The sequence below is a fragment of the Periplaneta americana genome, chromosome 4 (assembly GCF_040183065.1).
Source record: "Periplaneta americana isolate PAMFEO1 chromosome 4, P.americana_PAMFEO1_priV1, whole genome shotgun sequence".
NCBI classification, from domain to species: domain Eukaryota; kingdom Metazoa; phylum Arthropoda; class Insecta; order Blattodea; family Blattidae; genus Periplaneta; species Periplaneta americana.
Window position 1 is genome coordinate 186,835,752 of NC_091120.1, and position 1,044,875 is coordinate 187,880,626.

General features: G+C 35.5%; 2 protein-coding genes and 1 non-coding gene across 5 annotated transcripts; 1 reads left to right on the top strand and 2 right to left on the bottom strand.

Moving 5' to 3' along the window:
* Positions 1 to 19,458: 19,458 nt before the first annotated feature.
* Positions 19,459 to 824,768, top strand: LOC138698530 (serine/threonine-protein phosphatase 2B catalytic subunit 3-like). 3 transcript variants are annotated; one of them, XM_069824525.1, is made up of 15 exons: positions 19,459 to 19,634; positions 521,689 to 521,892; positions 601,654 to 601,778; positions 624,266 to 624,377; positions 632,635 to 632,780; positions 730,853 to 730,992; positions 745,087 to 745,164; positions 751,276 to 751,369; positions 755,737 to 755,863; positions 759,941 to 760,021; positions 767,918 to 767,941; positions 798,375 to 798,453; positions 802,536 to 802,633; positions 804,646 to 804,880; positions 806,565 to 824,768. In XM_069824525.1, the coding sequence occupies exons 1-14, from the start codon at positions 19,586 to 19,588 to the stop codon at positions 804,840 to 804,842; spliced, it is 1,554 nt and encodes a 517-aa protein (XP_069680626.1). In that variant the 5' UTR covers positions 19,459 to 19,585; the 3' UTR covers positions 804,843 to 804,880; positions 806,565 to 824,768. The 3 variants fall into 3 exon arrangements, with proteins under 3 accessions (XP_069680626.1, XP_069680627.1, XP_069680628.1); XM_069824526.1 differs by lacking the exon at positions 767,918 to 767,941 and having other exon boundaries at positions 798,369 to 798,453; XM_069824527.1 differs by lacking the exon at positions 767,918 to 767,941.
* On the bottom strand, positions 665,906 to 665,977 carry TRNAC-GCA (transfer RNA cysteine (anticodon GCA)). The gene has a single exon. It is a non-coding gene; the product is annotated as a tRNA-Cys (tRNA).
* Positions 824,769 to 838,596: 13,828 nt separating the features above from the next.
* Positions 838,597 to 964,513, bottom strand: LOC138698531 (organic cation transporter protein). Its single transcript, XM_069824528.1, has 10 exons — positions 963,775 to 964,513; positions 882,796 to 882,988; positions 876,433 to 876,691; positions 857,770 to 857,962; positions 854,214 to 854,319; positions 853,780 to 853,892; positions 851,276 to 851,490; positions 849,639 to 849,814; positions 847,880 to 848,055; positions 838,597 to 839,616 (listed from the first exon to the last, which is right to left on the bottom strand). The coding sequence occupies exons 1-10, from the start codon at positions 964,365 to 964,367 to the stop codon at positions 839,427 to 839,429; spliced, it is 2,214 nt and encodes a 737-aa protein (XP_069680629.1). The 5' UTR covers positions 964,368 to 964,513; the 3' UTR covers positions 838,597 to 839,426.
* Positions 964,514 to 1,044,875: the final 80,362 nt, after the last annotated feature.

Below are 1,044,875 nucleotides of genomic sequence, written 5' to 3' on the forward strand. Positions count from 1 at the left end.
CAAAAGACACAATAAATAACAAGATATATAATACATTTTCAGTTTGCAAGACATTAAATAAATAGATTAACATAGATTAGGTAAAAACAAGATAGGCCTACACAATGAGATTACATTAAACATGTTTATCATCTGAGGTGATTCATCTGGAGGCGATTGAATCTTTAAGAACCAAGAAACTTCATCTTAGTTATTCTATACATTTATTATTAACATTGTTTAGAGAAAAATTATGCGCAACAGTAAAGCAACTTTATAGCTTTAATGTTAGAAATTAGTGATTTTGAACGGCATGGACTGGAGCAAAATGGTTTTTACCCTGGTTTTGAAACCTTCATAATTTAAATGTTTAATATCCCCAGGTATCTTGTTATAATAAGGTAAGAGCAGTGAAATACCAGCAAATATTAAAATACCAAATGTAGCATGTTACAAGTATACTCTCATTACATCATGTGATGTGGAGTGATCTTTATCATCGCACAAAACATTATTAACTGACAGGTGGCACAGAAAATACAAAAAAATAATTGTGTTTTACTGTGAACATAGTTGAGCTCAGGCAATGCAAGTACATAATTTTTTCCCTTCTCTTCAGCGTAAAAGACTGAGTTGCCTAGTTCTTGCATTCAGGTAAGAGTTTGATGATACTGAAAAACTGTTTAATTATACAGATTTATCGTCTTCTTCCTCTTTCCCTTTTACCTCACAGCGTCGGGTCTGCCTCGATCCATTTCCTTCATTCCTCTTTATCCCTCGCCATTCTTCTCAGTTCCCAAACTCCTTTCCCTCTTTTCCTTGCCATCATCTCAATATTATCCATATACTTCGCCCTTGATCTTCCCTTCCCTCTTCTCCCTTTCATCATTGTCTTCATTATTTGGTTTTCTTTCTTCTTTCATTCGCACCGTGTGTCCATACCACATCAGTTGATTTCTTCTTAACTTCACTTCCACTGATTCCTGTTTTAATTCCTCTCCAATTCTCTCATTTCATACTCTGTCTCTCTTTGGTTTTCATACTATTCCTCAGTAGCATTTCATTTCAATTGCTGTTATATTACTACTTATTCTCTCAATTGTCAATGGCAAACTTTCCACTCTATATAGCAGAGTTGGTTCTATAACGGATTTGTATATCTATAATCTCAAGTCTCAGGAATCTTCTATGCCACATCAATAAATTTAGGAATGCAGTTATATTGTCAGACTCCAAGGCAGCTATTCTATCAATAGTCTCTAAACACACACCTTCATCTCAAACAGCAGAAATAACTAAAATGCTCTCTCAATTAATATCACTCAATAAAAGAATTGTATTCCAATGGATACCATCCCATTGTGGAATCCTGGGAAACGAGAATGCGGATGCATTAGCAAAGAAGGACAGCACTGCTACTTACAGACCTGTTACTAAATCTACATATTACTCTGTGAAAAGAGTTATTAAATCTACATACTTAGACTTCAACAAACAAAATTTGATAACACAATCACAAGGGAAAAAATGGAACTCTCTGCATCATAATCCACAGTTAATTCCCGATTTACCACGAAAATCGTCTGTAGCTGCATTTAGATTGGCAACAGGCCATGACTGTTTGGCCAAACACCTGCATAGAATTGGAATATATCAGTCCCCTAACTGCCCATTGTGCAACTCAAACCAAGAAATGGATTCGGAACACCTCAAAATCTGTGCTTCAGTGGCCGACCATGATAATGTCTTTGAAAAATATTGGAGTGCAAGAGGTCAAATGACTTTATTGTCAAACGCCTGGCATTAGAAAACAACAACAAACAACAACAACATATCTATAATTTTGTTTTAGGCAATATTTTTTTCCCATATTTTAAGTTACTTAATTGATACTAAGTATTACAGGCTTTCTTGGTTCGGTTTAGTATTTCTTCTTTTATTTTTCCATTTTGATGTATAATAAAGGGTGCGTCAGAAAGAACGGATGGATTTCACAGGGCAAGAAAATTGTAAGGATACATCAAATCAAAAATTTATTGTTATCAACAGACTCACCAATACATGCAGTTTATTTATGGTATATAACATCATTCATATGATGTCCTTGGCTTTCGATACAGGCATCGAGGCGTTTTCTGGAGTTCGCAGTAACTTTCACAGTCATAGTTGGTGGAATTGCCGCAATTTCTTCACGAATCGCCGTCTTCAGTTCGTCTAGTGTATGTGGTTACTTACGCCTTCAAATGGTCCCAAAGAAAGAACTCGCAGGACGCGAGATCTTACCGTAACCTCGACAATCTCAGTGCAATAGCATGTTTGCGGGCTGATCGTTGCGGTGGCCGGACAACCTACTGTCTGTCTCCAGATGTACACGTGCTCCGTGTTCGTCCAGGTAATTTCTTCTTTAATGTTGAACCTGTGGCACGGAATGAAGCCACACACCGCAAAATTGTATTCCGAGTTGGAATCCTAGTCCGATGTCGAAATGAGTCCTGAGTGGCAATCACAGACTCTTCATTTTTCAAAAATGTCTCTGCGATGAAAGCACGTTGTACACCAGATCAACTCCATGTTCTCAATTGAAACTGCATTCTCTCGCTGACCCAACAGTCGTGGTCCCCCTCACTCTATCCCTCCCCTCGCTGCGTATCGATAGTTTGAAATCTATCCGTTCTTTCTGACGCACCCTGTAGTTCCAAGATATTCGTATGTTTTCACATGTTCTAGTTCTTCCCTGTCACAATTAATATGGATTATACCTATTGTTTCTTCCATTCTACCCATCTGCATTACTTTACTCTTCTTAGTATTTAGACATCATTCCCTTACTTCTTAAGATTTCTGTCCATTCAACCGCTGATTCTTGTAATTCTTGCTTTGTTTCTGCTACTAATAATATGTCGTCTATGTACACCTACTCCTGACTATATAATACTGGTATTGGCCTCATATTCCAATAACCAACCCTCAACTTTGCCGTCCTCCTTTTGCATATTTTAATTATTCCATCCATAAAAATAATAAACAACAATGGACTCAAACTATCACCTTGCTTCACCCCTCTATTGATTTCAAATTCCTCTGATAGTACCAGTAGTCTACCAATCCTCGTTAGTCCCCTTACTGACTTGTAGAATAATTCCATAATTCTTATTAACTTCTCATTCTTCCCTCTCTTCCTCAATATCATCCATATTTCCAATCTTGTTACCATGTCAAATGCCGATTTTAAATCTAGTAAGTCCAGAAAAAGTTTCCTTTCTTTATCCAAAAACTTCTCGCCTATTGTTCAAATGGGGTATATTAAATCTCGTGGCTGTCTTCCAGGTCTAAAGGCTACCTACTCATCCTCGAAATCTGCTTCAACCTCCTTCCTCAATCTCCTCTTCAAAATTCTCATATACATTTTTAAAGCTGCCGATGCCAAACATACTGCTCTATAATTATCACAATTTGTTGTTTCTAACTTTTTATAAATTGGTATTATTATATTAAGTTCCCAATATTGTATGTTATTTCGTAGCATATTAAGACGGCGCTTATTCCGTCGGATCCCGGCCAACTAGTCACTCATAACGAGTGCACCTTAGCACATGTGTGGACTTCGGTCCTATGTTCATAGACATCTATGACGTAGTGCAGAGGGCGGCCACTAGAGGGAACCCAGGAGTTGGAACTCAATCAGAGACAATTCTTTCCGACGCCGAGGTTGTATCCGGTGTGGCTTAGTGGATAAAGCATCAGCACGTAGAGCTGAAAACCCGGGTTCAAATCCCGGCGCCGGAGAGAATTTTTCTCCGTTCCATTACTCTTTCATCGTATGATGACGCAGAATATCTGCATGGAAATATCATATGTACTTCGGTACATTGAAATAATATATGATATGCGTAAATCACGAAGTGATTTAAGACGGTGCTTATTCTGTCGGATCCCGGCCAACTAGTCACTCATAACGAGTGCACCTTAGCACATGTGTAGACTTCGGTCCTATGTTCATAGACATCTATGACGTAGTGCAGAGGGCGGCCACTAGAGGGAACCCAGGAGTTGGAACTCAATCAGAGACAATTCTTTCCGACGCCGAGGTTGTATCCAGTGTGGCTTAGTGGATAAAGCATCAGCACGTAGAGCTGAAAACCCGGGTTCAAATCCCGGCGCCGGAGAGAATTTCTCCATTCCATTACTCTTTCATCGTATAATAAGTATAGACAAAACTATTAATTCTTGAAGCATTGTTGTTTAAATAATGATATAAACCTACTCCAAGTGGAGAACGCAGATATTTTATCATTGAAATATTTATTTCATATTTTGGCAAAATTTTCTTCATAATGTGCTGGTGTCTAGTCATATGAACATAGACAATCTTAGTATCTTATGATGTTTTAGACTTTCACGGTGAGTGTGTTCATTATAAGTACTGGTAGACTTCTACATATCCCACTGCTTGCTGGAATTTAACATTGACAATGTTTCGGAACTACATTCAGGTTTTATGATGAGGGCAATAGGTAGGCTTATGTGATATGCTGTTAAGACTTCTAGTAAGCCTGTGGTAATTCTAATGTATGTTTTGGGATGTTCTAGTATTATACTCATGATAGGTTGAACTTGTTTTAAAGGAATATATGTTTTGATGAATAAAGCACAATATATTTCTGAAATATATTATATGCAGGGTACAGGTATGATTTTTAATTCTCTGAAAATGTTATCACTTTCACTCCGAATAGGAACTTGTTTAATGATTTTAACTAATGGGCCAATGTTACTCCGTTGATGGTGCTCTGACAAGAAAGGGTTCCAGTATAATACAAATGGCTTTTAAGAAACCTGGAGGTTCATTACCGCCCTCACATAAGCCCGTCATCAGTCCCTAAAATGAGCAAGATTAATCCAGTCTTTACCATCATATCCCACCGTCCTCAAATACATTTTTATATTATCCTCCCATCTACGTCTCGGTCTCCCCAAAGGTCTTTTACCCTCTGATCTCCCAATTAATACTCTATATGCATTTCTGGATTCGCCCATACGTGCTACATGCCTTGCCCATCTCAAACGTCTTGATTTAATATTCCTAATTATGTCAGGTGAAGAATACAATGCATGCAGTTCTGCATTATGTAACTTTCTCCATTTTCCTGTAACTTCATCCCTCTTACGCCAAAATATTTTCCTAAGCACCTTATTCTCGACTTCTACATTAGACAGACTGGAAAATAGTAATAGTAGTAGTAATAGTAATTTATTCACCATAAAGATCTTTACAAATCATGGCTTCGTCAATCTTATTTCTAAGTCTTAATCTAGTTTCTGATTATACTATAGATATATTTATGAATTTGTAGCTTTGTTATTGCAGGACATCTGCTGACATGATTTAAGAAGAACTGTATCTAAGATAGTATAAAAATAATAATAATAATAATAATAATAATAATAATAATAATAATAATAATAATAATAATATAATACCTTACACAACACAGAACTGCACGCATTGTATTCTTCACCTAACATAATTAGGAACTTAAAATCCAGGCGTTTGAGATGGGCAGGGCATGTATCACGTATGGGCAAATCCAGAAATGTATATAGAGTGTTAGTTGGGAGACCGGAGGGAAAAAGACCTTTAGGGAGGCCAAGACGTAGATGGGAGGATAATATTAAAATGAATTTGAGGGAGGTGGGGTGTGATGATAGAGACTGGATTAATCTTGCACAGGATAGGGACCGATGGCGGGCTTATGTGAGGGCGGCAATGAACCTTCGGGTTCCTTAAAAGCTATTTGTAAGTAAGTAAGTATAATAATACCAACAATAACAGTAGTAGTAATAATAATAATAATAATAATACCAACAATAACAACAATAATAATAATAATAATAATAATAATAATAATAATAATAAATAATAATAATAATAATAATAATAATAATAATAATAATAATAATAACAGCAATAACGACTTATATGCCTTCACAATTACACATTAGTAGGCACTTTCTGCAAGGTCTAAAGACATAAATTCCTCTACAGTATTTGGCATATGATGCAGGAGCAACCTGTTGACCATGCTTTTAAACTTCTTTTGTTTACTACTTATTATGGAGCTTGGAATTTTATTATACATATTTATGCCTCTATGTAAAATACTTTTAAGACTTGTGGTAATTCTATGAGTGGACAGATGGATATGACTTGATGTTCTTCTTTGATACATGTGGTAGTCTGAATTCAATTTGAATTTTGCTTTGTTTTTATGAATGAAAGACACTGTTTCTAGAATGTATATGCAAGGTACTGGCAGAATTTTGAGTTCCCTAAAAATTTCTTAACTTTGCGACTTTATAGGTGCTTGTTTCATAATTTTTATAATTTTCTTCTGTAGCTTAAAAATTTCCGTAATTTTGCTTGTTGCGCCCCATAATGGTATGCCATACTGAATCTGGGAATGTATATAGCCAAAATACATAGATCTGAGAACTTCATTAGAGGTTGTTTTGTTTAAAATTCTGAAAGCATATATATAGCGGTTCAATTTTTCTATAATTTTCTCAACATGATAGTTCCAGGTTAAAGCAGAGTCAATCCAGATGCCTAGAAATCATTTCAAACACGTTACAAAAACACATCACAGCCATGACAACTATGCAGAATACAACACAAATTCCAATCACAGCCACAGCAAAATAGACAACAACATGAAAATACTACACATCCAGCCAAAAAACCAGAAACTTGACATCCTAGAGCAATGTGAAATTTATAAACATATAAAAACACACCTAACTTATATCTCATCCTGAACACTCAACTCAATTTCAAAAAACACACCCTTTGAGACACAATTATGAACACACCCCACCACAACCAGAAGATAACGCAAGATCTCCACTAGGCTTTGGACAATGAAGAACAAGACTTCGAAACTAGTCATCCAAGGTAAATGCTAAGGCCGTGTCTCAAAGGTCAAGTCCATACTACACACTAGTGACTAGCAACTAGATGACTTGTGAACTACACACTAGGGAGCTTTGGACATGTATGCTTGAAACATGGCCTTCTTCATAAACTACCGGTATTTTTCTAAAAACCATGACATTACAGTGCAGCACTAAATTAAGAAGGCAGTGTCCTAATGCAGTTTCATTACGAGTTATATGGAAAAGATAAGGGCTTAATATATTGCAGTAATGATTAAAACATTCTACAGAAGGTACTAACAATATCAGTGTTAAAAGTTAACGTGTTATTCTAAATTATATTTACATTATTTTACTTCCAAAGCATTTTCAGATTTCATAACCCCATTTGCTGATGAGGTATCCATGTTTGTTTAGTGAACAAGTCAACAATCAAGCAAGCATTTTCGTTGACTAGCTACTACGGACTTGATTGCTATGGACTATGTAGCTTTGGATCATGACTTCAGACGTCACATCCGGCTATTTAGTCAACAATCTAGTTCACTTCAGCTGAAAATGTAGCTTTGAGACACGGCCTAAATATTAACACAGTAAAGAAGTTGGAAATTTAATCAATTATTATTTTTTTTTTTTGTAAATTATGGTTTATTTAACGACACTCGAAACTGCAGAGGTTATATGAGCATTGCTAGTGTGCCGGAATTTTGTCCCACAGGAGTTCTATTACAGCCAGTAAATCTACTGACATGAACCTGTCGCATTTAAACATACTTAAATGTCATCGACCTGGCCGGGATCAAACCGCAACCTCGAGCACAGAAGGCCAGCGCTATATCGACTATGCTACCCAGCCCGACCTTAATCATTTCATGATTTACCCTTAACCATAAATAATTTATCCCATATAATTTGATTTGCAGATACAAGTGTGATTATTTCAAACAAACAATGCGATACTTTATAAATACTTCTAATGCAGTGCTGAATCTAATGAATGAATGGTTTCGTTCAAATAAATTAGCGCTTAATGTTGATAAAACCAGTGTAGTCAAATTTAGTAGGCCAACACATAATAGAGCTCAATTTTCCCGCAATATTAGATTAAATGGAATTCATCTCAAAAAATCTATAAGCACAAACTTTCTTAATTTAGAGTTGAATAATCAATTGAACTGGAAAACACACATAGAATATACTACTCCTAAATTGAGCTCTGTCTGTTTTGCATTAAGATTCTTATCTTCTATTGGCGATATAAACACACTTAAAAGTCATACTTGGCATATTTTCATTTTGTAATGAAATATGGATTAATATTCTAGACCAACTCGTCTGAAACTAAGCACATTATTGTTTTACAAAAGAAAGCTATAAGAATAATGGCTGGTGTGCATATAAGGACATAATGTAAAAATATTTTCCAAAATTTAGAAATCTTGACCTTACCTTGTGAGTAGGCTACATTCTTTCCCTAATGATGTTTTATATTAAAAACCGAGATACATTTAGTATTAATCAAGATATTCATAATTTTAATACAAGACATAAATCAGATCTCCATCTACCCTCTGTTAGTCTAAGATGTTAAAAAATGGAGTTCAGTATTCATATATTACCAGTACTGTCTTCAATGCACTGCCTAATACCTTAAAGCCTTGTAGGACTATGGCAAAAGACTTAGAACAGAATTAACCAAATTTCTACATACTCGTACCTCCTACACTAACTGAGAAATTGTTTATGCTTATAAATTGAATTATTCTACTTGATACGAATTGAACAATTTTCTGTAGTTCGACTAAAATATGCTTGTAAATTGAATTTATCTTCATTGTCGAATACCTACACTTTTTTTAGCACTTGTATAAACACTGACAATGACGGATTATACATACTGTACCCCATATATAGAAGGATGACACTGATGACAGGTGAACATTAAGATAGATAGATAGATTTATTCGTTCCATAATATTCTTACATTTGCTTCACAGCATAGAATAAAGAACATGTCCAATTTTATGTTTAACAATAAAATGCAATACATATAAAATGCAAATATGAAATATGTACAGAATTAATACCTTGATAACAATAATATTTTATACAATGTAATATGTTTACCATTTAATAGTATTATAATATTTACACAGTGCTGTGAAATGTCAAGAATTCATCTACAGAATAGAAAGTGTGAGATATTAAGTCATTTTTTAGTTTTACCTTAAATAATGCAGGGTTTTGGCTATGATTCTTAATGTCTTCAGGAAGACTATTGAACAATTTTATCGCCATGTAACGTACTCCCCTTTGAAAGCATGATAAATTTGATGATGGCGTATGAAAATCATTCCTTCTGCGGGTATTTATACTATGTATGGCTGAGTTAGTTGGAAAATTTTCTTTATTACATAAGAGGAAATTTATTGTAGAGTATATGTATTGATTTGTTAAGGTTAGAATCTCTAATTTTTTTTTTAAATAATCTACATGATTCTCTAGCCTTTGCTCTAACTGTTATTCTAATGGCTCTTTTTTGTAATAAGAATATATTTTTACTATCTACAGAATTTCCCCAAAATATTATTCCGTAGGACATAATGGAATGAAAATAGGCAAAATATATTGTCTTTAAGATACTGCTGTTTAGAAATTGTTGTAATGACCTAATTGCGAAGCATGCTGAGCTAAGTTTGGGGGTTATTTCTTTGATATGATTTTTCCAATTTATTGTATTATTAATATGCAAACCAAGAAATTTGGTTGTTGATGTTTCTAGTATAAATATCTAAATATCGTAACTATCGTAAATATCGTAACTAATATACTTAATCCTAATTTAATGATTGACTTATAATATTTTGTCAAACCTCCTTTTGCCTCAAACACAGCCTGTACCATGCAAGGCATGCTGTCTATGTGTTGCAAGCTCATATCTTCCAAGCACTGGTTGTGATGCCAGTGGTACATTACTGGTACCTTTTAATGAAATTTATATTATTAGTGGCATGGTCTTTTGTCACTTCTTTCTTCCGAAGCTTCCTAATATTCTCTGTGGGAATGAGGTTAGGAAAGTTGTCCAACCAAGCCAATATAGGTATACTAAGGTTATTCAAGAAGCTTTCGACAAACTTACCACCTTGCATAAAAAGTGGCTCTTCATTTTTGTTGAACCAATGTGGAATCAGGAAAATCTGCAGAACTTTGATGTACCGGTATCGATCTTGCCTCATTATGTCACTAATAACATAAACACTTCCCAAACCCTTACCACAAATCACAGACCAAATCATTACTGAATTTGGATGCTTGCCATTCTTCATCACACAATCTTTATTGTTTCTTTCTCAAGGCTTTTTTCTAAGAAATTGTATCTTGTTCACTTAAATTTGGAGAGCACTTTTATCACTGAAATGTACCCAAGAAAAGGATTACTGAATACAAGTTTTAAAACTAGGAAATTATTTTTTAAATTCAAGGAGAATTTGAGAAACTTACTGATCTCCAGTCCTCCATGGGGAAATGCTTGTAGTCAGTGGCGGCTCGTGGGTATTGAATTAAGGGGGGCTGCATACAAAATTAAACCAAGCAACTTACCTTATTTAAAGATTAGTTCCATGCGCCTTGTTTTGTAGGTTGCAAACTTTTGAATCATCAACTTATTAAAATCCGATATGTCGTTTAACATAGTCTTTACAATGGAAAACATAGCTAATGCGGTCAGTCTCTCTCCTCTCATCGTATTTCTGAGATAGGATTTTACTCTCTTATTGCACGAAAAAAAAGTTCTGGTTCGGAAGTTGTCATTGGTATGGTGATAGCTATGCGTAGTAGTTTCACAACTTCCGAAAATGAGGCCTGCAAGTTCTCAGATAGAAAAAACTGCAAGAGCTTGACTGCGCCACTGATATTTCTGATACAACATAGTGAGTTCCGTTTTTAGTTTGTCTTTATCGAGCATTGGGAAAAGCTTCACACACATTTAGGTCATTTTCAGGAAATGAGCTTTTGTAGCATTCAAATTTTTCTTGACACAGAAGAGAAGATAATATCAGATAATCTATGAACTGGAATCGGGTGTTAGCTTGTGTGATAATTGTTCCGCATTGTTTGTATGGCATTAACAAAGCTTGATATGCAGAGTCGACCTCGGTAGTATAGTCGGTTGCGGGTTATATCCCGGCCCAGGTCGATGGCATTTAAGTGTGTTTAAATGAAACAGGCTCATGTCAGTAGATTTACTGGCATTTAAAAGAATCCTGCGGGACGAAATTCCAGCACACCGGCGACGCTGATATAACCTCTGAAGTTGCGAGTGTAGTTAAATAAACCATAATTTAATTTTTTTATATGCAGATTTGAACCTTAGAAATATCTAACTGGTGATGTTGTAGCTGGTTATATAATATATCTACATGATACACCAATAAATGAAAAAAAAAACTGAGCTAGAGATTGAATTCAGGATCTTCAAGAGTACGCACCAGAGTGCTTACCTCATTTATTGTGATGTTAGATGCTTCAGATTCCATTATGGTTTGAAAACATTCTAGCAATGGCTCCTTCTTCTCATTAACAACATTTACTGTTCTTATTTAAAACTCCATCTTGTTGCCCCAGCTGATGGAATTGTCTTTCAAACACATTAATTTAATACAGACTATGTGGAGATCGAGAGAAGAAAGCAGGGATACTGGATATATTAGCAAAAAATATGCGAGCTTTGTAGGCTATTTTGTTTAGCAGCTCTTTCCATCATGAGATTTAACTGATGGGCACTTAATTTCACATTTCTCCTGAATTGTTAAAGTACTGAACTGAATAGAGTGTAAATACTCTAGAGAATTAAACATTATCGCACTTATTATACTCACGTTAAAGAAAATGTATTTAAAACTGCGCGCTACTGACAAACTGCTGCAAATGTTGCAGCGCCTGGAAACTCTGGATTCATGGCAAGGGGCTAACAGGGGGAGGGGTAAAACTAACGCGCAAGGCTTCCGAGACGAGACTGGCAGCTCCAGGGAAGGAAGTGGCTTCACTCTATAGTCCTTGTCTCTGGTTTCGCTCTGGCAGCACAAGGGGAGGAAGTGACTTCACTAACAATTGCGTGTATGTCAATGAGAGCGAATTGTTTTTAAAATTCGAGCCGCTAAATAGAGTCTGTATAATAAATGTATTTCACAACATAAAACGAGACAAGAACCATAAATGTCTGGGGGTGCTGCAGCTCCACAGTCCCCCTTCGAAAGCCGCCCCTGCTTGTAGTTCAACTTAACTAATTCAACAGTTCATAACATAAATACTCGTTAAAACATGACTTTCATACTCTATCGGCAAACCTATCATGCTATCAAAAAGGAGTGCATTATATGGCAGTAAAAATGTTTAATAGTCTTGCTATGGATATAAAAAAATCAAACTAAAAACGTAAGATTATTTAGGGCCAAATTAAAGAAGTGCCTTACTTCTCACGCCTTGTATTCTGTAGGTGAATTTTTGACATTCATCAACACTAAATGAATATTTATGTCTTATATTAAGTACTGGTATTGATAGTAACCCTTGTATTGTATTAGTAGTATTGTAAAACTCTTCTGTATATATTTCAACTAGACTGTGACTATAATTAAGACTTTGTATAGTACCAAGGTTCTTTTGACATGTTCCATATTCTAGCTGTGAAACGATGTACAAATACCAAACAAAAACAACAACAAATGGCTTTTAAGGAACCCAGAGGTTCATTGCCGCCCTTACATAAGCCCGCTATCGGTCCCTATCCTGAGCAAGATTAATCCAGTCTCTACCATCATATCCTGCCTCCCTCAAATCTATTTTTATATTATCCTCCCATCTACGTCTTGACCCCCGCCAAAGATCTTTTTCCCTCCGACCTCTCAACTAACACTATACCGGTATATGCATTTCTGGATTCGCCCATTATGTACGAATACCATGGAATGTTGTAGTTGTTTTTTAATGCCAGGCGTTTGACAATAAAGTCATTTGACCTCTTGCACTCCAATATTTTTCAAAGATATTATCATGACCAGCCACTGAAGCACAGATTTTGAGGTGTTCCGAATCCATTTCTCGGTTTGAGTTGCACAATGGGCAGTTAGGGGACTGATATATTCCAATTCTATGCAGGCATTTGGCCAAACAATCATGGCCTGTTGCCAATCTGAATGCAGCTACAGACGATTTTCGTGGTAAATCGCGAATTAACTGTGGATTTTGATGCAGAGAGTTCCATTTTTTCCCTTGGGATTGTGTTATCAAATTTTGTTTGTTGAAGTCTAAGTATGTAGATTTAATAAATCTTTTCACAGAGTAATCTGTAGATTTAGTAACAGGTCTGTAAGTAGCAGTGCTGCCCTTCTTTGCTAAAGCATCCGCATTCTCGTTTCCCAGGATTCCACAATGGGATGGTATCCATTGGAATACAATTCTTTTATTGAGTGATATTAATTGAGAGAGCATTTTAGTTATTTCTGCTGTTTGAGATGAAGGTGTGTGTTTAGAGACTATTGATAGAATAGCTGCCTTGGAGTCTGACAATATAACTGCATTCCTAAATTTATTGATTTTGCATAGAAGATTCCTGAGACTTTCACTTATTGCAATGATTTCACCATCAAAACTTGTTGTTCCATAGCCAAGAGATCTATAAAGTGAGAAGAGACAGCACATAACACCTGCACTGGCACCTTGTTCTCTGGAGATCAAGGAATGTAAATAAACACAATATAATACACTACTATGACACTTTTCTAACTAGTAACTTAATAGAATTTGGCACAGTGATTTTTCAGTATCTTATCTAAGTAAAGAAAATGTGAGTTTTTGATTATATGATATACAACTTATTTATTTTCTTAATTTGAATATACATCTTTTACTTTCTAAAGATATAACTTTTTTTCTAGGGTGTGAAAAAAATCTTTAAATTAGTACTTTAACTTATACGTACTAGTAACAAACGAAGGATGATTACAATTGAGCGGAAACTTGTATGTAAATGAGCACTTGAACTTTTGTTTATAGGAAAAAAATAATAAAAAAATTCATTTCTATCTATACAATGAGTAAAAGTTGCAATATTACAATAATTGCTCGTTCCTTAAAGAATATCAATAAAATAACTTTAATACAAGCTATAAATGTTATAATTTATTACTGTTTTTACTGAATATTTTTAATACAAACGTCAACACACTCATTACTGTGCCAAATTGTATCAAGTTACTTGTGTCATAGACTCATAGAAGTGAATTTTTAAATGTGATATACCGTTTGATGAGACATATCTTCTTAAAAGTTTTTAGAGTTTTAGATGATTTTAATGGAGTTCTTGTGAAACTAAGCAAATTTATGTTTATTTGAGCTTAACTATTCATATAGTTACTTACTTACTTACTGGCTTTTAAGGAACCCGGAGGTTCATTGCCGCCCTCACATAAGCCCGCCATTGATCCCTATCTTGAGCAAGATTAATCCAGTCTTTACCATCATATCCCACCTCCCTCAAAAACATTTTAATATTATCTTCCCATCTACGTCTCGGCCTCCCCAAAGGTCTTTTTCCCGCCGGCCTCCCAACCAACACTCTATATGCATTTCTGGATTCGCCCATACGTGCTATATGCCCTGCCCATCTCAAGCGTCTGGATTTAATGTTCCTAATTATGTCAGGTGAAGAATACAATGCATGCAGCTCTGCGTAGTGTAATTTTCTCCATTCCCCTTTAACTTCATCCCTCTTAGCCCCAAATATTTTCCTAAGAACCTTATTCTCAAACACCCTTAATCTCTGTTCCTCTCTCAAAGTGAGAGTCCAAGCTTCACAACCATATAGAACAACCGGTAATATAACTGTTTTATAAATTCTTTCAGATTTTTTGACAGCAGACTAGATGACAAAAGCTTCTCAACCGAATAATAACAGGCATTTCCCATATTTATTCTGCGTTTAATTTCCTCCTGAGTGTCATTTATATTTGTTACTGTTGCTCCAAGATATTTGAATTTTTCCACCTCTTCGAGGGATAAATCTCCAATTTTTATATTTCCATTTCGTACAATATTCTGGTCACGAGACACAATCATATACTTAGTCTTTTCGGGATTTACTTCCAACCCTATTCATATAGTTACATAATTTAATTTTCGTAACTCCAGTACCTTTCGTGTTAGTTGTGTGTAAGATAGAAATTAACTCCTATCTTTATTTTTTTAATTTGTTCTTAGAAGAAGCACTTCAGAAAATTAAAAGTATTAATAAAAGTTAATTTTCAGTGTATATTTGAACAAATTTAAGTTCCTAAATGCATGCAAGTTTTCCAGCATTTTAGTGCTTAAATATCCGTAATCTACTCATTAGTAATGAGAGGTTCTATAGCATAGCATACAGGTTTTAAGTGTAAATACATCTTCTTCTTCTTTTACAATTGAAATTTTCTTCCTCTGTACATTGGTCTCATCCCAGTCACCATCCTTTAATCCTCTTGCTTCTATAAAGCCAATAACACCCACTAGCTATGTTTTTTCTTAGGTCTTCCTCTTCTTTTCTTCCCAGTTGAAACCCATTGTAAACTCCTCTTTGGTAACCTGTTTGGATTCATTATTTTCACATGTCCAGGCCATTGTAATTGTTTAGTTTCCATAAATTATATAGGAGAATTTTTAAAGTTCTTCTTTTCTCTTATAATTTAATTTCTAATTTTATCTATTCAAGTATAGAGTATCATGCTGTCCTTAAAAAATCAATTTCTCTTGACTGTAATTTTGATTTTGATTTTGCATTTATTTTCCATGCTTCTGCACCATACGTTGTTAAATTTCTCACTATTGATTTATAAGTATGGAGTTTACTTTTCTTTTTTTTTTTTTAAATATTTGTTAATTCCACAAAATTTCGTCCAGCACTGCTATTGCACATCGACCCTTAATATTATTCTCTTTGTTATTGCAGAATCATTGTTTCCTCCTTTTATAATTTCTATTCCAAATATTGAATTTTATTACAAATGTCAATACATCCTTTGGCATCTTCTAATAATTTGTTTTTTACCTTTCTCATCAGTCATTATTCAATAGGCTGTGTATTGACTTTTATTAACATATTTATTTGTGAACATCATTTCTCATATTCCTTCGTCAACTTCCTTGTCATATATTCTATGTTTTTATAGTCTTCAGTCAGTAATAGGTAACTGAATATCTGTAAACTGTAATGTGTGTGTGTTATGTTGTCATTATTGCAGATGACACAAGTATGGTATAGTATAGTAAGTATAGTAATTACAGCCAATAACTCCAACACATTCCAGTCTTCAACAGAGGAAATTCTCTTCAAAATATGTGACTGGTTCTCAGTCAATAAATTAGTATTAAATTGTGACAAAATATAATTCAATTTAAATCCTGTCCAAATTCAACCTCGCAAATTTCTAGCGCAATAATTAACAATAGATCCCTATTAGAAACAACAACAACCAAATTTATTTGCTTAAAAATCGATAATGTGTTAAATTGGAAAAGTCATATTAAAGAAATTACCCCCAAACTAAATTCAGCATGTTTTGCTATTAGATCTATGCAAAAGATAGTAAATATCAATACCTTAAAACAATATACTTTGCATACTTTCACTCGGTAATGAGTTTTGGAATAATATTCTGGGGAAATTCCACAGATAGTAACAGTATATTCCTATTACAAAAAACAGCAATTAGAATAATAGTAGGTGCCAAATCTAGGGAATCTTGTAGGACTATATAAAAAAAACTACAAATAATGGCCATGGCTTGTCAGTATATCTTTTCATTAATAATCTTCCTCTTATGTAATCGTGAAAACTTTGTAACTAATTCAACAGTTCATAGCATAAATACACGTCAAAAAATGACTTTCATACTCCATCGGCAAGTCTATCGTGCTATCAAAAAGGAGTGCGTTATATGGCAGGCAAAATTTTTAATAGCCTCCCTATCGATATAAAAAATGAAACTCAAAACATAAGATTATTTAGGGCTAAATTAAAGAAGTACCTAATTTCTCACGCCTTCTATTCTGTATGTGAATTCATGACATTCAATAACGCTTCATGAAATTGGTACTAAAACTTTGTGTTGTACTAGTAGACTATATTATAAATCTCTTCTGTAGGGTATATATTTCATCTAGACTATTACTATAAATTAAGACTTTATAATAGTACCGGTATTAAGTTTTTTGACTTGTTCCATATTCTAGCTGTGAAGCAATGTATGAATACCATGGAATGTTAATAAATACAATACAAAACAATACTCCCATGTTACATAAATTTTAAAAAGTATAGGGGATAAAAGAAAAATTTTATTGTTCTAGAATTGTTACAAAACCACCAAAACAAATGTCACTTGAAGAATTATATTAATTAAAACAAGAAGTTTGCCACAAGAAACTTGAATGTAGGCCTAACACGAGATACCGGTAACTACTAAATAAGAAATATCAACAGGATATTCTACACCCTCCAAGGAAAACAGCAATAGTATTTTTTAGGTTGGAGATTGGCCACGACTGCTTGATGGAATGTCTACACAGAATGGGAGGCACGATGACTACTGGTGTAAACAAGCTGCAGCCATTTGTAAACAAGAACAAAAAACATCATCATCCACTGCAGGGAGTAGGCAATGTAACCTGATCCAATGTCACAGGTCACGCCATCTTGTCCTTGGTCTGACTAGGTGGTATCTTCTACGAGGTTTATATTCTTTAGCAATCTTAGGCAATCTGTCTTCCTCCATACGTTCTAAATAGAATTTCAAATTATTTCTTTACTCTTACATTTTTAAATTTAACATCAATACGCCATAGGAGGCTGGCCTACACTACAGCTACGATGAGATGAAATGATTAGGCCTATGGAGATTTATTGGGATGCCACAGGGGAACTGTAGCTCACCAGAGAAAACCCCTGTGTTACCTGGACCGTGGGGTTTGCCAGTACAGTAGGAGGTACACCGGGCTCCCTGAACCACCAGGACAAAACTGAAAGGGAGTAGTAGAAAACATTTATAAATGAAACATGAGATACACCTAATTAATTCACAATGCTCCATTTAATATAGTCTTCAATACTAGTTAGAGGGTTAAATTGTAACATTTATAGAGTAGTAAACCTTACCAAAAGTAGGGAAAGATATGTAAGAAAGTTAAATATATGCATTCAGGGTGCGAATTAAGATTTCTGATGTGGGAGGGGGATATAATCTAGATAGAGAATATCATACATAAAATTGTTATTATCCTCATTCGATACAGTTCAACGTTTGGTCGCACTGAGTTGCTTGTCTTGCATCTTCATAATAATAATAATAATAATAATAATAATAATAATAATAATTATAGCCTTGAGCAGGCTTAAGAGATATGATGTGTAATTTCTAAGTTACTGATTATATTATTGTCAGCGGTGATAATACATCAATTATATTATTTTCTTTGCTTACCGTACTTTATACTTTATAAAGTATACTCATATCAGGGGCGTATATTGCGGGCTACCGGGGCTACCGGCGGTAGCCCAAGGAAATTACAAAAGAAAAAGTTTATAATATAACATAATGTAATAATTTTGTATTATTAGTTTTACCATAGTAATTAAAATTAAAGTAATTGTTAGATATATTTTGTGTAATAATAGGGTCAGCAGTAGCCCAAACCCTTTAACCAGTATACGCCACTGACTCATATTAAAACAATAAAATTATATTTTGTGAGGGGGATAGAAGTTATCTCTGACAGGGATGTTAATATGAAATTATTAGAAGGGAATAACTTTCCAACAAGGGGGGGGGGAAATCCCCCCATCCCCTCCCGTTAATTCGCACCCTGTATGCATCATTGAAAGGAACAGAGTTAACACAGAAACAGAGATGAACTGAATAATCTTAATTGATGTAGCATTATCTCTCATACTTGCATTATATTCATTATGCCTCATGCATTTTATTTATGTCATACATATTCAGACAATGATGAGTAATAATACTTCACAACTTTATTGTTATAGTACGTATTAATTAATTGATATTAATTATTGTGTAGCATACCTATATATTTATGTTAAAGCGCTTAATATTTTAATAATATATAGTTTTTACAGTATCAGTGATTTTTACTAACTGGTATTTAACTTGTTTTTCGGTTTTTAAGGGGTTAAATTGGCGATATATTTAATTAAAAAGAAATAGGTGTATTTACTTAGGAAATCTGGCATGTTTTCACACAGATTTTGTTTTGTTTTTCATGGAATCGTATTGCAGAGCTTTGTGTGATTGCAATTGACGCTTCCTTATCTATATTTTTTAATACCGCTAGAGTTACAGCTTATTAAAAATGTGTCTAGTTTAATTTATATTAGAAATAACATTTATCGTGGCAGAATCTATGGATTCAAACGTCCCGTACAGGTGCGCCACTCCTAGGGTGTTTGCGGTATTCGAGGACTGGTGGGAATGATTTCCGTGCGCAGAAAGATGCGCAAGGCGCAGTGCAGTGGAAGTTTCAGTTAGCGACATCTTGTGGCACAGTAGAATTTAGCTTGTGAAATCTGTGGTTTTCTCGAACATCCGATGTTTATGGTGTAGTATAATTGTCAGAAAACTGTAAAATGTCATCAAACAATACGAAGCTTTCCACCACGGAGCGGGTTATCAAAAGTGAGTGTTATGATATACATATAAAAGTGGGATGGTACATTTCTCTTGTACGGGATTGATTTTCTCAGTCGCCATTTCTATCGATTACCTGACGAATATTATTGTAATAATTTTGATAAATTGCTACTGAATGCTCAAATGAAGTTCAAATTGATGCTATATTTCTTTGTATGATGCGTACGAATAATGTTCTCTGCCTCATGTAACTAAAATATGCTTGTTCCTCGCCCATGTCGTCTGCTGGAAGTTGGGTTATTAAGATGTTGACGTTTTTGACAGTATTAATTTTTATTAGCTCTTTATGAATATGCTGTGATAGTGTGCGTGATAGCCAATTTTATCGTATGTTCAAATGCCTCGCCGTATTATTTCCCCTTATTAATACATAGTTTTAACGGGAAGTTTTGCACCAGCGAAATATATCAATGTTTACAATCTTCGATCATGTTGACATGCTATCAGGATTACATATGAATTGACTTGACAGAATAAAATAATTTTGAAGTATTTTCCATAAGTTATACTAGAATAAAATGCAAAACTATGCACATATTTTCGACTGTTAACACTTGTAATAGAGAGTAGTATGGTGACTTATTTGCCCTTGTATCAGACGCACTTCCATAATGCTGGGTACTCCCACATTATAAGATTGTGGTCAGATTTGTTTGACGGCCTGAGCAATATTTGAGTTGTTGGTGCAGATACATTGTAGAATTAGGTCACTTTTATAAAATAAATAAAACTATACAAATGACAGCTTTGTATTGTAAGCTAAGATTACTTACGCTGAAAGTTGCAGTTATTATAGTCAATTGTCTGTTTTTGAGATAAGGGGTTGTATTTTATACGTGTTTTAAATTGTATTTTCGAGTTTTTAATAACCCTTCCTTTTGCTAGTCGTACGATAATTGCATTATTAAAATTTTTGCGAATCTATAGTAGGCATATATTGTGTTTGTAAACAACTGCGTTTTGCTATAACCTTGAATTTTATTAATACGTATTAGGCCTAAATAATTGTGTCGATTAGTTCAAATGGTAGGATTCAAAACAAGAGTTTACAGTCTTACATATGCTATGCTTATTATTGATTAGTTCATAACTTTCAGTGCTACTTGATGATCATTGAACATGCATGCTGGATACTTGTCAGCATTATAAAAGTGAACGAATGTTATACATTAGCCTACTATCTACTTATGAAATTTGCAGAAACATGCATAATTGATTCTTGCAGATTCCAAATAGCCCATTTATAATTGGGCTGTTTATTAAAGCAAAGAAACATGTCAATTTGATTTGTAACTAAATTATAGGGTAATTATAATTTTTTCTTCAGATTTTGTTTTTCTATTCTTAAGCTAAAAATAAAGTGAAATATTTAGATCATCATTGTGGTTATAAGCATCAAGCCTACTGTAATTAATTAGGTGATCCATATTTTGTATATATATAGAACGTAGTTAAAGACGTTTACAAATAGAAATGGGAATTAAGCAAATTATGTATCCATTTATGGTTAGCAAATTATGTGGTGTTGTGAAAAGTAATATTGAGATTTCTTAATTTGTATAATTAAAATTCAAGTTATATTTTATTAAGATGATAATTCTAGAACAAGTGGTCGTAACTGGGGCACAGACATATCTCGGAAGGTCATCAAGGTGACTAGAAAAGTATACATCTCGTGCTTTCATAACCTAGGCATTTCATAACTGCCGTATAGATATTAATTTGTTTAAGGTGTTAATATTTTTAACAAGTGCCGGTACAATTAAAATTATAATACGTGCAAATAGTTTATAGACAGGGCGTTAACCCTTAAAGTTTGTGTTTAGGTCAGTGAAACAGACGACCTGGATTCTCATTTTTTGCTTGGAAGGTGTGGGCCAGATGTTTATGCAAACAAATGATAGACGAGTCATGAAAGTTAAAATCAGAATAGAGGAGTTAAAAAATGCTGATTCAGAATTAATATACCGGGTACTGTAACTGCTACGCTGATGGGAATTAATTTTGAATATTTTTAGTTCTTATAATTTATTATCGTGATACCGGTACCGTAATATGTTATGATAATTTTATCGTATTATTATGTAGATAAAGACATTCTAAAATAAATGTTTAAAATACTGTATTGCCTTTGTAAGCCTATTTCAGATTGTAGACTCAAGTTAAATTTAAGTAAGGTGAAAAAAAAAATCACAGCAACTTGTGGTTTTAAAAGGCAGAAGAAACCGCGTTTTTTTTTAAATAAAATATAGACGTTTGACTTGCCCTTCAATTAATCTTAACTTCTGTTGTGATGTACCGTAACTTAAATGAGGCCTATTCTTTTCTTGGCCTAGTATATAGTCATATTTAGATACTTAAAATTAAAGTTAATATTTTCTAATTTTATTGCCATCTCCATTTATGAAAATAAAGTTCATTTCATAAATTTGTATACACCTCCCTAGTTTTAAGTACCGGTATGTTATATATTTTAATAATATTAGATAGTCATTTAAAGCTAGGTATACAAGTCAGATCGAAAATATGCGTAGGGCTACATTGTTCTTTCAAGGAACTCAAAATAATCTTCGAGTGCCTTCTTGATAACATTACAGCCTTGTAAATAAGACAGATGTGTAACATCTTGTCATCTTATCTCATAGAGATGCCATTTCCTTTCGTGTTGTCATTTAATTACTATACAGTCCATTGCTGTAATTATAACATCTGGTCTTTGATTTTAGCAAATAAATCGTAGCCTTTAGCATATGGTCCTTATTAATTAGTCACAGTGAAGTGTTTTTGATATTCGATTGGTATTCGAAACTGAAAAATAAATCGTAATTTTATTGATCAGTGGGAGTAGTCACAACTGGTTGCTGTTTTCCACTTAGAATGTCTTGCCAAGTCAAGCTAGGGGAAGGATAGGTCGTTATCTTTGTAAATCAATCATTTTGAAATAGCCTACTCCTTTCTAAAAGACTGAAACTTCAGATTGTACTTTTTGGCATCGTGTTTATATATTGCAAACCGTTCGGTCAACTATGTTTGAGAGATGTTTATTTCATTATGTCATTTCGCTATGCAAAGGGGAGTAATCGGTTAATCATAACGATGGCTGAGAAGTGATACTTCGTATCTACAAAAAATGATCACTTAGTTAACTACATTATTATTTATATTAACTACGTTATTATTATTATTATTTCAAAATTGGAAAGTTAACTAATATTTTGCCCTCGAGTAGAAAATCTTACAAAACAGAAATATAAGTAGGCCTATGTAAAAATTAGTCTATTTTGGGAAAACTTAATTTTTAAAACAATTGTTTCATTCATATGCAAATTTACAGATACGCAGTATCATTTCTAAGCCATCAATAAGTAATCCACTTTTTTTTAAAGTCACATAGGCTAACATATTTTCTTTTAATTCAGACGCGCGTCTTCCGTAATTTTCATGATTATTTCTTCATTTTTTTCGTCTCGTGAATTCTTAAAATAATTTAGTGATAGAGTCAATGAATAACCAATCCATAACCGAAATTACTCATTTACAGTTTCATTATTATTTCTGAATTATGAAAATTTGTCCTTTCCTTTCTTCTCTTCCTTGTTAGATCTCTGGGGATAATTTTAATAGTATCTTTTAATTTTATTTAAATATTGTATTTCATAGATCTTACATCGGTATTGTAGCTTTGAGATATGGGACAAACAAAAATGTATAGGAGAAGTATACAAATGTATAATTATTAAATGAGATTAATTTAACTTATAAAGCATAAACAGTTCATCAGTTGAGTAGAAAGTATGAATGTGAAGAACTTTTGTTAATTCTGTTCTAAATTTTTTCTCTTGATCTTTCAAAGCTTTAAGATAATAAATAGTGCATTGATAGTGAACATCATTTTTATAACAGCCAAGACTAACAGAGGGTATAAATGGAGATCTGATTTGTTTCTTACAGGCTCTACTAAAATTTTGAATGTTCTGGATTAGTACTAAAATTATGTCTTTTTTTTTTTAACATAAAACATTTTCAGGAATAGAATTTATTCACAAGGTAAGGTCAAGATTTTTAAATTTCGAAAAAAAAAAATTACAGGTTTCTTTTTATAAAACAAATGAACGTTATCCCTTTCGTCTCTGATAAATTTAGATTAGTACAATTGAGTTGAAACGTTTTTTTATATTCCACTGGCATTCAGAACGTTTGTAATCTGGACAGTCAAAGTAACGATTAATTTTATTGATATGTTATTGTGTTTGTTTAGTCAACTGTTCGAATACAGGTCTGAACCTCACAAGTGATACCAATAAGGCACCACTTATAAGGCAACTAGGCCAGGAGATAATGAGGTAGGGTGGCCAGTTCTACATATTACTCTAATTAGATTTCAGAGCATACAAACAATTGTTCTTCCTCTGACACATAATCGTCAAGTGAGATGTACTGCCTGATAATAGATGTACATATCAGCCAGAATCTCAGTTTACTTATTTATTTTTTTCCTTGATGAATCAGTTGCTTGTTCGAGTAAAAGTATGAGATAACCCATAACCGAAATGTGATATTTTACTTTTGTTGGAGTGCTTTTGTCAAATTTTCATTGTTGCTTTTGTCAAATTTTCATTGTTGCTTTTTTAATTGGGAAAATTTGTGAGATACCAAAGAATATATGAAAGCCCCTCCTGTTTTTCATTTGTCTAGTTTTCGTTTTCAATTTCCTCTTTCAGTTATTATACAAGGGTTAGAGGAGGAGTTCCCAAACTTTGAGTGTCACGGCTCCCTTAAAGATCATACCGTTACTTCATTTTTGTGAATTTCCTAGTATGTTTTGCATAATCTAGACTGGTTAACATGTTCTATACTGTATAGGCCTATTAAATATTTATGTAATTATGCTAAATTGAACATTCTTATTGAATTGATAGTGATATTAAATTTCAGTTTAATTTTTTAATATAGATACTAGTATATAATGTTCTGCCAAATGACAGGTCTTCCACTGCAAACCTAGCATTCTCCAATCTTCTTCTTAGTCTCTGCCTATGATGTCGTCAATCAGCTGATATCTTCTTCTGCCCCCACTCCTTCTCCCATTCACCATTCCTTCCAGTGCATCCTTTAGTAGGCAGTTTATTCTCAGCCAGTGACCCAACCAACTCATTTTTTTAATATAATCTGAAAATATATGAACATAAAGTTGCTATTTTTTACTATTGTATCATGCCATTGGTGTTAAAATGAAACTAGATTTTTAGACTTACAATAAGATTGTCAATGGGATTGTTGATGTTGCTTTGCAGCTCTCAGTTTTGCAAAGTCTGGCTCAAATTTTGTAGATACTGTACTCAAAATCGCAGACATTAACTTTACTTCTTCTTCAATAAAACTAGAGCAGAAAATGTACTAATATGTTTAAGTAAGACTTGTATTGCAATTCGGGAAACATCAGGATGCATGGTCATGTAGGGTATCCAACAAAAATTGTAGCATTGTCGTCGTAGAAAACTCGATTCTTTAGCTCGAATCAAAAGGTAATGCATACAACAAAAATTGTAGCATGGTCGTCGTAGAAAACTCGATTCTTTAGCTCGAATCAAAAGGTAATGCATTCAACAAAAATTGCAACATTGTCGTCGTTGAAAAATCGATTCTTTAGCTCGAATGAGAAGGTAATGCATATAACAAAAATTGTAGCATGGTTGTCGTAGAAAACTCGATTCTTTAGCTCGAATCAGAAGGTAATGCATTCAACAAAAATTGCAGCATAGTCGTAGTAGAAAACTTGATTCTTTAGCTCGAATCAGAAGGTAATGCATTCAACAAAAATTGTAGCATGGTTGTCGTAGAAAACTCGATTCTTTAGCTCGAATGAGAAGGTAATGCATATAACAAAAATTGTAGCATGGTTGTCGTAGAAAACTCGATTCTTTAGCTCGAATCAAAAGGTAATGCATACAACAAAAATTGTAGCATTGTCGTCGTAGAAAACTTGATTCTTTAGCTCGAATCAAAAGGTAATGCATTCAACAAAAATTGCAACATTGTCGTCGTTGAAAAATCGATTCTTTAGCTCGAATGAGAAGGTAATGCATATAACAAAAATTGTAGCATGGTTGTCGTAGAAAACTCGATTCTTTAGCTCGAATCAAAAGGTAATGCATACAACAAAAATTGTAGCATTGTCGTCGTAGAAAACTTGATTCTTTAGCTCGAATCAAAAGGTAATGCATTCAACAAAAATTGCAACATTGTCGTCGTTGAAAAATCGATTCTTTAGCTCGAATGAGAAGGTAATGCATATAACAAAAATTGTAGCATGGTTGTCGTAGAAAACTCGATTCTTTAGCTCGAATCAAAAGGTAATGCATACAACAAAAATTGTAGCATTGTCGTCGTAGAAAACTTGATTCTTTAGCTCGAATCAAAAGGTAATGCATTCAACAAAAATTGCAACATTGTCGTCGTTGAAAAATCGATTCTTTAGCTCGAATGAGAAGGTAATGCATATAACAAAAATTGTAGCATGGTTGTCGTAGAAAACTCGATTCTTTAGCTCGAATCAAAAGGTAATGCATACAACAAAAATTGTAGCATGGTCGTCGTAGAAAACTCGATTCTTTAGCTCGAATCAGAAGGTAATGCATTCAACAAAAATTGCAGCATGGTCGTCTTAGAAAACTCGATTCTTTAGCTCGAATGAGAAGGTAATGCATTCAACAAAAATTGCAGCATGGTCGTCGCAGAAAAATCGATTCTTTCGCTCGAATGAGAAGGTAATGCATTCAACAAAAATTGCAGCATAGTCGTAGTAGAAAACTTGATTCTTTAGCTCGAATCAGAAGGTAATACATTCAACAAAAATTGCAGCATGGTCGTCTTAGAAAACTCGATTCTTTAACTCGAATGAGAAGGTAATGCATTCAACAAAAATTGCAGCATGGTCGTCGTAGAAAAATCGATTCTTTCGCTCGAATGAGAAGGTAATATATTCAACAAAAATTGCAGCATGGCCGTCGTAGAAAACTCGATTCTTTAACTCGAATCAGAAGGTAATGCATACAACAAAAATTGTAGCATGGTCGTAGTAGAAAACTTGATTCTTTAGCTCGAATGAGAAGGTAATGCATTCAACAAAAGTGCACTATGATCGTCGCAGAAAACTCGATTCCCTAGCTCGAATCAGAAGATAATTCTAACAGCTGCTCCCCTTTGATGGACAAATTATTTTTTGCCACTAAATTGAGATTTCTCGGTCTCTGATCGGGTCAGAAACCCCGATATAACTGATATTTAACCCTTGCGGTGAATTTCAGTGAAGTACGGAGAGCCTAATTAGTCAAATCCATTCTCTTCACCTCCACGCTGGGGTCCCTGGGATCTTATTAAGATGCGAAAGAGAGAGTGGTGTGCGGAAAGCAACGGAAAGCTACCGCATTTATCTTTCCCAAGAAAAACTTGGGTGAAGAAAGAATGATGCTGAAACTGATAAGGAAGAGGAAAAGGAATTGGTTGGGTCACTGGCTGAGAAGAAACTGCCTCTTAAAGAATGCACTTTAAGGAATGGTGAACGAGAGAAGATTTCAGGGTAAAAGAAGATGATGATAGACGACATTAAGATAATATATGGATCATATGAAGAAACAAAGAGGAAGGCAGAAAATAGGAAACATTGGAGAAAGCTGGGTTTGCAGTGAAAAACCTGCCCTCGGGCAGAACACTAAATGAATGAATGAATGAAGAATGTTTTTTCACCCAAATGTTTCTTTTTCATTGCAGAAAGGAACATATTCTCTTAATTTTATTGCTAAGGAATCAGTATATTAATTTATTTTATAATGGTATGGGACGAGAGTTCACCAAAATTATTTTGTTGCTAAAAGTCGCTGAGAAGAACAATTGAACCGAATTCTCAAGTGTCACTCTGTTGCTTGAATTTTTTATTGGATTATTTTACGACGCTTTATCAACTGTAATGGTTATGTAGCATCTGAGTGAAATGAAGGTGATAATGCCAGCGAAACGAGTCCAGAGTCCAGGTTCGAAAGTTATCCAGCATTTACTTTCAATGAGTTGAGGGAAAACCTCAGAAAAAATCACAACCAGGTAACTTGTTCCATCCAGGATTTGAACCCTGGCCCGTTCATTTCACGGTTAGACATGGTAATCGTTACTCCACAACGCAGTGGACTGCTTCAGTCTTAACCTAAATGGTAAATGCTGTTAAAGTTGGAATCTAAAGACTGAAATTTAAAGCATTAAAAGCGCTAAAGATGACATACTAAGGCACTCATGTCAATTGATGCCCATAGGAGCAAGCGCGCGCTTTAGAGCCCAGGAGAGCCTGAGCGCTTTACAGCGGAAAAGAAAGAGACAGACGAAAGAGGTAGTACATGCAGCTTGATCGAGCTATATTCAGGGATGGCCAGCACTGATTCAATAGATGAAGGGAAGAGAACTTATTACAACTGTATCCATGGTAATTTTTAGATTTGTCTGAGAAGTATAAGTGCATTATAAGAATGTAAGTTTTAATTTTAATGCTCATTTTTCACAAGTTTGATTTTTTTATTCAAAAGAAATATTTTCTCAACTTTTATTTATAGAAAAGTGAAATTTTCAGGTATAGGCCTATTTATTTAGTAGCCTTACAGAATGTTTTCGTAAATCTAATACCGTAAATACGTATTACTGAAGATAGTGTATTGAAAATTTTGAAAATATTCGCATGGAAATTGTTTGTAAGGAAATGAATTAACAAAGCAACTACTGTTACATCATAAGCAAAAGATACGTGCCCATGTGTTGTAAAAATATCAGCTCTATAGCTTCAGCACTTTTCGAGAAAATAATTTAATATTCTGATGATAGGAAGTTGCTCACCAATATCTCCTTAAAAGCATAATGCAATAAGAGTTTTGTTATGGAATATTAGCTACACTTAAACCATATACAGCACCTAGATAACTTTGCTTTGTACTGTATATTGTTTTGATTAGTTTATTGATTACTTTTATAAGGCTAAAGGTACCATGTCATACCCAATCTCTTTTTGGGTGGGGGGGATATCACTGTCTTTATGAATGATGTGTTTCATCCATTTAGTACAGTATAGTTGTACTACTATGGAATTTATGTGACTATTCCTTCTTAACTCTTTATTATGTTATTAAGATTTAAAACACAACTGCAACATTAAGAAATTGATATTAGTACTTATATTTTACAGACAATATAGATAATATCAAACAGAAAGAAGCCATATAAAAATAACGACATAAAATTTCACGTTCCGTTTGAAGTTTGTACACTACTGTTTTCGTAATCCAACAGGCTGCTTATTCATATACACAACCCTTCCTCTTTCCATACTTAGCGCTTGATGCCCGCGCACGACGTCAAGGTCAGAAAAATGCGCTTGCTTTGACATCACTGTACTAAGGCATGCAACCCAAGAGAAATCACTCAAACGATCTTGTTCCTGTTAAACTCTGTGTCTCAATAGCCTGAGGTAAAATTTTCCAATAAGCTCAGAAAAATCAGAGGACATGATAAAATTACCATTTGAACACAATTATACGAACCGCTTTTAAGTCAAAGGAAATGCGGGCTACAGTTTGGGAACCGCTGACCAAGAGCTTCAGTAGAGGATACTCACCTCAACTCTTCCTTTCTCGTACAGTTATTACAATTTTGAAGCTAGTTAAGTTCACAAAGAATAATTTATGTTTAATTTTTCCAATAGCTCATCCTTAGACATTCTCCTTGGTTGATGATAGTTCAACATGGCTTTAAAGATTGTGCTGAATTTCGTCTTTCAAGATGATTTATTTGGCCAGTGGCTTAGCTCAGACGATAGCGCGGAGTTATGCTCGTGCTCGGGTTTGATTTGCTTCTGGGCTGATTATCTGGTTGGTTTTTTTCCGAGGTTTTCCCCAGCCGTGAGACGAATGTTAGGTAATGTAAAGCGAATCTTCGGTCTCATCTCGCCAAATACCATCTTGCTATCACCAATTCCATCGAACTAAATAACATAGTAGTTGATACAGCATCGTTAAATAACCAAGTAAAAAATGATTTATTCTGCCTTACATATTTTAAACTTTAGTTGCAGTATCTAACTTCTTTGTTGCTAGCCAAAAAGGAGCGATGATCATTGGTGTTGCTGCCACCTCAAAACCTTAGTAATACTTAAACTACGGTACAGAATTTCCCCTGTCAGCTGGAATGACTATAGTGCCTTGATTTGGCACCCAGAGCCTTTCTGTAAAAGTAACATGTATCATTCGAAGGAGTTTAGATACAAGCGGATGTAAATTGAACTTCATAATTCCATGCACACATTTTCAATTGACATGGCTAAAATATGCTACTTTTATCGTCCTAGGACGTGACAAACTCTAACTCTTAAATGATTGAACATACTCATAAAACTGCTCAGTTTAAGTAAAAACTTAAAACTTCGGAAATTTTAAAGAGCAGTTTTATTATATAAAATTTGTATTTTTCGCAAATGAATTTTATATTGAAAGTCACTTTTTTGTTGTAATCTAGGCTATTCGTTGGTTGCAGCTTGTTGTTACAGGATGTAAAGAGATCAGAGTATATTGAGAGAGATAAGAATTAAAATGAATTTAAGGACAATCCATTGATCTGGTTTATACTGGCTCATAGCAGAGTATCAACGCTGTGTTTATTATTGACATTAACCTCATCTAGTCTTCATAAAATTGTTAAATTCCTCAGTTTATTCATTATTTTTCATTGTCCAAATTCTGATCTTTGTAGGTATTAATAACAGCTCGAATTTTTCTATAGTGTCATATTGTGAAATACCGGGGGTGTAGTCCACACCTGTAGAGTAACGGTTAGCGCGTCTGGCCGCGAAACCAGATAAAGCCTGTTCACAATAAACCGGAAACTAGAATCGGAACGAAAACGAAAACTGTAAAATTGTTAAAACGTATACATTTAAATGTAAGCATTCACAATTAACGAAAAGCTTGCCGGAGCCCGAGATCGGGAACGGAGAGTTGGCCAAGTTTCAACTTTGGCGTTCACGTTTCCGATCACAGCCCACTAGATTCATTCTATTGCCATCTAAAAGCTATTTTGTCGTCATATATTTTGTAGCAAGAAGACCGTGACAAACCTACGCATTATTTTGTTCTGTGCTGTGCATTATGCAGCAAGTTTTATTTGATGAGATTCTAATATTGAGTGTTGAAGAAAATCCTCACGTTTACGATAAGCCTCGTGTAAAGATGAGAAAATGAAGGAGAATAGGTGGCTTTCAATAGCTGCATCTTTGAACACCGATCGTAAGTGAATCATATTTTATACTGTATTGGTTGTATTACCATACACACTACATATTCATGCTTCAATTCAATAATTACTGTTGTGTTCATTTTTGTTCTATTACAAATGTTGTAGACTTAAAATAGGTTGCGATAATAAAGATGCATGGGCATATTTATAGTACTGTACCTAATGAAATGTTTCAGTTGAAATTTCGAAGTTGGTTAACCTGTGTTTATGTTGGCTGCCTTGTACTCACGAGAGAACGCCATTGGTCAATTATACACAAATATCATCATAATGCGTAATATCGACTTTACATATCCTTATTGACATGCATATCGATATGCATAGTCGTCTACGTTCTCTGTTTATTGTGAATAAAAAATTTTCATATTCACGTCCTCTGCTTCTCGTTTTCATTCTGGTTCTTGTTCCCGGTTTATTGTGAACCAGCCTTAACCTGAGTTCGATTCCCGGTCGGGACATGTTACCAGGTTGAGGTTTTTTCCGGGGTCTTCCCTCAACCTAATATGAGCAAATGCTGGATGACTTTCGGTGCTCGACCTCGGACTGATTTCACCGGCATTATCACCTTTATCTCATTCAGACGCTAAATAACCTTAGATGTTGATAAAGCGTCGTAAAATAACCTACTACTACCGGGTGTGTACAAAGTTACATTCGATTTCTTTTCATGCAAGCATACCGCGTGTCCACTGGGCCGCAAAAGAAATGCCGTGTCGAAGTCGCTATCGATTGGAAATATCGTGTATGTATGAAATAATTATACAAACACATCTGAACTGGCCTGAGAGAGTTTTTATTCCATGCAAAGAAGAAATGTGTAGTTAAATGTTTCAATTGGGTTCAATTTTCAGTCTATCTGCGTTTATAATACAATTTTATATTTATATTTATAATAAAATTGATAAATAATATAAATATAAAATCCAGAAACGATTAGGGAAAACACGGGAATTTTACTGGAAGCAAGTAAAGCGATCGGTTTGGAAGTAAATCCCGAAAAGACGAAGTATATGATTATGTCTCGTGACCAGAATATTGTACGAAATGGAAATATAACAATTGGAGATTTATCCTTCGAAGGGGTGGAAAAATTCAAATATCTTGGAGCAACAGTAACAAATATAAATGACACTCGGGAGGAAATTAAACGCAGAATAAATATGGGAAATGCGTGTTATTATTCGGTTGAGAAGCTTTTATCATCTAGTCTGCTGTCAAAAAATCTGAAAGTTAGAATTTATAAAACAGTTTTATTACCGGTTGTTCTGTATGGTTGTGAAACTTGGACTCTCACTCTGAGAGAGGAACATAGGTTAAGGGTGTTTGAGAATAAGGTGCTTAGGAAAATATCTGGGGCTAAGCGGGATGAAGTTACCGGAGAATGGAGAAAGTTACACAACGCAGAACTGCACGCATTGTATTCTTCACCTGACATAATTAGGAACATTAAATCCAGACGTTTGAGATGGGCAGGGCATGTAGCACTTATGGGCGAATCCAGAAATGCACATAGTGTGTTAGTTGGGAGACCGGAGGGAAAAAGACCTTTAGGGAGGCCGAGACGTAGATGGGAGGATAATATTAAAATGGATTTGAGGGAGGTGGGGTATGATGATAGAGACTGGATTAATCTTGCACAGGATAGGGACCGATGGCGGGCTTATGTGAGGGCGGCAATGAACTTCCGGGTTCCTGAAAAGCCATTTGTAAGTAAGTAAACAAAATTTATAATTTTTTTTTGTTAATACAATATGAAACGTAACTGGCCGTATAGGGTAGTGATGTTGTGATACGAAAATAGAGATTCGAGCCAATTGTTTGGATTAGAGAGGAAATTATAGCTAGATTCAATAATGTAGGCGATATTTCACGTCTTGGGCTGTAATATCTGATGTTGGCACCTGAACTTATCTTAATGTTGGAATCCGAATCTCTTAGGAAACGTTTAAGATACTGTGGCTTAACTTAGATCGAAAACCCAAAATTCTTCCCTTGAACTGTCATGGGCTGCACGCTGTTGGGCGTGTTAACATTTTAATTACATAATTACAATTATTTTTATAATTCTCGTGACGTGTCACACCTTCACTAAATATGCTGTCTTGGGTCCGTCTCAAAGAGCGAAGAACTACTCACTCTCTCACTTTACTCTTCAATATTCTTCAAACCTCTAACCCTAGCTACTTAGCTTCTCGTTTTCAACATTTGTCCTCATATCACGAAATAGATACTCGCTCACAACACCATATCACACTCTCCATTCCTAAACACAAAACATCCTTCTACTCTTCATCTTTCACCGTAACTGCAGCTCATCTCTGGAACTCTCTACCACAACATGTCAGAGACTGTCGGACATTGTCTAGTTTCAAAAATAAATTAAAATTGCACTTTTTCAATTCAGATTCCTTTCAGTTATAAGCCCTTTCCTTTGCGATAGTTTTGTAAAAATATAGGCTATATATTTCTTTTCCTTCCTTTCCCCTTTTTGTTCTCTTTATCAACTGATGAATTTATTATCATAGCCTTTTATTGCGAATTTTATTTAATTTTCTTTCTTTTTTTTTCTTTTTTATTATTTTATTACATTCTATTTTGTTATATTCTTCCTTACGTTGTCCATTTTAACCATTTGTACTAAATGAGTTGCTTTTGCTATATTCCAATTTATTTGATTTTTTTTCTATTATGGTATTATTTTCATGTTGTTTAGTGTCAATTTTATTATGCTATTATTATTATTATTTTTTTTTTGTAATATGTTAGTATTCTGTTCTGTAACTTTTTTGTTAGATTTTAACTGCTTGTATACTTTGTGACCTGGTAGAGTGTAAGAGAAGGCCCTATGGCCTTAACTCTGCCAGTATAAATAAAGAATTATTATTATTATTATTATTATTATTATTATTATTATTATTTTCATTTATTGTTTTCATTTATATCTTTTGTTTAAATATGCATTTTAATATTATTCTCGCTCATTATGCTATGTAGTTTAGTCATCCATTTTATCCCGTCCATTCATTGTCATTATTGTCGTATTATAATCTTGTATATCTTTGTAATATTATTTTATAAGATTCCATTCTTCATTTATGATTCCATTGTTTCATTTGTAATTATCATTTTAATTAATTGCCATTAATTTAATTATTTCTTTGTACTTTTATTGTACTTGTTTTTGTTACATTGTTTGTGCTGAACTGTAAGTGGCCTCTGGCTGTTGTACAGCACATTAAATATAAGTAAATAAATAAATAAATAAATAAAATAAATAATTTATTATTATTATTATTATTATTACGTAATTGTAGGCGTGACGTTTAATAATAACGATTTCTCACCCATTTAATGCAGCTTTTAATTTTGCTGTTACATCCGGCATTTAACTGATAAGCTTATATTTTGAATGCAGTGAGAGAATGCAGTGTCATATGAAATATATCGACGTAGATTGTTTCTTTTTTCTTGTGCAGAGCAGCTCTGTATTCTGCATATAGTAGGCCTATTAATAAAGTTACGTAATGTTTTGTAATTGGTTGTAACTTCTAAATTGCACAAATGCATATAAATTAACATTGAATAATTATACCCACAGTCTTCTGCCCTGAGGATATGTCCTACATTGATGTCATCATGGCTTAAGCCCAAAAGAGCATTAAAATTGATGAATTAGCTTCAGTTTATGTCCATGAATAACCTGACTGTGATGACTCTCTTCTGCAGAATAAACATTACATTGCCGTTAATTGTTCCATCTGGGGACTGGGTTAATTTCTCATCTCATTGCTGTCAATTGCATTCGTAGCTTTAACGTAGTGAGTAATGGATGCAAACAGCTGGCTTAAAAACGTCCTGAAGGTGTGGGTCATTTGATGTTTTTACCAGCTCTTATCGTACTTAGTGCAACTTGAAACGGTCTAATCTTCTTGTAGAAACTCTATCCTGTAATATCTGTTACAGTATTTCTCCACATATTATTTCACAGTCTTTAAAAATTTAATATATATTTCTTTGGTAGCAGTTCCTCCTCTACCTAGGCAACAAGCTTCGCAAGACTGTCGACAAGTAGCATACATTTAGGCGCTCAGTTTGAGAGGATATGAGCAACCTGTCAAGTAAATATTGTTAAGCTAAACTGTCATTAGAAGTGCACAATTATAATTATTGCATTTTATTGGTACACATTAACGTAAGTTCTTATTGCGAGAATGTTTTTCATAAATATAGGGTAAAGTTGCCTAATTTCGTGATAGGTTACTCCTAATTCCGTGATACGTTTTTTCACTGAATGTTACGGGATTGGGTATCTTGCTAGGGAGTTCACCGATTTCTCGAAAGTAGGCGAAAGATGTATACTCTTTCGAGAAAGATGTCTGGCGCTATGATCGAACGGAAAAGCTTTGACTGACATTCAATTAAAATATATATATATATATATATATATATATATATCACGGGATTAGGGTATCACGGAAATAGGCAACTTTACCTATGTACTATATAAGGTACGTATCGAGTGTGTAAAAAGTTACGCCCGATTTTGAATGCAAGAAGTATTATTTATTTATTTATTTATTTATTGGTTTCAACACCATGGTTACCTGAAACGAACCATAACCATAACCGTGACATTCGCTGTAATTTGTTTCCTTCTTATCCTTGCCACTCAGTGAAACGTAAGAGTTTGAAGTTCTTCAGCAGATCAGTAATTATTGTATTCACACTCAACAACAGTTTCACAAAATAATAACAATAATAATACTAACCTTTGCACAGTGGGCTGCAAAAGAAATGTCAATACGAAATGATATCGTTTTCCGAAGACTTTAGCAAACACGGCGAGGTGGAAAGCTGTTTTCAGGATAAAGATACATTTACTGAAATACATTAAGGGGTTAGGTACAGCTTACAGCAGTAAAAGTTTTGAAAATATTCAACATTTTTTTCCTCCATTACTATGTCTTGTACAATAATGAAAATTGGCGTGTGTAAAACGCTGTCCTTCTGCTAAGTTATATGAAAAAAGTATTTTTACGATTTTAAAAAAGTTATTTATTTATTTATTTTTTTTTTTGAAAATTCAAAATAATGGCAGTTCACTGTGCAGTGGTCAAGCGTTTCCCTCATAACTCATACACTTGTTAACTTTTTCATGTTCTCTCTCTTTTATTTTATTGCTGAAACTCATGTTTACAATGTCATGCTATTTCAACTCCATTCCTTAATAAATTATATATATATATATAGGCCCTATATATTGTGTTAGAAGAAGATACTGATATTTGACCATTTTTTAAAATGAATTAATTTTTTATCAGATAATTTATGAAAGGTATGAAGTGATCTTGCATCATATTGTAGATATGACATGCATAAATACACACAAAACATTTCATCAATGCACAGTGAACTGAATTTTGAAAAAAAAAAAAAAAAAAAAAAAAAAAAAAAAAAAAGTAAATATTTTTTTTAATCGTAAAAATATATATATATATATATATATATATTTTCATATAGCAGAAGAACAGTGTTTCACACATAGTAGTTTTCATTATTGTACGAGATACAGTAATGAAAGGAAAACATGTTGAATATTTCCAAAATTTTACTGCTGTAAGCTGTACCTAACCCCTTAAACAATATTACTCAGGTAAATATGCAATGCAAATACACTCTGTCAGAGACGTTGTTCTCTATACTGAAGCTAATGTAGTTACTATCTTGAGATGCGCAAGGAATATAACAATATTAGCCTAATCTAAAAAGCACATTCGAATTTTTTCTACAACAGCTTTTGTTAATATTGTGTGTTAGTCGTAGTGAGATAAAAGAAATCGAAGTCTTAAAAAATTTGAACTCGATAAAAAAAAATTCAGGCGCTATATAAACATGTTTAGTCGCCATAGGTACCTGACTTCCGGAATTGGTCAACTCCTGATATTTATATTAAGTAAAACGTATCTAGATTCTTTAGATCTAATGAAAGATTGGAATTAACTGAAAAAAAAGAAATATCACCATAAACTAAAATAAGACAAATTATATTGTCCGCGTCTTTATGATTTACGAGTCTCTGTACTTTATAATGAACGACTGTAATCATTTTAAGTGTTATAGATGAAGCATTTCTCTTTTTTCCTGACTATTGCACTCTTACTACGTCATACTACTTTTGACCAATAAAACGGTACGAAAGGACGTATTTCAACCAATCGTGGCTGCTTATCGCACAATTTTATCGCGTCCCTAGCATTTGTTTAATTTTATCGCGTCCCTAGCATTTGTTTCTTTGTTTGCCAACATTTGAAACTGCGCTGGTCTGGACGTCAAAAATATATATAAAATTACAAAACACTCCAGTGGATGCACAGCAGTTTCAAATATGACTCGCATTGGCATTCAAGAACAAGAATTAATAAAAATCACTGATCATACCTATGCATCTTCTGAAATCCGATTTACAAATAAATGAAGAGCACCATTCGGAAATCCTGAATAAGTTGAATACACCATGTAGGCCTAAATCAACGAGTTCCAATTCTATTATGCACACGTCCAATATAACATCAATTGAACCACCAACCACATTCAAATTTGAAAATTGTACATTCAATAATTATTCCTTTTAAAATTATTCATTCGGAAATCCTGAATAAGTTGAATACACCATGTAGGCCTAAATCAACGAGTTCCACTTCTATTACGCACACGTCCAATATAACATCAATTGAACCACCAACCACATTCAAATTTGAAAATTGTACATTCAATAATTATTCCTTTTAAAATTATTCATGTTTATTTTTTATGTCATCGTCGTTAAATAAAACTTTTCTAGCACTTGTGTATATTAGGTTATGTTATAGCTTCTGCTATATGATATTATGGATAGTCACGTATCAGAGATTGTTTAATATTAAGATTTATTGAAAATCATCTACCAAGTGACGTTGATTACTGGGATTCGGATAATTGAAGTGGAATGCAACTGTCTTAATAAAAATGAAACTGAATCAACAAAGCCTTCTTGACTAGTAACAGGCCACTGAGTTCAATGATGATTCCATAGTTGGCACAACTGATACCGGTAACAAGAAAACAGCATCATAAAACACTACTGCCATCTAGCGTAATGTTGAGATGGTACAATAATACATTTGAAGACAGTTGTATTTTCGTAAGCCAATTAATATTTTATTGTACACTTTGTTACTTCTAATCTTTATATAGCCTACTTTCTTCTAATCGTGTAATAGTCAATTAAATCCCACTCGAGTTTTGATTTTCTCTAGATAAATCAAACCCTCTAGTGAGATTACTGTTGATAAAATAATATTCTTTTTTCCTGATGAAGTGCTCGCTACCGAATTCTTTTATTAAAGCACTTTGTTTTGTTGTCGCATGTTCACTGAACAGCAGACCTGAACTGTGTAAGTAGGGTTGGAATGCTGCAAAGCTATACTCCATACGTACCTAAACTGTTTCGGTCTGTTTGGAGAGACTAGGGGCCGTATTCATAGACATTTTTAGCGCGGGTTTCCGGTGGATGATTAGCGTTTTTCGTATTCATAAGCCAGTGTTAGCGATAGGATATGATTTGAATTCTGTACAAGTAACCATTGGATAGCCGGGGCTAGCTTAGTACGCTCGTAGCGCGTGCTGCGAAATGTCTATGAATAGCATCCTTAGTGTGCAAACGCAGGACTCTACTTTATAACAATGGAATCAGCTCTGCTTCTGCTCATAGGTAGCCTATATGTGCCTTATAAGTAGACAGTGGATGCGGGATGACTTATCGTTGAATGTAGGTGCACATTTACTATATGTTACATTTTTATCATTCAGACCATTGGCTGAACAGGTATTAAACGTAAACAGACGACGTCAACATGCTACTGTGTCTCCGTACAGTCAGAAGGAAAAGAAAAATACGTACTGTAGTATATACCTTGCAAGGTTCAGTCCTCGTAATCATTGATGCAATTACCAGCGTTGCAGTAAACGGCGATATATTCTCGTAAGTTGTCGAAGCTGAATCGTCTTCGCCTATCGCTTAAACAGTTTTTGTATCGAGAGAATTTCTGAAGAAAGCCTCTAAAATGAGGATCACTCAATTTCTTTAGAGGAATATTTGAACTGAGCATCATGTTGCACATGTCTTTGCAAAACGTTTCGTTTAGACTCGCACAACTAAATGATGATGATGATGATGATGATGATGATGATGATTCCTCAGATTTAATTTCAAGCATTTCCTGTGCGATGCACTGTTGCAATGTTTCTCTATAGCCTGAGTTCTGTTTTCTTATTTCAATTTTACATACTGTATACACGATATTGTCTTCGTTAATACATAAAATGTCACTCTCATACTTATTAATTGCGTTTTTGTATCTCTGAGCGAATTGAACGTTTTGCCTTCGACATTATGAATGGATCAGCACTACACTATTCAAATCGTACTAAATACTTGAGCAGGATAACAACTGCACACATTGCGTTGCAATGTTACTATGAACAGACCGGGGTTCCTTCGTTCTGTACGTTGCTGTACTCGCCAGGTACACAAAAGACGGACGACGCGGCACGTGCCATATACTCTGATAAGAAACAACTTCACTTTTCCTTAAGTCATCCCGCATACACTATCTGCTTATGAGTCCCATAAAGAATATGACATCATAGAGGAACGCAAGACAACAAAGACTATTTCCGTATCTGTACTAAGACAAGACTAATAATGTTATGCTTTGTAAAACTTGGAACTTAAGCGTTCAGAATCTCCGAATTTTGTCTCTACTCCAGAAAAGTGAAAAGTGTCAGCCATGGATGAATCAAAGTTTGACCGCATTTATTCCTGAGATAATCCCACGCGAACGTTTCTCAGCCAATGGACGATAGTTAAAAACACAGTCTAGTATATGCAGTCTCGAAGCTCAATACGTAGGGAATATGCATCCATAGATAGTTGCTAACCACTAGGATCGCTACTATCGCCTCATCACAGACAATGCGAAATAGTACCGGCACAGTCTACTGTTCCTAGTACCCTCAACAACTCAAGCTTAAAAGTTTGCTGCTCAAAATTAATGTGATAGTTTTTCCTTTTACGTTCATTTGTTTTTATTTGTATAGTCTCTGTGTCGACGTATCAGCAATCAAGCAGTTTCGTGAAACTCGCAGTCTCAACATGCAACAATAATTAATTACAATAATTGCACAATTAATTACTATAAGTAAAAATGTTTACAATAAAATTAAAATGTTGAAAATTATAGTAGATAACCAATGATAAAAGAATTAAAATGAAGTGTTGTTATAACCTCAGATATTCAGTTGTTTTTATTCCAAGGATACTTTTATTATCATCATCTCTGCTTCGATTCAACTGTTTTTCTGGATCTTATTATTATAACCTCGAATGTTTAGTTGTTCGGAATTACAGTCGTTCGCATTGGGATTATCTTGCCGAATACAATTATTGAAGAGTCCACTGCAAGAATGATGGATGTCACTTTCTTGTCGAAAACGAACCAAGACTTTCAATGCATAGCTTAAGACATATAGAATGTACATAGAGAGTTATATGGCATTAACACTGATAGTCATTGTCCAGTAATGATCGGAAAATCTCACTTAAGCTTTGAGCGCTAAGCATTTCAAACTTTCAATTGCGTCTCCTGCAAAAATGTGTTCCAAATGACATCCATCATTCTTGCAGTGGACTCTTCAATTCGTGATAATAGTTATCCTCAGGTAATTTAATTTCGCTTTTTAAACTCATGTTTACTTACATACTTACTGGCTTTTAAGGAACCCGGAGGTTCATTGCCGCCCTCGCATAAACCCGCCATTGGTCCCTATCCTGAGCAAGACTAATCCAGTCTCTATCATCATATCCCATCTCCCTCAAATTCATTTTAATATTATCTTCTCATCTACGTCTCGGCTTCCCCAAAGGTCTTTTTCCCTCCGACCTCCCAACTAACACTATATATGCATTTCTGGATTCGCCCATACGTGCTATATGCCCTGCCCATCTCAAACGTCTGGATTTAATGTTCCTAATTATGTCAGGTGAAGAATACAATGCGTGCAGTTCTGTGTTGTGTAACTTTCTCCATTCTCCTGTAACTTCATCCCTCTTAGCCCCAAATATTTTCCTAAGCACCTTATTCTCAAACACCCTTAACCTATGTACCTCTCTTAAAGTGAGAGCCCAAGTTTCACAACTGATGTTTGCTGTCTTTAAATAATTATTTCTCGACCTCCGGTTTCGAAATAATTATCATGACAACAAACATTCGTTAAGCTCGATTAAATTACAGGAAAACTATCATTACTCGTATTATAGAAGATAATTTTTAATATTAGAAGTTCTTACGATTTGAAATTGTTACGCCGTATTTTCTCATAGAAGTGCATCACTTTGAACTAGGCTTGTGTAGTCTGTACTGTTATCGGCGGAAGGAATAGCTAAGAGTGTCTTGTTATCATCCTATTCATCTACTCCCACATAACACACACAATAACAATCACAGCGACGTATAAACAACTGTCAGTATGCCAGCTGCGACTTTAATCATTATGTGGACCGTCAATTGTGTCTGCTTATGTAGCCTTATCAAACATTAGCTCATGTGACATGGACGTGCTAAAGCTGTATGATTTGCTGATAGAGCCGCGCGATTCATACTTGTGCGGTTAGCTGTATTTAAGCGGAAAGCGTGCTCGTATACAGGGTGAGGCACTTAAAATTACCATCTTAAATATCTCCTATACTACTAATGATATCGAGGAACTGTTATTAAGTAGATTTAAGATCTGGTTTAACTGTAATAGTATTATACGTTACAAGAGCGGTATGTTGACGTTTTCATGGTCGAGGAAAAGATTGAAAAAGCGAAACCGCTCGTGTATCGTACATTATTTTGTGCGAAGATCGTTTATTACATACCTGAAAGACGAATTTCTAATTAGTTGCAATGAAATCTCCATGTTGGTTTCTGTTTAATGACGGCAACGTCGGAAAACCAAAATATCTTTCTTCAACATTGTTGCTATAAAATGTTTTCTGTGTTTACTATACTCCAGCAGGCCGTGATATACGTCTGTCTTTTTTTTTCCCCCCCAGTCTATAAATGCGAACTTAAAACAAACGGTAAGGTTATGTAATGATTTATTTTTCATTTTAATATTTTAACAATATTATTTATATAACATATTGCAGTAATAACATCGGCATCTGGAATCTTGTTGATTTTTTCACGGCTTCCTTAATGTTACTTGTATCAGGAATGCAATAAGTTTCGTGGAGTAGTAGACTTTACTTAATTTTTGCAAATATTTAAAAACAATAATTAACATTGCAATTTAGGTGAAATTGCAGTGATAAGTTTCCAATTTATAATTATTACTGTGTTAAACTTCTCTAAAAATAATATGTTAAAAGCCTAAAGCAGTAAAATGAATGTCGCGCTTAAGCGGTAAGAAGAGGGAAATTGTTGTGTGTGTTATGTTGGGAATACTGAATGTGGTATTTCACACTTACCGCGTATTGGTTCTGTGCGGAAAACAAGCAAATACGCACGATCTCGCACAAAATATAATATGAACGAGTCAAATGTTTTACTTTTGGAATTATAATGAATTCTGTTTGTAAACGAAAATACTTTTTGTTTAGCTGCATACTAAGTGTTTTAATTTATCTTTCGAATAATACTGTACTCAGTTTGTGCATTACAGAATGTATCCTTCATGAGTTATATTTTAATCGTATTAAACGTGATTCCGAAGTCAATTCTCCGAATACTTCAATAATACTATAACTTTTTTTTTTTTAGTTAAACTGAACGGGTATGACATAATGCACTCCTGAATTTTTATCTCTCAATTTAATGTAGACATTGGTTAAAATTGTTTCTTTGTTGGAGCTGGTCAGAAAGTGAATGGAGAAAGATGATATCACAGTGAAACCACTGTGGTTCAAAGGGTTAAGTACGTGATTATTATATAAGTACACGGCACTGAGGTCAGCAACAAAGGGTTAATAGACGTGATGACCACTTTCTCGATCAGATAACTAATTTCTCTTGTTTGCCGCAAGGCTTTAATAGTTGTTGAGACGTGTTACATGATCTAATAGAGGCAAAACTGGTTGAAAATTGATGAAAGTTCGATCTTTGGATTGACCCTCGGTAAGTACTGACATTATCAACCGTGTGTGCAACGGCTGAGGTGCTGCCTTGAGGCCACGGTCCTTCATGGAAATTTAGTCTCCGCTTAACATCAGGACAAATAAAACAAATATAAGGGCTTAAGATCTCGCTATGATTAGGCTAGAGAACTCTCTGAAATACAGTAAATTATCGATATAACGCTCCCGCTTGCAACGCTTTCCTGGCTTCAAGAAGAGAGGATGGTATTTTTTACTTTTTTCCTATTTGGTGTAAAATATTAATTTTTTGTAAGTAGATAGCTCATAGCTGTAGGAACTCAACCAAATATAAATTTTTGGAAAAATATTATTTGGGGTCCAAATTTGAAAAAAAAAAAAAAAAAATATACCCAATGCAGGATTGTACTAAAACCGATATATCTAAACCGTTTTTAAAGATAGATTCACACTTTTTTTGCAATGTATTTGCAAAAGCATGTTCTACAGACTGTCTGTAACAGAATTTTGATATTTGTCCCTATGTTTGTAAAATAAACAATTAAAATTTAATAACAATTTTCTGATTTCCTTTCTTGCAAACAAACGGACGTATTCTTAAAATGGAATCAATTAACACAATTCTGTTACAGAGAAACGTTTCCTAATAGTCTAAAGAATGTGTGTTCTAAATTTCATGCATGTATCTTTAATAGTACAGAAATTATGTCCATTTTTGTCTGGCAATGTAGCAAAAAAAATGAAGTTCCTGGAAACCGATAAAAGTGGGCGTATGATTTTAAAATCCATAGCGCAGGAAGTTTAAAAATGACGTCTCAACATCCGATAAGGGCACAAATACCCACAAAATGTTATGCAATGCATTCCACACATATCAAAGAGTATTTTAAAGAAAAACGTTTTTTTTTTGAAAATGTAATTTACCGGAAACAATAATAAAAGTGGGCGAGTGATTTAAAAATCCATAACGCAGGAAGTTTAAAAATGGCGACTCAACATCCGATAAGGGCACAAATACCCACAAAATGTTATGCTATGCATTCCACACATATCAAAGAGTGTTTTAAAGAAAAAAGTTTTTTTTTTGAAAATGTAATTTACCGGAAACAATAATAAAAGTGGGCGAGTGATTTAAAAATCCATAACGCAGGAAGTTTAAAAATGGCGACTCAACATCCGATAAGGGCACAAATATCCACAAAATGTTATGCTATGCATTCCACACATATCACAGAGTATTTTAAAGAAAAACATTTTTTTTAATTTACTCATTTTTCACCAAAAAATACCATCCTCTCCCCTTAAAGCTCATTTTTCCCGGTTTCGTGACCCACTTCATAAGGAATAATGCTAAAATATCCAGCATATAACGCTTCCACATTTAATGCTTTCGTGCCGATAAAGCCATTTATGCCAGTCCCGAACACACAACACGTAATGCAACTCTCAACTTTCTTTGCTAATGAAGTAATGAAACACGCCTCTTACTGTAACCTTAAAGATCTTTCCATTACAGAATTTTATTCAGCTCACCTTCAGGGTGATGGTATAGTTTATCGGCAAATCAGTGTGAAAGCAGAGTCTGTTAAGATGTCGTTAACACCTGAATTTCAAATACTGCAATAGAGCTTGTAGAGGGGTATAAACCCTCCATTATTTTTAATGCTGACTAGTTGGATCTCTCTTTTCGCCTAATGCCTGACAAATCGTTCGTCCACAAGACGGAGGAATGCCCTGGTGAGAAGTTGAATAAAGAGTGACTGCACTATACTGTCGTTTTTGCGTCTACTTCTTGACTTTGTCGCTTTTGATGACGATCTCATTACTGCGGAACAATAGAGACTATCAAAGATTATTGCTATCTACACTGACAGAGTTGGCCGCGTAAATTACATTTAAATATTTTACATAAATTACATGTAATTTAACATAAATTTTATATGCGTCCAAAGTCTGCCGATCGCCACTTAGTTTCTCGAGTCTTCCCATTTTTTTTTTGTCTTAGAGTGTACATAGACTACAGAGAGAGACGTTATACCAGTGATTATAAACACGGAGGTTTTCTGTGGACACTATAATTTGGTATGGTATGGTACTGCTAATGTCGTTATTGATATCTATAGGCCTACCCTATTTGATGGTAAAACAAATACTGCTATGTCTCACAGGAATTGGTGTCCCCACAGACTTATTTCGTGAACAGTATCTTCGAATAAATAATGACAGCTGATTATTATTTTTATTTGCTTAGCAACACATAATTATTATTATTATTATTATTACTATTATTATTATTTATTATTTATTATTTATTATTTATTTTTTCTTGTAAGGTCTTCGTATTCCGGCCAAAGGATTAAGATTTTAAAAAGAAATTCTGCACTAGAAACTCAAAATCTCTCTCTCCTGTCTGCAGATTATAGAATATGCCAATTTGCATGAATTTAATTAGGATTCATTTAATGTGTAGGATTTACTTTATTGAGTTGTTTGTCATTTTGTTATTATTATGTATTGTTTAGAATTATTGTTTTTATTAAATTATTCTCGTAATAATTTATATCGTGTATTAATTCATTCACTATATTAATGTATTATGAATGATACTATTGTGTTATTCTGGATTATGTATTTTACAGTTATCCATTTTATTCCGTCCTTTCATTATCAGTATTGTCATTATTTGTAATTGTATTTATTTCTAATAATTATTTTATGAACTTTTATTGTAATTTTTATGATTGTTAATTTTGTTATATTGTATTTTTTGTCATTCTGTGCTGAACTATTATTGGCCTCTGGCTGTTGTACAGCACAATAAAATATTAGTAAGTAATAATAAAATATAGTAGAAAAAAATATTAAATTATAATTCAGTTTGTGTAAATTTCACAGGAAATGAAAAATTCAGATCTAATGTTCATTCAAAATAATTGGTAGGCCCTAGTGAAGAAATCATGTATACAACGAAACAAAGCGACTCTGTACTGCACTTAAAAGATTAAAAAAAAAAAAAAACTCTTCTGACGGATCGTTTAATAATCTCTCACGCATGTAAAAGTGAGTCGTTTTGTACATTTGTATAAACGTCTAAGTATTGTATCACTCATAAATTTTGTATGTTTGTATTTATTAACACTACAATTGGGTATATCAACTAAATTACATATCAACTTAATTAATTACATATCACCTTAATTTATTTACATATCAACTAAATTACATATCATCTTAATTAATTACATATCAACTTAATTAATTACATATCACCTTAATTTATTTACATATCAACTAAATTACATATCTTAATTAATTACATATCAACTTAATTACATATCACCTTAATCTATTTACATATCAACTAAATTACACATCAACTTAATTACATATCACCTTAATTTATTTACATATTAACTAAATTACATATCATCTTAATTAATTACATATCAACTTAATTAATTACATGACACAACTTAGATAATTACACTGCACCTACAATTACATTTTCAGTCTAATCTTCTCAACTTTTATATCAGTTTTATTTTGTCTTCCCAAACGGATCAGACTGTATAACAAGCAAATTAATAATGCTCATGACCTAAGATACTTACAAAATGTATTTATTTTATATTTTCTCTGTGACATATAAACAATTTTTTATAAACGCGTCGACGACGGGTCTCCCAAATCTGGTCTAACTCACCTACATAACTGTCTGGCCGGGCCGGGCCGCGCGATGGTAGAGCAAACAAACAAAGCATTACGAAATGTGTCTCTGCGAACGGTGCTTAAATTATGCTGGAGGGCTCTTATCGTCATGAATGAGTTACATAAGTAGGGCTAGGATTTTGATGAAATTGCATCTTTTTTCTAGTAAGCCAGAAACATTACTGCTTTAGTATTTATAAGTTATGTGATAAACTGATTGTTTTAAGACATATTGTTAGGGCATTTTTTTTTGCATTTTGTGCCTGTTTCAACCCATAATAGCATCTTTTGTTTTATTCGGGGGTTTTTTAGGCATTTTCATTTAATTTTGGCTATAATCCCCATTATTAATATAAAATAATGTCTATTTCCTTTTATATATTCTTTACATATTTTGTCCATTAATACTCATTATTTTGTATAATATTTTAATCGTCTTTCTACACAAATATTGCCATTTTAACATAGTACACCCCACGTAATGGATCAATCCAACCACCCCTTCAATATAGACTCCTCTATACCTGCTAATTCCAGATAAGATTGACCTTGTGGTAGATTACACGGAAACTAAAAGTAAAGTAAATCCATGGTGCTACAGCCCATGAAGGGCCAAGACCGACCAGCCGACTGCTGACCTCACGTCCACATGCTGACGCAGAGGTGAATACGATCATACATGGAAACTACACCAGATAAAATAATTAAAGTGTACTACTTAGAAAAAATTATGTGAAATTCAATTTAATTACTAGTCTAAATATTAAGTACAGACTTGGACAAATTATTAGCAAAATGTACCATTTTTTGTGTCATATTTTTACAAAATTTGATTTTTCAATTTAGACTACTGTTGACATTCTTATGATTATAGTACTCGAAAATATGTAAAAATGTCAACAGCAGTCAAAATTGAAAAGTCAAATTTTGTAAAATTATACCATAAAAATCGTCAGTATTGCTAATAATTTTTCTACGTCTGTAGTATAGAACCTCTTTTCGTACTAAGGCAATTATGTAAGATCAATTTTTAGAGCATTTTGAAGGCATTTTTGAAAGATTTTTAGGTCATAAATGCATTGTTTTTAAGACATTTTTTCATGATTTATGGGTCATCAAAATCCTAGGTCTGAATTACATATCATCTTAATTAATTACAAATCAATTTAATTACATATCATCTTAATTAATTATATATCACATTAATTTATTTACATATCACCTTAATTACAAATCAACTTAATTACATATAATCTTAATTAATTACATATCACATTAATTTATTTACATATCACCTTAATTAATTACAAACAACTTAATTACATATCATCTTAATTAATTACATATCACCTTAATTTATTTACAAATCAACTTAATTATATATTATCTTAATTAATTACATATCACCTTAATTTATTTACATATCACCTTAATTAATTACATAATATCATCTTAATTACATATCACATTAATTGATTTACATATCACCTTAATTAATTACAAATCAACTTAATTATATATCATCTTAATTAATTACATATCATCTTAATTACATATCATCTTAATTAATTACATGTCAACTTAATTAATTACATGACAACTTAGATAATTACACTGCACCTGCAATTACATTTTCAGCCTAATCTTGTCAACCTTTATATCAGTTTTATTTTGTCTTCCCAAACGGATCAGACTGTATAACAGGCAAGTTAATAGTGCTCATGACCTAAGGTACTTATAAAATGTATTTATTTTATATTTTCTCTGTGACATATAAGCAATTTTTTATAAACGCGTCCACGACGGGTCTCCGAAATCTGGTCTAACTCACCTACATAACTGTCTGGCCGGGCCGGGCGATGGTAAAGCAAACAAACAAAGCATTACGAAATGTGTCTCTGCGAACGGTGCTTAAATTATGCTGGAGGGCTCTTATCGTCATGAATGAGTTACATAAGTAACGCTGCCTGGTGAAACTTGCTGTGTCGTATGTTTCGAGAGAGCTGATTGGGTTACAGTCGAGCTGAGTGCTGGCAGTATGCGCGACGAGAAACAAGCAACTGCGATGTTGCGAATTGCACTGCAGGTCCCAAGGCGAAGCAAATACTTCGTTTTTCTAATGGTTAATACATAGAACTGTGGCTTCATATCGTGACGAGTCCGAAGCAGAATTCGTGGCGAAGTTTGGACAGGTTTTCTCGGGTAACCCAGTTTCCCAACTTAGGTAATACATTTTGATGAATATACGTACCTACATTGTACACCAGAGGTCTCCAGTCTTTTTTTTTTCGTCAGCGGACCGCGTTGGCTTATGCACGAGAGGCGAAGGGCCGGATTAAAGAAAAATCTAGTTAAACTTTAAAGTCAATTTTCAAAGCATTACGAATTATATCTCTCAAAATATTGTTGTTCATTTCCGAAAATATGTTACTGCGAGATTCTATCTGTATAATCACGTTGCTAATTAGTTAAGCATTATGGGAAGAACAATGTCTTAATTTCTAAAATATATGTATACCACAATATTATTATATAAGTTAAAAAGTGACTTATTGCGAATTTATATACAGGGACATCATTTTATTTTTACTTCAATTTTTATTGTACCTGAGTTTTTTAATGTACTTCACTCCCACCCCTTCTACTAATGAAGCTCAACCGTCCTCCACACAGATCCAAGACCGCATATACTGTACAGTCATAGTAGCTTTACGGTCATAGTAAACAGTACGTTCCAAAAATATGTTCGCGTTTTCCAGTGACGAAAGAGCTTTCAGTATTGAATAATTTTCGCACAGGTACTGTCGTCCATTTGCCTACGTCGTATCACGGTTTCCCCCACCAGCTTTTATTCGCCAGCTAGTGGCTGGGCTGTCTTAGGTCTTTTCTGAGAACATTAATTTCTGTTAGGAATTGGACGTCTACGTAATATTATACCCATACAATTGTTTAAAATAACTTAAATAAAAGGGCCTCGTTAAGTAATTAACTGTCACGTGATTTCGCCCCCTTTCTACGACCCTACGACATAATCACTTGGACGGACAGTAGATAGTATGTCTGAGTAATTTTATCTTTTCGGATCGGGCGGAAGTGAAGATTGAATTTATAGTGCGTAAGGTACTATTTATAGAGTAGGGACAGAATTATTTCAACATGAGTTACTAGTACGAAGGACGAAACTGGTAATTGGGATTAGGTACAATAGTCTATAGTGCGATAATATGCACATTAGAACTGAAGCCTGTATCGAAATGAACGGCCATCATTTTAAAAAATGTGTTTAAATATCCATATTATGATTATTTTTCAATTTAACTTCATTCTCTATATTGTACGCTGATGTGCTGTAGATAGTATAATATACACTGCATAATGAATACGTCCACATGGACAGCTCAGTTCGTGAGTAAAAACACTCATTGTTAATACTGTACTGTATTTCGATTAAACAAAAACCTAATGAAAATTATCAAACTCAAAATCGCGATATTTCCTAGTTTACGTAAATGGATGAACTACTTTTCTTCCCTCCTATACCTAGTAAAGTGATTTGTTTTGTACATTACGCCAGTACCATCGAACTCCAGTCGTGTAAGGGGGTAGCAAACGGCGTTGATCCAAAGGTATGGCCAGGTTAATATTAAAAATGTTAGTAAAAATAAAAGGATGTCCCTGTATTTATTTTTATTTTTTATTTTGTATACAAAATAAGATATAATCTAATTAATATGTTCTTAATTTCTGGGATACAATTTCTCAAGTCATGGGCCTATTAAAAAACTGGGTATGATATAAACTGGCGTACAAGCGGTCAAGGGGTAAAAAATATTGGAATATAAATTAAATTACATGACGTACATATTGATTCTTTGGTATGACCGATAGAGAGATACATTTTTGCTGACGATGGTACCCCAATGGGTTAAGACTGTTAACAATGGAATTCCCTATTTATCGTCAGCTGTCTCTGAAGTTCAAATGAAAGCATACATAGTTATGAAATTACGTGAAATGTGTGTCAGGACAGCTTCATATCATGTACAGATCTTACATCATTTTGTCTCTGCCTTTGTGTAGCGTCACATTTGCGGTGGGGAGGAAAAGAGGTGGCAGAAAGGTTGTAATGCTTTTTAATACTCCAACGCTCACGAATAATACAGAATAAGGCACTTGAAATTTAACAGTCATTGACCACCAGAGATGAAAATGTAAGATCTGTAGAACACTGGGTCAACGCTATGTGGGTGCATAGGGACCAAGGGGTGTTTTTGTTTTGCTGAACTTCAAGACAATGCTGACTCATTTAAAGTTCGTGTGACTGTAGCCTGTATATATTTTCGTTGGTTTTACTTTGTTTATAGTTCGATTTTTCTATCATTTTATTTTATTTCTGGTGATGTAGAAGAGATGGTCTAGTGGTCTTAACTACACCAGATTAAATAAATAAACAAAAATATATAATTGAATTAAAAAACAGTTAAACGCAAGTCTCGTGATGCAATGTTTTGTTCTCGGTGCCTGATCTACAGCTGTTTTAAATTGAGTTAATCCTGGTAGGCATTAATTATTTCATGTAAGTGACGTATGTAAAGATTCATCTTCATGAACGAGGTTGTCTATAGTTCAGTTACCGAGATTTCCGAAAAGTCTAACAATCAGTTTAATTAAAAATAGAAATAAAAATGAAAACCCGGTCAATGCTGGGTGTTCCCAGCTGGTTTATGTACAAAGAACAACTGATACAAAAACACTGGGAATCATAGCCAAAATTCGACAACTGTTTTAATGCAGTCTACTAATGTGAAATTTGACATTCTTTTTGCCGTACTAATTTATCTATGCCCGGTTTTATATCGGTTGTTGTGATTAGCAGAAGTGCGCATCCGTGATTCTTGTTCTTATTCTTGATTTCACATACTTCACTCGACTGAACAGTTGTTCATACAAATAAGTGCTACCAAATGTGGGAAGCATGAACGATGCATTTTTTCATACGTCAAGATTAAAAAAAAAGTACATTGAATACAAATCAACAAGCGATGATCCTAAGAACTTGTCTTTTAATGTTTAATCATTTTGAAAGTCTGCAACTTCCAGTACAGACCCAGAAACACAATTTGGGCCATCTAATTTTACTAAGTTCCAGATACGACGCATTGCGCATGTGCAGTAAACAAATGTATGCTACTTGTGAACAGTCTTGCGAAGCTTGTTGTCCACATAGAGGGGGAATGCCACCAAGACTCGGCCCATTTTTTAATTCTCTATCTTCAAATAGACCCTTACAAGTGAATACAAACTAACATGCAGTAGTTGTAAGGACTTTAATGACTTCTACATTGGACAAACTGGAAAATCTTTTCAAACATGTTACAAGGAATATATCACAGCCATAACTAATTCTGTATCTACAAATAGACCCTTACAGGTGAACACAAACTAACATGCAGTAGTTGTAATGACTTCTACATTGGGGAAACTGGAAAATCTTTTCAAACATGTTACAAGGAACATATCACAGCCATAACTAAATGACACAACTATAGTGACATAGAAATTGATATGAAAATACTACACATTGAACCAAAAAAAAAAAAAAAAACTCGATACACTTGGACAATACGAAATTTACAGACACACAAACACACTCGGGCCTCTTAAAATAGGCCAACGGACCGCGGATTGGAAACCTCTGTAATGCACACTATTTGGTTCAAAATAGCAGCACAGTCTAGTATGTACAGTCACGAAGCTTGAGTTGTGAGGTTGCTAGGAACAATAGACTGTGCCGGTACTATTTCGCATTGTCTGTAATGAGGCGAAATTAGCGATCCTAGTGGTTAGCAACTACCTATGAATTCATATTTACTACGTATTGAACTTCGTGACTGTATATACTAGACTGTTGTAGCAGTAAGTGGCCGGCGTAGTGTTTTCTTTGAAAATTATTTTTTTGCAATCATTTTTATTTCTACATGTCATTTTAACTGTTTATTTAGATTGAAGTCAGTTATTGACTTTTCATTGTGCCTAATAACGTTTCGTTGCTGTTTAAATTCGTGGCGCGAGAATTCACGAAGGGTCAAGGCCTCACGTACACATGCTTCAGCAGAGGTGAACGATTATCCAACCATTAAGGGGATATTGTGTGGTCGGTGAGATGACCCCCCAGATGTTATAGCTGGTTTTCGAAACCGGATTTCGTTACCTAGCGTATCTCTCCAAGTTCACGATGCTGAGTGGCCACCGGTCCCATACACTGGCCGAAATTGCATTAGAAAATTTCTTGCTCATAAGGACTCGAACCAGCTCGCATTCTTGAAAGCGAGTTCATTCCTGATGCTTTAGACTACGACGCTACGGTGTGGGATTTTCGATGGGGTTCCGTAACTATTAATTTTCAATGTTGGTAATACTCATAATCTCGTCATCTAGCGAGAAACGAACGTTTCGTTTGTTTCAGCTTTGGCCAAATAAAAGATGCATGAACTCACGGCTATTGCAGTTTAACATCGTCTTCTTCTCCAATATGTTCTTGTTCATTCGTTGCTGTTTTACATTTGTGTTTATAAGAAATTACTTTTGGCCACTCGACTGCAGTTTCACTGTGTTGATAAAGAAATCTAACAAAAACTTTACGGTGTAGACGCTTCCTGTTAAGATTAGGATGTAGAGCTAGAAATAGCGTAAGTGCCACACATTTCAGTTCAGTAGAGACCACATCAGTAGTTTGTAAGTATACATTACTTACTTACTTACAAATGGCTTTTAAGGAACCCGAAGGTTCATTGCCGCCCTCACATAAGCCCGCCAGCGGTCTCTATCCTGTGCAAGATTAATCCAGTCTCTATCATCATACCCCACCTCCCTCAAATCCATTTTAATATTATCCTCCCATCTACGTCTCGGCCTCCCTAAAGGTCTTTTTCCCTCCGGTCTCCCAACTAACACTCTATATGCATTTCTGGATTCGCCCATACGTGCTACATGCCCTGCCCATCTCAAACGTCTGGATTTAATGTTCCTAATTATGTCAGGTGAAGAATACAATGCGTGCAGTTCTGTGTTGTGTAACTTTCTCCATTCTCCTGTAACTTCATCCCGCTTAGCCCCAAATATTTTCCTAAGCACCTTATTCTCAAACACCCTGAACCTATGTTCCTCTCTCAGAGTGAGAGTCCAAGTTTCACAACCATACAGAAGAACCGGTAATATAACTGTTTTATAAATTCTAACTTTCAGATTTTTGGACAGCAGACTGGATGATAAGAGCTTCTCAACCGAATAATAACACGCATTTCCCATATTTATTCTGCGTTTAATTTCCTCCCGAGTGTCATTTATATTTGTTACTGTTGCTCCAAGATATTTGAATTTTTCCACCTCTTCGAAGGATAAATCTCCAATTTTTATATTTCCATTTCGTACAATATTCTGGTCACGAGACATATTGTAAGTATACATAGTCTTTGAAAATGTAAGGTCATCTAAGTACCCCAAACAGAGGATAATATTAAAATGGATTTGAGGGAGGTGGGATATGATGCTAGAGCAGGCATGTCAGAAATCAGACTCTAAATGTGCAGTTATGTGCGCGGATCGCCGGTCTGTGCAGGTTGCATCAATCAAGCGTTGCTCTTACCCGTTCTTAGCTGGAGGGGTGTACAATAATCTGTTCTGCGCTTCTAGAGTTGGATTAAATAGGCATTTGGACATTATAAACATAGTTAGCAGAACGAAAAAAACACAGTTATTATCAGTGCCTATATTAGATTAGATTAGATTAGATTTATTTATTTAACCTGGTAGAGATAAGGCCGTCAGGCCTTCTCTGCCCCTCTACCAGGGGATTACAACTATAACATGAACAATAAGATTACAATTAATATTAAATTTACAATTACAATTACAATAAAAATTAAAGTACGACAAGAATACCTGATTAATGAAAGCTAGACATTTTATCATAGAAGTTAAGAACAAAGAATATTTTTGTATTTACTAAATTACAAATTAAACCTACAATAACAAAATTCTATAGTGATGAAATTACCGGATATTGAGATATTTTGTGGTAGATTAAAAGAACTATTTACAAGAAACCATGTCTGAACGAGTCTCAATTACTGACCAAGTGCCTAGTAAGTTTGCGTTTGAATTGAATTTTATTTCGACAGTCCCTGATGCTAGCAGGTAACGAATTCCAGAGTCTTGGCAGGGCTATTGTGAAAGAGGATGAGTATGAGGATGTGCGATGGGATGGTATTGTTAGTATTGTTTCATGGCGAGAGCGTGTGTTCAGATTGTGGTGGGAAGAAAGGTAAGTGAAGCGAGACGACAGGTACGAAGGAATAGAAGAGTTCAAGATTTCGAAGAGAAAGAGAAGTGAATGTAAATTTCTTTTCTTATCTAGTTTAAGCCAACCTATTGCTTCCAGGGATGGGGTAATATGATCATATTTACGAACATTGCTTACAAAACGTACACACAAATTATGAGCACGTTGAAGTTTCGTTTTGTTGTCGCTGGAAAGGTCAGTCAGTAAAATGTCAGCATAGTCAAAATAGGGAAATACAAGGGTCTGCACAAGGGACTTTTTTAAGCAAGAGGGAAGATGAACATTTATCCTTTTTAGCACATGAATAATAGAATATACTTTTCTGCAGGTTTCTGTGATTTGCATGTCCCAGTTGAGATTATTATCCATGTGAATGCCAAGATTTTTTACCGAAGAACTGAAAGGGATATGCACTGTACTTACTTTAACGGGGGAAATGTCGAGGTGCTTTACAGCGTCGATTTGCCGTTTGTGTCCTAATATGATTGCTTGTGTCTTTCCAGGATTGATATTAAGATGGAATTTCTTTGTCCATGTCACAATCGAGTCAATGTCTTTGTTCAATTTATCTATAGCGTCATTTATTCGATCTGAGCGGGAAGAGATGTAGCATTGAAGGTCGTCAGCATACAAGTGATAGTTACAATGCCTTACATGAGATGTAATATCACTGACATATATCGTGAACAACAATGGTCCGAGTACCGAACCCTGTGGTATACCTGATGTTATGTTAAACCAGGAAGAGCTTCGATTCCCGGATACAACACATTGTTGTCTTTCCCGTAAGTAGGATTCGAACCAACTCACAGCAGTCTCTGACAAATGCAGATTTCTCAATTTATGGGTGAGCAGGTCGAAATTTACAGAGTTGAAAGCTTTGCTAAGGTCAAGAAGTGTTAGTATATTTGACAATTGTAATACAAGATACTTTAGGCTTACTCAGTTATACTTCACAAAGTAGTGGTTTGTAAAGCATAATTTATTAATATGATTTTTAGCAAGTATTTGAAGAAAAAAAATATTGCAGTAATTTCGAAACAACAAGAAACGAACAAGTATTTCATTTTACGTAGTAGGTACTAATTATTTTAAAGTAATACACCCTACTCTTTCATTGTTCGTCAAGCATTATTATTTACTGTGACCATTGGTGCACAAATGTTGAAGAAAATATTATACTCCCAATTAATTACATGCAGTAGGACATTGTGAACTTTTTAAACTGAAATCATTTCTTTGCTGTATGTCAATATAAATTAATATTAATAAATATAAATTAAGCTTAGAATTTAAATTCACATATAGTTTATTTGAAAACGTTGAGAGCAAGTAGGCCTATCGAAAAGTTGGGAGCGTTACTCAAAGAAATTAAAAGTGTAGTTCACAAGCTGTGAAGCGACGATATTCTCTTTATGTCAGATTTAAAGATTTATTAATATAAGTATATTGAATTAATATTGTGACGTGAGATGGAACATTTGCCATTATATATTTTTCCAGAAAATTTTTCCGCCTTGCAAATAGTTGTTTTCTTCTCTCCTTACAACCTCAAGAGCCTCACATGTATTCCTCACTATATTCTCATCACTTACCAGTTTATGAAATGAAAGTCGTAAGTCGTCTAACCTTTGATGGCTGTGTTAGTACAGACTCCAAAAGAACGCCATTGTCAAGTACGTTTTGCCGTGAGAGTACTGATAAAGAATTAAGCGCTGGCAATATATTTTGAGAACTTTACTAATCTGATCTAAATTGTCGCCTCACAACACTATTACCTCGACATGGGCTGATGAAAGCCTTTCATTTTAAAATAATTATTATTGTTGGCTGAGAACATTCTAACAATTATGTTATATGATTCGTAATTTCTCTTCTCCGTTATCTGTGAACTCCTCACTTTATTTATCACTAGCCGTACCCGTGCGCTCCGCTGCACCCGTTAGAAATAAATATAAAGTAATTACATAATTAAAATAGGTCATTTGATCCAGGGAACATTCGTGTTTTATAGAAGGATAAATCGTTTAATATATTACTTAATTTAAATTGTGTTTAAATAATTAAAATGCGATCATTTCGGTCCAGAGACCACTCATTTGGTGCAATGACAATTCCTTTAACATTTTTCTTAATTGCATGCAACCATAGTTTAATGAACATTGACATCATTTAGATTTAATGTATATACTTTATTTTGCTTGCTATAAGTTTCCATTGAATTATGGTAATCTAATTTTAACCCTTCTTTTCTACGTATTCAGTAAATGGCGTTTGGCCCACTATGGTTCTGAACCCTTCAAATAACTTAAATTATATTATATTATATTATATTATATTATATTATATTATATTATATTATATTATATTATATTATATTATATTATATTATATTAGAAGTTACTGTAATAACATTATAGCATTATGTCCATCTAGAGAAACTACACTTTCCAATGGTGAAATAATAATTAATTATACAAATCGGTTAATTTAGCTTGCGATATTACTTCATACAAACACAGAAACATTCTCTGTAGCCTATCTTTCATAGCTTTCGATTTTTGCTTTCCAAGGCCCCTTATATACGAAGTCATTTGTTTTTTATTTCATTATACTGTCTTAGATGACAGTTATTTTAATTTTAAAACTCATTTATCTCATTAAATAACAGTCCTATCAAAATTTTTCAAGGAATAAAACTTATCGCAATTATTTTTAAAGAAACTTTTGTTATGTAACATTTTTCACAAAAATCAATAATACGCGAGATATTTCGATTTATTTAATTCAGGCCCCCTTATAACCCCCCTTTTAAATAATGTATTTTGAATGCCACATAGCCTAAAATCTAAGTTACAACGAACTTAATTTATATTCCAATTTTCATCGAAATCCGTTCATCCATTATCGCGTGAAAAGGTAACAAACATACAGACAGACAGACATACAAACAAAAATTTCATAAAAGCGATTTTCGGTTTCAGGGTGGTTAATTATATATGTTAGGACCAATTATTTTTGGAAAATCGAAAATTACCAGAAAAATTTCGGCTACAGAGTTATTATTAGTATAGATAACTCATTCACAAACACAGCCAAATCGGCACTCGTACTAAAACTGTGTTACTGAAACAAAAGCTGCCGCAGGTATTGTATAGCCCTGTCGCGTTCCCCTCCAAGGCGATTTACTCCCTCTAGGTAGGGAAATAGAGACTGCACATCGCACAGAGACAGTTGCACAATGTGCGCGACTGCACAATGTGCAGGGTTTTGACATGCATGTGCTAGAGACTGGATTAATCTTGCTTAGGATAGGAACCCATGAGGGCTTGTGTGAGGGCGGCAATGAACCTCTGGGTTTTCTAAAAGCCATTTGTAAGTAAGTATGTATGGAGCACTGTATTGACTGAATGATATCAAATACAGGATGCGTCAGAAAGAACGGATGGATTTCACATGGCAAGAAAATTGTAAAGATTCATCAAATCAAAAATTTATTGTTATCAACATATTCACCAATACATGCAGTTTATTTATGGAAAACAACATTATCCATATGATGTCCTTGGCTTTCAATACAGGCATCGAGGCGTTTTCTGATGTTCGCCATCACTTTCACAGTCATAGCTGGTGCAATCGCCACGATTTCTTCACGAATCGCTGTCTTCAGTTCGTCCAGTGTATGTGATCGATGTTTACAAACTTACGCCTTCAAATGGTCCTAAAGAAAGAAGTCGCAGGGCGCGAGATCTTACCGTAGCCTCGGACAATCTCAGTGCAATAGAATTTCGTCCAGGTGATTTCTTCTTTAATGTTGAACCTGTGATACGAAATGAAGCCACCCACCGCAAAATTGTATTCCGAGTTGGAATCCTAGCGTGACATCCGATGTCGAAATGAGTCCTGAGTGGCGATCACAGACTCTTCATTTTTCAAAAATGTCTCTACGATGAAAGCACGTTGTACACCAGACCAACACCATGTTCTCAACTGAAACTGCATTCTATGGCTGACCCAACAGTCGTGGTCCCCCTCACTATATCTCTCTCCTCGTTGCGTATCGATAGTTTGAAATCCATCCGTTCTTTCTGACGCACCCTTTACAAGAAAAATTTCTGTACATCATATTAAACTTCTGTTTCACCTTTCGATTTCGCTGACTTTCCGTCAGCTGTATAAAGAAAAAGTGCCAGTTGCTTGAGACCGTTTATTTTGCATATCTAGTAACTCATATTATACAGCGTGTTCGGCAGACAGGTGCGGCTAACGCTTTGTGCCGACTGTAAAATGCGAATGTGTACTATTGCAACGGCCCCACTCCATCACGTTTCTGGCAACGAACGGCGTTTCGTTGCATGCATCACCAATGATGCGTCTCGTGGCCGATGATGACATACCTCAATAATTCACAAAGTGTAGAGGCGCGCCTCGCTGGCTGCCTAGATGTACGGATGACTGCTCATTGGGGCGTGAAGGAAACATTTTTTCCAAGGTTTTGATCCAATATAGGTTTTTGTACTCCGGAGCGCTGTACGGGCCACACATGTGCGATGGCGAAATAATGACGGAGCTGTATTAAATTACCAATATTCATAACGGTAATTACGTTACTATAATAGGGGATGCTGCGAATCGACTACTAATTAGCAACAGTGTTAATGGTTTTCTATAATGTAATTAATAAATCCGTTCTGGTCATTTATACGCCTATATTTGTAACTAATTCATGTAGCCATTGCCACTCAGCTAATCCTGACTGCATGATAACTTCTGTACAATCCCTTTTAATATTTCCAATATTTTCCATGCTATAGTGGTATATACGGCTTTAGTATGCGTTGAAGACACTTGTTGGTTCTAATTATGATGGGATATTCGAATAAAAAACAAGAATTATTCGATTCCTGAGAGTTCTCGAGATATACGAGGCCTGTCTAAAAAGTATCCGACCTTTAGCCAGAAAAAATATTTCAAATACCTGACGGGGTTGTGACCATAATCCCCTTCAAAGTAGGCCCCTTGTGCTTGCACACACTTAGCCCACCGATCCTTCCACTGCCGGAAACACCTCTGGAAGTCTTCTTTTGGAATGGTGTTCAGCTCCGTCGTCGCGTTCCGCATTATCTCTTCTCTACTCTCAAAACGGGATCCTTTCAGTGGTGTCTTCAATTTTGGAAACAACCAGAAGTCGCAAGGAGCCATTTCTGGAGAGTAGGGAGGTTGGCGAACGGTTGTAATTCCATGTTTGGCCAAGAAAGTGTGGATCAATTGGGATGAATGTGCGGGGGCGTTGTCGTGATGCAAGTGCCAGTTGTTCCCCGTCCACATGTCTGGTCTTTCGCGCCGAACTGAATCACGGAGTCGCCGGAGAACATCGTGATAGTACTCCTTTGTCACCGTTTGTCCTTCCGATGCGTATTCGTGATGCACAATTCCACGGACATCAAAGAAAACAGTCAGCATCACCTTGATTTTGCTTCGCACCTGCCGCACTTTCTTCGGTCTTGGAGACTCGGGATGCTTCCATTGCGACGACTGTCTTTTTGTTTCTGGGTCGTACCCGTACACCCATGACTCATCTCCAGTTATTACGGTGTTCAGAAACCCAGGATCAGTGTTGGCGGTGTCCAGAAGGTCCTGTGCAACGTCACGACGGAGGTCTTTTTGTTCCGGGGACAACAACTTGGGCACGAATTTCGCAGCCACTCGGTTCATGTTCAAATCATCACGCAAAATTGCATGTGCCGAATCTTTACTCACTCCAACCTCTTCGGCAATCTCCCGCACGCTCAAACGACGATCTGCCATCACCAAATTTCGCACCCTCTCAACAACAGTTGCACTCCGAGCAGTTTGGGGCCTGCCACAACGCTGCTCACTCTCCGCTGATGTGCGGCCATCTTTGAATCGGTTGAACCACTCTTTAATTTGTGTTACACCCATCGCATCTTCCCCAAACACCTGCTGAATCTTACGAATTCTTTGACTTTGAGAATCACCAAGCTTTTGACAAAATTTGATGCAGTATCTTTGCTCAATTCGTTCAGTCATCTTGCGAGAAAACTAAATCCGACAAACACTTAGAACAGCACCTTACTTGGCGACCACCAGCCAGTGACTGGCACAAGCGAATGTGGTGAAAAAATTCAAGCATGTGCATTACGGTTCCTCCTTCCACCGTGCACATTGGCGCCGCCTTAGAATCACTACTTCGCGCGGGAAAATTTAAGGTCGGATACTTTTTAGACAGACCTCGTATCTCGAATACTTTGCTCAGATGGTAGATGCTGCGAGAAGTGAAGAATGAGAACAGAAAGAAACAATACACCGATTGCTGATCATTCGTATACCAGTACATTCTGCTAACCTCGCCTACAAACATGACGTTTATTATTCTAGTCACATGCTGTAGCTATCTGTAAATTTCGATAAAGATGTTGATTCCACCAGTACCCTTATGGTAAGTCTAAAAAACGGGTTTAATTTTTAACAGCAAAAACATGATAATACAACGTAAAATAATGCTGTATTTATGCCTTGTCAGATTATATTCAGAAGCTAAAAATGAAATTTAACGTCGCTGTGAATTTATTAAGGATGTTTAATTCGCTAAATTATGCAAATGTTTAATGAGTGGTACATGATATCAACAGTAATCTTACTACAGGTTTTGATTTTATCGATAAATCTGCGAGTGGAACAGGATAAGATTTCAGATTTATCTAGAGAAAATCAATTGACTAAGACGATTAGAAGAAAGTATATAAAGATTAGAATAAATAAAGTACCTACTCTAATACAATAATAGTACATTATGCAACGAGCCTATAATGAAGGTAATTAAGACGTGAGTATGGATATTTATGAAACGAGCGCAAGCGAGTTTCATAATTTTCATACGAGCTTCTTAATTATCATTATAGGCGAGTCTCATACGACTTATTATGCTCGACCATATTTCTAACTTGATATTATTAATTTTATTGTATCTGACCTGGAGCAATGTCCCGTATGTTGTGAGATGTGCGCAGACGCGAAAGTATTGATTTTTTCCGAGGAACAGATGTCCACATTGATCTTGCTAGGCCATAAGAACCTACAGAGATAACATTAAAATAAAATTAGACATTGAAAAACGACATGACAAATTGAAATTATTTGAATATTATTTACAATTAACGCTAATTATTATAGTAACAGAACATAACCTTCTGCGACAGTATTGGATTTCCAGCCTCTGTGACTTTTCGCTAATTCTCTTTCGATTGCATATCCGAGAATAATCGATACTTGCGGTTTTATAACGGTAGAAAGCTGACCTGTCATTGGCTGAACAGTTGTAACCTGAGTCGTCATTGGCTGAAAGACATGAACTTTAATGAGTAGGTGTACTTTAATGACATGCATTAAAGGTCTGCTACCAGGTGTATAATTAGTACATTTCGGCATGGTCGAGCATAAAATATTAATTGACTCACTGAATGTTTGCATCATCAAAACGTTTGAACGGAGCCGCCATTTTCAATGGACTGTCTATGCTGTAAACAAATGACGATCGAAAAGCATGTTTTATAGTACCGTAACATGGGATAACTTTGTACCTGCAGAGGTAACTTTGCACCATCTATGAAAAACTTTTTATATAGGTCTAGGGGTGTTTACGTGAACCGAACCAAATTTATCTGTTCAACACTTCCACAAATAGATGGTATATGTGTACAGTATTTTTCCACTGTTCGTGGTCATAGAATTTATTTATGGTATTTCTATACCTTAACAACAAAATGTGTGCATAATTTGATTGAATATAGATCAAATTAATTACCTTTCATCACAGATGGTGTGCACAATCTCAAGATAAGTTATACATGTATCTGTTCATTATTCATGCATTCTAGTTTCGTTTGTGCAGCTGTTTTGTTGGCAAATGGTGTTACAGAATAATTTTCTAATCAAGATGAATTTGAGGCTAAATTGGGGTTGCTTTGCACAATAACACAAACGAGATTTTTTTTTAAATTTAAATTGAATTATTTTGATTTGAGGACCTTCCATGAAGTTTAAAAACTCATACTATAATTCACATTTTGTATTACAGCTAAATTACTTGAATTTGTTTTTCTTTTTATTACATATTAAAGTCATACATGGTCTCTCACTGCCAAACTTGGTAACAATCTGCAAATATGCCAAAGGAAAATGCTGAGAAGGATACAAATGCAAATGACCTGAAAAGGAGAATATTATGGAATATGAATGGGAGGATGTAATTGGAGACTTCAAGAAAGGGCTTGCTTATATTCCATTCCAGAGCTTGACACAAAATAATACGTATAATTTTTTTTACAGTTATTCACGTGCTGTTGCCTCGACTTATTATTCGGAAGAACTGAAAATATTTTTGAAACAACATTTTAGAAGAATGTGAGCACTTACACTGAAATTTTGTGTAGTTTTTTCAAAAAAGTTTTGTCCGTGTTACTATTTATAACAGTTTTTAAATCTGTGTTTCCATTTTTTCTGTTCCTTATACAGTACATTTCATTTTTTAACACGTGTATGGTGCAATGTAACACCAGCAGTGGCAAACTTTGCACTACCCCTCTTAAAACTCTGGCGGTGGAAAGTAATCCCTCACTATGGGTAACTTTTCACCAATTTCCGGCAGATTATAAATTTCAAAAGACATTTATTTTCGAAGATATGACTAGCTAAATACATTCCCGCATGCCCCTAGAGCGTATAAAATAAATACCCATCTCAAAATTAGATATTTAGGGTGCTATGCATAGACATTTCGCTAGACCGCGCTACGAGCGTGCTAAACTAGCCCCGGCTATCGACTGATTTCTTGTACAGGATTCATATCATATCGCTAACACTGGTTTATGAATACGAAAAACGTTAGTTCGCTGATCATCCACCGGAAGCCAGCGCTAAGAATGTCTATGAATATGGCCCTTAAAGACTACATACAGACTGAAAACACATTTTTAACTAGAAAATAATGCAAAGTTACCCCATTTTACGGTACCGTAAAGAATTTGCAGTTTGAAATATTGGCAGACAAAGAAACAAATGGTAGGAAGGTGATAAAAACAGGAGAAAGTATGCAAAGATTAGAAGAAATAAAGTACTCTAATACTATAAAATAGATATTAATTAATTAATTAATTAATTCATTCATTCATTCATTCATTCATTCCATAAATCTTACATGAGCAATGAAGCTTTAAGATATGGAACAAGTCAAAATTTTACAATATTACAATTACAATTTTTACAAATTTTTATAGTTTTACAATTTAGTAATTTTCTACAATTTTTACAATTTTGTGCAGTTTTTTACATTTTGGCGAGATGTAGCGAGATGAGGTGAGGTCCGAGGATTCGCCAAAATATTACCCGGCATTTGCCTTTTGGTTGGGGGAAACCTCGGAAAAACCCCAACCAGGTAATCAAATCAAAGGGGGGTAATCAAATCAAAGAGGTTGATGCCAAGGACTCGCCATAGACCATCCGGCTTCAGTCCCACGGCTGTGGAAAACCTCGGAAGAAACCGAAGACCAAAGGTGGAATCCAATCCAAGCCCGAACGCAGCTCTGGATCAGCAGCCCAGCGAGTCTGCCGACTGAGCTGCATCGATGGCTCTACTAAAAGTATACAATACATAGCCAATCAGATTATTAAATTTACAAACGCAAACGATGATTCATCAGTTGAGCTATATAATATAATACAAAACAAGTAAGTTAATTAAATTTAAGGCATAAACAATTCCACCAGTTGTGATATACAGAAATTGATAATACATATCATGCAAACTACTTCAAATTACAAACACTAACAATTTATCAATAGAGCTATATAGATTACTATTCAATTTAAAGCATATACAATTCATCGGCCAAAGCTATAGAAATATATACAATACAAAGTAGCATACTTTCATTAAGCTATTCAAATTTTTGCAATTAATATCAAGTAGATTAATTCAATTTATAGTCATAAACAATTCATCAGTTGAGCTATACAGACTACTATACAATTTACAGCATATACAATTCATCAATTGAGCTATACAGACTACCATTCAATGCTAGACAAAAATATACAATGCATAGTAAACAGATGAAGTCAATATAAAAACATATTTTAGTTGAGCTATATAAAATTGTACATGTCATTTCAGTAGAATAATTCAATTCACAAGCATAAACAATTCATCAATTGTGTAGAAGGTATGAGTATGTATAAATTTGGTTAATTCTTTTCTGAACATTTTCTCGTGGTTCTTCAAATCTTTAAGATAATTAGGCAGTGCATTGAAGACTGTTATACATGAATAGCGAACTCCTTTTTTAAAACAGCTTAGACTAACAGAGGGTAGATGAAGACCTGATTTATGCCTTGTATTAAAATGATGAATGTCTGGATTAGTACTGAATTTATCTTGGTTCTTAATATACAGCATTATTAGGGAAAGAATGTATTCACAAGGTAAAGTCAAGATTTCTAAGTTTCGGAAAATATTTTTACATGATGTCCTTTTATGCACACCGGCCATTATTCTTATAGCTTTCTTTTGTAAAACAAAAACGTGTTTAGCTTCAGACGAGTTACCCCAGAATATTAATCCATATTTCATTACAGAGTGAAAATATGCAAATTCTATTTCACTAATGTTATCTTCAACCAAAATGTTTGAACGGAGCCGCCATTTTCAGTAGACTATCTATGCGGGAAAAAAATTACGATCGCAAAGCATGTTTTATAGTACAGTAAAGAATTTGCAGTTTGAAATGTTGGCAAACAAAGAAACAAATGCTAGGGAAGCGATAAAATTGTGCGATAAACAGCCATGGTTGGTTGAAAGACGTCCTTTCGTACCGTTTTATTTGTCAAAAGTAGTATGACGTAGTAAAAGTGTAATAGCCTACATTATACAAAAACATTTTGGAGGTCCACCAAAATGAAATGTTAGCTTCAAGGGGTCCGCGACGCTCGGATGGTTGGGAACCACTGGCTTAGAATATGACATTTGATATTATACCCGTCTCTACTTATCACCAATTCCAGACAGTTTTAGGTGAAGAACATAGAAACTCGAAGCTCTCTGTTTAGTAGAAGAAGGCCGTACTATGCAAGTCTTTAAAGCCTTGAGGAAGCGAAGGAATGTAGCAATTTACGAAGACCCAGGAAGTTGTGATAGTATTAAAGTCAGTCACTAGCGGTGGAGTAGACCATAGATACAAGCAGCGTCTAGAACTCTGTGCGGTCACATGGGATCCAAGTGCTGCTTTCCTCAACGAGCATCCTGGGTCCCATTGTGTAAAATTGCATGTTACAAGTTATCAGAATTCTCGTTTCATCAAATTACGAGCTAACTCCAGCGGAAAGAAGTTCTTAGATTCACAGGCACATTTTCTTTTCGTAGGCGCGACAGTTTGGCTTTGTAGGTCAAGTGGCATCAGGACTCTATTCCAGACCATCGTAATCATCACCACCATGTTAGGAATTTTGTGTGCGATTGAAGCTAACGGTGTGACCACAGGCGTGTCTCTCAAGCTTGGGGCGTGTATCTCCTCCCATGCTGGGGACTGCATACCCGGAAGCCCCCGGAAAATTGGCTTCCAGCTGAAGTATGTTATGTCTATATTGGTGACCTATTTCAGTGTCATGTACGCTGTTGTACGGTACTGGAATACTTTTTCAGACTAAATGTGAAACCACACTTCACTTGTTATTATACTTTGGATTTTTATTTTAAAACTAGCCGTACCCGTGCACTCTGCTGCACCCGTTAGAAATAAATATAAAGTAATTACATAATTAAAGTTAGAAATTTGATCCAGGGAACATTCCTGATTGATAGAAGGATAAATCGTTTAATATGTTAATTTAAATTGTATTTAAAAACATTAACATGCGATCATTTTGGTCCAGAGATCACTCATTTGGTGCAATGACAATTCCTTTAACATGTTTCTTAATTGTTATTACATGCAACCATAGTTTAATGAAGATTGACATCATTTAGATTTATTGTGTATACTTTATATTACTTGCTATGTGTTTCCATTGAATTATAGTAATAATTTAATTTTAACCATTGTTTTCTACGTCTTCAGTAAATGGCGCTTGGCCCACTATGGTTCTGAACCCTTCAGATAACTTAAATAGTGATACAGCACATATAGTGATATGTAATTATATTTCTTTCTTTCGAAAATGTAAGAATTCACGATCTCCTATGTACCATTGCCATGGAATGAATAAATGTGTTTTTTGTTCCTACTCAAAAATTTTATATTTTGCACATAGGAGTTATTGCAGGAACAACAACGCTATAATCTGAGGCGGCGGTGAAAATGTAGTGTATTGTTATTTTAATAGTCTTGTATATCCTTTAATCGATATTACTTCATACAAACACAGAAACATTCTCTGTGTGTTTTTTGTTGTCCAAGGCCCCTTATAGACGAAGTCATTTGTTTTTTATTTCATTACAGCGCCTTAGATGGCGTTATATAAATTTTAAAACTCATTTATCTCAATAAATATCAGTCCTATCAAAATTTTGCATAGAATAAAACTTATCGGAAATAATTTGTAAAAAAGGTTTTTTTATGTAACATTTTTCACGAAAATTAATAATAAGGGAGATATTTCGATTTATTTAATTCAAGCCCCCTTATAACCCCCCCCCCTTTTAAATAAAGTATTTTGAATGCCATATAGCCTAAAATATAAGTTACAACGAACTTAACTTATATTCCAATTTTCATATAAATCAGTTCAGCCATTATCGCGTAAAAAGGTGACACAGACAGACAGATATACAAACAAAAATTAAAAAAAAAGCGACTTTCGATTTCAGGATGGTTAATTATACATGTTAACACCAATTATTTTTGGAAAATCGAAAATTACCAGAAAAAAGTTTGGCTACAGATTTATTATTAGTATAGATATAGATGACATGATTTTAATTTAATCTGTACAAATCTGTATTATCTAAATTAAAGCAGACGCTTGTACAGACTCTTATTATGCCACACTTCGATTATTGTGACGCTTTATTCAGTGATCTCAGGGCGGATTTATCCAATAAACTGCAACGTGTTGATAATGCGTGTGTTCGCTTCATTTGTAATGTCCGCTACTACGATCACATTTCGCCTTCTTTCGATAAATTATCGTAGCTCAGGTTAAATGAGAGGAGAAAGTTACATTCCCTTTCTCTCTTATACCGAATTTTGCACACCTCTGCTCCCTCTTACTTATTGTCCGATTCCACAATCTTTCTCGTTATCATAACTGAAATACTCGGTCACAATGTGATAACACGCTAGAAATACCACTCCACACATCATCTCTTTATTCTTCATCTTTCACTGTTGCTACTTCTAGTCACTGGAATTCTCTGCCGCCTAAAGTCAAGAACTGCCGAACTTTAATTTCTTTTAAATGTGAATTAGAAAAATATCTTATTATGAGTTTCCTGACCTAACGCGTTACAAATACTTAATGCATTGTATTTCACTGTATTTATTTTTATTGTTTGTTTCTTATTTTTATCGTATAATCATGTAAATTGTGTTTATTTATCACTTAACACCAATATGTATCCTACCGTGTTTTCTTTTATTATTATTAGTCTATTATTTTATTGTGTACTTTTTATTCAATTGTCGGTTTCTGGTTTAAGTATGTGAATCCTAATTACTTGTAATCTAATACTAATATATATATATATATATATATATATATATTCTAATGTGTTTATTTTTATTTTTACTGTGTACATTTTTTATTGAATTATCGGCTTCTGTTTTTGTGTGATTCTTATTTGATTCTAACAACATTAATATAAAGAGTGCGGCAAAACATCCTCCCTAGTTTAAAGTTTAAATAAAGAACAGATGGATCACAATAAGGAAACTGTATTAATATGAACTGTATCTGAACAGTGGGAAATTTAGGTTTACATGCGTTGCCATAGCGATATCAAATGTCATGCGCAAAACAACAAGAATTGAATAGGACATTGAATACAAGGAATTGACATTCACTTAGTGCAAACTGTAATCTGTAACGAATTTCAACTATGCCGTGGACGGGTGAAGAACGTGCTTACGCTGTGGTATCGTTTCTGGTAAGTGGTAATTCCGTTGTCGCTGCTCAGATGTTTCCCGGACGCTTAATTTCTTCACGTGGCGACGTCCGCTGACCAGCACGATCACCAGACGTTGCACCCTGCGATTTTTTTCTATGGGGGCAACTTAAGGCTGAGGTTTTCAGACCTAAGAAATGCACTACAGGAAGAAATTCGTCCTATTCCTCAGGAAATGCTAGTTAGAATGATGCAGAATTTCCGAAATCGCATTCAACAATGCATTGAACACCACTTGAGAGACACATTATTAAGATAAGTGAAAAATTCCCACTGTTAAGATACCATTCATATTAATAAAGTTTCCTTATTTTGATCCATATGTTTTTTATGTAAACTTTAAGTTAGGGAGGATGTTTTGCCGCACTCTTTATATTCCACTATGTTTATTTTTATTTTATAAGGTAAATTTTTATGTAACTATTTCTTTTGATCTCATTATTACCTAAATCGTATCAGTATGTAATTACATAATTCCGATCCAATTGTTGTTCATCTACTTACGTAAGCAAGTTTTAATCCTGGTTGAGTGTAAGAGAAGGCCTTACGGCCTTAACCCCGCCAGGTTAAATAAAACCATTATTATTGATATTATTATTATTATAATAATAATAATAATAATTATTATTATTATTATTATTATTATTATTACCACCTATCATGATGCCTGAATAGCCCAGTAGTTGTAATAATGAATTAGCGTTTTGGTGATAAGGTGATTTTATTGCTGCTTATACTGTATTAATGACCGGTGGAATGCGTATGGCTGTGTGCATATGACGTAAATATTTTTGATATGGTTCGAAAATGTTACTTTCACTTTAGCCTTCAAGCATGCTCCGCTTTTTCGTTTGAGTTTGTTATTACGTGATTTCACATTCTGCTCGTGAAGTTTACTGTCTGTCCTAGTCACGTCTTCATGGTTTACTTTACAAAGAAAGAAACGTGATTTTATTCTTTTGGTTTTCAGTCCATTTGCTCTCCTTGATTGGCGTACAAATCCAATAAGTGACGTCACCTTCTTTGACCCAAGTGACTGCCTGTTACATGTAGGATAAGTGGAATAACATTCCGTATACGCAGTTCTTATTGAAGCTTGGTTTAGAACTCTGAACATTGGAGATATTTGTAAATAAGAGGGGGAATTAATTTGGAATATAAGCCATGACCCTTAGATCAAGGAAATTTAATTTTTCATTAATATCTACTGTTGAGCCAAATGTTACTCTGAATTTTTTACTACCAATTTCTTCACAGTTACATTTTCTACACGTTTACTTCAGAATTTCTTTTATCACAGATTAATTGTAATTTTTCTTATAAAAGCTAGTATTGTCGTCTTGTCAGCTGTGTCGTCATTATGTTCTGAAATTTGTTGGATAAACTACGAACATTTCGCAGACATACTTTCTAAATGTAGATATATTTTGTGACTGTTTCGTTTATACGACGTCATTCCATTTTCGACCAATGAAGTGTAATGAAATTTTGAATTCCAACCAATCACAGTCAAACATCGCGATAATTTCTGCAGCTAGATTTATCGCTATCAATTTATCGCATGGTCGTTCTTTTGTTTAGTCAGTGTCGCCAACTGTTTCCATGTAAATCGATGAGCATGAATCCTTCGTACCAAATAAAATGCGAAATCCTACTTCCACATCTACATCTTCATCTTCTAAGTCCATGTCCATTGTATCTAAAGAAAATGACACTCCTTCATAACAATTGTTCATTTAATTAATGTATTAAGCAGGTTATTTGTAATTATACTATAAAATGGTGAAATGAAATTATGAATTCAGGAGATAATGAAAACGTATTTCTGTTATAATAACAAGAGAACAGCGCAGCACATGTTTGTAATTAACATTTTTAAACCTGTATTTTGCTTTTCTCAATTGTCATTACTGAATAACTGAATAATATTCAATTTCTTTATTGTAGTAACCGTTATTCATCTATTTCGACTTCACAATGTTTGAATAGGTTAAGTATTCATAAATATACAATTATTAACATTTTATGAGCGAATTTTAGGGATATATTCTTTACATTTTAATTTTGTTCACGAAATAGTCCTAATAAATGTCACTCGAGATCTGAGATTTCCCAAATAAAACATTACTATAGATAAAGCATTGGACGCAACAAAAGAATTAGTCGTATACAGGGTGATTCACGAGGATTTACCGTCACTTACGGAGCTTATTTCCGAAGACATTCTGAGCAAAAAAGTTATATAAACATGTGTCCTAATCTCGATATTTTCGGAGCTACACTAATTTGAAGTAGTTTGAAAAATACCATTATTCTTTAGTTTTAAGAGTAAATTAATATTACAGATAAAAATGAATTATTCAGAAGTATTATTTCTGTAATTAGCTAGTATTCTTAAGCTAAAAATGTGTTGTGAATTCCACAGTTGCTTCGTACAGAATTTTTTTCGATTTTTCAACTATAAAATTACATTTTTCTTACGCATTTATCACAATTGTTACAAATCACGCCACTCTTGTAAATCCTTCAAGACTGTACATTTGGATGTAGAGAATCAAATTCCTGAAGTCGTATGATTTGTAACAATTTTTGTGATAAGTGGGTAAGAATAATGTAATTTTTAGTTACAAATTGAAAAACAAAATCTGTACAAAGCAATTAACAACACATTTTTAGCTTCAAAACGCTAGCCAATTAAAGAAATGATACTTCTGAATAGTTTATTCTTTATTTGTAATATTATTTTACTCTTAAAACTAAAGAAAAAGGCTATTTTAGTAATAACTTCAAATTAGTGCAACTCTGAAAATATTGAGATTAGTACACATGTTTGTATGAAATTTTTTGCTCAGAATATCTTCGGAAATAAGCTCCGTAAGGGACGGTAAATCCTCGTGAATCACTCTTTATTATGGAAAAATGGTTTGCAGACCAAGACAATTATTTTAAAAGACTTAGAGCCATATTCATAGACATTATTAGCGCGGGCTTCCGGTGGATGATCAGCGAACTAACGTTTTTGTATTCATAAACCAGTGTTTGCGATATGATATGATATGAATCCTGTACAAGTAATCATTCGATAGCCGGATCTAGTTCAGTACGCTCGTAGCGCGGGCTAGCGAAATGTCTAAGGATAACATCCATAGATGTTAAAGGGTGATTATGTTTAATGAATGCAGATTTTTAACTTTTTGCATGTTAGACTAAACTTATCAATATCGTCTGGTAATGTGCATTTATGTTTTCATACAGATATCTGTTTCATAGATAGGGAAGAGCAGGGCATACACATGTATCCTTATTTATCATTAGGGACCGGATTTTTATGTAATTACATATTATATTCCTTCCAACCTAAGCGTATATAAATAATAAATCTTCGCGAATCTTGTAATTACCATTAATATATTAAAATTTGATACTACATATTTTTACATATTTACCCCATATTACATATTATGGCTTAGTATTACATAAATCTACATATTTAAGGGTATTATTCATTTTTACTTCTCTAAAAGGGGGGGGGGAACTTCTGCTGGGGAAGTAATAGAGACACTCACCCCATACCGCCCACTGTAAATATGAGTGAACAAAAGGCAACCTTTCTCATACAACTACTTTGTATTGTAAAAATCACTCAGAATGTAGCGTTGCCTTCATGCGATGGAGTGGGACGAGGACGACATGAATTGTCTCGAACTGTAATTGTTCTGCACACGTCTTATCAAGCTTTCCTATGAAATTTGCAACCTTACCCACCCTCTTTCTAATCCTTTCAGGGAAAACCCGTGTCAAGTCTGACATGAGCCACAAAAAAGTATCCGACTTTTGAAAAAAAGCTGCAAAGAAACAAACCGGAAAGTTGTTGAAAAATTAAAATAAATAGCTTTTCAGGTTATTGCTTGACCTCTTTACTTTAAATTTAGTATACCTATACGGAAATGGGATTTTCCGAGCAATGAGAAAGTATGGTTCTCGGCTGGGATAATCCTACCCTTCTGAATGAGACAGGAGTGTCACTTTTCAAACAACAATTTGTAAATGCTTACAGTTTGAGGTTTTAGTAGGTAGGGGAATATGGGGCAGGACGGGGTATAGCCTCTATCTTCCCAACAAGCAGTGAAATCTACCGAATTTTTTTTATAACTTCGTCAACTCACGTAAATATATCATCACACAACACTTACTGCCATTCCTTGCATCTGTTGTATGTTGTTCGGTTGCTGCATCATATTGTATCATTCATTTGCAACTTTAAAGTGTTCTCTTGTCACACGTAAGTAGAAATGAGATTTATTTAGAAAATCTATTTTAATGTTATATTATAGAGTGCTTACCTGGCTTTTAATTCCGAAACTTTCTTAAATTTCGTGCGTTATTTTTCCTGCCAATAGGCTACCTCATAACTTAAGACAGTGAAGACGAGGATGCCACGCACATTTGCGTATTTTGCGAATGACTTTTTCTCAAGTAAACTTGTAAAATGTTGTAGTATTCACACTTTCAGTATATAATTTTTGTCACTTTTGCCATTTAATTGTTAAAAAAAAAATAGATACCCCATTTTGCCCCATACGTGGGGCAGAACGGGGCAAAACACACATTTCGAAAAACTAATTTATTTTAAGGTTATAATGACCGGATTTCACTCGAAGTGCATATGTTTTTACTTGTTTACAGTGTAATAAAAGCATATATGTCATAAATCCCATACATTTACATTATTTGATACCAAATAAAAACATTCAAACATTAACTACCCCGTCCTGCCCCATGTTTCCCTACTTTGTTTCTTACAGGGAACAGCTAAAATGCATGTGTTCCACATCTCCTCTTACTTTCTTCTAATCCAGTAAAGCGAAACAGTGCTTGCAGTACTGTTGTGTCATTCACTTCACTCAGTTCCCTAGTTTTAGTACTTACAGTGTAAAGTGCAAGTGAGTTTATCTACTGTTTTTAACTAACTAAAATGACCTCTGTATCTTCAAACCTAACAACAAAAAGAAAATCATGGATTGCGGTGGACGAAGCTTTCACTACAGATGGAAAAATAGTAATGTGTCAAGTGTGCGGTAAAAAAGTCGGGTGCTCTATGAAATCACAACTGGGGAGTCTTATCTATCCTATACCTGCCAGATATTGATATTAAATATTTTCATGATTTTACATATTTTGGTACATATTCAGCTTATTTTTCTTACATAAATATGTACATATTTCACATCTTGATATTACATAAAAATCGGGTCCCTATTTATCATGAATCCTTATGTACCGATTGTGAGATATATCGCGAAAATCTGAAGCTTGTACTCGTATTTCCTCTCTTGTTATACAAGCATCAGTCGTGTTTGCGAGGTTCTGTGTCACATTGTTGAATGGCGCGTCTTTTAGTTATGCGACGGCATGCATGACTGTTAATCATTTGGATTTAGAACGTAACCGAGCGCAAAGATATTCCCACACGAGGAAGGCAGGGCGGCCGCGAGTCAATAAACCAATGTTGCTTGGCTTCCTGCTTGTATGAATGTGCTCTTGCTCCGCGTTGTATGTGACACGCAAGACAAAGGAGAGGCCCTTAGAAAATGTGAAGTGTTTCTGGGAACGCTGCTACTGCGACGACCACGACGCCTACTTGGCTTGTAAATGCTACCTCTACAGCAAAACTGCGCCCCAAGTTTCATATTAATAGGACGCAGTTTGAGTTCGAATCTTCAGATTTCCTCTTTACTCACGGATTGATGGAAAATAAAGTGATTTAAATTAGTATTCACATCATCATAGTTCGATTAATTAAAATGTGTCTCACTGAAACGTACAGCAGAGTCCGTATAGGTCAATTTCTGTCAGATGCGTTTCCAATTCATTGTGGGCTAAAGCAAGGAGATGCACTATCACCTTTACTTTTTAACTTCGCTCTAGAATATGCCATTAGGAAAGTCCAGGATAACAGAGAGGGTTTGGAATTGAACGGGTTACATCAGCTGCTTGTCTATGCGGATGACGTGAATATGTTAGGAGAAAATCCACACGCGATTAGGGAAAACACGGGAATTTTACTGGAAGCAAGTAAAGAGATAGGTTTGGAAGTAAATCCCGAAAAGACAACGTATATGATTATGTCTCGTGACGACAATATTGTACGAAATGGAAATATAAAAATTGGAAATTTATCTTTTGAAGAGGTGGAAAAATTCAAATACCTGGGAGCAACAGTAACAAATATAAATGATACTCGGGAGGAAATTAAACGGAGAATAAATATGGGAAATGCCTGTTATTATTCGGTTGAGAAGCTTTTGTCATCCAGTCTGCTGTAAAAAAATCTGAAAATTAGAATTTATAAAGCAGTTATATTACCGGTTGTTCTTTATGGTTGTGCAACTTGGACTCTCACTTTGAGAGAGGAACATAGGTTAAGGGTGTTTGAGAATAAGATGCTTAGGAAAATATTTGGGGCTAAGAGGGATGAAGTTACGGAGAATGGAGAAAGTTACACAACGCAGAACTGGACGCATTGTATTCTTCACCTGACATAGTTAGGAACATTAAATCCAGATGTTTGAGATGAGCAGGGCATGTAGCACGTATGGGCGAATCCAGAAATGCATATAGAGTGTTAGTTGGGAGGTTGGAGGGGAAAATACCTTTGGGGAGGCCGAGACGTAGGTGGGAGGATAATATTAAAATGGATTTGAGGGAGGTGGGGTATGATGATAGAGACTGGATTAATCTTGCACACGATAGGGACCAATGGCGGGCTTATGTGAGGGCGGCAATGAACCTCCGGGTTCCTTAAAAGCCAGTAAGTAAGTAAGTAAGTATTAACATCGTCATACCAATGCTCATATCGAAATGTTCCCTCAACTGCGTCGTTTTACGTCTTGTTTCTACCACATGATGTTACACATTACAAATGTTACCAAACTGGTTTTTAGTAAAATGATTAAGTAACTAAAATATTGTTTATAACTTTTCTGAAAGAGTTAAAACGCTCTTTATACATTGACTAAAATAACTAAAAGGCTCTTCATAACATTGTCCAAAATTACTGGATTCTTTGTAACTTTGTCCAGAAAATAACTAAAAGGCTCTTCATAACATTGTCCAAAATTACTGGATTCTTTATAACTTTGTCCAGAAAATAACTAAAAGGCTCTTCATAACATTGTGAAAAAATTACTGGACTCTTTATAACTTTGTCCAGAAAATAACTAAAAGGCTCTTCATAACATTGTGAAAAAAGTACTGGACTCTTTATAACTTTGTCCAGAAAATAACTAAAAGGCTCTTCATAACATTGTCCAAAATTACTGGATTCTTTATAACTTTGTCCAGAAAATAACTAAAAGGCTCTTCATAACATTGTGAAAAAATTACTGGACTCTTTATAACTTTGTCCAGAAAATAACTAAAAGGCTCTTCATAACATTGTGAAAAAATTACTGGACTCTTTATAACTTTGTCCAGAAAATAACTAAAAGGCTCTTCATAACATTGTGAAAAAATTACTGGACTCTTTATAACTTTGTCCAGAGAATAACTAAAAGGCTCTTCATAACATTGTGAAAAAATTACTGGACTCTTTATAACTTTGTCCAGAAAATAACTAAAAGGCCCTTTGTAACATTGCCTAAAATAATTGAAAGGTTCTTTACAGCATAACCTGAAATGACTGAAAGGCTCTTTATAATATTGTGTAAAATAACTAAACGGTTTTTTGTAAAATTATCTAATAACTGAAAGGCTCTCTATAACATTTTATAACATTGCCTAGAGACATTAATTGGCTCTTTATAACACTGTCTAAATTTAGTGGGCTCTTTATAACAATATCTAAAATTTAATAGGGCTTTATGACATTGTATAAAGATAACTGAAAGGCTCTTTGCAACAATCTAAAATAAATCGAAAGTTCTTTATAACATTGTATAAAATAGCTAAAAGGCCCTTTATAAAATTGTCTAAAATAATTGAAAGGCTCTTTATAGGTAAAACATTGTTTAACTTATCTAAAAGTCTTTGTAGCATTATCTAAAATAACTACGTTTCCTAAATATACAATATGGAGCTCCCAGTTTCACATAATTCCGGAGGCAAAAATGTTAAGACATAAGACAACACAGGACATAACATAAGCCAAGAAATCCACATTTTATCACCACAAAAGAGAAAACAATGCCCATTTTCTCCCTGGGACTGAACACGAACATGGTGGATCTAAAGTACATAGCATTATTGACCATATGATCGTCGGTGTACTTTTTTTTCCTTCGAAAACTCTGTAATTTACATTTAAACTGAAACAATTTCAGGTTTTGAATTACTATTGATCTTGATATTATTTTCTAGTTTGTGGCATTTTTATTTGTCTAACTTTTGTTTTCGTCTACTGTATTCTTCCATTTTCCACATATAATGCTATTTACACTTACATTTCCCTCCGATTAAGCTAATAGAATAGCATGCTGAACTTGATGGCGTTGTAATAGGTCTATAGGGCTATTCAAAAGCCAGGACACTCTTGGAATAGATTAAGCTTGGTCAAAAATAAAATGCATGAAAATAAACATGCCGTTTATTTTGAAAAGAACATAATTTACGTATGCAAAAGTAAATACTTAGGCCTACATAAAATTAAACACGACTGCCGTTTTATTCAGCCTTTAATGGCTTCTCTTTCGGGCTCTAACAGCATAAAAAATCTGTCAATGCCTTCGATTTCCTGAGGAAATGGTCACTTCATTTCTTAAGTAGCCTATTACAGAGAATCGTACATCTTCGACCCATCATGTCCCACAGATGTTCGATCGAACTTAAGTCCGGAGACCTGTCGGGCCATGGTAATGTTGTGATGTCGAGAATGCGCATGTAACGCTCTTCGGTTTTGTATTGGGGACTTGACGGAAGAGCGACTAGTGTTACATTTCGGAATAACTCAGTGCTTTGCTAGTTTTCATGGTTGTGAGGTGGTTAATAGTGTTACATGTAGAATTACAACGGTCTTCGGTTTTGGATAAGTTGCTTTTTTGTGTTCCTTATCCCAGACGGCTGTTACATGAAGAGATACAACTCTCTTCCACTGTAAAATTCTATTCATCTTGCATTGATTGTTTAAAAGCAGTGTTACATGTTGAGATGTAACAGTCTTCGAGTAATTAAATCTCACCTTGCCTTCATTGTAGTCTTATAAATAAACATGTAACTGTCATCACTTATATATTATGCACATTTCTTCAGTTGTAACAGCTTATGATGTAACATTTAATTACACATAAGCAATATTATAACCGTTTGCGTCTTCATTTTACTTTCTAAAGATAAATATGTTTTAGGCTTAATCCCGTGTACGATACCGGTGATAAAAAGCTTCTGAAATTTAAATTTCATAACTTTGGAATGCCATATCCTATTTATTTAAATTTTTGTATTAATTAAATATCTACTCTAAAATCGTATTTCATACTAATTAATTACTCTAAACTCACATGTTCAGACAATGGAAAGACGTAAGCGGTTAGTAAAATGATCATCAATGGAACCACCAACAATCAGAATAGCGTAAACTTAGGCTATAAGCCTAAATGCAAAATGAATGATGAAAACAAAAATGAGGAGCCTAAAGTTTATCGCAGAAGAATATTGGGAACGACTGCCTTTCGAATATGACTCTTATCTCCTATTTGTTGATAACCATATTTTTCTTCTTTCGATTTCCTAGATAAAAAGAGCTATTCGGTATAGCTTTCCAGCAAGGAAAATCACCCCTGTAGAAACTTTCCGAAAGCTACTCAAAATCAATCGTTCGATTTCATTTCTGTTCGAAAGAAGCAAGATTTAAGTCTCTTTTGAGCTGTGAAAGCATTCCACACGTTTATTACAGTTTTTGCGCCTCTTTGTAATACAGCATCACATAGACTGGAATAGTATTTGTTTCAGTGCTTGTTTTATTTTCTTAATTTATGTTACTATAGTCAATTGCTCGTAGATAAACATCAGTATTTATATAATTTGTGCCGAATTGTATAAGAAAAAAGAGAAAATAATAAATTTACCATGGGATCTCAGGGACTATGAACATGAATGGCATTAAGTTGATGATAAATAATCTAATGAAATAATTATTATTGTAATGAATGACTTTTATTATAGATAATTGTAATGCATACATGTGATAAATGCCATTTCAGATGATGAATAATTATAATAGATCCACCTATACAGTATAACTACACACTTCAGTGCTTCCTTTTTCTGAGGAAATAACTCAAAGTTCATAGAAAAAGTTTGTTTTGCATTATTATTCCCTTCAGTAATTCCTTACATCATTATAAAGAAATGAATATTTTCAATAACATAAATTTAAAATAATCATTTTAAAATACATTGATAGTATTAACGTTACATCTCACTAAAATGCGAAAAAAGCCTTTCTCGCATATGGTTACATCGTCTGAAATTATATTTAAAAAAATGTTTAAAATCACCATTCCTTCAAAAAAGTTAATTATTGTTATGATTGAACTCCCATGTTGTGAGAAAGTTACAAATCATTACCCACAATAATCACCAGCACGATTCCAAAACTGACTAAATTTCAATTTCCATTTCCCGAAAGTAAGATATTTTGAGATGTAACACTCTTCTAGTGGGGGTGCGATGTGTTCGAGAGCGTCCACGTTGATGACTGCAGTGTGAGGAGGGGTATTGTCGTGCTGAAATATACCATTTTCAATGTTCATCATGAGAGGAACAACCACTAGATAATTTCGAGGGAAAAATTGTTCCGGAGCCGGGTATCGAACCCGGGACCTTTGGTTTAACGTACCAACGCTCTACCACTGAGCTACTCGGGAACTCTAACCGACACATTCCCTCTATATCCACAGACCTCAACCGTCAAGCAACCAACTTCGAGTGCACACTAACTCCGTGTGACTTAAATTGTGGTTTTCTGTTAACGAACAGTGACGTGTATTATGCAAATCAAGATTTCAGGTATAACTCCCTGTAAAGTTGATTTGAATAATTTCGAGGGAAAAATTGTTCCGGAGCCGGGTATCGAACCCTCGAAGTTGGTTGCTTGACGGTTGTCAGCCCACTTTGAGGTCTGTGGATATAGAGGGAAAAATTGGATCGGTGTCGGTTAGAGTGCACTCGAAGTTGGTTGCTTGACGGTTGTCAGCCCACTTTGAGGTCTGTGGATATAGAGGGAAAAATTGGATCGGTGTCGGTTAGAGTTCCCGAGTAGCTCAGTGGTAGAGCGTTGGTACGTTAAACCAAAGGTCCCGGGTTCGATACCCGGCTCCGGAACAATTTTTCCCTCGAAATTATTCAAATCAACTTTACAGGGAGTTATACCTGAAATCTTGATTTGCAACCACTGGATAGATTACCCGGTTAACATACTGTCGTGCATTCAGTTTGCCTTGAATAATCACCGATGGAGATTTGATATTATCCAATAGCTCCCCAGTCCATAACGCTTGTTGTAGGCCTTTTGTGTCTCTCAGCAATAAGGTCTTCTCCTTCTCTCTCTCTCCCTAGTACTTTTTCGTACACGACTGCTACAATCATTGTGGCCAAGACAAAATCGAGATTCATCACTGAAAATGACTCTTTGCCGTTCTTCCTCACGGTGCGATCTTTCCTGACGTCAGACCAACCTTAAGGTATGGTCACACGTCGCTACTTTTGCAGCGATGCAGTACAAAAAACTGCGCAACTCTCGTACTGCGACGGGTGAACAACGGTGCAACCCGAAAAATAGCGGCTGCCGAACCTGCTGCTCGCTACTTTTCCATGCTGCGCGCAGCTTAAAAGTAGCGACGTGTGAACAGGGTTCTCAGGGTTGCAGCCGCAGCATTTTTGATATCGGTTTTGTTGAAACTTTTGCTGCGGTTGCAACCAGTGTTGCCACCCAAATGTGCCAATGATACTTTTATTGTTTGGATGTATTTTAATATTAAATGTGATGAAAATAAATTATTTGTAACAGTTATTAAATTAACAACACAGTCTGAGCATATTTGCTGACGATATAATTCACTTTTTTAATTTTCTGTATCGTAGTTTCAAACAGGACGATTGCCAACATTGATTACGTGAATATGCTGTTGGTTATCATTTAAGTATATAGGCGTTTTTAAAAGCTTTGTAGTGAAAATAATGCCAATTTCTGAATACTAACTAGGACAGAAAAGCAAATAATAGATAAGTAAGCTTTATTAATAATGCGAACATAACCACAAAATGTATATTGAGAAGTCAACACGGAGATGGAAACCTGCAGCATGAGTGCGGCTGCAAAAGTAGCGCCTTGTGTGTGAACAGACTCGCAACCTCCAGTTGCAACTTTTGCTCCACTGGGGTTCCGCAGCACGAAAAGAAGCGTGCAGCGTACTACTTTTGGCTTACGTGTGAACACGACACGCAACTTTTGCAGCTGCAGTACAAAAGTTGCGCAGCAAAAGTAGCGACGTGTGACCGTACCTTTACTTCTCGACGTTGGCGACTCATTGTAACATCAGTTGCAGGCATTGCAGCAACACGGGATCGAAAGCCAGCTTCACGCAAACGGTTGCACTGTTTGTCTGGTAACATGGAGAACCACAGTTGCACGAATTTCAGCTGACATTGCTCGGGGTTCCCTCAGAGACATCCGAATGATGCTTCGATCCCCCCCCCCCCCTTCCGTTGTCATTCTGCGTGGTCCTGTGCTAGGACTGTCAAAACTGACGGAATTTCAACGTAGCGGACGGGAAAAGAATGGCTTTTGACGGATGACGAATTTTCCGATTTACATCGTCTTTTGACTTTTTTAGCTTCTATCATGTTTAATTGTTTAATTTTTGGGGGAGCGTAGACCAATCTAGCGCATCAACTGCAGAACTAGAGGCAGATGATGTGGATTAATTTTTATTTTAATCAAGATTGATAAGTAAAGGGTGGTTCACAATAAACCGGGAACGAGAACTAGAGTGAAAACGAGAAGGAGAGAACGTGAATATGAAAATTTTTGATTCACAATAAACCGACAACGTAGACGACTATGCATATCGATATGCATGTCAATAACGATATGTAAAGTCGATATTAAGCATTCTGATGTTATTTGTGTATAATTGACCAATGGCGTTCTCTCATGAGTACAAGGCAGCTAACATAAACACAGGTTAACCAACTTCAAAATTTCAACGGTATTACTATAAATATGCCCATGCATTTGTATTATCACAACCTATTTTAAGTCTACCATAACGTAAAATAATTAGAGAAGAAACATTTGTAATATAACAAAAATGAACACAACAGTAGTTATTGAATTGAAGCATGAATATGTAGTGTGTAATACAACCAATACAGTAATAAAATATGATTCACTTACGATCGGTGTTCAAAGATGCAGCTATTGAAAGCCACATATTCTCTTTCATTTTCTCATCTTTATCGTAAACGTGAGGATTTTCCTCAACACTCAATATTAGAATCTCATCAAATAAAACTTGCTCCATGATGCACAGCACAGAACAAAATAATGCATAGGTTATATCACGGTCTTCTTGCTACAAAATATACGGCGACAAAATAGCTTTTAGATGGCAATAGAATGAATCTAGAGGGCTGTGATCGGAAACGTGAATGCCAAAGTTGAAACTTGGCCAACTCTCCTTTCCCGATCCCGGGCTCCGGCAAGCTTTTCGTTAATTGTGAATGCTCACATTTAAATGTACACATTTTAACAATTTTACCGTTTTCGTTTTCGTTCCGATTCTCGTTTACGGTTTATTGTGAACCAGCCTTAAGTCGTGTTAAAATTTGCTTTTTTATTTATATGTAGATATGTTGAGTAGGTCTTATTTTTTTATTTTGACGGATTTCGGGAATACATTTGGTGTGTTGGCAACACTGTGTGTCCCTTCATTTGACCATGTCGACCAACATGAGCAGCGACATTCCTAAAGATAACCCACTCTCACACAGGCCAACAATTCGAGCCCCCTCAAATTGCGACAGTTGTTGATACTGCGCTCTTCTCCGATCACTTCACTTCACTCACAGACAGCACTGTTCGCTGCATACTAGGGGTGTTTGTCAACTGCCAATGATGTGGGAACAATCCTATACCGCTGAAACTGGTATCGTTTACTTACCTTCATCTACCCAGTTAATAACCTGAAAAAAAAAATCCTTCTTGGTGTTGCAATTTCCATTTTGAAGATTGCATAAGTTTCATCATTCTCAACTGAATAGCTTTGGATTATTTAAATTTTAAGAAATTCATAGCCAACAGCGTAGCTCAGTCGTCTAAGGCGCTTGCCTGCCGATCCGGAATTGCGCTCGGGTGCGAGTTAGATTCCTGCTTTGGGTTTTTTTTTTTAGGTTTTCCCCATTCGTAAGGCAAATGTCAGGTAGTCTATGGCGAATCCTCGGCCTTATCTCGCCAGATATCTCTCTGTTACCAATTACATCGACGCTAAATAACCTCGTAGTTGATACAGCGTCGTTTAATAACGAAGTAAAAAAAAAAAAAAGAAATTAATATCGTCAAAATCTTATTTGATACTATAAAATTTAAATATAATAACTGAATTTTTATTACAATATCTATAATGCAGTATATGTGTGAAACACGGGCTCCAAAATTTTAAATGTAATGTAGAAATAAAGAAAATAATAAAATTATTCATTCATTCACTCACTTTCTAAATATAATCTTTTAGGGTAAACTTAATACGTTTTATTTTTTAATTTAAGAAGTAGAGTAAAGGTTGGTAATATTGTGATATGACTAGTATTGTGATAGTTATTGTTGAGAATTTATTACAATTTTACTGAGCGAGAGGAAGATCGGTTTTTTGCGTCAATGTATTAAGGGAATGTTCGTGAAAAAGTTTCTGCACAAAACCTGGCCTTCTCTCGCTCAGTAAAATTGTAATAAATTCTCAAAAAGAACTATCACAATATTACTCGTATCACAATATTAGCAACCTTTATCCTATTTACTCTGTAAAAGTCCACACCTGTGGAGTAACAGTCAGCGCGTCTGGCCGCGAAACCAGGTGGCCCGGGTTCGAATCCAGGTCGGGGCAAGTTATTTGGTTGAGGTTTTTTCCGGGGTTTTCCCTCAACCCAATACGAGCAAATGCTGGGTAACTTTCGGTGCTGGACCCCGGACTCATTTCACCGGCATTATCACCTTCATTTCATTCAGACGCTAAATAACCTAGATGTTGATACAGCGTCGTAAAATAACCCAATAAAATAAAAAAAACTCTGTAAAAATGGATCTGGATTTTTTTAACGAGAGTTTACGGCAGCCCTGGACACAACTGTGCATCAGTGGTGGATTTCAGGAGACCAGGGAGAGCCGAAGAAAGCTGTGATGCTTGCCTTATACAATCCGTCACTGAACAGCGCTTGCTTTCCTGTCTACTCGTATCGGGCGAAAACATTACTCTCTCAGCCGGGAAGGTGAAGTGGGGAGTTAAGAAACAGTCTGCAGTGACTCGAATGAGGTAGTGCCCAGATCTGGTTTATAGAATATGCAGTAAAAATTTCATATCTTCAGAAAGTTATCGACATTGTGAGATCCTATACACTTTGAACATGAGGAAATGTATTTAAAAAAAAATTGAGAAAACGGCTGTTAAATTTTTCATCCAGTTGAATTTCAAGGGCGGACCTGTTTAAATGTAATTTTTTATGCTTCCATACGCCGCAGAACGCTGAAATTTGGTCAACATACAAATAAGAGACTGCGAATTCATGTTTAACACACACAAAAATAAAGAAGGAAAACGCTATTTTTTGATCGAAAATGATCTAAAATTAACTAGTCTCTTGTCTTAACTATAATTATTTTTTTTAATAAACTGATGTAACAGCCGCCAACAGTTGGATTGCAAACATGAAAAGACTTTCGACTAGTGAATGGATATCTAGCCTGAAAATGACAGCAAATTTAGCAGCTGTTCGTTCCGTTCCGGCAGATCTCTCGACGGTACCCGGTGCAGACATGGCTGCCCGGAGATTGAAACTTTAGCACACGTCTTGGGATTATGTGACCAGGGATTGCTCTTGAGGAACTCTAGACATCATCTTGTAAGATCCAAAATTGCTGCCGCATTAAGAACTAAGGGCTGGATAGTAGAAGAAGAAATCTCCTGTCTAGCTGAAAATGGGTCAACGAGACGAGTAGATATTTTAGCGTACAATGCTGACACTAAACAGGGCATAATTGTGGACCCCACGATACGTTTTGAAGTAGGATGTCATCAGTCAGCCGAGGTCCACCTTGAGAAGAAGTCGATCTGTGAGCCTACAGTCAACTATTTCAAGCTGAAATATGCCTTAATTCACGTTGAGGTTTTCGGCTTGCTCATAGGTGCTCGAGGGACTATAACAGCTTTTTTCGAAGAATTTCGACGGAAATTTGTTCTGCCGACATCTTTGAGGGATGACATTGTGATAATTGTGTTAAAAAAATCCTGCCAAATCCTAATTAATCTCATGGTGCCACATTAATAGGAATTGTAATGTTTCACGCCCTTTTATTTGTTTCCCTTTTTTAAAATTTAATATCTATGTTTACATATGTATAATAATTTTTTTGAGGATGTAATGAGTCCGTAAAGGCTACCCTCAATGGGGGGGGGGGCAGTTTAGTATTAATTATTTCTTCTATAGGCCTATAAATCTTGTTTGTAACAATTATCCTACGTTTTAAAACATTGTTCTCGCTTTTGAGTACTCCTGTATTCGTAATTTCCTGCGCACACGAAGCGGTTTAAGTGATATTTGCATGTATATTTATAACATAATACCGCACAAACTTTCACATGTCATACTACAGCGCGCTTGACAATTTATCAGCGTCAAACACAAGAGTAAATACGTTTTACTCGGCCGACATGTTTACTGGTTACACAGGAATGTTCTTAACACTAAATTGTTAACGTATATTTCTGCTTCATGATGTTTTAAGTTTAAAAATACTGTAAGTCCAATTTCACCATTTGCGGATAATTTCATTTCATGTAAGAAATCAGCGGTCAAACTTTCAATAGTAATATGCGTTACAAGAGCGGTATGTTGAAGTTTTTATGTTCGAGGAAAAGTTTGAAAAAGCTAAAGGTAGTTGAGCTTTTTTAATTTCCGAGAATTGAAAGAAAACATACCGCTCGTGTATCGTACATTATTTTGTGCGAAGATCGTTTATTACATACCTGAAAGAGGAATTTCTAATTAGTTGCAATGAAATCTCCATCTTGGTTTCTGTTCAATGACGGCAAATTTGCAAAACAAAAATATCTTCAACATTGTTGCTCTAAAATGTTTTCTGTGTTTACTATACTGCAGCAGGCCGTGATATACGTCTGCCTTTTTTTTCCCCGAGTCTATGATGAGTCTGGATTTTTGTTGATTTTGTCACGGCTTCCTTAATGTTACTTGCATCACGAATGCAGTAACTTTAGTGGAGTTGTAGAGTTTTCTTAATTTTTGCAAATATTTAAAAACAATAATTAAGAGTGCAATTTAGGTGAAATTGCAGTGGTAAGTTTCCAATTTATAATTATTACTATATTGAACGTCTCTAAAAATAATATGTTAAAAGCCTAAAGCAGTAAAATCAATATGTCACTTAAGCGGTAAGAAGAGGGAAATTGTTGTGTGTGTTAGGTTGGGAATACTGAATGTGGAATTTTAGACTTTCCGCGGATTGGTTTTGTGCGGAAAGCAAGCAAATACGCACGATCTCGCACAAAAGTAATTTGTTTCTTTTGGTGTGAATTGCACTGAAAGTGTGTGTGATTTAGGGGCGATTTGACCATCCATACTTAAATTTAAGTCCTCGTTAAATCTTGGTTTACGTAAGAGCTAAAGTTGCATTTCACCACACATTTAAGGACAGATTAGCGCGTTAAGTAAGACTTAGATTTAAGGGCCCGATTTTGACCGCTTAGCTAATTTAAGTCTAGGAAAAATGGCGCTGAAACTGGCAATAAATTACGTAGTTGATAACAAAAGAGTGGATAATTATGACTTTCCTGTGTAAAATAAAGAACAAAAATGTTTTAGGAAACGAAATTACTTTTTTACTAAACTCGACGACAAAGACCGCTTTCGCCTGGGTTAAACTTCAGGATCTCGAAATCCTGAAGAAAATTCAACATAGACTGGAGATTGACTCGACTGCGACAGTAAAGTGAATACATTTTTCATGTTTTGGTGTACATTTTAACGTCCATACCGGTGGAGTAATGGTTAGCGCGTCTAGCCGTGAAACTAGGTGGCCCGGGTTCGACTCCCGGTCGGGGCAAGTTACCTGGTGAGGTTTTTTCCGGGGTTTTCCCTCAACCAAATATGAAGAAATGCTGGGTAAGTTTCGGTGCTGCACCCCGGACTCATTTCACCGGCATTATCATCTTCATCTCATTCAGACGCTAAATAATCTAAGATGTTGAGAAAGCGTCGTAAAATAACCTACTAAAATAAATAAAACATACATTTTAACATTCAAGAATATTAATTATTTATATAACGTTTTAAAGTTTCATAACACTAATTACACTGTGTAAAATTAATTTCCGTACATAATTGCTGTAGAATGCAAAGTTTTCGGTACGTTCACTAACGTAACTTTTGTATCCGAAAATCATATCTCACTGGAAACTAATCTTCTTCTGATTTGTCACAGACCAGAAGGCTTTGCCATAGCTATATTCAACGACATAATAATTCTCAACAATTGAAACATAATATCCTATGAAAGTTGTTCACTAAAATACTGTCTACTCTGGTTGTACAGCACATTAGTTAGTAAATTTTTATTTATTTTTTAGATATCACCACAATCTAGTATAAACAGTCAAGAAGCGCAATATATATAGGGAATACGCATCTAATGACAGTTGAACTCTAGTTGCTAGCCACTAGGATCGCTACTATCGCCTCATCATAGACAATGCGGAATAGTACCGGCACAGTCTATTGTTCCTAGTACTCTCAGTTGTTAACCACTTGGAGCATTGTATCGCGAGAAATGGAAAAAATCACCTGAAGCTTCGTGACTGTATGTACGTACTAGGGTGTGATATCACTGTGTTTCACGAATCCGTTTTCATATTTTCTAGTGTTTTTTATATTTTATCACTAATTTAAACAGAATTTTATCGCCTTAGAAATGACCCCCTTATCTTCTTCCCGCTTTCTGCATTCATATTTTAATCAGTAACAGAGCTCGTTCGTTTTTCTGATCGTCATTTTTTCAAGGTCTCTTTAAATCGACTCCTGTTCTGCATGTTCATCTATGGAAATAACGTGAAAACTGGCTTGATTCTTCCTAAACAGTGTTCTATTGGCGGCTGCTATACCAGCGAATAGGGATTATATAGAATGGACACTGAGCGAATTTTCCTGTTTTGTTTTTTATGTTCATGCGCTCCGTCAGCATATAGTTCCACTTTCAAGCGCTAGAGGTAAGTGTAATCGAGCACACGCAATATTCATCGATAATACAATTGAATATAAGAGTTGGGACACAGGGGCTGGTATGCATAAAGTTGAAGTAAATGCTATTGCTAAGGTTTTCGTAATTTATGCTACAGTCTTTCTGTCTTACTAATAAATCATGTATAGTTTTTATACGAGACTTATGCAGAGTTGAGACAGAAAACGTTACTAATAAACCGTGAATAAGCTATGGACGTATAAACAGGCTGTAACTATACAATGGGAATTGCTTTGCAGTAGTTACATACACGAAACCCCTTGTTTAAGTGTTGTATATAGCGAAAAAATGGCCTCCCCTCTAACAGCTGGTCGTATCGACTGTCATTTTATGATGATGGTTACCTTGTAACCACAGAAAAACAAACCAAAGATCATAGAATTATTAGAATAATATTGCTGTAGCTTGTACTCTTTGACTAAAATGTAGCGAGGTAATCGATTAGAGCCAGTTGTACTATCGATATTTAGCACGCCACACTAGAGCGCTCTACCGGATGCAATAGAGAACCTCAGATATTCTATTACCTTTCGTAACGAAGTAATGACGAAACTATGACGTAGCTGTGTAACAGTTATACTGTTATACACGACGTATGTAGTGATTATTAGTAAGGAATTTACACACGACTTATAAACGAGCTACTCATTGGATAAGTATAAGACAGTTAAACGTCTGTATATAGAGTTTTTATTAGTAAGACCGTTTATGTATAAAAACCCATAGTAATACTACAACTTTATGCATATCACCCAGGTTCCTAACATCGCTTATCTTGTTGCATAATCCAGGAACGATTTTTCTTTCAGTAAATTCAAGTTAACGGCTTTTCCTTATTTCTCAATTATAAACTAGCTGCAATAATAATTTTATATGCTTTATATATAATAAATTATATTATAAAATAATGTAGCCTAATACATTAAAATTATGAATCAAATTCGTTTAATATTTGTATGCAATATATAGTCATATGGTTTTACTTCTCATAGGAGTTTTCGTTTTTCCATTTTTAGCGCTATCAAATCATTACGTATTTTAATTGTTAATTACACCATAAATCATTATAAGTCGAGCTGAACAATCACCTTTTCTTTTACACTCAGAATAAGTTTTTTCCTTCCTTTGCAGAGAAAATGAAATTTATAATTAGAACCATTAGTAATAAATCATTGTAATCGTTTATTAATTAATCTTACAAAAATCTGCAGTTGTATACATTAATTACTAGTGGAATAATATAATATAGTAAAGGAGTACTATTGAAGTAAAGTCTTCTGGAAAAATGGGTGCGGCAAAATTGTTTGTGGAACTACTAGCTTTGAAAAAACTGTCCACCAATCGTTTCAGGTTATAGCACTCCATAGCCGGATGGATTGCGTCAGAGACTGGAATGCATGAGATCATAGAATCGAATTCTCATACTTAACACTTTTTACTTCTTTTTCTACTGTAAATTATATGTTAGCATTACATTTTATATCTATTACATACAGACTCGTTCATATTTAAACACATTTCTTGCATGTACAGTAGTGACAAAAAAAAACCGGACCGACCCTTGTACCTGATTTCAGAGTCTTGTTCACTCCAGATCACGATAGACTGGTAACTAAGACTTTCGTGGTTCGAATCCTGCCTGGAAAGGAAACTTTTTTTTTTTTTTTTTTCGGAATATGTTTCATTAGACTTTCTTGTGTTAAATTCTAACGTACCTTGTTTACATGTTTCGACCTTTTATGGGTCATCCTTAGGACTAGTCGTTGTTGGTCTTGGCGCCTCTTGTTTTGTTTTCTGTGAGGGTGTGTTCCTGTGGTATAATGTAGAGTCAAAGAGTGCGTGTGTTCTGAAATTGAGTTGTGTATTGAGAATTTCGTTGGAGTGTGTTTTCGTGTCTGTATATTTCATATTATTCTAGTGTGTTTAGTTTCTGGCTTTTTGGTTGGATGTGAAGTATTTCCATATCTGTGTTGTTGTCTCTGTAGGTGTGGTTAGCATTTGTGATGTGTTCTGCATATGTGGAGGTGTTTAGCACAAGAAAGTCTTATCATACATATTCCGAAGTGATGCAGTGTTAAAAGTTATGTAATCAAGATGTATAACTTTTTTTTTTGTTCCTTATTCAAATTTATTCCCAATACTTTTCGATTGCAGTGATATTTTACTACTTAATTAACTTATTATTCCCAGAGCATGAATTTTACCAGCAATCGAAAAATATTGGGAATAAATATGAATAAGGAACAAAAAAACGTTTCCTTCCGAGGCAGGATTCGAACCTCGAAAATCTTAGTTACCAGTCTATCGTGCTCTGGAGTGAATAAGGCTCTGAAATCAGCTACAAGGGTCGGTCCGGTTTTTTTGCCACTACTGTACAATGCTGTGAGTAGTTTGGTATGTACTATGCGTACTATAATTAATGAATTTCCATAAAATTTTATAAATATGATAATACAAAAATAGCTGTAGCTTAAAAAACAAAATGAAAATAAAAGAACTCGGTGGAAATATGATTCTCGTTCATATGACTTAAGGCATAGCGTCTATGACGTAATCCACCTGACTGTTCCATCCCGTTGGTGGAGTACAAGTTAGGGAGCCTAATGACGTGATCGGAATTGCAAGTTTTTTTTTAAATAGTTGTCTGCTTACGTCTATAATTGATGTGCTTTAGAATCTTCTCTCCAAACCTTACAATTATTGAAATTAAAATACTTCTTGTAAGGAATTCCGAACCCAATCATTTTGAGTGCCTGTTCATTGGTGTACACTAGTAATTATATTGTAATTCGCATATGCAGATTTTATGTTTGGCACTGGGTCCGTGCATTTTAGCGGAGTGTTTGCTTATTCAGTTAACTACTGAGGACACGCAAACATTTTTATTAACACAGTTAGTAATGAAACATTGGTTATGAGCTTTACTTGTGTCCTGAATGTGAAACCGGTTGCTTCGAAATGCTGGACCTGTTATTCTGTACATGGTCTGGGTTTCTGTTATATCGAACTTGTTTCAACACGTAAACTGTAACTTCTGGTTGGAGATTGGTCACTGTTTTAGTTCTGAAATTTTCTCCAGTTTCTAGTTTTTTTTGGCAGAAAAACTTCTTCGTATGTGTGATGCATGAACTTTGCTACAATCGCCATCATTATAATTTACTATCTGCCTAATCACTACCCTCATTGTCATCATCACCAGTAGGCCTACTGTTACATCATCTTCACTGACAGTATCACTATCATCACTACCACCAGCACTGTCATCACTGCTGCCAGCAATGTCTTCATTACCACAACCACCACGAGATTCGACTCTCACTTGGGTAGGTAAACGTCGTTGGTTTTTCCTCAAGACTGTTTCGAACTGTAGAGCCAAGTCATCCTATGGCGTATTCTCTGACTTAGTCAAAATAGCCTACCATCTGTTACTAGTTACCACCTATGCTGGATTACTTCGCAGTTGATACAGCTTGGTTAAATGATTAAGGGCCAATTTCACGATTCATACTTAAATTTAAGGCTTCGTTAAATGTTGGTTTAAATAAGACAGTCAAATTTGCATTTTTCCACACATTTAAGGACAGATTAGAGCGCTGAGTAAGACTTAGATTGTAGGACCCGATTGTGGCCATTTCGCTAATTTAAACCTATGAAAAATGGCGGTCAAACTGGCAATGAATTATGTAGTTGATAGCAAAGAAGTGGATAGTTATGACTTTCCTGTGCAGGATAAAAAAAAACAATGTACAGGGCATATCAAAAGTCCGGAAACACTTTCAGTATTTCATTACACAAAAACTACTAATAATAGCACTTTCAAACACACGTCAGTTTAAAGTCAAACTCTCAAAGTTCTGTTTACACCTTACAGAGATTCAATGTGTGAACCACGAGTGACTCGGCAGATGTCCAAACGATAATCAAACTCTTCCCATTCCCTTTTCAACATATCCTCTGTGACCGTGGCGGCAGCTTCTCGATTTCTGGTTTTTAATTCCTCTAAATCACGTGGCAAAGGCGGTACAAACACACGGTCCTTTAGGTACCCCCATAGAAAAAAAGTCACATGCAGTGATATCGGGTGACCTTGGTGGCCATGTCATGAAATATCTGTCCCTTACTCCAGCACGTCCTATCCAACGATCAGACATCTCAGACGAGTTTTCTTGCCAGCTACAACAACAGGCAGCAGACGACGATGACTTATTCAGCCGCTTAATTTTCAGCGACGAGGCGACATTCCATACGAGTGGGAAAATTAACAAGCACAACTGTCGTGTTTGGGGTACACAGAAACCTCACAGAATCATTGAACATGCAAAGGTGAATGTTTTCTGCGCGTTGTCACAACGAAAACTGTACGGACCTTTCTCCTTCATTGAGGCTACTGTGACTGGACATTCATATCTGGACATGTTGGAGCAATGGTTGGTGCCTCAACTTAGACAAGATCTCGATGACGATTTCATCTTTCAGCAAGATGGGGCTCCTCCACATTTCCACAATGCAGTTCGTGCTTACCTGAATACGGAGATGTCTGATCGTTGGACAGGACGTGCTGGAGTAAAGGACAGATGTTTCATGACATGGCCACCAAGGTAGTACGTTCTCACATTTGTGCGGAATAAACCAACAAAAGACATGTATGAATAACACAATTATAGAACTCTAAATCATGTTTCAGCAAGAAGCAAAACCACAGCTTGAGGCAGTACTAAGAGACAGAGGTAACTTCTCAATATATGGAGCCGGCGTTAGGTCCTTAATAGTTACTCTTATATTTGTTAGTGGTTCTCTCCAAATACTTCGCTTTGGATTACCATTTTATTAACACCATTGCTAACTTATAGCTGTGCCTTTTTCTCTTAATGATTTCTGTAATTTGAAGAGGAATGTCAGAGAATTCACAAAACTAATGTAGCAGTGCCAGTCTACGATAGCCAACTGCGGAAATCAAACCTGGTAACTTCCAGATTCATTGTCACTAAGTTAAGCATAATTTGCTCGTTTAGTATTGGCAATAGAAGCGGCCGCGATTCTAGATGAGAGTGAATGTGTGAATCCTCCAGCAGTTTCGGCTCCGGAAAAGGGGTTATGTACCTATTTAATGTTGGGTAGGGAGAACCCCCAAAGCTGATTTGAACGATGTAATTAAAAAATCTTACCTCATCCTGTTTGTCAGTTGTGCCACCGTCTGAGCTAAGAATGGTAGCAGTAAAAGGACACCATATAGAGGGAAACTCATTCCTCTGACGGATTCTTATTAAAGATGACCGGGGTTCTATTCCCAGCAGATTCTTTGAGATTTACGGTGGACATAATTGTTACGGGGCAAGATTTTCAGTGCACTTCTAGTAGACAAATTTCGTTTTGCCTTAGCACCATCGTTTTATTCATGTCTTGAGTAATTTCTGCAGTTGAAATTAAACGTTAAGAGAAGGAAAAATATTTCTTCAGCATCACCATAAATCAGTGAATCCCAACCTTTTGGGTGTCACGGACCCCTCACCCCTTATATTTTCTCTTGTACGGAGCAGGGACTCGAAGGCTTGCACTGCAGCTTGAGGCTTATTGTGCTTAACACTGTGAATGATTGAATAGCCAAACAGCCGCGCTTCTGTACAATGTAGCACGCCGCACAATAAACTTAATCCGAGCTTTTGTGTGGATGTTGATGATGATGGTATGTGAATTAATGATGGCAAAATGGGTCCGAGGTTCATCGCCGAAAATTACCTAACAATTCTGCTTCATTTGGTTGAAGAAAATTCCGAAAAAATTCCCAACCAGAGTTTGAACCCTGGCCCGTTCCTTTCACGGTCAGAAGTGCTAACCGTTACTCCCCAGTGGTGGACCACTGACCCCTTAAACTTCATACATCATTTTGACGAACCCCCTAAAATGTTTTGCATAATTTTATTTAGATCCACAAACATTTTTCACTCGTTAAATATTATTTTGCTTAATGTTGTGAATTAAGTATTCTTAATAGATTGCTAGCGATATTAAATTTTAGTTTTAACTTTCGATTATAATCTGAAAGTTCATAGCCTAAATGCAAAGATATTTTGCGTTCTACCACTTTCTTTTTTCTAAGAAAAATTAAATTAGCATTTTAGACTTACTGTAATATTGTAATATCGTCGTTATTTCTGCAATAACTCCTATGTGCAAAATATAAAGTTTTTCAGTAGGAAGAAAAATAGTAATATGCGTTACAGGAGCGGTACGTTGAAGTTTTCATGTTCGAGGAAAAGTTTGAAAAAGCGAAACGTAGTTGAGCTTTTTTAATTTCCGAGAATTGAAAGAAAACATACCGCTCGTGTATCGTACATTATTTTGTGCAAAGATCGTTTATTACATACCTGAAAGAGGAATTTCTAATTAGTTGCAATGAAATCTCCATCTTGGTTTCTGTTCAATGACGGCAAATTTGCAAAACAAAAATATCTATCTTCAACATTGTTGCTATAAAATGTTTTCTGTGTTTACTATACTCCAGCAGGCCGTGATATACGTCTGTCTTTTTTTTCCCCCAGTCTATAAATGCGAACTTAAAACAAACGGTAAGGTTATGTAATTATTTATTTTTCATTTTAATATTTTAACAATATTATTTATATAACACATTGCAGTAATAACATCGGCAAGTTTAATTTTGCCGGTCTTGTTGATTTTTTCACGGCTTCCTTAATGTTACTTGCATCACGAATGCAGTAACTTTATAGTGGAGTTGTAGAGTTTACTTAATTTTTGCAAATATTTAAAAACAATAATTAACAGTGCAATTTAGGTGAAATTGCAGTGGTAAGTTTCCAATTTATAATTATTACTATATTGAACGTCTCTAAAAATAATATGTTAAAAACCTAAAGCAGTAAAATCAATATGTCACTTAAGCGGTAAGAAGAGGGAAATTGTTATGTGTGTTAGGTTGGGAATACTGAATGTGGAATTTTAGACTTTCCGCGGATTGGTTTTGTGCGGAAACCAAGCAAATACGCACGATCTCGCACAAACATATTTATTCATTCTTGATAAGTTGTACTACTGCCGCGTAGTACATACTTCGTAGTGATAGTATCAGGTTTATGCATATAAAACGAAGTAAATACATTTGCTTTAAGTATGGTCTACAGTCGAAGCAAAAGATAATACTAGAACTTTATGCATTCCACCCATTATCATATTTTTAACCATTAGTACGATTTATATATATATATATATATATATATATATATATATATATATATATATATATATATTTTCACGAAAAATTTGATAGAATTTCATCAAGAAACATGGTCCTACGTATAAGCTTCTGCTTCATTGTTGGGAATCGAACTCCTAGACAGCAGGATTTGTAGTTAAAATTGCAGCGGCCTTGAGCCGTATCGTAGGACACAATCAGATACAGAATTTATATTATCTGTGTATTTGCCTATGTTATGACAATTTCGCATTGCCTTACTTCCATATATTTTCTTAGCACTTTGTATTCAGATACTTTCAGTTTATGTTATTCGCACAGTCTCAGATCATATATCACAACGCTATAAACAAACTGGCAGGTTTGTAGTTTTTATGACTTCGTGTTTATAGTGTTTTGAAAGTAGATGAGACGAAAATTTGTTTTTAAACTGAATCTAGTCGTCGCTCTTTAATCATCGCGAACTTCATTTATGTAACGTTGAACATTTGTTAATATTTGTCTGGCCTGAAAGAGTGTACAGCTAAAAAGTGCTGCCGAGCCCGGAAGTCAATAATCTTTTTTATGTCGCCGGGCCGATAATAATGCGGTTCATAATTGGATGCCTTTACCGGAACTTCCCGGAGTTCAACGTAGCTTGTAATTGCCTGGAACGCTAATATGGAAACGAAGTTTACGTTCAGATTTTGTTTGTTTGGAAACTGATGGCAGGAAATGCATGTTGGCATTCAGTTGATAATGCTTTATCTAGGCGCTATCTGCGCTTTGGGAGCTTAGGAACGAAAATAAATAAACTTAATCCTGCTGATTGTGGAGGAGTGTGGTCTCTTTAACAGTGCTTGGCTTGCAGTGAGAATAAAATGTTTTGGGAGTGAACAGATATTTATGAATAGAGCTCGGATTTTTAGGTGCTAAAATCGGGAAGATATTTTATTTTTTACTAGCCGTACCCGTGCGCTACGCTGCACCCGTTAGAAATAAGTATAAAGTAATTACATAATTAAAATAGGACATTTGATCCAGGGAACATTCGTGTTTGATAGAAGGATAAATCGTTTATTATGTTACTTAATTTAAATTGTATTAAAAAAATTAAAATGCGATCATTTTGATCCAGAGACCACTCATTTGGTCATAAAAATTATTTTAGGAAATACAGGAAACGAATGTACAGAATAGCCTATCAAGTTTTCTGTGCATAAGAAGCTATTTTAATCTTACCTGTCCTCGATTCACTCAGAAGTTACTGTAATAACATTATAGCATTATGTCCATCTAGAGCAACCACACTTTCCAATGGTGAATTAATAATTGTTTATACAAATCGGTTAATTTAGCTTCCGATATTACTTCATAAAAACACAGAAACATTCTCTGTAGGCTATGATTCATAGCTTTCGATTGTTGTTGTCCAAGGCCCCTTATAGACGAAGTCATTTGTTTTTTATTACATTACACCGCCTTAGATGGCGTTGTTATTGTAATTTTGAAACTCATTTATCTCATTAAATATCAGTCCTATCAAAATTTTGCATAAGATAAAACTTATCGGAAATTATTTTTAAAGAAAATTTTGTTATGTAACATTTTTCATGAAAATTAATAATAAGGGAGATATTTCGATTTATTTAATTCAAGCCCCCTTATAACCTCCGTTTTAAAGAAAATATTTTGAATGCCATATATGCTAAAATCTAAGTTACAACGAACTTAATTTATATTCCAATTTTCATATAAATCGGTTCAGCCATTATCGCGTGAAAAGGTAACAAACATCCAGACAGACAGACAGATAGACATACAAACAAAAATTTCAAAAAAGCGATTTTCGGTTTCAGGGTGGTTAATTATATATGTTAGGACCAATTATTTTTGGAAAATCGAAAATTACCAGAAAAATTTCGGCTACAGATTTGTTATTAGTATTAGTGATAAAAAAGGAAAAATACTTAGTAATGTTTCAATTATTTTATGTGAATACAGGGTGGAAGTGGAGTAGTGTTCCAGATTTTCAGAGCGGATAGGTCAAGTTATTATGTAACAAAAAACTGTAATAACTTATATTGGTGGAAAGTTCATATTTTTTTCTTCAGAAAAATGTTTTTTTCTAAGTAGAGTGTAGGTCTGCTTAAGGGGAGAGGATGGTATTTTTTTTGGTGAAAAAATGAGTAAATTTTCAAAAAAAAAAATCTTTAAAATACTCTGTGATATGTGTGGAATGCATAGCATAACATTTTGTGGGTATTTGTGCCCTTATCGGATGTTGAGTCGCCATTTTTAAACTTCCTGCGTTATGGATTTTTAAATCACTCGCCCACTTTTATTGTTGTTTCCGCTAAATTAAATTTTCAAAAATTTTTTTTTCTTTAAAATATCCTTTGATATGTGTGGAATGCATTGCTTAACATTTTGTGGGTATTTGTGCCCTTATCGGATGTTGAGACGTCATTTTTAAACTTCCTGCGCTATGGATTTTTAAATCACACGCCCGCTTTTATCGGTTCCCAGTAACTTCATTTTTTTTTTTGCTACATTGCCAGACAAAAATAGATATAATTTCTGAACTATTAAAGATACATGTATGAAATTTAGAACACACATTCTTTAGACTATTAGGAAACGTTTCTCTGTAACAGAATTTTGTTAGTTGATTTCATTTAAAAAATACGTCCGTTTATTTGCAAGAAAGGAAATCAGAAAATTGTGATTAAATTTGAATTGTTTATTTTACAAACGTAGGGACTAATATCAAAATTCTGTTAAAGACGGTTTGTAGAAAATGCTTTTGCAAATACATTGCAAAAAACTGTTTGAATCTATCTTTAAAAACGGTTTAGATATATCGGTTTTAGTACAATCCTGCATTGGGTATATTTTTTTTCAAATTTGGGCCCCCAAATAATTTTTTTTTTTTCAAAATATTTTTATTTGGTTGAGTTGCCACAGCTATGAGCTCTCTACATACAAAATAGTAATATACGTTACAAGAGCGGTATGTTGATGTTTTCATGTTCGAGAAAGAGATTGAAAAAGAGAAAGGTAGTTGAGCTTTTTTAATTTCCGAGAACATGAAAACAAACATACCGCTCGTGTTTCGTAAATTATTTTGTGCGAAGATCGTTTATTACATACCTGAAAGACGAATTTCTAATTAGTTGCAATGAAATCTCCATCTTGGTTTCTGTTTAATGACGGCAACTTCGGAAAACCAAAATATCTTTCTTCTACATTGTTGCTATAAAATGTTTTCTGTGTTTACTGTACTCCAGCAGGCCGTGATATATGTCTGTCTTTTTTTTCCCCAGTCTATAAATGCGAACTTAAAACAAACGGTAAGGTTATGTAATGATTTATTTTTCATTTTAATATTTTAACAATATTATTTATATAACATATTGCAGTAATAACATCGGCATCTGGAATCTTGTTGATTTTTTCACGGCTTCCTTAATGTTACTTGTATCAGGAATGCAATAAGTTTCGTGGAGTAGTAGACTTTACTTAATTTTTGCAAATATTTAAAAACAATAATTAACATTGCAATTTAGGTGAAATTGCAGTGGTAAGTTTGCAATTTATAATTATTACTATGTTAAACGTCTCTAAAAATAATATGTTCAAAGCTTAAAGCAGTGAAATGAATGTCGCGCTTAAGCGGTAAGAAGAGGGAAATTGTTATGTTTGTTACGTTGGATATACTGAATGTGGTATTTCACACTTACCGCGTATTGGTGCTGTGCGGAAAATAAGCAAATACCCACGATCTCGCACAAAATTAATTTACACCAAATAGGAAAAAGTTTTAAAAATACCATCCTCTCCCCTTAAAAGATTTTAGACTGACTACTCCTGACTTCCTGTGACAAGGAATACACGCACTTAGGCTCGCTCTCTTTTTATGAGTATTGGAGATTATTAACGGTAAATAATCCGCGCTTGGAATCAGATACGGTTTTAAATTTCGTAGCCGGAACAGGTTTCGTTCTAACCTATGTTGTCACTATTGATGATAATCAAAAGTGATCTTTTTTCTCAAATTTTCATTCAGGGCTTGTGTGTGTGTGTGTGTTTTTTTTTTTTTTCATAATCGTTTCTAAACAGCTTTGCTTATAATGGCTTGGAAGAGCTTCGCTCTGTATTCGTTTCAAACTCTCGAAAAATGTCCGTTGTGCGTATAATAGAACACGGCGCGAATGAAAAAGTGAAATTTACACACGCACCGTGTGACGCAGCGCTGTAAAGACAACAAAGACGTGATTGACGGCCAAAGTGACGGGACGCACACATCCGCAGAGAATTTAGTGCCAGAAGAACACAGCCATCCCTGATTTAACGTCCTGAGACATAAGTTCATAGTACCGAAGAGCCATTGAACGTCTGGGCACAGAATTTACTTTTTCCGCGAAGTGTTTCGAAAGCTGGAGGATTTTAGGCTTTCACGGTGAATGAATTTAGAAGAAGAATTCGGATGTTTTTAGCTGTGTGTTAAGAGGTATCTCCGACTTTAAGGAAGCACTTGCACTGGGCAGTGATTCCCAATAGGTAGTCCGCGGATCCCATGGATCGACGTCTTCCGTGGCAAAAATGCGACTCGCGAGCATATTGTGGCTCGCAATGATAGATGTGCATTTCTCTCGCTTTCTACCTCCCACAACCCCCACTCTCTCACTCACTGGAGTCAAACTCCGTTACATTTGTATTTGTCTCTGATCTGCGAGTGCCGTATCGTCGCAATGTCTCTCTCGAATACATGTACATCTATAAACACGAAAGTGTCAAGTAGGATGGGAGGACGCATTTTTTTGCTGCCAGTATGAATGAGAATATTAAATGTATGATTTGTTCACAAGTATTACGAGGAAAACGGTTGTATAACATAAAACGGCATTAAATGGTTAAGTGTTATTATTATTATTATTATTATTATTATTATTATTATTATTAATGCCTGTTATTATTCGGTTGAGAAGCTTTTGTCATCTAGTCTTCTGTCAAAAAATCTGAAAGTTAGAATTTATAAAACAGTTATATTACCGGTTGTTCTGTATGTTTGTGAAACTTGGACTCTCACGTTGAGAGAGGAACAGAGATTAAGGGTCTTTGAGAATAAGGTTCTTAGGAAAATATTTGGGACTAAAGGGATGAATTTACAGGAGAATGGAGAAAGTTACACAACACAGAGCTGCACTCATTGTATACTTCACCTGACATAATTAGGACCATAAAATCCAGACGTTTGAGATGGGCAGGACATGAAGCACGTATGGGCGAATCCAGAAATGCATATAGAGTGTTAGTTGGGAGGCCGGAGGGCAAAAGACCTTTAGGGAGGCCGAGACGTAGATGGAAAGATAATATTAAAGTGGATTTGAGGGAGGTAGGATATGATGATAGAGACTGGATTAATCTTGCTCAGGATAGGGACCAATGGCGGGCTTATGTGAGGGCGGCAATGAACCTCCGGGTTCGTTAAAAGCCAGTAAGTAATTATTATTATTATTATTATTATTATTATTATTATTATTATTATTATTATTATTATCTCTGTACGTCGACCCTTTTTCAGCAGATGTACGAATAATGCGGTTAGCTCTTCAATTTGAACTCACTGATTTACTATGTGATGTTAAACGAAAGCTACTTGTAAGGACTTGACAAATGTTGAACTTTCAAATCTTTGCCAAAAATAAATATCCGAAGCTTCGTTCTTTCGCTTGCTCTGTTGAAGCCATGTTCGAAAAATATTTTTGACAGTTCTTTAAATTGCCACTCCCCCTTACAGCCTTAATTTAAAAATATTTTTAAACGTAATTGTAATCAGAATTGAACTAAATCCTTTTGGAGTATGAAAATATACATTGTAGAAACGTGAAATAGCCGATAATTTTTTTTTTTTTGGAGAATTTTCATGATTTTCCCCTTAAGGGGAGTCTGTACTTCCATATCTTACAATGTTAAATTCCTCAATTTTGGGTACACTTTTCTCAGAAGTTATAAAAGATACAAATGTAGAAAAAATAGGGCATATGTAACATACCTTCATATATACAACCGCTTAAATAAATTTGAAATTCCTTTGAGCGGTTAGTTAAAAAAAAAAAAAAAGTTTTTCATTGATAACATTTTTTGCATTAAGAATTACTACAATCTTTTTATTTTATTTTTGCTGAAGATAGAAATAATCTTAATTTTTTAACCTACTGTGTAAAAAGCTATCACATTGATACTGTATATTAATTTCATCCTTCTGGGTACAATACTTTCTGAGAAAAGTACACCAATGTCACAAAAATCAGGAAGTGCAGAAAAATGGTGTCAAAGTTTTCATATCTTGCAGTGTTAAATTCCTCAATTTTGGGAGCACTTTTCTCAGAAGTGATACAAGATACAAACGTAGAAAAAATATTTCATATGTAACATATTTTTTATGTATAGAATCGGCTAAATAAATTTAAAATTCCACAGAGCGGTCAGCCAAAGAAAAAATGCATTGATAACATTTTTGCATTAAGAATTATTACAATATTTTTGCTGAAGATAGGGCTAAAAGTTGACAATTAGAAGAAACAAAATCATATTATAATTTTACACATATATTAAACTACCAAAAAGCGATAAAAACTAAAATTTCTTTTTTTGTCAAAATTCGGTGTACAGACTTCCCTTATTTACTAGTTTCACAAGAAGGAATTTCGTGCTGAAGTTGTGCAGACCTTGCTTGAAAACGGTGCAATTCTCCATACAGTCCAGATTTGGACATATGCAACTGAGTTTTCCAAAGAAGAGAAGAAGGGGAGAGACTGCTGATCGTGGATAAGATTAAGAAGAATATAACGAGGCAGCTGAAGGCAATCCTGACAGTGGATTTTGCAGAAAAGTGAAATCGACGCTGGAATAAATGGGTGAAGTCATAAGATGAGTGTTTGAAGGGAATACACTTTTCGGATATACTTTGTACATGGTCTAAGTTTGTGAAGGATGATGATTGTGACAGGAATAGAATTTTATTGAATGCCGTCGAGCCTCTTTTTTTTTTTAATGACGTTTATTTACGTCAGTATTCCTCAGTATTTGTCATTGTGTACGCCAGGCCTGCAGAACTGTAGCTCTCGAGAGCGACTGCTTTCCTTCCCTCTTTTGCCCCACCCACCTTTTCTACCTGTGCGGTCACGGCGTTCTAGTTACGTTCGGCTGCATCAACATTCATTCTCGGGGAGGAAGTCGATCATCCCCAATAGAAGTGGAGTGAGGCTGACGTCATAGTTCCCCTACTTTGCGAGTTCTGCGGGCCTGGTGTACGCTTTAGTATTATCCTAACCCTGAACTGTATGAATTTCAGGAGAACTTGCTGAGATCTTTTCTTCGTAATTTACGTTTGATACGCAGAACTGCATTAAATCAGAGCTTACAAGATTTGATTTCATCACCAGTATTGGTCGTTAACTTCTGAGCAGTAGACCATCTTCCTCTCGACTCTGTTTCAAACAGATCCTGTAATCGTAATTCAGTATTTCCAAAAATAATCCCAAGGCATTAAAGTGAGGCTATTTAAAGCAGCTCCAACCAGACATTTATAAGCTGCGTAGATGTGAAAGATTAACTCTGCTATAAGAATTCGTGATCCACAGAACCGGAACCATTGGTTTGCCACTACGGGCGTTGACATTTGAGGGTCGGAGAGAAATATAAATGTTACACTCCGAGAATACTGAATGAAGACTATGAGTTTATCTCAAGTCGACCATAAGACTGCGTATTCTGATACATGAAGGTTTCATTAAAGACCGAGCGGCTATAGCATTGACTTATCACGCCGGGGTCTCGACTTCAAATCCTAGCTAAGTAGAATTTATCGTTTCTGTTCGCAGAATTTCATAATTTATCCATTAATAATAATCCTGGTGCTACCTCAGTTTCAGCTTCACTGGTGCACAACGTGCATGTGGTAGGTAGCAAAGTGACGTTTGGTTTCGGCGCGTTAGTCCTAGAGAGAGGCATTTCAGGTCAAGTGGCTAAGATTCTAGAAAAAATAATAGCGAGATCCCAGCTGCTTTCGGATTACATTCACTAAAGAAGTGTGTACTCTTTCTGATTTTTTTGTTTCTGAAGTATGAAATTGTATTTTATTATGTAACTTACATTTTTACTTCGGAATAGACGTGGACAAATTATTAACAAAATTGACGATTTTTATGATAATTATGTTTAAAAAATTTGACTTTTAAATTTACACTACAGTTGACAATTTTTCATATTTCTATCATTATAGTAGACAGAAAAATGCAAAAATGTCAACTGGAGTTTAAATTGAAGAGCCAGTTTTTGTAAGAATCTAATATATAAAAGTGAATGTGGGTATGTATGTATGTATGTATGTATGTATGTATGTATGTATGTATGTATGTTCCCAATACAAATCTACACGCTTTGACCAATATGTACCAAAGTTTGCACATTTAACCTTCATAACCAGGAGAAGAACATAGGCTATATTAAAATTGTTAAAATGGACGTTAAATTGATTAAAAAAGTAAAAAATTAAAATAAATACGATCAAACATTCATGTATAATACTAAAATGCAATCTTCTATAGTCAATTGTTCTTTATTATTGTCTGTTGTATTCGACATCGACATTCATGAGGCCATGGAAAAAGCAAAACAATATAAAATAACATTGTAGATACATCATGAAGGCCAAAATCTAGACAATTTATTCATGCAGTAAGTATCCTTATGCAGTCCAGTACCGTATTATGTGTTTCTCGAGACAGTTGTAGATAGTGGGCAGACTGTGTTTTATCAAACTGAATTCTTAAATTCTTTGAAATCACATGGATTGGCAACACATAATTTAATACTTAATATTGAATCACCAATAGTACTATTGCGAAATATTGATCCACAAGAACTATGCAATGGAACAGGAATTGGTGTGAAAAAACTCATGACAAACGTAATAGAAGTGACAGTATTAACTGGCAAAACGAAAGGAAAAGATGTTTTTATCCCACATATTCTTATGATAGCCAGTAACATGCCATTCGATTTTAAGCAACTGCCATTTCAGTGCAACTAGCATTCGTAATAACCGTAGTAAAATAAAAGTTAAGGATAGTCGCTCAAAGTTGCAGACATTCACCTAAATCTTCGTGTTTTTCATATTGTCAATAATTGCTTAACTTGCTTTCAAGTGAGCACACCTAAACATATATACATATTTATACAAAAGACGGGAAAACGAATTGTATGCATATCAATGAGACTTTTGTCATGTTCCTAATGTAGTATGTGAATATACGTAAGCCCACTGAAAATATGACATTAATTTACATTTTCTTTATTTTTGTTCATTTGAATTGATTGGGATGCCGATATTTTAAATCCAAGATTTGGACGGCTATCATTTCGATATACTTAATTCTAAAATGTCGATCTCTACGGATACATTTGGCGGGTTCGCCCTTCTCTTACGGAACGCCTCATATGATAACTGATTTTTAACTATGAAATTGTTTGTATATAAATCTTGTAAAATGTTCATACTTTGTAACTTCACAATTTAATGATCTGAAGATCACTGCGGAAAACGTTCATCGATTTAAAATCGTTCTATATGTTGCGCGAATTAGTAGAAGTATTAGTAGTAGTATTTATTTATTTAACCTGGTAGGGATAAGGGCGTCAGGCTTTCTCTGCCCCTCTACCAGGAGATTCCAACTATAATATGAAGAATAAAATTACAATTAATATTAAATTTACAATTACAATTACAATAAAAATCAAAGTACGAAAAGATTACCTGATTAATTAAAGCTAGATAATTTATCATAGAAAAACAAAGAATATTTTATATTTACTGAATTACAAATTAAACCTAGAATAACAAAATTGTATGGTGATGCAATTACTGGATAATGAAATATTTTGTGATAGATTAAGGAAACTATTTACAAGAAATCAATTACTGACCAAGTGCCTAGTAAGTTTGCGTTTGAATTCAATTTTATTTCGACAGTCCCTGATGCTAGAAGGTAGCGAATTCCAGAGTCTTGGCAGAGCTATTGTGAAAGAGGATGAGTATGAGGAGGTGCGATGGGATGGTAATATTAGTATTGTTTCATGGCGAGAGCGTGTGTTCAGATTATGGTGAGAAGAAAGGTAAGTGAAGCGAGACGACAGGTACAAAGGAGTTCAAGGTTTCGAAGAGAAAGAGAAGTGAATGTAAATTTCTTTTCTTATCTAGTTTAAGCCAACCTATTGCTTCCAGGGATGGGGTAATATGTGAATAAATTATGCGAATAAATAATCATGTAGCAATTGATAAGCTATCTAAGACGGCGAATAATTATTTATTTAATTTCTACATTAAAACTTATTGGAAACTGAAAACATGCCTTCAAAATTTCAAATTTTTTAAATCTGTTGCATTTTAACCGAAACAAATGAGTGTGATAAATGAACAAATCCTGTTGTTCGTTACATACAAATGTGTTATTTTGTGTTTAAGTTAATTAAAAGAATCTAATATATAAAAGTGAATGTGGGTATGTATGTGTGTATGTTCTCTATACAAATCTACACTCTTTGACCGATATGTGCCAAAGTTTGCACATTTAACCTTCATAACCAGGAGAAAAACATAGGTTACATTAAAATTGTGCAGATGGACGTTAAATTAATTAAACAATAAAAAAATTAAAATATAATAAACATTCATGTTTAGTACTAGTACTAAATTGCAATCTTCTATAGTCAATTGTTTTTTATTATTGTCTGATGTGTACAACATTGACTTTCACGAGGCCATGGGAATTATAACACGAAATTAAATAACATTATTGATACAGCATCAAGGCTAAAATCTAGGCAATTCATGCAATAAATAGGCTATCTTTACGCAGTCCAGGACCATATTATGAATTTCTCGATGTAGTTGTAGATTGTGAGCAAGCTGTGTTTTATTCAACTGAATTCTTGAATTCTTTGAGACTACAAGGATTGCTACCATATAATTGTTTTAATACTTGATATTGAATCACCAATAGTAGTATTGCGAAATATTGACCCACCAGAATCATGCAATGGAACAAGAATTGGTGTGAAAAAACTCATTTAGAACGTAGTAATAGAAGTGACAATATTGACTGGGAAAACGAAACGAGAAGATGTTTTTATCTCACGTATTCCTATGATACCCACTAACATCCCTTTCGATTTTAAGTAATTGCAATTTCAGTGCGACCAGCATTTGTAATGGTACTTTATTTATAGTTTGGTTTCTTTATTATTTTATTTGCATTTCTGGTGATGTGGAAGAGAAGGCCTGATGGCCTTAATTACGCCAGAATAAATAAATAAACACATATATATGTATACAGTATATATACATACAAATTAAAACACATTTGAAAGTAAGGCAAGTGGTGAAATGTTTCCTTTCGTTGCCTGATCTGTAATTATTTTAAGTTGAGTTAATCCTTTGAGGCATTTGGTTAAGAAGTTTATTAATTCATGTAAGTGACGCTATGTAAAGATTCATCTTTATGGACGAGGAAAGCTTATTGAAGACAATTCGTTTTGATTGTCTATAGTTGAGTTTCTGAGATTTCCGAGAAGTCATAACAACCAGTTTAATTAAATAAAAAAAAAGCAGAAAGGACAACCCGGGCAACGCCGGGTGCTTTCAGCTAGTATTAAATCTATTTCAAAATGTAACTTACTTTTGAATAACCTTATACACGTTCGTGCTTTACGAATTAGAAAAAATTAATGATTCACGTCCGGCTGTAAAGTTGAGTAAAAGCTTTATACATTCGACATTATAACTTAAGAATAGACCTCATATTCCGTTTCGTTAGACTAAATAGCTGGTGGAGTAAAGCGTGTGTGTTTTTACTGGTTGATTTCTCCTTGTTTCATCATATCCCAAGGGGAAAGGTGGGTGTTACTTCCCTCTTCTTAGTATCTCATTATAAAGTACTGTTAAACCAGAATTCACATACAGTGGTTGTAAATTTACCTTATTAATTCTGCCATGGAGGAAATATGTTATTCATTCAGTGGAGCCAGGTACACATAGTTAAATCTTGGATTTAACGACAGTCAAGAAGCCGTGAAAATTACTGCCTTACAATTCAGCTTTGTTTTAACGGTTGTTAGTAAAAAGGATTTCGTATTGTAATTGTTTCTGTGAAACTGAGGTAAATGTTAAGATGTCTGAAAACGAGCTCCATAAAACGGACTTTAATTTGTTTTAAATGGGAGGGTTTTAGAACAACGTTTTGTATTCGGTGACACAACATAATACACAGGATTAAATCCTAGACAAGTGTGATACAACTTTCTTTCGATATAGGCAATCAATTTTCTTCTTTTTTTCTTTCTTTCCTCCTTTGTATAATATTTTATTTACTTCTTATTACTTTCTATTTTATTTTTTTCTCCCTTTCTATATTGTTCACATTTCTCTCTTTTCTTGCTTTTCTTTTTATTTATATTTTTTCTTTCCTTTCCCGCCGTCTGTTTCGTTTCTTATTTCTTACCATTTGTCCTTCACACTTTTATTTCTTTCTATCTTTCATTTTCATTTTCTTTATTTCTATTCTTTTCTCTTCCTCGTTTCTGTCTTTATTTACATTTTCTTTCTTTCTTTCTATCACTGCCTTTTTTCCTATCGTCATTTTAAATTTTCTTTCCCCCAGTTTTTCTTATCCCTTTTCTGTCTCCTTTGTTGATACTTTCTTTTGTTTTTTTTTTATATTTATACACGCTTTAACGTCTATAGTTATATCGCATGTTCAGAATCTTTGTGAATACTAGTAACAATGTTTCCAGACTGGCAACACTAAAATCCACCAACATAACGACCAAATTCCACACAATTCCATACATGACTTTAGAATACATTTTTATGCACTACAGTCATGCAGAATATACAGGGACATCACTTTATTTTTACCAACATTTTTAACATTAACCTGGCTATACTCGGAAACACTGTTACCTCTTTCCATTACAGGAGTTCGGTGTTACTAGTGCAATATGTAAACAAATCATTTTACTAGCTATAGGAGGAGAGAAAAGTAGTGTATCCATTTATGTTACAGGAAATACAGTAACCTATTCCGATTTTCAGTTTGATCATTACTTTTACGTTATTTTATCAAAAAAAAAAAAAAAAAAACAGTAGAGTAGTAACAATTTTTTTTTCATAAACTCAACTCTTCAGGTGGTTATATTCATTATGTAACGTCTACTTTATTCAGCATATTACTAACCTAATTTATTCCTGAGAATTTTGTGAGCACTTCCGTAAAAAAAAAACAATTTCTACAGCTAACTTCTTGACCGATTTGTTAGGACTTCGCTGCATCCTTTCTCTAGCATCTTCTACAGCATCTTTTGTTATCTTTGTTGTCCATCTGACGCTTTTCTTCCTTTCTGTACACTCTGTTGCTCTAAATTTATCTACCAGATTAATGACATTTCTACGAAAATATTCCGTAATGATATAATCAGGAAAAAAAAACTGTTGTTCACATTCGGTTATATTGTAATTCCAGTTTTCGTCATCGCCCTTCATACCTACAAACAGTAAAACAAAACTCTTGTTTAAATAATGTTGTTAAGTACCGTGCCATATTATAGGGTACCGTACTTTCGGTAACTCTAGTCTTCAGTTGTGCTCAGTCCACACAGATAAATTCAGTTATGCTACACACCATACCTGTGTGAAAATAAACTTCATCTTCTATAGAAAATGCAACATATTTTTGAAACACACTGTACTCGGTAGTGTTTACTTCACTGCTAGCAACAGCGGCGTAAGTTTGTGTGGCTGACGTTAGCGAGGACATTAGTGAAAGAGATGGGAGTCAAGTACATGCAGAAACGCAGGTACAATAAAAATGTAAGTAAAAATAAAGTGATGTCTCTGTATATTACTATTGGAGTCAGAAAGTACCGGAACTTCGGTTGGCAACGCCATGCTCTATAGGCAACTTCTCTGCCTTGTCTGTGTGGTATGAGACCTACTCTCCAGGCGTATAGACTCAATGCGGCTGCGCACGAGAATGGGGAAGACTAACGTAGCCGGAAAGCTGAAAATGGATGAACATTGAATGGAGAATGAATCAAGACAGACCGAGTGGAAAATCACGAGGCACTAAGTTCATCTTACACAGTGGTGTATTTCCAAACAGAAAAGTGTCCTGACTCTGGGATTTCGGTCGTATCGGCGATAGTCATTTTCGTCGTTGCCGTCACATCATCATCATCATCATCATCATGATTTCCGCAGGAATCCTTATGGAATACCAGACGAAAATACATGGGTTCGAATCTAGATAAAGAGGTTGTTAGTTAGATATGTAGAGTAGACATCACTATGAAATTGTTTACGCCTAAATATGAATAAAATACGACTTTTTATAGATGCAAAATTTGACGATAATTAGAAAATCAGAAAATGCTTGGCCTATTCGGTTGAGAAACTTTTGTCATCCGGTCTGCTTTCAAAAAAACTGAAAGTTAGAATTTATAAAACAGTTCTATTACCGGTTGTTCTGTATGGTTGTGAAACTTGGACTCCTACATTGAGAGAGGAACAGAAGTTAAGGCTGTTCGAGAATAAGGTTCCTAGTAAAGTATTTGGGGCTAAGAGGGATAAAGTTACAGGAGAATGGAGAAAGTTACACAACGCAGAACTGCACCCACTGTATTCTTCACTTAGCAATTAGAAACATTAAACCCAGACGTTTGAGATGGGCAGGACATGCATATAGAGTGTTAGTTGGAAGACCGGAGGGGAAAAAAAGACCTTTGGGGAGGCCGAAATATAGATGGGAGGATAATATTAAATTGAAGACATTGTTACAAAAACAACCCTTGCCAAAATTTCCCTTTTTCAGGAGAACAATAAAAATAAATAGAACAACACATGTCAGCTGTTTCCGTACAACTGGTAGTTATCCTTGTGGCTATTGCACCTGACATGTGTCATTTTTGAAGTCTATAAACATTTGAAATAGTAGCAAATGTGTCCTTAACTCAATTTCATTAAAAATGACTAGGGCTGTTTTTGTAATAGTGTCTTCAATTGTATTTGAGGGAAGTGGGATATGATGATAGAGATTGGATTAATCTTGCTCAGCATAGGGACAGATTGCGGCAATGAACTTAGGGTTGTCTAAAAGCCATTTGTAAGTAATGGTAATAAAAATAAAATAAAAAATTTTTAGGGGAGAGTTGGGTAGTATCGGACATCGGGTAATATCGGATAGTGCGTTTCTTTCATCTACCACCATATGGTAGTACCTGAATGACATGGTTACGTTTCTGTATGCGACATCACAGAAACATAACCATGTCAATCAGGTACTATCATCGTGTGGTAGATGAAAGAAACTCACTGTCCGATATTACCCGATTTCCGATACTACCCAACTCTCCCCTACTTTTTGTAACGAGAAAGCGAAGCTTCCTAGTATGTACTTTTAATACGACATGAAGTGTACTCTCTCAGAAGGAAAGAACAAGAGCCCGTTGGACGGCGTTTGATGTAGGAAAAGTTCTCGAGTACAGACACAAATCAAGGCAGAGAGTTCGCCAGCGTGTGTGACAGGGCTCTTGTGTTTTATGCGGCTCTTCTCCACTAGCTGACGTCGCTGAGTAACTCACTTTAATGTTTCTTCTCCCCCCGTTTCGCAAACCGTTTGTTAAATTATTACAAACACGCCTTCGGACAACGGGCGAGACGGGCTGCAACGCGGTGTAACAGTTTTCAAGCCGCCTCAAATATGCATCACCGAGAAAGAAAACGGGAGAGTTTGCCTTATACACTGGAAATACGTTTGAGCTTTCCGAATATCCTGGTTGTGAACCAGGTGTACCGCATCAATTTCTTTACTTAGTCGTCATTACTCAGCGCCATTTTTAAGTTACGCAACAGCTCTTACAAGAAGTCCGAGTATACCTTATTTTATTTCAAGGAGTGCAGTTCGGTGGCTCCTTTGAACACCCACTTACAGATTTATGACTTCCTATACAAACAACTCTCACAATTCCATCCTGTCCCCTCGTCCCAACATTGCACAGTTGCCACAATCCTGGTGACCTTCGAAATTATGCAGTGTAACTGACGGTATTCTTGAAATTCGGAAAAGATGCGGCAACTCTGCCTCCACGTGGATTTGACGGGCACCTGTCAATTCTTCTGAACGAGGGTTGTGATTGGTTACTAACAAGAGAAGACAAGATTCCCGTCACAGTAAGGAAGACATTTATTTATGACTACCAATTAGTAGGGGGCAGTAGAAGGTCTGTCGGCAAAGTCCTTTCTATGAAACTGCACTCCATGAAAACAAATAAAGTATACATATCTGCTCTTGTGTATACAAAAAATGCGCTTGAAGTTTCTGAATCCCTTGGTTGTCAACTACAATGCAAAAGGCATTCGAACACCGATAAACATGTAGGAATTACTCTAATAATAAAATTGTAAGGCACTTACATGAAATGTTTTCTTTGCACATTCACGGAAGTGTAGGGAATATTCAGTACTTACTTACTGGCTTTTAAGGAACCCGGAGGTTCATTGCCGCCCTCACATAAGTCCGCCATAGGTCGCTATCCTGAGCAAGACCAATCCAGTCTCTATCATCACATCCCACCTCCCTCTAATCCATTTTAATATTATCCTCCCACCTACGTCTCGGCCTCCCCAAAGGTCTTTTTCTCTACGGCCTCCCAACTAACACTATATGCATTTCAATATTCGCCCATACGTGCTACATGCCCTGCCCATCTCAAACGTCTGGATTTGATGTTCCTAATTATGCCAGGTGAAGAATACAATGCGTGCAGTTCTGCGTTGTGTAACTTTCTCCATTCTCCTGTAACTTCATCCTTCTTAGTCCCAAATATTTTGCTAAGCACCTTATTCTCAAATACCTTTAACCTATGTTCCTCTCTCAAAGTGAGAGTACAAGTTTCACAACCATAAAGAACAACTGGTAATATAACTGTTTTATAAATTCTAACTTTCAGATTTTTTGACAACAGACTGGATGATAAAAGCTTCTCAACCGAATAATAAAAGGCATTTCCTATATTTATTCTGTGTTTAATTTCCTCCCGAGTATAATATATATTTGTTACTGTTGCTCCCAGGTATGTGCATTTTTCCACCTCTTCAAAGGAATAATGTCCAGTTTTTATATTTCCATTTAGTACAACATTGTCGTCACGAGACATAATCATATACTTTATCTTTTCGGGATTTACTTCCAAACCTATCTCTTTACTTGCTTCAAGTAAAATTCCCGTGTTTTCCCTAATCGTTTGTGTATTTTGTCCTAACATATTCACGTCATCCGCATAGACAAGCAACTGATGTAACCCATTCAATTCCAAACCCTCTCTGTTACCCTGGACTTTCCTAATGGCATACTCTAGAGAATAGTTAAAAAGTAAAGGTGATAGTACATCTCCTTGCTTTAGCCCACAGTGAATTGGAAACGTATCTGACAGAAACTGACAGGAAATATTCAATATTGAGGAAAAAACGTATAATAGTTTATAAAACCGTGTAATTTGAATGCGTAAAAAGTATTCATACGTTTCATCTTCTTCCAAGCTACAATATTTTGTCTTGGCACATGCAATATTTAAATTATCATTGCTAGAGCCCGGATGTTAGGCAAAATGCCTTTTTTTAACTGAGTGTGTGTATGTATGAAAGACCTATTAGAGATAAACACGTTTCCACACATTTGGGGAAGATAGGCCCAATTTTTATTTTGCCTTTTTAGCTCCCGTTGCATATTTTAAGGTTAAAAGCCTTTTTTAAAAGTCTTTTTACGTCGTTATTGTACATTTTCTATATTTTAATGCATTTAAAATAAACCGCACATAAATTGTATCAAAAAGCAAAAAAGAGCGGTTGTACAAATTAAAAATACATGTTTACCTGACACAAATATTTGCTAAGAATCTTATTCTCCAGCAATACATATGTTTCCAAGAAGTCGTAAACTTTTCTCCCCTACCGATTCCATATTTTATGTCACTTAGCAAAGATGTTTGAACAGTATAACACTCAGTGCTCAGGTCACTTCGTGGTTTACCAGCGAAAGAAAGAGGATGAGGGAAGTATTAAAAGCAAGTCTCCAGGTCCCGTTACTGTTGTCGCTTGCACGCACAAGTCACGCGTACTTTGGAGTCTCTAATCCTTCTCACACCCCTCTTTTTGAGACAATACACAGTCGGTTTTTCCCCGATCTCTGAAAGAAAATAGAACAGTCCTTCTGAAATAAGTTGTTTTAAGTTTGCTCCAGTAAAAACGTCACTTCAATAGATGTAGAAAGATCGTAATATCCGGATTGAATATGAAGACTACAGGAAGAAAAGGGGGAATGTCAATATTTTCAGGAGAGCTAATTTAAAGTTCAAAACTAATTTATTCAAGAAGTGTGTTACAAATGATAAATACCACCATGCAATTTGAAAGGTGGTTAATCTAGTAATCAATATGTTCAATATGTTTTATTGTCGTCTAACCATAAACTTCCAATTTTTACCATTATCTCAATTTTCACAAAAAAGTGACATTCTCCCTTTTTTCCTATGGTCTTCATATTTTAATGCTGCAAGCCGCAATAGTAATATGCGTTACAAGAGCGGTATGTTGACGTTTTCATGTTCGAGGAAAAGATTGAAAAAGCGAAACGTAGTTGAGCTTTTTTAATTTCCGAGAACATGAAAACAAACATACCGCTCGTGTATCGTACATTATTTTGTGCGAAGATCGTTCATTACATACCTGAAATACGAATTTCTAGTTAGTTGCAATGAAATCTCCATGTTGGTTTCTGTTTAATGACGACAACTTCGGAAAACCAAAATATCTTTCTTCAACATTGTTGCTATAAAATGTTTTCTGTGTTTACTATATTCCAGCAGGCCATGATATACGTCTGTCTTCCCCCCCCCCCCCCCAGTCTATAAATGCGAACTTAAAACAAACGGTAAGGTTATGTAATGATTTATTTTTCATTTTAATATTTTAACAATACTATTTATATAACATATTGCAGTAATAACATCGGCATCTGGAATCTTGTTGATTTTTTCACGACTTCCTTAATGTTACTTGTATCAGGAATGCAATAAGTTTCGTGGAGTAGTAGACTTTACTTAATTTTTGCAAATATTTAAAAACAATAATTAACATTGCAATTTAGGTGAAATTGCATTGGTAAGTTTGCAATTTATAATTATTACTATGTTAAACGTCTCTAAAAATAATATGTTAAAAGCCTAAAGCAGTAAAATGAATGTCGCGCTTAAGCGGTAAGAAGAGGGAAATTGTTATGTGTGTTAGGTTGGGAATACTGAATGTGGTATTTCACACTTACCGCGTATTGGTTCTGTGCGGAAAACAAGCAAACACGCACGATCTCGCACAAAAGTCATGTGTGACATCAGAAGAGGGATTTCCAATTTCATCAACTTCTCTTATGTTAGCAATCGATGCCATCGTTTTCCGTCTTTTCTGAACCAAGCCTGTTACTGTAGTGAAGTGCCTGGGAATGACTATATAAGGTAATTTCCCTAAAGTTTTCATAAAAACATTATCCATAAATAACCATTTTTATTATTTATTGGTTACTTAAGGACGCTGTATCAATTGAAAGGTTGTTTAGGATAGGTAGATTTTGTGATAGCGAGATAGTATTTTGGTGATATAAGATCGAGAATTCTCCATGGATTGCCTGACATTCGCATTACAATTGGGGAAAATCGCAGTAGAAACCCAGCCAGGTAATCAATCCAAGCGGGAATCGAATCTAGATCGAACACAACCTCACATAGGAGGCTGCAAACTTGTATTAATCGGGATAGCTAGTTTTCATATACAGAGTACGGGATCTATTACTGGATGGTATTATATGACAATTATTACATTAATCACTTCCTTCCGTTGGTTCTCGAGAAGAATTTAGTACAGTCGCTCTTGATCCCTCATTTTGATTACTGTGACACTCTCTACACTGACCTTATCATGAGACTGACAGACTACAGCGTGATCATAATGCAAGTGTTCGATTTATTTGCAACGTCCGTAGATCTGACCGTATCACACCTTCACTAAATATGCTGTCCTGGGTCCGTCTCAAAGAGCGAAGAACTATTCTCTCTCTCACGTTACTCTTCAATATTCTTCAGGCTCTAACCCTAGCTACTTAGCTTCTCGTTTTCAACATTTGTCCTCATATCACGAAATAGATAATCGCTCACAACACCATATCACACTCTCAATTCCTAAACACAGAACATCCTTCTACTCTTCATCTTTCACCGTCTCTGCAGCTCGTCTCTGGAACTCTCTACCACAACATGTCAGAGACTGTCGGACATTATCTAGTTTCAAAAATAAACTAAAATTGTACTTTTTCAATTCAGGTTAATTTCAATTATAAGCCCTTTCCTCTGCGATAGTTTTGTAATAAATATATAGGCCTATATTTCTTTTCCTTCTTTTTATTTTCTTAATCACCAGATAAATTTATTATCATGTCCTTTTTTGTTGTGGGTTTTATTTAATTTGTCTTCTCCCTTACGGTTTCCCTATTAACTATTTGTACTGAGTTGCTTTTATTATATTCCAATCTTTAGATCTGTATTTTACTTTCTTTTTTCTATTATGGTATTATTTTCATGTTGTTTACTGTCGATTTTGTTATGCTATTTTTTTTTTTCGTGAAATGTTAGTATTCTGTTCGTTAACTTTTTGTTAAATTTTCACTGCTTGTATACTCTGTGACCTGGTAGACTGTAAGAGAAGGCCCTATGGCCTGAACTCTGCCAGTATAAGTAAATAAATAATAATAATAATAATAATAATAATAATAATAGTAATAATAATATTATTATTATTATCATTATTATTATTATTACTTACTGGCTTTTAAGGAACCCGGAAGTTGATTGCCGCCCTCACATAAGCCCGCCATTGATCCTTATCCTGAGCAAGATTAATCCAGTCTCTACCATCATATCCCACCTCCCTCAAATCCATTTTAATATTATCTTCCCATCTACGTCTCGGCCTCCCCAAAGGTCTTTTTCCCGCCGGCCTCCCAACTAACACTCTACATGCATTTATGGATTCGCCCATACGTGCTACATGCCCTGCCCATCTCAAACGTCTGGATTTAATGCTCCTAATTATGTCAGGTGAAGAATACAATGCGTGCAGCTCTGCGTTGTGTAACTTTCTCCATTCTCCTGTAACTTCATCCCTCTTAGCCCCAAATATTTTCCTAAGAACCTTATTCTCAAACACCCTTAATCTATGTTCCTCTCTCAAAGTGAGAGTCCAACTTTCACAACCATACAGAACAACCGGTAGTATAACTGTTTTATAAATTCTAACTTTCAGATTTTTTGACAGAAGACTGGATGACAAAAGCTTCTCAACCGAATAATAACAGGCATTTCCCATATTTATTCTGCATTTAATTTCCTCCCGAGTGTCATTTATATTTGTTACTGTTGCTCCAAGATATTTGAATTTTTCCACATTATTATTATTATTATTATTATTATTATTATTATTATTATTATTATTATTATTTATTTATTTATTTTTTAAGAATGTTGCGAAATTGTTGGATTCCCGCAGTCCACAAGTGTGTATTTGCATTGAAACTGGTTTACAAGAACAGTATTGTTACGGTGAATCGTATCTGTGCATCTGGCTGAACTCTGTCGATGATCGCTTGACTAGGAGGACATCTGAAGGGGAGGACGCGCCGTCCGTAGTCTCTACTACGCATGCTGACAACAGAAAGGTTTCGCCTCTTCTTTCAGCATGTCATGTCAATACTTTTTTTTTTAACTCGAGAGTAGATACGCTCGGAAGCGATAGAAAAGAGTGGGAACCGCCTTGCCTGACCATAATACAGCGGTTTGCAAAGTGCGGGACGCGGCTTTACCTTGTTATCCTGCCCGAGGCTTGTGTTGAAACGTTGAAAGGGAAGTAATGAAGCGGAGGAAAACATAATGTTGTTTTTTGTTAATGCATGTACTGAATTTATTTAGAGAATCTTTATTACGATTGGATTTTTGCCCTATAAGGCCCGGTTGCACAAACATCACTAACTGGAGTTCGCTTTTAATCGAAGATCAGGAAATTAACTGAGTTACATTTATACAGGGTGAAGAATAAGTATGGAATATTGCCAATAACTTCTTAAATCTTAATTTTACAAAAAATAAAAGTTATACAAGTGCTGTTTTGTATTGTATTGTACAGGGACATCATTTTATTTTTACTTGCATTTTTATTGTACCTGCATTTCTGAATGTACATCACTCCCACCCCTTCACTAATGTCCTTGCTCCCGTCAGACACACAAACTTACGGCCGCTATTGCATTCGAAGTCTTCAAGCACTGAAGTAAACACTGCAGTGTATAGTGTGTTTCAGAAATATGGTTGCGTTTTCTATAGAAGAAAGAACCTATATTAATAATATCGTACTACAAAATTATATTCAAGAAACGATAAATTCAATTTCAGAGAATATGCGTCAAAATGTTTTTAATAATATGCGTACTGTATTGTAGCCTGCATTGTAATGAACGGCAACCATTTTCAGCAACTTGTTTAAAAATTCAGATTAGCTTATTTTGAATTGATTAGCAAAGTAATGCTAGTGACATTTGTAATAACATGAGTTAGTGGCAAAGGGATATTTTAATCGCATCACACATTACAGTTTAAATAAAAATTTCACCGATTTTACGAAAACTTAAATATTTAAACCCCATTTTCTCAAAAGTAACTTAAGTGCACTTACAGCCCTTTACTTATGACCCCTCAATTTAAATGCACTCTCTATATTGTATGTTAACACCAATAATTAATATGCTAAATAAAGTAGACATTACATAACGAACATAGCCGCCTGAAAAGTTGAATTTTTGAAAAAAAAAAAATGTTACTACTCTACTGTATTTTGATAAATTCCGTAAAAGTGATAATCAAACTGAAAATCGTAATATCCTATTTCCCTACAACATAAATGGATACACTACTTTTCTCTCCTCATATACCTAGTAAAATAATTTGTTTACGTATTGCACTAGTAACATCAAACTCCTGTAATGGAAGGGGGCAACAATGTTTCCGAGTATAGCCAGGTTAATGTTAAAAATGTTGGTAAAAATAAAGTGATGTCCCTGTATATATTAACATTCCATGGTATTCATACATTGCTTACAGCTAGAATATGGAACATGTCAAAAAACTTAATACTATTATGAAATCTTAATTTATAGTCACAGCCTAGATGAAATATATACAGACGAGATTTACAGTATAGTCTACTAGTACAACACAAATTTCTAGTAACAATTTCATGAAGTGTTATTGAATGTCATGAATTCACCTACAGAATAGAAGACTTGAGAAATTAGGTACTTCTTTAATTTGGCCCTAAATAATTTTGTTTTTTGAGTTTCATTTTTTATATCGATAGGGAGGCTATTAAAAATTTTTACTGCCATATAACGCACTCCTTTTTGATAGCACGATAGACTTGCCGATGGAGTATGAAAGTCATTTTTGGCGTGTATTTATGCTATGAACTGTTGAATTAGTTACAAAGTTTTCACGATTACATACGAGGAAAATTATTAATGAAAAGATATACTGACAAGCCATGGGCATTATTTGTAGTTTTTTGAAAATGGTCCTAAACGATTCCCTAGATTTGGCACCTACTATTATTCTAATTACTCTTTTTTGTAATAGAAATATACTGTTACTATCTGTGGAATTTCCCCAGAATATTATTCCAAAACTCATTACTGAGTGGAAGTATGCAAAGTATATTGTTTTTAAGGTATTAATATTTACTATCTTTTGCATAGATCTAATAGCAAAACAAGCTGAATTTGGTTTGGGGGTAATTTATATAATATGATTTTTCAAATTTAACACATTATCGATTTTTAAGCCAAGAAATTTGGTTGTTGTTGTTTCTAAACTTAGCTATTTAATATAAGATGTTTTATCTTGCACTTGCGACTAGTTTTGTGCAAGACTCAACTCATATTAATATGTTCTTACAATTAGTCTTTGCTCACTTGGCTAAGCTGTACTTCACGTTTCAATTTGCAATGTGCAGCTATCATATTATAAATCTTCCATTATTATGGTATATTTAAAACTTTTGAATATATGTGTTTTATTTTATTTATTGATAGTACTGTTCAAAAAACTAAACCTTTTTTCATATCCATTTTTTTCTCATTTAATTCTAGCTATTTCATTCTTTCCATTCTAATTTTTTTCATCAAAAAAGATATAGAACTATTTGCCTTTGTAACTTTGTTATTATTATTATTATTATTATTATTATTATTATTAAGTTTTCTTATAGCTATTTCTTTATTCATTTGTAGGTACTTTTCATTTATGAATTTCATCCGTATTTCATCTTCCCTATGTTCACATAATGAAATCCCTAAAATGTATGCAACACGAGAAACTCTCGAGCGATGATATTGCCTAAAACTAGATGCATTGAAGAACTTATGTTTCAACCTACGCTGAACGAGCTTAAAAAATCCGAAGTCTAGTGATGACTTATTATTGGGAGAGATTTACCCATGTACGCAGGGTATTTCCTGCGAAGAAAGACGTTACTATGTTTTGGTATCGATCTGGCTTCATACATTCTTCATCCTTTAAATTTGTGATCCTCTTACTTCGTCGGATTCCATATATCCATACGTTAACAGGTCTGGCGCGCATCTTTTTTCCCCTGTGGGTTGTACTTTGTAACAAGCCTAGCAGCCTCACTGTTCTGCATTCATGTAAAATGAGATAAAAGAGAAAGTAAAGTAGGAACGAAAGGAAAATGAGGGATAAAATGAATAGAAGGAAAGTGAGAAAGAAAATAAAAGAAGAAGGGAAGTGAAGAGAAAGATACATAGAGAGGGGAGTAAAAATGAACGAGAATGGAACACAGGAAAGAAGACAGATAAATAGAATGGAGAAAAGAGAGACATGAAAGACAGACCGATGGGGGGGGGGAATTTGGAAATAAGGACGAGAGAGAAGAAAGATGTATAGGAAGAAAAACGAAAAAAGGAAAGGAAGAAAAGAGAAAATAAGAGCATGATGAAAGAAAGAGAAGAAGGTAGAAACGAAAGAATGAATCCGGGGTGAAAAATAAAGAATGAGTGACAAACGGTGAAAGAGTGAAACGAAAAGAAAGTCAGGGAGGTAGAATAAACAACGAATTAAGATAAAGTAATTAACTTAGAGTGTACTGAGAATGATGTCTATGCGGATGACGTGAATATGTTAGGAGAAAATCTACAAACGATTAGGGAAAACACGGGAATTTTACTGGAAGCAAGTAAAGAGATAGGTTTGGAAGTAAATACCGAAAAGATAAAGTATATGATTATGCCTCGTGACGAGAATATTGTACGAAATGGAAATATAAAAATAGGAAATTTATCTTTTGAAGAGGTGGAGAAGTTCAAATATCTTGGAGCAACAGTAACAAATATAAATGATACTCGGGAGGAAATTAAACACAGAATAAATATGGGAAATGCCTGTTATTATTCGGTTGAGAAGCTTTTATCATCCAGTCTGCTGTCAAAAAATCTGAAAGTTAGAATTTATGGAATAGTTATATTACCGGTTATTCTGTATGGTTGTGAAACTTGGACTCTCACGTTGAGAGAGGAACAGAGATTAAGGGTGTTTGATAATAAGGTTCTTAGGAAAATATTTGGGGCTAAGAGGGATGAAGTTACAGGAGAATGGAGAAAGTTACACAACGCAGAGCTGCACGCATTGCATCCTTCACCTGACATAATTAGGAACATTAAATCCAGACGTATGAGATGGGCAGGGCATGTAGCACGTATGGGGGAATCCAGAAATGCATATAGAGTGTTAGTTGGGAGACCAAGGGGAAAAGACCTTTTGGGAGGCCGAGACGTAGATGGGAGGATAATATTAAAATGGATTTGAGGGAGGTTGGATATGATGATAGAGACTGGATTAATCTTGCTCAGGATAGGGACCAATGGCGGGCTTATGTGAGGGCGGCAATGAACCTCCAGGTTCCTTAAAAGCCAGTAAGTAAGTACTGAGAATGAAAGAGAGAACTAAACAGAAAAACAATCGTTACCTATTTTTTGTATGTAATTTGTGTGTAAAATTGAATTTTTTTTTCACATGGAGTGTGCGATAAAGTACGTGGAACTTTAATTCCGTGTTCAGAAAAGAACTACTACGCGAAACTGTTCGGAAAACTCCTATGACAAGTAAAGGAAAATAAATGCTTGGTAGTGGAAGTTGAATGATGTGATATGAACTGACATTTTCGTTTCCGCACAAATTGCGACTCAAAGCAGTTGGGCGTAGTTTCAACAAATTTTATCTCAGAGGTACATGACACCGAGAGTGGCTTGACTAATCAGACGGCCACGCCACGGGGTTTTTTTTAAGCGTCTGTAATGTCTGAAATGTGTCCGCGGTAAAGGTCGGAGGAACTTGGGTTTTAAGTCTGTCAGAATTCAGAATAGCTGTGCAGGATGGACGGACGTAGACTCCGACGGCTCATGCATAAACGATTACAAAGGGACCCCGGCAGCAGCCACTTGTGACTCGAGTCTGAAATCATGCATTAAGACATCAATTTGCATTTATATACTGTTCGTGGGGGTATTCCGTTAACGTACACACATGCAGGGCGTAGTCAGGTATTTCACCCGCCAGCGACGTGCATCTTGAATATTATTATCAGCGAGAAATGGGTTCGTTGTTGAAATTCAAAGCAGTGGTTTCGAAATTTCATCATCGTCGTCTTCATCATCATCATCATCATCATCATCATCATCATCATCATCATCATCATCATCATCATCATCATCATCAGGTATTTCGCCCGCCAGCGACGTGCATCTTGAATATTATTATCAGCAAGAAATGGGTTCGTTGTTGAAATTCAAAGCAGTGGTTTCGAAATTTCATCATCATCATCATCATCATCATCATCATCATCATCATCATCATCAGGTATTTCGCCCGCCAGCGACGTGCATCTTGAATATTATTATCAGCGAGAAATGGGTTCTTTGTTGAAATTCAAAGCAGTGGTTTCGAAATTTCATCATCATCATCATCATCATCATCATCATCATCAGGTATTTCGCCAGCCAGCGACGTGCATCTTGAATATTATTATCAGCAAGAAATGGGTTCGTTGTTGAAATTCAAAGCAGTGGTTTCGAAATTTCATCATCGTCGTCGTAGTCATCATCGTCATCGTCATCATCATCATCATCATCATCATCATCATCATCATCATCATCATCATCAGGGCTAGGATTTTGATGAAATTGCATCTTTTTTCTAGTAAGCCAGAAACAGTGCTGTTTAGTTGATATGTTATGTGATAAACTGAGTGTTTTAAAACATATTTGTTAAGGCATTTTTTTTGCATTTTTTACCTCTTACAACTCATAAAAGCATTTTTTGTTTTATTTGGTAATTTTTGGGGTATTTTCATTTAATTTTGGCCATAAATCCCCATAAATCAGGGATGAGACGATATTAGCTCCAAATCATGGTAGAAGAGCTCGACCTTGATCACGAGCGCATAGCGCATCCACTACGTAGCGTCGTAACGTAGACAACAGGGATGTACAGTACATGCACATGCAGCGAATAAAGGCAGCAATTATTACAATAACTTGCGTTACTAAATTTCTGGCTATGTAATAGGGCTAATTACTAAGTTATTTAATATACATGTACATATATAAACAAATCGCAAAGGGAAGGGTTTTTTAGGAACAAAAAGAGAAATAGGAAAAGTTAATTGTATGTAAACCATTTTATTGTTAAAAGCAATTATTTATTATGTAAATGCTTCACTTAATTGGTTAATAGGGTCTACCTGCTCCACGTGTGTGATCTCTAAGTACTTTTGAGTATTTGTTGAAAAAATAATAATGACAATATTGATTGAAATAGAGTATATTGATTGTGTGATTGTGAAAATGTAGTCCTTACTCTCCAGTCATGATTATGTAATGAGATTTCTTAGAGTGATTTGTGAGATGCACGTAACACGAAAAAACAAATTGATTAAATTAAGATTTTGAGAGCCATCGTAATTTTTGGCGTCAATCATTTAAGGGCATATGTATGACTTAAAACTTCCACAATTTCGGCCAAAATTTATGAAATTTAAACTATATAAACAGATCTATAATAATATCATCTGTACAAAATTTGGTGCAATTAGGGTTAATAGTTTTTGAAATTATATTTTTAAGTATATTTTATATTGACGTTACTAAAAAAAAAGCTCCTTGAATGACAGTTTTCAAAATGTTTAGTTCATATTTGCTCAAAATCCTGAAAATAGTTATTGGAATTAAAGTGAATTAGCATTTTGAGCTTAGTAATAGTATAAGTTAAAGTGCAATCAAAGATAAAATATTATTTCTAAATTAAAGAAACACGTAGTCTAATAAAAGTAAATATCCAGAAACAAGCAACAAATAAAACATCAACAATACATTTAAAATAAAGAAATAAAAGGAATCTAGATACAATCTACTGACCCAAATGTAAATTAATTTACCTTAGATGTCAATTCCGAAATGAATTTATTTCTCTCTTCTCCTGAATAATGCCTATATATATTTTTTTTTTCATGTTACGTCTCATAATGCCGTTTTATGTTGCTCTTTTTTGCAAATGATATTTTTTTACACAACAAACACTGGACTTCGTCACCATGTTCGAAGCATAAATATTGTATCTTCCACTCTTCCTTGAAAGCTTTAAGCGCTTCCGTTCCGTCATGATGCGCTGTGTTCTAAGATCTGTACATCCTTTAGCAATGTTTACAGGTAAAAGAGCTCCGCGCGCGCGCAGCGGGCATAAACGAGCTCTCGCTCGCAAATATTAGTCACCATCGCAAGACTGCCATAAATACTCCGTCGGATCCCGGCCACTTAAGTCACTCGTAATGAGTGCACCTCTGCACATAATGTGTTGGACATGGTGCCACTGTCACACATCTGTGACGCAGTGCATGAGGGTTGGCCACTAGAGGGAACCTAAGAGGTGGAACTTAAACTGAGAAATTTTGCAATTCATTTTGTGCTCATTAATGTATATTGTATTTTGATGGTAGAGACATATGATATTGCTGCATAAAATGTTGTATCTGATGATGTCGGCATGACCGACGAAAACGTTAATACAGTATTAAATTATGTAATATAAGGACTTGTACCTTACACATATAGAAAGTAAAGTCATTGACTGAAAATAAATATTTCGTATTAAACTGAGAGGATTCAATCCGGCATCGGAATGGGAATTCGGTGTGGCTTAGTGGATAGAGCGTTAGCACGTAGAGCTGAAAACCCGGGTTCAAATCCCGGTACCGGAGAGAATCTTTCTCCGTTCCACTCATCCTTCATCATACTGTTACTTTTGTTTTTTTTTCTGAAAAAAAAAATATATATAATTTGAACTAGTAATGGAAATTACGGGAAAACGGCTGAACGGATTTTAAATGACCCCTCGTTTTGAAGCTTGGAACCCACAGTTTTTCAGAAAAATAGTAGTTTTCAGTGAAATGTCAATTTCCCTACATCATTTTCCTATTGTCCAAAATCCATCTGTCGTCAGTTTTGAGAAATAATTGCATTTCAGAAAAAAACAAAACCCACACTACAATAAACAATAGGCTATTACACGAAGGCCATGATCTGTAGGATTGCTGACATAGAGTTCAAATTCAATTGGTTATTACAGACATATATAAATATTTAAAGAAAATAATCTGCCCTCAGTGAGGGTGACCATAAAGATCCAGAATAGAGGCACTACAAATAATTTACAGGTCTGATTCTGCTTTGTGTAATTTTCTGAGTACAACTGTGTATTGGACATTAAAATCTACAAAACTTGAAATGGTTTGATGAAATTATTACCATTAGAAATGAAATATTATTATAGTTAATGCTATGATGTGATTATTTTTAATTAATTATACATATTAATGCTATATTTTTTTATATAAAAGTGAAACGTTTTGGGGTTATGTAAGTAGATGTAGAGAATATCATACATTAGGTCTTCATTTCTATAATTTACTGAGTGGCGGCTACATGTATAACTACAAAACTTAGGTAAGATAATAATATTGTTATTAAAAATCAAATATTTTTATAGTTGTTAATCAAGTGGGGTTGGGTCTTTTTCATATATTTAATGGCGGTGTGATGTAGATACTTACATGCGTCATTCTCTTCAGTATTTGCTCGAGAGAGAGCAAAAATTACAGTTCCTAAGGAAAGATCAAAAGGTATTACTTACTGATAAAATAAGAGGCCTACAAAATTTTGTAGTCTCCCGATCATTTCAGCAAGATCTCTTAGCAGGATAAAATGATTTTACGCTCTACATTTCAGGCTCTGCATGCAACAGCTATACCAAGATGCTATGTCTATTGTTCGAAAGTATAGCAAACCTGACGTTTTTAACTTTCACCTACAATCCACAATGACCTGACATAGCTATTGCTTTACTTCCACATGAAAAACCCACTGATCGTCCTGACATTGTTACTTGCGTTTTTGCGTTGAAACTCAAAAACTGAAGGCAGATAGGTTCAAGAAAAAGTATTTGGCATAAAAAAACATTCAGAGGGATTACGTTTTATTATTATGGAAGCAAATAAGTTTCAAAATGTCTGGTATTCTTTACTGAAAATAAATCTGAAAAATTTTTATTAGAACGTCTAATGAACTTAGTTTCAGCATTTGCTGCACAAGCCACTAGTACATTATATAATTATGTACGAGTATGTTAACTATGTAAACGGACTTTTCAAGTTCACACACGTTTCGTTAAAGGATTACTTATCAATTTTAGGAAATTGAAATGACCAACTTTGAACTATTTATCTGTAGGCTAATTTCGTTGAAATTCTATACTCGCTTACATTTACAAGCTCATTTAATGAAGCTATCGTTCCCAAGCAGTTGATTTCAAAATTTAATTAATTTAATACACCTAACAATGTTAAATGTTAAATTTCACAGTATGAGCTGGCAGGTAGCATGCACTCATCACCGTCGGTTGCGGTGCTTGTAAAAAGGCTTGTTAGTGGAGTTGATTGTTTATGTAATGTTTGTATTGTAGCTCTCCTCTCCCTCATCTCTTAATGCGATGTTTGTGTTGTACACATTCTCCTGTTTGCACCTCAGTTTATTTGAACTCTGATCATAAGTAGGTAGAAACAGACGACTGATATCTCCCGCAATGTTTTAATCTGTTTATACTCGGCCTTTGTGAATAAGATCACGTTGTTTACTTCATTACTGAATTTATTAGTGTTTCTGGCGACTAGGAGAAGTTGAGTCTGTATACAAATATAATATTTCTGTTAAGTAAATTGTTTGTTTGTTAATTTGTTTATCGCCTTTTATCGTTCATATTTATTTCTGCTAAACTCTGAACGAACACAGAAAGCTCTATTATAATGCTACCGGTTGCATGCTACTAGCTCGCCTTGGTGAAAAGATAGCATCCCGATTACAAATCCAGTATTACAGGGTTTGATTCCTGGCAGGGAATGAGTTTTTTTGTTCCTTTGGAGGGGCCTGAATGAATGTGACAGTCTTAAATGGATGAATATTATTGGATTGGTCCCTTTTTGAAAGCGGTTTTTGCACGCACAAATGGGCCCGTTGTGCTTCAGGGAACTACGGTATGGGCTATTCCATCTCAAATCGACCGAAATATAGAGAAAATTGACCTTGCAATTTTTAAATACAATGAAACTTTTTCTGTCCGTTGACAACTGTGATACAATGCTTTGTGCAAAGTTTGAGGCATCAGAACTTCATAGTGTTTAAATTAAAAATATTTAAATTTATCGCATTTTCATAAAATTAGCAACTTCAAACTGTTGTGGCTCCGAAACCCTTTCACCTAATGATCAAAATCATGGTTTATTTTGATGCTGAGAAATTAAAGTTTATATTGACATGTAAACAGTTTTTCTTAATTTTATGGAAATGGAGAAATTTAGATTTTTCTTCCTAAAGACGCCTTTGCCCACGAAAAAATATTTTTAAAATATATGGTTAGATTCCGCATTGAAAGTACAAATAAACACATATTTTTTACTGGTGCACCGTTGATAAGAAAGTATTGAAAATATCAAATAAAGGAAATAAATAGTACGCGAGTGAGCTAACCAGCTGACTGTGAGGCACGAGTTAGCCGAGACAACCAAAGCAGGAGGCAAACACGTGATGTTTCGTCTAGTAGCGCATAGCTGGGATAGCTTTATCACAAGTTTTCATAAACACAGGAATAAAATGACGCCCAATGCTCGCTTATCTTCATCTCTCGGCCAGTGCATGCGGTACTGCTCGTTCAAGTCTAGGCGTGTGAAAATAATTTATTTAACATCCTCGAAACTTATTGCCGAGACACTAAGAAAACAATGCCGAATCCCTGTTAATAATACAAGGTTTTTTCTCAATTTTTTTACATTTTTACAAATGGGCAAAAAGCCTAAAAGTAAGTAAAATCAGATTATCTGTCTCTCTGTGTACAATAAAAATAAGAATTACTTCTTAACATAACCTACCAAATGTCAGCTTCAAAATGAGCTCCCGTTCAATGTTCTGCAGTAAACGGTTCCAGAGTTCTGAGCGCTGAAAGAGGCTTGTTTTTCTAAAATACGCTAAATTTGTCGCTCAACAATACGAAAACCGTTTGACTTTCGGTAGTATATTTTTTCAAATGCACTCTCCTCAGCACCTTGTATAAATAGGGAAAAAATTAGGGTATAAAAATGCGAGGTTTTTTTACTGATCGATTTCATATGAAATAGCCCGTATGAAGTTACTTCCTTTTAATAGAAGACACAAAGTCCCTGACTTCATCGGCCTTACGTCTTCCGATTCCAGAACAGCCGAGTCCAAAAGTTGATACCTCAGCGATGCGTAAGCTTCACATCAACAGAGAACTTTGGAGGAAGTTTCTTGTTCCTCTATGCTTTTCCTACATGTTCGGTCCTCACTAAAACCCATTACATGCAGATGTTCCTTAGGGTATAGTGGTCCTGGTAATAGACTTGTTAATATCCTTCTTTGAATTCTATTTAAAGATAGGCCAGATATGAACGGAGTAAATTCCTATCTACCATTTTATGGGCCTAATTCAGACTTTTGATTATCCTCATCCAGAGTAACTGTGTTAGACAATTAACCAGTGCATAATGTAACAGGGAAAAATTAATCGGCAGCCTTACGATCCCCGCATTGTTTAATATGCTACAATTTCTTTGGACAACTAGAAATCAATAACACGAATACAGGGGAATAGAGAAAAGTTCGCTCTGTGTTAAACAATGGAATTTTGGCCCGATGGTATAGCTTCCTTTGAATACCGAAATATCCCGCAGGTAGTAATGTGAAAAGGAAAATTTACCCCTGTATTTTTTCGGAAAAATTTCCGCCTGAAAAAAATTCTTCGTTCCCTTGCTTAAAGCCTCAAGAGCTGAGAAGTTTTCGACATTCAGTATTCTCATTAGCCTCCAGCTTATCAAACATAATCATTAAGTTGTCTAATTTACGTTGGCTGTGCTTTGTTTTTTTACGATTTAATAATATTTTGTGTATACACACAGTGGGCCAAAAAAGGCACAAAATTAGAAATATTTCCTGTAATATTTCTGTAGTGCTCGGGAAAAGTGGCACAAGTCAAAAATGCTAATTTTACAGGAGAAGGAAAAAAACTGTCTTCACACTGGTTTATGTCGATTTGGATTTCTTCTGTATGAATTATTCTAATGGGAGAAATACTTACGTCTCTTTTCTCAAGCGAGCAAATGTTCCGTAAGTTGTCAATAAATTAATAAAAAATGTTTGTGGAAACTGACTTGTGCCACTTTTCCCAAGCATTGCAGATTTCACGAGCGCTGAGAGACGGTGGTGGGAGTACCCTGTTGCTATTTTTAGAACCACAACCAACAGGTTCACTTCATTACAACGACAGAAAATTAAGAAAATTACTGATTTTATGAGCATGACAGATGTGTAAATTATGTACAGAAAACACTGATTGTTGTAAGTACCCTAGAATGTGCTATTTTCAAAAATTTTTAAGTAAAAAAAAATTGAGTGAATTTATATATTTTTTCTTTTCGTTACTTTGTACTATTACAATAAATTTGGTTTTTTCTTAAAATAATTTTGTTCGGATTAACCAGATTTTCGGATTAGCGTGTTTTCGGAAATACATAACATTAATTTATAATGTTGGAAAGAGTAGACTTTAAAGATGAGCACGACTTTTTATTATGTTTTTGAGGCTCAATTAAAATCTTATGGAGGTCAATACACAATGATGAGAAAAATGTGGTTTTTGAAGACAACTTATTATTTCAAAATGCAGAAACCGAATGTTGGTAAAATTAATAATATTTAATGATCTTTCAAATAATGAAAATTAAAAATAATGCTCTATGTCAGCGTTGTCAGACAGAGACTAAACGGAGCGGAGCGCTCCACTATGACTCGTTGCGTGCTCCGGTATTTCCACAGACATAAGCAAGTTCACGCTCCGACTGCACTCTCTAGCTCCACAACCGGTTTTGGAGCTTACAACTCTGACACTACTGCTCTATGTGACCACCATTTGGCAGCATAACCATTTGTAGGCATCTTCTCCATTGTCCAGTAGCACTGGATATCTGTCTTTGATCAAGCTGGTGGGAAGCAGTGGTTAATTGTCTAACACAGAGCATTAATTAAACAGCAATTCGAAATTAAAACTAGTTCGCTTAAGTTTCCCGATTCTGTATTATAGGAAATTCTTCAGTAACTTGAGGTACATGAATCTGATCTTTTTTCTCTCTCTTTTGTTACAGGTAAGTCCGGCCTGTCAGTACTGAATTACAAGTCCTGGAGCAGTACGTAAGAAATTACTTTAAGTATTTGTTTACCTTAAAACAACTATTGCAACCTTCACCATTTTTGCCATGGCCTTCATTAATGAGTAATTTCAAATTAAAAACTAATTCGCTTAAATTGCCCCATCTTGTACTAACCCCATTTCTAACAACGACGTAATGCCCTAGTTCAGAATATATAAAATTACATGTTACATGTGCAAGATCACTCATGTAGTCGCAATGCGAAAGGACAGGGAACCTTTCAATTTGCAGATTTAGAATTCACGGCGTCTCTTCTGATGGTCTTCACCTGCCTTGTCATCGAACAACAGACAACAGAGTCTTCTCGACTCCACTTGCACTGCGAAATGGCAAGCCCCTTTCATTGCGCAAGATAACACCTGCCATCCTAACGGCAAACAAACGAGTCTTCTCGACTCCTCCTGCACTGCGAAATGACACAGTGCAGATTTACACCAGCCATTTCTTCCTCGTCCCGTCCCGTGATCACTTTGATCACATTTCCGTCCCCTCGTGGTACCTAAGAGGTTACGTCCATTTTCGGTTTTTCCCCTTCAAAATTTTCTAGAACTCCTTCAGTGGAGCAGCGTAACCCGGAGTGAGACTAGTGGCAAACAGGCTTGGAGCTCACATATTTAGTTTCTTACAGCCCCGAACCCCTTGCAAGGACGCGTTTTGCGTACCTTTTAAATTTGACCTCCCAATTCTAATCTTTCAACTCAATTCAATAGCGGCGAGATCACTTTTAACTAACCTAGATGATGTTTGATCTACTTTGAGCTCCTTCAGGTCTGTCTGGCTGTCAGATCATATGCGTATGTTTCTATTTGATTCAGGCGTAGTCCTAATGTCTTTGACATAGGCTGAGATTGAATAGATCTCAGCCTGAAGAACGGTATCGTATTTGTCAGGAAATGAATACTCCTCTATCCTGAAGTCTCTCCACAGAAACCAGCCTCCGTTTCTTTCATTGTTCTGGACCGTATGGAAATAAGATGCGCTCCTTTACAACAAACGGTGAGGGAGGCATAAGACGAGGGCTATTCTACTCTGAATGGTAAATAACACTGTCTATATTTAGAATAAAAATCATAGCTATGCCTTTTATAATCAGTTCTGATTTGGAAGAGGCATTAAACTCCTAAAACCTCAACACTGAACTGTGCCCTTAATGAGGATATGCGTTATTCCTCCTTTTACTGGTTAAGTAGAAGCCTTGCGTCGTATTAACCCCAGAGGAGGATATTGTTCTATTTTTGAATGGTTAGTGATTAAGATTTTAACAAATATGGTGTGATTTCTTTTGTTTTTATACCGTGTAATAAAGTAACACTCAACATCATAATAATCGGTGGCACGACAGTCTGTGACCGACCAGCCGGCTGCTGGCCTCACGTCCACATGCCGAAACAGAGGTGGACGATCATTCAACCAGAATGGAAGTATCGTGTGGTTAGCACGATGATCCCCCCAGCCGTTGTAGCTGGCTTTCGTAACCGAATTTCGCCACCTATCGTAGCTCCCCAAGTGCATCACGATGCTGGGTGGGCACCGGTCCATTATACTGGCCTAAATTTCATGAGACAATTTCTTCCCCCATGAGGACTCGAACCAGCGTGCATTCTGTAACGCGAGTCCTAGGCAGGATGCCTTAGACTACGACCCCACGGTGTGGGACAACACTCGACAACATTACATCACAGTCTACTATATACAGTCACGAAGCTTGGGATGATTTTTTGCAAATCTCACGATAGTTGCTAGCCGCTTGGAGCGCTGTGAGTACTAGGAACAATATATTGTGCCACAGCAATTGTGATCTAATACAGGCCGTAAGGCAGACCATGTAACTCGCTTAACCCGATCACGAAGGGCGGCGTTTCAACCCAACGAGTTAGAAAGAGCTTTCTAACTCATTGTTTCAACCATATAAATTAGTTGGAACGCATAAACAGTAGCATGTGTTTCTCTAAAATGTAGTGTAATTCCATTAATAAAATTTAAAACAATGATTATGAGACACTTCAGACATAATTCAGTTGCGAGTAATATTATTTTTGCTGTGAAAATTACGTTGTTCGTATATGTAATATCTGCCTTTATTTCGATTAAATATTGCGAAATTCTTGTACATTCATTTATACACGATTAAATAATTTTCAATTGCACCGCACGAATATTTAGATATGTTGAAATTATAGGTTATATTTACTATATTTAACTTATATTCCTAAATTCGCAATCATACAAAGCATAATGTCATGTATGATACCCCGGACATTCAATTTGTCTGTATTTTAATAGTATAATTGAGTACTGAATTACTGTATTTATCTACTACTAAAGAGACGAAGTAACACAATTGTACGTACACTAATTTCATAAGGGTGGTATGGTAAATGTTTTGTCTAAAATTAAGGAGGGTAGATGTGCTAAATTGAAATCACAATATAAATTCGTTTTTATTGAACCTCAAAATAGCTTCCATTCTAAACTTGAAATGTTGACGCGAACAGATTATGTTAACATGCAAAATTCTCTTCACATTAAAATAACACAGCTTTGTAATTATTTCTGCAACATATTGTGCAACAAGAAGTAAACGGAACTTATGGACACATTACACTAAATAAAGCTTAGCAATGATAAGCAATAAAGTTATAATATAATATTTCACTGAGCTCCATACACTGAAAAAGAAAACCCGAACAAACATTACGGCCTGGTCTAGACCGAAAAAGCATTGACTGTGCCGTATTTCGCGTTTTTATGAAAGCTATGTAAACTGTGAAATGTTCGTTATCGGTTGTAATAAATGTAAATGGCTAAAATACAATAATTTGAATAATAATATGGGACAAGAAGACGTTTGTAGTACTATAAATAGTAAGAAAAATAGGTTAGAGTTATCCTTCTTCCGAAAGATCCAGGAAGGTGAGTTTATAGAATATAATATATATTTTATGAAAATAATATATAAACCTTATGTAGTTCATATTTCAATAGTGGAAGGAAGGTGTTAATTTTTTCAAAAGAACACGATATCGAAAGTACAATACATTTTATGGTCTGCTAGGAAAAGAGTCTGTGATGAGGCGATAGTAGCGATCCTGGTGGTGAGCAACTATTTATGGATGCATATTTCAACTGTATGTTTGCATATTTAGTAAGTATTAAGCTTCGTGACTGTATTATACTAGACTGTGATTACATCAAAGAAAACAAGAGGAGGAGAACTTCAGGGCTTTCTCTCTGTTAGAACGTAACATAATGTAGACATAGCCCTAATTCTTTTGCTTAAGGCTGAAAAAACTGTAGGATTTCTTTTTTTCCTAGCGAGTGAACTGTCAGTCCTCTTCCCGGAAGCTCTCCATAGAAACCAGTTTCTTTTCTTCCTCTGCTTTGGACACGTCTGTAAACCCAAAATGGCAACCGGCGTAGCTTAGTTGGCTGAGGCGCTTGTCTGCCGATCTGAAGTTGCGCTCAGGCTCGGGTTTGATCTCCGTTTGGGCTGATTACCTTGTGGGTTTTTCCGAGGTTTTCCCCAGCCGTAAGGCGAATGCCAGGTATAGTAGTCTGTGGCGAATCCTGGGCCTCATCTCGCCAAGTGCCATCTCGCTATCACCAATCCCATCTCACCTCTACAGTATTTAAATTGTTAGACGTGTGAAAATGTCGTACCACACAGCAAAGTTGGAATTGCTAAGATGTATTAAGTGTTTGAAGTGCTCCTTCTTCAACACGATTAGGTTTGCAAATTTTACAAAGAGTTCCAACATACACTAAGTAAATTCAAATGATTATATTGGCGGGTGATTTAAATGGTAGAATTGGTAATACACCATAAAACAGTTCAACACTATTCTTCAATCCCTTTCATATAATTCAATTAACTTTAATGTGAATTCATTCATACATTAGAAACCGACATTGTCAGTTATTCCCAGTAATATTATTGCTTATTCCTCAGAAATTACTGGTAATAATGGACATGTCAGGTTTTGAAAGTTTGCTGCACAGTTGTGTACCATCCATATATTTGAACTGAATTTGTTCAGTTTTGTATTAAGTGTTTGAAGTGCTCCTTTTTTCAACACGATTAGGTTTGCAAATTTTACAAAGAGTTCCAACATACACTAAGTAAATTCAAATGATTATATTGGCGGGTGATTTAAATGGTAGAATTGGTAATACACCATAAAAACAATTCAACACTATTCTTCAATCCCTTTCATATAATTCAATTAACTTTAATGTGAATTCATTCATACATTAGAAACCGACATTGTCAGTTATTCCCAATAATTTTATTGCTTATTCCTCAGAAATAACACTGGTAATAACGGACATGTCAGGTTTTGAAAGTTTGCTCCACAGTTGATTACCATCCATATATTTGAACTGAATTTGTTCAGTTCCGTCGTCTAATAATAATAATAATAATAATAATAATAATAATAATAATAATAATAATAATAATACCTGTTATTGCGGTTCTGGCTGATATGCACGCATCTATTATCAGGCAGTACATCTCACTTGACAATATGTGTTAAAAGGAAGAACAATTATTTACATACATCTGATGTCTGATTTCTGTAATATGTAACTAGGCAGCGATATACACTGGTGGCCATAATTCTGGAAACTTTTTGTTTTTGTACTGAATTATTATAACATTTGTATTAATTCACAGATTTATACAATTGAAAATGTTATTCGTGACTGACCCGTTACTTACGGGGTTATGATAAAGGTATTATATTGAATCCTGAATATTTTAACAATAAATAATCTTTACTAAGGGGGAAATTATGTTCTTGTCGTGTAAGATCTAAATATTAATTTCAGATTTCATTATAATTTCCCATTATTTACTGTGATAAAAGCTGGTCCATTGTTGAGTTTAAGATTATTGTTGATCAGTAGAAGCATTGTTGAGTACTGGTAGCATAAAGTAAGGACATTATTAATTTGTTTCTATCATTAGTCAGACTTAAGGTTTCCTTAGGTGAACATTGCTTTACAACAAACTTTATTGATTTTTTTATTACAATGGCTCCACGAAAGGACTGAACACCTTCTAGGGCAGTCATACTTCGACAAGAAGGCTACACAATCAAGAAATTTGCAAGAAAATTTGGTAATGGTGCTACATTGTCTGGCATTCAGAAGGTATGGCAGAGGTATAAATCCACAGAATCTTGTAAAACAACACCTAGGACTGCTGGAAAACCTAAAGTGAGTCCAAGAGATGTGAGGTAGATTTGTCGATTAGCATTGAAATATCGAAGGGAAATCTTCTAAAGAGAAATAGGAAGTTCACAGAACGAAATCTTAAGTCAGACTAATGATAGAAACAAATTAATAATGTCCATACTTTATGCTACCAGTGCTCAACAATGCTTCTACCGATCAACAATAATCTTAAAATCAACAATGGACTAGTTTTTATTACAGTAAATATTGGGAAATTATAATGAAATCTGAAATTAATATTTAGATCTTAAACGACAAGAACATAATTTCCCATATAATAATGATATTTATTGTTAAAATATTCAGGATTTAATATAATACCTTTATTATAACCCCATAATTAACGAATCATTCACGAGTAACATTTTCAATTGTATAAATCTGTGAATCAATGCAGATGTTACAATAATTCAGTACAAAAACAAAAAGTTTCCAGAATTATGGCCACCAGTGTATACAATGGAGGGAGAACAAAACTGACCACCCTAACCATTATCTCCTCGCTTAGTTGCCTCATGAATGATGTCTTATTGGTGTCACTCATGAGATTCCAACCTGTCTTCGGACATTTGAATAAACAACAGTGATGATGATAATATAATAATAATAATAATAATAATATTATTATTATTAAGTTAATAATAATAATACCGGTACCTCTGGTTGAGGTTCTGGCTGATATGTACATAATAATAATAATAATAAAAATAATAATAATAATAATAATAATAATAATAATAATGATAATTCTTTATTTATACTGGCAGAGTTAAGGCCATAGGTCCTTCTCTTACACTCTACCAGGTTACAAAGTGTACAAGCAGTTAAAATTTAACAAAAAGCTAAAGAACAGAATACTAACATATTACAAAAGAAATAATAATAATATCATAATAAAATCGACACTAAACAACATGAAAATAATACCATAATAGAAAAAAATAAAATAAAATAAAATAAAATTGGAATATTGTGAAAGCAACTCATTTAGTACAAATGATTAATATGGAAAAACGTAAGGAAGAATATATCAAAATGGAATAGTTATATATAATAGAAGTAATATAATGCAGTTATATGAACACTTTTTAATGTTTGAATAAAATTAATAAAATCGGTTAAAAACCATACATGTTTCGGAGGTATGCTCCTCCATCTTCAGCGGTAGTACCACGACAAGTTCTTGTGCAAAATTTGTCTATGTATTTAGCACTTCGGGAATGTATGTTTGATTTAATGTTGATGTATTTGGGTTTTAAATCTTCCTTTAGGCATGTTTTGTTAAACCAATTTTTTTTCGTTTAGCAGTTCAATTTGGAGACGCATGTCGTGGTACTTATTGACCAAGTTTTCTTCACTAGTAACCATGATTAAATTACATAAATTAGGTCAGATGCAACAGTGTTCATGAGTAAGATAGTTATATAATTATAATAGAAGTAATATAATACAATATAATATGAACACTTTTTTTTGGGCGGCCGGGTAGCTCAGTTGGTAGAGCAGCTGGCTACGGACTGGAAGATCCGGGGTTCGATCCCAGGTGGTGACAGGATTTTTTCTCGTTGCCAAACTTTCAGAACGGCCCCGAGGTTCACTCAGCCTCCTATAAAATTGAGTACCGGGTCTTTCCCGGGGGTAAAAGGCGGTCAGAGCGTGGTGCCGACCACACCACCTCATTCTAGTGCCGAGGTCATGGAAAGCATGGGGCTCTACCTCCATGCCCCCCAAGTGCCTTCATGGCAAGTTACGGGGATACCTTTACCTTTACCTTTTATATGAACACTTTTTAATGATTGAATAAAATTAATAAAATCGGTTAAAAACCATACATGTTTCGGAGGTAATTTAAACATGGTTACTAGTGAAGAAAACTTGGTCAATCAGTACCACGACATGCGTCTCCAAATTGAACTGCTAAACAAAAAAATTTGGTTTAACGAAACATGCCTAAAGGAAGATTTAAAACCCAAATACATCAACATTAAATCAAACATACATTCCCGAAGTGCTAAATACATAGACAAATTTTGCACAAGACCTTGTCGTGGTACTACCACTGAAGATGGAGGAGCACACCTCCGAAACATGTATGGTTTTTAACCGATTTTATTAATTTTATTCAACCATTAAAAAGTGTTCATATAACTGTATTATATTACTTCTATTATATATAACTATCTTACTCATGAACACTGTTGCATCTGACCTAATTTATGTAATTTAATCAAAATGGAATGTAATAAAATAATACTAGAAAAGAAAATAAATACGAAAATTAAACAAAATTAACGATAAAAAGGCTATGATAATAAATTCATCAGCTGATAAAGAGAACAAAAAGGGGGAAGGAAGGAAAAATAAATATATAGGCCTATATTTTTACAAAACTATCGCAGAGAAAAGGGCTTATAACTGAAAGGAATCTAATTCAAAAAGTGCAATAGTACATATATCAATAATTACATCTCACTTGACAGCGATGTATACTATGGAGTGGGAAAGAAACTACCCCGTCTTAGTTGCATCATGAGTGATGCCTTATTGATGTCAGTTATGAGAGGCTTCAACCTGTCTTCGGATGATACTAATAATAATAATACTTTTATTATTATTATTATTATTATTTATTATTATTATAATAGATTTTAATTACAGTTTATTGACGAGAAAGGCTATCGTAACGGAGAGTACCACACAATCCCTTTACAATTTGCAGTGTTACTTAAATTAGTATGAGAAACGTGTTCATGGGTATTCATTTCTTTTTACCATTTTACGTAAAGATTGTTAACATTAACTGCATATAAAATTTCACCTCACGGTCGACCGTGCGGTAGAATATTTATTTTGAAGCTGTATGGTTGGATCACAATAGCCGGATGTCGTGAGATTTTTTGTGACTTTCTTATTCTGTGCGTTGACTCCGTGAGTTTTGTAAATAAATAGCATACAATCTTCAAGGGGAAACGGAATTGGATTTTAGTTAAAAATTATTTATATTCTATTTATATCTTCCTTGGTTTCCACTCTTTAGAATGGTGTATCACATATGACTGTTCTAAAATTGTATCCATTTTAATTTTGTGACTTTCTGAGAAGTTCACAGATTTTAATTTTAACGCTCGTTCTTCATAAATATAAAAGTCCCGAAAGTTTCTATCAGCGTATTCCGAATCTCACCGGTCCGGTGGCATCAATGACGTCACGTTGCAGCGAAATAAGGAACAAAACTGCTGGAAGGATCGATGCCTGTCATGGTGACTGTACAAGTTGTTGTCTGTGCTACGCTAGCAAAATTTTGCGAAATTTCCGTACTGCCATCTCGTTCAAAGAAAAGATAGCATAAACAATTTATTTCTTGAACCGGTAGTAATAACGGGTCCGTTGACATGTTCGCTCATAAGCCATTAACATATTGTTTTTACGTTGTGCTCATTACAAACAATACAGCAGAACACACCGCCATGACACAACAGTGCACGATGTTATTCGTCTGCTAATTTCCGCCCTATACAAGAACCAATCAGATTCACTGATGGCGGCTGATGGAGACTGCCACCACCTCTGCAAGTTGATGGCACCGGTGCGACACCGGTGGAGCATCAATGACGTCATCGGTGGAATTCGGAACACCGTGATGCCATCGGATTGCTCACCGGTGAGGTTCGGAATACGCTCTATGCCTCACAGGTTAAAACAAATAAACTCACCACATTTACAGAGGAGAACTTCGTTGTTACAGGATTAAAATTATTGTCGTAAACAGATTTGTTACGCTTGCTGAATTCCTGGTTTTGTGTTCAATACAAAAAATTGAAGTTTCTTCTGATTTGGGTGCATAATACATTATTATTTAATGTTTTGTGTGTCTTTCGACTGCTTTTCCAATTCACTGCGAGATAAAGCAAGAGAATGCACTATCACCTTTATTTTTTAACTTTATTCTAGATGTCTAGAATATTCCAATTGGAAAGTCCAGGAAAACGGGGAGGGTTTGGAATTGAACGGATTCCATCAGCTGCTTGTTTATGCCGATGACGTGAATATGTTAGGAGAAAAATCTACAAACTATTACGGAAAACACGGGAATTTTACTTGAAGCAAGTAATGAGATAGATTTGGAAGTAAATCCGGAAAAGACAAAGTATATGATTATGTCTCGTGACCAGAACAAAGTACGAAATGGAAATATGAAAATTGGAAATTTTTCATTTGCAGAGAAGGAAATATTCAAATATCTGGGAGCAACAATAACAAATATAAATGACACTCGGGAGGATATTAAACGCAGAATAAATATGAGAAATGCGTATTATTATTCAGTTGAGAAGCTTTTGTCATCCACAAAAACGCAAGAATGAATGCGCAGAAATGCGTTTTCTGAGATCGGTGGCGAGATGAGACCGAGTATTCGCCATAGACTACCTGACATTCGCCTTACAGTTGGAGAATCCTCGAAAAGAACCCAACCAGGTAACACTGGTCAACAATGAAACTTTCTTGCTCAAAAATAGGTAATTCTTATGTATTTACATCTGCTGAATTAAAAAATCACCATAAAAATGACATATTAGCTCTTGCTTTGTAGATAAAGTGACATTTCATTTTTTAGAGTCAACATTTTCAGTTTGGGGGAAATTTGGGGGAAATTTTGTTTTGGGAGTTGGCACACCTGTCAAATAACAGAACACAAATGTTCTTCTAGCTGTTTGTAAGTTACAAACATAGGTATTGTTGCTGTCACTGTGAATTTCATATGTTGTTTCTGCTGTTATTAATGCAGAATTTCTGGTTTGGAAGTGTTTTTAAAGCATAAAATTTGTAAAAATGCCACGAAAATTTGTGTGTTTGAAGTAGAAAATGAAGACAGTGTGGAACAAGAAGAAGAACCCAACAAGCCTTCCACATTCCAGGACCCTGATTTTGAGGAAAAAAAGATGATAAACAGCACAGACTGAGTCAAGCGGAATTGAATGATCTCATTAGAGACCTTGACCTGTCAAAGGAGAAGGCAGAAATTCTAGGGTCTAGACTACAGCAATGGTATCTGCTCGAACGTGATGTCAGGGTCTCACAGTACAGACAACGTCACAGGGATCTGCTTCCTTTTTTTTTTTTTTTAGAAGAAAAACAATGTTGTTTGCTGCGACATTAATGGCTTGATGAAATGTTTGAATTTGAACCATGATCAAATTGAATGGAGGCTATTCATAGACTCCTCCAGCTTAGTTTGAAAGCTGTATTACTTCACAATGGCAACCGTCTTCCTTCTATTCCTGTTGGTCATGGAGTTCACATGAAGGAGATTTATGCAAATATGACAGCCCTCTTCGACTCAATCGAATATCATGAACTCAAGTGGAAAATCTGTGGTGATCTAAAACTCATTGCTGTACTCTTAGGAATACAACTGGGGTACACAAAATATTGCTGCTTTTTATGTATGTGGGACAGCAGGGATAGGAAATCACATTATATTCAGGCAGACTGGCCTGCAAGAAACCATAACCCTAGCGAGAAAAATGTTGTTGCCGAGCCTCTCGTGGACCCAAAAGATGTTCTTCTTCCACTCCTGCATATTAAGCTGGGTTTGATAAAATATTTTGTCATAGGTATGAACCAAGAAGGACAGGCCTTTAAGTACGTAAGAGAGAAATTTCCGAAATTAAGTGATGCTAAAGTCAAGGAAAGTATTTTTGTCGGGCAACAAATTCGAGAACTTGTAAAGGATCCTGCATTTGACCAAGTTTTGGCGGGGAAAGGAAAGGAAGTTTGGGAAGACATCAAGGGAGTTATTCATGGATTTTTAGGCAACAAAAGAGACGATAACTACACTCAGTTGGTGTCAGTGCTCCTGCAAAAATACCATCAACTCGGATGCAAAATGTCCCTTAAAATCCATTTTCTCCACTTCCACCTAGACATTTTCCCTCCTAGTTGTGGAGCTTTCAGTGATGAACATGGAGGAAGGTTCCATCACGATTTTTCTGTTATGGAAACAAATATATCAGGGCCGCTGGAATGAAACAATGCTTGCGCATTACTGCTGTCTTTGCGTAGGGATGCTCCGGAACTCACAAGAGGCAAGCTAAAAGACGACGATCTCATGAAGCCACACATGATTCTCTTCAGACCCAACCATCTGCCAGGTATTCTTCCATAAATTTGGAACTCTTAGAATGTAACTGCCATTAAAAAAAAATTACATGCACTTTCAATGTTGTTGGCATATGTAATTAAAATGTATCGTTTTCTCTTAATCCGTTAAACTGAAATACTTCCACCTATTCTGTATAACACAAACTAGAGCTAAGAAAAAATTTTCGTTGTCATATTCGTTTTTATCAACCCAAAATTAGTAAGAATTGACTCATGAAGTACAAGAAACATTCAATTTTTTTTTGTTAGCCAGTGTAATCAGCCGAAGTGGGAATCGAACCCGCGCCCGAGCACAACTCCGGATCAGCAGGCAAGCGCCGGTGGTTAAGGTCATCTTCAAACATTGATAGAAAAATGTCGTTCCTTTCGCTTATATTTGTTACTGAAAGAAAGACAAATAAATGACAGTTGTTCACTTACGCTTTGAGTTAAAAAATGCGCTATTGAACGCTGTTGCACCATATACTAGCCTACTCTAGCGCTCCGTTAAGGGGAAGGTCACGAGCTGAGACTGCCTTCAAACATAGGCCTCTTGGATGGGTCTATTTTGCTACCGGGATGGAATAATACACACGCCCTAAGGCGCACCCGCCCTACAGATCCCCATACGGTCTCCTCGATTTTTCATGCTGCCAGCACAATTCCTTCACCTTGCCATGTAGGCATCACTGCGGTCCCTCAACCCTGGTCGCACGAGGTACCGTGAGCCCCAGGGAAGTACATAGCACTACCACCAGCGACTAATGACCACTTTCACTGGGTCCAAGTTGGGTGGCGCCCAGCAAGTCCGAAATGAGGTAAAGAAACGGAGATAATGAAGAAGGGAAATGTAAATGAAGTGGAGGGTGTTGGTGGGATGATAGAGGGAAACTGGATTAACCCGAGGAAACCCCTCTGTTACGTCTGCTTTGTGGATCGAACCCGGGCGACTTGGATGGAGGAACAGTTATGTATTGGCTATATAAACGTTGCTGTAAATATATTTAAAATGTCGTACTCCGCAATACAATTTTTTTAATTTCTGATAACTAAGCTGCGGATTTATGCCTAGATGTCTATTTTAATCCTTAACTTGAAGACGCAAGCTTTTAGGTTACATATCTATTTTAAGGCATTGTGAGTATTATATGCGAATTCTATAATGCCTATAATTGCCTATTTCACTAATAAACGCCTATTTGCTTATAAATGCCTAAAAGTTGCCTAAATATCCGTATTATATTTGAATTTATTGACTATTATATCGATTTTTTAAATCTGTAATTTGTTTCTTTTTATCCAGCAGCAAATATTGTCCTGGAAAATCCAAAACTAACATCTGATCTTGCTTTCATCAAAACAAACTTTGGGAAGCTGCCTGCTTACATACGAAACTGGGAACGAGGAGTATTCCACTCCACAATGCTGTGTAACTTATGAAGAAAGTTGACACTATTCTTAAAGAAATACCAAGCAATGTGAGAGAAACAATGAGAAATAAGTATTTGAAAATTGTGGAAAGAAATCCTGGTTGGAGCAAGTGTTATTGCTGATTGGAAATGACGTTGACATTACTGCGTTCCCGCTGGTTTGGTCCCCAGCTGGGATTGGATCTCTGAAGTATTGCCCCAACACTTCATGTGAAGTGGAGAGAAGTTTCTCCCAATTTAAGAACATTCTTACAGACAACAGGCATCAGTTCTCATTACAACATTAGCAGGAATATTCAGTTATTCACTGCCATAATGGCATTACTATAGACATTAGTGTATAATGCTACGCTATGGTCGTGTTAGCCATTAAGGGTGCTATTCATAGACATTTCGCAGCACGCGCTACGAGCGTACTAAGCTAGCCCCGGCTATCCACTGGTTACTTGTACAGAATTCAAATCATATCCTATCGCTAATACTGGTTTATGAATACGAAAAACGCTGATCATCCACCGGAAAGTCCACACCTGTGGAGTAACGGTTAGCGCGTCTAGCTGCGAAACCAGGTGGCCCGGGTTCGAATCCCGGTCGGGGCAAGTTACCTGGTTGAGGTTTTTTCCGGGGTTTTCCCTCAACCCAATACGAGCAAATGCTGGGTAACTTTCGGTGCTGGACCCCGGACTCATTTCACCGGCATTATCACCTTCATTTCATTCAGACGCTAAATAACCTAGATGTTGATACAGCGTCGTAAAATAACCCAATAAAATAAAATAATAAATTCACCGCAAACCCGCGCTAAAATGCCTATGAATACAGCCCTAGGAATTTAAAAATTGTTTGTGCCTTTTTAAATGCCTATTTTAGAATTTTGAATGCCTATTTTGCCTGCCTATTTCAACTGCTTTTAGTGCCTAAAAATCCACAGCTTACTGATAACTAAGGAGCGGATTCCTATGTAATTAAATATTATTTTTGCGTGTGATAAAACACAATTAACAAAGTTAAAAATTCCGAACATAATGTTTCAAGTTTAAAACCCGAATTTTATTTCACATAAAAACACATATTTTCACAAAAAAATTATATAAATACATATTTTCAGGAAATCTATTATAAATACATAAATCTTGGAGTTTTTTTACTTAAATAATTTTTTTACAAGAACTTTTAAACATTTTAAAACTAAATCAATTATGTCACTCAGAAGTAAGTTATCTTTTTAAGAATTCTTGGTTGCTTCGAGTTTCTAAGTGCTATGTGGTGTATCCGTGATCCATTTTTGTAATAGTATCGCCGCAAGTTCTGAGAACTGCTAGGCAGCATATCAGTGTTATTATTAGAGAATAAATTAACGTGGACAAGGAGGAGAGATCTTGCAACACATAATTAGGAATGTTTATTGTTGCTGAAGATGATTTCATTCCACGCTTTGTTTGTGAAACACTACAGATAAGAGCTCGGGTATGAATTTTAATTTAAACAAATCTCTCGCCTCTCGCTCATGTCCATGAAGTAAGTAGACCTATGTCTTGTTGTGATTCCCTGTTGTCGGGCTTGGTCAATCGATATCCTTCAAGATATACTGAAAGATGGTTATTTAAAAAACGATATGGCTTTCCTATTAGCAAATTTGAGCTTTTTGTGTGACACCATAAAAAATTCGAGACATCCAAAAACCTGTTGTCTGAAATAGGGAGGTGCGTGCCGTGGAAATTAAACTAGACTCGCTACCAGGTTCAGAAGCACAATTACTATGGGACAAATTCCAGAATGTGTTTGGGAAAAAACAGTGGATATAAAAAAAGGGTAAAGTTGCTCAAGTATTGGAGGATGTGCCTGTAGGTGAAATTGACGGTGTATGTGTTTGCGACATTCCTCTCTTTAAATATGCACGTCTGACGTCCTGTGATGCGGAAAGATCGTTTTCACAATATAAGTCGTTGTTCAGAGATAATCGGCATGCATTGTGATGGAGAATTTGGAGATGACCTTTGTTGTTCACTGCAATTCTCGGCCAACTACTAGCACTCAAGTGTGGTTGGTGAGTACCTAGTAACATTTTTTTTGCAAGCTAAGTAAGGTATTTTTGTCATATTTGAAACAAATATTTTATTTTGTTTTTAGCAAATATTTTTTGTTTTTAGCAAATATTTTCTTGTTTTTAGCCAATATTTTCTTGTTTTTAGCAAATATTTTTTTTGTTTTTAGCAAATATTTTCATACTTTTTAGCACATAAAAAATTAATATATTTAAATTTTTTAGCACATAAAAATCCGCTCCCTACTGATAACAGTTGTCTGTGAATAATATTAAAACATTTCGAAATCATCTGTAGATACATGGAGATTAAGTCGATATAAAATGGCTATTGTCTTCACAAGTGTTTGTTTTGCGATTCATGTTACACGGGAATCGGATAACGAAAGAAATGTAGCAATTTGTAGTTTGTAACATACAGGAGAGTTGTCAAGATACTCCAGCGATAAGTTATCTCGCTGTCCCTTCGATTGCTGTACAATGATTACGAATGCTTGGTGCATTGAGTGTTCACGGTATTGACATAATTGCGCTTTTCGTGACATAAATCAATACTTGATGTCATGCTGAGCTGGCCGCCGCATTCGTTAAATCATTAATTTGTGTGGCATGTTGAACTATACTAACCAGCTCACGGGAGCCGTCAAGTAAAGGACATTTTAACGAGCCGAGTTTTCAGAACGGCTAGCGTGTTCGGCTAAGGTATGGGAGTTGAGTGTTTTTATTTGCTTCTACATGGTTTATCTCAGGCCTTCCAAATACATGAGTGAAGACCGTTAAGCTAGCTTATCGCAGCTCGTTACGAACGTTCTAGCGTCTATTTCTGGTGTAAATAACCTCAGTTGATCCATTATCGATTTGTGATGTAAGTAAATCCAGATAAGAACTTCGTACTTTGGTGGTATGACGAAGATTGCAAATCTGTGTTGAATTCTGATTATAGACAGGAAATAATAAATAGGCCTGCGTTACTTGCAATACTAGATGAATTTATATCAGTCTTAGAATTTTGTATTGCAGTGTTATGAAAATATTGTAGAACCATTCCGAATTTTTAGTTTACTATTATTTGTAAGGAATAAGAATTAAAAAGAGGAGGGCGGGAAATAGAAAAGATTGCAGAGAGCTGGGTTTGCAGTGAAAGACTTGCCCTTGGGCAAAACACTATGAATGAATGAAGAACTAAATTATTGGGGAATATTTTCCAATGTTGTTTTGTACTATACGTCAAAGTCGTCACAAAAAGACTCGACAATTTTAGACGACTATACAGTAGAACTTGGTTATAACGACATCCAAGGGACCTTGAAAATTATGCTGTTATAAACGAGTGTCGTAGTAACCGAGATTCATATTATCAGTCTAGTGTAGTGGAAAATGAAAAATAATAAACACAATTAGGCTTATTTTAGATTTATGTATTCACTTTTAAGCATACCATGAACACAATAAAATACATGTACAATTATAAATACAGTATTTTGTATTAAAACAGTTTGTTCATTACTCACCAAACTTATTTACTGAGGAGTGAAGTAATCAGTCATTTTACTCTGTTGTCTCCTACTTGCCCAATATACACTTTCTAAATTAAATTCTATGTTCATTATTTCAGTTGCAATTTCACTGCTCCTTCTCCTAGCTTCATACTCCCTCCTCTAGCTTCATAGAAATGTTCACAATTCTAATGGCTTCTAAAGTGTCACTAACTTCTTTTAGTGCCCATATTGCATTAAAATGCGTGCACTTAGTGCAAACTTCCTGTCGAAACTGACCGCATGCAGGTAGGCTACCATTAATACCGCATGAATTCGGGCAGGTTACAATGGGATGGGGAATCTGCCTGCATTCCAGAGGTCTATGATAGAAGGGGACAGTAAAGAATTTGCCAGATTTCAGCAAAGTATTTCTTAAAATACGAGGGGGATCCAGGAAATAACGACCGTTCGCGCATACCCGCCGCGCAGCTGACTCCCCTTCCTTGTTTGAAGGTCAACTGGCTTCCTTAACATGTGTTCTCATAATGTTGTGAGTACTGGTTGCAACAAGTCGCCATTGTGCATTTTGTGTTACTTCAAAACGAACGACGTGATTGATAATCCCGCCGACTGTGAGGTGAGGAGTGTGATTCGATTTTTGAATGCCCGACATTTGAAACCTGCAGAAATTTACCGGCAATTGAAAGAAGTGTATGGTGATACTGTAATGAATGAAAAAAATGTGAGAAAATGGTGCGAAATGTTCAACAATGGGCGAACAAATGTCCACGATGAAACTCGACCCGGACGCCCATCACTCATCACAGAAGACCTGAAGACTAAAGTGAACGACAGAATCTTGCACGACAGGCGCACAACACTCGACGAATTGCATATTGCCTTTCCTGACATTTCTCGTTCTTTGCTTGGTGAAATTGTGTCGCAACATCTTGGCTACCACAAAATCTGTGCACGATGGGTTCCACGGCAACAGAGTGACCAACACAAAACTCAGAGAATGGCCGCAGCATTGACATTCTTGATACGATATCACACAGATGGAGACGCCTTTCTTGATCAAATTGTGACTGGTGATGAGACCTGGGTGTCTCACAACACCCCAGAGACCAAGCACCAATCACGTCAGTGGCATCATCCCTCATCACCCAAGAAACCGAGAAAATTCAAACAGACTCTCTCAACACAAAAAGTCATGGCTACTGTCTTTTGGGATCGCAAAGGTGTTCTTTTACTGGATTTCATGCCAAAAGGCACTACGATCAATGCAAATCGTTATTGTGAGACTTTACGAAAACTACGGCCAGCCATCCAAAACAAGAGGCGAGGAATGCTTTCGAGAGGAGTTATGCTTCTTCACGACATCGCCCGCCCGCACACTGCTGCTTCAACTCGAGAATTGCTGGATCAATTCGGTTGGGAAATCTTTGATCATCCGCCCTATAGTCCAGACCTTGCTCCTAGCGATTTTCACCTTTTCACTAAGCTGAAAGACTTTCTGGGTGGTACGCGTTTTGGAAGTGATGAAGAGTTGAAGAAGACAGTGAACACCTGGCTTAATGAACTGGCGGCAGAGGAGTATAACACGGGAATTCTAAAGCTAGTGAACAGATACGACAAATGTTTAAATGTAGGTGGTGATTATGTAGAGAAGTAAAGGAAGCTTCAGTTATGTAACAGACTTTGTTTTTTTCAAATAAATATATATATTTTTTTAATTATTACAACAAAACGGTCGTTATTTCCTGGATCCCCCTCGTACTTTAGTTCTTAGGAAATTGTATTCCAAACTGAGGTTGAATATGACGTTATATGCGAGGTAGACGCATATACGTTTGTCGTATTAATCAAGGTAGAAAAGCATATGTCTTATGGGGAATTAGTTGGGATCACAGAATATTTGACGTTATAGGCGAGGTGTCGCACAAAACGAGGTCGCTATAACCAAGTTCTACTGTAATTGACGGCTTTGCCGGAAGAAAGGCGGATAGACCTATACGCCCGTCTTCGGGAAAACGGTTTAAAATGTAATGAATAATTCGCTAATTATAGTAGCGAAATTTTGTTTTGCTTTTACTGTAACTTTTTATTACTTTTTGTTAAATTTTAACTGCTTGTATACTTTGTGACCCGGTAGAGTGTAAGAGAAAGCCCTATGGCCTTAACTCTGCCAGTATAAATAAAGAATTATTATTATTATTATTATTATTATTATTATTATTATTATTATTATTATTACTGTACATACCTGCAGGACAGGGCTGCGTGCGTGTGTAACATTTTGTGCGAGATCGTGCGTATTTCCTTGGTTTCCGCACAAAACCAATCCGCGGAAAGTCTAAAATTCCACATTCAGTATTCCCAACCTAACGCACACAACAATTTCCCTCTTCTTACCGCTTAAGTGACATATTGATTTTACTGCTTTAGGCTTTTAACATATTATTTTTAGACACGTTCAGTATAGTAATAATTATAAATTGGAAACTTACCACTGCAATTTCACCTAAATTGCACTGTTAATTATTGTTTTTAAATATTTGCAAAAATTAAGTAAACTCTACAACTCCACTAAAGTTACTGCATTCGTGATGCAAGTAACATTAAGGAAGCTGTGAAAAAATCAACAAGATTCCAGACTCATCATGGCGGCTATTTTGACCGGCAAAATTAAACTTGCCGATGTTATTACTGCAATATGTTATATAAATAATATTGTTAAAATATTAAAATGAAAAATAAATCATTACATAACCTTACCGTTTGTTTTAAGTTCGCATTTATAGACTGGGGGAAAAGAAAGACAGAAGTATATCACGGCCTGCTGGAGTATAGTAAACACAGAAAACATTTTAAAGCAACAATGTTGAAGATATATATATATTTTGTACATTTGCCGTCATTGAACAGAAACCAACGTGGAGATTTCATTGCAACTAATTAGAAATTCCTCTTTCAGGTATGTAATAAACGATCTTCGCACAAAATAATGTACGATACACGAGCGGTATGTTTTCTTTCAATTCTCGGAAATTAAAAAAGCTCAACTACGTTTCGCTTTTTCAGACTTTTCCTCGAACATGAAAACTTCAACATACCGCTCTTGTAACGCATATTACTATTATTCAGGTGCGTTTTAAAATCTTAGATTGCATGTATCTCAATTCGCCATATTGACGTATACGCCCTTTTTCCGGCAAACCCCTCAATTAGACTTCAGAAGGAAGACAGCAATGGCAAAGGAAGCTCATCATAGAAAAAGGAACATCTTCTGTGGACTTATGGAAAAAGAACTAATGAAGAGACTAGTGAAGTGCTTTGTGTGGAGTGTAGCATTGTATGAGGCAGAAACTTGAGCATTACGACTATGTGAAGATAAACGAATAGAAGCATTTGAAATGTGGATATGGAGAAGAATGGAACGTGTGAAGTGGACAGGCAGAATAAGAAATGAAGCTGTGTTGGAAAGAGTGGGTGAAGAAAGAATGATGCTGAAAATGATCAGAAAGAGAAAAAGGAGTTGGTTGGGTCACTGGCTGAGAAGAAAATGCCTACTGAAGGATGCACTGGAAGGAATGGTGAACGAGGCAGAAGAAGATATCGGATGATAGATGGCATTAAGATACGTATGTGATCATTATACATCGGATTTTTAGGCACTAAAAATTGCAGTTTTAGGCGCCTAAAATAAGCTCAAGATTTGTAAAATTAGGCTCTATTTTAATGAAAATAGGCATTTTAGGCACATCAAGGTATCATACTTATTTCTGCTGAGATTGGATGAAGTAGGCTGTGTTAGTAAAGTTTGTTGCAGTTGATTTTTCTGCTGAGCTTTAGCCTTATGAGCCGCTCCTTGCACATGCTGCTTTAGGTGGCACTTCTTTTCTTGCGAAATCTAAAAATGTAAAGTAAACTGAATTAAAATAAAATCCTAATTGTTGTATTGCCGTATTTCTATCACAAAGTTAGTGGGTTCGAACAATCAAAATTTTAATGACCTGCAAATACTTTAACTATCGGAATTTAAAAGGTTAAAGTGTAGTGGTCTTAAAAAGAATTATACTTCAGGATAGCTCAGTCAGTGTATAAATATTATAGGCCTACTCATTAAAATTAATAGAATTTATATATTTCAACTATTGTTACATACCTGTTTGCTACAAATCTTGCAGAATATTACTTTTCCATCATAAGTGAATTCTGAATATTCTGTTAGCCATTACCGGATCAATGTAGATTTTGCACTTATATTTTTCGGCATTATCGCGTTAAGCTTCACAGGAAAACGTCCTACCGCTCAAAACTTCTCAACACAAATAAGGTGAGGGAAAGAGCAACTGTTAACGAGCATTCAAATGAACCGTTGTTATTGAGATTCAATTGGACAAAAATACAAAGTTCCACTTATTGTTGCATTTCCTGGTAGTGTTAACACTAGGAGGGCCATTCTTTTAAATATTTTGTAACGGTTTACCCTACTAATTCGCAGTTTTACGACTTTTCATAAATATTTCAAAAACACTCTTTCTCCAAAAATTGTGATTTTATGACACTCTGTAGGGCAGTACAGCTAATCGGTTTCAGACCGAAAACAGTCATTTTTATAGTATAGTATATCTCTGAATCGGTAGCAGCACATGTTGTGATTGTTGCCTGCTTCAAAACTAAGGTTGGTTCTTTGTCGGCATTTATGCCTCCAAACATGTTAAATTCGGTGAAATCTATTGCGAGTGTCGTGAGATTCAAAACATTTTGTTTCCTTTATCAATGGTTTCATGGCCTGTGTGAAGCAAACTTTCCACTTTTTAAATGCCTTAAATTTCGCAGTGAATGCATGTATAAATTATAAAAAGTAAGAGTAAAATGCGAAACTTTACAGTGAGTTAGGCATTTTTAGGCGAATATTAACAAATTAGGCTCTAATAACCGTTTTAGGGCATTTTAGGGCACTATAAAACGCTTTGAATACCTTTCAATTTCCATGAAACACAAATATTAATAATTATTTTTACTTTTCTCCTAAAGAAACAAAATAGGCATTTGCCCTAGAATCCGATGTCTGGTGATCATACAGACGTGGACAAATTATTAGCAAAATTGAAGATATTTATTACATATTTTTACAAAATATGATTCTTCAGTTTAGACTACAGTTGACATTTTTGCGTATTTCGAAATTATTATCAAAATTGAAGATTTGTATTGTATATTTTTTACAAAATTTGACTTCAATTTGGATTACATGTGATATTTTTGCATATTTACAAATTATTAGCAAAACTGAAGATTTTTTATTATATATTTTAAACAAAATTTGGCTCTTCAATTTGGACTACAGTTTACATTTTGGATATTTCCAAATTATTAGCAAAACTGAAGATTTTTATTTTATATTTTTACCAAATTTGACTCTTCAATTTAAACTGCAGTTGACATTTTTGCATATTTACAAATTATTAGAAAAATATGAAGATTTTTATTATATATTTTTACAAAATTTGACTCTTCAATTTAAACTACAGTTGATATTTTTGCATATTTCTATCTATTGTAATGATCGAAATATGCAAAATTGTCAACTGTAGTCTAAATTGAAAAGTCAAATTTTGTAAACAGAATTATCATAAAAATCGTCAATTTTGTTAATATTTTGTCCACGTCTGTATACGTAGACTAAGAGGAAGACAGAAAATAGGAAAGAATTGGAGAAAGCTGGGTTTCCATTGAAAGACCTGCCCTTGGGCAGAACACTTATGTATGTAATTATACTACTACGAGGGGGATCCAGGAAATAACGACCGTTCGCGCATACCCGCCGCGCAGCTGACTCCCCTTCCTTGTTTGAAGGTCAACCGGCTTCACATGTGTTCTCATAATGTTGTGAGTACTGGTTGCAACAAGTCGCCATTTTGCATTTTGTGTTACTTCAAAATGAACGACGTGATTGATAATCCCGCCGACTGTGAGGTGAGGAGTGTGATTCGATTTTTGAATGCCCGACATTTGAAACCTGCAGAAATTTACCGGCAATTGAAAGAAGTGTATGGTGATACTGTAATGAATGAAAGAAATGTGAGAAAATGGTGCGAAATGTTCAACAATGGGCGAACAAATGTCCACGATGAAACTCGACCCGGACGCCCATCACTCATCACAGAAGACCTGAAGACTAAAGTGAACGTCAGAATCTTGCAAGACAGGCGCACATCACTCGAGAATTGCTGAAAGACTTTCTGGGTGGTACGCGTTTTGGAAGTGATGAAGAGTTGAAGAAGACAGTGAACACCTGGCTTAATGAACTGGCGGCAGAGGAGTATAACACGGGAATTCTAAAGCTAGTGAACAGATGCGACAAATGTTTAAATGTAGGTGGTGATTATGTAGAGAAGTAAAGGAAGCTTCAGTTATGTAACAGACTTTGTTTTTTCAAATAAATATATTTTTTTTAATTATGACAACAAAACGGTCGTTATTTCCTGGATCCCCCTCGTACATTACATATTTCGATGACCGTGACTGTTGTATTGTGCAGTTATTGAAAGCTGGGAAATTAGAGTGTAACAATGGTTGCCAATTAGCGCCATATTCTTTAAACAGTACAACAAAAATAAACACAATTTATTTATTTTATTTAAATTTAAATATACAGAATAAAGAATATAATTACAAAACAAACAAGAGAAATATAAATAAAATAATACAAGCAATATAAAAAGAAGATACAATAGTATTAATAAAATTTGAGACCGAATGAGCAGCGCTCGTGCTCGGTCGCAGTTCAGATATAATATTAAAATAAAAAGAATAATAATAATAATAATAAAAATAAATAAGTAAAATAAAATAGGAACTAAAATATAATTACAGCGGCAATGGAATTATATAATATAATATTAACACTAGAGAAGAATAATATCGCACGTGAAAAGTAGGACTAATATAATATAGGTTCATTAATTCATACACATAGGCTATAAATTTATTTAATCAAATTGAAGATATTAACACGTTTCTAATTTTCTTGTTATATGTTAGTGGGTTACATGTTAGATTATGGATCATATGATTGAGAACCCTTACGAAATCTGCATCCTCAGAAGTGTTTTGTGTGTTGCCCTATGTCTTCGGAATTATTGTATCTCTCTTCTTCAATGGTGCAGTTAAAACTGAACATTATCTACACATCTTGCAAGAAAATTTTAGGAAATTTCGAAAAGAAAATAGTCAATTGGGGTTACTTCAACGGCATGAAAAGAACTGTAGTTTGAATATGCCATTTAATTATAGTTACCAAAGTTACGTTCGCCACACAGCGTATTCAAACGCATGCTTTGCGTGCATTATTTAAATTTGGTGGTAATTCGAAGGCGTCATTGTATGCAGATTGTTTGAAAACTAGCTTCGTAAATTCCTGTTGTTCGCTGTTGTGCGTTACAACGTCATTACTTTTACAAGACAGACAAAACGCGTTGAGTTCTTTTACGGTATGTAGTCATTTATTGTGATCTGATAGGATGGCTGGTTAAGGAAATTTCTTCTTTTCTCGAAGTTCAGAATGGCTGTAGTTAAGCTTATCTTTGTCCTTGAGTTATAAGGCATTCAAAATTATTTATGTGTCCGATACGTTCAGAAAAGGGTTGTCGAATTATTGTCATTAATTGTGGAACCATTGTGAACCAAGAGGTTAAATATTCATTCGACCTCTGCATATCTGTCTTCAGGTTTTCACATCTAATATATTTTACTATTTTCGTAATCTTCCACAGATTCCTTCTTCTGCGTCTCCTCATTTTATTTAATAACTAGTGGCCTGTGCAGCAAATTAAGTTCGTTAGAAGTTCAAATAAAATTTTTCGGATTTATTTTCAATTAAGAATAGGCCTACCAGTCATTTTAAAAGTTATTTGCTTCCATAATAATGATACATACTCTCTTTGAATGTTTTTTTTAAGCCAAATACTTTTTCTTGAACCTTTCCATCTTCAGTTTTTTAGTTTAAAAGCGAAAACGCAAGTAACAATGTCAGGGCGATCAGTGGATTTTTTCATGTTAGACTAAAAATATTATCCATTCCCTCCCACCGAACATCCTCATATTCATCTTCTTTCACTGTGGCTGTTCCTCGACTTTGGAATTCCCTACCGAGTAATGTCAGGGACTGTCAGACATCAAATCAATTTAAGAATAGGTTAACGAGATATTTTTCTAACAATTATTGTCAACAATAATAGCTGTTTCAGGTTTCTCAGTGTTTAATGGTTATATATATCACAGATAAATATATAAATTATCTCATTATTATTATTATTATTATTATTATTATTATTATTATTGTTATTATTATTATTATCATTATTATTATAACTATTTCTTACCAATGTTTATTATTGTCACACTAACATTAGTTATCCAATTTTCATCATTTACTTTCATGTTGTTTTATGATCTAGATATTAATGTAATAACTATGTAAGCAAATGTATTTAATTAGAATTAGAGTCTGGCTGGGCGGAAGAGAAGGCCTACTGGCCTTAGCTCTGCCAGATTAAATAAATAAATTATTAATTATTATTAAAGCAGTAGCAGAGGTCATTGCGGATTGTAGGTGAGAGTTAAGAAAATGTCAGGTTTGCTATGCTTTCGAACAATAGACGTAGCATCTTCGTATACTTCCTGCATGTTTCGTGAACTACCTTGAAATGTAGAGGGTGGAATCATTTTATCCTGCTAATAGATCTTGATGTAATGATCGGGAGACTACAAAATCTTGTAGGTCTCTTATTTGATCAGTAAGTAATATCTTTTGGTCTTTCCTTAGGAACTGTAATTTTTGCGCTCTCTCCAGACAATACTGGAGAGAATCACGCATATAAATATCCACATCACACCGCCATTAAATACATGAAAAAGACCCACACCACTTGATTAATAACTATAAAACTATTTCATTTGTAGCAACAATAATTTTAACTTACGTAAATTTTGTATTTTCAGTAACATATACTGTATACAGTCTTCGGTTCATTCAGTAAATTATAGAAATGAAGATCTAATTTAAGATATTCTCCACGTCTTCTTATATAACCCCAAAAGGTTTGAGTTTCCTATCATCAATAGGCTATATCATTAATATGAATATTAGTGACAAATACATCATGGCATTAACTATAATAATATTTCACTTCTAATGGTAATAATGTCATCAAACCACTTCAAGTTTCGTAGTTATTAATATCCAGTACACAGCTGTACTCAGAAAATTACACACCACAGAATCAGACCTATAAATTATTTTATCAAGTCTTGAAAGTTTTTAATAGCCAATTATAGAGTTGTTATAAAAATCACACAAACGAAGCTCAACATATTGTTGTCATTATGATGTCACAGAATTTGCTCTGATTTACTGTAAATATGTCAGAAATCCTGCAGGTCATGGCTCTCGTGTAATATTGCTTGTTGTAGTGTGTGTGTTTTGTTTTATTCTGAAAAGCCATTAGTTTTCAAAACTGACGACAGATTGATTTTGGAAAATAGGAAAATTATGTAGGAAAATTGACATTTCACTGAAAACTACTATGTTTCTGAAAATCTTTGGGTTGCAAGCTTCAGAATGAGGAGTCATTGATTAAAATCCGTTCAGCCATTTTCTCGTAATTTCCATTACCAGTTCAAATTATATATATATATATATATATATATATATATATATTATTTTGTCACTGTATGCTAGGATTAGTATCTTTTCTCCAGCTTCCTTTTGTTATATGTACCGTATTATGAAATTTCCTATTTTCATTCCAAGGCTGTGGTGTTTTGCATATACAGGGTCTTTCATAAGTAACTGATCACTCGAAAAATTGATAAATTTTACGGTTTTTGGCTGTGTTATACATCACTGCTAGTAAGACCCTTTACTGATGTACACTCGATTTGGTAACGCGTTTGCTCGCTAGAAGTCTCCACTTTTCTATGGAGATATGAAGTATTTTTAAGTAGGTTAATTTACGATGCCTTATCAACATCTTAAGTTATTTAGCGTCTGAATGAGATGAAGGTGATAGTTCCGGTGAAATGAGTCCGGGGTCCAGCACCGAAAGTTACCCAGCATTTGCTCATATTGGGTTGAGGGAAAACTCCGGAAAAAACCTCAACCAGGTAACTTACCCCGACCGATTATCGAACCCGGGCGACCTGGTTTCGCGGACAGACTCGCTAACCGTAACTCCACAGGTGTGGACTAGAGGTATGAATTAAACTATAGCTATGAAATTTAAATTGTTCCTAAAATCGTCACTTTATGTAAAATATCAATTATTAATTTACAAAGTTACTTATTATTTGTATCCATTTCACACTACATCATTCTAGTGCAGATATCAAGAAATCATGGGGCTGTATCTCCATGCCTCCTCCCCAAGTGCGTTTATGGCATGTGAAGGAGCTACCTTAACCTTTATTAGTATCCATTTCAACTCCTACTTCATCTCACAATTATTCCAAAATTTGTAAACATTGATTATCTTACTGAAAGTAAGCAGTCAAAATATTGCATTCGCATTGAAACGGGAGACGGGCTTTTTATCTGTGCCACCCTGTATATTGGAAATGTTGTGGCTACTATTCTTAGCGATAAATGAGAAACACGCATCCAATATGATTTTCAACAATGCATTCTTGTTTGTTCAAGCAGTTAAACTTAGCAGTTTCATAGTACTGTATAATAACGTGATACCGGTATTACAATATAATTATGCAGCTGCACACTTTCCTTTTACTCTCGCCGCGACCACGACAATGCAACTTCCACAAGGTGTTCAAGAACAAACTTTAGAAAAGATTTGGCCAACAAGTGTTTTAAAAACAAATTTCACTGTAAAATGAAAATGTAAAAAAAGGAAGAGAGGGAGAGAAAAAATGCCGTCCCCTGGAAATTGCCGCCCTAGGCAACTGCCTAGGTTGCCTAGGCCTAAATCCGGCACTGAGCGACACAGGTTGTTGGGTGTGTTGAGTCATGTGGCAGTTGTAATGTGTAGAAGGAAAGGTGAGAGGTTGCCATTATGCCAATAGGTATTGATTCAGAGCTAGAGTTAACGTACACCAAAGGCTTTCATGTTATGAAACCAACTACAGTACTTTGTTTTGACACATGGTTCGTGCGTCTGAGCTTGAAACGACAAAAAACAACACTAGTTTATCTGACTGGTTTTTCGTACTTTTCCTTTTGCTAAGATAGGATTTACTGATTAACAGAAAGTAGGCTAATAGTACTACTTACTTACTTACTGGCTTTTAAGAAACCCGGAGGTTCATTGCCGCCCTCACATAAGCCCGCCATTGGTCCCTATCCTGAGCAAGATTAATCCATTCTCTATCATATCCCACCTCCCTCAAATCCATTTTAATATTATCTTCCCATCTACGTCTCGGCCTCCCTAAAGGTCTTTTTCCCTCCGGCCTCCCAACTAACAATCTATATGCATTTCTGGATTCGCCCATACGTGCTACAAACCCTGCCCATCTCAAACGTCTGGATTTAATGTTCCTAATTATGTCAGGTGAAGAATACAATGCGTGCAGTTCTGTGTTACGTAACTTTCTCCATTCTCCTGTAACTTCATCCCTTTTAGCCCCAAATATTTTCCTAAGAACCTTATTCTCAAACACCCTTAATCTCTTTTCCTCTCTCAAAGTGAGAGGCCAAGTTTCACAGCCATACAGGACAACCGGTAATATAACTGTTTTATAAATTCTAACTTTCAGATTTTTCGAGAGCAGACTGGATGATAAAAGTTTCTCAACCGAATAATAACAGGCATTTCCCATATTTATTCTGTGTTTAATTTCCTCCCGAGTATCATTTATATTTGTTACTGTTGCTCCCAGATATTTGAACTTCTCCACCTCTTCAAAAGATAAATTTCCAATTTCTATATTTCCATTTCGTACAATATTTTCGTCACGAGATATAATCATATACTTTGTCTTTTCGGGATTTACTTCCAAACCTATCTCTTTACTTGCTTCCAGTAAAATTCCCGTGTTTTCCCTAATCGTTTGTGGATTTTCTCCTAAAATATTCACGTCATCCGCATAGACAAGCAGCTGATGTAACCCGTTAAATTCCAACAACCCATCACCGTAAAAGACACCTTGTTACGGAACCTTCAAATAAGCCTCGGAATGGGACTGATTCTCTGGCACGAGCACAGCAAAGGAATAAGGTTTTGAGATTTGGTAGGTACTTGGAATGTTACAAGTCTATATAGAACAGGAGGGGTGACATTAGTAGCCAAAGGAAGTAATAGTTCATTTTTTATTTTACATAAAAACGTGAGTCTGACATCCCTTCCCTTCCGGATATCGAACCCAAGTCAGCAGGATTAGTAGCAGGAAGTAGTGCTTCGTGAACGACGACGGAAGATCTTATTTTGCGTCTTACAATTTTAATGGCGGAAATAGCTTTAAAAGTTGGTCTCATTTGAATTTTATTCATTTTTCTGTATTCCGTTCCTACCCTTCCGGCCGAAACGTGAAACCGCACTGACTTGAAGTAAATCTTTTTACTGTGAGAGCGAAGTGTCACCGTCAACTGTTTGGCGATTCCATCGCTGTCAGTGTTTTATTTATGCGAAGCACAAAACAGGTCTTCATTGTGTCACGTTGAAACGCACCTGATCGTCCTTTCCTCTCCCCTCCGGAAAGACTGGTGACAGACTAATTGTTATGTGTACGAGACGCGGAATAGCGCGGCATCTTGGGTATGCCTGCTAGAGCTGAGAGTCGAGATTAGTGATGGGCGAAGTTGTTCTTTTCCCGGAACAGTTCCGACTGTTCCGGTTCCGAAAAAATACTATGTTCCAAATAACAGTTCCGAAATAACAGTTACCAGTGGTGATGAGTCGGAGTCGTTGAGTCGTTCAAACGAACGGTACAGTACCCTCCCTCTTTACCATGCTGCTCACACTGGAGCACTCATAGGCATGACATAGTACACATTCTTATCTATAGATGGCACTGCAATGCACATTCGAATCGATTTTGGAAAATTGCTGTGCATGCGGACAGAACTCAAAAGCTTAATGTTAGTAATTAAACAGCTGTTCACTACAAGGACAGAATACAACACTTTGTTTTCGTACATAAAGTTATAAAGACATGGTAGCCAACTAAAAAAAATAACATAACATTTAAAACATATGGTATGTAATTTCTCTTCTCTCTATTACATAATAAAAAAAACAAATCATTAATTTTTATTTTTACTTTTCTTAATGCAGTTATAATAATAATAATAACAATAATAATAATAATAATAATAATAATAATAATAATAATAATAAATATTACAATTTCATAAATAAAAAAGATATATATTGGCAGTACTGAAACCTGGAAACCCCGCAGTGGGTTAGTAAAATGTTGGAATCGCATCTTTACCAAAGTGTAATTTAAACTTCGCATTAAACCTCGCTCTCCAAATCAGTACTTATATGGGTAGTTTCCAACAAATAATGCTACAACATTTTTGTCGTTCTTTGATAACAGAGAAGATAGCACAAAAACTTGTGCTTGTCAGACTTAACCTCAACAAACGACATACAGACATTGTAACTAAACCACTCATTACCATTTACGACTTTAACCTTTGTATAGAATCAGCTGATCAATGAATTAATAATAGTATGCGTACTTTATGACTTTGTAGAATGTTTATAAAACAGAATTAGTCAACTAATGGTGAAATAAACCATAAAGCGGGAATGAATATTACAGATTATTAAATACTTACTATAACATTACAGATGATTGGCCAGTCTTGATATTAAAGTTCGCGCCACCGCAAGGATTTCAATTTCCATGCGCCCCCCTCCAACCACGTGAGAGTTTCAAGTACCAACTTCATCCAACGAAGTTCCAAGTATAACATAAAGAACAACGAGAACAGTGTAACTGCAGCTGTCGGTTCATCGGAACAAGCTCCGACGTTCCGACTGTTATCTCGGAGTCGGAACATACCTTGTGCAACGCGGTACTGCGAGCCCGCAACAGCTGGGCAAGTGAGCAGCTCGGAGTCGGAACACTGTTATTTCGGAACAGGAGGTCCCGACCTACTGTTCATTTTTGCAACAGTTCCGAGAGAGTCGGAACATACCCTGTGCAACGCGGTACTGCGAGCCCGCAACAGCTGGGCAAGTGAGCAGCTCGGAGTCGGAACACTGTTATTTCGGAACAGGAGGTTCCGACCTACTGTTCATTTTTGCAACAGTTCCGAGACCGGAACAGTTCAAAAATAACTGTTGTGTTATTTTTTACCCATCTCTAGTCGAGATGTCCCATCATTAACGTGAGCAGCTAGCTGTGGCTTTTGGCGCCCTCGCTGGAAAAATTGCCTTCTCGCTATTGATTTCTGTCGGTATGAGAATGCTGAATAGGTTCTTCATAAATTTTAATATTATGGCCTCCTTTTTCATTTCTTGAAAATGGAGCAGAGCGTCGAGTTTCTATGCCGGAGACCCGGAATTGAAATACTGAGGAAGGCCACTAGCGTAGTCCTACGGTAACGAGTGGAATTCATGATCCAGGATTGTGTTTGGGAACGGGTTCGACTCCCGCTTTAGATCTGGTTCAGTTTTCTCCGATGTTTTCCTGGTAGTAAAGAAGTTTTAAACGAAGTAAAATAAGTTAGAAATTTAATTTTTTCAGTCGTTGACTTTACTACATTATATATTTTGTTAGGTGTTAACCTTTACATAATAAATTGTGTGATGTATGAACGTTTTCGTTGACCATGTCAACATCATCAGATACACTCTGTCATTTTACAATATCAATACTCTCAATGTTATCTACACAATTCACATACAATACATGTTTTCTGTCATATGAAGGTGAAACCTATTGAAAAATTATATGAATTAGTTTTATAATGTTGAATTGTGGATACCCCAACTGTCAACAATTAAAATATACTTATATTATTATGGGTATATTCTTTGCAAATCATCATATGTGAACGATAATATGAACGATGTAATGATATGAGGCTAAAAGTAAGATAAAATATAAAAATATAAAAATGATGAACTAACTCTATTTAATGCTTTACTATGCATATGAGGATTTGCAAATTACAATATTTTGTTACAAGGTATTCACTTTTCTATATCATAGTATGAAATTCTGGCCTGTTATAACTGCCTATATTTTGTAGATCTTGGTGTTATTGTTTATGCCAATATGTTGAGTTTGACCTGTTTATAGTTAATCAGATGATGGGCGTATGTTCTGTTGTTGTTCATGTTACAGGATAATTATTCAATGTAGTAGTGATGTTGTAGAAGTTTATTTAACATGGTGTGAATCAAAAGTCTGAAATCGGGATAATTATTCAATGTAGTAGTGATGTTGTAGAAGTTTATTTAACATGGTGTGAATCAAAAGTCTGAAATCGTAGTTGTGGAAGTGTTTTCTGTGGATGTTGGTCGTGTACTAGCTGAATGGAGAAGTAAAATAACATTAAATAAAAGGCAAACCTCAATAATTTTGGGATAGTGGTACAAATACGTTACGGATACGGCGCCACGTGACTCATACAATAAAAAAACAAACATGATTAGCCTTTTTTGAAGATGACAGACTAAACGATATTTCACACAAGTTGAGAGGATACGAAGGCATTTCTTTCCCCTTCTACTTGCCCTGAGTCCGTCAGTGACAGACCGGTAGCTGTTACCTCTTATACCTGCACCCCCAAACTGTACACACAAGAAAATAAAATATTGTATAAAGTACATTAGTGAATATAAAAGACAGTGACACAGATGTTCGCGTAGGCTTTCGCGGCTGGTGTACATGGTGTGTGGATAAGCTTCAGGGCTTCTACTGCGTTGTCTTGGTATTGGTGGCTGACGTTTCGACCGCTGTGTTGTGGTCATCTTCAGAGCAGTTGTTGGATAAGGAAATAGTCCAACAACTGCTCTGAAGATGACCACAACACAGCGGTCGAAACGTCAGCCACCAACACCAAGACAACGCGGTAGAAGCCCTGAAGCTTATCCACACACCACAACAGTGACACAGATGTTTGACGATTATATGTTTGAGTATATTTTAGTGTCGTTCTTACAATATTTTCAACTAATAGATAATTAAGTTAAGGAATGCTAGTTTGTATTATGAATTCAGGGAGGAGTGACACAGTCCAGATTGTGCCATTGTGTATGCTGTAAAGTAGCAACTAGCGGTGGAGAAAACATTTATCTTCTGCTGTCAGTAGCTTTTTAATGTGCCAGTTGATATAAACAGCAACAAAATGAAATATAAACGCTTAGTATAGACTTTTGAAATATAGATTACCGGTAAACACTTTCGATAATAAAATTTGTCACTATGTTGAAAATCGATTTGTCGAACGTTTGTGAGCTGGACAGTAGCATCTTTCCCTTCACTGATGGTAGAGAGTGTGAGTAGAGGGGAAAGGCCTATCAACCAAACTGAAATGGGGATTAGGTACATTTGTATTCCTCCATGGGCGGGAGGGGAGAGGTACGTTGTTGGTGACAGTATTGTGACCAACATTCTACAACTTATCATTTTCAAGATTTCGGAATAAATAATGCCTATTCAAATGGCTGAGCGTTATTAAAGATTGATTTTTGTAACAATACATGTTGTGATATTTTTTTTTTCTCAGAGGAGAACCCGCAGGCAAGCACCGCAGTCTTAGGCTTATTGTGCAACCTTCTTATATTGGAATGATTGTTGAAGTCCATTAGGATCGCTATTCAAGCGCATGATTTACTGCATGGTGTCATCGTATCGATTCAGCCACAGCATCCAGTCCTGACTGAAGACCTGATCCTCTGCCTTCCTGTGATGTTATTCTGCGGCCTCCTCATTACCCTGGTCGCCAACAGTCCGCTTAAAAGCCCCTGCGGCTTCGCTGGATATGTGCAGCTCCCGCAGAGAGATGTCGCCTATAGGCAGATCCTGGAACCACGTCCGCTATGTCCTCTTGGTAACCTTTAACTATTAAGATATTTAATGAAATGATACTAATGAAGGCGAAATCAGTCCGAGGTCCAACGCCGAAAGTTACCGACAATTCTGCTTCGAGTGGTTGAGGAAAAACCTCAGAAAAAAAAAACACCAATCAAGTAACTTGTCACAACCAGGATTTGAACCCGGGCCCGTTCGTTTCACGGCCAAGAACGCTAACCGTTACTCCACAGCGGTGGACTGTTGTGATGTTAATATTTTTTAATAAAGTTGTAATTTTTTTTACCACAACCAGTTTTTATACATGAATTGTATGTGGCTCTATCGAGAACGCTTTCTCAAGATACTGTAAAAAATATGTAACACAAAGTGAGGAATAGCGCCGTCTTTTTAAAAGACAGCAAAGATTTTGCGAGAAACGTATGTGCAAAGAAGTCTATTCTGCTTTAGGTGAGTGAAAAGTTGCTCATCTCTTTTTGTCGTGAATTTGTTGGTTTCTTTGTCGTCAATTATATGCTGCATTTATATCCAAGATTCTATTGACATTCAACTGGTTACTTAATTCTAAGTAAATGAAAGATATTTATGACAAAAATGCAAATATATAGTGTAAAACTTAATAGCCCTGTATGTGAAATATAAAAATTGGAAATTTATTTTGCTGCTCTTGTTTTAGACGAAGCACTGATCGAATTAATACATATAAACCAACATAGCAATTCTCTTTCATTGTTTTAGTTTTTTTTATGCTTGACCATGCCGAAATGTAGTAATTATACACCTGGTAGCAGCCCTTTAATGGACCTCATTAAAGTACACCTATTCATTAAAGTTCAGGTGTTCCACCAATCAGAAAATACCATTGTAGTAATATGAAAGCGCAAGTATCGATTATTCTCGGATATGCAATCGAAAGACTAGACTCTCTAGATTATATCAAGGTCAATGTCATTTGTTTCTCGGGAAAAATCAATACTTTCGCGTCTGCGCACATCACACAATTTACGAGGTATTGCACAAGGTCAGTTTCGCTCCTCAGTCAGATAAGAATAGCATGAATACTTATGAATAATTTCAAGTTAGAAATATGGTCGAGCATAAAAAGTCGTATGAAACTTGACTATAGTGGTAATTAAGACGCTCGTATGAAAATTATGAAACGAGCGCAAGCGAGTTTCATAAACATACTCGCGTCTTAATTACTACAATTATAGGATCGTTTCATAATGTACTATTATATTACGGTATATATTTTTCTTATGCATTTTCACCAAAAATAATCGCCTTTTATCTCTGATTTTATGCAATGGTGCTACATTGTGAACTACCATCTTACTTGTCATTTGATAGTCACTTGACAGGCTTGTCAAGAATAATACTCAACTTGTCACTTGTCTCTGATTTCCGTGTCAGCCTTATCAGTAGTCGAAGTAGTTGCTGTGAGGAATGTCTTAACAATAACTTCCTCTCTAGCGCAGTCTATAATTATTAATTCGCAACACCACAAACCTCAAACCACTTAAAATATGTAAGTTGCGATCCGCCCGGAAATTGCATCAGTAGCGGAAGAAATTGGTGGGAAAGGCGTTGGGAAATTTCGAAGAAAATATGTAGAGGGTAGTGAGAGAGATTGGCATGAAACGTTTTGTAAGCTAATAAATTTATGTAATTGTAAAATTTTATGGCTTTAAAATTAATTTGAAAATCTTCTGTAAGTCCCTACTCTGAGGCAATATGCACATTTTATGCATTGAGTTCCGAAAACGCTAGCTTAAGGTACAGGGCCCTGTTGCGTGATTATACTAATATTATTAGAATAAATTTACAAATTATAAGATACAGATTACTAATAGTAATATTTTTTTGTTGCATAATACCCACCAGCTTACTAATATTATTAGTGATTTTCGCTAGAAAAATTTTACAATTTACAAGTTCGTCAGAGACCCATTGGCATGTCACGGCCTCTTGGACTATAACTGTATACATCAGTGCTGTCATGGTAATTGTTTTCTTGGCCATACGCCCCACCCCTTGTTTTCTCCCTTGAAATATATTTTACTCTCCTCTCCTAGCTTTCCGACTGTCATTTAATGATTTTTTTAATGTTAAAGAAGAAGTAAAGAAATTGTTTTGCTTTAAATTTTAATTATACAACAAGTTTGATTATAGAATTCACCATATAGCACCACCGTAGATGCACACTTATCTTCATGAATCTTGGAGAGTGCATTTGCAGCACTTCTTGTTTTTAAACCATTATTTTATATAATTCTGTATTCCTGTGGACAATTTTTGTTTATGAACATCAACAAAATACATGAGGAACAGCAAGAGATGATCTGCACCCGTATGCCGTATGGCTCCGTACAGACAAAATGTTCTTTTACTCATGCGATTAATTATAAAAAATTGTAGATTCCCATACGATGTATAGCCCCGTATGGCCTCCATGACAGCACTGAGTGCCATGATAATCACGATGGCAGTTATAATTGCGATGGCAGTGAGTGTAAATACTGCGTAAATTAAAGAAATAAGCAGTATCGTTGTTTCAATTTTTTTCACATTACGGAAGAGAAAAGAGCAACGAAAACTCAAATGTTGCCTATTAAACAAAATTAATTGTGAAAAATCAATGTTACGTAGCCGATTTTGTGACACACTAATTAAAGATGTCAAAATTAATGTTTGGAAAGAAATATGTGAATATGGAAAATCAATCGAAACGAAACACTTTGTGTCGTCTAGGAGGAAGCTTTGGTATGCCTTTATCATTCCATGCTTATCTTGAAGTTAGGGGGGGGGGTGGAAAGCTTCAGACCGCCCAACTTCAAGACAAGCTTGGAGTGAGACATCTGTCATTGGTCGAATAGAAATTATACTTTTCTCCCCTCTGCCGGCAATGTTTACATCTCCTGTGAGACATTATGGGCCGTATTCATAGACAGTCTTAGCGCGAGCTTCCGGTGGATGATCAGCGAACTAACGTTTTTCGTATTCATAAACCAGTGTTAGCGTTATGATATGATATGATACGATATGATATGATATGATATGATATGATATGATATGATATATCTGTGGTATTTGGGTAAAGGGAGATGTCATAAAAATGAGTTCGGAGATAAATGAAAATTAAACTTGGAACCCTTATTACAAATAATTTTATACAAAAATAAAACACATCAACTGCTTGTATTCTATGATTTTTGCACACCCACTTGTATAATTTAACTTGTGTGTTCATCTGGGGAGTAAAATTCCACCTGGACAAAAAAATGACTTACACCCCTTTACCCCGAACACCACCTGTGGAGTAACGGTCAGCGCGTCTGACCGCAAAACCAGATGGCCCGGATTCGATTCCCGGTCGGGACAAGTTACCTGGTTGAGGTTTTTTCCGGAGTTTTCCCTCAACCCAATTTGAGCAAATTCTGGGTAACTTTCGGTGCTGGACCCCGCACTCATTTCACCGGCATTATCACCTTTACCTCATTCAGACGCTAAATAACCTGAGATGTTGATACAGCGTCGTAAAATAACCTACTTAAATATAAAAGTAATATATGATATGATATGATATGATATATGAATCCTGTACAAGTAACCAGACGATAGCCGGGGCTAGTTTAGCACGCTCGTAGCGCGGGCTAGCGAAATGTCTAAATAGCACCCTATGAAACGAAGTATAGTGTCAGCGAGATTATATTTGACGACATGAGGCTGAGAATTCGTTATGTGAATATCTGTTACAGTTGGAGAAAACCTTGGAACAATCCAACCATGTATCAGCCCAAGCGCAGCTCTGGGGTCAGCAGTCAAACGCGCCTTGCGCCTGAGCTACGCTGGTGGCTTAAAGTTTTCGTTTCGTTCTCGTTAAGGAGAAAGCATTCTTAACGTGTGATAATTTAAAAGTGAATGACCTCCCTTCGTAACGTCTGAATCAATTACTCAAGAATTTCAACATGGCGATCTGATAATATTTTGGGTGGAGCCACGTGGGCTTGGAAAATATTCATCTCGACGTGTGAGGCCTCCACACACCGGCTCATATCCAGTCTTCATCGCTTCTTTGAACACATGTGACTCCTCAGAAAGTGTTCTTGTAATTAACATTTAAGTAGAGATGGAAACGATATATCGGTTTTTACGAAATACTGATATTTTCGTTTCGATATATCGGTATCGAAATTATGATTCAATGTATCGTATAATATTTCGGTTTTCTCATAAATTTATCTTCTTTTTTTGTGGAATCTTCATCGTTATCAACAACAACAATCGATATATTGTCATGACTTCCTTTGTTTTGATTTTTACCCTACGGAAATCCGTCTAGAATTCTGAACGTACTCTGTACACCGGTCATGCTGGCAGAAAGAACAAAATAATGAAATGAGCTTCGCGTCATCCATTTAATAAATTTGAACTTTCAGTATTACGGCGCGATTGGAAGCCTTGCAATCGTGATATTGTCATGACTCTTTATTTTGTAATTTACAATTTATTATTGATATGGTCAACTAAGCCCCAATACTAATGTTGCTATATAGCAGTATATTAAATTTTTTCAATTTTATCGCATAACGCAAAGTCTATTAATGTTACATTTTGATTCAACTTTTATATATTATGTTTTAACACTAAAGTATACATATATTATAACAAAACACATTGCATTCTTTATACTATGAACATAACACACAATTAATAGCCATTTAGTCATGTGAATTTGTTATACTTCGACCCAGGTTATGCCGTAATGTATAAATTTTGTATGTTCATTTTAATATTTCGTTTAATGGTACACTATGATATTCTACACACATTATACTATTACTCTAATATTTTGCACTCTTTTGAACATGTGGTCATATTCTTTTATAAATTGATTTTAGACATTAATATTGTAAACACTATTGTACAGTAGTGGGAAGGAAACTTTCTTTTGTTCCTTATTCAAATTTATTCCGAATACTTTTCGATTGCTGGTAAAATTCATGTTCTGGGAATAATAAGTTAATTAAGTAGTAAAATATCGCTGCAATCGAAAAGTATTGGGAATAAATTTGAATAAGGAACAAAAAAAAGTTTCCTTTCCAGGCAGGATTCGAACTGCGAAAGTCTTAGTTACCAGTCTATCGTGCTCTGGAGTAAACAAGGCTCTGAAATCAGCTACAAGGGTCGGTCCGGTTTTTTTTTTTTTTTTTTTTTTTTGCCACTACTGAACCTGATGATGCCCCTACGAGGGTGAAAACGTTAGTAGAATAATACAGCAAATGTAAATATGTAAAACGCTGAGTAATTTGTTTTATATTTTTGCGTTAAGCCATAAGATTGAAAAATTTTAATATATTGATATATAGCAACATTCTTCATTTTGATTTTGATCCCGGAAATTCGTCCAGAATTCTGGACGGACTCCGGTCATGTGGGCAGAGATGATGGGCGAAGTGGGCAATGATCAACTTAAAATAGTGCAAATCGTCGTTGTTCCTGCAATAACTCCTATGTGACATATTTATTGATTTTCAGATTTTTGCTCTATTAAATAACTTGAATAGTGATACAGCAAATAATAAAATCTCCTAAATGTAATTATATTTCTTTCTTTCGAAAATACAAGAATTCACAATTCCCTGTGTATGGCTGCCATAGGATTAATAAATGTGTTTTTTCCTCCTACTGAAAAATGGTCTATTTTGCACATAGGAGTTATTGCAGGAACAACGACAAAATAATAAAAATTCGAACGCGCCGAACGATCCGTTCCTGTTTGTGAGCGCGTACTTTAAGCTGGTAAACAAAAAAATATTTTCGGCATATGCTCCACGACTTTTGACTGATGGACTGTAAAGGCTGGTTCACAATAAACCGGAAACGCCAACGAGAACAAGAACGGAAATACAGTAGAACTTGGTTATAACGACATCCAAGGGACCTTGAAAATTATGTTGTTATAAACGAGTGTCGTAGTAACCGAGATTCATATTATCAGTCTAATGAGGTGGAAAATGAAAAATAATAAACATAATTAGGCTAATTTTAGATTTATGTATTCACTTTTAAGCATACCATGAACACAATAAAATACATGTACAATTATAAATACAGTATTCTGTATTAAAACAGTTTGTTCATTACTCACCAAACTTATTTACTGAGGAGTGAAGTAATCAGTCATTTTACTCCGTTGTCTCCTACTTGCCCAATATACACTTTCTAAATTAAATTCTATGTTCATTATTTCAGTTGCAATTTCACTGCTCCTTCTCCTAGCTTCATACTCCCTCCTCTAGCTTCATAGAAATGTTCACAATTCTAATGGCTTCTAAAATGTCACTCACTTCTTTTAGTGACCATACTGCGGTAAAATGCGTGCACTTAGTGAAAACTTCCTGTCGAAACTGACCGCATGCAGGTAGGCTACCATTAATACCGCATGAATTCGGGCAGGTTACAATGGGGTGGGGAATCTGCCTGCATTCCAAAGGTCTATGATAGAAGGGAACAGTAAAGGATTTGCCAGATTTCAGCAAAATATTTCTTAAAATACTTTAGTTCTTAGAAAATTGTATTCCAAACTGAGGTTGAAAATGACGTTATATGCGAGGTAGACGCATATGCGTTTGTCGTATTAAGCAAGGTAGAAAAGCATTTGTCTTATGGGGAATTAGTTGGACCACAGAATATTTGACGTTATAGGCGAGGTGTCGCTATAACCAAGTTCTACTGTATTGTTAAAATAAATGTATATAAATGTGAGCATTCACAATTAACTATTGTTAATCCTCATGTATGTATGTATGTATGTATGTATGTATGTATGTATGTATGTATGTATGTATGTATGTATGTATGTATGTATGTATGTATGTATGTATGTATGTATGTATTTATTTACACTGCAAGTGGGCAAGCACCCGGTGGCAGTGGTATATACAATATTAACAATACACAATAAAATGATAACCAATACACAATAAAATTTACAATACACAATACAATTTTACAACACATATACAATTTTACACGCAATACAATAATAATACACAATACAATTTAACACAATAATAATAAAACATAAGATAAAATACCTAATTTTACAATACAACCTACATAATTATCTATAGGTCCTACATAAGTTTCAATAGTCTTTCACTTTACTCTCATCTCATTCCCTGTAGTGGCACTATGACGCATTTCACTGACACTTTAGCACACATTTCACTGACACTCTATAACACATTTCACTGACACTATAGAACACATTTCATTGACGCTATAAATTATCACTGATCGGAACTGTTCACTGCACTGTAAAACCATAACTTCACTGACTCACTTCGCTTCACTGATACAACAGTTAAAATAAGTCAAATAATTACATCCTTATGCATACTGTACTTATAAACAGAACTACATTTAAACTAAACATTTCTAGTCTAAGGCCCTCTTACACGCTAGTTTTAAATAATTTACAATTCAAACCAAGGAAGTAAACTCGTCAGCCTAGATAAATACATGTCACCTTAAAAAAATTAAATGTTGAATGTCACCTTAATTTTAATTTTTACTTTATATACAACTTTTTAAATTATTCTTGAATCTCCTTAAGGAAGGACAGCCCTCAAAGACCGCTGCAGGTAGGTCATTCCAATCATTTATAGTTCTATTTAAAAATGAGAATTTATCTACATCCGTTTTCTGTTTCCTACATTTGATTTTCAAATCATGATCGTTCCTACCATAGTACGTTGGCTTTTCTAACCAAGCCGTTATGTCTACCCATGCTTTCTGACCTAGATGTGCTCTATACAATGATGTTATTCTAGTTTTCCTACGTCTGTTTTCCAAAGTTTCCCACTTAAGTTCTTTTATCGTATCGTTTCCATCTTCTCTTTTACCTTTAACAAATTTCGCTGCCCTATACTGGATTCTTTCTAAGGAATCATATGTAAATACATTTATTTTAACATTATTTTCGTTCTCGTTCTCGTTCTCGTTTCCGTTCCCGATTTATTGTGAACTACGCTTCCAGTAGCCCCACGCAGAAGAGTTGCTGTTCCTTCCAAGTCTTTTTACCAGTCGCCAAGCCTCAGGTTCCTGTCACAGTTAATTAATTTTCTATTTTGCCAGAGATTATCTGTGTAGTATACTATACGTCATTTGACATTGTTGTTTCTAATAGAGAATTTGTAGTAAGCTGATTTTTATCTCCCTCGGTAGCGCACAGTGCTTATAATTCTTGCTAGATTAATGTATTGTACAAGGATGATAAAACACTTCTGTTGTAAAATCCGTGATAGCTCGTGTCTGGCTGCGTCGTAGACGACCAGGGATCGATTTCCGACAGAGTCGTTTAGTACTTTATTCTTCGTTGCCATGTTCATAGCGTTTATGTCCCACCCAGTGTACTCTTTGTATAGCAGTATTATTACCCCCCGCTTTATTATGGGTCACTCCGTTGTACTTCAAAGTGATAGACATCGTCGTTGCTGTTGCCTCATTACCGTGGGTGTTCTTTGTGGAGGGCAAGGCGGGGCACTTGCCCCTGGGATTTATTTTGATAGATAAGAAAGCTGCTGTCTTTAAACAACTGTAGACTTACAGCAACTATTTTTATACGAGGTGTAATGATTTCACGGCATTAGTTCTGGTGTTCTAGCAATATAATATAATATAATATAATATAATATAATATAATATAATATAATATAATATAATATAATATAATATAATATAATATAATATAATATAATATAATATAATATCTATACTAATAATTAATCTGTAGCCAAAATTTTTCTGGTAATTTTCGATTTTCCAAAAATAATTGGTGTTAACATGTATAATTAACCATCCTGAAACCGAAAATCGCTTTTTTGAAATTTTTGTTTGTATGTCTGTCTGTCTGTCAGGATGTTTGTTACCTTTTCACGCGATAATGGCTGAACGGATTTCGATGAAAATTGGAATATAAATTAAGTTCGTTGTAACTTAGATTTTAGGCTATATGGCATTCAAAATACATTATTTAAAAGGGGGGTTATAAGGGGGCCTGAATTAAATAAATCGAAATATCTCGCTTATTATTGACTTTTGTGAAAAATGTTATATTAGAAATGTTTCTTTAAAAATAATTTGCGATAAGTTTTATTACTTGAAAAATTTTGATAGGACTGATATTTAATGAGATAAATGAGTTTTAAAATTAAAATAACTGCCATCTAAGGCCGTGTAATGAATTAAAAAACAAATGACTTCGTCTATAAGGGGCCTTGGACAGCAACAATCGAAAGCTATGAAAGATAGCCTACAGAGAATGTTTCTGTGTTTGTATGAAGTAATATCGGAAGCTAAATTAACCGATTTGTATAATTAATTATTATTTCACAATTAGAAAGTGTAGTTTCTCTAGATGGACATAATGCTATAATATTATTACAGTAACTTCTGATATAATATAATATAATATAATATAATATAATATAATATAATATAATATAATACAATACAATATAATATGTAATATTATATAATATAATTTAAGTTATTTGAAGGGTTCACAACCATAGTGGGCCAAGCGCCATTTAATGATTACGTAGAAAACAAGGGTTAAAATTAAGTTATTACCATAATTCAATGGAAACCTATAACAAGTAAAATAAAATTTACACATTAAATCTAAATGATGTCAATCTTCATTAAACTATGGTTGCATGTAATAAAAATTAAGAAACGGGTTAAAGGAATTGTCATTGCACCAAATGAGTGTCTCTGTACCAAAATGATCGCATTTTAATTGTTTAAATACAATTTAAATTAAGTAACATATTAAACGATATATCCTGCTATCAAACACGAATGTTCCCTGGACAAATGTCCTATTTTAATTATGTAATTACTTTATATTTATTTCCAACGGGTGCAGCGGAGCGCACAGGTACGGCTAGTAATATAATATAATATAATATAATATAATATAATATAATATAATATAATATAATATAATATAATATAATATAATATAATATAATACAACATACATACAGGGTGATTCACGAGGATTTACCGTCACTTACAAAGCTTATTTTCGAAGATATTCTGAGCAAAAAAAGTCATATATAAACATTTGTCCTAATCTCAATATTTTCACAGTTACACTAATTTCAAGTTGTTAGTAAAGTACCTCTTTTCTTTAGTTTTAAGGATAAAAAAATGACAAATAGAGAAAGAACTATTCAGACGTGTCATTTCTGTATTTGACTAGTGTTCTGAAGCTAAAAATGTGTTGTTGATTGCTTTGTACAGATTTTGTTGTTCAATGTTTAACTAAAAATGACAACATTATTACGCGCTTATCACAAAAATTGTTACAAATCATACGAATTTAGTAACTTGATTCTTTACAGTGTAATTATGCATCTTAATGTACAGTCTTAAAGAATTTACAAGAGTGGCGTGATTTGTAACAATTGTTGTGATAAATGCGTGAGAAAATGTAATTTTGTAGTTAAAAATCGAAAAAAAAAAAAAATTGTACGAAGCAACTATGGAATTCACAACACATTTTTACCTTCAGAATATTAGCTAATTAAATAAATAATGCTCCTGAATAGTTAATTTTTTATCTGTAATATTCTTTTACCCTTACTCTCTTACAGCGTAGGTACAAATTATTTCAACATGAGTTACTAGTACGAAGGACGAAACTGGTAATCGGAATTAGGTAACTTAGAATAGTCTATAGTGCGATAATATGCACATTAGAACTGAAGGCTGTATCGAAATGAACGGCCACCATTTTAAAAAATGTGTTTAAATATCCATATTATGATTATTTTTCAATTTAACTTCATTCTCTATAGTGTAGGCTAATGTGCTGCAGACATTTTAATATAGGCCTACACTGCAGAATGAATACGTCCGCATGGATAGTTCAATTCGCGAGGAAAGGCACTTATTGTTAATACAGTATTTTAATTAAACAAAGACCTAATGAAAATTATCAAACTCAAAATCGTGATATTTTCTAGTTTACATAAATGGATGAACCACTGAGCGTGGTGCCGATCACACCACCTCATTCTAGTGCCGAGGTCATGGAAAGCATGGGGCTCTACCTCCATGCCCCCCAAATGCCTTCATGGCATGTTACGGGGATACCTTTACCTTTTTACTTTTCTTCCCTCCTAAATCTAGTAAAGTGATTTGTTTGTATTTTACGCCAGTATCATCAAACTCCGGCCATGAATGGGGGTAGCAAATGGTGTTTCCGTTTCTGAACCCTTAATCCAAAGGTTAATATTGGAAGTGTTAGTAAAAATAAAATGATGTCCCGGTACTACCTGTGAGAGGGAGATGAATGCACACACCTGTTGGAAATCGAACGCGGGTCCGCTGAATTTATAGTCAGAATTAGCTGGTCGCTATAATAACCTTATAATCCATAGTCTATACCGAACGTAATTAGCAAAATCACAATCCACTATCAAGTAGGCCTAGTTTGTTTCTCAGTTGTGGATTTAGCATTTGTACATTTGTAAGTTACCTGACAGTTTGTCATGAATACGGAATGAATGGAAACCCATTTTCAGAATTGAATGTTATCAGAAAGCAAATGAAATATGCCAAAACACTGACAATTTTCTCGTTTCTCTGTCTCACTACCTCTTTTTCTGTTCTCCGTGAATGTTACTGTAACAAGCAGGCAAGCATACATGATGGTGTATACCTTATTTGCACAGACATCACCTCTGGGGGGGAGGACTTGGGGAACAGAATTGGGTTTGAGCTTATAGCCTATTAGCTTCCAGATCCGCAATTACTAACTTAATCGAAACGAAAAGTGAGGTGGAACATGGCAGTATCCCACGCCAACCTTGTTACGAGGTAATGGCCATTATTGGAATGAATTTTCCATGCGGAATAAAAACTGCATGAATTTAAAAAAACGTTTCGTATGGAAGCTTGTATTTTCTGGCGATAGCATCACGCAGCAATAGAATTTTGTATAATAAACGCTTGATTGTAATACATCAAGTGTGCTTTTGTGAAGAAAATGCTGTTATGGCGAAGAAATCGACCTTGAAGTACAAAACGACTTAAAACTCATTTTACATAATAATATATGTATTTATTCACACTGCAAATAGGTAAATACCCGGTGTCAGTAGTAAGTAATAATAATAATAATAATAATAATAATAATAATAATAATAATAATAATAACAATAATAATAATAATACTTACAAATGGCTTTTAAGGAACCCGAAGGTTAATAATAATAATAATAATAATAATAATAATAATATAATAATAATACAAATGGCTTTTGAGGAACCCGGAGGTTAGTAATAATAATAATAATAATAATATAATAATAATAATAATACAAATGGCTTTTGAGGAACCCGGAGGTTAGTAATAATAATAATAATAATAATAATAATAATAATATAATAATACAAATGGCTTTTGAGGAACCCGGAGGTTAGTAATAATAATAATAATAATAATAATAATAATAATAATAATAATAATAATAATAATATAATAATAATACAAATGGCTTTTGAGGAACCCGGAGGTTAGTAATAATAATAATAATAATAATAATAATAATAATATAATAATAATACAAATGGCTTTTGAGGAACCCGGAGGTTAGTAATAATAATAATAATAATAATAATAATAATAATAATAATAATACAAATGGCTTTTGAGGAACCCGGAGGTTAGTAATAATAATAATAATAATAATAATAATAATAATAATATAATAATACAAATGGCTTTTGAGGAACCTGGAGGTTAGTAATAATAATAATAATAATAATAATAATAATAATAATACAATTTAATATTATATAAAGTTTATACAGGGTGTCCGTAAACTCTCACAACATAGGACTAATCACAGTATCTGTTCTCTGCGTGTTCCATGAGGCTCTACACATGCCTGGAGGAGAAACGGCATGTTGTTTGAAACACAGGTGATACAGCATAACAATTATGCTCGATTTTTTTTTTTTGTGTAGATGTTCCATGTCTTCACTGCAGACCCATGATTTGGCATAGTCATGAAGCATAGTCCAGGGGATTCAAGTCAGCGAGCGTGAAGCTCAGTCGAAGGGGCCTGTGCGATGAATTCAACGGAGAAAGTTATCGTCTAAGCGTGTATAAAACACATGCTAAGATGTCATAATATGTTGAACTTTTCGGACGTTCAAAATTTTCAATTGTAATTCATTTCAAGCTGTGGTCAACAGCAGAGTAAACAGTTTTTAGCAGTTAAATTATAGTTTTAATTATGATACTAAACGTGTTCTGAATTGCCTGATAGAATCATACATATCTTTGGGGTTAGAGAAAAGCGACGTCACAAGAGTGGCGCTTCCATCAGTCTTTACGAACGATTCATGGAGAAACTTGTTTAACCTAACTAATTTCGAACAGAAATTACGAATTAAGGTAGAACGTCATCTTGTTACCAAATAAAAGATTGACCAGTCTGATACTCTGTTTCCAAATTCTGGTACCACAACAACTTCTCGTATATCAAGGTAAGATACATCAATAACATTTTCGTCAAAAAGTGAGGTTCTATTAATCCATTCGCTGAAACTCAGCTCCCTTACAAGGATGGCGAGTACAGCCTTGGACACAAAAATATTTGTTGTAGTGTTAATTTGTCCAAGGCCACTTCGAACAGCGCGTGGTTCATACGACTAAGTAAAGGATGTTTATTTTACACCTAATTTACCCCCTTTAATATATCTTTATTACAGATTATTCATAACAATTAATCTATAAACAGGAAAAGCAACAAATAAACAAAACAATTAAAAATAGAACGGAGTCGTGCATAAGAAATTCGTTCACGTGTGAACCTAAGCTCTCACGAAATTAATCGAAGTCTTCCGAAGAGGACAGCTGGTCATTTTTTTTTTGTCTAAGATTATACGTCAAGTTCTTTATCTATTATCTCATTGGACTTTGCATCTGAGCAATACATTTATATTAGTTATGATGTGTGACATGACAAAAACATACTTCATCATTCCCCATCACTGATTACAGAACTTCATACAAACTTCTCTTCGTGTCACATAAGTAAAGGGAAGTTCATTTATGGGTCACACTGTTTATACATAGGAAAAATAGTATTAAACTCGTTAAAATGTGTAGCGATTATAGCATGAATAATAAAAATAAAATTAGAATACAAGTTTTGCATAGGCACAGTCATACAAGGCCAAAAATGAAAGGTGAATAAAACTTCACTATACCGCTGCGCTGCAATTCTACAGTGAGGTCGCAAAGTGGGTGTACCCCTCATGTATTCTTATTTCACTTTGTGAATGTTGGTTCCCCCAGGTTTACGTTGGTATAGCTTGTGGAAGGAACGATTACCGAAAAGCATTGGTGGCGTTGCTGTCTGTTTTGACGTGTGTATGTAGGCACGCCAAGGGGGCGAGAGGTACGAGCCGATGGAAGTACTGTCTCTTCCAAGAAGATGAATAAATGAGGACATCGCTGTGGAAATAAAGAACGTAGCAAGAGAAAAATTCGAAGCTAATTAAACGCGCAACATATGTTTACGAATGAAATAATAATACTGTGCGATACAAGACACGTATTCATATGCAATGGAACAAACTAAAGCCGTAATGTAACTATCACAACGTAAAGGCCCATTCACAATGAAAATTAAACATAACGTAAACATAACACGTGTATGGAAACAAACATACCGAATCAACAAAACTACAGAATCTATTACATAAAAATGGAGAATTGCACAATGACTGACGATGTAGCTATTCAATTTATGTTTCTAATAACTACAATGGCATCAGTATATGGCTTTCAATACTTGAAATCAAAGAAACGGAGATATAAAATAATCAACTTTTCGTCACATGATTCCATGTTGCGCGCCTAGCTATCATCACGGCCAATAGTTCAAAATATTGCCTGTAGGCAAAGCCCATGAGATGTTAAACAAAAAGTGAAAACACGCTTTCCGCTTGTGTACTGTTTCCAAATCGCATAAACATAAGCATGAAAGTTTGGAGTTTGCAAACTTTCATGTTAACGTCTTATGATTAAGATTAAGTTTATGCTTATGTAATTCATTGTGAATGCTTTCATTAAATAACATGGACACAAGGTTTTATGCTTACGTTATGTTTATGTTTAATTTTCATTGTGAATGGGCCTTAAGACTGATTCTGTCGATGTCATTTCTCTTCCGACTGTACTCTTGAATATCATTCAAGCTATCTCGTGACCTTTCCTGTCGCCCGCTCTTCCTTATCGCATTGTTTCATTCGCATTCCTTCCGTCGGTACTCCCTGCTTGCGAGACCTATACCATGCTACCATGGCAACCGTGCAATTATAAGCAAACATGGCTGACCAGAGTCCGTTTACCATCGAGTAATAATATTTCGTGATAAGGTTCTCTTCACGGATGAATGCGCTATCTACCGGAGCATGCATTCACGAAACATCGTCTTTTGGGGTAAAGAAAACCTATTCTTTTATGAAGAAGTGGAGACAAATCCACCCCATGTCGTGGTGGCTGGACTGAGTCCAGCACACATTTTCGGCTCTAGAATTCTGTGTATGTAAGCACCCAAAAGAGCAAATGCTCGTGCTTGGGCAGTTCAGTTACATAATACACTCAGGGACAAAAAAAAACCGGACACTTTAATATTTGCTGGTATTTTGCAAAACATTATCTTCTCATACAATATAGTGGGAATCCATGTTCTTCCATGGCCAGCAAGGAGTCCAGACATGAACCCAATTGAACACGTGTGGAGCATGCTGGGACGGCGTGTTAAGAATAGACGACCGAGACCAGAATCGTTACAAGAGTTGAGGCGAGCACTTGGCGAAGAATGGGAACTTATTCCTCAAGAAGACATTGCTAACCAAATTGAGAGCATGCCAAGACGTATGGATGCAGTTATTCAAGCCAGAGGGGGTAATACTCATTACTAAAAAGAGTTTTTAATATTTAAGGCAACATAAAATGAAAAAAAAACAGTTAGACCAAACGATGCCATAGTTATACGCCCTTTGTAATCTTTTGTAAATTTTCTCATCAGAGATTTTTTTTTTCAAATGTTGTATAAGGTGCTAAATGAATCATTATTTTGTTTAAATGGGTTTTGTTTCATTTTGAAATAATTGGCAACAAAATACAAGCAAATATAGAAGTGTCCGTTTTTTTTTTGTCCCTGAGTGTATAATACTAGAAATGATTTAATTAAAATTTTAAGTAGAAATTCAGGGGGCGAAAAGAGGGGGATATCTGTACGAAAAAGTTAAATAATTGCCAGTTGCAGTTTAAATGAATATTGTATAACATTTAATTCCCGTACTGAAATTGAAGAGGTGGATTACAAAGTGCCCTAAATCATTTTTTAAGTTCAATTCACGTTTTAATTTGTCCTTTTCAAGCCCATATATAACTGTGTAAGTTTATTTTATAGACTCTCCTAAGTCTTGACTTAGATCCGTTTGAAAAAAAAAACATGTAGGCAATAGTATAGTCAAATTTGTTTTATCAGTTTTATAATGTTTTATTACAACTTGTCATTTTGACTTGGACGACTTTGGAATCCACATCTTCAATTGTTATCATTAAGCTTACTTAATTTTGGACTTATTTTAATAAACATATTGTATAATAGGTGGGGTAAATATATTTCTTCATGTAACAGACTCTATAAAACAATTCTTCGTTCTTACATCCCTAGAAATATTATACGATTATTTAGGTTTGGTTCAGTCTGTCATCCAGTATGGTATAATCGGATGGGAAGGAGGAACAAAATTTACACTTCATCCGCTCATACTGCTTCAGAAGCGAATAATTTTCATCATCCTTCACGAATTAGGCCTCTGTAGACCTGTTTCGGCCTCTTTTTGTTCATGTCTTTTCTTTAATGTCCAAATCTCGCTTCCGTATAAAAGGGAGGGTAATGCTAGTGTATTATATATTTTTATTCTTGTAGATTTTTGTACTAATTTAGCTTTTTAATGTATTGTTTATTATTCCTAGATTTTGTGTAAATTTGGTAATTTTCTTGTTCACATCTTTTTCGTTTTGATAAGATATTTCACAACCCAGATAATTGAAATTTTGTACTTGTTCGAGGTATTGGTTATTGTGTATTATCTTACTTCTGACTGGGTCTTGTCCTAAAAATGCCATTACTTTTGATTTTTGTGCTGAAATTTCCATCCCAAAATCTTTTAATATTTTATTTAATGTATATAATCCTCTTTGTAAATTATCCTCTGAATTGGATATTATGACTTGATCATCGGCATAATTAAAACTTGCTTAAACAAGTCAATTTATTATCCTACAATCTGATTTATTGGGATTTTAATGTTTTCCAAATTGAACAGATATATATATATATATATATATATATATATACATTATTAAAATATTATAATAATCGTCTGAAAAATAAAGAAGAACTACACGTTTATCCTACCAGAAGAAATTTGACATGTCCTTTAGCTGAACCTAAATGTTACACAACAGATGGAATAAATCTTAAACAGAGTTATGGGCCAATGTTATATAACTCCAGTTTGATAACAAATCCTGACTTAGGTTATTTTGAGTTTAATAAAAAAAATAAGCAAATTGTTTAGTATTTATATCCCTTTTTTCTTTTTCTTAATTTCAATATACTATTTATTCATCCAACTTGCATTTTTTTATTCATTCCAACTTATACTGTATTCTGTTCTTGACTTGATTCTCTACTTTTATCTTTGTAATTAACCCTGTTTTGCAACAATTGTATTGGTTTTGTAATTTTATTAAAACTTTGCACTAAACTGGAGAATTTGCTACGGTAGCTTTGAATCTTGCCATTACGGTTACGACCAAATTGAACTAAATACACAATGTCGCCAACATAAGGACATGACGTTGATCTGTGGCGTCGTTAGAAGGAGAAATTTGTGTTTTTTTTTTCTCTCTACCTGCTTCGTTCTGAGCATTACTGGGAGAAAGCACCACTGTTAGCGAGAAGATGTATTTGCGTAAATATTGCAAGTAGATTACGTGGCTTAGGCGAGGGTATCGCTACAGGAACAGTTTTGCTTTGACGCATGCGCGAACCTCTCATGCAGTGACAGCGTGATACTTACTTGAACTTATTTTCGTGTGTACATTCCAGATCAAATCAAGAAGAGCCCTTCTTGCTCCGGTTCTTGCATATTATACGAAAGTTAGGTTTGGTTAGTTTGGACTTTTATTAATCAAGTACGCACATGCGCAACAGCCAAGATAATACTGTCGGTCATGGCCGTTATGACAGTTTTTGTTTCGTAATATTGTTAAACAATAATATGGTGAAAGCGGTGAATAATTTCATGGCCACTAAATGTTTTCTTCGTCCCGCGCCGTGGCGTCGCGGTCTAAGGCATCCCGCCTAGGACACGCGTTACGGAATGCGCGCTGGTTCGAGTCCTCATGGGGGAAGAAATTTTCTTATGAAATTTCGGCCAGTGTATGGGACCGGTGCCCAGCCAGCATCATGATGCACTTGGGGAGCTACGATAGGTAGCGAAATCCGGTTGCGAATACCAGCTATAACGGCTGGGGGGATCATCGTGCTAACCACACGATACCTCCATTCTGGTTGGATGATCGTCTACCTCTGCTTCGGCATTTGGGCGTGAGGCCAACAGCCGGCTGGTCGGTCTAGGCCCTTCACGGGCTGTAGCGCCACGGATTATCATTAAATGTTTTCTTCGTGAAAGTCGAGATATTTTCTCTAAACCACAAATAAATAAAACTGAAACGCGGTCATAATTACGTACTTAACGCTTTGGTGAACATTAACCGAAAATTTACTTTTCTTCATTTGAATGATATTCCTTGAAACACACCTTTTCCCCCTTCATTTTGTTGTGATAACTTTAAGATCTTACTACATCTGCGTTTTCTTTTGGTGCATTGAAAACACTGCAGTTGTACTGCATAAACCTTGCACTTGACTAATGGAGTGAATTATTTAAGAATATAGTCGCGAATTTACTACCGTCATTTCGATTGTGTTTTGTTTGACACGGCTCGGTACGGCCCGGTGACTAGTGGCCAGCGGGCAAAGTCGACTACCGATGTTGGTCTACCGTGCGTATTATCCAGATGTTCCAAACTTTGTTATGTTCCATTTCGTACAAAATAGTTATTTACAGGAACATCCCCGAACACGAGCTTGCGCGAACGGGTGTGCGCTGCATCAGTAATATGTACTGTATTTATTTTGTATTGTATGTAGCAATAAATACTAAAAAGAAAAAAAATCTTCCTCCATAATATGAAAATGAATTTGTTTTGTATTTTGGTTCAAGTAAAAGAAGTACTGGTAAATTATTTCGCCTAGTATAATGAAATTTGTTTCTATGTCATCTTTATACGCACAACGTTTATTCTTTAAAAATTCCAATACTAAATTTGTTCAATATTGTGAAACCACATTTATGAAAAAATGAAATGTGTTAGCCTAGACCATAGATGGGCATCGTGCCTCACTTGAGAAATAGTGCCTCACTGACCTTCACAGAGCTTATCGCTCTGACTGGCATCATCTTCACAGTCCCCGTTCCTCCCTCACACAGCTCCTAGGCATTGGCAGGTTCTATATCAGTTTCATAAGCAATATCAGTGGTGGCATAATGACATTATCAAAGCAGTGTGTGCGCGTTAGAAAACGATTATTTCATGAGAAATGGGAGGAAGAGTTTGTTTTGCTGTTTAGAAGGGGAGAACATACGATGTATATTATGCTCGCAAATCCTATTAGACAGTAATAAATTTAATATACAACGACATTACTCCTTATGTCATAAAGAACATGCTGAATTAGAAGGTAAGACAAATTAAATGTTATTTTTCGTAGTATTCCGAAGAAAATTTAAGATCTTAACATTTGCATAGTATACTAAATACGACATTATACCTTAAACACGGTGCATTAAAAGGTACGAGGAATTAAATGTTGTTTGTACGTATTATTTCCAAAAGAAATTTATAAAAAATATATCAAATGTGCGTAGAAAACGAAATATGATTTTCTGAAATTATTTTAGGTCGAGAACGTGCAAATCTATTAAGTAGTCTTGATAAACGCCAGAATATTCAAGAAAATAAACTTAGACAACGTGATGGAATATTATTGGCTAGTTACGCAATTTCTCGCCTGTGATTTAAATCAATTCAATGATGGAGAAATAGTAAAGAGGTTTATGATTAAAGCTGCCGAATTACTTTGCCAAATTGGATAAACGTTTTCGAGTCTCTCACGTTAACCAAGCGCTTTCCTAATAATTCGCCACTGACCGCCTTAGCGATTACGATAAGGTGACGCAGGTCACAGCAGTTTATATTTCCCATCCTACTCTGCAGTCTCCTCTCCTAGTAAACAAACTATTTCAAATGGAGTGCCTCACGTAACCGAAAATTGTGCCCATGTATGGCCTAGACCATATATACCCCACATAGGTCGGCCTTATAGGCTTTGACGTTAACGACTTTTATCAGGTTTACTACGCTGCCATCTAGTTGTTACATAAGAAGTCACGTCATAATTCCCATTTGAATTGCATTAGCGACTGTACTGCCATCTCGTGTTCGTTTACGGCGGACGGGTGGCGATCCTGGCGGTTGTTCTCTTCAAAGTGCTGCCGATTTTAACATAGCGATGACCTATTTGTTACATATATGATCTAGGGTGTTAGGTATCAACAATTTTGGTAAAGAAATTTTAATTATTGTTTTTTGAAGTAAAGACAACGGATATTATTGTTATTATTATTATTATTATTATTATTATTATTATTATTATTATTATACCACATTTTTTGTACGACTGCAACTTCAGTCTTCACAGAACAGTAACTTACTAGGTCCTCTTCGGCTAGCGCGTCTGGCCGCGAAACCAGGTGGCCCTGGTTCGATTCCCGGTCGGAGCAAGTTACCTGCTTGAGGTTTTTTCCGGGGTTTTCCCTCAACCCAATATGAGCAAATGCTGGGTAATTATTGGTGCTAGACCCCGGACTCATTTCACCGGCATTATCACCTTCATTTCATTCAGACGCTAAATAACCTGAGATGTTGATACTGCGTCGTAAAATAACCTACTAAAACAAAACTAGGTACTCTGCTCAAACCTTACAATTTGGGCTCGGATTTCTATGACATGTCAGTATATACCTATTTACCAGATTTTCTGCATTTTGAGTGATTTAATTATTCATTACTATTGTATAAGACTGCAATAAACAAGTTTTAAATGATCTAAAAATAGAGATCTTTGATGACGAACAGAAAAACAAGAGAGGTAGATTGGTAGGAATAGCGATGGAGAGAAAGGGAATGCCATTTCTTCTTCTTTGTGAAAATTTCAAATCTCTCACTGCCTTACCGTGTAAACGAACTTTTTGTATTGGTATTTCCTGAAAGATCTGAGATTACACTTCCATGAAATTGATTTATCTGCTTGGGAACAAATAGGCGTAAGTATCAATAACGTCATAGCTGCAGAAAAGTATTGAATCTAAAGGTCATTACCCAGTACACACTCTGACAGATAAGGCAAATATAAGTTCACTACTTCAGAGAGATTCCTTGGCAGTATTGAATCGTCATATTTATCAGGAATCCATAACTTGCCATTTAGTGCACACCGCCACTGCCAGCACCATCCCGGAAAGCGAATTCATCGAACCTGTTTCACCTACTCCAAATAGACTCGTAAAAGGGCAATAAAATAATTTCCTTTTCTACAAGTGTTTCTAATGGGAGTATAAGGGTACAGTGCATCAGTTATTCATAGATTTCAAAACAGCATATGACTCGGTTAAGAGAGAAGTTTTATATGATATTCTTATTGAATTTGGTGTTCCCAAGTAAAGAGTTCGATTAATTAAAATGTGTCTCACAAAGTGAAACGTACAGCAGAGTTCGTATAGGTCAGTTTCTGTCAGATGCGTTTCCAATTCACTGTGGGCTAAAGCAACGAGATGCACTATCACCTTTACTTTTTAACTTTGCTCTAGAGTATGCCATTAGGAAAGTCCAGGATAACAGCAGGGTTTGGAATTGAACGGGTTACATCTGCTGTTTGTCTATGCGGATGACGTGAATACGTTAGGAGAAAATCCACAAACGATTAGGGAAAACACGGGAATTTTACTGGGAGCAAGTAAAGAGATAGATTTGGAAGTAAATCCCGTAAAGACAAAGTATATGATTATGTCTCGTGACGAGAATATTGTACGAAACTGAAATATAAAAATGGGAAATGTATCTTTTGAAGAGGTGGAGAAGTTCAAATATCTTTGAGTAACAGTAACAAATATAAATGATACTCGGGAGGAAATTAAACACAGAATAAATATGCGAAATGCCTGTTATTATTCGGTTGAGAAACTTTTATCATCCAGTCTGCTGTCAAAAAATGTGAAAGTTATAATTTATAAAACAGTTATATTACCGGTTGTTCTTCATGGTTGTGAAACTTGGACTCTCACTTTGAGAGAGAAATATAGGTTAATGGTGTTTGAGAATAAGGTGCTTAGGAAAATATTTGGGGCTAAGAGGGATGAAGTTACAGGAGAAAGGAGAAAGTTACACAACACAGAACTGCACGCATTGTATTCTTCACCTGACATAATTAGGAACATTAAATCCAGACGTTTGAGATGGGCAGGGCATGTAGCATGTATGGGCGAATCCAAAAATGCATATAGAGTGTTCGTTTGGAGGCCGGAGGGAAAAAGAACTTTAGGGAGGCCGATACGTAGATAGGGACCAATGGCGGGCTTATGTGAGGGCGGGAATGAACCTCCGGGTTCCTTAAAAGCCAGTAAGTAAGTAAGTACAAGTGTTTCTAACATGGTGGCCTACTTATAGTAATATTGTTTTCACATAATGGGTCGTCACATTTGTAAAACAAAATAGTTACACATGAAGTACGGTAATGTTTTAATTAAATGTATAGAAAATGAATTATATTGTGCATCTCGAAAACCCTAATTGATGGAACATTTTGCTTGTTATTTTTTAATTCAGGAGGTCGAGATTAGTAAGAATTTGTTAGTTTTATGTCTGGCGCAAAATGACTGTTGACCAGTTTAATATATACTTTTTAAAAAGATTGACCGTGGTAATGGGACTTTGAACTTGAATTTTATTCATAATTTCAGTGATGTCCATGGATAAGCCTCTTAGATATGAATCAATAAATTAATCGTGATTTCGCTTTGTTATGGAGGTATTTCATAAGCGAGAAAGTTTTTTTTCTTCTTTTCTTTCGCACAGGTAGGTCGTCCCGAACATTGCTGCACGTTTGCGAGAGAAACACTCCGTAGTATTTGGAACCTTTTTGTATCAATCGCTTCCCAAAAGTTACCAATTTCATTTCTCCTTTTAAAACAAATGAATAGTCTTGGTTTTTCTGGTGAAGTCCACACAGAATTAAAAGGAATTACATAGTATGAAATACGGGAAAGCCTGTTAAGTTGCTAAAGTGAACAAAGTTGGCATTGAAAAAAGGACCTCACGAGCGTTCGTCCTCGCGAGCACATTTTTACTCTCATGACAAGAGCACCAGGTTGAAAACGCCTGTATTACATGATCATAATAAAGGAATTCTCAGCGGAAAGTGTATGTCTATGCCATGGCACGTGTACTGTATTTTATTTCATGGAGTGCAGTTTCATAGAAAGGACTTTGCCGACAGACTTTCTACTGTCCCTCTACTAATTGGTTGTCATAAATAAAGGTCTTCCTTACTGTGACGGAAGTCTTGTCTTCTCCTGTCAGTAACCAATTACAACCATCGTTCAGAAGAATTGACAAGCTCCCGTCAAATCCACGTGGAGGCAGAGTTGCTGCTTCTTTTCCGAATTCCAAGAATCCCTTCAGTCTCACTGTCTCATTTCGAGGGTCACCAGGATTGTGGCAACTGTGCAATGTTGGGACGAGGGGACAGGATGGTATTGTCAGAGGTGTTTGTGTAGGAAGTCATAAATCTGTAAATGGGTGTTCAAAGGAGCCACCGAACTGCACTCCTTGAAATAAAATGGAGTATACACAACCTGCGCTGTATCAATCGGAGATAATCGGAGATCTCTGATTGAAAGCGCGCAAATAACTGCTCTGGAGACAACTTAGTAATGCGCAGCACTAATCTGAATTATTTTCTACTTAATAGAAAATATCATATAGAAAGTTTTCTTCATTTCTCTTAATTTCTTAAAATAAAAACTTGAATTTCGACTCTAAATTATGAGTTGTAAATCAGTCTTTTTTGTAATGTAAAAATAAAGAAAGCACAGTTCACTATTCTACTGTAAAATAAAATGTATTTTCTGAATAAAAATACGCGTGCAAAATTTTATGCAATTATATCAATTTTGAAAAAAAAAAAATGAGCATAAGCATTGAAAAATGTAAATTAGGGTAGAATGAAGGCGAAGACGAATCTGCAAGAAGGCGGACAGTCAGCAGTAGTGGATATTTAATTTTGAAAGAACACAGCCAAATTCGGCCATCATATTGTGAGAGGAGATTTTAAAATAGTACATTATGCAACGAGCCTATAATGGTAGTAATTAAGACGCGAGTATGTTTATGAAACGAGCGCAAGCGAGTGTCATAATTTTCATACGAGCGTCTTAATTACCATTATAGGCAAGTTTCATACGACTTTTTATGCTTGACCATATTTCTAACTTGAAATTATTAATAAGTATTCATGTTATTCTTATCTGACTGGGGAGCGGAACTGACCTTGTGCAAGATCTCGTAAATTGTGAGATATGCGCAGACGCGAAAGTATTGATTTTTTCCGAGAAACAAATGTCATTGCCCTTGATATAATCTAGAGAGTAAAATAAAGATTAATCTTGATATAACCTTGAAATTGGTTTATACATTGAAAAACGAGATGACAAATTGAATTTATTTGAATATTACTTACAATTAACGCTAATTGTTATAGTAACAGAACATAACCTTCTGCGACAGTATTGGATTTCCAGCCTCCGTGACGTTTCGCTAGTTGTCTTTCGATTGCATATCTGAGAATAATCGATACTTGCGCTTTCATATTGCTAGAATGGTGTTTTCTGATTGGTGGAACACCTGAACTTTAATGAATAGGTATACTTTAATGAGGTGCATTAAAGGGCTGCTACCAGGGGCCTGTTTCTCAAAACTCATGGACTAGTAATACTAGTCTGTACACTAGTAATATTAGTTTATTGTAGAAGTCTGTGTTTCTAGAAACTACAAGGGTAAAGTAGTAGTTACCAGTTCACACTAGTATTCAACAGGAATATTCCTACAAGACTCTAAAGACTGATGATTTCTACATTATCAGTTACCAGTGACAACCTTTCTCAGTTAAAACAAAATATTGTAGTTATTTTCTTTTAATATCTGGTTTGGTGATTCCGAATGAAGTGATGAAGAAGTTGTGAGAAGAGCTAAAACTATATCGAGAAAGAACAATGATTATTCCTTTACGGGAGCATTGTTTAAATATAATGAACGGTTTAGGTAAAGTACTGAAAAGCTTGAAAAGTTGTTAAATATAGTGGGACCTGCCATAACAAGACAAAAAAAATAGAAGGCTTGCATTATCAGCAAAGCTTCAAATACAAATTGCTCTACAAATCAGGATGTTGATTATTTTCCAATGCCGTCTAGTCTTTCTGTCCTAGACCAGCAACACTTGCAGAATTTTTTCCTAATAATATAATACCAATTCATCAACTGGAGTAATTTTTACTGGCTTTCCTCCTCCACTGCCAGTTCTTCTGGCATTGTCAACTTTAGCGTACAAATTAAATATAAAACGACAACAATTTATGACTAGATCAAATATGAAACTGAAAAAAAATTAGCGAATTTTTCATCAAGTCATAAGTGGCATTCATGTCGGCAGTAGACCCACTAGCTACATCATATTATGTTCATATTACGATACTGGGAACTTGAATTGGTACTTATCAAAATTACTTTCTTAATGTTGGGCCAGTAAGTGTCCCTAACGTATGCATAATCTTTGTTCTGAGGAATCAGTTCCATAGCCCCACACATTACAACACTTTTTGTCCATTCGTTTACTTCATCATTTTTTGTTAACATGCTTGAAAAAGCACCGAATAATACTGAATATCCTTTAATTCATTAATCATATTGAGTATAGTTAATTTGCTTTCAACTGATGGAATTTCAACCGAAAAGAGAAATCAAAACCAAAACACAAACAACTTAGCCTTCTAATATCAAATAACAATACCTACCAATGGCTATAAACAAATGAACTCAATCAGCTGACTAGTGAAAGAGATCATGTGACTAGTGAAAAATTGCCACAAGTTACTAGACTGGTAAAATAGTTTGAGAAACAGAATCTACTAGAGCTGGTGAAATATACTCTGGTTACTAGTAACTGGTGAACTACTAAACTAGTAGTGTATAATTACTACATTTCGGCATGGTCGAGCATAAAACTATTAAATGAGGCAGTAAAGAAATGTGTCTTTTTATGCTATTTTTGACCTACATATAATCGCATTGTGCAGGCATACAAACTGAAAGACGACATGGAAGAATAAACTTTCTTGGTATTGTGAGTACAAGAGTTGTAAATTTCCATGAATATCTCAAAATGCATTTGTTACATCACAGCGCTTTCTCTTTGTACTCTTATACTAAGGAAGAAAAGCAGACGTCCTAATTCTTTGAGTGCGTCCACATTTCCATGAAGATGTGTGCTGAAGTTATTAGGTTAATATAGACTGGATTATCTTACTGACTTTATTTCCTTACCAAAGGAGAGCTGGGCTTGGTGCGTACGAATGCAATGTGCGAACAAGGGGCCGTCGAGCGTGTAAAGTGTTGCGACGTACTTCAGTGCATGTTCTTGGGATATTCCAGTGCATGTTCTTGGGATATTCATGCTTAGTTTGTCTTCGTGATTGTAAACACCGTCTTAATATAACACGAGTAGAAAGATAAACACTTAAAGCCGACAATCTTCACCTTAAATCACGTTTTAGAAGCCGTTTAAAGTTGTTCGTCCTACCTAGATACGTAAACACGTATTTTTTCGCTTTCTCTGAGGTTCATTGTAACGAAGCATTAGTTCGTGTATACATTTGCAATATAGATAGGCCATAGCAGTCGAAAAATAACCAACTAAAAAAATGCATATAAGGTAGGTGTCCCTGATATGGCCATGCTAAGGTTTGAGAATTTTTCTAGCTGCCATTTTGAAAAAAAATGTAAACCACTTTTTTCTTACTCGTTCTCAGTCTAATGGACTTTCTTAAAACAATTTCTTTTCCCCATAAAAATAGCTTTAATTGTCCAAAAAGTCCCAAGTTCCAAAAGTCTACCTAGTGGCCATATCAGGAACATGTGCACATGATATGGCCACCCTTGTTCCATGTTCTACAAATCGTGATTGTTTGCAGTTTGATAGCGCAGTTGTGCTAAAATTAAATAATTTTGGTGTAAAATGAATCAACATGACACTTAATAATCTTTTTTTTATAATTCAAAAGTGTAGTCAAATCAGGTTTTTCCATAAAAAAAATGTTGTTTTCTTAAAATACAAAATTTTTGCGTAATCCCAGCTATAAGGCATGTAAATTTGTCACGTAAAAAAATAAACGTGAAATGAACTTGATATGGCCATGGTGTATTTGATATGGCCATATCAGGAGCAGGTAAGCTTTCACGAAAATCGTTTATGAACAACTCGTGAAAAATACGTCATCAACGACAACACCAATCAACAGAACATCAAAAACTGAATGGAGTACTATGGTTTTCATGAAACAAGTCTTTGAAAAACATGCATAAAACAAAGGAGACTTACCAGAGAAAAATAAGAAGAGGTCACATGAAAACTGCAAAACAGCCAACTGACGCCATATTGCTCAACCTGACTGGATGGAAAACGATCAAGTGACACACCAGGATACCCTTTCACTGGATGCTGCTGCAATTTAGCGGATTTTTTGGTTAACTAACTCACAATAGGGGGGTGGCCATATCAGAAACATGGCCATAACAGGAGCACCCACCTTAGGTAAACCTATAAAATTACAAAAAAAAAAAAAAAAAATGCGGTATTTTTCGCTGAGTGTTAACCAGATGTATCTGAGGAGACAAGCAGCGGTGCCAATCTGGTGCTTTTGGCACTAGATCTGGTGTTTTTTTAAAGTCGTCTGGTGCAAAATTTAAATAAATATCGCCTTACCGAAACTATAATGGTTTTGCAGTAATTTTAATGCCTAATCTGGAGCTTTTAGAGAAAAGAAGAAAAATGATGAAGAAAAAGAGGTTCGTTGACAATGCAGGAAAAATATTAGTTATAACTAGGGGGCGGATGTTGATGACCTAAAAATCTACTTAAAATGATCATTAAAATGCCATTGAACTAATGGAAAAAATGACATGAAATTAAAAGAAAATGGCTTTTAAATATTATTCACCATACTCGCACCACAACTTCTTAAAAATTAGTCACCTTGTTTCAATGACTGCCGTGCAAATCTCGGAGAGAGGAGGCAACTTCCTGGAATTTGGCTAAGATAAAGGAAAAGAACATGTAACAAAATGATGGTTTTAAGGGAAAAGTATAGATTTTAATGGGGGTTTACAATTGTTTCAATCGGGTGGTCCATGTCAGTGCTTTCATTCTTCGTTTCCTCTTCCTTCCGCGCTTCACTTTTTTTACCAGATCTTCCATATGAGGGAGTGTGAATGACAAAACATATTGTGGGCGCATCGTGCATTATTGCAATCTTTGTGTTAAAAATAATACTGTCTACTACAGTAGACATCCCTTCCGAACCATGTTGAGGACACAATGTCCTGTCCAGGACATGGTGAAAGTTTCCCCCTTTCCAAACATAAATTCTAAAGGCACCCTCGTACCGACAAAAGAACAGTAGCTGTCGAAGTCCTCACTTAAACTAAGCTGCTTCAAGCATTTTATATTGCTTCCGTTTTGTGAAGTAAAGCCTTCAGTGGAATGAGGGATGAACTTTAGAGTCTGTTACAAACTATAAAACTCAAATTTCATTGTTATTCACTTATTCAGTAGGTAATTACTACTGACCTATTTGCTTAGAAAATCGGTAAAGAAGAAAGTAAAATGCATTCCAAATCATTCAAAAGTTATTAAAAGTATTAAAATGACCAAAAAATGCCGAAGAAATATAAAAGTGACCTATTAGTTCAAAAACGTCAAAAAGTGCAATATGAGAAATATTACTTTTTTAAGTTGATATTAACATAGAAAGGATTTCTATATTAATAGGCATCGTCCTAATGTGAAAAATAAGATGATTTTTCATCAACACCCGCCTCCTAGTTATAACGGAAACCACTGCAGTCGCCTCTTAAAGAATAACCACAGTTCACTGCCTCTACGAACCTTGGATCACGCGAGGAGCGTTGTGAAGGGGCCTCCCTGACTGGAATTCCAGTTCCCTTGAATGCGTGTAGCGGGTAGTGGTAAGCTGTAACCGTCGTACACATAATTGAATTATTTAAATCAGTCGAATCTTGCCTGTGTTGGGTCTTGGTGTACTATGGTTGAGTCTCGGTCGCAGCAAAGTTAGTTTCTATCTGTAAAAAAGTTGAATGTGTTACAGTGATTGTTTTAAATGTGTGATAATATTGTAATAGTGAAGTGTTAATTTAAATAGGGAAAACAATTAAAAATAATTATAACCATTATTATGGGGAAGACGCAGTATGCTGAATGAGTGGCGGAACCGTTTAGCATTAACCGGCAGCCTAGATCATGTATATAACAGATAACTCATCGCTATGTCAAAATCGGCAGCACTTTGAAGAGAACAACCGCCAGGATCGCCACCCGTCCGCCGTAAACGAACGCGAGATGGCAGTACAGTCGCTAATGCAATTCAAATGGGAATTATGACGTGACTCCTTATGTAACGACTAGATGGCAGTGTAGTAAACCTGACGAAAGTTGTTAACGTCAAAGCCTATAAGGCCGACCTATCTGTTAGAGATATGATCTGGGCCGGCAATCTGTTTTACCGTTTAAGCCGATAAATGAGGAATCGAAATTAGTGAAGGGGAAATTGGAACTGTTTTTTGCAAAATACTGTTCAATTCAAACAACAGACCATCTCTGTGGTCTATAAAAATCCTGTTTTTCTGATAGCAAAGGAGCAGTTATCTTAAGCTCCATCGTACAAAGTGCACTGCAATTGCATGTGATATGTTGATATGACATTTTGAATAATTGATAGTAATCAATGACTTAGAAGATCAAGAGTATAGTTTGCTACCTGATGAGAGCAATGACATTTCTATTACAAAACTATAATAATAATAATAATAATAATAATAATAATAATAATAATAATAATAATAATAATTAATAATAATAACAGTGACAATAATAATCCGTGGCGCTACAGCCCGTGAAGGGCCTAAACCGACCAGCCGGCTGCTGACATCACGCCCACATGCCGAAGCAGAGGTGGACGATCATCAGAATGGAGGTATCGTGTGATTAGCACGATGATCCCCCTAGCCGTTATAGCTGGCATACGTAACCGTATTTCGCTACCTATCGTAGCTCCCCAAGTGCATCACGATTCTGGGTGGGCACCGATCCCATTCATTGGCCGAAATTTCATGAGAAAATTTCTTCCCCCACGAGGACTCGAACCGGCGCGCATTCCATAACGCGAGTTCTAGGCAGGATGCCTTAGATCACGACACCACGGCGCGGGACTACTAGGCCTATTACAAAACTGCTAGGAATAATTATGTCTTATTCTAAAGCGAAAAATACGATAACCACATAGCTAGAAGTGGTAGAGTTAAACGAGTGTAAAACTGAGTACGCAATGTTTTATTATATGTACTAACGATCATTACGATAGGCTTATTATTGAAGTTCTGGTGTTTTTTAACAAGGATTTAGCGCTTTCTCATTTTTCGGGTTGCCAACACTGGAGACAAATTAAATCAGACTAATGACGTGTGTAACAGGAATGGAGGGAAAGTCACGCACTCTTCAGCTTTTAATATTAAACAAGGGCACGTGATTGAAACAGCATTACGCTTCGGTTGCTGTTCTGCCGGGATAATGGCCCAGGGCATTCAATTGAGATGCAGATAGGTGTTGGTGAGGTTATTATATCTGAGACTGACTCGTTGTACAACGTTAAAACGGCTCTCTCTGTGTTTTGTTGTAGCAACAAGCCTAAAAAAACACACACACACCTTTTTAATTCGTTGAACCTTGACATACTATCAGTATGTTGACATTAGCATCATTGAACGACGCAAGGGAAATTAAGCTACTTTATAACAGTACGTAGTAAGTAGAAGAGCTGTTCCTGCATTCCATGAAAAGTAACATGAACCAGTAGCAGCAGCATTAGTAGTATTAGTAGCATGAACTATAATCTACGGAAATTCATACCCGATATGCAGGGTGTCTGACACAAGCCGTTCATAAATTGTTGGCATCACGCACAACTTGACTGGGAGTGAATATACAATAGGGGTATCCTGAACTATACTAGGGGCAGAAGAAATAGGCGGGTATGGCGAACCCCTCATTCACCACCCCGACTCGTAGGACAACTCAGAACCTGCTTGGTGTATGGTCCTGTCCCAAATAACTTACTCCTCCATTCACACGTTTTGCACTATAGGAAAACTTAAAAGAATAAAATAATAACCTGATTTCTAGTAAGTACAAATACCTGATTTACTGAATATTGTTGTTTTGTTTACTCAGCTATTCGAACACAGGTCTGAAACTCATAAATGACAACAATAACGCATTACTCATGAGGTAACTAAGCCAGGAGATAGAGGAGAGTTGAGTAGTATCGGACATCGGGTAATATCGGACAGTGAGTTTCTTGGGAAAAACGTAATACGGCGAACGCAAAGCTCCGCCCACGTCCCCTTTCCACTTTTCCCCTACAAGCTCACCACACACCCTAGCGGGAAAGAGTGGAAATTGGGGTTTAGGGTGCGGTGACATCTAGTGTAGGAAAGTGGAACAAAAAGAGTAACGACACCTACGAAGCAAAAGAGGAACTTCGTCCTGTCTCTCTCTCTCTCTCTCTCTAGTCTTTCCTTCTCTGTTCCTTGCTTAATGTCTCTCTCTTTTTTTTTCTTACGACTTCGCAGGAGGGGAGATTCGATCCGTGAAAGTTCGTAATTAAACCTAAACGCACGCTTTTTGTTCACGCTTTAGACCTCTTGGCTACCGAGGCGAGATGGGGGTAGAAGGGAAAATGAATCTATTTATGTTTAAGGGAACTGCCATAACGTATTGTAGAAGGGGACAATGACCGAATAGCGTGGGTAGAAACTGGCGGGCTTGTGAATGTCGCTTGGTAGGGGTTGACTACGGGGGTGGCTTCATTGTGTCCGTGTCCAACTTCGTGTAAAGACGTAACCACGTGTAGTGATGATCCGTACCGAAGACGTGTTCTCATTACGAGTGTCCAACCTGTGGGAAAAAAAGACTATTGTGTTACTTCGAGGACGTGCAAAGTTAACAGGTGAGTGTTGTTTAATGAAAACCACATTACATTGTGTTGTGTTGTTTTGTGGACAGTTGTCTAATGCGTATTGTCTAATGCGTATAGCATTGTGGTTGTGGACAGTTGTCTAATGCATATTGCATTGTGGTTGTGGACAGTTGTCTAATGCGTATTACAATGTGGTAGGCAGTGATCCATCGAAGCGGGACAGATAGTACAGAGAGACAGTAGAGAGAGAGAGCATGCGAGCGAGGTGCCGAGCGGCGCGGGTGGGGATAACTTCCCCTACTGGCGTTCGCCGTAATACGTTTTTGCCAGTTTCTTTCATCTACAACCAAATGATAGTACCTGAATGACATGGTTACGTTTCTGTGATGTCGCATACAGTTACGTAACCATGTAATTCAGGTACAACCATCTGTGGTAGATGAAAGAAACGCACTGTCCGATATTACCCGATGTCCGATACTACCCAGCTCTCCCCTAATGGGTTATGGTGGACAGTTTTCTTTCCCCCCCCTCCATTGTATACATCGCTGAATAGTAACATATTACACTATTCAGGCTTTAGATGATATTATTATTTATAATATTTCGCAAGTTAGCCATTTCACAAATGTAATAATCATTATAATGCAATGTAAACTTAATAGGAGAAATTAAATATTTAGCATTACACACAAGTGTTTTATTTTATGTGTTTTCAGAATATTGTATTGAAATAGTAAATACAATTAGCCTATTAACCCCTTTCCGTATACTGGGACAGATATGGCACATATCGGTTTTATATTCATATAATCCTAGATCATATATGTAACAGATAGCTCACCCCTATATTAAAATCGGCAGCACTTTGAAGAGAACAACCACCAGGATCACTACCCGTCCGCCATAAACGGACACGAGATGGCAGTATAGACGCTAATGCAATTCAAATGGGAATTATGACGTGACTCCTTATGTAACAACTACAGTAGATGGCAGCATAGTAAACCTGATAAAAGATGTTACCGTCAAAGCCTATAAGACCGAGCTATCTGGGTATATATGATCTAGGATATAACTTATAATATAAGCATATAATATTTCTAACTGCATACTGGGACAGATATGGCACACTATCAATAACTGGATTTGACCATATGTTACATCAGTTAAGTTATTTGAGTATTAAACCAGTGTGTACAAAACTGTTCTATGCAGTGAGGGGTTAACTTTGTGAATCATGAGAAAATTAAGGTGCGAAAAAAGTTATATAATTTTACTGTGTGTAAAAAATGTACACGTTATTATAAGATGAACGAGTTTCGTGATAAAAAATACTTACGTATTAGAAGCATACTTAAGAATTACTTAGCTTAACAAAACAAATAACTCAATAAATATGACTAAGAATCGTTCTGCACAAATTCTTTGAATCGATCGTAGAGAAACACCACACGCCTTGGCAGTGACTGCATTGATTATAGGGCACTTTTAAAGTCGTCACAATCTTTAAGTTCTTTTAAGAAACAGTAAACGTGATTAATAATTAGTATGGCTTCTGACATCAGGGTTTGACTGAGACATGATAGCGATTACTTGGATGATTAGTATAAAATAAAAATAAAAATAAATTATGAGTGATTAGTATTCAAAAATAGTGTTTATTATGATATAATATATTTGCGAACAAGCTATAACATAATAATATCACAGACGAGCACTTGTCAACAACTAGCATTCGAACGCAGCGACAGGAAGGTCTCTTTGTTCAGGTCATAAACCGCTAGAGAAAGTGTGGAGTGAGTAGTTTCCGCACAAGACCAAAAACCCGCCAATTTCTTCTGCCTTTACTATAGCACCAACAGATAGCGCGCTTGTACTTGAGGGATGCGTTTTGCGTGTCCATTTGTTTTCCAATATATAAACATTGAGGATTTATGTAGTATGTTAGTATATTAAATAGGCTACTCTTAAAAACAACTCAAAATGCCAAATTTTTGTTGCGTTCCTTTATGTAAAAACCAGGAAAAGCTTTTTGCTTTCAATCAGGTCCACAAAGGTTCTTAAAAGTATAACTAATTAAATTCCGCCTATTAAACAAAAAGAACTACTTAACGTGAGGAATTTATGGCTACAGTTTCATTTTGCAAGAGGACAAAGAAAAAAAATAATGGAAACATGTACAACTTCGACAGCAAGCTATGTTAGCATAGATCATACCTGCACAAACAGCGCTCATCGAGCGGGAGAGCCGTGTTTATCGCTCGCCGAAACGGAGAGGAAGGTACGTCAGAATGACATAGACTTGCTATAGGTAGAGGAGAGGGAAACGACCACTCAGTTATCTAGTGGAGTGCAGTGTGTAGGCCTATTCTCAGTAACTGTTTCACGTTGCTTACCTACTGCTACAGTACAGTATGGAGGAATCTAGAAGACGGAACATAACATTTAACGATTTACAGCTCGAACTTATTGATTTTCAATGTGAGTTAAGGGCTAAAGATCGTTTGAATAATACTACTAGCCTGGTTGAGTTTTACAAGACTAAACATTAGCAATAATATCCACGACTACACAGGCTGACTATGAAAATGATTGCTATGTTTGGCTCAACATTTATATTTGTGAGCAACTGTTTTCTATAATCAACTTTAATAAAGGCAGACATCGAACATCTGTAACTGATGTTTCATTACGATCCGTAGGCTACTGTTCCTTTCAGCTGCCAACAGCATAAAACCTCGTTTTGATGTACTGATAAATAAAAATATAATAGAATGATATTGTACATCTAAGTAGCTATAGAATTTCTATTATTTCTGTAAAATAAATATTTCTTTATTAATTATTAGATTAATAGTCCAATATAGTTTTGCAAACACTGAACGGGAATTCATTTCATAAACACTCGTAATAGTACTTCCTTTTGTGTATAGGCTATTTTGTACGAGATCATCCTTTCTTCCAGTCCACCCTTATACAGAGCGCAGCTAATATCTGCATTCCGCTAATGAGCTGTGAGGCGGCTCGGAGAGCGCAAACCTTGTGTAGGCCTGGCTTAGATTGTATGCAGTACTTGTAGGAGAGCCCGAATAAAAAAAAGAAGGATCTTTATCGAAGGTGAACATTGCCTCTTTAACCATAAGTGTTGTAAGTAGGTACCGTACGCGATAAACAGGATATGCAGCCACCAATGTCTTTTTTAAAAGGGAAGGGACTATGGGGCTTGAATTCTTCGTACTTGTTTTCTGTAATTGCAGAAAGAACAAATGCAATTTTAATAGGATGATACAATATGCGAAATCCAACGATCCTGTTTCGAAGACTTTAATTTTGGAAAAGTGATGAAACTTTTGTGAGAAGGGGGTGCAGATTCGTGGCCATTTTATTTTTGTTTTATATTTTTTTTTAGGGTTCATCCCGATATTTGACGCCATAGAAAATCTACTTAAAAACCACAAGCAGGATGATTTTTTTTTAATTTATTTGACAATTTTTGTACATTGGTACTATCAATTGTGTTCAAATAATTAACATTTCACAATATGAGACTTGTGGAGAGGGTGACGTCCATTAACGTTCCTCAAAGCATCAACAAATCAGTGTGTCTTTTCCTCTTGAGGCGACGATCAGTCCGTGCAGGGGGCAGGTTCCGAAGAATCTGGTTGATTAAGCTGTTAGAATATGTTGACAATGTTGCATATAACCGTGTGTAGGAAGAAAGAATTGCAGTCTCTATTTTGGCTAGATCTAGATCTGAATGAAGTGTTTCATTTCTGATGTACCATGGTGCTCCAGTGATTATCCTTAGTGTCCGATTTTGGAATGTTTGAATACGCTTGATTTGGCTTATAGAAGCCGATCCCCATAATGAACATCCATAGAGCCAAATAGGTTTGAGAAGCATTACATATATTAACCTTTTATTGGAAAGGGAAAGACAAGAGCTGGAAAGTATTGCTTTCAATCGATGAAGTCTGTATCTTAATCTCTGGAGGGTGTAAGTGAGATGTTTATTCCAGGTCAAGCGACTGTCTAGGATAAGTCCAAGATATCGTACATGGCAGGATGATGATTAATAGATTAATTAAATTAAATTAATGAATTCATACTAGTCTCCATGGTAAATATTGACTAAGCGGTCCGCACCGCCTGTCTTCTTCACGGATTTCCATGCATTTTTCGTTGCATGTCTTAAGACTGTCGCGTAAGATGTTTCCACATAAAGAAGCTTCCAGTGAATGTCATCGTTAAATAATGAAACGATGAAAGAGTAATGGAACGCAGAATGTCTGCATGGAAATATCATATGTACTTCGGTACATTATAATAATATATATGATATGCGTAAATCACTTCGTGATTTAAGACGGCGCTTATTCCGTCGGATCCCGGCCAACTAGTCACTCATTACGAGTGCACCTCAGCACATGTGTGGACTTCGGTCCTAGGTTCATAGATATCTATGACGTAGTGCAGAGGGCGGCCACCAGAGGGAACCCAAGAGTTGGAGCTTAATCTGAGACGAATCTTCCGACGCCGGGGTAGAATCCGGTGTGGCTTAGTGGATAAAGCGTCAGCACGTAGAGCTGAAAACCCGGGTTCAAATCCCTGCGCCGGAGAGAATTTTTCTCCGTTCCATTACTCTTTTATCGTATGATAACGCAGAATATCTGCATGGAAATATCATATGTACTTCGGTACATTATAATAATATATTAAATAATGAAGTAAAGCGCTGTCTACTTTTGGTTCTTCGTCACAGTTTTAATTTTCATTCAGCAAAGGAGGACATTTTAACCAGTGAAACGGTATAGGATCAGACAGGCACTTGCATTGTGGAACTCCACCCTGTCGTCCTTTTGTTTCCCTCTTTGGAATCACATCTGCTGAAGTAAAGTGGATTAAGTGGATTAAGGCTTCCAATACTTCACTATTTACATTCTGTACGAACTTCTAAGAGATGTTGGGGGGCTTTAAGCTAACTTTCGGCTTTCAACCAAACATTACTTTGTGTGTCGACGTTTTCAGAAGATTCCTCACTAGCTGAATTATCTAACCAACCAAGTAACTCCTCTGTGCATTGTCTCTTGCGAGCAGTTAACGTTGAAACGCTGTTCATAAAATGTTACTGAAGCAGAACGTTCTCATGACCACAACATTTTACTGATGACTCTCTGATTGAAACATATTGTATTTAAAACCGCGATCTTGTGTAACTTAGCTTGAAAGGGATATTGTTCGTATCTACCAGAGATGAAACATAGAAGAACGTAATGAATGACGAAAGTGAAGGAATGAATGAATTAATTAATGATTTAATGAATGAATTACAGTGGAAGCTCTTAAGCTCGACAGAAAACAAGTTCGACATCCTACAGTTCGACTGCTTACGTCATCGAAAGAAATAGGTTTGAATGGGAATTGTTTCTGTGTCTTGTAGTGATACTTTTGTTAAAGGAAAACAGAATCTATATATATATATATATATATATATATATATATATATATATATATATATAATTTGAACTGGTAATGGAAATTACGGGAAAACGGCTGAGCGGATTTTAATAAATGACCCCTCATTTTGAAGCTTGGAACTCAAAGTTTTTCAGAAAAATACTAGTTTTCAGTGAAATGTCAATTTTTCAACATAATTTTCCAAAATCTATCTGTCGTCAGTTTTGAGAACTAGCTAATTGCATTTCAGAATAAAACAAAACACACATTACAGTAAACAATATTACACGAAGGCCATGATCTGCAAGAATGCTGACATATTTAGAGCTCAAATTAAATTGGTTATTAAAAACTTAACTTACTAAAAATAATTTACAGGTTCGATTCTGTGGTGTGTAATTTTATGGGTACAGCTGTGTATTGTATATTAAAAACTACAAAACTTGAGGTGGTTTGATGACATTATTACCATTAGAAATGAAATATTATTATAGTTAATGCCATGATGTGACTATTTTTCATTAATTATACATATTAATGCTATATTAATGATATGAAAGTGAAACATTTTGGGGTTATATAGGTAGATGTAGAGAATAACTTAAATTAGATTTTGATTTCTATATTTCACTGAGTAGCGGCTATATAGTATATATAGTACATGTTACGTAAGATAATAATATTATTAAAAATCAAATATTTTTATAGTTATTAATCAAGAGGCGTTGGGTCTTTTTCATATATTTAATGGTGGTGTGGTGTAGATATTTATATGCGTGGTTCTCTTCAGTATTGGCTCGAGAGAGAGTATCTTTCATTATTATGGAATCAAATAACTTTCAGAATATCTGGTATTTTTCATTGAAAATAAATCTGAAAAATGTTTATTTGAACGTCTAATGAACTTAGTTTGCAGCATTTGCTGCACAAGCCACTAGTAAATACTAGTGGCTTGTGCAGCATATTTAATCACTGATTTTAAATTAATGAACTCTTCTTTCTCTATTTGAGAATTTGTACCGTTTGTGAGACGGAACTGTCAAAACTTACTGTGGTACTAGAAGCGCATATACAAGTCTCGGGGCGGGCAGGAAATGCAAATCCAGTACAGTATTCGTTAATGGCTAACCAATAAGCATTTGTATTCATTTCACCTACCACATTGACTATCCTTATTGGACTGAACTTTCAATTCTGTTCAGTCGAACTTAGGAGAGTCCACTGTAATGAATGAATGAATGAATGAATGAATCAATCAATCAATCAATAAATGAAGGAACTACTGGGGGTAAAATGAATATAGATACTAGTCTAAAGGAACATGAGTGGGCTCACTTGCAAGAATTTTTGAGATGTAGCTCAATTTTTATGCGAGGTCCTATATCTGAAGGCCACCTGTGAATTTTGAAATCTTCTCCTAATTAATGCACAGTTTTCGTTTTTTTTTTTTTTTTTTTTTTTTTTTTTCAGAAACAAAATCTGGGCCACTAATTTTACTAAGTTCGAGATAAAACGCATCGCGCATGTGCAGTAAATAAGAGCGCCTAAATGTATGCTACTTCTGGATAGTCTTGCGAAGCTTGTTGCCTACATATAGGTGGACTGCTACGAAGATTCGGCCCGTTTTTTATTTCCGTATCTGTATGTAGTTACATCATTTCCTGCAACATTTTAAATTCGAGATTAGTTTAAATAATTGGCCCAAATTAAAAAACAATACCAGGATACTGGCAGTAATTCACTAAAATGTGTATATCTAAGCCTTTTTCAAGTAAATTAAAAATTTCTGTGACATTTTACTCCTAAGAGCATATTCTTTAAAATATCTTGAGCACAATTTTTATTTTGGCTTTCAAAATTTCAAGATAAACCATTAGGGTGCTATTCATAGTCATTTCGCAGCACGCGCTACGAGCGTGCTAAGCTAGCCCCGGCTATCCACTCGTTGCTAGTACAGAATTAAAATCATATCCTATCCCTAACACTGGTTTATGAATACGAAAAACGCTAATCATACACCGGAAGCCCGCGCTAAAAATGTCTATGCATACGGCCCTTACAGTCTAAGAATGAATTTTAAGATACATTTTATATATATATATAATACACAACTTGCTTACTGGGTTTTAAGGAACCCGGAGGTTCATTGCCGCCCTCACATAACCCCGCCATCTGTCGCTATCCTGAACAAGATTAATCCAGTCTCTATCATCATATCCCACCTCAAGTCAATTTTAATATTATCTTCCCATCTACATGTCGGCCTCCCCAAAGGTCTTTTTCCCTCCGGCCTCCCAACTAACACTCTATATGCATTTCTGGATTCACCCATCTCAAACGTCTGGATTTAATGTTCCTAATTATGTCAGGTAAAGAATACAGTGCGTGCAGTTCTGTGTTGTATAACTTTCTCCATTCTCCTGTAACTTCATCCCTCTTAGCCCCAAATATTTTCCTAAGCACCTTATTCTCAAGCACCCTTAACCTATGTTCCTCTCTCAAAGTGAGAGTCCAAGTTTCACAACCATAAAGAACAACCGGTAATATAACTGTTTTATAATATCTAACTTTCAGAATTTTTGACAGGAGACTGGATGATAAAAGCTTCTAAACCGAATAATAACAGGCATTTCCCAGATTTATTCTGTGTTTAATTTCCTCCCGAGTATCATTTATATTTGTTACTGTTGCTCCCAGGTATTTCAATCTTTCCACCTCTTCAAAAAGGATAAATTTCCAATTTTTATATTTCCATTTCGTACAATATTCTCGTCACGAGACATAATCATACTGTATATTTTGTCTTTTCGGGATTTACTTCCAAACGTAGTATGTATTAATACTGTGAAAGTATGTAACTTTTCGTATGGAATAAAGCAAACAGTCTTAAAATAAAATTATCTTGATCATATTGTCTGTACATTGTTGTAGAAAATTTTGCATTTTTGTATTTCCGGACTCCGTATAATGGGAAAATAAAAATTATGACTTAGTGGAAATCATCTGAGATGACATAATAGACAACGCAGATGCTTTCAATTTCTGATCATTGTGTTGAGTGCCAAAGATTCATGATGAACGTTAGAGGTTTGCTAAGGTGATATCACAAGCGTCAGAAGTCTCACTTTCCTCGTGTATTGGGTACTAAAAGAAGACTACCGACTCATGATGACCTCAGCTGGAACTTGCTACACCCAGAATTCGATGCAGTGTAGCCAACCTCGCTTTTCCTCGCCTCTGGCGCACTTGATAGCCTTGCTCTCAACCTTAGAACAGTAGGATTCCTTCAGTGGGTTCGGCATGTCGTCGGATCTCTAACTGAAACAACGTGGGTTTTGAAATTAAAGTTCATTCATTCATTCATTCATTCATTCATTCCATTTCCATATCCAATTCCAAATTCAATTCAATTCATTTCATTCAATTAATTTCACTGAATTCATTCATTCATTCATTCATTCATTCATTCATTCATTCATTCATTCATTCATTCCAATTCCAAATTCAATTCATTTCATTTCATTCAGTTCATTCATTCATTCCATTCAATTCATTCATTAATTAATTTCATTCAATTCTTTCATTCATTTCATTCATTCATTCATTCGTTTCTTTCAATTCATTCATCATTTCATTCATTCATTTCTTTCAATTCTTTCATTTAATTCAATTCATTCATTCATTCATTCATTCATTCATTCATTCATTCATTCATTCATTCATTCATTCATTCATTCATTCCAAGGGCAGGTCTGTCACTGTATCCCTAGCGTTCAGCAGTTTTTCCTCTTTTCTTCCTTCCTCGTAGTCTCCGCATACAATCCATACTGTGTATCTTAGGCCGTGTCTCAAAGCTCAAGTGTGTATTACACATTAGTTAACTTTGGACACGTATGCTTGATTCACGGTCTTCTTCATAGACTAATTTTTTAAAAAACTGTGACATCACGGTGCAGCACTGAATTAAGAAGACAGTGTCCTAATGCAGTTGTGGAAAAGATAAGGGCCTAACTTACTGCAATATTTACCAAATATAACATAGGTACTGCTACTAACATTTATATATATATATATATTTATTTATTTATTTATTTATTTATTTATTCTGGTGTAGTTAAGGACATCAGGCCTTCTCTTCCACAACACCAGGAATACAAAACAATAATATAAATAAACAAAAAAAATACACTATATATAAAGAGAGAGAGAGAGAAAAACTATAAACAAAGTAAAGCCACACAAAAATATACACAGGTTGCAGTCACACAAACTTTAAATGAGTGATTAAGTATCATAATAAATTAATTCTATCCTAACTAATTAAGTAACATAAACAAGAAACTTGCAATTTTAATCTAGATTAAAAAAGAAAACGAAAAAAAAAAAACAAATCATTACTTCTAGCAATACCTAAAAAACATTAACTAAGGCAAAATTTTCCAATTTAATTTTGAATTGTGATAAAATCCGGCAGTCCCTGACATCATTAGGTAACGAATTTCAGAGGCGAGGTATTTCTACAGTATAGGAAGATGAATATAAAGACGTTCTATGATGAGGGATAGAAAGAAGTTCTTGATGTCGGTTTCTAAGAGTTGTAAGAAATTGAAAGCGCGATAACAGATAATTCGGAGTAGAAGTATGCATGATTCTAAAGAGATTGACGAGTGTCGGATTTTCTGGCGGAAATTACGATTTAAATCGTGTTTGGCTTTTTTTAGCTGCTGTCATTTTTAATGTTTAATTTTTGGGGGAGCATAGACCCACAAAGCAATACGGAACTAGAAGCAGATGATGTGGATGAATTATTATTATTTTAATCAAGACTGGTAAGGAAGTTACGTTAATAATTGCTTTTATTTGTGTATAGATATATCGAGTGGATCTTTTTTTTTATTTTGACGGATTCTGACGGATTTTCAGGTCTTAGACAATTTATGTGTTGGCAACACTGATAGTGAGTGCATAATTGTTTCAGTATTCAAGAGTTGCCCTCACCTGTAGAGTGGGACGATAATTATTCGTAATTAGATCCCAGATATGTTGTCCTATCCGATTTACAGTTGTCTGGATTCTTGAACTGTCATACACGTACGTCAGTTGCCATCACTGTGAATCACGTATCGGTCTGAGATGGCGATTTCTCGGAGCTGTGATTTTAGAACTATAGTCTGAGCCGGAACCAGTGAGAAGCCTTTCACAGCGACAAAATCACAGGTCTTCAAATCACACCCCATCACTAGTTTTCTCTGAACCTAGTATGTCCGTGTCTTTCACGCAGTTAAGTTGCGTCTTAACCAACGGGAACACTGCAGCCGATTGTAGCAGATTGTAGAGTATTTTTGCTATCTGTCAATGTTCACAACAGTTCGAGCAACTTGTGTTTGTATGCGAGTGGAGGGTGAACCAAAGAGGTCACGGTTTTGATGAAGATAAACGTATTGTTTAATCCCTTGACATTCTGTAAAGCGCGTAGGACAGTTGCGGCACCATCGGCACCCCAGACAGTCGAAGTTAACGCTCTCGGAGAAGATGACAAATGGGATCGTTAATTACAGTTGCGTACACATGAATCCATCTTAGTTGAGAGAAAATGTGGCGAAGCATCTTGAAAAGCAAGATGTTGATGTTCACATTCACAGCTATGTATGTAAAATTTCCGATTTGGATGTCACTTTTAATTGCCGTATTAATCAACTTCATTGTTATTACAATTATCATCTTCTGTCTAGTCTGTTATTTTACTTCCGTTGCCATTTGATTTTCATCTTCATCATGTTTGTTCTTCCTTGTCCTCATCGGTTAGATGCATCTCCAGCAATCTTCATCCAAAGCTTTTAATTTGTAGGTCGTTATCTTTTGTTTCTTCTGTCGGCAATTTTAAAAGTTTATAGGACCACCTGGTAGCTCCATTGGGTATTCGTGAGTAGTAAAAATACCAATATAAGGGAAAATAGTGAAATTTCGTTATATCGAAGTACATTGCTGAATCCTTCCAAAGTCTAAACTGGCTACGGCTTGATAAACATAGACACTTTAATTCCCTTTTTTCTCCTTTTCCAAGTCCTTCACACCTCTACCCTACCTCTAAATGTTAATTATGAGTACTATTATTAATTGTTACAAGGCTAGATACTAGTACTCCAACCACGAGAAAGTCTTTGGGGAATGAGACGGAGCGGGGTAATGCTGTGAATGAATGTTGATGTCATAAGATGTCATAAGGTCACACACGTGGGTACTCGTGTCTCTATTGGCTAGCTCTCACAGCATAAACAATAACATTGATACTACCCTAGTTACAAAATTAGATCACTGTTAATCTCCTGGTCTTTTAATCTCTCCATTCAGGAAATAACATATGCAGGAGAGCGCATGGTTTTTAAATTGACGTTATAACGGTAATATTATCTATCTACTGTCCGTTACTCAGGAGAAGACGAGTGGAAAGAATGTGACCTTCTTGACTATCGCTGCTGATTATTATAAACATCGCTCAGATAAGCATCCCAGTAGCCAGGTTATTACTCGTGCAGGAAACATGAGTAACAATGCGTGTGGAAATTAAAGCTAAGTTGAACAGAAGGAGACCTAATGTTTTCGTTTACTGCAGTAAAAATATTGCACGTGTTGTCTTACGTTATCTGTTTACATCCCTTCCTCCTCAGTCCGCTCTCGTCTTCTCCTGAGTCACCGACAGTACTTCGTTCCAATAGATGACGCAATAGTAAGCACATTCCTTTCACGGTTGATCTCCTGGTTGGAGAACAGTACATATTATTACGTATTTTGTTGATATATGTATGGGTAAATTATTTTATACTGAAAATTACGAAGAATGTAATTGTCACTTATTGTTTTTTTTTTTACACAATGTTAATTGTTAATTTTGTTTCTGATTGTAAGGCCAAGGATCATTGACACAAAGATAAGTTTGGTTATAGGTTTCGCAAGCAGGGAATACCGACGGAAGGAATGCGAATGAAACAATGCGATAAGAAGAGAGGGCGACAGAAAAGGTCACGAGAGAGCTTGAATGATATTCAGGAGTACAGTCGGAAGAGAAATGACATTGATACAGTCAGTCTTGCGTTGTGATAGTTACATTACGACTTTAGTTTGTTCCACTGCATGTGAATACGTGTCTTGTATCGCACGGTATTATTATTTCATTCGTAAACATATGTTGCGCGTTTAATTAGCTTCGAATTTTTCTCTTGCTACGTTCTTTATTTCCACAGCGATGTCCTCATTTGTTCATCTTGTTGGAAGAGACAGTACTTCCACCGACTCGTACCTCTCGCTCCCTCGGCGTGCCTACATGCACACGTCAAAATAGACAGCAACGCCACCAACGCTTTTCTGAAATCGTTCCTTGCGCGAGCTATACCACACGACTGTACATGTTTGTTTTGTTGGTTTGTTGATGTTGAGAACTGCGTCACTACAGTTCATTCGGTAGATGTATAGTTTAAGCCCACACAACTTAACAGTTTTGGTACGAACTTTTTACCTCTGTTGATTAGTGTAATATGAAATTGGTTAGCGATATATGCAATGGAGGGGGAAAGGAACTGGAAAACCTACCTTATTATCTCCTGACTTAGTTGCCTTATGAGTGATGCCTTGTTGGTATCATGTGGGCTCCAGAGCTGTCTTCGGACAGTTGACTAAACAACAACAATATAATATATGATATATATTGTAATATAGTACAATAAAGTGTGCAAGAACTTCACTACCATTATCTTTTCTCCAGTTTATTGAATTTTTTAGTCTCATTCTTTTACTTCATATCGATGTGTTGTGTCTGAACAGGCTTATAATTTAAACTTGTTGTTGAAAAAATGACAAGAGTCCCTAATGACATCACGTCGTTCAACATATCCTTGTCGCTGAAACTTTGTACTCGTGAGATATTTAGTTACGGTAATGAAAAGAAACTGAAGCAAACTTTCAAAGGTCGGGAACAGAGAGCGCTTGTTTTATTTATATGCCACTTCTTTTTAAGCTTATTAGGAAGAACTTGGGGAATTATGAAGTGAAAAGCAATTGACGGGGAAGCGGGAAAAGAGTGAACATTTAACAATTTATTATTTTTTTAATTTTATTCCATCAGCATTGTGTGAAGTAGCTATTCTTTCCATGAACCCAGAGCATACTTAAATCGGAAGATTCCTGAAAACTCAGTTCTTGAATTTAAGTACACGTTAAAGAAAAGAAAGAAAGAAAGAAGAAAAAAAAAAAGGAAAACAGAAGGATGTATACAGATAGTTGTAACTAATACAATAGTAATATACGTTACAAGAGCAGTATGTTGACGTTTTCATGGTCGAGGAAAAGATTGAAAAAGCGAAACGTAGTTGAGCTTTTTAATTTCCGAGAACATGAAACCAAACATACCGCTCGTGTATCGTACATTATTTTGTGCGAAGATCGTTTATTACATACCTGAAAGACGAATTTCTAATTAGTTGCAATGAAATCTCCATGTTGGTTTCTGTTTAATGACGGCAACTTCAGAAAACCAAAATATCTTTCTTCAACATTGTTGCTATAAAATGTTTTCTGTGTTTATTGTACTCCAGCAGGCCGTGATATACGTCTGTCTTTTTTTTCCCCCCAGTGTATAAATGCGAACTTAAAACAAACGGTAAGGTTATGTAATGATTTATTTTTCATTTTAATATTTTAACAATATTATTTATATAACATATTGCAGTAATAACATCGGCATCTGGAATCTTGTTGATTTTTTCACGGCTTCCTTAATGTTACTTGTATCAGGAATGCAAAAAGTTTCGTGGAGTAGTAGAGTTTACTTAATTTTTGCAAATATTTAAAAACAATAATTAACATTGCAATTTAGGTGAAATTGCAGTGGTAAGTTTGCAATTTATAATTATTACTATGTTAAACGTCTCTAAAAATAATATGTTAAAAGCCTAAAGCAGTAATATGAATGTCGCGCTTAAGCGGTAAAAAGAGGGAAATTGTTGTGTGTGTTACGTTGGGAATACTGAATGTGGTATTTCACACTTACCGCGTATAGGTTCTGTGCGGAAAACAAGCAAATACGCACGATCTCGCACAAATTAAATTTTACTTTAGACATAAGCCTATTCGTAGCTGTAGTCCCTATGATTTATTCGCATTTGAGCCGAATATCAATAATAATGATGATCATCATCATCTTCATAGTCATCAAGGTACGTCATTAAAAGCTGTTTTGCTTCATGTCACCGCAGTTTGGGTTTGCCCACATCACAACATCCATTTGTTGTGGTTTGTTTTGATATATTTTCTTGGTTGATCTCGTATCATATTCTTTTTTGATATCCCCCCAACTCTTTCTGTTTTTCTTTTATTTTACTGTTTAGTTCGTAATATTGAGCTGCTCTATTATATAGAAATATGTTCTTCTTGTGCTGCATATTCTCTGATAGATGTTGGTTTGTTTGACAGTTGACATGTCTTTGTCTTCTTCGTAAGTTATGTCTTAACCCAAATATTTGAAATGTTTTACAAGTTCTGTTATCGTATGACCTCATATGATTATTTTTGTTCTAATGGTGGTTGTCACTAAAATGCCATTGTTTTGTTTTCGTTTATGTATTTTTAGATTGTATATAATACTTAACCGGTTTAGTTTATGAACTGTCTTTTTTAATTGATCTTCTCTGTTTTGAGTAACAATGTAATGATCGACAAACAACATTAAATATATTATGGTGTTATTGTTGACATTTTAATCCCTGCAAGTACTTTAATTCTCTTCCATCCTGTTGTTACGTCGTCAATATAAATATTAAATGGCATGGGGGACATACTGCAACCTTGAATAATTTTAAGGGAAAAAGAGTATCGAACCCGGGACATTTGGCTGAGCACGCCAACGCTCTACCGACTGAGCTACCCAGGAGCTATACCAGACTGCGGCCTAATTTTCCCCTTATATCCACATACCTCATGTGAGTTGACACTTCGTCAGAGCACCAGTTTTGAGTGCACACTTATTGTGTGACTAAAATTTGTGGTTTTCTGTTATCGAAACAGTAACGCGTGTTATATAAATCTGGCTTTTCAGGTAGATCGTTGACGCGCTTAGCCATAGGTCCCGGGTTCAATACCCGACCCGGGAACAATTTTTCTTTTGAGATTATTCAAGTATTTTTACAGGGAGCTATTCCTGAAAAGTAATGACAATTCAGTTAGACCGTCTCTGCTTATCTGTATTACAATTATAATTTATTGATGTCTTACATACTCATTATCGGAACAATCAATACAAGATATTCCTGAAAAGCCAGATTTGTATATTGCAAACCTGCTCATCGTCTTTATTTATGGGGATCTCAAATTTGTTCAGCCAGAGAAAAACAGGAGATCATACCAGTTATTTTGTCACTTACTACTGTAACGTAAGGTGTTGATTCACTAGCTACTAATAGAAAGGTTATACCAATCTGTTGTACTATGCACCTGACAGCTTTGCATAGTGTTGGTAGCGAGAGACGTGACGTTGCCACAGTGACCTTTAAACAGCCGACTACACTCCGTTTCTGTTATCTGTAGAGTAAGTCGACGTATTTGGGTAGAGCTGATGACAAGCGAACGGCCCGAGCCTATCAGTGCGGGAGTGTGTTGCAGGCTGCATCGGCTCACGACCGCTAAGGGGTAAGATGCGCGTGGCAGGAGGTGATAAGTAGGGTGGCATTTTAGAGGCATTTCAGACGCTCGTCTTCAAGCAGTGCTTCCCCCCCGAGCGGTCATTGGACTGACCCCCTCCACTCACCACTTTCGCAAAGAATTTTTTCGTCTCCTATACTCCACAGATTTCAGAAACGAAGTATAATATTTCACACCAATTCTGACGTCTGACTAATGTTACAGGCCTATCTTTTCGCAAAGGACTCTCACTCCGTGAGTTATCTACTTTATAATATGAAAGCTTGAGGCAACATAGTGATGACTTGAGCGTGGCTTATCACTATGTTGCCCCAAGCCCTTCAATTTTTCGGACGACATTTTTACGACATTTTACAGCAGGGCTACCAATTATTTATACAATGCGTTCGTAGCTCGGCCGGACCGTTATAACATAACATAATAATATAAACAAGTGTTGGAAAAGGTTTAATTAGGGATGATGAAATAAACAAGAAAACTTTTAATTAAGGATGTTGAAATGAAAAATAAACATGAATAATTTTAAAAGGAACAATTATTGAAAGTACAATTTTCAAATTTGAATGGTGTAGTGGTCCGGCCGAGCTACGAACGCACTGTATTTACAAATGCAACTTTATAAAATTTCTTTCCAGAACGAAAAGTTACTTTTACTCGGATCACATTTCTACACATTTAAAGGACAAAAGTAAAATCCTTTCAATCGTCTATTATCTTAATACACTGCTCTCTTAATCTGACTGCGCATATTGAGAATTAAATCAATGGCTTTCCCAAAACACGCTATGAAGTGTTTAATATAAAACAATTTTTATCTCGAAAACGAAGCAAAAACGAGCAAAATTGTATTAGGAATATATGTACGTGAACAACCATAAATATTATCAGAAAATGCAGTCACTAAATTTCTAAAATTTTATAAGGAAATGAACTCACAATTGGACAAAAAATTCAAGGTACCGCAACAAGATTTATTAGAACTTAAATACCTGATAAAAGTATAAAAAATGTTACTAATAATATTTTTAAGAATCCACTTTTTACTTTAAATTAAATTTTCCAAAATTTGAAAATTTTCAGACATATTATTTCATAACTCCACAACCATTAGAAATAGAATTCTCAAATTTTGTGCAATAATTTTACATGCATTTATGCAAAAGGTAGACTACAATAATGACCATTTCTTTGAAAATAGAAAAATTAGGTCACAAAAATTATGTAAATTTTAATATACTTTATACAGGACAAATAAAAAATTAGTTGTATTAAAATAAACAACTCTACATATCTGAGAGTAGTCTACTTTTCAGAAATAAGTGTTTATTACATGCAGGAAAAATATTAAAGATGTCAGAGAGACCATAACAATGTTATGGTTACCAAATGATGTAACTGCAGATATTTTTTTTCATACTTTGTTAAAACTGGTTCGAAAAATATTATTAGTAAACTTTTTAATATTTTTATCAGATATTTAAGTTCTAATAAGTCTTGTTGTGGTACATTGTAATTTTTGTCCAATTGCAAGTTCATTTTCTTATAAAATTTTAAAAATTTAGAGCCTGCATTTTCTGATAATATTTGTGGTTCTTCACGTACATATTGCCTTAAACGTTTTTGTTTGAAGTATCTCAAAGAATAACTTCCTGAAATTAATGATATTACTTACTGTTCACCCTGTATATCTTACCTTTCCTTCTTAGTCCTATATATTGTCGGCCCATCGGGTCTGTGCCCCTTCAGCGCTGTCGTCGTTCTTGGAAAAGTTAACGCCTGTACTCACTCCATTCCACCCGCTTTCCACCCACCACGTTAAACAGCAGACCACGAACCTTGCCGAATAGGGATGTTGCCAAACTTCCGTCAAACGGTGTCATAAATAACTGGTCCTCCATGCTACAGTATTATTTCTTTCAATCAAAATACATCTTGTATTTCTACATTTTTTAAACCTAAATCCCATGTATCGAATCACTTTCCGTAGTTTTTCTCTAACCTTGGAAATTATTACTTCTCCCGCAAGCTTCAGTAATTTCTTCAATGTTGAAACTTCTTTCTGAACGGTATAATATTCTTGTATCTTTCTTCTTAAAATATATCGGTTCATATCATCTACAATGATTAAAAGTTCCCTTGGTCTGTTCTTCTCTGGTGATTCTAGCTTTTCATCTCCTGCACAGACTCCCTCTCTTCTGATTTTCTTTGTTAGGAGTTCTGACCTGCCTATATAAATTACATAAAATGTTGTATTATTAGTATTAGTTAAGTAAGTAATTTTATGCTCGACCATGCCGAAATGTAGTAATTATACACCTGGTAGCAGTCCTTTAATGCATGTCATTAAAGTACACCTACTCATTAAAGTACAGGTGTTTTCAGCCAATGACAACTCAGCTTACAGGTGTTCAGCCAATAACAAGTCAGCTTTGTACCGCTATAAAACCGCAAGTATCGATTATTCTCGGATATGCAATCGAAAGAGAATTAGCGAAAAGTCACGGAGGCTGGACATCCAATACTGTCGCAGAAGGTTATGTTCTGTTACTATAATAATTAGCGTTAATTGTAAATAATATTCAAATAAATTCAATTTGTCATCTCGTTTTTCAATGTCGAATTCAATAATCAAGATTATACCAAGTTTAACGGGATTACACAAGGTCAATGACATTATTGTTCTTCGGAAAAAATCAATACTTTCGCGTCTGCGCACATCTCACAATTCACGACCTAGAACAAGGCCACTTCCGATCTTGTCAGATACAAATAAAATGTATGTTACATCTGAATAATTTCGAGTTAGAAATATGGTCGAGCATAAAAAGTGGTATGAAACTCGCCTATAATGGTAATTAAGAAGCTCGTATTATTATTATTATTATTATTATTATTATTATTATTATTATTAGGGGAAACACGGAAATTTTACTTGAATTACTATCATTACAGGCTCGTTGCATAATGTACTATTAATACATAATCAATTGAAATAAAATAAGCCTTACCTGTGATCGCAGCTGCTCTTTTCGTTGCCTGATTTATATGAAATAGATATTCACCTGTTTGTTTCTCTTCATCCCAAAATGCTATTACGTACTTGCTTAATAATATTTCTTTCGCCACTCCGTGCTACAGTATTCATATTGAGTTGACAACACTGGACTGCAAGTGCAAATATTGTAAACTGTCCCGCAAGAAGGCCAAAATTGTGAGTACTGGGGGACAGAAAGCGGGAGATAGAAAAGAGAGAGATAGGAATGCAGAGAGACAAATGATTTACCGAGGCTGAGAAGGAATTAGGGTTCAGTACGCATATCTTACGGGGGCACAGATCCGATGGTCCGACTATATAAGTTATCCGTGTGCAGACTTTCAAGAGGGGTTTCGACCTGATGTTACTGATAGTTCTCTTGTTGGATGGGATTCGAACCCATTAGCACGACTCCAATGCTTTATCAACGCGACGCCGTAACATTGCATACTCCACGACCGATTGTACTCTATTTTACTAGACCATAATCATGAAAGGAAAGCTTCATATCCGTCCCAGTTGATGCAGCGTTAAGAAAACTATGTGGGGCACTCGACGTGACTGCGATTCGCTAACGAGGGGGTTGCACATTAACGTGGCAGTTAAATCCCAGGTATTAGGGACATAACAATGAACGTTACTTCTTACGTCGTTCCTTACCTTCTGTGTGGAACGGACGACTGGTTCATTGCAGCTAACGGTTTTACGTTCCAATTCGACATTATAAGTATGCATCGGAATCTTGGATAGCGTCCATTTAGACAGCAGAACAATTTCGCTGTAGACTCTCACTTGGATATTGAGTTCTACATCGACTAGAAAGGACAGCATACCATTCTGTTCTCGAAGACCGGAGTTATGAATCCATTTCAATTGACTGACTACTAATCGCATCAGATTATTTATTATTATTATTATTATTATTATTATTATTATTATTATTATTATTATTATTATTATTATTATTAGGGGAAACACGGAAATTTTACTTGAAGCAAGTAAAGCGATAGGTTTGGAAGTAAATCCCGAAAAGACAAAGTATAAGATTATGTCTCATCACCAGAATATTGTACGAAATGGAAACATAAAAATTGGAGATTTATCCTTCGAAGAGGTGGAAAAATTTAAATATCTTGGAGCAACAGTAACAAATATAAATGACACTCGGAAGGAAATTAAACGCAGAATAAATATGGGAAATGCCTGTTATTATTCGGTTGACAAGCCTTTATCATCTAGTCTGCTGTAAGAAAATCTGAAAGTTAGAATAAATAAAACATTTATATTACCGGTTGTTCTGTATCGTGAAACTTGGACTCTCACTTTGAGAGAGGAACAGAGATTAAGGGTATTTGAGAATAAGGTTCTTAGGAAAATATTTGGGGCTAAGCGGGATGAAGTTACAGGAGAATGGAGAATGTTACACAACGCAGAACTGCACTCATTGTATTCTTCACGTGACATAATTAGGAACATTAAATCCAGACGTCTGAGATGGGCAGGACATGTAGCACGTATGGGCGAATCCAAAAATGCATATAGAGTGTTAGTTGGGAGACCGGAGGGAAAAAGACCTTTGGGGATAATATTAAAATGGATTTGAGGGAAGTGGGATGTGATGATAGAGACTGGATTAATCTTGCATAGGATAGGGACCAATGGCGGGCTTATGTGAGGGCGGCAATGAACCTTCGGGTTCCTTAAAAACCATTAGTAAATAAGTAAGTTTTATTATTGTTATTATTATTATTATTACTATAATAATAATAATAATAATGATTTATTTTAGCTGGCAGAGTTAAGGCCGTATGGCCTTCTCTTCCACTCAGCCAGCAAAAAGTATACATACATATGTATGAACTTATAGTAGTTAGGCCTATGATTCAAGTTTCGAAATAATGTTAACAGAACAACTTCTTAAATAATAATAACTATTAATATTATTATTATTATTATTATTATTATTATTATTATTATTATTATTATTATTATTATTATTTACTTACGCCTTTTAAGGAACTCGAGGTTCATTGCCGCCCTCACATAGCTCATAATCGGTCCATATCGTGAGCAAGATTAATTCAGTTCCTACCATCATATTCAACCTCCCTCAAATCCATTTTAATATTATCCTCCCATCTATGTCTCGGCCTCCAAAAGTCGTTTTCCCTCCGACCTCCTAACTAGCACTCTATATGCATTTGTGGATTCGCCCATGCGTGCTACATGCCCTACCCATCTCAGACGTCTAGATTTAATGTTCCTAATTATGTCAGGTGAAGAATACAAGGAGTGCAGTTCTGCGTTGTGTAACTTTCTCCATTCTCCTGTTACTTCATCCCTCTTAGCCAAAAATATGTTCATAAGCATCTTGTTCTCGAACATCCTTAACCTCTGTTTCTCTCTCAAATTTTTTTGAAATTCCAAGTTTCACAACCATGTAGAATGTCCGCCGAGTTAGCTCTGTGGTAGCGTGTCTGCCTCCAGACTAGCCGGCCCGGGTTCGATTCCCGGCGGGGTCAGAAATTTTCTACCTCTAGTGACTTCTAGTCACTAGATTGTGCACCAATATGTCTGGGTTAAATCCCAAGTCTCTCCACAGTGCATATGAAGGGAAGGCATAGTGATTCGTCCGTCGGATGGAACGTTAAGTCTGGCGGCCCACTTGGTGCTATTCGATAGGAGTAGGCTACGTGCCGGCACCGGGTTCCCCTTCTCCCTTCCTCATCTTTATCAACATCATTCACTCCAGGTACTACACTTACACATATACTCACCTTAGTACACGACATGACTCTCCACAGATACACATCATGTATAGTGTGACCCGCCGAAGTGGTGTACAACTAGAAAATGGGTCACAGTTCTGCCATTTATTCCCAATATGCGGTAGGCATTGGATATACACACATAATCATGCAGAACAATCGGTAATGTAACTGTTTTATAAATTCTAACTTTCAGCTGATTTGAGAGCAGACTGGATGACAAAAGCTTCTCAACGGATTATTATTATTATTATTATTATTATTATTATTATTATTATTATTATTATTATTATTGTAAAAATCCTATTATTTGCATATCTTGTTCTACGAGCCTCAAGAGATATAGGCTACGTCTGATATTTGCGTTGACACTACGATCGTTTCTAGTGCCGGTATCATCTTAGGACTTAGATGATAATTTTTAGAACATTTGTCTTTCAATATGCTAAGAACATATTTTTCAAAATTCGTGGACGTTATTTAATTCTCTTCATGAGGAAGATTTCGATAAACAGGACGAACTTAACACACGTACTGTTACACAGTTTTAGCTATTCTTCCAGGAAATATTGCTAGAATTGTAGCTTCCTTTATTTTACGTGTATAATGGTTGTGATGTGTGTGGGATACAAGTAGTGGAAGTGAAGCTTTAAGTTCTTTACCTAACTGCAAGATAAGTTTCTTCTGGCGACGTACCACATTTGGTGCGCCGCATTGCTGTTTAGATGCTCTTTGTAGTTTTTACGATCTTCAAAAGCGACAATTACGGGATCTTAATACATCCTGTCGGGGCACTTTCGCTACTGACGACGACAAAAGAAGAGTCTTAATTAGTCCTATAATTGCAGGGAGTTTAGTGTCGGTTTAAGTACGTACAAAGCAATCACCTTCTTCGTCGCTCTCTGACATTGGTTTATTAGTTAAGTCCCATAACTTTGTCTCAGATTTTGTTTCGATTTAAGAGATGTGATAGTGCTATATGTCCACCAAAGTTTCGTTTGAAGGGAATTATTAGGCTGATGGATAAATTCGTAGCGTTCTTTCTTAAATCCAAAATTAATCAATTTACGTACAAGGTGGGCCAATCAAATGGAAAGATTTGATGGGAGTATACTCTTCATATGGAGAGGGTGAGAATGAATATAACAGTCTCTTCTCTACCTACTTAATTTACAACTAGCCGTACCTGTGCGCTCCGCTGCACCCGTTAGAAATAAATATAAAGTAATTACATAATTAAAATAGGACGTTTGATCCAGGGAACATTCGTGTTTGATAGAAGGATAAATCGTTTAATATGTTACTTAATTTAAATTGCATCCAAATAATTAAAATGCGATCATTTTGGTCCAGAGACACTCATTTGGTGCAATGACAATTCCTTTAACCTGTTTCTTAATTTTTATTACATGCAACCATAGTTTAATGAAGATTGACATCATTTAGATTTAATGTGTATATTTTATTTTACTTGTTATAGGTTTCCATTGAATTACGGTAATAACTTAATTTTAACCCTTGTTTTCTACGTATTCAGTAAATGGCGCTTGGCCCACTATGGTTGTGAACCCTTCAAATAACTTAAATTATATTATTTAATATTACATATTATATTATATTATATTATATTATATTATATTATATTATATTATATTATATTATATTATATCAGAAGTTACTGTAATAACATTATAGCATTATGTCCATCTAGAGAAACTACACTTTCCAATGGTGAAATAATAATTAATTATACAAATCGGTTAATTTAGCTTCCGATATTAATTACTTCATACAAACACAGAAACATTCTCTGTAGGCTATCTTTCATAGCTTTCGATTGTTGCTGTCCAAAGCCCCTTATAGACGAAGTCATTTGTTTTTTAATTCATTACACGGCCTTAGATGGCAGTTATTTTAATTTTAAAACTCATTTATCTCATTAAATATCAATCCTATCAAAATTTTTCAAGGAATAAAACTTATCGCAAATTATATTTAAAGAAACTTTTGTTATGTAACATTTTTCTTAAAAATCAATAATAAGCGAGATATTTCGATTTATTTAATTCAGGCCTCCTTATAACCCCCCTTTTAAATAATGTATTTTGAATGCCATATAGCCTAAAATCTAAGTTACAACGAACTTAATTTATATTCCAATTTTCATCGAAATCCGTTCAGCCATTATCGCGTGAAAAGGTAACAAACATACAGACAGACATACAAACAAAAATTTCAAAAAAGCGATTTTCGGTTTCAGGGTGGTTAATTATATATGTTAGGACCAATTATTTTTGGAAAATCGAAAATTACCAGAAAAATTTCGGCTACAGATTTATTATTAGTATAGATTTATGACTCCTTAGGCAGTGACGTCACTATCTCGGCGTTCCCTAGAAACCATGTTGTTTGTCTCTACCATGTTTTGTTAAATGGTGCTCATCGTTATTGCAAACTGCAATTAATTGATTTCAATGGCCATGAGAAACCTCTCCATGCCAATAAGGTAACGGTATCCTTCGCGGTTTCAACTAGAATAATCGGTCCATTCTTTTTTGAGAATGAGGCCGGAAATGCAGTGACTGTTAATTCAGTGCGATATGTTGAAATGATACAGAACTTCTTTATACCACAACTCGCCCATTTTCCAGTGAATGAAAACACACTTTTTCAACAGAACGGAGCAACAAGCCACACCGCAAGAATTTTGATGGATGCTGTGAGTGCTTTGTTCCCAGGCCGCGTCATTTCTCGCAACGGGGATATCGCTTGGCCGCCTAGGTCACCTTATTTAACGGTATGACACCTCAAAACGAATGTGTTTGGAGGCAATCCACCTAGAACAATTCCAAGGTATACGAGAAAAGTTCGTTGCGATACCTGTCAATATGCAGAGAGGGGTTATGCAACAGTTCGTGTCCAGACTCGAAGAATGTGTGCGTTTCAATGGAGGTCACTTGGCTGACGTAATTTTTAAGAAATAATTGTTTTTCTTGTTGCATATCTAATGTTTATTCATGTACCAATTTTTAAGGGCAGATTCCTTATTAAAGTATATTCCCCAGAGATTATTGTTGGATAGAGAGCGGAAGAGATGAACCTCTGATGGAGCGAGATCAAGAGAAATAAGGTGAAGTGGAGTGCAGTGGCCTCCCAACCAGCTATTGGATAACCGCTGTTGTAATGTTAGCAGTATGCATTATCATGCTGGAAGAAGCACTTGGTGGCCCAGAGATTATTGTTGTATAAAGAGCGGAAGGGATGAACCTCTGATGGGGCGAGATCAAGAGAAATAAGGTGAAGTGGAGTGCAGTGGCCTCCCAACCAGCTCTTGGATAACCGCTGTTGTAATGTTAGCAGTATGCATTATCATGCTGGAAGAAGCACTTGGTGGATTTTCTTGAATTGAGTCTGAGTTGTTGGCAGTAAATCTCAGTAATGATTGTTACATTCCTCGGAAGCAATTCTCGGTAGATGACGCTTTCTTTGTGTCACCACAGGCATAACATTAACTTAGGTGGCTGGCTAGACACCAACTTTTGCACAAGGAGTTTTTTCTTTTGTTTGGGTTCAGCCATTCCTTTCTGTTCTTGATGTTGCAAAGGCATCAACAATTGGGGACAAAAACGTTCGTTGTTGACGAGTTAACGATGGCGAGCAAGTCAGGAAGCACAATTGGTAACACGGGGATTTTTGTTTTCGCTCAAAAAGTACGGTACGCAATTCTTTAAACTTTGCCCATTCAATGAAAATGTACTTTGGTTTGTTGCCCACAATTCATCATAGTGGTCTATTCCCGAGTTGTTTATCGTGGATTATTGCGAATTAAAGTCTTTGAGCTGTCTTATTTATAGTGAGTCATTTTACGACGCTGTAGCAACATCTCAGGTTATATTTTAGCGTCTGAATGAAATGAAGGTGATAATGCCGGTGAAATGAGTCCGGGGTCCAGCACCCAGCATTTGCTCATATTGGGTTGAGGGAAAACCCCGAAAAAACCTCAACCAGGTATAGGTCTCGCAAGCATGGAATATCGACGGAAGGAATGCGAATGAAACACTGCGATAAGGAAGAGCGGGCGACAGGAAAGGTCACGAGATAACTTGAATGATATTCAAGAGTACAGTCGGAAGAGAAATGACATGGATAGAATCAGTCTTGCATTGTGATAGTTACATTACGACTTTAGTTTGTTCACATTGTATGTGAATACTTACGTGTCTTGTATCGTAAACATATGTTGCGCGTTTAATTAGCTTCGAATTTTTCTCTTGCTACGTTCTTTATTTCCACAGCGATGTCCTCATTTGTTCATCTTCTTGGAAGAGACAGTACTTCCATCGGCCCGTACCTCTCCCCCCTCGGCGTGCCTACATACACACGTCAAAATAGACAGCAACGTCACCATTGCTTTTCGGTAATTATTCCTTGTGCGAGCTATAACTTGCCCAACCGGGATTCGAACCCTGGCCCTGGTCAGACGCGCTAACCTTTACTCCACAATTGTGGCCTTCGAGCCGTCTCTTCATCAAAGTCCAATGGTCTCCCTGAAAGAGTGGGTAATCATGTCAAAAATGGCTCTCTTTGTAACGACAAAACCATTTTCATATCGTACTTTTCGCAATGGTATTCTTCCCATAAATTGTACAAATAGTTGTAGTTAACCTCCGATACCTTTACTCCTCAGTTAAACTCAAACAAAAGGATGTATCAGAAATGCTTATTTTTTATATTTGAAATTCCATTTTCTTTAACCACTTGCATAAAACAACAAGCATGGATGCAGAGTGAATCAGCGTTTACTCTCGTTCTGGTCGAGGTGAATTAGGGTGGAGGTTCTACAAACGTCCTTCGTTGTGAATTTGTCGTCCTTCATTATATAATACTACAGATTTGTTTACTTACGAGCACACATGATTATATAACAGAACCGCAATCCTATCATCGAGTTTTATCGGTATTGTGCGTAGACGAAACATTTCCGGGTAGATGGATCGCTGGATACGATTCACTCTTTTAACCTTCTCGTTCTCCGGACGTACAAATAATATACTTCTTGCAGTGAGGTGATGTAAAGACCTCCGTTTGCCAGTCACCACATGGCAATCTGTAGCACACAAAATAACTCCATAACATCGATTTAAACTGTTTTGGTGTATTACAGAAATATTATGATGTCTAGATTTTCGCGGAAATGTTCTGATAATATATTTTTTATTATTATTTTAGGATGCTGTCTGATTGCCTATGCATCTATACAGGGTGAATAGCAATTAATGCATTTAATTTCAGGGGGTTATTTATTGAGATATTTCCAACAAAAAAACCTAAATACATTTTTGTTTCGTTTTCGACATAAACATTGTTTTAAGTGAAACATATCATAGTGTATTTTGGGAAAAACTTTGATTTAATTTCCAATATGCTCAGTCAATTTAAGAGAGCAATGTAGTATGATAATAAATTATTGAAATAATCTTAGGTTTGTCCTTTAAATGTGCAGAAATTTGATCCGAAAAATGTAACTTTTTGTTCCGCAGAAGAATTTTACATTTGTTCAATTCAATTTTTTTCATATTTAAAGGACAAAACTAAAAGTCTTTCAATCATTTATTATCATAATACACTGCTCTCTTATATTGACTGAGCATATTGGGAATTAAATCGAAGGCTTTCTTAAAACTTCTTCTTATACTTCTTAATTTAAAATCAGGAATCCGCCACTGAGAACGAGTTCTATTCTGCTCTCTCAGGGGTGAGTTAAAATGTTATTTGTGTATACTATATTTTATGTTACAAGTATTTGCAAAATAAAAAAGACATGCTATGAAATGTTTCATACAAAATAATTTTAATCTCGAAAAGGAAGCAAAGACGAGCAAAATTGTATTTAACTTTTTTTGTTTGAAATATCTCAAAGAATAACACACTGAAATTAATAACATTACTTACGGTTCATCCTGTATTTTGTGTGCGTCAGTCACCGATAAATTGCGTTAAAATTGTGTCGGTATTAAACTATGTCAGCTACCGGCGTAGCTCAGTCGGCGCTTACACACAAATGCACACATACACATATTCTGTTTGTTTGTGTGTTGAGATGTTTTTGTAAGAGTGTTATTTGTTCTGTATGCGATGTTGTAATTTAAATTACACTCTACAAAAACATCTCAACACACAAACAACACAAACAAACAAATACAACCACACATGCGTATCCAAACTCAAATGTAACACTGCAACAACTTCTACATAGGACAGACAGGCAGATTATTTCAAATACGTTACAAAGAACACATCACAGCCATAACAAAATTACAAAACACCTCCACGTATGCAGAACACATCACAAATGCTAACCACAGCTACAGTGACATCAACAAAGACATGGAAATTCTACACATCCTACCAAAAAGCCAGAAACTAAACATACTAGAACAATATGAAATATACAGACACATAAAAACATATCCAAATGAAATTCTTAACACACAACTCAATTTCAGAACACACACACTCTTGACTTCACATTATACCACACGAACACATCCTCACAGGAAACAAAACAAGAGGCGCCAAGACCAACAACGACCAGTTCTGAGGATGACCCACAATAGGTCAAACATGTAAACCAGGTACGATAGAATTTAACACAAGAAAGTCATATAATGCATATTTAAAATTTGAGTCTGTCATTCAACTAGCCGAAGACATTTTTGCCAGAAGCACCTATTAAAAGTGTTGACATCTTTGTCAACAGGGACTGCGACTTCGCAAGAGAAAGATAGAGTATTTGGTCAGCGTCACGTCCCAACCCCACTCTGTTTCCCGCAACTTCCATCTAAAACCCATGAAACTTTTAGCATGTACCATTATTCCGAAATGGCTTGTAACCTTCAATCATTGTCCGCCATCGAGCTTATCCATATAGTGACTGGAATATACGTCAAAGGGGATCGGGAAAAAAGAGTTATTCGATATCTTGCTACTTTTCATTTCGATATGTGCTCGAAATAAAGGCAGAGTATTGACGTACTTTCAATACGCCCTCTCACGAGACCCTGCTACACAAAAACAAGCGTGCCGCACACATGATATATCACATGACTACACTTGGTTGTATTGTACGGCCTTCGTGAAGCTAATAATTTTCAGAACTCTATGTTATTTGTGTATGCTATTCACGGTTCATGCCACAAAACATGATACTGCTGTTTTATTTATGATGTAACAACTACATAACAAACGCAATGCAATGGGAAAATTCTGACAGTTCCAGGGTGAAAAGTAATGCTTTCATATAAACTATTGTTACCTAGTTTTGTTGCAAAAATAGCCTATTATTTGACACTTTTTTACTTCAAAAGTATTACTATTTTCGTATATAGACTAAAGTACAGGGTGATCCGTTTGGGTATGGATAAAATAAAAACACTGTAAAACATTTACTATTAAACTTTATACATCTTGATTAGACAACTTTTAACACTGTATCACTTCGGAATACGTATGATAAGAACTTTCTTGTGTTAAATATTAACATACCTTGTTAACATGTTTCGACGTATTTTCGGTCATCTTCGGAACTGGTCGTTGTTGGTCTTGGCGCCTCTTGTTTCCTGTGCAATCGTAGTATAGAGTCAAAGAGTGTATTTGTTTTGAAGTTGAGTTGTGTGTTGAGAATATCGTTGGGGTGTGTTTTCGTGTGTCTGTATATTTCATATTGTTCAAGTGTGTTGAGTTTCTGGCTTTTTGGTTGGATGTGCAGTATTTCCGTGTCTGTGTTGATGTCTCTGTAAGTGTGGTTGGCATTTGTGATGTGTTCTGCATATGTGCATATATTTAACACAAGAAAGTTCTTATCATACATATTCCGAAGATATTAAACTTTATTTGTTAAAACTTTGTGCATACAACACTGAAAGATGGGAGATTCCTCAGAGCTCAACATGACCCCCTTTGCGCACCCTGCACAACTCATAACGGTGATGCAATTCAGCCCATGTCCGTTGTAACGAAGAGGGGTGATTTGTTGAAAAGCTTGAGTAATTTTTACTCTTAGATCATCAATGTTCCTGGGTTTCTGTGAATAGATAATGTTTTTAACTAAACCCCACACGAAGAAGTCAGGAGGGGTTAGGTCTGGGGAGTTTGGGGGCCAAGCCAAGAGATATCTGCTTCTCGTACTGGGTTTCGCCTGCGAACTCCTGCATGTTTTTTAACACAAAACCTGTTTCTACAAATGTTCGATACCACGACATTATGGAATCGTATTTAGGTACATTACTCACACCATACTCACGTCAAAATTCTCTTTGAACACATTGTGTCCGTTGTTGATTTGTAGTAGCCATTTTAATCATCTACAATTTTCATATGTCCTTTCAGATTATGCATTGTTGATTGTCATATATGGAAACTCCCATCTTTTAGTCATAATATAACCAGCAAGAAATTCTTCCTACTATCATAATAGCTTTATAATAATAAATTAATATTATCCAAACCAAAACGGATCAGACTGTAAATTTACGGTATTGTGATAGATAGCCCCCTTCTCGCCCCAAGAAGTAAATATTGTACTTTGAATTTGAAACTAGGAAACTTGTCTCTATACTCCAGGCGCAACAAATAGGCTCCTAATAGAAACAACAACAACAATAATAATCAAATTTCTTGGCCTACAAATCGATAATGTGTTAAATTTAAAAAATCATATTAAAGAATTACCCCCAAACTAAATTCAGCATGTTTTGCTATTAGATCTATGCAAGAGATAGTAAATATCAGTACCTTAAAACCTTATTGTTGGCAGCTGTTTCGACATTTTGTTTTAGTCAGTGAAAATGCAGTAGCCTACACATTAAATCAACGGCTCTTTCTTGTGAAGCAATACTGGATTACTGCTCAAAGGGCATACCAGAGAGAATTTGGTGTTCGTAATTCCTCCCAAAGAAACACAATACTGGGACTGGTAAAGAAATTGGAAACAACTGGATCTCTAAAAGAATATGACAATAAATATGCAGAATAAAGAATAAACATCTGCGCATCTCGTGACAGGGAATCTAAACTCCTGCTTAATTTGACGTTAAAACTGGTCATTAAGTGAATTTCCTGCCGAATAAATAAAGAATTTTGAAGATTTTCTGTAGAGATTAGTAATCTCCCAAAGATACTCTACATTTGAGGTAGGTCTATAACAAATTGTGGCTAGCATCATTCGTTTTGAAATAAAGAAAGAAAGAAAGAATTGTGTTAGTTCTATATAAATCACTCTGTAGATAATGCTATATATCATTGGCATGTAACATTGCTATAACTTTGTACAGTATCAGATGCATGCAACATTGAAGAAATATCGCAACTTTGTACAATATCAGAGACATACAACACTTAATGGTATACCTGTTTAGAATATCAGTGACATACAACATTATATTATGTAATGCGGTACGTTTGTAGAATACAGAGTGGAAGTAAAATAAGTCTACAGATTTTAACAACTCATTCCTTGGATAGAGCACAACAAAAGTCTAATACCACATTAGTCCCAAATACTTTTCTCAGAAAAAAATAATTTTCTCCGAAATGGTAATACTCTTTTACTCGATAAGTACTCTCCGTACAATTCTGATTTTTACTCTTATCATTAGAGAAACTGATAAGGAATGGTTTGTCCCTTTGCAGTTTTTCAATAAAATGTAATACACATATTAACACGTATGTTTATTCCCTGCTATTAGAAAGTCTGGCAACCCTACCGGGGTGACTAAGGGACTGAACACTGCTGTTGACCGAGCTCCTGTGTGTTTTCGTACGTGAATCGGCGACACGCTGTTGCCAAACTACGCACACTTTCAGCATAATTTTCTAATTAACTATGCACTTAATTACGAAACGCATAATATGTTTCAGATTTATTTTAATATGTGCTATTGCCTTCTTGAATCTGTACATTTATATCACTTCCATTCTGCATATTATTTTACCCAGGGTTTATGCCACATTCGCATTTTGCTACTGGACTTCTAAAAATGCAACAAACTTCGAATGTAAATGTGGAAAACTGCAACAATCATATTGGACTTCAGAAACGAAGACTGTAATGGAGAAAATGAAATCAGAGATGTGTTTGAACTAATCTGAACTTAAATGAAATGCTAATGGCATGGGAAATGTTCAAAAAGGTATTGAGTAATAGATGTTCGAAGAGTTTGTGCAATTCATGTAAGTTAAGTGAACAGTTTCTTTTAATTTATTTATGTAATTCCATCGCATACTGTAAATTGTGAGCGAGGATTTAGTGCCATGAATCTTGTAAAAACTAGAATTAGAAACCACTTTCAGTAAAAAAAGTTAGCACTCTGCTAAAGGCTGTTTGATGTATCTTGTCTCACTGTGAAAAGAGAGAGAAATGAGATATGTGTGACTTCGTCTGTGTTGTTATGGCGATGGGGGAGTGGAGCGATGCCGTCCATCCATCCAGTGGCGGAAGGGACTAGTTGATACATTCTGTAGCGCAAAATAAAATTACAAAATATCTCTCTTCGTACTGTGTAGTTCCGTTACTGAGCTTGTCTTTCAAGAAAATGAGTTCCGGCAGCCTGTACAATAACAAGATTTTGAAAGGAATCCTGAAAATTTACAACCCTCCTATAATCTCCACCCTCATTTGAAGGGACTTGGTTTTATTGCTACTGAGACAAGATAAACCTTACCAGGTTTAACAATAAATCTAGTAAAAAATGTCAGTGCCCATAAAATAATGTATTTTAATGTGGTTTAAATTCAGCAGTAATTGATTCTAAACATACCTGCGTCTAATGATTTAGGCCTACGTAAGTATGTCTAGAATGTAATAAGATGGATTGAAAGTAATAAAGTTCCAAGAAACAAATTCCATAACTTTTTGTTTCTGCATACTTTATTAATTTTATCTTTCTGCACAATTATTTATAATATTGCACAAGCATTTCGCAATTTGCACGAATATAATTTTTCATTTGTGTATTTTTCCGACAATTATTTATTTTCTAGCTTACACCCTGATTTTACGTCGAGAACAATAATTGCTGCAAGTATTTCGTATAATTTAAAGACTAATAACTTGACATGGTGTTAAATTTTATTGTAATATGTGAAGATTACATAGCCATGGAGTCGCAGCGCGTCTCCAGAGACCAATATGTAAAGCCACAGTGCACGGTTTCCTTTTCCGTAGCGTTCCTTCGGGTCATCATTGGGGTTCACACAGTTGACCAGTCGTTGCACAGATCGCGGAAGTAGTCCATACTTTGAACATCGAGTTTTGCAACAGGTGTAAAGAACCCCGAAGCCCCCTTACACAGCCGAGGCCCGTGACCCTGCATCACAGGCTCAGACTGTTGCCCTGGCGTCCCTCTACCTGGCAGCTGCTATCGATTTCTGCCACGGTCGATACTAGTTCTCGTCGAGGCTGTCGAGTCTGGTCTTGGATTGCTCAGGCTGAACACGAAGTAAGGTCGCGTTGTCAGTAGGTTGTTGTTTAACCTTGTAAAAATTGTATAGTCGTGGGGATGTCACTAAACATTTGTCCGCCTCTGACCCCTTCATCATTAATTCGACGTCATTGATCTATAGGTCTTCACCTACATAGAGCTTAAGAATACATAGCCTACGTTCTTTGCCATTAAAGGACGTTATTTTATTTTTGTTATACTATTTGGTAATATTATCACAGTCACGAAGCTTGAGTTTTGAGGGTGCTAGGAACAATAGACTGTGCAGGTACTATTTCGCATTGTCTGTAATGAGGCGATAGTAGCGATCCTAGTGGTTAGCAACTATCTATGGATGCATATTTACTACGTATTGAGCTTCGTGACTGTATGTACTCAGCCGTGGCGAGAACGTGACTCGCGAGACATTGTGGCTCGCAGTGATAGCTGTGCATTTCGCTTGCTTCTAACCTCCGTCAATCCCCCACCCTCTCACTCACTGAAGTCAAACTCCGTTCCATTTGTATTTGTCTCTGACCTGCGAGTGGCATATGTCTCTCTCGAAACCATGTACGAAAGTTCCAAGTAGGATGGGAGGACGCATTTTTTTGCTGTCATTATGATGAGAGTAAAAACATTCGAGATTTATATAAAGGTATAAAGGAATTTAAAAACGGATATCAGGCAAGGGTAAACGTGATCAAGGATGAGAATGGTGACTTGCTTGCAGACTCTCATTCAATCCTGAACAGATGGAAAAACTATTTTGGGCAACTACTAAATATACATAGGCCAAATAGAAATGATCGGGACGAAATTCAAATACAATCTGCTGAGCCATTTATACCGGAACCCACACTTTTTGAAGTCGAAATTGCGATAGAAAATCTGAAAAAGTACAAGTCTCCAGGTATTGATCAAATTCCAGCAGAATTAATACAAGAGGGTGGAAGGGCATTATCTAGCGAAATTTATAAACTTGTACTTGCAATTTGGGAAAAGGAAATTGTACCAGAACAATGGAAGGAATCCATAATCGTACCTATCTTTAAGAAGGGGGACAAGACTAACTGTAGTAACTTTCGAGGAATATCACTTTTGTTGGCGTCGTACAAAATTTTGTCCAATATTCTTTTGAGAAGATTAACTCCATATGTAGATAAATTATTGGGGATCATCAGTGTGGTTTTAGGCGTAATAGATCAACTATTGACCAGATATTTTGTATTCGACAGATAATAATGGAGAAAAATGGGAGTATAATGGTACAGCGCATCAGTTATTCATAGATTTCAAAAAGGCATATGACTCGGTTAAGAGAAAAGTATTATATGATATTCTTATTCAATTTGGTATTCCCAAGAAACTAGTTCGATTAATTAAAATGTGTCTCAGTGAAACGTGCAGCAGAGTTCGTATAGGACAGTTTCTATCAGATGCGTTTCCAATTCACTGCGGGCTAAAGCAAGGAGATGCACTGTCACCTTTACTTTTTAACTTTGCTCTAGAGTATGCCATTAGGAAAGTCCAGGATAACAGAGAGGGTTTGGAATTGAACGGGTTGCATCAGCTGCTTGTCTGTGCGGATGACGTGAATACGTTAGGAGAAAATCCACAAACGATTAGGGAAAACACGGGAATTTTACTGGGAGCAAGTAAAGCGATAGGTTTGGAACTAAATCCCGAAAAGACAAAGTATATGATTATGTCTCGTGACGAGAATATTGTACGAAATGGAAATACAAAAATTGGAAATTTATCTTTTGCAGAGGTGGAGAAGTTTAAATATCTTGGAGCAACAGCAACAAATATAAATTATACTCGGGAGGAAATTAAACACAGAATAGATATAGGAAATGCCTGTTATTATTCGGTTGAGAAGCTTTTATCATCCAGTCTGTTGTCCAAAAATCTGAAAGTTAGAATTTATGAAACAGTTATATTACCGGGTGTTCTTTATGGTTGTGAAACTTGGACTCTCACTTTGAGAGAGGGGCATAGGTTAAGGGTGTTTGAGAATAAGGTGCTTAGGAAAATATTTGGGGCTAAGAGGGATGAAGTTACAGGAGAATGGAGAAAGTTACACAACACAGAACTGCACGCATTGTATTCTTCACTTGACATAATTAGGAACATTAAATCCAGACGTTTGAGATGGGCAGGGCATGTAGCACGTATGGGCGAATCCAGAAATGCATATAGAGTGTTAGCCTAGTTGGGAGGCCGGAGGGAAAAAGATAGTTAGGGAGGCCGAGACGTAGATGGGAATAAAATATTAAAATGGATTTGAGAGAGGTGGGACATGATGATAGAGAATGGATTAATCTTGCTCAGGGTAGGGACCAATGGCGGGCTTATGTGAGGGCGGCAATGAACCTCCGGGTTCCTTAAAATCCAGTAAGTATTTGGTAGTATTATCACAGTCTAGTGTATACAGTCACGAAGCTTAAGTTTTGAGGGTACTAGGAACAATATACTGTGCAGGTATTATTTCGCATTGTCTGTAATAAGCGATCCTAGTGGTTAGCAACTATCTCTGGAAGCATATTTACTACGTATTGAGCTTCGTGTCTGTATTCTACTAGACTGTGGTGTTATATTTAACATTGTTTTTAACTACAGATTTTATTCTGCGTTGAAGTTCAACGTGGGTGAAAATGACCCACAAATTTTGCATGAAGCCTTGTATCTTTTCCGGACGAATCATGTTAAAAATAATCGGCCTTTAAAATTCTACTTTGGCCGAGTTTGAACGCGCGAACCTTAGATTCCACGGCGAGTCTTGTAACCAGAAGATCACCGAAGACTTAATTCGTTGTATATAAAACAAAAAGGGAGGTATGCTATTTCGACTAGGAAACCGGAACTGTTGAGTTCGGATTATGATAGATCAATTAGATAGGATTTACTAACAGAGGACTCTTTTCCAATTCGACAATATCTGTTTCATTTGCTGTCTGCCATGCCTGCGTCCAGTCAAGGTACATTCCTTAAGTAATTTACTTCATTTTTTAACCAGATATTAATAACATTTAATAAAACAGAACTCAGAATTTTGGTCAGTACATTTGAAGAGTCCACTGCAAGAATTATGGATGTCATTTGGAATACATTTTGCAGGAGAAGCAATTGAAAGTTTGAAATGCTTAGCGCTCAAAGCTTAACTGTGATTTTCCGATCATTACTGGACAATGATTATCAGTGTTAATGCCATATAACTCTCTATGTACATTCTATATGTCTTAAGCTATGCATTGACAGTCTTAGTTCATTTTCGACAAGAAAGTGACATCCATCATTCTTGCAGTGGACTCTTCATTTATTAGGTCCTGAGAGAAAAAAAAACAGATATTTTGTGAATTTTTTAAACGCTCGATGGCAAAAGATCCTTGCGGTACAATTTAAAAATCTTTGGAACACACTTGCAGATTTGATATCTAGAGACTTCACATAAAATTATCATTTACTTTGCAATAACATTAAATATCCTTTACTTACATACTTACTTACTGGCTTTTAAGGAACTCGGAGGTTCATTGCCGCCCTCACATAAGTCCGCCATTGGTCCCTACCCTGAGCAAGATTAATCCATTCTCTATCATCATATCCCACCTCCCTCAAATCCATTTTAATATATTCCCATCTACGTCTCGGTCTCCCTAACGGTTTTTTTCCCTCCGGCCTCCCAACTAACACTCTATATGCATTTCTGGATTCGCTCATACGTGCTACATGCCCATCTCAAACGTCTGGATTTAATGTTCCTAATTATGTCAGGTGAAGAATATAATGCGTGCAGTTGTGTTGTGTAACTTTCTCCATTCTCCTGTAACTTCATCCCTCTTAGCCCCAAATATTTTCCAAGCACCTTATTCTCAAACACCCTTAATCTCTGTTCCTCTCTCAAAGTGAGAATCCAAGTTTCACAACCATAAAGAACAATAGGTAATATAACTGTTTTATAAATTCTAACTTTCAGATTTTTCGAGAGCAGACTAGATGATAAAAGCTTCTCAACCGAATAATTTTATTTATTTTAGTAGGTTATTTTACGACGCTTTATCAACAGCTTAGGTTATTTAGCGTCTGAATGAGATGAAGGTGATAATGCCGGTGAAATGAGTCCGGGGTCCAGCACCGAAAGTTACCCAGCATTTGCTCATATTGGGTAGAGGGAAAACCCCGGAAAAAACCTCAACCAGGTAACTTGTCCCGACCGGGACTCGAACCCGGGCCACCTGGTTTCGGGGCTAGACGTGCTAACCGTTACTCCACAGGTTTGGACTCAACCGAATAATAACAAGCATTTCCCATATTTATTCGGTGTTTAATTTCCTCCCGAGTATCATTTATATTTGTTAGTGTTGCTCCAAGAAATTTGAACTTCTCCACCTCTTCAAAAGATAAATTTCCAATTATTATATTTCCATTTCGTACAATATTCTCGTCACGAGACAAAATCATATACTTTGTCTTTTCGGGATTTACTTCCAAACCTATCTCTTTACTGCCTTTAGAAAAATAATAGTAAATCATTATTTTATTTGATTTAGTTTTAGTTTAAATATATACAATATTTTCTAAGGGCATGAATACTTTTTTTTTTAACTTCAAGCGATAAGTTTTATTTGGCGTTGTCTTCAGGAGCTTCCTTGAAAATTTCAAAGTACTTGCTTTAAAATTGTACTAGAAGGAACAATTTGAATATTGGCATGTGCAGGGTAAAGGAAGTCGAGAAAAATCAATTTTAATATTCGACACATTATTCTCACCATTAAAACTGGTCTGATCCATATGTAGGTAATTCTGCTCACCTCAGATATCTTTTTCTTGCTGCTAATACTCTCTTACAAGGCCTTTTTCTATTTGTAGCACTAGTATCATGTATTCTACTCGACATGTTGAAGGAAAATGTAAAAATAGCCTACTAACTGTACTAACTAATCTATACTCAACACTGTAACCTACACCTGCACACTAATTACTTGTCCGCTGTGGCTAGAAACCTGCTTTTTATTGTAAAATAGTAAATATATGCTTTAAATTATAAAACTAGACATTATTTACACAGTATTCACACACAACACTGAACAAAATGCAAGAAATACGACTCAGAATAAATGAAAACTGTACTATATAAATCTGGCTTTCAGGTAGTAGCTCCCTGTAAAGCAGGTTTGAATAAATAATTGTGACAGTGTCGTGTATAGTTCCTGAGGTAGCTCAGTCGGTAGAGCGTTCGCGCGCTAAGCGAAGAGAACAATTTTTCCTTGTAATTATTCGAAAACTGTACTGTTTACTTTTTTCCCTCTGTTTATGTCAGGCTTCACGTTTCATTCCAACATAACTCTCAAAATGACCTAGAGTTTTAAAACATTATTTTGAAAATCTACAAGTAAATTGGCATGTCTGGAGTAATGGAAGCCTCCACACCTGTAGAGTAACGGTCAGCGCGTCTGGCTGCGAAACCAGGTGACCCGGGTTCGAATCCCGGTCGGGGCAAGTTACGTGGTTGAGGTTTTTTCCGGGGTTTTCCCTCAACCCAATACGAGCAAATGCTGGGTAACTTTCGGTGCTGGACTCCGGACTCATTTCACCGGCATTATCACCTTCATATCATTCAGACGCTAAATAACCTAGATGTTGATACAGCGTCGTAAAATAACACAAAAAAAAAGTAATGGAAGCACAGCATTCCATGGCACGTCGTTTTAGATGAATCTGGGATCGTATTTTCTGTGCATATACCATACTGTTAGGCTACACCTTTTCTTTTTAATGGGGTTCATGTGTGAAATTTCTATTTGATACAATTTTTAAGTTGCCGATGAAGTATGAAAGTATTTTTAGTAATTCGCCTGTGGTTCCAGACTTACGGAACACCCTGTAGAGTGATTATTGTGTGTTTGTGCTAATTTTGAAAGTAAGAAATGTCAACTGAACAAGCATTGAATTATGCTAATTGTAATATTTTTCTTTTCTTGCAGGTGAGTACCTACGTACTGCAGAAGCTATATAGAATACCCAAGTCACTTGTTTGTAAGTATGTGCTAATGTAGAATAAAATTATTTGATGCAATATTGAGCAGATTTAATTGTTGTGAAGTATTCTTACATGGGCTTGTAATATTAAAATTCAATGTTCAAATGGAAATGTAAGTCTGATCCCTACCAAATAATTCCCGTGTAAGATGTCATCAATTCGTCAAGCGCTACTCTAATTTCTACTTGAACGTTCAGCTTAATTCAGAATTGCATTCTAGGCCTGTATTTCAGTAAAGTTTAATATACAGGGCATATCGAAAGTCCGGTAACACTTTCAATATTTTATTACACAAAAACTACAAATGATAGCACTTTCAAACACACGTCAGTTTAAATTCAAACTCTCAAATTTCTGTTTACACCTTACAGAGATTCAGTGTGTGAACCACGAGTGACTCGGCAGATGTCCGAACGATAATCAAACTCTTCCCATACCCTTTTCAACATATCCTCTGTGACCGTGGCGGCATCTTCTCGAATTCTGGTTTTTAGTTCCTCTAAATCACGTGGCAAAGGCGGTACAAACACACGGCCCTTAGTTACCCCCATAGAAAGAAGTCACATGCAGTGATATCGGGTGACCTTGGTGGCCATGTTATGAAACATCTGTCCCTTACTCCAGCACGTCCTATCCAACGATCAGACATCTTAGACGAGTTTTCTTGCCAGCTACAATAACAGGCAGCAGACGACGATGACTTATTCAGCCGTTTAATTTTCAGCGACGTGCTGGAGTAAGGGACAGATGTTTCATGACATGGCCACCAAGGTCACCTGTTATGACTGCATGTGATTTTTTTCCATGGGAGTAGCTAAAGGACCGTGTGTTTGTACCGCCTTTGCCACGTGATTTAGAGGAACTAAAAACCAGAATTCGAGAAGCTGCCGCCACGGTCACAGAGGATATGTTGAAAAGGGTATGGGAAGAGTTTGATTATCGTTTGAACATCTGCCGAGTCACTCGTGGTTCACACATTGAATCTCTGTTAGGGTTAAACAGAACTTTGAGAGGTTGACTTTAAACTGACGTGTGTCTGAAAGTGTTATCATTAGTTTTTTTTTGTGTAATAAAATATTGAAAGTGTTACCGGACTTTTGATATGCCCTATACACTTGTATAGGACTATGACCACATCAAGAAAGTTTTTCATGGATTTGTTAAAAGTATGGTTGTCTAATATAAAAATAAAAACCACAAAGCAAGAGTTTTGTGTCACGATACTGGTTTTGTGTAGTTTAAGGGGAATTGGACGTTATCGCATGCAAAGTAATGGTAAGAATAGCCTATCTTCAAGCAGTCATAAATGTAATACTATATATCACAGCTCTCTCATTTTTTTAGTGATACATGTATATACATTAAGCTTTAAAATGAAAGAAGAATGGTTAATCTAGTGTAAATCTTACACTTAAATTAATTTTTGAATTTAAATATATTTTTTATATAAATTCACTACATACCTGTGATTAGGTACACTCTATTCACTTATCCTATCACACATTGAATTAAAATTTTGGCCGCTTACTGCTAACAGATACTAAAACATACCCTACTAAAATTATTAAAATATCTGTAATATTAGGCCTATGGGCATAGGGCTTACACTAATCTTCGTCAATTTTTTTTTTAATTTATTGACAGTGATGATTGCTATAAGCCCTATACTCATAATATTACAGAGACATGAATAATTTTAGTAGGGTATGTTTTAGTATCTATTAGCAATAAGTGGTCAAATTTTCAATTCAATATGTGCTATAATAAGTGAATAGAGTGTACCTATTCACAGACATGTAGTGAACTTATAATAAAAATTGTGCTTAATTTAAAAAATTAATTTAAGGATAAAGATTTACTCTAGAGTAAGCATTCTTTTTCACTTTAAAGCTTAATATGTATACACACATAGCTAACAAAAATGAAAGACCTCTGATAAATAGTATTATATTTATAACTGTTTGAAGATAGGCTATTTTTACCATTATTTTGCATGCGATAATGACCAACTCCCCTTAAGTTCGATTCCTTTGGCTACATTTATTTCGAAAAATGACTAATGTAATTCAGAATATTTTTTGTGAGGGTTATTGCGTTTTTCCACAGATACGTCTCTGAAATACTGTTCTTGCCAGTGCATACGGGAGTTCAGTGTTATGAATGCAAGTGGGAATTTGCCAAGTCCCTGAGAAGATTAAAAACTTCGCAGGTGTAACGCTTTGGCCAGTGCTGAGTATTGAAGTACTCATGATCGGGATTTTTTCACACTAATTACATGTCTCTTCCCACGTAAAGCTACCTATACTTACACTGCTTAAAGCAGTTAGGGGTCACTTCTTTCGTAATTTTTCTTACTGTCCTCTATTTTCTCTGCTTCTACCTTGAAGTTTTATTATTTCTCTTCTCTTTAGGACTATCTCCAGTGTCTCCTTTATTGTATTTTTTCTTCATCGAACTAATTTGTTGGGAATACCAAATTCAATAAGAGTATTATATGAAACTTCTCTCTTAACCGAGTCATATGCCTTTTTGAAATCTATAAATGACTGATGTACTGGGCTCTTATATTCTAATTTTTTCTCCAATATCTGTCGAATACAAAAAATCTTATCAATAGTCGATCTATTACGCCTAAAACCACATTGATGGTCCCCACTAATTTTATCTACATATGGAGTTAATCTTCGTCTAGTCACGATTATGGATTCCTTTCATTGTTCTGGTACAACTTTCTTTCCCAAAATATCAAGTACAAGCTTATAAATTTCGCTAGATAATACGCTTCCAACTTCTTGCATTAATTTTGCTGGAATTTGATCGATACCTGGAGAGCTCTCCACATCTACACCATTAAAGCTGTTGCAGCATGAAATTTTTACTGGTCAAGGCAATTAGTAATGCTTGATTTGTAATTGATTTTAGAGTTACACACTACACAGGCTTAAAAAATAAACTAAGCTTCACTACAGATTTTCGAAGTGTTACACATGATTCCACCGTTTGGAATAGTGGTCAGCGTGCCCCACTTTGAATTTTTTAGGCCCGGGGTTGAACCCTAACTGGGGCAAATTACTTGGATTTTCCATAAAGGAGGGAATGGGTGAAATTTTGGTCGTTTTTCGAGTAAAAGCCCGCATTTTCTTTCATTGTTTATTTATTTTTCAACAAATGTAAGCTAATGTAATTGACTTTTCATTGATATGTTGGACAAATTTTATCTACAGTAATCTCACTAGAGGTTTTGATTTATCTGGAGATAATAAAAACTCGACTGGGATTCAATTGACTATTACACTATTAGAAGAAAGTATATTAAGATTAGAAGAAATAAAGGACTCTGATACAATAAAATATTAATCGACGTACTGAAAAAATAATAATAAAAATGAGACGGAGGCAGGATTCGATCCTGTGATCTTACAGTTAGTGCACTAGCACATCAAACCGATCGAATGTTTCTTTATGACTATGAGTATGTTACGGATACTCTTGATGCATGACAGCCACCGCAAAGAATCGAAGGCAAACATAAAACAGTCTAGTATGAATGCAGCTTTGTACGTGTGCGTCCGAAGTCTCCGATGGCCACTTAGTTTCTCAAGCCTTTCCATTTTTTTTTTGTCAATTTATACCACAGTAGGCCTACATAAAAATGCAGCATCTAGATAAAACTCTGTCGTAATAACGAGACTGATATCTGAGGACGGTTGTAAGGCTTTAATTGAAGTGTTGTAATTTCAGTATATTAAATTTGATGAGAAATTGAATGTCCCTGGATGAAAGTGAACTCATTTTCTCTAATAACTTCGTAGTCGTAGCCTACATTGTCATAACGTTGTTGGTGAAATAATAAATTGGGAGACTTTTTGCCCCGAAACCTTATTCATTTTATGAATACAATTTGCCGCTGTTAACCCTGATGTACATCAAGAATAAAAGCATGCAATCTGTCGACCCGACAATAGGACAGTCAACTTATCATCATAAGTGAAAAATTCGTAGTGACACTTGTGGAGGTGGGGGAGGTAAGATTGCACTTGCGGGTTTGACGTCTTTATTCTCATTGGGTATGAGAGAAGTAATTTGGGAATTGATCGTCGCATAGAAATGCAGCCCCCCCCCCCTCATCACAGCTCACAAATGAAAGGATACAGAGAGATTCCTTGTTCTCCTTGTATTCCCCTTGTTCTCCTTATGTTCACTTGTCCTTATCTTCCCCTTATCCTTCCTTTGTTCTCCATACCTTTCCCCTTTTTACCTCTTTGTTTTCCTTGTATTTCTCTTGTTCTTCCTGTATTCCCTAGTCCTTGTATTCCTCTTGTTTGTGTTTTTTTTAGTTCCTTTCACCACCCACACGTAGTTCTACGTAAAGTTACGCAGAATAGTAAAGCTATCCATCTGTCGGTAAGTGATACCACCCACGTGTACTGCGTAAAGATATGCAGCATAGTAAAGCTATTTGGTAAAGCTACGCACCTGTCGACAGGTGATCGCACCCACATGTACAGTAGAACCCCGATTATTCGTCACCCTATTAACCGATCGGTGAATTATCAGTCTGTCTTTCTCTCGCTTTCTTTTTCTGGAGAAATATTATTATCATTATTATTTTTATTATTATTATTAATTTTAATTGTGTGAAATTTGATGCGAAGAAATATAACTTTTCGTTCATCTAAGGAATTTTACAATGTTTCATTTGTTCTGTCAAATTTCTGGACATTTAAAGGGCAAAACTGAAATTCATTGAATAATGTATTATCACAATGCGCTGGTCTCTTAAATTGACTGAGCATATTGGGAAATAAATCAATGCCTCTCCCAAAACACGCTATGGAATATTTCATATAATAGTACATTATGCAACGAGCCTATAATGGTAGTAACTAAGACGCGAGTATGTTTATGAAACGAGCGCAAGCGACCATATTTCTAACTTGAAATTATTCATAAGTATTCATATTATTCTTATCTGACTGAGGAGCGGAAATGATCTTGTGCAATATCTGGTAAATTGTGAGATGTGCGCAGACACGAAAGTATTGATTTTTTCCGAGGAACAAATATCATTGACCTTGATATAATCTAGAGAGTAAAATGAACATTAATTGATTTAGACATTGAAAAACGAGACGACAAATTGAATTTATTTGAATATTATTTACAATTAACGCTAAATTATTATAGTAACAGAACATAACCTTCTGCGACAGTATTGGATTTCCAGCCTCCGTGACGTTTCGCTAGTTGTATATCCGAGAATAATCGATACTTGCGCTTTCATATTGCTTTCTGATTGGTGGAAAACCTGAACTTTAATGAATAGGTGTACTTTAATGAGGTCCATTAAAGGGCTGCTACCAGGTGTATAATTACTACATTTCGGCATGGTCGAGCATAATAGTAATATACGTTACAAGAGCGGTATGTTGACGTTTTCTTGGTCGAGGAAAAGATTGAAAAAGCGAAACGTAGTTGAGCTTTTTTAATTTCCGAGAACATGAAAACAAACATACCGCTCGTGTATCGTACATTATTTTGTGCGAAGATCGTTTATTACATACCTGAAAGACGAATTTCTAATTAGTTGCAATGAAATCTCCATGTTGGTTTCTGTTTAATGACGCCAGCTTCGGAACACCAAAATATCTTTCTTCAACATTGTTGCTATAAAATGTTTTCTGTGTTTACTATACTCCAGCAGGCCGTGATATACGTCTGTCCTTCCCCCCCCCCCCAGCCTATAAATGCGAACTTAAAACAAACGGTAAGGTTATGTAATGATTTATTTTTCATTTTAATATTTTAACAATATTATTTATATAACATATTGCAGTAATAGCATCGGCATCTGGAATCTTGTTGATTTTTTCACGGCTTCCTTAATGTTACTTGTATCAGGAATGCAATAAGTTTCGTGGAGTAGTAGACTTTACTTAATTTTTGCAAATATTTAAAAACATTATAATTAACATTGCAATTTAGGTGAAATTGCAGTGGTAAGTTTGCAATTTATAATTATTACTATGTTAAACGTCTCTAAAAATAATATGTTAAAAGCCTAAAGCAGTAAAATGAATGTCGCGCTTAAGCGGTAAGAAGAGGGAAATTGTTATGTGTGTTACGTTGGGAATACTGAATGTGGTATTTCACACTTACCGCGTATTGGTTCTGTGCGGAAAACAAGCAAAAACGCACGATCTCGCACAAAAGAATTTTTATCTCGTAAAAACGAGCAAAATTGTATTAAACTCTTTAGTGTGAAATATCTCGAAGAGTAACCCCGTGAAATTAATGACATTACTTACGGTTCACCCTGTATTTTCACAAGTAGCTTGTCATTATCGCACAGGATCGCTGCTGAAGCCGGTACGCCGAGAGCTAATTGAGAGGCAGATAAATATGTCCTTTTGAGTTTGGAATCGAACATGTGAACATCTTTTCAAGGTTTAATTCAAAGCGGAAGAGAAAATGACTGGTTAAATAAGTAAACGTTACGCAATAAGATGTGTCGCACATAACATTTCCCAAGCGTTTGACTCGTTAAGTTGCGGTATGTTATGACATAAGCGACTCATTCTTTCCCAAGGAAATGATTCGTTACGGTTTATTGCAGGCGCCCCTCTCCCCTCAATCCAATCTGAATCCAATTCCCTGGAAATTGGATCGGGAGGCGAGTGATCGCAATATGGCCTCCCCTTTTCCCCTGACCTTATGTCATGTTGACCCTCGTGCTGGGCTACTTCGAACCAGAAACTACTGGTTTTTTCTCCGGGTGTGCGTCACCGATTATGTCGTACATCATTGAAGCAACTTGAATTTATTCTCGATCCGAGGTGAATTTTAACGTGGGTGGAAATGTAACTGCTCAGCTTGTGAAGAAATGGACCACACCTAGTAGTTTCCTTGAGTTCGATGTCCTGCTTGTAACCCATTTACCGATAAGAACTCCATATAAGGCAAGGCTGTTATTCCAGTGATATAATTTAGTATTTTAATCATGTAGGATACATTGAAATTAGCTATATAAACATTCAGGGTTTAAATATAAATAAGCTGTCAAACTAACACAAATAATCCAGTAGAGACCACTGAATAGAAGCGTTAAATAATATTTTTTTTATCTATTTGCAACGGTTAACCCAGGGAGAAGTAGTTTTTCTAAAAAGAGAAGTGACAGAGGAAATGGAACAAATCTATGATTTCGTGTGCCTATACAGGAATTAGGGTAATGGAATTAGGATAAATAAATATAAGATTTGAATTTGAATAACCAACTAAATCAAATAAACTATTAATAACAGTAATTTCTTCACTGACCACTACTAAGATTTATTTCAAATCATCCGTCCTCAAGTGAGGTTGACCACTGGGATCCGGAATTAACAAAGATAAAAGATAAAGGGAAATGAAACGAGCAAAATAATGATTCGATTTACATTAAAACAAAAATTTACGTGTTAACATATAGATGATAGTGTAGAATTTGAAGAGAGGCCTTCACAATTTCCATTACAATCTTCTGAACCTCATAAAAGGGAATTTTAAAGGATTTAAGGATATCACATGTAAATTTTGTTAAACAACCCCTCGCTCCAAATAGTAAGCCTGTAACATCCCAGTTGTAAAGCGAAATGCCATATTTTTCACTGAGGTATGGAAGACAAGGTACATATTTAGCTCGCTTGTCATCATTTATCTGCAGTGCTTGATTCGTGTCTCGTTCAAAGCAAATCGTAGGATCTAAGACCATCGCTTTCTGGGTTCTTCTATTGATGGCAATTATATCGACTCTTCCATGAGAATCATCTTCAGACACACAATGAATCTCCTCATATATACTTCCTATCCTCTGTTTCTTAGAAGGTTGGCAATTGCTGTACGGGCACGATGGTGTCTGTTGTTACGCAGTAGCTCTCCCTTCTTACAGAACCCCAGTACGTAGCCAAGTGTTTCAGTCTCGCTGCAGCCGGGATGGCGACAACGGGTAGTACTGAAGGTTCTGCCAGGGACAGATCTCACTGCGGTGACGTTGCAAGACATCTTCAGAAGATTTACATAATATTTTGTCTTAATTGTAACGATTCCCTTAGAAGACAAATATTTTATGGAACTCTTAAGTTTTTCTGAAAACTCTTTAATAGTACATTATCCAACGAGCCTATAATGAAGGTAATTAAGAAGCGAGTACGGATATTTATGAAACTCGCTTGCGCTCGTTTCATAATTTTCATACGAGCTTCTTAATTACCATTATAGGCGAGTTTCATACGACTTTTTATGCTCGACCATATTTCTAACTTGATATTATAAATTTTCTTTGTATCTGTCCTTGACCAATGTCCCATATGTTGTGAGATGTGCGCAGACGCGAAAGTATTGATTTTTTCCGAGGAACAGATGTTCACATTGACCTTGCTAGGCCATAAGAACCTACAGAGATAACTTACTTACTTACAAATGGCTTTTAAGGAACCCGAAGGTTCATTGCCGCCCTCACATAAGCCCGCCAGCGGTCCCTATCCTGTGCAAGATTAATCCAGTCTCTATCATCATACCCCACCTCCCTCAAATCCATTTTAATATTATCCTCCCATCTACGTCTCGGCCTCCCTAAAGGTCTTTTTCCCTCCGGTCTCCCAACTAACACTCTATATGCATTTCTGGATTCGCCCATACGTGCTACATGCCCTGCCCATCTCAAACGTCTGGATTTAATATTCCTAATTATGTCAGGTGAAGAATACAATGCGTGCAGTTCTGTGTTGTGTAACTTTCTCCATTCTCCTGTAACTTCATCCCGCTTAGCCCCAAATATTTTCCTTAGCACCTTATTCTCAAACACCCTGAACCTATGTTCCTCTCTCAGAGTGAGAGTCCAAGTTTCACAACCATACAGAAGAACCGGTAATATAACTGTTTTATAAATTCTAACTTTCAGATTTTTGGACAGCAGACTGGATGATAAGAGCTTCTCAACCGAAGGATAACATTGAAATTAAATTAGACATTGAAAAACGAGATGATAAATTGAATTTATTTGAATATTATTTACAATTAACGCTAATTATTATAGTAACAGAACATAACCTTCTGCGACAGTATTGGATTTCCAGCCTCCGTGACTTTTCGCTAATTCTCTTTCGATTGCATATCCGAGAATAATCAATACTTGCGGTTTTATAACGTAGAAAGCTGACCTCTCATTGGCTGAACAGTTGTAACCTGAGTCGTCATTGGCTGAAAGACCTGACCTTTAATGAGTAGGTGTACTTTAATGACATGCATTAAAGGTCTGCTACCAGGTGTATAATTACTACATTTCGGCATGTTCGAGCATAAAAGCTTATGCTTGTAGGCATTGAAAAAAAAAAGGATTAACTATAGAAACAGTTGCCAATACGAACTGCAACGTACAAAATTGAGCTACCGAAAATTTTGGGGAAGTATATGCCTGGGATGCTTTCGATTACTAAAGTAATAAGAAGTGTTCATATGAAAGCAATTCATAATTAAATATGATTGCAAAAATCTTTCAAAATGAGACCCGAATTGAAGGTGGCTACTTATGTTCATTACACGGTAGGTCCTATGTTTAAAATGCTATAATCGCTTAAATGTGAAAGCGCCTGCTTGTCTTAACTTTGTTAGGAAGCACGATTTACAACATGGATGGGGAAGCGTACGGAATGTCAGTGTCACACACAAGTTGTCGCGTTGCAGACAGTGGGAGGTCTGTGTTCGTTGGCAACTCTAATAATATATTACGGGCTTGCACTAGTTACGTAAAGCTCACTGTCGGCGCTTTGGATTCATTTAAGGTAGGAATTCTGGGAAGGAAAAAAGGGAAGTTAGTTGACCATATTATCTTCAGCAAGACTTAATTGCCGAGTTTCGTGAGGAACTGGTGGGTAGTTCCAAACAATTGAGTATTTGTGAGTCTTTGGAACGCTTGTGACACTTGAAGGACTTCTATATCTCAGGAAAAAAAGTCATAATTTGGAACAACTAGTTCCAGTGATATAAATTTAACAAATAGGTCTTGTTATCTGGTCTAGAATGGCAATATGTTTGATAAGCAACTTCGTTTTATCGACGTAGGCCTACTGGTGTTGAACTATTCTCAGTGGTTGGTTGTTTGCATTTTCTGAAGGTTTTCAGGAGGTTGCTGTGTTTGAAACTGGTTCTCTCGCAAGCATAAATTAAGACGATTTTGAATGTAATGCGATTGTAGTTGGTCATTCAAAGTGGTGTACGTCTGCACTCGTACAATCCCGACATCATTAGATAACACTCTAGAACACTTAAGAAGTAGAGTTTACAGGAATAGGCCTACTCCTACACTGCACTGCAGATAATAGAAATGGTTAAAATTGCAAGTATTACCAGGGTGTCTACCGGTAATGAAGGTAACCGCAGGTTAGCGGACGTTTCATTCACAGACTTGTTTGTCCACTTTGTAATTTGCCCATACGTTTCTTTGTCCATCGAGCTATATGTACGTACAAGAAAAGAAATAACTTCGTTTTTAAAAGTCGTCCTTAACCCTTAAATTCGCAAAGTATCCTGTAGGATACAACAGGTTAATAGGCTATATGCTATAATCTATACTAATAATAAATATGTAGCCGAAATTTTTCTGGCAATTTTCGATTTTCCAAAAATAATTGGTCCTAACATATATAATTAACCACCCTGAAACCGAAAACCGCTTTTTTGAAATTTTTGTTTGTATGTCTGTCTGTCTGCCTGTCTGTATGTTTGTTACCTTTTCACGCGATAATGGCTGAACGGATTTCAATGAAAATTGGAATATAAATTAACTTCGTTGTAACTTAGATTTTAGGCTATATGGCATTCAAAATACATTATTTAAAAGGGGCGTTATAAGGGGGCGTGAATTAAATAAATCGAAATATCTCGCTTATTATTGATTTTTGTGAAAAATGTTACATAACAAAAGTTTCTTCAAAAATAATTTGCGATAAGTTTTATTCCTTGAAAAATTTTGATAGGACTGATATTTAATGAGATAAATGAGTTTTAAAATTAAAATAACTGCCATCTAAGGCCGTGTAATGAATTAAAAAACAAATGACTTCGTCTATAAGGGGCCTTGGACAGCAACAATCGAAAGCTATGAAAGATAGCCTACAGAGAATGTTTCTGTGTTTGTATGAAGTAATATCGGAAGATAAATTAACCGATTTGTATAATTAATCATTATTTCACCATTGGAAAATGTAGTTTCTCTAGATGGACATAATGCTATAATGTTATTACAGTAACTTCTGATATAATATAATATAGTATAATATAATATAATATAAAATAATATAATATAATATAATATAATATAATATAATATAATATAATATAATATAATATAATATAATATAATATAATATAATATAATATAATATAATATAATATAATATAATATAATATAATATAATATAATATAATATAATTTAAGTTATTTGAAGGGTTCAGAACCATAGTGGGCCAAGCGCCATTTATTGAATACGTAGAAAACAAGGGTTAAAATTAAGTTATTAGCATAATTCAATGGAAACCTATAACAAGTAAAATAAAATATACACATTAAATCTAAATGATGTCAATCTTCATTAAACTATGGTTGCATGTAATAAAAATTAAGAAACAGGTTAAAGGAATTGTCATTGCACCAAATGAGTGTCTCTGGACCAAAATGACCGCATTTTAATTATTTGGATGCAATTTAAATTAAGTAACATATTAAACGATTTATCCTTCTATCAAACACGAATGTTCCCTGGATCAAACGTCCTATTTTAATTATGTAATTACTTTATATTTATTTCTAACGGGTGCAGCGGAGCGCACGGGTAGGGCTAGTTGTATATATAAATATTTAAAGAAAATAATCTGCCCTCAGTGCGGGTGACCATAAAGATCCAGAATAAAAGCACTACAGAATAATTTAGAAAGACAGGAATTGTTTAGTAAAAAATTCAGAGAAATGCAAACCCAACAGAATCATCAATTGCCAAAATATAAATGATAATGTAATATTTGGATTGAATCCTTAAGAATATTAAACAAAATTTTTTGAATTTCAAAAAATCAGAGTCCGAGTGCTTTTAAAATATCACATGTGAATTTAGGAAGTGTGCCACGAGCACCAAACAAAATACCAGAAACACTCCACTGACTAGTGGGAATGTTATATTTCTCACTTAGATAAGGGATGCAGGACTCATAAATGGATTTTTTCTCCACATCAACGTGTTGTGCCTGCAGGGCATCCCTCTCAAACCGGATTGTAGGATCAAGAACTAATCCCTTAGATTGAGTCCTGTGGATGGCTACAATATCTGCTCTTGTGTTCGAATCTAAGGATGAAACGCAGTAGATCTCCTCGCATACTTCCCATCCACGACGCTTGAGGACATCAGCAATACCGGTCCTGGCCTTATGGTGTCGATTGTTGCGCAGCAGCTCCGTTTTTCGACAGAACCCCAACACATGACCAAGAGTTTCCGTCTCGTTGCAGCACAACGGGTTGTGTTGAAACTTTTCTACAATAGAAAAAAATGGTAGGAAAATTAAAATTTCACAATACTATAATATTGTACAACATATAAAATATGGACATTGCGATAGTTGTTTCCTTTACAGTCCGACACGGTTTAATAAACTATTGTAAGAAATGAAGTTTTGCCAGTGATTAACTTGTAACTTTAGTGAGACTCTGGAATAACCAAAACCATTCTCCTTTCTCTTAAATTTTCTGAGGACATTAACAAAATTTGTCTAATGGTATTGTGAGATTCATTATCCATTTTACACAGTCATTTGTATAATACTACGTAATATATTTTTTTTACTTCATTTCATTACTCTTCAATGTAATTTCATCTCGTGTTTCTCTGAAATCAAATTGTACTCTATTTTTTAAATTTATCATTGTTCCGTATTCTCTCCGCAATCATATTTGATTTTTAATTTAACCTCTGCTTTGTATTCTGGATCCTAGTGGTCAGCCGTAGATGTCGGCCAGATGTCCCAAATTGTGGAATTTGTGTGCGTTTATTTTGGAATTCGTATTTCAGTTCTAAGGTTTCACTATGCTGTTACGAGCCAGAAATGTGTGCATTTTATGCTGATATTATGGAATGCGGAAATACGTTGTCTGTTTGAAGTTGGTTGAGTGCAGAATATAAAGAAACGAACTGTGTTAAACACAATTCAAGTTTTCTGGTTATTAGGGGTTGTACATGGCGAGCCCAAGGGTGGAGAAGGTGGAAGTGGAAAAGTAAATTTACACAATCTCAAATGTCTATACAGTGTAGTTGAATGTAATGTCAATGGAATACATTCCTAGAGGAAGTCACTTGAGGAAACCCGTTCTTAACAACTCAGGGAATCTGTAGAGTACAGTATGCAACAACTGAACCGCCTTTGAGTTGGAATTTAATTTAATTTAATCATTAATTTTCCAATAAGCAGAGGAATAGTAATATGCGTTACAAGAGCGGTATGTTGAAGTTTTCATGTTCGAGGAAAAGTTTGGAAAAGCGAAACGTAGTTGAGCTTTTTTAATTTCCGAGAATTGAAAGAAAACATACCGCTCGTGTATCGTACATTATTTTGTGCGAAGATCGTTTATTACATACGTGAAAGAGGAATTTCTAATTAGTTGCAATGAAATCTCCATCTTGGTTTCTGTTCAATGATGGCAAATTTGCAAAACAAAAATATCTATCTTCAACATTGTTGCTTTAAAATGTTTTCTGTGTTTACTATACTCCAGCAGGCCGTGATATACGTCTGTCTTTTTTCCCCCCAGTCTATGATGAGTCTGGAATCTTGTTGATTTTTTCACGGCTTCCTTAATGTTACTTGCATCACGAATGCAGTAACTTTAGTGGAGTTGTAGAGTTTTCTTAATTTTTGCAAATATTTAAAAACAATAATTAACAGTGCAATTTAGGTGAAATTGCAGTGGTAAGTTTCCAATTTATAATTATTACTACATTGAACGTCTCTAAAAATAATATGTTAAAAGCCTAAAGCAGTAAAATCAGTATGTCACTTAAGCGGTAAGAAGAGGGAAATTGTTATGTGTGTTAGGTTGGGAATACTGAATGTGGAATTTTAGACTTTCCGCGGATTGGTTTTGTGCGGAAACCAAGCAAATACGCACGATCTCGCACAAATTAAGTTTACATTTTTATTCCATCGATTCAGAACGAAGTCAAGTCAATTAAATTATTTTTTAAGTATTTGTCTGTCTATTTCGCTTGCTAGTCCTTCAGGATTATTAAAATTGACAACTACATATCAGAAGCAAACTTTCAAAACCTGTTGTCACTTTTCAGAAAATGTTACAAATATGACCTATTTTTGTAATAAATAGAGAAAGGAAGTTCATGCATTTGCATATTTGTTCTCTATCGTTGTGTGAATATGCTGAAAGTTTATCTACATGAATCACAAATTTCTGAATATAATATTACTTTTATTATGCATAAAAGTACATATTTTTTCTTTATTTATAAAAGCATCATATTTTAACATTTATGCAGGGAAACTGCATATTATGTATGTTTGTCTTTCCCTCATTTTAAAAAGCGTGTAACCTCGTAAACACGACTAATTTATGTTTTTGAATTTTGAACGTAACGATGACGCCCTCATAGGGAGCCTCTCAAGTTAGCAATTGGTATTCCTTTACTGCAGTCTTTAGCAGATTTCGATAGAACAATATCCAGTTTAACATCAGTTCCAGGAATTGTAGGAGATAAAGTGAACGAGAAAACAGCAAATTTTCTTTGCAAAAACCCTGGCTATTATCAACTTAAAGAAATTCAAGATATTCTCGAAGGAAAAACACCCCAAAAACCAACAAAATTTTCTCACAGGTTTTGTGCAAGCCCCTCTTACTTCTTGTGACGTAGAACGAAGTTTTTCGCGCTACAAAGCTATGCTGAGAGACAAGAGGCGAAGAATAACAACAGAAAACATACGTCACTGCTTAGTTGTGAACTGTAACAGCATAAATGGAGCATTCAGCAATGAGGCAAGCACTTCAAAATCAATAGAGTAAACGTAAGTTACCTATACCTTATTATTCTGTTAAAATAGTCTCAGACTGATAATGCACTTTGTGTAGCATATTTATCTATTTTTACGGCATAAATGCATACATATTCCTCACGTTTTTAGGGCATGAACTTCCTTTCCCTTATGCAAATCTAGTCTTTCAGATGAAGCTCCCTGTAATGCAGATTTGAATAATTTCAAGGGAAAAATTGTTCCGGGGCCGGGTATCGATCCCGGGACCTCTGGTTGAACGTACCAGCGCTCTACCACGCGAGTTGTGTGGATATAAAGGGAAAAATTGAGACGGTGTCGGGTGGAGTTCCCGGGTAGCTCAGTGGTAGAGCGCTGGTACGTTCAACCAGAGGTCCCGGGATCGATACCCGGCCCCGGAACAATTTTTCCCTTGAAATTATTCCTTTCCCTTGTAATAAACATATTTTATTCTGTGATGAAATTTAATAAGAGTGGTGTCGACCCCATCACCTCATTCTAGTGCCGAGGTCACGGTAGTACGGCGCTCTTCCTCCATGCCCCTATGCGCCTTCATAGCTTTTAAATGGAATACCTATAAACAAAATGATTCGTGAATTCGAAGCAGCTTAATTATTGTTTTCACGTCTAAATCTCTTATCTGTTCTAGAACGAAAGGGCATTGAAATCTGTTGGCTCTAATATTAACGAAAAAAGACCCTATGAAAAACCACAGACCTCAGTTATTAGGTACGAGTAGATACTTTCCGGATGTTGTTAATTTGCCTTCACGTATTCAAGATGAGTTATCTTTTTATTTTTTGTTCATACTCCCCTTTGGCTGATATCATGGTAGCCTTTAATCCTCGCCGCTCCAATTATATTACCTCATAGGAAGAATACTTTTTCTTTTTAAGTTATATTACATGCGTCGAAATTAACGTCTTACTCCACAGGAGGCGCGCCCCCAAACTGCGAGAAACGCTGATTTACTTGAATTGTTTATGGGATGCTATCACCGTTGCTCATATATGATTATTTATACAGGGTGTAAGCGATATAAACTGCCATACTTAACGCAGATTGGTTGTGCAGTACAGCTTACTGAACAAGACAGTTTAACACGGGGAAGATACATTTTGGCCCGGTTTCTTCAACCTTTGTTAAAATGCACCTAATATAGCGTTAATTAACTGTAAGTTAAAAGTATGAATTGCTGTTAAAAATATTGCGCTTCTTTAACTTAAAATTTCACATTTTAAAATTCTGTTTGTTATCTCTCTGTTAGGACCAGAGATTCTAGAGTTTAACCATAACCTATAAACAAGTATAGGCTCACTTCTGTTTTCTGAACTCTGACAATTGCGATTCTCGCTTGTTTCCGTTCTTTGATTCAGAGAGGATAGAAATATTTCTATTCTCCCAGGTTTGATTTCTGCTTCTTTCCACGTCTGTATCACAATATCGTGGAGCGGCGTATTGGTATTGCTGTTATGAAATGGAAAACACTGGAACAAAAAGAAATCGTGGGACTAATTTCTCTTCGTTCGAAAGAAACCTTCTCCTGGAAATTATTTCGCAGTATAAACCAATTAATGAGAATAAAAAAACAAACGGATCTAAGTTGAAAGCAAAAAGTGAGGCTTGGCAGAAAATAGCCTATACCTTTGTATGAACTTCTGTTCTGTCAAATCACAGAAATCATCTTCTCTGTTTATGTATTCATGGATATCATTTTCTAAATAATCCAAATATATAAGTTAATCGTCTAACGCACCAGCCATATTGGATACTTCTATGCTAACAGAGAGTTAAATGATTTAACTGCATGAAATTGTCAGTTAAATTAACATAGGTTTTAACAACCTGTTAGTACTAACAGTAGTTGCAGAAATGCTTCAACTGTTAAGTTTACAGTTAAAATGAAATAACACACTGTTATAATTTAACAAAGGTTGAAGAAATCGGGCCTTTATTTTGTCGGCTTTTGAAGCACTGGATGAAAGATTCTCCATTAAAACTTTAACAGGCTTAGGCCCAATTTCACCAATCCTTGTTAAATATGTAACTTGTCGTTAAGGCAGTTTAACAGTAAACTTAACGCAAGAGATGTTTCATCAGCTGTTGTTACTGCCAACATCATGTTAAACCCACTGTTAAATTAACATAGCATACTCCCGCAGTTAAATCCTCAACGTCTGTTACGGCGTGAATCATGGCTGCCAGGGAACATATGTTACATGCTTCATTATTATATCAAGATATATTTGCAGTGAAAACAATTAGCTGCAATCACTACTTAGCATTTTTTGTTATTCATAATAGATGTGCTCATAAATACTAAAATGATTCATATTAATATTAGCACTGCATCCACAGTAAAGAGAAGATATGTGTTTATTAACGTAAGCATTTCTGTGATTATTATTTCGTATTAATACTCAGATATAATTGCAGATTTTCAAAACGATATTTCTTTATTTCGCTGATTTAACAGTTCACATGTAATTATAACCAATGACGTGTGAAGATATGTTAGATATATAAGATATGAAAATAATGTTAACGCTTACCATTGTAGTATTGGGCATCACAATTATTTTCATTTTGTATTGGTTCTGTTTGATCCTGGATAATTGAAAGAATCTTCGTACAAATATCAACTTTGAGAGTGAAAGTATCACCGTCAGTTTTCAAATGTTCCACTGTATCTTGTGCTTGACCCGTCTTAGCATTTCTTTTAATGTTTTCATAACATTGATTTGTTTCATAGTTTGCGTTTTCAGATCCAAATGGCGATTGAAAATATTGGGTTAAAGAGACCCATGCTTGTTCCTTTTTCCTAATGAAAGTTCCATCACTACGTTTGAGTTCAATTATATTCATATAATTGCTAGATCTACTAAATTAATTATATTTTTCATATGAGGTAAAATTACTGCTCCTTACACTTTCTTTTTCTCGATTTCCGTTGTAATTATGTTAGTCTCCAATACTTCCGCTAAAACAAATGACTACAACAACTAAAGGCACATTCAGTAAACTTTCATACAATCACTGCTTCTTTGATTCCTGTTACATTACTCTTAACATCATGTTACCTACCAAAGTACCTCAAATGGTTGGTGAAACACTATTACACTAACAGGATGTTTAATTTTTAACAACATGTTAGTTAACATGGTGTTAGCGTTATTTTAACGAAGTTTGGTGAAACTGGGCCATAGAGGTCTATTACTTCACAGACAGAAGAAAAACATAGTGTTCTGCCCAATGACAGGTCTTTCTCTGCAAACCCAGCATTCTCCAATCTTTCCTATTTTCTGCCTTCATCTTAGTCTCCCCATATGATCCCCATATCCTGATCAGTTTCAATATCATTCTTTCTTCACCCACTTTTTCCAACACAGCTTCATTTCTAATTCTGTCTCTCCATTTCATATGTTCCATCGCTCTCCATATCCACATTTCAAATGCTTCTAAAGGCTGTGAGATGTATCTTGTCTCACTGTGAAAAGAGAGAGAAAGGAGATATGTCTTACCTCGTCTGTATTGTTATGGCGATGGGGGAGTGGAGCGGTGCCGTCCGTCCATCCATCCAGTGGCGGAAGGGACTAGTTGATACATTCCGTAGCGCAAAATAAAATAACAAAGTATCTCTCTTCGTACTGTGTAGTTCCGTCACTGAGCTTGTATTTGAATAAACTGAGTTGCGTCAGCCTGTACAATAACAAAATTTTGAAAGGAATCCTCCTATAATCTCCACCATCATTTGAAGGGACTTTGTTTTATTGCTACTGAGACAAGATAAACCTTACCAGGTATAGTCATTTCTCTTCACTTCGTCTTAATGTCCATGTTTGTCCCTTCCTTAGTGCTTTCTCCAGAGGTCCGCAAAAGATGCTCCTTTTTCTATTAAAAGCTTACTTTGCCATTCTGTCCTCCTTTGACTTCCTGGCAGCAGCTCATGTTACTGCTTATAGTACACCACAAGTATTTGAAGCTGTTCACTTGCTCTACTGCCTCATTTAGTATTCGCACGTTAACCTTATTTATTTTTTTTCCCCCGATAAACATGGTCTTTGTCTTGTTTGCATTTATCATCATTCCATACTGCTCACAGCTGTCATTTAGTTCCACTAGCGTATCCTTTAGTATGGTCTCTTCTTCTGCTAACAATGCCATAGCAAATACATGAATATAATGGTAATGCAAATATTATTACAGAATGGAACTTAAAAAAAAGTGACAGGGGATTCATGGTCTACCAGATGCGTCCAATCCAACAACTAGAGAAGACATGAAACAAAGAATTAGAGAAGCCTGTGGGTCTCTCAGCTGAGCTGAAGTGCAATCACGGATGTTAGGAGGTGACCAGTAGGGAGCGGATTTTTATGTGCTAAACATTTTAAATATATTTATTTTTTATGTGCTAAAAAGTACGAAAATATTTGCTAAAAATAAAAAAAAATATTTGTTTAAAAATGACAAAAATACCTTACTTAGCTTGAAAAAAAAAAAATGTTACTAGGTACTCACCAATCATACTTGAGTTTCAGTTGCTAGTAGTTGTCCGAGAATTGCAGTGAACAACAAAGGTCATTTACAAATTCTCCATCACAAATGCATGCTCATTATCTCTGAACAACGACTTATGCTGTGAAAACGATCTTTCCACACCACAGGACGTCAGACGTGCATATTTAAAGAGAGGAATGTCACAAACACCCACACCGTCAATTTCACCTACAGGCACATCCTCCAATACTTGAGCAACTTTACACATTTTTTTTATATCCAATGTTTTGCCGTGAATGCACAAGTGAAGCAGCGGCAATGTGCTTGTTTCCAGACAATGTTGGGTTACCTGAGAGCTCTGATCTGCACTTACTGATTTATCACATGGTTGGCAAAATAACACTTTTCCGTCGGTAGTAAAAATGTTTTTAAATTCATCTACATATTGCTGTAGACGCGATCTTAAACTCGAATTGATTTTAGGCATCTTAAGAGGCTAATATACATACGTCTTAACGTAAAAAAATATTTCTAGCTACTGACTGACAATGTCGGAGAAAAGCTTCCTATAGCAACGCCACCACGTCTACACTACGCAGCTTATGCTTATGGTCCGATAACGGGAAATCACAACAAGATGTGTTTCCTCACTTCATAGGTAGGAGCGATTTGTTTAAATTAAATAATGTTTATACCCGAGCTCTTATCCGTTGTATTTCACAAACAAAGCGCGGAATGAAATCATCTTCAGCAGCAATAAAAATTCCTAATTATGTGTTGCAAAATCTCTCCTTCTTGTGCATGTTAATTTATTCTCATATAATAACACTGATATGCTACCTAGCAATTCTCAGAACTTGAGGCGTTACTACTACAAAAATGGATCACGGATACATCACACAGCCCATAGAAACACGAAGCAACCAAGAATTCTTAAAAAGATAACGTATTTTTGAGTGATGTAATTGATTTAGTTTTAAAATATTTAAAAATTCTTGTAAAAAATTATTTAAGTAAAAAAACTCCAAGATTTATGTGTTTACTAGCCGTACCCGTGAGCTCCGCTGCACCCGTTAGAAATAGATATAAAGTAATTACATAATTAAAATAGGACATTTGATCCAGGGAACATTCGTGTTTGATATAAGGATTGCATAATTAAAATGCGATTATTTTGATCCAGAGACCACTCATTTGGTCATAAAAATTATTTTAGGAAATACAGGAAACGAATGTACAGAATAGCCTATCAAGTTTTCTGTGCATAAGAAGCTATTTTAATCTTACCTGTCCTCTATTCACTCAGAAGTTACTGTAATAACATCTAGAGAAACTACACTTTCCAATGGTGAATTAATAATTAATTATACAAATCGGTTAATTTAGCTTCTGATATTACTTCATACAAACACAGAAACATTATCTGTAGGCTATCTTTCATAGCTTTCGATTGTTGCTGTCCAAGGTCCCTTATAGACGAAGTCATTTCTTTTTTAATTCATTACACGGCCTTAGATGGCAGTTATTTTAATTTTAAAACTCATTTATCTCATTAAATATCAGTCCTATCAAAATTTTTCAGAGAATAAAACTTATCGAAAATTATTTTTAAAGAAACTTTTGTTATGTAACATTTCTCACAAAAATCAATAATAAGCGAGATATTTCGTTTTATTTAATTCAGGCCCCCTTATAACCCCCCTTTTAAATAATGTATTTTGAATGCCATATAGCCTAAAATCTAAGTTACAACGAACTTAATTTATATTCCAATTTTCATCGAAATCCGTTCAGCCATTATCGCGTGAAAAGGTAACAAACATACAGACAGACATACAAAGAAAAATTTCAAAAATGCGATTTTCGGTTTCAGGGTGGTTAATTGTTTATGTTAGGACCAATTATTTTTGGAAAATCGAAAATTACCAGAAAAATTTCGGCTACAGATTTATTATTAGTATAGATAATGGATTTCCTGAAAATATGTATTTACATAAATTTTTTGTGAAAATATGTTTTTATGTGAAATAAAATTCGGGTTTTAAACTTGAAACTTGACATTCGGAATTTTTAACTTTGTTAATTTTGTTTTATCACACGCAAGAAAAATATTTAATTACATAGGAATCCGCTCCTTAGTGATCAGAACATTGTTTAGCACAGAGTGGCATACATTTTGAACATTTACTATGAAGAGTGTACGTACATAAACAATATACAGCATTTCTCAGAAGATACCATTTTTGTTGCTTTGTGAGTAAACAATAAAAGTTAGAAAAAAAAAAATTCAGTAAAAGTTGTTTCTTTCTAAAAGTAGTTTACAATGGTACCTTCAATGACCCATGTTCTCAATTGAAATTTCGAAGTTGATCACAGGTACCCCTACTTCCGGTTTGTTACGGGAAATGGTAGGCCTACTACCACCAATCGATTCTTTACGTTAGTTTTGGCTATCAAAATTTTTTTTATGAACAACCAGTATCACATAGTTTTCGAGAAAAAAAACTGATACGGGTGGTCTGAAACACCCGGTATATTTCATCACAGAAAATAATTTGTTCACTGCAGAAATGAAAGTTTTTTGTATCTGAAGTATATTTTCTGAAAATTGACATGTTATATTTTGAAAGTTTGCTCCTAAATTATCATCGTTGTCAAAGCATTGGATCCTTTTTCCGTTTTGTCCGTGTTCTTGATATGCCTTGGATTGTTCAGTTTTTTTCTCATGAGAAGGTACAGTTCCAGTTAATGAAGACGAAAGAAAAATCCATGTTGAATTTCACACAACATCAGATTCAACCACACATGTTTAAACCAACAGATCACACCAAAATACCCACAAATACACATTAAAAACACCTCACACATAGCTCAAAAAACCAAAACCCAAGCACAGAAATTACACATACATAACAACATCAAACACCTACATTACATGAAAAACAAACGACACAAACACATACAAAACATATCTACATCTAGCACACATTACTCACCATACAGAACTAGAAGAAATCATAACACGCACCAACGGAATAATATCCAACATCAGCCACAAAATAAAGAAACGATACAATACCAAGATAGCAAAACTAAAAACACAACAAACAAAAACACACAAATCACACCCAAAAATACACAACACAACAAACATAACCTTCAACCGCAACGAAACCATTCTATTGGAAAAAGGATTAAAACATAACATACCACACAACAACACAGGACCAAAACAAAAAACACTATCATCAACACGGAAACAGCAATACAAAACAGAAAAACAGAACACCAAGAATACATCAGACATAATAAACAAAATACACGAACCCAACACAAACAAAAGAGAACATATAACAATAAAAACACTAAAAGCAAAACAACAATAACATAACCTCATTTGCACCAAAGCAGACAAAGGCAATTGTACAGTAATACTACACAAACAAGATCTACACAACAAAATAGAAACATACTTTAAACAAAACAACATCACAGAACTTGAAAGCTAGTAGTCTCTGAGGATGGTGTGAAGAAGCACCGAAACAGTTGTAAGCCGCACATGCTTACACAATTAACACGAATAAGATCGCCATTTAATCAATTATTTGAAAGAAAAATATTGTTTATCAGAATCGAACCCGCGTCCTCTCGATTTACAGGCGAAAATGCTACCATTAGAACCATAGCGGATGGCAATGAAAAATAGAGTCATAATGTTACAGTAGTGTTGATTTTACGTCAACTTGTCCATTTTGAATGGGGCAGGTGGATTTTATTGTTGGCATTAAAACTTTAACGCCTCTGTTTTAGTCGTGTATTAAAGGATTTGTAAATTTATCGTACGGTTTTGTCATTGAACATCGTATTCCTGCGATGGGAATGCGTGCACATGGGGCCGTCTAGCGTAGCATGCAGTGGATTAAGCGAATTAACACTGCTTTCAATCCACTGTTTGTTTAATAGCTCATATTAACCCTCGTGGCAGGGCATGAGGTGGTGTTTGGCAAGGAGGGCTTCGACGTAAAAGTGCTGCTCACCCACCCTCCTCCTGTCATTCACAGATGTCTCACTAGGAACTCTGAAAGAGATACTTTCCCTCCTCAGTCGCTGGAAATGGCAGCATGACACGACTGAATGGCAACATTGGAGACTTTTGACTCTTTCCAACTCACTGTGACGCACGTGGAGATCGTCTTTACCAGTATATCTAGATATTTATTTAAGTTTGCAGCTTTATCGATTCCTTGAAATTGTAATCGACTTGGCAATGTATGAAGAATTCCAAATCGTGTAACATGATACAACCTCTCAAGTTGTTACTGAAGGGTAGAATCCTGTGGACTTTCTTCGTAAATGCAGTATAGGCTATTGATTCAGCATCATTATCCTGGTCCTGCTACATATCTTTCCATGCCTTATGTTCGGCATTATTTTTGTTCTTCCTTATCTTTTACCTTCTTAATTTTCTTTGTCAAACTTTACATCCACACACTTAACTTCCTCTTCCTCGTACCTTTTATCTCTTCCTCGTACCCTTTTATCTTTTACTCGTTTATTTTCTGTTCATATTTTTATTCTTCTTCATACTTTTCTTCTTGTTTCTACTTCTGTCCACTTTTAGTATTCCTCCACTTTCTCTTATTATTTCATTTCGTCGTACTACTCTTACATTTCCTCGTATTATTTCACTTTCTCGCTCTATTCCTTCAATTCCCCGCACTTATCTTCCACTTCCTCGCACTTGTCTTCCACTTCCTCGCGCTCACCTTCCACTTTCTCGTACTCATCTTCCAGTTCCTCGCACTCGTCTTCCACTTCCTCGCGCTCATCTTTCACTTCCTCGTACCGTACTCACCTTCCCCTCGCGCTTGTCTTTCACTAGCGCTCATCTTCCACTTTCTCGCGCTCACCTTCCACTTGCTCACAGTTATCTTCCACTTCCCCACACTTCTCCAACTTCTGCGTATTTCTTTTCTATATCTTCGTATTTATCTTCTAGTTACTCTTATTTCTCTTGTACTTCCTTCCACTTACTGGTATTGGACTTCTCTTCCACGTCCTCGTATTTTTCTATCCCTTACTCGTAATTTTCCACCTTTTCGTACTTTTCTACCCCTTCCTCGTACTTTTCTGCTCTTTCATCGTACTTTCCTATCCCTTCATCGTACTTATATATCCCTATTCCATTTCTTTTTATCTATGTATTCCACCTAAATACTTTTCTTGCTTCTAATTTTTTCTGTACTCGTACTTTCGTACCACTTTCTCGTAATTTTCTACCCTTCATCGTACTTTTCTACTCCTGCCTCGTACTTTTCTACTCTTTTATCGTGCTTTTTACCTCTTCATCGTACTTATATATCCCTATTCCATTTCTCTTTTTCTCTGTATTCCACCTAAATACTTTTCTTCCTTCTAATTTTTTTCGTACTCCTACTTTCGTACCTCTTCCTCGTAATTTTCTACCCTTCATCGTACTTTTCTACTCTTTCATCGTACTTTTTTACCTCTTCATCGTACTTTCCTACCCCTTCATTGTACTTATATGCCTATTCCATTTCTCTTTTTCTCTGTATTCCACCTAAATACTTTTTTTCCGTACTTCTACTTTCGTACCTCTTCCTCGTAATTTTCTACCCTTCATCGTATTTTTCTACTCTTTCATCGTACATTTTTACCTCTTCGTCGTACTTTCCTATCCCTTCATCGTACTTACATATCCCTATTCCATTTCTTTTTTTCTATGTATTCCACCTAAATACTTTTCTTCCTTCTAATTTTTTCCGTACTCGTACTTTCGTACCACTTTCTCGTAATTTTCTACCCTTCATCGTACTTTTCTACTCCTTCCTCGTACTTGTCTACTCTTTCATCGTACTTTTTTACCTCTTCATCGTACTTTTCTACCCCTTCATCGTACTTATATATCCCTATTCCATTTCTTTTTTTCTATGTATTCCACCTAAATACTTTTCTTCCATCTAATTTTTTCCGTAAACGTACTTTCCTACCTCTTCCTTGTAATTTTCTACCTTTTCATCGTAATTTTCTACCCCTTCACTGTACTTATGAACCCCTATTCCATTTCTTCTTTCTGTGCGTTCCAACTAGATACTTCCTCGTATTTTTTTTCGTTTCTCGTACGTTTTTTCCCCTCTTCCCTGTACTATTTTTCTTCATTTCAATATACTTTCTCTTCCCTACGTGTTTTCTTCCTCATTTCATACTTCATCCTCCTCCTCTCAACTTCGTACAGCTGATCATATGCACACTGACGAGTCTAATAGGATAGACTTACTTTTTAATGACGAAGTTTGCGTGTATTAAAAAAAAACATAACTCTTTTTTCCTTTTTGAGCGCTTATTCACCGTGTGTATCATGGACCTGATCTTCGTGATACATGGATGTTGTAAATATTTATTTTCAATTAGGGTATAAATATTTCTGAACTGCTACCGATTTACAAAACAACAAAGGTGTATTGTTTTCCTATGCAGAAGCCTAGATCATATATGTAACAGATAACTCCTCGCTACGTTAAAATCGGCAGCACTTTGAAGAAAACAACCGCCAGGATCTCCACCCTTCCGCCGTAAACGAACACGAGATGGCAGCACAGTCGCTAATGTAATTCAAATGGGAATTATGACGTGACTCCTTATGTAACAACTAGATGGCAGCGTAGTGAACCTGACAAAAGTTGTTAACCTCAAAGCCTGTAAGCCCGACATATCTGTTACATATATGATCTAGGGCAGAAGATACAGTAATATTGTTGGGGGGGAAAACTTGGCACGAACTTATTTTAACGCAAATAATGGTTTAAAATTAATAAAAGCATGATTTGATTCGAATATTCTTTCACTTAACACTGCTAAAACTACAGTTATTCCTTCCTCATTAACTAGTAAATCTTACAAATTGCCTAATTCTCTTCTAAACATTAAACTACTCAATTTTGGTTCTTCCGCAGTTTGTTGTAATTGTCCAATTATAAATGAATCTTACAGGTTAATGATAAACATCTGAAATGGAACAAACAAATCAACTACCTTTGTAACAAATTACGTAAAATTATATATTACTTTGTTCAGTTACGAAATTACCAATTTTGTAGGCCTACAGTTTACCTTGCCTTATTTCAGTCTATAACCAAATATGAAATATTAGGATGAGGTAGTACTTATAAAACTAATCTTAATCCACTAAATTTATTACAGTGAAGAATATTAACAATTAAAATATGTACAAAAAAACCTATGGATTATTTTACCGAAAAATTGTTTTTAGAATTTAAAGTCTTGAAAATACATCAAATTTATATCGATGCATTATTAATTTCTATACATAAAAAACTCACATATTTCCGATCATATACTCACAAACACAAAACTCAAAGCATGGATACATTGCATTTGTTTGAACTCAAGTATTTAACGAGCACTGTTTTCAACCATAGCACTAATACAGGCCCTAGAATTTATAACAACTTAATAAAGAAATAGTCACATCTGTTTACCTCTAATTTTTATGAGTAATTATTATTTTTTAGATGTTACTTTATTGTAATTTATCTGTAGTAATGTCACGAGAGGTCTGAGATTTATCTGGGAAATCTCAGACGTCGAGTGGCATTTATTAGGACTATTTCGTGAATAAAATAAACATGTACATAATATATCCCTAAAATTTGATCACAAAATGTTAATAATTGTTTATCAACGAATGCTTAACCTATTCAGACATTGTGAAGTTGAAATACTCGTAGATAAATATCGATTGCTTGAATAAAGAAATTCGACGTTATTATTCAGTAATGCCAATTGCGAAAAGCGAGGTACAGGTTTAACAATATTAATTACATGTACTACACTTTTCTCTTATTATTATAACATAAATACATTTTCATTATCTGCTGAAATCATAATTTAATTTAACAGTAACAGTGGGGACAGCTATATACCAATGCTTATGTATTCACAGCGAGACATGTTGCTACACAGTGAAGCCATCTCTGTATAGATAGGCCTAATTAAAACACGAATTTTATTACCCCATATGGAAGGCAGTTTGATGAAAAGACCTTATTATTCCTATGCAAGGTCATTGAGTTTGATATGCGATGATATTACATAAATTTGAACATCTGACGTTCTATTAAATCTTTCATTTCATTCACAAGATACAATTTTATAGACTACTTATTGGTTATGTTACCTGTGGGAGCAGGACCAATGTCAGCTGTGTCTTACTTCGTCCGTTATAATCAGTGCTACACGAAAGCATTTTTATAGCTCGACAAACGCATTCTGGCTGTAGTGTGTAACGGAACTACGTAAAGCTGCATCTACACCGCAGGCAGTGATCTACACAGTCCAATATTCCAATCGCGTATGCGTGCAATCTGGGAAGAATATTGAAAGAATCAAGTTTAAAAGGTACGTTCACTTAAGATGCATGAAGATTTTGTATCTACATTGTGCGGTGTTTTGAACGTCGTCTTCACTGCATAAATATATTAATTAATATTAAATATCAATCCTGAATTCATTGCTTTAAAGTTGACAGAAAAGTTTAACCGTGTAGTTGGATCTTAATGTTTTCATGGTCATCAATTTACGGGGAAATAGTTGGCGATAACGACTAAACAAAAGAACGACCATGCGATAAATTGATAGCGATAAATCTAGCTGCAAAAATTATCGCAAAGTCTGACTGTGATTGGTTGGAATTCAGAATTTCATTACACTTCATTGGTCCAAAATAGAATGACGTCATATAAACGAAATAGTCTATGTAATTTTATTATGTACCGACTCCTCCCCTGAGCACGAGATCACCCTCTTTCAGTGGAATGCTAGAATTTTGTTAATTTGTAGTTTCTTTGTAGTGTATGTTTCTGACAATAAACAATATTATTATTAATAGTATGTATATATAAATATACACACATTATTTAGTTACGTACTTACTGCCTTTTAAGGAACCCGGAGGTTCATTGCCGCCCTCACAGAAGCCCGCCATCGGTCCCTATCCTGAGCAAGAACAATCCAGTCTCTATCATCATATCCCACCTCCCTCACATCCATTTTAATATTATCCTTCCATGTACGTCTCGGCCTCCCCAAAGGTCTTTTTCCCTCCGGCCTCCCAACTAACACTCTATATGCTTTCCTGGATTCGCCCATACGTGCTACATGCCCTGCCCATTTCAAACGTCTGGATTTAATGTTCCTAATTATGTCAGCTGAAGAATACAATGCGTGCAGTTCTGTGTTGTGTAACTTTCTCCATTCTCCTGTAACTTCATCCCTCTTAGCCCCATATATTTTCCTAAGAACCTTATTCTCAAACACCCTTAACCTATGTTCCTCTCTCAAAGTGAGAGTCCAAGTTTCACAACCATAAAGATCAACCGGTAATATAACTGTTTTATAAACTCTAACTTTCAGATTTTTTAACAGCAGACTGGATGATAGAAGCTTCTCAACCGAATAATAACAGGCATTTCCCATATTTATTCTGTGTTTTATTTCCTCCCGAGTATCATTTATATTTGTTAGTGTTGCTCCCAGGTATTTGAATTTTTCCACCTCTTCAAAGGATAAATTTCCAATTTTTATATTTCCATTTCGTACAATATTCTCGTCACGAGACATAATATACACACATTATTTACAAAATGTAAGTTAATTTGTATTTACACAACGTAAAATCATTTGAATTAAAAATTACTGTCCCAGTCTGATGGCTCTTTAACTTTGAAGCTGATACAAAATCATATGCATTTCGCTGTATAAACAGGAAGAATTATTTCTCTTGTGGTATTTTTGACTTCGGCATTGCTTTTAGGTTTGGATTTACTGTTTCCATAATCCGAATTTATACTTAACTAGTCACTGGATTTCGTTTTATTATTTTATATGCTGTGATGTATTTTTAGAATTACTGGACGTGACATTATTTCCAAAATAGCAATAATGTGTTGAGAGAATATGATTGTATCTGGGTTATACAAATAATTAGCAAATGGTCAGTGGTTTGATGTTATGTATTTCTTTTGTTTGGGTTCCAGAGTTCGTCATTAATTCTAGGAAACACGAGTTCGCCAGTGTTGCAATGGACTAGCATCAGTCGTGAATGTGCCAGCAGCGTGGGTTTTATGGAGGTTGGACTGTGATCACAAGCGGTGATTTGGTCTTCGTAGCATTTCTTGAAGGTGATGTTCTGACAGTGCTGTGAACGAATGCATATATTTGCACTTCACATACTGTTTGGTTTGTTTCCTGTCGTGAATGACCTCTTTTGTGTTCGGTGTTGTCAGTCCACCTCGGTCTTCTCTTTTGTAGTATCCTTCGCCAGAACTAAACGATAATGATCCCCCATTTTCCTATTATTTCCTCCTTAATTTAATTCCTTTTTCACTTTCGTCCATTTTCCTTCCTCAATCTCCCTTTTATTTATCTTGTTCTCTGCCTCTGATTCTTAAACGTCATAGTTTGAAGAAAACGAGAGTTCATTCATGAGGATGGCTAATACACCTGATTTTCGTTTAATTTAATTTAATTTTTTGTTCTTGCTGCATATTCTCGGCCCTTCTTCTTTCTTGTCCATAGGATTTTTCCTTTCCAAATCTTTGTATAGAGATGAGAGCGTTTGCTTCCGGTCTGGGCCGAGAGGACAGTCACCTGATGTTCTGCCACCTGAAGGTCATGTAGTGCTTACATAATGATAAGTTGTGATGTTGATGTTTTCGTTGGTGTTTAACATGCAATATAATCCTTTTCATATATGCAAGACAACCTGATCATATTACCCAGAATTCTGGCTATTATGTGCAAAATGTAACTGTTGAAAACATTTAATTGTTACAAAAAAGTGATAAAAGTGTCTCTTTTGTAAACGTAGGGGATGAAATCGAGAAGATTGAGCTTTAATTTGGTATATTGGTTACGTTCTAATAAGACATATTATATCAACTTTTTCAACATTATCTCTTAATGTGCTCATATTTGCCCGAATTCCCCTGTAAAATAAAATATACCGGGACATCATTTTATTTTACTTCAATTATTATTGTACCTAAGTTTTTGAATGTACTTCACTCCCACCCCTTCTACTAATGACGTTCCAACTGTCCTGCACACAGAACTAAGACCGCAGTGAGTTAATGAGTATAGTATGTTTCAGAAATATGTTCGCGTTTTCCAGTCACGAAAGAGCTTTCAATATTGAATCATATTTTCGCACAGGTACTGCCGTCTGTTTGCCTACGTCGCATCCTGATTTCCCCCACTTGCTTCTGCTCACCCCTCTGTATGGGCTAGTGGCTGGGCTGTCTTGGATATTTTCTGAAAACAGTAATTTCTGTTAGGAATTGGACGTCTACTTAATATTATACAACTGTTTAAAATAACTTAAATAAAAGGGCCTTGTTGAGTAATTAACTGTCACGTGATTTTCCCCCTTTCTACGATCCTGCGACATAACCACTTGGACGGACAGTAGATAGCATGTCTGAGTAATTTTATCTGTGCGGGTCGGGCAGAAGTGAAGATTGTATTTACAGTACGTAAGGTGCTCTTTTATAGGGTAGGTACAGAATTATTTCAACATGAGTTACTAGTACGAAGGCCGAAACTGATAATTGGAATTAGGTCTATAGTGCGATAATATGCAAAAAAGAACTGAAGCCTGTATCGAAATGAACGGCCACCATTTTCAAAAATGTGTTTAAATATCCATATTATGATTATTTTTCAATTTAACTTTACTCTCTATATTGTACGTTAATGTGCTGTAGACAGTATAATATACACTGCATAATGAATATACATTCGCATGGATAGCTCAGTTCGTGAGTAAAAACACTTTTTGTTAATACAGTACTGTAGTCTGATTAAACAAAAACCTAATGAAAATTATCAAACTCAAAATTGCGATATTTCCTAGTTTACGTAAATGGATGAACTACTTTTCTTCCCTCCTATACCTAGTAAAGTGATTTGTTTGAGTTTTATGCAAGTATCATCGAACTCCAGTCGTGGAATGGGGGAGCAAATGGTGTTTCCGGTTCTCGATCCGTTAATTCAAAGGTATAGCCAGGTTAATATTAGAAATGTTAGTAAAAATAAAATGAAGTCCCTGTATCTATACTAATAATAAATCTGTAGCCGAAATTTTTCTGGTAATTTTCGATTATCCAAAAATAATTGGTCCTAACATATGAAGGGTACACGGGAATAACGATCAAGGTCCATTTTAGAAAGTTTCGAGAAAAACAAATTTTAAAGTTTAAGCACTTATTACTTTGTTATGTGTGTATTTAATAGAAATTGACGTAATGGAATGTCAAGAACGATGATTTCTTATTACTAGCTAGACCACATGATAATACTTCCTTTCCACTATAAGATAGCATTATTAACTCAATTTCGATTTTTGATGGACCTTGATCGTTTTCCCCGTGTACCCTTAAATTAATCACCCTGAAACTGAAAATCGCTTTTTTGAAATTTTTGTTTGTATGTCTGGCTGTCTGTCTGTCTGTCTGTATGTTTGTTACCTTTTCACGCGATAATGGCTGAACAGATTTCGATGAAAATTGGAATATAAATTAAGTTCGTTGTAACTTAGATTTTAGGCTATATGGCATTCAAAATACATTATTTAAAAGAGGGGGTTATAAGGGGGCCTGAATTAAATAAATCGAAATATCTCGCTTATTATTGATTTTTGTGAAAAATGTTACATAACAAACGTTTCTTTAAAAAGAATTTGCGATAAGTTTTATTCCTTGAAAAATTTTGATAGGACTGATATTTAATGAGATAAATGAGTTTTAAAATTAGAATAACTGCCATCTAAGGCCGTGTAATGAATTAAAAAAGAAATGACTTCGTCTATAAGGGGCCTTGGACAGCAACAATCGAAAGCTATGAAAGATAGCCTACAGATAATGTTTCTGCGTTTGTATGAAGTAGGAGTAATATCGGAAGCTAAATTAACCGATTTGTATAATTAATTATTAATTCACCATTGGAAAGTGTAGTTTCTCTAGATGGACATAATGCTATAATGTTATTACAGTAACTTCTGAGTGAATCGAGGACAGGTAAGATTAAAATAGCGTCTTATGCACAGAAAACTTGATAGGCTATTCTGTACATTCGTTTCCTGTATTTCCTAAAATAATTTTTATGACCAAGTGAGTGGTCTGTGGATCAAAATGATCGCATTTTAATTATTCAAATACAATTTAAATTAAGTAACATAATAAACGATTTACCCTTATATCAAACACGAATGTTCCCTGGATCAAATGTCCTATTTTAATTATGTAATTACTTTATATTTATTTCTGACGGGTGCAGCGGAGCGCATGGGTACGGCTAGTAACAAATAAAATATTCATTCGTACTGCAATATAAATTGCTAAACAGTACGTAAACTGTTGGAATACTCCAACCATCAGTAATTTAATATAAATGCGCTCCTCTGTATTGACGTCTAATGTACTGTCACATGTCACAAAAGCATGGAGTAAGACGAAAGATAATAAAGGAGAATTTGAGGCCATACTGTGGACGGTCCTCAGCATAGCTCAGCTGGTAAAAGAATTCAGCGCACAGAGCTGAAGACCTGGGTTCGATCCATATTGCCGGGGCGGAGATAGAAGTGGACGAATCTGTAGCTGATGTATTTGAAAATGAAGACTGTAGTGGTATGAACATATTAAGAGAACGAAATGCGAGCGAATGCAGGAATTTGAAATCAAGGGACGGAAACGCAGAGTGCGGCAGCTGAGCACGTGGCAGGATAATATTCTCTGCTCAGCAGTTTTACCCCATGGGGCACAGAAGAAGGGATTCGATTGAGAAATTCAATATGTCTGAATGTTGGGATGCATTGTACGGTCGCAGAGAAAACCTCAATATTAAGGAAAATTCTGTAATAGTAAAAAGAGAATAATAAACGAGGATTTTTCAATCCTGGCATGCCGCCGCGACGGTCCAGTGCCTAGAGCGCTGGACTCATAACTAGACATCGGATTTTTAGGCACTAAAAATTGCAGTTTTAGGCGCCTAAAATAAGCTCAAAATTTGTAAAATTAGGCTCTATTTTAATGAAAATAGGCATTTTAGGCACATCAAGGTATCATACTTATTTCTTTCACTGAAATTTTAGTTATACACTAAAATACGCACAAAAAAGTATGTTTAAACATTAAAAAAGAATACTATATTATATTTATAAACAGAGCTGAACAAATTTAATATATTGAAACTAATGAAATAATGATTATTGATATCAAGATTACTCATTTTAAGTTATTGAAATTCAGTTCCATGTTCAGACTTTATTATAATTATCTGCACAGTACACCACCAGAAATTGTGATTTTATGACACTCTGAAGGGCAGTACAGCTAATCGGTTTCAGACCGAAAACAGTCATTTTTATAGTATAGTATATCTCTGAATCGGTAGCAGCACATGTTGTGATTGTTGCCTGCTTCAAAACTAAGGTTGGGTCTTTGTCGGCATTTATGCCTCCAAACATGTTAAATTCGGTGAAATCTATTGCGAGTGTCGTGAGATTCAAAACATTTTGTTTCCTTTATCAATGGTTTCATGGCCGGTGTGAAGCAAACTTTCCACTTTTTAAATGCCTTAAATTTCGCAGTGAATGCATGTGTAAATTATAAAAAGTAAGAGTAAAATGCGAAACTTTACAGTGAGTTAGGCATTTTTAGGCTAATATTAACAAATTAGGCTCTAATAACCGTTTTAGGGCATTTTAGGGCTCTATAAAACTCTTTGAATACCTTTCAATTTCCATGAAACACAAATATTAATAATTATTTTTACTTTTCTCCTAAAGAAACAAAATAAGCATTTGCCCTAGAATCCGATGTCTGCTCATAACTAGAGCTAGGAAGTTTGTACAGAAACTGTAAAGTTGTGTGAGCTTGGACTATATCTCTACCGAATGAAAAGTAGTAGCGCAAGCTCTCAGTGTCAATGAACCAGAACGACAAACATGTACAATTGAGTGGTAACCAAACTTATGCTTCAATCGTCCACGGCCTTAAGGTAAGCGTTCACTATATCGTATCGCACTCATCGGACGAATCGCACGGATCGGAAAAAGACAATCTTTGCTGCATTTTTTATATAACCGCGTTCACTACATCGTATCGCACGCATCGGCTCTCGGCAAATCCGTCCACGTTTCTCGGATGAGCAACTTTTCCGATGGGTGCGATCATGGCCTTCTTTAATGAATCAATTTTAGTTGCTCAACTGTTACTATTATGTTGTGCCATGTTCAGTGTCGCGCCAAAATGGCAGACGGAAAACTTATTTCGCTTGTAGAAAATTGTGAAGAATTATATAATTTGAGGCGTTCTCATTACAGTAATCAGGTCATTTCTTACATATATATTATGTAACCAATATCTCTTTCGTTTCTTCCTCTTCAATTAAGACGCATGAAGCAATTACAAATTCTTATTCGCTAACACTCATGATTAATAGACCTAACCTCAACTCCTCTGTTTTCAGCAATGTCAATATCGTACGACGTCATGTTTTAAACAGCTGACAGGGGAATCCGATGAGGCGATGAGATGGAGCCGTTGCAGTGAACGCACTGCACTTAAAATATCCGTTGCGTGCGATTCGTACGAGGAGTGCGATACGATGTAGTGAACGCTTACCTATACAACAAGAAAAGAATACACGAATAATAAAAAAAACAATAATTTGTAATTATTAACTTAGTAACTCCCAATCTAAAATAATTTACCCACACATATGAAAATGACATACAAAGTATACAATAACGATTGTAGCCTCATTATAACAAATAACAATGAATATTTTCATTTTATGAAAATAAATACTACTTTTATGTTCGGGGGAAAAAAAACAATATTTGTGTGCTCTAGAAAATATTCGTTCTACGTCACAAGACGTTATTGTTGCAAATCTGAAATATGATACAGTATATCTTACTATCACCAGGTGAACAACTACTTTGTGAATGTGATAATGTATTTCGTATGTGACACATAATATTAAACCCATAATTGTTTTCAAGAAAATTTTTCATTTTTATTGTAATGACAGCTAGGAAGTTCGTATCTTAATTCTGATGTTGAATGAACTCGGACTGTGACGCAACCGAATGCATAGCAGCACGAGACGTCAAAAGACCAGCAAAACAAGTATTGACGGCTGGTAAATAAGCATTTCTTTCAACCAACATTTAACGAGAAGTAATCCAGGAAACAATAAACGTGTTACATACTCCTGTTTGCATAATTATTTAATAACAGATGAGTTTACTTTTTTACAATTATGCATAACATTAACATTACATAAATAATACAATAATAACAGAATAGCTCACTGTTCAAAACTTTTTCTTTCTTGGTTTTGTTTCTTGCCAAAGAGTTCACAGTGGAAGATATGCTGCCCTTATAGTGATGTTAAACATTTTGTTCATTTCTCAGGAGATATTAATTTTAGGAACCATGTTTGTAGGACTTTCATTTCTTGTCTTGATGCGTATTACTTCCTCTCTAAATATTGGAACCATTTTCCAGAACATTCTGTATGTATATTTGTGAACTTATACCATATCTCAGTTTCATTTCATCATGCAACAACACAACTGAAATTAACATTAGACGTCAGTCTGTGATTTTTTTTTTGTAGTCATCCAGACTGTAGTGAGCGTGAAACACTTGGACACGTGCTTGGACAATGCTCTAAAGGCGAGCTGCTGATCAGTGCTAGACATCATCGTGTACGACATGCTTTGGCGACATCGTTAAAACTTTACATTGGGAGATTCATGAGGAAGTACATTGTGTATCATCAGATAGTTCTTTTAGACGGGCAGACATTATTGCTATTAACGGACGCTTAAAACGGGCTCTTGTTCTTGACCCTACTATCCGTTTCGAGAGGAACCTAAATCAGGCCACCGAAGTAGATATTGAGAAGAAGTCTATATATGAATCTTGTCTGCCTTATCTTTCTCAAAAGTACAACGTTCCTCTTAAACAATGGTCCGTCATTGGTTTGCTGTTTGGCAGTAGAGGTTCAATCACAAAATTCACGTGGAATTATCTTAGGGAACTTCACATTCCTTTTGATTATGTAATGTCTATTCTTATAAATATTATCAAGGATTCTCTTCAAATATTACATCATCATCTCTATTTCAATTAATCCACTTATATTTGCATTCAACAATTAACTTTCTTTTTTTCTTTAATGTATCACATCACATTATATTGTACACGTTTATTGTATTCTGGTCACTCAAATTCTTTGAGCTGATGTGATGTCTATAATTTAGAAATATATATACAATTGAAGTAAAATTGTATTGTATCTTTACAAACTGTCCATATGGCAATGACACGACATGGCTTATCGTTCAACAGGAAGTGATAGCTTACCAACTGAAGGTACACGCAGTATTTAATCTGTGAAGATTGACATTGCACGGGAAGACTTATTTCAACATTTACAACACATGCTAGGAAGTAAGTTTCTTAAATTGATTTTAAGGTATAAACCAACAGGATACAGATTTAGAGATCTTCCCGTATATAAACTTTTTGAAGTCTAAACCGTGATGAAGAAAAAGAAGATAGATAAATAAACAAATAAATCAAAGTGTAGGGTCTATTTTTAGACACCGGACATCTGCTGGATTTATGACTTGGGACGTTTCACTTCGTGAAAGAAGATAGTTCTGAAATAATATTAAACTGATATGCAATATTTCAGTGATATCGTGCTCATATAGAAATTTCATCAGTTCTCTTTGTGCGAACTTCTCATCTCTGATAAGTAAAACTGTTGGGTAATTCTGTTATACAATCTCGCATATTCAGGAATTCAATTAGTATTCTAATTAGTAGTCCATAACGTCAAGATTTCGCAAGATAACGCATGGGTACCTATCTATGGAGCTCTGTTTAGCCGGCACAACTTTGTTTTAGAGTTGCAGATTAATTTTAGATTGTGACGATAATACTGTTATGGTTATACACTTCTGCTGTACTTCACTTTCCGTATTTGGTGTTGCCATTGCAGCAACCGATGTGGTCCTGTTAACAATTTTGTGGGTATTGGCGGTTTGCTAGAGCCATGCGTACCCCAGAAACTTTCACTTTTCATTATAATTACAGACGTGGACAAATTATTAGACTACATTAATTATATGTGTAACAAAGCTGTATTTATAAGTAGAAATAATGAACGAAAATGAATTTTGCAGATATAATGAACAGAAAATTAAGTCTTGTGGTTATTAATATTTTGTGAACATTCCCTTATTCTTTATTAACACGTTGATTTTGTCAGGGATGCTGGAAACCAAAGTTTGACACTTTCTTTGAATATCAGCATCATTTAGCCAGATTACACCCCATTTTATTTCGAAATTTTATTGTAATAAGGATTTTGGGACGCGAAAAGTTGGAGAGTACTGTCAACTTGGATATAGTGAACTCGGTTATAGTGAACATTCGGCTATTGTGAACCTAAATCGTTGGATCCGACCCGCATACATTAAAAAGTACATTAATATTTCCGTTTATAGTGAACCTTAAAAATTGAAGTTACAAGAGTTGTCTCCTGATAAATTTTTATTTGAAGTCACACCTTTTTGTATAAAATTGAAAAAAAAAAAAAAAAAATGTGTTGAGAACAACATTGTAAGTTTCTTACTCCTTTAGTCAAAGGACAAAGGTAGAATTAGTGATTCCTAGAAAATGACCTGTACTTTAAATCCAGGCAACGCGTGACGACCTTGTCTCACTCCACCGTCGAAGGGTTGCCATTCTGTTCTCAGGCACACTACTGTACTTTTATTCCTCTACCGTCAAATGGTTGCCGTTTGTTCTCAGAAACGTTTCCATTATGACGGATAGCATTGAAGCAACGGAAAATGAAATTGCCTTCTTTTATCAAAAGGGGACGGACATTATGTCCAGAGAATAAATGAAGGTAGGATTTCGATGGCTTCCAAACTCCATCAACCTCCTCCCAGTTTCCATTAAGTGACCCAGGAAATTCCAAATATGAGTACGCAGTCACACCGTAACAGTGTCTGTCATTTCTACCTGATCAGTCTGTTTCTAGTATTCGAACAGTGAATGTACAGTATAAAAATGTCGAAGCGTGAAGTGTTTTCTTTGGAAGATAATGTGAATATTATAGGTGAGACTGAACGTGGTCTTTCGCAAGCGGACGTGGGTCGACAGCATAGTTTAAGTAAATCAACTGTGAGTAATAGTATACAGTGTAATCCATTCCACAAAAATGAAATATTTTAATTACTGTATAGTGTTTTATTTTCTTGTTCACAATTTCATTCATTCCTGTCGTTTAAGATTAGGGGAGAGACACTTTGGATTTAGTGAACCTCGGATATAGTGAACGAAATATGCAAGTCCGCAGAGGTTCATTATATCCGGAGCTGACTGTACTTCTGAATTGACTAGAAAACTTTAATTTAATCCTAAACAATGGCAACGTGCTAAAGAAAAACGATTGGAAATAAATCCTACACCAATTTAAATAGGGGTCAAAGTAAACCCAGAGAAACCTGCGGATGTTCAAAAGTTACTAAGTAAACACTTTTATACTTGTTTTGTATTATACATATAGCTCAACTGATGAATGTTCGTTTGCGTTTGTAAATTTAATAATCTGATTGGCTATGTATTGTATACTTTTAGTAGAGCCATCGATGTAGCTCAGTCGGCAGACTCGCTGGGCTGCTGATCCGGAGCTGCGTTCGGGCTTGGGTTGGATCCCCCTTTGGTCTTTGGTTTCTTCCGAGATTTTCCACAGCCGTGGGACTGAAGCCGGATGGTCTATGGCGAGTCTATGGCGAATTTTGGCATCAACCTCTTTGATTTGATTACCCCCCTTTGATTTGATTACCTGGTTGGGTTTTTCCGAGGTTTTCCCCAACCAAAAGGCAAATGCCGGGTAATATTTTGGCGAATCCTCGGACCTCACCTCATCTCACTACATCTCGCCAAAATATTGTAAAAAATTGCGCAAAATTGTAAAAATTGTAGAAAATTACTAAATTGTTAAACTGTAAAAATTTGTAAAAATTGTAATTGTAATATTGTAAAATTTTGACTTGTTCCACATCTTAAAGCTTCATTGCTCATGTAAGATCTATGGAATAAAATAAATGAATGAATGAATGAATGAATGAAAATGAGTGGAAGGATTTGAGAGCAATTTTCTTTTTTTCTTTTTTTTTTCTTTTTTTTTTATCACATTTTGCGCACTGTTACAAAGCAGCAAAGTGGAAATATAATTTTGTGAGTTGGGCCATTTTTGTACTGAACGCCTCATATATTAGTCATCTTTGACTTTTTTTTGTCCACAGCTGAAGTAAATAAAGAAATACGACACTTAAATAAACATGGAGTTAAAATGACAACATTGCTTCGGCCTTGAACGTAATCAAATTCATTAGTCTTTGCTGTTCCTCAAGCAAGTTAGGTTTCGCTTTTCTTCAAATAGTTTTATTTTCATCGTCGGCATTAGTCATTTAACGTAATTAGAAGCTGGGTAACTTTTGCTTTTGACACAGTGTCGTTAAACAGTGTTTCTGGACTTGGCAGTCACTTGTTACGCGACCTTTTTCACGCAATTGCGGAGAGATGTGCTGAAAGGTGGTAGTTGGCCGAAAAGAAGTTTGTTATTGGCTGTTCCCAACTCGGAGAGAATCGTCGCTTTTCTAGTATTTTCTATCGCTCTCGGACCTTGTACCCGTGTGTTGTGGTCGAAAAGGGAGATGTTGGTAGAATTGGGATTTTTCCAAACGTTTGTATCTCGTGCCAAGTCGCGCTTTGTTTTATTTGCTCTCGTGCTATAGCCTACTACTGTTTTTCTTGAACTTTTGCTTCGTTCACTCGCTCACTCGCACCTTCTCTCCTTGTTTTTGTTTTAGTTTTAGTGCTGGATTGGTGTGTTTATTCGAGGAACCTCAGCTCCTCTGCTCGAATCATCTTTGCAAATGTATCACTCACAAATTAGTTGAAATGTTTTAGTTCCGTCTCGAGTTAATTCTCTTCGCGGTTCAAAGGTCAAGAGTCATTCCAGGAATTTCTTTCAATTGAACTCACTAAGATTCATGATAGACAGTGCTTTATACTGGCACTTGTCACTGTCTTAACTCCTCTTTATTATGTGGACTGAAGGTTGATTGTTGTCTTGTTTTCTACATGTAATAGCTGAACTGACGTGGTCATGCTTGTTTGACTCTTATTGGCGAGGGGGAACATAACAGTGAGATGTTTTTGGCAAGTTTGTGTTCTTGATTTCTTATTTTGATGTTTTATGTGCCAAACGATAACTCGAATGACGTATTTTTTATCATTAGAGAGCGGAATTTTAGACCCTAAAAAGTGGCATTTTAGGCGCCTAAAATAGGCTCTTAAACTCCTTTACTTAGGCTCTATAAAATAAAAAATAGGCTTTTTTTGTTAAAGAATGTCACTAATATAAGTGTTTTTCCTACACCAATAACATTTCCATAGTTTCCTTCACAGTAGATGATCAGCACCTATTGTGTCTATTGTGTCGCTTACTGCTGTACTTACAAATGGTGAGAAAAAAGGAAGGGGTTTTATCTGTCTTGGAATGTAAGAGAATGCTTATCCGAGTACAACCCAGAGAATTTGTGTTAAATTGCTGACAGATAGAGGACGATATAATAATAATAATAATAATAATAATAATAATAATAATAATAATAATAATAATAATAAACTTTTTACGAAAAAATGTACTGTCCTTCCTTTCGATTTTTTTAGAATTTATACAAAAAACACAATTGGTAAAGGGGCATATCAAAAGTCCGATAACACTTTCAATATTTTATTACAAAAAAACTACTAATGATAGCACTTCCAAACACACGTCAGTTTAATGTCAAACTCTCAAAGTTCGTTTTACACCTTACAGAGATTCAATGTGTGAACCACGAGTGACTCGGCAGATGTCAAAACGATAATCAAACTCTTCCCATATCCTTTTCAACATATCCTCTGTGACCGTGGCGGCAGCTTCTCGAATTCTGGTTTTTAGTTCCTCTAAATCACGTGGCAAAGGCAGTACAAACACACGGTCCTTCAGTTACTCCCATAGAAAAAAGTCACATGCAGTCATATCGGGTGACCTTGGTGGCCATGTCATGAAACATCTGTCCCTTACTCCATCACGTCCTATCCAACGATCAGTCATCTCCGTATTCAGGTAAGCACGAACTGCATTGTGGAAATGTGGCGGAGCCCCATCTTGCTGAAAGATGAAACCGTCATCGAGATCTTGTCTAAGTTGAGGCACCAACCATTGCTCCAACATGTCCAGATATGAATGTCCAGTCACAGTAGCCTCAATGAAGAAGAAAGGTCCGTACAGTTTTCGTTGTGACAACGCGCAGAAAACATTCACCTTTGTTGAATCACGCTCGTGTTCAATGATTCTGTGAGGTTTCTGTGTACCCCAAACACGACTGTTGTGCTTGTTAATTTTCCCACTCGTATGGAATGTCGCGTCGTCGCTGAAAATTAAGCTGCTGAATAAGTCATCGTCATTTCCACAATGCAGTTCGTGCTTACCTGAATACGGAGATGTCTTATCGTTGGATAGGACGTGATGGAGTAAGGGACAGATGTTTCATGACATGGTCACCAAGGTCACCCGATATGACTGCATGTGACTTTTTTCTATGGGGTTGGTTAAAGGACCGTGTGTTTGTACCGCCTTTGTCACGTGATTTAGAGGAACTAAAAACCAGAATTCGAGAAGCTGCCGCCACGGTCACAGAGGATATGTTGAAAAGGGTATGGGAAGAGTTTGATTATCGTTTGGACATCTGCCGAGTCACTCGTGGTTCACACATTGAATCTCTGTTAGGTGTAAAACGAACTTTGAGAGTTTGACTTTAAACTGACGTGTATTTGAAAGTGCTATCATTAGTAGTTTTTGTGTAATAAAATATTGAAAGTGTTACCGGACTTTTGATATGCCCTGTAGCCTATATAGATGTTTTACACTTGTAGTGAAAACACTGAATTTGCACATTTTCTCATTCCACTGTCCCCTCATTGTACTCGTACAACAAATTCTCGTCTTAGTTAAAAGGGCCGTTCAATAAGGAATTGTAATTGAAGTTGACAATGGTTGTGTGGTGCAGTTTGTAATGAGAATTACAATCAGGTCTGAATTCGTTTCCTTAATTTGGTTTGACACTGTTCCAAAATAACTGGTTTCGCTATTCTGGCTCATCGTTTGACGCAGATGGCGGAAAATTGGGAAACAGTTGGCATTCGTTCTAATGTTATCCGAAACTTTAACTCTAGTCTCTTGACCATCATTTCGTAAGTGAGTAAATCGAACTTGGAAGTGTAGTGGTTATACGCGTATGCTGGCTATTGGACCTGAGGTCCGAACGCTCAAATCCGGGCGAAGGCAATGGATTTTTAGAGAACGAGCGTGGCTTGCTCCAGGAAATAAAGCTGTAGGTTTTGTGTGTTAGATTTGCACCACGTGAAAAAGCCATGTCCTTGATGAAGGTTGCAATGTAAATTTTGTCGGTCATTTCCCGTCCACATTGAATTCCAACCCCCGAATAACCCCTATATTTAACCCTAAACACTCACCTGGTGTCTATTCTGACCCTACACCTTATTTTATTGTTACTATCTATTGGGTTATTTTACGACGCTCTATCAACATGTAGGTTATTTAGCGTCTGAATAAAATGAAGGTGATAATGCCGGTGAAATGAGTCCGGGGTCTAGCACCGAAAGTTACCCAGCATTTGCTCGCATTAGGTTGAGGGAAAATCCCGGAAAAACCTCAACCAGGTAACTTGCCCCGACCGGGATTCGAACCCGGGCCACCTGGTTTCGCGACCAGACGCGCTGACCGTTACTCCACAGGTGTGGACGTTACATCCATATACTCCGAATCGTTCCAGTAACCTAGATATGCTATCTTTGGTTATTTTAGCTTCCTTTACAATTGAAATTATTATCTCATAATAATGTAGATAATTTTATTCATATTTATTGTTTGCGTTCGTGAACGGCCCCAGCTATACAATACGACTATATTTTCTGCCTGTTTTAGGTTAGGATATATTATGTAATGTGTTTTGTTTGTGCCATTTTCATTTTAATCTGTGTCTTCTTTTAGAGAATGGTTGGATCTCATCATAGGTGAGGGGGGTGAAACCTCCAAAGTAGGACTTGTTTAAGGTACAGTAGTGGCAAAAAAAAAAAACCGGACCGATCCTTGTACCTGATTTCAGAGCCTTGTTCACAGTGACAGCACGATAGGCTGGTAACTAAGACTTTCGTGGTTCGAATCCTGCCTGGGAAAGAAACTTTTTTTTGTTCCTTACTTCTTACTTACTGGCTTTTAAGGAACCCGGAGGTTCATTGCCGCCCTCACATAAGCCCGCCATTGGTCCCTATCCCGAGCAAGATTAATCCAGTCTCTACCATCATATCCCACCTCCCTCAAATCCATTTTAATATTATTTTCCCACCTACGTCTCGGCCTCCCCAAACGTCTTTTTCCCTCCGGCCTCCCAACTAACACTCTATATGCGTTTCTGGATTCGCCCATACGTGCTACATGTCCTGCCCATCTCTAACGTCTGGATTTTATGTTCCTAATTATGTCAGGTTGAGAATACAAATTGTTTGTTCCTTATTCAAATTTATTCCCAATACCTTTCGATTGCAGCGATATTTTACTACTTAATTAGCTAATTATTCCCAGAACATGAATTTTACCAGCTTATTTTCTAATGGCTTTCGAAATGGTCTACGTCAGCAGTCGAAACTACAACAATTTCAATAGATTGCTCGCTATCTTGTGAATGCGGGCGTGGCATGCGCAGTGGCTCATTTCGGGGACTTCGATTATTCCGTCGGTCCGGTTTTTTTTTTGCACTACTGTACAAAGCACGTACGGTCAGAAGACCCGTGCATTGGATTTAAGAGAAAATTATGATAATATAACATCTGTATGTATAATATTACTCAATAAATCCAGTTAGGATTATTTTGACGTGATAGTGTTTTGTTTTAAGCAAATTGAACATGTACTTTGAAAAGTGAACAACTGAAACAAATGCAGCATAAATTGACATGTAGACTATGGATAAAATGTTGTAGGTTCAAGAGTAATTACGAGGGAGAGTCAAAAAGTAACCTTAATAATTGTTTTGTTAATTGAATATGTGCAATAAGACTACAAATAAGTATATATATATATATATATATATATATATATATATATATATATATATATATATATATATATATAACAGAAGGAAAGTGAATATCTGTTGCTAAAATGCCTAATATGACTTGAGTATTGATCTAAACTTGAAAAATACATAAATATGCATCCAAATTAAAAAATATATATATCTAAAACTTGAAAATGGGAGAAATATGAGGAAAAGTTGCTGAAATTATATGTTTTACGAATATTGGGATGGTAAACAGAATCTACAAATACAAGAGAAATATCTTTGATTCGAGGAAAAGAGAGATGAAAAATAATCAAAACCTGGCTCCTGGTGATTTTGAGTGTTCTGTGTTTTAAGAATATTAAGTTTAAAACTCTTTACCTTACGACATTTTTACTAAATTTTCTTCGAAAAATGAAGACACCATTATCCATTGTAAAGAATGCTTACTCTTGTCACACTTGAGGCATGAGTTCGATTATCGGGAAATTTATGTTGAAATTAGAGTTCTGACAGTTTTTTTATTTTATTTTCCTCTTCCATAATTACAGCAGCTGAAAATTATCGTCGATTTATTATCATTGCAATGTAAGTAATTTTGCTCCCTTGCCAGTAGTAGCTCTATTTGTTCACACATAGAAAATACGTCGTATTAAATGCAGATTAAGAGCGAAAAAAAAAAAACAATTAAAATTTAATCGCTTCTCATTACCATCGATCCATTGTTTTCAAATTGGGGCATGTGGATATTTTGTTTTCAACTCACCATTGTGAATAGTGAAATAACTTCGTACGGAAATACTGAAACAATATTTTGATACAAATTCGTCTTTGGTGGCCAAGTGGTTACTGCATCTATAAATTCCGAGATTTTCTGATTCAAAACTTGGCAAGGGAGATGAGTTTTTAAAGGCAGTAGAAGTACCTGGCTTGATTTTCTTCAGGAAAAGAAAATGTAAAGTCGAAGGAACTGTGTCGTTGATTTACGGCACGGAAAAGAAAATCTGTTCGTGAATGAATTGTCTCCACAAAACTTTACTGACCGTTTCTCGTCGACGTAATATCTCAGCTTTTCTTTTGTCTTTCCGATGATGACACAATTCATCCACTCCATTGTTAATTGCGAAGCAGTGTTTCTGGTGCCCTACTACGTCTTTTTTTTTCTACGATTTTCTTCCCTCTATAGCTTGGTTGTCTTATCGAACAATGTTATAGTGGAATTCACGGAAGATTATTTCCTTGATTCGAACAAATGTAATTTTCCGTCCTAAAAAGGTATTTTAAAATGTTACATTTGTACTATTCAAATTTATGCACATTTAAAGGACAAAATAAAAATTCTTTCAATCATTTGTTATCACCAGACTTAGGATCGGGAGTACTTTAGCAACTAATGTACGCACAACTTGACTGTAGAGTTCCTTGAACATTGTAGACAGACATACTGTGAATGTAAACAACGACGTCCATGTGCTGCGTTATATTCTGCTGTTAATAGTACAACCTACGTGTAGACAATGGAAAATGAAGTAGGATACATACCTCACAAGTTTTCATGTCCCTCGGCGACGTTGAAGGCGTTAGCGTTACAATGAACAACCATGTACTTACATACTTGCAACTAGTTAAACAAACTGTTCACTATATATTGAAAATGCACTGTGATGGCCTGAGTTCGTTTCGTAGGGAGAGACGGAAGAATACTGTACCTCTGATCACGAACCGGATTGCACACTAACTCACAGGTAAACAAAACTCAATGCGCCACCTCACTCTATCTGTACTCCGTTGCACTGTAACTTCACTTCATTCTTAAGTTGTCTCGGATCCTAAGCCTGCTTATCACAATACACAGCTCTCTTAAATTGACTGAGCATAGGCCTGTTTGGCATTAAATCCGTGACTTTCCCAAAACAAGCTATGAAATGTTTTATACAGTATCATACTTTAATTTTTCTCGGAAGGGAAGTAAAGACGAGCAAATTTTGTTTGAAATATCTCAAAGAATACCCCCAGAAATTAATGCCATTACTTACGGTTCACTCTGTATGTATGTATGTATGTATGTATCTATGTATGTATGTATTATTTTATTGGGTTATTTTACGACGCTGTATCAACATCTAGGTTATTTAGCGTCTGAATGATATGAAGGTGATAATGCCGGTGAAATGAGTCCGGGGTCCAGCACCGAAAGTTACCCAGCATTTGCTCGTATTGGGTTGAGGGAAAATCCGTATGTATGTATGTATGTATGTATGTATGTATGTATGTATGTATGTATGTATGTATGTATGTATGTATGTATGTATGTATGTATGTATGTATGTGTATGTAAGTAAGTATGTATGTATGTATGTATGTATGTATGTATGTATGTATGTGTGTCTATGTAATGTATGTATGTATGTGTGTCTATGTAATGTAATGTATGTATGTACGTATGTATGTATGTAATATTTGTGGTGCATCAATTTTGTAGGCCTACACGAGGTCGGAGCGGTGCAGCAATTTTGTACATCAAGGAATGTGCACAAGATCGAACTCGGTACTGCTGGAGTCAGCTGATTTAGCCATGGTTGGGTCATTTCCCAAAACAAGCTATGAAATGGTTTATACAGTATCATACTTCAATTTTTCTCGGAAGGGAGGTAAAGACGAGCAAATTTTGTTTGAAATATCTCAAAGATTAACCCCCGGAAAGTAATGGCATTACTTACGGTTCACTATGTATGTATGTATGTATGTATGTATGTATGTATGTATGTATGTATGTATGTATGTATGTATGTATGTATTATTATTGGGTTACTTTACGACGCTGTATCAACATCTAGGTTATTTAGCGTCTGAATTATATGAAGGTGATAATGCCGGTGAAATGAGTTCGGGGTCCAGCACCGAAAGTTACCCAGCATTTGCTCGTATTGGGTTGAGGGAAAACCCGTATGTATGTATGTATGTATGTATGTATGTATGTATGTATGTATGTATGTATGTATGTATGTATGTATGTATGTATGTATGTATGTATGTATGTATGTATGTATGTATGTATGTAACATTTGTGGTGTATCAATTTTGTAGGCCTACACGAGGTCGGAGTGGTGCAGCAATTTTGTACATCAAGGAATGTGCACGAGATCGAACTCCGATACTGCTGGAGTAGTCAGCTGATTTAGCCATGGTCGGGTCAGTTAACAAATGACCGTTGTGATCCTTGGGTTTGAATGTGAACCATCGCTCTTTCTTCGAACTGTATCTCTGATAAGAAATTCACTTCATATCGTGATACGTTTCCGACCCATTCTGATCCAATTAGCCAAGAGGAAAGTAATTTTTTGGAAGGAAGGACATGTGATGTCCATATGTGGTTGCGGAACCAAGCATGTACACATGTGTAAGCTTTTATATTGCAACACTCGTTTTAACTTAGCTGTTAGTATAGCAATTCGAAAGGTATTTTCCACATTGTATGGAAAATGTCTCTATTGGGACACCTTTGTTTTACTTTGACGTAAGATAGATAAACGATTAGCTTACTGGATGGCTCTAACAAGCTTCTGAAACAGAAAATTCCATGTTCGAAAAGAAATGCACTTCGAGACTGTTTCGTGCCATTGCGTCCCACAGATTTGTATTTTTTTTTTTAATTTGGGTTCTTTTACGACGCTGTATCAGCATGTATGTATTTATGTACTTATTCACACTGCAGTGGGTATATACCCGGTGGCAGTGGTAACTAATTACACTCAATAATGACAATAATAAACTTATTAATTAAAAATACAATTAATAATAGTAATAATTAATACTAACAATAATTAATAATAATAATAATAATAATAACAACAGGAAATATACTAAATTAAAAAAAACGATCACTTAAAATAACATTTGAAATAAATTTAATTTGTATCTTAAAACTAAGATCGAACTAAATCCCACGAGTATGATATGTTCATATCTGCACAAGTACCATTCAAATTACACTCATTTCGCTGTCAACTCACTCACTGCAATGGAACTACGACACTTTTCACTGATTCTATCCTGATTTCACTAACCCTTCAAAAACATTTCACTGTTCAAATACTATGCACTGCCATTATAAACTATAAAGCTTCACTGACAGGAACACGTTTCACTTACACAGCACACTTCACTGACACGACATATTTCTTCACTGATACAACACACTTCACTGACACAACATAATTCTTCACTGATACAACACTTCAATAACAACATATCATTTACACCCTTTAAATACTGTGTATAATTACCGTCTATTAGTAAGGTCCTTAAGCCTATTTTTAAATACATTTTTGGTTGTTGGTAAAGCCTTTAGTAAGTCTGCAGGTAAAGCATTCCAGTCCCTGATAGTACGATTGAGAAAAGAAAACTTTCCAGTGTCCGTCCTCTGCCTTCTTTCCCTCAATTTATATGAGTGGTCGTTCCCTGAAGAGTAATTTGGCGGCTGCAACCTATTTTTTATTTCTCTCCAGGCAGGCTCACCTCTGTATGTTTTGAACAGTGCGCATAATCGAATTCGCGTTCTCCCGTCCGTGAGTGTGTCCCATTTTAATGGTGAATTTTTCCGACAACACTTAAGAGCCCGTTTTTGAATATTTTCCAGTGTCTTAATATGTTGTAATGTGTAAGGATCCCAACATGCAGCACCATATTCCATTACTGGACGTACTAGTGATTTATATCTCAAGTTATTTAGCGTCTGAATGAAATGAAGGTGATAAACCCGGAAAAAATCTCAAACAGGTAACTTGCCACGACCCGACCGGGATTCGAACCCGGACCGCCTGGTTTCGCGGTCATACGCGCTAACCGTTAGTCCGCAGAAGTTGACTCCCCAGATCTGTAGCAGTAGTACTTTATATAACGACGCTTAGAACTACAGGAGTTTTGTTTCTGGTATGAAAACACAAATTGTGAGATGATTATTACATGTTAAACACCAGGGATTGCCCTACATTTTGGTGACGCGGACGACTCGATTGTGGCGATGGAGAAGACGCGATGGTGGTGACGGAGATGAAGCGATTGTGCTGATGGAGGCGACGCAGTTGTGGTGACGAACACGACGCGATGGAGGTCATGGAGACGACGGGATGGTGGTGACGAAGAAGACTCGATTATAATGAGGATGACGAAGACGAAAGTAGTGATGGTGAAGATGATGCGACATTTTGACGAGAATGATCATGCTTGTAACGACGATTATGAAGACTAGAAGCCTTGCTAGAAGACAACTGTGTTATCGATTACTCATTGATAATGTTGATTGCTGACTACGGATTCATCTTGCCAAAATACAGGGTGTCCCATTTATCTCGTGCACCTATTGTAACCTTTTTATTTTGATAAGTATTGGAATTTTTGTTTTTGAGAGTTGTGTTAGAACGAGGGGCTAACATGAATGTAGAGATTTGGTGCATGTAACTACATTATGGTACAAGATACACGTGACGTCATCAATTTTTCAAATAGCACTATATACTTTAATTATGTTACATTGATTACACACATTAAGACGAGTTCAAAAATGTGTCACAATGTCGCCTTCCCAATCAATAACAACAAAACGAAACAAAAACTTACTTCCAATGTGATAATGTTATGCCTTGAGAGTCACAGAAGATGTTCCAAATGGTGATCATTCACATTAATTCACATCATAAGGCGTTCCCCGAAAGACCGTATGACTACCCGGCATGTTGCTGGCTGAATGGACACACAACCCTGTCGAATGCGTTGCTGCATGTCGTCTGGTGTTGTCAGAATGTTCTGGTACACACTGTCCTTTACAGTTCCCCACAGGAAGAAGTCGAGTGGCGATAGGTCCGGAGAACGTGCAGACCACTGTACATGGATTGTGACGTCGACAGTTGTTGTGGTTTGATTATATCATCGCCTGAATGCAAGAACTAGGTAACTCGATTTGTCATATTTTGTGACATCGCCTATTTATTTATTTATTTATTTATTTATTTATTTATTTATTTATTTATTTATTTATTTATTTATTTATTGCACTAAGGAATATGTCTCGCTTTCTTTCACCTATTTGTTATATTGGAAAACAGATGTCGCTGGTATCGTTCGATCAGTTACCTAGATCCTGGATTACATTTTGTGCGATTTTTGCTGTGGTATAAAAGAGGTAACTAAAATACGCAAATTTCGAGTTACCTAGTTCTTGCATTCAGGCGATGATATCTTAAGAAAGCAAACAAAACACACGACGTGTACGGACGTTAGCCGTCTTTCGTTTTGTGTACGTTAATGCACAAGATGAATGGGACACCACAATAAACGGCACATTCTGATAGCATTGATTTTGCATTTTGCTGTTATTGATTGGAAAGATGACATTGTGATACATTTTTGAACTCGTCTTAATGTGTGTAATCAATGTAACATGATTAAAGTATGTAGTGCTATTTGAAAAATTGATAACGTCAAGTGGATCTTGTACCATAATGTAGTTATATGCACCAAATCTCCACACTCATGTTAGTCCCTCGTTCTAACATAACTTTCAAAAACAAAAATTCCAATACATATCCGAACAAAAAAGTTATAACAGGTGCACAAGATAAATGGGACACCCGGTATAATCCCATTACCTCCAATTGCTTAGTTGATACGTCAGTAAATAACCGAGACAAAAGTGCCTATGATGACATTTAAACAATTGGGCTATAGTAATAATAATAATAATACTAATAATAATAATAATAGTAATAATAATAACAGTAATAATAGTAATAATAATAAGTTTTACTATTATTATTATTAACTTGTCCCGCGAAGAGATGTGTGGGCGGAGGAGGAAACTCAAGTTCGCAATTGTGTGCCAGCACCAGACTAGGAACTGTGCCATTAAGCGGATGTGGTCATCAGCCCGCGAGTTTGGAGAAGCGCGTAGGAAAATACACGAGCGAAAATAATTTGTATGTACAGTGCACTCTTAATTCACTGGGCTCGCAATTGTAATATAGAACTGCTGTGCGTGTGACAATTCCTTAGGCCTCGTCTCTATGTTCAATATGGCGTGCGTTGGGTAACTCTATAATTTCAAATTGCAAAATTCGAACCGTTGACCTTTCCATTTATGAATGAGCATCATTACGTCAGCAGAGTGTGAAAACTCTTGAGTAGGCCCTAATTGTTTATCAGATTATTACTACTACTACTACTACTGCTACTGCTACTGCTACTGCTACTGCTACTGCTGCTGCTGCTTCTGCTACTGCTGCTACTCCTGCTGCTACTACTGCTACTACTACTACTACTGCTGCTGCTACTGCTGCTACTGCTGCTACTACTGCTACTACTACTACTACTACTACTACTGCTACTGCTACTGCTACTGCTACTGCTACTGCTACTGCTGCTACTGCTACTTTACAAGACTAGAAAGACGTCTAGGTTATTAAACTCAAATGAACTGTGTTATTTGGGGAAATATAAACTCGTCCGAAGGAAATCTTCGACTTAAACGAACGTCTTCTTTCCAATTTTATATTATAAGGAAACGAATTTCTACATACAAATTTATAAGTGCCTGAAGTGATTGACAACCCTTAAATTGGCAAGACTTCATTTCTCACACTAGTTTATTAAACCTTATCGGACCGTAAAGATTACAACTATCGCAATGTGCATATTTTATATGTTGTGCAATATTATAGTATTGTGAAAATTTAATTTTCCTACCAATTTCTTTTCTATTGTTCTATTAAAATTATAGCATATAGCCTATTAACCTGTTGAATCCTATAGGATACTTTGTCAATTTAAGGGTTAATCCACGAATAATTTATTTAAATCTGAAGTTAATGGATTTCTCCATAGAATTTTCTAAAGCTCTGAAGTAAATTGATTAAACGACTTTTTTTTTATTTGAAATGGACGAATTTTTGTAGCGTGTACAAAATTTGGGCTACCTGAATTTTCCAAGTTCCGGTTATAACATATTACGCATGATCAGTTTCTGGGTCTGTACATTTTTGTAAAGCCCTGAAGTGAAATTGTTTAAAATGATAAGTAAACGAATTTGTTTATGTAGTTTTCTAAAATCCTGAAGTAGGCTAAATAAGACTACGATTTTTTAAATCTGAAATATCGAATTTATGTTCACAATTATAATATATAACCTTGGAATAAATAAATATTAAAGAAAAAATTGAAGTGAATTACTTTCTTTATAATTTCCTAAAATCCTGAAGTGAATGAATTAATCTACGAATATTTTCTAAAATTTGAAGTCAGCGAATTTGTGTATACAGTTTACTATAGCTCTAATATGAATGAATGAATTGAAGAAATGTTTTAAAATGTGAAGTGAAGGAATATGTGTACATTTTTAGCACTCTTAGATGAAGGCAGAAGTAATGCTTAATTAAACAAAATATTATTGTAAAATTCTGAAATGACCAGGAGGAAAAAAGATCGTGGAAATAACATTTTTTTAATGATCGTGTTTTTTTGTTGTATTTACAGGTATTGTTCTTAGGCCTTGAAAGTTAGAAGTTCCACACAGAAACTTGTTGCTAGAGAAACCATTCTTATAACATAAAACTATACTGAAATAGACCCATTACAGTGCAGTTATTGTTACATATAGCCCGTCCCAGGAATCTGTGGAGTAACTTCGCACATATGAGGGCGGAGTCTGTCAGTGCCGGAGTGTATTGCGGGCAGCATCAGCTCGAGTCCGCTAAGGAGTAAAATGCTCGTGGTAGAAGGTAGAGTAGAGTTCGGATAGAAATTATCCCTTCCTGCAAGCGATTGCTGGCTTCGTTCAAGCAGTGCCTCCTATCAGAGCAGTCATTGGCCCTAGCCCTCCCACATACCACTTGCTTAGAGGTCTTGTTTCGTCTTTCTACTCCATAGATTCCTGGGATGGGCCATAGTTATCATTACAGTGCAGTTTTACGAAGCCTTTGGAATAATATTGCTCTAAATTTTCAATGCAAAATATATTGTATTTGCGTCCACACCTGTGGAGTAACGGTCAGCGCGTCTGGCTGCGAAACCAGGTGGCCCGGATTCGAATCCCGGTCGGGGCAATTTACCTGGTTGAGGTTTTTTTCCGGGGTTTTCCCCTCAACCCATTACGAGCAAATGCTGGGTAACTTTCGGTGCTGGACCCAGGACTCATTTCACCGGCATTATCACCTTCATATCATTCAGACGCTAAATAACCTAGATGTTGATACAGCGTCGGAAAATAACCCAATAAAATAAATATATTGTATTTGCAATTTTTAAAATATTATCGTGCAAAACAGTTGTAAAATACACGTTTGTGAAGTGCATTGCAGAATCTCGGAAACTTCAAACTTTTCCTCGATTTTGTAAAAAGTACTTCCCAACTTTGTGTCGTAATATAGTCTACTAGTCTTAACAATCTGAACTGGAAAGCAAATAGTAAATTGATTCTTCTAATTTGAAGCGAATTTATGAATTACTACAGGGCTGGGCATCGGGAACGGATCCAGACTCTAAACGGGGACGCTTAATATTCATCCGTCACTGAACCAACGCTGCGCGGTGTTCGGCGGGGAAGAAAGGGGTTGAAGAGAAATCATATGGCTCCCCGTGAGAGAGTAGAATCCGCTCTTGCTGTCCAGCCCTGAATTACTAAATAGGTAAATTTTCCTGAAACTATAAAATTAATAAGTGGATCATTAATGAATCTTTAAAATCTTGAAAGAATGAATGAATTAATTAATTAATAACTTATTCTGAGATCGTGAAATGAAGTTGTGAATGAATGAGTTGGTTTTCTGTTGACTATTCGACGACAAGAGACACTTAAGAGTGAAATTAAGGCAGAAAATTGGGAATAATGACAATAAAAAGGTGCTGCATTGTTCACAAGTTGTTAGCTTAATTTCGTTACGTTTTACCAGTGCCCTGCTTTATTTTATGCAACAAACAGGTACGTAATAATAATGTATAAGTAGTGGGCCTGTTAGGTAAGGGGAATGCTCTACTTGTGCGCTTGGAAGTTCAATAAAGTTGGCTGTCAGCGCAGGCTCAGGCTGTCGACTTAAACGAGGATAGAGAGACTCTCTGAACGTAGCTGATCGCAAAGAAAATAATGTGCACCGGGACAACAAAATATGACCCCCTTACGGCCGGTACAGCAGCGTCACGAATGTAGTGCACTACATCCCGCTTCGCACGTGTATTTATCGGCAATCTCAGACCTCTCGTGACATTACTATAGAATATTTTCTCAAATTTACTGAAAACATGTACAAGAAAAGTCAGACATAATAATTGGGGATGTTTGTTTATTAATAGCAATATTAATTTTGGTAGATGGAATTATATTTATTATTTAGAATTATGTAATTTTGAAATAAAAGGCAATTAGAACTGATGCGTGTTTTTTTAAAGACCCTGTATCCGGTGTACAGGTGCAACTGATAATGAGAAGTGATGGATTATGTGGAGCAGTGTCGTACAACAGCTTGACAAATAGGCTACTCAAATGCATGTTTTACGCTATTTTAAGCTCATTGACAATTCTGCTGTCAGCTTAGTCCTGACGTCGACGTTTTCTGTGATCTGATAGGCGGACATAGGACTTTCACGTTAGTTAGCATTTCGTTGATACTGACTGTTTGAATCTGTGGTTCTTTATAGGATATTGACGTTATTCGAAACGGTGGGATCGACCTTGTTGTAAGGCCTACGTGACATTCAGAAGGACGGATGGGTGGCGAGCACATTACACGATCCGCAGTGGCTCTTTATTTAGGAAATTGGGTCGAATGAACTGAAAGACAAGGCCTTTGCATCGCATAAGGTTGGTTTCGTTGACATGGACATGACTAACATTTGTAGTACGTCAGGTAATTTCCAATAGCCGGTGATTTACAACATGCAATTTAGAGTTTATTATATTCTACTTTAAATGTTAATGTTATGTTTTATTTAACGACGCTCGCAACTGCAGAGGTTATATCAGCGTCGCCGGATGTGCCGGAATTTTGTCCCGCAGGAGTTCTTTTACATGCCTGTAAATCTACTGACATGAGCCTGTCGCATTTAAGCACACTTAAATGCCATCGACCTGGCCCGGGATCGAACCCGCATCCTTGGGCATAGAAGGCCAGCGCTATACCAACTTGCCAACCAGGTCGACTCTACTTTAAATGCAGTATGCTAATGTACGGAGTCTAAAATGCATGGAATTTTGAGCGTAGTGAAACTGTAATTTGCACCAGTAAATAAAGCACACAAGCTGTTGCGCATTATTTATTTAGGTTGAAAACAAAATTGGCAGCATCACAGCTCGGTTTATAGAGACCATCTGGCTACGGAATGAAAGGTCCCGGGTTCAACACGGATTGTGGTGTTCTCAAACTTCTAAAACGGTCCCGGAGTTCAGTCAGCTTCTTGTCAAATTGAGTACCGTATCTTTTCCGGGGGTAAATGCGGTCGGAACATGATGCTGGCCGCACCATCTCATTCTATTGCATAGAGCCCCTGATCACATATAACAAATTGATCAGCCTATTGAAGTTTCGAGAAAATGGTCAATTTCACTATGCTGCCATATAGCGACTGCAAAACAAGTCGATGAAACTGAATAGAGTAATAAGGTGCAGCAGTACTTCCATCTAGCGGTTACCAAAAAAGTTCATTTTCGACAATGGAGTTAAAGTTATGTTTTATTTAACGACGCTCGCAACTGCAGAGGTTATATCAGCGTCGCCGGATGTGCCGGAATTTTGCCCCGCAGGAGTTCTTTTACATGCCAGTAAATCTACTGACATGAGCCTGTCGCATTTAAGCACACTTAAATGCCATCGACCTGGCCCGGGATCGAACCCGCAACCTTGGGCATAGAAGGCCAGCGCTATACCAACTTGCCAACCAGGTCGACCCTCGACAGTGGAGATCCTAGTGTTTGTTCTCTTTTATATGTTGCTATTTCATAACATAGGAATGGCTAAACTGAAATATTATACAGAGGAAGCTCTTAAGTTCGACATCCTATAGTTCGAGTGCTTACGTAGGAGAATTAGACACGCCTCTATACGGGCACTAAGAAATGGGTTTGCCATTTCAATGGGAATTGGTTGTGTCCTGTAGTGATACTTTTGTTAAAGGAAAATAGACTATTTTATTGATTAGGACATCCATATCGATCACTGATTTTAAATTAATGAACTCTTCTTTCTCTATTTGAGAATTGTGCCGTTTGTGAGACGGAACTGTAGAAACCCACTTTAGTGCTAGAAGCGTATACACAAGTCTCGGGGCGGGCAGGAAATTCAAGTACAGTACTGTATTCGCTTGATGGATATTTGTATTCATTTCACATGCCACACCCACTACCCTTATTGCACTGAACTTTCAATTCTGTTTTGTCGAACTTAGGAGAGTCCACTGTATACGTGATTAGGGATAAGTTATGACATGGGTCATGAAAACGTGGAGCTCTATCTCCATCTGACACCTACGCCTTTTTAGCGTATAAAAGTATGCCTTTCCTTTACAAACAAAACTTGAGTCCTTTGGGTAGCTAAAGCGCTAGCGCTTGGAACCAGAAATCGTACAGAAACGTGTTTCATTTTAATTAATTGCATTATGAATGGGAAAATACCCTGTGGTAATGTTGGTACAATACGAAAGGGACCACAGTTCACTCAAAAAATGACAAATACAAAACACAACACAAAGAACACAACGAAATATGAACACAAAATAACACGCCAGTACGAAATAAATTAAACAACACAGTTACAAAATTGTAGACAACACGATTACAAAACAATGATACAGTTACAAAATAATATCACAAGTACAGAAACACAACACAAATCATCTTTAACACTAAGCAATCACCTTCAGCACAAAGCATGAAGAATTAACTAAACGTTTACATGACACTTGCAATGCTGACACTCATCTTAACCAATTTAACACTTATGAAACACTTGAACACTTCAAACACTTTCACTGTGCTTGTTTATTTCCAAAATCTTTAGCAACACCAAACAGTTCCAATAAACAGAAACGAATCAAGAATACAGAAAACACAGGAGAACTAGGGAAATGTAACACAGTATATCGTCGGCTTAATTCTAAAACCCCGTAAGTCCAGTTTTTCCCGAATGTCGAAATGTGTGTATATTTTCAGAATGCTTCTCCTGCTAACACCTTGTAAGCTGCAGTGTAAAAAGAATAAGAAGATATTTTTTTTCTCTTGTTCAGTTTCATTCAAATGCAGTTACAAGGTTTTAAAACTAAGTCAACAATATGGTGATAATTAGACATCGGATTTTTAGGCACTAAAAATTGCAGTTTTAGGCGCCTAAAATAAGCTCAAAATTTGTAAAATTAGGCTCTATTTTAATGAAAATAGGCATTTTAGGCACATCAAGGTATCATACTTATTTCTTTCACTGAAATTTTTAGTTATACACTAAAATACGCACAAAAAAGTATGTTTAAACATTAAAAAAGAATACTATATTATATTTATAAACAGAGCTGCACAAATTTAATATATTAAAACTAATGAAATAATGATTATTGATATCAAGATTACTAATTTTAAGTTATTGAAATTCAGTTCCATGCTCAGACTTGATTATAATTATCTGCACAGTACACCACCAGAATTTTTTCTAAATTCTCCACAGTTAACCTTTGCCTTTTGTCACTGAGAATCATTTTGAAAGCAGAAAAACTTCTTTCAACCGAAACTGATGTGAGAGGCGCAAATTTTAAATTAGGTACAATAGAAACATCAAAACTTACTGGAACATTTACACTTTCCCCCGATATCACTCTTGATACTTTTTCCAACAATGAAAATCCTACATTCTTATTTAATACGTTGTCCCACTTATTTTTAACTTTTTTCCCAGTTTCGCCCAAAGCAGAATGTATGTTCACTTGAGCTTCCTTTACTATTGCTATTTGGCTACAAAGAGATTGTTTTTCACGTTCTAATTGTTCAATGCTTGCAGGTATGAAAGAAAAGTTTGATGTTATGAAGGCAATATCGTTTTTCACTCGTGAGTCATTCAGACAATCTTTCACTGCTTTCACACACGCTGCACTATCATTTTCAGGTAATTTATCAATAACTGTGACCACTTCTTTAAAATACTTAGAATAATACACCACTGACTGAATCCAGGTTCCCCATCGTGTAACAACCGGCTGAGGTGGGAGTGGGATATCTGGAAAGTTCTCTCTGAATATTGAAATCCTGGATGGGGCTTTACAAAAACATTTTTTTTGTGTTAGAAATAAACGAATTGACAAGAGGAAATTCATTCCGGATTGTTTCAGAAACCCTGTGAAGGCCATGTGCTAGACAGGTTACATGCGTGAGGTTAGGATAAAATGTTTTAAGAAGTGGAGCTGCAGCAACCATGTATGAGGCAGCATCAGTACAAAACAACAGAACTTTAGAATCGTCTATATTACCTGAGTATAAAGACTGTAGGCCTTTATTTACAAAATAAGCAATGGCTTGGCTATTCACTTTCGAAAGTTCCTTAACACATACGAGGTGTGGAATCGAAGGTCCATCAGGACTAAGTTTTCCTACTACCATATTTGCTATATACCTATTCATAGGATCTGAGGTTTCATCCACAGAGACCCATATGTAAGAATCACCTATATCCTCCCGAATGGAAGCTAAAGTTTCATTGTATATTCTCTCTAAGTAATTTTTTCTTAGGGTCGACTCAGATGGGATATTTTGTTTCCAGTATTTTTGTAAAAACTGTCTTAAAACCAGATTTTCAATTGCATTCCAGGGAATGTTAGCAGCAACAAACGCTCTGGTTAAATCAGCATAGAAATTGCTGCTGAGATTGGATGAAGTAGGCTGTGTTAGTAAAGTTTGTTGCAGTTGATTTTTCTGCTGAGCTTTAGCCTTATGAGCCGCTCCTTGCACATGCTGCTTTAGGTGGCACTTCTTTTCTTGCGAAATCTAAAAATGTAAAGTAAACTGAATTAAAATAAAATCCTAATTGTTGTATTGCCGTATTTCTATCACAAACTTAGTGGGTTCGAACAATCAAAATTTTAATGACCTGCAAATACTTTAACTATCGGAATTTAAAAGGTTAAAGTGTAGTGGTCTTAAAAAGAATTATACCTCAGGATAGCTCAGTCAATGTATAAATATTATAGGCCTACTCATTAAAATTAATAGAATTTATATATTTCAACTATTGTTACATACCTGTTTGCTACAAATCTTGCAGAATATTATTTTTCCATCATAAGTGAATTCTGAATATTCTGTTAGCCATTGCCGGATCAATGTAGATTTTGCACTTATATTATTCGGCATTGTCGCGTTAAACTTCACAGGAAAACGTCCTACCGCTCAAAACTTCTCAACACAAATAAGGTGAGGGAAAGAGCAACTGTTAACGAGCATTCAAATGAACCGTTGTTATTGTGATTCAATTGGACAAAAATACAAAGTTCCACTTATTGTTGCATTTCCTGGTAGTGTTAACACTAGGAGGGCCATTCTTTTAAATATTTTGTAACGGTTCACCCTACTAATTCGCAGTTTTACGACTTTTCATAAATATTTCAAAAACACTGTTTCTCCAAAAATTGTGATTTTATGACACTCTGAAGGGCAGTACAGCTAATCGGTTTCAGACCGAAAACAGTCATTTTTATAGTAAAGTATATCTCTGAATCGGTAGCAGCACATGTTGTGATTGTTGCCTGCTTCAAAACAAAGGTTGGTTCTTTGTCGGCATTTATGCCTCCAAACATGTTAAATTCGGTGAAATCTATTGCGAGTGTCGTGAGATTCAAAACATTTTGTTTCCTTTATCAATGGTTTCATGGCCGGTGTGAAGCAAACTTTCCACTTTTTAAATGGCTTAAATTTCGCAGTGAATGCATGTATAAATTATAAAAAGTAAGAGTAAAATGCGAAACTTTACAGTGAGTTAGGCATTTTTAGGCGAATATTAACAAATTAGGCTCTAATAACCGTTTTAGGGCATTTTAGGGCACTATAAAACTCTTTGAATACCTTTCAATTTCCATGAAACACAAATATTAATAATTATTTTTACTTTTCTCCTAAAGAAACAAAATAGGCATTTGCCCTAGAATCCGATGTCTGGTGATAATTAAGGTACGAGTATGTATTAACGTTTTGGAGGAAAATCTACATTTTTTAACCAACCTTTTTAAGATATTTATCAGACAACATATGAAAGTAGACTAACATAACCATATATCAGAAACTTCAATTTCACTTTTTGATTACTTAAAAAAATAATTAATTAAAAATTATTCTATTTCTTCAAAATGCCATATATTTTCTAAAAATTACTCAATTTTGACATTTCTTTCACTGAGTTATTGCTGTTTATGCGTACAATGCTCTGTACTAGGATTTTGCAGCTAACATTATTACAAAGAAAATTTTAGTCAAAAAACGCCATTTCAAACGTTAATACATACCTTAAATATCCATTACGCACTTAACACGTATGTAACATTTTATTAATTAATAATAATAATATAATTTATAATTACTGATCTTGTTGTAACAGCCTAATTTATTTTTTAACCTTTTTTATTGTTAGAGGAGAGCCCTCTAAAGCCGCTGCAGGTAGCTGGTTGCAGTCTATTATACTCGTATTTATAAACGTGAACTTCCATATATCAGTCCTCTGTTCCCTACTTTTAATTTTCTGATTTTGAAGTAATACGTAAGTTCTTCAATTCGATCCCTTACGTCCCTCCACGCTCTATGCCCAGTATACGCTTTAAACATGCACAGAGACTTGCATTTTATCAGATTTCCGGCCAAAAAGTTTAAATTAATTTCCTTTCCATTGTTACTGGTTTGTATCTCTTGCCCCAGTGTTTGTTCCGTGTTGTCTCAATGACTCCTCGCTATGCTGATCACACGGTCAGTTTGTGTTACTCAGAGGTGTCATTTCAGTCTTTGCTTGGGGGAGGGGGAGCAAGATATTTTTAGGGAAGACATTACAGGGTATAATAAGTTGCATACTCCCTCCCTATCTCCTCTGAAATGAACTATAGGATTTTTCATTCCCTAAACCAGTCATGTCAATTGATGCCCACAGGAGCAAGCGCGCGCTTTAGAGCTCAGGAGAGCCTGAGCGCTTAACAGCGGAAAGGAAAGAGACAGACGAAAGAGGTGGTATATGCCGCTTGGTCGAGCTGTGTTCAGGGATAGCCAGCACTGATTCAATTGATAAAGGGAAGAGAACTTATTAAAACTGTATCCATGTTAATTTTTAGATTTGCCTGAGAAGTATAAGTGCATTATAAGAATGTAAGTTTTAATTTTAATGCTCAGTTTTCACAAGTTTGATTTTTTTTATTCAAAATAAATATTTTCTCGACTGTTTTTATAGAAAAGTCAAATTTTGAGATATAGGTCTATTTATTTAGTAGCCTTACAGAATGTTTTCGTAAATCTAATACACCGTAAATACACATTACTGAAGATAGTGTATTGAAAATTTTGAAAATATTCGCATGGAAATTGTTTGTAAGGAAATGAATTAACAAAGCAAATTCTGTTACATCATATGTAAAAGATACGTGCCCATGTGTTGTAAAAATGTCAGCTCTATAGCTTCAGCACATTTCGATAAAATAATTTAATATTCTGATGATAGGAAGTTGCTCACCAATATCACCTTAAAGGCATAATGCGATAAGAATTTTGTTATGTAATATTAGTTACAATTAAAACTATACAATACCTAGGTAACTTTACTTTGTACTGTAATATTGTTTAGATTGATTTATTGATTACTTTTATAAGGCTAAAGGTACCATCAATATCAATTCCAACTTATCATGTCATACTCAATCTCTTTCTTTGGAATATCACTTTCTTTATGAATAATGTGTTTCAGCCATTTAGTACAGTATAATATTTTACTACTATGGAATTTATGTGAATATTACCTCTTAACTCTTTATTATTTTATTAAGATTTAAAACACAAGTGCAATATTAAGAAATTGGTATTAGTACTTTTGTTTTACAGACAATATAGATAATATCAAACAGAAAGTAAAAACTGGTAACTTGCATATTCTGAGTTGGATTAAGAAAGTTTCCAAAGCTGAATCTGTCGCTAGAGCCTGTAATAAATAAAAAGTCAACTTTGTAAATCTTGTTTTAACGTGGAAATTGGGTTTGTACCGTATCAAGAAAGAAGTCATACATGAGATGAGATTTATGAGTCCTGCTGAGGTTGTTCACATCTGGACCATAGAAGGAATAGAGTTATTTTCAGAGAGTTACAAATTGCACCTGTCATTCAGCTTATGTTATGCGTAAACAAGCTGGCCTTATGAGGAGTATTTACCTGTCAGGCCGAATGTTTAATCTGGACAACTGCTTTATGATGTGGAGTTTGCTGTATGACGTTAATTCGCGGCTCTTTTGTTCGTAATTTGTTTTGACGTTCAGTATCACACAGTGTCGTTAAAACATGCGTTTTAAGACCTCGCATTCTTTTATACTTTTATTAAATTAATACAGAATAATACTACCTTTACTACCTTGTTACAGTAGATAAAGGTATTATGGCTGTGGCGGTGAGTGTGATAAGTAGGCCCGGAAGTTGATAATAGTAATATGCGTTACAAGAGCGGTATGTTGACGTTTTCATGTTCGAGGAAAAGATTGAAAAAGCGAAACGTGGTTGAGCTTTTTTAATTTCCGAGAACATAAAAACAAACATACCGCTCGTGTATCGTACATTATTTTGTGCGAAGATCGTTTATTACATACCTGAAAGACGAATTTCTAATTAGTTGCAATGAAATCTCCATGTTGGTTTCTTTTTAATGACGGCAACTTCGGAACACCAAAATATCTTTCTTCAACATTGTTACTATAAAATGTTTTCTGTGTTTACTATACTCCAGCAGGCCGTGATATACGTGTGTCTTTTTTTTTCCCCCCCAGTCTAGAAATGCGAACTTAAAACAAACGGTAAGGTTATGTAATGATTTATTTTTCATTTTAATATTTCAACAATATTATTTATATAACATATTGCAGTAATAACATCGGCATCTGGAATCTTGTTGATTTTTTCACGGCTTCCTTAATGTTACTTGTATCAGGAATGCAATAAGTTTCGTGGAGTAGTAGACTTTACTTAATTTTTGCAAATATTTAAAAACAATAATTAACATTGCAATTTAGGTGAAATTGCAGTGGTAAGTTTCCAATTTATAATTATTACTATGTTAAACGTCTCTAAAAAAATATGTTAAAAGCCTAAAGCAGTAAAATGAATGTCGCGCTTAAGCAGTAAGAAGAGGGAAATTGTTATGTGTGTTACGTTGGGAATACTGAATGTGGTATTTCACACTTACCGCATATTGGTTCTGTGCGGAAAACAAGCAATTACGCACGATCTCGCACAAAATATCCTATTTTTTCTCAGACATCACAGACAATGCAGGACGCAATATAAACTCGTTTCATTTCAACTATTTTTAAGGAAATATTCTACTTTTTGTTGCATTTTTGCTCTTTTCTGCTTTTGAAGGCCTTTTTTCTTACAGTGGAGTCGTAATCTATATTCGAGAACCTACTGCAGATTGCTTGCGTAGTTTCATTGCGTCATACGGAATTTTCATCAGCCTTGACTCCTGATCACGTGTGTTACGTGCTTCCCCCAATTCAGCGCAACAGAACAAATACTGCAGCCGCAATGCCCGCAGTCAGCATATTGTTTCTCACAAGTAAAGACGTAAAAATGCCGAAAGTAAAAGTAAAATAACCGGCGATCCTTCAAAACCGAGACCTTACGAATGGCGATGGTTCTTTATTGAAATGCTGATTAAGAGTAGAGAAGGGATGGATTTTGCGTAATAAGTGGAGGTGGGAATGGATTTTGCGTAATAAGTAGAGACAGGAATGGATTTAGCGTAATGAATGGAGAAGGGGATGGATTTTGCGTAGTAAGTGGAAGATGGAATGGATTTTGCGTAATATGTAGAGACAGGAATGGATTTAGTGTAATGAATGGAGAAGGGGATGGATTTTGCGTAGTAAGTGGAGGATGGAATGGATTTAGCGTAATAAATAAAGGAATGGATTTAGCGTAATGAATGAAGGGAAAGGATTTAATTTAGAGTAATTAGTGGAGGATGGAAGAGACTTAACGTAATGAATGGAGAAAGAAATGGATTTAGCGTAATGATTGGAGAAGGGGATGGATTTTGCGTTGTAAGTGGAGGATGGAATGGATTTAGCGTAATAAATAAAGGAATGGATTTAGCGTAATGAATGAAGGGAAAGGATTTAATTTAGAGTAATTAGTGGAGGATGGAAGAGACTTAACGTAATGAATGGAGAAAGAAATGGATTTAGCGTAATGAATGGAGAAGGGGATGGATTTTGCGTAGTAAGTGGAGGATGGAATGGATTTAGCGTAATAAATAAAGGAATGGATTTAGCGTAATGAATGAAGGGAAAGGATTTAATTTAGAGTAATTAGTGGAGGATGGAAGAGACTTAACGTAATGAATGGAGAAAGAAATGGATTTAGCGTAATGTATAGAGAAGGGGATGGATTTTGCGTAGTAAGTGGAGGATGGAATGGATTTAGCGTAATAAATAAAGGAATGGATTTAGCGTAATGAATGAAGGGAAAGGATTTAATTTAGAGTAATTAGTGGAGGAGGGAAGAGACTTAACGTAATGAATGGAGAAAGAAATGGATTTAGCGTAATGAATGGAGAAGGGGATGGATTTTGCGTAGTAAGTGGAGGATGGAATGGATTTAGCGTAATAAATAAAGGAATGGATTTAGCGTAATGAATGAAGGGAAAGGATTTAATTTAGAGTAATTAGTGGAGGAGGGAAGAGACTTAACGTAATGAATGGAGAAAGAAATGGATTTAGCGTAATGAATGGAGAAGGGGATGGATTTTGCGTAGTAAGTGGAGGATGGAATGGATTTTGCGTATTAAATAGAGGAAGGAATGGATTTAACGTAATGAATGAAGGGAAAGGATTTAATTCAGAGTAATTAATGGAGGATGGAAGAGACTTAACGGAATGAATGGAGAAAGAAATGGATTTAGCGTAATGATTGGAGGTGGGACTTTATTTAGCATAATGAGTGGAGAAGGGACTGGATTTAGCGTAATGAGTGGAGGTATGAGTGGATTTAATGTAATAAGTGGATGTGGGAATGAAGGTAGCGTAGTAAGAAGAAGTGTGAGAAGCGAAGGATGCGCGAAAGAAGCGAACTAGAAGACAAAGAGAAAAGAAATAGAAAAAAATAAAATAAAATTGGATACTTTAAATCTCCGAGCTGAATTGCATTTTTAATCTTACAGAATCTCCTCCTTAAAAATGGAGTAAGTGCTCTTGCTGTTTGTCGATATTTTAAAAATATATTTCCTTTTCATGTTGAGTAGTATATAAAATATAATCTACGTGTTCGCTAAACGAAAGTCATGAGCAGAACATAGATCGTGTCATCGTTGTTGTAGGTCAACAATTCGAGATGTTGGTGATGCCTTACACTGGCGACAGATTAATGTTGTGAGTCATCATTTCTTGCAGCCCTGTGCATGACGACAGGCGAGGTCATCAGAAAATGCAAATTGCTGGGCAACACAGGACTTCCTTCAGAGCCCTAGGTCACGGCGTTATTATTACTACTGCTTGACCATATCCATTTTATTACGTCTTTATATCTCTCACACACGAACGCATTAAAACGTGTTCACTCGTGTGCAAAATTTTATGTTGTGTGAAGCATTTGTTCATGTTCACGAAGGAGTAAATGTTTCATTAAGGTTATAAGCCACAGCTAAGCGCTGTCAGTTACGCAATCTAGTGCGTTCTTTTTGCTGTGCACACCCATTTTCTACAACCTCCGCACGTACTGCATCTACGCGTTTCTTGCGTTGTAATTTCCTTCAAGTCTCTGAGATTGACGTTGAAATAAAAATGAATAAAAGCAAAGCACATGTTTGGACTCAAGTCAGATAATTAGTTTGGCAAATAGTTACTTGAATAAAATTAGCAGAGGGCGTAATCCACAATGTAAATTTGCTTGTAACTTGTAACTAATACAAATCGGAAAGTGCCTCGTGTACCCTTTTTGTATCTTACTGCTAGAGCGAGTAGAATATGCAATTACATATTGTAAACTGAGAACAAATACCTTACTATAATAATACGGGACACCTAGCAATTTTACGTGCGAACGACGCTGGTGCTGCTACCTAGGCGGCCGGTGTGGTGATACTCGTGAAACAAGTTGTAATCAACCGCAATATATATTGTTGCTGGGGTAGTAAATAGTTTTATTAATTAGTGCTGTGTTAAAATGTCAGGGTGTATATGTGCTGTTTATAATTGCTACAAAATTACAGCATTACAAATTGTTCCAAATTGTATTTCCGATTTCCCAGGGATCATAAAACGTGAGTCAACAACATTCTTTAGTAGGCCTAATACCTTCGTCTTTCTGTTGATAGAAAAATACAAATTAGCTTTTTTATTTAGGTCTAATAAATGAATAGAAGTTAAAATATATTAGAAATTTTAAGGTTTTAGCAAATTAAGTTTTATTGTTGTCCACATGCCTTTACTAATTACTACAAGCATCAGATTACTATCAATTTTATCTTTGCAGTTATCAGCAATGTGTATATAAAGCATTATCGTAAATTCATTCTTAATGTCAGAATTGATTTTGTCTCACTAAAGCAAAGAAAAGAAATATGTAACAATTAATTACGGAAAGTAATATGAAGTATGCAATATTTCTCATAATATGCAGCTTTGATATAAGATAATACTTTTACATTGTGCACTCATAGCTGAGTTCTGGCGTCTTGTCAGCTCACTAGAATTGTGTGGATACAAAGGAAAAATTTCGTGTATAGTTCCTGGGGTAGCTCAGTCGGTAGAGCGTTCGCGCGCTAAGCGAAGGGTTCCGGGATCGATACCCGGTCCCGGAACAATTTTTCCTTGAAATTATTCAGCTGTATTTTTTATCAGGTTTGCTGCCTTCTCTCTGCGGTTAGTGTACGCGCTTCCCATGGAGACGGTCCATTGTTCGAATACCTGCGTGAACAGTGGAAAACATTTGAAGGGTATACAGAATCCCGGCGTGAATAGTGGAAAATATTTGAAGGTTACACGGAAAAAAACAATCAGTCATAATTCTCTTAAGGGTGATGTCATAATCTAATTCAGTATTACTGCAACATTTATTCCTGTTCCTAATGGAAAGTAAGAAAGGATGACTGTATCTGTGGTGATCATTTTCCTTTACCAGTTTTGATAAGAAAAACACATACATTTTTCAGTAATGTACTAAATTAGATGATGACATCACCCTTAAGAGAATTGTGACTTCGATTGTTTTTTCCCGTATTCCCCTCGTTTGTAATCCGTCGACTGAATTGGATGTTTGTTTTTTGTCATGTGCTATCCGTCATTTGTTGTCTCATCGGAGGCCCTATGCCTTGGTGACCACACGACCAAAAGACCCGCAGTGTGAGCTTGTCTTCCGTGTCAGTCCATAAATATACCCCCCCCCACACCGCATTACATTGTAATTCAGTATTAAGAGGAGGTTACTGCTTAGTTTCTGTAGATAGCTTACTCGCTTTCCGTGCAAACGATCCTTGGTTCGATTTCCGTCGAGGGTAAGTGAAGAGATTATCCGTCCACGTGACTCGATGTTAATCCCTTGTAATGTGTTCTCAGCGGTGACACTGTGACACGGTGATTTCATAGTCAGAGTGCACGGTGTCTCACAGCAGCAATGCCCAAGAAAATCGGGTCTTTAAAGTGATACATTACGATCCTTTCCAATACCAAATACAGTTAAGTGAAAATCATAGGAGCCTATAAGAAACGTGGTTTTGTTATTTCCAAGAAAGACATCTTTTGTATACTCAATACGACTGGCAAAGCTCGAATGAGATTAATTCCAGCGTGGGGAAAAGCAAGCAAATCTACCCCTCGTCGCAAGCCGCACCACCCCAGAAGATGATTCAAATTAACTTATCCGAAATTTACCAGTCTTATTAAGTACACAGAAGATGCCTTTTTTGGAAATAACGAAACCACGTTTTTTTCAGGCTTCTATTATTTTCACGTAACTGTACATTTTATTGGAAGCAAGTAAAAGATAGGTTTGGAAGTAAATCCCGAAAAGACAAAGTATATGATTATGTCTCGTGACCAGAATATTGTACGAAATGGAAATACAAAAATTGGAAATTTATCTTTTGAAGAGGTGGAGAAGTTCAAATATCTTGGAGCAACAATAACAAATATAAATGATACTCGGGAGGAAATTAAACACAGAATAAATATGGGAAATGCCTGTTATTATTCGGTTGAGAAGCTTTTATCGTTCAGTCTGCTGTCAAGAAATCTGAATGTTAGAATTTATAAAACAGTTATATTACCGGTTCTTCTGTATGGTTGTGAAACTTGGACTCTCACTTTGAGAGAGGAACAGAGATTAAGGGTATTTGAGAATAAGGTGCTTAGGAAAATATTTGGGGCTAAGAGGGATGAAGTTACAGGAGAATGGAGAAAGTTACACAACACAGAACTGCACGCATTGTATTCTTCACCTGACATAATTAGGAACATTAAATCCAGACGTTTGAGATGGGGAGGGCATGTAGCACGTATGGGCGAATCCAGAGATGCATATAGAGTGTTAGTTGGGAGACCGGAGGAAAAAGATCTTTAGGGAGGCCGAGACGTAGATGGGAGGATAATATTAAAATGGATTTGAGGGAGGTGGGGTATGGTGATAGAGACTGGATTAGTCTTGCACAGGATAGGGACCGCTGGCGGGCTTATGTGAGGGCGGCAATGAACCTTCGGGCTCCTGAAAAGCCATTTGTAAGTAAGTAACCCGCAAATGATGTCTTTAATTGCAGGGGATTATTCTTTGCGATATTTCAAACAAAAATGTTTAGTACAGTTCTGCTCGGTTTCGCTTACTTTTCGAAAAAAAATTGTTCTATATGAAACATTTCATAGCGTTTTCTAGGAAAGGCATTGATTTAATTCCCAACATGATCTATCAATTTAAGAGAGCAGCGTATTATGATAATAAAAGATTGAAAGAATTTTAGTTTCGTTGTTTAAAGGTACAGTAGTTTGATCCGAACAATTGTAACTTTGGTAGGGCACTAATCTATGAAAGTAAGGAGCAATTGAGGACCTGCATTATTGAAAAAACATCCCAAGTCCAAAATTTGCCGACGGTGGCTTTCACCTGACACCTTTGTGTTTTGCATAGGCTACCATCCTGTAAGAAAGGAATATTCTAAGGTCGATTCTAAGTCTATGTTTAAAATAAATATTTATGTAATTCAGAAGCAGAAAAGGGAAAAGAGAACAGGAGTAACAAAAAGAGCACAATTAAAAGAAGCAGGAGAGGCAGGGGGCAGAAGCAGAAGAGGAAGCAGGAGGACAAGTAGCGGGAGTAGCCTTTAAAAGATATTTATTATTAACGTGGTATAATCCTTTTTATTATTTCAGAAGTATTCTTCTTCATTTCATTTTTTGAGCATTTTTCCATAGAAGCTTATCTCCAACTATTGATATTGGATCCTTATGACCACCTATAGGTATTTACCCTTTTAATCCGCTACAAATTCCACTATTAAATACAGCTATTTTGGAAGTAGGGAAGAGGGAGCAAAATTACAGAAGTGGGAGCAGTAGAAGTAAAAAAGGACAGGAGAAATATAAGTGAGAGTGGAAGTAGTAGATGAATTGGAAAATCGAATGGAAAGCAGAAGTGAGCCAGAAGAAGAAGTTCAGCTGTCGTGTGACTCCTGACGCACATGACGTCATTCAAAAATCTTTTCCAGAGATCGGAAACAACCCTTTATATTAATTTTATTAATCATTGCATATTAATGCGATTACATGCGTCTTACTGTGATTGGTTGATTCTTAAGGCGGTTCTGAAACGTTGTTGGTCAATATCGCAAATTGATCCTATAAATTGAATAGTCAAAAACATTTCTGCCGCGGTTGACTTACTGAAATATGCAGTCTATTTATTCCAAAGAAAATACAGAGTCAATACAGACTCGAAGACATAAGGCTAATATGGCTATGAAGTAAATAAATCTCCTGAAAGGATTTGAATCTTAACTGGCTCACCATGGAGTCCGTTGCCGGGAATATACGATTTGCAGCCTTTCTGTTGCAGAGCAGCAGGAACATTGATTTACAGACCCAATAACGACGCAGTGCCAAGAAGTTTGTTAGTCCTCCCAGGCGAATATCTGCAGGAAAAGGTTATGCGAAGCCGGCCGGATTGGCTGACTTCTTAATTGATCCGAACTCGACTGTACTGCAGCATTGGAGTAATGGGCACCCACGACGGGGACGTACTCTTTATCTCTTTTTGTCAATAGGGCCGGCTTGTTTGCACAGCGAATTGGCGTGGAGTTCTTTACTTGGAGTACTAGCCACTGGGCTTCGAGTAGTCACTAGTCATCTCTCTCGTTTGAAGGACAACTTCATACTTAGCCGAGCGGGTCGCGGTGTTGCGAAAGTTTTCTACTGAAATGTCAACAAAAACTTAAAGGAAAAACAATTTTAAGTCCTCAGCTCATAGGTGATGTTAATAATTTTGTGCGAGATCGTGCGTATTTGCTTGGTTTTTTTTTTAATTGGGTTATTTTACGACGCTGTATCAACATCTAGGTTATTTAGCGTCTGAATGATATGCAGGTGATAATGCCGGTGAAATGAGTCCTGGGTCCAACACCGAAAGTTACCCAGCATTTGCTCGTAATGGATTGAGGGAAAACCCCGGGAAAAACCTCAACCAGATAACTTGCCCCGACCGGGATTCGAACCCGGGCCACCTGGTTTCGCGGCCAGACGCGCTGACCGTTACTCCACAGGTGTGGACTATTTGCTTGGTTTCCGCACAAAACCAATCCGCGGAAAGTCTAAAATTCCACATTCAGTATTCCCAACCTCGTTGATTTTTTCACGGCTTCCTTAATGTTACTTGTTTCAGGAATGCAGTAAGTTTCGTGGAGTAGTAGACTTTACTTAATTTTTGCAAATATTTAAAAACAATAATTAACATTGCAATTTAGGTGAAATTCCAGTGGTAAGTTTCCAATTTATAATTATTGCTATGTTAAACGTCTGTAAAAATAATATGTTAAAAGCCTAGAGCAGTAAAATGAATGTCGCGCTTAAGCGGTAAGAAGAGGGAAATTGTTATGTGTGTTACGTTGGGAATACTGAATGTGGTATTTCACACTTACCGCGTATTGCTTCTGTGCGGAAAACAAGCAAATACGCACGATCTCGCACAAAAAAAATTAGCGTACCTACTTCTTAAATTAGTGATAAAAACAAGAAAACTGATAGTACAAACAGAGTGGTCTCTAGAAAATAAACAAAAATTTACTGATCAATGTGCTTTACAGCCAATAGTCAGCATTTTAGTGAATAACTTTGAAAGCATGTCATGAATTTGAACTTTCTGAAACTATTGTATCTTTGGATAGGTATAGTTACGGCAAAACCTTTTGGTCTCGAACAAAACAGGAGTTCCAGTGAGATGTGATTTTCGGATACAAAAGTTGGGTTAATGATCGTGTCGAAAGCTTTACATTTTATAGTAGTTACGTACAGTAATTAACATTGCACAAATTAGTGATATAAAACTTCAAAATTTCATATAAATCATAATTAATACACTTGAATGTTAAAATATACACCGAAACATAGAAAATGTACTCATTTTTTGTCTCGGTCTCCATTTGGTGTTGAATCTTCTCCAGGATTTCAAGATCTGAAGTTTTATTTGGGCAAAAACGGAGAGTAAACTCTTCGCCGTCAAGTTCAGTAAAGAAGTAATTTCGTTATTTAATACATTCTTGTCTACTTTGTCATAATTCGAGTCCGGATTTTGATGTAATATTGACCCTAAAAATATGTACATAAATGCAGTATGTAACTAACAACCTCAAAAATATGTACTAAATATGTAATATCAAAATTGCAGAGGGAGTTCAAAATACAATTATTCATTTATTTATGTAAAAAATTATTTATTTGAATTTCATACAAATTACACATTTATATAGGCCTATGTCACGATATAGTTTTTGGTGCGATTTTAAAGTTAATCAAGACAATGTGCTACAATATATTCCTTTATATTTTTCAGGAGTTGTATTTCCGACGATGATTGGATAGTGTGTTTTTACACATCGAAAATGATCGCATGAGATTCTGGTCCATATTTAAACAATTAATGTGGCTGACAGCAATGTCTTCTGGTAGATCCCGCGTTTTATCCGATGAAGATGTGAATAACAGTAAATAAACTGGCGTAACCCCGATTTCCTTAAAGGACTGCTTCGAATTTTTTCACGACTAGAATGCTGAATATGTACCCCATTTTGTATTGACAACATTGAATTTAAAATTGTATACATAGTTTTATAATTTCGTTTTAGTTTATGCTGGAATATTGATTGATTTTCTTTTCAAATCATTTAAATAAACGACATTTGGCATGGGTGTTAATTTTATGTAAACATATGTAATTATTTTAAAAAGTATGTAGTATTATGCGGAGTATGTAAAAATAAGTAGTATTAAAATTAAATACAATGATCTTAGTAGTCTAATTCGCCAACATTTTTCGTTTTCAGACAGACACACTAAGGAAAAAATATGTAATTACATAAAAATCCGGACTCTAGTCATAATTATTCACTTCTTCGCTATCGAAGACGTAATTCATTGCCAGTTTCCCTACCATTTTTCCTAGACTTAAATTAACTACGTGCCGAAATAGGGTCCTTAAATCTAAATCTTACTTATTGCGCTAACCTATTCTTAAACGTGTGATGAAATGCAACTTTGGGTAAGTCTCACTTAAACTAAAATTTAATGAAAACTTACATTTGAGTATGGATGGTGAAATCGGCCCTAAATCTTGTAGCGTCATGATGCCGAGGCTGTTACACAAAAGCAGAAAACTACCGAAAACGGGAGGAAAAGTCAGAAAAAGTTCGCAGAGGCCGAAAAAAAGTCTCTACTACAGTCAAACCTCGGAGTCAAGGACAAGAAAGATAATCGCGATCAAAGAAGACAAACATGTTCAATTTTTACTCCTAACAACGGAAATCGTTCCAGGATCACTGCACACAGATATCGAAATGTTGAACAGAGAAGTCATTGATCAAAACGTGCTATATTGTGTTTTACATTGACTATAGCTTGCTGCATTATCTAGTACGGATATTTACTTCTAGAGGAAATCCGAAGTGTTTAGTCACGACGACAATAGCCGTAGTAATAATAAGCAAGGTTAAAGAGCTTTTTATATCAAAGTCTGAATTAACCTTTTACGATGTGACATAGGCTACACTCCACTGAACTTGGATAAAAGGATCGTTATCCAGACATGACAACAGTTGAAGATTGAAAACACATATGAAGTCTGAAGTTCTTCATGGTAGATTTCCTCACTCCCTTGTAAAATTCCGATAAAGACGTCTCTGTGCACTGATTCAGACAGAGGTTTCGATTTGATGGGACAAAAGACTTCATTCACTCAATTCAGGGTTAGTTATCGAAAGAGTAGCTGTAAAAATACACAGAGGAACTAGATATCAAAGCTTAATACGGAGTTTGCACTCAGTTGTAAGAAATAATGTGTTATACAATAACTGCATGAACAAATTTTGCGGAAATACAGTACTTGTATTAACATAATCTGATTGCAAGTAACAAGAGACACTGGAAATAAAATCACACTTCTGAGTAAGACAAATTAATCCCCATCTATACTAATAATAAATCTGTAGCCGAAATTTTTCTGGTAATTTTCGATTTTCCAAAAATAATTGTTCCTAACATATATAATTAACCGCCCTGAAACCGAAAATCGCTTTTTTGACATTTTTGTTTGTATGTCTGTCTGTCTGGATGTTTGTTACCTTTTCACGTAATAATGGCTGAACCGATTTAGGGGAGAGTCGGGTAGTATCGGACATCGGGTAGAACCTGAATGACGTGGTTACGTTTCTCTATGCGACATCACAGAAACGTAACCATGTCAATCAGGTACTATCATCGTATGGTAGATGAAAGAAACTCACTGTCCGATATTACCCGCTGTCCGATACTAAACGACTCTCCCCTATATGAAAATTGGAATATAAATTAAGTTCGTTGTAACTTAGAATTTAGGCTATATGGCATTCAAAATATTTTATTTAAAAGGGGGGTTATAAAGGGGCTTGAATTAAATAAATCGAAATATCTCCCTTATTATTAATTTTCATGAAAAATATTACATAACAAACGTTTCTTTAAAAATAATTTCCGATGAGCTTTATTCCACGCAAAACTTTGATAGGACTGATATTTAATGAGATAAATGAGTTTCAAAATTACAATACAACGCCATCTAAGGCGGTGTAATGAAATAAAAAACAAATGACTTCGTCTATAAGGGGACTTGGACAACAACAATCGAAAGCTATGAAACATAGCCTACAGAGGATGTTTCTGTGTTTGTATGAAGTAATATCGGAAGCTAAATTAACCGATTTGTATAATTAATAATTCACCATTGGAAAGTGTAGTTTCTCTAGATGGACATAATGCTATAATGTTATTACAGTAACTTCTGAGTGAATCGAGGACAGGTAAGATTAAAATAGCTTCTTATGCACAGAAAACTTGATAGGCTATTCTGTACATTCGTTTCCTGTATTTCCTGAAATAATTTTTATGACCAAATGAGTGGTCTCTGGATCAAAATGATCGCATTTTAATTTTTTTTTAAACAATTTAAGTAACATAACAAACGATTTATCCTTCTATCAAACACGAATGTTCCCTGGATCAAATGTCCTATTTTTATTATGTAATTACTTTATATTTATTTCTAATTGGTGCAGCGGAGCGCACGGGTACGGCTAGTAATTGAATAGAAGAACGCAACTGACACATTTTCAATTTTATCCTGATTTTTTTTCGGAATATGAAGGGGCATCTGTGTATGGAAAGTACGACCCAACATTCTATTCGGGACAGTACGCAAATGGCGCCTAAAAATATGGGATATTTCAAGAAGGGCCCCCATTACCGTAATACGCCGTTATTGAACTATTTTATTTAATAATTCGATCGTTCTTGAACTCCCTAACGAATGAATGGTTGTAATGAAGTAGTTTCAATGCTTTATCATTATACAGAGTGTCTCAAATTGATGTATACACATTTTGAAACACTATTTCTCAACAACTAGATGAGACAGAAATACGATTTTTGCGGTTTTGTATTCCTTAAGCTCGTACATATTCAAAATGGACCCCTTCCGCCACAGTACATTCCCAACAACGACGTACAACAGAGCGACATACCAACTGGATTGTTGCTAATGGAATATCATTACAGGCATGTTCAATCTGAATTCTCAGTTCCTCCAGTGTTTGTGGTTTTGTGGCATACACTGTGTCCTTTAGAGCTCTCCATAGGTAGAAGTCTGGAGGGGTTAAATCCGGAGACTGAGGCGGAAACTCCGCAGCACTTTCTCTTCGTCCTATCCATCTCTGATTGAGTGAGTGCGATCGAGAAAATTCCTCACATTGGCATAAAAGTGAGCTGGAGACCCGTATCATTCTCAAAGAGGTGATTAAGATGTGGAATCGTGGTTTCCAACATTTACAGGTATTTCTTACCCGTGACCATGCCTTCGAAGAAGTACGGCCCGGTTATTCCTCTGGAAGACAGACCACACCATACTGTTACTACTGGAAGATTGACGGCCTTTTCTTGAAATATGTGTGGGTTTTCGTTAGCCCAGTACACATAATTGTGTTGGTTAATTGTGCCATTATGTTTAAATGTGGCTTCATCTGACCAAACAAGTATTGAAAATCTTCCTTTTCATGGCACATGTTAAAGAACCACTCATAAAATGCCATTCGCCTATCTGGGTCGTCCTCATTTAGTGCGTGGACAAGTCTCGGAATGTAAGGCTTCCATTTTTGAGCTCGCAAACTTCCATGAACTCTGGATTTGCTGATGCCAATCTCTCGAGAACATTGCCTCATTGACTTCTTTGGGGATTGTGCAAAAGCCTGCATGACTGTATCAACACTCTCGTTATCGGTGGAACTTCTATTTCTTCCGCACCGCCCTTTCAACACATCTTGCACCGTTCCGTCGACTTCAAATTTGTCTCGGATTAACCTTGTTGGTGGTTGTGTTCCAGATTCAACCCTTCAACGTTGTTGAACCTCAACAACATTCTCCACTTTCCAATAACATTTCAGTATCCACTTACATTCATCGAACAATAATTGCACCGCTATGTTTTTTTTATAAACAGATGAACATATTTCCATGCTTTCCACTACCTTCTGAATCATAAACCGCAGAAATCGTATTTTTATCTCATTTCTTTGCTGTGAAATAGTATTTCAAAGAGTGTATACATCAATTTGGGACACTCCGTATAGAGAATAGCATACGTCAAACTTAAAACGACTGCATGTTTTCACTGATGGTAGTCGAGGGCAAAGTAAGAAATATAACGATGTTGAGATTTCTGCAGTCATTTATAATAAATAGGAGGTTCACTGAAGTTTTTCACCATTTCCCTGAAAGAGGACATAGTTACTTGCCTTGTGATAGGCACTTAGACGTGATTGAGAGAAAACGAAGGAAAATAGAACTGAAACTTTTGAAGAGTGGAATAGTTTGATAGAAGAGAGTTATCCTATTCTTAGAGTGGGAAGGGACATAGTAAAGAACTTCAGTGGAGCACCTACACGCTATTATAAAGAAAAGTTCCAATGTGAAGGTAAGACATTTATGATAAATACAAACTTTTTGAGTTCTGTAAACCACATAACTACAATGAAGAGACATATGACGTTGAATGCATTCATCACTGATGAGTTTAAGATTTGTAAAGTCAAACGTGCAAATCATAAGTATGCCCACAGAACCTGTTTATGTGACTTACCTGTGAAAGCTCTAAAACTGAGGAATGTTTTGAACCTTACGCAGTATTTATGTTCTGAAAATAATCCATATTACTTACAGCTTAAATATGACAAAATACAAACATTGACTCACAACAATGGGTCTGACAGTGAATCTGATAAGGGTTTGTGATATTTAATGTTGAATTTCTGACCTCAAAACTTCATAATCAGACCGTTAAAGTAGGTATTTTGTGTTTAGTTCTAGAAAGTAGATTTTTTTTTTTCAATATGGTATAGGTCAACAACTTACAAATTGTCTGTAGAAAAAGTTGTAATTTCTAGTAAAGTGCAATTTTTGTGAAAATATGTTTGTGCATATAAATACTTTTTCCAGTGCTAGTTTCACACATTAGGATTTCACCGTAGTTTGAGGAGAAAACGGTTAAAAAATATTTTCTGAAGTTAGGCCCTTCTTGAAATACCCTAAAAGTGGTTTGACATAAATTATCTTTCTATCAACGAAAATAAAACCATAATTATTCCATTCTCATTATCTGAAAAATATAATAAACCTCCTACATCTGTATTAAGTATTAAATTACATAATTCTAATTGTTGCCTTATACAGTGTAAATGTCCGATTATTAAGGAGTCCTCTGAAGTTAAGTATTTAGGCATAATTTTCGACAATAATTTTAAATGGAACCAACATTTTAATTACCTTTGTAATAAATTACGTAAAGTAATATATTATTTTGTTTTATTGAGGAATCACAGTACTTGTCAGTAAGTTTATTACGCACAATATACTTAACTTTATTTCAGTCGGTAATTATATATGGAATTATAGGATGGGGTAGCTTTTTTTAATCCAATTTTAATCCACTTTATTTAATACAGTAGAAAATAACTAAAATATGTCTTCATAAACCTATTGATTTTCCATCTCAAAAATTGTTTTTAGACTTTGATGTTCTTAAAATAAGACAAATTTATTATATTATATTAATAAAATTCATACATAAAAATCGAAATAATTTTGAATTGTATTCTTATAGTAATTAAACAAAAGGTATGATTCTTTAAGATTGTTTGAATCAAAATACAACACTGCTACAGTATTTAATCATAGTAGTAATTTAGGCCCAAGAATATATAACAAATGTATATTTAAATATCATAATCTTGTCAATTCTAATAGTTCTAGTATTAAATTTAAAAAGTTCTGTATGGATTTTATAAAAATTGAAAAATTGTAAATTTAAATTTATATATTCTTATTGCGTAGTAGACATAAGACAAATTGTATTATATACTTCTTAATTTCAGTTCAGGAATCCGCCCCTGAGCACGAGTTCTACTCTATCAGGGGCGATCTAAAGTTTTTCTGTTATATTATATTTTATGTTAAAATTATTAGCAAAATAAATAAATTAATTAATAAATAAATAAGTATAAAACCAGACTTTTAATAAAAACCAGTAATATGAGTAGAAACACTGTTCGAAGGCTTCTGAAAAATCTGAGGGAGTCGGTAACATTACTCGAAAAGAAGCGAAGCGTTAAACACCGCGTTTCAATAGAGCAGAAACTGTACGAGATGGGTGAACGTTTAGAAAACATACAATATAATCACTGAAACGTCTTGCTTAGGAGACTGAAATGTCTAAGTCGTCAGCACTAAATGCCACAAAATTGCTTAAATTTAAACCGTATAAAAAAACTGAGTGCACGAGCTTATTTCTAGATATAAAGACAGTAGATTAAATTTCTGTCGCTGTATTTTGCGTTCAGTTGAAGGCAACGAGTGTGTGCATATTCAAGAACATAATTTTCAACATTTGCTCTAAATAAGGTAATATTTCTTAAATAGAAACCTTTGATGCCTGGTTAACTCGCTCCTATAACCGGCGCTAGCCTAACACCGTTTAGCTGCAAACAGTATTGTAGTGGCAGTCAGCGAATAGCGTGAAAACTGGCACACGAACAGAATAAAACTCTTCATGCAAAAGTCTTCTTGCAAAGAATTGCTGCCCGTGAAAGTTTAGGAGAAAAATTCTATTCTATGCTGCGGTAAAAGTTTTACTTTAAAATAGCTGAGAAAGAAAAGAAGTTGAGTTATAGGACCTAGATATAATTTTTATTGCTAGATTAAAGATACATAGGGTAAACTAGGGTCTGTTGGACAGTCGGGCATGTTGGACACTCCGTACTTTAACGTGTTACCACGCCACTTGTGGGCAAGTAGCCCCACTCGTGGCTACTTCAGTCATTGACTTCTAGCTGAATGTGGTGCCCACAAGTGGCGTGGTAACACGTTAAAGTACGGAGTGCCCAACATGCCCGACAGTCCAACAGACCCTAGTTTATCCTACTGTTTTTTTTGTATATATAATATACATCACTCTAGCACCTCCAGAAAGAGTATACATACTCGTGCTCAATGGGCATTCCACAAAATTTTAAAACAAGTATTGATTAATTAACAAAAAATAAAAAGACAGCTATTACAATAAGTTAATTTGAAACTTTGTTAGGTTTGTTCCAGCAAGAATTCAAAACGCGTTCCGAATTAATACCGAACTTCTTTCGACGCATGCGCCAGTTGTGTATGTATTTATTTACACTGCAAGTGGGCAAGCACCCGGTGGCAGTGGTATATACAATATAAACAATACACAATAAAATGATAAGCAAGACACAATAAAGTTTACAATAAGAATACACAATACAATTTAACACGATAATAATAAAACATAAATAAAATACCTAATTTTACAATACAACCTATATAATTATGTATAGGTCCTACATAAGTTTCAATAGTCTTTCACTTTACTCTCATCTCATTCCCTGTAGTGGCACTATGACGAATTTCACTGACACTTTAGGACACATTTCACTTACACTATAGAACACATTTCATTGACGCTATAAATTATCACTGATCGGAACTGTTCACTGCACTGTTGTGTACGGTGTCAGAACTAGTTCGGGATTTTAATTTGTTGGTACGTGTCTTGTACTCTTCTTTCACGGCCTTCTGTGTTTCTTGTCATATTAAAATTATATTCCTCTTCTGAACTTAATTCTTCTTAAATATATCGCTATCACCTTTCAAATCACTTATGATGGACTATTTTTTTTTATTGTAACCTGCCTCAACCGTTACATCAGATTAAACCATCTGCGCATGCGTCAACAGTTCAGAAACCCCATTTCCTGTTCTTAATCTCAAACCAGTTTCATCCGTTCCGAACTAATTCTAAAGTACGTTTGGAACAGGGAACTGGAAGCTCAGTATCTGTTCGGAATCAGTTCTAGTCTTGTTGGAACGCACATTGAACTACTGCGCATGAGCAGGCAGCTCAGAATTGATTCTGAACCGTGCTGGAACAAACCTATTGCCTCTCTAAACAATATTTTTAAATTGATGTTTTAAAATAAGCATTAGCAAATTGAATGTTTGGTAATTTAGCTGTTATAGGTCTCGCAAACAAGGAATACTGACGGAAGGAATGCGAATGAAACAGTGCGATAAGGAAGAGCGGGCGACAGGAAAGGTCACGAGATAGCTTGAATGATATTCAAGAGTACAGTCGGAAGGGAAATGACATTGATACAGTCAATCTTACATTGTGATAGTTACATTACGACTTTAGTTCGTTCCATTGCATGTGAATACGTCTCTTGTATCGCACGGTATTATTATTTCATTCGTAAACATATATTGCGCGTTTAATTAGCTTCGAATTTTTCTCTTGCTACGTTCTTTATTTCCACAGCGATGTCCTCATTTATTCATCTTCTTGGAAGAGACAGTACTTCCATCGGCTCGCACCTCTCGCCCCCGTTGGCGTGCCTACATACACATGTCAAAACAGACAGCAACGCCACCATTGTTTTTCGGTAATCGTTCCTTGCGCAAGCTATATCTTGTTATAGAGCCTTGGACTGGAGTTGCTGCAGTTATGGTACGTTTAGGTTCTGTCAAGCATATGTTGTCTGATCTTTTCGTTTTATACAGGGTGATTCAGAGAAAAGGTAAAAAATTTAGGATACGATATGTTAGGCCATTTTGAGTGAAAAAGTTCTTATGAACAGAGGTCCGTTTTCGAACGATGGCGGAGCTAGATGCATTTTTTTTGGTAAAACGTCTCGCCCCAATGTGAATCAGACGTTACCGTATGCTGCTGACGTATGACAAGGTCACCGATGAATTATGTAACATTGGAATCTGCGTTGTGAGCGATGTAGATAAGAGAAGAGAAACAAACCGGGTGGTGGGGCATTACAAATGTCACAACAAATACGCTATCACTTATCGGTTCACAGCAGTTCAGTCAGCTACCTACAGTACAGTAGTTATACAGGTACAGTTATCGGAAGTGTTAAGTTGTGTTTTTCAAGATGCCTTATAAATTTTCGACTGAAGAATACGCCGATATTGTATATGTTTATGGTTTGTGCGATGGAAGTTCCTTGCGTGCCGTCGCTGAATATGAACGACGCTTTCCGAACAGAAAGGTACCATATCGAAGAGTATTTACTGTCTATGGGGTAGGATGAAAGACTTGGTATAGCAAAGGACCGTATTTTGGATGCGACATAAAGACAGCCACATGCAACTCTCCCGAGATGAGCGCGATTCACGCCCGAGTGCATTGAAGCAGAAGGAGGTACCTATGAAAATGTGCGAAAACGTCGACCCCGACTTCTAGAATATTAGGTATGTATGCATACGTGAATATAAACTTTAAATTTGTCCGTTATCTGTCTCTAAATGCGAGTTAGTACAATGGAATCTCAGAAGATTTTGTGAAACCAAATAGCCATATCTCCGTAACCGTTCGAAAACGGGGCTATATTCATATAAACTTTTTCACTCAGAATGACTTCAGAATTCACATCCTAAATTTTTTATCTTTCCTCGTGAATCACCCTGTATTTCTGATTCTATATTCTTAATATAATTTTTTTTACTATGAATCTGTTACTGCGCTTGTCTTTGAATGATTGTACAAATATATTGTTTTTGTGATCGCGATGTATGTAAGCAAATACAACGCAAACTATTTTCAAGAGGAAATGCAAATTGGTTTTTTAGAGAAGAAGACGAACACATTAAATTACAGTTACGATGTTTAAAAAAGATCCATTATGTTGTTCAGTTCGATTAAGGTTAAGTACTTCGGTCGAATATATTAAAAGGAGTGTAGTAAAAACTTGGTAATTTGCCTTTCTGTCCTCTGATACGATCGTTGTTGCGGATAAATGTCACTATATTCGTGAATGTGGTGTGACAAATGACCGAGAAATATGTTGAATAGTTACGATTTCTTTTTTACTGACCGACTTAATTTACTACGTATCACTTCAAATATTTCCTATACCAGAAGTCGTTATTTCCATAAATGCTGAGAAAGAGTAATCATGGATCTGCCGCTACTAAATACAGTTTATCCTGAAACATTCTATTGTTTATAAACAACACCAGTACTTTTTAGAAAATTTCGAAGATAGATTACAGAGATCAGTAGTATACCAATGTTAATGACAAGCGTTTCGGTATTAGGTCATAGCGAATACGTCATTGCTGTTATTGGCAAGCAGAGGTCTGCATCGGAGGTTTTCGTTCGAGCGCCAAGTAGTTCATAGCATAATCCGATAGGTAGCGCACATGCATGATGGATAAAATTGTCGCGAGCGATAAATCCTCGAACGGTATAAGCCGAGCGTTAGATATTCATTCTTGTTACAGTGATGAACTGTGTAGTAACATCATATATGTTTATCATTTCAAAACTTTGCAGTGTTTAACTAACCTCTCTATAGTACAACTACAAAACTTGCTTTAAAATGTAATATAAATGTTGTAGGTAATAATAATAATAATAATAATAATGTCTAATAATTAGTGTATCAATCTTTGCGTCTGTAACAGTTGTGCAGTATGATTATTCGTTTTATTATATTTTCTGTGACATTATCTCTGTAGTAATATTGTTATTAATTTACTGCTATATAATAATATTTTGTAAAACGTTTCTACATTGTCGCAGTATATAGGCGGAACACTATATATGGACCTATCATGTGGTAAATCAAATATTGCATAATTATTAATTAGCAATAATAACTGTATATCGAAGTTTTTCATACTATTTTATTTATAACTTCATGTTACTGTTTTGGTACGTTCCATTAGACGTTTGTCATAAACGCAGAAAATAAAGCCTTATTTTTACCGTGTGAGCAAAACATGTGTATCTTATCTGTCGCCTTCCATACAAGATAAGACATGTCGGTGAGATGACATTGTACTGTGCTTCTATTTATTACGAGCGTATCACAAACGATCTTATCTCACTCGAGCGTGCGACATTCGACCGAGTTCAAGCGAGCGATTTAACTCCAATGCAGCACTTTGTTGGCAAGCGTGCCATAGTAAGCCGTTTACGCACGATATTTGATGTAGTAACAACCTGTTTATAATGCTAGGTTGGCATGAAACATTTTTTATCTCGGAAAGGAAGCAAAAATGGGCAAAATTGTATTAAAACTTTGGTTCGAAATATCTCAAAGAATAACCCCCTGAAATTAATGATATTACTTGCGGGTCATTCTGTACAGCGGAAAAAAGTATAGATGTTGCTGAAATAATTTTGTGTTGTTTTTGCATTGTTTTCTTAAAATTTTTTCCTCGGATAAATCAGCAATATGTTCAGTTCACAAGATGTTGTTCGTTCAGATGATACACAAGAATAGTGTATTTGACACAAACGCTGATTCAGGAGCTTCCCCCTCAACGATCTCTATTCTGAATCCCCAGTATAAAACGGATAAACTTTATTTAGCACAAAGAAATTCTGCTGCTCGATGAGCAATGCATTAAGCTTCTCAAAACGTATAAATGCTAAAATTTTTGGCAAAGTTGTTTAGCGTGTGAAATAAACTTGTTTTGACATCTGAATGATATAATTTACAGTGTTGCCTAGAACTCGTAAAATCGTGATCCAAGAACGAGCGTTACGTGGTTCTAAACTTAGTCTTATAGTGTGTATCAGCTACGGCAGAATGTTCCAGAAATTCAAACTATACAGTTGTAATTCTATTTTTGCAGAATTTAATATTAACTAATAGTTTTTGGTGATACTATTTATTAAATTAAGCAGTTGCTTGACCTTAAGATCGTTATTGAGAAAGAACTGTACGCTCTTGAAATAGTGGAAGTTTCCAATATAAGCTAATGCGCGTATGATCGTTCTCTTCTTCATTTTCATATTCATTAAATTAGTCATGAGCTTTTGATCCGTTTCGGTGTATTAAATAAGTTCTCGGTACTTAGAAATTCAAATGATCATAAGCCTTGGAATACTTCTATTCTCACCGAATATTTCTATTTAATATATAAAAGTCATGTTTTTGGTGAATTATGATCTTATTCAGTTATTTAATGAGTAAAGCTTTAAATAAATTTCAGGAATTTAACTTTTAATGTATCCGTATTTATTTTGTATAGATTAGTTCTGCAGTGCTTGGGAAAAGTGACATAAGTCAGTTTCCACAAACCTTTTTTGATAATTTATTGACAACTTACACTGGTTTATGTCGATTTTATTTTTTTCTGTATGAAGTATTGTAATGGGAGAAATACTTATGTATTTTTTTTTCCAAGCGAGCAGATGTCCCGTAAGTTGTCAATAAATTATCAAAAACGGTTTGTGGAAACTGACTTGTGTCACTTTTCCCAAGCACTGCAGAGTTAATGTTGGATGATCTGTTTGGCAAGACATAAAATAAAATGTCTGTAGTGTGAGAATTGCTGCTATTTATTCTTCCGTAATCTGTAAATACATTCCAGAAGAGTAGGAGTTTTGCCCACAATAGACCTTAACGTGTTTACCAACGCATACACATCACAATTCATATCATGCGACTAATTTTTTCTAATGTGATATAAGACAATTCTCAACTGGAGGAAGGGACGCATAGTAGTTAACCCTTAAATAATTGGCAAAGCTTTATTTCTCACACTGGTTTATTAAACCGCGTCGGACCGTAAAGAAAACAACTATCGCAATGTCCATATTTTATTTGTTGTGCAATATTATAGTATTGTGAAATTTTAACTTTTCTACCATTTTTTTCTCTTGTTCTACAGAGTGATTTATATAGAACTGACACATTTCTTTCATTAATTGCTTCAAAACGAATTGTGCTAGCGACAACTTATTATACCTAAAATGTAGAGGAATTTTGGGAGATTATTTACCTCTATAGCAAATGTTGAAAATGTCCTCCATCCTGCATAAGGCACAACTCAACACGTCGTTTCATGTTACTGGCCACTCGTTGGAGGACTCTGTTGTCAATAGCTTGAATCTCCTGTGTGATGTTGTGCTTCAGATCGTCCAATGTCTGGGGACGTGTGGCGTAAACCCTGTCTTTTAAGTAACCCCATAGAAAGAAGTTCGGCGTTGTCAAATCCGGAGATCTCGGTGACCACAGGTTCCTGGAAATTATTCGGTCGTCAAAGAAACTTGCAATTAGTTCCATGGATTCATTTGATGTATGGCATGTAGCGCCATCTTGCTGAAAATATCCTTGACTCAGCTCTACAGTACATCGTCCAGTTGCTCAACAAACTCCATGAAAATCAGTCGGTACTCTGCAGTGTTCATACTCTGGTTAAAAAAAAATTGGCCCCACTATTCTCTGTGCGGATATTGCGCACCAAACTCCGATTTTAACCGGGTGCATAGGTGCTTCATGGATGACATGTGGATTTTCGATGGCCCAATGCCGTGAGTTCTGTGAGTTCACATAACTGGATAAATGGAACCATGCTTCATCTGTGAACCATGTGATGGACAATATGGCAGGATTTTGCACAATGAACGTCTGAAACCAACGGCAATAATTCAATCTTTTATCCTTCAATCTTTTATCCTTATCTGGTTCCTGTAGCTGATGAACAACCGTAACCCTATATGGCTTTAGGCTGCCAACAATAGGAATAAAATATAAACATCTGCGCATCTAGTGACAAGGAATCGAAACTCCAAAACATTCTGCTTAATTTGGTGCTAAAATTGGGTCATTGAATGAATTTCCAACGGAATAATTAAAGAAAGAAATGTGTCAGTTCTATATAAATCACTCTGTATTAAAATTGTAACATATATAGCCTATTAACCTGTTGTATCCTATAGGATACATTGCCAATGTAAGGGTTAATGGGAGGCAGCGAACATAATAATAATAATAATAATAATAATAATAATAATAATAATAATAATAAAAGGTAAAGGTATCCCCGTAACATGCCATGAAGGCACTTGGGGGGCATGGAGGTAGAGCCCCATGCTTTCCATGACCTCGGCACTAGAATGAGGTGGTGTGGTCGGCACCACGCTCTGGCCGTCTTTTACCCCCGGGAAAGACCCGGTACTCAATTTTATAGGAGGCTGAGTGAACCTCGGGGCCGTTCTGAAAGTTTGGCAACGAGAAAAAATCCTGTCACCACCTGGGATCGAACCCCGGACCTTTCAGTCCGTAGCCAGCTGCTCTACCAACTGAGCTACCCGGCCACCAATAATAATAATAATAATAATAATAATAATAATAATAATAATAATAAAGCTAATAATAATAATTTCTTTATTTATTTCACAGGTTTACAGTGCCTTTGGCATCTTCCTGTACTCATTTCAAGAATTCATAGGCACTCGCCACTCATCTCTATTCTCCCAATCCCTCCTCCTCTAAACCTCTCTCACTCAATGTTCTAACTATTCCCTCTGTCCAGGGTAACTTCGGTCTTCCTCTCTTTCTTCTTCCCGTCGGAAATAATAATAATAATAATAATAATAATAATAATAATAATAGTAATAATAATAATAATAATAATAATAATAATAATAATAATAATAATAATAATAAAAGTGTTATGAAAGCTCAAGCATCCGACTGTTTTACCTGAATTAAAAACATGATATAAATTTAAAAATAAAATAATGTAATTATCTACGAAGTTACCTTTGCTTGAAAAAGGCAACATGTTTTCGTCCGAAATAGTATGAAACAGAGAAAGAGAATTAATTTGTCTGCTCTTCGGTCATTGTTGGGATCATTAGAACAACTGCAGCTCTCCGTACGTATGTACATACATACATACATACATACATACATACATACATACATACATACATACATACATACATACATACATACATACATACATACATACATACATACATACATACATACATACATACATACATACATACATACATACATACATACGATGCGACCTGATCTCTCTCAGAATGTTCAATTATCGTTTCAATTATCGTCTGACTCCAAACTAGATGGTTCAAAATAGGAAAGGGGCCGCAGTGGTGTTGTTTAGTCATCTGTCCGAAGACAGGTTTGAACCTCATAAGTGAGACCAATAAGGTATCGCGCATGAGGAAACTAAGCCAGGAGATAATGGGGTACCGTAGCCGGTTCCTTCCCCCCCCCCCTATTGCATACATCGCCGATTAGCTACATATTACACTAATCAGACTTCAGATGCATACAAACAATTGTTCTTCCTCTGACACATCGTCAAGTGAGATGTAGGCCTACTGCCTAATAAAATTAGTAGATACTCTGAGATGAATGCAAAGTAATCTCATGACTAAGGTTCGGATAAAATAGCTGTATGAGAATAGGTTGTATAGCTGTGTTGGATAGGGCATTGACTTGCTTCAGACTAAGTAAACACACCCCCTTCCACTAGCTAAAACTCTACCTGCTGGGAAGAGCGCTCCCCACTCCCTAGCTAAAACATCAGTGAATGAACAGTACAGCCGATAGGAACTGAATATACGTTGTCACTACTGTCGACTGGGAGACACGTGACAACTAGTTAAACAAAACGCACGGACCAAGGTTGCCTATCCTGTTACAACTACTTTATCCGAACCCTACTCATGACTATTCCTCGGCCTGAAATTGTGAAAAACCATCTAGCTATCAGGAAATATTATAAACATTTTTTACCTATCTTGAATACGATGATTGTTTTTATATGCAATGTTGTATATCAAATAGGCTATGTGATTCTTGTAACATTATTATTATTATTATTATTATTATTATTATTATTATTATTATTAATGTATAAGATGGTACAGCTTCTATAATGATACATTTTATCGAAATCTTAAAACTGTACCAGTATGTTATTCAGAACTATTTTAGTTCAGTCATTTACGGGATAGCCTATATTTCCTTATCTTCCATTAATGAATTTTATTTCCTGGACATTTAAACTTTTTTAATTTTAATTGATACGAACGTAAACAACCTTGACATTGGTCTAGAGATAACCAAGAATGCATTAACAGTACGTAATCTTAATACGTAAACAAGAGGCTCAAGCAGTGTTGTCAACTGTGGCAGCACAAGATCCCCTGAATCTTTCTACAGATATCATTCCATTTTTGCAACCCCACCTGTACTGTTGTGTGGGCTTTCGACAAGGAGGATATAGGAGGGCGTTTTGTTTATATAAACACACACATACACTGCCGTACACACAGAGAAACAGACTCGCTCGAGCGTATAAAATAAGTATCATTTTTATGTTTGCGAACACACTATCAAACAAGAGCAGCAACGACGGTCATATTTGTATACTCCTGTTTTTCTGCATTTTTTGTTCGACTTCTTTTACTGGATGCCATATTTATCAACGTTCCATACTTTATATTATCGTAGATATATTTACAGAGTTATATTTAAATATAGACATTTTATCACTGAGATATCAGAGAAGGTCTTTGTGGTTGTATTACAAATGTCGATGTTGTGTGGATAGGAGTTTGGGTTGTAATATAAAGTAATGTAGTACGCACCTTTCATATTTCCAAGCAAGCCGGAAAAGCGAAATTTTTAACCAATGTGTAATTGCAGTACTTGTGTAACATCCATTCCCGTACTAACTAGACAATTAGATGATAATTCGGCAGTGTTTGAATGAGAGCTTTCTGTTGTAATGTTCAGTACAGTTGAATGCGTCGTTGGTTTCGTTTTTCTGTGCGTATTTTTTCTTTGTTAGGATTAACACACAGAATCATGTGACACAGAATCGCCTGTTATTTGCACATACCTACTTACTGTTGTCACGCCAGGAGAAGCTGGCTGAAGTACTTAGACGGGGCGGAGGGGAAACAGTCGCGCATGCGCACCGCGCTGTTCACTGCAATATTCCTGTTTCACAAACATCTACTGCATGTGTCTATGAATCTTTGCGACTTTGTGAAAATAATAGTAGGTTTTTACTGTAGTGCTTTATTAGTTTCAACAAGACAATTGTTTTCAGTATACCACAAATCTTGTATTGCTTTAGTTAGCCTTTGCTTTTCGTGTTAATAGTGTTGATAATAATATAGTTAATAGAATTTATGTTATTGTATACTGTTATTTAGGTTTATAGCAGTTTTTTGTTTATTGTAAATATGTCGACAAAGAGGAAACAAGGATTGACAATCTATAGCGAAGAAAGGAATATTATTAGAAGTGCAAAATAATTCTGTGATGAAGAAAAAGAACAACAGTGCCTTTGCATTCCTCTTACGAAACCTACAGCAAAGGTAGAAAAGTATTCTAATATATCCACAAGAACAATACAGCGTATAAGGAATGAAATGAAAGACTGCACAGAAGAAAGCGCGTTAACACCTGAGGGAGAAAAAAAATGTAAACGTCCAGACTACCGAAATGCAAATGTAGATGACTTCGGCGGGAGATTGACAAAAAAGATATAATTGAGAATTTTTATTTGAAAAAGAAAGAGGGCCACCGGCGTAGCTCAGGAGGTAGCGTGTTTGCCTGCTGATCTGCAGTTGTGCTCGGGAGTGAGTTCGATTTCCGTTTGCGCTGACTACCTGGTTGGGTTTTTTCCGAGGTTTTCCCAAGCGGAAGGTGAATGTCAGGTAATCTATGGCGTATCCTTGGTTTCATTTCGCCAAATACCATCTCGCCATCATCAATTCAATCAACACTGAAGAAGCTAGTAGTTATTACAGTGTCGTTAAATAACAAGTAAAAAAATAGTACCAAGCTGCAACAAACGTCCACCCTTTTACAAGAGAAAATTGATTTGAAATGAAAGACAACATTAAGACGAATACTGAAGAAAAAGGATTTCAGGTGGAAGAAGTGTGCAGCAAAAAAAATTGAGGAAAAAACTGTAAATCAGAATACGTGAAAATATCTACAGAAAATAAGAAAGCTTAGGAAAGTGGAAAAACCGATTTTGTATCTGGACGAAATGCGGATAGATAGGCCTACCAATTTAACGTTTTCCAAGTTCTGGCACGATAAAAATGTTACGGGAGTTTTGACTACCGTAAATGTGTCCAGAACACTCATTGTTGTTGATCAGGATGGGGGCGGTGGGGCTAATGGCTTTGTTGAGAGATTCGAATTAATATGCACGGCTGGAACATAAACAGACGATTATCATGGACAGATCATACTCCAGAAATTTTGAAAAATGTGATAATGATAGCGACAGCACCGAAGATGCGGAATCTTTTATGTCTGACTCCGTTCCCTTGTAGCCAAGTAAGTGGACTGAAGTTTTCAGGTCAGAGTGTAGCGTAAAGTTCCCCCGTCCCGCCTATCTACTCCCCGCGCCAACTCGTAGCGCGAAGACAGTACTTTGTCCCTACCTGTAATTCCTTCTTGCACTGAAACGAAGCGTCGCAGCCCTTAACAAAATATGCTTCCACGAAGGTTATCTATCTGCTCTCTAATTTTGTCGATCTAATTTAGAGACACCCTGTATAGCCTACGTATATTAAATATATGAACTGTCAAATTGCACAAAACCTTAAACGAACGTTTCAAAATGAAGCCAGAACTCAAATTAACGGACGGGTGAGTTTAAAATCTACAATGCACAATTTTGTTTCTTTGTGTCGAACCTGGAAACCTTTGATAGATACTTGTGAAGAAACATGAATTTAACATTTCCTCCAAGTATTAGAAAAATCAATCTGAAATTACAGACGTTATTAGTGTCTGAATATTTCGACAATGTTTCACAAGTTAAATTTCATATTGTGTCGGCTTAATTTTATTACAAGATGGGTACTGGGCGGTAGGTCTTTCTGTAATAAAGATAGCATTGTTATAATTGGAACGTGCCGCAGCACCAAGAAAAAAGATTATACTCAAGAAGGGGTAGGGGAACTATACCTTATGTCGATGTAGATTTTGTTACTCTGACAGTGTAAAATGAGAGAAGGGAAACGATTATGGACAAAAAAAAAAATGCTCGGATCTAAATATACAAGTCCACTGTTCTAAGTCCAACTTTTTATAAGAAAGAAATCTCTTTCATTCTGTTCCAGTTCTTGTCTGCATATATGAATCCAACAAAATAGTAAATATTCCTCTCCATAAGGTTGCTATGAAGCTATTCCAAATTGTTTCATGAAGCTTTGAATGTCAGGAGATTAAAATAGCTCTCCTGAAAATAAAAATAGTAAAATGGACTTGGAACAGTCTGGTTCTGGGCCATCGATATGCGATTTTTTTTAAAGTTCGGAGCGGGGGTTCAAACTCAATAACCCCGCCCTTACATGTGCCCCTGGTATATGGAGGGTCACATAAGAACAGTTCCTAAACAGCAAATATTCCCGTCTTGTCAGTGTTGCCAACTGTTACCACATATCACACGATCCTATGTACAAAATGACTTATTTACTTACCGTACTTTATGTTGAAAGGTTATTCTAAATAATTCAATAATTTGTAACATATTTTCAAAGGCAAACTATACGGGAAAGATATCAACATGTCAAGTGTTTTGTCTGGCAATACGAAATTCATTGGTTTGACTAAATAATTGACTCACGAGACCTAACCTAAAAATATATTTTGTTTGACCACAAGAAATTGTTAGTACTAACTCCGAAAACTTACCTGACTATAGTCTTGAATTATAGCCAGAACGCAACACATAAAATAACTATTATGTATTAATATTAATACTGATATTAATTAATTATTAGTATGTTCAAATTTCATTAGTTTCAAATAACCGGCTCAGAAATCTAGTACAATTTTAATTTCATGGAACTTCAGTACCGACAAATATTGTCAATATTTGTCTCAGCTGCCAACATACCAATTACAAAATCACTACCATTTGTAGTATTTGTCAGCATCGAAATTCGAAACGAAGTTTGGCAAAAGAAAATTCAACCTGCAAACTAGAAAATCACCACAATCCACTAGTATATGTAGTAATGGTGGGAAAATGGTTAGGTTTCACACTTACGGTATGAAGTAAGCTGACCCGGACTATATCTGTATTCTAGTTACGTTTTTGCGGTCCCGTTTGCAGTAAATTTCGTGTATTGTCGATTGATATGTTACTTCCCCCCCCCCCCCTCCAAGTCTTTAAACTAGTAATGCGAGCAGTTGTCAGGTCGTGAGCCACATTTCAAGAACCTGTGTTGTAAAACGTAGTCATTCGGCTGTATAACGTTGTATATAGCCGTATAAAGGCGTGGTGTATATGTTTACTACTGCCAGACGATCTTGAAGTGGAAGACTTAATCATGAATGAATTCACGTGTGCAAAATGTCAGGCAGGCAGTTAAAAATTACTGTCATGGCATTCTTTTAAGACCCGGAGGAGTACTTGTGATCGAATTAAATACTTAATTTTATGTAAGTGCCAAGTTCGATCCAGGTAAAGAAGTGTAAGTTATTAAAAGGCAGCATTTCTCATAATAAAGTTGTTTTAGAGTTACTAAGTATCTTTGTTTGTGGCTCCAGGATGTAATGTTAAAGGACTCCATTAGGTCAGCACGCGAACTTGGCATTCCACAAGTTCTTGGAGGTCTTAAAGTCATCATTCTGGCCGTTCGTTCACATCCGGACAAGGACAGTGGATCTTAAAGGGCGATTAGGTATATCTTTAGCATGGTTTGCTATGGGATGGAAGTAAAGCTGAGAGACCTGTGGCAAATATTTAAAAAGCGTAAAAAATTCGTCGGCTGTTTCTCCCCGTTGTTGAATTTAGACGCTCAATTTGCAGTTCAACTCTAGATTACTGTAATTCATCTGACACACTACTCCGATTGCCAGCATTACTGATTTAAGGTACGGTAGAGTCCCGATTATCCGGATTATACGGGCAGAGAGCTATCCGGATAGTACGGAGGATGACAGCTCTATATGGTTTTTGATCCTGTAATCTTACAGGGACAAAGGTCGAACCCGGTAATGTAGAAAGAAGTTACTCACATGTACATAATACAAGAGTTTTTATTCATAATACAGTACAACATGTAATTGAATCTAAAAAAAACTTTGTTTTTGTTCAGTATTGTATATACGTACAAAGGTCCACACCTTTGGAGTAACGGTTAGCACGTCTGGCCGCGAAAACAGGTGGCCCGGGTTCGATTCCCGGTCGGGGCAAGTTACCTGGTTGAAGTTTTTCTGGGGTTTTCCCTCAACCCATTACGAGCAAATGCTGGGTAACTATCGGTGCTGGACCCCGGACTCATTTCACCGGCATTATCATCTTCATCTCATTCAGACGCTAAATAACCTAAGCTGTTGACAAAGCGTCGTAAAATAACCCACTAAAATAAAAATAAAAAATATATATACGTACACTACTGTAATTAAAAAAAAAAGCGAACTGGATAACACGGAAGACCGGATAATCGAAGTCCGGATAATCGGGACTCTACTGTATTTCTGGTTGCGCGAGGCATATGCCAGTTTTAGTACCTTCATCAGTCTACATGAAATGGATGTCAATGGATACCTCATGAGCAACTGGGGTTATGAAATCTGAAGATGCTTTGAAAGTGAAATAACGTAAGTAGAATGTGGAATAACACTTGTTAGTGTATGCTTTACATTGTTTAAATATGGCAATATTCCAGGTCCTTTCCTCTTGCACATATTTCGATTGTCGATAGCGAAACGTAATTTTAATAGGTATCTTTAGAACATCTTTTACATTTCTACAATGTTCTAAGTTTCTTTTCTAGGGTCTGAGCAAACTGTCATTTAGTTCATAAATTCGAAAATCAAGTTTCATGAATTGTTCACTGGAAAACTGTTTATAATCCCAGAATTAAAATTTTCAAACAATAACAGCTGGTAACTCGTAATGAAACTGCATTAGGACATTGATTTCTTAATTTAGTGCTATACCGTAATGTCATGGTCTTCTGAAAAATATTTTAGTCTGTGAAGAAGGCCAGGATTCCAACATGCATATCCAAAGCTCTCTGGTGTGTAGTTTATAGTCAGCTACTTGCTAGAACTAGCATGTAGTAGGGGAAAAGTGGGTACAGTGAGACATTTTTTATTAGATGGTAAATTTTGATGTTGAAATGTTTGTAACAGTGGAGTTCTATGTTGCATGAGTAAAGTAACAGTATTTTCATACTCGATTTGATTCTAGTTATAAAGGTGAGTGATGAAAAAATAATTCGTAATTTTTCACTCTAGAAGTAAAATTTTGTCTCGTGTTTAATGAAGGTTATATTGGATATACAAATTAAATAGAAATATGAATGCTTTTTTACCTAATACTATGTTATTTGACGTTATGTTTTGCAAAGTTTCGTCTTTCTTCTTTTGTTTTGAAGTGATGGTGCCATTTTTAAACGAACTATTCGTAAAGGGAACAGTGAGACATGCCATAGAGGGGTACACTGAGACGTCTCACTGTTCCCATTTACCAATGATTTGCAAAAATAAACTGTAATTATATTACATTTACCGGTAACTAACATTAAAAATGAACATACTAGTAACCAATTTAGGAACTATAGCTTAAAATAATGGATACATTACATTTTAAAGGTTTCTTAAATTAAAAATTATTCACAAAATTTAAAAAAAAATGTTAAAAAATAATAAAGAATTAAATTAAATTCTTATAATTATAAGCTTTGTTGTCACCAAAAATTCATTTTATTTTTAGCAAAAGTTTGAAAAGTCATGAAAAATTCACTTTTCCAAATGTTGCAGATGTTTCAATGGTTTCGAAGTCAGACATCAAAATGATTCTAAATATTTCTACAGAACATGGCAAGATAAGGAGTCAGCAAGCTTTCATTTCTTTTCAAATAAATGTAAATCATTTTAATGTCCGTTAATAGACACTGGTGTCTCACTATACCCTCCTGAATGGGAACAGTGAGACATTTGCATTTTTTTTTACAAACACGCATTGCATATTATGTCCTTTATCTATTAACATTTCTGTTAATGTATTATTGTACTCCATGTTTTAATGTATATTTCTGTTATACTTGATTTTAAAAATACTTGAAATTTCACTTGCATACATATGTCTTAATATTTTATATCTCACTGTACCCACTACTCCCCTATAGACTTGAGCTTTGAGACAAGGCCTAAAGTTCTTATTACATGTTACGGCGCACGCAAGCATTTCGTTTCACGAGATAACAATGACCTGTAGGAAGATAATCCATTTTGTAGTTGGAACAGGTCATATGAATAGGTATTCTCACTTGAAGTTGGAACAGGTAATATAATGAGGCAGGCACTGGAAAGCTGCTCTCTTCGGAATTTATAACAAGTCATAGAATGAGGAAGTAACCACTGGAAAGATCATCTCCCTTGAAGTTCAGATCATAAAATGAGTAATTAAATTATTGGGAAGATATTCTCTCTTCAAGTTTGAACAAGTCATACAGAGAAGAGGTAATTACTTGAAGATACTCTCAATCAATGGGAAGATATTATCCATTCACCATTTCTGGATTTAAACACTAACCTGGGATTTGGAAAGCAATTGTTTAGTCCTTGAAATAACGGTGAGCCCTCGGAAATCGCATGTGTAGACGAAATGGGAAGAGTGTGGTCGTAACTAATGTAAAAAACGAAGTTTTAATAATAGAAGTGATAGGTATCTGGCCATATGTAAGCAAGAACATAAGGGATTGCAATTTGGGACTTTTAATTTTAGAAATTACTTGTTATCTACATACGTACTGTACTCCAACCAGGAGAAAGTCTCAGGGGAATGAGACGCAGAGGGGTGATGCTATGAATGAATGTTGATGTCATAAGGTCACACACGAGGGTACACGCATCTCCATTGGCTAACTCTCAAACCACAAACAATAACATTGATACACACATACTTATACTATCCTAGTTACAAAATTAGATCACGGTCAATCTCCTGGTCTTTTAATCCCTCCATATAGGAAATAACATATGCAGGAGAGCGCATGTTTTTTAAACTGACATTATAACGGTAATATTATCTATGTACTTCGCTCCAATATATGATGGAATAGTAAACACATTCCTTTCACGGTCAATCTTCTGGTTGGAGAACAGTAGTAAGATGTCGGAAGCTCATGTTATATAAACACGTAAAGGCTGGTTCACAATAAACCAGGAACGGAAACGACAACGAGAACGAGAACGGAAATAATGTTAAAATAAATGTATTTAAATGTGAGCATTCGCAATAGTTAATTGTGAATGCTCACATATAAATATATTTATTTTAACATGATTTCCGTTCTCTTCTCGTTGTAGTTTCCGTTCCTGGTTTATTGTGAACCAGCCTTAAGTCAATAAATTGAATCCCAAGGAAGAAGAGCGTAATACGTTTGTGTACAGACGGAATTATAATGTTATTAAAATGCAAATTAATGTATTATTCTGTTGGCTTATGCAAACAACGTATCATCTGACAACCATTGTGAGCAGTTGATTTGCAAACTCATATGAAGCTGGTGAAAATACATACATATATAAAGAAATTGTCGACATGTACACATTTAAAGTCTCTTCTCGACAGAGATTCGCTTAATTATGACTACACAAGCAAGGATAGAAGGAACATTCACTAACTTGTCTGTCTTCTACACAATTGATGAATTGTTTATGCTTGTGAATTGAATTATTCTACTTAAATGACATGTACAATTTTATATAGCTCAACTAAAATATGTTTTTATATTGACTTAATCTGTTTACTATGTATTGTATTTTTTGTTTAGCATAACTGATGAATTGTATGTACTGTAAATTGAATAGTATGCTGTATAGGTCAACTGATGAATTGTTTAAGCTTATAAATTCGATAAATCTACTTCATATGAATTGTATAGCTTAACGAAAATAAGTTTGTAAATTGAACTAATTTGATTGTATATGTTTGTATAGTTTGGCTGATGAATTGTATATGTTCTTAAAATGATTACTAGTCTGTGTAGCTCTACTGATGAATTGTATATAGACCTACTGTAAATTGAATGGTAATATGTATAGCTGAACTGATGAATTGTTTATGATTATAAATTGAATTAATCTACTTGATATTAATTGCACAAATTTGTATAGCTTAATGAAAGTATGCTACTTTGTATTGTATAGTTTTGGCCGATGAATTGTATATGCTTTAAATTGAATAGTAATCTATATAGCTCTACTGATAAATTGTTTGTGTTTGTAATTTGAAGTAGTTTGCATGATATGTATTATCAATCTCTGTATATCACAACTGGTTGAATTGTTTATGCCTTAAATTTAATTAAATTGTTGTGTATTATACATATAGCTCAACTTATGAATGATCGTTTGCGTTTGTAAATTTAATAATCTGATTGGCTATGTATTGTATACTTTTAGTAGAGCCATCGATGTAGCTCAGTCGGCAGACTCGCCGGGCCGCTGATCCGGAGCTGCGTTCGGGCTTGGGCTGGATCCCCCTTTGGACTTTGGTTTCTTCGGAGGTTTTCCCCAGCCGTGGGACTGAAGCCGGATGGTCTATGGCGAGTCCTTGGCATCAACCCCTTTGATTTGATTACCCCCTTTGATTTGATTACCTGGTTGGGTTTTTCCGAGGTTTCCCCCACCGAAAAGGCAAATGCCGGGTAATATTTTGGCGAATCCTCGGACCTCATCTCATCTCACTACATCTCGCCAAAATGTAAAAAAAATTGTACAAAATTGTAAAAATTGTAATTGTAATATTGTAAAATGTTGACATGTTCCACATCTTAAAGCTTCATTGCTCATGTAAGATCTATGGAATAAAATGAATGAATGAATGAATGTCAATTAATTCAACCCTGCTTTTTATTTGATACTAAGGAACTGATTGTTTTTCGCAGTAATTTGTATTTCAGGCTATGTTCCCACATGTTCTGCGTTGTTTTTAACGTGTAAAGTTCAAGCGGAAGCTAATACAGATAAAATTATTCCATTTTCTCGTAATACGGTAACGTTACTCGCGGTACCATGGAAACAGAAGTGCAAGCTTTGAGTATATCCTCACAAGTTAAATATTTAGGCATTATTATTGACCAACATTTAAAATGGGACAAGCATATCTCCTTCCTGTGTAACAGATTGCGTAAAACAATCCACAGATTTTCCATTCTACGCTCTTATTTACCTGTTTATGTTCTGCGTACTGTGTACTTAGCTCTGTTTCAATCAATAATTCAGTATGGTATTTTAGGTTGGGGAGGAATGGCAAAATCGACTCTCCATCCTTTAAATTTGCTCCAAAAAAGAATTATCAAAATTTGTCTATATAAACCTTTTGATTACCCAACAAAATTAATTTTTCAGGAATTTGGTGTATCAAATCTGGAACAAATTTATAAACAAACATTGCTGATTTACTTCCATAAAAACCACAATAAATTTAAATTTGATCCTCACGAATACCATACCAGACAAAATTACAGTTTCTTTCTAAATATTCCGAAATGCCACACAACTGCCGGATTAATACACAGCAGAAGTTTTGGACCCAAAATATATAATGAATTAATTAGAGCTTACCCTGAGCTAAGTACTAAAACTTACTCTAGTACAAACTCTAGTAATGCCGCACTTCGATTATTGTGACGTTTTGTTAAGTGACCTAAGTTCTGAACTGTCAGTCAAGTTACAGCGAGCTCAGAATTTTTGCGTCAGATACGTGTGCAACATCCGACGATATGATCGCATATCACCGTCCTTTGCAAGTCTCTCGTGGCTCCGACTTAAAGAACGCAGAACTTTACACTCTTTGTCTTTACTCTTTCGAATTCTGCACACCTCAACACCAAATTACCTTTCGTCTCGTTTCTCTTATCTATACTCTAACCACGACGTAAATACCAGATCACTTATCTGTGGAACGCTAAATATACCTCTTCATAGAACATCTTGTTATTCCTCATCTTTTACAATATCCACCTCGCGTCAATGGAATTCCTTGTTACAAAGTATTAGGGGCTGCAAGACAATAAACACTTTTAAGAACAGCTTAAAAGATAACCTTATTAGCATTTGACTCCAATCATACTGATTTAAACTATCACTGACTACATTGTTACTTTTTTCTTTAGACATCATCCTGATTGTGCTGTATTTTCAAAATTGTCTCATATTCTCTTTCTATTATCTAATATCATTTGAAATATATTAACATTCTATGTATTTTAGTTTAATTCTGCTACACAGTTTATTTCAGTGTTTAATTAATAGTTCATAGTATTTTGTTGTTTAATTCGTAAATAACTCCTGTATACATGTAACTCTCATCTAAATCAAATTGTTGAATTCTTTGTAAGTTCATGCATATGTATATACACTTTTTGCTGGTTGAGTGGAAGAGAAGGCCTTACGGCCTTAACTCTGCCAGCTAAAATAAATCATCATTATTATTATTATTATTATTATTATTATTATTATTATTATTATTAGTACACTTAACTCACATAGATTTAAAAAACAAATCAGATTAATTATTTAATTGTTTAGGGTAATTGGGTTAAAAATTGATTAATATTTATGTACTTTTGTATTTTCTGTTTGTATATGGACCCTATTATTACATGCTGTATTATTTTACCACTTATTAATGTTATTGTGTTCAATGAACTCTCTTAATTTTGTGATATATTTTGTATAACTGATCTGAAATGCGCCCGAGCACGAGCTTCTGCTCTTTCGGGCTGCAATGCCTAATGTAGCTCAAGTGTAAAGTATTAAGTAAATTATTATTATTTATTATTTAAGTGATTTCCTACGCGGTCCATCTTGCTCCATTCTCTATATGGGTGTACATCGATGTTTTCTACACAATATTCATGTAAATTACATTGATTTTATTTATAACGAAGGTGTCATTCAGTTCTCTGATTTGGCATCAAATTGTTGACTTTATACCTGTGATGGCTGTAGGGTCCGGTTATCCTTGGAGATTATTTAGCATGAGAGTTAAGGTTAAGGTCTCCACATTTTCACTCTTTTTCTTCTTTTTTACCAGTGCAGTGTATACATTCATCAATTCTACAATGCCACCACATTAATATTTCGTTGAAGTTTACAAATTTTAAACGTACAGAGTTGGGCATGAACGCATGACGATTAAAATAATAGTAATATACGTTACAAGAGCGGTATGTTGACGTTTTCATGGTCGAGGAAGAGATTGAAAAAGCGAAACGTAGTTGAGCTTTTTTAATTTCCGAGAACATGAAAACAAACATACCGCTCGTGTATCGTACATTATTTTGTGTGAAGATCGTTTATTACATACCTGAAAGACGAATTTCTAATTAGTTGCAATGAAATCTCCATGTTGGTTTCTGTTTAATGACGGCAACTTCGGAAAACCAAAATATCTATTATTACTATTCTGTGTTTACTATACTCCAGCAGGTCGTGATATAAGTCTGTCTTCCTCCCCCCCCCCCCAGTCTATAAATGCGAACTTAGAACAAACGGTGAGGTTATGTAATGATTTATTTTTGATTTTAATATTTTAACAATATTATTTATATAACATATTGCAGTAATAACATCGGCATCTGGAATGTTGTTGATTTTTTCACGGCTTCCTTAATGTTACTTGTATCTGGAATGCAATAAGTTTCGTGGAGTAATAGACTTTACTTAATTTTTGCAAATATTTAAAAACAATAATTAACGTTGCAATTTAGGTGAAATTGCAGTGGTAAGTTTGCAATGTATAATTATCACTATGTTAAACGTCTCTAAAAATAATATGTTAAAAGCCTAAAGCAGTAAAATGAATGTCGCGCTTAAGCGGTAAGAAGAGGGAAATTGTTATGTGTGTTACGTTGGGAATACTGAATGTGGTATTTCACACTTACTGCGTATTGGTTCTGTGCGGAAAACAAGCAAATACGCACGATCTCGCACAAAAATATATTTCGTTCCATAATGTCTGACAGGCGACATAAACATTGCTGGCAGAGAGACAGAATGGAATAATTGCTATTGAACCAATGGCAGAGGTCTCATTCCATGCTTATCTTGAAGTTGCTCGGTCTGAAGTGTTCTACCCCTGCCCAACTTCAAGACAACCGTGGAATGAGACCTCTGCCATTGATATATACATAATGATTCACGAGGATTTACCGTCACTTACAGAGCTTATTTCCGAAGACATTCTGAGAAAAAGAAGTTATATGAACACGTGTCCTAATCCCAATATTTTCAGAGTTACACTAATCGTCTACGAAGCACTCTTGATAGTAGTACTATACCACATATAATATTGAATGGGATTATTGTTAAATACAGTGAAACAGTTAAAATCTTGGCATTTTTATGGATAGCGATCTAAATTGGAACACTCAAGTAACACACATTTGCAAAAAAATATTTTCTCAACTTCACTCCTTGTTCCATATGAAAGAGTTTCTACCACTTAGTCTAAAAAAGAATCTTATTCAGACGCTTGTAATGCCCCATTTTGATTATTGCCAATTCCTTGCTAACTAATGTAAGTTCATTCTTAGCTGAGAGACTACAACGTGTTCATAATGTGTGCATACGATTCATCTGCAATACTCGTAAATTTGACCATATAACACCTTCCCTCCAGTTACTTTCATGGGTGCGTCTGAAGGAACGAAGAACAATACATTCACTGTCTCTTCTGTTTAGAATCATGCATACTTCTACTCCGAATTATCTGTTATCGCGCTTTCAATTTCTTACAACTCTTCGAAACCGACATCAAGCACTTCTTTCTATCCCTCATCATAGAACATCTTTATACTTATCTTCCTATACTGTAGAAATACCTCGCCTCTCGAATTCGTTACCTAATGACGTCAAGGACTGCCGGACTTTATCACAATTCAAAATTAAATTGGAAAATGTTGTCCCATTTAATGCTTTTTAGGTATTACTAGAAATGTTGATTTGCGTTGTTTTTACTCTAGATTAAAATTGCAAGTTTCTTGTTTATGTTAGTTAATTAGTTAGGATACAATTAATTATGATACTTAATCACTCATTTAAAGTTTGTGTGACTGCAACCTGTGTATATTTTTGTGTGTCTTTACTTTGTTTATAGTGTTTTTTCTCTCTCTCTTTTTATTTCTTGTGTAGCTTTACTTTGTATATAGTGTATTTTTTCTGTTTATTTCTATTATTGTATTTGTATTCCTGGTGTTGTGGAAGAGAAAGCCTGATGGCCTTAACTACACCAGAATAAATAAATAAATAAATAAATAAATAAATACATAAATAAATAAATTTGAAGTTGTTAGCAAAATACCTTTTTTCTTTAGTTTTAATGTTAAAAGAAAATTCCAAATAGAGAATGAACTATTCAGAATAATCATTCCTTTAATTGGCTAGTGTTCTGAAGCTAAAACTGTGTTATTAATTGCTTTGTACAGATTTTGTTTTTCAATTTTTAAGTAAACATTACATTTTTCTTATGACTTATCACAGCAATTGTTACAAATCATACTTCAGAAATTTGATTCTTTACAGTTAAATTCTGCATCCTAATATATAGTCTTTTAGAATTTACAAGAGTGGCGTGCTTTGTACAATTGTTGTGGTAAGTGCGTAAAGAAGATGTAATTTTGTATTTAAAAATCGAAAAAAAAAAAAAACTGTAGCGAGCAACTATGGAATTCACAAATTTTTAGCTTCAGAATACTAGCAGAAATGATACTCCTGAATAGTTAATTCTTTATCTGTAATATTCTTTTACCCTTAAAACTAAAGAATGTTATTTTACAAACAACTTCAAATTAATGTAACTATGAGATTAGGATCTATGTTTATATGAAATTTTTTGCTCAAAATAACTTTGGAAATGCTCTGTAAGTACCGGTAACTCTTCTTGAATCACCCTGTGTATGTACTCAAATAAGTATATGGTTTATTGTTGCTGAAAATTATATTTTATGTAGTTAATTAGATGATCACCCTATTTCCACAAAAACTTGTCCACACCTGTGGAGTAACGGTCAGCGCGTCTGGCCGCGAAACCAGGTGGCCCGGGTTCAAATCCCGGTCGGGGAAAGTTACCTGGTTGAGGTTTTTTCCGGGGTTTTCCCTCAACCCAATACGAGCAAATGCTGGGTAACTTTCGGTGCTGGACCCCGGACTCATTTCACTGGCATTATCACCTTCATTTCATTCAGACGCTAAATAACCTAAATGTTGATACAGCGTCGTAAAATAACCAAATAAAATAAAAAATAAAAAAAAAATAAATCCACAAACACTTCATTCTACCAGGACTGCACCACCCGATGTAGGCTGTTTTGTAGAATGTCATCTGTTTTCGTTTGAATGATGAACAAGCTGAATGTTTGTAAGGCTGGAGCTGTAACTCACCATGCAGAGTCAAATGTAGGCTCCGAGTGGTTTTTCAGCGTCGAGCTGATAGGGCTGCTGATGGTTTTCACATAGCGCCGGTCTGTACATAATTAACATTTTTAGGTGTACGGACAGATCGAGGGCAACCAGAAGACCTTGAATTTAATATTCAAACTTCTTTACTCCGTTTTTCAACCCACAGTGATTACATGTTCGTAGAAGGTGCATTTCGTGTGTTAAAATGTTTTCGAAACCCCCGCTGTGTAGTTAAATTGAGTTTGTTCTAATGTTTCAACTGCGACAACACATTTCTGTACATACCAGTACTCCATGGTCATGGATGGGCAGTTCGTACTCACAAAGTGCTAAAAACCCTTGAAAGAGGAAAAGACAGACGGAGCCAGCCGCAGCAGTTACAAGTTGTTTATAGTTTCGCTGCACTGCTAAGATGCGCTCTGGCGGCTCATGCAGGTGGTCGTGATATCTACTCGATGATTTAAATTTCAGAATGACGCGTACAATAATTATAATAATTTTAGACACACTGTACCTAAACACACATAACAAAATTATATTATTTTCTAGCTTTGTAAATTAGTTTAGTACTGGAAACACAAGCTGAATACAACCTTTTCAAGATACAACAAACATAGCTGCAACACTTATTTATTATTACACTATTTGTTAATATTTCTTATTATTATGTGTTATTTGAAACATAGAACGCGAGAATTTACAAGCCTTTATACCTTAAAGAGAATTCCTCTGTTCTCAGAAAGGTAATAATCTGTATTCGCAAACAATCACAAATTTAAGGAAGTAATTTTTACATATCACGGCAGATGAAATAAACTTACTTCTGAGCTCTTTCTGTACATTGACAGCTTTTACACTTCTTTCTTGTATTAAACTCTGCCTCAAGCACATACAGTGTATATGGAAGCAAAGAGTATATTTGGAAATTCTGACTTAGGCAGCATTACGAAAAGTTCGATTCCTGATTTCGCTGAAATCTGAGTGGCGTGCTGTTCTGTAGATTTATCAATTCAAAGTATAAACTTTCTGAATTTTCTATCCGCTGTAAGCCAAAAGAACTTCACAAAAATATCAATTCCTTGTCAATTGTCACTGTTTCTCTAAACGTATCAGTGAATTCTGCTGTAGGTCTTGAAGTAGGGTCTTATATTTGATAAGAAGATTTTCTTATCATTCTTCAAGATAGTTTATAGTCAAAGAAATTGAAGTTGTCTGTGTTCTACATGATACTGCCACATTTCAAATTCATCCATAAATGCCCTTAGCTAGTCGATCATAATGTCGTGCAATTCTGTAACTCGCACAACGTGTTAACGATATTTGATATCAGTCTCACCTTGTTGATATCCCATTTTTACTTTTAGCAGTCCTAAAGCAGATCTAGACAGTATCTCTTTACTAAAACCTTCACTGTGTTTATTTGTAACATAAAATGTCATGCACAAGAAAGTGTAATAGAACATAATACAAGCTTTACCTCTCTTCTTAATAAAAAAATCTTTCTCTTTCGACTCATCACTAAAGGAAATGATCTGGGGATTATATTGTTTTTCACTTAAAACGAGCCGCCACTTACTGCAGACGCGCGCAAACTTGCGTCTTGCAAGAATCGCATACAGGCACTACAGCTAGTACAGAGTTGGTTCTACCTGCACTGAGGTTGTGTTCACATTTTGGAAGCGCGCGTTGCCCATCCATGTCCATGGTGGCTAAATTCCAAAGAGTACAATGTAAATACACTGTGGTTATGTTACTGTGGGGTGAAAGAGGGAGCAATAATAGTATTCTTGAATACTGTATTGGTATGGGATCTTACTCACAGTATGTGAAAATAAGAGAAAACAGTAGATGTGACACGCAAGCAGTAAGCCGATAAATTGAAGAGTACTTACTTACTTACAAATGGCTTTTAAGGAACCCGAAGGTTCATTGCCGCCCTCACATAAGCCCGCCATCGGTCCCTATCCTGTGCAAGATTAATCCAGTCTCTATCATCATATCCCACCTCCCTCAAATCCATTTTAATATTATCCTCCCATCTACGTCTCGGCCTCCCCAAAGGTATTTTTCCCTCAGGTCTCCCAACTAACATTCTATATGCATTTCTGGATTCGCCCATACGTGCTACATGCCCTCCCCATCGCCAACGTCTGGATTTAATGTTCCTAATTATCTCAGGTGAAGAATACAATGCGTGCAGTTCTGCGTTGTGTAACTTTCTCCATTCTCCTGTAACTTCATCCCTTTTTATTCTAGGGATTCGTAACAAGCTGTTTTCTTACGGTGATGGGTTGTTAGCCCTTCTCCCAACCCCCAAACTAGAGGACCACCCCTCATCGGCTGTCCACGACTGCTTATTCATTATATTCACAGCTACCCTCCATATCAGGAGGCCGTCTCCTCTATAATTGAAGAGTACTACTTCTTCGAAAGGTGGCGTACCAGTTTCAACAGATGAAAGTACAGTAGAAGACCTCTTATGTGCTTCCCCGATTGCCTAATATGGCAATTTGGCATTTAATAGTGCTGAAATTGTGTGTCGGGAACCCTTCCTTTTTCAGTTAATTGCGTAGATCAGAGGTGGGCAAAGTAGACCAAATACGGCCATCCGATGTGTTCATTTCCGCCTGTGGGTGAAATAGCTCTGCAATTTATTTTTTTATGTGTATACGAATTTTAGACGGGTTGACAAAAGGTAAAGTTAACGGTAAATATTAAACACAATCGTAAAAAATAACACGATGGTTGACTTCATCCTTGCACTACTACTTGCGGCTCGGTGATTGAGTTCCGTAATTTTTCCACCCTGACACCCCTCCTCTTGAACTATTCCATCACAGCGCCAAGCAAACTTCTCTGTCAATACACATCTAGCCCACTCGCTCGCATGTAAACATAGTCTTGTGTTCATGTTGTATTTGCATTACATTATCTGATTTGCAAATAATGGCTAGTGAGTTTAAGAAACGGAAAGTTGACTCGGAATGGCGAGTGTTCGAAGATGAAGTTTTTTTTCCCCCACATTGTACAATAATAAGCCCGTTTTTACTTTTTTATTTCCCCTAAAATTTAATACTTATTTTTTTCTAGGTGCGAGCCTTTGCATTATTTTTTTTATTTTTTATTTTTTTTAGATGGACTTATTGACTAATATTATATAAACAGATGTTATTTTATCATAATTTGTATTATTTAGAAAATGTGTTGAAGTTTAACTTATCATGAGTTCATGACAGTCTTTTTAAATATCCGAAAATACACAAACTGAATATAAAAAAAAAAAAATGAACAAACAAAAGCCTTTGGCCCGCTAACAAAAAAATGGGTTTCCGTTTGGTCCTTCTGTAAATACATTTGTGCGAGATCGTGCGTATTTGCTTGTTTACCGCACAGAACCAATACGCGGTAAGTGTGAAATACCACATTCAGTATTCCCAACGTAACACACATAACAATTTCCCTCTTCTTACCGCTTAAGCGCGACATTCATTTTACTGCTTTAGGCTTTTAACGTATTATTTTTAGAGACGTTTAACATAGTAATAATTATAAATTAGAAACTTACCACTGCAATTTCACCTAAATTGCACTGTTAATTATTGTTTTTAAATATTTGCAAAAATTAAGTAAAGTCTATTACTCCACGAAACTTATTGCATTCCTGATACAAGTAACATTAAGGAAGCCGTGAAAAAATCAACAAGATTCCAGATGCCGATGTTATTACTGCAATATGTTATATAAATAATATTGTTAAAATATTAAAATGAAAAATAAATCATTACATAACCTTACCGTTTGTTTTAAGTTCGCATTTATAGACTGGGGGGAAAAAAGACAGACGTATATCACGGCCTGCTGTAGTATTGTAAACACAGAAAACATTTTATAGCAACAATGTTGAAGAAATATATTTTGGTTTTCCGAAGTTGCCGTCATTAAACAGACACCAACATGGAGATTTCATTGCAACTAATTAGAAATTCGTCTTTCAGGTATGTAATAAACGATCTTCGCACAAAATAATGTACGATACACGAGCGGTATGTTTGTTTTCATGTTCTCGGAAATTAAAAAAGCTCAACTACGTTTCGCTTCCTCGAACATGAAAACGTCAACATACCGCTCTTGTAACGTATATTACTATTGTCCACTCCTGGCCTAGATCCAACTAATCATCCCTAAAAATTAGGCATTTATTTGCGATACATCCTGAATATTATTATTGTTTTGCGTCTATTGTAGTTTATTTTCTATTTGTGCAGTCTGTCTTAACGGTCATTGATATTTACAACGATACAGTAATGACAAAAATCATTAATGTGACGAAACGAGGTCGGTCTTCCAAGGTCAGAGATCCCGCTAGTGACATTTACTTTAATTACGAACCGTCATTGCTAATGTCAGCCTGTTTGAAAGAATAATTTACTACCAATTTGCAGCCTGCCGCCTTACGTGGCATGTGTGAAGTTGAAAGTTAATTTCGAAACAAAGAGATTTTCAGAAAAGTTTCCAGAGGATATTTTTTATCTGGCCCCCTGTAATTATAGTGTAATTTTTGGCAGGTAATTTATCAGTCACGTCAAGATAAAGTATGTATAGACCCAGAAAAAAAATTGGGCCACCTCAATTTTCCAAGTTCCAGTTATAATATACTGCGTATGCTCAGTCCTTACTGAGCAAATTTTGTTTATGGGTCTGTACTGATTATCGCAGTGACGTAGTCTGTCATATAACCAAGGCAATTAGGATTCCAAAAACTTGTTATTGAAGTGTTGTTTGAAATTACTTCAGCTTACAAATAATCTTAGTTTTATGTCCGCGGCGTACGCATTGACATTATTGAATAGGCATACCTCGTACACCTATCTATAGGCCTATATATAATTTGAACTGGTAATGAAAATTACGGGAAAACGGCTGAACCGATTTTAATAAATGACCCCTCATTTTGAAGCTTGGAACCCAAAGTTTTTCAGAAAAAATAGTAGTTTTCAGTGAAATGTCAATTTACCTACATAATTTTCCTATTTTTCAAAATCCATATGTCGTCAGTTTTGAGAACTAATTGCTTTTCAGAATAAAACAAAACCCACACACTACAATAAACAATATTACACGAAGGCCATGACCTGCAGGATTGCGGACATATTTAGAGCTCAGATTCTCTGACACCATAATTCCAATAGCTATGTCGATCTTCATTTGTGTAATTTTTTAGAACATCTCAAGACTTACTAAAAATAATTTACAGGTCTGATTCTCTGTTGCGTGATTTTCTGAGCGCAGCTCTGTATTGGATTTTAGAAACTACAAAACTTAAGAAGGTTTGATGACATTATTACATTAAAATTTGAATATTATCACAGTTTATGCCATGATGTATTTGTCACTAATGCTCTTGATATATCGATGATATGAAAGTGAACCCTTTTGGGGTTATATAAGTAGGCGTAGAGAATATCTTAAATTAGTTCTTAATATCTATAATTTACAGAGTAACGGCTATAGTATATACCAATAGAGTTACTGAAAACTACAAAACTTACGTAACATAATAAAATTGCTATTAAAAATCAAATAGTTTTACAATTGTTACTGAAGTGGTGTGGGTATTTTTGATATATTTAATGGCTGAGCGGTGTAGATACTTATATGTGTGATTTTCTAATTTTTCTAGGATGTAGTGCAGTAATATGGAAGAGGAATTAGTAAATTGAGTCATGCTTTCTATTTTAGCTGCATCTTATGAAAATTAATTTCATATTCGTTTGGTTTAATCGATTAGATCTGAGATCGCTGCCAAGCATATCATTTTGTTGTAGGGAGAACTCAAAGAACTGAAGATAGATGTGTTCAAGAAAAAGTATTTAGCATTAAAAAATTAAAGAGGAATCTTTTTAAAAGAGATATTTTGACAGGATTATTGAGTTATTACGGTGCTTTAAATGTTACATCTTCACCATTATGGAAGAAAATGCATTTCAAAATGTCTGGTAATCTTTCTGGAAAATAAATATGAAAAACTTTTATTTGAACTTGTAATTAATTAAATTTGCAGCATTTGTTGCACAAGCCACTAGTATGCTATATTATTGCAACTACAAGCAAAATGCTATGGTTACTTTCCAAATTTGCTTAAATCCTTAAGTGGGCAGGTGTTACCGAATTAAGACAAGTAGCCTTCAGGCTCGGAGCGCACATGAAAGTTGAGGTAAATCCCAAGAACCCTTGCAAGGACGCTCATTTTTGTACCTTGTAATTTATTTTTCTTCTTTTCGCCTTCAGTGATTACTTGGCATTAAGCGAGAAATATAATCAAACCAAGCGCTATGTCGTCGCGGGGAACGTTCGTACTAACAGTGTTTACCCACCACGTATAGTCGCTGCCGCTGGCAATTTGAAGTTCATTGTGTGCATAATATCGAAAGAAAGAAAACTGCGTGGCCAGTATGCAATATATAGACCTACAATGTGATTCAATTTTGTGACATGGAAAAGACTTGCTATACCTGTAAAGAATGCAACAGTGCGTGGTGGAACAATTGCACTGAACAACAAGAATTTTGCTCCGACTTAAAACAATGTGTCCGTTATGGTTTGATGTGCGCTGAATCCAAAAAAGCATCTCTTTTCTTCGTATCACGTAAGGCTTTTAAGATATACTATGATTTCACTTTTCGATAAGCGCTCCCCCAGGAAACATCTGGCGCGGGTTGGGAGTATAAACCAAAACAAAAAGTAATGTATTTTTTGATTTTATGATTTATTTACGGTTTATTATGGTTGTTGGCATATCATTTTGTACTTATATTAAATAAATATTGAATAAACAAATATTGGTCCCTTCTATTAAGTAAATTTGATAACAGTTCAAAGTGAGGTCTATGCAATGAACAAACAAGGGTGTGGTTTCCAGTATTTAAAGGAAAAGTTTACCAGTTTGAGTGAAGGAAAATTGAAAGAAGGCATTTTCATCGTTCCACAAATTCACAAAGTTATGGCTGACCCTGTGTTTGAGGAAAAACTTTCCGTTACAGAAAGAATGGCATGGCGCGCTTTCAAAGACGTTTGCTCAAATTTCCTTGGAAATTCTAGGGCAGAGAACTACATAGAACTTGTTGTGGAAATCATGTTAAGTGCATATGACAAAATGGAGTGTAATATGTCTCTCAAAATACACTTTTTACATTCTCATTTGGATTTCTTTCCTCCTAACTTTGGAGCGATAAACGACGAGCATGGGGAAAGATTTCATCAAGAAATATCTGAAATGGAAAGGCGATATAAAGGAAGATCATCATCCAGCATGCTTGCAGACTATTGTTGGTTCCTTGTAAAATACAGTCCCGGGTCTAGTTATAAACAAAAGTCATCCAGAAAATTATTTTAAATGTAAGTTCAAATTCCGAGATTTTTCTCATTATGTGTATGAAATATTTTTATTGTTTTTGTGTTTTAAACTATGTTACATCATTTTTGTATCTACTACACATTTTTAAAGTATTATGAGGAATTTTGAATCCCTAGTGTGTTGTAATTTTATTAGTAGCAGCGAAAAATGAAAAACAAATAAGTTTTGTCATAAAAAATTCAATTCATTTTCCCCAGAAAATGGTACGTGATGGGCCAATTTGGATTTTAAATTCAGATTTAGGGCACACATATTAGTAATATTCACCTATTTTTATTTTGGAGCAAGACAAAAAGTAAAAATTTGTTGTTCAGTGTTTTAAAATAAATAACATTATTAGCAGAATATGAAAAGAAGGTAAGGCTGCGGGAGAGGCAGTATGTAATAATATTTCAACGTAAAGCATCACCTACCAATAAAATTGTTCTCGATTATAGGAGATTATACGATATCGTATATACTCGTAATAAGACGCAAATTTCAAGAATATTACGATATAAAAGAAGGAATCTCAACTTTAAGAAAGCTTCATAAATTTGTGAAAAAAGAACTTAGGTTTGTTTGATGCAAAGAAACATTAAGAAAAACTGTCATATTGATGGGATTTAGGTTCAAAAACTACAAGGACAAGTAGAGCTCTGATATAGTGGTAAAGCGGGCACGTTATCTACTTGCCTTAAAACGTAATGAATCTGAAGAAAAAAGATCAGTAGTTTACTTGGACGAAACGTGGCACGGTACGGAAATGTTGGTATGGATGATGGTTTCCTTTTAGTGGGTTATTTTACGACGCTGTATCAACATCTCAGGTTATTTAGCATCTGAATTAAATGGATGTGATAATGCCGGTGAAATGAATCCGGAGTCCAGCACCGATAGTTACCCAGCATTTGCTGATATTGGATTGAGGGAAAACCTCAGAAAAAAACTCAGTCAGGTAACTTGCCCGACCGGAATTCGAACCCAGGCCACCTAGTTTCGTGATCAGACGCGCTAACCGTTCTCCACAGGTACGGACTGGACGATAGTGATAGTGACGATAGTGAAATAGATGGGTTGAAGATGGCGATGAGAGTGGAACAGAAACAGCGGGTCCACACCTGTGGAGTAATGGTTAGCGCGTCTGGCCGCGAAACCAGGTGGCCCGGGCTCGATTTCCGGTTGGGGCAAGTTACCTGATTGAGTTTTTTTCCGAGGTTTCCCTCAACCCAATATGAGCAAATGCTGGGTAACTATCGGTGCTGGATCCCGGAATCATTTCACCAGTATTATCACCTTCATCTCATTCAGACGCAAAATAACGTAAGATGTTGATAAAGTATCGTAAAATAACCTACTAAAAAAGCGGGCGAAGGGAATGTACAGTAGAAGCTGTTGTGCCACTTTAAATATACAGGTAAGATAATTATAGTCTATAGAATTGAATATATCAGTGCTATTGACGCATTATATATAGTTAGACAGTGAATGCGGGATGACTTATGGAAAAGTGAAGTTGTTTCGTATCAGAGTATATGGCACGTGCTGCGCCGTCCGTCTTTTGTGTACGTGGCGAGTACAGCAGCGTACAAAAAGAAGGAACCCCGATCCGTGCAGTTGTGTTATCCTGCTCAAGTATTTAGTACGCGTTGAATATGTTGTGCTGATTCATTCATAATGGCAAAACGTTAAATTCGCTCAGAGGTACGAAATGCAATTAAGAAGTATGAGAGTGACATTTTATGTATTAACGAAGACAATATCGTGTGTGATGTATGTGAAATTGAAATAAAAACCAGAAGAACTCAGGCTATAGAGAAATATTGCAACAGTAGATCGCATAGGAAATGCATTGAAATGAAATCTGAGGAACCATCTACATCATCATCATCATCATCATCATCATCATTTAGTTGTGCGGGTCTAACGACACGTGCAACATGATGCTCAGTACAAATATTACTCGAAAGAAATTGAGTGATCCCCATTTTAGAGGTTTTCTTCAGAAATTCTCTCGATACAAAAACTATTTAAGCGATAGGCGAAGACGATTCAGCTTCGACAACTTACGAGAATATATCGTCGTTTACTGCAACGCTGGTAATTGCATCAATGATGACGAGGACTGAACCTTGCAAAGTACATATGTACTAAAGTACGTTATTTTTCTTTTCCTTCTGATTGTACAGAGATACAGTAGCATGTTGACGTCGTCTGTTTATGTTTAAAACCTGTTAAGCCAATGGTCTGAATGAAAAAAATGTAACATAAGTAAATGTGCACCTACATTCAACGATAAGTCATCCCGCATCCATTGTCTATCTATAGTCTTTGCACAGACGAAGAATGTTCTGGCGTTCTGAGTGCTACAGTTGTGTCGAGATATAGACTGCATCGCGATGTTGTGATTAACTAGGTCAAAACAATTGCTCGAAGCGCCCTCAGTCGATCCGCCAGTTCGCTTGGCTGGATTATACCACCGTGTAAGCCACTGTGTAAACAGGAGACATATTGCATACGTCGAGTTCGTACATACTGGCTTTTAAGGAACCCGGAGGTTCATTGCCCCCCTCTCTATCATCATATCCCACCTCCCTCAAATCCATTTTAATATTATCTTCCCATCTACGTCTCGGCTTCCCTAAAGATCTTTTTTCCTCCGGCCTCCCAACTAACACTCTATATGCATTTCTGGATTCGCCCATACGTGCTACATGCTCTGCCCATCTCAAACGTCTGGATTTAATGTTACTAATTATGTTAGGTGAAGAATACAATGCATGCAGTTCTGTGTTGTGTAACTTTCTCCATTCTCATGTAACTTCATCCCTCTTAGCCCAAACTATTTTCCTAAGGACCTTATTCTCAAACACCCTTAACCTATGTTCCTCTCTCAAAGTGAGAGTCCAAGTTTCACAACCATAAAGAACGGTCTGTAATATAACTGTTTTATAAATTCTAACTTTCATTTTTTTTGACAGCGGACTGGATGATAAAAGCTTCTCAACCGAATAATAACAGGCATTTCCCATATTTTTTCTGTGTTTAATTTCCTCCCGAGTATCATTTATATTTCTTACTCTTGCTCCAAGATATTTGAACTTCTCCACCTCTTCAAAAGATAAATTTCCAATTTTTATATTTCCATTTCGTACATTATTCCCGTCACGAGACATAATCATATACTTTGTCTTTTCGGGATTTACTTCCAAACCTATCTCTTTACTTGCTTCCAGTAAAATTCCCGTGTTTTCCCTAACCGTTTGTGTATTTTCTCCTAACATATTCACATCATCCGCATAGATAAGCAGCTGATGTAACCCGTTCAATTCCAAACCCTCTCTGTTATCCTGGACTTTCCTAATGGCATACTCTAGAGCAAAGTTAAAAAGTAAAGGTGATAGTGCATCTCCTTGCTTTAGCCCACAGTGAATTGGAAATGGATCTGACAGAAACTGACCTATACGAACTCTGATGTACGTTTCACTGAGACACATTTTAATTAATCGAACTAGTTTCTTGACGTCGAGTTCGTACGAGAAATAAATCTGCAATTGAGGACCGTTTTTGCAAAACTTGCTAACTGAAAAAAACTAAATTTTACAGGAGAGACAAAACACTATAGTAAGCAAGTTTTGCTGTAGCCTATGTCTCACTTATAGCAGAAAGCAAGTTTTGAAAAAACGATCACACTTTGACACACTACAATGAAAGAAATAACCCAAATTAACTAAGACGTTTTGAACATCATGTAGAGGCCTGCCTTATGTTAATGAAGCCATCAAAATCTCAATTTTGCAAATTTTGCAGTCGGCAAGTTTTGCAAAAACTGTCCTCAATTGTGGGCTATGAAAGCAACTCGGAACTTTAAATCTGTTACTGGAATATACCTACTGCCACTTGCCATACAGAAGAAAACAGAGCAAGAGCATTGTTTTGAAATTTCGGAAAGGCAAATTTAAGCAGACTGTATTTTACGTAATAAAGTATTGAACTAGTTAATGGGCTTGACGCTTTTCGAATCGAGATACACTAAACTAAGCGTACTTTCTTATTATCTGTACATTAAAAATAGAATATCTTCACTTAAGATTACTAATGCAAATATATGAGGATATAAACAAAGCGTGGAAGGCAGTGTGACGTAAGACATAACGGGATATTAAAAGAAGACATGTAACGAAGATGGATGACTAAAGAGTGTCTTAGCGTTGATGGGTTGGCTGAATTAAGATATTGCATAGACTGGAAGTTCAGTAGTAATTTGCTGACAGATGAAGACTTTACTGCTTTCACAAACCGACGTGTATTTGCAGGTATAGTCACTGCAATTTTATGGAGTTCCTTGAATTACGTGGAACTTTTTTTGGTATGTAATTTTTACGTTAGTTAAGAATGGATTTAAGGATTAAATAATAATAATCCACATGACTTTTAAGGAACCCGGAGGTTCATTGCCGCCCTCACATAAGCCCGCCATTGGTCCCTATCCTGTAGACTAACTCTCTATCATCGTATCCCACCTCCCTCAAATCTATTTTAATATTATCTTCCCATCTACGTCTCGGCCTCCCCAAAGGTCTTTTTCCCTCCGGCCTCCCAACTAACGCTCTATATGCATTTCTGGATTCGCCCATACGTGCTACATGCCCTGCCCATCTCAGACGTCTGGATTTAATGTCCCTAATTATGTCAGGTGAAGAATACAATGCGTGCAGTTCTGTGTTGTGTAACTTTCTCCATTCTCCTGTAACTTCATCCCTCTTAGCCCCAAATATTTTCCTAAGGACCTTATTCTCAAACACCCTTAATCTATGTTCCTCTCTCAAAGTGAGAGCCCAAGTTTCACAGCCATAAAGAACAACCGGTAATATAACTGTTTTATAAATTCTAACTTTCAGATTTTTTGACAGCAGACTGGATGATAAAAGCTTCTCAACCGAATAATATCAGGCATTTCCCATATTTATTCTGTGTTTAATTTCCTCCCGAGTATCATTTATATTTGTTACTGTTGCTCCCAGGTATTTGAATTTTTCCACCCTTTCAAAGGATAAATTTCCAATTTTTATATTCCCATTTCGTACAATATTCTGGTCACGAGACATAATCATATGCTTTGTATTTTCGGGATTTACTTCCAAACCTATTTCTTTACTTGCTTCCAGTAAAATTCCCGCATTTTCCCTAATCGTTTGTGGATTTTCTCCTAGCATATTCACGGCGTCCGCATAGAGAAGCAGCTGATGTAACCCGTTCAATTCCAAACCCTCTCTGTTATCCTGGACTTTCCTAATTCATACACATTACATTACAATTAGTTATAAAATTGCAAATAAGCAAGAAATATTGCTTTAAAATGCCAAAAAAAGACATTTATTATTGAATTAGTAAGAAACACCTTAAAAAAAAAGGCAAAATAAATATTGGCCGTGTCACTTTAATTTACCCCAATTATGAAACTAATTATTTACTTCCATCCAATAAAAAAAGACATTTTTCCAAACATCCGGCTCTACTCATTATAAACACCCAAATCTCCTTGAAATGTCTTCTTCCGTAAACATAAAATCAACTTTTCGCAGCATCACAGTTCTTGATGTTCTACTTCGTGTAGTAAATCGGTTTCGTAGCCAGACTCGCTCTTGTAGTTTTCTCAAGCGTGCACGCAGAGCTTGTCGGACCAACAAAGCTATTTACTGCACTTTGTGTTCGTTAAAATCCTCAACCCGATTTAAATAGCATTACGGGAAGGAAGTCTGCCATGTCTCGGCGCCACAAACTCATGTCGAAAATTCCTTTGTGACGCCAGAAGTGACTTTGTTCCAAAGAATGTTCGTGCTGCAAGCGCGCTGTCTCACCGGCCATTACTGTAATTAAACTGCATGCATTTCCTAGTCTGTTCACGAGTCATTCAGTTAGATAGACCATCAGCTTGTCAACAGAGGCGGTTCGGTTTCGGGTGCGGACAGACCTGAGGTTTTTCATTGACTATTACATTTTTACTACGTCACACTACTTTTGACCAATAAAACGGTGCGAAAGTACGTCTTTCAACCAATCGTAGCTGCTTATCACACATTTTTATCGCGTCCCTAGCATTTGTTTAATTTTATCGCGTCCCTAGCATTTGTTAATTTTATCACTACCCTAGCATTTGTTTCTTTGTTTGCCAACATTTCAAACTGCACCGGTCTGGACGTCAAAAAACAGAAAATTACAAACCACTCCAGTCGATGCACAGCAGTTTCAAATATGACTCACATTGGCATTCAGGAACAAGAATTAATAAAGATCACTGGCCATAGCTATGCATCTTCCCAGAAACCCTATTTAGTATTTACAAATAAATGAAGAGCACCATTCGGAAATCCTGAATAAGTTGAGGGATACACCATGTACATCACCGAGTTCACTTCTTTTACGCACACGTCCAATATAACATCAACTGAACCACCAACCACTAAAACATTCAAATTTGAAAATTGTACCTACTTTCAATAATTGTTTCTTTTAAAATTATTCATGTTTATTTTTTATTTCATCATCGTTAATTAAAATGTTTCTTGTTTATTTCATCATCCCTAATTAAAACTTTCCTAACACTCGTTTATATTATTTAGGTTATGTTATATCTTCTGCTATATATATTATGAATAGTCACGTACCGTATCAGAGATTGTTTAATACTAAGATTTATTGAAAATCATCTGTCAAGTGACGTTGATTATTGGGATCGGGATAATTGAAGTGGAATGCAACTGTGTTAATAATAAAAATGAAACTGAATCAACAAAGGCTTCTTGACTAGTAACCGTCCACAGAGTTCATGAAGATTCCATAGTTGGCACAACTGATAACAAGAAAACATAATCATAACACACTACTGCCATCTAGCGTAATGTTGAGATGGTACAATAATACATTTGAAGACAGTCGTATTTTCGTAAGCGAATTAATATTTTATTGTCACTTCTAATCTTTATATACTTTCTTCTAATCGTGTAATAGTCAATTAAATCCCACTCGAGTTTTGATTTTGGCTAGATAAATCAAAACCTCTAGTGAGATTACTGTTGAAAATTCCATAATGACACTTTTGACAAAGTCGTATTTGTGGTTCTCTTGAAGTTTTTCCGTTCTGATAAAATAGGCATCGACACATGAACATCTCTTCATTACATTGTGTATTTATATACATAGTCTTCTGTCCAAGGGCAGGTTTTCATTGCAAACCCAGCATTCTCCATTCTTTCTTATTTTCCGCTTTGCTCTTGGTCTTCGTATATCCAGTAGCGGCCTATGACGAAAATATTCGATGAGGTTTGATGAAAATAGTTTAAGTAGGCTACATTACAACTTACTTACAAATGGCTTTTAGAGAACTCGGAGGTTCATTGTCCCCTCACATAAGCCCGCCATCGGTCCATATCCTGAGCAAGATTAATCCAGTCCCTACCATCATATCCCACCTCCCTCAAATCTATTTGAATATTATTTTCTCATGTACGCCTTGGTCTCCCCAAAGGTAGTTTCACCTCTGGTCTTTCAACTAACACTCTTTGTATATACATTTCTAGATTCACCCATACGCTCTACATGCTCTGCCCATCTCAAACGTCTGTATTTAATGTTCCTAATTATGTCAGGTGAAGAATGCAATGCACGCAGTTCTACGTTGTGTAACTTTCCTGCATTCTCCTGTAACTTCATCCCTCTTAGTCTCAAATATTTAAGTAGGCTACAAAATGTTAATTATTAGTATATTAATTGTGATACAAAATGTTAATTATTGATATATTATTTGTGATTATCGTTATTGCTATTTCTTTGGTTTGAAATATTTGTATTGTAAAACGTAGGCCTATTGATATAGAATACAAATAGATTTAAAACTATATGATGGCAGGTTTCGACACGGGAGAACAGGGATAAAAACCCAAATTTCGACATTGGCTGATTCGTGTTACTATGGATTCTTCAATGAAAAAATCCCAGGTCTGACTGGGAATCGAACGCAGACCATCTGCGTGACAGACTGATGGTTGAGATTAGCAACCACAGCATAGACTGATATTGCTATTAATATGTTTTATTTTGCGTGCAATTTCTTAGTAGATTAATTCTTTGTTATGACTAGTTATATCTCCGCATTTATAAGGGAGATTTTCTTCAGCTTGGTCCTACCAAATAATGAAAGTAACCGACACATGAGTGTTCAGGTGTGGAAGGACGGCGATGATGAAGAGATTCTCCATTGACGAGTGCAAATGTTTACTAATACTCCTGTGTGCAAATAGAGCCAAGGCGTAGTAATTCGCATGCCAAAAGCCGGACAGAAAAGTCATTCATATGTTCGGTTGCGTCAAGACAAAGCCGTGAATTACTCATGTCTCTCGCGTAGAGATTTACACGTCTCATTCAACGAAAGTAAACATTTTGCTCAGGTTGTGTGTCGCTAGCTAATTTTAGGTTGTCTTGAATATTTGTTAGCGAGTATAGGTGCGAATATCGCGAAGTCCGCCAGTTTCTATAATACACGGGAATATTGTTAAAAGTACTGTAATTATTGTCCCTATTCACAAATCGTGTAACAAAAATTATGTAAATAATTATTGGCCGATATCGTTATTGTCATCTTTAGCAGTATTATTTTAAACCTGTTCATCATATTATCTAGAGAAAAATAATCTTTCATCACATCTGCGATTTGATTTTCGTCATAACATGAGCACCCAAGATGCAATCATGTCTGTCACTGAAATGAGTATAAAAACATTAGACGAAGTGTCTAGTCGTTTTCTTAGACCTAAAGAAAGCGTTTGATATACTTAATCGCTAGATCTCGTACATTTAGACAAACTTTACAGTATGCGGATTAAGCGTGTTGCCTTAGACCTTTTTCCCTGTTATTTATCAAATAGATATCAGGGGACTAAAATTGAAGGTAATTTCAGCTATCGTATAACTGTTGATATTGGCATTCCTCAAGGAACTGTCTTAGGACTCCTTTTGTTTATTATCTATATTAATGATTTATTATTAATAAACTCAGATAAAATTAAGGGACATATTAACTCTTTTGTGTTTACTTTAATCTTTAATAAGACAAATTGGGAAATAGCTTACCTAACTGCAAATTCGGCAGGGAACATTGTTAAAATTGGTTAGATGCAAACCTTCTGTCTATCAATGTGAACAAAACAACCGTTATATCCTTTTCTTTAAATAAAACAGGACTTCCCTCAAGTGAAAATAATTTCAGTATAACTTTTCACACCGCAAATTGTTTAAATGTTTTTCCTTGCTTATGTCCTAAAATTCGTACATGTGAACAGGTGAAATATTTAGGCATGATAATGGACCGAAACGCATGTTGGGAAAAATATGTAGATTATCTTTGCTCTAAAAGAATATATAAATTTTACCAACTACGATTCCTTGTGACATAGCCTACAGTGTAATGCGCTCTATTTATTTAACTTTAGTCCATTCGCGTACCGTTTCTTTTCAGCTTTGAATGTTAGGTTGGGTAGATATAAAAAATATATATTCTGTTCCCCCTGAATAATAAAAGTTTGTTTGAATAAACATTTCGGTTATCCGTCAAATGTCATATATATATAAATATTTCAAAGTTTTAGACATAAAAAGGAATTAGAAATATACTCTGGGTGTGTATAGGGTGAACCGTAAATAATGCAATTAATTTCTGGGGGTTATTCTTTGAGATGTTTCAAACAAAAAACTTAATACAATTTGAATCGTTTTTGCTTCCTTTCCGAGATACAAATTATTTTAAATAAAACATTTCACAGCGTGTTTCGCGAAAGCGATTGATTTAATTCCCAATATGCTCAGTCAATTACGAGAGGAGTGTATTATGATAATAAATGATTGAAGGAGTTTTAGTTTTATCCTTTTAATATGCATAAATTTGATCTGAACAAATACAACATTTTAAAATTCCTTTTCAGAACGCGTTGCCTGACATTGTTGTTTACTGTGCTCTGATTGGTCTGTTTCAGCACAGTACTCTTAAAAGTATTGTTTATGTTCCCTTCCCTTTGTTACCTAGAGTAAATACAGTGCGATCAAAAAGTCCCTCCGCAGCTCTGTTAGTTCTAGTAACCCTAGAATACAACTCTGTAGAAAGTTGGCACTAACCCATTCAATCCGGTTTGACAACTTCACATCCCCAGTCTATCACATGCTTAGCGGCCAGTGCTGCCATTTGAATTCTCTACCAAATACACTTGAATTCTCTGCTTTGTGGATTCTCGGCTACACAAGCACTGCGGAGAGACTTCTCGATCACACTGTATAACAGTGAACTTCTAGATGCAGGGTCGGAATCAACCAGCTCTAATTAATAATTAATAAAAATTGATAAACAACATTAATCTTCGTATCGGTAACAGAAATGAAGTTAAAGACCATAACAACGTGGAAAAAAGGCTTAGAGCCTTACTAAATATAGAAAATTCAAATCAAGAACAGAGGAAACCGAACTATTCCTAGAAATTCTGTCCCTTATTCGCTTTACAGCTCGATTCAGCGTTAATGGCTCCTGTCCTTGGTTGTTTGTCTAGTGAGCGAGCTGTGTGTTGCGTCATAAGAAAGAAATTTAATCACAAATTTTCATAGGAGGGGAAGAGGGAAGAGGAAGAATGAAAATAATATCTACTGTTCTCCAACCAGGAGATTAACATTGAAAGGAATGTGCTTACTATTGCGTCATCTATTGGAGGGAAGTAGATAGATAATATTACCGTTATAACGTCAGTTAAAAAAAAACATGCGCTCTCCTGCATATGTTATTTCCTGTATGGAGGAATTAAAAGACCAGGAGATTAACCGTGATCTCATTTTGTAACTAGGGTAGTATAAATATGTGTGTATCAGTGTTATCGTTTGTGCATTGAGAGTTAGCCAAAGGAGATGCGTGTACCCACGTGTGTGAATTATGACATCTTATGACATCAACATTCATTCACAGCATCACCCCGCTGCGTCTCATTCCCCTGAGACTTTCTCGTGGTTGGAGTGCAGTATACTCGAAGTTGAGGGACATTCATGTCAAGAAAATATAAGTCATCATGACAGTGTTTAGTTAAGAGACGTAGTGGTTAGTAACAGGACGTGTGGAAGAATATTGTGTTTTAAGACGGAGTGTACCGCGACATGATAAGAAGGAAGTGTTAGGTGTTATGACTGCGCGGCCTGACCTGTGTGACCCAGCTCGCCAGCAGTGATGAGTAAAGGCTGATTCACAATAAATCGGGAACGGAAACTACAACGAGAACGAGAACGGAAATATTGTTAAAATAAATGTATTTAAATGTGAGCATTCACAGTAGTTAATTGTGAATGTTCACATTTAAATAGCCTACATTTATGCTCGACCATGCCGAAATGTAGTAATTATACACCTGGTAGCAGTCCTTTAATGCATGTCATTAAAGTACACCTACTCATTAAAGTACAGGTGTTCAGCCAATGACAACTCAGCTTACAGGTGTTCAGCCAATGACAAGTCAGCTTTGTACCGTTATAAAACCGCAAGTATCGATCATTGTCGGATATGCAATCGAAAGAGAATTAGCGAAAAGTCACGGAGGCTGGAAATCCAATACTGTCGCAGAAGGTTATGCTCTGTTACTATAATAATTAGCGTTATTTGTAAATAATATTGAAATAAATTCAATTTGTCATCTCAGTTTTCAATGTCGAATTCAATAATCAAGGTTATATCAAGTTTAACGGGATTACATCAAGGTCAGTGACATTATTGTTCCTCGGAAAAAAATCAATACTTTCGCGTCTGCGCACATCTCACAATTAACGACCTAGAACAAGGTCACTTCCGATCTTGTCAGGTACAAATAAAATGTATACATCTGAATAATTTCAAGTTAGAAATATGGTCGAGCATAAAAAGTCGTATGAAACTTGCCTATAATGGTAATTAAGAAGCTCGTATGAATATTATGAAACTCGCTTGCGCTCGTTTCATAAATATCCATACTTGCGTCTTAATTACTATCATTATAGGCTCGTTGCATAATGTACTATTATTTTAACAATATTTCCGTTCTCGTTGTCGTTTCCATTCCCGGTTTATTGTGTCTACTTACTTTTTGTTTATCTACTTACTTTTTGCAGGGGCCAAAATCCCTGAATCAAGCTGTACCCACCACAATTGTCGAAAGTTTTGACGGATGTGTGACTTTATTCCTTTTAGTGAGAAGTCGTCACTTGATGAGCTATGCAACATTAGGGTCAGGTCAGATGTGACGTGGTCAGTAATCAGCTTTGTATAATTGTCCTCCAAAGGGTTAAATACGTGATTAGTAGATTTGTATTGTACATAGGGTTTAGTGTGAGTGTTTAGAAGATGTGTCATCTCATTGGTTAAAAGGGTAATCTAAAAGAGAAGAACAAATATTTAGCTTGCATACGTTACATCGCATTGTTTCCAAGTGACATTTACTGTAGGGAATCCGTACTGGGGTATTTGTGATACAGCGCGCTTTGCCAAGCTCTTGTTGTAGAGGAGTACAGTTGACCAAGTTGCATGACCTGTAACCGAAATTAGGGTCTGAAAGTTCGTATACGTATATACGTTTGCATTTCGACTTGAGCCTTATCTCTAATCCTATGGTTCGTCTGACTTACAAGGAAGTCCATTATTTCCGGTCGTCCTACAATAGCTTTTAGAATTCAGAAGTTGCAGACGTTTTCATTGGTGCCCTTTTGCCATAGCTGACTGAATTAAAAATAAAATAAAATAGTGTATGCTCACCACGGGTGTCATACCATGCCAACGCTTTTTTTTTTTATTATTTTACTTTGTGCCTATTTCAAACGAGAGACAAATGAACAGCGTTGTTATGTATTTTGGCGTGTAGGCCTATTTGACTTTTTTTTATAATATGCAGTATTGTTATGTGAATGTAAGTATTTTCTTTATGCCTCTACACGCACACATTTATTATTTATTTATTATACAGGGTGATCAGTTTGAGTATGGATGAAATAAAAACACCTTAGTAAATGTCACTACTGAACTTTATTTGTTGAAACTTTGTGCATACAACACTGAAAGATGGGAGATTCCTCAGAGCTCAACATGACCCCCATTGCGCACCCTGCACAACTCATAACGGTGATGCAATTCAGCCCAAGTCCGTTGTAACATAAGAGGGGTGATTTGTTGAAAATCTTGAGTAATTTTTACTGTCAGATCATCAATGTTCCTGGGTTTTTGTGAATAGACGATGTCTTTAACAAAACCCCACACGAAGAAGTCAGGAGGGGTTAGATCTGGGGATATTGGGGGCCAAGCCAAGAGATAGCTGCTTCTCGTACTGGGTTTCGCCTGCTACCTCTTGCATGTTTTTTTTTTTAACACAACCTGTTTCTACAAATGTTCGATACCACAACATTATGAGCCACCAACGTGGCTCATTCGGTTAAGGCGCTTGCGCTGAAGTTGCGTTCGGGCGCGGGTTCGATCCCCGCTTGGGCTGATTACCTGGTTGGGTTTTTTCCGAGGTTTTCCCCAACCGTAATGTGAATGCAAGGTAATCTATGGCGAATCCTCGGCCTCATCTCGCCAAATATCATCTCGCTATCACCAATCTCATCGACGCTAAATAACCTAGTAGTTGATACAGCGTCGTTAAATAACCAACTAAAATAAAAAAAACAACATTATGGAATAGTTTTTAGATACATTACGCACACCATACTGACGTCGAAATTACCTTTGAACTCTTTTAACACTGTCAAATTTGGGATAATAAAGAACACATTGTGCCCGCTGTTGATTTGTAGTAGCCATTTTAATCATCTACGATTTTCATTTGTCATTTCAGATTATGCATATCATAATAGCTTTATAATAATAAATTAGTATTATCCATACCCAAACGGATCAGACTGTATAATGTAAGATTAATTGAATTATATTGACATCTTTCGTCAAGCCATGCTTAACAGGATAAAAAATTGTATGTTCAATACAATTTTTGTCGTTTTGTTAGGTGTTCACAAATGCCAGGACGTATATGTGCCAATTGCTTCAGCTTATATTATAGACACCTATTATGATGATATGAATCATTTTCCTATAGAGTTTGAAAAATAAACTTAGATCGTTATTTACTTCAATTGTTCAATTTTTACACTGCGAAGAAATAGTTTCAGATCTCGGCAACACATTTAATATATATTTGCATAAAGTATTTTAAAAGCTACGTAATGTGTGTAGTGGGAAGAAATTATGTAAGCTTTCAGTTGTCACTGTTCATCTTCTTTTTGAATAATGTCATGTTACATCGATTAGATATTTTGTTCAGTTTATGCAAAGTGGAGGTAATGGCAGGATACATCTAGTTTTTAGTTTCTCATATCGTTGTTTTTGGTCAGTGAATTTGTCTCGTTTTGTGATTAATCTGCATTCGATTCTATTTTGCCCATCGAATGTGTTTCATTTCTAATTCATTTGCCATAACCAGGATGCTGATGCAACCCTAGTGAGACCTTGTTGGCACAATTGTTTATTACGATCCGACCACCCCCGCGATAGTTAAATCGTTACATATATGCACGAAACTACAAGCGGACACTAAAGAACAGTGAAATATGGGCGCAAGAGTGGAATGCTGCACACGTTGTGGCTTTGGCATACAACATTGATTATAGTAGGGAGCAGGAATATTGGCGGATGGAGGTATACCCCTTCATACTAACCCAACCCACGTTCCACCCCTACTTTAGCTGTAAACGTTCTTCGAAGGGTCGCTTCCGAAACATCTTTCACTCCTCGCTAGGTAACCTAAAGTCTGTAACATCGAAATAGTGTTTATATATAAACACTGTCTGTGTGTCAGTATTTATTGTAATTTATATGCGCAGTATTACAATTATTTCATTAAACAACAGCACATGTGAACACTTCATTTGTTATCATACAAACTACTGGTATACAATATGCGACATGATTTTATAACTACTATACTGATATCGAATAGCATTCGTATTTTGAGGTGAATGAACTAAGAAAATTAGTTGAATTCATATCTTCCAAGTTCGACAGTCTTGGCGCACACAAGACATGAACTCAACTCCACGCAGGAGGAGATGAAGAGGCTAGTGCAAGAAAATGACCATCTCAAACGGAAAGTGCGTGATCTGCAGCAGTACATACGCAGATACAATATAATGCTATTTGGAGTTCCGGAGATCGATGAACAATCAACTTATGAAATCATTGACTAAATATCGGAAGTCATAGGCGGTAGTGAATTGGTGCAACATGATGTAAGCGTAGCACATCGCATACCATCCAGGCCAGGGAAGACGCGTCCTATTGTCATCCGCTTCACAAAGAGTAGAAGTAGTGATGAATGGCTCCAGCTGTTCAGAAATGAGGCCAAAAATGATGGCAGCGGTCCTGGGAATGCGACAAAGAAAGTCAACAGGGACCTTTCGTCAGGAAGAATCACAGCAGGTGACCAACTGACAGCAGTGACCAGAGACCTTTTGAACAAAACAAGGGTTGCAAGAAAAGATGAAGCCAGTCCCGTGAGTAAAATCACTGGTATTGATGATGTAAATAATTTGTAAATAGTATTGTGTCGGTACCCAGGTTTTATTTTATATAATATAATTGACTTAACAATGGCTAGTAATACTATATTAAATGAAATCCATCAGTGCAAATTTAATAATAATAATAATAATAATAATAATAAAATAATAATAATAATACTATATTAAATGAAATCCATCAGTGCAAATTTAATAATAATAATAATAATAATATAATAATAATAATAATAATAATAATAATAATAATAATAATAACACAATGGTTTTTAACGATTTACTTCACTGCTATGAGCATATTGCCAATATACTATCAGATCTTAAAATATTTCACTTAAACTTATAGTGACCTAATTCCTGTTTTCCTCATTCTCTTAATAACCAGAATTTCAATCATGTTACGAAAATTTTAATTTGTTGTATTAATTAAAGTTTTTTTTTAAGTATTCGTAAACACTATAAATAATTCCTTTCGCTTGGCTCCGCATATCCGCTCCCTTTCTAGACATGTCGCTCAACTAGGCACAGAAGCAATTCCACTGTTAGTATTGAAAATTACTGTTTGAATATGTACAGACAACAGCTACGATGACTACTCTCTCAATACCCAACGATTGGCTTGCAAGCAACTACACCCGAACGCATCGACACCCTGCCAGTCAAGTCATCCCAATGGACAGGTCAGAAGAGAGGGGGTGGTACGTGCAAAAATGTGCTAAGTACGACCCGCCAATATCTTTGCTCCCTACTATAGCATTGTATGCCTGCGCGACAGATGTTGCCTACTGTATCGAAGATCGCTTCCACTGTAAACAGAATGGTTTTGAATCCTAGTCTGTTTACCTCCTACAAAAGTCTCTATATGATGAATCATGGCGACATTACAAAAGATTTATGGGTAATCAATCTAACTTCTAATATACAGGATTAATGCGGGCAGGCATGCTTTTCGAGGACCAGACTCGAATGCAGCCATGCATTTAGACTTACACAGTCCCATTGTGCGTCCCGTTTGCTGTGATTGGTTATTTCAATCCGACGGTGGCCCGGATGGCATTAATGAATGCGATGCTGACAGGTGGGCCATCCTGTCTCAGTCCTACCAAAGCCAGGTCCCAACCTCAAAAGAGTACCTGACAAACCCCACTGCCCGGAGCCCAAAGTCCTTCTACAAGTTGTTTCCGAGGTGATGTTACAAACTTTCAGGGATGATGGCGAAGGGCACATGTATCAATTTGAGATAAGGAACCCTGGTCCGGAAATGACCGAGTCCGAAGTTACAAGCAAAAATAGTTCTGTGGAAATGAAATAATTTTATTCTTCTGTACACCTTATTTATGTGTATTTATCTGTACATCTTACACATACTGTATTCATCTGACGTTGTTTATGTTGTCTACTTACAGTATTCCATTCAGTGCACTGTCTGAGGGATGGGGACAGGAAACTACACTAAAGCAATGCAGATAGCGTAATGTGTAGCGGACATGGTCGGTCCTGATATGCACGTCTGTAGATAGCAGTGTATGTGTACAAGTTGCAGTGTCCAATCGATCAGTCCTAGTGAAAGGAGGAGTACACGAAAGCGGAATAAGCAGACCCGATTTTCGAATACGGATTAGCCAATGGGAACAGTAGACAAGCTCACAGATTTTATCGGGCCAGGTACCCACGTAGGAGACATCCGGCCCATACCATTTTTCCACGACTGTTCCAAAAGTTAAGGGAAGGAGGGCACGTGGTGCCAAATTACAATTCCATTTCCACACAACTATTTTTGCTTATAACGTTCGACTCAGTCATTTCCGGACCAGGGTTCCTTATCTCAAATTGATACATGTGCCCTTCGCCATCATCCCTGAAAGTTTGTAACACCACCTCGAATCACCCTGTATATCAGCATCGGAAACCCGTACTATCCCCAATGCTTCACCCCAGGCTAATTTTAACTTTGGTAGTAGATAAAAGAAACTAGTGGCTTGTGCAGCAAATGCTGCAAACTAAGTTCATTAGACGTTCAAATAAAAATTTGTCCGATTTTTTTTTCAACGAAGAATACCAGACATTTTGAAAGTTATTTTCTTCCGTAATAATGAAGCATACTCCCTCTGAATGTTTTTTATGGCAAATAGTTTTTCTTGAAGCTATCTACCTTCAGTTTTTGAGTTTCAACACGAAAACGTAAGTAATAATGTCAGGACGATCAGTAGGTTTTTCATATAGGGGTAAAGCAATAGCTATTTCAGGTAATTGTGGATTGTAGGTGAAATGCTATGCTTTCGAACATTAGACATCATCTTGGTATAACTGCTGCATGTAGAGCTTGAAATGTAGAGGGTAAAATCATTTTATCCTGCTAAGAGATGTAGCTGAAATGGTCGGAAGACTACATAATTCTTATTTTATCAGCAAGTAATACCTTTTGTTCTTTCCTTAGGAACTATAATTTTTGCGCTCTCTCGAGCCAATACTGAAGATAATGACTCATATAATATCTGCACCACACCGACATTAAGTATATGTAAAAGACCCAACCCCACTTGATTAATAACTATAAAAATACTTGATTTTTAATAACAATATTATCTTACTCAAGTTTTGTAGTTTATACTATATAGCCGCCACTCAGTAAATTATAGAAATGAAGATCTAATTTAAGATATTCTCTACATCTACTTACATAACCCCAAAACGTTTCATTTCATATCATCAACATAGCATTAATATGTATAATTAATGACAAATAGTCACATCTTGGCATTAACTATAATAATACGTATTTCATTTCTAATAGTAATAATGTCATCAAACCACCTCAAGTTTTGTAGATTTTAATATCCAATACACAGCTGTACTCAGAAAATTACACACCGCAGAATCAGACCTGTAAATTATTTTTAGTAAGGCTTGAAGTTTTTAATGACCAACTGAATTTCAGCTCTAAATATGTGGGCAATCCTGCACGTCATGGCCTTCGTGTAATAGCCTATTGGTTATTGTAGTGTGTGTTTTATTTTATTCTGATATGTAATTAGTTCTCAAAGTTGACGAACGTGCGATGTTTTATTCGTTTTTTGACGAAAAATCTGAAAAATGTTCACCAAAAAACCTGGTCTTGTCCATGTGTATATTCACCGCAAATTCCTTTACTGGCAGGAAAGGTTTCAGGGAGGGGAATGTTATCCTCTCGCGTGCTACAGTTTGTAAATCATATGGATTGCTTTTAATGTGGCTGAGAGCTGCTTAGGGACTCGACGTGGAGTTGGGGTGATATTTCGTCTGCCCACGACATGCACTCCGCTGTTTTCCAACTAACCACCAGCAGAGAAGCAGGTGTGTTGATATTGCTGTGAATACATAATTATTCTCTAATTAGAATGTGTAGTCGGGTCTAGGACACGTCGAAATTAACAGAAGCTACAGCAAGCTGCATATTACTTTCTGATAACATACAAATATGGATGATGATAATCTTCAAGCGCAATTGAAACTTTTTTCCATTATCCACACTTGCAAGAAGATATAAAGTGTAAAGTAATAATAATAATAATAATAATAATAATAATAATAATAATAATAATACAGTAGAACCCCGATTATCCGTCACCCTAGTAACCGATTGGCGGATTATCCGACTGTCTATATCTCGCGCTTTTTTCTTTCTTCAGAAATAAATAACTTACATAAAGTACTGTTTTGTATATCATATTAGTAGCACAGTCTAGTATATACAGTTACGAAGCTCAATACGTAGGGAATATGCATCCATAGATAGTTGCTAACCACTAGGATCGCTACTACTGCCTCATTACAGACAATACGAAAAAGTACCGACACAGTCTATTGTTCCTAGTACCCACACAACTCAAGCTTCGTGACTGTACATAGCCTACTAGACTATGTTAGTAGGTTCTACATATTATGTTTTTGCTATAGTGTTTCATTACAAGCCCTTATCGTTACACAGCATTGTCTACTGTTCGAATTGCCGTTATATAATATAACGTGTATATAAATTGTCTTCCACGGGTGTTAACAGAAAACGTGTTGTGCCAAGTATCGAAAGAAAAAATAAAGATAATTGAATGGTTCGAGAAAGAAAAACTGTGGCTCATTTCGCATCAGAATTCGAGTTTGGAGTTACAACTGCGCGATTTAATAAAAAAAAAAACAAGCATAAAGAGTAAAAAAGTATGTAAATCTACAACATGAGACCTCCTTTATTCCTGACTTTCCTGAGACAGTCATTACAAAGGGCTTCCTTGTCCTTTAAAAACCCGTCGTTTTTAACCAGATTTAAATTAGTGAACTTCTGATCCAATACCTAGCGAGTTAAATACAAGGCAATGGAGGAAATTACAAAATCTTTCATGGTACGGATTATCCGATTTTTTCGATTAACCGTTCAGTCCATCCCCTTCATTACCACGGATAATAGAGGTTCTACTGTAATAATAATAATAATAATAATAATAATAATAATAATAATAATAATAATAATAATAATTGAAGATTGGAAGTAAATAAGGATCTGAGCACCATTTTCAAGCTTCCTAGGAAAATGAATCGCAACATACGTTAAAGCTAATAAAACATACACTTCTTGCCATCTATAAATAACTAATAAAACCATGAAGGTACGAGTCTAGATTTGAGCTTCATTTATGTTATAGAGCTAGATGTAAGCTAACTTATAAATTGTTATTTCAGTAAAAACACAATTTTCAGAAATATGATACTTAGATCCTTATTTACTTATGGTCTTACTAATAAAAACTCTGTATACAGATGTTTAACTGTCTTATACAATGAGTAGATCGATTATAAGTCGGTAAATTCCTTACTAATAAGTAGCTGTGTAACAGTATAACTGTTACACAGCTACGTCATAGTTTCGTCATTACTTCGTTACGAAAGGAAATAGAATATCTGAGGTTCTCCATTGCATCCGGTAGAGTGCTCTACTGTGGAGTGTGAAATATCGATAGTACAACTAGCTCTAATCGATTGCCACACTATATTTTGATCAAAGAGTATAAGCTACAGCAATATTATTCCACTTATTGTGCTCTTTGGTGTGTTCTGTGCTTACAAGGCATCCATCATCATAAAATGACAGTCGATACGAACAGCTGTTAGAGAGACGGCCATTTTTTCTCTATATACAACGCTTAAACAAGGGGTTTCGTATATATAACTACTGCAAAGCAATTCCCATTGTATAGTTACAGATTGCTTATACATCCATCGCTTATGCATGGTTTATTAGTAACGTTTTCTGTCTCAACGCTGCATAAGTTTCGTATAAAAACTACACACGGTTTATTAGTAAGACCGTTAAAGTCTTCAATTTGTTTACGAGGGCTATTCATAAAGTAACTTCCGTTTTCATATAGCGTGCGAGAAGATAAGTGTAACGTGATCAAGCAGCGTAAGCAGATTCCTAGTCTCCATACGATGGCAGTAAGGTTAGCGCACTCCAGAAGGAATGCTGACAATAACGGAACAAGAAGCACAAGTACTAGAAAAAAGGCGAGTGGGGTTAAAAAGTGAAACCAAGAGTCAGGGAGTGATAGGGAAGAAATTAGTGAAAAGATTAAGGGTGCGAGTGTAAGTGGAAATCTAGGATGTGGAAGTGAAAGCGTGGGGAGGGGAAATAAAAGAGGAATAGAAGAAGAAGAAGGAAAAAGAAAGAAAGACAGAGATAGAAATAAAGCAGAGACAAGCAGTAAAGAAAGGTCAGAACCTGCGACAGCTGAGGATATAGCAATGTTATTAGATATGATTAAAAATGTGGGGATATGATCAAAAAGTGCTAGTAAAGGGTAATTGTAAATGATAGAATCTTAGTGAATAGTAGTTAGAGGAAAAAGGGGGTTTGAAAGGCATATATAAATTTAGATATATTACGATTAATGATCAAATAGAGAATAGCAAACGAAATGTAGGAGAAATACTGAAAGGGAGATTGAATAAGTAATAATAAAAAAAAGGTACATAGTTTAATTGGTAGAAGTTGTGTAGACGTGTACTGCAAATATGTGTTACTGTAAGTGCACCAGATACAGAAATGTGAGGTACACCATTACATGTAAAGAAGCGCTGTGACCAAATATATCAAATATTCAAATATAGCGTGCGTAACACCACAGATAGCGGCGCCGCTCTTGCGATGGAGTGTATCTTGAAGAAGTACGCATCGAGCAGCGGTAGAGTCAAGGTCGTGTCTTTGTTCCTCTCTGAGCCAAAAGCTGTCAAAATGTGTGCTGCAATCGCAAGTCCCGCCAGGTGTGAGGTACGTTCTGTAATAAGATTTCTTGTGGCCAAAAACTGTAAAGCTAGTGAAATTCATCGCCAACTTTGTGCAGTTTATGGGCCAGACGTAATGAGTGAAGGTGGTGTAAGACAATGGTGCTGTATGTTCAAAAATGGGCGAACCAATGTCCATGATGAAGAGAGAAGTTGTCGACCGAGTATCGTGAATGCAGATCTGATTCGTTTGGTTGACGAAGGGGTTAGAGTAAACCGTAGGTTCATCATGAAGACGTGTCTTGTCTCGAAGCGCTTTGACGATGACGAAGAGTTGAAAATCAGCGTCGTAGGTTGGCTTCAGTCGCAGGCGACCGAATTCTACGACTGCGGAATTTCAAAGCTCGTCAAACGCTACGACAATTGTCTCAATGTGACTGAAAACTATGTGGAAAAATAAACTAGAGTGTATACTTTCGAACGTATTGTAACCAAATTCTGTAACGTCATTCACAGGTTTGTAAAAAATAAACGGAAGTTACTTTATGAATAGCCCTCGTATTTAATCTGGCACGAATGGATATCAATATAGTAGTTTGTATTTACAATTCTTAAGATATAATTAAAATGCAATAAATAATAATTAAAACAGTTGTGTCAACACATTTGAAGAGTGAAAATTCCAAACGTTCTAAGTGACATAAATATTAGTTAGATTAACCGATCAATTTCTGATGTAAGATTAATCGATCAGAAATACTTAATCGAATAATCGAGTCGATTAGAATTAATCGGTTGTAGTTGATATTAATTATTTATTTTTTAATACAAACTCGTACTAAAAATTCCGACAATATTCCTCTCTTGGAAATTGCTTACTTAAAATCACAATAGTACTCTTATTTTCTAACTAGAAAGCAGGTAGCGTACGGAAAATCTTTGCACAAACACTTCAGAAAGAGATGGAGATATGAGGACAGTGACTAGTTTACCTCTATTGAAAGTTTAAATTTTGCAAGACCTGGACATCAATCCCACCCCCTAAAAAGAGCAACAATTAAGAAAGTTTTTAACTAAGACATTGCGAAACATTTCTGAACGAATAAAGATAATATGTTAATAGAGATTTTAATATATAGAACATGTGGATTTTTTAAAATACAATCGGATGATTTGTAACTGTGATGGCCAAAAAGCGAGATGTCGTGTATGATTAGGGCATGTTAAGAGCTGTACAGAGTAGAGAATAATTATTGAGAAGATAGTAGATGAAATTCCAGACGGAAGAAGAATATTAAGTCCAAAATTACGACACATTAATAACTTAGAAGATGATCTCAGAGTTCTTAATGCGCGTAAATGGGAGAATTACTGTTCAAATAGACATGCCAAGTCCGACGTTGTGAAGTCTGCAGCAGAGAGCTTATACAGCTAATGATAATACTAATAACGTTCTCTTCGTCAGATTTGTAAATCCCCTGGCAAAACTATTTTTAATATTGTGTCCTCACGTCCATATTGTATAAATACTTTTGTTCTCAAGTCGTGCTATCTTCTTGAACCCGTTGCGAAGCTGTCAGTAGACAGATAGCTCTTTCTTTCGTACATTTTTCAGATGATTATTGTCCATTACAATGTACGTGACTTAATTAAGTTACATGTGTAAGTAGAGATGACACAAGGACAAGTTCAGAAACTTGGAAACATTTTATTTTGCCGTATCAATGCTTAAAATAGTAGCGGGCCTAGCTGGAATATTGTTGCACCATTCCAGTTTCTGAGTATAAATGAAATAATTCGGTTCTGGACAATTCGCCACAGAAAATTGGTGATATGGACAATTCGCCGCAAATAGACAATTCGCCACAAATAGACAATTTATTTAAATGTGAATTAGTGGCAAATATGATAACTTTCACGTTGTCCTCCGGTTCAAAATACAACCACCTTTCTCCTTGTATGGTCTTAGTGTCTCTGTCGGCTATAACTTTCAGTTCGTCAATATTCCTTGGTTCAGATGGTAGGTGCAGCTTCCTGGCATGGCGCACAGTTTTTTAAATAGATGATTTCTTCGGTAGATTCACATTGGCTTAGCTTGCAATACGCTGTAACTCAGTTTGATAATGACAGACGTTGGTTCTCGGGAAGTCCCCGCCCTTGCCTTCATGTTCTCTACACATTCCTTTGCCTTAATCCTTCCCCAGTCTGCAGAATGATTCTTGTGTTCAGACGGTTCTTTGACGACACTGCTTCCATCTTCTGATAACGTGACTGTTGCATTACACCCGCCACGCATGTCACAGCGCCAAACAACTCCATTCTTATTTTCTCTAAGTCTCGTGTACATGTAGCCAAGATATATTAATTTGTCAGAACCTCTTTCTGATTTTGTGAAGCGAATTTCTTCCGCCATAGTTCCGAATTAGTTTACAGCTTCTGGATTTGTCTTGTGTTACCATAGAAATATATTATAAAATTGTTGCGAATTTGAGTATTGCCTTGAATTTTAATGTGTGGCTAATTGTCTTTGATACGAATTTCAATTATGTTGCGAATTGTCTTTTATACGAATTTCAATTATGTTGCGAATTGTCTTTGATACGAATTTCAATTATGTTGCGAATTGTCTTTGATACGAATTTCAATTATGTTGCGAATTGTCTTTGATACGAATTTCAATTATGTTGCGAATTGTCTTTGATACGAATTTCAATTATGTTGTGAATTGTCTTTGATACGAATTTCAATTACGTTGCGAATTGTCTTTGATACGAATTTCAATTATGTTGCGAATTTTCTTTGATACGAATTTCAATTATGTTGCGAATTGTCTTTGATACGAATTTCAATTATGTTGCGAATTGTCTTTGATACGAATTTCAATTATGTTGCGAATTGTCTTTGATACGAATTTCAATTATGTTGCGAATTGTCTTTGATAAGAATTTCATTTATGTTGCGAATTGTCTTTGATACGAATTTCAATTATGTTGCGAATTGTCTTTGATACGAATTTCAATTATGTTGCGAATTATCTTTGATACGAATTTCAATTATGTTGCGAATTATCTTTGATACGAATTTCAATTATGTTGCGAATTGTCTTTGATAAGAATTTCATTTATGTTGCGAATTGTCTTTGATACGAATTTCAATTATGTTGCGAATTGTCTTTGATACGAATTTCAATTATGTTGCGAATTGTCTTTGATACGAATTTCAATTATGTGACGAGTTGTCTTTGATACGAATTTCAATTATGTGGCGAATTGTCTTTGATACGAATTTCAATTATGTGGCGAGTTGCCTCTGTGGCCATTTTTCTGTGGCAAGTTGTCCCCAACCCGAAATAATTATGGTACGGTAATTGGTATTGTTACCAGGTCATGACTGCAAGGCTCCTTTATGAACCTTCTCCAGGAAATCCTTTCTAAGAGAGTGAAATGCAATATATTTACCGTAATAGAACATAATTCGTTAGTTAATTTATAACTTACTGTGTTTTTCTTTGCTTTCAGGTAAGTTCCACAGAAGCAGGAGCCTAGTACATCATGCAGTGTGATTGACAATAATGTAGTATTTGTAAGTTGATACAAATATTAGTTTTTCGTTGTAATCGTTTTCTTCGTGTCGTTCCTTTATTTTTATTTCTGAAACTATTAGCTAGGCCTACATGTTTTCATCGTTCACATAGTATACTCATGTCGTAAGTTTATTGTTTTAAGTGCAGGTATTGAATTAGTCCTTGATTAATTTTATTTTTGTCTTTTTATTGTTTTCAGTATAAATTAATCTTCAACGAATTGAAATCTTCGTGTAGGCCTAGTTATTTTTCTCTTCAAAACTTAATATGGTTTTATCATTCGCGAATTATATGCTTCTTTTTACTATTTTTAAACTCTTAGTAACATGGTTTAAACGTTCACGAATTGTATTTTTTCTGTTGTTATTTGTGCTCAAATTTTCAGCACTGTGATTTAATAGTTCATGAATTGTATACTCTGTGTCGTTTATTTCATATACTCTAATTAATATAGTTTAATTTTATTGCTCACGTCTTTGCATCGTTATTTTTTTAAATAATCTCTTGGTAATATGTTTTAATTGTTTACGAATTGTACTCTTTGTGTCGTTATTCTTTCTTAAATTCTTAGTAATAGCCTATTATTCTTCGTTTAGTGAGTTTCTTCTTAAACTCTTAGTAATAAATCGTTGAAGAAATTGTTTTACTCGAGTCGATACGTCTTTGTTAAACTCTCAGCAGGTAATATGGTTTAGTCGTTCACAAATCGAATTGTTTGTTTCATTACATTTTACTTAAATTCTTAGTAATATCGTTTAATCTTTCACGAATTGTATTTTTCTTATCGTTTGTTTGTTTCTTTCTTAAACTCTTAGTAATATGGTTTAATATTCTTTTGTTTCGCTATATGTACCTTAAATTCAATAAAATTGGTATGGTTTAATCGTTGACGAATTTGTATTCCTCGTGTTATTACGAATAAATGTCATTGTACCACGCAGAAACTACTTCAAGTGGAATATATTACTGCAGAGATATTAAAATTAAATTTCAAATGTCGTAAATTGTAACATACAATATGTTTAAAACGCCCTCTTTTTGATACGTTTTTCCCTCTTTGCCGACAGGATCGTACATTCTGCGTACTATCCGTGGATTGGATCGTACATGATACCAAATTACCGCATTTTTACGATCCAGATCGTACGGTTGGCAACGCTACGTGTGCTTCTTGAGTATTTTCTTACAATTTCGGCGATTTTTTCTGTAATGCTGCAAGTTCAATAATTTGATTTATCTTCGTGCTTTTGGTAACAGCTATTTCTCCTCCCTGTTTATATGTTTGTGAATATGGCGGACACGTCAGCGTGATCTAGTGTACCTCAGCCCTGCCTAGCATGCTAGGAACTTTTACCGAGGGAACCTTATTTCATTATCAACCGTCATATTAAATTCCACGTAAAGGCTCGATCAAAAGAGAAAGCAGTATCTTCAGTTCAGTTGTACGTTACATGACAATTCCCTTATACCTGCGATCTAATCTAAGCCAGCCAGTCGTCTTGAAGGAGATTCAACCGGGGACCAGCCGGACACGGGCAGGAGTCAGCACTATCTGAGACAGAGAGGGGACGATGATATTACAGTGGACAAGGAGATGAGATGGCCCTGGATATGGTACACTGCAGGGCGGTCGGTATTGATTCGAGGCCGCTAACTGATGGGTAGTTATATGTCGATAGATAAGTAGATAAGACCGTGGAATTGAGCGACTCATTGTGAATTTCGCGCACGTCCGTACAGTTTGCACAAGGGTTCCCTCCAAAATTAATGCCTTCTAATGCACGACCCCATTTATCTTAGTTATTTGACATTTATAGGTGCTATTCATGAACTCTACTTTCTTGGAGTCGTGACGACTTGCTTGCAGGAGCAAATTGGGGTGCGAGAGTCCTGGGTCTCGTAGGTCGATGGGGATTCTTTTTTTTTATTACGACGTTAATTGTGATTGTCTTCTTTCCACTTTTTGATTGATCGTTAAACGTGAGAATTTTACGCGTTAAATTACGATACTGCCCCAATTTTGGGGCTTATTCCCTTTGATGAAGAGAAGTTCTTCCTTTGGCCATTATCTTTTTTGCATACTAGTTGAAGTTGAACAAGGAGACAAAGGTCTCCCGTTGTGCCTCAAGCCTTGGGATTTCCGAATTTAAATTCAGTAGAACCCCGATTATCCGTCACTCTATTAACAGATTGTTGGATTATCCGACTTTTTTCCAACTTTTTTTTTCTTATTCTCCTGCAGAAAAAAATGATCAAGTATTGTACCCTACTTTATGTTTCCACGTAGTTTTTCTACAGACTGTTATTACAAGCCTTTACCTTTACAAGTGTCACAGTATGTAGTAGAAATACTTTGCTGTCGGCAACAGAAATAGTTAGTCCCAATTGTATAAAACTCCCTGACTAAAGATCACCATTGATCGAAGATCGAAAAGTAAACCGAGTTCAGACACTTCTTCTATTGTATAAAACTTTTCTGCGATCAAATTACCTTGGTTCAAATGCAATCTAAGTTCACGTGAAAAGGATTTGGCAACATCGCATAAACAGGTGAAATACGTGATGCGCGGACCATGTTATACAGGTTTGTTCAGTGTTGCCAATCTAGCGATTTTAACTCTTTTTCAACAACAATTTCTTTTAACTTTTATATTGCTTGAATAGAGATTTAGTGACCTTTTTAGCACCGCATAGTGACAAAATTTAATCTTTCTTTGTTGATAATAAGAAATCTAGCGACTTTACAACTATTTTTGGCGACTTTCCGTACACTCTGTTGGAGACACTGGTTTTTTGGCGGACAATAAGAAGAAGGTTGACTGTTCTCCGAGTTGTTATCATGTTATGGTGTTTGATACTGCTAAACACAATAAAGCTTTATAAAACGACAATTTTCGTTTACTAATACAGTTAATTGAAAATTTATGAATGTACATATCATATCCATTAATAATTAATGGTTGTTATAAACATAATATAATTATAGGTTATGTTATTTGATACTGCTGAACACGATAGAGCCTTATAAAATATAAGATTGTTTGTGTATTAAGGCAAGAAATTGAAATAAATATATGTAAATGTACCTATCATATCTATTAATATTAATAATAATGGATATTTTATTTGCACAATCTATCACTCGTATATTTCAAACAGAAAAGAATAACTGAACTTGGATCATCTAACTTAATCGGAGAAATTTCTTCAGTCAAAGTTGACTTTAGTTTGAGACAAATTAATCTCAGATTAGACTTTATACAACACAAAATTCCAAGTTCAGCTGAAACAAGAATCAATTTAACCTCTGATCTAAGATTAAATGGTTTATACAATCGGGCCTTAGTCTACTTATAAAATAGTGACTACCTCTTTCAAAGAAATTACCCCAAGAACTTCCACAAACCCGTGTATCATTCTTTCCTTATAATTACAATTCGATTAGTCGTATTGTATAACTTTTATGCAAAATGTCTTCCACAGTTGCCAAAAGAAAACGTGTTGTTAATTAGCGTAAAAAATTACAAATAATTGAGATGTTTGGGAAAGGAGAAACTGTACGCGATTTATTAAAAAAAAGACAAGGATAAAGTGCATAAAGTATATAGGGTAGAGTGGGGTTAGTTGAATCAAGGGGCTAGTAGGATCAATTTAAGCATTTGGCCTACTGCGCACAAACTGTTGCACATACAGACAGCCATTACCATTGAGAACTTGTACAGATCAGTTGGCCGTGTTGTTCAAGCGTTTGAAGTCATTACATACATTTTTAAACCTTCAGGAGAACTTCAAAGACATTTAGGTAAGCGCCATTTGCTTTGTTTTTAATGCCATACAATCTTCAAACGTTAGTAAATAAGGCTTAGTGTTAAAATTATGTAGTTATTCCGTATAACCTATCTGTTGTCAAGTAACATACTACTCCATTCGTTCTTTTACGGTACAACTAGCGCATTCTGTTGCAAAACGTAGGAACTACGTGAGTTATACGTAAATCGAAAGGATGGGGTTAGTTGAATCATTTTTACTGGAGCTACTTGAATCATATGAAAAATATGATAGAGAAAAATGTAAACAGACATAAGCAAGCTAATTCTCATCTGACAACCTCTGAAAATATTGAGAAAACCAGAGCGAAAAGAAAGTTACAATTAGAGAAGAGCACACCTGTTAAGGAATCAAGAAACTAATCCACAAAAGGCAAGAAGATAGTTTGCAAAAAGAAAAAATAGTAAAAACCAGCAGTTCAGATGAAGAATCATCACAAGAAACGACTGAAGATGACAGTGAACCATGTGGTTTTTGCGGGGTCAATTATTTTGATAAGAATTCGTTCACAAAAGGTGACGGGATAAGATGCCAGTCATGCAAAACCTGATACCATGAAATGTACATAGGAGCAGCCGGACGAAAACAATTTACTTGTGGAAAATGTGTTTAGTTCGCCTATATTATAAGTAGTTTCATGTTCTGAGTTTATAATATTTTTATATTATTATGATTTTATTAGTTTATAACATTGTGGGTTTGCATTTCAGTACAGTGTTTCAACAAAACATGTAATCCAAATAGCCCCACTAGTGATCCAAATTACCCCACCTTTTGTGAAAAATCAATGTTTTGACATGTTCTATAATATCTTGTTTATCTTGGAATATACTCGCGTATGAAAACTAAATTTGCTATTTCTTAATAGAAAACACCTCACTGCAATGTAAAATGATGTTCAAATTCTGAAAATGGGAATTCTATAGCTGTGAATTGAGACTGAAGTAAAATTGATTCAAGTAGCCCCACCCTACCCTAAATCTACAACATGAGACTTCAGGTATTTCTATCTTTCCGCAGACAATCATCAACTATCAACCCTTGGGCCTTAAGAACTCATCGTTAACAACCGAACTTTCAGTGAAATCCTGATTCACTATATAGCATGTTAAACACAAGACAACGAAGAAAATTACGAAACTATAGGTCGAAGTACAGGGACATCATTTTATTTTTACTTCAATTTTTATTGTACCTGAGTTTTGGAATGTACTTCACTCCCATCCCTTCTACTAGTAAACTTCCAACCGTTCACGACACAGAGCCGAGGGCGCGTAAGCAGTACTGAGTTACTGAGTATAGTACGTTTCAGAAATATGTTCGCTTTTTCCAGTGACGAAAGAGCTTTCAATATTGAATCATATTTTCGTACGGGTACTATCGTCCGTTTCCCTATGTCGCATCCCGGTTTCCCCCACCTGCTTCTGTTCGCCCCTTTGTAAAGTCTAGTAGCTGGGCTATCTTAGCTCTTTTCTGAAAACAATAATTTCTGTTAGGAATTGGAGGTCTACGTAATATTATTCAAGTGTTTAAAATAACTTAAATGAAAGGGCCTCCTTATGTAATTAACTGTCACGTGATTTCCCCCCTCCCTTTCTACAACCCTGCGACAAAACCACTTGAACGGGCAGTAGATAGCATTTCTGAGTGATTTTATCTTTTCGGATCGGGCAGAAGTGAAGATTGAATTTACAGAACGTAAGGTACTCTTTTATATAGTAGGTACAGAATTATTTCAACATGAGTTACTCGTACGAAGGACGAAACTGGTAATTGGAATTAGGTACAATAGTCTATAGTGCGATAATATGCACAAAAGAACTGAAGCCTGTATCGAAATGAACGGCCACCGTTTTCAAAAATGTGTTTAAATATCCATATTATAATTATTTTTCAATTTAACTTCATTCTCTATATCGTACGCTAATGTGCTGTAACAGTACAATATACACTGCATAATTAATACTTCCGAATGGATAGCTCAATTCGTGTGTAAAACACTAAGTGTTAATACAGTACTGTATTTTGATTAAACAAAAACCTAATGAAAATTATCAAACTCAAAATTGCGATATTTCCTAGTTTACATAAATGGATGAACCACTTTTCTTCCCTCCTATACCTAGTAAAGTGATTAGTATTTTACGCCAGTATCATCGAACTCCGTCGTGGAACGCGTAGCAAATGGTGTTTCCTGTTTCAATCGTTAATAGAAAGGTATAGCCAAGTTAATATTAAAAATGTTAGTAAAAATAAAATGATGTCCCTGTACTATAATGCACTTAATTTATGAAAATCTTTTATGGTACGGATTATCCGATTTTTTCGATTAACCGTTCAGTCCACCCCCTTCATTACCACGGATAATAGGGGTTCTAACTGTACCTCGGAACCATGTTTCATTCCGTGCAACAGCATGGATACTTTTCTCCGTTTCATGCAGATTGCGTCTTTTGTCTTCAGTTGCCCCTAATTGCCTCATTATGGAATTACAATCCCTACGCAGAAATGCATTTGTTAACGCATGTATGAACAAAAGCATTGTATACGTATGGAATATGCTACATTAATTTAGAATCCACGTTGGAAAAACGTTCATTCAGCTGAGTTCATACAGAATAAATGCCTAATGTTCCTGTTTAGTGTCGTGCAATATTCCAACATGCGGGGGTATATCAAGATAGGCCTACTGCAAACTTCGCCCTACTCCATAGGCATCCCAACAGTACGTGGAAATGAAATCTGTAAGGGCTATTCCTTCTCAAAGCGATCGAAATATAGAGAAAATTGACCTTGCAATTTTTAAATACAATGAAACTTTTTCTGTCCGTTGAGAACTGTGATACAATGCTTTGTGCAAAGTTTGAGGCATCAGAACTTCATAGTGTTCAAATTAAAAATATTTAAATTTATCGTATTTTCATAAAATTAGCAACTTTAAATTGTTGTGGCTCCGAAACCCTTTCACCCAATGATCAAAATCATGGTTTATTTTGATGCTGAGAAAGTAAAGTTTATATTGACATGTAAACAGTTTTTCTTACTTTTTATGGAAATGGAGAAATTTAGATGTTTCCTCATTAAGACGCCTTTGCCAAGTAAAAATATTTTAAAAATATATAGTTAGATTCCGCATTGAAACTACAAATAAACACATTTTTTACTGATGGCACGTTGATAAGAAAGTATTAAAAATATCAAATAAAGAAAATAAATAGTACGCGCGTGAAGTAACTAGCTGACTGTGAGACAGGAGTTAGCCGAGACAACCAAGGCCAGGAGACAAACACGTGATGTTTCGTCTAGTAGCGCATACTGTTCTTCAACCAGGAGAGTAACCGTGAAAGGAATGTGCTTACTATTGCGTCATCTGTTGGATCGAAGTACATGAATGATATTATGTCGTCGGTTTAAAAAACATGCGCTCTCCTGCATATGTTATTTCCTGTATGGAGGGATTAAAAGACCAGGAGATTAACAGTGATCTAATTTTGTAACTAGGGTAGTATAAGTATGTGTGTATCAGTGTTATCGTTTGTGCTGTGAGAGATAGCCAATGGAGATGCGTGTACCCACGTGTGTGACCTTATGACATCAACATTCTTTCACAACATTGCTCCGCTGCGTCTCATTACCCTGAGACTTTCTCGTGGTTGGAGTACAGTAGCTGGGCTAGCTTTATCACAAGTTTTCAGCTCTCGGCCAGTGCGTGCGGTACTGCGTCGTTCAAGTCTAGGCGTGTGAAAATAATTTATGTAATACCCTCGAAACTTATTGCCGAGCCTCTACGAAAACAATGCTGAATCCCTCTTAATAATGCAAGGTTTTTCCTCAATATTTTTTTACATTTTTACAAATGGGCAAAAAGCCTAAAAGTAAGTAAAATCAGGTTATCTGTCTCTCTGTATACAATACAAATAAGGATTACTTCTTAACATAACCTACCAAATGTCAGCTTCAAAATGAGCTCCCGTTCAATGTTCTGCAGTAAACGGTTCCAGAGTTCTGAGCGCTGAAAGAGGCTTGTTTTTATAAAATACGCTAAATTTGTCGCTCAACAATACGAAAACCGTTTGACTTTCGATAGCATATTTTTGCAAATGCACTCTCCTCAGCCCCTTGTATAAATAGGGAAAATCTATTAAAAATACGAGGTTTTTTACTGATCGATTTCATATGGAATAGCCCGTAAACAAAAATAACCGACGCTTAGCTGACTATTTCTCAACATGAATTGTAAATTTAAAAAAATAACCGAGTCAGTTAAAAACTGGGCGTTATGTTCGGGTCATGTTTGCCGAGTCTCTGTAGAACCGAAGCTCAATTTGCTACCCAGTCTGACTGTATTGAAGTACATACGGAGTTTCAGTGCAGTAATTGTGTGTTTCTATATGGTGAATCGGCTGGGAACCCGGGTTCGAGTCTCGGTGCCTTAGAGAATTTTTCTCCGTTCTACCGATTCTTCACAATATACATTATTGAGCTCAGTGTTTGGATTTCCAACGCTCAGCGACAGAAGAATAGCTTAATGATATTTCTAAGAAAACTATTAAGAAACAATAATCGTTCCGGTGAAATGTTCAAACTGATTCCATGTTATATCCTCCGAGTTAAATCTAGAAAGAATTCGTTATTTAATATCCCTAGAGTGAGAAACATACATACTCGTACATAGAACTCAACATTAATTAAAATGTTAAGCCACTTCATTAGCCTAAGTGAGGAAATTGATATACAGGGACATCATTTTATTTTTACTTCAATTTTTATTGTACCTGAGTTTCGGAATGTACTTCACTCCCACCCCTTCTACTAACGAAGTTCAACCGTCCTCCACACAGATCCAAGACCGCCAATACAGTCATAATAGCCTTACGGTCATAGTAAACAGTACGTTCCAAAAATATGTTCGCGTTTTCCAGTGACGAAAGAGCTTTCAATATTGCATCATTTTCCATTTCCCTACGTCGCATCCCGGTTTCCCCCACCTGCTTCTATTCGCCCCTCTGTAAATGCTAGTGGCTGGGCTGTCTTAGCTCTTTTCTGAGAACATTAATTTCTGTTAGGAATTGGACGTCTACGTAATATTATACCCATTCAATTGTTTAAAATAACTTAAATATAAGGGCTTCGTTAAGTAATTAACTGTCACGTGATTTCCTTCCTTTCTACGACCCTGCGACATAACCACTTGGACGGACAGTAGATAGCATGTCTGAGTAATTTTATCTTTTCGGATCGGGCAGAAGTGAAGATTGAATTTACAGTATGTAAGGTCTGTTTTATAGAGTAGATACAGAATTATTTCAATATGAGTTACTGATCGAAGTACGAACCTGGTAATTGGAATTAGGTACAATAGTCTATAGTGCGATAATATGCACATTAGAACTGAAGCCTGTATCGAAATGAACGGCACAATTTAAAAAAAAAAGTGTCTAAATATCCATATAATGATTATTTTTCAATGTAACTTTATTCTCTATAGTGTACGCTAATGTGCTGTAGACAGTATAATATACACTGCATAATGATTACGTCCGCATGGGTAACTCAGTTCGTGAGTAAAAACACTTTTTTCTTAATACAGTACTTCATTTTGATTAAACAAAAATCTAATGAAAATAATCACACTCAATCGCGATATTTCCTACTTTACGTAAATGGATGAACTACTTTTCTTCCATCCTATATCTAGTAGAGTGATTTGTTTGTGTTTTGCGCCAGTATCATCGAACTACAGTCGTGCAAGGGGGTATCAAACTGTTTTTCCGGTTCTCTAATGGTATAGCCAGGTTAATATTAAAAATGTTAGTAAAAATAAAATGATGTCCCTGCATTTTCCGGCACAGAAAAGTTATTCTGAAACTAAATTTATAAAATGTCATCATATCCTAGCACATTCAGCTTTATTTTTTCCTGGAATAACTTAATTTTTTTCCTTGTTTTGTTCCTGCCAGAAATTAAGGTCTCCTACAATTTATTAACGATTTATTTTTTATTTTTTGTCAGTACTCGTGTATTACAAGCCACATCTCTTTTGTATGTTTTCATTTTCTTTTATTTCTATTGTTAATTATTTGCATATTCTTACCTTATAAATGCCGCTCATGTAAACCATTATCGATATATGAAGACATCAAGTAAATATGGTGTAAGTGCCATTTCAAGCTTCCCAGAAAAATTATTCTTAATGTACGTTGAACCTATTGGCGCATATATGTTCCGCCACATAATAGCAACAACAATAATAATAATAATAATAATAATAATAATAATAATAATAATAATAATTCTTTATTTATACTGGCAAAGTTAAGGCCATAGGGCCTTCTCTTACACTCTACCAGGTCACAAAGTATGCAAGCAGGTAAAATTTAACAATAATTTAAACAACAGAATACTAGCATATTACAAAAAATAATAATAATAATAGCATAATGAAATCGACACTAAACAACATGAAAATAATACCATAATAGAAAAAAAGAAAGTAAAATACATTGGAATATAGTTAAAGCAACTCATTTAGTACAAATGGTTAATATGGAAAAACGTAAGGTAGAATATATCAAAGTGGAATGTAATAAAATGATAATAAAAAAGAAAAGAAATACGAAAATTAAATAAAATTCACCATAAAAAGGCTATGATAATAAATTCATCGACTGATAAAGAGAACAAAAAGGGGAAAGGAAGGAAAAATAAATATATAGCCTTTATTTTTACAAAACTATGGCAGAGAAAAGGGCTTATAACTGAAAGGAATCTAATTCAAAAAGTGCAATTTTAATTTATTTTTGAAATTAGACAATGTCCGACAGTCTCTGACATGTTGTGGTAGAGAGTTCCAGAGAAGAGCTGCAGAGACCGTGAAAGATGAAGAGTAGAAGGATGTTCTGTGTTTAGCAATGCATAATAAAGCACTAGAGAAAATAGTCTGAAGTTTGATTTTTATTTATGTTGTAGGGGTAGGTACGTAAATTGTTATTGCATTAAAAACACAATTTTCACGAAAATGGTACTTAAATCCTTATACAGGATGAGTCGCGAAGTTCTCCCCCGGTTTATGGGGGTGGTTCGTGAGGTTATTTGGAACAAAACATGTAAATAAATTAATGGGATCACATTCATAGCCTTTACAGAGTGGTCAGCAGAAACGGGTGGGGGAAATAGAGTTGCGACATAACCACCCGGTCGTATTATTTACGTAAAGTTAATATTATGCATTATAAACTCATCTGTTATTAAAGAAAATTATGCAAACAGGAGTGTGTAACACGTTTATTTTTCCCCGGATTATTCTTCGTTAAATGTTGACGTCTCGTGCTGCTATGCATTCGGTTGCGTTACAGTCCAAGTTTAACATCGGAATTACGATACGAACTTCCTAGTTGTCATTGCAATAGGAATGAAGCATTTTCTTGACAACAATTATGGGTTTAATAACGAGGTACACTATTAGATGCACAAAGCTGTTGTTCGCCTGATGATACTGTAGTAAGATGCTAAATACCATCAATGCAAGTCATATATTTACATTGCTAATTCTGGAGTACCTCAAGGCTCAAATCTTGGCCCACTCTTATTTTTGATTTATATTAATGATTTGCCAAAAGTAATTAAATATTCAAAATGTTTACTTTATGCTGATTATCTAAAGATATTTAAGTCAATACAAAACATGTCCGATCTAGAATTACTACAAATTGATATCAACAATATTAACAATGGCTTTTAAATAATGGGTTAAACTTTAATACAAAAAAAAGTTGTTATATGACTTATACAAGGACTACATCTTATTTAAGAGGTAATTATACATTGAACGATGAACCATTACAACGAATATATTGTGTAAAAGATCCGGTGTAACTATTAATCATAATTTGACTTTTCATAATCACATATTTAATGTAACAAATAACGGTTTCAAAAATCTGGGTTTTATTATTAGAAATTCAAAAACTTTACAGAACACTTCGACTTTGACACTTCTTTGTAATTGTCACGTTCGCGCTAAATTGGAATATGCCTCTGTAATTTGGTCACCCACTTGCAAATCACATAGTAATCAAATTGAAAAAATTAAAAAACGATTCTCTAGGTATCTGTATTTTAGAAGATATCATTATTCAGCCCTCCATAACAAAATTTCGTACAACAATCTACTTGCTGAATTTAATTTAATGTCTCTTGCCAGTCGTAGATTACTTGCTGAACAACTTTTACTATATAAAATATTCAACGGTCTACTGGATAATAGCGAAATATTATCACAAATCCAGCTTAACACTAGAACATCACATTTAAGAAATCGTCATTTGTTATATTATAAAAAATCAAACACTTCATCACATAAAAATTCACCAGTATTAAAAATGGGTTCAAATTTCAATGAAATATGTAAAACATGGGATCTAGATTTCTGCATTTCATACATGGAATACAAACATTTTCTTATTAATATACTGAAGGTAGTTGATTTTATATAATATAGCTATTTGTTACTCTGTAATTTGCCAATTACAGCTACATTTTACATTTTTGGCTATGATATCTATATTTAACTATTTTTCACGTATTTTATTTTGTATTTTTCACTTATATCTATATCTGTATCTCTTATTTAGATAGTATCTATTTGTCTGTCCTTTTTTCCCCTCCTTTTCTCATTTTCCATTTTAATTTGTATTTACATTTGTATCTGTTTCATGTCTCTTTTTTCATGTTATCTGTGTTCTTTTTTTTTTGTAAACGAATATCTGTACTGTCTATTGTAATTGGGGCTTTGCCCTGTTATAGACATAAATAAATAAATAAAATAAAAAATAAAAGATATACTGTATCATATTTCAGATTTGCTCCAGTAAGTCTTCCGACATAGAACGAATATTTTCAAAGTACAAACATCGTTTGAGAAACACTAACAATAAGTTCATTAAATCTATATAACAGGCAGAGTAACTCTAAATACTTCAGAGAAGTGTCAGAATAAATTTAACTACCCAATGAAATAAAATATGTAGGCACTAGGAGCGTGAAATTTGTTTTGTCAGTTTTGTCATTATTCTCTTAACTTGTTATTTTGACTTGGCCAGTTTAGGATCCACCTATTCAATTTGCAGTTGCTGTGGAGATCGAACTGTTTGATTGTTTTCTTATTTGAGTCGTTAGTCAAGGATTTCATTCATGTTTGTCTCTCAATGGCTCCATTAAAAACTGTAAACACTAAAGTTCGCTCGAATTATGGGGGGGGGGGGGACTGAATTGTTGCAACGTATATTAGCTGTCGAATGAGAATGTAATTTTCGTCGCATCGATTTCTGATTTCTTTTTGAAAAGAAATGTTCTAAAACATATTTTCAGTCACGTCTTATGAGATATTCATCTAAAATGTTAGCATCTAAAGTGTGTGGTGAGGGAAGTATGCTTTTTATATCAAGTACGTCATTTCCTGAAAGAGGAAATGTAGCGTTTTGAAGAAGTGCTCGCCAAGGGGCGTAAATACTTGAAGTTTGGATAATAATATGCAGGTGTAGGGAAAGTCACGCTATGTTGCATTGCCGTTTATTCATGGATGCATGCATACATTTCGGAAGATAACTGGTGTCGGTACAAGTGTTCACGAACTTTAATGTTTATCTTTACCGGAGGTTATTTATGTAGTTAAATTTCAATCCAATATGAAGGATTTATACCACCATTTTACATAAATACATACATAAATGCAGTTGTATGATGTTTGGAGTAGACAGACATAACGAACGCAACTGAATACGTGTCCCTTTTTGTCATACCTATCTGCCCTGATATAGGAATTTGTGTATAGTAGAGAGCTGCAGAACAGGGCTTACAACCGGTTTTCATTCGACCGGTCAGAGAGCATTCGTCAAGGTCGAGCATCCGACCGAATGTTCGACCTTCAGCCGGTTGCCCCTGACATTTTGTAGGCTAGACAGACCACTGACTTTAGGAAATTTACTATGTGTATTTTAAAATATGTATTTGTATTTTTTTTCCGTTAATATTACTGTATTCTCCTTTTTATATCGATTGTATTAATTTATTTCTATTGTTGTAATAATTATATTCTATATATTTAAATTTAAATAATAATAATAATTATTATTATTATTATTATTATAAAATATATAAAATAGTTATATTACCGGTTGTTCTTTATGGTTGTGAAACATGGACTCTCACTTTGAGAGAGGAACATAGGTTAAGGGTGTTAGAGAATAAGGTGCTGTCCACGCCTGTGGAGTAACTGTCAGCGCGTTTGGCCGCGAAACCAGGTGGCCCGGGTTCGAATCCCGGTCGGGGCAAGTTACCCGGTTGAGGTTTTTTCCGGGGTTTTCCCTCAACCCAATACGAGCAAATGCTGGGTATCTTTCGGTGCTGGACCCCGGACTCATTTCACCGGCATTATCACCTTCGTATCATTCAGACGCTAAATAACCTAGATGTTGATACAGCGTCGTAAAATAAGCCAATAAAATAAAAGTAAGGTGCTTAGGAAAATATTTGGGGCTAAGAGGGATGAAGTTACAGGAGAATGGAGAACGTTACCCAACACAGAAATGCACGCATTGTATTCTTCACCTTACATAATTAGGAACATTAAATCCACACGTTTGAGATGGGCAGGGCATGTAGCACGTATGGGTGAATCTAGAAATGCATATAGAATATTAGTTGGGAGGCCGGAGGGAAAAAGACCTTTGGGGAGGCCGAGACGTAGGTGGTAAGATAATATTAAAATGGATTTGAGGGAGGTGAGATATGATGATAGAGACTGGATTAATCTTGCTCAGGAGAGGGACCAATGGCGGGCTTATGTAAGGGCGGTAATGAACCTCCGGGTTCCTTAATGCCAGTAAGTAAGTATAATAAATATATCCTAATGTAGGCCTTCAATTGAATGGACATCTTTATTTGAGTAATATACAGGATGATTCACGAGGATTTACCGTCCCCTACGAAGCTTATTTCCGAAGAAATTCTGAGCAAAAAAGTGATATAAATATTTTTCTTAATCTCAAAATTTTCAGAATTACACTAATTTGAAGTTGTTTGTAAAATACCATGAATCTTGAGTTTTAAGGGTAAAAGAATATTACAGATATCATTTCTTTAATTAGCTAGTATTCTGAAGCTAAAAATGTGTTGTGAATTCCATAGTTGCTTCGTACAGATTTTTTTTTGCGATTTTTAACTACAAAATTACATTTTGTTACGCATTTATGACAACAGTTGTTACAAATCACGCCACTCTTGTAAATTCTTTAAGAATGTACATTAGGATGCATAATTAAACTGTAAGGAATCAAGTTCCTAAAGTCTTATGATTTGTAACAATTTTTGTGATAAGTGCGTAAGAATGATGTCATTTGTAGTTAAACATTGAAAAACAAAATCTATACAAAGCAATTAACAAGATATTTTTAGCTTCAGAACACTAGCCTATTAAAGAAATGACACTTCTGAATAGTTGATTCTCTAGTTGTAATATTTTTTTACTCTTAAAACTAAATAAAAAAAAAGGTATTTTGCTAACAACTTCAAATTACTGTAACTCTGTAAATATTGAGATTAGGACACATGTCTATATGACATTTTTTGCTCAGAATGTCTTCGGAAATAAACTTCGTAAGTGACGGTAAATCCTAGCGAATCACTCTGTATAGATGAACAAATGGACACCGGTAACAACAAAGGAAATAAGTGTAAAGCATAATATGAAATCTGGCGTGTAACGAAATACAAGAATAGAATAAATTACAATTACTTACTAAATAAAAGAGAAAATTAGTACATGCATTCTATTGTAACGTTTACTCTCTTTAAACTCAAAATGCACACCTCTAAAACAGTAGTTGTTAACGTCTTTTAACAGCTGCATTATTATTTCATTAATAAATCATTTTTAAGAACATAAAGAAAAGTGTCCACACCTGTGGACTAACGGTCAGCGCGTCTGGCCGCGAAACCAGGTGGCCCCGGTTCGAATCGCGGTCGGGGCAAGTTACCTGGTTAAGGTTTTTTCCGGGGTTTTCCGTCAACCCATTATGAGCAAATACTGGGTAACTATCGGTGCTGGACCCCGGACTCATTTCACCGGCATTATCACCTTCATATCATTCAGACGCTAAATAACCAGAGATCTTGATACAGCGTCGTAAAATAACCCAATAAAAAAATAAAGAAAAGAATTGTCAAGCTCCAATGCTTGTACTTTCATGATGCATGTTTTGCTCTTGACGATACCAACTGTAATACCGGGATGAATGAATGAATGAATGAATGAATGAATGAATGAATGAATGAATGGGCTTGTGAATCAATGAATGAGTCAATTAGTAAATGAATCAATCAATGAATCAGTCAATCGATGAACTAATGAATCGATGAATGAATAATGAGTCGATGGATGGACGGATGGATCGATTGGTGATTAATTGATTGATTGACTGATTGGTTGAAGTGTGAGAGGAAGAACTATCAATTAAATCGTAGGCCTACACGATAATGAAATCGCGTCCGTGCAAAGGTTCTTGGAACTCCTGGCCCTACTCATCATCAAATGCTTTTACTTTTAATGGATGCCAATTCCATAATATTGTACTTTTACGCAGAAGTCATAAGAGTGCATTAAGAAACGTATTATAAAGTTTAAAACTTTTATTTAGAACTAACGTAGGTTAAATGACAATTTTCATTGTGTGTAGATCATTCCGTTGTTCACTTATTCACATGTAGTTTAGGTTATTAACGCTAGATGGCAAGTAGGTTAATTAATTGTGAATAAAGGCAATATATGTTTTCATTAATAAATTTCGTCGTATGTAATCGTGAAAACTTTTTAACTAATTCAACAGTTCATAGCATAAATACTCGTCAAAAATGACTTTACTCCATCGGAAAATCTAACGTGCTGTCGAAAAGGAGTGCGTTATGTAGCAGTAAAAATTTTTAATAGCCTCCTTATGGATATGAAACATAAGATTGTTTAGGGCCAAATTAAAGAAGTAGGCCTACCTAATTTCTCACGTCTTCTAGTCTGTAGGTGAATTTATGACAGTCAACAACACTGCATGAATATTTCTGTCTTGTATTGTACCGATACTAACCCCTTGTGTTGTACTAGTATATTGTGAAAGTCTTCTGTATATTATTTCAACTGGACTGTGACTATAATTAAAACTTTGTATAGGCCTAGTACTATTAAGATTCTTTTGGCATGTTCCATATTTTATAGTCGCGACGCTGTTATTCCCGGCGTGACTCCTCCTCTTTGCTTACGTCTTAGGAAGTCTAGGTAGGTAGTATTGTTCGCCATTTTTGTTCTTTCGTTGCCGAGCTACCAGACGAGGGATCTATTTTCCACACCGTTAAACATTATCATGTCGTAGCTCCTATGATAATAAATCAAACGCACTGTAATTGAGCGGCAAGTAACGTCCTCGTGTGCTTTCTGCGAACGCCAACGAAAGAGCCAAAATGGCGGGCGATTATGTTTTAAGTGTTTATCCAGCCTTAGGAAATGCTTTACATCTTCATCAGCGAATCACAAAACGCACACGTTTAAATGTAGCCGACCTGCAACGTGATTGGCTGCCGGAAATTAGAGCGACGGGACTTACAGCTGTGACGCGATGTACGAATGCGGTGGAATGTGAATAAATTAATAAATACAATACAATACAATAATCTTTAGTTCAAATTCTTGACAATAGATTGCGAATAGTACTAAAGCATGTAGAAGGCCGTTTGAAACTCAATATGCAAGAAATTTAAATTGAATAAAAATATTATTTTTGTTTTATTAATGCTGTTTATTGAATACTCTCTTCACGAAATAGCCACGGATTCATCTTTTCGCTTCGCTCCGCATTTGTGAAATTGTGGACAAGATGAAACTCACTCGTGGTACTACTTTTGATAATCTCACTCACATCGTCTGTCCAGTCATGAATCTCATAGGATTTGCGAAGGTAGCACACATCCCCTTAATGAGGCTTCTTCCAACTAAGCCACAGCTTAACCCTTTATGGAAGTGGTCACGATCTTTTTGTTTTCACTCCTGATGTCTTCATTACATTAGGTTTCGCTTTTGATAGTTGGCGATACTGAACATTGGCCAGTGGGTCACTCTGTACCATCGACGGAATATGAAGCCTTAGAAATGTCGACAGCAGCGTAGCGGTGGGAGTTGGACGAAGACCTACTTCCTCGGCTGTGACCAAAAATTGTACTTAGGAAAGGTAACTACGTGAGAAGTGAAAGTTCACGGCGCACCAGTCTGCTCATAATATCTGTAATCTTTAACGCTGATATGTTGGCATATTGTTAAGAAGAGTAGGAGTATTTCGACATAGAAACAATGGGTCGAGACACGATGTAAGACTCATAGTAGCGTCAGTGCTCGTATTTCCTCTGAAAGGTCGTGAATTTAAAGGTGCAAGTTCCCACAACGGAAACCTTACACTTCCCGAAGAATGAGATTATGATTATCCTTTTCAAGTAGAAGTAAACAAGCCTCCCTTAAGGTGGTGATGGATAGTGTAAATGGCTCAATTCTGCAACAAACAAGGTCACTCGGACACCCCATAATTATATAAAGAAAAAAACTCACAAGCAAACGTTCTGATGGGGGCAGATAAAAAAGTTATTTTTTTTTCTTCCACCATGTTAATAATGTCAAAAGAAATGCTTATACAAATTTTGGCAACTCGACCGTAATTACGAGGGCCGTAAAAAATAAGTTCACCAGGGGACATTAACAGAAAAAAAAAACACAATTTCATTGGACAAATGTATTGGAACGGACACAACAATTGTTGCGCTATTTTTCAACAAATTTTCCATCGGAATTGAGACATTTCTCACATCATGGGACCGACAGAGAGGTGCAGACACAGTCAAACGCTGGTTCCGATCCGAGGCGGCTGACTTCTGCTACACAAAAATTGATCCTATGGTATGACAAATGTCTCAATTCCGGTGGGAAACATGTTGACAAATAGCGTAACAATTGCTGTGTCTGTTTCAACAAATCTTTCCATGCTATTGTGTTTTTTTCTGTAAGCGGCCCCGTAGAAAATCACTTTCTGGACGACCTTGTAATTGCGGTCGAGTAGCCAAAATTTGTATAAGCACTTCTTTTGACATTATTAACATGGTGCATGAGACTGGAAACTGTAAAGCGGATATAGATTATAGGATAATGCAGGGTAGAGGAGCAATAAAGATGTTGAATGGAGTGCTATGGAGCAGGACAATAACAATGCAAACAAAAAAGAGAATTCTTGAGACTATAGTGGAAAGTATATTGACATATGGGGCTGAAGGTTGGAGTCTATCGGAAGGCCAAAAAAGTAAGATACAGGCAGTTGAAATGGACGGCATAAGGAGAGGTGCTAGAATATCCAGGCTGGAAAAGAGAAGAAACGAGGATGTTAGAAGGATAATGAACATGGAAGAATCGGTGATTGCAAGAATAGAGAGTAGACAACTTCAGTGGTATTGTCATGTAAGGAGGATGGATGAGGGGAGGGGGCCAAACGTGCTACTTCAGTGGTCTCCAGCTGGTAGAAAGAAACGAGGAAGGCCTAGAAATTCATGGAGGGCTGGAATATTGAGGATGATGAATGATAAGGGACTAAATGAGCAGGATTGGAATGACAGACGCAGATGGAAAATGGGAATAAAGGGTAACCACTGAAAAGTGGAGAGGCCCTCAAAAGTAAAGTAAGTAACATGGTGGAAGAAAAAAATTTAACTTTTTTATCTGCCCCCATCAAAACGTTTGCTTGTCAGAGCATTTCGAACTGGCGGATCAAGGTCACGTACAAACATACAAACCACGCACGAGTCACTGAACTGAAAACTGTGAACTGACGCACTGATAATTCCGGCTGTCCGAGCTGATTTTAGTTGAGGAGAATGGTCTAGGAATGGGGTAAGCACGCGTGGAAAATGCAGTCCATTGCTTGACCTTGATCCGCCAGTTTGAAATGCGCTGACAATAGACTTGTCCACACGACGCAGTGTAATCATCTCGTACATATCGAAGTAACTGAAGGGTTAGGGGAAAGAAACGTCGATGTCCATAATAAGCTATCCCGAGAAAATGACGTTTTAACGCGTTGACATCGACTTTCTTTCCCCGCAGTAGGTACACATCTTCAAATCTGTTTTACAAGGACTACGTTGCTTATTAGCGCCTGGTGATTCGACAGGCTCGTAGTATTTCTGAAGAATAACAGAGTGTATTAGTACTACGTAACTCAAAAATGCCAAAAGGTGGACATCGACGTTTTTTTTTTTTCCTGACCCTTCAACTGTTTTACATACACTGAAAAGGTTTGTGATGGTATGTTTAATGATGGTAGAAGTTGGGTGGCTTAAGTATTACAGTATCGTAAAGGTCCATTTTCTGCATTCTTTTCACGAACGTAAACATGAAATTCGAATATATTGTTAAATAAAAGAAGATTTTAAGGTGACGAGAAGGTGAATCTCATCTTGCTCTAGGTTTTTCCGTGGTTTCCCTTGAGCAATAGACAAATGTCGGGATGAGCCCTAAAAGAAATGGGCCACTGACCACTTCCCTTCCCCCACTCTTTCTCTTCTACTATCACAAAGAACTTGCTAATTTCTTAGATAACAACCCTGAATTATGATAATAGGGGAACATAAATATATTGTAAGTTCACAGGGCTAACGGCTTCGAAGCTGGGTACCTGGTTCTAATGAAGTGCACTGGTAGCAATCTAAAACATGGGGGCATGAGATAGTTACTCTGCCTGCCATTAAAAAAAAATTCACTTCACCTAAATCCCCAAGGTAAAAAAAAAAACGAGAAGGTGGAGGACAGCAGTTTTGACAGTTACATCGTCGGGGGGTTAAAGAAGGAAACTGGGCGTATTTCGCAACGCTATCAATAGTATCACTTCCTGCTGTCCATTTTTCTCCTGACATTTTCTCTAGTGCTCTTTTGCACTGAAAGGATATAGATGATTTCTTTTTAGTAGTATGTTAATATGTGAAATTAAAGGAACGAATTCCAAATACAAGCCCACAAAGCTATATACAGGGTGGAAGTGAAATAACCTCGCAGATTGAAAGGAACGATAGGGCACATTCAAATGAATAAAAAACTTATATTACGTTTTGTGATTAGATACACTGTTAATTAGAAAATTAAGTTTGAAGCAGTTCGGGAACATCGCCGCTAACACACACCTCTCGTGATACAGATGGAAGAGGTCAACGAACTCGGTGTGTTTCGCTAGATGAACTGTTCTCTGGCGCTGTAGTGCAACCAACTCGCACCATGTAGTGGCTTGAATTTAGAGATTTAAATTTTGACGATTAAATCCAATATCATAAAACTCATCCAAGAACTTAATACAAATAACTACACAAGGATAAAAGTAAACAACCGTCTGACAGAGAAGGTACCTATTAGAACAGGAGTAAGACAGGGAGACAGTCTAAGCCAGATCCTCTTCAATGCTATTATGGATGAAATTGTAAAAGAAACTAAGAAAGCAGCCCCAGGATATAAATTAGGAAAACAGGAAATCAAAATAGTATGTTACGCTGACGATGTAGTTATTTTAGCTGAAAAAGAAGACGACCTACAAAGATTACTACATGAATTCCAAACAACAACGGAACAATTCAACATGAGAATAGCATTCCACAAAACTAAATCGCAAACAATTTCAAAGCAGCCGCTAAGATGTAAACTGGCAGTTTAAAATAAACCAGTAGAACAAGTAATGAGCTTCAACTACCTAGGAACAAAAATAACAAGTAACAAGAACCTAGACGAAGAAGTAAGAGAACAGATGATCAAAGCTAACACAATATCAGGATTTCTAAGAGACGTCATTTGGAAGAATAAATTTATGACCATAGAAAGCAAAATTCGAATATACAAGACATGTGTAAGACCATTTCTAACGTATGCAACAGAAACCAGAGCAGAAACAAAAAAAAACTGAAAAGATGATGACAACAACAGAGATGAGAACGCTCAGGAGTATTACAGGACACACAATACATGACAGACAAACAAATGAAGAAATTAGAAGAAAATGTGGAATACAAGACGTGGCAAAATGGATTAAAGGAAGAAGAAAAGGATGGAAAGATCACGTTTCAAGAATGTCAGACGAACGACTTCCAAAAATCGCAATGGTAGGAAAACTAGACACCCCAAGACCTTTGGGACGACCTCCAAAACGTTGGAGAGAAAGCTGGTCACCATAAGAATAAGGCAACGTTGCAAAGACAGGATTTATCCTACAATACGAAGAAGAAGAAGAAGAAGAAGAAGAAGAAATTTTGACGAAAACCGTCCACACTATTGAAATATGCTAGAGGGATAAATTATTATTTGTTTTCCTATCGATGTGGACAAAAATCACGATCCTACTCGCAATAGTTACCGAATAAGAGGTTGTTAAACATTTGAAAAAAAAAAAAAAACATTTTTTTTTTCTAATAAAAAAGCTATCAACTTTCCACCAATAGGCCTACAGTATGACATAGTTTTTTTGTTACATACAACATGAGCTATTCGCTCTAAAAATCTGCAGGGCTATTTCACTTCCACCCGGTATATGCACGTGTAATCGAACGGCTTAGAGCGGTGTTGGGTCCTGATTTCGTATTCATGCGGTCCAGGTTTTCATCTTAGAATCGTGCAATGTCTATTTCCCGGAGTTTCCCCGTTCTGGTAATATTGACAGGTTTTGTGCCAACTTCACTTCGATTGTAAGGCTCTCAAAAGTTTTTCATCTTCCTTACAGAGCAACAAATTCCCCAATCCTCCGTTATCGCACACCTATTAGTGAAATTGATATTATATCAATATTATCGATTATAATTTTCGGTTTTATTATAAGTTTATCGCATATGATGTAAGCGTTTCCATGGCGACCGAAGTTGAATGACGTTAGTGTAATTTCCGTTCCAAGAAACCTTTTTATTTCTTTATGCTCAACCATGCCGAAATGTAATTATACACCTGGTAGTAGCCCTTTAATGCACCTCATTAAAGTACACCTATTCATTAAAGTTCAGGTGTTCAGCCAATGACAAGTCACCTTTGTACCGTTATAAAACTGCAAGTATCGATTATTCTCGGATATGCAATCGAAAGACAATTAGCGAAGTCACGGAGGCTGGAAATCCAATACTGTCGCAGAAGGTTATGTTCTGTTACTATAATAATTAGCGTTAATTGTAAATAATATTCAAATAAATTCAATTTGTCATCTCGTTTTTCAATTCTAAATCAATTTCTAGGTTATATCAGACTAATGTTCATCTTATTCTTTGCCAAGGTCAATGACATTGGGCCTCGGAAAAAATCGATACTTCCGCGTCTGCGCACATCTCACAGTTCAGGTCAGTTTGCACATAAACATAAGAAAACCTAATTTTGAATAATTTCAAGTTAGAAATATGGTCGAGCATAAAAAGTCGTATGAAACTTGCCTATAATGGTAATTAAGAAGCTCGTATGAAAATTATGAAACTCGCTTGCGCTCATTTCATAAACAAACATAATTGCGTCTTAATTACTACCATTATAGGCTCGTTGCATAATGTACTATTATAGTAATGTGGGTCGAATGCAGACGTTGAGCCCGTTCACACTTTTCAAGTAACTTGAATTCAAGTCACTTGATTCGAAACTTGAAAAGTGTGAACTATGTTTCAAGTTGAGTTGAAGTCAAGTAACGGCTTGATTTCAAGTTTCAAGTGAAGTTGAATCCCTTTATACTTTTTACTTGACTTGAAAGGACACTTGAAACAACTTGAAGAGTGCGAACGTCCCTTGATAAGTTGGATTCAAGGAGAAAAGTGGGGGAATTTAAATTAACAGCTGATTGTTTTTCTGTTCTACTGGGAACGTAAAAATAATATGAAACAATAGTAAGTGAAATAATGACCAAGTATTTGAGTTTCTGAAGTTGTATAAAATTCATGAAGGCCTGTGGATTATAAAAACTGCAAAGTATCGTGACAGAAATGCAAAGGAAGCTGCCAAGGAAGGAAGAGTTCATTGAAGAATTGAACAGCAGAGATTTTAACGTGGGCATAGATGGGATATGGAAGACAATTAAAAACCATTAAACTGTAGATAGAGAAGAAGTGAGGAAGATAGGAGGGATTAAGAAGAGTGTTGCTTGAAGGGATGACATTTATTGCCGAAACTGACATGGTTCATTGTGGCTGATAGATTTTTTTGGGAACTGTAACAGCTTCAAGATAATCATTTTCAGTTATGGTAAATCAGACCTGCTTATATTTTATTACTTTAAGAATTATTAAATCTGCTTGAAGATTTCACTTATTCTATATGTAATTGTCAACTCTTACTTATCTAATTCCTAACCTATACTGAACAACGCGTCTTTCATTTCTTCAATATATTTATCATTTCCCTGGTTTGCTACTACACAAATTCCTATTTGCACAACTTCTATCGACGCCATTTTATCCTGCTTGAAAACAAAATAACTCGAATATATCTGAACTGCGACTTGAATTCACGTGACTTCAAGTTACTTGAAAAGTGTGAACGAGACTTTATACGTCAATAAAAGGGCGGAAAGAGGCAGCACTTATACCAATTAAACTGTTGGAACAGAGTCGAGAATAAACACTATCATCAAACACTGGTCTTCAATGTTAAACGTTAATAACAGGAATCATTGCTTCGAACGTAATAGACAACGTAGTCATTTGCAATATGGACTACATCGACGATTGTGAAGAGAGTTTCAATTCTGGAACTACATTGGTAAAATTCGAATATGTATAATTTAGCTTATGTTTGTTTCAGTAATACAATAATAGTACTTACTGACTGGCTTTTAAGGAACCCGGAGGTTCATTGCCGCCCTCACATAAGCCCGCCATTGGTCCCTATCCTGAGCAAGATCAATCTATTCACTTTCATCATATCCCACCTCCCTCAAATCCATTTTAATAGTATCTTCCCATCTACGTCTCTGCCTCCCCAGAGGACTTTTTCCCTCCGGCCTCCCAACTAACACTCTATATACATTTCTGGATTCGCCCATACGTGCTACATGCCCTGCCCATCTCAAACGTTTGGATTTAATGTTCCTAATTATGTCAGGTGAAGAATACGATGCGTGCAGTTCTATGTTGTGTAACTTTCTCCATTCTCCTGTAACTTCATCCCTCTTAGCTCCAAATATTTTCCTAAGCACCTTATTCTCAAACACCCTTAACCTATGTTCCTCTCTCAAAGTGAAAGTCCAAGTTTCACAACCATAAAGAACAACCGGTAATATAACTGTTTTATAAATTCTAACTTTCAGATTTTTTGACAACGGACTGGATGATAAAAGCTTCTCAACCGAATAATAACAGGCATTTTCCATATTTATTCTGTGTTTAATTTCCTCCCGAGTATCATTTATATTTGTTACTGTTGCTCCCAGGTAAATAAATTAGTAGTATTTGGAAGAACATCTTCAATAGTGTCACCTCCACTCTTTTTCATTTTCCCGATATTTAAGTAGACTTATATCACGCCTGAACCAGAGATGGGGAACCCAAAACCGAACGTAAGTAGCAAAGAATATGTACATTGAAATGCCAGAATGTCGTTAATTTCCCAGCTCCGACTAAATGTGAACGCTGTTACAACAGTCGTTGACTATGTCAGATCTCTGGAGAGGTATCGATTACATTGTGATATTTGCATTTGATACGGGTGTAGGGTTTCGCATTCGTTGCCTGTTAAAGTGTATTTCATTATACACATTATAAAATGTTTAATCTAGCGAATAGATGGCCCTCTAACTTATTATTGAAATTTTATTTTAGTTACGGTAGCCGGGCGACTGGTGCAATTATATACTGGCTTTCAGTTAGGAAGTCTGCTGTATATAGATCGCATTGTGCATACACTATCGCGAGATCTGGAGAACAAATGTGTTTGTCAGTTGATGTATTCTGCAGTAATTACATTAATTGAACTCCCCGTGTCAAGAAATGTGGCACGCAATTTCTGTAGATGTGAAGAGCTACACATTCTTTAAGTAGAATTTGCAATAAAGCATTAGTCTCCAAAGTCTTGTTGGCGGGTATAGTTCATTCGCTGTCGTAAGCGACATCGCATCTCGCGCAGACTCGAGCAGCAGTACCTCCACTCAAGCAGAACAATGTAGGGTTGCTGGTGACCAGATACAGGAGCCTGAAAACAATAAATCTATGTGAAGGGAGTCTACTGAGAGAATTCCCAAAGTCTGTTGCAGCAGGTTTAACTCTTTATTTTGTATTTAACTGGTTTTAAACCACTAGTAATTTCCTGCACTTCACAAAACTGTTCAGAATCAAAATATTAAGAAACGTGGAATTACAATATTAGAATGCTATAAATGGCATAGGACTCCCTCTCAATTCGAGATAGATTTAATGATAAATTGTAGGATACAGAATCGTTCTATTCAAACTAATGAATGAATATAGGTTGGTCCGTTTGGGTATGGATAAAATAAAAACACCGTAAAACATTTACTACTGAACTTTATTTGTTGAAACTTTGTGCATACAACACTGAAAGATGGGAGATTCCTCAGAGCTTAACATGATCCAATTGCGCACCCTACACAACTTATAACGGTGATGCAATTCAGCCCATGTCCGTTGTAACATAAGATTTGTTGAAAAGCTTGAGTAATTTTTACTCTCAGATCATCAATCTTCCCGGGTTTCTGTGAAGAGACAATGTTTTTAACAAAACCATACACCACGAAGAAGTTAGGAGGGGTTATATCTGAGAGTTTGGAGACCAAGTCAAGAGATAGCTGCTTCTCATACTGGGTTTCATCTGCGTGTTTTTTTTAAATATATATATGTAAAACACAGAACCTGTTTCCACGGTTCCCAGAGGCTATGTCCATGGATATTTCGTCCACTGTTTCATACGTCCCTTTGATATTCTGTCCACTATATTTTTTCGTCCACAGTGTAAATGTCCGTTGTGTTATTTTGTCTTCTGAAAGTTTGGTCCATATTTTATTATGTCCTACATTTATGTTTGTTCTCTTTATTAAGTTGTCCATTTTATTGTCTCGTCCAGTATACTGTGTCCAATATTCCTGATTGTCCATGTACATAAATGGTTTAAAACTAATACAGTACACTATTACTACTATACCACTACCACATGTGAATGAAAATGGTATTGTGTTGTGGACTAGTATGTCCCGCCCTCTTACGGTTGTCAACATAGGGTAAACTAGGGTCTGTTGGACAGTCGGGCATGTTGGACACTCCGTACTTTAACGTGTTACCACGCCACTTGTGGGCACCACATTCAGCTAGAAGACAATGACGGAAGTAGGCACAAGTGGGGCTACTTCCGTCATTAACTTCTAGCAGAATGTGGTGCCCACAAGTGGCGTGGTAACACGTTAAAGTACGGAGTGTCCAACATGCCCGACTGTCCAACAGACCCTAGTTTACCCTATAAGCTATTTTGAATATTTTCACTTCAAAATTTAATATGAACCAATGCAAAATTTAATATGAACCAATGAACTACATATTTCCATCGAAATGAAAATTATTATGCTTCAACATAATTAAATACATTTCCATAGGAATCCTTCTGTTTTTAATTGCATACTGAAAGTACTTGTTACCGAAAAATGAATAAAATATTCGAGGACAAAATATTTGGTTGGCACAGAATCTAATGGACAAAGAAAAATTGGGAAAAGATTTTGGACCCAATAATTCTTGATCGAAATATTAATGGACAAATTCCTTGGTGGACGAAATGTTTGCTGGACTAATTCCCTTGGGCAAAATAGCTGTGGACGTGAGATAGTGGACAAATTGTCTGAGGGACGTACTGCTGTGGACGTATCGTCCTGGAAGCGTTTGTACAAATGTTCGATACCGCAACATTATGGAATCGTATTTAGGCCCATTACGCACACCATACTCACGTCGAAATTACATTTGAACTCTTTTAACGCTCTCAAATTTAGCATACCAAAGAACACATCATGCTCGCTGTTGACTTGTATTAGCCATCTATGATTTTCATTTGCCCTTGTTGATTGTCATATATGGAAACTCCCATATTTTAAGCATAATATTACCAGCAAGAAATTTCTCATACTATCATAATAGCTTTATAATAATAAATTAATATTATCCATACCCAAACGGATCAGCCTGTATTTAATCGCTAACAACTCAATGTTGCTAATAAATTAATAATTACTAGTGGCTTTTGCAGCAAATGCTGCAAACTAAGTCATAGACGTTCAAATACAAATTTTTCGGATTTTTTTTTTCAATGAAGTATATTTTGAAAGTTATTTCCTTCCGTAATAATGAAACATACTCCCTCGGAATGGTTTTTTATGCCAAATACTTTTTCTTGAACCTATACACCTTCAGTTTCTAGTTTCAACGCGAAAACGCAAGTAACAATGTCAGGACGATCAGTGGGTTTTTCATGTGGAAGTAAAGCAATAGCTATTTCAGGTCATTGTGGATTGTAGGTGAAAGTTAAAAAAATGTCAGGTTTGCTATGCTTTCGAACAATGGACATAGCATCTTGGTATAGCTGCTGCATGTAGAGGTTGAAATGTAGACGGTAAAATCATTTTATGGTGCTAATAGATCTTGCTGAAATGATCGGGAGACTACAAAATTTTGTAGACTTCTTATTTTATCAGTAATTAATACCTTTTGGTCTTTCCTTAGGAACTGAAATTTTTGCGCTCTCTCGAGCCAATACTGAAGAGAATGACGCGTATAAATATCGACACCACACCGCCATTAAATATATGAAAAAGATCCAACCCCACTTGATTAATAACTATAAAATATTTGATTTTCAATAACAAGATTATCTTACGTATATATAATTATATATAGCCGCCACTCAGTAAATTATAGAAATGAAGATCTAATTTAAGATATTCTCTACATACACATATATAACCCCAAACGTTTCACTTTCATATCATGAATATAGCATTAATATGTATAATTAATGAAAAAAAAATAGTCACATCATGGCATTGACTACAATACTATTTCATTTCTAATGGTAATAATATCATCAAACCACCTCACGTTTTGTAGATTTTAATGTGCAATACACACCTGTACACAGAATACACACCGCAGAATCAGACCTGTAAATTATTTTTAGTAAGTCTTGAAGTTTTTAATAACCAATTGAATTTGAGCTCTAAAGATATCAGCAATCCTGCAGGTCATGGGCTTCGTGTAATAACCTGTTGTTTATTGTAGTGAGTATTTTGTTTTATATTGAAATGCAATTATTTCTCAAAACTGACGAAAGATGGATTTTGGAAAGCAGGAAAATTATGTAGGAAAATTGACATTCACTGAAAACTACTATTTTTCTGAAAAACTTTGGGTTCCAAGCTTCAAAATGAGAGGTCATTTATTAAAATCCTTTCAGTCGTTTTCCCGTAATTTCCATTACCAGTTCAAATTATATATATAGCTTATTCACTGCATTATATCAGAATACGCGTTATTTGTTACCGCGCTATATGGGGCTTCTACTGTATAAAGTATGTCTCTCCTTGCCACTTGTTTCATATAGTCCAGCTAGGAAACCAAAAGACTCTCCTGATACTCACTCCCGGTTTGTAGGACAATCGATACGCTGTACCCCTCCCACCCAGTCATTCGGTCTACTCTGTTCGAAATCCGGTACGAAGATCACACCAAAAGAAGCAATTGTTATTAACTGCTGTTCTTTAGTACTTATCATCTAGACCTCCCCCCCGTTCAGCGATTTTGGGGTGTGGCAACTTTTCCATTAATTTTCCTGACCTGTTTTCAGATAACGGAGCACTTTCAAGTTTTAGAGTTCTCTTTGTTAGATTAATCGTTTTGGAGATGTGGAGCGTGACGGACCAAAGGCGTAATTTGCTCATGTTCATCAAACTTGGGTTTGCGGTAGTTAAGTGGTCCACACTTATTTGGTGATCGTGCATTGTTGAGGACCTCATCGCAGTCACTGAAATAGGAATAGCCATCGAGGCTAGCCGTGAAAGCGAGGAAGTACGTACATCCTAGTTCGAGGCAGAGCTGTTAATCTACACGCAAAACTAGAGACGGAAAATTATTGCTTCATTAAATAACAATTCATAGATAACATCTACGAACTACTAAAATAGCTTATGAAGAGTTGTGATTGTAATCGTTAATAACGTCAGGTCGAAACGTACATTGAAATTTTCACAGATTAATACCGCAATTAATAAGGTCTAAGTCGTTGGCTTGCATTACGGAATGTATACTGGTTGACGTCCTCATAGGAGAAGAAATTTTGTCACGAAACGGCAGATGTATACGACATGTGCCGACGCAGCATCATGAATTTAGGGAGCTACAATGAGTAGCGAATGTCGGTTTCGTATATCTGTAGCACAGTGGTCAGCAAAAATCACCGTCATATGAAATGCATCTCGCAATACACAGCAGTGCACACCTGTGGAGTAACGGTCAGCGCGTCTGGCCGCGAAACCAGATGGCCCGGGTTCGAATCTCGGTCGGGGCAAGTTACCTGGTTGAGGTTTTTTCCGGGGTTTTCCCTCAACCCAATACGAGCAAATGCTGGGTAACTTTCGGTGCTGGACCCCGGACTCATTTCACCGGCATGATCACCTTCATTTCATTCAGATGCTAAATAACCTAAGATGTTGATAAAGCGTCTTAAAATAACCCAATAAAAAATACACAGCTAAGGGGAAGGTAGGAGGGAGAGGATACCCAAACTGCTTAGTATTGAATGAACAGGTGATGGCTAAGGGGAGGGAGATCATGCCTTACCCCTCCGCCCTGCTTGTGTATTAAGGGGTTGACTCGCAGTAGTCATGCACAACCGGTTACGAAAAGTAGAAATTATAATTATATTGCTATTGAACGCCTGGCGCTGTAATCAGTATGCAAAGCTCTTCTGTCTCGCTGAGTGTCTCAGGTTTGGTTTAACGAATATTCCAGGTGGACGGTAAAGGCAGACCACATTGAGCCATGCAGGAGTTCCAAGAGCCCTTGCAAGGACGCGATTATCATCGTGGAGGCCTACTATTTAGGCCTTAATTGATCATCACTACAATCAATCATCAATCCATCCATTGACTCATTGATTCATTCATCCATGGATTCATTGACTGATTCACTGATTGGTTCGTTCATTCATTGATTCACTAATTAGTTGATTAACTCATTCATTTATTTATTACATATTCTATGTAACCTCATAAAAAGTATTGAATACACTTAATGACATTCAAGTCGGGAGACCTTGTTGGCCACCTGCAAAATACGTAGTCTTGGTCTCCAGCGCACCAAATTTATCTTCCTGCCAGTTTGTTAAAATGGTTACGAACATTTGCTACAACCTAACAAAACACTAGCTCACCCGAACGAACGAAATCCATATTAACAGCCTCTATTCGCTTCTGCTGCCATTTTTTTTTTTTTGCCGGCATTTAGACATACCGCAATATTCAGAACAGGAATCGTCCATTCTTATGACGCTAATATACCGTTATGGAATTGTAATCACAGAAGATTTCTATAGGCATACTGTACAATTAACATAGTTTATACACTCTATGCAACGAACCTTTTGCTCTATATTCTCCATGAAAGGAAACTGAAAATTACGCGCTCACGTGGCAACAATTTTTAATTATTGCCATCCTTAAAATCTCCGAACTTCTATTAACATTTTACACAAAAACACAATTAAATTATTGTCATTAGTAGGGCTAGGATTTTGATTAAATTGCATCTTTTTTCTAGTAAGCCACAAACTTTGCTGCTTTAGTATTTATATGTGATGTGATAAACTGAGTGTTTTAAAACATATTTGTTGGGGCATTTTTTTTTTTTGCATTTGTTACCTCTTACAACTCATAAGAGCATTTTTTTTGTTTTATTCGGTCATTTTTGGGGTATTTTCATTTAATTTTGGCCATAAATCCCCATTATTAATGTAAAATATTATTTATTTGCTTTGATATTTTCTCTACATATTTATTTTCAATTAATACCCATTATTTTGTATATTATTTTAATCGTTTTGTACGCAAATATTGTCATCTTAACGTAGTGCACCCCCACGTAATGGATCAACCACTTCAATATAGACTCCTCTATACCTACTAGTTCCGGATAAGAGTGGCCTTGTGGTAGACTACATGGGACTAAATCAGATAAAATAATTAATTAAAGTGTACTACGTAGAAAAATTATCACCATCATCATCATCATCATCATCATCATCACCATCACGCTTTAGGCCTCTCGACCTGTTGCGAACTTCATACATATTCCTTATTCTTGGTCTTGCCATCGTTTTCTTGGTCTACCAATACTACGGAAACCCTTAGGTTGATACCCGAAGATTAGTTTAGGCAGTCTTTCATCACTCATTCGTTCCACATGGGATCTCCAGTTCTGTCTATATTCCACAATTTTGTTGTTTAAGTTGTAGATATTCAGTGATTGCCTAATTTCTTCGTTTCGTATTCTGTCCCTCCTTGTTACACCCATCACTGAGCGAAGGAACCGCATTTCTGAAGCTTGAATTCTACTTTTATCTCCACTAGTGAGGACCCACGATTCTGCTCCATATAAACCCACTGGTACTGCCATCGTCTTATAAAACTTCAACATTGTTTCCTTCCTTGCCTTGTTTTTTAAAGTTCTAGTTATTGTACCACACATTCGGTTGAATATTTCCGTTTTTTGTTTGACATCCCTTCTTCAAAAGGCGATAGTGTGTAACCAAGGAATTTGAACTGGTTGACTTGTTTAATCAATTTATTATTAATAACAAACTTGCAACGAATTTGCGTTGGACCCTGGAATGCCATAGATTCTGTTTTATCAGTTGAAATTTCGAAGTTATACACCTCTATTATTTTCTGCAATTCAAACAGAGCTCGTTGGAATGCATTTTCAGAATTTGAAACAATTACTTGATCATCAGCAAACATAAGTGTGAAGCAAAGTAGAAAAATTATGTAAAATTAAATAAACTTGATTGTTGGTCTAGAATTTAATTTAATTACCAGTATAAATACAGTATTAATATTCCTACTAAGCCAATTATGTAACATAAATTTTTGGGGCATTTTAAGGGCATTTTTTAAAGATTTTTAGTTCATAAATGCATTGCTTTTAGGACATTTTTTCATGATTTATAGGTCATCAAAATCCTAGCCCTAGTCATTAGCTTATATATTAATTTTGTTTTATTTTGTTACATTTCAAATGCGAAGGGAGAAAACCCGATTTTACATCAAACAGACAGGACGACCGGGCCAGCACTAAAAATGTATGATTTTAAATTTAAGCCATACTCGCAAGATATTAATAGAACATATATTAAAAGATAACCCAAAATATTTCGTTTCAAAGAAAGAAACCCTCTGAGAGCTAAAATCTCTCTTAATAACTAATTACTGCGACACTTTAGTGGTATTATTTATTGAGAAAATTAAATTTTTAAGAAGGGATGCTAAATGTACGGGATTTAAATGAAAGTTATGCGGATACGATGAAGGAATATAAAAGGGAATCATTAACATATCACACCGATATATACCGACTCAGTAGGAAAGTACGGAGTACATGTCCTTCGTATGCACAGAGCACGTCTACCTCGACAGCTCCTAAATTACCAACCAAGAGATAGGAGATCTTTAGGGGGACTTCCAAAACCCAGGCAGAAGACCGTAACAGACCACCAAGTCTTGACACGTGCAAATAAAATGAAGATGGTGCTGATGAATTATTAAGGTGTAGCAGTTCTAGTTAGTCGTATATTGCGACGGAAATTAAGCATCAGACGATGCTCCAAGAGGAAGAATAAAAAGTAACTTACACACTAGTCAACCTAAAGTTGATTCTGATGTAAACAAAAGAAACTGTGTTCATCCGTGAACGAAGATTGTGATTGGTGTTTACTGAGCAATACTTGCAAGCGCTGTAGGGTTAGAGTAGAGGAACTGTCACATTAAAATGGTACCGAAAACATGACATGTGAAGAGGCATAAATAGAAAATTCTTTCAGAGTTGTGTTCCAAACACTATGCTAAAAACTTGGGCTGTTAGAATAAATGTACTATTAAATATGAGTTAAACACACTCTTAAACCTAATAAACCAGTGGCTTGTGCAGCAAGTGCTGCGAACTGAGTTCATTAGACGTTCAAATAAACATTTTTCAGATTTATTTTCAATGAAGAATACCAGACATTTTGAAAGTTACAGTATTTGCTTCCATAATAATGAAACATACTTCCTCTGAATGGTTTTTTTTATGCCAAATACTTTTTCTTGAACCTATCCACCTTCAGTTTTTGAGTTTCAATGCGAAGATGCAAGTAACAATGTCAGGACGATCAGTGGGTTTTTCATGTGGAAGTAAAGCAATAGCTATTTCAGGTCATTGTAGATTGTAGGTGAAAGTTAAAATAAAAGACAGGTTTCCTATGCTTTCGAACAATAGACATAGCATATTGGTATACCTGCTGCATGTAGAGCTTGAAATGTAGAGGGTAAAATCATTTTATCGTGCTAAGAGATCTTAAGTTACTGAAAGGATCGGGAGACCACAAAATTTTGTAAGCCTCTTATTTTATAGTAAGTACTGTAATATCTTTTGGTCTTTCCTTAGGAACTGTAATTTTTGCGCTCTCTCGAGCCAATACTGAAGAGAATGACGCATATTAATATTTACACCACACCGCCATTAAGTATATGAAAAAAGACCCAACCCCACTTGATTAATAATTATAAAAATATTTGATATTTATGTATTAATTAATGAAAAATAGTCACGTCATGGCATTAACTATAATAATATTCAATTTCTAATGGTAATAATGTCATCAAACCACCTCAAATTTTGTCGATTAAAAAATATTGATGGTAGAGCGTAAATAGCTGAATAAAAAGGGCATAATTTTTCTGTTCGGTCAAGGTTTTACCAGGAAAAATAAAGTGTAGGTTATTTTACGACGCTTTATCAACATCTCAGGTTATTTAGCGTCTGAATGAGGTGAAGGTGATAATGCCAGTGAAATGAGTCCGGGGTCCAACACCGAAAATTACCCAGCATTCGTTCATATTGGGTTGAGGGAAAACCCCGAAAAAAACCTCAACCAGGTGACTTTCCCCGACCAGGATCGAACCCGGGCCACCTGGTTTCGCGGCTAGACGCGCTAACCGTTACTCCACAGGTGTGGGCCAACTCTGTAAATATTGAGAATAGGACCCATGTTTATATGACATTTTTTGCTCAGAATGTCTTCAGAAATAAGCACAGTAAAGGACGGTAAATCCTTGTGAATCATCCTGTATAGCATTTAGACTAGGCATGTATGATTAAATAAGTATGTAATAAATTTTCAATCTTAAGACATATCAACTTGCAAATGTTTATTTGCTATTTAATAAAATATATGAACGTTTTCGCCGTTTGGGGCATCTTCAGATATAACAAAAAACATATAATCTGGACCTATAATAGTAAATTTTGCAAATAACAAAGAATAAAGAACAATGTATGTATGCAATACATGAGATTCATGAGCTTTATGTAAAATATGACATAATACAGGATAATTATTGATATAATCTTTGGATTTTGAAATTGAATTGGACGGATATTTTATACATATAGCTCATGTTACAAATAAAATATACAATTATGATTAAAATTTGTCAATAACGTTAAATTTTAAAATTTATAATGATGATTGATAAAATAGATATTTTAAGAGTAATCATTAGCTGAGGATTGTCGTAAGATATAAGATAGTTTGCGTAGCTGATGTTCGTGTGTTATGTATGTGTTTCATCTGAAAATTGAGATGGAGAAATGATAATAAGTGCAAAAATATATACGAGTTATTATATAGAGACGCAGATAATTATTATTATAAGATTACTTACTGAAAAACGTACATAACACACGAACATCAGCTACGCAAACTATCTTATATCTTGCGACAATCCTCAGCTAATGATTACTCTTATTTTTATTTATTTCAAATATACAGAATAAAGAAATATAATTACAAAACAAACAAAGAGAAATACAAATAAAATAATACAAGCAATATAAAAAGAAAAAAAAAATATCTATTTTATCAATCATCATTATAAATTTAAAATTTTAACATTATTGACAAATTTTAATCATAATTGTATATTTTATTTGTAACATGAGCTATATGTATAAAATATCCGTCCAATTCAATTTCAAAATCCAAAGATTATATCAATAATTATCCAGTATTATGTCATATTTTATATAAAGCTCATGAATCTCATGTATTGCATACATACATTGTTCTTTATTCTTTGTTATTTGCATAATTTACTATTAGGCCTATAGGTCCAGATTATATGTTTTTTGTTATATCTGAAGATGCCCCAAACGGCGAAAACGTTCATATATTTTATTAAATAGCAAATAAACATTTGCAAGTTGATATGTCTTAAGATTGAAAATTTATTACATACTTATTTAATAATTCACCAGGCATATTTAAATATAAAAATGAATTGTAAAAAAAAAAATTAGGCATGTATGGCCTACAGCGTGGTAATTTCAAAATAACGACGAATTTAACGCTCCTCTGCTTCTGTGTTAACTAGAGGGAATTTTCAGAGACGATGTAATCATGATACTGAAGTAGTGAAGGTAAACATATATATATATATATATATATATATATATATATATTCGTAGAAAATATGTCCAGAGATTTTTTTTTTTTTTTACTTGTTTCATTATTTATCGCTAGACTTTGGCTTGCGCTTTCTACACGAAAAAATCTCTCCGAGGACCGAACTTGAGTTTACAATGCTACACTCTGCCAAGGACCGTGGTTTTTAAAAGACGATGCAGTTTTAGCGTGGCTTCTTTCGAGAGGGAAGTAAAACTGGAATATTTGTGTCAAAAGTAACGGCATGTAAAATAACTCTATGTAGAGGGACATTGGGAAAGTTCATCTGCTATTTCTCCCCAACGTTGAATATCAATCTGAATAACTTCTACATTTAAAAGCGTCCTTAAATAAAATACTAGTGCTACTACCAGATTTTTTACTTGTAAGGTCTAACAAATGTGCTCACTCTTCCAGATCATTGAAATTTCACTCTATAAATATCACATCATTGTAATGCCACTGCATTCACTTTCATGCTACTTTCATTTTCGTTGTAGGAAATTCTACTCTGTAAACTTTCACTTAATACTGGTCTACGAAATTTTGCTCGATTTGATTATTGTAATGAGATTCTATAAAAATGCAGTAGACAAACTCTGATGTTACTCTTACGGAAAGAGCGAATAGCTATGAACTTTGACATTATTTGATACGATTATAGAACATTTCAATCAATGAACTTTTACGTTACTTTACTGTGGTTCTTCAAAACTGCATGCAGTAAACTTTGACATTTACTGTAATTTCGTCCTACAAACTTTCACATTACTTTAATGTCATTGCAGAGTATTTCACTTGATGATTTTATCAACGGTACGCAATAAACTACATGTTGTTTTGTGTAAAATTGTAGTTATTATTCATTTACTTTGTATAGTTGTATAAAATCCAGCTATATCATGATGAAGGCTGGGTGGAGCGGAGAAAAATTGTCTCCGGCACCTGGACTCTAACCCAGGTTTTCAGCTCTACGTGTTGTCGCTTTATTCACTAAGTCACACCGGATTCCAGTTCCGACCCCGGATTGAATCCTCACAGTTTAAGTTCCACCTCTTAATTTCCCTTTAGTGGGCAATCCTCATGCGCTGTGTCACATATGTGTGACAGTGGCACAATGCCCAACATATTATGTGCAGAGGTGCACTCATTACGAGTGACAAAGTGGCCGGGATCCGACGTAATGAGCGCCGTCTTATATAATAAGAGATTATTTACGCATATCATATTATTGTTATGTACCGAAGTACATATGATATTTCCGTGCAGGGATTCTGCTTTATCATATGATGAAGGATGGGTGGAGCTGTAAAAAATTCGCTCCGGCACCGGGACTGGAACCCGGGTTTTCAGATGTACGTGCTGACGCTTCGGTACATCACAATAATATGATATGCGTAAATAATCACTTAGTGATTTAAGACGGCGCTCATTCCGTCGGATCCCGGCCACTTAGCCACACGTAATGAGTGCACCTCTGCACATAGTGTGTTGGACTTCGTGCCACTGTCACACATCTGTGACACAGTGCATGAGGGTTGGCCACTAAAGGGAAACTGAGAGGTGGAGTTTAAACTGAGAGATTCAATCCGGCATCGGAACTGAAATGCTGTGTGACTTAATGGATAAAATGAAAGAGTAATGGAACGGAGAAAAATTCTCTCCGGCGCCGGGATTTGAACCCGGGTTTTCAGCTCTACGTGCTGATGCTTTATCCACTAAGCCACACCGGATACCCACCTCGGCGTCGGACAGAATCGTCTCAGTTTTAAGTTCCAACTCTTGGGTTCCCTTTAGTGGCCGCCCTCTGCACTACGTCCATCGGATCCCGGCCAACTAGTCACTCATAACGAGTGCACCTCAGCACATGTGTGGACTCCAGTCCTACGTTCATAGACATCTATGACGTAGTGCAGAGGGCGGCCACTAGAGGGAACCCAAGAGTTGGAACTTAAAACTGAGACGATTCTGTCCGACGCCGGGGTGGGTATACGGTGTGGCTTAGTGGATAAAGCATCAGCACGTAGAGCTGAAAACCCGGGTTCAAATCCCGGCGCCGGAGAGAATTTTTTTCCGTTCCATTATTCTTTCATCGTATGATGACGCAGAATATCTGCATGGAAATATCATATGTACTTCGGTACATTAAAATAATATATTTAATGGATAAAGGAGAAAGTAGAGCTGAAAACCCGTGTTCGAGTCCCGGTACCGGAGAGAATTTTTCTCCGTTCCACCCATTCTTCATCATATGAGTATATACATTTTTTTTTTAGAAAATGTCGTTCGAGAAACTTCAGTACTACAGCAGTGTTGCTCTAGATAATTGCACTCGATAAACTTGGGCGTTCATTCTATTTGAATATGATATTTGATCATTTTATTACCGGTGAGGAGTGATCGTAAAATCTCTAGTGGAGAAACTTTTATATTATCGGTACTTTAATATTCTAGAACTTTCCATTCAGTATACTTCCACGTTACTTCTGTATTATCCTAGAAAATAATACTTGGGATTAATATTACATTAATATGACTTTATGAACTTATCTTTCCATGGTTATAACTCTATTAATTTTATCATCGCTGTGATGTCATTCGAGAAAATACAGCCCAATAAAATTCTGCGTTACTTTAACATGAATTTAGGAAGTTCCACACTATAATCTACCACGCGCCTTTGATATGATTGTTGAAAATTGCACTCATTATAAAATGTTCCTCATTATTTTAATACAATTTTTGGAAATTTTACTCTTATTAATTTACACTCGATTATTTTATACAATAGGCCTCAATATTTTTTATGTTATTTTGATATGATTGTGGAAAAACCTAACACGATTTTTTTTAATTAGTTTCATAAAAAAATATGACATGTAATGACTTTAAGGAGTTAAGTACAGCTTACAGCAGTAAAAGTTTGGAAATATTCAACATTTTTTTCCTCCATTACTGTATATTGTACAATAATTAAAATTCGTATGTGTAAAAATACTGTCCTTCTGCTATATGAAAAAAATATTTTTGCGATTTAAAAAAAAATTATATATATATATATATTTATGTATATGTATATATATATATTTTAATTCAGTTCACTGTGCAGTGATGAAGCGTTTCCCACATAACTCAAAAACTATCCAACATTATGTGATGAAATTTTTTGTGTGTATTTATGCGTGTCATATCTACAAAATGATGCAATATCACTTCTCTACCTTTGATAGATTGTCTGATAAAAAATAAATTAATTTAAAAATGGTCGAAGTTTAGTATTTTCTTCTAACACAAAAAAAAAATTATTTATTAAGGAATGTAGTTGAAAAAGCATGATATTGTAAACATGAATTTAAGCACTAAAATAAAAGAGAGAGAACATGAAAAATTTAACAAGTTTGTGAGTTATGAGGGAAACGCTTCATCACTGCACAGTAAACTGCCACCATTTTTAATTTTGAGAAACAAATATTAATATTTTTTTTAGATCGTAAAAATATATTTTTTTTTTTCCATATAGCAGAAAGACTTGTTTTACACATTACCAATTTTCATCATTGTACAAGATACGATAATGGAGGGAAGAAAAGTTTAATATTTCCAAAAATTTTACTGCTGTAAGATGTACCTAACCCCTTAAGGGGATGACTTTTTGTCAGAATTTTCAACTTTTACCATTTATCAATTTTCCACTAAAAATCATTTGGTCTATGAGAAATATTTGCGTAAAGTTCAATTTTATAATTCGAATATAGGTGACCTAAATATTAGTTATTTTAAATGACCGTAAGCTAACCTGACCGTCAGGTATTTATTTTAAACGACTTTTTGAAGATATGCATTTTTATATGTTTTAATCTATAGTAATCTCACTAGAGGTTTTGATTTATCTAGAGAAAATCAAAACTCGAGTGAGATTTAATAATTGACCTACACGATTACAAGAAAGTGTATAAAGATTAGAAGAAATAAAGTACCCTAATACAATAAAATATTGACTTACGAAAATACTAAACACTCTTCAAATGTATTATTTACCATCTCATCATTACAAACATTCCGCTAGATGGCAGTAGTGTGTTATGAGCTGTTCTCTTGCTACCAGTTGCACCAACTATACAGTCATGGACGATTACTAACTAGTCAAGAAGGCTTTGTTGATTCAGTTTCATTTTTATTAAAACAGTTGCATTCCACTTCAAATATCAGTATATATTAAATAATCTCTGATACGTGACTATCCATGATCCCATATAGCAGAAGCTATTACATAACCTAAATAATATAAACAAGATAAATGATAGAAAAGTTTCAGTTAAGGATGATGAAATAAATCTGAATCATTTTAAGAGGTACAATTATTAAAGTACAATGGTGGCAAACAAAGAAACAAATGCTACGGAGGTGATAAAAATTGTAGGATTTGCAGCCATGATCGGTTGAAACACGTCGTTCCGTACCGTTTTAATGGTCAAAAGTAGTAGGACATAGTAAAAGTGTAATAGTCTAGAAAATGAGGTTTCTGAGAAACTATTAAGTAAGATGATGCAATGAAATTTTTACCACACATTTTAAACGTTGCATTTTATCGACATATATTATTATTTATGTCAGTTGAGAAATACAACCAGTATAATTTTTATGCGTGACATTTCAAAAAACATTTTAAAAAATTCACCAATTTTTTAGCCCAAACCCGAGATGATAACTAAAAACAAATACACAGTTTATTTGCTCAGTTATTCAGCAATTATTTAACCATGAAACAATAAAAAATCTTCATTCATTCATGTGCAGTCTGATTTGTTGGTAAGGTACGCATTTTTCTCTTTATTTTGTTATTAGGCTAATTAAGGTTACAAGCCAAACAATTTTAAATTTCTACATTATCTTTACTAATCTAAATGAAAGAAATTAGTGATTACAATTTCATTGAAATGAAACAAAAATTTTGAAGGTTTTAAAACTCAGTAGCACATATCCTTTATACGACTCAGGCGATAAATGTAATGGTATTTAAATACACATAGGAGAAAGTCCCACGTCGTGAAGTTCCACGCAACTTCTGCATGTTTCTGGAAATCACTTGCACAAACCGTGACGGAGACTTCAGAGCAAACTAAAGTTGTAGTCGTTGTTGAGCGGTCTTTGTGTGACCGCTGAAAAATGATGAATAGCATCGGCTGTGAATTGAATATTTGTCCCTGAAGGCAAAGTTTATCGGCGTGCCCATGCACTGACACTCGGCTTTTGAAGGCTGCGGCGGAGGAGCTTCTTGAACAACTGAATGAAAATCGCCCTGTGTGCTGACGGGTCAAGTGGTATTGATCGACAAGGGGAAGTGCACTAGAAAAATGTGCAAGATTTACCTCCAATTTGTCTTGCAGGTTTTTGCGTACATTTCACCGCAGTTTCACACATAGGATTAATATTTTAATTCTCGTGATTTTAGAGTGAGAATTTTCCTTTATAACCGCATCTTGCTCCAAATTGAAAACCATACTTTTTTCTTCCTTTTTTTACTGCAGTAGTTGAACTTTCCACGCTTAAGTTAGAATTTCCATCCTTGGAATTAATTTATTATTGCGTATTCATTTTTCGTTAGAGAAATTAGTATCTTTATTATCCTTTCTAAATTGAAAATTAGAAGCTTTTAAACTTATCGGTACTACAACTTAATAATACTTACTTACATACTAGCTTTTAAGGAACCCGGAGGTTCATTGCCGCCCTCACATAAGCCCGCCATTGGTCCCTATCCTGAGCAAGATTAATCCAGTCTCTATCATCATATCCCACCTCCCTCAAATCCATTTTAATATTATCTTCCCATCTACGTCTCGGCCTCCCCAAAGGTCTTTTTCCCTCCGACCTCCCAACTAACACTCTATATGCATTTCTGGATTCGCGCATACGTGCTGCATGCCCTGCCCATCTCAAACGTCTGGATTTAATGTTCCTAATTATGTCAGGTGAAGAATATAACACGTGCAGTTCTGTGTTGTGTAACTTTCTGCATTCTCCTGTAACTTCATCCCTCTTAGCACCAAATATTTTCCTAAACACCTTATTCTCAAACACCCTTAACCTATGCTCCTCTCTCAAAGTGAGAGTCCAAGTTTCACAACCATACAGAAGAACAGGTAATATAACAGTTTTATAAATTCTAACTTTCAGATTTTTTGACAGCATACTGGATGATAAAAGCTTCCCAACCGAATAATAACAGGCATTTCCCTTATTTATTCTGTGTTTAATTTCCTCCCGTGTTTCGTTTATATTTGTTACTGTTGCTCCAAGATATTTGAACTTCTCCACCTCTTCAAAAGATAAATTTCCAATTTTTATATTTCCATTTCGTACAATATTCTCGTCACGAGACATAATCATATGCTTTGTCCTTTCGGGATTTAATTCCAAACCTATCTCTTTAATAATAATAATAATAATAATAATAATAATAATAATAATAATAATAATAATAATAATGAGTTTACTCGTACTGAGCCGCCGGCGTAGCTCTGTCGGCTAAGGCGCTTGCCTGCCGATCCGGAGTTGCGCTCGGGCGCAGGTTCGATTCCCGCTTGGGCTGATTACCTGGTTGGATTTTTTCCGAGGTTCTTCTCAATCGTAAGGCAGATGTCAGGTAATCTATGGTGAATCCTCAGCCTCATCTCGCCAGATATCATCTCACTAAAATCACCAATTCCATCGACGCTAAATAACCGCGTAGTTGATACAGCGTCGTTAAATAACCAAGTAAATAAAGTATAAATAAATAAATACTCGTACTGCTAGTGAAATATAAGCCAAAAAGGAAATTATCAATATACTCCCCTGGAAGAGATTGATGTCGTGCTCAGGGGAGGATTGAATATATAATAAAATAGTGTAGATAAATTACACTAAGTAATATCTTAAAAATTAATATTCACGAGCAACAAAGTGCCTGCATACATTTTTAAATGTAAAACTGCTTGAATTAATTAGATGAGGGTACTTCTTTAAAGAAATAGAGATTTTCAAAATTTTGTAAATACAGAACTGTAAGTTATCAGGAATCAGTTTACACTGCTTTATAAAATAGGTACTGCCTTCTTCAGGTTTGTTTTGAGAACTCAGAAATGTTCAGTATATACTCCTTGTGTCACAAGGCACACATCAAGGCGATAGTCTAGTTCATCCCAAACCTGGTGTATAATATATCTGCATCGACACTTTCTACAGCTCTCGTTATGGGATGTTTCCACTCGTCTGATGTGGATGGACGTAAACCTTGTCATTCACAAATTCCAAAAGAAAAATTTGCACGGTGAGATCGGGGCTCCTTGGTGGCCACCTGCCTATTGCACTGCAAATTCAGCCCTGTGCAAGTATTTCGTCCGATGCTAGTAGGTTCTGATTTCATAGGAACAAAACCGAATTTAATTAAACATCTGAGACAATGAAGTCTCGTGGATTGTAAATTTTCATTTCAGCAAGTTTTACTTAATAATCAAGCGAATAACCAGTACATGATCGCTCTGTTTACAAGTTTAACCGCCGACATGCCGAAAGAATAGTAGCAGAAAAGATTTAATGAAAAAATTGGGTTTCTGAAGACAAATGCTTTTCTACAGATTGGAAAATCGTCTTCTGTGCAATATAGCTTCTTAACACTTATTACTTTAAATTATTTTAATATCTATAGTAGGATTGTTAAATCTCTAATAGTACATTATGCAACGAGCCTATAATGATAGTAATTAAGAAGCGAGTATGGATGTTTATGAAACGAGCGCAAGCGAGTTTCATAATTTTCATACGAGCTTCTTAACCATTATAGGCGAGTTTCATACGACTTTTTATGCTCGACCATATTTCTAACTTGAAATTACCGGTATTCAGATGTATACATTTTATTTGTATCTGACAAGATCGGAAGTGACCTTGTTCTAGGTCGTGAATTGTGAGATGTGCGCAGACGCGAAAGTATTTATTTTTTCCGAGGAACAATAATGTCATTGACCTTGATACAATCCCGTTAAACTTGATAATATTATAATATTGTAAATTTTATTAGTAACAACAATGTAATTTATTCGTCACAACAATAATTCCTTTCTACAATACACCTTAAACGCTCTCGTCAACAATTGGATCTTCACTCACACAGTATTCGTTATAGCACTCCACCGACGACAATGACAATTGACTTGGACTATTACGCACAACAATGAACTGTTAATCTTAACTAATATTTACAAAGCACTATTTACAAATCAGAACTACCAGTTCTCAGTTCACAGTTCTTCTATCTCAGTCACTCGAGTTCACGGTATCTCGAACCTCAGACCTTCAGAGACAGTTCACTGTACTCGAACTCGGGTCCCTCCAACTGCGGTCCACTGCACTCGAACTCAGGTCCCTCCAACTGCGGTCCACTGCACTCGAACTCAGGCCTTCGGATGCTGACGCAGATGCGGACGCACACTCGAGTCGAACTCCGGCTGGCTTGCTTGCTCTGGCTTTCTCACTGACTGAATAACTGAAAACTCTGAAGACTCTGTCTAGTTCGCTGGCGCCTGCTCTTTTATAGCAAAATCATAGTTGCGAGAACCTTCTACAGGTGTGTAGAGAATTATCTCAATATCTCTACATCGACAGACGTCTGGAATAATCGGGAAGGTCGTTCCACATCCACTGCGTAGCAGCTGCGCGCGCAGACTCGTCGCGTGACGTAATACACCCTCTCTCCCTTCTCTCCACCGCGCGACGTCACTCAATGTTCCGTGGAGCCCGTGCGATCTGCTTTCTTGCGGGACGCTGGTCGTGAGTTCGATTCTCACGTCGCTGTCACATTGCCCCCTCCTTAGGGCTGCTCGTCCCGGGCAGTCCCTTGGTAGGCTGCTAATCGGTCCAGATGCACCACCATCATCTTCCCTCGAGGTTGTCGCTGGATCCGGTACACCACGTCGTTGATCCGGGTCACCACGCGGTATGGTCCATCCCAGGCACGCTGCAGCTTTGGTGATTTCCCTTTGGTCCTGGTAGGTCGATACAGCCACACCAGGTCGCCCTCCTGGAATCCTGCAGAGTTGGCTAATCTGTCGTAGCGCACCTTCATCCTGTCGCTGGCCATCTTGAGGTGCTCTCTGGCCAGTTGGTGAATTCCATTCAACTTCTCGGTGAGTTCTGCCACATAGTCAGTCGCTGGCTGGTCGGCGCTGGGTGGCGTGCCAAACAGCAGATCACAGGGCAGGCGCAGCTCTCTCCCGAAGACCATGTTTGCCGGTGTCATCCCTGTTGTATCGTGGACCGAAGCTCTGTAGGCCAAGAGGAACAGTGGGACTCTGGCATCCCAGTCTCGTTGATGGTTGGACACCACCTTCCGCAGATGCTCTTCCAAGGTTTTGATGTAGCGTTCCACCATACCATCGGACTGTGGGTGGAGGGGAGTGGTCCTGGTTTTATGCACCCCCAGACGCTCGAACAATTCTCCCATCAGGTTGGATTCGAAGTTGCGCCCCTGATCGCTATGCAATTCCCGGGGCACCCCGAATCGGCAGATGAAGTTGTCAAGCAGCGCGTCGGCCACCGTCGAAGCCTCTTGGTTGGGAATCGCGTACACCTCTGGCCATTTTGTGAAGTAATCCATGGCGACTAGCAGGTAGCGGTTCCCGCGATCCGTGACCGGGAACGGTCCAGCAACGTCGATGGCGATCCTCTCAAAAGGAGCTCCCACGTTGTACTGCTGCATGGCTCCCCTGCTGCGGGTCCTTGGTCCGCGACTGGCTGCACAGGTGTCGCATCTTCGGCACCATTGTTCCGTGTCGGTCCTCTGATGCAACCAATAGAACCTCTGCCTTAACTTGTCCAGCGTCCTGTTGGCTCCCAGGTGGCCTCCAGTCACTCCAGCATGAGTCTCCTCCAGCACTTCCTTCACCTTGCTCCTGGGCAGGACAAGTTGTTCTATGTGGGTCCTTCCATCGGCCGACTCCCAAATCCTCTTCAGGATACCGTCCTTGACAGTGAAGGATTCCCACTGGGCCCAGTAGCTCTTGTAAGTGGTGCTACGGTTGGCGATATCGGCCCATACTGGTCTCTGGCCGGACTCCACATCACGCAGTAGCTGTCCAATGTTTGGGTCCTCCAGCTGCTCCCTCCTTATGGTGGCGTTATCCCATCCTGGGCTCGGCTGGGCGGCAATTGCTCGGACTGCGTGGGCGCCATCCCGCTCTTCTACTTTCAGACAGTGTTTGCAGCCATCCGGGCACGGACGTCGTGACAGGGCATCAGCGTTGGAATGTTTCTTCCCTTGTCGGTGTTCAGAGGTGAAGTTGTACTCCTGCAGACGTTGAACCCAACGGGCGGTCTGCCCCTCCAGATTCTTGAAGCCCAATAGCCAGGTGAGTGCAGAATGGTCTGTCCTCAGATGGAATTCCTGGCCATACAAATACTTGTGGAAATGCTTCAGGGCTTCCACAATGGCAAGAAGTTCTCTACGCGTCACACAGTAGTTTCTCTCAGCCTTGGATAGTGTTCGGCTGAAGTAGGCAATCACCCTCTCTTGCCCGTCCTGTTCCTGAGAGAGTACTCCGCCGATGCCTACGTTGCTAGCGTCCGTGTCGAGCGTGAACTTCCTTCCAGGGATGGGATATCCCAGTACAGGAGCAGTGCAGAGCGCCTCTTTCAGTGACTGGAAGGATGACTCCGCCTCGTCCGTCCACTGGAATTGTCGTTTCTCCTCGGTCAGCTGGGTTAGAGGCTTAGCGATGTTGGCGTACCCAGCTACGAACCTTCTGTAATAAGTGCAGAGGCCGAGAAAGCGGCGCAGCTCCTGCTTGTCCCTCGGTCTCGGCCATCCTCTGACGGCTTGTAGCTTCTCCGGGTCCGTGGCCACTCCGTTGGTCCCTACTACGTGTCCCAAGTAGTTGACCTTCTTCTGGAATAGATGACATTTCTTCGGGTTCAACTTCAGCCTGGCTTGTCGCAGTCTCTCGAACACTTTCCTCAGGTTCAACAGCTGCTCGCTGAAAGTCTTGCCCACCACGATGACGTCATCAAGGTACAGCAAACAGGTGTCGTATGTCAGGCCTCTCATTACGGACTCCATTAGTCTCTGGAATGTAGCCGGGGCGTTGCAGAGGCCGAATGGCATAACGGTGAACTGCCATAGTCCTTGGCCTGTAGAGAATGCCGTTTTCTCCTTATCCTCCGGATGTAGCGCCACCTGCCAGTATCCTGACTTGAGATCCAACGTCGAAAACCACTCTGCTCCGGCCAGGGTGTCCAAGGTGTCGTCAATTCGTGGAAGGGGAAAGCAGTCTTTCCTGGTGACGTCATTCAGTCTCCTGTAGTCCACGCAGAAACGCAGGTCCCCATTCTTCTTCTTCACCAGCACCACAGGTGATGACCAAGGGCTGTCGGATTCCTCGATGACCCCTCTTGCTTTCATGCCCTCCAGTTGGCTGTCAATCTCCCTCTGTTTAGCTAGAGGGACGCGTCGAGGAGGTTGTCTGATTGGGCGAGCATTTCCGGTGTCGATGCGGTGATGAACATTCTCCGTTCTCCCGTAGTCATTTTCAGACAGACTGAACACGTCCTGAAATTCTGTCAGTAGATCGTGGACTTGTCTTCTTTCTCTTTTGCTTAAATTCGCCGGCAATTCTCGAGCCAGCTCTTTCAGTGATGGGTCTAGATCTGGATGTGGTCGGTGACACTCCTTGTTTTCTGCCAGCGACGTCACAGACACCACCGGCTCGACGCTACCTAGTACAGTTCCACTAGGCATCTCCTTGTCCCGATTGGTGACATTCAGGACCCTCACCGGTACCACCTTCTGATTCGGGAGTAGGGATCTGGCCACATAAACCCCATCTATCGGAGTTGTTTGCGAATCGAGGAGCAGGTTTCTCTTAGGTTGTCCGTCCAGTCTTGCCGTCACCACCATCTCGCAGCCTGCCGGGATTGTCACATGATTCTCCAGGGTGAGTCTGCCGGCCATGGGTTGGTCTTCGACGTCCCTCAGGAACACTTCATCCTGACCAAAACGCAGGATACGGCGCCTGACGTCCACCGTGGCATCGAAGATCCGCATGGCGTCGAGTCCCAGGATGACGTCTTCAGTGATGTTGGCGACGAACACCCACATCTCCAGTCTCCTCTTTCCCAATGTCAGATCCAGGAAAACCTCCTTTTGGATGGGCAGGTTCTCGCCTGAGGCAGTACGTAGCTCATACCGGCGCAGCGGCGTCCTCCCAGGTAGGCCACGCACGACTTCCGGTCTGGCGATAGTGAGCGACGCCCCGGTGTCTACCAGTACTCTGCATGGGCGGCCTCTTATCCATCCGTCAGCAATCAGCCCATCGTCGCATCTTCTGTTAACCGTCTTCAAGATCAGCCGAGGGGATGGTGATGACGGCGCCGACGTGCCCCTCGTCGCATCGGCCCCTTTTAGTTTTCCTGTTTGTGACCAGATCGGTCACAGTCCCTCCTCAGGTGTCCAGGCTCGCCGCAGGACCAGCAGGTGGGCACTCCTCGTCTTCGTCGCTCGGGTGATTTCGGTTGACGTTCCTCGACGTCGGCCGCCGCGACGCTCCTAATCCGGTGCGATGCCGAGACGTTCACCGTCAACTTGGCTGCCTCCATCCTGAGGGCCGCCGCCAGAGCTGCATTGATGGTGCGATGCTCTGCCAGGAGTAGCTGTTGCTTTATTTCCGGGTCTCGAACTCCGCTGCCGAAGGTGTAGGCCGCCTCTCCAGCGATGAAGTCATTAGGTAGGCCCCTGAGCGCCTTATGGGCCAGTTGTTCCACCGCCATCGCGAATTCTTGCAGGGACTCGCCTGACTGTTGGACCCTCGTTTTTAGTTGGGTCCTAAATGCTGCAGCAAGTTGATGGTCACCATAACGTCCCTCCAAGGCCGCCATTATCTCAGCGGCTGTCCCATCTTCTGGAACGCTGTGAAGAATCTCCGACGCCTGTCCCTGAAGCGCGGCCAGCAGCTGAGTAGTTTTCTCTGCTGGCGTCCACCCATTGTGCTCTGCGATGGCCTCGAACTGGCGACGGAATATCGCCCAAGACGTCGTACCGTCGAACTTCGGCGTCTTGACATTGTGATGTCTGGCTGAAGCCGATGGTTCCGCAGGGGCACTAGATGGGGTCCTCAACTCTGTGGCCGCTTCTTGCATGGCACGTCGAACCTCCTCGGCAACTATCTGTTTATGTTCTCTAGCCTGGCGATCCACCAACGCGAGGATGTGCTTGTTTTCTTCAGCATGTCTGTCCATCACCTCACTCGTCTTGTCCAGCAACTCGCTCGTCTGCACTTGACGACGCTCGAGATCGCGGATTTTGCCGTCGAAATGGTCTACCTCCTGTCTCAATTCGGTTACTGTCTCGTTTATAGTTGTAAAATTCTTGTTTAGGTTGTCAAGATCGGCTTTGAGTTCGTCTTTCACGATGGCGACAATTCCATCTACGTGGGCCGAAACGCTTTCAATTTGCGAAGTGACGTCATCTTTCACTCCGCTTATGTCACTTTTCATCTCTGTTTTCACTTCGCTTATGTCACTTTTCATCTCCGTTTTAACATCACTTATGTCGTTCTTAACCTCACTGATGTGCTTGTTCATTTCTGCTTTCATTTCTGCTTTCATTTCTGCGATGGCTTGCAGGATCTGCTGTAGGTTCTCCATTGTCGATAATGTCCCGGTTCTGACACCAGTGTAAATTTTATTAGTAACAACAATGTAATTTATTCGTCACAACAATAATTCCTTTCTACAATACACCTTAAACGCTCTCGTCAACAATTGGATCTTCACTCACACAGTATTCGTTATAGCACTCCACCGACGACAATGACAATTGACTTGGACTATTACGCACAACAATGAACTGTTAATCTTAACTAATATTTACAAAGCACTATTTACAAATCAGAACTACCAGTTCTCAGTTCACAGTTCTTCTATCTCAGTCACTCGAGTTCACGGTATCTCGAACCTCAGACCTTCAGAGACAGTTCACTGTACTCGAACTCGGGTCCCTCCAACTGCGGTCCACTGCACTCGAACTCAGGTCCCTCCAACTGCGGTCCACTGCACTCGAACTCAGGCCTTCGGATGCTGACGCAGATGCGGACGCACACTCGAGTCGAACTCCGGCTGGCTTGCTTGCTCTGGCTTTCTCACTGACTGAATAACTGAAAACTCTGAAGACTCTGTCTAGTTCGCTGGCGCCTGCTCTTTTATAGCAAAATCATAGTTGCGAGAACCTTCTACAGGTGTGTAGAGAATTATCTCAATATCTCTACATCGACAGACGTCTGGAATAATCGGGAAGGTCGTTCCACATCCACTGCGTAGCAGCTGCGCGCGCAGACTCGTCGCGTGACGTAATACACCCTCTCTCCCTTCTCTCCGACCGCGCGACGTCACTCAATGTTCCGTGGAGCCCGTGCGATCTGCTTTCTTGCGGGACGCTGGTCGTGAGTTCGATTCTCACGTCGCTGTCACAATATTATAACCTTGATTATTGAATTCGACTGAAAAACGAGATGACAAATTGAATTTATTTGAATATTATTTACAATTAACGCTAGTAACAGAACATAACCTTCTGCGACATTATTGGATTTCCAGCCTCCGTGACTTTCCGCTAATTCTCTTTCGATTGCATATCCGAGAATAATCGATACTTGCGGTTTTATAACGGTAGAAAGCTGACCTGTCATTGGCTGAACAGTTGTAACCTGAGTCGTCATTGGATGAAAGACCTGACCTTTAATGAGTAGGTGTACTTTAATGACATGCATTAAAGGTCTGCTACCAGGTGTATAATTACTACATTTCGGCATGGTCGAGCATAAAATGTATTTTAGTGCATATATTTGAGTTTTTGGCGCATATTTCAACATTTCTTACTGCATAGTTGCATTCATATTTTCTGTTTTTTTTAGTGCATAAAGTTCCGTGGTCTAGTCGTCATAAGATTGAAGTATGGTCTCAGTTTGCATAGGTATCATGAAATGAATGAAGCATTAGTACTGATACTGCTTCAATATTATTTTGGGTAACGTAAACTTTCATGCAAACAATGTAACTGTATAAAGAGAATTTCGTAATATTATCATTAAGCTTGTACAGTTATTATCAGTGCGAGTATCGAAAAAGCCCTTCTGAAAATAGATAATAACAGTAAATATTATGTATCAAGAGAATAACTGCGAAACAGTTGAGGTATTTGGTTGTCAACAGATAGGCAAATTAGTCCTACCATAATTGCTGCATAGGTGGAAAATGGTCAGATAATTTCACTGAATATATGGTGGAACAAAATCTAGCCCCACTTAATTTAAACCTTTCATATGCAAATCCTGGAATGAAAATGCATCAATTGACTGTCTTTCTCTCTCTCTTTTGCACACCCACACACACATTCTTCTTTTTTGTACTTCCCTCATACCATACATTTCGCATAATGAAGTATGCTTAAAAATGTATAACGGAAATGGTCACGGATTATTCAGTTCTACATTTCATAATACAGATACGGTTGTTATTTAGAGACCCGTAAATCCTACCTTCTTAACATAGTGCCTAATTTCTTTTAGGGGATAAAAAATAAAAATAAAAGCAATTGCCAAGACTTAACAATACTGCATCCCAAAATTATTGAATCAGAAACTGAACTCTCTAGGGCTTATGAAAGTAATGTATGTAATCCATTCTTGTTTTATGTTCATTGGTTTCATATTAATATGAAGTAAAGGGGCCTATTTCATTTTATTTTTCCAAACATAGACATTGTCAATCTTGTGTTTTGCATAAATTTTCAGTCTTTTCGACGAATGAAAAGAGAGAGTTGGTCTTTCCATTGTGTTTTCCGAGCTGTTCGAAATGGAACACTTTAAATTGAAGTTAACTTTTTTAACCCTTAAATTGACAATGTATCCTATAGAATACACTCCACGAGACTTCATTGTCTCAGATGTTTAATTAAATTCAATTTTGTTGCTATGAAATCAGAGCGCACTAGCATTGGGCGAAATTCTTGAAAAGGGCTGAATTTGCCGTGAAACAAGCAGGTGGCCATCAAGGAGCCCCGATCTCACTGTGCGAATTTTTCCTTTCGGAATTTGTGAATGACAAGGTTTACGTCCATCCACACCAGATGAGTTAATAGGCTATATGCTATAATTTTAATAGAACAATAGAAAAAAATGGTAGGGAAATTAAAATGTCCCAATACTATAATATTGTACAACATATAAATATATGGACATTGCGATATTTGTTTTCTTTACGGTCCGACAAGGTTTAATAAACTAGTGTGAGAAATGAAGCTTTGCCAATTAAGGGTTGATTGTTTTTATAAATAAATGCAAAAAGAATCGCCTTTAAGACAAAAAATAAGAAGAAAGGACTGGAAGATGAAGAAGAGAAGAGACGAAACAATGAAAGGAAGAGAGAAAGAACTGAGGTAGAAGGGAAGAAGGAACGAAAAATAAAGAAGCAAAGAAACGAGAAAAACGGAGAAAAATTGCAGTAAGCGTCTGGAAGAAAGGAAGGAAAAAAGAAAGAAATAAAACAGAAAGGGTATTAAGGTAATAACAAAATAAGCGAAAGGACAGAAAATATAGGAAAGAAAAAAGGAAGGACTCTGGGGACGCTTGTGAATTCAAGGCCTACACTTACGTCATCGTCAAGATGCATAATCTAAAAAGTGAGAGAAACATTATGCAGAATAAATAATTTGTTGGAGCAAAGAACGATAGTGTAAATATGTTTATAAAATGTGTATTTATGTATGTGTTTAAAAGATGATGGGATCAAAAATTAATCATGTAAAACAATACATTATTGTGAAGAAGGTAGAGGACCCATTCTTACTACCTTTGCTACGGCTTCATCCCTTAGAAGAAATGTCATTGAACATCTTGCACCCTGTAGCTATATTTTAATTTTGATATTGAACAAGACTAACTAAAGAAAATTGTGAAGATTAGGCACACAAAAGAATCCTGAACCTGATATTGGTCTGCAAGGAAAATTCGTCGGTCATTTCTAGCCTACGTTAAATTTCTATGTTGGATATCATCTGCTGTTGATTGATTTGTAAAATAATTTACTACCTGTACAGTTACTGCTGCCGCGCCCGGGTAGATTAGCTCAGTTGGTAGAGCTACTGAATATGGACTGAAAATATCCCTCATTGCCAAAATTTGCAGGACGACTCAGACGCCCTATCATATTGACTACCAGGTATTTTTCTGGGGTAAAAATCAGGCGAAGTGTAGTGCCGATCACACCACCTAATTATAGTATCGATGTTATAAATAAAGACCGTTTTCTTAGTCCCACAACATTGGAATGAGTATAAGTGTGCTCGGGATGTACCTACATTACTGCACGTGTCCTTCAGTAGACAACCTGCTTACAAACATAAGTAACGCGCACTACATGGTCACTCTACAACAGGTTCCTTACTCCTAAACAAGTACAATATACTTCAGTTTAGTAATGTTTATGATATTATGCACTGCTAGTTGAAATAAAGGTGTCTAAAAACAAGTGTACGATAGTACAGAAATGGGTAGAGGAATTCGGAAGACAATATAATTGTGTGTAATTTATGTAAGACAGGTATAATCTGTTCTAAAAGTTGGCATTTGTAACAGTACTGTAATTTAAAAAAAAATGTGAAGGTTGCGAACAAAATCGGTCATTTCCAAAATATTATTATTTTTTTTTTTTTCAGGAAGCTGAAAAGCTATATCGATCCTTCACTTTACCCTAAAGTGAATGACAATATGTGTCGTGCATGTTACGTTCGTTGTTCCACTGGTGACAATAATCATTTTATGTGCATTTTATAGACAAAAATATTTTGGAAATGACCGGTTTCGTTTGGTAATATAAGGGAAATGTTCACTTTTGTTCGAAAAAAGCTATTTGACATTTATAACAGTAAAACATACACGTCAGTTACATTAACTGTATCATGGAGTAACGAATATAATATTACATGGTAATTATGTAGTAAGCATCGGCCAGGCAATCTTCCAACACTAGGGGTCCAGAGCATATAGACTTACATTACCAGATATAGACATATATTTTAATTAATTTTTGACACTAACAGGAAAATATGTTCCCCGGACCTCTGTTATGGGAAGATGGCGGCCTGGCCAGTGCTTACTACATAATCACCCGTACCATAACACTTTTACAATAATTTCAATTAAAAAAAAAAGATTTAGCTCAGCTATGTGAATGCACATTGCATGAAAATAAAAATATGAATTTAATAGCTTATCTCCCCAGATATCCTTCACTTTCATTCTACTGTATCATGGAAAAATGAATATATTATAACACTTTTTACTATAATTGCAATTAGCAATAAGATATTATCACTCTTGCACATACAGTAGAAGTGGAAATGACCGATTTTTAATGGATTGGTAATTGCAACACGTACAGAATGTTGGAAATGTCCATTTTTGATACATAAAAGGCAATGAAAATATTGTCATTAGCATGATATGGAATTATCCGGTTTTGATTGAAAATACTGATTTTACCATACTGTTTCTCATGGAAATGACCGAGCTAGAATAAAAACAGTAACATATTCAGAAAGATGCCTCTCTAAACATACCGAAACCATAAAAAAACTCAGTTTTGTTTTCGATAGAAATGACCGGTTTAGTTTGCAACGTCCACATATAAACCATCTGAAACTGACGGAAAGAAGTGAATCTATCTACCTTTAACTAGTAATTCAGTGCCAGCGGACGAATTTAGCAGAGATCTGTATGAAATGATGGTGCACGCCAACCTTTATTTCAACAAAGTTGAGGACAATTTTGTTGGAAAATACACTTCTACACAAGGATAGTGCCAATGGTTTAGTAGTACCGTCATTTCCCATAACTATGGTCCACGATACAACCATTCAAATTTTGTACTCCATAACGTAGTACCTTGTTTATCTATATTTTTGCTGTACTGTAGTTTGAAGTCAAGTCACTGCAGTTATTACCTACAAACGATCTGTGTTATTTCTAGTGTTCTTTGAATGGTTGTATCGTGAATCATAATTGTGTTCCAGTACGGTACGATGGTTATGGGAAATGAGGGTTTCGGTATTTTAAGTTAAATTTTACAGCAAAGATTATTGTAATATAGACTGAAACATTTAATTGAGAGTAGTGTCTGTGAAACTAACTTTTTAAGTTAAGATTTTACGCAAAGACTATTGTAATATAGACTGAAATATTTAATTAAGAGTAGTGTCTGTGAAACTAACTTTTTAAGTTAAGATTTTACGCAAAGACTATTGTAATATAGACTGAAACATTTAATTAAGAGTAGTGTACTCGTATGTGAAACTAACATTTTGAGTTACAATTTTACTGCAAGGATGATTGTAATATAGACTGAAACATTTAATTAAGAGTAATGTCTGTGAAACTAACATTTTAAGTAACTAACATTTTCAGTTAAGATTTTACGCAAAGACTATTGTAATATAGACTGAAACATTTAAATTAAGAGTAGTGTCTGTGAAACTAACATTTTAAGTTAAAATTTTACAGCAAAGATTATTGTAATATAGACTGAAACATTTAATTAAGAGTAGTGTCTGTGAAACTAACATTTTAAGTTAAAATTTTACAGCAAAGATTATTGTAATATAGACTGAAACATTTAATTAAAAGTAGTGTCTGTGAAACTAACATTTTAAGTTAAATTTTTTCTGCAAATATTATTGTAATATAGAGTGAAACATTTAATTAAAAGTAGTGTCTGTGAAACTAACATTTTAAGTTAAAATTTTACAGCAAAGACTATTGTAATATAGACTGAAACATTTAATTAAGAGTAGTGTCTGTGAAACTAACATTTTAAGTTAAAATTTTACAGCAAAGACTATTGTAATATAGACTGAAACATTTAATTAAGAGTAATGTCTGTGAAACTAACATTTTAAGTTAAATTTTACACCAAATATTATTGTAATATAGACTGAAACATTTAATTAAGAGCAGTGTCTGTGAAACAAACATTTTAAGTTAAAAATTTTCTGCAAAGATTATTGCAATGTAGACTGAAACATTTAATTAAGAGTAATGTCTGTGAAACTAACATTTTAAATTAAAATTTTACAGCAAAAACTATGTTTATTTTTTGTAATACACAGCACACTCTTGAAATTATTCGTTTATGTATTTTTTTGTGTCCTTGATGCGGGAGTAGTCCGTTTTCATCGTACACCATGCGGCACTACTCTTCGTCAAGTCATTTCGCTCATTGCAGAAACTCCGTACTCACTTAACTTCAAAGAGTAGTGGCTAAGATTCTGGTCTATACTTATGAAACATGTAATTCTACCTCCATGCCACTTATATGCCTCCATGGTGTCTAGAGAAGATAGCTTCCCTTACATTTACCTACTACACGTAAACGCACATTTTCTATTATCATTTTGATATTGAAAAAAGACTGGCAGGTGGAACAAATCCCAAAAATATAGAGCACAATCTCAGGGAACCTCGGAGATCGAATTACGGTTTCTTTTGTCGAGAGCCGTTATGCAAGAGACTTGAGTTATGCATGAACACTTGGAATATGGATAATAATATGTTCTTATATGTAGTTGGTTCTTGAATAACTTAACAGGATTGTTTTCGTTACGTTCATTTATTCGAGTTAGAAGAAACTTGCTGAATTCGAACACGACTTCGAAAGAGAATGATCCTAATTTCCAATTATTCTTCCGAAGTAAGATATGGGTGCTCCAATATTCACAAGTTAAATTTTGTTTCTTCGTCTTCTTTCGCTCTTCTAAACGTATTTTCATCGGGGAATAGTCTATATACGTGTAAGTCTATTTTATGGATCGTACTTTGTTGTTTCATATCTGGAGGGGATCTTCAATATAACTGATAACTCTGTTTGTAGTTTACTGTGTTTGTAGTTGTAATATTCATTTTTCCATTGTGTATTGGATTTGTTTTTATAAGTTACAGTGTGTTAAAAAAATTGCGCAACTTTATGGGTAAAATGTACATGTTTTGTAACAAGTGCTCAAGACGCTCACGACGAATCATGTTTGCGAATAACATCTGCAGTATTTCAGTCGATGTACCGACACGGTGGATGAGTGCTAGCGCAATTGGCCAGAGGGCCCGGGTTCAAATCCCTTTACAGCGATAATTGTATGTAACTTATAAGACCGAGCTTTTTTTTTTTTTTTTTTCAAGAACCAGTTGCTGTTCAACATCATCATAATCATCAAGGATTGGTTCCTTCTGGATCCGTTCCGACTCCAAATTTGTACCAATAATAATTTATTGGTCTGCCCATCTTTTCAGCGCTCTTCACAAATGTCTCCTCCCAGCTCGTGTGTAGTGAAGAATTATTGCCCTTGGTAACCTGTTGTTGTTCATCGATAGTATTATACGTGAAACTTTTCTTGGTCCTTTTTACGGGTCGAGGGGGTCGGGGGTCGGGGGGAACTACTCCCACCTTGTTTACGGCAGTGCTGCCAACCAAAGGGATCTCAACATTGTACTAAACAAATAGTAAACTGATAGTAACTCTGTTCCGAATCGTTCTGAATAAAATAAAGATTTTTAGCTCATAAGTTAGTATAAAGGGTCACTACCTTACTCTTATTGCTAATAATAATAATAATAATAATAATAATAATAATAATAATAATAATTTGTCTTTCAGTCTGCTCTAAAAACTGAAAGTTAAGAAAGTTAGAATAAAAAAAAAGTTATATTACCTGTTCTTTGTATGGCTATGAAACTTGGACTCTCACTTTGAGAGAGGAACAGAGGCTAAGGCTAAGGGTGTTTGAGAATAAGGTGCTTAGAAACGTATTTGAGGCTAAGAGGGCTGAAGTTACAGGAGAATGGAGAAAGTTACACAACGCAGAACTGCACGCATTGTACTCTTCACCTGACATAATTAGGAACATTAAATCCATACGTTTGAGATGGACAGGGCATGTACCACGTATGGACGAATCCAGAAATGCATATAGAGTGTTAGTTGGGAGACCAGAGAGAACAAAACCTTTGGGGAAGCTGTGACGTGGATGGGAGGATAATATTAAAATGGATTTGAGGGCGATGGGATATGATTGTAGGGATTTGATTAATCTTGCTGAGGATAGGGATCGATGACGGGCTTATGTGAGGGCGGCAATGAACCTCCGGATTCTCTAAAAGCCATTTGTAAGCAAGTAATAATAATGATGATAATAATTTATTAAGGCTACCTCTTTTTTCCGAGTGTATTACTTCACTGTGTCTATTTATTTGTCTAAAAAGCAATCAGTATCCACAATATTCAAGGTTTTGGAATTATACCATCAGATGTTAAAGGGTTTGTGTGTGAGAGTCAATTTTAGTGTTCAGTGATTGCCTCTCCTTGTCAACGAAGATAACCGAACCTTACCGATTGAGCACTACGGAGCCGAATGATCAAGAAAAGTTTCGTGGGTATACCTGGTAAGGTTTATCTTGTCTCAGTAGCAATAAAACCAAGTCCCTTCCAATGAGGTTGGAGATTATAATCAATAGTTTGGGATTGCGCACACTGTGCATAAATACGGTTATACTATCTCCTGTATTGTTTCCCTGATAGATTTCACACGCTTTCTACACTCGAGAATGTGATATCTCCCGCATTGGACCCCGCACAGTTCACAGATACACATTTCGCTTGCGGAGTGGTATCTCTTGGTTACACACACTCTGTGATGATATCCGTGCGTCGCTAGCCCTGTGGTCAGCCATCTTGTGTCGTAGCCGGCATTCGTCCAGTCTCGCTGTATCATTGCATTCGTTGTGTAGAAATCCTCTGTGATCTCCTTCCGTTTCTGTCTTCTTTCTTCCACTACTTTCTTGTAGCTCTCCGTGGCTGATAGTAGCATCCTCAGTCTTAAGTCGTCCAGAAAGAAAGTTTCCCGTGCTAACTCGTATGCGTACCTTGACAATGAGTATTTGGAGAGTCCGAGTGCCCTCTTCAAGTATCTTGATTTTATACTTTCCAGATCTCTCATTTGTTTTTCGCTTAGATATTCCCATATCATTTCCAGACCGTATGTGGAGGTAGGCCAGATTTTAGCTTCAAAAAGTTTCATCGCTGAGCTCATGGACATATCTGAGAGATTTCCAATACTGTTGATGCTCCTTATTGTGGCTATTTGTTTCTCTTTTAAGTGCACAGCGAATGTCGTCCCTGTTGTTTGTATTGTTACTCCCAAATATTTGAAGGTACTCTTTCGGTTGACTATTTTCCCATTACACATTATTCTCTCTCTCTCTCCGCAACTCTTCCTCCCCTTCTAAATACTACAAGATCGGTCTTATCTTCATTTATCTTCATTTCATTTTCTGCCGCCCACTTCCCTAGTATGTCCGTGGCTTTCTGGAGGTCCTCAACATTCTCTGACGCTAGTGCCATGTCATCAACGTATATGTATATACTCGATTTGGTGTTTGCTTTTATTGCCATTCCCACGTCGTGCGTTAGTATATGGAACAGTATTGGACTCATAGGATCGCCCTGTAATACGCCGTTTTTTTGACTGTGGAGATTATAGGAGGGTTGTAAATTTTCAGGATTCCTTTCAAAACCTTGTTATTTTACATGCTACCGGAACTCAGTTCCTTGAAAGACAAGCTGAGTGACGGAACTCCACAGTACGAAGAGAGATATTTTATAATTTTATTTTGCGCTACAGAATGTATCAACTAGTCCCTTCCGCCACTGGATCCTCCCATCGCCATAACAATACAGACGAAGTAAGACATATCTCCTTTCTCTCTTTTTTCCACAGGGAGACGAGATACATCACACAGTCTCTAGTACGTGCTTTTTTGACTGTAGTGCTCGATTTGTGCGTTGAGTTCGTCTGTTGCTATTCTTTTCTTGTGCCGTAATTTATTTTTTGTCTAGCAAGCTGTAGCCTGGTACTGCTCTTGGAAATTTCATTTTTGAAGACAGTATTTTCTTTCTTTATATGGAATTTCTTCATAGACCAAGCCTCTGATCCATATAATAACGTTGCGATAGCCATAATTTTATACAACTTGATTTGGGTGTCTTTCCTTGTTTTAATTACGTAAAGTTCTTATGGTTCTGTAGATGCGATGGGAAGTGATTTTTTTCCTTTGATATCCTGATCTTACGTGTAGCATAAGGAATAACCTTTGAAGCTTGTTCTACAGATTTATCAACGATAATGCGAGTTCTAATGTGATCTGTACCTCTAAAAACCATGATTTTCGTTGTAGTATTTGAAATTTTCATGTTGAATAATTGTGATGCTGTTACATCTAATTTACTGTTCATACGCTTCATAATTCTTAGCGCCTGTAAAATGTGTTTAGGCTTCCTGCTAAACTTGTGTGTACCAGATGTTGCCTACTCTTAGCCTGTCTTTGTAGGATCCTGGACTGAGAGAGTTATTTTAGTCGAAGTGAACAAGATTAAAGCATGACTATGGTTATGGTTATATCCGATTTCTATCTTGACCAAAGGCTCTAATTTAGATAAAATATCTGGTTTTTCATTTGATGGTTCTTATTTAAAAGTTAAGTTCGTAAATTAAAATCAGTATTACTCTTTTTTAATTTTTCTGCATTGGTCATATGGATAGCGTACGCGTTTCTGATCTAAACGGTTCTTGCTTCAATTCCCGGCTTGAGCAGTGGAGATTTATCTTATTTATCTGCGTTTGTCCTTGTCATTTACTGCCCTGTATTGTCTCAGCGGTAGCATTGATCCATGCTATGCGATAATAAATCGGAGTGAAACCGACGAATAAGGAAATATATCTACCTACCACCAACCTCCCATTGTTCATTATTTCCATAAGAAGAGTGTTGATTCCATTTATAGAGTATTTCATGTAATTAGGATTTTGGAATTATTAATTAGCCTACTACCTACGTATTTTTCGATTATCATTTCACTTTGAATAATTACTTCATTTTTCACCAGTCATATCAAGTTTCTAAATTACAAAAATGGACCGTTTAAAATTTAAAAGAGTACAACGCAAATACAGGGTGTAAAAAAAGCTATGTATTTAGGGAAACATTACTTATATATATATATATATATATATATATATATATATATATATATATATATAGAGAGAGAGAGAGAGAGAGAGAGAGAGAGAGAGATTATAAAATCATAGAGGATGAAAATTTGTTATACGATCATGGCTCCGGAAATGCTATATTTTCTTGTTAGAACTCTTTTTCTACAGGTTTGCTTGCATTGTATGATGTGCAAGCTAGTTAGTGTGGAATGCCATCATAGCTGTCTTGAAACAGCAACCCCAGACCAGAACAATCTGACTACATGTAGATGGTTAGGCCTATACTTAGAATGTAATTATATAATGGTGAAATAACCTGTAAGTAGTCCCGATGTATTCAGTCTCAATGCACCATTAAAGAACGAAAATTATTCCTTGCAAAGTTAAGTTTTGATTTCATTACTGTGTCATGAGCTAGAGCCCGAAAGTTAGGCAAAATGGATTTTTTAACTGGGTGTGTATATGAGATATTTAGATAGAGATAATCATGTTTCTTCACATTTGGGGACGGCAGGGCAAGTTTTCATTTTCCCATTTTAGGTTCTGTTGCGTATTTTAAGGTGTAATGCCTTATTTAACCTTTTTTTTTACTTTTATGCTATATATACATATATTATATATATTGTGACAGCGACGCGAGATTCGAACTCACGACCAGCGTCCCGCAAGAGAGCAGATCGCGCGGGCTCCACGGAGCACTGAGGGACGGCGCGCGGCGGAGAGAAGAGAGGGGAAAGGGCCTACGCGGCGAGGGAGATCGCGCGCGCAGCTGCTTGCGGAGTGAAGGGGGGACGGACCCTCCCGAATCTTCTAGAGGAGTCCGTCGAAGCAGCAGCGTGCGAGATAATTCGAGAGGACACCCGTAGAAATTTCTCGCAACTATGATTTTGCTATAAAAGAAGAAACGCGGGCGAACTTGAGCAGTTTCAGTTGATTAGTCAGCCAGTCAGTGAGTAAGCCAGAGCGAGCAAGCCAGTCTTGTGTACCGGAGTTCGGCTCGAGTGTGCTCCGCAACTGTGCCAGCATCCGAAGGCCTGAGTTCGAGTGCAGTGAACCGCAGTTGGAGGGACCTGAGTTCGAGTGCAGTGGACCGCAGTTGGAGGGACCTGAGTTCGAGTACATTGGACTGTCTCTGAAGGTCTGTGGTTCGAGATACTGTGAACTCGAGTGAATGAGCTGGAAGAACTGTGAACTGAGAACTGATAGTTCTGATTTGTAAATACTGCTTTGTAAATATTAGTTAAGATTAACAGTTCATTGTTGTTCGTAATAGTCCAAGTAAATTGTCATTGCCGTCAGTGGAGTGCTATAACGAATACGGTGTTGAGTGAAAATCCTATTGTTGACGAAAGCGTTTAAGGTGAATTGTAGAAAGGAATTATTGTTGGAAGAATAAAATCCTATTGTTGAGTTGAAATAAATTTACAATATGAAAATAAATCAGCACAAAGAATATGAACAAAATTTAAAGGTAAATAGGCCTATATACCGTAAGGAACATAATATATGCCATGAAGTCCCTTGAGGAGGCATGGAGGTAGAGCTACTTATTTTTATTTATTTATTTGTCTTCTTTATTTGTTTATTTATTGATTTATTTGTTCCTTCCATCATTCAGACATTCAGTTATTCATCATTTAATTCGAGAAAAATTCGTTCCGGCACCGGGAATCGAACCCGGGACCTCTCAGCTCTACGCGCTGAGTGTTTTTTCCAACTGAGCTACGCTGGAACACGATCCACGGTGCCGGCCGAACTCCTATCGTGGATCGTGTCCCAGCGTAGCTCAGTTGGAAAAAACACTCAGCGCGTAGAGCTGAGAGGTCCCGGGTTCGATTCCCGGTGCCGCAACGAATTTTTCTCGACTTAAATGGTGATAATACACATTGGCTACTTCATAGTAGTCGTGTAATATTCAGTGAAGTAGGCGAGACCTAATATATAATGAATATGTGATGTATTCAGTTATTCATTCATTTATTCATATACATAATTATATACACACATTTATTTATACATACATAAGTTGTGTCCATTTACAACGTTGAATTTACCCATTTGCAGTGTGAATAAATACATACATGAGTTCATCAACAGTAGCATGTTTTAATATTGTTCTCCAATCACTTCAGTGAAAGCAGAACTATCTTTTTTAATGGTGAAGACAGTTGTCTCTGAGAACTGGCTGACAGTTGAAAAATTGAAAAAAAAATATTTCGTTGTGATATGTAACAAAGAAAAATAAGAATTAGTAGTAAAATGTAATACAGAGATACAGAACATTATGTATCCTATATTAAATTACTATTTTGATGATTTTACTGTCTAGTTTCGTAATTTTTGAGTCCCTATTCTGATTATTTCACTGTCTGTTTGCTGAATTTTGCGTGCCCATTGCGACTAAAATAAGTTCCTGAACTTCTGGACTCTAGTCATGACTGTTTTTAGTATTTGTAAATTTAAAGGTAGAATTGGAGCTACAGCAACAGGTAGGGAGGGCGTTTGCCATGTGCAGGTGCGTCAATTACCGACGTGCATGTCCACTCCGTCGCAACCTCCTTGTGCTGGCCCAGAGTTGGAGAGGGGCTGGGGAGTTATTTCCAGCTTTCATTGCAGAGCGCGCCGCCGCTCACAACACAGCCGGCCCGTAGAAGCGAAAATAGGTTTGGCGATACAATTGTATTTTTTTTTCTCGTCAGTAAAATGCATTAATTGGTGAATCAGAATTTTTTATTAGACCTGAAGTATTAGCGTCTCTAAAACATGTGGGGAGCTAAATGGATGTGTTGTTATTGGTAGTTACTTATGAGAACTGTGTAATATCTCTTTCATGCAGTTTATTTATTTCAAGAGTTTTTTTTTTTTTTAATTTATCTAGATCGCCAAGCTGGCCGTTCTGACCGCGCGTGTGCATATTTGTTGAGCTTTCGGAAAGGTCCGACTTTCGATATACGACAAGGGAGCGCGCACTGTAGCGGACCGACCTAGCAGGCTGGTTAAAATACCCGTGTGACTCAGCTGTAGTTCAGTCAGCTGACGGCTACTCGGCAAAGGGCACCGAGGTTCGAATCCGGTCAGATTCACAGTACCTATTCAAACTAAAATAATTTTCCTACAAGTACGCTGTTTTTGCTGTCATTAGCATGACAAATGACTTGCCATACAATGTGTCGGCTAAAACTATAATGTATGCTGACGATACAACTTTTGTTATCACGTCACAAATAATACTGCTGAGTTAGATTTTATGAAGCAAGCTGTATTTGCTGAAATAAGAAAGTGGTTTTAAATTAATGGATTTATTGTTAACTAGCCGTACCCGTGCGCTCCGCTGCACCCGTTAGAAGTAAATATAAAGTAATTACATAATTAAAATAGAACATTTGATGCAGGAAACATTCGTGTTTGATAGAAGGATAAATCGTTTATTATGTTACTTAATTTAAATTGTATTAAAAAAATTAAAATGCGATCATTTTGATCCAGAGACCACTCATTTGGTCATAAAAATTATTTTAGGAAATACAGGAAACGAATGTACAGAATAGTCTATCAAGTCTTCTGTGCATAAGAAGCTATTTTAATCTTACCTGTCCTCGATTCACTCAGAAGTTACTGTAATAACATTATAGCATTATGTCCATCTAGAGAAACTACACTTTCCAATGGTGATTTAATAATTAATTATACAAATCGGGTAATTTATCTTCCGATATTACTTCATACAAACACAGAAACATTCTCTGTAGGCTATGTTTCATAGCTTTCAATTGTTGTTGTCCAAGGCCCCTTATAGACGAAGTCCTTTGTTTTTTTATTTCATTACACCGCCTTAGATGGAGTTGTTATTGTAATTTTGAAACTCATTTATCTCATTAAATATCAGTTCTATCAAAATTTTGCATAGAATAAAACTTATCGGAAATTATATTTAAAGAAACTTTTGTTATGTAATATTTTTCATGAAAATTAATAATATGGGAGATATTTCGATTTATTTAATTCAAGCCCCCTTATAAGCCCTCTTTCAAGTAACATATTTTGAACCCCATATAGCCTAAATTCTAAGTTACAACGAACTTAATTTATATTCCAATTTTCATATAAATCGGTTCAGCCATTATCGCGTGAAAAGGTAACAAACATCCAGACAGACAGACATACAAACAAAAATTTCAAAAAAGCGATATGCGGTTTCAGGGCAGTTAATTACATATGTTAGGACCAATTATTTTTGGAAAATCGAAAATTACCAGAAAAATTTCGGCTACAGATTTATTATTAGTATAGATGATGAAAAAACTCATGTGTTAACTCTAAGTTTGAAACAAACCCAAAATAATGTGATAAATGAATCTGTAAAGATGCTGGGTGTGTATTTGGATCCTAAACTAAGGTGGAATAGCCATGTCAGTTATGTATGTAAAAGAATTTCTAGAGTAATTTATCTCTTGAGAAGTATCATGTACAAGATTCCCAAACATTATTTAAAACAAGTTTACTGTGCTCTATTTGAAAGTTATTAGATATGGATTACTTTTATATGGAAATAGTTCTGACCTTCCAAGCATTCCATTACTGCAGAAAAAGGCAGTTCGTATTATAACAATGTCACCACCCAGACTATCATGTAGATCTCTTTTCAAAAATGAAAAGATTATGACAGTCTACAAGCTATATATTTTTGAACTTTTAATGTATGTAAACAAGAATATTACTAATTATACAATTATAGTAGATCTGCATCGTATGAAACCAGAAATAACGATCAATTAAATGTACCACATGTTCAGGTTGCAAAAAAAACAATCAAGCTATGTAATTATTGCAATAAAAGTATATAATAAGATACCTACAAATATAAAGGCACTTAATGGAACACAATTTAGATTTCAGATTAAGAGATGGCTCCAAATAATCCCTTTTATAATATGAATTAATTTTTTTTAAATGATGTAGTATTTTAGTTAAATTTTATTATTTTTTACTCTTTTAATATTTTAAATATTGACACATTGTTTTTTATATTATCACATTGACGAGGCCTCTTGTATACTTGTACCTTCAGGCAAATAAAGAATATAAATATATATGAATATGTTGCTTTGTTATCGCGTTACCACAATCTACACGACTCAGAATAGACTTTCAGGACGCGGTAATAACTTGACCTCGAATTTTAGGTTAAAAAAATATATATTTTGTTTCTCATGGAATACATAAAAATAAGTACGTACAGTATAATAGGTATTTTCCTTTCCCTTTTTTAATTAATTTTTGTTTGTTCTTTTTGTGTTTCTTCTACTTGTTCTTTATTTTTCCATTATTCACTCGCTTTTCTTTCTTTCTGTATTTTCTTCCTTCCGTTATTTATTTATCTCGTCTACCGTTTCTTTTTTCACTCCTTTATATCTTCCATCCTCCCGCTATTCTTTTAACCTCTGCTTTATCATCCTATCTTTGTTTTTCTTCTCCTCTGTCTCTTTTTTTTACTTTCCACATTTTTCTCTCTTACTTCGTTATCTCTTTCCACACTTTCTCACACAATTTCTCTGTTTCTCAGTCTCATTTTATATTTAATTTTTTGTTTAATTTCTCTTCCTTCCTGTTTCATGTTTTTTGTTTTAATTATCTTTTTGTTTTTAATTTTTCTATATTCAATTTTATTTATTTGTATTTCGCTTTACTTTTTTCTATTTATTCGTTTCTACTTGATCATATTTGTTATTATTCTATTTATTTCCTCTTTCCTATTTTATGTCTTTTTCTGTTCTGTTTGATTCCTCTTTCTCTCTCATGAATCTCCTTATTTTGTATTGTTTTCTTTTTCATACTCTTTGTTTCTTCCTTTCTCTTTAATGTTTATTTGTCTGTTCTATTTGTTTCCCCTTTCTTTTTTCTTTCTTCATTTATTTCTTTACTTCTTTCTTTCATTATTTCTTTCTCATTGTATTTCGTTTTTTTTTCTGTTTTATTTATTTCTTCTTTTTTCTCATTAATTTTGTATATTTTTCTTTTGTATTTGATCCAGCTTCTTGTCTATGCGGATGACGTGAATATGTTAGGAGATACTTCACAAACGATTAGGAAAAACACGGAAATTTTAATTGAAGCAAGTAATGCGATAGGTTTGGAAGTAAATCACGAAAAGATAAAGTATATGATTATGTCTCGTGACCAGAATATTGTACGAAATGGAAACATAAAAATTGGAGATTTTCCTTCGAAGAGGTGGAAAAATTCAAATATCTTGGAGCAACAGTAACAAATATAAATGACACTCGGAAGGAAATTAAACGCAGAATAAGTTTGGGAAATGCCTGTTATTATTCGGTTGAGAAGCTTTTGTCATCTAGTCTGCTATCAAAAAATAAAAAAGTTAGAATTTATAAAACAGTTATATTACCGGTTGTTCTGTATGGTTGTGAAACTTGCACTCTCATTTTGAGAGAGGAACATAGGTTAAGGGTGTTTGAGAATAAGGTTCTTAGGAAAATATTTAGGGCTAAGAGGGATGAAGTTAAAGGAGATTGGCGAAAGTTACACAACACAGAATTGGACGCATTGTATTCTTCACCTGACATAATTAGTAACATTAAATCCAGACGTTTGAGATGGGCAGGGCATGTAGCAATTACGGGCGAATCCAGAAATGCATATAGAGTGTTAGTTGGGAGACCGGAGGGAAATAGACCTTTGCGGAGGCGGAGACGTAGATGGGAGGATAATATTAAAATGGATTTGAGGGAGGTGGGATATGATGATGGAGACTGGATTAATTTTGCACAGGATAGGGACCGATGTCGGGCTTATGTGAGGACGGCAATGAACCTCTGGGTTCCTTAAAAGCCAGTAAGTATTTGATTCCACTTTCTATCTCATTCTCTTTCTTTTTCTTTAATCTTGTTCCTTTCTCTGTTGTATTTTTCTCATCTCTCATTAATTTTGTATCTTTTTCTTTTGTAGTTTCTATCTCATTCATTTTGATTATTTTTCTGTTGTTTATTTTCTTTCCTGTTTCTTTCTTCGTTTTATTTGGTTGTTCTTTCTCATCCCTTTTGTTTCTTTTTTTGTATTTGCTTCCTTATTAATTCTCATTAATTTTGTGTATTTTATTTTTTCTCCTTTCACAGTTAATTAGTTTTTTTATATTTATTTTTTCTCATCTTGAATACATTTCGTTTCTTTTTACTGTTATTTCTTTCCTCTTTCTGTTCTTTATTTTTGTTCCTTTCTCTTTTCACTTCCTCTTTAATTGTTTTTCCGTCCTGCAATTCTTACGCATTTTCCACTGTCAGTTTCACCTTGTGCCCTATGAGACAAGCTTAACCTTAGATGCTACACACATACCTACATATAAAATTGTGTCCGCGAGATACCGGGCTTCCACCTATGGCAACATAAAATCACACTTCAATAACCTACAAATACCTAGTCTATGCCGGATGCGGAATTCATCTGGAACCAAAATATTGAAATTTATTTGTTGGGTAATATTTCGTACGTCTTTCCACATAGAAGTGATAAATTTGTGCATATTACGAACTGCCTCCTATATAATTAGAGCAGCCAATGAGCAGGGGAATTAATCATCACTAGTGGGAAATACGAGGATGGTGTGACTTAACAATTGGAATGGATGTGAAACGTAGAGACCGTGTTTCAACGAAGATTATATTTCACATTTATAATTCTTAGCGTGATGAACTGAGTTCGAATTTATATGCAAGCTGCATGTTGGATATTGTCTGCAACATACAGAATGATAATGGTGGCGAATTTAACTACAGAGGTTATTCAACACGAAATTCAGCGTTTACCTCTATCAAGAAAGGCGTCCTTTCCCATGCTGTAAATGTACGACACGGATCTCTGAGCTTTACTTCTCCCGGAGGAAGATTTTTTAAATTTCATGCCCTTGACGGGGTTTTAATCCGCAAACTTCAAATCAAACGGCTAGTATGTTATCCGCTAGAGCACCGAGGACATGTACAAACAGTAGCCTATATGTTCTTTGAAGTACATCTGATTCGACGATGTTAAATGCATTTTATTGCGCATATAACTGTAACTATATATTTCGATGAAACCATTTTTCTGTACAGCCGCTCCTAAAATTGTATCTGTTTACTCTAGGCAAACGTTTTAAAAATTTACTTTTAATTGATAGAGTGCGAGAAATACTTTTAACACTAGTGCGAAAAGTACTTTTGTGCGAGATCGTGCGTATTTGCTTGTTTTCCGCACAGAACCAATACGCTGTAAGTGTGAAATACCACATTCAGTATTCCCAACGTAACACACATAACAATTTCCCTTTTCGTACCGCTTAAGCGCGACATTCATTTTACTGCTTTAGGCTTTTAACATATTATTTTTAGAGACGTTTAACATAGTAATAATTATAAATTGGAAACTTACCACTGCAATTTCACCTAAATTGCAATGTTAATTATTGTTTTTAAATATTTGCAAAAATTAAGTAAACTCTACAACACCACAAAAGTTACTGCATTTGTAATGCAAGTAACATTAAGGAAGCCGTGAACAAATCAACAAGATTCCACATGCCGATGTTATTACTGCAATATGTTATATAAGTAATATTGTTAAAATATTAAAATGAAAAATAAATCATTACATAACCTTACCGTTTGTTTTAAGTTCGTATTTATAGACTGGAAGAAAAAAAGACAGACGTATATTTTTAAAAGTTGTCGTCATTGAACAGAAACCAAGATGCAGATTTCATTGCAACTAATTAGAAATTCCTCTTTCAGGTATGCATTAAACGATCTTCGCACAAAATAATGTACGATACACGAGCGGTATATTTGTTTTCATGTTCTCGGAAATTAAAAAAGCTCAAAAAGCTCAACTACGTTTCGCTTTTTCAATCTTTTCCTCGAACATGAAAACATCAACATACCGCTCTTGTAACGCATACTACTATTAACACTAGTGCGAAAAGTACTTTTAACATTGGCTTTCAACTGTTTGCGGCGATTGTCAATTGTTTCCCACCACATGTCGTATGACGGCAATAGCAACCTAGAGTTCCTTTATTTAGGTAAGAGTTGGTACAACGCGTCTGCATTGATTCAGTCTTTTTCCCCTCCGGCTTCCCAACTAACACTCTATATGCATTTATTGATGCATCCGTACGTGCTATAGTCGCGACGCTGTCATTCCCGGCGTGACTCCTCCTATTTGCTTACGTCATAGGAAGTGAAGGCTCTATAAAGTCTAGGTAGATAGTATCGTTCGCCATTTTTGTTCTTTCGTTGCCGAGCTACCAGACGAGGAATCTACTTGCCACACCGTTAAACATTATCATGTCGTAGCTCCTATGATAATAAATCAAACGCACTGTAATTCAGCAAATAATTGAGCGGCAAATAACGTCCTCGTGTGCTTTCTGCGAACGCCAACGAAAGAGTTAAAATGGCGGGAGATTATATTAAGATTTTATCGAGCTTTAGGAAATGCATGACGTCATCATCAGCTAATCACAAGACGCACACGTTTAAATGTAGCCGACCTGCAACGTGATTGGCTGCCGAAAATTACAGCGACGGGACTATACATGCCCTGCCTATCTCAAACGTCTGGATTTAATGTTCCTAATTATGTCAGGTGAAGAATACAATGCGTGTAGTTCTGCGTTGTGTAACTTTCTCCATTCTCCTGCAACTTAATGCCTCTTAGACCCAAATAATTTCATAAGAACCTTATTCTCAAATACTCTTAATCTCTAGTCCTCTCTCAAAGTGAGAGTTCACGTTTCACAACCATACAGAAGAACCGGTAATATAAATATTTTATAAATTCAAACGTTTAGATTTTTTGAGAGCAGATTAGATGACAAAAGCTTCTCAACCGAATAATAACAGGCATTTGCCATAATTATTCTGTGTTTAATTTCCTCCCGAGTATCATTTATATTTGTTACTGTTGCTCCAAGGTATTCTAATTTTTCCATCTCTTCGAAGGATAAATCTCCCAATTTTATTTCCATTTCGTAGAATATTCTGCTGATGAAGTTGCCTACATTAAATTTGGCCCCCGAGACATATTATAAGTTTGCCAACAACCATACAGAACAACCGGTATATAACTGTTTTATAAATTCTAACTTTTAAATTTTTTGAAAGCAAACTAGAGGACAAAGGCTTCTCAACTGAATAATAACAGGCATTTCCCATATTTATTCTGCGTTTAATTTACTACCGAGTATCATATATATTTGTTACTGTTGCTCCAAGATATTTGAATTTTTCCTCCTCTTCGAAGGATAAATCTCCAGTTTTGTTTCCATTTCGTAGAATATTCTGCTGATGAAGATGCTTACATTAAATTTGGCCCCCGAGAGGTAATATAACTGTTTTATACATTCTAACTTTTAGATTTTTTGACAGCAGACTAGATGACAAAAGCTTCTCAACGGAATAATAACAGGCATTTCCCATATTTATTCTGCGTTTAATTTCCTCCCGAGTATCAGTTATATTTATTACTGTTGCTCCAAGGTATTTGAATTTTTCCTCCTCTTCGAAGGATAAATTTCCAATTTTATTTCCATTTCGTAGAATATTCTGCTGATGAAGTTGCCTAAGTTATATTTGGCCCCCCAAGAGGTATTAAGTTGGCCAACCAAACACAGGACTGTAGTTATATTGCGGCATGCACTTATAGTATAAATTCTGTTGATAATGATGATAGAAATGTTTGCTCAGTAAAGTGAGATCTAAGCAGTGCGAATTGTACGTTGGATCAGGACACGATCGCTATCGAGTTAGCCTGATCGTACCATCTCAACAGCAGCGCTGCTGCCATCGCGTCGAGAGAAAGAGAGAGCGTCACTTCATAGCGAGTGTCACATCGAGCTGAAAATCCCTTATCGTGTTGATCGCCCTTTTGCTCGTATTTAACGGCACCTTAAAGGTCATACATGGCGGAATGGGGGTAATCACACCTGCCGAAGCGGAGTGACAAAGCTGCGGACACAATAGAGAATGGCATGCATACATAATGGGCATATGGAAATTGATATCCCGTCGCCAAGCCTACGTCTGTCGAGACTTGCTTACGGTACCTTGACGCGATGTTAGCAGTCCAGAAACAATAAAATAAGAGAAACGGGTGCGTTAATCAGTTTTATTAGAAATGTTCTTCTTTTTCAGTACCTGATTTTGTAAACAACTTGATTTTTCAAAGTTACGTGGATTTGTGTTGCCGGTTTATTTCTCCTGGATGACTGACCTTCGCACAGTGTCCAATATATTTATTTCTTTTTCGTGTGGTGTTCTGAAAACACTACAAGCAACTTATTACTTATTATAGGCTTACGTGGCAACAGTAATAAAATTATGTTTACACTATTGAGAGGATTGAAGATATCATGGAATTCCTCAAGGATCAACATTAGGTCCCCTACTTTTTCTAGTGTTTATACAGTAAATGATCTTGCCCCCCTAATAAAAATGTAATAATAATAATAATAATAATAATAATAATAATAATAATAATAATATTTATTAATACTATACACTTGAGCTACATTAGGCATTGCAGCCCGAAAGAGCAGAAGCTCGTGCTCGGGCGCAGTTCAGATCAGTTATACAAAATATATCACAAAATTACTAGAGTTCATTGAGCACAATCACATTAATAAATGGTAAAATACATACAGCATGTAATAATAGGGTCTATATACAAATAGAAAATACAAAAGTACATGAATATTAGAGTATCAATTTTTAACTCAATTAGCTTAAACAATTAAATAATTAATCTGATTTGTTTCTTAAATCTATGTGTGTTAAGTGTACTTAGCTCAGGGCAAGCTCAGTCATCCCATATTATTTGCAGATGACACAAGTATAGTAATTACAGCCAATAACTTCAACACATTCCAATCTTCAACAGAGGAAATTCTCTTCGAAATATGTGACTGATTCTCAGTCAATAAATTGATATTAAATTGTAACAAAACTAACATAATTCAATTTAAATCCTGTCCAAATTCAACCTCGGAAATTTCTAGCGCTACAATTAACAATAGATCCCTATTAGAAACAACAACAACGAAATTTCTTGGCTTAAAAATCGACAATGTGTTAAATTGGAAAAATCATATTAAAGAAATTACCCCCAAACTAAATTCAGATTGTTTTACTATTAGATCTATGCAAAAGATAGTAAATATCAATACCTTAAAAACAATATACTTTGCATACTTCCACTCGTTAATGAGTTTTGGAATAATATTCTGGGGAAATTCCACAGATAGTAACAGTATATTTCTATTACAAAAAAGAGTAATTAGAATAATAGTAGGTGTCAAATCTAGGGAATCGTGTAGGACTATTTTAAAAAAAGTACAAATAATTCCCATGGCTTGTCAGTATATCTTTTCATTAATAATCTTCCTCGTATGTAATCATGAAAACTTTGTAACTAATTCAACAGTTCATAGCATAAATACACGTCAAAAGAATGACTTTCATACTCCATCGGCAAGTCTATCAAGCTATCAAAAAGGAGTGCGTTATATGGCAGTAAAAATTTTTAATAGCCTCCCTATCGATATACAAAATGAAACTCAAAACATGAAATTATTTAGGGCCAAATTAAAGAAGTACCTAATTTCTCACGCCTTCTATTCTGTAGGTGAATTCATGACATTCAGTAACAATTCATGAAATTGATACTAAAACTTTGTATTGTACTAGTAGACTATATTGTAAATTTCGTCTTATATATTTGATCTAGACTGTGACTATAAATTAAGACTTTATAATAGTATTAAGTTTTTTGACTTGTTCCATATTCTAGCTGTGAAGCAACGTATGTATACCATGGAATGTTAATAAATACAATACAATGCAATACCATTTCTCTGAGATATTTGGAAATACCCTAAATACAGGACTGTTTGTCAGCATCCTTTTTGAATAGCCACGAGGAATGGTCACCACGTGATTCTTGTCGCTGTAATAATGTTTACCAAAATCAAGTTGTCATGTCATCTGGACCTGGAGACATAAGCGAGCAATGTTATAGAAATATGTTTTGCGACAGTCTACTTGTACAGTAGGCCTCCTTGTAACGCAGAAGTACTACATGCAGAAACTAAGTTAAATATGTAAGTGAAATATACCCGTAATACTGCAGAAATGCATATATAAAATTTCAAGTGTCGTAAATTGTAATACAATATATGTTTAAAGTCCTCTCTTTTTAACATGTTTTACCATTTTTCCTGACGGGATCGTACATTTTGCGAACTATCCGCGAGTTGGATCGTACGATCGCACAATATACCAAATTATTGCACATGTACGATCCAGATCGTACGGTTGGCAACACTGTTCCCATTAGTAACCTAGAAATGATTCTGAATGTGTTGAATTTCCTAAGGTCACTTAAGTAGTAGACCAATCATCGCATTGGTCGATCAATCGTATCACGAAACTCCAGCGTTACCAATTCAGGGAAATTTGGGCGATTTAATAATGTTTTTAGCTATATTTTCTATTGTATAACTATGGTATATCTGTTTTAAGATAAAATATAAACCTATTATAGGCTACATTGGTGGTGGTAAAATACGCTGAGTTAACATTGCTTCTTATCAATTTTTCTTAAATTGTCATTGACGATATTGCATAATGAAAATGCTATTTGTAAATTTCTTTATCTTTAGCTGATTTTGTGAAGCTTTTCAAACTTGAAGATTAATAAGAAGATAGAGGTACGCATTGCCGAAATATTCAAGGAGAGACATTGTTTTGTTCCATCCTTCAGCAGCTACAAACACTCTGCAGTTGATGTTTCGTTCTAGGTATGGGTTTATCCCAGCGGTGGCGAAAATGTAATCGTACGCCGAGCCACTGTGTAACCTGCAACGTGCATAGCACCTATGGAGGGAGGCGGACACCCTAAGGGGAAGTGAAGCAACTGTCTGACTTATTAACGGATTTTCATTTTCCTTACGTCAAGCATTTGAATATAATTTTATATAGTACGAGGCTACAAACTAATGTTTAGTACGTGTAACGAAGAAAGAAATGAACAATATCACAACCTAACATTAACTTCTTAAGAATGTCTCTGCGACACAGTTTCAAAATCAGGAATTATGTCACTTACTGCCAGTCGTAGTTGATCACGAAGGTATTTGTCTGCCAGTCGTGATCTAAATTTGGTTTTTACTATTTTAATTGTTGAAAACAATTTTTCACAAACGTAAGTTGTAGGGAACATGGCTTCAACAGAGCAAGCGAAAGAACGAAGCTTCGGATATTTATTTTTTGGCAAAGATTTGAAAGTTCAACATTTGTCAAGTCCTTACATCTAGCTTTCATTTGACATCACATAGTAAATCAGAGAGTTCAAATTGAAGAGCTAACCGCATTATTCGTACATCTGCTGAAAAAGGGTCGACGTACAGAGATGATGATGATGATGATGATGATGATGATGATGATGATGATGATGATGATGATGATGATAACAACAACAATAACAGTTAACCTTTTAATGTTTCATCAGCAACATGTAGTATAATGCCGTTTTATGTTTTACAACCGTTTTCCTCGTAATACTTGTGAACAAATCATACATTTAATATTCTCATCATATTGACAGTAAAAAAATGCGTCCTCCCATCCTACTTGGAACTTTCGTACATGGTTTCGAGAGAGACATATGCCACTCGCAGGCCAGAGACAAATACAAATGGAACGGAGTTTGACTCCAGTGAATGAGAGGGTGGGGGTTGGCGGAGGTTAGAAGCAAGCGAAATGCACAGCTATCACTGCAGCCACAATGTCTCGCAGTCACGTTCTGGCCATGGCTGGATCCACAGTGTTCGTCGTATTTTATGCCTTCTGTAATGCGTGTAACATAAAAGCAAGCTCTCATCATCGCTTGAAAGTGATATGTTCATTTGTGTACAAGAGCACGTAAATATAGTTGCGTTGAATTTCAGTCCCTATTGCGTCGCTTCGTGTACGAAGCCAGTTGCGATTGGTTGGTGTTGAAAGTTCTGAAGTCCGATCACGATCGTCTCGTGTCGTGTAAATGGCCATAGAGTTGGAGGAAAACCTCAGGGGGAAAAGGCCAACCAGATAATAAACCCAAACGGATTTCGAACTCCCACCTGAGCACAACCTAGGTGCTCGTTGTCCCAAGACTACGTCAGTGAACTAGACTGTGTAATAAAGAGCTCTCTGACTTGGAATTTCTGTATCCGACCTATCCCCTCAATGCAGGATGGAGGCGGTCTAGTATATCATCATTAGAGAGCGGATTTTTATGTGCTAAAAATGTAAATATATTTATTTTTATGTGCTAAAAAGTACAAAAATATTTGCTGAAAATAAAAATAAAAATATATTTTTTTTAATATGGCAGAAATACCTTACTTAGCTTGAAAAAAAAAATGTTACTAGGTACTCACCAACCACACTTGAGTGCTAGTAGTTGGCCGAGAATTGCAGTGAACAACAAAGGTCATCTCCAAATTCTCCATCACAAATGCATGCCGATTATTTCTGAACAACTACTTATGGTGTGAAAACGATCTTTCCCCATCAAAGGACGTCAGACGTGCATATTTAAAGAGAGGATTGTTACAAACACATACACCATCAATTTCACCTACAGGCACATCTTCCAATACTTAAGCAACTTTACACAATTTTTTATATCCACTGTTTTTCCCAAACACATTCTGGAATTTGTCCCTTAGTACTTGTACTTCTGAACCTGGTAGCGAGTCTAGTTTAATTCCCACGGCACGCACCTCCCTAACTGTTTCAGACAACAGGTTTATGGACGTTTCGAGTTTTTTTATGGTGTCACACAAAAAGCTTAAATTTGCTGATAGGAGAGCCAAATCGTTTTTTAAACAACCATCTTTTAGTATATCTTGAAGGATATCGATTGACGAAGCCCGATAACAGGGGAATCACAACAAGATATATTGTCTTACTTGATAGACATGAGCGAGAGGCGAGAGATTTGTTTAAATTAAATAATATTCATACCCGAGCACTTATCTGTTGTGTTTTACAAACAAAGCGTGGAATGAAATCATCTTCAGCAACAATAAACATTGCTAATTATGTGTTGCAAGATCTCTCCTCCTTCTCCACGTTAATTTATTCTCTAATAATAACACTGATATGCTGCCTAGCAGTTGTCAGAACTTGAGGCGATACTATTAGAAAAATGGATCACGGATACACCACACAGCGCATAGAAACACGAAGCAACCAAGAATTCTTAAAAAGATAAAGTACTTCTGAGTGATATAATTGATTTAGTTTTAAAATATTTAAAAGTTCTTGTAAAAAAATTATTTAAGTAAAAAACTCCAAGATTTATGTGTTTATAATAGATTTCCTGAAAATATGTATTTACAAAATTTTTTGTGAAAATATGTGTTTTTATGTGAAATAAAATTCGGGTTTTAAACTTGAAACTTCATGTTCAGAATTTTTAACTTTGTTAATTGTGTTTTATCACACACAAAAAGAATATTTAATTACATAGGAATCCGCTCCGTAATCATCATCTTTTTTTCCTGTCATGTGCATTACAGACGTTATGTTCAGTTCAAATATAACTTTTCGCCCTGCAAAAGTATTTCACAATTTGCCATTTCACCGCCTTTTTGCACATTTAAGACAAAACTAAAATTGTTTCAATCATTTACTTTTTATCATAATTAGAGACGAGAATTCTATGCAAATGCATGTTTCTATAGGAACACAAGACATAGCTCTAATTTAGTACTTATCCATTTCATTACTTTCCGATCCCAAATATGTGTCCTTTTTCTGTGCATATTTGTATGTTTTGGCCTTTTTGGGGATAAAAACATGCATAATGCATATTAAGCAAATTTTAACTTAATCATGCATGTAATATACATTATATTCAGTTTAAATGCACGTTTTAATGATTTCGATTGAACATCCCGGTTTCTTGATTTTTATGTCCCTTATTTTAGCTTCAGGAATCGAAATTGAAGAAGGAAAAAAAAAAAAACTAAATAAAAGAAAAATGGAATAAAATGTAAAGATTTTCGTAGGATGTCAGAAGACCTTTCCCTGGACGAAAGTTCACTTTTACAACACTTTACCAACGAACCTCTATAGCAGAGGTCGTCAGCACAGAGCACCCTGGGGCTAGCATCTCTTACCCGCGGAGAACACAGTGCACCATGGTGCACTCGTAGCTGCTAGCGGGTATGCTCTCTATCTCTTCCTGCTGCACAATGGTGCACACGGGACGGCACCGCTTACCCTTTGCATATTTCAGCGAGTGCTGACGACCACTGCTCTATAGACTGCGTGTTATAAATGGATTTATTACGACTGATATTTTGAGAATAGTAGAAATGAAATATAGAGGGTTCAAGGAACCTCCCGACAAATAATTTAGGTCAAAAGTACTCTCTTTCAGGGAAGTTGTAAATTCTCTCCCTTTTCCAGTACTAGTAGCAATTTAGATTCTTCTAAAATTGGAATCATTGCAGTCTTTGCAGTGTGTGAACCTCGTAAGTGGTTAAAGTGTTTGTTTTTTCTGTTTGTGTGTGTTAATGTGGTTCTAATATGCTTCCAATTAAAGGTTCCAAAAGTGTACTCTTTGCACAGCGATTAAAGGAAAGGATTTTATTAGATTAGATGAGGATGTATTCTTCGATTTTTGCAGTAAAGAGGTAAGCACTGCTATTCTGTTTCCGAATATTTTCTATGGCAGTTGATCTTTTTAAAAAAATCACAAAACTTCTTTAAAATAGTTACATTATGATGTGCGTTTTTAAATCGTATCTAGGTAACCATAATAGTACATTATGCAACGAGCCTATAATGGTAGCAATTAAGACGCGAGTATGTTTATGAAACGAGCGCAAGCGAGTTTCATTATTTTCATACGAGCGTCTTATTTACCATTATAGGCAAGTTTCATACGACTTTTTATGCTCGACCATATTTCCAACTTGAAATTATTCATAAGTATTCATGTTATTCTTATCTGACTGGGGAGCGGAACTGACCTTGTGCAATATCTCGTAAATTGTGAGATGTGCGCAGACGCGAAAGTATTGATTTTTCCGAGGAACAAATGTCATTGACCTTGATATAATCTAGAGAGTAAAATGAACATTAATCTTGATATAACCTTGAAATTGATGTAGACATTGAAAAACGAGATGACAAATTGAATTTATTTGAATATTATTTACAATTAACGCTAATTATTATAGTAACAGAACATAACCTTCTGCGACAGTATTGGATTTCCAGCCTCCGTGACGTTTCGCTAGTTGTCTTTCGATTGCATATCCGAGAATAATCGATACTTGCGCTTTCATATTGCTGCAATGGTGTCTTCTGATTGGTGGTACACCTGAACGTTAATGAATAGGTGTACTTTAATGAGGTCCATTAAAGGGCTGCTACCAGGTGTATAATTACTACATTTCGGCATGGTCGAGCATAAAGTATATTATAATTTCAGATAAAATGTGCTAAAACATTTCAAGTCGACCAGCATGTCGCATCTGCCTCACATATTGCAAGAATAGAAAAACATAGTGACTGACAAGCGCAGGAACCTCACGGAAACCAATTTAGAAATGTTGTTAGTTGTTAACTGTGCAAAGAAAAGTTTAGTGAAATAAGGCATTTGGAACAAAAATGAAAGTGCATATTTTAATGTATTTCTCGCTTGACCGTGCTTTGATAATGCATGAATGCATGCATATTTTGGGATTTTATAGTGCATGAAATTCTCGTTTCTAACCATAATACACTGCTCTCTTAAATTGACTGAGCAGATTGGGAATTAAATCAGTCGCTTTTCCAAAACACGCTGTTAAATGTTTCATTTTAGTACATTATGCAACGAGCCTATAATGATAGTAATTAAGACGCGAGTATGTTTGTTTATGAAACGAGCGCAAGCGAGTTTCATAATTTTCATACGAGCGTCTTAATTACCATTATAGGCAAGTTTCATAGGACTTTTTATGCTCGACCATATTTCTAACTTGAAATTATTCAGAAATATTCATTTTATTCGCATCTGACTGAAGAGCGGAAGTGACCTTGTCCATAGCTCGTAAATTGTGAGATGTGCGCAGACGCGAAAGTATTGATTTTTTTTCCGAGGAACAATAATGTCATTGACCTTGATATAATCTAGAGAATAACATGAACTAATTTTGATATAACCTGGAAATTGATTTAGAATTGAAAAACGAGATGACAAATTGAATTTATTTGAATATTATTTACAATTAAAGCTAATTATTATAGTAACAACATAACCTTCTGCGACAGTATTGGATTTCCAGCCTCCGTGACGTTTCCCTTGTCTTTCGATTGCATATCCGAGAACAGTCGAAAACCTGAACTTTAATGAATAGGTGTACTTTAATGACATGCATTAAAGGACTGCTACCAGGTGTATAATTACTACATTTCGGCATGGTCGAGCATAAAAAATAATTTTTTCTCGAAAACGAAACAAGAACGAACAAAGTTTTTTTGTTTGCAATATCTCAAATAATAACCCCCTGAAATAATTACATTGCTTATGGTTGAGTCTGTAATATGTATATTTTGTAGCCGAGCTGTTACTGTAGAATTGCAAGCGGTAGAGGCGAAGACTTGAGCTGGTGTGGCACTATTCCGTATTAGGCAACGCGGAAGGAACTTACACTTGCAGGGCAGTAAGCGATTCGACCATGTACGGTGTGGGCGGACATTCGGACCACGCAGTCCCGGCTCTGTCTCTAGATAGAACCGGTATGCCCGTCAAGTCAGTGGCAGGCTCTTCCAGGTGAAAGGGTTTTACTTTACTCTTGTCTCATGACTGATTTTCTCCGGTTCATATTGCCTCTTTGCAAGGGGCAGGGCATGTAGCAGGTATGGGCGAATCCAGAATGCATATAGAGTATTAGTTGGGAGGCCGGAGAGAAAAACACCTTTGGGGGAGGCGGAAACGTAGATGGGAGAGTAATATTAAAATGGATTTGAGGGAGGTGGGAAATGACGGTAGGAACTGGATTAATCTTGCTAGAATAGGAACCGATGGCGGGCCTATGTGAGGGCGGCAACGAACCTCCGGTTCTCTAAAAGTCACTTGTAGGTAAGTGCGAGTAATAATAATAATAATAATAATAATAATAATAATAATAATAATAACAACAACAACAATTAGTGTTGTGAGATTTAATCGATCAGTTTCTGTAGTAAGATTAATCGATCAAAAATATTTAGTCGAATAATCGAGTCGATTAAAATTAATCGGGTGTAGTTGATAGTAATTATTATTTTGTTAATACAAACTCATACTAAAAATTCCGACAATATTTCTCTTTCGGAAATTGCTTACTTCAAAGCACAAGAATACTGTTATTTTCTAACTGTAAACCAGGTAGAGTAGGCAAAATCTTTGCACAAAACACTTCGGAAAGAGATGGCAATATGAGGACAGTGACCTAGTCTACCTCTATTGAAAGTTGAAACACAATGCGAAACCCTTATTAAGTTTTATGGTTTTCCAAGAAAACTTCCCAACTTGTTGTCAGCTCATCTTCCAAGCAAGCAGTCGCCCTTATTGGCTCAGTTGGTATAGTGCTGGGCTTCTATGCCCGAGATTGCGGTTCGATACCGGACGAGGTCGATGGTATTTAAGTATGTTTAAATACGACAGTCTCATGTCTGTAGATTTGCTGGCATGTAAAAGAACTCCTGCGGGACAAAAATTCCGGCACATCGGCGACGCTGATATAACCTCGGCAGTTCCGAGCGTCGTTAAATAAAACATAACATTTTTTAACATTTCTTCCAAGCATATGAAATACATACTTTTCTGGAATTCGTCCCCCTCATCCCTTTTAAATTAGCCATGTCTACAATGTGTGCAAGTGAGAACGTAACTACCTTCTTCTCTTTTTGAAGTCTGGTAATTCGATTACAGTAGGTACCAGTCTTCTGTTTCGACCGCTGTAGTTTTGCAGTTGCAGTTTCTGTACAGAGTTTGTATATGACGGTTGTGTGTTTAGTTTGATAAAGAAAAAAAATCAGTTTTTTGTGGCTTGTGAAAAGTGTAAACTCCATTATGTCATATGAGAATTTGAGAGGTAAACTCGGTGAAACGTTTGGATTAAAATTGAACGATCGTGGAGAAGTGCTTGACAGAAAAAAAGTTTTTTCGTGTTTAGTGATGCAGGAAAATTGTTACTAAACGTAGAGCGGCACTTAATTCGGAGCATGTGAATGCACTCACATGTTTAAAATCATGGTTGAAGCAGTATTAACTAGGTCAGTCTTCATACTTTTTGTTATTTATGTTTGTCTCAAAAATTCCCGGAGAAATTGACACAATAAATTATAAGCCTCATAATAAATATGTTAGCAAGTAATTAAAATAGTTGTTTTGTAATATAACGATACAATATAATTAAATAGATATACAACATTTAATATTTACGCTTATCAACGAACACAAGTTAAGTTTAACAATAATTGTGTATTACTGTATATTAAAACATCTTTCAACTCTATCAGAACTCGATTAATCTATGGATTAATCGATTAAATATTTTGGTCGATCAACAGCAATAATAATAATAATAATAATAATAATAATAATAATAATAATAATAATAATAATAATAATAATGGGTGTATTTATGATTGTACATTCAGCATAATATAAGTTCACTTGTTACACAAAGCTGTTTAACATTACCGAAAATAATTTATAATCATCAAAACACAACTACCACGCGATTCACTAGCACAATCTGCAACTTTATCTGAATCTCTTTCACGATAGTTCCACCGTCTAACTCTCTAACTGTTGTATGCGAAGATAGGATAAAGCATGTATTTCGGAAAGCAACAAGACTATGTGAGATGTTCGCAGAGTAATGTTATAGAAAAGTTTACGTTGTAACTCTTATGCCCAATTGTATAAAACTCCCTGACTAAAGATCAACTTTGATCGAAGATCGAAAAGTGAACCGAGTTCAGACACTTCTTCTATTGTATAAAACTTTTCTGCGATCAAATTACCTTGGTTCAAATGCAATCTAAGTTCACGTGAAAAGGATTTGGCAACATCGCATAAACATGTGAAATACGTGATGCGCGGACCATGTTATACAGGTTTGTTCAGTGTTGCCAATCTAGCGATTTTAACTCTTTTTCAACAACAATTTCTTTTAACTTTTATATTGCTTAAATAGGGATTTAGTGACCTTTTTAGCACCCCAATAGTGACAAAATTTGATCTTTCTTTGTTGATAATGAGAAATCTAGCGACTTTACAACTACCTTTTGGCGACTTTCCGTACACTCTGTTGGAGACACTGGTTTTTTGTGCGATGTAAATAATGGCGGACAATAAGAAGGTTGACTGTTCTCCGAGTTGTTATCATGTTATGGTGTTTGATACTGCTAAACATAATAAAGCTTTATAAAACGACAATTTTCGTTTAGTAATGCAGCTAATTGAACATTTATGAATGTACCTATCATATCCATTAATAATTAATGGTTGTTATAAACATAATATAATTATAGGTTATGTTATTTGATACTGCTGAACACGATAGAGCCTTATAAAATATAAGAATGTTTGTGTATTAAGGCAAGAAATTGAAAGAAATATATATAAATATACCTAACATATCTATTAATATTTATAATAATGGATATTTTATTTGCACAAACCGTCACTCGTATATTTCAAACAGAAAAGAAATAACTGAACTTGGATCATCTAACTTAATCGGAGAAATTTCTTCAGTCAAAGTTGACTTTAGTTTGAGACAAATTAATCTCGGATTAGACTTTATACAACACAAAATTCCAAGTTCAGCTGAAACAAGGATCAATTTAACCTCTGATCTAAGATTAACTGGTTTATACAATCGGGCCTTAAACGTTTTGTATCCCCAAGGTAAGCGCTCTCCAGATTGAGAAAGCTGCCGTAATGGGTATAGGGTTGCGCCGGTATTGCAATCATACCACAGTTGAAAACGTAACCCTTATATTTTGTTCGTCTAACTCCCAAAGATACGTGTGCTCCTGTTTCAAAAAGCTGATGTAATTAAGATAGTGTGGTAAGTAAGACACGTCATGGAAAAGTCATAAAGTTGATGTTGCAACACTTAAATTGTTAGTACGTCCAAAGATAAGTGCACTCCAATTATAGAAAGGTAATGTAATCGAGATAGCGTTGTAATTTGTAATGCAGTAATGGAAAAGTCATAGACATGTTGATGTTGTAGCCCTTAAATTTTGTCTGCGTATCCGTAAAGATATATGCACTGCAATTTCACAATGCTGGTGTAATCGAGATAACAAAGTCATTTTGTAATGGTAATGTCATAGAAAATTTGACTTTGCATTCTTTAAATGTTTTTGTGGTACTCCCAAAGATAGGCGTGATCATATTAAGATAGGTGGGGTAATCGATTCAGCTTAGTGCAGTCATGGAAAAGCCATAGATATGTTAAGGATACAACCCTGAAATTTAATTTATGAACACCCAAAAATACATGCACTTCAGTTTCAGGAATAGAGTGCTAATATTGTCAGGGAATAATATAATCAGAGACGAGTTAACGTTGCAACCCTTATGCCTAAGTTTTGTTGCGTACTTCCACTGATAGTGCACTTCAGTTTCAGAGAGCTGATAAAATCGATATAGCGTGGTAATTGTGTACTGAAATCATGTAAAAGTCATGACAAACTAATAACGATGTTTGAATCTTGTTTGCGAACTCCCAAAGATAGAAAGCTTATTTATAAATGTGTTGTAATCCAGGAACGATTAGGGAAAACACGGAAATTTTACTTGAAACAAGTAAAGCGATGGGTTTGGAAGTAAATCCCGAAATGACAAAGTATATGATTATGTCTCGTGACCAGAATATTGTACGAAATAGAAATATAAAAATTGGAAATTTATCTTTCGAAGGGGAGGAAAAATTCAAATATCTTGGAGCAACAGTAACAAATATAAATGACACTCGAGAGGAAATTATACGCAGAATAAATATGGAAAATGCCTGTTATTATTCGATTGAGAAGCTTTTGTCATCTAGTCTGCTGTCAAAAAATCTGAAAGTTAGAATTTATAAAACAGTTTTATTACTGGTTGTTCTGTATGGTTGTGAAACTTGGACTCTCACTTTGAGAGAGGAACAGAGATTAAGGGTGTTTGAGAATACGGTTCTTAGGAAAATATTTGGGGCTAAGAGGGATGAAGTTACAGGAGAATGGAGAAAGTTACACAATGCAGAACTGCACACATTGTATTCTTCACCTGACATAATTAGGAATATTAAATCCAGACGTTTTAGATGGGCAGGGCATTTAGCACGTATAGGTGAATCCAGAAATATATATAGTGTTAGCTGGGAGACTGGAGGGAAAAATACCTTTGGGGAGGCCGAGACGTAGACGGGAGGATAATATAAAAATGGATTTGAGGGAGGTGGGATATGATAGTGTATTAATCTTGCACAGGATAGGGACCGATGGCGGGCTTATGCGAGGGCGGCAATGAACCTGCGGATTCTTAAAAGCCATTTGTAAGTAAGTAAATTATAATCCAGGTAGCCTGGTAATTGTGTAATGGAGTAATGAAAAGTTCATAAACAAGCTAACGACGTAGCTCTTAAATTTTGCTTATTGTTCCCAAAGAAAGGCATGCCTTCGTATAACGAAGCTGCGGTAATCGATATAAGGAGGTAATTTTGTAATACAATCATGGAAAATGGAAGTCATAGACCAGTTGGCGATGCAACCTTCAAATTTTGTTTGTGGATACCCAAAGATACATGTACACTTGTTTCAGAGAGCTGGTGTAATCGAGATAACGGTGTAGTCGTGCCGTACTTTGATGGAGAAGTCACAGACATTTTGACGATAGAACCCTCAAATTTTGTTTGTGAAAACCCAAATACATGTGCTACTGCCATTTCAAAAAGCTGGTATAATCGTGATAACGGTGTAGTTGTGCCATGCAATTATTTAGAAGTTGTAGGTAATGTATCGACAAAACTTTCAAATTTTGTTTACCAACACCCAAAGATATGTAGTATTCGAACTTCAGAAAGCTAGTGTACTCGAGATAATCGGTGTAGTTGTGGCGTCATTGAGACGTCATAGAGAAGTTTGCGATGACAGTCTCAAATTTTGTTTTTGAATAGATAACCAAATATATTTTTACTACAGTTTCAGAAAGTTGGTCTACTCGGGATAACGATGTAGTTGTGACGTGTAATCTTGGAGAAGTCATAAAAAAGTTCTCGATGATATCTTCAAATTTTGTTTTAGAATAGTTACCCAAAGATATTTTTACTACAGATTCAGAAAGTTGGCGTACTCGAGATAACAGAGTAGTTGTGACCTGCAGTCATGGAGAAGTCATAGAAAAGTTCACGATGATATTTTCAAATTTTTGTTTTAGAATAGATGCCCAAAGATATTTTTTACTACAGTTTCAGAAAGTTGGTGTACTCGAGATAACAGTGTAGTTGTGACTTGCAGTCATGGAGAAGTTCAGGATATCCTCAAATTTTGTTTTAGAATAGATACCCAAAGATATTTTCATTATAATTTCTGAAAGTTGGTGTACTCGGGATAACAGTGTAGTTTTGCGTGCAGCCATGGAGAAGTCATAGAAAAGTTTACGATGAAAGCCTCAAATTTTGTTTTTAAAAAGGTACCGTACCTAAAGATATGTTTACTGCAGTTTCAGAAGATTGCGGTTAGTGTTCTGGAAAGAACTCTGTAGTTTTGGCGTGCAATCGTACAAAAGTCATAGACATATTTACAATGAAACCCTCAAATTTTGTTTGCGAACACCCAAAGATGTGTATACCCCAGTATCTGAAAGTTGATGTAATCGAGGTATCGTGATAATTTTGTAATTTTGCTGTCGGTGCAAACCTCAAATTTTGTTTGTGGACACCTAAATATGTGTGTACTCCAGTTTCTAGAAGTTCGTGATACTTTTGTAATTTTGCTGACGTTGCAAACCTCAAATTTTGTTTGTGGACACCTAAATATGTGTGTACTCCAGTTTCTAGAAGTTCGTGATACTTTTGTAATTTTGCTGACGTTGCAAACCTCAAATTTTGTTTGTGAACACCCAAATACAGGCCTACGTGCGCTGTAACATCATGAAGCTGGTGGAATTGTGTCGTGGCTGCATTGTTTGAGCTGCCGTTTTCCACAATTGCCTGGAACAATATATTCTGGTTGCCGATTACACTCACTTTTTTCAATAGGCCTCGTGAATCGATCTGTTGGCTGTTAATATGAATGGCTATTGTTGTATTTTTTACCTCCTTTTTAGAGAGGACAACCGTGATCATACCATTCCCTATCACCACTTTTGGTCTTTCAATATTGCGAATACCGTAAAATGTTCATTGGAACGGCCACATTAACGACCTATTGAGAGTTAAGTGCCTGTGTAGAAGTTGAAAGGAAGCTGAAGAGAGAAACTCATTAAACTTTGAGCACAGATGAGGAGAATGGTAAATTAAAAATAAATGAGCGGAACCGATTTTTTAATTGTGTCTAGGTTTAATATGTGAATAAGTCCATTTCTATTGAAGCAAATATTTAATTTAAACGTATTAATTACAGTTCTGAATTACAATGAATAGCTTTCGTTTACTATACATCTTTCAGGGTTCGCGAATGTTGTATAAATTCTCTTTCGACTATTATTTGTTTATACTGGCCATGTCCTTAAAAAATGGCAAATAATTTTTTAAATAATTAACAGCATCTTGGAATACTACGTTCCAAAATAAGTGTTGTTCTGAGCTGGTAAGAAATACTTGCTGTTACAAAATACTCGTTTTTAATTTGGAACTACATTATGACAACGCCTGTTCCACAGAGCTAGCATATTTGGCACTATTGAAAGCAGTGGCGCCAAATTTTGAAGAACACTACTGGGTGGGCTCAAACATTTGAGGTATAACTTAAATAAACGTCATAAGTATAATGATAACACGATAAATTATTGGGTGGTCTCGGAACCCATGAGCCAGTATACATAAGTTGGCGCCACTGTTTGAAAGCAGAATTGGGGTTCCTTTCTCAAAGATATGTTGGAATCTAAAGTAAAACATAAATAGTTACAGCCTCTTTAAAAAATGTACACATTATCTTGAAACTGATGTTACTGAGTATAGGATTCTTTGAAACCATTATTAACATAATTCCTATGCCTATATTAGAGTATAGTAACTCTATTGTGATTTTATCAGGGAATATGAAAATATGTAGGTTATGATTTACTTACAAATATTTTACATTTTTATGTATGTATGTATTTATTCACACTGCAATGGGTATATACCCGGTGGCAGTGGTAACTAATTACACTCAGTAATGACAATAATAAACTTATTAATTAAAAATACAATTAATAATAATACTAATAATTAATACTAGCAATAATTAATAATAATAATAACAACAACAACAGGGAATATCCTAAATTAAATGAAACGATCACTTAAATAACATTTGAAATAAATCTAATTTGTATCTTGTATCGAACTAAAACCCACGAGTATGATATGTTCATATCTGCACAAGTACCTTTCAACATTACACTCATTTCGCTGTCAACTCACTCACTGCACTGGAACTACGACACATTTCACTGATTCTATCCTGATTTCACTAACACTTCAAAAATATTTCACTGTTCAAATACTTTGCACTGCTACTATAAACTATAAAGCTTCACTGACAGGAACACGTTTCACTTACACAGCACACTTCACTGACACAATATACTTATTCACTGATACAACACACTTCACTGACACAACATAATTCTTCACTGATACAACACTTCAATAACAACATATCATTTACACCTTTTAACTACTGTGTATAATTACCGTCTATTAGTGAGGTCCTTAAGCCTATTTTTAAATACATTTTTGTTTTATTTTAGTTTCATTATCAGTTCTTGAAATTAAACTAAATTCTGTTTAAACATGACTATTGTTGAAGTTTTTTATTTACAAAAAATACAAAGGTAAATTTTCATATTTCATTACAATGAGATTATTACTCTTCATGGAGGTATTAATATGAATTTTAGCACGGCCGAAATGATTATAGCTTTTATTTACTAATTTTTTGAGAAATGGAACACTATTGTGAACTTAAGCAGAGCAGAAGAGAAAGAATAGGTTAGGTTTTATTTACCATTGGAATCCACTTCGATTTCGCGACCAATAAAATTTATAAGTAATTAAAAATTGCATTACATTTCCTGCTTCCAACAAACCTGATCTACGAATTCAATTTGACATTAGAAATAATTTCTTTCCCACTATTTTTCATCCCAGCTTAGTATGACATCATAGGGGAGAGTTGGGTAGTATCGGACATCGGCTAATATCGGACAGTGAGTTTCTTTCATCTACCACCAGATGATAGTACATGAATGACATGGTTACGTTTCTGTGATGTCGCATACAGAAACGTAACAATGTCATTCAGGTACTACCATCTGGCGGTAGATGAAAGAAACTCACTGTCCGATATTACCCGATGTCCGATACTACCCAACTCTCCTCTACTGCATCAAATGGCTTACAGGGAAGTATGTGATAATTTAGGGTCCTAAATACCACTGTTACGTTACATACTAGTAGTACGTACCTGTTCCAAAATACTACTGTTCCAGTAGATACTAGTCATACGTGCATGTTTCAAGATACCACTTTGCACCTTGTAGTTACATATTTATTTATTTATTTTATTTATTTAATAATAACATATACATAAAAAACGCTACATGAAAGTACCCCGAAAGAGCAGAGCTCGTGTTCGGGGATAGTTCCGTTTTGATAGAAAGACTTGAAAATGACATACAATTTTACATTGTTCACCAAACATACTTATTTTTTTCTGAATTAAAATTTAAGATTCTGATTACACAGATTATACATACCAGTAATTCACAAGGATAGAAATCTCTACTGTTTCAAAAATAAAATTTAATATTCTTGCACTAAGAACACATTCTTAAGAAGAGTAGATAGAAACATAATTATAGGCCTACATACTTGGTAGACAAAATACTTAAGAAAAAAGGTCACATAAAGATGATGATAATAAAGTTAGTAATAATAATAATAGTAATAGCTGAGTGTAAAAAGAGATGGTACTGTTATTTCGGAACTGTTGTTTGGAACCTAGCATTTTCAAGGAACTGGAACAGTTTGAACTGCTACGAGAAAATAACAACTTTTATGCTCGACCATGCCGAAATGTAGTAATTATACACCTGGTAGCAGTCCTTTAATGCATGTCATTAAAGTACACCTACTCATTAAAGTTCAGGTGTTTTCAGCCAATGACATCTCAGCTTACAGGTGTTCAGCCAATAACGAGTCAGCATTGTACCGTTATAAAACCGCAAGTATCGATTATTCTCGGATATGCAATCGAAAGAGAATTAGCGAAAAGTCACGGAGGCTGGAAATCCAATACTGTCGCAGAAGGTTATGTTCTGTTACTATAATAATTAGCGCTAATTGTAAATAATATTCAAATAAATTCAATTTGTCATCTCGTTTTTCAATGTCGAATTCAATAATCAAAGTTATACCAATTTTAACGGATTACACAAGGTCAATGACATTATTGTTCCTCGGAAAAAATCAATACTTTCGCGTCTTCGCACATCTCACAATTCACGACCTAGAACAAGGTCACTTCCGATCTTGTCAGATACAAATAAAATGTATACATCTGAATACTGTAATTTCAAGTTAGAAATATGGTCGAGCATAAAAAGTCGTATGAAACTCGCCTATAATGGTAATTAAGAAGCTCGTATGAAAATTATGAAACTCGCTTGCGCTCGTTTCATAAACACCCATACTCGCTTCTTAATTACTATCATTATAGGCTCGTTGCATAATGTACTATTTCCATCTGTACTGAGGTGGCGGGCAATGGTCTTCAGCACTCGCTGAAATGGATAGAGTGCATGGAGGGTAAGGAACTCTGCTCCGTCCTGCACAAGGGATAGGGATACAGCATACCCGCCAGCAGCGAAGATTGCACGCTAGGGCAGTGTCTTGTCCGCGGGTAAAAGACGCTAGCCCGAGAGCGCAGTGTTCTGATGGCCGCTGATGTAGGGTTTCATGAACTGTAACACCGGGTACAGGCCCGTGCCCGTAGATGGCAACATGTCTAAATACACGTCTGCGGACTGACCCATATATGACAGCAAAATGAAAACCACTGTATTAACAATGTACGGGCTATTCCATCTCAAATCGACCGAAATATAGAGAAAATTGACCTTGTAATTTTTAAATACAATGAACCTTTTTCTGTCCGTTGACAACTGTGATACATTGCTTTGTGCAAAGTTTGGGGCATCAGAACTTCATAGTGTTTAAATTCAAACTATTTAAATTTATCGTATTTTCATAAAATTAGCAACTTTAAACTGTTGTGGCTCCGAAACCCTTTCACCCAATAATCAAAATCATGGTTTATTTTGATGCTGAGAAATTAAAGTTTATGTTGACATGTAAACAGTTTTTGTTACTTTTTATAGAAATGGAGAAATTTAGATTTTTCTTGATTAAGACGCCTTTGACCACGAAAAAATATTTTTAAAATATATGGTTAGATTCCGCATTGAAAGTACAAATAAACATATTTTTTACTGGTGCACCGTTGATAAGAAAGTATTGAAAATATCAAATAAAGAAAATAAATAGTACGCGCGTGAAGTAACCAGCTGACTTTGAGGCGGGAGCTAGCCGAGACAAGCAAAGCCAGGAGACAAGCACGTGATGTTTCGTCTAGTAGCGCATAGCTGGGCTAGCTCTATCACAGGTTTTCATAACACAGGAGTAAAACGACGCTCAACGCTCGCTTATCTTCAGCTCTCGGCCATTGCGTGCGGTACTGCGCCGTTCAAGTCTATGCGTGTGAAAATAATTTATTTAATACCCTCGAAACTTATTGCCGAGCCACGAAGCAAACAATGTCGAATCCCTCTTAATAATGCAAGGGTTTTTTCTCAATATTTTTTACATTTTTACAAATTGGCAAAAAGCCTAAAAGTAAGTAAAATCAGATTATCTGTATCTCTGTATACAATAAAAATAAGGATTACCTCTTAACATAACCTACCAAATGTCAGCTTCAGTATGAGCTCCCGTTCAATGTTCTGCAGTAAGTGGTTCCAGAGTTCTGTGCGCTGAAAGATGCTTGTTTTTATAAAATACGCTAAATTTGTCGCTTAATAGTACGAAAGCCGTTTGACTTTCGATAGTATATTTTTGAAAATGCACTGTCTTCAGCACCTTGTATAAATAGGGGAAAAATAGAGTATTAAGAAATGCGAGGTTTTTTACTGATCGATTTCATATGGAATAGCCCGTACAGTTCCCAGCAGACAGTCGCGATATGACCTCACAGTTAATAGTAACAATATAATAATTTCAGTTGATGCTATTTTGTCTTGTTTTTTCTTCAATTACACTTCTCACTTCCGTAGGTCATTGAGACATGACATGAATCAACACCATTACTTCGTTTTATTGCATATTGTTTGAGTCATAAAGAAGTGAAGTAATGGTTGTTTGTCATCTTGCAGCGACATGTTTAGATTACTTAAAGTGGTCATTGGTCAAGAAGGAAAGGCTTAATTAATAGTTGGGGCGTGTACAACAGGCTCAGAGAATTGATTGGCGGCCCCTGAATATTCTGAAGCTGAATAAATATTTAGATATCTGCCAATCAATCTTACTGGCCACTCGTACCTGCGTGAAGGGGAGAGTAGCCGTTTCAAGTATCTCAATAACGAGTGAAGTGTCGTGCATTTACCGAAATGGAATTAGTTCAAATAAAACTTCTTCGGAAGGACTGTTAGTTGTTTTGCTTCGTTCTCAAGTGATTTATTGGACTCTACTGTCTTTTGTTACGACATGTTACACGTCACGTGCATATACATTTCAAGTACTAGAGGGGTCTTTCTTCATTCCTTAGAATATACTGGAAAACAAGGCATTTCGAAGATAGAATCTTTCTTCGCAATTAAAAAAAGGGGGGGGGAAATGGGAATTTTCAAGTAGTAACTTAAACCACTTGTTAGAGATCTCTCCACTAATGTAGTTTAGCTTATACAAAGTGGGTTAAAAGTCGTTTTCTCCAATATTCGTTCTCAGCTTTCATACTTACATGAGGAGCTTGGTATCGAATTTGGACAACTCCACTTTTGCCTTATTTTTACAGGAGAGACGAAAAACTATATCCTTGGAAACCGTTATACGTACATTTTTTTTAAACATTCTCATGGGTCATAGAATAGTACATTATGCAACGAGCCTGTAATGGTAGTATTTAAGACGCGAGTATGTTTATGAAACGAGTGCAAGCGAGTTTCATAATTTTCATACGAGCGTCTTAATTACCATTATAGTCAAGTTTCATACGACTTTTTATGCTCGACCATATTTCTAACTTGAAATTATTCATAAGTATTCTTGTTATTCTTATCTGACTGAGGAGCGGAACTGACCTTGTGCAATACCTCGTAAATTGTGAGATGTGCGCAAACGCGAAAGTATTAATTTTTTCCGAGAAACGTCGACATTGACCTTGATATAATCTAGAGAGTAAAATAAACATTAATCTTGATATAACCTTGAAATTGAATTAGACATTGAAAAACGAGATGACAAATTGAATTTATTTGAATATTATTTACAATTAACGCTAATTATTATAGTAACAGAACTAGTTGTCTTTCGATTGCATATCCGAGAATAATCGATACTTGCGCTTTCATATTACTACAGTGGTATTTTCTGATTGGTGGAACACCTGAACTTTAATGAATAGGTGTACTTTAATGAGGTCCATTAAAGGGCTGCTACCAGGTGTATAATTACTACATTTCGGCATGGTCGAGCATAAACATTTTTTCAGTCTCATAATGTGATTAAAATTAATATTCAAGTCGCAATTTAAGTTTAAAAAGTGGAGTTGTCTGTTTTTGAAACCAAATGAAGCCATATCTAAAGTGGAATTGTCTGGTTTTGAAACTAAATGAAGCCATATTTAAAGTGGAATTGTCTGTTTTTGTAACCAAACGAAGCAATATTTAAAGCAAAGTTGTCTACTTTTGAATCTGAGTCTCTACTAACTCAGTTTCTAAGCAGATTTGCGTAAAACAGTACTTATTCATCCACAAACCGATTATATAAACAATCAGCCATGTTTGATTGTCGATGCGTGATGGGAAAAAGTGGTACGAATGTGTGCTTCTCCTTGGCTACAGAAGGAATTGTCCTAATTTGAAACCAAGCCACAGTGGAGTTGTCTACATTTTGATTCTAAAGCGCACAATTAAGTGCTATTTTAGCTCTGTTCTGTCCGTTTCTGAACCTAAACAATTTCAGAATCGCATTGAGCATACAAAATTCTATGAGAAACAATCGATATCTCGAAATCGCAAAAGTATAGTTGTCTACCTTTGATACTATGCTCTCATATCTGTGTGTGTTTTTTTTCCGATGTGTTTGTACATTAAAATAAAGTATATACGTAGTTTTCATAGCTGATCGAAAACTTTTGACCGGTAGTGTGTGTGTGTGTGTGTGTGTGCGTGCGTGCGTGCGTGCGTTCGTGCGTGCGTGCGTGTGTGTTTTTTTTACGACCTGGAAGTGTTTCAGTGAGTAAATTTTGAAGATCTGGTGATTACTGTAATAGATTTCCGATACGAAATATTTTAATGAGGTTGGCACGTAACTAGATGATACTGAGGAAAACTGTGATAAGCGACAAGACCAGTTGGCCTCGGGATCTCGTCCGCCGACGCGCCTGCGGGAGGGTGGAGTTACTTGATGTAGAAGAAGCAAAGCGGTTGCGTGTTCGTGAAGAATTGCGTCTTAAAAATGTATTGCACCTACAGATAAGTGCAGTGGGATACATAGTAATTAACAGCCGAGAGCCTTCCTTCGTTGTGTAACCTCAAGGTGTAAAGTACAGAACTACAGCGATTTTAGATAGAGGATCTGCCCATTTTTCTGCTCCTGTTTTCTTTTACTGTTTTGTTTAATACGAAGTTTATAAGTTTCGTAACTCTGCAAAACATTGATTTTCGGTAGTTTCACAGAAATGCATGACACTGAAAAGTGGTTCCAAATTGCCGTCTGTCTGGACGGACTTTGTTGGTATTAATCATTTACGGAATAGTTTATCCAGGAATGATGTACGATGGAGAACAAACATTTCCCGCGTTGAAATAGTTGTCGTAAGCCAGTCATGTCAATTGATGCCCACAGGAGCAAGCGCGCGCTTTAGAGCCCAGGAGAGCCCGAGCACTTTACAGCGGAAAGGAAAGAGACAGACGAAAGAGGTGGTATATGCCGCTTGGTCGACCTATATTCAGGGATGGCCAGCACTGATTCAATAGATAAGGGGAAGAGAACTTATTAAAACGTATCCATGTTAATTTTTAGATTTGCCTGAGAAGTATAAGTGCATTATAAGAATGTAAGTTTTAATTTTAATGCTCATTTTTCACAAGTTTGATTTTTTTTTTAATTCAAAAGACATATTTTCTCAACTTTTCGTATAGAAAAGTGAAATTTTCAGGTATAGGCCTATTTATTTAGTAGCCTTACAGAATGTTTTCGTAAATCTAATATACCGTATATACGTATTACTGAAGATAGTGTATTGAAAATTTTTGAAAATATTCGCATGTAAATTGTTTGTAAGGAAATGAATTAACAAAGCAACTACTGTTACATCATAAGCAAACGATACGTGCCCATTGTTGTAAAAATGTCAGCTCTATAGTTTCAGCAGATCGAGAAAATAATTTAATATTCTGATGATAGGAAGTTGCTCACAAATATCACCTTAAAAGCATAATGCGATAAGAGTTTTGTTATGTAATACGTGGTACAGTCATTAAGTTCTAATACTGAGCGCATAGTGGCGTTGTGGTGCACTATAGCGCATAGGTGGCGCCATGGTATGATACCTTGTCAGTTAGTCTCTCGACCCAACAAGAGACAGTTGAGTGCATGCAATGTAAGCATAACTACGGTCTTTGTTGTGACGGTGATTTGAATGCGCGCGTCGGAACTCGAGTATGTTGCAGTTTGAGCAACGGGCAAACGTCACGTTCTGTCAGAAATTAGGCGAAACTGCTATAACCGATCATAACTGGAGACGAAACATGGTGTTTCCTTTACGATCCGCAAATGAAGCGACAATTCGTCACGTGGATAACGCCATTATTTCCACGACAGAAAAATCCGCAACAAGACAGGTCAAAAGGCAAGGTGATGCTTTAACAGTTTTTTTTTATTCAAATGGAATTGTTGACATAGAATTCATCCCACAAAGTGCAACTGTAGACAAGATCCTCTACAAAAAGATTCTTGGCCGTTTAAGCAATTCAATTCGTCGTAAGCGTCCTGAGCTTTGGCATAGGAATAATTGGCTGTTGCTACACGACAACGCCCCTGCTCATCGCTCCATCCTTGTCCAAGAGGAACTTGCAAGGCAACAGGTCGCTGTTTTGCCACACCCTCCGTACTCACCTGATCTCGCACCATGCGATTTTTTTTTCTCTTTCCCCTCATGAAATCAATCCTAGGATGGCGTATATTTATGCGGCCGAAAAGATCATGACTGCCACAAGAGAAGCCGTACGGCATCTTCCTGCCAACATCTTTCAGCGGTGCTTCCAGCAGCTACACCAACGTTGGCAGACGTGCATAGCGGCCAACGGCGACTATATTGAGGCAGGATGTCGATCTGTTTAAGTGTACGCCATATCACGCGGCATCTTCTGAGACATCCAGATTCTTGTGGGTGCCTATCCTTCAGGCGTCAGTGTCAGAACTTAATGACTGTACCACGTATTAGTTACACTTAAAACAGATACAGTACCTAGGTAACTTTGCTTTGTACTGTAATATTGTTTTGATTACTTTTGTAAGGCTAAAGGTACCATCAGTATAAATTCCAACCTATCACGTCATACTCAATCCCTTTCTTTGGAATATCACTTTCTTTATGAATGATGTGTTTCATCCACTTAATACAATATATTATTATACTACTATGGAATTTAAGTGAATATTCCTTCTTAACTCTCTATTATGTTATTAAGATTTAAAACACAAGTGCAATATTATGAAATCAGTGTTAGTACTTTTGTTTTACAGACAATATAGATAATATTAAACAGAAAGAAGCCATATAAAAATAACGACATAAAATTTCACGTTCCGTTTGAAGTTTGTGCACCACTGTTTTCTTAATCCAACAGGTTGCTTATTCATATGCACAACCCTTCCTCTTTCCATACTTAGCGCTTGCTGCCCGCGCACGACGTCAAGGTCAGAAAAATGCGCTTGCTTTGACATCACTGTCTTAAGCCTTGGTTTTTCTGAACTGATGCATGCGGCGTGCGAGATGCGAAGAAAACCTCGCACAAATCTGAACAGCACGAGAGACAGTGAGTGGTTTCTATAGCTGTGAGATGTGTAGAAGAATGTATGGCAGCATTGCAGCACCCGTGAATAAAATCTGTGAATTAGCGTCGTACATTACAGGCGCTATGTTTGGTTCAAGTTTGTCGAGTATGGCGAAGTTCGACATTCGTCATGTTCGATCTGAAGGAGGAGGCCTGTCGTGTTTGTTCGGCCTCGTTATGATAATATGCGATGTTCTTCATTCTCATCCCTTAATGTTTGAACCTCTTAAGGATTTTAACACAGATCTTGCGATTAGTTTTTCATTTGAAATGAGACGAATTTTGTAATATCTTGGTTGCCTCTCTCATGTTCGAACATTGCAGGATGCTAGGGGGGATCATGTTGAGAAATAAAGATTGTTCAGATAATCCTTGTTTAATTTATATGTCAAACTAGGAACTTTTGAATCAACTCTCGTATATTTTCAACGCAACTTAAGGGTGTAATAAATGTACGTGAACGGCGACAAATATTATCCGAAAATGCAGGCTCTAAATTTCTAAAATTTTATAAGAAAACGAACCCTACAATTGGACAAAAATTACAAGGTACCACAACAAGACTGATTAGAACTTAAATATCTGATAAAAGTATATAAAAAAAGGTTACTAATGATATTTTTCAAACCAGTATTTTTAAAGTATGAAAAAAAAATCCTGCAGTTACATCATTTGATAATCATAACATTGTTTTGGTCTCTCTGACATCTTTAATATTTTTCCTGCATGTAATAAACACTTATTTCTGAAAAGTAGACTACTCTCAGACATGTAGAATTGTTTATTTTAATACAATTAATTTTGTATTGGTCCTATATAAAATATATTAAAATTTACATAATGTTTTGTGACCTAATTTTTATATTTTCAAAGAAATGAGCATTATTGTAATCTACCTTTTTCATAAATGCATATTAAATCAGTGTACAAAATTTCAGAATTCTATCTCTTATGGTTGTGGAGTTATGAAATAATATGTATGAACATTTTTCAAATTTTGGAAAATTTAATTTAAAGTAAAAAGTGAATTCTAAAATATACTAATATTACTCTTTTATACTTTTATCAGATATTTAAGTTCTAATAAGTCTTGTTGTACCTTGTAATTTTTGTCGAATTGTGAGTTCATTTCCTTATAAAATTTTAGAAACTTAGGGCCGTATTCATAGACATTTTTAGCGCGGTTTTCGGTGGATTATCAGGGTTTTTCGTATTCATAAACCAGTGTTAGCGATATGATATGATATGATCTGAATTCTGTGCTAGTAACCAGTGGATAGCCGGGGCTAGCTTAGTACGCTCGTAGCGCGTGCTGCGAAATGTCTATGAATACCACCCTTAGAGCCTGCATTTTCTGATAATATTTCTGGTCGTTCACGTACATATACCCATAAGACGGAATTTTAAGAAAACATGGATAGTGTACAAGGAAATAAGTTATTTCTTATCTTTGTAACATGACACCTATTTCTATAATTTATGTAATTTCACACTGTAACTTTGGAGTAACCTTGGTCTTACAAAAGTGTCGTTGTGCTTAACCTTTATAAATTTTCCACACAAAAGAAACACTATGCCAGCGTTTCCTTCTTCCCGCATAATGAGCCACGTAATGCACCGTGACAACGATTTCCTTACTCACTGTGGCCACTAATGCTCGTCTTTCTACGAAAAGAGGCTGTTTTGCTGTTCTCTTGCCAAAATATCGCTCCTTTGGCATTTTTACTAATGCATTACTTAACTAACGCCTCTTCTCAACCATAGAAGATAGGCCTATTAAAAAAAGTCGAATGGATGTTGATACGCCGATAATTGAACCTAAGTACTCTGAGAAAATATGCCAATTGCAGAGTGTATCGTAGATCGAATCTTCTACTGCTTTATGGGAAGCCCTCAAGTAACTTACAATTGTTTAATTCAGCGGTCATCAGCACAGAGCACCCTGGGGCTAGCGTCTCTTACCCGCGGAGAACACACTGCACTATGGTGCATTCGTAGCTGCTAGCTCTCTACCTCTTCCTGCTGCACGACGGGGCACATGGGACGGCTCCACTTACCCTTTACCCATTTCAGCGAGTGCTGACGACCACTGGTTTAATTCCATCTTAACTCCGTGGCATCTTTCAGTGCTTTCTGGAGCTCATAGTTGGCGTTACCTATGAATGTATGTATGTATGTATGTATTTATTCACACTGCAAATGGGTATATACCCGGTGGCAGTGGTAACTAATTACACTCAATAATGACAATTAATAATAAACACAATTAATAAAAAGCAATAATTAATAATAATAATAATAATAATAATAATAATAATAATAATAATAATAATAATAATAATAATAATAATAATAATAATAATAATAATAATAAGGAGCATCCTAAATTAAAATGAAGCATGGTCACTTAAAATAACATTTAAAGTAAATCTAATTTGCATCTTAACCCTAAGCTCGAACTAAGACCCACGAGTCTGACAGGTTCATATCTGCACTAGTACCTTTCTAGACAATGTCACGTTGAAATGTGTATTCAGGTTTTTGCCCAGCGAACAGTCCTGATATAGGAGACTTATTGTATTTTGTTATTTTAAGACTGGTAAACGGTTGAAGATAGAAACCTACATTAATGTTTATATGAAAGGAAAACTCAAGTTTCGATATGCACATCACCATATCTCTACGTGAGCTCCAGCTGTCACTGTGACGATATCGAGGCGATGAACGATTTCTTGTCAAGCACGTTGGAGCATGTCTTCTGGAATGCTCTCAATAGCCTCTATGATGCGCTCCCGAAGACCACGAAGGTCTCTGACTGGGGTGGCGTACACTTATCTTTGACTAGCACCAGAGAAAGAAATCTTGGACATAAAATCAGGATCAGCGCCGAGACGGTGTAGCATCGTATTGAAGAATTCCACTCGCTTGGGTTTGTCATCCGGCTCCAGACGTTGCATTAACTGCACTTTGTATGCCTACAGTTTGAGACGTTTGTGGACATTTCGTTGCAATGTTGATTTTGGTACTTGAAGTTCCCGCGAAGCTCTTCTTAATGACTTCCGCGGGCTTCGCTCATACGCGGCTTGAACATTTGTAACCATTTCGTCGGATGTTCTACGACCACCACCATGCTTCTTGAACACCGATCCTGTAGCTAAAAATGTATCGTGCCACTTCTTAATGCTTTTGGCAGTTGGAGCATCATGGTTAAACACTCGCCGATACTCCCTTTGAACTCTAACAGTTGATTTAAACTCCGCATACCACAACACAGTTTGTACTTTCATCTGCGGTGTCGCCATTTTGACAATCGATACAATCTGCAAAAAGAAACCGACAGGATTCGAAACTTGTTGAGTTTTCCTTTCATATAAACGTTACCGTAAGGTTCTATCTTCAACCGTTCACCAGTCATATACAATTGAAATTAGGTACATTCGAGCGGTCCACTCTGTATATGTCGGAAAATGTGAAATAGGAGATAAACAGACACTGAAAATGGCGTAAAGTATAAAAAGTATAGTGCGCTTATATTATTTATAAATGCTGAAATAATTGTGAAGTTATTGAGATAAAGAGTACAAGTTATACAGGGTGATTCAGACCACCCGTAACAGCCATTTATTTCGGAAACTAGTGCATGAAAATTTTCGAGACAAAAATATTTATAACTAAACCACATGTGAACTTTCACTTGAGCTTGATTTCATCAGTCAGCCTTAACAGGAAGTAGGGTCAGTGGCGTATCACTTTAAAATTTCAAATGGGAGTCGGGGTCAAATAAGGTACCATTTGATAGAGCTCTTCAAAACAAACAACTTTCATAGGAAACGTTTTTATCAAATCCTACTCTTTCAATGATAAAACGTACAAAAAGACAATGTCATCAATATTGAGAAATGTTACAAGACGAAAATGTAAACAAGACAATAATGTTGACATGTTACTGAAAGACTGGACAATTCCATTAATTGTTTTATAAATTTTCAAACTATCTGCCGTTCTGAGCAGCACACATCTGTACTCTTCTTCTAACACTGTCAGTGACTCCTAATAGTTCGGCGTGGTCAAGTGACTGGCAGAGTAGGAATTAATAAAAACGTTTGTTTTGAGAAGCTCTATCAAATTGTATCCTATTTGACTCGACTCTCATTTGAAATTTTAAAGTGACACGCCACTGGCCCTACTTCCTGTTAGAGCTGATTGATGAAATCAAGTTCTAGTGAAAGTTCACATGTGGCTTAGTTACAAATATTTTTGTCTCAAATTTTCATACACTAGTTTCCGAAATAAATGACTTACGGGTGGACCGAATCACCCATTGCCTTTTCGTACAATTTCACATTGAAAGAGTAGGAATTAATAAAAACGTTTCCTATGAAAGTTGTTTGTTTTGAAGAGCTCTATCAAATGGTACCTTATTTGACCCCGACTTCCATTTAGAATTTTAAAGTGATACGCCACTGACCCTACTTCCTGTTAGAGCTGATTGGTGAAATCAAGCTCAAGTGAAAGTTCACATATGGTTTAGTTATAAATATTTTTGTCTCGAAAATTTTCTTGCTCTAGTTTCCGAAATAAATTACTGTTACGGTGGTCTGAATCACCCTGTATATGTAACTGGAAGAGATGAGCTTCCAGATGAGGCAGAAACATATTTACCAACATTTTGAAGAAATGTGACTTTCTAGAGTCGCGGTCTCACTAATAAAAATCCTATATATAGACGTTTAACTGTCTTATACTTATACAATGACTAGCTCGTTTATAACTCGTGTGTAAATTCCTTACTAATAATCACTACATACGTCGTATATAACAGTATAACTGTTACACAGCTACGTCATAGTTTCGTCATTACTTCGTTACGAAAGGTAATAGAATATCTGAGGTTCTCTATTGCATCCGGTAAAGCGCTCTAGTGTGGCGTGTTAAATATCGATAGTACAACTGGCTCTAATCGATTACCACACTACATTTTGATCAAAGAGTACAAGCTACAGCAATATTATTCTAATAATTCTATGATGTTTGGTTTGTTCTTCTGTGGTTACAAGGTAACCATCATCATAAAATGACAGTCGATACGAACAGCTGTTGGAGGGGATGCCATTTTTTCGCTATATACAACGCTTAAACAAGGGGTTTCGTGTATATAACTACTGCAAAGCAATTCCCATTGTATAGTTACAGCCTGTTTATACATCCATTGCTTATTCACGGTTTATTAGTAACGTTTTCTGTCTCAACTCTGCATAAGTCTCGTATAAAAACTATACACTGTTTATTAGTAAGACTGTCGATGTATACCTTAAGTTGCCTTTGTGAGTTTTGCTGTACTTCGTTTTATTTCATTAGCTTGTCCACACCTGTGGAGTAACGGTCAGCGCGTCTGGCTGCGAAACCAGGTGGCCCGGGTTCGAATCCCGGTTGGGGCAAGTTACCTGGTTGAGGTTTTTTCCGGGGTTTTCCCTCAATCCAATACGAGCAAATGCTGGGTAACTTTCGGTGCTGGACCCCGGACTCATTTCACCGGCATTATCACCTTCATTTAATTCAGACGCTAAATAACCTAGATGTTGATACAGCGTCGTAAAATAACCCAATAAAAAAATTTCATTAGCTTGATTAGGTACAGTGTCATCAATATCGGCAATTAAAGGACAGATTGTGAGCTTCAGGCAAGTTACTAGGAATAAAGCTGCACAATGCCGTCAGTTTAGTCGGCTCTAATTTGTAATACTTCAGAAATTTGCACATCGTTAGAAGGGCTGTTTTTGGAAGATGGCGTAGGACTTCCGTGGAAAACTCAAACCGTGACGTAATTTGCTTGTTATCTTGCTTAAACGTCTCCCTTAACGGAAAGCAGATAATTTAGACTAAATACTCTGTGAAATTGCGTCAAGTGAAGGAAGGGAATGTAAGCGAAAACTTTGCTGATGTACGCGGAGTCGGCGAAAAAAGTGTCAGGTCTGCGGGGGTGGAGATGGAGACACTGTTGCTAGGAGTTTGGGAAGCAGTAGCCGTGAGTGATAAGACGTCCTGCTCACTGACCATGAAACGTCAGAAAGGTGAGCTGTCGTGTTGTCTTAACCTCGGCACTAGAAGGGTGATTACTAGGGGCTCAGATTCTTATGGATTAGATCTACATGTAGAGGAAACGTAAATCTTTGCGAAGTAGGATAGGGGAGACGTGGGTACAGTGAGACAGGGAGAACAGTGAGACATTTTTTATTAGATAGTAAATTTTGATGTTGAGATGTTGGTAATAGTGGAGTTGTATGTTGCATGAGTAAAGTAACAGTATTTTCATACTCGATTTGATTCTAGTTATAAAGGTGAGTGATGAAAAAATAATTCGTAATTTTTCACTCTAGAAGTAAAATTTTGGCTTGTTTTTAATGAAGGTTATATTGGATATACAAATGAGATATAAATATGAATGTTTTGTTACCTAATACTATGGTATTTGAGATTGTGTTTGGCAAAGTTTCGTCTTTCTTGCTTTAATTTTGAAGTGATGGCGACATTTTTAAACGAACTATGCGTAAAGGGAACAGTGAGACATGCCATTGAAGGGTACACCGAGACGTCTCACTGTTCCCATGTACCAATGATTTGCAAAGACAAACTGTACTTATATTACATTTACCAGTAACTAACATTAAAAATGAACATACTAGTAACCAATTGAGGAACTGTAGCTTAAAACAATGGATACATTACATTTTAATGGTTTCATAAATAAAAAATTATTCACAAAATTTAAGAAAAATGTTAAAAAAATAATAAAGAATTACATTAAATTCTTATAATTATAAGCTTTGTTGTCACCAAAAATTCATCTCATTTTTTCGCAAAAGTTTGAAATGTCATGAAAAATTCACTTTTCCAAATGTTCCAGATGTTTCAATGGTTTCGAAGTCAGACATCAAAATGATTCTAAATAAGCCTACAGAACATGTCAAGATAAAGAGACAGCAAGCTTTCCTTTCTTTTGAAATAAATGTAAATTATTTCAATATCCGTTAATAGACACTGTGGTGTCTCACTGTACCCTCCTGAATGGGAACAGTGAGACATTTGCATTTTTTTTTTTTTTTGGCAAACACGTATTGTATATTATGTCCTTTACCTATTAACATTTTTGTTTATGTATTATTATACTCCTTGTTTTAATGTCTATTTCTATTGCACTTGATTTTAAAAATACGTGAATTATCACTTGCATACATATGTCTTAACATTTTGTGTCTCACTGTACCCACTACTCCCCTATTACTTTCCATATCCATAGGCAGGGGTGTAGTCGTGCCAAGGCGCCGCCCCGGTACTTCTTTCTGCAATCTCGGACTGCCCTGCTTCTATATTTTTACTTTTTTAAAATAATAATTGGACGGAGTTACGCAATAAGACTCCAAGCGCCAAAAACCTGTTTGGAGATATTGGCCATTGAAATAAATCTGTTTTTTTTTTTTTTTATAAAATCGTTTCATGCAAGAAGTATTGTAATATTCATACTATTACAAAAAATAACACAAATATACACTGCATAATGAATACGTCCGAATGGATAGCTCAGTTCGTGAGTAAAAACACTTATTGTTAATACAGTACTGTATTTTGATTAAAGAAAAACTTAATGAAAATTATCAAACTCAAAATCGCGATATTTCCTAGTTTACGTAAATGGATGCACTACTTTTCTTTCTTCCCTTCTATACATAGTAAAGTGATTTGTTTGTATTTTACGCCAGAATCATCGAACTCCAGTCGTGGAAGGGGGTAGCAAACGGTGTTTCCGGTTCTTAACAGTTAATCGAAAGGTATAGTCAGGTTAATATTAGAAATGTTAGTAAATATAAAACGATGTCCCTGTATAATTTTGTACTGCATAGCTTTTACATACAGTACTTTGACTCAAATTGGCTAAATATTTTCATCATGACATTGTAGCTACATAAAACCACGGTATCTATTCAATATTGGGGCACCGTTTTAGAAACACATATATTGGGGGGGAGGGAAGAGTAATGAACACAGGGTGATGATGATGATGATGATGATGATGATGATGACGAGAAGGAGAGTTGTCTTTTGTAAATAATACCCTATATCTTGGTTTTATATACAGGGTGTCCAGAAATTAAGTATAGCTTTGTAGAAATAAAGAGTTTAGCGGTAAGGTATGTATGGTAATAAATTGCTGGTACATTGTGTCTCTACTGTGTAGTTGCTGCTGAAGTCCGTGCATTGGCTTTGTTACAACAGCTAAACATGTGTTCTGTCGTTAGAAGTAAATCTGCATGATCTTCAGCATACGAGAGAAGGTTGCCATGGTGATGTGGAGACTAGAGGGGTCGTCGTATTGTGACATTTGAACGAAATGTCATCGTCGATTTCATAAAGCTGGACTCACAGACAAAACACTTCACACGCTGGTGAACAAGTTTAAGCGCACTCTTTTTTTTTTATTTCTATATCCGGCCCGAGGCCATTTTTCCTAAACATTTCTGTTTGTCAGGTTTTTCTGTTTCTTTCCTAAACTACCACAAACACAACACCCATGCCCGAAGCGGGACTCGAACACACAACCCTTCGGACCAAGCCGTAGTGTCATTTGCGTGCCTCAACGGCTTGCGCCACCCAGGTCGGCACTCGGGCAGTCACAACGGAGCCCGTACGAGGACGTCCATCTTCTTCTGAAGCGCCATCAGATTGTCCATCGAACTTAGTCCAAAATCAGTCCGGCGTTTGTTAAGGGAATTGAACATTCCGAGTTCGACGGTGCATAAGTGTTGCGTTTCACGCTGAAGAAGAAGCCGTACGAGCTGCAGGTTCTGCACCACCTGCATGACAAGGACTTTGCACAGCGTGTCACTTCTTTGTGTGTGGATTTATCAAAGGACGTGTGCTCACCCGACTCATTACCCACTGGTCGAGCTCCAGAACTGCGTGTCGTGCATTGCGATGGCATCCGTGTGAAAAGGCGCAATACACTCTCGGAGACTGAAAGGGCACTGTAGAGGGACATTGGTTCTAGAGCCTACATGGCCGAATCGTCAGATGGCACTACGTAGCTGAGTTATGTCATATATAGGGACCGGATTTTTATGTAATATCAAGGTGTGAAATATGTACATATTTATGTAAGAAAAATAAGCTGAATATGTACCAAAATATGTAAAATCATGAAAATATTTAATATCAATATCTGACAGATATAGGATACTGTGCTCCAACCACGAGAAAGTCTTCGCCGGATGAGACGAAGGGGAGTAATGCTGTGAATGAATGTTTATGTCATAAGATGTCACAAGGTCACACACGTGGGTACTCTTATCTCTATTGGCTAGCTCAGATCTCACAGCACAAACCATAACATTGATACAGACATATTGATACTATCCTGGTTACAAAATTAGATCACAATCTCCTGGTCTTTTAATCTCTTCATACAGGAAATAACATATGCAGGAGAGCGCATGGTTTTTAAACTGGCGTTATAACGGTAATGTTATTTATCTACTTCGTTTCAATAGATGAGGCAATAGTAGGCACATTCCTTTCACGGTTGCTCTCCTGGTTGGAGAACAGTAGGTAAGACTCTCCAGTTGTGATTTCATAGAGCATCTGACTTTTTTTACCGCACACTTGACACATTACTGTTTTTCCATCTGTAGTGAAAGCTTCGTCCATCGCAATCCATGATTTTATTTTTGTCATTAGGGTTGAAGGTACAGGGGCCATTTTAGTTAGTTAAAAGCAGTAGATAAACTCACTTGCACTTTATACTGTAAGTACTAAAACTAGAGAACTGAGTGAAATGAATGACACAACAGTACTGCAAGCACTGTTTCGCTTTACTGGATTAGGAGAAAATAAGAAGAGATGTGGGACACATGCATTTTTAGCTGCTCCCTTTAAGAAACAGAGTACCTACTCAAATCTCAAACTATAGGCATTTACAAACTGTTGTTTGAAAAGTGACATTCCTGTCTCATTCAGAAGGGTAGGATCATTCCAGTCGAGAACCATACTTTCTAATTGCTCGGATAATCGCATTTACGTATAGGTCTACTAAATTTAAAGTAAAGAGGTCAAGCCATAACCTGAAAAGCTATTTATTTTAATCTTTCAACATCTTTCCAGTTTGTTCCTCTACTTCAGCTTCTTTTCAAAAGTCGGCTACTTTATTGTGGCTCATGCCAGACTTGACACGGGTTTTCCCTGGAAGGATTAGAAAGAGGGTGGGTAAGGTTGCAAATTGCATGGGAACGGCTTGTTAAGACGTGTGCAGAACAATAATTATAGTTCGAGACAAATCGTGTCGTCAACACAAAAATTTCAACATATTTGTGGAACAATAAGACGTTCATTGAGGAACACACAACGATGGCACTACCAGTGGTGATGTATGGAAGTGAGGCCTCGGTCCTGAAGGAAAAAGAAAAGAGTAAAATTCAGGCGGCTGAAGAATATATTAGAAATGAGAAGATTAGAGAGGAACTAAAAGTGCAACCACTTCTGCAGCAAATAGAAGAACATCTGGGGAGAATGACAGAAGAGAGAATACCGAAGATTGCAATGACATATAGACCTAGAGCATACCTGCACAAACAGCGCTCAACGAGCGCGCGCGCTCCTTCGGAGCTGGAGAGCGGTGTTTACCGCTCGCCGAATCGGAGAGGAAGATACGTCAGAATGACATAGACTTGCTACAGGTAGAAGAGAGGTAAACGACCACTCAGTTATCTAATGGAGTCCAGTGCGTATTCTCAGTAACTGTTTCGCGTTGCTTACCTACTGCTACCGTACAGTATGGAGGAATCTAAAAGACGGAAAAGTAGTGATCAGCCAAATTCTTTCAATGTTGCATGGGAAAATGCTTATTTTTTCATAGCTGCTGGAGTAAATGCTCAGTGCTTTATCTGCCATAACATTTTGAAAGGTAGAAAAAAACGTAACATAATGCGTCATTACGAGTCCAGATATAAAGATACTAAAGATATTAATCTTCAACAATTTAAATATCTCTCTTCAGGGAAAAGGCCAGCTCAGTGGTGATATGTTGAATAAATTATGGGATTTCAGTCGTAAACTTACACTTTTCGTAAGTGAGTTTCGGGAAGGTAATATGGCTTACTTTCGAACGATAGAAAGTGCTCGTGATGAAGCCATGTTAAGCGATTATGTGCAAATATTAATTGAAATTCAAAATGAATTTAATTCTAGGTTCCAAGATCTTGTCTTAAGGCCCACACCTGTGGAATAACGGTTAGTGCGTCTAGCCGCGAAACCAGGTGGCCAGGGTTCGATTCCCGGTCGGAACAAGTTACCTGGTTGTGGTTTTTCCGGGGGTTTCTCTCAACCCAGTATGAGCAAACGCTGAGTAACTTTCGGTGTAGGACCCCGGACTCATTTCACCGGCATTATCACCTTCTTCTCATTCAGACGCTATATAACATAAGCTGTTGATAAAGCGTCGTAAAATAACCTACTAAAAGTCTTGTCTTAATTGGAAAGAAGTTTAAAGTTATCATAATAAATTCCTTCAACACCAGTTGAAACAATGTCATATAAGTTACAGGTGGGCCTGGTTGGCGCAGTTGATATAGCGCTGGCCTTCTATGCCCGAGGTTGCGGGTTCGATTCCGCGCCAGGTCGATTGCATTTAAGTGTGCTCATATAACCTCGGCAGTTGCGAGCGTCGTTAAATAAAACATAACATTTAACGATTTACAGCTCGGCCTTATTGATCTTCAATGTGGCCTAAGGGCTAAAGATGGTTTGAATAATACTACTAGCCTGGTTGAGTTTTACAAGACTAAACATTAGCAATAATATCCACGACTACACAGACTGGCTGTGAAAATGATTGCTATGTTTGGCTCAACGTTTATATTTGTGAGCAACTGTTTTCTATAATCAACTTTAATAAAGGCAGATATCGAACATCTGTAACTGATGTTTCATTACGATCAGTAGGCTACTGTTCCTTTCAGCTGCCAACAACATAAAACCTCATTTTCATGTACTGATAAATAAAAATATAACAAAATGATATTGTGCATTTAAGTAGCTATAGAATTTCTATTATTTCTGTAAAATAAATATTTATTTATTAATTAATAATAGTGCAAGATAGTTTTGTAAACACTGAACGGGAATTCATTTCATGAACACCTTGTGTACATTTTGTACGAGATCACCCCTTCATCCAGTCCACCCTTATACAGAGCGCAACTAATACCTGCATTCCGCTCATGAGCTGTGAGCCGGCTCGGAGAGCGCAAATCTTGTGCAGGCCTGACCTAGAGGAAGAAGAACAATAGGAAGACCAAAAAATGCAGGACAACAGATGTGAGATCGGAACAGGCGAAGACCTAATCCGTGAAAGCAGATGATGATGATGATGATGATGATGATGACGATGACGATGATGATGATGATGATGATTTTAAATATTCATAGGTGCAAGAGAATTTATTATAAAAAGATATGGATTAGAAATGTAATCCGCGCGACTACTGGTGTCACAAATTATGGCGCGAGGACTGAAGGGTTAATAGAGGGCTTTTATTTCATATTCGGTTGAAATGAAAATACACTTTTGCCTTCATGTCCTATTTAAGCTGCAATATTTCGTTACTGGACGCTTAGAGCAACAGAGACGCGGTATTGGGCGGGGTGTTTCTCCTGCCCCTCAAAACTCAAATAGATACACTTAGCTGCATACATTTTCCATAGTTTGAGCAGAGGCGGAACACCCTTCCCGAATTTCCCCGAGGACTTCTGGCGAGGCGGCGTAATATCCTAAGAGATGCGATATAAATTCTAACACGAGCAGCGGACTGTCTGTCCCAGAACAATGTCGTCACGATCTTTGGTCCTTTGTTTTCGCTCCAGCTCCGCCGCAGGATCACACTGCTAAGCCAATTATCATATCGTCTTCGTGAAATTCTGGCACTGATCCACGTCTTTGTTTCGTTCTGAAGCAGAATCCGGTCGTCTTGTGTTTCAGAATGTGTTCTCTTTATGTTATTGTTTAGTACAGTTTCCAACCCTTTAATACATGAGAGTATACAGTATTGCACATTCTGTAAACTTGTGTTCCACTTATATTCCGGAGTTCTTGAGGTCTGTGTGTCTTCCAGTTTGTTGATAACAATGGCAGTTCGTGATAGAATTGGTAGATGATTGCAGGTAACATATCTATAATTTTTTTTATTTTGAAATCGGCCTTTAAACCGTGTATCATAGAAATACGAGCCACGTCCGTAAAGTAAGTTTCCCTGGGCCATTTCGAGAAAGAAAACAAAATTTATGGAAAAATTTTATTGGAACAAATACAACAATAGTTGCGCCATTTTGATACATATTCTCCACCGGAATTGAACAGATACAGCAGTTATGTTAAGTTATTGTTCAACATATTCTCCACTGGTATTGAACAGATACAGCAGTTGTTAAGCTATAGGTCAACATATTCTCCACCGGGATTGAATAGATACAGCATTTGTTAAGCTATTGTTCAACATATTCTCCACCGGAATTGAATAGATACAGCAATTGTTAAGCTATTGTTCAACATATTCTCCACTGGAATTGAACAGATAAACAGTTGTTAAGCTATTGTTCAACATATTCTCCACTGGTATTGAACAGATACAGCATTTGTTAAGCTATTGTTCAACATATTCTCCACTGGAATTGAACAGATACAGCATTTGTTAAGCTATTGTTCAACATATTCTCCGCCGGAATTGAATAGATACAGCAATTGTTAAGCTATTGTTCAACATATTCTCCACTGGAATTGAACAGATAAACAGTTGTTGAGCTATTGTTCAACATATTCTCCACTGGAATTGAACAGATACAGCAGTTGTTAAACTATTGTTCAACATATTCTCCACCGGAATTGGATAGGTACAGCAGTTATGTTAAGCTATTGTTCAACATATTCTCCACTGGAATTGAACAGATACAGCCATTGTTAAGCTATTGTTCAACATATTCTCCACCAGAATTGGATAGGTACAGCAATTATGTTAAGCTATTGTTCAACATATTCTCCACTGGAATTGAACAGATACAGCCATTGTTAAGCTATTGTTCAACATATTCTCCACTGGAATTGAACAGATAAACAGTTGTTGAGCTATTGTTCAACATATTCTCCACTGGAATTGAACAGATACAACAGTTGTTAAGCTATTGTTCAACAAATTCTCCACCGGAATTGAACAGATACAGCCATTGTTAAGCTATTGTTCAACATATTCTCCACCGGAATTGGATAGGTACAGCAATTATGTTAAGCTATTGTCCAACATATTCTCCACTGGAATTGAACAGATACAGCCATTGTTAAGCTATTGTTCAACATTTTCTCCACCGGAATTGGATAGGTACAGCAGTTATGTTAAGCTATTGTTCAACATATTCTCCACTGGAATTGAACAGATACAGCAGTTGTTAAACTATTGTTCAACATATTCTCCACCGGAATTGGATAGGTACAGCAGTTATGTTAAGCTATTGTTCAACATATTCTCCACTGGAATTGAACAGATACAGCCATTGTTAAGCTATTGTTCAACATATTCTCCACCGGAATTGAACAGATAAACAGTTGTTGAGCTATTGTTCAACATATTCTCCACTGGAATTGAACAGATACAACAGTTGTTAAGCTATTGTTCAACAAATTCTCCACCGGAATTGAACAGATACAGCCATTGTTAAGCTATTGTTCAACATATTCTCCACTGGTATTGAACAGATACAGCAGTTGTTAAGCTATCGGTCAACATATTCTCCACCGGGATTGAATAGATACAGCAATTGTTAAGCTATTGTTCAACATATTATCCACTGTAATTGAACAGATAAACAGTTGTTGAGCTATTGTTCAACATATTCTCCACTGGAATTGAACAGATACAACAGTTGTTAAGCTATTGTTCAACAAATTCTCCACCGGAATTGAACAGATACAGCCATTGTTAAGCTATTGTTCAACATATTCTCCACCGGAATTGGATAGGTACAGCAGTTATGTTAAGCTATTGTTCAACATATTCTCCACTGGAATTGAACAGATACAGCCATTGTTAAGCTATTGTTCAACATATTCTCCACCGGAATTGGACAAGTACAGCAATTATGTTAAGCTATTGTTCAACATACTCTCCACTGGAATTGAACAGATCGGCAGTTGGTAAGCTATTGTTCAACGTATTCACCCCTGGAATTGAACAGATACAGCAGTTATTAAGCTATTGTTCAACACATTCTCCACCGGAATTGAACAGATACAGCAGTTGTTGAGCTATTGTTCAACATTCTCCACCGGAATTGAACAGATACAGAAATTGTTGAGCTATTGTTCAACATATTCTCCACCGAAATTGAACAGACACAGCAATTGTTGAACTATTTTTCAATTAATTCGATTTCAACCAAACTTTTAAAGGTAATATACTGTATAAGTATCCAAGAATATCACAATAACCGTACTTCATTGCTCTGTATGTGACCAGATTTATAGCACTGTATCAGAATAGCCCTATAGGTGTATCACAATAGCCCACACAGAAGGCTGTTGTGATACACTAGTTTTGTTCTAATTTTATCCATTATCCTCCCGAGTCCTGAGATATTTGATGTTTTATTTTTAAAGTTCAATATAATTCTACACTTAAAAAAAATCACCGACACGAGGAAAAATGCTGGAAAAATTCTGCAGGTTACAGCCTAGATAATATATGTAACCAGGTAGGTCGGCCTTATAGGCTTTGACGTTAACAACTTTTGTCAGGTTTACTACGCTACCATCTAGTTGTTACATAAGGAGTCACAATTCCCATTTGAAATGCCATTTCGTGTTCGTTTACGGCGGACGGGTGGCGATCCTGGCGGTTCTCTTCAAAGTGCTGCCGATTTTAACATAGCGATGAGTTATCTGTTACATATATGTTCTAGGGTTACAGTTAGGACACAAATGTAGGTATATTATACTAGGTATACTTCGGTTCTCTGTACATACATCTTATAACATGTATGAATTTTGGTATAGCATACTAGGAATATAGTCTTAGGACTCAGGAGGTTATTACAAATAAAGAATAAATTTAACTCCAAATCCTACGTATATGTCTAAAGTTGCATATGACTTAACTTTTTTTTTTTTTTTTTTTCCAAACTTGTTTATGCTTTGATAGAAAAATTACAGCAAAAGATTGATTTTTTTTGTATCATAATAGCCCTACTAATTTTCTTGTTTGGGAATTGCCGCCTGAAGGACCAGAGGTTGCATCAACCCGCCCATAATTCTGTAAAATTCCGCGGAATTAATAGTATTATTGGTCAGCTCTGTCGAGTTCGCCACGCATGTAACTGAAGATGGAACCTCAGCTTCTTCTCTTGTAGCTCTTTACCATCGATGTCGTTCGCAGTACAGTGCCACTCAAGTGTTGTGAACTTTCGATCCTGTTGCCGCACAATTTGTCATTGAGCAATACCTGTCAGCAGGAGCGTTAGTCAGCAGTATTCGAGAGGAGCAAGGTCTTGCCCAGTTCATCCCAGTTGCCATTGGCACATGTTTCGATAATTCATGGCCAGGCGCCCGCTGTGTTTTGTCTTTTGATTCCGAAATGTTGGACGTGGTACAGAATACGTTTTTCTAGAACTAAAACTACGGGCGCATTTATCTGTATCTTGTTCCCATCTCTTGCTCTCTTCTTTTGTCTCCTTTGTTCTTATTCCCTTCTTTAAATGTAATTATTTAACGACGCTCTGTTAATTACGAAGATATGTAGCGTTGATAGGAAAGTATCGTAAAAAGTTCTCTACTGTATCGGGAATTTTCGTTCTTTCTCCTCTGTAAAGATGTACACTTCTACAGGGACATCATTTTATTTTTACTTCAACTTTTATTGTACCTGAGTTTTTGAATGCACTTCACTCCCACCCCTTCTACTAACGAAGTTCCAACTGTCCTCCACACAGAATCAAGGCCGCAGTACTGAGTTAGTGATTATAGTACGTTTCGGAAATATGTTCGCGTTCTCCAGTGACGAAAACTTCCAATATTGAATCATATTTTCGCACAAGTACTGTCGTCCGTTTGCTTACGTCGCATCCTGATTTCCCCCATCTGCTTCTGCTCGCTCCACTGTAAAGACTAGTGGCTAGACTTTCTTAGCTCTTTTCTGAAAACATTAATTTCTGTTAGGAATTAATTGGACGTCTACGTAATATTATGCAACTGTTTAAAATAACTTAAATGAAAAGGCCTCTTTAAGTAATTAACTATCACGTGACCCCCCCCCCCTTTCTACGATCCTGCGACATAACCACTTGGACGGACAGTAGATAGCATGTCTGAGTAATTTTATCTGTGCGGGTCGGGCAGAAGTGAAAACTGAATTTACAGTACGTAAGTACTCTTTTATAGAGTAGGTACAGAATTATTTCAACATTAGTTACTAGTACGAAGGACGAAACTGGTAATTGGAATTAGATGCAATAGTCTATAGTGTGACAATAGACACAAAAGAACTGAAGCCTGTATCGAAATGAACGGTTACAATTTTCAAAAATGTGTGATTATTTTTCACTTTAACTTCATTCCCTGTATCATACGCCAATGTGCTGTAGACAGTATAATATACACTGCCTAATGAATACGTTCGCATGGATAACTCAGTTCGTGAGTAAAAACACTTACTGTTAATACTGTACTGTATTTTGATTAAACAAAACCTAATGAAAATCATCACACTCAAAATCGCTATATTTCCTACTTTACGTAAATGAATGAACTACTTTTCTTCCCTCCTGTACCTAGTAAAGTGATTTGTTTGTAATTTACGGCAGTATAATCGAACTCCAGTCGTGGAAGGGGGTAGCAAACGGTGTTTCCGGGTCTCAATCATTAATCCAAAGGTATAGCCAGGTTAATATTAAAAATGTTAGTAAAAATAAAATGATGTCCCTGTACTTAAACGCTTAGGCACGAATGGTCTGTTGTGCATCCCATAAACTGGAATTAATATCTGGAAGTCGCAGCGGGTAACCACCTTTGCAGTACTCCAGGTTTTGTTTCTGAAATTATTTTTGACACGTTATTTGTTACCTAAGGTATCGATGAGTAGTGTGGCTTAGACCTGGACAGTCCAGCAAATGTAAGGTGATGACTCAACATCAATCCCACATATTTTCCTACAACTTGGGTTATCATTGAGGCCCAATATAGACCTTTGTAGATGCTTATTAGCCTATACAGACGACAGTGTTCCGTTAGAAGTTCCTTTACCCATCTTAACGTCCTCCTTCCCTGAGATAGTTGTTTAGTTTAGTTAGGTTTGGGTTTTCCAAGGAGTTTAGCCCGCCTCGTGGTTGGTGTAAATCTTCTGTCACCTATGGTATGTCCAAAACTACTTCCGACCTGACAAATGACGCCTTTAGCATGTTACCCCATGGCAACCATTCAAATCAACCAATTACGAGAGACGCGTAACCATGGTAACGGGACGATGTTGCCATGTCTATGTTTACAAGTTGCAAGTGCATACAATGTCCGGGATGACTCCTAGTTTGCTGGTTAGCGAGTGTGTTGTGTGAATTAAAAATATTGTTTAGTTTTATTATTATTTTAGTGTACCGGTAATTATTGTGTTTAAATTATATTACACGTATATTATCTTAGTTGTCATTAGTGGAGTGTATGGTATAGTATACTATACCCTCAGGACTCAGGAGATTATTACAAATAAAAAATAAATTTAACTCCAAATCCTACATAAGGTAAAGGTTGGTAATATTGTGTTACTAATAATATTACGATAGTTGTTTATGAGAATTTTTTACAATTTTACTGAGCGAGAGGAAGATCGGATTTTTACGTCAACGTATTAAGGGAATGTTCGTGGACAAGCTGCTGCACAAAACCAGTCGTTCTCTCGCTCAGTAAAATTGTAAAAAAAAAAAAAACTCTCAAAAAGTAGTATCATAATATTATTAGTATCATAATATTACCAACTTTTATCCTATATGTCTAAAATAGCACACGACTTAATTTTTTCAAATTTGTGTATGCTTCAGTTTCATATATTTTCAGGCGAAAATAATGGTTAAGGGAAAAATTTCCTTTAGGAAAAATGCACTTTAGGTATAACTATTTCGAAAAGTTTGCTTGTTAAAAAGGGATTAGGGAAAGGGTACAACTTTGGTTTTAGAAAATCGGATTCTGAAAAATGCTCGGGAACGGAGATGTAGTTCGAACCCTGGACAAGCTACGTATTTACTATTACGTACTCCACAGTCGGTCATTTTGTTCTAGTGCACTAATATTTAATGAACTGTAATTTTAAATAAGACTTGTCCCCATCATAAATTTTGCATTGCTTCAGAGACATTTCATAATCTCTGTTCTGCTTAGGAAAGAAACCTCATATGTACAAATGCGCCCGATATAATTTCATGGTAAACAGCCCGCAACATCAGTCACGATACCGTCCCGCAGTGAAATATTGTACGTAGTGTTGTGCTAAATGTTCTGTAATCACGAAATCATTCTTATCTATGTAAATTTATAGATATGATCAATTGAATTTATATTATTCGTACGACACTTATCTAGGTTCATAATTCATAGTCTATTTAACTGCAAGAACATATCGCTACTGTTTGTTAGAAATGGTACATAGGTCGTACCATACACAAATACAATAGAATACCTTCAACTCAATCTATATGATCGAGGGACTATTGAAATTATAAACGAGTGCTATTGCCAGTGCAGTGGTGGCAAAAATCAGAACTGTATCTCATGTTACACAGCCCGATCGGCATTGCATTTATCCATTATACCAATAATAATATTATCAACGGTATTATCATTATATTTATCAACATATTGTTCTACAAAGGTAGGGCGCGCAATGATTTATCAACAGTAATCTCACTAGAGGTTTTGATTTATCTAGAGAAAATCAAAACTCGAGTGGGATTTAATTGACTTACACGATTAGAAGAAAGTATATGAAGATTAGAAGTAACGAAGTACTCCAATACAATAAAATATTAATTGACTTACGAAAATACAACTGTCTTGAAATGTATTATTGTACCATCTCAACATAACAAATATTACGCTAGATGCATGCTAGATGGCAGTAGTGTGTTATGATTAGCTGTTTTCTTGTTATCAGTTGTGCCAACTATGGAATCTTCATTGGACTCTGTGGACGGTTACTAGTCAAGAAGACTTTGTTGATTCAGTTTCAGTTTTATTAAAACAGTTGCATTCCACGTCAGTTATCCGGATCCCAGTAATCAACATCACTTTACAGATGATTTTCAATCAATCTTAGTATTAAACAATCTCTGATACGTGATTATCCATAATATCATATAGCATAAGCTATAACAGAACCTAAATTATATAAACAAGCGTTAGAAAAGTTTTAATTCGGGATGATGGAATTAAGGACGACGAAATAAAAAATAAACATATTCAATTCTAAAAGGAACAATTATTGAAAGTACAATTTTTAAATTTGTTTGTTGTAGTGGTTGGTGGTTCAGTTGATGTTACATTGGACGTGTGCATAAAAGAAGTGGAACTCGTTGATGTACATGGTTTATTCTTCAACTTATTCAGAATTTCCGAATGGTGCTCTTAATTTATTTATAAATAGGTTTTCAGGGAAGATGCACAGCTATGACCAGTGATCTTTATTAATTCTTGTTCTTGAATGCCAATGCGAGTCATATTTGAAAGTGCTGTGCATCGACTGGAGTGGTTCGTAATTTTCTGTTTTTTTTTTTTTTTTTTTTTTTTTTTTTGACGTCCAGAGCAGTGCAGTTTGAATTGTTGGCAAACAAAGAAACAAATGCTAGGGTAGTGATAAAAATAAACAAATGCTAGGGACGCGATAAAATTGTGCGATAAGCAGCCATGATTGGTTGAAAGACATCCTTTCGTACCGTTTTATTGGTCAAAAGTATTATGACGTAGTAAAAGTGTAATAGTTTAAAAACAACAATACGCATACCACATGTTATTTAATTTGAAAACAATCCAAGATCTTTAAAGTATTGTAAGTGATTTGAAAATAAAACTTATAAAATATTAGGAACTCTTGAGAAGTCTTGTGAAGATCGAATTTGAAGATCGTGTACAAGTAGTTCAGCATAGGCAAGAAAGTTTGTCTGAATGCCAGCAGTGATGCAAATAGTAATACCTCTTCAAGCCCCCTGTTCCACCTACGAAATTATTTTTAGGATTACGTATTACCGAGAGATCGTTTTGTTTTTACTAACATTTCCATGAAATTTTCAAGGAGATGAAATAGGGATGATGATACTATTTAAATATGTGATATTTACGATAACAAGAACTGGAGTAATAGTGTATTTATCATCATCATCGAATCGCCTCTGCGAATTTAACTCCTTTGCTGTGTTTACACAGGGTGATTCACAAAGGTGATTAGTGAGGTTATTTGGAACCAGAAGTCTTAAATAAACTAATGCGTCATACTCGTAATGAAGATTGAGATTAATTTGAAAACTGGTTTAGTAAAGATAAATACAATTATTAATAATAATAATACAAACAATGCATCGTTCTAAAGTTAACATTTGTTTTAGTTTTATTTGATTTGGTAATTTTCGTTTGTTTTAACGTAAAAATGATTACTAAATACTTTTTTTTTCTCGTTGTTGGTAACAGATGGAGTTACTTGTGAACAATGTGACGCTGAAATGTGTGTTCAGGTTACTGCCCAGCGACAGTCCTGATGGATCGGTGTCGGTTAGAGTTCCCGGGTAGCTTAGTGGTAGAGCGTTGGTACGTTAAACCAAAGGTCCCGGGTTCGATACCCGGCTCCGGAACAATTTTTCCCTCGAAATTATTCAAATCAACTTTAGAGGGAGTTATACCTGAAATCTTGATTTGCATAATACACGTCACTGTTCGTTAACAGAAAGCCACAATTTAAGTCACACGGAGTTAGTGTGCACTCGAAGTTGGTTGCTTGACGGTTGTCAGCCCACTTTGAGGTCTGTGGATATAGAGGGAAAGATTGGATCGGTGTCGGTTAGAGTTCCCGGGTAGCTCAGTGGTAGAGCGTTGGTACGTTAAACCAAAGGTCCCGGGTTCGATACCCGGCTCCGGAACAATTTTTCCCTCGAAATTATTCAGTCCTGATGTATTTTATATTTTTGATGATTGGTTAATTAATATTAATCCGGCACACTCACATTCATACAAATTTCCAGACTCTAGACACCCAGGGAATTCCTCTTCTTCAAGAAAAATTCACCGAGAGCCGAGCTCGGGAATCGAACCCGGGACCTCCTGATCTGGAAGCCAGCATGCTGTCCAACAGACCACGGAGGCAGTCATTACTAAATACTGTACTCATTTTTATCAATCTGTTTGTTTCATTTAAACTGGATTTATATCACATTTTCGAAAATGTCTCTCTGCATCTCAACGCAACGGGTCGCACAGTTATGAACCACGCCTGTGGCATTTCACGCGATCGTTTCTTATTGTCGTCGCGGCATTCAGGAGTGCAAGATGTCCTTCATTCAACCCGAAATGCAATCGAAGAGTGTTAGATCTGGCGATCTGGGAGGCAAGGTGGTGTGACCCCCGCGACCAATCCACCGCTGTGGAAATTGTTGGTCCAAGTGAGCTTTTATGCCGCGGGAGAAGTGAGGAGACGCCCTGTTATGCTGGAAGTACGTATTTTGACGTTTTGTTGACAGAGAAACATCTTTAAGAATCTATGGACTGGCACCTTTTGAAATTTGTTGTTACTCTGTAGCTATTGGAAATTGACCACATGTATATAAGGCCGTTTCGCAGGGATCATCGCTAGAAACCTGTACCATTAACCAGGGGAGAACTTCGTACATCAGCCTAAATACATTGGCGTTCAAAATTGAATTGTTCATAGGATGTTGTATGTTTTAACCAATAGACCTCTTTTTCACTGATAATAAATAAACGATTGATTAAAGTTCGTTAAGTGAACGAGGAAACAAACTCCGTGACCACACCCAAATTCTTGAAGCCTGCAGTAGCCACACGCAAGCTTGCTGAAAGCCGCGATCATTGGAAGGAACGGGAGCAGATCCGGAGGAGCAATGGCTGCTTCTGAGTTTTGTACCAATATTTTGAAAGCTTGAGCATTTCATCCTTGAGCGGCGTGAGCCTTGGTACACAAGTTTTATCGCTGTCCTCAAAACAGTTGCCCGATCGATTCTCCATCAACATTCGCCTCGGAAGATTTGCTATGAATAAGGAATCTCGGAAAGGTTAAAGTAGGTGGGGGGGGGGGGATTTTTATGGTGGCAGGAAGCATATTGCAGTGTGATGTAACCTCAAGTATGTTTCAATAAATAATGAAGTAATGGATTTCTTGGCTGCCCTTGCTAGAGCTTATTCTTAACGTCTTTTTCTAATACTGTTTAAGTAGTTCGGTCACGTAATGGCTTGTTGCTACCAAATGGTGCCTTCTGCCTTAGATTTTAACGACATTCTTTTCATAAAATGCAGCTAAGTCAGCTGGTGGTGTCTCGCTAAAGTATCAGGAGTTCAACATCTTACAGATCGTGTGACATTTTTAGAGAATAAAGGACTCTGAAACGTATTTTCTCCCAACTTGTACCACAAGTCTTATCTATAAACTTGCTTATACAGTCCAACTACGTAAACCTTGTCTATTAGCCGACATAAAGTGCTATAATTGGTCATAACACTTAATTATGTATAAAAATTCCTCATAAGGTTCTTTTTACTTATTTCAGTGTGGTCTACTGCCCCCTCAATCTGCACAGTTACATAACTTCCATCCTGTATATACAAGGTGACACAAAGAAATGAGAACTTTTGAAATATGCGTATTGGCGGTCATGTACAGTTGACAGCACTGCGAAACAGGGAACTTGAGCTACAACTTCCTAGTTGTCATTGCAACAGAAATTAAAAATGTTCTTGAAAACAATTGAACCGGTGAGTGGAAAAAGGGAATAACTACATTTTTTTGCTAAATTGAACTGAGATAGCCATTTTGTTCCTCAATGATAGACCCATTGGATGAACTGAAAAAGGGATTATTACTAGCATTCTTACCCGAGTAAAATCTCATGTCTGTTCTGTGTTGAGTGGAAGAAGGAAATAACTTCTGTAGTAGTTCCCTTTTTCCACTCAAGATTGTGCCAGGACTGACTCAGCTGTTCTATTATAGCTAATATTGAAAAAAGTTTTATAATAAACTAATAATAAGCTACATGAAGTAACTGATACATGTAAACAAAGGGACTACATGCAGAACTTGTCACTTCCCTTCATTCCTGTACAGGAGAATGATGTTTTATCTTCGCAAGCTTTGAATGTACCTATTCTGTATTCATAATTTTTCTAACAACACGTCTGTTTTCTACACATACCATGAGGGAAAGGGGGCCATGTAGGTATTCAAAATCATGTGAAATTTTCTGAGAAAAACAATGGTGCAATCCGTTTTGAGATATATCTAATAGTTTTCAAGTTATTACACAAACATTAGTTACTGCATCTACAGATATTTTGTAACATGATACAGTACTAAGGTGGCTTTGCAAAAGGTATTTTTATGCAATTCTCGTAATTAACTTTTCCTGCTTTACTGTTTGGTCAACCTGTGACAGTTTCAATGCATTGTTGTAATTATTTGAAGCTTTCCTGTAACAAATTTCTTGATTTTCGTGATGGCATTATCGAAAGTGGAAAGAATATTGATATTCTTCATTCTGGTAGGTTAAGCCACAGAAATGTTGCAGCAGACTGAACGAACAGTTCTCTGGACATTGGATCGGTCGGCGTGGACCAGTATAATGGTCGACCAGGTCTCCAGATTTAACACCTCTTGATTTTTTTCTTTTGGGGCTACATAAAGAGCTTGATATATGAAGAGAAAATTGAGAATATGGATAGAACATTTTGTAGCATTCCCGGGGTGATTTTAGCACAGGCTTCAATGATACATTTCATTAAATGTTTCACATTTTCAATTTTCTCTTCATCCTACCAAGCTCTTTATGTAATCCCAAAAGAAAAAATCAAGAGGTGTTAAATCTGGAGACATGGCCGGCCATTCTACTGGTCCACGTCGACCAATTTAATGTCTAGGGAACTGTTCGTTCAGTCTGCTGCAAAATTTCTGTGGCTTAACCTACCAGAACGAAGAATGATATCAATTCTTTCCTCTTTCGATAATGCCATCAAGAAATTTCTTACAGGAAAGCTTCAAATAATCACAACAATGCACTGAGACTATCACAGATTAACCGAACAGTAAAGCAAGAAAAGTTAATTACCATAATTGCATAAAAATACCTTTTCCGAAGCCTTCTTAGTACCGTACCATGTTACAAAATATCTGTAGATGCAGTAACTAATGTTTGTGTCATTATTACAGTTATATTTAAATAACTTGAAAACGATTAGAGATATCTCAAAACGGATTGCACCATTGTTTTTCTCAGAAAATTTCACATGATTTTGAGTATCTACATGACCCGCTTTCCATTTAAAATTTCGAAGTTGCATTCAAAATGGCGGCTTTTGAAATAGCTGAGAGCTAGAATCGAATGTGTCACTGGTAGAGCATTTAGTCTTACAAATACTGATAACACATAAGTAATCGAAAATCAAGCATATAAAATATATTTATATGGTTCTAGACTTTTGATTCACCCTGTATATTTTTTTTCCATAAAATTGTAATGTGGAAGTCGTTATTAACCTATTTAATCATTTATATACATTTTTAAAGAAGAAAAAAAAATGGAGGAGAGGTTAGGAAGCTAATAAAGTAAGTGTATGATTATTGAGTGGAAAAAGGAAATAAGTTTTAAAATTAAAAAAAACTTGTATACAAATATTAACAAGGCATAGAGCAAAATTTGATAATAATATATATACTACAAACAATAGTGAACGTTTTTACTGTTGACAACATTTAAATCAAACTTAACAGAAAAGCTGTAGAAAGTTTTTTTTGTTTCCTGAAAAATTGGGTTCAAAGTAGTTATTCCCTTTTTCTACTCACTGATTCAATTATATAGGGTAAAATGGCCTAATTCCATGATACATTTTTTTTCACTGAATGTTACGGGTTTTGGTATCTTGCTAGAAAGTTCACTGATGTCTCAAAAGTAGGCAAAAGAGGCACTGTTTCGAGAAACATGTCTGGCGCTATGTTCGAACAGCAAAACTTTGACCGACATTCAATTTAAGAAAAAGTATCACGGGATTAGGGGTATCACGGAGTTAAGCAACTTTACCCTACAAATATTGTTTTTTTTTTCTGAGCATAAAAGGAGTATTTTTTTTTTATAAAATGTAAATATTCATTGTTATTTGTTATAATGGCGCTAGAATCATAATTGTGTAGTTTATATATAATTTTTATATGTATGGGTAAAATATTTTAGTTTGAGAGTTACGAATTTTATAATTACAAATTATTATTTATTTATTTATTTATTTATTTATTTATTTATTTATTTATTTAACCTGGTAGAGATAAAGCCATCAGGCCTTCTCTTCCCCTCTACCAGGGGATAACAACTACAATATTAAGAATACAATTACAATTATAATTACGATTAATATTAAATTTACAGATACAATAAAATTCAAAGTACTAAAAGATTAACTGATTAATAAAAGCTAGACAATTTATTGTGTAAAGTTAAGAAGAGAGAAACATTTCTTTTATTTATAAGTACAAATTAAACCTACTCTACGCGGTAAGAAAATGCTTAATAAGCTTGCTTTTGAACGCTACTAAATTCCGACAGTCTCTGATGTCACTGGGTAGGGTATTCCACAAGCGCAAGAGCGAGATTGTGTATGATGAAGAATACGATGATGTCTTACGTGTTGGTATGGCTAGTATGCGGCTATTTTGCATGCGTGTGAAGAGATTATGATATGATGACAGGTAACTGAAACGGGAGGCAAGGTAGGTAGGTGTAGAAGTGTGAAGGACTTGGAAAAGGAGAACAAGAGAATGAAAATTTCTACGTTCGTTAAGCCGTAGCCAGTTTAGAGTTTGGAAGGATGGGGTAATGTGTTGTCAGCTCGACGGACATCGCAGACGAAGCGAACACAAGAATTATGAACACGTTGTAATCTTTGCGACTGGTTGACATTGAGGTGAGTCAGTAGAAAATCACAATAATCACAAATTATTGTTACTTTAGGCTATATTATTCGTTTATTTTCTTGTTCTAAGACTGTGGACGATTGGAGCACAAGTTTGGTTACCACCCGGCTGTACATGTTGTCGCTCTGGTTCACTGACATCGAGAGATGCGTTATTACTTTTCATTCCGTAGAGATATAGTCGAAGCTCACACAACTTAACAGTTTTGGTACCAACTTCCTAGCTCTGGTGATAAGAATTGACTCTGAAATGTCTTGAGATGTGGTCATTGTCCTTCTTGATAACATCCTGCAAGGTTTGAGATTCTGTCTTGATTTATGTCTTTATGCTAAAGGGTTATCTGACATAGCATTGACACTTAGATGGGTAATGAGCCCTTCGGTTTCATTGTGTTCCGGTAAGCATTGAAAAGTAAAGGCTGGCCCACAATAAACCGGGAACGGAAACGAGAACGGAAATAATGTAAAAAAATTAAATGCGAGCATAATTAACTATTGTGAATGGTCACATTTAAATACATTTATTTTAACATTATTTTAGTTCTCGTTGTCGTTTTCGTTCCTGGTTTATTGTGAACCAGCCTTAACTAAACGACATTTCATACAAGTTGAGAGGATGCGAAGGCATTTCTTTCCCCTTCTACTTGCCCAGAGTCCGTCAGTAACAGAACGGTAGCTGTTACCTCTTATACCTGCACCCCCACACCCAAGTTGTACACACAAGAAAATAAAATATTAAATAAAGTACATAAGTGATTATAAAATACAGTGACAGATGTTCGACAAGTACATGTTTTTGTATATTTTAGTGTCGTTCTTACAATATTTCCAACTAATAATTAAATTAAGAAATGTTAGTTTGTATTATGAAGTCAGGGGGGAGCGACACAGTGCAGATTGTCCCGTTGTGTATGCTGTAGAGTAGCAACTAGTGGTGAAGAAAACATTTATCTTCTGCTCTGAGTAGCTCTTTAATGTGCCAGTTGATATAAATAGCAATAAAATGAAATATTAACGCTTAGTATAGACTTTCGAAATATAGATTACCGGTAAACATTTTCAATAATTAAAATTTTGTCACTGTGTTGAAAGTCAATTAGTCGAACGTTAGTAAGATGGACAGTAGCAGCTTCCCCTTCAGTGATGGTAGAGAGTGTGAGTAGAGGGGAAGGCCTATCAACCAAACTGAAATGGGGTTTAGGACTATTTGTTGGGATTGTCCCGATAATGTGAAACTGAATTTCTTGCATCATCACAATAATTCTTACAACATTGACATAGTAAAAGAAACTTTCTAGGTGTGGAGGATTTGAAAATTTAGAAAATCTAGGAACTTTTCTTGAAACCTCATAATAATGTTTCCTTGCTTCGTTTAATGACAAAGGGGAAATGTACAATTTTTTTCAATACTATTTTAGCACGCTTGAGCCGTTTATTTTATTTTGTGCGAGATCGTGCGTATTTGCTTGTTTTCCGCACAGAACCAATACGCGATAAGTGTGAAATACCACATTCAGTATTCACAACGTAACACACATAACAATTTCCCTCTTCTTACCGCTTAAGCGCGACATTCATTTTACTGCTTTAGGCTTTTAACATATTATTTTTAGAGACGTTTAACATAGTAATAATTGTAAAATGGAAACTTACCACTTTAATTTCACCTAAATTGCACTGTTAATTATTGTTTTTAAATATTTGCAAAAATTAAGTAAAGTCTACTGCTCCACGAAACTTATTGCATTCCTGAAACAAGTAACATTAAGGAAGCCGTGAAAAAATCAACAAGATTCCAGATGCGGATGTTATTACTGCAATATGTTATATAAATAATATTGTTAAAATATTAAAATTAAAAATAAATCATTACATAACCTTACTTTTGTTTTAAGTTCGCATTTATAGACTGGGAGGGGGGGGGAAGACAGACGTATATCACGGCCTGCTGGAGTGTAGTAAACACAGAAAATATTTTATAGCAACAATGTTGAAGAAAGATATTTTGGTTTTCCGAAATTGCCGTCATTAAACAGAAACCAAGATGGAGATTTCATTGCAACTAATTAGAAATTCGTCTTTCAGGTATGCAATAAACGATCTTCGCACAAAATAATGTACGATACACGAGCGGTATGTTTGTTTTCATGTTCTCGGAAATTAAAAAAGCTCGACCATGAAAACGTCAACATACCGCTCTTGTAACGTATATTACTATTATAGTGATTGTTGTCTCGCATTTACTTGCTATGAAGGTAAGGCTGTCATTGAGGAAATTGTCAGACTTCTCGACCATCGCAGTGAGGAAACTTAAAACAGAAACTAAACACTGGTGACAACGAACATTGGCAAAACGTAACGCTTTAATAAAACACGTTAACAGGTGCAACTGAAATACACTTTGCCCAAGCGAGTGTAGCAGACCCTGCTGGCAACTTGTCAAGGAGTTGCTTACAACGCCTAGACAAGTACTCCACAGGCTTTTCGTTACGTTTGCAGCCAATTCTTTTCTTGTTTTTTTTTCTTTAACTAATTTGTCTAGTAAATTGTAGCCAGATAATTGTATTGAAACAAAGCTGTATTATTGAAATATAATAGTACATTATGCAACGAGCCTATAATGATAGTAATTAAGAATCGAGTATGGATATTTATGAAACGAGCGCAAGCGAGTTTCATAATTTTCATACGAGCTTCTTAATTACCATTATAGGCGAGTTTCATACGACTTTTTATGCTCGACCATATTTCTAACTTGAAATTACCGGTATTCAGATGTATACATTTTATTTGTAACTGACAAGATCGGAAGTGACCTTGTTCTAGGTCGTGAATTGTGAGATGTGCGCAGACGCGAAAGTATTGATTTTTTTCCGAGGAACAATAATGTCATTGACCTTGACGTAGTCCCGTTAAACTTGATAATATTATAATATTATAACCTTGATTATTGAATTCGACATTGAAAAACGAGATGACAAATTGAATTTATTTGAATATTATTTACAATTAACGCTAATTATTATGGTAACAGAACATAACCTTCTGCGACAGTATTGGATTTCCAGCCTCCGTGAGTTTTCGCTAATTCTCTTTCGATTGCATATCCGAGAATAATCGATACTTGCGGTTTTATAACGGTACAAAGCTGACTTGTCATTGGCTGAACACATGTAAGCTGAGTTATCATTGGCTGCAGACCTGTACTTTAATGAGTATGTGTACTTTAATGACATGCATTAAAGGACTGCTACCAGGTGTATAATTACTACATTTCGGCATGGTCGAGCATAAAATAATTAAACATACTGATATATCTCTTGTTTTTTTCTTAAAAGCTCTGCATTCCAGAGCAAGTGAAATATTTCATCTGATGAACTTATTTTGAAAGTGTAATGATGTGTAGGTTGCTGGTCCTGCGTCCTTGTCCTTGTCCTTATCTAATGTGTAGGTATTATCTCTGAACTGCTTGGGAAAAGTGACACAAGTCAGTTTCCACAAACCTTTTTTGATAATTTATTGACAACTTGCGGAACATTTGCTTGCTTGGAAAAAAATACATAAGTATTTCTCCCGTTACAATAATTCATACAAACATAACCAAATCGACATAAACCAGTGTAAGTTGCCAATAAATTATCAAAAAAAGGTTTGTGGAAACTGACTTACATCACTTTTCCCAAGCACTGCAGATCTCTTCTTATGCCGTGTCTTTTTACACGCCACTACTCGATGGCGCTCCTCAACATCGACACTGCAGCCACATGTGAGGGCAACACAGCTAATACTGCGGTTGTTTGTGACGAACCCTCGTCACCATACACACTGCAGCCCTCTAAACTTAGCTGGCAATGCACTGGAGTGGTTCGTACTGAGTGGTCGGTGAAGTTATCGAGGATGCGTTTCGGTCGCATGGCAGCGCAAAATCAAAAACTGGCTTGAATAATTTCAAGGAAAAAATTATTCCGGGGCCGAATATCGAACCCGGGACCTTTGGCGCGTCAACGCTCTACCGACTGAGCTACCCAGGAACTGTACCAGACACCTGCTCAATTTTCCCTTTTTATCCACATACCTCAAGTGAGATGACAGGACGTCAAAGACGCAACACTGAGTGCACACAAACTGTGTGTGACTTGAATTGTGGTTTTCTCTTAACGAACAGTAACGTAATTGACAAGACAAACTATGTTGCAGTCAGTTCTCAACCGACTTCTTTTTCACTCAATTTATGATCGGCCATGGAAAATTCGGTTCCTATTTTGAAAGATTTAGGATCAAAAGTGCAGAAGAATCTCTGTGCATATGCAAAGACAATCAGACTGTTGACCATTTGATTTTTCACTGTCCAGTGTTCGAAAGGAAAAGACACTTTCTAAGATATCATATCTCGGACTGCAATTTAAATTACTGCACACCCCTTTACCATTTACTTAGGGAAAAATGTTGTTATAAACAATTCGCAGAGTTTATACACCACATCCACGCAAGACTGTAGCTATTAAGTGTATGTAAATTATAGATGATATAAAATCCTAATGCACTATCTAAAACAAGGTGTCTCTCTTTGGGACATAATAATAGTAATAACAACAATAACTATGTTCGTATTATAGATTTTACTGTTGTTCAGTATTTGATGACAGTATTGTAACCGTAAGTACTTTTGTTTTTATTTCTTTACTATCGCAAACCACCTATATAATTGGTGTTTAATTTGTAACTAAGTCAATTTTGTGCATTATCTCTTTACTATTGCTTAAAATTGTGTATAAAATCGCAAATTTATGTCATATTCTTGCAATTTCTCTACACCTTCGATTATAATTTTATTTAATTTTGTTTTAACTGAATGTAATTATTGCATAACGTATTTAGTATTGTTTACTGTCTCTTAATTAGTGTATTTATATTGTAACTATGACTCATGCCTACTACTACTTCTTTGAAATTGTGTATTATCTCTACATAATGTATTTCACATGTAACAAACTACAACCCTAATATACCAAAGGTAAAATAGGGTTTCAATATTTGGATAACAATAATAATAACGTAATTGAAATTATTCAAGTCAGCTTCACAGAAAGCTATAGACCTGAAAGCCAGATTTTTCATAAAAACTGGCCTGTTTAACAGGAAGTGTTCAAATTACATGGTTTCCGAACGAAAAAAGTGTAACTTCAGTGTTAATTTAATTAAAATTATTTGTTTAAAGGGAAAACTCATTTTCTGTTGTGTGTTTATGAAACTTTGGAAAGCAATCATTTTTCCTGCCAGATATATCGTTGAAAGATATCTGCAGTAAAATAAATGAGTGCGTGTAGTATTTGTGGATCTGGAAAAGGCTTTTGACAGAGTGGCTTGGAATGAACTTAAGGGGATCCTGCATACATACATACATACATACATACATACATACATACATACATACATATATATATACCTGCAGTAAAATAAATCAGTGCGTGTAGTATTTGTGGATCTGGAAAAGGCTTTTGACAGAGTGGCTTAGAATGAACTTAAGGGGATCCTACATACATACATACCTGCAGTAAAATAAATCAGTGCGTGTAGTATTTGTGGATCTAGAAAAGGCTTTTGACAGAGTGGCTTGGAATGAACTTAAGGGGATCCTACACATACATACATACATACCTGCAGTAAAATCAGTGCGTGTAGTATTTGTGGATCTGGAAAAGGCTTTTGACAGAGTGGCTTGGAATGAACTTAAGGGGATCCTACATACATACGTACATACCTGCAGTAAAATAAATCAGTGCGTGTAGTATTTGTGGATCTGGAAAAGGCTTTTGACAGAGTGGCTTGGAATGAACTTAAGGGGATCTTACATACATACATAAATACATACCTGCAGAAAAATAATTCAGTGCGTGTAGTATTTGTGGATCTGGAAAAGGCTTTTGACAGAGTGGCTTGGAATGAACTTAAGGGGATCCTACATACATACGTACATACCTGCAGTAAAATAAATCAGTGCGTGTAGTATTTGTGGATCTGGAAAAGGCTTTTGACAGAGTGGCTTGGAATGAACTTAACGGGATCCTGCATACACACATACCTGCAGTAAAATAAATCAGTGCGTGTAGTATTTGTGAATGTGGAAAAGGCTTTTGACAGAGTGGCTTAGAATGAAGTTAAGGGGATCCTGCATACACACATACCTGCAGTAAAATAAATCAGTTCGTGTAGTATTTGTGGATCTGGAAAAGGCTTTTGCCAGAGTGGCTTGGAATGAACTTAAGGGGATCCTGCATACACACATACCTGCAGTAAATTAAACCAGTACGTGTAGTATTTGTGGATCTGGAAAAGGCTTTTGCCAGACTGGCTTGGAATGAACTTAAGGGGATCCTGCATACACACATACCTGCAGTAAAATAAATCAGTGCGTGTAGTATTTGTGGATCTGGAAATGGCTTTTGACAGAGTGGCTTGGAATGAAGTTAAGGGGATCCTGCATACACACATACCTGCAGTAAAATAAATCAGTGCGTGTAGTATTTGTGGATCTGGAAAAGGCTTTTGACAGAGTGGCTTAGAATGAACTTAAGGGGATCCTACATACATACATATCTGCAGTAAAATAAATCAGTGCGTGTAGTATTTGTGGATCTAGAAAAGGATTTTGACAGAGTGGCTTGGAATGAACTTAAGGGGATCATACATACATACATACCTGCAGTAAAATAAATCAGTGCGTGTAGTATTTGTGGATCTGGAAAAGGCTTTTGACAGAGTGGCTTGGAATGAACTTAAGGGGATCCTACATACATACATACTTGCAGTAAAATAAATCAGTGCGTGTAGTATTTGTGGATCTGGAAAAGGCTTTTGACAGAGTGGCTCGGAATAAACTTAAGGGGAAAATTTGTGTACAGAGTTCGACAGAATGATCTGCCCGATTTGAAAAAGAACGACATAGATCCTATTTAAAATTTTATTTTACATCTTACAGAATAATGCTTGCCATTTTGACATCACTTTGTTTTAAAGATAATATCCTCCAAATGCTTGCCTTCACGAGCTATACACTCCTCAAACAGTGAATGTTCGTCCTTCTTAATCTAAAAAGCATGGCTCTGTTATTCCAAATTGTGCAACAGCACTCCAATACAGTAACACGCTTGCTGTGGAGAGGTCTCTGATGCATTTCTCGAGGATTTTCTGTGCCCAATACCGAAGGTTTTGTTTGTTGACGCAGCGCAACAAATTAAAATTAGGCCTATATAGTTCGTATAAGCCCTCTCTCTCCCTTTGGTAAGCCTTCATTTCTTAATCTTATTTCATAGTATTCTTTTGTCGTACCTTCAAAACTATTAAATTTAGAAATAAATAATATAGCTAAGTAGTTTCTAACCAAGTCAAAAATGATATTATCTGTGAGTCTAGAAAATGCATACTTGCCAAAATTGCGTATAATGCTTACCTATAATTATTAATAGACAGTGGATGCGGGATGACTTAAGGAAAAGTGAAGTTGTTTCGTATCGGAGTATATGGCACGTGCCGCGTCGCTCGTCTTTTGTGTACCTGGCGAGTACTGCAGCGTACAAAACAAAGGAACCCCGGTCCACATTGCAACGCAATGTGTGCAGTTGTGTTATCCTGCTCAAGTATTTAGTACGAGTTGAATAGTGAAGAGCTGATCCATTCATAATGTCGAAGTCAAAACGTTAAATTCGCTAATGTATTAACGATTTTTTTATGTATTAACGAAGACAGTATCGTGTGTAATGTATGTAAAATTGAAATAAAAACCAGAACAACTCAGGCTATAGAGAAACATTGCAACAGTACATCGCACAGGAAATGCGTTGAAATGAAATCTGAGGAATCATCATCATCATCATCATCATCATCATCATCATCATCATCATCATTTAGTTGTGCGAGTCTAAACTACACGTGCAACAAGATGCTCAGTGCAAATATTCCTCTAAAGCAGGCCTGCACAAGGTGTGCGCTCTCCGAGCCGGCTCACAGCTCATGAGCGGAATGCAGATATTAGCTGCGCTCTGTTATAAGGGTGGACTGGAAGAAGGGGTGGATCTCGTACAAAATATACACAAAAAGAAGTACTATTACGAGTGTTTATGAAATAAATTACCGTTCAGTATTTGCAAAACCATCTTGGACTATTATTAATTAATGAAAAAATATTTATTTTACAGAAGTAATAGAAATTGTATAGCTACTTAAATGTACAATATCATTTTGTTATATTTTTATTTATCAGTACATCAAAACGAGGTATTATGCTGTTGGCAGCTGAAAGGAACAGTAGCCTACTGATCGTAATGAAACATCAGTTACAGATGTTCGATGCCTGCCTTTATTAAAGTTGATTATAGAAAACAGTTGCTCACAAATATAAATGTTGAGCCAAACATAGCAATCATTTTCACAGCCAGCCTGTGTAGTCGTGGATATTATTGCTAATGCTTAGTCTTGTAAAACTCAACAAGGCTAGTAGTATTATTCAAACGATCTTTAGCCCTTAGGTCACATTGAAGATCAATAAGTTCGAGCTGTAAATCGTTAAATGTTATGTTCCGTCTTTTAGATTCCTCCATACTATACTGTAGCAGTAGGTAAACAACGTGAAACAGTTACTGAGAATAGGCCTACACACTGCACTCCACTAGATAACTGAGTGGTCGTTTCCCTCTCCTCTACCTATAGCAAGTCTATGTCATTCTGACGTATCTTCCTCTCCGTTTCGGCGAGCGGTAAACACCGCTCTCCCGCTCCGAAAGAGCGCTGTTTGTGCAGGCCTGCTCTAAAGAAATTGAGTGATCCCCATTTTAGAGTTTTTCTTCAGAAATTCTCTCGATACAAGAACTGTTTAAGCTATAGGCGAAAACGATTCAGCTTTGACAACTTACGAGAATATATTGTCGTTTACTGCAACGCTGGTAATTGCATCAATGATGACGAGGATTGAACTTGCAAGGTATGTACTACACTACTACAGTACGTTGTTTTTCTTTTCCTTCTGACTGTACGGAGATACAGTAGCATGTTGACGTCGTCTGTTTACGTTTAAAGCCTGTTGAGCCAGTGGTCTGAATGAAAAAATATGTAACATATAGTAAATGCGCACCTACATTCAACGGTAAGTCATCCCGCATCCACTGTCTGATTATTATTATTATTATGACTGAATACTTCTATAGCGCACTAATTTTCTAGACATCTTGGAAATTACAAGTATTTCTACGTAGTAACTTGCGAAGACATTTACTTACAAGCTTGGTCATAAAGTGTAAAGCGATATCCAGGTATGACCGGTCATTTAACATTCCAGTCACTTGTTTACCTTTCTGTATGATAAAGAATTCTGTTATCTCTACTGTTGCGAAAAGCACGGGACATGAACAGTCGGCGAAATATGAAGTCCTGTCACTTCACATATACTAATTCTAGGGAATTGTGTTCCATTCCTATGGAAACAGTATCCACCCGCAAACCCTCTGCACGGATTTCAGCAGCATCGGGATTGTTTTTATTTATCTGGGCATATTATAGCACACCACAAAATGTTTCATACAAATGTTAATGCCCTTAATACGGTACGTTCTTCGTTACATATAAATGAATACGCGTCCACAAATGCATTGTACTCTTTTTATACAGTCGCAAAAAATACCCTTCCCCCTCTTTCGACCTTCCTCTCTGCCACAATGTTATTATTTATATAAAATTTGTTTTATGGCAACGATAATTCATGTGCTTAATTCAGGTTGAATTTTTTTCTGAGTTCGTATATAACGCCCAGTAGAATTAATGGTTTAAAATTATTTGCAAATACAAATGCAGAATTACATTTGAATGACGATGTAATCGATGACAATGTTGTTGAATAATATTCATTGTTTTAATTTTTATGGCGTTTTCTCGAGAGGCGATATAATGACTCATTACTTACTTACCAATCCTTTGTAATTACTACTCGGTTTGTCGTAATTTTTGTTAGTTTGATAATGAATTATTGTTAACTGATAAAATTAATTTACCGAATGGTGATATATAGTACAGTAGAACTTGGTTATAACGACATCCAAGGAACCTTAAAAATTATGTTGTTATAAACGAGTGTCGTAGTAACCAAGATTCATATTATCAATCTAGTTTGGTGGAAAATGAAAGATAACAAACTTAATTAGACTTATTTTAGATTTATTATTGACTTTTAAGCCTACCATGAACATAATAAAACACACGAAGGCCTTACAATTATAAATAAATACAGTATTATGTATTAGAACAGTTTGTTCACTACTCACCAAACTACTTTACTTAGGAGTGAAGTAATCAGTCATTTTACTCTGTTGTCTCATACTTGCCCAATACACACTTTCTAAATTACGTTCTATGTTCATAATTGCATTTTCAATTTCACTGCTCCCTTCCCTAGCTTCATAGAACATGTTCATAATTCTAATGGCTTCTAAAGCGCCACTGACTTCTTTTAGTGGCCATATTGCGTTAAAATGCATGAACTTAGTGAAAACTTCCTGTCGAAACTGACCTAATACCGCATGAATTCGGGCAGGTTACAATGGGGTGGGGAATCCACCTGCTTTCCAGAGGTCTATGACAGAAGGGGACTGTAAAGAATTTGTCAGGGCCAGATTTCAACATAATATTTCTTAAAATACTTTGGTTCTTATAAAATCTTATTCCAAACTGAGGTTGGAAATGACGTTATATGCGAGGTAGACGCATATACGTTTGTCGTATTAAGCAAGATAGAAAAGCATATGTCTTATGGGGAATTAGTTGGGATCACAGAATATTTGACGTAATAGGCGAGGTGTCGCACAAAACGAGGTCGCTATAACCAAGTTCTACTGTAGTTCTATTAGATTCAGTTACACTGCTCTGTCGATTTAGTAGAATGCGTTTGAGTCTAAAGAAAGCAGCGAAACAGTACAACGTGGCCTGTTGCTGTGACGAGAATCCAAGCCTCCGTATATCGGTAAGGCATCATGTCACAAACACGTTCACGTCTGTGTCTTTCTCACAAAGTAAATATTCATCAATGCCTTGAAAACGGTGCAAATATTGAGCATATTGCTGGAGAGTTTAAGATAATATTTCTATCTTTCTTTTTCTCTCTTTATTTATTTACTAGCCGTACCCGTGCGCTCCTATGCACCTGTTAGAAATAAATATAAAGTAAATACATAATTAAAATAGGACGTTTGATACAGGGAACATTCGTGTTTGATAGAAGGATAAATCGTTTAATATGTTACTTAATTTAAATTGTATTTAAATAATTAAAGTGCAGTCATTTTGGTCCAGAGAGTAATCATTTGGTGCAATGACAATTCCTTTAACATGTTTCTTAATTGTTATTACATGCAACCATAGTTTAATGAAAATTGACATATCATTTAGTTTTAATGTGTATACTTTATATTATTTGCTATATGTTTCACAAGTTACTGTAATAACATTGTAGATTTATTGTCCATATAGAGAAACTACACTGTCCAATGGTGAAATAATAATTAAACAATTAATTAGCTTCCGATATTACTGCATACAAACACAGAAACATTCTCTGTAGGCTATGTTTAATAGCTTTCGATTGTTGCTGTCCAAGGCCTCTTATATACGAAGTCATTTGTTTTTTATTTCATTATACGGCCTTAGATGGCAGTTATTTTAATTTTAAAACTCATTTATCTCATTAAATATCAGTCCTATCAAAATTTTTCAAGGAATAAAACTTATCGCAAATTATTTTTAAAGAAACATTTCTTATATAACATTTTTCACTAAAATCAATAATAAGCGAGATATTTCGATTTATTTAATTCAGGCCTTCTTATAACCCCCCTTTTAAATTATGTATTTTGAATGTCATATAGCCTAAAATCTAAGTTACAACGAACTTAATTTATATTCCAATTTTCATCGAAATCCGTTCAGCCATTATCGCGTGAAAAGGTAAGAAACATCCAGACAGACAGACATACAAACAAAAATTAAAAAAAAAAGCGATTTTCGGTTTCAGGATGATTAATTATTCATGTTAACACCAATTATTTTTGGAAAATCGAAAATTACCAGAAAAATTTTGGCTACAGATTTATTATTAGTATAGATTTACTAATTTATTTATTTTCTTATTTATTTATTATTGTGGTTTATAGATACACTATATTCTAAGAAATAAAATTAATTTGTTTTAATGTAGTATCAGATTCACTTTTTCTTAAATATTCATTCCCGTATGATCGATTTTTTACTGTCCATAATATTCCTGAGTTTTCATGCTGTACCTAAACATGTTGCTTGCCGATTGCAGGGGACTTGCTCCACGTGTTATATCTAAGTAGGTAGAAATAAAAGTTGCTTAAAGTCTAAAAATTATTCGTACAAGGAGTGGATGAGGACAGCACGTTTGCACATCTCCTTTTTATGTTAGGTTAGAGTAATTTTAACTACGCTTCACTCGTGGTTAGGTTAGGTTAGGTTAGGTTAGGTTAGGTTAGGTTAGGTTAGGTTAGGTTAGAGTAATTTTAACTGTACGCTTCACTCGTCTTTTCAGTTTGAAAAGAACCTAACCTAACCTAACCTAACATAAAAAGGAGATGTGCAAATGTGCTGTCCTGATCCACTCCTATCGTACATGGTACTTGTTTCAAAGGGTAACTTTTTTGCGTAATACGTGATAAGTATGGGTAGGAAAAACTATTTCTATCCGCTCACAATGTAACACAGCATAGTTGCGTGGCGAGACATGGGGTTGAACAACGATACAGTCTCATGCTTGCAGCAGTACAGTTGATTCAAGTGAAATAACTCAGATTTTCAAGTATTTTATATTTTATATTGATTCGCTCTACAAATTTAAGTTATATTTCTAAACTGGTGATGAATTAATAACTTAATCATTATCAATTTTCCTGTCACTTATTTATGTAATGGTGTTTTCTTTTCTTCTCAGTACATATGCGTTTCTCAGTTCCATTTTTAGTACGATAGTACGATTCAAGTCATGACCAAGATTTCGAATCAGTGTTATTTAAGTAGCAAGTTCTCCACCAGATGTTTCTAAGGCTTCAACAGCAGCTGGCAAAAACCCAAAATGCGAGCAAATATAATTTATATTATATTCAATGCCTACATCATTAAAAAGATCTTGGTAGCTATATTTTGATTGCTACGGCATCACTTCAACCAAATGACTGCATCGCTTTCTTTACTGATTGGAAATTCGGTCCTTTTGTATGCGCTCAACCACGTTCCCCAGCCTGATAATGATTGAAGGTGGAGGAATGGGTACTCCGATACACTTTTTTTTTAAAATTCAGAAACACGATATGGTGCTTTAACAAACAGCTTTTGTAACATTAACTTGAATCTGTTAGTGTCAGAAAATTGCGATCACAATTCTTCTGCAAGTCTGCCACAAGTATGTACAGTAGTGGCAAAAAAACCGGACCGACCCTTGTACAGGGACATCATTTTATTTTTACTAACGTTTTTAATATTAACCTGGCTATACCTTTAGAGAATCGGAAACACAGATTGCTCCCCCCTTCCACGACTGTAGTTCGATGATACTTGCGTAACACACAAATCACTTTACTAGATATAGGAGGGAAGAAAAGTAGTTCATCCATTTACGTAAACTAGGAAATATCGCGATTTTGAGTTTGATAATTTTCATTAGGTTTTTGTTTAATCTTAATACAGTACTGTATTAAGATTAAGTGTTTTTACTCACGAACTGAGTTAGCCATTCGAACGTATTCATTATGCAGTGTATATTACTGTATACTGTTTACAGCACATTAGCGTACAATATAGAGAATGAAGTTAAATTGAAAAATAATCATAATATAGATATTTAAAAACATTTTTGAAAATGGTGGCCGTTCATTTCGATACAGGCTTCAGTTCTTTTGTGCATATTATCGCACTATAGACTATTGCATCTAATTCCAATTGCCAGTTTCGTCCTTCGTGCTAGTAACTCATGTTGAAATAATTCTGTACCTACTCTATGAAAGAGTACCTTATGTACTGTAAATTCAATCTTCACTTCTGCCCGACCGCACAGATAAAATTACTTAGACATGCTATCTACTGTCCAAGTGGTTATGCCGCAGGATCGTAGAAAGGGGGAAAATCACGTGACAGTTAATTACTTAACGAGGCCCTTTTATTTAAGTTATTTTAAACAGTTGTATAATATTACGTAAACGTCCAATTCCTAACAGAAATTAATGTTTTTAGAAAAGAGCTAAGACAGCCCTGCTTTTGCAGAAGGGCGAACAGAAGCAGGTGGAGGAAATAGGGATGCGACGTAGACAAACGGACAGCACCTGTGTGAAAATATGATTCAATATTGGAAGCTCTTTCGTCACTGGAAAATGCGAACATATTTCTGGAACGTACTATACTCACTCAGTGCTGTTTACTATATGCGGTCTTGGATCTGTGTGTAGAGGGGAACTTCATTAGTAGAAGGGGTGGGAGTGAAGTACATTCAAAAACTGAAGTACAATAAAAATTGAAGTAAAAATAAAATTATGTCCCTGTACCTGATTTCAGAGCCTTGTTCACTCCAGAGCACGATAGACTGGTAACTAAGACTTTCGTAGTTCGAAACCTGCATGGGAAGGAAACTCTTTTTGTTCGTTATTCAAATTTATTCCCAATACTTTTCGATTGCAGCGATATTTTACTAGCAATCGAAAAGTATTGGGAATAAATTTGAATAAGAAACAAAAAAAAGTTTCCTTCCCAGGCAGGATTCTAACCACGAAAGTCTTAGTTACCAGTCTATCGTGCTCTGGAGTGAACAAGGCTCTGAAATCAGCTACAAGGGTCGGTCTGGTTTTTTTTTTTGCCTCTACTGTACACTCTTAGATAAAAGTTTTATCGCACTGATACTTTATAAGTCCCAGTAAGGAGACAGTGCGCATGATAAGAGGTCTAGCGGCTTGGTTCACAAGAGGAGGACTAGTTGAGAAAATGAAATTAGTTTTGTTTCGTTTTGTCTGATCATGCACACTGGCTCCTTTCTGGGATTTATAAATTATCTGCGCGACAAAACTTTTTTCTAAGACTGTACAAGATAAGTCACGTGTATCATATTCGGATAAAGCTGTAGAAGGAACTTTGCCGATCTGTTCATGTAGGTTACAGCATATGTGACAAATAGCAAGACTTTTCATACATAGGCCTACTCATGACGTCCAAATTAAACTTACAGCACTATTCAGAAGTTCACGTATTGTAGAACGAACCTTGTCTAATACTTCAGAGGTTAGCAGGCAAAGTCTATCGGCTCCTTCATTAGCAGTGTGGCGTCAAAGTCCGTATCAGTTGACACCCACATTTTTTTTATCTCTTAATTTGTTTTTCAACGTACTTTCACATTTCTCATATGAATGTTCTACATATTTCTTCCGCAGTGTTTATTCCGTAGGAATTTTTTTTCGTGTATACTTCCCAAAAGGTCACGCAGTTTCTCCTTCTGCAATTTGTTTAGAGGATATTCGTTGTAATGATGCTTCACACAGATATTCAGAAAAAGTTTTTTTACTTAATTCTAATCTAGACGCCTGTCGTACGTATTTAACCAGACGTTTTCTGTCACAAACACGTGCACGTTTAACACTATTTTTGTATTTCCTACTGTTACAGGCTTTGTACCATACTACTTCTACTGCATACAACTTATGAAAATTATCATTGAATTTAAAAAAGTGTCCATTGTCGCAGGTGTAAAACACATTTTGTCATACTGGTCAACATATTTTCTTAGAACTTCTATCTTAATTTTGGCCGCGGCATTCTTAACCCTTAAATTCGCTAAGTATGCTATAGGATACAATAGTTTAATAGGCTATATGCTATAATTTTAATAGAACAATAGAATAGTAATATACGTTACAAGAGCGGTATGTAGACGTTTTCATGTTCGAGGAAAAGATTGAAAAAGCGAAACGTAGTTGAGCTTTTTTAATTTCCGAGAACATGAAAACAAACATACCGCTCGTGTATCGTACATTATTTTGTGCGAAGATCGTTTATTACATACCTGAAAGACGAATTTCTAATTAGTTGCAATCAAATCTCCATGTTGGTTTCTGTTTAATGACGGCAACTTCGGAAAACCAAAATATCTTTCTTCAGCATTGTTGCTATAAAATGTTTTCTGTGTTTACTATACTCCAGCAGGCCGTGATATACGTCTGTCTTTTTTTTCTCCCAGTCTATAAATGCGAACTTAAAACAAACGGTAAGGTTATGTAATGATTTATTTTTCATTTTAATATTTTAACAATATTATTTATATAACAACATTGCAGTAATAACATCGGCATCTGGAATCTTGTTGATTTTTTCACGGCTTCCTTAATGTTACTTGTATCAGGAATGCAATAAGTTTCGTGGAGTAGTAGACTTTACTTAATTTTTGCAAATATTTAAAAACAATAATTAACATTTCAATTTCCAATTTATAATTATTACTATGTTAAACGTCTCTAAAGATAATATGTTAAAAGCCTAAAGCAGTAAAATGAATGTCGCGCTTAAGCGGTAAGAAGAGGGAAATTGTTATGTGTGTTACGTTGGGAATACTGAATGTGGGATTTCACACTTACCGCGTATTGGTTCTGTGCGGAAAACAAGCAAATACGCACGATCTCGCACAAAAAAATTAGTAGAAAAATTAAATTTCACTATAAATAATAAATAAATTTAGCTTCCCTTATGAAAAGGTTGCCAGATTTGACAAAGCGTATTACATATAATTTGGAAACACACCTATAAACATATAAAATATGTACATTGCGATAGTTGTTTTCTTTACAGTCCGACACGGTTTAATAAACTAGTATGAGAAATGAAGTTTTGCCAATTTAAAGGTTAACATAGTTATATACTCCTTTACATAATGCTTGACAGGCGACGCTTGTCTTGAAATTTGGTAAGGGTAGAAACTTTCAGACCTCCCAACTTCAATGTAAGCGTGGAATGAGACCTCTGACATTGGTTCAATAGCAATTATCCTTCTCTCTCTCTCTCTGACGGCAATATTTACGTTGCCTTTCAGATATTATGGAACGAAGTATAGGTCGTTAGTCTGTTGTATTGCTTTTGACTGAGTTGTACTACGCTGTTCTCCGGCATTACTTTGGACTGCTGATGGACGCGTGCACAGGTATGCTGCTTGTAAACTTTAACTATAGTACATCGCGAGACTAATTTAAGCAGTACTCTTTTTCATCTTTATTACAAATCCATGACTGCAACTTTATTCGCCGAAAACGTCCCTGTAACTCCTATTCTCTACATTTTTATAAAGAAATCAGTTCGATTTCTGTACACTGTTGGTCTATTTATATTGTGTACAGCAGGGGTTCCCAACCTGTGTGTCGCGCAGCCCCATGGAGTGTGTCGCAAAATTTTGGAATTAAAAAATAAATTTTATTGCATCCAGAAAGTATCTTTACAACGCATTTTATATTTGCAACGATGTCTTTGATATGGTACATTTTATTTTGAGACAGACTTTACCAAAGAAACGTGAACATCTGCAACAATGCTCAGTTCAGCTTTTCAACCATAAGGCCACGTATAGAGAAACTCTGTGCAACCCATCAAGCGAAAAATTCACATTAATTTAAATAGGCGAGTTTTCAAAAACGATAATAAAAATCTTTTGTGCGAGATCGTGCGTATTTGCTTGTTTTCCGCACAGAACCAATACGCGGTAAGTGTGAAATACCACATTCAGTATTCCCAACGTAACACACATAACAATTTCCCTCTTCTTACCGCTTTAGCTTGACATTCATTTTACTGCTTTAGGCTTTTAACGCATTATTTTTAGAGACGTTTAACATAGTAATAATTATAAATTGGAAACTTACCACTGCAATTCCACCTAAATTGCAATGTTAATTATTGTTTTTAAATATTTGCAAAAATTAAGTAAAGTCTACTACTCCACGAAACTTATTGCATTCCTGATACAAGTAACATTAAGGAAGCTGTGAAAAAATCAACACGATTCCAGATGCGGATGTTATTACTGCAATATGTTATATAAATAATATTGTTAAAATATTAAAATGAAAAATAAATCATTACATAACCTTACTGTTTGTTTTAAGTTCGCATTTATAGACTGGAGGAAAAAAAAGACAGACGTATATCACGGCCTGCTGGAGTATAGTAAACACAGAAAACATTTTATAGCAACAATGTTGAAGAAAGATATTTTGGTGTTCCGAAGTTGCCGTCATTAAACAGAAACAAAGATGGAGATTTCATTGCAACTAATTAGAAATTCGTCTTTCAGGTATGTAAAAAACGATCTTCGCACAAAATAATGTACGATACACTAGCGGTATGTTTGTTTTCATGTTTTCGGAAATTAAAAAAGCTCAACTACGTTTCGTTTGTTCAATCTTTTCCTCGACCATGAAAACGTCAGCATACCGCTCTTGTAACGTATATTACTATTATCGGACATCCAGCATAGATAGGTTGGGATTTTTGACACATACCTTTGTGTTTTTCTAATGCCATTCAACTTGCTACTAGTTCTTTTAGAATTTTCGATTGTGTGTTAACATCGACCTATCTACAACACTGGATGTCCGACACTACATAGAAGTTGTTATCAGTGCTTTTTTTCTGTGGGAACGCGCTGGAACGGCACCTTTTTGTTGTATTTTTGATCATGGAACCGAAATATGTGTGAATAACTATGTTCTTATATAATTCTTCTTTGAATTCGGCTTAGATTTTGGAAGTCTTAGTTGGACGAAAAGAGGTTAAAAACGACAGAATTCCCGTGCAGTGAACAGTAATCTTTTTTTATCCTAAAATTAGAGCAGAAATTGAATATTCTTCACACAGTTCAGGCATAATTTTGAAAATTTTGACACCCCTTCTCCCCGTCCGGTATAAAATATATATTCGACAACCTTTTTCTCCAGAATAAAAGTAGTTATTATTATTATTATTATTATTATTATTATTATTATTATTATTATTATTATTATTATTAAATAAGTGTGTCACGATATCGTGGGCGTTGAGTGTGTGTCGTCAGTCAAAAAAGGTTGGGAACCACAGTATCGAATACTTAACCTGAAGATAATTGCTATACTGCAATAATCATCATAGTTTCCATTTCAAGTAATGTGAATATTTTCGGTATGTCTAGAAGGCTTTGTATGAAAACAGCCGGAAACTGAAGATCATTGCATACTTTGATTGTTCTGCGCATGTAAGAGGAGTTACTGATTACCCTAACATCGAAATATTAAGTTCAATGATTTTAGGAGTCATTAGGCCTACCAAACTTTCCAGAATCTCATTTGCGGTACTTACAGACTCATTGTCTTTAATGAATACTTAATCGTTATTCGAGAAACCGACAATGAAATAGGCCCTAAGGCAAATAAGTGTACGGTAATGTAGTCCATTGATATTTTATGATATCGTCAAGTATAAAGAATAAGATGGACAGAGGTAATCGAAAGAAAATCGAAGAAAATGTTTTTTTTTCATATGGAGATCGATAAAAAAGAGGCATAAGAATCACCACTCGACGGCGTAGCTCAGGCGGTAATGCGTTTGCCTGCTGATACGCTCGGCCGTGGGTTCGATTTTTACCCGCTTGGGCTGATTATATGGTTGGTTTTTTTTCCGAGGTTTTCCGCTACTTTAAGGCGATTGTTAGGTAACCCAAGGCGGAACCTCGGCCTCGTCTCGCCGAATACCATCTCGCCATCACCAATTCTGTAAACGCCAAATAACCTGGTAGTTGGTACAGCGTAGTTAAATAACCGACTAAAAAGGTCCATAGAAATATACCTACGTAAAATTGTTGTTATTGTTAAAGACGACACTCTCTCGAGTACACGAAGGAAGAAAAGATAATTTCTGAGTTGGATTTTATTTAGCTTGTATTTCTTGAAGCGATAATGAACTGATTGCTCTGAAACTAGTTTGTCATTTTATATAAGGAATTTGATATACCTATATGAGTCAGCCACAACTCACTTGTTCCGAAAATGAAAATTTTCACATATCTTTCGACGGAATACGTAAGGTAATATGGTTTAAGGAGTCACAGGATTATCAACAGTAATCTCACTAGAGGTTTTGATTTATCTAGAGAAAATCAAGACTCAAATGGGATTTAACTGACTATTTCACGATTAGAAGAAAGTATATAAAGATTAGAAGTAACAAAGTACTCCAATACAATAAAATATTAATTGGCTTACGAAAATCCAACTGTCTTCAAATGTATTATTGTACCATCTCAACATTACGCTAGATGTCAGTTGTGTTTTATGATTATGTGTTCTTGTTATCAGTTGTGCCAACTATGGAATCTTCATTGAACTCTGTGGACGGTTACTAGTCAAGAAGGATTTGTTGATTCAGTTTCATTTTTATTAAAACATTTTCATTTCACTTCAGTCATCCGGATCCCAGTAATCAACGTCACTTGACAGATGATTTTCATTAAATCTTAGTATTAAACAATCTCTGATACGTGACTATCCATAATATCATATAGCAGAAGCTATAACATAACCTAAATAATATAAACAAGTGTTAGAAAAGTTTTAATTAGGGGTGATGAAATAAACAAGAAACGTTTTAATTAAAAAATAAACATGAATAATTTTAAAAGAAACAATTATTGAAAGTATAATTTTCAAATTTGAATGTTTTAGTGGTTGGTGGTTCAGTTGATGTTGGACGTGTGCGTAAAAGAAGTGAACTCGTTGATGTACATGGTGTATCCCTCAACTTATTCAGGATTTCCGAATGGTGCTCTTCATATATGACCAGTTATCTTTATCAATTCTTGTTCTTGAATGCCAATGCGAGTCATATGTGAAAGTGCATCGACTGGAGTGGTTTGTAATTTTCTGGCTTTTGACGTCCAGACCAGTGCAGTTTGAAATGTTGGCAAACAAAGAAACAAATGCTAGGGTAGTGATAAAAAATAAACAAATTCTAGGTACGCGATAAAATTAAACAAATGCTAGGGACGCGATAAAATTGTGCGATAAGCAGCCATGATTGGTTGAAAGACGTCCTTTCGTACCGTTTTATTGGTCAAAAGTAGTGTGACGTAATAAAAGTGTAATAGTCACGTTAATAATAATAATAATAATAATAATAATAATAATAATAATAATAATAATAGAGGTAAAAAAAAGGTAAAGGTATCCCCGTAACATGCCATGAAGGCACTTGGGGAGCATGGAGGTAGAGCCCCATGCTTTCCATGACCTCGGCACTAGAATGAGGTGGTGTGGTCGGCACCACGCTCTGACCGCCTTTTACCCCCGGGAAAGACCCGGTACTCAATTTTATAGGAGGCTGAGTGAACCTCGGGGCCGTTCTAAAAGTTTGGCAACGAGAAAAAATCCTGTCACCACCTGGGATCGAACCCCGGACCTTTCAGTCCGTAGCCAGCTGCTCTACCAACTGAGCTACCCGGCCGCCAATAATAATAATAATAATAATAATAATACCTAGTGGTTTTAAATACATTTACGTAGTGTGGCAACTCTTTTGGGAATTTCAAGTGTATTTACATGTTAAATTGAGCTCAACGAAGACTTCTGGAGCAAGTCACAGCAGCGAAGCTTGTCTATCATTCGCAATGATTCGAATCCGCGAGCCTATTGTGTGGCAGCCAGTAGAAATATCAATGGCGGTATTATGTCGCGGGAAACACTGGTGCCACTCTGGCGTGACTAATACCTTGTATTGATGGCATGTGGACTGGAGATGTGACTTCCAACGAGCTGGTAAATGAGTGTTTTTTTTTTCCAGGTGTGCCATTCCCGCCTAGTCACAAGCTGACCACGGCAGAGGTGTTCGACACACGGACGGCGAAACCGCGGCCAGATGTGCTAAAGCAACACTTCATACTCGAAGGAAGGATAGACGAGGCGGCGGCGCTCCGCATCATCAATGACGGCGCCACATTACTCCGGTCGGAAAAGACGATGATCGACATAGAAGCGCCCGTCACAGGTGAGTCGCTTTGCGCTTCAAAGGCACACAGTCACGCTTCGCAAGACAGTGGATGTCATAGGACATAGACTATTCTTTATTCGCAATCCAAACTTAAATGTAATCATAATAGTCTGACATAACCAAAATATACGGTTATTCAAAAGTAAGTTCCTGTTTTGAAACAGCTGTATCTTCTGTACATATCAGCAACACAGTTTAGTATATACAGTTACGAAGCTTGGGATGATTTTTTGCATTTCTTGCGATAGTTGCTAGCCGCTTGGAGCGGTGTGAGTAGTAGGAACAATAGACTGTGTCACTGCCATCGTAATCTAATACAGGCCGTAAGGCAGACCATGTGACTCGCTTAACCCGATCACGAAGGGCGGCGTTTCAACCATATAAATTAGTTGGAATGCATAAAGAGTAACATATATTTCTCTAAAATGTAGTGTAATTACATTAATAAAATTTAAAACAATGATTAGGAGACACTTCAGACATAATTCCTTGCGAGTTAAGGTGTAATATTATTTTGGCGTGAAAATTACGTTGTTCGTATGTGTAATACCTGCCTTTATTTCGGTTAAATATTGCGAAATTCTTGTACATTCATTTATGCACGATTCAATAATTTTCAGTTGCACCGCACGAATATTTAGATATGTTGAAATTATAGATTATGTTTACTGTACCAGTTGCCCCTTTCTAATTTTAATGGTCTCCAATGCCCTGTCACTATATATGTTATGTCATATGGAATTTATAGGTTATGTTTACTATATTTAACTTATATTTCTATATTCGCAATTATACATTATAATTAAACATTCTATTTGTATTTTAATACTACAATTGAGTACTGAATTATTGTATTTATCTACTATCTAAGAGACGAAGTATCAATCGTAACAATCTGGCTGCGAAACCAGGTGGCCCGGGTTCGAATCCCGGTCGGGGCAAGTTACCTGGTTGAGGTTTTTCCGGGGTTTTCCCTCAACCCAATACGAGCAAATGCTGGGTAACTTTCGGTGCTGGACCCCGGACTCATTTCACCGGCATTATCACCTTCATATCATTCAGACGCTAAATAACCTAGATGTTGATACAGCGGTGTAAAATAACCCAATAAAAAACAATCATACGTACACTAATTTCATAGGAGTGGTATGGTAAATTTTCTGTCTACAATTAAGGAAGGTAGACGTGCTAAATTAAAATTATAATGTAAATTCGTTTTTATTGAACTTCAAAATAGCTTCCATTCTAAACTTAAAATGTTGATGCGAATATAATTATGTTAACACGTAAAATTCTCTTCACATTAAAATAACACAGTTTTGTAATTATTTTTGCAACATATTATGCAACAAGAAGTAAACGGAACTTATGGACACATTACACTAAATAAAACTTAGCAATGATCCACAATAAAGTTGTAATATTTCACTGAGCTACATACACCGAAATAGAAAACCCTAACATACATTTCAGGTCTGGTCTAGATAGAAAAGGCATTGACTGTGCCGTATTTCGCATTATTGTGAAAAGTTGTGTAAACTGTGAAATGTTCGTTATCGGTTGTAATAACTGTAAATGACTAAAATACAATAATTTGAATAATAATGTGGGACAAGGAGACGTTTGTATAAATTGTAAGAAAAAGAGGTCAGAGTTATCCTTCTTCCGAAAGATCCAGGAAGTTGAGTTTATAAAATATAATACATACTTTATGAAAATAATATATAAATCTTATGTATTTCATATTTCAATAGTAGAAAAAAGGTGTTATTTTTTTTCAAAAGAACACGATATCGAAAGTACAATACATTTTATTGTCTGGTAGGGAAAGGGTCTGTGATGAGGCGATAGTAGCGATCCTGGTGGTTAGCAACTATCTATGGATGCATATTTGGTAAGTATTGAGCTTCCTGACTGTATATACTAGACTGTGTCAGCAGCATAGGCTGAACTCTTTTTTTTTTCTATTAACGTTAGAAAATATTGAATTCAAAAGATCTTGTTTGCTTTTGTTTATGATTAAATTTCTGTGCTTAAATTGATGAATTAATGTCTTCAGATCGTGTGTCTGGACTATAATATTTATTTTAAATTTCTGAATGTATAAGGGCCGGTATTATAAACGCCGTTTAAACCTTACGTTCAGTTTAAACTGAAGTTTTTCGTTTTGCTTCGTATTATAAACCTTAACTACTAGTTAATCTTGAGTTAACTTGAGTTTAACTTGATCGTGAATCCTCTGCCGTTTAAACTGTAGTTCAAGGTTCAACAGTGCAAGATGGCGGTTCTCGCAATGCACATGGATATTGCAGACGTTTTCCAAGAACTTATGAGTGACGATATGTGAGTGATCAATATTACTGAACGACCACGGCGGCCAAGAATTTTTCGGACTAGAGTGCACCACTTTGAAATATACATAAATGAATATAAGTTTTAAAACAGATTGTTGCTTTCGAAGCAGACAGTCCTAACCTTCAGAATTAGGCTTATAGTCCTAACCTTGTTTCGAAAAATTGAAACTCGGATACAACATGCAACAGAAAAATAAAGTTCAAAAATATGTGTTTTAGGGATTGAATTTAAAGATTGTTTGAAAAGATAAATGATTTATTTTTTATTTTTTAAAACATTCTGTTGAATCTCTGCATCAATTACTAGTTGCACGGCACTATTTTTCTTGTGGTAGTAGGCGTACTGAAAACGATGGAAGATTTCGGAGGTGTCCATAAATCTATTATGAACCTATTCCGCATTGTACTGTGTGTGGCAGACAGTCTCCCCGTAAGATTTACTATGGGGCCTGATTCATAAACATACTAATAATATTACCTAACTTTACTAGACTACTAAATGAAGAATCCACTGCAAGAATGAGGGATGTCATTTGGAATACATTTTGCAGGAGAAGCAATTGAAAGTTTGAAATGCTTAGTGCTCAAAGCTTAACTGTGATTTTCCGATCATTACTGGACAATGATTATCAGTGTTAATGCCATATAACTTTGTATGTACATTGTATATGTCTTAAGCTATGCATTGACAGTCTTGGTTCATTTTCGACAAGAAAGTGACATCCATCATTCTTCCAGGGAACTCTTCACATATAATTGTATTGTTTGGCTGAATTCTGTTTCATAAACATTCTAGACAACACATAAAATACACACACTAATATTATTATTTCATTACTCAGTTGATTCTGTATGGAGTTACGTCGCGGAAGGTCATGCAAGGTTTAGTTTGGCTGCATTGTGTTTGGGAGTATAACGTTGGTAGCCAGCGTTAAGAAACTATTTGAGGTTAAGTCTGACAAGCATATTGAAGTAAGCGGTATTGGTCCTCTATAGGTTTTTTATGATACCATCTGTGATATCGAAGAACAAAGATGTTTCTTAATGAAGATTCTCCCCGAGTGTCGGCTATTTTAAATCAATAATATAATTAAAGAGCTCCGATCGTCTTTTTTTTTTTCCTAGCAGTAATACCAATCGTATTCCACTACGGTTTAACTTAACTAAGACTCTGTAATACGGCACGTTGAGTTAAACTCACTGTTAGGTTTAACTTAGGTTTAACACAATCTTTAGGTTAACCGTATTTATAAAACCGGGCCTAAGAATTTCTATACCTCATTGGAGGAATGGAAGCACTGCAATGTTTCTTTTGTAACAGCTTGTACTATGTGTTAGAAGTCTGCAGGTGTTCAGGCCGCCACTTGGAGAAATACGAATAACATACTGCACAAAAGTGCAGAAAAAAGAAAAGTGATGTCGTTACAATGTGTAAAGGCGAGATTAAATAAAATAATTAGAGTTTACATTTCATATGATGTCAAGAAATGTCCTCTTTTCTCTTAACTTATATGCCTGATATTTTAAAATTATCTTATTTGACGCCTTTTTCAAGTAATTTGCCTGTAGGTGGCAGCAGTATCATTGTATTGATACTTGATATAAAAGAGTTTCTGTTAGCACTGTTACGTGGTTTTATTGATATATTCATGTATTTCTGTATGAGAGAGAAAAAGAGGGAGATTGTTTTAAGTCATGCCCTGTTATATTTGTAGTAGACCTACATTTCAAGCCCTATACAACTCGGTCCGAAACATCGCGGATATGGATGTAACACTGTAAAAAACATGCCCCCGAAAATACATTTTTCATTTCATTTCATTTATTATATTCCATAGATCTTACATTAGCAATGAAGCTTTAAGATGTGGAACAAGTCAAAATTTTACAAGATTGCAATTACAATTACATTTTTTGCAATATTTTACCATTTTTACAATTTTGCAATTTTTTATAATTTCTTACAATTTTCTACAACATTTTGGTGAGATGTAGTGAGATGAGGTGAGGTCCGAGGATTCGCCAAAACATTACCTGGCATTTGTCTTATGGTTGGGGAAAACCTCGGAAAAAACAAACCAGGTAATAAGATCAAAGTGGGTGAAAGGAAGTGAGGCCGAGGATTCGCCATAGACCATCCGGTATCAGTCCCACGGCTGTGATATTTCGATATACTGTGCCACGATCAAGCTATAAATAGGGAAGGAGATAAATGATGTCCCTCATATCCCCGTTATATGAGGATTCTATGGTTTTGTTTTGCCCCCCCCCCCACAAGGAAACTGTTCTTAATCCGCCTATGATTAGCAGTTTGGTTTCATATAGGCACCATTACTGTTTAGAAGATTTGGGGTTCTTTTATATATGCGTGTTTTGTTGTTGTGGTAAGTGTGACGTGCTTGTACTGTATAAACAATAAATGGCCCGTCTCGCACAAATGCGGACTACACGAGAGATAGTGGTTTCTATAACTGTGAGGTGCGCAGACCTCGCATCTCCCAGCTATAGAAACCACTCACTATCTCTCGTGTAGTCCGCATTTGTGCGAGGCGGGCCTCGCACGTCGCAGTTCGCATGCGACTGTTTAGAAAAACCAAGGCTTAAGGAAGGAATTGTAGCTGTAGGGAAAATCACAATCATACAAATTAAACAATTTATGTTATAAGTGCCTGACATACGTCATACAAAAAAGAGAGGGATAAAGCACAAACATTATTTGAAAATTGACATATTTGTGAAATATAATTATGATTTGATGACTATTTATTTATAAATTACAGTAATCACAGTGAATCACACTTCCAAAAAAATATTTTCCATTATTCACTCATTAAAGCGACTGAAGAACTTTCTTCCTGATAAATTAAAATTAATCCTTGTACAAACACTCGTGATGCCACACTTTGACTACTGCGGTATTATATTAAGTAACCTAAATGCAAATTTGAGCAGCAGGCTACAACGTGTGCATAATGCGTGCGTCCGTTATATTTGTAATATTCGTAAGTATGATCATGTTTCCCCGTCTTTCCAAACTCTGTCTTGGCTAAGGCTAAGCGATCGACGAGCCCTGCATTCTCTTGTTCTCTTATTTCAAATTCTGCGCACCGCTACCCCAATGTATTTGGCTTCTCGTTTTCAAAATTTATCCGCATATCATCAGCTAAGTACAAGATCTCATCATAACAATTTACTCATTATACCCTACCACAAGACATCTTTATATTCTTCATCCTATACAGTTTCAGTTGCTAGAAATTGGAACCCGCTTCCGAGTGATATAAGGGGTTGTTGGACAATAGCTTCATTTAGGTCAAAATTACATAAATTCTTACTTAACAGATGAATTGCTGATTAATATTTGTTACTTATAATGAAACTAACATCTGTCCATTCTTATTCTTATTATTATCATTAATTTCTCTAAATAGATTTACAAAACCTCTAATGGCAATTACATTAATATTCTCATTATAGAAATAGAAATATATATATATATATATATATATATATATATATATATTCACCCTGTAACATAGTCCTAGTAAGCTTATATTAAATTAATTTTCATCATTTTACTAGCTATCTCAGATATTAAATTAATTATAATTCATTGAATTAAATTAGCTCATAAATTAAGTTACTACTTTACCTTATAGATTTATCTAAATTTAAATAAATGTGTAGTGAAGATTATTGCTGGAGAACCTTTTAAGTGTAGTGAAAATATTTGTAATTTAAATTTATGTATTGTATTGATTAAGGCTGGTTGAGTGGAAGAGAAGGCCTTATGGCCTTAACTCTGCCAGCGAAAATAAAACATTATTATTATTATTATTATTATTATTATTATTATTATTATTATTATTATTAACAGTACTTCACGTTAAATGATATAGTATATTCTTCTAAGGGAAAACAATAAGTAGGCCTACTGTATTTGAATTGAATATTGTGTCACGAAGCATTGCAAGAAAGAAACAAATACTGGTACGTAAGTACTGTTTACACACTGAAAAACAAAAAGTAATTATTTTCTAAGTTTTTATTTCATTGCTCAATTATTGCAATTACAATGTTTATAATGTCAAAACACATTTTCTTAAATCACAGGAGTTCATGTTTCTAATTTGAATGACGTGCTGTAGACATTTGACATTTGTTTTTTAAATATAACATTCTCTATATCAGGTTATATTACGTTAGCAGTTGCAATCCTTAAAACTGAACATAAATAACTGCCTATCAGTCGACTCTTAACCTAGATTAGTTAGGTTTCGTAAAAAAATAAAACTGTTTACATCTATACGTACTGCTGAACATTGATATTATTTCTGAAACAAAATGTTATTTTATTATTTAAAATAAAAAGTAAATATTGAAATAATTGAGGAAATTGTGATGACTACAGTGCTCTTTACTCTTTAGCATGAGTTCGAGCACTGCACTATATTCAATTAGTTTTGTACTTCCCTATCACGTCTAGCATATAGGAAAGGGGTAGCAGGATAGGTAAGGTTTGAACGCATGCTGTTGCTGGAACGAAATTGAAGAACAGCACATAACAGAACGGGATGACATCGCTGAACTATACAAACACCCAGTAAAATAAATACAGCATTTTGCGTTAAGTCTCCTTCTTGCATGCAGGCATTTATTTAAGATAGCTTCGCTGTTCGGGCTTACTCGACAGCGACTGATCTTGAAATTGATCCCACTGTAATCCAGCACCATCTCTCACTCGTCAAGATCATAGAGCTGCGTCACCAGAGCCGACAACACTGCACAAGGGTGCAAGAAATGTCATCTCATCTACCTGTAAAGAGAAAACGTTCTGACCTCGTCATTATATACTGCAGTCTTTGAGGGATCTTAAGGCTGGTTCACAATAAACCGGGAACGGAAATGACAACGAGAACGAGAACGGAAATATTGTTAAAATAAATGTATTTAAATGTGAGCATTGTGAGTAATCACAATTAACTTTCGCGTTCCTCTTCCCGGGCTCCGGCAAGCTTCTCGTTAATTGTGAATGCTCACATTTAAATACATTTTTTAAATTATTTTTGTCCACAACTGTGGAGTAACGGTCAGCGCGTCTGGCCGCGAAACCAGGTGGCCCGGGTTCGAATCCCGGTCGGGGAAAATTACCTGGTTGAGGTTTTTTCCGGGGTTTTCCCTCAACCCAATACGAGCAAATGCTGGGTAACTTCCGGTGTGGACCCCGGACTCATTTCACCGGCATTATCACCTTCATTTCATTCAGGCGCTAAATAACCTGAAATGTTGATACAGCGTCGTAATATAACCCAATAATAGTAATATGCGTTACAAGAGCGGTATGTTGACGTTTTCATGTTCGAGGAAAACATTGAAAAAGCGAAACGTAGTTGAGCTTTTTTAATTTCCGAGAACATGAAAACAAACATACCGCTCGTGTATCGTACATTATTTTGTGCGAAGATCGTTTATTACATACCTGAAAGACGAATTTCTAATTAATTGCAATGAAATCTCCATGTTGGTTTCTGTTTAATGACGGCAACTTCTGAAAACCAAAATATCTTTCTTCAACATTGTTGCTATAAAATGTTTTCTGTGTTTACTATACTCCAGCAGGCCGTGATATACGTCTGTCTTTTTTTCCCCCCAGTCTATAAATGCGAACTTAAAACAAACGGTAAGGTTATGTAATGATTTATTTTTCATTTTAATATTTTAACAATAGACTATTATTTATATAACATATTGCAGGAATAACATCGGCATCTGGAATCTTGTTGATTTTTTCACGGCTTCCTTAATGTTACTTGTATCAGGAATGCAATAAGTTTCGTGGAGTAGTAGACTTTACTTAATTTTTGCAAATATTTAAAAACAATAATTAACATTGCAATTTAGGTGAAATTGCAGTGGTAAGTTTCCAATTTATAATTATTACTATGTTAAACGTCTCTAAAAATAATATGTTAAAAGCCTAAAGCAGTAAAATGAATGTGGCGCTTAAGAGGTAAGAAGAGGGAAATTGTTGTGTGTGTTACGTTGGGAATACTGAATGTGGTATTTCACACTTACAGCGTATTGGTTCTGTGCGGAAAACAAGCAAATACGCACGATCTCGCACAAAATAAATTTAACAATATTTTCGTTCTCGTTGTTTTTGTTTCCGGTGTATTGTGGACCAGCCTTAAGTCTCCTCTACTCCTAAGGTGGCTGACTTTCAGACTTTCAGCCTATCACAGAGACGGTCCGGGTTCGACTCCCGGTCAGGTCTGGAATTTTTCAATGAAAAATCCGTAGTAACATTTGAGGCGGACAAGGTCACAGTTGGGGTTCTCCCATTTCCTCATATTAGGCATCAACATTTCTTCATTTCGTCATACCATAGCACTCCCCGAACGGCGGTTGGCGACGCACGGTGGAGGGGGGTTTTACGCAGCGAACCGTAGTGTAGTCAGCTGGTTTAGGGTTTGGGAATGCATTTAGATTGAGGTTAGCTCAACAGATCGTAAAAGACCCCAGTCCTGGGTCATAGTGACCCCCTCCAGAAAATTCCATTCTGTTCCAGTCCCATTCCATTCTTAGTTTCTTGTTTTGGGTTACATCACCATTGCTTGGAATCGAGTAAACTTCTCAATGTTACCATGTCTAGTTACATGCTTGTAAATTAATGTTTTAAACGAGTTTCAGTCAGCAATTTTACTGTCTATATATACTTAATTTCTTTTCTTTCTGCAACTTTGTTTATTTTTCATAATGCAAAACAATATTGATTGATAGAAGGTGTAATCATTTGCCAGAAAATATAGAACATTTTTTCATAGAATCATCTAATCGCTAAATTGTGCACAAATATACCTGAGATAAATCCAAAATCTCTCCGCAGTGCATGTGAAGAGATGGCATATGTCACTGTTGATAGTGATTCGTCCTTCGGATGGGGACGTTAAGCCTGGCGGCTCCCTTGGTGGTATTAGACAGGAGTAGGCTACATGCCGGCACCGGGTTTCCCCTCCTCCCTTTCCCACCATCATCATCCTCATCAATTTTCTACACTACATTTACACGAACACTTACACATACACTCACCCTAGTACACGACACAACTCTTCACAGACACACATCATGCATAACGTGGCCCGCCGAAGTTGTGTGCAACTTGCAAGTGGGTCACAGTCCTGACATCTATCCACAGTATGCGGAAGCCGAATCACGAAAGTGAAGTGGGTAGACATTAGACACACACACACACACACATTCATAACATCGTAAGCACTCCAATGAGGATGACCCCTAGGATCTAGACCATACCTGCACAAACAGCGCTCAACGAGCGCGCGAGCTCCTTCGGAGCGGGAGAGCTGTGTTTACCGCTCGCCGAAACGGAGAGGAAGATACGTCAGAATGACAGACTTGCTATAGGTAGAGGAGAGGTAAACGACCACTCAACTATCTAGTGGAGTGCAGTGTGTAGGCCTATTCTCAGTAACTGTTACACGTTGCTTACCTACTGCTACAGTACAGTATGGAGGAATCTAAAAGACAGAACATAACATTTAACATTTAACGATTTACAGCTCGAACTTATTGATCTTCAATGTGACCTAAGGTCTAAAGATCGTTTGAATAATACTACTACTCTAGCCTGGTTGAGTTTTACAAGACTAAACATAAGCAATAATATCCACGACTACACAGGCTGGCCGTGAAAATGATTGCTATGTTTGGCTCAACATTTATATTTGTGAGCAACTGTTTTCTATAATCAACTTTAATAAAGGCAGACATCGAACATCTGTAACTGATGTTTCATTACGATCAGTAGACTACTGTTCCTTTCAGCTGCCAGCAGCACAAAACCTCGTTTTGATGTACTGATAAATAAAAGTATAACAAAATGATATTGTACATTTAAGTAGTTATAGAGTTCCTATTATTTCTGCAAAATAAATATTCCTTTATTAATTAATAATAGTCCAAGATAGTTCTGCAAACACTAAACGGGAATTCATTTCATAAACACTCGTAATAGTACTTCCTTTTGTGTATATTTTGTACGAGATCACCCCTTCTTCCAGTCCACCCTTATACAGACCGGAACTAATATCTGCATTCCGCTAATGAGTTGTGAGCCGGCTCGGAGAGCGCAAACCTTGTGCAGGCCTGATCTAGAAGATTATTCACAGACAAATAAAAGTTAATTTTACTGCGTAGCTCAGGCGATAAGCGCGTTTGTCTACTGGTCCGAAACTGCGCTCAAACGTGGATTTGATTTCCACTTTGGCTAATCATTTTTTGTTATGTTTTTCCCCAGCTGTAATGCGAATGTCAGATAATATAATGGCGATTCTCTGCGACATCTCGCCGAATACCATCTCGTTGTCATCAATTCCATCGACTTTAAATACCTAGTAGTTGATACTTATTTACTTACTTACTTACTTACTTACTTACTTACTTTTAAGGAACCCGGAGGTTCATTGCCGGCCTCACATAAGCCCGCCATTGGTCCCTATCCTGAGCAAGATTAATCCAGTCTCTATCATCATATCCACCTCCCTCAAATCCATTTTAATATTATCCTCCCATCTACGTCTCGGCCTCCCTAAAGGTTTTTTTCCCTCCGGCCTCCCAACTAACAATCTATATGCATTTCGAGATTCGCCCATACGTGCTACATGCCCTGCCCATCTCAAACGTCTGGATTTAATGTTCCTAATTATGTCAGGTTAAGGATATAATGCGTGCAGCTCTGTGTTGTGTAACTTTCTCCATTCTCCTGTAACTTCATCCCTTTTAGCCCCAAATATTTTCCTAAGAACCTTATTCTCAAAAACCCTCAGTCTCTGTTCCTCTCTCAAAGTGACAGTCCACGTTTCACAGCCATACTGAACAACCGGTAATATAACTGTTTTATAAATTCGAACTTTCAGATTTTTTGACAGCAGACTAGATGACAAAAGCTTCTCAACCGAATAATAACAGGCATTTTCCATATTTATTCTGCGTTTAATTTCCTCCCGAGTGTCATTTATATTTGTTACAGTAGTTGATACAGCGACTTTAAATAACAGGTCAATTAGTGAAAGCGAACTATATTTTATTCATATCACAATTTGCATTTTTTGTCGTTTAACATCACATTATTATAATCATACTGCAATCTGTGCTTCGATAGCTGCTTTATTTTATTGTACAAGCTTTGAAATAGTGGCAGGACTGATCACTTAGGCTGACATTACGTTGAAAAAACACGCGCTCAAAGGTGAACAGCTTCCCGCATTTCTTGTTTCGTGGCCTTTGACCTTTGGCCCCTCTCAGCCAGTTGCTTCGGAAAGATATCGCTGTAAAACATAAAGAAAATAAAGTACTCGAGTCATAGGAAGTGCTGCATGCAGTCCTCCGACACACGTACACATGCTGTATAATTTAAGCATGTTTCAGTATTCTTCAAATTTATTATGTCTTCGGATACACTTCAATACGGAAAGCGTTCGTGTGCTGAAACATATTTGCTGGCACCACTCTACTGCAGTTTGCCTACTAAAGTAGCACCTTCCTTCTTGAAATCCGGGGGTAAACGGAATCTTTAATGCAGCTTTGGAGAGTCAAATGTAGCAGTTTGTTTTTCACTCCGGTTTCGTAAAAACTGTATGACATTGGCGTGCTCGCTGTTCATTAGTCACATGTTACACGACAAAGATAAATACATAGGCCTACATAACTTCTATTACTAATCACTAGGCTTCGTATTTCAGCTACTTATAAACTGGAAAGAAGTTGCCTGGTTCGAAGTATATGTGACGTCACAGGGTAGGTACAGGTACGTTCGTTTACAACAGTGATCATCACCTCTGGGGCATCACAAGCGTCTGAATAAGAATCTCTTTAAGGGTAAATGGTATATACTGTATCCATCTCCACCCCCCCCCCCCAAACCGGTAGAGGGTCGATCTACAGACCAATGTTTGCAGCATTGCGTCCAGTACCATTTGACTAGGGCTAGGATTTTGATGAAATTGCATTTTTTTTCTATTAAGCCAGAAGCATAGCTGATTTAATATTTATATGTTAGGTGATAAACTCATTGTTTTAAGACACATTTGTTAGGGCATTTTTTTTTCATTTTTTGCCTGTTTCAGCTCATAGGAGCAATTTTTGTTTTATTCGGTCATTTTTTAGGCATTTTCATTTAATTTTGGCCATAAATCCCCAATATTAATGTAAAATAATGTTTATTTCCTTTGATATTTTCTCTATATTTCCTTTGATATTTTCTCTACATATTTTGTCCATTAATACCCATTATTTTGTATTTTATTTTAATCGTTTTTCTATACAAATATTGCCATTTTAACGTAGTACACCCCATGTAATGGATCAGTCCATCCACCCTTCAATATAGACTCCTCTATACCTGCTAGTTCCGGATAATAGTGGCCTTGTGGTGGACTACATTAAAACTACATCAGGTAAAACAATTAATTAAAGTGTACTACTTATAAAAAATTGTGTAAAATTAAATAAACTTAAATGTTGGTTCTAGAATTTAATTTAATTACTAGTCTAAATATTAGGTAGTACAAAACCTCTTTTCCTACTAACAAGCAAACCTTCTGATGGGGGCAGATAATAAAGTTACTTCCACCATGTTAATAATGTCAAAAGAAGTGCTTATACAAATTTTGGCCACTCGACCGCAATTACAGGGTCGTCCAGAAGGTGATTTTCCCTGGGGCCGTTTACAGAAAAAAGGAGCATAATTGCATGGAAAGATTTATTGAAACAGATACAGCAATTGTTGCGCTATTTGTCAACATATCCCCCACTGGAATTAAGAAATTTGTCATACCGTGGGATCAATTTTTGTATCCTTGTGTCATAGAAGTCTGCCGCCTGGGATCGGAACTAGCGTTTGAAAGCCCTCTGTCTGTCGGTACCATGATAGGACAAATGTCTCAGTTACTGTGGGAAATATGTTGAAAAATAGCTCAACAATTGCTGTGTCTCTTCCAATAAATTTTTCCAATGAAATTGTGTTTTCTTTCTGTTAACGATCGCTGGCGAATTAATTTTTTACGGCCCTCGTAATTGCGGTCGAGTGGCCAAAATTTGTACAGGGACATCATTTTATTTTTACTAACATTTCTGATATTAACCTGCCTATACCTTTGAATCAACGGTTGCTAACCCCTTCCATGACTGGAGTTCGATGGCGTAATATACAAACAGATCACTTTACTAGGTATAGGAGGGAAGAAAAGTAATTCATCCATTTACGTAAACTAGGAAATATCAAGCTTTTGAGTTTGATAATTTTCATTAGGTTTTTGTTTAATCAAAATACAGTACAGTATTAACAATGAGTGTTTTTACTCACGAACTGAGCTATCCATGCGGACGTATTCATTATGCAGTGTATATTAGAGTGTCTATAGCACATTAGCGTACACTATAGAGAATGAAGTTAACTTGAAAAATAATCATAATATGGATATTTAAACACATTTTTCAAAATGGTGGCGGTTCATTTCCATTAATGTATGTAATTCCAATTACCAGTTTCGTCCTTCGTACTAGTAGGCCTAACTCATGTTGAAATAATTCTGTACCTACTCTATAAAAGAGTACCTTACGTACTGTAAATTCAATCTCCACTTCTGCTCGATCCGAAAAGATAAAATTACTCAGACATTCTATCTACTGTCCGTCCAAGTGATTATGTCGGAGGATCGTAGAAAGGAGGGAAATCACGTGACAGTTAATTACTTAACGAGGCCTGTTATTTAAGTTATTTTAAACAGTTGTATGGGTATAATATTACGTATATGTCCAATTCCTAACAGAAATTAATGTTCTCAGAAAAGAGCTAAGAGAACCCAGCCACTAGCCTTTACCCAGAGGCGAATAGAAGCTGGTGGGGAAAACCGGAATGCGACGTAGGCAAATGGACGATAGTACCTGTGCGAAAATGATGCAATATTGAAAGCTCTTTCGTCATTGGCAAACGCGAACATATTTTTGGAACGTACTGTGACGGTAAGGCTACTATGACTTGGATCTGTGTGGAAGACGGTTGAACTTCATTCGTAGAAGGGGTGGGAGTGAAGTACATTAAAAACTCAGGTACAATAAAAATTGAAGTAAAAATAAAATGATGTCCCTATACAAGCACTTCTTTTGACATTATTAACATGGTGGAAGAAAAAAAAATAACTTTTTTATCTGCCCCCATCAGAATGTTTGCTTGTAAGCCAATTATGTAAGATCAAGGGCATTTTTTTTTTTAGATTTTTAGGTCATAAATGCATTGTTTTTAGGACTTTTTTTTATGATTTATAGATCATCAAAATCCTAGCCCTAACCATTTCCCTAGTAATCTCGGTGATTGATGTTCAGTGTATTCTTCACCGTGGCCGACAGAAGCATCTAAAATATGCTTGAATCATGCTGCAGGCCCGTTGTTTCTGCCGCAGCGTCTCGTCTGTTGTGCGGTATGTCCGCTCCGCCCTCCCACCGTTGTTTCCGTCGAGCGCAGCCCGATACGAGATGTGTTAATGCGGTCGAACAATAGTTATTACTTAACGCTATACAGACAAGTTTCAGAGGTTTAAACCTGGAGATGTTTCGCCGTGTAATGTCTACAGTTGAAATCTGAAAATTCTCGTTCTGGTTTCCATTCGCAACTCCCGGGTTCATATAGATCTGATGCAGAACTTCAGGAATGCTCCACCATCGTACTTGCAGATAACGCCTGATATTCCGCATTCACATCGTTTGGAGGATTCTGGCTCTGCTGCAATGAAGGCTTCGAAAACCATTAAATCTAGTCTGGATGGGCAGTCTAACTTCAGTTAGCACGGTAGTCGCTCTAATAAAATTATGCAGGGAAATCTCATGGAATGAAATGAGATCATTCGTATTGAAATTTACTTGTTGGAGTAGATTTTCCCTTGTCTATGCGGATGACGTGAATATGTTAGGAGAAAATCCACAAACGATTAGGGAAAAACACGGGAATTTTACTTGAAGCAAGTAAAGAGATAGGTTTGGGAGTAAATCCGGAAAAGACAAAGTAGACCTACATGATTATGTCTCGTGACGGGAATATTGTACGAAACGGAAATATAAAAATTGGAAATTTATCTTTTGAAGAGGTGGAGAAGTTCAAATATCTTGGAGCAACAGTAACAAATATAAATGATACTCGGGAGGAAATTAAACACAGAATAAATATGGGAAATGCCTGTTATTATTCGGTTGAGAAGCTTTTATCATCCAGTCTGCTGTCAAAAAATCTGAAAGTTAGAATTTATAAAACAGTTATATTACCGGTTGTTCTTTATGGTTGTGAAACTTGGACTCTCACTTTGAGAGAGGAACAGAGATTAAGGGTGCACGCATTGTATTCTTCACCTGACATAATTAAGAACATTAAATCCAGACGTATGATGGGGAGAGCGTGTAGCACGTATGGGCGAATCCAGAAATGCATATAGAGTGTTAGTTGGGTGGCCGGAGGGGAAAAGACCTTTAGGGAGGCCGAGACGTAGATGGGAAGACAATATGAAAATGGATTTGAGGGAGTTGGGATATGCTAATAGAGAATGGATTAATCTTGCTCAGGATAGGGACCAATGGCGGGCTTATGTGAGGGCGGCAATGAACCTTCGGGTTCCTTAAAAGCCAGTAAGTAAGTAAGTAAGTTAAGTAAGTAAGTAGGAGTAGGAGTAGATTTTCCTAGTCGGGCTCAGATACGGAACTATATTGTATTAGGTCATTCAGGAGGAGTAATAAATATTTTAGGGGCAGGTAGTATGCACTAGACTCTTGCACAACCGGTTACGAAAAATATAAATTATATATTGCTATTGAACGCCTGGCGCTGTAGTCAGTATGCAAAGCTCTTCCGTCTCGCGGAGTGTCTCAGGTTCGGTTTAAGGAATATTCGAGTTGTTTCTCACTCTTTGTGGGTGAACGGCAAAGGCAGACCACATTGGACCATGCAGGAGTTCCAAGGTTCCTTGCAAGGACGCATTTATCATCGTGTAGGCCTATTATTTAATTGATAATTCTTCTTCTCTTACTACAATCAATCATCCATCGTTTCTTTGATTCATTCATACATGGATTCATTGATTGTTTCATTGACTGATTTAGTGATTCACTGATTGGTTCAGTCATTCATTAATTGATTTATTGATTCATTCATTAATTCATGTGTTGCAGTTGGTATTGTCAAGGGCAAAATATATTTTCTTAAAAATGATTTATTAATGAAATAATGCATCTGCTTAGGATATTTAAAAGACATCACCAACTATTGTTTGGGCAGGCGGGGAATCCGCAGTAGGACAAATTAATATTTCTATAATATTCTCTCAGCTAGCAGTGCATAATAACTGCGGATTCCCGGCCAACAATAATAATAATAATAATAATAATAATAATAATAATAATAATAATAATAATAATGATTTATTTTAGCTGGCAGAGTTAAGGCCGTAAGGCCTTCTCTTCCACTCAACCAGCAAAAAGTGTATATACATATGCATGAACTTACAAAGAATCCAACAATTTGATTTAGATGAGAGTTACATGTATACAAAAGTTATTTACAAATTAAACAACAAAATACTATGAACTATTAATTAAACACTGAAATAAACTGTGTAGCAGAATTAAACTAAAATACATAGAATGTTAATATATTTCAAATAATATTAGATAATAGAAAGAGATTATTACGAGACAATTAAAATACAGCACAATCAGAATGATGTCTAAAGAAAAAAGTAACAATGTAGTCAGTGATAGTTTAAATCAGTATGATTGGAGTGAAATGCTAATAAGGTTATCTTTTAAGCTGTTCTTAAAGGTGTTTATTGTCTTGCAGCCCCTAATACTTTGTGACAAGGAATTCCATTGACGCGAGGTGGATATTGTAAAAGATGATGAATAACAAGATGTTCTATGAAGAGGTATACTTAGCGTGCCACAGATAAGTGATCTGGTATTTACGTCGTGGTTAGAGTATAGATAAGAGAAACGAGACGAAAGGTAATTTGGTGTTGAAGTGTGCAGAATTCGAAAGAGTAAAGACAAAGAGTGTAAAGTTCTACGTTCTTTAAGTCGGAGCCACGAGAGACTTGCGAAGGACGGTGATAGTCACTCAGGTGAGTGCGCTCCTAGTATAATGGCAGTTGACATTGGATACACGTCAACATATATGCCTAACTTGGAGTCAGGCCACAAAGGGAAGCATCGAAGGAGGAGAATTCGATCCGGTGCTATGGATTGAATTCGGCGTAGCTCAGTGGTCAGAGAGCTTGGTACGTAGAACCAAGGACCCGGGTTCGGTTCCGGCGCCGGAGAGAATTTTTCTCCTTTAATGTTAAGTGTCAACATTACAGATAAATTCTGCAGGACAAATTAATATAATCCATAATATTCCATGTTTATTAGACATTTTTTTCTTGTTTTGATTCATACTAGCACCTCCTAAAATATTGGATACTTTTTTTCTTAATATCCTGTATAAAGAGTACAGGGGGGAAAAAGCAATCAAAGCCACAATTCTCTTCAGGGTGATGTCATCTTCTAATTCAGTATATTACTGCAAAATTTATTGCTCTTCCTGATGAAAAAGTAGGAAAGGGTGACTGTCCGTGGTGATAAATCTCCTTTACAAGTGTTGTTGATAAGAAAAACACTTAAGTTAGCAGTAGTAAACTGAATTAGATGATGAGGTGGCCTTTATGAGAATTGTGACTTTGTTTTCCCGTGTACTCTCCATATTATTATTATTATTATTATTATTATTATTATTATTATTATTATTATTATTATTATTATTATTATTATATATACAGGGTTAGTACAAAATAAATAGACACTTTCAGTGTTTTATAAATACGAAACTATTAAAGTTATCAGGAATCAATTTACACTGTTTCATAAAGTAATTCTTGAAGTTTATTTTAGCAACTCACAAAATTGCAGTCTACACATCGTTAGTCGTAAAAATCCTTGTTCCCTTATCGCTATCAGGAATGGTTTTAGAATACGAAATGTCATATATTATTATAATGTACCGAAGTACATATGATATTTCCGTGCAGATATTCTGCGTCATATGACGTAAGATGAGTGTAACGGAGAAAAATTCTCTCCGGCACCGTGATTTGAACCCGGGTTTTCAGCTATACGTGCTGACGCTCTGTCCACTAAGCCACACCGGATTCCCATCCCGATCTATTACGCAGTGCATGAGGGTAGGCCACTAGAGGGAACCAAAGAGGTGGAACTTAAAACTGAGAGGATTCGATCCGACATAGGGATGGAATCCGGTGTGGCTTACAAGGAGAGGACACGCTCTGTATATCACCGAATTAAATCAGATTTTGTGACATGAAAGTACAAGACACACGGTTTAAAGTCATACCTGGTATGGGTGGCCAATGACCCATCGTTTTGGAAATATTGGCTATTGTTTGTGACATACTTCCGTTAGGTGCTCAATAGGGAAGCATTAGCCTACGTACCTGTGTAGCCCATATGGTTGGATGCTGAGTTGTTATCCAGGCAACGTGAGTTCGAATCTTAACTGGTCCTATATTTTTTTCTTTTAATAATGATTAATATTGTGATCACAGTTATCTATTTACATACCTATATCATAGTTCTCAATGTATTGAATGCTTCATCATGTTTTAAACAAATTACTAATTAACTAACATTGTATTGTAAAGGATAAACAATGAAATACTGCTCACGTAGGAAGGTAAGATATGTCACTGGCGTCTGTTCTATTTCTGTAGCAGCTATTCCATTTCATTTTGTACGCGATTCATTATGATGTCATAAAAACACACAAAACATACATATTTCCTGCACCATGCACAGCAAATGAAAGAAGGTTGTCCACAGTCTCACATATTTTTCCGCACTTCTGCTGCGAAACAGATATCCTTCACATTCACAAACACTTATCGTTCGTTTATCAATTTTGATGCATACCACGCATATTTCAATATGGCTTTGAATATAGGAACTGACAACTGAAAGTGAATTAAAATAATAATAATAATAATAATAATAATAATAATAATAATAATAATAATAATAATAATAATAATATCAAGCTTTAAAAAATGAGAAGACATCAGGATTCGAACTCGGGTTGCCTGGATGACAACTCAGCATCCAACCACATGAGCTACGCCCTTACACAGTCTAATGCTTCCCTATTAGGCACCTAACGGAAGTATGTCATAAACAATAACCAATATTTCCAAAACGAGGGGTCATTGGCCACCCATACCAGGTATGACTTTAAACAGTGTGTCTTGTACTTTCATGTCACAAAATTCTGATTTAATTCGGTGATATACAGAGCGTGTCCTCTCCTTGTAAGCCACACCGGATTCCATCCCTATGTCGGATCGAATCCTCTCAGTTTTGAGTTCCACCTCTTTGGTTTCCTCTGGTGGCCTACCCTCATGCACTGCGTAATAGATGGGGATGGGAATCCGGTGTGGCTTAGTGGATAGAGCGTCAGCACGTATAGTTGAAAACCCGGGTTCAAATCCCGGTGCCGGAGAGAATTTTTCTCCGTTCCACTCATCTTTCATCACGAAATGTCATATTTTGCCTGTCTGTACTAATCACATGCTCAAAACATGTTCAGATGACATGTGAACGTAAATTTTTAGACAGACCTGTTGAGTTTCGTGCAGGCAGGCCTTCTGTCGTTTAGGATTGCAAAAAGCGCAGTCTGTCGATCGATCTTGTGCGATGCGATATTGAGAATGTGGTCTCTGTATCTTCGGTGCATAAATTATTAAGCTTTCATGACGGAATCTGCGCTACAGTTGCGTGCAGGACCTCCATTTCGTGCCTAACAACAGCGTCCCGCTTCATCCATCACTTGAAACGCACCGAAATGCGATATATTAGGGAGGTGTGTGAGTTCTCAGGGCTTCGTCATCACGCCTGTGTATGTATCTCTAGCTCTCATAACAGAGTGCTCGTGCCCAGACTATAGGAGATCTTGTCTAGCTACATACAGGGTGATTCAGTAAAAGCGTGAAAAATTAAGCAGAAAAAATGCTCTACAGAACATTGTGAGATAGGAAACTTGGAGTCTGCGAATTCAGATTAAAAGGGGATATGAGTTTAAACATGTCTGTCCCTATCGCTTATTTTTTTCCCCCCATAGTATCAACATTTACTGTCTTACTAATAAACCGTGTATAGTTTTTATACGAGACTTATGCAGAGTTGGGAACAGAAAACGTTACTAATTATCCATGAATAAGCTATGGACGTATAAACAGACTGTAACTATATAATGGGAATTGCTTTGCAGTAGTTATATACAAGAAACCCCTTGTTCAAGAGTTGTATATAGAGAAAAAATGGCCGTCCCTCTAACAGCTGTTCGTATCGATTGTCATTTTATGATGATGGTTGCCTTGTAACCACCATTGAGCTCTATACTAAATAATGTTATAATGTTAAGGTCACTGGTAACCACAAAAGAACAAACCAAAGAGCACAAAATAATTAGAATAATATTGCTGTAGCTTGTACTCCTTGACCAAAATATAGTGTGGTAATCGATTAGAGCCAGTTGTACTATCGATATTTAACACGCCACACTAGAGCGCTCTACCGGATGCAATAGAGAACCTCAGATATTCTATTATCTTTCGTAACGAAGTAATGGCGAATCTATGACGTAGCTGTGTACATTTATACTGTTATACACGACGTATGTAGTGATTATTAGTAAGGAATTTACACACGGCGTATAAACGAGCTACTCATTTTATAAGTATAAGACAGTTAAACGTCTGAATATAGATTTTTTATTAGTAAGACCGTTATTGTTTAAATTTATTGGAACTTATTTATATTTTAAATTATTTTCATATAATTTATAAATCTTTACATTTTGAGTGGTATGCATAGAGTTGAAGTAAATGCTGTTGCTAAGGTTTTCGTAGTATATACTACGATCTCTATGTATAAAAACCTATAGTAAATTATTTCCTGCGTAGCAGAAAATTGATCTGGAAGGCCGTGTTTAGTTTATGCTAGAATTGGTAGTATGAACTACTATTTGTATGCATAACAAGAAATAAGTTATATACTTCTAGTTCTAAGTATAAACTAAGAAAAGTCGTAGCCTGCCCTGTTTGAGACTTCGTCAGCTTAGCATAAGCATTTGTACAGTTTAAAATGGCGGAATTTATGGGAATTCGCGCTAGAAAATCTCACAAGAAAAGATGAGATCTATTAGAACGTGATTATAAGAAAATATGTAGGTTTCATAAATAAAAAAATGTCATAATATATGATCAGTTTTTGTAATGGACTACTCAAATGATGATTTTGAGATAACTGGAATTCTATATGTTGATTTTTGTTATTATTAAAAATAATATATTTTTAGCAAAATTATTAAAATTAGCAAAGATAATCTACAACAGGTTGAAACTCTAGTCAACAACAAGGTACCTAATTTTAATACGTGAAAGAAATACAATATATATTCCCGAAGTGATATAGTGTTAAAAATTGAACTTGATCGCTTCAGTCCATTGGCTGCAGGAGAGACCCTTCTTGTTGGAAATCCATGCATTCCCTCTCCTCCAGTGAGAATAAAATGTGACACCTTTCCCTTTTCCAGGAAGTTCACTTAATACAAATCAGAAACAGTCTCTGTGTTCACAAAATATGGTTACTTAAAGACTTTTAATATTTCACATTTATGCAACAGTCCCTGCTCTATTACATACTAAATGATTCCAATGCTCACCGCTAGGAGTGCTGATTTACAGTATTGTTGCCATTACTTATTGAATTCCCTAGTATTTATGTGTGTTACTAATAAAATGGGACCTATCAATGTGCCTTGTGGTACTCCTATATTCAAATTTCTAGATTCGTTGTAAATATTGACCGAGTTTTTTTTTATTTAAATATGGTTGGAATAGTTTTGAAACATTTCAAGAGACGTCTTTTCTTTTCCTTCTAAGGAAACTTTTGTTATATAAATTAAGTTATTTAACAATCGTGGGTCGTTACCATTGTAAGCAGTCGTGTTCTGTGTTTGTAGAGACTTTTTAGTAAGAAGATGTCCTTCCAACAGGTTACTGGCCTGGAGGAAGTAAGTCCAGTGGTGGGGTTGCCACCTATAGCCTCTGGACAGGCATAGGAGTACAGCTTTTCCTCTATACTAGATGCAGTGGTTATTCTGCCATGACTCGGTCCCCAGAGTCCCCGTTAGTTAATTAGTAGGTTGCACCAAGAGCAGGTGGGGTTGGGATTTGGGTAGGAGAGGTTATGGAATGGAACCACATAGAAGTATACCGATAAGTCGTTAGTCCCAAATAGATACCTTATTATTTGCTGATGATATTGTGTTTATGGCAACTTCAGAAGATAATTTACAACGTTTGGTTTACAATTTTAATCAAATGGCAGGAAGTTTCAATATGGAAATTTCAACTGACAAATCTAAAGTGATGGCTTTTTTAGGAATGGAACCAGTCCGTAGCAAAATTTGCATCAATAATAAGATCGTCGAACAAGTAAAAAATTTTAGTTATCTCGGTTACCAAATTTCGTATGAAGAAGAGAAGGATTTGAATGATAAAATTATTAAATTCAACAGAGCAATGGGGATAATTAAACAGATATTCAAACCAACCTTAGTACAAAAACACACGCGCACCAGAATTTATAAAACATTGGCCAGACCTATACTCTGTTTTGGCAGTGAAGCTTGGACGATTCGTAATATTGATTTACAAAGATTAACGGCGGCAGAAATGAGATTTATGCTTTGTACAGCGGGATACACGAGAATGGATCACATTAGAAATTTTGACATTATGAAAGAACTGCAGATTGAACCGATTACGGAATACCTACAGAAATACAGACAAATCTGGAGATCACATGTCATCAGAATGCCTCGTTCTAGAATTCCACGCCAAATTTTGTGGGCAGACCGTTCAAGCGTTGGCAAGAGACCGTAACGGGCCACTAGGCCCAATACATGCAATGGTGATGATGATGATGATGATGATGATGATGATGATGATGATGATGATGATGATGATGATGATGATGATGAAGTTATTTAACATTGCGCCTTATGGAGATGGAACTTAGGCACAGTTCTAGGCCCTATTCTATTTTTAATATATATTAATGACTTATTAAAAATTGACTTACAACAATCCAATGGTGTTCACTATTCTTATGCAGATGACATAGTTTTTACGTTTTGGTGGAAAAACCTGGTTTGATGCATATAATAATTCAAATAATGGACTTAAATTAATAACAAAATGGTTTGGCATAAATTATCTTTCTATCAACGAAAATAAAACCATAATTATTCCATTCTCATTATCTGAAAAATGTAACAAACCTCCTACATCTATATTAAGTATTAAATTACATAATTCTGATTGTTGTCTTATATAGTGTAAATGTCCGATTATTAAAGAGTCCTCTGAAGTTAAGTATTTAGGCATAATTTTCGATAATCATTTAAAATGAAACCAACACATTCAATTACCTTTGTAATAAATTACGTAAAATGGTATATTATTTTGTTTTATTGAGGAATTACTTGTCAATAAGTTTATTACGTACAATATATTTAACTTTATTTCAATCGGTAATTATGTATGGAATTATAGGATGGGGTAGCTCATTTAAATCCAATTTTAATCCACTTTATTTATTACAGAAGAAAATAATTAAAATATGTCTTCATAAACCTATTGATTTTCTATCTCAAAATTTGTTTCTAGACTTTAAAGTACTTGACGTAAGACAAATTTATTACATTGTATTACTAAAATTCATACATAAAAATCGAAATAATTTTGAATTGTATTCTCATAGTTATGAAACAAAAGGTATGAATTCTTTAAGATTGTTTGAACCAAAATGCAACACTGCTACAGTATTTAATTATAGTAGTAATTTAGGCCCAAGAATATATAACATATTTATATTTAAATATCCTAATCTTGTCAATTCTAATAGTTATAGTATTAAATTTAAAAAGTTATGTATGGATTTTATAAAAATTGAAAAATTGTGAATTTAAATTTATATACTATAATTGCACAGTAGACATAAGACAAATTGTATTGTATAATTATTAATTTCAATTCAGGAATCCGCCCCTGAGCACGAGTTCTACTCTTTCAGGGGCGAGCTAAAGTTTTTCTGTATATATTATATTTTATGTTACAATTATTAGCAAAATAATAAATAAATAAATAAATAAATTTATTTGAGCTTGAAAAGTTCGTTAAATCGGTGGTCGTTATACCGACATTTGACTGCACTAACACATACAAGGATAAACACGATAGGTATCCTTTTGCAGTATAAATCTAAAAACGATATTCTCTCATTTCCCTTCCACACTGTACTCGTACACTTGACCTCTGACCGATACGGTGGTAAGCGTCGGACCTAACATACTCGCTGAAGTCTCTACGGATTTTATTGTGTAACTGAAAATTTGCTGCCGTAGAATCGGGTACACGGCTTCACGTGATAGTGCCGAGAATGACTTCGGACTTTAATTAAAAGGTTCACTTCCCACTTCCTATCACATCCCCGTCCATTGATTTTGGAATGGCACAATGGGTCCGTTTGTGGCCGCAGTGCAGAGGGACGTTCCCGTCCTACAATATGAGCTGCACAATTCAATTATGAAGTTGTCCGACATGTTTAAACCACCAGAGATTGAATTGTAGAATCATTGCACGGGCGAAGCGATTTCGAAGCGAGACGGACAAATGCAACACGACTGACGCAACTTCGTCTTCTGTGAATGTACCATAACCCACTTTGTTATACATTGCCAGAAAATAAGATCAGAAGTGAGACAGACTTCATAGTGAAACATCACATCTCTGTATTCATATTTGATCTTATAATCGATGTGGTATAGTCCGCGTCACCGTTTTTGGCGTGTGAAATAAGTAATGGGGACGTTAAGTGCTAGAGTTTTACCTTTGCCGCATTCAGTCTGACAACTGTGTTTGGCAAATGGCTAATGTGACGTGTATAGGATGTGGTTCCATTCTCAGCTGCACTAGCAACATGCTCACAAACTGGGCACTATACTCTAGGACACACGCCAAAAACGCTGGCGCCAGCTGTAACTCAGTGCTAGCTTTCTGGGCTTGTAAGCCAGATAGTCTGTGTTCAAATCCCGGTGGATCCACTCTGAATTTATAACTTGTATTGTGCAAGTCAGGCAACACGAATTTTCTCCTGGTACGCCTATTTCCCTGTTACATCCCAACAGTTCTCAGTCATGTTCATTACGAGTGCAGTGTGGCGCCATCGTCTGTGGTGCACCCTGGATAGTGTGTAACGAACTAAGTTGTCTACGTTTCTCGGTACTAGCGACATCTATGAGCCACGTTCGTGGAATCGGAACGAATGACAAGTTAAGAATTCTGCCATTGCAAAAACAACTAATGCTACTTGTTGGTTGTTTGGTTCGCATTTTGATTAGTAATGTCTTAGTTTGTAGTGATCTGATGGTTACCATAGAAACCGTTGGATCATAGTTTCCCGGGTTAAAACTCAGAATAATTTAATGGATTTTAAAAGGGAGATAATGCCTTGGCAAGGCTTCCTCCGGGAGGAAAGTGGAGGTCGACAGGCTATTTCGTAGATTTATCGCAAATACAAGAACCTTGTCCTTGATAGAGAGCCCCATACATTTTTGGTTATTTCTAACCCTCGTTCAATTTCGGCTCTGAATATTCTGCACTTGAAAGCCCTCGTGAATAAAATACTACTACTGCTACTGCTACTGCTATACGAGCAAATGCTGGGTAATTATCGGTGTTGGACCACGGATTCATTTCACCGGCATTTCCCATTCAGACGCTAAATAATCTAAGATGTTGATAAAGCGTCGTAAAATAACCTACTTAAAAACTACTACTACTATGGCTACTACTACTACTACTACCACTACTACTACTACTACTACTATAGGGACGTCATTTTATTTTTACTTGCATTTTTATTGTACCTGCATTTCTGAATGTACTTCACTCTCACCCCTTCACTAATGTCCTTGCTCCCGTCAGACACACAAACTTACGGCCGCTGTTGCATTCGAAGTCTTCAAGCAGTGAAGTAAACACTACAGTGTATAGTGTGTTTCATAAATATGATTGCGTTTTCTATAGAAGAAAGAACCTATATTAAAAATATCGTACTAAAAAATTATATTCAAGAAACGATAAATTCAATTTCAGAGAATATGCTTCAAAATGTTTTTAATAATATGCGTACTGAATTGAAGCCTGCATTGTAATGAACGGCAACCATTTTCAGCAACTTGTTTAAAAATTCAGATTAGCTTTTTTTGAATTGAGGTGGCTAGAAGCAAAGGAATGCTAGTGACATTTGTAATAACATGAGTTAAGTGCATCCAGTGTAAGCAAAAGTATCTAAAATTTTAGTGGCAAAGGGATATTTTAATCGCATCACACATTAAAATTTAAATAAAAAATTTCACCGATTTTACGAAAGCTTAAATATTTAAAACCCATTTTCTCAAAAGTAACTTAAGTGCACTTACAGCCCTTACTTATGACCCCCTCAATTTAAATGCACTCTCTATATTGTATGATAACATTACATAACAAACATAGCCGTCTGAAAAGTTGAGTTTTTGAAAAAAAAAAAATGTTACTACTCTACTGTATTTTGATAAATTCCGTATAAGTGATGATCAAACTGAAAATAGTAATATCGTTTTTCCCTACGACATAAATGGATACACTACTTTTCTCTCCTCCTATACCTAGTAAAATGATTATTTTACATATTGCACTAGTAACATCAAACTCCTGTAATGGAAGGGGGAAACAGTGTCTCCGAGTATAGCCAGGTTAATGTTAAAAATGTTGGTAAAAATAAAGTGATGTCCCTGTCCCTACGGCTATTACTATTACTACTACTACGGCTGTGACAACAACAACAACAACTACTACTACTACTACTACTACTTACTTACTTACTTACTTACTTACTTACTTACTTACTTACAAATGACTTTTAAGGAACCCGCAGGTTCATTGCCGCCCTCACATAAGTTAAGCCCGCCATCGATCCCTATCTTATGCAAGATTAATCCAGTCTCTATCATCATATCGCACCTCCCTCAAATCCATTTTAATATTACCCTCCCATCTACTCGTACGTCTCGGCATCTCCACAGGTCTTTTTTCCTCCGGGCTCCTAACTAACACACTATATGCATTTCTGGATTCGCCCATACGTGCTACATGCCCTGTCCATCTCAAACGTCTGGATTTAATGTTCGTAATTACATCAGGGGAAGAATACAATGCGTGCAGTTCTGCGTTGTGTATCTTTCTCCATTCTTCTGTAACTTCATCCCTCTTAGCCCCAAATATTTTCCTAAGAACCTTATTCTCAAACACCCTTAATCTCTATTCCTCTCTCAAAGTGAGAGTCCAAGTTCCACAACCATACAGAACAACCGGTAATATAACTGTTTTATAAATTCTAAATTTCAGATTTTTTTAGAACAGACTGGATGACAAAAGCTTCTCAATCGAATAATAACATGTATACTACTACGGCTATTACAACTACTACTACTACCACCACTACTGCTATAGTTATTACAACTACTGCTACCAATGCTGCTACTGTTACTACTACAACTGCTGCGGCTACTACGACTACTACTACTACTACTGCTATTGCTGTTACTACTACTATTACTGCTGCTACTTACGCTACTGCTATTACTTCTGCTGCTGCTACTACTACTACTACTACTACTACTACTATTGCTGCCTCTACTATTTAATTTTTGGTTGGTTTTTGTTACTATAGTTGTAGATTACTTGTAGGTTGGTTTGGATCGTTAATTTGTTTTGTTGTTTGTGTATTTGATTCCTAGCTTCCTTTGTTTTTTTGTTCAGAGTCTGTGCACTATATTTTTAATCTTCATGTCCTCCAAATAAATTGTATTCATCCGCAAACGTCTTCCGTGATTGAAGCAATAATACGGGAACTGGTAAGTTTACTACTTTCAAATGCTATGCATCATTAAAATGACCCACAAGCAAAATAAAACTACGATCAGACTCAACAGCTTACTTTGACGTTTTACTTGCACATGCAAAACGTTGTAAGTAAGAAGGAGCGCGTGGATCGTAAAACTGAGCAATTTTTAGAAATGAACACCTCGAACTCAGTGTTCAGTCCTCGAGTTATTTACTAAAGTTCAGTTAATAGTAATACAATAACCTATAGTTCGTGACTTTATACAACTGGACCTTCATGTTTTATAAATTCTAGGCGCATTCTTTCAAATTTCAAGTGTTCATTTGTCGCTCTTATCTTGTTGAATTCGTAGAACAGTATTAAAAGACCACTTATCCCAGTGAATGTTCTGTGTTAGCTGTAGCGTAGCTGAGGCATTTACTTCCGGAGTTAGACAAGCGTGTAATTGAGTGCAAACCCATACTCTTACACTGTCATTTGAATTCATCGATTTAATCCTGAACTGAAGAATTGCGTTTCGTTGCTACAGTTCTAGAAAAAAAATAATGTATGTGTGCAGGTATCCCAACTATTAAGGTTTTTTCAGAGTTAACTATTAATTACCGATTTGCCTCACTATTTTGCCATTACGGCTTAAGAGAAGATCATTACGGAAAAGCAAAATTTTCACGGTAAAAAATATGCAAGCCTATCTTCCGAAAGATGGAGAAAATATGTAAAGATGCAGATTTCAGGAATGAAAGTGGTTATAAAACATTAAGGCCCAGTTGTACGATCGGGGAATAAATCTTGGAATAGCTATTCGTAGAATAGTCTAACTATAGAATAAAATAGATTACCGTGTTGCATGACGTTCGTTAATTGCAAGGTTGTCTATTCGTTAGTTAACAGAAGTGAGTCCACACCTTTGGAGTGACGGTTAGCGCGTCTGGCCCGGGTTTGATTCCCAGTCGGGGCAAGTTACCTGATTGAGGTTTTTTCCGAGGTTTTCCCTGAACCCATTATGAGCAAATGCTGAGTAAGTTCGGTGCTGGATCCCGGACTCATTTCACCGGCATTATCACTTTCATTTCATTCAGACGCTGAATAACCTAAGATGTTGATAAAGCGTCGTAAAATAGCCTACTAAAAAAGAAACAGAAGTGAAACAGAGGTTAGCAATATTTTCGATTGTGTTTCGTTTATAAAGTAAAATGCCAGTAACTGTTAAAATCTTTTCGAACAAAGGCCTAATATCAGTATTTTGTCTATATAGAAAAGAGTAAATTAAAAGGAATTAGAAATTCAAACTGTCTGACAGAGATAGTGAAAGACTACAAAAAATTGCTAGAAAACAAAAACTGATGCCATAACTTATAATCAAAGGCCAAGAACATAGGAGCCTATAGCAAGGTTATTAATGTTCAGACTAATACCACAGTCTAGTACATACAGTCACGAAGCTTGAGGTGATTTTTTGCATTTCTCGCGATAGAGCGCTCGAAGCGGTTAGCAACTGAGAGTACTAAATTAAAAGCCAGGTTATGAACCGACTAAACAGGAAGTAGTTGACATGGCGAGAGGAAAGTGCGGGTTAGAGGGGTAGCCTGTACAGCGATGACATGTTGAGTGTGGAGGGTTGGAGGGGAAAGGAAGAACGGAGCTTTTCATTGGCCCTCACGTGAAAATGTCGTCTGCTAACGAAAATCTGGCAATGGAATCACGGAGACAGTGTAGCCAAATTTCCCCAGTTCATTTGCAGTACCACGTGCATTACGAGTCGCATTTCGTATCAGCGTCATTATCTCGCGCTTTCTTAGAAACAGTAATTTTAATTACTAATATTGTTGATAGTGTTATCGAGAACTATATACAGTAGTTATTTTAAACATATCGGTGACAAACGCTGAACACGCTTTGAATCTCGCGCCACTATGTGGCAACAGAGCTCAGAAAGAGAGCAACAGAATGTTGCTTCCGGTTTAGTCGGTTCATAACCTGGCTTTTAGTATAGGAACAATAGACTGTGCTGGTACTATTTCGCATAGTCTGTGATGAGGCGATAGTAGCGATCCTAGTGGCTAGCAACTTAAGTTCAAATGTCACTGGATGCAAATTTCCTACGTATTGAGCTTCGTGACTGTATGTACTAGACTGGGCTAATACCTACAGGAATGGAGAACGTAATACTGATGTTGCAATATTGTCTTATGAATTTTCTTAAAATTTAATTTTAATAAAACAAAACTGTACTTCATCATTACACAGTAAACTGCCACCATTTTGAATTTTGACAAAAAAATTGAAATCGTAAATATATATATATATATATATATATATATATATATATATATATATATGTATATTTTTCATATAGCAGGACAGTGTTTTTCATTACTGTACAATATACAGTAATGGAGGAAAAAACTTGAATATTTCCTAAAGTTTTACTGCTGTAAGCTTAACAGCGATTGAAAGCATGGTATAGCTTATTCGGAAGGTATCCTCCGGATAATGTACTATTCCGAATTCGTCCAACACATTTCTCGCGTAGCCATGGAATTAATTTTAACAGGACTTTATTCCTTGTTCGTACACCTGGGGCTAAGTAAAGTAGTGTGCGGTAAGAATGCCTCACTGCGTCTCTCGAAGGAGAGAGTCTTAAGTGTTGTGAGAAAGAAAACAGAATTCTGGTGTGGAATGACATCTGATCCAGAAGATCAAGATGACATCACAGAGGAATGTAGGCTTCAAGAATAAATTTGCAGAAAAACAACTGCTGTATGCAAAACATGCCACAAAGCATTCTTTTTTTTTTTTTTTTTACAGAAGCGACAAGGTAAAGTGTCACGGTGTTTCAGAAGTAACGCATAATTTCCCACACTTTTTTGCTAGTTGCAGGTATGAAATTCTAATAATAAAATAGTAAATTATGAAATTTTGTACCTATTTATTAAAATATTTTACAGCAGTATTTTAGTAGCAAATAGCATACCTTCACAAATCACAATTTACGAGTTGGGACAGTATTTACTGGGAGAGCGATATTTATGTGTATGTATTTATTCACACTGCAAATGGGTATATACCCGGTGGCAGTGGTAACTAATTACACTCAATAATGACAATAATAAGCACAACTAATAAAAAATACAATTTATATACGAATAATAATAATAATAATAATAATAATAATAATAATAATAATAATAATAAGGAACATCTTAAATTATATGAAGCAAGATCATTTAAAATAACATTTAAAGAAAATCTGATTTGTATCTTAACCGTAAGTTCGAACTAAAACCCACGAGTATGATATGTTCATACCTGCAGAAGTACCTTTCAGCACTACACTCATTTCGCTCTCCACTCATTTACTGCACTGGTACTACGACACATTTCACTGAATCTATCCTGATTTCACTATCACTTCGAAAACATTTCACTGTTCAAATACTTTGCACGGCCACTATAAACTATAAAACTTCAATGACACAAACACACTTCACTTACACAACACACTTCTCTGACAACAGACTTCTTCACTGATACAACACTGCAAATAACAAAATATCTATTACACCCCTTAAATAGTGTGTAGGCCTCTAATATACTACTGTCTATTAGTAAAGTCCTTAAGCCTATATATACTCTATACTACAATATTATTATTATTATTATTATTATTATTATTGTCTCATATTTATTTTATATTATAAATGCCGCACGTATTTTGACTCAGTATTTTCATTTTATTATGCTTTTTTCTTTCTTTTTATGTGTTATATTTCGTGTGTCTCATTTCTATTGACTTGTTATTTACATTGTATTTATATCTCTTTTAATTTTTTGTGTATTAGAGTTATTTGTAATGTTTTTTTTTTTACTCCTATGGCCTTAACTCTGCCAGGTTCAATAAAACCATTAGCCTCTTATTATTATTATTATTATTATTATTATTATTATTATTATTATTATTGGTGTATAATTTTTCCTAAGCAGTAGCCAAGCTTACAAAGCCAATATGACATCGTAGGTATTTATATCCAATGATGGTTCTTGTTACAAAAAAATGCAGTTCTCATCTGCAGGATCCTTGAAGGATTGCTCAATGTTGCATGGTCCCTCCCTACTAGTGGGCCTCTCTTTTTTTGTGATCAACGTGGTGCAAAGCCAGCACAGGACGAAGGAGGAACAGGGACAAACTCGTAATTTCTATAGAAGAGAGTTAAAATTCTACATAATTTCCGGATAACTAATGCAGTCCCTCTAGTTCTGTAGCCGGAAATATTACCAGTTGAGTCACAACGAAGGGCACAATGTCCGTTTGACCTAAATAATCGTATTAGCATTGAAATAAAACTCGCTCATAAGCGTAACTGTGTTGTACTGAAATAAAAATCGTCTGTTTTTTTGTGTGGCGATACACGTACGACTGACCGGTCACGCCCAGGCGGGGTTGACGCAAGCGCCGCTCTCTAGTCGTTATTTAGCGAAATATCTTTGTTAATCCCAAACCACAATTACAGCGCGACAATAATCGTGTTTTATTGGGATCATCCTGTAGCTTAATATTGATCTAACATAAATCTATCTCCCGATTTCGTAATGACGATATTAACGACGCAGGCCCTCTAGCCCCGATAACAAATGCGGCTGACTTTGTGAGCCTCGCTGCCTGTGGTTCCTGGCTTTCATATGTCGCACGCATATTCAGGGCTCGTTTTATTCCTGGATGTCACAGTCGCTTGCTGACAGAGTATTTGCCTAACCTTTTAGAAACATCTCTGGTCATAATTGATTTATATTTAATGGAAGTAAAGCATTATAAATTAATGTTAAAACGATTGTAACACGAACTGGACCGTTGGTTTTCCGCGTCGACGACTGTAGGTCAGATCTCGGCGAGTTCAATTTCATTCCGTAGGATTGCGTTCTGTTCTATTCTATATTTTGTTATATGTTGCATGCCAGTTGTGTGATATTATTTTACGTTCTGTCCTACTTTTAGTGCAATGTTATTTAGAGCCGATTGTATAAATCATTTAATCTTAGATCAGAGGTTAAATTGATCCTCGTTCTAGCTGAACTTGGAATTTAATCTGAGATTAATTTGTCTTAAACTAAAGTCAACTTTGCCTGAAGAAATTTCTCCGATTAAGTTAGATGATCCAAGTTCAGTTATTTCTTTTCTGTTTGAAATATACGAGTGGCACATTGTGCAAATAAAATATCCATTATTATTATTAATATTAATAGATATGTCAGGTACATTTATATATATATATATATATTTTTTTTTTCAAATTCTTGCCTTAATACACAATCTTATATTTTATAAGGCTCTATCGTGTTCAGCAGTATCAAATAATATAATGTATAATTATATTATGTTTATAACAACCATTAATTATTAATGGATATGCTAGGTACATTCATAAATTTTCAATTAACTGTATTACTAAACGAAAATTGTTTTATAAAGCTTTATATGTTAGCAGTATCAAATACCATAACATGATAACAACTTGGAGAACAGTCAATCTTCTTCTTATTGTCCGCCATTATTTACATTGCACAAAACAAACCAGTGTCTCCAATAGTGTGTATGGAAATTCGCCAAAAAGTAGTTGTAAAGTGGCTAGATTTCTCATTATCAACAAAGAAAGATTAAATTTTGTCACTATGGGGTGCTAAAAATGTCGCTAAATCCCTATTTAAGCAATATAAAAGTTAAAAGAAATTGTTGTTGAAAAAGAGTTAAAGTCGCTAGATTGGCAACACTGAACAAACCTGTAGGCTACAACATGGTCCGCGCATCACATATTTCACCTGTTTATGCGATGTTGCCAAATCCTTTTCACGTGAAGTTAAATTGCATTTGAACCAAGGTAATTTGATCGCAGAAAAGTTTTATACAATAGAAGAAGTGTCTGAACTCGGTTTACTTTTCGATCTTCGATCAAAGTTGATCTTTAGTCAGGGAGTTTTATACAATTGGGCCTTAGTGTTCTGTGTTCTACTTGGTTCATTATATTCTCTTAGTTTTTTCTGTTCAATATTCTGCATTCAGTAGTGTTTTATAACTTATATTCTCTTTTTTGGTTCATTGTATTACCATTTCCATTTTGTTTTGTACAGGGACATAATTTTATTTTACTGACATTTCTAATATTAACCTGGCTATACCTTTGAATTAACGGTTGAGAGCCGGAAACACCGTTTGCTACCCCCTTTCCACGACTGGCGTTCGATGATACTGGAGTAAAATACAAACAAATCACTTTACTAGGTATAGGAGGGAAGAAAAGTAGTTCATCCCTCTACGTAAAGTAGGAAATATCGCGATTTTCAGTTTGATAATTTTCATTAGATTTTTGTTTAATCAAGATACAGTACAGTATTAACAATGAGTGTTTTTACTCACGAAATGAGCTATCCATTCGCAAGTATTCATTATGCAGTGTATATTATACTGTTTACAGCACAGAGCACAATATAAAGAATGAAGTTAAATTGAAAAATAATCATAGTATGGATATTTAAACACATTTTTGAAAAAGATGTCAGTTCATTTCGATACAGGCTTCAGCTCTTTTGTGCATATTGTCGCACTATAGACTATTGTAAGTTACCTAATTCCAATTACCAGTTTCGGCCTTCTTACTAGTAACTCATGTTGAAATAATTCTATACCTACTATATAAAAGAGTACCTTACGTACTGTAAATTCAATCTTCACTTCTGCCCGATCCGAAACGATAAAATTACGCAGACATGCTATCTACTGTTCGTCCAAGTGGTTTTGTCGCAGAGTCATAGAAAGGGGAGGGGAAATCAGGTGACAGTTAATTGCTTAACGAGGCCCTTTTATTTAAGTTATTTTAAACAGTTGTATAATATTAAGTAGATTCTAATTCCTAACAGAAATTAATGTTTTCAGGAAAAGTTAAGACAGCCCAGCCACTAGCCTTTAGAGAGGGGCGAGCAGAAGCAGGTGGGGGAAACCGGGATGCGACGTAAGCAAACGGACGACAGTACTTGTGCGAAAATATGATTTAATATTGAAAGCTCTTTCGTCACTGGAAAACGCGAACATATTTCTGGAGCGTACTATACTCACTAACTCAGTACTGCTTACTGTGACCGGTCTTGGTTCTTTGTGGAGAACGGTCGGAAGTTTACTAGTAGAGGGGGTGGGAATAAAGTACTGTGACAGCGACGTAAGATTCGAACTCACGACCAGCGTCCCGCAAGAAAGCAGATCTCGCGGAGCACGGAGGGACGGCGCGCGGCGGAGAGTAAGGGGAAAGGGCCTACGCGGCGGGAGAGTGGAGAGGGAGTTTGCGCGCGCATCTTCTGCTTGCCTAGAGAGGCCGAGAAATCCGTCGAAGTGGAAGACTCGCGAATTCGAACTTTCGAGGCTACGTCGCTGTGGTTATAAATTACGGTCGCGAAGGAACGACACTAGTTTTTCAGTTATTCAGTCAGTGAGTAAGCGAGAGCAAGCAAGCCAGTCTTGTGTACCGGAGTTCGACTCGAGTGTGCGTCCGCAACTGTATCAGCATCCGAAGGCCTGAGTTCGAGTGCAGTGGACCGCATTTGGAGGGACCTGAGTTCGAATGCAGTGGATCGCAGTTGGAGGGACCTGAGTTCGAGTTCAGTGGACTGTCTCTGATGGTCTGTGGTTCGAGATACTGTGAACTCTAGTGACTGAGCTAGAAGAACTGTGAACTGAGAACTGGTGGTTCTCATTTGTAAATAGTGCTTTGTAAATATTAGTTAAGATTAACAGTTCATTGTTGCTCGTACTAGTCCAAGTAAATTGTCATTGTCGTCTGTGGAGTGCTATAACGAATACTGTGTTGAGTAAAAATCCAATTGTTGACGAGAGCGTTTAAGGCGAATTGTAGAAAGGAATTATTGTTGTGACGAATAAATTACATTGTTGTGAGTTAAAAAAATAAGTCACAGTACATTAAAAATTTCAGGTACAATAAAAATTGAAGTAAAAATAAAATGATGTCCCTGTACTATTCTATATAAGGCATTCTCAACCTGGTGCTCGCGAACACCACTGTGCTCTTTTAATGATATTTGGTGCTCTCGTCATGAGAATAAAAATGTGCTCACGGGGACAAACGCTCCTGAGGACTTTTTTTCAATGCAAACTTTGTTGTACGAGCTGAAACAAATAGTGTTCCTATTCACCCATTGTACTCCTTTAGCAACCTAACAGGCTTTCCCGTGTTTCATACTGTGTAATCCCTTTCAATTCTGTGTGGACTTCATTAGAAAACTCAAGATTGTTCGAGACAGTCGGAGAAATCAAGATTATTTAAGACAATAATATGGCTGGTCTTAAGGAAATTCAATTTATATATCTCCAGTTCTCCTTAGCGCTCAAATATTTATTTTAAAAGCAAAATTAAATTCATAGCCTTTCGGAAGCAGAAGATACAAAGAGATTCCAAGTGCTACTTTCTTGTCACTGTCCGATTTATAAACTTTATTAATTTTTAATGAAAATTATTTTTATTAAACAAAAAAAAAAATTAAAGAATAGCGAAACGAATGAAATCAAAGAACGTCTGTCAATGGTGTATTGACGAGAATTGATCCACTCGAGATTTGCCAAGCCACGCGCCGTTCCCGCGCCGTGGGAACGGTGCGTGGTCGGAATTGGACAGACGACAAATCCACAAGTACGAACCTCGATCGACTCGAGGTTTGTCAAGCTACACGCCGTGGGAACAAGGCTTTAGATGCACGTTCAATCATTGACTTCGTGGAGATACGAAGAAAGGCGTCTCTCACTCCATCAACTTCCCTCACTTGGACGTGGTCGTCCAGGGCGCTTAGGCGTGAATAGACGTCCTATACTTTCAGTGTCTGCTTTTTTACTATTCTCATATAAAAAGATATATGTATGTGTAGATTTTTTTGGGAAACAGATAGTTTTTAAGGTTGTACGCGTACCATGTTCAATCGAAAGATTAAAGAAAGTTGAAGATCTTCCTAGAGGTGTATAATTTCGTAGTACTTACTTACTGGCTTTTAAGGAACCTGGAGGTTCATTGCCGCCCTCACGTAAGCCCGCCATTGGTCCCTATTCTGAGCAAGATTAATCCAGTCTCTATCATCATATCCCACCTCCCTCAAATCCATTTTAATACCTTCCCATCTACGTCTCGGCCTCCCCAAAGGTATTTTTCCCTCCGGCCTCCCAACTAACACTCTATATGCATTTCTGGATTCGCCCATACGTGCTACATGCGCTGCCTATCTCAAACGTCTGGATTTAATGTTCCTAATTATGTCAGGTGAAGAATACAATGCGTGCAGTTCTGTGTTGTGTAACTTTCTCCATTCTCCTGTAACGTCATCCCTCTCAGCCCCAAATATTTTCCTAAGCACCTTGTTCTCAAACACCCTTAACCTATGTTCCTCTCTCAAAGTGAGAGTCCAAGTTTCACAACCATAAAGAACAACCGGTAATATAAATGTTTTATAAATTCTAACTTTCAGATTTTTTGACAGCAGGACTGGATGATAAAAGCTTCTCAACCGAATAATAACAGGCATTTATTCTGTGTTTAATTTCCTCCCGAGTATCATTTATATTTGTTATTATTATTATTATTATTATTATTATTATTATTATTATTATTATTATTATTATTATTATTATTATTATTATTATTAGAGCCTACTACTATTATTATTTTTCATACCGATAGGCATCTAGTGTGCTGTATTTTATTCAAAGATGTAGCTGCGAACCACAGTTGAGACAATGTAATTCTCACGGCCATCGTATTTTTTAGATCACAATGGCATACGATTAAAACTGCCTTACGTAAGGTACTTGTTGAAACGTAGACGCCGTGACCTTGAGCAGGCTACATTTGCAATTGCCCATCATTATCATGAAAGATATTATGACAGTATGTCATTTACGATACAAGAGTTAAAAATAGAATTTTATCCTTTGAATATTGATGTTTGTGAAACGAGGCAGTAGGTCGAGTGGAATAAACTTACAAGTAAAATAACATCATCTTGAACATTTATTTCTTGCGATAGGTGTGTTCCTGCAAACAATTCATAACACGTACCAGTTGTGTACGGTGTCAGAACTAGTTCTGGATTTTATGTTGTTCGAACGTTTCTTGAACTCTTTTCTCACGGCCTTCGGAGTTTCTTCTCATATTAAAATTATAATCATCTTCCGAACTTAATTCTTCGTCAAATATATCGCTACCACTTTCCAAATCACACATGATAGACTACTTCGCCCATACGTGCTACATGTCCTGCCCATCTCAACCGTCTGGATTTAATGTTCCTAATTATGTCATGTGAAAAATACAATGCGTGCAGTTCTACGTTGTGTAACTTTTTCATTCTCCTGTAACTTTATCCCTCTTAGTCCCAAATATTCCATATGTATATCTGGAAAAAAAAATCCCATGAATTCAGTTTTTCATTTTCTGGTTTTGAATATTTTTATTATTTTTCCGTCTCTTCATACGACTATGCTAAAGCTATTACGAGATCCATTTTAAACTGCAACACGAATCGTTTCGGTCCGAGTCCACTATATGTGAACGACTGCAGCGTTTCGTTTCGATTTGGTTCGATTCCCCTAAGTGGAAGCAAGTCTTCTCTCTCCCCTGAAACGACCTGTCACTAAGAGAGAAAAGTTGGTGAGTTGAAGGTTTTTTTTTTTACTATCACTAAGTGTGAGAATGTAAGTATTTAATATTTATTTAGCAGCGATCTCGGCTGGGGGGAACACGTTACTGACACAGCGGGAAAGGCATGGAGAGCGTTACACTTGGTGATGAGGGTACTAGGAAAGGCTCTGATAAATCCAAAGAGATTGCATATAAATCACTAGTTCGTCAAGTAATGGAATATGGTGCTGCATGTTGGGATCCTTATAGATTAGAACATATAAAGACACTGGAAAAGATTCAAAAACGGGCTCTCAAGTGTTGTCGTAATAATTCACCTTTAAAATGGGACACACTCACTGACCGGAGAATGCAAATTCGATTATGCGCAATGTTCAAAACATACAGAGGTGAGCCTGCCTGGAGAGAAATAAAAAAAGGTTGCAGCCGTCAAATTACTCTTCAAGGAACGACCACTCATATAAATTGAGGGAAAGAAGACAGAGGACGGACACTGGAAAGTTTTCTTTTCTCAATCGTACTATCAGGGACTGGAATGCTTTACCTGCAGACTTACTAAAGGCTTTACCAATAACCAAAAATGTATTTAAAAAATAGGCTTAAGAACTTTACTAATAGACGGTAGTATATTATACACACTACTTAAAGGGTGTAATTGATATCTTGTTATTTGAAGTGTTCTATCAGTGAGGAAGTGTGTTGTGTCAGTGAAGTGTGTAGTGTCAGTGAAGTCTATTGTGTAAGTGAAGTGTGTTGGTGTCAGTGAAGTGACTGTGCAAAGTATTTGAACAGTGAAATGGTTAGAAGTGTTAGTGAAATCAGGAAAAATCAGTGCAGTGAGTGAGTTGACAGCGAAATAAGTGTAGTTCCGAAATGTACTTGTGCAGGCCTGAACCTGTCACACTCGTGGGACTTAGTTCGAACTTAGATTTACTTTAAATGTTATTTTAAGTGACCATGCTTCATTTAATTTAGGATGATCATTATTATTATTATTATTATTATTATTATTATTATTATTATTATTAATTGTTTTTTATTAGTTGTGTTTATTATTAATTGTCATTATTGAGTGTAATTAGTTACCACTGCCACCGGGTATATACCCATTTGCAGTGTGAATAAATACATACATACATAATAGCCGCACCAAGACTTATCTAGAACACTGGCCAAAGACAACAGAGAAAAAGAAATTCAGTTCTTATGGAAAGGAGAATAAATCCCCACTTCTTTGTCGGGAATGTAACCCAGGACCCCCCCCCCCCCCGGATACGCTGCTACTCGAGACACATAGGGGAGTCAGTGAACTCTTTATTTTGGCTGGTTTTTGGTCGTCGTCCCAGCTGTGTAATCAAGTACGGCGTATGTCGGAATAAAACATTGAGCCAGGTTACGATTGTTACCGTCTATTCATAGCCTCGCCAAGGCGGTGGCGACGGAAGATCGAGACTGGTTTAGTATTTAAGGTTCCGAGATTTGTCTCCGTATGCATTTCTTGCGAATAATATCATCCATGTTTTCATTTTCTGTAGAAAAGAACTCCAGAACTATGCCATGATAGGCCTACTGTGAGGGATAGTATCAAACTCAAAGGGACTTAGAACAATTGGATTGGATCGGTGTCGGGTATAGTTCCCGGGTAGCTCAGTTGGGAGAGCGTTGGTACGTTTAACCAAAGGTCCCGGGTTCGATACCCGGCCCCGGAAAAATTTTTCCCACGAAATTATTCAAATTAACTTTACAGGGAGTTATTCCTGAAAGTTTGATTTCCTCAAAGGGACTTAATTTGCACGTCCTGAATTCGTCCTATAATTAGAGTTACTACAACTGTTTTTAAGTATTTTGCAATTCATTTTGTTTAATTTTCAGAAAAGAGTATGGTATATATTACGAATATTTATTTTCAGTCGGTGACTTTACTATTAATATATCGTCGGTTTCTTGGTAAAAGTGACCAAGTCACATTCCAAGGCATCCAACCTTTATGAAAATTTAAGACATAATTATATATTAAAAACTAATAATATAGCACACTTACCTTCAAAATAACTTGTTACTAACATCTAAAGAAGAACAGTTATCTTTGGATGGATCATTAAACCTTTAAATGCCTTTTCCCAACAATTTTCAATTTTGGACTTGGTCACTTTTACCAAGAAACCGACGATATGTAAGGTGCGAGTCCTTACGTTACATGATTTAATATTGTATGAACGTTTTCGTCGGTTTCATACCAACATCATCAGATGCAACATTCTATATAGCAATATCATCACTAACAGGTACATATGTCTCTACAAACCAAATACAATATAATATATTAATAAGCATACAATATGATAAAACCATGATAAAAACCAACATCATTAGGATATAAATGTGTATTTCTTGTGTGACTACACCCTGCTGTCAAATGATTAAAAGCACAGTGTGATTACAATACTTATACAAATATGTTTGCAGGTCTTCACTGATAAAATATTAAAAAATAAAATGAAATCTGTATACTATATTATGTGAAGAGATGCATTACAGTCTTTGAACTATGTTAACTGATTTGTTTGTGCCCGTATTCTTGTTTTCTCATTACTGCACCGCTTTTCACCTTCCAAATGTATGTATGTCATAATATATAGACTGAGATTATGCCTATGAGTCTAATTATTCAAAGACAACCTAATATTGAAATATATCGTCGGATACAAATGATATCCATAACAACTTTGAATGATTAGACTCAAGGCACAACCTCAGTCTATATATTATGACGTACATACATTTAGAAGGTGAAAAGAGGTGCAGTAGACTAATGAGAAAACAAGAATACGGGCACAAACAAATCAGTTAACATAGTTCGATTAGTGTAATGCACCTCTTCACATAATATAGTATACAGATTTCATTTTATTTTTTAATATTTTATCAGTGAAGACCTGCAAACATATTTGTACAAGTATTGTAATCACATGTGTGATTTTTTATCGTTTGACGGTAGGGTGTAGTCACACAAGAAAGACATTTATGTCCTGATTATGTTGGTTTTTATCTTATTTTCATCATATGTATGCTTATTAATATATATTGTATTTTGGTTTATAGAGATATATGTACACTGGCTCGCAAAACTTTTGTCCGATATACTGTAGAGTTTTCCTCGTTCTTAAGTTGGTATTTGTACTCACCCCAGTCGGCAGGTAGCCTCCTTGCAGGTAGCCAACCATGACCCACCCCTCCTCACAACAAGAAGGTTGACGACACGTAAGCTAGTTGATTCTAAACTGAAAGAGAATCCTAGTGTCATAGTTGAATAAACATGACATATTGTAGATCCTCCTCTAGCCACAGTTCTTTGCGTTATGATGCGCGTATAATTTGTTTTCTTTGACTGTTGTCATAGAAATAACACTACGGTACGTAAATTACATTAATTAAAGCTGGCACTAACAATCGACAGATTCATATCCTAAAAAAATCGTCTAAATAATTAGGCTATATTAAGACAATTTTTTTTTGGGACTGTCTATAATTTAAACCTTAATTGTCAATTGTATCCCGTGGAATATGCAGTTTAATTTACATTTTTCACACAAAAAATAGGTTGCAGATTAATTCTCATATAGTAACGGGACGAAAATGTGGATGTAACGAACAAAAAATAAACAAATCATATAGAAAATAGCAAATGTCTGTGCTTTTAACACCAAACATGATATTAGCTGACTGCTGATTTAGAACATGCAAAACATTTCTCCATCTGTATATTTTTATAAATAATAGAACGGAGAAGAAATTAGTGAAAATGTTTAATTTCAAGTAAAATGAAATTATAGTATGCCAGAGATGAACTTCCTTATTTCGTTTCTTTGTACTCCAGCTGGGTTTATGACATTTATTTGAAAACTGAATCTTCATCAATTTAAGTGTTAATGAAGAAACATTTTTGTAATGAAGAATGGTAGCTAATAAATTAAATACAGCTTTCCTTTTTAATTTGTTATGATTAATATAATCAATAGCCACTCCAGTTACCATCATATCGTATAATGTTGTCTATTCTTCTCATGGAAGTTACCAACCCATTTATATAGCATTCAGACTTAAATACATCATCCCGAGCATCCTGTAGTATTTCCCATAACTGTTGTGACGTTTGGGATCCTGTGTTATCCAGGGTATCATTCACCGTGCGCTGAACTTCGGCCCAAACATTTTCCAATGATTGAGATCACGACTTTTTGGAACCCAAGGGACGAGTGAAAGATCCATTATTACAAACTGATGTTATGTTGTATTTATACGTGCAGGAAAGATGAAAAATTATCCTGGAATGTTCTATAATACTCAAGATAAATAAACAAAATGTTTTAAACATTTCGCTGCAAAATTGACTTAATGTTTTCATTTATGTTAGGTTACATATACCGTTATTGCTCTAAAATGATTTGGGTTCGATTAGCTCGGTATACCTGGGACTCAGAATTCGAATACCTCCCTCCCCAAAACATATGGAGTGGGGTATGTAGGTATATTGCCAACATAACGTCTCCCAGAGTTCACTTCCACGTTATTTCATAGGACAAATGTTTTGCGAGCCAGTGTACCTGTTAGTGATGATATTGCTATATAGAATGTTGTATCTGATGATGTTGGTATCAAACCGACGAAAACGTTCATACAGTATTAAATCATGTAACGTAAGGACTCGCAACTTACATATATTGATAGTAAAGTCATTGACTCAAAATAAATATTCGTATTATATATTTTTAAGTAGATCAAGGAATCGACAAATTTTCGCTTGGACCAGTGATTTTTAAATGTTTCTAGTACACGACTTCTTTTAATTCTGCATGACTTCCCTCAACTTCCGTATATAAAACAACTTGTGTCACGAATACCTGGTGTCAGAAACATCTTGTTTGTTGTTTAGTCAACGGTCCGAAGACAGGTTTTCACCTCACAAGTGATATCAATAAGGCACCACTGATGAGGCAACTAGGCCAGGAGATAATGGGGTAGGGTGACCAGTTCCTTTCCCCCTCCTTTGTATACATCGCCGACTAGCTACATATTACACTAATCAGACTTCAGATGCATACAAACAATTATTGTTCTTCCTCTGACACATATCGTCATGTGAGATGTATTGCCTGATAATAGATAATACAGGGACATCAATTTATTTTTACTAACATTTCTAATATTAACCTGGCTATACCTTTGGATCGGCTGAGAATCGAAAACACCGTTTGCTATACCCCTTCCACGACTGGAGTTCGGTGATACTGGCGTAAAATACAAACAAATCACTTTACTAGGTATAGGAGGGAAGAAAAGTAGTGCATCCATTTACGTAAACTAGGAAATATCGCGATTTTGAGTTTGAGAATTTTCATTAGGTTTTTGTTTAATCAAAATACAGTACAGTATTAACAATGAGTGTTTTTACTCACGAACTGAGCTGTCCATGCGGTCGTATTCATTATGCAGTGTATATTATACTGTCTACAGCACATTAGCGTACACTGTAGAGAATGAAATTAAATTGAAAAATAATCATAATATAGATATTTAAACACATTTTTGAAAATAGTGGCAGTTCATTTCGATACAGGTTTCAGTTCTAATGTGCATATTATCGCACTATAGTCGATTGTACCTAATTCCAATTACCAGTTTCGTCCTTTGTACTAGTAACTCATGTTGAAATAATTCTGTAAAAGAGTACTTTACGTTCTGAATATTCAGTCTTCACTTCTGCCCGATCCGAAAAGATAAAATTACTCAGACATCATAGTTAATTACTTAACGAGGCCCTTTTATTTAAGTTATTTTAAACAGTTGTATAATATTACTTAGACGTCCAGTTCCTAACAGAACTTAATGTTCTCAGAAAACAGCTAAGACAGCCTTTAGAGAGAGGCGAGTAGAAGCTGGTGGAGGAAACCGGGATGTGACGTAGGCAAATGGACGACAATACCTGTGCGAAAATGATTCAATAATGAAAGCTCTTTCGTCACTGGAAAACGCGAACATATTTTTGGAACGTACTGTTGACTGTGACCGTAAGGCTACTAGGACTGTATATGCGGTCTTGGTTCTGTGTGGAGGACGGTTGAACTTCATTAGTAGAAGGAGTGGGAGTGAAGTACATTCAAAAACTCAGGTACAATAAAAATTGAAGTAAAAATAAAATGATGTCCCTGTACTTATTACCCAGAAGCTCAATCTGCGGTAAGAAACACCTTGTGTCAAAATAATACTGATTGAGCAGGATAACAGAGAGGGTTTGGAATTGAACGGGTTACATCAGCTTCTTGTCTATGCGGATGACGTGAATATGTTAGGAGAAAATCCACAAACGATTAGGGAAAACATGGAAATTTTACTTGAAGCAAGTAAAGAGATAGGCTTGGAAGTAAATCCCGAAAAGACAACGTATATGATTATGTCTCCTGACTAGAATGTTCTACGAAATAGAGATATAAAAATTGAAAATTTGTCCTTGGAAGATGTGGAAAAATTCAAATATCTTGGAGCAATAGTAAAAAATATACTGTAAATGATGCTCGAGAGGAAGTTAAACACAGAATAAATATGGGAAATGCCTGTTAGACTATTATTCGGTTGAGAAGCTTTTGTCATCTAGTCTGCTGTCAAAAAATCTGAAAGTTAGAATATGTAAAACAGTTATATTACCAGTTGTTCTGTATGGTTATGAAACTTGGACTCTCACTTTGAGAGAGGAACAGAGATTAAGAATGTTTGAGAATAAGGTTCTTAGGAAAATATTTGGGGCTAAAAGGGATGGAGTTACAGGAGAATGGAGAAAGTTACACAACACAGAACTGCATGCATTGTATTCTTCACCTGACGTAATTAGAAACATTAAATTCAGACGTTTGAGATGGGCAAGCCATGTAACACATGGGTAAATCCAGAAATATATATAGAGTGTTAGTTGGGAGACCGGAGGAAAATAGACCTTTGGGGAGGCCGAGACGTAGATGGTAGGATAATATTAAAATCGATTTGAGGGAGGTGGGATATGATGATAGAGACTGGATTAATCTTGCTCAGGATAGGGACCGATGGCGGGCTTATGTGAGGGCGCAATGAACCTCTGGGTTCCTTAAAAGCCATTTGTAAATAATAATAATAATAATAATAATAATAATAATAATAATATTAATGGGCAGCAACCGGCAGAGCTCAGGCGGTAGCGTCTTTTCCGTACTGATCCGGAGTTGCGCTCGGACGAAAGTTCGATTCTCGCTTCGGCTGACTTCTTGGTTGGGTTTTTCCGAGAATATAAAGATAGTTTGTGGCAGGGTATACTGAGCAAATTGTGATGATGATGATGATGATGATGATGATGATGATGATGATGATGATGATGATGATGATGATGTGGGGAGTAATTCTGAAAACAAGAAGCCACGTAGATGTTCGACCGTAGAAAAAAGTGAATCTCATTTTGCGGTAAATTAGCTTGATAAAAAGTTGCTTGATAAATAAAGACGCAAACATCCCTACCCGTTTCAACTGACGATGGCCAACTGTTGTGTGCCATTGGCAGAACATCAATAAAGACACTTGTACCCATTCCGCGTGGCCACTCTCCAGCTCCTCCCCGCGCCGTGCTTGAAGTGCAATACATCTGACATGTACATGAGGCAGGTAGCATAAAACGTAGGCGTTATTCGAGTTGACGGAAACGATTGCGAGATCGTATCGGGAACTGGAGTGTACGTAAAAGGTGAAAGGTAGCTACGCACCACGCCATAAAGGCGTATCGACACAGGCGTGAATAACGTCCACTCAGGTTACATGTCGCTGTTTTCAGTAAGATCCGTATATAACGAAAAGGGAGATTTTATTTTATGATTATGCGGTATAGAGCCTATAGAGAGCGAAATTATGATAATGCGAAAATAGTACATTATGTAACGAGCCTATAATGGTAGTAATTAAGATGCGAATATGTTTATGAAACGAGCGCAAGCTAGTTTCATAATTTTCATACGAGCGTCTTAATTACCATTATAGGCAAGTTTCATACGACTTTTTATGCTCGACCATATTTCTAACTTGAAATTATTCATAAGTGTTCATGTTTTTCTTATGTGACTGGGGAGTGAAACTGACCATTTGCAATATCTCGTAAATTGTGAGATGTGCTCAGACGCGAAAGTATTGATTTTTTTCCGAGAATCAAATGTCATTGACTTTGATATAACTTAGTGAGTAAAATTAACATTAATCTTTGTATAACCTTGAAATTGATTTAGACATTGAAAAACGAGATGACAAATTGAATTTATTTGAATATTATTTACAATTAACGCTAATTATTATAATAACAGAACATAACCTTCTGCGACAGTATTGGATTTCCAGGCTCCGTGACGTTTCGCTAGTTGTCTTTCGATTGCGTATCCGAGAATAATTGATACTTGCGCTTTCATATTGCTACAATGGCGTTTTCTGATTGGTGGAAGACGTGAACTTTAATGAATAGATGTACTTTAATGAGGTCCATTAAAGGGCTACTACCAGGTGTATAATTACTACATTTCGGCATGGTCGAGCATAAACATATTTCTTGATTTCCCAAAAATACGCATTTTCAGCTTTACTAATACACAGAAAATGCTGTGTTGTATTTTTGTTCAAACCATTGGGCGGATTTTGTTCGTATTCAGTACTCTTGGGTTAATCCAACCGGATATGATGCACTTGGAAAATAAGTTAATAAATGATTTTACTGGGTCTTCATTTCTTCATTAAAAGAATAATTGATTTAACATAAGTGAAGTGATTAATGAAATTGTGTATGATATAGTGTAATATCTCCAGAAATGTTGCCAGAGAAATTACTGTAATTTATTTCTCTATAAAAATAAAAAGTAACTACATCGATATTTATCAACAGTAATCTCAATAGAGGTTTTGATTTATCTAGGGAAAATCAAAACTCGAGTGGGATCTAATTGACTATTACAGGATTAGAAGAAAGTATATAAATATTACAAGAAATAAAGTACTCTAATACACTAGAATATTAATTGACTTAATAAAATTCTGTTTCACTAATGTTAGCTTCACCAAAACGTTTGAACGGAACCGCTATTTTCAGTTGACTATCTATATGCGGTAAACAAATGACGATTGCAAAGCATTTCTTGCAGTATCGTAAAAAATTTGCAGTTTGAAATGTTGGCAAGCAAAGAAACAAATGATAGGGAAGTGATAAGGACAGAAGAAAGTATATAAAGATTAGAAGTAATAAAGTACTATAGCACAATAAAATAGATCGCTAATATGTTTTCGCGGGATATCAGCCGAGTTAAGATTTTGGAATGCTCCAAGCTTTCGACTGCTATCTCTGCAGCCATCTTCAGGGAAGTGATGTCCGAACAGAAAGTCGAAAGGTTATATAGATGTTAGGCTGTCTCAGGTGAAACGGGATTGGTTGGCGGATCGGCCAATCCGGGGCCGGGAATTGTCATCGCTCGTAAGCTCCGCCCCTCCCGGGATTCCTGCGTGAAGTTTGGCGGGCGGCGAGCCCTGTTCCGCCGGTTGGAATCGGTTGCCGTCCTCGGTCCGTGATCTTCATGACCTTGACCAACTCAGGCCCTCTTACAATCAAGGTCATGAAGATCACGGACCGAGGACGGCAACCGATTCCAACCGGCGGAACAGGGCTCGCCACCCGCCAAACTTCACGCAGGAATCCCGGGAGGGGCGGAGCTTACGAGCGATGACAATTCCCGGCCCCGGATTGGCCGATCCGCCAACCAATCCCGTTTCACCTGAGACAGCCTAACATCTATATAACCTTTCGACTTTCTGTTCGGACATCACTTCCCTGAAGATGGCTGCAGAGATTGCAGTCGAAAGCTTGGAGCATTCCAAAATCTTAACTCGGCTGATATCCCGCGAAAACATATTAGCGCACCAACGCCGAGAAAGCCTCAAATCATACAATAAAATAGATATTAATTGACTTACTAAAATAAATATTCTATTTCACTAATGCTATCTTCACCAAAACATTCGAACGGAGCCGCCATTTTTAGACTATATCTATGCGGGAAACAAATTACGATCGCAAATTATATTTTATAGTACCATAAAGAATTTGCAGTTTGAAATGTTGGTAAACAAAGAAACAAATGCTAGGGAAGTGATAAAAACAACCGAATACTAGGAAAATGATAAAAATAAACAAATGCTAGAGAAGTGATAAAATTGTAGGATAAACAGTCATGATTGGTTGAAAGACGTCTTTTCGTACCGTTTTATTGGTCAAAAGTAGTATGATGTAATAAAAGTGTAATAGCCAATGTACATGTTTATTTCGTAAAATTATACAAGAATTGTTTTATGCAGTTAATGTTTACGGCAATTGTGCAAAAATAGTCTTTATTTTTGTGAATAAAAAAATGGTAGTCTTAGGCCTACTTACATACTAACGGTTCATCCAGGGAGGCCACCAAACAGAATTGTAGCATGTCCATATATGTCTTGGAGTTGATGTTTTTTTCCTCAAATCGATCAAATGGAAATGGAGTTGCAAATCTTCTTTCAACAAGATGAAACACCATCCCATTTCGCAAACCATGTCCGAGAAGAGTTAAATAGATTTCCAGGCCTATGGATTGGCAGAAATGGACCAGTTCTATGGCCCGCTAGAATTCCGGATCTTACTCCATTGCACTTCTACCTTTGTGGCTTAGTCAAGAATGAGGTCTACAGTGAAAGAGTTGAGAATCTTGATCACTTAAAACGAAGAATCAGACAAGTACCACAAGCATTATACCAGATGTTCTTGTCAGAGTGTGGACTGAAATAGGGTTTCGCTTGGACGTCTGTCGTCCTGGTAATGGTAATCTTATCCAAAATTTACTAACGTTATTTGAAAACTGTTTGTGTTACTGAACCAGTTACTAGCACCTTCAATCTGTTACACATAATATAATCCAGGTCAGCTTCTTAATACCCTAAGGGTCAAACCTAACCATTTTTCTCCTATTACTGCATATGCTAGTGAATTATAGTGATTTTCTAGCTCTCAGGTTGAATTTTCTTTTACCAACTTTGTTTCGAATTTCGGATACTGACAAATACTACAACTGGCAGTTATTTTCTAACTGTTATGCTGGCAGAAATAACTTCGGTTTGCAGTAAAGTAAACTGATGAAAATGCAAGTACCTAGGCTTGTGAATTAATAATTAATTAGTAATACCGGTATTAATATTAATATCAATACACAATTCAGTTCTGTTTCGTTGTGATTCCAGTTCAACTATATATTCAGGTAAATGTAATTAAGAAATAACTTATAGACCTACTTCGTATGAAACATGCATGTAACTACGTGTATATTGACATTTTAATGAAATTCTTTCGTGTTTAGATTTTTATTAAAATGTACAAGAGAGAAAATAGCATGGTAGCGACTTCTCCACAGAAGAAAGTGTTTGAAAGTAATACATTTTAAAGTGCTATTCTGTTTCCGGAATTCGTACTACTTAATCATTTCACGTGATCAAACTACAGTTTTAGGTTAGGTCTCGTGAATCGTAAACTGTTTAGTTAAAGCAATGAATGTCATGTTGCCAGACAATAAATTTTAATATTAGATTATACTAATCTTAATTACCAACATAATATGCGAGAATTCGAGAAGAAAAATATATTATTTCATAAATTATTGAATCTTGTAGAAAACACCTCGCAACATAAAGATGAGATGTGGTAAATAAGTAAGACATGTAGTTATTGTTGATTGCTGTATTATTATTATTATTATTATTATTATTATTATTATTATTATTATTATTATTATTATTATTATTTCAGTACGTAGTAGCATGTCATTTTTCCCTTCTTTGGTGATAACTGGTATTAGTTGGCAACATTGAAGAGACAGCCATATTACACTTTTAGGAATTACACATGCCTCACAGTGACCACGTAAAATCCTACCATTCACTCTCGAAAACCTGTGTTGTTAGTAAAAATGGATTCTTCAGCTCTTTCCTCCCAATCAGAAACGTTTCCTGTGCCATTTGTAGACAAGTAAGGCCTACTAAATTATATTACGCTTGTTGGTAGGAGGGAATCCATAAGCCCTTCTTTCTCGACTACACAGAGTAATGCATTCACTTGAACAGTTAATATCCTGACGATGACGGCGTGTGCTTCGAAAATGTAGCGAAGTTCAAACACTCTGAAACAACAAATACGAATGATAGGGTGGGAGGAAATTACGTAGCAAATAAACTATAAGAGAGAGTGCTGTTATTCACTCCAGGAGCATCTGATGTCTCGAATTCTCTTCAGAAAGTTAGGATTAAAACCGATTGTTGTCGGTATTTCATGGACATCTGAGAAATTAGTTTATTGATGTTATCTATAACAAGATTCCATCTAGTCCACGCCAAAGTGAGTCAGTTCAATAGAATTATTAAAACCTACGAATGGCATTCATAAAGAATACTGGAGTTCCAATCTATGTATTTTCTATATTTTCCAAATTATAACTTTCTGAGAAGTATCATTCGGAAGTGTAACTGACCTACTTTGGTATACATCACTCAGAGTTTCCCAATATGCACACTTATGGTCACCCTACAGACATCTAAAAGGAGTAAAATTTCTACTATACCCAATCGAGCATGTCCGGTTTAATGGTCTCCACAACTCGAACGATCCATTCCTGGGGGTCTCGGAGGGAACAAGACATGGCAAACTGCTACACATACCACCATAGGAAGAAATCACAGGTGTTAAGTCCGGAGAACGTGGCGGCCACCGACGGGATGCTTCTCCCCACCTGTAGCACGTCCAGTCCAGCGCTGTGCAAGAACACGATTCAAATGGAGTCTCGAATCATAATAGAAATAGGGAGAGCTCTGTCCTGTGAAAAATATTACTATTACTACTTCTATTCAATTGTGGAATTAACCATTCTTCTATCATATCCAGGTAGGTGGTATTAGTCACTTTTCCTGCAACAAAGAAGAAAGGCCTGTACACTTTCTCTTGAGACAGCTCAAAGGATGTTATTCGGGAAACCACGCTCGTACTATATAGAAGCTGTCCCCCCAGGATACAGACATTGTGCCGATTGGCTTTTCCACTCTCATAGGAAGTCATCGCTAAAAACGAGACGTTCGAGAAAACCATATTCTTCTGTCTTCTGCTGCGGATCATAAGCGGATAGTTTCTTGCTACCGAGTAGGATGAGATAATATGTATACAGGGTGGAAGTAATAAAACTGTACAGATTTCAACAGCTTATTGCCAGCAAGTTCTCTTAATGTAAATCTTTTCGTAATTAAAAAAAAAAAACTAAGGAATTAAAACTCAATGTACGTAACGTAATTTTTAAACCATGATAAGCCTTTCGTCCTACAAGAAGAACATCATCATGGCTGCTTGAAAGCCTACATTAGGGACGAAACAATGATTTACCATAACCCTTCACACAAAAAGCTGTGGTTAGAGAATGCATTCTGACAACACACATCACGTTCTGTAATGACCTCGGATTTTTAGACTCGAATAGGATAGATTGCAACAACTTTATGTAAAAACTCCTAAATGTATGCAACATGACAAACTTTCGAGCGATGATATTGCCTAAAATTAGGTGCTTCAAAGAACTTTTGTTTCAGCCTACGCTAAACGTGCCTAAAAATCCGAGGTCTAGTATTTACCAAATGAAAAGCTTCCAAACACGGATTTCTATATGAAAATTACTTAGAATTATCTCTATCATTTACATATATGCCTAATGTATGGGATGATTCTGTGTGTGACTTTCATACAAATTCCATACAGTTCGGTCCATATATATACGAGGTATGGCAATGAAATTTCCAGGCTGATTCTTCATCAGAACATTGTGCCGACACACAACACGCTGTCTGTGAAGAGATTTTTTGGCAAAACTCAACATTCCAGCGTTGAAACATCCACCGTATTCGCCGGACCTAGCACCACGCGACATTTTTCTCTTCGCAAAAGTCAAATCTGCACTAAAAGAAATCCGGTTCGAGTTGTGGATGCAGTGAAATCCAGGGCGACGCAACTCTTGAACAGCATATCACAAGATGATCTGCAGCAGTGCTTCCAACAGTGGAAGATCCGCATGGAGCGGTATAGAGATTGGGGAGGAGAGTACATTGAAGAAGACATTTTTCCGTACAATACAATTTTCTGTGAGTAATTTTATAGCATCAATCCGGAAACTTTATTGTCACATCTCGGAGTCAGGGAAAGACACTGGGAAATTATGTTGGCCGGACTATTGAGAACGAAAAATAGTGATGCATTTGCGAAGTTGGTTCAACGGTGAAGTATGTCCTATGATTCAATTTTTGTGGCAAAAGGCCATGCGACAGTGAAAGTTCACTTACTATTGTTGGGTGCTGATGCTGCAAGTGTTCTGCCGTGTCGAAACGGTGTCTGAAATTAGGAACATGACTAACTTCATTGTCGGACTGTGAGAGCTGTGACAGACCGTCAACAACCGTAACACGAGAACACAGCGTGTGTTGACAACTTGACCAGAGAAGAGAGATATTTGACTGTGCGTGAATGTGTCCATTGAGTGCGTCCGTCACACGAATGTTATCCCTCAATACCGCAGTAATTCTTTGCAGTTGGTGTATACTGCGAATGGTGCAAGAATAGGAATGAAAAACCCTTCAAAATTCCGGATGGTAAACGATTCTAGAGTCATGAGTAGAGGCTGGCACAAAATGAAGAACTTTTTCCGGGGGGGGGGAAGTACTTTGGCAAAACACGAAATTGTGAAATACATACTTCAGAGCTAAAATATCGTCGTTCCTAAACCATCTGGAACAGGTTTACATTATTATTTACAACATAACATTTTAGAGATAATAGTTTTATATCAGAGGTCTGCATCGGACGTTTTCGCTCGAGCGCCAAGTAGTTCATAGCGTAATCCGTTAGGTAGCGCACATGCATGATGGGTAAAATTGTCACGAGCGATAAATCCTCGAACGGTATAAGCCGAGCGTTAGACATTCGTTCTTGTTACAGTGATGAACTGTGTAGTAACATCCTAGATGTTTATCATTTCAAAACTTTGCAGTGTTTAACTAAACTCTCCATAGTACAACTACAAAACTTGCTTTAAAATGTAATATAAATGTTGTAGGTAAATGTTTCCCCCCCCCCCCACACAGGAGTGATTTCGTTTTTGCCACATCTGATAGATGTTATTGGATGTAAATGTAATTATTATAAACGGAGAACACAATCACGATAATGCAAGAACCGTATCAAGTTTTCTAGTAATATAATAATAATCTCTAATAATTAGTGTATCAATCTTTGCGTCTGTAACAGTTGTGCAGCATGATTATTCGTTTTATTATATTTTCTGTGACGTTATTATTAATCTACTACTATATCAATAATAGTTCGTAAAACGTTTTTACATTGTCGCAGTATATAGGCGGAACACTATGTATGGACCTATCATATTATATATGTGGTAAATGAAATATTGAATAATTATTAATTAGCAATAATAACTGTATATCGAAGTTTTTCATACTATTTTATTTATAACTTCATGTTCCTGTTTTGGTACGTTCCATTGACTGTTCCATTAAACGTCTGTCATAAACGCAGAAAATAAAGCCTTACTTTTACCGCGTGAGCAAAACATCTGTATATTTTGTGTTCGCGTAGGCTTCCGCGGCTGGTGTACATGGTGTGTGGCCATCTTCAGAGCAGTTGTTGGATAAGGAACCTTATCCAACAACTGCTCTGAAGCTGGCCACAACACAGCGGTCGAAACGTCAGCCAATAACACCAAGACAACGCGGTAGAAGCCCTGAAGCTTATCCACACACCGTCTGTATATTTTATCTGTCGCCTTCCATACAAGATAAGACATGTCGGTAAATGACCTTGTTCTGTGCTTATATTTATTACGAGCATATCACGACCGATCGTATCTCACTCGAGGGTACGACACTCGACCGAGTTCGAGCGAGCGATTTAACTCCAATGCAGCACTCTGTTTTATATAGTATAATTTCGTGGTAAATTTAAAAACAAATTGGCCTATCACACGAAATTAGCCATGTCACGCAGTTAGCCAAGTTTGCCCTATTATGTTTCCGTCAGCATCTTCATTCCTTATCTCGGTTATACGTTTTTGCTATGAATACGGTTTTGTGCAATATTAAACTTACACGAAGTAGTTACAGGAATTAAATCTTCCAAGCATTGATTTTTAATGCTATCCTGTGTACTTCATTGTCAAAGCAGCGAGCTGAAATGCGTCATAAAATACACATTAAGTTTTCGTTGCAGCGAATGTGGCCTCAGAGTTGTTACGATATTCTGCTCATGAATAAAAATTACCTTCAACAGGTACAGGGACATCATTTTTTAAGTATTCAAACTGTTACGAGTTAATTGAGTCATATTTTATTCTGCGAATAAATCTAATTGTATGATTTACCCTGATTTTGTGTGGTATTTTTTTTTTTTTTAATTTGTGTGAACGAATGTAATTTACGTATGTTAACGTTCGTATTACACCAGAGTCCTTCAGAAATTTCAATAATTAAGTATATAGTAGTTACGTTCATGCAAGTGATCAAAATTTCCTAGAGATTCAAATAGAATGGTTGAGCTGTTACAATTTTGAAAGGAAGACTGCAAGTAGGAAAAATGTATTCTACCTACATGATTTCACATCTAGAAATTATAACTCGTAGAACTCGACGAACAAAATAGTTGTACGAGTGATGTTTCATAGTCTATTGAGTAATGGAAATTAGTTCCGTCTGTTGTCTTTTATGTGTGAAGCTTTTAGATAATATGACTATTTCGTTTATATGACGTCATTCCATTTTCGGCCAATGAAGTGTAATGAAATTTTGAATTCCAACCAATCACAGTCATACATCGCGATAATTTCTGCAGCTCGATTTATTGCATGGTCGTTCTTTTGTTTAGTCAGTGTCGCCAACTGTTTCCACGTAAATCGATGTACTAAATTAAGTGCGAAATCCTACTTCCAAATTTACATCTTCAGCTTCTAATTCCCCATCTATTGTACCTAAATAAAATGTCATTTATTTGTAGGCCTAATTGTACTAAAAATGTTTAAATTAAATTATGATTTCAGCAGATAATGAAAACATATTTCCGTTATAATAACAAGAGAAAGCGCAGTACATGTAAATAACATTTTCAAACCTGTGTTTCGCTTTTCTCAATTGCCATTACTGAATAACATTCAATTTTTTCATTGCAGTAATCGTTATTCATCTGTTTTGACTTCACAATGTCTGATTAGGTTAAGTGTTCATAAATATACAATTATTAACATTTTGTGGGCGAATTTTAAGGATATATTTAAATTTTTATTTTATTCACGAAATAGTCCTAATAAATGTCACTCGAGCTCTGTGATTTCCCAAATAAATCCACTCGCTTCGCTCGCAGATTTATCGGCAAATTTCAGACCGCTTGTGACATTATTGTAGACATTTTTGCTACCTAAAAACTTTATTGAAAATACGAGTAAAACAATATGGAAATTCCAAATGAATTGCAGAATAAGTTCCAAAGTAAATAACATGAACTGATAAAGATGGCTGTGCATTTAGTTTTGAAAGTAGTTAAACAAGAGAGATAGAGGAACGACATAGAGAAGAGGACGATAACGCGAAACGAGAATACATTTTTCGGACGAATGACGACGAGAAAGAAAGAGAGGGAGAGCGGAGACATGAGGAGTAACAGAACGAGTATAATGACGACTTAGAAAAGCTGAAGGAGAAGAAAGAAAAGAAAAGACGAATATAAGAAAGAAGAGAGGATTATTACGGCGAAGAGCAACAATGATGACGAAGAGGAGAAAGGAGAGGGAAGAGAATGATAAAAAGGAGATAGGAACAGAAACGAAGAGGAGAATGGCGAGGAAGAGGAGCTACAAATAGGCAGATAACAACGAAGATAAGATAGAATTAGGAAGACAAAGACGAGAAAGAGGAGATGGAAATAGGAGAAGAACTGCGAGTAAGATGAGATAAAAATAGGAGAACTACGAGGAAGAGGAGATAAAAATAGAAGAGCTTTGAGGAAGAGGAGATAAAAACAGAAGAACTGCGAGGAAGAGGAGATAAAAATAGAAGAACTTTGAGGAAGAGGAGATAAAAATAGAAGAACTGCGAGGAAGAGGAGATAAAAATAGAAGAGCTTTGAGGAAGAGGAGATAAAAATAGAAGAACTGCGAGGAAGAGGAGATAAAATAGAAGAACTGCGAGGAAGAGGATATAGAAAGACAAGAACTACGAGGAAGAGGAGATAAAAATAGAAGAGCTTTGAGGAAGAGGAGATAAAAATAGAAGAACTGCGAGGAAGAGGAGATAAAAATAGTGGAACTACGAGGAAGAGGATATAGAAAGACAAGAACTACGAGGAAGAGGAGATAAAATAGAAGAGCTTTGAGGAAGAGGAAATAAAAATAGAAGAACTGCGAGGAAGAGGAGATAAAAATAGAAGAACTGCGAGGAAGAGGATATAGAAAGACAGGAACTACGAGGAAGAGGAGATAAAAATAGAACTGCGAGGAAGAGGAGATAAAAATAGAAGAACTGTGAGGAAGAGGAGATAAAAATAGAGGAACTACGAGGAAGAGGATATAGAAAAACAAGAACTACAAGGAAGAGGAGATAAAAATAGGAGAACTGCGAGGAAGAGGAGATAAAAATAGAAGAACTGTGAGGAAGAGGAGATAAAAATAGAAGAACTACGAGGAAGAGGATATAGAAAGACAAGAACTACGAGAAAAGAAAATAGAAAGAGGAAGAAGACGAGATAGAAAGAGGAAATTGGAAGTTGAGGACGACGAAGAAAAGGAGAAAATCTCTGTTTAACGACAAATAAATTAGAAAGGACAACGACGAGGAAGTGAAAATTAAGATGAAATTTCCTAATACTGCGAGAACACGAGAAATGGGAACTTCTTAAATGACGATGAGGAAGAGATAAGATGAAAAGAAGGAAAAAGAATGAAAAACGCGTCGACGAATGTCAGAATGATAGAAAAAATGAATTAAATAAGGTCTATGAGGACTTACTGTTGAAGAACAACATAAGAAAACGATTACCAAAGAGAGAAAGAGGACGAAAAGGAATGCAACAACGAGAATGAATAAGAGTAATCAGAAGAACGAGGAGGAAGAGAGAATGATATAGAACTAGTATGGATATCAAGATACGGAGTAGTAGCCTACTATGTAGACATTGGACACCCCTGCACACGGCCACAGGTTGCAGTATAAAGTGCTCTGCAGTAAGTGCGTTGTGAATGCGGAGTTGTGTGTAGAGTTAATATGATTATTCCCTGGAGTAGGTACGAAATGCCTGATATCCGTAGGAAGTATTGATCCCTGTAATCTTGAAAGACTCCGGATGTTCCTCGTGTACTGTACCGCATTACAATAAAAGGCGCAGCTATATATTACAGCCATGACGTGAAGCAAAGGTCACAGGCAGGGATTTATAATTGTAGGTATGTCACGTCGCGTGTCAGCCTCCTGCGTGCCATCTTCAACCTCAGTCATGTCTAAATATGCAGCCAGTCATTTCCGTTTGTTTCAACTGCGATCTTTCATGAGCTGTACCACTAGGCCTATATACCGGTACTACTACTACTACTACTACTACTACTACTACTACTACTACTACTACTACTACTACTACTACTACTACTACTACTTACTTACTTTCTTACTTACTTACTTTTAAGGAACCCGGAATTTCAGTGAGCTGGCCTTCTATGCCCAAGGTTGCGGGTTCGATCCCGGGCCAGGTCGATGGCATTTAAGTGTGCTTAAATGCGACAGGCTCATGTCAGTAAATTTACTGGCATGTAAAAGAACTCCTGCGGGACAAAATTCCGGCACATCCGGCAACGCTGATATAACCTCTGCAGTTGCGAGCGTCGTTAAATAAAACATAACATTTTTTAACAATTTCATTGCCGCCCTCACATAAGCAACAATACCATCCCATCGCACCTCCTCATACTCATCCTCTTTCACAATAGCCCTGCCTCCTCATACTCATCCTCTTTCACAATAGCCCTGCCAAGACTCTGGAATTCGTTACTGCTAGCATCAGGGACTGTAGAAATAAAATTGAATTCAAATGCAAACTTACTAGGCACTTGGCCAGTAATTGAGACTCGTTCAGACATGGTTTCTTGTAAATAGTTCTCTTAATCTATCACAAAATATTTCAATATCCGGTAATTTCATTACTATAGATTTTTGTTATTGTAGGTTTAATTTGTAATTCAGTAAATACAAAAATATTCTTTGTTCTTAACTTCTATGATAAAATGTCTAGCTTTCATTAATCAGGTAATCGTGTCGTACTTTAATTTTTATTGTAATTGTAAATTTAATGTTAATTGTAATTTTATTGTTCATATTATAGTTGTAATCCCCTGGTAGAGGGGCAGAGAAGGCCTGACGGTCTTATCTCTACTAGGTTAAATAAATAAATACTAAATAAGCCCGCCATAGGTCCCTATCCTGTGCAAGATAAATCCAGTCCCTTCCATCATATCCCACCTCCCTCAAATCAATTTTAATATTATTTTCCCATCTACGTCCCGGCCTCCCCAAAGGTCTTTTTCCCTCCGGCCTCCCAACTAACACTCTATATGCATTTCTGGATTCGCCCATACGTGCTACATGCCCTACCCATCTGAAACGTCTGCATTTAATGTTGGTAATTATGTCAGATGCAGAACACAATGCGTACAGTTCTGTGTTGTGTAACTTTCTTCATTCTCCTGTAACTTCATCCCTCTTAGCCCTAAATATTTTCCCAAGCGCCTTATTCTCAAACACCCTTAACCTGTGTTCTTCTCTCAAAGTGAGAGTCTAAGTTTCAAAAACCCTAAATAACAACCGGTAATATAACTGTTTTATAAGTTCTAACTTTCAGATTTTTTTGACAGCAGACCGGATGATAAAAGCTTCTCACCCGAATAATAATAGGCATTTCCCATAATAATAATAATAATAATAATAATAATAATAATAATAATAATAATAATAATACTTACAAATGGCTTTTAAGGAACCTGAAGGTTCATTGCCGCCCTCTCATAAACCCGCCATCTGTCCCTATCCTGTGCAAGATTAATGTAGTCTCTATCATCATATCCCACCTCCATCAAATCCACTTTAATATTATCCTACCATCTACGTCTCGGCCTCCACAAAAGTCTATTTCCTTCCGGTCTCCCAACTAATACTCTATATGCATTTCTGGAATAATAATAATGATAATAATAATAATAATAATAATAACAATAATTTATTTATACTGGCAGAGTTAAGGTCATATGGCCTTCTCTTACACTCTACCAGGTCACAAAGTATACAAGCAGTGAAAATTTAACAAATATATAAAGAACAGAATACTTACATATTACATATAATAATAATAATAATAATAATAATAATAATAATAATAATAATAATAATAACATAATAGCGTAACAAAATCGACACCAAACAACATGAAAATAATACCATACTAGAGAAAAACAAGAAGTAAAATATAGATCTAAAATTTGGGGTATATAATTAAAGCAACTCAGTTAGTACAAATAGTTAATAACCTCTTCTTATCATCTTTCAGCATATCCATTCCACGCCTCTGGAATTCTCTCCCTGACCATGTCAGAGACTGTCGGACAATATCAAAATTCAAATTTAAATTAAAAAATCACATTCTAGTTCATGGAATTGATTGTTGAACACATGTCAGGTAGCGCAACTTCACCTTAACCCATGACATATAGTAAATATTGTAACTATGCTGATTAAAATTGAAAATTAATATGTAATGTATTTATTATTATTATTATTATTATTATTATTATTATTATTATTATTATTATTATTATTATTATTATTATTATTATTATTGTCAGTTATCAATATCATCATTGCTATCTCTGTTTTCTTTCTTTTTTCTTGTATTAGCTCGATGAGAGCTCTATAGTGTTCTTTTGACTCTGTTGACCCTCTATAGGGCTTTAACTTAATTTGTATTATTTTCATCAGTATTTGTATTTCTTTTTTGTATTTATATGTGCTATCTGGTAGGATGGAAGAGAAGCCCTTATGGTCTTAATCCTGTCAGATTAAATAAATTATTATTATTAATAGGGAAAACGTAAGGAAGAATACAACAATTGGAATTAATAAAAAAGAAGAGAAAAACGAAAATGAAATAAAATTTACAATAAAAAGGGTATGATAATAAATTCTTTTGGTGATCAAGAGAATAAAAAGGGGATGAGAAGGAAAAGAAATCTATATATTTTTTACAAAACTATCGCAGAGAAAAAGAGCTTATAATTGAAAGGAATATGAATTGAAAAAGTGCAATTTTTGTTTATTTTTTAAACTAGATAATGTCCGACAGTCTCTGACATGTTGCGGTAAAGAGTTCCAGAGATGAGCTGCAGAGACGGTGAAAGATAAAGAGTAGAAGGATATTCTGTGTCTAGGAATGGAGAGAGTGATATGGTGTTGTGAGCGAGTATCTATTTCTTGATATGAGGACAAAATAACGTTGAAAACGAGAAGCTAAGTAGCTAGGGTTAGAGTTCTGAAGAATATTGAAGAGTAAACTGAGAGAGGAATAGTTCTTCGCTCTTTGAGAAGGACGTAGGACAGCATATTTAATGAAGGTGTGATACGGACAGATCTACGGACTTTGCAAATCGAACACATGCATTATGAACACGCTGTAGACTGTCAGTCTCATGTTAAGGTTATTGGCTGTGGTGGTGATGGCAGTAGTAATAGTATTAGTAACGAATGTGATTGTTGTGTTGGCTGTAGTGCTGCTTCCGCCAGTAATGATGATGTATTTGATGATGAGCCGTTCTACATAATTATGGTACAGTGCCAAAGGAAAGAAGTTGATCCAACGAAGCGGTAGGATTCGTCGAATTGTAAATGGGAAAACTTTCACGAAGGAACACACAGCGTCTATCCATCCGTTACCGCATAACCTGGAAAACTCTGCACGCTGCGCACGGCACTTGGATTGTTTCCAGTGTCATTTCTATGCGATGGAAGGAGTGACCCCAAATTGTTGTGGGCACCTCGTTGGAAGGCGGCCATTTTCGTCGGGTTCGCAGCGGTACGTGATGTCTGTCGTCTGCCTTTACGAAACAGACAGAAGAGTTCTGAATTAAATTCGTTAAGCAGCTCCTTACCAATGTTCGTGCCCCGGGCCCACAATTAGGGTCTGTGTCACCGGGGTAAATATGGATTCCTCCGAATTAACAAATGTACAGCCTATGTTGAAATACTTTATATCTTAGAATCATATTAAAGTGATATGAAATATGATCGATTTTTTTCTTTTGTGAAAAGAAATGTCTGGTATTAACAAAGCAATTAATTGAGCTTCATTAACTATTCGGATATGCTGTACCTTCCTTACTTACAAATGGTTTTTAAGGAATTCTGCAGGTTCATTGCCGCCCTCACATAACCCCGCCATCGATCCTTATCCTGTGCAAGAGTAATCCAGTCTCTGTCATCATATCCCACCTCTCTCAAATCCACTTTAATATTATCCTCCTGCCACCGGCGTGGCTCAGTCGGTTAAGGCGCTTGCCTGCCGGTCTGAAGTTTCGTTCGGGCGCGGGTTCGACCCCCGCTTGGGCTGATTACCTGGTTGGGTTTTTTCCGAGGTTTTCCCCAACCGTAATGTGACTGCAAGGTGATCTATGGCGAATCCTCGGCCTCATCTCGCCAAATATCATCTCGCTATCACCAATCTCATCGACGCTAAATAACCTAATAGTTGATACAGCGTCGTTAAATAACCAACTAAAATAAAAAAATGTATTATCCTCCTATCTACGTCTCGGCCTCCCCAAAAGTATTTTTCCCTCCGGTCTCCCAACTAATAACTCTATATGCATTTCATTGCTTAGTTTCCTTGTCCTTTAATTTCAGAATATTGAATCTACTAATACTAACTTGTTGCTCTACTCGCTTGGCTACTGATAGTCTTTCTCTTAATTCTCCAATTACCAAATAATGGTCAGAATTACAGTCTGCCCCCCCCTCTGAATGTTCGAACGTCTTCTACAGTCATGTCTCCGTTTATCTATCAAGATGTGATTTATTTGGTTGTGTGTCAATTCATCTGGAGAAGTCCAAGTAGGCCTATATTTATGTATATCCTTATGGGGAAGTATTGTACTTTTGACAAATTTTTTTGGTGTCGCAAAGGAGACTAACCTAACTTCATTGTCATTACTAGTTACGTGTAGGCTCTCTTTTGCAATAATCGGTTTAAAAATATCCTCCCGTCCTACTTTAACGTCCTCCAGTAAAATTTTCATGTGATAGCCTATCTAGGTAACTGATCAAAAGTGTGTTCCATTTCCTCATAGAAGTTATTCTTTACATGGTCATCTTTCTCTTCTGTAGGGTCGTGAGCATTTATAACTGCGGTATCGCACCATCTAACCTTAAGTACTAAATACGATAACCTGTCATTGATGTTAAATGTTATGTTTTATTTAACGACGCTCGCAACTGCAGAGTTTATATCAGCGTCGCCGGATGTGCCGGAATTTTGTCCCGCAGGAGTTCTTTTACATGCCAGTAAATCTACTGACATGAGCCTGTCGCATTTAAGCACACTTAAATGCCATCGACCTGGCCCGGGATCGAACCCGCAACCTTGGGCATAGAAGGCCAGCGCTATACCAACTCGCCAACCAGGTCGACCCTGTCATTGATAAATTCGACCTTTTCTACTGCTGATTTTATTCTTTTAGAAACAAATAATCCTGTTCCTAATTCGTGATTATTGTTTCTTTCCCCATAATACAACAAGTAATATCTTATTTGTGATATGCATTCATATATACCGATTAAAAAAATTTCTCTCTTTTTTACGAATGACTTTCCTTTATTATTTAGCCTTTAATTACTTCAGGCAATCGCATTTCAGTCTCCACCTGGGCCAGCTCATTGGGATTTAGATTTAATACAGCCAAGGCTCAGGTCATAACCATCGGAGCCAAAAGACTGCTGAACATTTTGAACGATAGTCAAATTGCGGCCATTACGCTTAATGATATTGAAATTACGTACTCATTGTCGTGAAAAATCTAGGAATACGAGAGTCATACTGAAAGTCATGAGCAACCCATTGTTATAAATCTTAATTTTTATTTTTTAGATAAACCAGGTACACCATCTTATTCTACAGACTTTTCTGTCTCTTTTCAACATAGTCTCCATTTCTTTGCACACATTTTCCCCGCCGTTCTGTAAGTTTGAAAATTCCCTTGCTGTAGAAGTCCGTTTCATCTTCCTGAAGACACTGACGCACTGCTTTCCGGATGTCCTCCAGCGTCTCGTAGCGTTGGCCTCGCAGCTGCTCCTTTACAGAGTCGAAAAGATGGTAGTCGGAGGTGGCAAGTCGGGACTGTAGGGAAATTATTGAAGAATTTCCCATCCAAATGTTCTGATTTTCTCCACGGTGACACGATCAGTGTGAGGTCACGCGGTATCGTGTTGCAGGATGATCTTCTTTCCAGGGCGTTTCTCACGCAATGTGTCCCAAATTAAATGAAGCACGGTCACTTAAAAAATAACATTTAAAATAAATCTAATTTGTATCTTAACCGTAAGTTCGAACTGAAACACAGGAGTATGATATGTTCATACATGCACAAGTCCTTTCAACACTACACTCATTTCGCTGTCAACTCACTCACTGCACTGGAACTGCGACACATTTCACTGATACTATCCTGATTTCACTGACACTTCAAAAACATTTCGCTGTTCAAATACTTTGCACTACCACTATAAACTATAAAACTTTACTGACACAAACACACTTCACTTACACAACACACTTCACACTTCACTGACACAACACTTCTTTACTGATGCAACACTTCAAATAAAACAACATAAATTACACCCTTTAAGTAATGTGTGTAATATACTACCGTCTATTAGTAAAGTCCTTAAGCCTATTTTCAAAATGTAATTTTTAACAGTTGTATGGCAAATAACTAGTCTATTAGTTATTCAAATCGTGTTTCTTTCTAATACTTTTAATAAGATATTCTTCAGCTTTAAATGCAAACATTTCTATTTTCCTTAAAATTGTAGAAATTGTATGAGTGTGCACCAGAGTGCTGCATTGGAGTTAAATCGCTCGCTTGAACTCGGTCGAATGTCGCACGCTCGAGTGAGATAAGATCGGTCGTAATACGCTCGTAATAAATATAAGCACAGTACAAGGTCATCTCACCGACACGTCTTATCTTGTATGGAAGGCGACAGATAAGATACACATATGTTTTGCTCACACGGTAAAAATAAGGCTTTATTTTCTGCGTTTATGACAAACGTCTAATGGAACGTACCAAAACAGTAACATGAAGTTATAAATAAAATAGTATGAAAAACTTCGATATACAGTTATTATTCCTAATTAATAATTATTCAATATTTGATTTACCACATATACATATAATATGATAGGTCCATACATGGTGTTCCGCCTATATACTGCGACAATGTAGAAACATTTTACAAAATATTATTATATAGCAGTAAATTAATAATAATATTAGTACAGAGATAACGTCACAGAAAATGTAATAAACGAATAATCATGCTGCACAACTGTTACCGACGCAAAGATTGATACACTAATTATTAGAGATTATTGATTTTATTATTACTAGAAAACTTGATACATTTCTTGCATTATCGTGATTGTGTTCTCCGTTTATAATAATTACATTTACATCCAATAACATTTATCAGATATGGCAAAAACAAAATCACTCCTGTGTGTGTGGGGGGGGACATTTACTTACAACAATATTACATTTTAAAGCAAGTTTTGTAGTTGTACTATGGAGAGGTTAGTTAAACACTGCAAAGTTTTGAAATGATAAACATCTATGATGTTACTACGCAGTTCATCACTGTAACAAGAACGAATGTCTAACGCTCAGCGTATATCGTTCGAGGATTTATCGCTCGCGACAATTTTACCCAACATGCATGTGCGCTACCTATCGGATTATGCTATGAACTACTTGGCGCTCGAGTGAAAACGTCCGATGCAGATCACTGTGTGCAGTTTTATTCAAAGAGACTAGAACACTGTTCGAGAATTTACAGAGTCTAATAACACAGTGCGATTATCTGCGAATAAAACAATGTGTGTCTTATAAAATAGTTAACTTTGAATTTATTTGCTGTTCACATATGACTTCCACTGGATATACTATAGGCCTATGACATCCTGAATTTCAGAGTTCATGTTCATATGCATAATGCACGATTACATATTCTTGTCCTATTATTTTGGTTATAAACGAATATCATATCCCTAAATCGGAAACATAAACCCAAAAGTAATGTGTAAATAAATAAATGTCTTCTGGATCATTCGTATATAGCGGAAGAAGAAATTCAGGCGCTTATTTTTACAGCTTAATTAATGTGTTATGTTGAACAAAGCAATGAAAAGATAAGATTTTTAATCTTGTTTGCTTTTATAAAGCCATGTTCAATTTGAATACACTGATAAGCGCTCTTAAATTAAAGCCGAGCCAAAAGGCAAGCTTACAACAAGATTGCGGCATTGTGTATTCAGAGTGCGCTGGTGTGATTGCTTGCTTGCGTTGCATTGATATCTGTTTGGACGTAGAGGAATGTTTGCCATAGAATCACACCTGACTAGGTTAGAGAAGTACAATTTTGGCGGCCATGAGGGCATCGCGCTCTTAGGAGGCCATTGTTTCCTCTGCATATCATTCCATCAGATGATTTATACGCGTTAATATAATCTTTTTATTGGTTTATTTTAAGACGCTATATCAACTGGGATGGTTGTCTAGCGTCTGAGTGAATTGAAGGTGATAATGCCGAGGAAATGAGTGCAGGGAGTAGCGCCGAAAATTACACAGCATTTGCTCTTAACGGGTTGAGGGAAAACCCCGGAAAAAACCTAACCAGGGCCCTGTTACATCATAATTTACAAATTAATTATATTGGTAAATTTAATTGTGATTTGTAATTTGTATAATATTCCTGTTGCTAAGAAGAAAACTCACAAATTACTAGTAAAAATACTAATATTATTAGTGAATTTTACAAGCTCTTGTTACATAATTGAAACTACAGTCAACTTCGGATATAGTGAACCTCTGCGGACTTACACATTTTGTTCACTATATCCGAAGTGTCACTCCCCTAATCTTAATTGACAGAAATGAATAAAATTGTGAACAAGAAAATACGAGTACAATATTTCATTTTTGTGAAATGGATTACACTGTATACTGTTACTTGTAGTTGGTTTGCTTAATCTATGCTGTCGACCCCCGTCTACTTGCGAAAGACCACGTTCAATGACACTTATAATATTCGCCTTATCTTCCAAATGAAACACTTTACGCTTCGACATTTTTGTACAGTACATTCACTGTTGGAACACCAGAAACAGACTGGTCAGATAGAAATAACAAACGCTGTTACGGTGTGACTGCGTACTCAGCCTTGGAATTGCCCAGGTCACTTAATGGAAACAGGGAGAGGGTTGATGAAGTTTGAAATTCGTCTAAATCTTACCTTCATATATGCTCTGGACATAATGTCCGTCCCCTTTTAATAAAAGAAGGCAGTTTCATTTCCCGTTGTTTCGATGCTATCCGTCATAATCAGCGTATTCCGAATCTCACAACAACAATGACGTCACGCTGCAGCGAAATAGTAACAAAACTGCTGGAAGGATCGATGGCTGTCATGGCGACTGTATAAGTTGTTATCTGTGCTACGCTAGCAAAATTTTGCGAAATTTCCGTACTGTCATCTCGTTCAAAGAAAAGAGAGCATAAACAATTTATTTCTTGAACCGGTAGTAATAACTGGTCCGTTGACATGTTCGCTCATAAGCCATTAACATATTGTTTTTACGTTGTGCTCATTACAAACAATACAGCAGAACACGCCGCCATGACACAACAGTGCACGATGTCATTCGTCTGCTAATTCCCCCCTATACAAGAACCAATCAGATTCACTGATGGCGGCTGATGGAGACTGCCACCACCTCTGCAAGCTGATGGCACCTGTGCGACACCGGTGGAGCATCAGTGACGACATCGATGAAATTCGGAACACCGTGATGCCATCAGATTGCTCAGCGCTGAGATTCGGAATACGCTCAATGGAAATGTTTCTAATAACAAAATGCAACCCTTTGACGGCGGAGGATTAGAAATAACAGTAAAGTAGAGTGTCTGAGAACATAATGTCAATCCTTCGACAGTGGAGTGAGGCAAGATCGTCACGCATTGCCTGGATTTACAGTACAGCTCATTGTCTAGGAATCACTAATTCTACCTTTGTCCTTCGACTAAAGGAGTAAGAAACTTAGACTGTTGTTCTCAATACATTCTTTCAATTTTGTACAAGGATGTCTGACTTTAAATAAGAATTTGTTTGGATACAACTCTTGTATCTTCAATGTTTAAGGTGCACTACTCAGTCTTAGACGGCGCTTATTCCGTCGGATCCCGGCCACTTAGTCACTCATAACGAGTGCACCTCTGCACATGTGTGAACATTGTGCCACTGTCATACATCTCTATGACGTAGTGCATGAGGGTAGGCCACTAGAGGGAACCCAAAAGGTGGAACTTAAACTGAGAGGATTCCATCCGACATTGGGATGGGTATCCGGTGTGGCTTAGTGGATAAAGCGTCAGCACGTAGAGCTGAAAATCCGGGTTCAAATCCCGGTGCCGGAGAGAATTTTTCTCTGTTCCGCTCTTCCATCATCTTATTAAATAGTTAATGTTACGAGCAAAATCCTTCCCGTAACTTAGATACAGCCGCAGTACACAAGCATACTCAAAAGCATTCTTTAGTACCGAGGGTGCTGAAACATACATCCTCGTAAAAAAAAAAATCTATATAGGCTATATAATTTGAACTGGTAATGGAAATTGCGGGGAAACGGCTGAACAGCTTTTAATAAATGACCCCTCATTCTGAAGCTTGGAACCCAAAGTTTTTCAGAAAAATAGTACTTTTGAGTGAAATGTCAATTTTTCAACATAATTTTCCTATTTTCTAAAACCCATCTGTCGTCACTAACTAATTGCATTTCAGAATAAAACAAAACACACACTACAGTAAACAATATTACACGAAGGCCATGATCTGCAAGAATGCTGACATATTTAGATCTTAAATTAATTTGGTTATTAAAAATTTCAAGACTTACTAAAATTAATTTACAGGTCTGATTCTGTGGTGTGTAATTTTCTGAGTACAGCCGTGTATTGGATATTAAAAACTACAAAACTTGAGGTGGTTTGACGAATGAATGAATGAATGAATGAATGAATGAATGAATGAAATAGCCTTTGGATTTCCCGTGAAGGGCTATGGCCTCCTAAAAAGGGGAGCTCTTTAGAGATCATGCGGTGAGCTAATCCGCATGACGGTAGGTTCTGTTCTATATAAGTTTTGTTCATCGTTCGTGCGTGTACACTTGCACTCTCACTCAATACTTGCAAACTGTAGCGATCTCCATTCTTTTCGGTTCTTGGCTGTTCTGGACCACAGGGGTCCAGCTAGGCTCTTGAAGAAGTCCGCCCATCTGGTCCCAGGTCTTCCTCGGTTTCGCCTCCCGATGCGTGGGTCCCACGTGGTGGAAATATGCCCCCATCTGCAGCCTTGAAGTCTCGACACGTGGCCTCCCCATTTCCATTTCAGGCGCTCCTCTACATTATTACAATTAGAAATGAAATATTATTATAGTTAATGCCATGCTGCGACTATTTTTCATTAATTATACTATTAATGCTATATTGATGATATGAAAGTGTAACGTTTTTGGGGTTATATAAGTAGATGTAGAGAATATCTTAAATTAGACCTTGATTTATATAATTTACTGAGTGGCGGCTATATAGTATATGTTATTGAAAACTATAAAACTTACGTAAGATAAAAATATCTCGTTATTAAAATCAAATAAATTTGTAGTTACTAATGAAGTGGGGTTGGATCTTTTTCATATATTTAATGGCGGTGTGGTGTCGATTTATAGGTGTGATTCTCTTCATTATTGCCTCGAGAGAGCGCAAAAATTAGAGTTCCTAAGGAAAGACCAAAACGTATTACTTACTGATAAAATATGAGACCTACAAGATTTTGTAGTCTCCCGATCATTTCAGCAAGATCTCTTAGCAGGATAAAACGATTTTACCCTCTACAGTTCAAGGTAGTTTACGAAACATGGAGCAGCTATACCAAGATGCTATGTCTATTGTTCGAAAGCATAGCAAACCTGACATTTTTTTTTTTTTAACTTTCACCTACAATCCGCAATGATCTGAAATAGCTACTGATATACTCCCACCTGAAAAACCGACTGATCTTCCTGACAATGTTACTTGCGTTTTCGCGTTCAAACTAAAAAGCTGAAGGTATATAGGTTCAAGAAAAAGTATTGGCATAAAAAAAAACCATTCAGAGGGAGTATGTTTCATTATTATGGAAGCAAATAACTTTCAGAATGTCTGATACTCTTAATTGAAAATAAATCTGAAAAATGTTTATTTGAACGTCTAATGAACTTAGTTTGCAGCATTTGCTGTACAAGCCAGTAGTCTAAATTGAATATTCCTTCAATCATAATTTTTCTTTTTTTCTTTGTCTAATTAAAAAAATTAAACTCCAAAGAAAGAAATAACATGGACATAGTTTAAATTATACATCGAAGGTAAGCACCGAACATGGTAGTCGTGGTGATAAATTTAACATTTTTTTTTAAACGTAATATCGATGAGGAAGTAGGACGATAATTTGAGGAATGGTGGTTGCTTTGAGAGGATGCTGCTTGGATTAGTTGAAGACAATATCCCGGAAATTGCTTGGAAAGGTTAGGGTGAAACCACTATCTCACAACAGCCGGTGTCGGTAATGACTCTCTAAACTCTCGTATTATAACCAGTATGTACCATAGGCTACCTACACTTTGACATTTGCTTCCATGTTACTGCCATCATGAATATTGACATTAATTATTTATTTAAACATTTTTAATTGTCAGTCAATACTTACATCCAGTCGTCGTTAGTGGAGTAGTTTGATCCAAGGTTCTCCGGTTCAAACCCGGCCGAGATCGATGGATATTAAAGAGCGATGCAATCTTTAGCTTGCCTTCCTCAGGGAAAGAAGCAAACCTGGGAGGCCGTGTCGTACATTTACGGCACGTAAAAGAACCCTGACACTGATCCAAGAAAAATTTGTATATTATTTCTCACCGAAGTTGAATTTTGACCATGAATAACCTCTACCGTACTAATCAGTCATTAAATAAACTATAACTACTATACTGCTGTTCACACCTGTGGAGTAACGGTTAGCGCGTCTGACCGCGATACCATGTGGCCCGGGTTTCGAATCCCAGTCGGGACAAGTTACCTGGTTGAGGTTTTTCCGGGGTTTTTCCTCAACCCATTCAGAGGAAATCCTGGGTAGCTATCGGTGCTGGACCCCGGACTCATTTCATCGGCATTATCACCTTCATATCATTCAGACGTTAAAATAACCTGAGATGTTGATACAGCGTCGTAAAATCCACTATCCTACTACTACTACTACTACCACTCCCGCTACTGCTACCACTCCTACTATTGTTTCTGCTACTTCTACTACTCCTGCTACTATGTTTCCTGCTACTACTACACTTCTGCTGCTGCTACTACTACTACTACTACTACTACTACTACACTTCTACTACTACTACACTCTTACTGCTACTGCTACCACTACTGCTACTATTGTTCCTGCTAGTGCTACTACTACTACTATTACTACTATTACACTTCTACTGCTACTGCTACAACTCCTACTACTATTGTTCCTGCTACTGCTACTGCTACTACTACTACTACTACTACTACTACACTTCTACTGCTACTACTCCTGCTACTATTATTCCTGCTACTTCTAATTCTGCTACTATGGTTCCTGCTACTACTGCTATTACTACTACTACTACTACTACTACTACTACTACTACACTTCTACTCCTACTACTGCTACTATTATTCCTGCTGCTTCTAATTCTGCTACTATGGTTCCTGCTACTACTGCTATTACTACTACTACACTTGTACTGCTACTGCTACTGCTACGACTCCTACTACTATTCTTCCTGCTACTGCTACCACTCCTACTATTGTTCCTGCTGCTACTACTACTACTACTACTACTACTACTATTACACTTCTACTGCTACTACTCCTGCTACTTCTAATTCTGCTACTATGGTTCCTGCTACTACTATTATTACTACTACTACACTTGTACTGATACTGCTACTGCTACTGCTACTGGTACGACTCCTACTACTATTTTTCCTGCTACTGCTACCACTCCTACTATTACTGCTACTGCTACTACTACTACTACTACTACTACTACACTTCTACTGCTACTACTCCTGCTACTATTATTCCTGCTGCTTCTAATTCTGCTACTATGGTTCCTGCTACTAGTTACTACTACTACTACTATTCTTCCTGCTACTGCTACCACTCCTGCTACTACTACTACTACTACTGCTACTATTATTCCTGCTACTTCTAATTCTGCTACTATGGTTCCTGCTACTACTGCTATTACTACTACTACTACTACTACTATTACTACTACTAATACACTTGTACTGATACTGCTACTGCTACTGCTACGACTCCTACTATTCTTCCTGCTACTGCTACCACTCCTACTACTATTGTTCCTGCTACTGCTACTACTACTGCTACACTTCTACTGCTACTACTCCTGCTACTATTATTCCTGCTACTGCTACTTCTGCTACTGTGGTTCCTGCTACTACTACTACTGCTACTACTACTACTACACTCTTACTGCTACTCTGCTACCACTACTGCTACTATTGTTCCTGGTACTACTACTACTACACTTCTACTGCTACTGCTACGACTCCTACTACTATTGTTCCTGCTACTGTTACTTCTGCTATTGCTACCACTTCTGATACTGTTGTTCTTGCTACTGATCCTAATACTGCACTTCTACTGCTACTGCTACCACTCCTGCTACTATTGTTCCTCTTACAGCTACTACTATTACACTTCTACTGCTACCACTACTAAATGCTATTACTACTGCTGTTGCTACGATTGCTACTGATACTACGATATTACTAGTGCTACTACTACTGCTACCGTAATATTACTACTGGACCACCGCTGTGGAGTAACGGTTAGCATGTCGAACCGTAAAGTGAGCGGACTTCGATTGAAATCCTAATTGAGACATGCTACTTGCTTCAGGTGTTCTTCGGGGTTTTCCCTCAAGCCATTAAGAGCAAATGCTGGGCAACTTTCGGCGCTGGACCCTCGACTCATTTCGCTGGTATTATAACCATCTCACTCAGACGCTAGATAACCATAGCAGTTGATAGAGCGTTGTAAAATAACCAATTTAAAAAGTACTACTACTTACTACTATTGCTACTGCTACTAATAAATACTACCACTACTGCTGCCATCACCAATGTTACTGCTCCCACTGCTACTGTTACTATTGCAGTTACGGGCGTAGCTCAGGCGGTAGCTGCTTGATAATTCGAAGCTGCGCTCGGGCGTGCTTTCGATTCCCGCTTCGGCTGGTCGCTTGGTAGGGTTTTCTTCTGAGGTTTTCCGCAACTCTTAAGGCGAATGTCAGGTAATCTGTTGTAAATGCTCGGTTTCATCGCTCCAAATGCCATCTAGCTATTACCAATTTTATCGACGCTAAATAACTTAGTAGTTGATACAGCGTTGTTAAGGGGAATTGGACGTTATCGCATGCAAAGTAATGGTAAAAATAGCCTGTCTTCAAGCTGTCATAAGTAATACTATTTATCACAGCTCTTTCATTTTTTTTAATGATATATGTGTACACATTAAGCTTTAAAATGAAAGAGGAATGGTTAATCTAGTGTAAATCTTACCCTTAAATTAATTTTTTTAATTTAAACATATTTTTTATATAAATTCACTACATACCTGTGATTAGGTACACTCTATTCACTTATCATAGCACACATTGAATTAAAATTTTTGGCCACTTACTACTAGTAGATACTAAAACATACCCTACTAAAATTATTGAAATATCTATAACATTATGGGCATAGGGCTTATACTAATCTTCGTCATTTTTTTTTTATTTTACTGACGGTGATGATTGCTATAAGCCCTATGCCCATAATATTACAGAGGCATGAATAATTTTAGTAGGGTATGTTTTAGTATCTATTAGCAGTAAGTGATCAAATTTTCAATTCAATATGTGCTATAATAAGTGAATAGAGTGTACCTAATCACATACATGTAGTGAATTTGTAAAAAGAAATGTGCTTAATTAAAAAAAATAATTTAAGGATAGAGATTTACTCTAGAGTAACCTTTCTTTTTCATTTTATAGCGTAATATGTATACACACATAGCTAACAAAAATGAAATATCTCTGATAAATAGTATTATATTTATGAACTGCTTGAAGATAGGCTATTTTTACCATTATTTTGCATGCTATTATGACCAACTCCCCTTAAGTAACCGCAGTATTTTCTCTGTATAATGGTTGGCAATTTTCTGAAAATAGTAGTTAGATTGAAGATTTTCCTAAACGTCGTCCTTTGAAGTAGAATTTAGTCTCCTGAGCAAATGCAATATTATTTTCTCTGTTTGCCTTTCTTTACATAATATGTAGTGAAACGTGATTACAGTATCTGAAACGTCATTTGTTTTCCTGGATTTCATTTAGTGCACTGCACATTTTATCAGTGCGTGTGCTTTGGCGATATTTAAATAAACATGAAACCCAAATGTAGGTCATGATTGCGTTTTCCTTGTGTGTTTACTGCAACAATATGTTACATTAAACCAGTCTTAACTTTGTAAAGAAACAAGCACAGATATTGGTAAACAGAATAAATACGGTATATATAGACGTAGAAACAGTTTTTTTTAGAAAGCCTTAAAGTACATAATTTATTCTCGAAAATACAAACTCCAATTTTTAAGTACTTTTTTTAGTTCGTTATTTAACGACACTGTATCAACTATGCCATTTAGCGTCGATAGAATTTGTGGTAGTGAGATTGTATTTAGCTAGTTGAGATCGAGGATTCGCCATAGATTATCTGACATTTCCCTTACGGTTGGGGAAAACCTCAGAAATAATTCAACCAGGTAATCAGCCCAAGCAGGAATCGAACCCGCGTCCGAGTGCAACTCCGGATCTGCAGGCAAGCTCCTTAGCCGAACAGCCTACGCTTGTGACTTTTAAAGTAACGTAAATCGGTGTTACTTTGACCCACTGAAATACATTTTTAAATGTTCTTTTACTGGTTTCTTCTGAAAATTTCGAAGATAAAGCTCCACATTTTATATGCGAGTGCGGGAACATTTTCTAAAAACATTTCAGCTATCATACTCGTTACTGGTAATAGTACATCGTCGTTGTTTCTGCAATAACTTTACTCCTTTGTCGATTTTCAGATTTTTGCTCTATTAAAAGAAAATATTTTTACAAAAAAAAAATCCGCCCTAAATAAGGGTTCGAATAGATCGGCCTACTAATCAATTCATAAAGAATAATCATTAAAACCAATTGTGTGACAATTTGAAATGAAAAAGAAAACATTAAGTTAAATGATACGAAAACATAGGAAATCATTTACAATAAAAGTTTGTTGGGTACAAATGATTACTAATTATAGCTAAGGATGATTTTAACACTTGAGATCCTATGGCATCAATCGTTGCATCAGAAATTTTAAATTGTTTAAGTTGATTTAAATTTTCTCGTGGGATCGTGCCACGGGCACCGAACATGAGCCCAAAAACTGTCCAATGTGTGATGTGGTATTGTGCTCCAAGATGCTGACAACAAGGCTCATATATGACTTGTTTTTCACGACACACCTCTTGTGGCTGTTGCTCATGCATCTCGAAACGGATTGTGGGATCAAGAATGACACCCTTATCCTTCTTCCGATCAATTATGATGATAGCAGTACGTCTAGTAGAGCCATCAGAAGAGACGCAACCAACCTCCTCATGAACCTCATAGGAAGCATTCTGACGGATTGAAGATGCGATGAGAGAACGAACCGTATTATGTCTGTTGATTCGGAGCAATTCTCCATGATGGCAGAAACCCAAGACGTGAGGAAGCGTTTCTTGCTCGTCGCATCTTCTGCATAAATTCCTTAACTTAAATAGTGACACAGCAAAAAATGAAATCTCCTATTGTAATTATATTTATTTGTTTCGAAAATGTAAGAATTCATAGTCTCCTATGTACGGCTGCCATAGGATGAATAGGCTAAATGTGTTTTTTCTTCCTACTGAAAAATTTTATATTTTGCACATTGGAGTTATTGCAGGAACAACGACGATATGTGATAAAGCTTAGTTCAAAGCTATGGGTCAAAGTTACCTGTCACATGGGGTTACTTTGACTCAACTTTGTTTTCTCATATATAACCATAGTAAAATTAAACTGAGCTGATGTAATACAGTACCTGCGAAATTGAACTACAAACTGGCAACAATCTTGGTGATCTTTAAATCAGAAAGGGAAAGGCGTCATCCTCTATAAGGAGTTCACTCCCGCCAATAAATGGATCCGACAACCTGATCGCCTCACAAGCTCTTAAAATGACAGCTAATGTTTGTCCGCTGCGTGCTATACCGGGAAGGTCCCGAGACGGAAACCACTGTCGTCGTTGCGTCAGTGAGATTGAAACTCTTGGCCACGTTTTGGGTGCCTGTCCTTTCAGCGAGACACTGCGGAACTCTAGACATCACAGAATCAGGTCCATGATTGCCGAAGCCTTGAGGAAGAAAGGTCTCACTGTGCACGAAGAAGTCCATGGCATCTCTCAAGAGGGACCCTGTCGGCGAATTGACATGCTTGCCATTCCACCAGGCTCTACATCCGCCTACATTATCGACCCGACAGTCAGGTTTGAGGCACAGGAACAACAGCCAGCTGACGTTCACGCAGAAAAATGTAGAATTTATGAGCCTACAGTTCCATTCTATTTGGAGAAATATCACCTCACCTCCATCGAAGTAGTTGGGCTAATGGTTGGCGCTAGGGGCACAATACCTCGCCTCTTTGCCAGTTTCTGCAAGAAGTTCAAGCTGAACAACGATTTCATTCGTGATGTTTCCCTTGCCGCTATCAGAGGATCACTTGCCATTTTAAAATACCACCTGTACTTTGTTTCTTAAAAAGGGAGAATTTTGCACGAATATCTAATCTGTTTGTTTACTATGTTTAGGCCTGTTATGCATGCTATTATCTTTCCTGTACTTACTTTTCCCTTTTGTTCGTTCCCCTCCTTTCTCTTTTATGCTCTTTTTTTTGTTTTCACTCAATATGTTTATTATGTTTTGTCCAATGAGGCAGTCCCGTCATTGGGAAAGCTGTTTATAAAATTAAAAAATATAAAAAGAAGTCGGTCTGACATGTGAAACATATTTATTTTGAGACAGATATTTAAACCTTTACAATGTTTTATGCTACAAATTCTTGTTTACAAGTAATGTTTCCAATACAGTGTCCCAAATGATACGGAACGAGGTATACAAAGATTTATGTTGATAAGGCTGCAAAACAAAATAAACAAAAAAGAACTACAGACCTTTTGTATTATTCAGTTGACGCCTTGAACAATGAGAAACCCTTCTTCAGTTCTTTTGATTGAATTTATTTTCTTGATAACATCTTTCCACTGGCAAAATAAAATGTGCTTCTGTTGTGGCCATACCCAATACCGACCAGTAAGACTCGCATGCATACAGTCAGCATAAATTCCATAACAGCTGGATATAACTGGCTTTTCCAAGTTACACAAAGTTTCGAACAGGCAATGATTGGGTATTTTAACGTCAGTGATCTGACATGGCCTGTAAACGGTTACAACGAAAGAAAACTTAGCGTTAGGGATTACTTTAGCCTGGGCCTATGTAGCCCCTATCCATGTGAATAGATGCTATTTATTTTTAGATAGAAAATACTGTCAAGGGATTTTATAGTAATCAATAGTAATATGCGTTACAAGAGCGGTATGTTGAAGTTTTCATGTTCGAGGAAAAGTTTGAAAAAGCGAAACGTAGTTGAGCTTTTTTAATTTCCGAGAATTGAAAGAAAATATACCGCTCGTGTATCGTACATTCTTTTGTGCGAAGATCGTTTATTACATACCTAAAAGAGGAATTTCTAATTAATTGCAATGAAATTTCCATCTTGGTTTCTGTTCAATGACGGCAAATTTGCAAAACAAAAATATCTATCTTCAACATTGTTGCTTTAAAATATTTTCTGTGTTTACTATACTCCAGCAGGCCGTGATATCCGTCTCTTTTTTTTCCCCCCCCAGTCTATGATGAGTCTGGAATCTTGTTGATTTTTTCACGGCTTCCTTAATGTTACTTGCATCACGAATGCAGTAACTTTAGTGGAGTTGTAGAGTTTACTTAATTTTTGCAAGTATTTAAAAACAATAATTAACAGTGCAATTTAGGTGAAATTGCAGTGGTAAGTTTCCATTTTATAATTATTACTATATTGAACGTCTCTAAAAATAATATGTTAAAAGCCTAAAGCAGTAAAATCAATATATCACTTCAGCGGTAAGAAGAGGGAAATTGTTATGTGTGTTAGGTTGGGAATACTGAATGTGGAATTTTAGACTTTCCGCGGATTGGTTTTGTGCGGAAACCAAGCGAATACGCACGATCTCGCACAAAATTGTTTACATATTTTGTATGCCAGTACTTTGAGCTTACTTGATTTTCTCAGTCACCAGTATTAGCTGGGAAGAAGGAAGTTCACACATTATTAACCTCTTCCCTTACTATTTATTTTACCAGTTTTGTGAAAAAAAGTGTCATTTTTTTTATTTTCGTAAAGAGGTAATTTAATATTGCAGAATCACTGTACATCACTAATTTTCTTACATACGGTACTTAAAAAATCACTATGAAATAGACAATGGGACTCAAACGAGTTAACTCGGGTTAATAAATTTTGACACATGTTAGCAACCCGAGTTAACTCGGGATAATAAGGGACGTGGTTAATTTACTATTTTTACAGTAACAAACGCCATGAACATACTATGACTCAGATGATGATGAAAGATCCTCTTCTTTACATCGTCGTTTTCGTTATCTTCTTCTTCTTCTCATTCCAGCTGTCTATAAGGCTTTTTATCAAGGTTACTTGTAAGAATTAGCATATTGCCATTGTTCTCTTTATGTCGTTTGAATGAGCTACCGTACTAAGACTTGGATATTTTTTAAGTAACTTTTTGTTTTGATTATCTGTGTTACAGTTGACTAAAACAATTAATTATCTGTGTGTTGCAGTATGTGGAGACATCCACGGCCAGTTCTACGACTTGATGAAGTTATTCGAAGTCGGAGGTCCTCCGGCCACCACAAAATACCTCTTCTTAGGTGACTACGTAGATCGAGGATATTTTAGTATAGAGGTGAGTTACAGCTTGCATGGCCATTTGTATGATTCGGGTGTCTTTTGTGAAAATGTTTGTGTTTAACAAATTCGTTCACTTAAAACACATTTGAAGTATATCGAGGTGACTTCTTCCAATTGGATATTTTATCGCGTACCGATATATCCTTCCTAGCGATCCAGTAGAGGGAAATTATATTTTTTGTTCCCATAAAAATTTGTATTTGTATACTCAACAGTAGAAAGGTGCAAAGTGCCAAATTTATGAACAGTATTTCATTAATAAATAACTCGCTATTGAACAGTTTTAAGAATATATTTTTTACAATTTAAATTGATAGTACAGTACGAATACGAAAAGCCTGAAATCCCATAAGGGCAACGGCCTCCTACAGGAGTGTAGGGTGAGCTGAAAGTCTACTACACTTGGGAAGCCAGTCCAAGAGAGCTTACACTATACTTACAAACTAAACACATAAACAAACTTTACAAACTAAACACGAAAAAACTATAGAGATTAAACACCCAAATTATGCAAACTAAACTTCCACAAAAACCTATGCAAACTAAACACACAAATTATAATCTGAACACACAACTATCCACACTAAACACACAACAAATTTATACAAACTGAACACATATACAGTCTTAACTCACACACAAACTCAACACAGAAAAACCTATACAAATTTCGCACATAAATTATACAGTCTAAACACACAAACTATCTAAACTAAATACATGAAGTATACCAACTATACACGGACTCAAACTATCCAAATTAACACATACAAAGATAACTATATAAACAATACACAACTATACACAGTTTACATAGTGTTCGTAATTTCTTCCAGTCTTTTCCATGCCTGCCTGTCCCTCGCTGTTCTCGTCCACTGCGGTCCAGTCTCTCTCCGGAACACGTCCGACCATCTTCTCCTTGGACGCCTTCTGCTTCTTTTCCCAATGCGTGGGTCCCACATGGTCGATGATAGTACAGTAGAGTCTCGTTAATCCGAAAATCTGGTTAATCCGAACAAAATTATTTTAAGAAAAAAAAAACTAAATTTATTGCAATGGTACAAAGTAGCGAAAAGAAAAAATGTACCCGTAACACATTTACTGATATATGTATTTTACCTGAACTTGGTTTGCTACATGTATATAAAAAATGAATTAATCTGAAGCTCATAGACACTTTCTCACTCGTTTATCACTACTTAGCAACACAGTCATTGCACATATTTTTTTTTGCCGTGTGCAAGATTCGTGAAATCACTTCTTCCACACAATGAATTCAATCATTTTTTTGTCATCATTCTTTTTTAGGCGGCGTTTAAGGGTTCGGTAAGGAATCCCGCACGCTTGCGATGCTTTAAAGCAGTTCATATCCCCTGTTCTAACATGTTCCATCGCAAGTTGAACACTGTCCTCAATCCACTGACCTCTATCAGAGGACCTTACGTAATGTTTACGCATTTCCTGCAATAAAACAAAAAATAAAACTCTTTCAACAAGTTGCTATCTTACCCCGAAGGAAAGAGAGCGTCTTGCCCAAGTATCGAGGTAAGATGCCTAGTGCTGTGACGCAGCCTAAGATGGCGGATCAAGTTCGTTGGTTGTTAACAATACAAACTTTAGAATCTTTGCCACAATATCCATTACAAAGATTTGACATTTAGTACGAATTTAAGGATGTATTCAAATTTTAACATATATTTGCAATTATTTTATAGTAGAAAAATGAGCCGTTTTCTTGCTTTTCTTCTTTTCACAACAAGAACACACGACAAAATGAGTTAGCTTCAACTCTACAGACATTCAACTCTCTCAGTGATCATGAAGACATGCGCGTGGCGTTCTCTCTTGGAAGAATGTGAAACTACAAAGAAATAAGCTTCTCCCCCCGATAGTCATCACCCCCGATTCACTCTATACAGGAATTAAAAAAACTTGAGATATATTACTGATGACACTATAAGATAATATACCGGTATACAATAAATTTAAACTGGCCTCACTTTCATTTCAAGACAAACTCCTGAAAGTTACTCGTATAAATTCACTTCATTTCTTTTACTTTAAAAAAGGGTACTTACAACAGTTAGTGTTTTCTGTACATAATTTACACATCTGTCATGCTCATAAAATCAGTGACTTTCTGTTGTAATGAAATGAACCTGTTGGATGTGGTTCTGAAAATAACAACAGGGTACTCCCACCACCGTCTCTCAGCGCTCGTGAATAGTATTTCGGTTAATTCGAAAATCTTGAAATCCGAATAGGTCTTGGTCCCAATTAGTTCGGATTAACGAAATTCTACTGTACTTACGTCAACTTTTCACCAATATTTATCAATAGTTTGGTGACACTACTAAAATTAACACACTGAGAGACAAACTAACTTCACAGTTTATGAAAGGTGTTAAGTCCCATAAACATTTCGTAGGTACTATGATCGATTTATTATCCACAGATCTGTTAATTTCTGCGAATACTTCCATTAAAGTGGTTTTGCAGACTGGAAGCAAATCACCCTCACCACTTGGAACTGAATATCGCCGACTTTCATCATGATTGTCATTACGTTCTCTGTTGACGTCGTTGTATTCGTATTATAGTAAAGAGACCCAACAGAAATGTTGGTACTGTTGAATAATCTTGGTCATGCAACATAGAAAATAAAGCTATTTTCTATTCGGGTGTCAGTTCATTGCATTTTATTCTGCATTTTCATGCCAAGTGCAATAAAGAAAAACGTGCTAATTTAATGACATTTCTCCCATTTTCTATATTTTTAACACTAGGAATTGAAAATCTTAAAACAAACTAGCTGTGCCATCTAGAGGTAATACATTATGTTTCTATGTGATTCATAGCCCTACGTTACGTACGTATTATGTTATGTATAGGATTTACCTACGTTGTAGAAAACACCACGGTATATAATCAATAATACCTTTTGCCATAACTTCACTATTAACACGACAAATAAACAACGGAGGGAAATCAAAACGAATGGGACATTGCACCTTTTTTATGAGAGAGCCCTGGTAACTTCCACCACTGCCATCATATTCTGATGATCTTAATAACATTCTACAATCTTCTGTGGACTTAGCCCTGTTGATACGTCATATTTTTTTTTTTTTTAATTTTGGAAGTAAATTCCGAAAAGATAAGGTATATGATTATGTCTCGTGACCAGAATATTGTACGAAATGGAAACATAAAAATTGGAGATTTAACCTTCGAAGAGGTGGAAAAATTCAAATATCTTGGAGGAACAGTAACAAATATATTTGACACTCGGGAGGAAATTAAACGCAGAATAAATATGGGAAATGCCTGTTATTATTCGGTTGAGAAGCATTTGTCATCCAGTCTGCTATCAAAAAATCTGAAAGTTAGAATTTGTAGAACAGTTATATTACCGGTTGTTCTGTATGGCTGTGAAACTTGGACTCTCACTTTGAGAGAGGAACAGAGATTAAAGGTTTTTGAGAATAAGGTTCTTAGGAAAATATTTGGGGCTAAGAGTGACGAAGTTACAGGAGAATGAAGAAAGTTACACAACGCAGAACTACACTCATTGTATTCTTCACCTGACATAATTAGGAACATAAAATCCAGACGTTTGAGATGGGCAGGGCATGTAGCACGTATGGGCGAACCCAGAAATGCATATAGAGTGTTAGTTGAGAAACCGGAGGGAAAAAAGACCTTTGGGGAGACCGAGACGTAGATGGGAGGATAATATTAAAATGGATTTGAGGGAAATGGGATATGATGATAGAGACTGGATTAATCTTGCACAGGATAGGGACCGATGGCGGGCTTATGTGAGGGCGGCAATGAACTTCCGGGTTCCTTAAAAGCCATTTGTAAGTAAGTAAGTAGCACCGTTCTACTGTTAAGTATCCATTTAGTCTTGTGGATTGTAGTAGCCAGCTGCTGTCCAATTTGTTGTTTGCTTCGCCACAGGTAGTACAAATTTCTGATTCATAAGTGTGTATTTTATGTAGGCGGGCAGATAAACAGTCGATTTCTTACTCTGAAAATTGCAGTTGCTTCCTGTTTGGGTTTGTTTTTGTGATTCTCCCAGTTTTAGTATTTTTTTTCTCATGGTTTGTCTGCTATAGTTTTGTTTTGTTTTTGAAACATTTTGTGGCTTTTGATTTTATTTGTCCCTTGAATGTGTTCTTGTTTGATGCTTTTATTAGTTCTGGTAGTTTTACTCACTTCTTTGGCATTTGGCCTGGCATTTCATTCTCAGAATCAACGAAGGTGAAACTGGAGCTAGGATATATTCAACAATATTCTCTCAATACATTCTAGCTGCAGGACGCAAAATATTTCTCAGCGGAAATAGAAGCGATGAAATTTACCATGAAACATCTGTTATTTGAAGTTCTTATACCAGTTACGCCACAAACGATGTTATTACACGCGGTTCCTAAAATTTATTCGCCACATTTATTGTAAATTGTCATCCTAAGTAATTTCTTATGCCTATCAAATTATGTATTTTTAACATAACTGTAAATAACTGTAGCCCTAATGTGTGGTACAATAGGGTTTCTATTGTACTGAATATTCTATAATACTGTAAAATGGGGAACATTAGCAGGCTTTTCCATTTTTTTTTTTCAAGTTTCCCAATCCGCATAAGTTACAAGAATTTCTATTAGGTATAACGCAATTAAATATGACATTCAAACCTTCCTTTGATTTCCTCATTAATTATTTATCTTCCATATCTTTTAACAATTACTTTATTGTAATGTTTTTACTTGCCAATGTTACCCCGAAAACTGGTAACTTTGGCAGGTTCATTTCTAAGGTTTATTTGAAATATAATATGCATAGTAGAGGTAACTTTTGGCACCAAAATACCTTTTTTTTTTAATATATTTAATAATTTTTGCTAATTAAGCATTCACAATCAGTGAGTTGAAATATACATATTCAAAGAAAATGCTGAGGTCATTACAAAATTACAACTATTTATGCAATGAACACAAGTTATGAAATTACATGAAATCATAACTTATATAATTACAAAATTACAACACAAAGTTTTGAAATTACAACTTTTCCAAAAATAAATGAACTCACAATAAATATTATTGAAATGATTAGCCTAAAGGTGTCCCGTTAAGGGCAAAGGCCTCCTCCTATAGAGGGAGATCTCTATTTGTTTCACGCGGTGAGCTACTCCGCGTAAGAGATGTTTACAACCTTGGAATTGGTAACTTGGTTCACATTTTACACTGTTGGATATTGTTCGCTTGTTTCTGTCGCACTGGTTTTAGTCGTTGTTCACTTGTCCTCTTAGATTTTTCCAGTCTTCCCTATGTCTTGCTCTGCTTGACCAATGGCTTCCTACTCGTTCACTGAAGAGGTCGGCCCATATTCTTCTTGGTCTTCCGCGTGATCTCTTGCCAATGCGGGGATCCCATAGTGTGACTTTCTGCGTCCATCTTCCGTCTCTAAGTCGTGCAACATGGCCTCCCCACTTCCATTTGGTGTTGGTGGCTTGCAGTGCTGGATCTTTAATTGCTGACATCTTTTGTAGCACTTCGTTTGGAACTCTGTCCCTGAGTGATAAGCCTAGTATCCTTCTCAGCATCTTTCTTTGGCATATTTGGAATTATTATTACCCTACATTAATTAGTCAGAATCAAAGCGACTAGGACTTTGATATTGAGGATGTGTAGGAATCTCATTGCGATCTCCACATACCCAGCGAAAACACTGCACACACCTAACCCAATAATAATAATTATCCCAGAGACACGAACAAAAACAAGAATGGTTTTCTTGCCTTTTATTTTTCACTTTCAGTGACATTCGTAGCCAAATTTTGACCTGGAGCTACTTGTATTTTCTTCTCTCGTTTTCTTTGGATTCCGGTTTCCTTGCCATGGTCTCTCAATTCATGCAGCATATCTGTCACACACTTAATCTGTGATCTTGTAATTTATCTGACGGATTGAATGGAACAAGTCCTACAGTTGCCCGAAATCCAGGCAAGTTTAAATTCTTTCCATCCCAGAGTTTCTTCAAATCTAAAATGTAATCGGTGGCCAATGTAATCGTTTTCCAGAACATCGGTGACTAAAATGTAATCGGTGACAAGAAGGTATAATGACGATATCACCGGTGACGAGAATTCCTAGACCTCAGTCAGCAGGGAGTCAAGCCATTGGCCCTTATATGAAAATTTGCCTACCAGCCACAACACTGAAACAAGTGCAGCGCCACACCGTTGCGATATAGAACTTTCGCCATTCTCCTCTATGTACCATATTCTTCTGTAACATAAGTTCTGAATCATCCTGTATATGGCTTTAATGTCGTATACGGTAATTTTTCTTGTAAATAAATACAATATAAATACCGTGTTTGACAAAACGTAACGAATTAGGATGGTTAAATGAGAGTTTTTTTTTTATAATTTCCCGTACTTTGCGCGTTATTTTCCAGGAGTTTCATAGTAGAAGAGCCTCTTGCCAGAAAATAAATTATTGTGCACATCCTGAAGCATTTATTCTTCAAAAGTTTAAGAAACGTCGGCTCTAGTTTTTTTTTTATTTACGATTGCTCATCGAGCATATTGGATTACAATCCTAGCATGTGTTATTTTCACACGCCCGCGGGATAAATTAGTTGGTACCTCCCACTCGTTTTCTGTTTATTCCAAACGGCTTGTATTTAATTAAGTGCAGTGCTACAGCTGCCTACTCAGGTTCGTAATGAATACTCTGCTGTTAATTTATTAGCCTACATGTGAACGATAATTAATTTCTAATAATTTGTTACAGGTATACACATTAGGGAATCAGTTACTGTAGCCAGTTTTGTTATTAACAGTAGCATATTAGTGGGACATCGACGTCTATTATGCAATATTACTCCTGCTCTTCCAGTCAAGTTAAACGACACAATGATCCCTTTTGCTTCCTGTGTTAAAAACCTTGGAGTTTACTTTGATACGCATTTAAACTGGAATAACCAAGTAACCCATATTACCAAAAAAGTGCTTTCCATACTGCATTCCTTAAACCGCATTCGAAAATTCCTCCCGCTATCACTCAAGAAAATACTAGTGGAAACACTAGTAATGCCCCACTTCGATTATTGTGATTTTCTACTGACTGGCCTCAATGTCAACCAGTCGCAAAAATTACAACGTGTTCATAATTCTTGTGTTCGCTTCGTCTGCGATGTCCGTCGCGCCGACCACATTATCCCATCCTTCCAAATTCTAAACTGGCTACGGCTTAAACGAACGTAGAAATTTTCATTCTCTTGTTCTCCTTTTCCAAGTCCTTCACACCTCTACACCTACCTACCTTGCCTCTCGTTTCAGTTACCTGTCATATCATAATCTCTTCACACGCACGCAAAATAGCCGCATACTAGCCATACCAACACATAAGACATCATCGTATTCATCATCATACACAATCTCGCTTACGCGCTTGTGGAATACCCTACCCTGTGACATCAGAGACTGTCGGAATTTAGTAGCGTTCAAAAGCAAGCTTATTAAGCATTTTCTTACTGCGTAGAGTAGATTTAATTTTTACTTAGTTAATAAAAACTTTTACAATAAACTGTCTAGCTTTTATTAGTCTGTTAATCTTTTAGTACTTTGATTTTTATTGTATTTGTAAATTTAATATTAATTGTAATTGTATTCTTAATATTGTAGTTGTAATCCCCTGGTAGAGGGGAAGAGAAGGCCTGATGGCCTTATATCTACCAGGTTAAATAAATAAATAAAAATATTACAGGGTCTTTCAAATCATAAGTAACGAGTCTATCGAAAAATTAACTATTTTGGATAATTTTTTGAAATGAAGTTCGTCCTCACGAGAAAGAACCCTTCCCGGTACCGTACAGTCGATTTGGAAACAAACACCCCCACCCCACGCCGCCACAGCTATTAAACTAAAGAATGGTTAATGTTTTAAACCTTTATTAAAACACATGAATGTAAAAACAGTTTCAATTGTTGACAAATTATGGTGCACGATTTTCAAAATGTCTTCCGTTCTGCTGAATGCACAAATGTAAGCGACGTATCAACTCTTCATGGACTCTGTGAGCATGTCAGGCGTAACCATTTGTATCGTCTGTTCAGTTCGTTCCACTAATTCAGGAATGGTGTGTGGCTGAGTCGCATAGATACGATCCTTGATGAGTTCCCAAAAAAAGAAGTCCAGTGGAGTCAAATCAGGTGATCGCGGAGGCCAACGGATTGGGCCTGTGTGACCGATCCACCTGCCTGGAAACACTTCGTCTACGGAATAAACGCTTAATTTGAGCGACACTGTTTCCAAGTTCAAACTAGGGAGAACTTTTTCTCTTCTACAATAACGTTAAGCGGCTGCGTGGCATTTTATCATTCCAGTCATCTCTCTCTGTCTATTACCGCAATAGAACGCTGCAAACGTTGGGCAAAGACTATTTTACCCTGCTTAATGGTGCTTTATCGAAGGAAAGGTGTAATAAAAATTTTTGTTTAATTTAACCTGTAGAATCACCTCTTAAATGTTGGTGCATCGGTCCCCTTTCACCCTGTATAAGGCGCAGAATGGGTCAAAGGATGCTGGATCCATCCCGGATCAACCATGTCTTTTCTGTAATACGCTCTTCAATTATCCCATCATATAGGTCCGACGAAGTGTTGAGAAATAAGTGCCGACGGAATTCGCAAACTCTTCTGTATATACACTTCTTTTTCTGACACATGGTGGGACGATAGAATTGCGCTATACAGAAAGATTGTGTGTAAACTTGTTTCAGGTTTTATTAGTGTTCTGGTCTACTATGTTTACTAACACTTTCAAATTGACTTGACGTGTTTATGAGGGAGTTTTGCTATGTATCACACACATGAGAAATAACACTCCTCATATTTCTGTCAGCTATTAACTCTTTCATACAGTATAACAAACTAGACAGAAGATTCTCAAAAAATTTGTGGAGTTCTATTTGTAATTTATATGTTTAACCATACTAAGATATATGTTGGGTTATAAAAATTTAGGCTTAACTAACACATTATGTACACTTTATGTACTAACATAGGTGACAATATAACTGTCAAGGGGAGCAATCAGAATGAACTAAGATGCTATGGAAAGTGCTAAGAATGTGGCATGGTCTGTGCATGTGAACTATCTATTGTTCATATTCGACAATTTTATTGATACATCTTGATCACACAACTTTTAACAGTGTATCACTTCGGAATGTGTATGATAAGACTTTCTTGTGTTAAATTCTAACGTACTTTGTTTACTTGTTTCGACCTATTTATGGGTCATCCACAGAACTGGTCGTTGTTGGTCTTGGCGTCTCTTGTTTTGTTTCCTGTGAGGGTGTGTTCGTGTAGTATAGTGTAGAGCAGCTGTGGCGAAGAAGAGTTCGTGCGCCGAGCCACTGTGTAACTTGCAACGTGCATAGCACCTATGGCGGGAGGCGGACACCCGAAGAGGAAATGAAGCAACTGTCTGACTCAGTAACGGATTTTCATTTTCCTTACGTCCAGCATTTAAATATAATTGTATACAGTACAAGGATAGAAACTAATGTTTCGTACGTACAACGAAAAGAGAAATGTACAAGAAAACATAGGCCACATTATCACGACCTGAAATTATCTGTCTTCAGAATGTCTCTGCGTCAGAGTTTAAAAATCAGGAATTATGTCACTTACTGCCAGTCGTAGTTGATCACGAAGGTGTTTGTCTGTCAGTCGTGATCTACATTTGGTTTTCACTATTTTCAATATTGAAAATAATTTATCACAAACGTAAGTTGTAGCGAACATGGCTTCAACAGAGCAAGCGAAAGAACGAAGCTTCGGATACTTATTTTTTGACAAAGATTTGAAAAGTTCAACATCTGTCAAGTCCTTACATCTAGCTTTCATTGCAACATCACATTGTAAATCTATGAGCTCAAATTGAAGATCTAACCGCATCATTCGTACATCTGCTGAAAAAGGGTCGACGTACAGAGATATGTCATGCTCTGGATTTCTTAAATCATGAAATCTGTGTTCCACAAAATTCTTGTTTAACAATGTTCAGCATCTCAATGTAATTATGTAATTTATGAGGAGCAATATTTGGAAGAGACTGTAAGCATGGAAAATACAGGAGTATTCTCACCACATTGGCAGCAAAAAAAATGCGTCCTCCCATCCTACTTGAAACTTTCGTTTTTGTAGATGTACAGTACATGTATTGGAGAGAGACACTGCGACGATACGTCACTCGCAGATCAGAGGCAAATACAAATGGAACGGAGTTTGACTCCAGTGAGTGAGAGGGTGGGGGTTGTGGGAGGTAGAAATGCACAGCTATCCTTGCGAGCCACAATGTGCTCGTGAGTCGCATTTTCGCCGCAGCTGGTGTAGAGTCAAAGAGTGTGTGTGTTCTGAAATTGAGTTGTGTTTTGAGAATTTCGTTGGGGTATGTTTTCGTGTGTCTGTATATTTCATATTGTTCTAGTGTGTTTAGTTTCTGGCTTTTTGGTTGGATGTGTAATATTTCCATGTCTGTGTTGATGTCTCTGTGGGTGTGGTTAGCATTTGTGATGTGTATACAAAAAACCCACAACAACAACAAGAACACACATACACAACACATCCAACCACCCAACAAAACACAAACAAGCTGCATTTCGAACAATGGTACACAGACTACTCAACATACCAATGAACCAACAGGATTACAACGAAGAGCTAAACACAATCAAATAAATAGCACAAGAAAACGGATACAACCCCAACATAATAGACAACATAATACGTAAGACAAAACATAATCACAAAAAACATAAGAATGCAACACAAACACAAGAACACAAAAAATACATCACACTAACATACGAAAACAAAAACACACAAAATTGCAACCTCATTCAAGAAATTAAATTACAACATCGCATACAGAACAAATAACACTACAAAAACATCTCAACACACAAACAAACAAATACAACCACACATGCGTATACAAACTCAAATGTAACACCTGCAAAGAGTTCTACATAGGACAAACAGGCAGATCGTTTCAAACACGTTACAAAGATCACATCACAGCCATAACAAAATTACAAAACACCTCCACATATGCAAAACACATCACAAATGCTAACCACACCTACATAGACATCAACACAGACATGGAAATACTACACATCCAACCAAAAAGCCAGAAACTAAACACACTAGAACAATATGAAATATACAGACACACGAAAACACACCCCAACGAAATTCTCAACACACAACTCAATTTCAGAACACACACACACTCTTTGACTCTACACTATACTACACGAACACACCCTCACAGGAAACAAAACAAGAGACGCCAAGACCAACAACGACCAGTTCTGTGGATGACCCATAAATAGGTCGAAACATGTAAACACGGTACATTAGAATTTAACACAAGAAAGTCTTATCATACATATTCCGAAATTTTATTGACTCCAATATTAAGAGTAAAGAGGTCTCATCTAGTGAGAATATTCGAGATAAACATTTCGGTTCAATTTCATATCCATCTGAGCTAATACTCGTAATGAAAATTCAAACATATTTCGCGGTTTGTAAGGATACATTTTCAGACGTTTGCGTAATATTTTGTACACAGTGCTGTATGAAATTTGCAAGCTTTTGCTTTACACATTAGCACTATTGACTGGTAAAGAATTTTCTGTAGCCTGGTTTTGGCTTTCATAAAAAAAACTCTGCAACCTGAATATCACTAATAAAATTCTTAGTTCTCACGAATTCATTTTAATACGAACTGAACCACTTTCTTCAAATTTCACAGTGTTTGTTTATGGAAGTAGTACTTCACACAATGTGAAGTTGTTCATAAAGTGATCTGTGTTATTGACAAACGAAAGTTTGTTATGACAACGTGTAACAGATATGGTGACGAATAATATTGTTTATGGAATACATTTGACCATTGTAAAATGTAAATATTTTGTTTAAAATGTATCGACAATTTTTTTATTTGGTGTAGTATTCGATATCGCATAAAATACATTTCAAATTATCAAACTGCAAAATAACAGGTTGGAGTAAGGTTAGTCCAGGAGTGCATATTCAAGTCCATACGGCTGTAGCACGCGGTGAGCATATTTATTCTGCTCGCGGATTAACGCGGGAAATGGTTGGGTCACTGGTTGAGAAGAAAGTGCCTTCTGAAGGATGCACTGGAAGGAATGGTGAACGGGATAAGAGTTCGGGGCAGAAGAAGATATCAGATGATAGACGACATTAAGATATATGGATCATATTAGGAAACAAAGAGGAAGGCAGAAAATAGGAAAAATTGGATAAAGCTGGGTTTGCAGTGAAATACCTGCCCTTGTGCAGAACACTGAATGAATGAAGTGAAGTGAGCATTACAACGTTTTATGAAGAAATTTTCAGCTGATCTACAGATAGCAATGCAACGTACAATGACTGAAAAATATTGCATCCCAATTGAAAAGACTGATTTCTCTTTATCTGTGATTTATGATATTTTTCTATTCTTTATATTCCATTTATCATTTTTATGCATTTTGTTTGTTGATTGTGTATGATTTTCAATAAAGTTTCAAGAATATCACTAAAATATCTATATGTTATTCGATTTTGTTTGTTATCAAATTAACTTTTGTAAAGGGTGGCTTTTTTCATATTTTAAATCTCAATAAAACCCTATCCTCATAACACGTATACTTTAAAAATCAATAAACGTAACCTAGACTATCAGCCCACATGATCGGAATTATACATTTCCAGATAGTTTTCGTCTAAAATAGCTTTTTTTTTAATTTCCCATAAATTTACTTGTCCTGACTTATGCCCTTAAAAAACATTCATTTTTGTTTGCTTTTTTTGTATGCCAGAAATCCTTTGAATGCTTTCACTAGACGAGCGGGCAGGAAGTCTGATTAGGTTACAAGCCTTCTTCGCTTGTATGTGGCCATGTTGCTCAACAGTAAATAAAATAATTCATGTTATGGATTTATTAATTTGTCCTACAGAATAATCTCTTTAATATTTACAATTAATATTTGAGGAGAAAAATTCGCTCCGGCGCCGGGGATCGAACCCGGGTCCTTGGTTCTACGTACCAAGCGCTCTGACCACCGAGCTACGCCGAATTCAATCCACAGCACCGGATCGAATATTCCCCCTTCAATGTTTCCCTTTGTGGCCTGACTCCAAGTTAGGCATATATGTTGACGTATATGTCTAGTGTCAACTGCCATTATATTAGGAGCGCACTCAGTTGAGTGACTTATTTGGCCGGGATTCCGCAGTTATGATGCACTGCTAGCTATGAGAATATTATGGATTTATTAATTTGTCCTACAGAATAATATCTGTAATATTGACAATTAATATTTGAGGAGAAAAATTCGCTCCGGCGCCGGGGATCGAACCCGGATCCTTGGGTTCTACGTACCAAGCGCTCTGACCACTGAGCTACGCCGAATTCAATCCACAGCACCGGATCGAATCTTCCCCCCTTCAATGTTGGCAGTTGACACTAGACTTATACGTCAACATATATGCCTAACTTGGAGTCAGGCCACAAAGGGAAACATTGAAGGGGAAGATTCGATCCTGTGCTGTGGGTTGAATTCGGCGTAGCTCAATGGTCAGAGCGCTTGGTACGTAGAACCAAGGACCCGGGTTCGATCCCCGGCGCCGGAGCGAATTTTTCTCCTCAAATATTAACAATTAAAATAATTTAAGACTCACTACTAAAGCTCACCCTGTATCTAAGAAAAGGCGAGAAAAATTCAGAGGACGGCCGTGTCGCACTATAACACACATCATTTTGTGTATTGTCACTCGCTAGCTGCGAGCTATAAGACACGAGGGCATGTCGTATTTGCAAAGGGGAAAACATGTCTTATACTGCTTTGAAAATATAGGGCATTCCTTTGAGGAAAATTGACAGACAGAATAACAGATGTTGCTCAAGAAAAACAAAACAATTCTTTTTTATATGTTCTGTGCATGGCTTTACAGCCCACAGCGTCTCGCTGCTCAAAACAAGCGAAGAGAATTCACAGAATTGCTCCTTTGCTCTAGGTGAATCTTGGCTGTTTATGTCATCCCAGAACTGCAGACCATAAGATGCGGAGGTATTTTAGGCACTACTTTATGTGGGGTAGGGGTGGGGGCCGCCTGAGACGTAGTGCTCTATGTCCTGGAAGACATGTTGTTCCTCTGAAAGACTACTTTTGTTTTGTATACTATCTTCTTTAAGGCGTTGGTGAACCGTTTTCAGATGTCTTTGTTAGTTGTTTGTTTTAAGTTTTATTGCACTCTACAGTTCAACAGTTTAATTCTAAAGTTACTCAGTTAACTAAAGGGGAAAATATGAGTAGTTTTCTTATTCATTAGCAGTAAAGAATTTAAGTGAACCAGGCTGATAAAAATAGTGATATGCAGGCTTTTTATATATATTATAACTTTGCGAATCTTGGATCGGGTGTTTACGAAGCACGTGAGGATCTGTAAGAATTATACTGGGTGTTCATTTGAAAGTGTCATGACGTCACTGTTGTGAGTCAGCGATTTGAAGCGAGTTTCAGCTTTTATGTCAGAGAAGTTGCCTATTAATCAAGGCGTTCAATCTAAACTTGAGAACGTGTACGGTATAACTTGAACGTCGTAGCAACACATGGCGGTGTGTAAGTCTGTGTGCTACCAAAACCTCTTTCGAACTGTGTTTTGCGCGGGCAAGTCGTACGCAGGGTATTTGTTATCATCGGTTGCGTACCGCAACATTCCACAACACAAATAAAATGATCCGTGTCCATGTTGACCGTCCAAGTTAATGTCAACAAATATTGTACGTAAGTAATCGTCTTAACCCTCTTCCCATATCCGACAGTAAGAAAAAAAACTCACCTCAGTACGTGTTTCCAAACAGTTCACATTCCTGCCACTACCGGCGTTGCCGTGCGTATCGGTAAGTACTCTTCAGAATGAACGCCGTACTTGCCAGGCAACTTCTCTGGCACATAGGTAATACGCCTATGCGGAAATGAAGGAAGATTTAATTCTCTAGGCTCATCGGCTAGCCACATGACGGCATGTAGCGAGCCATGACACACTTTGAACTGAACACTCAGTATGGTGCAGCCAAGGGATGAACCGTATCTGAAGATGGTCGCTGGTCTAGGTTTGTTTGCATCACTTTGTTGTTAAATTACAGACGTACCAACTTTCATGGTAAATGCGCACCCGCAATTAGCTCACGACTTCAGCTCTCTCGCATTGACACACTAATCTCGATGATTTACATGTGAGCTCATACGTTTCCACCGCATGTACATTACTACTATTACTACTACTACTGCTGCTGCTGCTGCTGCTGCTGCTGCTGTTGCTACTGCTTACACCGTAGAAAAAAATTATGATTTATTTAATAACGACGCTCGCAACTGCAGAGGTTGTATCAGCATCGCCGGTGTGCTGGAATTTTGTCCCGCAGGAGATCTTTTACATGCCAGTAAATCTACTGACATGAGCCTGTCACATTTAAACACACTTAAATGCCATCGACCTAGGCCGGTATCGAACCTGCAACCTCGAGCACAGAAGGCGAGCGCTATACCGACTACGCTGCCTAGGCCGACTACACTGTAGATACCGAGTATTTCATTCATTCGTAGATTTCTGCCCAAGCCAAGGTCTTTTACTGCAAACCCAGCAATCTTCAGTCGTTCCTATTTTGTCTTCCTCCTAGTCTCCATATCTCTTAATATCATTTATCATCTGATATCTTCTTCTGCCTCGAACTATTCTTCCATTCACCATTCCTTCCAGTGCATCCTTCAGTAGCCTGTTTCTTCTCAACCAGTGATCCAACCAATTCCTTTTCCTCTTTCTGATCAGTTTCAGCATCATTCTTTCTTCACTCACTCTTTCCAACATAGCTACATTTCTTATTCTGTCTGTCCATATCCACATTTCAAGTGCTTCTAGTCGCTGCTCACTTCATCGTAATTATCATGTTTTTGCCCCATACAGTGGTACACTCCACACAAAGCACTTCACTAGTCTCTTTCTTAGTTATTTTTCCAGAAGTCCACAGAAGATGCTCCTTTTTCTATTAAAAACTTCCTTTGCCATTGCTATCCTCCTTTTGACTTCCTGGCAGCAGCTCATGTTACTGCTTATAGTACACCCCAAGTATTTGAAGCTGTCCACTTGCGCTACTGCCTCATTTAGAATTAGCATGTCTATCTTCCGTATGTTTCTTCCGATAACCATGGTCTTCGTCTTGTTTGCATTTGTCTTCATCCCATACTGCTCAAAGCTGTCATTTAGCTTCAGTAGTACATTCCGTCACGAAAGAAAATAAGTTTTTTTTTTCCTGTGGTAGGGACCTTGACTTTGTCGTTATTCGTCCCTAACTTACGTTTGCGTCTATGTTATCGTGTAATTGAACATTATTAATTAGTTTCCTCGGTATTGTCCTAAAATTTTGTATGTATATATACCTGTTTCTGGTAGCATGCAAGAGAAGATCTGATAGTCTTAACTCCACCAGAAAAATTGAAATTATGGGTTATTTAACGACGCTCGCAACTGCAGAAGTTATATCAGCGTCGCCGGTGTGCCGGAATTTTGTCCCACAGGAGTTCTTTTACATGCCAGTAAATCTACTGACATGAGCCTGTCACATTTAAACACACTTAAATGCCATCGACCTCGGTCGGGATCGAACCCGCAATCTCGAGCATAGAAGGCCAGCGCTATACTAACTACACTACCGAGGGCGACAACTCCACCAGAATAAATCAATAATAATAATAATAATAATAATAATATTATTATTATTATTATTATTATCATTGGCGGCCGGGTAGCTCAGTTGGTAGAGCAGCTGGCTACGGACTAGAAGGTCCGGGGTTCGATACCAGGTGGTGACAGGATTTTTTTCTCGTTGCCAAACTTTCAGAACGGCCCCGAGGTTCACTCAGCCTCCTATAAAATTGAGTACCGGGTCTTTCCCGGGGGTAAAAGGCGGCCAGAGCGTGGTACCGACCGCACCACCTCATTCTAGTGCCGAGGTCATGAAAAGCATGGGGCTCTACCTCCATGCCCCCCAAGTGCCTTCATGGCATGTTACGGGGATACCTTTACCTTTTTATTATTATTATTATTATTATTATTATTATTATTATTATTATTATATAGCAGACTTATAAATATTGCTAGTACCGAACGACCACTTCGTTAGACTATACAAAGTGCACCACAGGCGATGAGTCCACATTACGCTCAAGATGGTGGAGAATTTTTGTGATGTCACAAGGGAATCGGAGTACCGGGAGAAAATCCTTGTATTGCCTGGACCATGGGGTTTCACAGCGCATGTTATAAATTCAGGGTAGGCCAGGATTTGAATCCTATGAACTGCTAGCTTATTTGGCCTTAATGGAATTTGTGATAGCGAGATAGTATTTTGCGAGATGAGGCCAAGGATTCGCCATGTGATCACCTGATATACGCCTCTCATTTGGGGAAAACCTCGGGAAAAACGCATCAGAGTATCGGTCCAAGCAGGAACCAATCTCACGCCTGAGTGTTGATCCAGATCTGCAGGAAAAGGAGGCTACCGCCGGAGCTACTTTCGCTACACCGCAGATTCTAATGCACAGAGTGGAAGGGTAGTAAGCAGTGTCCTTTTGAGAGACGAATGAGGACAGTGAGTTAAGCATAAAGGTCTAATATCATTGTGATCTTTTGTGAACGCGTTTTGAGAAAAATATGTTTAGTTGAATTTTGGAATGCTCCAGGAACACAGGAGATGTTGGGGAGGTGATATTGGAGTTGTGTATAGCTAATGCCAGTGATGTCAAAGCAAGCGCATTTTTCTGACCTTGACGTCTTGCGCGGGCATCAAGCGCTAGGAATGGAAGGAGGAATAAGCAGCCTGCTGGATTAAGAAATCAGTGGTGCACAAACTTCAAACGGAACGTGAAATTTTATGTCGTTATTTATATGTGGCTTCTTTCTATTTGATATTATCTATATTGTATGTTATTTACACCAATTTCTTAATATTGCAGTTGTGTTTTAAACGTTAATAACATAATAAACAGTTATGAAAGAATATTCACATAAATTTCATAATACCTACAACTATACTGTACTAAGTGAATGAAACACATCATTCATTAAGAAAGCGATATCCCAAAAAAAGAGATTGGTATGACATGATAAGTTGGAATTGATATTGATGGTATCTTTAGCCTTATAAATGTAATCAATAAACCAATCAAAACAATATATTAGTACAAAGCAAAGTTACCTAGATACTGTATATGTTTAAGTGTAACTAATATTCTATAACAAAACTCTTATCGCATTATGCTTTTAAGATGATACCGGTGCGTAACTTCCTATCATCAGAATATTAAATTATTTTCTCGAAATCTGCTGAAGCTATAGGACTGACGTTTTTACAACATATGGGCACATATCTTTTGCTTATGATGTGATAGCAGTTGCTTTGTTATTTCATTTCCTTACAAACATTAATTTTCCATGCGAATATTTTCAAAATTTATAATACACTATCTTCAGTAATACTATTTACGGTATATTAGATTTACGAAAACATAATTTCAGAACCTGTAGGACCTACTAAATAAATAGGCCTATATCTGAAAATTTTACTTTTCTATAAAAAAGTTAAAAAAATATTCCTTTTGTTTAATAATAAAAAAAACTGTGAAAAATGAGCTTTAAAATTAAAACTTATATTCTTATAATGCATTTATACTTCTCAGACAAATCTAAAAATGAAAATGGATACAGTTTTAATACGTTCTTTTCCTTTTGTCCATTCAATCAGTGCTGGCCATCCCTGAATATAGCTCGACCAAGCGGCATATACTACCTCTTTCGTCTGTCTCTTTCCTTTCCGCTGTAAAGCGCTCAGGCTCTCCTGGGCTCTAGAGCGCGGGCTGGCGCCTATGGACATTAATTGACATGACTGGCTAATGCCAACAGACGTGTCGTTTATTGTTTTGTTGCGTAACATTGACAGTTTGGCCTATGAACGAATTTTCAAGGGCTGGTTTAGTCTGTTTTTGAAAAGTTCCCTTCTCGCTGCAGGTGTCCGCAAAACACTGATCGGTAATTACAATTAGAGACAGAAAAGTGATTGATTTTAATAAATCTTTATGCCCTCAATTATTTATTTATTCACTTATTCAAAATGAAATAGTAACAGTTTTGCTTGAATTCTACAGAGTATTTCAGTAAAAACGTCCAAAAATTAAACAGGACATACGGGATGCTCTGCTGAACATTTTGATATCGGGAACCTAGGGTCTGACAAACTATCTTAAGGACATATGGGCTTAAACATGTCTGCCACTATTAATGTTATCCGGATTATTTACAACGAATTACTTATACAGGGCTTTCATTTGAAAACTCCCAGTCTAAATAACTAATTATTTAAATTGAATTCAATTTAAACAAAAAACACGTCAATTTAGATATTGAGGGGGAAGTCTGAAACCATGCTTAATTGCATTTTGAATTTCACCCCACTTCCAGCCACGCCCACTTTGAAATTTCAAAGAAAGAAAGAAAGAAAGAAATTAATATTACCTTAAACTCTCCAGCAATATCCTTAGTCTAATATTTGCGCCGTTTTGAAGCCGTTGAATAATACGGTATCGGTATTTACTTTATGAGAAATACTCAGACGTGAACGTATTTGTGACATGATGCCGTGTCGGTATGCGGGGGCTTGGATTATCGTCACAGTAACAGATCGCTGGTTTCTTTAGACTCAAATACATTCTACTAAATCGGCGGAGCAGTGGGTAACGCTTGTTTGGAGTTATTATTTACACAGCCATCATGTTAGACGATTATGACTTATGTTTCGTAAGTTGGTGGCTAATAGTTTTCTGGAAAGTTGTCCATTTAAAAAAAAAAAAAAAGTCTTCGTAAAGGTTTCATTCTCACATCACTTGGTATATAACACACACTTTATCGTGGACACTGATTTAGATAAATTGTGTTTGGTGTATTAGCAATATTTATTTAATGTAGCGTGAATTGTAATGTAACTGACTCCTTCATTAACAACGAGTACGAAGGTTACTCAAATTGCTAGTACAACGAAGCTATTCACGCTACATTTGGAATCTACTTTTTTCGTCCTACAGTTTTTAGTGGGAATTACATTTTTGTGGTCTCTTTTTTTCTTGTAGTAGGCCTAATTACCCGTATACAGACTTCCAGGCAGGGTTTCGATCAAATCTTCTCGAAGGTTCCCTTGTCAGAACTGAGAATTTTGAAACAATACATCATTGTTATACAACCCTTCAGTTATATGCATAAAAACTCATACAAACTTTGGGCTGAATCCTCAACACCTAAAGAGAAAGAAAAAATGTTATTGTAAGTATACATGTACTGCACATGTAGCGAAAGGTCTAATTTGTGAGGCATAAGCAAAAGATTACCTACAGTAGTGGCAAAAAAAAAAAAATCGGACCGACCCTTGTAGCTGATTTCAGAGCCTTGTTCACTCAGAGCACGATAGACTGGTAACTGAGACTTCCGTGGTTCGAATCTTGCCTGAGAAGGAAACTTTTTTTTTTGTTCCTTATTCAAATTTATTCCCAATACTTTTCGATGCTGTTTACGGTCAGCGCGTCTGGCTGCGAAACCAGGTGCCCCGGGTTCGATTCCCGGTCGGGGCAAGTTACCTGGTTGAGGTTTTTTCCGGGGTTATCCCTCAACCCAATATGAGCAAATGCTGGGTAACTTTCGTTGTTGGACCCCGGACTCATTTCACCGGCATTATCACCTTCATCTCATACAGACGCTAAATAACCGTAGATGTTGATAAAGCGTCGTAAAATAACCTAATAAAATAAAAATCGATGTTGTTTATACCAAGTAATTTCATATTGGACCCACTGCTTGATTTTAATATTTTAACAATCTAAACTTGTATATATCTTTATGTTTTATGAAATTCATTCCTTTGTATGATCTTACACTTTCAACATCATTTGGTTTTATGTAATCCATTGTCTTCCACTGTTTATAATGTTCATTTTAACGGTTAATGATGATCTGATGATGTTTTTTTTGTTTAAACCGAAAACGTTTATCATGAAGTTAAGAAATATTGTACCTATATCTAATCACATAAGTTTATGTCGGTCTTTTATGAAAAACATTTGATAATTTTTATTCCACTCTAAGCACTAAAAGCCTCGAAATATAGAATTAAACTTTTATACTGATATGTAAAGTTCGAATAAAGTGGCTGTGTCAGGATAGAACCTTGACTTGCTTCAGAATAAGAAACACTACCCCTTCCACTAGCTAAAAAACGACCTGCTGGGAAGAGTGCTTCTCATCCTCTTGCTGAAACATCAATGAATGGACAGTACAGTCGATAGGAACTGAATATAGGCAGTCGTCACTTTTGTCGGCTGGGGTACACGCGACAACTAGTTAATGTTTGTAAACAAAACGCACGGACCAAGGATGCCTATCCTGATACAGCTACTTTATCCGAACCTTAAGGCTCATTCACAATGAAAATTACACATTACGTAAGCGTTAACTTAAGAATGTAAACGTTACGGTAAAATCAAGAGCATTCACGATGGGGACATAAACATAACCGCAAACATACTTGGTAACCATGGAAACATAACAACGACGCCATTTCCTCATATTCTGTCGTATACTTCAGCGCTCCACGATTGTGTTCTGTTTGCAAATCACGTAAGCATAAGCATGAAAGTTTAGAGTTTGCAAACTTCCATGTTAACGTCTTACGGTTATGTTTATGTCAATGTGAATCATTGTGAATGATCCCATTTGGTAGCCTGGGCGCAAACTTCTGTGTTTATGTTACGGTTATGTTTAATTTTCATTGTGAATGGACCTTTACTGTTACGTTTCAACCATAAAGGAATCACTACCCTTTCCCCTTAAGTTTTTCTATTATAGTTATACGATTTACATGTTTTGTTGCTCTGTGTGTTCTAGTTGTAACAAAGGGAATGGATTAAACATGTAGGGGAGAGTTGAGTAGTATCGGACATCGGGTAACATCGGACAGTGCGTTTTTCTCACCTACCGCCAGATGGTAGTACCTGAATGACATGGTTACGTTTCTGTATGCGTCATCACAGAAACGTAACCATGTCATTCAGGTACTATCATCTGGTGGTAGATGAAAGAAACTCACTGTCCGATATTACCCGATGTCCGACACTACCCAACTCTCCCCTACATTTTATTTCTAACGTTCTTCATAACACACTGACCTATCTTCTTAATAAAATAACTAGATTTAAATGTGTCTGAGTCCACTATAAATAGAGTCTGTTTGTAGCTGTAGACAGTCAGTTGTTTTAACATGTGTTTCTCTTTGCTTCTAGTGCGTGTTGTACCTGTGGGCGCTGAAATTGTGTTACCCTACCACATTATTCCTATTACGAGGGAACCATGAATGTAGGCACTTAACAGAATACTTCACATTTAAACAGGAATGTAAGTATCAAATGTGTTTTGAATTATTTCTGTGGGATTGTTTCATTTAAATATCCATAGGCCTACATGTAGGCTTAACTTTTTCCTTTTTGAAGTTGTGGAATATTTAAAGTAATTTTTCGCGAATTTTCCGATGCGAACGAATCTATTCCTATACACAAGTGTAGCCCGTATCTTATTTTAATATAATTTTATTCAGTTGTGCTTTGAATTGAACGCGAAGCAAACGCGTGCACAATACATGGCTAACTATGTGAAGTTAATACAGAGTGATTTATATAGAACTGACACATTTCTTTCTTTCTTTATTTCAAAACGATTGATGCTAGCCACAATTTGTTATACCGCAAATGTAGAATATCTTTGGGAGATTACTAACCTCTATAGCAAATGTTGAAAATTCTTTATTTATTCGGCTGGAAATTCACTTAATGGCCAGTTTTTAACGTCAAATTAAGCAGGAGTTTTGATTCCCTGTCACGAGATGCACAGATGTTTATTCTTTATTCTGTGTATTTATTGTCATCATTATTATTCTTTTAGAGATCCAGTCGTTTCCAATTTGTTTACCAGTCCCAGTATTGTGTTTCTTTGGAGGGGGGGATTACGAACACCAAATTCTCTCTGGCTTGCCCTTTGAGTAGCTGTAATTGAATTCGTAATCCAGTACTGCTTCACAAGGAAGAGCCGTGGATTTAATGTGTACTGCATTTTCAGTGACTAAAACAAAATGTCGAAAACAGATGCCAACAATAAGGAATAAAGAATAAACATCTGCGCGTCTCATAACAGGGAATCAAAACTCCTGCTTAATTTGACGTTAAAAACTGGCCATTAAGTGAATTTCCAGCCGAATAAATAAAGAATTTTCAGTATTTGCTATAGAGGTTAGTAATCACCAGGGAAAGGATTTATATGTAAATACATATTTACTTATAAAGCTAATATAATTTATATTTTGCATTATCTTTATGTTTCACAATGTGTAGGGTTGAAAAATCCGACTTTTATTTTCCATATTTTTCCATATTTTAGAGTTTAGTACATATTTTCGTTAATTTCCATATATTTTCCATATTTCATATAAAACAGTCCATATTATATTAGGTTTAACAATAAAACAAAACAAAATTCCATTAACTTTTAAAAATACATTTCAACAATAGAGATTTAAACACATGTTCAGTAATCCCTTTAACATCAGAGTTATTTGAAAATTAGCAGTCCTATCAACAATGGGAAAGTAAGTTACAAAACTGTATTAATTTAATTTAAAATTTTTAACAGACTTCAGTTGTGCAGCTCAACAGTTAAATGCCAGTCAGAGTACACATAGGTTCAGTTTTGTAAATCATACTATAAAGACGGTAAATATGCCAAAAGTACGTCATTCAGTCAATTTAAAATCAAAACTAACAAGTTACATTTCAGAATTTAAAGAAGATGGTTTATCAACTGACAATAAAATATTATTTTGTAATTTGTGTCAGTGTGCAGTATCATCTACACAAAAGTTCCTGGTGCAACAACACATTACAACTAGTAAACATCAGGCCAACAAACAACTAAATTCCAAGCAGAGACAATTGTTTTTAACACAACCAACAACATCGAATGTAAGATCTGAGTTTAACATCGACCTGTGCCGTTCTCTCATCTCTGCTGATATTCCTCTCTACAAACTAAAGAATAAGGTCTTCAGGGAATTCCTTGAAAAATATACTCAACATACAATCCCGGATGAGTCAACACTTAGGAAGACGTATGCTCCATCCGTCTACGATGAGACAATACAGAAGATAAGAGATGAAATTAAAGATAGTTCAATTTGGGTTTCCATTGATGAGACTCCCGACAAAGAAGGTAGACTTGTTGGTAATGTAGTTATCGGTTTGTTAAGTGAACAATATTCTGAACGAATTCTTTTACATTGTGATGTTCTAGAAAAGTGCAATAACAAAACTATAGTTAAACTGTTCAACGAAGCTATGGGTATCCTGTGGCCAAAGGGTATTATGTACGATAATGTGTTATTCTTTATTAGCGATGCTGCCCCTTATATGGTCAAAGCTGGACAAGCATTATCTGTTGTATATCCTAAATTGACTCATTTTACTTGTGTGGCGCATGCATTTCATCGTGTGGCAGAAGTGGTCAGAGACAATTTCCCTAAAGTAGATTTGTTGATTTCATCAGTGAAAAAAGTATTTCTCAAAGCTCCCAGTAGAGTTAATGTGTTGAAAGAAATGTACCCTGAAATTCCATTGCCACCAAAGCCAATTTTAACTAGATGGGGTACATGGCTAGAAGCAGTTGAATATTATGCCGAACATATAGACTCTATTAACAATGTTCTCCTTGCATTGGACTCTGAAGATGCAGTCTCAATTGATACTGCGAAAACAGTTACCTGTGACATAAGTGTGAAGAATGACTTAGCTCACATTCAGCATACATTTTCATGCATCATAAAAACGCTCAAAAGTCTCCAAAATAGGCACCTTTCACTATCTGAAAGTTTTGAAATTATAAATAGTACTGTGGAACAACTGAATCGTGGTAGAGGTAAAGTTGCAGATGCAGTAAGAGCTAAGGTGGACACTGTACTTTCAAAAAACCCTGGATATGAAGAACTACAAAAGGTTGTTGCTGTGATGAGTGGTGAATCAACAGTGAAGATTAACTTGGACTTATCCCCAGCAGACATTGTGAAATTGAATTATGTACCAGTTACTTCTTGTGACGTCGAACGCTCTTTTAGTCAGTATAAATCTATCCTCAGAGACAATAGAAGAAGATTCACTTTTCAGCACTTGAAAGAAATGTTTGTAAGCTATTGTTATGGTAACAGACAATAAAAATTGTGTTTTGTTGAAACTACATTGGAAGATAAGGTACGTCCATTATATTTTTTGTTTAGTTTGATTAAAATGTACCAATATTTAACGTACATAGTCATTTTTTTATAATTTTAAGTCCATATTTAATTCCATATTTTGGTAAAAATCCATATTTAATTCCATATTTTGGTAAAAATAACTACATATATATTTACATATTTCATATATTTTTAGTCCATATAAATCCGTTCCCTGGTAATCACCCAAAGATATATTTGAGGTATAACAAATTGTGGCTAGCATGAATCGTTTTGAAATAAAGAAAGAAATGTGTCAGTTCTATATAAATCACTCTGTACAAGCTTGGCATTACTCAAATACACATAGATAAATAACAGTAGCAATATTTACGGGATATTCTCTTGTGGTTACATACCGTACATACATTCATTCATAACTTTCAGCCCAAGGGCAGATCCTTCACTGAAAACCCACCTTCTCCAATCTTTCTTCTCTATTACCTCCATCTTAGGCTCCCTTACTACCGTTTACGAGGCGCGTCCATAAAGTAACTTTCCCACTCGTCCCACAGCTAGCAAACCATATGTTGCCGAAGCGACTGCGTGTACGTGATAGAGTAATGTCCTGGCATGGCGCATCCGCTAGCGGAACTTCCCGAGTAGTGATGGGCGAAGTTGTTCTTTTCCCGGAACAGTTGCGACGGTTCCGGTTCCGAAAAAATACTATGTTCCAAATAACAGTTCCGAAATAACAGTCACCAGTGGTGATGAGTTGGAGTCGTTCATTGATACGACGTGCCTTCCCTTGTTTCTTTCGAGGAGTCGTTCAAACGAACGGTACAGTATGCAGCTCACACTGGAGCATGACATAGTACACATTCTTATCTATAGATGGCACTGCAATGCACATTCGAATTGATTTTGGAAAATTGCTGTGCATGCGGACAGAACTCAAAAGCTTAATGTTAGTAATTAAACAGCTGTTGACTACAAGGACAGAATACAACACTTTGTTTTCGTACATAAAGTTATAAAGACATGGTAGCCAACTAAAAAAAAAAAATTAACATGACATTTAAAACATGTGGTATGTAATTTCTGTTCTCTCTATTACATAATAAAAAAACAAATCATTAATTTTTATTTTTACTTTTCTTAATGCACAGTTATAATAATAATAATAATAATAATAATAATAATAATAATAATAATAATAATAATAATAATAATTACAACTTCATAAATAATAATAATATATATATATATATATATATATATATATATATATATATATATTTGCAGTACTACTGAAACCTGGAAACCCCGCAGTGGGTTAGTAAAATGTTGGAAAAGCATCTTTACCAAAGTGTAATTTAAATTTCGCATTAAACCTCGCTCTCCAAATCAGTACTTATATGGGCAGTTTCCAACAAATAATGCTACAACATTTTTGTCGTTCTTTGATAACAGAGAAGATATCACAAAAACTTGTGTTTGTCAGACTTAACCTCAACAAACGACATGCAGACATTGTAACTAAACCACTCATTACTACTTACGACTTTAACCTTACATGTATAGAATCAGCTGATCAATGAATTAATAATAGTATGCATACTTTATGACTTTGTAGAATGTTTATAAAACAGAATTAGTCAACTAATGGTGAAATAAACTATAAAGCGGGAATTAACAATGAATATTACAGATTATTAAATACTTACTATAACATTACAGATGATTGGCCAGTCTTCCAATTGTTGATATTAAAGTTCGCGCCACCGCAAGGATTTCAGTTTCCATGCGTCCCCCTCCAACCACGTGAGAGTTTCAAGTACCAACTTCATCCAACGAAGTTCCAAGTACAACATAAAGAACAACGAGAACAGTGTAACCGCAGCTGTCATTGGTTCATCGGAACGAGCTCCGACGTTCAGACTTATCTCGGAGTCGGAACATACCTTGTGCAACGCAGTACTGCGAGCCCGCAACAGCTGGGCAAGTGAGCAGCTCTGAGTCGGAACACTGTTATTTCGGAACAGGAGGTTCCGACCTACTGTTCATTTTTGCAACAGTTCCGAGACCGAAACAGTTCCAAAATAACTGTTGTGTTATTTTTTACCCATCTCTATTCCCGAGTGCTCTCAGTAGCTGCGTTGCATTGATTGAAGATGGACGTTTCTATTCCAGCTCCCGCCGCGTGAAGTGCGGTCAGTGATACAGTTTTTGAATGCACAGGGCATAGCGCCGATTGAAACTGATAGTCAGCTGTGCCAGATCTGTGGACAAGCAGATGATGCGTTGCTGCTGTAGACAGTTTTCAACAGGACGCCAAAATGTGCATGACGAGGCGTGCAGTGGGAGGCCAACCATCATCACAGACGACCTTGTGGAGCAACGCAGCATCTGCTTGCTCATGACGTTAGGCCCATAGACCTGGCATAGCTGACGATCAATTTCAATCGGCGCCATGCCCTGTGCATTCAAAAACTTTATCACTGACCGCACTTCACACTCGGCGGGAGCTGGAATAGGAATGTGCATCTTCAACCAATGCAGTGAAGCTACTGAGAGCACTCGGGAAGTTCCGCTAGCGCATGCGCCATGCCAGGACATTACTCTATCACGTACACGCAGTCGCTTCGCGCAACATATGGTTTGCTAGCTGTGGGACGAGTGGGAAAGTTACTTTATGGACGCACCTCGTATATCTTAATGTTGTCTATCATCTAATTTATTCTTTTGCTCTGAACTTTTCTCCCGTTCACCATTCCCTCAGTGCATCCTTCAGTAGACAGTTTCTTCTTAGCCAGTGACCCAGCCAATTCCTTTTTCACTTCCTAATCAGTTTCAGCATTATTCTCTCTTCATCCACTCATTTTAGCACATCTTCATTTCGTATTCTGTCTGTTCATTTCACACTCTACATTCTTCTCCAATTCAACATTTCAAATGCTTCCAGTCGCTTCTCTTCACTTCGTCGTAATGTCCATGTTTCTGCCTCCTTCATACAATGCGACACTCCACACAAAGCACTTTACTAGTCTCTTCCTTAGTTATTTTTCCAGAGATCCGCAAAAGATGCTAGTATTTCTATTAAAAGCTTCCTTGGCTATTGCTATCCTCCTTTTGACTTCCTGACAGCAGCTCATGTTACTGCTTATAGTACACCCCAAGTATCTGAAGCTGCCCACTTGCTCTACTACCTACTAGAATTCGCAAGTTTATCTTCTGTATTTTTCTTCCTATGACCATGCTCTTCGTCTTATTTGCATTTATCTTCATCCCATACTGTTCAAAGCTGTATTATTATTATTATTATTATTATTATTATTATTATTATTATTATTAATGAAGAATTGACTGTTATTCGTAGCTTATTTAATTCCGTTCATTAGACACACACAAATCTTACAGCAAATTGTATTTGTTTACCCTAATTCCATTGCACAAATTCCTGTATAGACGTGACACGTAATCATAGGAATTTTCGCCAATCCCGTATCACTTCCTTAATTTTACATTATGATTAAATGTTTTAATACCAACTCATAATACATAACTCGCTAATAATAGAGTCATTTAATACAAAGTAATTGTTATTGTACTTAGTTTAAAGAATGCAGGAGAAACCTAGACGGTAGATCCGAATGATATATATTGCTGGAAATCTCTGAAGTGCTGGAGAGTTTGCATTGCTACTTCTCTTTGACTCTCTCGGTTTTTGCTCTCTTTAATTGAATCTGGGTTTTCGAAACCTAAATGTAGGAAATACGGGAGAAGAATGTATTGTTCATATTGTTTGTTTGTTTTCTTTGTACTGTAAACTAAGCTACATATCGGGTCAGCTAGGGGCTGCAGCTTACAGCAGTAAAATTTTTGGAAATATTCAACATTTTTTCCCTCCATTAGTGTATCATGTACAATAATGAATATTGGTATGTGTGAAACACTGTCGTTCTGCTATATGAAAAAAAATATATATATTTTTACGATTTAAAACAAATATTTATATATAAATATATATATATTTTTTTTCAAAATTCATATTTGTGGCAGCTCGCTGTGCAGTGATGAAGCGTTTCCCTCATAACTCATAAATTTATTAACTTGTTCATGTTCTCTCTCTTTTATTTTATTGCTGAAACTCATGTTTACAATATCATGCTCTTTCAACTACATTCCTTAATAAATAATATTTTCTTTTATTTTGTGTTAGGAGAAAATACTGATATTTGACCATTTTTAATGAATTTACTTTTTATCAGACAATGTAAGGTAGAGAAGTGATGTTTCATCATATTGTAGATCTGACATGCATAAATACACGCAAAAAATGTCATCACAGAATGTTGGATAGTTTTTGAGTTATGTGGGAAACGCCTCATTACTGCACAGTGAACTGAATTTTGAAGAAAAGAAAATGTAAATATTTGTTTTTAAATCGTAAATATATATATATATATATATATATATATATTCATATAGCAGAAGGACAGTGTTTTACACGTACTAATTTTCATTATAGTACAAGATACAGTAATGGAGAAAATGTGTTGAATAGTTCCAAAATTTTACTGCTGTAAGCTGTACCTAACCCCTTAATTTATAAATTGAGATGAATGGTATAATATTACGGGACTTGGAAAAATGTAATAGTTAAAAGCTTTTATGCTCGACCATGCCGAAATGTAGTAATTATATACCTGGTAGCAGTCCTTTAATGCATATCATTAAAGTACACCTACTCATTAAAGTATAGGTGTTTTCAGCCAATGACAACTCAGCTTACAGGTGTTCAGCCAATGACAAGTCAGCTTTGTACCGTTATAAAACCGCAAGTATCGATTATTCTCGGATATGCAATCGAAAGAGAATTAGCGAAAAGTCACGGAGGCTGAAAATCCAATACTGTCGCAGAAGGTTATGTTCTGTTACTATAATAATTAGCGTTAATTTTAAATAATATTCAAATAAATTCAATTTGTCATCTCGTTTTTCAATGTCGAATTCAGTAATGAAGGTTATATCAAGTTTAACGGGATTACATTAAGGTCAATGACATTATTGTTCCTCGGAAAAAATCAATATTTTCGCGTCTGCGCACATCTCACAATTCACGACCTAGAACAAGGTCACTTTCGATCTTGTCAGATACAAATAAAATGTATACATCTGAATACTGTAATTTGAAGTTAGAAATATGGTCGAGCATAAAAAGTCGTATGAAACTCGCCTATAATGGTAATTAAGAAGCTCGTATGAAAATTGTGAAACTCGCTTGCGCTCGTTTCATAAACATCCATACTCGCTTCTTAATTACTATCATTATAGGCTCGTTGCATAATGTACTACTATATTTGTGGCACAAATATTGTATGAGCGCTTCTGTTTCAGGTAAAATAAAATATTCAGAACGTGTATATGAGGCTTGCATGGAAGCATTCGACTGCTTGCCACTCGCTGCCCTCATGAACCAGCAGTTCCTCTGTGTCCATGGAGGTCTTTCACCAGAAATTCACAACTTGGACGACATCAGAAAGGTAGGAACATTTCCTGTGAACTGAATGATTAGGAGAGAGAACTTGTCAAGAGCTTATTTTTGCAGATATAAATTATGCACTATATTTTGAGGCTATACCGTATATAACTTAAATTTTTATGCTCGACCATGCCGAAATGTACTAATTATACACCTGGTAGCAGACCTTTAATGCATGTCATTAAAGTACACCTACTCATTAAAGGTCAGGTCTTTCAGCCAATGACGACTCAGGTTACAACTGTTCAGCCAATGACAGGTCAGCTTTCTACCGTTATAAAACCGTAAGTATCGATTATTCTCGGATATGCAATCGAAAGAGAATTAGCGAAAAGTCACGGAGGCTGGAAATCCAATACTGTCGCAGAAGGTTATGTTCTGTTACTATAATAATTAGCGTTAATTGTAAATAATATTCAAATAAATTCAATTTGTCATCTCGTTTTTCAATGTCTAATTTAATTTCAATGTTATCTCTGTAGGTTCTTATGGCCTAGCAAGGTCAATGTGAACATCTGTTCCTCGGAAAAAATCAATACTTTCTCACAACATACGGGACATTGGTCAAGGTCAGATACAAAGAAAATTAATATCAAGTTAGAAATATGGTCGAGCATAAAAAGTCGTATGAAACTCGCCTATAATGGTAATAGGCTCGTTGCATAATGTACTATTAAAAAATGAGTGCTACGTCTTAAGATTCAAATCGTATCTAAGCTAACTTACATATTTAACATATATTTTAACCCTCGCAACTTAGCTGCTCTAGAATTTCATGCTTTTTATCTGGGATCTTTTTGACCCCAAGTATATATTTTGTTTGTTAATAATTAGGATATTTTATGGCTTAATGCATTTTTATATACATTATAAGCAAATTGAAAGCTTTTATTGCACCTAGATTTACTCACTATGTTTAAACAATGAATGAATTAAGCCCAAATTAGCTTAATGGCAGACTATTTACTCCGTAAATGTGTTTTTATTTTTTCAATTATCAGGCAACACATTCAGTTTCCTTGAAATAAAACACAAAAAGCAAATTTTTGTTGCATCAAGTGTTAGTTATTATACGATGAAAAAGTAGTTATTATTGATAGACAGTTAATTAATTAATTTAGTCTCGTCATCTGCTGCAGTAGAAAGAACAATAAGTTAATTTTACAAATATAAATAATTACTCTTGATCCTACAACATTTTACCCACAGCCTACGTGGCAGTTTATACTGTATTTCTTTCATTTGTTCTCTTTTGAAAGTACATGTTCACTTTGCTTGTAACATAACACTATTATTGCAAAATAATTCTAACTAGAAAATAAAGACGTGTTGTATAGCTGGGGCCATCCAGGAACCCAAGCAGTAAACATAAAAAAAATAATCTGTATATAATGAAATATTAATTCTAATTGTAAAGGAAACTAAAATAACAAGGTGAAGAATCGATAGAACGGAGAAAAATTCTCTCCGGCACCGGGATTCGAACCCGGGTTTCCAGCTTTACGTGCTGGCGCTTTATCCACTAAGCCACACGGGATTCAAGTTCCGATGCCGAATTGAATCCCTCTCAGTTTAAGTTCTACCCACTGTGTTCCCCTTTGTTGGCCTACCCTCGTGTACCGTGTCAGAGTATGTGTGCCAGTAGACACAATGTCCAACCACAAGTACAGAGGTGCACTCATTACGAGTTACTAAGTGGCCGGGGTCCGACAGAACATGGGGCCGTCTTGAATCACAAAGTGGATAAAGCGCCAGCACGTTAAGTTGGAAACCCGGTGCCGGAGAGAATTTTTCTCTGTTCTACCGATTCTTCACCATATGGAAACCCAGAATTACTGCACTGAAACTCCGTATGTACTTCGGTACATCATAGTAATAATACAAAATAACAAGGATGACATATCTAGGTTACTGGAACGTTTCGGAGTGTATGGGGGTAGGTATTATTGTCCACGTCACCGTTTTTGGCGTGTGAAAAAGTAATGGGAACTTTAAGTGCGAGTGTTTTACATTTGCCGCAGTCAGTCTGACAACTGTGTTTGACAAATGGCTGATGTGACGTGTATAGGAAGTGTTATTCTCAGCTGCACTAGCAACATGTTCACAAACTGGGTACTATATATCTAGGACACACGCCAAAAACGCTGGCGCTAGCTGTAACAATAAAATATGTTGTAGGGTCAGAAAAGATCTCAGGTAAGTGTCGAGGGTTAAGCAGCCATAAGTCAACGAACTTAAAAGTTCGAGTTTTATACAGGTTGATCGCTCTCATCGTTCGTGGTAATATGTGACAGTTGTCGCATAGCAACTATGCTCGGTTTAATTGGTGGAACTGTGTGAGTTACAGTCAATATAATGGCTGTAAAGAAGGATGCTAGTGTGGAAGAAATGTTGAATCGGAACATAATTATTGTACTGTTTAATAAGGACGAAGCAAGAAGTGTGTATGAACTTAATCAACCGAATTAATTGTAATAATCTAATTTGAAAATAAAAACAGTGGGAACAACTGGATAATACGTATGGCAGAGCAACGTGTGAAACAAAAAACAATCGAAATGGTGATGGTAAAATTCGTGACTATATTCTTAAATAATTGACTCCACTAGTCAAGTCCAAGGTTTACAGCGGTGTTTTGAATACACCGAAAGAAAAGCAAATGTATTAAGATCTTATAGTAGGTTATCACAACGAAATAGAGGGAAAAAAAGTGTGGTTCAGGGAATATCATTGAAATAAACGAAAGTAAATTTTCGGTTAATGTTCGTCAAAGCGTTAACTACGTAATTATGACCGCTTTGTCGTTTTATTTGTGGTCTAGAGAAAGTACTTCGTCATATAACATTTTTGTATTACACATGAGCAATATGTAAATGAAACGGCTTATGTTTAAAGTTACAAATTATTTATTAAGTACGATATAATTTATATTGGTACATGGAGAATGAAATGAAACCTTATGTTTAAATTAATACAGAAACAGTATGGCTTGGTTAATAAAACCTAACTTTCGTATAAACAAGATGTGTAACCGGAGTATCAAGAGAACTTCTTGAATGTGCACACGAAAATAAATCCAAGTAAAGAGCACGCTGGCACTGCATGAGCGGTCCGCGCATGCGCCACAGCCAAACTGTTTCTGTCGCGAGCCCCTCCTAAGATATTTTGTTAATAAGATAAATAACAATATCTAATGCTAACGTCAATATATTTGAAAATATTGATAAGGAATAACTTAATTCTAATGAGAATATGTTTCAAAATATTAAAAAAGAACATAAACCTAACGAGAGTATATTTCAAAATATTAATAAGCCTTATCACTGCCCGTGTGTCTAATTTAGATTAATATATGTATCTGCTCATCAAACCGTACCTAAGCTTGTCGCTAACAGTGGTGCTATCTGTCATTAATGTTCAGAACGAAGGACGTAGAGAGAGAGAGAGAGAGAGAGAAGAAAACAAAACAAAACTAATTTCTCCTTCTAACAACGCCACAGGCCCACGTCATGCCCTTATGTTGGCGACATTGCGTATTTAGTTCTGTTTGGTTGTAACCATAATGGCATGATTGAAAGATACCGTAACTAATTCTCCAGTTTAGAAAAACAGTGTACCATATAAAATTATAATTTTCAGTGTCTGAGGGCCGAATTCATAGTCAACTCTTATATCGTAAGGAAACCCTTAAGCAGTTGCTTATAATAATTTCTAATTCATAAATCCCACTGAAGTGAACACTTATTCAAATAAGGTAGCTTGTCAGCTTACTCAAGTGTTTCCTCATATGCATTGTAATCAGCTGATTCAGTATACAGTGGATGATGATTATGATTTTGATGAATTTATTGAATTCTATAATGACAATTAAACAGTTATAAATTCGTTAGCCAAAGATATTTTGAGAATGAAGGCTTAAAATGATATACAAAGTGAACCGTAAGTAATGTCATTTAACTCCTTCAGGCCTGATGTGCATTATACTGGGTGTTCATTTCAAAGTGTGTCATGACGTCACTGTTGTGAGTCAGCGATTTGAAGCGAGTTTCAGCTTTTATGTCAGAGAAGTTGCCTATTAATCAAGGCGTTCAATCTGAACTTGAGAACGTGTACGGTATAACTTGAATGTCGTAGCAACAGATGGCGGTCTGTAAAGTTTGTGTGCTACCATAACCTCTTTCGAACTGTGTTATGCGCGGGCAAGTCGTAAGCAGGGTATTTGTTATCATCGATTGCATACGGCAACATTCCACAACACAAATCAAAATGCTCCGTGTCCATGTTGACCGTCCAAGTTAATGTCAACAAATACGTAAGTAATCGTCTTAACCCTCTCCCCCATATCCCGACAGTAAGAAAAAAAAAACTCACTTCAGTACGTGTTTCCAAACAGTTCACATTCTTGCCACGACTGGCGTTACCGTACGTATCGGTAAGTAATCTTCAGAATGAACGCCGTACTTGCTAGGCAACTTCTCTCGCATTTAGGTAATACGCCTTTGCGGAAGTGTAGGAAGATTGAATTCTCTAGGCTCATCGGATAGCCACATGACGACATACAGCGAGCCATGACACATTTTGAACTGAACACCCAGTAGTGTACATTGTTTCTTTTTTTCTTTTTTGGAATGTCGTCGGTACTTTTAAATATTTTGAAAAATTCAATGTGATAGAAATGGAGAATATTATTTTTGAAACATTTCTATACCTGAATTAAAAATAACATTTAAAATTTTGGGGCCCCAGGGGTAAAAATTGTCCCCAAATTTTGATTTTCTGTAAAGACTTGATTTGGGAATTTTGGATCCCTAGAATGATTCTGTGACTGGTTTTTTTATTTTTTTTAATATAAATTCAGGTCTGAAGGGGTTCATTTTAGGGGGTCATTCTTTGATATATTTGAAACACTAAACATCATTTCGTCCGATCTCCATTCGAAAATCATTCCATAGAATTCTTCGATCGCCGCCTGGCGACGCGTGGCGAACGGGCTTGCCTGTTAATAATCCCGGATACTCAGCGAGCCTTGCCGTAATGAGCTGGTGTGGATTGGGAATGCGCCCAGCTGGAGGTTTAACACAAGAGATTATAAGGTCGCTGTGCTTTGACCGTAGCATCCTTCTCCCCGCATTATTACTGTAACAGTAAATAATGTTATGAAGTTGTGCTTACAGTACATTGAAGTCAGCATTGTGCATGAAACCCTACGGTCATAGAATCTAAACTCGTACCGAAGGATCAACGAAACGTATCGTGAGTTCATTCAACGTTTTGCTCAACAGCGATACATCGTTACCGGCAAGACGCGGTCTGGTAGTTGCGGACCACCGCGTAAAAAAAACTCTGTTAATTACACGCAAAGAATGGATAGAAGGTGACACATAAACTCACCACGACATAATTTTGTGTGGCAATAAAGTTAATTAATACGGGAATCAGCGACCTTGTCTGGAGATATCTGTTCTGGATATACTATGGACAATTAAATATTTCAGAGCAAAACAGGAATTGACTTCAATTCCAGCGATAGTGATGTGTAACACCAGGAAAATCCACGATGCTATGGAGTGCCCACGTGTTGTGGGTCGGTGCCCCAAAGCACATCTTTCTGTACGTTTAGCTTTTTGGAGATTGGTTCTGTTGATCACAAAAGGGTAAGAAGAGTGGAACCATGAGTCATACAGATTTAGTTGTTTGTAACGTTCCCAACCAGTAGTAGGCCATTGTTCACAATATATGTCAATGATATTACATCTCTTGTAAGGCATTGTAACTATCACTTGTATGCTGACGACTTTCAATGCTACATCTCTTCCCGCTTAGACCGAGTAAATGACGCTATAGATAAATTGAACGAAGACATTGACTCGATTGTGACATGGACAAAGAAACTCCGTCTTAAAATCAATCCTGGAAAGACACAAGCAATTATATTAGGATACAAACGGCAAATCGACGCTGTAAAACATCTCGACATTTCCCCTGTTAAAGTAAGTACAGTGCATATCCCTTTCAGTTCTTCAATAAAAAATCTTGGCATTCACATGGATAATAATCTCAACTGGGACATGCAAATCACACAAACCTGCAGAAAAGTATATTCTATTATCCATGTGCTAAAAAGGATAAATGTTCATCTCCCCTCTTGCTTAAAAAAGTCCCTTGTGCAGACACTTGTATTTCCCTATTTCGACTATGCGGACATTTTACTGACTGACCTCTCCTGCGACAACAAAATGAAACTTCAACGTGCTCATAATTTGTGTGTACGTTTTGTAAGCAATGTTCGTAAATATGATCATATTACCCCATCCCTGGGAGCAATAGGTTGGCTTAAACTAGATAAGAAAAGAAATTTACATTCACTTCTCTTTTCTCTTCGAAATCTTGAACTCTTCTATTCCTTCGTACCTGTCGTCTCGCTTTACTTACCTTTCTTCCCACCATAATCTGAACATACGCTCTCGTCATGAAACAATACTAACAATACCATCCCATTGCACCTCCTCATACTCATCTTCTTTCACAATAGCCCTGCCAAGACTCTGGAATTCGCTACCTGCTAGCATCAGGGACTGTCGAAATAAAATTGAATTCAAACGAAAACTTACTAGGCACTTGGTCAGTAATTGATTTCTTGTAAATAGTTTCTTTAATCTATCACAAAATATTTCAATATTCAGTCATTTCATCACTATACAATTTTGTTATTCTAGATTAAATTTGTAATTCAGTAAATATAAAATATTCTTTGTTTCCCTATGATCAATTATCTAACTTTAATTATTCAGGTAATCTTTTCGTACTTTGATTTTATTGTAATTGTAATTGTAAATTTAATACTAATTGTAATGTTATTTGTAATTGTAATTGTAAATTTAATACTAATTGTAATTTTATTGTTGATATTGTAGTTGGAATCTCCTGGTAGAGGGGCAGAGAAGGCCTGACGGCCTTATATCTACCAGGTTAAAGAAATAAATACTACTAAATACTAATACTAGTAGGCCTAACCCCTTCTCACTCCATTTTTTTTACCACCTGAAGGCAAACATTGAAAAATTTCTTTGTAGAACGAAAAGTTTTTTTTTTTAATAGACAATTGGATTTATTGAGTAATATTATACATACAGATGTGCTATATTCTCATAATTTTCTCTTAAATCTAATGCACGAGTCTTCTAACCGTACGTGCTTTGTACCTAAAACAAGTCCTACTGTTCAGGTTTCACCCCATCACCTATGATTAGATCCAACCACTCTGTAAAAGAACACACAGATTAAAATGAAAATGACACAAATAAAACAAATTATATAATATATCCTAACCTAAAACAGACATGAAAGTGTATAATTGGGTAGGTACCATTATCTCTTCGTCAGTTCGCATCACAAACTTCAACAGCTGAAGTTGTAATCTGTCTCCCCTTCAAGAGGAACAATCCAGTCTTTTTTTTATACAGTCTGACCCGTTTGGGTATGGCTAAATATTAATTTATTATTATAAAGCTATTATGATAATAGGAAAAATTTCTTGCTGGTTATATTATGATTATGAAGTTTCCATATATGACAATCAACAATGCATAATCTGAAAGGACAAATGAAAATCGCAGATGCTTAAAATGGCTACTACAAATCAACAGCGGGTATGCTAAATTTGAGAGCATTAAAAGAGTTAAAAGGGAATTTCGACGTGAGTATGGTGTGCGTAATGTACCTAAATACGATTCCATAATGTTATGGTATAGAATATTTGTAGAAACAAGTTCTGTGTTTTAAAAAATGCAGGAGATCGCAGGTGAAACTCAGTACGAGAAGTAGCTATCTCTTGGCTTGGTCCCCAAACCCCCGAGATCTAATCCCTCCTGTCTTCTTCGTGTAGGGTTTTATTAAAAATATTGTCTATTCACAGAAACCCGGGAACATTGATGATCTGAGAGTAAAAATTACTCAAGGTTTTCAACAAATCACCCCTCTTATGTTACAGCGGACATGGGCTGAATTGCATCACCGTTATGAGTTATGCAGGGTGCGCAATGGGGGTCATGTTGAGCTCTGAGGAATCTCCCATCTTTCAGTGCTGTATGCACAAAGTTGCAACAAATAAAGGTCAATAGTAAATGTTTTACGGTGTTTTTATTTTATCCATACCCAAACGGATCATTCTGTATTTGTTCGGATCAAATTTCTGCACATTTAAAGGACAAAACTAAAATTCTTTCAATCATTTGTTATCATAATACACTGCTCTCTTGAATTTGCTGAGAATGTTGGAAATTAAATTTATGCCTTTCCCAAAAGACAATAAGAAGTGTTTCAAATAAAATAGTTTTTATCTCAAAAAGTAAGCAAAAATTAGCGAAATTGCATTGAACTATTTTGTTTGAAATATCTCAAAGAATAACCCCTGAAATTAATAACATAACTTATTGTTCATCCTGCATACTAGTTTATTTGTATTTGCAATAACCGAATAAAAAATACATAAATAACTTATTTCAATTTAGAGAATATATTGGACCGACAAGCCAATCAAACAAATAAATGAGCCGTTCAGAGCAAAAGTGGTGTAAGTCAAAATTAGGTACTGAGGTTTAAAGTAAAAATTCTGTCAAATACAGCGCAAAGTAGCAATAATATGTCCTTCTTGCTATCCACTAATTACTAATAGTTTAAATAAATTGAATATTAATTGCAACTTTGCGCTGTAGCCTATTTTACAGAATGTTTACTTTAACCCTCATTACCCATTTTTGACAGCACTTTTGTTCTGAACGGCTCAAATGATCATACAAAGAGCCTTCATTTCACTGTCACAATAAATATGACAGTCAAATGAAGGCTCCTTCTATAAACATGTATTAACGTATTTTAATTATATTACAAAGAGAGGGGATATCCCCTAAGACACCTATTAACCCATTGCTATTTTATAAACTCCGAACATCGATAGAAACTACAGAGGTGTGAAAATTATTAGAATAATCTTAATTTTAAAGGTTTTTTAATTAATTGAATTGATGAATATTGGTATATATTACTATACTGATGTAGGATATATTTACTATTAACAATGCCGGAAAGCATTGTTGTACATTGGTATTTTTCTTATTTTACAATTGTTATGGGAATTCAGAAATTATTATATTATGTTGGCGGAATTGGAAACATAAAAAATTATGTGCACAAAACAGATGTATACGTTCATTTGAACCTTCACAACAATGTAAACGCAAAGAACAATTTGTTTAAAGCATTTCTTAATTAATTTTTTATGTTTCCAATTCCGCCAACATAATATAATAATTTCTGAATTCCCATAACAATTGTAAAATAAGAAAAATACCAATGTACAACAATGCTTTCCGGCATTGTTAGTAGTAAATATATCCTACATCAGTATAGTAATATTATATACCAATTCATCAATTCAATGAATATTTGTGAAGGAACTATTAAAAAACCTTTAAAATTAAGATTATTCTAATAATTTTCACACCTCTGTACTTTACTTCTTAGAATACCGAGTAATGCAAAATAACATGTTAGCAACTTGAATCCGTCTAGGCTATATGATTTCAGTCTTAATATCATTGTTGGATGTGATTGTACTTTCCAGGTATTTGAAATTATCTGCAGCTTCAAATATACGTGTGTTTACTTGCATATTCATAGATTTACGACACATAAACCCTGTTTCTAATGGAGACCTCCAGGCAACATTGGTTAGACATCTCTCACTTTCGCTCACTGAAGAACCTTTGCAGATGGAAGCGTCGGTAGGCTAAATAAAATCTACTACTACTGCTGCTGCTGCTGCTACTACTACTACTACTACTGCTACTGCTACTGCTATTAAAGAACTAGAATATGCGTGTGTAAATTCTAACAATTCAAGCTACTGATTCGTAAGGAAATATCATCTTTTCCCCTAAACATCAGGTTTGATTAAAGGTTATGTTTAAATAGGACGTAACATTTTCTATGTATTCTGTACCCTCCAGGCCTCGGAACACGTTTTTATATCGAATTTTCCGAGGATTCCGTTTCATTAATGTTGTAGCCGTATTTCTAAAGCACTTCCTTCATTTAAAGCAGGTAATAAAGAACTTCAGAGGCTGTATCTGTTGGCATTTTAAATTATCCAATGCTCTTATTTACCAGCATCCTACCTTCCAATTCTCTCTCTCTCTTTCTCTTCTTCTCCTTCTCCTTCTCCCATGTAGATACCAATAGAATGCTGTAAGTCTTGTTCTTCAGTGTAGTTAATGAAAAGTGACGTCTGTTCTTTATTCTTATAGGTTAAAATTCACCAAGATTGACACCATCGGTTGCAATCCATTTGAAAAAAAATATAGGGCTCATCACCATGTGTTTCTTATACGTCTTTCTACTGAAGATGTTTTCTATATTGTGCATAATACTCAAACTCCGAGAATTTATTAGCAGTGAAGGTCTCAGATAATTTTCCCCCAGGATGAGCAAGTTAAACATAGAGGTATGGGAACTGGGTGGAGTTAATGTGTCATAAAAGGTTTTACACTTCCATTTAGATATTGTCATCATCGCCATATTCTTTAACCTGACCGGTGCGCCATGCTTTGCTTGATGTAAAACATTTCATCACTACCAGATGAACAATTTATCTCTCGTCCGGAAAGCTGCAGATTCGGCTAACGGGGGGCGCCCTCCCACATTCCGGTAACGGAAATATCGCAGTACCGATGATTCTATAGATCACAAACTGTGAATGTAAAATACTCGTATTATTAAATATAAGCAGTTAAAACGTCAATTATTTGCCCAAATTAAGAAAGAGGATTGTAAAATTGTCTTCCTTTTCTTTCAAAATATTGTTTGGCACCTGTTTTCATGAACCGACGCATCACTTGTTACGCGAGTTTAATTTAAGAAATGGGATCTATGTTTTCCTGGATGTCATTTTTCAGTTCTATTACGAGGTATGGACAACTTTATACACTATATCTTCTAAACTTCCTCATGCAATTTCGGCCAGTGTATGGGACTGGAACAGGTTGAAACCCAAATAGTGATGGGGAACTGTTGAATGAATAGCTGTGTCGTTTGTAGTGGTCTTCCTCCTCTTCAGATATCTTCACAAAAGCCAAAACTATCTCAAATTTTTTTCGACCTGCTCACTCTCTGAGTAACAAAATAAATAAAATAGATCTAAAATGTAAGAATTAAAAATGTCATTATTTTAAAATTGTGACGTGATAGAAAAAAACGGATTTCAGATCAGTAATTAGCATACTCAAATTAGGGTTGGTATAGTCGGACCATCGGATCTGTGGCCCCGTAAGATATGCGAACTGAACCCTAATTCCTTCTCAGCCTCGGTAATTCATTTCTCTCCCTGCATTCCTATCTCTCTCTCTTTCTGTCCCCCAGTACTCACAATTTTGGCCTTCTTGCGGGACAGTTTACAATATTTGCACTCGCAGTCCAGAGTTGTCAACTCAACATGAATACTGTAGCACGGAGTGGCGAAAGAATTATTATTAAGCAAGTACGTAATAGCATTTTGCGATGAAGAGAAACAAACAGGTCAATATCTGTTTCCTATAAATCAGGCAACGAAAAGAGCAACTGATATCACAGGTGAGGCTTATTTTATTTCAATTGATTATGTATTAAAATTACTTACTTAACTAATACTAATAATACAACATTTTATGTAATTTATATAGACAGGTCAGAACTCCTAATAAAGAAAATCAGGAGAGAGGGAGTCCGTGCAGGAGATGAAAAGCTAGAATCACCAGAGAAGAACAGACCAAGGGAACTTTTAATTATTGTAGATGATATCAACCGATTTATTTTAAGAAGAAAGATACAAGAATTTTAGACTGTTCAGAAAGAAGTTTCAACATTGAAGAAATTACTGAAGCTTGCGAGAGAAGCAATAATTTCCAAGGTTGGAGAGAAAAACTACGGAAAGTGATTCGAGACATGGGATTTAGGTTTAAAAAATGTAGAAATACAAGATGTATTTTGATTGAAAGAAATAATATTGTAGCATGGAGGACCAGTTATTTATGACACCGTTTGAAGGAAGTTTGGCAACATCCCTATTCGGCAAGGTTCGTGGCCTGCTGTTTAATGTGGTGGGAGGAAAGCGGGTGGAATGGAGTGAGTACAGGCGTTAACTTTTTCAAGAACGACGACAGCGCTGAAGGGGCACAGATCCGATGGTCCGACAATACACTTGTTTTTGTTTAGTAGCAAAATCACAATAAAATAAATAAAATGGATTAAATGTGTTAAAGATGTAAAAATTAAAAATGTTATTATTTTAAAATTGTGACGTGTAGAAACAAACGGACTTCAGATCTGTAATCAGCACACTCAAATTAGGGTTGGTACACTTGTTTTTGTTCAGTAGTAAAATCACTGTAGACCAGTGTAATCTGTAATTTGAATTTCGTAGAAGTAAAGTGAAACATCTTAAAAGGTGAAGCGAAAAATTATAATTTGGAGTCGAAAGACGTTCTTAAATCTAAATCTTTAATGTTGTGTTGGTGTACTGGTGGTACGGTAGTAACAAGAAGAAAGAACTCTTTAGTTGTTGGGACAGACTGCAATTATGTTCAATTGTAAATACTTGGAACGCATTTTTTGACCTTATGTTACTGGCTAAAAATGAAGTTCGTCTCTGTAAAATAACGGAATAAGTAAATAATTTATTTTGAGAAATTTCGTTTCTTTTGCTACAGACGGAGCTTCTATCATGTTGGGGCGAAAGTCAGGGGTAGCCGCTCTGCTGTTAGGCAGCAACCGTGGCCACACTAGCAGTCTAGCGGTAGGTGTTGTTGTGGAAGAGACCAGTGAAGTGTGTAGTCTGAAAATATTACGAGCTTCTCTAGTTTTTATTCTGCTTCTCTTCAGTGCCAGACTGAGGTCAGAAAATGTGTCGTCCGCTCAGTTGAGAATAGAGCATGATTTGAAGGGTTCCTGAATGTTACAGTACATCATTGTTCACGTTTAGACGAAGTAGCGTCATAATCGCCTTAATTAATGTAGCACGCTAGAAAATTGCAATTCGAAACGAATTTTGGGTAGTTCCCCTGCCCCCCCGAATACCAAAGTTTATTTTTCACTCGGGAGACGTTGGTTTAAAGCTCCGTGTGTCCAGGTTAAGGTTTTTATTGACAAAGTAGGCGATGAAGGCTGTTTTAAGTTCCTACACGGTCAGGGTATGATCCAATTAATATGTATAAATTGGGTACACAGGTCAAGGTGATGTGTAAATTCCTAACGGTCAAAGTAAATACGAGCCAACTTTAGATTTCTGCATTAACAACATTTTTCCTTCCACTTTATCCAGACGTAGGACTGACAAGCAAATAATTTGAAAGGTGTGGTTAAAAATTAGACCTTCAACCTGTCACGCAGGCTTCCGGGTTCGAGTCCCAGTTAGGTCTGGAATTTTTCGTTGTAAAAATTATATTTATTTATTTATTTATTTAACTGATAGGATTAAGACCATAAGGCCTTCTCTTCCATCCTACTAGATAGCATATATAAATACAAAAAAAAAAATACAAACATTGTTGATTCATCATTTGCCTGTTAGCAGTTGTGTGAAATCCTTCTTATGTGGTACACGCTAGTAGTTGCCCATGTTCTGCTATATAGTGCCCATTATGAATAATGGAAACCTGGCTTCGATCCGGATCTTTGAAAAGAAAGGAAGATGATGATACGCTTCATTTAGGCAGGGCTAATAGTTCAGATGCTGTGTGTGAAGAAATATATTAATATCAGTGAGTATAGTGCCATTAAAGCAATATCTACTCCTAGTGGTAGCTATTCAAAGAAAAATTACTTCCGTGAATATGACAAGAGTGATTTGAAATTGGATTTACTTGGTGTGGCAATGAGAGTGAACTAAAACCTCGGTGCGTTGTTTGTTACGAAGTGCTTTCAAACGAGTGTATGAAACCCGCGAAATTGAAACGGCACTTAAGAGACGAAACACGTAAGTAAAAAAAGTAAACATGACGGATTTTAAAATAGGCGGAGTCTAAAATTTCTTATATCGTCTTCTGGAAGAACAAATGAAAAGCTTAATGGAGAAACATGCCCGATTTTCAGCAAGTAAAGATGCAATTTGGCACGTTTTATTATTGGTGTTTGTCGTACAGTTACGTGCCCATTTCAATATGCGGACTGGGTGTCGACAAAACTATTAAGAAAGTCATCAATACATGAAAAGGTTCGGTACTTTGCTCCTCTGTTATGAATTCGGCAGTAGCGGCTGGTGGTCAAAATAATGAGTGTGCTACAATCTCTATATCGGTCTACTGTATACACTTATATGTATTTATCTTAATTTGAGACTCCCCTAGTGACTAATTACCCTGGTGTTAAACGTTAAACCCTCCATCTTGGACATTATACTCTTTTCTATTGACAGTATTGTAAGAACAGTGAGGCGATCCTGGGACATAGCGTTCCTTAAAAACTTGTGTTTCAAGCAAGAAAAACATCTTTCTTGCTCAGCAGTGGTCATTGGTGGTGTACCAAAAATATTTAACAACTTCGTTACGGTACTTCACAGAATGGATCCTGTGAATTGTTGGAGGCTATGTATTGTAACAATTGAACAGCTCCATCTATATTTCGGAAGTCGAGTCTTCCATATAGAACCCCAAATTGTGTCTTTAACATTCTTTTGTTCAGTACAGTATGGCTGTTGACAGCAACTTCAAATTCGCGTTCGGGAAAATTATGCAAAAAATTGTCAAAAAATTTGCTGTTTAACAATTTTGTTGCGTCTAGGTAGCTTAAAGACTGGAAACGATGAGTAGTTTCCTGAATTATACGGTCACATACTTCCTTGGCTTCAATTTTCAGATTCCATTTTCCGTCGCTTGCTGACTGATTCAGGAGGAATCTCAAAAAACTGGTAGATGGTAGCAGCAGTCGGACACTTGAATTACCAAATACATTGTCCATAGTTCCGAGTTCCTCCACAAACAAGCATTCTTTCGTTACGCTTTACTTTTGCAATCTCCAAGCTGTGTTGTGCTGAAGCTGACTACAGCACTTCCCCGCGTAAAAATAGCCAATCAGAGCAATGATTTCTGCTTCGCACATGCGCAATAATATCTACATTCTCATGTAAGTTCTGAGTAGCACAACGAACCTCCTGAGGCACCAAAGAACGAAGAGCGAAGACTAAACACTATAACGCGTCGTGAACATAACCACGGGAAATTGTCAAATGACAGATTAAATACTATGGTATTGCAAATACATTATTTAAGCAAAAATTATCATTGTACTGTAGCACATAAGGACGGGCCGCCCCTGGAATTCGGGTGGTCTCTGGCTGGGTTAGAGGCTCGGCGCCAGATATGCAGGGAAACGCCACGTGCATAGTGCTTTAAATCCCTCTTTTGTCGCTGAGAGTAGAGTGAGAAGTGGGCAGACGAGTAAGGTAAGAAATTTCATAAAATATTAGTACTGGAAGAAAAAGTGAAAGGCGATTGCCATGTGTCATTTCCAAACTCTGAGATTTTCAGCTATAGTGTGATACGCAATTCATTTATATTTTGTTTTCTTCTGTCTTTTATGAAGGACCATAAGGGCAGAACTCGAGGACCACAGGTGGTCCGCGGACCATAGTTTGAGAAACGATGCTCTATGCGATTTTAGCAAGCGTCACAGTAATAGATTATCCTCCTAAACATAATAGCGAAAAGTTGGTGTTCCTTTCAAGGGCAAAAATGACCAAACCGTCTTAAAATCGTAAAACTGACGATTCTTTTAAATATCGTTCGTAGTTTTCAATAATTAAAGTGTATGTAAAAAGTGTTTTAAATGTTCAGAATTGCAACACATTATATAAATAATTTCACTATTTTCTTTTTTTTTTTTTTCGTCTGTAAGTGCCCGGTTTTATATATTTGATTATCAATAGCACGTGAGTTAGCGAGTGGTAGATCGGACCGCATACTTCAAAACTAAATTATCAGAAATACAGTTTTCTTACCTTGCCACTATATTGATTCCTTCGCCTCTTTTGCGAAGGATATCTCAGAATTAAAATTCCTGGGAAGACCAGAAATATAGTAACCGTCAGATATGAAGGTCATCCAGTTTAGTGCTTCTGCGCACACTATTTTTAATGGTTTATTTTACGTCGTTTTATCGACATCTCTGATTAGCTAGCGTCTGAATGAATGAAGGTGATAATGCCAGCGAAATGAGTCCAGGGTCCAGCGCCGAAAGTTACCCAACATTTGCTCATAATGGTTTGCTTCAAAGGCCTACATCTTAAATTCCCTCGTGTCCATTTCGTCCTTCTTCTTGTTCTTCTGGATCTTGCTATCTACACACCTCCGAGATTTTAGACAGAAATCTGTGCAAATACAATGTTATATACTCTTGTAAAAATTTTATCGCCTGTATCTTTATTTTCACACCAAACAATTCACAGATAAATCTCTGAGAATACACAGGCTTACAGCTGGGTCAAGACTGACGCTGTATTGTTGTGGACAGAGTTGCCAGATTTATTTTACTTAAAGTCGCCAAATCTTGATGCTCTTGTAGCCCAAAGTCGCCAATTTTCTACTTTAAAAATAAGTAATCTCAATGTTTTATGATAATATAATATTGTTATTTATATCATATTTATGTAATAAATTCTATAAATCTAGTATTTATGGGTTTTGCTTTGGTTTTTGTACCGGTCTTCTCAAATTTACATCACTTCTTCGATTTTGCACAACACAAGCCATTGTTATTCCCCTCCCCTACAAAATTAAACCAATCTCAATGTCAACACATTTGAACGAATGGAATATTTAGGGAATTGGAGTAGGAACTACAGTTAGATTAGAAAATTCTCTACAGTGCATCGTGTGTAAATTCCAGTATTGATCAGTTTATTGGTCCTCAGATTAAGAAAAAAGCAGCGCAGTAGGCCTACTTCCTGGAGCGAGAAAGAAAGAGCGATATGTTTGTTTAAACAAGTGTCAAAAATCGGTGCCCAACTCTAATGTATATTTTATACAATAATGTTTTCTTGGATAAAAAGAAGAGTTCAGGCGTGTTAACAATGATACTTGTAATATCTTCATGTCAATCATTGGATTGGATTAGCGATGTATCAGCAATGGACTACTCAGTAAAATAATATTAATAAACAATTGAGTGTTTTTCCTATGTCGCCCAAATTTAGCAAAATTCCGGGCAAAAGTCGCCCAAATGGCGTTAGTCCCAATTCTTTAAAAATAGGTCGCAAAATCTCTGTTCATGTAGCCCAAACGGCGAAATATCGTCCAATCTGGCAACCCTGGTTGTGGAATAAAAGAATACATACATACAGATGCCTCAAACTAGGAAGCTGCCTGGAGAGGGGAAGTAGTAGAGCTAGCAGAGGGGGCCCACCTAGGCTCCGATACCCAGGTATAGTCATATTATCTGAAAAGTTGACCTCTTGACAATGTATTCAAGATGTACCCTCCCTATGCAGCATTCTCAACTGTTATTAGAACTGAGTTGTACCGTTCTAGTCCACAGTGCACAGCAGTAGGCGGACAGTGGTAGGGGAGAAGTGCTCTATGCGCATGCGCGAACGAGACAGCTTGCTAGTTTGAGGCATCTGTACATACATACTGTACATACATACATACATACATACATACATACATACATACATACATACATAGTATTTTATGTAACAAACTGTGACAATTTAAAATCTCGATATATGTCGAAATTACGCCAACGAAATGGGCGACTTTATTTAGTCGCGCGCGGAATTTTTCTCCGCAAATTGCACTCCTGAAATAAAATGTCCAGTGCTTCCTAACGGTCGGGAACAATGAAAATTTGCATTTTAGCGTAAAAGTTAACGATGAAAAGGCAGCTAGACAGATCAAAAGACTACGGTTCAAGATAACGGAAATATTAATGGAAATAGTTTAATGAAGAACAGAATTCCGCGCGCGATTAAAGCAGGGTTAATTGTGATTTATGTAATAAATTATTTGACTTAAGAAAGACGTAAGAAATACATTATTTATTTTATTTTTTATATAACGAAGCTGTATCAACTACGAGGTTATTTAGAGTCGATGGGGATTGGTGATAGCGATATAACTGGCGAGATGAGGCCGAGAATTCGTCATAGATTACCTGATATTTGCCCTGTTACCCAACCGGGTAATCAGCCCAAGCGGGAACCGAACCCACGCCTGAGCGCAAGTTCGGATCGGTAGGCAAGCGCCTTAGTTGACTGAGCTGCGCCGGTGCCCATAATTGTATAAATTCGATAGTTTACAGGAGTATATAACTGCACAGAAAGAGACTAAATTTAGTCGTTCTCTTCTGTGACGGTTGTTATAGGCAGGGAAGAGTTTCATTAAAAGTTATCTGGTCTTTCATATTGGTAACTTGTTCTCACGAAACACACATCGCATCGTGCAGGGTCGTCTCTAAACTTTTTTACGTTTTCACTTTTTTTCGGCACATAGGCAGCGTTCGTTTCTTATTTTCGGTGATAGGAAAATGATTCTTTCCCACCATTTTTTTTTGCCCTCATAATTACTTTGTGTTTTTTTTTTTTTTTGTTCGTGGCACAATGACGGACAGATCGCGAAGTCGAGTTTGCATGTAGTTGTGCATACGTGTTCTAGTGATTTCTCACCGGGGTAATACAGGGACATCATTTTATTTTTACTAACATTTTTAATATTAACTTGCCTATACCTCTGGATCAACGCTGTTTGCTACCCCCTTCCACGACGAGTTCGATGATACTGGTGTAATATACAAACAAATCACTTTACTAGGTAAAGAAGAGAGGAAAAGTAATTCATCTATTTACGTAAACTAGGAAATATTGCGCTTTTGAGTTTATGTTCATTCGGTTTTGTTTAATCAAAATACAGTACAGTATTAACAATGAGTGTTTTTACTCACGAACTGAGCTGTCCAGCACATTAGCGTACAATATAGAGAATGAAGTTAAATTGAAAAATAATCATAATATGGATATTTAAACAGATTTTTTTTAAATGGTGGCCGTTCATTTCGATACAGGATTCAGTTATAATGTGCATATTATCGCACTATAGACTATTGTACCTAATCCCAATTACCAGATTCGTTCTTCGTACTAGTAACTTATGTTGAAATAATTCTGTATCTATTCTATAAAAGAATACCTTACGTATTGTAAATTCAATCTTCACTTCTGCCCGATCCGAAAAGATAAAATTACTCAGACATACTATCTACTGTCCGTCCAAGTGGTTTTGTCGTAGGGTCGTAGAAAGGGAGGAAATCACGTGACAGTTAATTACTTAACGAGGCCCTTTTATTTAAGTTATTTTAAACAGTTGTATAATATTACGTAGACGTCCAATTCCTAACAGAAATTAATGTTCTCAGAAAAGAGCTAAGACAGCCCAGCCACTAGCTGGCGAATAAAAGCTGGTGGGGGAAACCGGGATACGACGTAGGCAAATGGACCATATTACCTGTGCGAAAATGATTCAATATTGAAAGCTCTTTCGTCGCTGGAAAACGCGAACATATTTTTGGAACGTACTGTTTACTATGACCGTAAGGCTACTATGACTATGTGCGGTCTTGGATCTGTGTGGAGGACGGTTGAACTTCATTAGTAGAAGGGGTGGGAATGAAGTACATTAAAAAACTCAGGTACAATAAAAATTGAAGTAAAAATAAAATGATGTCCCTGTACAACATGTTGAAATAACATATTTGTGTAGCTTTTGAAATTGTCTAGTGAAACAGTAACTGTGGCTTCTTGCGTAATTTTGGCTGACTTAAGTTGTTGTTGAAGTAACACTTGTGTGTAGATCGTGTAGGCGTTTCCTTCCACAAGTTAGGATTTGTGTGTAATTAGAATGTGTCATTTGTCTGTATACTTGGTCTAGCAAAGCAGCTTGGATTGTGGATGTACAGGTAGAGCCTGCTATGTTAAACGATTATGGGTCAGCTTATTAGCGTGCTGGCCTGAAAGCGATTCCCGTGTGCAACAACAGTTCCCTCGTTTGGTGAGTGCAACAGTTCCATTATTAAAAGTTTCAAGTTGTACCTGTCTTGAAATGTTTGTGTGCTTCCACACAGTAAAGTGTAAAAGTGTTATAAAGCAAATTGAGCCCATGTTTCTGAATATTACAGCGTATTCCGTATCTCACCGGACCGGTGGACATCAATGACGTCACGCTGCAGCGAAATAGGAACAAAACTGCTGGAAGCGGTATGGCATAGTTGCGCCCCGCAGTCAATTGGGAGACCTAGGCATGGCATAATTGGCCCCGAAGAAATCAGGTAGCAGAAGGGACATGGCATAGTTGCGCCTCGAAGTAATCAGGTAGCAGAATGGACATGGCATAGTTGCGCCCCGATGGGCATAGTACACACGAAAGTGATTGTCGTAAAATAAATAAATTACTTTAAAATATTACATTGATAGCTGCACTGAAATCAGGTACGCCTAGCATATGATCAATTTTGCTATTTAAAATAACACTTTTTTATCGATCACACACAATAAATGAACTGCATTTTTTGTTTGTACACCGATATCTTAACCCTACGGTACAGGGTTTCACAAATCGAAACTTAGAACCATTATGAATTATTATTAACTCTTTAGCCTTTTCACTAAACTTAACATTCATTTTAAATTAACCTCACTATACGCCACAGATGGTATAAAAATCACTAATAAAATATCAAGACTGCTAAGGCCCCATATTCTAACGGCTCACTCATTTGAATATGTCAGTTAATAAAGTACTGCCAACTTCATTAACGGTAGGCTATTGATAATCACTGCGTAAACAGTAGAAAAACAGTTAATAAAGTACTGCCAACTTCATGGTGTTCATTTTAACGGTAGGCTATCGATAATCACTGCATAAACAGTAGAAAAACAGTTAATAAAATACTGCCAACTTCATGATGTTGATTTTAACGGTATCGATAATGAATATTAAATCGAATAAGAAATCAATAAGGTTGGTTGATTACGAGGCTCGAATTTCCGTAGTGTCTTTTTCTCTATCTATTTCATCGGGGCGCAACTATGCCGTGCCCTTTTCTCTACCTGATGGGAACGGGGCGCAACTATGCCATGCCCCTTTTCTCTACCTGATGGGAACGGGGCGCAACTATGCCCACAAAACAGGGACCCTTTTTTATCTGCTGCATTTTATTTGACCGTGGGGCGCAACTATGCCCTACCCGCTGAAAGGTTCGATGGCTAACATGGTGGCTGTACAAGTTGTTGTCTGTGCTACGCTAGCAAGATTTTGCAAAATTTCCGCATAAACAATTTATTTCTTGAACCAGTAATAATAACTGGTCCGTTGACATGTTCACTCTTAAGCCATTGACATATTGTTTTTACGTTGTGCTCATTACAAACAATATACCAGAACACACCGCCATGACACAACAGTGCACGATGTCATGAAATCGTGAACATGAATAAAACAGGCTGCCAATCCATGGATGCTTACTTCTTAATGGTTCTGAGTGTAAATGGCCGTGACATTGTGATCTTATAACCTCTCCAACTTGAAATTTTTTACGTAAATTTGTGCTATCGTAGAAAAAAAACATTGTATGACACATTCGTAAAGTTATCTTTTTGGCCCTCGTGTGTTTGTGAAACGAGGTTGAACTTTACACTCGTGCCAAAAAGAGAACCTTTACGAAAATGTCTCATAAATAACTATTATTTATTTTAATGTATCCTATTATCTTCTTCAATCTGCACAGTTTTATCACTTCCACTGTATTGTATCTTGTGTTTAAAAAAAATAAAAATATGTAATGTGTTCTAGATTGTATCACATTACTCTATAGTTTCTTAGGCCATTTATAGTTAACGGTTGGCCTGGGTAGCGTAGTTGGTATAGCGTTGGCCTATGCTCGAGGTTGCGGGTTCGATCCCTGCCCAGATCAATGGCATTTAGTCCACACCTGTGGAGTAACGGTTAGCGCGTCTGGCCGCGAGACCAGGTGCCCGGGTTCGATTCCCGGTCGGGGCAAGTTACATAGTTGAGGTTTTTTTCCGGGGTTTTCCTTCAACCCAATATGAGCAAATGCTGGGTAACTTTCGGTGCTGGACCCCGGACTTATTTCACCGGCATTATCACCTTCAGACGCTAAATAACCTAAGCTGTTGATAAAGCGTCGTAAAATAAACCTATTATACAGACGTGGACAAATTATTAGACTAAAATAATTAAATGTGCAACAAAGCTATATTTAGCGGCAGAAATAATGAACGAAAATGTATTTTGCACAGATATACTGAACAGAAAAGTGAGTCTGTAGGTTACTAATATTTTGTGAACATTCCCTTATTCTTTATTAACACGTTGATTTTGTCAGGGATGCTGGAAACCAAAGTTTGACACTGTCTTTGAATATCAGCATCATTTAGCCAGATATCAGACAGTGCTTAAATGAGTCCATGTTTTGTTGTAAGCCTCTTTTTGTTCACTTTCTTCTTCAGTATAGATCAGATTTTCAATTTCGTTCATGTCCGGTCTTCTTGCAGGCCACGGGAGAACATACTGTTGAATATCTTCTGAAGTATATAATTAAAACCCCAGTGGTACCAACACAGCCAGACAAAATATATTTAACCATTGGAAAAATATACCAGAAGATGTAAACAATCATATTTACAACAATAGATACTCTGTGAATTATATTGATAGTTGATATACTTACTTACTTACTTACAAATGGCTTTTAAGGAACCCGAAGATTCATTGCCGCCCTCACATAAGCCCGCCATCGGTCCCTATCCTGTGCAAGATTAATCCAGTCCCTATTATATCCCACCTCCCTCAAATCCATTTTAATATTATCCTCCCATCTACGTCTCGGCATCCCCAAAGGTCTTTTTCCCTCCGGTCTCCCAACTAACGCTCTATATGCATTCCTGGATTCGCCCATACGTGCTACATGCCCTCCCCATCGCAAACGTCTGGATTTAATGTTCCTAATTATGTCAGGTGAAGAATACAATGCGTGCAGTTCTGCGTTGTGTAACTTTCTCCATTCTCCTGTAACTTCATCCCTCTTAGCCCCAAATATTTTCGTAAGCACCTTATTCTCAAACATCCTTAACCTTTGTTCCTCTCTCAGAGTGAGAGTCCAAGTTTCACAACCATACAGAACAACCGGTAATATAACTGTTTTATAAATTCTAACTTTCAGATTTTTTGACAGCAGACTAGATGATAAAAGCTTCTCAGCCGAATAATAACACGCATTTCCCATATTTATTCTGCGTTTAATTTCCTCCCAAGTGTCATTTATATTTGTTACTGTTGCTCCAAGATATTTGAATTTTTCCACCCCTTCGAAGGGTAGATCTCCAATTTTTATATTTCCATTTCGTACAATATTCTGGTCACGAGACATAATCATATACTTAGTCTTTTCGGGATTTACTTCCAAACCGATCTCTTTACTTGCTTCAAGTAAAATTTCCGTGTTTTCATATGACGAATTATATTATGTTTCAAAGAAAAACGTTTTAGTCTAATAATTTGTCCACGTCTGTATATCGATGACATTTAAGTGTGCTTAAATGCGACAGACTCATGTCAGTAGATTTACTGGCATGTAAAAGAACTCCTGCGGGACAAAATCTGGCACACTGGCGGCGTTGATATAACCTCTGCAGTTGCGAGCGTCGTTAAATAAATCATTTTTTTATATTTAGCTTTTCTTAAAACATAGACAAACAATTTCATACATCTTTGTTGTAATCATTCCTGATTCGATCCAGTCTGGAGGACGCTCTGGCACTGCGACAGAGATGGTCCATCTCTACAGCTTGTGGTTTTCGCTTTTTTCTTCTTTTAGCTCTTGTATTTCGCAGCCATGAATATGAATATAGATCTTTTATAATTCACATGCAATGTGCATAGTTTGCTCGCCTCGTCTGCAAATAACCTTTCCCTTTTATCGTTAATAACAAAAAACACGACTCTAGCAATGAAAATTAAGATTGGAACAGTTATGTGTAGTTTTACAATTAACAACGATATTCTTTGTCCACAAGTCGTAGATTTTCAGCGTGCGAGTCGGGCTTAATTAAAGCAGCCTGCACCGTATCCAAGCTCCCGACCAGTTTTACACGGAGTCATCGGACATGGTGTGGGCCTCCTGCTCATAATTGGGCGGCGAAGAGAACGCCACGACTGGGAATTCGCGTCGTGTCCGTCGGCCGAATAATCGGCGCACGAAGTGAAGTCCACAACCGCACCCAATATCAATAAAAGTGTCGCACGCAAACCAGTCGCGTGATAACACGACGTGCTTCTTTTTTTTTTTTCTTCTTTTTTTTTCGTTATGCTGGTTATGAGTGTTTCTAATCGGGGAAAATGTAAGTCTATTAACACGCGAACTCTTTACATTTTCTTTCTCACGAAAAGGTTCTTTCTTGCAGAGACCTGTTTGTAAAAGGCAAACTCGTGGCTTTCATCTAGATAAACGCCTTGCAGCCCCGCATCCAGTGCCGCTCGTTGCGAAGCGAGAATTTCTGTGGTTCGTAACTAATTCTTCTTTACAAGATCGTTTCGTAATTAAAAAGAGTGTTGCCTTTGTGAATCACAACCAAGTCAGAGATCGTATTTATCCGCATAAAATGCTTGTTACGGATATAACATAATATCTTATTTGTTTTCCGCGTTTTGCTACAAATACAGATTGATTCTGTTAGGGATGACACAGGCGATCATTATTTATTTATGTCTATAACAGGGCAAAGCCCCAATTACAATAGACAGTACAGATTTTGCTTAGAACGTAAAATTGGAGATAACATGAAAAAGAGATAAAAACAGATGCAAATGCAAGGTACAAGTATAAATAACAATAATACAATATAAATGACTTTTATGCTCGACCATGCTGAAATGTAGTAATTATACACCTGGTAGCTGTCCTTTAATGCATGTCATTAAAGTACCCTACTCATTAAAGTACAGGTGTTTTCAGCCAATGACAACTCAGCTTACAGGTGTTCAGCTAATAACAAGTCACCTTTGTACCGTTATAAAACCGCAAGTATCGATTATTCTCGGATATGCAATCGAAAGAGAATTAGCGAAAAGTCACGGAGGCTGGAAATCCAATACTGTCGCAGAAGGTTATGTTCTGTTACTATAATAATTAGCGCTAATTGTAAATAATATTCAAATAAATTCAATTTGTCATCTCGTTTTTCAATGTCGAATTCAATAATCAAGGTTATACCAAGTTTAACGGGATTACACAAGGTGAATGACATTATTGTTCCTCGGAAAAAATCAATAATTTCGCGTCTGCGCACATCTCACAATTCACGACCTAGAACAAGGTCACTTCCGATCTTGTCAGATACAAATAAAATGTATACATCTGAATAATTATTTCAAGTTAGAAATATGGTCGAGCATAAAAAGTCGTATGAAACTCGCCTATAATGGTAATTAAGAAGCTCGTATGAAAATTATGAAACTCGCTTGCGCTCGTTTCATAAACATCCATACTCGCTTCTTAATTACTATCATTATAGGCTCGTTGCATAATGTACTATTAAGGAACCTGCAGGTTCATTGCCGTCCTCACATAAGCCCGCCATTGGTCTCTGTCCTGAGCAAGATTAATCCAGTCTCTATCATCATATCCCACCTCGATCAAATCCATTTCGATATTATCCTCCCATCTACGTCTCGGCCTTCCCAAAGGTGTTTTCCCTCCGGTCTCCCAACTAACACTCTATATGCATTTCTGGATTCGCCCATACGTGCTACATGCCCTGCCCATCTCAAACGTCTGGATGTAATGTTCCTAATTATGTCAGGTAAGGAATACAACTCGTGTAGTTCTCTGTTGTGTAACTTTCTCCATTCTCCTGTAACTTCATCCCTCTTAGCCCCATATATTTTCCTAAGAACCTTATTCTTAAACACACTTAACCTCTGTTCCTCTCTCAAAGTGAGAGTTAATTTTAATTTAGCACATTTACTTACTTACTTACTTACTTAGGCCTACTTACTTACTTACTTACTTTTAAGAAACCCGGAGGTTCATTGCCGCCCTCACATAAGCCCGCCATTGGTCCCTATCCATCCTGTGCAAGATTAATCCAGTCTCTATCATCATATCCCACCTCCCTCAAATCCATTTAATATTATCTTCCCATCTACGTCTCCGCCTCCCCAAAGGTCTTTTTCCCTCCGGCCTCCCAACTAACACTCTGTATTCATTTCTGGATTCCCCCATACGTGCTATATGCCCTGCCCATCTCAAACGTTTGGATTTAATGTTCCTAATTATGTGAGGTGAAGAATACAATTCGTGCAGTTCTGTGTTGTGTAACTTTCTTCATTCTCCTGTAACTTCATCCCTCTTAGTCCCAAATATTTTCCTAACCACCTTATTCTCAAACACCCTTAAAAATAAAAAAGAGACAAATACATACTACATAAATAAAAGACACAGATACAAATATAAATGAAAAATACAAAATAACAGAGAATGAAGAATAGATAAATATAGATATCATAACCAAAAGATGTAAAACGTAGCTATGAATGGCAAATTACAGAGAAATAGATAGCAATACTATGTAGGAAATGCTGAAATCTAGTTCCCATGTTTTACATATTTCGTTGAATTTTGAACACATTTTTAACACTGGTGAATTTTTATGTGCTGAAGTGTTTGTTTTTTTTTTTAATAATATAACAATTGATTTCTTAAATGTGATGTTCTAGCATTAAGCTGGATTTTTGATAATATTTCGCTGTTATCAAGTAGACCGTTGAATATTTTGTACAATAAAAGTTCCTCAGTAAGTATTCTACGACTGGCAAAAGGCATTAAATTAAATTCAGCAAGTAGATTGCTGTACGAAATTTCGTTATGGAAGGCCGAATAATGATATTTTTTTTAAAATAAAGATATCTTAAGAATCGTTTTTGAATTTTTTCAATTCGATTGCTATGTGATTTACAAATGGGTGACCAAATTACTGATACATATTCCAATTTAGCAATGACAACTAAAAAGGAGTGTTAGAGTCGAAGTATTTTGTAATTTTTTTTAATTTCTAATAATAAATCCCACATTTTTAAAGCATTATTTGTTTTATTAAATATGCGATTATGAAAAGTCAAATTATGATTAATAGTTACACCGAGATCTTTCACACAATATATTCGTTGTAATGGTTCATCATTCATTGTATAATTACTTCTTAAATAAGATGTAGTCTTTGTAGGCTATAAGTTATATAACATTTTTATATTAAAATTTAACCTATTATTTAAAAGGCATTGATAAACATTATTGATATCAATTTGTAGACATTTTAAAACGGACACATTTTATATTAATTTAAATATCTTTAGATCATGAGGATAAAGTAAAAATTTTGAATATTTAATTACTTTAGGCAAATCATTAATATAAATCAAGAATGATAATGGGCCAAGATTTGAACCTTGAGGTACTCCGGAATTAACAATGTAAACATATGACTCAGATTGGTGATATTTAACATATTGCTGTCTATTTCTTACATATGATCTCATTAATTTTAACATTGGTTCTGAAAATCCATAATTATTGAATTTTGACAAAAGAAGTCAAATGCTTTAGTCATGTCTGTATAAATACTATCAACTTGAAATTTACAATCTAAACTATTTGATAGAAATTGTACAAGGTTGGTTAAATTTGTTGTAGTATGTATGTTACATTAGAACACGTGTCCTCAAAGTTTTTATTAGTTAATTACTAGAGAACGAATTTTTAAATCCAAAATATAGAAATCACGCTGTTTTAAAATGACCCAGCATATTGAGGATTAAATCAATGGCTTTCTCAAAACACGCTATGAAATGTTTTACATTAAACTTTTTTGTTTGAAATCGTAATATATAAGTTAATGACTATAATGATTACGTCACGCGAGGGAACTAGTCACAGTATAATCCATAGACAAATAACATATTTTTATTTATTTATTAAAGACATCAGCTCAAAGAATTTGAGTGACCACAAGGGTCCTGAATACAAAAAACATGTACAATATAATGAGGTATTTGACACATTAAATAAGAAAGAAAGCTAATTGTTGAAGGCAAATGTAAGTGAATTAATTGAAATACAGATGACGATGTAATATTTGAAGAGAATTCTTGATAATATTTATAAGAATATATATTACATAATCAAAAGAAATGTATACATTCGAGATACTATTGAGATTTATAATAGAATGTTAAAGCCAGCGGTGGCAAAAAAAAGTCTCATGTTACACAGCCCTATCATATTACAAGTATACATTATACAAGCAATATTATTATTATTATTATTATTATTATTATTATTATTATTATTATTATTATTATTGGTATTTTTCTACACAGATTTAATGAAGAGAATGGAGAATTAATTGTTAATTTTTGCTTATACAATTAACTAAGAATAAACAACACTTTTTCTTCATTTAACATAACATTTAATATAACATTGTAAAATTCCTTTGCAGAACGAAAAGTTATATTTGTTCGGATCAGATTTCTGCACATTTAAAGGACAGAACTAAAATTCTTACAATAATTTATTATCATAGTACACTGCTGTATTAAATTGACCGAGTATATTGGGGATTAAATTAATGGCTTTCCCAAATGTTTTGTATTAAACTATTTTGTTTGAAATATCTCAAAGAATAAATCTCTAAAATTAATGACATTACTTACGGTTTAACCTGTATGTGTGTGTATATATATATATTTTTTTTTCAGTAGGTTATTTTACGACGCTTTATCAACATCTCAGGTTATTTAGCGTCTGAATGAGATGAAGGTAATAATGCCGGTGAAATGAGTCCGGGGTCCAACACCGAAAGTTACCCAGCATTTGCTCATATTGGGTTGAGGGAAAACCCCGGAAAAAAAACCTCAACCAGGTAACTTGCCCCGACCGGGAATCGAACCCGGGCCACCTGGTTTCGCGGCCAGACGCGCTGACCGTTACTCCACAGGTGTGGACTATATATATATATATATATATATATAAAGAGCTAATTAATTATTTCCAGATGCCTCATGAGTGATGCCTTGTTGGTGTCACTTGTGGGGTCCATATCTGTCTTCGGACAATTGACAAAACAACTAGGTAACTAAAGGTATATACCATAGCTTTTTCAACTGTCTACAATATGAAAAATAGACATATTCTTAATTCTTTCAGTCAATATAACTAAATATTTGTAACATCCGTAACAATGGAATGACCTATATCCGCGTTTCTCAAACTATGGTCCGCGGATCACCTGTGGTCCTCGAGGTCTGTGCTTGTGATTCTTCAAAAGAAGACAGAAGGAAAAATAAAATTCAAACGAATTGCGTATCACACTATAACTTAAAATCTCAGAGTTTGGAAATGACACATGGCAGTCGAATTTCACTTATTTTTTCTCCCAGTACTGACACTTTATGAAATTTATTATCCTACACGTCTACCGACTTCCCACTCTACTCTCAGCAACAAAAGAGGGATTTAAAGCACTATATAGTGATGTTTCTCGCCATCTTTTCCCTGCACATCTGTCGCCGTGCCTGTAACCCAGCCAGGTACCACCCGAATTCATAACAGAGGACCAAAGTACCGAACCTTAATTACATTTTAATATATAAGTATACCGGTATTAAAATATGCTACAAAAATGATAAATTTGCTTTTGAAGGGAACAAGAGTAAGGTGGTCCGCGGAACTATAATGACTTTAAAAAGTGGTCCCCACTTCAAAAAAAAGTTTGAGAAACGCTGACCTATATGTTTCTTTTCCATAGAACAGAATGGAATTGTCATCCAAAATTGTGTAATTGGATATACTCCCTGTAATAATGATAGTTGAACGAATTTGTCGTCGTAAAATTGAGAACGTAATTGCCATCGTATTTCGAGAGACCCACTGTCGATATGGAAATGAAGGTGAGAATTAGAAGTATGGAATCATAAAGCCCCCATAGAATCCCATAATAATTGCACGTGTGTAATGTGCGGATGACGCAGCACATAAAACATTGCTCCCGGCTACGTGAACTCGTCTTTTTCCTCTCCTGTGCGAAAATGCTAATGTTGGCTCTTTCTTTAATAATTAAATGGCGTGTAATTAAATTCGAAATGCCCTGCACGCTGCCGGTTTAAAGTGCCCGTGCCCTGGGGTGTAATCCAGAGTGCGCATTGCACATTGTTAATCATTGTCGTCAGACATAAAAATAATTACACCTGCAGATGGCAGCACCTGTTGCTCTTGGTGTATTGATGTGGTCCCTAGTTGAACAGATTATTTCCACTTTATAGCTTTCCATTGGCTGAATGGTATGATTCGTTAGACTGGTTTCCAAAAGGCAAAACTCTCCATTGTAGTACTTCCTGACTGTGTGAGTGTAACCGTGCCAGCGTTTGAACGAATTAGCCGATTTTAAAGTAAGGTCATGCTGTTTGAAATCGATCAAAAGCAACATTTTTTTTGCCAACATTTTGATGATAATTCACAGCAAAGCAAATTCAACAATCGTATCCTCTACAAGTTGCACACGTTTGCATCACGATGAATGGATGAATGGCTGGATGGATATGCAGACGGTCGAACAGACAGACAGACTTAAATGGATGGATTATATAGGTTGATAGGCAGACTAGATGGAAAGGATGGATGGATGATTGATTGATTATGAATGTAGGATTTGATTGATTGATTGATTGATGTAGGATGAATTAATGGATTAGGTGCGTGGAAGAACTAATGGACAAAGGTATTGGATTGCTTTAATGGATGAATTTATGGATGTATGGATTTGTAAACATACAAAGGATGGCTTGGTAAATGAACGGAAGGATTGATTCAAAAGATCTGACAGATTAAATGGATTCTTTAGTTGAGGCGGGTAAATCATTAGATGGATTATGGTTTGGGTGGATATAGTAAGTAAATTTAATGGATTGGATTGATAGCATAGATGGACAAACGGAAGGATTAAATGAATTAATGCATGGTTAGATTCGTGGAAGAACTAATGGACGAATATATTGGATTGGTTTAATGGATGGATAGATTTATGGATACGTGGATTAGTAAACATATAAAGGATGGCTTGATAAATGAACGGAAGGATTAATTCAATAGATCTGAGAGATTAAATGGATTCATTAGTTGACATGGGTGAATCATTAGATGCATTATGGATTGGGTGGATATATTAAGTAAATTTAATGAATTGGATTGATTGCATAGATGGATAAATGGAAGGATGAAATGAATTAATGCATGGTTAGATTCGTGGAAGAACTTATGGACGAATATATTGGATTGGTTTAATGGATGGATGGACAGATTTATGGATGTATGGATTAATAAACATTATAAACGATGACTTGGTAAATGAACGGAAGGATTTGACAGATTAAATGGATTCATTAGTTGAGGTGGGTGAATCATTAGATGGATTATGGATTGGATGGATATATTAAGTAAATTTAATGGATTGGACTGATTGCATAGATGGATAAATTGAAGGATTAAATGAATTAGTGAATGGTTAGATTCGCGGAAGGACTAATAGACGAATATATTAGATTGGTTTATGGATGGACAGACAGATTGGATGAATTTATGGACAGATGATTTGATAAATATATAAAGAATGGCTTGATAAATGAATGGAAGGATAAATTTAATGGATAGCTTGAATAGGCGCAATGAATGCATTAGATAGATTATGGATTCAGTTGATATATTAAGTGAATTTTATGGATTAGATGGATTGCATGGATGGAAGAACGTAAGGATTAAATGGGCGATATATGAAGATATAGGCTATAAATCGTATATGGAGACTAAAAGAGAGCCAGAAAGTAGGATATATTGGAGACTGATTTGCAGTGAATGATCTGTCCTTGGGCAGAAAACCAGGAATTAATTAATGAATATTAGATTGGTTTAATGGATGGATGGACAGGTTAGGATGGATTGGTACGAGTAAATGGATAAAGGATGGAATGATTGATTTTATGATGGAGAGATGGATGGGTGGATTACACAGATTGAATGGATGTATAAAATGTGTTTGTGGATCATTAGTTGGATTATAAATTGGGTGAATATAGTAAATTAATTTGGAGGATTGAATGGATGAATGGATTCAATGCAAAGAAGGATTAAATGGACGAATGGATTGAAGGGATTGAATCTATTTATTTATTATGTGGGTTAAATGTATGGGATAAATGGCTGAACGGACAGATGGATTGGCTGGAAGAATGGTTTTGTTGGATACATTAGATGGATTGAGTGGAAGGATTAGACAGATTGAATGCATTTATTTATGATTGATTATTTATTATCCATGTATTTATATTATACGCATGTTTAGATGAACGGATCAATTTGATGGCTTTACGTACGAATGATTGGCAAATGGATGGAAGGATAGAGTCGATTAATACATTAGATGGATTAGGTTGATGAATTACACAGATTAGATGGACTCATTAAATGGATTGGATACCTAATTAAGGTATATGGATTGGATGAATGCATTATTGTATGAAAGAAAGTCGATGAAGGAACTTATGGATGAATGCGGGGTTGGGCTAATGAACAGCGTATATGCTGAATAAGTAGGAAAATGGAAGTTGGAGGATGTGTTTAAAATGTATACATTAGCGTGTACCTGTCCGAATTACATCTTCCTGATGGAACATGTGTGTAGGCTACATACGTTGCGAAAAACCATGTTTACGGTTTCACAAGCCTTGTCTGAGTCCAACATCTGCTTAGGTAATGTTGTACATATGTATTGAATGGTACGAATTTCCAGATGTTCTAGACAAGGCCTTTCTCTCATGGACACAAAAGCAGCTCGATGTATTGTGTACTTTTCGAAATATTTTGTCGGATTATAAGACGTTGGAAGTGTCTCTTAGAAATGAAGGGAAGTAAGCAGTGCCTCCAAGTTAACTTGTCTTACCTACTTACAAATGATGAAAGAGTAATGGAACGGAGAAAAATTCTCTCCGGCGCCGGGATTTGAACCCGGGTTTTCAGCTCTGCGTGCTGACGCTTTATCCACTAAGCCACACCGGATTCCACCCCGGGCGTCGGAAGAATCGTCTCAGTTTTAAGTTCCAACTCTTGGGTTCCCTCTAGTGGCCGCCCTCTGCACTACGTCATAGATAACTATGAACCTAGGACCGAAGTCAACATATGTGCTGAGGTGCACTCGTAATGAGTGACTATTTGGCCGGGGTCCGACGGAATAAGCGCCGTCTTAAATCACGAAGTGATTTACGCATATCATATATATTATTATAATGTACCGAAGTACATATGAAACTTCCATGCAGATATTCTGCGCCATCATACGATTTTTCTCCGTTCCATTACTCTTTCATCGTATGATGGCGCAGAATATCTGCATGGAAGTTTCATATCTACTTCGGTATATTATAATAATAATATATACTTACAAATGGCTTTTAAGGAACACGGAGGTTCATTGCCGTCCTCACGTAAGCCCGCCATCGGTCCCTATGCTAAGCAAGATTAATCCAGTCCCTAGCATCTTATCCCACTTCCCTCAAATCAATTTTAATATTATTCTCCCACCTACTTCACGATCTCGTCAACGTCAGAATTTGATGTTTCTAAAGCAAGGAGATGCACTATTACCTTTACTTTTTAACTTCGCTCTAGAATATGCCATTAAGAAAGATCAGGATAACACAGAGGGTTTGGAATTGAACTGGTTACATCAGCTTCTTGTCTATGCGGATGACGTGAATATGTTAGGAGAAAGTCCATAAACGATTAGGGAAAACACGGAAATTTTATTTGATAGGTTTGGACGTAAATCCTGAAAAGACACAGTAGGCGATTATGTCTCGTGACCAGAATATTGTACGAAATCGAAATATAAAAATTGGAGATCTATCCTTCGAAGAGGTGGAAAAATTTAGATATCTTGAAGCAATAGTAACAAATATAAATGACACTCAGAAGGAAATCAAACGCATAATAAATATGGGAAATGCCTGTTATTATTCGGTTGAGAAGCGTTTGTCATCTAGTCTGCTGTCAAAAGATTTGAAATTTTAATTTATAAAACAGTTATATTATCGCTTGTTCTGTATAGTTGTGAAACTTGGACTCTCACTTTGAGAGAGGAACGTAGGTTAAGGGTATTTGAGAATAAGGTACTTCGGAAAATATTTGGGACTAAGAGGGATGAAGGTACAGAAGAATGTAGAAAGTTACACAACACAAAACTGCACGCATTGTATTCTTCTCCTGACATAATCAGGAACATTAAATCCAGGCGTTTGAGATGGGCAGGGCATGTAGCATGTATGGGCGAATCCAGAAATGCATATAGAGTGTTAGTTGGAAGGCCGGAGGGAAAAAGACCTTTAGGGAGGCCGAGACGTAGGTTGGAGGATAATATTAAAATGGATTTGAGGGAGGTGGGATATGTTGATAGAGAATGGATTAATCTTGCTCAGGATAGGGACCAATGGCGGGCTTATGTGAGGGCGGCAATGAACCTCCGGGTTCCTTAAAAGCCAGTAAGTAAGTATTATTATTATTATTATTATTATTATTATTATTATTATCATCATCATCATCATCATCGAAGATTGTTATTAATCGCTTACTCCATTCCTTTCATAAGACACACTCAAATATTATAACAGATTGTATTTGTTTATTTCTTTATTCATTTTTATTCGTTTCACTTGTTCATTTATTTATATATTTATTTATTTATTTATCTATCCTTAATTTCATTGCCGTAATTCCTGTTTAACGTTACAGGCAAGCATCGGCATTTCCTAAAGTCTCATGTTACGTCTTACTGCAGTTTTATGTATGTATGTATGTATGTATGTATGTATTTTTTAACACTACAATTGGATATACACCCGGTGGCAGTGATATATAATATACAGTAATTACAATTACATGGAATAAAATAAAATAAACGTAAATGAAATAAAATAAAATAAACGTAAATCTATAAATAGTAGATGCAATAAACCTAGGACTATAAATAAAAAAAACTTTTCTATAATAACGCCTACGATAAGCAAAAGTAAATCTATCTTATAAGTACTTCTATTTCATCCAACTATTTCCAATTTAAGTAATTACATATCATCTTAATTATTTACATACCAACTTATTTACATATCACCTTAATTTATTTACATATCAACTAAATTACATATCATCTTAATTAATTACATATCAACTTAATTAATTATATATGAACTCAATTAATTACATGACACAACTTAAATAATTACACTGCACCTCCTATTACATTTTCAGTCCAATCTTCTCAGCCTTTCATGAAATGTATTGATTTTAAGAGGACCACCCTGAAAGATTGCCGCAGGTAAGCTGTTCCAGTCTACTATTGTGCGGTTAAGAAAGGAAAATTTTGCCACGTCCGTTCTTTGTTTATATTCAATAGGAATGATTTCTTGGTTGATCGGCACGCAAATACAATAGGCCTATATATAAACAAAATCTGTTAAAACGTTCGGGGAAAATCGCTACATACAGATATTAATAGGCCTACTTAAAACCACTTTTTCTCTATTAGGGACTCTTAAAACGTAAATTGTTCATAATTTCGTAGTTGTTGGTATGCGTAAAAATAACACTTCCTCTTTATACTAGGTATACATTTCTGGAGAGAATTCACACGTTGGCAATTTTCTATTGACAAGTTCAGTTGTCAGCGATCGACAGTTTAACCCCTATCTTATTACGAAGGTAATGCTCTTTCCCTGGTATCATTAGTAAGCTTCTTTTTACAGTAAAGTCATTAATTGAAGTTAGAAGTCTGGTGTCATAAAATGTTGTTTTTCCCTGAGGGGGAGAATTACACAAAAGAGATGCGAGATGAATACAAAATTCCTGTTATCACAGAACATAATTTCAAGTAGAATTACTTCTAGTGGCTTCCGGAAAGAGTTACCGGAGCCGAGGATGTACCGGAATATATACAGGGACATCATTTTATTTTTACTTCAATTTTTATTGTACCTGAGTTTTTGAATGTACTTCACTCCCACCCCTTCAACCGTCTTCCACACAGATCCAAGACCGCATATACAGTCATAGTAGCAACAGTACTTTCCAAAAATATGTTCGCATTTTCCAGTGACGAAAGAGCTTTCAATATTGAATCATTTTTGCACAGGTACTGTCGTTCATTTGCCTACGTCGTATCCCGGTTTCCCCAACCAGCTTTTATTCGCCAGCTAGTGGCTGGGCTGTCTTAGCTCTTTTCTGAGAACATTAATTTCTGTTAGGAATTGGACGTCTACGTAATATTATACAACTGTTTAAAATAACTTAAATAAAAGGGCCTCGTTAAGTAATTAACTGTCACGTGATTTCCCTCCTTTCTACAACCCTACGACATAACCACTTGGGCGGACAGTAGATAGTATGTCTGATTAATTTTATCTTTTCGGGTCGGGCAGAAGCGAAGATTGAATTTACAGTACGTAAGGTACTTTTTTATAGAGTAGGTACAGAATTATTTCAACATGAGTTACTAGTACGAAGAACTGGTAATTGGAATTAAGTATAATAGTCTATAGTGCGATAATATGCACATTAGAACTGAAGCCTGTATCGAAATGTGTTTAAATATCCATATTATGATTATTTTTTCAATTTAACTTCATTCTCTATATTATATGCTAATGTGTTGTTGACAGTAGGCCTATAATATAAACTGCATAATGAATACGTCCACACGGACAGCTCAGTTCGTGAGTAAGAACACTCGTTGTTAATACTGTACTGTATTTTGATTAAACAAAAACCTAATGAAAATGATTAAACTCAAAAGCGCAATATTTCCTAGTTTACATAAATGGATGAACTACTTTTCTTCCCTCCTATACCTAGTAAAGTGATTTGTTTGTATATTAAGTCAGTATCATCGAACTCCAGTCGTGGAAGGGAATAGCAAACGGCGTTGATCCAGAGGTATAGGCAAGTTAATATTAAAAATATTAGTAAAAATAAAATGATGTCCCTGTACATGAGCTTCGAGTTCTTAGTCTCTGCCTGTATTGAATCGTATTGAGAGGGTCATCAACTCATCATATAATATATATGCTGCGAAAGTTGAGCTGTTAACTTTTATAGCTTCGTCAACTTGTTGAGTAGAAAGTCAGTAAGTTTAATTTTTACACTCGGACATCATTATGAAATTAATATTAGATCGACAAGCATTGAATGTGAAAGTCAGTACAACAAGCAGAGATGAAAATAATATAATGGGGAAGCCCGTAGTCCTTCAATTTTGCACAAAGAAAGGAGTCAGTAGTACAGATATTTTATGTTATCTCTGCCTCTGTGCAGGGTCACAGTTTGCGATGAGGGAGAGGAGAGATAGCAAAAGGTTGCAATGCTTTTTAATGCTCTGAAGCCTACGACCAAGATAAGGCACTTGAAAGGTGCAAAGGAATCTCAAAGAAACTACCTACAGGAAATCTAGCATAATTGTAAACCTTGAAACGAGATAGCGCATTATAAATACAATGAATTTATTACAATCCTTTTTGAAAATTATATGCCGCCACTAATGGACCTTTTCACGGGCAGAGAACGTAAACAACTACGCGGAAGTCAATCATCCCCAATAGAGGTTGAGTGAGGCTGACGTCATATTTCCCCTACTTACGGGTTCTGCAGGCCTGAGATGTGAGACCTTACTACGTTTAGGGTCCAGGAAGGATGGTTTGCCTGTCAGGGTCGTTTTCACAAATGCTACCCGGGTCACATAGGCCTATAGGGCGGGCGTACAATGAGTGTAAACGGCTTAAGTTCAAGGATCCAGTGACGGATTGTATCAGGCTTTTACGAACTTTGAGCACAGTTTAGTATATACAGTTGCGAAGCTCAATACTTAATAAATATGCATACATAGATAGTTGCTGACCACCAGGATCGCTACTATCGCCTCAGCACAGACCCTTTCCCGAGCAGACGATAATGTATGTTCGGGTTTTCTATTTCAGTGTAAGGAGGTCACTGAAATATTATATTATAACTTTATTGCGTATCATTACTAAGTTTTACTTAGTGTAATGTGTCCATAAGTTCCGTTTACTTCTTATTGCATAATCTGTTGGAGAAATAATTACAAAACTGTGTTATTTTAATGTGAAGAGAATTTTACGTGTTAATATAATCTATTCGCATCAACTTTTTAAGTTTAGAATGGAAGCTATTTTGAGGTTTAATAAAAAAGAATTTATATTGTGATTTTAATTTAGCACATCTACCTTCCTTAATTGTAGATAGAAAATTTATCATACCACTCCTATGAAATTAGTGTACGCACGATTGTATTACTTCGTCTCTTAGATAGTAGATAAATACAGTAATTCAGTACTCAACTGTAGTATTAAAATACAGACAAATTTAATGTGCGGAATATCATACATAACATTATGTTTAAGTCCACACCTGTGGAGTAACGGTCAGCGCGTCTGGCTGCGAAACCAGGTGGCCCGGGTTCTAATCCCGGTCGGGGCAAGTTACCTGGTTGAGGTTTTTTCCGGGGTTTTCCCTCAACCCAATACGAGCAAATGCTGGGTTACTTTCGGTGCTGGACCCCGGACTCATTTCACCGGCATTATCACCTTCATATCATTCAGACGCTAAATAACCTAGATGTTGATACAGCGTCGTAAAATAACCCAATAAAATAAAAAAAAATGTTTAATTATAATCTATAATTGCGAATATAGGAATATAAATATAGTAACCATAGCCCATAATTTCCATATGACATAACATACATGTAATGGCAGGGCATTGGAAACCACTAAAATTAGACAGAAAGGGGCAACTCGTACAGTAAACATAACCTATAAGTTCAACATATCTAAATATCCGTGCGGTGCAACTGAAAATTATTGAATCGTAAATGTATAAATGAATGTACAAGTATTTCGCGATATTTAATTCAAATAAAGGCAGGTATTACACATACAAACAACGTAATTTTCACACCAAAAATAATATTACACCTTAACTGGCAAGTGAATTATGTCTGAAGTGTATCATAATCATTGTTTTAAATTTTATTAATGCAATTACACTACATTTTAGAGAAATATATGTTACTCTTTATGCATTCCAACTAATTTATATGATTGAAACGCCGCCCTTCGTGATTGGGTTAAGCGAGTCACATGGTCTGCCTTACGGCCTGTATTAGATTACGATGGCAGTGACACAATCTATTGTTCCTACTACTCACCAGTGGCGTAGCATGAAATTTTGAGCAGGGGAAGCTAACTAAAGTTGTCTGTCATGCAATATGAGAAAACGTATTACAAAAATACAGTCTTAAATAAATAGTAGTCAATTTCAAGTCAGCAGTCGAAGATTGGTTGGAACATCGTAAGTAACACCAATAAGGCATGACCTCAAATGATACGTAGTAAAATATGATTTCACGGTTTACACATATCTCTAACAAATAGACACGTATACATATAACATTAGCTCACTCCCTGTCATACTTAGAGAAATCACAATATTAGTATCATTACGTAAGTATGCGTCTGTCTTTTGGTTGTGTCTTTCATTGACAGTAAGGGAGTCGGTCATTTGTTTTTAAATCACACTTTTGTTCTTAAGTCAGTCTTGATAATACATTTGTTCTAAAAAATTCAAGTAAATTAGTGTCAGGAACTGTTATTTCGCTCATTATTTATTATATCAGCCACAATGCACACTAACACTTCAACTGAACACAACTGACGAAAAGGGATAACTCGGAAACTACTTATTTTAAATGCTAAAGCTAGCTTCTTGGGAGCCTTGCGATTAGGGTAGTTGTGTTAGAAAGGGATGGAAAATCTGCGGGGTTGATTACACAGAAGAAACCAGTCTGCTCGGAAGCTGGTGTGTGCAGGCTTCTTGTTTACTGCTGCATCACAAATCATCCTGAGCTGCCGCATCACAACATTCAACGCGTAAATATAAATGCTATTAAAATTGATAAATAATTTTCTCCATAAACTGCAGGGTTATTATGAAATCATTATTAACTGGGGAAGCTAAGCTTTTTAGCTTACATTGACGCTACGCCACTGCTACTCACAGCGCTCCAAGCGGCTAGCAACTATCGCGAGAAATGCAAAAAATCATCCCAAGCTTCGTAACTGTATATACTAAACTGTGCTTTGAACTCTCGCTGGTCGCCTAAAATCCACCACTAATGCACAAAACCTTACTCAGCGTTTGTTTTAAGGCGGTATAAGCGAAAAGGATATGGGTGGGGGTTAGTACGTTCCTACCACTTCCCCTCTTATGCCTAGGGCTGTGATATACGAACTGAGTTGTTATGAAACGCATAAATTGTTTGATGAGGGAGTATGTGTCGCTTTCGTGCGTAAATGGACCCTGTTCTTATTTTAATAACATATTATTTTCATCTTTATGTCAGTTTTACGAAGTTTTTTTTTCCCCCTCCCGCGATACAAACGTTCCCTGACTTCGAATCATTCTACTGAGTGTAGGTAAATATCTGCTTTAGTATAGATTTCCAGAGTAAGAAAGGGAGTTGGAGCAGATCAAGTTGTGAATAGGAACCAATGTCCGGAGGCGCGCCATTTCCTGCAGCGGGCTAGATATATTCCGGGTGTTCCTTATAGGTTACGTTCTTCATTGTCACGCTTCTCACTCGTTTCGTTACAATTCAGTTGTGAATGATACTTCCGTTTATAGTCCGTTTTTAACGTTCACTGGAAATACCTACTACATGAATGAAATCCTTTACCATACAGTTAAATAAAAATATTAAAGTTTCGTACAACAGTACAAATACAAGCGCGGAAATACAGCGGATACAAAAAATATTTGCACACCCTTGCTTTTCTTAATATTTAAATAAATATCAAGCAAAATTTTATAAATGCAATTGTAACAGGTAACAGTAGTATATTCAGAGCTATGTACTTGATAAGAATTGCTTACAGCAACAAATTGAAATAAGGATCAGAAAAATTCAGTTTCTTATAGTAAAATAGTAATATGCGTTACAAGAGCGGTATGTTGATGTTTCCATGTTCGAGGAAAAGATTGAAAAAGCGAAACGTGGTTGAGCTTTTTTAATTTCCGAGAACATGAAAACAAACATACCGCTCGTGTGTCGTACATTATTTTGTGCGAAGATTGTTTATTACATACCTGAAAGAGGAATTTCTAATTAGTTGCAATGAAATCTCCATCTTGGTTTCTGTTCAATGACGGCAAACTTGCAAAACAAAAATATCTATCTTCAACATTGTTGCTTTAAAATGTTTTCTGTGTTTACTATACTCCAGCAGGCCCAGATATAGGCCTACGTCTGTCTTTTTTTTCCCCCAGCCTATAAATGCGAACTTAAAACAAACGGTAAGATTATGTAATGATTTATTTTTCATTTTAATATTTTAACAATATTATTTAGGCCTATATAACATATTGCAGTAATAACATCGGCAAGTTGATTTGTTGATTTTTTCACGGCTTCCTTAATGTTACTTGCATCACGAATGTGGTAACTTTACAGTGGAGTTGTAGAGTTTACTTAATTTTTGCAAATATTTAAAAACAATAATTAACAGTGCAATTTAGGTGAAATTGCAGTGGTAAGTTCCCAATTTATAATTATTACTATATTGAACGTCTCTAAAAATAATATGTTAAAAGCCTAAAGCAGTAAAATCAATATGTCACTTAAGCGGTAAGAAGAGGGAAATTGTTATGTGTGTTAGGTTGGGAATACTGAATGTGGAATTTTAGACTTTCCACGGATTGGTTTTGTGCGGAAACCAAGCAAATACGCATGATCTCGCACAAAGTAGGCCTATTACACGCTATTTTATCTGCGAAAGTCACAGATATATTACGAAAAGAAGTATACTTGTCAAAATGACAGTCTTTATGTTTTACCTCGAAACGCGTACTGTATATTGTAAGATACGGTACGTTTCCATAAGGCGGTGATCTCGTGGCAGCATTAGTGTGTTGTTGATGTAAGAAAACAGTTCTCGTTTTTTAAGTAGGAAATTAAATTCTGTAGTCACAGTTTCAATAATTTGCGTAAAAAAATGGATTCTTATGGTGAAACTGAAACCAGCGTATTTACTATTGATATTAAACACCAGGTTCTTGTCTATGCGGATGACGTTAATATGTTAGGAGAAAATCGAGAAACGATTAGGGAAAACACGGAAATTTTACGTGAAACAAGTAAAGCGATAGGTTTGGATGTAAACCCCGAAAAGACAAAGTACATGATTATGTCTCGTGACCAGAATATTCTACAAAATGGAAATATAAAAATTGGAGATTTACCTTTCGAAGAGGTTGAAAAATTCAAATATCTTGGAGCAACAGCAACAAATATAAATGACATTCGACAGGAAATTAAACGCAGAATAAATATGGGAAATGGGTGTTATTATTCGATTGAGAAGCTTTTGTCATCTAGTCTGCTGTCAAAAAATCTGAAAGTTAGAATTTATAAAACAGCTATATTACCGGTTGTTCTGTATGGTTGTGAAACTTGACTGACTTTGAGAGAGGAACAGAGATTAAGGGTGTTTGAGAATAAGGTTCTTAGGAAAATGTTTGGGGCTAAAAGGGATGAAGTTACAGGAGAATGGAGAAAGTTACACAACGCAGAACTGCATACATTGTATTCTTCACCTGACATAATTAGGAACAGTAAATCCAGACGTCCACACATGTGGAGTAACGGTTAGTGCGTCTAGCCGCGAAACCAGGTGGCCCGGGTTCGATTCCCGGTCGGGGCAAGTTACCAAGTTCTCGTAACCCAATATGAGCAAATTCTGGGTAACTTTCGGTGTTGGACCCCGGACTCATTTCACCGGCATTATCACCATCTCATTCAGACGCTAAATAACCTAAGATGTTGATAAAGCGTCGTAAAACAACCTACTAAGAATTAAATCCAGACGTTTGAGATGGGCAGGGCATGTAGCATTTATGCGCGAATCCAGAAATGCATATACAGTAGAGTGTTAGTTGGGAGGCCGGAGGGAAAAAGGTCTTTGGGGATGCTGAGACGTAGATGGGAGGATAATATTAAAATGGATTTGAAGGAGATGGGATATGATGATAGAGACTGGATTAATTTTGCACAGGATAGGGACCGATGGCGGGCTTATGTGAGGGCGGCAATGAACCTGCGGGTTCCTTAAAAGACATTTGTAAGTAAGTATTAAACACCAATAGCAATTAACATGTCTGACCGTGCAACAAGCGGAGCCGAATTCAAATCCTGGTTGGGACAAGTTACTTGGTTCAAGTTTTTTCTTCGGATATTTCTCTCAACCCATTGATATAAAAAAATGCTGGATACATTGTTTTAAATTAATGTAATTAAATCTAATATTACATAAAATTTGAGAATAGCAACGTGGGACAAGTTACTTGGTTCAAGCTTTTTCTTCGGATATTTCTCTCAACCCATTGATATAAAAAAATGCTGGATACATTGTTTTAAATTAATTTAATTAAATCTAATATTACATAAAATTTGAGAATAGCAACATGGGACAAGTTATTTGGTTCAAGTTTTTTCTTCGGATATTTCTCTCAACCCATTGATATAAAAAAATGCTGGATACATTGTTTTAAATTAATTTAATTAAATCTAATATTACATAAAATTTGAGAATAGCAACGTGCTTTATAAATAATACATGATATTAGTATTACTAATCTCCTGGCTAATCCATAGAGTCTGCGGCTTTTCACCTGCAGAATTTTTCTAGGTTCCTTCAGTGCAACGGCGCCCTACGGAATAAGACAAACTGGCTATGGTCTTGGAGCTCACATCTTTTTTTTCCCCCGTGGTCCCAAATACCTTGCAAGGACGCAAGCTGTCGTAACTTAAGTTTCCTTCCCTCGTTACCTCCTCCTCCTCACCAATATGATAATCATCAATCACATTATTATATTTCCTATGCTTCATTCTCGGATGAATTGAGCCTTTTTCAATACTCGATAGAGAGTCCACACCTGTGGAGTAACGGTTAGCGCGTCTAGCTGCGAAACCAGGTGGCCCGGGTTCGATTCCCGGTCAGTAAAATTTACCTGGTTGAGGTTTTTTCCGGGGTTTTTCCTCATCCCGATATGAGCAAATGCTGGTAACTTTCGGTGTTGGACCCCGGACTCATTTAACCGGCATTATCACCTTCATCTCATTCAGACGCTAAATAACCTAAGATGTTGATAAAGCGTCGTAAAATAACCTACTAAAAAAATCGATAGAGAACAAAAACGTAGTTTTGGAGGAATTGCGTTTTTTTTATTCTAATATACAGGGTCCGGCAATTAACGTTTCCCATTTTTAATGATTTATTGTTTAAAGAAATTACAAACCATTGACACTATTAGGCACGTTATAGTCTTGGATTTACAGGTTATTAGGCCAATAGCTTTTTTTTTTCTTCAAAATTTGTCTTCTATGAAGTTTTGAAAAAAAAAAAGTTCCTCAGTTGTCTCGAACTTTCGGATAATAAAATTGGACAAATAGGAGAAATCGTTGTACACTGGCAGACAGACAGACAGACGGCAGGCCCTAAGCGACTTCTTCGCAATCAGAGTTGCTGAAGACCTTACGGCATTTCAGTGAAAATCTCAAAATCTATATTTTTCGTCACAATTATATTAGAAATTAGACAAGCCCATTACATCCTTAGCAGGCAAGGGCCTCCTACCATCGGTAGGACAGCTCTACTTTTGCTCACGGGGTGAGATAGTCCTTGTGGGCCTTACTCAAAGTTGAGTCACTTCACATCTCCTCACTTCACTGTTTTGTGTTCTACTGTTAATTATTCTAAATCTAAAATTATGTCTTTCCAGTTTCCTCTGTCTCTCGCAATACGCGTCCACCGCGGTCCTATTACGTCAACGAAGTCCTGTGCCCATCTCCTTCTTGGTCTTCCCCTCCTTGGGTCCCAGACTGTAGTGGCGTATGCCCATCTGTCGGCGGGTAGTCTGGCTACATGTCCTCCCCATTTCCATTTTAGTCTTCTCGCTGTCATGCAGGCCATTTCTATACCGCTTTTTTAATCTAAGTTCTTCATTTCTTACTTTGTCCTGTAGTTTAATCTCTGATATCTTTCTTTCCATTTTGTGTTGGCATACCTGTATCTTCTGTGCTTCTTTTTTAGTCAACGACCAGGTTTGGCTGCCATATGTTAGGGTCGGTATGATCAGGTCCGTAGGGCTTCCAGTCTTAATTGTATATTAATATCTTTGTCTAAGAGCAGGAATTTGAGTCCCCAGAATTTCCCCCATGCTAGGTTAATTCTTCTTCGAATTTCTTTGTCCCTCTTTTCGGTTAGGCTGACTTCTTGTCTCAAATATACATATAGTTTACAGTACTGAATGTGTGTTCCGTCTATCATTATTGGTGTCTCTATGTCGTTTGTCATTGCTTTGATCTTTGTAGGGTTCATCTGTAGCCCCGCTTTCTGGCTCTGTATGTAGTAGTGGTATTTTATTTAAACCCTTAAGGTATGTATTAACGTTTTGGAGGAAAATCTACATTTTTTAACCAACCTTTTTGAGATATTTATCAGACAACATATGAAAGTAGACTAACATAACCCTATATCAGAAACTTCAATTTCACTTTTTGATTCCTTAAAAAAAATGATTAATTAAAAATTATTCTATTTCTTCAAAATGCCATATATTTTCTAAAAATTACTCAATTTTGAAATTTCTTTCGCCGAGTTATTGCTGTTTATGCGTACAATGCTCTGTACTAGGATTTTGCAGCTAACATTATTACAAAGAAAATTTTAGTCATAAAAACGCCATTTCAAACGTTAATACATACCTTAAATTCACAAAGTATCCTATAAGATACAACAGGTTAATATGCTATGTGCTATAATTTTAATAGAACAATAGAAAAAAAAATTGGTAGGAAAATTAAAATTTCACAATACTACAATATTGTACAACATATAAAATATGAAGACTGCGATAGTTGTTTTCTTTACAGTCCATCTGTCGGCGGGTAGTCTGGCTACATGTCCTCCCCATTTCCATTTTAGTCTTCTCGCTGTCTTGCAGGCCATTTCGATACCGCTTTTAATCTCGGTCAGTGGCGATTTCTCTTAAGGAGCACAGGAGCAGTGCACCACCTCTTCAAATAACGAATGTTTTTACATTTATATCAATGAGCTGCAGTAGACTATGTGAGCGACATAATTCTTTATTATAATACTATGTAAAAATAACACTGCACGGTATACTGGTCTTGTTGACGCCTGGGACTTACGTTTACCGCTCGACACTTGCGACACACTGTTCCATTCGAGCATGCGCAGTAGTACTGTTTCACTGGCAGGCTTTGGAACATGGTAGGGAGGCAGTACAGTGTGCGTAGGAGGGGTTAGGAGCACTTTCAGATGTGTTCTCAAGCTCGTTCCATCATAAATGTTACAATGAATAGTTTGCAAAATCTTTTAACGGTCTTACTAATAAAAACTCTATATACAGACGTTTAACTGTCTTATACTTATACAATGAGTAGCTCGTTCATAAGTCGTGTGTAAATTCCTTACTAATAATTACATACATCGTGTATAACAGTATACCTAACTATTAACGCAGTTGTGTCATAGTTTCGTAATTACTTCCTTACAAAAAGTAATAGAATATCTATTGCATCCGGTAGAGCGCTCTAGTGTGCCGTGTTAAGTATCGATAGTACAACTGTCTCTGATCGATTACCACATTATATTTTGGTCAAAGAGTACATGCTATAGCAATATTATTCTATTTATTCTGTGCTCTTTGGTTTGTTCTTCTAGGCATCTATCATCATAAAATGACAGTCGATACGAACAGCTGTTAGAGAGGCGGCCATTTTTTCTCTATATACAACTCTTAAACAAGGGGTTTCGTGTATATAACTACTGCAAAGCAATTCCCATTGTATAGTTGCAGACTGTTTATACAGGGACATCACTTTATTTTTACCAACATTTTTAACATTAACCTGGCTATACTCGGAAACACTGTTTCCCCCTTCCATTACAGGAGTTTGATGTTACTAGTGCAATATGTAAACAAATCATTTTACTAGGTATAGGAGGAGAGAAAAGTAGTGTATCCATTTATGTTGTAGGGAAATACGATATTACGATTTTCAGTTTGATCATCACTTTTACGGAATTTATCAAAATACAGTAGAGCAGTAACATTTTGTTTCAAAAACTCAACATTTCAGGCGGCTATGTTCGTTATGTAATGTCTACTTTATTTAGCATATTAATTATTGATGTTATCATGCAATATAGAGAGTGCATTTAAATTGAGGGGGTCATAAGTAAAGGGCTGTAAGTGCACTTAAGTTACTTTTGAGAAAATGGGGTTTAAATATTTAAGCTTTCGTAAAATCAGTGAAATTTTTTATTTAAATTTTAATGTGTGATGCGATTAAAATATCCCTTTGCCACTAAAATTTTAGATACTTTTGCTTACACTGGATGCACTTAACTCATGTTATTACAAATGTCACTAGCATTCCTTTGCTTCTAGCCACCTCAATTCAAAAAAAGCTAATCTGAATTTTTAAACAAGTTGCTGAAAATGGTTGCCGTTCATTACAATGCAGGCTTCAATTCAGTACGCATTATATTAAAAACATTTTGAAGCATATTCTCTAAAATTGAATTTATCGTTTCTTGAATATAATTTTTAGTACGATATTATTAATATAGGTTCTTTCTTCTATAGAAAATGCAATCATATTTATGAAACACACTATACACTGCAGTGTTTACTTCACTGCTTGAAGACTTCGAATGCAACAGCGGCCGTAAGTTTGTGTGTCTGACGGGAGCAAGGACATTAGTGAAGGGGTGAGAGTGAAGTACATTCAGAAATGCAGGTACAATAAAAATGCAAGTAAAAATAAAATGATGTCCCTGTACATCCAACGCTTATGTATGGTTTATTAGTAACGTTTTCTGTCTCAACTCTGCATAAGTCTCGTATAAAAACTATACACGGTTTATTAGTAAGACCGTTATATGTGTATTTTTCTATAAGACCTTTACACGAAAAGATCAAAATAAAGAAGATGGGTAGACCTACACATGAATTAAAATATAAATGACGAAGAACAGTAATAGAGAAGTGACAAGAAAATTCAACATTCGGACTTACGAAAAATGCAATATGCGGCTGCAATATAAAAGACGCTATATTTTGTTTTCCTTGCCTATTGTTCGAAGGTGAACATTTATTGACAAAATAAGTACGTTTTATGAATTTTATTTATTTTTCTGTTTGAATTTAGGACTGTGCGTAGTAACTACATAATTTTGATTATCGTTCTGCAGATATGATTGATTTGAAGCACATGAATGAAACAATTAAAAAACACGATTCTTCAGCTGCACACATCAACAATAATGTTAAATTAGCAGTGTTGGGTCAAACAAACATACAGACACAATTGGATTCAATGAGACTGTCGAACTTCACAGTGATAAAGTTACCAAGAACAGATATATGCGTGCGGTTTTGTGGAGCTTTTGAGTTGGCTTTAAGAGGTCACGAAGACGGAGACTCATCTTTAAACGCTAGTATTTTTCTTGGCCTCATCAATTTCAATTCTGAATTAGACGCGCTCTTAAGGAACATTTGGGAAGACGAACAGTGTTTAAGAGCACATCAAACACTATACAGAAGGAAGTCCTTCCAGCCATTTTTATGTATGCCATGATGAGATTTCAAAGAAAAAAAGAAAACTGCTTACTTTTTAGCAGTTAAGGCTGATGAGACGACAGACGTATCTAATGCTTGTGAACGTGTGAACTGTGTTATAAAACGCAATATAGCGAAAACAATATTATTTACGGTGTGCTGCAATAGAAATTGAACACTTTACTTTGCTATTACTGGACCTACATAGGAAACTGATTAACTGCAATTTCTTGACTAACAAAATTATATACCTACGTAACATATGTTAATAGTTATGTTGTAGTAGTTAGTACCTATCTATACTAATAATAAATCTGTAGCCAAAATTTTTCTGGTAAGTTTCGTTTTTCCAAAAATAATTGGTCCTAACATATATAATTAACCACCCTGAAACCGAATATCGCTTTTTTTAAATTTTTGTTTGTATGTCTGTCTGTCTGTATGCTTGTTACCTTTTCACGCGATAATGGCTGAACGGATTTCGATGAAAATTGGAATATAAATTAAGTTCGTTGTAACTTAGATTTTAGGCTATATGGCATTCAAAACACATTATTTAAAAGGGGGGTTATAAGGGGGCCTGAATTAAATAAATCGAAATATCTCCCTTATTATTGATTTTTGTGAAAAATGTTACATAACAAAAGTTCCTTTAAAAATTATTTGCGATACGTTTTATTCCTTGAAAAATTTAAATAGGACTGATATTTAGTGAGATAAATGAGTTTAAAATTAAAATAACTGCCATCTAAGGCGGTGTATTGAAATAAAAAACAAATGACTTCGTCTATAAGGGGCCTTGGACACAACAATCGAAAGCTATGAAACATAGCCTACAGACAATGTTTCTGTGTTTGTATGAAGCTAAATTAACCGATTTGTATAATTAATTATTATTTCATCATTGGAAAGTGTAGTTTCTCTGGATGGACATAATGCTATAATGTTATTACAGTAACTTGTGAGTGAATTGAGGACAGGTAAGATTAAAATAGCTTCTTATGCACAGAAAACTTGATAGGTTATTCTGTATATTCATTTCCTGTATTTCTTATAATAATGTTTATGAACATATTCATTTTTATCTCAGAGAATTAACGAACAACGAGAGTGTATTGATTTAGTATGCAGTAATAGTATGTTAGCTTAGCAATCCATTATTTCATAATTCAAATTTTAACTATGCACAATTGAATCGTGTTAAAATAAAATATATATGCAATAAATGCAAAGCAAAAAAATTGGGTAATGAGCCAAGCAGATGATGTTGCTCTGTTGTAAAAGTTGTTCCTCCTGAGATTCAAGAGCTCCCACAACAAATTAAAAACTTTCTAATTTCGAGTACATCCGTTATCAACACACTTTTTACATAATATAATATAATATAATATAATATGAACATAATAATAAATCTGTAGCCAAATATTTTCTGTTAATTTTCGCTTTTCCAAAAATAATTGGTAATATCAATTAAGAAACATGTTAAAGGAATTGTCATTGCACCAAATGAGTGGTCTCTGGATCAAAATGATCGCATTTTAATATTTTAAATACAATTTAAATGAAGTAACATATTAAACGATTTATCCCTCTATCAAACACGAAAGTTCCCTGGATCAAATGTCCTATTTTAATTATGTAATTACTTTATATTTATTTCTAACGGGTGCAGCGGAGCGCACGGGTACGGCTAGTAATAATAATAATAATAATAATATGATAATCATAATCATAATAAATATTTGTGCACCACCAAGATTATTTATCACCACACGCCACTGATCTCAGTTCTTCATTTCTTATTTTGTCCTGTAGTTTAATCTCTAATATTTTTCTTTCCATTTTGCGTTGGCATACCTGTATCTTCCGTGCTTGTTTCGTCACAATACTTTCTCTTAATATGTCATTAACTAAAGGAAAAACAGTTTTGTTAAAACACACAGAATGTAAAAGTTGGAGAAGTATGGATGTGCCATTTGGAAATGGCAGCCAGTGTTCGATTGCGCTGGAGGTAGGCTGTCCGTATAAAGTAAGGCTAATGAAATCCATGTGCATTTGGTGCGTAAGTTGGAAACTTTTATCTTCAAAGGCTGCCCCGAAATACCGCACAGGAAAGCGCGGCGGTAGCGCGGATGGATCAATGCTTGGCTTTGTTCGATCACCTATATTGCATTGGCTAATAAAAACAAATATGAGCTGGCGGGAAGGGTGAGGGCTGCCGGCTTACTGCACAGCGAGGCTGTGTAATTAGCCTGTAGCCACAGATAATTAAGGTGTATTGGCTTAACAAAAGTATGCTATATGTTTTTGCCTGAAATAGCCAGGAGTGCTTCCATCCCACGCACGATTGGTTTGTTACAATGCTTCTTGAAAACAGTATGTATTTCCAGGTTTCCAGGAATAATGTTCAATAAGTAAGACCACAACTTTAGATCAAAGGAAACTTCCAAACCTTACCGTATATTAGAAGTGACATTATTCATTATTAACGTTTTACAGTGAAGTATACGCCTATATCCTAATATGCGGACTCTCAAAGTAACGGAATCAGAGGAGAATATTGTATACTCACGTTTTAGCGGTCTATTCATAAGATACTTGTCCAACAATTCAACTTTGAATTGTATAACACAGTAAAATCTCGATTAAGTGATAGAACGGAACGAATTTTTGGGCAGTCACAGTTTAATTCCCATAATGCTTTACCAACAACCAAAAATGTATTTAAAATAGGCTTAAGGACTTTACTAATAGACGGTAATTATACACACTATTTAAGGGATGTAATTGATATTTTGTTATTGAAGTGTTGTATCAGTGAAGAATTATGTTGTGTCAGTGAAGTGTGTTGTGTAAGTGAAACGTGTTCCTGTCAGTGAAGCTTTATAGTTTATAGTGGCAGTGCAAAGTATTTGAACAGTGAAATGTTTTTGAAGTGTTAGTGAAATCAGGATAGAATCAGTGAAATGTGTCGTAGTTCCAGTGCAGTGAGTGAGTTGACAGCGAAATGAGTGTAGTGTTGAAAGGTACTTGTGCAGATATGAACATATCATACTCGTGGGTTTTAGTTCGAACTTGGGTTTAAGATACAAATTAGATTTACTTTAAATGTTATTTAAGTGATCGTGCTTCATTTAATTTAGGATGTTCCCTGTTATTATTATTATTATTATTATTATTATTATAAAGTATTGTTAGTATTAATTATTAGTATTATTATTAATTGTGTTCATTATTGTCATTATTGAGTGTAGTTACCACTGCCACCGGGTATATACCCATAGCAGTGTGAATACATACATACATACATACATACATACATACATACATACATACATACATACATACCGGGTGTCTTACAATAATACGTACAAACGACCACTCATATAAATTGAGGGAAAGAAGACAGAGGACGGACACTGGAAAGTTTTCTTTTCTCAATCGTACTATCAGAGACTGGAATCCTTTACCTGCAGACTTACTAAAGGCTTTACCTATAACCAAAAATGTATTTAAAAATAGGCTTAAGGACTTTACTAATAGACGATGGTATATTATACGCACTATTTATTTTAAAGGATGTAATTGATGTTTTGTTATTTGAAGTGTTGTATCAGTGAAGAAGTGTGTTGTGTCAGTAAAGTGTGTTTGTGTCAGTGAAGTTTTATAGTTTATAGTGGTGGAGCAAAATATTTGAACAGTGAAATGTTTTTGAAGCGTTAGTGAAATCAGGATAGTATCAGTGAAATGTATCATAGTTCTAGTACAGTGAGTGAGTTGTCAGCGAAATTAGTGTAGTGCTGAAAGGTACTTGTGCATGTATGAACATATACTCGTGGGTTTTAGTTCGAACTTAGGGTTAAGATACAAAGTAGATTTACTTTAAATGTTATTTTAAGTGATCGTGCTTCATTTAATTTAGGATGCTTCCTGTTGTTGTTGTTATTATTATTATTATTATTAGTAGTAGTAGTAGTAGTAGTAGTAGTAGTAGTTTATTATTAATTGTATTTTTTTATTAATTATGTGTGTTATTAATTGTCATTATTGAGTGTAATTAGTTACCACTGCCATCGGGTATATATCCATTTGCAGTGTGAATAAATACATACATTGGCAAACTGCATGGGTGACTAGAGGACAGTGAAACAAGGCAAAAAGTCCTAATAAATATACAGAGTGATTTATATAGAACACACACATTTCTTTCTTTCTATTTCTTTCAAAACGAATGATGCTAGCCACAATTTGTTATACCTCAAATGTAGAGTATCTTTAGGAGATTACTAACCTCTATAGCAAATGTTGAAAGTTATTTATTTATTCGGCTGGAAATTCACTTAATGACCAGTTTTTAACGTCAAATTAAGCAGGAGTTTCGATTCCCTGTCACGAGATGCGCAGATGTTTATTCTTTATCCCATATTGTTGACACCTGTTTTCGACATTTTGTTTTAATCACTGAAAATGCAGTACACATTAAATCAACGGCTCTTCCTTGTGAAGCAGTACTGGATTACGATTTAATTACAGCTAATCAAAGGGCATACCAGAGAGAATTTGGTGTTTGTAATCCACCTCAAAGAAACACAATACTGGGACTGGTAAACAAATTGGAAACGACAATAAAAAATATAAAAATATGATTAATTATTATTCAGTCAATATGGCTTAAGCATTGCATTACATATGAAATAAAAACATATGAGAAAAAATATATTGATGTGTTACCGTCGCGCGGGGTGACTTTGTGCCATTCGCGCATTTCATAAAAAAACGTAAGGAAGTAGTCTTTGAAACCGTCACAAGGTTTTAAAGACTACTAAACGTAAGAAAGTAGACTTCAAAACCTTGTCACGGTCTTAAAGAATACTTCCATACGTTTTTCGCGAATGGCACAAAGTCACCCTCATGGCACAAAGTCACCCCGCGCGACGGTACCTATTTAATCTTGATACAAACGTTTTCGCAATAGAACCGTGTGTAGCTATGGCTTGGGTGTTTTCTTACAAGAAGTTGTAAGAAAACACCCAAGCCATAGCTAAACACGGTTCTATTGCTCTGCACATTAATATGAATACAAGCAACTTATCGTCGGATTGCAGTTTATTCCATTAGACCGATTACGGGCAAAAACACATCTCTTCTGTTCAACAACTCGTGTATGATGATTAGACCCGCGTGATGTTATACGAGGGCATTGAACATTTTACGAGAATTCCAATTGCTCCACGAAATTAGCTATACATGCTTTATGACTTCACATTTGATAATACTAGTTTTTAATTTGTATAGTTTTACTATTTTAATGATTCTATTGACAACACAATACATTTGAGATGCCATACAAGGAATCTACTTAGCATGGCTAAGCACATTCACATTGTTTTAAAATGAATTCGTTTTTAATTTTGACAGGACAATTAATGCTGATATAGATAACATAGTCACCATGTCATACTTTATTCTAGTCAAGGTAGTTTTAAATGTAAGCTTGCATTGTAATTGATTTTAGATTATACTTATATTTGTACCTGAAGATGCCTCATTAGGGGCGAAAACGTTTGTATCAAGATTAAATAGGATGTAACTCATCAATATCTTTTTTTGTCATATGTTTTTATTTCATATGTAATGCAATGCTTAAGCCATATTGACTGAATAATAATTAATCATATTTTGATATTTGTTATTAACACGAGGCTTAGCTGAACATTTTCCAACATGAATTGTAAATTGGAAACAACTGGATCTCTGAAAGAATATTACAGTAAATATACAGAATAAAATATGGCTGCACCATTGTGTTGTATAGCATAATAAGCCCTCGATATAACGGACTACGAAGAGAATGGACTTCTAGGTAGTTAGGCCTATTAATTTGCATAATATAGCATACTGGCCAGTCGTTCAGTCGATCTTCACGCTAGCGTTCATTACTCCAAAACATTATTAAACCACTGTGGTGTAACTTAACTTTCCTTTGCAAAATAATTTCTAATGACACTCATTTTTTATTTGAGATCGAACAGAGCTCACATTTTATTTGAATACAATGGCCAAGGAAGCTTGTAATAGAAAAAGGTGCATTTTCTGCGGACCTCTGGAAAAAGAACTAAGGAAGAAATTAGTGAAGTGCTTTGTATGGAGTGTGACATTGTATGGGGCAGAAACATGGACATTACGACGAAGTGAAGAGAAGCGAATAGAAGCATTTGAAATGTGGATATGGAGAAGAATGGAACGTGTGAAGTGGACAGACAAAATAAGAAATGAAGCTGTGTTAGAAAGAGTGGGTGAAGAAAGAATGATGCTGAAATTATCAGGAAGAGGAAAAGGAATTGGTTGGGTCGCTGGCTGAGAATAAACTGCCTACTGAAGGATGCACTGGAAGGTATGGTGAACGAGAGAAAAGTTCGGGGAAGAAGAAGATATCAGATGATAGAGACATTAAGATATATGGATCATATGAGGTTTGGCACACTTTCTCCTTCATGCAGCCCCAATGGTGTTGGGTCTGGGGACTGGGCTGGCCAGGTAACTATAGTATCAACTAGACGGTGCTCCAGCACATATCAGACTTCTAGTACGCCAATGGTTTGATCGCCATTTTCCAGGTAGACGGATTGGAACGGCTGGTCCCATTGCCTAGCCAGCCCGGTCCCCAGACCTAACACCATTGGACTTCTTTCTCTGGGGCAACATGAAGGAGAAAATGTACTAAGCGGAGATAGCAAGCAGGGATGAGCTCGTTGCAAAGATTAACACGGCTGCAATGGAGATACACCAGCACGGATTGGATAATTTGCAGCGAGAGGTCAGACGGCGTGCTGAAGCGTGTGTTCGTGCGGAAAGGGGACATTTTGAGCATCTGCTCTGGACAACTGACAATTAGCCTACCTTTTCTCAAGCAGACACGTCCATTAGGTGTGGAATCAAATGGGGATAGATACGGTACGCGATATTTGTGTAACTCGGAAACGGGGATGAATATTGAAGACGTGTATTAGGATTTTTTGTTGCAAATAAGGTCCTAAATCACCTCCTTAAGGATTGACCTGACCTTTTGATACATTCTGTATTTCACATCACGAGAGTTACTTTCATGTATAAAAAATTACTCGTATTCATTTAAAAATATGTTAATATTAGTCCTATATAGTATAGTAGCTATAAAGTTAGCCTATATGCATATGTAGGAATAATGTTTCCGTAGGAGCACAACTGTATCCCATCCCGTGTGCTGAGTCATCGGACCACAATTATGCCCCTCTCCCTTGCGCTGCCTGAATTCGAGCCACAACTATGCCATGCCTGTTTACCGATTGACCGCGAGACGCAACTATGACATACCGTCTTCGCTTAGCCTTGAGGCTGTTTGGACTTGGAATATTCGCAACGGAAGTAAACAAATAATTCTGCATACTATTATTAGTTCCTCCAAAACATGAGGATCTGGCGACATATAACATGATTTTTTACTTACCTCTTCATTTTATGCAAGAAAGTATTAAATCGCTGTACACAGACAGACTAGTACTAATCTAATGTACATCATTCCCTGGTAAATTAACTCATAGATACTGAATATGAAAAAAATCCGTCCAATAGTTTAGTAGAAATCGCTGTACACAGACAGACTAGTACTAATCTAATGTGCATCATTCCCTGGTAAATTAACTCATGGATACTGAATATGAACAAAATCCGTCCAATAGTTTAGTAGAAATCGCTGTACACAGACAGACTAGTACTATCTAATGTACAGCATTCCCTGGTAAATTAACTCGTAGATACTGAATATGAAGAAAATCCGTCCAATAGTTTAGTAGAAATCGCTGTAGACAGGCAGACTAGTACTAAAATTACTATACATCTTGATTACACAACTTTTAACACTATATCACTTCGGAATATGTATTATATGACTTTCTTGTGTTAAATTCTATCGTACCTGCTTTACATGTTTCGACCTATTATTGTTCTTCTTCAGAACTGGTCATTGCTGGTCTTGGCGCCTCCTGTTTTGTGTCCTGTGAGGTGTTTTTGTGTAGCGTAATGTGGAGTCAAAGAGTGTGTGTGTTCTGAAATTGAGTTGTGTGTTGAGAATTTCATTGGGGTGTGTTTTTGTATGTCTGTATATTTCATATTGTTCTAGTGTGTTTACTTTCTGGCTTTTTGGTTGGATGTGTAGTATTTCCATGTCTGTGTTGGTGTCTCTGTAGGTGTGGTTAGCATTTGTGATGTGTTCTGCATATGTGGAGGTGTTTTGTAATTTTGTTATGGCTGTGATGTGTTCTTTGTAACGTGTTTGAAGTTATCTGCCTGTCTGTCCTATGTAGAAGTTGTTGGAGGTGTTACATTTGAGTTTCTATACGCCTGTGTGGTTATATTTGTTTGTTTGTGTGTTCAGATATTTTTGTAGAGTGTTATCTGTTCTGTATGCGATGTTACTAATCTAATGTGCATCATTCCCTGATAAATTGAACTCCTACTGAATATGAATAAAATCCGTGCAGTAGTTCAGTAGAAATCGCTGTACACACACACACACACACACACACACACACACACACACATAGAGAGAGAGAGAGAGAGAGAGAGAGAGACTGATTAGTACTAAAATTATATTTAATGCACATCATTTCCTAATAAATAGACTCGTAGATACTGAATATGAACAGAATCATCCAACAGTTTAGTAGAAATCGCTGTATCAGATTAATATACTAAAATTATTACATCGAATATGTATTTCATGTACATCATTCCCTGATAAATTGACTCGTGGGTACTGAATGTGAACAAAATCCGTCCAATAGTTTAGTAGAAATCGCTGTACACAAACAGACCACTAATTTACTAAAATTATTATATTTCACGTACAGTATATCATTCTCTGATAAATTTACTCGTAAATACTGACTGGCATTACATAGGATCGGTTTGATCCTAGTCTGCATATGAAAACCTCGGTAAAAACTAGAAAAAAACTCTAATCGTAGGAAACTTCGGATTCATAGCCTTGTTTTCACGCTATCCTAACTGTTCCGGACACCACGAATTTTCCTTGTGTAGACGTCTACACCCTCCCCGTTTTCTCTGTTTTCTGATAAGCATTTTCCTTCTTGTGATCTGCACCACCACCATAATTCATTTTCTGATTTCTATATTAGCATTACTGCATGACACAGCCAGTAGCAGAAACATGGACAGGCAATTCAGAAGAAAGGGAGATAAATTTCCTCTTCCTAGTCGGGAATCGAACACGTACTCCTTTGGAATGCTAGCTAGAATCTCTATTGCTTGCCCAGTTGTATAGAATATTTTCAAGATATTCGGGAATGCTGAAACTACCGCACACATTACGTGCCATTATTGCTTTTCTCTTTCTATGATTAAGATTGCCACAGATTTATGCCCCTCTGTAGGTGAAAGGAAGGGGAATGGGGTAGTTCTTCACGCAGAGATTAAAAAGCGTACTCTCTGAAGCGTAGTTTTCTTACAACTGCTAATGTATGAGCGAAGACCGAACAAGATGACGTCAGTAGAGGGAGAAGATTATTCTTTTTCTGAAAACCTTGAATGTACAAGAAACTGTGATGTTATATTCACATTTCTGCAAATATTAGAAACTAGCCGTACCCGTGCGCTCCGCTGCACCCGTTAGAAATAAATATAAAGTAATTACATAATTAAAATAGAACATTTGATCCAGGGAACATTCGTGTTTGATAGAAGGATAAATCGTTTAATATGTTACTTAATTTAAATTGCATCCAAATAATTAAAATGCGATCATTTTGATCCAGAGACACTCATTTGGTGCAATGACAATTCCTTTAACATGTTTCTTAATTTTTATTACATGCAACCATAGCTTAATGAAGATTGACATCATTTAGATTTAATGTGTATATTTTATTTTACTTGTTATAGGTTTCCATTGAATTATGGTAATAACTTAATTTTAATCCTTGTTATCTACGTATTCAGTAATTGGCGCTTGGCCCACTATGGTTGTGAACCCTTCAAATAACTTAAATTATATTAAATATAATATTACATATTATATTATATTATATTATATTATATTATATTATATTATATTATATTATATTATATTATATTATATTATATTATATTATATTATATTATATTATATTATATCAGAAGTTACTGTAATAACATTACAGCATTATATCCATCTAGAGAAACTACACTTTACAATGGTGAAATAATAATTAATTATACAAATCGGTTAATTTAGCTTCCGATATTACTTCATACAAACACAGAAACATTCTCTGTAGGCTATCTTTCATAGCTTTCGATTGTTGCTGTCCAAGGCCCCTTATAGACGAAGTCATTTGTTTTTTAATTGATTACACGGCCTTAGATGGCAGTTATTTTAATTTTAAAACTCATTTATCTCATTAAATATCAGTCCTATCAAAATATTTCAAGGAATAAAACATATCGCAAATAATTTTTAAAGAAACTTTTGTTATGTAACATTTTTCACAAAAATCAATAATAAGCGAGATATTTCGATTTATTTAATTCAGGCCCCCTTATAACCTCTCTTTTAAATAATGTATTTTGAATGCCATATAGCCTAAAATCTAAGTTACAACGAACTTAATTTATATTCCAATTTTCATCGAAATCCGTTCAGCCATTATCGCGTGAAAAGGTAACAAACATACAGACAGACAAAGAAAAATTTCAAAAAAGCGATTTCCGGTTTCAGGGTGGTTAATTATATATGTTAGGACCAATTATTTTTGGAAAATCGAAAATCACCAGAAAAATTTCGGCTACACATTTATTATTAGCATAGATATCCTACCGCTTTCAATGTCATGGAAATATATAAATACTTGCTGTAAATAATAAAAGATACCGAAAAAATGGTTTATGTTTTGGTGGAGATGAATTACTTCGGGTGCATTCGTCAGAGCATGATACACACGCGGATGAATTTCTTCTGTCGTAAATGTTTCCAACACTCCACTGCCACCAATATATGATGATTATATAACATGCTTCTTAAAGAGTCATCGTCTCTCTCTCATAGCGTAGTCGGTATCATTGTGGTCTTATATCCGAAAGGTTTCCAGTTCGAATCTCAGTCTATACTTTGTTTTTTCATTCTAATTTTTTACTTCTTGTATACTGATAATAACCAATATTGTGAAATACTTAACAGAAAGTTAATATTTACAAAGGGTAAGTTCGGTTTGGAAGTAAATCCCGAAAATACAAAGCATATGATTATGTCTCGTGACCAGAATATTGTACGAAATGGAAATATAAAAATTTGGAGATTTATCCTTCGAAGAGGTCGAAAGTTTCAAATACCTGGGAGCAACAGTAACAAGTATAAATGATACTCGGGAGGAAATTAAACACAGAATAAATATGGGAAATGCCTGTTATTATTCGGTTGAGAAGCTTTTGTCATCTAGTCTGCTGTCAAAAAATCTGAAAGTTAGAATTTATAAAACAGTTATATTACCGGTTGGTCTGTATAGTTGTGAAACTTGGACTGTCACTTTGAGAGAGTTACAGATATTAAGTGTGTTTGAGATTAAGGTTCTTACGAAAATATCTGGGGCTAAGAGGGATGAAGTTACAGGAGAATGGAGAAAGTTACACCACGCAAAGCTGCACGCATTGTATTCTTCACCTGACATAATTAGGAACATTAAATCCAGTCGTTTGAGATGGGCAGGGCATGTAGCACGTATGGGCGAATCCAGAAATGCATATAGAATGTTAGTTGGGAGACCGGCGGGAAAAAGATCTTTGGGGAGGCGAGACGTAGATGGGAAGATAATATTAAAATGTATTTGAGGGAGGTGGGATATAATGATAGAGACTGGATTAATCTTGCTCAGGATAGGGACCAATGGCGGGCTTATGTGAGGGCGGCAATGAACCTCCGGGTTCCTTAATAGTAATATGCGTTACTAGAGCGGTATGTTGAAGTTTTCATGTTCGAGGAAAAGTTTGAAAAAGCGAAACGTAGTTGAGCTTTTTTAATTTCCGAGAATTGATAAAAAACATACCGCTCGTGTATCATACATTATTTTGTGCGAAGATCGTTTATTACATACCTGAAAAAGGAATTTCTACTTAGTTGCAATGAAATCTCGATCTTGGTTTCTGTTCAATAACGGCAAATTTGCATACCAAAAATATCTATTTTCAACATTGTTGCTTTAAAATGTTGTCTGTGTTTACTATACTCCAGCAGGCCGTGATATACGTCTGTCTTCCCCCCCCCCCCCAGTCTACGGAATCTTGTTGATTTTTTCACGGCTTCCTTAAAGTTACTTGCATCACGAATGCAGTAACTTTAGTGGAGTTATAGACTTTACTTAATTTTTGCAAATATTTAATAACAATAATTAACAGTGCAATTTAGGTGAAATTGCAGTGGTAAGTTTCCAATTTATAATTATTACTATATTCAACGTCTCTAAAAAATAATATGTTAAAAGCCTAAAGCAGTAAAATCAATATGTCACTTAAGCAGTGAGAAGAGAGAAATTGTTATGTGTGTTAGGTTGGGAATACTGAATGTGGAATTTTAGGCTTTCCGCAGATTGATTGATTTTGTGCGGAAACCAAGCAAATACTCACGATCTCGCACAATAGTAATATGCGTTACAAGAGCGGTATGTTGAAGTTTTCATGTTCGAGGAAAAGTTTGAAAAAGCGAAACGTAGTTGAGCTTTTTTAATTTCCGAGAATTGAAAGAAAACATACCGCTCGTGTATCGTACATTATATTGTGCGAAGATCGTTTATTACATACCTGAAAGAGGAATTTCTAATTAGTCGCAATGAAATCTCCATCTTGGTTTCTGTTCAATGACGGCAAATTTGTAAAACAAAAATATCTATCTTCAACATTGTTGCTTTAAAATGTTTTCTGTGTTTACTATACTCCAGCAGGCCGTGATATACGTCTGTCTTTTTTTTCCCCCCCAGTCTATAAATGCGAACTTAAAACAAACAGCTTCCTTAATGTTACATGCATCACGAAATGCTGTAACTTTAGTGGAGTTATAGAGTTTACTTAATTTTTGCAAATATTTAAAAACAATAATTAACAGTGCAATTTAGGTGAAATTGCAGTGGTAAGTTTCCAATTTATAATTATTACTATATTGAACGTCTCTAAAAATAATATGTTAAAAGCCTAAAGCAGTAAAATCAATATGTCACTTAAGCGGTAAGAAGAGGGAAATTGTTGTGTGTGTTAGGTTGGGAATACTGAATGTGGAATTTCACACTTACCTCGGATTGGTTTTGTGCGGAAACCAAGCAAATACGCACGATCTCGCACAAAAGCCATTTGTAAGCAAGTAAGTATCCGGCTATCTATGGGTGTGTCAATTCACTCGTATCTGGCGTCACCTGGCTGGTTGGATGATATCGATACAAATTGATGATCAGGAAAGGAATAGGGAAAGCAGAGATGGTGATCTATTTTTAAAGGTCTGTTGTACATGTATGTGAACCACATTTTCTCATCCCCTGTTCAAACGTTGCTACAGAAATTCTGCACACATCCTTCGTCTCTCGATTGTGTTTATGCTGTGTGGCGTTCCTTTGTGCTCTCTCGAGCCGTGTTATTAGAAAGGCGACGGCACACGCCGTGCTACAGCGTGATACAGGTCTCAGTCGACTGGCGGGATTTTCTCAATCATATCACGTCACAGTTCATCGGCGGCGTCAAGAACCAGCCGCACTAATCCCTGAAATTGACTGCTTCCTGCAACTTGACAGCTCCGCTCCGCTCCGCGAATTTGAAATCGCTACTTACGCGCTTGAAAATAATGTGGAACGTCGTAACGTGCGGCGACGTTAATGAAGACATAGACATTCATCAGCGCCACGTCATGGCACTGTAGGGGCGCCAATTTCGCCGTTTTGTCTGTGCATAGTTCATTTTGCGCTTCTCTACATTGGAGTCTTCTTCTCATCCTCGACAGCATAATCCTTATTCCATATAAGAATATTCCGCATGTCAATAATAAATCCTTCTACGCCCCAACCGCTGATTAGTTCTGTGTTCGCTCCTGAAAATACGGTATGGGCTATTCCATATGAAATCGATCAATAAAAAAACCTCTCATTTTTTATACCCTAATTTTTTCCCTATTTATACAAGGTGCTGAGAGGAGTGCATTTGCAAAAATACACTATCGAAAGTCAAACGGTTTTCGTATTGTTGAGCGACAAATTTAGCGTATTTTAGAAAAACAAGCCTCTTTCAGCGCTCAGAACTCTGGAACCATTTACTGCAGAACATTGAACGAGAGCTCATTTTGAAGCTGACATTTGGTAGGTTATGATAAGAAGTAATCCTTATTTTTATTGTATACAGAGAGACAGATAATCTGATTTTACTTACCTTTAGGCTTTTTGTCTATTTGTAAAAATGTGAAAAGTATTGAGAAAAAAACCTTTCATTATTAAGAGGGATTCGGCATTGTTTGCTTAGTGTCACGGCAATAAATTTCGAGGGTATTAAATAAATTATTTTCATACGCCTGGACTTGAACGGGGCAGTACCGCTCGCACTGGCCGAGAGATGAAGATGAGCGAGCGTTGGGCGTCATTTTACTCCTGTGTTTATGAAAACCTGTGATAAAGCTAGCCCAGCTATGCGCTATTAGACGAAACATCACGTGTTTGTCTCCTGGCCTTGCTTCCCTCGGCTAGATCCCGCCTCACAGTCAGCTGGTTAGCTCACTCGCGTACTATTTATTTTCTTTATTTGATATTTTCAATACTTTATCAACGGTGCACCAGTAAAAAATGTGTTTATTTGTACTTTCAATGCGAAATCTTACCATATATTTTAAAAATATTTTTTCGTGGGCAAAGGCGTCTTAATGAGGAAAAATCTAAATTTCTCCATTTCCATAAAAAAGTAAGAAAAACTGTTTAGATGTCAGTATAAACTTTAACTTTTCAGCATCAAAATAAACCATGATTTTGATCATTGGGTGAAAGGGTTTCGGAGCCACAACAGTTTAAAGTTGCTAATTTTATGAAAATACGATAAATTTAAATATTTTAAATTTAAACACTATGAAGTTCTCATGCCTCAAACTTTGCACAAAACATTGCATCACAGTTGTCAACGGACAGAAAAAGTTTCATCGTATTTAAAAATTACAAGGTCAATTTTCTCTATATTTCGGTCGATTTGAGATGGAATAGCCCGTATGCATCGGCACGTTTGAAGCAATGGCAGATGACGTGACATTTTAAATTTACAACCCAACATAAAGCATCGACTATATGCAGGAATTCTACAAGAATGTATTTACCTATATTATGAATGGAGTCTTGCGTTCGGTTACTTTGAGTGCAAATTAGGTGTACATGGATCATACTAGCTTCGCTTGGAACGGAGAGTTCTGACTCGTCTACCGCTCCTTTTCGTGTGTTTACGTCTGCCTATTCTATAGACACTGAACAATGAAATACTAGTCACATACAAAACATACTGTCACTTACAAACTAAATATTTATTTAAAGCCATCTTATGGGCAACAGAAGATTATTGTCATAATAAGTGAAACGCATCTAAATTCTAGATAGACCTACTTTTTTTGTTGTACGATATATTTTTCATCAAAAAAGTAGAAGCCAAAGCTCATTATTTTTCTCCTATTTACACAGTTCTGAATAACTAAATTGCATTTTTTAAATAAATAGATCTATTTTATCAAAGTGAAAATGAGTTTAGAAGTAAATAATATAGATTATTGAAAGTGAAATTCGAATATTCATAATTGGAAATGAGTTAATATTGAAATAATATAAAATATATTTCGTCCCTGATGTTTCAGTTTTATAAAATATATTTGATCCTGATGTTTCAGCTTCATAAATAATTTCGTTTCTGATGTTTCAGCTTTATAAAACATATTTCGGCCCTGATGTTTCAGGTTCATAAAATAATTTCGGTCCTGATGTTTCCGTTTAAAATATATATTTCGGCCCTGATGTTTCGGCTTTATAAAATATGTTTCGGTCCTGATGTTTTAGTTTTATAAAATGTATTTCGGTCCTGATGTTTCAGTTTTATAAAATATATTTCGGTCCTGATGTTTCAACTTTATAAAATATATTTCGGCCCTAATGATTAAGCTTTATAAAATATGTTTCGGTCCTGATGTTTCAGTTTTATAAAATATATTTCGGTCCTGATGTTTCAGTTTTATAAAATATATTTCGGTCCTGATGTTTCAGTTTTATAAAATATATTTCGGTCCTGATGTTTCAGTTTTATAAAATATATTTCGGTCCTGATGTTTCAGTTTTATAAAATATATTTCGGTCCTGATGTTTCAGTTTTATAAAATATATTTCGGTCCTGATGTTTCAGCTTATAAAATATATTTCGGCCGTGATGTTTCAGCTTCATAAAATATATTTCGGTCCTGATGTTTCAGCTTTATAAAATATATTTCGGCCATGATGTTTCAGCTTTATAAAATACATTTCGGCCCTGATGTTTCAACTTCATAAAATATATTTCGGTCCTGATGTTTCAGCTTTATAAAATATATTTCGGTCCAGATGTTTCAGCTTCATAAAATAATTTCGGTTCTGACGTTTCAGCTTTATAAAATATATTTCGGCCCTGATTTTTCAGCTGTATAAAATATTTCGGTCCTGATGCTTTAGCTTTCGTTCATTTAGGAATGTGTGTAGGTTTTTTTCTCTGTGTATTACCATCTCTGATGCCAGATTATAGAATTTAATTATTAATAGGCCTACTTGTTTTACAAGTGAACATTGTAATTGGACACAGTTTATGTATGTACACATGCATAAATAGATTCATAAGTACATAAATAAGTAAACGTGGAAATTATAATCATATAATAAATCACAGTAAAAAAAAAAAAAAAAAACAAAATTATTTGCACTGAATGCTTGCTTCACGAATCTCTACACATTACGAGTGACTGTAAACATGTTAAGTGTTGCAAATCAAAATGTCTCCTTCCTGATAAAATACATGTTATTCTTTCCTTACGAAGTACTCTCTGCCAAATTCTTATATCATAGCACTGATCTCCAAGCGCCCAGCTTTGTTTTCTTTTGCAAGTTCGCTGAACAACAGACCTGAAGTTGTACGCCGCACTATACCCATACATACCTACACTGTCATAAATGATATGTCCATTAATTGAACGTCCACAAAATTTGATCCACGATAAATAAGTCCAAATAATAGAATGTCCATAATTTCTGAAGTCCATAAAAGATGATAATTAGAAAAGAAAAATTTGTTCCGGCACCGGGGATCGAACCTGGTCCTTGGTTCTACGTTCCACCTGCTCTAACCACTGAGCTACGTCGAAATTCAAACCACACCAGCGGATCTCCTCTAATTACCATTGTTACCATAACATATATTCTGTAGGACCAAAAATTAATCTTTACGTAGATTCTTCGCCCTACAATGCGTAGTACTGTGGAATCCCGGCCACCAAGTCACTCAATTGAGTGCGCTCCTTGTATAATGGCAGTTGACTTAATATATGTCAACATATATGTCGAACTTAGAGTCAGGCCACAAAGGGAAAAACACTAGAGGGGAGGGATTCGATCCGGTGCTGTGGATTGAACTTCGGCGTAGTTCAGTGGTTAGAGCATTTGGTACGTAGAACTAAGGACCCGGGTTCGATTCCCCGCGCCGGAACGAATTTTTCTCCTCTAATTACCATTGTTACCATAATAAATATATTCTGTAGGACCAAAAATTAATCTTCACGTCCATAAGAGATGTTGATAATATTGTGGGATGTCCAAATAATGTCCATTTTAGCAAGCTCATTGATAAGAAACGTTATTATAATACAGGTAAATATTCACATAATAGTACATTATGCAACGAGCCTATAATGGTAGTAATTAAGACGCGAGTATGTTTGTTTATGAAACGAGCGCAAGCGAGTTTCATAATTTTCATACGAGCGTCTTAATTACCATTATAGGCAAGTTTCATGCGACTTTTTATGCTCGACCATACTTCTAACTTGAAATTATTCATAAGTATTCATGTTATGGTTATGTAAGTGAGGAGCTGAACTGACCTGAATTGTGAGATGTGCGCAGACGCGTAAGTAGTGATTTTTTCCGAGGCACGAATGTCATTGACCTTGATATAATCTAGAGAATAACATGAACATTAATATTGATATAACCTGGAAATTGATTTAGAATTCAAAAACGAGATGACAAATTAAATTTATTTGAATATTATTTCCAATTAACGCTAATTATTGTTGTAACAGAACTTAACCTTCTGTGACAGTATTGGATTTCCAGCCTCTGTGACTTTTCGCTAATTGTCTTTCGATTGAATATCCGAGAATAATCGATACTTGCGGTTTTATAATGGTACAATGGTGATTTCTCATTGGCTGAACAACTGAATTATAATGAATAAGTGTACTTTAATGAGGTGCATTAAAGGGCTACTACCAGGTGTATAATTACTACATTTCGGCATGGTCGAGCATAAAAATACAATATTAGGTGAAGTACAAATAGAATTTCCTCTTACTTACTTACTTACTTACTTACTTACTTACTTACTTGCTGGCTTTTAAGGAACCCGGAGGTTCATTGCCGCCCTCACATAAGCCCGGCATTGGTCCCTATCCTGAGCAAGATTAATCCAGTCTCTACCATCATATCCCACCTCCCTCAAATCCATTTTAATATTATCTTCCCACCTACGTCTCGGCTTCCGCAAAGGTCTTTTCCGTCCGGGCTCCCAACTAACACACTATATGCATTTCTGGATTCGCCCATACGTGCTACATGTCCTGCCCATCTCAAACGTCTGGATTTAATGTTCCTAATTATGTCTGGTGAAGAATACAATGCGTGCAGCTCTGCGTTGTGTAACTTTCTCCATTCTCCTGTAACTTCATCCCTCTTAGCCCCAAATATTTTCCTAAGAACTTTATTCTCAAACACCCTTAATCTCTGTTCCTCTCTCAAAGTGAGAGTCCAAGGTTCACAACCATACAGAACAACCGGTAATATAACTGTTTTATAAATTCTAACTTTCAGATTTTTTTATAGAAGACTAGATGACAAAAGCTTCTCAACCGAATAATAACACGCATTTCCCACATTTATTCTGCGTTTAATTTCCTCCCGAGTGGCATTTATATTTGTTACTTTTGCTCCAAGATATTTGAATTTTTCCACCTCTTCGAAAGATAAATCTCCAATTTTTATAGTTCCATTTCGTACAATATTCTGGTCACGAGACATAATCATATACTTAGTCTTTTCGGGATTTACTTCCAACCCTATCGCTTTACTTGCTTCAACTAGAATTTCCGCGTTTTCCCTAATCGTTTGTGGATTTTCCCCTAGCATATTCAAGAATTTCCTCTAACAATATTAATATCATTATCTGTGGCGATATGGAAAATAAATTCTTTTTTGTATCAAGGGTGCTGAAAACTTGTATTTCTATGAACATCTCTAAATCGATTTTTTTTTTCAGCATTACAATACGCTTAATAATAAAGTAAAGATACTAACAAACCCTAGACGAAAGATTAAAAATTTCACATGTTAATAAAACTTAAGGAAAAAATTTGAAGTATAGGCCCAATTCTTATGTGAACAGTGACGACAGTTGGTTCGCGATCCGGGTACGGTATATTTATTTACGAGTTCCATTCGTGACGCCAATTTGACGTCCATAAATCTCAATTCCATCGGAATCTGACAGGCAATACTGATCAATCATGAGTTCAGAGCAGCTATTGTGATTTTTGCATTTGTCGGTGTTACCCTTTCCTATGGCTTACAACCATGTTAACATTTAGTAAATTTTTATTGTTAATGATGATCCGTAATTTTTTCACTCAGCTGGCAAATTTATTAATAGACTGCTAACACAGCATTGTAATGAAGTGCTTCCACGGTTCTGCTTTATACGGCCGCCGTTAAAAAATTGAAGCCGTGCCGCCGTACATGTCCAGAGGATGTAGGCTAGTTTTCGACAGTTCCACAATTGAAGGTGATGATGTCAATGGTTTTTCAAGAATTCCACTCTCCAGTCGATTGCGTCTCCCCTTTTGGAAGAGATATGTATGTATGTATTTATTTACACTGCAAGTGGGCAAGCACCCGGTGGCAGTGGTATACACAATATAAACAATACACAAAAAAAATGATAAGCAGTACACAATAAATTTACAATACACAATACAATTATACAATACACAATACAATTTTATACACAATATAATTTAACACAATAATAATAAAACATAAATAAAATACCTGATTTTACATTACAACCTACATAATTATGTATAGGCCCTACATAAGTTTCAATAGTCTTTCACTTTATTCTCATCTCACTCACTGTAGTGGCACTATGACGCATTTCACTGACACTTTAGCACACATTTCACTGACACACTATAACACATTTCACTGACACTATAGAACACATTTCATTGACGCTATAAATAATAACTGATCGGAACTATTCACTGCACTGTAAAACCATAACTTCACTGACTCACCTCGCTTCACTGATACAACAGTTCAAATAAGTCAAATAATTACATCCTTATGCATACTGTACTTATAAACAGAACTACATTTAAACTAAACATTTCTAGTCTAAGACCCACTTACACGCTATTTTTAAATAATTTACAATTCAAACCAGGGAAGTAACTCGTCAGGCTAAATAAATACATGTCACCTTAAAAAATTAATGTTAAATGTCACCTTAATTTTAATTTGCACTTGATACACAACTTTTTAAATTATTCTTGAATCTCCTTAAGGAAGGACAGCCCTCAAAGACCGCTGCAGGTAGGTCATTCCAGTCATTTATAGTTCTATTTAAAAATGAGAATTTACCTACATCCGTTTTCTGTTTCCTACATTTGATTTTAAAATCATGATCGTTCCTACCATAGTACGTTGGCTTTTCTAATCGAGCCGTTATGTCTACCCATGCTTTCTGACCTAGATGTGCTCTATACAATGATGTTATTCTAGTTTTCCTACGTCTGTTTTCCAACTGGAACTGAACTGAAAAGTAGGTATACAGGATGGAAGTAAAATAACCTTCCAGATTGAAAGGGGTACACTTAAATGAATAGAAAACCTATATTACGTTTTGTGATTAAATGCACGGTTAATTAGAAAATTAAGTTTGAAGTTTCAGCAGTCCGGCAACTTCGCCGCTAACACACATTACTCGTGGTACAGATGTAAGAGGTCAACGAACTCTGTGTGTCTCGGTAGGTGTGCCTCGACGTTGTTGCAACCTGTTCACATGTGCAGTGGCTTGAAATTAGAGGTCTTTTAAATTAAATTTACATGAAAACCGTCCACGCTATTGAAATACGCCAGAGGGATAAGTTATTCTTTATCCTATCGATATGGACAAAAATCACGATCCTACTTGCAATACCGTCAAATTACTCTTCAAGGAACGACCACTCATATAAATTGAGGGAAAGAAGACAGAGGACGGACACTGGAAAGTTTTCTTTTCTCAACCGTACTATCAGGGACTGGAATGCTTTACCTGCAGACTTACTAAAGGCTTTACCAATAACCAAAAATATATTTAAAATAGGCTTAAGGACTTTAATAATAGACGGTAGTAACTATTTAAAGGGTGTCATTGATATCTTGTTATTTGAAGTGTTCTGTCAGTGAGGAAGTGTGTAGTGTCAGTGAAGTCGTAGAATCAGTGCAGTGAGTGAGTTGACAGTGAAATAAGTGTAGTGCCGAAAGGTACTTGTGTAGGTATGAACCTGTCACACTCGTGGGTCTTAGTTCGAACTTAGGGTTAAGATCAAATTAGATTTACTTTAAATGTTATTTTAAGTGACCATGCTTCATTTAATTTAGGATGCTCATTATTATTATTATTATTAATTATTGTTTTTATTAGTTGTGTTTATTATTAATTGTCATTATTGAGTGTAATTAGTTACCACTGCCACCGGGTATATACCCATTTGCAGTGTGAATAAATACATACACAATAGTTACCGAATAAGTGGTTGTTAAACATTTTAGGGGGGGGGGACTTTTTTTTTTCTGAAAAAAAAAAAAAAACTATAAAATTTTCACCAATCTGATATTATAGTTTTTTGTTACGTACAACATGAGCTATTCACTCTGAAAATCTACACCATGTATATGCCTAAAAATGCGATTTTTGCATTTTTACATTTAAAAAATTCTAAATATTATTGTGAATCATTTCACCAAGTTTCAGTTGCATATTCCGCTTATAATAAGCGTTTCTGCCGCCATTTTTAAAGTCGTGCGCTATTTAAATGCCACGATGGGTCACGTCTACTCCCTCTGCAAGGTTCCTCCTCTCTTTATTTCAAAATTACTGTGGTTTTCTTCAATTTTCTAACTGCTTGTTTGCACATTGAGACAGAGTTCATTTCAGATAGTACATATACTTGTATTTGTCCAACTGATAGCAGAGTTTCAGGAGGTACTGTATGCTTCCCTATACTGCAATATCAAAATAAAATTAATATGAATAATTAATAGTGCTGATATTACTTGCACTACAACTTTGAAAATTTGTATGTATGTACAAAGTAATGCCCAGAGCTAGCATGCAAAAATAATTCATGTGTTTTTATAGTTTAGAAATTATTAAAATTCAGTTCATTTAAACTTTGCTGCCTATTTTCTCGGTTTTTTTCTACACAGTCATTTCTTCAAAATCTGTGTACTCTGAAATTTTTTATGCTGTTTCAGTGTATTCCAATTTTTAGTAATTGGCATTTAATTTTGTGTGGCGTAAAGTATGATTCAGCCTAACAATTTTTAATTTCCTAATATACATGATTTTTTTAATTTCGAAATTATTAAATTTAATAATTTTTAATTCAAAAGATAACGAGAACTTGAGTAAACTAAATGCCAATTATACTTTACCATGCCATAAGCTGCCGTCAAAAAAAATATTAAAGAATTTCTGAAATTGTAACACAAGATATCGATATATTAACATAAAATTAATATGAATAATTAATAAACCTGATATTACTTAACACTACAGCTTTGAAATTTTGTATGTATGTACGAAGTAATACCCAGATTTAGTATGCAAAAAATAATTAATGTATTATTTATTGTTCAGAAATTATCGAAATTCAGTTCAGTCCCCTCTTAAGCATCGATACGTAGCATAAATCCTTGATCATCTTTGACAAAGGAAAAGAGCCACATATTTGGTCTCCGTGGCACATAAATTTCAACTTACTGTCAGAAAACGAATCCGAGACCATTATGTTTATCATTCAGGTCATACTGCAGGAATGTATTATTATTATTATTATTATTATTATTATTATTATTATTATTACCGGTTCTGTATGGTTGTGAAACTTGGGCTCTCACTTTGAAAGAGGAACATAGATTAAGGGTATTTGAGAATAAGGTTCTTAGGAAAATATTTGGGGCTAAGAGGGCTGAAGTTACAGGAGAATGGAGAAAGTTACACAACACAGAACTGCACGCATTGCATTCTTCACCTGACATAATTAGGAACATTAAATCCAGACGTTTGAGATGGGCAGGACATGTAGCACGTATGGGCGAACCCAGAAATGCATATAGAGTGTTAGTTGGGAGGTCGGAGGGAAAAAGAACTTTGGGGATGCCGAGACGTAGATGGGAGGATAATATTAAAATGGATTTGAGGGAGGTGGGATATGATGATAGAGACTGGATTGATCTTGCTCAGGATAGGGACCAATGCGGGCTTATATGAGAGCGGCAATGAACTTTCGGGTTCCTTAAAAGCCAGTAAGTAAGTTATTAATATTGTCGTCGTCATTGTCATAGTTACATAAATTATTATATTGAATTAGTGCATAGTTTTGCAACCTGAATTAATTACATGGCTAACAATCTTGGGTTAGTGAACAACAGTTAGGTTCGCCATTATTCTGTCTGCAGCGTCCGGCTATACCCTAATGAAACACAATCGAATTCCTTGGCATTCATGAGTCCAGCTCGCTCTGTCATTTGCAGCTGGCACATAATCGCTCTAGTAACTAAAGGGTCGTTAAACGACGTTGGTCGGCAGCGACTTTTATGAGTCGTGTTTATTAGAAGCTCAGGCACAAGTGACTCTGGTGGCTTCTTGGTGTACAGTACTTCTCATCTATAGCCGTACTAGCTTAAATGGCGTGTGCATAAATAAAACATATCGTACATTCATATCTACTACATACAGTACATACAAACATTCATGCATGCAGTCCACACCTGTGGAGTAACGGTCAGCGCGTCTGGCTGCGAAACCAGGTGGCCCGGGTTCGAATCCCGGTCAGGGCAAGTTACCTGGTTGAGGTTTTTTTCCGGGGTTTTCCCTCAACCTAATACGAGCAAATGCTGGGTAACTTTCGGTGCTGGACCCCGGACTCATTTCACCGGCATTATCACCTTCATATCATTCAGACGCTAAATAACCTAGATGTTGATACAGCGTCGTAAAATAACCCAATAAAATAAAAAAAAATACACAGTGGGCCAAAATGAACGGCACAAAATTTAAGTGGTTTTACTTCAGTAGCTAATGATTTCACTTGAAAGTTTATTTCACAGGCAAATTTCACAGTCCTTGTATACCGGGAAAGTACTGTAATATTTAATTTTTTACCATTTATTAAACATTATTTTTATTTTTTGTAAGGCAGTGCAAAATCGATCGTTTATGCCGAACTAAGCATTATGGTCGTACTAATTCAGCAGGCCAAGCCGTTTGTTGTGCTATCATCATTTGTTTTCTTCTGTTTTGAGTTCTCATTTTGTGAATAATGGGTCGCTTAACGAACGAAGACAAGATTTTCATTAAACATTTGCACCAATACGATAATTTATCTGCCCGTCAAATTGTAAGGAACTATGCTCAGCGAGAATGGTCTGTTTCAAGTGTACAACGATTGATTAGCAAGATACGGACATGATATCCCTCCTGAGAGATTATTGCGTGAAAGATCGCGTTTCTCAGATTCTCTGATGTTTTCCACTGGAGTTTCAAACGAGATCTTAATCCTATGGACTATTTTGTATGGAGTTTACTACAAAATAAGAATTCGTAATATTGAACATTTAAGACAACGCCTTCTTGAATGTTGGGACCGGCTTGATCAAAGACAGATATCCAGTGCTATTGGACAATGGAGAAGACTTCTATAAATGGATGTGCGGGCAAATGGCGGTCACATAGAGCATCATTTTTAATTTTGATTATTTGAAAGATCATTAATTATTATTATTATTAATTTTACCAACATTCAGTTTCCGCATTTTGAAGTAATAAATTGTCTTCAAAAACCACATTTCTCGCATCATTGTGTATTGACCTTCATAAGATTTTAATTGAGCCTGAAGAAAAATAATAGAAAGTCCTGCTCATCTTTAAAGTCTACTCTTTCCAACAGTGTATTCATTATAAATTTTTATTAGGTTATTTTACGACGCTTTATCAACATCTACGTTATTTAGCGTCTGAATGAGATGAAGGTGGTAATGCCGGTGAAATGAGTCCGGGGTCCAGCACCGAAAGTTACCCAGCATTTGCTCATATTGGGTTGAGGGAAAGCCCGGATAAAACCTCAACCAGGTAACTTGCCCCAACCGGAAATCAAACCCGGGTCACCCGGTTTCGCGGCCAGACGCGTTAGCGTTTACTCCACAGTTGTAGACCAATGGAGAAGATGCCTACAAATGGTTGTGAGGGCAAATGACGGTCAAATAAAGCATCATTTTAATTTTGATATTTGTAAGATCATTAATTCTGCAGTGCTCGGGAAAAGTGACACAAGTCAGTTTCCACAAACCTTTTTTGATAATTTATTGACAACTTACGGAGCATCTGCTCGCTTGGAAAAAAATTACGTAAGTATTTCTCCCATTACAATAATTCATACAGAAAAAAATCAAATCGACATAAACCAGTGTAAGTTGTTAATAAATTATCAAAAAAGGTTTGTGGAAACTGACTTATGTCACTTTTCCCAAGCACTGCAGATATATTATTATTAATTTTGCCAACATCCAGTTTCTGCATTTTGAAGTAATTGTCTTCAAAGACCACATTTTTCGCATCATTGTGTATTGACCTCCATAAGATTTTAATTGAGCCTCAAAAAACATAATAAGTCCTGCTCATCTTTAAAGTCAACTCTTTCCAACAGTGTATTCATTATAAATTAATGTTACATAATTCCGAAAGTAGAGTATTTCTAATTTTATGCCTTTTTTGACTCACTGTGTAGTATTTTACCTCTCTCCATCTGTTCCACAACCATATAAATGTTAATTATAATAGGAACACTGTCAAGTGCCACACTAAAGAACAACACCTAATGGTGTAATATGTGTATTGTATTGTATTTATTAACATTCCATGGTATTCATACATTGCTTCACAGCTAGAATATGGAACAAGTCAAAAAACTTAATACTATTATAAAGTCTTAATTTATAGTCACAGTCTAGATGAAATATATACAGAAGAGATTTACAATATAGTCTACTAGTACAACATAAAGTTTTAGTATCAATTTCATGAAGCGTTATTGAATGTCATGAATTCACCTACAGAACAGAAGGTGTGAGAAATTAGGTACTTCTTTAATTTGGCCCTAAATACTCTTATGTTTTGAGTTTCATTTTTTATATCGATAGGGAGGCTATTAAAAATTTGTACTGCCATATAACGCACTCCTTTTTGATAGCATGATAGATTTACAACTTACTTACTTACAAATGGCTTTTAAGGAACCCGAAGGTTCATTGCCGCCCTCACATAAGCCCGCCATCGGTCCCTATCCTGTGCAAGATTAATCCAGTCTCTATCATCATATCCCACCTCCCTCAAATCCATTTTAATATTATCCTCCCATCTACGTCTCGGCCTACCCAAAGGTCTTTTTCCCTCCGGTCTCCCAACTAACACTATATGCATTTCTGGATTCGCCCATACGTGCTACATGCCCTGCCCATCTCAAACGTCTGGATTTTAAGTTCCTAATTATGTCATGTGAAGAATACAATGCGTGCAGTTCTGTGTTGTATAACTTTCTCCATTCTCCTGTAACTTCATCCTGCTTAGCCCCAAATATTTTCCTAAGCACCTTATTCTCAAACACCCTTAACCTATGTTCCTCTCTCAGAGTGAGAGTCCAAGTTTCACAACCATACAGAAGAACCGGTAATATAACTGTTTTGTAAATTCTAACTTTCATATTTTTGGACAGCAGACTGGATGATAAGAGCTTCTCAACCGAATAATAACACGCATTTCCCATATTTATTCTGCGTTTAATTTCCTCCCGAGTGTCATTTATATTTGTTACTGTTGCTCCAAGATATTTGAATTTTTCCACCTCTTCGAAGGATAAATCTCCAATTTTTATATTTCCATTTCGTACAATATTCTGGTCACGAGACATAATCATATACTTAGTCTTTTCGGGATTTACTTCCAAACTGATCGCTTTACTTGCTTCAAGTAAAATTTCCGTGTTTTCCCTAATCGTTTGTGGATTTTCTCCTAACATATTCACGTCATCTCGTTAGACAAGAAGCTGATGTAAACCGTTCATAGCATGATAGACTTGCCGAAGAAAACCCGGTCGCCATCCGCTTTGACTATTCCAAACCTCACAAGATCTGTCGGAAACGACATCTGGGGAAGAGGAAAGCCTGGAAGGTTGGCAACACTGCGTTGCGGTCTTATCGCAGTTTTGAAAACTCTCCTTCCCAAAATCATGCCATGTTTATACCGCGTTTTCGACCGTTGCCTGACCTTGACCTCTTGAATATCCCTGTAGATGTGTGATATCAGAAGCTTGCCCTATATTAGCAGCCGAGAGTGGGAGGGAGACCGAGCGCGGGAGAAAAGGAGTGAGTGTGTGTGTGTGTGTGTGTCACGATCAATATAGCAGGTGCAACTAACCGGGCGGCGCGGCGTGACCCCAAACCGGGGGTCAAATCGGGTCATCATATGGATGCAATACTAAAACACTCAACATATGTTTGAAGAATGCAACGCGGGTAGGCTACTTGAAACATCCTGACGGTTGCACAGTGGTCCAAAATTAATAACTTCTCTCCTACGTAACAGGTTTTCATGTAAGGGGAGAGGATGGTATTTTTGGTGAAAAATGAGTAAATTTAAAAAAAAAAAAAAATCTTGATATGTTCGGAATACATAGCGTAACATTTTGTGGGTATTTGTGCCCTTATCGGATGTTGAGTCGCCATTTTTAAACTTCCTGCGTTATGGATTTTTAAATAACTCGCCCACTTTTATTGTTGTTTCCGGTAAATTAAATTTTCAAAAAAAAAAATTTTTTTTCTTTAAAATACCCTTTGATATGTGTGGAATGCATTGCATAATATTTTGTGGGTATTTGTGCCCTTATCGGATGTTGAGACGTCATTTTTAAACTTCCTGCGTTATGGATTTTTAAATAACTCGCCCACTTTTATTATTGTTTCCGGTAAATTAAATTTTCAAAAAAAAAAAAAAAAATTTTTTTTTTCTTTAAAATACCCTTTGATATGTGTGGAATGCATTGCATAACATTTTGTGGGTATTTGTGCCCTTATCGGATATTGAGTCGCCATTCTTAAACTTCCTGCGTTATGGATTTTTAAATAACTAGTCGACCTGGTTGGCAAGTTGGTATAGCGCTGGCCTTCTATGCCCAAGGTTGCGGGTTCGATCCCGGGCCAGGTCGATGGCATTTAAGTGTGCTTAAATGTGACAGGCTCATGTCAGTAGATTTACTGGCATGTAAAAGAACTCCTGCGGGACAAAATTCCGGCACATCCGGCGACGCTGATATAACCACTGCAGTTGCGAGCGTCGTTAAATAAAACATAACATTTTTTAAATAACTCGCCCACTTTTATTGTTGTTTCCGGTAAATTAAATTTTCAAAAAAAAAAAAATTCTTTAAAATACTCTTTGATATGTGTGGAATGCATTGCATAATATTTTGTGGGTATTTGTGCCCTTATCGGATGTTGAGACGTCATTTTTAAACTTCCTGCGTTATGGATTTTTAAATAACTCGCCCACTTTTATTGTTGTTTCCGGTAAATTAAATTTTCAAAAAAAAAAAATGTTTTCTTTAAAATACCCTTTGATATGTGTGGAATGCATTGCATAACATTTTGTGGGTATTTGTGCCCTTATCGGATGTTGAGTCGCCATTTTTAAACTTCCTGCGTTATGGATTTTTAAATAACTCACCCACTTTTATTGTTCTTTCCGGTAAATTAAATTTAAAAAAAAATTTCTTTAAAATACCTTTTGATATGTGTGGAATGCATTGCTTAACATTTTGTGGGTATTTGTGCCCTTATCGGATGTTCAGACGTCATTTTTAAACATCCTTCGCTATGGATTTTTTAAATCACACGCCTGCTTTTATTGGTTTCCAGTAACTCCTTTTTTTTTTTTTTTTTTTTTGCTACATTGCCAGACAAAAATGGATATAATTTCTGAACTATTAAACATACATGCATGAAATTTAGAACACACATTCTTTAGACTATTAGGAAACTTTTCTCTGTAACAAAATTTTGTTAATTGATTTCATTTTTAAAATGCGTCCGTTTGTTTGCAAGAAAGGAAATCAGAAAATTGTTATTAAATTTTAATTGTTTATTTTACAGACGTGGGGACTAATATCAAAATTCTGTTACAGACAGTTTGTAGAACATGCTTTTGCAAATACATTGCAAAAAACTGTTTGAATCTATCTTTAAAAACGGTTTAGATATATCGGTTTTAGTACAATCCCGCATTGGGTATATTTTTTTTCAAATTTGGGCCATCAAATGTTTTTTTTTTTTTCAAAATATTTTTATTTGATTGAGTTGCCACAGCTATGAGCTCTCTACATACAAAAAATTAATATTTTACACCAAATATGAAAAAAGTTTAAAAAAATACCATCCTCTCCCCTTAACTTTTTACAGTAGTTATAGATAGCATATTTGTTCTATATAGGGACTCTTATTACGTTTGTGTAAGAGAAACTATCCCATTACAGGGGGTGCAATTAGAGAAAGTTAATAACTTTTCTACTTTATAATTAGGGATGTGATTTTTAGGTGCTAAAAAGAGAGAAAATATTTATTTTTTATGTGCTAAAATTTTTTAAAATATTCACTAAAACCATAAAGATATTTTGAAGGGTGAGTGGAGAGGAGAAAAATTCTCTCCGGCACCGGGACCCGAACCCGGGTTTTCAGCTCTACGTGCTAACGCTTTTATCCCTAAGAGTACGTACACTTTTGAGCAACGATAAACGATAAAAGAAATTAGCGACGCTTTTGGATTATTAAAGAATCAAGTGTTCATATCGGAGCAACGAGAACGCGGGAAGCGAACACCTTGATCTATCAGTAGAAGATATCCTATACATCCACTTAATGAAAGAAGATAATATAGGAAATATCAGGTTAAAGGTTAATGTAACTTAAATACGTACAAAATTGAACCCGTTTCTAGTATAAATTCATTGTTGTGATTGGTTCTTATGATCACATAACGTATCACGAATAAATACACAACTGAACAATTTGTCAATATCCATTATAATTAATTTAATTATGCCGAAATAAAAATAAGTCGATAAATATTCGGATATATTGATAACCACCGATCGTTATACAGATTAATATTATCTTAATCAGAGATCATATGAACGACAGGAGCGAAGGAAATGGAATTTTTCTTTTTCGTCGCTTTTATCGTGTATCTTCGCTTTCATCGTTACTCCAATATGCACACCTCAATGACAATGCATGCTTCAATTCTCTCTGATATAGCATCGCTGCTTCTGTTATCATTTATCGTTGCTCCATCGTGTACATACCCTTAGCCACACCAGATTCCAGCTCCGATGTCGGATTGAATCCTCTCAGTTTAAGTTCCACCTCTTAGTTTCACTTTAGTGGTAAACCCTCGTGCGCTGTGTCACATATGTGTCACAGTGGCACAATGTCGAGCACAAGTGTAGAGGTGCACTCATTACGACTTACTGAGTGGCCGGGATCCGATGGAATGAACACCGTCGTAAATCACTAAGTGATTATTTACGCTTATCATATTATTATGATGTATCGAAGTACGTAAAACTATGGAGTTTTTATTCCGCTGAGTACTGAAAGCTTAGGAATGTTGAATTAAACTTTTATACTGAAATGTTTTAATCCTATACCTTAAGGATATGATTGACATTTCCTTTTGTAAATATGAATTATTATGAATGTGTGTCTCATATTCTATGTTATTGCTAGCTCCGGGCATATTTGCGTGTAGTCATTTTTTATATGCTACCGTGTGTTTTTCTGGGTATAGGATATGGAGATTTATCGTTGTCATAAGAAACCTAACATGTCTAAAAACAGTAAGAAACTTATAAAACAAGAGAACATCATTTATGGTTGTTGAGTGAAAACTTGATGCTCTGTTGTTTTACAAATTGTCAAAGCCTGTTAATTTCTAAACATAGACCACTGCTTAAGTATCGGTAATTGCTTCATTGTTTTTATATATAAGTAGGTTTCTTATGACAGTGTCCTATGTCCTAAATCCAAAAAAGAAGATTATGTATATATAATGTGTGTTTAATGACGGTCATTTTAAGGGACAAGCCCTTAGCATAGTATGAATGAGAAATCTCGCTACCATTTTGTTCCTTACCGCTTAGATTTCCCAGAAATAATTACTTTACAATAATTTTTAACTATTATCATTTAAATAGGTTCAGAAATGCACAGTTTATAAAGGTCTTTACATTAGAGTGTCAGTTCCAATAAATATTTTGCATAATGTTTATGTTACGTTTATGGTTTAATTAATATTAGAGGAGAAAAATTCGCTCCGGCGCCGGGGATCGAACCCGGGTCCTTGGTTCTACGTACCGAGCGCTCTCATCATTGAGCTACGCCGAAGTCCAATCCACATCACCGGATCGAACTCCCCTCCTCCTGTCTTCTAAAAGGTCTTCCTGGTCGACGATGTCCTCTATCATCATATTTTTTGGGATTCTTGAATTTTCCATATTTCTTACTTGATCTAGCCATTTGAATTTGTATCTGCTGATTTTTCTTCTACTGACTCTACTTCTAATTGTTCTAAAATTTCTTCATTCCTTTTTCGGTCTAAAAGAGTATATCCTGCTGTCCTGAAAAAATTCATTTCCGTTGCTTTGATTCTGTTCCTGTCTTTTTCCTTTAATGTCCAAATCTCCCTTCCGTATAAAAGGGAGGGTAATGCTAGTGTATTATATATTTTTATTCTTGTAGATTTTTGTACTAATTTAGCTTTTAATGTATTGTTTATTATTCCTAGAATTTGTGTAAATTTGGTAATTTTCTTGTTCACATCTTTTTCATTTTGATAAGATATTTCACAACCCAGATAATTGAAATTTTGTACTTGTTCAAGGCATTGGTTATTGTGTATTATCTTACTTCTGACTGGGTCTTTAAAAATGCCATTAATTTTTATTTTTGTGCTGAAATTTCCATCCCAAAATCGTTTAATATTTTATTTAATGTATATCATCCTCTTTGTAAATTATTCTCTGAATTGGAAATTATGACTTGATCATCGGCAAAGAGTAAGGTGTTTAATGTTAGAGCACTGATTATTTTGATTCCTGATGTGTAGATTTGGTTCCATTTTAAAATTAGTTTTAAATCAGTTACACTTTTATTATTTTTTTCCTTGAATCCGTCTTTATCCGAGGTACAGTTTTATTGATGACAAAATCTCAACATTTTTAGCGTAACACAAGGTTCAACAAGTGTCAACTAGATGCTGCACAAACCAAAGTGTATGCGTGCTGCCATCTGTCGACTGTTGCATAATACGAATATACTTACAGGGGAATAGGTGATAATCTTTAGCTAATAAGCAACTCAATCATATCCTTAATAACCAAAAATGAAGTCCAATGAAAAACATGAACCAAAAAATCACATCCCTAAAGATAAATAAGAATAAAATACAAAACATTAAAACAAAGACATATTCACGATTCTGTGAATCCCCTGTTACTTTTTATTAAAACTATTTTGCGACCCCTTTCATATGGTTCATTATAATTTGTCCCTTTGAACTCTACTGATCTAGAGTTCACTATTCAGTCCGTACTTTCAATTAAAGGGTTAGGTTTACTATTACGGCGGAGTTAGTGTGATTGAAAGCGCATACACACACTATCAAATGGCTTACTCTGCTGATGTGCTGTTTGAGTACACGTGTCTCATGTAATCACGTAGTTTGGCAGATGTTAAAATCCAGGTGAGCTTCCGATGTAACACGCATTCCAGATTACTACATCCTGGAACTATGAAGAGTTTGTTTTGCCTGAGGAACTTGGAAGACACTTCTGACGGGATAATGAAATATAGGGTCATTTCATTTGGTGTTCTGCCCAAGGGCAAGTCTTTCACTGCAAACCCAGCTTTCTCCAGTCTTTCATATTTTCTGCCTTCCTCTTTGTCTCCTCATATGACCCTTATATCTTAATGTCGTCTATCATCTGATATCTTCTACCGCGAACTCTTCTCCCGTTCACTAGTCCTTCCAGTGCATCCTTCAGTATGCGGTTTCTTCTCAGCCAGTGACCCAACCAATTCCTTTTACTCTTCCTGATCAGTTTCAGCATCATTTTTTCTTCACTCACTCTTTCCAACACAGCTTCATTTCTTATTCTGTCTGTCCACTTCACACGTTCCATTCTTCTCCATATCCACATTTCAAATACTTCTATTAGCTTCTCTTCACTTCTTCGTAATGTCCATGTTTCTGCCCCATACAATTCCACACACCATACAAAGCACTTCACTAATCTCTTCCTTAGCTCTTTTTCCAGAGTTCCGGAGAAAATGCTCCTTTTTCTATTAAAAGCTTCCTTGGCCATTTCTATCCTCCTTTTGACTTCCTGGCAGCAGCTCATGTTACTGCTTATAGTACATCCCAAGTATTTGAAGCTGTCCACTTGCTCTACTGCCTCATTTAGAATTCGCAAGTTTATCTTCTGTATCTTTCTTCCAATGATCATGCTCTTCCTATGATCATTTCCTCTTCTGCTAACAACGCCGTATCATCAGCAAGTCGACCTGGTTGGCGAGTTGGTATAGCGCTGGCCTCCTATGCCCAAGATTGCGGGTTCGATCCCGGGCCAGGTCGATGGCATTTAAGTGTGCTTAAATGCGACAGGCTCATGTCAGTAGATTTACTGGCATGTAAAAGAACTCCTGCAGGACAAAATTCCGGCACATCCGGCGACGCTGATATAACCTCTGCAGTTGCGAGCGTTGTTAAATAAAACATAACATTTAACATCATCAGCAAATCTTATGCACTTTAATCCTGCTATCACTCCTCCCATGTTCTGAAAACAGTTCTTCACTAAATCCTTCAAGTAGATGTTGAACGGGGTAGGTGATAAAGGGCATCCTTGACGTACTCCTCTCCCAATTTCACTTTCTTTTGATATTTGTTCTCCTATCCTGACTTTGACTCGTTGTTTCGTATAAAGATTACTGAACAGTCTTCTCTCTGTCCAATCCACACCAATTTTCTTTACGATCCCCATCAGTTTATTCCAATCCACTCTGTCAAAAGCCTTTTCGAGGTCCACAAATACAAAGTAAATAATATAGTTGCATTTAAGTAATGTGATTTCTAAAGAAATTGAGCTGTTAAGAATAATTTAGCGGCTGTGGAATGTCTGAAGAACAGCATTTTCTTATTTTGATGCACTGTGAACTACAGACGTGGACAAATTATTAGACTAAATTAATTATATGTGCAACAAAGCTGCATTTATCGGCAGAAATAATTAACAAAAATGTATTTTGCACAGAAATAATGAACAGACAATTGAGTCTGGAGGTTACTAATGTTTTGTGAACATTCCCTTATTCTTTATTAACACGTTGATTTTGTCAGGGATGCTGGAAACCAAAGTTTGACACTTTCTTTGAATATCAGCATCATTTAGCCAGATATCAGACAGTGCTTAAATAAGTCCATGTTTTGTTGTAAGCTTCTTTTTGTTCACTTTCTTCTTCAGTATAGCAAACATTTTCAATTTCGTTCATGTCTGGTCTTCTTGCAGGCCATTGGAGAGCAGACTCTTGAATATCTTCTGCAGTACATAATTAAAACACCAGTAGTACCAACACAGCCAGACAAAATATACTTAACCCTTGGAAAAATATACCAGAAGATGTAAACAACCATATTTACAACAATAGAGACTCTGTGAATTATACTGATAGTTGATATGACGAATTATATTATGGTTTCAAGAAAAACGTTTTAGTCAGATAATTTGTCCACGTCTGTATTTAATATATTTCGTCATCATCATTATCATCAACCACAGGGATTAGGCCTATTGGCCTGTTCCGTCTTCAAAGTTTATGTCGTCTATCCATCTTGTTCTTGGTCTACCAACATTTCTGTGTCCTCTTGATTCATAGTTCAGTATTACTTTAGGTAACCGGTCGTCATTCATTCGTATATGTTGGTACCAATTATGTTTTTGTTGTTGTATTTTCTCAGTCAGATTAAAAATATTTAGTTGTTGTCGTATATTTTTGTTCTTTTGATGATCTAAAAGAGTGAGACCAGCAACACTTCGAAGGAATTTCATTTCGTTGGATTCAATTTTCTTTTTAGTTGCTCGGTTTATAGACCAATTTTCTGAATCATAGGTTAATAGTGGGACAGCTAACGTTGTATAAAATTTTAGTTGTGTTGAACGTTGTGTTTTATTTTTTAAGGTCCTTCGTATTGTTCCACACATCTGTTGAAATTTACTCATTTTATATTTCGTATTAGGCCTAATTCTTTTTAGTGGTACTTGAAGAGAACTACTACTGTCAACTCCGAAACGTTGCGATGCGCACAATGCGTGCTATGTGAAAGCAGTATGTGCCATCGCTGTTCACACGGTTTGTTTTAAAACCTTAAATTTTTGTTTTAGTTTTCGCATAAAATATTCAACTGGGTACAATTGATGTTTCCGCTAGAGACAAAATATTACACCAATTACAAGTGGTATGCGTGTTTCTTCAGAGATTGCAATTATCTGTGTGTTATCTGGATAGCATGTAGCTAAGTTTTCGCCACTTTTCTTGGAAGGAGCTCCAACCCCTGAGGAAAGGTTTTGCTCGGCTCGGCAAGTAATTTCCTTTCTTCTAATGAAATGACAAGGTGCCCTAGGTTAAAGCCAGTCTCTGTTACATTAATCAGTTTTCGTTCTCTCGGATTGGAGGTTCTCCAAGAAGAATTGTTCTTGAAAAAGTCTGATAAACCGTGGAAGTAATATGAATTTTTAGGAGATAATAAATTCATAATTTGTTGAAAATGTAATTGTGTGTGTAAGGTTAAACGTGGAGTTTATTTTAGATTTCCTTAATATAACCTTATTATTCATTCATTGTGTACTGCCCAAGGACAGGTCTTCCACTTCAAACTCACCATTCTCCAGTCTTTTCTATTTTCTGCATTCTTCTTATTCTCCGCATATGATCCATATATGAAGAGTCCACTGCAATAATGATGGATGTCACTTTCTTGTCGAAAATGAACCAAGACTGTCAATGCATAGCTTAAGACATATAGAATGTACATAGAGGGTTACATGGCATTAACACTGATAGTCATTGTCCAATAATGATCGGAAAATCACAGTTAAGCTTTGAGCGCTGAGCATTTCAAACTTTCAATCGGTTCTCCTGCAAAATGTATTCCAAATGACATCCATCATTCTTGCAGTGGACTCTTCATATCTCAATGACGTCTGTCATCTGGTATCTTCTTCTGCCCGGAACTTTCCTCCCGTTCACCATTCCTTTCAGTGCATCCATCAGTAGGTAGTTTCTTCTCAGCCAGTGACCCAACTAGTAATACCTTTTGCTCTTCCTGGTCAGTTTCAGCATAATTCTTTCCGATACAGCTTCATTTCTTATTCTGTCTGCCCATTTCACATCTTCTGCATATCCACATTTCAAATGCTTATAGTCATTTCTCTTCACTTTAATCTCCTTTCATTCATTCATTCAGTCGACCTGGTTGGCGAGTTGGTATAGCGCTGGCCTTCTATGCCTAAGGTTGCGGGTTCGATCCCGGGCCAGGTCGATGGCATTTAAGTGTGCTTAAATGCGACAGGCTCATGTCAGTAGATTTACTGGCATGTAAAAGAACTCCTGCGGGACAAAATTCCGGCACATCCGGCGACGCTGATATAACCTCTGCAGTTGCGAGCGTCGTTAAATAAAGCATAACATTTAACATTTCATTCATTCATTCATTCATAGTGTTCTGTCCAAGGGCAGATCTCTCACTGCAAACCTAGCATTCTCCAGTCTTTCCTCTTTTCTGCCTTCCTCTTAGTCTTCGCATATGATCCACATATCTTAATGTCGTCTATCATCTGATATCTTCTTCTGCCACGAACTCTTCCCTCGTTCACCATTCCTTCCAGTGCATCCTTCATTAGGGAGTTTCTTCTCAACCAGTGACCCAGCCAGTTCCTTTTCCTCTTTCTGATCAGTTTCAGCATCATTCTTTCTTCACCCACTCTTTCCAACACAGCTTTATTTCTTATTCTGTCTGTCCATTTCACACGCTCCATCCTTCTCCATATCAATACTTCAAATGCTTCTAGTCGCGTCTCTTCACTTTAATCTCTTTTGATTTATTCATTCATTCATAGTGTTCTGTCCAAGGGCGATCTCTCACTGCAAACCTAGCATTCTCCAGTCTTTCCTCTTTTCTTCCTTCCTCTTAGTCTTCGCATATGATCCATATATCTTAATGTCGTCTATCATCTGATATCTTCTTCTGCCACGAACTCTTCTCTCGTTCACCATTCCTTCCAGTGCATCCTTCAGTAGGGAGTTTCTTCTGAACCAGTGACCCAGCCAGTTCCTTTTCCTCTTTCTGATCAGTTTCAGCATCATTCTTTCTTCACCCTCTCTTTCCAACACAGCTTCATTTCTTATTCTGTCTGTCCATTTCACACGCTCCATCCTTCTCCATATCAATACTTCAAATGCTTCTAGTCGCGTCTCTTCACTTTAATCTCTTTTGATTTATTCATTCATTCATTCATTCATTCATTCATTCATTCATTCATTCATAGTGTTCTGTCCAAGGGCAGATCTCTCACTGCAAACCTAGCATTCTCCAGTCTTTCCTCTTTTCTGCCTTCCTCTTAGTCTTCGCATATGATCCACATATCTTAATGTCGTCTATCATCTGATATCTTCTTCTGCCACGAACTCTTCCCTCGTTCACCATTCCTTCCAGTGCATCCTTCATTAGGGAGTTTCTTCTCAACCAGTGACCCAGCCAGTTCCTTTTCCTCTTTCTGATCAGTTTCAGCATCATTCTTTCTTCACCCACTCTTTCCAACACAGCTTTATTTCTTATTCTGTCTGTCCATTTCACACGCTCCATCCTTCTCCATATCAATACTTCAAATGCTTCTAGTCGCGTCTCTTCACTTTAATCTCTTTTGATTTATTCATTCATTCATAGTGTTCTGTCCAAGGGCGATCTCTCACTGCAAACCTAGCATTCTCCAGTCTTTCCTCTTTTCTTCCTTCCTCTTAGTCTTCGCATATGATCCATATATCTTAATGTCGTCTATCATCTGATATCTTCTTCTGCCACGAACTCTTCTCTCGTTCACCATTCCTTCCAGTGCATCCTTCAGTAGGGAGTTTCTTCTGAACCAGTGACCCAGCCAGTTCCTTTTCCTCTTTCTGATCAGTTTCAGCATCATTCTTTCTTCACCCTCTCTTTCCAACACAGCTTCATTTCTTATTCTGTCTGTCCATTTCACACGCTCCATCCTTCTCCATATCAATACTTCAAATGCTTCTAGTCGCGTCTCTTCACTTTAATCTCTTTTGATTTATTCATTCATTCATTCATTCATTCATTCATAGTGTTCTGTCCAAGGGCAGATCTCTCACTGCAAACCTAGCATTCTCCAGTCTTTCCTCTTTTCTTCCTTCCTCTTAGTCTTCGCATATGATCCATATATCTTAATGTCGTCTATCATCTGATATCTTCTTCTGCCACGAACTCTTCTCTCGTTCACCATTCCTTCCAGTGCATCCTTCAGTAGGGAGTTTCTTCTGAACCAGTGACCCAGCCAGTTCCTTTTCCTCTTTCTGATCAGTTTCAGCATCATTCTTTCTTCACCCTCTCTTTCCAACACGGCTTCATTTCTTATTCTGTTTGTCCATTTCACACGCTCCATCCTTCTCCATATCAATATTTCAAATGCTTCTAGTCGCTTATCGTCACTTCGTCGTAATGTCAGTGTTTCTGCCCCATACAATGCTTTTTTTAAGTAGGTTATTTTATGACGCTGTATCAACATCTTAGGTTATTTAGCGTCTGAATGAGATGAAGGTGATAATGCCGGTGAAATGAGTCCGAGGTCCAGCACCGAAAGTTACCTAGCATTTGCTCAAGTTGGGTTGAGGGAAAACCCCGGAAAAAACCTGAACCGTGCCACCTGGTTTTGCGGCCAGACGCGCTAACCGTTACCCCACAGGTGTGGATCATACAATGCTACACTCCACATAAAGCACTTCACTAGTCTCTTCCTTAGTTTTTTTCTTCAGAGTTCCGCGGAAGATGCTCCTTTTTCTATTTCTTGAAAGAAATAATAAAACTATCAAAAGATACAATAAATAACAAGATAGCCTACATAATAAATGTTCACTTTAGAAAGACATTAAAATAAATAGAATAAGTAACATAGATTAAAAAGGCAAGATAAATAATGAGATTACATGAAACAAAGTTGTCATCTGAGGTGATTTATTAGGAGAGCAATTGATCATTTTAGAGTCAAGAGACTTCATCTTAGTTATTCTGAATATTTATTATTAACTAGCCGTACCCGTGCGCTCCGCTGCACCTGTTAGAAATAAATATAAAGTAATTACATAATTAAAATAGGACGTTTGATCCAGGGAACAACTTTTACAATAGCGCAAGATAATCTGCTTCGCTCATTACCCAATTTTTTTGCATTGCATTTATTGTATATATAGTCTATTTTATGTATTTTAACACGATTCGATTGAGCATAGTTAAAATTTGAATTATAAAATAATGGATTGATAAGCTAACGTATTATTACTGCATACTAAATCAATACACTCTTGTTGTTCGTTAATTCTCTGAGATTAAAATGAGTGTGTGCATAAATATTATTTTAAGAAATACAGAAAACGAATGTACAAAAAAGCCTATCAAATTTTCTGTGCATAGGAAGCTATTTTAATCTCACCTGTCCTCGATTTACTAAGAAGTTACTGTAATAACATTATATCAGTATGTCCATCTAGAGAAACTACACTTTCCAATGGTGAAATAATTAATTATACAGTACAAATCGGTTAATTTAGCTTCCGATATTACTTCATACAAACACAGAAACATTGTCTGTAGGCTAAGTTTAATAGCTTTCGATTGTTGCTGTCCAAGGCCCCTTTTTCGATTGTTGTTGTCCAAGGCCCCTTATAGACGAAGTCATTTGTTCTTAATTCATTGCACTGTCTTAGATGGCGTTATTTTAATTTTAAAACTCATTTATCTCATTAAATATCAGTCCTATCAAAATTTTTCTTCGGATAAAACTTGTCGGAAATCATTTTTAAAGAAACTTTTGTTATGTAACTTTTTCACAAAAATCAATAATAAGCGAGACATTTCGACTTACATAATTCAGGCCCCCGTATAACTCCCCTTTTAAATAAAGTATTTTGAATGCCATATAGCCTAAAGTCTAAGTTACAACGAACTTAATTTATATTCCAATTTTCATATACATCGGTTCAGCCATTATCGCGTGGAAAGGTAACAAACATACAGACAGACATACAAACAAAAATTTCAAAAATGCTATTTTCGGTTTCAGGCTGGTTAAATATACAGGGTGCGTCAGAAAGAACGGATGGATTTCACATGGCAAGAAAATTGTAAAGATTCATCAAATCAAAAATTTATTGTTATCAACATATTCACCAATACATGCAGTTTATTTATGGAAAACAACATTATCCATATGATGTCCTTGGCTTTCAATACAGGCATCGAGGCGTTTTCTGATGTTCGCCATCACTTTCACAGTCATAGCTGATGCAATTGCCACGATTTCTTCACGAATCGCTGTCTTCAGTTCGTCCAGTGTATGTGATCGATGTTTACAAACTTACGCCTTCAAATGGTCCTAAAGAAAGAAGTCGCAGGGCGCGAGATCTTACCGTAGCCTCGGACAATCTCAGTGCAATAGAATTTCGTCCAGGTGATTTCTTCTTTAATGTTGAACCTGTGATACGAAATGAAGCCACCCACCGCAAAATTGTATTCCGAGTTGGAATCCTAGCGTGACATCCGATGTCGAAATGAGTCCTGAGTGGCGATCACAGACTCTTCATTTTTCAAAAATGTCTCTACGATGAAAGCACGTTGTACACCAGACCAACACCATATTCTCAACTGAAACTGCATTCTCTGGCTGACCCAACAGTCGTGGTCTCCCTCACTATATCTCTCTCCTCGTTGCGTATCGATAGTTTGAAATCCATCCGTTCTTTCTGACGTATCCTTTATATGTTAGGATCAATTATTTTTAGAAAATCGAAAATTACCAGAAAAATTTCGGCTACTGATTTATTATTAGTATAGATATTGTTAGGGGGAAAATTATGTGCAACAGCATTTTGTGGCTTTAATGTAAAAAATCAGTAATTTTGAAAGGCATGGACTGAAGCAAAATAGTTTTTACTCTGGTTTTGAAACATCCATAACTTAAATGTTTAATATCCCCAGGTATCTTGTTATATAATAAGATATCTGTATGCGAGGTACTGTTACGAGTTTTGGTAATAGTATGACAGTTTATATGAAAGCTGTTGGCAGCTCTAGTGTTATGGTCGTGAATTTCAGAGTTCCTTTTAAAATAGTTGATTTTTATGAATGATGGAAACTGTTTCTAGTTCCAAAATATCGGAAAACTTTTATTTCTGTTTGTAATTCCATATTATTCCTCGTACTTCCCTCATTTCATACGTTACTTATTGCGATAGGTAACAAATACAATTTATTATTGTTTCAATTTCTTAAGATTTCTAGTTTTTAATCGCTCTAGCTCGCTTATATTTCGACATTTTATGAACTGTCTTCGCCTCTTTGTCAAGTTTGTTAGGAAAGTCGCAGAAAATGGAGCAACTTACAAGGCATACTCTACATCCATTAATAGAACTGGAGAAGGAAAGTGCTGTAAGAAAGCAAGGAGTTGATGGTAATGAGGGTGCATTAGCTGACGGGATCTGAATAAGTGGAGAGATATTCAAAACTTTCCAACTCTTCAGAAGTTTTCTTCGTTTCTATAAAAACGATCCGGATACTGAAGGAAGTTCACAGGTGACATGAGGTGTAAAGAATATTGCGAATTGCCATGAGCTACTTCGTAGTGAGAAGAAAAACTATTCTGCACAAGTTTGGTGCTAAGGTCAAACCTGTCGTTACTGGGGATTAAATTCCCATTTCGAATTAAATTTCTTGTTTGTATTTAAAGCTTTTAGTAACAGTTTAATGAAATGGGGCCATCCTTTATACAGGGACATCATTTTATTTTTACTAACATTTCTGATATTACCCTGGCTATACCTTTGGATCAACGGTTGCTACCCCCTTCCCCGACTGGAGTTTGATGGCTTAATATACAAACAAATCACTTTACTAGGTATAGGAGGGAAGAAAAGTAGTTCATCCATTTACGTAAACTAGTAAATATCACGCTTTTGAGTTTGATAATTTTCACTAGGTTTTTGTTTAATCAGAATACAGTACAGTATTAACAATAAGTGTTTTTACTCACGAACTGAGCTGTCCATACGGACGTATTCATTATGCAGTGTATATTAGAGTGTCTATAGCACATTAGCGTAGACTATAGAGAATGAAGTTAAATTGAAAAATAATCATAATATGGATATTTAAACACATTTTTGAAAATGGTGGCGGTTCATTTCGATACAGGCTTCAGTTCTAATGTATGTAATTCCAATTACCAGTTTCGTCCTTCGTACTAGTAACTCATGTTGAAATAATTCTGCACCTACTCTGTAAAAGAGTACCTTACGTACTGTAAATTCAATCTTCACTTTGCTCGATCCGAAAAGATAAAATTACTCAGACATGCTATCTACTGTCCGTCCAAGTGGTTATGTCGCAGGATCGTAGAAAGGAGGGAAATCACGTGAGAGTTACTTACTTAACGAGGCCCTTTTATTTAAGTTATTTTAAACACTTGTATGGGTATAATATTACGTAGATGTCCAATTCCTAACGAAATTAATGTTTTCAGAAAAGAGGTAAGACAGCCCAGCCACTAGCTTTTACAGAGAGGCGAATAGAAGCAGGTGGGGAAAACCGGAATGCGACGTAGATAAATGAATAGACAGTACCTGTGCGAATATGATGCAATATTGAAAGCTCTTTCGTCATTGGAAAACGCGAACATATTTTTGGAACCTACTGTGACGGTAAAGCTACTATGACTGTATATGCGGTCTTGGATCTGTGTGGAAGATGGTTGAACTTCATTAGTAGAAGGAGTGGGAGTGAAGTACATTCAAAAACTCAGGTACAATAAAAATTGAAGTAAAAATAAAATGATGTCCCTGTATATTACAGTCGTAATATTATTATTAAGCTGCGGATTTTTCGGCACTAAAAACAGTTGAAGTAGGTAGGCAAAATAGACATTCAAAATTCTAAAATAGGCATTTAAAAAGGCACTAACAATTTCTAATTCTTAATGGTTAACACGACCATAGCGGAGCATTATACACTAGTTTCTATAGTAATGCCATTATGACAGTGAATAAATATTCCTCCACATGTTGTAATGAGAACTGATGCCTGTTGTCTGTAAGAATGTTCTTAAATTGGGAGAAACTTCTCTCCACTTCACATGAAGTGATGGGGCAATACTTCAGGGATCCAATCTCAGCTGGGGACCAAACCAGTGGGAGCGCAGTAATGTCAATGTCATTTCCAATCAGCAATAACACTTGCTTCCAACCAGGATTTCTTTTCACAATTTTCAAATACTTATTTCTCATTGTTTCTCCCACACTGCTTGGTATTTCTTTAAGAATAATTTCTACTTTCTTCATAACTTACACAGCACTGTGGAGTGGAATATTCCTCGTTTCCAGTTTCGTTATTAAACAGGCAGTTGTCCAAAGTTTTGCTTTGATGAAAGCAAGATCAGATGTTAGGTTTGGGTTTGCCAGGATAATGTTTGCTGCCGGATAAAAAAGAAACAAATTACAGATTTTAAAAAATATCGATAGAATAGTCAATAAATTTAAATATAATATATACAGTAGAACTTGGTTATAACGACATCTAAGGGACCTTAAAAATTATGTTGTTATAAACGAGTGTCGTAGTAACCGAGATTCACATTATCAATCTAGTGAGGTGGAAAATGAGAAATAACAAACTTAATTAGACTTATTTCAGATTTATGTATTGACTTTTAAGCCTACAATGAACATAATAAAATACACGTAGGCCTACAATTATAAATACAGTATTCTGTATTAAAACAGTTTCTTCAGTACTCACCAAACTACTTTACATAGAAATGAAGTAATCAGTCATTTTACTCTCTTGTCTTCTACTTGCCCAATACACACTTTCAAGGACTAAATTACGTTGTATGTTCATAATTTCAGTTGCAATTTCACTGCTCCCTTCCCTAGCTTCATAGAACATGTTCATAATTCTAATGACTTCTAAAGCGTCACTCACTTCTTTTAGTGGCCATACTGCGTTAAAATGCGTGTACTTAGTGAAAACTTCCTGTCGAAACTGATTTAATACCGCATTAATTCGGGCAGGTTGCAATGGAGCGGGGAATCCGCCTTCTTTCCAGAGGTCTATGACAGAAGGAGACTGTAAAGAATTTTGTCAGGGTCAGATTTCAACAAAATATTTCTTAAAATACTTTGGTTCTTAGAAAATCTTATTCCAAACTGAGGTTGAAAATGACATTATATGTGAGGTAGACGCATATGCGTTTGTCGTATTAAGCGAGGTAGGAAATGGGGAATTAGTTGAGACCACAGAATATTTGACGTTATAGGCAAGGTGTTGCACAAAACGAGGTCGCTATAGCCAAGTTCTACTGTAATACAGATATTTAGGCAACTTTTAGTCATTTATAAGCAAATAGACATTTACTGGTGAAATAGGCAATTATAGGCACTTTAGAATTCGCATATAATACTCACAATGCCTTAAAATGGATATGTAACCTAAGAGCTTGCGTCTTCAGGTTAAGGATTAAAATAGGCATATAGGCATAAATCCGCAGCTTAATTATTATTGTTCACTCTTGTCCCTGCAATACATTATGTCCAAAAAATCACTGTGCACTGAATGTAGCAAAAATTTGTAGTAATGTAATACAGAAATTTTGAAATGAATTTTAAATTAAATGAAAATGACAACCGTTCGTTCAATATTGCAAGTGCAAGTATTCAGTATACAGTGTCTTTTCGGACACACTGTACCATTAGACCTACGTGGGTGACGATCTTCATTACCTTAATTCTTTAAAGTCGACGTCACAGACCCTAAATTCCCTGTATCAAAATATCTACTCAGTAGGGCACCGCTCCTTCCTGTATAATTTTGTCACGATTAATTATATTCGCTCTGCATAAAATACTACTACTACTGCTGCTACTGCCACTACTAATATTACTACTACTATTACTACTACTACTACTACTACTCCTGTTTTTGCTGCTGCCGTTAGGCCTACTACTGCTGTTGCTACTCAGGGCTCTGGTTGCTACTACTGCTGCTGCTACTACTACTACCACCAAATTCAACCTCGCAAATTTCTAGTGCAATAATTTACAATAGATCCCTATTACAAACAACAACAACAACCACATTTCTTGCCTTAAAAATCGATAATGTGTTAAATTGGAAAAATCATATGAAAGAAATTATCCCCAAACTAAATTCAGCTTGTTTTGCTATTAGATCTATGCAAAAGATAGCAAATATCAATACCTTAAAAACAATATACTTTGCATACTTCCACTCGGTAATGAGTTTTGGAATAATATTCTGGGGAAATTCCACAGATAGTAACAGTATATTTCTATTACAAAAAAGAGTAATTAGAATAATAGTAGGTGCCAAATCTAGGGAATCGTGTAGGACTATTTAAAAAAAAAACACAAATAATGCCCATGGCTTGTCAGTATATCTTTTCATTAATAATCTTTCTCGCATGTAATCGTGAAAACTTTGTAACTAATTCAACAGTTCATAGCATAAATACACGTCAAAAAAATGACTTATACTCCATCGGCAAGTCTATGGTGCTATCAAAAAGGAGTGCGTTATATGGCAGTAAAAATTTTTAATAGCCTCCCTATCGATATAAAAAATGAAACCCAAGAGTTGGAACTTAAAACTGAGACGATTCTGTCCGACGCCGGGGTGGGTATCCGGTGTGGCTTAGTGGATAAAGCATCAGCACGTAGAGCTGAAAACCCGGGTTCAAATCCCGGCGCCGGAGAGAATTTTTCTCCGTTCCATTACTCTTTCATCGTAAAATATAAGATTATTTAGGACCAAATTAAAGAAGTACCTAATTTCTCACGCCTTCTATTCTGTAGGTGAATTCATAACATTCAATAACACTTCCTGAAATTGATACTAAAACTTTGTGTTGTACTAGTAGACTATATTGTAAATCTCGTCTGTATATATTTCATCTAGACTGTGACTATAAATTAAGACTTTATAATACAGTGAAACCTGTTCAAGACGGAAGTGACATGGTCCTAATTTTTTTTTCCGTTGTGGACAGGTTTCCGTATTATTCAGGTGTGACATTAAAATGGAATATTTTGTCATTCATATACATGAAAAACAAAATGGCATGCCGCAAACTGCAAGAAGTACAAAATATTCCATTTAACACTCATCACATTAAATCAGCTTCCTGTCGCTTATTCCGTTGGTCAATCATTTTGATTAAAATCTCATTTTCTGTATAAATATTATCGTAACTCACTCATTAGTCATTAAACATTACTAAAGTTTACTAATCTCATTCTACTTAATATCTAACACTATACTCTAATACTGTACTGCATATCACTGCACATTATTAATTAATTGGACTAGGAGCCATCTATTAGAAGCCTTCAATTCTGGTTTATTTAATTTCTTTGACAGTTCAATAGCTTGCTTTGCAGAATAGATCCAGAAATTGGCTTGTTCTTTGAAAGGTCATGAAGAACCCACTCCTACAACAGTTCATTTATTTTCACATAAACAGTTGCTTTCTGGTTCCTTTTGTGTCACCAATATTGGCCGCACGCCACTCACTCATTATGATCTTTATTTTTTAAAGTGTCACACCTGAGTTTTCCACTACTGTACTTCAACATTAATTCACATAGACTTTGTTTCTAATTTTCCTTTATCTCGATAACTTTTACTTCATCACTTAATGTTAATGCCACATTTTATGCAACTTTTTTTTACCCGGAAATCACTACACTTGCGCTCTGTTTAGCTACGACAGTATACGGGTGTGAAGCATTGAAAATCTTTGAAGGGACTCGTCTGCCTAGTCAACAGGGTAATAAAATTTATGACCGACAGGCCAACACACCCTCGTACCCTCTAGAATTTTGCAAAGAAAACTTGTTTTTACCTTAGTGACCTACATATTTCGTATTTTCCTTGAAATTACACGCTGTTTCAAAATATAGTTACAAAATATAGTGTGTCCAAAATATTGTTTCCGTTTTGAACAGTAGCAGACAGTTTCCGTTTCCGCGTTGAACAGTTTCCGTTTTATTCAGGAAAAATTACACATAATACATACAAATTTCGCCGGGACCAATAAATTGTTCCGAAATGGACAGGATTCCGGATTATTCAGGTTCCGATTTGAACAGGTTTCACTGTAGTATTAATTTTTTTGACTTGTTCCATATTCTAGCTGTGAAGCAATGTATGAATACCATGGAATGTTAATAAATACAATATAATACTACTACTACTACTACTACTACTACTACTACTACTACTACTACTACAGCTGCTGCTGCTGAACTATTGCTATACCACTACCACCACCACCATTACTGCTACTACTACTACCACCACCATTACTATTATTAGTATTACAACCACTAGTACTACTACTACTGCTACTACTACTACTACTACTACTACTACAGCTGCTGCTGAACTATTGCTATACCACTACCACCACCACCATTACTGCTGCTACTACTACTACCACCACCATTACTATTATTAGTATTACAACCACTAGTACTACTACTACTACTACAGCTGCTGCTGCTGAACTATTGCTATACCACTACCACCACCATTACTGCTACTACTACTACTACCACCACCATTACTATTATTAGTATTACAACCACTAGTACTACTACTACTACTACTACTACTACTACTACTACTACTACAGCTGCTGCTGCTGAACTATTGCTATACCACTACCACCACCACCACCATTACTGCTACTACTACTACCACCACTATTACTATTATTAGTATTACAACCACTAGTACTACTACTACTACTACTACTACTACTACTACTACTACTACTACTACTACTACTAATGGTAATAGCATGTTATATGGATTATATTACTTTGTTATAATGTTGGGTCTAAGCCTCCTCTTGCTTAAACCATACAGATTAAAGGAAAAGCTATATTAACTAAAAATTCATTCCTCTGTCGGCAAAGGGATATGAAATTAAGACGAGAGAAGTGTCTGTTAGATAATGCTTAACCGAATGGTCTGGTAATGCTTTTCTTTCAGATTCTGCTGTATTTATTTGAAAATCTGTGGAAATTACACATTATTAAAAGCGATTTTTTTCCTTCGTTGCAGTTGGACAGATTCAAAGAACCTCCTGCCTTTGGCCCAATGTGTGATCTTCTTTGGTCGGACCCCCTAGAAGACTTTGGCAATGAAAAGAATGCCGAACACTTCAGCCATAACAGTGTGAGAGGTTGCTCATATTTCTATAGGTAAGTAGAGCTCGAAATGGAGTTTGATTAGCTGTTATGCTATTTAAGTGTCTTAACAGAATATTGAAATATGTAAACTTGGCTACATAATAATAATAATAATAATAATAATAATAATAATAATAATAATAAAACAGTTATATTACCGGTTGTTCTGTATGGTTGTGAACTTGAACTCTCACTCTGAGAGAGGAACATAGGTTAAGGGTGTTTGAGAATAAGGTGCTTAGGAAAATATTTGGGGCTAAGCGGGATGAAGTTACAGGAGAATGGAGAAAGTTACACAACGCAGAACTGCACGCGTTGTATTCTTCACCTGACACAATTAGGAACATTAAATCCAGACATTTGAGATGGGCAGGACATGTAGCACGTATGGGCGAATCCAGAAATGCATATAGAGTGTTAGTTGGGAAGTCGGAGGGAAAAAGACCTTTGGGGAGGCCGAGACGTAGATGGGAGGATAATATTAAAATGGATTTGAGGGAGGTGGGATATGATGATAGGGACTGGATTAATCTTGCACAGGATAGGGACTGATGGCGTGCTTATGTGAGGGCGGCAATGAACCTTCGGATTCCTTAAAAACCATTTGTAAGTAAGTAATAATAATAATAATAATAATAATAATAATAATAATAATAATAATGTTTTACTTTCGCTGGCAGAGTTAAGGCCATAAGGCCTTCTCTTCCACTCAACCACCCTTAATTAATACAATACATATTTAAATTACAAATATTTACACTACACCTAAAAAGGTTCTCCAGCAATATTCTTCAGTTATAACGACTAGTAGACTACATATTTATTTAAATTTAGATAAACCTATAAGGTAAAGTAGTAACTTAATTTATGAGCTAATTTAATTCAATCAATTATAATTAACTTAATATTTGAGATAGCTAGTAAAATGATGAAAATTAATTTAATATAAGCTTACTAGGACTATGTTACAGGGAGAAAAAAAAATATATATATATATATATAAATCTAAAATATATTTCTATAATGAGAATATTAATGTAATTGCCATTAGAGGTTTTGTAAATCTATTTAGAGAAATTGATAATAATAATTCTTTATTTATACTGGCAGAGTTAAGGCCATAGGGCCTTCTTTTACACTCTACCAGGTCACAAAGTATTCAAGCAGTTAAAAAAAAATGATAATAATAAGAATGGACAGATGTTAGTTTCATTGTAAGTAACAAATATTAATCAGCAATTAATCTGTTAAGTAAGAATTTATGTAATTTTGACCTAAATGAAGTTATTGTCCAACAACCCCTTACATCACTCGGAACGAGTTCCAATTTCTAGCAACTGAAACTGTATAAGATGAAGAATATAAAGATGTCTTGTGGTAGAGTATAATGAGTAAATTGTTATGATGCATACATACATAGAGACATACATACATACATACATACATACATACATACATACATACATACATACATACATACATTTCTGCCAAATGGCAGGTCTTTCACTGCAAACCCAGCATTCTCCAATCTTTCCTATCTTCTACCTTCCTCTTAGCCTCCGCATATGATCCATATGTCTTAGTATCGTCTTTTATTTGATACCTTCTTCTGCCTTGAACGTTTCTCACGTTCACCATTCCTTTCAGTGTATCCTTCAGTAGGAGACAAAGAGGAAGGCAGAAAATAAGAAAGATTGGAGAAAGTTGGGTTTGCAGTGAAAGACCTGCCCTTGGGCAGAACACTAAATGAATGAGTGAGCTATAAGCTCTTTCCACCTATTTGAAGAATAAGTACCTATCTACTTCTATTTTTTTATCTTTAAAAATGAATTCAAATTTAATTTATGTAATTATCATTTTAAGTTATTTTTACAACCAACGTTTTAATTGCCTCTAATTTACCCGTCTCATATACAAATTTAATGTTGTCTGCCCACAGCTGTAACCCTTAATAGAATTTAATTGTTCATACAAACGTAATTGTCAGTAGGCTTAAAATTTTCTCCCGCCCACCCAAGTGCGATCGGCGAAAGTGCAAACGCGTATTTTCTCTAAATACTGGCTTACAGAAAATAAAAACAAATTGTCAAATAGTAAGAGGGGATACTACAGCACTGTACAGTAGACAGAAGCTTGCTTCAAGCACTCCCCAGTTATGTCAGTAGGGGGACCTTTTTCTGGGGTGAACATGAATATCATACAAATTAGCTCAGATATTTTGCCTTTTATGTTTTTAATTACATTTTTTTGCCTGCCAATTGTGCCTTTTTCATGTTTTAATTGCCTTTTCTGACTATTTTAAATTACACTGTGTCTCAAAAGTTATGATGGGATTTTTTCAGAGGATTGTATTTTTTTAATGAAAAGCAAGGTAGAAATATATTATTTAATGTACCGAAGTACATATGATATTTCCATGCAGAATTCTGCGTCATCATACGATGAAAGAGTAATGGAACGGCGAAAAATTCTCTCCGTCGCCGGGATTTGAACCCGAGTTTTCAGCTCTACGTGCTGATGCTTTATCCACTAAGCCACACCGGATACCCACCCCGGCGCCGGACAGAATCGTCTCAGATTAAGTTCCAATTCTTGGGTTCCCTGCAGTGGCCGCCCTCTGCACTACGTCATAGATGTCTATGAACGTAGGACTGAAGTCCACACATGTGCTGAGGTGCACTCGTTATGAGTGACGTAGTGCAGAGGGCGGCCACTAGAGGGAACCCAAGAGTTGGAACTTAATCTGAGACGATTCTGTCCGGCGCCGGGGTGGGTATCCGGTGTGGCTTAGTGGATAAAGCATCAGCACGTAGAGCTGAAAACCCGGGTTCAAATCCCGGCGACGGAGAGAATTTTTCTCCGTTCCGTTACTCTTTACTTGTATAAGGTAGAAATGTAATATTGATGCCAGATGAAAATAAAACTCTCAAAGTTTTTCGTCTGTAAGTTTTGAGACACTGAAGGAAACAAAAGACGGTAACAATAAAAAAATACAATTTTCATTACCACAATAAAATTATTATACAAGGATTAAAAAAAAAGTGCATTGTATTTTGTGGCTGGCAAAATTTTAATCTGTGACTCGAGTACGACATGAATTTCGTCGCGTATTTAACGAAGAGCCGCCACACTAGAATAATATGCTCGCTCAACGAAGTCATGTGGCCGTTTATTTGCCCATATTCTTACATTGTGTCGGTGGACATACCCAGAAACGTGAAAAATGCTCTCATCGCTGAACAGCACACGACTTAAAAACTGTTCGTCATTGTCAAATTGTTAATGAAAAGAAAAAGTAGGCCTAAAATTAAAGCCAGAAATATCTGGAAATCACATGTATATCACGAAGATAAGGGCGAGTTTCGGCCACTGATTTCGATTTGGAAGATGATACGTTGAGTTGACCTCAGTTTTTTGCCATTCATGATATGATAGAGGATTCTTTGCTATGTTCTGATTAAAATTATGTGAACTCTTAAGACAGAGGCCTATAGATACATTATTTCAATATAGGCTAATAAATACTATTAAATCTCGTCAAAATAAAATATAGCCCTATTTATTTTCAGATCATCTGATATTTGTCTCCAGATTTCTTCTCTAAGTTCCGTGTTTTTATAGTTTTCATCCCGTGTAGCCTATCATATAAATAGGCCTACGGGTGACATCGTGCTAGTTCGATAAGTTTCTGACTGCAATTATCATTGTCAATAAAGACAATACAGTTCATCGCCACCTGCGATATTACTTCTTCATCTTTTTCTGCATTCAGTCGTCATAAAGAGTATAAATGTCAAACATCTTTGATAACTGTGTCAAGAAAATTCGCTGAGCTACCGATTTCAGCGAGAAACTCGCTCGAGATTTTCGCCTCGAACGAGAATCTCTTCCAGTGTGTGGACGTCCATTTGAATCCATGTTATCAATTTTTTAATTTTCTTGCAACACTTTTCTCGCTAGCGAGATCTCTTCAAATGTGTAACAGGCCTAACATTTCTACCTCTATTCATTCAAAAAATATATTCTTTTGAAAACTCACCATGACCTTTGGGATACAGTGTATTATAAGTGCTTAAACATCCGGGGTGCTATTCATAGACATTTCGCAGCACGCGCTACGAGCGTACTAAAGGTACGATCACACGTCGCTACTTTTGCAGCGCTGCAGTACAAAAAACTGCGCAACTCTTGTACTGCGACGTGTGAACAACGGTGCAACCCGAAAAGTAGCGGCTGCCGAACCTGCTGCCCGCTACTTTTCCATGCTGCGCGCAACTTAAAAGTAGCGACGTGTGAACAGGGTTCTCAGGGTTGCAGCCGCAGCATTTTTGATATCGGTTTTGTTGAAACTTTTGCTGCGGTTGCAACCAGTGTTACCACCCAAATGTGCCAATGATACTTTTATTGCTTGGATATATTTTAATGTTAAATGTGATGAAAATAAATTATTTGTAACAGTTACTAAATACACAACACAGTCTGAGCATAATTGGTGACGATATAATTCATTTTTTAAATTTTCCTTAGCGTAGTTCCAAACAGGAGGGTTGCCAACGTTGATTACGTGAATATACTGTTGGTTATCATTTAAGTATATAGGCGTTTTTAAAAGCTTTATAGTAAAAATAATGTAAATTTCTGAATACTAGATACGACAGAAAAGCAAATAATAGATAAGGAAGCTTTCGCATGAGTTTCTTAATAATGCGAACATAACCACAAAATGTATATTGAGAAGTCAATACGGAGATGGAAACCTGCAGCATGACTGCGGCTGCAAAAGTAGCGCCTTGTGTGTGAACAGACTCGCAACCTCCAGTTGCAACTTTTGCAGCACTCTGGTTGCGCAGCACGAAAAGTAGCGTGCAGCGCGCTACTTTTGGCTTACGTGTGAACACGACACGCAACTTTTGCAGCTGCAGTATAAAAGTAGCGCTGCAAAAGTAGCGACGTGTGACCGTACCTTAAGCTAGCCCCGGCTATCCACTGGTTACTAGTATAGAATTCAAATCATATCCTATCGCTAACACTGATTTATGAATACGAAAAACGCTGATCATCCACCGGAAGCCCGCGCTAAAAATGTCTATGAATACGGCCCCCGAGCTCTAGTAATAAAATTATGTATTCTGCTTTGTTCTGTGTAATTTTCGTGTTCTTAATAATAATTTGGAATTATTGGCCTATGCAGGTATTTACTGTCTCCGACGTTCAGAGCTACTGTCGACACAGGTGCCAGCCTTTCAGTCCCATGCTGCGCATGTGCGTACCCCTACCTTTCTGGCAGTCAGATGTATAGCATATTACAATTACACATTATCTGTCACTTATCCGAATGAATCCTGTATGGCATGTTGTACATCCAGCAGCTGCTTTTCAGCAAATTTCTTCTTGAAGCGTAGGCCTGCAGTATAAATATCCTGTACTAAGCCCAAAATCTTGCTTGAAACTTCTTCAGACCGTGGATTAGCATTATTGCCAATTCCCGTCTCAGTGAAGCGTCGTTCAACTTCCCCTCGCTCTTTTTAATCCCGCCTGTCTCCTACTTAATAATTCAGAGATTGTTCACGAATGCAGGGTTCATCATTCTTTGGAGATACTGATATTCATTTGTAATGTTCTATACTATGACAATATCTCACCTCCTTTCCAGAAGTTATCATGGCTTAGGTTACATGAGAGGAGAAATCTGCACTCGCTTTCTCTCGTATATCGAATTATGCACACATCCCCCTCTTATTTATTCGCTCGTTTTCATACTCTCTCTCGCTATCATAATATTAATACTCGATCACAACGCTGTAACAAGCTATAAATTCCACTTCACACGTCATCTCTGTATCCCTCATCTTTCACTGTTGCTACCTCTCGTCACTGGAACTTTCTGCCGCTTGAAGTCAAGGGCTGCAGAACCTTGAAATCTTTCAAATCCAAGTTAGAAAATTATCTTATGACGAGCTTCCAAACTAACTTACTATTATGACAACTGTTATATTCCAGGTTTCCACGCATTCACTACATTTTTTTATATTCTAGTGATATTTAACTTATTTTATCTTTTCGTTTTCGTATTTCCCGATAATGGTATATCTATAATGTGATAACTTGAGCTAGGCCTATATATAATCATAATTTTCCTTACTGTGTGTACCTAAAAATATTTTGTGGATTGTATGCTTTGTACTTCACTTTTATTATTATTATTATTATTATTATTATTATTATTATTATTATTATTACTATTATTGTCAATATTATTATTTTCTTATATTTTTATACTTTATATGTCTCATTTATTTTGATCTACTGTTTACATTTTATTATGCATTTTCCTTTCTTTCTGTATGTTATATATTATGTCTGATTTCCACTGACTTGTTGTTTACATTATATTATGATTATCTACTTCAGTTTAGAGTGTAAAATTGTAGTGTACTTTACTTTGTAAATTTGTAGTGTTTTTTATATCGCAGTTTTACTCCTGGTTGAGTGCTAGAAAAGGCCGTATGGCCTTAACTCTGCCAGGTTAAATACACCATTATTAATATTATTATTATTATTATTATTATTATATTGATATTTATTTATTGTCTGTTAGCAAGTAAATTGCAGTGACATAGCCCCTGTCTCTAAATTAAAACTAAAAACATGTGAAAGGAGATTTAAATACTCATCATTATTATAAAATGCTTCATCCATCAACCACTTATATACAGGGTGGAAGTTAAATAACCCTGCAGATCGAAAGGGACAATAGGTTATACTTCAATTATTAACAGAAAACCTATAATACGTTTTGTGATTAACTGCACGGTTAATTAGAAAATTAAGTTGGAAGTTGCAGCAGTCCAGCAACATCGCCGCTAACACACCCTTTCTCTCTTCAAGTAAGAGGTCGACGAACTCAGGCGAACTGCCTCCACCTGCCTCTCTGGCTACAGCGTTGCAATCTTGTCGCGTTGTTCAGTGGCTTCAAATTAAATGATTTGTAAATTAAATTTACACGAAAACAGTCCACGCTATCGAAATACGCCAAAGGTATGAATGATTCTTTATTAGATTTTCTATCGATATGAACAAAAATGACGATCCTACTTGAAACAATTAGAGACGTGGACAAATTATTTGACTAAATTAATTATATGTGGAACGAAGCTGTATTTATCGGTAGAAATAATGAACAAAAATGTATTTTGCACAGATATGATGAACAGATAATAGAGTTTTGAGGTTACTAATAATTTTCAACATTCCCTTATTCTTTATTAACAGGTTGATTTTGTCAGGGATGCTGGAAACCAAAGTTTGACACTCTCTTTGAATATCATGTCGCCAGATATTAGACAGTGCTTAAATAAATCCATGTCTTGTTGTAAGCCTCTTTTTGTTCACTTTCTTCTTCAGTATAGATCACAGATTTTCAATTTCTTTCATGTCCGGTCTTCTTGCAGGCCATGGGAGAATATCTTCTGTAGTATATAATTAAAACACTAGTAGTACCAACTTAGCCAGAAAGAAATATACTTAACCACTGGAAAAATATACCAGAAGATGTAAACATTCATATTTACAACAATAGAGACTCTGTGAATTATACTGATAGTTGATATGACGAATTATATTATGTTTCCAAGAAAAAGTTTTAGTCTGATAATTTGTCCACGTCTGTACCGAATAAGAGAGTGTTAAACATTTGCGGGGGGGGGGGGACATTTTTCCTGCGAAAACTATGAACTTCCCACCAATATGGTATTAGACTTTTTTGTTACATACAGCATTGAGTTATTTGCTCCGAAAATTTGCAGAGTTATTTCACTTCCACCCTGTGTATTTTCTTCCGAACGATATGTTACTGTTTATAGTTTATTTCCTTTAACTGTGATTTAAAACACACCCTATAAGAAAGTATGTTTTGGACATTTCAAACACTGTACCACTTAAATAGTTATATCTAACTTTTTTTTACACACCTATACATACGATTATATTAGGTGAGACCTGCCCCTTATTTATACGTAGTTATGCAATCCCGCATATTCACAGTTAATTCAGTAAACACACCCAAGTACCTAAAGCCAATGTCTGGATTTTTAATAAGTCTGGACTATCTAATTCTGAATGGGTAACCTGCCTTAAAATGAATGCCAATTTAGCAGCAGTTAGAGGAGTACCTGGTCGCTCTTTGGACGGATCCCGGTGCAGACATGGCTGCCCGGAGACTGAAACCCTTGCCCACGTCCAAGGTCAGTGTAACAGAGGTTTTTACTCCTCCGAAATGCCAAACATCATCATGTTCGATCCTTAATTGCAACTGCTTTGAAAAAAAAGTCTTGGACAGTAGAAGAGGAAGTCTTTTGCCGTGCTACTAATGACTCCTCTAGACGTATTGACATCATAGCGTATTCCCAGACTACCAAGAAAGGTTATATAATTGATCCTACTATAAGGATTGAAACGGGGAGTAGCCAGCCGGAGGATGTCAATTAAGAAAAGATCAACATTTATCTGCCAACAGTTGATTACTTTAAAGCAAAATACCAGCTTGAAAACGTTGAGGTGATTGGTCTTCTTATTGGAGCTCGTGGTGTGATTCCCAAGTTCTTTGAACGCTTCAGGAAGACTTTTGAACTACCACAGACACTTACTACTGACATCATAACTTCAGTTTTGAAACGCTCTTGCCATATTCTGAGTCATCATATTCACTCTGTTTAATTTCTTTTTTTCTTCACTTTATAATTCATATATGTTTATTTTAATTTTCTACCAACAAATTCATGTAAACATTTAATATTGTAAAATTCATGTAGGAGAGTATACTGAGTCCTTCTGGGCTACCTCCAATGGGAGGCAGTTAACAATTTAAAATTTAGGCATTAAATGCAAAAGGGAGTAGTGTGCCAGTCATACTAGATCAAGTGAAGACGGGAGGAGATGGGTGAAATTTTGGTCTTTTTTTTTTCCCCCCAGAAAAAGAAAAACATACCCATTCGTTTTCTCGCAAAAAAAAAAAAATAGGTGACTTTTCATTTATAGTAAGTATGTTGCCAAATTTTACCAACATCATCGTCTTCAAAATTCATTCTTTAGTTACATTTTAAGTTTACGTCATGCTACGCCAGTGACTATAATGGTAAATTGAAGACAATAAAATGTTGTTTCTTAAAATTACAAATAAATAAACTTACAAATTATTTTAAAATGCAAAAATATATACTTATTCTCAAAATAGGCAACAAGAGCTTAAATGAGCAAAATATTAAAATTAAATTTGGTCTGTCTTTTGCATATTGCGACTAAATGTAAAGTGAGCTAAACCAGCTTGCTTGCGTATTTATCAGGATCCAGTCACAGTTGAGGGGCTGTAGTTGGAAGCCCTGTTTACACTAATTTATTAAAGGGATACACAGTCAATCACAGAGCAAAAACGTGGAACTTCAAAGTGTCGTTTTTGCTCACAATGTACAAACAGTGATGTAGCAAAAAGCTTGTCAGTTAACCAAGTTTAGGCTGCGTGCAGAAAGAATTAATGATGCTTGAGTAAGGTTTTGAGTATTAAAGTACGTAGTCATTCAGATTACAAAATATTTTAAAGAGTTCACAATAGTGAAATCAATAACTACCATACTTATGAAGCTAGATGTACCAAATTTTGATCACTGGTATATCTGGTTAATAATGACCAGAGACCGGAAATTTAGGCATTATGAATCATTAAATAGGCAGGCAAAAAGGCATCATAAATAGCTAAAATAGGCAATGAAAGGCAATTACAAAAACCTTGCACAAGACCCACAACCTTGCACTTTCCACAAAGGGATTTCGGCAGCAAGAAAAACTTTACATAAGTCGAATGCAAATTGATATTTTCGACTCGATGTTGCAATTACTGTTGGAAGCAAAGAAATCTTCTTCCCAGTAGCCTTGGAAAGTGCATTTTAGTGTTTGGTTGTACTGATATGTTGCGATATGAAAATATACTTCTCTTCGTAGTTCACTGACTGCTCACATATTTTGCATGTAAGTACTTTACCGTCAGTACAAAATACGTCGGATCCAAAAGTATTAACGTAACTTTGCAATTTACTGCGTAAAGGAACACTGAATTTCGGCATCTTGCTGCTAGCTACAACAACGTCGCAGTGAAAACTGAAAGAAAAATGACCGTTAAAAATAACGTTAGACCCGCACTCATTGTTGCCTTGTCAAATAAACACAAGTGATAATTAAAACGCTTATTATACTGGTATACATTTTTGCACGGCAGCCCTCATTGTTGCAAAGAGAATATGAACTGACTGAAAGACAATAATATACATTCGGTGAAGTCACTTTCATTGTAGCGGTTATGGAAATAAATTAAAATATACCTGTAGAAATTTTTAAGAATACATTAATAAATAATAGATCAATAATCAAATAAAGGCAAAACAAGCATTTATTTTGTAAATTAGGCATTTATATTAAAAAAGGCAGAAAAGGGCAACATAAAACTGTGACGTTTCAATCACAAAGGTATAATTCGTACAGATTTACTTTCAAAATGAAGATAGATTTAACACATTTAAAAAGGCATTCTGCCAAAGTTCCGGTCTCTGATAATGACGTATGTACAAAATTTCATTCGCCTATGATAAGTGATTTGCATTTTATAATATTTTATTTAAATATTGAACCACTTTATATAAAAAGACCCTTGCGCCATAATTTACATTATTTGTAACTGATATTCAATTATATGGATCCTTATATACAATGGATCAAAACTTACTATAGGTTTTTGCTGTAAAATTAATCAGTAAATTACTAGATTTTTATTATAAAAGAATAAAAAAATAAAAACATTAGTAATCAATTAACCATAAAAAAATTCCTAGTAATTTACCAATTCACTGTACCCAATAGTCATGTTTGTTCCAATGTATATAAAGAATCATGTAAGTGAATATCAGTTAAAAATAATGTAAATTGTGGCGCAAGAAAATTCTTATATAAAGCGATACAATATTTTATTAAAATGTTAATGAAATTCAAACCACTTATCATAGAAGGATGAAATGTTTGTGAATTTAGCTTTAAAAATATGGAAGTTAGTAGTTTCAGTATATTGTACCCTTAGGAAATGAATTAACATTTTTATTAAATGCTTATATTCAGGAACAGGTATTTATGGAAATTAATTTTATCATTTGTGTTTTTTATAGTTTATAGTGGCAGTGCATAGTATTTGAACAGTGAAATATTTTTGAAGTGTTAGTGAAATCAGGATAGAATCAGTGAAATGTGTCGTAGTCCCATTGCAGTGAGTGAGTTGACAGCGAAATGAGTGTAATTTGAAAGGTACTTGTGCAGATATGAACATATCATACTCGTGGGTTTTAGTTCGATCTTAGTTTTCAGATACAAATTAGATTTATTTCAAATGTTATTTTAAGTGATCGTGCTTCATTTAATTTAGTATATTCCCTGTTGTTGTTGTTGTTGTTCTTATTATTATTATTATTATTGGTATTATTATTAATTATTAATATTATTATTAATTGTATTTTTAATTAATAAGTTTATTATTGTCATTATTGAATGTGATTAGTTACCACTGCCACCGGGTATATACCCACTGCAGTGTGAATAAAATACATACATACATCTAATATAGATGTCGGCGGAGATTTTTTTCAAATTGATTTGTACTCTTGGCGGAGATTAATGGAAATTTTGGAAAATACAATTATTTTGGAATTGGGGTGTTAACTCAGTATGAATATTATTTTCCAAATAATTAGCATTAAAGGTTCATTGGATTCTGGTAAAGATGCTGTATGGCCAGCAGTGGCGTAGCATGAAATTTTGAGCAGGGGAGCTAACTCAAGTTGTCTTTCATGCAATACGAGAAAACGTATTACAAAAATACAGTCTTAAAATAAATAGTAGTCAATTTCAAGTCAGCAGTCGAAGATTGGTTGGAACATCGTAAGTAACACCAATAAGGCATGACCTCAAATGATACGTAATAAAATATGATTTCACGGTTTACACATATCTCTTAACAAATGGACACGTATACGTATAACATTAGCTCACTCCCTGTCATACTTAGAGAAATCACAATATTAGTATCATTACGTAAGTATGCGTCTGTCTTTTGGTTGTGTTCTTCATTGACAGCAAGGGAGTTGGTCATTTGTTTTTTAAATCACACTTTTGTTCGTAAGTCGGTCTTCATAATACAATTATACTAAAAAAAATTCAAGTAAATTGGTGTCAGGAACTGTCATTTCGCTCATTATTTATTATATCAGCCACAATGCACACTAACACTTCAACTGAACACAACTGACGAAAAGGGATAACTCGGAAACTACTTATTTTAAATGTTAAAGCTAGCTTCTTCGCGAGCCTTGCGACTAGGGTAGCTTAGTTAGAAAGGGATGGAAAATCTGCGGGGTGAGTTACACAGAAGAATGAGTGAAAGAAACCAGTCTGCTTGGAAGCTGGTGTGTGCAGGCTTCTTGTTTACTGCTGCATCACAAATCATCCTGAGCTGCCGCATCGCAATATTTAACGGGTAAATATAAATTCTATTAAAATTAATAAATAATTTTCTCCATAAACTGCAGGTTTCTTATGAAATTATTATTAACTGGGGAAGCTAAGCATTTTAGCTTACATTGACGCTACGCCACTGATGGCCAGTAGATGGATTGAGACTATATTTAACACACATTCATTAAAAACGAAAAAAACTTGCAGTCCTCAAATTAACACTTTCAAATTATTAGAGAAATGTTGAATTCTCCGTCTTTTGAGTTCACTAATGTAATCAGAACACCTGGAATACTATGTAATGTAGCCTATTTGGATATATAACAAATTCAAGTGAAAAAAATCCGAAAAAACTCAGAATATGAATTTCGCTATAAAACGACGCAATAGTAATAATTCGCGAATGTATTCATATTTCGCTATTAGAACTCTATTTCGAGATTTGTCGCAATTGTTTTATCCGCATATTATGAATCAGACTCACTTAATTCGTAAAGAGTAGTAAAAATCTATTGTATATCTATTATGTCGTGATTTTCGCGATCTTCCCCTCTACCAAGGGATTACAACTACAATATGAAGAATACAATCTCACTGCATCCTCCCCCAGTTTCAAAACAAAGTTCTTAATGTACTCCAAATGCTTGCTGTAATATTCCACGGCCTGTAAGCATGTTCCCTATCGGGTAAGAATAGGTTCTGGTGGAAGTGGCACATTGGGAAGTTGCTCTCGAAATAATTGAATCCTCGTAGGTGCTTTAATAAAAACCTTTTAATTTACCATTACAGTTACAATGAAAATCAAAGTACGAAGAGATTACCTGATTAAGAAGTAAGAACAAAGAAAGATATTTTTTTACTGAAGTACAAATTAAATCTAAAATAATAAAATTTTATAGTGATGAAATTACTGGATGTATGAAATATTTTGTGATAGAATAAGGGAACTATTTACAAGAAGCCATGTTTGAACAAGTCTCAAGTAATCAGTGATCAAGTGCCTAATAAGTTTGCGTTTGAATTCAGTTTTATTTCAACAGTCCCTGTTGCTAGCAGGTAGCGAATTCCATAGTCTTGGCAGGACTATTGTAGAAGAGGATGAGTATGAGGATGGTATTGTTAGTATTGTTGTAATGTTAAGGTACCTGCAGCACCATCTTTCGGCGCACGAATGGGTCACAGTTGAACTACGACAGAGCCCATATTTTATGATGTCCTCATATGGAAGTACCTTCCTCAGATCGAATAAAATGAAATTCGAAAAATTGACACTTAGCCCCTTAGAAAAGATAGATCCTCATTATGGATACTATTCAGCACTAGATGCTCATTAGTTTGCTGTGTGCTAGAGTTAACGGCACAAATGATAATCATAATTAATGTGACAGTTAATTGTTGATATACAGTATCTTACATTCCAGTTAAAAATAAAAACAGTCATTGACACAGAAATATAGAGGTTTGTGATAAGATTATTTTCGATAGGTTGTTTGATTCATCACCCAGGATTATTTTATTTGTAACATGGTTCTAATGAAGTAATGTATGTATGTTTGTTTACAGTTATGCTGCATGCTGTGATTTCCTTCAAAACAACAACCTACTTTCCATAATCAGAGCGCATGAGGCCCAGGATGCCGGGTAAGACAGTATTCTAATCTGATATTCTGCATATCGTTTGATAGTAAGTTGCGTTTCTGTTCTTCGTGCTTGTAATTGAAGTTCTCTGTTCTGCCTTTGGTCGAGGTGATTGCTTAAACTTTGAATAATTTCAAGGGAAAAATTGTTCCGGGGCCGGGTATCGATCCCGGGACCTCTGGTTGAACGTACCAGCGCTCTCCCAACTGAGCTACCCGGGAACTCCACCCGGCACCGTCTCAACCTTTCCCTTTATATCCACACAACTCGCGTGGGCTGACGAAACGCCAGAGACCCACATCGAGTGCACACAAACTCTGTGTGACTTGGAATTGTGGTTTTCCGTTAACGTACACAGTGACGTATATATTATGCAAATCTAGTCTTTCAGGTGAAGCTTCCTGTAAAGCAGATTTGAATAATTTGAAGGGAAAAATTGTTCCGGGGCCGGGTATCGATCCCAGGACCTCTGGTTGAACGTACCAGCGCTCTCCCAACTGAGCTACCCGGGAACTCCACCCGACACCGTCTCAACCTTTCCCTTTATATCCACACAACTCGCGTGGGCTGACGAAACGCCAGAGACCCACATCGATTGCACACAAACTCTGTGTGACTTGGAATTGTGGTTTTCCGTTAACGTACACGGTGACGTATATATTATGCAAATCTACCTGGCCCCGGAACAGTTTTTCCTTTGAAATTATTCAAATCTGCTTTACAGGGAGCTTCACCTGAAAGACTAGATTTGCATAATATATACGTCACTGAGTACGTTAACGGAAAACCACAATTCCAAGTCACACAGAGTTTGTGTGCACTCGATGCGGGTCTCTGGCGTTTCGTCAGCTCACGCGAGTTGTGTGGATATAAAGGGAAAGGTTCAGACGGTGTCGGGTGGAGTTCCTGGGTAGCTCAGTTGGGAGAGCGCTGGTACGTTCAACCAGAGGTCCCGGGATCGATACCCGGCCCCGGAACAATTTTTCCCTTGAAATTATTCAAATCTGCTTTACAGGGAGCTTCACCTGAAAGACTAGATTTGCTTAAACTTTGTTAAATTAATTTTTATGTAGACTAAAAGTAAAAACGCAGTTTTCGACTATCAAGTTTAAGGTAAAATTTAAAGAAGATTTATTGATATTTATTTCTCAGCCAACTTTACAATTCATAGTCATGGTGGACCTTTACATTTCTGTTTTTCGATCCACCATCCCTTTAATATCTGTTAATACAGCGTTTCTCAGACTATGGTCCGCGGACCACTTTTGGTCCTCTAGGTCTACTCTTGTGGTCCTTCATAAAAGACAGAAGAAAAAAATTCACATGAATTGCTTATCACTCTATAGCTGAAAATCTCAGAGTTTGAAAATGACACATGGCAGTTGCCTTTCACTTTTTCTCCCAGTACTGACATTTAATGAAATTTATTACTCTACCTGTCTACCGACTTCCCACTCTACTCTCAACAGCAAAATAGGGATTTAAAGCAATATGAACGTGGTGTTTCTCGCCATCTTTTCCCTGCACATCTGGCGCCTGTAACCCAGCCAGGGACCACCCGAATTCAGAACAGAGGAGCAAAGTACCGAACCCTTTCATGTATTTATGACTTTTGCCGACACCCAGTCTGCACATTGAAATGGTACGTACTATACATCGTACACCAATAATACAACTCTGAGGTCACAATTTGAAACTTGTTTTCCAAGTAAATATGACGAATTTTTATGGCTTCGTTATCACTTTCATTGCGACATTGAAAATAACAAACTTTCATTGAGTGAAAGAGAACAATTAATTGAACTCTCGAATGACACCGGACTTAAAATGAAATTCGAAGTGGAAGGTATGATTCATTTCTGGACCTCATCATAAGTGAAAAAAAGAATATAGTGAATTGTACAATGGTTCTTTAGAGATTGTAATTCGAGTTTGCTTCTACGTACTGTGTGAGAAAGGGTTTTCATCACTAAGTCTAATAAAAACAAAGTACAGACATCGACTTGATTTATGTGACGATCTCCGACTTAAGTTTACCAGCATACTTCCAAGTATGGAACAACTGTGCAAGAATCGGCAGGTTCATCCATCTCATTAATGTGAACACCAACATTTATTTATTTTTTTTTAGTTAATTAGTTAAAGATTATCCAAACTCTAATACCTTGAATTATAAAAAAAAAAACAAATAAATTTTATTCTATTAACATTAACTTAATTAGTTAATACCAATATAAATCAAATTAAATTAATTTGAATTAATTATATTTTAAAATACAAGTATACTGGTATTAAAATGTGCTACAAAAATGATAAATTTGCTTTCGAAGGGAACAAGAGTAAGGTGGTCCGCGAAACCGTTCTGACTTAAAAAAGTGGTCCCTACTTCAAAAAAGTTTGAGAAACGCTGTGTTAATATATTCATTTGCCAAGTATTTCCTGATTACTTCCTATTCTTCTGTTTAACTGAACTGCGATCTATCCTCTTCTATTCTCTCTCTTACCTTGACTGTCTCCCTTCAATTTCTCGCTTTCCTATTAAATATTGTATATTCCTTTTCTTAAATATTACATCATGTTTTATTCTCTGTTTTCAAATCTACCTACTCTTGTTCATTCTTACCCAGCTATTTTCTCCTAAATTATTTGTCTACATTTTCATTTTCTCTATTTTACAACACTTACATCACATATAATTTCCCTACTATTCTCTCCTCTATTTATTTACGTACTTATGCCTTTCTCTTCGCTCCTACTTCTAAATTTCCTCTTTTATTGCACCTTTTCCAGTTGTATTTCAGAAAATATCAACTTAATTTCAGAAATTATCAAATGTATTTCAGAGTAGTCAATTTAATTTCAGAAATTATCAAATGTATTTCAGAGTTGTCAATTTAATTTCAGAAATTATCAAATGTATTTCAGAGTAGTCAATTTAATTTCAGAAATTATCAAATGTATTTCAGAGTAGTCAATTTAATTTCAGATATTATCAATTGTATTTTAGAGTAGTCAATTTAATTTCAGAAATTATCAAATGTATTTCAGAGTAGTCAATTTAATTTCAGATATTATCAATTGTATTTCAGAGTAGTCAATTTAATTTCAGAAATTATCAAATGTATTTCAGAGTAGTCAATTTAATTTCAGAAATTATCAAATGTATTTCAGAGTAGTCAATTTAATTTCAGAAATTATCAAATGTATTTCAGAGTAGTCAATTTAATTTCAGATATTATCAAATGTATTTCAGAGTAGTCAATTTAATTTCAGAAATTATCAAATGTATTTCAGAGTAGTCAATTTAATTTCAGAAATTATCAAATGTATTTCAGAGTAGTCAATTTAATTTCAGATATTATCAATTGTATTTCAGATTTGTCAGTTCAATTTCAGATGGTATCAGTTGTATTTCAGATTAGTCAATTGTATTTCAGATGGTATCAGATGTATTTCAGATTTGTTAATTGCATTTCAGATGGTATCAAATGTATTTCAGATTTGTCAATTGTATTTCAGGTGGTATCAAATGTATTTCAGATTTTGTATCTTCAATTTTATGTTTCATTTTTATTCTTATAAAGTATATTGGGTTTCATATAAGGATTTTTAAAAATGTACTGTATTTTACTGTACTGTACTTGTTAATGCAGTAATAAATTCCAAAGTTATTCATCGAATTATTATATACATACGAACAATTTGACAGATGTATTACTGTACAGTAGAGTACTGTACATAGTCAATTTAATTTCAGAAAATAAGCAATGCATTTAAGATTACATACAGGTAGTCACTTTTATTTCACAAAATAACAAATGTAGGCCTACTTGAGATTTTAACATATATTTAAAAAAATGGAAAATGGATTTTAAAAAATAAACTTTTTGCAGTTTAGCATCTGACAGGCATATTCTCCGTAGCTAAAGCTGCAGCTTGATGAATTGTACAGTGTTGTATTGCACGAGCACAGTCACCACCAACTTCTGAAATACAAATGACAGTTTCTGAAATACAGTTGATACTATCTGAAATTGAAGTGACTAATCTGAAATACAAATGATACTATCTGAATTTAAATTGACAAATCTGAAATACAATTGACTAATCTGAAATACAAATGATACTATCTGAATTTAAATTGACAAATCTGAAATACAATTGACTAATCTGAAATACAAATGATACTATCTGAAATTAAATTGACAAACCTGAAATACAATTGACTAATCTGAAATACAATTGACTAATCTGAAATACAAATGATACTATCTGAAATTAAATTGACAAACCTGAAATACAATTGACTAATCTGAAATACAATTGATACTATCTGAAATTAAATTGACTAACCTGAAATACAATTGATACTATCTGAAATTAAATTGACAAATCTGAAATACAATTGACTAATCTGAAATACAATTGATACTATCTGAAATTAAATTGACAAATCTGAAATACAATTGACTAATCTGAAATACAATTGATACTATCTGAAATTAAATTGACAAATCTGAAATACAATTGACTAATCTGAAATACAATTGATACTATCTGAAATTAAATTGACTAACCTGAAATACAATTGATACTATCTGAAATTAAATTGACAAATCTGAAATACAATTGACTAATCTGAAATACAATTGATAATATCTGAAATTAAATTGACAAATCTGAAATACAATTGACTAATCTGAAATACAATTGACTAATCTGAAATACAATTGATACTATCTGAAATACAATTGATACTATCTGAAATTAAGTTAACAAATCTGAAATACAAATGACTAATCTGAAATACAATTGATACTATCTGAAATTAAATTGACAAATCTGAAATACAATTGACTAATCTGAAATACAATTGATACTATCTGAAATTAAATTGACAAATCTGAAATACAATTGACTAATCTGAAATACAATTGATACTATCTGAAATTAAATTGACAAATCTGAAATACAATTGACTAATCTTGAAATACAATTGATACTATCTGAAATTAAATTGACAAATCTGAAATACAATTGACTAATCTGAAATACAATTGATACTATCTGAAATTAAATTGACTAACCTGAAATACAATTGATACTATCTGAAATTAAATTGACAAATCTGAAATACAATTGACTAATCTGAAATACAATTGATAATATCTGAAATTAAATTGACAAATCTGAAATACAATTGACTAATCTGAAATACAATTGATACTATCTGAAATTAAGTTAACAAATCTGAAATACAAATGACTAATCTGAAATACAAATGATACAATCTGAAATTAAATTGACAAATCTGAAATACAATTGACTAGTCTGAAATACAAATGATACTATCTGAAATTAAGTTGACAAATCTGAAATACAATTGACAAATCTGAAATACAAATGATACTCTCTGAAATTAAATTGACAAATCTGAAATACAATTGACTAACCTGAAATACAAATGATACTATCTGAAATTAAATTGATAAATCTGAAATACAAATGATAATTTCTGAAATTAATTATTTTCTGAAATACAACTGGAAAAGGTACCAGTTATAGTACCCCTGATGTTAGTTACCTTAGAGTGATATGACACTGTTGAGTCAATGGAATGCTGCCACCTTCACCCGATTTCACCCCAATGGACTTATACCTGTTTGGTATGATGTATGACTCAATGTATATAAGGAAACCAGAAACTCTTAAACATCTGGAGGGTTACATTGAAGACAGCTTCGAGTTTTTGGACAGGAATATTGGGCTGTGCCTTCGTGTGTGCCAGGAGTGTTCCGCTGACTCCAACTATGTGATAATGAAGAAGGAAAACAATTTGAAATCATTTAAGTAGCTATCACAGAAAGTAAATGTAATGTAAAGTGTAAAGTTACTTTTGCGCCACTCACCATGAAAGAATAAATTTATGAACAAACTGTTGACAAATTTGTTTTTTTTTTTTTTAATTGAACTCTTAATTGAATTTTATGTACAGTTGCATGTTTTGTAACTTATGGCCTCAATTAGTTTTGGAACAAAACTTCAATTTTAAAATGACGTAATATTAACAAATGTATGGATTGTAAGAATGCTGTTTCGTTTCCTTCATTATAGTTACCGAATGTACAGGAAAAGTCAGACAACAGGTTTCCCATCTCTCATCACAATCTTCTCAGCACCAAACTACCTGGATGTGTACAATAATAAGGTATTTCATTCTGTATATGTTTAAGCTATTTTATGTCGAGATTGAAATATTTATATCACAAAAACTAGAAGACTGTAATACTGCAAGCATGTTTATCAGATATTACTCCTAAGACAGTACTATTATTGAATCATATTTACAAATTGATAGGGTTACCAGATTTTGCATTAAAAAAACAACAACTTCAGTTTACATTTTCTAAATACGTCTATGTTTGTTATAAATTACTATTGATTCCGGGATTAATATGAATATGCTATATTTTTTAAGTGAATATGTCTTTGTTCGAGATACATTTGATTAGAAAATCTACAAGGGTTGGATAAAAAGTTATGGCAACACTGCTTTCACATGACGATGGTGCGTTCGAGAGCTGCCAGCTGTGTGGACATGAACAAGGACTGTTAGATGAGTTAGTGCAGCCAGCAGCGACAGTAATCTGCCAATCTACTGCAGTGTGTAGAACGTTGACTTTCATAGGAATAGTGTGAGTGCCCTAAGACCATGTTTACAAAACTAGAGCAACGTTCCTGAATCAAAATTAAGTGGCACGAGGTCGTAGTGCACAAAAATGTTGTCAGGGACTGCGTGAAGCATGTGGTGATGCAGTGTTGCCATATCACACACCGGTACCAAAGGGAAGGTGACGACATTCTTGGACGAATCGTCGCTATGGACGAAACCTGGCTCGCTCCTATGAATCAAACTTGAATCGCCATTCAGATGAATGGAAGCATCCCGGTTCTCCTCGTCCAAAGAAAGTGCGCCCTACACAAAGTGCTGTGAAGGTGATGTTCATTGTGGCATATGACATTGATGGGGTAATACTGCACCACGCTGTACCTCCAAGGCAGATGGTAAACGCGGACTCTACTGCAGGTTATTGCAGCACCACCTTCGTCTAGCACTCAGGAGAAAACAACGACATTTGGTGGTACAGAACCCAGTCATCTTCATGACAATGCAAGGAGTCACACCGCTGCTGCTGTCAAGGACCTCTTGCGCCGCTGACAATGGGAGATTCTGGAACATCCACCGTATTCACCCGATATGAGTCTATGTGATTACGATCTCTTCGCCTAAGTGAAAGAACCACTGCGAGGGACCCGGTACAATACCAGAGATGAACTTTTCCGTGCTGTAGGGCAGTCAATACGGAACATCAACAAAGATGGACGCGCTGATGGTGTACGATGCCTTCCAAACATTTGGCAAAAGGTGATAAATAAGGGGGCGACTATATTGAAGGGTACATGAACGTTGTACCCCTGTGAATAAAGCCATGTCAGAAATATCAAACTGTTGCCATTACTTTTTATCCAACCTTGGTAAAATTTGTACCGTAACACGAAGTTCAAGAAGTCTCCACCAGATACTGCACATACGAAAACTTACGTGTGCTGCCATCTGTTGAGTGTTGCATAATAATTATACTCGCAAGTTTGTGTTGTGTGTATGCTTGCGTGCGTGCGCGTATGTGTACAGGGTGAACCTTAAAGTTATTTTTGAGATATTTCAAACAAAAAAAATTTACTACATTTTGCTTGTTTTTGATTCCTTTTCGAGATAAAAATGGTGTTATATGAAACATTTTGTAAGTGTTTTGTGAAAGCCATTGGTTTAATTCCCAGTATGTTCAGTCAATTTAAGAGAGCCGTGTATTATGATAATGAATTACTGAAAGAATTTTAGTTTTGTCCTTTAAATATGCAGAAATTTGATCCGAACAAATGTAAACTTTCGTTCTGAAAAGGAATTTTAAAATGTTACATAATATGTTTGGATCAAATTTCTGCATACTTAAATGACAAAACTAATATTATTTCAATCATTTATCATCGTAATACACTGCTCTCTTAAATTGACTGAGGATATTGGGAATTCAATCAATGGCTTTCCCTAAACATGCTATGAAATGTTTGATATAAAACTATTTTTATCTCGAAAAGGAAGCAAAAACGATCAGAATTGTAGTAAATTTTTTGTTTGAAATATCTCAAAGAAATTAATGACATTACTTACGGTTCACCCTTGTATCTAAGCAGAATGTCATGTGAAATGGATTTTGTCGTACTGAAACTTGTTAAATACGAGTATTAACAGAAAAATGTAAGCTGAGAATCTGTTCACAAATAAGAATTTCCGTACCGCTCACAGATACTGCTTATCTCCGTTTATGATTGTTAATCAGTCCAGTGTTGCCAACACAACTGTTTTTCCGCTAGATGTGGTGTTTTTCTGTTAGTTTTGTGAGTGAAATTCATCAAATTTATACTCATGGTATAGTAGGCACCATGGTGGTCTAGTGGCTACAACGCTGGATTTATAATCCTGTGGACCCGAGCTCGATCCTCGGTGTACCCCAGATTTATAACTTGTTTCTCTGGAAGCTCCAATTCTCCTGTGGCATCCCAACAAAGCTTCATCATCATTCACCTCATTGGGGGTGTAGTGTAGACCAGTCTTCTATGGCACATCTTGGGCAATAACTCTCGGTAAATTGGTCTATCGACACAACAGGCTTCATATGGGTGAAGGACGAACAGTACAGTACCTGCCATTAGAAAAAAATATTGGTGGTATATGGATTTAGATTCTTTTTTCTAACTTTCACAGCAGTAAAATAATCTCGTTTTACATTGATAATAATAATTAATTTAGCGACTTCTGCACTGTCTTGAAGCTGATTTTTAAGAATTGAGCTGGCAACACTGGCACTCAGAAACTGAAGCATTTTCTGTGTGATTCTATGTAGGAGCTACTTCCTGTCTGAGGTGCATTTTAATTTTATTTAAGTCTCGAATTTTGGCAGACCTCACAGGACAGGGTTTTGTGTACAAAGATGCATTGGAAAGATCTGGTTTCTATTTTTGGTTTACAGATGCGCCGTTATGTAACAACGTAGTGGAATATGTAACTCTGTTTTCATAAAAAAAATTTGATAGGTCTTCACTTGGTTTTTGGAATTCAATTTGACGTTTTTGATAGAAAACTTTGTATACTCATTTTACTTTCTCATGTGATTTATAAATTATTGTGATGCTATAAACAATGGATAAAAAGACTTTTAACAGAAATACACGTTTTCGGCATCTCTGGTACGAAAAAGTGGTTTTCAGCATGTAACCATACAGATTTCTCCTAAACCAGGCCTGCACAAGGTTTGCTCTCTCCGAGCCGGCTCACAGCTCATGAGCGGAATGCAGATATTAGTGGACTGGAAGAAGGGGTGGATCTCGTACAAAATAAACATAAAAGGAAGTACTATTACGAGTGCTTATGAAATGAATTCCCGTTTAGTGTTTGCAAAACTATCTTGGACTATTATTAATTAATAAAGAAATATTTATTTTACAGAAGTAATAGAAATTTTATAGCTACTTAAATGTACAATATCATTTTGTTAATTTTTATTTATCAGTACTTCAAAACGAGGTTTCATGCTGTTGGCAGCTGAAAGGAACAGTAGCCTACTGATCGTATTGAAACATCAGTTACAGATGTTCGATGCCTGTCTTTATTAAAATTGATTATAGAAAACAGTTGCTCACAAATATAAATGTTGAGCCAAACATAGCAATCATTTTCACAGCCAGCCTGTGTAGTCTTGGATATTATTGCTAATGTTTAGTCTTGTAAAACTCAACCAGGCTAGTAGTATTATTCAAACGATCTTTAGCCTTTAGGTCACATTGAAGATCAATAAGTTCGAGCTGTAAATCGTTAAATGTTAAATGTTATGTTCCGTCTTTTAGATTCCTCCATACTGTACTGTAGCAGTAGATAAGCAACGTGAAACAGTTACTGAGAATAGGCCTACACACTGCACTCCACTAGATAACTGAGTGGTCGTTTCCCTCTCCTCTATCTATATCAAATCTATGTCATTCTGACGTATCTTCCTCTCCATTTCGACGAGCGGTATACACTGCTCTCCCGCTCGGAAAGAGCACGCACTCTCGTTGAGCGCTGTTTGTGCAGGCCTGTCCTAAACTGTTGGTTAGATTTTATTCATAGTATTGACAAGCTCAACTAGTGCAGTTGAAATATAATTATTGAAATTTCAAGCCTGTAGACCACTGTTGACATGTTCCGATCCCAAAATTCATCGATAATTTCATAAATAAAAGCTTATATAAAAGACTAAGCTTAGCTTGAATTGTTGAAGTATTTGGATTTAATGCAAATGAAAAATGAAGTCTGGTTTAGATGTGAACCATCCACGTAATTTATGAGAATAGTCTTTATGTTCTTTTTAATAATCCAGAGCTATAATTTTAGAAAGAGGGTATATTTTGATTACATCTGTTACTGAAATGCATATATTGAGTACGAGGTAGATCACTGTCAAATCTTTATGTTCATAGGCGGCAGTGCTGAAGTACGAGAACAACGTGATGAACATTCGACAGTTCAACTGCTCCCCACACCCATACTGGCTGCCCAACTTCATGGATGTGTTCACATGGTCGCTGCCATTCGTTGGCGAGAAAGGTGAGCATTGTGATGCTTGAACTTCTTCCAGGTGTTCTGTATGGAACAAGTGTAGTAGTAAAATCGCCCCACCACTCTAATCCTGGGCAGATTATGGTGGACAAAGCAATTATAGTCGCCACGGTATAATTCCTGGCGTGACTCCTCCTCTTTCCTTACGTCTTAGGAAGTCAAGGCTCTATAAAGTCTTGGTAGGTAGTATCGTTCGCCTTTTTTGTTCTTTCGTTGCCGCGCTACCAGACGAGGGATCTATTTGCCACACCGTTAAACATTATCATGTCGTAGCTCCTATGATAGTAAATCAAACGCACTGTAATTCAGCAAATAATTGAACGGCAAATAACGTCCTTGTGTGCTTTCTGCGAACGCCAACGAAAGAGCCAAAATGGCGAGCGATTATATTAAGTATTTATCCAGCCTTAGGAAATGCTTAACATCTTCATCAGCGAATCACAAGACGCACACATTTAAATTTAGCCGACCTGCAACGTGATTGGCTGCCGGAAATTGGAGCGACGGGACTATATGTATTAAGTTAGGCTCAGGGTTTAAGCTAGAAAATAAATAATTGTCGCAAAAAATGAAGAAATGAAAAATTATATTTGTGCAAATTGCGAAATGCTTGCGCAATATTATAAATAATTGTGCAGAAAAATAAAATTAATAAACTATGCAGAAACAGAAAGTTACGTAATTTGTTTCTTGGAGTTTTATTACTTTCAATCCATCTTATCACACTCCAGATATACTTATGTAAGAATCAATTACTGCTGAATTTACATTATTTTTTGGGCACTCTAAACATTGAAATTTTTTACTGGTAGGCCCTTCAAGATTTATTATTAGCAGAGTGCTAACTTTTTTACTGAAAGGCGGTTTCTAATTCCAATTTTTACAAGATCCATGCAACTAAATCCTCGCTCACAATTTACAGTATGCGATGGAATTATATAAATCAATTAGAAGAAATTGTTCAATTAACTTATATGAATTGCACCAACTCCTTGATCAATTCCAGAACATTTATTGCTCAATATCTTTTTGAACATTGCCCATGCCATTAGCATTTCATTTAAATTCAGATTAGTTCAAACACATCTCTGATTTCATTTTCTACATTAGCATCTTCGTTTCTAAAGTCCAGTGTGGTTGTCGCATTTTTGCACATTTACACTCAAAGTTTGTTGCATTGTTAGCAGTCGAGTAGTAAAATGCGACGAATACGACTGTGGCTTAAACCGTGGTTAGGCTTATTTATGTTTCATAATACTATAAACATTTAAATTATTTTTTAAGATTTTATTTGTAATTTCTTGGGGGGATGCAAGTGAAAATTGAATTTTAAGAAAATGTGAAAATTAATTTTCATCTTTTCTACGTGTAAAATGATTAGGAAAAATTTGGTCCCATTTGTTTGGATGCTTCAGGAATTATTTTTGAAAAAAAAAAAAAAGCCTAAAATTTTCCCAAATTTTCACATTCAAGTCTAGTTTATTTCTTATTCCACTATAGTATTGTATGTTAAGCAAAACTGGATATTTTCAGTTCATTGCTGTTATTACTTTTAATTTTTAAAAAATCTTACTTAAAGTGGTTTATAAGATTCTAAAATAAGTATTTTAGTACACACCTCAATTTAATAATTTCTGAGCAATATACTTTAAGGTGTAGAGCAAAATGAATATACATAATTAATTATCATGCTTTCATGAGCATGCAAAAAAAAAAATCAGCCTTCTATCACAATTACTGTGGAAGTTTTATCATTTTTTATAATCTTAAAAAATTGAAGCATGGAAAATAACATTTTAAAGTTTTCATGCATAAGGCATTTAAAGCGCAGTTATTTAAAAATAGCTGATTTATGACCAGTTCCAGACACCATAACTACCTGAAACTTAGGGAATACATTCTTTAAAGCATAAGTTTTTTTTTTTCCAAGAAAAATGAAAAATGTTATTTTTGGTCAGAAATTCAGAAATGATGAATTTTCACCTGTCTCCCCCCTTAAAGGAAAACAATGGACAATTTTGTGTTAAAAAACCTAGAGATTTTTTTTCGCTTATCTTTAAATAAAATATTGGCTTTCTGTAGTAATGGCCTTCTATGTAGGATCAAGTTATTTAATTTTTAAATGTTAAATAAATAGTGCACTCTTTTGAAGCAGTGGCTCGGACGACTGAACAAACAAACTGTTAAATTAATACAGGACGTTAACAGACTATTGGCTGTAGATGGGGAGCAGAAGAACATGTGTTGCACTGTGTCCAAAATGATTGATAGCTATAACTGGACTGCAAAACAAAGAAAAATAGGTACCGTCTGTAATTTGTAATATTTTATACAGAATGTCAAATGAATTGGTTGGGTCACTGGCTGAGAAAAACTGCCTGTCAGAGGATAGACGACATTAAGATAAATAGATCATATGCGGAGACAAAGAGGAAAGATTGGAAAATGCTGGGTTTGCAGTGAGAGACCTGCTCTTGGGCAGAAAACTATGAATGAATGAATGTAGAATGTCCCAGAAGGAATGTAAGATACTTCTGGATAATGCAGTTTTCCAGAAATGCGTATGGAGTGTTAGTTGGAAGACTGGAGGGAAAAAGACCTTTTAGGAGACCGAGACATAGATGGGAGGATAATATTAAAATGGATTTGAGGCAGGCGGGATATGATTATAGGGACTGGATTAATCTTGCTCAGGATAGGGAACGATAGCAGGCTTATGTGAGGATGGCAGTATACCCAGTGGCGGCTCGTGATAAAATATTGTGTGTGTTCACAATTTTGTGTTCCAAAATCGAAGAGAGTTTGAAATTGTACGTTTAGCCTAATATGAAAGGTCATGATTCCAATATTTCATTACCGAAAAAACCGTATATAAATTCAAAAAACATGTAATAATAATAATAATAATAATAATAATAATAATAATAATAATAATAATAATAATAATAATGAAACCCAGTCTTTTTATTTCCAATTTTTCCTCGTAAGCCAGTTTACCCAGTTCTTTACTGTTCAAAATTGCTTGAACAGAGTTCATTGCTTAGGTTTGTTAAAAATTAATACATACCACAATTCCATTATTTAAAAAAGCGTGTGTTCAGTAATATATTTGATTCACAACAGACTGATACACTATAGCCTATATCAATACTGTAATCCCATTCGCATAGATTGATTACTATAAATAGATGCCAGTAAATATTATTCTTAAATAATATACACCACCATACAGATATTTAAATTCATACCACCATCACATTCAGCCAGCACGTGTTTGAAAGCCAAACTATGCTAGTATGCTGACCTGTAGTATAGTAATTCACAAACTACGCTCTCGTAGCAGCACTGTACACACATCCACATAAAGTAAACGTTCTAACAGTAAGATGTTGACAATTACAGGCTAAAATACAGACTATTAAATTTCCTTCTCGAGATATAGCACATGAACGATAGGCATCGATGCACCTGACATCTGTAGGATAGATTCACTGTTCACTTAATGCTTTGTGCTCTTGACGAGTCATAAGCGGCCAGCTAAAGACAATTTTCTCCTGTGCATGCGTGGAATTTCTGTAACCTTCTTGAAAAGAGCACGTCTTGTACGTGAATGGATGTTGTCAAGTTTACATAAGAAGTTTATGCAAGATGCGGGAAGTTTAAAATACTCGATTCTGATATTATACATCCCCACTACGTCAATACGATATTAAATAATAAAATTAGTCGTGCATTAATGGAAACAAGGTGTTCGCGTGCTCTTGTGCTCTTATTGACGCACCGCCACTGAGTATACCTCCAGATTCTCTAAAAGCCATTTGTAAGTAAGTATAATGTAGTTTGGGTTAAAGTACATCGATTTAACCCTATGTGTCTGTCTGAAAGCTAACAGTTGAAGGGAAATTGACGGATGAAATATTGGAACATCTGTGGTTCCACGTACTAATTGTTATGATCTCTGTAAAATAATAATATGATTTTTTTTTTTTTCTTACAGAGTACGAATTAAATTATGTTTTGATATCTCAGCAATTGTTTATATAAATTTAAACCATTCTGTTACAGTGACTGAAATGTTGGTGAATGTTTTGAACATCTGTTCCGATGACGAACTCATGTCTGATGGAGATGACGCCCTGGAAGAAGGTACGTTTGTATCAGATTCGTATGTTCTGTCTGTTCTACAGATTCTTTTCATAGAAAAGTGGAAAATGTGTAGAGATTTGGTATTGATTTAGCAAAGAAGCTTTTTCTAAATCTTGTTAAAATTTTGTGCTATTGAAGAGTTCGCGGGAAAAACAACGAATGTCACATTTCTGTTAAGGATTAGATAATGATCTAATTGAGTCTATAACTGCTAGATGTATTGCTGTTTCTATAGAAAATAAAGGAAAGAATTACTGTATTCATGGTGATAATCCTCCTTTTTACCATTTTTCATAAGAACAACATTAAATTTCGCAGTGATCCATTGAATTAGATAATGACATCAACCTTAAGAAAACTGTGACATTCATCGTTTTTCCCACGAACTCTTCAATACATAAATTATCTGGCTACCTCTATTATCTACAATATTGTGTCACAATGACCAAAGGTTAACTTTACAGGCAAGAGAAGCTGTCCGCTGGGAATAATTTATGCTTTGTATTTTATTAATAATGTAGGACTTAAATAATTTGTTTTCAGAATATCATAAGTAAGCATAAGAATAGACTAAGGAAATATTTTTCTAACAATTCTTGTTAACAATAATAGCCGTTTCAATTTTCTCAATATTTAATGGTTATATATATCACAGAATAAATATTTAGATTATCTCATTATTATTATTATTATTATTATTATTATTATTATTACTACTACTACTACTACTACTACTACTACTACTACTATTTCTTACCAATGTTTATTATTGTCTCACTAACATTACTTATCCAACTTTCATTATTTACTTTCATGTTGTTTTATGATCTAGATATTAATGTAATAACTAGAGCATTCATTTTTAGCCCCATAACACGACAGACAGCGAATGTTAAGTTAGCTGTATGGAGTATGGATAACGTCACTTGACCTTGCGTACTTATAGATCACATACAAAATAGTTGTGGAGTTGTAGGACAGCATGTAGAGCACACAGCGAACGTACCGTGTCAATTATCTTTAGTTGTACAAGATCAGTGCATTTACAATGCCAAAAGCAAAACGTTCTTTACAGGATCGTTTGAATAAGATTGTGGAGGACTTTGGAAATGAACATATAAAGTCACATGCCGACTCTATAATATGTGTAGGGAAAGTAAAAGTAAGTACTTGAAACAACATTGTAATTCGAAGAAACATATTTACCACATAAATTTGTTCAGCAGTGTAGGCAATGAACAATCGTCCATCTCTACTGACAATCAGGTTAAGGACTCAGAATTTTGCAGAGATTTATGAGAAATGGTGGTTAAATATATACCATTTCATAAGCTCGAAAATAGTTATCTTAAGGACTTTCTGGAAAAATATACACGACAAATCGTTCGCTAAGTGTTGCAGATCTTGGTAGTTTCAAGGTTCTCGAAATCAATTACACGTTTAGAAGCTCGTGATCTGAAAATGTCAGACGCCTTTAATTTAATAGATGAACTTGAAAGAAACGTGAATGTTCCAGATGTACAAGGTAATACTATTGGCGAAAAAGTTAAGAATAAACTTAAAGGTGTTCTACACAAGATCCCTGGTTATTCGACTTTGTGGCAAAAATCTGGCACAGGGGGTAGTAAAAGACAGTAACGTTCCTTATTTCCTGTTTGCTCCAGTAACGTCTTGTGATGGTGAGAGAAGTTTCTCTAAATACAAACTGTTGTTGAGTGATCGCACAAGAAACTTTAATTTTGATACTTTACGCATGCACTTAGTTATAAATTGCAACAGTTGAAGTTCATTTGTTTCGCTCAAGAATGATTAACAGAAGTGACTCACCTTTATATTAATGCAAGTGTACATGTCCGGTGTGTCCCAGCGGGTACTCCACCCCTTCGATCTGATGTCAACAAACAACGACGTGAACTCCATGTGCACATAACTAAAAAGTATGGGGCTAAAAATGAATGCTCTAGAATAACTACGTAACCAATTGTATTTAATTAGAATTAGAGTCTGGCTCGGCGGGAGAGAAGGCCTACTGGCCTTAGCTCTGCCAGATTAAATTATTATTATTATTATTATTATTATTATTATTATTATTATTATTATTAAAATACGCAAATGAAGCATTGGTGCTGAAGGTCAAAGGATAAAAGTATATTGGAAGCAGTCCAGATGCGATTTCTCACGTCGTTAATAAGAGTTACAAGAAGGGATTGACTAACAAATAAGAATATCCGAGCAGTGTTGGGACAGAATAGTATAATAGACGAGATACAGCAGTATCAGCAAAAATGGCAAGACCGTGTTCTTCGAATTTCACCCTCAAGATTTCCAGGGCAGGCATTATTTTACAAATCATTAGGACGTAGAGACATGGAACGCCAACGAGGAGATGGAGCGACAGTTTTTGGCTTGGAACAGGTCTACTAGGCCTAAACCTTGATAGACAGAAGAAGAGGTTTCTTTCTAAATGCTGCATATACTGTAGTTAACATAAGCTAGTAATTCTCTCCTATTCCCACCACCATCACTTGATGGTGCATAAAGAAGCCTAGTTCACTTGGTAGTATAGTTGAACTAGTTACAGAAAACCACATCCACATTAAATCAGCAAAATTAACTGATTAGAAGACAAAATTGTTAACGTTTGTTTTGTTAGAAGAACTCTAAATCTTCGACATTTCTTAAATGTATGTATGACAACTAGGACCACGACAAAGACAACAATGTTCACGATAAAAAAAATATGACAAAGGCAACAATTATCACGGTAAGGACCATGCTAGAGATAACTAGGACCAATATAAGGACGCGAAATGGACAAAGACAGAGACAACTATAAGAATCACGACATATAGCTACCATGATAAGGACCAAGGCCACGATAGGGACCATGACAAAAACAAGATCGAAAAAGACCATTACAATGGAAACAAGCACTGTGATGAGGACCCCAACAAAGCAGAGAATAACCACAAGAGAGACAAGAATGGCCACTATAAAGACCCTGGAAAAGTTATCAAGGACCTCGATAAGGACAAGGACCACGATAAATATCATGACATGGACCATGACATGCACCACGATAATGATCGCAATAAGACACCATGGCTTGGACAACAATAATGACCACAATAATATTACGACAAAGAAACAATGACCAATATGGGACCACGAAACGGACGAACACAAAGACAAGAATAACAGTGATCGAAATAAGGATCAGGACATGCATTACGATACGGATAACAATCAGAACTACGACATGGACACAACAAGGACCATGACAAGCATTATGACAAGCACCAAGGCCATGATTAGAACCATGACAAAGACAACAAGGACCATGATTAGGACTACAACAAAGGCAACAAGATGACGATAAGAATCACGAGAACAACGACAAGGACTACGATAATGATAATGACATGGACAACAGAAAGCACCACGACAAGGCTTACAATAACGACTAAGATATGGTTCACGACCAGGAATACGAAAGAACCACGATAAGTACCACGACAAATACTACAAGAATTGTTACAAGAACCATAACAAGGACAAGGACCAGAAGAAGGATCATGAAGAAGACAGCCACTTAAGGCCACGATTTCACAACATAGCTCGGGTCACAAAATATCATTGCTTCTCTGTACCGAATGGCAAATGCCTGCTGCTAATGTCACTGTCTTGTCTTGGTAGCTCATACGAGTACAGTAGCATGTCGGTTCCACTGTATAACCAAAACATCTCGTGTTTTTTAATGCCTTATAGTACAGTATATAGTACATAAATATTATTGACAACTTCAACATTCAAGATTTTGCAAAAGATACTGCAATTCGTTATTTAACAGATGCATTTAATAATTAATATTAATATAGGCCTATCTAATTAGTCAATAACTGCTACAGTGCTTTTTCATTCAATCAAAACATAAATAAAATTGAATGCACATTAAATTAAACACCATTGCAAACACGTAGATAAAACAGTTAAAATCAGCTGAAGGGGTGAGAATGAAATAGTCCAAAGCCACATTTTTAACAAAAATTGTTTTGTGCGAGTACATTTCTTATGCGTATGGGAAAGCTTCTAATAAAATATTGTAATAATTACTCAACAAATGGCATAGGCCTAAGGACTCTAAACGTTTGGAAAAGTTTGTCTGTGTGGCTTAGGAATATTCTTTTAATTTCATTCTAATTGTTAGTTTTTAAGATATTCATTAGATTAACGTTTATAGTATTATAATTTGTAATTTTGTGTTGTTTGTTTAATCTCAGGACTTTATAAAACTCTATTTCAACGTTATTTAGACAAAAAAAGAAGTTGTGTAGACTAAGAATCGAACTCGCACTCTTCTACAAAACACGCAGAAGTCTTAATGTCTGAGCTATTGAAACGACACGAAAGCTTTCCTTTCTGTGCTGAGTGTCGATCTAGTCATGAAGGTCCAATGTCGATTTATTTAGACGATTTATGCATATTATATTTATCTATTATTTACATCATATTACCATATTTTTTGCAGTTTATGAAGTGAATTTCGGAACAATGCTAGTAACAAACCAAATAGCCTGAATTTAAGTAACTCAATATTCGTTATCTTGTGTATCAGTGCTCTGGTCTCCGATCATGCGCAGTGTCTTACATCTGAGACTTAGGAATATTCAATTGTCTCATTCTTTTCTAGGGAAACTGTACATATTAGCCAGAACCTCAGTCAGAGGATAAATAATTATATATTATATAAAATGTGATTTATATAAATGATATGACCAGCGGTTACAGCTTCTCTTGCATTCATTGTTTATGTAAGATATAAGCATGATTAGAATTTAATCATTGGTTTATTTGTGAAGAGTGAACTAATGAATTTGAATTCGTTGTCATTCCTTTCATTTTGGATAACTCAGATGGTAAGAATCAATCCTTAATTTATTACGCTCATGTAGGTGTGTGTTATGTAGCTGGAGTGCACAGGTGACAAGTTAATTATTCTCATAATTCTTATTATTATTATTACTATAATTATAATTAGAACGTTTCTTTTTAAAATTCTTTCCTGTATGTTTTGTTTGTTTTTGAAAGCACAAACCAATTACTACAAAGATTGGTTAAACAAATGTTTTTTTTCGTACACTCTGTTTATCCAACATAGAATTTTAATTCACAATAACTAAACAGCCATTTTCATTAATAATTATTTTATTTCAGAATCAAAGTGTAATATAATTATGTGTGTTAGTAGTTGAACTTTTCTTTTGTGTGGTTCTAGTCAGGTGAGCATTAAGCATGTATGTTCATACCTGATTTTTAAGACACTGTCCTTGGTAATATCAGAAGATATAAAACATGGAGAAGATTGTGGTTATTGTTTTAGCGACAGTTAGGGCTGATGATTTTTTAATTCGTAGTTATTTCTATTTGGTGTAACTATAAACCTTCTGTATTTTATATATCTCTGTTGGTGTCGAAGATGACTTATCCTAATCAAAATGTCACACAAAACACCGAAAATTATCTAAACATAAAAAGAAGGAAAATGTAAAATCCGGAAAATTGTAATTTTGTTAATTCGATTGTTTCATAGACTTGAATTTGATTAATTCATGCTTATTAGTTGTTCTTGGACACACATGTTTGTTGAATTTTAAGTTTTTAAAGTATTTAAACTGAAAATGTTTTGACCTTGAAATTAAGAAAATTGTCTCAAATATAATAATTGAAATTTTTATATACAGGGCATATCAAACGTCCGGTAACACTTTCAATATTTTATTACACAAAAACTACTAATGATAGCACTTTCAAACACACGTCAGTTTAAAGTCAAACTCTCAAAGTTCTGTTTACACCTCACAGAGATTCAATGTATGAACCACGAGTGACTCGGCAGATGTCCAAACGATAATCAAACTCTCTTCGCATATCCTCTGTGACCTTGGCGGCAGCTTCTCGAATTCTGGTTTTTAGTTCCTCTAAATCACGTGGCAAAGGCGGTACAAACACACGGTCCTTTAGGTACCCCCATAGAAAAAAGTCACATGCAGTCATATCGGGTGACCTTGGTGGTCATGTCATGAAACATCTGTCCCATACTCCAGCACGTCCTATCCAACGATCAGACATCTCCGTATTCAGGTAAGCACGAACTGCATTGTGGAAATGTGGTGGAGCACATTAACACGCACAACTGTCGTGTTTGGGGTACACAGAAACCTCACAGAATCATTGAACATGAGCGTGATTCACCAAAGGTGAATGTTTTCTGCGCATTGTCACAACGAAAACTGTACGGACCTTTCTTCTTCATTGAGGCTACTGTGACTGGACATTCATATCTGGAGCAATGGTTGGTGCCTTAACTTAGACAAGATCTCGATGACAATCCCATCTTTCAGCAAGATGGGGCTCCGCCACATTTCCACAATGCAGTTCGTGCTTACCTGAATACAGAGATGTCTGATTGTGGGATAGGACGTGCTGGAATATGAAACAGATGTTTCATGACATGGCCACCAAGGTCACCCGATATGACTGCATGTGACTTTTTTCTATGGGGGTAACTAAAGGACCGTGTGTTTGTACCGCCTTTGCCACGTGATTTAGAGGAACTAAAAACCAGAATTCGAGAAGCTGCCGCCATGGTCACAGAGGATATGTTGAAAAGGGTATGGGAAGAGTTTGATTATCGTTTGGACATCTGCCGAGTCACTCGTGGTTCACACATTGAATCTCTGTAAGGTGTAAAACGAACTTTGAGAGTTTGACTTTAACTGACGTGTGTTTGAAAGTGCTATCATTAGTAGTTTTTGTGTAATAAAATATTGAAAGTGTTTCCGGACTTTTGATATGCCCTGTATTATACTGCAAGTGATTTATAGTTAGAGAATATAGTAGAACTATATATCTCTCCTGCAGTTCATGGTTTTTTCCATGATTAGTTATGATTCCACATTTATATAACATTGCCGTCTTTATTTACTCCATACCAGATTTAATCACTTAAAGCTGCATTCTTCTCAGATAGGCATTAAGACAGGTGGAAAATACAATTGACCCTTTTTCAATGATACTATATTATAGTTATGAATCACATTGTTACAAAGATGTAAATATTTATTTAATTGCATAAAACTCTTGCCTGTATATATAAACATATAAATAGATGATATGTTATTTAAAAATACTTAAGTTGTAATATTTGAAAATGGCTGTTCCTCAATTTATTATTTTCTTTAGCACTTCTTATCGTTGTTTGCTCCTTATTTATTCTTTTGATAAAATCTAGTTATTTGTGTATTTTTGGTAGTTGATGGAAGACATGCGATGCTATAAATTCACTGTACTCTTTTCACTGGAACCTGTAGCAAGTCTTATATTTATGAAATCTCTATATATATTGATTGCATTTTACTTATTGTGTTTACTTTTCCCTCCCTCCCAGTATCATGAAACTTGAGTTTTGTTATTTGGCTAAAAATGACATCTGCTTTTGTATGTAATTTGGTTGATATTTTTATAAGCTTGCTATCTTATTTTTAAATAAGAGTATGATATCTTGCTTCATACCCCTAAGTAGATTATATGGATGAGAATCTTGTAAAGAAAAAGTAAAAGAATCTCTTTCATAACTGAATATGTCCCTTTGATTGAACTCTATTACTGATTGTTTGACTAAATTTCAGTCTAACTATGTAGTTGGGCCTTTCCTGTGTTACTTTTCTTGATATATTCAGATATATGAGTTCTCCTGTATAAGATTCTTGGATCTGTTCATCTTCACACATCCTCCCCTCCCCCCTTTTATTATTACTTTTTTCTAAACAATTGCACCTTCTGACTGCACTTTACCTTCTCTATATGCATTTGGACTCTCAATTGCTGGGTGCACAGGGAAACTTTTTATACAAAAGAATGGTAAGTTTCTTGTGCAACTTATGGGTTTCTTTTTCATTATGATTTCTTTTTTTGATTATTAAATAATAGAATTTCACCAGATACACCTAATATATTCACCTAGTTGTGTGCTTTATCATTCCTCTCCATTGGCTGATAAAAGAGTTTGTGGTTTACTCTTATGGAGATATGGATACCCTCTTGGAGAGAGAATTGTTAAATCCCTATTTTACGTTATGGAAAAGATTACTAATAGCATGACCGTGTGGTTTATTTTATTTTGAACACTAATACCAGGCAATGAACTCAGAAGCAAAATTAGAGTTACATTCGAGATAAAAGGAAACAATAGAATTAACGTAATTGTTATCGATGTTTCCACAAAAGCTTTTTGTACACTGACCAGGAAATCGATGACAAGTCTGTTTTGAGTTTTGTTACGTTTTATGTTGTGCGTTTTTATTTTTTTGAATAAAGTATGCTTTCATATAAATTTTTGTTGCTTTTTAAACACCCATTTCAGTATAATAAAAATAAAATTTTGTTGAATCACATGTACAGTAGCATGCAAATTAATCCGAACAACGTAATTACTTATGCAAAAACACTCAAACGGGATCAAAAAAGGATCTAAGACATACCTCAGTAATCTATGTGGCCTCCCTTGTTCCTAATAACAGCTCTGAGACGATTTGGCATGGATTCCACTAATTTCCCACAAATATTCTTCATTTCTTCATCGTGAAACCATACATCAATGAGGGCAGAAATCATCTTCTCCTTTGTAGAACAATCCATTTTTTGCATTCTTCTTTTGCAAATTGACCACAAGTTCTCAATGGGGTTGATGTCGGGTGAGTTGCCTGGCCAGGGGAGTACCTGAATATTCTTCTTGTTGAAGGATTCTGTAATTTTTCGAGACGTATGGCATGGTGCCAGGTCTTGTTAGAACACACCTCTGCCATCCGGAAATGATTTTTGCAGCTGGGGTACGATTCTGGTTTCCAATAAGTGAATATATTTGTCAGAATTCATCATTCCCTTGATAGGTATTAATGCTCCAGGCCCTTCATGTGTAAAACAACCCCAAAACATTACTTTAGGGGGGTATTTGGGTGCTTGTTGGAGATGAGCTGCTGTTACTTTTTCGGATCCTTTCCGTACGTAAGAAACACGGTGGCCGTGGACCTCGAAATGAGACTCATCTGAAAAAATTACATTCTTCCAGTCATTCACTGTCCAGTGTTGATGTAATTTTGCCTACATTAAGCGTTTTTTGCACATAACAGGGGTTAGCAGTTGCTTCTTAATAGGCTTACGAGCCCTTCATCCAGCTTCCAAAAGCCTACGCCGCACTGTTGTGACGTGAATATTCGCTCCAGTGGTAGCCATTAACTCGCGGGTTAAGTCGACAGCAGTTAGTCTAGGATTTAATTTACTTTTCCTGACAATTAAACGATCATCTGCAGGTGAAGTCTTCCTTTTCCGGCCACAGTTTCCTTTTTTCTGGGGTGTGATGGATCCAGTCTCCCTGTATTGTTTTATGATCGAATTAACAGTAGCCAAACCAATGTGACATTCTGCAGCAATTTGCCTCTGTGTCATAGAAGAATGCTCTGCTAATGTTATAATTTTAGACCGTTTTCGTGGAGTTGTATCCATTTGTGAAGACGACAGAATGTACACAGGATTGCAGTATTAAGTCTTCAACACAACTGAAATGCTTATAATTACAAAACGACAGGCAAAATGTCACATATTATAAAAAAAAAATAATAACGACAGACCTTCAATAATGGAATTACACGTACTACAGATGTCAATTAAAGCGGTATGAGCAGCTGTGAGGCCAACAATGACAGAAAATATAAAAATATGTCGTGTTCGGATTAATTTGCACGCTACTGTATATTGTGATGGAATATAAATTTAAATGACTTCACACACTAGTACAGTATGCCATTCTAAACGTGATTATTAAATATCCTAAATATATAAAACATATTATCTTTGCCCTCTGAAACTCTTTGTTCTTATCTTCTGGATATGACCCCCTATTTCAAAATTGTGACACTCAGACTTACATATTCATTTGTTCGTTTTTTATGTACAGATTAATTTCTTCCTCCTGCATATAGGTGTTGGTCTGTATATTAGATGTTAGCTAGGCCATAGTGTTCTGTTTTGTGCGTGTGATAGCCCTAATTAATTTTGAGATGCTGAATAAATATTTGGCTAACCTTTTCTTCAGTTCCTACCTGTTAGATGCATGCTTGCATCCTTTTATTTGCTACTTTTGTTGGGACGCAGATAATTTTAGATATCAGTTTTTACCGAATTATGTTTTCTTTTGTTTGAATGATGATGAATTTTTAAATAACATCTAATTAGGGAAATTGTTAGTTAAGGTAGGAATTGAATTTGTTTCAGTATATTAATTTAACTAGCATTCCTTGGTGTACCGTCAATATAAGTTGAGTTCAATATTTTTAACATAAATAAGGTACGCATCTCATTAATTGTGCGTTTCTTCTCTAATTCCAGTACAGAAGTGTATTTAAGAATAAGTAAGCGAAGTTTTTCGAAAATTTCAGGAATTTATAATACCGGTAATTTTTAGTTTTAGAAAGGAGTAAAATTCAAGGCCTTTCTTACAAAAAGTATGAGATAATAATTTACAAGTTTAAAATAAAGGTTCTTGTAAAGTATGGTGTTCAATGTTTCAGAAAATAATATAATATAATGGAATTTCGATTATTGTCGGAATTTCGATTATCGTCATTTTTACTGTCATTCACTTGTTAATGCCACTAAATTTCATTATCGTCTAAATTCTACTGACATTTTTTTCTTCTGGGTCGTATAAATGCACTTCACCAGAATTATTAACATTCATAGATTATCGAGCTTTCAGTCATGTGCCCGAGTATTTCATTTTATAGACTCACAGTCCTTGTGACGTATATAGGCACTGAAGAGCATGTCAGCTGTTTATTTCAATGTCAAGAACAAAATGGTATCCCATTTAAACACGCTATTCAGTGCTCATTGAATTTTAACAGCATATAGGCCTATGAAGGTTTTTTTTGTTAAAGTCGTACAAGAAATGCAATGATTTAATAATTTGTTATTCATCTAATCAATATAGTAGTGTAGGGTGACCAGATTCCCAAAATAAAAAACGGGACACTTATTAAACTTGACATGAATCAACATTTTATCTCAACATTAATTATTACTTGTCTTTGTATACTGTCAGTGAGCAATAAGATCCATTTTGAATCTTGCAAACAAAACAACAACACATACCACACAGTGCAACACTAGCATCTTTCGATATCACCAACTTATACACTAATATACCAATACAGGACACATTACAGATACTAAAACAAATGCTCATAGATAACACACCACAAGAATACATCGAAGAAATCGTAGAAATCACAGACATCACAACAAAGCAAAACTATTTCACACACACACACAACAAATACTACACCCAAACAGAAGGATTGCCAATGGGATCACCCATATCCAGCATACTAGCAGAGATATTTTTACACAACATAGAACAAGCATACATACTCAACAATGAACACAACAAATATGCAGACAACATAATATACTGGCGTCCACACCTGTGGAGTAACAGTTAGAGCGTCTAGCCGCAAAACCAGGTGGCCCGGGTTCGATTCCCGGTTGGGGCAAGTTACCTGGTTGAGGTTTTTTCCGGGGTTTTCCCTCAACCCAATATGGGCAAATGCTGGGTAACTTTCGGTGTTGGCCTCCGGATTCATTTCACCGGCATTATCACCTTCATCTCATTCAGACGCTTAATAACCTGAGATGTTGATAAAGCGTCGTAAAATAACCTAATAAAATAAATAATATACTGGCACAGATACCTAGACGACATACTCATACTATACAAAGGAAACAAAAGACAAATACACAAACTACACCAATACATAAAAAATTACACCCAAAACTTCAATGCATACTAGAACTTGAAAACAACAACTCCATAAATTTCCTAGACATCACCATAACAAAAATCGACAACAAACACATCTACAAAATATACAGAAAACCAACCACCACCACCACACACATACACAACACATCTAACCACCCCATACAACACAAACATGCTGCATTCAGGACAATGGTACTCAGATTACTCAACATACCCATGAGCCAACAACACTACAAGGAAGAAGTGAACACAATCAAATACATAGCACAAGAAAACGGATATAATCCAAACATAATAGACAACATCATAAGAAAGACAAAACAAAAACTCAACAAACACAAAAACACAACACAAACACAAGAACACAAGAAATATATTACACTAACATATGAAAACAAAAGCACACATAAGATCGCATCTTCATTCAGAAAGCAAAAATGTTGTTGTTGTTTTCTAATGCCAGGCGTTTGACAATAGTCATTTGACCGCTTGCATTCCAATATTTTTCAAAGATATTATCATGACCAGCCACTGAAGCACAGATTTTGAGAGAAAGCAAAAATACAACATAGCATACAGAACAGAAAACACACTACAAAGACCTCTCAGCACACAAAAAACACGAACAAATAAATACGACCACACAGGCTTATACAAACTCACATGTAATAGTTCCGACAAGTTCTACGTAGGACAGACAGGCAGATCATTCCAAGCACGCTACAAAGAACACATTAAACCAATAACCAGAAGACACAATACATCTACATACGCCGATTTACATAACCAATGCTAACCATACATACAGTAACATATATGCGAACATGGAAATCCTACACATACAACCCAAGAACCAAAAACTCAACACACTAGAACAATACGAAATATACAAACATACTAAAACACACCCCGATCAAATTCTCAACACACAGATCAATTTCAGTACACACACTATTTGACTCCACTCTTCAACACCTTTCAACAATCAAACACACCCACATAACAGGCAGAGAAGTTCGAGATGACGCCGTGATCTAGTAGGCTCTGAGGATGGTGCATGAAGCACTGAAACAGCTGTAAGCCGGACAAATCTTACATAATTAACACTAGTAAGTCCACTAGTTAATCAATTAATAATAATAAGATCCAGTTTTATTTTATTTTAAAGTAATAAATACTACACTGTTTACAGTAACTAGGCTATAGGTCTAGTAATTATACGAATACATAACAGAGTAGCATGGCTACTTGGCTTAAGTCATTCTTAAACATTTTTTATATTGCAGCTAGTCTGGATTAATTAGGTTAACTTACCTTCAGGTTAATTGGATTTTACATTATATCCATGTCACTGTATTCTGAACTTGTTCCATAACAAAATGTTTTGCCTAATATTACCTTTTAACTATTTTAACATTTTCCATGAAGATGAACTATACAATCAGCATCATATTTCTTTGATGAGTGAATTTGCTCTAGGTGTTGGCCTTTCCTGGCCTTTCCTTCTGGTAACTATAGAAGTGCATCCAAGGCACAATTTTAAAATTACATTTTGTGGTTAACATGGTCTTTATTGAATTCACTACAGTGACATCTGATGGAAACAATATAGAATTAATCAATGTTTTACGTGATTATTAAATAAAATAAAGGAAAAAGAAATATTTCAACAGTAATTGAGGAAAATGCGACGCTATTTTAAAAAACGGGACATTTGACATCCCGAGCATACTTTTGTCAGGACAGGGGACAAGAGGCTGAAAGAAGGGACAATCCCATTAAAAGCGGGATGTCTGGTCACCCTATAGTACCGGTAGTGTTAAAGAATAATATTTCTTGTATAACATTTGTTGAAAGTTATAAAACGTAAAAGAAAGAAAACCTCGTCAGAAAAAATAATGTAATATCAAATTATTGAAATGTGTGACTTAGATGGAAAAAGTAATTTTGAAGCATCCATTTATAACAATAAACTATTACATTCAATAGCAGAAAAAACTTGTATCCTTGATTAGTCAAATCGTTCTGCAAATAAATATAGGTCTAATGGAATATGCTCCTGAAATTATTTTCCTTTCTCCTGAAAAATGAATTATAGTTTTCTTGCTTACTGTACCTACATTCTTATTCCGGGGATATCTTCAGTTACGTTGCTCAGTTATATTTTCACTATGACATAGGTTTAAATCGCACATTTTTATCAAAACAAATTCATTTGAATTGGTAATTCACAAATTGTACGGTGTAAGTATTCAAATTCAAATTTATTCATAATAAATGATATGATTATTGTTCTTCAGTAACCATGTTAGTTTTGCGGAATAGATAAACGACTATAGTCGAAGGTCCACTTAGTTTTGTATTATGGAAATAGGTTAGTTTTTGTTGCATAATGAAAGTGACGTCATATCAACAATTAAAAATAAACATTTTCTGGACTGTAGGTACGATTATATTGTATTTATTTACTCCCTGTACAATCTATTACAGATTATAGGTTCATCATTAGATTCAAACACAAAATACAAACACACACACAAAATAAGATTTCTAGTATGAATTTAATTTTAACACGTAAGTTTTCCAAAAAATAGTAAAGCTACCAAAAGACACAATAAATAACAAGATACATAATACATTTTCAGTTTACAAGACATTAAAATAAATAGACTGACATAGATTAGGTAAAAACAAGATTAGGCCTACACAGTGAGATCATATATGATGAAGAAATAATCAACTTAGTTTAATGTAATTAGTAAAACATGGCTAGGTGATGTTTTGCATTTATTTATTGAATGTTTTAACTGATATCCTATATAATGCAAAAGTGTTTAACCTTTTTTTGAATTTGACGTAAATTCATTGTTCCTTACTTAAAGTACTGAATTGAAAGTTCATTCTAACTCTAAATACATGGCAATTTTCAATAACTTAGCAATCATTTTCACTACTGCTCCTGGACCTTATGTTTAAATTAGCGTGTGTAAATAACATAACAAAAGTCATGAGACAAAATCATATGTTCATGAGAACTAAATAACAAGAAAAACCTAGTTAATTGATTGAACGATCACAAATGGTATATCAATTGGAATCTAGTCTACAGGTAGAATATTATTAAAATAATATATTTTCAACATCTAAAAAGAATGGAATGCTCGAGAATATCTAGACAGATTCTTTACTGCATACCACGAGGGAAAAGATCTGTTGGAAGACCTCACAGACGATTGTTAGAGACCGTAACAGGCCACTAGGCCTATTATTTGAAAGCATAATTATGATTATGATGACGGTGAAAAAGAAGAAGATTCTGAAACAAACCAATAAGAATGTTTTACTTGTAAATAATAAGTACCGGTGAAGAGTACAAGATCTTCTGGAACATTGTTTTTCTGATTTTATTGGTCATAGTTATATTCAGTTGTAAATCATTACCGGTACTTTATACTTGTGTAAATAAATTCCAATTCTTTAAAATAAAAAAAAAAAAAACATTGTCTTCCGTAATAGCTTAAGTTGCAAGGGATACATATTCATAACTATGACGAGAAGTGCACATTAATCACGTATTGTATTGCAACAATAATCATTCGCTATTACTTGAACAATGTTTACTTCATATTAATCCACTACAAACCTGTAATGTCACTAATAGTACATTTTCAACTAATTTAACTCGGTTATTGAATTTTGATTAATAATGTTTTAATTATACTTTTAGAAAATTTGTTGCTGGTACTGAATTAGTATATTACAAATGTTTATCATTACTGAAGTTGAAAACAAAATGGTATACCAAGGAAAGCTGGTTAATTTAGGTCATGTACTGTTAAGCTTGGCTTTTGTTCAGCATAGGCCCATAATGTGGTATTGTAGTTATAAGTTTTCAAATGCAGAGTTAAATGAAGTTGCTATAATATTACCATAACTTGTTAATTTGGATTTATACATCAGCAGTGTAAGAAAATGTTTGTAAAGTTTTCTGTTATTCAGCCCAGCATAAAAATGATAGGGGCTACTATGTTTATGTATTTGAACATATAATGTGTCTTTGTTTCAGAATATCGTGTCTTTGTTTGTTTTGTTTTTTTTTTTTTTCTAATATAAGAATTTAAACTTTGAAACAAACTTTGTGTTTTTTTTCCTTACTACTAGTAAGACATGAAACGAAGTGAATAAAAATTAGAAAGTCAATTTTCGAGTAATTGAATTTGAATTTAACAAATTTCTTTTTATCTCAATAATAAAAGATTGCGTGAAAAGTAATTGAGAGACTTTAGACTTTTATTTTTTCCAAGCATGATATTATGCTTATCCTTTTTTTGAGAGCAATTAAAGAATGTATAAATCCAAGTTTAGATATACTGGGTGTTCAGTTCAAAGTGTGTCATGGTTCGCTGTATGCCGTCACGTGGCTAGTCGATGAGCCATATAATTCAATCTTCCTACACTTCCGCAGAGGTGTATTACTTATCTGCCAGAGAAGTTGCCTAGCAAGTACGGTGTTCATTCAGAAGAGTACTTACCGATATGTACGGTAACGCCGGTAGTGGCAGGAATGTGAACTGTTTCGAAACATGTACTGAGATGAGTTTTTTCTTACTGGGGAGAGGTTTAAGACGATTGTTTACGTATTTGTTGACATTAACTTCGATGGTCAACATGGATACGGAGCATTTGATTTGTATTGTGGAATGTTGCCGTACGCAACTGATGATAACAAATACCCTGCATACGACTTGTCCGAGCAAAACACAGTTCGAAAGAGGCTGTGGTAGCACACAGACCGTACAGACCGCCATCTGTTGCTACGAAGTTCAAGTTATACCGTACACATTCTCAAGTTCAGATTGAACGCCTTGATTAATAGGCAACTTCTCTGACACAAAAGCTGAAACTCGCTTCAAATTGCTGACTCATCAACAGTGACGTCATGACACACTTTGAAATGAACACCCAGTATATGTCTATTACATAGTACATTCACTATGGACTATTTCATTATCTAGTGAAGTTATTTGTTACGTTTTGTGTCATATTAAGACAGCAATTCAAACGATTTTAAAGTTATTATTCTATGACATGAAACAGGTCTTGTTCTATTTCATATGTATTTTATCAACACTTAATTTTTAAAAGTATTTCAGATGCCTGGAGATAAGATTCTTTTTTGTCAAGTAGACTTATTTATTTCATCTATTAAGTGAAATTCTGTAAATAAATATATTATTAGCAGGAAATAGGTTACATACTCGTTATTATATACCAGTACTCTTTTGTTGAGAAAATCCAATTCTTCTGTCTTTATAGCAATAGCTAATTTTATGTTTTTGGTATTATGTATTTACGATATAGCAAAGAGGAAATTGTTGCTGTCTATAAAAATAGAAGCTATTAAAATGACGAACTGTTGCCATCTCTTCCCAACAATAGCACTTAGGTAATAATGAAATCGAAGTTACCAGTATACCTAATTTACGTTCTCAAACAAAAATTAATACAAACGTAATTTTTTTAATGATATGGAGTATGGAGATTAGCAGAATTTCATGTAGAAATTAATACTCATCATGTAGGTTATATGATTGTTACCAAATTGTGGGACTCTTTATTGAAAGTTTTAAAGATAAAAGTGAAATGTTCAGCTGATTGAAACTTTAATATACAGTATGCAGATGTAGAACACAGTACCAAGAGTTTTGTTTTAGTATGAGAAGAGCGAAACAGAAAATAAATTTACTGTTTTAATGTGTAAGAAGTTTATGGCAGAAAACAAGTTTATTTTCAGTAAAACTTAATAAAGCAGGAAGGGTCCAAGACAGAAATTTATAACATTGCCTTTAAAAAATTAATGCTCAAAGATGAATGAATATTCACCTGGTATCAACTTAAAATATTTTCTGCCATTTGTCAAGAATTAGAAAAAAAAAAACATATTATTATTGCTTTATTGTAAAATTACACAGTTTAAATTTATACTTACTGTATTAAAAACAGCTGATAAAAAGACAGCATTATTTTTCATAAGAATATTTCAATTTTCCACTAGTAAAAGTTTAGATGTGTCGTGGAATGAGGTTTATAACATATAATTAATTGTATGGTTATATTATAAAGTATAAAGTGCTGTAAATTAAGCATTTTACTGTACTTCCTTATATCAGGTGTTTGTATGTGACTCTATTGTACAGTTTTGGTATCTTATTTGTTGAACAAAGTTTCTTAAAGTAAATGTTGTTATATAAGATTTTTACGTGCAGTTTTGTTACTTGCTGACATAAACTCGCTCTTTGCGTAGGTCTCTCCATTATTCTTTATGTAAAGATAGTAATTTTTGAGAAATGGTCGTTTTATATTGAAAGTTATATTCATAACCTAAAAAATGTTAAATATTCTCCAATATGTTATCAGCACTTATCCCAAGAAGAAAATGATTAATACAAAATATTTCACAGTTTATCACGAGACATTGCCACAGATATAACAATTCTTAATTATTTATCATATCAGATATCTGTGTATTGACTCTGTATTCCAATAGGTAAGGGTTTTGCTCTTTACATAATTAGGGACATCCTCAATTTCATGTTTTCGTGAAGTTCATACATTCGGCAACAGTTTTAGGTTTCCTCTGGATAGGTCCTGGATTTAAATAATACGAAATTTAGTACAGTTTAGTACCAGTACTCCCAAGTAACCATGCATATAGCAAGCGTGACCTTTTGCCTTTTTAATATTTTAATGCATTGGAATTTTATATGTGAATATGATAACTTTGTTGTTACTGAATAAATTTCCTGAGTTATGTTGCAAACCCGGAAGTTATTGCATACTCATAACATGGCTGTTATTGTGAGCTACATAATAAGACTCCTACTTATGGAAAGTGGATATTGTTCTTAAAGCAACAGTTTAAAATGTTACTTCGAAACTTTCTTTTGTGCTGCATAATAATATTTGAATTCATGAAAACTTAATGCTGTGCAAAATATTTTTAATAATAATGTTGCACCAATACAAACATGAAATGAAATTCCATGGATGTATTGCTAGATACCGCTATGAAATAACTGATATCAAAGCTAATAATATCATTGGCGAAAAATTGAAAACATGTGAAGTGAATGCAAAAATAAAGAAATGCTAATGGATATATCATGTAATAAAGCTGGTTAATTGCAAACATACCATGTAGCAGTACATTTTAGCACCAAAGCTGATTGGCACCACAGGCATAGCTCAGGTGGTAGGCATATTTGTGAGCTGATCTGGAGCAGAGCTTGTTTTTCATATAATACCATTGTTCTCATTACCTGCCTCTTATCTTGTCGTCAACTTGTTCTCCTTGTCTTTCTCTTCATATATTCTCATTGGTCTCTTTGTATTTCCCTTGATCTCGTTGCCTTCCCATTGTTCTCCTTGTCTTCCCGTTCTCCTTGTCTTCCCATTCTCCTTGTCTTCCCCTTGTTCTCCTTGTCTTCCCCTTATTCTGCTTATCTTCCCCTTGTTCTCCTTGTCTTCCCCTTATTCTGCTTATCTTCCCCTTGTTCTCCTTTTTCCTCATTCTCCTTTCTTCTTCTTATCTCTCTTTGTTCTCCTTATCTTTCTCTTGTTTCCCAAAGGTCTTTTTCCCTCCGGTCTCCCAACTAACACTCTATATTGCATTTCTGGATTCGCCCATACGTGCTACATGCCCTGTCCATCTCAAACGCCTGGATTTAATGTTCCTAATTATGTTAGGTGAAGAATACAATGCGTGCAGTTCTGCATTGTGTAACTTTCTCCATTCTCCCTATACTTCATCCCTCTTAGCTCCAAATATTTCCCTAAGCAGCTTATTCTCGAGCACATTTAACCTCTGTTCCTCTCGCAAATGGAGAGTCCAAGTTTTACAACCATACAGAACAACCAGCAATATGACCGTTTTATAAATTCAAACTTGCAGCTTTTTTGGCAGCAGACTAGATGACAAAAGCTTCTCAACCTATTAATAATAGGCATTTCCTATATTTATTCTGCATTTAATTTGCTCTCGAGTGTCATTTATATTTGTTACTGTTGCTCCAAGATATTTGGATTTTTGCACCTCTTCAAAGGATAAATTTCCAATTTTTATATTTCCATTTCGTACTATGTTCTGGTCACGAGACATAATCATATACCTTGTCTTTTTGGGATTTACTTCCAAACTTATTTCAGTACTTACGTAAAGTAAAATTCCCGTCTTTTCCCCTAATTGTTAGTGGATTTTCTCCTAACATATTCACGTCATACGCATAAACAAGATGCTGATGTAACCGGTTCAATTCCAAACCCTCTCTGTTATCCTGGATTTTCCTAATGACATATTCTAGAGCGAAGTTAAAAAGTAAAGGTGATAGTGCATTTCCTAGCTTTAGCCCTATACAGACTCTGCCATACATTTTACTGAGACACATTTTAATTAATCGAACTAATTTCTTGGGAATACCAAATTCAATAAGAATATTATATAAAACTTCTCTCTTAACCGAGTCATATGTTTTTTTCAAATCTATGAATAACTGATGTACTGTACCCCCTATGATGTATGCTCACAATAAATAGCCATGTTGACAAACAAAATTCTGTCTTTATGTAATTTATATATTAATTAAGAACTCGTTATATGAAAATTAAATAGGCAAAGGGTTGTTATTATTATTGATTTAAGAGTTTTTAATTATTTTGTGGTATGAGTATGTAGCAGTGAATAATATTGTTTTTAAAATAAGAACGATGGTTAAAAATCGAATTTCCAGTACTTAGAAAACTAACGCCTGAAAACATTTGCTTTATTATGTTTTACAAATATCGTCACTTCAGATATTGTTGAAATAGTCAAATTAAGTGTTATATAAAGCACTTTCTGTGCAACATTATTATAATGTTTACATTTATGTGATTTTTTGGTCCATATATGGTCAGATAATACAAAATGGCGTCACTGTTTTTATATAGCTTTGTATTAGTGTATAATTATCATCATCAGTGTTATTATTGCCATCATCATTATAATGATATATGTGAAAGCAGTATACATTGCCTTGTCTTCATATGAAGCACATTATGAGTATACAATTAGTGTTATTAACGATATGGAATAACTTTTCTGCTGTCTGGACCAGAACTAGAGATATTAGGTTTGTTCTACTATACAGTGTTTGGTTTGCATTTTTATTTCAATGCATTACAGTTGCACATAAAGCAGTGGCGTAGTCAGTATTTTTAAGGTTAAGAGTGGATATTTGATACAAAAGTATTGGAGAATTACAACAATAAGTTTTGTTAGTGTTCTGTTTAAGAAGAAGGAATTAACCTTCGTTGATAATGCGATATATTTAGATCTGTTTTAATGCTCTTTTCGTTTTCCAGATTTTAGGTTATGTATTTTTTCGGTTATCACTTGTTTCTCTACTTAACTCTTTCTAATTCTCTTTGTATCTTTTTAATAATTTTATTTGAATTTTCTCACTACCTACGCTACTGCTTCTAAGTATTGCTTCTTGAATAACTTCATGCTCTTGCAATAAATAGCAAATGTAGTATTACGCTTTTGATTGGTAATGTATGCGATGCATACTTAGAGCCATGCTGTATATTTTTTTGTCATAAATTAGTTTCTGAATTTTATAAGGAAAGAAAAAAAAAAAAAGAAATTGTGCTGCTTATGAAGAATGCATTGTATACATAATTTATTGCTATGTTGATTTTGTTCAACATTTTATCTGGATGCACTGTTTTTTTTATCTCCATTCGTATGTGTATCAACCAATCAACTGTGGATGTGGTCATTCTCTCTCTCTCATTTACTCACTCGCTCAATTGGACGTGGTGGTAACGTGGTAAGTTGCATCAGTAGAACAGCTGTCTATGCATTTTGTAATAACTGCGTTGTCTGTTGTGATTTAGGTGTATCGTCCCCCTAATCCCCCAAGGACCCGCCCCCTTTTCCTCATGTAGTGTATTGCTTGAGCCCACGTAGAAGAAATTCAGATGATGTAGACTTTCTTTCACTCTTTATTACAGAGTTGCTTCTGGCCTTAGTAAATCTGAAGTAAAAGATGCGAAAAACAATTATAAGGTTTATGAATTGTAATTCGTCTATTACATTGTTCTTGTTAATTATATAAAGATTGAAATGGTCAGATCTCATAGCACACAAAAAATACTGAAGCGAGAACGTTTCTTTGTAAACATATGACCATCTTACTGTTGAGAATAGGCTACATAAAAAAATGAAAATGAAATAATTTTTTAGGTTATGCTGACATTTTCTATTTATCTAGTGCTGACGGAATTTGATTCTTATAAAAGCAGAAGCTGTTTTGGAGGAAAATTAATAGCTTTTATGAGAAATTCTTCATCAGTTATGGTACTTATTTAGTTAGTTAGCTAATTAGTTATTTTAGTCTATTTGTTAATTAGTTTATTAGGTCAGTCAGTTGGGTACCAGTAGCTAGTTAATTTAAACAAAAGTGGCCAAATTATTAGATAAAATGTATTTTTTAACATTTTATTGAGAACCTTAAGTGTTTATATTACTAAACTTGATTTTATTGTCAGGTTTTCATGCACTGTCCTTTATATTAAATTAGTGCCTTAATTCAATTAAGCATAATAGCATACAGAGATTTCCATTGTTATTCTTAATTCATTGTCCCGCACCGTGGTGTCGCGGTGTAAGGCATCCTGCCTAGGACTCTCGTTACGGAATGCGCGCTGGTTCGAGTCCTCGATGGGGGAAGAAATTTTCTCATGAAATTTCGGCTAGTGTATGGGACTGGTGCCCACCCAGCATCGTGATGCACTGGGGGAGCTACGATAGGTAGCGAAATCCGGTTGCGAATGCTAGCTATAACAGCTGGGGGGATCATCGTGCTAACCACACGATACCTCAATTCTGGTTGGATGATCGTCCACCTCTGCTTCGACATGTGGGCGTGAGGCCAGCAGCCGGCTGGTCAGTCTAGGCCCTTCACAGGCTGTAGCGCCACGGATAAAAAAAAATCTTAATTCATCATTATTCCACCAGACCAGTGGTGATATTTGGCCGATTCGCACCGGTTCAGACGAACCAATTGTTAAATTATTTCTGGATAATATTTGCAATTATCATAGACATATACTGTATATGTTTAACATAGATACACATGAGAGAACTTATTGTTAAACTTCTTGTGCTTAGATTAATCAGTTTTTTCTCATAGCTTCAGAATTCTGTTTATCTTGAAAATAATTTGGATGTTATACGAAAACAATAATGATATAATGATGTTAATATGTCAATGAAAGTTATTTATGAAGTCATAAAAGTAATATTTGGTTAAGCCCACACCTGTGGAGTAACGATTAGCGTGTCTGGCCGCGAAACCAGGTGGCCCGGGTTCGATTCCCGGTCTGAGGTTTTTTCCGGGGTTTTCCCCCAACCCAATATGAGCAAATGCTGGGTAACTTTCGGTGCTGGACCTCGGATTCATTTCACCAGCATTATCACCTTCATCTCATTCAGACACCAAATAACCTAAGGTGTTGATAAAGCGTCGTAAAATAACCTACTAAAAAAAATATTACTTTAATGACTAAAGAATGCAAATGGATGCTAAAAAGCTTACTCAGTTCACTATAATCGCATATTCTTATTTCCTTCTTAGAAATTGTAAGCAATAGGGCCTACATCATTAAAACATATTTTACTTAAAAGTTGTGTGGTGGCAAGTTATGTAAATTGTTTCTGTGCTAATTCAGAGTAATGTTATTAAATTGCAATACTTTCTCTAATAATTTAGCCACTTTTATATAATGTAAATGTAAATTTGTAAATAAAGAAAAAAGTTTATTTTTTATTCAAAGAACAGTTGCAGACATAAATTATATATTCACTGTGTTATGTATAATGTAGCCAATGGATTTAAACTGTACTTCTTTTTTTTTTTATTTGGTGAATGTAAGATGTTGAACTGTTTAGAAAGTATTTGTTGATTTAGTTGCATGTTCTTGTAAGTTAACAACCTATAGAAAAAGGGTGGGGAATGTACAAATCTGGCTAAAATATTGCTCCCTGTAAAGCTGACTTGAATAATTTCCAGATTTGTATAATACATGTTACTATTCGTTAACAGAAAACCACAAATTTAAGTCTTACAGAAAGTGTGCACTCAATGTTGGGTCTCTGACTTCTTGTCAATCCACTTGAGTTATGTGGATATAAAAGGAAACAATTGAGTGTGGGGGGGGGGGGTCTGGGAGAGTTCCTGGCTAGCTTAGTCAGTAGAGCATTAGCGTGCTCGGCCAAATGTCCCGGGTTGTTTTTTTTAGCATCTAGAAGTCCGTTCTCTTGTCATTGTACACTTGTTTAAACTTTAAATTTAATATATAGGGGAGAGTCAGGTAGTATCGGACATCAGGTAATATCGGACAGTGTGTTTCTTTCATCTACCACCATATGGTAGTACCTGAATGACATGGTTACGTTTCTCTATGCGACATCACAGAAACGTAACCATGTCAATCAGGTACTATCATCGTGTGGTAGATGAAAGAAACTCACTGTCCGATATTACCTGATGTCCGATAATCCGACTCTCCCCTACTGCTTTTAAATAACTTTGCCATAAATATGGATCATTAGTGCAATAGAAGAAAATTAGATGTCCGGCCCCGGAAATTTTTTTCCCTTGAAATTATTCAGGACGGGAATGTCTTTGAAATGGCGACAGAAAATATTTATTCTGTTCAAAAACTGAAGTGTAAATTAGCTTTTACCTGTTATTCTTGTGATTAGACTTTTCTGAGTTATAATCAGAAGCTGAGCAAATCTATTGCACACCTAACTTTGAAACAATAATAAGTGAATTTTGTTTATTCATATAGGTCTTATACAGATAGGAATAAATCCATCCTTGATATTTTATATTTCTTGCAAATCTTGTACTTTTTATAAGAAAGTCAGTTATTGCAAGATACAGTATATAGATTCGAATACTAAAATATGCTAGAATTTGCAGTATGAATAACATGGTTTCTGGTTTTTATTTCTTGAAATCATAGTTAGTTAATTCTGGGGTAAAGCCACAATATGTTTCTCATAATATGTAAAATGTATCAAATCTTCAAATCGTAGCTCTGAATTTTGCAATGCATTGTGGTAAGATGTCGAGTCCTCCTGTTTTCTCAGTGAATGAGGTGAAGTATTGTAATGGTTTCGAAGTAGGGTGTTTCCAGCATTTCTAAAGGCAGTTTTTGACATGTCAGACTATCTGAATGCACAACTCTTTTGTAACTTATTGGAAAAACTGTGTACTCTCCGATTTGGCATGTGCCCTTTATTTATTTTCTGAAACTTCGGATTTTGAAAGAGAGTTTTATTATTGTTCAGGCCCAAGGTTGCGGGTTCGATCCCGGTCCAGGTCGATGGCATTTAAGTGTGCTTAAATGCGACAGGCTCATGTCAGTAGATTTACTGGCATGTAAAAGAACTCCTGCGGGACAAAATTCCGGCACATCCGGCAACGCTGATATAACCTCTGCAGTTGCGAGCGTCATTAAATAAAACATAAAATTAAAAAAATTAAATTATTGTTCATTCTTTCGAAAACTTAAAACAGCATACTTTTTCTCAGACAGTAGTGCAACTTTACTTGCATTGTCTTTGTTGTGGTAGAGAAAAAAATTATTACGTGTACTGTCTTTATCAATAGGTAGTTGTTCATTTCTGTGCTGTAGCTATGGAACAAGACAGAACTTAATTTTTGTTAAGTTACAAGATATTTATGTAAAACTAAGGTCCCATATAAACAGTGTTTGTTAAATGCGATTACTATGACAGTCTTCATGTACATTAATATTTCAAAATTATGAGCATTCATGCCAGTAAATTTTCTGTTGGGTATTGAAACAATATTCTCGCATATTCTACACTTAGGTGGTTATGATTTAAATTTGAAAGTGAGAGGAGGAGACAGTGTTTTGAAGCTTCGATTACCGTCGACAGTTTCTTCCGCAAAACTGTGATAATTATTGAAATGGCGATATTTGAATCATCTAGACCCTTGTTATAGTAGCAGTGCGTTCTGAAAATGAAAACCATACATAAATATGTTTCTTTTTAGGTTATATATCTTTGAATAAAAGTTTGTATTACAAGAAACATCATCAGCTTTGTTTAGAGGACAGAATAAATCTGAGAGGACCATTCTATAGATTTATAGTGCGTAGAAGAATTTTATCTGAGAATCAGAGAGATCTAGACAAAATTATCAGTCGTTCCTCGCTTACATCAAAATTAAATTTTGCTAGTCGTCATCAAATCGTCAGGGGTACGTAATGTACTAGGCCTTAGCAGTCCCTTCACCTCAGGCATGGAATTCTCAACACTGCAATTCTAGCAGAGTTCAATAATGTTTTCATTGACTATTTCCAAAAATGTTGGTTGACAACCACGCACTACCATATTTATCATGTCATTCAACAATGTACACTTTGTACATTTTATATTAGTTTACCCAACAAATTTTAGGAGTAAAACAGACTATTTTACTAGTTTTTTTTTTTAATCTACGTTTCTTAATCATTGCAAGACAGCTGGAAGTTACGAGGTTAAAAAAACTGCAACTTGATTTGAAACATATAATGACATGAAAGTGTTTTCTTAGGTAGCGTGCATGTGAATATGTTCTGGAATGTAAGAAGTTCCACATCATCTGGATGTACAAGTTGAATATATGAACTGTAACTGCAATTAACAATTTGAAATCCAGAGTTGAAATTGGTCTTGATGTTGTGAGCTTACACAATAGTTTGTCTTGATTGTTCACATTAGCTCCTTACCCTGCACCACAGATACAGAAGTTTGGTTCTAACATTCCACGTCGATATAACACGTTCGTAACATCAGTTGTTTTAGTTGTGTTGTAACAGTGCTTACTAGTTAATGTTTAATTAGAGGTATTTAATTCTGTAATATTGTAACTGATTTGTTGTGAAATAGTGCTGCATACTGAAAGCTTCTACTTCAGCACATACGTTAATCATAATTTCGGTTTAGTTCCTGAAAGTAAAGAATCTCTGTTAAGATTGTTGGTCATACAAGGATGTTAAATTCTTATCAGTTTTGGGTTAGTGAGAAGTATTTTCCAACTTCAGTAGTTCAGCAAAATATTGATATTTCAGAGCTATAAAATAAGTAAGTTCTTGATCATAATTTAGAAGCAAAGTAAATAATATACATTATGCAACGAGTCTATAATGATAGTAATTAAGACGCAGGTATGTTTGTTTATGAAACGAGCGCAAGCGAGTTTCATAAATTTCATACGAGCATCTTAATTACCATTATAGGCAAGTTTCATACGACTTTTTATGCTCGACCATATTTCTAACTTGAAATTATTCAGAAATATTCATTTTATTTGTATCTGACAGAAGATCGGAAGTGACCTTGTTCATAGCTCGAAATTGTGAGATGTGCGCAGACGCGAAAGTATTGATTTTTTCCGAGGAACAATAATGTCATTGACCTTGATGTAATGCAGAGAATGTATAACCTGGAAATTGATTTAGAATTGAAAAACGAGATGACAAATTGAATTTATTTGAATATTATTTACAATTAACCTAATTATTATAGTAACAGAACATAACCTTCTGCGACAGTATTGGATTTCCAGCCTCAGTGACGTTTCCCTCGTCTTTCGATTGCATATCCGAGAATAATCGAAAACCTGAACTTTAATGAATAGGTGTACTTTAATGACATACATTAAAGGACTGCTACCAGGTGTATAATTACTACATTTCGGCATGGTCGAGCATAAAAATATTTTTTATATATCTTACACCTTAAATTTTATGTTACCTTGTTAACATACATCACACTAACATACGAAAACAAAAACACACACAAGATTGCAACCTCATTCAAGAAATTGAATTACAACATCGCATACAGAACAAATAATACTCTACAAAAACATCTCAACACACATACAACACAAACAAACAAATACAACCACACAGGCGTATACAAACTCAAATGTAATAGCTGCAACTACTTCTACATAGGACAGACAGGCAGATCATTTCAAACATGTTACAAAGAACACATCACAGCCATAACAAAATTACAAAACACTTCCACATATGCAGAACACATTACAAATGCTAACCACACATACAGAGACATCAATACAGACATGGAAGTTCTACACATCCAACCAAAAGGCCAGCAACTAAACACACTAGAACAATACGAAATATACAAACACACAAAACACATCCAAATGAAATTCTCAACACACAACTCAATTTCAGAACACACACACTCTTTGACTCCACATTACACTACACAAACACACCCCCACAGGAAACAAAACAAAAGGCGCCAAGACCAGCAACGACAAGTTCTGATGATGGCCAATAACAGGCCGAAACATGTTAACATGGTAACATAAAATTTAACACGTTTTCCAAAAATATTTTTGATATAGATTTACGGCACATTAAAGAACCCTGATCAATGCAAAATTACCAATCAACTGTTTCTCGCTCCCCAAGTTTCTTGTTGAGTGGACAGATGTATCTGAGAGCAAACGATTTCGTTAAGGTGGTTTATATTTCTTTACAGGGAGCATAATTCAGCACTATCATTGAAGTACAGTCTAGTGTTATGCAACTTATATGTTTGTTCCAGTTTTATGTGTTTTTTTTTTTTTTTCAGTTTGGTGTATAGGTTCTTCATTTTAAAAATACTTTCATGATGTCGTCTTCACATCTGTTTTTATCTTGAAGGGTTAATCCTAACACAGATCTGAAACCCATATATCTGCTGATTTCATCTTCTTCTTCTCCTGCCTTCATGTAGTCTACATTTTTAAATTCTTGTTGTGTTACTTAAAACTTCTTTTACCAGTAACTTAATTGTTCCACAAATGTATTGATACTCTATACTTTCCATGTTGATAGTTCCATAAACGAGGAACATTGCATCCAAGGTACTTAAAACACTTCTCTAGATACTTCGTCGTAAATCAGGCTCATTGAACCTTTCACATTTCGTTTTGCGACGGAATTTTTCTCTTTCATAGGTTTTCAAGTGCACTTTTTTTTGTTCAAAATGCTCGTCATAATTAAGTTAATGAAAGTTTAATGTGTTACTTTTTTTTCGTGCTATGTACCTATGTGCTGAAGTGATATTTTGAAATAACAGCTTGGAGATAGAATTTAATGTAAGAAGCTTCTTAACACAAGCAAAGGCATTGAGCTTTTCCCCATCGCCTTTGCACCATTCAAACATGCATGCACGTGGCATCCGAGTTCTGTCAATAGTGCAGCCGCATTTTGTGAAGAAATCACATTTTCACTAGTGTTAAGGAAATTGCTGTATTTTTGTAGGGCATGCCAAACTTCAGTGTTAGAGCTTGAGATGTTTATGATAGTATTAAAAATTGAATAACGTATGGAAAGTGTCAGAGTGAAATGTATATGGTATAATTATTGCTTCAAGAATTGGATACAAATAAGCTAGATAATGGCCTATGTGGTAAGAATAAAACCATCCGTTTTATATACAGTATTATGTGAAAATGTAATGATAATCTGCCGCCATTAATGCATGGAATTTGCTTGTATGCTGTAGCCAACAAAACGTCTTATTTTTGTATTTTTAAATATAAATTTTTGTAGTCATCATTAGAATTGGACATAAGTAATTATTTTAATGTTCTTTCATCTTGTCTTAAATTTGAATTTGAAGATTGAAATATATTGTGTGATATGATAATGTTTTGATATTTTAGTAGTGTTTCGGTACTCTGAAAAAAATATTTCTGTTGCAGGAAAATGAAAAAAATATATATTAATTCTCTAAACAAATAATTTTTCGAAATATGCTATTATTGTTTTGTTGAGTTGCTAATGGTAGAATGAGTTCATTTTTTATTTCATTAACTCTTCTTCTGGCATTATGTTGTGCAAACTGAGTAAATATGTTATGCAAATCTGGCTTTCAGGTGTGGCTCCCTGTAAAGCTGACTTGAATAATTTCAAGGGAAAAATTGTTCCTGGGCCGGTCATCGAACCCAGAACCTTTGGCTGAGCGCGCCAACGCTCTACCGACTGAGCTAGCCAGGAACTCTACCAGACCTGACTCAATTATTTCCTTTTTATCCACATATCTCACATGGGTTGACGAGATGTCAGATACCCAACATTGAGTGCACACTTTCTGTGTGACTTGAATTTGTGGTTTTCTGTTAATGAACACCAACGTGTACCTGAAAGCTAGATTTGTATAATACACGTTATCCTGGTTGTTCCACGTAGCCAAAAGCTCGAGAACTGCTTGTCAAAATTTCGTTTTATATTTCGGAATATATTACTTGCATTTTTAAAGTTCTGTAGTGTAGATTGTAAAGTTTAGTAATTATAATTAACAAAAGACCTTCTGCCTAGTAATAACCCTTTCAGAGCAAACTATGATGTCTTTAAATTTCCAGAAAGTACAAATTTTAAAGTAAAAATGTAACGAATAGTTCATTTTCGAAATAGTTTTTAATAACAATGATTAGGGTGACCAGATTCACATCGATAAAAAAAGAGGACACAAAGCTTCAAAAAGGAGGACATTGTTCGAAAAAAGAGGACAGAAAATATGTAGCCTACTTTGAATTAGGCTTAGGCCTATATTATACTTTAAATTACGTCAATAGACAGTGCAGATTTACGCTTATATCATACTTAAAAGTTTGTTAATATCTATTTTATAACAATATAATTATGATAAAACTTAATAATAATAATAATGGCAGTCGCGGACAGCCAATGAGGGGTGGTCCTCCAGCTTGGGGGTTGGGCGAAGGGCTAACAACCCATCACCGTAAAAAAAACAGCTTGTTACGAAACCTTCAAATAAGCCTCGGAATGGGACTGATTCTCTGGCACAACCATAGACCTTTGGGGAGGCCGAGACGTAAATGGGAAGATAATATTAAAATGGATTTGAGGGAGGTGGGATATGATGATAGAGACTGGATTAATCTTACTCAGGATAGGGACCAATGGCGGGCTTATGTGAGGGCAGCAATGAACCTCCGGATTCCTTAAAAGCCAATAAGTAAGTAATAATAATGAGTTTACAGTTTACATATGAAAGTCAAGGGATTATTAAAGAGAACAGGAAATATCTATTTATGTTTAGGCTTACGCCTATATTGTATTTAAAATTATGTCAATATCTATTTTATTATAGCATACTTATGATAAAACTTAATAAAATAATATGATTTTACAACAATATACGAAAGCCAAGGGAACTATAATTATTATCAAAATAAGGAGCAAAGAGAGTTATGAACTTTGACAAAGAGTATATTCCGTCGATGCTGCTGCCACCTGCTGACAAATTACTTGAAAAAGTCGTCAAATCAGATAGTTTCAAAATATCAGGTATGGTCCGACCATCGGTTCTGTGCCCCCGTAAGATATGCGAACTGAGCCTTAATTCCTTTTCAGCCTCGGCAATTCATTTCTCTCCCTGTATTCCTATTTCTCTCTTTTCTATCCCTCTCTCTTTCTCTCCCCAACTACTAAGCAATTTTGAGCCTTCTTGCGGGACAGTTTATTTGCACTTGCAGTCCAGTGTTGTCAACTCAACATGAATACTGTAGCACGGAGTGGTGAAAGAAATATTATTACGCAAGTAATAGCATTTTGCATAAGTCAATCAGCGTCATTAGACCTACTTAAATTAAATTATGAATAAGTAATAATTAACCTTACAGTATTATAAGCAATATTCAAGAGACATGACACTGTTTGACGGAAGTTTGGCAACATCCCTATTCAGCAAGGTTCGTGGCCTGCTGTTTGACGTAGTGGGAGAGAAACGGGTGGAATGGGGTGAGTAGAGGCGTTAACTTTTCCAAGAACGACGACAGCGCTGAAGGGGCATAGATCCAATGGTACGACAATATACAAGTTATAAAAAGGAGGACATGTCTTGATTTTTTTTAAATCCGCTCGGACTCTGGACAAAACCTTAAAAAAGAGGACATGTCCGGATAAAAGAGGACGTCTGGTCACCCTAACAATGATTGTCATGAAGTCTTATGAATATTTATATTATAAGTATTGGTTTGTAACAGGCGTTTTTATGCTAAAATATTTTTTGTCAAATTCCATACATTCATAAAAAGCTTAATATTGAGCATTTATGAATTTATGCATTGTAACACTTGTAGAACTAAAATGAACTCCTGTCCAATGGTATTGGATCTCTTTAAGGGGACACTGGAGTAATTTGTATCATAAATTGAAGTAACTGCATTCTTTCATTTGTCCGTAATGATGACTACAAAACATATATGCTCAAATTAATACTAAGTACAGAGTTCCTTATTAGCTATAACTTCGGGTACAGCCACCAATATAAAATTTTATAGGAAACTGAAATCGACTTAATGTGCTGAAAGCATGACTGACGATGCTAGTGTCTATTGTAATGGACTACATTATTTTGCGTACATGCTTTCCTTTTCAGGTAGAATATTTGTTTGTACTTTCTTAATAAAGAAGCTGCCAGGTACAGGTTGCTTGTCTAAAGTTATCCTGTAATATTCCAACATGCACTCTTCCTCCATCTTCTCCTTCACTCTGCGTACTCCTCTTATCTTTCTCCTCTCTTCTCTTTGTTCTCCTTCTCACTCTCTCCCTCTGCTCGTCTTCATCGTCTTCAGTTCTGAATGTAGACAAGCAACTTGTCTTCCCCTTGTTTTTAAATGCCAGGCCGTCCATTCCAATGTCGATTTACATTTCATAATTGTTGTAAGAGTTCTTTGTTTAGCCATTACTTGAGATCTACTTTCTGTTTTTGTCTCCTTCTGGAGCCAAATATTTAAATAAACTAGTTATTATTGCTTGATTCTCTTTTCTTCAGAATTGCATTAATCCAAGTTTGTGTATTTTCTCATACATACCAGGTGTCAGAAACCAGTTGGGTCAAAATAATACAGATAATTGAGGAATTTAAACTGAGTTTCTTTCGTGACGGAGTGGAGGGACTTTTTTCATTGCTGGTGATAAAATACACCGTGTTCCGCTTAGAGGGTTCGAGAAATAAATGCTCACCACTTAAAACCAGATAAAGATATCGTTGAGATTTACATCTGACAAGATAGAGAAACTGTCCAATTTACGCAACAAAGTCTGAAAACAGCTGCATGCATAACTTTCGTTTGTTTGTTGTTAAAACAAGCCTGGCGCCATTTTGTCGGAGAACATGCCATGGTCAACATGTGGACACCACAACAGAAAGTTCAGTGTGTGCTATGGCTAGCAGAAGAAAAATCTTTTACACAAGTAGAGTAGGCGCAAGAAGAGCTTGCCAATGTAAGCTGCGCGAACTTTCGGAAACGTTCGGGTGAACTCGACCTTGCTTTGATTCGATTGGCAAACTGTCGTCAGTTCTCAGTCGTCTGCTGGCTTGATGTTTGGAGTGAGATTTATCACAGCGCATATAACGTAACCTAAACTTTGTTGCAGAGTAACTAATAACATAACATTGTTGAAAATACAGAAGCACGATTTGTTTTACATATAAAATCACTGAATGAAATGACAAAGATGTTATAAGAAATATGTAATCGTGTAATAATTGATATTTGACGTTGTAATAAAACACTAATGCTATGTGATTTTATTAAAATGTTCCGATAACTAGGGTACTATGGTCGGTTTATTTTAATCTGTATATACTCCTTATGTTACGAGCGGAGCCTGTAACGTTTTATTAGCACTTCCTAATTTAGAGCGAAAAGGGAGGCATTGTTAAGGACATAGAATGTTATACAGAACTCTGTTATTTAACAAACACACTTTGAACTACATAAAACTACTGATATCAGGGATAAAACGCAGAATATGTAACACAAACGCTAGCTTCTACCCGCTCTGCATAGCAACACTCCACGATACGAGACCGCGCTTTCGAATCAGCATTAGGTGGTTCATAGCAGCCCTGTAACGAGCATGGTGGCACGAGGACCGAATATCAGTCAAATGGGCAAGCTTTCTTTGCTCTTCCTTTACAACGCTGTATTCGTTGTACATGTATAGGTGGATCGAAAGACGAGGACCCTGGCCAATTAGGTCACCCAATCTGACCCTCTTGGACCTTTTTTCTGAGGCTTTGTAAAGGATGCTGTGTACCAAAGAGGCAGAGCTAACACTTTGGAGGAACTGAGACAACACATCACAAATGCAGCTGCGCTAGTGACTCCACAAATGCCGCATAACAATTGAGGGAAGGTTGAATACTGTCGTTTAGATATCTGCAGAGCAACTCAAGGCGCACACATCGAGTTGCATTCAGCATTCTTCGAAACACGGAGAGTTTTTACATCAAGTTATGTAAAAAGTTATGTTAATAAACCATTATTTACTCTTGAAATTATCACTTATTTCTCGACCCCTCCAAGCGGGACACGGTGTATATTTTCACTGCTTTTCGAAGATTGGTTTTATCTTCGTCATCACGTGGGAAGGAAGTCTACTCATTGGGATCATTACATACAGCTATCCTCTGTTTGAAGTTCTGGCTGATATGTAGGCCTACTTCTATTATTATCAGGCAGTAACTCTCACTTCATATGTATACATCTGAAATCTGACTAGTGTAATATGTAGCTAGTCGATGATATATGCAATGGAGGGGGAAAGGAACTGGCCACCCTACCCCATTATCTCCTGGCCTAGTTGCCTCATAAGTGGTGTCTTCTTGGTATCACTTATGAGGTTCAGACCTGTCGTCGGACAGTTCTTAGTCAGGATGAGTTGTCTCAAGTTTAGAGACTAGCCAATTGGCTCTTAGGTGAGGTAATTCTATGACTCTATGGGTGTAGACTAGTCATTTGGCTCTATGATGATCCATTGATCGGCGAAAGGGTACTGTTTGGGGAGTGATTATATTTTAGCCCAAGTTGGGACAAATTCACTTCAAATCAGTTGCACTATTCAAGGATTTTACATGGAGATGAGTGCTTCTCTACCAAAACCTGGTAGTGACACCAGCCTTCCTGTTCTCCTGTATCAAGAGTATAGCTAATGGGCCTGTCTGGTATCTAGAACGTAGGATCATACAGGCCAAGGCCAGATATGAGCAGGTTGGGGCTGGTACGAGCTGCCATGTACAGGTTCCTAGCCAGTCGAGTAATGAACTCGTCGATGGTTGGCAAGTTTAGCTCATCATGGAACTTCTCTCTCGACGCAACTCAGAGGAGATGGGTAATGATTTGAATCACATGGTTCTGGATAACTTGGAGCTTACGGATCAGTGATTGTCAGGAAGAAGAATAAGACTATGAAACAGAAAATAACTTATAACACTTGCGGTACAGAAGAATTGTATATATACCAAAACAAAGAACCTATTAAAACTGTCGAAATAATTATATGAAAAAAAAAACTATAACATTAAAAAACGGCCTGTACAACCACTGTACACACAATGAAACAAAGTAGTAAAAGAGAAAATCTGGACTCAATCATTGAAAAGAACAATTGACAATAGCTGCTATCTATTGGAGAACTGACGAATCCAAAGAGTTCTTCCTGACAATTGCTGATCAGCCATACAGACAGCTGTATGTAATGATTCCGAGGAGTAGGCTTCCTTCTCATCTGATGACGATGATAGAACCAATCTTCGTAAATTCGTAAAATTGTAGTCTATATTTTATCATCAGCAATGAAAAAAGTCCACTCCACTCTAGCACAAAATATCAATCCACCATTGTTATCTCAGTCATTCAGATCTATATCTAAACTCAGTGTTTTGAGATTAGAGAACTTTTGGTCGGAAGTGCCCATCACGAGGTTTTGAACGAGAAATACGTTTGAGGAACGTTTTTTTAAGCTGCTCTGATTTTCATAACTAACAGCTGCCTACCGCATCAATATTTGGTGGCACTAGCTTGCAGGTAACGAGGACCATTCAAATAGGGTGGCAGGGATGAGGTCCTATTAGGTGATCCTGTACAATTCCAGCCCACACATTGATAGGGAATCGTTGCTGGTGACCAGACACGAGGATGGTAAATAGATTTTCGTCACTCCAGATATGGCTATTGCGGCTGTTGAAAACAGGCCTCATCTGTGAACAGTACAAACTGTAGGAACTGAACTCTGGGTATGAAATCATTTGCCCCCATTACTTGCACCTGTAGTAGGGGATAGGGATGCTCCTTCAGTACTCGCCACACAATATCTCTCGAAGCATGTCATGGGCAAGTTGACCAGTTTGAATGGTTCACTTTACCTGCAGCGATTATGTCTAGGATGTCATTGTTGCAGTGGCGGCTGATTGACTGAGGCAAGTGAGGCCGGGCCTCAGTCACTTGGCTTAACTGAAATCAAATTTTGTGTTTTTATATAATGTATTAGTTATTTGAACGAAGCAAATATCGCTGTAGAAGCATTTGAAAACTTTGTGATGTATATAGACCTGTTTTACTCCTGAGGCCAGGATCACTCGTGCCAGGTCTGGCTTGTGATGTATATAGATCTGTTTTGCAGTAAAATTTATTCATGAAGCCAGGATCGCTCGTGCCGGGTCTGGTTTCTACATTTCCTGTATTCTCGCTAGCTTTTAGTTTGCGCTTAAAACGTTGTAGCTGAGGCACAATTCGTCTGGCCTCGTGGCCTGGTTAGGTTTCACTCCTCCCATTCATGGGCCGGCCTCAAGGGTAGAGTGGGGTGGGAATAGCAATGGTGACTTGTCTTCCTAAATAGGCCATAAATAACAAAAATTCCAGCTCTTTGGCAGGCAGAGACCCACACTATTCTCTCCCCTCATGTCTTAGTTTATGACTTAAGTGAGGGTGTTGTACTATTGTACTTCGTAGTACAGTAGTGAATCTGGGCCAATGTTGTTTTGTATTTCGGGAAAATATAATCAGAAACAAATGCAAGAAATAATGCTGGTGTAGTTAATTCATTGTTAGAGTGTCCTTTTTCGAGAAGAAATAATATTGAAAGAAAGGAAGTTTTAAATAAAGAGAGAGCCTACCGAGATACCTACGACATCGCTCACAATTTTTCTGACAGGTAATCTTAAAACGCGAGTTTCTATTGCATCCTGGTATGGGCAACATAAATGGTTAAGTGGTAATGTGGTGCAAAATAAACTTCTCTGTTGGCCTTGCTGTCAAGGGAAAAAAATAAAAAGAAAAGAAAGAAAGGGGATTTTCAACATATAATATAGGTTGCTTCATCGCACTGAAACAATCACTGAAACTCTCAGCATAACATTATTATTTTTCATTAATAATAATAATAATAATACAATAATAATGATATTAATAATGTAATAACAATAATAATTAATATCATAAATAAACATTTCCTATCAGAGGCACTTAAACTAGTTGCATCTGGCCTCACCGAGGATTTCGATCACCGGCCGCTACTGCATTGTTGTAGAAAGTTGTTTGTTATGAAAACTAAAGCATCTTACAAGAAAGTTCCTCTAACATAGTGCATTTCTTGTTCAAGATCTCGTGGTGCTTAAAATAGGCATTTCCGACCATTGGTTTTCTGTCTCAAAATACTCACCTTAGACTTCTCTATTATCTACATTATTTTGGCCCAAGAGGATTTAGACACCCTGTATTTACATTTTTGATTGCTGATCTTTAAAATTTTGTGAAAATATATTTTCGCTCCATACTTGGAAAATTATATTGCAGTCTGAAGAACTATACAAAAATTATGATACAGATAATAAGAAGAAAAACTTAACTTTGGTGTATAATGTATAGATATAGTGATCCAATTCTCATATCAGTTTGGAAAATAAAACAATTGCTACTGCATCTGAATGTTGAGAAATGTGTGTACAATTTAGGATTTTGAGTTTTTGCTCTTAGAATCTCTGCATGGAAGAACACGGAAGATTCTTGTGTCTATTATAGCCTATAAACGAGAGAATTGGCTCACATACAGAATATGTTTAATCTGGAATGCTTTAGATTAATAATTCACTCTGTACTTACTCAGTATGCTAATATAAAATATTTTACAACAAGAAATGGAAATCAGCTTAATAACAATGCTTTGTACGTTAAAAAATCATGCTACAATGCTCACGCTCTCAGAAAATGCATTTGTGAAGATCACATTATTCTTTAAGTATTGGTGTGTATTGCTATATAATTGTAAGTCATAAGCAGCAATGTCTGTAACATAGCTATTGGAAATTATGCGAATTATCATGCAAATATTACAGTGTGTTGTGCAAACTTGGCAAAATCACAGCTGATAATAACGTATGTCCACAATCACATTGCTGTGTTCGATTTTTTTAAGTTGCAACACTCTTGCAATCATTGCACTCTTCTCAACACACAGCACGAAGCCTCAGACTGTATTTCACCGTCTGTTTATTAACTTCAGGTGCAGCTGCCAATCTACGGAAAGAGGTTATACGGAACAAGATCCGTGCCATTGGCAAGATGGCTCGTGTCTTCTCTGTGTTGAGGTGAGTTTGTTTGCTTCGTGATGCTAGATTTTTGAGTAATTGCTTTCAATTTCTGGGAAAATGCTCCTTATCTTCCCCGAGGAGTGAGCCAAAACATAGCTTGAAAATGTTGAATGTTTCTGTTCCAGTGATGCAAAGTGAAAATTTAAAAAATCTTGCATTACTTAAAACATCTTTAAGTTTGATGATGCATGGATAGAAGAGAAAAATTCTCTCTGGCACCGGGACTCAAATCCGGGTTTTCAGCTCTATGTGCTGACGCTTTAGGGGAGACTTTTGTACCTTTAAATACTTTTCATATTTTATTTTCTTTTAACTTTGGGAAATGATATTTTTTAAATTAAAAATACTTTAAATAATTATTGTAGATTTCTTTACAACTTCGTGTATATATTTTCCTGTTCTACACATCTATTAAGGATGGAAAAAATAAAATGTAATATGTTCAAAGGTACGATAGGATCATGTACCTTAGAACATACCCTCTTGTAAGTTGGAACACATGGAATATAGGAGGGAATATAGCTGTAATAACTGACAATTATATTGAAAATGTATTTGCAATCATAAACCAGAGCAGGCTTCTCTGAATGGGATTTTATTTCCTGGAGAAGCAATAACTGCTTCAACAGCTTTCTTCAAGGCATCTGTATCAATTGGGGATCTCTTTAATTCCAGACTTACTTCGTGACATGACCTTAAAATAAAAGAAAAACATAACCAATAGTATCGTGAACTTTGGAACATGTTCCATGGTACAAGATGTTCAGTGTTCAAAAGTACAAGAGGGTGCACGTTTAAACAAATTTGGCTCCCAAAACTAGAGATTCGAATAAATCACAGAAATTAAAATATGTTATTACTCACCAGATGATACGGAACACATTGTAGTGGCTTTCCCTACAATCTACTTCAGTTTGAGACGTCTAGGTAGTAGCAAAAAAATAAAAAACAAAAAATGTTCAAAGGTACACTATGCTAAAGGTTCAAAAGTCTCCCCTATCCACTAAGCTACACTGGATTCTAGTTCCGATGCCAGATCGAATGCTCTCAGTTTAAGTTCTACCTCTCAGTTTTCCTTTTTATTTTGTTATTATTATTATTATTATTATTATTATTATTATTATTATTATTATTATTATTATTATTATTATTATTAAGTTAATACTTGTATACTGTTATGTATTTTTCTGTATGTGATTTGATCCTGGTTAAGGGAAGAGAAGGCCTGATGGCTTTAACTCTGCCAGGGAAAATAAAAACTATTATTATTATTACCCTCATGTGCTGTCACAGAATATGTGACAGTGGCACAATGTCCAATGCACTATGTAGAGAGGTGCACTCATTACGAGTGACTAAGTGGCCAGGATCCTAATTATGAATTACAGTAAAACCCCGATAAGATGCTGTTCAAGGGACTGCGTGTAAACCGTGTATTAACCGGGACCGCGTATTAGGCGGGTATACTAATTTTGACTTCTATACAGTATCTATTAGCATTCTTCTTTATTGAAGATTCATGAAAGGTAATACAGTATTACTCTATTATGTAATTACTGTACTGTACATTAAAGACATTTACATTATGTACTGTACTTAATTCTTTCGAAAAAGAGTCATTTATAGTTGTTTGCCGTGTGCGTCTTCTCCAAGTCCTCATGTTTACCACACTTCACCTCTTACGCTTACACCCTCCCAATGTCGCAGCTGCAGTGATTGAGTCGCGATTTTTTGTTATCGTTCTTAATGTCGATGATGGGATTCCTAATGAATCAGAGAGTTGTTTCTGATGAAGAGAACTGTTTTCATCGTACTTTCGTAAGATTTCCAAGTTTTCCGGTACAGAAAGCGTTTTTCGTTTAACACGCATTGTAATCACACTCTCAGACACTTCAATACACTAAGGACAACAAACTGACCAGCAAAAATTTCCAGAATTTTATTACGGTCGAGTGAGGAATGTTGTTTGAGAGAGAGAGGATTAGCAATAGGGTGGATTATTGTAACTGTATGTAAGCTTTAAGTGTGCAGGTAAAGGGTCGAATAAGAGAGTGTAATAAAAGGATGGGGTATTGTACAGTATGAAGGTTTAATGCGCAGGTAAATGGTCGAATACCAATACTTTTCAGGTTAATGGCACCAGTAAGTTCAATGGCCAAAATGTTTCATTGCTGTTACAGTACATTGCTGAAAATTACATCGAAAATATTCCACAAAATCAGCGTATTATGCGGGACTTGAGCGTAACAAACGGGGTATTTTGTAAAGGCGTTATAACTTATATGAAATGTGCAAGGACCAGACAAAAAAAGCGTAATAAGCGGGCGCGTCTTATCGAGGTTTTACTGTATATGAACTATTTGGTGAACCCATTATAACATCATTTATCAAATTGGGACGTCTGAGATGGGCTGGTCTCGTAATGAGATTAGAGGACTGGAGACCCGCCATCAGAGTTCTCCGATATGAACCAGGGGGAAGTAGACGAAGAGGAAGACCAAAGGTCAGATGGAAAGATGGCATCGGGGAGGATGCCAGAACTATTGGAGTTAAAAACTGGATGAGTGTTGCTAGAAATAGGGATGAATGGCAGAAACTCCTATGGACAGCCAGGACCCATGATGGGTTGTTGAGCTAAGGATGATGATGAAGTGGCCGGGATCCAACGGGATAAGCACCATCTTGAATCACTAAGTGATTACTTACGCAAATTATGATGTACCGAAGTATATGAGCCGTTCAGAGCAGAAGTGGTGTAAGTCAATATTGAGTAATGAGGTTTAAAGTAAAAATTCTGTAAAATACAGTGTAAAGTAGCAATTAATATGTCCTTCGTGCTATCCACTGACTACTAATAGTTTAAATAAATTGAATATTAATTGCTACTTTGCGCTGTATTTTACAAAATGTTTACTTTAACCCTCATTACCCATTTTTGACTTACACCACTTCTTCTCTGAACGGTTCATATATTAATGATATTGCCGTGCAGGAATTCTGCATTACCATATGATGAAGGATGGATAGAACAGAGAAAAATTCTCTCCGGCACCGGGACTTGAACCACCAGGACTCACTGTCACCACATGAAATTTAATTACAGTGTGGCTGAAAATATCAGCTAGTTTGAGACTAGCTCTGTGTCGGTGTGTTGTATAAATTATATTTTAAAAGTTGGTCGAATGTTTTCACGTTGGTTAGTTAATGTAATGTATTTAGTAGTGTGTCATTATGTCTTTTTCTGTGAGAAAAAGTGATGTTACGCTGGCTGGTGTCTGCGTGTAGGATTGGCATTACTCCACATTCCTACCAGGGCTGATCTCGTGAGCTCCCCACAGTATACTGTACTATTATAGTACATTATGCAACGAGCCTATAATGGTAGTAATTAAGACGCGAGTATGTTTGTTTATGAAACGAGCGCGTTTCATAATTTTCATACGAGCATCTTAATTACCATTATAGGCAAGTTTCATACGACTTTTTATGCTCGACCATATCTCTAACTTGAAATTATTCATAAGTATTCATGTTATGGTTATGTAAGTGAGGAGCAGAACTGACCTAAATTGTGAGATGTGCGCAGACGCGAAAGTATTGATTTTTTCCGAGGAATGAATGTCATTGACCTTGATATAATCTAGAGAATAACATGAACATTAGTCTTGATATAACCCGAAAATTGATTTAGAATTGAAAAACGAGATGACAAATTGAATTTATTTGAATATTATTTACAATTAACGCTAATTATTATAGTAAAACAGAACATAACCTTCTGCGACAGTATTGGATTTCCAGCCTCCCTGACTTTTCGCTAGTTGTCTTTCGATTGCATATCCGAGAATAATCGATACTTGCGCTTTTATAATGTACAATGGCGATTTCTCATTGGCTGAACAACTGAACTATAATGAGTAGGTGTACTTTAATGAGGTGCATTAAAGGGCTACTACCAGGTGTATAATTACTACATTTCGGCACGGTCGAGCATAAAGATAAAAATAATTATTCAAGTGACATGGTGTAGGAATAAATATAATCGCGCTCACTTTGCTTTGCATTTGTTGTATTTTCAGAGAGGAGAGTGAGAGCGTTCTTCAGTTGAAGGGGTTGACACCAACAGGTTCCCTGCCACTTGGCGCGTTGTCTGGTGGAAAGACATCACTCAAAAATGGTATGTTTCATAACACCGCTGTTCTTACTTACATTGTACAATAATCTTGAGTACTTACTAGTGATGAGCAGAAAATCACTGACCTGTGATTTTATCACGGTGATCGAAAAATCACGATCACACCTGTGATTAAACAGCTCTTTAAACAGTGATCACAGTTCGAGAGCTAAACTGCTCACCAGCTGAACAGTTCACGTTCTTACTCACTGCGTGCATTGCACTGTTCTGCTTATGCTATCTAGTGACAACACTGGGAACAACTACGCTCGCGAACTGTGAGCGCTCGATTTTAACAATACATTCAGTGTAGCCAACTCAGTAGATTTCAGGCTGATCCTGGCAGATTTCAATGTCTTAAAGTCGGGAAATATACTGTTCTCAGCCGACAGCCGAAAATCTGGCAGGTTTTTAAAAGGTAAAGGTATCCTCGTAATATGCCATTTACATTGCTTAATTGATTCCATTATTTTAAGCAGTGACATTATTAATTGGCTACACTAATCAACCAGTAAAATTACAATAATAACAAAATTTTACCAAATATGACAATGATTTAAAAATAACAATGTTTCATTCTTCTGAGTGATGTGTGAATTCACACACACACACACACAATGTCAAAATTACTAATTTTCCATTTTTTTCCCTTATAATATTTCACTTCGGGAATAGTGGACAACATCAAATGGAAATCATTATATTGGGTAGCCAGACGAAAAATGTTCAGTTTGTCTATAGCATTAGAGTAAATGAATGAATAAATAATTAGATAAATGAATAAGTAAATAAATAAATACGGGCTTTTAAATCTTTAATCTGTTTTTAAAATGATGAAACACCTGTATTTACATCTCAGTATTGTGATTACACTTGACTTCTGTGAAGTACAAACACATAACCTCAACATTTTCTCGCCCTCACCTACCATGTGTGAAATATCGAAAGCACTGAAACATCGCAGTGAGATGCTGTGATGAGCGGGGAAAAAGGAACTGTTCAGTGTTCACCTCGAACAAGTTCGTTAGTATTTGTAGAGTATATTAAAATTTCTCATATATTCAACACTATATTTTACAGTACAGTACAGTAGACAGTGAGATTGTTTACAGTATTCATCCAGAGAGAAATCGTACCAGTAAATGTTTTGTAAATGAAATAAACATCAGTCACTGTACCACTTCACCTTACACAAAGAAATCTAGAATTGCATTCTCAGTGTATGATTTTAAAATAACATCCTTGTTTTTCAAAATTTCACTAACCTGAGTTTTTCCCACATTAAACTTTGTGGCCAGCTCACGAACACTTATTTTCTCCTTCTCACTGTGCTTTACAATATCCACTTTCTCTTTTAGTGACAAACGTTTACGTTTTTGTGACTTTTTAATGTGACTGTACTTCCGAACACTCAACTTGACAAACTAAGAAAGTACGGGCTGCTCATGTACGGTATCACAACTAACAATTGTGCTGCTTACCTTCAATAAAGTACAAGAACGTTCAAATGCATGATGATGATTGTTGCAAAGAATTTGGTTAGAATTCCGTTTAATTTACAACAGTCTTTTTCTTTTTTTCTTTCACGCTGTCCATTATTTGCAAGTTTTAATTGTTGTTGGGAGATACATTTCAGTGTCCGCGTCCGTTATTGAGAATGTATTTTCATTGATCCATAGCCTTAATAGGCTAAATTAACCTCAGGGATGTTCTAGAAGTTTTTTCAACAATAAAATTTCGTCACTGCCTGAGATCGAACCCTGGATCTTTCAGTCCATAGCCAGTTGCTCTACCAACTGAGCAATCCAGCCGCCAAACAAAAGAGTGGACACATGTTAACTTTGGATAGGCATTAGCCCTCCAAAGCCCCCAGGCCCTTGCTGACATCATTTCTGATTAAAACACTTAACGGTACACGTGTTTGCAAGGATGTGCTGGTGTCATGGTTTCAATTTCAATTTCATAATTTCGATTCTGCAGTAAATGTAAAATTACTTCTTTGTTGGCTATTGCAGCTCTGCAAGGTTTCTCTCCAAACCACAAAATCACATCATTTGCTGAAGCAAAAGGACTGGATGCCATCAACGAGAGGATGCCCCCAAGAAAAGATGCCCCACCGTCTCCTGGAGGGGAAGACAAGAAAGTGGTATCTCCAACACAGCAGGGCAATCAGAACACTAATTCCCACACTAACACCAATGCTCACTCATGAGCAGCCCTCATGTACCACGTCACACAGTGCACCACAAGGTGAGTCCAGACAATTCAAGTTATATTGAAGGGGTCATCACACTCTTTCTCCTTCACTGCTTCTTTTCGTACTCCCCTTCCTTATTCTTTTCTTTTTTCTTCTTACCATTTTGCTTGTTTTTATCCTCGTGCAGAAGTTCCTGTAATTTTGAAGAAATACAGTAGTTTTACAAAAAAAAAAAAAAAGGAATATTAGTTTTGAAATTCTGTTATTCTCTTATTCTCTTTAATGGCCTGCAGGACCATTGACGACTTTTTTTTTTCTAGTATAAAACTGAGTTACATAACAATAAGGCTGATTAAATACGCATCAAAAAATGACTTTCATACTTCATCAGCAAGTCTATCATGCTGTGAGGAAAGAGTGCGTTATATAGCAGTAAAAATATTTAAGAACCTCCCTATGGATATAAAAAATCAAACTCAAGACATAGATTATTTATGGCCAAATTAAAGAAGTACCTAATTTCTCATGCCTTGTATTCTGTAGGTGAATTTGTAGGTATATATGTATGTATGTTTGTATTTATTTATTTATTTATTTATTAACACTACAATTGGGTATACACCCAGTGGCAGTAATATATAATATACAATAATTACAATTACATGAAATAAAATAAAATTAACGTGAATGAAATAAAATAAAATAAACGTAAATCTATAAATAGAAGTTGCAATAAACCTAGGACTAAAAATAAAAACTGTTCTATAATAACGCCTATGATAAGCAAAAGTAAATCTAACTTGTAAGTACTTCTATTTCACCCAACTATTACCAATTTAATTACATATCACTTTAATTAATTACATACCAACTTAATTACATATCATCTTAATTAATTACATATCACCTTAATTAATTACATACCAACTTAATTACATATCATCTTAATTAATTACATATCACCTTAATTAATTACATATCATCTTAATTTATTTACATATCAACTAAATTACATATCATCTTAATTAATTACATATCAACTTAATTATATATCAACTCAATTAATTACATGACAACTTAAATAATTACACTGCACCTCCAATTACATTTTCAGTCCAATCTTCTCAACCATTCCTTAAATGTATTGATTTTAAGAGGACCACCCTGAAAGATTGCCGCAGGTAAGCTGTTCCAGTCTACTATTGTGCGGTTAACAAATGAAAATTTTGCCACGTCCCTTCTTTGTTTTCTACATTTAAACTTCCTAATATGATCAGTCCTTCCTAAGTATGATGGTGTTGTTAATCTAGCATTGATATCGGTCTGTGCTTTGTGTCCCATTTGTGCCTTAAACAATGCGGTGAGTCTGGTTTTTCGTCGCCTTGATTTGAGAAGTTCCCACCCTAAGTCTTTTACTAACTCCTCACCATGTCCCTTCCCCATTTTGACATATTTTGCTGCCTTATGATGGCATTCAATATTATGACATGAATATTTCTGTCTTGTATTAAGTAATGATACTAAACTTTTGTGTTGTACTAGTAGACTATATTGTAGAACTATTCTGTGTATATTTGTGACTATAATTAGTACTTTGTAGTACTATTAAGATTCTTTTGACATGTTCCATATTCTAGCTGTGAAGCAATGTACGAATACCATGGAATGTAAATAAAACAATACTGAAGTTACATTTCCATACATACCGGTAGTAATTGTGATGTTAAATATTTACAGGTCTGAAGCAGAGGCTGAATGCTTCATCTCCTGCTGTAATGGTGGCAACAATGAATGGGTGCATTGTGTATCATCACCACCATCCATTTCACTACTTTTCCATGTCTACATTACTTGTGTTGGTAGGTTAAACCCCATCGTCATCACCATTAACATCATCCAAACAACAACAACACTATCCATGTCATCGTCAACATTGCTAGTGTGCTATCTCGAGATAGTTTTGATGGCCATTGCCTGCAACATGAAGGCACAGCTGCAGCGGGCTGCAGTGCAAACCCGGCAATGGGAACATCCTGGTTATCGTTACTCAGAATCACAGTGCTGGCAACCGCTCCCTGCGTGAGACACTGAATGAGAGAGAGGAGAATGTATGAAAGGGTAGTAACAAGGGGCCTCTCAGAAGAATATGTGTTTCCAAGTTGTTGAAATCAAATATTATTTCAGGGTATAAGGGGGGGGGGGGTAACAATTTTTGGACCATCACCTGTTTTTGCTAGTCATAAGATTTTTTTTTGAAAAAAGAAAGAAGGATCGTTATCGCTTTTCACCCGTTTTCCAGCCATGTTAAATTTTGTTACATATTATACAGTAATTTAGAGCTGATATATATTTTAATTTGTTTCTTTCAGTGTTTTTACGTTATTGTATGCCTAATAGTTTAAGTGGCCTATTTATGTAGTTTTTTTTTTTTTTTTTTTTTTTTTTTTTTTTTTTTTTTTTTTTTTTTTTTTTTTCCCCAGGAAACTGATTTTACTTTGCAAATGTTTGGCGTATTTCTCATTATTATACCTTTATTGTCGGCTAGAAGTGGGCCAGAATATGTGCTCATATGATTTTGTTCTTAGAAATGTTGAAGTTTGTTAACCTTTTTAAATATATATATTTTTTGTGTATTCCTTTCACCAGTTTAGATGACTATTTTTTTTTTTTCTAGATATTCTGTAGGCACTCAATAGTCTCGATATAATGAAGATTTGACCCTTTTAATTTAATTTTGTTATTTCTCTTTTGTTATATTTATTTGGTTTAGAATAGTGGAGCGAGAAGTGTCATGGCATATCCTTCTGAAGGACCCCCTTGTTAGTGGAACCACGTTTTGTTGGTGCAAGTATCTGGGTAGAGAGGACACAGAAGTGTAGGGAAAACGATCTGTGATGACAACCCTGCATATGAGCCCACTTGTCTTGTTTAATTCAAAGCCTCCTGTCAGTGGTTCCTTTTTATTGATGTTTTAAACAAATGAATAAATGGAGATGAGGACTTTAAAGTTACACGATACTTTTGTACTCTCATATGAAGTTCTGGTGTTTGTTGCTAGCCAAAGCATTTAAAGCAATATAGTTGTCTGTCCTCTCTATCCAGATCCGTGCACGCGTTGTTTATACATAGTCAATTAGATCCAACGGAGGGAGACAGGTGGTCACCACAGCTTAGAGAGATCGGGTTGCAATGGCTGTGGGTACCAGAGTATGCGGGGACGAGCTAGAGAGGTCTGAATGTTATCTGCAACTTGCAGTTCGGTTAGTTTCGATTACTATGTTTCCATTGCCTTAATCATAAGAAAATCCGGATATTCAAAACAGAAAAGGAATGACAAAAGTAATAAAAATATACATTTAAAATGTTAAAAAAAAGGTTGTACTATTAAATACATTATAATTTTTGTGTGTTTTTTCTTGCTAAGGAAAATGAAATGAAAATGATATCTCTCTTTGCTACCAAGTTGTACTTATTCATTTTCTTGTACAAACATGTTACATACATAATTACTACTACTGAGGTTAGAGTGTGTAAGACTCGTTGTACGGGATTCCTTGTATGTAAAGTTTAAGAAAAGAGAATAATTATACTATATAAATGCTATATTACGTCCCTCGGAAAACGCTGGTGTGGCTAAAGGAGTGGTCTATAGGAAAGAGTGAGAGGGGAATAATATTACTCCCTTCCAGCTTTGCTAAGAATTTTATATATTTGTTTCATTTAGTCCCATTAACTGCCGCCATCTTTTCTTACTATCTTCATCTTCAATGAATACTGTTATTTTCGTAACAACTGTTGAAACAAGCGGAGAAGTTACGTTTTTATATCTGTGTATGTTATTGTGTGTATATATTTTTTATTTACTCAATCCGATGTTTTGGCTCTTTGTAGGGATCTTGTTAGAAAAATTAAGTTTTTTAATGAAAAATCTAATTAATTATATATAAAAATTGTGTCACGGTTTTTCAGTGTAAATTAGATGGAGAGCAAGAAAGAATGAATGCATGTGTGTGAGAGAGTGATGCCAAGGGTTATGGAAAGACCTAACGCAACCATAGAACTGATCACAGAGTCAATGTTATCTCACGAAGACTTGCAGATGATGCCGAGGGACTTGTTCTTTGTACAGTAAACAAATCATGAACGTTAGTATAATGTTTTTTCATTCAACTGTAGTTTGTTAGAAACTTGCTTCCTGTCCAGTCATATGCCAGTGTCTGTTTTTCTTGATGAAAAGATACTTTGAGAGGGGAAAGATGCTATTTCCCAACAAAGCAAAGAAAGTCACATCTTTTTCAGAAATAATGTCATATATCTGCCATATATATCGGGGAAAGAGAATTGGAGTTCTCCTCGAAGCCTTTTGAAATGCATATTTGCTATAATGATCGGATTGTATATGTCTCCTGTTTCAGTCATTGCTTGGGGTGTAAATTACTTCTGATCTTTTCCCAAAAGTTTCGTCATTCAGATGGAACTCTTGCCTTTTCTACTACATAGTCTGTAAGGAAGTAACCTATATACTTTTCATGGTGTCTTGGAAAGTTTTGCAGTGAATATCTTGTGTTGATGTGTCGTTCCATTATTTTCCGTGAATTTGCCTTTTCCTCGGTCATAAGCACGGAGGATTACAAATGAAAGAACTTGAAAAGGCTGACGAAACAGACTGGTAAATGTGAGAATGTTGCTGGGGTATCAGTGGAGACGAGGGTGCCCGTGTCCGTCCAGTCGGACGCGGCAGTAGAAGTGCACGTCACTTCTATTGTTCCTGGATTTGTTGTTACTGCAAGTTTCTCCCCTCACTCATCTCATTGTGCATAAACCCTCCCTTCTTGTGTGTAACATTACGTAATTGTACAGTATTCGCAAGTGGGACTGTTTTTTTATATTTCTTTTTGAGAAGTGTGATCATCTTGCCAATGTTGTTAATTAAAATAAATGTTATTGCTATATCTCGTAAAGACAAAAGAAGACAAAAACTACTACTGTTATCAATGGTTTTTGATGACCTCCTTCCTCACTATACTTTATTCAGAGTGTAACATCACACTTTAAAGAAATGGTAATACACTAGTGTCACCTGGGGAGAAACCTCGATCTGAATAAAAGCTATTCTGATCAGTTTCTGTACCTGTTATTGAAGCTGTTTCTCAGGCCCGTTCAAACCACTTATTAAAAAGCAAACCCTTGTTGCAAGTTACATTTCGGATAGAACATGTTGAACTGCTTTTCCACAGACATTTAACAGATGTTTTTACCCACTCGAACTTACTTTCGTGGAACTATCTGTTATTTCATTTACTTTACATCATCATGTGTTCATCTCATTAATGGTAAATTTTACAGAAATGCGTTGAAATCCAATAACAGATGCTACAATAATTTATTTTTTCAAATTTCGGTGTAAACAATAGATTTTTATTATAATTGAACTGAAATGTTAATAACCTTTAAACTGTTTTGAAGTGACTTTAATTTTGTTGACCATATATAGTAAATCGTAGGTTATATCCCTTAAGTAACCTTAATTTTTATTGTTTTTCTTTATTTATGTTAACAGTCGCTGTTTCTCAGGCCCGTTCAAACCACTTATTAAAAAGCAAACCCTTGTTGCAAGTTACATTTCGGATAGAACATGTTGAACTGCTTTTCCATAGACATTTAACAGATGTTTTTATCCACTCGAACTTATTTTCGTGGAACTATCTGTTATTTCATTTACTTTACATCATCATGTGTTCCTCTCATTAATGGTAAATGTTACAAAAATGCGTTGAAATCCAATAACAGATGCTACAATAATTTATTTTTCAAATTTCGGTGCAAACAATAGAATTTCATTATAATTGAACTGAAATGTTAATAACCTTTAAACTGTTTTGAAGTGATTTAATTTTGTTGACCTTATTATAGTAAATCGTAGGTTATATCCCTTAAGTAACCTTAATTTTTATTGTTTTTCTTTATTTATGGTAACAGTAGCTGTTCCTCAGGCCCGTTCAAACCACTTATTGAAAAGCAAACCCTTGTTGCAAGTTACATTTCGGATAGAACATGTTGAACTGCTTTTCCACACACACTTAACAGATGTTTTTACCCACTCGAACTTATTTTCGTGGAACTATCTGTTATTTCATTTACTTTACATCATCATGTGTTCATCTCTTTAATGGCGAATTTTACTGAAATGCGTTGAAATCCAATAACAGATGCCACAATAATTTATTTTTCAAATTTCGGTGTAAACAACAGATTTTCATTATAACTGAACTGAAAAGTTAATAACCTTTAAACTGTTTTGAAGTGACTTTAATTTCATATAGTAAATCGTAGGTTATATCCCTTAAGTAACCTTAATTTTTATTGTTTTTCTTTATTTATGTTAATAGTCGCAAATTCTAGTCACAACATGACTCAACAAAGAAATCATGTTCTTGACATAACAGTAAAACCTCTGTTAACCGAAATAAAGAGGACTGATCCCATTTAAAGTGTTTCGAATAATAAATGTGTACCCTTTCTTAGAATTAAAAGAATGAAAACTGATTCTTCTTAAGTTGTGTACCGGTACATGAAAGCATCACTTGTACCAGTACCAGTATTAAAAAAGAAAAGATACAATGCATAGGCTACAGTAGGTACAGTATTTCCAGATCTCAACATTGATTTTTCACTATTTCTTAGAAAAATTCCGAATTTTTATTCTTTCATTTTTTCATTTCATTTATTGTATTTCATAGATCTTACATTTGCATTGAAGCTTTAAGATGTGGAACAAGTCAAAATTGCATAAGATTACAATTTTTTGGCGAGATGAAGTGAGGTGAGGCCGAGAATTCGCCATAGTTTACCTGGCATTTGCCTTATGGTGAGGAAAACGTCGGAAAAAAACCCAATTAGATAATCAGACCAAACAGGAATCTAACCTCAGTCCGAGCACAGCTCTGCCGACTGAGCTATGTTGGTGGCTCTACAAAAAATATGCAGTACATAGCAAACATGTGTTTTTTTCTTTGCATCTTTTTCTGGCAGCAATGTCATACCTGCATTTAGCCATCTTGCAAAAACAATAGGCATTTCTCTGACGTGCTTATGACAGCTACTACAGTGGAACCTCTATTATCTGCGGTAACGAAGAGAGTGGGCTGAACAGTTAATAAAAAAAATCAGATAATCTGTACCATAGAAGATTTTCGTAAATTTAATGAATGACATACTTTTGGAGTGCAAGAGGTCAAATGACTTCATTGTCAAATGGCTGGCATTAGAAAACAGCAACAACACTTTTGTAATTTTCTCTTTGTCCTGTATTTAACACGCTAAGTACCAGTAGTCAGTAGTGGACCAGAAGTTCACTAATTTATGTCTGGTTGTTAACAACTGGTTTTTAAGGGGCAAGGAAACTCCTTGTAATGTCTGTCTGTGGAAAGATAGGAATAGTGGAGGTCTCGTATTGTAGATTTACATACTTTATACACTGTAATCCAGTAGCGGACGGTGGGTTTGAAAGTTGGGGAGGCCAAGACGTGAATCATGAGAATATAAAAATATAAGGCCTGTGATGTACCTCATTACCAAGCGCAGAATTTATAGATTTTAAGAAATTAAAATTAGGTTTTCCAATTTATGTTTTAGGATTTTAAATCTTATGTTTAGGAATTTATATGATTTTACGGGAAAAAATAAAAATAAAGAACATATTATTAATATATTACAACGGCTTGGTAAAGATTGCCTCTCTTTAGGACACTCCAAGTCCTAACCTACGAATTAGGTCATATTGAATTTAAGAATGTTACGCTTTGCTACATAAAACGAATAAGAAAAGCATTATTTCGAGAGTAAGGAGATAGCAACAAAATTGATTCGAACCTAAGAATCCGGGGGTTGCTCATTACTATTACATAGTCTAATTTTACAGCAAATTAACTCGACGTTTCTCTTTCTTCGCAAACCGATCAAATAGGTCACAACATACTGAATAACTGCTACTAGAAGAAGGTAGAGACAAATCTGCATTTGTTTCTAAACTCTCGATACATTTAAAATACTGTATAAGTAAATACATGTCGTAACACAAAAGAATAAAATAACAGGAACATCCGCAAACAGAGAAAATCTAACAACATAAATGAAAACTTTTACGCAGGGAGAAAAAACTAACAACGTGACTCAATTTTCTAAAACCAAGAGGAGAGAAAGAGACAGAGCTTCCCAATACAGCCAAAACCAGCCGCGACTATAAGCAATACAGTTGTCAGTTGACAGTAGGACGTCTCCAAATCGGCTCCCCTCGCGTGTTCTATTAATTTTAAACACTCTTCTAACCAGCTATCTTATTGGTTGAACTGCTGTTGTCATGGTTACCGGGGAGTAGCGTCATGTAGCCGACTCCTCTCTCCCGCTCTCGCATAGACACTGCAGGCTACTAGATGTCGACTATACAGGTTACAGCGCTATCTGTTATTTTTCAGTACGAATTATTTGTATTATCTACAGTATAGCGAGCAGGCATCACCAACTGGATGTGGTCGACTTACGTAACTTACATCTTAGTCGTAGTGAATAGTAAAATTAATATAAAAGGAAAAATGTTCATTTGCTGTAACTTGTCTGTGATCTTAATTCAGCTGAAATTATTATTGCTATATTGTGTTCTGGTAAAATATTAGGGGAGGCACAGCCTCCCTTGCCTCCTCTGAAAATCCGCCGCTGCTGTAACCTCGTATTCTGATACGGGATGAGCCACAGTTTCCCTTTCCCCAAACCACTTAATTATTTACACTTTTTTTTCGATACGTAACTTAGCATAACAAGATTTCTTTTGACATCTGTAGAAGACATTTTATACAGAAGTTGTACAGCACAACAACTCGAACAGCAGACCAGACTGTGTAAGGGTAAGGACTTGTAATAACACTGTTTAGAAAAAAGAACATGCTAGTACAATGTACAGTACTTAACATATTTCTGTACAAAAAAAAAAAAGAGAGCGCGAAAAAGATAGACGAATAATCCACCAATCTCTTAATAGGGTGGCGGATAATCAGGGTTCTGTACTTGTCTTCGAAACTATTTTGCCCCTATATTTTGCCCATAAAGCACTGAAATTGAAAATAAGTATAACATCATTTTACCATACATTGTACGTATGTAAATTTTGTATTTTGTAATTGCACTACAACTAAATTTTCTATAAAATTTAAAACGAGTTACACGTTTCGATTAAACTGGTTTTCGTTTGGCTGAGGTTTTACTGTATATTAAACATTTTAGTAATAACATAACAACTGTCAGTAATACATTTCGAAACAGTGTACAGTTGGTCTTTAAGCACATAACATCTTATACCTCCTTCATGCAAACCATGAAATTGCTACAAGCTGGATAATGAAACTAGATTGATGCTATGATAGTTAAGTATCAAACTTGGTTGTTGATGCTCTGAATTTCAGTCAGGGGATATAAACTAATTGTTGTCGACGTTAGGACTTGAAATGAGTACCAATATGTAGAAACTCACAGCTATCTTCATCTACTTTCTTTCCTAGTTGACTAATAGTTTAATAATACTTTATTCTCGTTAAAAGTATGAATACTTCATTAGTTGCAGTTTAACAAAAGTTATTGTATGTGTTTGAAACCAGCATACATAATTATCGTACCTACAGGTTAGAACTTTTGCTGTTAGTATATTTGTGTAGTAAATGCAGGGTCGGAGTTAGGTATAGTGCTGCCTCTAGGCAGTGTTGAAATTTGCCACCCCGCAACTCCCACAAACAGTTTATGAGCAGCTATTATACAGGTCATGTTTAGTTTAAATTAGTTTCAAATGAAATGTTACAATTCAGAAAACAGTAAATTACTGGATTCAAAATACTTGCATCTTGTGAATTATAAATATTTCCTTCGCATTTTCTTCACAGAGAAAGAATTGATGATGTCATCAAAGTCGACCTGACGAAGCATATCAGACTCGATGCAAAGAAACATATTCAAACTTATTCCTTGTTGAAACAAAATTGATTTGTGAAAGCCAGGCTGTGGTTTATTTTTAAGCATTGGTTTTGTGTGTGGTATAATTATTACGAGTATTTCTTACTTCGATAGGAAGTATAAAGTAAATTTAAAATAAACTCCAGCTCTTTCCAGAATAAACCTTTCATATCGAATTATATAATGCACATACTGGAAAGTGATTAAATAGTATTTTTGACGATATATTATATTGGAAATGTAACTGAGAATTCTGGTTACTATTCATAGCGATAATAATAAACACATCCAATTTGATTTTCTACAGTGCATTATTGTTTATACAAGCATTTAAATTTAAGTAGATCCATAGTATAATAACATGATACTGGTATTACAATGTAACTATGCAGCTGCACACTTTCCGATTAAGGCTGGTTCACAATAAACCGGGAACGAGAACCAGAATGAAAACGAGTAGCAGAGGACGTGAATATGAAAATTTTTGATTCACAATAAACCGAGAACGTAGACGACTTTGCATATCGATATGCATGTCAATAACGATATGTAAAGTCGATATTACGCATTCTGATGTTATTTGTGTATAATTGACCAATGGCGTTCTCTCATGAGTACAAGGCAGCCAACATAAACACAGGTTAACCAACTTCGAAATTTCAACTGAAACATTTCATTAGGTACGGTACTATAAATATGCCCATGCATCTTTATTATCACAACCTATTTTAAGTCTACCATAACGTAAAATAATTAGAGAAGAAACATTGTAGTGTGTAATACAACCAATACGGTAATAAAATATGATTCACTTACGATTGGTGTTCAAAGATGCAGCTATTGAAAGCCACGTATTCTCCTTCATTTTCTCATCTTTATACGAGGCGCGCCGCTTATCGTAAACGTGAGGATTTTCCTCAACACTCAATATTAGAATCTCATCTTATAAAACTTGCTCCATGATGCACAGCACAGAACAAAATAATGCATAGATTATGTCACGGTCTTCTTGCTGCAAAATATATGACGACAAAATAGCTTTTAGATGGCGATAGAATGAACCTAGTGGGCTGTGATCGGAAACGTGAACGCTAACGTTGAAACTTGGCCAACTCTCCGTTCCCAATCCTGGGCTCCGGCAAGCTTTTCGTTAATTGTGAATGCTCACATTTAAATGTACACATTTTAACAATTTTACCGTTTTCGTTTTCGTTCCGATTCTCGTTTCCGGTTTATTGTGAACCAGCCTTTACTCTTACCATGATCGCAACAATGCGATAACAAAATAATATCCGACTTTGACAAGGTTTTCAAGAACAAACGTCAGAAAATATTTACCAACAAGTGTTTTAAAAACAAATTTCACTGTAAAATGAAAATGAAAAAAAAAAAAAGGAAGAGAAAGAGAGACAGAAAATGCCGCCCCCTTGGAAATTGCTGCTCTAGGCAACTGCTTAGGCACTGAGTAAATGTGTTCAAAACTTGTTTCCAGAATCCAAGATTTTGTAGATAGACAGCAGCATTTTAATTTAATTGGCATAAGTTTCCTTTCCTTTTGGCTATGTTGCTGTGGTCTTCTTGGAATTATTTGTTTCCCAAAAAGCAGGTCATTGTAGATCCATGCTTCCTTCCCTCCCTTCACATAGTCGCGAAGTGAAGCTCAAGATAACTTTATCTGCATACACATTTCCTACAGTATACTGTACGGAGGTAGTTCTATTTTTTTTAATATCATAATCATTGGATAAATAATGGAATGTTGACGGAAAATGGGTGTTCCTAAAGGAAAACCCATTCCAAGACTCTTTTTGTTCATAAAAAGTTGCACTGTAATGCATTGGGATTTCAATCCAGACTTCCAGTATGCAATGTCAATGCTCTATTCTTTCATCTAACAGTACCTTTTAATATTATTATAATACGAAAGTGGTTTTATAAGTTTACTCAAACATGTTCTATAAAAGACTGCAGTAAAATGATAAATGAATAAATTGAAATGGGTAGAGTTCTTTCGATCACGTGAGTAAAATGATGATTCAAATTAGAACAGAAGAACAGATCTATGAAATACAGTAATGAACACAAAAATAAAACTTCATAAATAATATTAATCTTTGAGATACTATTCATTGGACTTCTGGCGTGATCTTGTCCATTTACAGTCAACGAAATTATCTTGTTTACAATAACAAACGTTAGTTTCGGTGATCATTGCTGTTGATTGATTCTCAAGAGCCATTTCATGACGATTAGTGTCGCATGCACTTTTTGAAGAAGGCCTTAAAAATGGCGTATTTAAATGGTCCAGAATTGACAGCTATTTGTGAGAAGACAGCAAAACGTTTGTAATTTTTCAAAAGTGAAAAATATGTTAAATGAGTACATATCAAATCACAATTCTTTTACAACTGAATTCCAATCCGCACAAAAATGTCCACAGAAAATAATGTTCAAGATTTGGAAACTTTTTCACCTATACTTCCAGAATCTGAAAACTATAGTTCTGTTAGCTGTAAAGGATCACTCCAAATTTATAAGAATCATTGTAATAAAATTTAAAATTCTTTTCTTTTTTTACTATTGTTTTGAGCACTTTTTTAAATTTGTCGAATATTTGAGTTAGTTTACTTTTTTTTTATTTTAATATTTTAAAAAATACATTGATTTGTATTATTGCTTTTCATTTTTATCAAAATTTCTCAGAATACTTGTATGTACTTATATGAAATTGTATTCCTAGTTATTTTATACTTTGTCTTTGTAGGCAGCCTACAATGGTAGGATAGCCACCGGCATAGCTCTGTCGACTAAGGCACTTGCCTACCGATCCAAAGTTGCGCTCGGGTGCGGGTTCGATTCCTGCTTGGGCTGATTACCTGGTGGGGTTTTTTCCGAGCTTTTCCGCAATCGTAAAGCAAATGTCAGGTAATCTATGGAAAATCCTCGGCCTCATCTCGCCAAATATCTCGCTATCACCAATTTCATCGACGCTAAATAACCTCGTAGTTGATACAGTGTCGTTAAATAACCAAGTTAAACAAATATAGTGATAGGAAGTGTTTTGTAAACTGTCAAAATGAAATATGAAAGGTAAGTATGGTTATTTGATATACAGGTTTATGTCAGAAATGTGTTCTGTGGCAGCCAAACGCAATCATGAAAAGTGGTGAGCTAGATCCAGAAATGTCCAATGGCAAAAAAATATACATGGATTTACCATAATAATTAAACTTAATTAGGGGTGTGATTTTATGGTGATTATTTTGCCCTGATTTCGATGAATATTTCGTGCATATTTCGCACCTTAAAGAAACTAAAAAAAATTGAAGTAACATTTTTTTTTTAATTATTATTGAAAGCAATCCCTTTGAAACTAACAGAAAATTGTTTGCCTTATTAATTATATTCATAATTAAATTTCATTCGACTGTAAGGGGGTGATGGCACTGCCTTTTTGATCACATGAAGGCAGTTGAATCTCATCTGCTTGCGGTGCTCTCTGGAAGTGATCCCTGAAACTATGTGTACATCATTGCCAGATGCCACATGCATATAATGCTTAATGGTAAATATGTAGAAATGTTCATGTATATTTTATAACGAAAAAAATTTCACTTTTTATTTGAAAGAACTTATTTTTCGTGCAAATTCTCCATGAAACTTGTTTTTTGTTGAAAATATTGTGATTATGAAGTAATTTCGTGGATTTCTATCAATTTCGCGAAAATTTGCTGATATATTTAAATTAATTTTGGACTTTCATTGAAGGATTTGCATTTTCCATGCATAATTTTTTTTTCTTACGTATTGGTATTTCGCGTATATCTTTAATACCAAAAAAATCACACCCCTAAATATAATACATTATTAAAAATTTTTAATAAGATTTAGACCTATTAGTTATTAGTACTGTGAAAATTACCATTTCTTCCATTAAGGGAAGTTTCTTTCACAATTACAGCGACAAAATTATTTTTCTCAATTTTATAATTGCGTGAAAACGAATACGTACGAAAAAGAAAAAAGGAAAGAGAGCTGTAGACTGTGATCACTGGAATAAAGAAACTATGCATGAACGTAGTTTATTGACGATGTCACAACAAACCGAAGCCTAACCTTAAAATTCTATAACCTTTTTTAATCGAATTATTTGGCTTGTTGATTCAAATTTTTTTCCTCTTTTAATTGTTTCAAATTTATGTGACTTGTCAGATATAAGCTAATATCATGAATCAGAAGCTATATAACAGTGTTTGTTGATAGGCTACACTGTATCTCATGAGCTGATGATAAGACTAATTATTGAAAAAACTATGATAAGGAAAATGAAAGTATCCCAAGAAAAGTTGTCACGTTACAGTCTTTTTTTTTTTTTCGCCAAAAATTCCGGTTTGATTTGCTGAATTTAAACCCATGTCTGTGATGTATAAAACCGATTGTGCTAGCATTCGAAACATTACCCTGTAATAACTTATATTTGAGCTACAAGGAAGTCCGAAAATTAATATAAAAAACAAAGTCTGCGTAGTCTTGACAAGAAAAGTAAAAGGAGCCTCTAAACAAGAATTGAGTAACACAGAGAACTCGTCTTATTTTCAAAGAAACGTAGTTGAAGCTGTTCGATTTTAGTATCAACGATGATTGCAATAAGGAGATAATATTTGATTGAGAATTATTAAATGCTTTGATATGTGTTGGCTATTTTCTCAATTCGAGATTTTATTGTATAAATATTTGTCGTTGTTTCTGTCATAAATTAATGCAGACAGTTGATAATGTTGCAACATGTCCGAAGTGTAATGACTGATTAGTTTTTATATATTTTTATATTACAGATTATAATCCCCATGACCTTATATAGAATGTTTCATTGACAATTTTCCGTATTATGATCTGATGTGAGTCACTGAAGGCTGGGGCCATTTTTCAAGGAAACATTCTATACAAAATGGCGCACGTGTCAATTGGTCAAAATGCGGGTGCATATTATCTCTTTACATTGTCTTGTTTGATACATAATGTAATATCTTCACCCCTTCAATAATACATGCCATATTATGGCATTAAAGCCAATTTTAGATTACTTATCTCTTGGAATATTTGACTGTAGTAGTTTCATAGTGTTGACCTGTTAGGAATGTTACATAGTTCTATAATATTTTGGATTTCCATAAGTGATAGGAATGTTAAGGAATTGGCGGGTAAATGGTGGAATTATGCCAGGAAAAATGGGAGTATGTACCAGAAGAAAACAGATTCGTACGTCATCTTTTCTCATCACGAATTCTTCTCAAACTTTTGTCTCCAAACTGGAAAATCGATGTAATATTGGAATTAAATGCTTTCTTAAGAGATGTTGATTAATTAATATGTTGTAGTGCAACCGAAATGTTATACGTACTAACTATTAACTCTTTTTGCTTATCATGTTGAAGCTTGTTTCCATTTATGATATAATGTTACTAATACTATAATTAGGAATGTTATTTTTATAGTTTGACTAAAAGTGTGCACCTTATTTTACATAATTTAACAATATTTTAAATTTGATATAAATTCATATGTTAATTTCAAACTAGTTTGTTAACGTTTGCATCCACTGCCTGATGTTTCATTCAGTTTCTATTATAAACTTGAATGAAAAACGTGAAATATGATTTCCCAGTTTTAAAATAATTTTCCCTTCAATTCTTTTCTGCTAGGAGAAGAGTGGTTTTTATCATTTGACGTAATTTGTGTTAATGTTAAAATATTAGTATATAATATTATTAGTAACTCGGATTCATGTAGAAGCTAGATTTGTGTACGATATTGACAGTTTTATTTGTATTGTTTTTATAAAGTAATACAATTTGCTCTCTAATTTAAATATATAAGTATATATATTTTTCTTTAATTATTTTAGAGTTGTACTTTCTGTTCAAATTAATCTAACATATTTTTAAAATCCTAACATAAAACAATGTCATTGTTTCGTTTTAGACAAAAAAAAAATGTATGTCCATATTACTATTTCCTGTCTTTCTTTAAATATTGAATTAAATATATTAAAGTTTGTTTTAAGATTTATTTTTACAGCAACCTGTATAGTTCGAAGCCTTTCAGTAATAAATGAAGTTAAACGAATTTTTATTTGCCCTTCTTCTCACTGCACTATATTTCTCAAGACTGAATTCCAGTTCCAAAAGCAACTCTTGTTAGTACTAGTTGTTGTTAGTGGTTTTCTTTCTAATTTGTATGTATGGAATTTATTTGAATAATCCTAAAGTTCTACATTTTATACGTGTAGCTAGTTGTCTTTGAAAAATATTTGTGGAATGTTACGCTAGTAATGTGTAGTCATAAAACTAGTAATCTAATTTAGATGATAGATTTAAATGGTGACTAAATTCTCTATTTGTTACGTTAAGCTTAAACTCCATATAGAAATATTATTTATTTGCTTGTAGCTTACATTTGTATCCATTAAACAGTTTTAACTTAATGGTAGTAATTATATGTGTTAAATAAGCAGGTATTTTAAATTAATGTTCTATGTACAATTACATTAGATGGTGTAATGTTTGATCCTCTGATGTTGGGGGTTATAATCAGAGTACCGGTATTTTAAGAAATGTAACTTTTATATGAAAATGAGATTCTTATAGCTCTAGGTTTTTTAGTATTAGTCAAAAGTAGTATCATTGTTGGAAATTGCATAATGTAAGGAGAACAGAAGATTCATTTTGAACTGTAAGAAAGTTGTTTTTATTATTTTATATCCTCTTTTATGATCTTATAGTGTGACTGAAAAAAAAATTTATATACAGAAAGGGTGCCTACTTTTAAATAGCTGTCTAACTGAGATTTAGAGTTTTTGCGTCTTACACCAATTTCCTTGATAAAAAATATAAACTCTTCGAAAAACCACCTTTTGATACAAACCTGTTACATTTTAATAAAAATAAATCACTTTTTTATACTAGGTACCAAAATAAGTGAATTTGATTTAATTTTGCTCTTATCAGAATTGTAATATATTCTATGTAATGTGAACAATCACTTATTTTTCTGTAAATATCTTTTAAAGAGAGATCCTTTATATCAAACATTATTTCGCTCACAGATACTTTTGACGCTTTTTATGTTCAGATTTAAAACGAGCAGTTTAAAAATACTAAGAAAATGATTAACGTTTTAATCATAAAGTCCAATAAAAAACATATAAAAGGAAACTGATTTCTCAAAGCTGTTATCACTATGAAATTTAACATAGACATATCAAGAATTTACTTTCTTGCAAGACAGCTCGAAAATTTTTACTTTCTTGTATCAGTGTCAGATCATTTTTAAAACCGTCACACTTTTTGTACTGGTATTCTTTTTAATACTGAGATGTGCATCAGTAAACTTAAAATTAGATTTTTAATTTTATTAAAGTTTTGAACCTTTTGTGGACCAAGTTTTAAAAGGTTTGAAATTATAATAATAATTATATTTAAAAAAAATGTTGTTTCCAGAAAAAGAAACGAAATCTGATTTCATTTTTCATTAAATATGCATATTTTATATTGTTACATTAAAATAGATAATTTGAGGGTTATTGAATCACATGTGTTTAGAAAAAAATCACGTAGAACATCGTAATTTATTATTTTCTTCTATGATTGAAAATTACGTAACTCGGTATTCAACAAGGCTATGAGAAATAGTTATTTGAAGATATTGACCCCTATTAAATTAAAAGTTACAGGAACATTTGAGGTTAGGTAAGATAATTAATCATTCTTTCCTAAATGACCAGATGCTGTTCATTGTTTATGAAATACTGTTGTAGTGGTAATAGAGTAAAAGTGGAATTGCAATGACAGAAGAAGCAGCAGCATTTTAAGAAGATATACCCGACTCTGTTTTATACACCACAGATTTAGCACTTATCAAACTTATACCCCTTTTGCTAGAAACCGACAATTGCAGATGGCCACTCATGTTGAATTCAAATGTTTTTTCTGCAGTTTTCTTCAGGTATATACGAACAAAATCATAAATTTATCCTATAATTAATATTAATGCAGTAACTTGTAACTTATTGGCGATAAAATTAATTTTAACACATTTACATTGCTAATAATTATAATAATTGTATATAAACATTTTCCTAATGTTTGTTAGTGAATTGATGATATTTTATATGAATTTAAAAAATTTTTAAATTTAAGGACAGGCAAAAGAAGAGGATGAAGGCTGAACTGACATACATAGTGAGAAGCTCGATTTTAATGGCGAGGTATACTTTCGAGAGACGTAATATATACATCTTAAGTTTTCATGCGAAAGATATACTATTTAAAACGTTGTTTTGTATTTAACGATATACAATTTAAACATACAGGTGAGTTGGTATAATTAACAAGTCTTAGAATACAATAACTATTGTTTTTCATTATTAGAATAAGTTGGTGTTCGTAAAGTCTGTGGCAAAGTTTTGGCACAACATGTTCTCTCTTGGTTTATTATAAATATTATATTAATATATTTTTCTACCTGCAATACAATCAGTCCATTAATACCACGTGTATATTGGTGTGGTATTGTATTTCTCTAATATATCTACTGAAAGGTAAAACAATCAAACCAACTCCTTTTTTAACTCTCTCTCTCTCCTGTTTAAAGCCATTCATTTAATCTCCTTTCTGTATAATAGTTACAGTGGTCAGTTCTGTAGGGTGATTGGTTGCAAAATCGTGAATATCTTACTGAATCGTACTGGGTTGAACAACTTACAAATGTTGAAATGTTTCGCGTCACTAACTGGATTATGAAGTTTAAAGGCAGCTTAATATTTTATTAATAGCAGCAAAAAAATCTCTTAGTGATTGTTAATGTGCTATTCAAATTATTGTGTTTGACGATGAAAAAAAAAAAAAGAAATGTACATGTATATATGCAAGAGATGTAAACATGAAGCCGTTACAGTGTATGTAAAAACATCTGATCACCCTATTTGACCAAAATTTAAATGTTGTAACAAGAAAACTTGTTCTTATTGCAGTAGAAGGGTATTTTCAGTCACTTCCCAGCATCCTGAGAAATCAGCAGCTGTGTATTCTATCTCAAGTTTCTGAACTCTTCATCGAATAGAGCAACACTTTCCTGGTCCCTCTAACAAGTACAGATTTAATTTTTACAACGTTTAGGAGGAGTGTTGCTATAATTGGTTAATTTTATTCCTAAAGAATGAAGACTTCAGATTTCCTTGCCCCCAGAAACCTTTGCAATTGTTAACTTCGCCCTGTTTTGCCCCACACTTTCCCCCTTGATTTTATTTTATTTTTGTGTGTGTGCATTTTCATCACACTGAGACAAGGTTAAATGTCTTTTCTTAAAGGATAAAAGAAACTTTTTTTATGGGAGAGAAACAGGAAATGTCTCTTTGAAGTCCACTCGTACTCCATCCTCTTTTTTTTTATGTTACTCAATTCAATTAATGGTACAAATTGGTACCTACTTAAATTCATACAGTAATGTGTACTATTCTTGTATACCGTGTATCTTGGTTGAACCTGTCTCAGTGAGTGGGAAAGAAAAAAACTAGTCTTATTATACATATATATGTCGAGACATTTTGTACTATACACACTACAATATAAATTACATACATAATATATTAAGTATCTACTCATGATTTACATACAGGTAATCTCATATAATGCATGAGTACAGGTATGTAAATACAGCTAATTAATACTATTCATAAGGATAATGAAATATATACTGTACATATTATATAAAATTCAGTGCCATTTCTTCCTCCATATTTTCTCCCCACTCCGACAACACATGAATATTTGTTCATACCATTTATACCTTCCTCCATAACCCTCCCCTAGTTTGTTGTGAATGTTTGCATTGTTTCAACAGAAATTTCAGAAATTCTAAAATAAAGCCTATTATTTCCATGTGTAATTGTTTTATAAATACTTGCTCCTTTCATTCTCCTCCTCCCGTGAAATCTGAAAAATTGCCTTAGAATAAGAAATTTGTTTTCCCATCTTTCATCTTTTGTCCATGATACCCTTTTGATAAGCAGTTTACAGTGCTGTAGTTGAGAAAACATTTTAAGTGGAACTCACCCTACAGTCTATTTCGGAAGACTCAGATTGCCTTACTCTTCAATCTTGCTTTACATTGGGTGATAACACAGACAGGTATAGATCCTAACAACACTTTAGTTTACAAAAGTGTTCAAATAGTAGGATACGCAGATGACTTGGATGTTATGGGACGGTCGTTGACAGCAATAGAAGAAGTCCACTAGTAAGTCCACTAGTTCATCAATTAATTATATTCAAGTGTTAAAAGTGGTGTACGCAAGATTCAAAATGGAGAAGAAGTGTATAAAGACCTGGAACAAGGAGCTGCTAAAATCAGGTTGCAGAGTAATGCAAGTAAAACCAAACGGATGACACAAGAAATAAACAGAATATATACAACCCACCTAATCTGACAATAAACATGTTTGAAGAAACTGAGAAGTTTAAATATCTTGGAACAGTAATGACAAGTAACAATAACGAATTAATTGAAGTACAGAGTCGAATCACTGCAGCCAATAAGGCCTGTTTTGCATTAAGCGCAATATTGAAATCTAACTGTGTGCACAAGGAAACAAAACTTAAAATATACAAAACAATTATTAGAAGTATTCTCTGTTATGCAAGCGAAACTTGGACATTATCTAAGGAGACAGAAGCTAAACTAGGTATATTTGAACGCAAAATACTCAGAAGAATTTTTGGACCAGTGCAAGAAAATATGCAGTGGAGAATACGTTATAATAACGAGCTATATAAATTATATAGAAGTTTCGATTTTGTTACTTTCATCAAATTAAGGACGCTTGAATGGACCGGACATGTCTATCGGATGGAAGGGAACAGAATACCAAAGAAGATCTTAGAAGGGAAAATACATGGTAAAAGACCAATTGAAAAACCCAAAAATAGGTGGATAGGTGTGGTAACGATCGATTCTCAGGACTATCTCGGAACAACTGCCTGGAGGAGATTAGCACAAGACAGGGACAGTTGGAGGTAGAAAATTAAGGAGGCTAAGGCTCGACTTTGGGCTGTGATGCCATCATAGTAGTAGTAGCAGATTGCCCTATATGTAACTTCTTTCACTGACTGTCGTTTGCTAGAGCTGAGACGAGATGTTATGGCACCAACCTGCGCTAAGTTTTAAGTTGTCGGTCAGCAGGGTAGAGGAGTGGGGGTTGTTTGGGTTACGGTTCTCAAGCTCAGAGCGGCAGGCATATCCGTTTCATCTCTTTCTAAAAACATTCGTCTTACCTTAGTATCACCACTTTCCTACTCAAGAGTTCAAAGGTACCTAATGGAATTACGTCCACTATTCCATCTTTATATTCTTATTCTCTGTCCGAATCAGACGACTGATCTGTGCTGGAATCAAATGTCCCTAAGTTTATGGAAATGTTCTCCAAAGTACTGTCCATCACGTGCTCACTTTCAATGTAATTGTTCTCTACTTTCTTCACATAGTCATACACTGATATCCATTCTTGGAAGAAGCGATTGCAGAGTCGGCCTCTGCTTATGCGTAGTGTAGAAATTATAGAGGAGTCTTCTTAGACTTCCTCATCAAAACTGTCTACAGCTGCAACAATCTTCTTCTTCGGCTGTGATTTTTCTGGACTGGAGAAAGAATCTACTGTTCCTGCCTCAATATTTTTCCCTTCTTTCCTGATTCTGCCAAGGTTCGCTTTGAAATACCAGTGGTAGCCAGTACTCTTGCACACACGCTTTTCAATGGAATTGATATTCCATTTACAGCCTCTTCTGATATGAATTTCCATATATTGTATGCTATTTCATGTCCTTGACTATGAACTACTCTATGATTTCACACCTTAGACAATGCCATAATGAGGGCGCTCAGACGGACTATGTTTTCAGTATTAGCAATAGCGGTAGTAGCAGAACGATCTGAACACTCAGAATGCTAGTAACCAACTAACCCAACATCCCTCCAGTTGAGTGTGAGGGTGAGTCCAAGCAAACGAACTAAAATGCGTCCCTTGCGTTGGTGCCATACCTTCTCGTCTGGGCTCTACATGCTGTTTCATCTGTCATCTCACAACCACGATTGTACAGACCCAGAAACAAAATTTGGGCCACCTCAATTTTCCAAGTTCCGGTTATAACATACTGCACATGCTCTGTACTGGAAAACAATCAGTGTTGTAAACTCAGTTTTTAAAAACCCACTATGAAACAGTGCAGAAACTGCTAAATCACTATATTGTCAGTGTATAATGAGATTATTTTCCCGCTGTAAGTGCTAAAAATACCTGCTAAATGCCTATATCAGCAATACAAATTTCATACATTTTTCCCGCTAAATTAACATTGAAAAAACGCCAGATCTATAGTCCCGTCACTCTAATTTCCAGCAGCCTATCACGTTGCAAGTCGGCTACATTTAAACGTGTGCGTCTTGTGATTCGCTGATGAAGACGTTTTTCATTTCTTAAGGCTCGATAAATACTTAATATAACCGCCCGCCATTTTGGCTCTTTCGTTGGCGTTCGCAGAAAGCACACGAGGACGTTATTTGCTGCTCAATTATTTGCTGAATTACAGTGCGTTTGATTTATTATCATAGGAGCTATGACATGATAATGTTTAATGGTGTGGCAAATACATTCCTCGTCTGGTAACGGCAACGAAAGAACAAAAATGGCGAACGATACTACCTACCTAGATTTTATAGAGCCTTGACTTCCTAAGACGTAAGCAAAGAGGAGGAGTCACGCCGGAAATAACAGCGTCGCGACTATAGCGAGAAAACCTCTAAATTGGTAACAATGGCTGATTTGTTGGCATTTCCGGCGCAAAGAATTGTGGTACTGAGCATGCGCAGTATGTTATAACTGGAACTTGGAAAATTCAGGTGGCTCAAATTTTGTTTCTGGGTCTGTACATAAGGGAGTGGATTGAACTCTTCAAGTGGAGGGCCAACACTGCTTATGAATATCAACCCACTTGCCCATGAGACTAGGAAAGCATTTCTCTTCTTTGATATTACTTCATTCACCTCTGATTGAGGTTCTGGCTGATATGTACATCTATTTTATCAGGCAGTACATCTCACTTGACGATATGTGTCAGAGGAAGACAATTGTTTGTATGCATCTGAAGTTTGACTAGTGGAATATGTAGCTAATCAGCGATTGTATACACTGGAGGGGCAAAGGAACTGACCACCCTTCCCAATTATCTGCTGGCCTTGTTGCCTCATGAAAGATGCCTTAATGGTGTCACTTATGAGGTTCAAACCTGTCTTCAGACAGTTGACTAAACAACAAACATTCATGTTTTAAATTTAAAATAAATGTGTACTTGGAATGTAGGCTTTCCTAGCCGGCATTATATGGATCGATGTTATCCAGGCTAAGGGCTGTGGTCTGTTGGTGCTGTTGCTACCATACGTTTCGTCTGCTGCTACGGCAGACATCGTCTGTGGTGTGGCACATGGAGTGCAAAGATCTCCTTAGTGTGCTGGGAACAACTGGGACTGTAGCTGACGTGTTATGATGAGCCATACTTTAAACAGGTCACAGAATGCATCAGCAAGCTATTAAAACAACTCGACATAGAGACAGTCTTCCTTCCAACGAAACAGACGCGCAGTTGGTTCGGCTAAGGACAAACATGACCGACTATTGACTACTGGAGTTTACACAGGATCCCATACTCCTGTGGCTCAGTATACATAGGGACAACTCAACGTAGTTCCAAGATCCGAACTGCCACCAAGACCACATAGATAAGTCAGCAGTAGCCAAACACGCGTATAAAGAGGGGGAGCACAACATCAGGTTCGAGAACATTGACATCCTAAGCGGGACACCACACTTCTATGTCAGATTACATCGAGAGGCCATTGAAATCTACAAACACAAGAACAACTTCAATCAGAAGGAAGAAGGCCTTAAAGTCAGTCAAGCATGGTACCCAGCCCTGAGAAACACACGCATTAAACCATTCATACAACAGCCGAACACGACGGTAGCTCATCACAACACGTCGGCCACCAGCGCGGACCGCAGCGACAACTGCGAGCCACGATCCATCCCGACCTTAAATACTGCAAGGCAACCAGCCACAGTCCCAGTCATCCCCAGCACGCTAAGGAAATCTTTGCGCCCCCGTGTGCCACACCACTGATGATGTCTGCCGTAGCAGCAGACGAAACATATGGTAGCAACAGCGCCAAGAGACCATGGCCCTTTAGGCCTGATAACATCGATCCAAATGTGTACTTATTTGAACTTGTGTAGTTTCAATATTTTAAGAGTTGTTGCATTATTTTTTAGGGCAATCCTAAAGTTGGCTTATTTACCTTAACTACAGCAACTTTAAGTTAATTTGAGGTTGTTAAATATTATTTATATTAATAAGGGATTTGCTCAATTCAGATTCTTGTGAAAGAGGTTCATGAGTCTTAAAAGTTTGGGAATCACTGTTATAAGCTATAAATAGAAGAAATAATTTTATTTGATACATTATCATGGTGCAGTATAGCTGAAAGAATGTGTCTGTCTATTTTGTCAAATGCTTTAACAAAATCAGTGAATGCTAAATGAGTTCTCTCTGCTTTTCTATTAAAATTTTCATAATGAAATGACTGTCACAACATAAACGTCCTTGTCGAAAACCATTTTGTTCCTCTATAATTTTATCTTCATAAAATTGTGATAATATATTTTTATTATAGCTTCACAAAAGCTAAATGAACACCAAAAAAGTATAGTCAGATATGAGGTAATCAGCAAAATAAATAAACTACAATCTAGTAGCATAGTCGGTATAGCGCTGGCCTTCTATTCTTGAGGTTGCGGGTTCGATGGCATTTAAGTGTGCTTAAATGTGATAGGCTTATGTCAATATATTTACTGGCATGTAAAAGAACTCGTGCGGGACAAAATTCCGGCACACTGGAGACACTGATATAACCTCTGCAATTGCGAGCATTAGTAAATAAACCATAATTTAATTTTTTTTTTCAACCACAGCGGGAACCCCATCTTCAAAACCAGGAACAAACAAGTAATGAAAAACTTTGGTAACAAAATTTCTGATAATTTGATCAATAAACATAGAAGTTGCTGCACTGCTGCAAGTTTTCCACTGAAAAGTATTGGAATATCCACCATACAGTCCTGATTTTGGCTTCGGAAACTTGATGAGATTGGTGCTAATGTAGAAAATTTGGTTGAAATATGTTTTTTCACAATCTTTGCATAGTATAGAAATTAAAATAAGAGCCCAGCTTCTTATGACTGTCTATTTTATGTTTCAAGCCAAGAAGTTATTTTGACTTATGGTGGAGAGCCCAGAGTTACACACCAATAGAGAGCTGTCCTTGTTCATGCTTATTATATAATCCGTGGTGCCACAGCCCTTGAAGGGCCCAGACCGACCAGCCGGCTGCTTGCCTCACGTTCACATGCCGAAGCAGAGGTGGACGATCATCCAACCAGAATGGAGATATCGTGTGGTTAGCACGATGATCTCCCCAGCCATTACAGCTGGCTTTCGCAACCGGATTTCACTACCTATTGTAGCTCCCCAAGTACATCACAATGCTCAGTGGGTACCAGTCCCATACATTGGCCGAAATTTCATGAGAAAGTTTCTTCCCTCATGATGACTTGAACCACCTTATTATCTTTCACAAATACATTTTCTTTTTGAATGTTTATTTTTTAATATTGTTTTTACAATGAATAACATGCTCAAATCTGGACTCTCGATTTATTGGTAGGAACCATGTGAGAAAGGATCATTCCCATTTAACCTGATTGGCAACGGAAAATAGTATAATTCTAAGGATTAACAAATGTTTCTTTAGAAGAACTTTGGAAGATGAATGAAAACTTGTTGAAATGATGCCAAGAAAGTATTAATCGTGAAGTTGCTGTGATCAAGGTAAACGCAAACATCAATATTATTGTATTATTTATGTTTTATACTTTTATTAATACTAATATTAATTTTGATTTTTTTTTAACCTTGGGGATTTAATTGAAGTGAATTTTTATGGCAGGCAGAGTAACTATCTCATGCCCCCATGTTTTAAATTGCTACCAGTGCACTTCATTAGAACCAGGTACCCAGCTTCGAAGCCGTTAGCCCTGTGATCTTACAATATATTTATTTTCCCCTATTATCATAATACAGGTTGTTATCTAAGAAATTAGCAAGTTCTTTGTGATAGTAGAAGAGAAAGAGTGGGAGAAGGGAAGTGGTCCGTGGCCCATTTCTTTTAGGGTTCAACCCGACATTTGTCTTATTACTCATGGGAAACCACGGGAAAACCTTGAGCAGGATGAGATGTCGTGCTGACGACAAGCCAATTGGCTACAATGGGGTCGGAATATGTTCAGGTGGGAAGTTGTCTTTTAATAATCAAAGTAATTCATCTTACCACAATGCTACAGAGAGCTACTAATTTTGATATACAAACTGCTGAGCCATTTATACTCGAACTCACACTTTCTGAAGTCGAAATTGCTATAGAAAAGCTGAAAAAGTACAAGTCTCCAGATATCGATCAAATTTCAGCAGAATTAATACAAGAGGGTAGAAATGTATTATCTAGTGAAATTTATAAGATTATACTTGCTATTTTGGAAAAGGAAATTGTACCAGAACAATGGAAGGAGTCCATAATTGTACCTATCTTTAAGAAGAGGGAAAAGACACTAGTAACTTTGAGGAATATTACTTTCATTGATGTACAAAATTTTGTCCAATATTCACGATTTTTAAGGCTTTGGCCCCTCTCCTCTGCTTTTTAACGTTTATGTGAATGCCATTGTGAAAGATTTTAGATAAACAAAACACCGATATATCACTGTTAACAGAAATTTAAAATTAGATGTAATAACGTTTGGAGATGATCTTGTTTTACTGGCAACATCTGAAGATGATTTGCAATGGTCAGTACATAATTTAAATTTAATAGCTCAAAAATATTCAATGGAAATATCCATTAACAAAACAAGTCCACACCTGTGGAGTAACGGTCAGCGCATCTGGCTGCGAAACCAGGTGGCCCGGGTTCGAATCCCGGTCAGGGGAAGTTACCTGGTTGAGGTTTTTTCCGGGGTTTTCCCTCAATCCAATACGAGCAAATGCTGGGTAACTTTCGGTGCTGGACCCCGGACTCATTTCACCGGCATTATCACCTTCATTTCATTCAGACGCTAAATAACCTAGATGTTGATACAGCGTCGTAAAATAACACAATAAAATAAAATAATAAACAAACATAATGGCCTTTTGTGGTAAATACCCAATACCAAGCAAAATTTGTTTAAATAACACAATTTTGGAAAGAGTTAATGAGTTTAATTATTTAGGATATAAACCGTCTTTTGTTGAAAATTTGGATTTATCAGAGAAAATTGTAAAATTCAACAAATCAATAGGCATTATTAATAGAGTTTTAAAACCTTCATTAGTACAAAAATCAACTCGTACTCGTCTTTATCAAATAATAGCTCGACCAGTCCTATGTTATGGGAGTGAAGCGTGGACTATAAGGACAAAAGATGAAAGCAGACTAACAGCTGGCGAGATGAGATTCATGCACCGAACAGCTGGCTACACTAAATGGGATGGAAAGAAAAATGAAGATATCCTTCAAGAACTTAATGTGTCATCAATACTGGACTATATCTCCAGATATCAGTTAAACTGGAAGGAACACGTCTCAAGAATGGTTTCATCCAGGATCCCTAAGGCAGTAATGAAGTATCGTCCAAATGGGAAACGGTCACTTGGTCGACCCATGAAAAGATGGCAAGAAAATCGCTTTTTCAGGCCATAACAGTTCTTTTGGGACTAGTACTTGACAGGATGATGATGATGATGATGATTCACGGTTTTTTATATGTGACATGTATAAAATTTAAGTACAGCTATTTTATTAGTTCTCCATCGAAGTTACTTGCATATTTTTCCAAGGGTGTATAAGCTGCAAAAATTCTGCTAAATATCTCAAAACCTGCCTTCTTGTTGTTTGTACATGAACCATCACTATAGCAGTATCTTACTGTTCGATATTTTCATCCATTCATTTGTTATTCTATAGGAGGAGATGGAATCTAAAATAAGAGGACATTGCTGAAAAAAGGAGGACTTCTTAAAAATTGATATGAACAAAATTAAAGATAAAAACAATGGCTCAACTTAATTAGTTTTCTCACTAGTTGCTGGATCAGTATTACATCTGTACCCTACTTGTCGGTGGAGCCCACTTTGTGCACAAGAGCCTGAAGGGACAAACTTACAGGATATCTTGTAACAAATAACTATGGAACTGTTCACAGGACATGTCCTTGAAATTATATTTCACCATGATGATACCTCTGACTGTCTCCGTTAGCATGCGATTTCGTTCTTTTGTCCATTGAGCAGATATCAGGGAAAATACTCTCTCAGCACTTCCATTGTGACTTGGGATAAATAAATAGAATTGACATATTTTTAAGAGTTCTGAGAAAGTTTCAGTGCTCGCAGAACTATTGGAATTGAAGAATTTGCACCATTGTTTATCTAAACTTAAATCTTTGTCCAAATTAACTTGATTGGCATATCTTTGTACATTGCAGAATAAAATTGATAAAATAGCTTAAAATCATGAATTGTGACATTTTTAGAGTGTAACAATTTAATGCATGTCAATAGTTCATCATATTTTATGTTTTTTTATGTGCTCCAGCTTCTACCATTGAAAGCAGTTAAATTCTTTCATAGATTTTCACCATTTGTTTAGATATTCTGTGCATAATATCGCACATTATTAAATATTCATATTAATTCTAGTTGAAATGCGAAATGCCGGACATTTCAATTTTTTTTTTAACACCTGCCAGACAGGATAAAATGTTTAAAAAAAGAGAACATGTCCTTCTTTTGCAGGACAGATGGTAACCCTACTTATTGATGTCACGAGGTTCAAACCTGTCTTTGGACAGTTGACTAAACAACAACAATATTTGTTTGTTTTTGTGAGTGACATCAGCGAATAGGGATTATAAAGAATGGACACTGAGCGAATTTTCCTGTGTTTTGTTTCTCTGTGTGCCAGCGTTTAGTTCTACTTTCAAGCGCTAGAGGTTAGTGTAATCGAGCATAGGCTACGATAATAATTGAGAATAGAGTTGAGACACAGGATTCAAACATCGCCTACCTTATTGCATAATCCAGTAACGCTTTGCTTCAAATAAATTCAAGTTAACAGCTTTTCTTTATTTCTCAGTGACGAACTAGTTGTAATAATAATTGTTTATATTTCAGATATAATAAATTATATTATAAAATAATATAATACATTATAAAATTATGTATCAAATTCGTTTAATATTTGTATACTATATAATATAATATAGGTATATGGTTTTACTTCCCATAAGAGTTTTGTTTTTCCATTTTCAGTGCTATCAAATCATTACATATTTTAATTGTTGTTGGGGGTCAACGTCTCAACTCTTATTATAAAGAAACTCTAGAGTCTAGACATTACAGTTAATGACGGATTTATATTTTATGGATCCAATTTATTTTATTTAAGTACATAATGTACCTAGATGTATTAATTATATGTGTTATATTTCCACTGTGTCGACTGCTAGCTGGTGTGATGTCAGCGCCAACTCTAGGGAGAAAGCAGAATCTCACGCTCTAGCTGGCTTGAAGGTCATTGAAATCAGTCCGGCTACATCAAAGGTATCGACGCGAAGTGTCCATTCTTTATAATCCCTATTCACTCGTGACATGATGTGGCAAGAAGATTTGGAAAATATGAAGGAAGGAGAAGAATAAGGATGAAAATTAGGGGGACACTTTTATAACATCGAAGTATAAGTCACAACTTTGTAAACTTTGTACACCATAAACATATTTGAAAACAAGAATTTTATTTCTTGTATTAATATACATAAGGCATCCATATTGAAACTGAACCAAGATAAATACATAACATTTTCATATACAGTACTACATCTAAAGTCATTAACTATCATTTAAATACAGTATTTATAAAATTTAAATTGACAATATATTCTCTATATGTGTACTGTATTATAATTTAAATTTTTATTACCAAATTTTTATTCATCTGGTTCAAATATAGGACCCTGTAGAACTACATTAAATAGAATATAAAATTAATGATTATTGAGTATTTACATACAAGTACCTTAAGTAACGGCTAAAGCATGAAGTTATATCACAACACAACATATGAACAGTAGGTATATCACATATCTGCAAATAGGAACTCATCCCCAACTCCTTGCTCTCTGCGTATCTGCACTGTTACATTTATCACAGCTTTGTTGATACTTGAGTATTTATACAACAAACAATAGCTGTATTGACAAATTCATTATTTAAAGGCACTGTTTTCTCTAGTTTAATCTTTAAAATAATGCAACTTGATAACGTGTCAATTGGAGAACTGTACTGGAATTAAGCCTGTCTTAAGTAACACGAAAGAAACTGTGTTCTTCCATCTGTACATTGAATCATGAAAATTTCTCCATTTAGAACACAATGAGAAGATCTTTGATGAGAAAAACAGAATGAATGGTTTAATTTTTAACAGAGATTACATCTATACTAATAATAAATCTGTAGCCAAAATTTTTCTGGTAATTTTCGATTTTACAAAAATAATTGGTGTTAACATGTATAATTAACCATCCTGAAACCGAAAATCGCTTTTTTTTTTTAATTTTTGTTTGTATGTCTGTCTGTCTGTATGTTTGTTATCTTTTCACGCAATAATGGCTAAACCGATTTATATGAAAATTGGAATATAAATTAAGTTCGTTATAACTTATATTTTAGGCTGTATGGCATTCAAAATACTTTATTTAAAAGGGGGGTTATAAAGGGGCTTGAATTAAATAAATCGAAATATCTCCCTTATTATTGATTTTTGTGACAATGTTACATGACAAAAGTTTTTTTAAAAATGATTTCCGATAAGTTTTATACTATGCAAAATTTTGATAGGACTGATATTTAATGAGATAAATGAGTTTTAAAATTAAAATAACACCATCTAAGGCGCTGCAATTAAATAAAAACAAATGACTTCGTCTATAAGAGGCCTTGGACAACAACAATCGAAAGCTATTAAACATAGCCTACAGAGAATGTTTCTGTGTTTGTATGAAGTAATATCGGAAGCTAAATTAGCCGATTTGTATAGTTAATTATTAATTCACCATTGGAAAGTGTAGTTTCTCTAGATGGACATAATGCTATAATGTTATTACAGTAACTTCTGAGTGAATCGAGCACAGGTAAGATTAAAATAGCTTCTTACGCACAGAAAACTTGATAGGCTATTGTGTATATTCATTTACAAATGATCGCATTTTAATTATTTAAGTACAATTTAAATTAAGTGACATATTAAACGATTTATCCTTCTATCAAACACGAATGTTCCCTGGACCAGATGTCCTATTTTAATTATGTAATTACAGCGGAGTGTACGGGTACAGCTAGTACAATAATAATCGTTTTTCTCTTTAAGAAGTACAAAAATTTATCTCATAATATCACTTATAATTTCCAGTCCCACATCTTACAAGAAAACTTTGGTTGTGAAACATCTTTACTCAATCTACAAGAAGTAAAATATGGTAATGATTTGACATGAAAGGTTTATAGTACCGTGGATAACAGGAAACTACTGTCACTTTCATATGTAATCCATGGCCTACTATATTGAAGTAAACTTTGGCATTCATAGGATGTGGTTACATAACACACAATAAGATAAGCACAACAGCCTGGACTAATCCATTATTAGGGCATGCACAGGGATACATGTAAGTATATGTATAAGCTACATGGACGAGTCCACTTATATGGAGGGGGTTTTTACATTATCTTGAAAAGGTACCATAATGACTGACAGCAATGCTTCATCATCGAAGCTAAATGGACATACAAAATTTATATCAAATAAAATAGACGACAGTATTGAAGAAAGTACAATACATACTTACTTACTTACTTACAAATGGCTTTTAAGGAACCCGAAGGTTCATTGCCGCCCTCACATAAGCCCGCCAGCGGTCCCTATCCTGTGCAAGATTAATCCAGTCTCTATCATCATACCCCACCTCCCTCAAATCCATTTTAATATTATCCTCCCATCTACGTCTCGGCCTCCCTAAAGGTCTTTTTCCCTCCGGTCTCCCAACTAACACTCTATATGCATTTCTGGATTCGCCCATACGTGCTACATGCCCTGCCCATCTCAAACGTCTGGATTTCAAGTTCCTAATTATGTCAGGTGAAGAATACAATGCGTGCAGTTCTGTGTTGTGTAACTTTCTCCATTCTCCTGTAACTTCATCCCGCTTAGCCCCAAATATTTTCCTAAGCACCTTATTCTCAAACACCCTTAACCTATGTTCCTCTCTCAGAGTGAGAGTCCAAGTTTCACAGCCATATAGAACAACCGGTAATATAACTGTTTTATAAATTCTAACTTTCAGATTTTTGGACAGCAGACTGGATGATAAGAGCTTCTCAACCGAATAATAACAGGCATTTCCCATATTTATTCTGCGTTTAATTTCCTCCCGAGTGTCATTTACATTTGTTACTGTTGCTCCAAGATATTTGAATTTTTCCACCTCTTCGAAGGATAAATCTCCAATATTTATATTTCCATTTCGTACAATATTCCCGTCACGAGACATAATCATATACTTTGTCTTTTCGGGATTTACTTCCAAACCGATCGCTTTACTTGCTTCAAGTAAAATTTCCGTGTTTTCCCTAACCGTTTGTGTAAGTACAATACATATTGTATTTTATTACTTTAATAGGAATGTAGACATTTCACGTAATCATTAGAATTTCCTTAAAGCCCCTTTCAATTTTAACCAGGAGTTTATTTTACATTGTCTTATGGGAAAAAATATATTGCGTTAAATTAGCCAGAAATCCCTAATCATTTTCTAAAACGTAAACACGCGTAGTAAAACTAACCTACTATTTGCATGTTTCTGATCATGGTGTTTTGTATAGTTAGTATGTTGTACAACATACTTTTTTATAGACATCGCCGAAAAATGTTATATTGAGAGATACAGATACTACAATTTATGATGTTTGAGTATATGAAAACAAAGAGGAATTCTACTGGAAAAATGTTAAACAGAGTCTGTGTCGTAAAAATCATTTTTGGTTATGTAGGCTTACCATTACACAATTTAAAAATCAGGCTGGAAAAATTAGACAAAGTCGATTTAGGGGATAAGAATAGAGATTTCAATTGTTAAGATCTGTAAATTGATAAATATAAATATATTGACCACACTGTAAGGTTCGAAATTAATGAAGATCAACCAAAGCAGATGCATGAAGAGAAACGCACTATTTACCTTCCATACTGTGATGATCTCAGTCATAAATACAATATTCAAGATTGGAATGTCATTGGACTTATGTTTGGTGCGCGAGGAACAATTCCCAAATTTACATTGGAGATCCTCAGAAAATTAAAGGTTTCTGATAAGACTCTTCAGACAATTGCATCAACCATTTTAAAATCTTCATTGAACATCGTCAATCACCATCTCTATTCATCTTTATAATATTCAATGTATATTATTTATTTTCAATAAATTTTTATCGTTTTTATAGCTACCACATCTTGTCGCAGAATATTCTTTTTTAAAATTTCATTATGTATTTTTTTAACATTAATTTACATTTTCTTTTTTGTTCATTTGAATTGATTAGGATGCCGATATTTTAAATCCAAGATTTGGACATTTCGATTTGATATTATTTAACCAGAAATTAGTTTCTAGAATATAGCAGACTTACAATAGTGATGTCCTGATCCATTCTCTTTTCCTAATCAAAGACTCTTCCAGTGCCGATCTAACAAAATAACCTTTGCAAATATATTAGCATGAAGATATACACAAAGCATTATACTGGAATAACTGATACAAATTATAAACATAAGAGCATAGACAGAGCCAAGGTAAGGGGCGATGGTAACAATTGATGAAAATGTATAATGACTTGGATAAAATGAACCGAATGACTGGAATTAAATCTTCTGACTAGTTTATTGCATCTGGGCACTGTTTAATACTGCAAATAACGAATTAATATTTTATAAACAATATAGGGTATTTCCCTCTTTGTTTTTTTTAGTTTCCAGCTATTTGTAGGAGTCAAGAATCACTGATGATCAGATCTTTATACGTTATTCATTTCACGTCTAGACAAAAAGTCACTGGTTAATATGGTTCCTCTATTTTCGAGTGATTTTAAAGATCTTAAGCATTTTTTGTAACTAATTCTTTTGTTCCTATCACCATTTTGTTTTTCAGTTAAAGTAACATATTATGTAATACTCCAAGTAGCGTGATCGCTGACTACAACGTAATACTGAGAAGGATTGTTTATTTTCTGTTAATAATTCGTGCATTTGCAATACTAAAGCCCTGGTGAGATGCAATGGGTTTGGTATGGATGCTGTTCAGACAATGCTAGCAGCTTGCATTTCGGCAGACTGCCTGGTCGACCTTCTTGACCTTACTGATCTTTGCAGCATGCTGGATCTGTACATTTCTCCTCTGACTGAAGCCCTGAAGGACGCCCTGCCGGCTTGCAGGCTGCCTCTCTGGAAGTTGCTTCTCATCTCTGTCAGATCTTCTTCACTTACACTCCTGCAAAGAAAGTAACATAAATTAATTAACAAATTACTGCATTTACATCAAATTCGTGTAGTAGGTCAGGTAAACAATCATCATATTCCATTTAGATTTGTTCGATTCTAATACTGATCAATACTCATTTCTTCTATGGACGGCCAGCCATTTTCTCTCTTATGAGTTTTAATTCTGCAATCTATTACCCTGCAGTCTTGAAATGTGTTGTTTCAGTTTATATTCTCTATTGTTGGATTTTGGTGTTAAACTCTTCAAGTATAAGTTCTTTCTGTATGTGTTCATTTTTTCTTTGTCTATTACTCTAAGGAATTAAATTTAGGTTATTTGCGGTGTTTAACACCTGACTTGTCGCGTTTCAAGTCTTAGATCATAAGCAAAAATGTATTCCATTAATTTTTTTTATGAAAAGTTGTTGTTGTTTTCTAATGCCAGGCGTTTGACAATAAAGTCATTTGACCTCTTGCACTCCAGTATTTCTCAAAGATGTTATCATGGTCAGCCACAACATATATGCAACCAAGACCTCTTCAAGTGATATCTCTATCCAGTGCCTTTGCTTCAGTAAAGTCTCATTTTACAAACCTATGGATCAACAATTGGCTCTCTTCTGACAAAGGAAAAATTTTACAGTCTGTACAAAAGAAACCAAATGACCTGGAAATGTACAAAAACTTGCCCAGACATGTTCAAACATTTTTAACAAGAGCCAGAACAGGTCACATTGTCACCCACAATTGTACCTACACCGATTTCACATTTCTGATAATCCTACTTGTCTGTGGTGTAATAATCATGATGAAGATCTGGAACACATTCTTCTATACTGTCCATCCATAAACCACAAAAGAAGTCAATTAAAATCATCAATACCAGTTGCAGAAGACACAGCCCTGCAGTATATATTGACTACATCCCAACTCTGGCTACTAGCAACAGGCATCTATAATGAACACCGATCAAAATACCCCTCATTTCTCGTGAAAAACAACAACTGAATAGACTACAGTGGACTTTATGTTGTCAGCAAACAGCTGGATACATTAAGAAGATTGATTGATTGATCATGGTCAGCCACTGAAGCACAGATTTTGAGGTGTTCCGAATCCATTTCTTGGTTTGAGTTGCACAATGGGCAGTTAGGGGACTGATATATTCCAATTCTATGCAGGTGTTTGGCCAAACAGTCATGGCCTGTTGCCAATCTAAATGCAGCTACAGACGATTTTCGTGGTAAATCGGGAATTAACTGTGGATTATGAGGTTAAATGGCAAGTTGTAGCCGATTTAAGTGAACAACACAATATTTTAACGTTTTGGTGGCTACTTCATCCACACACAACCCCCAGAATGCCTGGAGGACCACACCTGCTGTTGGTCAACGGGTCCATTGGACCTAGCTGGGAGATCTTGTTGATCACCAGCTTTCCCTCCTTAAGCCTCTGGAGGACGATTTTAGTTCCGTAACATTTTTATGAAAAGTATTGACTTCTTTTTTTCTTTTCTCATTAATCCTCTGATGTACCTACACCCTTGGGAAAATATGCAAACAATTTTGATGGAGAACTAATAGCAATAAAATTGCTCTGCTTAATGTTTTATACAGGCCACATATAAAGAAAAAAATTGTATTTCTGTTGATTACAAGGCAGTATTAGAGAGCATATCCAATGACAACGTAACATAAAAAACCTACAAGATATAAGGGAACTTTACGAAAGCACCAGTATTAAATCAGGAAATAACGAAATTATTTTTCAGTGGATACCATCCCATGTGGCAACGAAGAAGCTGACAAATTGGCTTAAAAGAAGCTTCCCTAGTCAATACGATGAAAGAGTAATGGAATGGAGAAAAATTCTCTCTGGCGCCGGGATTTGAACCCGGGTTTTCAGCTCTACATGCTGACGCTTTATCCACTAAGCCACACCGGATACTCACCCCGGCGCTGGAGAGAATTTTTCTCCGTTCCATTACTCTTTCATCGTATGATGACGCAGAATATCTGCATGGAAATATCATATGTACTTCGGTACATTAAAATAATATATATTCCCTAGTCAAGGTAAAGCCTGTCTTTAACATATCGTATAATTCCCAACAGAATACAATTTAATAAGGGACACAGAAGACTGGAAATAAACAACAACTCTGGAGAACTAAAAGGCAAACTTTATGAAAAAGTCAATAAGAAAGATCGATTTTAACAAAATCTCGAAGACAAGCAGTAAGCATATTTCCGACTGTTTACAGGATATGATGTCTCATAGAACGTCTGAACAAACTGAACTTAACAGCAATAACAAACTGCTCAATATGTAATAAGGTTGAAATTTTGAAAAAACCCTATTTTTCCCTCTGTAGCAAACTAAACCTCGATAATGGGAAGAACAAGAACATCGAAGCACTAATTATATTGGGAAGCTAGAGAAAGAGAGATGGAAATAAACTACGTAATCACCATTCAACAAAACCTGTGTTCTCATGTATTTTTTCATTATTTTCTTGATTCTCTTTCCCTACAGTTTTCTCCCTAAAGGTTTATCATTTCTTGTCATTATTATCCGTCCTGCAATTCTGTTGTTGTATCCAGTGCATAGGAAGACTTCAATTCGCTCCCTTGCTTCTCAGTATGAGTCAATTCTATTTATGGTTATTCAAGAGTCTGTACATTTTAAGTGTTTTGTGGTATACAAGATGGAGTTGTTATCATTACAAATAATGCATTTGTGATTCGAAAATTACTATTTTATATGAATGGAGTGTTCTCGATCTAAAAGTTTTATAGTAATTATTTTTGTTTTCCTGTTGTCTTCTTTTCTTCTTTTCATTCAGTTACAATAGGCTGTTTTTTTACACAGTTCTTCCATGTACTGATCCATTATATTTTAATCTCATAGGGCCGTATTCATAAACATTTTTAGCGCGGGCTTCCGGTGGAGATCAGCGATTTTCGTATTCATAAGCCAGTGTTAGCGATAGGATATGATTTGAATTCTGTACTAGTAACCAGTGGATAGCCGGGGCTAGCTTAGTACGCTCGTAGCGCGTGCTGCGAAATGTCTATGAATAGCACCCATAATGTATTAATTTATGTTTTTCCATTTTTGCATTTTAGTTGGCACTATTGACTCTTGTTTCAGATACATTTTGTCTCTACAGCACTGATCACAGTTTTTATATTAAATTTTTTCACTTCTCGTCTATTTTTTTATTTACTTCAATATTTCTTCTTGTTTGTCTTGTTGACTTACTGATTAATTTCATTTCAAATTTACTTAATTCTCAAGTAACAATTTGCATCTTTTTGATTTCTATTTATATATAACACCTATTTATTTTTTCATATTAATACTTATTTGCGTGCAGAAATATTGTGAAAATAACACTGTGCAGGTGAAATTTGATTTACGAGATACAATATTGAATTTGTTCTTGTAATCCTCCTGGAAAAAGTGCACCTATTACTATAAAAACATCAGCTTTATCATGTGCACGTACTGGGTAACAAATGACTGTGCTATAATAGTCAATTACAGATGCCACCAAAGAATAAGTGATGAAGCATTGTTATAGTGCCCGTGTGTGCTGTAAGATGACGTCATAAGTACTTACATGATGCAACAAATCCATATCCACTTCAGTAAGTGGTGAACGAGAGAAGAAACAATTTTATTATGAAAGATCTGGTTGAGATAGAGCTGAGGAATAAATTCCTTGAATAGCTAACTTTAAAATAGGATTCATTTCTAATGTTTTGAAATACTAATAGAATATCTCCAGTTTATGTCAGCGTGAAAATATAACTTATTTAATTAATGTTGCCTTGATACTAATTTATTTATTTATTTCCATTTAATAATAAAATGTCTACTCTTTTTTAACTTCGGAACTTACTGCCTAGTTACTCTATGTATCAGAGATCTGCATCGGACGTTTTCGCTCGAGCGCCAAGTAGTTCATAGCATAATCCGATAGGTAGCGCACATGCATGGTGGGTAAAATTGTCACGAGCGATAAATCCTCGAACGGTATAAGCCAAGCTTTAGACATTCGTTCTTGTTACAGTGATGAATTGTGTAGTAACATCATAGACGTTTATCATTTCAAAATTTTGCAGTGTTTAACTAACCTCTCCATAGTACAACTAGAAAACTTGCTTTAAAATGTAATATAAATGTTGTAGGTAAATGTTTTTTTTTTCTTCCCCCCCACACAGGAGTGATTTTATTTTTGCCACATCTGATAGATGTTATTGGATGTAAATGTAATTATTATAAACGGAGAACACAATCACGATAATGCAAGAACTGTATCATGTTTTCTAGTAATAATAATAATAATAATAATAATCTCTAATAATTAGTGTATTAGTCTTTGCCTCTGTAACAGTTGTGCAGCATGATTATTCGTTTTATTATATTTTCTGTGACGTGACGTTATCTCTGTACTAATATTGTTATTAATCTACTGCTATATCAATAATATTTTGTAAAACGTTTCTACATTGTCGCAGTATATAGGCGGAACACTATGTATGGACCTATCATATTATATATGTGGTAAATCAAATATTGAATAATTATTAATTAGCAATAATAACAGTATATCGAAGTTTTTCATACTATTTTATTTATAACTTCATGTTTCTGTTTTCGTACGTTCCATTAGACTGTTCCACTAAACGTTTGTCATAAACGCAGAAAATAAAGCCTCATTTTTACTGTATGAGCAAAACATATGTGTATCTTATCTGTCGCCTTCCATACAAGATAAGACATGTCGGTGAGATGACCTTGTACTGTGCTTCTATTTATTACGAGTGTATCACGACCGATCGTATCTCACTCGAGGGTGCGACACTCAACCGAGTTCAAGCGAGCGATTTAACTCCAATGCAGCACTCTGCTATGTATGGTACATGATTTTTCAAAACTAACGCAACATAATTCACTGTCAAATATTAGACCCTTGTGGAGCAGTTATGGTCTCAGGCCAGTGCTGTTTAGGTCTTTCCAAATTTCAGTGTCCTTTTGGAACATACGACAAAATTTGTTTTGGCCATCCTCTCCACATGTTCTTTCCATTGAAGCCTATACTGGTTGATATATTGGACAATGGAATTAATTTCCAGTTCTACCAGAATGTCCTCATTTCTCCGGTGTTCGAGTAACGAACTTCCTACAGTTCTCATGAATGTCATCTCTGCTGTTTGTAATCTCTTTTTTTGTCAGCCTTCCTAACAGTCCAAGCCTAACTGCCATAGGCCAATATTTGTCGTACAAGTGTTTTATATATACGGATTCTTGCATACCGTATCTTTGAGTTTGAGAGGATTTAAATGTATTATTAATTGCTCCTGTGAGTTTTATGAATTTAGAAATGTTTAATGTTTTATCTTCGTCATTAACATAAGATAAATTGGACGGAGTTACGCAATAAGAAACCAATCGCCAAAAACCTGTTTTCGAGGTATTAACCATTGAAATAAATCTGCTTTTCATTAAACATTTAATGCAATAAGTATTATAACATGCATACTATTACAAAAAAATAGCACAGATAATAAGAAAAAAAGCTAACTGATTTTTAATAACAGACCAGCAGTTGGTTTAATATTGCAAAGCAAAGTAATTAAATAAATAAATAATACATTTCATGTAATAAACGAATTTTGCTCATGTTGTTGTTTTCTAATGCCAGGCATTTGACAATAAAGTCATTTGACCTCTTGCACTCCAATATTTTTCAAAGATATTGTCATGGTTAGCCACTGACGCACAGATTTTGAGATGTTCTGAATCCATTTCTTGATTTGAGTTGCACAATGGGCAGTTAGGGGACTGATATATTCCAATTCTATGCAGATGCTTGGCCAAACAGTCATGGCCTGTTGCCAATCTAAATGCAGCTACAGACGATTTGCGTGGTAAATCGGGAATCAACTGTGGATTATGATGCAGAGAGTTCCATTTTTTCCCTTGAGATTGTGTTATCAAATTTTGTTTGTTGAAGTCTAAGTATGTAGATTTAATAAATCTTTTCACAGAGTAATACGTAGAGAATTTTGCTTATAAATAGCAGCAAAATGCATGTATTGAATTCTTGATTTTTTCCGAGTTAAATAATCCAGCCAACAACAGATCTGTGTAAATATCTCAATTTTTTCAAATTGTCGGTTGGTCTACTGTTGCGTAAGTCCGTCCAATTGCATCCCAGCTAATTAAATGTATTAACTCGTCCAATTAATTAATTATTTATAATAACTTTCCATAGGATTCGGTCTTGCCCTAAAAATTCCATTACGGTTGTTTTTTCAGTGTAACTTCGCATATTAAGCCACCACAATGGTCTAGAATCTATAGCGCTGGATTTATAATCCTGTGGACACGGGTTCGATTCCCAGTATACCTCCAATTTATAATTTATGTTGGACAAGCTCATGGTCGAGGTAATACAATCTAGAGCGCTGGGTTTATAATCCTGTAGTCCCGGGTTCGATCCCCGGTGTATCCCTGATTTATAACTAGTGTTGGGCAAGCCCATGGTCCAGGTAACACAGGGGTTTTCTCTGGAAGCTCCGGTTTCCCTGTGACATCCCAACAAATCATCTCATCTCATCGCGGATGTAGCATAGACTAGCCTCTTATGGCGCACCCTGGGCAACGACTCTGTTTGTAAATTGGTTTATACAACTGCCTTCATGGGGTGAATGACGAAAAGTCAAGTACCGGTACCCGGAATTAGTTTAAAAAAATTGCATATCAATAAAAAGTAATGCATAATTACAATTAAAATGTAATGAAGGGGTTCTGGCAAAAGCTCGGACACGTAAAACCTTGTATTTAGAAATTAATATTTTTATGGAAACGAAATATTTCTGCGACTATTGTTGTCTGAGCTATGGCATCATCGAGATCATTTTTAAATGATACTCTGTCAGTAGCGGCCGGTGATCGAAATCCTCGGTGAGGCCAGATGCAACTAGTTTAAGTGCCTCCGATAGGAAATGTTTGTTTATGATATTAATTATTATTGTTATTATATTATTAATATCATGATTACTGTTTTATTATTATTATTATTATTATTATTATTAGTCTATTATTATTAGCCTACTATTGATGAAAAATAATGTCACTCACCAAATAAGCTGTTATGCTGTGAATTTCAGCGATTGTTTCAGTGTGATGAAGCAACCCACATTATGTGTTGAAAATCCTCTCCTTTCTGTTCTTATTATTTTTTTCCCTTGACAGCAACGAACAAGGCCAACAGAGAAGTTTATTTTACACCACATTACCACTTAACCATTTATGTTGCCCATACCAGGATGCAATAGAAACTCGCGTTTTAAGATTATCTGTCAGAAAAATTGTCACCGATGTCGTAGGTATCTCGGTAGTCTCTCTCTTTATTTAAAACTTCCTTTCTTTCAATATTATTTCTTCTCGAAAAAAGGACACTTTAACAATGAATTAACTGCACCAGCACTATTTCTCGCATTTGTTTCTGTTTATATTTTCCCGAAATACATAACAACATTGGCCCAGATTCACTACTATACTACGAAGTACAATAGTACAACACCCTCGCTTAAGTCATAAACTGAGACATAAAAGGAGGGAATAGTGTGGGTCTCTGCCTGCCAAAGAGCTGGAATTTGTGTTATTTATGACCTATTTAGGAAGACAAGTCACCATTGCTATTCCCACCCCACTCTACCCTTGAGGCCGGCCCATGGATGGGAGAAGTGAAACCTGACCAGGCCAGACGAATTGTGCCTCAGCTACAACGTTTTAAGCGCAAACTCAAACCCCGCGAAAATACAGGAAATTCAGAAGACAGACCCGGCACGAACGATTCTGGCCTCAGGAACAAATTTTACTGCAAAACAGGTGTATATACATCACAACCAGACCCGGCACGAGCGATTCTGACCTCAGGAGTAAATTTTACTGCAAAACAGGTCTATATACATCACAAAGTTTTAAAATGCTTCTACAGCGATGCTTCATTCAAATAACTAATACATTATATAAAAACACAAAATTTGAATTCTGTTAAGCCAAGTGACTGAGGCCCGGCCTCACTTGCCTCAGTCAATCAGCCGCCACTGTGCTCTGTAGTCTTTAATGTAGTATGAAGGAGCATATATATTTTAATTTACGTTCATGGACGACCTCACTATTTTAATTGAATTTGGCGTTTCTCTGAATTTCTCGAATTCATGAACAAGACATATCACATTTTGGGTACTTACTTCTTGGCACAGCATGGGAAGTCCAGGAATTGTTGACCCTTGCCGAAGTTCTCTCCATCCTGTAGGGTCTGTGGCAGTTCTTTGTCTAGAGTCTCTGGAAGGAAGAGGGCCAGAAATCCTCCAATAATACCAATCGTTCCTAGGACTAGTAGTGGCAGAATGGGACTGATGTTGCTCTGAGGACAGAAAAATTTTGTAAGCTTCATTAATTCACAGCTCCTTTCTACTCCAGAATTTTATTTTAATAGATCAAAATTGAATGCTGCACAGGTATTTTTTCAACGAATTAGTCATTGCTTACTTACTTACAAATGGCTTTTAAGGAACCCGGAAGTTCATTGCCGCCCTCACATAAGCCCGCCATTGGTCCCTATCCTGAGCAAGATTAATACATTGTATACCATCATATCCCACCTCCCTTAAATCCATTTTAATATTATCTTCTCATCTACGTCTCGGCCTCCCTAAAGGTCTTTTTCCCTCCGGCCTCCCAACTAACACTCTATATGCATATCTGGATTCGCCCATACGTGCTACATGCCTTGCCCATCTCAAACGTCTGGATTTAATGTTCCTAATTATGTCAGGTGAAGAATACAAAGCGTGTAGTTCTGCGTTGTGTAACTTCCTCCATTCTCCTGTAACGTCATCCCTTTTAGCCCCAAATACTTTTCTAAGAACCTTATTCTCAAACACCCTTAATCTCTGTTCCTCTCTCAAAGTGAGAGTCCAAGTTTCACAACCATACAGAACAACCGGTAATATACCTGTTTTATAAATTCTAACTTTCAGATTTTTTGACAGCAGACTAGACAAAAGCTTCTCAACTGAATAATAACACGCATTTCCCATATTTATTCTGCTTTTAATTTCCTCCCGAGTGTCATTTATGTTTGTTACTGTTGCTCCAAGATATTTGAATTTTTCCACCTCTTCAAAAGATAAATCTCCAATTTTTATATTTCCGTTTCATGCAATATTCTGGTCACGAGACATAATCACATACTTCGTCTTTTCGGGGTTTACTTCCAAACCTATCTCTTTACTTGCTTCAAGTAAAATTTCCGTGTTTTCCCTAATCGTTTGTGAATTTTCTCCTAACATATTCAAGTCATCCGCATAGACAAGAAGCTGATGTAACCCATTCAATTCCAAACCCTCTCTGTTATCCTGAACTTTCCTAATTGCATATTCTAGAGCAAAGTTAAAAAGTAAAGGTGATAGTGCATCTCCTTGCTTTAGCCCGCATTGATTTGGAAAAGATCAGTCATTGCTGGCAATAATAATAATAATAATAATAATAATAATAATAGTAATAATAATAATAATAATTATTATAATAATAAACCGAGGGAATTGGTTCAGACGGTAGCATTTGGGATCGTATATGGCTTGAATGTCTTAAAAATGCAGGTAGTTAGGCTATTGATGATATGAATGAGAAGAGTTCGGCCAGCACCATGGATCGTGTCCCGGTATAGCTCAGATAGAAAGAGTGCTCAGCATGCAGAGCTGGGGGGTCCCGAGTTCGATTTTCGATGCCAGAACGAATTTTTCTCAAATTAATAGATATTTACAGTATGGCTGCTCATAGTTATTGTTTATTCAATGAGGACGGCGAGACCTCGTATATGAATATATGTAGTATCATTTAACGTTAAAAAAAATGTTCTGTGTTGTAATAAGCTCGATGTAAGTCAGATTTATAAAATAAAAAATGAAAATGATTTGTGTAAACTAAATGAGTTACGGAACTTACCAAGTAGACTACAAATGGTGAAAGGATGCTGGCAACATAGCCCATGATGTGAATGAGAGCAACACCCTGTGCCCGCACGACAGTTGGCAGCACTTCAGCTGCATACTGCAGTCCGATGTTGTAGGAAATGTTCACACTGAAGCGACCCATGATTGCAAGAGCAGCTGATGGTGCTCCTGAAATTTTGAAGTCTTGTGTTTATTTAAGGCAGAAAAAATGTCTTTGTCTTTAAAATCAGAGTGCCACAAGCATTTGAGACTGGTTAGTTGAAAATATATGTATAGTCGCGACGCTGTTATTCGGCTTGACTCCTTCTCTTTGCTTACGTCTTAGGAAGTCAAGGCTCTATAAAGTCTAAGTAGGTAGTATCGTTCGCCACTTTTGTTCTTTCGTTGCCGAACTACCAGACGAGGGATCTATTTGCCACACCGTTGAACATTATCATGTCGTAGCTCCTATGATAATAAATCAAACGCACTGTAATTCAGCAAATAATTGAGTGGCAATACTGGTACGTCCTCGGGTGCTTTTTGCGAACACCAACGAAAGAGCCAAAATGGCGGGCGATTATATATAAGTATTTATCCAGCCTTAGGAAATGCTTAACATCTTCATCAGCGAATCACAAGACGCACACGTTTAAATGTAGCCGACCTGCAACGTGATTGGCTGCCGGAAATTAGAGCGAAAGTTCTCTTCCTCCAGACATTGGTTTCAACAAGAAATTAGACACAATAAGGAAACTGTTAATGAGTTCATGTCGAAACCTTCCCTCAAATTTCGCACGTAATTAGTTAGATCTCGTCAGCAGATAGACAAATACAAAAAATGAGCTGTCCATACTAACCATAAAGCTTGAAGCAAGAAAAATTTAAGTAGGCCCGAATTTAAGTAGATAGTGCTTACTCAGCTGACTCATGTCATATGACGTCGTAGTGATTCACGGATGGTAACAACTCAGCTACTCTGTCAAAGATGTGTAAATGTTTCTTAATGCAACATTCCAAGTAAGTTTTCACACTGTTACATTTAATATGGACAGCTAAGTTTTTGTATCTGTCTCTATTGTGAAGAGAAAGTTTTGACATGATCTCATTAATAGTTCCAGTGTAAGAGCTACTGAAACTCTGGCTAGCCTAAACAACATGGTATAATTGACAGAAACAATGAAATTGGGTGATACAACCCTAATGATAAAACCTATAAATAGTCGAGAACACAAATTCTTCTTCACTTTTAGATCTTTTATAACAGTGTAATTTCTTAATACTTTCTCAAAATTTATCTACAACATTAATATTGTTACGAAATTTTGGTTTGTTTTCCTTCATTTCAGATTATTTAGTTCATACCAACAACTTTTTAAGAAAAGAAATAAGAAAGAAGAGAAATCAATTAAATTTCAAATGTATCTAAGTAAACCTATGAATGAATGCTAGCCATGATATTTCACTTTGGCCAAAGGCCTCCTATGATGGGGTAGAACCCTGTTACAGGGGTGGCTCATGGGTACTCGCTTGGTGAGGCAATCCAGGTGGGCTGATACAGTTGTCGTGAATACCAATAAACCTATACCGATATTTATTTTGAAAATATTTAACAAACGGTTACTTACAGCAGTAATTAAATATGCTTACCAGTTGGAACAGCTGTAGCCAAGAGACTGAAGAATCCACTCAAAGCCATGGACCCAAATGCGAGCCATCTTCGGCCCCACTTGTCCAACACCATGGTGAGAACAGTGTCAGCTGGAAGTTCAGTGGCACACGCTACCGTGAATGTCACAAACAAGTCCAATCCCAGACTTCCAACATTCCTCACGTGACCGTCGAAGCAGAGAGAAATTGCCATCCTGCAAAAAGATACATTTAGCTTAGACATAATGACATATCAGTGAGAAACACAAGTAGACACTTTCTGCAGTGAGAGAATTCATTTAGAGTTAGTTTAATTCACTAGTTTGGTTGACCAGTTTAGTTTAGTGTAGTTTAATTTTTGTTTTAGTATAGTTTACTGGTACTTTAAATTTAGTTGAATTTAATTTATTTAGTTTAGTTTAATTTCGTTTAGTTTGATATCTGTTCACTTTAGTTTAGTTTTAGTGCAGTTTAATTTAATTTTAGTTACAGTTAGTTTAAGCTACTTTAATTTAGTTTAATTTAATTTCAGTTTTGTTTAGTTTAATTTTAGTTTAGTTCAGTTTAGATTAATAATTTTAGTTCATTGTAGATTAACCTTGTTTAGTTTAGTTAAATTTAGTATAGTTTATTGGTACTTTAATTTTAGTTTAATTTTGTTGTTGTTGTTTAGTCAACTGTCCGAAGACAGGTCTGAAGGCATCGCTTATGAGGCAACTAGGCCAGGAGATAATGGGTTAGGGTGACCAATTCCTTTCCCCCTTAATTTTGTATAGTTTAATTAAATTTAATTTAGTTTAGTTAAGTTTTAGTTTAGTTTATTGGTACTTTAATTTTAGTTTAATTTAGTTTAGGTTAGTATCGTTTAGTTTGATTTTTGTTCAATTTAGTTTAGTTTAGTTTTAGCTCAATTTAATTTAATTTTAATTACAGTTAGTTTAGCTTAATTTTAGTTTTGATTAGTTTAGTTTAGGCTATCCTTTAATTTAGTTTAATTTAATTTCAGTTTCGTTTAGTTTAGTTTTAGCTGTTTAGGTTAATTTTAGTTTAGTTCAGTTAAGATTAATAATTTTAGTTAATTGTAGATTAACTTTGTTTAGTTTAGTTGAATTTATTTTAGTTTAGTTTAGTTTCGTTTATTGGTACTTTAATTTTAGTTTAATTTAGTTTAGTTTAGCTATATTTAGTTTAGGTTAGTTTCGTTTAGTTTGAGTTTTGTTCAGTTTAGTTTAGTTTTAATTCAGTTTAATTTAATTTTGGTTACAGTTAGTTTAGTTTTAGTTTAGCTTAATTTTAGTTTTGATTAGTTTAGGCTACTTTTATATAAATTTAGTTTAATTTCAGATTTGTTTAGTTTAATTTTAATTTACTTCAGTTTACATTAATAATTTTAGTTCATTGTAGATTAATTTTCTTTAGTTTAGTTAATTTAGTCTTAGTTTAGTTTAGTATACTGGTATTTTAATTTTAGTTTAATTTAGTTTATTTTGTTTAGGTTAGTTTCATTTAGTTTGATTTTTGTTCAATCTAATTTAGTTTAGTTTTAGTTCAGTTTAATTTAATTTCATTTACAATTAGTTTAGTTTAATTTTAGTTTTTATTAGTTTAGTTTGGTTCAGTTTAGATTAATAATATTTTAGTTCACTGTAGATTAATTTTGTTTGGTTTAATTACATTTAGATTAGTTTAATTAAATTTTGGTTTTAGTTTAGTTCCAGCGGTTCTTGTGAGAAATTTAATCTCTGCAGTGTTTAATCTTGATAGGTTTTCTTTTCGAAGGGTCCAGGTTTCACTGTCATACAGTCGTAGTTTTATATAGGCCTACGTTGAGTCTTTTTTTTTTTTAACTTCGTTTGGTTTGAAAATTTGGTTCAACTTCCTACTATTTGTTGAAAATTTATAATATGAAACTCTTTTTCATCTTCTTAATGATAACTGGCATCTTAAACAACTAAACACATTTATCTGTTGTAATACTTTGTTTCCTACTATGATCTTGCTTCTTAAGGGATTTTGTCCTAGAAAAAAAGTCTTTGTAAGGATTTTAAGTGGTTGTTATATCGTAATGTGTCTCAAACAGCCTCTCCTATCCAATCCTCATATTCACCTTCTCGTTGCACAACCTATTTTACACTAACGATGCAATGAGGCCTAAGTCATAGCAGGTTAAACTGTTGAATCCTAAATAGGGGTAATGCTATTTCTAAGCCTGCTCAGAAGACTTCAAGATGGCAGCCCCACAATTGTACTATCCATCGACAGGATAGAAACCTGTCGTGGAGAATACACACATTCTTTCAAGCCACAAATCAATAGCCGAACGGATCTAACACTTTCACATTTCACTATTAATATATTAAATATCTCGTAAATAAATTTGCCTTTTTATTTAATTCTTTTCCTGATTCAATAGGACAGAAAAGCGTTTTAAACTATGAATTATTGGATAATTTGCTCTGATTTGTTATTCCATAACTCAGTGAGATAATATTAGAGATACTTGCCAGATTACAATGAGAAGAACAGTTGTGTTTCGAAGGCGGGGTGTCTTGAATAGATCCAGAACAGAGTACACTCTGTCTGTTTCTTCTTCTTTTTGAAGTTTTTGGCAGCTATCCTGCAATACAAAAGAAAATGTCTTTATTGAAGTAGGTACATATACACAATAAAACAAATAATCATGAGGGTAGGTCTTATATTACTTATTCCATTGTCGACAATTTTATATACGTTCCATTTGATAAACAAAATATTTTTTCATTCATATTTATCTACTCGTATTTCAGCAAGAAAATATTTAATTTGGCTTACCTACAATTTGAACTTTATAGTCTTAAGACTTTTTTTTTGAGAAAACAGTTGTTAAATTCATTATAAATTCTAAACGTTTCGTAATCTTTAGATACAAAATTTCTTTAGTGAGAAAAACATAACTTACGCTAAATTTGGTGTAAATTTGTGGTTCCACAGTGGTGCGATTTATTTTTTCAAATTTTTTCATAATGCAGATGGCCTTATCCACTTTTCCTTGAGATACAAGCCACCTGAAAATAAAGAAATAACATTGTTAAACATGTTACACATTACATATCATCGGCGGAAAAAATGAAAAGGTGACATTATTTTGTTGTCCCTATAATTTTTGTTATCTTACAAACGAGATCTTTTACTAACTTCTATATTATACAGTAATACGCAAAGAGTTGAGAAATTACTTCAATTTGATAATTTGTTAATAAATGAAAACGAAAGAAAATAGAGTCGAACTTCTGTAACTCGATTTTTCGATACCTCGAAGTATGTACTGTATGTGTAGGCCTATGTGTTTATTCATACTGCAAATGGGTATATACCCGGTGGCAGTGGTAACTAATTACACTCAATAATGACAATTACTAATAATAAACACAACTAATAAAACAATTTAATAAGTTAATAATAATACTAATAATAATCAATATTAATATATTTTTCTATTTTATTGGGTTATTTACGACGCTGTATCAACATCTAGGTTATTTAGCGTCTGAATGAAATGAAGGTGATAATGGCAGTGAAATGAGTCCGGGGTCCAGCACCGAAAGTTACCCAGCATTTGTTCGTATTGGGTTGAGGGAAAACCCCGGAAAAAACCCCAACGAGGTAACTTGCCCCGACCGGGCCACCTGGTTTCGCGGCCAGACGCGCTAACCGTTACTCCACAGGTGTGGACTATTAATAATAATAATAATAATAATAATAATAATAATAATAATATTAATATTAATAACAAGGAGCATCCTAAATTAAAGTAATATATTACAATTTCCTGGTGGAATAATATATAATATGCATGTAATATTTTTTCTACATATCGAAGTTCTATTTTTCGATATTTCGATTAATATTTCTCTCCGCAGTAGTAAATACGCATGTGTAATTAAGTGAAACTGAATGAACGTGATGAAATAGCATTACTTCAACAAGCATTGTATACATTAGTATTTCCCTTCCTTTGAAAGTGTCCTCCAGGAATCAACACATTAATACTAATCCTGCCTCTGTCAATTACTACAGACAAGTATCTGTACCATAACGGTATAGCACATTGAGCACCACTGCAAGGACATAATGGCATATCTTTAACATTTTTCTTCTCAAACTGTTATAAATAATTGCTAAAATCATCGTCATGAATAGCAAAGAAAGAGTCTATGGACAACCTTCACTTCTTTTTGTTTAAATTTAAGCGGTAACACTTCTCATCAATAATAATTTATGTTATTGTAATTTTTTTCATATTTTAAATATCTCGAATTTTCGATAACTCGAAGCATTATGAGTTTGCGGAAGCACTGCGAGATATCGAAATTCGGCTGTATCCGTATTACAATTTTGAGAGAGACTTCCTTTCTGGAAGATTTGAGGACTCAGTGTCTAGGACTCATGGAAACAAATAAAAATTTAATAAACGAAATGACAAAAATTATAATTGCCGCAGATTGCAGTACGAATATGAACATTTTTTATGTCTAGAGCAATAAGTGAATTGATAAAAGTTCGATAATTTCCTACTACCCGGTACTCGTTTTTATGTTTAACATATTTAGTATAACTTGTTGCTTGTGAGCCATCCCAAACCCCAACCTCCACCCCTAAGAGCGCCAGTCCTTATATATCCGTCAGTCAAGGCCTTCTGACAAATAAAAGCAATTGACAATAGATATCTCAGTCGTGACAACCTCATAAAATATCCTATCAATTGAATAATCGATCTTGTTACGTACAACATAATTATATTATATTATTATATTATCACCTTTGGGACGAGTTACATTTTATAATGTGTTCTTTCTTGTTTTAGGGAACTCCGCCCCCTAAAAACCCCTGTTGGGGACTTGGTCCCCAAACCTTCGTGCAATTAATTTATAGTAATTAACCGGTCCATCACATTTGAGTTGAAGGTACGAGTTACATTTTATAATGTGTTCTTTCTTGTTTTAGGGGGCTCCGCCCCGTAAAAATCCCTGTTGGGGACTTAGTCCCCAAACCCTCATGCAATTAATTTATAGTAGCCTAATAAACCGGTCCATTACCTTTGGGTTGAAGGTACGATTTATATTTTATGTGTTCTTTCTTGCTTTAGGGGGCTCCGCCCCCTAAAACCCTCTTGGGGACTTGGCCCCCAAACTTTAATGCAATTAATTTATAATAATTAACCGGTCCATCACATTTGAGTTGAAGGTACCGGTACATTCTTTAATAAATCACTGAAAAACAAATGTGAATATATAGGATGTGAAATGAGTACGAAATTATTATTTTTTATTTTTTGGCACATCATTTTTACGTAAATAAAAACTAACATAACATTATTTTAAGAAATACAGGAAAAAAGTATGAATAATATTCACCATTCTTAATGATCGTGGGATAGAAAAAAAAACGTATGGAATAGAAATTACATAGAAATGTGCGTGTAATAAACAATAAGCAAACCATCTTCGATTAATCATTTCAAAACAACGTGAATATAGCGTGGATTGTGTAGGAAAACAATTTCTTATATGTTGCTCCCAAAGTGCATCATTGTTAACTCATGAAAACAAATTAAATTTAACATGGCATATAAACACTACTTGAAGAAAGATAGTAATAATAATAATAATAATAATAATAATAATAATAATAATAATAATGGCTTTATTTAACCTGGCAGAGTTAAGGCCGTAAGGCCTTCTCTTACACTCAACCAGGATTAATACTTGCCTACACAGTTGAACATAAAACTGGATCGGAATTAAGTAATTACATACTGATACAATTTAGGTACATAATGAGTTCAAAAGAGGTAGTTACTGTACATAAAATTTACCTCATAAAATAAAAATAAACATAGTGAAATACATATTAATATTAATTAATATAGGAGATATTAAGTAATATTCATCGTTCTTAATGATCTTCGGATGGAAAATAACAATGAAATATGTAGGGTAAACTAGTGTCTGTTGGACAGTCGGGCATGTTGGACACTTTGTATTTTAACGTGTTACCTCGCCACTTGTGGGCACCACATTCTGCTAGAAGTCAATGACGGAAGTATCCCCACTCGTGGCTACTTCCGTCATTGACTTCTAGCAGAATGTGGTGCCCACAATGGCGAGGTAACACGTTAAAGTACAAAGTGTCCAACATGCCCGACTGTCCAACAGACCCATAGAAATTACATACAAGTGAGCATATAAAAAAACAGTAAGTAGAATCATTTATTTGATTAATAAGCTTAAATCACTCCAGGTTTAGTGTAAGAGTGGTCTATGTAACGAGTACCGGGTACTACGAAACTACCGAAAATAGTACCTCAATGGAGAGGTCCACAAAATAGCATTCAATCTGAATAAAAGTTGGAGGTGAGTAGATAACAGTGTAATTAAAATATTTTTCTTTGTGCCTTACAATCTGTCATTAGTATTGAATATACGTAATATTTCCAGGTTAAAGAAATATCTTACCTCGCACTCTCGGGCACAATCAGAGGTGTAACAGCTGCCAGGAGAAGCGGTACAGATGTGGCAATGCATAGCATCTTCCAGTCAGCGATGAAGTATGCCATCCAGGGCAGAAGACATGAAGCCATTGTGAAGTAGATGGCAATCGACATATTTGCCACAAAGGTTCTCCACTGCGGTCCCACATATTCTAGAACTGTTAAAATATTAATTGTTAGTTAGCCATTCTGTATATTTATTGCTAGAGTTGTCGCAGAGAAGCTAGAGTGGATAAAGATAAAACAGTATTGCATTATTTAGTAAGGTGGGTGCTTCTGTTATGGCCATGTTCCTGATATGCCCAGCCCCCTATTGTGAGTTAGTTAACCAAAAAATCCGCTAAATTGCAGCAGCATCCAGTGAAAGGGCATCCTGGTATGTCACTTGATCGTTTTCCATCCAGTCAGGTTGAGCAATATGGCGTCAGTTGCCTGTTTTGCGGTTTTCATGTGACCTCTTCTTATTTTTCTCTGGTAAGTCTCCTTTGTTTTATGCATGTTTTTCAAAGACTTGTTTCATTAAAACCATCGTATTCCATTCTGCTTTTAATGTTCTGTTGATTGGAGTTGTCGTTGATGGGTATCTTTTACGAGTTGTTCATAATCAAACGATTTTCGTGAAAGCTTACCTGCTCCTGATATGGCCATATCAAGTTCATTTCACTTTTGTTTTTTCACCTGACAAATTTACATGCCTTATAGCTGGGATTACGCAAAAATTTTGTATTTTAAGAAAAACAACGTACTTTTTTTTAATGGAAAAACCTGTTTTGACTACACTTTTGAATTATAAAATAGATTATTAAGTGTCATGTTTATTCATTTTATACCAAAATTATTTAATTTTAGCACAACTGCTCTGTCAAACTGAAAACAATCACGATTTGTAGAACATGGAACAAGGGTGGCCATATCATGTGCACATGTTCCTGATATGGCCACTAGGTAGACTTTTGGAATTTGGGACTTTTTGGACAATTAAAGCTATTTTTGTGGGGAAAGGAAATTGTTTTAAGAAAGTCCATTAGACTGAGAACGAGTAAGAAAAAAGTGGTTTACATTTTTTTTTCAAAATGCCGGCTAGAAAAGTTCTCAAACCTTAGCATGGCCATATCACGGACACCTACCTTATTACATTCACTCATGCTCTTAGCTGAAAACATTATTCAGCGTTCATAACGTGACTTTGATTAATAATAATAATAATAATAATAATAATAATAACAATAATAATAATAATAATAATTTTTTTATTTACTAATATTTATTATGCTGTACAACAGCGTGGGGGCAATAACAGTTCACCACAAGATAACAGTTAGCACAAGATGATGATGATGATAATAATAATAATAATAATAATAATAATAATAATAATAATAATAATAATAATTGATTTTATGTGCTAAAAAGAGAGATTTAGGACTTTATAAAATTCAATTTAGGACTTTTAGAATTTCATATAAAAGTAACAGTTAATAATTTTAATTTTAGTAAATATTCCATTTTAGGTAGAATTTATGTACAAAGAACTGGTGCTGACAATAAGTGCCACCGAAATGAAGATTCAAATTTCACAAAATTCTATTGGTCAGTTTCATTTTGTATAGCGAAATTGCATTGACGCGAAAACTATACTGTATGTAAGCTCTCTTTTAAACCGAACAACCTACCGTCCCTTTTGTGCTAGGATGGACTTTTTCAAACGAGCTTCGGTCCTAAGAAATTAGGTAAAACTAGAGTCTAGTATATACAGTCACGAAGCTCAATACGTAGTAAATATGCATCCATAGATAGTTGCTAACCACTAGGATCGCTTAATATCGCCTCATTACAGACAATGCGAAAGAGTATCGGCACAGTCTATTGTTCCTAGCACCCTCACAACTCAAGCTTCGTGACTGTATATATTAAACTGTGGTAAAACCATCTTCCTTCCCTTTCTAAGACAAATATGAAACGAAATTGCCAATTTTTTTTAATAAAGCTCAGCATTTTTTTTTTTTTTTTTAATTTTTGCAGTTTTAGTACCGGTATTTTTTATTTTAAATATACGCACAATATTAAAAGGCGCTTTTCAAACATAAACATAGTTCTTAGGTATTTATAGGAGGTTATGGTTCATTCAGACGTTCTAGGTCCTATAGAATTAGAATTTTACTAGGGAAATCCTCTGTGCATGAAAAGTAGAGATATCTGGTATCCTGGTAATAATGAACAGTTTGACTCGTAGAGATTTCGTTTCTCAGCATTAACTTCCCATGATTGTATGAGAAGATTCGAAGAGAACGGCAGTTACGTAGACTTTCGGCTCCCCCCTACTACCAATAATGCATAACACAATGTCAATACGGCGGTTGCTGTCGTCTGGGATACAACTAACTTTTCTGTTGATTTTCGAGTTCGTCATTTTTTTCCTGGTTATTATATGCTTATTTAAGTTGAGTTAACTCTCGCTAAGTGGTTTTATATTTTATTTTATCCGTCCTAGTATTTATTTTATTATTGTAAATATTTTTGTTTCATTACTATTATTATTATTATTATTATTATTATTATTATTATTATTAAACTTTAATTGGCCTTGTGCTGTTGTTTTGCACGTTAATATTCTAAATAAATAAATAAATAAATTATTATTATTATTATTATTGAATTAATTTGTATCATCTCCGTCACGGTTATTCTATTATTATTATTATTATTATTATTATTATTATTATTATTATTATTATTATTATTACTATTATTTCTATAATCAACATTATCATTGATCTCTGTAAAATTTATGTAGACTACTGGACTACCCGAGCACGAGCATATGCTCATTTCGGGTATATATTCATATGTATCATTTCAAATGTTAAATTGTGAATAAATTTGAAATTTTGAATCTGAATAACATAGTTTAGGACGTAGCAAACAAAATACATACGGAAGTAGAAATCCTATATTATTATTATTATTATTATTATTATTATTATTATTATTGTTGTTGTTGTTGTTGTTGTTGTTGTTGTTGTTGTTGTTGTTGTTGTTCTTGCATCAACGCCAAAGGGTAACATTAAATTAAAATTAAATTATGGTTTATTTAAAGACGCTCGCAACTGCAGAGGTTATATCAGCGTCGCTGGTGTGCCGGAATTTTGTCCCGCACAGTTCTTTTACATGCCAGTAAATCTACTGATATGAGCCTGTCGCATTTAAACATACTTACATGCCATCGATCTGAGCCTGGATCGAACCCGCAACCTCGGGCACAGAAGGCCAGCAATATACCGACTACGCTACCGAGGCCAAAGGGTGACATAAATGTCATATTATGTGATGACTTACTTGGAGACGTCAGCAACAAATCAATCAGTATTGATGATTCTCGTTAGTTTTTACCAACCATTAATTAAAGTGAGCCACGAGGTGAATGGAAAGGGTAAATGGCCTTCTGTATTTCCTTGAAATCGTAGATCAACGTTTATTTTGGGTGTGGCAACCTCTGAGCAGATGTTTGCTGGACACATTAACCTTGCTTTGAAATTCTACTGGTTTCAGGATACCAGATTATGGTGGCGGCTGTGCAGAAGTGAAATACGTCAGTGTTTGAAGAATTACATTGCGTTAAATAAAATTAATAGCGAACCAAATGAGACGTTTAGGGATTTAAATAATCACATTCATTGTACATTATTGGAGAAAATATGGCAAGTGGAGAGAAAGAGCTTCAACTCTTGCCGGAACTGAATTGAAATTTGTGGTTGACAAAGATGGTATTTTAGGTAAACTTTTCATCCAACCACTTTTCCACCAACTGTTCATTACCATCGCATTATGTACAGAAAATCGACAGTCGTCAAAATCTCAAACACATTAGGTTATGATAATTATATCGACGGGCCAGTTCAAAACGGAAATAACTCAAAATTCGAAGTTTTGAGAAAACTGCATTTTAAAGCTTCATGTCGCTGTGAAAAATCCAATAATTAATACATTCTAATTTGAAACTTATACAGGGTGTCCTATAGGCGGATTACTGAAAATATTTTCTCTTTGTCCACAGGACACAACTGAGTGATGTCTTTAAGTAAAGAAGCAAGTATTCAACTGATCCTGCTTGTTGGCGGCGCATTCACAGGAATTTAATGTTTTGCACCCAGAACGAGCGCCATTTACACACAGTTGTATGGGAAAAATCATTAAAGAAGTTTATAGAGGCGGTATCCATTGCAGAATACGTTCCTCTTTATTTAAAGACAACACTCAGCTGTCCTGTGGACAAAGAAGAAACATTTTCAGTAATTCGCCCATGGTTCCAGACTTATGGGACACTCTGTAGTACACACTACATAAAACATATGTAACAGCATCTGGATCCTTGGAAAAGAATCTAAACACTCTCATTTGCACAGCCTTTATAAATGAAAAGCATAATATTTGAAAACATGTTCAAAATATCCCTTCTTCGATACCTCACAACTTTTGTATAATAGTTTATTCATAAAATTAGAAATAAGAAAATTACAAGCCTTGTTACATACTTTTTACTTATTTTATCCATTACTGGTATCTAAATTTAATTTTAAATTGTACGCCTTTTCTTTGTAATGTGTTGTTTGTGAAGAAGTTATAAATGAATTGATTAATGGATTTTATTATTGTTAATATGTTGGTTGTCATGGAGAGAATGATTTTAAAAATTCAATTCATGCTGTAAATAAAGGCATTGTTTAGGTTGCTAAGGACGACGAAAGAAAGGCCAGTTTAGATACACGAATAAAATTAAATTTTCTATTTGAAAAAACGAGAAGTTGTTTACATCAACAATACACTATTGTTTTCACGAGATCCTTCTGAAAACGTATCTTACAATATACGCATTTCGAGATAAAATATGAAGATTGTCATTTTGACATTTTCCCCTAACTTGTTTAATTCTGTCACTTTCGTAGAAAAATAGCGTGTTACACACTTGCGGAAATGACAATTGCTAAATTCGTATGATTGAAGCTTCAACTTCTATACTCATTTTTCAATAGAGCATTTTTCCTCACTTGTATGGCAATATACCATTTGAGTTTGATAAAAAATAGAACGTTAAAATGTTAAAAGAGTCCTTACAACAAGGATCTCGATTATAACAGAATAATTACAGTAGCTCAAGGAAGACTCTGCCGCAAGGTGTGAGAACGAGATGAAGTATTTTTACCCTGAACTCAATAGGTTAGGAATTTATTCCAGTTACTACCAATCCTTTTCGAGTGGCCATGTGGGCGTGAAACATTCTGAGTCAGTGCATTAACAGAATCCAGGAAAGTGTTAATTTTCAAGGGCTTCTGCCCCTCGAGATTGGTCCCTGCACTTGGCTTAGTCAAACAGTTTCACCGACATGAAGGCAAACTTGTTGTCGGCTTTAAATATCTTATTAATTATGATATTACAAGACACAATTTTCATTTACTTCTTTTTATTTTTAATTGACTCAAGGTCAACAAACCAAGCTGGAGACCAATGGTCATAATTACATAATGGGTAGTGAAAGGAGGAAGTGCTGGCATCTATTGGCACTTCTTGCATACGCACTCTACAGGAGAGAAGGGCATATTAGTTCAGCTGACTTTTGTCCTTCACTGTCTTGACAGATCCAGATCAGTTTGTTAGTAGACACCCACAGAAATGCCGATTATAAGTTTAGTTTTTATACTCTTTTCGTGTTCTTGAAAAACCCTCTTCCTCATTATGTATATTTTATTTGTAATGTGCTTGTCTACAGACACAAGGTTATCTTTCTAATTTCGACGTACCAATTACCGTAGCTGTCCATCTCCGTAGTGGATGAAGCTACCGGTACGAAATTAAAACTAGAATACGTAAGTACATAATCATGTAACCTATTTGAACTTATCGTGTGTTAGAAACATTCTTTAAGTGATTTACTTAGTCGCAAAAAATAGTATTTGTAGTTATTAATTTATAGCCTTTTATATGTATGTAGCCTATAGTTATAAAAGTACCTAACCTAAAAGTTTTCAAGTTGGATGACGTAGCCATACAGGGTGTTAAAAAAAAGTATCCAGTATTTTAGGAGGTGATAGTATGCATCAAAACAAGAAAAAAAAATGTCTAATAAACATGGGTTCTACAACACATGCTTTCTGAGATCTGAACACTTGTTCACAGGAGGTGCTGAATGTGACTAAACAGTTTTTTATTGGTTTCCGAAAAGTTTTGTTTTTGTCACCTGTGGGGTGACTCAAAGGAAATATTTAACTGAAATTGTAAATATATATAAAAAAAACTGAGATTATGAGATGAAAGAAAAAATTTAGTCTTAAAGAGGAAGCCAAGAAATCCCTAGAAACAATGAATTCACTATTAATTATCCCTATAAATATATCCCCAGATGACACTCAACTAGATATAGAACTAGGGATAAATCCCTAGGGTTGGCAACACTGATAGTATTAAATTGTGCTAGTGTTTACATTACAGTCCGATACTTCAATTTACGCTGTTAAGAATTAAGCATCTAACGCCATCTATTTGTACAGAATGGAACAAGTATGGCAGTATTTGTTAATTACTACTGTATCTAAGTTATTATCAGAGACCGGAAGTTTAGGCATTATGAATCATTAAAATAGGCGGGCAAAAAGGCATCATAAATAGCTAAAATATGCAGGCAAAAAGGCATTAAAAATAGCTGAAATACGCAATAAAAGGCAATTACAAAAACCTTGCACTAGACCCACAACCTTGCACTTTCCACAAAGAGATTTCGGCAGCAAGAAAAGCTTTACATAAGTCGAATGCAAATTGAAATTTTCGACTGTATGCTTCAATTACTGTTGGAAGCAAAGAAATCTTCTTCCCAGTAGCCTTGGAAAGTGCATTTTTGTGTTTGGTTGTACTGATATGTTGCGATATGAAATATTTAGCTAGCTACAACAACGTCGCAATGAAAACTGAAAGAAAAATAACCGTTAAAAATAACGTTAGACCCGCACTCATTGTTGCCTTGTCAAATAAACACAAGCGATAATTAAAACGCTTACTGTTATACATTTTTGCACGGCAGCACTCATTGTTGCAAAGAGAATATGAACTGGCTGAAAGACAATAATATACATTCGGTGAAGTCACTTTCATTGTAGCGGTTATAGAAGTAAATTAAAATATACCTGTAGGCAATTTTTAATAATTAATAAATAATAGATAAATATAATTCAATAAAGGCAAAAAAAACATTTTGTAAATTAGGCATTTATATTAAAAAAGGCAGAAAAGGGCAACATAAAACTGTGACGTTTCAAACACAAAGGTTTAATTCGTACAGATTTACTTTCAAAAGGAAGATAGATTTAATACATTTAAAAAGGTATTCTGCCAAATTTCCGGTCTCTGGTTATTGTCGTATGACAATATTTTTTCCAGTAAGAAAACTAATTTGTCTAAGTTAGATTTTAGTAACTTTGGTTAAGTTATAACAATATCTGATTTTCAGTTAGTGCTTAGCTCTCTTTTATTGCAGAATTGTATATTAACTCAAAATAATTATCATACTTCGGTTTTAGAATTTCGCGTCAGCCATTCTAGATATTATCGTAAGTACGCGTGAAGAGTTGTGTGTAGTATGTATTCTTACATGGAAATATATTTAAATAATTTCATTTTTATTTCTTCCACTGTGTTTTTAAACTAGGCCCTACATACACGGTGTCTCAAGAGGATCGTAAAATACTTCAGGATAATGTATCAATTTAACTTGATGTACCTATGTCCGAAGTCTAACGGTTGAGAAGAAGTTAAGGGTAGAAATACTGAAACATCTTGTGGATCTGTATACTGTACTATACCTGACGTGTTACGTCAGATCTTTTACACACGGCAGCATCTGAGCACCGCAACGCTTGCGCAACATATACACTGGTGGCCATAATTCTGGAAACTTTTTGTGTTTGTATTGAATTGTTATTACATCAGTTTTTATTCATACATTAATACAATTTAAAGTGTTACTCGTGACTGAAACCATAAAAACAAACATTGTCTAATCCATTTTTATAGAAAATACGTCACTTTATATCATAATATGTATGAGAAAACATATATTTATACATTAACAGTTAGAAACACTTTCGTGATATTTTTTCATTCACTCTGTAAACAGTTGGTACTTTGTGGGTTAACCTTTATTTTTAGTGACAGCATCAATTCTGCGGGACATTGAGTCCACAAGACGTTTCAGTTCTTCCTTGCTGATAATCCGAAACCAGCTGTGGATAGTGGCATCAATGAATTGAGTTTTGCTGCTAGAATTTTTTTTAAACACCAAATTTTTTAACCTTGACCACAAGTTTTCAATTGGATTAAGGTAAGGACTATTCCCAGGCCACTTTATCACCTTGACGTTTTTCTGTTGAAACCATTGCATACCACTCTTGGCAGTATGGCATGGATCACCATCTTGTTGAAATACAAAGTCATCACAATTTGGGTGTAAGACAGCAATGGATAATATCAATTTCACTTCCAGCATATCTTTTCTGCATTTTTCCGTGTTCAAGTTCCCTTGAAAAATCTGAAGCCTTCCTAATCCATTCCTGGACATGCATCCCCAGATCATGACAGCAACAGGATGTTTCATGGTTGCGATGAGGCACTCAGGATTCAAAGCTTCTCCATTTCGTCGACAAATGTATTTGGTTCCTTCACTTCCAAATATAGAAATCCTTGTTTCATTGCTCCATATCGCTTTCGCACAGTCATCACTGGTCCATGATAGATGACTTTTGCACCATTTTACACGATTTTCTCGTTGTCTTTTGTTGAGAAATGGCTTTTTTCTGAGTGCTCTTGCTTTCAGTTCATTGTGGAATAACTTCCTTTGAAGAGTTCTCGCAGAAATATTACATCCACTGCTGTGTAGAACTTCCTGTACCTCTTTAGAATATTTCTTTCCATCTTTCAATGCCAATCGACAAATCTGCCTCACATCTCTTGGACTTACTTTAGGTTTTCTATCACTCCTAGGTGGTTTTTCACAAGATTTTGTGAATCTCAACCTCTCATACTTTCTGGACGCCAGACATTGTAGCACCATTACCAAGCTTCTTTGCAATTTCCTTGAATGTGTAGCCTTCTTCTCGAAGTGTGACTGCCCTACTTCGATTAGAAGGTGTTCAGTCCTTTCGTGGAGCCATTGTGATAACATTATTATCAATAAAGTTTGTGGTAAAGCAATCAGGTGATAACCGGACGAAATTTTGTCAGACTAATGATAGAAACACACTAATAATGTCCATATTTTATGCTAACAGTGCTCAACAATGCTCCTAATGATCAAAAATAATCTTAAAATCAACAGTGGACCAATTTTTATTGCAGTAAATAATGGGAAATTATAATGAAATCTGAAATTAATATTTAGATCTTAAACGATAAGAACATAATTCCCCACAAAATGACTATTTATTTTTAAAATATTAAGAATTTAATAAAATACCTTTATTAAAACTCCATAATTGACGAATCAGTCATGAATAATATTTTAAGATGTATAAATCTGTGAATAAATACAATTGTTATAATAATTAATCACAAAAACAAAAAGTTTCCAGAATTATGGCCACCAGTGTACAACTGAATATGCGTTAATTTGACATTTAATTAGTGCAGGCATGCTTTTTGTTTATGGATTTTGTGATGACAAGGCATTGGCTGCTGTTGAGAAATGCAGACAATGTTTTCCCAATCGAAGGTTCCATCTACTGTCATCCTCTGAGGAGTTTAATGCTGAGAGGAATGCGGTTCAGACTAGTCTAGCGCGGTACTGAAGTGGGAAGGAACAGTGACAGCGGCAGTCTGGAAGGAAGTACAATCATATTGAAAACATTTCACTCGTATATAGAGTACCTAACACGTGCACACAGTCACACACTACTACAAACTGAAGACTGCATATTTTTGGACGATTAATACTTCCCACTCCGCTTGACTGTAGCAACAAAAGAATCTACCTGCAACCCCCCCGCACCGATGGCAAGAATACCTCAGGACCCAGCGCTAAACTCGTCGGAGGAAGACGGTAGCCATGTGTTTGCCCATGTTTACCGGATGTCACCTGAAACTAGCAATCTATCAAGTGTTTCATTGAGGTCGAAAAGAGAACCGGCACCGGTATCTGATATGAATTTAGAATTTGTGGAATGCATAATTAGTAATTTGTCTTATGTTTTTTTAGTAGGTTATTTTACGACGCTTTATCAACAGCTTAGGTTATTTAGGGTCTGAATGAGATGAAGGTGATAATGCCGGTGAAATGAGTCCGGAGTCCAGCACCGAAAGTCTCCCAGCATTTGCTCATATTGGGTTGAGGGAAAACCCCGGAAAAAACCTCAACCAGGTAACTTGCTCCGACTGGGAATCGAACCCGGGCCACTTGGTTTCGCGGCCAGACGCGCTGACCGTTACTCCACAGGTGTGGGCTATTTGTCTTATGCAATTATTTTACTTTGTTATTGAGTTTGTGCTTAATTATGAAATAAACTTATTGAAAACACAAGGTGCAGCATTTTGAATAATGTATCATATCACATTGTTCTGAAACGTAGAATACGTCTATAATACCTCTCTCAATTTAAAATTTCGCCCATCAATAATTTCCAAACTGTTACATTTCGGACATAGATATATCAGGTTAAATCGATGTAGGTTAACTCAAACTACATTATCCTTAAGTATTTTACATTCCTCTTGAGACACCCTGTATATTAAATTTATAAAGTAATCCTTTACTGGTCTGCGGACCTCATTCCTGCAATCTCTGTTCGTTAATTTTATTGTTTTGTGGACGTAATATTCACGTTTCGCTTTCATAAATTCCATTCTTGGTCTGGACAGGATTTGAAGCCAGGTCTTCGGGTTAGAAAGTAACGTTGCACAAGTAATTCTGCAACTGTGTGTCGTGGAGAGTTGGCTAGTTTGGTAATATTTTAATGTTGATAACTTGGACGTTGCCTTGGAGAGGCCATGACTAGTTCCTTCCTAATTGCTACTGATCCTGTCACGGCGTTCATTTCACCGGACACTGGACAAAAACGTTACGCTGATTGTTTAGAATACTAACTAGTTGTCAACTTGTCATTGGCTCTACAGTTGTAAAGCAATCAAGTCAAAATCTACATAATATGAATCTCAGAATTTCCGGAGGATTATCAAATAAGGCAACAGTGATTGATGGCCGATCTGAGATAATGAAGACAAAGTGAAGGCAGTGACCATTCAGTGCAATGTTAATTGCGTATGAGTTACAGGTGACCCTGATGGCCGTCTGACCGTCTTCCTTTCTTATTTTTTTTTTCGCCTGTTTCTCCGTTAAAAAAAAATAAATTAGAGCTGTAGCATACAGTATACCCCAGATCCGCTTACTTAATACCCTAAGGGTGAAACCTAACCATTTTTCCCCTATTACAACATATGCTAGTGGATTATAGTGATTTTCTAGATGTCAGGTTAAATTTTCTTTTACCAACTTTATTTCGAATTTCGGGTACTGACAAATACGACAATGGGCAGTTATTTTCTAATTGTTATGTTGGAAGCAATAATTTTGGTTTGCAGTAAAGAAAACCGATGAAAAGGAAGTATAACTAACCTTGTGGAATTTGAATATAATTAATAATTAATTAATAATACCGGTATTAATATTAATATCAATACATAATTCAGTTGTGTTGTGATTCCAATTCAACATACTATTCAGATAAGTGTAATGAAATAAGATATAACTTACAGATCTTTTTGGTATGAAACATGCACGTGGCTAATGGGCAGATTTATATTAAAATATCCAAGAGAGGAAATAGCATGGTAGCGACTTAGAAATATTTTATCTTAAAATATATCCTTAAAATTTTTAAGTAGGGTATACATTTCAAACTGGTGTTCTGTTTTCGAAATTCGTATGTATTAATCATTTCACGTAATCAAACAAAATACATTTTTAGGTTAGGTCTCGTGAATCGTAAACTGTTTAGTCAAAGTAATGAATTTCACGTTGTCAGACAAAATACATTTTAATATTAGATCATATTAATCTACTAATTTCCAACATAATGTGTAAGAGGTCCAGGAGGAAAATATACTCTCAAAAATTATTGAACTATTTAGAAAACGCCTCCCAGCATAAAAATGAGATGTGGTAAATAAGTAAATAAGCAAGACATTGTTATTGTTTGTTATTGTTAATACTATATCATTATTATTATTATTATTATTATTATTATTATTATTATTATTACAGTACATAGCATTGTGACTTTACGCTCTTTGGTGATATCTGATATTTCTTAGCAACACTGAAGAGACGGTCAAATTAGCCTTTTAGGTACTGCTCTTACGTGATCCTAACTTTAGCTTAATTGTAGAAATCACTGAAATAAATAAGCATCAAAGTATATCATTCACTTATTAATTAATACGTCATCGTTATTGTTGGAATTGCCTGTATAAAGAGACGACATCCCGGATGACTGTCTATTTTTCTTCAGAAAATGTTGCGACGCACATAACCTCTTAAAATATAAAAACAAATGAAGACGGATTCACCAATATAAAGCCCAGGCAATGCATTCCATTTGATCAATGTTCAGCAGAAGCATAACCTGGGCCACCTCAACGAATGCATTGCTGGTAGCATCGACGCATCCCGTAAAGGGCATTGCCGCAATCCTTACTAATCCCCATTTCAGTTTGGTTGAGAGGCTTTCCCCTCTACTCACACTCTCTACCGTCAGTGAAGGGGAAGGTGCTACAGTCCGTCGTAAAAACGTTCGACTAATTGACTTACAACACAAAGTGTCAAGATCTATATTTCGAAAGTCTATACAAAGAAGTCAATTCTATTTTTATTACTGTATATTTCAATAATTTGCATATTAAAAATATTTAATGAGTTCAATATACGACAGTTACTTGTAACGTAAGAAGAAATAAATACCGTAAAGTGGGGTGACTTTGAACGCTGAGGTGACTTTGAACAGTAATTTAGCGCCTTTCTAAATTAAATGCTGTATCATATTGCGAAAAAACTGAACTAGTTTATTGATAACTTAAACAGTTTTTTCGCAATTGAGTACAGCATTTAATTTAGAAAGGCGCTAAATTACTGTTCAAAGTCACCTCGGCGTTCAAAGCCACCCAACTTTACGGTACTAAAACAGGCGTACAACTGACATATTAAATTTAAGTATTTCGATCTTAATAAGCATAGGTCTACTGAACCAGTAGTAATGCGTTTCTACGTTCAGCTACACAAATTATAGTACTATGCAGCGAATTTAAGTGGAATTATGAATAATAACATTATAATACAAAGCCTGTATTATGACATGCATTATAATAAAATTAGAACTAGAAATATTTTTATAGACTTTCATAATCTGTTTTGTGCGGAAATCAAGAATTAATTTAAATTAACATACCTCTTTACGTCTTATCTTATCCCTATTATCACTATTATCTTCATCACCGTTCACCGCAGCTAATATTTTGTCTAAAGTTGGCAGTTCTTGACGAAAAAAGAATTGGTGAACTTTAGATCTTATTGCTGATTTTGTGAATTCGTCGTATTTTTCTAATAGTGGAACAGTTTTGCGAAATTTCACCGGACTCTTTAATTTATTGTCATTCATCTTCGCCTCTCTTCTGATGCGATAAACACTTGCTTTTCCCACTCCCGTCAGTTTCCCCGTCATCTCAGCCACCTTTTCTAAACTGTAAGTTGGATTTTCAGCACATAACGTTTGAAATAAATTCAACACACATCTCTGCTGACCACTTCGCATTGGTTTACCTTTTTTATGTTTTATAACACTGCTGGAAGCCATAATGTTCGTTAAATAATTTACAAACTACGATAAAATACGGTCCTAATCCTAAATAAAAAAAACTATGTACTTATGTAAGAAATTAACACTATACTATGTACACTATTTCCTATACCGATATTCACAAAACACTACGAAGTAAACTGTAAGGACGAAACAAATCTCAAACCACTCAGGGAAAAAGATAAATGTTTTCTCCACCGCTAGTTGCTACACTGCGATATACACACTGGGACAATCTGCACTGTGTCGCTCCCCAACATTCAAACCAACATTCGTTAATTTTATTAGTAGCCAGTTGAAAATATTATAACAATGACACTAAAATATACTGAAACAAGTCATTGTCAAACATCTGTATAGCTGCATTTTATATCCCCTAGTGTACTTTAGTAAATATTTTATTTTGTTCTGTGTACAGCGTAGGGGGTGCAGGTATAAGAAGTAACAGCTACTGCTCGGTCGCTAACGGTATCTGGGGAATAGGGAGGGGGAAAAGAATGTCTTCGCGCCCTCTCAACTTGCAAGAAATGCCGTTTAGAGTCCTTCTCAAGCGGACGCAAAAAATGCTCCATGTTAAAATACGGGTCTGGCGAAAAGATCTGACGTTTTAGGTTGGCAGTAACTGTGACTAAGACAGTCGCGCAGCGGTGGGAGGATAGGGAATGAACGCCATTATTGATGCCATTCAGTTGCAATGGATCCGTGGAACGCATCGCATCGCATCGGGCGTTTGCTGTGGAGATGATGTTGTGATGTTTATTGACTTTACTGGCTTTGAGCCAGAGGCCGTTTTAGGGTCTTATGCGCGCAGGACGCCCTCTCCAGCCATTGTACATAAATAACAATAAATATATATTTACATACTTATACACTATTTCTGGCATAAGTGCCAGTAGGTGTGTGAGTGCGGTGATTGGCTTTTTATTTATTTTATTTTATTTTATTTTTTACTTTTTTTTGTTTTAATTATTTTGGTGTAGGCCTAATTTGTTAATTTGGGATGCTTAAGGAATGGTGAACGGAACAAGAGTTCGGGGTAAAAGATATCAGTTGATAGACAGCATTAAAGTATTATATGGGGAGATTAAGAGGAAAGCAAGAAAGGTAAATGCTGGGTTTGCAGTTAAAGACCTGCTCTTGGGCAGAACACTGTGCATACATACATATATTTTTAAGTTTCCCCTTCCGGTGGTAGAAGCGTCTGAATCGTTATGGAGACTTTCATGGTGTGGTGTTATTTTATTGATCTGCCTCTCTGTTGCTGTCGTGTGTCCTCTCAGACAGTATTCAAATTTCCAACAGTGTTTGCGGTTTTGTTTGTGTGTTTTAGTTTGGTGGTGGTGGTAGTTGTAGAGGAGTTTCTCCAGTGTTGTTCTGTTGTTTGTGTTCGGGGGATTTGCGAAGATGTGTTGTCTGTGGAGATGTTTTTCAAAACAAATGCTTCAGCAGTTCTTATGCAGCGTAAGTTCCAACAGCATTTCAATGTGGATCGACTTGAACGCGTTCCCAGCCGTAATACAATTTTATTGTGGGTAAACAATATTAGCACGACTTCTTCAGCATCGAAACGTAAGTCAACAGGAAGACCAAATACCGACCGTACGCCAGAGATATGGTAGGCAGGGAAGTGCTGAACTTCAGAGTCAGGCTCCAGAAGTGCATTAGAAAAAATGGACGTCATTTAGAGGTGTAATTTTCAAAACATAATTTTGTTCTTTTGCGTCAGTAAATGGCAATAATGCTTCTTTTCGATAAGATAATAAAAACCAACTTACATTAAAAACCTTTTAAAATATACAGAGGGAATCATAAGTAATGTCATTAATTTCAGAGGGTTATTCTTTGAGATATTTCAAACAAAAATGCTTAATACAATTTTGCTCGGTTTTTGCTTCCTTTCCGAGAAAAAAAAATTGTTTTATATGAAACCTTTCATAACGTGTTTTGGGAAAGCCATTGATTTAATTTCCAATACGATCATTCAATTTAAGACAGCAGTGTATTATGATAGTAAATGATTGAAAAAAGTTTAGTTTAAATATGCAGAAATTTGATCCGAACAAATGTAACATTTAAAAATTCCTTTTCAGAACGAAAAGTTACATCTGTTCTGATGAAATTTCTGTACGTCTAAAGGACAGAATTAAAATTCTTTCAATAATTTATTATCATAATACACTGCTCTCTTAAATGGATTGAGCATTTCATTTCATTTAGTATTCTTCCAGGGCAGGTCTTTCACTGCAAACCCAGTGTCCTCCAATATTTCATACTTTCTGCCTTCCTCTTAGTCTCCTCATATGATCCATATATCTTAATGTCGTCTATCATCTGATATCTTCTTCTGCCCCGAACTCTTCTCCCGTTCACCATTCCTTCCAGTGCATCCTTCAGTAGGCAGTTTATTCTCAGTCAGTGACCCAACCAATTCCTTTTCCTCTACCTGATCAGTTTCAGCATAATTCTTTATTCACCCACTCTTTCCAACACAGCTTCATTTCTTATTCTGTCTGTCCACTTCACATATTCCATTCTTCTCCATATCCACATTTCAAATGCTTCTATTCGCTTCTCTTCACTTCGTCGTAATGTCCATGTTTCTGTCCCATAAAATGCCACATTCCATACAAACCACTTCACTAGTCTCTTCTTTAGTTCTTTTTCCAGAGGTTCGCAGAAGATGCTTCTTTTTCTATTAAAAGCTTCCTTTGCCATTGCTATCCTCCTTTTGACTTCCTGGCAGCAGCTCATGTTACTGCTTATAGTACACCCCAAGTATTTGAAGCTGTCCACTTGCTCTACTGCCTCATTTAGAATTCGCAAGTTTATCTTCTGTATTTTTCTTCCTATGGCCATGCTTTTCGTCTTATTTACATTTATCTTCTTCCCATGCTGCTCACAGCTATCATTTAGCTCCAGTAGCATATCCTTTAGTATCATTTCCTCTTCTGCTAACAACGCCATATCATCAGCAAATCTTATGCACTTTATTCTTCTTCTTCCTACTATCACTCCTCCCATGTTCTGAAAACAGTTCTTTACTATGATTGAGCACATTGGGAATTAAATCAACGACATTTCCAAAACACGCCATGAAATGTTTTTATATATAGCCTAAAGCAATTTTTATCTCGAAAAGGAAGCAAAAACGAGGAAAATTGGATTAAACTGTTTCAATTATCTTAAAAAAAACTGAAATTAATGACATCACCCTGTGTATATAAACCTGATGGTCGGTACCTGCCATTATAGATAAATAAATTAATACAAATTAATATAAATAAATAAATAAATAAATAAGTAAATGAATAAATAAATGAATAAATAAATAAATAAGTAAGTAAATAAATAAATAAATAAATACGTAAATAAATAAGTAAATAAATAAATAAGTAAATAAATAAATGATTTAATAAATAAATAAATAAGTAAATAAATAAATAAGTAAATAAGTAAATAAATAAATAAATAAATAAATAAGTAAATAAATAAATAAGTAAATAAATAAATGAATAAATGAGTAAATAAATAAATGAGTCAATAAATAAATAAATAAGTAAATAAATAAATAAGTAAATACATAAGTAAATAAATAAATAAGTAAATAAATAAATAAGTAAATAAGTAAATAAATAAATAAATAAGTAAATAAATAAGTAAGTAAATAAGTAAATAAATAAATAAGTAAATAAATAAATGAGTAAATAAATAAATAAGTAAATAAATAAGTAAGTAAATAAATAAATAAGTAAATAAACAAATAAGTAAATAAATAAATAAGTTAATAAATAAATAAGTAAATAAATAAATAAGTAAATGAATAAATAAATGAATAAGTAAATAAATAAGTAAGTAAATAAATAAATACGTAAATAAATAAATAAATAAGTAAATAAATAAATGATTTAATAAATAAATAAATAAGTAAATAAATAAATAAATAAGTAAATAAATAAATAAGTAAATAAATAAATAAGTAAATAAATAAATGAATAAATGAGTAAATGAATAAATGAGTAAATAAATAAATGAGTAAATAAATAAATAAGTAAATAAATAAATAACTAAATAAATAAGTAAATAAATAAATGAATAAATGAGTAAATAAATAAATGAGTAAATAAATAAATTAGTAAATAAATAAATAAGTAACTAAATAAATAAATAAGTAAATAAATAAATAAGTAAATAAATAAATAATTAAATAAATAAGTAAGTAAATAAATAAATAAATAAGTAAATAAATAAATAAATGAGTAAATAAATAAATAAATAAGTAAATAAATAAATAAATGAGTAAATAAATAAATAAATAAGTAAATAAATAAGTAAGTAAATAAATAAATAAGAAAATAAATAAATAAGTAAATAAATAAATAAGTTAATAAATAAATAAATAAGTTAATAAATAAATAAATAAGTTAATAAATAAATAAATAAGTAAATAAATAAATAATTAATAAATAAATAAGTAAATAAATAAATAAGTTAATAAATAAATAAATAAGTAAATAAATAAATAAGAAAATAAATAAATAAGTAAATAAATAAATAAATAAGTAAATAAATAAATAAATAAGTAAATAAGTAAATAAATAAATAAGTAAATAAATAATTAAATAAATAAATAAGTAAATAAATAAGTAAATAAGTAAATAAATAAATGAATAAATAAGTAAGTAAATAAATAAATAAGTAAATAAATAAATGTGATTACTCATCTAACTTCATAGGTGGCCACTCACCCAGAATGTACATCATGGTGAAACAATTGTCGAAAGCTAATCCGACTAGGAAACGACACACGCAGAAAGCCCAGAAGCTGGTGACAAAAGATGTGCTGACCCCAGCAGCGAAGCCGATGAGGTTGGTCCAGACCAGGGCTGGGATTCTCCCATAGCGATCAGCCACCCAGCCGAAGATCAGGCCTCCGAGAATGGCTCCGCAGAAGAAGATGGCCTGCGCTATGGTGGGCAGCGTCTCTTTGTCGCAGACCCAGCCAAGCTGAAAGATGACAGGTGTGTGTGTTAGGAGAAATCTGTTACCTTGGATAAGAGCTTCATAAAGATCTCTACCACTTGCTTAAACAAGTTTTATAGTATTTGCCATTTTGCGTTGCAACTAGAAGTTATTTACACAATTACTAGGACCTGGATTCTTATGTAATTACACATATTGCATTCCTTCACTTGTAGACTACTGAAAATGACAAATGTCGGCTATTTTTGGTTCTCATATGGTTATAGTTGAGTTTAATTTTTCATATTTTTAAGATATGTATTTTGAATCGTAAAGATTGTTTAACAGAGGTGCATCTTTGTATGTAAAGTACGACTTAACGGGCTAGAACCTTTTATTTTAAACTTAACGGGCTACACCAGTCATGTCAATTGATGCCCACAGGAGCAAGCGCGCGCTTTAGAGCTCAGGAGAGCCTGAGCGCTTTACAGCGGAAAGGAAAGAGACAGACGAAAGAGGTAGTATATGCCGCTTGGTCGAGCTATATTCAGGGATGGCCAGCACTGATTCAATAGATAAAGGGAAGAGAACTTATTAAAACTGTATCCATGTTAATTTTTAGATTTGCCTGAGAAGTATAAGTGCATTATAAGAATGTAAGTTTTCATTTTAATGCTCATTTTTCACAAGTTTGATTTTTTTATTCAAAAGAAATATTTTCTCAACTTTTCGTATAGAAAAGTGACATTTTCAGGTATAGGCCTATTTATTTAGTAGCCTTACAGAATGTTTTCGTAAATCTAATATACCGTATATACGTATTACTGAAGATAGTGTATTGAATTTTGAAAATATTCGCATGGAAATTGTTTGTAAGGAAATGAATTAACAAAGCAACTACTGTTATATCATAAGCAAAAGATACGTGCCCATGTGTTGTAAAAATGTCAGCTCTATAGCTTCAGCAGATTTCGAGAAAATATTTAATATTCTGATGATAGGAAGTTGCTCACAAATATCACGTTAAAAGCATAATGCGATAAGAGTTTTGTTATGTAATATTACTTACACTTAAAACAGATACAGTAGCTAGGTAATTTTGCTTTGTACTGTAATATTGTTTTGATTAGTTTGTTGATTACTTTTGTAAGGCTAAAGATACCATCAATATAAATTCCAACTTATCATGTCATACTCAATCTCTTTCTTTGGCTTATCACTTTCTTTATGATTGATGTGTTTCATCCACTTAATACAGTATAATATTATACTACTATGGAATTTAAGTGAATATTCCTTCTTAACTCTCTAACATTTAAAACACAAGTGCAATATTAAGAAATCAGTGTTAGTACTTTTGTTTTACAGACAATATAGATAATATTAAACAGAAAGAAGTCATATAAAATAACGACATAAAATTTCACGTTCCGTTTGAAGTTTGTGCACCACTGTTTTCTTAATCCAACAGGTTGCTTATTCATATACACAACCCTTCCTCTTTCCATACTTAGCGCTTGCTGCCCGCGCACGACGTCAAGGTCAGAAAAATTCGCTTGCTTTGACATCACTGGGTTACACAATCATTTCATTTAACATCTCACTCACCGCCTTCATTAAATAGTGACAGCTCCTTATAATATCGATGTCGCAATTTTTTTGGTATAGCTCTTTGGCTTGTTTGTTCTGTTTCTACCAATATTTCGTTAGGATTTTCAATGCAATCCATATCTACAAATTAATCTCAGACAAAACAATTTATAGTGAACACTTTTGTTTTATTTTCCTACCATAGTAACCGATTTTTCCCAGGTGGGTAAAACCGAGAGAGACAATGCAGACCGTTGTTTTGTTGCCTGTGCCTGATCACCAGAAGCGCTAAACGTTTGAATGGAATTTTCTGATTGGATTCTAGCGGGAAACACCGTTGTATGTATATCTCGTACGCAACAGAAAGCCACAAAGAACAACAAAATAGACGAGAGCCTGATGACTATTTTATTAGTCGTTTCTATGTTTATGTTATTTAATTTAAAAAAAGAGTGAAATTTTCATCAGATCAACTAATATTTTATTTAAACTTGTTCTGTTGAAATTTTTACTTATTATCTTAATTAAATAACATAAACACACAAAATAATAAAATTTATCTTTAACAATCTTTATAATTTGATCACCAAAACCACCAGTATCGCGCTCAAATTTTCGAATGTTAAGCTTCGCAGCCAGACCGCCAGGATCGCATCATTTGTTCTCTGCTTCCCTGTCGTAACATGCGCCGTGCCTCTAGCCGTGCACTTCTATTATTTTTTTGTTCTGTGTGTTTTCCTATGATAGTAATTGATTAAGACGTTTCTCAATTGTTATTTTATCTACAAATTCTCAATAAGCTCTGGCCCAACAACTTGCAAAATACAATTATTAATTTATTTTCTCTTAAGGTATACGATTAAAAATACGATTAGTTAAATTCCATGCTCGCATGTTAAGTTCTTCACAACGGTCTTCCCACACCCCCCTTCCTCGCTGTTATTTATACTCGCTTCAACATCTTTGGTCATATCTCGAGTTAATCTTCTGTATGAAATCCGAAGGCCTGTGTACATTTGTTGAGACTGGTTCTACTGTTGTGAACTAGATGGCGACTGTATATGTATTACTGATTTGTTATGAATATGATTTCGGTGATGAATGAGGCCGGTGATATTCAGGGATCTTGTGGCTGGAATTTCCTGGCATTTGCCTCGGTTGAGGGAAAACCCATAACGGTCTTGTAACGTAAATAAGTATTACACATTCTTAGTAATATTACATATTTTACATATTATCACAGTATATTATATACAGTCACGAAGCTTGAGTTTTGAGGGTGCTAGAAACAATAGACTGTGACGGTATTATTTTGCATTGCCTGTAATGAGGCGATATTAGCGATCCTAGTGGTGAGCAACTATCTAATGTTTGAATATTTACTACGTATTGAGCTTCGCGACTGTAGGCCTATATACTAGACTGTGATATTATGTAAAGAATGTAATATTTTTATACACATCTAGGCAATTATTCAGTTTTATTTATTTTTTATTAAATTCGTTTTATTTTTCAGAGCAAAGTATTTAATCAATTATTATTTATATTCAAGTGTTAAAAGTAGTGTACGAAAGATTCAACATGAATAAAGTGTTGAATTTTCTTTCATATTATACTTGGAGATAAATCTTAACCTCTCTGCCCCATAACACCGCCTGGAGGGCAACCTTTTGTTCTCACTATAGTACAAGATGCTGGTAAAGAGGGATGGCCCGGAACTGACGTCGTTATGTTCAGTTCACAACTATAGAAAATGCTTCAATTTGTAAAGCTGGCTTAAGAGAATAATTATTTTAAAAATAAACATAAACATAAAACGGGGATTCCAACACTTTGTCTGTAAAACACAGTAGTTCGGAGTACCTCAACTCTATACATTTGCCCTAATGCTTTCTCAGAATCTGGGATGGTCAGGTGCGCCGGTCATTAATCTTTGTTACAAATTGAAAGCAAAATATTAGCGAGGGGTTTGGGTCGGGTGTCAGGTAAGTCAAAATACCATTATATGTGTGTGACAAAAATATTTTTTCTAGGAAATCTTAAGGCACAAGAAAAAGCATAGATTGTGGCAGAGACAAGTTTATATTGAAAGCTATACAACGGGGTGGAAATGGCAAATTGACTTTCCAGGCTGTATCCTCCTACTTCAACTGACCAGTTAAATTGTAACGACATTTTTGTGAATTTAATGCATTGAAATGTTAAATGTTATGTTTTATTTAACGACGCTCGCAACTGCAGAGGTTATATCAGCGTCGCCGGATGTGCCGGAATTTTGTCCCGCAGGAATTCTTTTACATGCCAGTAAATCTACTGACATGAGCCTGTCGCATTTAAGCACACTTAAATGCCATCGACCCGGCCCGGGATCGAACCCGCAACCTTGGGCATAGAAGGCCAGCGCTATACCAACTTGCCAACCAGGTCGACTTAATGCATTGATAAAGAGTGATTTTAAATTACATATTTTATTAATATTACATATTTAATTACATATTTCCCCGATATTTACTACATATATATATATATATATATATATATATATATATGTATATTTCGCACTTTGATATTACATAAAAATCCGGAGCCTACATATTACATTATGTAGGCCTATAGGTATACTAAGATCGTCATGAGAATGGCTTTCACATTTCTGCGCGGTGTTGCCAACAAGCTCCGCCCAGCTTCTTGTGCTGTCTAGTTTTATTCTCAAGATAACATTAGTCTACACGGACTAGATTTATATATATATATATATATATATATATATGAGTAGGATTATCCACATAGGCCTACTCTCCGTCCGAGTGGTTAAGTCGCAGGATCATCGAAACGGGACAAATCACGTGACAGTTACTTTCTTACAGGGACCCTTTTCTTTAAATTATATATATTTAAACAGTTGTATAATATTACGTAGAAGTCCTGAACAGCGGATGTTTTCAGGAAATAGCTTAAGACATTCAGCCACAAACCTCTGAAGAGGGACCAGCAGAATAGGGTGGGGGAAACCGAGATGGTACATAGGCCTAACCACTCGGACGGACAAGTGTTACATGTTAATTTCTCTTAAATAGATCAATACAACTAAATTATGATTTTTCCAAATATCATCAGATTGCGTCATGGACGGCATTCCTTTGGGTCCCATTTAATGATTTAGGGAGGGCAGCCCTGATATTTCGAATGGAATTATGGATTTTTTTTTATAAATATTCTGGTTCTTCTCAAGTAATCGGACGACTTTTGTTTGAAATTTGTTTAATGAATTCCCTTGTCACTTTTTAGTGACGCACTCAACGGCAGAGTTTTTCTTTATTTGGTTATTTTACGACGCTTTATCAACTGCTATGGTTATCTAGCGTCTGAATAAGATGGTGATAATGCCAGTGAAATGAATCCATGGTCTAGCGCCGAAAGGTACCCATCAGAGGTCTGCATCGGACGTTTTCGCTCGAGCGCCAAGTAGTTCATAGCATAATCCGATAGGTAGCGCACATGCATGATGGGTAAAATTGTCACGAGCGATAAATCCTCGAACGGTATAAGCCGAGCGTTAGACATTCGTTCTTGTTACAGTGATGAACTGTGTAGTAACATCATAGATGTTTATCATTTCAAAACTTTGCCGTGTTTAACTAACCTCTCTATAGTACAACTACAAAACTTGCTTTAAAATGTAATATAAATGTTGTAGGTAAATGTTCCTCCCCCCCCCCCACACACACAGGAGTGATTTTGTTTTGGCCACATCTGATAGATGTTATTGGATGTAAATGTAATTATTATAAACGGAGAACACAATCACGATAATACAAGAACTGTATCAAATTTTCTAGTAATAATAATAATAATAATAATAATAATAATAATAAGTGTATCAATCTTTGCGTCTGTAACAGTTGTGCAGCATGATTATTTGTTTTATTATATTTTCTGTGAAATTATCTCTGTACTAATATTGTTATTAATCTACTACTATATCAATAATATTTTGTAAAACGTTTCTACATTGTCGCAGTATATAGGCGGAACTCTATGTATGGACGTATCATATTATATATGTGGTAAATCAAATATTGAATAATTATTAATTAGCAATAATAACTGTATATCGAAGTTGTTCATACTATTTTTTTATAACTTCATGTTCCTGTTTTGGTACGTTCCATTGACTATTCCATTAAACGTTTCTCATAAACGCAGAAAATAGAGCCTTATTTTTACCGTGTGAGCAAAACATATGTGTATCTTATCTGTCGCCTTCCATACAAGATAAGACATGTCGGTGAGATGACCTTGTACTGTGCTTCTATTTATTACGAGCGTATCACGACCGATCGTATCTCACTCGAGGATGCGACACTCGACCGAGTTCAAACGAGCGATTTAACTACAATGCAGCACTCTGGTACTCATCATTTGTTATGTGCTGAAAAAAACCTCAACCAGGTAACTTGTCCCAACTAGGATTTGAACCCGGGCCTGCTAGTTTCACGTTACTCCACAGCGGTGGACACTGCAGAGTTTCCTGTGACATTTTTACGCTTAAGTCTCACCTCTGAAGCTATCGTGGAGTAAGGGATGTCACTGTAGTTGAATTCGTAGCCATTCCTGCAGGGTATTACAGGCCATGAAGGGTCGCCAAGTGTCACGCCATTCTCCCACATCTCTGTGAGGTTTACTGCGTACATGCTGCATCTGTCGTGTTTCACAGGCCCTTCTTTTGCAGGGGGAATAGCGAGTTGTAACCTGCAAGGATATAAACAATAATATTATTCAGGTGCTGTAGTACATTGGTGGATTTGTTAAAATATAATTATACAGGAACACCATTTTATTTTTACTTCAGTTTTTATTGTACCTGAGTTTTTAATGTACTTCACTCTACTAGTAAACTTCCAACATAGAACCAAGGCCGCGTATGCAGAGTTAGTGAGTATATACTACGTTCCAGAAACATGTTCGCGTTTTCCAATGGCGAAAGAGCTTTCAATATTGAATCATATTTTCGCACAGGTACTATCGTTCGTTTGCTTACTTTGCATCCCGGTTTCCCCCCACCCGCTTCTGCTCGCCCGTCTGTAAAGGCTAGTGGCTGGGCTGTCTTAGCTCTTTTCGGAAAACCTTAATTTCAGTTAGGAATTGAACGTCTACGTAATATTATACCCATACAATTGTTTAAAATAACTTAAATAAAAGGGCCTCGTTAAGTAATTAACTGTCACGTGATTTCCCCCCTTTCTATGACCCTGCGACAAAACCACTTGGACGGATAGTAGATAGCATATCTGAGTAATTTTATCTTTTCGGATCGGACAGAAGTGAAGATTGAATTTACAGTACGTAAGGTACGCTTTTATACAGTAGGTACAGAATTATTTTAACATGAGTTACTAGTACGAAGCGACGCAGTTGAACAAATTTATATAGAGTTTTATGTAATGTAAGACATAAGTAGTTAATATGAAAATTCCATTTTAAGTTTTGATCGATATATTATTATTATTATTATTATTATTATTATTATTATTATTATTATTATTATTATAATTATTATTATTATTATACACTGCTCTCTTAAATTGACTGAGTATATTGGGAATTAAATCAACACGCTATGAAATATTTTAAATAAAATAATTTTTATCTCGAAAAGGAAACAAAAACGAGAAAAACTGTATTAAGCTTTTTTGTTTGAAATATCTCAATGAAGTACTCTATGAAATTAATGACACTACTTACGGTTCACTTTGTAACTGAATTCTGTGCCTCTTTTGTGAGAAACTTCAATGTGTTAAGTTACGGTTGAGCCATATATTTTTATTAATATTATAAAGTTATCTCCTCGAATACCTTGAAAACAGAAACCATTGTAAATGAGGGAAAAGATCATGAACAATGAGCTTTTGTTTTCTCCTGATTCACAGTTGTCATAGTTACGAGTATAAACTATCGTGTCTTTAACTTGGCCATCCCTGACATACTAACACACGTTACCAACCATATAATGCATACCATCTGATGATGAGTCTATAAACTTGCGACGACATACATAAAGGCAGTAGTAAACAAATGAAAGGAGTGAGTTAAATCCCGCATCTCAAGAGGCAAGTCTAAAGTTTTCGTGATGTAATTCACACAAAAAAATATTAGCACGGCGAAGTGCATCAACCTCGGTTAAAAATGTAGTAACCGTCGGTTACGCAACTACAGTTAAAAACTAACCGTGGTTAAAATGTAATTTCTGTGCACCAATCACCGGTTACGTATACATGGTTAGCTGACACCACATTTAACCAGTGTAAAGTTTATAATGGTATAATGTTTCCACAAAATGACGAAAGAAAAACATCCATACCCCTGGAAAGATAATAGTCAACGTCTAAAAACGACTGCGTTTAGCTCCGCTCTACATTGAAATCGAACGTATCCTATATTTTCGCGTTTCATTTGTTTGCCTTTGGGCGTTGTTATTTTTGCGGGGTACATTTCTTTGTTTTTAAGTGCTGTTAGGTCAAAATCTTACAAAATGGAAAATAAAAAGTGAAAATGATTGTATCCCAATGCGACTCTGAGTAGTGATGGACTTAATTGCTAGATTTAAATGTATTAACTTAAAAAGAGATGGTATATGCATGAAGGAAAATGTTGAAAAAAATTAGTAAGAATGTGTGTACAATCCAGGATCCTAGCCATACCAGGGAACTGTGCAATACCCTAAGGTCCATCCATAACCTCTTCTCGTTAAGTCTGCAAAGTACGAAAAGAGATACTCGAGTGTCCCGTCTTAAAATACTGAAAATATCAGCTGCACAGAATTGTAATGTAAGCAGCAGACTCGTAGGATAAACATGACTATTTGTGGTTATTCCAAGTGATCCATTTATTGAAAATAATAAGGCAGATTTTGACAAATAAAATCTCTTCTGAAATTTTCTGTCACTAGTTCCTCTTAACAATTCTTTCTTTCGACTTATGAAACGTCACGTTCGCCATCACCCCTATCAAAGTAATCCAAATACAGTAATAAATTGTCTTCTAAATAATGAGCTCTGGATCTGGCCGCCATTTTCTTTCAATAGGTTTACTAATTGATTATCTTCTTTAACCTCTCGAAGATGGCTGATTATAGATTACAGCGGTTAACCTCCTCTTCAAGTCCTAACCGAGGTCGATGCACCGTAAAATTGTTTAACCAAGAGTTAGGTGGAAATTTTAACCAGTGGTTACATTAACAGAGGTTGATGCACGGTCTCTGGAGGGTGTAACAATAAACATTTTTTTTAAACGGCACCCAATTTTAAGATTTACGTATTCCGAATCTCCATTTAAATTTTACGTATGAATACGTAAAAAATTTAATAAACTGCCCATCAAATCCATTCACCCCTTCCGTGTCTTTTAACTATTTATTAAACTTATTTTTGTAAAGTTAAAATTTAAGACATTGTGAGTAATATTCCATACTTAGTGATATTAACTACTTGAAAAGCTTTGCTCAACACAATTTAAGAGATGCTGAAGTTTGGTTTAATGCAAATTGATTTTTTTTTTAACCCAGCTAAAACTGAACGTGTGATTTTTACTCTTAAGGAGACCGATCATGAACAAAGTCAGTTTAATATGTTAGGAATTATTGTTGATTCCAAGTTGACATGGGAAAGTCATATTGATCATGTTTCTACTAAACTTTCAAGAACTTTGTTTCTCCTTAAGAGATTAAAAACTGTTTTACCTGAAAACTATATTCGTGATGCTTATTTTGCTTACTTTTAAAGTAGGTAAGTTACTCTTACCTATGGAATATTGCAATGGGGCAACAGTGTTTTTATAAACAGGGTCCTATTGCTTCAAAAAAGGGTCATAAGAATTTTATCAAATGTAGCTTTTAATGAACATTGTAAACCATTATTTGAGCCTTTCAGAGCAAAATTGGTGTAAGTCAAAATTGGATAATGAGGTCTAAAGTAAAAATTCTGTAAAATACAGCGCAAAGTAGCAATTAATATGACCTTCTTGCTATCCACTGACTACTAATAGTTTAAATAAATTGAATATTAATTGCTACTTTGCGTTGTATTTTACAGAATGTTTACTTTAACCCTCATTACCCATTTTTGACTTACACCACTTCTGCTCTGAACGGGTCATTTGTGAAAAATAAAATCTTGACTGTAATAAATTTATATATTCTAGAGTTAAATTTGTATGTTGAAGATAATTTTCCAACTTAACATTAAGAAATAATATTCATTCCTATGACACAAGACAAGGAACTGATTTTAATATCATAACATATCATCGTCATCATCATCATCATCGTCCTTGCAGGTATTAGGCCTAGTGACCTGTTACGGTCTCCGTCATCTTTTCAGGGGGCGTCCCAAAGATCGTCTTCCATGTGATATATAGCGGAGAATTTGTCTTGGGAGTCTGGAACGGTCCATCCTATTGACATGGTTAAACCATTTTTATCTATAGTGGTTGAGATGTCCATGAATAGGTGTAATTTTCAATTCTTTTGTAATTAGTTCATTCCTTTTGTGGTCAAGTAAAATAGACTTGCTAAATCACAAAAACTTTTGCCAAATGTCATTGAGGGTTGCAAATAAATTTCCATCACATATTTTTAATTCAAGCAGAGCTGCTCTCAAATTTTACGCCTCTAGTTGGTTAATTTTAAATCCGTTTTATAATCTTGACGGATTTTTTGATTGTAGAATCTCTTTGTGATTTAACTAACCTTGTCTATACATGTTGTTTTAGACATTTAATTTAAACTATTAAACTTAATGAACACTCTGTATATTGTTTTTGTAAGAAAAATATTATAAATAATCGAAATGGCAAAAATTGAGGACATCGCACTCTAAGTGTAAGGATATCGTCTTTAAAATATTTCGAAACCAGAAATTTACGCAACTAAGCATTTTAACAAATGGACTCAGTCGTCATGTTGTAATCGGTGAAGGTATTCCAAGTTACATGGCATCGGGATGGCCTCCACTTGTAAGCGGCTTCATTTATATCTACTAATTTGTTCACCAGTTGTCAGAAACTTGCGTGTGATCCTAGTCGCAGGTTTAAAAATATTGGCTAATGTAACTGCCCGAGATATCGCCACTGCATTGTTATTAGCCAGATACAGATCACAATGCAGGCCGACTCCCACGTAGTTGATTATCGAATCCACTCGAGCATATATGGGTTACTGATGTAATGCAAGTGATGCTGGAGGACTTGAAGGAACATCGTGCAGCAAGGTCCGCTGATTTGGTAGTCGGCGCATGCTCTCCGCTTACCGCAGTATTTCTAAACAAGTGAAGGTGAATTTCACGGGAACGCAGAATGTCCTTGAGTCAGTTGCTGTAGTAATGTTCCAGTGATTGTCCTCTACTGAGCGTGCGCCGCAGAACCCTAGGTCAGTGATTTCACAGCTGGCGTGATGCTTAAATAAGAGTTAGACTGTAAAGGCTGGTTCACAATAAACCGGGAACGGAAACGACAACGAGAACGGAAATAATGTTAAAATAAATGTACTTAAATGTGAGCATTCAGAGTAGTTAATTTGTGAATGCTCACATTTAAATATATTTATTTTAATAATATTACCGTTCTCGTTTTCGTTTCCGTTCCCGGTTTATTGTGAACTAGTCTTCAGACTAAAGGCTGATCCACAATAAACAGCGAACGAAAACTACAACGACAACGAGAACGAAAATATTGTTAAATACATTTATTTCAACATAATGTTTTGACTTGGACCTGTAATTTTACAACCTACCCGGACATAGATCTGTTTTACTAAGTTTATTTCTTTGCAAAGCAATCAAGTTACTGCTTCTCGCCGAGAAATCTTCTTATCCAGAAAGGTTCCACCTTAAGAGGAAATATGTGATTTTTAAAACTCTCACAATTTTAATCCAAAATTGGTGAAATTTAAACTACATAAACAAGCCTACAATGCTATCATCTGTACAAAGTATGGTGTCATTAGGGATAATAGTTTTGAAATTATATTTTTAAAATATAGGGTCATAGGAAGAAAAGTAAAGAAGGTAAACTTGCGAATTCTAGGGGAGAGTCGGGTAGTATCGGACATCGCGTAATATCGGACAGTGCGTTTCTTTCATCTACCACCATATGGTAGTACCTGAATGACATGGTTACGTTTCTCTATGCGACATCATAGAAACGTAACCATGTCAATCAGGTACTATCATCGTGTAGTAGATGAAAGAAACTCACTGTCCGATATTACCCGATGTCCGATACTACCCGACTCTCCCCTAAATCAGGACGTAAAGCAAGTGGACAGCTTCAAATACTTGGGGTGTAGTATAAGCAGTATAACATGAGCTGCTGCCAGGAAGTCAAAAGGAGGATAGCACTGGCCAAGGAAGTTTTTAATAGCAAAAGGAACATCTTCTGCGGACCTCTGGAGAAAGAACTACGGAAGAAATGCTTTGTGTGAAGTGTAGCATTGTATGGGGCAGAAACATGGACGAAGTGAAGAGAAACGAATAGAAGCATTTGAAATGTTGATATGGTGAAGGATGGAGCGTGTGAAATGGATAGACAGAGTTTGAAATGAAGCTGTGTTGGAAAGAGTGGATGAAGAAAGAATGATGCTGAAACTGATCAGAAAGAGGAAAAGGAATTGTTTGGGTCACTGGTTGAGAAGAAACTGCGTACTGAAGGATCCACTGGAAGGAATGGTAAACGGTAGAAGAAGATATTAGATGATAGACGAAATTAAGATATATGTATCATATGAGGAGACAAAGAAGAAGGCAGAAAATAGGAGAGACTGGAGAATGCTGGGTTTGCAGTGAAATATCTGCCCTTGGCCAGAACACTATGAATTAATTTTATATTGACGTCACCAGAAGGCGCCTTGCGTGAAAGTTTTAAAAATGTTTAGTTCATATTTGGTGAAAACCTTGAAAAAAGTAATGGAATAAAAATTAAGTAGCTTTTTGAACTCAGTTTAAATAGGAGTCACAATATATTTTTAAACTTCACGAATTTACCATTAGAGCATATTTTATTCTAAATGCAATATGAATATTTCCCGAACGAACTTAATATTAATATTTCATACAAAAGCTAATTAAATTTTATTTATCAACATTCAGTTGACCTCTGTGAGAAGTTTCAGACCAATCTGGCAATAACTGTTGTGCAAGGAGATTTTTAAATTTTATTCAAGGAACTGCTTAAACTTTAAAAGTCGAGAAAAGAGCATTAAAAAAATTCTCTCATCTCACTCATCGTATGTTTGGACAAATTTGATTATATGGCTAGGGCTAGATCATTTAAAAGTCTTAAATATAATTATGATCATTAAACAAAAAAGTTTATTTTCTTAATTCTTCAGCATTATTTCACCATAGTGTCCCCTTAATTCAACTAAATTTTTAGTAAATTACATACCGTACTTAATTACAAATGGCTTTTAAGGAACCCGGAGGTTCATTCCGCCCTCACATAAGCCCGCCATCAGTCCCTATTCTGAGCAACATTAATCCAGTCTCTATCATCATACCCCACCTCCCTCAAATCCATTTTAATATTATCCTACCATCAATGTCTCGGTCTCCTCAAACGTCTTTTCCCCTCAGGTCTTCCAACTAACACTCTGTATGCATTTCTGGATTCACCCATGTGCTACGCCAGGAATCGAACCCGGGTCCACATTATTATAATTCCAGCGCTCTAGTCACTAGACAACCGTGGCGGCTGAGCGGCTCCTTTTTCACTCAGTTTCGTTAGGATTAAATCATTCTCATGCGTATTTTAAAGACCCTCACTGTACCTATATATGCGGACTTCCCTTGTGTATAGAAATGAACTCGTTCACACTGTTGATTTTATCGGGTATGACGAAAGTATTTCCATGGTAACCGAAGTCGAATTTATGTTCCACAAAATATTTTTTTTTTCTTATTACGCACCCTGCAGAACTCATAACGGTGATGCAATTCAGCCCAGGTCCGTTGTAATATAAGAGGGGTGATTTGCTGAAATGCTTGAGTAATTTTTACTCTCAGATCATCAATGCTCTTGTGTTTCTGTGAATAGACAATGTCTTTTACACGAAGAAGTCAGGAGGGGTTAGATCTGGGGAGTTTGGGGGCCAAGCCAAGAGATATTTGCTTCTCGTACTGGGTTTCGCCTGCGACCTTCTGCATGTTTTTTTTTAACACAGAACCTGTTTCTACTAATGTTCCATACCATAACATTATGTAAATGTATTTAGGTACATTACGCACACCATACTCACGTCGAAATTCCCTTTGAACTTTTTTAACACCCTCAAATTTAGCATACCAAAGAATACATTGTGCCCTCTATTGATTTGTAGTAGCCATTTTAATCATCTACGATTTTCATGTGTCCTTTCAGATTATGCATTGTTGATTGTCATATATGGGAACTCCCATCTTTTAATCATAATATAACCAGCAAGAAATTTTCCCTACTATCATAATAGCTTTACAATAATAAATTAATATTATCCATACTCAAACGGATCTGACTGTAGACGCCAGACGTCAAAAACTCAACCAGCCTATCAACTGAAGCGGGAATCGAACCCACACCCTAGCGCAGCTCCGGATCAGTAGGTCAACTCTCTGCCGCCTGAGCTCTGTCGATGGCTAAGCCCACCGGGAGGTTACGGCAGGATCGTGATCTATTAGAGTCACAGCACTGGAGTTCTCCCCTCCGTCCCTTTCTCCTGAATAGTCGCTTAACCGCGACGATCGCTGGCCTGTGTAGACGCTAATTACTTTGTTGGCACTCGTGTGAAAGGCTAGAGATTCATATCTGCGGTTAACCCTGTGTTCAGTCACTGATCTTTAATCCTGTGAGTGACCGTTATACAATTATATCTTTTCCACAGCTACTTATTTTCATACAATATCGGAGCCTAGATTAATTCTGTTTTTCACATAGAGTGGTTCGGGGTAATTTGGGTATAGTGGGGTAATTTGGGTATAAGTCTATTTATTGAATAACACTTAACCTAACCTTCAAATACTAGTGAGGATCGGAAAGTAACGCACAACAATTTCTTTACTGTATACTATTTTGGTTAGGACGTTAAAAGTTGGCTCGATTAGGTGTCACCCTGGCGGAGCGAGCGGTAACTACTGAGTAAAGATGGAACGTGTGCTAACATCGTCTACTTGTGAAGAGCAGCGAGGTGTAGTTCGTTTTTTCTGAGTTATTTTTAGGTTGAATTAGATTTTATTTTGTTAAGAAGCATTATTTGTTTCTATAAAAAAGAGCTTTTACAGATTCGGAGCCCAATTGAAGAAGAGATATATTCTAAAGTGGGGTAAACGTGATCATAAACAAATAGAATAAACGATTATATCAGCCTTATTTTTGGCTTAAAATAATAAGAAATACTTAATAAACGGAGAAAAAACAATGAATAAGTTATTATGTTCATTGCATCTTATAACACGATTTAAATCCTTTTTTTTGTGGTCAAATTTACCCCAATTTACGGCATGGAAAGTACTGGGGAAATAGGGAAGAAGTTCGCCACGTCCTCCTATCCAAGAAAAAACTGATCTATCACTATTTTGACCAATTACGAATAGATAACCTAATACAGTTCTGTTAAATTTATTTTATTTTAGTAGGTTATTTTACGATGCTTTATCAACAGCTTTGGTTATTTAACGTCTGAATGAGATGAAGGTGATAATGCCAGTGAAATGAGTCCGGGGTCCAACACCATAAGTTACCCAGCATTTGCTCGTATTGGGTTGAGGGAAAACCCCTATTTCTGTTAAAGAACAGGTTATAAAGAAAGAGAGAAATAGAAGATGACGGTGAATGATAAAAGGAACATAAAGAAGGAAAAGGAAGAAATGACGAGATTGTGAAGAATAATAAAAAGAAGATATTGGAAGGTGACGATGACGAAGAAGACAAGAGTGAAGGAGTACATATGAAGGAAGAAAAAACAACAAACGACAATAAAATGAAAGATATAGATAGTTATGCTGATAAAGAGGATGAATAAAAATAAGAAAAATACAAACGACGCAAACCGGAAGATGAAGGAGAAGGAAAAAATAAAATAAATGAAGAGTAATTAAAAGTAAGAAAATAAGTTGATCAAGAAAATTATGAAGACGAAGAGAAGAAGGGAAAATATGAAACAGGAACATAACAGAAGGATAAATTACAGTTTTATGCCACTTTCTGTTCTCTCTGTGACGCAGTACTGTTCTGTGAATGAATTCCATTGGCTGACTAAGCAACGAAGTGAATTCAGAGTATCAGAATTAAACGATACGTTTTATGCACCAGCAAAGGAATGCGGTTGGTATTTGCAAACGGCAATTAATATTCGTGAATAATGATCACTTAGACCACTTCGCAACTCTTGAAGATCGACTACGTCGTGCTCCACGTTCGTCATTAATTATTCCTTGTTTACAGCCCGTGGGTGACAACTAGTTTCCAAGTACTGCAGAAACCCACTCAAAGAATTGGAACTGTTATTCAAAGGATTGCCAACTTATCATTTTAACATTTTACAGGAGAAACAAAAAGCTGAATATTTCGGTATCAAATACCGACACAAAGGTAATTCTTTAACATCATATACACAGTGAACCGTAAGAAATGTAATTAATTTCAAGGGATTGTTCTTATTTTATACCAAACACTTCATAGGGCGTTTTGGGAAAGTCATTGATTTAATTTCCAATATGTTCAGTCGGCTTAAGAGAGCAGTGTATTATGACTATTACGCTTTTACCACGTCACACTACTTTCGACCAATAAAGGACGTCTTTCAACCAATCATGACTGCTTATCGCACGATTTTATCGCGTCCCTAGCATTTGTTTAATTTTATCGCTTCCCTAGCATTTGTTTATTTTTATCACTACCCTAGCATTTGTTTCTTTGTTTGCCAACATTTCAAACTACACTGGTCTGGACGTCAAAAAAAAAAAAAAAAAAAAAAAAGACAGAAAATTACAAACCACTCCAGTCGATGCACAGCAGTTTCAAATATGACTCGCATTGGCATTCAAGAACAAGAATTAATAAAGATCACTGGTCATAGCTATGCATCTTCCCTGAATCCCTATTTACAAATAAATGAAGAGCACCAATCGGAAATCCTGAATAAGTTGAGGGATACACCATGTACATCAATGAGTTCATTTCTTTTACGCACACGTCCAATATAACATCAACTGAACCACCAACCACTAAAACATTCAAATTTGAAAATTGTACCTACTTTCAATAATTGTTTCTTTTAAGATTATTCATGTTTATTTTTTATTTCAGCATCGTTAATTAAAATGTTTCTTGTTTATTTCATCATTTCTAATTAAAACTTTTCTAACACTCGTTTATATTATTTAGGTTATGTTATAGCTTCTGCTATATGATATTATGGATAGTCACGTATCAGAGATTGTTTAATACTAAGATTTATTGAAAATCATCTGTCAAGTGACGTTGATTACTGGGATCCGGATAATTCAAGTGGAATGCAACTGTTATAATAAAAATGAAACTGAATCAACAAAGCCTTCTTGACCAGTAACCGTCCACAGAGTTCAATGAAGATTCCATAGTTGGCACAACTGATAACAAGAAAACACCAAATCATAACACACTACTGTCATCTAGCGTAATATTTGTAACGTTGAGATGGTACAATAATACATTTGAAGACAGTTGTATTTTCGTAAGTTAATTAATATTTTATTGTATTGGAGTACTTTGTTACTTCTAATCTTTATATACTTTCTTCTAATCATGTAATAGTCAATTAAATCCCACTCGAGTTTTGATTTTCTCTAGATAAATCAAAACCTCTAGTGAGATTACTGTTGATAACACTGAACAACAAATTTTTACTTTTTGTCTTGCTCCGAAATAAAAATAGGTGATTATTACTGATATGTGTGCCCTAAATTTGAATTAAAAATCCAAATTGCTCCATCACGTACCATTTTCTGGAGAAAATGAATTGAATTTTTTATGACAATACTTATGTGTTTTTAATTTTTCGCTGCTACTGATAAAATTACAACACACGAGGGACTCAAAATTCCTCAAAATATTTGAAAAATGTGTACCGGATACAAAAATGATGTTACATAGCTTGAAACACTACAACAATAAAATATTTCATGCGTTTAATGAGAAAAATCTCGGAATTTGAACTTCCATTTAAAATAATTTTCTGGATGACTTCTGTTTATAACTAGACCTGGGACTGTATTTTACAAGGAACCAACAATAGTCTGCAAGCATGCTGGATGATGATCTTCCTTTATATCGCCTTTCCATTTCAGATATTTCTTGTTGAAATCTTTCCCCATACTCATCGCTTACCGCTCCAAAGTTAGGAGAAAAGAAATCCAAATGAGAATGTAAAAAGTGTATTTTGAGAGACACTCCATTTTGTCATATGCACTTAACATGGCTTCCATAACAAGTTCTATGTAGTTCTCTGCCCTAGAATTTCCAAGGAAATTTGAGCAAACGTCTTTGAAAGCGCGCCGTGCCATTCTTTCTGTAACGAAAAGTTTTTCCTCAAACAAAGGGTCAGCCATAACTTTGTGAATTTGTGGACCGATGAAAATGCCCTCTTTTAATTTGCCTTCACTCAAACTGGTAAACATTTCTTTAAATAATGAAAACCACACCTTTGTTTGTTCGTTCCATAGATCTCACTGTACACACCTGTGGAGTAACGGTTAGTGCGTCTAGCCGCGAATCCATGTGGCCCGGGTTCGATTCCCGGTCGGGGCAAGTTTCCTGGTTGAGGTTTTTTCCGAAGTTTTCCCTCAACCCAATATGAGCAAATGCTGGGTAACTTTCGGTGCTGGACCCCGGACTCATTTCACCTTCATCATTCAGACGCTAAATAGCCTAAGATGTTGATAAAGCGTCGTAAAATAACCTACTAAAATAAAAAAAATAGATCTCACTTTGAACCGTTATGAAATTTACTTAATAGAAGGGACCCAATATCTGTTTATTTATTATAAGTACAAAAGAATATGCCAACAACCATAAGAAACCGGGAAAAGTCATAAAATCATAAAATACATTAGCTTTTGTTTTGGTTTATACCCCCAACCCGCGCCAGATATTTCCTGGGGGAGCGCTTATCGAAAAGTGAAATTGAGGACCGTTTTTGCAAAACTTGCTAACTGTAAAAACTAAATTTTATAGGGGACACAAAAAACTGAAATAACTGTAAGTTTTGCTATAACTTCCACTTAGCAGAAAGCAAGTTTTGAAAAAACGATCACACTTTAACATAAGATTTTCCTACGAAGTCTTTAACATCATGTAGAGGCCTGTCTTATGTTAACTAATTCACCAAAATCTCAATTTTGAAAATTTTGCAGTTAGCAGGTTTTGCAAAAACGGTCCTCAATTGTAGTATATCTTAAAAACCTTACGTCAGGCATGTCAATTGATGCCCACAGGAGCAAGCGCGCGCTTTAGAGCCCAGGAGAGCCTGAGCGCTTTACAGCGGAAAGGAAAGAGATAGACGAAAGAGGTGGTATATGCCGCTTGGTCGAGCTATATTCAGGGATGGCCAGCACTGATTCAATAGATAAAGGGAAGAGAACTTATTAAAACTGTATCCATGGTAATTTTTAGATTTGCCTGAGAAGTATAAGTGCATTATAAGAATGTAAGTTTTAATTTTTAATGTTCATTTTTCACAAGTTTGATTTTTTTTTTATTCAAAAGAAATATTTTCTCAACTTTTCGTATAGAAAAGTGAAATTTTCAGGTATAGGCCTATTTATTTAGTAGCCTTACAGAATGTTTTCGTAAATCTAATATACCGTATATACTATTACTGAAGACAGTGTATTGAAAATTTTGAAAATATTCGCATGGAAATTGTTTGTAAGGGAATGAATTAACAAAGCAACTACTGTTACATCATAAGCAAAAGATACGTGCCCATGTGTTGTAAAAATGTCAGCTCTATAGCTTCAGCAGATTTCGAGAAAATAATTTAATATTCTGATGATAGGAAGTTGCTCACAAATATCACCTTAAAAGCATAATACGATAAGAGTTTTGTTATGTAATATTAGTTACACTTAAAACAGATACAGTACCTAGGTAACTTTGCTTTGTACTGTAATATTGTTTTGATTAATTTATTGGTTACTTTTGTAAGGCTAAAGATACCATCAATATAAATTCCAAGTTATCATGTCATACTCAATCTCTTTTTTTGGAATTTCACTTTCTTTATGAATGATGTGTTTCATCCACTTAATACAGTATAATATTATACTACTATGGAATTTAAGTGAATATTCCTTCGTAACTCTCTATTATGTTATTAAGATTTAAAACAAAAGTGCAATATTAAGAAATCAGTGTTAGTACTTTTGTTTTACAGACAATATAGATAATATTAAACAGAAAGTAGCCATATAAAAATAACGACATAAAATTTCACGTTCCGTTTGAAATTTGTGCACCACTGTTTTCTTAATCCAACAGGTTGCTTATTCATATACACAACCCTTCCTCTTTCCATACTTAGCACTTGCTGTCCGCGCACGATGTCAAGGTCAGAAAAATGCGCTTGCTTTGACATCACTGCCTTACGTAATACGAAGAAAAGAGATGCATTTTCGGATTCAGCGCACATCAAACCATAAGGGACACTTTATTTTAAGTCGGAGCAAAATTCTTGTTGTTCAGTGTAACTAGAGCCCTGTCTTTGGTTACCTAAACGCTCCAAGCAACCCTCAGCAGTGTACGTGTATATAGAGTACCCTATAGCTCCGTGGCACCACCCTCATCTGCACAGTTGCGTTCTGCTGTTGAGTGAATGAAGTACGCGGTCAACATGCCAAAACAAGCCGAAGGTAGGCGTTTGACGATCAGTGCTCTGATAGAAGAATTTGGTAACGAGTATTTCGTGCAGAAAGAAGAAAACATTTTCGTAAGGTATGTAACATAGAAATAAACAATAGAGAAACATTACAACACGAAAACACATGTTACACGTGTAAAAGAATTGTCCACAAAGCATGGAAACGTGCCGTCCACTTCCGACTTTCCCGCTAATCGTTCTGAATTTTACAATGCCGCCTGAAGTCAAGGGCTACCGAACATTGAAATCTTTCAAATCCAAGTTGGAAGATTATCTTATGACGAGTTGCCAAACTAACTTACTATTATGACAAGTGTTGTATTGCATGTTTCCACGTATTCACAATGTTCTAGTGATATTTAACTTATTTTGTATTTTTGTTTTCATATTTTCCGATAATGGTATATCTATAATGTGATAAGTTGAGCTATATATAATCATAATTTTCCTTACTGTGTGTACTTAAAAATATTGTATTCATTGTGTGATTTGCACTGCACTATTTTATTTTTATTATTATTATTATTATTATGATTATTATTATCATCATTATGATTATTACTATTCTTATTTTTATCATTATTATTATTATTATTATCAATAATTATCTTATTTTTTTATACTTTGTATGTCTCATTTATTTTGACCTGCTGTCCACATTTTATTATGATTTTTTCTTTCTTTATGTTATATATTATGTCTGATTTCTACTTACTTGTTGTTTACATTTTATTATTATTATCTTATTCAGTTTTGTGTGTAAAATTGTAGTGTACTTTGTAAATTTGTAGTGTTTTTTTTTGTAACGCAGTTTTACTCCTGGTTGAGTGTTAGAGAATTAGAGAAGGCCGTATGGTCTTAACTCTGCCAGGTTAAATAAATCATTATTAATAATATTATTATTAATATTATTATTATTATTATTATTATTAAAATGTTGGTATTAGCGGATATTCCATTTGAAAAGATCGAAAATAATCACTTTCAAGAATTAATGGAAAAATATACAGAAAGAAAACTTCCTTGTGAAACAACATTACGTAGATATCATTTACTGCCCTGCTATGAAAATGTGGTAGCTCGCATAAGAGAATCTGAAAATGTTTATGGTAATTTATTGTAATGCATAGACGCTCGTAAACTTCATAGAAGGTATAGTTTTTTTGATGAGATGTATGTCTTTTCAACTAATAATTCCAACCTGTACGACGTTCTACAGTATGTAATTGCAATATATTTAGGCCTATTGTAAAAATATTTGTTGACTTAAAAGAAATACTTTATTCTTATTGAGTCTTGTAAAATAATAATTTGTCTCATGACTACTGTGACATATATCGTACCTACTGTTCACAATGTAAACGCACAGTAGGCCTACAGTACCGGGGAGGCTGAATCGCTGTTGCTTGCATGTTTTGATTGACAGGGCTCTTCGTACACAGGGAGGTTAGAAATGCTCGACTTATACCTAACTTGTATCCAAAATGACTGAAGGCAGGACTCTAATGATAATAAATCAGCCGTGGCGAAAATGTGACTCACGAGCACATTGTGGCTCGCAATGATAGCTGTGCATTTCCCTTGCTTCCTACCTTCCACAAGCCCCACCCTCTCACTTACTGGAGTCAAACTCCGTTCCATTTGTGTTTATCTCTGACCTGCGAGTGGCGTATCGTCGCAATGTCTCTCTCGAAACCATGTACCTCTACAAAAACGAAAGTTCCAAGTAGGATGGGAGGACGCATTTCTTCGCTGCCAATATGATGAGAATATTAAATGTATGATTTGTTCACAAGTATTACGAGGAAATAAGTGTTGTTGTTATTGTTATTATTATTTTCTCGTTGCCAAACTTTCAGAACGGCCCCGAGGTTCACTCAGCATCCTATAAAATTGAGTACCGGGTCTTTCCCGGTGTTAAAAGGCGGTCAGAGCGTGGTGCCGACCACACCACCTCATTCTAGTGCCGAGGTTATGGAAAGCATGGGGTTCTACCTCCATGCCCCCTAAGTGCCTTCATGGCATGTTACGGGGATACCTTTACCTTTACCTTTTATTATTATTGTTATTATTATTACTACTACTATTATTATTATTATTATTATTATTATTATTATTATTATCATCATAAACAATATCAGCCTTCGTATTCCTACAAAAGGTTTAAGATTTCAAAAAATTTTTTATAACCGAAATTCAAAATCACTTTCTCCAGTCTGTAGATGCATAAAATATGCCAATTTGCATGGGCACAATTTAGATCCTTTTAAGGTTTAGTTTCGTTTTGATTATTAGTTTTTACTGTTTGTACTCAATTGTATTCATGTATGTTTTTGTTATTTATGATATTATTTATTTTTGTTTTGCACCTTTGTATCTTCTGTTTGTGTATTGTGCTGAACTATAATTGGCCTCTGGCTGTTGTTCAGCACACAAATATGAATAATAAATAAATAAATAAATAAATAAATTATTACTATTATTATTATTATTATTATTATTATTATTATTATTATTATTATTATTATTGTCATCTCTGTACGTAGATCCTTTTTCAGCAGAGGTACGAATAATGCGGTTAGATCTTCAATTTAAACTCACAGATTTACAATGTGATGTTAAATGAAAGCTATATGTAAGGACTTGACAAATGTTCAACCTTTCAAATCTTTGCCAAATATCCGAAGCTTCGTTCTTTCGCTTGCTCTGTTGAAGCCATGTTCGTTACAACTTACATTTGTGAAAAATTATTTTCAACAATGAAAATAGTAAAAACCAAATTTAGATTGTGACTCACAGACAAATACTGTACCTTCGTGATCAACTACGACTGGCAGTAAGTGATATAATTCCTGATTTTGAAACTCTGTCGCAGAGACATTCTGAAGACAGTTAATTTTAGGTTGTGATAATGTGTCCTATGTTTTCTTGTTCATTTCTTTCTTCGTTACACGTACTAAACATTAATTTGTAACCTTGTACTGTATACAATTATATTTAAGTGCTTGACGGAAGGAAAATGAAAATCCGTTAATAAGTCAGACAATTGCTTCACTTCCCCTTCGGGTGTCCGCCTCCCTCCATAGGTGCTATGCACGTTGCAGGTAACACAGTGGCTCGGCGCATGATTACATTTTCGCCACGGTTATAATAAATGATTGAAAGAATTTTAGTTTTGTCCTTTAAATGGGCAGAAATTTAACCCACACAAATGTAATTTTTCGTTCTGCAAAGAAATTCTTTTCAATGTTACATTTGTTCGGATCAAATTTCTGCACATTTAAAGGACAAAACTAAAATTCTTTCAATCATTTATTATCATAATACATTGCTCTCTTAAATTGACTGAGTATATTGGGACTTCAATCAATACTATGAAATGTTTCATATAAAACAATTTTTATCTCGAAAAGGAAGCAAAAACGAGCAAAATTGTATTTAACTTTTTTGTTTGAAATATCTCAAAGAATGGCCCCCTGGAATTAATGACACTTCTTACTGTTCATTCTATATTTAAGGCACTTCCAAGAAGATATGGTATGATTTTATCTTTCTATTATTGCTTGAAAAGGCTTTAATAATTATACTATTTAAAACGTGTAGGTCCACCATAACTATGAATTGTAAAGTTGGCTAACTAATAAATGTAAAAATATTTAAAACAACAGAATTACTATTTTAAAAATACAATTCCTCTCAAATCCCATTAATTAATTTGAACACAAATAAAATTCTAAGCTATTACGTTAAGTGAATTCAAACAGATGAGACGTCACACTAGGAAAATTGAAATTCCGAATTACAAAATGTACTGAAATAATAGTCTTATGAATCGAAGCTGATAGAAAAAGGGCCCCAATAAGTAAATGACTGGAACGTTGTTCTACAAACTGAAATACGGTATTCTTACAATAAGGTCCCTAAAGCAATAATTTGGACCTATCATTCTTCTCAACTTTTTTTTTCAACTTTTCCTTATCTCCTCCTTTTTCTCTTTTTGTCATCATTTATTTTTTCTTATTTTCCTGTTTTTTTTTTCTATTTCTGCTCATCTCTTCTTCCTTTGTCACTTTTCCTTCTCATATATTCTTCCTGTTATTATTGTTATTATTATTATTATTATTATTATTATTACTATTATTATTATTACTATTATTATTATTATTATTATTACTTATGTATTTGTATTAATTGTAGATCTGGTTGAGTGTAAGAAAAGGCCTTATTTCTGCCAGGAAAAATGAAATAAATTATTATAATTATTAGTGTATTATTATTATTATTATTATTATTATTATTATTATTATTACTTATGTATTTGTATTAATTGTGGATCTGGTTGAGTGGAAGAAAAGGCCTTAATTCTGCCAGGTAAAATGAAATAAATTATTATTATTATTATTATTATTATTATTATTATTATTATTATTATTATTATTATTACTTATGTATTTGTATTAATTGTAGATCTGGTTGAGTGGAAGAAAAGGCCTTATTTCTGCCAGGAAAAATGAAATAAATTATTATTATAATTATTATTATTATTATTATTATTATTATTATTATTATTACTTATGTATTTGTATTAATTGTGGATCTGGTTGAGTAGAAGAAAAGGCCTTAATTCTGCCAGGTAAAATGAAATAAATTATTATTATTATTATTATTATTACTATTATTATTATTACGTATTTGTATTAATTGCAGATCTGGGTGAGTGGAAGAAAAGGCCTTAATTCTGCCAGGTGAAATGAAATAAATTATTATTATTATTATTATTATTATTATTATTATTATTATTATTATTACTTATGTATTTGTATTGATTGTAGATATGGTTGAGTGGAAGAAAAAGTCTTAATTCTGCCAGGTAAAATGAAATAAATTATTATTATAATTATTAGTATATTATTATTAATATTATTATTGTATCATTATTATTATTATTGTTATTATTATTATTATTATTATTATTATTATTATTATTATTATTAGTCTATTATTATTATTACTTATGTATTTGTATTAATTGTAGATCTGGTTGAGTGGAAGAAAAGGCCTTAATTCTGCCAGGTAAAATGAAATAAATTATTATTATAATTATTAGTGTATTATTATTATTATTATTATTATTATTATTACTTATGTATTTGTATTAATTGTAGATCTAGTTGAGTGGAAGAAAAGGCCTTAATTCTGCCAGATAAAATGATATAAATTATTATTATAATTATTAGTATATTATTATTATTATTATTATTATTATTATTATTATTATTATTATGTATCTTTCTCTTCCCCTCCTTTTCCCCATGTTTGCAGACTTTATGGCCATTTTGTAACGCTCAAGCCCTACAATTTGCTATGCATTTCATTGAAATGCTGCATTTCCCGTTTGCGACCTTCTGTTGTCAACTTTGCCATGGCAACTTGAGGAATTTCCCTAATCTGCGATAGACTTCCGCGGGTTGGGGAGTTTGAAATCCGTCGCAGCGGGGCATGTCGACAGTTTCGCAGAGTTCAAGCAGAACAAAGCGATCACCTCCAGCTGAGCAACGCAAGGCCGAAGAGAGGCGATTAGATTCGCTCTATTAAATTCTCGAAACGAAACAGATCTCATATTTCCTGATATCAGAATAGTGCCACAATGAATTTGGTTATCTATGTAGAACGTGCGTGCATAACCTATACCCTGGGGTCTGATTATACCAAATTACGTTGTTAATAATATTTAATAAGACAGCTTGCAGTATGGTGGACAGGCAATAATGTAGACAGTAGATTTTGCAATTACAAGATATGTCTATCTTTATTCCGTTACACACGAATGCAGTTACATTATAAAGAATGGCGTTGGCAGATATAGGCTGTTATTTTACCATAGGTACGAGCTATTCCATCTCAAATCGACCGAAATATAGAGAAAATTGACCTTACAATTTCTAAATACAATGAAACTTTTTTTTTGTACGTGGTGAACTGTGATACAATGCTTTGTGCAAAGTTTGAGGCATCAGAACTTCATAGTGTTTAAATTTAAAATATTTAAATGTATCGTATTTTCATAAAATTTGCAACCTTAAACTGTTGTAGCTCCGAAACCCTTTCACCCAATGATCAAAATCATGGTTTATTTTGACGCTGAGAAGTTAAAGTTTATATTGACGTGTAAACAGATTTCCTTACTTTCAATGGAAATGGAGAAATTTAGATTTTTCCTCATTAAAACGGCTTTGCTACCGAAAAACTATTTTAAAAATATATAGTTAGATTCCGCATTGAAAGTACAAATAAACACATTTTTTACTGATGGTATGTTGGTAAGAAATATTGAAAATATCAAATAAAGAAAATAAATAGTACGCGCGTGAACTAACCAGCTGACTGTGAGACGGGAGCTAGCCGACACAAGCAAGGCCAGGAGACAAACACGTGATGTGTCGTCCAGTAGCGCATAGCTGGACTAGCTTTATCACAAGTTTTCATAAACACAGGAGTAAAATAACGCCCAACGCTCGCTTATCTTCAGCTCTCGGCCAGTGCGTGCGGTACTGCGCCGTTCACGTCCAGGCGTGTGAAAATAATATATTTAATACCCTCGAAACTTATTGCCATACCAGTAAGCAAACAATGCCGAATCCCTCTTAATAATGCAAGGTTTTTTTCTCAATATTTTTTTTACATTTTTACAAATGGGCAAAAAGCCTAAAAGTAAGTAAAATCAGATTATCTGTCTCTCTGTGTATAATAAAAATAAGGATTACTTCTTATCATAACCTACCAAATATCAGCTTCAAAATGAGCTCCCGTTCAATGTTTTGCAGTAAATGTTGCCAGAGTTCAGAGCGCTGAAAGAGGCTTGTTTTTATAAAATACGCTAAATTTGTCGCTCAACAATACGAAAACCGTTTGACTTTCGATAGTATGTTTTTGAAAATGCACTCTCCTCAGTACCTTGTATAAATAGGGAAAAAATTAGAGTATAAAAAAATGCGAGGTTTTTTACTGATCGATTTCATATGGAATAGTCCGTACGTATTATAATATCTCTGTACTGTCGAGATTGGTAGTAATGTTTTTCTTCAAATTCAGAGGTTATCCAAAGACAATGTGGAAAAGGCCTGCTCCGTAGGTTTGTAATTTAATTAACTATGTTTTCCTTTCAATGGCACGTCCTCAAGAAGATAACAGTATTATTACTCCTACACTGTAAGTTGAGAACAGAACTTAAACGGTTCCCCCCCCCCCCCAGGAACAGAACTAATCCCACTTCTGTCTTTCAGCGGTTAGATATAATTTATAGCGATACAATAACTCCAGTACAGACCATATAATAGGACTCGTCGTTGCAGTGGAATGGGAAGGACACTAAGGCCACAGTCTACTATATACAGTCACGAAGCTTGGGTTTTGGGGGTGCTAGAAACAATAGACTGTGACGGTACTATTTTGCATTGCCTGTAATGAGGCGATATTAGCGATCCTAGTGGTGAGCAACTATCTAATGTTTGCATATTTACTAAGTATTGAGCTTCGCGACTGTATATACTAGACTGTACTAAGGCCCAATTGTATAAAACTCCTGACTAAAGATCAACTTTGATCGAAGATCGGAAAGTGAACAGAGTTCAGACACTTCTTCTATTGTACGAGTATAAAACTTTTCTGCGATCAAATTACCTTGGTTCAAATGCAATCTAAGTTCATGTGAAAAGGATTTGGCAACATCGTATAAACAGGTGAAGTATGTGATGCGTGGGCCATGTTGTACAGGTTTGTTCAGTGTTGCCAATGTAGCGACAATTATGTTATATGATTTAAATAGGGATTTAGCGACATTTTTAGCACCCCATAGTGACAAAATTGAATCTTTCTTTGTTAATAATGAAAAATCTAGCGACTTTCCAATTACTTTTTGGGGACTTTCCGTACACTCTATTGGAGACACTGGTTTGTTTTGTGCATTGCAAATAATGGCGGACAATAAGAGGAATGACCGTTGTCCAAATTGTTATCATGTTATGGCGTTTGATACTGCTAAACATAATAAAGCTTTATAAAACGACAATTTTCCTTTAGTAATACAGTTAATTGAAAATTTATGAATGTACCTATCATATCCATGAATAATTAATAGTTGTTATAAACATAATATAATTATAGGTTATGTTATTTGATACTGCTGAACACGATAGAGCCTTATAAAATATAAGAATGTTTGTGTATTAAGGCAAGAAATTGAAAAAAAATATATAAATATATCTACCATATCTATTAATAATAATAATAATAATAATAATAATAATAATAATAATAATAATAATAATAATAATAGTAATAATGGATATTTTATTTGCACAAGCTGCTACTCGTTATTTAAAACAGAAAAGAAATAACTGAACTTGGATTATCTAATTCTAACTTAATCGGAGAAATTCCTTCAGTCAAAGTTGACTTTAGTTTAAGATAAATTACTCTCAGATTAGACTTTATACAACACAAAATTCCAAGTTCAGCTAGAACGAGGATCAATTTAACCTCTGATCTAAGATTAAATGATTCATACAATCGGCCCTAAGTTGTCCTGACTATTATTATTCTTTAGGGCGATTAGCTTTGAAGTTCGTTTATATTGACTATTTCGTTTATATGACATCATTCAATTTTCGGGCAATGAAGTGTAATGAAATTTTGAATTCCAACCAATCACAGTCATACCACAGTCTACTATATACAGTCACGAAGCTTGAGTTTTGAGGGTGCTAGAAACAATAGACTGCGACGGTACTATTTTGCATTGCCTGTAATGAGGCGATATTAGCGATCCTAGTGGTGAGCAACTACCTAATGTTTGCATATTTACTACGTGTTGAGCTTCGCGACTGTATATACCAGACTGTGGTCATACATTGCGATAATTTCTGCAGCTCGATTTATCACTATCAATTTATCGCACGGTCGTTCTTTTGTTTAGTCGGTGTCGCCAACCGTTTTCACGTAAATCGATGAGCATGGATTCATTGTACTAAATAAAGAGCGAAATCCTTCTTCTACATCTACATCATCTTCTAATTCCATGTCCATTGTATCCAAAAAATGACACTCCTTCATAACAATTATTCATTTAATTAATGTATTATTCAGGTTACTATTAAAATGGATTTGAAGGAGGTAGCATATGATGATAGAGACTGGATTAATCTTGCACAGGATAGGGACCGATGGCGGGCTTATGTAAGGGCGGCAATGAACCTGCGTATCGAGTACAACAATAAAAGTCATATATAGGCTATAAACAAATAAAATAAATAAACTTGAATATAGCAGTTACAATATTGTATTTATGCAGTGGTGACACTTGAGATTTTTCGACATACCTTCGATATCTCGAATTTTCGATAAGTCGAAGTATTAGCCATTTCTGAAAGCATATAGAGATATTAAAGTTCAACCGTATTTATAATTCCCTGCGTAGAATCGAACCTGTATTCACTGCAACACTAGCGCTTGAAGCACGTTCGTATGGCTTTAGTTTCAGAGCGTGTCGTTTATACCCAGATCGCCGACCTTGTAGCTGTCACATTATGAAAGTTGAGGTTATGTTTAGCGCGTGCCGGTTGCTGTACGACTAGTTTCGACCAACGAGTTACTCGTTTTCGACAGCTGACGGTCAACGCCTCGCAAACAGCAGCAGTGTGGTCTGAAGCGTGTTTACATTGTTCGACACTTCATGTCAATAGCAGAACATGTTACTAACAAGGAGAAGCCTTTAATAAAATATTGGATCGGTGCAAAAGTTGGTAGCCTTTTCTGTATTTCATTCATCTGCTATCCATGTTTCCATAGCAACCAAGTATTTATTTACGCTACGAACTTATGCACCGATCCAATATTAATAAAATGTTTTCATAACACGTGGACTAGCAAAATGTGTCAGCAATTAAATTGTTACCACAGAAACCACAACCATAGTGCTTCTGTAAATAACAAATGAAATACTACATAAAAATATGATCTTTCAGTTGATATTAAAAACTATAGAGTGTCATTTAAAAATGACTTAACTCGCACAACAATAGTCGAAAAAATATTTTTTGTTTCCATAATTATATTCGCGACGCTGTTATTCCCGGCGTGACTCCTCCTCTTTGCTTACGTCTTAGGAAGTGAAGGCTCTATAAAGTCTAGGTAGGTAGTATCGTTCGCCATTTTTGTTCTTTCGTTGCTGAGCTACCATACGAGGAATCTATTTGCCACACCGTTAAACATTATCATGTCGTAGCTCCTATGATAATAAATCAAACGCACTGTAATTCAGCAAATAATTGAGCGGCAAATAACGTCTTCGTGTGCTTTCTGCGAACGCCAACGAAAGAGCCAAAAAGGCGGGCGATTATATTAAGTATTTATTGAGCTTTAAGAAATGAATAACGTCTTCATCAGCGAATCACAAGACGCACAGGTTTAAATGTAGCCGACCTGCAACGCGATTGGCTGCCGGAAATTAGAGCGACGGGACTATATAAGGTTAGACTCCATTCACTAGTTGCGCTTTGACATGGGCCCAAAACAGACGCGTGCACAATACATGCGTAATTCTAGAAAGTTAATACAGACTTCGCATTACTCAAATACAGATGGATAAATTTAATAACAAGAACAATAATTACAAGATATTCTCATGTATTTATATACAGTATATCAGTCAATTGTTAATAAATTGTCTGTGACTGAAAAACAGTTCTTTAGGCTTCTCAATAGTTCATTATGTTTAATGCATTCATTCATAGTTTTCTGCCCATCTCCAGGTATTTCACTGCAAACTCAGCATTCTCCAATCTTTCATATTTTCGCTTATGATCCATATATCTTAATGTCGTGTATCATCTGACATCTTCTTCTGCCCCGAATTCTTCTCCGTTCACCATTCCTTCCAGTGCATCCTTCAGTACGCATTTTCTTCTCACTAATTCCTTTTTCTCTTCCTGATTAGTTTCAGCATAATTCTTTCTTCGCCCACTCTTTCCAACACATCATCATTTCTTATTCTGTCTGTCCATTTCACACTCTCCATTCTTCTCCATATCCACATATCAAATGCTTCTAGTCGCTTCTTTTGACTTCGTCGTAATGTACATGTTTCTGCCCCATACAATGTCACACTTCACACAAAGCACTTCACTAATCTCTTCCTTAGTTATTTTTGCATAAGTCCGCAGAAGATGTGGTTTTTTTCTATTAAAATCTTTGTTTGACATTCCTATCCTACTTTTGACTTCCTGGCAGCAGCTCATGTTACTGCTTATAGTACAACCCAAGTATTAGAAGCTGTCCACTTGCTCTACTGCTCATTTAGAATTCGCACGTTTTTCTTTATTTTTCTTCCTATGACTATGGTCTTCGTCTTGTTTGCATTTATCCTCATCCCATACTGCTCACAGCTGTCATTTAGCTCCACTAGCACATCCCTTAGTATCATCTCCTCTTCTGCTAACAACGCCATATCATCAGCAAGTCTTATGCACTTTATTCTTCTTCCTACTACTATCACCACTCCCATGTTCTAAAAACAGTTCTTCCCTAAATCTCCAAGTAGATGTTGAACAGAGCAGGTGAAAATGGGCATTATTCTTATCGTAGGCCTACTCCTCTCCTTATTTCACTTTCTTCTGACATTTTTTCATACTATCCTGACTTTGAGTCGTTTCATATAAATATTACTGATCAGTCTCTTCTCTTTGCAATCCACATCAATATTATTATTATTATTATTATTATTATTATTATTATTATTATTATTATTATTATGACGACCATGGTCTTCGTCTTGTTTGCATTTATCTTCATCCCATACTGCTCACAGCTGTCATTTAGCTCCACTAGCACATCCCTTAGTATCATCTCCCCTTCTGCTAACAACGCCATATCATCATCAAGTCATGCACTTTATTCTTCTTCCTACTACTATCACCACTCCCGTGTCCTGAAAACAGTTCTTCACTAAATCCTCCAAGTAGATGTTGAACAGGGCAGGTGAAAATGGGCATTCTTGTCGTAGGCCTACTCCTCTCCCTATATCACTTTCTTCTGATATTTTTTCATACTATCCTGACTTTGAGTCGTTGTTTCATATAAATATTACTGGTCAGCCTCTTCTCTTTGCAATCCACATCAATGTCCATTGCATTATTATTATTATTATTATTATTATTATTATTATTATGACGACTATGGTCTTCGTCTTGTTTGCATTTATCTTCATCCCATACTGCTCACAGCTGTCATTTAGCTCCACTAGCACATCCCTTATTATCATCACCTCTTCTGCTAACAACGCCATATCATCAGCAAATCTTAAGCATTTTATTCTTCTTCCTCCTACTATCACCACTCCCATGTTCTAAAAACAGTTCTTCACTAAATCTCCAAGTAGATGTTGAACAGAGTAGGTGAAAATGGGCATTCTTGTCGTAGGCCTACTCCTCCCTATTTCACTTCCTTCTGACATTTTTATACTATCGTGACTTTGAGTCGTTGTTTCATATAAATATTACTGGTCAGCCTCTTCTCTTTGCAATCCACATCAATATTTATTGCATTATTATTATTATTATTATTATTATTATTATTATTATTATTATTATTATTATTGGAGAATTAATTGTTATTCGTAAGTTATTTCATTCCGTTCATTAGACAGAATTAAATCTTACAGCAAACTGTATTTATTTATCCTAATTCCATTATACTAATTCCTATATAGATGTTACACGCAGTCATAGGAATTTTCTCAAGTATCCTGTTACATTTTAATCGATTATTTCACCATGCTGTATCTACTATGCTGTTATCTAGCGCCAGTAGTATTGGCGATTAAACGATTGGTCTGTTTGGCAAGATAAGTTCCAGAGTTCGCTATCGTTTTACCGAATAATACCAAAGCCCCAAGTAAATAACGACAGTACACTGTCATCCTCTGAGGAGTTTAAGGCTGAGAGGAATGCGGTTCCGACTAGTCTAGCGCGGTACTGGAGTGAGAGGGAACAGTGACAGCGGCAGTCTGGAAAGAAGTACAATCATACTGAAAACATTCGCCCAATTTACGAGAGCAGTATGCCTATTAGTTTTCTAATGTATTTTTGGCGAGATAGAGATACAACCATTCGTACTTACGTGTTCAGAGAAGGAAAGTATTGTAGAACATTTTATTTATTTATTTAGTCTATTATTTATTTATTCTGGTGAAGTTAAGGCCATCACACCATCAGAAATACAAATACAATAAAATAAATAAACATAAAAATTATAATAAAGCTACAATAATATAAATGAAAATTTAATATGAGTCATTCGTATAATATTAACATAGCTAAGATCAGGGAGATGTTTGAGCAAAAATTGCAACATATTTAATATATTAATAACAAAATTACATAGGCTTAGGTAAACAATATGTATATGAAATATTCACACACTACTACAAACTGAAGACTGCATATTTTTGGACGATTAATACTTCCCACTCCGCTCGGCTCGGCTTAGCTGTAGCAACAAAAGAATCTACCTGCAACCCCCCCGCACCGATGGCAAGAATACCTCATGTCCCAGCACTAAACTCGTCGGAGGAAGACAGTAGTCAAATCACACTTCAATGAATTAAAATATTTGTAGTTATACAGGCAATCTTATTTATGTACCGTAGCACACAGAGTGGAACTGGAACGACTTAAATGAGTCATTTGTTTTAAGAAACATTCATGATTCAGACGTAAGTTAACAACTGACGATCGGACTTTCATTAAAATAAGGCCTGTCAGACATTAAGTAACGAAACATTTATTGTTTTATATCGAGAAAGCTAGGTCAAGGTTCTGTATATATGGCTGTGTTCTTCGTTCATATTTTACCAACAGAGTTGGCTCCCTTCCCCCACCACCACCACCACCTCCCCCCTTATTTGCGGTCAATAATTGCATCGCACGCCCCGAGGACTGTAGGTACCCTAGATAAAGCAATAAAGAACCTAAATTTGAAGTGCAATATTGAGACAATTAACGGAGATGTGGAAACTATGTGCAATTGAGGGTATTAAGTGATCCACTATCGCTTAGACAATAAAATATGGCGCCCACATGACTTGGGGAACGCAAGCGAGAATGTGCTTTGATGTTTAAAAAATATACGAAGGATGAGTCTATAGTAAAATAAGAATCAATTTAATAGAGAGAATAGAAACACTTAAATATGAATTGATAGACTGTGCACCAGGATCTCGATAATTTTTGTGTTTAATATAGGGTTCCCAGACATTTAAAAAAAAAAAATACGGGACACTTATCAGTAAGTGTAGTATGCGCACCCATCAAATGTCAATCTTTCAAAGTGTGTGTGTGTAGTAAAGTTTACTACACAAACACTTTACTGACTAACTAAGGGTACGTAAAACAAATAGTAAACAAAATTGTTAGGCAGCATATTTGCATTAAATTTATGCATCTTTATGTAAGTTGCTTTCAAATTGTTTTTACTAACTTATTTGCGGTTTTAGGCGTAGCTAAAAGATCGACTATTAATCAGATTTTTTTTGCATTCGACAGATATTAGAGAAAAAATGGGAGTATAAGGGTACAGTACATCAGTTATTCATAGATTTCAAAAAGGCATATGATTCGGCTAAGAGAGAAGTTTTATATAATATTCTTATTGAATTTGGTATTCCCAAGAAACTAGTTCGATTAATTAAAATGTGTCTCGGTGAAACTTACAGCAGAGTCCGTATAGGCCGGTTTCTATCTGATGCTTTTCCAATTCTCGTGACTAGAATATTGTACGAAATGGAAATATAAAAATTGGAAATTCATCCTTCGAAGAGGTGGAAAAATTCAAATACCTGGGAGCAACAGTAACAAATATAAATGATACTCGGGAGGATATTAAACGCAGAATAAATTTGGTAAATGCCTGTTATTATTCGGTTGAGAAACTTTTGTCATCTAGTCTGTTGTCAAAAAATCTGAAAGTTAGAATTTATAAAACAGTTATATTACCGGTTGTTCTGTATGGTTGTGAAACTTGGACTCTCACTTTGAGAGAAGAACAGAGATTAAGGGTGTTTGAGAATAAGGTTCATAGGAAAATATTTGGAGCTAAGAGGGATGAAGTTACAAGGAGAATGGAGAAAGTTACACAACGCAGAAATGCACGCATTGTATTCTTCACCTGACATAATTAGGAACATTAAATCCAGACGTTTGAGATGGGCAGGGCATGTAGTACGTATGGGCGAATCCAGAAATACATATAGAGTATTAGTTGGAAGACCGGAGGGAAAAAGACCTTTGGGGAGACCGAGACGTAGATGGGAAGATAATATTAAAATGGATTTGAGGGAGGTGGGATATGATGGTAGAGAGTGGATTAATCTTGCTCAGGATAGCGACCGATGGCGGGCTTATGTGAGAGTGGTAATGAATCTCCGGGTTCCTTAAAAATCATTTGTGTGTAAGTAAGTATTACAGAAATAGCTACAAAATAGATTAAGATACTCACGTGGCAATATTCTTATAAATCAATCCGCCTTGGCCTTGCAATATTTCTCTGAAGAATTAATTTCACTTAGGAATTGTTTATTTTGAAGAATCATGTCATGAAAAGCAACACAATCCTCACTGAAGAATGATTTTACAACAAGTATTGATTTTACTATTTTTACAGACAATTTATTTTTCTCATCAGTCCATAGAGCGCTCATGCGAGAAAATAATCCTTCGACAAACGCATTTGTTCCAGGGTTACACAAGATGAACTCCACTACCCTCTTCAAATTTGAGAGTTCTCCTTCAGTACTTTTAAAAAGATCCATACAGACTTCAACTAAATGTTTGGTGTTGCCATCACTCGCTTTGAGAAATTAATAACTCACAATAATATTGTTTCATAATAGTCCATCTACAGTCACCTGCAATGATGAAGAGCGATGTTTGTATTTTGTAATATAGAATAGATGTTGTAACTTTTCCGTTTTTTTCTCAGTTTAGAACTCTAGGGGCAGAGAAGGCCTGACGGCCTTATCTCTACCAGGTTAAATAAATAAATACTACTACTACTACTACTACTACTACTACTACTACTACTACTACTACTACTACTACTACTACTACTACTACTGAAATACTACTGAAATACTACTACTAAAATACGGGACGGAAAGCTGTCCCGAAGGCTTTTCTCGGGACAACGGGACGCATTAGCGAAAAGCGGGACGATCCCGTATTTTACGGGACATCTCGGAACCCTAGTTTAATACCAACTGACTATCCTCTGAGGTTCTGGCCGATATGTACAGGGACAGCATTTTATTTTTACTAACATTTTAAATATTAACCTGGCTATACCTTTTGATTAACGATTGAGGACAGGAAATACCATTTGCTACCCCCTTCCACGACTGTAGTTCGATAATACCGGCATAAAATACAAACAAATCACTTTACTAGGTATAGGAGGGAAGAAAAGTAGTTAATCCATTTACATAAACTAGGAAATATCGCAATTTTGAGTTTGATAATTTTCATTAGGTTCTTCTTTAATCAAAATACAATACTGTATTAACAATAAGTGTCCACACCTGTGGAGTAACGGTTAGAACGTCTAGCCGCGAAACCAGGTGGCCCGGGTTCGATTCCCGGTCGGGGCAAGTTACCTGGTTGAGGTTTTTTTCCGGGGTTTTCCCTCAACCCAATATGAGCAAATGCTGGGTAACTTTCGGTGTTGGACCCCGGACTCATTTCACCGGCATTATCACCTTTATCTCATTCAGACGCTAAATAACCTAGATGTTGATAAAGCGTCGTAAAATAACCTGCTAAAAAAATAACAATAAGTGTCTTTACTCACGAACTGAGTTATCCATGCGAACGTATTCATTATGCAGTGTATATTATACTGTCTACAGCACATTAGCTTACAATGTAGAGAATGAAGTTAAATTGAAAAATAATCATAATATGGATATTTAAACACAATTTTGAAAATGGTGGCTGTTCATTTCGATATAGGCTTCAGTTCTTTTTTGCATATTATCGCACTATAGACTGTTGTACTTAATTCCAAATACCAGTTTTGTCCTTCGTACTAGTAACTCATGTTGAAATAATTCTGTACCTGCTCTATAAAAAATTACCTTACGTACTTAAATTCAGTCTTCACTTCTGCTCGATCCGAAAAGATAAAATTACTCATTGTCAGACATGCTATCTACTGTCCGTCCAAGTGGGTATGTCGCAAGGTCGTAGAAATGGGAGAAATCACGTGACAATTAATTGATGAACGGGGCTTTTTATTAAGTTATTTTAAACAATTGTATAATATAATGTAGACGTCCAATTCCTAACAGAAATTAATGTTTTCAGAAAAGAGCTAAGACAGCCCAGCCACTAGCCTTTACGGAGGGTAAGCTGAAGCGGATGGGGGAACCGGGATGCGACGTAGGCAAACGGACGACAGTACCTTTGCGAGAATATGATTCAATATTGAAAGCTCTTTCGTCATAGGGAAACGCGAACATATTTTTGGAACGTACTATACTCACTATTTCAGTACTGTTTGTGTTTACTATGACCGTAAGGCGACTTTGACTTTATAGTTTGGTTCTGTGTGGAGAACGGTTGGAAGTTTACTAGTAGAGGGCGTGGGAGTGAAGTACATTCAAAAACTCAGGTACAATAAAAATTGAAGTAAAAATAAAATGATGTCCCTGTATATCTATTATATAAGGAAGTACATCTCACTTGATGGTGTGTGTCATAGGAAGAACATTGCTTGTATACATCTGATGTCTGATTAGTGTAATATGCATCTAGTCAGCGATATTGTTGGATAAGCAACCATGATTGGTTGAAACACGTCGTTCCGTACCGTTTTATTGGTCAAAACTAGTATGACGTAGTAAAAGTGTAATAGTCAAAGAAGCTTTTATAAAAGGAAACCCATTACATTGACATATATTATATTTTATAAGACATATGTTATAAAAGATCTTTGTCAAGGAACTTTGATAATGTAATACCAGCCTTAGTGTTAATGGCTGTGCCTTGTGAATGTGAGTCAATCTGCTACATTTGTACGTGCCGCAACATTTACGACCCTTGAGACAGCTCTCAGCGTCATTCCAAGCTTCAAGAGAGGTTTTCATATCTTTGCTCGAAGGTGAACGTGTAAGTGGAATGTTACTTTCGTCCTCCTGAATCCTCTGGCGCTTGGAATATTGAACACATCAAGTTAAATGTGCCGCTAGTATTTGAAATCACTTAAGAACTCCACGTATTAAACTTCTTTTCTGAAGTATTAACAGGAAAACCCTTAACCAAGGAAATCGACCCCTTTTAACTTACTGCTCTCGACGTGTTGAGAAGGTGATTTTAATTGGGTATTGGATCTTTTTTATATGTGTTGGTCTTCTGCCTTTATTCTTTAATCTGTGTACTTTCCAATTGTATTATTTTAGTTGGTTATTTAACGACTCTGTATAAACTACTCGGTTATTTAGATTTCTAATCTTGATAGAGGGATTCAGCCAAAATTCTTCGGCCATCCTCCCTCCTCCTACGTTAAATTTGGACGCCAAATAACCCCTGTAGTTCGGAGAGTCATTAAAAATTGACAGGGAGTTCACCGACCCCTGTAACTGCGTGAACCGTTTATAGTGTTCGTGATTGTTATTTTAAGCCTGGTTGAGATTGTAAGGATGTTTCGAACTTGAAATAAAAGTTTGATATTTCTTTTCATTTGTCTTTACTCTCCCACATTTAAATTTAATCGTTAATACTTCATAATTGCTGCTCATTCCATGACGCCTAGTCTCGAGACAACAATGCAATCGATAGTCGAAACGATTTACACATCAACATGACGCCAGTGAGTTGTCTGAAATTGTAATGAATTATGATTTTTCTTTACTGAAAATTGGATTAATTTTGGAAATTAATATCACAGTTCAGTACTTTAGAGTTAGACTGTATTAAATTAACTATTTACGTCTTTATACTGCCTGTATTTATTAATCATTCCCATTTATTTTTGATGTCTTCAGCCCTTTCTCTCATTCTTATCCTCTTGCATTCATTCTTTCTTCCTTCTTTGGATCGTCCTTTATTTTTTCTGTTTTTCTTTCTCCCTATTTTATCTTATCCAAAATTTCTTTCTTTCTTTCTCCCTCTTTTCGCCTTTGTATCTCTTCTTTTCTTTTTTTCTTTATATCTCTTTCTTTCAATTTTCTTTCTTTTTTCCTTTCTCTTTTCGTCTCTGTATCACTTTTGTTTTTTTTTATATTTCTTTCTTTCATTCATTCTTTCAGTGACGCCAATAAGTTGTTTAAAATTGTTGTTTGGTCTTTACTCAACTGTCCGAAGACAGTTTGAACCTCATAAGTGACACCAATAAGGCATCAATCATGAGACAACTAAGCCAGGAGATAATGGGGTAGGGTGGTCAGTTCCTTTCTCCCTCCATTGCACACATTGCTGACTAGTAACATATTACAATAGTCAGACTTCAGATGTATTCAAACAAAGTTATTGTTCTTCCTCTGACATATATCGCCAAGTGAGATAATAGATGTGCATATTGGGCAGAACCTTAGTCATAGTTATTTGAAATTGTAATGAATAATAAATGAAGAATCCACTGCAAGAATGATGAATGTCATTTGGAATACATTTTGCAGGAGAAGCAATTGGAAGTTTGAAATGTTTAGCGCTGAAAGCTTAACTGAGATTTTCCGATCATTACTGGACAATGACTATCAGTGTTAATGCCATTTAACTCTCTATGTACATTCTATATGTCTTAAGCTATGCATTGACGGTCTTGGTTCATTTTCGACAAGAAAGTGACATCCATCATTCTTGCAGTGGACTCTTCAAATAATTTGTCATTACCAGACATCGGATTCTAGGGCAAATGCCTATTTTGTTTCTTTAGGAGAAAAGTAAAAATAATTATTAATATTTGTGTTTCATGGAAATTGAAAGGTATTCAAAGAGTTTTATAGTGCCCTAAAATGCCCTAAAACGGTTATTAGAGCCTAATTTGTTAATATTCGCCTAAAAATGCCTAACTCACTGTAAAGTTTCGCATTTTACTCTTACTTTTTATAATTTAAACATGAATTCACTGCGAAATTTAAGGCATTTAAAAAGTGGAAAGTTTGCTTCACACCGGCCATGAAACCATTGATAAAGGAAACAAAATGTTTTGAATCTCACGACACTCGCAATAGATTTCACCGAATTTAACATGTTTGGAGGCATAAATGCCGACAAAGAACCAACCTTAGTTTTGAAGCAGGCAACAATCACAACATGTGCTGCTACCGATTCAGAGATATACTATACTATAAAAATGACTGTTTTCGGTCTGAAACCGATTAGCTGTACTGCCCTTCAGAGTGTCATAAAATCACAATTTTTGGAGGAAGAGTGTTTTTGAAATATTTATGAAAAGTCGTAAAACTGCGAATTAGTAGGGTAAACCGTTACAAATTTTGTCCAATTGAATCTCAATAACAACGGTTCATTTGAATGCTCGTTAACAGTTGCTCTTTCCCTCACCTTATTTGTGTTGAGAAGTTTTGAGCGGTAGAACGTTTTCCTGTGAAGTTTAACGCGATAATGCCGAAAAATATAAGTGCAAAATCTACATTGATCCGGCAATGGCTAACAGAATATTCAGAATTCACTTATGATGGAAAAATAATATTCTGCAAGATTTGTAGCAAACAGGTATGTAACAATAGTTGAAATATATAAATTCTATTAATTTTAATGAGTAGGCCTATAATATTTATACATTGACTGAGCTATCCTGAGGTATAATTCTTTTTAAGACCACTACACTTTAACCTTTTAAATTCCGATAGTTAAAGTATTTGCAGGTCATTAAAATTTTGATTGTTCGAACCCACTAACTTTGTGATAGAAATACGGCAATACAACAATTAGGATTTTATTTTAATTCAGTTTACTTTACATTTCGCAAGAAAAGAAGTGCCACCTAAAGCAGCATGTGCAAGGAGCGGCTCATAAGGCTAAAGCTCAGCAGAAAAATCAACTGCAACAAACTTTACTAACACAGCCTACTTCATCCAATCTCAGCAGCAATTTCTATGCTGATTTAACCAGAGCGTTTGTTGCTGCTAACATTCCCTGGAATGCAATTGAAAATCCGGTTTTAAGACAGTTTTTACAAAAATACTGCAAACAAAATATCCCATCTGAGTCGACCCTAAGAAAAAATTACTTAGACAGAATATACAATGAAACTTTAGCTTCCATTCGGGAGGATATAGGTGATTCTTACATATGGGTCTCTGTGGATGAAACCTCAGATCCTATGAATAGGTATATAGCAAATATGGTAGTAGGAAAACTTAGTCCTGATGGACCTTCGATTCCACACCTCGTATGTGTTAAGGAACTTTCGAAAGTGAATAGCCAAGCCATTGCTTATTTTGTAAATAAAGGCCTACAGTCTTTATACTCAGGTAATATAGACGATCCTAAAGTTCTGTTGTTTTGTACTGATGCTGCCTCATACATGGTTGCTGCAGCTCCACTTCTTAAAACATTTTATCCTAACCTCACGCATGTAACCTGTCTAGCACATGGCCTTCACAGGGTTTCTGAAACAATCCGGAATGAATTTCCTCTTGTCAATTCGTTTATTTCTAACACAAAAAAATGTTTTTGTAAAGCCCCATCCAGGATTTCAATATTCAGAGAGAACTTTCCAGATATCCCACTCCCACCTCAGCCGGTTGTTACACGATGGGGAACCTGGATTCAGTCAGTGGTGTATTATTCTAAGTATTTTAAAGAAGTGGTCACAGTTATTGATAAATTACCTGAAACTGATAGTGCAGCGTGTGTGAAAGCAGTGAAAGATTGTCTGAATGACTCACGAGTGAAAAACGATATTGCCTACATAACATCAAACTTTTCTTTCATACCTGCAAGCATTGAACAATTAGAACGTGAAAAACAATCTCTTTGTAGCAAAATAGCAATAGTAAAGGAAGCTCAAGTGAACATACATTCTGCTTTGGGCGAAACTGGGAAAAAAGTTAAAAATAAGTGGGACAACGTATTAAATAAGAATGTAGGATTTTCATTGTTGGAAAAAGTATCAAGAGTGATATCGGGGGAAAGTGTAAATGTTCCAGCAAGTATTGATGTTTCTATTGTACCTAATTTAAAATTTGCGCCTCTCACATCAGTTTCGGTTGAAAGAAGTTTTTCTGCTTTCAAAATGATTCTCAGTGACAAAAGGCAAAGGTTAACTGTGGAGAATTTAGAAAAAATTCTGGTGGTGTACTGTGCAGATAATTATAATAAAGTCTGAGCGTGGAACTGAATTTCAGTAACTTAAAATGAGTAATCTTGATATCAATAATCATTATTTCATTAGTTTCAATATATTAAATTTGTGCAGCTCTGTTTATAAATATAATATAGTATTCTTTTTTAATGTTTAAACATACTTTTTTGTGCGTATTTTAGTGTATAACTAAAAATTTCAGTGAAAGAAATAAGTATGATACCTTGATGTGCCTAAAATGCCTATTTTCATTAAAATAGAGCCTAATTTTACCAATTTTGAGCTTATTTTAGGCGCCTAAAACTGCAATTTTTAGTGCCTAAAAATCCGATGTCTAGTCATTACAGAGAATATGATTAATTTGGAAATTAATACCACAGTTGAATACTTTAGAGTTACTCTGTGTTAAATTAACAAATGTCTTTATAGTACCCACACATTTTTTATTTCTTCATCCCTTTCTTCTATTCTTATTTTCTTGCACTTATTCTTTCTTCCTTTCTTTCAATCGTTCGTTATTTTTTTCTATTTTTCTTCCTAAGTTAATTTCTTTTATTTTTCTTTCTTCCTTTCTTGCTTCATTTATCTTATACCAAATTTCTTCCTTTTTTCCTTCTTTCTTTCTTCCTTGTTTTCTGTTTTCGTGTCTCTGTCTATCTCTCTCTTTTGTTTTTTCTTTATATTTCTTCTTTTTTTCATTCTTTCTTTCCATACGTTGCCAATAATTTTTTTTCAAATTGTAATGAAATATGCCATTACAGAGAATTGGATTCATTTGGAAATTAATGCCACAGTTAAGTACCTTTCTCCGTCTTTTTTTTTTCTTTTCTGTATTTCTTCATGTCATAATTTTCTTTCTTTCTTTTTTCTTTATTTCTCTTTTTTTTGTTCCATATTTTTGTCTTTCTCTGCAGTTGTAAGGCATGTTAAATAATTAATTACCTATTACCGTTTTGGCTGCGAATTCGCCGCTAAAATCCATTTCACGAACTGAAAACCTTTAGACTTCAATTCACAAACTAGTTAAATCTGGTACTCCTGTCGCAGTTTATTACACTGGCGGTATTTACTCAATATCGAAGCAGTTTGTACAAACACCGGCTTGAATTTCTCTTACGATCGTATCAGGTTTCAGCGCAACACACAGACGAGGCAAGGATAACACGGAGACATACATTCCAGGTATTTAATCACAATTTAAGAGAGCAATTTGTCAGCCTCCACATCGCAAGGGGCTACTTTCTAATCAACCCCGAAGGGCATTCACTTGCTATTATGCGAAATGAGACGTTAGAAAGTGCGGGAATAATTTGAAAGGATCTTAATATTAATAAATGACACAGCATAAAGTTATAAGGGCACTTAAAATCCAAATTGATTAGTAAATGTAATTTGCAGTCAGCCGTCTTGGATCTTGGCTCCAGATATGGAGAGTAAATTATTGCGCGCAACCGGTCGTCCTGTGTCGAAGACTCATTTGGAGTCCGTTTAATGACAAGAATGGCGAAATTTACTCGGCATTGGAATATATGGCGATACAGGGTGTTTAAAAATTCCGACGACAAAGACAAATTCCGTTATTAGTGCAGATAGCGAAAAATGGAAAGAGGAGAAAGTTGTTGAAAATATGAAGGGTTCAGAGCCATAGTGGGCCAAGCGTCATTTATTAAAAACGGAGAAAAGAAGAGTTAAAATTAAGTGAATACCATAGCATGGATGAATATATAATAGGATGCGAAAATGACCGAGTTTCCCGTAACATATATTAGAGGCGCTGTTGTAGAAAATGATCTTGCTGCCACCTGTTAGAGGGAGGGTCGTTATTACATCTAGCAGCGCACCAAGTAGCGAAAAGAGTAATTACTCCATGCATTTAGCAGCGCACCTGGTGACGAAAATGTTAAACTGTGCAGAAAGTATTCCCTCCCACCCTCATCGATATTCAAAACTAACCCAATTTAAAATAAAACATTTACATTTTTATTCCTCACAGCAGCTCCTACTGAAAATTCTTACCGGAGCCTACAGGAAGATAAAAGAGACGATCTATTTTACACTACCCAATTAAAATATAACCAGACACAGACAAAAAAAATAAAGCAAAAGGTTAGATAATTGGGATTGTATTCTTTGGGTATTTATTGTACAGCGCAATTGAAAAGTCTGCAAGAACTACTTAGATAGTTCAATTTATTATATTACTATTACTTTACAATACATTCAACAACACTATTTTTACAACGTCCATAAACATCACTCTTTAACATACACTGCTTATACACACGTAGTATCACGTCTTTATGTTCACTTATTAGCAAGTTTCTGTCTGCCATATTGTCTCTTCGAGCAATATCTCGAACGGATAAATGGAGAACTCTGGGTAATGTACCCAACACGTAGTTCTAATGTTCACCACCTACGACGTTGGGAGCTGATCATCTTATTTCAGCCCCCCGCCGCCAGATGGTGCTGATCGCAGTTTCGCATCCTATTATATGTTTATCCATGACGTCATTTTTGCCGACCACTGGTCTAATGGATCACGAGGCTGCAGAAATAAAATTACTGAGACCACTGGTGGGATTTAGACCTACATTAAGAAATTAGAAAAGAAATAACGACTTTCGATCATTGAAATACCAAGTATACTAGAAATGTTATACAGTTATAGACAAAATTGGTATGTACATTTTTGTATGAGGAATGGAATAAACCCGGATTCAAGTATTTAGTAGGTACAGTCTTACAAAAAAAGTGTTGTTGCACAGAACTTTATAAGTCCCAGAAAGGAGGGAGTGCGCATGATCAGACATACAACGAAACAAAACTAATTTCATTACCTCAACTAGTCCTTCGTTTGTGAACCAGGTCGCTCGTCATCTGATCATACTCACTGCCTCCTTTCTGGGTCTTATAAAGTATCTGTGCAACTAAACTTTTTTCTAAGACTGTATATCACAAAGCAGACGATACGTTGGACATCCAAGAAAAAGATGGAGAGTTCTGGTGTACAAATGCCTATGAACGGAATAATATAATATTATAGTATACCTGGTAAGGTTTATCTTGTCTCAGTAGCAATAAAACCAAGTCCCTCCAAACGAGGGTGGAGATTATAGGAGGGTTGTAAATTTTCAGGATTCCTTTCAAAACCTTGTTATTGTACAGGCTACCGGAACTCAGTTTCTTGAAAGACAAGCTCAGTGACGGAACTACGCAGTATAAAGAGAGATATTTTGTTATTTTATTTTGCGCTACAGAATGTATCAACTAGTCCCTTCCGCCACTGGATGGATGGACGGCACCGCTCCACTCCCCCATCGCCATAACACAGACGAAGTAAGACATATCTCCTTTCTCTCTCTTTTCACAGTGAGACAAGATACATCACACAGACTTTAGTTAATGATGATAATTATAATGACTGCATAGAATCCTCAGAAAAAAAAAAGAAAGCATGAAAGGAACAGAGGAAAGCCGTAAGAAAGAGGACAAAGCAAAAAATTTATTAGAGAACTAATAAAAGGAAAGCTAGAGGAAGAAAATATTACCAGAACAAAGGAAACTAGGGTGGTCGATTATTTACTTCAGCTATATAAATTTGTGTCAGTGATGTTACCGAAACTCGAGATGATTCACTGAAGGGTTATTCCTATCTCGAGGACTTAGGAATAAGGAAATTCCTAGATTGGATAACAGGATGAAACTGGGTTGGTCTTATCGCAAAGCGTCTTCCTCCTATAAGGCCTTGCAGAGCCTTGCTGGAAGATAAGGCCTTCGAAATAAGTTGTAAACACGAAAATGGCTAGCGGAAATAGCAACTCAGCTTTTCTCCGAATTTCCGTTTCCTGATTATTGTGAAGACACACCTTAGAGTTAGAAATTCGCAGTTTAACGTCAGACGATTTCTCTCCTTGTAGAAGAATTCTTATCTGTAAGGCAATAAGGTTGTATTGCTACATCAAATTGTCAACCAAACATTGAAATTTATGCCATATTATTATTATTATTATTATTATTATTATTATTATTATTATTATTATTATTACTAGAGCCCGGCATTTATAACAGTTAAAATAGGCAGGTAAAAAAGGCAATAAAAACGTAAAAAAAAAGACACAATATCTTTGAAAAAGGCATTATAAATTTAAAAAAAAGGCATAATATATTTGAACAATAAATTTAAATTATATCAACATAACTCTCATATTTACTTCGTAGGTGACACATGTTGACTTATAAAATACTTTTTTTGTGATTACTGTCTTTTCACAAACCTTACATAACAAAACTGTTCCATCGGTTGAAAACACATGGGCACCAAATTCACTAATGTAGGCATTAAGTTTACTTTTCAATGGTTTACTGAATTTAGGCATTCTAGCTGACTGATCTTATACCTTCTGTATCCGACAATAACTGACTGTTCACCACTCAAATTTCTTTCTCCTACAATAATAAACACAAAATTGTAACAGTAATATTTGAAAACATGAAAGCAAACAATTGAAAATGCTACGTGACAACTTCTATGAGAACGAGCTTAATATTTAAAATTATAAAGTTGATTGTTAGTACCGTGAAGACATGACATTATTATATTTGTAACTGTGGATTGTGGATCATTATTCATATTACACCAATAGTATTAAAGCACGATTATTAGCAGATTAAGCACCGAAATAAATTACTTTTATTTATTGTCAGTAAAGTTAGTCATTGTTTCAAATATTTACTTACTTACTGGCTTTTAAGGAACCCGGAGGTTCATTGCCGCCCTCACATAAGCCCGCCATTGGTCCCTACCCTCAGCAAGATTAATCCAGTCTCTATCATCATATTCCACCTCCCTCAAATCCATTTTAATATTATATTCCCATCTACGTCTCGGCCTCCCTAAAGGTCTTTTTCTCTCTGGCCTCCCAACTAATACTCTATATGAATTTATGGATTCGCTCATACGTGCTACATGCCCTGCTCATCTCAAACGTCTGGATTTAATGTTCCTAATTATGTCAGGGGAAGAATACAATGCGTGCAGTTCTGTGTTGTGTAACTTTCTCCATTCTCCTGTAACTTCATCCCTCTTAGCCCCAAATATTTTCTTAAGCACCTTATTCTCAAACACCCTTGACCTATGTTCCTTTCTCAAAGTGAGAGTCCAAGTTTCACAACCATAAAGAACAACCGGTAATATAACTGTTTTATAAATTCTAACTTTCAGATTTTTTGACAACAGACTAGATGACAAAAGTTTCTCAACGGAATAATAACAGGCATTTCCCAAATTTATTCTGCGTTTAATTTCCTCCCGAGTATCATTTATATTTGTTACTGTTGCTCCAAGATATTTCAATTTTTCCACCTCTTCAAAGGATAAATTTTCAATTTTTATATTTCTATTTCGTACAATATTCTCGTCACGAGACATAATCATATACTTCGTCTTTTCGGGATTTACTTCCAAACTTATCTCTTTACTTTCTTCAAGTAAAATTCCCGTATTTTTCCTAATCGTTTGTGGATTTTCTCCTAACATATTCACGTCATCTGCATACACAAGCAGCTGATGTAACCCGTTCAATTCCAAAACTTGTCTGTTATCCTGAACTTTCCTAATGGCATACTCTAGAGCAAAGTTAAAAAGTAAAGGTGACAGTGCATCTCCTTGCTTTATCCCACAGTGAATTAGAAACGCATCTGACAGAAACTGACCTATACGGACTCTGCTGTACGTTTCACTGAGACACATTTCAATTAATCGAACTAGTTTCTTGGGAAAACCAAATCCAATAAGAATATCATATAAAACTTCTCTCTTAACCGAGTCATATGCCTTTTTGAAATCTATGAATAACTGATTGTAAAATCTTACAAATTACAAAATGAATATGAATTAACTTGGAAACAGAACCTCTGCATCTACTGCGAGGAATTGCCGCCATCCCCATTGTGCGACAGAGACGGCTGACATGTGTGACTATCAAAGAACCTGTCTGGTCGAGTGGGAGGGATAACCGAGTAGTTGATTTAATAGTTGTCCGTCGCCAGCCCGTCTGCTTGTGCCGAAGACAGCTACAACCCGTTTCGGACATCACATTCACACCCAGAGTTATGCAAACTGCAGACTGCTGCTGACGCAACGCAGAAGCTGTCCGAGTCTGAGCCAACGGCTGGTGGCTTCTCACTTCGCAGTGTGATTTCCATTTTATGCAACGTGGTGATGATCTCTTGTCCTTTGCTGTGGGGTCACTGATCATCGGTCTCCCGTTGTTGAATATCCTAATGCTTCTCTCATTTTATCATCTCTGGATAATAATAATAATAATAATAATAATAATAATAATAATAATAATAATTTATCTTTTGAAGAGGTGGAGAAGTTCAAATATCTGGGAGCAACAGTAACAAATATAAATGACACTCGGGAGGAAATTAAACGCAGAATAAATATGGGAAATGCCTGTTATTATTCGGTTGAGAACCTTTTATCATCCAGTCTGCTGTCAAAAAATCTGAAAGTTAGAATTTATAAAACAGTTATATTACCGGTTGTTCTGTATGGTTGTGAAACTTGGACTCTCACTTTGAGAGAGGAACAGAGATTAAGGGTGTTTGAGAATAAGGTTCTTAGGAAAATATTTGGGGCTAAGAGGGATGAAGTTAGAGGAGAATGGAGAAAGTAACACAACACAGAACTGCACGCATTGTATTCTTCACCTGACATAATTAGGAACATCGAATCCAGACGTTTGAGATGGGCAGGGCATGTAGCACGTACGGGCGAATCCGGAAATGCATATAGAATGTTAGTTGGGAGGGCGGAGGGAAAAAGACCTTTAGGGAGGCCGACACGTAGATGGGAAGATAATATTAACATGGATTTGAGGGAGGTGGGATATGATGATAGAGAATGGATTAGTCTTGCTCAGGATAGGGACCAATGGCGGGCTTATGTGAGGGCGGCAATGAACCTCCGGGTTCCTTAAAAGGCCAGTAAGTAAGGAAGTAATAATAATAATAATAATAATAATAATAATAATAATAATAATATTAATATGTCCACACCATATTGTCCTGCACTATATCTAAAGCTTAGGATTTAGGGAAAATGTGATCGTGTGGAAGCAGTTTAACCCCTTCAGACCTGAATTTGTATTTAAAAAAAATGAAGAAAGAAACTGGTCACATAATCATTCTGGGGTTCAAAAATTCCAAAATCAAGTCTTCAGAGAAAATTAAAATTTGGGGACAATTTTGACCCCTGGGACCCCAAAACTTTAAATTTTATTTTTAACTCAGGTATAGAAATGTTTAAAAAATGATATTTTCCATTTCTATCACACTGAATTTTTCAAAATATTTAAAAGTATCGAAGCCATTCCAAAAAAGAAGAAGAAAAAAAAAGAAGCACTGTACACTATAATGTATACCAGGCCTGAAAGGGTTAAGGCATCATGTCTGTACTCGCGTTCGGAATTAGCTCTGGTGCGAGTCCTCGCGGGGAGGAATTTTGTCATGAAATTTCGGCCAGTGCATGGAACCGGTGCCTACCCAGTATCATAATGCATTTGTGGAACTACGGTAAATAGCGAAATCCAGTTTCGAAAATATTTTATTACGGCTGGGGAGGATCATCATTCTGACCACATGTTACCCCCGTTCTGATTGGATGATCGTTCACCTTTACTGAAGCGGCACGTGTACGTGAGGCCAGCAATCGTCTCGTCGGCCTCACCACTACATGGGTTGTCGCGCCACGAGTTACAATGCAGCTGGATATACTTGCAGCACCTGGGCTGGTGAAACAGGAAAACATGCACGTTTTCAACTCATTTGTCTGAGTAGATATTATCTCCTTGCAATCTGATTTTGAAGCGAGGCGTAGAAAGTCTTAATAATAGAGTATAGAATGTCGCCCTGTCCCGGAGAAAGCGCGCCGTGGTTTGTCCTTCACGGGACTCGACGCAAAGAGCGTGCAAACACACAGATTCTCTGGAAGTTGTGAAACAAGATCGACTGTAATTATCACGCTATCACTCTCTTCTTTTCATTTATTTATAAAGCAACATTTTTTGCGTCATCATGAATCACACGGCTTAGATCCATTTGTCTGTCTCGACTTCAAAAAGCCTATAGTTTGTTCAAAATTGCTTTAGGATTGACAACTTACAATAGAAAAGTTTTGTGGAAGGACTCTTAATATTAGGAAACATCGGATTTTGGGTAAAACCCTATTTTATTCCTGAAGCGATAGACTCTTATTAAGACACCAAATATTAACACGTTTGATGGATTACACATTGGGCCAGAATTTCAATCTAGCTGGAAAAAATTATATTTTTCAAAGTCAAAGTTGGTGTTTCTACTCTGTAAACAAAATCCACATGTCTGCACTTCAGAAATCTGCAACGCAGAAAGGGATTCGGAATCATTAACAACGGTCAATACATAGCGGAGGTTTATGATTGACATTACAGTATTACTACGTCATACTACTTTTGACCAATAAAACGGTACGAAAGGACGTCTTTCAACCAATCACGGCACAATTTTATCGCTTCCCTAGCATTTGTTTAATTTGATCGCTTCCGTAGCATTTGTTTGTTTTTATCACTACCCTAGCATTTGTTTCTTTGTTTGCCAACATTTCAAACTGGAAATTCTTTACGGTAGTATAAAACATGCTTTGAGATCGTCATTTGTTTACAGCATAGACAGTCAATTGAAAATGGCGGCTCCGTTCAAACTTTTCGTGAAGCTAACATTAGTGAAATAGAATTCCAGTAATTTAATTGATATTTTATTGTATTAGAGTACTTTATTTCTTCTAATCTTTATATACTTTCTTTTAATCATGTAATAGTCAATTAAAATCCCATTCTAGTTTTGATTTTCTCTAGATAAATCGAAAGCTCTAGTGAGATTACTTTTTGTAAACACCCGGGAGGTTCGCATCCAGTTCTGAGTTGCAGCGATGCAAGGAAAGATCGTTCTGTGTTGTGCTTAAACACAATACTTTTTTATAATTCCAAATGTGAAGTCTGCCCCTCAAAGATACGTACTTTTGGTGTATTAAAGTTAAATTATTCTATTCCATGTTAATACTGTAATAATAATCTTCGAAAGTACTAAATTGAAAATTAAATTTTCGGTGATCAAGTTCACTTCTGAACTGACATTTAAAAAGAAAGTCGGCATTTACTCGCACGAAATTTTTGTGACCAAAATATAAAATAACACTAGCAGCAATGACACCTGTGTAGTGTAGAGGTTACCATGCTGGTATCTTACGCAGAGGGCCTGGGTTTGATTCTCGGTCGGGTTGAATTTCCTGGTTAAGTATTTTCAGGGGTTTTCAACCGTAAGGCAAATGCCAAGAAATTCGGGCCACATCCTTGAAATCACCGGCTTCATTCATCACCAAAATCATATTCATGACAAATCAGTAATACACAAAGTGAGAATTAAAATTTCTGAGGAGGGATGGGTAGAATCCCAGATAGAGAATAGAATTATTATCCTCATTCGATACGGCTCAACGCTTGGTTGCACTGAGTTGCTTGTCTTGCATCTTGATCATAATAATATTATATCCATGAGCTGGCTTGAGATAGATGTGTAATTCCTAAGTTATTGATTGTTGTCAGCTTGCCTGTAATGATAATACATCAGTATTATTTTCTTTGCTTACTTTATATTTTATAAAGTAATTTTATTCGTATTAAAACGAAATTATATTTTGTGAGGAGGAATAGAATTTAGCCCTGGCAGGGATATTAATATGAATTTATGAGAGAGGGATAACTTTCCAACAGCGATTCGCACCCTGGTAATACATATACATTCGCCATCTTGCTCACAACAATAGAACCAGTCTCAACAATAGTACACAGGCCTTCGGAGTTCACCCAAAAGATTAACTCGGGATATGACCAGAGATTATTAAGCGAGTATAAATAGTAGCAAAAAAAAAAAAAACGCTAGCAGCTATTAACAAGAAAAGATACCCTCTATTCTAGCCCTTTTCAGCTTCAGCTTTCTGGCTTTGGTTCGGCCACCGACCGCCACACTGGCTCCGCCGCGCTTCACGTGTGAATGCCTCCATTTAAAGCAATCATTTGCTAACGGTGATGGCAGAGGTATTGAGAAGTTTAACTGTGCGGTGTCGTGTAAAGAGGCCCCAAGCATTGTCTGCTATAATAGATTTTCCCCCTTTCTACAACATTTCTATGAACTGTTAATCCTTCTTCTTAGGAATTCTACAACTCTGGCCGCCTATCCGCTTCTAGTCTTCATGTACTTCTTTCTGTGGCGTTTTCAGTCCTCAGATTTCTGGAAAGCAATAGGTCATTCGTATGATCTTTCGCAGTCTGCCTGCATTCAAATAGTTCCTTTGACCATTCATGTTAGGTCTATTTGTTAATCCAAACAAACGGTAGATCAGTTCAAAACTGGTCCCTCTCATTATTTCTCAGTCTGCCGACATTCCATTTTCCTTTTGGTTCCTAATTATATTTATTTGAAAAGGGCAATGGGATTCGAAGTGGCTCTTTGAAGTTCGGTAGTGTTTGGGTTGGAGTTGTTATTATGCGTTGAGGTAAGAGTCAAAGCAGGTAAATAATGTGACAATGAATACTTGAGATTCGTAGAGGGAAAAAAGATCTGACTGGTTGGATTTTCGCGGACCGGATCCGAAATGGATCCATGCGTCCATAATGTGTTCATGAAGAGTTCAATTAGGTGAAAGCGTACTTTTATGCTGCTTACCATACAGGCTAGATGAACCTTTCCGATATTTAAATCCATTGCATATTTAATTGCATATTTTCTTATCTTTCGTAGAAAAAGAAGTTCTTGGCATTTGAATTCTGCAGTACCTGAGAAAAGTGACATAAGTCAGTTTCCACAAACCTTTTTTGATAATTTATTGACAACTTACACTGGTTTATGTCGATTTGATTTTCTTCTGTATGAATTATTGTAATGGGAGAAATACTTATGTCTCTTTTTCCAAGCGAGCAGATGTTCCGTAAGTTGTCAATAAATTATCAAAAAAAGATTTGTGGAAACTGACTTATGTCACTTTTCCCGGGCACTGCAGAATTAACAACGAAATGGCTCATTCCATTCATAAGTTATTGGTTTCCTATATTTTCGAATACAGTATTTTATCTTCCAGTAACACACATAAAATCATAGAAATTAATTATTATCTATTGAAAAAAGTCCACACCTGTGGAGTAACGGTTAGAGCGTCTGGCCGCGAAACCAGGTGGCCCGGGTTCGATTCCTGGTCGGGGCAAGTTACCTGTTTGAGGTTATTTCGGGGGCTTTCCCTCAACCCAATATGAGCAAATGCTGGGTAACTTTCGGTGCTGGACCCCGGACTCATTTCACCGGCATTTCATCTCATTGAGACGCTAAATAACCTAAGATGTTGATAAAGCGTCGTAAAATAACCTACTAAAAATAAAAAACCATATAGGCTAGCTGCTAGACGAACCTTTCCGATGTTTAAATAATCCTAATTGCATATTTTCCTATCTTTCGTAGAAAAAGAAATTCTTGGCTTTTGAATTAACAACGAAATGGCTAATTCCATTCATAAGTTATTGGTTTCTTATGTTTTCGAATACAGTCTTTTATCTTCCCTATCACCACGGCATGGAGCGTCCTCAGGTTATGGAGAGTAGCTGCGAATATATTGAATAAGCAGCCGATGAGGGGTGGTCCTCCAGCTTGGGAGTTGGGCGAGGGGCTAACAACCCATCACCGTAAAAACAGCTTGTTACGAAACCTTCAAATAAGCCTCGGAATGGGACTGATTCTCTGGAACGACCACAGCAAAGGAATAAGGTTTTGAGATTTGATACTTGGAATGTTAGAAGTCTATATAGAACAGGAGGGGTAACATTAGTAGCAAAAGAACTAGCTAGATATAGAATAGACTTTGTGGGAGTACAGGTTAGGTTAGATGGGAATGGTATAACACAAATAGGAGATTACTTGCTGTATTATGGGGAAGGAAACGATAATCACCAATTAGGTACAGGATTCTTTGTTCATAAAAGAATAAAATCAGCTGTAAAAAAGGTCGAATTTATCAGTGATAGGTTATCGTATTTAGGACTTAAGGGTAGATGGTGCGATATCGTAGTTATAAATGCTCACGCCCCTACAGAAGAGAAAGACGACCATATAAAGGATAACTTCTATTAGGAACCTTTGGGGAGGCCGAGACGTAGATGGGAAGATAATATTAGAATGGATTTGAGGAGGTGGGATATGATGTTAGGGACTGGATTAATCTTGCTCAGGATAGGGACCAATGGCGGGCTTATGTGAAGGCGGCAGTGAACCTTCGGGTTCCTTAAAAGCCAGTAAGTAAGTAACATATATACAATTATGGAAATTAATTATTATTTATTGAAAAGTTTCTGTCCGGAAATAGGAACATTGCATTAATTATTTATACAAAATTCCCGGAAAAAAAGTCCAGAATTATTGCTTTCCACGCTGTATGCAAGGACATTGAGCATAATTATTGTTTATTAATAATACTGAGTCCCGAAATATCACTTTTCCTCGAATCGATACTGCAGTGGTCGGAACTGCTTCCTTGGCTCGTAACAAACGCTATTGTTCCCATGACCCGGCTTGTCGGTTGTAAAAGTATTGATTGCAACGCTTGAAATACTCGTATCATCCTTGAATTTTGAGAGCAATTTCCACACGCGATATTGTCAGTGAAAATTCTCAAAGCATGGAGACTAAAATGACTACGATCGGACCTAGACTCAGAAAGTTATACGAAGATTATAAATCTGTGCTACTAAAAGGAGTTGACTTTACTGATTGCTTATATTTTTGTTTTTATGTATTATTTTCTTTCCTTCTTTGCGTATTTCTTTTCTTTTCCCTTTCTCTTTTGTACCTCTTTTTTCGTCTTTCCTGATCCTTTCCCTTCATTTATTTGTATTTTTACATTTCGTTCATCAATGTCTCCCTTCACATCTTTCTTATTTTCTTTCGTTTTCCCTAATTTATTCTTTCTTCTATCGTTTTTTCTTCTTTATCTTTTTACATTCTTCCAGCACTCTTTAACCTTTTTTGCTAGCCTATATCTAAGAGGCCAGGTATCTCATTTGGTTACGGACTGTTTGATCCTGAGTTCAGTTCCAGGTGATAATGGCATTTTATCCTTACCATAACTTGCAGAACGTACACTCAGTCCCCTATAAAATTGAATACCTGGTCTTTCTCAGGGGTAAAAGATAGTCGAGACGTGGTGCCGACCACACCACCTCATTCTAGCGCCGAAGTCAAGAAAACACGTAGCTCTACCTCCATGCCTCACGACGAAAATGAATTAATGTCAACTCAAATAGCTGGGGTAAAGCATATGCTCCTTTTTTTTCGTTTTCTCATTCTTTATCCCTTTTTTTCCGCTGGGTACTAATTTTTTTATTCTCTCTTTGTCTCCGTTACTTTCGATGTTTCTTTGTTCCTAAATTTGTGTCGTTTATATTTGTCATTATTTTTATCCTCCATTCCAATGTTTATTAACTCCTCTGTATATTTATGTAATAATTCTTTATGTATATTTTACAATCTAACTATATTTGCAAACAAAACAAAGATAATGGCTTTTAAAGGGAAAAATCCTGTTAGATCTAAGATAATAGTAAATGGAAACATTTTAGAACAAGTATCCCACTTCAATTATCTAGGATGTGATATTAGTTTTAATTATGAGAAAGATATTGAGAAGAAAGTTAATAGATTTCAGATGATATGTGGAACAATTGGAAGAACTTTAGGAAGAAAAGCGAGAAAAGAAACTCAAATGAAATTTTATAAAGTTATGGCTGTACCTACTCTTATATATGGCTCTGAATCATGGACAATAACAAAAAAAGAAGAATCACGTATACAATCAGCAGAGATGAAATTTATGAGATACGTAAGAAGATGCACTAAAGCCGATAAAATAAAAAATGAAACAATAAGATCAGATTTAAATATTTTTCAGTACACGACATGGTAGAAGAAAATAAAACAAAATGGAAAGATCATGTTGACAGAATGGCAGAGAATAGGCTACCAAAGAAGATAATGAATTATCGCCCGATCGGGAAAAGGGATCTGGGTAGACCTCGCAAGAGGTGGCTGGACGATAGAGACCGGAACAGGTGATATCACCTAAACCTTAAAGGGAGAAGAAGAAGAAGAATTCTTTATGTATTTGTATTCCTCGCTTTTATCTTAACGTAAAACGTTTATTCGTTTCACATTCCAAAAATCTGGTCACACTTTCTGTTAATACAGTGATGTCATCCAATTGAGCTACGTCAGGCTAGGAATATCTACTTAAAATGTGAAAGCTTAGTGATATACAACATAATTATAATGTAATAATTAAAATGTGTCTGAGTGAAACGTACAGCAGAATCCTTATAGGTCAGTTTCTATCTGATATTTTTCCAATTCACTGAGGCTAAAGCAAGGAGATGCACTATCACCTTTACTTTTTAACTTCACTTTAGAATATGCCATTAGGAAAGTTCAGAATAACACAGAGGGTTTGGAATTGAACGGGTTACATCAGCTTCTTGTCTTTGCGGATGACGTGAATATGTTATTAGAAAATCCACAAACGATTAAGGAAAACACGGAAATTTTACTTGAAGTAAGTAAAGCGATAGGTTTGGAAGTAAATCCCGAAAAGACAAAGTATATGATTATGTCTCGTGACGAGAATATTGTACGAAATGAAAATATAAAAATTGAAAATTTATCCTTTGAAGAGGTGGAAAAATTCAAATACCTGGGAGCAACAGTAACAAATATAAATGATACTCGGGAGGAAATTAAACACAGAATAAATATGGGAAATGCCTGTTATTATTCGGTTGAGAAGCTTTTATCATCCAGTCTGCTGTCAAAAAATCTAAAAGTTAGAATTTATAAAACAGTTATATTACCGGTTGTTCTGTATAGTTGTGAAACTTGGACTCTCACTTTGAGAGAGGAACAGAGATTAAGAGTGTTTGAGAATAAGGTTCTTAGGAAAATATTTGGAGCTAAGAGAGATGAAGTTACAGGAGAATGGAGAAAATTACACAACACAGAACTGCACGCATTGTATTCTTCCCCTGACATAATTAGGAACATTAAATCCAGACGTTTGAGTGGGCAAGGCATGTAGCACGTATAGGCGAATCCAGAGTGTTCGTTGGAAGGCCAGAGGGAAAAAGACTTTTGGGGAGGCCGAGACGTAGATGGGAAGATAATATTAAAATGGATTTGAGGGAGGTGAGATATGATAAAGACTGGATTGATCTTGCTCAGGACAGGGACTTATGGCGGGCTTATGTGAGGGCGGCAATGAACCTCCGGGTTCCTTAAAAGCCAGTAAGTAAGTAAATGGTACAAAATAAAAACGAATTCAAATTACAATGGGTCATGTAGGTCTATATTATTATTTCGTTTCTGAGGAAAATATTTATAAATTTGTCATAATGTTTATTTATTTATTTACTTTATTTGTCTTGTATTAACATTATAATATAGTATCTGATATTCATTTCCGGTCAGATGATACAATTTGCTTTGACTTGAAGCATAGCAAGAGCTTGGAAAGATGGGGGTCTTTGATTGTGTGGAGATTCATACATAAATTTATCTGGAAATATTGATTAATAACCTACGAATAATGTTTATGAAGATTACTGGCCTTTGTAGTCGATCCGGATAACTGTGGAATATAAAATCAACATTGGACGGCGCAAACAAACCATTCGGTATTGTATTCTCCGTGTTTGAGGAAAGGCTCTCGCCTTGGTCACGAAAGATGGACAGGTCCACGGTAAATTGGTTAACCAGGTTAAGGAAACACGAGTCGCTCGAGGTCGACCTAACTTTCCTCCGCTGTCTGCACTCGCTTTTGTTTCTCCCTCCGCTGCCTAATGGGTGATGCAGGGCGATTCGTTACAGATGTCGGTGATGCTAGCCGTTTCATCACCACCTCTCTACATTACTCACCGACACGGTTACTTCCAATGCAAAGAAACAAATTGTCTATAATTGTGCCAACCATAGTTGGTCCCGAAGTAATAAGTCGACGTTGCCATATCGCGGAGGTGAACACGTGGTAGTTTAATGCGAGCTGAAACGGTTTAATTATCTGCCGGAAGTGGGTTCTTTTAAGGGAGGAAACGGTTTTTTGTATAATTGTATTTAACAGTGAGTAGAGAAAAATGTTTACATATAAAATTCATATTTAACAACTGAAAATATTTCTAAATAATCCATTATAAGTCTGTAAAATTACATCAAATTATGCCTGATACTGTTTACATATCTGCAGTTTAAATATTAGCAGATTTACAATGATTTTTCCATGCCGACACGACGCTGTATCGACTACACCTTATCGATGGAATTGGTGATAGCGACACAAAAGTCACATTTTTTGTGTTAGTCATGCTGATAAGGGATATTTCTGTGAAAATATCGAACTTCATTTTCCGGTACTTCTGTCTTACACGTCTTATTATTATTATTATTATTATTATTATTATTATTATTATTATTATTATTATTATTATTATTATTATTATTATTATTATTATTATTATTATTATTATCCAGATGCATTAAAAATGCCAACATCCATGGCTGCGAATTCGATCCTTTCAGTTTATAGTCTTACAAGCAAACATTCTGATGGAGGCAGATAAAAAAGTTAATTTTTTTTCTTCCACCATGTTAATAATGTCAAAACAAGTGTTTATACAAATTTTAGCCACTCGACTGCAATTACAAGGCCGTCCAGAAAGTAATTTTCCATGGGACAGTTTACAGAAAAAAAACACAATTGCATGGAAAGATTTATTGAAATAGATACAGCAATTGTTGCGCTATTTTTCAACATATCCCCAATGGAATTGAGACATTTGTCATACCATGGGATCAATCTTTGTATCCTCATGTCGTAAAGTCAGCCGCCTGGGATCGGAACCAACGTTTGACAGCCGTCTGCACCGCTCTGTTGATCCCATGATATGACAAATGTCTCAATTCCTGTGGGGAATATGTTGATAAAGAGCTCAACAATTTCTTTGTCTGTTCCAATAAATGTTTGTAATGAAATTGTGTTTTCTTTCTGTTAATAGCCACTGGCGAACTTATTTTTTACGGCCCTCGTAATTGAGGTCGAGTGGTCAAAATTTGTATAAGCACTTCTTTTGACATTATTAACACGGTGAAAGAAAAAAAATAACTTTTTTTATCTGCCCCCCATCAGAATGTTTGCTTGTTAGTTTGCTCTTGGCAATGACTTTATCATTTACTAGCCGTACCCGTGCGCTCCGCTGCACCCGTTAGAAATAAATATAAAGTAATTACATAATTAAAATAGGACATTTGATCCAGGGAACATTCGTGTTTGATAGAAGGATAAATAGTTTATTATGTTACTTAAATTGTATTAAAAAAATTAAAATGCAATCATTTTGATCCAGAGACCACTCATTTGGTCATAAAAATTATTTTAGGAAATACAGGAAACGAATGCCTATCAAGTTTTCTGTGCATAAGAAGCTATTTTAATCTTACCTGTCCTCGATTCACTCAGAAGTTACTGTAATAACATTATAGCATTATGTCCGTCTAGAGAAACCGCACGTCCCCATGGTGAATTTAATAATTAATTATACAAATCGGTTAATTTAGCTTCCGATATTACTTCATACAAACACAGAAACATTCTGTGTAGGCTATGTTTCATAGCTTTCGATTGTTGTTGTCCAAGGCCCCTTATAGACGAAGTCATTTTTTTTTTATTTCATTACACAGCCTTAGATGGCGTTGTTATTGTAATTTTGAAACTCATTTATCTCATTAAATATGAGTCCTATCAAAATTTTACATGGAATAAAACTTATCGGAAATTATTTTTAAAGAAACCTTGGTTATGTAATATTTTTCATGAAAATTAATAATAAGGGAAATATTTCGATTCATTTAATTCAAGCCCCCTTATAACCCTCCTTTTAAATAAAATATTTTGAATGCTATATAGCCTAAATTCTAAGTTACAACGAACTTAATTTATATTCCAATTTTCATATAAATCGGTTCAGTCATTATCACGTGAAAAGGTACCAAACATCCAGACAGACAGACAAACAAGAATTTCAAAAAAGCGATTTTCGGTTTCAGGGCGGTTAATTATATATGTTAGGACCAATTATTTTTGGAAAATCGAAAATTACCAGAACAATTTCGGCTACAGATTTATTATTATTATAGATGTATTCTTTTAAAAATATACTTAATTTTCATTGTATCATCACTAGTATTCTCATAATATAATGTATCGTAGTTTGGAGAAAAATTCTTCGTTCAATTTTTATTTTTTATGCATTCATTAATTAATATTACAATTTTAATTTACTTATTTTAAATGTTGTATTATTAGTATTGTAAGATTGACTCGGATCCTCTGGATTATAAGCCCAGCACGCTACCATTGAGCCAACCATGGCGGTTATTATTTAAAGAAACATTAATTCCTTCTAATGTGTTACTTCGTATAATAAAAAAAAAAACAATCAGTTGCTTTGCTAAATCGAACAATAATGCTGTGTCAATTCTGCAGTTATCTGCAAGTCTATCAGAGAATGTGCCTATTTTAAAATGGCGAAAACAATTCAACAATTGAGAGTCGAGAATAAATATAGACGTGATGTAGTTATTAGTGGTTAGAACAGACTTTTACTTTTATTATTTGTTTATGTAAACACGCCGTCTCATCTAGTGAAGGCTGCATCGAAGCATGACGAATTTGTTTCGGTAAGGAAACAACATGGGGACAGTAACAGCTGCTTTGGACAGAAAATTATACGAGACAGCAGACGATCACAATGAGAATAGGAATGCGTGTGACCAAGTACCATGACCTTCGGAACATTTATAGCGGCCACATTGCTTGTACACACACGCGGATAACTGCGAAATGATGAAGGAAGCTATTCTTGTAAAGTTTTCTGCTAATGGGAGGCTTTCAGTTTTTGTATACGTTCCGAAACGATGCATATAGTTAATGTAGCGTGAACTTTTGTTTTCTGGGGGTTTCCTTTCAGGTTTGACGTCAGGAATTTTTTTTTTATCCTGTAATTGTTTACTTTCTGATTCATCAACCGAATTCTTTTAAAGAACATGTAATGTGATCTACAGACTTAAGGTTCTTTGAGTTTGTAGACTTAAATTAATATTGATTCAAGATGTTAAAGAAAATTAAAGTACGCGTCACCGTTTTTGGCGTGAGAAATAAGTAATGGGAATGTTAAGTGCGAGTGTTTTACATTTTCCGCAGTCAGTCTGACAACTGTGTATAGGAAGTGGTTCCATTCTGAGCTGCACTAGCAACATGCTCACGAACTGGGTACAATATATATCTAGGACACACGCCAAAAACGCTGGCGCCAGCTGTACCATGAAATGCTTATAAATATTATTGCAGGATTTTTTTTAGAGAAAATTGTCATAGAATTTCTATAGGCTAAATATTATTCAAGAAATTAAAAATAATTGTGAATACCTACTATTCACGTATGTTTGAGGATATTTTAGTAGTATATTTATTTATTTAATAGAGGATAGAGTAATAGAGAAATAATAAGTGATGCAAGTGTTGTAAAATAGAGAAAATGGAAATGTAGACAAATAATTTAGAAAAGAATAGCTGGGAAAGAATGATTAAGAGTAGGTAGATTTGAGAGCAGAGAATGAAGAAAATAAATAAATAATGCAAATTATTAAGGAAAGGAATATGCAATATTAAATAGAAAAGCGAGAAATGAGAGAGATACAGTCTAGGTACGAGCACAGTCTAGTATATACAGTCACGAAGCTCAATACGTAGTTAATATGCATCCATAAATAGTTGCTAACCACTAGGATCGCTAATATCGCCTCATTACAGACAACTCGAAATAGTACCGGCACAGTCTATTGTTCCTAGCACCCTCACAACTCAAGCTTCGTGACTGTATATACTAGACTGTGGTATGAGAGAGAATAGAAGAGGATAGATAAAGAAGGATAGATAGCAATTGAGTTCAAACAGAAGAATAGAATGTAATCAGGAAATACTTGGTAAATGAATATACTGTATTAACAAAAAAGGGTGGTATATATTAAAGAAGTGGTGGATCGAAAAGTAGAAATGTAAAGGTCCACCATAACTATGAATTGGAAAGTTGGCTGACAAATAAATATCAATAATAATAATAATAATAATAATAATAATAATAATAATAATAATAATAATAATAATAATGTGGCGCTACAGCCCGTGAAGGGCCCAGACCGACCAGCCGGCTGCTAGCCTCACGCCCACATGCCGAAGTAGAGGTGCACGATCATCCAACCAGAATGGAGGTATCGTGTGGTTAACACGATCATCCCCCCCAAGCCGTTATACCTGGCTTTCACAACCGGATTTCGCTACCTAACGTAGCTCCCCAAGTGCATCATGATGCTATGTGGGCACCGGTCCCATACACTGGCCGAAATTTCATGAGAAAATTTCTTCCCCCATGAAGATTCGAACCAGCGCGCATTCCGTAACGCGAGTCCTAGGCGGGATGCCGACGCCACGGCGAAATAAATATCAATATCTATATTTATTCATATATTAAAAAAAAAAAAATATTGCAAGATCTCGGTATTACAATGAAGCAGTGTGGTCGACACTACGCTCTGATCGTATTTTCCTCCCGGGAAAGACCCGGCACTCAGTTTGGTAGGCTGAATGAAACTCGGGATCTTCTGGAAGTTTTTCGCAATGAGGAAAATCTCGTTACCCCGTGGGCTGGAACCCGAAATCTTCCAGTCCATATCCAGTTGCTCTACAAACTCAATTTAAAGTCATCTGTTAGACAACCTCGCAAATTTCTAGCGCAATAATTAACAATAGATCCCTATTAGAAACAACAACAACCAAATTTCTTGGCTTAAAAATCGATAATGTGTTAAATTGGAAAAATAATATTAAAGAAATTACCCCCAAACTAAATTCAGCTTGTTTTGCTATTAGATCTATGCAAAAGTTAGTAAATATCAATACCTTAAAAACAATATACTTTGCATACTTCCACTCGATAATGAGTTTTGGAATAATATTCTGGGGAAATTCCACAGATAGTAACAGTATATTACTATTACAAACAAGAGTAATTAGAATAATGGTAGGTGCCAAATCTAGGGAATCGTGTAGGACTATTTTCAAAAAACTACAAATAATGCCCATAGTTTGTCAATATATATTTTCATTAATAATCTTCCTGTATGTAATCGTGAAATCTTTGTAACTAATTCAACAGTTCATAGCATAAATACACGTCAAAAAATGACTTTCATACTCCATCAGCAAGTCTATCGTGCTATCAAAAAGGAGTGCGTTATATGGCAGTAAAAATTTTTAATAGCCTCCCTATCGATAAAAAAAATGAAACTCAAAACATAAAATTATTTAGGGCCAAATTAAAGAAGTACATAATTTCTCACGCCTTCTATTCTGTAGGTGAATTCATCACATTCAACAACGCTTCATGAAATTGATACTAAAACTTTGTGTTGTACTAGTAGACTATAGGAAACCTTTTCTGTATATATTTCATCTAGACTGTGACTATAAGTTAAGACTTCATAATAGTATTAAGTTTTTTGACTTGTTCCATATTCTAACTGAAAAGCAATGTATGAATATCATGAAATGTTAATAAATACAATACAATACAATACAATACAATACAATACAATACAATACAATACAATACAATACAATACAATACAACACAATACAATACAATACAATACAATACCTATTTTAAAATAACGCCAAGGTTTTGAAGAAGCCCGTCAGTCAATGTTAATTAATATATTGCTCCAGTATTTGGAAGAAAATTATGACAGATCGTGAAGAAGAAAGAAACTTGTCATAAAATAACAATAAACACATTCTGCCAAAATTTTGAAGGAAACGGGAGCTAATTGAAATGCTAGAAGAGCAATATCAGAGACCTGACAACTAACAGCTAGTCTTATAGAGCCCAGGACCCAAATATTACGATTTAAGTGAAAGTTAATTTGTGGATGCGGGCCGATAGATAAACACACAATCTACAGCTGTTAGCGGTGTCGAAACGTGTTGTGACCACAAATTGCACCTGTATATCAATGACCTGCTTGGATCGCACATAATGCTGTTCTGAAAGATGCCTCACAGCTGTGATTCGTCACTAGAGACACGAGCCTGAATGCGTTATCTTATTATAAGCATTATCATCCTAACATTATCCTCATTCGATGTTTTATTTCATTCAATGGATCGTTGCTGTTCCTTGTATGGAAGGAACCTCTAACAGTTCAAATGTCGTGCATGACTTTGTCCTTTTATTAAGGTTGTTGTTTAGTCAGCAGTCCGAAGACAGGTTTGAACCTAATCTTTAATCTGTTATTTAATGACGCTGCATTAACTGCTGTGTTACTTAGCGACAGTAAAATTGGTGATAGCGAGATGGTGTATGGCTGAATTAGTTATAGCTAGGCTTCGTAAACCAGCTACCTAAAGACTGAAGTTAAAGACACACTGAGTATATAGTACGCCGAACACAGGTGATGCAAGGGATAAGGGTATAAACAAACACGTCGACTCTGCGTGTTCGTGGAGTACAGTCAACTCCCTGTATTCTGAAGCTATACTAGTAAACACATGCTTGAGCCGTGATGTTTATTTTCGTCGTGATCCTTGCAGTGAATAATAACGTGCATTCGTAAGTTACGGAACTTGAACATATGCGGATGTCACTTGAAATGATTTTATATTGCAAGAATTCTTTCATTAGCACATGACGTTATTGGTGAATGATGTTTCTATTGTCTGATATTTTTCGCGTTTCATTACGATATTGCATGTCACTGAAAACCCACTAATTTTCTATGTACTTTTCTAGATAGTCCCCAAAATTTAGATAATTTAATTTATTATTTATTTCAGTAGATTATTTTACGACGCTTTATCAACATCTTAGGTCATTTAGCGTCTCAGTGAGACGCTCATATTGGGTCAAGGGAAGACCCCGGAAAAAACCTCAACCAGGTAACTTGCCCCGACCGGGAATCGAACCCGGACCACCTGGTTTCGCGGCCAGACGCGCTAACCGTTACTGCACAGGTGTGGACTATATGAAAAATGTGCTGCCATTGTCACGTAGTATTACGCACCGTGTCGGCGCAAGTTTGACGATTTTTGATAAGCGAATATTGAAAGCATATCGCTTACAATAAGAAACTAAAAACACTTCTCTTATATTATTTTAAATGTGCAAGGAATGCACAGCGACCATTTTGAACATAAAGTAAAACAGTAGACTCTATTGAGAAATGCATAGATAGATAGATAGATAGATAGATAGATAGATAGATAGATAGATAGATAGATAGATAGATAGATAGATAGATAGATAGATAGGGAGGCAGGCAGGCAGGCAGGCAGACAGACAGACAGACAGACAGACAGACAGACAGACAGACAGATAGATAGATAGATAGATAGATAGATAGATAGATAGATAGATAGATAGATAGATAGATAGATAGATAGATAGATAGATAGATAGATAGATAGATAGATAGATAGATGGATGGATGGATAGCATTTATTGATTTTGGTTCACGTTAACTCTTTGTTTAAAAAACTTAAAATCGTTTTAACGACTGTTAAAATATTTAAAAAAAAATTATGTACCTTAGACAGACGGCCCGTTTCGACGCCGGTGTTGCGTCTTCTTCTACAGTAGTTCGTAGGAGTCGAAACGGGCCGTCTTTCTAAGGTACATAACCTTTTTTTTTTTTTTTTAAATATTTTAACACTTTTAACGTGCCGTTAAAACAATTTTAAGTTTTTAAATAAAATGTAATCTTGGTATTTAAACATTCCTTTTCTAACTGCTACAGTTATTAGAAAAGAAAATCGCGATAATGGATGAATGGTGGAAAGAAAAGAATACTATCAAGGAAAGTTGAAATTTCAGAGATAACCTGTTCAATAACCGCCTAGCCTATCACATATCTTTCAGGAGTTGTCCGAGATCAAGCTCGTGTCTTTTTGCCGTCAGATGATAGAGCCGTTCTAAGAGGAAGCCACTGGTTTCACCTGCTTACTGACCAGCAAGACAGAAAAGGACAGAGAAATAGCTATTGTCCTGTGTGGAATGCAACCCGCAGATACTGCTTCTGTGTTCGCAGTCCAATCGTTTACCAAGAGCTTCGTAATCGAGTATGACGGCACACTTTGTCTGTCGATCAATGAACCACCATGTGCCATTCCTTCAGACATTATTTATTCATACAAACTGCCAATTCTAGTAACATTACACTGACGATTGCGTCACTTTTCAGTACACAAATGAATTCTCTTTTATTTTCGCGATGAGAAGCATTTCCTAGTTTTATCCTTGAGTTTTATTCCTGACAATTTATCGCGGGGCAAGTGTCCACCGCTGTGGAGCATGGCTGACCGTAAACGAGCATGCACGGGTTCAAATCCTGGTTGAGACAAGTTACCTTGTTGAGATTTTTTCCGGGGTTTTCCCTCAACCCATTACGAACAAATGCTGGGTACCTTTCGTCATTGGACCCTGGACTCATTTCGCGGGCATTATCACCTTCATCTCATTCAGGCGCTAGAAACCATATCAGTTGACAAAGCATTGTTAAATAACAAATTAAAAAACCGCGGGGCAAGTCTAGTATTTATTTATTTATTTATTTATTTAATCTGGTAGAGATAAGGCCATCAGGCCTTCTCTTCCCCTCTACCAAGGGATTACAACTACAATATAAAGAATACATTACAATTATAATTAGAATTAATATTAAATTTACAGATACAATAAAAATCAAAGTACTAAAAGATTACCTGATTAATAATAGCTAGACAGTTTATTGTAAAAGTTAAGAAGAAAAAAAATTATTAAGTAAAAAGTAAACCTACTCGACGCAGTAAGAAAATGCTTAATAAGTTTGCTTTTGAACGCTACTAAATTCCGACAGTCTCTGATGTCACTGGGTAGGGTATTCCACAAGCGCGAGGGCGAGATTGTGTATGATGATCAGACTTCGAGACTTCGGACCCGATAGAGCAGTTCAGTGGGAAATCCTCATAACGGCGTACTGAGTATAGTGGTAAAGCGTACAGTGGGTGGGGGTACTGTAAAATGAATGCCAACAAATACGCAAAGGAAAACGCTCTGGATTTGAAGGTTCTGACGAATAATTTGGATTTTATACAAACTGTGTCTGAAACTATTACACGGTTAGAAAAGTCAGAGCAAGAGATGCTGGAAGCCCTCAAATTAATTTAGAAAATGATACAGAGAATTAATGAGACATCAAGTACGCCGGTTACTGAACGTGTAAAACAGAAGTGGAAATCAATTTTATGTAAAAATAACTGATATGGAACATTGTGTAACATAAACAGCAAATTAGTGGACATAGAGTCACCCAAGAATAAAGGACTATCTCTTAGAGACTGCAATGATGTTAGGTTTTTTCGATTTGCTCCTATCACGTCATGCGACGTAGAGCGCAGCTTTCCATAGTACAAACTGTGTTTGGCAGATAACCGAAAAAGATTTACGTTTGAGACACTGAGAATATATCTTGTAATACATTGCATTTCGGTACTGTAACTGCACTTCCTAAAGACGACCAATAGGATAAATGAAAAACTTAAAATTGCTACATGCTTATTTCCACCATTTATACCGTATATAATTAAACACAAATGCATATAAAAGACAGGAGAATAAATGCTTTTCACATTATTTTGACATTATCATTGTGTAATGTATATTTACTTTCAGAATGTACATATGTGTTTCCCCATACTACCGTACTCTACTCTAAATAGCAACGTTGTTACCTCTACACATCTCTATCTACCTGCAGCGAGTCAACAACCTATAGTGCATGCACAGTATCGGGTCCAAAGTCTCGAAGCCTGATGATGATGAATACGATGATGTCTTACGTGTTGGTATGGCTAATATGCGGTTGTCTAGTGGAGAGAAGGTCTCCAGCAACTTTCAAGTTTCATAGGACATACTAAAGACATACTGTAGTCCTAAATATTCTTCTGTTGATTATGATAATTTGATTATGTTAGCGTCTTTCATCTCATCCATCCATCCATCCATCCATCCATCCATCCATCCATCCATCCATCCATCCATCCATCCATCCATCTATCCCTCCCTCCCTACCTACCTACCTCCATTCGTCCACTATCCACGTAACCAGAATATCTAGACATTTTGAAGTTGTCGTCTTTTCAAATTGCTGCTTGTTGACCTATGGATTATTTAGTACTCGCAAAAGAGCTAGTAGTAAGTATAATATAGCTTCAGATAAAGAATTCAGCAAGACATCCTTATAACCATGCTAAATTAATATGTAATCAGCTTTTTAGTAGCAAAGCATTTAAACATTTTATAACACTTCATAAAGGCAGAAAAATATTTTCGAGATAGGCTAACTTTTTTGTTGTTTAAAATGCGTGCGGTTACCTTGGCAACGGTACAAAGAAACAGTTAACTGCGTTGCATAAGTTTGTTGTGTTCCGCTGTTAAGGAAACGAGAGGATCGCTGAAACCGGGATAGCAAATGCACTTGCATTTCAGACTCTTACTTCATATTACGTAAAATCTGTCTAAAGGTATATACACTAGGAGCCCGATATAACGCGGTAGTTAGGGGACGTACTTCACCCCCGTGTTAAGCTGATCCACAATAAACCGGGAACGAGAACCAGAACGAGAACGGAAAGCGGAGGATGAGAACGTGACGATTTTTTATTCACAATAAACCGAGAACGGAAATGACTATGCATATCGATATGTATGTCAATAACGATATCTAAAGTCGATATTACGCAGTCTGATGTTATTTGTGTATAATTTACTAATGGCGTTCTCTCATGAGTAAAAGCCAGTCAACAAAATCACAGGTTAATCAACTACAAAATTTATGACACAGAATATTTAAGAATATAATTCAAATGGTAATCTGGCCACATATACACGTAGCGTATATTGAAAGTGATTTTACTGAATTTCTGGATTAGTTAGTTGCGTGAAGAATAAATTATGTCACGGCCTCCTTGCTACAAAATAAACGATGATCAAAGAGCTTTATAATGACAACAGAGAGAATTTAGAAGGCTGTGATCGGAAACGAAAACGGCGAAGTTAAAACGTCGCCAACTTTCACGTTCCCGTTCATGGGCTCCGGCAAGATGCTCGTTAATTGTGAACGCACATAATAGTACATTATGCAACGAGCCTATAATGGTAGTAATTAAGACGCGAGTATGTTTATGAAACAAGCGCAAGCGAGTTTCATAATTTTCATACGAGCGTCTTAATTGCCATTATAGGCAAGTTTCATACGACTTTTTATGCCCGAACATATTTCTAACTTGAAATTGTTCATAAGTATTCATGTTATTCTTATCTGACTGAGAGCGGAACTGACCTTGTGCAATATCTCGTAAATTGTGAGATGTGCGCAGACGAGAAAGTATTGATTTTTTCCGAGAAAGAAATGTCATTGACCTTGATATAATCTAGAGAGTAAAATGAACAGTAATCTTGATATAACGTTAAAATTGATTTAGACATTGAAAAACGAGATGACAAATTGAACTTATTTGAATATTATTTACAATTAACGCTAATTATTATAGTAACAGAACATAACCTTCTGCGACAGTATTGGATTTCCAGCCTCCGTGACGTTTCCCTAGTTCTCTTTCGATTGCATATCCGAGAATAATCGATACTTGCGCTTTCATATTGCTACAATGATGTTCTGTGATTGGTGGAACACCTGAACTTTAATGAATAGGTGTACTTTAATGAGGTCCATTAAAGGGCTGCTACCAGGTGTATAATTACGACATTTCGGCATGGTCGAGCATAAACAATTTTTCCTTTCTCGTTGTCGTTTCCGTTCACGGTTTATTATGGACCAGGCCTTATAGTTTAACATCTATATAACAGAAAGCGAGTTGTAGAATGATAAATGACAAGGCTGGGGAATAGACTTTGCACTACACGTCCTGTACATAAATTTATGTCAACTCTCTATAAATTTGATTCCAACAAATGTAACATTTTCAAATTCCTTTTCAGAACGAAAAGTTACATTTTTTCAGATTAAATTTCTGCACATTTAAAGGAAAAAGCTGAAATTCTTTCAATTATTTATTATCTTAAATTGACTAAGATTCATTCATTCATTTAGTGTTCTCCCCAAGGACAGGTCCTTCACTGCAAACCCAGCCTTCTCCAATCTTTCCTATTTTCTGCCTTCCTCTTTGTCTCCGCATATGATCCACATATCATAATGCCGTATATCATCTGATATCTTCCTCTGCCCCGAACTCTTCTCCCGTTCACCATTCCTTCTAATACATCCTTCAGTAGGCAGTTTCTTCTCAGCCAGTGACCAAACCAATTCCTTTTCCTCTTCCTCATCAGTTTCACCATCATAATTTCTTTACCCACTCTTTCCAACACAGCTTCATTTCTTATTCTGTCTGTCCACTTCACACATTTTATTCTTCTTCATATCCACATTTCAAATGCTTCTATTCGCTTCTCTTCACTTCGACGTAATTTCCATGTTTCTGCCCCATACAATGCTACACTCCATACAAAGCACTTCACTGGTTGCTAATCATATTGGGAATTAAATCAATAGCTTCCCCTAAACATTCTATGAAATGTTTCATATAAAACAATTTTTAGCTCGAAAAGGACGCTAAAACAAACAAAATTGTATTAAACTTTTTTTGTTTGAAATATCTCAAAGAATAACCCCCTAAAATTAATGACACTACTTAAGGTTCACCCTGTATACATCGTGTCATGAGAGGAAAATTATCTGTAAGACCTACGAATACAAAAATGACATCGATTGTAGTTTTGGAAATCTTGCCCTAGTGAAGATGGTGTTTTCCTGTGGTCTCCTCTACATACTACATCATCAATTAGAATAATTGTGAATGGTTGAATTATAGCAGGGAAAACGGGAGGATCTTGAGAAAACCTTTTCTATCACAAACCCAACTTGAACTCGCGCCGGGGTTTGAACTGAAGGATCCAGCGTAGAAAAACGAATTCCTAGCCATTTGGCTGGAGAATTGTCTTAAAAACATTGAGGCAAATTGAATGACTACTTCTAAATTCGAAGTGTGCATTAACTCAATAGGTTATTGTTTTAAATGAAACACGGTCACATTGTTCGGATGCCATTCAAGTGGTCAGATATGGAAATATGTCACACATTGTGCAGCTTTCCTTTGTCTACAACTTTTATTTCCGTCCTAGTGGTCGTTCAAGGTGACAAAGTTGAATTATTTGGAGCTGTTATGCAAGACGAGCCTCTCTGTCAGAAACTGATTTTCCTTTCACGGAATACTACCATATGGCATTACGATTTAAAAGTTCATAAAAACGTTAATATATAATTTTTTTTCTCAGAAAAATGTCCATTACGTAGAGATATATTTCCAGATTTAAGTCTACCATAACGGGGTCCAGTGCTGCGTAATATGTGGTCCGTGAATAAAGGTTTAGGGCAGCTTTCTCTTATTATATCAATATAGTTTGTCCCTTATTATTTAATCATTGCACCATCATCGCCATATTATCGCACTGTCTTTAAACATAAGTTATCCTCAATGTGTGTTCAAGTTGACATGGTTAAGATAAATTATTTTTAGTTTTTATGAATGCAAGATATTAAAATGATTAAATTTGATATAACTGTGCCTAATGGAATGAAATAAGCAATGGGTAAATCGATTCTCCAATAATAATAATAATAATAATAATAATAATAATAATAATAATAATAATAATAATAATAGTAGTAGTAGTAGTAGTAATCCAGAAATGCATTTAGAGTATTAGTTGGAAGCTCTGAGGGAAAAAGATCTTTGGGGAGGCGAGACATAGTTGGGAGGATAATATCTATATATATATAATTTGAACTGGTAATGGAAATTACGGAAAAACGGCTGGACGGATTTTAATAAATGACCTCTCACTTTGAAGCTTGCAACTCAAAGTTTTTCGGAAAAATAGTAGTTTTCAGTGAAATGTCAATTTTTGAACATAATTTTCCTATTTTCCAAATTCCATCTGTCGTCAGTTTTGAGAATTAGCTAATAGCATTCACGGCCGACTTGATATTCCCTTCGCTTTTTTGTAAAGGAGAAGCGAAGCGAGCATCATCAAGTCGGCCGTGTTGCATTTCAGAATAAAACAAAACACATACTGCAGTAAACAATATTACACGAAGGCCATGATCTGCAAGAATGCTGACATATTTAGAGATCAAATTGAATGGGTTATTAAAAACTTAACTTACTAAAAATAATTTACAGGTTCGATTCTGTGGTGTGTAATTTTCTGGGTACAGCTGTGTATTGGATATTAAAACTACAAAACTTGAGGTGGTTTGATGACATTATTACCATTAGAAATGAAATAATATTGTAGTTAATGCCATGATGTGACTATTTTTCATTAATTATACATAGGCTATTAATGCTATATTGATTATATGAAAGTGAAACGTTTTGGAGTTATATAAGTAGATGTAATGAATAACTTAAATTAGATTTTGATTTTTATATTTTACTGAGTGGCGGCTATATAGTATATACAGTAGGCCTATATGTTACTGAAAGCTATAAAACTTACGTAAGATAATACTATTATTAAAAATCAAATATTTTTATAATTATTAATAAAGTGGGGTTGCGTCTTTTTCATATATTTAATGGCGGTGTGGTGTATATATTTATATGCGTGGTTCTCTTCAGTATTGGCTCGAGAGAGAGTATATTTCATTGTTATGGAAGCGAATAACTTTCCGAATGTCTGATATTCATTGAAAATAAATCTGAAAAATGTTTATTTGAACGTCTAATGAACTTAGTTTGCAGCATTTGCTGCACAAGCCTCTAGTTAAAATAGATTTGAGGGAGATAGGATAAGATGCTAGGAACTGGATTAATCTTGCTCAGGATAGGGACCGATGGCGGGCTTATGTGAGGGCGGGAATGAACTTCCGGGTTCTCTAAAAGTCATTTCTAAGTTAGTAAATATTTTACCTCACTATAATTACGATTTTAAGCATATTTTTGTAGACAACAACTGCTTATGTGGTCTGAACGTTATTGGTAGGAACATGCTAATCAGGAGCTACGAAACTTTCAATAAGATTACTGTTGTTAGTTAGCTTTTATTCGTTGAAAATCAATAGATCTTACACTCTATTGGTGCATTGGTACATATCCGAAACAGTCTACGTGACGTCACTGCTTTCTGTTAAGTTACATCCATGATTACTTATTATAATCAGCCTAATGACGAGACAACAAATTTTATCAATTTCACTATGCTGCCATCTAGCGACTGCAAAAGAAGTCACGTTATAACCCTTATGGAAACGGAGCAATAACACAGTCTAGTATATACAGTCACGAAGCTCAATACGTAGAGAATATGCATTCATAGATAGTTGCTAACCACTAGGATCGCGACTATCGCCTCATCACAGACAATGCGAAATAGTACCTGCACAGTCTATTGTTCCTGGTACTCTCATAAACTCAAGCTTCGTGACTGTGTATACTAGACTGTGGTTATAGCTTGCACCAGTACTTCCATCTAGAGGTCGATGCGAAAAAATTTATTTTCGACAGTGGGGACCCTGATGGTTGTTCTCTTTTTATGTTGTTATTAATTTCACAACATGGGAATAGTCAATCTGGTTTTTATTTGATCAGAGGTTATATTTGAAATGCGACATTTTTATCTGTTCGTACCTATAATAAAGACGTCATCAAAATTCTGGATTTTTTTTATCTGAGAGAGAAATAGCAATATACGTTACAAGAGCGGTATGTTGACGTTTTCATGGTCGAGGAAAAGATTGAAAAAGCAAAACGTAGTTGAGCTTTTTTAATTTCCGAGAACATGAAAACAAACATACCGCTCGTGTATCATACATTATTTTGTGCGAAGATCGTTTGTTACATATCTGAAAGACGAATTTCTAATTAGTTGCAATGAAATCTCCATGTTGGTTTCTGTTTAATGACGGCAACTTCGGAAAACCAAAATATCTTTCTTCAACATTGATGCTATAAAATGTTTTCTGTGTTTACTATACTCCAGCAGGCCGTGATATACGTCTGTCTTTTTTTCCTCCAGTCTATAAATGCGAACTTAAAACAAACGGTAAGGATATGTAATGATTTATTTTTCATTTTAATATTTTAACAATATTATTTATATAACATATTTCAGTAATAACATCGGCATCTGGAATCTTATTGATTTTTTCACGCCTTCCTTAATGTTATTTGTATCAGGAATGCAATAAGTTTCGTGGAGTAGTAGACTTTACTTAATTTTTGCAAATATTTAAAAACAATAATTAACATTGCAATTTAGGTGAAATTGCAGTGGTAAGTTTTCAATTTATAATTATTACTATGTTAAACGTCTCTAAAAATAATATGTTAAAAGCCTAAAGCAGTAAAATGAATGTCGCGCTTAAGCGGTAAGAAGAGGGAAATTGTTATGTGTGTTAGATTGGGAATACTGAATGTGGTATTTCACACTTACCGCGTATTGGTTCTGTGCGGAAAACAAGCAAATACGCACGATCTCGCACAAAAATAATTAGAAAACATTTACTTAAGCCTTAAATTGGCAAAACTTCATTTCTCACACTAGTTTATTAAACCGTGTCGGACTGTAAAGAAAACAACTATCGCAATGTCCATATTTCATATGTTGTACAATATTACAGTATTGTGTAATTTGGGTTATTTAATTTTCCTACCATTTTTTTATTGGTCTATTAAAATTATAGCATGCTAGTGGCTTGTGCAGCAAATGCTGCAAACTAAGTTCATTAGACGTTCAAATAAAAATTTTTCAGGTTTATTTTCAATGAAAAATACCAGACATTTTGAACGTTATTTACTTCCATAATAATGAAACATACTCCCTCTGAATGGTTTTTATGCCAAATACTTTTTCTTGAACCTGTGTTTCCTATGTATCTTGAGTTTCAACGCGAAAACGTAAGTAACAATGTCAGGGCGACCAGTGGGTTTTTCATGTGGGAGTAAAGCAATAGCTATTTCGGGTCATTGTGGATTGTAAAAGTCAGGTTTGCTATGCTTTCGAAGAATAGACGTAGCATTTTGGTATAGCTGCTGCATGTAGAGCTTGAAATGTAGAGGGTAAAATCATTTTATCCTGCTACGAGATCTTGCTGAACTGATCGGGAAACTACAAAATTTTGTAGGCCTCTTTTTTTTATCAGTAAGTAATACCATCTTTCCTCAGGAACAATAATTTTTGCGCTCTCTCGAGCCAATACCGAAGAGAATGACGCATATAAGTATCTACACCACACCGCGATTAAGTATATGAAAAAGACCAAAACCCACTTGATTAATAACTATAAAAGTATTTGATTTTTAATAACAATATTGTTATCTTACGTAAGTTTTGTAGTTTTATATATATATAACTGCCACTCAGTAAATTATAGAAATGAAGATCTAATTTAACACATTCTCTATATCTACTTATATAACCCCAAAAGTTTCACTTTCATATCATCAGTATAGCATTAATATGCACAATTAATGAAAAATAGTCACATCATGGCATTAACTGTAATTAAATTTCATTTCTATTGGTAATAATGTCATTAAACCACCTCAAGTTTTGTAGATTTCAATATCCAATACACAGCTGTACTCAGAAAATTACACACCACAGAATCGAACCTGTAAATTATTTTTATTGAGTTAAATTTTTAATAACCAATTTAATTTGAGCTCTAAATATGTCGGCATTCTTGCAGATCATGGCCTTCGTGTAATATTGCTTACCGTAGTGTGTGTTTTGTTTTATTCTGAAATGCAACACGGTCGACTTGATGCTCGCTTCGCTTCTCCTGAATGCAATTAGCTAGTTCTCAAAACTGACGATAGTTGGATTTTGGAAAATAGGAAAATTATGTAGCAAAATTGACATTTCACTGAAAACTACTATTTTTCCTAAAAACTTTGGGTTCCAAGCTTCAATATGAGGGGCCATTTATTAAAATCCTTTCAGCCGTTTTCCCGTAATTTCCATTACCAGTTCAAATTATATATATAGATATTAACCTGTTGTATCCTATAGGATATTTTGTGAATCTAAGGATTAAATATTCGCGTCAAGCAATTTTTTTATTATTTGTTTTAATGAGATAAATATATATCTGTTTAAGACGGTTCTACTTCCATTAAACATTTCCTCGACTCGAAAGTGTTGGTATTTAAAGAGATCTTCATGAATTATTTTGAAAAATATCTCAACTCTAATCATTTAGGAGAGAAACGGGGAAGGAATGGGAAGTCTTTATACAGAGAGTGGCAGAGAGAAAGAAAAAAGAATGCGATGTAAATATTCGCACATTTTATATTACCCTGCATAATTTTATTTCCCTGCAATATCGTTAGAATCCAATATTCTATTTCTTTGTTTAGTCCATGAAAACAAAAATCAACTTTTGTTGAAAAATATATAGTCCCGCATAAGAAGTTCAGTGTTAATCAAAGATGGGTAATTTATTATAATTTTTTGGTTACTTAAAACAATAATTGAGCGAGGCATGTTGTTGCAAGTGAAAAATGAAGTTTACAAGCTACCATCCTGTAAAGTTCAGTGCAAATATTTATGTAATATCGCAATGTAAACTGTAAATAGTATTATGTGGTCTTTCATCATGAGAGAGACCTTGTACGTTATATATCATACACAAGAGAACTGCACATATGCTGTGTGTAAATATACAAACTTATCCTTGAACTTTCCTATGACAAATTATATGCTTGCTAACGCATTAATGCTTAAGATGACAGACCTTGTTGCTACTCTTGTTAAAATCAGAAGCACGTCGAAGCTTTTTCTTGTGGGCTATGCACGTGTTTTTCCAGTCATTACCGTCCTCTCTCCATTATACACAGTATTCCAAAAGCCATGGTGGAATTTCAGATGATTATGTTTTTTGAACGAATAGAGGTAAAAATGTAATATTATTGCCAGGTGAAAATAAAACTTTCAAAGTTTTTCGTCTGTACGTTTGAGGCACTGAACTATGAAGCAAAATTTAATGTGTAACACTTTTATTAAGCCGCCAATGCTTATCTACTATAATAGTCATTTACATGAATAAGATGTTTACATGAACGTTTTCGATACCATTTTTTTGTATCATCTTCAGATGCTTTATAATTAAAATTAACAATTAACATTTGTAAATGATTGCAAACCTAGCCATTGGTGTGTGTGTTCTGTGAACTTCTTTTCGTGATTAAGTGTGTGATACATTTATGGATGTCGCTTGTCTTGTGTGTTTACTAGTAATTAGTGCTAACAGTAATATTAAGCTTACTTAATATCAATCAATTTCTAAAATGCAATATAAAACTTATAGTATAACACCAATATAAAAACTCTTATAAAAGAACACTTGTTTGGTCGTTTTTGTTATTCTGTCTTTGATTTCTGTTGTGTCTTGCCTTTTAATGGGGCCATTAGAACTGTTATCTCTTTGTTTTTATATAAAACTTCATAATACTAAAATGCTGAATCGTTGTGTAAGAAGCAATTTGTAAAGCACTTGTTTTAATCACTTGGTTTTTTTACGAAGTGAACTGGGGTAGCTTACGAATTATTAATTTCACTTTTGCACTGTGTGTTGTTGTTGTTGTATAAAACCTTATCTACTTTTTACTTGTCACGTACCCACATGTTAACATTACCATTTTGGAGTTCACTGTTGTCCACTATTTCCTATGCAAATTTGATCGTCTAACAGCTTGAGTTACAATTTGGTTTGATGTCGAGCTCCGTATGCAAGCAAAGCCAGTGAAAAAGCTGGTAACAATCGAATAAATGCAATAATTTTCATTCTTACAATTAATTATACAAGATGGTTGTCAGAAGAAAAGTGCAGGTGAAGAATATATTGCGTGCAGTTCTGCGTTGTGTAACTTTCTCAATTCTCCTGTCACTTCATCTCTCTCAGCCCCAAAATTTGAGATGAAATATTTATAATGTAAAAATGTATACATTTCTTGCTACAAATTAAGATAAAGTTAGCCGTTTAAATACAGAACAAGAAGTGACGTAAACAATAATATAGTAGTCTTTTGAACAATAAGGTGGGTGCTCCTGTTATGGCCATGTTCCCGATATGGCCACCCCCCTATTGTGAGTTAGTTAACCAAAAAAATCAGCTAAATTGCAGCAGTATCCAGTGAAAGGGCATCCTGGTATGTCACTTGATCGTTTTCCATCCAGTCAGGTTGAGCAATATGGCGTCAGTTGCCTGTTTTGTCGTTTTCATGTAACCTCTTCTTATTTTTCTCTGGTAAGTCTCCTTTGTTTTATGGATGTTTTTCAAAGACTTGTTTCATGAAAACCATCGTACTCCATTCAGTTTTTAATGTTCTGTTGATTGGTGTTGTAGTTGATGGCGTATCTTTTACGAGTTGTTCATAATCAAACGATTTTCGTGAAAGCTTACCTGCTCCTGATATGGCCATATCAAATGCACCATGGCCATATCAAGTTCATTTCACTTTTATTTTTTCACCTGACAAATTTACATGCCTTATAGCTGGGATTACGCAAAAATTTTGTATTTTAAGATAAACAACTTAATTTTTTTATGGAAAAACCTATTTTGACTACACTTTTGAATTATAAAAAAGGTTATTAAGTATCATTTTTATTCATTTTACACCAAAATTATTTAATTTTAACACAACTTCGCTATCAAACTGAAAACGATCACGATTTGTAGAACATGGAACAAGGGTGGCCATATCATGTGCACATGTTCCTGATATGGCCGCTAGGTAGACTTTTGGAATTTGGAACTTTTTGGACAATTAAAGCTATTTTTATGGGGAAAGGAAATTGTTTTAAGAAAGTCCATTAGACTGAGAACGAGTATGAAAAAAGTGGTTTACATTTTTTTTTCAAAATGGCGGCTAGAAAAATTCTCAAACCTTAGCATGGCCATATCAGGGACACCTACCTTATTTGCAAGAATAACCTATCCAGATAAAAGTAAAGATTTCTGCCTCTACGCCGTTATAAGATAAACGGGAGGCAAGCAGATGGAGCTTCCATGTTTTATGAACCCAGGCACTGGAAGACAATGGTATGGGTAGCACTGAGCTCCGGCCGCTCTTAACTCAGTTTTATAAATGATCGTGTAACTTAATCACGCAACAACAGTAATTTTTCTTATCAATGTAGGCCATCTGTTGTACGAAGGAAGTATTCCTAATGTGTCTTTCTTTCAATTGATTAGTCACTGCGTAATTTTTCAATGGCGGGCCGGATTTCCGTAAAACAACTGATTAATAGAGCGCGTAAGAGTGTAATGGAAAGTAAATCGAGCACTTTATTCAACATATTTACCAACATCGCTAAACGTTTCTTAACTACATTATTAGGTCTTGGTTAATAAGTATTTTTATCAGACTTCCCGTGTTACGAAGAAAGGTATTGCTGAAATGTTATTTGATACCATTACATCTGTCATAGGGTTGCCAACCGTCCGAAATTTTTTCCGTATTGTCAGGAAATCAGTCCTCTATGCACGAAAAAAAATTAAATTGTTTTCAGGACGCTTAATGTCCGGAATTTTATTCAGTGCAATATTATATTCTGAATTTTCACATTGATATTTCATTACTAGAGATCCGACGTAGTTTGCAATGGCTACCAAAGACATTTTATACGATATACTTCTTGATGAATAGAAGCAAAAAGTTTATAAGTATTATAAGCCCTTTAGATAGAACACAGAAGCGAGTTCGTGCCGCTCATTGGTGACATGGCTTGGTAGTAAATCAGCATTTGAATAACTTGAGTGATTCTGATGTGCATCTCTTTAAGAAGGAAGCACTGGATGTGTATCAGAGGGACATTGACTATTTGCAAAAATGGTTTGATTACTATTATTCTTCACTTCTTAAGAAAATCACTTTTCTAAGTCTTAATGATACTTCCATATTCAGTGTCCTTATTGAAATTGTGAATATATTACATGTTAATACAGAACTGGACTTAAAAAATGGTGATGCTGAACACATACATGCTCTTCCAATTAGCAATGCTCATGTAGAGCGATTTTTTTTTTAATGAAGAATCTCTGAACTGACGAAGGGAACCGGTTGAGGAGACGAACTTTAATATGTCATGTGGATAATTGTTCGATTATATTTGAACAAACAAAGAGCTAATAAACAAAAACATAGGAAGCAACAAGTATTCTTCCAAACAATGTTAATGTAGTGAGTGTAAAGACATGTATATCAACCCCCGTGCTTTTCAATGTGTACAGACTTATGGCATGTTATTTAATATAGGGCTACACCGCTACAACCAAATAATAACACGAAGGTAATTCTAATTGATTAATTGAGCGTCAAAATAACAAGTGTATTTACTTTGAAATTCATTATAAGTTTATGTGATTTTTTATTATTTCTTTTAATGTGACCTGAATTTCCGTCCTCTAGAGTTGGCAATCCTAATCTGACATTGTGTATGAAAAGGCTAATATACATTTCTGATTATATATGGAGCCAGGGTCTTGATTTATAATCTTGTCTAGATCATGCGTGTTTGATTGTGGATAGTTGTTCATTGTCACCCTATTGTCCATAGTTATTTTAAATTGAGATTCTGTGTTGAGTTAACTCATACTGCGGAAATTACACGTTAGAAAAAGTTAAGATATGGATTCAAACGAATGACCGATAAGAAATTGTAGACTAGTGTCTCAGAATACAAATAAAGAAAAGTGACAACGAAGATGTATTGATGGAGATAGTTGAAGAGTTCACTGCAAGAATGATGGATGTCACTTTGTCGAAAATGAACCAAGAATGTCAATGCATAACTTAAGACATATAGAATATACATAGAGAGTTATATGGCATTAACACTGATAGTAATTGTCCAGTAATGATCGGAAAATTACAGTTAAGCTTTGAGCGCTAAGCATTTCAAACTTTCAATTGCTTCTCCTGAAAAATGTGTTCCAAATGACATCCATCGTTCTTGCAGTGGACTCTTCAGTTGTTATTTGCTTTTTTTTTACCAGAGGTTTTTGGCCTGTTTCTCCTGCTTAGGTCGTTGGAGTCTGAAAGCTTTCTTTCTAAAATTTTATGAAACTGAAGGTCGAAACGAATGAATTATGAAAAAGGGAGGAAAATTGATTAAAAGCTACTCGAACGCAGTGGAACTTGAGGTGGTGAGATTAATACGTGAGATCCATTGATTTAATTTCCAATATGATCAGTCAATTTAAGGGATCAGTGTATTATGATAATAAATGATTGAAAGAATTTTAGTTTTGTCCTTTAAATGTACAGAAATTTTATCCGAACAAATGTAACTTTTATTCTACAAAGGATTTTTTAAATGTTACATTTATTCGTATCAAATTTCTGCACATTTAAAAGATAAAACTAAAATTATTTCAACCATTTATTATCATAATACACTGCTCTCTTAAGTTGACTAAGCATAGGCCTATTGGGACTTAAAATCAATGACTTTTCAAAACACTCTATGAAATGTTTCACATAAAGCAATTTTTTTTCTCGAAAAGGAAGCAAAACCGAGCAAAATTATATCAAACTTTTTGGTTTGAATATATCTAGGAATAACCCTAATGACATTACTTATGACTTAACCTTCGCAATGGCGCTCGATGTCACGTGGCTGCTCAAGTGATTGATTTACTATCAGGTGGAATTGCATAATTCTGGAGATCCTCCGTATTCTCCGGCTATGAGTCTCTGCACCTACGACCTTTTCCTTTGAGAAGGTTAATGGGACGAGTATTTTTTTGCCTTAGGGCGTTGCAGATGATAGTCTTACTATCGCAATCACCTCAAATAAAATTTAAATGAGATTTTTACCGTATAACGTGTAAATAACACATATCAGGCACCACTTTATCTTATACTACCAGCTTACATTGGTCACCGCTAGGAGAGCTGAATACCAGGAGTGTTGCCACTAATTTTTGAATGACTCATAATTTCGTAAGATGACGTGAAAAAATGTTAATTTCCTTAATTGAAGGCGTTTAGGTAAGTTTTATATACTAATAAAAAATTTGTAATTGCATTATTTCATGGATATAGGACTAAGTTTTAATATTTTACAAGTTATCTGTGGCTAATTTGTATGTTTCATGCATAACAATTTCTTTTAATTTTCCTAATTTTGTTTTATAAGAAGCTAATACCACAGTCTAGTATAATCAGTCACGAAGCTCGAGTTGTGAGGACACTAGGAACAATAGACTGTGCAATTACTATTCCGCATTGTCTATAATGAGGCGATAGTAGCGATCATAGTGGTTAGCAACTATTGCCGGACCATCGGATCTATGCCCTTGCAGCGCTGTCGTCGTTCTTGGAAAAGTTAACGCCTCTGCTCACCCCATTCCACCCGTTTCTCTCCCACTACATCAAACAGCAGGCCACGAACCTTGCCGAATAGGGATGTTGCTAAACTTCCGTCAAAAACTGTCATGTCTCTTGAATATTGCTTATAATACTGTAAGGTTAACTATTACTTATTCATAATTTAATTTAAGTAGGTCTAATGACGCTGATTGACTTATGCAAAATGCTATTACTTGCTTAATAATATTTCTTTCACCACTCCGTGCTACAGTATTCATGTTGAGTTGAGAACATTGGATCGCAAGTGCAAATAAACTGTCCCGCAAGAAGGCTCAAAATTGTGAGTAGTGGGGGAGGGAAAGAGAAAGGGATAGAAAAGAGAGAAATAGGAATACAGGGAGAGAAATTAATTGCCGAGGCTGAAAAGGTATTAAGGTTCAGTTCGCATATCTTACGGGGGCACAGATCCGATGGTCGGACTATATCTATGAAAGCATATTTACTACGTATTGAGCTTCGTGACTGTATATACTAGATTGTGGTAATGCCTTGAAGTTATATCACAAATCTTAACATACTGTAATTCTGCATAGTCGTATAGCCTCCGATGCATTGTGAATATGTGTTCCAAGTTTATCAAATGTGTACTTTACACTGTATAAATATTATAAGTAGATATTGTAATGAAGTTAATAGGAGTTTCCAAACTACTGTTTAAATAATCGGTGCACCTTAAAAAAATTCTACCTAACGAAGAAAGAAATGCAGGTTTGTCAGTTTTGTTTGTACATGAGTTTGTTGAGGAATGTGCATGGAAACTCTACACACAGAAAAATTGTCTCTGCAAACGCAGTTTTCCCTTCTCTTTGTACTGAAGGAAGTTGTGCCATTACTATGTTTGCCCAAGCTTTGAGGTCACATTCTGTCTACAAAATGTTGAATACTCAAATTATGTCCGCTGAACAAGCCTTGAATATATGTAATACACGCTAAACTGATGTTTGACCTTGTTGGTTCAGATTTTAGTACGACTTGCCGCAATCTGAAGTGTCAGGTTAGTCTAAGACTCTAAGAGATCACAGATGGCAATTAACTATTAGTTTTGTATATTTAAACTTAAGCCCGTATGCCCACTAGAGAGTAAAGGTTGGTAATACTGTGATACGAGTAATATTGTAATAATTCTTTTTGAGAATTTATTACAATTTTACTGAGCGACAGAAGAACCGGTTTTGTGCAGCAACTTGTTCCATGAACATTCCCTTAATATGTTGACGCAAAAAACCGATCTTCCTCTCGCTCAGTAAAATTGTAATAAATTCTAAAAAAGAACTATCACAATATTACCACAGTGTAGTATATACAGTCACGAAGCTCAATACCTAGTAAATATGCATCCATAGATAGTTGCCGATCACTAGGATCGCTAATATCGCCTCATTACAGACAATGAGAAATAGTACCGGCACAGTCTATTGTTCCTAGCACCCTTACAACTCAAGCTTCGTGACTGTATTACCAACCTTTATGGTACTTGTTTTCAAGTCGCAGCTTAAGAATTATGAGAAGAAAAACGGAATTTCTATTAAAGAATCTTCCTCTACATAGATTTTGTCCATCTAGACTTGTCAGCGTTTAAAGTCAGTGACCACGTGCATCAAGTTGATTAATGTAATCAACTATCCTTAAGCATTTTACAATGCATTGACGTCGGTTAGAAATTGAACAGGAGATTAACCACAGTAATCTCAAACCGGTCATATCCCAAGGGTTAAAAGAGATAACCAGTTATTATATTCTCTAGAACCTTATTTTACTTCATCGAATTTTACCTAGGATAATTGTCTGTTATTTTTTCCTGAAGAAGTAAGCAAAAAACCGATGTTTTTTTCACGTCTCATATAAAATCACTACTACTGTAACAGTTCTATTATGTCTAAAAATGAATGGTTTGTTTTCAAAACCTACTATTTCACTTTCAGTTATTTTTACAGGGAGGAAAAAAATTGATGGGTTTAGAATATACGAGCCAATTAAAAAAAATCCATTTTATTCTTATTTTAAAGATAATTTATAGAATTGTATGTACTTAATACACTAGAATACTTCATAGTTTGCGAACAATTTCCAAATTAATATAAGTTATAAGATAGTAGGTTTTAGCCTGAAAAACAAATGGAAGGTTTCGAAAAAAATCTTTCTTTTAAATATCATTTTCAGTAACAAATAGCAGGAATTGGCAAAAATATAACTTTACCATTTGATTCAGAGTGTAAGAAATGTATTTATTATGTTATTTCGCCAAAATCTGTTTTTTGAGCAAAATAACAGGTTTTGGAAACAAACCATGTGTGTTTTATCCATTAGTATTTATTTTGATGTTTTGAATAAAAAATTATCCATTTTATTAACATCATTATAATATAAAGTACAATTTACAGAACTAGGTTGGCTAAACATTTGAAAAAACTTGAACATTAAAAAAAAAAATAATATACCGCAGCCAACTATTATAAGAGATGATAAGGGTGGAAAATGTAAACAATAAAATGACTTTCATTAAAAAATGTAGTATCAGTTAATGGAAAACTAATTTTAGAGGAGAATAACAAAGGTTTTGCAAGTAATTAAATTAGTTAATATTTTTTTCCTGAATTTATGCTCTTCATGGTGTTAATAATTATTGTAATATTATTAGGTTATACTGAACTAATTTACTATCTCTCTTAGATATTTTTGATGACTGAAGTTATATTTTTTCTGCTTAAAATTTATATTTTAGAGCCTATTTTAGTGTTTTTTTAACCAAAGATATCTCAAACCACGTTTTTTATAGCCCAAAAATCTGAGATTTAGTCATAAATTTGACAGAGACTTACGGGAAACGAATTTATTTTCGTAATTACGTTAAGCTAGAACATGCCTTTTTTTTAAGGTAAAACTAAAAGTAATAACGGCAGGGATCACAAAAAATTATAAATTTCGAACTTCATAAAATAGCTAGCAATAAAGTTTGAACACACTGTATATAGCGACACGTGCTTGCACTGACAATTAGTATTTCAGAGCCTATTTTAATGTTTTTGTGACCTATTTTAGACGCCTAAAACAACATTTTTACAGCCTAAAAATCCGAGGTCTAGTCATAAATTTGACACAGACTTACAGGAATCGACTTTCTTTCTTGAATTACATTATGGTAAAACATGGTTTTTTAGTATCACCAAAAATTATAAACTTGGAACTTCATAAAATAGCTAGCAATAAAGTTTGAACACACTGTATATAACGACTCGTGCATGCACTGACAATTAGTATTTCAGAGCCTATTTTAATGTTTTTGTGACCTATTTTAGGTGCCTAAAATTACATTTTTACAGCCTAAAAATCGGAGATCTAGTTATAAATTTGACAGAGACTTACGGGAATCGAGTTTCTTTCCCTAATTATATTATGGTAGAACATGATTTTTTTAGTATAACAAAAAATTATAAACTTGGAACTTTATAAAATAACTAGCAATAAAGTTTTAACACACTGTATATAGTGACACGTGCTTGCACTGACCTTTGTTCCGGCGTGAGTGCCGCCAACTCAGGAACGTTGCACCAGTACTGCTCAGGCGTCACGGTGATGAAGATCTGCGTGAAGTAGACGAAAGCCACGAAGAAGGCGAAGGGCGCCAGGAGCAGGAACAGCAGCTTCTGATAGAGCCCAAACTCGCCGATATGGGGCAGCATGTCGTCAAAATCCATGACAGACTTGTCTTCTTGAGCCGGCGGGGTGCTCGGGGGTGGCGGAGATTTCTCGGCCACCTCCTGGCCAGTCACCGGGGATTCAAGCGACGATTGCCGGGACATTTTTTCCTTCACAGACGCCCAAGTACTAGTAGGAACGTCCTGTATATCGGACTCCTCGCCACGAACTTGTTGTGTCGGTGTTTTCATGCTGTTTGTAGCCGTTATCTCCGGTATCCTGTCCAACTTTGTGGACTCGTGGTAGTTAATTGGTTCTTCTGGAACCTTTGACGTTTCTTCATCCGTCTTGGAATATCCGTGCGTGTTTCCCGGATGGGGTGGTGTTATATCCGGCTGCTGGGGAGTCATCCTCTCTTCCTCTGGTCCACTTTCCTGTGGAGGGATCTTCTCTTGTGGTGGCATTGTTTTAAACTGCTTTGTAGACACTTGAAAAACACTTAAAACCACAATTGAACAAACTCTTCACCGCGCATGCGAGAATATAGTTTCCCGTTGCTAGGTTATGCCTGCCTATGGAATAGTACTGCAGGCAAATCCTAGCGCATGCAGACTCCTCCCCGTACACACACTAAAGGTACGGCAGCCGAGAGTCGCTGTCTTTATATAGGGAATTCCCTCGCCGGCCCGACGAAAGTGTTGATCTCGTGGGTGGGGAGGGGATTTACTACGGCGCCTGATTGGAGGGGCGAGGGGAAGGTCAAGAGTAAGGAGAAAGGAAAGCCTTCGATTTTGCTCCCAAACGCCTTTATTTCTTTGCAGTTTTTAATTTAGTTTTGCGAAAAGCAGGAAGTATTCGTTTTGATACGACTTTGATCTGAATAAAACGACGTTCCGCGAGGCTGTCTCTGCTGTTTAACAAATGGAAAGTGTTATAAGAGTATTGTTTCGCTCTATCCGTGACCCAGTAACGAGAAGTAACGTAATTAAGGAGACACCCGCTATTAAAATCATTAGTTCGCAAGATTCTATTAATTTAATTTTGTCTAAGTTAATTATTCAGGCAATTTTATCAAATTTATATTTGTAAACACAAGAGAACATACAGTTAAAATTAGTGTAATTAAGTATTTTGTATAATGTATGAGCAAGAATGAAACAAAATGAATAAAATTCAAAATTTAAATGTATCAAATATTTAAATCACATAAAAACCATTAAACCAGCAGATTTAAAAGTTCAGCAACGAGGTACCGAAATATTGTACAAATATGCGCATGCTTTTAACTTAAAAAAAATTACTAAAAAAAAATTCGACATCGGTTACTATAGAAATTCTTACGTCATATCATATAGGTCTAGTATTTTTTGTGCCATTGTGGTCTTATTTTTCTACTTACTTGTATTTCTTTACTCTACTCTTTTTATTGTATTTATTTATTGGATTATTCTGTATTCCTGGCATGGCAGATTAGATATAGTCTCTCTCTCTCTCTCTCTCTCTCTCTCTCTCTCCTCTTTTTGCTTTTTGTGCATTTGTGTATATTTGTATTTGTAATTTTATTTCTATTTTTTATTTACTTCTCTTTGCATTTTTTTTTGTACATACCTATTTATAATCTGGTAGTGTAGTAGAGAAGGCCTAATCGCCTTACCTAAACCAGATTAAATAAATAAATAAACAAATAAATAAGTAAATAAATAAATAAATGAGTGAATGAATGAATGAACGAACGAATGAATAAACGAACGAACGAACAAACAAACAAACGGTTAGGTTTTTCCGAGGTTTCCCCCAACAGTAAGGCCAATGTCAGGTAATCTATGGCGAAACCTCAGCCTCATCTCGCCAAATACCACCTCGCTATGACCAATCCCATCGACACTAAATAATCTAGTAGTTGATACAGCTTCGTTAAATAACCAATTAAAAAATATAGGCTACTTTGCAATTGCATAGAGTCTATGTTGTAATTAAATATCTAGCCAATGTACTATGTCTACTATAATGTACATATCTCTGAATTTTGTGTTAGTTTTTCCATACAGTTGTTCTCTTGTTTTCCCTCCTCAGTGATTCATAAAATTTAAATTTTGTACTTTTCCAATGCCTTTCTTTCAACTTTTCGCTTTCAAATGCAATATGTGTGTGTATTCAATGCCTACCCATTTCACTTGCGTCAAATGCAATGTAAGCTCAGCTTTTTATTTTATTTAAGGATATTTTCCAGATCTCCATCCAAAATATGGGCAATTTACGGTGTAAGTAGAGGTAAATGAGCAAACATGCCTTTTTTCTTTAGAAAATAAACGCATTTCGATATAACGTAATTTCACTATAATGAACTAATTTCATAAGTCCCAGGATTTCGTTATATCAGTAAGGAAGAGACTGGTGAAGTGCTTTGTATGGAGTGTGGCACTGTACTGTCTGGACATTACGACGAAGTGAAGAGAAGTGAATGGAAGCATTTGAAATGTGGATATGGAGAAGATTGGAAGTGTGAAGTAAACAGACAGAATAAGAAATGAAGCTGTGTTAGAAAGAGTGGGTGAAAAAAGAATGACACTGAAACTGATCAGGAGGAGAAACAGGAATTGGTTGGGTCACTGGATGAGAAGAAACTGTCTACTGAAGGATATAGTGCAAGGAATGGTGAACGGGAAAAAAGTTCTGAGTTGAAGAAGATATCAGATGATAGACGACTTTAAGATATATGAGAGGCAAAGAGGAAGGCAGAAAATAAAAAATGCTGGAAAAAGTTGGGTTTCCAGTGAAAGACCTGCCCTTGGGCAGAACAATTTGTATGTGTATGTATTTATTCACACTGCAAATGGATAAATACCCGGTGGCAGTGGTAGCTAATTATACTCAATAATGACAACTAGTAACAAACACAATTTCAATAAAAAATGCAATTACTAGTACTAATAATAATAAATACTAAAATAATTAATAATAATAATAATAATAATAATAATAATAATAATAATAATCCCAAATTAAATGAAGCACGATCACTTAAAATAACATTTAAAGTAAATCTAATTTGTATCTTAACCATAAGTTCGAACTATAACTCAATACACTCACTTCGCTCTCAAGTCACTCACTGCACTAGAACTGCGACACATTTCACTGGTACTATCCTAATTTCACCAACACTTCCAAAACATTTCGCTGTTCAAATAATTTGCACTACCACTATAAACTATGAAACTTCACTGACACAACACACTACACACTTCACTGACACAACACACTTCTTCACTTATACAACACTTCAAATAACAAAACATCAATTACACCCTTTACGTAATGTGTATAATATACTACCATCTATTAGTAAAGTCTTTAAGCCTATTTTAAATACATTTTTGGTTATTGGTAAAGCCTTTAGTAAGTCTGCAGGTAAAGCATTCCAGTCCCTGATACCGTAAACTGGAGTTACTTTGACCACAGAGGAAACTTTGACCATTTTTTCAGATAATCATATTTAAGTTTCTACATGCTGCACTTGTTATAGATGGAGGTAAATTTGATATGAGAATGATTTTATGATAATTTACCTCTATCTATAACAAATGCAGCATGTAAAGTAAAAGTATCCCCGTAACATGCCATGAAGGCACTTGGGGGGCATGGAGGTAGAGCCCCATGCTTTCCATGACCTCGGCACTAGAATGAGGTGGTGTATAATTTATCCCCGTAATATGCCATGAAGGCACTTGGGGGGGCATGGAGGAAGAGCTCCATGCTTTCCATGACCTCGGCACTAGAATGAGGTGGTGTGGTCGGCATCACGCTCTGACCGCCTTTTACCCCCGGGAAAGACCCGGTACTCAATTTTATAGGAGGCTGAGTGAATCTCGGGGCCGTTCTGAAAGTTTGGTAACGAGAAAAAATCCTGTTACCACCTGGGATCGAACACCGGACCTTCCAGTAGAAACCTAAATATGATTTTCTGATAAAATGGTCAAAGTTTCCTCTGTGGTCAAAGTAACCTCAGTTTACGGTAGTACTATTGAGAAAGAAAACTTTTCAATGAGAAAACTATGAATGAATTAATGAATTAATTATTGTATGTCGCAAGATTTTCTCTTTATGTCTTGAGAAATGAGAGAGTAAAAACTGCAGGGAAGTCCTGAAATCCTCGTTATAATGTATTGGATTCAATTTCATGGACAGCTACATCGCCTTCACCTGTTTTACATAATAATAATAATGTTCAGACGTCATCGCTTTACCAGGTGTTGGTTCGGATTGTATGTTTTTGCGTAAGTTATGTTTGCTTCCGTGGAGAGGCGGGACATCTCCGCGCGGTTGCAGCGTTGTCCATTCCTGCCTGCAGCTGGTGTTCCAGGAACCCATTATTGCCCATGAACCCGTTCCTGTCTTCCACCTGAGACTCGAGATCCTCGGAAGGTCAGGCATCCAGTCACAATTTCAACGGCGGAAATGACCGTTGGAATTTCTAGTGACGAACCGCAGGACAAAAAACTGGATCGGAAATGCCAGGCTGCAATTAACGCACTCTCAGACCTTTCGAGTTTTTCACCGTCTTCTCGTTACGGTCTGTAAATAGTTAATTTTTAGCTTTGTTTGCGTGTGCAATGATTTTGACAAATTGTCTTTGTGGTCGAGTTATTATGGTTCTCGGTAGAGAGCTGAAGAATAGGACTTACAACGGACAAGATGGCGCATCCGACCGAATGTTCGACCTAATGTTTTGCAGACTAGACAGAACACTAGGCGCGCTTCATCATACAGGAACACTGTGTAATTGACAAAGGGTTTTATAAATTGATATTTTGATATTTGGAGTGTTGTATCAGTGAAGAAGTGTGTTGTGTCAGTGAAGTGTGAAGTGTGTTGTGTCAGTGAAGTGCGTTTCGGTCAGTTAAGTTTTATAGTTCTGCAGTGCTCGGGAAAAGTGGCATAAGTCAGTTTCCACAAACCTTTTTTGATAATTTATTGACAACTTACACTGGTTTATGTCGATTTGATTTTTTTCTGTATGAATTATTGTAATGGGAGAAATACTTAAGTATTTTTTTCCAAGCGAGTAGATGTTCTGTAAGCTGTCAATAAATTATCGAAAAAGGTTTGTGGAAACTGACTTGAGTCACTTTTCCCGAGCACTGCAGAGTTTATAGTGGCAGTGCGAAGTATTTGAACAGTGAAATGTTTTTGAAGTGTTAGTGAAATCAGGATAGAATCAGTCAAATGTGTCGTAGTTCCAATGCAGTGAGTGAGTTGACAGCGAAATGAGTGTAGTGCTGAAAGATACTTGAGCATGTATGAACATATCATACTCGCGGGTTTTAGTTCGAACTCAGGGTTAACATACAAATTAGATTTACTTTAAATGTTATTTTAAGTGATCGTGCTTCATTTGATGTAGGATGCTCCCTGTATTATTATTATTATTATTATTATTATTATTATTATTATTATTATTAATTTATGATTAATTATATTTTTAATTGTGTTTATTATTAATTGTCATTATTGATTGTAATTAGTTACCACTGCCACCGGATATATACTCATTTGCAGTGTGAATAAATACATACACATATTTTCTAACTACACAAACGGAGTAACAATTGAAGGAAATTTACTATGTGTAATTTGAAAAATGTATTTGCTTGATATAGGCCTAAAATTGGAGACTTTAATACACTTATCTTCAAAGTAATATATATTTAACGACCCTCGTAACTGCCAAGGTTATATCAGCGTCGCCGGTGTGCCGGAATTTTGTCCCGCAGGAGTTCTTTTACATGTCAGTAAATCTACTTACATGAGCTTGTCGCATTTAGACAAACTTAAGGGGTTAGGTACAGTTTACAGCAGTAAAAGTTTTGGAAAAATTCAACATTTTTTTCTCCATTACTGTATCCTGTACAATAATTAAAATTGGTATGTGTAAAACACTGTCCTTCTGCTATACGAAAAAAATATTTTTACGATTTAAAAAAAATATTTATATACTTTTTTTTAAATTCATAATGAAGCGCTTCCCTCATAACTCACAAACTTGTTAACTTTTTCATGTTCTCTCTCTTTTATTTTATTGCTGAAACTCATGTTTACAATGTGATGCTCTTTCAACTACATTCCTTAATAAATAATATTTTTTTTTATTTTGTGTTAGAAGAAAATGCTAATATTTGACCATTTTTGTTAATGATTTTATTTTTTATCAGACAATCTATCAAAGGTAGAGAAGTGATCTTGCATCATATTGTAGATATGACATGCATAAATACAGACAAAAAAGTTCATCACAGAATGTTGGATAGTTTTTGAGTTATGTGGGAAACGCTTCATCACTGCACAGTGAACTGAATTAAAAAAAAAAAGTAAATATTTTTTTTAATCGTAAAAATATTTTTTCATATAGCAGAAGGACAGTGTTTTACACATACTAATTTTCATTATTGTACAAGATACGGTAATGGAGGAAAAAATGTTGAATATTTCCAAAATTTTACTACTGTAAGCTGTACATAACCTCTTAAATGCCATCGACCTGGGCCGGAATCGAACCAGCAACCTAGAGCCCAGCGCTATACTGACTATGTTACCCAGGCCGACTCATAACTAATATAAATGAACAAATGGACACCGGTAACAAAAAAGAAAATAAGTGTAAAGCATAATATGAAATCTGATGTGTAAAGAAATACAAGAATAGAAGAGTTATATGTTCAGTCTTAGAAAAAGGTTTTGTCGCACAGATATTTTATAAGTCCCAGAAAGGAGGCAATGCGCATGATCAGAGGACGTGGGACCTAGGACATAAGAGAAGGCCTAGTTGAGGTAATAAAATCAGTTTCGTTGTATGTCTGGTCATGTGCACTGTCTCCTTTCTGGGACTTACAAAATATCTGTGCGACAAAACCTTTTTCTGAGACAGTAACTATATTCTATTGTAACATTTACACTTTAAACTAAAAATACATACCTCTAAAACAATAGTTGTTAATATATAGTGATGGCAAAAAAAAAAAAAAAACCGGACCGACACTTGTAGCTGATTTCAGAGCCTTGTTCACTCCAGAGCACCATAGACTGGTAACTAAGATTTTCGTGGTTCGAATCCTTCCTGGGAAGGAAACTTTATTTTGTTCCTTATTCAAATTTATTCCCAATACTTTTCGATTGCTGGTAAAATACATGATCTGGGAATAATAAGTTAATTAAACAGTTAAATATCGCTGCAATCGAAGAGTATTGAGAATAAATTTGAACAAGGAACAAAAAAAAGTTCCCTTCCCAGGCAGGATTCGAACCACGAAACCCTTAGTTACCAGTCTATCGTGCTCTGGAGTGAACAATGCTCTGAAATCAGCTACAATGATCGGTCCGGTTTTTTTTGCCACTACTGTACATGCCTTTTAATTACTCTAAGCAGCTGTATTATTATTTCATTAATCATTTTTAAGAAGGCAGAGTGTTATTAGCAAAAAGAAAAGCCTCTCAAGTTCTAATGCGTGTACTTTCACGATGCATGTTGTTGCTTTTGAAGATACCTAACTGTAATACCTGTATGAATGAATGAATGAATAAACTAATGAATCAGTGACTGAAAGAATCAATTATTTAATTAATGAACCAAACAGTGAATCAGTGAATCAATTAATCATTCAATGAGTCCATGGATGAATGAATCGATGAATGAATCAATGAGTCAATGGATGATGAATCGATGGGTGATTGAATGAATATAGTGAGAGAGGAAGAATTATCAATTAAAGGGTAGGCATACACGATGATAATTTCATCCTTGGGACTCCTACAAGGCTCAATTTATATATTTATTTATTTTGCAAATAAAGTCAGTTCTGTTACTATAATAATTAGAGTTAATTGTAAATAATATTCAAATAAATTCAATTTGTCATCTCGTTTTTCAATATCTAATTCAATTTCAAGTCTCGCGCCGTGGCGTCGTGGTCTAGGACATCCTGCCTAGGACTCGCGTTACGGAATGTGCGCTGGTTCGAGTCCTCGTGGGGGAAGAAATTTTCTCATGAAATTTTGGACAGTGTATGGGACCGGTGCCCACCCAGCATCGTGATGCACTTGGGGAGCTACGATAGGTAGCGAAATCCGGTTGTGAATACCAGCTATAACGGCTGGGGGGATCATCATGCTAACCACACGATACCTCCATTCTGGTTGGATGATCGTTCACCTCTACTTCAGCATGTGGGCGTGAGACCAGCAGCCGGCTGGTCGGTCATGGCCCTTCATGGGCTGTAGCGCCATGGATTATTATTATTATTATTATTATTATTATTATTATTATTATTATTATTGTTTTGCTAATAATTGTAACATAAAATATAATATAAATAGAAAAAACTTTAGCTCATCACTGAAAGAGTAGAACTCGTGCTCAGGAGCGGATTCCTGAATTGAAATTAAGAAGTATATAATACAATGTGTCTTATGTCTACTCTACAATTTTTCATTGCTTATAAAATCCATATATAATTTTTTAATACTAAAACTACTAGAATTGACACGATTTAAATATAAATTTGTTATATATTCTTGGGCCTAAATTACTACTATGATTAAATACTGCAACAGTGTTGCATTTTGGTTCAAACAATCTTAAATAATTCATACCTTTTGTTTCATAACTATGAGAATACAATTCAAAATTATTTCGATTTTTGTGTATGAATATTATTAATACAATATAATAAATTTGTCTTATTTGAAGAACATTGAAGTCCAAAAACATTTTTTGAGATGGAAAATCAATAGGTTTATTTATTTATTTATTTATTTATTTATTATTTATTTATTTTGCTAATAATTGTAACATAAAATATAATATATACAGAGAAACTTTAGCTCGCCCCTGAAAGAGTAGAACTTGTGCTCAGGGGCGGATTCCTGAATTGAAATTAATAAGTATACAATACAATTTGTCTTATGTCTACTATGCAATTAGAATATATAAATTTAAATTTACAATTTTTCAATTTTTATAAAATCCATACATAACTTTTTAAATTTAATACTAGAACTATTAGAATTGACAAGATTAGGATATTTAAATATAAATTTGTTTTATATTCTTGAGCCTAAATTACTACTATGATTAAATAGTGTAACAGTGTTGCATTTTAGTTCAAACAATCTTAAAGAATTCATACCTTTTGTTTCATAACTGTGAGAATAAAATACAAAATTATTTCGATCTTCATGTATGAATTTTATTAATACAATATAATAAATTTGTCTTATTTTAAGAACATTGAAGTCTAAAAACAATTTTTGAGATGAAAAATTAATAGGTTTATGAAGACATATTTTAATTATTTTCTTCTGTAATAAATAAAGCGGATTAAAATTGGTTTTAAATAAGCTACCCCATCCTATAATTCCATACATAATTACCAATTGAAATAAAGTTAAGTATATTGTGCGTAATAAGTATTCCTCAATAAAACAAAATAATATATTATTTTACGTAATTTATTATAAAGGTAATTAATGTGTTGGTTCCAAGTGACCTGCCTTTGCCGTTCACACACAAAGAGTGAGAAATAACTCGAATATTCGTTAAACTGAACACTGAGACATTCCGCGAGATGGAAACATTTGAAAGGTACGCGAAAACATGTCCTTTCAAGGAAAACTGGAGGTGAGGGGAAGTATCTATGTGAGCTCGAAGCCTGTTGATCACTTGTCTCAATCCGATTTTCGTTGTTGCATATGAAGGAACATTAGAGAAGTTTGAAAGATAAAACCGAACATATACGTAACCTAGTAGCTAACATATGCGGGGGGGGGGGGGAATGAAGCCACGACTGAACAGCAACTGGGCAGGGACACTGAAGATGTTAAACGCCTACACAGCGCGTGTGAAGAGGGGCGCCGCAGTTTTTACAAGGGAATGAATCCGAGCCCCTACGTCAGTCTTGCGATGGCGACTAGTACTTTAGAACGAGAGCTCTTTTCTGCCCGCTGCGCGCGCGCGGAGCTCTTTTACCTGTAAACATTGCTAAAGGATGTACAGATCTTAGAACACAGTGCATCATGACGGAACGGAAGCGCTTAAAGCTTTCAAGGAAGAGTGAAGATACAATATTTATGCTTCGAACATGGTGATGAAGTACAGTGTTTGTTGTGTAAAAATATATCATTTGCAAAAAAGCAACATAAAACGGCATTATGAGACGCAAATGAAAATATATATATATATAGGCATTATTCAGGAGAAGGGAGAAATAAATTGCTTTCGGAATTGATATCCAAGGTAAATTAGTTTACATTTGGGTCAGTAGATTGTATCTAGATTCCTTTTATTTCTTTATTTTAAATGCATTGTTGATGTTTTATTTGTTGCTTGTTTCTGGATATTTACTTTTATTAGACTACGTGTTTCTTTAATTTAGAAATAATATTTTATCTTTGATCGTACTTTAACTTATACTATTACTAAGCTAAAAAAGCTAATTCACTTTTATTCCAATAACCATTTTCAGGATTTTGAGCAAATATGAACTAAACATTTTGAAAACTTTGATGCAAGGAGCTGTTTCAGTAACGTCAATATAAAAATATACTTAAAAATATAATTTCAAAACTATTAGACCTAATTGCACCAAATTTTATACAGATAATATTATTATAGATCTGTTTATATAGTTTAAATTTCACAAATTTTGGCCGAAATTGTGGAAGTTTTAAAAGTCATACATATCCCCTTAAATGATTGACCCCAAAAATTACGATGGCTCTCAATATCTTAATTTAATCAATTTGTTTTTTCGTATTACGTGCATCTCACAAATCACTCTAAGAAAACTCAATACATAATCACGACTGGAGAGTAAGGACTACATTTTACAATCACACAATCAATATACTCTATTTCAATCAATACTCTCATTATTATTTTTTCAACAAATACTCAAAAGTACTTAGAAATCACACACGTCGAGCAGGTAACCAATGAAGTGAAGTATTTACATAATAAATAATGGCTGTTAGCAAGAAAATAGTTCACATACAATTAATTTTCCTATTTCTCTTTTTGTTCCTAAAAAACCCTTCCCTTGAATAATTAGTCCTATTACATAGCCAGAAATTTAGTAAAGCAAGTTATTGCAATAATTGCTGCCTTTATTCACTGCATGTACTGTACATCCCTGTTGTCTACGTTACGACGCTACGTAGCGGATGCTCTATGCGCTCGTGATCAAGGTCGAGCTCTTCTACCATGATTGGGAGCTAATATCGTCTCATCCCTGCCCTACGTTGTGCGTGTAATACTCGAGTAAATACGTCCTAAAGTAGCGAAGCCAATATGCGAAAGCCAAGGCTCAGATATCAGAAGGTTTTAAGTTGGAAAATAACGGAATTTGTGTGTGTTCGTGGGGGGTGAGGAGGCAGATGTAGGCAGTAAACAATAATAATATCTCATGTTCAATTGACGCTTCCTGTAGTTGTTGATAGAGACGAAATGACTTGAGAATCGCGTGTCTTAGCACAGATTTCGTGCAAATAAGTAATTTGTAATTAGTTTTGGGGCCTTGAAATGTTCAATGTCAAATAACTGAGCTCAGAGATGTTGGCGATAAGTAATTACGCATTTTATGGTGATAATTTAGCACGTTATTCTGGACATGTCTCTAACAATGTACAGCATTGTTCCTTTATATCTTAATTGAAGGAATTTTTCACAAGTGCAATGGATACATGCAGCAATTATGCACCGTTACAAGTTGGCTATGTACAACACATAGGCCTATGAATTAAATTTCTGACATAAATGTATTTCACTCTTTGTTTCTCAGCTTCTATACAGTCATATTGACTGGTAAGCATAAAGTTGAAGTAAATTCTATTGCTAAGGTTTTCCTATTATATACTACAGCCTTTATGTATAAAAGCCCATAGTAAATTCTTTACTGCGTAACAGAAAGTTGATCTGGAAGGCCGTGTTTAGTTCATGCTGGAATTGATAGTATAAACTACAATTTATACGCATAACAAGAAGTATATGTATTATTTCAATGTACCGAAGTACATATGATATTTCCATGCGCCGGAGAGAATTTTTCTCCGTTCCATTATTCTTTCATCGTATGATGACGCAGAATATCTGCATGGAAATATCATATGTACTTCGGTACATTGAAATAATATGTGATATGCGTAAATCACGAAGTGATTTAGGACGGCGCTCATTCCGTCGGATCCCGGTCAACTAGTCGCTCATAACGAGTGCACCTCAGCACATGTATGGACTTCGGTCCTATGTTCATAGACATCTATGACGTAGTGCAGAGGGCGGCCACTAGAGGGAACCCAAGAGTTGGAACTCAATCAGAGACAATTCTGTCCGACGTCGGGGTTGTATCCGGTGTGGCTTAGTGGATAAAGCATTAGCACGTAGAGCTGAAAACCCGGGTTCAAATCCCGGCGCCGGAGAGAATTTTTCTCCGTTCCATTACTCTTTCATCGTATGATGAAGCAGAATATCTGCATGGAAATATCATATGTACTTCGGTACATTAAAATAATATATATGATATGCGTAAATCACGAAGTGATTTAAGACGGCGCTTGTTCCGTCGGATCCCGGCCAACTAGTCACTCATAACGAGTGCACCTCAACACATGTATGAACTTCGGTCCTATGTTCATAGACTTCTATGACGTAGTGCAGAGGACGGCCACTAGAGGGAACCCAAGAGTTGGAACTCAATCAGAGACAATTCTGTACGACGTCGGGGTTGTATCCGGTGTGGCTTAGTGGATAAAGCATCAGCACGTAGAGCTGAAAACCCGGGTTCAAATCCCGGCGCCGGAGAGAATTTTTCTCCGTTCCATTACTCTTTCATCGTAAGAAGTATAGGTATATGTGTATGTATGTATTTATTCACACTGCAAATGGGTAAATACCTGGTGATACAGATAAAAAATTACTCTCAATGATGATAATTAATCAAAATAAATGCAATTAATAATACTAATAATAAATACTAATAAAATTAATAGTAGACCCTAATAATAATAATAATAATAATAATAATAATAATAATAATAATAATAATAATAATAATAATAATAATAATAATAATAATAATAATAGGGAGCATCCTAAATTAAAAGAAGCACGATCACTTAAAATAACATTTAAAATAAATCTAATTTGTATCTTAACCCTAAGATCGAACTAAAACCCACGAGTATGATATGTTCATACCTGCACAAGTACCTTTCAGCGCTACACTCATTTCGCTGTCAACTCACTCACTGCACTGGAACTACGACATATTGCACTGATACTATTCTGATTTCACTAACACTTCAAAAACATTTCGCTGTTCAAATACTTTGCACTACTACTATAAACTATAACACTTCACTGATACAAACACACTTCACTTACGCAACACACTTCACACTTCACTGATACAACATTTCAAATAATAAAACACCAATTACACCCTTTAAACAGTGGTATAATATACTACCGTCTATTAGTAAAGTCCTTAAGCGTATTTTTAAATACATTTTTGGTTGTTGGTAAAGCTTTTAGTAAGTCTGCAGGTAAAGCATTCCAGTCCCTACTTCTACTTCTAAGTATAAACTGAGAAAAATCGTAGTCTGCTCTTTTTGAGACTTCGTTAGCTTAGCATAGGCTTTCATACAGTTTAAAATGGCAGACTTTATGAAAACTCGCTCTTGAAAATCCTGCAAGGAAAGACAAGAATCATCAGGATGCGATTATAAGAAGTTATATAGGTTTCACGAATTATGTAATATGATCAATTTTTGTAATGGATTACTCAAATGCTGATTTTGAGGTAACTGGAATTATATCTATTAGTTGATTTTTATTATTGTTATTTAAAATAATATATTTTTAGCAAAATAATTCTATGATGTATTTATAATACATTTAATTTACGTGAAAAAAACTCCGTGTGTGTACAATATTTTAGGTTACATGTAAATTTAATAACTAACATTTTGGGCCTGTCTGATTTATGTCTGATTTCGACTTTACTTTTCATGTTATTTATTTTCTTTATAATTTACTTTTCGTCTATTTTTTTCCTGCTGCAAACATCCACCGCAACTTCCATAGCCTGGTGGCTTTTTCTGTATAACTTCCTGCGGTAGGAGTTTTGGACTTGTTTAATAATGCTGGGATCCTTTTAGTACGAGTAGATTACCAAACAGCAGTTGTTCTCATTCTCTCACTTCTACATTTTCCACTTCGTCGTAATTGTCAATATTCCCACGAAGAAATTAACATAAGTGAATGGAAGGCGAAAACTAACGAGTCTTCACGGATAAATCCGAAGTACTATCGATAATAGATATAATCGAATATTCTTGATAGTTTATACTACCGCTGCGTAGTATATACTTCGTAGTAATAGTATCGGGTTTATGCATACAAAACGAAGTATATACTTCTACTTCAAGTATCTTCTACAGTAAAAGGAAAAGGTAATACTACAACTTTATGCATACCACCCATTGTCTCCTATTTACCACATAGCTAATTTGATTTGTTTTAATTGTCCGTTGTATGTTGTGTTGATATTGGGCACAACGTAAGGTTATGGCTAAATTAATAGTTATTGAATACGTTGTTAAATGAGCCGTTCAGAGCAGAAGTGGTGTAAGTCATTATATGTATGTATTTATTTACACTCCAAGTGGGCAAGCACCCGGTGGCAGTGGTATACACAATATAAACAATATACAATAAAATTACAATACACAATACAATTATACACTACACAATACAATAAGAATACACAATACAATTTAACACAATAATTACAATTAATAATAATACATAAAAACCCTAATTAATAAGTGAATCATTTAACCCAATTATACAATACACAATACAATAAGAATACACAATACAACTTAACAAAATAATTACAATTAATAATAATACATAAAAAACCTAATTAATAAGTGAATCATTTAACCCTGAAGATGAGGAAGATGAACATCCTCGAAACGTCGATTGATCACCAACTTATGACCTGGCTGGAAGCCCGAGAAAATTTTGAGTTAAGTGAACCTAATTTTACAATACAACCTACATATGTATAGGCCCTACATAAGTTTCACATTGGTACTGATAATAATCTTTCACTATTCTCTCATCTCACTCACTGTAGTGGCACTATGACGCATTTCACTGACCTTTAGAACACATTTCACTGACACTATAGAACACATTTTATTGACACTATAAATTATCACTGATCGGAACTATTCACTGCACTGTAAAACCATAACTTCACTTACTCACCACGCTTCACTGATACAACAGCTCAAATAAGACAAATACTTACACCCTTGTGCATACTTATAAACAGAACTACATTTAAACTAAACATTTCTAGTCTAAGACTCTCTTACAAGCTATTTTAAAATAATTTACAATTCAAACCAAGGGAGTAATTCGTGAGGCTAAATAAATACATGTCACCTTAAAAAATTAAAAGTCATAAATGGGTAATGAGGGTTAAAGTAAACATTCTGTAAAATACAGCGCAAAGTAGCAATTAATATTCAGTTTATTTAAACTTTTAGTAGTCAGTGGATAGCACGAAGGACATATTAATTGCTACTTTGCGCTGTATTTTACAGAATTTTTACTTTAAACCTGATTACCCAATTTTGACTTGCACCACTTCTGCTCTGAACGGCTCAAATTTAGGCGACTATTTCAGTGTACATAAATAGGGCCACTTCAGACGAAGTCGCTAGTTTATCTCATGTAACCAACCCAATGCCTCCTTGCAAAGTATAATAAAAATAACATCAGCAATGTAGTTTCTGACATTACGGGCTTCTACGGACTGAGAATTACTTTGAAGACCATGAGTGGTATGCATAAAGTTGTAGTATTACCTTTTCCTTTTATTGTAGAAGATACTTGAAGTAGAAGTACATACTTCGTTTTGTATGCATAAACCTGATACTATTACTACGAAGTATATACTACTCGGCGGTAGTATAAACTATCAAGAATATTCGATTATATAGATTATCGATAGTACTTCGGGTTTATCCGTGAAGACTCGTTAGTTTTCGCCTTCCATGCACTTATGTTAATTTCTTCGTGGGAAAATTGACAATTACGACGAAGTGGAAAGTATAGAAGAGAGAGAGAATGAGAACAACAGATGTTTGTTAATCTACTCGTACTAAAAGAATCCCAGCATTAATAAACAAGTTGCAAACTTCTGCCGCAGGAAGTGATAAAGAAAAAGCCACCAGAGGCTATGTAAGTTGAGATGGAAGTTTACAGAAGAAAGAAATAGACGGAAAGCAAATTATGAAGAAAATAAATAACAAGAAAAGTAAAGCAAAATCAAAATCAGATATAAATCAGACGGGCCAAAAATGTTAGTTATTAAATTTACATGTAACCTAAAATATATTACACACGGAGTTTTTTTTACGTAAATTAAATGTATTATAAAGACATCGTAGAATTATTTTGCTAAAAATATATTATTTTAAATAACAGTAATAAAAATCAACTAACAGAATTCCAGTTACCTCAAAATCAGCATTTGAGTAATTCATTACAAAAATTGATCATATAGGTCTAACATACTTTATTCGTGAAACCTATAGAACTTCTTATAATCACGTTCTGATAATTCTTGTCTTTCCTTGCAAGATTTTCAAGAGCGAATTTTCATAAATTCTCTCATTTTAATTAGTATAAATGCTTATGCTAAGCTAAGGAAGCCTCAAAAAGTGCAGACTACGATTTTTCTCAGCTTATACTTAGAAGTAGAAGTATATACTTCTTGTTATGCATATAAATAGTAGTTCATACTATCAATTCCAGCATAAACCAAACATGGCCTCCCAGATCAACTTTCTGCTACACAGGAAAGAATTTCCTATGAGTTTTTTATACATAGAGACGTAGTATATATTACGAAAACCTTAGCAATAGAATTTACTTCAACTTTATGCATACCAGTGAATGAGTTCCAATTCGAAAAATATTGAATTTCGACCCATTTATAAAAGCTCCTTCAGTTTGAGCGCAACCTTTTGAATCATTCTATAGAAGATCAAGAAATGAGATAAACGACAAAACTAGTAACAATGCGAATTTCTTAGCAGCGAAACGAAAGTGCAGAAATTTTAAGGCTATGCAGAAAATGAAACTTAAACGCGATGCTATCGTCTTTGCTTACTAGTTGAGCACCAGACAGCAAATAAGTGACTGGCTATAAATTCTTGGAATGGAGTGATTAATTTAAATTGAATTGCTTTGTGATGTCATATTGAAGCAATTACGGTGACATCACTGGAAAGTGACATTTTGTTATAATTTTTGCGCCCTGTGACTGTTGATGTCAATACAAACATAAGAACATCTGCTCAGAAAGAATGCAGAAATACTCATGGGGAACAATACGACTATCAGCTTTCAGGCGTAAATAAATTCTGAAATAGACATTCCATACCCCCAACTGGTCTTGATTCTACTTCGATAAGTTCATTTCCTCTCTTTTCTTAGACGGTGCCCATCTTCATATGATATTTTATGCGCAAAATGGCCTATAGAACTGATTCCTAAAACGCGGGTCATTAGTTGTGAATCACCCTGTATATACAACTATTCCTTTAAGTTATTTACTTGTCACAATATTCAATAAACAATAATAACATCCATTTGATTCCTCAATTCTAATGCCAATTTTTTTTACATTGCTAATCGAATTTAATTTTACCCTAAGTATTTAAAATCATCAAATACAGAGTGGTTCAAAGAAACGGGAGATTTTTAAATAGTGAAATGAAACTTTAGACATTATATTAAATTAACTTTTATTATATGAAAATACAGAATATAGTATGCCATTTGCATTTAACCACTACTTCTTGAAAATTACACCCTAAAAGTTCCCTCTACCAAGTGCATACCTACATACATATTTTTCTGCTTTTATTGCATATATATCATAATTTTTAAGTGCAAACCTGCATACATATTTTCCTGCTTTTATTGCATATATATCATAATTTTTAAGTGCAAACCTGCATACATATTTTCCTGCTTTTATTGCATATATATCATAATTTTTAAGTGCAAACTCCTACATATTTTCCTGCTTTTATTGCATATATATCATAATTGTTAAGTGCAAACCTGCTACATATTTTCCTGCTTTTATTGCATAAATATCGTAATTTTTAAGTGCAAACCTGCTACATATTTTCCTGCTTTTATTGCATATATATCGTAATTTTTAAGTGCAAACCTGCTACATATTTTCCTGCTTTTATTGCATATATATCATAATTTTTAAGTGCAAACTCCTACATATTTTCCTGCTTTTATTGCATATATATCATAATTTTTAAGTGCAAACCTGCTACATATTTTCCTGCTTTTATTGCATATATATCTTAATTTTTAATTGCAAACTCCTACATATTTTCCTGCTTTTATTGCATATATAACGTAAGTTTAAGTGCAAACCTGCATACATATTTTCCTGCTTTTATTGCATATATATCATAAGTTCAAGTGCAAACCTGCATACATATTTTCCTGCTTTCATTGCATATATAACGTAAGTTTAAGTGCAAACCTGCATACATATTTTCCTGCTTTTATTGCATGTATATCGTAAGTTCAAGTGCAAACCTGCATACATATTTTCCTGCTTTCATTGCATATATAAGGTAAGTTTAAGTGCAAACCTGCATACATATTTTCCTGCTTTTATTGCATATATATCGTAAGTTCAAGTGCAAACCTGCATACATATTTTCCTGCTTTCATTGCATATATAACGTAAGTTTAAGTGCAAACCTGCATACATATTTTCCTGCTTTTATTGCATATATATCGTAAGTTCAAGTGCAAACCTGCATACATATTTTCCTGCTTTTATTGCATATATAACGTAAGTTTAAGTGCAAACCTGCATACATATTTTCCTGCTTTCATTGCATATATATCGTAAGTTTAAGTGCATACCTGCATACAGATTTTCCTGCTTTCATTGCATATATATCGTAAGTTTAAGTGCATACCTGCAAACACATTTTCCTGCTTTCATTGCATATATATCGTAAGTTTAAGTGCAAACCTGCATACATATTTTCCTGCTTTCATTGCATATATATCGTAAGTTTAAGTGCATATCTGCATACATATTTTACTGCTTTCATTGCATATATATCGTAAGTTTAAGTGCATACCTGCATACATATTTTCCTGTTTTTAGTGCATATATCGTAATTTTAAGTGCATGCCTCCATACATATTTTCCTTTTTTTTTAGTGCATATATCGCGATTTTTAAGTGAATATCTCCATATATATTTTCGTGTTTTTAGTGCATATATCGTAATTTTTAAGTGCATACCTGCATACATATTTTCCTATTTTTAGTGCATATATTCTCGTGATTTATAATTGCATACCTTCATACATATTTTCGTGTTTCTTAGTGCATATATCATAATTTTAAGTGCATGCCTCCATACATATTTTCCTTTTTTTTTTAGTGCATATATCGCGATTTTTTAAGTGAATATCTCCATATATATTTTCGTGTTTTTAGTGCATATATCGTAATTTTTAAGTGCATACCTGCATACATATTTTCCTGTTTTTAATGCATATATTGTAATTTTTAAGTGCATATCTCCATACATATTTTCCTGTCTTTTTGTGCATATGAATCCGCCCTCTAGTTATAACGCTTTAGAATTTAATAGTGAGAACTCACTTCTTCCAGTCTAAGCCTACTGAATCATCTACGTAAGCTATAGCTCATTGCAATAGGTGGAAGTGCTTCAGCAGAATATTTAGGTCCTTCTGAAAAAAAAAGTAAAATATTGGTCACAATGATACAAAGAAAAAAACTGAACATTAAGGCTGTATTTAAGGAAATAGCTTACAATAAAAATAAGTCCTCTTGTGTGCGACCTCAAAGTGGTGTTTTCCCGTTAACCAGTCTGTCTTGAACTCTGACGTCATGTGATTTTATTTATGCGTGAGTATTATTAGACAGTATATTAGAACGAGGATCAAACACTTATTCATCATGGGGAATGCCCGCGGAATCAGCTGAGTAGCATTGCCACAGGTGTGCAAACCGGTTGGAATGAGACGCTAGCCAATCTTGTTTTTTAAGTCTGGTAGTTGAATTTCTTTGTCCTTAGGCGTAACAACATTTCTTGATCATTGTACATACGCAGGAGAATGTGCTGCAATTCTTCACTTAATAGGTCTATGTCGGTGGTGCAGTGGAAACTTGATTTTTCCATATAGGTCCGAAGTTTACGGTAGGATTCCCATCCATCCAGGTTTTGTGATGACTGCAATGATCTTACTGCAATTGGCCCACGTTTTCATAATACTTAAACGGGACACATATGATTTTTAAAACTTCCAAAATTTCCGTTGAAAATTTGTGAAATTTAAACTTACAAATTTTACTCGACCGGACGTGCTCAATAAATTTAAAAAAGTGTTAAATGAATATCTTCTACTTTTTATACAGGGACATCATTTTATTTTTACTTCAATTTTTATTGTACCTGAGTTTTTGAATGTCCTTCACTCCCACCCCTTCTACTAATGAAGTCCCAACTGTCCTCCACACAGAACCAAGGCCGCATATAGTAAACAGCACTGAGTTAGTGAGTATAGTACGTTCCAGAAATATGTTCGCGTTTTCCAGTGGCGAAAGAGCTTTCAATATTGAACCATATTTTCGCACCAGGTACTGTTCGTTTGCCTACGTCGCATCCCGATTTCCCCCACTTGCTTCTGCTCGCCCCTCTGTAAAAGCTGGGCTGTCTTAGCTCTTTTCTGAAAGCATTAATTTCTGTTAGGAATTGGACGTTTACATAATATTATACAACTGTTTAAAATAACTTAAATAAAAGGGCCTCGTTAAGTAATTCACTGTCACGTGATTTTCCCCCTTTCTACGATCCTGCGACATAACCACTTGGACAGTAGATAGCATGTCTGAGTAATTTTATCTATGCAGTCGGGCAGAAGTGAAGATTGAATTTACAGTACATAAGGTACTCTTTTATAGAGTAGGTACAGAATTATTTCAACATGAGTTACTAGTACGAAGGACAAAATTGGCAATTGGAATTAGATGCAATAGTCTATAGTGCGATAATATGCACAAAAGAGCTGAAGCCTGTATCGAAATGAAGGGCCACCATTTTCAAAAAGTTTTTAAATATCCATATTATGATTATTTTTCAATTTAACTTCATTCTCTATATTGTACGCTAATGTGCTGTAGACAGTATACAGTAATATACACTGCATAATGAATACGTTCGAATGGCTAACTCAGTTCGTGAGTAAAAACACTTATTCTTAATACAGTACTGCATTAAGATTAAACAAAAACCTAATGAAAATTATCGAACTCAAAATCGCGATATTTCCTAGTTTACATAAATGGATGAACTACTTTTCTTCCCTCCTATACCTAGTAAGTGATTTGTTTGTGTGTTACGCAAGTATCATCGAACTCCAGTTGTGGAAGGGGGAGCAATCTGTGTTTCCGGTTCTCTAAAGGTATAGCCAGGTTAATATTAAAAATGTTAGTGAAAATAAAATGATGTCCCTGTACAAGGTCACCTTAAATAATCGCAGAGTCATTTGTTTTCATTTTATATCTGCCTGATTGAGGCGGTACGGATATAAAACGCATTGTTGCTTTGAAACTTATATATCTTGTTAAATATCGATTCTATAAAAATTTTGCTTAGAATAAATTCGGAAACATTTTTAAAGCAACTTTGTCATGTAATATTATCTTGAAAATCAATAGTAAGCGAAATATTTTGATATATTTACTTCATTCCCTCTTACAATCCCCCCTTGCAAAGAAAGTATTTTGAGTTTCATATATCTTAAAACTAAATGGAACCTAGCTTATTTTACATACCAATTTTCGTAGAAATCGGTTCAGCCATTATATAGACAGAGAAATAAAGTTTTCAAAAATGAAATTTTCGGTCTCAGGACAGTATAGGCCTACATGTTAGCACCAATTATTTTTGTAGAAGCGAAAATTACCAGAAAAATTTAAGTTACAATTTTATTATTACTATAGATTTTGACGTGAATATGTTAGGAGAAAATCCACAAAGTATTAGGGAAAACACGGGAATTTTACTTGAAGCTAGTAAAGAGATAGGTTTGGAAGTAAATCCCGAAAATACAAAGTATATTATTATGTCTCGTGACTAGAATATTGTACGAAATGTAAATATAAAATTGGAAATTCGTCCTTTGAAGAGGTGGAAAAATTCAAATATCTGGGAATGACACTTGGGAGGAAATAAAACGCAGAATAAATAATATGGGAAATGCCTGTTATTATTCGGTTGAAAAGCTTTTGTCATGCAGTCTGCTCTCGAAAAAGCTGAAAGTTAGAATTTATAAAACAATTACATTACTGGTTCTTCTGTATGGTTGTGAAACTTGGACCAGAGAGAGGAACAGAGATGAAGGGTGTTTGAGACTAAGTTGCTTAGGAAAATATTTTGAGCTAAGAGGGCTGAAGTTACAGAAGAATGGAGAAAGTTACACAACGCAGAACTGCACATATTGTATTCTTCACCTGATATAATTAGGAAAATTAAATCCAGATGTTTGAGATGGGCAGGGCATGTAGCACATATGGGGAGTACAGAAATGCCTATAGAGTGTTAGTTGGGAGATCTGAAAGCAAAAACCTTTGAGGAAGCCGAGACGTACATGGGAGAATAATATAAAAATTTATTTGTGGGAGGTGGGATATGATGGTAGAGACTGGATTAATCTTGCTCAGGATAGGGACCGATGGCGGACTTACATGAGGGCGGCAATGAACCTCCGGGTTCCTTAAAAGCCATAAGTAAGTATAGACTTCAGCTAATATATTTCCGTTTATAAAATCAGTAACTAAGTATCAACTCTTTACCTGATAGTCTGTGGAATAGAATGAAAGAACACTATAACACATTAACAAAAGACGTGAAAAGTATAGCTTAGGCCTACTGGTACTGTGATGTGTGAGCTCAAACATTGAAACTTGATTTTCAAATGAAAATACGACCTGTTATGTTTTCAGCAGAAACCGATTTGTTTCGCTTTGGTTGAGAATTACTTTGTTTAGAACAAGGTTTACTCTTGTCAAGTTTGACATCTTGTGATTCTTCCTTTTGCTACTCTTCACGTAGAACCTGTCTTGTGTTAATTTAACTGTTTCTTAATACGTTTCCTCCACGAGTTTACCATATGGCAAACAGTTGCAGGTCACAATATGGTACAGAGCTAATAGATATCAATCACTAAGGAACGGATTCCTATGCAATTAAATATTATTTTTGCGTGTGATAAAACACAATTAACTAAGTTAAAAATTCCGAACATGAAGTTTCAAGTTTAAAACCCGAATTTTATTTCACATAAAAACACATATTTTAACAAAAAAATTCTGTAAATACATATTTTCAGGAAATCTATTATAAACATATAAATGTTTTAGTTTTTTTACGTAAATAAGTTTTTTACAAAAACTTTTAAATATTTTAAAACTAAATCAATTATGTCACTCAGAAGTACGTTATCTTTTTAAGAATTCTTGGTTGCTTCGTGTTTCTAAGCGCTGTGTGGTGTATCCGTGATCCATTTTTGTAATAGTATCGCCTCAAGTTCTGAGAACTGCTAGGCAGCATATCAATGCTATTATAAGAGAATAAATTAACATGGACAAGGAGGAGAGATCTTGCAACACATAATTAGGAATGTTTATTGTTGCTGAAGATGATTTCATTCCACGCTTTGTTTGTGAAACACAACATATAAGAGCTCGGGTATGAACATTATTTAATTTAAACAAATCTCTCGCCTCTCGCTCTTGTCCATCAAGTAAGGCAATATGTCTTGTTGTGATTCCCTGCTATCGGGCTTCGCCAATCAATATCCTTCAAGATATATTGAAAGATGGTTGTTTAAAAAACGATTTGGCTTTCCTATTAGCAAATCTAAGCTTTTTGTGTGACACCATAAAAAAACTCGAAACATCCAAAAACCTGTTGTCTGAAACAAGGAGGTGCGTGCCGTGGAAATTAAACTAGACTCGCTACCAGGTTTAGAAGTACAAGTACTAAGGGACAAATTCCAGAATGTGTTTGGGAAAAACAGTGGATATAAAAAAATGTGTAAAGTTGCTTAAGTATTGGAGGGTGTGCCTGTAGGTGAAATTGACGGTGTTAAATATGCACATCTGACATCCTGTGATGTGGAAAGATCGTTTTCACAGTATAAGTCGTTGTTCAGAGATAATCGGCATGCATTTGTGATGGAGAATTTGGAGATGACCTTTGTTGTTCACTGCAATTCTCGGCCAACTACTAGCACTCAAGTGTGGTTGGTGAGTACCTAGTAGCATTTTTTTTCCAAGCTAAGTAAGGTATTTTTGTCATAACTTATTTAAAAGAAATATTTTTTTTTTATTTTTAGCAAATTTTTTTTCATACTTTTTAGCACATAAAAAATAAATATGTTTAAATTTTTTAGCACATAAAAATCCGCTCCCTATCAATCACGGCCGACTTGATGCTCCCTTCGAGAAGCAAAGCGAGCATCAAGTCAGCCGTGTATTAATCCATCTCGTTTCATGTTACGACACCAGAGGGATTGACTTGCAGATGTTACATGAATCTAGTTCCATTGTTGATTGTAATCTTGTGCTTCTATCGCAGGACGGATTTTTGATATATTATTATTGTAATCATCATTATTATTATTAATCACTGCTTTAAGTCTCATCATGATACATTGTCGTTCATAACTAAATTAGCCCTTTCTTACATCATGTTCTTCCTTTCGTGATTCTTTATGTAACATTGGGCGTACTTCTTTGCTTCATGACTCGGTAGCTTAGAGCCAAATCCTCGCCCACGTTGCAAATTACAAAATAACATAGCGTTGATGAGAAATTCGTCCATTTCTAATACAGATTAGCCAGACGTAAAATTAAAGGCAGCCACCGGCGTAGCTCAGGCGGCTGAGGCGCTTGTTTGCTGATCCGGAGTTGCAACCGGGCGTGGGTTCGATTTCCGCTTGGGCTGATTACTTGGTTGGATTTTTTCCGAGGTTTTTTCCAAACGTAAGGCGAATATCAGGTAATCTATGACGAATCCTCGGCCTCATCTCGCCAAATACCACCTTGCTATCACCAATCTCAACTCTAAATAACAGAGTAGTTGATACAGTATCGTTAAAAATAGGGTTAAGACGTAAAATTATAAACTTACTTGACACAATGATACTTTTAATTTACACATAAACAAACATAAGATTGAAATGCAATCTCGCCAGGGTATATGAACATTATTTACGTGATTATTTAAATATAGCTCTAAAAACATAAAACTAGAAGTTTGCGGGCCTCATTGACATTTATAATTCTCACATAAACATGAGGTTGCCATGGCAACAAAGAACCTTGACAGTAAATGTGAATATTATCTATGTATTTATGTAAGTCTTACTTACTTACTTACTTTTAAGGAACCCGGAGGTTCATTGCCGCCCTCACATAAGCCGTCCATTGGTCCCCATCCTGAGCAAGATTAATCCAGTCTTTACCATCATATCCCACCTCCCTCAAATCCATTTTAATATTATCTTCCCATCTATGTCTCGGCCTCCCTAAAGGTCTTTTTCCCTCCGGCTTCCCAACTAACACTCTATATGCATTTCTGGATTCGCCCATACGTGCTACATGTCCTGCCCATCTCAAACGTCTGGATTTAATGTTACTAATTATGTCAGGTGAAGAATACAATGCGTGGAGTTCTGTGTTGTGTAATTTCCTTCATTCTCCTGTAACTTCATCCCTCTTAGCCCCAAATATTTTCCTAAGCACTTTATTCTCAAACACCCTTAACCTATGTTCCTCTCTCAAAGTGAGAGTCCAAGTTTCACAACTAAAAAGATCAACCGGTAATATACAGTAACTGTTTTATAAATTCTAACTTTCAGATTTTTTGACAGCAGACTGGATGATAAAAGCTTCTCAACCGAATAATAACAAGCATTTCCCATATTTATTCTGTGTTTAATTTCCTCCCGAGTATCATTTATATTTGTTACTGTTGCTCCAAAATATTTGAACTTCTCCACCTCTTCAAAAGGTAAAAGAATCGTAACAAGCTGTTTTTTACGGTGATGGGTTGTTAGCCCTTCGCCCAACCCCCAAGCTGGAGGACCACCCCTCATCGGCTGTCAGCGACTGCTTATTCAATACATTCACAGCTACCCTCCATATCTGGAGGCCGTCTCCTCGATCCGCAACCTGAGGACGCGCCATGCCGTGGTGATAGGGATCCACAATACATGGATATATGTAAGTCTAAACGTAAAAATGTAAAATTAAAAATGTATGCACCTCATTAAAAAGAAGAGACTAGTAAAGTGCTTTGTTGTTTAGTGTGGCATTGTAATGGGGGCAGAAACACGGACATTACGACGAAATGAAGAGAAGCGCATAGTAATGTGGATATGGAGAAGAATGGAGCGTGTTAATTGGACAGACAGAATAAGAAATGAAGCCGTGTTGGAAAGATTGGGTGAAGAAAGAATAATGTTTAAACTGATCAGGATTAGAAAATGAAATTTTTTTGGGCCACTGACTGAGAAGTATTCACTAGAAGGAATGGTGAACGCGAGAAGAATTCGTGGAGGAAGAAGATATCAGATGATAGACGACTTTAAGATGTATGGATCATATGCGGAGACAAAGAAGAAGGCAGAAAATAAGAAAGATTGGAGAATGCTGGGTTTACAGTGAAAGACCTGACCTTGGGCAGAACACTATGACTGAATGAATGTATCTCATTGACTTTTCTACTTTACAAGTAAACATAACGTTAACGTGAGAACAAGGATCCAGGAAAACTCGTTTAAGGTAAACCCACAACCAAAAGATGGCTAGATTGAAATCTGGATATCATGGAGGCCATATTGTTGAAAAGTGCCTACTGATGATACGATCACCAAAGATGCTTGAATTGTTTTGCAGGAGTACACGTGGAGCGGTGCGCTATCTATTACGATTTTCAGCAGCATGTGATATGCCTGTAGGTTTTTAGGAACCTAACAAAGCAAAGATTAAAAGCCGAGACATTAGATCAGTGATTGCCAAAGCTGTGTCGCGACACATGCCCCTGCCTCCACTCAAGCGTAACCATGGCATCAAACCCCAACCTCTGTTTACAGCCTTCACTTCGATTTAAGACAAGATATTTATCAGCAGCGGACGTACATATGTAATGTTACAAGTGTGTAGGGTAATATGTTTCGATGTCTTTTTCAAAACAGATAGTAAGTAAAAACTTAATTTTAAGTAGCATGGGAGGAAAAGTATTTCTTTTGTGCAGATGGCAAAAGTATGAGATACTTAATTTGTTGTGAAATTTTAAATGAAGTATAAAAGAACACTGTACGTTGTCATTATTCTTCTTGATATAAAAACTACCACGCCCTTACCTGTAAATTGAATATTTCATTAATAAACGAAAAATAAAAACGATCGGCTTCTATGTCTTAATCGGAGTAAAATACTTCGGCGTTTTTTTTTAAGTATGTAGCGTAATTTACAATTTCGCGACCAGTCTGGTACGTTTTTCTAATTTCAAATATCTACTGATGTAAAGTACACGTTGTTTTTATGGTAAATAAGAAAAAATATTTTATTTGATTAATAATACAAAAATAATGAATAGGAGGATGAAAGTTAATACGGAAAAAGATGTGTGTAGTTAATAAGTAGAAGAATATTATATAGCTTTCGTTTTTTGATCACAGTTCGTCTCTGTATTGTTATTCACTCCATTGCCTGAGAAGATATCCACTCCACCCCTACCCTTGCGATAGTGGTGTGCGGGTTGCATTTCTATTACGTCACAATTTCGTGGTGTTTGGCAACCAGTGCATTAGATTATGATAAGCACCCTATGCTTAGATTTGTTTCTTTAAATAACATTTTGCGAGACGTAATACAGCTGGTGTGAGGCAGAAATCGAAGAGAGATTCTTGAGAAATTTGATCTTAAAAGGCTTATTTTGAAATTACAGTAGAACCTCTATTATCCGCAGTAATGAAGGGGATGGACTGAACGGTTAATCGAAAAAATCAGATGATCCGTACCATAAAATGAACTAACTAGATAATATTTTCCTAATTTCCTCCATGGTCTTTTCTTTTAATACGCTAGGTAGTGGATCAGAAGTGCAATAATTTAAGTCTGTTTTTTTTTTACAATTCATGTTTGATTTTCCGATAAGTCCGTTATTAAAACATTATTAATTGTACTTAAGTCTGGTTTTCAACGACGGGTTTTTAATGGCTAAGGAAACTCCTTATGACAACCGTCTGTGGAAACATAGGAATAGTAGAGGTCTCATGTTGTAGATTTACAAATTTTATACAGTTTATATTTTAATTTTCATTAGCCTAAATCGCTTACAGTTATAATTCATATCTCGTATTGTGATGTGAAATGAACCACATTTTCTCTTTTCCCAAACCACTCAATTACAGTAGAACCTCTATTATCCGTGGTAATGAAGGAGGTGGACTGAACGGATAATCGAAAAAAATCGGATAATCCGTACCATAAAAAATGTTTATAAATTGAGCGCATAATACACAATTTCGTAATTTCCTTTGTGGTCTTGTGTTAACTTGCTGTATAGTGGATCAGGAGCTCATTAGAAGTTCGGTTGTCAACGACGGGTGTTTAAGGGCTAAGGATTGATGTTTGATGATTGTCTGCGGAAAGATAGGAATACGTGAAGTCTCGTGTTGTAGATTTACGTACATTATACTTGTTATCCTTGTTCTTTTTTTTTTAAATCACGTACAGTTGTACGACAATTTTCTACTCTGAAGCAGCATTAACCACAATTTCTTCTTTCCCAAACTTCTCAATTATTTGTAATTTTTTTTTATAATTAACACAATACGTTTTCTTTGACAATTGTGAAAGACATTTGCATAGACGTTATACAGGGACATCATTTTATTTTTACTTCAATTTTTATTGTACCTGAGTTTTTGAATGTACTTCACTCCCACCCCTTCTACTAATGAAGTTCCAACTCCACACAGAGCCAAGACAGCAGATAGTAAGCAGTACTGGGTTACTGAGTATAGTACGTTCCAGAAATATGTTCGCGTTTTCCAGTGACGAAAGAGCTTCCAATATTGAATCATATTTTCGCACAGGTACTGTCCGTTTGCCTACGTCGCATCCCGATTTCCCCCACCTGCTTCTGCTCGCCCCTCTGTAAAAGCTGGGCTGTCTTAGCTCTTTTCTGAAAACATTAATTTCTCTTAGGAATTGGACGTTTACGTAATATTATACAGCTGTTTAATTTAACTTAAATAAAAGGGCCTCGTTAAGTAATTAACTATCACGTGATTTCCTCCCTTTCTACAATCCTGCGGCATAACCACTTGGACGGACAGTAGATAGCATGTCTGAGTAATTTTATATTTTCGGGTCGGGCAGAAGTGAAGATTGAATTAACAGTACGTAGAGTAGATACAGTATTATTTCAACATGAGTTACTAGTACGACGGACGAAACTGGCAATTGGAATTAGATGCAATAGTCTATAGAGTGATAATATGCAAAAAAGAACTGAAGCCTGTATCGAAATGAATGGCCACCATTTTCAAAATTGTGTTTAAATATTCATATTATGAATATTTTTCAATTTAACTTCTTTCTCTATATTGTACGCTAATGTGCTGTAGACAGTATAATATACACCGCATAATGAATACGTTCGCATGGATAACTCACTTCGTGAGTAAAAACACTTATTCTTAATACAGTACTGTACTTTGATTAAAGAAAAACCTAATGAAAATTATCAAACTCAAAATCGCGATATTTCCTAGTTTACGTAAATGGATGAACTACTTTTCTTCCTTCCTATACCTAGTAGAGTGATTTGTGTTTTACGCCAGTATCATCCAACTCCAGTCTTGGAGGGGGGAGCAAGCGGTGTTTCCGGTTCTCTAAAGGTATAGACAGGTTAATATTAAAAATGTTAGTAAAAATAAAATGATGTCCCTGTACAATACGTTCATTCGAATAGTAGGAATAAGGACTGAATAAATTGTACAAGCGTTTGTGGAAATTCTTGGGGTAATTTCTTTGGCAGCAAGTACTGATTATTTTAAAAGTAATTATGTTTGTTGCCCACAGCGAAGCATTTCTACTACGTACTTTGTAGTCAGAGTAAAGGCTTGTAATAATCTTCTGTAGAAACAAAACTTAGAGTACTTCATATTTTTTCTGCAGCAAAAAGAAAATAGGAGCTAGAAAAAAAGTCGGATAATCCACCAGCCGGTTAATAGAGTGACGGATAATCGGGGTTTTACTGTATTCAATCCGTATTTTAATGTACAAAGAACATTTTGTCAGTTGTTCAAAATAGTACATATATAACAACTTCTACTCTGAAATAATTCTATTTCGCTTATTAAAAATATGTAAATGAAAGCATAAAGTGTTATTGCATCTCGACTTCATAATGTTCATTTTGTTACCCTTGTCTTTTGGTCGCTCCTATTTCGACAGCATATACTGGGTATTCAGTTCAAACTGTGTCATGGCTCGCTGTATGCCGTCATTTGGCTAGCCGATGAGCCTAGAGAATTCAAGCTTCCTACACTTCCGCAGAGGTGTATAACCTGTGAGGCAGAGAAGTTGCCTAGCAAGTACGGCGTTCATTCTGAAGAGTACGTACCGATACGTACGGTAACGCCGGTAGTGGCAGGAATGTGAACTGTTTGGAAATACGTACTGTAAACTGGGGTAAAGAGGATCACATGTGGTAAAGTGGATCATATGTGTATTGCCTAGATAAGGCAGCGCCACATGGATCACACATGAAAGAAAACCTTTCTTCTATAAATGCCACTAAAAATAGTTTTCTTTGCATGTGTGATCCATGTGGCGCTGACTTATCTAACAATACACATATGATCCACTTTACCACATGTGATCCTCTTTACCCCAGTTTACGGTACTGTCGGGATATGGGAAGAGGGTTAAGACGATTACTTACGTGTTTGTTGACATTAACTTCAACGGTCACCATGGACACGGAGCATTTGATTTGTGTTGTGGTATGTTACCGTACGCAACCGATGATAACAAATACCCTGCGTACGACTTGCCGGCGCAAAACACAGTTCGAAAGAGGTTATGGTAGCACACAGACCGTACAGACCGCCATCTGTTGCTACGACGTTCAAGTTATACCGTACACGTTCTCAAGTTCAGATTGAAGAACGCCTTAAATAATAGGCAACTTCTCTAACATATAAGCTGAAACTCGCTTCAAATCAGTGACCCAACAACAGTGACGTCATGACACACTTTGAAATGAACACCCAGTATACTGCTGCCAGGTAGAACGCGACAGAATCCAAGGTCGTTCGCGTGCTATTCCTTATACATCCCTGTCGTAAATTATCATACTCATATCTCGGATAATATTAATTTTAGAACCCATGTTTATTACACTTTTTATTAACACTAAGACCTCTCAAATTATTAAATGTTTTTTTAACACTCTGTATTATTTTAATGGAATATAGAGCATAATTTCTTTATATCCAGTCCTCTTTGTTACTTAGTTGATTTTTCGCATTATTGTAGTCACAACTTTAGATTAATCCTTACATTTATTTTTATTTTACGAGGAAAACATTGCTATTATTTTGTTGACATCTCGTTCTTTTTTGTTGTTGTATCCGTTATCTTGATGCAAAAACCAGTGTTAAATGGATAAAGGAAAAAGACCGCAACCAATAAAAACACAGCAGAAAAAATCAAGGAAATCTTCGTAGTTAACAACAGTTTAAGGACACGAAGTTAATTGCCATGACTGGTGGATGGTCTGTTTGTACATGCAAATGTCAAACAATGTCATCCTTCTAGTTTTAGTTAAAAGATTTGTGGCCGGTTTCTTCAAGTATTGTTAGAACATTTAACGAATGTTAAACTCTAAACAGTTTGTTAAATATAGTTTTTTCATGTCTTCAACACTAGTTTGGATGAACAGATTGTTAAGTCCTTGTTAACTTTAAATGTAGGATTTTAGGCAGTGGAACAACTGGATAATACCCACGGCAGACCAATATCGATAGTCGACGCTACTCGCTGGCCGCTAGTCGCCGGGCCGTACCGAGCCGTATCAAACAAAATATAATCGAAATGGTGGTAGTCAAATTCGCGTCTATATTCTTAAATAATTCACTCCATTAGTCAAGTTCAAGGATTTATGTAGTACAACGGCGGTTTTTTGAATGCATTAAAAGAAAATGAAGATGTAATAAGATCATAAACTAGGTTATCACAAGGAAATTAACAGGAAAAAAGGTGTGTTTCACGGAATACCATTAAAATGACGGAAAGTAAATTTCCGGTTAATGTTCGCCAAAGCGTAAAGTACGTAATTATGACGGCGTTGCTGTTTTATTTCTGGCCTATAGAAAAATACCTAGCCTTTTACGAAAAAAAAATTTTAGAGACCATGAAATTATTCAGCGCTTTCATTATAGGACTATTATTTTTTTATCAATATTACGAATCAAAAACTGTCATATTATATAATTTTAACTACTACATGGACGAATGAAATTAAGCTAACCTAACCAAAGCTAACCTAACCTAACCTAACCTAACCAAAGCTAACCTAACCTAACCTAACCTAACCAAAACTAACCTAACCTAACCAAAGCTAAGCTAAGCTAACCTAACCAAAGCTAACCTAAGCAAACCTAACCTAACCAAAACTAACCTAACCAAACCAAAGTTAAGCTAAGCTAAGCTAACCTAACCAAAGCTAACCTAAGCAAACCTAACCTAACCAAAACTAACCTAACCAAACCAAAGCTAAGCTAAGCTAACCTAACCAAAGCTAACCTAAGCTAACCTAACCTACTCGCAATATTTACGCAAATACACATTGTCGCTAACAGTGGTGCCATCTCTCAATAATGTTCAGAACGAAGGAGAGAGAGAAAAAAAAAGAAATATAGCACAAAACTGTTTTGTCTCGAGACTCTCATCTAAGACAAGTAATAAGTCACTTAATCTACTTGCAATATATTTGCGCAAATATACTTTGTAGCTAACACTGGTACTATCTCTCAGTAATGTCCAGAACGAAGGAGGCAGAGAGAGAGAGAGAGAGAGAGAGAGAGAGAGAGAGAGAGAGAGAGAGAAAATTTCTCCCGCCAACTACGCCACACACCAACGTCATGTTCTTATGTTGGTGACATTGTGTATTTACTTAAATTTGGTGGTAAACGTAACGGCACGGTTCAAAGTGACCGTGGTAATTCTCCAGTATAGCGTAATAGGTGTTTTATGTCTCTCTTTAAGGAATGTTTCGTGAATGACTGATAACATTACATTTTAAAGACACTTTGGAAAGCTAATATAGGGAAGATAATCTTCAAAAGTGATCTGATTATCATACGAGTATTGGCTGCTTATTTTGATACTGAGCTATTATATATTGAATATTTAGAAAATGTGTGATCTCAAGTGACAAGAATTAGGAATGATGATTTATATACTATGCATGGTACTCAATTTGTAAAAATATAGATTAAAAAAAAAAGGCCTCAAAATTTTACAAGAAATCTAAACCAGACTTGAATATCCTACAAACAGAAACAGACCACTTACTCCAATTCAGCATCTACTACTCCTGATTCTATGATACTGGCTCTTTTCAACTAACTACAGCCAATATCAACGGTGTTTCAAAATACACAGTGAGTATTATATTGAAAATGTTTAAGCAAAAATGAGAAGTTATATGTTAGCATTAGTACTATAACCTTACTTTATAATAATACTATTTTTCAATAGTAGTTTCCAACAACTTTCATTTGTCTTCTATATCGATCATGGCCTACTGTACCAGGTTATGATTTTATACATGTTTCATGACTTACTCTATAATACAGAATTTAAAGAATAATATCAGCCAATAAAAAATAGCCTTACATGTGCAAAATCATTACCAACTGCTTTGAATGGTTAAAATAAAGTTAACGACTGTTATAGTTAAGTGTTGGTTATTTTAAATAAAACGATGTTGAAGAAATGAAAAATAGATTAACAAAACGTTAAAAATAAACAGACTGTTAATGTAACACTAGTTAAGTAAAATTAAATATTTCTTGGAGAAACTGGCCATTATTATTTTATTCACTTTCTCACAATATTATATTGATTTATATGTTGCCGTTTTGGTATATAGTTCATAACCGTTGAGTGGACTTGAAATATTTTTCAGTTCGGCTTTCATTTGTTTGGCTAATAATGCGTGAACAACGAAGGTTTCTGGTTCCTGTGCAGACAGACTGAAGGACAACAAGAGCAATTTATAAAGTACAGTAGCTTAGGGCAGGAAAAAACCTAGAGATGGCTCTGGATCTGAAGAGCTGTGGACGGATGAGGCTCGGCCTTCGATGATTCGTGCCTCCGGGCTTGAAGTTCAAGATCTTCTCGGACATAAGGATGATGAGTAACAAAGCGTTCGTACAATGGGAACAGAAGTTAAAGATGACCTCTAACGTGCTATGCAAACTTTGCAACTTTGGGATATAAGCATGGATTATTAATTTATCTTTCAAAAGAAGTCTGTCTTCCAAGTGGGAAAACTGGTGTACAATCTGGTAGTAATATTACAACACGTATTATAATTTATCTTACCTCAATCAAATGCTAATAAAATACAAAAATAATGAAAATATTACCCGATATGAGAACGCTATTGCATTTTGGCGCTTCAGACTTCGTTATTTCAACACAATTTTCATCAGTCAAAAAGAGGTGAAGGTTGGTGGTTATAATGGACAGTACATAATGTGTTCATACGATTCATCTGCAATACTCGTAAATTTGACCATATAACACATTCCCTTCAGTTACTTTCATGGGTGCGTCTGAAGGAACGAAGAACAATACATTCACTGTCTCTTCTGTTTAGAATCATGCATACTTCTACTCCGAATTATCTGTTATCGCGCTTTCAATTTCTTTCAACTCTTCGAAACCGACATCAAGCACTTCTTTCTATCCCTCATCATAGAACGTCTTTATACTCATCTTCCTATACTGTAGAAATACCTCGCCTCTGGAATTCGTTACCTAATGACGTCAGGGACTGCCGGACTTTATCACAATTCAAAATTAAATTGGAAAATTTTGTCTTAGTTAATGTTTTTAGGTATTGCTAGAAGTATTGATTTGTGTTTTTTTTCTTTTTCTTTTTTAATCTAGGTTAAAATTCCAAGTTTCTTGTTTATGTTCGTTAATTAGTTAGGATACAATTAATTATGATACTTAATCACTTATTTAAAGTTTGTGTGACTGCAACCTGTGTATATTATTGTGTGGCTTTACTTTGTTTATAGTGTTTTTCTCTCTCTCTCTCTCTCTCTCTCTTTATTTCTTGTGTAGTTTTACTTTATATATAGTGTATTTTTTTCTGTTTATTTCTATTATTGTACTAGCCGTATCCGTGCGCTCCGCTGCACCCGTTAGAAATAAATATAAAGTAATTACATAATTAAAATAGGACATTTGATCCAGGGAACATTCGTGTTTGATAGAAGGATAAATCGTTTAATATGTTACTTAATTTAAATTGTATTTAAAATATTAAAATGCGATCATTTTGATCCAGAGACCACTCATTTGGTGCAATGAAAATTCCTTTAACATGTTTCTTAATTGTTATTACCAATTATTTTTGGAAAAGCGAAAATTAACAGAAAAATTTTGGCTACAGATTTATTATTATGTTTATATTATATTATATTATATTATATTATATTATGAAAAAGTGTGTTGATAACGGATGTACTCGAATTAGAAAGTTTTTAATTTGTTGTGGGAGCTCTTGAATCTCAGGAGGAACAACTTTTACAACAGCGCAACATAATCTGCTTGTCTCATTACCCAATTTTTTTGCATTCCATTTATTGCATATGTATTTTAAGTATTTTAACACGATTCAATTGAGCATAGTTAAAATTTGAATTATAAAATAATGGATTGCTAAGCTAACGTACTATCACTGCATACTAAATCAATACACTCTCGTTGTTCGTTAATTCTCTGAGATAAAAATGAACATTATTATAAGAAATACAGGAAATGAATATACAGAATAACCTATCAAGTTTTCTGTGCATAAGAAGCTATTTTAATCTTACCTGTCCTCAATTCACTCACAAGTTACTGTAATAACATTATAGCATTATGTCCATCCAGAGAAACTACACTTTCCAATGATGAAATAATAATTATTTATACAAATCGGTTAATTTAGCTTCCGATATTACTGCATGCCTGCACAGAAACATTGTCTGTAGGCTATGTTTCATAGCTTTCGATTGTTGTTGTCCAAGGCCCCTTATAGACGAAGTCATTTGTTTTTTATTTCAATACACCGCCTTAGATGGCAGTTATTTTAATTTTAAAACTCATTTATCTCATTAAATATCAGTCCAATCAAAATGTTTCAGAGAATAAAACTTATCAGAAATCATTTTTAAAGAAACTTTTGTTATGTAACATTTTTCACAAAAATCAATAATAAGCGATTTATTTAATTCAGGCCCCCTTATAATCCCCCTTTTAAATAACGTATTTTGAATGCCATATAGCCTATAATCTAAGTTACAACGAACTTAATTTATATTCCAATTTTCATCGAAATCGGTTCAGCTATTATCGCGTGAAAAGGTAACAAACATACAGACAGACAGACATACAAACAAAAATTTGAAAAAAGCTATTTTCGGTTTCAGGGTTGTTAATTATATATGTTAGGATCAATTATTTTTGGAAAATCGAAAATTACCAGAAAAATTTCGGCTACAGATTTATTATTAGTTTAGATTCGTATTCCTGGTGTTGTGGAAGAGAAGGCCTGATGACGTAACTACATCAGAATAAGTAAGTAAATAAAAAATAATGAATAAATAAATACAATGTGAAATTCCATATCCAGATATGTATTGTTACAATAGAATTCTGGAAGACTCTCAGTCAAAGAAGTTAAAGCTTCGCAAAAATTTGTCTTGAAGTTTTGTATTTACATACCTTCAACAATGTAAAATAGGATCTAACCCCTCTCAATAGGTTTGGACTCTTCCATTGACCTTGATTGATTTTTGTTCCTCTACACTGCATCTCGGTAGTATAGGCTCTAATTTTTTGGGATTAACAACATATACAATCGCATAGCGCGTGTTCCCTGTTAGTAAATAGTGACAAACGGGTGTGGGTTCGATCCCGGGCCAGGTCGATGGCATTTAAGTGTGCTTAAATGCGACAGGCTCATATCAGTAGATTTACTGGCATGTAAAAGAACTCTTGCGGGACAGAATTCCGGCACACCGGCGACGCTGATATAACTTCGGCAGTTGCGAGCGTTGTTAAATAAACATAACATTTCATGAGTTTCTTAACATAAATTCATATGAAATTGTTTTTAATAAATAGAGTTATTTATATTTAGTTACAAATAATACATTAAGAGTGAAGTGTTTTCATTAATTTTCAGAGTTTCAAAATGTTTTGTGTTTTCATTTTAATTAAACTTTACTGTTTTCAATTATGTATGTATTTTCAAATGTATGCTTTTTCCCCTTCTGTATTTGTGACGAAGCCTATCACTGTATGTTTAATGGCTTAATACATTGAATTGAATTGAATTGAATTACATTTCTCCGAAGAAATTGAGTTATTAGTCAAATCGTATAAAATGAAACAAATTTAGACTTTTATGTCTGATTGTGTTTATAAAATTTTTTTACTCTAAGGGTTCAATAACTAATACGTATGTTTTATTTCCTTCTATGTCCATATGTTTTAAAATATTGCATGTTAATTTTTTTTTTAAATGACGCACAATGCAACATTTAAGGGATCATATTTCTGAGGATATTGATGATATTTTTTTAATGCACCTAAAAGCCTGAAAACTGTCTTCCATTAAATATTTACTAACTGATGACGTGAATATGTTAGGAGAAAATCCACAAACGATTAGGGAAAATACGGGAATTTTGCTTGAAGCAAGTAAAGAGATGGTTTGGAAGTAAATCCCGAAAAGACAAAGTATATGATTATGTCTCGTGACGAGAATATTGTACGAAATGGAAACATAAAAATTTGAAATTTATCCTTTGAAGAGGTGGAAAAATTCAAATACCTGGGAGCAACAGTAACAAATATAAATGATACTCGGGAGGAAATTAAACACAGAATAAATATGGGAAATCCCTGTTATTATTCGGTTGAGAAGCTTTTATCATCCAGTCTGCTGTCAAAAAAATTTGAAAGTTAGAATTTATAAAACAGTTAGATTACCGGTTGTTCTTTATAGTTGTGAAACTTGGACTCTCACTTTGAGAGAGGAATATAGGTTAAGGGTTTTTGAGAATAAGGTTCTTAGGAAAATATTTGGGGCTAAGAGGGATGAAGTTACAGGAGAATGGAGAACAACGCAGAACTGCACGCACTGTATTCTTCACCTGACATAATTAGGAACATTAAATCCGGACGTTTGAGATGGGCAGGACATGTAGCACGTATGGGCGAATCCAGAAATGCATATAGAGTGTTAGTTGGGAGGGCGGAGGGAAAAAGACCTTTGGGGAGGCCGAGACGTAGATGGGAGAATAATATTAAAATGGATTTGAGGGAGATGGAATATGATGATAGAGACTGGATTAATCTTGCTCAGGATAGGGACCAATGGCGGGCTTATGTGAGGGCGGCAATGAACCTCCGGGTTCCTGAAAAGCCAATATGTAAGTAAGTAAGTGATTTTAATGTAATTATTAAGTGTTTAATAGTTGAGATATCAATGTGAAATAAGCGTATTCAAATATAAAAAATACCTGCTAAGTGCACTGAAGTATTTCTAATAACTTCAGAAGTCCACCGCTGTGAATTAACGTTTAGGATGCCTGACCCACAAATGATTGGACCTGGGTTCAAATCCTTTTTGAGATAAGTTACTTGGTTGAGTTATTTTCCAGGTTTTCCCTCAAGCAAATGTTGGGTAACTTTCGCTGGAATTATCACCTTCATCTCATTCAGACTGTAGGTAACCATAGTACAGTAGTTGATAAAGCATCATAAAATAACCAATTAAAAATGAGTCCAGAAAAAAAGACAATAGGATATCTAATAGTTTAATGGAAATTAAATCTTGAGTTCTTCATGGGACACTCATAATAAATCTGACAAGATTTACCTGGGATCGAACTCCTGTCCTTTTGGCTATAAGTCATTAACTGCATTAATTACAGTTATGTTATTATGTTGATGTTTCATAGCAACTTTTTAGCTGTTGAAAAATACCTACTCGCAACGCATCTGTCACTACTTTCAGCCTTGGACTTTCCGATGTCACTTTTTGCGGTTTACTTCTGTTGCGTTGTCCAGATTCGGAAAACACCGGCGGCGTCATCCTCCAGCGGCAGAGTCCACTAAGAGCCACTCATCTCAAAGGGGGTTCCCTCCGCAGTAGAAGATAATGTGACTACACTGAACGTAAAAGGCGTTGTTGACATTGATGAAACGCAACGTGACTGAATATTTTTACGATTAAAAATTCATTCTGACTTAGCAACGGGAAGCGTGATGACGTTTCGGAAGCAGCCATTCATATTTCTCAATATTAGTCGCACAGTTGTGAGGATGAACTTCCGGTAAACATCTGGAGCTTCTCGGAGATCAGTGTTGACTAAGATTTATCAGATTACTAGTTGAAGTTCTGTCTTACATCTTCCTGATTAGCAAACAAAATATTACTGTAATGAATAATAGTCATTTATTATAAGTGACGTTACAGCAGTAGGAGTGACGTCAACAGGCAGTTTGTCCATGATTTAAAATTCTGCAGCTGTAATAGAGGGCCTTGATTTATAACTGCACTGTTAAAATGTTTGATTAATATTCATTATTCATAAATCTATCTCGCCGAAAATGGCTAAGAAAAAAAACTGTCTTTGGCGAGGTAGTGAAATGAAGGAAGATAAAGAATTTATAGTGTTAATTAACACTTTGAAAAGATACTTACTTACTTACTCACTGGCTTTTAAGAAACCCGGAGGTTCATTGCCGCCCTCACATAAGCCCGCCATCGCTCGGCCCCTATCCTGTGCAAGATTAATCCAGTCTCTATCATCATATCCCACCTCCCTCAAATCCATTTTAATATATTTTCCCATCTACGTCTCGGCCTCCCCAAAGGTCTTTTTCCCTCTGGCCTCCCAACTAACACTCTATATGCATTTCTGGATTCGCCCTACATGCTACTTGCCCTGCCCATCTCAAACGTCTGGATTTAATGTTCCTAATTATGTCAGGTGAGGAATACAATGCGTGCAGTTCTGCGTTGTTCTCCATTCTCCTGTAACTTCATCCCTTTTAGCCCCAAATATTTTCCTAAACCTTATTCTCAAATACCCTTAATCTATGTTCCTCTCTCAAAGTGAGAGTCCAAGTTTCACGACCATAAAGAACAACCGGTAATATAACTGTTTTATAAGTTCTAACGTTCAGATTTTTTGACAGCAGACTGGATGACAAACGCTTCTCAACCGAATAATAACAGGCATCTCCCATATTTATTCTGTATTTAATTTCCTCCCGAGTGTCATTTTTATTTGTTACTGTTGCTCCAAGAAATTTGAATTTTTCCACCTCTTCGAAAGGTCAATCTCCAATTTTTATGTTTTCATTTCGTACTATGTTCTGGTCATGAGACATAATCATATACTTTGTCTCCTCGGGATTTACTTCCAAACCTATCGCTTTACTTGCTTCAAGTAAAATTTCCGTGTCTTCCCTAATCGTTTGTGGATTTTCTCCTAACATATTCACGCCATCCGAATAGACAAGAAGCTGATGTAACCCGTTCAATCCCAAACCCTGTCTGTTATTATTCCTTTGCTGTGTTCTTGTCACTGAATCAGTCCCATTCCGAGGCTTATTGTATGGATTCGTAACAAGCTGTTTTTTTATGGTGATGGGTTGTTAGCCCTTCGCCCAACCCGCAAGCTGGAGGACCACCCCTTTTCAATATATTCAATATATTCGCAGCTACCCTCCATATCTGGAGGCCGTGAGGACGCGCCATGCCGTTGTGATAGGGACCCATAATACATACAATAATTACACAATTTACTAAGGTTGCCGTTCTTATGGATTGTACGATTTGTAAATTCATATCAGGTACCGTTACCGATTCTCTTTTCGACCTCACTGAAACACTTGGTAGCTTGCTAGTTTTAGATAACACCCGGGAAAACAGACAACTAGATGGATTGGGAAAACGTCGTCTGTATTCCTCAACAGAAGCCAATGCATTGCCATCATAAAATCTATAAAGAAAAAGCGTGTCTGCATATTCACTATGCGAATACACAAATTAAATGTCAAGTGAACGTGTATTCAGTTGTATGTGTTGCGCTGGTGTTGCGGTGCTCAGATACTGCCATGTGCAAATGATCTGGCGTAACATTTCAAGTTTAGCAGACGGAACCGCAAAACGTCCCAGTATTTCTTCTCTTAAGTTCTCCTCAACCGTTAGACTTCGGACATAATATATTTAAAAATAACAACTATAATGATGTTTAACCATTAACCATTGCAGCTTGGGATCCTTGAGGCTTATTTTGATACTTTCCCCTCGATAAGATAATTAGCCGACACTCTGAACTTGAGAACGTACCATTATGCCACTCATAAGCGGAACGGCGAAGTGGGGACCTGGAGGACAAACAGATCAGGGAGACATTGTTATAACAGTTAAGACTCTTGTAGGTAGATCGTTAACAAGGGAATTGACCGCACTTTTCGTGTTCCCACAGCCTTCGTGTTTCCAGTTTCGTCTCGTTTCTGCGGCGGTCAATATTCAGCCGCTTACAGTGTTCTGGGTGCGTCATGCAAGACAACTATGTGTGTTGAGGGAAGGTCAGGAACAGGAAAGGGAAGATCACTTACTCACGCAACAGTTAACTGAACAAACATAGCTCTAGTCGGTCGTCCATGCCGGGGACAGGGGTTTAAATCCCGGTCAGCAAGGGAAATTTGTGGACAGAAATATTCTATGGCAGGAGTTGGAGCAATATTTCCGTTTTCCTCCTATTTATTAATTAAATCAATCATTTCTAAAAGGGCTTTATATCATTTTTTGCTAAAATCAATTTTGAGAACACTTATTAGTCTCACTTCAATATACAAGGTGGGTCAAAAGTCGCTTTCCCCAATGTTCGTTCTTAGGTTTCATACTAAGTGAAAGTTAAAAAAATGTCAGGTTTGCTATGCTTTTGTGCAATGGACATAGCATCTTGGTATAGCTGCTGCATGTAGAGCTTGAAATGTTGAGGGTAAAATCATTTTATCAAGAGTAATCTCACTAGACGTTTTGATTTATCTAGAGAAAATCAAAACTCGAGTGGGATTTAATTGACTATTACACGATTAGAAGAAAGTATACAAAGATTAGAAGTAACGAAGTACTCCAATACAATAAAATATTAATTGACTTACGAAAATACAACTGTCTTCAAATGTATTATTGTACCATCTCAGCATTATAAATATTACGCTAGACGCATGCTAGATGACAGTAGTGAGTTACAGTTGCATTCCACTTCAATTATCCGAATCCCAGTAATCAACGTCACTTCACAGATGATTTTCAATAAATCTTAATATTAAACAATCTCTGATACGTGACTATCCATAATATCATATAGCAGAAGCTATAACATAACCTAACTAATATACACAAGTGTTAGAAAAGTTTTAATTAACGACGATGACATAAAAAATAAACCTGAATAATTTTAAAAGGAATAATTATTGAATGTACAATTTTCAAATTTGAATATGGTTGGTGGTTCAATTGATGTTATATTGGACGTGTGCGTAATAGAAGTGGAACTCGTTGATTTAGGCCTACATGGTGTATTCAACTTATTCAGGATTTCCGAATGGTGCTCTTCATTTATTTGTAAATAGGATTTCAGGAGATGCATAGGTATGATCAGTGATTTTTATTAATTCTTGTTCTTGAATGCCAATGCGAGTCATATTTGAAAGTACTGTGCATCGACTGGAGTGGTTTGTAATTTTATATATATATATATATATATATATTTTTTTTTTTTTTGACGTCCAGACCAGCGGAGTTTCAAATGTTGGCAAACAAAGAAACAAATGTTAGGGACGCGCTAAAATTAAACAAATGCTAGGGACGCGATAAAATTGTGCGATATGCAGCCATGATTGGTTGAAATACGTCCTTTCGTACCGTTTTATTGGTCAAAAGTAGTATGACGTAGTAAGAGTGTAATAGTCTTGCTAAAAGATCTTGCTGAAATGATCGGGAGACTACATAATTTTATAGGCTTCTTATTTTATCAGTAAGTAATACCTTTAATCTTTCCTTAGGAACTGTAATTTTTGCGCTCTCTCGAGCCAATACTGAAGAGAATAACTCTCATAAATGTCTACACCACACCGTCATTAAGTATATGAAAAAGACCCAACCCCACTTCATTAACAACTATAAAAAATTTGATTTCAATAACAATATTATTATCCTACATAAGTTTTGTACTATATAGCCGCCACTCAGTAAATTATAGAAATGAAGATATAATTTAAGATATTCTCTACATCTACTTACATAACCCCAAAACGTTTCACTTTCATATCATCAATATAGCATTAATATGTATAATTAATGAAAAATAGTTGCATCATGGCATTAATTATAATAACGTTTCATTTCTAATGGTAATAATGTCATCAAACCGCCTCAAGTTTTGTAGATTTTAATATCCAATACACAGCTGTGCTCAGAAAATTACACACCGCAGAATCAGACGTGTAAATTATTTTTAGTAAGTTAAGTTTTTAATAACCAATTTAATATGAGCTCTAAATATGTCAGCATTCTTACAGATCATGGCCTTCGTGTAATATTGTTTGTTGTGTGTGTTTTGTTTTATTCTGAAATGCAATTAGCTAGTTCTCAAAATTGACGACAGATGGATTTTGGAAAATAGGAAAATTATGTTGAAAAATTGACATTTCACTGAAAACTACTATTTTTCTGAAAAACTTTGAGTTCCAAGCTTCAAAATGAGGGGCCATTTATTAAAATTCGTTCAGCCGTTTTCCCGTAATTTCCATTATCAGTTCATATTGTATATATAGATGTTACAAAATCATTAGCAAAATCTATACTAATAATAAATCTGTAGCCGGAATTTTTCTGGTAATTTTCGATTTTCCAAAAATAATTGGTCCTAACATATATAATTAACCACCCTGAAACCGAAAAACGCTTTTTTGACATTTTTGTTTGTATGTCTGTCTGTCTGCCTGTCTGTCTGTCTGTCTGTCTGTATGTTTGTTACCTTTTCACGCGATAATGGCTAAACCGATTTCGATGAAAATGGAATATAAATTAAGTTCGTTGTAACTTAGATTATAAGCTATATGGCATTCAAAATACGTTATTCAAAAGGAGGGTTATAAGGGGGCCTGAATTAAATAAATCGAAATATCTCGCTTATTATTGATTTTTGTGAAATATGTTACATAACAAACGTTTCTTTAAAAATGATTTCTGATAAGTTTTATACCCTGAAAAATTTTGATGGGACTGATATTTAATGAGATAAATGAGTTTTAAAATTAAAATAACTGCCATCTAAGGCGGTGTATTGAAATAAAAAACAAATGACTTCGTCTATAAGGGGCCTTGGACACAACAATTGAAAGCTATGAAACATAGCCTACAGACAATGTTTCTGTGTTTATATGAAGTAATATCGGAAGCTAAATTAACCGATTTGTATAATTAATTATTATTTCATCATTGGAAAGTGTAGTTTCTCTGTATGGACATAATGCTATAATGTTATTACAGTAACTTCTGAGTGAATCGAGGACAGGTAAGATTAAAATAGCTTCTTATGCACAGAAAACTTGATAGGTTATTCTGTATATTCATTTCCTGTATTTCTGAAAATAATGTTTATGAACATATTCATTTTTATCTCAGAGAATTAACGAACAACGAGAGTGTATTGATTTAGTATGCAGTAATAGTACGTTAGCTTAGCAATCCATTATTTTATAATTCAAATTTTAACTATGCTCAATTGAATCGTGTTAAAATACATAAAATACATATGCAATAAATGCAATGCAAAAAAATTGGGTAATGAGCCAAGCAGATTATGTTGCGCTGTTGTAAAAGTTGTTCCTCCTGAGATTCAAGAGCTCCCACAACAAATTAAAAACTTTCTAATTCGAGTATATCCGTTATCAACACACTTTTTCATAAAATAATCTATACTAATAATAAATCTGTAGCCAAAATTTTTCTGTTAATTTTCGCTTTTCCAAAAATAATTGTTAATAACAATTAAGAAACATGTTAAAGGAATTGTCATTGCACCAAATGAGCGGTCTCTGGATCAAAATGATCGCATTTTAATATTTTAAATACAATTTAAATTAAGTAACATATTAAACGATTTATCCTTCTATCAAACACGAATGTTCCCTGGATCAAACGTCCTATTTTAATTATGTAATTACTTTATATTTATTTCTAACGGGTGCAGCGGAGCGCACGGGTACGGCTAGTAATAAATAGATAGATAAATAAATAAATAAATAAATAAATAAATAAACAATTAACTTAACAGTTAATCAGTGATTGGTTTTTACCTAAAAACCGATATCTACTGCGTGACGTCATTGATTCGTGATACACATAAAACGTGACATTTTTTTTCTCATTATTTGTACTTTCAGTAAGGACGTAGCCACGTCAAAATGCATACATTTCGAGAAAACAGGATTGCCGAGGGCATCTAGACTGTTATTAAACGCTAGATTTCCGCACCTGTTCACAGTATGTGGGTTTGTAGGCGTAAGATCTTCCAGATTTATGCAGGGAAAGTGCGGTAAAATCGTCCTAAATTTCCTATTCGTAAACGTAATTGATACGTTGCTCCTGGTAATGCATCTTTTCCGCTGGACTTGTGTAACCGTCCGCCTGGCCTGGAGCCCCACGCGATTTTAATTGCCGCTCTTTTGTTCCTCGCCACGTTCTGGCCAGTGCATCAATGACCTTCGCGATGCAAGGCCGCCTGCAACATATATGGTGGAGGGCGATGCGTAACTGTTCTCACTTTAAACGAGAATGCAGACAAATTTACAAGAATTTCCGGCACTGTTTTAATTTCTATCTCGTGACACTAAAAGTGTGTCTAACGGTATACCTAATTGCACATTTATTAAACAAACGTGACTCCAGGTACTAAAAACAATACAATAAACAAAGAAAACAAGAGATTAGGACAAGATTAGATACGAATTATTGTATTTCTTTGTTTATTATTGCCCATGTGAAATATAATATGTTGCTTTGCACTGTGCAAACCATCTGTCAGTAAACATAAATTATTATAATAAAAAATTGCTGCGAAACGCATAGTGAGAATTATAATCATTTCTTCACAATGTTGTGTAAATAATAATAATAATAATAATAATAATAATAATAATAATAATAATAATAATAATAATAATAATAATAATAATCTATACTAATAATAAATCTGTAGCCTATATTTTTCTGGTAATTTTCGATTTTCCAAAAATAATTGGTCCTAACATATATAATTAACCACCCTGAAACCGAAAATCGCTTTTTTGAAATTTTTGTATCTCTGTCTGTCTGTCTGTTTGTCTGTCTGTATGTTTGTTACCTTTTCACGCGATAATGGCTGAACAGATTTCAATGAAAATTGGAATATAATTAAGTTCGTTGTAACTTAGATTTTAGGCCATATGGCATTCAAAATACATTATTTGAAAGGGGGGTTATAAGGGGGTCTGAATTAATTAAATCGAAATATCTCGCTTATTATTGGTTTTTGTGAAAAATATTAAATAACAAACGTTTCTTTAAAAATAATTTCCGATAAGTTTTATTCCTTGACAAATTTTGATAGGACTGATATTTAATGAGATAAATGAGTTTTAAAATTAAAATAACTGCCATCTAAGGCCGTGTAATGAATTAAAAAACAAATGACTTCATCTATAAGGGGCCTTGGACAGCAACAATCGAAAGCTATGAAAGATAGCCTACAGAGAATGTTTCTGTGTTTGTATGAAGTAATATCGGAAGCTAAATTAACCGATTTGTATAATTAATTATTATTTCACCACTGGAAAGTGTAGTTTCTCAGGATGGACATAATGCTATAATGTTATTACAGTAACTTCTGATATAATATAATATAATATAATATAATATAATATAATATAATATAATATAATATAATATAATATAATATAATATAATATAATATAATATAATGTAATGTAATGTAATATAATATAATATAATATAATATAATATAATATAATATAATATAATATAATATAATATAATATAATATAATATAATATAATATAATATAATATAATATAATATAATATGTAATATTATATAATATAAGTTATTTTAAAGGTTCAGAACCATAGTGGGCCATGCGCCATTTACTGAATACGTAGAAAACAAGGGTTAAAATTAAGTTATTACCATAATTCAATGGAAACCTATAACAAGTAAAATAAAATATACATATTAAATCTAAATGATGTCAATCTTCATTAAACTATGGCTGCATGTAATAAAAATTAAGAAACATGTTAAAGGAATTGTCATTGCACCAAATGAGTGTCTCTGGACCAAAATGATCGCATTTTAATTATTTGGATGCAATTTAAATTAAGTAACATATTAAACGATTTATCCTTCTATCAAACAGGAATGTTCCCTGGATCAAATGTCCTATTTTAATTATGTAATTACTTTACATTTATTTCTAACGGGTATAGCGGAGCGCAAGGGTACGGCTAGTAATAATAATAATAATAATAATAATAATAATAATAATAATAATAATAATAATTTTTGTTTGAAAGGTAATACCTAATAGTACACTTTTGGATGGCACTTCCGATGCACTTCCACTGTGGCCCGGAGTGGAGTATTATATTGAATAATTAAAAAGTAATATTACAAGTTTAAGCCTATACTAAAATAATTATTTAATTGTTTAATTTAAGTAATCAAATGTAGGTAAGCAAACGTAAAGTAAAAAATACCAAAATAATAATACAAGAAATACAATGAAATTATGTTAAATATACAGAAGAGTAAGTTAAGTATAATATACAAGAGGTAATGACCCCTGTAAACAATAATAAAGTAAAATGAAAAATTATTAAATAATATAATTGTAAAATAAATACAAAATGTAGCGCATAATATAGTGCAGTATTATATTATATACATAAATTATATTTTATTTCTATTGTATTTATTGAATTTTAAAAGATTCATAACATAAAAATGTTGTTTTTTAATTTAATGTAAGAGAGAAATATGAAGAAATGTAGAATATTAAAAATGAAAAGTATTAAAAAATAAAAAACATATATACGAAATAAAATAAAATAAAAATTTATTAGAATACTAATCAGTATTTTAAATAATTTATTATTTTTAAATAATTTATTATTGGAGGATGCTAATTTTGAATGTTTTTAATAAAGTTATTATACAATCTCGGGCCGAAATTTGAGCCATACCTCAGTCCTGCTTCAGAATTGCATTTGGGTTCAAACAAAGGACATGATACAATGTGTCTTCTTGTACTGTAACCATGGTCATAATAGTTATTATTTTTATGGTAGTATTTTAATAGGATATATGTATATTTATGCTCGACCATGCCGAAATGTAGTAATTATACACCTGGTAGCAGACCTTTAATGCATATCATTAAAGTACACCTACTCATTAAAGGTCAGGTCTTTCAGCCAATGACGACTCAGGTTACAACTGTTCAGCCAATGACAGATCAGCTTTCTACCGTTATAAAACCGCAAGTACCGATTATTCTCGGATATGCAATCGAAAGAGAATTAGGGAAAAGTCACGGAGGCTGGAAATCCAATACTGTCGCAGAAGGTTATGTTCTGTTACTATAATAATTAGCGTTAATTGTAAATAATATTCTAATAAATTCAATTTGTCATCTCGTTTTTCAATGTCTAATTTAATTTCAATGTTATCTCTGTAGGTTCTTATGGCCTAGCAAGATCAATGTGAACATCTGTTCCTCGGAAAAAATCAATACTTTCGCGTCTGCGCACATCTCACAACATACGGGACATTGGCCAAGGTCAGATACAAAGAAAATTAATAATATCAAGTTAAAAATATGGTCGAGCATAAAAAGTCGTATGAAACTCGCCTATAATGGTAATTAAGAAGCTCGTATGAAAATTATGAAACTCGCTTGCGCTCGTTTCATAAATATCCATACTCGCTTCTTAATTATCTTCATTATAGGCTCGTTGCATAATGTACTATTATTTAATAATCTGTAAATTAAATTCCTTGTATGTGAGGCGTGTATGATAATCCATTTTTTTTCTTAATACATATTTGAATATCGTCCCGATCATTTCTATTTGGGGTATATTACATTTAGTAGCTGCCCAAAATATTTTTTCCAGTCCAAGTGATATTATGATAAAAAATATAAATTGTTTCAAAACACATAGGACGTACAACGAAGAATTTCATCTTTGTTTCATTGACTTTTATGTTACTTCACTGTGATAGGAGTAAGCTAGAGTATGCGTCTGTAATATGGTCACCTTAGTTCCAGTCCCATCAGATGCAAATAAAAAGAATACAGAAAATATTTTTTACGTTATTTTATATTTTAAAAAACATCACGTGTCGTCTTATGAAAAGCAAATTTCATACAATCAGTTATTTTTTAATTTAATTGTAAAACTTTAAAATCTCGACGATTAATAAATACGGTAGTCAAATTTTACTCTATAAGACTGTTAACGGTATATTGAATAACTGTGTTTTTCTTAAATTCCTTCAGTTCAATGTAAAAAGAACAGAATTATGTCATAGGCAACCTTTTGTTATTCCAATTTCTAGAACTGTTTTCTCTATTGTTTGTTATGTGTAATACTTAAAACTCTCTGCCTGTAAACTGTGATTCTCAATTAGATTTCAGTTTAACAGTTGAAAAATTTCATACACTATTAAAAAGAATTGTATTTACTTAGATATTTAAATTATGAAGAAGTGTACTATAATGTTTGTTACTCTAGTTTTTAAATAATGTTACATTATTATATTGACATTTGGCACTATATTAACTGCAATATTATATTCTAGTATCTATTACCGGTATGTATTTTCTTTCTTTCGTTTGTGTTGTTTATTTTGTTTTTTCTTATTATGGATTTTGTATATGTATCCATGTAAGCCACCAGTAATTGGAAGCTTGCTTCTGTTGGTGGTGGATTTAAAATAAAAAAAAAATAAAAAAAAATAATAATTTTGTCAATATAAATGCGTTGCTACACATCATGCTTGGGGTGTGTTCAGGGTGTGACTTGTAGACATGACAACTTCCTATTCTGCTGAGCGGATCGCGTGTGGGATTGTGTGATGTATCTTACTCTGGGACACTTCATCCTTGAGTTTATAAATATCTTGAATTATATTTTCAACCTTCACACGGCTGAGTTTTACAGCATATATAAAACTTAACAATTTAAATCCTTATTCCCTTGGGAGAGAGTTTGATCCTTGATTTTGCAGACTTGGAACCGTGTGGCACGAAACATTAACCCTGTTCATTCCCAGCCTCTCGATGGCGCATATCCCATTTGTCTGTCATCCTTCACGTTTTAATAGTTGCCAAGCTTTCATTTGATCCGGTGTTTGCGTGTTCGAACACAGCCATGGGCTATGAACGTAGAAGGAAACCCTTAGCACTGCTGTCTTCAGAAGAGTAAAATATGGCAGTAACGTGTTGTAGATTTACGATCCCAGACAAAATTTACGGACAAAATATTTCTCGCTCCATCTGTTCTCTGCTTTTTAGACTAAAAGATTAAACTCCATGGCGCTATAGTTACACAACGAGCTAGGTCAAAGATGAAATGTGCCATCTAAACATCAGCCGGCCTAAGTTTTATCCCGATTGTTTATCACTGGCGAATTGATTCCTCGAAAAAAACTTCCTAGCAAGAATAAAAATGAAATTTTAATTGAATCTTTCGTTTTGCTTACAGGTCAGCAATTTTATTTACAGCGGGTACTTAATAGGCCTACAAATTTTTATAGGAAAATCTCGAAAGATTGTAGATATACAGGATGATTCATAAGGAAAGGTAAAAAATTTAGGATACGATATCTTAGGCCATTTTGAGTGAAAAAGTTCATATGAACATAGGTCCGTTTTCGAACGATGGCGGAGTTAGATGCATTTTTTTGGTAAAACATCTCGCCCCAATGTGAATCAGACGTTACCATATGCTGCTGACGTGAGACAAGATCACCGATGAATGACGTAACATTAGAATATGCATTGTGAGCGATGTAGATAAGAGAAGAGAAACAAACCGGGTGATGGGGCATTACAAATGTCACAACAAATACGCTATCACTTATCCGTTCACAGCAGTTCAGTCAGCTACCTACAGTACAGTAGTTATACAGGTACAGTTATCGGAAGTGTTAAGTTGTGTTTTTCAAGATGCCTTATAAATTTTCAACTACAAAATACGCCGATATTGTGTATGTTTATGGTTTGTGCGTTAGAAGTTCCTTGCGTGCCGTCACTGAATATGAACGACGCTTTCCGAACAGAAGGGTACCATATCGAAGAGTATTTACTGTTGGGGTTGGATGAAAGACTTGGTATTGCAAAGGAAGGGGGAAACGAGAGAGGCGCTAATCGACCGTATTTTGGATGCGGCATAGAGAACAGTTACGTGCAACTCTCCCAAGCGATGAGCGCGATTCACGCCCGAGCGCAACAGTGCATTGAAGCTGGAGGAGGTACCTTTGAAAATGTGCGAAAACGTCGACCCCGACTTCTAGAATATTAGGTATGTATGCATACATGAATATAAACTTTAAATTTGTCCGTTATCTATTTCTAAATGCGATTTAGTACAATGGAATCTTTGAAGTTTTTGTGAAATCAAAGAGCAATATCTCCGTAACCGTTGGAAAGCGGACGTTTTGACTCAGAATGACTTCAGAATTTACATCCTAAAATTTTGACCTTTCCTCGTGAATCACTCTGTATAGCGATGAACGCCGATGCACATCGCTGCAGTCAGCGATGAACGTCGTAAAGAAACCAACTCCGTATATTTTAAACACAGACCTGATCGAGCGGCGTTGTTCGCTAGGCGATGATCATCGTAGCAGAACCATAGCTTATAAATCATTATTCACCAGTTTTAATATTGAAATTGTGGTTTTAACTATTTAGTAGGACGTGAATATACAGACCAATACAAGATGAAGGATGAACACACGGACAGATGCTATTCTTCTCTTTGAAAGGGGGATAACTTCCTCGTATATTCTTAAACTTCACAAGATAGAGACCGATTCGTGAAAGGCAATTCTTACACAATTTAGTCGGAAGGAGAGTTGAGAGAACGTCAGTTGTGAAACCGGAAAAGGGGTTTTTGACTGAGATGAGAGTCAGATGGTCGTATGGCATCTTAAGAGAGAGATAAAGACTGGACAGAAATAGTGATGATCTTGATTATTCAAATTGAGACAATTAGAAAGTTTATAACCAAGTGCCATTTAGAAATTTAAAGTCTGAGTGGCAATAAAAGGAATCAGATGTTCAATTACCAAGTTTCAAGACTTGGATACTATTAATGAACTCAGGTCGAAATCCCCCCTCATATCGTGGGAATCTAATGAATACTAACAATAAAAATACGAGATGATTAGATATAAAATTACAGTAAATCGTCTCACAAGCAAACATTCTCTTGGAGGCAGATAAAGAGGTTATTTTTTTTGTAGTAATTTTAGTAAAACTATTTAGGAACTTAACTAGCAAGTTATAATCAATAGACTCGTGGAAACTTCATTTACAAGTTATATTATGCCTAATGAAGAGACTCGCAAGAATTCCATTTACAAGTTATAATGAGAAGACTCGTAAAAATCATTTACAAGTTACAGTGAAGAGACTCGCAGGAACTTCATTTACTAATTATTAGACTTCGTGGAATTGCCACTAGAATCGTAAGCTTTACTACGCACGCGGTATAGACTGTAGGAGAAGGGGCCGTGCAAAGGATGGAGTATGCCTCTGATGTAAACACTGAGCAGTATACTGCGGTTACAATAAAACCTGTATCCTGCATTCAAGAAATATAATGAATGACCATTGAAGTGGGTAATGTCTAAACATGTAAATACACAATTATTTTGTAGTGAGATATATTAACTCTTAAAATTTAATGTAATATACTCACATCATCCTTGAATATGTGCATTGCGGTGAAGAGTTACATACATTTTGAGCGACTGCAAAGTGAATCTCCTCCGATGGTCACTCAAACAGTTTTTATATTGGGAAAATGTACGTTCAACATCACACGATCTAATAGGTGCATATTTGAAGAACGTAAAGTCACTACTTTTTAGTACACAAACTTCAGACGTCTTGTCGTGACCTGGTAGTATTTATAATTCGAATTTGTGAATAGGCAGAATTTTTAGCAATAATATTTCTCAACTTACATTTCACCTTTTCTGAAATTAGTGAATTGTTATTTTGGATAACGGTTTGTGATACTTTATAAACTATATTAAGGGATTCTGAGAGTTGTAGTTCAGACGATTCTAACAGGGTGATGCTTTTGGACACGATTTTAAAATTAGAATCAATGAACAGAATATCTTCCAATAGCTGCTCAGAAGACAATGATTTTACAGCTGCAACAGCGGAACTGTCTGTGCTATCCAATGCATCAATTACCTCCATTATTTTGCCGTAATGTTCTGCATAATAATTAACAGCATCCAACCACGTTTTCCAAAGGGTCAAGACTGGCTGCGGGGGTAAGGGTATTCCAGGGGCAATTATTTGAAACAGCAACACTCTCATTGCAGTATGTTTGATTGAATTCTTGTCTGTATTGAACATATGTTAAGCTTTGACTATTCCAACCACAGTAATGCAAAAACAAGTGCTTACATAGGTATACATTAGCTGTAGCTGCTCTATCTATTTGGACCGGTTACAACTCTCAACATGAACTGCTTATACTACGAGACCGGGCGGTCGCCCACCTTCTCTATACTACCGTACATGGGCAACCTGATTGCATGCTGCAATTCAACGAAGTCTACTAATTATAGTCAAGAGAACTTCACATTTGGGGAGGCCGAGATGTAGATAATATGTTTTTATTTAACGACACTCGCAATTGCCGAGGTTATATCAGCGTCGCCGGTGTGCTGGAATTTTGTCCCGCAGGAGTTCTTTTACATGCCACTAAATCTACAGACATAAGCCTGTCGCATTTAAACACACTTAAATGCCATCGACCTGGCCCGGGATTGAACCCGCAACCTCGGAAGGCCAGTGCTATACCAATTGAGCCAACCAGGCCGACTCCGAGACGTAGATGGGAGGATAATATTAAAATGGATTTGATAGAGGTGGGATACGATGATAGAGACTGGATTAATCTTGCTCAGGATAGGGACCGATGCGATGGCGGCCTTGTGTGAGGGCGGCAATGAACCTGAGGTTCCTTAAAAGCCAGTAAGTAAGTAAGTAAGTCAAGAGAACTTTTACTTACAAGGTACAGGGACATCATTTTATTTTTACTAACATTTTTAATATTAACCTAGCTATACCTTTCTATTAACGACTGAAACAGGAAACACCGTTTGCTACCCTTTCCACGACGGAGTTCGATGATACTGGCGTAAAATACAAATCACTTTACTAGGTATAGGAGGGAAGAAAAGTAGTTCATCCATTTATGTAAACTAGGAAATATCGCAATTTTGAGTTTGATAATTTTCATTAGGTTTTTGTTTAATCAAAGTACAGTACTGTATTAACACTTAGTGTTTTTACACACGAATTGAGCTATCCATTCGGAAGTATTAATTATGCAGTGTATATTGTACTGTTACAGCACATTAGCGTACTATATAGAGAATGAAGTTAAATTGAAAAATAATTTTAATATGGGTATTTAAACACATTTTAGAAAATGGTGGCCGTTCATTTCGATACAGGCTTCAGTTCTTTTGTGCATATTATCGCACTATAGACTATTGTACCTAATTCCAATTACCAGTTTCGTCCTTCATACGAGTAACTCATGTTGAAATATTTCTGTACCTACTCTGTAAAAGAGTACCTTACGTACTGTAAATTCAATCTTCACTTCTGCCCGATCCGAAAAGATAAAATTACTCAGAAATGCTATCTACTGTCCGTTCAAGTGGTTTTGTCGCAGGGTTGTAGGAAGGGGGGGGGATCACGTGACAGTTAATTACTTAAGGAGGCCCTTTTATTTAAGTTATTTTAAACACTTGAATAATATTACGCAGACGTCCAATTCCTAACAGAAATTAATGTTTTCAGAAAAGAGCTAAGATAGCCCAGCTACTAGACTTTACAAAGGGGCGAACAGAAGCAGGTGGGGGAAACCGGGATGCGACATAGGGAAACGGACGACAGTACCCGTACGAAAATATGATTCAATATTGAAAGCTCTTTCGTCACTGGAAAACGCGAACATATTTCTGAAACGTACTATACTCAGTAACTCAGTACTGCTTACGCGCCCTCGGCTCTGTGTCGTGAACGGTTGGAAGTTTACTAGTAGAAGGGGTGGGAGTGAAGTACATTCCAAAACTCAGTTACAATAAAAATTGAAGTAAAAATAAAATGATGTCCCTGTATAATGATGAGACTCGCAGGAACTTCATTTACTAATTATTATAGTCAAGAGAACTTTATTGACAAGTTATAAGGAATAATTTCATAAGAACTTCATAGACAAGTTACAATAAGAACACTCTTGGACTTAAGTGTGAAATTTAATTATAATAAAGATACTCTTAAGATAAATTGTCAAATTATAATAAATAAATATGGAACTTTAATTCCTTAGTTAAGGGTAGAAGTACTTACGAGATTACTTATCAAGTCATAATAAAGATACTTTAAAAGTTTCATTATCCAGTTACATTAAAACCGATTTTTGATATAAATTACTAAGTTACAATGTAAAGTTACGTTATCTAGTTACAATAAAAAATACTTGGAAAAGTAACTGTTATGTAACAGTGAGAAGACTTGAAAGTATATATTCCTGTTTACAACAAAAAGACTTGAAAAATTAATTGCCATGTTACAATCAAAAGACAATACCATCCCATCGTACCTTCTCATACTCATCCTCTTTCACAATAGCCCTGCCAAGACTCTGGAATTCGCTACCTGCTAGCATCAGGGACTGTCGAAATAAAATTGAATTCAAATGCAAACTTACTAGGCACTTGGTCAGTAATTGATTTCTTGTAAATAGTTTCCTTAATCTATCACAAAATATTTCAATATCCAGTAATTTCATCACTATACAATTTTGTTATTCTAGATTTAATTTGTAATTCAGTAAATATAAACTATTCCTTGTTTTTCTATGACTATTTCGTTTATATGACGTCATTGCATTTTCGACCAATGAAGTGTAATACAATTTTGAATTCCAACCAATCACAGTCAGACTTTGCGATAATTTCTGCAGCTAGATTTATCGCTATTAATTTATCCCATGGTCGTTCTTTTGTTTAGTCGTTGTCGCCAACTGTTTCCCCTTAAATTGATGATCATGAATACATTAAGCTGCAACTACACGGTTACACTTTCCTTTCAACTTTAAAGCAATGAATGCAAGATTGATATTTAATATTAATTAATATATTTACGCAGTGAAGACCACGTTCAAAACGGCGCACATGTAGACACAAAATCTTTAAGCATCTTAATTGAACGTACCTATTAAACTTGATTCTTTCAATATTCTTCCCAGATTGCAAGCATAAACGATTGGAATATTGAACTGTGTAGATGCAGCTTTAGTTCCGTTACACACTACAGCGAGAATGCGTTTGTCGAGCTATAAAAAATGCTTTCGTGTAGCACTGATTGTAAGTAACGATCGAAACAAGGCACAGCTGACATTGGTCCTGCTTCCACAGGTAGGCCTAACGTAACCTATAAAATTGTAGCCTATAACATTTGTATTGAAATTAAACAATTAATAGACGTTCAAATTTATGTAACATCATCGCATATCAAACTCAAAGACCTTGCATAGTAATAATGTCTTTGATCAAACTGCCTTTCGTATGGCGTAATAAAATTCGTGTTTTAATTAGGCCTATCTATACAGAGATGGTTTCACTGTGTAGCAACATGTCTCACTGTGAATACATAAGCATTGGTATATAGCTGTCCCCACTGTTGCTGTTAAATTAAATTATGATTTCAGCAGATAATGAAAATGTATTTGCTATAATAATAATAGAAAAGTGCAGTACATGTAATTAACATTGTTAAACTAGTATTTCGCTTTTCGCAATTGGCATTACTGAATAATAACATCGAATTTCTTTATTGCAATAATCGATATTCATCTACGAGTATTTCAACTTCACAATGTCTGAATAGGTTAAGTATTCGTTAATATACAATTATCAACATTTTGTGATCGAATTTTAGGGATATATTATTTAAATTTTTATTTTATTCACGAAATAGTCCTAATAAATGTCACTCGAGGTCTGAGATTTCCCAGATAAATCCACTCGCTTCGGTCGTGGATTTATCGGCAGATCTCGGACCTCTCGTGACATTACTACAGATAAATTATCTAGCTTTAATTAGTGAGGTAATCTTTTCGTACTTTGATTTTTATTGTAATTGTAATTGTAAATTTAATACTAATTGTAATTTTACTTGTAATTGTAATTGTAAATTTAATGCTAATTGTAATTTTATTCTTAGTATTATAGTTGGAATCTCCTGGTAGAGGGGCAGAGAAGGCCTTCTCTCTACCAGGTTAAATAAATAAATACTAAATAAATAAATAATACTAATCAAAAGACTTGAGCTAGGCTATTTATAGTCAACAGACTTGGAATTTTAATTATCAAGTTACAGATAAAAAGTGGAAGGCATAAATACCAACTTACAACAAAATTTCGGACATTTACAGAGTTACAAAAAAAGTAATTTTTACAAGACGTTTCAAATAGTTGGACTCCTATTCATGCGTCTGCTTTTTACTTAACCAGAGAATAAAGTACCATAAAATAATAATTGGAATGGACACATAGTAGAAAGTGAAAAAAGGGGGAACTGTTGGAAGAAACTCTGAATTACTAGCTAGAAAAAGGACACAGGCCCTTGAAAAAGCATTAAGAAGTCGGGAAAATAGTCAATTATTATATCATAGCCACTGAATAAAGGTTCTTGGGTTCTGCCAGGAGCAGAGCACTTCTATAGCGCTAAAAAATTAAAAACAACCTGTCGTTTACGTTATTGAAGTCCGTTCTGCATGTAAAAATGATGAGCGCTTCTGAGTTTGATTCCTAGCTCGTGCATTGTGCAGTGTGCTGCTTTTACCGACAGAGCTGGCCCTCTGGTGACTTCTGTCAAGGTTACTAGGGCCTGCAGGTTCTATGAAGAGAAAGAATTTTATGTCATAAGGATTTGGTATCAGTGGCATTGACGTGTTGACGCTAGGTCATATGTTTGTGTCTTCGTTTTTCGATTTGAATGCAAGCGTAATGAAGCTGTGCAATTTTTGCTGTTGATATTTGTGTATGTATTATTGGATAGTGGTGATTTTGCGTAATAAGGTTTGTACTAAATATGTATTATCTTTCAGTGTATCGGTACTTAATTCAGAAAGTAAAAATCTATTAATCATAGACTATAATTACTTCCAGAAGTAGCTACTGGATTATGTGAGCAATGTAGACATTCTCAAGAACCTTTAGGGCGAACTAGCTCCTCCATTTTACTTGCTGTGTTATCTAGAGTTAGGCCTATAAGTTGTTGAGAAGAAGAGATAAAAAAGTTATTGTTTAACTTTTATAAAGACACAAAAACACATCTGCTCTTATGCTTGTTGCATTTGTTGGCCTACGTAGTTTCGTTGACGTGAGGTAAGCATGTACTTCTTACAAGTTACAATTTTACACGATATTAAATAGGCCAAATTGTTAGAAGTGAATTAAAAAGATTACATTTTAAATGTCCGTCTGTCAGTTGTCTGTTTCTTTGGTAATTCTTTAGTTCAGCGATTTCAGCTGTGACTAGATGCGTTATTCCCCATCTAACCCACTGTTAACATGGCCACAGTCCACGGCCTCTCGCCTTCTATCCACTCAGCTAATCCACTCTAACCTGGTCACAGTTCTCGATCTTCTGTCACTTACCTAGCCTCTCGTCTAATCCACTCTGTTCTTGTCACATTCCTCGGTCTTATGTCACTTTTATTTCTCCCCTCATTTAAACCGATCCAACTTTTAACTTGCAATATTTACGCAAATACACGCAAACACACTGAAACAAGATTTCCACTACTACTACTAATACGTGCCAAATACGATAATTTCCTTGCTTCTTCTTTTTTTTTCTTTCGTTTTTTTTATATGTTTGCTTTTTCTTTCTTTACTTATTCCTTACTTATTCTTTATTCCTTTCTTTGTTTCCTTGCTACTTCTTTCTTTGTTTTTTCTTTATATGTTTGCTTTTTCTTTCTTTATTTATTCCTTAGTTATTCTTTATTTATTTCTTTGTTTCCTTGCTTCTTATTTCTTTTTTCTTTATATATTTGCTTTTTCTTTATTTATTTCTTAGTTATTCTTTATTGCTTTCTTTGTTCCTTGCTTCTTCTTTCTTTGTTTTTTCTTTATATGTTTGCTTTTTCTTTCTTTACTTATTCCTTACTTATTCTTTATTCCTTTCTTTGTTTCCTTGCTACTTCTTTCTTTGTTTTTTCTTTATATGTTTGCTTTTTCTTTCTTTACTTATTCCTTACTTATTCTTTATTCCTTTCTTTGTTTCCTTGCTACTTCTTTCTTTGTTTTTTCTTTATATGTTTGCTCTTTCTTTCTTTACTTATTCCTTACTTATTCTTTATTCCTTTCTTTGTTTCCTTGCTACTTCTTTCTTTGTTTTTTCTTTATATGTTTGCTTTTTCTTTCTTTACTTATTCCTTACTTATTCTTTATTCCTTTCTTTGTTTCCTTGCTACTTCTTTCTTTGTTTTTTCTTTATATGTTTGCTTTTTCTTTCTTTACTTATTCCTTAGTTATTCTTTATTCCTTTCTTTGTTTCATTGCTACTTTTTTCTTTGTTTTTTCTTTATATGTTTGCTTTTTCTTTCTTTATTTATTCCTTAGTTATTCTATATTACTTTCTTTGTTTCCTTGCTTCTTCTTTCTTTATTTTTTCTTTCTTTTTTATTTATATGTTTGCTTTTTCTTTATTTATTTCTTATTCTTTATTCCTTTCTTTGTTTCTTGCTTCTTCTTTCTTTATTTTTTCTTTCGTTTTTTTCTTTATATTTGCCTTTTCTTTCTTTATTTATTTCTTAGTTATTCTTTATTCCTTTCTTTATTTCTTGCTTCTTCTTTCTTTATTTTTTCTTTCTTTTTTCTTTATATGTTTGCTTTTTCTTTATTTATTTCTTAGTTATTCTTTATTTCTTTCTTTGTTTCTTGCTTCTTCTTTCTTTATTTTTTCTTTCGTTTTTTTCTTTATATGTTTGCCTTTTCTTTCTTTCTTTCTTTCTTTCTTTCTTTCTTTCTTTATTTCTTAGTTATTCTTTATTCCTTTCTTTATTTCTTGCTTCTTCTTTCTTTATTTTTCTTTCTTTTTTCTTTATATGTTTGCCTTTTCTTTATTTATTTATTTCTTAGTTATTCTTTATTCCTTGCTTTGTTTCTTGCTTCTTCTTTCTTTATTTTTTCTTTCGTTTTTTTCTTTATACGTTTGCCTTTTCTTTCTTTATTTATTTCTTAGTTATTCTTTATTCCTTTCTTTATTTCTTGCTTCTTCTTTCTTTATTTTTTCCTTCGCTTTTTCTTTATATGTTTGCTTTTTCTGTATTTATTTCTTAGTTATTCTTTATTCCTTCCTTTGTTTCCTTGCTTCTTCTTTCTTTATTTTTTCTTTCTTTTTTCTTTATATGTTTGCTTTTTCTTTATTTATTTCTCAATTATTCTTTATTCCTTTCTTTGTTCCTTGCTTCTTCTTTTTTCTTTTTTCTTTCGTTTTTCTTTCTTTGCTTGTTTATTTATTTCGTTCCAACTTTCTTTCATTTTTGCTTTCTTATTCTTTCGACATTACTTTCTTCTTTGTTTGTTTGTTTCTTTTTTTGTTCATTCTTTCATTTTCCTTTCTTTTCTTCCTCATCCTTTCTTTTTCTTATCTTTCTCATTATTTCTTTTTTTTTCTTTCTTTCCTTGATTTTTTCTATCCTTGTTTATTTCTTATTTTCTTACTTATTTATTTATTTTTTTTGTTTTTACACATTCTCATTCCTTCTGTATTCCTTGTTTATTTCTCTTTTTCTTTCCTTGTTTATCTGTTTCTTTCCTTGTTTTTTGTTTCTTCGTTTATTTATTCCTGGTTCCTTTTCTGTTTTCTTTACTTATTCTTCCTTTGTTTCTATCTTTGCCTATTTCCTTATTTTCTTAGAAAGGAGAAGAACTGGCCACCCTACCCCATTACTCCTGGCCTAGTTGCCCCGTAAGTGGTGCCTTCTTGGTGTTGCTTGTGAGGTTCAGACCGGTCTTCGGACGGTTGACTAAACAACAATAACATTACTTTTTTCTTCCTTTGCTTATTTCTTTCTGCTTTTAATTATTTCTTTCTTCTTGCGTATTTCTTTCTTTCCTTGCATATTTCTTTTATTTCTTCATATTTATTTTATTCCTTGCTTATTTGGTTGTTTCTTTCTTTATTCCTTGGTTAATCTTTGCTTATTCGTTTCGTCCTTTTTCCTTGCTTATTTTTTCTTTATTTCTTTCCTTGCTTATTTCTTTGTATCCTCGTTTCTTTCTCTCTTTGTTAATTTATTTATTTCTGTACTTGTATCTTACTTTCATTCATTGTTTATTTCTTTTCTTTTTCCTTCCCTTTATCGTCTTTCTTTCCTTCTTTTATTGTTCTCTGTTGTTTTTTTGTTATTATATTTTTACATTTTCAAAGCTTTAATTCCTTTATTTCTTTCTTTCATTTCCATTTATATCTTATGTCTGTCCCATTTCCTGCTTCATAGGTATTCTAACATTGTTAACGTTCGATCGTGTGGTGCGTCACCATTTTCACATCGTATAGAAAAAAATACGTTGGGAATATCATGACTCATGATAGTCATTAGGGTATGTCAGCGTAAGGTAACGCCTCTACATAGGACAACATAAGACATGGTTGCTTCTTAACAACACACACTCTCGTCGTGGCAGTACTTGAACCAAAGCAACATCATACTATCTTAACTACTGCTAAGATTAAAATAGTTTGAAACTTCAGCTGTTCGTAAGAATTAGATCGGTCTTGTGTCTTTAGCCTAAGCGATAGCAGTGAACTATATTGTGACCCATTCTAATTTTGTTATACAGTCTTTAGCTAAGTTTGTTACATTTATAAGGTTGCACTGACTTTTATTTATCCATTTTATGTAACACGCCCTTTTGTGATACTCTGATATTTCCTTGCTTGTGTATTAAAAGATTGGAAAACGTACACTGTACGTATAATTAACTCAGTGAATGGAACATACCCAGAGTGCAGCTTTCTAGACATAGGAAATGCATAAGCAACACGTCCTAACCAACCTCAAGGATTCCAGAGATCCGGTATACATGGAAAACCACAATCAGCTTGGTTACAAAGTCAAATGCCAGAACAAATATCGAGTAGAGTGGTACCTAGCCTACGAAATCTTTTTGAAGGAGGGGATCTCTTTCGATTACCACCTTGGGAAATTTCGTAGTCTTGCTAGAAGGATGGAAATCAGCCTGTAATTGCGAAATGGAGGAGAAAGGAGTAAAAAAAAAAATAGAAGGCACAAAAAGGAAAGAACACAGTTGTCGAGGTCTGATGTCTGATGTTATCACGTGCGTTTGTACACAAGATCAGAGTTTGTCGAACTGTCCAGATAGTCTGCTTTCGAGTGCGTGCAATGAACTACGTCAAATTTACACACGTACAGATAGATATACAGTGTGTTCCTGAAAAGTTGGACCAAACCTTGGGAGCTGTTTTACTGTCTCTAAGGATATTCATTCTTGTACTTATTTATTCAACAACGCTGTATCAACTACTGGGTTATTTAACAACGTTGGAATTGGTGGTAACGAGATATGGTATTTTGCGAGATGAGGACGAGGATTCATTATAGGTTAACTGACAATCGCCTTACGGTTGACAAAACCTTGGAATAGAACTCAGCCAGGTAATCAGCCCAAACGGAAATCGAACACAAACCGGTAAATACATTATGTTCAACGGTATGAAGCTTCCAGTTTAGCTGTCTGAGTAAACTTTCTTTTGTTTTGTGAAGCAGCGCACTACAAAGAGAATAGTCTGTATAAGACGATGTTACCATAGCAACAGCTGTGAGTCCACCTTATCGCACTATATTAAATAGGCCTACTTACTTACAAATGACTTTTAAGGAACCCGGAGATTCATTGCCGCCCTCACATAAGCCCGCCATCGGTCCCTATCCTGTGCAAGATTAATCCAGTCTCTATCATCATATCCCACCTCCCTCAAATCCATTTTAATATTATCCTCCCATCTACATCTCGGCCTCCCCGAAAGTCTTTTTCCCTCCGGCCACCCAACTAATACTCTATATGCATTTCTGGATTCGCCCATTCGTGCTACATGCCCTGCCTATCTCAAACGTCTGGATTTAATGTTCCTAATTATGTCAGGTGAAGAATACAATGCATGCAGTTCTACATTGTGTAACTTTCTCCTTTCTCCTGTAACTTCATCCCTCTTAGCCCCAAATATTTTCCTAAGCACCTTATTCTCAAACACCCTTAATCTCTGTTCCTTTCTCAAAGTGAGGGTCCAAGTTTCACAACCATATAGAGCAACCGGTAATATAACTGTTTTATAAATTCTAACTTTCAGAGTTTTTGACAGCAGACTAGATGACAAAAGCTTCTCAACCCAATAACAATATGCGTGGTCGGGTAGCTAAGTTGGTAGAGCATCTGGTTACGGACTGGAAGGTCCAGGGTTCGATCCCGAGTGGTAAAAGGCGGTCAGAGCGTGATGCCGACCACATCACCTCATTCTAGTGCCGAGGTCATGGAAAGCATAGAGCTCTACCTCCATGCCCCCCAAACGCCTTCATGGCATGTGACGGGGATAGCTTTACCTTTTACCTTTTATTTCCCATATTTATTCTGCGTTTAATTTCCTCCTGCCATTTATATTTGTTTGGATTTTTCTACTTCTTCGAAAGACAAATCTCTAATTTTTATATTTCCATTTCTTACAACATTCTGGTCACGAGACATAATCATATAGGCTACTTTGCCTTATCGGGATTTACTCCTAAACACATTACTTAGGCCTATTAATAGAAAAAAATTATGTATTAAAATAAAAGTCATATATTAGAAAAATTACATTTTAATAAAGATCACAGTCTAAGCACTCTATTTGACAATCGACTTTTGAAAGTAATCAATGTCTGATAGCCCCTTAAAGTATGAGGTAGGGAGTTTCAATGACGAGCAATTGAAACAAGTAATGTTCTATTCGGTGATATGCCATTTCCACCTAATCTAACTTCCTGTACTCCCACAAAGTCTATTTTATATCTAGCTAGTTCTTTTGCTACTAACGTTATCCCTCCTGTTCTATAAAGACTTGTAACATTCCAAGTACCAAATCTTATAACCTTATTCTTTTGCTGTGGTCGCGCCAAAGAATCAGTTCGGGTCTTATGTTGGGGTTTCGTAACAGGCTATTTCTTACGGCGTTGGGTTGTTAGCCCTTCGCCCAACCCCCAAGCTGGAGGACCACCCCTTATCTACTGTTCGTGACTACAGTAGAGCATCGATTATCCGAAACAATTGGGGACAGGGGATGTTCGGATAACCAATCATTTACGAAAAAAAAATTGTACCGGTGTCATAGGAGCAGTATGAAATAAAGAAACACTGATATTAAACACAAAACTGTACATGTATATATTGTATCACACGTCTTATAAATAACACAGAGAACTGACAAGCCTAGTTTGACAAGTTCAAAATGGCCATTAAAGTAGGAAATACAGTTTAGGAAAGGAAGTCCAAATTTTTATTTCCTTGAATTCAATTCAATTCAAATTATTTGGCCATTAGACATACAGTTTTAGGCTTCGTCAGAATACATTGAAAAAACATATAAATACATTTTTAAAAACACTAATAAAAGAAACGGTAAAATTTAAGTAATACAATGAAAACATGAAATAATTTGAAACTTTTAAATTAAAGAAAACTAACTAAATTGCAATTAAACTTATTTATTAAAATACAATTTCATACAAATCTGTGTTGAAAAACTCAGCAACAGAATAAAAAGGATTATTTAATAACCAATTGTAAAATCTAATTTTGACGCTATTGATTGGTACTTTGTAATATTGACTTGCGAGCTTATTATATGATTTCATCACCATAATTAAAAAAGTTTGTGTTGCTCTTGTGTAATCTACAATATGGAATATTAATTTGTTCACTATTTCTAATTTCATGATCATGTATATTGGCCACTAATGAGTAATTGTCGATATTTGTCGAGTGTAAAGTACTGGATCATATATACAAATTTATGATAAAGTACAGTAGCTGAAACTCGTTTTTTTTGCAGCTAAATCTCGCAAACAACACTAAAGGAACTTCTACATGGCGAGCGCGCAAATTTGAATTTGGAAAGCTTTCGGTTAACCGATGTTTCGGTTAATCGGTATTCGGATAATCGATGCTCTACTGTACTTATTCAATGTATTGGCAGCTATCCCCCGTATCTGGAGACCGTCTCCTCTATCCGCAACCTGAGGACGCGCCATGCCGTGATGATAGGCAGAAATGTTATCTGCTCATACTAAATGTAAGAATGTGAAAAGTGTACCTTGTTGTATTAATAAAAAACACGAAGCGTACTTCAAATAATAGTTGAGTTGCCAATCCTCTGTAAATGTCTGTCCTGTCACGTGATACGAGAGAACTCAACTGAGGGAGCAATATCCAGTCAAGATCAGAAGCTGCTAAATTTTTTGGTAATGTTTGTATTCAAGATATTTAGGCTGATATTCATAGACATTTCGCTAGCCCGCGCTACGAGCGTGCTAAACTAGCCCCGGCTACCGACTGGTTACTTGTACAGGATTCATATCATATGTCATATCATATCATATATCATATCATATATCATATATCATATCATATCATATCATATCATATCATATCATATCATATCATATCATATCATATCATATCATATCATATCATATATCATATCATATATTTATTTATTTTAGTAGGTTATTTTACGACGCTTTATCAACAGCTTAGGTTATTTAGCATCTGAATGAGATGAAGGTGATAATGCCGGTGAAATGAGTCCGGGGTCCAGCACCGAAAGTTACCTAGCATTTGCTGGGAAAAACCTCAACCAGGTAACTTGCCCCGACCGGGAATCGAACCCGGGCCACCTGGTTTCGCGGCCAGATGCGCTGACCGTTACTCCACAGGTGTGGACCATATCATATCATATCATATCATATATCATATCATATCTCATATCATATCATACCATATATCATATATCATATCATATCATATATCATATCATAGCATATCATATCATATATCATAGCATATCATATCTCATATATCATATCATATCATACCATATATCATATATCATATCATATATTATATCATAGCATATCATATCATATATCATGACATATCATATATCATATCATAGCATATCATATCATATATCATGACATATCATATATCATATCTCATATCATATCATACCATATATCATATCATATATCATATCTCATATCATATATCATACCATATATCATATCTCATATCATATCATATCATATCATATCATATCTCATATCATATCATATATCATATCTCATATATATCATATCATACCATATATCATATATCATATCATACCATATATCATATATCATATCATAGCATATCATATCATATATCATGGCATATCATATATCATATCTCATATATCATATCATATCATACCATATATCATATATCATATCATATATCATATCTCATATCATATATCATATCTCATATCATATCATATCATACCATATATCATATATCATATCATATATCATATCATAGCATATCATATCATATATCATGGCATATCATATATCATATCTCATATCATATCATATCTCATATCATATCATATCATACCATATATCATATATCATATATCATATCATATATCATATCATATATCATGGCATATCATATATCATATATCATATCTCAAATCATATCATACCATATATCATATATCATATCATATATCATATCTCATATCATATCATATCGCTAACACTGGTTTATGAATACGAAAAACCGTTAGTTCGCAGATCATCCACCAGAAGCCCGCGCTAAGAATGTCTATGAATATGGCCCTTAATTTCTAAATCTTACAGTTAGTATGGAGAGCTATTTTATTGTATTTGTATGCCAGCTGTGGATATAATGTGCGGAGTTTGTGGGAAGGTTTGTATACAAACTCGTTAACAGTTAACTTTTCAGTTTCAAATAGAACTTTGAAGATTTATGCCATGAAGAATAGTATTACTTTCTAACGACTGTTGTCTCAGATAAAAAAAAAGTTGTTACAATTTCTTTCTTTCTTTTTTAGATGTTTCCCCTCTTCGATGGTGCCCATTACTCTCTTCTTCTCTATAGACTGGAGAACTCAGCTGGTTGCGGTACTTCTCGGACGGATGGCTGGCATCTCGCGAAAGGTAAGAATCTGAAATACGAAATTATACCATGTAGCTTTGTAGGATAAGGTTACCAGATGCTTTTTCACAATTTTCGGGGACAAATATCGATATAAGAAAAAACAACTTTTAACATTTCTGTTAGTTTACCATTCACTTAAATTGTTTTTACACACCTTACAGCAGTGATCGCCAAAAGCCGTGTCTCGACATATGCCCCTGCCTCCACTCAAGCGTAACCATGACATCATACCCCCACCCTCTGTTTATAGCCGTCACTTCGATATAAGTAAAGACGTTTATCAGCAGTGGACGTACACATGTAATGTTGCAAGTGTATAGGATAATATGTTTCGATGTCTTTTCGAAAACAGATAGTAAGTAAAAACTTAATTTTAAGGAGCATGGAAGGAAAAGTATTTATTTTGTGCAGATGGCAAAAATATGAGATACTTAATTTGTTGTAAAATTTTAAATGAAGTGTAAAAGAACAATGTATATTGTCATTATTCTTCTTGTTATGAAGACTACGACGCCCTTACCTGTAACTTGAATAATAAACGAACATTAAAAAGTAACGGCTTCTATGTCTTAATCGGGGTAAAATACTTCGACGTTTTTTCGACGTATGTAGTGTAATTTGAATATTTCATTAATAAATAAACAATAAAAAGTATCGGCTTCTGTGTCTTAACCGGAGTAAAATACTGTACGTACTTCCACGTTTTTTTTAAGTATATAGTGTAATTTACAACCTCGTGACCAGCCTGGTACGCTTTTCTAATTTCAAATATCTGCTGATGTAAAGTACACGTTCTTTTTATGGTAAATAAGAAAATAAATTTATTTTATTTTATTAATAATACAAAAATAATGAATAAGAGAAAAAAAAATACATGGAAAAAAGTGTGTACAGTTAATAAGTAGAATAATATTATATTGCTTTTGTTTTTTGGTCACAGTCCGTCTCTGTACTGTTATTCACTGCATTACCTGAGGAGATATGCAGTCCAACCCTCTCCCAGCGGTAGTGGTGTGCGGGTTGCATTTCTATTACGTCACAATTTCGTGGTATTTGGCAACCACTGCCTTACAGAATTAAAACTCTCATTCTGTTTACACAATAAAAATATTAATTCCACCTAACTGGTGGTAATTTTCAGAAGACTGAATGTTTTTAAGCAGATCTTCTCTAGATCCTCAAAATTGCAGCAAATGCCCTTCAGATCATGTTGAATTTAGTTAAGATAGCAAGCCTGGCTCGAACAGTTCCTGAAGTAATTCTGGATGTTTGGGATTTCCATATCATATTCAGTGAAGAAAACATTCTCTTCACCGAAGCATTACTTCCAGGAAGACACTGAGATATTTTAATCAACTTCTGGAGTTGCGCATAGAATATCATTTTCTCAGAGACAATTGAAGACTTCTTCGGAATAAGAGTGTTACCAATATATCTTCAATAATTGTTTCGGAAGAAAGAAGGATAATTTCAGGGGCATATTTCGTTAGGACTATATTTACTAGCAGAACCATTTGACTAATCAAAAATACAAGTTTATTCATTTGTTTAATGCTTCAAAATTACCTTCTCCACCGAAGTCATATGTTTAATTAATTTGATGTTACATCCTTTTTTCGGTGAGATCTTTAATTTTAAAAATGTCATTCCAAAAGTCGATATTTCACTTTGTTATTTTCTCTGAAGTCACATATTTTTTCAAGCAATAAATTTCATAAAATAAATTATTTCATCTAGGTCAAGCCCATGTACAATGGAAGAAAAATAATAGACTGTGTCTTCAAATGTTTCTCTTTCTGAAAGACATCTTAGCACTATACATACCACAGATACGTTGTGTATGAATATGGAATTTAACAGCATTTTCATAAAATTAGGCTATAATAAATAACACGTAAAATACGGGAATATCTGGGGACAAATTATCGAATTCGGAGACATTCCGGGGACGAATTTTGTTCGGGGACAAAAAGTAAAATTCGGGAACTATCCCCGGGAAACGGAAATGTCTGTTAGCCTTATTGTAGGACTAGCCATACCCGTGCGCTCCGCTGCACCTGTTAGAAATAAATATGAAGTAATTACATAATTAAAATAGGACGTTTGATCAGGGAACATTCGTGTTTGATAGAAGGATAAATCGTTTAATATGTTACTTAATTGAAATTGTATTTAAATAATTAAAATGCAGTCATTTTTGGTCCAGAGAGCAATCATTTGATGCAATAAGAATTTCTTTAACATGTTTCTTAATTGTTATTACATGCAACCATAGTTTAATGAAGATTGACATATCATTTAGTTTTAATGTGTATACTTTATATTACTTGCTATACGTTTCAGAAGTTACTGTACTAATGTTGTAGAATTATGTCCATCTAGAGAAACTACACTTTCCAATGGTGAAATAATAATTAAACAATTAATTAGCTTCCGATATTACTTCATACAAACACAGAAACATTCTCTTAGGCTATGTTTAATAGCTTTCGATTGTTGTTGTCCAAGGCCCCCTATAGACGAAGTCATTTGATTTTATTTCAGTACAGCGCCTTAGATGGCGTTATTATTGTAATTTTAAAACTCATTTATGTCATTAAATATCGGTCCTATCAAAATTTTGTATAGAGTAAAACTCATCGAAAATTATTTTTAAAGAAACTTTTGTTATGTAATATTTTTCTTGAAAATCAATAATAAGCGAGATATTTCGATTTATTTAATTCAGGCCCTCTTATAACCCTCCTTTTAAATAAAGTGTTTTGAACGCCATATAGCCTAAAATATAAGTTACAACGAACTTAATTTTTATTCCAATTTTCATATAAATTGGTTCAGCCATTATCGCGTGATAAGGTAACAAACATCCAGACAGACAGACGGACATACAAACAAAAATGTCAAAAAAAGCGATTTTCGGTTTCAGGATGGTTAATTATACATGTTAACACCAATTATTTTTTGGAAAATCGAAAATTACGAGAAAAATTTTGGCTACAGATTTATTATTAGTATAGATTCGGAAGGAAACGGGTCGTGACCCTGGTAATTATTGGTACTATCCCAGTATTCGCTTGGAGGGACTTAATAAACCAGAAAACCTAAGTGAGGATAGTGGGCCACTAGAAACAAGTTCATTGGAATACACACGCCTATATTAAATCTAGCGGTCTTTCCACCTCTTTGGTTACCTTTCAAAAATCGGAATATGACACACTTCATGGGTTACAGGAATTTAAACGTAGATACTCTTATCGTCAGATAAGTTGCAGGAAGATTGATGTACCGTTAGCATGTAGGTTTTCTATACGATCAACTCCAGTTAAAATATCTCGATGTTTGTTAGAATCACAGTCAGTTAAGGAAAGATCCTGTCAAGAGTTTCATTATTTCTCCACATTATACCGACGTGAAAAACAAAAGAAAATTACTGCATTATGACATGACCTAAAGAGATGAAATGAGTGGGATTCCCTAAGTGAAACCTGCTGTGTGATGAATAACAACAGGGGGCCCTGCAGTTTGTGCCAACGCTAGGGTTGCTGGGTACGGCATTCACACAATCAGATACAACTTCCGTTGTCCAAGTCTTTCTATTGTTGCATCATTGCTATTTACGCGATACTGGCGCAAAGATCTGAAATCTAAAGTGAAATAAATTAAATAAATAAATAAATAAATAGATAAATAGCTAAATAGATGAATGAATAAATAAATAGACGAATAAATAAATGAATGAATAAATAAATAGACGAATAAATAAATAAATAAATAAATAAATAGATAAATAAATAAATGAATAACTAAATAGACAAATAAATAAATACATAGATAAATAAGTAAATGAATAAATAAATAGACAAGTAAATAAATAAATAGACAAATAAATAAATAGACAAATAAATAAATAAATAAATAGACAAATAAATAGATAAATAAATATATAAATAAATAAATAGATAGATAAATAAATAAATAGATAAATAAATGAATAAATAGATAAGTAAATAAATAAACAGACAAATAAATAAATGAATAAATAAATAAACAAATAATTAAATAGACAAATAAATAGATAAATAAATAAATAAATAAACAGACAAATAAATAACTAAATACATAAATAGATAAATAAATAAACACATAGGTAAATAAATAAATAATTAAATAGTGAAATGGAGAAATAAATAAATATATAGAGAAATAAAGAGATAAATACATAAATAAATAAACAGACAAATAAATAAATAGTTAAATAAATAAACAAATAGGTAAATAAATAAATAATTAAATAAATAATGAAATGGAGAAGTAAATAAATGTATAGAGAAATAAATAAATGCATAAATAAATAAATAGACAAATAAAATAGATAAATAAATAGACGAATAAATAAATAAATGCATAAATATTTAAATAAATAAACAAATAGGTAAATAAATAAATAATTAAATACATAGTGAAATGGAGAAATAAATAAATATATAGAGAAATAAACAGACAAGTACATAAATAAATAAACAGACAAATAAATAAATAAATAAACAAATGGGTAATAATTAAATAATTAATGAAATAAATAATGAAATGGAGAAGTAAATAAATATTTAGAGAAATAAATAAATAAATACATAAATAAATAAATAGACAAATAAATAGATAAATAAATAGACGAATAAATAAATAAATGCATAAATATTTAAATAAATAAACAAATAGGTAAATAAATAAATGAATGAATAAATAAATAAATAAATAAACAGATAAACAAATAGATGAATAAATAAATAAATGCATAAATATTTAAATAAATAAAAAAACAGGTAAATAAATAATTAATTAAATACATAAATAAATAATTAAATGGAGAAATAAATGGATAAATAAATAGATGAATAAGTTAATAAATAAATAAATACATAAATGAATAAATAAATATACAAATAAATAGATAAATAAATAAATGAATAAATAAATAAACAAATAAATAAAGAGATAAATAGATAGACAAATAAATAAATAATTGCGTAAATAGTTAAATAAATAAGGAGGTAAATAAATAAAGAATTTAATAAATACATAAATAAATAGAGAAATGAATAGACAGACAGACAGACAGACATGTGTTAGGAAAATGGTTGCTTGCCTCTTTTCTTACTTTGCATAATTAAACCTCCAAATAGGTATTTCGTAACCCAGTTCTACAGCTTGATACTGAATATAAACAAAATTCTTTCGCTATTTCAGGAGATATTGCTGTATAGAGATAGACAGCGTACCGAAAACTCCTTTCTCTGAATCGTGGATACACTGAGAATGTTCAGTCTGATACGTTTGGGAATTCATAAAATAAAATCGCAATAAAAATGATAACAGATTTAAATTGTAGGCTATTTCTGAGATAGGGACAACTTCAAGACAGAATACACAATCCAACTGTTGGTGTGGTAGACGAGGATGATGAAATGAAAGACAAACGGCCGGAAAATTTTGTCTGGAGCCCTTATTTTTCAGCAACAGATACTCAAAATCCTCGACACGAAACTCCCAGTCTGAGTCCCCTTCTGGAGGAAGCCATGTTTAGGACTTCTTCTTCTTCTTCTTCTTCTTCTTTAAAATTCCATCGCCCGCGGATATCTGATTTGAAGCTGTGATTTTCTAATCTAATGTCGAGCAGGATAACTTTTTATCACCGCTACTACCAAGAACTGACTGTATGAAAATGATATCCAGTAATTTTCCACTATTTGATATGACGAAACGAATCATGGAAAAATTTAATACCATAGCTAATTTAATATTGAATCAGCTTTCCAGTGAGTAGCCTACAAATATTTGCTTAAAAATTAAACTAAAAGATTAAATCGGCGAACATTTCTCAGAACTGTTTACAACAGTAGCCCATGTATTTGTGGATAAGTGACGGATGCCCGTAGGGATGTGACTGGGTGGCTTTGTGAGAACGATGCTTGACGTCATCGGGTCGATCAGAGCCGTGATTGAAATTGTCGACTATAAATCAACAGAGAACGCATTCACTGACAGCTTTAAACATTTGGCAAGATAAATGTATGCGTGACGAATTGCGTTATACAGGGAACCTCGTTAATTGAGACTAATGGAAGCGACGGTTTTCCTGAATCGATCAGAAACATAACCACATTAGATAGAATGATACACGGACTATTTGATTGTGAAATCGAAGAGGATGTGCTGAGTCCTATACCGTAAACAAATTCAAATTTGACTAATAGTAATAATAATAATAATAATAATAATAATAATAATAATAATAATAATAATAATCCTTCTGTGTCGATTAGTTGCTTCGACGTAGAAGTAAATCTTTCTTCTCATTATCAAGTGTCTTCACCTTGTTCTCCTTGTTTTTCTATGCTCTCCTTATATCCCATTTGTTCTCCTTGCCTTTCCCTTGTTCTCCTTGTCTTTCCCCTTGCTCTCCTTGTGTTTTCCTACTTCCTATATTTCCCTACTTCTTCCCGTCTTTCCATACTTCTCTTTGTATTCCCCTGGCACTCCTTGTATTCCCATTGTTCCCCTTTATTTTCTCCATGTACTCCTTATATTTCACACGGAAATTTTACTTGAGGCAAATAAAACGATAGGTTTGGAAGTAAATCCCGAAAAGACAAAGCATATGATTATGTCTCGTGACCAGAATATTGTAAGAAATGGAAATATAAAAATTGGAGATTTATCCTTCGAAGAGATGGAAAAATTCAAATATCTTGGAGCAACAGTAACAAATATAAATGACACTCGGGAGGAAATTAAACGCAGAATAAATATGGGAAATGCCTGTTATTATTCGGTTGAGAAGCTTTTGTCATCTAGTCTGCTGTCAAAAAATCTGCAAGTTAGAATTTATACAACAGTTATATTACCGGTTGTTCTTTATGGTTGTGAAACTTTGACGCTCACTTTGAGAGAGGAACAGAGATTAACGGTGTTTGAGAATAAGGTGCTTAGGAAAATATTGGGGGCTAAGAGGGATGAAGTTACAGGAGAATGGAGAAAGTTACATAACACAGAATTGCACGCATTGTATTCTTCATCTGACGTAATTAGGAACATTAAATACAGACGTTTGAGATGGGCAGGGCATGTAGCACATATGGGCGAATCCAGAAATGCAAATAGAGTGTTAGTTGGAAGACCGGATGGAAAAATACCTTTGGGAAGTCAAGACGTGGATAGAAGGATAATATAAAAATGGATTTGAGGGAGGTGGAATATGATGATAGAGACTGGATTAATCTTGCTCAGGATAGGGATCGATGGAGGACTTATGTGAGGGGGGGGGCAATGAACCTCCGGGTTCCAATCCATAAGTAATAATAATAATAATAATAATAATAATAATAATAATAATAATAATAATATAAGAATAATAACGATAATAATTATGATAATATAATAAAATAATAATAAAAATAATGTCCACCGTTGTTAGACATGCTAACCGTGAAAAGAGCGGCCGGAATTCAAATTCTGGTTGGGAAAAGTTACCTGGTTGAGGTTTTTTTTCTCCCCGGAGTTTTCCTTCAACTCATTACGAGCAAATAGTCTGTTTATAAGCAAAACACATTAAGTAGAACAATATTACTTCTGAGAAAAAAGGCGTTTGGATGTTCTTGACAAAACTGAATCCTCAAAAAATTATTTTTTAGCTAGTTCTTTCCCCTTACGTGTACTTAATTTTCCAGTTCTAAGTTTATACATATACATTGTGTACATTATATACCGCTTTTTCTCAGAAGTTATATTTTTTACTTAATGTGTTTTGCTTGTAAATGGACGAAATTCTGGCCAACTTTTGACGCTGGACCCTTAATTCATTTCGCCGGTATTATCAACAGTAATCTCACTAGAGGTTTTGATTTTTCTAGAGAAAATCAAAACTCGAGTGGGATTTAATTGACTGTTACACGATTAGAAGAAAGTACGTAAAGATTAGAAGTAACGAAGTACTCCAATACAATAAAATATTAATTGACTTAGGAAAATACAACTGTCTTCAAATGTATTATTGTACTATCTCAACATTACAAATATTACACTAGATGGCAGTAGTATGTTATGATTAGCTGTTTTCTTGTTATCAATTGTGCCAACTATGGAATCTTCATTGAACTCTGTGGACTGTTACTAGTCAAGAAGATTTTGTTGATTCAGTTTCATTTTTATTAAAACAGTTGCATTCCACTTCAATTATCCGGATCCCAGTAATCAACATCACTTTACAGATCATTTTCAATCAATCTTAGTATTAAACAATCTCTGATACGTGACTATCCATAATATCATATAGCAGAAGCTGTAACATAACCTAAATAATATAAACAAATGTTAGAAAAGTTTTAATTAAGGATGATTAAATAAAAAATAAACATTAATAATTTTAAAGGGAACAATTATTATTGAAAGTACAATTTTTAAATTTGAATGTTGTAGTGGTTGGTGGTTCATTTGATGTTATATTGGACTTGTGCATAACAGAAGTGGAACTCGTTTGATGCAAATGGTTTATTCTTCAACTTATTCAGAATTTCCGAATGGTCCTCTTCATTAATTTGTAAATAAGGTTTCGGGGAAGATGCATAGCTATGACCAGTGATCTTTATTAATAATTCTTGTTCTTGAATGCCAATGCGAGTCATATTTGAAACTGCTGTGCATCGACTGTAGTGGTTTGTAATTTTTTGTTTTTTGACGTCCAGACCAGTGCAGTTTGAAATGTTGGCAAACAAAGAAACAAATGCTAGGGTAGTGATAAAAACAAACAAATGATAGGGAAGCGATAAAAATAAACTAATGCTAGGGACGCGATAAAATCGTGCGATAAGCAGCCATGATCGGTTGAAAGATGTCCTTTCGTACCGTTTTATTGGTCAAAAGTATTATGACGTAGTAAAAGTGTAATAGTCACGTAATATCACTAGATCACATCGCAATTGATAAAGCGTCGTAAAATAAACAAATTAAAATAATAATAATAATAACAGTAATAAGAGTAATAACAATAACAATAGTGCATATTTTATTACGTGTTTTTGATATTTACATTCTTATCAGAGTATCCATCTCCATACATATCCTGACTTTAGTTACGGTTGATTATATTCTCATATTTTTATTCTATACTGAATGCAGAAACATTGACCTTCATGCTACTGGGATAACAACACTCAGGCTAATATTGCGATGGTCTTGAGATTATAAGGACTTGCAAGGGAACAGAAGGGCAGAATTTAATATATCCTTGACATATTCTCCGGAAAGCCCAACTAAGGCAGTGTTATCTACAATCGCAATTAAGAACCACAGTAAAATAATTACCTCACTCATTTTAATTACATTTAATATTTATTATCAAATATATCTTATATAAGTTAATATTTATTATCAAATATATCTTATATAAGTTAATATTTATTAATGAGGCAATAAAATTGTGATGATAAGAATGTAGGTAACGAGAAATCGACGAAGACCTTGAATTCGTCTGCCACCAACATTGTTTTCGGGTCTATTTGAACATGCTGCAGAATGTGATTATAGGGGGAGGTTTTAACATATTTGCTCGTTTTTTCCTTAGGTGCAAATCATATGCTATCAATTCTAGTAGAGCGACTCTTTAAGTACTACCAACTTTGCTTCAGCATTCTCGAACATTCTCGACCTGTTGGCTATAGTGAAAAGAGTATGACTCGGCGTAAAGCAGTTTGCAATTCTTGAAGAACAACATGTGTAAACAAAGACTAGAAGCCGGTTCATGAACAATAGTGACCTGTCCTTGACAGATGTACGTACGTTACAATGGCAGCAAGTTGTTTCGAAATAGTCACGATCATCTTGTCTGTCATATGTACAACTTACTTCAAGAAGGTTGGTGCACGCTCTAACGCAAGTTTCAAACAAGAATGCATTATTTTATTTTTATTATTATTATTATTATTATTATTATTATATTATTATTATTATTATATTATTCCTTTGCTGTGGTAGTGCCAGAGAATCAGTCCCATTCCGAGGCTTATTGTATGGATTCGTAACAAGCTGTTTTTTACGGTGGTGGGTTGTTAGCCCATTCCCCAACCCCCCAATTGGAGGACCACCCCTTATCGGCTGTCCACGACCGGAGGAAAAAAGATCTTTGGGGAGGTTGAGACGTAGATGGGAGAATAATATATGGCACGTAGAATATAGTAGGCAATAACCTAGTTTCGGGAATAAAATTATAATTATGTTGATTTCAATATATTTTTGTTTCTGTTTACAAATGGTATAGTATTTGTAAGCCTAAATGCTAGGTACTTTTAGTTAAAATGATAACGAGAAATAAGTCGATTAATTATTTTTAATGTTGTGATAACAATTTAGTAAACGAACATATTATATACATGAATAATTTCGAGGGAAAAATTTTCCGGGGCCGGGTATCGAACCCGGGACCTTTGGTTAAACGTACCAATGCTCTCCCAACTGAGCTACCCGGGAACTCTACCCGACATCTATCCAATTTTTCCCTCTATTCCAAGGACCTCAAAGTGGGCTGACAACTGTCAAGCAACCAACATTGAGTGCACACTAACTCTGTGTGACTTAAATTGTGGTTTTCTGTTACGTACAGTGACGTGTATTATGCAAATCAAGCTTCCAGGCCCCGGAACAAGTTTTCCCTCGAAATTATTCAAATTAACTTTACAGGGAGTTATACCTGGAAGCTTGATTTGCATATTATATAGGCCTACATATATTTTTTTTGTAGAACATACATTGTAATTATCTTCATTATTGTAGTAGGCCTATAGACCTATATCTAGCCTTTCTTATAGAAATATAGAAAAGTTAACAGTATTGCAACATTTTCAACCCTCTTCTATGGAAGAAGGGTGTAATTAAAAAAATTGAATGCTTCGTTTCCACACAATATTTAAACATTAACCATGGAACTCATTGTCATCACAAGAGAACGTATTATCCAACAATATATATATGAATAGTGTCCTATTCCAGCAAGAGATGCAGGGTACAGATAGTTTTTGTTGATTATCTCAAAACTATGTTTTCTGAGTTATGCCTTCTTCCAGCCAGCACCTCAATTCTAATTATTGGCGGAAAACAGTAGATGGCACCAAAACAGAAAAACAGACCCTGTTTCCGCTCTTTCTATTGTTTTGTGGCATTGTTGGATACAAGCAAATTGTTAAAATTGTATGACTATTTACATTTGAACTCAGTGTGAATTATGCAGCATTTAGAGTTATGGCGAACCCACAAGAACATAGTCAGTGTGTATTGGAATACCATAGCACACGGAGTGCTTCAGATGGAAGTTTCAACATGCGGCACATACTGACAAGACTATTCTAAGGTGGTATAATACACATCAACTACGTTTCTGTTGGTTTGCCGTAACTCTTTAAATACTGCAGAATTCATACGGAGCTGAAACGTAAACATTCATACTATTTAACACAATTTGCTTCTATTCAACAATGTCAAAATGACAAGTGAAAGAGCGGGAACACGTTTTTTTTATTATTTATTTATTTATTATTTTTTTTAATAATTGTAACATAAAATATAATATATACAGAAAAACTTTAGCTCGCCCCTTAAAGAGTAGAACTCGTGCCCAGGGGCGGATTCCTTAATTGAAATTAATAATTATACAATACAATTTGTCTTATGTCTACTATGCAATTATAGTATATAAATTTAAATTTACAATTTTTCAAGTTTTATAAAATCAATACATAACTTTTTAAATTTATTACTAGAACTATTAGAATTGACAAGATTAGGATATTTAAATATAAATTTGTTATATTTTCTTGGGCCTAAATTACTACTATGATTAAATACTGTAATAGTGTTGCATTTTTGTTCAAACAATCTTAAAGAATTCATACCTTTTGTTTCAAAACTATGAGAATACAATTCAAAATTATTTCGATTTTTATGTATGAATTTTATTAATATAATGTAATAAATCTGTCTTACGTTAAGTACATTAAAGTCTAAAAACAAATTTCGAGATGGAAAATGAATAGGTTTATGAAGACATATTTTAATTATTTTCTTCTGTAATAAATAAAGTGGATTAAAATTGGATTTAAATGAGCTACCCCATCCTATAATTCCATACATAATTACCGATTGAAATAAAGTTAAATATATTGTGCGTAATAAACTTATTGACAAGTAATTCCTCAATAAAACAAAATAATATACTGTTTTACGTAATTTATTACAAAGGTAATTAATGTGTTGGTTCCATTTTAAATGATTATCGAAAATTATGCCTAAATACTTAACTTCAGAGGACTCTTTAATAATCGGATTACACATTCCCTGAAATTCTTTGAGCCGTTGTTACTAATGGCACCGATATGAATTTCGTAATACGAATTGTTGCAAACTTATAGCAGTTGATAATCATGGAATGTTTCTGTGAATACAGTGTATTTTATACACATTTTATGGTCTATAATCTTTCCTTCCTACTGAAGTCTGTTTACGATTCAATTTCTACGTAATCATAGACTAAGACAGAATCGATCATAACTGCCCATGATAGTGGACGTCAGAAGAGTTCCGTATCTTGTTTTACTGGTTGTAATTGCAGTCCGTTCACCCTCCAAGAACGCCATACGATACATTAAACGGAAAGTATGTCATTTG

What these genes read in the sequence shown, in the direction of transcription:
- LOC138698530 (XM_069824525.1), top strand. Translation starts at nt 19,586, where the DNA reads ATGTCATCAAACAATACGAAGCTTTCCACCACGGAGCGGGTTATCAAA. An exon ending in GGTTGCTCATATTTCTATAG is followed by an intron (nt 730,993 to 745,086) that starts GTAAGTAGAGCT and finishes GTTTGTTTACAG; the next exon opens with TTATGCTGCATGCTGTGATT. An exon ending in CGTGTCTTCTCTGTGTTGAG is followed by an intron (nt 798,454 to 802,535) that starts GTGAGTTTGTTT and finishes TTGTATTTTCAG; the next exon opens with AGAGGAGAGTGAGAGCGTTC.
- LOC138698531 (XM_069824528.1), bottom strand. Translation starts at nt 964,367, where the DNA reads ATGCCACCACAAGAGAAGATCCCTCCACAGGAAAGTGGACCAGAGGAA. An exon ending in GCACTCACGCCGGAACAAAG is followed by an intron (nt 882,989 to 963,774) that starts GTCAGTGCAAGC and finishes ATATCCTTGCAG; the next exon opens with GTTACAACTCGCTATTCCCC. An exon ending in TTCCCATGCTGTGCCAAGAA is followed by an intron (nt 839,617 to 847,879) that starts GTAAGTACCCAA and finishes CTTTCTTTGCAG; the next exon opens with GAGTGTAAGTGAAGAAGATC.